General features: G+C 45.5%; 3 protein-coding genes and 1 pseudogene across 3 annotated transcripts; 2 read left to right on the forward strand and 2 right to left on the reverse strand.

Moving 5' to 3' along the window:
* Positions 1–98,246: 98,246 nt before the first annotated feature.
* On the reverse strand, positions 98,247–98,355 carry LOC138285996 (5S ribosomal RNA; annotated as a pseudogene).
* Positions 98,356–156,646: 58,291 nt separating this feature from the next.
* On the forward strand, positions 156,647–850,566 carry VPS53 (VPS53 subunit of GARP complex). Its single transcript, XM_069226380.1, has 22 exons — positions 156,647–156,792; positions 173,320–173,400; positions 207,757–207,806; positions 272,130–272,196; positions 372,857–372,943; positions 377,424–377,539; positions 395,299–395,418; positions 446,224–446,302; positions 464,400–464,543; positions 465,665–465,807; positions 502,825–502,966; positions 526,474–526,572; positions 589,292–589,386; positions 643,709–643,951; positions 662,520–662,667; positions 670,747–670,829; positions 691,862–691,940; positions 737,797–737,945; positions 791,602–791,671; positions 828,305–828,442; positions 846,928–847,032; positions 848,756–850,566. The coding sequence occupies exons 1-22, from the start codon at positions 156,709–156,711 to the stop codon at positions 848,921–848,923; spliced, it is 2,490 nt and encodes an 829-aa protein (XP_069082481.1). The 5' UTR covers positions 156,647–156,708; the 3' UTR covers positions 848,924–850,566.
* Positions 850,567–980,005: 129,439 nt separating this feature from the next.
* Positions 980,006–1,003,942, forward strand: RFLNB (refilin B). Its single transcript, XM_069226381.1, has 3 exons — positions 980,006–980,506; positions 989,586–989,695; positions 996,149–1,003,942. Exons 1-3 carry the CDS (start codon positions 980,282–980,284, stop codon positions 996,477–996,479), a joined length of 666 nt encoding a protein of 221 aa, XP_069082482.1. The 5' UTR covers positions 980,006–980,281; the 3' UTR covers positions 996,480–1,003,942.
* Positions 1,003,943–1,055,594: 51,652 nt separating this feature from the next.
* On the reverse strand, positions 1,055,595–1,094,041 carry LIAT1 (ligand of ATE1). Its single transcript, XM_069226382.1, has 2 exons — positions 1,093,096–1,094,041; positions 1,055,595–1,057,589 (listed from the first exon to the last, which is right to left on the reverse strand). The coding sequence occupies exons 1-2, from the start codon at positions 1,093,316–1,093,318 to the stop codon at positions 1,057,060–1,057,062; spliced, it is 753 nt and encodes a 250-aa protein (XP_069082483.1). The 5' UTR covers positions 1,093,319–1,094,041; the 3' UTR covers positions 1,055,595–1,057,059.
* Positions 1,094,042–1,153,433: the final 59,392 nt, after the last annotated feature.

The following is a 1,153,433-nucleotide window of genomic DNA, read 5'->3' on the forward strand; positions in this document are numbered from 1 at the left end:
TCAGAACAGTTTCTCCAGACACTACATGGCTGCTAGAAAGGTACAATGTCTCACAAGCTTTTAAGGGGGAACTCGGATAGTGCAGCAGGATGTTTTATCTGTAGTTTTAATGTAAAGTTGTGGTCAAATAACTTCCATGATGTTAGAGCCAGATATCACACAGTAGAAGTCTAGGAGGTGTTGGTGTAGCCATTCTAATAAGTATTTCAGCCTCTCTTGTGTTTTACTTGAATTTATGGCCCAAAGGGAGTAAACAGATTACAGGAAAGCAGAGTCATCCTAGATAAAAAAAAATATGGCATTTTAATTGATTCAGCTTTTGTCTTTTCTTTTATCGAAACCTAACTTGATTTAGGTTTGGAGTTCCTCTATAGGTTTGCCTTCTTCTTTTCTGTAGTTTAAAGGATTTATGATGTGCCTTGTTTTACCGCACTTTGTTGCCTCTTTTGAATGGTGACTTAGGTACCAGTGAAGAGTTGGTTTTAAATGTTTTTACTGCCTGGAATTGACCATTGGGTAAGTGTGGTTTAGCATATTTCCTTTTGCTCCTGAATGATCTATATCTGCCAGCACAGTCTTCTCAACTGTCACAATTTTGGGGTGACATTTACCTACACAGTAGAATGAACTTTAATTTGATTTTTTAGACTTCTGTGCTCTTCTTGACCTTGTGTTCTTTCTCATGGAAGTCCATTTTTAATTTAAGTTTGCGAAAAATGAATTGCAAAGACTCACAGTTCAATCACGAAGAAACAAATTGGAGTCCTGTTGCCAGTAGTTTCAGTTCTTCTTCGCTCAGTTGTTTTGACAGTTAAAATATTGGGTTGTTTTTATTCAACTCCTGGAGATTTTTGGTCATGCCATGATCTATCCAGATTTGTATGTTTACCCGCAGCTACCCATTGCTTGACTAGGATTGCTCAATAAAAAATAGGGGCAAGACGTTTCTGTCCTATCGTCTGGACCTGGGGAGGACTGGCTAGCTTGTAGAGTTTGCCCTATACTAGACTGTGTGAAAGAGGATTCTGAGAACTTAATGTACTGTATGGTTCGTCTTTGGTACTCCTGTAAATTTATCTGTTTTCTACTTTAGAGTAGTAGTCTGACTTGAGCTAAGGATAAGCTTACTTTTCATATAAAGTTTGTAGTATACTTCCCTAATTTCAAAATATGGTCTTTCTCTGAATTCCTTTATCTGTTTTTCAATAATCTCCAGTAAATCTTTATTGTCTAATTGTTGGAGCTCCTCTCGGTGTACGGGTGCATTCCCCTGCCCTGAGTGCCAAACTGCATATGAATCTGGTATCTTGACTGTTACGTTTGCCCTGGTATCACTCTAATCTAGCATATGCCCAAAGAACTCAGCCTATCCCTGACATTGCAAGATCCAAAACGTGACCTGTGACCTGGAGGGGCTCAACAAGGTGTGCTAATAGTGGACAGAAGACTACAGTCCCTGCCCTCGATGTAACAAAAAAAGCGAGAGTAGGAGCATACAGTGTTTTGTGAATCCTTAGTAGGACAAGACCTTTCTATCTGTGTAAATAAAAGTGTGGTCTACCAACCCCCCTTGCATTATGTTCTGCTGAACCTTGTGCTGACATCCTGAGTATATGTCAAGTGAGTGTGAGTATATAGTAAGCTCTAGGGAATTATAAATCTAAATACTGACACCAATAGGGTCCATTTTGGGTGTCTCTGGTTTAGCGTGGCACAAGATGGAAGGCGAGGACAGCTTCTCTAGACACTGGAACTGTATTGCCTGAATTCCTGTTGCTGGAGGAGAACCAAATACTGCGTTGAGGAGGCTGGAGTTAGGGCTACGGTGAGAAAGTGCCTCTTTTTGCATGGTTAACCCATTTTCTTGTGGACTGATGCTCCTATTTTTGGACACTGTGTACTAGGGTACATCTAAACGTCATATAAGGCAATATCATATGGTGCCCGAAATATACCCATGCAATGAAAGTTAAATGTCATACATGGACTACAGCAGTACTGTGCTATCCACTAGTGTGGCCAGGAAAAGACGACGCCAGACCTATCTATGTAGCCTGGCAGCTGCAGTTTAAAGATTGCAGCTGAGCATGTCAAAATAAGACATTTTTGACAGGAGAAAACAAACCTTCTTTTTGAATATTAATAAGTCACCAATGTGTAAGCCTTATAGTCCACAAGGCAGGGTGCATGTTATTGAAAAGTAGGACCTTTAGACATTTAAAGTTAACTTGACCTTACAGTGGCTAGCACCCATAACCTATTCTCACTGCAGAAAGGATGGCGGACCAATTGAGAAATACTGAGACACAATTGTAATATTAATTCTGCTATCTCTGGATTGGGACCAGCTAGTTATATGATTAAACAACTATTTTTAAGGGTTACTAAAAAGCCAACTCAACCATGAAGTCTAATTTGTGATAAATATTAAGAAAAAAAACTTTTAGAAGGTTACCTCTTACCTGCCTGAAGCTCCTGAAGTCTAATTCACATTAGTTCTCCAAAAGTAGCCAGTGAGTGCTTAGCCCTAATGAGGTGATGAAACTGCTTCCAGACCAGAAAAAATGTATATGGTATGGGGAGGTTCTTACTCTTCCCCTGGCAGAAGGACCAGATTGGGTGTACCCAGAATTATAATTTACTGCAAAGACACATTTCCTGTCACAAGCAAATGTTAGGTGACAATTGGAAAGGCCCCAGCTTTTGTCTTCCCAGTAGGACAGTCCCCAAGCCCAGTGGGAGGACAGCTTCCCCCAGAACTGGTATGAGGTGACCAAGGACGAGGGCACTGCTGTATAACCTGCTCACATCTCTTGGTGGGCACACAGACTCTGCACAAAGGGAGTAGGGCTTTCCCATCTTGGTTTTTAGTACTGAGGGGAACAGTGGAATTGTGTTTCATAGGGCTAATAGGAACTGCTTCAAAAGTGCATAGGATTGCCTTTGGGAACGTCAACCCTATTGGTTAGGGAGGAGCCAGGAGTCAACCCCACCCATTAGCAAGTGTCAGGCATCAATGTGGCATCCTGAGGCACACTCTTCAAAACACCTTATGAAACTGTGGAAGATCAGAAGTGGACTGGACTTGATGTCTGTGACCTGAGAGGAGCCCTGAAGGACTGGACCAGCTCCCCTTTATTCCTAGGACTAAGAAGTGATCTTCAAGGGTAAAATGGATGACCTCCTGTGTGACTGCATGGCTATCAAAAGCTGCAAGAGGCCTTTTCCTGAAATTCTCAGCTCACTAATATCAACTGGACCTGTCCTGGACCCTGCTGGTGGCCTCTGCTAGTGTAAGTCTTGACACCCAGGTGCTATTCCTGAGGTCCTGGGACACTTGGTTGTGTCTAACTGGACTTTTACTACCACTGCTGAAGACAAACTACCCCAGCCTATCCAGCCAAGGTGCAACTTTTCTGAGTTAAGAAATCAGGTTTCCCACTCTGCATTTCTCCGCAGCAGCAAATTTGGATTCTGCTGACCAATTGCAAGAAAGTATCCAGCTTTGTGGAACTCAGCCTTTGATACAACCACAGCCTTATCACTCTGAAGGATTCCAAGGTCCAAATAAGAGATAAGTCCAAAGGTAAAATTCTTGATCAGATGAGGGCACCAAAAGTACCCAACCAGCGAGAGTATATTTCTGGGTGTGAAATTTGAACTTTTCTCACTCACAGATTTTCCTTCCAAAACCAGCGGCTTCAGAAGTACCTAACCAAATGCCTATCCAACTTTGTGAGGACTTTCTCAGATATAGGGGGTTATTACAACTTTGGAGGAGGTGTTAATCCGTCCCAAAAGTGACGGTAAAGTGATGGATATACCACCAGCCGTATTACGAGTCCATTATATCCTATGGAACTCGTAATACGGCTGGTGGTATATCCGTCACTTTACCGTCACTTTTGGGACGGATTAACACCTTCTCCAAAGTTGTAATAACCCCCATAATCTGCTTCCTTGCCCCGCTGAAGGATTCTGACTTCTAGAAATCTAGAAAAAAGACTAAGGGCTTGATTTAAAGTTTGGTGGGTGGGTTACTCTGTCACAAAGGTGACTGATATCTCGTCCTCCATATTACGATTACCATAGGGTATACTGGGATTGTAATATGGCGGACGGGATCTCCATCATGTTTGTGACAGAGTAACTCCATCCGTCAACCTCTAAATCAGGCCTGTATTCTCAAGGCAAAACCTCTAACTGGTCCAAACCTAGTTGGTGTATTCAACCCAGGCTCTATCGCAGTCAGGCTCAAATCATGCCTTCATCCTGGTCTACCACGACCATTGACTACCTTTGGTGCTTTGCATTTTTTTGGGGGCAATTTTTACCTAAAACATTATGATATGTTGCTATGTTATGTGCATTTGTAAAGAGCACTATCACCCACATGGGTATCCTGCCGCTAAGCAGGTGTATGTGTCTAGCCCTGCCTATGCTAGGTTGATTTATTGAAAAGGTAGATCTTTAGCTTCTTCCGGAATTCAAGAAGAGATGAGGAGGCTCTGATGTAAAGTGGGAGACTGTTTCATGCTTTAGGAATAATGTAATAGAACTCCTATCCTCCTGATCTAGTTCTGTGTATGCACGGTATGTGTGTGAGTAGAACGCTTGCGTAGTGGAGGTGTCTGGGTGATTAGTAGAAGGAGATGCAACTGTGCAGATAGATGGGATCTGAGTAATGTAGTGACTCAAATGTGTATAAAGGGTTCGAATTGAGGGTCTTTGTGTATCAGGAACCAGAGGAGCTCCTTGAGATGTGGTGTGATTTGGTGTAATGTGTGTGGGAGGTTGAGGATGAGTCTGGCTGCCACGTTCTGGATGGTTTATAGTTTTCTAGTGAGTTGCTTGGTGATCCCGGCGTAAAAGGTGTTCCTATAATCCAGCTGGGTAGGGCGTGGTGCTTAGGATCCATTTGAGGATCTTCCTCAGCATCTTCAGGATGTAGAATGCAGTGATGGCATTGTCTTGTGCCGTCATGTCCAGTTTCCTGTTAATGATTATGCTGAAGCTACTGGCATGGGTTCTTGGTGTGCGTGTGGTTTGAGTTTGGCCAGCCACTATTTGTGAGTCCCATGGTGAGGTGTCTTGCCAAGGATCACAACTTCTGTCTTGTCAGTATTGAGCTTGAAACAGTTGGTTTTCATCCAAGTAGCAACTTTTGTCATGCAGGCGTTGAACTTGTTTCTTGTGTTGGGGGTCTTGTCTGAGAGGGAAAGTATGAATTGGGTGTTGTTGGCTTAGAGGGGGATGTTCTGCAGATAATTTTGGCCAGAGGGATCATGTATGCATTAAAGGGGATGAGGCTGAGCCATGAACCTCCACAGATCAGTTTGCCGGCCTCCTAGGAGTAAGGTGCCAGACTGACAGCTTGTATTCTATCTGTTAGGAAGGGGCGGACCAAGTGGGGTGCAAGTCCTTGGATGCCAGTCTTGTTCAAGCACCTGATGAGGATGGGTTGTGAGACCCTGTCAAATGCTGCAGAGAGGTCCAGGAGAGTGAGAGCTGCTGTGTCTCCTCTGTCAGGGATCATGTGGAATTAATCTGTGGTGGCGATGAGTGCTCTTTATTTTACTCTGGTTGGTCCTGAATCCAGACTGCATGGCATTGAGGAGCTGGTGGTTGCTGTGGTTGTCGTGAGGCATTGGTTGATTAGCTTCTCTAGGACTTTTGCAGAGTATGGTTGGAGGAGATTGGTCTGTAATTGGAGATTGTGGCTAGCTCTGTGGACGATTTCTTAGGCAGGGACATGATGGTGGCATGTTTCCAAGTGTCCAGGAATGTGGTTGAGTCGATGGAGGTGTTAGGAATGGGTGCCAGTGCTTCATTGATTGGTAGGAGTCCTCTAGTGAAGGCATGGTGGGAGCAAGGGTCAGATGGAGTCCCTGAGTGGATGGTCTACATGGTTCCAGCTATTTCAACAGTGGTGACAGTAGGCCACGAGGTTATGGTTCATTCATCAGTTTTGATAGGAAGTTGAGTGGAAAAGGTGACGGGGTACAGTTGAGTGCCGAAGTGCCTGTATATAGAGGTGATTGTTTTACAGAAGAATTTAGAGAGCTTGATTCAAAGGTCATGTGAGGGGGTGATGTTGCTGGAGGTGGCAGGAGGAGTGGTGAAATCTTTGATTATGGCAAAGATTTCTTTGCTGCTGTTAGTGTTGGCATTGATGCAGTCTTGAAGAGCTGTGTACTTGGTGTTCCCTATCTGCTGATGGTAGTGTCTGATTTAAAAATATCTTTATCTGCAGTGTCGTGATTTGCACTCCAGTTGCTTGCAGTGGCATTAAGATTTTACACCACTGGATCCCCTTATTGGATTTTTGTTGTTTTGGTGTTGTTTTGTTTTGTAAATGTTACTTTAGTTGTTTAAATTTGAGTGCCGTTTTTATTGTCTTGTGTGTTTGACTTTTTAACTGTTCTGATATTTCTAAATGCTTTACCATTTTCTCTAAGTTAAGCCTGTCTGCTCCATGTTAACTCACCAGACAGCAAGTTCAGGGTAAAATTACTGGAATCTTTAACTGGACCTATTAAGGTAGTGCCTATATTACTTGCGATAGACCAACTAATAAGCCACTTTCTAACAGATATCTTTAGAAATTCCATGAATAATGGGTTAGCAAGGGACGGATGTTTAATTCTTCATGAGCAATACCATTTGGTAGATTGGAGGAGTAAATCTGGGACTGCAGTTACTATTGTTCAGGGTGAGGATGTTTCTAGGCCAGACCCCCTCTTTTGTCTCTCCCTGATTACTAGTTTAGAAAGACTGATGACAGGTAGGTTCAAAGTACTCATACTTCATTGTGTCCATGTGGTGGGTGCTTCTGTTTGGAAACAAAACTAATGCTACTTGATGAGAGAAATATCACTTTACACAAAGGCTTTGTCTAAGGAGCAGCATCAAAAGGATTCTTGAAAGGAGAACAGTTCAGACTGCTTCTAAAGTTTGAAACATTGTATGCAAATTCCCTGTTTGGAAAATCTGTATAAAAGTGGGATCCAAATTGCCCGCTTTATTCCTGTTACAGGGAGTGTTCCACAGAGTGATCGAAGAACTACTTTGTAACTACAGCTTTTGTTTGCCTGGATGGGATGATGGGACATCACCTGAAGCCTGCATTTTCTGCTGGGGGAGCTGAGGGTCTGCCTAGTGCCTAGACGCTTGTCTCCCTTTCTGCTCAGAGAATAAAGAAGTGTGTATGGCCGTGCAGGAGGAATGCCTGTTAAGGAGAAGCCCAGTGGGTTCCTATTGTGTGGGACACCCAAAACAAGCAGACACTATCAGAGAGCAAAGCTAGGAACAACCCATGTAGAGAGGAAGTTCCCTGGACTCTCAGTGCATTTTCTACCTGAATATATCCCTGAAGACTGCAATAAATTAAATGTGGCCAACAGCCACTGCAGGGTGACAGTTCCAGAAGAATGAAGAAGGCACCTTGCTGCTGTGAGCCTGTGAAAACAAACTTAAAATGTTGCTGCATTAACCTAATATACTCGTGTATAATGTTGTTTAAGTAACTGCACATATAGGCCATAATGTATCACTATATTCTTTTAATCAAATACAGTTTTAATTGTATATTAATTTGAGACTTCCTGTAACACTTATCATGCATGCTAATTTTCATGATTCTTGTAAGCCCAGAAGCAATAAGGCTCAGGGTTGTGCCTTGCACATGTCCTAGCAGCATAACCCCACTTTCAAACCCATCAAGTGGAAGCAGTTTTTTGTGAGAATAGTGAGTTTTGTACATATGAATGATATTTTCTCCTCAAGGCTGTTCAGTTGTTCCTTGTGAGGAAGATCCTGCTGCCTCTGCACATTAGATATGTTTTCACTGACAGTAACAATTTTCTTTCACAGTAATTAGGCTTCATTGACTTATATTGAGAGAAAGCATATATATTGGTTTGATTTTCTATAAATTTCAGCTGTAAGTTCCAACTGACTGTTTTCTGGTGAGAGCCCTGGTCCGTTGGGATGACAATTCTCTTTTTTCTTTTGTTGTGCTGCTTGCTATGTTGCATTAACAGCTAGTTGGGTTTTAGGCTCCCCAACAGGTTGTGTTTTATTATTAGCAAGCCCATCGACATAGGAGGCCATAACTGCATCTGTGAGTCTTTTTGGCAAAGGAGGACATATCTGCATGTTACCGCTGTGAGATTAATTGGCCTGGGAGACCACAACTGCTGAAGGATCCCTGTCGTGTTCCTGGACCAGGCGTGTTGATTCCACCTAATGTTGTGGGCACCAAAGAGAGACTACCACAAAGACTGAAAGTGCAGAAGGCACCACCGCACCCTAGGACATTTGAGAATCGGCACACACACATCATGTGGCTTTACCACGACCAGGGTATAAGGACTGAGACATGCTCTAATGGAGTCAAGTGTGGAGACTTGAGACTTTCTGTCTAAAGTAAAACAAGTATGAGAACAAGTGGCTGAGTTGCGCTCTAAGACGTATGGGAATAACAATGAATATCTTGCTATAGTTGGAGAGCCTACAAGAGACTGGAGCCACTCAGGCGGGAGGTGTATGTTTCATGTTACACCTTTAGGTGGATCATGTTGATGCTCCCTCCTTTCTCCATTTGTTCCTACTCTTTGCTTCTGCTCCAAACCACATACCAACATTCCATTACATTGTTCACTCCATACATTTCAGACATCCAGACACCTGCTCAGACATACAGGAAGTGGGGACACACAGCATACTATACGCCCCATTTCTTATAAACAAGAAAACAAAGAAAAGTCAATCTCTTGAATACAAAGTACAGGTAAAGTACAGAGACGCTCACTAACAATCACTCATTTCTAACAAGACCTAGCATACACATTCACACTACAACAACCTGTTGAATTCTCCACTACCCATGCTAACCTGAAAAGCTAACAAACAGCACTCGCAGGAACCCTGCATCAGGTAAAGGTCTGAGGCTCCCACTGCTCATATCAAATGAAGAAATGAGACAACAACTAGGTTGTGACTACCACTGCTCAACGGATCAAAGGTTGAAGTCTTGCGACCTTGTAGGACATGAAACCTTACCACCACATGTCGTTACACTCACAATGACACCTCACAACATTAATGCATGTGGAACATGTAGCCTCCGACACTCAGTCATGTGACAGCCAGGGCACAGAACCCACTGACATTTTTCTTCAAAGGGTTTCACCATCATCCCTAGATCAATTAAACATACGTCACATTCCTGCTATCCCCTTTGTTCTAAAATAGTGAAGGGCCTAAGCCCTTTTCTCTCCCCTCTCTCAACAAGGATAGTGAACTCCTACCGAACACAAGGCACAATTCCGGAATGTCTAAAAGTCATGCAGGTTATACCTATACTGAAAAAAGATGGTGCCGACATGAATAACCTAAACAACTTTCCTCCAGTATCCTAAATTCCTTGCTAAGCTGCTGAAAAAATGTGTCCATAACTAACTATGCCAACACATCGAAAAACTCAACCTGCTGGACAAGTTCCAATTGGGTTTTATACAGCCACCCTGAACATTATGGATAACACACTCAAGATCCTTGACCAGAATGATTTGTGCCTACAAATCCTCCTCGACCTGTCCTCAGCTTTCAGTACAATTCATCACAACAGCTGCTGAAGCTGCTGGAACACAGCATCGGTACCTCCGGAACAGTGCTACATTGGTTCACCTCTTTTCTCCATAATTGATTAAAATGAATAAAAATGGGAGGCTCACTTTCCCATACGCTTTCACACTTCGGGTACCACAAGATGCATGCACACATCAATGCAGCCGCAAGAGGAGCTTTTATCTAAATGTGTCACCTCAGGAAGATAAATCCATATACACCACCTCCAGTTTGCAAGATAGCAATACAGGCCCTAGTCATCCCCAAATAGAATACAGAAGTGCAACCTTAGCAGGACCGCTAAAAGCAAGAATGACACCTCTTAAGGTGACCCTCAGCGCTGCATTAAGACTGATTATAGGATTGAGATGTTTTGACCACATCACTCCTACTCTCAAATCTCCCCTTCTAAGCCAATATCAATCTGAAGCTAGCCTGCTTGATGCACAAAGCTCTCAGCCTTTAGACACCCTAATATGTGGTGCAGACGCTCAAAGTATCAGGAGGCAGACGCTCCCTTAGGAGTGCTAGCCCATCCTGGCTAGAACTTCCAAGATTCTGAAAAAAGAAGACCTATGATCTTACCTTCTCAGGATCACCTACAAGAATTTGTAACTCCCATTTCTCCAGAAACATGTGCAAACCCTTAAAACTCTGCCCTCAAGAAGGAAGTCAAGATGATCGTATTTAACAGATTATTTCCTTAAGATCTCCATTTCAGGATCAGACCTGATTGATCAGACACTGGAGACTCACCGAGGGTTGGAAAGGGGAAGACCTTGTGCTATGTACATATTGCTAGAGAAACGCAAATCGTCATCTTCTTACCCAAAGTGGCTTGGGACAGTGTACATATCGTTTTTCCTTTTGATTATATGTTACAGGTTGTTCTCAGTATTTTTAATGGGAAGGCGGTGTTTCTTACTGTACAGCGCTCTGATACCCTTGGGTCTTTTTTGTGCTTCATAAAACTCTCTATATAAACAAGTCTAAACATCGAAGGCACAACAACACAAAACGAAATTTTACTCCTACATCACCTCAACTCAAAACTCCCTCAACAACTCCAAAACTCATACACAAAGTTCCCCCACTTCCACATCACACTACTGGACTATGCAGGGGACAGAGAACAACAGACTCAATCACTTTCTTCATCTTCCACAAGCAACAGACACATCCTCACAAAGACAACACAACATGCCATTCTCGTACACACAAAAGTGCAGCCTAGCACTCCACAGAACCCACACCCAGTCATACTCGCTGGCCAAACCAACATGACTAAGTGTCAGACTGAAGAAAGCATCCAGTATCACACCATTTGGAAACTGCACAAGAAAAATTTGGACCCATCTACAACACACATGAAACAGTACCATTCAACACAACACTGACCAAATCTATTACAAACAAACTGAATGAAATGCACTAAAAACAATCACAATTGTATTTGGCATCCTGTACAACACACAGTGCTTAATTTGTAAATAAAAACATGCCGCTGCCCAAAGCCCTCCTCTTAAACATGCGCCTGCTGCAATTAAATGTGGAAACACAGAATTTTAAGGAGGCATAATCTTGAAGCCATCTCGGGCCTCTTCAATACATGTACAGGTACTCCCTGCCCCTTCAACTCACTCTTTCAGCTTTCTGCTTTCTCCCTTTGTGACGCGTTTTCATTTTTCCCTTCCTCTGTCTTTGCCATATGTGTCTTTTGCTCACAGCAAATGCTTAAGGCAGAAGAATAAGCCCGGCCCTGAAAAATAAGTGCCGGTGCTCAGCACTGGAAACAACAAGCACAAATTAAGAACGGACAACACACCTGTCGAATCTTGTATAGAATGATGACTCAGACAACATTTGTGGCTATCACTCACAACACCACAGGGTACTAGACTTCTCTACATTAATACTCCACTGGGTACTTGCAACCTCACGCAACATGGTACTTCTCTTCTCTCAAACCACACCTATGGGATACCCCCCCATGCAACTTCTCACAATGGGCTATTACTCTTCCCCAGCTTAGCACATAATAGGCTACTTCACCATGCAACTCCTCACAACAGGGTACTACACTTCTCCAACTTTGTATACCATGAGGTACTCCTGCATACAACCTCTAGCGACAAGGTACTTCTCTTTTCCCAGTTTGCACCAACACACACATGTGTACTACACTTGTATCCCTTTCAATGAGTTAGAACTCTTCCCCACACCTGTGACACTTAAACATACACAGTCAGAACATATCTACGCAACAAAACACATATGGGTATTACACTCTTTTCCCCAAACTGTTAACTAGACTCCATATGGAGTCAAAAGTAAATGCTCACACAGTATTCCCAAACAACCTAAAGGTGGATTACTTAAACTTCTCAAATCCTGTCTGCAGCACTGACCATTCAACACACCACAATCATAAACATAAACTGCAACTTCCATACAACAGATGTCAACTTGCACAGAAACTTACTATCCCGACACATGCATTACCAATAAGATGTAGAGAGCACATGTGAGATGTAATCTAAATGTGGGGGTGAAAATACGAGTGATAAGGCGCTCCTGCCTCCAAGGATAAAGCAACAGATAATACTTTAGTGCACGGTGCCAAATATTGGGGTTGCACCCTCCAATCTCCCCAAAAGAGGTAACCTAATGTTACCCGTAACGAACTATATGGTATTCGCACACATGCATTGATTCAAAGACAATAAACACAGGTCTGTGGATAATCATAAAAAATAATAATTACATACAATTATATATACACCGAAACAAATTTATAGTACATCAGAAATTACAATAATCAAATATGAATTCCATCACATTGCTATTGTACAAAAAAGTTCATGAAGATTATTCTCATCCAGTTATCCTGATTTCCACAGTAATCCTATTCAAAGATACTCCATTAATGAATGTCCTTCACATCATCCCGTTGTCCCATACATGAATGTCCTTCACATCGTCCTGTTGTCCCACTATTAGTGTAATCCTATTCAAAGATACTCCATAAATGAATGTCCTTCACATCATCCCGTTGTCATCATCCCGTTGTCAACACGTGTTTCATCCCGGGAGTACCCATGGATTTCCTCAGGACCTCCTGTATAAGTTGCTCCTCTTATTTGTATATGAATATATCCTTTAATCTGGACCGTCAAGCGAGTACGCTAATTCTTCCGTCTCCCGATATCTAGGAATATGTGAGATGTATATAGCACTTGTCAATAGGCAAGAATCACCAATCAAACTATTCCCCAACCTAATGATCTTCACAGTAAGTGGAAAACAAAGCACATTTTTAAACAGAAGCACATATAATAATACAAATTCCCTTTATGCCAAATAGCCCCACTTATTTATTAACTGAATGTGATATTTTAACATTGCACTCTAACAAAAGCCAGGCAAGCGATGTTTCGACTTCCTATGACTTGAGGGCACAGTATACTGTCTCATTTCTATCTCTAATGTCCCTGGAGACAGTCCTTCTTCTCTTTCTATAGTAACTAGGAGGCCTTGCGTAGTTATTCTTCAGTCTCTACAGGCATGTCCCAGTCAAACATCATCTTTCTACAATTTCTACATAATGTCAGAGTCTACATAGTCAGCGCCTCCACTCCTACACCCAATTGTGAAACCCAGTACATTGTTGAAGCTCTCTCACAAACAAGTTTCACTGCAATGCCCCCAAACACTGCACCCTCTTCTAGCTCTGACTGACTTGTGCCGCAGAGGAAGGTTCCCACTTACCTGATACTGCACATTGTCACCAACCTCTGTCAATTATCTTGACCAAATTGCTGGTACCAGCCTAGCCATCACCTATGGTCACTTCCTTTTGGGCACCATAAAATATGCAGACTATCGCAGTACACTAACACCCACTGGGCACATTTACCAAAACTTCTAATGTGCCCATCACTGTTGAATGTTTAACTGCCTAAAGATCTATTAGGCACTTCAGAGTTATTTTTACTGCAAAGGAGATTTCCCACTGCCTCTACAGCAATGTCCTTAAGCTTCGGACCATACACACCTCAGCTTAGATCTCCCCTCAGCTTGCTCCTTTTCCTTGCAAGACCTCGCTCTCCCTCCTCACTGGGCTCCTTCTGCCTGCAGCCTGAGTTGACACAGTTTGCTGATGGATTAGAGAGTGGGTGGTCACAAACTAGTTCTCCACCCTCACAGGCATCTTCCTCCTCACAACATGCCTTCTTCCCTGCCAGAATGGCTCCCAACTGACAAAAGATTACTGCTGTATTTGCACAGAGGTGCTTAACAAGTCATTGTCAAAATGTTGTTGTTGGAGAGCAGGGTCGTCATACAAGAGTCTGGAAATCCTCAGGTAGGAGATACATTCTTTATTTCATGTTAGCCCCCTAGGTTACTGCAATAGTAGGTAGATCTGTCTGGGGTTCCTTCACCCTCTCACTCCCTCTATCTCCTAGCTTCTATTCCAGTTCACACATCAACTTCCTATTACATCATTCACTCTCAGCATTTCAGAAACAAACTCAAACATACAGGGACTGGAGACACACAGAATACTACACATTTGCACCTGTGCCTAATTAATCACTCTGCCACGAGATATGGAGAACTGTTGTTCCTAGGGTTACCTGGGTGGGAGAGGATACAGATGAGGGAGGGTGTTGTATAATCTGTAAAATGCTATAAGGGACACAACCTTATATTAGCTTACTGTGAATTGATTTGTGTTATTAAAGCTCGGACCTTCTCTAAAAGACACATACTGGGCTGCACATTCAATTATTGTGTATATTGGTTGATTGTTCAGTTGTGAGCTCCTACACTACCTCCTGAGAATCCTGTGACTGGTGGCTACCCTGAGAGTCAAGTGCAGAAAGGGTTGTACTTTGCCCACCCTGCAGAACCATAGTAGGCTTGGGGCCCTTTAGACCCTGTCTGCCCTGTGCCACCCTTTCCCCCCTAAGGGGTTCTGACACTGGTGTTGTTCGATTGTTCATAATTTCCTCTTTAGTAGCTAGTATTCCTGCAAGTTCCTTTCCATATAGTCTTTGGGTGGCCTTTCTTGAGAGTGCCTTCCAGTATTGGCTGCACTTTTTCACTCTTTAGCTGTAATCTTTGTGGTATATTTCAACTTCCACCAACATTCGAGGGGCATTATTGACCTGCAAGCCTAGAAGTAGTGTGTTCCCTCTTAAATATTCTACATCAATGTGCCCGGGAAGTTATTTTCTAGTTTGCTTCTTTTTGAGTCAAATTAGTTTATAACATTTAGTCTGATTTGAGATATTTTGTGTGTGAATGGTGTAGTAAGGAGTTCTTTTAAGTGCTCCTCAGAGTAGCTTATGGATCCCTACTCTCATATTTCTAGCAAAGCCCACGCAACTGTAGGCCAACACATTGGCCAACTTTAATTAAAAAGATATGCTTAATTGAAAGGGTTCACTCTTGGAGTCAGAGATAAGCAAGGCTTTCATTCCACTCACCCCTCCTTGACCATCAGACATAAATTCAGGTAAACGAAATGTGCTTAAAAACAATGTAATCATCACACCTTGATTGTAATACACTACCGTTGTTTACTAAAGGGATTTTGTGCCCGTTTATTTGCCATTACCTTTATGAACATAGGTCACTGAGCACATTTAGAGGAGGATTTACCTACTATGTGATTTTGAGAATTATAAAAAAATGACACTGATAATCTTGTGTGAGATAGTTAGATGAGTTCTTAAATTGTCAAAAATGTTACACAGTATTAGGATACAATTCAGCCTTTAATTCTAGCATAAGGTATGATTTCTCTTACAAACCTTTATTCCATAACCTAGTAGGGGACTCTGATGCAAGATACAGCTTGTTCTACTTTAACCCCCTACAGTTAAAAAGTTCATATGTCATACATTTTTGCAGCCTTAATTGGACCCCAAACCTAGGACCTGATTTAGATGTTAGCGGTAATCACCTGCTGACGAGTTTTCAACTGAAAAACCATCCGCCCCAGTAACTGTCCACCGCCATATTTAGATATTGGCAGTCCCATAGCCGAAATCAGCATTCAAACCACCGTCTCCATCAAGAAGCACCCCCCACATCAATGTTGGGATAGGGAAAAGTGGCTGCCAGAAGAACCCCAGCCACCCTTCCTGTCGTGCAGATTTGGATGTGCCTTACCGGCAAGAAAAATGACAGTCTGCCCTCCACTTCTGAATTGGCGGATTGGGAGTTAAAGAGGTGTAAACTCACCTTTTATCCCAATTCCACCTCCGTTCTCGACTGGACAACACCTGCCGTCACTGCTGCACCAACCCACGGAGAAAACAAGACCCCACCCCGTCGCCAGGGTACATTGGGTGGGCACTGCACTGAAGGTCCGAACCACTGCAGGCATATACATGAAAGTAATGTTTTTAAATCACTGTGACATGCATATGTCGGGGACACAAGTGCGTCAGACACAGACGGGGACACACTGGTACACAACATATATTGCACACATACACACATGTCATTGTGGTGTCATTATTCATTGCCAAATGAATGATGGCACCACAATGACAGTGCATTCACACTTGTTTATGATGTCCATGTGTGTGTATTGCAAGGGGACCTGTACAGGTAGGTTTGTGCTATCTGCTGCGCCTGTGAGTGAGAGTGTGTGTGGATTGGCTGGTTGAGGTGGAGGGAGCTTGAGTTGGTGGTGTGTTTGTATGTGTGTCACTTGCATGTGAGATCAATGTTTTTGTTATGTTGTGTTGCCATGTGACACATTCAGGTGATTGTTGTTGTTGTGTGGCAAACGTTGTTGTGATGTGTGTAGTTGTGCTTGTGTGTGAGTTTGTTTGTGTAGCTGGGTTTGAAGATGTGTTGGTTGTTATGGTTGAGTTGTATGTGGGTGCAGTGTCAATGGTGTGTGTGTTGTGTCATGGATGTATGCCAATGTGGGTTTTTTCGGCATGTACGTGTTGTGTTGTGTTGGAATTGTAATGGATGATGGTTTCTATGTGGTGTATTGTGTAGTGTGTAGCGCTGGGGACACATATGACTAAGGGACAGTGTGTGTGTCACTTACCTCTATTCAGTAGCCACTGCCATTGTACAAAGTCCATTGGGTCCCACCCCCATCTCCTTCTGTCAGCAATCTGTCGCCAGTCCACCACTTGCACAGCCGCAACATCTAAATACATCAGGCGGAACACCGTTGACAGTCTTTTCTGGTCCACCGCTGACATGGGTTGGCGGTAACACCGTCAAGACCTAAATCAGGCTCTTGGTTTGGATCTGATTCCTATCTTATATTATTATGTGTCACAGATATTCTGCACTCCTGCACATCAACATGCAAGGCTTCTGGCTCAAGGTCAACTCTTTAACTCATGATATAGTAAAAACTATGAGGACTACTGACAAAGAGATTTTTGGCTACTCCCGTAGCACTCTTTTATTTACTTTTACATGCATTTGTGAATTGGCCTAAAGCATCTACAAGTAAAATAAAATGAGAAAATTCAGGGAATATGCATATACAATAAATACTAATAGAAAGGACTGTGCCCCCTTAGCGCTTTGAGTTATAGGGAGTTAAACGTTTCGGGCCGTTTTACAAAGGCATGAAAGGGTACTATTTCTTGTACTCATAAAAGCTTTTGTGAATTATCCACGTGTGTAATTCTTCATTTTGTTGTACTGTACTGCACCTTTCACCAGAATGCATTTTTTGGGCTGCGATTACACATCATGTTCCAAACGTAGATGGAGAATTATGCATTGGAAGACAGCGAACATGGATGTAAATCTGAAATTGATTCACAGCAAACAAAATACACTTTCATGAGTAACAAAAGCTGTCTGAGACTTGATGGTAAGTGGCTTTTACATCAGTTGTTAAAAACCTTTTGGCCCACTTATGCCTAAAAAGATCACCTCCTAAATTTAGGGAAGTGAGTGAAAAACTGCTCAAATATTGGTATTTCGACATTAGAAGTCCTTAGACAAATGTATATGGACATTTATTTGAGGTAAAATTAACTTGAGGATAATAGAGACGCCATCAGTTTAATGACTCCATTGCCACACATTTTGAACAGAAAGGTTTCTTGTGCTTCTGTAGCAGACAATGGCATATTAAGAATACTAACCTTTACAAGCTGAGCACATCATTTTCATTTGGTACGTTGCTGCTCCAATCTATCCCTTAAAAAAACAAAACAGTTCTGCGGCACCTATTTATACGAACATCCTATCTTAACATCCAAATTTACTGTAAATGTAACCAGTTTTTATTTTGATATGTAAATCAGTCAACGTTTGTTTTGGGACCTAAATTCACTTCATTACCACATACAACCCACATTCTGATTTTCTCTTTTCAAACAAGCATCGGATGATGTCATTTCATGCTTTTTATAATGAACGAGCAGTTATATCAAAATGAAAATCTGAAAATATTTAGGAATAAATCTTTTTGCAAGCCCTGAAGGAAGGACTTTGCGTCAGTAAATACATATTGGCTGTATTGCGTATTAAAATAAAAAGTGACTTTTCAGTAAATATGGATATGAAATTAATTTATTTTCCTATGAAAAGGTGCCTCAGAACCAGTTTTTTTCTCTTTAAAGATCGCACCCTAGTAACTAGGGTACATATTCAAGAGCACTTAGTGGAGGAGCACCCAATTTCCTTCTATAAGGTTTGAATTTCGTTGCAGTACTTCATTTTCTTAAAACGTCATAGTGCTACTCCATAATGCTGTGCAAAATTGCCATGGTGATCAAATGCCATAATCTGTGGTATTTCTAATGTATCTAACTTCATCTAATTTCTCCCACCTGCCATCTTCCCATTATATTTGAACACTTATCTTACACATATATTTAGTTCCATGTACACATTCCAAAAACGTTTTAAAAAGTACAAAATCAGCGTCCTAAAACTATCCTGTTGTTTGGGGGTGTGTCAGACTAACTAGTTAATCGTAGGAACAGTATTCCTCTTCATTCCTTTTCAAAACAAGGCCACTTGCTGTTTCGAGTTAAATACTTTCAACTTGGCCCTAGTACCAGAAAGACAAATTCTTTTCTCAGCCGGTGCTGAGTCAGGGAAGTTCATCTACCGAGGACAGAGTGCCTGGTTGATGTTAGGCCGTTTCAGGCCCTAATGTTAATGGACATGGAACATTTCAGAATTGGTGCTAATCAGCAAGAGATTGGCAAGAGGAACTTTGAAAAGAGTTAGAAAAAAACAACCAGACCTACTATCATTGGAGAACATCATGCATCCTTTGACGAACGTAAAAATATCCGTAAAAATGCCATTGATACCCATAATCCCTTGCATAGTTTTTCTCCCATAGCTTCCCGACCACGCCTAACATAGGCTCCATAAGGAGGAATATGAGAATATTCCTTCATAAAAGGCTAAAAATGGCTAATAAGTGGTTAAAAGAAAACCACTTAACATTTTAGTGCCTACAAACAAATGTTAGACTCGCTTTCATTGCCTCTTGGCACTGCAAAACCTGGTGACTCCCAAAGCCTCACCCTTCATTTCAACTTTATGCTCAACACCTCACTTACATCATCAGCAGTTTACTATCCCCACCGTGTACACATTTAACAAAGTCATCACTTTTAGCAAATTACTTTGCAGCAAACGCTTCATTTGAAATCATAGCTCTGGAAAGCCCCTTACTACTTTCTCTGCTCTGTTCTCATGCTTAAGCACGCTGTCAGTGACAGACCTTATCCTTTAATAAAATCCACTATCACCTAATGTTCTCTTTCTGATCCATTCAGCTCACAACCCATTAAACATCTTGCTCACTTCTCCAATGTTTTCATTTGCTTCTCTTTTCATTCACTTACATCTGATGCCTACTCCCAGAGTTTCAAGTTAGCAGTTGTAGGTCCTGTCCTGAAAACAAAAACCTGCATATTTGGGTGGGCTGATCCCTCCTGCATGGCTTCAATCCCCATGGATTCAGTGGGCGCCCCCACTGGATTTCTGCCAGCAGGTTTTGCCCTCAGCACCAATTGGGCGCCTTGGATTCAGTGCTGATTCGGACCACCTCCAGTCGCAAGAACCTGACCTTTCCTGGAGCCAGTTCCAATGACATTGTTCCAGCACCGCTGACGCCGCATGGCGGTGCTGACCCCGCATGGCGGTGCTGACCCCACATGGCGGTGCTGACCCATTCATCATACTGGATTGACATCGCCGATGTGGACTTCGGTGCTGTCCGGAAATCAACCTTCTGAGTCGGGTCCAAGGTCTTCTTTTTTCAACAGGCCCTGTGAGGAGAAAGACTGGGGAGGATCGGAGGATCTTTTTGGCTATCAGAACCCCTTAGAAGAACCCAAATACAACTGTTATGAGAAATTGGCCAATGCCAGTGATCTGGACACCTCCCCAGACACTGACTTAGGGCCAGATGTATGATGCATTTTACTGGTCACTAACAGCACATCGGCCGTTTGCGACTGTTAAAATGCATTTTGGCATTTACCAACCCCATTTTGCGAGTTGGTAACTATTACGAGCCCCATCAGGGAGGGGCATGTAAAGGGCGATCCTTCCTAATAGCAAGTCGCAGGGCCATGTATGAATGTTTTGCGACAAGAATGTGGCTGCAGAACAGTCATACTTTACCTACTCCTTGAATGAGATAGTAACCTATTCCTCAACGGGAATGAGTCCCCCGGGGACTCCTTTGTGAATGGGAGCACCAACATTTTTTCAGAGCAGGCAGAGGTCTCATGGACCACTGCCCACTCTTAAAAAATAAAAAATAAAACTTTTCATTTTTATTTTTTAAATGCATCCCATTTTCCTTTAGCAATAACGGCTCCATTGAAAAATAAACCTGCTTATTTAAAAAGCAGTCACAGACATGGTGGTCTTCTGACCCCAGCAGGCCACCATCCCTGGCCATTCCCAGTGGATTGCATATTGTGGCCTGCCTCATGAATAATAATGAGGCAGGTCCTTTGCGACCCATTTGGGAATCGCAAACAGTGTCTTAGACACTGTTGTCCACCAGTGTTTGCGACTCGCAAATTGTGAATAGCAAAATAATGCAAATTGCAGGTGCAAACACTGAGGGTCATACATCTGGCCCTTAGTCTCTCTTCCTAGTGTGGCTATGGGGCAATGAACTTTCTTTGCCATAGTGGTGAGGAGAGCACCTGACGTCTAGATCTTACACTGCCATTAGTAGCAGCCAAGAGGTGCTTGAGCCTCTCCCACAAAACCTCTCCTCCCTTTTGATGTAAAGTCCCTAAAGTCCAACTCTGTTACATTCTGACCCTGACTCCATCTTAGATAATGGACGTCACCACTTTCTCAATATTAGACAATGGGAGTCTGCATTTTTCCTGATTTATACAGAATCATTGTCATGTCTGCAGTGTGATCCAGGTGTCATCTGGTCTTATCGTTCTAAGAACTATAAAAGTGACAAGTTATTCAACTAATGTCATCGACATTAAACCTGATGATACATCTGTCTGGGTCAAATATCTACTTTTCGCCATGTCAAACATAAATAGGAACAAATACAGACATATAGCTTAACTAGTCTAATCTGAAACAATGTTGTCTTATGTTCATAAGGAAATGTATCAGATGCACATCTTGATGCACATGATCTATGTTAGACAATCCTAAATTTATGCCAGAAAATCCGATTTCAGATAAGATTTACTATGATTTACTATATATGGACTGCCACTTGATCACTTGTCAGGAGACATCCTTCGCCCAGATCATTGCATAAGATTCTGCCAGAGACGGTTACACCTACTACTAGCACACGTTGCATTTCAGAGATGCTACATCCTGCCACAAGCCAATAAAGGGGAGTCCCAGAGGAACACTGCTACTGTAGCGTGTGCTTGCCCTCTGCAGGAAACACTGTCTTCACACCATCGCTGATAAAGACAGCCTTTGCTGTCAACAAGATCTGCACTGAATCTCTTCTCCCTAAGAAACTCTAGACTCCAAGTTGCTCTGCCTTCCATGCTTAGTGTAGTACATAGAAGTAGACGTTAGGATTTTAAGTTATAGATGACATTTTAACCATGTTAGAAATGTTCATTTTATTCTTGTTGTTTATAATGTGTCTTTATACCAATTTTATAATATTTTTGTAGTTGTGTTAGATGACTGAGAAACAGGCTGTTCCTGTAGTAATAAGTACTTTTTACTTAAAAGTGTTCATTGTTCTTGGTGCAGTGGGTTTGTGATACTGTGATTAACTAAAAACGTTTGTTGCTGTTACCACAGTGCCCCTGATCCTTTCATAAGGATTGTTAGTAACCAAAAATCACAACCTGTATTTCAATCTCACATTAAATAGTGTTCTGCCAGGCTACAATAACCTGTCTTTCACATTTGCTGTTTCTGCATTGAACCAAGTTCAATCGTGTAACCTGTGGATGGGAAGGCAAATCTTGTAGAACTATACTAGGGTCATAGATATCACGCCTGGATGAGATCTGCTGGCTTTTCGGGGGATGTCCAGGCATACCTTATGCACATGCTGTTTAATGACACATTCCTCTTCAGTAATAAGGCAGATTCCATGCTGGAGCGCTTTAAGGGCAATCGGACCACTGCCTGGTTGCTGGGTCTCTCCATGGGTCCATGCCAACCCCATTCTGCCTTTGACCCCTTCCATGGCTTTGGTACGGGCTGCCAGCCACATCCATTCCCGCACAGCCACCAGAGTCAACAGTCCTTTAGTGGCCATGGATGCAGTTACCACAAGCCTTGAGGGACACACCGCCCAGTCAGGCACCCCGGCAGCCTCAAAACCACTTTAGTTTGCTCTCTTACCATCACAAATAACCAGTTGGCAGTGGATCCAATGTCACCTGCCCCACTGGTAGTCCATAACATTGGACAAGTAGGTACTTCAAATTGTTCATTGTGATTACTCCATTTCTCAGAATCCCCCCACCCATTCCACCATCCTCAAACCTTCTGACGGAGGACCACCTCTCCCTGTTCTATTAGGAAGTGCAGGCTCATTTGGCCAAAGGGGCAACCCAGGTGCTGGCATCACAAGTAGGTCACAGTTGCTATTTCTGCTACTTTCTGGTGCTCAAGAAATACATGGTTCTCTGCTCTATTTTAGACCTGTGCACTCTCAACCTCTTCCTGAAGAAGGTAAAATTCAAGATGCTCACGTTTGGTCAGGTTCTGTCTGCCCTGAACCCTGGAGATTGAATAGTAATAGTAGTGCTGGACATACAGAATGCCTACCTTCATATACCCGCCCTGCCTACCCACAGTGGGCCACAAGCATTTTCAGTTCTCTGCACTCCCTTTTGGCCTTACCATCACCCCTTTGGTGTTCACCAAGATGATACTGGTGGTTGCAGCACATCTGCAGAGGTTAGGGGTTCCAGTCTTCCCATATCCTGATGACTGACTTGAAAGCAGTCTCTACCTAGGCAGTTGTCTCCCACCTCCAGACTATGGCGGACCTCCTGCATTCACTGGGGTTCACTTTAAACATGCCAAAATCACACCTGACTTCCTCTCAGAGGCTCCCTTTCATCTGCACTATTCTGGACACAGTGCAGTTATGGGCCTATCATCAAGAGTGACGAGACAAGGATATTCAGGCTATGACTTTGACGTTTTAGCCTAATGGGCCCCTGCATCCTACTGGTAACACATGCCCGCTTGCATATGCAGGCTCTGCACTGGGACCTGAAATCCCAGTGGGATCAGCATCAGGGGAATCTCTCCGACTTGATCCAGATATTGCAAAAGATATGCAGTGGTGGCTGACAAACTATGATTGGGTGAGCGCCAGAACCCTCTCTCTTTCCCACTCAGAACTGACTTTAGTAACAAATTTGTCACTCCTGGATTGGGGTGGCCATCTGGGAGAAGTGGAGACCAGAGGGCTCTGGTCTTGGGTAGAGTCTTGACTCCAAATCAGTCTGTTGGAGTTGAGAATGATTCCCCTGGCATTGAAAGCCTTTCTTCCTTCGACCAAAAAAAGGTTTGTATAGGTGTTAATGGTCAACACCACCGCTATACAGTATTTCAACAAACAGGGCAAGGTGGGATTGTGGACCCTCTGTCAATAGGCCCTGCGTCTCTGGACATGCCTGGAATGTTAGGACATATTCCTTGTAGTCCAGCATATCTGGCGGGCTCTATGAGCACCATGGTGGGCAAACTCAGCCATCGATGCCTAGTGCATCACTAATGATGTCTCTTCGGAGATTGGGGAGAAGCTTGGTTAGAGCTGCTCACCACCTCAAAGAATGCGCAATATCAGCACTTCTGCATGCCGGAGTTTCCAAGGCGACTCTTTGTCAGAGACGCTTTTCGATTCAAATGGAGCTCAGGCCTCCTGTACACTTTTCTGCTGATACCACTTTTACTCAGAGTTCTCAAGAAGACCAGGAACAACTGGGCTTAAGTCATTTTTTTGGCTCTCCATTGGACACAGAAAGTATGGTATCCTGTAGTCCTGAGAATGAGCATCAGGCCTCGTATAAAACTGCCCCTTCGGGAATATCTCAGGTCGCAGGAACAGGGCAGGTTTCTTTACCTGAACCTGCATACGCTCCACCTTCATGCATGGAGACTAAGAGGAGGCAATTGACAGTTTTTGACCTGCCTGTAGAAGTCTGCAATGTCATTCTGGCAGCCAGGCTTCCCTCAACCAAGAGACATGTTAAAAACGGGGTCTCTAGTTGGCAGTGGTTTGCACCCTATCCAAGTAGGAACCTTCACTCTAGTCAGGGTAAGGAGTCACACAGCTAAGATAACACCTGCTCACCCCTTGGTAGCTTGGCACAAGCAGTCTGGTTTATCTCAGAGGCAATATGTAAAGTATTTGTACACAAACACACACAGAGTAACACAGTGAAAACACCACAAAAGTACTCCACGCCAGTTTAGAGAAATAGCCAATATTTATCTAAGTAAAACAAGACAAAAATGTCAAAAATCCAACATACACAAGTAAAGTTATGAATTTTCAAAAGTTGAATCTTAGTATAGTGCTTAGAAACACAATAGCTCCAACTGGGGCTATCATCTCTTAACAGAGTCGTTCCCAATAGTCCAACGCCAATTATGAGGAAGTGTGGAGTGGTCACCGAGTCGCAAGGACCCCAGGTGCAGTACCATGGAAAACAATGAGTAAACAAAGATGTTGCACAGAGTAGGGGAAGTGAGGCTTTGCTGGAACTGGTGCGGCATTGGTTCTTTACTTCTACTTGGGAGGTGCAGCATTAGTTCCTTACTGCTAGACAGGGAAGGTGAGACGTTGGTTCCTTATGGTTGCAGGGGAGGTGCTGCAGCATCGGTTGCGAGGCGTCGGTTCCTTTCAACCCTGTGGGGTTGATGAATCCAGCAGGTCAAGACGTGAGGCACCAACTTTATTGTGTCGCAGTCACACTACAGGCCACAGGTGCTGCGGCAGAGCCGGGACTTCAGAGGCCTGTGTTGCAGGGCACGGTCATTGTGCTCAGCAATGACCATGGCTCCAGTGCAGGCAGTGGCGTGGAGTCAGACAGTGGTGCAGGTTCTGAAGCTGCTCTGGAATAGATGTGTTTAGTTTCTTGCACCAGAGCTCACTTCCAAATGCTCAGAAACTGGATTTGGCACCACCTGGCAAGTCAGGACTCTGAGCAAGAGAGCCCAGGCGCTGGCAGGTGAAGTCGTTGATGGCCCAGAGACTTCTTAACAGAAGGCAAGCTCAGTTCAAGCTCTTGGAGAACCTTGGAAAGCAGGTAGTAGAAAGCACAGTCCAGTCCTTTCACTCCCAGGACAGAGGCTGCATGCATCAGGCCAGCACAGCAAAGCAACACGCGGAGTGGCTGTCCCTCCTACAGCATCCAGCTCTTCTTCCTAGCAGAATGTCCTCAGTTCAGCAGTGTTATAACTTTGTGGGGTCAGAGGTCGAGTACTTATACCCATTTTTGCCTTTCAAGTAGGCAAACTTCAAAGAGAAGTCTTTGTGGTGCACAAGACCCTGCCCTTCCCTGTCCTGGCCCCTGACACACAGCTCCTCCCACCACTCTAGCTCAGGTAGACCCATCAGGAAATGCAAGCTGCACCTCAGCTCCCTTTGAGTGATTGTTTAGAGTGTATTCTTAAACAGCCCAACTGTCACCCGGAACCAGACGTGTATTCCACAAACAGGAAGAGGCACAGAATGCTTAAGCAAGAAAATGCCCACTCTCTAAATGTGGCATTTTCAGACTTACAATTAAAAAGGCAATAGCCATGTTACCCCATGGGAGAGATAGGTCTTGCAGCAGTGAAAACAGAACGTAGTAGTATTTCACTAGCATGACTAGTTTGAATGTCAATGTACTTTTAGACTCTTACGGACCTTACGAAGCAACTAATGGTGAGACAATTTCACAATGAAACGTAACTAACTCCTACTTTATGAACCTAATACTTCATTCAAAGAGTATTATACCTACCCAAGTGTAAGAAATTGGATTATTATTTGGAGTGGATGACTAGTCACCTCAAGAATACTCACAGCTCTTGTCAGGGTGAACCCTCAAAGTCACTAAATTAATATGAGCTCAACCCCCTGGTATGCATGGCACAGAGCAGACAGGCTTAACTCAGTGCAGTGCTAAAGTATTTATTAGGAACCAAAAGAGTATTAAAGTCAAAATGCCAAACACTAAAAATGACAAACAGACTTACAAAATATAGTATAGTGTAATAAACAAAATGACACCAACATGATAAAAATCTATAAGGAGAACCAAAGATATGAATTTTTAAAGTGTTATGTAAAAATAGCACCAAAATCACCAATGATATTCCATGGTTGCGGTAGCACAGGACCTAGGTGCAATGTGAGGCCAACCGCGATGGAATGTGGGTCAGATACACCAATTAGTTTTGTTCTGGTCAAAGATTTTACCTTCGGACTTAGGGCTCGATTGAAATTTTGGCAGTATGTATACTCTGTCACAATGGTGATGGAGGATACATATGGACCAACATGAAGGTCCACCCGTGTCTGTGACTGCCCAAATGACTAATAGAAGACAGTCAGAGAAATGGCTGCATATATCTGCCCGCCCAGACAGCATGGGTAGACATGTAGCCATTTTCTTACTGTCCGCCACTTTCAGGCACATCCTGGCAGTGAGGGACAAATGATGCGCCACATGCCATGGGAGATGACTCCAATGGCGAAGGAGCATTGCTTTGTTATTTTCAAAAAGCAAATCCTGTTTTGGGATTTTCTTTTTGAATTAAAAATGAATACTGTTTGGTGCAGGGCTGCTTCATTCTGATGTAGCTCTGCACCAAACAGCGCTTCCTGCCAATGCTTTATAAATGACCGCCTGCTTGGCTCGTCATTTATAAATTTGTCGGGTAGTCTCTCCATCATGGGGACAAAGTCGCTTACTCCATCCCCATGGTAGAATAGCAGGCCGTCTGCCAAAACATAAATCAGGCCCTTAGTCTATTTTAGTTCCAGCCAACCACAGGAGTACACTTCTAAGGATGCCGGGACCTCAGGAAAAGCACTTAGACACTTGTAGGGTGTCAGACTGAATCTAACAGCTGGGTCCAGTCCAGGTCCACTTACCACTGATCAGATGGTTACGTCCAGGAAAATGTTTCTTTGCAGCTTGTTGACTCATTCACACTGCTTCATGACATCAGTGTTTTCAGAAATCTTGTGAAAGGTTAAGTATTGTTAGCACGTCTGTCCTTATTTGGTCTTATATATGTTAGAGGTTCTATAGACTTTTTGACTACGCTTAGAGTGAGTCCAACATAAGTGTTAAATTCAATGCAAATACAACATCATAATCAATAAACATCATCAAATACTTTGGAATCAATAATCTTTACACACCAGGACCCATTTGGCTTTGAGTAGCCACACTTTTTAGTATAGTTTCAATGTTTATTTCCCTAGATTAATAATGCTAATATCACGTAAATTAGTCTCAAAACCAAATTATAAACATACATAAACAACACCGGTTGACCACATCTTCTAAAGAATCTCAATTTCGCTAAAGCATTTATAACTAAGCATTCGAGAGTCACCATACAATTAATAACAGAAACAACTGTGCCATAGAAACAACACACATCTAGATTCAGCATATGAACAACATCAACTCTTTGTTAATGGCAATTTGTTAACATTTCCTGGGTCTCCCTAACTAACCTTCTGATTACAATAGCATGTTTGGGCTTCATGCAAAACAATTTAGTCAAAGTTAATTTGGAAAACAACTAACTATGGCACTAACAAAATAGCGGTTGGTACTTAGAAACAAAGAACAAAAATCTACAACCAAGAAAATAGCATTTTGTTATACCTCTCCTCAATATGGATCGGCAAGCTGGGATTTTCTTCGTCAGTTGAACATCCATCTGGTCGGCTTTGTCAATGGGCAAAGAAAGGGAATGGCTTAGACACTGGGAACTCTAAGCTATCTGAACTATTTAAGAAGCAATTTCTAAGGCAGTGTTTCCCGAAGTGTGCGCCGCGGCACCCCGGTGCACCATCAGAACTCATCAGGGGCGCAGCACACTTCTAGAGAACACTGAAATGCTTTCTCTTTCATACTATCGTAAGGCTCAATTCTAAAAGCACGTTACATTTAGGATGGAGCTATACAGTAGTATGCAAAAGAACAAATCACGGTGCAAACACATCAAACTTGTGAGGTTTTTACAATGTTATGTTATAAATTGTAAAACCCATCAAGTTTGATTTGCTTCCACTGCGAGTCTTTCTCTTTCATACTACCGCAGAGCTAACAAAGCCGCACCGTAGTATGAAAGTGAAAGACTCTCAGGGGAATCATATAAAACTTAATGGGTTTTACTGTATACATCGTAAGATTGCAAAAACCTAACAAGTTTGATTTATTTGCTCTGTGATTCTTTCTCTTTCATACTACTGTACAGCTCCATTCTAAAGGCAAGTTACGTTTAGAACGGAGCCATACAGTAGTATGGAAAAGGAAGCATAACAGTGCAAATAAATCAAACTTGTTAGGGTTTTGCAATGGCATATTATACATCGTTAAACCCCTCAAGTTGGATTTGTTTCCACTGCAAGTCTCTCTTTCATACTACAATACAGCTAACAAAGCTGCATGGTAGTGTGAAAGAGAAAGACTGATTTGTTAGATTTGCTTCCACACACTGCTTAATTTGCAAATAAAAACGTACCAGTGCTGAAAGCTCTTCTCTGAAACACACGGCTGCTGCATTTAAATATGCATGCACAGAACACTGAGGCAGCGGTAATCCTAAAGCCATCCTTGGCCTCTTCAATCCATTACCAGACACTCCCTGCTCCTTCAGTTCACTCTTGCAGCTTCCTGCTTTTTCCCAATGTGGAGCTTTTCCGTCCTTCTCCTCCTTCATCTTTACCATATGTGTCTTTTGCTCGCAGTAAATGCCTGATGCAGAAAACTAAGTGCCAGTCCTTAAAAATAAGTGTCGGTGCCCCCACCAGAAACCCAGTGCTTAATTTGTAAATAAAAATGTGTGGTGCTCAAATCTCTCTTTTGAAACAAGCGGATGCTGCATTTAAATGTGCGAGCAATGTCGAACCTCTTTAAACCATTTACAGCCATTTCCTACTCCTTCAGCTCACTCATGCAGCTTTCTTACATATCACTTTGTGATTCTTTGTAGTTTTTCTCTTCCTACACATTTCCCATATGTGTCTTTTGCTCATACTAAACATCTGAAGCAGAAAACTAAATGACGGCCCTGAAAAATAAGTGCTAGTGCCCCACACTGTAAACCACCGGCTCAAATTAAGCACTGCGGAAACCACCAGCTCAAATTAAGCACTGTTTGCCCTGCAATGCTTCCTCCTTCCTTTCCATTCTAAAGACATTACGTTTAGAACTGAGCTATATGGTAGTATGAAAAAGAAGGAATCACAGTGCAAATATATAAAACTTGTTATGGTTTTGTAATGTGCATTTGTGGCCCTGAGTAACCCATGTGTAAATGCGATGTGGGGAGTTATAGAAGCCACAGCTGTCAGCGTCTGGAATGGTTTGGACCAGCGGGTCTATTGTCATGTGTGGGTTTTCCAAGTGTGGTGCTGCAGGATCCGATATCAAAAATGCTAATATTCTTTTTTTTGTTAACCTGCCAGGAGAAAGCGATATGGCCGTCAGAAAGAGCGTGACAAAAATGTTGTGCACTGGCCTGCAGCAGCAGATTACTGGCAGTGCATACTGCAAGTCACTGAAGACAAGTCCCTGTCGCAGAAGCCCTTTATCGGCTTCATCCCAATTATTTTCAGGGAGAAAAATGGAAGTGCTTCCGAGGCCTGGCTTACATCCCCCAACCCATGAAAAAAAGTGACATAACAGGGAGCTATTCAAGGGAGTCGCGGGTCGAAAAAGTTTGGGAACCACTGCTGTAAGGGGTCCGCATCAACCATTAACAATTAAGCAGTAAAGTTAAAGTTAGAAATAAAGTCATCAGGAACTATTCAGACCCTCAAACAGAACCTTCATGAGAAAATCAGAATAGAAAAACGCTCCCTCTCCTCTGTGCAGTCCAGCTAAGTTAAAATCTCCTAAAGAACTTCCCACGCTGTCATTGGTCAGAAAATCGTACGCTTACAGTTAGTTCAATAGAAATTAAACCTCAAATCTAAGATAGAACTAAACTGTCTTTCACACGTTGATGATTAGCTCCTCTTCTCCTGTTCCCATCGTCAGACTTGTTAGGTAACTTTCTTGTAGCAATCCATACTCCAGTCAGTGCACCCATTGTTGATTCCTGGGAACATCGCTGTCTCACACATCAAACTTTGCAATTTCTAGTACAAGACATTTTTACAAGCATTTCTCATGAGAAAGTTAAAGACACCTGCTAAACGCTTGGTCAAAACAGTGTGAACAATAAGTCAGTTTTTCTCTGGACATACATTCCCACAATTGTATTCAGACGTTGCAGCTTAATATGAGGTTCTGCAGACTAGGCCCAAACCTCGCTAACTCAATAAGCAAATACATAACACAAAATAATTCATGTGACACACTACTACATTCGCCATGCTCAAATTACACAAATCACAATAATCAATATTCTCTGTACTATTTTCGAAATTATCCCTTTCCCTAGGTTGCCAAGCCAATTTGCCACACAAGCAAAACATTTGCCAACCTTTTCCCGAACTCAAGGTTAACTCTTTCAATTCAGCACTATCATTAGTCAGATTGTTAATACGGCCTCTTATTTCTTCACTATTGTTAGGTATGAATATGCAACAATGTTGCGAGTTCAGCATTTTACAAACTCCACCCTCCTTTGCTAAAAAGGTGTCTAACACAAGGCGGTTCTGAAGAGTCATAGATCACTGCAGCCATTTCTGTATCCATTAGGATCATGGCTCCTGAAACTTTAGTCAGCATGTTATCCACAATAGCAGACAACTTTTGAATTTTCACTGAGTTCAGAATAACTCCCACTGAAGGAATCACTGCTCCAAATATATCTCCCACAATGCAGAAATAAGATTCTTGCCTTTTTCTGTCAGATTTGTAATTCAGTCTTTTTAGGTACTTTATTCAGGTTGTCAAGCTGAAAAATCTTTGGGAAAACTATCCCCAAGTAACATGTGCCACACCATCCACTTGGAAGATGGGAATACGCATTTGGTCCACCGATGTAATAACCTCCTGGAATTGCTAGATCTTGTCCATTTAACATGAAAGTCCATTTGCTCCGGAATAAAAAACACGTCTACATTCACTTGTTCCCACAAACAATGTGTCAGTTCTAGATGTAGTCCTATATACACAAAGTTTCACTATGTGTTGTGCATCTAAAGATAATTTCCCTTGCGTCTTTATTGCGCTGAATGCATGATAATTTCTAAATATCCTTTTTTTCTAAGCCTTTCTCTAACTTCCCCTTTAAAACCTTTCTCCTGTCATCAGTCTGATCTAAGAAACTCTTTTCTATAGGTGTAAGCAAGCCTGTGAGGTTATTTCTGTGCGCGTAAGCAGTGCCAAATGTCAATGTAGGTTCAAAGAATCCTCTCACTAATTCTATATTATTTTCCTTAACTACTCTACTCAGGTACTTAATTATCAGAACAAACGAAAACACTAAGGTGGTCTAATGAGACTAGTGGTGTTGGACTGCCCTGCCGGCAGTGGCAGTGCGGACCGCTGACAGGGTGATGGTGCGGACCACCGTATTATGAATGTGGCAGTAAACTGTGAGCAACACAGCCACTTCACTTCACCACTTGTACCGCTAGTGCGATACGACCGCCACCAACGGCGGTGGCCATCCTCAGGCAGGTGGAAAGGCCCATCCTGCCCACTGTATTATGATTCACCACACCGCTACTATTTCTGGGGCTGAACTACCGCCACACAAAGCCTGGCGGAATGGAGCAGTATAAAAGGAAGCACTCATCATAGGGACACAGACGAGGCCGATGACGACATGGAGTGCGAACTCAAGATCTTCCCAGTGCTAATCCTTGCAATACACCTCCAGGACTGTGACTGCCGACAAAGACAACAACGGTAAGTACAGGCGCCTATCACACAAGGGAGCGAGGGGGACAATTGCACACCCACACACCACATGCATCCTCACACTGACTACCATGCCCACATACATGCACACCAACACCCATACACATGCACCCCACCCCCCAACACCCTGACACGCGCACACACACACACACACTGGCCAAACAAGGTACACATTCCGTACAGGAATAAACTTACCTGACAAATGCAGAGAAAACAAATCAATGGATACACATACCCGTGTACATAACCCTCCCATATCAAAACGCAGCGCAATGTAATATTATTGCACCAACATGCCTGTTGGCCAGATATATTAAATAAAACACAGAATAAACTATGTACAAACAAGGCCATAGGCCAGGCCTTTGAAAATGTCCAATTGTGTCTGCATCCACTCATAGCAAACCCACAACCACTCGCTCTACCTCTACTCCCATACCCGTCTCCAAAGCCCCTCCAACTGCACCTAAAAAGCTTTTCCTTTCCAGTGTAGACCTAGTTGAATCCACTGGCCCACCCTGACTTATCCCCAAACATTCTAATGGCCTCCCCCTCAGGCTCCACTGTGAGAAGGTAGCCTCTTTCTAGCCTTGTTACCCCCACTTTTGGCCTGTTTGTGAGTGTATGTCAGGGTGTTTGTCACTGTTTTCACTGTCTCACTGGGATCCTGATAGCCAGGCCTCAGTGCTCATAGTGAAAACACCATGTTTTCAGTATGGTTGTTATGTGTCACTGGGATCCTGCTGGTCAGGACCCCAGTGCTCATAGGTTTATGGCCTATATGTATGTGTCACTGGGACCCTGTCACACAGGGCCCCAGTGCTCATAGGTGTGCATGTGTATGTTCCCTGTGTGGTGCCTAACTGTCTCACTGAGGCTCTGCTAATCAGAACCTCAGTGGTTATGCTCTCTCATTACTTTCAAATTGTCACTGACAGGCTAGTGACCATTTTTACCAATTTACATTGGCTTACTGGAACACCCTTATAATTCCCTAGTATATGGTACTGAGGTACCCAGGGTATTGGGGTTCCAGGAGATCCCTATGGGCTGCAGCATTTCTTTTGCCACCCATAGGGAGCTCTGACAATTCTTACACAGGCCTGCCACTGCAGCCTGAGTGAAATAACGTCCACGTTATTTCACAGCCATTTTACACTGCACTTAAGTAACTTATAAGTCACCTATATGTCTAACCTTTACCTGGTAAAGGTTAGGTGCAAAGTTACTTAGTGTGAGGGCACCCTGGCACTAGCCAAGGTGCCCCCACATTGTTCAGAGCCAATTCACTGAACTTTGTGAGTGCGGGGACACCATTACACGCGTGCCCTACATATAGGTCACTACCTATATGTAGCTTCACCATGGTAACTCCGAATATGGCCATGTAACATGTCTATGATCATGGAATTGCCCCCTCTATGCCATCCTGGCATTGTTGGTACAATTCCATGATCCCAGTGGTCTGTAGCACAGACCCTGGTACTGCCAGACTGCCCTTCCTGGGGTTTCACTGCAGCTGCTGCTGCTGCCAACCCCTCAGACAGGCAGCTGCCCTCCTGGGGTCCAGCCAGGCCTGGCCCAGGATGGCAGAACAAAGAACTTCCTCTGAGAGAGGGTGTGACACCCTCTCCCTTTGGAAAATGGTGTGAAGGCAGGGGAGGAGTAGCCTCCCCCAGCCTCTGGAAATGCTTTGTTGGGCACAGATGTGCCCAATTCTGCATAAGCCAGTCTACACCGGTTCAGGGACCCCTTAGCCCCTGCTCTGGCGCGAAACTGGACAAAGGAAAGGGGAGTGACCACTCCCCTGACCTGCACCTCCCCTGGGAGGTGTCCAGAGCTCCTCCAGTGTGCTCCAGACCTCTGCCATCTTGGAAACAGAGGTGCTGCTGGCACACTGGACTGCTCTGAGTGGCCAGTGCCACCAGGTGACGTCAGAGACTCCTGCTGATAGGCTCCTTCAGGTGTTAGTAGCCTTTCCTCTCTCCTAGGTAGCCAAACCCTCTTTTCTGGCTATTTAGGGTCTCTGTCTCTGGGGAAACTTTAGATAACGAATGCATGAGCTCAGCCGAGTTCCTCTGCATCTCCCTCTTCACCTTCTGATAAGGAATCGACCGCTGACCGCGCTGGAAGCCTGCAAACCTGCAACATAGTAGCAAAGACGACTACTGCAACTCTGTAACGCTGATCCTGCCGCCTTCTCGACTGTTTTCCTGCTTGTGCATGCTGTGGGGGTAGTCTGCCTCCTCTCTGCACCAGAAGCTCCGAAGAAATCTCCCGTGGGTCGACGGAATCTTCCCCCTGCAACCGCAGGCACCAAAAAGCTGCATCTCCGGTCCCTTGGGTCTCCTCTCAGCACGACGAGCGAGGTCCCTCGAATCCAGCGACACCGTCCAAGTGACCCCCACAGTCCAGTGACTCTTCAGCCCAAGTTTGGTGGAGGTAAGTCCTTGCCTCACCTCGCTGGGCTGCATTGCTGGGAACCGCGACTTTGCAAGCTTCTCCGGCCCCTGTGCACTTCCGGCGGAAATCCTGTGTGCACAGCCAAGCCTGGGTCCACGGCACTCTAACCTGCATTGCACGACTTTCTAAGTTGGTCTCCGGCGACGTGGGACTCCTTTGTGCAACTTCGGCGAGCACCGTTTCACGCATCCTCGTAGTGCCTGTTTCTGGCACTTCTCCGGGTGCTACCTGCTTCAGTGAGGGCTCTTTGTCTTGCTCGACGTCCCCTCTCTCTGCAGGTCCAATTTGCGACCTTCTGGTCCCTCCTGGGCCCCAGCAGAGTCCAAAAACGCCAAACGCACGATTTGCGTGTAGCAAGGCTTGTTGGCGTCCATTCGGCGGGAAAACACTTCTGCACGACTCTCCAAGGCGTGGGGGATCCATCCTCCAAAGGGGAAGTCTCTAGCCCTTGTCGTTCCTGCAGTATTCACAGTTCTTCAGCCTAGTAAGAGCTTCTTTGCACCAACCGCTGGCATTTCTTGGGCATCTGCCCAGCTACGAGCTGCTTGTGACTTTTGGACTTGGTCCCCTTGTTCCACAGGTACCCTCAGACAGGAATCCATCGTTGTTGCATTGCTGATTTGTGTTTTCCTTGCATTCTCCCTCTAACACGACTATTTTGTCCTTAGGGGAACTTTAGTGCACTTTGCACTCACTTTTCAGGGTCTTGGGGAGGGTTATTTTTCTAACTCTCACTATTTTCTGATAGTCCCAGCGACCCTCTACAAGGTCACATAGGTTTGGGGTCCATTCGTGGTTCGCATTCCACTTCTGGAGTATATGGTTTGTGTTGCCCCTATCCCTATGTTTCCCCATTGCATCCTATTGTAACTATACATTGGTTGCACTGTTTTCTAAGACTATACTGCATATTTTTGCTATTGTGTATATATATCTTGTGTATATTTCCTATCCTCTCACTGAGGGTACACTCTAAGATACTTTGGCATATTGTCATAAAAATAAAGTACCTTTATTTTTAGTATAACTGTGTATTGTGTTTTCTTATGATATTGTGCATATGACACTAAGTGGTACTGTAGTAGCTTCACACGTCTCCTAGTTCAGCCTGAGCTGCTTTGCTAAGCTACCATTATCTATCAGCCTAAGCTGCTAGACACCCTATACACTAATAAGGGATAACTGGGCCTGGTGCAAGGTGCAAGTACCCCTTGGTACTCACTACAAGCCAGTCCAGCCTCCTACATCCACCCAGTCCTCCCTTCCTAGTCCACTACCCCTTCCCTAGGCGGAGGAGGCCTGATCCCTCACCCAGCCCCAGGTCCAAGACCACTCTCACTCGTACCAAGAGCAAGCTGAAACACCCACCCCCTCTGACTCCAAAGTCCAAGTCCCACCTTCTAAGCCTGAGTCCCCACACCTGCCATCCCCTCCCCCGTCCCCTGTCCCCTGAGATGCCTGCATGCCCCATTGATGCACCTGCACTGTGGAGGCCATGGTCGTGGTAGGAGTCCCAGAAGGGTCCGGCACTACCAGGGAGCTGCCATCGGAGGAGGTATCAGAGTCACCACAGCAGTGGTAGTCGCCTCCCCCGTGGTGCTCCCCTCACTCTCAAACCCATTGGTCCCCTCGGCATCGGGGTCTCTGCCTCCTGGGTCCCATGGCCCGCAGCATCCCTACTCGATGGTGCCCCTTCTCCTTTGCATAATGATGTTATAGTACACAAGGACACAAGATGACAGAGGGTGGGGTGGGAAAAGAAAGGGAGGCAGGCCGACAAGAACTGTACATATGCAATGTAGGCACAAATGCAGTCACACACATCCCAAATCCAATCCCTCGCCATTACCAACTCTATGAACAATAGTCCTAATGATGGGAAATCCCGCTCCCACACTATACTGACATACTGACTCTATACTGGCAAAACACTTCACCATCCAGTCCCTACATTCTCACCCAGGCAGACAACGGCAATCTGGGAGTGATCCAGTTCCACTACAATGTGACAAATCGAAGAGGTGGTACATCAGATCTACAGGCCTACCCACAGGACCCGTTACATGGCCACATTCCCACCCATACCCAGATTACTGCACAATCCCAGTGACTTAGGGGGGGTCACCAGCATGCCCACACCTATCTATGACCCAGAAACTACCTGCTACCCACTCTATTGCACCCACTGTACAAACACCAGTCAGAGCAGTGCTGGTACTCATCCCCTAGTGGCTGCTGTGCTGCCTTCAAGCGCCCATCAACTCAGGAATGGCCACCGCCATTAGGGGGTCATGGCCCGATGTGCACCCCTTCCTCGTTGGGAGGCCGTCCCCAGCTGGGCCTCTGCAGTCTTCTGGGCCCAGCGTCTCAGGTCCTCCCACTGCTTCCTGCAGTGGGTGCTCCGCCAGCTGTAGACTCCCAGGGTCCACACTTCCTTGGCGACGGCTCACCACATCCCCTTATTCTGATGGGAGCTAACCTGCATGGGAGACATATAATAGAGAATTATTGTAGATTTACCTGCTGCATTAACACATGGGAAACAACACAACTTGTAACTGTACCTGTACCTCTGACAGTGACTCCAACTCATGCCCGTACACACATACGGCTTGTCACACTACGCCTATCCATTGGGACATCCAACACTCACATGCATCCGCTGCATTGGCACACACTCCCAGGGCACTATAATGCCACTCACCTGGTCCCCTGGTCGCCCGTATAGCTTGGCACACAGGGGTAGGACCCCATCCACAAGCTTCTCCAACTCCTCGGATGTGAAGCCTGGGGCCTGTTCCCCTGTAGCACATGCCATTACTTCAACCAGAGGCAGGAGACAGCAGCACACGCAGTGGAGCAGTGACCATCTCGAGGTGCAGGAGTCAAGTGGCAAGGGCTGCACAAAATGGTGGTGAGGACCGCAGCGTTGTGCACCGTCAACCCTGGAGGTGATCATGATTGGCCCCTGTTCCCCATAGACACCAATGTTAACCAATGGGGAGGTTCACAGTGGCCCTGACCGACTACTGCCATGATATCGAACGTCCTCCACGTGTAGGACAGGCGGCTGTCATATTAAGAGCTCCACATGTGAATATACAGTACAGGGACAGTGTTAATGGCAGCATAGTGAAACCTAAGAGTGTCCAAATGGTGTAATTACACATGCCATGACCAACATAATGGTTGCACGTATGCCTACAGGTCTACATGTCCCTGGCACACCAATCACTACACATGTCATAAATGTGGACAATGGCTGCCCTCAACATTCAACAGTAAGATGTGTGCAGAGTTGTGTATGAATGGATGTGATACCTGTATTCAGACAGTTGACCTCTACACATCATTGTGTTTTGCTTCTCCATGGCCATGGACCCATGTGGAGAGTTACATACAGTTTCTACAAAGGGCAGATTTTACCACTGTTAAGTCTGATTTTTATGCTATAGCCAACATCCCTCATGGGATTGGTGCCATTGATGGCACACATATCCCCATTATGCCCCACAGAGGCACAGAGCAAGTGTATCGGAATTGCAAAAACTTCCATTCAATAAACGTCCAGGTGGTGTGTCTTGCAGATCAATACATTTCACAGGTGGCAGCAAGGATAAGTACATGACGCCTACATTTTGAGGAACAGCAGTGTTCCACAACTCATGGCACAGCTACAGGGAGAGAGGGCCTGGCTAGTAGGTAAGTGTGCATGTGGAAGAATAGCAGTGTTACCTGCTTTTTCATGTTTGGCATTGTGCAACTGTGTGTTGTGCTATCTTTCTCCCCTCTTCCCAGGTGATTCTGGCTATCCTAACATGCAGTGGCTGCTGACACCTGTGAAATATCCCAGGACAGGGGGGGAGAACCGATACAATGATGCCCATAGATGTACCAAAAGAGTGATTGAGAGGACCTTAGGGCTCGTAAAGGCCAGATTCAGGTGCCTGCATATCTCCTGATGATCCCTGTGCTACTCCCCAAGCAAGGTGTGTCAGATCATAGTAGCCTGCTGTATGCTGCACAATTTGGCCTGCAGAAGACATGAAGTGGAGAATGGAGCACTGCCACCTGTGGGACCCCAGGCGATGGAGGATAGTGATGGTGAAGGAGAGGGGGAAGATGTGGACTCCAGGAATCAGCTGATTCAGCACTACTGCCAATGAGTCTCAGGTAAATGTTGCACTGTGCACATGACTACACAGTGCAGGATTTTAGTTGCTGGTGGACATTTTACCTACACAGTGGAATGGGTGGGCAGGAGTGTGTGTATGTCAGAATATGTGGAGACCCACTGTTGGTCATCTGCTGCATGCTATCCAGACTGCTTACTGTTCTTTGACACTGCAACAAGTGCTGTATGAGACAGTATGTATCATTTTACCCTGGATTTATGACAAGGGTTTGTGTGGAGGTATTATGTACATAGTTGCAATCGATACAATACTTGTGGTTGTTCAAAGGGTGACAGTTATTTAAACTTACTGGACTGGCTAGACAATATTTTGGTTGTTTATATGTTACATATTCTACTGCCCTATGTGACTGAACATGTTTGATAAAGTGTAATGTTACAGGTTTGAGTAGTGAGAAGGGCACAATTGTGTGTGTTACTGCACATCGTCTAAGATCAGATGCTGCAATGAGCTGTGTGTTTATTTCGTACTACATATGTGGCTTATGTTGCATGAATACAGTGCAGTAAATCTGTTTTACATGTCCGTTGCTGACAGGTGTGGCAGTGTGGCCTACCCCTTTGCTATGGCTACATCATGATGGAAAAGGTGAAAGTTGTGGACACTCCTGGCCAGAGCTGTGACAAGAACTTACCAACCCCTCTCTGAACATTGGATCCCTGCAACATATCTCTGCATATGTAAATGTTTGATGATGATAGTTACTTTCCTCTTGCATACATTTTGAATAAATGACAGCATCTATTGGTGTGATCAAACAATGTTTATTGATGGTATGCTACAAAAGGGATGGGACAGTGCAAGGGAGTGGGCAGATGGTGAACAATATACTCTGTTGTATGTCCACAGCTGCTGGTAGCACAGGGCAGACTCCATGGGGCCACAGGAAAATGGAGATATGGCAGTGGATAGTCACCAAGTCTCAGTGGCACACAAGGGAGACAGTACATTGCATAGTCACCTCCTGGCAGTGGCCTTAGTCTTGGCTACAATGTCTATGCGATGTCTGGATCTCTGGCCACATTTGCAAGGTGGTTCCTGGGCTACAGGGGAAGGGGTGCTGGTGGCCTGTGAGTCCTCTGGCAGGGCCACCATTCCACTAGCTGCTGCTGATGTTGAGAGCTGGGCTGTATCCTGGCTAGTGGAAGGGGCCGGTGGGTGGTGGACTCAGGCATAATGTTGGGCATCCTCAGCAGCACACCTGCAATGGAGGCCATGCTGGCATTCAGTTTTTTCCATTGCTCCATGGCCTCCTGCTGATGTGCCACCTGCAGCCTCTGGTTCTCCTGCAACATGCCAGGATCTGGCCCTTCCTGTCCTGGGAGTGGTGGTATGCCCCCAGGACCTCTGAGATGGCCTCATGGGCAGTCGAGTCTCTCCTTGAGCCACCCCCCTGAGCCACTGATAGCTTCCCAGTGGCCCTAGCCCTCTGTGCCTGTGTCCCCAGCACAGGTCGCCCAGTCCCCCTTCACTGGGACCTTCATCGTCCTGCCTGGTGGTGGGTGGTGACTCCGGTCCCTGTACAGGTGGGCAGACAGTCGGTGGCCTGGAGACACTGGTGTGGGGGCGTTGGTCCACAACTGATGGTGGTGGCTGAGTGATGGGGGTGTCAGTGGTGTCCAGGATGGGGCTCCTGGACGGTGACTGTCCAGTGCTATGGGATATGCCAGGGTAGTCATCTGGTTCCAGACATCAAACTGGACTGTCGTCACTGGGGCCTTTTCAGCTGGTGTAGTGGCACTTCTTGGCACCTCCGGTAGGGGTGGCATGGGCAGTATTACCAGTGTGGTAGTATAAATATTGTTTTGTCAATTCCTGTAATGTATGGGCAATGTGGCTAGTGGATAATGGTGTTGTAGTAGTGCTAGAGGAGATCTGGCAATGACTTTACTGTCCCTTTGTATCATAGATGTGGAAATTGTGTTATTGTAATGGTTGTTGCCATTGGCATGTACATCTCCTACCTTCTGCACCCTCTCCAGTCATTGCCAAATTACTTCCAGCACTTGCCACCTGTTTGGTGTGCTTACATCCCTAATTATCTGCATGCCGGGCTCTTTAGGGATGGGTGTCATGCATTGTTAGTTGAGGGATTGGTAGTGCATTGTGGATAATGTAGTGTTGCCTACATTCCATGCCTGTGATGGACATTGTGCACGCAGGGATGGTTTGGAGGTTGGTGCGGAGGTGTGGGCTTGCAGGGAATATGGGTATAGGTGTACGCAGGATGTGTATGGGTTAGGCTGTTTAGTGATAGTGACCGTGGTTGGGTGAGACATGCATTACAGACGTGGCAAATGGTGGGTGAGTATATATGACTTACGAGGCCCTCCGGGTGCAGGATAGCCAAGACCTTCTCCTCCCAGTCGCTGTATTCAGTTGGAGGAGGGGGGACCACCTCCAGTCTTCTGTACTGCAATTGGTGTCATGATGCCATGCAACACACCTTCCCCAGCAGGTCATTCCACCTCTTCCTTATGTTGTTCCTTGTACGTGGATGGTTTCCCACTGCGTTGACCTTCATGACGATCCTCTGCCATAGTTCCATTTTCCGGGCAAAGGATGTCTGCTGTACCTGTGCTCCACACAGCTGTGGCTTGACCCTGAGTATTTCGTCCACCATGGTCCGCAGCTCCCTGTCAGTGAATCGGGGGTGCTTGGGTGGTGCTATGGTGTGTGGTGTGAGTGGTGTGGTGAAGGGGGAGTTAGTGGAGGTTGTGCAGTGTGTGTGTTCATGTGGTTTCGGATTTTGGGTGTTTCGTAGTTCTGTGGTGTGTGTGTGACTTTTGTGATACGTGTGTGGTGTGCACTTGTGTGTGATGGTCTGTGGGTGTAGTGAGTGTCCGGTAGTTGGCTGGCGTCAAATTGGCATTGCAAAGGATGGTGGGATGTGTGTGTGTGTGTTTCATGGTGGTGTGTGTGGGTGTGTCAAGTTTAAGCATGTGTCTCAGGTGTGAGGGTTTCGTATTGTCCTATGTGTGCAGTTGTTGTTCGTGGGTGCCTGTAGCAGGGCATCAGCCCTTTCTGTAAGAGACGAGGACACCAGAGACCCCAGGCCATCAGGTCAGTGCCCCACGGAGAGCGAGACGCGACGAGCCCAGGAGTGTATGCTGACATTAAGAGAGAGGATGTGCCTGGAGGAGAGAGCCCGGGACGGAGGAGCGGAGAAGAGGACCAGAGAGAGACAGGAGGAGATGGGCGGCCAGGAGAGAAGACATGTGAGGGAGGAGAGAGGCAAGGCGGAGGACACCGTGAGGAAGACAGGAGAAGGCGAGTACACAGAATGGCGAGCCCAGCACGTGTGAGCTGACGAATCCAGAAACCATCCGGAAGAGGAGGAGGAGAGAAGGTAGCCACGGAGAGGAGACCAGAGACCAAGGAGGGACGTGGCTTCACCACTGTGGAGGAGGGGTGGGTCTGGGGAAGAGGCGTGGGACTTGGGAGGGAGCCACTGGTCACAAGGAGTAGGGCACACAGAGTAATAGGACCAGTACACTGTAGCAAGGTGATACTGGGCGCATGCTGATTGGTTTGACACTGTGTACTTAAAAACTCACAGGTGTGCGCAATATCCTTTCCAACACCACACCTCAACCCCTCCCCCCCCCCTTTGGTTGCATGCATTTATAAAACCTGAGTGAAAAGAAAGCCCACTTACCTGAAACTCGTTCCTCCATTCTCTTGTTCACATGTACATGGATACGGAGGCCTAACAAAAACGGGGAAGGTCCTGAAAGAGAAGCAAGAGAGACCTAACCATGAATGACGACTTACAAAGACCCCTGGAAAGGCTAAATAGAAGTTGAGCAAAAGAAAAGAAGTCTAAAGACAATTAATAGTGCTTTTCCTTGCAGGACCAAGAATAACGTTAAGAACATTGTGATAAAATTGGAAATTATAATAAATTAAGTTGGTGCAACTGGATGACTGACTGATCTATAAATACATTGCCAAAGACATATAGAGTAGGGACTACCCGAGGACCCTACTACAGTGCCATTATTGCCCTTGCCGGTCCGTACCTCAAATGATGGACCGCGGTCGAATGACCGCGGTGCTTATTTGTGGCTCATTATTTGGTGGGCGGTCTGTTGTTGGCGTGGAGGTGGTGGGGTGCTGGCTTTCGGCTTTATGCTGTTGTTGGGCCTGGCGGTATAAGGGAATTGGCTGCTTTTTGGTGGGTTGTGTTTTTGTACTCATAATGCTGCGGTATGGTAACCGCTACTACCAACGATCTTTTGGCGGGCGTCAGTATAGCGGTCAGCGGTAATTACTGCAAGACTCATAATGAGAGCCTAAGTCATGATTTGAATAAAAATACTGAATATATTCTTGGTTAAAGAATCTTGTTAGTAAAAGACTACTACTTATTCCATAAGTAAGAGGCAAACTCTACTGATGAAGGAATCTTCGTGCACACATAACATTCCCTCGAATTAATCATCTTAGTGTACTCACGCAATAGACAATAGAAAACATTAGAAGAAAGATCTCCTTGGTTGCTGTCTATGTTCAAATATTTCTCATCTATTCTAAACTTATCTAATTCTGTAAGCATAGTAATTGTCTCTAAAACAGAGGTATGGTTGGCTACAATCTTGTCAAGAAAAGTCCATACTTACAATCAATGCCAAACAGCCTATCATGCACACAGTCGTCAAACCAATACCTATGTATTTACAGCACATATTGTTTCTAACCTGTTGGTTGTGGTTACTCATGATCTGTAAAGAATCAGAAAGTAGAAGAGAAAATTATAGCTATGCAGCAAAAGCAAAACAAAATCTCCAATCTTCTTCAGCAGTTATTTACAGCTTTCAGTCTTTCTTCCAGGACTTTTCTTGTCAAAAATAGGTAGCTTGTCAAAATCGGTTTAGCAGCTTGTCAAATCAGGTTATAAAAAACGTCTCTTCTGGTTACTTTCAACTGTCTCTTTTTCTTTTCTCTTTTCTTAGTTTAACAACTTTACAAAGTTCAGTTCATTTATCTTCTTCACCTGCTAAAATATTGACCTGGAATTTCTTGATCAAAACAAAAGGACAAAAATTCACCCTGCCATTCATTCACCTGTTGTTGCATATGCCCATTCAGGACCTGTATATCTTCGATTTGCAATTCACTTTCTTTTCAATCTTCGATCTCCATTTAATTCTCCATCACTCAAATCTTCTTTCCTTGTAGTGTCTATCTCTTTTTCAATTGCTGTCACTTTAATTGCTTCTTTCCTCCAGGCTTGTGATTTCGGCCGCTTGTCTCCTTTCAGTGGACCTTTTGTTAATGCTCTTTTCAGTGTTGGACTTGTAACTTTTCTCTGTTCTGCAAGATTTTTTCTTGATGCACCTGCGACTGGTTCAGGAGGAGCCAGATTGTTTTGGCTTTGATCCCCCTCAACTCCTTCCCCCTTGGTGTCTGTTGTTTGCTCTGTTTGCCTTTCAAGACCGTCTGCTTCTGGGAGAGCCCTCCTCTCCTGCTACCTCAGTTGAGGTTGGTTCACTGTCACCCTCTGGTATTTCTTCCACTTTGTCTCTCACAGGAGTATTCTAACCGCTTTCAATTTAATTTGCTTAGATTCAGTCTTCCCATGAGGATTTAATGTGACTAAAGTCCAGTTATCCTGTCTGGTGTGTTTCTCATACTCATCAGAAGTAACAGTAGTGCGTCTGGCCATTTCAGATTTGTGGAAGCACACATCTTTGCAATTCTTGACTTCAAAGTACCATTCATTTGCTCAACAAGTCCCGAGGCTTCAGGGCGGTAGCTACAATGCAACTTCTGTTCAATGTTTAAAGCTGAACATAGCAATTTAATTACTTCATTGCTGAAGTAACTTCCCCTATCGGATTCTAAAGAGACCTGAAAAACAAAACAAGGTATCAGTTCTCTAAGCAATAACTTTGCTACTGTGATGCTTGTAACAAATCATGGATTATTTCGCCATTTCTAACCGGTGACCCAGAAGAGGTCAGGAAACCTCTTTGTGACTATAGCTGGCCAAAATTGTGGACTGTTCCAAATCCATACTGGCTATCAGAGTTTATGGTGACTTTAAGGTGTGCAGAAACATGACATGTTCTTGTAAGGGCTACCAGCTCAACCACTTGTGCAGAATACACTCCTCGAAGCCAAGAGGCTTTGAGTATACCAGAAATTGTGCACACAGCATATCCTGCTTTCAGTGTTCCCATGTTATTTCTTGAACAGGAACCATCAACAAAAATAATTTGGTAATTTTCTTCCAATCAAGTATCTCTAATGTCAGGTCTTGGTTTGATGCACAAATCAGTAACCTCCAGACAGTCATGTTCAACTTCTTTTAATTTGTCAACTTCAGTATTTTCTTTTGGTAGCAAAGTTGCAGGGTTAAGCACTGTGCACCTTTTCAGCGTTACATTGGGAGAGACAGTTTCATAGGACATCAACCTAGGATTCGACAAGTGTTGAGTCTTGATTCTGGTAAGCAAATCTTAAATGGAGTGATGGTCCATAAAAGTTAAAGGATGTCCCATCACAATGCTCTCATTCTGAGAGAGGCTTAATCCAACCGCGGCTACTGTCACTGTGAAGTTGCTGCGACTGGGTCTAAAGTAGCAGAGTAATATGCTACTGGGCGGTTTACACCACCATGGACTTGTGTCAAAACAGACAAAGAACAAGCATCATGCTCATGAAAAAACAACATGAGGGGTTTTGTGTAGTCAGGGATTCCCTAAGCCAGAGCTTGCCACAAACTCTCTCTCAATTCAGTAAAGGCTTTCATACAGGCTTGATCTAACACTAAGGGATCGGTAACTTCCTTGTGAGTCATCTTCTGCAAGGACTTTGAAATAGTTGGGAATCCACTGGCTCACCATTCCCAGAAACATTCTAACATCTCTGTGTAGCTAGGGGTCTCATCTGTAATATGGCTATAACCCTTGTAGGAAGTTGGCTCTGTATATACTATTTCAAAGCAAGAAATAGTGTGCACAGAGTCCAAGGGTTCCCCTTAGAGGTAAGATAGTGGTAAAAATAGATAATTCCAATGCTCTATTTTGTGGTAGTGTGGTCGAGCAGTAGGCTTATCAGAGGGTAGTGTTAAGCATTTGTTGTACACACACACAGGCAATAAATGAGGAACATACACTCAAAGAATTACTCCAGGCCAATAGGTTTTTATATTGAAAAATATATTTTCTTAGTTTATTTTAAGAACCACAGGTTCAAGATTTACAATTAATACTTTAAATGTAAGGTACTTCACTTAGATACTTTAGGAACTTTGAATGAAAACAATATCATGTACAATCTTGGTAAAAATGGCAATAAGCTATTTTCAAAGTGGACACTGCAAAAATCAACAGTTCCTGGGGGAGGTAAGTAAAGGTTAGTTTTGAAGGTACGTAAAACACTTACAAGTCTCAAAGTTGGGGCATAGGCAGCCCACCGTTGGGGGTTCAAGGCAACCCCAAAGTTACCACACCAGCAGCTTAGGGCCGGTCAGGTGCAGAGGTCAAAGAGGTGCCCAAAACACATAAGCGCTTGTGGAGAACAGGAGTGCCCCAGTTCCAGTCTGCCAGCAGGTAAGTACCTGCGTCCTCGGGGGGGCAGACCAGGGGGGTTTTGTAGGGCACTGTGGGGGACACAAGAAGGCACAGAAAGTACACCCTCAGCATCACAGGGGCAGACGGGTGCAGTGTGCAAACAGGCATCAGGTTTTGTATAGAAAGCAATGGAGAGACCCGTGGTCACTTCAACGATGTAGGCAGGCACGGGGGGGCTCCTTGGGGCAGCCACCACCTGGGCTAGGCAGAGGGTCGCTCTTGCACTGGAGTTTGGTTCCTTCAGGTCCTGGGGGCTGCGGGTGCAGTGTTGGTTCCAGGCGTCAGATCCGTTGTTACAGGCAGTCGCGGTCATGGGGAGCCTCTGGATTCTCTCTGCAGGCGTCGCTGTGGCGGTTCAGGGGGTACGTCTCTGGTTACTCACAGGCTTGCAGTCGCCGGGGAGTCCTCCCTGAGGTGTTGGTTTTCTGCAGGTCGAGCCGGGGGCATTGGGTGCAGAGGGTGAAGTCTCACGCTTCCGGCGGGAAACGTGAAGTCTTTGGAAGTTGCTTCTTTGTTGCCAGGAGGTAGCTGGTTTTGAACAGAGCCGCTGTTCACAGGAGTTTCTTGGTCCTTGGGTGCAGGGAAGTCCTCTGAGGCTTCAGAGGTCGCTGGTCCCTGTTGGATGCGTCGCTGTTGCAGTTTTCTTCGAAGTTGGGAGACAGGCCGGTAGGGCTGGGGCCACGGCAGTTGTCGTCTCCGTCTTCTCTGCAGGGCTTCAGGTCAGCAGTCTTTCTTCTTTGTTAAGGTTGCAGGAATCTAGTTTCCTAGGTTCTGGGGTGCCCCTAAATATTAGATTTAGGGGTGTGTTTCGGCCTGGGAGGGCAGTAGCCAATGGCTACTGTCCTGGAGGGTGGCTACACCCTCTTTGTGCCTCCCCCTGTGGGAAGGGGGGCACATCCCTAATCCTTTTCGGGGAATCCTCCACTCTCAAGATGGAGGATTTCTAAAAGCAGGAGGCACCTCAGCGCAGGACATCTTAGGGGCTGTCCTGACTGGTGGGTGGCTCCTCCTTGTTTTTCTAATTATCTCCTCCAGCCTTGCTGCCAAAAAGTGGGGGCAGTGGCCGGAGGGGCGGGCATCTCCACTAGCTGGGATGCCCTGTGGTGCTGTAACAAAAGGGGTGAGCCTTTGAGGCTCACCGCCAGGTGTTACAGTTCCTGCAGGGGGAGGAGCGAAGCACCTCCACCCAGTACAGGCTTTGTTCCTGGCCACAGACTGACAAAGGCACTCTCCCTATGTGGCCAGCAACATGTCTGGTGTGTGGCAGGGTGGCAGAAACTAGTCAGCCTACACTGGAAGTCGGGTTGATATTCAGGGGGCACCTCTAAGGTGCACTCTGGGTGTATGTTACAATAAATTGCACACTGGCATCAGTGTGCATTTATTGTGCTGATAAGTTTGATACCAAACTTCCCAGTTTTCAGTGTAGCCATTATGGAACTGTGGAGTTCGTGTTTGACAAACTCCCAGAACACATACTCTTATGGCTACCCTGCACTTACAATGTCTAAGGTTTTGCTTAGACACTGTGGGCGCATAGTGCTCATGCACATATGCCCTCACCTGTGGTATAGTGCACCCTGCCTTAGGGCTGTAACGCCTGCTAGAGGGGTGACTTACCTATGCCACAGGTAGTGTGAGGTTGGCATGGCACTCTGAGGGGAGTGTCATGTTGACTTAGTCATTTTCTCCCCACCAGCACACACAAGCTGTGAGGCAGTGCGCATGTGCTGAGTGAGGGGTCCCCAGGGTGGCAAAAGACATGCTGCAGCACTTAGAGACCTTCCCTGGCATCAGGGCCCTTGGTACCAGAGGTACCAGTTACAAGGGACTTACCTGAGTGCCAGGGTTGTGCCAATTGTGGAGACAAAGGTACAGTTTAGGGAAAGAACACAGGTGATGGGGCCTGGTTAGCAGGGTCCCAGCACACTCTCAAATCATAACTTAGCATCAGCAAAGGCAAAAAGTCAGGGGGTAACCATGCCAAGGAGGCATTTCCTTACAACCCCTTCTCTAGAAATTCTTTTTCAGTTTGGTGTCCCAAATGTTTCACTTCTTTCTGACAGTACTTTAATTTAGCTGGGGACCCTTTACTCCCCCAAGTGATTTAACAAGGCAGTAGTATCATATTTGCATGCTTCTCTTGTCTTTGACGCAACCAATAAATCGTCAATTTACTGGACTAACGTCGAATGGAAAGGCATTTCCAATGACTCCAGATTCTTTTTCATGATCTGGTTGAAAATGGACAGTGACTCTGAAAATCCTTGAGGAATTCTGCACCAGCAATAGACTCCATTCAAAAATTTAAAACAGAAAAGAAATTGACTATCCTCACGAAGAGGGACAGAAAAGAATGCTTGCGACAGGTCCAAAACGGTGAACCATTCAGCATCGTATGGGATCTGAAACAATATCACTGCTGGATTTGGCACCACTGGACAATATTTAATCACAATATCATTTACTTTGCTCAAATCCTGAACAATCCGAAAGCTCCCATACGGCTTTCGCAATCCCATTATTGGTGAGTTACATGGGCTGCTCAGCACTTATTTTGTAACACCTTGGTTTACAAATTCTGCAATTATGGAAGTGATCCCCTCACTTGTGTTCTGTGTCATATGGTATTGAGGTGTCTGGGAAAAACATCACATTTGGCTTGACAGGGACCTTAACTGGCTCATCTCCTTTGATTAAATCAATGTCTTTTCCTGTAAAATCCCACATTTTCATTTTAACTGTTCCCTGTAAATCAGAAGGAAGATCTCCTATGTAAAGACTGGAAAGAAACTGATCAAAGAGTACTCCTCATTCAATGTCTCACAATCTGTTTCAGGAGGCAAGTCATCTTCATCATCACTGCTTGTCTGGATGGCTATTTCAGAATTTGAGCAAGTAATTGAACATCTTGTTTTGCAAAGCAAGTCTGTCCCTAATAAGGATACTGGGCTTGAATCACAAACCACAAATTTGTATAACCCTTTAAAGTTACCAATTTTAACCTGAATCAGTTCTGTGACTGGATTTGTCAAATACTGACTGGCAACTCCTACAATCTGCACTGTCTTTCCTGAAAGTGGTAAGTTTGGAACTTCTGCAGTCCTCACTGTAGAGCGTGTAGCTCCTGTGTCAACCAAAAATTAGACTTTGTGACCCATCACTTTTCCCTTCACATATTGACCTTTCTGATCTACTTCTAATGAAGCTGCTAACACGCATTCCTCATCATCTGAACTCTCGCCCACCCAATCATCATTCACTTCATCCTCACTGTGTACTGGGTATTGGGATTAAGCCTTTGACCTGTGACCTGCTGAGGAAGCATCACCAGCTGCTGTTCCATTGGGGCTTGAGGTGCCTGAATTTGTTGCCTAGGTACCATTTGCACTTGACGTTGCATTTGCTGCGACTGGGGCATCTGCAAACGTAGCATTCGCACTTGTTGCATGGGCTGAAAACGTTGCTTTGGGTTCACATTATTTTGGAAATTTGGATTTTGGCCTCTCATTCGTGGTCCTCTCATATTTGGGAAAGAATTTATTTTGTTTGTCTGCTGAACAACACCTTCCTGACCTAACATCGGATATTCCTGCTTCCAATGTCCGAGGCTTCCGCAAGCGTGACATGGTAACATTCTTTTAATTCCTTGCACATCATTCTGAACAACAACTGTATTCAAATCAGGACCAAGGTTCACATTTCCAATTCCACCTCACCTCTACCTTTCGCCTGGTTCTGCAACCACATGTTTCCTTGTTGCTGCTGCAGAAAACTTCCCTGCATTCCTGATTGTGCAGCTTAAATCTGCATGACCATTGCCTTTTCTTTCAACTTTCTCTGCTTCAACTCAATCTCATCATTACAGTACTTTGCATACTGCAATACTTCATCAATCGGCTTTGCTTGCCAACAAATCAAATGACTGCTTAAATGCCTGCAACAGTCGCTCATTGTATGCATGTATTGACTCTTTTCCTTCCTGAGCTGTCCTGTCTATTCTTTGCCAGTTGATAGTCTTGGGGGAAATTCTCGTTTAAAAAAAGTCAGTCACCTTATAGTACTATTTAATTATGTCAGGAGATGGTGCACTTGTAGTTGGATCTCTCTGAGGTTCACTTGTCGGCCAATCTACGCTCCTTTTGCATTCGACCCATAAGTCTGCTGGAACTACTATCTCTAGCAGGGTGTTCAGATCTTCCCACAGGCATTTAGCGAGTTTCACAAATCTATCTGTTTGCTGGTACCATTTCACTGGATTCTCAACCTGGGATAATCATCTGAAAATGACAATATGTCACTCCTGCTCCAAGGGACATGGACAAAATTTCCTCCCGGAATTTCTCTCATTGGTAACATTTTCACTGGGTCTGCAGCATGCTGCATACTCGCAGTAAGATTTGCAGAATCCCATTTCCTCTAGTCTCTTTTCTTCACCCATTTGCCTTCCCACTTATCTAATGCTCCCCATATTTGAATTCTCCGAATTAGTTCTTCAAAATGGATTTTCATAACCGGTATTCTCATGTTCTCAAAGTCTTTTGAGTCAAATTCAAATCTGTGACTCTTCTTTAACAGCTTTGTTTTCTCAGTTCATATGTCATATTTTCCTGCCCAGTCTGCTAATTCCTGCTTTGCTGATAATCAGTTTGCACAAATAACGTAACTCATCTTCTCTGTATGAGTCAATTCTGTGTATCCTTATCATTCCTTCAATCCAGTCTTCTGCTTCTAGTCTAAGCCCGGTCAAATTCAGGGCACTTCCTCCACTGGAACCACCTTGGGTGCTACTCAACTTCTCTAACCATTCACTTAACTGCTGAGCTGTTAAGTCTTGTAATGAAATGTTGTTATTGCTTGCACAGAGCACTTGTTGCAACGTTAGGCTCGGAGTCTCTGGTGTCACCATGCTTGGATTGGAAGCTATATTGAATCTCCCCTGATTATTTGGATGAGTTCTAAAAGAACCCAAATTGACCTGTTCCATCAAATGTCGGGCTCATGGGAGTCATCATTCTGGTGTTTTCATTAAACCTCTCCCCTTCTAAACTTGGTTTCAAAATGTTCTGCTCACTGCTCTTATTATTTTCATTGGCAAACAATGGTATGACTGGACCCATGGTAACTGATACTGACACTGCATCTGGACTTGATTGGGCATTTGGATCTCTTGGGTACATTACTCCTGTATTCTGACTTACCAATGCGGACATCTCTATCTGTGATCCTGTTATGGGGTGTATATTGGGACTGTCTGTGCTTGCATTGGGGACATCAAATTCATTGTACACTCTATCTGGATCAAAGTCGGCTTCTGATAAACTTGTCCTGTCGTCACTACTAGGTTTGTTGCAGTATCTACAATAGGCACATCTGGGTAAATTAATAGGCACATCTGGGTAAATTCTGGGTATGTCAATCTGTGGCATAGGCCTTTGAATCGCAGAAGTAGTTGGAACACTATGGCTAACCTGTATCTCTCTCTGTGTAGATTCAATCGGAATCAGGGCTGTAGGGTCTACTCTAGTATTTGAACCTTTCTTATGTGCTACATATGGTGCGGGATGATTTCTCAGTTACTGCTAAATAAACTCTTCATCACCTGAATCTTCATCGCAAGTCAAAGACTTCCTAGACTCTATGGATTTCTGCTCTCTGTCATCAGAAGGATAGAAATCCCTCTTCTTAATACTTTTTCTAGCTTCGTTCATGTTCTCTTGGGTAATTGCAGGAAACAACTAAATTCCCTGTAAAGTGTCAGTTCTCCAAATTTTCTGCTTACTATCCCATCTCGCCTCAACTAGAATCTTCTCAGCTTTCCTCATTCTTCTCTCAAATTTCAGTTGCTGGTGATGTCTAGCCACTAATTCCCAAATAGCTAATGCTTCAAACTGTGCCGGTCTCGGAGGAGGTTTCAAATCATACTGTACTCTCCTCAGATTCTCCAAAATCCTCAAAGTAAATGTTCCATGGGCAGGCAGGGAATGCTAAGCTCCCATCTCTCTCTGTTTCTTTGCAACACTTTTTCAGCCAAAGACATAATACAGCACCTTGTTCTTCGAATACAATATAGGCGGGTGTACCTTCTGGTGGTGTAATTTCGCCTATTCTAGTTGGAATAAATGTATCTCCACTTAGGGCACGCTTTAAAGCCTTAAAAATTTTACTTTTTTTAATTTACACTACTTTCAATCAAATCAGGAAGTGACTTTCAATCCCAAAATCCTTTTCGCCCACCTTCTCAACCAATTACGCTTCACGGTTGTCCACCAATCCGTTTGCGGCCCTTCCCACTAACCAACCTCTCCCAGCGCGGCTCCAGTGATGTCACACTCACACATACAGCGGCTGACAAAGCACTTCGGCTTGCCCTCCTAAACTCAGATCCGTGCAAACTAAATGCAAATATTGTGAGCACTAAAAAAAAATCAATACACAAATTTGTCTGTTTACTACAGGTAGGTAACACAATCGCTTCAGAAACCTTACAGATTTTTCACTGCGGCATTTCGCTCTAACAAATACTCCTTCTTTCTCAGTTTCCCTGACTCGCAAGCAAAATTCGACCAGCAAATTTCATTCTCAACTGATCATTCGATCTTCCTGGTGCACACATGATTCACCAAATCTCAGTCGAAAAACTATCACTCGCTTCAACACGCACTCTTGAGTTTGTCAACCACGCCTGATTGATCTATTAAACAGACAAATTACAACATAAACCATGTGTCTCATACACTTCAATACTCCAGAGTCTTAGACCTCGCAGGATCCGTATAACAACAACCAAAAGGACAATTTTGAGCCCAAAGCGCCACACACATGTGACGTTCGATGACTTCCCTACTTTTACACTTCAGAGTACGCAAACCCCTTAAACAACTTCATTTGGTGTACACAGACTCCCTATCGACTCACAAACATCACAATTCATTTACGATTTGCTTAAGCTGTGCAAGCGTAAAACACTGTCACTAGAATGCAGAGAACATCTTCATACAAGCATTGTCAATCTCCAAGGTTTTGGGAAAGTCATGGTAGATTCTTAGGGAGACAACTTCTTTTCACTTTGTATCATCAAAGTTGGAATTCTTAACCTTTACCAACTTCTCTAACAAATCTGGGAATTATATTGACCTCTTATGGAGACTAACAATCCGACTCTTTTACCACTTCTAGGGAGAAAAAGGACCTTACGGTGGCCTCTTAATGAGACTAATCAAGCAACTCTTTTACCTATCCCTAAGCAGAAAAAGGACCTTATGATGGCCTCTTAAGGAGACTAAACATCCTACTCTGCTACCATTTCTTTTAGCGCGTCTGTCCTTATTTGGTCTTCTATAGTTTAATATATAAGGGGCGCGTTAGAGGTTGCTAGACCTTTTGACTACGCTTAGAGTGATTCCACTATAAGTCCTAAATTCAATGTAAATACAACATCATAATCAATAAACATCATCAAATACTTTGGAATCAATAATCTTTACAGCATGACCCATTTGGCTTTGAATAACCACACCTTTTAGTATAGTTTAAATGTTTATTTCCATAGATTAACAATGCTAATATCACATAAATTAGTCTCAAAACCAAATGATAAACATACATGAACAACATCGGTTGACCAAATCTTCTAAAGAATCTCAATTTAGCTAAATCATTTTTAACTAAGCATTCGAGAGTCACCATACAAATTAATAACAGAAACAACTGTGCCATAGAAATAACATACATCTAGATTCAGCATATGAACAACATCAACTCTTTGTTAATGGCAATTTGTTAACATTTCCTGGATCTCCCTAACTAACCTTCTGTTTAGAATAGCATGTTTGGGCTTCATGCAAAACAATTTAGGCAAAATTAATTTGGAAAACAACTAACTATGGCTCTAAGAAAATAGTGGTTGGTACTTAGAAACAAAGAACAAAAATCTACAACCAAGGCAATAGCATTTTGTTATAACTCTCGTCAATATAGATCGGCAAACTGCGATTTTCTTCGTCAGTTGGACATCCGTCTGGCAAGCTTCAGCAATGGGCAATCAAAGGGAATGGCTCAGCACAGGGGACTTTAAGCTATCTGAACCATTTAAGAAGCACTTTCTAAGGGGTCAGCATCAGCCATTAACAACTAAGCAGTAAAGTTAAAGTTAGAAATAAAGTCATCAGGAACTATTCATCTCCTCAAACTGAACCTCTACGGGAAAATCAGAATAGAAAATCACTCCCTCTCCTCTGTGCAGTCGGGCTAAGTTAAAATCTCCTAAAGAACTTCCTACACTGTCATTAGTCAGCAAATCGTACATTTACATTTACAGTTAGTCCAATAGAAATTAAATCCCAAATCTAAGATAGGACTAAACTGTCTTTCACACGTCGATGATGACACAAAATCATTGATGTAACACACTACTACAATTTTCCCTACACATGTACTTCAACTAATTAATACTGTGCATTTAAGAAAAGCATTACGCAAATATGGCAGCCACTCAAGTCGGCACCTTTTCCAACTCTCACATTATTTTCTCAATTAGCCTAATTCTTGCAGATTCTTAACCCATAATAAATAAAAATCATTAGTAATAAATTCAGCGTTCACATAGCAGAATGTTTTTTTTTTAACAAAACATGTCTAGAATCCCAGCTCTCTCCTTATTCCTTCCTTTAGGGTCCACAGTATGACTAGTAACCAGCCACTGCTTCCCTCTCCTAAGTAGGCCAGAAACTCTCCACAATATTTTTGACGCAGAGGTTTTAACCTTTTCCTTCTCCCTAATAAAATTGTATATTCCTCTCCTTTACGTATGAAATATACAAAGCCATGGCAAAGGTGCACTGGATTACTTCCATCTCTTTTTTTGGAGTTGCACGATACCTGTACCTCGCAAATTATTAATGTATATATATACTGCAGTACCAACTATAATCAGTGTCAGCCACAATCTTCCGTTGAAAAGTAAATATGTACTTTACTCCTTATACAGCCTGTCCGATGAACATCTGTTACATCTCCCCATACTTTTCTGTAAAGCACTACAACAGAACTAGATACATTAAAAAGTCCACAAAAATATCTTAATGGAACACACGTTCAATGGACATCGGTTCAAGCAGGCACGTCACACTCAATGCAGTTACTTTTCTGCAACTGTATGTGATAACTTTTAAGCATATGTCAATGTAAATATAAAACAACCTGTTCAAAAATTGTATGTTGGATCGACCAAAGTTTAAAGCGCTTTTTCAGAGGAACACTAGACTTTAAAATAGAACGTTTATGCACATATTGACCACTTATTAGATTGAACTTTTAGATAGCCCTCTGTTAACAGAAAACGTCTGCAATCAGTGCTCTCAACTCAATTACTAAAACTGCAACGGGAATAAAACCTGGAGAGCCTGACAAAGTAGCTAAAATATGGCACACTTCGTCTCTTAAGGCCCTATTAACTGCATCTTTTCTGCTATGTTCGGTTTACAATCTTCATTTCAGTCGTACATGATCTGGGAGAGAGAGGTTGTTACACTGTTTCTTGTTGGCACAGCGCCCGGCTGCCTACATCCTGACCACATCCTGCTTGTGTCTGCATTACATTTTCTTTTCATGTCTGTTCAGCATAGGCCCAGAGGTTTATGTGTACATTAACCAAGCCTGACATTTTGAATAGATGCCTGCCACCTGTTGTAATCTTGAGAGCGAGCAGACATGTTTGCATTCCTTTTAAGGGCGCCTAGTGCCAGATAATACTGGTGCTGTGAATATTAAAAATGTGAAAATGCTATATTCTGAAATATTAAGTGAAAAACATGGATTCTCTGAGGTCATGTGGGAAATTGGCCTGTCTATGCCTTTTCTACACACCACAAAGCCTTACAGTGGCGTAAGGGTGCCATGGTCAGTAGTACATGCAAGAGATTTGAAAATGAGTCCCTCTTTCTTGTGACTGGGTAGCCAAAGAGCACCCTAATGGAGGTGCAGTTGTGCACTCTTGCCCCTGGGGCCCTTTGGAACTACACTTCGAGAACTATCTTTTTTGTCAAACAAATGTTATTGTATTGTTCATGGACACAAGATGGAGGGTTCTCACCCATCACGTCACTTCCTGTTCGGATCCTTTACGACCACCCAATAGATCTCCTTTAAATTGCCCCACCAACAAAATAAACGCGAAACTTAACAATTTCCACCGTTCTTATACCTACCCTCTCCTACTACACTCAATAAGTTTATTAACATTTGTTGAAAAGTTTTAGGACCCCCCATTCGTGGACACAGTACACTATTTTTGATTACTGTGCCCTCAAAGCTTCCTCTCATGCAGTCATTTAATGGCGGTTGTTCAGTGACGTAGGGAAGGTGCCATGGACATTGTAGTGTTGCGCCAGTGACGCAACTGGTCGCGGGACACTACCATCTACGGCATTTCCTGAATGACGGGGGCCGCCCTGCTCCCCCCTCTCTAATGAATAACGATGTTTGCCCTGAGGTCACGTGAGCGAGCTAATAAATGAAGGTGTGGGGAGAGGGCGGGGGGACAGAGGCGCTAAATAATCAGAGTGCCCAAGAGCGCAAGGTGCACGCTCCATCCCATGATGCCACGACACAGTATTCCAGAATCCGTGTGGTTAATTGTTATCACGCAAACACACACACCCAGTTGGTGTCACCGACACTATAATTTGGCGACGAGGGTACTGAACCCTACTGTGTACTCAGGTACCTGTGGCGGCCACGCTCCATCCGCAGTGCTCGTGCCACGTGGGCCCCTTCGATTCTCCGGCGTCCGGGCAGTGTTCTGAGGGAAGCGCTGGACCGTCTGTATCCCCTGTGCCTGTTCTGGTGAGTGCCACGCTGCCAGTGCGCGCTTGGACCCACGTGGCCTCTTGGCAGGCCCCGCCCCTTGTTTTGGGCTAGCCCCGATTCCCAGCCTTGCCGCTCACCGCCACCTGGACGAGTGCTGCTGCGTCAGTGCCTGCCTCATCAGTTTTGTCTACCTGTTTCCAGCGAGGCCCCAAGGACTGCCGGCAAGCCATAAACATGTGGTGCTGTCCACACGTCTGCTTCCTTACTATGCCCATCACAACACAGCTTCCAGACGTCAACAATGCAGTGAATGCACATTGATTGAGGATACTCTGTGCATGCTGTTTTCACAAGAAAAAGGAAATAATTGGCAATAAAAGACTGAACACTGTGTCAGTCACTAAAGTGTGGATACTCAGAGCCACCTCACTGAAACTCGCCTGCAACAACCTACCATGTCTGTGATTCCGGCAGTCAAACCTTTTGTCATCGAAGAAGCCCCGTCAGCGCAAGCTCCACGATGGAAAGACTAGGTGGAGAGAGTCCTGTTATTCTCTGAAGCCACCAGTCGGAGACGCTCAAAAAAGAGCCATTATACTTGATTTAGGAGGAAAAGACATCTACAAAATATCAAAAAACCTGCCTGAAGATATCCCCAAAACGCATGCGACGCTGATAGCCGCATTGAATAGACATTTTGAACCCATGGACAATACTGACTGTGAACGTTTTGTGTTCAGACAAGCCCGACAACAAGCAGAAGAACTGATAGACTCATTCACATTGAGGTTAAAAGACCTAGCCAGTACTTGTAGGTTTGCAGACGAGACAGAAGAGATAAGAGAACAAATAATACAAGGATGCGCGCTGGTGAAACTCAGAGAAAGGATCCTCGAGGAATCAGGAAGATCCCTACCCGACATCCTTACGATGGGGCACACAAAAGAATTGTCGAAAGCCCAGGCCTCCCACATGGAGGCTGCACTCCAGAGACCAATCAAAGAAGAATCTGTCAATATGATGACCCCATCCTCAAACAAGACAAAATCTCGAAACAACAAACCCCTTCCAAGACAGTATGGATACTGCGGTGGGCTATCACACAGACCAACTGACTGCCCAGCGAGGTGAAAGAAGTGCGCTGGCTGTTGGAAACTATACAATTTTGTGAAAGTATGCAGATCAAGTAAAACACGTACTGGAAACGCCTCCGTCAATGCCGCCACAAGCAAGTCAGAAGAAGGCAGCGACATGGATGACGATAAAGCTGAAGAACATGTCATCCATTCCTTGTTTACCATCGGCAATACAGCCCAGTCGCTGAAGAAACTACCACGGTGCCAGATCCAAGTAGGCACCCATTCAACGCTAGCTGTCGTCGATACCGGAGCCTCCATAAATATCCTTGCTGCGGATGTATACCACCAGATGGTTCCAGCTCCTATCTTAACTGAGACGCAGATCAAACACTGCTTGCTCTGAAAGGTGCCTTCCAAACCTCCATTACATTCGAGTCCAAAACAGTCCACACCAAAGTATACGTGGCGGCAGAAGGACATGGAATGCTATTAGGATGCCAGACAGCAGAAGACCTAGGGGTGGTCACCTTCCCTTTTGGCATACATTAGGAGTCAGTGGCAGAGCTCTTTAACCAGTACCAGGAGGTGTTCAAAGGAATAGGGTGCCTACGTCACCGGGAAGTGAAATTACATATTGACAAAACCATACAACCCGTTGCACTTCAACACCGTTGCATTGCATTCCACATCAGGCCGTATTTGGAGAAAGAACTGAGTCACCTCAAAGAGGCCGCCATCATAGAATGGGTTACGGGACCCACGCCCTGGGTCTCGCCAATCGTGGTCGCACGGAAACCCAAACAACCCGGAAAAGTCTGCATCTGCGTGGACATGTGCCTCCCCAATGACACCATCAATCGTGAAAGATGTTTCACGCCTACGATTGATGACATAATAGGTGAGCACAGTGGGTCTTGCTGGTTCTCAAAACAAGATTTGTGTTCAAGATACCACCAACTGGTCCTCGCCAAAGAATCGTGTTACATCACAACATTCTCAATGCACATTGGGTTAAGATGATACAAGCAATTGAATTTTGGCATCGCAAGTGCGGCTGAGGTTTTTCAAAATGTAATACACAAGCTGTTGGTGGACCTTCCGGGCACAATCAATGTCATCGATGACATTCTGATTCATGCACCAACTATAGCAGAACACCACTCCTGGCTCAAGAACGTGCTGCACAGGATCCAAGAATCCAGTATGACCCTTCACCACCGAAAATGTGAATTCCTAACCAACAGAATACAATTCTTTGGGTATGTATTCTCGCCTGACGGTGTGGCGCCTGACCCAGACAAAGAGCAGGACATTAAGGACGCACCCCCACCAACCCGCGTAACTGAAGTCCGGAGTTTTTTAGGGATGGCTGTTTCATTAGAGATCTATCTTCACTAACCCATCCACTCCGAAACCTGACAAAGTCATCAGAACCTTGGGCATGGGGCACGACCCAACAGGTTGCTTTTGAGCCCATTAAGGAAGCCTTGTCTGTGGACACCAATGGTTGTCTGCTGAGAGGATATCGACTGGTGATCTCGTTGACACTCACCGCCAGGGTGGTGCAACTATCTCACAATGGTCACCAAGGCATGGTAAAGGCAAAGAGTCATCTGAGGTCAAAGTTCTGGTGACTGAGTCTTTGCACATTCTGCACATTCTGCACATAGTCTTTTGTGTTATGTAGAAATTGTCACCCTGAGATGATTTTGTCTAAAAAACGAAGGCTACTTCCAATACTTGGGCTCTGATTTATACTTTTTTTCTGCCGCATTAGCGTCATTTTTTGATGCAAAAGCAGTGCAAACGTACAAAATACAGTTGTATTTTGTAAGTTTGTGCCGCTATTGTGTCAAAAAAGTATAAATCAGGGCCTTAGTATCTTCTTCATAGAATTTTTGCCCTGTTAAAAACTTTTTCCTGCAGAACTAAAAAACGTGTGTGGAACATACTGCACACAAGTTGTCAACTGTCATGTGCACACAGTTACTCTTCAGTACAAAGATTTTAACGTGGTCAATACCTTTACACACCTCCAATGCATTAGGAGCACGTACCGTTTTGTAAACACTTACACCACTGTGCAAAATTTGGTAGAAAAGTTATATGGTAATTAGCCACACCACTATGTAAACTATAAAACAAACTAACACACTCATTGGATGAGGTCATCAGTGATGTCATTTGAGATGTCATTAGTAATGTCATAAATGATGTCATAGAACATGTCATAAATGATGTGATATGTGAGGTCCTAAGCAGTACATGGTGGGGCCAATTTTTAGTTAGCTCTGCTAACTGTAACTGTAGAATTCATGTGGTTTCCAACACCCTGCAGGCCGCCAAACAAACTCTGCACACAGTCTTTGGCCTTGCATAGCAGGGTGTTGACCACAGGGCCTGGCCAACCCCCACCATGCTACTAACCCACACAGTCCACAGCCTTTGGTGTTGCAGAGTAGGGTTGGCCGTCGGGCCCCAGGGACCCCACCCCCTAGGAAAAACCCCATGGGGCCAATTCCAATGGAAAGGGGAAAGGGGGCTGTGTGCCCCCCCTCTACAAGCCTTATAAGGCCCTGGGATCCTATCCCACGGGGCCAAATACGATTAAGCAGGGGAGGAGTGCGTTCTGTCGCCTCCCTGAGCCTTATTAGGACCTGGGGATCTCATCCCCTTGGGCCAAATTCGGTGAAAAAGGGGAGCCCTCCTCCCTGAGCCTTCTTGGGCCTCCAGGGACCCCAACCCCAGTGCTAAAACATAAGGAGACCGGTTGTGAGCCCCCCTAAGCCATGTTAGACCCTAGGAACCCTATCCCCAAGAGCCGAGTAATTAGTAAAGCCCTCCTCTTCCTGGCCAGTGCGGTGAGTGCCAGGAGCTGGGTAGGGAAACTCTAGAGAGACCAGCAGTAGGCAAGTCGATCGCCATAAAGGAGGTATTCTGAACCTGAGGGGCAAAGCTGAGAGGATAAAAAGTTCCTAATTTTTCCTTTTCATTTCCTTTACGTTTGATTTTTCCTTTCTTTTACCCTTCACAATAACATTTTGGTTTATTTACCTGAAACACAAAGTATGAGAATATAAGACTCACACATCCCGGGTGATCTTGTGACGAGGAAGAAATAAGAGAGAAAGGACATTGTCATTCTCACCATATGCTCCATCTTTTGTTTAGCGCTCTGGCGGTGATCCCATACCACAGAATGCTGTAAAAGAAGAAAAGACAGAAAGAAGTTAATTCTGCGCCCGTCAAGATGAGAACTAATGCCACCCTTTTTCTTCCCCTCCTAGGATTGTAATTGTGTGTGTATGTTTTGATTACCTTGTGACTTTTCATACCATAAACATTCAATAAAAAGGCAAAATTCACTGCATTACCAAGCCTCTGAAGCCAGATTTCCACCCTTCCCTCCTAAGGAATGTAGGTGATTCTTTTTAGGAACATTCTGGAACATCCATCAGTGTACCGAGTGTAGGATATTGGATAAAGATGGAATAATGAGAACATTCTATTTAAACCCAAAGATTAGCTGTTTATCATCCACATACATTTAGATTGTGCACTCACCTTGTTTAGAAGATTAGCAAGTGGGCGTAGATAGATGTTGGTCCAAAGAGAGCAGAGTATGAAGTCCTAAGGCATGCCACATCTAAGGGTTTTGGGTTTTAGACTCAGAAGGAGGAAGAGTAACCTCTTGATAACGATTAGTTATGCAGGCAGACAGCTAATCCAACACATTCCTTTGGATCCCAATTTCTCCAAGTCTTTTAATTAAAATGGTGTAGTAAACTGTATCAAAAGCGGCAGATAGGTCCAAAAGGACCAAAGCTGCAACCTCGCTGATATCTATCTACCAGTCTAGGTATGTCATCGACCACTGAAATTTCCACCAGTTCTGTGCAACTACTAACTCAGAAGCCTGTCAGGGAGGAATCCAGGAGACCACGTAGTTTAATAAAGTTTTGTAGTTGCTTAAAGACCACTTTCTCTAGAGATGTGAACCAATAGAGGAGAGAAATTGGTCTGAAGTTATTTCAATAAGAATGATCTAAATAGTTATTTTTTTAACAGTGGTTTTCTATCACAATGTTCCACCTGTTGGGAGCAATGCCTAAAGTTAATGAAGAATTAATTAGAATTAACAATTCCCATGTTAGGAGTGAGCTAAGGCCAAAAGCCACCTTTGGGCACCAAGATCTAAAAAGGAACCCAACAGTGGGCTCAGTTTCAATGACGCCACCTGGTTCCCTTTAGTTGGGGGAGTGAAAGTGCTTAGAATAAGACAGGTAGAGCTAGATGGTGTAGTCAAATTGACAAAAATCGGGTGCCAAAATTGATTCTGAGGTAATGGTATGTTTGATATTTAGAATTTTTGTCAGTAAAACGTGGTTCTTCACAAAGAGCTTCTGGCAGCGGATTTTGTTGATCAAAGCAGTAGGAGACTGAAACTCCCTAATTGCATGCAACAACTCGTTTGCAAGATTAGAAGCTTAGGTAAATCCATGCATAGTACTGTGTAGTAGCCTTACGAGCTTTTATCCCTGAGATTTGAGTGGCCCTCAAAATAAGTCTGAAAGTCTTTTTTTTTTATGTACGACACTTTTGAGAACTAATGATACTTGTATTTTGCTCTGCATACACTTAGTCCCCCTGCAAATTCTGCACAACTTTTGCCTTTCTTCAGATGCTTATATTCATTCAAGTGTATCAGTCAGGCCATCCATCGCTTAATTTAAATATATTTCAACTGTGCTAACTGTATTTTCTTTATTTCCTTATTCTTCTGCTTTCATAACAGCAATATTAACACTTTGCATCAAGTCTAGAAATGAAACACACATTTCTGGTCACTTGTCTGCTAAATTATATGAGACTCATGTAAGCCTGCCCATGGTGCCATGGACTCGGCATGTAAACTAGAGAAAGCACTGTTAGAAATGGGGTTTCTGGTTGGCTAGGCTATGCACCTAAACCAGGCAGAGCCCACATACTGTAGTCAGGACGAGGGAGTTACACACCCAAGATAACCCCTTCTCAGCCCCTTGGTAGCTTGGCACGAGCAGTTAGTCCTATCCCAGAGGCAATGTGTAAAGTGTTTGCACAACACAGACAACACAGGTGACGCACACAAAGGATACACAACAACAAGTTATATAAAAATAAACTGTATTGTACACATCATTATCAGACCAAACACAACATGTCAGTAATACCCTGCTACTCAAGCAGTTGTTAGAACATTACACAGTACTATTACTCTGCGAAAGCCAGCAGTAGTCACATGAAAAACACATAGGTTACTGATGCTTCTGCAACATTCGCAGTAGTCGGGAAAACATTACTAAACCAATGCACTTATCATACATTCATCAGGAATGCCCCTACAACGAACATCAGGAAATATATGGTAAGTCATGAAAACAGATCACCCTCCACGCATGGTTCATAGTAACCTCAGGCTCATAAATGCCCATGTTAGGAACATAGGGCCATATGTACGAACACTTTTTCCCATAGACACAGAATGGGGAAAAACCTTTGTTACATGTGGCCCATAGTTAGCCGGCACAAGTCACTGTAACCATGATGCCCCAACAACAATGTACAAATTATGGAGCCCTCTGTCGTCGGAATGCCTGTTGGGGTGCACCGGCGCTGCTTTTGCTGGAGGTGTGGTGCCCCACACACACAGAGGGTCTTCACTCCAGAGGCTCTCCTACTTCCACACACAGGGCCATCCAGCCCCAGAATTGCAACAGGAAAAGGGAGGGCCCCTCCCTGGGCTCCCCTTCACTATGGTCTTCACGGAACACTGGCAGGCAGGCAGCCCCCGGGAGCGCTTCAGCAGCCGTCGTGCGGCTGCGTACTTCTTCCAGAATTCCCTCTCCCAGAGGGAAGGTGAGAAGGCACACCACAAGCTCTCCTGAGCCCGGCGCCTCACTTCTCCTCCACAGTGCCCGCACCCGATCCTGGTGCACGAGCTTCTCTGGGCCGTGGTGGTGATACATCAGAAGCAGGTGTCTGCTCGTGCCACGGGGGCGCTCTTCGTAGTGCTCTACCCCCGGGGCACCGTCAAGAGCTCAATCGCTCTGGCCTTCACTTCCTCGTGCCCCGGTGGCAGGTTACACAGCGTGATTTTGAGGCACTCGATAACCACGAACGCCTGGGTTGCGGCGGTGAGCTTCTTGCTCGGCGGAGTAAAGAAAGTGCTTTCAAGGCACTTAATAAATAAAAACAAAGGCGCTCTCAAGGTGTTCAAGCAATCAAAAGAGGAGGCGCTCAGGGGAATAAAGGCACTCTCAGGCAAAGCGCTCTGGTGCGCTACAATGCAAGTAGACGTAGGATGCAGGGGCTACAGCAACCAGCCCCTGGAAGACACAAGTGGAGCACAGCGCGGCAGGGCCCAGCAACAGGCCAGCAGAACGGGAATGCAGTCAGTGGCAGTTCCTCCTAGTGACCCAGCAGGTCACAGGTCAGCACAGCAGCAGCAGTCCAAGGTGGTTTCTGGAGAGTCCTTCCAGCAGCATTCTGTGTCCAGTTCCAAATATGCAAAAAGTGTCTTAAAAGTGCCTTTTTTTAAATGGGGAAAAACCCCTGTACTTATACTCAGTTCTGTACAATGTTAACAAAGAGGGGGAGAGGAGGTTCCAACCAGTTGCAACTGGTTCTAGGAGTGTCTCCTCTCTCCTCCCGCACAGGCTCCAGACATCAGTTGGGGGTAAATGAGGCCTTTGTGTGGGGCTAGGGCACAGCCTTTACAAATGTAGGTGTGCCCTGCCTCCTCTTCTCTCAGCCCAGGAAGACCATTCAATATGTAGATGCACCTCTGTGACACCTCCACCCTCCCTGTGTACAGGCTGTCTGAAAAGTATGCAGAAAGCCCAGCTGTCACTCTGCCCAGACATGGATTGGAGTCAAGCTGCAAAAAAACATAGTCATAAGCACAGAGAAATGCTCACTTTCTAGAAGTGGTATTTCTATAATGGTAATAAAAAATTCACCTACACCAGTAAGCAGCATTTCTCACTACCATTACAACCATACCAAATATGCCTACGCTACCCCTCATAGATCAGACAATACCCCCAACACATAAGGCAGTGCATTTCTAATCCAATCCTTTGGGCAGGGCAGCATTCACAGCAGTGAGAAACGAAATAGACTGTTTGTCACTACCAGGACAGGCCACACAACCAGGCATATGTCCTGCTTTCTACATACATAGCACCCTGCCCATAGGGCTAGCTAGGGCCTACCTTAGGGTGACTTACATGTAGTAATAGGGAAGTTCTGGACCTGGCAAGTAACTTTAGATACCAGGTCCCTGTGGCAGCAAACAGCGCACGCAGGCCCTGCGTTGGCAGGCTTGAGACAGGTTTGAAAGGCTACTTCTGTGGGTGGCACAAGCAGCAATGCAGGTCCACTAGTAGAATTGAATTTACAGGCCCTGAGTATAGGGATAAGACTGTACAAGGGACCTATAGGTAAATTAAATGTGCCAATTAGGTGTAAGCCAATCATACCAACTTTAGAAGGGAGATCAGCAATGATGAAGTGCTCAGAGTCCTACAGCCAACAGCAGGAGGTAAAAAAAAAATAGGAGTAAGGAGGCAAAAGGTTTGGGGATGACCCTGCAAAAAGGGCCAGGTCCAAAAAACACCCGGTGTCCCTAGCAGGCACACAAACCCTGGAATCCAAACCAAAAGTACATAGAGGAAATGTACACTTTTGGCCCTTAAAGTAAGTAGTGCCAAATGGTAAAGCATACTCTGCTTTCAACATGGAAACATGTGACATTGACAAGAGAAGTGCTATCCTCTTTGGGAAAGCAACGAGGGATCACCTGACCTAGAAAGCTCATTGAAAGACTCAAGGAGCTGCAAAAGGAGCCTGGAGGATATCAAGCAATAGATCATTGGTGGACAAGAATATCCTGGAAATGATTAAGGATTGCCATGGGGGCCAAACTGAGTTCACCCTCGTCAGTGGATGGCCAAGAGCTCTGTTTCTACCCCCTTCACTTGGAGGAACACAAAACAGTGAGAACACACAGGAAGGGTCAGTGAGATGCTATCCAGTGAGAGAGCCTTAAAGATTATAACTCTCTAAGTGGAAGAGCTGGGCTGTTCCATTGGTCCTTTTCAGTAATGGAACAGATGCACTAAAATGATAGAATGATATGTTACCCAAATGGAATTTGTCCAGAAGAATTCTCAGTTGCTAATACTAAAGCATTACTGCCATTACTTTCATGCTAAGTGGGTCTCTAGAATCCAGAGATATTTGCCCAGAGCTGATTTCAAGACTTTCTACACCTGTATAAAGAGCCTTGACTTAAGCTCTGCTTCACCAATGAGGCCCAGTGCTTATAAACCATAGTTAGGCTTACTTGTGTCCCTTAGGAGAAGTAATGGGAACAAGGAATTGATTATTGCTCATTTTGTATATGGTGAAGACTGATTTGCTAATGGTTGGTCATTTTCTTGAATTACATAGATGATGAAAAAAGAGATGAAACAGGAAACTATTGAGATGAATCCCAAAAGGTTAAGATGCAATCACTCTTGCATTCATGTTTGTTAGCCTTTTGCTCTTTTAGAATACGTCTCATGAGAGAGGTATGCCCAGATATCCTTTCAACGATGGCTGTGCCAAAACACAAGCGAAACAAACGTTGAAAAAGTTTAGCTTTTGCTTATAGCAACTTTCTCGAGGTTCACTAAGACACATAGAACAGCTACAACACTACTGTATCACTGCATGCTTCTCTCGCACAAAGTGTCTACATGATGGTAATACCATTGTAAGCTTCCGTTGCATAAATGGCAGATGCAACGTAGGTAGTAAAGGTGCATGTTTCCATAAAGACACAGCAGAAGTAACACAATCTTTCTTAAACACATAAAAATAATAAGTATAATTCAAGTAGAAACCGTAAATGCCACGTTTTTCCCACAGAAAATAGTTGTAAGCATTTTTATTTTTATTTCGCATTCATCTTTTTTAGCATTTGTCCAAAAAATAAAAAAATTAAGAGAAAAGGACAAGGACGAATAGATGATACTGATAGCATGAAGTGAGCACGGAAACTAAATCCAAAGGGTTTATGTTGGGAAGCACATATGAGGAGACATGGGAGCTGCATATACTACAGAAAGAAAATTGCTATTTATTTATCCACCAGCCAAATACTACATAATCTCTACTATTTATTTAGCTGACAGCCAAATAGTACTTAATTTCTACTATTTAACTAATGGCTGGCTTACTATCTGAAATGCCACTGTTTAGCCAGTCACAGGCTAAATAGTAGACATCATGTACTATTTGACCGGCGGCAGAACAAATAGTTTAAAAGGAGGCCTTTATTTAGTCAGGCGGGAATTAAAAAAGGACTCCTGGCAATGGCAGGCTAGTACCAAGAGGACTACATTTCCCATCATCCATCAGCACAGGAAGTGACATCACTGGACCTCTGATTATCAACCTGCAGAGGAAGTGACATTATTGAATTTTCCATCATCCATCTGCACAGGAAGTGACATTACTGGTTTTCCCACCAAAACCGTCTCTAGAAAAAGAAACCAAGGATGACTTCATTTCCAATCGCCCATCAGTACAGGAAGTGACAAGACTGGATCTTCCATCACCTACCTGCACAGGAAGTGACATCCTGAATTTCCCATCATTTTCTGGGCAAGGAGTGACATTACTAGTTTCCTGCCAAAAACTTTCTTTAAAAGAAAAAGCCAAGCAAGATGACTTTGTTTCCCATCAACCACCAGCATAAAATGTAACATCACTAGATCTCCCATCACCCACCTGCAAAGGAAGTGACATCACTGAATTTCCAATTATCCATCTGGTCAGGAAGTGTCATTACTGGTTTTCACGCCAAAATCATCTTAAAAAAAAAAACTCAAACAAGGGGGCTTAATTTCCCATCAGCACATCACATCAGTACAGGAGTACTCTGCACTTCCCCACCTCCCCAGGACCTACTTAATGGCAGCTGCAACACAGATGGGTAGCAGACGCACGTAGCGGACATACCAAAGACAAGCCTTTGAATGCCCGTCTGCACTTTGACCACGCCAGTGCCAGGAACCATAGTCTGATCACTGCCCAGGTCGCTAGACTCCAGAAACCTATCCCCCAACTGCTGTCGCACCTCACACCGCGGTACAAACTTTGACCTTCACCGACTACTTGTTCTCCACCAGCCACCCTCCCACACACCCTATAAAAATACTAGCAATACCCTTAACACTTCCTTCCAACACACACGTCACACAAGCACCAATGCCTACACCCCCACCCTACACCACACTCTACAGCAAACCCACACGTCAACACCCTCTCGCATGCATGCTTCTCAACACACGATCGCTAAGCAAACTCACAACCTCTTCATCACAGAGACCTGGCTCAACCCCTCATCAGCTCCCGACATTGTCATGGTAATCCCAGCAGGTTACAAGATCGCTCAACAGGACCACCTTGACAAGTCAGGAAGAAGGCTTGCTATCATACACAAGGAATCCATCAAATGCACAACATTGATGGAATATCTGCACTTCAAGCTGCAAATCTTTGAAAACTTCACCCTGAGCGGAACCCTCGCCTACCAACCCCCTGAACCATGAACAATATTTATTAGTCTCTTTATTGACGTTGTCAATCTGCTCACCATCTACTCCAGAACCTACATTTTCCACTGTGACCTCAACTTTGTCCAGGAAGAGCAACATTGGAGTCAGCCAGCTCATCTCAGAACCAAGACACATCGCAGGACATACACTGGACCCCATCTTCACCAAAAGCAACAGCATCAAATGCAACTCCTCTACCCCACCACATGAACCAACCAGTCATCCACTTCCAGATCAACACACCTCAAGTCAACACCCCCAGATTCAGCATTCCAAGCCACACATGTGCAAAATCACAGAAATAAACTAGTTCAGTGCAGTACAGATCAACCTAGCTCTATAGACAATCTTGACAAGGACATCAACAACGTCAACAACTGAATCAAGAACTGCACAGACTTTCTCACACCCATCAAACCAAACAAGCACAGCAGATCTAACAAGCAGGCCAGCTTGTACACAGAAGACCTCAGAGACAAAGAAAATGTAGAGCCAGCCACAACACCACCTAGAGAACTACCTACGATGCTGCACTCAGGTGCTATCACCAGAAAATAAGAGACAGCAAGTAAATAACTAGTGACTACATTAAAGGGAGCTTCAACAACTGCAAGGATATGTTCTTGATCGTCAACGATTTCACCTTGCCCTCAGCCACTGACAACAACATCGCTGTCTCCCAAAAACTCTGCGGCAATTTATCCATCTTCTTCCCAAACATATGCAGCAGCATATTAACCCAACCCCAGAGAACGCATCGCTAACATACCCACCACCAGCCAAGATGGCCCAATGGAAAATCCTCACAAAACAACCCAGAGACAATCATGAGGACCATCTACTCTGGGGCCCCAACGGGCCCATGCCTCTATCACATCTAAAACCCGGGAACATCACCAATCAGCACCACCTTGAATCACATCATCAACACCTCCATCACGTCCACCTCTTTCCCGGATGAATGGAAATTTGCAAAAATCAATGCCTCCTCAAAAAGCCCACAGCCAACCCAAATGAATAGACCAATGTCTGACCCATCTTCCTGTTCCGCTGTCCAGCCAAAGTGATTGAGAAGGCCATCAAGAAGCACCTCGCAACTCACCTCAAAATTCACCATCTTCTGACCTAAGGTAACTATAACACCCCCCTGCCATGCACAGTTTCCTCATCAATAATTGTACTGCAAATGTTAATGTGATATTATCAATGTGTTATAGAAGATGTCATGACTGATGTAATATCTGTAATATCTGAGGTAATTAGCAGTGCATAATGAGGGTGTGAGTTATAGTTGCCTTAGGGCAGGAGTTATAGTTGAAATAACTCTAACTATACCAGCTGCATTTCTATAGTTTTGCATGTTTTAAATGGGTGCCTGTAAACTTCGTTTTTTTTAAGTGAATTCCTATGTTTTTTTTTTAATTCTATTTCCTAAGTAAAACATCCCTTTGTTTTTTCAGTGGATTTCTATGTTTTTTTAACATAAAGTAATTTTAATTACTATACATTAACCCAACAACCATGCATGTCCTTCTGCCGTGCAATGCCGAGGTTGGCCCTGTAGCAACCCCCTATAACCACCCAAGCCTGCACCAGGCCGTGCACACCAGGGGTTGGCCACAGGGCCCAGCCTGTGACCAGGCCCTGCAACCAACCCCCTATTACCACCAAACCCCATGCCATGAATAGCCTTTGCCCATGCGTGGTGGAGGTTGGCCCTGCAGCCACTTATTAAGTGCTTCTGTGTTTGCTACTGCCCGGGGGTTGGTACCTCAGGAGGTAGCAGGAGCCAGCCCTGGGAGGTGGTGGTGCACTGGGATATGTGGCTGCAGTAAGGGGCGGCACGGCTCCCCTCTTTTTTTTTCTGCATGGCTTGCTTTGCGGAGGTGGTGGTCCTTGGGGGCGTATATTGCCCAGGAGGGGGTCCGCACGTCCCATTCCTTGTTTTTAAACATGTCTGTGGGCCCGGGAAAGGGGTGGATTCAGCAGTTATGGCTACAATTATTTCAAGTAACTAACCCGTGCCTTAAGGTAACTATAACTCGCGCTCCCACCATGCACAGTTTTCTCATTAATAATTTTACAGCAAATTACAGCAAATGTTGCAGCGATATTATCAATGATGTCATAGAAGATGTTATGAGTGATGTAATATGTGGCGTAATTAGCAGTGCATGGTCAAGGCACAGGTTATAGTTACCTTAGGGCAAGAGTTATAGGGCCTCATTATGACATTGGCGGCAAATGCCGCCTACTGCCACGGCAACGGCCGCCAACATACCATTGCTATGGCTACCGACCGTCCATGGAATTATGACCGTAGTCGGAATTCTGCCAGAAGGCTGGCGGAATTCTGGCGACGGTCATGGTGGCGGACGGCTGTAAGGTGGCGCTGCTGCCAGTAACAGCGCCACGCCAGAAAAACACCGCCTACCGTATCATGTTCCATGATACTGCCTGGTGGTGTTTTGCTGGCGGACACTGCTGCTAGCAGCAGTGCTGTGTCCCGTCTCCTGCCGGAGGACCCCCTACAAGCAGGTAAGTCGGGTTCTCTGACAGGAGAGTGGGGTGGGCGTGCTGTGTGTGGGGGGTGTGTGTGACTGTGTGTGAATGCGTGCATGAGTGTGTAATGCTTGTGTGCATGAGTGGGTGTGTGTGTACATGCATGTTGTGTCGTGTGATTGCATGTGTGCCTGGATGTATGTTCGTGAGTGTTGCTGTGAGTCTGTATGAATGTGTACATGCGTGGGTGAATGTGTGTATGCGTGTGTGTATGGGTGTGTATGTATGTGAGTGTATGTGTGTATATGTCGGGGGCCGGGAGAGTTAGGGTCAGGGAGGACTCTGGGGAGGGGGGCGGGGGAGACCCCTATCAGTGCCTGGGAAGGAATTCCCTGGCACTGATAGTGCCTACCGCCATGGTTTCCGTGGCGGTACAGAAACCACAGAAACCATGGCGGTGGCCGGTGTCAAAATGCCATGGGCGGCCTAGTGACGGCCGCCGGGCTGGGGACTGTAGTCTCCAGCACGGCGGTCGTTACCTCCATGTCGGTCTGTGTGTTAACTTGGTGGTTTGGCTTGGGCCACACCGCCAATGTCAAAATAGTAGAGGTATGTTCCGCCAGCCTGCCGGGGTCATAATGACCCCCAAAGTGTCTTAAGATAACTTAACTATAATTGCTGAATTGTTATGGTTTTCTGTGTGTAGAGGGTCCCTGGGGCAGGAAAACTGCTATGTTCCGGGGAGTGGGCACCCTTGGACAAATAGCAGGAGCAGGCCCTGGGGGATGGGGCCCCAAGGATCAATAATTCCTCATGGAGGGAGGCCACACGGACCCCCTTCTTTTTTAAATTGTGGCCAGGCCCCAGGGGATGTGCTCCATAGGGTCAAATTTAGTCTGGAGAGGGGGGCACGTGACCATCCTCCCATTGCTAGTACGGCTGGGCCCCAGGGGATGGGGTCCCCAGGGCCAAAATCGGCATGGGGAGGGAGACTATGGGGGTCATTCCGACCCTGGCGGTCCATGACCACCAGGGCCGGGGACCGCGGAAGCACCGCCAACAGGCTGGCAGTGCTTCCTGGGCCATTCTGACCGCAGCGGTAAAGCCGCGGTCAGAAAAGGGCAACCAGCGGTTTCCCGCCGGTTTACCCCTGGCCCAGGGAATCCTCCACGGCGGCGCTGCTAGCAGCACCGCCATGGGGATTCCGACCCCCTTCCCGCCATCCTGTTTCTGGTGGTTTTTACCGCCAGGAACAGGATCGCGGGAACGGGTGTCGTGGGGCCCCCTAACAGGGCCCCATAAAGATTTTCAGTGTCTGCTTTGCAGACACTGAAAATCGCGACAGGTGCCACTGCACCCGTTGCACCCCTTCAACTCCGCCGGCTCTATTCCGAGCCGGCTTCATTGTTGAAGGGGCTTTCCCGCTGGGCCGGCGGGCGGCCTTCTGGCGGTCGCCCAGCGGGAAAGTTGGAATGGCCGGCGGTCATTATGCTAGCAGCACCACCATGGGGATCCCCGAGTCTTATCCACTCTGCCCTTGACGCCCACAATTTGAGTCCAGGTGTCCCACTGGCCCAGAGAAGGTCCCCAGCAATTCAGACCTCAAGTCCATCCTGGGTTGACCCCTCTTGGCCACCCCGACAATGCCTGCAGCCTGACTCCGGAGACTCCCCCTGACCGTGACCGGATCTGACAAAGATTCACGATGCCTAAAAGTTCCCCAACATCCGCAGTCCCCTGGCCTTGGGGAATTTGACTGATGGTCCACCTCTCCTTCCTGTCCAGCCTTTTGTGTTCTGGAACTGATAACCTGGACCCAGCCTGCAGCATCTTTGGGCCCCCTGGGGTTCTCTCATTGAAAAGCATTGAACGCCCGATGCTGTGGTTGCACCCTGCACCCGACCGCCCCCGTGCCTCTGAGAGTGTGTGTTTGGTGCTGACCTATGGCCCCCCGGTGCTGACCTAAACCCTCCAGGCATGTTTCCTGAAACCACGGGTACTTACCTGCAATCGCTTTTCTCCTAAGTCCCCCCAGACCTCATAGGATTCCATTGCAAACTTGACACCAACTTTGACCTCAAACGTCGGCTGACCCTGTGTTGCTGGGGGTGTGCTTTCTGGGTCAACTTGAACTTTGAGATGTGGACATCCTAACACCCGAAGACTGGAATTAAAAGTTGTGTACTTACCTGCTTTCTGTGTTAACACTTTTCTCCCCCTAGGAGGATTATTTTTGCTATATAAAAGCAATTGGCCTGGAGTTAGTCATTGAGTGTGTGCCTCTATTATTGAATGTGTGTGTACAACAAATGGTTTTTCCTACCATTTGATAAGCCTAACTGCTCGACCACACTACCACAAAAGAGAGCATTAGAGAGCATTAGTATTATCTACTTTAGCCTCTGTTAAGCCTCTGGGGAACCCCCGCACTCTGTACACACCATTCCTCATTTTTGTGTAATATATACAGAGCCAGCTTCCTAACCCCCCCTCTTTTTTCTTTGCACCTCCTTGACCAAAAGTTGCTAAACTTTCAATCCTCCAACAATGTAACAAGTGCAACAGGTGTCAAGCACCTTCCCATTCCTCCCATACAGACACAATGCTGATCCAAGTTGCTTGTTCCCAACTCAACCTAGATGTTGCGTGCCTTCCACGTGTACATGATCAGCACGCAAACATTCCAGGGGAACGGGGATGGATAAGAGAGCGAGAGAAACACGGACGTCGCCTGGCAGGATCAGGATGGCTAGCAGTGGTCTACGAAGAGCAGATACCTCCTATGATGAATTAAATATTAGTTAAATAACACTTTTCATGTAACCAAAATACTAAAACTACTCTTCTCCAATTCCCACAAACTAGGTGTACCTGTTAGGGTCCCCTTTTCTGCTTTTGATGTCTCTCCCCTCTCTCTAAGGATCTTCAAGAAACAGTATGGAACCTGCAACCAGATACAATATTTAGCTGTCTATAATATCTACATGTATTCCCACATTGTTCCCAAGTCAATGTGGCCCCACTGAAAGACCTACCTACAGTGTTCCAGAAATTCAGTGTACATCTTGCTCGTTGGGTCTTGACGAGACTTTCTAAAACACAGTCACACTCACAATCATACACATATAATAGGCGATAAAGAAGGAAAATCAATTCTTAACTATTTAGATTTCTCAAATATTCAGGGATTAATCAGCACAATGGGGGTGATTCCTACCCTGGCGGTCGGTGATAAAGCGGCGGCCAACCCGCCAACAGGCAGGCGGTCAAAAAAATGGTATTCCGACCCTGGCGGGAACCGCCAACACAGCCCACCACTTTAACACTCCGACCGCCACGGTGGGACAGACAAACAGCGCAGCGGTCACCTCCAACAGGCAGGCGGCAGACAATGTACCGCCCACCCTATCACAACTCACCAATCCGCCACCTTTTCCGGGGCGGGAGCCCCGCCGATAAAAACACGGCGGAAACAGACTACGAACGGGAAAACGCTCATCGAAACACACTCCACGAGGAAGGAGGACAGCATGGAACCCGAATTAAACATCCTACCAGCTATTGTCTACCTGCTCATCTACCACGAGTACGAACGCCGGCGCAGACGACAACGGTGAGTACTGCACCTACGACACAGGGGAGGGGGGAGGAGGAAAGGTTATGGGCACACACATATGCAACACATCCCCCCCCACCCTCCCCAACTATCTACACACCAATGCAGAGCAACAAGTCACAGTGACACCCCCCAAACCCCCTGGAAAAACGCAAAGACATAATTAAACTGAGATTTAAAATTTATGTATAAAATAGGTTCATTGAAGTCATGGTAAATTAGCAATATGAAATATAAAAAATAAAGAATGAACATTGCAAAATCTATAAACATAGGCAATAAGTCCTGCACAGTCAGTTAAATTTCCATTGTCCGTGGGCCAATGTGTACTAACACATGGGCAAAGCCCACACAGGAGACCGGATACCATTGGAGAGAACACTGCAGGGGCATCAGATGATAAAACTACAGGCACCTCAGGGGGAAGGGAAGGGGGGGCACCTCAGCCACAGGAGTCCACGACGCCAGATCCACGAGGGGCCTCCATGCCCACCGTACCATCCTGGGGAGTGCAAAGCCACAGTCTCTCAAGTCTCTACAGTGGGAGGGTTGCCCACTGTGCCATCCTGGGGAGTGCAAAGCCACAGTCTCTCAAGTCTCTACAGTGGGAGGGTTGCCCACTGTGCCATCCTGGGGAGTGCAAAGCCACAGTCCATCAGATGGATAACCGACTCCACTGGTATTGGAGGAGGCATGGTGCCCAGAGTGCTGCGTGAACACCAGCTCGACACAGAACCGGCACTGTCAATGGGCCAGCGGTGCTTGAGAAGGCGGGGACCAGCGGAGCGGTGCTTGAGACGGTGGGGCCCAGCGGAGCGGTGCTTGACAGGAAGGGCCCAGCGGAGCGGTGCTTGACAGGAAGGGCCCAGCGGAGCGGTGCTTGACCGGAAGGGCCCAGCGGAGCGGTGCTTGAGACGGCGGGGCCCAGCGGAGCGGTGCTTGACAGGAAGGGCCCAGCGGAGCGGTGCTTGAGACGGCGGGGCCCAGCGGAGCGGTGCTTGAGACGGCGGGGCCCAGCGGAGCGGTGCTTGACAGGAAGGGCCCAGCGGAGCGGTGCTTGACAGGAAGGGCCCAGCGGAGCGGTCCTTGAGACGGCGGGGCCCAGCGGAGCGGTGCTTGAGACGGCGGGGCCCAGCGGAGCGGTGCTTGACAGGAAGGGCCCAGCGGAGCGGTGCTTGAGACGGCGGGGCCCAGCGGAGCGGTGCTTGACAGGAAGGGCCCAGCGGAGCGGTGCTTGACAGGAAGGGCCCAGCGGCCCCTGTTCACCGGTGCCTGTCTTGGCGGGCCCTGTTCAGTGGTGCCTGTCTTGGCGGGGCCCTGTTCAGCGGTGCCTGTCTTGGCGGGCCCTGTTCAGCGGTGCCTTTTCACAGCGGGCCCTGTTCAGCGGTGCCTGTCTTGGCGGGGCCCTGTTCAGCGGTGCCTGTCTTGGCGGGGCCCTGTTCAGCGGTGCCTTTTCCCCGCGGGGCCCTGTTCAGCGGTGCCTGTCTTGGCGGGGCCCTGTTCAGCGGTGCCTGTCTTGGCGGGGCCCTGTTCAGCGGTGCCTTTTCATGGCGGGCCCCGTTCAGCGGTGCCTGTCTTGGCGGGGCCCTGTTCAGCGGTGCCTTTTCACGGCGGGGCCCTGTTCAGCGGTGCCTGTCTTGGCGGGGCCCTGTTCAGCGGTGCCTGTCTTGGCGGGGCCCTGTTCAGCGGTGCCTTTTCAGGGCGGGGCCCTGTTCAGCGGTGCCTGTCTTGGCGGGGCCCTGTTCAGCGGTGCCTTTTCACGGCGGGGCCCTGTTCAGCGGTGCCTGTCCTGTCTTTCTAGGGAGCCAGACCTGGCCAAGACTCTCTGCTTAGTCGTCCTCCGACCTTGCGGTTGCTGGCCCCTCCTGTGATGGAGTCTTGGGCCCGTGGCTGTCGTCCGTCACACCCGGTATGGGGCTGGTGGGGCCCTCCTGGTCCGCTCGCCTGCTGGCTGACTTCTCCGCCCTGCTGCCCTTGCCCTCCTTCGATGAAGCTCTCTGGCCCTTGCCTCCCTTTGATGTTGTGGCAGGTGACGGGCCAAGGCTACGGTCCTTGGTGGCAGCCATCTCAGCCTTCTCGCGCCGGCCCTTAGTTTTTCTGGTTCTCTTCCCAGGGGGTGGGCTGGCTGTCCCCTTGCTGCTGGCCGATGTTCCTGCCCTAGTAAAAGGTGGACTCCAATACCCGTGCACTATGGTCATACTTGATGCAGGGCTGGTGGTGGCTGAGGTGCTCTTAGGACTCTTACCAGATGGAAGGGGTGGGTCAGGTGAATCAAAGAGGTTAAGTTTTGAGAGGAAAAGTTTTTTAGGAGCAATGGGAAGGGTAGGTGCAGTGGGAATGGGAGTGGAGGAAGAGGATGTGGTTGTAGGAGAGTCAAGTGTGCTGTCTTTGGGTGCAGGTGCTTGTGACGGAGGCTGTCGTGAGGTGGATGGCTGTTGGGTGGGTGGCTGCCTGCGTTTGTGTGGTTTGGAAGAGGGGGTGACAGACACACTGGGAGAGGACACAGGGGACGTGTAAATGGCAGTGGGGTGGTGACTGCACGTGTGCGGACTGTACTGGAGGGTGTGCTGGTGATGGAAGTACTGGCTGATGGTGGTGTGCATGCAGGTGTGAGTGGAGACGTCACAGGGAGGGAGGAGGGAGACGAGGAGGAGGGGGACACAGAGGTGGTAGTGACTGTTGCCATGTCTGCATCTGGATGTTGTTTGGGTGAATGCTTGTGGGATCTGTGGTGCTTATGTCTGGATGAGCTGCCCTTGGGTGTTGAGGTGTGTGCAGGCTGGTCTGATGGTGTGGATGGGATAGGCAGAGGAACAGGAGACTGGGACTGGGTGGAGGCAGTTAGAAGAGGGAGGCTGGAAACAGGGACAATGGCTGCCGTCAGTGCTGAGGCCAGAGCGTTGAACGATCGCTGATGGGCAGCCTGACCCGAATGAATGCCCTCCAGGTATGCATTGCTCCGATGCACCTCCCTTTCTACACCCTGGATGGCATTCAAAAGGGTAGACTGCCCAACAATGATGGTCTGGAGGAGGTCAATGACCTCCTTACTGAGGGCAGCAGGGGTAACTGGGGCAGGGCCTGAGGTGCCTGGGGCGAGGAGATGCCCGCCTTCCTGGGCGAGCGGGCACGGAGCGTAGGCTGAGGGGCTGCTGGGAGGGCGGGGCTGGTGCGCTGGGTGGCGGCTGTACCTGTTGTGGCGGTGGGCACAGATGTTGCCGCCACCGCAAGGGAGCTCCCTTCCGAGGACGTGTCGGTGTCGCTGACGTCTCCACGGGTCCCAGTGGTGGAGCTCCCCTCGCCCTCCGTCTCACTGGTGTACTCGGAGTCTGTTGCATGGCCCTCCGGGGCCATGTGAGTTGCAGCTCCCTCGTGCTCTGATGCCAATTCTCCTCCGCCTGATGATGCTAATGCACACATGCACAGGAAGAAAAAGAAAATGGGTGGGGGGAGAAATAAAGACAGGTTGAGTGCATGCATTGGCAACACCGTTGTCGGAGAGGACAGACACAGAAGCCCCCTGCACTACGCCGCGCAATCGGGGTACACTACTCAGTACTTGTGACTAGGCCTACAGGTCTATGGACAACATATGCACACATGGGTGATGCAGGACCATGGATAGCTGTACTTGGCACCCTACAGAGGTGGGGGGCGGGGGCACAGGGCCATGCCTAACGGAGGGTACTAGCCTACAGAAAGCGCCCTGGCCTAGAGTTACCCACAGCCCTCCTCCCCAACCCAGACACCTCCACTGCGCGCAAAGATAGCAGAATGTGCTGATACTCACTCCCTTGTGTCTGCTGTGATGTCCTCACGCGCCCATCCAAATCGGGGTAGGCACCGCTAGGATCCGGGACATCAGGGGGGTCAAGGTACGACTGGCACCCCTCCTACGTTGGGAGGCCATCCCCAGCAGAGACTCGGCGGTCTTCCTGGTCCCGCGGCGGATGTCCTCCCACCTCTTTCGGCAGTGGGTGCCCCGTCTGTTGTGGACCCCCAGGGCCCGGACGTCCTTGGCGATGGCACACCAAATGTCGATCTTCTGATGGGCGCTGACCTATTTGACATGTACAGGGTGGGAAAGGAAATATCATCACTTTTCTGCATGGTAGATGTGAGTGGCCCCCCCTCCCCAACCTTGCCATGTGGCACATGTTCTCATCTGTCGTGCGTTGCACTCCTCATTTGCTCCCGTCCCCACCATCTTACATCCACCCCACTCAACACAGGCATAGCCCATTCAACGTGCACCCAGTGTACTTACCTGTTGGTCTGGAGGACCGTAGATTAGCGCATACTGGGGGAGGACCCCATCAACAAGTTTCTCCAACTCTTCTGAAGTGAAGGCAGGCGCCCTTTCCCCAGTAGCAGCAGCCATTGTATCTCCCAGACCGAGGTCACAGCAGCACTTGCAGTATAGGTCCTCTCCTGTGGATGATCAGGTCTCGAGTGATTAATCAGATAGAAAATGGCGGTGCGTACCGCGGCGGTGCGTACCGCGACCGCCGGCGCACATCGTCATTGGCTCCTGAAACCCATAGGGTGCAATGTTAACCAATGCGGCTTCGCACCGCGGTCTTCGACCGCCTACCGCCACGGTGTACCACGCCAGCGCATTGACCTCACATCCCATTGTCACACTTCACAGGTCAGGCAGCCGCCATTTCAAAGGCCCACATGGCTTAATTTCTACTGCGTCACACAGGCCTAGGCCGTGCATTGCCACTCATACACGCCTTTCACTGCATTGTGATTCATTTACTGTGCAAGCTGTGGGAACGAACCTGTGGGTTGCTTGACTCTGTACTCCATGTTGTCCTTCCTAGGCACCGTCCGCTGGGACTTGCGAGGAGAAGGATGAATCCTCCTGTGTACCGACCACTGGTGGACCTGTCGACAATGGAAGAACGACATATTATACTTCGATACAGACTTGACAGAGCCACTATACATGAACTGTGTGCCCAGCTGGAGCCAGACCTGATGTCCCCCATCCGCCAACCCACAGGGATTCCCCCTCTGGTTCAGGTTCTGTCAGTACTCCATTTTTTAGCAAGTGGGTCTTTTCAGACAACAGTGGCCATGTCATCAGGGATGTCTCAGCCTATGTTTTCTAAGGTTTTGTCCAGAGTGTTGTCTGCCCTGATGAAATACATGCGGAGCTACATTGTTTTCCCTGAGGAGGATGATTTGGCTACAGTGAAGGGTGATTTCTATGCCCTTGGACATATCCCAAACATCATTGGTGCCATTGATGGGACCCATGTGGCTTTGGTTCCCCCCAAAGACAGTGAGCAGGTGTACAGAAACAGAAAAAGTTATCATTCGATGAATGTCCAGGTGGTCTGTTTGGCTGACCAGTACATCTCCCATGTAAATGCCAAGTTCCCTGGGTCAGTGCATGACGCGTATGTTATGCGAAATAGCAGCATCCCTTATGTGATGGAACAGCTACAGAGACACCGTGTGTGGTTATTAGGTGACTCTGGGTACCCCAACCTGTCATGGCTACTGACCCCAGTGAGGAATCCCCGGACCAGGGCAGAGGAACGGTACAATGAGGCCCATGGGCGAACTAGGAGGATCATAGAAAGGACCTTCAGGCTCCTGAAGGCCAGGTTTAGGTGCCTGCATATGACAGGTGGATCCCTAATGTACTCACCAAAGAAGGTGCGCCAGATCATCGTGGCCTGCTGTATGCTTCACAATCTTGCTTTGCGACGCCAGGTGCCTTTTGTGCAGGAGGATGGTCCAGATGGTGGTGTTGTAGCAGCTGTGGAGCCTGTGGAGAGTGAAGAGGAGGAAGACGACGGGGACGACACGGACAACAGGGATACAGTCATACAACAATATTTTCAGTAGCACACAGGTAAGAATCACCCACGCCATTTCACATTTACTTCAGGCCTCCTGCGTCTCTACTTTCTGTGTTTCCCCCCATTTCCTTTTAACTGAATTGTGACTTTCCCTTCCCTTTTCAGAGCTCTATGACCAACTGCGTGACTTCTGCTTTGTTTGCCCATGGACTACAGCTTATTGTCATTGGTATGTTGTCATCACAGAACATAATTGCACCGCTATGTGTAATACATATTTGAAAAATACAAGCAGACTCCTGTTATTGTAAGTGCAATAAGTGATTTATTTCAAGTGCTACATATAGGTACATGATAGTAAAACGTGATGGGTGGGGGTGGAGTAATGTCCATGGCAGAGTCCAGTTCTCAGTTTCACAGGTCCATTGTCCATATGCCTGTGGAAGGATGGAGCAGGGGCAGTTTAAGGTTGGGCAGGGTGACAATGTGGGACAGTGGGATGACATCAGGGGGTATCTTATGCTGGCGGGGGTCTTGCAATCCTACTCTGTCTTCTTGTGTGATCTCAGGTTCCGCTTGCGGGGTGGTTGTTCTTCAGCAGGAGGTGGGGTTCTGGTGGCCTGTCGTTGTGTGGGGGCCTCCTGTCCACTAGCGCCGGCGGACGTGGTAGGCTGTTCGTGGTCCATGCTAGTGACAGGGGCCCTTTGGGGTGCCACATGGTCCCGCAATGTGGTGACTATCTGGTTAAGGGCCAGGACTATGGTCCCCATTGCGGAACCAATGTTCCTCAGTTCCTCTCTGAACCCCATGTACCGTTCCTCCTGCTGTGCCTGGATCTCCTGGAACCTGGCCAGCACCGTCGCCATCGTCTCCTGGGAGTGGTGGTATGCTCCCATGATGGTGGTGAGGGCCTCTTGGAGAGTGGGTTCCCTGGGCCTGTCCCCCCCCTGTCGCACAGCAGCCCTCCCAGTTCCCCTGTTTCCCTGGGCCTCTGTCCCCTGGACGGTGTGCCCACTACCACTGCCCCCAGGTCCCTGTTGTTGGGGTGGTGGGTCAACCTGGGTGCCCTGTAGTGGCGGACACACCGCTGATTGACGTGTCCTGGAGACAGAGGCATGGGCCCGCTGGGTGGGAGCTGTGCTGGTGTTCCCAGAGGGGGTTAGGTCTGCTGTAGCCTGTGGCTGTGTGTGGGGAACCGACTGTCCAGAGGACCTCGATGGTCCGGGCTAGTCATCTGGGTCCAGGGAGACAGAGCTGCTGTCATCGCTGGGGGCCTCTTCTGGGGGTGGGATGGACATCTCTGTACCCCCCGTGGCGGTGTGGTGGCGTTCGGGTCCTGCAGGGGTATAAGGGTATGGTTATTGCTTCTGTGTGTGGCATTTTGTGTGATGGGTGGGTGTCCGTGTACCCAAGTGCAGGCATTCCCTTGTGGGGGCTTTTGTGAGGGTGGCTTGTGGGGGTGATGTGTGTGTGCAATGGGCATGCTTTAGTGATGGGTGTCCATGCTTTGTGGTCGCATGCAGGTCTAGGTGTTGGGATGGGTGGGTTGTGATGGTGGGACATTTGCAAGGAGTTGGTGTGATGGGGGTGGGGGTATGTGCTGGCATGCAGGTGGGGTGAGGGTGGGAAGTAGTAGTTGGAATTGACTTACCAGAGTCCATTCCTCCAGATATTCCTGCGAGGCCCTCAGGATGCAGGATGTGCAAGACTTCCTCCTCCCATGCTGTGAATTCTGGGGGAGTAGGTGGGGGTCCGCCGCCAGTCTTCTGCACCGCAATGTTGTGCCTTGATACCATGGAACGCACCTTCCCCCATAGGTCGTTCCACCGCTTCCTGATGTCCTCCCGATTGCGTGGATGCTGTCCCACCACGTTGACCCTGACGACTATCCTTTGCCATAGCTCCATCTTCCTAGCAATTGTGGTGTGCTGCACCTGTGCCCCGAATAGCTGGGGCTCTACACGTACTATTTCCTCCACCATGACCCTGAGTTCTGCGTCAGAGAACCTGGGGTGTCTTTGGGATGCCATGGGGTGGTGTGGATGAGGTGACTGAAGTTGTATGTGTTGTGGAGTGTGATGTGTGTGGTGGTGTATGTTGTTTTGTGCGTGGTAATTGTGTGGGTGATGTTGTGATTTGCCTCTGTGTGATGGTCTACTCTAAGCAGTGCTGTCTCTCTCAGTCCTTGATTCGCAATTGTAGTCGTAGGGGTTTGTGGGTGATGTGGGTGTGTGTTTTATATTGTATTGGGTGTGTGGGAGTGGTGTGTATATGTGTCTCAGGTGTGTGTATTTTAAATTGTCCAATGTGGTTGTGTTTTGTACGGGTGTGTGTATTTTGACCGCGGCGGTGTGTACCGCCAATGGAATACCGCGGTTGTAAGACCGCCGCGTGGATTCGTGGGTCGTAATGGCATGGGCGTATTTCTGTTGGCGTGGCGGTGGAGGTTTGGTCATCGCCATTTTTTCACTGACCTTTGCTGTGGCGGACTTTTGTGGTTGTCGGGTTTTTGGAGGTTTTCAGGTAGCGGGTCAGAATGACCGTGGCGGTTTACCGCGGCGGTGTAATGGTGGTCTTCTGACCGGCGGTAAGCGCCTTTTACTGCCGAGGTCAGAATGACCCCCAATGTGTTAAGTATCAAAAAGAAAACAGGTCAGTGTTTTAACCATGCAGAGCATAGGATTAATATACTAGAGCTTATTTTTGTATGTAATTGGTGTCATCACTGTTACATCACAGTGACAATTGAACATGGAAATAACAGACCTTTGATTCACATTTTGAAACTAGCGTTGTTCCAAGCACTGAGTATTCTTTATCAAAGGCAATGATTAGTATCACAAACATGCCACAGAAAACTCAACTGTAACAAACATGTTCATAGTACATCATTGTTAGAAATGGGGTCTTTGGTTGACAGTCAGGTTACCCCCTGTTCAAGCAAGGACCCTCACTCTAGTCAGGGTGGGTAAAAGAGAATCACCCTTAGCTATCCCCTGCTTACCTCCTTGGTAGCTTGGCAGGGCAGTAGGCTTAACTTCAGAGTACTGGGTGTAAAGTATTTGTACCAACACACACAGTAACTTAATGAAAACACTACAAAATGACACAACACCAGTTTAGAAAAATAGGAAATATTTATCTAAACGAAACCAGACCTAAACGACAAAATTCCACAATACACAAGTCAAGTTATAAATTCAAAAAGAGTCTTTAAGTAGTTTTAAACACACACTAACGCTGTCAGCGTGAAAAAGTACCTTGGACGAGTCAAAAATAACCCCGCACGGGCGAGTGCGTGTCAAAAAGGGCTTGCGAGGCATTGATTCAACTCACGAGCGGGACCGTGCGTCGTTTCTCCTTTCGCCGGGTTGGGGCATGTCGTTTCTTCTCTCCACAGGAGAGCGATGCGTCGATCTGGTCAGCACTCTCGGGTCCAGGTAGGCCTTGCGTTGTTTTTCCACGCACAGCGGTACTTGAGTCGGAAATCCCACCGCACGATGATCCGAAAACCCCACATCGCGGGTTGTGATATCCAGCCTCCGTTAGCTACACGGCAACGTCGTTTCTCTTGCTCCATGCGTCGAGTCTTTGGTCGCGTTTCCTGCGAGTGTCGTTTCTCAGCTGCGGAGCCGGTGCCGCGTCGTATCTTCAGCCGCAGAGCGGAGTCGCGTCGATCTTTTCCCCACACAGCGCTCTGTGCGTGGATTTCCTTGTCTTTAGGCTGCCAGCTTCTCATTTCAGGGTCCCAGGAACTGGATGGGCACCACAGGGCAGAGTAGGAGTCTCTCCAGAGATTCCAGGTGCTGGCAGAGAGAAGTCTTTGCTGACCCTGAGACTTCAAACAACAGGAGGCAAGCTCTAGATCAAGCGCTTGGAGATTTCTTCTCAAGATGGAAGGCACACAAAGTCCAGTCTTTGCCCTCTTACTCTGGCAGAAGCAGCAACTGCAGGATAGCTCCACAAAGCACAGTCACAGGCAGGGCAGCTTTTTTTCCTCAGCTCTTCAGCTCTTCTCCAGGCAGAGGTTCCTCTTGTTTCCAGAAGGGTTTTGGGTGCCCTTCTTATACCCAATTTCTCCTTTGAAGTAGGCCTACTTCAAAGTAAAGTCTCTTTTGAATGTGAAATCCTGCCTTGCCCAGGCCAGGCCCGAGACACTCACCGGGGGGGGGTGGAGACTGCATTGTGTGAGGGCAGGCACAGCCCTTTCAGGTGTGAATGACCACTCCTTCCTTCCCTCCTAGCACAGATGGCTCATCAGGATATGCAGGCTACACCCCAGCTCCCTTTGTGTCACTCTCTAGTGTGAGGTGCAACCAGTCCAACTGTCAAACTGACCCAGACAGGGAATCCACAAACAGGCAGAGTCACAGAAATGGTATAAGCAAGAAAATGCCCATTTTCTAAAAGTGGCATTTTCAAACACACAATCTCAAAATCAACTTTACTAAAAGATGTATTTTTAAATTGTGAGCTCAGAGACCCCAAACTCCATATGTCCATCCACTCCCAAAGGGAATCTACACTTTAATCAGATTTAAAGGTAGCCCCCATGTTAACCTATGAGAGAGACAGGCCTTGCAGCAGTGAAAAACGAATTTAGCAATATTTCACTGTCAGGACATATAAAATACATAACTATATGTCCTACCTTAACCATACACTGCACCCTGCCCTTGGGGCTACCTAGGGCCTATCTTAGGGGTGTCTGACATGTAAGAAAAGGGAAGGTTTAGGCCTGGCAAGTGGGTACACTTGCCAAGTCGAACTTACAGTTTAAACTGCACACACAGACACTGCAGTGGCAGGTCTGAGACATGATTACAGGGCTACTTATGTGGGTGGCACAACCAGTACTACAGGCCCCCTAGTAGCATTTGATTTACAGGCCCTGGCACCTCTAGTGCACGTTACTAGGGACTTACTGGTAAACCAAATATGCCAATCATGGATAAGCCAATTACATACACATTTTGTAAAGGAGCACTTGCACTTTAGCACTGGTTAGCAGTGGTAAAGTGCCCAGAGTAAAAAAACAGTAAAATCAGAGTTCTGCTCACATCAACAACCTGGGGAACAGAGGCAAAAATGTTAAGGGAGACCACGGCAAGGGTGAAAAGTCTAACAATCATTAAAATAACAATTGTCCAACACGCGCTCAAATCTGTTCTGTCATTGCAAGCTAACAACAATGAGCATCCTGATTCGGCAGAAGGCAAGTATTCAAGTAACCAAAGACACTGACCACATGCCCTTCTAGTACGCGCTGCCCATCTTAACACCCAGCAATCAACTATCAAAGGTAACCTTTCAAGTGAGTGCAGTGCTTTACAGCCTTTTATGATGCTAATCTTCTTTATCTCTTGTTTTCTAGGACTGGCATCTGTGACACTGGGTTGTGGAATTGACAGTCCAGGAGCAAGCGCGGAGGTGCAGAGAATCCCACTCTGCATTCGAAGACCTTTGACAGCAAAGCAATCACCTTAGGACTGGTGTGACTTTAAATACCTGCTGCACCTGGTTACACCCAATCTGAGTCACCTGGCCACACCCAGTCTGATTCATGAGCTGAGGCATCAAGTTGACACGTGCCCCAGATTCCAACACAAGCATTGGCTCAAGGAAACATTTCTCAAAGGCAACAACAATCATTGGCCCATGAAAGGGCAGGTGATCTGCTTAGGAGCACGCTTTACTAAATGCCAAGATTGGCCCGAGGACGAGGGCTGCTCGGCCTCCCTCTGTATTACTGATTAGGCCCCAGAGGATGGGGTCCCCGGGGACAAATTGGCCCTGGGAGGGGTGCTGCGTGGCCCCCTTTGCCTTTGATTTTAACAGCGGTCCCCTCCCTGCTTACAATATAAAAATATTTCCCTCTTGGATCTGGCCCACCCGATGGTTGATAAAAAGAAGCATGAGAAACTGTATTTGGGTTTTTAAAAAACATTTCCTGCAGATCTGCAGGAAAATGTAAAAAATGAAATGTTTGCCCCTGCGGGGACCCTGTGGCCCCAAGCCTAGAGGATCAAGGTTTCCTGCCTCTTGTCCTTTTTTATATTTTTTTCTTTGGGACTCCCCTGAGTCCGAGTCCCAAGATGGCTGCCACCCTTTTCTTGGTTGAAGGGGTGGCAGCACTCAGATCTGATTTTGAGATCTGTTGGATTTGCGGGCCCTCCACATCTCTAAATATACATACATAATTTTTCTTTAATGACTCCAAAACTACTGAACAAGTTTACAAATTACAAAAAGCACTCTTTCTGGACCAAGATCTAGCATTCTGCCAATCCGCGGTTCTGGCTGTAGTTGTGTTCAAAATCCCTATGGTATATTGCATGGGGAAACCGTGTTTTGAGACCCCCCTCCCCTTTTCCTCAGACCTCTCTTAAGGAATCACTCCGAAATTTTCAAGACAGCAGCTGAAGTGAGTGGCATACTAGTTTTAAAAATTTTGGGAAGATTTGTCAAACGGCACCAAAGTTATTAGCAATGCAAAAAATGCTTATCCTACGGAAACTAGGTCCTAGCTATAAATACCTACTGTCAACTGCCACTAGGTTACATGGATATGTGCTTCAAAGGTGCTGGTCTGTATGTTTGCCACATCAGGACAGCTGTCCACAGCATCCATTGCAACAAAGAACAGTGCACACTTCCAGAAAGAATACAAAATGCTTCCATTGTGCAGGACCACCTATTGCATATTGCTTGTATTGTGTGTGACCACATTCAAGAAGTGTGGTAAAACTTAATGAATCCAGCTGGCAAGTGATTGCACACACTCTTTATTGCAAAGGGTGGGGAGGGGATAGACGTACATGTATATGTAAATATATACATTTGTGGAAAATGCTTTTTCATAGACCTGAAAATACGTTTGGGAGCATTTATATATCTTTGTCTAAGGTAAATCATCCTTTAAATACAAAATTAAGAAAACACAATGTAAAACAAATGAACGGTAATTAAATATAGTGGCATACAAAATGCAGCTAAAAGCTCAATATTGTGCTGCAAAATTTCACATATTGTGCCATAATATCCTTGAAGGTCTGTTTGGGCTTCTTTGTAAGGGGGATTGTGGTTGCTTAGTTTTTCAGACCTGGTAAATTCAGCGAGACTCATTAATGGGTCTTCTGTGGAACATGAAGTGTGAAAGCAGGAGACAGGTAAGCAAACCATCTGGGTAATGCATGAGGGAAGTGGCTATTCGCTCAGCTGCCAACTGAATTGACACACTTTTACTTTTTCATACTATTCACCCAACAGAGTGGGTTTCCAACATAGATGATTATTTGTCCTATGTCATGAGTGGCCCCTTCAGCCACAGCAATGTTTTAGTCACCCAACCAGTGTATCCTGGGCATGATAGTTTTGTTTTTAACATTCTAGCCAGTGTTTTGAGAAGGCTGGGTCCTATCTCTAAGGGCCCCTCATTTCTATCCTTGAAAGTGTTGTGTCAGTTAAAGGAATATGGAGTGACAGGCTTAGAGACTGGACCCAATTAAAGTCATTGTGGAGGGAACCTCGGAAGTAAAGTGGAGGACCAGTAGGAGGAGTATGATGAACAGTTGAAGAATAAGGACCTGGGGGTGGACCACCACAAGGGTTACAATGATCAGCACCATGAGGAACAGCACAACTAGAACCAGGACCAGGGTGACCCAGTACAGAGGGAACCAGGTACAAATGGACAAATAGGAACAGGACCACGAGAAACAGGACTAGAGGTCTCAGGGACAGGGTGAGAAGGGTCAGGAAGGCTGGGGGGTTATGGAATAGGGAAATCATGACTCAGTCGATCATGGTTCGGACAAACAGAAGGCCTAGGAGTAGGTGGAACAGAAGGCCCTGCACCAGAAGGACAAGGAGGTCTAGGGAGGCCTGAGAGAGCTGACCAGGACGAGAGGAACAAGAAGGACCAGCAGTGACAGATCCTGGTAGACAGATCCAAGAAGACCAGTGCCAGAAGAACAATGGAAAGGAGGACTAGAGACAGGAGGATCAAGACTAAAGAGATTAAATCAAGGATGACCATGGGGCTAGAAGATGTGGGACCAGAAAAACTATGACCAGGAGGGACAGGGGCTAGCAGGACTAGGAGTCCCTAGATTCGCTGTACTAGGAGTAAAAGAAAGGACCAGAAAGTCCAGGCACAGTGTGATCAGAAGTTCCATGAGGTTCAGACTCAGGAGGACCCTAAACCAGCATGACATGGCCTAGGATAATCCATAACACAAGAACCACGGCTAAGGGAACAAGGAAGACCAAGTCTAGGTGTAATAGTAATAAAGGGAACATGACCGAGGGAATCAGGAGCAATGGACAAAAACACAAAGGAACAGGCAAACCAGGAAACTAAGAGGACTAATAGAACTAGGATGGGACAGGAGGACTGGGTACCAGGAGATTAGGGAAGCCAGTGCAAGTGGGACTAGCACTAAAGGGCCAGACAAAGGAGTACCAGAACTAAAACCGGGTCTACGTGGATGAGGGACTAGGAACTGAAGGATTAGGAACAGGCAAACAAGAGGAACTAGATAAACCAGTGGAGCTGGGCCAAGAGGACCAAGGGACCAGAAGCTGGTGAAGAGGATGAAAAGGGCCAGTACTGGGAGCCTCTGAAGCAAGAAAGCTGCAATCCAGACAAGCATGGGCAGGAACATATGGGAATACATGGAAATGATGACCAGACAGGCCAGGACCAAAAAGGCAAGGATGTGGAAGCCCTTTCCCACCAGAACTAAGAAAGACTAGGATAAGCAGTGATGTTCCAGTACCATTTTTGTAGTCTATGAAGGCAAACATAGGTGGACTAGTGTCAGAAGGATGGTGACCAGATTGAGGGTGACTATGAAGATCAGGACCAGGAGGACAGTGGTCAGTATGGCTAGGAGAGCAGGACAGGGACAAGGAAGACCAGGGGGGCAGGACCAAATCCACAAGGAGGACAGAGAGAGGGGGTTAGGTAAACTAAAAGGCTCATGACTAGGAGAACCAGAAACAGGGCTAAAAGGGCAATTAAGATCAAGATCTAGGTGAGTCGGACTTGAAATGCTATATGTAGTGGGTCAGTCAGCTCAGGTAGCAGGACCAGCTTTAGGAAGTTCAGATGTAAATAGGCCCACCATACGAAGACCAAGGGCACTGGACAAGGGTGGCTAGGAGGAAAAGAACTAAAATGACCAGGCTCAGGAGGACCTGAACAAGGAGAACCAGGATTAAGAGGGCCATGACTAGTGGTACCAGGAGGGCCAAGAGGACAATAAACAGAATCAGGAGGATAAAGCCTAGGAGGGTCAGGACACAAGAGGCCAGATGAGCTAAGGGTACCAGCAGGACTAGGACCTGAGGCACCAGAACTAGAAGGAGAACCAAGGTAAGGTGACTAGGGCCAAAAGGGCCAGCAAGGAAAGTACCAGCAGGGGCAAGACTAGGGGAACCAGGAAGAGCCATGATGACCAGATGACTAGGTTTAGGATGACCATCTGAGAGGACCAGGATGGTCAGGACCAAAGAGACTAGAGCTGGGATGGCTAAGAGGAACAGGGGCAGGGGAACTCAAACTATAAGGAGCAGGACCGAGCAGATCAGATCCAGCAGGCACAGAATCCTAAGAAGGACAAGGACTATGAAAACCAATAATAGGAGTACCAATGCAATGAGACCAGGAATCCAGGCAGCAGGAGCCAGAAGGATAAGCTCTTAGTTAGGAACAGAGGGCCAGGGGGACCAGTACCATTCAACTAGGAAGAGTGGAGGAAAGAGGGCCAGGCCCTGGTGCCCCAGGAATAGGAAGACCAGTGTGAGAAAGGAAAGGAGGATCAGGAAAAGGGAAATCAGGTCCAGCATGACCACAGTCAGGGGGACCAGGCCAAAGGGCTAGGGATTGAATGGTCGGAAGACTAAGAAACAGGAAGTCAAGTTCCGGGAAGAGCAGAACAAGAAAGACCATAGCCAGTTGGTGTGGAACCACCAGGACAAGGGGCAGGAACCTCAGGATTATATCTAGAAGAATTAGGAAGGTCAGGAGCTTGAGGACTATGGCCAGTACGGCTCGGGCACCAGAATAAACAAAGAAAGGGAACAATACCAAGGGTATCAGGTGGGCCAGGACTGGAGCAAGAAGGACTAGCAAGATCGGGACCAAGAGAACCAGGAATAGGCCTAGGACTGCCAGGCAGATAAGGATCTCTTTACAAGGGTCCAGAGTACCATGTGGAGCAGAAAGACTGGATCTTGAGGTTAGCAGGAGCAGGGTGAGGAAAATCAGGATCAGGGGAACCAGAGCCAGGAAGACTAAGGAGGCGGGACCTGGATGGCGAGGAGGACCAAGACCAAAATGACCAGGTTCAGAAGAATCCCATCAAAGGGAACCAGGGCCAAGAGGGTCTGGACCAGTTGGCACAGTGCCAGACGGACTTTGATCACAAGGCACAGGGCCAGGAGAGCCAGGATGATCCAAATCAGGAGGACAAGCACTAAGAAGGACATGCTTAAGAAGACCAGGACACAGGAGGAGAGGTGTATCAAGGGGTCCAGCAGACCTAGGAGCTGGTGTATCAGGAAATGAAGGAACAGGGTGAAGATGATTAGAAGGACTCAGTAAAGTGGAAGAGATCAAGAGGACCAGGACAGAACAAGAAGAGCTAGGCAAAGGCAGTCTGGAAGGACCAGGTTGTCCAGGAGGACCAGGGCCAAGAGGACTGGGCTAACAAAGACCCAAACACGGATGACCAGGAGCAAGATCAAGTCTGGTGGGCACAAAATCAAAAATAAAACAAGGACTGGGAGGACAAGTTAGTGCAGAACAAGGATGAAAAGGTGCAGAAGGACTTCACAAACTAGGGCCAGGTCTATCATGGTAAGATGGAGGGGGCAGAAGAATTCATCAGATGAGGCAGGTAGGCTAAGACAATTAGGACAAGGGTCCAGAATGACGAGGATACGGTGTATTAGAAAGATTAGCAGGATTCAGGTTAGAACGACCAGGGGCAGAACCATGAGGACCAGGATCTGGAGTACCAAGTGAAATAGAGAACCAGGACTTGTGGTAGCAGAACCTGTGTGATGATCAGGGGGACTAGGACAACCAGAGACAGGAAAACCAAGGGGACCGGATCTCAAGTGACCAGGCCCATCCTAACAGGACTTAATAAGAATGACCAGGACCAATGGACGCAGTACCAGGTGCATCAAGGATGCAGGGGCTAGGGCCTGGGGTATCAAGATGATTCAAATCATGAGTACTAGTAGCGCCAAAATTAGGAGTACCGGGATACAATCCTTTCATGTATACTTTGTAGATGACTTGCAAAAGGGGTCTTAAGAAAATGTTTCTATTTTGAAGGGATCACCCTAAATATCAGATGGAGCCATGTCACTAGGATACAAGTTTTCCAGTTCTGGCCTCTGTTTTGATAAATCATTGTTTTCAGGCATTTTAGTCTGATTTTGACCAGACCAAGAATTACTAACTTCAGAATGCATTTATTTGTTGCATTAAAACTCAGGGCAGAAAAAGAAGTGTTCTGATAACATGTAGCCTTTTGTGAATCTTATATCTGACCCTGGTACATTCCCCTGATGCAGAAGAGTAAAGAGCAGCACCTAGTTTTGAAAAGGATCTAATCATCTATATCATTAGCCATATTTATAGGTAAACGTGGGGAGAAGGATCATTTGTGGAGTATGTAACAACTCAACAAAAGGTCCCTCAAGGCACAGTGTCTAGGACCTTGGTAAAATGCAGTGACATTCTGTGCCACACCTTCCAAATTAACTTGAAAAAATTCAAGTATTTTCTTTGATGACTATTTAGACCTATGATTTATTGCCGTTCAGTTGCAAATTCCTTTTAAGCCAATTTTAGCACTAACTTGCATAGGGAGATGGGTGTGAATTGTATTCACTCCTTGTTTGCAGTTCTACCTGGTGGTAAGTGCCTGTTTAAATCTGTGCTAGGCATAACAATACATAATTTCAGCAGTTTCGACAGCAGCCATGAAGTTTCTCTATTATACACACCTGCTTTCTAAATTGTGCACACGGTCTGCTTTTTTGCCGGCTGCCAAGTAAAATGAAGTTCCTTTGCTTTCTGCATGGTTACTAGCCAAACAGCACATAGGGCCTGATTTAGACCTCGACGGATGGGTTACTCCGTCACTACGGTGATGGACACCCTGTCTGCTAAAACCTAAACAACATTATATCCAATGGAATTTAGATTTCGGCGGACGGGATATCCATCACCTTTGGGACGGAGTAACTTGTCTGACACATTTGAAAATTAGGCTAAAAGTGTCTTTCATATAGTCAGCGGCCTGGTAAACAATGAAACAGTTTTTCTATTTGCAAGGCCAACTGCAAATAGTACACAAATAGTACATAAAATCTGCTATTTACCTTGAAGCCAGGTAAATAAAGAAGTTTATTTGCTATTTGCATGGCTGCTGGCTAAATTGTGCATAATCTCAGAAATGTATGTGAGCATGTCTTTGCTGTTAAGGTTAGCAAATATCTCCATTCCCAGGACTGCTCCCCCTTCCCTCTTAATGGCGCCTTCGGTATTTACATTCCAAGTAAATTCGAAGTAGGGCTTACTCTCAAATGGTTGTATGCCAGAATATCATTGACAAAAACACTGTCTTTCTTCAATGTTGCGTCCTAAACATCATTCACAAAAATGTGGTCCCTGTGGGTGTAGAAGTTCTATTATGAACTCCAGTGGGGCAATTCTTTGGCGAACGAGATATAGGAGTCAATATTTCTGTCAAACAATATTTAGTTCAAAAAAATCTTATACCATTCTCTCTTGGTTAGGGAAGACCTTTCATTTTTACTAATAAGTCTTCTACCAGGATACGCTTCTTTTTCTTTATCAGGGAATTTTCTGCTGCATCTATTTAGTTTTGATCTTGTGTCTGCTGATCGGAGTCATTCTGTTCTCCTGCCAGTGACTCAAAAATATTTGAGGTGAGCACTTGAGAACCGATTCATCCACGAATAGAAGGAATGGCGCAGATCTGTCCCTTGTTTTGACTAGTCTGCTGCAGGGTCAGACTGGCCACTTAACCCATCGCACATTTCCCCATGGCAGTGGCGTAGCGTGGGTTGTCAGCACCCGGGGCAAGGCAAGTAATTTGCGCCCCCTAACCCGGGGCAAGGCAAGTCATTTGCGCCCCCAACCCGTGGATTTAGTCTCTTCCAAGATGTTGCGCCCGGTGCGGCCGGCCCCCCCTGCACCCCCCACGCTACGCCACTGCCCCATGGGGATGGAGACACGGGAGACTGGCTTTTGAAGGGTGCTGGCCGCTCACATGTCATTCTCTCCAGCTCAACAGGGCCATCCATCTCTCCTGCTTCGAGTGCTATTTGGTGGTAGTGAGAACCAGCCTACAATACATTGCATTTTAGGAAGAATGTCTTGAGTTTCAATCCTGGTGAGCTAACTTTTTCCTCTTGCTTCACTTCCTGTTAAGAAAATCCTCTCAAATTGAGTTATCCACTCCTCTTCCTATCTTCCTGCTTCGTTTTTTCTCTTAATTTCTGCCCTTATGTTACCATTTGCCACACCACTTGGAATCCTTCATTTTCGTTGCATGTTTTATCTCTTGCAATATATTTTCCAGAATTCCTTTAATTCTTAATTATTGGCGCTCCATAGTCTTTGCTACAGCTCTTCATGATTTCTATATTTATGCCATTTATTGAAGCAACGTAATTTACATAGTTTTGGAAGGAAAGCATGAAAGAAAACTTATGGCTATCAGAACTATGCACAGCGTAAACAGTATAACACTGGTAGAGATGAAATACATTGGTGCATTGAGACGTCGCAGAAATGTGAAAATATCATGAAAAAGTCATCTAGATTGTGTTGCCACTTTGCACTATGCATGACATATTAGGCATTTTTAAAACTAATTCTTACCTGTTCAGTATAATAGTGCAAATAATTTTGTGCAGAAGGATAATCAATCCTCAACACAGTTCAGCTTGGAGGAACACCTGTAGAGGGGTTGGCAAATGGGTGTCGTATGGTGGAAACCTTTTGGAGAACTGAGTGAACACTAGTAAAGAGTTAACCAGGAAGTCTGGCCTTCATTATGGCACGCTCCTAAGAAGGAAGGATTTGAGTTCAATCCTGAGGAGGTTGAGAGTAAGCACTTCCCTACTGGAGAGGAGGCCGGGCACTGTGCTCCATAGTTTTTGGGCAACTCTGGAGACAGCTTTCCTAGGGGCCTATTTTTTGACAACTAAGGAACTTGCAAGTGCAGTCCTCTTGTACTCTTAGACATGCATGCTCCTCCATAGATGTTTTCAGAGACATTTGTTGTGTTCAGATGTAATTCTTTGTAAATGATACTTCCAAGTTTGAATTGGCTTCTTGCTTTGAGTTAAACCGCTGAAGGTCTTTTAGGGGTAATGCGCATTAAAGTGTCTTTTAGTGTGGTCATCTTTGTTTTGGTATGCAAGTTAACAGGTCACTGCACTCATTTTCTTTGATTAGGTCCTACCTATGAATGAACAGTTTAATTTGTTTCTATCATATTCCGATAGTATTGCGCCTCCTTGACATTGTGTCTGTGTGTGTTCAACCAGACCGAGCCTGAGGTTGAATATAAGCCAAATGATTTTGCCTTGTTAATCACTGCAGGTAAGATTTATACAGTTAATCCAGTTTTATGTGAAAGTAGACTTTGGCGTCATCACTGTACTAGGTAAATGAACGGCAAGTTCCTTTATGAGGTCCATTAGAGGGTCAATTTCCAGGCTGAACTACTGTTTGTGAGACGATGGAACTCCGTGGTATGCTGAGCATCGTGCAGTATGGAGGAGAGTGGTGATCGTCTATATGTATTTCCATTTTATGAATGCTGAGATACGTGGAGAACCATTCAAAACACAGCACCCTTAAAGCCTCAGTTGTGGTATAAGAAGGAGAATGTTGGGGTCATTGGTGTTGAATGCTGCAGAATGGTCAATCGGCACAATGAGGCAGGACTCACTAAAGTCCAAGAAGTTAAGGAGATAATCAGCTTCCAAGACTGTGGCACTTTGATGGGTGTCTTTGCCAAAACATCACTGAAAATCGCATATTTATTTTCAGCTATGTAATTTTTCAATTGTTTACCAATACAGTTTTAAGTGTGTGGCTAAAAGCAGGAGACTGCTGTTGGATTGGGAATTGTCTATATCAGATTTGTCACTTCCTAGTTTTTAGGTTCAGCATTAGTGTTCAGCCTGCTGTATACTAAAGTATACAACAGAGTGAGTTCCAGCATTTTGATTTGTTAGTTTCAGTGCCCTTCAAAAATCATTGCTTGCTAGTGGTCAGTTCTGCCTCTTTGTCCTGCCTTTTTTCACTTTGGGAGCAGCACAAAGTACTGTGTAATTGCGCTATGTCCTGTTTATCTCTTCTGTAAGGGACTTTTTTTTGGCATTTGCCTGTTTCACCTCAACAGTGTGGGTGCTTGTTCAGTCCCTCCTCCCCACCAGCTCCCTCTGTAAACATAAACCAACAGCAGAGGGGGGCTTTTCCAGGGCCAGCTCGCCCTCGCTCTCTTTATTTTCAGTCTGTGGCAAGAAAAGTCCACTCAGTAATTTACAACGCTAGGAGCTCTTACTCGAGCAAACACCAGAGCATTGCATTCCCCTACCCCACCCCCAGCTTTGTAAACTCCTAACCGGACTTTTCTAGCCACACAAATAAAAACAAAAACGCAGCGCGATTGCGCTGCGTTTTTTTTTCTTTTCATTTGTTTGCCAAGAAAAGTCCAGTTAGGAGTTTACAACGGTAATAGCTCTAACTCGAGCAAATGCGTAACCCGTTGTATTGAAAATGCTCGTTAAATGCTCTGGGTTACGTCCGATTCTCTCATCTTCACAGGCTGCAGCAGCCCCTCCCCAACCTAGCACGGCTATCAGACGGCCCCTCTCACACACTCAATTACAATGGACAACCCTGACCTGACACAGCATGTGCTGCGCCTCCTTCGACCCCTCCTTAGGGCATGACACAGAGGAGTCACCAGGGGAGACGCTGCTTCTAAACAGCAGCGTTCATTCTTCCCTCCCAAGGACGATTAGTTGCTGCTATGCAGGAGTTCTCTCTTCGTTATCCCACTGAGTAGCGACACCTCCATTCACTCTGGTCGGGAGAAATATCTCTTCTACTCTACCTTAACAAATCCAGAAATAAACGGGAAGGCAAGCCAATGACTTACCTCTTCTTGCACTTTTTTCACTTAATGGAGAGGCTCTGTCACTCTGTAAGTGCCATCTGCAACATATTCACCATGCCTTACAGGTAGAGGGTGGCCAGTCTTTTCTTTACTTTTGTCAAACCAGGGTGCCACAGGAAGTATTTAGGAATTGTTGGAAAAATCAAATCTTTCATCATGGAATCCTTTCTCAAACAACATGCAAAATAATGCCCCTTCTTACAATACAAGTGAAACTGAAAGAGACAGAGGTCTGTAGTTTAATGCTTAGGACGTAACAGTGAGTAATGTGCTCTCTGCTGGGATGTTTTCTTATGTTGAGCAGGTTTTATTCTGCACACGCCCTGCTCACCCATTCTTTCTGTGCTCGATAAATGGATCGTTGAGTTAATGACAGCTGTTACAGTGCCATGAAATGCCGAAAATGCTTTTACAACAACTCAAATTATACGCACCTTTCCTCTTTTTATTCCCTGTTTCTGGAATGTTCTGCTTTTGGACTCTGTTACACTAGTGTCTGCAACTCATTTCATTCTTCCACACCGAATACATCATCGTCCTTTTATCACATTTCTGATTTTTTTCCATTTGGTTGCCAATAGTGGGCTCAAGCACTATTTCTTGGGGGCTAAGGCTTATTTATGGCACAAGTCTTAAAGAAAATAAGTGGGGGGACTGACCAAGTTAGACACCATGCAAGTGACATTACGCCACATGACACCACGGCATGTGAAATCGCACCTGGAATCACAGGTAGTGGCATCACAACCCATGACCTGACAGGAAATGACATCACAAGAAGTGAGATCTGGTCTTAAGACCTCACGCATATGCTTACCGCAAGAAAGCAAAGCCTTAGCTAGGGATCACTTTGCCCGTCATGGAGCAAATGTTTTCTTCAGCTTGGGCCGAGTGTAAAGTGTAGAATAATTGTAAGTTTTCCTTTGGAAAGTGTGTATTTTAGTGTTATTGCTGTTCTTTTTTATTTATTTTTTTAAGACAGGAAAAAAAAGAGTGTAGGAAATAAAAAGTGGAAAATGAAATTAACGAGGAAGCTGTGTAATTGATCTAAGACGTGCAGCGTCTAGTGTCTGCGAGAGGCAAAATGCCTACAGCACCAGGTATTCCCAGACGGTCTCCTATCCAAGTACTAACCAGGCCCGACCTTGCTTAGTTTCTGAGATCGGGCGCATTCAGGGTGGTATGAACGTAGGCAGAAAAAGCTGCAGTTTCAGCTCTCAAAGCCCACCGCCCGGAGCCTGCTGTTCTTAATCGCACCTGCACAGGCTCCCCTTGGGAAGTTGGACATGCGCTCACTCCCGGAGGCCCAATGCCCCAACCCACATGGACCACCATTTTTAGGGTTGAGCCTGCGCGCATGCGTTTCACTTGCGAGACGCATTAGTAGTTAGCAAACGGCTCGGAGACCCACCCATGTCACATCAGTGTCTTTCATGGTTCGTGGGCTTGCCTTTCAAAATCTGCTTGCTTTCATTAGTGGAAGGCATGCATACATCATGCCTTTTCTGGTGGTTAGCCCTCCTCGAGCGCAGGGACCAAGCACTGAAAACATGCAAGGCTCGCTGTTTTCCGTACGGTTTGTGGACTACTTTTTTTTTTTTTTCGCAGCGCAATCTCGCTTGGCAGAAGTTGAGCGCTTTGCATGACATCTACCCTGTTACATAGTTAATTGCACTTTTGCCTGTTACGTAGATAATTGCACAACTCAGAGAAATGCGAGACCTGTTGCATTGCAAATGCTTGTTTAGAGTGTTAACATGAATGTTGTTTCAGAGAGCTTGCTACTGTGCCCTGAATTGTTGAGTTTCCCATCAGTCTCACACTAGCAGCTATAAGGCCTTAGGCACATGCAAATAATATACACAATTGTGAAGGTGTTTTTCAGATGTCCGATTTCATTATTGATAAATATTCAGTCTTTACTGGTCCTTCGCCCACTGCTAACACGTGTTTCGTCGATCGGGCGTTTTGCCTCACGGCTTCATCAGGGCTTAAATTCCGGCACAAATCTTTCTTTTATCGCATGTCTCTCATGGCCGGGAAATTGTCACAAGTCTGCAAGCAATAACCAAGCAATCCGTTAAGTGATGCTAAAAGAAAACCTCACTTAACCATGCAGCTAAAATTCAGCGCGTCCACTCTGCCCTTATAAATGAAGAAAGCCGCATTGCATATGAAACTGTACTCCGTCCGTGAGGAACGATCCTGTGGCGAGTACTCGAAACACGTGATGAAGTGGGTGAAGGTCCAATAAAGACTGAATATCAATAACGAAATCGCACATCTGAAGAATACTTTCACAATTGTGTATGTATATTATTTGCATGCACTTAAGGCCTTGTTACTTACGAAACCCTAGGTTTCCTTTGGGGATGTTCGGTGGACATCCTCTCTTTGAAGGACTGCACAAATGGGGTTACTTTAATAGATATTCAATAGAGCGCCAGACTTCCAAAATCACCCTTTGATAGTAGTAGCAGCTGCCCTTAAGGGGCCCCAGGGTGCCAACTCACGGCCTCTCTGTGCCACTACTGCTTGGCATGTTACAGCTTTTTCATGAAAACAAACATGTAAAAGCTGTAGTAAGCTGTAGTCTAAGTAAATGATCATACGTACTTCCCTGGATCGAAGCTTCTCCGCCACTGGGTGCATAACCTTGGTGAGACACCGAGGGGCGGAGGATAGACTGAAGAGAAGGACCTTGAAGTGGAAGCATTAATTGTTCCATCTGAATTGCCAGAATTTCCAGTGAGGGGGAAAAATTGGGATCGAGAGGTAGGTGTCCTTCAGATCCAGGGGGACCATCCAATTACCCTCTCTGAGAATGTCTCTGAGAAGATGAATCCCTTCCATTTTGAAATTACGATAAAGAATTCGGCTGTTGAATTCCTTTAAATTGATTACTAAATGGCAGCCCCCTCCCTTCTTGCTCACTACAAATATGTTGCTGCAAAACCCCAATGGGTTGGCTTGGCAAGGGAAGATGGTCAATCAACCAATCAATTATTTTAGAGTGCGCTACTCACCCATAGGGTCTCAAGACGCTGTGGAGAATGTCCTCAGGGTTCAGTCGAAGTGCCAGGTCTTGACGTCCTTCCTGAATTGAGGTAGCAATGGTGACTGTCCGATGTGGAGAGGTAGGGAGTTCCAACCTTTTGTTGCCGGGTAGGTGAACGATCTTCCTCCTGCTGAGGACTTCTTTATGCAGAGTATGGCGGTGAGCGACTGCTGGAAGGAGTGGAGAGGTCTGGAAGGGGAGAACCAGGTGATGAAGTGGTTGAGGTAGCTTGGTCTGATGTTGTGGAGGGCTCTGTAGGTGTGTATGAGGAGTTTGAAGTTGATTCTCTTCTCGACGGGGAGCCAATGGAGGTCTCTCAGGTGTCCTGTAATGTGTTCTTGGCGGAGGATGTTCAAGATGAGTCTGGCGGCGATGTTCTGGAATTGTTGCAGCTTGTTCAGGTTCTTCTTGGTGGTTCCGGCTTAGAGGGCGTTGCCGTAGTCAAGTCAGCTTGTGATCAAGGCATGTGTCACGGTTTTGTGGCAGTCGATGGGTATCCATCTGAAAATCTAGTAGAAGTCGGAGGGTGTGGAAGCAGGTGGATGCAACAGAGTTGACCTGTCTGGTCTTGATATATTTCTTGTAGAATAAAGGAGGGATCTAGTAGGGAAAAATGGATTGGTTGTGGTGGACATGTCTGGTGAGGGGTCCTGAAGAATTCTTGTTGGAAGCCTGTTATCGTCTCCAGCACCCACGGCTCGGTGGTCAACAGGGACCAGTTGTTCAGGAAATGTCTGGTTCTGCCCCCCAGTACTACTGACTTTAGGCATACCTTGAGGGTTGGAGCGAGAGTTGTAACTGCTTTGTGAACGTAAACCACTTCTGGAGAAAAGGGAGCATCCTGCTTGAGCCCTTGCGGGGTAGGAAGTATCTCTGACTTGAGACATACATCCCCTGCCTGAGGTGGTGTAGCTAGCTTGAGGGCCTCCTGAGGAGGATCGGCTGGACAGACGCCCCTGAATATCTGCTGGCCCTGGCAAAAATGCGCTGCTGGAAAACTTTGTTGAGTGAGGTTTGGGCCTTAGCTAAGGCCGTGAATGTGTGAACAAATGTGCCTAAGTCCTTGACAATTTCTCCCCAAATAATAGGCCATTGACCAGGGGACCCGGTTCAGCATTGGCCAAGATCGCTAATTTGGGATCTATTCTCAGCAGAAACGATTGCCTCTTCTCAATCGAGATTGCACAATTTGCATTCCCTAATATGCATAATGCGCACTGCACCCAACCTGCAAGGGGTTCTGGGTCAATCATGGAGCTGGACTCCTTTACGCCCACTGCAAGGTCTAGGATCTTGCACAAGGGCCCTGCCAGGTTGAGGACTTTATCCTGACAGGACTTCCATGATCTATCTATTCCCTTCTTAGGGTCTTTGGATGAGTGCTTTAGGAAAGGAGCCAGGTTAGGGTCTAGCTCTGGTGCTAGTGCTACTTTGCCTGGGATTTCAGGATGGGGACACCTAGACCACAATTGGTTCCTAACGTGCTTGTCTAAGGCCTTTCTAAGTCTTGTCTGGGCATAGTCAGCGACTGCTGGTAATGGGATCCAGTCAGATGACCTAAGGTGAATGATGGTGTCAGGGTCAAACATCAGTGAGAATGATAGATCAGGGGCCTCACCTGAAGGGTTAGCAGACTGATGGTCGCTGGAGGCGTAGCGTAGCAATTTCAGGTGGAAGGTATCATTATCTGAGTCGGACGGGGGTGAGTGTGAGTCATCAGGGATGACATATGGATGGGGGCTGAGCGCTGGTGGAGGGCTGCGCAGAGTAAACGTGGTCCGTGGAGAGAGACTGTGATAGATGGGCCATGAGAGCTGTGTGGGGCCATTCAGGAGGTGGAGGGGAGTGTTCATCCTTGTGGGGGGGCAGTGGCATGAGAGTGGTCTGGCCATACAGGGGTACAGTCAGGGCATACTTTTTGAGTTGTCTGGCAATGGGTTGTAGGTGGAAGGTGTCATTATCTGAGTCGTACGGGGGTGAGTGTGAGTCATCGGAGATGAAATATGGAGGGGGGCTGAGCACTGGTGGAGGTCTGTGCAGAGTAAGCATGGTCTGTGGAGAGAGACTGTAATAGATGGGCCATGGGAACTGTGAGGGGCCATTCAGGAGGTGGAGGGGGGTGTTCTTCTTGGGGGGGGGCAGTAGCATGGGACGCCCCTCCCCCCCCCAGACTAGGGTGACCACTCGTCCGTAAATTTCACGGACTGTCCGTAATTTCGCCCTGCTGTCCGTTGTCCGTGATGAAAGCTTTAACGGACGGCATTTGTCCGTAATTTTAGCTTTCACCTTAAGGGCCGTAATTTTAGCTTTCACCTAAAGGGCAGCTGAGGCAGGGCAAAATTAAGGGCAGAGGAGTTTCCCCAGCTGGGCTGGAAGGCAGGGGGTCTCCTGTGCTCTGAGGGAGGGAGGGGCAGAGAGATAAGAATAGGCCTTCTTGCCAGGGGGTCTCCTTCCCTAACGACATGCAAATGTGGGCCACTGGTAAATCTGCAAATACAAAGGGGGTTGAAAACCTGCATTGACTTTACTAAAAGGAGTCACTTGAAGTTTTCTGGTGGCAAAGATATTTCTTTCAGAGAGGTATTGTAATGGTGTTCCAAGGTGACCTGTGGAGTGTGTGGTTTTAATGGAGTGTTATAATTTTTTTTATCACTAGGTATAAACTGTACAGTATATTATTCAAATCTGTATTTGAGAAGCACTTTTTTTTTTATTTAACCGAAATGTATTTGCGCATTTTGTAGCAGCATTTATTATGATGTAATTGTATTTTTCACAGTTCTTTCAGGTACCTCGGTACCTCATAGTACTAACAAACATTGGCAAAGCCAATAGGTCTCATCTACGAAAGAGTTAATGGCTTTGCTAATGTGTTTTAGCCATAACCATGTTATACACCAGAGTAGCTGCTGTTCAGCGTGGCTTAAAGCTAGTGGCATAGTGGTGTGGTGTGGAGTAGACTAGCATAGGAGCAGTGGCGTAGAGCCCAGTGGTGCAAAGTGCAGTTGGGTACAGTGCAGTTGTTTAGAGTGCGTTAGCGTAGAGTGCAGTGGCATGGAGTGGCAATGGACAAAGTAGAGTGGCATAGAGTGCAGTGGAGTAGAGTGGCATACAATAGAGTAGCAGAGAGCAGTAGTGTAGAGTGGTGCAGTGGCATAGATTGCAGAGTAGACTCACATTGCAGGGAGTGCAGTGGTGTAGTGTAGAGTGGTGCAGAGTAGGGCAAAGTGCTGTAGAGTGGAGTAATGCAGAGTAGAGTGGCATAGAGTGCAGTGGCATAGAATGCAGTAGTACATTGGTGTATAGTACAGTGGTGGAGAGTGCAACGCTGCAAAGTAGAGTGTGAGTGCAGTGATGTAGAGTGGAGTAGAGTGGCACAGAGCAGTGGCGTAGAGTACAGTGGTACAGAGTAGAGGGAGTGGCGTACAGTGCAGTTGTTTAGAGTGCATTGGCGCAGAGTGCAGTGGCATAGAGTGGCATGGGGTAGAGTTACATAGAGTGCAGTGGAGTAGAGTGGCATACAGTAGAGTAGCAGAGAGCGCAGTAATGCAGAAGGTGTTATAGAGTGCAGAGTAGACTCATGTGGCATAGAGTGTAGTGGTGTAGAGTGGTGCAGAGTAGAGTGGTGTAGAGTATAGTGCCTAGAGTGCAGTGGCATAGAGTAGAGTGGTGTAGAGTGCAGAGTTGCAGAGTAGAGTGTCAGTGCAGTGGTGTAGAGTGGTACAGAGAACAGTGGCATAGAGTACAGTGGTGCAGAGTAAAGGGCAGTGCAGTTGTTTAGAGTGCACTGGTGTAGAGTGCAGTTGCATAGAGTGGCATTGGGCAGAGTAGAGTGGCATAGAATGCAGTGGAATAGAGTATATTGGTGCAAAATGCAGTAGTACAGGGCAGAGTGGTGTAGAGCATAGTGGCGGCCAGAGCAGTGTTGCAGAGTGTCAGCTTGCAGTGGTGTAGAGTGCATTGGACCACTGCCTGCCCTGAAAAAATAATTGTGGGTCCAGTCACAAAGGGGAAGGGGTCCCATGTGGACCCCTTCCCGTTTGCGAGTGGGTTACCATCCACTGGGTTACCATCCACTTCAAGTGGATGGTAACTGCGACTCCATATGCGTACACGGTCGCAAATGGAATTGCATACCACTGCGACTCGCAAATAGGAAGGGAACACCCCTTCCTATTTGCGACTCGGAAATGCATTTTGCGAGTCGGTTCCGACTCGCAAAATGCATTTCTGCATAGCAAACACGCGTTTGCGACATCTGGCCCCTAAGTTCCCACCGAAGACAGAGCCTGACATTTGACTTTGTTCTTTGAATGCACAGCAAATATGATGAGATAAGAACAAGATTTACAGGCCTGTTTACAGAAAGGGAGCACTCGGCAGGATACTGTAAATAAGGTTTTGGCAAGGGAAGGGACGAATTCAAGCTGCATGGCCTAAAACAAATAAAGCCAGCAAATTGAAAGCAACAAATTGTGAGTTACAAACCACAAGGCCAATGGCAAGCAACGGGCAGAATGCATTCACAAGGAAGCACTATGAATTTACTTAAAGTGACAGCTGTGGGATACTTGGTGGGGAAAGTCCAGTATTTTAGACCATATCTTGCAGAGGTAGTATGACCAGAAGACCTTTGAGTGGTTTCCATGTTGCAGGATAGGTCTGTACACCCATTCTATCCGTTTGCCACCATTTCCTATGGTACAGAGCTTCTGGCACACCTCTTGTAGGGTTAGTACTAGGTAGCAGGCATGAAATAGGGCATTTAATTATTATTTAAGGTGGTTGTAAGTAAGGAGTTGACCGGGGTGAAGATGGTAGTCTGCCACAAGGGTTTGGAAATTTAGTAGCTCACTGTTCAGAAACAAAGTCCCCAATTTTAAGACACCTGCAACATGCCACTCATGGAGTTGCTCTGAGCACAGCCATCCTGTGCGAGTGGGAAGGCTTAGCAAAGGTAGTGCAGGAGCACAGGGTTTCTTCGTGTCAGTGAGTTTACAGGTTCTGGCAAGGCAAGAGAAAGCCATGCATGATAACCCCGGATGGTGATCCATAGAACGGTCAGTAGGAAACGATGAGCAGTGCATTAAGCCTTCCTTAAAAGTCTTTCCTGGTAAACCCCATCTCATGCAGGGAGGTGGGCAGAAAGCCAGTGAGCCACCCATTGGACATCTGCAGCTGAATAAAAGCATTCTAAATCCAGAAGATCTAATCCACCCGCAGTCACAGTTAGCTTTAGAGTGGAAAGAGCTCCCGATGGTGCCGCAGCGACCAAATCAGATGTGTGGCCTGTCTGAAGAAGGAATGAAGGACGAGCAGGGGAAGGTTTGCAAAATAATACTATCATTGGGGTAGCCCACCATCTTCGCTAGTGCCACATGGCGTCTACAGAAAGCAGAAGAGAAGACCAAAAAGCAAACTGGGCTTGGAGGGACCGTTCGCTCTGCCGAGATTTTCATCCTGGAAATCAGTGTAAGAATGGTAGATATTAATCACTAGGTATCAAAAGGTAACTGGTTCCCAGTTCAATCTGAGATCTAATTGTGTATGAAGGCGAAAACAGTGCCCTATGTTAATGAAACACTAATTGTCCCACCTTGTTCTTCGCTTCTTCATTTATCCAGTTGTTAGCAACAACCCTTTGAATTACTTGCTGTGGATCTCCCATTTGATCTCAATTTCTTCCTCCTCTTTTATTATCTTTGATTGGTAGTCCAGGCTCCCATTTCTGAGATAAATGTAGTGTCCCAAACATATACTCTAGTGCAGTGAGACTACAGACAAGTTATGGGTACATCACATCCTGTCATTAGGTGTGAGACTGTCACCCACACCATCTGCCCTTCCTCTTTAAATAAAATTAGGTTGAAAGTCCATGGGCGGTTGGGGTAAGCCAGATGTTTTTGTTCAATTTGTTTAAACTAGCATAAGGTTAATTACCTTAATGTTTCCCAAACTGTTTGCCAGGGGTTTTGAAATGTTCAGAAACATAATCAAAATGTTGCTGTTACTTTCTCTTCAGGAAAGATCGGGTAGATTTGGGTAGGAGTGATGGCCTTGCTGTGAAGGGCATTAATTTACTACTGAACAAGGACGTAATGTGGCACCTGAATATAGCACACCAGGAGGCAATCACAAAAGGTCCACAGTGAATAAATAGTGCTATGTTGAAAAAGAGTACATAAATGCACTGACAACATAGTGAGGCATGGCCTCTCTAGCGTGTGTCTGTAAAACTGACGTTTGTTCTTGAATTTTTGTCCTGAATTTTGACCCTTTGTCCTGAATTTTTGTCCTGAATGTTGACCCTTTGTCCTGAATTTTTTACAGTCCTGTCCAGAATTTGCCTCAATGCCAGGTTGTCACCCTACCCCAGACAAAGCCTGTGATAGCCAGATTACAGCCCGGGCAGCAGACGTAGGGAAGACGTTGGGCTCAACCAAGCTATTACCACACAAGGAGCCGACTCTTCACCTGCCTAGTGGATGCGTGGGCTCGCGCTTCGTTTCGAATTGGAGGATAGGCCTGCTGCGCAAAGTGCATGCGGGCAGCAAGACAGAAAGAGGACTACGGTCCTCGTGCTAGTGCGCTCTGTGTCCCGGCCTCCCAGCACCCCAGCCAGGTGCACAAATGTGTTGCGGCCTGTCGCTTATAAGTGCATGTGGCGGGTACAGTGAAATAGTGTAACACAACCGTTCAACACGAAACAGAGGAATATTACATATAAAGTGTATATTGCATGCGCTAATGTACTACAGTGAAAGGCGCAAGCTCACAAGGGTCAAATCATATCATTGGGTACACATAAGTGGAAATAACACAGCAGGAGAACTATGGGGTTAAATACTTACCTTCCGTGCGAAGCAGCAAAGAAAGAGGACAGTTTATGGTTTCTTGTCTTTATATATGATATGGTATGCCATGATTGGTGCTACTATTATGATGTCACACATGAAAGCTGTGGGTAATGTAGTTGACAAAACAAGTTAATTTCATTGGCTGCTGTGTTTATGAAGTTAATAAACTGCGAAGAATGAGAAGTATAATCCGATGCCTTCAGTCTTGAATCAGAAGTCGCGGGCCTGCCACAGGTAAGTGTTTGTGTTTCAAAGTCTGAGTGTGTGGTTGAATGTGTGCTGGGCAGGGAATGGAATGTGTGCTGGGGAGGAAGTGCTTGGGAATATCTTCTTGCCTGCAAGAGGAGAGGTGGGTGTGTGGGGTTGGCAAAGCCCATCACGGCAATCTGTTCATGAGCTTTTTGCTTCTCTGACCGCAGAATAATGAATAGGCAGATTTAAGGCATGTTTGCTGTTCTGTGGTTTGAACACGCACCCCAGCTGAACTCGCTGGCCTGGATGGCCATTTTGCCACTGGCATTTTCCTGGTAGGTTGACGGTTAGTGGGCTTTCAGAGAAGGAAGAGTTGCCTTGACCGAGTTACAGCCCCAAACTCCTTTGTAGTTGTGGCATCATAAATGTGGGAACGGTTTGAACAAATTTGCCAAGGCTAATTTTGGTTTTTAGTCTGGTTCTGCCAGCTACCCTGTTACAGAATATTCCAGTTGCCCTATCTAAGGAGTGAAGCTTGTTATTTCTCTTGAGGTATCCCACACTCTAGGTGTGTACAATCTAACCCCTCCGTGTGCTCAATCTTGGCTCGCTGTGCTGCTGGTTGCCTTCTGGAACCAATACATTTCTGTATAATACAGGAGACAGATATGTGTTTCTCATGGGTGGGGAGAAGCAAGCCAGGAAAAGCTCTGCAATAGTAGCAGCCTACGGGAATCAATTTTGACAGATTAGAGCAAAGGGGATGTTGGGATGTGACACATTGAGACAATAGAATCGACTTAAAGTTGCATATATACTGCACTGGTGATTGAAAGCATTGCATGCGTCTGCTCCTGACCATTCCCAAATGAGACCCTATTTCTTCATCCATTAGGATGCTTCCTTGGCTTCCTGTTCGTAAGCGTGTCACTTTTAAATGTCTACTGCCTGCTTTTCGTGCCTCATACAAGAGACTTACCTATCTTAGAAGGAGAATCCATCATTACTGTCTTTCTAGAACCTTGAGATCCTGCAACCAGTTGCTGCTCAAAGTTCCACTTATCTGGCGCACCCTATGGGTGGATACTCCTTCTCCTGCTTGGCCCTTAAAACGTAGAATACTCTTCTTTTGGTCATTCGGGCCCCCCCGGATGAATACTCTTTCAAAGAAGGCTGAAAACATAGCTTTTTCGGATATGTTGAACTACGGCCTGGGTTAGTCCACAGTAGTGCTGGGACCTCTTTGACAGCTGTGCACTATAGAAATAGCATATTCATGCATTCATTTGCACCCTTTTAATTCAAAATGTGAACAACTTAATGTGCACCTAGATAACATATACTTTTGTTTGTCTGTGACACTGAGCCAGTTAGCAGAGGATAATTGGCCTGCAGCTGGATTGTGTCCTGATTTTTTGTTTATGGCTGAGTGGGCATTTTGCTCAGATTCATGAATTGTGTCTTTGAAGTGACTGCAGTTGGACTGAGTTTCTGTTTCGTGTCTGTGTGAATGATGTGTGTGCTTTCACTCAGGAGAGGCTTCTAGAACCATCCAGAAATTGTAGAGCTGTGGATATGATATCACAGAATGTTGAGGCTGAGTGAAGTAAAAGCCGTTGTGTAAGTTGGTTGTGGGTTGCTAACTGGAATGGAGCTATGTAGTAACTCAGTCACCCTGACATGAGGTGATTTTGCAGACATTTATTAGACATTGAAGAGGTGTACAGGTGATAAGCATGAGGGCCCAGGCTCAACTGACAACCAGACTTGAATTTACAATTACAAAATAAGATTCCCTTACAGAATTTCACTGAAGCAATCTTGTCTCAGAAGGCATAGTGCCTGGATACCACACATCTTGTTTACAGCAATGAAACAACAAGTAAATGAAACATAAATAGGAAGAACATTGTTACAATAAGATAAACAAAAGGTGAAAGAAATAAGGGCCAGATGTAGCAAGCCTTTTGCGCCTCGCAAACTGCAAAAAACGCAGTTTGCGAGGCGCAAAAGGCCAAACGCGATGCACAACCGCAAATTGCGAGTCGGTACCGACTCGCAATTTGTGGCTTCAACTCGCAAATAGGAAGGGGTGTTCCCTTCCTATTTGCGACCGCATCGCCATGCAGAGTTGCTTTGGGACCGCGAATGCGGTCGCAAACCAACTCGCAGTTACCATCCACTTGAAGTGGATGGTAACTCATTCGCAAAAGGGAAGGGGTCCCCAGGGGACCCCTTCCCCTTTGTGAATGCCCAAAAAAATAATTTTTCAGAGCAGGCAGTACTGCCCACTCTGAAAAAAACGAAACTAAATGGTTTCGGTATTTTTTCTTTTGCAGCTTCCTTTAAGGGAAATGGGCTGCAAAAAGAAAGAAAAAAAACTGCTTTATTCAAAAAGCAGTCACGGACATGGTGGTCTGCTGTCTCCAGCAGGCCACCATCCCTGTGAGTGCCTAGACTCGCTATGGGGTCACAAACTGCGACCCACCTCATAAATATTCATGAGGTGGGTCTTTGCGACCCCATAGCGAGTCGCAGAAGGTGTCTGAGACACCTTTCTGCATCTCGTATTGCGAGTTGCAATTTGCGAGTCGCTATGACTCGCAAATTGCAAGTCGCAATTTTTTACTTACCTACATCTGGCCCTAAGAAACTACCACACAGTATATGTTATTCAAATGAAAGATGACCACTAAGGAAATACCAGTACTTCAATTTTTGAAGCATCTTCCTGAGTATATTGCTGTGTCAATGTAAAAATGCAGAAGTATTCATCTCTGCTCATCCCACTGCGATCCAGCAGTTTCTTATCCCCAATCATTTCACTTTGCCCACCTCTAGTCTTGGCCCTAGCCACTCTAAACACATTCCATCATTGACCATTCAGAATTGTTATCACATTTCCTCTGATTTCCACTTGCGGGGGGGGGGGCTCATGTTTCGTTATGCCCAGTGCTTAATTTGTAAATATAGAGGTGCCGGTGCTCAAAGCCCTTCCCTTAAACACGAGGCTGCTGTAATGAAATCTGCCAGCACTGAATACTGAGGCAGCGTAATCCTGAAGCCATCTCGGGCCTCTTCAATCCATTTACAGCCACCCCTGCCCTTTCAGCTCATCCTGCAACTTTCTACTTTCTCCCTCTATGACGCTTTTAAGTTTTTCCTTCTTCCGTCTTTCCCATATGTCTTCTGCTCGCAGCAAATGCTTCAGGCATAAGAATAAGCCCCGGCCCTCACAAATAAGTGCCAGTGCTCAGCACCGGAAACAACAAGCACAAATTAAGCACTGGTTATGCCACTGATGAATAGCACACGGTAGTATGCATTATTAGGTATATCCAAGGATTATAGAATGTGTTTGGGGACTTGTGTTCTGTGGTAGAATCCCCCGATGCTGGTTGCTTGGTGAAGGGCAGACCTGCTGTCTTTGACTGATGCAGCCACGCATTGCTGAGGGTCTCTCACTTTATGGGATAAACTTTCTCTCATCTAAACTGGAACTTGGCGGCCAGTGCTTTATTTGCCATACCCCAACATTACACACACTCAATGATAACACTAAGAAATTGGGTCATGTTGTTTAAAATATTTATTTGAAAATCCTCAGTCTACCACACAGTTGCTAAAATGAAAACAATTAAGCATGTAATCGTCAGCAAAAGCAATACAAAGGTTTCGAGCATTTTAAGTGAGTTTCTGACATCCCAATGTGCTAAAGTTATTTTAAGCATTATGTTAAACCGTAGCTGAAGCATTAAATAGCAAACCTACCTTTTGAATTTTACAATTTCAGATGGATTGCACAGCATACGTTTGAATAGTTTGCTTCAGGTATTTCTTATAAGAACTTGACCGAAGAAACAAACTATGGGGGTGATTCCGACCCTGGCGGTAAAAACCGCCAGGGCCGGGGTCCGCGGGAGCACCGCCAACAGGCTGGCGGTGCTCCTTTGGGCATTCTGACCGCGGTGGTACAGCCGCAGCCAGAAACGGAAAGTTGGCGGTGTACCGCCGACTTTCCGCTGCCCATGGGAATCCTCCATGGCGGCGCAGCTTGCTGCGCCGCCATGGGGATTCCGACCCCCATACCGCCATCCTGTTCCTGGCAGTTTCGGCTGCCAGGAACAGGATGGCGGTATGGGGTGTCGTGGGGCCCCTGGGGGCCCCTGCAGTGCCCATGCCAATGGCATGGGCACTGCAGGGGCCCCCGTAAGAGGGCCCCACTTTGAATTTCAGTGTCTGCTTAGCAGACACTGAAATTCGCGACGGGTGCTACTGCACCCGTCGCACCCCTTCCACTCCGCCGGCTCCATTCGGAGCCGGCTTCATCGTGGAAGGGTGTTTCCCACTGGGCTGGTGGGCGGCCTTTTGGCGGTCGCCCGCCAGCCCAGTGGGAAACCCAGAATGACCGCCGCGGTCTTTTGACTGCGGTACGGTCTTGGAGCCGCCCGCCAAGGCTGGAATGACCCCCTATGTGCTCTCTGTGAAGAAAAGCTTCTGCATAGCTCCTAGAATCAACTCTTCAATTGAAAGTGGCCGGGCTGGCTACCTGGTGTGACCTCTGGCCATAATTCCAGCACAAGGACCACTGTCCACAGGATATTCCTCCTCAGGGTGATGTTGTGGAGCATGCAGCATGCCACAGTACTCTGACACGGTTTTCCAGGTGAGTGGAGGAGGGCCCCACCAGTCCTGTCCAGACAGCAGAATCTGGCCTTCAGGAAGCCAAAATACCACTCCACTGCCCGATGTGTTTTTCCATGTGCCTCATTGAAGCACACTTCCCCTGGCGTAGTTGGATTCCTCAGCAGGGTCAATAATCAAGAACAGTTTGGAAATGCTGAATCTCCTGTTAAGGAATGGGACATAAATGCAACAAAGAGCCACTCACTTCATGAATGTAGCACCTGACACTGCTCACACACAGTCAGTACAGATGTGACTTACCAACCAGCCAGTTCCTCTCTGGTGCAGTTATGACCTCAGCTGGGGTATGGCACTGTTCCGCATTACAAAGGGATCATGGGCTGATCCAGGAAAACAGGCACACACACTTGAGATGTAGAGATCCACCAAACAGACAACTTGCACGTTGATGGAATGGAAGTTTTTTTCTGTTGCAATAGACTTGTTCAGTGGCCTGTGGTGGCCCCAAGCCAAATTGTATGCCATTAATGGCCCCCACCACACGTGGGATGCGGCAAATTCATAGAAGTCAACCTTCACATTGGCTAAATCCTCGCGTCAGAGGAACCTGACATAGCTGTCAATGTGTTTCAACATGGCCGATAGGAAATCTTTCAACACTAGACTGAACATAGGTTGGGACATACCACCAGATAGGGTCACTGTATGTTGGAAGGACCCTGTGGCCAGGAAGTACAATACTCACATGACTTGTACAATGGGTGGTATGCAGTATGGATAACTGTTAGCTGGCATCAGCTATGGCTCCAACTGATGGCATAAATTTACTATTGTTTGCCTATTCAGATGATAGAGCTGGATGACGTGGCGTTCCTCCACGGTCTGAAGGTCTGGCAATGGACGTTAGACAGGAGGTTGTAGCATCCTCCCTCTCACACGGTACCTGTGTGTGAAAAGACATGATTTGGAACATTAGTTACTGTGTCCACAGCAATATACATGATGCATGCCAACAATATCAGGTGACAAAGCATTTCTGACTGGATATACATGACACCCAGTACACATCACAGCTGGCAACTACACAGGGGCCAAATGTGGCCCCCATGGTTGTGAACACATGTGTCCACAACATGGATTTTGGCAAAACCCAACTATCTGCTACTCAATTGCTCCTTGAAATATGACTGTATTTTCCAATCACCAAAAATACTGTCAGCTGTGGTGGCCCGTGCACTGTTGTCACATGCCATCTGTGCCCTACAACACACTACACTGGTGACTGCGTAGTCAGACCTACACAACAAGACAGATTGAGGATGTTTGCACAGATATTAAACTTATATTGTTTTTGTGACACATATAACAGGGCCATATACAGTCTTTGAAGTGGCCATAATGGCGGATGCCTGACCTACTCCACTGGACATCAGGAACCGCCTGCTGCCGCCGACAAAACCTGTCCATGCAGTAGGCGGCTTCAACCGCAGTGGACAATGGCTGTGTCCATTAGTGGTGATGACTGCATACATGGTGTATGTGTTTGCTGCGTTGTGCAAAATAAGTGACTTGACTCCTGACACTTCTGCCAGCAGCACCTCTACCACTTCAGCTGCTGTGACCTCTGGAAGCAATCATGCCACATTCAACAGGTGAAAGGGCCCAGCCTTTTCTCCAGAGGAGCTGGAGAGCCTTGTGAGCGAGGTCCTTCCTCAGCTCTATGGCTCACCAGAGGAGAAGGTAAGTAGCTCATAGGCACAATTGACTGTTCCGCACCATCTTTTTCCTCCTCACAGGCTACAATGTGTCCTTGTGTGCCAGTTAGACGTCTTGTGTGCCTGTTGTTGCAGTCTGTGTGACATCAGTGTGATGTACATGGTGTAGATATTGAAGACGAGTACTATATGTTGTGTTCGTTCACATTGTGTTGTGTGATGTTTTTTGGGGCCCTAGATCCTCCTTGTGTTGGATGCACATAACTAGGCAAGGAGACTTTACTGCCTTCAAATGACATTTCTTTGTATATGATGATTGTAATACAACATGTATATGCATGACTGCATGAGCTGTGTATGCAGCTTGTCTGAGTCATTTGAGCATCTTGTAAGCAATGTGTATTGTGCCACAGATCTTTCACCCCACATCTGGCCTTGCCAAACTGTTGTCTGGAATGCATATCATGACTCATTTTGCCCTTCAGGTTGCCACACAAGCCACGTTGCTGGTGACCACATGATGTACTGTCCATGCATGGAATTGATGGAAATGTGAGTGTCATGTAGGTTCTGTATGCTCAGCATGCAGAGATCAGGGCCTGTCAAATGTATCACCTAATATGGGACATAGTCCAGGCTGTGGAAGTGTGCCTGTAGCTATACAACTGTGGCACTGTGCCCACTCCCTGTAGACCTGCATATCCTGTCAAGTGGCCAAAATGAGGCTCTAGTGGCAAAACTTGCCCTGACTACCTCAGTCCATTGACTGGATTAAGAATGGGTCCTGAGGTAAATCCCTGAACTTGCCCATATGTGCATTTTGCATCAATGTCAATGTGTGGCTTTGACTCATGACAGGTCCCTTACTCCCACAGCTCTGTTGTTACCTTCACAGAAGTCACATTTGTCCTGTACAGGCTTATTGCACAAATGAAAGACCAGCAGTGCAGTCAGTGTGTAGATTCCTGGGAGGCCATGACATGTGACTCAGTAGCTGGTTACATAGCAGAAATTGTACAATACATACCTTTGTATGTTGGATGCCATCTCTGTAGGTTAGAAACATATGTTCAAAGGAGTGTTCTGTGGTACAAGTACATACCACCAAAACCCACCCTGAAGTGGCATGAGTCTGCATTTGGTAGGCCACATGTCCACACATGCACAGGGGAGATACTTTCGGTACCCACCATGCCAGCTCTTTCATTGTCACTCAAGTGTAAGGGTGAAGTCTGTACTATGGTAGTTGCCTGTAGGGACTATATGCATTGAGTCAATGTTGCAGAGGGTAAATGTGTTTGTCCAGTCAGGCCTAAGGAGTTCACCCTTCAGAAACCACATCGGTGTGTGGTGTTTCACTGTGGCTCACATCACAGTACATGTTGCTGGAACATGGGCTACTTGATGTCAGGAGGCTTGTTTAGTCATTGTAGGCCCTGAGCAGGGTAGTGAGTTAGTCTGCAGATAAATCCAAAAGTGTGTAGTCACGTCCCTGTAGTTATTGACATGTGTGTTTCACACTTGTAGTTTGTTGACAAATTGCCCATTTTGTGCTGGTGTTTCTGACACTTGTGTGACATAACCATTTGGGCAAAAACGCATCTTTTGATGACAGTCCAAGGCATGTGAGGAATGTGAGGGTGTCAGTTGAATTGGTAGATGTAATGTTGCTGTGGTGTTGCTGTTGTGCGATGTTCTATACACTTCACTGTCCCTGTGCCTAAGATGGGAAGACATGTTTTTTTGTGGAGTGTGGCAGAGCAGTGTCAGTGACCTGGCCAAAGGGAGCGTTTGATAGCTGTGAATATGTCATTCTTTTTGAATGACTCCGCCTGTGGGCACAATGACAAGTGTACTTGGCACCCATAGCAGGAGCCCCATGTCATGTGGATGACAGCGCAGTGTTCAGCTGTTGAGCTTAATGACACAGGTAGGTGTGTGTTCTTACCATCAGTTGCGTCCACGGTGGCGTGGATATTGTGCTCCATCAATGAGCAGCAGCAGTGGTAGGATGTGACTGATGGGCTCCATGGCAGCACAGGAGATGTAACGCTGCTTGGAGGTGAGTTGCTTCCTTTATGCTCTCTGGTTCGGCCTGCTATGATGTGGTGGTTGGACTGCCACATACACGTTGGCAGTAGGCAACATCATAATGTTTCCGGCGGAAAGACTGGCTCTTTCGGCCTGTTTGGCCTGCCTTGCCTGGCAGTGCTGGTGGAACTGCAGCAGTCTTTCCTAAATTGGACCGCTCGTGTCGTAATACGGTGGTGTGACCGCCAAGCCAAAGGTGGTCAGACCGCCACCACTGACATGTGGGAGCATGGACTGCCAAACTCGTAATGAGGCCCTCAATCTTTGAAAATTCGTATCTTTGCTTGTGTATGTTGGATTATTGTAATTTTGGTCTTGTTGTACTCAGATAAATATTGGCTATTTTCCATAACTGGTGTGGAGTTCTTTTGATGTGTTTTCACTGTGTTACTGTGTGTGTATGTGTGTGTTTGTACAAATACTTTATATATTACCTCTCAGATGAACCTGACTGCTCGTGCCAAGCTACCAAGGGGGTGAGCAGGGGTTATCTTAGCTGTGTGACTCCCTGACCATGACTAGATTGAGGGTCCCTACTTGGACATGGTGCAAACCACTGCCAAATTTAGACTCCATTTCTAACACCTCCCTTTACCTCCACCCACACATAAAAATGATGGGGCTCATTACGAGTTTGGTGGTCCCAATGGGGACCGCCAAATTCATGAGGAGGACGCCATAGCGAGATAGCACTCAGCTCCCTTAAAGGAGTCGAGCGCTACCTCATAGCACAGGGGGGCCGACCAACACCCTCAGAATGCGCACTGTCTGATTACAACCAGGACCACTGTCATATCCATTTCAACATAGGCCATATTCATTTCAATATATGCAATATTTAATTTGCTGTGTATCATATTAATTTCAAAGAATAACATATTCATTTTGACAGGTTTCATTTTAAGTTCAGCATTGGTCATATTCGGTTTAAGACATGTTGAATTCATTTCAGTGGGGCTCATATTAATTACAATGCATGACATATCCGTCTTAGCATGTGTCATTTTCCTTTCAATGATGCCTCATTCATATTAACAGATCCTTATTTTAACATGAATCATATCCATTGCAAAACATATCATAATCATGTCAATGTATATCATATTACTTTCAATGTAAGCCATATTCATGTTCATTTTAAGATTACTCATATTCATTAAAACATGTCAAATTCATTTCAACGAAGGTCATATTCATTTCAACTTATGTCATATTCATTTTAACATGTGTTATATTCCTTTCTATCAATGTTATATTTATTTCAATGGATGTCATATTCATATTAACACTTGTCATATTAATTTTAAGATGCAACATATCCATTTTAACATATATCATATTCATTTGACTATGTGTCATATTAATTTCAATGCGTGCCATATTAATTTTGACAAATGTCATGAGAATTGCAGCTTTGGTCATACTCATTTGAAGGCAAGTCAAATTAAATTCAATGGGCCTTACATTAATTTCAACACAAGCCATATTCATTTTCAATCATATCCTATTAATTTCTATATGTCTCATATTCATTATCCATCTGGGTAATATTAATTTCAAAGCAATTCAGTTTAATTGCAACATGTTTAATGTTAATTTCAGTATATGTTATATCATTTTCAATGTACATTATTTTCTTTTCAGAATATAATATATTCATTTCAGCACTTTATATTCATTTCAATCTGTCATATTCATTTCAATGTATGTCATATTCCTCTTGGCATGTGTCAGTCATTTCAAGAAATGTCCCATTCTTTTTGATGAATATTGTATTAGTTTCAGTGATTGCTTTATTGTTCACAGTGAGGGCCATATTAGTTTCAGTATGGTTGATATATCTTTCAGTGTATTTCTTATTTAATTCTCTGTGTGTGTTATTCATATCAGTCACTAAGTGGTATATTCATTCTGCCAGGTTACAACATTGTTTTGATTCAATTCAGATTCACTTTGCCAGATATCATAATTATTTTGACACATAGCACATTCATTCTGGGGTGTGTCATATTAATTTTGCAGCAGGAAGTGTCCTATATGGGGAGCAATAATTTTGACATGAACAGCTTCCCATAGCAACCGTTGTTACGCCTGTCCACCCAAACAACTTTGTTAATAATCACTTCTTGGTTAAGCACAACAAAGGTTTCCGAATAGTGTTCAACATAAAGAGCTATAAACTCTTCGATCTTCTACCGCCATTTGAAGATGGGGGAAATCCACTGCCGACAGTATATCTTCAGAGAAACTGGTGAGAAATTAAAGGTGCTTACTTTTTTGGACTTGTATCCCAGCCTCACAGTAGATATCTACAACTTGTATAGCGGAAATAAACATTAAAGTTCACTCCTGCCCCATTTGGTTTCTCCTTGGCCCCATAGTGCTTTATCAAGGTGAAGCACCAAGTACTGGAGTGGTTAAAGATTCGAGGAGTCAATAGGTGACCTACAGTGCTTAATCTGTAAATAAAAATGTGCCAGTGCCCAAAGCCCTCTTCTTAAACATGCGGCTGCTGCAATTAAATGTGCGAGCATGGAATACTGAGGCAGCGTAATCCTGAAGCTATCCCGGGCCTCTTCAATCTATTTACAGCCACTCCCCGCCCTTCAGCTCTCTCTTGAAGCTTTTTGCTTTCTCCCATTGTGACACTTTTTCGTTTTTCTCTTCCTCCATCTTTCCCATATGTGTCTTTTGCTCTCAGGAAATGCTTGAGGTAGAAAAATAAGCGCAGGCCCTCAAAGATAAGTGCCGGTGCCCCCACACCCGAAACAACAAGCACAAATTAAGCACTGGTTACCTATGACAAAGACAGGGCCATCAAGAAAGAGATATGCTAGAGTTTAATTAGGAAATGGATCTCTACGAGCCACCTATCGTGGACAGTAGGCTTGCTGTTAGATTCATTTCTGGCTCTTTGTACAAAACACCATCACAACAGGGCTCTCCAAAGGGTGAAAGCCAAACACTTGAGTAAAGGACTGTCCTACTCGGAGTTGGTGGCTCCATCACAAGATGCCAAAAAGGACCTCAAGGGTCTGCAGGAGCACATGAATTCATGAAGTGGAAAGGTGATGTTTGTATACTTGCCAGGTATCCTTAGAAAACTAGATGTCAGCAGGATAGTCGGCGGGGCCAGATACCATTCATTCTTTGCAGGCGGTACTTGCTCAAGCCAAGAGCTACAACACGATATAAGTTAGAACGTCTGGTCGAATTCTTCATGATGAAGGACAAATTAAATTTAGGGGTTTTGCTGAAGCTGGACAACATTAAAACAGTCCACAACCTAAACAAAGTAGGGGGTGACAAATCCAAGATGGTAGCCGAACTAACTAAAGTATTTTACCTCTATTGCATGAGCCTCAGATTTTTCAGATTTTCATGCAGATTTGAGTTCATACAAAACGGATCTTTTTACATCTTGATTGAACTGATTGCTTATCATTATCTACAATTATTGTCCCGATCTAGATCCAAAGACCATAGATTCACTTGTACACGAGTCGAAAGGGGAACTGGTTTATGCCTTTTCCCCCTATGTGACATTTCTTTCTGGTAACCAGTAAGGTTAGGCATTAACAGACAGAGTTAGTTCTGGTCATGCCATTTTGGAGATTTCTTGCATTGTTCCTGATCAAGCTGTCTGTTTCATCTCCTGTTCTCTTTCCCCAGTCACCACAGATTCCTATGACTTTGCAAGGTGAATTTCTCCCTCTTGATACATTTTCTGGATGTTCCAGAACATGGTCCAGGAATAAGCATTCTAGACCCCCCTGCTTGATACTTAGAACTTTATCAATGTGCCAACACTAGACAGAAAGCCAGATGGACTACAATCATGTAGGAGGCTGGCCCTCTATGTAGTGTGCAAAGCTAGACACACTGTGCAGGGGTCCAGGGAACCACAGGCTGGTTTACAGGGGTAAAAACTAGATCATCTAATGCTCTAATTTGTAAGGTAGCTTGGTCGAGCAGATAGGCCAATCTTGGAGAAGTGCGAAGCATTTGTTGTACTCACAGCATCAATCTTGCAACTCACACACTCAAAGGAATAACTCGAGACCAATTTATAAAAATACTTCTGATTTTATGTAATTTTTAACACCAAGATTATCAAAGCTGGTTCAGTACTTTTTGAGGTATGCATTTTTAAAGTTTAATAAAAACAGTCTTTTTGTGCGTTATTACGCACCATAAGAATCAATGGAAGTTCACTTTTAAAAATACATATAAAATCGTACAGTTGGGTAACCAAGTTCTTCGTTTGCAGGTTGGTCGAGGTCATCGGTGGACACACTGTGCCAGCTGGAGAAGTTCGAGCGGTTCCCGGTTCTGGTGGGACCAGCGATGAAAGGTCTCTGGAGCTAGTGCAGGGCCACTGCAGGGGACCACTTGGAAAAGCACTGCACAGGTAAGTTTAAGGTGGATCCTTGGAGTCTCCTTGGAGTGTCAAGGTTGCAAGGGGCGGGGGATCCTTAGGACACAGCAGGGCACAGGACGGCCGTGTGCAGAGCGAATTCGGTGAGCAAGGAGCTGTGCGCAAGGTTGCCTTCTGGAGCAGACGGTAAGTTGGTTCACGGTTCGTTTGCAGGACAACGGGGACTCTCTGGTGGGAGGTCCAGGGTGTTCCTGGAGTCCTGAGGCTGGTGCTTCCTCCTGATCCTTTTTCAGCCCAGGGCAGGCTGGTTTTCTTGCTGTCCGACCCTGACTGACCAATACCCAGGGTATTGGTATGGTCTGACCACTAGAGGGTGCAGTGCTACCAAATTTAGCACACTTGCAGGATTTGTCCTTGTGGTCGTTGGTGTTTTGTTGGGTCCAGCTGCAGCTTCCGGTTTAGGAGTTAGCAGCTGATCAGTGAAGTGACCCTCAGTGGCTTGCTGGTCACTTGCTGTTGTAGAGTGGTACCTCCACTCTGGAGGGCGTTATATGGTGATTTTCAAAGCCTGGAGGTCCTCTGGGGTTCCTTAGAGTTGTTCCAGGTATCCAGCAGCTCCTCAGCAGCGATTGTCAGGTCCTGGGTGCAGCAGGCAGGGTTTGCTGCCTTTTCTTTGTTGCAGCAGGTCCACAGTTCTCGTGCCTTGAATCTTTTTGGTGCTGGTCTTCTTTTGTCTGTCAAATCTGATTATCTGGTATAGGGATTCCCACTAAATACTGAATTTAGTGGGTGTTTTAGGGGGAACCTGGTAGTGACCAATGGGCCACCTACATTTAGGTAGCTACACCCAATAAGTGACCACTTCCTGTGGGAAGAGTCACTTCCCTACCCCTGATTGGCTATTTTCCTTCCATCCAAGATGGAAAAAAATGAAAAGGAGTGCCCATCTCGCAGGCAACACCTTAGGGGTGGTGCATGCCAGGTGGGGGCACTCCTCTACTCTATGTGTAGTTTCCTGCATTTGCTCCCACCAAAAATGGGGGTTTGCAAAGGGGGTGACCATCAACTGCTAGCAGCAGACCTGGGGGTCGAGTTTCAAAGGCGGTAAACCCTTTGAAGCACACCGCTAGGGCAGTGCACATTCCTGAGGGAGGGGGTGTTAGTACCTCCACCCAGGAAGCGCACTGTTCTACAAACCAGAGAGACGGATCTCTCCCCTAAGGTTTGTAGATTGTGGCAAGCTGGATAGGACCAGTTAGCAACCATGCCAGGGTAGCATTTGCAGGGGGCACCTCTAAGGTGACCCCTGGGTACATTTAGGGATAAATACAATACTGGTACCAGTTTGGATTTATCATTCTGAGTTGTTTGATATCAAACAACCCATGGTTCAAAGTGGCAATCATGTAGCTGGGAAACTGATGTTGAACAGTGTCCAGCACATGTATTAAAATGGCTTCTCTGTTCACTCACTATGGCCCAGGTTTGGCAAGGACACAGTGGGGGCATATTGCTCATGCAGCTATGCCCTCACTTATAATATGGTGCACCCTGCCTTAAGGCTGGGGGTCCCGCCAGAGGGGTGTCTTATCCATAGTGTATGCAGTGTATGGTGGACAGGGCACACAGGCAGTGTGCTATGTTGGCTTTGTGTTTTAGGTTTGCACCAGGACACCCAACCTGCAATGGCAGTGCTGGGTGCATCTGGATGCATGGCCCTAAAGGGTGTCCTACCCTTAGTACCCCATGTCCTGGGTAACTAAGTACATTTTACTAGGGACCTAGGGCCAGATGTAGCAAACGATTGCGACTCACAAACGGGCCGATTCGCAATTTGCGACAGTGCAAAATCGGAAATGGGATGCAAAAAGCCCATTTCCGACTCGCAAAAAGCGATGGGACCCGTTTGCGAGTCGCATCCGTTGCGACCCCATTTTGCGACCCGCAAATTGCAAGTCGCAAACCTTATGCAATTGCAACTCGCAAATTGCGACTAGTCGCAAAAAGCCCAGTTTGCAAGTCGCATTTACCACTAACTCAGAGCAGGTGGTAACCATTACCAAAGTATAAAAGGAGACCCAGAAGGCATCTGGGTCACTCAAGATGGCGGACATATACCTGATAGCAGTGAGGAGGAGAGTCTACGCAGCCCAGCAGAGGAGGAGGAGGGGCCACAGACAGGAGAAGATATATAGAACAAGGCAGACCCTTTTCCAGCAAACTGAAGAGGAGATCTATGATAAATACCGCCTTAGCAGCGCTGCCATTCTAGAATTAATAGATTTACTAAAACCACAGCTAGAACACAAGACTCTGCGTGGCTGCGCCATCCCTACGCATGTGCAAGTACTATGCGCACTGCACCTCTTGGCCTCAGGGAGCTATCAGGGGGTCATTGCCGTGGCTGGTGGGGTATCCCAAAGTGCAGTGTCAAGGTTCCTCAGGGCATTCCTAGATGCCTTAGTAGCGCACAGGTCTCAGTTCATATACTTACCAAGGAATGAGGCAGAAATTAACAGCACGAAGCTGGACTTTTACCGCATTGCCCACTTCCCCCATGTCATTGGATGTGTAGATGGGACACACATTCAAATATGCCCCCCGCTAATCTGGAACATATTTTCTGCAACAGAAAGTGTACCCACTCACTCAACATACAGGTTGTTTGTGATGCCCATTACGTCATCACGGACATCGTAGCTAATTTTCCAGGCAGTACCCATGACTCATACATTTTTAGACATAGTGGGATACATCAACGCCTGGAACGTGGGGAGTTTGGAGACGGATACCTCCTAGGTAGAGCTGCATACACCTTGCAGACATACACACAGGTCACTGTGCACGACTATCTGGACTTACTAACAGTGTACTTTTGTGCCCAACAGGTGACAGTGCATATGCTCTAAGGCCATGGATCATGACTCCATTTTTAACACCCAGCAATGATTCAGAGAGGCAATACAACAGTGCGCATAAGAGGACCAGGAACCTCATAGAGCGCACCTTCGGACTCCTGAAGGCAAGATTCCGATGCCTCCACCGCAGCGGAGGTGCCCTCCAATACACCCCCATTACCGCCTTCAAAATTGTGGTCGCATGCGCCATCCTCCACAACATAGCCACCAGACGTGGGCTACCTCTCACCCCTGCAGACCCAGATCCTGATGAGGAAGAGCAAGAACAACCATACCGCCATCATGGGGATAGGAGTCTAGCTAATCAAGGCAGACTGAGATGGGAACACATTGCAACGCAATATTTTGGACGGTACGTGTAAACTCCCACCATACTCACCCATTAACCAAACACTCCTTTTGTTAAGTGGAAGAAAAATAACTGTTTTAATAATGTAATGCATGAACTATATACAAGATGAAATTGTCCATGGGCAGGGAAATGCCAACCACTCATGTGGCACATTAAAGCCATGTGCCACATTTGTTTGTCCGGGCTGTTGGCTAACTTCTCCTGCCCCTCCTGCCAGCCTGGCTGGTCCCAGCCGCATCTATGGTGCTCTGCCTCCCACTCCTTAGCACTCTACTGTCAGTGGCAGATACACTGCTCACTGTGGAGCCCTCTTCACTATCTTGGGGTGTTTCCCCAGTGGCCCTCGACATCTCACGTGTCTCCATTAGTTCTATGATATGTGTGAGACGTCCCAGGCCCCTGGCAACATCCCCAGCAAAATGGCCCATCTCAATTTGCAGGCCAACTGTCCCCCTCGACAGGCCTGTTGTGTTGATGGCTAGCCTGCCGATTGATTTGGCCATCCTGTCCAGTCTTAACATAATCTGGCGATCCCTGCGCCGCCCTGCCTCTGCCTGACCCAGCAGTCCGGCCGCCAGTTCCCTGATGGCAGAGGCAATGTCCCCAGTGTTCTGGCACATCAGGTCCATCCGCCTGTTGAGGTGCCGCATGCTTGCATGGTTTTGTCTTTCAATGCGGTGCAGCACCCCACTGATCCTGCCCAATATTGTGTTCTGCAGGCGCTGACCCCGCAGCAGATGTGCCTCACTGCTGGTTGGAGGATGAATCCGGAAATCAGACGCTCTTGCCCTGCGATGCCTGCGCAGTGGTGGCTGCCCTGTCCTCGCACCTGTATCCTCCCTGGCTGTTGCTGGGGCAGCTCCTGGCGTTGCTGTTGCAGCAGGCGTTACAACTGCAGGAATGCTGCTGACTGTGCATGTGGGGGTGCTGGAGGGTCCTGGGGTGTCCTCCTGGGCCTGGGTGCTTGGGGTGTAGGGGGTGTCTTGCTGGAGACCTGTGGGACATGGGGAACACACTGTCAGTGTCTAGTATCTTTTGCACAATTCCTAATAAACATTTGCCTATGCACTGCCTATTGGACTACATTTCCCATAATGCATCATTCTGGCTTTTTCTACCCTGAAATGGAGCTAATTTGGTTGTGCATGCACATGTGTACATGGTGGGTGGGGTATGACATTGATAGGGGTACAGGCTTATCACATGGTACTCACCGGTTGATGTGCTGGGCTCTGAAGTGTCCAGGTCCCCAAATCCACACACTGCCTCCGGCTCAAAGGTTTGCTCAATCCTGTCTTCAAGGGGTGTGGGTGGTGGCACAGATGATGGTCCCCCTCCAGTGCCTCTCATCTCCCGGAGCCTTTCTGCCACCCTCTCCTTGGTCCGGGAGCGGAGGTCATACCACCTCTTCCTTATGTCCTCAATTGTCCTGTGGCTCACCCCCAGGGCATTGATTTTCTCTTGCATTTCCTGCCAGATTTTCTTTTTGGTGGCCTCTGGAACAGTGAGGGCAGCTCTCCCAAAGAGCTCATCATGGTGCTGACAACATTCTTCGGTCAGCACCTCAAGCTCTCTCTCAGAGAATTTAATTTTCCTTTTTCGGGGGGTTCCCTCCATGGCTGCTGCAGCTAGCTCAGTGTGCAGACTGGCAGTTGTAAAAGGGTGTGGTCCAGCCTCCTCCCAGGTGTATTTGTTAACTTCCTGGCTGTGATGTCATCATCATGTGCCAGGAAGTGTTTCCAGAGTGTTTTGGTGTGCTTTCTGGAGTGTTCTGCTGCACCTGCAAGCAATTTTGAGGGAACTCGCAATTTGCGACTCCAACTCGCTAATTGCGAGTTCGTTTTTTGCACACTCGCAAACAGCGACCTCGTAATCTGCGGACTCGCACACAGCGTTGCGAGTCCGGATGCGAGTCGCTAAATCGGACCGGTTTATTTCCTGGCATACCAAATTGCGAGTCGCATTTTGCGAGTCGCATTGACTCGCAAAATGCGACTCGCAATTTTTATTTTTCCTACATCTGGCCCCTATAGTGGTAGCTAAAGGTGTATCCAATTGTATCAATGCATCACAGTTTTAGGGAAAGAGCTCTGGCCCAGGGAACCTGGTTAGCAGGGGCCCTGGGCACTACAATTTCTAGGCTACATCATACATCAGGCAAAAAGTGGGGGCTGACCATGTCAAAAAGAGGCCTTTTCTCACAAATTATCCCTCAACCCACTGAGCAGTATTTGAGTGACATGCATTTCAGGTAACAAACAATTGAATGAAATATCACAGGGATCATTAGTGGAACCCAAACCCGCTTTCATAATAGTAAGGCACAATCAAGAAAACTAGGAAACAAAGAATAGATTTTAAAGGTTGATTTTAAACTTAAAATCCTCCTATGTTAGTGCAGACAATATGACTAATAACTATAATAAGAGCAAACGGAATAGTAGCCGAAACATTTATGAGATGTATGAACAGTAGAAATTACTGCAACATATTGACTGTGTAACTTTATAGCAATTCCACCCTCATATCGTTTGCTTAAAGAATAGCCTAATGTGAGTTTCCAAGATGGTTCATGCCTGCGTACCTGCTTTGAACAATAACGGTACTGTTTAATATAATAGCATCTTCTGCTATTCTGGCCTGTATTGGAAGGCAGGTGGATAAGCCCAGTAAGCGTTGGCTACGAGTGCCTCCCTTTTAACGGCAGCAGAAGTAGGTGATATGATTCTGCATGGCCTGTCTTGTCTCAGTCGTCTGGCACAAGGGTCCTCCCTACCTCTTCACACTCTGTTCCTAACTAATATGACAATATCTGGACATTGTTAATTTTTTCCGAATAAACAATTAGCAGAAAAGACCTGATGCTCTTTTACTTACTATTATTCTGTGAAATCATGCTCTTTGAACAATAACAATAAACAAGAAATGAAATTATCAGTTTTCATGAAACCTTGTTCACAACTCAATAACAATTATTTAGAAGAGGGAGTTTGGTTCAAACTAAATATTGTGAATATATTTCAGCAAACTCGATTATCACATTACAAAGAATGATGACATCAATAAACATGCATTCTATATTTGTCACTTATATCTAAATAATCAGCAACTTTAACTTGAAAAAAGGATGAGTAGAAAGGAAAACATTATAATCATAGCACTCTGATTATATTAAAACACACTTGTCTAACGATATGGAAAACATCAGGAAACGATGTCAAATCTCAGGCTTATCTCAAACAGCTTTGTTCTAAATTCATCACGACTGGTCCCCTCAAACTCAGAGAAGATATATATTGGCCTGGAATAAATGACCCAGTTGTGTTTTTTGAATAAAAATTCAGATCCCCTGGAGGCAGATCTGATAATAGTTTTTCAAATTTGTATCAGTGCTGTCGGTTTAAGGTCTGCCTAAAGGACTGTGAATTCCTTTAGCTTACCCATTTTGGCCTACAGGAATGTTGGTTATCAATCTCTCAGCCATTTTGGCAGGTCACCAACCTGTATCAATTCCATCCGAAGCACAATCTCTTTCCTCTGTTTGAAATGTTAAAGTAATCAATAGTTTCTTACAAAACTGGACAGCTAACATATTTCAACTACACTAAGGCCCTCATTCTGACCCTGGCGGTCTTTGACCGCCAGGGCGGAGGACCGCGGGAGCACCGCCGACAAGCCGGCGGTGCTTCATTGGGGATTCCGACCGCGGCGGTAAAGCCGCGGTCGGACCGGCACCACTGGCGGGGTCCCGCCAGTGTACCGCGGCCCCATTGAATCCTCCGCGGCGGCGCAGCTTGCTGCACCGCCGCGGGGATTCTGACCCCCCCTACCGCCATCCAGATCCCGGCGGTCGGACCGCCGAGATCCGGATGGCGGTAGGGGGGGGTCGCGGGGCCCCTGGGGGCCCCTGCAGTGCCCATGCCACTGGCATGGGCATTGCAGGGGCCCCCGTAAGAGGGCCCCTACATGTATTTCACTGTCTGCTGCGCAGACAGTGAAATACGCGACGGGTGCAACTGCACCCGTCGCACAGCTTCCACTCCGCCGGCTCGATTCCGAGCCGGCTTCATTGTGGAAGCCTCTTTCCCGCTGGGCTGGCTGGCGGTCTGAACGAGACCGCCCGCCAGCCCAGCGGGAAAGTCAGAATTACCGCCGCGGTCTTTCGACCGCGGAACGGTAACCTGACGGCGGGACTTTGGCGGGCGGCCTCCGCCGCCCGCCAAGGTCAGAATGAGGGCCTAACTGTGTTGCTGTGCCTCATGTCAGGTGTTTAGGATTTGAATCTAAACTATAGTTTGGTCACTGATGATGGAATCACTTTTGTTATAGCAGGCAGAGACTTCTTCTAGGTTGGTATTTCATAATGTTTTCCATTTAATCCAGTTAGGTAAAAAAGGCGTCTGAACAAATGCAAGGACGGTACAACAGAGGTAAGGCTCACAGATTCTAAACAAGTTGTAATTTCATACAAAAAACTTTTAAAAATGTTTCTACTGTAACTTTGGCAAGGTGGTTTAAATGGAGCAATGTAGAAACTGCCAGAAACTGTCATAAATGTGAATAGATTTGGAGCTCATTCATTGAGCGAGGCAGTGGCAACAAAATCTTACCTGTAGGTGTATGTTTAGAAATGATACATTAGTATTCTGATTCAATGTTTATTTTATTTTATTTTAAACCAGTTACAAGTTCCTGCTATGAGATGCAATAAATCCTACATTTCCTATCTGAAAGTTTTCATTTTATGAAGAACTTACAGGAGAGTGTTATCCCACCCAATCCTCGTGCATGATTTTATATGACTGACAGATGTATATTGATATAAATATGTCGTTACTTTTCCCTCACTGAGGGTGTGTTGAGTTTGAAATGGTTGTTGATAATATCAGATAACCTTTAATGTAATGTGTTTTTCAGAGCTTGTGACTACCACGCTGTGGAAGCCTCCTTCAGCTCAGGAACAAAACTAGAGACCAGCAAGTCTTCAGGGTATAGAGAAAGACAATTTAATATGAGTACAGGAACTGATGGCTTGAGGGGCCAAGTTCAAGCAGTTCAAATTAAGGAATTCATACGTGATCTTTTATTTCTACAGACCACAAGGCGTGTTCATGCATTTCATTAATTCTGAACATAAGCATGTGACTGTTTCTCAGACATTTCACAAAGCATTACCGTTAATCTTTTATATCAAACCAAATAAGGTAAGGTAAAGTACAGTACAGAAAGGGAAGTTACAGAATATGGTTTGTGTGCCTCACATTGCAAGATGGATCTTTCCACCTTACAAAGACGACACGTACACAGGATAATACATTTCTTCATATATATTGCTTCAGCTAGCGTGCAGCGATTTTTCATGAGGGCTGTGTTGATGGCAAGCTTTGTATCATTATGCGTTTCGAGCAAACAGAAAAGAACAGAAAACAGAATTCAGCTAAGTCATGAGCTGTTCAACAAACGGGCCTTGTTATCATTGAATAACACATGGCCTAGCAGGTCCAAAATGGAGACAAGGTAAAATGCAATTCCACATTCCGCCCTCTGATGCTCAATGACAACCTACACTTCCCTCTGCAGCAGTGTGGTCCTAGGAGTGACTTTTTCCTCTGGTGCATCCTCTTTATGGTGGTGCTGGTGAAATGCAGCAGTCTTGTTACAACTTTTTTTCTATCAGTACCTTTATGCAGGTGGGACATACCTTTAATAGTACACACATCGTTATCAGTGGCACTGTTCCTATTACCAGTGCCTCTCTGAACCAGGAGCCCCAATCGCTGAACCATGCTCCTAATTTTTCCCAAATCCCGCCAGGGTCTGTCGATACAAACACTTCCTTTGCCTCCCTTTCTACTTTCTTTATATTTCCTATTGCCTTATAGATCAGCATTCTTGATGGATCAAGTGGCATACGCCCCCATCCTTTGCTAGGATTATGTCTAAAGCCATTCTGTTCTGTATTACAACAGCTCTTAGGTCAGTGAGCTCCTCAGTGATATTTCCCAGAGAAGTCGCTGTGGAGTCCGCCAATGTTTTCACCAGTCCGGCCAATTTGTGCACTTTATATTCTGAATTTATGACCCCAAGTGGTGGCACTATTGCTCCCATTATTTCTAAGGCCTTATCTATCCAGGAAGGAGTCCTTTTCCTGCGCACCTTCCGGCGTGCCGGTGCTGTTATCTGAGACAGGCTGGTCATATGTGTTTAGCGTGGCAGCACTAATGCTGGATAATAGCTACCCCGCGACCCGACCAGCAGTCTAAAGTTTGCAGAATTTCCACACACAAAAAAAATCCCCGAGGTCCTGAGAGGCTCACTGACAGACTATTGGGGCCATCCATAATTTTATTTAAATTGGTGTAGCTAAGGCACTCGCTAGTGCCCACATTTATGTTGACGTTGGTATTGATGGCACCTTCATTTATGTCATTTTTAACCGGGTCCCTACCCTTGGTGTACTTAATGCACCAAGGTGCCTGCTTCTGCCCACTTATTCTAAGAGATGGGGTGCCCACACTGTCTGCAGTCCTATCACCGGGCTTCCCTTTCTCCCATACCCTTTTTGCCCTGGTGTTCAACCTCTTTGTTTCTTTAAATATGGCAAGTAACTGCTGATCCCCTCCAGCCATAGGAGCTAGTCTTCCACATGCTGTGCCATTCCTTTGTCTGTCCTTTTCATGTTCTTGCTTCCCTTTTTCATTTGGGAAGTTCTGTTGACTACTACTGTACAGCATATCAACACTCACACATGCATACAACCACACATTCACACATTCATGCACACAAGCAGACACCACACACTTCTACATGCACACACAACACTCCCCACCCTCCCACCTCCCCTGTCGGATGATCACCTTACCTGTTCCGGGGAGAAGGTCATCCGGCAGGGAACGGGAAGGGACGCTTCCACCGCCGGCAACGCCCCGCTAGCAGGACACTGCCAGGCCATATTATGGCCCATAATACGGCGGGCGGTGTCCTACTGGCGGGGTGGCACTGGTGGTGGAACCGCCAGAGCGCCTCTGCATGCCAGCACAACTACTGCTGGACTTCCGCCCAAAGTGTGGCGAAAATCTAGCAGTACTCGTAATATGGTGGGCGGAAGACTGGTCTTCTGGCGCTCGTAGCTTTGGCAGTCTTCGTGGAAGACCGCAAAAGTCGTACTGAGGGCCGTAGTCTTTGGCATAGGTATGTACTGCACACTTTACAATAGATATCCTTTTTGGTAAAAGCAATGCTTGCAACAGTTCTGCAATCAATGTGTGCTGTATGTGTTGGCCAGCTGAGGTGAGGAATCCCCTCATTGCCCACAGCTGGCCAAAGTCATGTGTTACACCAAAGGCATATTAACTGTCTGTGTAGATATTTGCCGACCTTCTCTCCGCCAGCTTACAAGCCCTCGTTAGTGCCAACAATTCAGCTGCCTGGGCACTTTTCACTGTTGCCAACCTCCCTCCTTCCAACAATCTTTTCGCAGTATCTACAGCGTAGGCAGCTTGCAGCGTCTCATTTTTGTCCCTGATACGTGACCCATCGACAAACAAGTCCCCCTCTGCGTCTGGGAGCGTGGTATTTCTTATGTCTGGTCTCACCTTCGTGTGCCTGTCAACTGCCAGAATGCAGTCATGGAAGGAGTTGTCTATGGAGGGGTCATCATGGTCACGTTCTGTTGGCAGGAGACAGGAGGGGTTCAGCGTGGTGCACCTCTTGATAATGATATGTGGCGCCAACAATGTCAGCTCATATCAGGAGAGGCGAGCACTTGTGAGATGTTGTGTTTTTGTGGTAGTCAATATTGTGTCTACAGCGTGTGGAACATGCAAAATCAGAGTGTGTGCTAGCACAACATTTTCTGATTGCTCTACTGCCAGGGCAGCGGAGGCCACCGCCCTCAGGCATGGTGGAGGAGCTGCTACGACGGGGTCAAGTGTGGCGGAGCAGAAGGCCACTGGGCGGTAAAAGGAACCGTTTTTCTGAGCAGAATAAGTGAAAGTCTTTAGTATGGTCTGGGAGTCCTAGTGCTGATGCCGCACAAAACTCTCTTTTCAGTGCCTGGAAAGCTTCCTCGCAGTCTGGGGACCAGGGGACTTTGTCTGGCACTTCTTTGTGGGTAAGGTTCTGGAGTGGGCGTGCTATTAGGGAGAAATTCGGGATCCAATGTCTGCAATAGCCTGCCACTCCCAGAAATGCTCTCATCTCCCTCTGTGTGTATGGTCTGGAATACTGTGTTATGACTGCTATTCTATCTGGTAGTAATGTCCATGTTCCTTGAGAAACTTCATGGCCTAAGTACCATACGTTTTCCTGACAGAACTGCATTTTCTTGGGGGACACTTTGTGGCCTCTCCTCGCTAGGTGACGGTGAGGCCATCAGTAGTTCATCAATATACTGTACTAGGGTGGAACCTCCCAGTAGCTGGAAGGGAGCTAGGTCTGTCTGTAGGGCATTAGAAAATATTGAGGGTGAATCGCAGAAGCCTTGAGGAGTCCTTTACAATGTTAGCCGTGTACAGCGGAATTGAAAAGTGGAAAGATACTGGGAGTGGAAAGATACTGGGAATCCCTATGAAGGGGCATGGAGAAGGATGCATTGCTAAGATCTAGGACTGGGAAGTGGGTAGCTGTTATTGGGATGCTGGACAAGATGGTTCTGGATTTGGGACCCCTGGAAATGAAGGAACCACCACCTTGTTCAGTTCACGGAGGTCTTGTGTAAACCTGTACACTGGGGCTCCTTCGGGCCCTTTAGCTGCCTTCTTCACAGGGAGGATTGCTGTGTTACAGGGGATGTCCCGCATCTCCCTTAGTACCCCTTGCCTCAATAAATCCTGTATCACTGGGGCTATACCCTCCTCCCGTTCTTTTGATATCTTGTATTGTGGTACTTGTGGTAGTAATGCTCTGGGCGTAATGTTACCCATACTGGGGGGTAGTCCAATACCCGCCCCACATCTTTTGCTCTTACTGCCCAGACCTCACTAGGGACAGAGTCCTGTAACTCTGGTGAAATGCCTTGTGCTTTCCCTTGGGGGTCACATCTCATGAATGCCTGTACCATTATTCCATTTGTTTTACTTTCTAGAAATACCCTTTCTGGTGAGCAACTGATAGTGCACTGCAACTTGCATAGGAGATCCCTTCCCATCAGATTAACAGGCCAATATCTGCTGAAGATAAATCGGTGGTTGACAGAAATGGGGCCAGCCACGAACTTCAGAGGTTCAGTTAAGTATTCATCAATAGGCTGTCCTGTCATTCTCATAGCTGTTGTTTGCATTCCTGACAGTGGTGCATCTGGTATGTTTGATGTCTTCAGCATTGCCCTCGTTGCCCCGGTGTCCACCAGAAAGGGGACCGTCTTGTTCAGTACAGTGCCATCCACATATGGGCCTTCTTGGTCTGCTGATATTACCGGACCCATAAAATATGTTTCTGGTGGTGGGGGAAAGCAATTCTCCTCCCTAGCCCAATGTCCGCCACCGCTCTGTTTTAGTGGCGGAGGCTGGGGTACCTGTGGTCCATCATGATGGGCCTGTGTAGTATTAGTAGTAGCATCAAATACATTATTAGTGTAAGGTGGAGGTGGTATGTTTTGTGGTTGCCTTTGCTGGCTCCTACCTCTGGGTCCCCTACCTAAGAGGGGGCAACGTGCCTTCCAGTGTCCTTGCTGGTTGCAATGGAAACATGCTGTGGCCGGAGGAGGTTGGGAGGAAGCTCTCTTATTTTGTCCCCTTCCTCGTCCTCTACCCTTACCTCTGCCCTGTCCCCCACTGTAGAACTGCGCCATCATCAACCTGACTTTTTCCATTTTTGTTTTTTCCTCCTGCACCTTCTGCAAATGTGTTTGGTAGTCTACGCAGTATCTTGCTGGGGCCAGTACCTTAACTATGGGCTCCTGCGGCCAACATACAAAAGATGTCTGTAAATGAGTCTGAATGGGCTGCTGTAGCACATACGCAAATGTGGTGAAAAATGTTGACATCGCCTCCCGAAGTGGATTTTTCATCCCACTACTTTGTTGGTATACTTACAAAAGGCGGTCATAATAACTGTTTAGCCTTTCATTCTTCTCCTGCTTTGTATTCTTTATTTTCGACCAGTCCACCTTGTCTTCTGGCACTTTTCTCTTTATGTACTCCATAACCTTTTCCCTTGACTTCTCTACCTTTCTCCCGGTACTCCCCCTTTTCCTCTTGGTGGCTCCTCCATTGGCCAGCTCATTACTTTCTTGCAATCCTCCCATAAGTCTCTACATACAATTACATTGTACAAAGTATCAAGGTCTCTCCATAGCAATCCTCCCATTGCTATTATCCTATTCAATTCTGTGTACAACTTGTGGGGTTCCTCCCTAGGTTTTGGGAAGTCTTTGGTGAATGACATTAAATCGGAGCAAGCCAAGGTACATGGACATAGGAGGGTGTGATGGAATCATCCTCCCCTGATGGTACCGTTGATATCTCTCTCCGGGGCATGGTCAATTCTACATCTGTAAGTACCAGAAAGGTGCCTCTCTGTAAATCACTAATAACCTGTGCTGTTGTGATGATCTCCATTAAATCTTTTGTTTTTTGCAATTTCTGTATGGCATATTGCAATTTTTCTGTTAATTTAGCATCATCCCAAGAGTGCAGTTCGCTATCTGTAAAACTGAGCTGGGATGTATCCCAGGCATATGTCTGTGGTAGGGGGGCTGCACTCTTGGTGTGTTGGGTGTAGCTGAGGTGCACTTGGGGATGTTGGGCCATTAGGTCGGCCCATGCTAATGTGAATATTTCCTCCCTGTGTGGTCTGTCATAGTTATCATTTACATCTGCCACTGTCATTTGTTTGTCAACCAAATCTGTTAATAATGTGTGGCATTTGGCACTGTCTGCCCTCACAAGCATTTTCCTTTGTGCCGCTGGAGAGTTATATGGCGTGGTGTGAGGGGTGGTCTTTTTGGATGTGGGCAGTGAAATGCTTTCTCTCCTGTGACCTATTGCAGGGGTGATGCCATGTAGAGCCTCTGTCAGCAATTTTACGTTGTGCTGTGTGTGATGTGCATAGATGCATATTTCCCAAATCCTTTTCTGCATTCCATCGGTATCTAAAGCACTCTCCTCAGAGTCATTGTCACAATTCTGTGCCCAGTGTGTTCATACCAGGAGGGGCATCTTGTCCCCCTTTCTCCTAGAATTCTTTTTGTAACCGAGTTCTAAGGCTGCTGACTTTTCCAGCAGCGTGAGCTACTTCCTCTTTAATTTCTTTCAGGGCATCTGTCACTTTCTCTAGTTCCAAGGCACAACAAGCTGCCTTCTCGACTGAGGATAGCTGAGAGGGTTGGGTCCCTGTCACTGTGTGCTTCAGAATGTCCTTCTTTACTGGAACAACTGTGTTATTTTTGTCTGTGTTTCGATTCTTCTACAATCTGGTCTTCTCCCTCATCCCCTTGTGCATCTTGTTCCTGTGATTGTGCACCTACCACAGGAAGAGACGGGAATTTACCCACTTCCTCAAGTGTTTGTTCTCTCCATTCTTTCATATTTTCTTTCCCGTTTTTCTCTGAGTAAAATCCCTTTTTCAGTTCCAACAATTCCTTATGCACCTTCTCCTTCACATCTCTAGTCGCATGCAAGTCATGCAACACTGCATCCCACATCCAGAACGCATCCCACTCCAGAGGTCAAATTTTCCTACCTTGAAAAATCAAAATCTGTCGTAAATAGGACAACTTATTCATATCATAGGCTGCAGTAAGTCTGGCCTCTTTGCCATCAACCTATGCCACTTGTCCAGGAAAAGTAATGTCTGCAATCCCTGTTTAACAGCGACCTGGTGCGCCGGGGAATCCCTAGGCGTTGAGGGTTGACTGATATCCAGATGCCTTTTGCTAAAAGGGTTACCCATCGCTGGTCAGTAACTATCCCTGTTTATGCTATGCCAACAATCCAGTCCTACTCAGCTTGGTGAGACAGAAGGGTGCTGACAGGCTGTCTCTGCCGCTCATTCCCAATAAAACACGAGGGAGCAAACTGTGGATACTTCGAGCAATCATAACCTACCAGCAGCATATGTCATTAGTGAAGCAGCAAGCACACTTCAATTCCTTCACATTGCACTTGATACTGGTACACCATAAGCATTCACAAGCTGAAAGTAGGTAGAGGCCAAAGGTGCTGTCTTACCGGCGTCCTTACATGGCCAGAAGGAGAGATGACAAAAAAAGGAGGGAAAGAAGATCAGTATTTCCATGCCATTGAGTTCCCGTGGGCAGAGGTGGGGTGTGGCTGTATGGAACTGAAGCCCACCTAATCCAAGGCTGGCAGCACACAGATAAGGCGACAGGTAGTGATCCCTTCACGCACTTGCATTCATACAGGTACAATAGAAAAAGCGGAGAACTGTCCCCTAACTATGCCAGTGCTCCCTACCTTTTGCACTGGGTGTACCTAGCATTCTCGTGGGCTAAATAGCAGGCATAGTATGAGCGCAGTGATAAAGCAGTTGGTACATATGATGGCAATTTGAAATTTTGTTTAGCAATTGCAGATGACTTGTCGTCAGGCGGCACTGCAGTCTGTGACTATTTCAAAATAACAAGAATAGGGTGACAACAATGTCCTGGTAATGATAGCAGCCTAGTGCCATCAGTTTTCTTATTATGTCGTTATACCCCAAATGTCAACCGTACAGTCTTTAACAGAAACATACACACATCTTACCTACAGGCATACCGTCTCCACAGTGACTCATTGTCATACAAAATGTTGTACTTCAGTAATTCCACTGTTACCCACAACTCATCAGTCATTTCCAAATAAACATGCAGTATATATACAACACAAAATAATCCCGGATCCTAAAATCAAAATTTTCCCCCTGCCACCCCACCTTTCGTTGCTGGGGCCAGTCCGGGTTCTCAGGAATGAACCAGAGGCCCACCTCCTTGGGGCACGAGCGTCTGGAAGACTAGAGCTGAAAGGACCTGGTCTGAGGTGGTGGCGGGCAAAGTAGCAGAGCACCACCTGTCTGCTAAACTGGAGCAGAGCACTACCACCCCTCTGGCCAGATCTTCCTCCCCAGCCCCACCGGCTGGGGACACTTCCATCACAGCCCCTCCGTCTGGGACCCTGTACTCTCTCCCACCCCTCCGGCGGAGAACACTACAGTTGCAGCCCCTCTGGCTGAGACCCTGGTCAACCCCACCGGTTGCCCACCAAGACTGCTGTCCCAGCCTCACCGGCTGAGGTCAATATTGGCACTGGCTGCAATAATCACCAAGAGCTCTGCTAGTACATAACACAAAAACAAAGGAATACCTATTACACAGTGAAGAAGGGGTATAGGAAATAATATGTGAAGAGGGAGAGCAGCAAATTAACACAGAACCCCAGAATCGGACGTGTGGTGGACGGCCACCAATGGAAAATCAGGGGCAGCCACTGACGCACTGGTGGCACGGCGGGCATGCTACAGAAGACAAAGGAGAAATAGAACCAGAAAGAAGATACCACTCAGGGGGAGGGAGATAGTGAAAATCAGAGCAAAAACAGAATCCATGTAATCGACTGCACCCTTTATCCCTCCAATCCCCTCTTATCTAGATATGATTAAGGCACCTAGGCTGAACTAGAGGTGACCAGGAGTTGACAGACACTCACCATAGCACTGGCTCCCCTTCCAGGGAGGGCCACCCCAAGCACGGCGGGGAAGACACACAGGAGCCAGGGGGCCCTGCCAAACAGCTGGGAGCCAGGCAGGGGAGACCGTCAATCCAAGCAGCACTGCATTCTGCACCAAGATGTGGAAGCCTCCTTTAGCTCAAGAACAAAACCAGAGACCAGCCAGTCTTCAGGGAATAGAGAAAGACAATTTAATGTGTGCACGAAACTGATGGCTTGATAGGCCAAGTCCAAATGGATAAAATTAAGGAAGTCATACATGATCTTTTATTTCTACAAACCACAAGTTGTTTTCATGCATCTCATTAATTCTGAACATAAGCATGTGATCGTTTCTCGGACATTTCACAAAGCATTACCGTTAATCCTTTATATCGAACCAAATAAGGTAAAGTACAGTACAGAAAAGGAAGTTTCAGAATATGGTTTGCGTGCCTCACATTGCAAGATGGAACTTTCCACCTAACAAAAACGACACGTACACAGGATAATATATTTTTTCATATATATTGCTTCAGCTAGCATGCAACGATGTTTCATGAGGGCTGTCTTGATAGGAAGCCTTGCATCATTATGTGTTTCGAGCAAACAGAAAAGAACCGAAAGCAGAGTTCAGCTAACACATGAGCTGTTCAACAAACAGGCCTTGTTATCGTTGAGTATCACAGGGCCTAGCAGATCCAAAATGGAGACAAGGCAAAATGCAATTCTACAACGCATGATTTGTTATGGTGATAAAGTGACCCGTTGCAGCACCAGAGGAGCAGAAGAATCAGAAGAGAAAGTTTTTCAGTTTTTTCCTGAGTCTCAGGTGATTGGTAGTGGTTCAGATGTCCGAAGGAAGAGAGTTCCAGGTTTGCACTGCAAGATAGGAGAAGGCTCTGCATCCTCTATTAGTTCTCTTGATAGACAAGATAGTAATTGTGTTCGAACAGGAGGAACAAATAGTCTGAGGAGGAAGGTAAGGGATGAACATGGTCTTTAAATGGAAAAGGCCCTGGTTACATAATGCGCTGTGATTTAGGTAGAGTCTTGAAAGTTGATCGTTTCTTGAGAGCCAGTGAAGACATTTGAGATGAGAAGACATTGAGGCAGAAGGTAAGCGTTTGAGAATCAATCTTGCAGTAGAGTTCTTCACAACTTGTCTATGATTTAAGAGGTGCTCCGAGACCTGAAAAGATGCAATTCCCATAATTTAGACCGGAAATTGTCTTAGTTTCTAGGGGGAAGAAATAAGAGAATTTTCCTCAGAATGTGAAACAGGGTGAAGCCAAAATGAATAATGTGTTTGGAGAATAATAGATTGTTGTCAAACCAGATGCCCAGGACTTTTGCTGCAGACTTTGGTGAAAGAGAGGATCTTAAGTCCAGGGGCCATCAGAAAGAATACCAAGAGATCTCTGGATGCCCAAAGAAAATTATCTCTGTTTTATTACTGCTGAGTTAAGGAAGGTGACCATGCCTCCAGGTAGCTACTAACTGCATACAAGCAGAGACATTGGCCTATTTAGAGTTACTGTCCTTGCAGAAGGAGATAATAATTTGAGTGTCGCCCTCCTAGGAGAGGATATCGAAACCAAAGGGAGAAATAAGAGAGGCCAAAGTGTGGACATAGATACTAAAAAGAGTGGGGATTAGCAATGACACAATTGGTGGTGTGGGCTGTTGAGCGAAAAGGAGGTAGATCAAATGCCTGAGTGTGGTCAGAGAGAAGGGACCCTACCCAGGTAATAGCCTGCTTGCAAGTAGGCACTAAAATCGAACAGCGTGGGAGACTGTGTTGAATGCAGCTGGCAAATCCATTAGGGTCATGGCCACATGCTGGCCTCTATCCAAGAGCATTCTGAAAGAGTCGGAGACTGCCACTAAGGCAGACTCCATACTGTGGATGGGCTGAAAGCCAAATTATAACGAGCCCAGAGGGTGTTAGATTTGAGGAAATTTGACAGTTGAAAGTTTATAGCCTTTTCTAAGATTTAGTCAGGTAAAGTATTAAAGATATTGGCCTCTAATTGCTCAAGATGTAAGGGTCGACTGATGGTTCTTTTAGTAAAGGGACAATCAAACCATGTTTCCAGATATCACGAAAGATCACTGATTGAATGGGAGTATTACCACAATCAGTTACAACTGGATAGCTGATATTAGGGGCTAATAGTGATGATTTGTGTAGAACAGCTATCATTAGGGGAGTCTGATTTCACCTTAGGTAAAAATGTCTCTATGTCCTGAACAAGTAAGCAACTAAATTGATCAAGTAATGGGAAAACCCGGGTGCGGCAGGGATAATTGGTGTTGGTCACAATCATTTGGGGAGGGGGAATAGATTGAATGGAGCAATATTTTAGGTAAACAATGAGGATGGATTTGTAAAATGCTGAACAGATTTTCAGGTGCTTTATAGGTTATTTCAAATTTAGTGTTATAATAAAGCTTCCGGGTTGACTGAATGAGATGCAGATATTTTTGGTAGTTGATTTATAAATCAGTGTGTGGTTTGAGGAGTATGAGGAGTGCCAAGCCAGCTTAACTTTCTATGCTGATACTTGCTTAACTGACTGTTGTACCAGTGTGCTCAAAAAGAGCATAGCAATTTAGGTGGAATAATAGAGTCTTATTCCGCATTTAACCAGTTGTTAAACTGTGCTGAATCTGCATGAATATCAGTTGTATAGTGGAAAGGTTTAGCTTTCAATGCTGTCACCAGATTATTTCAAATGTCGTTGGCCCAGCATCTCTTTGCGAGCTGATATTACTAGTGTAATGGGTCCTGCCAGAGAGCTTATAAAGAACCACACAGTGGTAAGACCACGAAAGTAGGAGTGGGGAAAAGGTGTGAAGATTAGATATATTGGAAAAGTAAGCCTAGAGTACTTAAGGAGTGTTGTAGAACAACATCCGTGGTATCCGAAAGGGTGTCTAAATGGATGTCAGTCACCTACCAGTCAGTCAAAAATACTTTATTCGACTCAAAAGAGCCATAAAAAACACAGTCAATTAGATATACATTCATCAGCTAAAAAATATAAATAACCGTATCAAAGTAAAACACATATTGCAGAAATTAATAACATTTGCAAATTCGAATAGCACTGAGAATAAAATTTAACACAGCATAAATCATCCCCTCACTTCCCAATTGGTACAGGTATGAGTATGCTAAATGACTACACCTGATACCTAAAGACAGAAGCACAGGACGGAGGAACATTCTCCTAGATACGCTATATAAATTACAAAAAAGAACAAAGTTCAGAGTGCTTTGAGAAGATTTACCGGCATGTGCACAGCGGGAATTTTTTGAACCAGGCACATTGAGTGGGAAATACCACTAAAAATGTATGGACTTCAAACGAAATCAGATAAGTAAATACCTGTACCACTCAGAAGAGAGAATTGTAAGATACAGCCTAGGGTATGGCAGCTGCAGCGACAAACTCTCCAAGTCCCGTAATGTCTTACTAGGGAAATTTGATTCAGAAATAAAATGCCAGTATAACTCCTTAGTTCTCTCTTTAGCCTTAGCTGACAAAGATTTAGCGGCATAAAAATATTCCCCGACCCCAAGACAGGAGAATAAAGAATTAACATATCTGAGCCAAGGAATATCCATAGACCGGGTCAATAACAGACACTCCAAAATCACGGACCTACAGAATTGAGCTTCAGGATTTAATCACACTCTTAGCCAGAGCAATAGAGGCTGCAATCTTATGTAATCAGCTATGCCCCTCAGATCAACTTCGTCATGACAGAAAGCGGCAGGGGTAGATTGTGAAACCGCTATTAACCTCCTCAGAAACTTATTCTCCACTACCTGAAGGCTTGTACAATTGCTGTAGCCCCACACCCCAGCTCCAAACAATGCAATGGAAAAACATTTACTTTTAAAAACAGTCAGCATTACCCTCACTAGTTTGTGACCCAACTTCTTTGAGAACCTAAAAACAGCATCTATGGCACTTTGAAGTTGTAAAACACACACACTGGTTAAAAATTTCAATTAAAACCAATATCTAACGGGACCCCGAGGTAAGTCATATTAGGAACTTTTAATAGTTCTGAGCTCTCAAGAACAAATTTCTTGGTTTTAGAGAGTTTTGGTCCGCTCTTCATCACATAGGACTTTATTCTATTTGTTCTTAGGCCAAGACTCCCCATAAAAGTATTAAAAGCATCCAACAAAGATTGAAGGCCATTTGCTGTCCTTGAGATAAGGACAGCATCGTCCGCATAGAGTAATACTGGGACTGGCTGGGAATTAATAAGTGGCAAATCCTTCCCCGCCCTGCACACAAAAATCTTCCAGCCCATTTATATAGAGAAGAAAAAGAAAATGTGCCAACACACATCCCTGTCTGACTCCCTTCAAGGAGGGGAATTCCTCCGTCAAATCATCCTCCTGGCTGAAATGGACCCTAGCAGAGGTGCAGGCTTGGAGACTACCGAGGAGAGGATTACACCTTTATCCACCCCCATATCTGACATAACAGCCCACAATTTGGATCTGTCAACTGTGTCAAATGCACAGGACAGATCAAGGAAGGCTAGATGGACACAGCCATTTTTGGCCTTGGTATATTTTTAAACTATCAGAGTCAGATTGAGAGTCTGTTCAATTGTACCCAGCATCTGGCGAAACCCGAACTATACCTTTGAGAAACATTGGGTCTCCAAAGCCCAAGCCTCCGGTTTTGTTAGTACCACTCGGCCTAAAATCTTGACAGAGCTGTCTAAGAGGGCGATTGGACGGTAGCACTGTGGTTCAGCCCTATCCCCCTTCTTCAATATAGGCACAATAATCACCTCTCTCCAGGTGTCTATCAAGGGGCCTGTCACAGCAGATCTCAATACATTGGTAAGTAGCGCCCCCAAAATTCTGGTAGGGTTTTATATACGTCAGCAGGAATTCTGTTGAGTCCAGGGACTTTGTCAGAGGGACAATCTTGAATGGCCTGTAAAACGTCAGATACTTCAATTGAATTACTAAAGGCTGTGGCTAAAGAGATATCTAGCCCATCAGTGGAGCTGTTCCCGAGGGATGTAGGCCTCAATTTTAAAAGTTTTAGAGAAATATTTCACACACACTTGGGCTGGGATAACGATGTTTATTACGGCGTTATCCTTGCCGGCCAATGGGGTGGAGTAAACTACCCACCAAAAAGCCTTCATTTGTTTGTTATTACTTGCTTCAATTAGGTCAGCCCAGGCCTTCTCGCCATTAGAGTTGTGGCCTCAGCGTCCCTACCATGAGAAAGTTGGTGAACTTTAACAGAAAAAGGGCTAAAGTATTGTTGCCTTAAGCCATGTGGATGGACCAACATAGCGATAGACAAGTATCCCAGTTTAAAGAGAAGATCAGGATTCTGTCCGATGTGAATGAGACAGAATTATAGGTTGTGCAAGTAAGGGGGGATTGACAGTTGATGGCAAGACCCCCACACATTTTACCTTGATGGTTCAAATGTGTGATAGCGTTGCCGGGGGAGTTGGCGACCACGATGTTGGGAGAGGAAAAATTGACATTTCTCTATAATTAAAATACCTAGAGGGGAAGGTGGAGTCGCAGATATTGAGCTAGGGGTGAGGGAGAGACCTACAGTTGAGTAGGAAGCAATTAAGAAATTGAACACGAGAAGCTAGTGTACTGTGAGAGCATGAGAAATGGGTCATGGAAAAATATTAACAGTGGTGAAATGAAAATAGTCCTTCAAAGATCAGAGGGAAAGAAGGACATGGAGGAGAGGACTTGGATGTGGGTTTGAGTGTGGTGTTGTTTCAATGGAAAAAGGAAAAAAGAGCGGTCATTATGAACACGGCGGTAAACACCGCCGACCACAGTGGTGGCGGTGAACAGAAGACCGCCGTTGGCGGTGAATAGAAACCTGACATATAATAAACCAAAATCCCAAACCCGCCAAAAATCACCAGTCACCACCAGAACCTTGTCGGTACGGAAATGCTGGATCTTCCTCCCCGCCACCGCCGAGCACACCCACATCCCGCCCTCCAAATAATGATGCACAAATCACCTTGGCGGACAGTGGAGGCCGGACGACCATTGGCGGTGCCGACCGCCACCTGCGGCTAGTGGATTTAACAGCAAGAAGTGCACACATTGGATAAGCGTGTAACTCACACACCTGACACACACCCATAACCCCATAAAACACCCATAGACATACCCCACAATCCTTTGCAACAAAACCAGGCCAAGAAGACGGAGAGCACCAGAGGCAGACACCGAACACCACCATACAAGAGACGCACACCGCCCCACAGAAGAGCACCCTCACCGTGTTCCCAGCCGTGACACCATTCACCACACTCACCATGTCACCCCCCAAACATCCACGCTTCACAGAAAGGGAGTTAAGGACCATGGTTGACGAGATCCTGAAGGTGGAGCCACAAATATTCGGGCCGAGGTGCAGCACACACCCATTGCAAGGAAGATGGAGCTATGGCAGACCATTGTGAACAGGGTCAATGCAGTGGGACACCATCCACATACCAGGGACGACATCCGGAAGAGATGGAACGACCTGCGGGGGAAGGTCAGGGGCATGACATCAAGGCACCACATTGCAGTCTAGAAGACTGGGGGAGGACCGCCACCAACACCACCAGAATACACAGACTAGGAGGAAAAGGTACTGGCCATCCTGCACCCTGAGGGACTCACTGGACTGACTGGAGGAATGGAATCGGGTAAGACATCAACATTTAACTATAGACACCATACCTGTAATGCATGCACCACCCCACCCTACCCACACCCACCAGGACCAACACCCCACCCAGGCAACAGCCACTAAATCCACCCCCCCATGACCACAAACCCACTAACAGGTCCACATCCCTCCCTCTGTGCACAGCCACCTATGGAACGACACCCCTCACCACAATGCAACCCCACAGTCGAATCAAAATGCAGTTTAAACCTCACAAAGGCACCCTGTAAGGCCACTGAAGGTAACCCCAGCACAAAATAGCCCAGTCCTGTGCACCCCAAACGTTCATGCATCTGTAACAGACATGTCTATGTCCCACAACAGGCACCACCACCCATGGCACCCTAACGGACGGGACAAGGAGTGCCAGTGCCCCACAGGCAGACAGAGGCACCTCACAGGACCCTGGTGAAGGATCCCTGGACACTGATGGGCAGGCAGGCCCCTCACACAGTCCTGGACTGTCACCATGCAGCAGCTTCACCCAGGAAACCACTGTCACCCCTACCACTCAGTCAGGACCAGCAGGGCAAGCGTCCCAACACCAGTGTATCCAGGCCACAGACTGGTGGAACACAGGTACAGAGGCCACAGTCTCCCACTCCCAACATGCAAGAAGGTGAGGGCCCCAGTACAAGTGGTACTGCCAGACCTGTGCAAGGAACACAGGCACAGGGGGCTAGAGCAAGTGCAAGGGTCTCAGTGGGCCAGGGGGGAGGCCACAGGATGGATGCAGCAGCCCAGGACGTGATATCAGAGGTATTGGGGGCGTACCAGCATACCCATGACAGGTTGGCACAGATAGTGTCCACCCTGGAGCACAGTCAGAGGATGCAGCAGGAACACCACCAACAGGCCATGGAGCAGTGGAAACAGCACAACGCCACAATGGCCACCATCGCAGGAGCACTGCTGCAGCTGGTACAAACCCAGTCTGAGACCCACACAGCACAGGAGGCCCCCACTACAGCACCAGACACCCACCATGAAATTACACCATCAACAGAAACATCCCAGGAACTTCCCTCACAGGAAACCCAAGGGCCTACCATGTCATCCCCTGAAGATCAACAGCAGGCTCCCAAACGTACGCTCCGGCAAGAAATGGCACTGGCACCCCTGCAAAGAACAAGGCCCCCTTCAAGAAGTAACTCAGCAACAATCTGCACAGCAACCATTCCACTCAATCAGCAACCACACATTGCTAAGAGGCAATATGAACTAATGTAAGAAATGATGGACCCATCAATACTACCAACAAGGCTGCCACCATGTTGGCTTTGAGGACACCCACCCCTTATGACTTGCCATCACTGTAAATAGCACTATTCACTCCCTGTAACCAATAAAATACATATCACACCTGTAACACTGTCCCCTGTGTTTAAATGTGAACAAAGTGAAGTATGGATGCAACTGGCTGATAACCACTTTATTGTCAAATCGTTGCATGAAGGGAGTCCTGTGTGCCTAAATGTGGGCCCTAAGTAAATGCAGAAAATATCAATCTGTACCATGCAGAACTGGACCATGTTTCACATATCATTATCAACCCCCCCCCCCTATATGACAGAGCACACTGACAGTATGTGTCACAAACCCCAATGTCAGCCCAAAGTCCCACACAGTTACTGGAAGTAGAGTTGTATCAGTTGGGTACTGGAATTGACACATTCCCCTTCCGCATCATCACTCTCCTCCCCTCTCTGAGGTAGCTGGTCAGGTCATACAGCACCCTCCACCTCCAAGAGGGGGATAGAATGTCTCACTGCCACGTTGTGCAGCATGCAGCAGGCCACCACTATTCTACACACCTTTTCAGGCCATAGGCCAGGGAACCACCAGATATATGTAGACAATGAAATCTAGCCTTCAGGAGACCTATTGTGCGCTCTATCACCCTCCTAGTACGTCCATGGGCCTCACTGTAGTTCCTCTCTGCATCCGTCCTAGGATTCCTCACTGGTGTCAGGAGCCAACGCAAGTTTGGATAGCCAGAATCACCTAGAAAAAAGTGCAATACAGAGTAGTCATTGTCAAGCCCCTTAGTCAGACAGCCTGGCTGTGTGTCAGAAACACTTACCTATGATCCACCCTCTGTCCTCTTGGAGTTGTTCCATCCTCTGTGGCACACTACTCTTCCTCAACACAAAGGAATCATTGACTGAACCTGGGAACATGGCATTCACATGCGAGATGTACTGGTCTGCAGTATATACCAATTGGATGTTCATGGAGTGAAAGTTCTTTCTGTTTCTGTACACCTGTTCACTGACTCTTGGGGGGATGATCGGTATCTGGGTGCCATCGATGGCACCTATCGCATGGGGTATGTTGGCAAAGGCACAGAATTCAGACTTGATGGCAGAGAGGTCAGTACTTTGGGAAAACCTCATAGGACTGCAGGTATCCTACAAATGCATTTAGAAATCTTGTCAGTACCATGCTAAACATTGGCTGTGAAACTCCAGCACCCATGCCCACTGTCACTTGAAATGAACCCGTGGCCAGGAAATGGAGTGCGGAGAGCACCTGCACTTCAGTAGGGATGGCATGCTGATTACGATTTCCCGGAGTTAGTGCAGTATCCAGTAAAGCACAAAGTTCCTGAATTGTTGCACGTGTGAGTCTGTAATTGATTATGATCTGACGCTCCACCATGGTCCTCATATCCACAAGTGGTCTGTACACTGATGGTGCCCTTCCTCGCCACAAGGGTCGGTACCTACGCAGGGTATCAAAAAGGTGTAATGAACACACATACATAGGCACACATTGTCATCAATTGTGCACTGCATATTTCATTGTAGTGACTCAATATTAACTGCTTCTTGACAGATCTACATCTACACCTCAATTTCATGTGTGGTATATTACGGAATGGTCACATGCATAGGTGCTTCATGTGGCTAGTAGGGCCTGCCTTGTGCACATTTTTTATTTATAGATGCGTAGTTACTGCCAAAATGTCTGCCCAGTGTAATCCAGGCCTTTCGTTGTGGAAGTGACCTCATACCGCTAGCGGTTGACGTCACACCGTAAGGCGGTGTTTACAGACGTTCGCACCGTCATTGGTTAACATGGATGCCAATGGGGAATCATGGCGTATCATGATCGCCGCCGGCGGTGACGGTGCACACCGCCGCGGTACGTACGTGATTTCGTCATCTATTATTCACTTGACTCCCTGCTCTTGTGCAGACAGATACTCCACTGTGTGTACTGCTGTGGCCTGCCTCTGGTCATGGATGTGGCTCGTGTTGCAGGGGAAAGGGCCCCAGCCTTCACCCAAGAGGAACTGGAGAAGCTAGTGGACTGGGTCCTGCCCCTGTACGCAAAACTCTACGGACGGCCAGAGGTACAGGTGAGTCTGGGTTTGGGGTGCACTGTTTGGGTGTAATGGATGGTGTTGAATGGATATATGTGTGCACCTCGCAGCCTGCATGGGCCGTGGTGCATGGCATGCTGCGTGCGTATGGCCTGTAAGTCTGAGAGTACTGTCCGTCCCATAGTGGACGAATAGCAAGCTGTACCTATCTTGTAAGTGCCTGACCTCTGTGTTCGATATCTGTGTCACCCTTTTAGGTCAGCGCCCACCAGAACAGGGCACTTTGGCATGCCATCGCCAAGGAGGTGCGGACCCTGGGGGTCTACAACCGGCGGGGCACCCACTGCAGAAAGAGGTGGGAGGACCTGCGGCTCTGACCCCCCTCATGCAACATATCCTGGCAGTGGCGTACCCAAACCTGGATGGGTGCTTGAAGGCTGCACAGCAGTCACAAGGGGGTGAGTACTCATGTCACAAACTTCAGTCTGGAAGGATGTCTGTGTGTGCATTAGGGTTCATGCTGCTTAGAGGCAGGGACTCTGACTGGTGTCCATGTACATGATGGCCTCCTTAGGTAGTTCAGGGGATGGGTGTAGAGCAGTGTTCTGGTCAGTAGTCAGGGGCTTGGCCATGGGCATAGTGAATGGTGCTGCCTGTTGGGTGTGTCTTCTGGGTGGGTGTATGTATGGCCAATATGTACCTCCATTCAGCTATTTACAAGTGTCTCTCCTGTTTTGTCTCCCCTTCCCTGTTCTCTTGTGTTGGTTTTGTACAGCAGCAACATCTGGTGAGGGAGCTGAGGCACCGGCAAGTGGGGAAGCAGCGGCCCACGGATCCTCGGAGGCAGAGACATCCGACACCAAGGGGACCAGTGGGTGGTAGGGCAAGGGGAGTACCATGGGGGAGGCAACTAACACTGGAGGTAGTGACTCCGAGACATCCTAGTGGCCACACCACCACAGTGACATCTTCCGCCACCCCCCATTCCATCACCACCCTCCCTTCTACTCCCCACAGAGTTGCCCGTGCCCGCTCACCCAGAAAGGTGTGCGTCTCCTTCACCCCAGGCACCTCCTCCCCTGCCCCAGTCAGCCCTGCTGCCCTCACAGAGGAGGCTATTGACCTCCTGAGAACCATCTCTGTAGGGCAGACAACCATTGTCAATGTCATCCAGGGGCTAGCATCAGAGGTGCAGAAGACAAATGCCGGTGCAGGGTCTGCCCTACAGAGATCTTTTCAGGCTCTGGCCTCCTCTTGGACGGCAGCCAGTTTCCCTGGCCATTCTGTCCCCCCTCCAAACTCATCTTCCCCTTCAAGCACCCCACTCCCTTCACCCGTCCAAAGCACACATTCTGACATGCAGGTAAGCACATCAACACACAAGAAGCACACTTCTAAACACAAGCACCACACTTCCCACCACAAGCATTCACACAGCCAGCAGACACATGCACACACAACTACATCCACTTCCCCCAGTGTGCCCACCTCTTCTGCCTCCCTGTCTGTCCCCTCTACATCCACACCCTCATGCACTGAACCTTCAGTCACTGTTGCTGCTCCTCTTACTGCACTCACAATAGCAGGCATCCATACATGCACCCCATACACCACACCTGCACTCACCACAACTACTGTATTTGGCACGTGCAGCACACTCACCAGACTTGCAGACACCCACACAACATACATCCACACTAGCTGCCTGTCTTCTCCCACTGTGTTAACCCCCTTCTCCAAAAACACACAAACGCACCGACACCCGCCCATCACACATCCACCACACCAAAGCATACTGTCCAGTCACCTGCACCCACTACATGCACTCCTACACCACATACATCCACTGCCTCTGCCTCCACTCCCACGCCCTCATCCAGGACCACCCCAATTGCTCCGAAGAAACTTTTCCTCTCCTGTGCTGACCTCTTCCAACCCACTGGCCCACCCTGTCTTGTCCCTAAGCGTGCTCACCTCCTTGCCCTTTCCACTCCTTCCACTTCACAGCCTACCCCTGTCTGCCCTTCACATTCCCGTGCCCCTTCCCCAGAGAAAAAAAAAAGGCCCGGGCAGAGCCAAGTCCATCTGGCTCCACTCACTCGAAACCCCCCCCCCCACCTTCAAAGGACAAACCCACACCCCCTCCACCTTCCAAACAAAAGTCCAAGCCCCACACCCGTCGCAAATCCCCACCCCCACCATCCCCTGCCCCTGTTCCGTGAGGTGCCTGGATGCCCCTTTGTTGCCCCATTAGGTGGAGTACCATGCACTTTTGGGAGTCAGGTTGGGTCCGTTGTGGCCCATGGCACTTGTAGCGCAACGGACTGGCCATTGGCCCTGTTTGAAGTAGTTGGCTCTGTGAGCTTTAATAAAATATTTCTGTGTGGCCTGTGTTTCGGTGGCACACTGTTGAACCCTGGTCTTTTGTTTCATTGTTTATGGATGTGGGGCATTTGTATGTATTATTGGTCAAGTTGGATTTGCCTTGTGTCGGGTAAGTACCTCTTGCTGTGGGGTGTATGGGTTTGCTGCTGTGAAGGGTTGTGGGGGTGTTGCAGGGTGGGTGGAGTGGGTGGGTATGTAACTGTGCCCTTTCCTCCCTTGTTTCATAGGTTGCAGTACTTACCGTCGTCGTCTTCATCGGCGATCTCGGTCTTGGAGGTATATGGCAAGGAGTAGGGCTGGCATGATCTTCTCCATGTCTTCTTCGGCACGTTGTGTGGGCGTATTCGGTGAGTGTTTCATTGGATTTGGTTCATTTCCGCCTGGCTTTGCGTGGCGGTGGTTCCCGCCCTGGAACTGGCGGCAGACTAGTGGTTCATTATTTGATGGGCGGGTTGGGCCTTTCCGTCGGTCTGTGGGCAGACTCTGCCGTCGTCGTCGGCACTCCTCTACTGGCGATGGGTGGTTTTCTGGATGCCTGTGTTTCGTTTGGTTTATTATTTGGCGGCCCAGACCGCTCCTCTGTTGACTGTTTTTACCGCCACCGCCTGCGGCGCAGTACGTACCGCTGTGGTCATAATGAGGGCCTTAGTGGATAGTATCATATAGTTTGAGAACATTAAGAGACCCAGACCAAAATCATTGAGAAGGAACTACTGGTGTGTACTTGGGCTGCACAGCATTTTAGGCAGTTCTTTTGGAGTCTCACGGTTCACGTTAAGAATGGAGCATAAGTGCCTTGTTAACATGCTGTCTGTGGGTGTGGCTAGGTCTCTGATGGCACGGTTTGCTTGTTTGGCAGCTAAATTTCAGGAGTATTACTATCCCATTGAGTATGTTTCTTGTCAATGGCTTGTACTCTGTTGGATAGTAGTGTGGAGATGGAAGACAGGGGTGGGGGGATTTAACGTTTCTTTTACGGTAGAAAATGTGAATGTGTGGGATGCACGTGTTAGATCAGAGTCTGTTCTTTCTGAGAAAACATACTTGGAATCATTTAAACATGATTTTGAGGTGAAGCTGGTGTGTGATTATCTGGATAACGCTTGGTCAGAAAAACGTAGTTTTGAAAGGGGATTTTAACACTTTTTTTAAATTGAGAAGTGAACTGATGATGTGCGTTGGACTTGGCCCTTTCTGCAGAGTCACCCCTAAACTTTTTGCCTTCACCCTCCTGTTTTCTGAACCCATTTTTGTTGGCTTTTAGTACTCTGCACACTTCACCACTGCTGACCAGTGGTAAAGTGCTTACACTCTCAAATTTCAACATGATAAAATTGGCATTGCAGCGTGGGTCCAGTTTTAAACTACCATTGAGATCTGCCAATATAAACCTTTTGCCAGGCCTATTCCTTCCTTTTAATACAAATACATCACCCTTAAGGTAGGCCCTAACCAGCCCAAAGGGCAGGGTGCAGAGTATTTAAAGGATTGGACATGTATGTTTACGTTTTACATGCCCTGGTAGTGAAAAACTCTTAAATGTGTTTTCCACTATTGCAAGGCCTATCTCTTCCATGGGATAACATTGGGTTACCTTATTACATTTAATAAGTGATATCTTTTATTTGGCAACATTACATTCAATAATTGATAACTTTTATTTGGGAGCAGGTATGAATGTTGTGTTTGGTGTCTAAAGAATTATTTAATGGTAAAGTCACAATTCTGAAAATACCACTTCTAGAAAGTTGGCATTTTCTTGTCTCAACCATTTGGTGCCTGCAGCCTGTATCCTGGGTCACATGATTCGGTTTAGCTGGCAGTTTGTATTTGTGTATTGCACCCAGACAATGAGACAAGGGGAGAATGGGTATTGTCAGGATAGGCCATTGCTTACTTGATAGGAGGGGGGAGCTTTCACCTACCACGCTTGCACAACACAAAGGCTGTGCTTGAGCACACTCACAAAGGATTTGAAACTGGTCTGTTGTACCCCCAGACAAGCTGGGGCCATGGCATGGAGGAAGGAAATTTCAAACACCGTCTGTGGGTGGAAACCTCTAGAACCTTCTCCTACTTTAAAGTAAGCACAAGGTATAAATATTGGACCTTCAGACCCACTTCTTCAGTACACCGCTGGACCCGTGAAATACTCAGAAGGACTGAGGTGCTGCTTTGCTGCAGGTAGGACTGCTCCTCTGGTACCCTGCTGCCTGAGTGAGAAATACTGGACTTGCATCTTGAACCCAGGACCACCAGAGTGATTCCAAGAGCTTGTTGTCTGGCCTTCTGATCAGAGCTTTATAGACAGAAAAGGCTCCAACCACCCTGAACCCAGCACCTGGACTGTGTCTGCTGTCAGTCGTGCCCCTCAAGTGGTGCCATCCCAGTCCTGGACCCTTGGAAGTAGGCCTGACGGTGCTCTGCCAACCAAGCTGTGGTCTCAGCACAACCGATACAGTGTGATGTATTGCCCTGCAGTTCCTCAGAACTGCCTCTGTACAATGCATCTCGACGCAGGATCTCGCATGGCAGCCCCGCAGCTCCTCTGAACCACAGCTGAGCAATGCTTCCGATTTTAGGACCTCACATTGCAGCCCCACAACCCATAAGGGCTGCCACTGTGCAACACATCCTTTGTGCAGGGCCTCACAATGCTCTGTAACTCGGATTTAAGGTGCCTTGTCCAACTGGACTAACTTGGTCCCTGTATCCGGCATGCCCACAATCCTGGTCAGTCTGAACATGTGACTGGAGCAACCAGATAACCACAGCTTGTATTAAATTTTACTCTATTTTTTTAATTGGTGTGGGATTTAAAATTTGAATTGTGTTGTGTTTTCACTTCATTACTGTTTGAAGTGCTGCAGAAATAAATTTACACATTGCCTCTATGTTACACCTGACTGCTTTTATGCCAAGCTACCAAAGTGTTTAGAGGGTTTTAGAGGACATTTGTGTAGCAAAAGATTGCCAGAGGAACTAGTCTCAGACTATGGCCCATGATTTGTAAGTAGAGAGGGTTTATTTCTAGATGAGAAGGTAAGCATACATGAGTAGCAAATTATCATTCTAAGTCCAATGGATAAGTTAAGTATTTTAACAGGGAGGCCCAGTTAGCGGTCAGGAGAAAGGGGTTGCATGACACTTTGTTAACATAAGAGTTCCCTAGTTTTGTTACTGGTCTATCTTCTTTTGAAATATTGAGGAGGAGAAAACCAGGTTTGAAATTGAGCCTTTGTTTATTTAGGAGGGAAAATGGAAAAGAAGGGAAAGTTGATTTTTCCAAGGATTGAGATCGTGTGAAAAAGTAACAACCTAAGAAGAAGGAAAATGTGGATAAGCGAAATGGGGCTTCCACTTGTTACACCTTTGTGGTTGGTGATTGGGTCAGTATTAAGTTTTTGACTATGCTGGTAAGGGTTTACCTAGAAGGACTGATCCTGCTAAGGTAGTAGAGGCTTTTTTATCAGGACAGTGACAGTGGATGGTGGCATGATTTGGGATTTTTGTAGGGTCTTACTGATTTGGGGGCAGCTTTAATTGATGATGCTGTGCTTATGAATAAGGATAATCTAATTCTCAATATCCTGGTTGCTAAATTCCCTAGTGAGACCTGGTCATGTTGAGGATGTTTCTATTGGTTCTGTGGAACAAGGTTGTGATGTGGAAGTGTCCAGAAAAACTAGTGTTCAACTGGGTGTGCTTGGTTTGAAAATGTATCTGGTAAGAGTTGTGCTCTTAAAGCAGATGTTTGCAGCAGAGGTATATATGTGAGGCTTACACCTTCCAATTGTATGGATTTTGTGTTATTTTAATTTTATTTTTTGAGGAGTGGTCACCTTTGATACGACAATTTCATGGGAAACTTTGTGTTACGTTCTATTGGAAATACTTTATGTTGTTATATTGTATTTATTTGTTTAACATTATGCTTTCATGCGAAATGCTGTGTTGTATTACAATTGTTTTTGCTGTAACTTTGTTTTTAAAGGAAGAAGGGTGTGTTTTATGTTGCAGCACAGAATGTTCTTACTTTCTTCATAACCTCTTCCGTGGGGAATTCTGGATTGTAGCTAGGGCTTAGAAGATGTGGGTGACGGTGTATCTCTGAGAATTGCTACAAAGAAAGAGAAAGTGCAATGGGCAGGTGCTGACCAATCAAGAATCAGCAAATAAGACTGACAATGAAGCAAATGAATGGTAAGTGTGAGCGCGTCTGGCCTTATTTGGTCTTTGATATTTTAATATAGAATAATATAGATGTTTTCCAAATTAACTTTTGTCTAAATGATTATTTTTGCATGAAGCCCAAACATGCCACTCAACTTAGAGGGATAGATAGATAGTGTGTCCATGTCCAACAAGTGTTATTAACAAAGGATTGATTTTATTCATCTGTTGAGTCTAGATGTATGCCATTTCTACTGTTCAGTTATTGATGTTATTAATTTTTACGGTAACCCTTGAATGTTTAAAGATATTTCCTTTGGTAAGATTAAGATTTTTCTGCAGCTTTGGTCAGCCTCTGTTATTTGTATATGTTTATCATTTGGTACTCAGATTACTTTACGTGATATTAGCATTGTTAACTAGGGAAATAAACTTTCTAATCTTTACCAAAGGGTGTGGTTATTCATGGCCACATGGGTCATGGAGTGTAAAGTTTACTGACTCAAAGTTTTCTGAAAATGATGTGTTAAACAAGTTGTATTGTTATTGGTTAGGTCATGAATAAATGTTGTGTCCATGGTGTTACACTCTCAGCTGAGTCAAAAGGTCCATCGAACCTCTAACAAAGGTTCTAACATAATAGCAGTTTGTAGCTAAAAAGAAAAGAATAAAATCTATAACAAAGACAACTGCATTTTGTTATACCTCTCCTGAACGGATCAGCAAGCTGTGATTTCTTCGACAGTTGGACATCTGTCTGGTCAGCATTGGCATGGAGGAATGTAGGGGATTGGCTCAGCTACGGTTGGGCTCTAAATTAACTGAACCAACTTAGAAAAGGCATCAAGCTAAGGAAACAGCATCAATAGCATTACCACAATTATGTGATGAGGCTAAAAGCTAGGAACAAAGTACATCAGGAACTGTGCAGTCAGGCTAAGTTAAAACCACACAGGCAAATTTCTCGAGTCGTCATTGGTCAGAGCATCAGCTGTTCACAGTAGAACCAATAAACATTAATAATTCTTAAATCTATGATATAGTTAGACAGTCTTTCATGCGTCAATGATTGGCTCCTCTTCTCCTGTTCCCATCACCGGTTTTGTCAGGTAACTTTTTAGTTGCAGTCATAACTCCAGTCAGTGAAGCCATTGTCACGTCCTGGGAACGTCAGCTTCTCATGCACCAAAGATACAAAGTTATCCGTAGGTAGTATATCGCATTACAGCAGACAGGTCTCACAAGAAAGTTTGAGACATCAACTAGTTTAACATTGCAACATTACAAATCTATTCGGTCAGCACTATGTATACAATGAATAAGTCATTTCTAGTGAAACAGAAAACATTTACGAACCTTTATTTGTGCCATGAAGCTTGACATGAGGCCTTGTCGACTTGGCCCCTAATTTCACAATTACTCTCTGCCTATTCAAATTAAGCAAATCAATACAGATTTGTTATTAATAAATTCAGCTTTCACATAAGCAGTGGGCAGGCTCCAAACCCCCTTTAAGATAATCAAATGTCTTGCGAGCGACAGTACATGCACTGTCTAAGGCGAGACCTTAAAATCACAAAATAGTCAAATAATGCTATCATAGACTATGTTGCATTACACCGCATAATTTGCCCTTTCTTGCTGCCAGTGCTTGAAATGGAAAAATAGAAGTGCAGGTACTCTGCACCAGAGTACCCTCTTGCCTCTGAGAAGTGCCAGTACTCTCCACTTAAAAGTATTATTTTTCTTGAGAAGTGCAGATACTCTCCCTTTCAAAATCAAAAAGTGCTGGTACTCAGTACCGGAAAGTACCGGCTCATTTAAAGCCCTGTCTGCTGCACAATTTAGTCAACCTTGCAGCATAATTTGGTCATCTACTATCCCTGAATGTCACTTTTTCGTGCCTGCCAATTATGACATCTTTACTAGATTATTCCATATTTTTCTCTTTCTCTGATCTTTTTCACATACTCTTTTTATACTACAAACAAGTTTTCCACAAATGTGCTTGCCTTTATGTTTAAATTCCGCATAGAAATCCTCCCTCACATTACCCACAGCTAATTATTTTATAACCAGTAACTACTTTCTGGCAACTCTTATTTTACTTTGTTCTCTGCCCACAGTGTTGTAACTTTCATTTAGAAAAATACAATTTCTTAGATTCATACGTGAGTAGTTAGTCTTGTTCATTTTCCTTCCATTCTATTCTAGGGTCGTTACGAATTTATAATTCTATAAACAGGACCCCAAATCCCAGAATGCAAAAAAAAAAAAGGCTTGGTGCACTGACTTGAACCTGAGAGCTGTGCATCAATTGACTTCATGTTTTGTCACTTACTTGCTAATGTAATTGTAACTGCAAGTAGTTGTACTTTGCCGTTAAGAACGATATATGTATCCGAATGCTTAATATGTCATCATTGTCCTTGTTTGTGATCGATTTCTGAAAATTCGAAATTGTATCCCTGTGTGTATCTAGGAAGGAGCTCCCATAGCTTTACTATGAAATATTTCATGCTTTCTATCTCTGAACTACTCGATTCTAAGATATGGGATGCGTTCAGAAAGAGCACTTTAGTCATTGGAGGCAAAATTTTCGGTCATTTTGAAATTGTGCCACTTTCTGTGTGTTTCAAATAAAACAATTCAGAATCGTTATAAACCTGGCGCATTTTGCTGAATCTTACACAAGTAGTATACTATTTCATCTGACAAATAAAGCTAAGTGGTCAAACGCATTTAGTAGAACACCTACATTCAAATTTAAAAAGTGTAACACTTTTTGTCGTCGTTTATATATCGTGTTGAGTCAGTGTACGTATACACGTACTTAATGTGTGTCTGTCTTTCTGTTGCTATATTTCCCGAGAAGTTCCAGTAATTTCCGATGTTTTTCCTTTTATTTATATATTCTCCAGCTCCAAGATGGCAACCACGTTTGGTGCCAGTCTTCTTTCTATGTCTCTGGTGCGTTCCAGCCGACTCCAAGGTATCCCATAGAGCGCAGGGGGCCGGAAGTGGCTGTGTTTGGCTGGCTGTCAGTGTCAGGATGGAGGAGGAAGAGTTGCAGGTGGTCGATGAGCTGGAGGCTGTGCTGCATCTTAGCCCTGAGGTGCAGCAGGCCATTGAGCAGGTATGTTGGTGGGCTGAAGAGCACGCCGTCATTAGAGTGACTACGGAGGGTGCTGACCTGGAGGGGATGGGAAAGAAAACAGCCATGTGGAATGGGAGAGAGCCAACCCTGGGATGAATGTATGGTAGTGGGCATTCTGAACAGGTGCAGCTCCGAGACTGGGACTGCACAGAGCCTGATGCGCGCTTATTCAAAACCTTTTGGAAGAGGCTGGCGTTCGTGGACCTGTCTAAAGCCCAGTTAATTAGGCAGTTAGGCTGTTCTGAATAACGATGACTTACTATGACTTACTATGTAACTGCAATTTCTCAGTGCATGGGGCTCCATAGAATCAACACAAACAGAGGGATCCCTATAACAGCAGCAGGATTTAAAGGCTTTAAGGATTCTGACTTGAATGTCATCTAAATGAGAAAGTTGTCGGAACTCGCATGTTCACTCACTCACCCCCTATATATTCAGTGAGTTAAGTACTGGCTCCGGAGATTTCACTGTAACCTACACGTCACTCACAGCTGCCAAGTTTTTAGATTGCACGTGTGTGAAGTTTTCACAGTTTCAGTGACTTATGAATGACATTCAACTGCCAAATGTGTGACAGTGAAACGTTCTCACCAGTAAAACCAAACGTTGAAGTGCATTGACCGAGCTCAACCTCAGAACCTTCACCCTTTTAAACAATGAGAAGCTCTGAACGTATCTTGAAAATATTGCAAAACTCCTGAAACAAAATGTCTGTAATTTACAGCCTCTTTATAAGACAATTCTACTTCAATTGTGGTAGTCATTCATCGCAATTAAGAGATACCACGAGGAGATTCACAAGGGCCCTTATCAAGGTACATAGATATAGAGTTGTTTGTAGAAAATATATACATAATTACTTTTCATTATTTTGTTCCTCGATACTTTGTCCATGATACTAATATCCCACGATAGCCTGGATTCGATATTCAGAAATCACAGTGCTGAAAGAATGCAATGTAAGGAAATATAGAGTAGGCCTTATGGATACCTGTATCATACGGATTGGTTGCCTTAATATACTTGCAGGCATCTTGAAAAGAGAGAGCTCATCACCAAATAGTTTTGCGTCTGCATAATCACCATTTTTTTATTTTCAGGCATGGCAGTATAGGTCTAATCCAATAATGTGTGGGAGTGTTGGATCTAAATCTGGCACTTTCAAAAGGAGAGTTAGCATGACATATTTTTAAATATCTGGGATATTCCCCTATTTAAAGGGCCATTCAGTATCAAGGCAGTATTTCTGCAAGTAAAGTAATATGTTGTTTGACAAGAGATGTAGGCATAATATCAGCTATTTCGCCAGAAGGGTGAATAGGCAACACTTTGTTCGTTACATCTGTAGCTAAAGCAAAATGGAAGTGTTGCCATCTTATATTTGAAAGAGCAATTTAATCTAGTTTCTTTGCAGACATCATATCTCTCAAATTAAATTTTGATTTTAAGCCTCCACTGTTGGATGGATAAAACTGCCTAACACATTCCCTTGGTGATTAGCATAAGTTGCTTTGAATGTTACTAGCAACATATCTTTTAAGCACCTCATGATTTTCTGAACACCGTGCCTTGGTCACTGTAAACACGTTTATGATTTCATCCACAAGTAGATTGGTGATATGCTGCATTTCTGGCTGCACGACGGATATTTAACAAGGATATGCAGTATATACATTCCTTTTTATCTGGCAAAGCAGCTGTAAGCTACCATACTACCCATTATCTCTTCTGTTATGCACTAGGATGTCAGCCACAGCTACTGACACCTAGCTTCTTTTAGGACCCTTTTTCCTGGCTTCCACTGCCTCTTCCAGCCTCAAGCAACCACAAAGGTAGATTTTGCTCTTTTATGGCTACCTGTGCACTGGACACTATACATAGGCTCAAGAAAAAGAGAGACTCAAGTAAGTGACCTTCCTTACAGCCAAAAATCTAATAAGAGCTGGCAGTAGGATGCGGGGCACACTGCTGAGGAAATCTTGGAGCAACCGTAGATAGAAATCTACATTCACAATGTAACACGACCCCACAACAAATAAATTACACATTGCAAACAACTATTGTTCTAAATTATCCAGTTTCTAATAAAATAAAAATTATTTAAAGCAAACAGGTGTTTTATCGCTCTGTTGCTTCTTATTCTATGTACATTGTTGGTGCCAGTGCTAATACCTTGTACACAGTTGATGCTGGAATCCTCTACCTCACACATTGTTTTTAATATATTTACTTTTTTTTAGTATCTTTTATTTTCCAAGCAAAGACAGTGAAAAACTCACAACTACTGTATATAATACCCATTACCTTTCTTCCACCCCACCCCCTCCCAGCATATAATATATCATTTCTCAATTGTCATAGTACTTCCAAATAAGAGAACCGATCCTTCACAATTTATTGTACGTTTCATTTAAGTAGTAGAGGCTTCATCCGTGTCAGTCTCCGAGGTTACTCGTGACTGTCTGAAACTGTGTCATCTGGGTGTTTGAGGCAATCTAATATTGTGTCCCACTGTCTTGCCGTGTCCCTAGACCCTCTCCCTCGTGCTGCCACTGGATGTAATATATTTCCCTCTGCTTCTGCCCATTTTATCATTGCATTCTGCCATCTTTGTATGTGGGGGCCCCTAGCGTCCTTCCAATGGATCGTAATTTATCTTTTGGCCAAAATTAGTGCTAGGTCAATATATTTATTGGTTGTCTTTTTAGCAGAGGGGTGGGAAAATCTCCCAACAGTGCCGTCAAGGGAGATAGCCTCAGTTTCCTGTCCGTACCCGTGGCCAGGTTCTTAAATATCTCCTCCCAGTAAGGCACTATTTGTGGACAATTCCATAACATGTGCTCTAACCCTGCCTCCGGGTCTGGGCTTCTGGGACAACCCTCACCTCCGGTGGCATACATCTTTGCAATTTTTAGGGGAGTAATATAAGCTCTGTGATAGACATAGAGGTTTATTAATTTAAAGCGAGCATTCCTAGTTGCGGAATATATATGTGTAGTGATCCTGGCCCATCTCTGCTCGTCTATGGGTGTCCCCCAACTCTGTCTGCCACTTCAATCTGAGTTTGTCCAAAGGAGTGAATGTGTCTTTGTGTAGGACTTTGTATATTGCCGATATCACACCCCTGTCTCCCCCCTGTGAACAAAGAATTCTGCAACCTTCATGTATAGTTGGTTCTTGGAGCCCCAACTTCCATGTCCTCTGTAGAAGCCTAGTAATCACGTTATACATAAGAGCCATGCCGGAGGGGACATCAAACTGCTCCCGCAGCTCGGTGAAGGTACATAACTTTCAGTTAAGATACAAGTCCCCCAGTACTGTAACATTATATGTAGCTAATCTCTTGATCCCTGTTAGGACCCGCCCCCCCACCACATGTATCAGACCTGCTATTGGCACTTCCGGAGCATAGGGAATTGCTGTATTGGAGCGCCGCAGACTGAGCTCCCAACACACCCGCACAGCATGCAGTTTAGCAACATCTCAGGAGGGCATGGAATGATCCACCTAGATTATACTGCAAATTATGGTCCGCTGGTTCTTCACCTAGAGATCTTGCTAGCCATTGCAGCTGACCAGCCCAATAGTATATCTCCATGTCTGGTGCAGCCAGCCCTCCCTCTAAGGTGGGTCTCTGTAGAGTGCCCAGTGCCAGTCTGTTTCTGCCTGACCCCCAGACAAAACTGGATATCATGGAGCTAATGTCTCTGAATACTGATTTTGGGATAACCAGTGGGAGAGTAGAGAAATAGTACAACAATCTTGGAAGCATTATCATTTTTAGTAACGCCACTCTCCCCGTGACCGCAAGCGGGAGCGCCCCCCAAAACTGCATATCAGTTCTCAATTTCCTTATTGCTCTATGTACATTCCCCTCTAGTAAGTCTTCTGATTTATGGTATATGTTAACTCCTAGGTAACGGAATGTAGTGGGTGCCCAGGGGAGCCCTCACTTGTCATTCATCCTCGAGACCCCCTCCATTAAGGGGAAGATGGAAGATTTCTGCCAGTTTATTTGTAAACCTGAGGCTCCCCCATAGCACTCCAACATAGCCATAGCTCCCGGCAGGCCAGTGTCTGTGTCCCCCAGGAAGATTAGCATGTCGTCCACATATAGTGCAATGTGGTGCACCTGCGGTACCACCCGAAGCCCTTCAAAATAGGTGCCTGATCTAGCCATTCGGGCAAGCGGTTCCACCGCTGTTGCAGAGGGTGACAGGGGACAACCCTGCCTGGTGCCCCTGCTAATTTGGTATGGATCTACTATAGTCCTGCCCATACGTACTCGCGCCCTGGGATTCGTATAGAGCAGTTGTGTCCAGCGGACAAAGTTGTGTCCTAGGCCTAGTGTTAGCATTACCTTTTCTAAGTGATCCCACCTAAGGCTATCAAAAGCCTTCTCAATATCAACTGAAATATTCGCCGCCTGTTGCAAGGATGGAGACGCAGAGTGGAGTATGGAGACCAGTCGTCTTATGTTCTGTGCTGTTCTACGTTGGGGGACGAATTCAGACTGATCCCTATGGATCAGTGTTGTCATATAGGGCAGAAGGCGGGCAGCTAGTATATGGCTAAGTATCTTATAGTCCATGTTAAGCATGGACAGAGGGCGATAGGAGCGCACATCCCTCACCTGTCTGTCCGGTTTTAGAAGTGGTATGTGGACTCCTCTTCTCCTAAGCTGATTGTATACTTTGTACCTCTTACACATGCTATTCAAGCCTCTGACATTCCAGGTAGCGATTTTATAATTCAAGGGGGAACCCATAAATTACAAATGTGAAAAGCCAAATTGTGTTTACTCCTCCCCGACAGCCAGGGACTTATCCTCAACAGTGCTTCCCTATTGTGAAGTTCAGTTAATGCCATTGTGCTGGGTGCAAATCTCTTGTAATATACATAACTAAAACCCCAATACCCCAACTCCCTTTCCCCAGGACCGGTAATTAAAACTATCCCCCGTCCAAACTTTTAAAGCTATAACAAACATCATGTAGGTAGGGCGGAACACCAGAAACCGAGAGCCCGCAACCCGGCGTGTTCTCAAGGCCCAATCAGATTATATCATGTACCAACAGTCTTGTAACACAGCTGCCCCTGTATCTGCTAAGGTTGATTATATTGTGCAATCAGAAAATAGAGCCCCGAGCTCATATGGCAAATGTCTTCAATTGAACCGTCACTCTCCCCCTCCCAAGACCCATGACTCTCTCTCTTATGTAACATCAAACCTCGTAGTCTAACCAAAGCTGTTACTGTCTGACTGCATGGTCCTCCTCCTATACTCACAGACACCTAAATGCATGGTCTTCAAATAAGATCCTCTGACGATCTCGGGGTTACTTCAGGCATGCTGACGGATGTGTCTCGAGATGAAACCGAAATACTACCAGAATTGGAGTCATGATCAGAAAGGGCTTCGGAGGACTGAGTCAAAACAAATTTCCCCCACTCATAACTGCTGCAGTATCCACTGCCTCTCACATTTCCTGTAATGCCTGATGTCGCGGAGGAGCCAAGTCCGTTCTTCGCTTGTTGGATCTGTTACGCCTCCTGTTGGTTGTTCGGGGGGTTCCTCATTGTGGGCCAGATATCGATGGGTCAAAAGACTCCAACCAGCCCCATACCAGTTGGGGGGAGGTAAAGAAATGGGTCTTATCGCCATAAGATACCCTCAGTTTAGCCGGGAAGAGCATGGCGTATTGAATTCCTCGGTCACAGAGCCACCGCTTGGAATCTTTGAAGGAAGCCCTCTGCTTTTGTGTTTCTCTGGCAAAGTCTGGGAAAATCATTGTCCGTTGGTTTTCCAGTGTTATTTCCCCGTTTAGTCTTGCCTATGTTAGGATGAAATCTCTGTCTTTAAAATGGAGCAGTTTGGCAACAACCGGGCGAAGTCTTGCTCCTGGGCAGAGGGGGGGTGGGGGGTAGGTCTGGCTGGCACCCTGTCGGCTCTTTCGATGGCAAAGAAGGGGGAATAAGCCCTCTGGAGCTACTACTTCCTTTATCCAGTTCTCCAGAAAAATCTCCATGGTCGCTGCTTTCAGCTCCACCTTTTCAGGTAGTCCCACCAGTCGGATATTGCTTCTACGGGCATGATTTTCGGCATCCTCTGCTCTTGCTTCCAGCAATTTAACTCAAGTAGTGAGCCCTGTCAGGTCTTCAGAGAGGGCTTTTTGGCCTGGGGCCAGTTGTTCCAAGGTCCTTTCGTTGGAAACCACTCTGTCCGTTAACCTATCATGGTCATTTCTCAACAACAAGAGATCCACCGTTAGAGTGTCTATTTTCTGTTCAAGGGCCTCTCGAGAGTCCTGGATCGTTCGGAGTATCGTGTCCAGTGTGGGTTCAGGGGTTGGTGCATTGACGTTTGCTCCAGAGTTAGTCGTTTGTTCAGGTGGTTTAGCAGCACCCAAACCTTCCAGTTCCTGGCCCTCTCTTCTTTTCGGTTTGCCCATCGTGCTAGGCCGTGTCTCTCGCTTCTTTTGGGGCCAAGCACCATCCTCAGCCACAAGTCACTGGCGTTTATTTAGACCAGGGGGCCCCTCGGCCAGTACCATCTGCGGCACATGTGAGTCTCCAGTAATGCTGGCGGGGGCGGATCAGCTCCTGTAATCCACAACTCTTTTGTATGATCTTGGTGCCCCTCACCGGGGAGTTATGCGGCCCCTCAGCTCCACCGTGTCGCGTGCATGCACTCCTCTTTGCCGCAACTTCATAGGATGGGAATATCAGCGACTGCTGAGTTATTTTTCTTGGGGTTCCCGATTGCCAGGGTACCCGTGCCCCTCGTTTCGCCCCCCTGCACCAAACGGTGCGCTGTGGGGCAGTTGCAGCTCAGTAGGGACGCGCACTCCACTCCGAATCCTTTAGTGCCGAGAAAGGGCAAAAGGGTTTATCATCGTAGGCTCCTGCCTTTCCCCCGATCCGCAGGAACTGGCTCCCAGCAATGGCGCAAGCTTCTTATTCCTGATAGTACAGACGCGGTCTTCATTTAACTCCGCATGAGGGTGCGGTCGCTCCAGCCGTACCTGGTTGTGGGTGTCCCCCTCGGCCTCTCGCACGCCCCAGTCACCTCAAGCACCGTCCAACGTAGGCAGCGCGGCCTTGTCCTATACTCGAGCCGTGGCCGCAATTTTGGTGCGCCCCGGTCCGGGACTCAAGTGTTCCGTGCGGCGTCGTACCACCTCCTTCAACTCTGGCATCAACTGGTTTTGGTGCCCCAGGTTCTCAGAGCCCCCGGGCGATGCTTGGATCCTTTTTTTGGGGCCATTGTTATGACAGGATTTTACGGGCCCTGTGATTGCCGTCGGGAGCTCCGCTTTAAGCGTGCAGCTCCATCAGCTGCAGGCCACGCCATATATTTACTTACTGAGTTTTGCTTAAACAATCAAACAGAACAAATACAGACAGACATACATCACCCAATTTAGCAGGAACATGGAGACATTGCAAAACATCTTAGTTCTGTAAAATGCATAACAACTATCATTCCGGTAGAATCAACTTGAGCAGAGTAGGATAGACCCCATATTCCACTTCCTTCAGTGTTGTAATCCGCGCATAGCCAAGGAGCAACCAGAAAAACACTCAAGTGTTGGTGTCACCCCCTGCCAGCAATCCCCAATCAGATTCCTGGCCATCTCCTGGCTCTCCTGCTCTGAAGAGTAGACAGAGATTCCTCAGCATCCTGAACCCCGGAATCAGGATGTTCCAGGGTCTCCCCATGAGCCAAATAGGCAACTAGGGGTCCCCCATATGTCCTTAGGTCTCAAGTTGGGGGCGTAAGATCCCAGTACGCTTCCAACTGTTGACTGCAGTACTCAAGAGGACCACCAAACGGGGTCCTGTCAATCTGGCTCTCAGTAATAGTGTCCACAATGTCCAATACAGAGTCTCAGATCAGAATTCCTCCACCCCAGGACAGTGCCATGCCAGTTGTAGAAAATCCACATCTAGCTGGCCTATTTTGCAGAGCATGACCTGAGTACGTTACAATCTGTGGAGGAATTTAAAATGCACCAGGCACAGTCAATAATTCAGAGACAGCAGACTAGTCCAGGTACAACAGTGCACCCATTTTTTTAAACCCTTTAATTCCGCCAAGGCCGTCTTTAAGGTAGTGTGATTGGTGCAGCTGCACCTGGCACTAACTTTGGTGGAAAATGCTCTGTTTAAAAATGACTTATGGGTTTAAAAGCATGCAAACTTCCTTGTGTGTCCAGCTGTTTTCAGGCAACAATAAAAATGTCAAGATAACTCTGGTGATTAATGTACTTATCGGTGAGAGATTGGAATTTTGTGTAGTTGTAGTTTTGACTCATCATAAAGTAGTGTAGAGGGTTAATGTGCCGGCGCAAAGAGTATGGACCATGCGGGTCACGGAACTGAGTGTGGGTGAACTATGAGTGCGCTATAAAACAAATGAAAGGTATGTCAGAGACAGACTACAGAAGGATGATTGGCACTTATGAAGGGTGTATTCGTGAAGCATGAGGTCATGAGGAGAGTACCAAACAAGACTGCCACACCAGGCACCACCAGCTCTATTGCTGGCCATGAACTCCACACCCAAGTCACTCTGGCAAAGATCACGAGCCTTTGGTGTTACATAGAGGGTTACATAGAGGCACTTTCTCCTGCATTGTGGCATATAGTTGGGTGAGGAGTTGTCTGGAGGAGGATGTGCTCAAGCGCAAGTAGTTCCTGTGGAGCAGCAGGGAACATCGCGAACCCCGAGCTGTCAATAGCACAAAGTCTATTAATTAAAAAAGCATCCTGTGTGGTATTGTGCATGTCAGCCTGTATATCATGGATGGTAAAAAACTGGCCCCCAGAGAACAGTCTCCCATTGTCATCATTTGCAGCTGTAATCGGGTACACAGCCCACGGTCCAGTTTCAATGGTAAAAACGGGTTCTGCAGCATGGGAATCAAACTCGTGTAGTGCATCACCAGGGTCTTGCGCTGTCAGAGTTGGTGCCATGATCAAACAGTAAAACAAACCGTATCCACCTCCGCCCTGGATCGCTTCACAGGAGACCTATCATGGTCATCAACAGACAAGGAACCACATTATCCAGCTTAACAGCCACACATGGCTTGGAAGGCGTTACATGATGCCAATAATATGCAAACTGAGCTTGAGCATAGTAATAATACAACTCCATGTCAGGGTCAGAAAGCCCTCCTTGCTCAAAGGGGAGGAGTGTAAACAATTCCCAAGTGACTCTGGGCTGTTGACCCGCCCATGCCAGGAAAGTGAGAGTGGCCCTAAGGCGTGCAAAAAGCATTTGCTGAGCAGGAAGGGTATATTTACTAAAGGATAAAAACTTTTTAGGCAAGACGACCAGCTTGGCAATTAGAATTTGGCTTGCCAGAGACAGCAGTAGTTTGTTCCAAAAGGGCACACGACCCCCTAACCATTTCAGCATTTTCCCATAATTCTCATGACACACCTCGTTGAGGTATATGCTAATCCATATACCCAGATATTTAACGGCTGCATCAGCCCAACAGTGCTGACCTTGCTCATGCATGGTGTTAAGGCAAACAACACTGATTTAGACCAGGTAGTTATTATACCAGAGAGGCTGCCATGATAAATAAACATCCGAAGAAGGGGTGACAAGATGGTGTTGGGGTTCCAGATGTATAGTGTGATATCATTTGCATACATGGATATGATCAGGCGCCTAGAGGTCTAACTGAGACTGCAGTTGGAACAATGCTGCCGCAACCGGCCGCCAAGGGCTCAATAGCTATCGTGAACAGCAGCGGAGACAGCAGGCTTCCCTGTCTAGGCCCCTGGAGACCACAAATGAGGGGGTAACCTCACCATTCACCTGAAGTCATGCCATAGTGTCTGTATAGAGAAATGAAATTCACTGCAGGAACTGGTAACTGATGCTGCTCCTGTCCAGTAGTCAAAACCAGTAAGCACATTCCAATGAATCAAACACCTTTGTGTTGTCCAGAAAAACCACCATGGCTTACAGCTCTGGGTTTAGTGTACAGAGCAGCACAAACTTCGTTTGAAGGTTATGAGCAGTCGAGTGGCCCGGTACAAGCCCGACTGGTCTGGCCGAGTGATAGCCGGCACCAAGGGAGGCAGTCTGTCAGGTAATCAATGTGGCCAGTATATTATTGCCCAAATTTATCATACTGAGCGGTCTGTAGGAGTCACAGCTCGCAGGCTTTTTACCTGGTTTCAGTATGGTGACAATAAGAGCCTCTCAGAGAGAGGGTGGGTGTCTTCCGGTCTTGAAGGCTTCCTCATAAACAGCAAGCAATTGAGGCACCAGCACTGAAGCATACTTCTTATAGAGGAGAGCGGCAGGCAGGCCATCCAGTCCGGATGCTTCATCACCAGGCATAGCATGGATCACCTGCACAGCATCCTCAGCTATGAAGGGGACATCAAGATATTGTCTAACCAGACTATCTGTATAATATATAAATAGGCCATCAACTGGTCCTCAGTCTGCTTGACTGTGGTTTGGTACAAGGTGCTATATAAACATATAAAGGTCTGTATAATACCATCAGTGTCAGTGTGTACCCCACCCATCTCATTTACAATCTGAGGATATAGTTGGCAGTTTGAGGCTTCTGTAGCTCCATGTTGGCCAGCTTGTTGTATTCAGTGAGCTTTTTCTTTATATCTGCAAGCATTAGGTCATTTTGAATCGCCTCATAACTCAGCTCCAGTTCTCGAACATCTTTCTCTAGGCACGTCAGTTGGCCTTGCAAGGACCGCAGTGTATCCAATTGTTTAAGCATGCAGACCCCCCATATCATCACATTGAAGGCCTCCCAGAGAGTGCTTGCAGAAGACACAGTCGTAGAGTTAAGGGCGAAGTAATTCACAATAGCATTGCAAACTTCCGCCCAGAAAGGTAGATCACAGAGTGCCCCTTTTGGGAGTCACCACATAAACACCCTCCTAAGCCCTCTCTCTAATGAGAGCTCCAGTAGAACAAGTGAGTAATCAGAAAGCGTTCTGGGCAGGTGCTCAACGCAGGTCACGCATTGGCAGATATTCCGAGTGACCAGCTGTTAGTCTATCCGGGACCAAATTATGTGTAAATGAGGTACAGGTACCCTCAATAGTATCCCCATTGTGAAGTCTCCACACATCATCTAAGTCATGATCGGTAATGATAGTATGTAGTTGGTGGCCTGAATTCAGGTGCGGTCACCTTGTGTTGCTAGATTGATCCAGCACTGCATCTAAAATCATATTAAAGTCAACCCCTGCACATCACAGAGCAGGGGGTGTCCCAGCAACCGGCACCATACCTTCAGATAGAAATCAGGGTCGTCTACATTGGGGCCGTATTACGAGACAATCATCATAAGCATACCCGCAGTGTCCCGCACAGTATAATGTATCTGCCATCTGTGTCACATATCACTTTCTTAGTACACCATGGGGGTCTCTTTACGGATCGCTGTCGCCATGGGCATACACCAAATGTGGTGCCACCTGCAGTCTGTCACCCACCCTACCTGCAGTCTGCGTGCCATGTGTCCTGTCAAGTGGGTCTCTTGCAATAGGGCCACGTCAGCACAATGTTGGTTAAGGCGGGCCATCACCTGTCGGGCCTTTCGAGCGTCATTCATGGCCCTTTTATTCCAAGAAATATATTTAATCACGGACAGATTAGGGCCTGAGGTATATAAGTGCCTGAATGCCATGTATAAAGACATCTAGTGGTGCAGATGGGTTGCCAAAGGCACCACCTACTCCAATGAATGCCAAGAAATGTTGACTGTACTGTCTGCACTAGTTCAACAAAGATACCAACGTACAACTCCACCCCCATCCCCCACTGACAACCCAAATTTGTGAAGGACATATCCTCCCACCCTCGACCCACAGCAGCTGTATCCCACAAGTCACCCTCATACAAAAACTGAAACATCAAGCAGAAGAAGGGAAAATCCCAGGGGATAGTCAGGATGCCAGGTGAAACTCCCCCACCCCCGCAAGAGATGGTGGCTGGGTCCAATCAGAAAATGATAATGCCAGTGGAGCCCGATAGTATCTAACAGTTTGCCTAGGATGCAGGCTCTGGGCACCCTCTCTAATGTTAACAGGCCACCACCCACATACCAGGAATTGCTGTAAAGCCAATGTTTACAATTTTCCAGCCCCTCACATAGGCATCAAACTGAGAAACGTGGCAGGTGAACAGTCACCGTCACTGAGGGTATCTCTATTTGTATCAACAGAACCCGTCTCCTCTGAATTGCTGACAAGACTACGGCAAAACTTATGAGCAGAGCCTTGGTCTTCCTTCACCATGACGTGCAGCTTCGCAGGATAAATCAATACATAGAAGACTCCAGCCTTTTGTAGGAGCTGCATGGCAGGCATAAATTCATGCCTGGCCACCTGTACAGCTAGTTTCCCTGATATCAGACTTCTTTTCATTCCCTGGCAAGACAAAGAATCATATCTCGATCTCTGTAGTTGAACAAGTGGGCAGTGATAGCTGGGCAGGTGCTCTGGGTGGTGGCCTTGGGCCCAGGAAATGGTTCAACTGCTCTACAGAAAAGGGCAGAGTTAAGCAGTCCACAAATAGCGTGCAAAACATGGTCTACAGATAATAGCAGTGGACTCAGGGAGTTCAATTATCTGGAGATTGTTCTGCCTGGAGTGCACCTCTAAATCTTAATTTTTAGCCTTATTGCCAGACAGCACTTTCTCCATCTGTAGCTTTTGCGTCATGGCTGCGTCTTAACTATCCATCATGTTTACCTATGCACCCCTTCATGTGGTCAAGCCTACTCATAAGAGAATCAATCATGGCATCTATTTGCTGGAAGCTATGCTGCATTGCGGAAAGTAATTGTTGAAAATTGGTTCTAGGAGTGTAGGAGTGTATGAGGTGGCATCTCATTGTGGCCTTGAGTGTATGAGGTGGCATCTCATTGTGGCCTTGGATTTTCTGTGCTTTACGAGTGAGTCATTTGCTCTCAAAAGGAAGCTTCACTTGTTTCTGGTCCACCTTGCCCATTCCAGCAGGGGATTGGGCCTGGAGAACCCAATGCTCCACACATGTGAACTCACATTGCAATGCTCTTGCTGATGTAAATGTCCCAAACGCAGATCCTGCCACCCTCTCAGGAGCAAGGGATAGTACAAGCAGATCCCAGGGTCCCACACCCTCACGTGATCAGCCATGGGCAAATTGCAGCATTCACTGTTGCTCACCTCCAGTGAGGCCGGCACTCCACCAGGTGAACACAGGGCTGGGTAAGTGCGAAGCCTCTGCCCCCACTGACCAAACACAACAGGCATCTGAATTCAGCAGTGGCCTCTCAGCACCAAGCTCGCAGGGCCATTAGCAGAGAAAATCAGGCAAAGTCAACAGTTTCTGTGGCTGGACACATCGCACACAGGGCGACCTAAAGGGGATAACATCCTAGTATTGCTCCCCTGCTAGGAGGGAATAAAAGCTGAGCTAGTGGAGCCACTGTAGATAGTGAGGGTGGGCCACCCCTCTTTATTGCTCAGGGCGTCGGGGGGGATGGAGTAGGCCAGGAGGGATCATAAGGGGCCAGCGCCTGTGTGATTCAATAACTTGCGGCATATTTTATCCACAGAGAATGGCACTGGCATTTATTATGTTTCATGCATTGGGCGGTTGTAATTGAAGGTCCTCGCACCACAAAGAGCTAGGGGTAGCAATGCTATGGGCCATATAACAAGCCGCCTCAATCTTTCCTGAAAGCAGTCCTGAGCTCCCCAGGCAGTTAGGCAGCCTTCACCTGGCAATCCAAGGCCGCCACGGTTTCAGTAATCTCGAGAGGCCTTCGTGCCACATGGCTTCACTCCTAGCCGTGCAAAGCCATCAGTCTTCGTGCTCCCAGTTCTGGCCTCCCCTGCTGCCGGCACAGCTGCCAGGCAAGGCTCCAACACCACAGCCACAGCAGCCTTACGCCCGGCTGCTGCACTCAGCCAGCACCCCGCCGCTCGGCTTGGACCATCCTGTGCAGGCTGCTTTGTGGCAAGTTCAACCGGCTCTATGACCAAACAGCACAGAATCACAGGCTGCCGAGCGACATATTTAAGCTGCAGCCGGCAGAGCCCCACTTGAGTGCGTCCATCTTGCGGCTCAGCTCTCTGGCACTCCCACCACCTCGCGGATTTGATTACACATCTGCCCAACATTAATTTCTCAATCTACATGGTGAGATTAATTACTCACATTTTTACTTTTTGTAGTAGGTTTCTACATATACCAACCACTGTACTCATTTTCAACCCTAACTCCATTCTTTAGTTTTTGCAATGCTACTTTCATTCTACCATCTACTATTTTCCACCCTGACATGACCTTTGCTAACTTGTGTTATACATGTTGGAAGGCAGAACTTAGACTGCGCCTTGGAAATGTGGTTAAGTCTTTGCACGTGCACCAGTTCACCAACATTTTTTTTTCTCTAGTACTGTGTAGAATAATTTCTCCTTCTGCTTTCCTTGTGTGAGGAAATCACTCTCTCATTCACCTATGTTAAATCAACAACATTAAAACAGAATGGTGAACAGGCAGTGTAGTCAGGTACACGTTTCGACACATGTTCCTTTAATCTCAACTTTATACCAGTTGTAGAGTGTGGTGTAGAGTGATGACCTCAAATTCTCTCCTGTGAAATCTTTTCAGTGTCTGAGCACATTGAATGGTCTCTTTAAACACTCTATTAACTAGTTCAACCAAACAGTTACCCCGTGGAGAATATAAGTTACTGTAAAATGTTCAACACCTGTGCTGCTCAGATATTCCTGCACCTCTCAAGAGGTAAATTGGACACTATTGTCAGACACACTCATTTTTGGATACCTTTCAGTCATACACATATGCTCCAAAAATGTAATCACACTTCTTGTGGCTCATGAATTCAATCAGAATGGACCCTCTTTGAATAGTAATCTATTAATATGTTGAGATAAAGCATTCCAACAGGCAGCCTACCTCTGTACCCAGCAAAATCGATTGCCATTTTTTCCCCATGCTGTGTATCGAAAATCCAAAGGAATTAATAGTGCGACACGTGGACAAACGTTTGTCACAATGCAGACAATGTTCGCACAAACCAACATGCAATTCCACTGTTGTTTCCTAAGTTAGCCCCTTAATAATGTAATTTTAATATCGTCTTGCTAGCTGATACACCTTAATATTCGTCATGGGCCAGCTTTATTTATCTGGTACATAAATTAATTAGAACAATAACCTGTCCACTTTTGGTGATTTAAAAACCTCTCAATACTTTCTTCAGATTGTTTTTGATTTATGTACTTTCAGGTCATTGTGACACACCCATAATGGATTATAATTCATATCAATATGATTCTTTGACTAAAATATGGCTGTTCACAGCAGCGTTGGAGCGTCTATGCATAATGACATCACAAGTCACAAAAATAGTGCCTGCCTATGTATGGCTCAAATACATTGGCTGTGGGCCCATCAGACACACTAACCTGACTTGTTAGTTCACCTGCTTTATTGCCGACCCAGTATGACATTCCTGTTTTTCTTCTTTTTGACATCCCACAGGCAGCAATAACCAAGTTCCTTCCCATTGTGGCGATTGTTGTGATAGTGAGCTTTGAAAAATATGCTGCCCAAAAGGTACTCCACAGGTTCATTAGTACCTTACTAATCACCACTGTTGCTATGAGAGTGAGGGTGAAACCAAGTTGTAGCCTTTAAGTGATGTATTCACAAGAAATAACGTGAGTTCAGTGCAAACAATGCCAGCTGCTTTTGGCCTCCAAGTTCTCTCAGTTGTCTAGTGGAACTCGGAGACTATACCAGCTAACCATGGACAGCACTAGGCTATAGCCGTGTGCAATAGCACTCGACTGTGACTAATGAAATGCACAGGATAGAAATATACATTCACAATATAAGACCGGTGTGCAAATGGAAGAGAGGACAAGACGTCTTGGAAAGAGTGGGAAGACCTTCACAGATCCAACAGTGAGGCCAGAGAACAAAAGGAATCAATGGACATCAGTACTCTGATCCCCTTTAGGATGGATGGCACCCAAATATGTGGCTATGATTCTGGACTTGGGGGAGCAGGCCAAAAAAGGCAAGCTGGTTGGGTATGTCTCTGCAGTGGCGCCTCTGGTGTGTGCTCATTTGCTACACTAGGACACATCTATCAAGGGCTATACCATGGTATGGGAGCCATATGGGGCACATTGGGTCTATAATAAAAGCAACATCTAGCACAGCTAAGGACAAATCTAATAGTACATTATGTGGAATAAGTAATATGTCCATTATAAATCCCTCTTCATACAATGGCCCCCGGGCAGCTATCAGATTCGTATATTTTGAGTCCTGCCAGTTCCTGGCAAGTTGACAGAACAGTGAAATGCATCTCTTTTTATTATTGAACATTGATTTGTGCATATTTGCCTGTTAAACTGAAACACATTTGGCAAAGCTTGTGAAATAATTGCTGATTTTGTTTCCTTACCTAGGTTTTTCCCAGCCAGGATGCCCTAGATAGGGCAGATTTCAATGCAGTGGAGTATATCAATTCACTTTTTCCCACAGAACAAGTAAGTTTACATCTTCTATATAGTGAATCTACATTGTGTTAACATACGCATTTGTCATTTCCCCTGCCTCCATGACACACAGGAAATATGTGAAAATACAGTTGAGTGGGGGATGCAAAACAACTAACTACCATTAAATTGAGTAATTGGTACATTTGTTATTTACTACTCTTGAGAATGCAAACATGCATGTGTAAGTGCTGTAGATAAAACAGGGATCTAAATAAAAACACGTTATTATGGTGCAGCAAGATTATGTGGCAAAATCCTTCAATGCACTATGTTTCTTCACGTGTTGACTAATGTGTTAGGTTAAAGATTGCAGTTGCTAAATTACAATTTAGATAGAGAACTCACTGCATCTTTAAACTGGGCATTACATGTCCAGAAGTGTATAAAGTGCTATTCTCATGACTAGCTTTTAAGGTTATCTGTAATAGTATGGTATGCAATTTTATTGTTTATTAATTAAAAATGTTTCTTAAGCAATCCTTATTCAAAAATGAGTGCGGTGCCGTTGAACAAAATGTTACTGCAACATGAGAAGCATTATCAGCCTTCAGTGAAGTAAAATAAGGAAGCCATTCTCATAAATATGGGGGTGCATTGATTGGGATGCTATATGTTGGGGAACCATAATTTGAATAGTTGAGTACTTTAACTGTTATTGGCAAGATGCTGCCCCCTTTTCCGCAACCTTCTCAGATGCTTGGAAGCACACAACTGTCCTCCTATTGCTGAAGAACCCTCTGCCGATCCTTCAACGCTCACCAGCTGCAGCTCGAACTCCCTTCTACCATTCCTGGCCAAGGAAAATCATCAACAGGCATGTCACCAAATACTTAAACCACCTCCATCTTCTTGACGCCACTCAGTATGGTGTCAGATGCAACTACAGCAAGGAATCTGCCTTCATCGCTGTCACAGATGACATCCTTATGACTCTTGGTAGAGTAGACATGGCAGCCCTCATCCTCCTGGACCACAGCATTTGACACAGCCTCCCTCCTGATCCTCATCCATCACCTACACAACATTGGAATCCAAGGACACACACTCTGATGGATCTGCTGCATCCTAACTGGAAAGATCCAGTCAGCCAGCCTGGCTCTGTACACCTCGGACACCCATGACCTCGTCTGTGGAGTTCCACAAAGATCCACCCTGATCCTGACCCTCTTCAACTAATTCATTATCCTTTGAGGATCATCTGGTCTTATGATATCAATGTCCTCCTCTATACCAAAGACACGCAACTCATTCTCTCTTTCATAGAAAGACACCCAGTATCTGAGTCAAATTCAATGCCTGCATAACTGAAATCACCCACTTGATGAAGAGCAACCATCTAAAGGTGAACTTCAACAAGACCAAAATCATGATCTTTTGGGAAGAGCACATACCTGTGCGACACCACCTGGTGGTCAGCAGACCCACACCTTCCCCCACCACCCAAGCCAAGAACCTTGGAATCGTCATCGACTGCAAACTAGACATGACTGCCAAAGTCAGTGCTGTCAACAACTCATGCTTCCATACCCTGAAGATGCTGAGGAAGATTTTCAAATAACTCCCAATCAGCGCCTGGAAACCAGTCCCTCATGTCCTGCTCACAAGCAAACTAGATTATGAGAACACTCTCTATGCCGGGTTCAACAGAAAGCTCACCAGATGGCTAAAGATCATTCAGAACATGGCAGCCAGCATCACTCCCCACATCCTACACCACACTTGCATCACAGTTCACCTGTAGGAGCTCCACTGGCTCTCCATTCAAAAACCAGCACAATACAAACTCCTCGCCCTCACTTTCTTTCAAGGCACTACGTAACACTGTCCCAACATACCTCAACAATCTCACCTGCTTTTCCAAACCTTCCAGACATCTCCGCTCGTCAGGACTTGTACTTGCACAAATCTTATGTTTATGTAAAACCAAATCCAGCAGATGGAGCCTTTTCTTAAATCACTCCGGAAACGACCTGTTGCTACACATAAGAGCCTCCTCCTCACTTCTTGAATTCCGCATGAAACTGACGACCCGGCTTTTTGAGTAGTTCCACTAGGCCTTAGGTGTGCCTAGACTGACACCGGCACAGAGCCAGGATGCCCTCCTGGGTAATAGATTGCTCTGCAAATCTGCATAACACAACATATCAATTAGGAGTCAGACTTAGGTCGCTTGGAAGTGTGTTTCCAAATTTGGTTTCAGTCTGTAAAATGATTGTGTCATGCCTTGAACATTCGGAATTGCCGCTGTTTTGTGCAAAAGTGTCCTTGTTTTATATAGGTGGTGTTTGCTACCAGAGATCATAATTAAGTCAGTGGGCTAAGAGGGTGTGTTAATGTGTAATACTTTGTATGTGAGACATCCAAGTTTATTCTTGGATCATGCCTCAAAAGGAAGTCAATGTAAAGCAGAAAAGGTGGGGCTATGTAATCATATTTCTCCTTGTGACGGTGTAGAAGGTGGCTTCCAGAAGATTGTTTTGGTACACTTGCCAGAACTGCATTGCTAAAGTCCCCTCTCAACACAATCAGAGCTTGAGCAGCAGATTTGGGTTTGTCAGATGCCAGAAGACGTTTTATTTTCTTTTTTTCTTAAAGCCTGCAGCTAGGTATTTGCTGCTTTTGTGACTCTACTTCTGAGGTATCATGGTGAGGGGCGTATTTAGCGTCAAACTACTACGTGGGAAGAGAACAAGTAAGAAATCTCCAGAGGTTAATGTGATACGAAGTTCTGGGTCAGAGGTGTTTTTTTAGCATAAATTCCATCTTTTTTGGATCAAGATGAATATAGTTGTCATCAGTGTATAATAAGGTGATGATGTTCTGGATGATGGTTTTAACCTGTGTGTGTCATCCGCTTGCTTGTGAAGTGATACCCCTGAGCTTTCGCATATAGATCCAGTCCCTTCAGCATACTGGTTCAAAAAGCCTGGGTGCTGGGATTGAACCCTGAGACAGGACAAAAGTTTATTTTTAAGTCACTCTTTTATTGTTATTCTATAAATTTTAATAATGTAAAACTTTTTACCTTAATTTCCTAGAGAAGACAGAAAAAAGGGGTGAATCTAGACTTTGGTGACTCAAATTTGTTTCAACTCGAAACTACTGAATTTTTGTGTGATTTGAAGTTTGTTTCTGATAGATTAAGATCGTAGGTCAGGACCACACCTCTCATTATATGCCATTTGTGGAGTTTAAGATGGCTGTTTGTGTTTGGACAATATTGAGTCTGTCTAGATTGTGCATATTTTTCAGTCTGGAAGTAATCAGGCAGCTGAATAGGAATGCAGGTTTGTGTTTTTATGTGGGTAAACGGATGCTTTTTTTGCATCCAGTGTTCTGTGTTGCAAATGTTTCTCTAAATAGCAAGCCCAGCATAACTTCTAATGCAGTGAAATCTGTCTGTCATGCTTTGGTTTAGTTTGCACGTCTAGTTTTTCTTTGCATTCTGGGACTTGTAGTTTTGAATTTGTGTAGAAGGAAGGCTACAAGTACAAGCATGCAAAGCACCTAACAAGGAATATTCTGGGATCTCTGCTACAGTGGATTCGGTTCTTAAATTATTTTTCCATCTGTGAAGTAGCTCCGTAGTTTCAGGCCATACATAGAATGAGATGAGAAAAATTACAAGTCCCGAAATGCAAAGAGTTGTTTAAAATTTCAGGTTACATGCCTCATTGTTATTTAGTAGTTTGCATCGTAGTAACAACATTTTTTCTTTTTTTAGAATTTAAGCTTGTAGTGTGAACCTCCTCTTTTTTTCTTTTACGTTTCAAGTAACATCGTCAAAAACTCCTCTCTGCTTAATTTGTCATGCTCCCACGCTGTTAAGAGTCAGAAGAAGCATTGTTCTGACACCCGCGGATCCGCAGTGTAAAATTGTAGCATGCCCGCCCGCCCGCCATATTGAGGGCGGAGTGACCGTCCCATATTTCCCTTGCCTGTATCCCCAATCAAAGGAATAGCAGGCGTGTAGGTAGAAACGTCCCTGGACGTCAGGGCCTTTGTTTTTAGCATAGAGAAAACAAACTCCTGCTGTGGCGTTTTATCTATGCAAATGTTTCCCTGGTGTGTGCATTATATATGGCGACATTTGGCGAACCAGGCCTTGCAACGGCTGCTCCCTTCATAACGCTGCCCGCGTGATGAGTGCCGTGGACTGATCCACTCCCCTACTCCCGTCCCCCGTAGTGCGAACTGGCAGAGCCGTCAACCCGAGTCTAAATGATCCTTCCATAAGACCGCAGGCGCATTGATTTAGGTGTGTGCCTTTTTTTAAGATCCGGTTTCTGTCTTTTTTGTTTGTTTGTTTTATCGCTAGCCTCTAATTTTTCATTCACAGCATACCAAATGCCAAGTGACTCCCTGTAATGGTTTACCCGATTGTCTTTGAAATCCCATGTCTCTGTAAATTGGAACAGCAAACTGTAAGCCGACATTCCAAGCAGTGGCCATTTTACATACAGAAGTAAGAAAATGCTTATTTCCAGGCACCAGCACCGCATTTTCCATTTTTGATTCACATGAGACCTGGTCTGAATCCTTTAAAAGAATGCCTGAATAAAGGCATGACATGTTCGTGTGAGCCATGGTATTAGGAAATATATTTTCAAATCCACTTCACTAACGATGAAAAAGATGCTTCAGAAGAAAACCAGAAGTTTTAACGTAGTGTTTTTTTGTTGTTGTTTTTTTTTGGTTGTAGCCCTTATTTCTTAAATGTAAATACAGTATATGGCGGGCGAAGTGGACCAACCTTTTCCACTTGTTATGATATAAGGTCATTATATTTTTCCCCAATGGGAAATCACTTTATTTGAAAGAAAGGAATACAATATATTTTTGGTACTTAACCTTTCTCACTAGAGAGATAGTGTGTAATCAAAACAAGACTGAAGAAAACCAACAGGCTCTACTTTTAACTGAGGTTTACTTATGAACCCAAGCATGAAGGGTGCAGGTGGAGATTATGGTGTTGTCTGTTGAGAGAACTGCAAATGTTATTAATCTAAAACGGTACCATATTTGCTCCACTTGGGAGTTATTTTGAGGGTAAACCTCAGAAACGCAAATGGATTCTTGAGCTGGCCATTGCTTTCATGTGTGCTAGTTCAGCCACTTGGAGGGCAAGAAGAGCTTCGGGAAAGATTTCAGGCTTGTTCTTTGCTTCCCAGAAACTGGCAGTATGGGGAGTTTCCTCTCACATTCCTAGTTATTATCATTTGAAAAGCAGGTGGACAGCAACCCGGACATCATCTCAACGCCAGTGGGTACTTATGCACCTCAAAAATTCAAAATCCCAACCAACCAAGTTAGAGCGGAGATTTTTTCCTAATAGGGATTTTTGGAATCTTTTGACCTCTTCGAGGATGCACTGTGGAGTTTCATATCTGTGTGAAACTAGCCAGATACAATCTTCAGGGCTGTGCTCAGTTGCGAACCTTGTGTATTCCCATAGACGAGTTCTAGTAACAAAAGAACTGGAAGCAGCAGGGTTGGGGCTGTGCTTGCTTTTTCTATGTGGGCAATAGCCATTGCCTAGCTTGCATATCGTGATCCCCAAGGGTAATTGAAAGGAATAGCAATGCAAACATCCACCTTCATTGAAAGAAATAAGCATGAATCAATCATGTTTGCCCCAGAATACTACATTTAATTTAGAAGGGAAGGCTAGTAGGCATCAAACCTTGCCCTCCCAAAAAATGATACATGCTGCTGGAAGCCTGCACAAAAGGGGCGAGGTCGGCTACTCCAATGAGACCAAACCAGTAGAGAACTCAAAAGAAGGTCTCTCCAAACTTAAGAAATAGTGTATTGCTAAAGAGCACAGGATCTGCATTTTAGGGCCCCCGTGGTAAAAACTAAGGGATTCCTCAGGATGCGACAGAAAATGGGATGGATGGGACAGCTGTAAAGATGGCTGGGGACTTCTGTCCTTGCACGTGTCCCATCTTTTGAAGCAGTATCAAACTCGCAGTGATCTGCCTTGATTGTTTGGATGATGCATTGTTTGAGCTCTGGCTCGAAGATGCCGAAAAGGGTCAAATAACTTGACTGCAACTTGGAACAGACATGGTCTACAGTTTTTGAGAATAGGTCTCAGAATGAAACCAGTGTGTTGAAGCTCCAGTGAGACAGTCGAATGACTACCAAAAGTATTTATAATGGATGGGTGATTCCGAGTGCAGATGGCTCAAAGCCAAGCCTTTGGGCTCTGGTGATGCTGTGACGAATATCCAAGTGAGTGCAAGTACATATTCCTGATGCAGGTGTATTGCTTGGTTTGACTCAAATGTCAACTCAATGGTCTGTTCAGCTCAAACTGGAGTTGTTAAGGATAATGTGCCAACTGTAGAAGTTGCTAATTTCATTATCCTTTAATTTGATCTCTGAGTAGTTCTGTCTGTGCACAGAGTCTTGTTGCTCCTCTCAGTCCTTTTAAATTCTTAAGAGCAAGATTCACCTAGCTAGGGCAGCATGGACAGCAGTCGGGCTTTTAAAATTAGCTCAGTGGCCCAGTGCCTGGGAATAACAGGCCTTTCTCACAAGTTGGATCAAAATGACTATGCAGACCTCGTAGCAGGAAAGCGGCCTTATTGACTCTGAAAAAGAGTGCTGGAGAATGATATGCAAAGGAGACCTGTCTCCATTTCCCCAGCCGGTAAGAATTTGTCTGATCACCCATTAGAGTCATTCTCTGTTTTACTTCATTTCCACGCAGGTTCTCCAATTTCTATGTTTGCTCGGAGTGTGAACTAGTTTAGTGTTGGTGGTGATCCTAAACAGTCCTAATAAAACTCCCACTCTTCCTGCATATTTTCAACAAAGTTATGCAATTCGGGTCTTTTTTCTGATTTTCTAGTCTTCCTGGTACTTAAAAAAAACAAAGATGGTGGAACCTTGTCTATGGGCTCTTATCCGTCGCACAGCTTTGCTGAGGCCTTCCTATTTCAGCTTCCTGCCCTTCAAAGGAGGAAAACCACTCCTCCAGCCACCCTAGGTGTAGGAATCTGAGGAAAAAATACCAGTAAGTCTCTCTACCCTCCACTCTGTAAGGAGTGTTTACTAATATTAATCGGAAGAAAATATTCCAGCCAGACCCAGTAGCACTTGGTTCCACTCATCCTTTGCATTATGCGAGGCCCCCTTGGAGTGGCTACTGGAGAGCAGAGCAATTATCAAGTCTAAAGTGAACGTGCTTCCAGAGAGAAATGTTTGCCATTGGAATACACTGAATACACTTCAGCTGAGTAAAGGCCAAATATTTCACAGCATGTAGGGTAATGGGAATCTAACTTCACCATAGGTTAGCCTCAAGCTGTATATGTTAGTTCTGATAACTCTCCATTTAGATCTCACACCGCATATTAAATAGTAGTGGAAATGTTCTGTGAAGGTATACAGTCTAAACTATACATTATGATTAAACGTATATGAAAAACAGCCACCCAGGAATGCGCATGGAAGTCTTAACACATGTATATGAAAATGCAGCAAGCACTAAAAATATGCTAAGTGCGGGTTGCCATATCAACGGATCAGAGCTTTGCCCCGTGGCCAGTTGGCACACAAAATGGTAAATTCCATACATTTGGGCTTGTCATTTGTACACTTTTTCACTATGCAATTGAATGGAGAAAGGACCATGTAGTACAGTTCAAGCTACCGATAGGCAATAATGACAGCTGCCGGGCTCGTCTCATGGGAAGAACGAGGGAAGACCTTGAAGTCACACAAAGGTAGCGTAAACCAGCTGACTTCACTAATTTCTGTAGTTCTTGTTTCGTTGTGCCTACTTCAGAACAAGGCTGCACTTACTAGAACATTTAAGTTACATGTGCAATTTACGGCACAGGATAACGAAATGCAGTGCTTTTAAAATACATAGAAATGTGCCAAAATGTTAAGGGTTTAAAGTACTTTAGGCAGGCATAACAACAACAATTGGTAATACAAATAGAAAGATATTTGGAATTTCACATTCTCAGAAGTGATTGGGACAAATCCATCCTTTTAATTTTAATTTCTGTTTCCATATCTATATTCTTCGGAGCTGCACAGAGTAAACCTTTCCATAATCAGCTATTCTGCAAGAGTGGCAAATATGGTGATTTTAGCAAATAAATATGCCTATCCTTTAAACAGGCTTTCACAGATACATATTCCAAATAATCATATTTATACATTTACTGGTGATTATCTGAGTAATTCAAACTGTAAATAGGAAGAACATCGTATTAGGTTTCTAAACTTATTGGTGTAAAAGCATTTTTATTTATATATATATAAAACACATCATGTTTGCAATAGGGTATGTGCATTTATGAAGATCAAAATACAAATGGGTATACTTATACTCTTTAAGAGCAAATGATGATGATCCCGGTCGTTTACTTTTCTTAGGAGAGGGAAACTTGTTTTACACTCGCACTCTTTAGGATAATGTTCCTCCCAAGGTTTCTGTAAATTTTTCAGAACTTACCGTTTTCACTCCTGCGTCCCTGGTTCTGTGCATTGGACCAAAACAAAACACCCTTCCTCTGGCGGGGCACCAGACACCAAATTGCATTACAGGATTGTTAAAGAGGTCAATATGATGGTGGGTTGGGACTGACTAATCTGTACCTTTACTACTCGGCGACTAAGCTCCTTGTCCTACATGACTGGTTCAATGGGGGGCTGGTTGGACCCAGTGTATCGACTTGAACTTGCATTCCTTAGTTTTCCTCAATATTAGACCTACTCTATGGCCCCTGATCCCAAGTAATATGGCCCTGAGGACCAAGATGGTCTTCACAGCATGGGGGGTGGCCCTGCGGCACACTCGGTGGATGAATACCCTGGCCCAACGACCCCCCTCTTTGGATGGAAGCCTGGCTATGTGAATCAGCAGCGCTGAAAGGCTTCAACAAATGGGATCAGTTGGGATACAGCTTGGGGATGTGTGGAAAAGAACACACACGTGTTCCTCTAAAGACGTACAAACTAATTAGCAGCTTTCCCACACTCAATTCTACAAATATCTCCAATTCGGCTATACTCTTCATGCACACGCATCATGCACTGACCCACTACCAGAGTATAACTAGGAAAGTACCATCTTGCCTGGCATGTTACCCCCATTTTTCACTGTATATATGTTGTTTTAGTTGTATGTGTCACTGGGACCCTGCTAGTCAGGGCCCCAGTGCTCATAAGTGTGCCTGAATGTGTTACCTGTGTTATGACTAACTGTCTCACTGAGGCTCTGCTAATCAGAACCTCAGTGGTTATGCTCTCTCATTTCTTTCAAATTGTCACTAACAGGCTAGTGACCAATTTTACCAATTTACATTGGCTTACTGGAACACCCTTATAATTCCCTTGTATATGGTACTGAGGTACCCAGGGTATTGGGGTTCCAGGAGATCCCTATGGGCTGCAGCATTTCTTTTGCCACCCATAGGGAGCTCTGACAATTCTTACACAGGCCTGCCACTGCAGCCTGAGTGAAATAACGTCCACGTTATTTCACAGCCATTTTACACTGCACTTAAGTAACTTATAAGTCACCTATATGTCTAACCTTTACCTGGTAAAGGTCGGGTGCTAAGTTACTTAGTGTGTGGGCACCCTGGCACTAGCCAAGGTGCCCCCACATTGTTCAGGGCCAATTCCCCGGACTTTGTGAGTGCGGGGACACCATTACACGCGTGCACTACATATAGGTCACTACCTATATGTGGCTTCACAATGGTAACTCCGAATATGGCCATGTAATATGTCTATGATCATGGAATTGCCCCCTCTATACCATCCTGGCATAGTTGGCACAATCCCATGATCCCAGTGGTCTGTAGCACAGACCCTGGTACTGCCAAACTGCCTTTCCCGGGGTTTCACTGCAGCTGCTGCCAACCCCTCAGACAGGCATCTGCCCTCCTGGGGTCCAGCCAGGCCTGGCCCAGTATGGCAGAACAAAGGACTTCCTCTGAGAGAGGGTGTTACACCCTCTCCCTTTGGAAAATGGTGTGAAGGCAGGGGAGGAGTAGCCTCCCCCAGCCTCTGGAAATGCTTTCATGGGCACATTTGGTGCCCATTTCTGCATAAGCCAGTCTACACCGGTTCAGGGACCCCTTAGCCCTGCTCTGGCGCGAAACTGGACAAAGGAAAGGGGAGTGACCACTCCCCTGACCTGTACCTCCCCTGGGAGGTGCCCAGAGCTCCTCCAGTGTGCTCCAGACCTCTGCCATCTTGGAAACAGAGGTGCTGCTGGCACACTGGACTGCTCTGAGTGGCCAGTGCCATCAGGTGACGTCAGAGACTCCTCCTGATAGGCTACTTCAGGTGTTGCTAGCCTATCCTCTCTCCTAGGTAGCCAAACCCTCTTTTCTGGCTATTTAGGGTCTCTGTCTCTTGGGATTCCTTAGATAACGAATGCAAGAGCTCATCCGAGTTCCTCTGCATCTCTCTCTTCACCTTCTACCAAGGAATCAACTGCTGACCGCGCTGGAAGCCTGCAAAACTGCAACATAGTAGCAAAGACGACTACTGCAACTCTGTAACGCTGATCCTGCCGCCTTCTCGACTGTTTTCCTGGTGGTGCATGCTGTGGGGGTAGTCTGCCTCCTCTCTGCACTAGAAGCTCCGAAGAAATCTCCCGTGGATCGACGGAATCGTCCCCCTGCAACCGCAGGCACCAAAGAACTGCATCACCGGTACCTTGGGTCTCCTCTCAGCACGACGAGCGAGGTCCCTTGAATCCAGCAACTCTGTCCAAGTGACTCCCACAGTCCAGTGACTCTTCAGTCCAAGTTTGGTGGAGGTAAGTCCTTGCCTCCCCACGCCAGACTGCATTGTTGGAAACCGCGACTTTTGCAGCTACTCCGGCCTCTGTGCACTTCCGGCAGAAATCCTTTGTGCAAAGTCCAGCCTGGGTCCACGGCACTCTAACCTGCATTGCACGACCTCCTAAGTTGTTCTCCGGCGACGTGGGACTCCTTTGTGCGACTTCGGGTGAGCACCGTTTCACGCATCCTCGTAGTGCCTGTTTCTGGCACTTCTCCAGGTGCTGCCTGCTGCTGAGAGGGCTCCTTGTCTTGCTCGACGTCCCCTGACGCAATTTGTGACATCCTGGTCCCTCCTGGGCCACAGCAGCATCCAAAAACCCTTACCGCACGATTTGCAGCTAGCAAGGCTTGTTGGCGGTCTTTCGGCGGAAAACACTTCTGCACGACTCTCCACGGCGTGAGGGATCCGTCCTCCAAAGGGGAAGTCTCTAGCCCTTGTCGTTCTTGCAGAAACCTACGCTTCTACTGTCCAGTAGCAGCATCTTTGCACCCACAGCTTGCATTTCCTGGGCATCTGCCCATCTCCGACTTGCTTGTGACTTTTGGACTTGGTCCCCTTGTTCCACAGGTACCCTCGACTGGAAATCCATCGTTGTTGCATTGTTGGTTTGTGTCTTTCCTGCAGAATTCCCCTATCACGACTTCTAAGTCCTTTGGGGAACTTTAGTGCACTTTGCACTCACTTTTCAGGGTCTTGGGGTGGGCTATTTTTCTAACCCTTACTATTTTCTAATAGTCCCAGCGACCCTCTACAAGGTCACATAGGTTTGGGGTCCATTCGTGGTTCGCATTCCACTTTTGGAGTATATGATTTGTGTTGCCCCTATCCCTATGTGTCTCCATTGCATCCTATTGTAACTATACATTGTTTGCACTGTTTTCTAATACTATTACTGCATATTTTGGGTATTGTGTACATATATCTTGTGTATATATGCTATCCTCATACTGAGGGTACTCACTGAGATACTTTTGGCATATTGTCATAAAAATAAAGTACCTTTATTTTTAGTACTTCTGTGTATTGTGTTTTCTTATGATATTGTGCATATGACACTAAGTGGTACTGTAGGAGCTTCACTCGTCTCCTAGTTCAGCCTAAGCTGCTCTGCTAAGCTACCATTATCTATCAGCCTATGCTGCTAGACACCCTATACACTAATAAGGGATAACTGGGCCTGGTGCAAGGTGCAAGTACCCCTAGGAACTCACTACAAGCCAGTCCAGCCTCCTACAATAACCCTGGCTGGTTGCCAGACTGCTCATGGGGGCGTTGGGGAATGGGGGAGTGTCCCAAATATATAAAATGTTGATTAATATTGCCCAGGAGATTTGAATCATATCAGAGGCAGGTGAGAATGTTGGCTGGGATCGCTTGAGGATGAAGATTGGCATGATGCCTTCATGGCTTCCAGAGTTATAACTATGTCATTCCGACTAAGGATAATACAAACATACTACCTATTTGAGGCCTATCTCTCACCTGCCAGGTTGCACCGGGTGGGTATCCTCCCGCACCATACCTTGCCCAAATGTGTGGCCGCTTCGGTGGATTTCTACCATATGACATGGATATGTCCCCCCATTCAACAATATTGGACTAAAGTGCTGGATGAGCTCACTGAGACTGGTGGCTGGGAAGCCCTGCTATACCCCATGGTGGTGTTGCAGGGCGTGATGGAGGGTATAGGGGCTACAAGAGCGGACCGCACCTTCTTGAGAACTGCCTTAATTGTAACCAAGGGAGACCTTGCATCCGTCTGGAAAGCATCTATACTGCCGACTCTCTCGAAATGGAGATGCAGGGTAGACTGGTGTGCAAGACAGGAGAAGCTGGTTTATGAAGCACAGGGCTGCCCTCGCAAGCCTGCTAAAGTGTGGGGGAAATGGTTGGGCCAAATATCATGACAGTTCATTGAGGTGATGTCCCACTGCAGTTGCTGTCTTACGTACTTACTGTATGTGTTTGGTCAAACATTACTGTGTAATGCCTGCATGCTGGTGCTAATGTACTGGCCCCTGAGGCTAGGTGTGCCATCCCATTTTCTTTTCTTACCTTTGAAAAATCAATAAAAGTTGTTAATAAAAAAAAAAAGTTGTTTAACACTCATTCCTCATTCTAAAATTTCAGGAAACCCATGCTCCATTGCTGTTGCAGCCATCCACACACAACTATCCAACCAGATTTCTAAATCACAAGCTTTCAGACAGCAAGGTTTCTAACGCATTTGAGCATTCCTACATCACCCCTTGCTACCAAAGCCCATCCTAGATTCCTCTGATCCTTAGATTTCATGGGCCTCTAAGATATATATGGAAGATATGAACATTAACCAATTTCGAGAGCACTTGCATCCCCCCACCCCTTTCTTTGGGTTTAAATACAAAGGTGGAACAGAAACAGCACTGGTAAATGTGTGGAATAATCCATTTGAAGTTGTGGATGATGGGTCAGCATGCAGATTTTACTAGACTTGTGAGCCACATTTGGCTCCACAGACCTCATTAATCCCCGTTGCAGACTCCAAATGGTGCACACACCTTCTACCAAAAAGTTTAAGTCCGTTCTGTAAGAACCTTTGGAGTGTGAGTCTGAGTCAACTACTGTCCCCTGAACACCTGTGGAATTCCTCACAAAACCAGCATTGAACCTATTCAGCTTCTTCCTCTTCCATTTTGTCTGCTATGCAAAAGACACTTAGATTGAAGTCAAAGGTCATTGTATCAAATTTGAAAGCAATAGTAACTATATCAAAACAGCTTTAACCTGAAAGTCTTAAAAACAGAAATTCTGGTTCTAGACCCAACGTTCCTCTTCCAAAGTATGAATGCCCCCTTTGCTTGGGGTTATTTGGAGAATGCCTATCAAACAAAATGAAAGTTTGAAACATGTGACTGTGGGACGCTGACTTCAGCCTGAATTGATAAGTGGGACAGTTGTCAAATATCATTTCAACAAATTAGTCCCTAAAAAAATCTCATTTATCTCCACTCAATGCACCTTATGGTAGTAGCTGTAATCAGCTTAAGACTGAAGTCCTGTAATGACCTGTGCCACAGATTATTAGCCTGTCAAACCAAATTACTTCAAGAGTTGCAGAACATAGCAGGGAGTCTTATCTTTGACATAGAGAAAACCAAGCTTACTTAGAGAAAAAGCAAATCCCCAGCACACACCTCAAAACAAACTGAATCGATGTAAAAGACCGATTCCCATTCACGGTTTTCTGCCTCAGGCATAAGTGCATCGAAAAACTGTTCCCAAATACCTACAGTAAATACTTGGGCAATATATTCCAAGAGGCAAAGTAGCTCAGCAAAAGAGTGTCGTCTTGTAACCCACCAAAACTAGAGGCAAACACAGGGGTAATAGATGATTCTTTGAGGTGCCCCATGTCAAGGACAGCCTGCCCAGGTAAATTCTTCTCGCCCAGTTAGTGATTCAGTTCAGGTCAACTTAAAATTCATTTGTCCTTACCACAAATCATTCCTTTCTCTTTACTATTTCACTCTGTGTTGTGGGTTGTTTTATGAGCCTATTGGGTTGTGCTTTAGGCTGCCTACTTGAAGCACTGTATTTATATAATGCGTTAGCATATGCCTGCTGGACTTGGAGAATGTAACAACGTCGCACAGCCACAGCACCACTACAATGAGTCAGATCCTCTGTAATCCTGTGCACACGATGTACTGTTGTGCTAGCTTTTTTGTCTCACCATCATTGGTTTGATCTCCTTCTTTCCAGTACTGCTGTATACATTGTAACTGTGGTTGCAATATATGCCATCTGTTGCCTCGGTGCCTCAGCAATGAGATAAACAGTTGTAAGAATTAAAGTGATAAGCAACGTTTCCTCTTCAGGTGTGGCATTGTAAAATGATGTTTGAGTTCCTTATGTTACCTTCTGAGTTTGTAGAAGTCGGATCAGCAGCTATGCCCTTTTTTCCATGCCCTCAGCAATTTCAGACCATTTATTTACTGACCACCCTCTGTCCTAGAATTTGACCAATGCTGTCACACTGCCCCATACATATATTTATTATAGTGATCCTTTACCAACAGGCCCCTTCCCAATTTGATAGGCTGTATTGAAGCTTTGTGCTAAACGTGCCTGGCATATTTTACATTATAATTGTCCCTAACGATAAACACCCCACTAGTGAGCCTTAGATGTAGTGAGGTGTGATCCTTGGGAGGTGGGTGGCGTGGTGGTGTGTGAGTTCAGGCAGATGTTACGTGGAATTAATAGATGAGCCAGAGGAGATTAGGTATTATTAGGTTCCACACTATGACTTTCAAAGGAGGACAGGTTGTGACCTTTGAGTTAAGGTGTAGAATATTGGCAGAAATAGAATAATAGGGATTAGGGCAAGCATGCAGATGTCTAAGGCAGGCTATAATCCGAGAGCGGAGGAATACAGCTGGCATAAAATAAGGAGAGGGCCATTGAAAAAAGAAAGGAGAGCTAAGGTTTCAAGTAAGGTTAACATTTTCATGCAAGGTTTTAGAGACCTAGAGTAGAAGTTTGAGATAGCATGCATGCACTCCAAGCATGCAAAACCATAGAAAGAAGCATCAATATGTGCATGTGAGATATTGCTCTATTAGGTATTTTTGGAGGGAGGCACAAGAGGAGTAGGAGGAACTGTGACAATACTACAGATCCCTTGTAGGGAAAAAAGTAGAGTGTGAATATTATATTTGAATGTAAAGCGGCTCAGTGCCCCTAACAGAAGTGTGAGAGTGCTCAACTTACTGAGAGGAAATGAGTCTGACATTTGTTATACCCAATAAACTGACTTAGCTATAAGGAAACCATAGAGGCCGAGCTCCTCTGTTGCTTCCCCTTTATCAGCTCAACAGTATTTACATTTCTCCCCCGCCTGAACTGCTTTACTAGTGTTCCACTACCCGTCCCCATGACTTCCTTTTTTTTCTTTTCTTATTTAGCTTTCTTGATTTGCTGCCAGGCCTCTCCTTTAAAAAAAAAAAAATAGACTTACCTGCGCATTTTACTTTTATTCTTTTTTCATTTTCTTTTTTGTTTTTAAATTTACTACTCCAAGATGGGCATCTGTAATCTTGGTAAAAAATAATAATTGTGGATCGGTTAGCGCCTGCATGTGCTGTGATGCCTGTGTGTACACATCCCACTAGGCTGCCATATTGTGATGATGCATACAAGTCCATGCATCAAAATACATGCACATCTAGACATCATTGTGCTTTTTTCAAAGTTTTTAGATAAAATGTGGTTTCTTTTTAAATCCACCCTGGAACTGGGGTTCTAGCTTCCTTACTTTTAGAAGATTTAAGAATATTTTCATTCTTCACACTAGTTTTTAATTGGGTCATTGTGATAAAATCCCTAAAGTATCTCCCACCATGACGACATAAACTTGAAATTTTTATTTTTGGGAACTCCACCTCTTTCCGATCTTGTGGAATACCAGTCTACCGTTGGTGTTGTCTCATTTTCAAACATTACCAAGGACTATCTAAGCTACGGAGTCTGTTACCTACAAACGTCATCCCCCAAAAATACTGAAGGGGAAGCTCTGTGTTCTTCCTATATTTGTTCAACTATTTCTGGAAATATCGCAGCTGAAGGCACATCATGTCATCAACGTCATCCCCCAAATATACTGCAGGGGAAGCTCTGTGTTCTTCCTATATTTGTTCAACTATTTCTGGAAATATCGCAGCTGAAGGCACATCATGTATATTCATGTAAAGGGTAACAAATACACTTCTTCATGGCTGAAAGTGCTGTATATCCGGTACCATACCCATTGGTAAACACATTCAATATTCAGTGTTCATCCTATGGAATAGAATGAGGAACACTGCTTCTAATTTATATGTCTTTTCCTAATCAAAATGGTATTTCAATCTGTTTGGTTGGACAGTGCTCCATTAAGATATTTATTGTCTGGTTTAATAGCTGTAGCCTGTGTAGGCGTTTGCACAGTCCCCACTATCTCAGTACCTCAATGTTGTATTTTGTGCTGCATCAATCTCTATGAATATTTATGATCTCAGTGAGCACCTCTCTAGTTTCTGATATAAGGAGATGGTCTCTTTCTGAATGCAGAGCATATATAGCAAGCACTGGCCAAGTCTGCCCCGGCATTGTGGCTGGGCCTAAACATACCCTTTTTACTATATGGGCGTGCTACCCCTGAAAATAATGTTAAATGTTTAAGTTTAAGTCAAAGCACTTTCAAGTACACAAAGGAACCATACTGAGATAGGGGTTCTCTCTTGATATACTTTATGAATAGCTTTGCTGATCATTAGCTTCTAGTTCACTCAATGAGTAAAATAGCTCTATAGAAAGAAACTGGGTTGGCTCAGACCACTTGCACTATTTCTTCCCCCACTTAATGGGAACTCCTAGTCGTGAAATGGGTGATAAGGGTTGAGCATACATTCTCTGGGGTCTACCTTTCTTCCAACTCAACCTCTTCTGATTCGTCTGACATTGCTCACAAAGACTCAGTCACGGTACTGATGATAATGGCTGATTCTTTGTATCTGTTCAGTAGGAGTAGGGGACAGCTCTCCAGTTTCTGAGAAGGATCATCAAATATTTCAGGACATCTTCAGTTAAATTTTCTGTGCATAAAGCCTTCAGGGTTCTGGGCCCTTGAGGGCCTCTAGAGTTAGTGCCACCTGGGCAGACGGGCAATTTGTCATGGACTTCTCCGTTTGAGGCAGGGGGCCTTAGCCCCAAAGGAGTAATACATGTCAGACCCACTTCACAGAACAGGAGAACAGAGAGGTGTCTTTCACTCTTTCCCATGCAGAGTTAGGCTCATCCACATTCAGAATGGTATGAGTTAGACGGCCATAGAAACTCTTATTTGCAGGAGCTATTTGTAGATACATGAACCCTCGCCTCGGACCTTAGAAATAGTAGACACGTTCAGCTCTTGGTATTTTGTAATAAAGGGTTAGTATACTGCAGGAGATGAACCCCAATAATCATCAGTATTATGAACACCCCGATTCTGACCCAATTAATTTGGCTTCAAAATCTCCAATCCATTTGAAAGTTAAAGACTTCACTCGGCATGAAAAGGAAATACATTTCAGCAGAATAAATGAGGAAACACTAATAATTGAGTTCTAGATCAAAAAAGAAAAAAAATGATTTATTAAAGAAAGTCTTAGTAAATGCTGTACAGAGAAAACTACATAAAAATGGCATAAACGCTCCATTACAGAAATTAGCCCTAATTAGCCAAACTTACACAAATCCCAAGAGTCAAACTCATAAAGAGTACTGACAGCATCCCCATAAGAAAAAAACAATAAATGAAGGCTCAGAAGAAAAATGGAAAATTACCCAGCAGCAGCACAATGCATCTTGGAGAAACACCCATGAAAAAATGAAAATGAACAAGTACATTCAATACTAAAGCACAATAACTATTACACACATATTCTAATAATAATAATAATAGATTCAGCAAATTCAGCATGCTATGATCATGGTTGGGGTCAAATTAGCAAATCAGAAACGGTAACATAATATCGTTAAACTTTAACACTAACCTATTTTTAAAGGTAAGAACAATCTTCCACCTACTCTCTCAGCAATTGCACTCTGGAGATGATGAGCACAGAATGAAACATTTCTCAAACAATGGCTCATAGAATTAGCACCAAAACGTTTTCAGCTGAACTTCAGCGGAAGCGTTTTAATATAATACTTTGGGTGTAAAATGGAAGCTTCATTCTCAATATATATTTCCTAACACAGTAGTTTAATTTTGAATCATTTACGGCATTCCATCAGTGCTCTCTAGAAATAGGAGGTGTGATGGCATTCAGTGCGACACTGATTGGGGAGTGCATGAGGTTGAGATGAACAGAGCATCCAAAATGGCTTCCATATTAAAACAAATGGCCTCTCATGAAAATGTGGCACAATTACTTAACAGTATTGATTACATTTCTAAATGACACAGTTAACTTGATTCAAGTGCATCATCATTCATTTATCAGTTACAACTCTATACATCATTAAAACCTTCAAATTTCAGAAATACTTTTCATCTGACATTACACATTTGCATATTTAAAAAGCACTTCTGCAATACTGTGGGTGCGAGGAACCCCTATAATCTTACATTCCAAAGGCACCTCTCAATAACATACCCACAGTGGGTGGATTGGGCACAGTGTTAAACCTCAATTTGATGAGGCAGTGTGTCCTAAGATAAGGTGCAACACAGCATATAAAAAATGAAGTCAATGAAGGAAGACAAACAATAAGCGAGTTTTAGGGCGGAATTAGAAATTTAGAATGATTTATCGCAGAAATTTGAAAGCGGTACAAAACAGAAATTGTAAAGTGTAGATACATAAAATCATTGCCATGAAAGCACTTAGCAGTAGGACAATACATGAATAAGGGCAAAATCAACAAATATTTTAAGACACAAGTAGAAGCAAAATCAATAAGAAATCAGACAGCGAGCCTAGTAGCATCAGAAAGGTCTTGTAGAAGTTCTGGCTCATCCCCAAATTTGAGGGTTTATTTAGGAAATCTTCTCGTAGGATAAAAGGAAAATTGCAGATTGCTCATAGTGTGAGCAAAATAATTCAATTTCAGCAACTATGAACACAGAAGTAATAAAGGTCATACTGCCTTAGAACCTAAGTGCTATCCCACCTCATGAATATTGATTCAGACCACTATATGCTAATGCCATCTGATGATGGCAGACCAAACTAGTTACAAAGCAACAGTGAACTGTTGTGAATGAATGCAACACAGCGAGCAAGCAGACGAAACCTTGAGGAAGATACAATATTGAGCCTATGCTAGAAAACCTTCTTCCAGAACAATTTCATTTGGTAGTAAACAAACATAACTAATTTCATGACCATCAGGATCTGCAAAATTCAAGGTGGCCCTTCCTCAAAGAGTAATTGGCAGCAGTTTATTAAATTGTAATCTGCCTCTTCTTCTTCAGACACAAATGAAAGATACGCTCATTCAGGTCAGAAGTATTTTGTGTTCAGGATTCTCTTTCTGATCTTTGAATCAGTTTCAATTATTTATAGTTTTTCTCTGATTGATTGACTCTTATCTTTCATTCTCCCAGTGCCTTTTCTTGCAAGTTGTCTTCACCGCCTTGGGTATCTTCAATTGTGACTGCTGCTTAGTCTTCTTCACACACAGTCAAACTCGTGCTTTGACCAGGCTCAGCAACTCAACTGACTGTGAACCGCTTTCTTCCCCTGGGGATTCTGTAAAGTTGAATTTTCTGCTGGGGTTTTCATGGACTGGATCAGAGACTATTTCTTGCTGCTGCTTGTGACTTTACAACCGTTCTTTACTCTGATTGTCAACTTGAAACTTGCTCCTGGTACCTTCACCAGGATTGTCCCCTTCACTTTCTCCAGCATCAACTTCACCAGTTTCGCAACTCACTTATTGAACTTTCTGTCACACTCTCTCTTAAACCTCTCCACCCCTCTCTGTATCCCTGCTGTGAACTAGATCTTGATTTTCTGAATCAGTAGTTGTTGTCACCACCTCTTCATACGCTGTCTTCACTCTTTTCGTGTGAGGTCTGTGGTCGCACTGTGGGAATCTAGCACACTTTACAGAAGTGTTAGTCACAATCACACCTTGAAGTGGTTCTTTCCGACGGGGCTCAATGCACTTTTACAGAAATGCTCTTCACCAGTGTTCAGCCTCCTGGTTGCAGTGGATGTCACTGATTTTTGTTGTTGTTGCTTTTTCCATATTCACTTGTTGAGCCACATAGGTCACAACAGCAGCTAGATCTTTGCATTAATTTAATATGATGTCATCAGTTATTAACACAAATGCTGCTGAAGGGATGTAGGCAATCTTCTGGGCTCTGCATATGGGTCGAGAGTTCAGTTTTTTTGTCTATGGTACTTCTAATGCTCATGTGAACAATAGGAAGAACATCAGGCCCTTTCAAGCTAGTGGATACAGACACTTTTGCCAGCTTGTTTTTATTGGTCCCATTCATTTTCTCTACAGTGCCAGATAGTTGAGGACGGTAACCACAGTGGGACTTTTTCTCAATCTGAAGAACTGTACAAAACAAGTTAAGCATCTCATTTTGAAACACTAGTTCCATGGTCTGTCTTAATAGAGGTTGGCAGGCCAAAATGTGAATTAAGTCTCTCAACAAGAGTTTGGCAATTGTAATGCTGTTGCATTTCTGGGTTGGATAAACTTCATCCCATTTAAAGAATCAACAGACAGTCAAAAAAACATATTTAGGACCATTTTAACTGGCATCTCGGTAAAGAATGCTTGAAGTCAAGTAAATGGGCCCTCTAATGTGCAGATATGATTCATAATGACAATGCATCTCTTTCCCTGAGTATTTCTATGAAACTTTACACATCTCTGACACAGATCTTCTGCAACACCTCTGAATTTACTTCTTGAAAGCGCTGGTCATTGACTCCCTCCCTAAATGTATTTGGGCATGCAAATAGAGGGCCATAAAATACATCATGGAGTCGGTGGCATTCTCAAGTGTGCAATACCTATCCATTTGGTCAGCATATTTTTACTCATTTTAAGTATATCGTCACCAGCCTTATATGCTGTACACGTGACCACTACAGTCTCTCTTGGTTTGTTGTATTGTTTCCAAAAGATCAAGAATGTAGGAACCATTCCTTATTGAGAGTACCAGAAGTTTTCACCAACCCCTATGTGACCTTAGCTGCTCAAAATTATGTACCACTCCAAACCCATAGTGGCTGTCTGTGTAAATTGTACCATTCCTGTCATCTGCTAGGCAAAAAGCCCTTGTCAGGGCAATCAATTCTGCCACATATGCTGAATTTACATTAGGCCAGTATGATGCTTCAATGATTTCAGAAATGGAATAGACTGTTAAGCAGCTTTTACTGCTCCTAGATGATCCCTCAAAAAAGAACAGTCTACAAACATAGGCCGATCAAGAGGAACATTTTTGTTACCTAGTCTTGATTTGGTACACAATTCTGTAGCATTGTCATCATCATCATTGTCTTCATTGCTGTCTGAAACTGGTAGCAGCGTAGACTGGTAGCAACGTAGTAGGGTTCAAAGCATTACAGTTCCTTACCAAGATGTTATTAGCTGCCAGTATGATTTGCTCATACATTGTAAGGCAATTGTTTGTTGGGTGCTGAGTTCTGGTACGGGTCAACAAAATTTCAACTGAATGAGAAACAAACGCAATGAGCTTATGTCCCTTTACAATCCCTTCACCTTGTTCAGTTGCAGTATGAGCAGCTGCAGCTGCCTTCAGCGAACCAGGAAGAGCTACAACTAATTGGTCCAACACAGCAGAAAAATAAGCAGCGTGTTTTTGGGTCAGTTTTGAAAGTGTGCACCCACTCTTCTAACAGCAATATAGATAAAATTCTTCATCATAATAAGGCATTCTGTGGGCAGGTGCACTACACATGTTTTCTTGTAATTCTCAGAAGCCCTTCATACATTTGACAACAAATGGTACCAAATCCTTTACATCACTGTGAGTTAGCCTTATTAAAGGCTTCACAGTCAGGGATAAGTTTCAAATCTGATGACAGTAGCCAACTATTTTCAGGAACACCCTCACTTCCCTCTGGGTGGTTAGAGGATTAATCTTCAGGATTGCAGGAATGCATTCTTTTGAGACTTTACATGCTCCTTTTAGAATGTGATGATCAAGATAAATTACTTCCTTTATACAGTACTGCATCCTTGTAGGTGAAACTTTGTGACCATTGTCAGCAAGATGGTTCAGAAGTGCAGTCGTTGGCGAAGTAGAGGAAATAGGGGGATTAGGTGAACAGTGATTCTGTGATTAAACTGTGCCCGTGAACGCTCCCCGCACCCGTCACCGAGGTGCTTAAGGGATGTTGTGACAAGTGTGTTAACATATTTATTGTTCTGTATAACATAATAAATAATATAAAAAAAAGAAGTGCAATCATATTTAGTTTTCAGTCTTCTTTTGTGCTTGATGCCACAAATAGGTCATCAGTGTATTGGACCAAGAATGAATTTCAAGGTAACTGTACATTTTCCCAGTCTTTCATTAGTATCTGACTAAAAATCAAGAGACTTTCAGTATGCTCCTGTGCAATTCTGCACGAAACGTGGACTTTATTATGGAACCGAAATGCAAAAAGACGTTGACTGCTCTCATGCAGAGGAATACAAAAGAATGCTTGACATAAGGCAATAACTATATATATATACCACTCTACATCTGCAGAAATCTGGAACAATATTACAGCAAGGTTTAGGTACCACTGGGCAACATGGAATCACTGTCTGGTTTATCTGTGAGAAATCTTGCACTATCCTCCACTTATCACTCTGCTTTTTAATGTCTATCACAGGAACTTGCAAGGGCTACCAAGCACCTCCTGTAGAATGTCTTGTTCTGTTAATTTTTCTGTAAGAGACTTCATTCCTTCTGCTTCTTTTGAAAGTTGATATTGTCTAATTCTGTGATTAACTGCACTAGATTTTGACTTGAATCCTAACTGTTTTTTACACTTTTTATCAGGCCAGTCTTTTTACCTCTTTCTCTTCTTTGGCACTGTGTCTTAATTCCAGAGGCAGGTTATCATTTCTGAGAAATGGAAACAGCTGAACGCTTGGATTTTGGACTGTATTTGAATCCACATCTTGGGATTCGAGTGCAACACCATCTGGTGTGCAATAAATCACACAGTTTATTTTCCAAAGCAAGTAAATTAACAGGGCTATAATCATTAGTGTGAACCAATGTTTATTCTTCCTTGATCTTATTTTAACTGTGGCATCTGCCGTGATTTAAAAAATGATCTGTTTATTAGTAATGCCTCCAACTTGGACTTCCTTTCTCAAGAGAGGCAGTTTTGGGACCTCCACATAACACACTGTAGAGCTGGTAGCAGTAGTATTGATCAAGATTGCTACAGGTGGCCTTTCATCTTACCATCATATATGGGTCACTTTGGTCTACCTCCATGACTGTAACAAGCATGCATTGTTCCTCCCCCTCAGGCACCATCGTTGTGAATTTGCCTTTGTTGAAAATTGAGGCAAATCATTGCTTAGAGGCAATGGATTCTGTTGGTACCCTGAATTGTATGGCATCTTGTTTACTATGTTTTTCTGTAACACTGGTACTACAGGCATATTCTTATTGCATTGCCCTTGATTTTGTACACTCTGCATTGTAGTCAGTTGGGCTGGGGCAACATTTGACACCTGCATATATATATCAATTAATATTTGTATTCACTCCAGAATTATTCACATGCGCTCTGCTATGACCCTGTCTGCACCATCTCATTTACCACTCTGAAATCTTGCACAGGATGCACCCCATTCATTACGGAATTCTCAGGTGGCGCAATATCTGATTTAGAACTCTTCGCCTGGTTTCTGTTGCTTCTCTGAATCTGCTTCATCTGTGCAGTCATCATCTTCTCTTTAATTATTTTCTACTTTGCATCAAAACAGTCACTGTATTACTTGGTATGCTTCAAGATCTCATCGATATTCTTGATTTGCCAGCACAACACACTGTGCTGAATATGAGAACGAAGCTCTGGAAGCAGATCCAAAATGAAAGCTGATAAAAATCCACTAACACCACCATTCTTTGTGCTTGCTGCAGATCTGCAAAGCCTCGCATAATAAGCATGCACTTACTCTTACAGCTCTTGTGTAGATCCCATGATCTTCACCCAGTTCACTTCTTTCTCTGCTACTTTCTTTTCTAATGATCTTCCACCTCGCTGTACTTTTCAGCAAACACCTCAGCTGGAGCATTGTTAGGTGCAACTGTAGCTGGTTCCTCAGTCAGCCAAGCAACAGCTGCCTTTACCCACTGTCTATAAATCACTTAGAACAACATTTTCAAACTATCCAAATCAAAACATTAAAGAAATCGTCACAAATGTATGATCCTCTTTGTACCATTTGTCAGGTTCCCCTTTTAGTTTTGGAGACTGTGTTTTAAAGGCAGAAGGATTACCTCTAGTCCAAGGCACGTGCACATCATTCCCTCCAAGCATTTCTCTTAAAGTAAATTGACCATCTTTTCTTTCTTTTCTGTCTCTGTACTTTTCCTCTTTATAGTAACTTTCTTTTTCCACTTTTCTCTGTTTTTCTTCAAATTTCTCCAGTCCTTAGTTTTGTCAACTAAATCTTCAACATGATTTTGCAAAGTCATAAACATGTTTATATCTGTTTCACTCAAATCCATTTTATAGTTTCTCTGTAAATTCTGCATTCTGCCTATATCAACTTTATATTCAACAGCTAATTCTTCAAGTTCATTATGAGCCTCATTCACACACCTTACTGCTTCTCCGATTAAGTATCTCAATTAATCTACATTAAATGAGTCTAATTGAATTGTTGACTCTAAACGTTCTCCAAACTCAACGTTTAAGAGTCTAATTTTAATCTCACTCTCTATAGGAAGGACAGCAGATTTAGGAGAGGCAGGAGCAGCAATAGGCACAGTAGCAGGAACAGTAGCAGCAGCAGTATTTTCAGTTGGAGCACTTGTAACCGCTAATTTTTCACTTGCACTTGTTACTGCAAGCGCCATTAGTTCTTGCATACTCAAAGCCAGTTCACCTGATGAATCTATGTCGGAGGAGGTCTAGAATTCAAAAGATCATTTTAAGTTATCCTCTTCATCTGAATCTTGTTCTTGGTCTTGTTTGTCTCCGTCACCCTAATCAGCTTCCTATTTTTCTGTTGTTTCATTAAGTATTGCATGAAAAATTCTCATTCCTACCATATCCTCTCTCCAAAATCTCTGCTGATTATTTCACTTGTTCTTTGGCACTGTTTCAGTGAAACCATATACTTTTTCCTTCTTTCCCTCCCTCTCTCTCCCTCTCCCTCTCTCCATTTCATTTGTTCAATGACTCAAATTTTGTGGGTCTAGATAGTGGCTTTCTGTCATTCATTGTTTATCTCAAGAAATCTAACTTTCTAATGTTTAAGGTACCCGCTAAAGGAAGCTGCAAATCCTTGTCACCAGAGGTAGATGCATGCCACTCACAAACCCAAATGCACATTTCGAACCCAATATCCATCATCATTTTGTATGAAGGTGAGCCCTTTAGAGGAATTTTCTGTCTGTCTACAGCAGGTTCTCTAGGATCTTTAGAAGGTTTCAACATGACACCCATTATTCACTCAAAATAATCCAATAAAACACACACAACTAGTGAACGAACAAGAACCAGTTTTAGTCCGGCTCAGCTAAAGGTCAACCAATCGCAGTACGACTGTGACAGCAACTAACCAATGGCAACACAGTTCTGTGGTGACAACTTGCCATTCTCAACACGACTCCTTGGCTGACTAACCAATCGCAGCACAGCTTTTTCCATGAATGGAAAAACAATACAGAGCCCCTTTCTCACTAAACACTCACAAATAAGCAAAATAAATCTTGTCTGCTCAACCTAAATAGGAGAAAATCAGAAGGTTAAACAGAATGAATCTCTAAATCAGTAGAACCAAGACCAGTACCTCTGCAGCACCTTTCATACTAAAGTAGAACCCCTTCCAGCGGCAGTCTGCTTCTGATTAGTGTACTCACTAGGCACTGTAGGGCAAAACAACACCAACTTAAGTTAGGCCCTTTGAGAAAGAAAACTCAATTTAGAAAAATCCCTGTGTGAGTGCTGTGCCTCACAAAACACACTAACTTTTTGCCACCAAGTTCAACAGCCTTATCTCAAGATCTTGGACTGCAATGAATCCGATTACCTAAGCAACCAATGAGAAAGCCAAAACTTCATTGAGCCAAATCATAAATATGACAAATAAATCACAGTAAGGAAACCATAATTGAACGAAGAATCAGCATTGAATGACCAGCAACCTCACATGCAGCATAACAGTCCATTGCACAGCACAAACTGCACTCTTAACTACACAATCCACGATACATCACTAGCACACCAAAACACTCTCAAAATCAAGAAGCACTCAACCCTATTAACACTTACAATCCTTTTTACTCAAGAACAGCTGCAGTTTTTTTTATGAGCTACATAATCCACAAAGGGAAATCTACTGTGTATTTTTTAATGTAAACAGAAGCCATACGTGGAATAGGGCAAAAAGGAATACTTAAAAGCATCTCCTATTTTCGAAATATTCTGTCCTGCTAACTTTTTTTGTGGGCTCAAGGAACCCTTAAAATCTTTCACCTCAATAACACCCCCACAGGTCTGTGCATCATGGGTGGTGTTAAACCCAGGTTCATGAGCCAGTGTGTTCAAAGATAAGGCGCAACACAGAATTTATAAAATGCAATCAACGGTCCAAGTAAAGATTCAGTAAGTTAGTTCTAGGCCAGAACCAAGGATCGGTTTTGCCATTTTGCCCAATCTTGGGTTGCTTGCGGTCGGGTTCTTAGAGCACCTGTCCTGGCGGTTTGGACTGGACTTTTCCTATTGGAACAAGGTTAAGGCTGATTTGCATATGGCTGGGTCAAAACTGAAGTGAAATGATGTGCAAAGTAACAATGGATTGGGATGCTCCCCTTGTAATTACCAGTGGGTGAGAATAATTCAGGTATTCCATCCATCACCTTGTTGTTGCAAAGAGTGTAACAGCAGTAAAGTATAATTACTTTACGTGGCCTGCAGAGCATCTGCCTGAACCCATGCATATTTGTATTCCCAAGTTCTCTCACTGAATGGGGATGTACGTGAAAGGGACTGCTCATTGAGTCTTGGCATCCTAACGACTTACTGACCAAATCTATTATTTAACCGACCTATAAAAGAATTCATCACATATGCTGCCACACAACTGTTATGACAAGTTGGTGTGCTTGCTGCAGAAATGTAATTGTCTCCACAGAGTGACAGCATAGTGTTCTCTTCCTTTATTGGGTCTCAACTGGGCAATTGCAATAGAATCTATCTTGGCTTAACTGTAACTTTACAGAAATGATGCAAGCACCGCTAGTCTCTAATAGCCGTAGGTTTAGCCATGCTCCCTCCTTGGGTCTCTCTATACCTGAGTTTATTTTTTAGAATCTCTGTATCCCTCCCTGTTTGTGTAGTAAAATACTGACATAATTGACATGCACTCCTTCAGTCCTTAGGCCCCGGTGCCCCTGCACCTGCAACGTTCTTGATAGCTATGCTCTTGGTACTCCTTGTTTTCTTCCTAAGCATCTGTTGATACAAGCCTAGTAAGACACTGGACAATCGCTACGAGGCAATGTGGTTGCTGAAAGCAGAAGGTGGCCCCAGACCAATCCATTGCTGGACATGGTGTCTGTTCTGGGAAGGTGCTTGTGGGGCAGATGAAGGGGACAGCACAGTCCAAACCAGACATTGATTGGGTGACAAACAGGGCACTGAAAATACTAATGGTTACTGCAATGTGTCTATATTAATTGCCTTGTTCTATTTTTAAGTTAGAGGAGTGTTTACATAAAATGTTTTATAATGTATATTGTTTATGGTGCATATAATTTGCATAAACTAACAATACTTTATAGCATAGTATTAAATACGGTGTCTTGTGTTTCCTTTTTACTGTGAGGAGTATCTTTGAAACTGTTTCTTTCAAACGATTGACATCAGCAATTTGCCTGCAAAAATTTGCAACCTGTTATAACCCTTAAAATCCTGCATGAAAAATTTGCCTTCCATCACTTATGTTTTTTTAATTCATCCTCTGCTTCTTTCTACCTTCTGTCTCCCTCTTCTGTATACAAGCTACTCTAAAAATCTCATGCCTGACTGCCTTAAAGCTCTTTGGAAATCATAACAATATCTGTTCCACCTAAAGATTGTGTCTCACCTAGCCCCCCTAATGATCAACTATGTCAACAATTACCGCAGAATACATGGAATGAGCATGCAAAACTAACCCCAATAACCAGTTGACTGACCACTAATTCGTCTCCCAAGTAGCGTGGTACTCGCTGCAAAGCACTTCAACGCCTCGTCAAGGATAGTAAGTGCTATACAAATACAATTTATTATTATGTATAACACATTGGTTAGCCCTAGATATACAAAGGCAAGGGTAAGAGCTCACTCCTTTCTAGTGTTGGCTTCTACCGTTTAGAATGATCTTCCACGTGATAACAGATCTATCCATGGTTGTCTTAGTTTCATAAAAATTTAATACTGTCTTGTATCTGCAGAATGAGTTCAGCTGTTTTATTGTCTTATTCCTTTTCTCATCTCCCTATCCCCGAGAGGCCCCTTGTTTGAGTTATGTGCTTGTGAAAAAATTATAGCCTAATACAAAAACTTCAGAGCATAGGTGAATCTCCATTGGTTGACTCAGTCCTTTCACTATGTGTGCTATATAATTATGCATTTCTATTATTTATGTGGTTTAGAATGGCAACAAAAATAACTTTTTCAGACTTAGCAGTGCTAAAATGTCTATTCATGCTTCCCTCGAAAGGTCACAGATGTTAGTGACGTCACAGTTCTTATTTTTGTTAAATTATTTGTTCTGAAGTTTTTAACATTCTGATCTTGTTATGATAGTTTATAAATCTGGTAACACATGCTACCAACATCTCTCAAGACATACTCGCCTCTCTTACCCCTTGGAAACCATTGGATGGGCTGACACCTCCGCCAGAGAAATGTTTGCTGTTATTAAATAATTTCTCCATTCCAAAACATGTAGCATTGCCATTTGTCCTTCTAAAGATCTTTATACTGCACTCGCTGAGCATTTTTAGTTTGAAGCCTACCAGACAGCACAACTGAGCATTTTTAGGTTGAAGCCTACCAGACAGGACAGCTGTCTGGTTTGCTAACGCCTTGGGGGGGATTCACAAAGCTTCCCTGGGAATGCATTCTGTTTGTTGTTTACTACAGGTCTTGTGTTTTGTACATCACATTTGCTTGCTTTCTATTTGCTGGCTTTATTTTTTGTAGGCTGTCCAGCTCCAATTTGTCCCATCCCTTGTCTAAATCCCATTTACTGTGGACATCCACCAGTGCTGATTTCTGTAAACAGGCCTTTAAATCTTGTTCTTATCTTGTCATGTTTGCTGTGCATTTAAATATAGAGGTCAGATGTCAGGCTCTTTCTTCCAGGGACCCTGGTGTTTACTTCAAAGTGAGAGGATTTATGTGGCATTCATGCTGACTCTGGGGGTTGCTTGAGGAAGGCTGTATAAGGGTATTTTTTTCTAGCACACATTAAAATTCAAACGTCTGTAAATGAACTGTGCAGATATTTCAGAATTAGAAAAGCCCAAATGAAGCTCATTTGTTTTTAGTAATTCTGAAGTACAGTGGAAACAGTTTAGAACTATCAAAATAAAATCAAAAACTAGGTTATGACATTTCCACACATTGTTTGTGTGCTGTATATTGTTATCAGTGAAACTGTATGTCTGTGCAAATGTAATGGTGATTTCAATTGAAGATGTGTTGTCTGTGATTGAGGTGTTCCACCACACCTTGCGTATTCCACTCTGCCACTCCACTCTACTCTGCACCACACCACTCTGCTTCACTAACCTCTGCACCACTCCACTTCACACCACAATACTGCATTCTGGACCACTGCACTCTACTCTACTGTGTACTACTCCATTCTTTGCCACTGCTCCTTATGACACTGCCCTAGGCCTCTACACTGCACCACTCTACGCCAATGCACTCTACGCCACTCTACTCTTTGCGACTGCAGTCTTTGCCATTGCAGTCTTTGCCCCTCCAGTCTAGGCCACTCCACTCCGCACCACTCTACAACACTTAACTCTACCCCACTGCACTCTATATCAATACACTCTATACCAAAGCACTCGGCTCTGGTCCACTCTACGCCCCTGCACTCTCTGCCAGTCCACTGTACGGCCCTCCAATCTACTCCACACGACTGCACTCTATGCCCTTGCATTCTACACAGCTTTATGCCAATACTCTACACCACTCTGCTCTTTGCCACTGCACTCTACCCTGGATGGCTCTACGCCACTTCACTCTACTCTTAAACAGTCTACTCTATGCCACTGCACTCTACGCCACTGTACTCTACACCACTGTTCTCTACACCACTGTTCTCTACTCCAGTGCACTCTACATCACTGCACTCTGTTACTGCAGTCTACTCTGCACCACAGTAGTCTACACCACTGCCCTCCATGCCACTCTCCACCTCTGCATTCTACTCTGCAACACTGCACTCTCTGCTACTAAACTCTCTGCCACTCTACTTTGCACTACTGCACTCAATGTCACTGCACTCTACGGTTCTCCACTCTACACCATCATACTCTAGTCCGCACTCCTCTATGCCACTCTCCTCTATTCCACTCTACACCATTGCACTCTATGCCATTCCACACCGCTCTACTCTGCACCACTGGTCTCTACGCCTCTATATTCTAAGCCACTGCAGTCTTTGCTAACCTACGCCACTCTACCCTGCACCACTGCACTCTACACCACTGCTCTCTCCTATGCACCACTCTAATCTACACCATGCATTCTGCAACCCTGCATTGTATACCACTGAATTCTATGCCACTGCACTTTGTTACTACATTCTACAGCACTATACTGTTCAACACTATACACCAACGCAGTCTACACAAGTCCACTCTACACCACCGCACTCTACTCTGCAGCACTCTACTCTCTGCCACTGCACTCTATGCCCCATAGTTCTCCATGCCACTGCACTCTTCGCAGCTCTACTTAACACTACTTTGCGCCACTGCACTCTGCACTCTAAGCCACTCTACACCACTGCACTCTATGCCACTGTACTCTGCAACACTGCATTCTTTGCCATTAAACTCTTGGACACTTTACTTCTGCACTACTGCATTCAATGCCAATGCACTCTACACCACCACGTTCTACACCACTATACTCTATGCCACTCTACTCTGCACCACTGTACTCTTCGCAACTGCACTCTACTATGCAGCACTCTACGCTACTGTATTCTAAGCCACCGCTTTGTACATCACTGAATTCTGTGCCGCTGCACTCTGCGCCACTTTACTCTGCAACACTCTACGCCTGTTACGCACTCTACACCGGGCCACTCCACTGTACGTCACTCCACTCTGCAACTCCACTCTGCAACTCCACTCTACAACACTCTACTCCACTCTCTGCCATTCCACTCTAAGGCACTCCACGCCACTCTCCTCTACGCACTAACTTTTAGCCATGCCTAACAGCAGCCACACTAGTGTACAACATGTCTGAAACACATTGACAAAGCACATAACTCTTGCATAGGGCAGACCTATTGGCTTTGCCAATGCTTGTTCTAATAGGAGCGACTCCAACCAACTCCGTTTTGAATTTCTACCCCCCTCTTGACTCACTAGATTTTCTTACTATATATTCCACTGCATCTGATTGGATCTTCTTAACCAAATTCACCTTGAGAACTCTGGAGGAAGCCTTCCATGGTACTCGCTAAGGTTAAGGACCTAATTACGAGTTTGGCGGACGGGAACACTTGTCTGCCAAACTACCGACAGGGTGGCCATCACTGTAGTGACGACCTCCCTGCCAGACCTATTATGACTTTCCTGCTGGGCTGACAAGCGGAAACCACAGTTTCTGCCTGTTAGCCCAGCAGGAAAATGGCGGCAGCATTGTTTCTGGCTCGTAATGTGCACTGTTTGCACAGACAGTGCGCATTACGAGGGTGCTGGGCAGGGGAGGCTCCTGCAGTGCCCATGCCATGAGAACCAGGTTGTAATCAACAGGGCGGTGCTGCGTGCACCGCCACCCTGGCTGATTGCAACCTGCACCTGCTGTCAGCCCGTCTGGATCACTGATTGCTGCAGAGACAGCAGTACCCTGGCGGTCGAACCGCCAGGGTCGTAATGTGGAAGTCGGACCGCCACAGCAACGGTGGTCCAGACCGCCACCGTGAGTCTGGCAGTCTAGTGGCCGCCAGACTTGTAATTGGGCCCTAAATCTGGATATCTCTCGGACTCCTCTTTCCCCTTTATTCTACTGATACACAATGACTGCTCTTACCAGCCCTGCTTTAACAGCCCTTGGCAATAAAACTTTGCTCTCAGGCTCTGTGCCTGCTTGCTGGAAGCAAACACTTTACATTCCCTCGAAAAAATATATCTGCAGACTCCCTGGCCCCTGCTAATAATTGTCCTATTTCACTTCTTCTGCTTGCAGTTAAACTAGCGGAGTAAGTGGTGAATAAGCAACTTACTGTCTTTCTCAAATATAATTCTCTGCTTGATCCATCTCAATCTGACTTCCAAACTTAATATACTGAGTAAATACTTCTGGAGCTGCAGGTGAGCTTTAGCTTTGTATTTTTTTGGTTCAGGATGGCTCTGCTTGCCCCCTCTGAAGCCTTCGATACTGCTTCCCATTCTATTTTGATTATGTGTCTGTTTGACTCGGGCATTTACCTTGAAGCTTTAAACTGGTTAGCATCTTTTCTTTTTTTCAGGTCCCAGGCTATCTCCATATCACTCATCTTTGTCTAAATTATCACATGGGCTCCCACCTGAGCCCCACACCTTTTGAGATTCTTTTCTGCCCTCTCACAACCCGTACCCGATACTACTAAAAAGTTTGTCTCAGTCTCTAATGGTCTACATCCACGAGGCAATGTGGCTGCACGATTAACTGTCTATAACCTAATAACTTTAAATCAGAACTTCATAAGTTTGGCAAGCATTCCACCAGCTGGTCATCAGCTTGGTGGCCCACTGCCTTAGGTCCCGCACCTTCTCCTGTACATCAGCTGAGAATCTGGGAATCACATTCAATACTAATCTCTCAGTGACCAAACAAATCACAGAAGTAATGGCAAGCTGCTTTTCTACCCTGAGAATGGTAAGATTTTGTTTTTTTCGGGCTGCCATCTTCAGTACAGGAATAAGTCATTCATGAGCTAGTTATTCTTGCTTCAATCGTATCTCGGTATTTTTCACTACTTGAACCACTGGCATCAAATGGCTCAAAACTCAGCAGCTACATTTATACTCTATCTCCTGGCCAAATCCCACATTGCACATCGCCTTTCTGGATCTCCCATGCCTGCCATCAAAAAGTCCCTCTAAAAAATCTTGTGCTATGCACATAACATATTCTATCAAGCTGACCCAACCTGTCTGAATAAAAGGCTGAAACCTTACCTCTGTAGTTGGGTCACTTCATTCTGCTAAACTTCACCTCTTCTTAGTCCCTCAAAGCTCTATTAATGAACATAGTGGCAGTTCTTACCTGGTGGCAAGACTTATCTTGGAATGTTCAAAAACATTAGAAAATTAGACTGATCCATTAGCCTTAGTTTGGTATGTTTCCTTACAGCACCAGGGCACCTTTTTGGGTAAATTAAAAGAAATAAGTAAATACATATAGACACTGCAACATAATTTTCACTTTTGTCATCTGAATGCTGAAATTTCCAGGAATGTTAAGTTGAGTTTACACAAGAAAGTCAAACACCATCGTAGTGAAATATGTTCAATGACCTGTATTCTCTGTTTGCTTTCAGTCTTTGGCAAACATCGACGACGTTGTGAACAAAATTAGATTGAAAATAAGGTAAGCTTTTTAATTGTTTTTATTTTTCACACAAAATACAATCAAAGAATGGGATTAGCACACACTGCCTACATTCTCCAGAGTTGAACTCATGCATCACCCACCAGCAGGCATCGAAAAAATCATAAAGACGTTACTAGACCTGCAGGTCGAATAGCTTGAATAATCTACTTGACCTAACTGTATTGTACTTGACCCAGAAACGTGTCTCAAATTGTGTGATCCTAGGCAAATATTTAATTTTACAGTCGTGTTTTTCTTCATTTTCACTTATGACTGCACCTTCAAATATGTACTTTCAACATTTCTGCTGTTAAAAATAATCCTCTTTTGTTTTAATAAATACACTAAACGTTTGCTCCATGTATAATACATCTAGCCCACTTACAGGGTACACATGATCCCTGCATGACTTGCCTCTTAGTTTACTAATAGCTTTGCCATCAGGTCAGGAGTGTTTCTCAGTTTGTTTAAACACTCACGTTTAATAAATATATTACTAAAGCATGATGTGAGAGCGCACTGTCATTTACAGACAGTAAATTTCCAATAAATGTCCAAAGACTTTCCCACTAACTTGCAGCTTTACTGATAAAAGCACATAGTATATTAACAATTATCTGTGAACATTGGGTTTCAGAAAACATTTCTCATTTGTACATCCCCAAGTAAAGTTTTCTTATTTTTTTTCATCCTAATAAAATATTTTTTCATCGCACAGAAGTAAAAAAAATGATCTTTCACAGCTACTGAAATATATTTTGAAATGTTTGTGAAGTTGACTTAGTTATATGAATGTTGTGTGTTAGGAAAAACCTGATACCAACAGCCTTTCATTTCATATAGGTCAGATAGTTCACCTTACAAAATCCTGGAACTCTCCAGTCACAAGGAAAAGTATTTGCATTGCAAGAAGACAAACTGACTTTTGAAATCCGTCTCTGAACACAGAGCAAATTTGATAGGAATACGATTTAAAAGCATCCTAATTGCTAATTCAGTTTCTGACTGAACAGAACACCTGTTCTTTGTCCACTGCCAGAAGGGAGGAGTAGGATCTAAAAATAGCTCAACCTCATAAATTAAAACTCACCATAGCAAGTGGTCTGGTCGAGTAGATTTTTCGAGCCCTGGCCAGTGGATGACTTTTCCTTTTTGTATGCTTGAGACCTAGAGAACACATTAGTATCTGTTGAACATAGAAGTCATGCTCGTAGCCAACGAGGGATTTCTGCTTTTACTGCCCTTTGGCTACTTCTACTCTTTTTCTCCACCTTCTTTTTCATGCGCCATAGTCACCATTAGTCATCAATGTATGCATCTATAACTACCTTTGACTTTTTTATTATTTCGGGGTGAATGGAGAAAGGGCCAAAGTAACAAAGGTGTGCCCAAAGGTTGCAATTTCTTTTGGAAATACAGTAGACATTTTTGCTCTTCCTTACAGCAAAAATAAAAGGTAGGTGAAATTACACAAAATGTGGCATGAAAATAAGGTTGATGCTAAGGAATTTCTTTTGCTTGATTTGGGGTAATTATGTGCATTAGTTTACAAATTAGTCAAAACAAATTAAATCTAATGTGTCCAATTTGCTCACCAAATATTCATTACCATGGCATGGTATGAAGCTTCCCGACTGAGAGTGCTGTTAGCTGCCCTGCCATCTCTGCCAGTGCATGGGTGCCGCGGACAAGGCATTTGCTAGTTGCAGTCTTTCCTTTTCACAGTGTGTCATAAGTTGAATTAGGGTTATTGGGAGACACAGTGGCATAGGTGGACACAACCATGTTTAGTCTGCAAACTCTGCAGCTTATTATGGTAAACAGTGAAACATTGAATGTCCGTTCATGAGCTGGCCAAGAGATTAGATAAATATGAAAGTCTTAATCTCTCTAAGAAAGTCAAGACCACCAAAGGCACTCACTTCATTGACCTCAGAAGAATGAAAGTTTTGGTTTGCCCTGAAAACATTTAAAAAAAAGAAAACTTTAACCCTGGCTGTCATTAGATGTGTCTACAGTTCTCCTTGTGGAAACCTAGTAACAGTATATTGTACATCGTTCCTGTGATGCTGACTGCATTAATCAATGTGATTTCTAGATGTCCCCATAAAGTCATAAGTAAAGGTACAGTAACACTTGCTGTAAAACACTCTGTAGGAAAACTATGTCAAGAATAAGCAGCGTGAAATGTCAAGAGGTCTGAAACATTGATTCCTCATGGATTGGCTCTATGTAAGACCATCACAATACTTTCCAATGGCACATGTACTCTGCACATCTACTCAGTAAAGCCTACATCAGCTGTTCAGATTCCCATTCACTAATTTGTATACACTACTTGTTGCTCCACTCTGTGCAAATATTTTAAACTGCACAGATAATTAACACTCCACTTGACGCTGCTTTGCTTCTTTATATATATTATCCCCACAGCGAATACATGTCAAGGTATAAAAACTGCAGTTGAATTAGATAAAATAATTGTATTTGAAGATTTTCAGATTTACTGTAGTATATTCTTCTGAACTGTATATTATATATCAGGTTTGGTAGATGCACACTAGCACATTTGGGTTATAGAGTTTTTTAAAGGAATGATTGGGGTGAATGATGGCCATGCCATGCACACAGTCTACATGGGTATGCCTTGAGCCTTTACTCTGAGCTTAGGACCTGCCCAATGACCATACTCTGACCAGCAGGACATGAGGCTAGGGAACTGGGCATATTGGGTGGACTAAGGCTCTGGAGGTCGCAATACTGATCTGCCCGTATTAAGTTAATACTTTGGCCAGGGGCCAGAGTATATAATTGGAAAAAAAAAAGAAATTCACTAAAACGTTGATAAAGTGAAGTTAGGCTCATTTACTTGCATCACAAGTCTTAAAACAGCAAGTACCCTGAAATATTTAGATGGTATGGTTACAGTACAAAATCTAGAACCACTGAAGCTCATCAGTTATGTTAATGTTCTTGCTTTATAAAGGGTTGTGGCCTCCATAGGCATCCACAACCACCCAGCCAGTATGCAGGACAAAGGTAGGAGTATTTAAAAAAGTATTTTCATCTTTTCAAAAGGATATTACATTTGGTTGAAGCCTCAGTTGTACAGGGAGAGAGTTCCATAATTGCTCAAAGGTTACCACTGCAGATTTTGTTCCTAGGGTCTTTCTTCTGAATCTTTGGACATCCACTTTGTCCTTATCTACAACTGTTAAGCTGTTAAGCTTTAGGCCTTATAGAACTACAACTTGCTGGAGAGAGCTCCAAAAAAGTAGAGAGCCTACTCATATAGAGAGAGTATCAGTATTGAAAAAGTGCCTCAATTTGAAATCAATAATGATGCTTTGAGTCGCTGCATTCAATTTAAGTGCATTTATAGATGGGAATAAAACTTAGGTGTCTTTGAGAGTCATGTTCCATGTATAAAACAGCTGACACGTGTTTCGCCCCCTCGTGGTTAATTCACCTGGGGCTTTCTCAAGGCTGCAAATGGTAAGTAATGATTAAGTCAAACAGTTAGGCATTGCAATAATAAAGTTAAGTGCAAGGTAGGAAAGTCAACATGAGATGGACCCATTGTTCCAGTAATGGAAGGGAAGAAGAGGATAGCTAAAAAGAGATTGATATTCCTGTGATCCTCAGCCTATACAACAAACTGACAAAGCAAAGGAAAAAGAGTAAATTCGATCCAATTAGTGTATATGTATTGGTGAGAGTTTCTGAGAAGGATATATATAGTGATCAATAAAGTAGAGATAAGAGTATCGTACCAGAGATGTGTTCATAATAAAGCGTCCATTCTTAAATAAAAGTGATCAATCTAGATGAAAACATTGAATCATGAGTACAGATTCCCCTCATTATTATTAAATATAAGCAAATATATTGCAGTCTGTGGGGAGAAAATTATTTTTGAACACAGCAATCAAATTGTACAAAAATTCTATAATATATCCTATTAAGACACTTATATAGCCTTATAAGATGTTATAATCTGCCTAGCTCACGTGTCAACAGAATCAGCAAATCAATGAAAGGCTAAGTAAGTTCAATTTGGTTATAAGAAAATCACGAGGAAATAGTCTTTTGTAGACATTCTTAAAGCAGCATAACTTGGATCGAATGGGAGGCGCTGTGACTAATATAGTATTTGCTGGATGTAGAGGGAAATAATATACGAGACAGCAAGAAGGTATGGTGTATATAGGATCGTAAAACCTGTGCTTAAGAGATAAACAAGCATATTGCAATGAAATTAGAAAAAAATTATAATGCATTGGGCCATTTAGATGTTGTTTATGGATGAATTAGTAGGTGCATGGAAGAATACACTCACCGATTTGATAAGCAAGCCGGGTCTCAGGATGAATCCTATGACTTTTTGTACGCGTTCTAGTCAGGCGCCATCTTTAAGTAAAGAGTTGCAAGGAGTCCTTCTCCTATTTTTATTAGTGATGAGCGGACAAGTCCTATCACTATTTCCGCTAACCAGGTGGAGACGTAACAAATATAGGAGAAATAAGTCGGCCATGTTAAAACGATTGCGTTTATTTATGGGAGAAACCTATGTTGAATAAAGAGTGGCATAAGGAATCCTTATCCTATTTGTATTTAGCAAACAAGTACTCTCATTTTTTTATTACATGGCCCAAAAGTGGTCAAAAGGGATAAATGAAGAAATACATCGACTGAATTTGGTAGATCATGTTGGTCTGTGGAAAGGTCCCCTGAAACAAAATAGACAGACACTATGATGTGCAGAAACAGAAATCTAGCTTATTAAACCGGTGTATACTGTATCCGAGATGACAGACGGTTCAGATTTATGAATTATTATTGATGAATGATTATTAGTAAAATGCCATTGAGCATTGTATTGTACGTAATTTGGTCTTGGAGGACTCGTCCTAGGTCATTTTGACGAGATGTTAATATTAAAGAAATGACCGGAAGACTCTAGAGTCATTTCACATAGTTTAGGTATAGTTTTGATGGTCCATGGGACATAAGGGTTGTGAGTTGGTTGAAATCAGGCAGGCGAGAAGTAGTTATTTGTGGCCTGGTGAATCAAGACATATTGACTGATTTCTCGACATGTAGGCATATGAAATATTAACCTAGCAGTGTTGGTATTGGAGAACTTGAGACTATTCAGAAATAATAGCTGTAGGTCCATGTAAATATGGTTTTGATCACCAGTTTATACTAATAGTGGTAATCAGTGAAGCCAATAGTGCCATTCTGGATTCTTGTTAAGGCCTTGTTAGACAGTATCATAGCGAATGATGAGTTTACTTTCATTTTGTCGCAGTTTAAGTTTAAGGTTGCCTCCCCGGGGATGTTGTTAAAGTTTGATCAACCCACAGAAGGAAAAGGATTGTGTATATAAATTGAATGCAAGGACGCAAAGCATCATTATTGATTTCAAATTGAGGCACTTTTTCAATATTGATACTCTACATGAGTAAGCTACTTTTTTGGAGTTTGATTTATGACTTGGGTAAACTGGTCCATACCCCTATTGATAACCCGCAGAATAGCTGAGAGCTGGGCATTTACAAGGATGGGCGAATTGGACCTTCAAATTTTGATATTTGAAATATTTGAATTAGCTTGCTGGAGAGGTCAGTGTAATTGGGATAGTATAAACTGTTCCTTTGTGAGAATTGTCAATTATAATGTTGTTGGAATTTGCTCCCCTTTGCAAATTGGTGGGACCTGTTTATTCTGAGTCTGTTGATTTTTCACACAGTAACCTGTTAAAAATTAAAGGCTTGACTCATTTCCTCGTTAAATAAATCCTCCTTTTTTTGCTGTCCATTATGTACTACCTTTTGCATTGCTTTATTACCTCTCTTAGCTTGGTTAGTCTACTTCTTTTAATCATTTGAACACGTCTTTGCATTCCAATCCTGCCTATGTAATTCTTGTTGAGTTGTATATGTTTTATGTATTTGTTGTTTTCTTTCTATTCTTGGCTTTTAAGATTGCGGACTTCGTGCTTGTTCCTATCACAAGTTAGCATCTTATAAACCTTTGCTGTTCTACACAGCAGTGATTGAGGAGTTTGAGGTCCTCACAGAACCATTTTTGCAAGGTCTGGTTTTCTCCCCTTTCCCCACTTTTAAGGTAGCTAATTATCTGTTTTGTTAAACTAGCCGCTTGTTCTACCGAATTTTCTAAAGGGGCATCTGTTGATTCGGTGTAATGAAATGTCTGTTTTCTTCTTGTCCTTCTTCCCCACCTCACTAGTTTAAACATTCTTGTTTATTCAGGTTTGCACAAACTATCAAACATAGAAAAGAATGACCATAAAAGCGGAACGCAGATAAACATTGCTTAGGCAGCCTATACCAAGACATCTTACAACGGAATTTGTAGCTCCAAACCTAACCTGCACCAAATAAGGCTCACATTTAATAGTTTATCAGAGGTAGAGATGGAGAAAGCTTAACATTACAATGCGGACTATTCGAAGTTTGGCATTAAAGAAGTAAATTACGTACATTTCACAGCCATTCAGGCCTCTTCATGCCCCCCTCCTTTTAGCCTAGTGTCCAGCAGATGCACTAACCATGAGATCAGCTATTCTGTCCAGCTAGGTCTAAGGCTATCAGAAAGAAATTCAAAGATACAATCCTCATGCCCTACGCTGAAACATTAATAGTTGACACCTGACTTGCTAAAACCTGTTAAACTGACCTCATTTTTTTATGCCTGACTTTAAACCTTTGGATGCTTTCCTCCTAGTTCTTCTGTTCCCTGTTATCAGTCCTTTGGGATCCTAGATGAGTCCAGATAGCTGCCTCTCTTTGACAGTTGACCCATACTCTTCTTGTAAATGTTCTTCTATGGCTGCTAAACAACGATACAAACAAAGTAAGCTAAACTGTAGTCCTTTAATGCCAAAAGTAGGTGGCAAGATGCAAGGTTTCCCATTGATTTCTTCCTCCACATACCTAATTGCTCATTAATCAAACCCCCTGGAATATATGCGATGCTTTTATGCACAAAACAGCCCACCGTTCAAACGTCACAAACTTGACTGAGAGTCATGACTACTAGGGCTTTCTTCCTGCCAGTTTACTCCAATACCATTGGTAGGCTGGCTAATGTCAGCACTTCCACACCTCGCCCCCTCCCGCCCGGCACTGAACCGCCCACCACAGCTCCATTTATGCTACTTAGCTCTTTGATATGCCATGCTGCCACTTACCTCCAGTGCCAACTCTCCTGCCTCACTGGATATCGGTTCTCATATCGGTCTTACCAAACCAAGTTGCAGTCAGGTGTACCTGTTTCCACATCAGGTGTACCATCAAGAATTCCGCATACCTGCCCTCCCCCCATATTCAAGACTTCTCTTTTGAGCTACTTTCCTTCTCCCAAACTTGGTTTGCCAAAGTAGCAGAGTTCGATTATACCAGCTAACCATTTATTGTACTGGGAAAAATGTCCGTCTTTCCACAGTAGAAAGTTTCTGTTATTATTCTCCACCTAATTTCTTGCAACAAATAAAAAGAATGGCGTCTCAATTGATGTTTGATATTGTCTACCACTCCTCTTGATTTATTTTTAGAGGATGTTCTGAACTTAGATAATCACTTGCTGTCCCTTTTGAAGTGTTTGCTCATCATGAGTTATTTGAAAATCTGGGTTTCAAAGTTGGTAAGCTGTGGGATGTTAGTTCAGTTTTTCACCATGCCTAGAGGCCTGACCTAACACTGATTTTTGTTTTACAGTCTCCAGTTCTAGATGAAGTTGTAGGATGAGCTTAAGATTGAGGAAATATATAGGTTTGTCATATCTTTGAAACAGATGTCTGTGATCAGGAAACTTCTGATTTGAGTTTTCTAAAGTGTTTTCAAAGGTCTTTAGCATGGGTAATGACCAGTGCTTAATTTGAGCTAGTTGTTGCATTTGGGAGCCATTGGCACTCATTCTCTGGTACCTATGCATATTTTCCTCATTAGACTCCTCATCAGACTTCGAACCACAGCAGGGGAGAGAAAGACACAAAGGGGAAAGGAGCAAGAGAAAGTCGGAAACACTTTGACATAGGGAGAAAGCAGGAACCTTAAAGATGAGGTAAAGGGACAAGGAGTATCTGGTTGTGGATTAAAGAGGCATGAGGTGGAATTAAGACTGCGCAGCCTTGGTATTTGGCACACATTCTACAGTGCTGGCTGCATGCTTCTGAGGAAAATGTGTGGGTCCCAACAGTTACTCTTCCGCAGAATAAGCACTGGTGATGACAACTAATACTCTGAAATTAGCTAAACAGCAAGGGCTAGGCTCAGCACAATAGCAGATGATAGTCTGAGGGAGCAATCTGGTATTCAGAGGAGATGTCTAAATTTAAGATTTAAGGATTTCTAAACTTAAGATTTAAGGATTGGCGCCCCTTATTTTTGGCTGGTATGGTACTGCATGTTACTGTTACCTTGGATTGAAACCATAGTGTAAATGTTAGGAGATTGCCTTCAGGGTTTGTGAGAATTGCTTATTTTGTTCTATCAGCCAGTCGTAAATTTGTTATCAAAAACATTTACACTCATAAAGAAATAAGAATGGCAGTAAACGTACTTGAGTGTCCTTGGTGCTTTGCTTGTTTGGTTCAGCAGCTGAGCAACACTTAAGGGAATATACTGCTTTCATAATGTACATCAACGGCAAGCTGTTTAAAGCGGATTTGATTGTTTTTTTTAATATTCCTCTGTGATTCAAACCTCACAAGACACAATTTTTAATCAACACCATGGCTTTAGTTGGTTCCCTATGAAATTGGGTATTTCAGCGGAGTGAATGTTTCTGAAAGATTCTTCGAGCTCTTTCAATGATATAGTCTTGTTCTCTTTGTGTATTCACAAAAAAACATCATAAGGATAATTCTCATTTGGGGAATTCGACTCTTTCCATTACACATACACATCAGGACCGTTTTCTTTGTCTCATGAGCTCCTCTGCAGGTGAAAATGTCCTCCAAAGTCATCATCAACCTGATATCATTAAATAATCTTTGGCACTTTTCGTCCATCAACCAGCAACTAAACACCTATACACCTGTTCGGGGGGGGGCTCCTCTTCGCTCTCTGCACCCAGTAGGTAGCCAGCATGGCAGCAGCGGTCCACGACTGACAGTAAAGATATGTATCTCCACCCTTGGACCACAAAGAAGTTGTGTAAAAGGGTTTGTAAAGTACTGTGAAATTACATCTTCTCTGTAGTAGTACCATTAAAAAAGATGCCACAACGTAAGACTAATTTGTTGGTCTTTTCCCTATTTTAGTGCCCTGTTTGTGCTGGTCTCAATGCTCCATTGTGCTCTTGAAGCTGGTCTGACATGTCACTTTACACTCTCTGCTAGTTCATAGTTGTTAAACATATGAGCTCTTGGCATGGCTTCTCCTGTCCTTTGGCTTCTGACTTCCTGTTTTTGATCCTGTGCTGCTTTTCATTTTAGCTGGCTTTAGGACTCTGGGCATATTTTTTCGAATATTTTGTGAAACCAGCACTGTATAATTTGAATTCTTTAGAGTTTCTGTGTTGCATTTGACAGTTGTGTATCCACTACAGAACGATGAAACCACCTGCCATCAATTGGCGCTTTGCAACTAGTGTTAATTAATTTCTATGCTCTGGGACCCTTTGACCCAAAGCTTATTTTGTAATCCGTCCCATTAGACAATTGTACTTTTAGAAAGTGGCCATTTTCTTGCTTAACCATTCTGTGCCTCTGCCTATCTGTAGGACACATGTCTGAGTCAGGATGACATTTGGGCTGTTTGTAGATTCACCCTAGACAGTCACACAAAGGGAGCTGAGGAGTGCCCTGCATATCCCGATGGGTCTTTCTGAGCTTGAGTGGTGGGAGGAACTGCCACTTGCACCTAAATAGAGCTGTGCCTGTCCTTACACAAAACAGTCTACAACCCCCTGGAGTGTGTCTGTGGCCAGGGCAGGAAAGGCAGGGTCGTGGGCACTACAAAGACTTTTCTTTGAAGTTTGCCTACTTTAAAGGCAAAAATGGGTCTAAGTACTAGCCCTCAGAAACCACAAAGTTGGAATCCTTCTGGACTGAGGACATTCTACCAGGAAGAAGAGCTGGAAGCTTTGCTGTGCTGTGCTGGCCTGCTGCTTGCTGCCTTTGTCCTGCTTCCAAAGGTTCTCCAAGGGCTTGGACTGAGCTTGCATCCAGGTAAGAAGTCTCAGGGACATCAAAGACTTCATCTCCCAGCACCTGGGCTCTCTTGCTGAGACTCCTGACTTGCCAAGGGGTGCCAAATCAGGTTCTGGGGCTCTTGGGAGTGAGTTCTGTTGTAACCAAGAAGAAACCAAGCACATTGACTCAAGAGTGACTTTGGAACAGGTGCCGCTGTCGGACTCTGCGCCACTGCCTGCATTGGAGCCATGGTCCCCATTGAGTGCAATGACCACGACCGATGTCACAGGCCCGATACCGCCACAGCACCTCCGAAGTCCTGCCGCAGATTGAGACCAGAGCAATGTGTTACTGAATATCGTGGCACCCAGCTCCGACTCCACGCAGGCCCCATAGTGTGATCCCAACACTGCAAAGTCAATGCCTCATGTCTTCACCTGCTGGATTCATCGACCCCGCTGGATCATAAGGAACCAATGCCGCATCACCTCCCCTGCAGCAGTAAGGAACCAACGCCTCACCTCCCTGTTAGCAGTAAGGAACTGATGCCCCACCGGCTCCAGCAACGCCTCACCTCCCCAACTCTGTGCAACGGCATTATTTCCTCATTTTTCCAAGGTACTGTACATGCAGTCCGTGTGACTCTGTGACTGGCCCGCACTTCCTCGCGAGCAGTGCCCGACTGTTGGGAACAATTCTGTCAAGAAGTTGTGATAGCTCCATTTGGAGCTATTGTGTTTCTAAGCACTATACTAAGAGTTAATCTTTGAAAAACTGAAACTTTGCTTGTATATGTTGGATTTTTGTTGTTCCTGTCTTGTTTTAGTCAAATAAATATTGGCTATTTTACTAAACTGTCATAGAGTAATTTTGTGGTGTTTTCACTGTGTTACTGTGTGTGTGTAAATACTTTACACACTGCCTCTGACTGCTCGTGCTAAGCTACAAAGGGGGTGAGCAGGGGTTATTTTAGCTGTGTGACTCCCTTACCCTAACTAGAGTGAGTGTCCCTGCTTGGACAGGGTGCAAACCACTGCCAACTAGAGACCCCATTTCTAACATTGCTGGCAGTGTTGAGTTAGGACTTGCATTTGTAATTTACATACAGTGATTGGTGTACACTACTTCCATATCGCAGACCATTGCACCCCAACATACTTGTTTGATTTTTCTCTTTTTGCAACTTTTGAGTTTGAGTCACAATCCTGTCTCAGTCAAGTGAGCCATCAGTTGGTGCTGCAGATTTAGAGGGTCATTATGAACCCCGGCGGTTCAGCCCGTGATGCCGGTGGCGGGTGAAAAGACCGCCACCAGCATGGCGGGCTGAACCCCCATATAAAGAATGCATCCTCCTCCACTGCCAGGCTTTCTCCGACAGGCAGCCTGAGGGTGGAGGGAATCATTATCCGACAGGGCAGCGCTACTGCCCCTCGGATAGTGATCCCTACTGCCACCAGCCTTTCCCTGGTGGGTTCCCCCGCCAGAGATAGGCTGGCGGAAGGGGTGCTCCGGGGCCCCCCGGGGTCCCCTGCACTGCCCATGCACTTGGAATGCGCAGTGCAGGGGCCCCTGTGTAGTGCCCCATCGTGCAGGTCACTGCCCGATGGGTGCAACTGCACCTGCTGCACAGAAGCATTGATGGTGGCTCCATATGGAGCCGCCGGCAATGTCCCGGCCATGATTCCGCCGGCCGGCCCAGCAGAAGGTTTTTTATGCGGCCGGCAGGGTTCCAGGGGGGATAGTTAAATGACCGCCAGCCTGAACACAGCGGTAACCACCGCCGTGCTCATTATGAGGGCCTTAGTGTTTGAGCCGGCGAGTTTGGAGACCTGTTTGGTGCCTCAGCTCAAAAGGTTCTGCAGAGAGCTCAAGTGCCCTATTAAAGGCCTCACTGAAAAGGAGGAGCTGCAAAAGGTCGGCACCAAAGGAGGCTGATGAGCACACGGGGAGGAGAATACTATTGTGGAGGGAGAGGAGCAAAACTTTGGGATGATTTGATGGAGAATCAGGATGTGCCTGGGAGAAGGGCACCTTCCAGGGCAAGCAGCAGTGTTTCCTCAAGCGACCTGACCCCGGAGGAGCTGAAGGACAGGCAGGAGCATAGGAGGCCCCAAATGGAGTTGGAGATGCTCAAGCTGAAGCATGAGATGGAGCTTCAGTTGGAACTAGCCAGGTTCAAAAGAAAGGCAAAGAAAGACAAAAATACTGTGGAGAAGGAGGAAATAGTCACAGGGGAGAAGAAAATGCTTTTAGCTCAAGAGCTGAGCTTGAAGGAGCTGAATCTAAAAAGAAGGTCCAGCACATGCATGTACCTAATGATGTGGTGAATGCATTTTGTTGCGGGGATGGCTTAGAGCAGTGGTTCAGGGGTTATGAGGTGGTGCTCAGAATGCACAGGGTCCCCGAGAGTGATTGTGGGGCAGGCATGTGGAAGTATTTCTCAGTGGAGGGGAGGGACATCTTGCTGGCTTTAGAAGAGGGTCAGTTGAGGTACCCTGCCATGAAGGACACCTTGACCAGGAGGTATGGTCTGCCCCCAGAGAGTTGCAGGTTAAAGTTTAGGGAGAGTACTAAACTTGGGTCACAAACTTGGGTGGAGTATGTTGATTCAGCAAGGTAACATATGATCAGGGGCTGTACAATTTGATTGCATGGGAGCACTTGTCTAGTCGTCGTTTTCCAGAGCTGCGCCAGCACCTGATTGACGGCAAGCTTACTGACCCTAGAAAGCTTTCCAAGAAGGCGAACCTCTGGCTCATCAATCGGGTCCGAAAGAAATTGTATGTGGGAGACTCAGCCAAGGGTGGCAAGGACCCCAACAGAAGGAGGGTGGGGGACAAGGATAAAAGTAAGGAGTTCTCCAAAGAGCCCCAAACCTGTTTCCAGGGTAAGGATTCCGAACCCCCAGTTGAAAAGAAAAGTTGGTTCCCTTTAGGAAAGTCTCTAGGCAAGGGACCCCTGAAGTGTTTTGCCTGTAACAAGGAAGGGCATTTCAGGGGGAGTTCCAAGTGTCCCAAAAGGGCTCAGCCCCCCACTGTTGGGTAGACACTAGGGTTGGCGCTTTGGGAGGAGTTGACCCCAGCTAGTGGTGGGGAGCCAGCTGAGTTAACCCTAGTCTCCCTGTGTGAGGGTGAGGGTGAGGTGGTCCAGATAACCCTCATGCCTGACAACACTAAAAAGTATAGGCTGTGAGTGACCATCAATGGAAGGTGGGTGGTGGCTGAGAGGGACACTGGAGGCAGTATGGCAACTGTCCGCTGTCATCTGGTGTCTAAGGAGCAGGTGATGCCTAATGTGGTCCCCCAAGATGTAACCCTAGACAACATTGAGCACCAATGCTTGGTAGCTCAGGTTCCCTTTGAATTGGGGGGGGGGGCTAAGTTTTTTTTAGGGTAGTTGTGAGTCTGTCCATGCCTGTTGACTGCCTGCTAGGGAACGACCTGGGGCATACTGCCTGGAAGGAGGTGGAGCTCAGGTCTTACTTAAGGTTGTTAGGATTGCCGGAGTGGGCGTGCATGACTACACAGTCCAAGGCCACCAGAGAGGGTGATCAGGAGGACTTGGAGCCTGAAACATTAGCCCAGGTGCCTGGCAAGAGGCGGAGCAAGGAGCACGGGGCACGGGGAATGGGAATCCTGCTCCTGGGAGGAGGCTGAACCTGAGGGGTCCACCCCGTAACCTACAGTGGAAGAAGTGGCCGCACAGCAGGACCTACTTGAGCTGACCCACTGGCAGAAGGAAGGAGGCCTCACCAGGGAGGAGTTCTGCGAAGCACAGAAATTTTGCTCCACACTTGTGGGACTAAGGAAGCAGGCTGAAGCCCAGGCAGCTGGTGGTACCTCTGGATCTCACCTGATTTACTGGGTGAGTAATCTCCTGCAGAGTGAGCCTAAGGTTGCTGAGCCTGGGCCAGTCCATGTGCTGGTGGTACCGAGCCTTCCTACTGGGTGCGGTAGATGATGTGCCCTGGTAGGTCATATGGGTCAGGACAAGACCTTTGATAGGCTTATCAAGCACTTTTATTGGCCCCAAATAAGGAAAAATCCAGATGCATTCTGCAGGACCTGTCAGGCGAGTGGCAAATCTGGGAAGAGGTGCAAGGCTCCTCTTCAACTGTTTCCGGTCGTGAGCACCCCTTTTGAACAGATGGGCATTGACATTGTGGGGCCTCTGTATCCTAAGACAGCCATGGGCAACAGGTTTATCCTGGTCTTGGTGGACCATGCCTCCTGGTCTCCAGAAGCTAGCCCTCTCAGGACAGTGACTGCATCCACCATGGCCAGGGCACTTTCATGGATCTTTCTCGTGTGGGTTTCACCAAGGAGGTGGTATCTGACACGGGTACCAATTTCATGCCTTGTACATGAAAGCCATGTGGTTGGCATGTGGTGCTACCTACAAGGTCAACATGGCTTACCACCCCTAAGGCAATGGGTTGGTTGAAAAGTTCATCTGTACCCTGAAGAGCATGATTATGGGTCTCACAGAACCCATGGGACATAAGTGGAATGTCCTTTTACCATGCCTGTTTGCCTACAGGGAGGTACTGCAGAAGCGGGATAGCTTTGGTCCTTTTGAACTTCTGTATGGGCACCCTGTGAGCGGGCCTCTCAGTTTGGTGAAGGACACCTGGAAGTAAGCTCACAAGAATCCAGCCCAGGATGCATTCAGTTACATGCTGGCCTTCAGGAACCAGACAGCCCGCTTCCGGACGCTCACCCAAGAGAATCTGGAAGCTAGCCAGAAGGACATGAAACACTGGTACGACCAGAATACCACTCTGGTTGAGTTTCAGCCTGGACAGAAGGTGTGGGTGATGGCCCAGGTAGAGCCCAGTGCTTTCCAAAACCATTGATCTAGGCTTTTTGAGGTGAAGAAGCACAAGAGCAATGTGACCTACTAGGTGGAGATGAAGACTCCTAGGGACCCTTTGAGGGCCCTGCATGTGAACCGCCTAAAGCCACACTTCGAGAGGTCTGAGTTGACCATGCTCTTGGTCTCAGATGATGGGGTGAAAGAGGAGAGTGAATCTCTCCCCGACCTCCTGTATTCTAAAGAGGATGATGGGTGGGTGGAGGTTGTGACCCTCTCCCCTACTCTGACCCTAGAGCAGCAGAGGGACTGTCACCAGTTAGTGGGACAGTTTGCCTCTATGTTCACTCAATGGTGTACCCATGACATTGACACTGGGGACAGCCTACCAGTTAAGCACACGTCTTACAGGTTGACTGATAGAGTGAGGAACAGCATCAAAGAGGAAGTCTCTAAGATGCTGGAGTTAGGGGTGATTGAACACTCTCCACAGTCCTTGGCCCAGCCCAGTTGTTCCGGTCCCCAAGGCTGGTCCACCCAGGGTCACACCAGAACTGAGGTTCTTTGTTGACTACCGGGGTTCAGTGCCATCACTAAGACTGACATCACTCCATCCCCTGAGCTGATGAGATGATCGACTGGTTGGAAGCTGCCAAGTTCCTCAGCACGATTTATCTAATATCTGGGTACTGGTAGATTGCCTTAACTGAGGAGGGGCCAAAGAGAGGTCTGCATTGACAATGCTGGACGGGGCATTAACAGTTCTGTGTTATGCCTTTTTGGTTGAAGAACGTCCCGGCCACATTCCAGAGGCTGATCATCCAGGCTGGGTTGAAGGACTTCAGTGCTGCCTACTTAGACAACATTTCTGTCTTTAGCTCCACCTGGGAGGACCACTTGCACCACCTCCAGGAAGTGTTGAATGCAGAGTGCAGGCCTCACTATCAAGGCTGTTAAGTGCCAGGTAGGGCAGGGGTCTGTGGTGTTCTTGGGACACCAGATAGGGAGCGGCCGGGTGGCACCCCTACAAGCCAAGATTGGCACCATTCTGGCTTGGGCACCCCAAGACCCAGACAGAGGTAAGAACCTTTTTGGGTGTCACTGGATACTACAGAAGATTTGTCAAGGGGATTGGCACCATTGTTGCCCCCTTGACAGAGCTGACTTCCAAGAAGCAGCCACGTAAGGTGATCTGGGCTGAGGCATGCCAGACCATTTTTGACACCCTCATGGAGACCATGTGAACAGCATCCGTGCTCAAGGCTCCTGACTTCTCCAAGGAATTTGTGGTGCAGACAGATGCCTCGGAGCATGGCGTGGGAGACGTGCTTTCACAGCTAAACAAAGAGGGCCTAGATCAACCTGTAGCCTTCATTGGTAGAGGTTACTTACCAGGGAACAGAAGTGGAGCGCAACAGAGGGGGAAGCTTTTGCTGTGGTCTGGGCGCTGAAGAACCCTACTTGTTTGGGTCTCAATTCCGGGTTCAGACAGATCGCAGACGCTTCAGATGGTTAATGCAGATGAGGGGTGGGAATCCTAAACTGTTGTGGTGTTCCATTTCCCTACAGGGAATGGACTTTACGGTGGAACACCACCCTGGAACAGAACACACCAATGCTGTCTTTCCAGGTTCTTCCGCCTTAGTGATGAGTACTCCCAAGAGGTTGGGTAGCTCGCCTCACTTTGAGCTGGGAGGAGGTGAACACGTGTTAGACTTGTCAGCTATTCACATGATTTCCCTTTTCTTTTTGCTTCTGACCTTCTGTTTTTGATCCTGTGCTGAATTTTGTTTTTGCTGGCTTTAGGACTCGGAGCATTTTACTATTGCTGACCAGTGCTAAAGTGCAGGTACTATCTGTCTGAATGGTATTGGTGATTGGTTTATCCATGATTGGCATATTTGATTTGCTAGTAAGTTCCTAGTATAGTGCACCATGTGTGGGGGGCATGGCCCACAGCCGAAGAAGCTGCACACCTAGTGCGATGCTCCGGGGCCGCGAACGGGGCCCAGCTGTAATACTAGCGCTTCCAAGCCCCTTAAGAACATGGCAAAACACGATTCAGCGAGCGGAAACCCGTCCGACAAACCTGATGAAAATGCCAAGACGCGAGGAGTAGAGGCTGCAGAGAAAATAGCGTGATCCCTCGCCGACCACGAGGAATCAAAATGGCGGCTGCCTCCGGGCCTTGGATCGGCTGAACCCCAGACTTGTGGGAGAGAAGCCTGCACCCCTGGACCGTCCCGGCGGCACCCTCGCTTCCGCAGAGTATGAGGAGGAGGCAAGATCGAACGGGCGAAGCCAGGGGGTGATGCCCCTCAGAGAGCGGGCGGCCCGGCCCGGCCCGGCACGGCTTGCCCGGGACCAGGTCCCGGTCTGTCAGGAGGAATCAGAGTGAGAGCGGACCCCGCCGGGCAGCCTGGTGACACTGAGGGAGCCCCTTACTCCTACGTCGTGCGCGGTACGGAGGTGGGGGAACAGGAGAAGAGGGAAGCCACAACAGAGGGAGTGCGGGTTGCACGGCCTGCGCACCTGATCCCAGCACTATCCTGGTGGGGGCCCCCTGAGCCGCAACCTTAACGAACTCGAAAAGGAGAAACTACAAGAAAACACCAGCTGCCCTGGAGGTGAGGGCGGCAGGAGCAATGCAAGTTTGGCCCTATATTAAGCGCCCTGAACACTTACAGGCACACCAGATAACGACACGAAAGGGGGGGAACCTAGAAAACATTCACGTGCCCCCCCCAGCTGCGGGAGCGAGTAACGTAGGGGTACTATACATTCGCCCCCACAACATCTGGAGGCGCTGAACACTACGCTTGGGCATGGCAAGTGCTGGAGGGGTAGAGTGCCGAACACTGCTATAAGGAACTAGTTCTCCCCCCACTGCTACTTGACGAAGAATTTCGGAAGTACCCAAAAAGACCTATATCATAGTTGGTGCACGAAGCCCGGGCCATTAGTGGGCGAGACCACCTGCATTAGTGAACAAGCACCTGTCCTTGATGATGGGCAAGCCCAAAAGACGAGAGGGGCAGGACTCTGAGAACCCCACCGGCACCCAGATTTCATATCGGTCCCATAAAACAAACTCATAGGGCAGCTCGACCCACCAGGAAACAACCCTCGACACAGTGCTTCTGGCCATCAGAGAATCTCGAGAAGCACTTGAACAGAAAATAGATAACCTGTCGGTGGACCTCTCCCTGCTGCGCGACGACCACCGCAAACTCACAGAGAGAGTGGGAACAAATGAAAAGGTGCTTGAGATCGTGTCCTCAACCCAGAAGTCATCTACCAAAGAAATCCTGGACATTACCTCTTGTGTAAAGGCCCTGGAAACAAGAGCGGAAGATGCTGAATACCGCGCCCGCAGGAGTAACTTAAGATTGATTGGCATTCCAGAAGGAGCGGAAACAGCGGCAGCAAGCATGGAATCCTTCTTAGAAAACTGGATCAAAGTCACAATTCCTCCTGAAGGTTTATCCTTGTTTTTTGCCATAAAAAGAGCCCATAGGGTGCTGGGAAGACCTCCTCCCCCTGGGGCAAGAGCTCGCCCAATAGTGGCAAAACTCCTGCACTTTAAAGACAGAGATTACATTCTGGCACAATCACGCCTGAAAGGCAAAATCATATTAAATAATCAGCGGGTTATTCTCTTTCCGGACTTCACCAAAAGCACACAGGAACAGAGGGCTTCTGTCAATAACCCCAAACGTATCCTCTGTGAAAATGGAATCAAATATGCCATGCTTTTCCCAGCCAAACTTAGAGTGGAATATGAAGGGAAGTCACATTTCTTTACCTCACCACAAGTAGTTGAGGAATGGCTGGAATCCAAGAAGATCATAGCCCCGGGCCCCCGAGGAGAGACGCGTAGTACAACTTCTAGAAAGCGCAGCAGATCCTCCAAACGAAACAAAGAGATGGCTCCTCCGAGACACCAGGCTCTTCAAGAAATGCGAGAAGCAGTGGATGCAGCTGCAGCACTGAGCGGAGGCTTCTTCCTCCCATCACAAAATTCTGGACACACCTCAGATCGCGACTCGAGCTGCGGGGGCTCATCGATCTCGTTGCGCGACACCCTCACCAGCCTACCAAAAGTGACTCTGAGATCCTCAGAAGAAATGATCTGACCCCCCACTGACAGAACTGGCAATAAAAGAAAGGTGTGGCGAGCCAACCGGATAATCCGGCTAACTGGAAGTAGATTGCCTGGTGGGCCCACACTCTGCACGACCCGTGTAACAGTCTATTGGGCAGCTTAATTTAACCACGCTGGGCCCCGGAACCGGCCTGGAGTGTAGGCTCTCGGTCACTGGCACGCCACCCACCTATAGGATTTTAAGACAAGTTAAAATGATTTGGACAGGGAAAGTTCCAATCACCGGTCCTGGGGAGAGGGAGTTGGGAATTGACTCTTTCAAGTTAATACAGGGAGTTAGTTATGCACTTATAATTTATGTAGCTGACAGTTCAAGCAGTAAAAACGCGCCTCCACTACACAAGCATACATGTAATTGTTCACATATCAACCTTTACCACTACAAGCTAAGTAACCAAAATGGGGACCACAACGTATAAAATAATAACCTGGAACGTCAGAGGCCTTAATAACATATCCAAACGATATAAAGTGTACAATCATTTAAAGCGCAGGGGAATCCACATAGCTTTATTACAAGAGACCCACCTGGTGGAACATGAAGTTAACGCCCTTAAGAAACGATGGAGAGGCCAAATAATTGCCACTAGATATTCAGCATTTGCAAGGGGAGTACTGATCTGGATTCGCCCGGGGTGCCCTTTCAGGTCCTACACAAGATTATAGACAAAGATGGTAGATTTGTAGTAGTATCCGGGAGATTAGGAGGGTGAGAAATAACACTAAGCGGGATGTACGCACCCAATCAGGATCAGGGGAAATTCCTCGACAAATTGTCACTGGAAATAGGCTCACACCTGACGGGCCCAAACTTGATCGGGGGAGATTTTAACTGCATAGCCAATATTGACCTGGACAAATCGCACCCTCCCCTCACACACTCCCCAACACTGAAAACCGCCAAATCATTCGCAGACTGGCAGAAACACTGGCAATTAAGAGATAGTTGGAGACAGCTCAATCCAAAAACTCAGGACTATTCATATTGCTCTGCGGTACACAACCTACATGTCAGGCTGGACACTTTCTTAGCTTCCCCTGAAATTCAAAATGAAGTAATTTCTATTGAATACCTAAGCCGTACAATCTCTGATCATAACCCCTTGATGTTGTCGCTGTTTTGGGGAAGAGTGAGAGCAACGATTCCAACATGGCACCTGAGAGCAGAAATGCTCGAAGATGAGGCACTCAAACACCTCTTGCATACAACCATAGTAGAGTGTTTTAAACAAAACATGCAGACAGCATCCTCCAGATCCATTGAATGGGAAGCATTCAAGACGGTTATAAGGGGCACCTGTATTAGTGAGAACCGGGTGTCCGGAAATCAATGGAAAATGAGCTCCACAGATTGGAGGACTCCCTTAGGGACCTCGAGTGTAGACGCCCCACAGAACCTGAGCTGGCACCCCTGATAAGACACCAAAAATAAAATTGCAGAGGTGAACATTAGATTATCGCGACATGACTATAAACAGCATCTAGTCAAACAACATTCAGAGGGGGACAAAGCAGGAAACTTACTGGCGTGGCTGGCTCACCCACCCAAACAACAAACTATCATAGTGGAAATTGAAGACACCCCAGGCACCAATGTTTACAGTCAAAAAGAAATTAATACAAGCTTTAACTACTATACAACACTATATGCACCCCCCCGAGACACTAAATCTCCAGCTGCAAGAACTGGAAGACCTCGCCCTCCCCTAACTTGGGGAAGAGGAGAGGGCAGTCTTAGCAGCCCCAATTACAATTGCGGAAATCAAAACAGCGATCCAAGGCATGGCCAAGAGCAAAGTCCCAGGATCCGACGGACTCCCACTTGAGTTCTATACCAGGATCTGTTAGCCCCACACCTCAGCGCAGTATACACGGAAGCATGGAACAGTAATGACCTGCCCCAATCTACTAATGAAGCCATCATGATCCCCTTATTAAAACCAGACAGGCCACCAACCGATGTCCGCTCCTATCGCCCATTGTCCATGCTTAATATAGACTATAAAATATTAAGCCGGATATTAGCGAACAGACGTTTGCCCCATATGTCATCACTAATCCACCAGGATCAGTCCGGTTTCATCCCACAACGCAGGACAGCACAAACTATTAGGCGCCTGTTGTCGGTTCTCCATTCCATACCCCCGGAAATGTCGCAGTCAGCGGTCATCTCGATAGACATAGAGAAGGCATTCGACTCCCTGCGATGGGATTACCTGGAACAGGTCATGCTGAAATTGGGAATGGGAGAGGGATTTACACGTTGGACTAAGCTATTGTACTCAAATCCACCTGCTAGAGTGAAAACAGGTAGCACTATATCCGACTCCTTTTCGATAGGTAGGGGAACTAGACAGGGCTGCCCATTATCCCCTCTCCTTTTCGCAGTGGCAGTAGAGCCCCTGGCACAAATGGCCAGAACTGGGCGGCACTATAAAGGCATATCTATTAATAACTGGACACACTACATCGCCCTTTATGCTGATGACATGGTGCTCTTCCTTCGACCCTCCCCGGAGCAATAACCATGCTAGAGAGCTTTGGAGTGGCTTCCTGGACTCCGAATTAATTGGAGAAAGTCCACCATATTCCCCGCACATAGAAGCACAACCGAACCAAATGAAACAAGAGGGTTGCCTTGGTCACCCACTACATTCAAATACCTAGGGGTAAACATATACCACACCAAGGAGGACCTCCTAGAAGGAAATATTCATAGAGCGCTTAGAGGAATTAGGACTAGCATGCGATTCTGGGAGACACTACCACTGACGGTGTCCGGCAGGACCGCCTTACTCAAAATGATAGTGCTTCCCAGAATGCTATACTACTTCTCTACTATCCCACTGGTAGTCCCAAAAGCAGTATTTAGAAGTATGGCCTCTCTGTTCGCGAGCTTTATATGGGGATCGGGTAGGCATAGAATTGCACTAAATTTACTGCAGAGAACCACTGCTGAAGGTGGACTGGCGGCCCCAAACCTAGAAATGTATTATTGGGCAGGACAACTACAATGGCTAACAAAACTCATCACTGAACCCCCAGGGGTGAAGGAGCTACGGATCCCTCTGAACAGCTCACCCAAAAAAGTATTAGGGAGAGTATTAAACCCCAGAAAGCAAAAACTGCAGCTGCTCATAGAGAGGGAATCAATTAGACACAGCTGGGAACAATTCTTAAGACACACCAGTACAAAGGCTCCCTACACTCCAGAAGCGCCCTTGGATTGCCTGGCATTTACTATGGGGGACCAAATGCTTAAAGGCCTTAATAAGCTTGGGGAACATAACATTACAAAACTAGGCGACATATATGACAATGGGAGACTCCGCACTTACTCTGAGCTTCAAGCTCAGTTCAATCTTCCAACTGGACTGTTCCTCACATATAGTGCGATCACCAGAATTGCACAGAAAATCTGGGGGACAGCAGCCCTCGATCCCCCAATACACAGCGGCTGTAACATTCTTTGCACAATTGAAGAGGAGAAAGGAGTGATTTCAGAAATATACAAATCCCTACAAAGCAGTACATACACACCCCTAAGCAAACTTAGAAATAAGTGGCAAACTGAATTAAAAACACCCACCCATTGAGGATGCACAATGGGCAAGGATCACCTCTCATATTTATTCGGTATCAAGAAACGCTAGATTAAAACTAATTAATTTATATATTTATCACAGGGCCTATCTAACCCCGCAAATGATAACTAAAATATACAATACAAATGAAGCAAGATGTCCTAGATGTGCCGAAATAGCAGTGGGGCTAGTACACATGTTATGGAGTTGCTCGCAACTCAGCTCATTCTGGACAGAGATATTTCGGAGAATCTCCACCTGCACTGACAGGACGATTTCCATGTCCCCGATGGTGGCATTATTGGGAGACTTTCTGCGCCCTACAGCTCACAAAATATCAAATACATTTATTGATCTAGCTCTTGTACTGGCCAAAGGAGAAATCACCTCACACTGGAAAGACCCAGCGGGCCGGCAGATTAAAAGCTGGCAGGAAGCAATAGAAAAATGGGCAGAACCTGAGGGAATAGTGCTGCTAAGAGAAGTGCTACAGGGTCGAAGACCAAGAGATAGCGCAACACAATGGGATTCATTACTGGAGATTTTGAAAACCCTGAATGACCCAACACCACAAAATGCCCCGACGGCCTCAGTCACTGAATCAGAAACAGCTCCCACACCGACAACATAAAACTTTGGACGCATACACTGTACGGATTAGCCCATCAAGAACTGTCGGCAATAGAACTCAATGCGTTGATTTAAGTGCAATATGGGGGGAGGGGGGATTCATTGCTAAAATTGGGGAATATACTGTTTAAGGTTAAAAAACAATAAAATATATTTAAAAAATAAATAAATAGTGCACCATGTGTGCACAGGGCCTGTAAATCATATGCTGCTAGTGGGCCTGCAGCACTAATTGTGCCACCCACATGATTAGCCCTGCAAACATGTCTCAAATCTGAGACTGCAATGTCTGTATTTGTAGTTTTAAACTACCATTTCGACCTGGCAAGTGCACCCACTTGGCAAACCCAAATCTTCCCTTTTGCTACATGTAAGTCACCCCTAAGGTAGGCCCAAGGCAGCTCCATGGGCAGGGTACAGTGTATTAAAAAGGTAGGACATGTACTGGTGTGTTTTACATGTCCTGATAGTGAAAACCGAATTTAGCAGTATTTCAATATTGCAAGGACTATCTCTCCCATAGGCTAACATGGGAATTGACTCACAATATCTTTTAAGTGTAATTTCCCATTGGGAGCAGATAGAGATCTGGAGTTTGGGGTCTCTGAACTCACAATTTAAAAATACATCTTTTGGTGAATTTGGTTATAAAATTTTAAGTTTGAAAATGACACTTTTGGAAAGTGGGCATAGCCATTCTTTGCCTCTGCCTGTCCGTGGGATATACATCTGGGTCAGGATGACAATTGGGCTGTTTGTAAATTCAGTCTAGACAGTTACACAAAGGGAACTGAGGTGTGCCCTGCATATCCTGATGGGTCTTCCTGAGCTAGAGTGGTGCTAGGAGCTGACACTTGCAAATTAATAGGGCTGTGCCTTTCCTTACACAAAGCAGTCTCCAACCCCCTGGAGAGTATCTTGGGGCAGGGCAGGGTCTGGTGCACTACAAAGACTTTTCTTTGAAGTTTATCTACTTCAAAGGCAGAAATAGGTATAAGTACTGGACCACTGACACCACAAACTTAGAATCCCTCTGGACTGAGGACATTCTGCTAGGAAGAAGAGCTGGATTCTGTAGGAGGGACTGCCTATTGCTTTGCTTTGCTCTACTGGCCTGCTGCTTCTGTCCTGGGAGTGAAAGGACTTGACTTTGCTTTTTACATCCTGTTTCCAAAGGTTCTCCAACGGCTTGCACTGAGCTTGTCTCCTGTTAAGAAGTCTCAGGGACATCCTAAACTTCATCTGTCAGCACCTGGGCTTTCTTACTGAGAGTCCTGACTTGCCAAGGGGTGCCAAATCCAGTTCCTGGGCCTTTTGGAGTGAGTTCTGGTGTAATCAAGAAGAAAACAAGCACATCGACTCCAGAGTGACTTCTGAACCAGTGCTGCTGTACGACTCCATGCTGCTTCCTAAACTGGAGCCACGGTCCCCACTGAGTAATGTGACCGACGCCCAACAACTGCAACCGATTCTGCAGGGCTGGCACCTCTGAAGTACCGCCAGAGCGTGAGTCCAGAATGCCGTGTCACTGACTTCTATGGCACCCAGCCCCGACTCCACGCAGCACCTGTGGCCCCCTGGTGTGATTGCGACAGTTGTCAGTTGACAGTTGTCGCGTCTTGAGCTGCCAAATTTATCAACTCCGCTGGATTGTAAGGAACCAATGCCTTTCCACCGATGCCTCATCACCTCCCCTGCCACAGTAGGGAACTGAAGCCTCACCTCCCCTGCCTAGCAGCTGAGACCTGACGCCTCATCTCCCCAGTAGCAGTAAGGAGTTGACGCAGCACCGGTTCCAGCAACGCCTCACCTCTCCGACTCTGTGCAACGTCTTTGTTTCCTCGTTTTCCAAGGTACTGTACCTGGGATCCATGCAACTCCATGACCGGCCCACACTCCCTCGCGAATGGCATCGGACTGTTGGGAACGACTCTGTTAAGACATTGTGAGTGCCCCAGGTGGAGGTATTGTGTTTCTAAGTGCTGTACTAAGATTTAATCTTTGAAAATTTGTATCTTTGCTTGTGTATGTTGAATTTTTTGTTATTTTAGTTTTGTTTAACCCAGACAAATATTGGCTATTTTTCTAAACTGGTGTAGAGTGGATGTGTGTCTGTATATGTATGTATGTGTACATATATATAAAAACTATCCGGTTCGGTCCTCATAGCGTGGGTAAACACTGTCAGTTCCAGAAAACACTATTCTTGTGAGGAACGGTGCGGTTGGAGGACCAGTCCCCAGCAGAGTGTGTTTAGGTAGTTTCGAGCAAGTGCATCAAAAAAACTAAAAGTGCAGTTATATTTGTCTCGGTCCACTTTATAACCTTCCCTACTATCAGAGCCCATGTGGAGTTAGAGTAGTATATGCACACTTCATTACGATCAATGGCTAGGTATGTCATGTTGGTGTGTGTATGTACACAAATACTTTATACATTGCCTCTGAGATAAGCCTGGCTGCTTGTGCCAAGCTACCGAGGGGGTGAGTTGGGGCTATCTTAGCTGTGTAGCACCCTGACTAGAATGAGGATCCCTACTTGGACGGGGTTCACACCACTGCCAACTAGAGACCCCATTTCTAACAATAGTCCAGCGAGGGGCTAGGCTTGTGGTTGCAAAAATGGGCAGCAGTGAACTTGGTTGGCGAAGATTCAATTCTCTGCACACACCTTCGGGATGCATTTTCTGATTTGATTAAATCGCTTGTAAATCTAGTACCCTTTTAGTATCCACTTGCTTGGTCTAGACCCTATGTGACATACCTGTAAGCTAAGTATCTCATTCATTTCGTTAACATATATATATGTTTGTCTTCTGTTATTACCTTGAATACAGACCTTGATTTGCTGTTAACTATTCATTTTTCTTTTGAACCCTTTCCATGTTTCGTGATTATTACTCCTTGTTTTGCATGCCTTTTGGACATTGTTTATATGTTGTTGTCCCCATTAAAAGCCCTTTAATTCCTCTCCTGTGTGTAGTTTACCTTAATACCACGATGGTCAATACATAGCAGAGAGCAAAACAAGAAACAAATGAAGGAATAAAATGAATTTCTGAAGTAATATCTGACTTGTATACCTCCACACAGATGTATAATCCACAAACTGTAGCCAAGTTATTTTCATTTTTTCTGCATGCCCTTTCCTTCATGCGTACTGTGTCCTAACTTCGTTTGTTTGTTTATTGGACCAGAGAATAAAACACAGAGAGTATATACGTGTTCAATGGTGTGTGATTAACTTGCATGCAACTAATACAGCTGCAATTGTACAGGGACCAGAACAGCTGTTCTCAGATCTTTTGGAAACTCTTTCCCTATCAAATTAGCGACGTAGTCAAATATCCTAGACCAGTGATCAAGTTTAAATGTGTGTTGCCAGTCACCAATGCTAGTATTTACACATTAACCACATTTTTTTAAATAGACTCTTTCATTCTGTACTATCTCTATTAAGTTTTATATACTTCAATCAGCATGTTCAAACAGTGCATACATTTTCAATTTGCTCCAGGTGTAACATCATGCATTAGTGAACCAAAATATAAATCATGTTAGCACACACCTTTAAACTTGCTGAAACTGCCTCCTAGTTGATTCTGCTCCGAAAAAACCATTATTCCCCCTCTCCCTTTAGAACGTCTGTACAGGCTCTGGTTTAGTCACACTTGGACAGCTGCCAAGAATGGACAGGGGAATGGGCACACGTGGCTCTCAGGAGCTGGAATGATCGCACCTGAAGAATTTGGTCATTACTGAACTCTTTTGAGCCTCTGTTTCTGTTAATCTAGCGTTGGGCATTGTAGCAGTGTTAGTGTTTGTCTGACCCTTTGTTTCCAGAGATTCCTGTTTCCTGTGATATTACTAATCTGTGTTTCCTGAGCCTTCACTGTGTTCTAGTGCATCTCCCTTTCCAGGGCTGGCGCTGTTTTGTAGTGGTTTCTTGATTCTTGAACTAGCACTATTTTCAGTGCAGCCTGATTTCTTTCAACTTTCTCTTCTGAAAGCTTCCCTCTGCATCCCTTGCCTTCATTTCTATGCTTACTTAGTTCCCAGTCCCCACTGTGCTTGACTTCCTTTCCATGTTTCTTGGTTCCAATTCCAAGTGGTCTGCCTTCCTGTCCAGGCTGCTTTCGTTCTCTGTTTCCTAGTGTGATACATTTGCTTGTTTCCTGCCAAGTGTTGTTTGTTTTCTTTACTTTCTTGTTAAGCACGACTCCTCCCTAGCTCCTTGTCTATTGTGGCTGTGTATTAGTACTGCTGTTGATACCTTGCACGTACCTGTGTCATTATCAGGATTTGAGGGCCCAGCTAACAACCTAGGTGGTGTTTCTCATCCACTCTTACTTTTTATAACATCAGCTTCAGAGACCCTGCATGTGGATATTTCCAGTTCCGTATGGGTTACTGCAGTTGTGGGCAGGTGGTTGTTGAGCTTCAGGCCAGCTGTGGAGCTCCCAAATGCTTCGCCTCATATCCCCTTTGCTATCAATTCTATATGTATCTCTTGCACACCTTGGGGTTTTATTCTTCTGAATGCTGATCCAGACATTCCAGACACATCTGAATGCTGATCCAGGTGTCTGGAGGGCCTGTTCTTTTTAAGCTTTAACTTCCTTTCTTTCTTATCTTTACCTTCTTTTCTTATCTTGTGTAGAGCCTCTCCATGGATCCATATTCTCCTCTGACTCCCTATTTAATCTTTGCATAGCTCTGTGACCAATATCTTCTTTATTTTGTCTACCCTGCTGCCCGTCCTTTCTAGATTGCTATAAATCAGTAGAGAACCGAAAAACCAACCTACGCAGAATCCCGCTAAAGTACTAACTCATACTATCCTCGTTGCAGACCTATTCTAATTTTTTATTTGTAAAACGCTACCTACCTAAGTGGCAAGGTCAGTGCTACTTATCCATCGTAAATATATAACTGTTCCTATACTACTGTTGTTCTTCATTTCATCTTTCTACTACTTGATTTTTCTTATATGTTAATCTTCTTTTAATTAATTTTCCTTTTTTAATTTATGAACTATCTCTCTGTATTCTCTTTGAATATTAACCACTCTGTCTCACTTATTCTGCATATATTTTATATATCTGAGCCCTTGAGCAAACTAGTCATCTGCAGAAAAAACAAATTCCGAACTATCTGTTTCTGTTTTTTACCTGTAGACTTTTAATCGTTTAATAATTGTAGTTGTGAAAAAATGTTTTATCTGACTTTCACAAAATGCTTTGAGATTTTCTGAAATGATTGCAAAAACATTTAAGGTTGATTCATTCTAGAATTTTTAATTCTCCTAACTTTGAAAAATATTTAACTACTTTTAAGTGCACATTTTTGTAAAACATATGTGACTTAAAATGGAAAAATAACAGTTTGACTACAGAGGATCAGTTGGAATAGGTCCATAATGGGTAGTTAAATAGTCTATAATTATCAGTCCACCTTTGATACTAAATATCTGTCACCGGGTAATATAGTTGCTATTTGGGTAGAAACTAGCTTCCATTTTTAACCATTGGCAGAATTTTATTTTATATCCCCTGTGAAAATCTGTTTTTCAGATAGAAGAATATCGAAATTTTGGAAAAATCGTAATTGCGTTTACATTTATAAAATTTCAAAATGCTAAACAAACTTTAATATTATTGGCTAAGGTACCTTTTAATAAGTGACTAGTATTGCTCTTTTAGGTCATCTTAAAACGTAACGAATTACCAGAGTTAATTTGTCTTCATACAGTAAGAAAGGCTGCCACATTATCACTTGGAGTGCTCTTGGTTCCAATGTTGATATGATCCTTGGAGCTAAGGGTTCACACAATTATATAAATTAGATTGTGGAAATCGGATACCTCTCTCATGTCTATAAAATAAGTGTCATATCTATGGCGAACTTCCTATTATCAGTACCCTGGGCCATTGCAATACAATCGAAGGATGGAATCAACTTGAGGAGCTGGGTTGAAAAGTCCATGTTCTGGCTTGGGTGAGCAAAGAGTGAGACATCTGATAGGTCCCCTCCACCTCGACCTGACTGCCTTAGACCCACCTGACTCACTCAGAGCCCCCTCACCTCGCTAGAGTTGTGGGGTAAGAGTGGAAATCACAAGGTCTCGTAGGACTAGTAAGGACTAGTAGAGGAGGGCCGAAGAGTCTGTGGCATGGTGCTGCATGAGCTAAAGCAGGATGGCAGCCAGTTTCTGAGGGATGCCTTAGATATTAAATGCAGAAGAGCAGGTCCTCTGGCAAAGTCCCCAGGCCCTACATAGCAGACCTGCCATAAGTGTATATCGCTGCATCCTCCAGCAGTAGTAGAGCAGGAGTCCTCAGGAGAGGGCGCACAGACTGGAGATTGGTGTCAATTAGTCCTTTGCCCAACTACAACTAAGATGGTGGGCCGCAACAGAGCGGCACCAGTGAGACTGAATTGGCAAGGTGTTCATCGATGCCAGTGAGTGCCTTGGGCCCCAGAAGGAAGGCCAAAGGGCTGTCATGCCATTGTCAGACCTGTTATTAGGACCTTTGGAGAAGCTTAAGGTGGCACGCATGCATGTAGTGGCAATTCAATCGATTTGAGGTTGGGAGGCTCTGAACACTGATGCACTTTATTAGAGGGAGCCAGAAGTGGGGGGAGGCCTGGTGGTGGCCCACTGGGAGAAATGTTACCTTTAAATAGCGTTGCAGGCACTGCAGCATCGCAGGGGGGTCCAGGTGACCGACAATGCCATAAACAGAAGCCTAATCTAGTGTTTCAAAGCAATCAACAACTCTGCATGAATCACAGCCATATCACTTGCTGGCCATGTCTGAAACTTTACTTTGAACATGTCAACTTTAGATGGAGCAGGACTTCATACTGGGCTTCGGCAAGGTAGATGAGCCCAAGATAGGGAACCTAGCTAATAAGACAGCGAAGAAGACATATAGGCGGTGGGGCTTGTGTGGTAAGGAGCTGAGACCAAGTCAGCTCTAGGTCAGAGACAGGCCAGTCTCTGAAATAAAAGGAGAATAACGCACAGATGTTGTCACACAATAGTGCTGGGTATCTGATTGAAGTAATAAATCAATCTGAAAGTGTTAAAAATGAAGAAGGCACAAAAGTGACAAGCCTGTTCATCCTTTTTATCCGCCTTCAAAGGACCAGCAGTGATAACCTAGACTGGTCTCCATTGTCCCCGTCCCTCTTAGTCACTCTGTGGCTGCGTAGGGAGACTCCTTGACTGTTACATGGTGCATCTGATTCAAGGCTAAAAAGACAAGATCTTGTCACAGGAGAAACCGAGCAAGGACCTGCAGGAGGCGAAGAAAGACGTTCGTGTGGAAAGAGTGTCTCATTTTGAAGAATCTAACAGCAGCAGCTCATTTTAACCAAGAGTTCCTGTGGCAAGAGGAAGTTACATTGTAGGGAAAAAAATCGGTTCCTCAAGAAAAATGTAATTTAAAGACATAGAGAATCAATCTCTATGCAGTAATATCTGCCTTTGGGACGGATCCTCAGAAGCATGACATTGAGTGGTAAGTCAAACTCATATTCCATAGGTTATTGAGGGTAGACATGTTGTAACAAATTGAGCTTGGCATGACTCATCGGGCAGCCAGGAGTCAGATAATGAACATTTTACTAAAGTCCATAATTTTCAGCTAAAGTGAGAATTGTGGATGCAGCCAGGAAAACCCCACTTTCAGATGAAAGGTTCCGGAATTACTCTCTATCAGGTTCTGTCTGCCCTGGCTCCAGAAGTGCATATTGTTTCCCCCAAGTTGTTTCACCTACTCAGGAGATTCCCTGGGAGCCAAAATCACGGGGTATAGATAGGGAATCTATTTTGGTTGAAGAAGCAAATTCACCAGGTAGAATCCTTGGCAGAAGCTAACTAGGTAGTATGTATTGTGGATGACACCACAAATCACACCGCATGAGGAGAAAATCCACATTGACTGAAATGGCAAACATTTTAGGGGCTACTGGAAGAAAGTGATGATAAAGGAGGAACGACTAGGAACTCAGCTGAGACCATATGCAGGGACCATGTGATATGCTATATTAAGTGAGAAACACATAACACAACCCAGAGGAAGACAAGGAGGCAAAATTATAAGCTCCTGCACGATCCAGTCATGAAAATAGCAGTAGTGGAACAATTGGAGTTCTTCCACTTAGTGACACTAAGGAGACCAATTTGGAATGACTCGGATGCTCTTCACAGAGTGGTATGAGGGTGCCATATATCTAAAGGGACACAATTAAGAAAAGATGAGGGCAAAACTACAGAAGGTGTCTCGAGCCACTGAAGTTTAACACAGAAAAAACATGTCACAACGATTATAACACAAGCTCTTGGGCCATTGAGGCCAGATTAGATTACTGGACCTTAAAAGGGCAACATATTCCATCCCCAATGTTGAGCAAGTATTTTATGAGGGAGCTAACTGAGCAGGGAGGCTTCTGGCCTCCCTCCCGTACGCAAAATGAGCCCATGGATATATCTCTCTATCAAGGATGAAAAGTGTACTCGACTGATGGGAGCAGTTAAAAAGGAAGGCAGGTTTAGGTAGGTTTTGCCAGTCTTTCTAGCAACTATACAGTGTTGATCCTGTAGATCCAGCAACAGTGAAGGAATATATTGGGAGGGCAAAACTAAATAAATTGTACCTTGAACGGCTAAAGACACTGGATCAGTCTATACTAAATGAAGAAGTAACTAACACAGTTGGAATTCATAAATCGTCTAGGACCACCGACATTCTACAGTACCCTCTGTTAGATATCATGAATAGATTATTCAACTCTTTTGCTACGTAGACAAGTGTCAACCTACCATGGTGGATGTAATGATAATGGTGCTTTCAAAGCCAGTGAAGGACCAAGAGCAGTTCGGGTCTTAGACACTTAAGCACTGATGTCAACATTTTTGCAAAAATCCTGGCAACAAAATTGAAAGAAATGTTGATGCAACTAGTACACTCAGATCAGTTTACTTTGTAATCAGCCATAGGATGATCAATAGTGCACCTGATCAATACGTCTTCCATGCTATAGCCTCAGACTATGATTCTCTCTCTTCATACCCAAAAAAACTTTAAAGGGGTGGACTGGGGCTTTCTACAAGAAGAGATGGAAACACTGGGGTTCAGTTGTACCACCAGGAATATAGATTAGACAGGGCATGTAGCACCAGTTGCAAGGGTCTGAATTACCTACATGGACTCAAAGAGGGTGAGGGTTAGGAGGGAACCAAGACAAGGCAGTGCTCCTTCAGCTCTACTGTTTGTCTTAATTTAGACCCTACAGAACTGAGAATCTGTGATAATGCTGGGATTAGGGGTATTCGTATGGGACCACACTCATTCTAGCTAGCAGTGTTTGCGAATGACATCCTGTTTCACTGTCTGACCCAGCCTAGACTCTCCACATAGTCCTGGAGGAAATGGATATTTTCCATAGAGTTTCAGGTTATAAAATCAACCTATTGAAATTAGAGGTCTTGAGCCTTACCGTTTCCATTGAAAAGTCCACCATTTACAGGGTATTCTGCTCTTTAAATGTACTATACTATGACCTTTGTTAAATATCTTGGTGTGAACTTTATATCGGAGTATTATGAGTTATAGTGGGCCATGCAATATAGGAGCTCAACAGGATTAAAAAGTGTGATTAGAATGGTACCGTGTGGGAGCCGGGCCCCAATATTTGATCATACCTAAAAGGTTGTCAAAATAATAAATCTCCTAAAACTCCAAATGATGTTGCAGTTAGAGACTACACTCCTCATCAGGGAACACATGTAGCAGAGGTAAACAGACTGTAGTATTGGACACATAAAAAAGACTGAGTTCCTGATCAAAAATAGAGCAAAAGTGTATTTATAACATAATAATAAAAAATGTGATACAAAATCATAAAACCCTAGTTGGCATAATGTATATAAAAATTTTAAGTGTTAGACCCATAAATAGCACCAACAGCTTAACGGGTCACCTAAATGGAAAATGCCAAAATAATCCCCAGAAATATATAATCCCAGAGGTTTTATAGGAAAATCACATAAACTATTAATAGATTCTGCAAACTGAGCATGGTATGATCATGGTTAGGGTCCCATTTGGCAAATCCGAAACAACAAGTTAACAATCTAAACTACACAATTACGAAAGTGATACTTTGAGTACATCATGGAAGCCTCGTTCATAATGCACTCTTTCTAGCAAATGTTGTGCATCAATGTTAGATTGACATAATTCACTTGATGCTCCACAGTAACAAGGGTAAGATGGTTTTGCAGCGGGACACTAATTTTGCCTATTTTGAAAAAACGCTTTAAAAGTTATCCTAGGATAGACAGTTCTTGGGACTACCACGGGAGCCTGCGATGTGGGTAAATATTAGATTGGGCCTGACAAGCTATTCCCAGTCCCCTTCTGAAATTGCCTCTTTTGGATTTTAAGCCACGGCTAGGCATAGATGTATTTCGTCAGTGGATAATTTATAAATGTATGAAAGGGAAATCTCTTTACCCTAGGGAAGTATCAACCATTTGAGAAGTTGAAAATAGGCTTTGGCATGGGAGAGATCAATAGCATTTATTACAAAAAGTTGACTCAATGGGTTTCTAACTACTCTGTCAAAGCAGGGTCCACTAGAGAACTGACAACTAGTGAGACTCCTACAGACACAGACATTATATTCTGGTGCATACCAGACCGCAACAGATCACTCAGCCTAGACCGTCCATCATCACCGATATGTGGAATCTAACAGCAGTGAAAGGTAGTTTTTTTCCCTGTGGCCAGTGCTGTGTCTGTCCACTAGTATTAAGGACCACAACTGTCAATTTGGGGCCCGCAGGATGCTGAAATCTGGTCAAACACACTAACTGCAATACAAAAAATGGTATTTACTTGATTACCTGCCCATGTGGCCTCTGCTATGTGGGTATGACTACCAGACAGGTTAAGCTTTGCATCAGTGCGCACTGCAGCACTATTAGATGCCAGCGGGCAGCCACAAGACTCAGTACTCATTTCTGGGATAAACAACATACTCCTGATGACCTTGAATGGGTCATTTTGGAGACGGTGATGGACTCCTTCGATACCGGGAAGAAATTATTTGAGAAAGAACAAAGATGGATATGTAGATGACAGACCCACATTAGTGGACTCAACAGTGACATTCCTTGGACTAATTTATTTACATAGATCCTAACATCCAGTCCTCTGTCTACCTAGGGGTTGGTAGATATTCAGCAAGGTGTATATATTTTACCCTCTGTTTGCTATCCTATGTCCCCTATGTCCTTTTTGGAATTCACAAAGCCACGGAAATATGGATATGCGTGGTTTTGTATGAAAAAATAATGCTGTGCATTGCGTTGCGTTGAGTTACTTTGCATCAGGTATGCTTTCCATGGGTGGTGCATAGGTGTTCATGTGCATCTACGCATGGCTCTTGATGCAAACCCCTATTGATACAGTGAAATATAACAAACTGTAAAGGTTCCAGGCAGAAGTCCTGAAGATCATGCCACTTAAGATATATTGTGTTTCGTTTGTTACACAAGCCACTACACCTCTGGCAGTGCGGCCCTGGTATATGATTGAATTACATAGATATCAAGGACCTAGCTTAGGAGGTTTTTGCACTACTTCTTGAAAAAAGCCATGCTGAATTTAAGTCAGGAGCAAACATGATTAATACAAGGATCTATTTGTTTTTACTTGGGTTGTCAACAATTTTTACATCCTAATATATTTGTTAAATATTTCATAAAACTGAAAAAAACTTAATCTTGACATTGAGGTAAATAGTCTGCTGGCTCTATAAATAAAACTGTACTCAAGAGTTATGTGGTAAGTCAAATGGCAGCGAAATTATTATATAATTTATTTTTGCTACATCTCTACCTCTTTCTTAATTGTAGTCAGGATCACAGTTCCAGTGCTTTTTATGCATTGAAAAATGAGTGATGTTTTAACAGACTGCAGTAGTTTAGGTTGGAGAGGCGTAGAGTAGAAAGGCATGGAGTAGAGTGGCAAAGAGTTGAGTGAAGTGTCATAGAGTAGAGTGGCATGAAGCAGAGCGGCTTAGAGTGACCTAGTGTAGATGTATACACAAAGTGCAGCAGTGAAGGAAATAGTACTTGAATCTCAGCATAAGCAACAGACGAATACCAATTAAGATGAATCAATTTGTTCTTTACTCATGTTCCATGTAAAGAAAAGAAAGTGGCGCCTGGCATGCGCTGGTCAATTAGGAGGTAGCAATAAAAAGTAACAATGATGCTAATGAATGGTAAGCAGTGGGCTGGCTCTGAGCTCTTATAGTAAACATTGTCCCTCCCTGCAGCCTAAAAAGATGAATCGTTGAACTTAAGTATTTGCCTAGGATTGCACAGTTTGGTCAAACATGGAAGCTGGGTTTGATTTCACACTTTCCAGTTTCACACTGTGCAATTCATCCGCTAGATGGTTCTCTCTTTATGACATCAAAGGTTAATGCTTTGTTCGTAATTCTGAAAAGATGAGATTAGAGTGCAGATGACAGGCGGACTCCACGTTTTATTTTGGATAGTTTTTTGTAGTGCAAATCTTGCCCGGAGACACAACAGCTTTTCACAAGAGGCAGTTTGTGAAACACTTTTTTTTTCAGCACAGTGAGATTTGTTGTGATTCACATGATGCGGAGCTGAAGCCAGAATTCAAATTTGGTTCCCCATGTTACATGGTCAGCGGCTGTATTTGTGAGGTCACCTCCCGGTTGCAAAAGGATTTCAAGGTAAGCCATCGACAGGCATCTGGTTCTAGTCTGGCTCAAGCTTCCAGTGACTCACCCACCTTTACAGTTTGGTTGCATTCTGGGATGTGTGGTTTTGGATCTATAAAAGTAAAAATAGAACTGAATGTTGCTGGAAATCAATTATAAAACCAGAGCTTAATATGTGTATATATATATATATATATATATATATATATATATATATGTTTGATGGCATGTGTAGCTGCAGATACACATGCTTTGCACATCCCACCATCTAGTATTGGGCTCGGAGTGTTGCAAGTTGTTTTTCTTCGAAGAAGTCTTTTCGAGTCACGATATCGAGGGACTCCTCCCCTTTCGGCTCCATTGCGCATTGGCGTCGACTCCATCTTAGATTGTTTTTTTTCCGCCATCGGGTTCGGACGTGTTCCTTTTCGCTCCATGTTTCGGTTTGGAAAGTTAGTTAGAATCTCGGAAAAATCGACGGTATTGTTTGCGTTCGGTATCGGGTTAGTTACTACAGATCGACACCGACTTTAGAAGAGCTCCGGTGGCCCTTCGGGGTTTTTTCGATCTCCGTCGGGGCCTGGTCGGCCCAGCCACGTGTCTCTTCAAGGCTGATGGAACGGACCCCATTCCTCTTCTGCCCAAAATGTCACAACAAGTATCCCTATACAGATCAGCACCTGGTCTGTAACTTGTGTTTGTCTCCAGAACACAGAGAAGATACTTGTGAAGCCTGTCGAGCGTTTCGGTCGAGGAAGACATTAAGAGACCGAAGAGCAAGAAGACTGCAAATGGCGTCGGCGCCGACAGGACAAAGGCATTTGGAAGAGGAAGAAGAAACCTTCTCCATCCAGGAGTCGGACTCAGACGAGCTCGATCCCGAAGAAACGCCAAAAACCGTGAGAAAGACGTTGAAACATAAAACTCACGAGAAGACCACAAAAGCCCAGGGGACGCCACCGCCAACAGGCCATGGCTTAACCCGAAAAATAGGTGACCGATCATCGGCACCGAAAAAGGGCACGCTTCTGTCGAAGTCATCCGACTCCGGTCGAGATACCGGCACACAGAAATCTCGAGCCCGAGACAGCGGCTCCGAGCAAGTTTGGCACCGAGACAGCGGCACCGAAATGGGTCGGCACCGAGACAGCGGCACCGAAATGGGTCGGCACCGAGAGACCACGACGCCGAAAATAAAGAAAGTGTTGTCGGAGCCGAAAAAGGCTACCGAAAAGGTTTCCATTTCGAAACATCCAGCCTCGGAACCGAAATCAGGTTCCTACACAGAAGAACAGGGATTGTCCTCCCAAATGCAAGGACATAAGTTCGGACAAGAACTAGAATCAATGGAGCCAGACTACACTCAAAGGAGGCTCCACATTCAAAAGGACACAGGGAAGATAAGCACTCTTCCCCCAATTAAAATGAAAAGAAGACTTGCCTTTCAAGAAAAGGACACGCAGCCACAGGCAAAGGTGGCAAGACAAACAGCTCCGCCACCATCTCCACCACCATCAGTGCACACATCACCGGTAGTCCCTCCACCACTGATGCAATCCCCAACTCATACTGCAATGAGTCAGGATGATCCTGACGCATGGGACCTTTATGATGTGCCGGTATCGGATAACAGCCCAGACTGTTACCCAGCGAGACCGTCGCCACCTGAGGACAGTACATCCTACACGCAGGTGGTCTCAAGAGCAGCAGCTTTTCATAATGTCACCTTCCATGCAGAACCGATTGAGGATGACTTTTTGTTTAATACACTATCCTCCACTCCTAGCCAATACCAGAGCTTATCTATGCTACCTGGAATGCTAAAACACTCCAAACAAGTGTTTCAAGAGCCTGTGAAGGGCAGGGCCATAACTCCAAGGGTGGAGAAAAAGTACAAGCCACCGCCTACAGACCCTGTCTATATCACGCAGCAATTAACACCAGACTCTGTGGTAGTAGGGGCAGCTCGCAAGAGAGCAAACTCTCACACCTCTGGAGACGCACCCCCTCCAGACAAGGAGAGTCGCAAATTCGACGCTGCAGGGAAAAGGGTTGCAGCACAAGCAGCAAACCAATGGCGTATTGCCAATTCACAAGCACTTCTGGCAAGATATGATAGGGCTCATTGGGACGAAAGGCAGCATTTCATAGAACACTTACCCAAAGAGTTCCAGAAAAGGGCACAACAGGTGGTGGAGGAAGGACAAAGTATCTCAAATAATCAGATACCGTCAGCAATGGATGCAGCAGATACAGCTGCAAGGACAGTAAATACTGCGGTAACAATAAGGAGACACGCATGGTTGCATACGTCAGGATTCAAGCCGGAAATACAACAAGCCGTGCTGAATATGCCTTTTAATGGACAGCAGTTGTTTGGGCCAGAGGTGGACACTGCTATCGAAAAACTTAAAAAAGACACTGATACGGCCAAAGCCATGGGCGCACTCTACTCCCCACAGAGCAGAGGCACATTTAGCAAAACACAGTTTAGAGGGGGGTTTCGAGGACAAGCTACAGAACCCACAACCTCACAAACAAGGCCCACTTATCAAAGCCAATATCAGCGGGGAAGTTTTCGGGGGCAATATAGAGGGGGACAATTCCAAAGGAATAGAGGGAAGTTCCAAAGCCCCAAAACTCCTCAAAACAAGCAGTGACTTCCAAGTCACAAATCCCCAACACATAACACCTGTGGGGGGGGGAGACTAAGCAATTTTTACAATCATTGGGAGGAGATAACAACAGACACTTGGGTACTGGCAATTATCCAGCATGGTTATTGCATAGAATTTCTCAAATTCCCTCCAAACGTACCACCGAAAACACACAATATGTCAAAACAACACATGGATCTTCTAGGACTAGAGGTCTAGGCATTGCTACAAAAAGGAGCAATAGAATTAGTACCAATTCAACAGAAAGGAACAGGAGTTTACTCTCTGTACTTTCTCATCCCCAAAAAGGACAAAACACTGAGACCTGTATTAGATCTCAGAACATTAAACACCTACATCAAATCAGACAACTTTCACATGGTGACATTACAAGACTTAATCCCACTGCTTAAACAACAAGACTACATGGCAACACTAGACCTAAAGGATGCATATTTCCATATACCAATACATCCTTCACACAGAAAGTACCTAAGATTTGTATTCCAATGGGTACATTACCAATTCAAGGTGTTGCCATTCGGAATAACAACTGCACCAAGAGTTTTTACAAAATGCCTGGCAGTAGTAGCAGCGCATATCAGAAGGCAGCAAATACATGTGTTCCCGTACCTAGACAATTGGTTAATCAAAACCAACACACTAGAACGGTGTTCACAACACACAAAGTACGTCATAGAAACCCTACACAAACTAGGTTTCTCAATCAACTACACAAAGTCACACCTTCAGCCGTGTCAGACACAGCAATACTTAGGGGCAACAATCGACACAGCAAGAGCGATTGCCACTCCAAGTCCATGTATCCAAACCAAAGAATACAAGTCAAAATAGTAATGAAACTCCTAGGCATGATGTCCTCATGCATAGCCATTGTCCCAAACGCAAGATTGCACATGCGGCCCTTACAACAGTGCCTAGCATCACAATGGTCACAGGCACAGGGTCAACTTCTAGATCTACTGTTGATAGACCGCCAAACATACACCTCGCTTCAATGGTGGAACAATATAAATTTAAACCAAGGGTGGCCTTTTCAAGACCCAGTGCCTCAATACGTGATAACTACAGATGCCTCCATGATAGGGTGGGGAGCACAACTCAATCAACACAGCATTCAGGGACAATGGGACTCTCGGCAAAAACAGTTTCACATAAATCACTTGGAACTGTTGGCAGTATTTCTAACGTTAAAAAGCATTTCAACCAATAATAAGCCACAAACACATTCTTGTCAAAACAGACAACATGACAACTATGTATTACCTAAACAAACAGGGAGGGACACACTCAACACAGTTGTGTCTCCTGACACAGAAAATATGGCATTGGGCGATACACAACCACATTCGCCTAATAGCACAGTTCATTCCAGGGATTCAGAATCAGTTAGCAGACAGTCTCTCTCGGGATCACCAACAGATCCACGAATGGGAGATTCACCCCCAACTACTACTCACTTACTTCCAAAATTGGGGAACAGCACAAATAGACCTGTTTGCAACAAAAGAAAACGCAAAATGCCGAAGCTTCGCATCCAGGTACCCACAAGATCAGTCTCTGGGCAATGCGTTATGGATGAGTTAGTCAGGGATATTTGCATACGCTTTTCCCCCTCTCCCAGTCCTTCCATATCTAGTAAACAAGTTGAGTCAAAACAAACTCAAACTCATACTCCTAGCACCAACTTGGGCAAGACAACCTTGGTACACAACACTACTAGACCTCTCAGTAGTGCCTCATATCAAACTACCAAACAGACCAGATCTGTTAACTCAACACAATCAACAGATCAGACACCCCAATCCAGCATCGCTGAATCTAGCAATTTGGCTCCTGAAGTCTTAGAGTTCGGACACTTAGACCTTACACAGGAATGTATGGAAGTCATAAAACAAGCTAGAAAACCAACCACTAGACATTGCTATGCAAATAAGTGAAAAAGGTTTGTTTATTATTGCCATAATAATCAAATTCAACCCTTACACGCATCTGCTAAAGACATCGTAAGCTACTTGCTACATTTGCAAAAGTCAAAACTAGCTTTTTCATCCATTAAAATACATCTTACCGCAATTTCAGCTTACCTGCAAATTACCCACTCAACTTCACTATTTAGGATACCAGTCATAAAAGCCTTTTATGGAAGGCCTAAAAAGAATTATACCACCAAGAACACCACCAGTTCCTTCATGGAACCTCAACATTGTCTTAACACGAATCATGGGGCCACCTTTTGAGCCCATGTACTCATGTGAAATGCAATATTTAACATGGAAAGTTGCATTTCTAATTGCCATCACATCTCTAAGAAGAGTAAGTGAAATCCAAGCATTTACCATACAAGAACCATTTATTCAAATACACAAGCATAAAGTAGTTCTACGGACAAATCCAAAAGTTTTACCAAAAGTCATATCACCGTTCCACTTGAATCAAACAGTAGAACTACCAGTGTTCTTCCCACAACCAGATTCTGTAGCTGAGAGAGCACTACATACATTAGACATCAAAATAGCGTTAATGTACTACATTGACAGAACCAAACAAATTCGGAAAACAAAACCATTATTTGTTGCTTTCCAAAAACCTCATTCGGGAAATCCAATTTCAAAACAAGGCATTGCTAGATGGATAGTTAAATGCATTCAAACCTGTTATCTCAAAGCAAAGAGACAACTGCTTATTACACCAAAGGCACACTCCACTAGAAAGAAAGGTGCTACTATGGCCTTTCTAGGAAACATTCCAATGACTGAGATATGTAAGGCAGCCACATGGTCTACGCCTCATACGTTTACCAAGCACTATTGCGTGGATGTGTTAACAGCACAACAAGCCACAGTAGGCCAAGCAGTACTACGAACTTTGTTTCAAACAACTTCAACTCCTACAGGCTGAACCACCGCTTTTGGAGAGATAACTGCTTACTAGTCTATGCAAAGCATGTGTATCTGCAGCTACACATGCCATCGAACGGAAAATGTCACTTACCCAGTGTACATCTGTTCGTGGCATGAGACGCTGCAGATTCACATGCGCCCACCCGCCTCCCCGGGAGCCTGTAGCCGTTTCGAAGTTGATCATAAACATTTGTAAATTTGTAAATATATCACTTTAAACTACATTATGTACATACATATTTACTCCATTGCATGGGCACTATTACTGTGATACACAACTCCTACCTCACCCTCTGCGGGGAAAACAATCTAAGATGGAGTCGACGCCCATGCGCAATGGAGCCGAAAGGGGAGTAGTACCTCGATATTGTGACTCGAAAAGACTTCTTCGAAGAAAAACAACTTGTAACATTCCGAGCCCAACACTAGATGGCAGGATGTGCAAAGCATGTGAATCTGCAGCGTCTCACCATAAAAAATGCCTTTTCTACAATATGGACCTAAAACAAATCTTGTCTTTGTTTGAATCTTGATAGAGCATTAAAGTTTTGCCAAATTCTTTTACAATTCATATGAAAATACAGCAAATGTACTTTCATTAAATAGCCCTTTGCCTTCTTCTCAAAAGATTGTTTTGAAGCTAAAGGGAAATCTCTTGAGCTTGGGTGTCAGCAGATGTCTTTTCAGATGCTAATTTGCCCCTCTTTACACCCTGCTGTGCTGCTTCACTGAAACTCTGTAGCACAGCAGGAGAGCTTACAGTACAATTATAAAACAATTACTTTCTGTCCTCTCCATGATATGAGTGGAGAGGAACAAAGGAAATGGCCCAGCTAACCCTATAGGCTCTCTGGAGATTTTTAGGTTGTAGCCTAACAGACTCCACAGCTGTTTGGTTTGCTAAAGACATCTTGGGGACTTTCAGAAAGTTGACCTAGGAATGCATTCCACTTGATTACCATTGGTTTTGTGATTTGTAACTCACCCTTTGCTGGCATTGTTTGCTTTAGGCTGTACAGGTTCAGTTTGTCCCTTCCGTTGACTAAGCTGTGTTTTCTGTATCTGTCCACAAACTTGCTTTTTGTTAAAAGGCTTTTAAATCTTGTTCTTATCTCATCACATTTTGTGTACATTCAAAGACCGAGGTAAAATGTCAGGCACTGTCTTCTAAGGGCTCTTGTTTACTTTTCTTTCTCTGACCTCAGACTGGGAGGATTTATATGACAATCTTGCTGGATACTGGGGGTAGGAAATAGTTTTTTTCTAGCACATGACAAGGTTTAAATGAATTGGAAGTATATCAGAATCTATCAAAATTATGAATGCACAAATTAAGCACATTTTCTGTTATTTCTGAAGTTTTGGAAACAAATACTTTAATATGATTGAAACTAATCATTAAATTAGGTGATTCGATTTCCAAACATCTTCATCTATGCACTGTATAGTTGTATTAGTACAACTGTATGTCTGTACAAATGTAATGGTCATTTCAATTGAAAATGTGTTGTCTATAATGACAGTGTGCTGCCGCCCCATGAATGCTCCACTCTATGCCACCTACTCTTCACTGCACCACTCCACACCACTGCATTCTACTCTGCACCACTTCACTTTCCACCACTCCGTGCCACTGCACACTTCACCACTCCTCCCTACGCCATTGCTCTCTACGCTGTACCATTTTTCTCTATGCCAATGCATTCTTCACCACTTTACTCTACACCACTGCACTCTTTGCCACTGCACTCTAAATTGCTCCAGGCCACACCAATCTATTCTGCACAACTCCACTCTGCGTCACTGTATTCTACGCCTCTCTGCAAAAATGCACTCTATGCCACTAATCTCTATGCCAGTACACTCTACGCCAGTGCATTTTACTCTGTAACACTCAACTCTGTCCCTGCACTCTACTTCAATCCATTTTATGCCACTTTAATATACTCTGTACCACTTTACTCTATGCCACTGCATTCAACACCACTTTACTGTATGCCACTTCACTGTACTCTGAAACAATCTACTCTATGCCACTCTACTCTGCTTTACTCCACTCTATGCTGCAGCACTCTACGCCACTCTACTCTTAAGCACAGCACTATATGCCAAAGCACTCTACACAACTGCACTTTGTCTCTAAACTCTTCGCCTCTGGTGTCTACTCTGCATCACTGTACTCTATGCCACTGAACTCTACTCTGCACTACTCCACTTGATGTCACTGCACTCTATGGCACTATACACTACTCTGCACCCTTCTATGCTACTGTATTCTGCACTACTCTGTCACTGCACTCTGTGCCGCTCGACTTTACTCTGCAACACTGCACTCTATGCCACTCGACTCTACTCTGTGCCACTGCCCTCTGCATCATTCAGTTCCATGGCACTCCACTCAGCACCACTCTATGCCACTCTACTCTGCACCACCCGGCACCACACCACTGCACTCTAATATGCACCACTCTAATCTATGCTACTGCATTCTATTCCTCTGCATTGTACACTACTGAATTCATTGCCACTGCACTCTTCCCTACTGTACTCTGCAACACTCTACGGCAGTGCACTTTACTCTAAGCCTCTCTTCGTGGCTCTACAATATGCCACTCCAATCCACAACATTCTCTCTCACTCCACTGTACTACACTCTACTACACTTTTTGCCATTCCACTCTCCTCTATGCCTCTAACTTTTAGCCATGCTGAACAGCAGCCCCGCTGGTGAACAACATGGCCAAAACATATTGGCAAATCAAATAGCTCTTGCATAGGCGCGACCTATTGGCTTTGCCAATGCTTTTTTAATCCCCGTCATCCCCCTCACCTTGCCCCGTGTCTTTCTCATTCCAAAATAGGGAGTTGGGGGAGGCATGGTATATTCCTCGCTCCCCGCCAGACTTCCAGTGCCCAAGTGCGTAGAACTCATAACTTGTAGATCACCTCATGTTTCAAGTTTTTAAGTCATTGGACAAACTTTAAAAAAACAAAAAACTAACATGATTATTATATGGGCATGTACTGAACACCATATGTAATAAATTGACAACACACTGATGAGATCAGATATATAAAATGGGTTCTTATCTATTTTGGTTATTACGATGTGCCCGTCTCCTTCGTACACTCGCTTCGGGTTGGGGTTCAGGGTTTTTTCTGTCCCAGGTTGCACAGCTGCAATGCTTTAACGAGCCACAAGGCAGCAGCATTGCACCATAGTTAGTAAGGTACATGTACAAACGCTAATTGGGAATAGTCAGTTGACTGGAGATTCTCATTTTAACATCCTTTAAACAGGCTCACGGTAACGTCTCATTCGGCACGATGTTAAAAGCTATCACGTTTGGCTGTGTTTACAGCTGTAGCAGGATACCAGTAGGCTGTGTTGTATTCGCGGCATCATTTCTTGATTTCAATAAGTTTTTTTTTATTGAGATTTTTAGGGATATAAAAAGAAATTATAAATCAAAGAAACAATGAGAATCAAAGCACAGATAATCCAGTGTGATAGGCACATCAGAGGCAAAGATAGGTAACGCCAAGGGAGCATCTGAGATGCAGGTCCGTGTAAGCTTGTTGAGGAGGGCGGGAGAAAAGAGCAGTGATTTAGCCATTTGTGCATTACAGAACACACTGCTACAAAAAATCGAACAGCAACTGGATGGATATATTATAAGGAAAAAACGAGCATAATCTGTGTGAATAACTCATCAAGGCAAAACCGAGGTTTAGAGATGTACCATAAGTGAAACTCAGAGAGAAAAAACATAAAGGAGAAACTGGATAATAGCGGTGGAGGGGAGATATGAGAAATATGGAATCTTGCAAAAGGGGCAGTTGGGTGAGGCTCTTGGAGGAACAGTTTCAGTGTTTTCTTTTTGGAGATGGTGGGATGTCCTGGTGAATTGTATTGGGAAAAGTGAGAGCTCCATAGATAAGTTACCCAGCCCCACCTACTGTGGTGGGTCTAACCAAGGTAGGCAGTATGCAAGTGAGATCATAGCACATATCACAGTGTATTGCATCACGGCACGTGACATAGCACAGGAGGTGACATCACAACCCATGACCTCACAGGAAGTGACATCACAAGAAGGGACATCACATCTTAAGACCTCACACATATGTTTAGCATGTCTATCATAAGTACATTTGAGCTCATTACAATATTTAATAAATAAAATTTTGAATTGGGGTTGTGCCAAAAAAGTGCTGCAAACCCAAGGTAAAATCTAGACCTCAATTTATATATACATTTATTTTTAAAACCCTGCCACAAAGAAATGGTAACAAGGAGGAATGTGGCAGTAATTATATTCTACTTAATTGTTTGCAAAGTCTGCATTTAAAAATATTTTATGGGGTTAAGGCACCTGCTGCAGAGATCTTTGTGTACCAACTAAATCTCCAGGAATGGTAATAATGGTAAGCTAACTCTGAAGGTTGAATGTTTGCTGGAGAGATTTGGGTTTTGTCTGGTCTCAGTTTTTAATCAAAGTAGCATAGAGGATATGTCTCCTGCAAAGCACATTATGTAACACGCAGATGACAGATTTTTATTTTATGGGTAAATGAGTAAGTGGATTACTGCTCTTAACCTAGGAATCTTTTTGTTACTTGCAGATAATAAATTGTAATCCTTCTAATATAGCACAGCGTGCTATGAAGGACATGTGGCTCCTACACCTTGTACTCCTCACTGCCTTATGTAACACATCCTACACACAAATGATTCATTGTCAATGTATAATGTGTATGTGTGATTTAAGGCGCTCTGACACCCTGCATTGGGATGAGTAGTGCTATAAAAGAAATAAAACAAAATAGTGGCATTTAAATTATTATTTGTGTAAATACTGGACAAACCAACACATCTGAAATTCTTACAGTGCATGCATATCTCTTTAAATGCTGGGACTGAACAAAGTCAAAAGCATGCCTCTTGGGGGAGTGGCCTAGCGGGCAGTGGTGGCAGATACGCGCAGCTGAGCCTCCTCTTGTCCACGGAACCCAGGTGCTGACAATCCTGAACCCTGGCCCTGTCTGAAGTCTGGGACTGGGGTATAATTACTCGGACTGTGGGTGGAGACCATTGCTGGGCTTCCCGTGGCTTCAGGAGACCTGCACTCCCAACAAGTGGTGAACGGCCTGCATCGGCCTGGAGTGGAGGCATAGACCGACACCTCGAGGAGCCGGCTGTAGGTGTTGGTGCGCACAACAGCGGAAATAGAAATCCAACTCCCTCAGACCGAGGTAAGTCCTGTAGTGGGGACCCTGAGCCTGAATTGATCGAGACATGGCCTAGGACAGGATTAGCCTGTGCCTCCAGAGTCGCGGGGAGGCCTGAAAAGGAAGCAGCCTCCAACGCTACAAAAGCCCCAAGAGGGAACAGTGGTGAGTGGCTCAGCACCACCTCTCCCCTCCTCGCACAGCAAGAATGCTGAGAGCTGGCAATCCACTCGGGGAGGAGAAACCGATGGCCTGGAGGAATGCGAAGACCTGATCTGGAGGGGAGAAGCCCGTGCAGTCGGATTGCCCCGGGGGATACAGAGCGACGCTGTTGAGACCTGGCCAACCTGTACCGTGAAGGGCCACAGGATCTGAAGAAGGCCCACATTCTCTGACCAGGCTAACTCGATACCCGGTGGCTCAACAGTGCACTGACCTACTTTGAAAACTGAGGCACAGCGATGCATTGAACTGGGACTCAGAGCAAGTGGAAGGTGGGAGCACAATTACACCAGGCTGGAGTCGCACTGTAGGAATGGCGCTACTCAGTGCCATCTAGCTGGAGGGGTTCCTGGGACTGCAGAGCTGCCAACCCTCCCCCTCCCCCAGCAGCAGCAGATGGATCCCTTTCCTTTCCCCTCTTCTCCCCTCCCTGCACATGGTTACCGGAGGCGGTGCAGGGGACGAAAGCTGGATGACTCATGGGGAAGACAAAGGCAGCGTAAGGCAAATGGACGGATATGCCTTTGGAGTTGGACGGAGTGGGCTCCCTGACCCCTGGGGTGAAGGAGGACCCCATACCACCACAAACTGCTGGGATCCTAGCAGCTATCAAGGACACCAAACAAACTGGGGGCACAAATAGAAGCAGTTGTGAACAAAGTGCGCATACTCTGAACTGACCTAGGAAATTAGTGATGAAGGTGCGCGAGGGGGAAACCAAACTAGACACAACACACTCAACTGTCCAGGACATCACCAGACAGTGCACGCAGCTGGAGAAAGGGATGAATGCCTTCACTCACTGCCTGGAAGACGTGGAGGGGAGGTCCAGGAGACAATACATGTGACTGAAAGCCCTGAGAGGGTGGAGGGGCAGAACACTGAACTATTTGTAGAAGACTGGTTAGAAACGACAGTGCTGCAGGACCGAACCTCCTGTTTCTTTTCAGTAGAGAAGGCGCACAGAATACCGGCGAGAGCATGGCCCCTGCCCCTGGGCAGTCCCCCTGCTCTTGTCATAGCTCGACTAATGAACTACCTCAACTGTGATAACATTCTTCATATCTCGCGCAAACATGGTCCATGGCTCATTGAGGGACAGGAAGTAAACCTCTATCTAAATTACACAACTCTGGTCTAGAAACAAAGGGGCACCTTTATACCAGTGAAGAAGATTCTACACCAACTAGACCCTAACTATGTCCTCACCTTTCCCGTGAAGTTGAGAGTGATACATAAAGACAAGGTGCATTTCCTGGTCTCACCTCAGGAAGCCTGGACCTGGCTTGAAAAAGAGGGACTATGGTCAGGCCCGGAGATCTCATGAGAGAAAGACGAGGTTGGCAACAGCGCAAAACCTGGAAACAGAGGGGGATAGGATGTAGATCTTCCCAGTCAAAAGCACAGATGAAGGCAGAGCAGGAAAGAGCAGTAGAGAAAATCAAGAACTGCAGAGATTTTCTGGACAGCAATAAATGGAGGACTGTAGCACTGGAGGGTGGTTGAAATGTCACGGACACTGGGGGTTCTGACTCAGTAAAAGAGGGAGAATGTTTACGGGTAATTACCCCGTTGACGTTGGACCATGTCATCTGAAACTGGTGCCTCCCTTGCACATATAGACTCTAAGTACTGTTGGGTTCCTGCATATCCTGGGACAAAGCAGTCTGGATTTGGGCTTTTCATTGATGCACCATATAAACAGAACTGTCTGCACCTGGGACGTGGGTGTCAGGGATGGAGAGGGTGGGTACAACGTCCCCTTATTATGATAACTACAGTGCACGAGGCCCACTCCTGCGTGATCTGTGCACAAAGTTTCTCTTTTATGTTGTTTTTGTTAAGGGCACACACATACTGTGAATTGGGGAGGTGGTCATGTTCTAGATCATGGCACGGTAAGGTAGAGAGGGAGGCGATCTGTGGACTGTTAAAACTGACACAGACACATTGCAGGACAGGCAATGATAAACCAGGGTCCGGACGGCACCGAATGGACATACTGAACTACCATAATGCAGAATTTAACCCTAGTGTCCTGGAATGTTAATGGCCTTGGAAATAAAGTGAAGAGGGCCTAGTGACTAGAGCTTTCAGTAGATACAAAGCAGATGTGCTATTTCTACAAGAAACCCACTTGATAGACTCCCAACACCACTGCCTCGGAAGCAGCAAATATAGGCTGGCATCCTTTGCACAACATACATCGAGTTCTAGAGCGGTAGCACTCCTCATTAGGAAGTCAGTAGCATTTCACGTCCTTCGCTTATGGTTGGATCCAGCAGGATGCTAAACCGCTTTAGTGGGGGAATTGGAGGGTGAGACAGTGGCCCTTCTTAGTGTGTATGTCCCGCCAGCCTCCAGTTTTGGAGTGATCCAAAATACTGGAGCGGGAAATGTAGAGCGGGAAATGTACAGGGGCAGAGGCTGCAAAAAAAAGTTTGAGACGATCTAGGGGACCTGGGATCCCGGTGAGGATGGCTAGCCACTGAGTAGATAGGCGAACACACCAAAGGGCACCCGCGAAAGTCTAGGGGTGAAAGGACAAAAGGGGGTAAGACAACATAAACAAAGTGGGACATAACATGAGGTGCTTTGGGTAGGGACCAGTATTGAGGAAGGATCTGAACGTAAGTGGTTGGGAACTTAGGAGGGTGGGGGGAAACAGGGAATGTGGGAAAACTGGGCTGATTGCAGAAGCCCCCCCCCCTTTTGCCCCCATTTTTCCACTCATACAGGTGTTTTTCTGTCTCTGACAGTGTCCTGGGCACTGCTAAACAGTCCCAGGACTTGTGGTCTGATTAAAATGGATATGCAAACTAGGCTAATTATAATTGGCTGTATCAACCTACCTATAAGTCCCTAGTATATGGTAGTGCATGTAGGTTTGGGACCCCAGCATAGGTAGTACACACATAGGTGCACTGCTGTGGTGCCCAGTGTCATTATAAAAGCAGGCCTGCATTCCTGGCTGCTTTTAAGTTAAAGTTAACCTCAAATTCGACTTTGGAATTAAAAGTACTTCCAAAGTCCTTAGCTAACTTATTTGTTACATATACGTCACCCCTAAGGTATGCCCTAAGTGTCCACTGGGTTGGGTGCAGTGTACCTATAAGCAGGGACTTAATAAAAGATGTTTTAGAAGCCCTAGTGAGAGAAAATAGCCAAATTTGTGTTTCCCCATTGTAGTGAATGGGCTTCATAGGCTAAAATAAGTTCCTATTTTCCATAGGAAGGAGCTAAATATAGCACGTTTAGTATCAAATTAAAAGTTATAATAAATCCAACAACTTGCCACTGTTGAATTTAATATAACTTGAACAGGGAAAGAGTTTCAGAACTCTTGCTAAAAGTTACCAGTTTCAGCCCTGTAGTGCCCTACTCTGATTGGTCAGCCTCTGGGAGCCTGAGCCAGCCTTCCTTGATGAGGTGTGAAGTGGTCTGGGCTGAAACAAAGGAAGCATCTGGTGGGGGGGAGATCTGCCTCAGCAGATGGTAGAACAGGAATGGGGGGAAAGCAGCCAAACTGGATTTCAAAGGAGGGAAGGACATTTGGGACACCAACTGGACCTCCCACATTACCTGCAGCCCCAGACAACCAGGGGGGCCCTGATTAGATTAAGGGAGGGCTGGAAAGGGGTGTATTAAGGGAAACCTAGCCACACCTGTGGATGGACTCCGCCAGATCTATACTCTAAGATAGATTTTTTGCCATCTTCGATTTTGGAGGAATGTTGCTCCCTGAGATTGATTTTTGCCACACTTCCCAGGAAGTAGTCACTCAAGAGGGTGGTGGTCTGCACGTGATTGGACAGGAGCACCCCCCTGCTTGCCCCCCAGGGGCAAGGATGAACATGGAAGAGCTGCCCGCACTTCAGGTCCCTACTGGAAACCGACAAGAAGGCCTGCCCTGCTAGACCCCTGGCCTGCACCTGGACCCTGCACTCAGAAGGACTGCACCAGCTTCACACTTGGGGCTTCACCAAGTGTAGGAGGCTGGGCTGGCTTGTAGTGGGTACCAAGGGGTACTTACACTCTGTACCAGGTCCAGTTATCCCTTATTAGTGTAGAAGAGGTGTTTCTAGCATCTTAGGCTGTTAGAAGGTAGCTATAGCAGAGCAGCTTAGGCTGAACTAGGAGACATGCAAAGCTCCTACTATATCACTGGTGTCATATGCACAATATCATAAGAAAACACAATACACGGATATACTAAAAAATAAAGGTACTTTATTTTTATGACAATATGCCAAAAGTATCTCAGTGAGTACCCTCAGTATGAAGATGCCAAATATACACAAGATATATGTACACAATACCAAAAATATGCAGTAATAGCAAAAGGAAGTAATGCAAGCAATGTAAAGTTACAATAGATTGCAATAGGAGCACATAGGTATAGGGGCAACACAAACCATATACTCTAGAAGTGGAATGCGAACCACGAATGGACCCCAAACCTATGTGAGCTTGTAGAGGGTCGCTGGGACTGTAAGAAAACAGTGAGGGTTAGAAAAATAGCCCACCCCAAGACCCTGAAAAGTAGGTGTAAAGTGCACCTATATTCCCCAGAGAGCACAGAAGTTGTGATAAGGGAATTCTGCAAGGAAGACCAACACCAGCAATGCAACCAAAGTGGATTTCCGGACGAGAGTACCTGTGGAACAAGGGGACCAAGTCCAAGAGTCGCAACCAAGTCGAGATTGGGCAGATGCCCAGGAAATGCCTGCTGAGGGTGCAAAGAAGCTGCCACCGGATGGTAGAAGCTGTGGATTCTGCAAGAACGAAGAGGACTAGGAACCTCCCCTTTGGAGGATGGATGTCCCACGTCGTGAAGAAGCTTGCAGAGGTGTTCCCATGCAGAAAGACCGCAAACAAGCCGTGCTACCTGCAAGGGTTGTGGTTAGGGTTTTTGGATTCTGCTGTGGCCCAGGAGGGACCAGGATGTCGCCACTTGCGTGAGGAGACAGGGGGTGCCCAGCAAGACAGGGAGCCCTCACAGAAGCAGGCAGCACCCACAGATGTGCCGGAACAGGCACTACGAAGAGGAGTGAACCGGAGCTAACCCGAAGACACAAAAGGAAGTCCCACGACGCCGGAGGACAATTCAGGAGGTTGTGCACTGCAGGTTAGAGTGTCGGGGACCCAGGCTTGGCTGTGCACAAAGGAAATCCTGGAAGAGTGCACAGGAGCCGGAGCAGCTGCAAATCACGCAGTACCCAGCAATGCAGTCTAGCGTGGTGAGGCAAGGACTTACCTCCACCAAACTTGGACTGAAGAGTCACTGGATTGTGGGAGTCACTTGGACAGAGTTGCTGAGTTCCAGGGACCACGCTCGTCGTGCTGAGAGGGGACCCTCAGGACCGGTGATGCAGTCTTTTGTTGCCTGCGGTTGCAGGGGGAAGATTCCGTCGACCCACGGGAGATTTCTTCGGAGCTTCTAGTGCAGAGAGGAGGCAGACTACCCCCACAGCATGCACCACCAGGAAAACAGTTGAGAAGGCGGCAGGATCAGCGATAAAAGGTTGCAGTAGTCGTCTTTGCTACTTTGTTGCGGTTTTGCAGGCGTCCTGAGCAGTCAGCGGTCGATTCCTTGGCAGAAGGTGAAGAGAGAGATGCAGAGGAACTCTGATGAGCTCTTGCATTCGTTATCTAAAGAATTCCCCCAAAGCAGAGACCCTAAATAGCCAGAAAAGGAGGTTTGGCTACCTAGGAGGGAGGATAGGCTAGCAACACAGGTAAGAGCCTATCAGGAGGAGTCTCTGACGTCACATGCTGGCACTGGCCACTCAGAGCAGTCCAGTGTGCCAGCAGCACCTCTGTTTCCAAGATGGCAGAGGTCTGGAGCACACTGGAGGAGCTCTGGGCACCTCCCCTGGGAGGTGCAGGTCAGGGGAGTGGTCACTCCCCTTTCCTTTGTCCAGTTTCGCGCCAGAGCAGGGCTGGGGGATCCCTGAACCGGTGTAGACTGGCTTATGCAGAGATGGGCACCATCTCTGCCCATCAAAGCATTTCCAGAGGCTGGGGGAGGCTACTCCTCCCCAGCCCTGACACCTTTTTCCAAAGGGAAAGGGTGTAACACCCTCTCTCTGAGGATGTCCTTTGTTCTGCCTTCCTGGGCCAAGCCTGGCTGGACCCCAGGAGGGCAGAAACCTGTCTGAGGGGTTGGCAGCAGCTGCAGTGAAACCCCGGGAAAGGTAGTTTGGCAGTACCCGAGTCTGTGCTAGAGACTCTGGGGATCATGGAATTGTCTCCCCAATGCCAAAGACAATTCCATGATCTTAGACATGTTACATGGCCATGTTCGGAGTTACCATTGTGACGCTGTACATAGGTAGTGACCTATGTACAGTGCACGTGTGTAATGGTGTCCCCGCACTCACAAAGTCTGGGGAATTTGCCCTGAACAATGTGGGGGCACCTTGGTTAGTGCCAGGGTGCCCACACACTAAGTAACTTAGCACCCAGCCTTTACCAGGTAAAGGTTAGACATATAGGTGACTTATAAGTTACTTAAGTGCGGTGGTAAATGGCTGTGAAATAATGTGGACGTTATTTCACTCAGGCTGCAGTGGCAGGCCTGTGTAAGAATTGTCAGAGCTCCCTATGGGTGGCAAAAGAAATGCTGCAGCCCATAGGGATCTACTGGAACCCTAATACCCTGGGTACCTCAGTACCATATACTAGGGAATTATAAGGGTGTTCCAGTATGCCAATGTAAATTGGTGAAATTGGTCACTAGCCTGTTAGTGACAATTTAGAAAGCAGAGAGAGCATAACCACTGAGGTTCTGGTTAGCAGAGCCTCAGTGAGACAGTCAGTCATCACACAGGGAACACATACAGGGCACACTTATGAGCACTGGGGCCCTGGCTGGCAGGGTCCCAGTGACACTAAAACAACATATATGCAGTGAAATATGGGGGTAACATGCCAGGCAAGATGGTACTTTCCTACATCAAGAAAATTACTTTGCCTGGCTTTTACTACTCCAAGAAGGGACTCCCCATAAGCTGATGGAGAAGGGAGCTGATCATAGTCCTCTGCATCAAGCCCTGCTAAAATAGACCAGCTGATCAGTGGCCAGTTGGAGTTCTAACCCCCAAGGAACAACTCTGAGCTTCTGGAACCTTGAGAAGAGTTGTGGACACCTAAAGGACCTTAAAAGGACTTCTGGAAGAAGATCCAAAAGTGTGAAGAAGTTTGGAGCAACTTTAGAAAATAAGTTCCATAAGTGGACTGACCCGACGTCGTGAGTCAAGCTTGCCAACGAGTTGGATTTTTATTGTGTTTTGTGTTTTACTTATTTACTGTTTTGTTGATATTAAATGATTTACCCAACTCTCTCCCAAGTTAAGCCTAACTGCTCATTTCCAAGCTACCAAAGGTTGAACCAGGATTACTTTATTGAGACCATGACTGGACCTAGTGAGGGTTTGTTAGTGTATGTACTTATGTGCCCATACCTATAATCCACTTTCCAACAGGGAACAAAGGTGATGTGTAGCTGAGTTAGAATAATGTTCATATACTATTGTTTACTTTCATTGCAAATACCATAATAAAAAATAATTTAAAAAAAGCATGCTTCTCTTAAGTACCTGTGAAAATGATAAACTGTGTGCCTTCGATTCCCCTCCATTGCATTTTGGTGTGGGGCTCCCAGCCAGGATATTCCAACAAAAGATGGCCTGATGGCCCTTTAACTTCAGCCTTTGTTATGGGCCCAACTGGAGTTTGATAAGCCCCCTCCCCACCTGCACATTGCTGCTTCAAAAGCAGACAACTTGCACTGCTGAAAGTGTCCCCGTGTCTGAAAATTACACCAGGACAAGTTTAGTATATTTCTTGGCGGGGGAGGCAACCTCATTGCAGGGTAAACTGTGTCCACTCTGTGAAAAGAGTGAGTAGATGCCGTGTACCCACTTGTACCCTTGACTTGTGCCCTGCTCGTCATGATTCTATATTGGCACATGCATGGTCTTCAGACTTTGACATATTTAGGGACCCCCTTGGTTGACAGATGGGTTTCTGTCATCAATAACCTGTCCTATAGCAATTCCTCTAGGAAATATTTGGTAGCTGCTCTTTTACTGTGGGGCAGTCGTAAATCAATAAAGCATGATGCTATGAGGAAATTCCACCCCCTTCTTGATTGCCAGCAGAGCCAGTCTAGGAAACAAGTCAGTGGGTGAAAGGAGTGTACTGCTGGAAGTGTATTAATGGATTGGCAATATGTTTGCATCACCAGAACACACAAAATAAATCTCCAATGTGAGTTTTACATCCAAGACAATTCAGGGATGGTAGCATGCCAATTATTATGGTCTGGCTTGACCGCATGGCTGTCGTCAGACAGTAATGTAAGAATCACCAGGAGAGGTAATGTAGCTTTACACACATGTTGGGAGTCAGGAGTACATGTTTTGATTGTGCAGAACATGTGTGCTTCCACAAAAAAGTGCCTGACCTCCAGACATACGTGAACATTTTGTTTATTTATCCAGCTGCTAGAGTTTGAACTTTCACAGACACACAAATGACATTGCAATGTCATTAAAATGTCTTATATTATATTATTTATGTTGTTTTTTAGCTAGCAGCGGCACAGATGGGAGGAAGGCAATCATTAACCTACATGGATTTATAGGTTTGGCTTGACGGTGCAACTGTCACCTGACCCATGCTATTTACTTATAATGCTTCACATTACCATGCAACATTCCTTAGAAGGCAGCCCTGTTGGCATTGCCAGGGCTTGTGAAGTGGTGTTATGCTGTAAAATGTATTCAGTATTTGAACTGAAATATGTAGAGCTTGGCCGAGATTGCAAGTCCCCTGTTTGCCATCTTTGCCTCACGCCAGTTACTCCCATTTAACAAGCCAAGTTCCCAGACAATTTTACCTACTTCAGATCTGTCAGGGCTTTGCATTCCAGCGTCTGGTAAAGCTATGAAGTTCTCTTCCTTTCCACTGGGCTAAATGTAAATCTGTCTTCCAGTGGGCTATACTTGAACAGCAGAGCCAGCTAAATTGCATCTTCCCACAGTCCATGTCACAGCTAAAGGTATTTAAAGAATACCACTCCCACTCCACCCTATGCTTGAACTCCAGTAGTATCTGTTGCCCAAAGTACGTTGTATTCAGGGTAGGAACTACGGAAGGCCTCACCAGCTTCGGCTTCTTTCCAGTTGGTCTCCACCTATGGCTGTGTGCTGCAGTACGTCAACACAGGGGCACAAGAGAGGTTGGAGCCATTTTGGGCCAGGTGGGGGTTCCTCTCTGCTTCCCCTTGTAGTGCTTATTAAAGATTGGGGCCTGTACTCCCCAGTCACAGTCTGTTAGTTACAGATAATCCTTGATTGAGGGTCTAAAAGCAGGAGGTTGGCATGCCCTACATTCAGTCCCTTCTGGGGTAGGTTAGTGGTATGGATGATGGGTTGCCTCACCTCAGCGAGATCCCAGGGTGAGCTGCCATATTGTTTCTGCCATTTGTTTCTGCTATTGTTGCGTGTTTCCACTTGATTTGCAACAGAGGCACCCAATGGGCTGATACCCTCAACATGGGAATGACTTTGTCTCCCAAACACAAGGCAGCATGGTCTTGTGTGCCTCCTAGCCTGCTCTGTGCCATCCTCTCTCAGGTGCTGGTGCTGCAGAGTAAGAACAGCCTGGGGCAGCTTGTGGTCAGCATTGGGTGCAGCATAGAACTGAGGGTCGGGCTTGGTGGTTCCACAACAGCACTGCGTCCTGCTCGGGTAGAATGGTTCATGATATATTGGGCTGGAGGTGGAAATTCCCCTAGTTTGCATCTTCTGTGTGGGCGAACTTGGCTAAGCCCCTCTACTAAGCTCCTGATTTATGTACATAGGGCTTTGCCTTGTCTTAGCCTTTGGCCTGCACTGGGTGTGCCACAGGCCAAAGTTGCTTTATATAGTAAGGAATGTATTCATTGCACCCCAGGCAGCAGAGGCCTTTGCACATTGTTATGCACAGCAGTGACTGCAGGGATGGGAAGCTGCATGCAACAGACTTCTGTCTCCACTTTCTCAGTTTGCTGAGTCAGTAGTACATTGTTAAAGAAGAAAGGTGGCGTGTTGGGAAGCACTCAGAAGACTGCTGTTTGCCCCCCCAATCCTCCTTGCACCCCTTCTGTGATCTAGCATCTATCAAATGCACAATAATAGCTGTCTGCACCAATGGATAGCTTCTGCTTTGCCAAAGGTTACATCCTGCCTTTGTAGTCCGTAGTCATTCGATGCTATGCATGCATGGCCTGAAAACACTGATGTGCGTGCTGATGATTCTGAGGAGAAAGGTGAATACAGGTGTGAGGCCCTTTGCTAACACCTTTCCCCTGCAGCTCGCATGGTTTTGAAAGATGTGCATTACATGGCCTCTTGTATTGCATCTGCGCGCTGGTTTCGCAAATGCAAAGTGCTTTGTGTAACTGGCCCTGAATCAATTTCTGTTGAACCCACTTAGCCAATTATTAGCTTTCCTCTTCCATTGTTCTAGTAAAATATATTTTTTCGTCTGTCTCCATCAATAAGCTTACCAGCCTCTGACATTAAGGTTAAAATGAGCTAGAGGCTCAGAACAAACATATTGGAAAGACCCTTGCGGCTTCCACAATGTCCGAGGATAGGTAATAGTGGGGGCTTCTCCTGGACTCCCTGTTTTCCCAGTGCTCTCTTAGTGCAATCTTCTTGCTCTAACGGGAGGAGAAATTCAAAGTGTGGAGAGGGAGGAAGAATTGTAACTTGTTTTTGTATGTAGCCGTTCAGCCGGTTCGGAGCATGGAAAACACAGGGGTTCCTATTAGGTCTGGAAGGAGGTTTCTTATCGGTGGTGGGTGTGTTGCTGCACGAAGAGGTATTTTAGGCTCATTTGAAGTACAGAAACGAAGTGGCAGACGGATGAGCGGAGGAATGTTGTTCCAAGTCCTGGGTGCATGGCTTGAAATCATTTATGCCCTAAGAGCTTTCTTTTTGCACATCTTGAGTTTGTTTGGTGATGTTGCTTCTCTTGTACAATTGGTCTACTAAGATGATTAGCTTCTGAGATTGAGAGGATGGCGTGTGGATTGGTACTGCCTTGTAGGAGATGTAGGAGGTCATGAAGTCGATTCAGCGGAAAGAGTCAGCCCTTGTAAGTTCACTATAATGGATGTTAAGTGGTTGTGTTTTAGTTCTTTTAGGTGGGCACTAGTATCCAATATGCTTTGCAGTGGTCCCGGGACATAGTTGAAAACTATCTTGCCTATCGCAATCGGAGAAGCCAAATTCTTGGATGATCTTTTTGAAATCAGAGTCTGGAAAATAGGGTTTTAGTCTGTGTAAAATAGCAAGCTAGTTTACGGCTGTCACATGTATTGCCTATAAGCATTTGCATCGTTTTACCCAAATGCCACGGGTAGCTGAAGCGAAATCACATGCTCTCTGATCTTAATTATATTACAGGAAGTGATATCATATGACCCTGATTTTTTTTTTTCCAGGAAGGTTCATCCCATGACCCTAACATCATAACAACTGCCAGAGTTGAAGGTCCACAATAATTGCATGACTAGAATAGGTTAAGACAGACAAATGTCTATTTTAGACACCACCTATTTTAGGGAGCTGACTTGATCTTTGAAAGATCTGGGGCACAGTGTTTACCCTGAATTTTAGTTAGTGAGCAAAGTGAATAAGCCAGACCTCTTCTATTGGGTTTCTCCCCTTGAGAATAACTTGAAAAGAATGGGGGGGAAAGAAGCGTATTTGAAAGCACAATTTTCACTGAAATGTGCTGAAATTCCATAGGTGCTGAAAGGGTACTTATTCAATATTCAGATCTTATCATGGTGTGCCATGCCAATGGAATCCAAGATTCCCCAGGAGTTGACCCCATTAAAAAAAATTAAAAAAATGTTAGAGCCCACATACCTTCAAAATTACCTCTCATGTACCAGGGCCAGAATTTTGACTGATGTGTCCCCTCATACCAAAAATGACATAAAACAGTCTGTATACCATAGGGCATCCCTATGTCATACATTCCCTCGTGATGTCAGGGCCAGCATTTTGTCATGCTTGCCTCTCTCCCATATGCCAGGTTGTCCTTACATTAATTGCTCTAGTTCTAGCATTTTTCTGCCACTGGTATCCACATGCCAAGAATTCCCTCAAGTATGCCAGTATTTTTCCACGGGTGCCCTATATGCGGTGAATCACCTCTAATAAGCCAGTACCAGTATTTTACCATTGGTGCCCTTTTTGACAAGTGTTACCCTCACTGTGCCAGTGAGATTATTTTGTAGCAAGGACCTAACCTGCTAATAATAGCTGTAAGTATGCCAGTGTTTTGCTCTGGGTATCTCCATAAGGCAATGATTACTTCCGGTATTTTTCAGCCAACGATACATGTGCAAGCATCACACCTGCATTCACGCAACTCAGTCATTCATTTACTCAACTTCTTTCTAACTCAGTCATCCCCTCACTCACACACTCTTACACCCTCTTACACTCATGCTTATCCATTCTCACTGACTCACTTGCATTCACTATTAATCTAATTCATTCTCACTCACTCATACTTACTGACTTTCAAGCCATGGTTTAATAACTTTTTCTCTTGGTGCAAACTCGGCACAAAGTGTTAGGGTTGGAATTACCATCCAACACAAATCAGGACTTTTGTTGGATAGTATTCTAGAGTAACGCAACATTGTTTTGCGTCAAGGGTACATTTCATGAGTGGTGCATGGGTGTTCCCACACAACAACTCATGGGTTTTGATGCTAATCCCTGTCTACAAACGGTTGTAGACAGGAGTTTGTGCTAAAATCTTACACTTTCTCGGGGCAGGCTTAGCAAAGAGAAATATTTCCATTTTTTCTTGTTTTTCCAACTTTGCATGTGTGCTGCGTTGTACAGTACATGTACAAAGTGGGAGAAAGCCATACAGCATAATATTTTGTACTGCATAGGAACCCCCTTTTAGTTGAAAACCTATGCATCAGAGAACGCACACACCTTTGCACCATTATGGCGCAACCGTGTATGCGTTGGAGCATGGCTGACAAAAGTGCGCCAGCACATGGGAGAGATAAATACACCATATTTTAGTAGGCATGGCACTTTTTTTCCTCTTTCCTTGTCACACAAATCAATGCAACAACTTTGGTTCCGCATTGCCTTGCGTCAAAGAATAGTAAATCCGGGCCGCAGTATCTTTCAGTCTCACTCACTACCTATCACTGGCTCTTACTCACTTTCACTCACCCACTCATGCTCACACATTCACACTCACATAAACACATCCTCACCTGCAAGCACACTCACAACGTACATTTAAAACATTTTTTTACTTACACTGGAGGTAGCATTCTAGCTGCGTGTGCTCCATTGTTTCATTATACTAAAGGTGACTAGTAGAACATTAATAGAATAGTGAATAATAGAATATTATTCACTATTAGTATAATGAAAAAGAGAAATAAGGAATGCAGGGCCATCACTGTGTTCTTGGTTCTGAGGCCAGGGTTCAGTAAAGCAGTACCAGGGGTCCATCTGCGACCCCTAAATGACACCCATGCTGATAAGCATTTTGGAGCCCAGGTTGGGGTGGATGATGATTTCATTTCTGGAGAGATGGGCTTTGAATATGCCCAGCTTTATGTCGGATGAAGTGATAATGCTAATTATTGACTTTACACTGCAAAAAAAGTTAAATAAGTCACAGCAGTGACACTCCCCACTCTTGGATCTTAGTGTGTATTGTGCCATTGGTAAATTCAGCCTTTGTTGGTTTCAGACTGATGTTGGCACTGGACATCCAGTCTTGAATGAGGGCTAAGCAATCTCAATGTTTTTGATTATGTTGACTCTCAAATAAAGTTTTATATCACTGGCATACTAGTGGAGCTTAATAATGTCATCGTGAGAGAGAAGATCTTTGAGTTACTTCACAAGTCTATGACAGTCTTAGGTCCCTGGGGAGCTTATTAAGATTTTTTACCAGCCGCTGCTCCAGATGCGCCAACAAGGAGACTTCAGAGTCGTCAGTGCTGTGCCTGATTTGCGGTGCCAGTTTCCGCTGCCAGACCTGCCACAATCTCGGCTGCATGGACCTTATGTGGAATGTGTCACAGCTCCAGGCACCAACATCTGATGCACTAGATCATCCCAGAGCAAAGCAAGACTGCCACAGAGACCTCGCGCGTCATTGACGGTTTCTTACACTTCCTTGGTGAATGCCTGAGACCAGCCCCTTCATTGGTTTGCTCCGTTCATGCGGGCTGCTTGACTGCATTCCTTGAGAAAGAGATAGTACCTGCCTTAGCAGCACTCACCAAAGCTCTGCGCAAGCCGTTCATGCGTCACAGATGTAATAACGAACACAGTCACAATTTGTAATATTTTCAGTCCGGGGAAGGTGTTACATAACATGTGGTAATGGTACAGACATAGCTCTCATCTTATGTTTATCACATCCTCCCTACAAACTCACCAGTGAGATAGCTCAGTGAGGAAATCTGCAGCTGCCGAGAGTTATAGGGCATGTTTCGGATCAAAGTTCTTTTTAATATGTAGGGTATTAGCGATCAAGAGGCAATTTATATGGTGCTTTTTATTAATTGATATCTTAAAATAATGGAGTATTGTTCCCCTGAAAGACCAGCAGTTGCTGAACATCCCTTCGGTCACAATACAAAACTGGGTAACTCTAGGCAGAGTGCAGATGAAGGTTCCTTGATTGTTTGTGATTCTTGGAAGTGCAATGAATACCCCAAGATTTATTCTAGTTTGTGACTTGTTTTTATAAATGTGTTATACTGGTTAGGGCAAGTCTTTCTTCTTTCAGGAACTTTGCCTTTCTGTAGGATGTCTGTGATTGCAGTCAGCAATTGGATGTGTTTTTTTTCCTTTCCTTCCTCCCAGTGTGTTAAAATTGACTCCAATACAGGCTCTCTAACATCGTTGGGCTAGAATCCCCTTCACGAAAGGCTGATCGAGTGTGTTCATAATCAGAGTGGAAACGTCTCCTCTCCAGGGATTCACAAAACATCCTCAGTTAGTGACAATAAAAGTGCTGCCAGGATCAGAGTTGCCACTCTTAGGTCTTTGTGACTAAAGTCATGAGGGCAGTAAAGGCAGTCCCACCTTTCCCCTTACAATTGACTGATACGAGTTCATTCATCTCAGAACTTCATGTTAACCTCTTTGACTGCTGGGGTGTCTGCACATTCCAGTGTCTGATATTAGCTCCAGAGGTTCCCAGACTTTAGGCTAATTTGAAAGGAGCATTTACTTCATTTGCTATTTGGGGTTTGCACCCATGATAGGTAGATATTCCTTTCACATAGAGAATTTGGGTTCTGAATGAAAGTATGTTTTCAGAAGAACAGCTTTCATTCGGCATTTCATTTCTCCCAGATCCTCTGGTCTCAAGACCCACTAAGAGAGAGCCCCATAAGGCCATTTAATTGAGGGTTTGCTCCAAGACAAATCTTCTGAAACTCTGATGGAATGCATCTACAGAGCTCTGGTGGCACTCAATCCCTCGCATCACAAGTAGCTAACAAGCCCATAAGCTATATTTAAAGGCCATCTCCGTGTGATATCCCCTGCACATTGACATTCCCTTAAAAATGGTATGCCTTCTAACTTTGGTCTCTGGTCCTGAACAATGTAGGAAGGTCGCCTCCTAACAGCTGGTCATCTGACAGGCTCAGCAGGATATGGAGAGAATGAGTAGGCTAAGTTTCAACTGTTCACAAGTGATCTCTACACTCTGATGTAACAGTAGATCTTCAGTTGAAAACCTTCAGTTGTAGGAATGCCCTTGTACAGGAGGTATTCTGCATGCAGACAAACTAATCACAGTTGTAAATGCATTATGGCCCCCAAATATCGAGCACTTCCAACATCATGTGGAGTTTCAGCAAAATATTGCTGCATTCAAGAAGAATGTGAAGACCGGTGGGGAAGCCTTTGCATCTTAATGCCTTCCCAGGTGACTCATTGCCCACATACAGTGTCTTGGCTTTATTGCCACTATTTTCTAATTCATGGTATTGGTGCACGCAGCCACCTGAGTTACTTCTTTTGCCCTCTGTAAATATTGCCTTCTTTAAACATCTGCTTTGAGTTTTGGTTACAATGCCGACTCTCAATTCGGCTGAAAATAAAATATTTGACTAGACTTCTAGACAGTCTGCTTTCACTTCTTATTGTAACTCCGAGTTGGGACTGTTTTTTTCTATGCATGTCTGAATGGGACTGGGACACATAAATAAGTGAAAGCTGGATTCCATAGGCTCTTTTGTATACTAAGGCCCATATTTATACTTTTTTTATGCGCCGCATTTTCGTCATTTTTTGATCCAAAGTGGCGCAAACTTACAAAATGCGGCGCAAAAAAGTATAAATATGGGCCTTAGCCCCTCATTACTGATTGAACGTTACATTTAGCTGAGAGCTGCAGTTTGCTCAGGGTTTGGAATTCTGAGCGATTCCTTTTGCAGAAACCCTTTGGAATGTATTGGGGGAAATGCTCACAAAAAAGCCAAACATTCAGATTTTGTTGCATTAAAAAGTTGTTTTATTGTTATGCTTTATTTCGAGGTGAAAAACGTGGAGTATGAAATATATGCTGCATGCTGCATGCTGTATGTACCTCACTCTGGGGCAGTTTTCTTGATTGGGGAAAAATACCTCACCCTATTCTGACCAACTCAAATCGGGCCCTTAGACTTTCTGTCCTTTTACTTGTGCAAACTTCTCCTAACACAACTATGGTCTTCACACACTTACAATCTCAAGCAGAGAAAATAAGGGAGTTTGATCGTGAGGGGGTCTGGGAGCTGTAGAATTACCCCCCCCCGTCCATCCGTACAAACCTACAAACGTACTTTTTTTTATCTCTGGTACATGTATCTCTGGTACATTCACAGCACTCAATATTGTCTGGGCCTCAGAACGTGTAGGGGTTCCAAGTTAGTTGAATATTCCAGTGTTTTGTTTCATGCATTGTACACTTGTGTCCTCCCTTGTCAGACTCTTTCGGTTATGCATCAGCTGAGTGAAGTAAATTCATTTAATTAAATAGCCGGGTCCGTTTTCTCTGAATAAATAACATTAAAGGCATTTCTGTTTCCTGTGCAGGCGGCTGGATGACAACATCCGAACAGTGGTGAGAGGTCAGACTAACGTGGGACAGGATGGAAGGCAGGTATGTGAGCGCGAGAAAGAAGGCTCTTTGTCTCAGGGTGTGTTATGTTCTGCTGGCTTTTTCATTTAAACATTTCCAAATGTCAGTGTCAAGGGAAAATAGTAGGAATGCAACAACTGTGTGAATGTGCCACGTATTTTCAATTATTTCACCGTAAATATTTGTGTGCCTTCTATAAAAGGAAGACTTAGTGGCAAGCTCACGTGTCCTCCTGTGCTGAAATCCAGGACCCATTTGCAAGAGCCCCAGACTCGGATCCATGCATTTTTTCGCCCCCCCCCGCATCTTGCCATGTAGTGATGCATCCTGTGTTTTTTTATCTCCGCTGACTACTACTCAGAACCACATCCGTTCCTTTGGGGCTTTTGTTGATTTCAATGTATGGAAACATATTCTGGATCTACTCTTAGTGCCATATCTTCTACTTAATTACTTTTATCTTTTGGATGTAGTCAGATGTGTCTAATCACAAGGGTGGGGAGGTTCACTTGCAGTGGTGCTGTCTACTTCTTTTGTAGCCGACATACATCCAAGTGTTTTCCCCAATTGGACACGTGTCCCTTTCCATTTATATGAACACATTTCTGTGAAATCAAATGTTTGGGACAGATTTACAGATTTACAGATTCACTTCGCACTCGCAAACTCACAGGTTTGTGAGTGCAAAATGGTTTGTAAAGTGTACTAAAGCCCTTTGTGAGGTTGAAGTAATTTCCAGCCTGTAAAAATGAGTTTAGAAACCCATACCAAATCACATTTAGGAAGGGACGTAAAAGAGATATTTCTTCTTAATTGCGAATCAGTATGGTATGTATCGGTGGTTTGCAATTGCATTCTCAAACCATTGTCAAGATACTGCCACCTCAAAGGATGTGATAACCTGTTAGCAAAAGGGAGAGGATTCCCTTGGGTACACCTTCCCCTTTGACAATCATGTCAAGCGACCTTGGGTGGTGGTGAGGAAGAGAGTACTGGGAGGTGGGGAAGTTTGTCTTTAAGGACTGCAGGCTGCTTAAAAAAGGTTTGTTTGAAAATACATACACATAGATTGTTGTCTGTTGTTCCTTGTAGTCCACCATCCCTGTGTTTGCAGGCTATCACAGAAACTAGTGACCTACCCTTTCATTAAGCAGGGCATTCTGTGACTCCTTATGACTAGAGACAAGACATAATAGTGCACAGGCCACATCGCAAAATCGGAGACCAGTTGTAGTTTGTGCACAATTTGTCAACCACTTTTTGTAACCTGCTCTTTGTACGTCTGACCCTTTAACTCCAGAGCTTACCAGTCCTGTTGGGCTGTCCCCTGCTGTCAAAGGAAAGGTTGGAAATCATACTGTTCATGGATGGTGGCCAAGCCCTCTCCATGGCTCAGGGAGCATCTAGTTCTAGCAAGCCTGGGTTTGTGTGGCCTCTGTAGTAATGATACTATCCAGGTATGTTACCCAGCAGGAAAGTAGCCAGAAAAATAAAATACCCCCACTTTGAACCATGAACCAAATGATAATGATCAAGCCTGGTGGGGAGTTGTTCCCCCTGGAAGAATTCTGAAAACAATATTTCCAAATGGCGCACCCCAATTCTCAAATACGAGGCTTACCGTGTAGTTCTTTATGAACACTCTTGAAATAATCAAATGCATCAAGGGCTGCTTACTATGGTAAACCTTCCTCAGAGATGTCGAAGGGGGCTGTCGCTTTAAAGAAACTTTCCATCCTGTCATCTTTTTTCAGTTTTTCCCCGTCTTTCATTTCTTCCTTTTCTCAATCCTTCTTTCAATCCCTTTCCTTCTATCCTCCCTTTTCCTTTTTTATTCCATCATTTGTTCTCTTCTTTCTTCTTTCTTTTTTGTTTCATCTTTCTTTGCTTCCTTTTCTGCGTTCTTTTTGTCAATTAGCTCATCATCCGTCCCTCTCTTTATTGCACAGCTTTCCCTCCCTCTCCCCCCTCTCATTCATCAGCCCTTCCTTTTCTCAATCCCTCCTCATCCATCCATCCTTTTCTCCATTACCCCCCGTTATACCTTTCCTTTTGTGTTCTCATGTCAATGTGTTCCCTTATGTAACAGCTAATTCATACTGTCACCTTTCAGTATTATTTGTGAGCTTTTGTTTAGAGTCCCGTGTCTCTGGTCAAAGTCAACGGAGCCTTAAAACCAATTTCAATGTTTTATGATGCACAGAACATAACAGTTCAGTGGCACTAACCCTTCACTCAAGCTGCTGAAGTTAGGGTTCATGACGCCTGGATACTCAGGACTGGGTCATTACTATGATGCGTTTTCCAGATGTGCTAATTGCGAGATGTTTATGAAATGTTCATCCTCAGTTACCTTCTTGGATGTTTTTGGAAATTGTTCAGGATAAATCTCACATTAGATTTTCTCTCTGTGATGACGTTCAAACAAATATTACAGTCCCCTCTGAGGACTGCGTTCTGGTGATCTGAGATTTTTCTTATGCCATCTTAAACATTTTTTCAGAAAAAAAGCATCCGTGGATAATGGGCATCTTAAGCCTTTTTTCGAAAAGAGCATCCCTGGATGATGCGCATAGCTATTGGTCAGGTTGCAGTCTACTTTTCCCATGACAACAATGGCTCTTTCTTGTCTCCATTGATCATTCAAGTTCATAGAGCTAGAAGAGACTTTTGAGAATGGTAATGTCATTTTTTTCTGTCCTTGTGAAAAAGCAACGTACCTAAGCCACTTATGTTTGTTTCCAGGATTCTTTCTCATCTACACTATTTTGCTGGATTAATGCAATGCTGGTGTCTAATTTGTTCCAAGTAAGATTGGAATTTTGCTCCTACTTGGGCTGTTTATTCCCTTGGGATTCCATGAAATGCAATCAGTAAATAATACCAACAATTTCATACATATGTTTCCTCCTGCCTAGGTTACTAAAATCTTCAAAAAATACATCTTTTAACTACATTTTCAACCATCATTCCCACAAAATAACTTGTTACAACTCTCCAGCGAATCTGTATCAGCCTAATTGTAGTGCATAGCACTGCATCATAGCCAGATATTTCAGTTAAAGACTGTGTGAGTACCCCTCACTCCCCTAGCTTTCTTTGGCATCTTTGTGTTCCCTGTCGGATGTCAGGGATTGATCTTTGCCTCCCGTTTTGCGCATTGCTATGTATTCAATAATCCTCCCATACACTTGTTAGCCCTCATACATCCTCCTTCCTGTGATCTTAACACTTAACCCATATTTTTATAAATTTTCTGGGTGCAGCTTCCCACTTTATAGACTGTGGGTTTGGCCTGCATGCACTAATCCATGTTAATAATCAATTTCTCTAGGATTGGTGTGGTCTTTGCTCCCCAGGACTGTATTATGTCACATCTGACCACCATTAGGGCCACGTTACAAATTAGCCAATCATATTTGGGATTGTTGCTTCAGTCCAGTTTGTCAAAAGCACCAGGGGCAGCACGAGGGAAGTTGTTTCCACTATAACCATTGAGATATGCTGTTGTGTCTGGTTCTAGAATATCCAGTGACACAGACCGTTCCAGATAGTATGGATTAATGGCCCATTTACCTCCACAACCACATGACCGATATTGCGCTCTGATTTTCCCTATTTTGAATAACCTAGTTTTCGTGCTTGTAGTATCTTACGTTGATCAAGGTGAAACCCAGCCCTGATATTAATCTCTCTAGGCTTCTGATGTGCCTCACCCCAATCCTCACCCACTAGTGCCCCCAAAGCCTGTTCCCATCTGGCCTTTGATGTCTCTAGAGGGCTCTAGCAGTTAGCCACAAAAGATTTGTATGTTTGTGAGATGGCTTGTTTATGTAGTAGAACTACGAAAACCCTAAATTCCAGTGGTGTCTCATCTTCTGCATTTTCCAGCAACTCTGAGCATTCCACCACCACCTGATGCACTTCTAAGTACGTCAGGAATTAACCATCCGCTTAGTCATGCTGCCTCTGAAGCTTTTCAAAAGGTGTTAATCTGCCTTCCTCCCATATGTCTCCCAACTTTTCGATTCCCACCCTGTCCCACTGAGGGCATCCCTCCAGACCTTTCATGTTTGCCAGTATGACAGCTTCCATATTGGTGTCTTTAATGTTAACTTTGCTTCCAATCTAATTTTTTTCGTGGGGTCTCTGCCAGATCTCCAGAACTATTGCAATCTGTAATAGTGGGTCTGCAGTATGACTCCAGCCATACAAATCTGTTTATATAACTTTTATCACCAGTCGTCTGCTTGGGGCGCAGGTGCCCATTCATTTACCACCAGAAGCTGACCCCCCCCCCCATTAATAATATTGCAAATTAGGGCGAGCAATCCTGCCATCGTAAGGTCCTCTTGTTAATGATTATAGTGCTATCTGGACCACCCCTTCATCCCACAGCAATAATCTTGTTGCACTCTTTGTAGCATGTACAAACATTTAGGGAGTGTAATTGTCTTGTATAATGCCACCCAACCCATAAATGATATTGGCATGTTCCTCCAATGATAAATGATATTGGCTTGTTCCTTTAATGTGCTGCATCTTTCTTGTATTCCTCTAGGATTCTGCTTAGATTGCATCTATAGAATTCATATGAGTCAGTCTTGACCTATATATTCCTAAATATATGAAACTTTTGGAGAGGTTTTCTGGGGATCTTCCAATCCTCCAGGCACTTTCAGAGAATGACAGAAAACAAAACTGACTTGTGCCAGTTTATTCAGATATCTGAGTGGTTTCTAAAAGTAGTATCTTTAAGACTCAGGTGAGGAACCTATCAGGTTCTGCCAGATAGAGGAGCAGGTAATGTGTCTATATGGAGATTACATCTTCCCAGTCGGGTTCACATCAGATTCCCCTTATTAGTGTATCCCTCCTCACCCATGCTGCCAGTGGCTCAAGTGACACTGCAAAGAGCAGAGGCGGAAGTGGGCACCCCTGTCTTGTCCACCGTCCCAGCTCAAGCTCATCAGATAATGCTCCTTTAACCGTATCTCTGGCCAGTGAGTCCGTATACAGCAACTTGGGCCATACAATTTGGTCCAATCCTCACCTTTTGAAGGATGTCCTGTAAGTAGGACCATTCTATAGCACTGAATGCCTTTTCGGTGTCTAGCACCCATATTATAACATGTTCCCTCCGTTTGTGACATGTTACTAAGTAGCTAAACAATTGATTAAGTTTTTTGGTGCAGCTTTTTGACCAGTCAGGGGCATCTCATTTACAAACAATGAGGCCAAGACTATGTGCCGGCACCTTAGCCAGAGCCTTGACCTCGATAGTCAACAAAGAAATAGGCCTGTATGATGCTCAGTTTTCAGCTGAGTTGCCGTCTGTATGTATGAACATTATTGTTATATGTTGTAGTATCTCTAGGGAGGTCACCCTCCTTCCTTACATCTTCAAACCTATCAAGTAGTTGTTTCACCAGTTTCAGCGTTATGCACTTAGAAATTTCAGACGGGAGCCCATAAGGTCACTTGGTCTTTCCCCTTTCTCAGTTGTGTGATCTGATCGCTTCAAACAATTTGCTTTACTCCAGTCCCTGGTCTAATTGTATCCTCTCTTCTGCATCTTATTGTGCTGGCACTTATAAAGAATGTGAATACCCTATCTCATCAGCGGTTTCAGTCGCCACCACTCATTCTGTCTGAATCCTGCAGACCCTTAGACTACTGCCTTCTATCCGCACTAGCCAAGCCAATATTTTCTCAGCTTTATTTCCTACTTTGTATATCCTGTGTTGTGTGGCACAGTATTGTGCCTGCGCCTTATTACCGATATGTAACTTTCTTACTGGACTAAATCAATCCATTGCCACTGCTCTGCCTCATGTGATAGGATATATTCTGCCTCTAGCTTTCCCAGCCTATCTTCCATCTCTACTACTTTATTCTGGTGTTCCGGCTTTTTCCCTTCAGTGAGTACTAAGTGTCCTCTTATTACACACGTCTTCCAGATTGTAATGTACAATCTTACAGAACCCAAGTTTTCCTGCAAATACCGTTTCCACCATCTTACCCCAACAGTACACCCAAAAGTTGATAAATCATAGACTTTGTGTAAACCTCAGTTTCATGAGTCAGTGTGTTTCCCAAGATAAGGAACCCCACAAAAATACAGTCAATGATTTAAGGAGAGACTCAATAATTGAGTTCTAGGGCAGGAATACAAATTTTAAAGGTTTGTTCCAAAAATTCAAAAGGTTCAGTACAAAAATTATAAATGCAGTCATTGCCATGGAGGCTCTCAATAAATAAGTCCAAATCAGAAAAATTTTGTTGCAAGTGAGCAGCAAAATAAATAAGAAAACTGACAACATCCCTAGTAGCATCATAAAGTCTTCAAAAAAGGTCTGGCTCACCCCCAAAATCTGGGGTTTATAGACAGTTTGGTTGCATAGGAAATTATTAGTTTTGCAAAATCATCATGGCGTGAGCAAAGAACTATACTCTCAGCATATCAGAAAACATTTTTATAAAACATCAAATTGCTTTCACATCTAAGCGCTATCCCACTTCATGACTATTGATTCTGCCCACTCTAATGTCAGGACAAACTAGTTACAAGAACAGCAAACTATTGTGAATGACTGTAATACAGTGTGCTAGCGGAAGAACCCGGGACACGATCCATTACTACACCCATGTTGGAAAGTTTTTTTTCGAGAACAGCAAGAACAGCATCAATGGATAAACAAATGCGACTCTGCCTTAGCAGCGTACTGCAGGAATAATGGCCAGTGAACATGCAAGAAGAGACATCCACTTTGAACAAGATCGCTTCTAGGTCTAAATGAGGCCTAGTTAATTTAAGCCAGCAAAAGACACTTATACAGGTTGTAGCAAAATTGTTTAAAATGCAATAACTCCATGTCAGTGTGTACATTTCAAAGTTCTGTGTGTGCATGTAAATTCCAAAGTTGTGCATGCTGTTAATAATGCACAAAAGTTTTTAAAATGCACAAAAACTTCATTGAGTACTATCTGTCAGATGTCTTTTTGTCTCCCAGCTCGTGCAATCCTATGGATTTAATCTCTACTCTACTCCACCCTGCATCTCTGTATTTCCAGTCTTGTAATAAATGGCAACGGGTCTGAAATTCCTCTCATCAAGTATCGGGTATTCAGATTCAGTCCTTCCTGCATTTTAGATACAAGCAGGTAGTCCAGTCTGGACCCTGCCTTCATTTTATTAGAAACATTGGGGTACAACCTGTGTGTTGGGTGTTCCTGCCTCAAGTGATCCAGAAACCTATTGGCATCAACGAAGTTCCTGAGCCTCTTGTCTACTGTACCCTGTGCGCTCTTAATAACTGTCAAGCTTCACTCAGTTGAAGATTCTCCCTTTTTATTAGTATTGTGTTGGTAGAAGTGCAATTCAATTCCCCAAATCCTCAAGCTTGGAGGTCTGAAGTTCCAGTGGGAGATACCATGAGGCCAACCTTACCCTTTGCCCATCCCACTCTCCTTGAACTGCAGTGCAACAGCCCACCATATCTAAGCAGGTTGTAGTGACCATGAGCGAGAGTGATCTGTGTACAAGGATCCCAACCTCTTGAGATCCTGTCAAAAATCCAGAGAGCACCAGAGCTTTGTATTTCCGTCCACACCATTTTGCACAGTTGTTGCCTACTAGGTGTGTCTGCTGTAGGAGTATGAGGTCTGGATTCTGCTTTGCTAAGACAAATGACATCACTTTCTCCTCTATCGGTTACCCAGGCTGTTCACATTCCCGAATAAGAAATAGAGTACCTTCTGTCGTGGGGCAATCTGACCTACCGCTAATGACATGATCGTTTAATGGTGCGGTACGCACACACCACTTTGACATCATTTGCACTTGGGTGTCTAGTATTGCTGCCCCACCCCCCGGCCTTAAGCTTTCCATCACTGCTTAATGCTGCGAGTACAGAACTACTTGCCTCCCCAATGCTTGAGATGTCTGACAGCCCCCCTCCCTCCCAAAAACATCAAGCCTGCTAGTCAGATCTTCATCTAATGTGCTTTGGAAGTTACAATATGGAATCTACTGCTGAATGAGGTCTTTACTGCTTTACAGAATAGCCTCTTTTAGGTATGGTACTGCTTTTTGCAATTTATCTCCTCTGTTAATTCAGCTGTGTGAAGGTTTTCTTTATGTCTTGAGATGTTGTGTTCTCAAAATATTTGTTTTTCTCTGTTTTGTGCTTGATTTGTAACTGTGAATGTCAACAGTGTAACTTGTGAACATTTGAAGGGTGTGCAAGTGATAACCTGTGGCAGAAACTACCTGAGTACAGCATAATATGCGGTTTGGTAAATTGTGCTGTAACATGGGAAGCCAGCACCTTGTTCAGGCTGTTGAAATGTCAATTAAGATGGCATTGTTTTGTGCTGCTGCCATGCTGTCCCCCAGTTCTTGCTGGTTGAGAAGTTTGTTTGATTAGTTTCCATATCTAGTGATCAGACCAAGAATTGTTGAAGATTTTGTGTTCATCAGATGTTTTGGTCCTGTGTCTGTGTCTTGATCTCTCATAGAATATCTGATTTCAAATCTAATTTTAAAGTGTCTCAAGGTAGGTTTCTCGACTAGGAATCTTGTCTTCCTCAGCTTAACTTTGGCTTTTACACGATCCTGTGAGTTTGCACAACTGTCATCTGCCCTAGGTTTCCATTTTCTTTTTCGAGACTGCCTGTAAGTTCATTCTAGACTATTTGAATTTCATGAATGTTTTTGGCTTGTAGTGGCTTGCTCTACTTGTTTGAGAGACAAGCAGGGGTGGCTCTTTTGCAAAGGCAAAGGAAGGTCGCCCCACTCACTAAGCCAGGAGCTGGAAAATAAAATGACATTTATTGTCAGCTTGTGAAGGGAGGGGAGGGCTGTGCCACAGGAGGGGGGGGGAGAGTGCACCTAAGTCCGCATGTGTGTTTGGCCGTCTGTCTTACGTCCGCCAAATACACATGCACACTTAGGTTTCTCGAAACTGGCTGTGTTGAACAGCGGGGCTGGAGAAACTGCACAGACCCCAGGGCAGTGTGTGAGCGGCAGTCCAAGCCGCTCAGACCACTCCTTGCACTGCTTTCATGCTACATTTAGCATGAAAGCAGCACCAGGATTGCTGGGGAACCTGTGCTGGTATCCCAGTGAATCCTGGGACACCAGTAGAAGAGGAGCGAGGCAGCAGGAGTCATCGGTGACGGGAAGAGGTATTATTATTATTTTTTAATTGTTTTTTATTCTCCTCACCCCCCATGGCCACTCCTCCCCTTGAGTTTTGCAGCGGCCGCCGCTGGGGCCATGGCACAATGTTTGTTGGGGAGGATATCATATTGTTTCTTTCCTTCTCTTCTTGTATTCAGTACAGCCACCTATTGTTTTTTCTGTTCCTGCTTTCCAGGTTTTCCAGGGTTCATATTGGATTATCTCTACTTGTTATTCTGCTTTCTGTCATTGGTGTGGGAGACCTACAAATTGGTGAAATTCTTTGTTGTCATTGTCCTCTTCTCTACGCCATCCAAATCAACTTGAAGCATATTTTTAATGTCAGTTGGATTTAGTGAACTTCCACTTGTAGTGTTTGCCACCAAGCAATTAAGCGATTCATGCTCCTTAATAGGCACATCTTCTTTCTAAAACTAGACAGATGCCACCATAAAGAATCATGGGAATAGACATAAAATAAGAAATACTCAAGCAGGAGCGAAAAATATGAGTTAAGTGTTGAAAATTAAAGTAAAACCAAAACACAAAAAGCTCGAGGCAGAACACAAAATGAATACAGAATAAATAATGGAAAGAAGAGAGACAGCATAGACATATAAGAGACATAATACACACATCACAACAGTAGAAATGACTGAAATCACCACATAAATGGATATTGTGAGTAGATAATACTAGAACATTGAATACAGTAGAGTATACCCTCATATATTTTTCAACCATGTAATGAGCACACGATACTTACCAGGCTTTTGGTATGCGGCACAAGCAATGTTACTTTCTTAGCTGGTTGATTCATGCGGAATGTTGCTGGTGTGATAAATGCACAAATAATGGGAAGATATAACACATTTGCTTGGTTAGCCAGTGCCAAGTATTAGAATGGCAGAAACGCACCAAACTCTAAAGTATTCTCTATGGAGTTTATGTTAACATGTTACAGTATGGCATTTGGCATGAATGGAGTTTCATGAAAAGGCAAGGCACTTCTTTTCTGAGCTGGCTGGCATTTTTGTGATTAGGTCTTGATGTTTTAAAAAAAAAATTGCCATTTAACTATGCATGCGTTATTTTGTGATCTGTTATGTTGTGTGCTGCACACAACATTGTGGTTTCTCATATTACTGGGTTTTGTACTGAGTTCTTACAGAACTGTCCACGCATTTATATATATGGAAAAGTGAAATGTGGTTCTGGAAAAATGCTGTTAGGGAAAAATCCTCCTTCCTCCTCCATTTATAAATTAAGAGGATAGGTTCCTTCCCTCAGAGGTGTGACTAATTTGAGGCCGTTTGGTTTTCCATGTCCCTTTTAGTTCTTTCTCCTTTTTCTACATTCATTGTTGTCTGGCTTGATGGTGCAGCTGTCTCCAGACAATAATGTGAGCATCCCTAGAGAGGTGCCTTGGCTCAGCCCACCTGTTTGGTGCCAAGAGTACATGTTGTGATTGGACATAAGTAGTGTGCTTCCACAGAAAGTGCTTTCCCTCTATGCAGCTGTGATCATTTTATTTATCCAGCTGCCTGCGTTTGAACGTTCAGAGGTACACATGACATTGTAATGCTATTAAATTGTCTTAGATAACTAGATCATTTATGGGAGGGGAGCAGTCATTAACCTGCATGGATTTTTAGGTCTGGCTGGACAGCAAAAGGTTTGGTGATGGTTGCAACCTACCAATATTATTCCACAGTTCTTTGCTTCCACATAGATACATATCCTTTCCCTTGCTATCTACTTGTAATGCTTCCTTTAAAGCCAGACCTGCTGGCATTGCCAATGTTTTTTTCTTAAAACAGTAAATTATGTTTTGTTTCTTGCACTTGGTTCCCCTGCAGCACTCGCAGCCCAGGAGCAGTGCACAGGAGGTGAGAGGGTATGATTGTTACGCTGACATAATGACAAGGCTTATCTGAGGGGCCCAGAATACCCTTGCTACCCCCGAATCATCTCTAGTATCCTTTCTTTGGAACGTGGACCTTGTTCTTTCAATGCACAAACATAAAACCATTCACCAATAGATCAGGACGTTATGAGGTTTGTGGCACTGAAGATCATGTTTCTGTTGAGCCTTAATGACCTAGCTGGAGGCCCTTTTTTCTCATGTTTTTTTCTTGTATCGCCTCATTGTGGGCCCAACACTGTGTTGGATTTTCACATGATCTAGAAGTTATCTTACTTCTCTTCAGTGCCCTTATTTGACTTCTGCAGATCGGCTATGCCATTGGAAGGCGTTCTAGCTTTTTATCCGTCTTCATTTGAAACCACAGCAAACCTTCAGTAGTTGGTAGGAAGATATGTTCATCAGGAGCCAAGCTTTACCACCTATTTTATCGATCTATTGGTTAGTTGTATTGGAAGATGACCCGGTACCTGATGGGCTAAAGTAACCGTGCTGGGATAGCTCCTGCTATCTCTGCTCCTTTTTATGCTGTTTGAGCACATAAAGGAGTAATTCCTGTTTTCATGGCACATTATTCAGTAGCGATTGTGAGGACACTAAGTTAAAACACAAGCAACGTTTCCTCATTAGCTAAGGGTCTCACCCTTGGAAAAAAGGGGGAAAAAAAAAAGGATTAAAAAAATATATATTTTATCCGTGCACCTGCTCTGCGTTATTGACTCATGTAGACAGGTAGAAAAGGCTGGTGAGTACTTGCTAAATGTGGCCCACCTAAGAAGAATTTCACATTTATTGTGCCCCACTACTTGAAAGACTGCTGCCCAGCATGCAGGAATCCATTTGGGACTGGGTCCCTTTTCCCCTTCCATACGTAGCCTGCAGTGGCTAGGAGTAATTCAAGCTTTGCTGTTTGTTGCCGTCACAACCACGGGCTTTGCTGTGGGAACTAAGGGCCACACGTATAGAGCTTTTTTTCTGGTCACAAACGGGCCGATTCGCAGACCATAAAAAAACCTTTTGGCAAAACTGTGATTCGGCAGCATGCTACCACATGGCAATTTTGATTTGCGATCAAATACCGATTCGGTATTTGAAAGGGGCATCCCTTTCAAATACCAAATCAGAATGGTATGTATCAATGTTTTGCGACTGAATTCCGGTCTCAAAACTAATAATTTATCAACTACCAAAGTGTAGTGATCAGGGGCGGCTCCTCATCTAAGGCAGAAGAGCGTCGCTCCGCTGCTTTCAAGCAGCAGGGTAAGGAAAAATAAAATCATAATATCAAAGCGTTATGATCATTTTATATTTCCTGGGAGCCGGGGTGGGGTGGGGTGGGGTGGGGTGGGGCTGGGCTGGAGGGGGAGTTTTATGTGCACAATAAGTGTGCATGTCTGTTTGGCCAGCCGTCTTTGGCCGACCAAACAGACATGCACACTTTGCATTTCTCCACCCAGCTGTATTGCACACCCGGGAGGGTAAAGTGCACAGGCCTTCACTCCCACTGTGAGCGCCGACCAGGGAGCTCACACCAATCACGACCCTGCTGTCATGCTGGTGACAGCAGTGTCGTGATTGGCTGGGAGCTTGTGTGCTGCCTGGAAGAGGACGGAGGAGAAGCAGACGCGTCTCCAGAAGAGAGAGGTAAGTGTTTTTTTTTTTTTATAATTATTTTTTTATTCTCCCCCGCGCCCACCCCCGTTCAGTGGCAGCAGCCACTGGTAGTGATAATGCATTTGCACATGGGAAGGGCAGAACTGTCTTTGGGTGGGAAACTAATGATCAGTCTTACCTTATTTAAGGGTCATTGTGCGCATGGCACTGAAAATCCATAGGGATATGCAGTCATCTCCTTTCTATCGATGGTTCACCAGGCTGGTTGTTACTTTTATACTAATATTGTTGTGGTCATATTAAATAGTAAGGTCTACAGTGGTTAATTTGTAAAAGAATACGTGCTGTCCCCAAAGTTTTTGCTCAGAAGCACACAGCTGGCATTATCATGTAGGGGGTGCTGAATACCTAGCCTGTGTTGTCTTGATTCCATCTCATACCTCTTTCATCCAACTTTATCTCACTCCTTCGGGTTAATTTTCATTCCTGTTTTCTTTATCTGTGTTCTCCGCTCTTTCTCTTACTTCTTTTCCCCCATTTTTGTTTTTCTCCCTCTTGGTCAAAATCTGATGGCCGAAAATAAAAACTGGTTCCTATAAATGAGTGCCGGGCTCCACCTGCAGCCATCCCCTCAAATTAAGCACTGAGTTTCTAGGAAGTAACCTGCAGGTATATTGCAGAAAATACCCATTTCAAGGATGAACTTGTGCATGTGAGCACGAGGTCTCTTATCCCAGACAGCAGCTTGTAACAAAGAGTGTCTGCAAATGTGCATCTCTGCGGGATCCCAGCAGGCCTTGGCCGCAGATGTTCGCGGGCCACAGGCTCCAGAAGGGCGCAGCTCCTGTTACAGAGAAGGGAGACCGCATTCTTTTCAGGAATGTTTCACTGGCGCTTGTGCAGGGGAGAAGGAATGCCGAGTCCGTCTGCCCAGAACCCAGACGTACAAGAATCCTAGAAGCCGTGATTGCTTTTCCTGTCTTCCTATAACGCCTGGGATAGGAGGAGGGGAACATTTTCAGATCTTGTCAGTAAATAAATGGGTAATGTGCTAAAACCTCGCTAAGTAGGTGATGTCTTTGCAGTCACCCTTTGTTGGACGGGGAAACATGGGTGACATTTGGTAATGAAACAAACTCCACTTCAGTTTGAACATTAATGCCCGTCATTACAACCAAAAGCAGTGGCCACAAAAATCAGAGCTTGGTCCAAGTATATTCTATTACCAATTTTCACTTTTAATTTCTAGTATTTACAGAAAGGTGAACACAAAAATAGTATAACGATATTGGTTGAAAAACATAGATTGTGCTTTACTTTGATGCTGCTTCTGCACCTAAGTAGCAAAGTAAAAATCTGTATTCTGACAGCCTATTGGGTGTGGAAAGTTACCATGCACATAAATAACACTCATCCCTTTTTTTGTTATACTTTATTATGCGGTACTTGACCATGCAGGGGAATATATATAAATATATATATATATATATATGTGTGTGTGTGTGTATTTGTATATATGAATTACTGCTGAATTTCCATTGTTTTGTGTGTGTAAAATGTGAACCCTACTATAACGTCCCAGTAACCTTTGCTTTGTGAGATATATATATATATCTAGATAGATATATATATATATTCTCAAATGTGTTGCAGCCCAAAGCAGCATATGGCGCCTTTTACTTCCTGCGATGGTGCGCGTTTCCTTGGCTGGGCACACCCCATTTCATATTTTCATTTTGCTTCTCCCCATCAACAGAAGACACCGGGACTCGCTCACTATGGTGTACCATTTTGCAATTTTAATGAATCGTTGTTGTGGCACAAGGAAACAACCCAACGCGTTTCGGCCTCTCGACCTTATGTAACTGTGTTACCATTATTTAAAAGAACAATTAGTCTTTTTTCAGTTTCTAGTGAACCTGTATCTCACCACGTGAATTTAACTTAATTGCTGGCAAAATACACTCTAATATATTTTAAATCAACTAATTATCAAAAAGGTGCACCAGAATTTCAACAAAAGTCCCAAGCAGAGACGCGCTCAGTGCAACGCATTTTCTAAAATTCAAAATCCATTTAGTTGTTCTAAAGCATATCTTTGCTATGCATTCTGGACTTTGGAGTCCATGCTTTATCCGACCCATGTTTCCATACATGATTCCAAATTAACACCCATTTTTACCATTACTGGAGATTTGTTTTATTTTCTGCCATGATTCCATACAATGTCTGCTGCTTGTATCAGCTCTTGTGTCTGCCAGTGTGCACCAACAGGTGATGGTGTATTTCCCATTTGTTGTGTCACATGTATGCAGCCTTGATCCACCGTGATTTGCAGAGGATGGGGCTCAGATACTTTTTATCCTTTTAGGTTGAGCGCGCAAGCGCTCTGGCCTGTTGTAATCTATCTGTGGGCTTTTAACCACGCCCAACACACACCCATCACTCTCACTCGTTCATGGGCTTGCCTTTCAGAAATCCTTTATTATCATTGGTAAATACTCCTTGGGGCAATTTTGCTATCGCCTTGGCCATCGACCCTGTTACAAGGATAACTGCACGTTTGCCGATACCTTTGACTGCGAGTGATCTTCTTTTTCCTTTTGTGTCTCTCCTTTCCACTTATGCTCATGGCGGCCGTGGCACATTGTATCGGCTCCCGTATGTCAACTGTTTTACTTTTCATTTTCAATTTATGTGGCAAGAAAAGTCCAGTTCGGAATTTACAATGGTGATAGCTCTAGCTCAAGGAAACGTGAGACCCATTGCATTGCAGATCCTTATTTCCTTTTATCTTCCTTTCTTCCCCATACCGTTGGTTGCACTAATCGACAGTTTCAGAGTGCCACAAATTTGTGATGAAAAACGTGAAGCCTCTGGCACAATTAGCCCAAACTTAATATAATATATGAATTTATAACTAAGTGGCATCATTAATCCTACATCATTCGATTCACACACAACAACAGTATTTTATTTTGTGTTGTGCATTCCCATACTATGTTCAGTTTACTGAATTGCCACGTTCCCACTGTTAAAGTTGTTGGTGCAGCCAGTCAAGATAGCATCTATGATTTTACACCGCCTCAATTGGCAAATGTTTTTTTTCTTTTCAAGTTTTTCAAGTGTACATGTAATTAATTCCTCATCCTGGTTCGTGCCTCCAGGTGCCAATCGCCGAAAGGACAAGATATATTTTGAGTCCCTTTGTCTCTGGATACGTTCTCTGTCACCACCCCTCAGACTTTTCAACTTGACCAGTTGCATATTATTTCACTTGAGTCCAATCACTGTTATGTTTTAGTTCCGTGTGCTTCGCTACCGCATTACTGCGTTCTTTATGGCTTGTTGCCCTGATATGTTCTAGAATTCCATTTTCGATGCTGTACATCTGCTTGTTAATTGCAATTTTACAGGCCCTGCATTGAAGACCTTTAGAAAATCCAGGTTTCTGCAGCCATTGATTTTTCTTTGCAACATAGGAGCTGTGTACTAGTTTATCTCGTAAGCTGGGAGCTCTCCTGAATGTCACTGCCGGATGATCCCCAATGATTGGATTTCATGTTGGGTCCATTTTCAATATTCCCCAATGTCTTTCAAGGGTTTTTCAGATTAACTGACTTTCATTGCAATATGATAAAATGTGCCTTATTGACTCATCTTTTTCTTTCATTCTGCTTCGTTCGTGCAGGAGATTCTCTTTTTTGATCTTTGCTTTGTCCAAACATGTCTAGATTACTTTTGAGCGATAGTCTCTGACTCTGAACTGCTTAGCAGAATTAATCAAGTGGTGTGATTCCTCATTGGCTTGAGAACAATTTCTCCTTATCCTCATAAATTCTCCATATGGAATGCTCCATTTTAAGCAAGGTTGATGGAAGCTACTTCCATGTAATTCTGCATTTGTTGCTGTATTTTTTCTATGCAAAGTAGTTTGGACCACACCATTTTCTTTTTAGATTTCAGTGTCCAGAAATGTTACTCTAACACTGCTGATTTCTTAAGTTAACCTCAGGTTCGCCTCATTTTGGTTTAAAAAAATGAAGTATTCCGCAAATTCTTGTTCTGTGCCATCCCATATAATGAGTAAATCATCAATAAACTATAGCCAGGTTACGATTTTGTTCAGATATACGTCATGTTCAGAAGACCACACATGTTTGTGTTCCCACCATCCCATGGTTAGATTCACAAAATTTGGTGAGAATGAAAACCCCATTGCTGTGCCTTTGATTTGTTGGAAACTTCTTTGTTAAATATGAAGATGTTGTTTTCCAAACGAGGTTGCATCATGCTCAGTAACATTTGACTGTGGTCAAAATAGTGAATGTTTCTTTTCATGAGAAAATGCCTACAGGCTTCTGTTCCCACCTTATGTTCAATACTGGTGTACAGAGAAACCACATCCATTTGTATGTACTTTGCCATGGAACATTCTGAAGATGCCGCAACAAATCTCCTGTGTCTTTCAAATATGAGTTTAAATCCCTTACCAAGGGAGCCAAAAGCTGTTATACACAATTAGATACTGGTTCAAATAAGGGCCCATTGGCTGATATTACGGGCTTCCCTGGCGGGTTTCTCAAATTTTTGTGTATTTTGGCAAAAAAGTAAGTTGTGCTCTTTGTGAGCATCGTCCACATTATACTTCTCAGGGGTTTTCCAGGCACACACGTGGCGTCTCGAGTGATTTAATTGCCCATTCTGAGCTTCTAGTGTTGCCGAAAATCTTACACATGTTTGAGGCTTGTGCGCTCTAGGCTGGTCGTGTTTGTGATCGTTTCACACTGCACTCGTTTGTGACTATCTCACCCCACAGTTCTCGCGTGTGGTAAAATCACACATAGTATCTCACACACAAGGCTCATTGGTTAGCCTCTTACACCAGTGTCCCATGTTAATGAGCTTCTCCTACCCTGCACTTCCGTGTTTCTAAGCCTTCTCCTATTTTTTAAAGCCTAGACGCATGTTGAGGAATAAGAACATATATAGTGTGTCTATATATGTATATCCTTATTGAGCATATATACAGTGTGTGTCTATATATGTTTATCCATATTGTGTGAGCGAGCGTCTTTCAATTACAGTTCAACATCAGAATGTTGAATTGGGAACCTGTGGAAATATTACAGTGTGTTTTCAAGCAATGTCTCCAGGGCCCATGCATTTTCCTTACTTACGAATGCTTGCAAATATCCAAGTCTTTCTGATTCGCGCAAACATGCACACACATATACATGTATCTTCAACAGTGTCTATCCCCCAAGCCATAATTTGGCCATGCGGAGAGAAAGACGTATTTTCTCTTTACCGGGACAGGAACCGAGATGCTGCAGGGTTTTTACGACCCCTTTCCCCTGTGGCACAAAGCAAGGGTAATCAATAGAGCCCATAAAACTCACCGAGAAGGGTATGCCGCCAGAAAGCTGGTTCATTCATCCCTTTTTGCACCAAGACTTCCTTTTGCCTGTTACCAGGCAAACAAAGTACAATTATTCTTACCCATTTGAAGCCTTAAAACCCCTCAAAATAACACCATTCGAATTCTGATCTCGCAAAATTGATTCTTTCAGGGGGAAGTAACCAGTGTTCTAAAACTTGATGTTTGTATGTGCAGAAACGAGGGCTGTTTTGCCAACGTGAGGAAAGAACCTTGTAATGGTCACTACACCGATAAATGCAACCTCTCAATGCTGCATTGCTGTTGGCCAAACCCTACGTGTTACATGTACATCATAGATAGTCTTAACATGTCCATGCATGAGTCCATTACTTAAATTTTAAGTTGGCCCCGTTAGCGATAATTTGCTAAAGAACGTTCTTCACCAAATATTATTAATGCTCTTAGTTCAAAGGAAATTAGAATTGTCAATGGGTTCCTGTACATATCACGTCTAACACTAGATGTCGAACACATTTTAATTGTTAGCTACTAAAAAACTCTCCTTAATTTGCTTTCTTTATTAAGTTATATCTTGCAGGCAACAGCAGCTACAATTTCAGTTCTTTTTAGTTGTTAAACATTGTATTTTTGCTTGAGCTAGCCTATATAAGCCTCTGTGCTATGCAAGCCTGTGTGTGTCTGTGATAGGCACTATCAAGTTCCTGTCTTTTCTAATTTGCAGTAACTCAGGCTTTTGCTCGGAGGTGGGTGATGCACAACGAGTAGTGGCTTGGGTGGTTTGTATGGGGGACTATAGCGTGTCATGCGGCCGGGAAAGTTTAGTGTTTTATTGTAACTCTAAACAGGGAGAAACGCTTTACTATCTGTCAAAATTTATGGTGAGCAGGGCAGAGCTGCTCCAAGTAATGCAGGATAGCACAAAAAGGAACTAATAATGATTACTGAACTATGCAATAAAAATAAAAAAATGAAAATAATTAAGTTGTATTATTTACAAACTCATAAAATCTAACATACATCAAATATTCAGCAAAACATTAAAGGCTATTTCATTATCGAAAGCACATACAATCTGTACTCACTTTACACACACACTACGGTAGAACAGAGGAAATAAGACTCTCAAAGGTGAGACCGATTGGCTTTGCCAATGCTTGTTCTTATTTGCTGTAAATCCGTTCAGTAGTTTAGTGGAAATTAAAGGAAAATTAAATTTGTATATCTAGGGTCACGACGACTTCGTGAATACCCACGATCTCATGCAGAGATCTGATTTTCTGGCAACACTTCAACCAGGAAGTGTTGGCAGCCATTTTGAGACTGTTTTAGCTGAGTCTCAAAAATAAACGTAAAAAAAAAATGAAAAGGGGGCAGGATAGCTTTACCTTACCCCACTAGCCTTGGTGCATGGATCCCCAATGTCCCCAGGTTTTCTCATTCAATTTAAATTAATGAAGAGGGTCCATCACATACCACCTCCCCGGGGCTAAGTACTACATTGGAGGAGGGTGGTGCAGCACCCCTTGTAGAGCCCCAGTGCTGGCTTCTGCTGTCTCCTGAGGTGTCCACCCTCTGGAGGTAGCTGTTTGCTTTTGCTTAGTGGGAGCTGACAGCTACCACCAAGCAAAAGCAAACAAAACTCCACTTTATGCAAACTGAGTTTTCATCTGTTTCCCTGCACGCAAACAGATGAGAAGATTGCTCCTGCAAGCAGGGAACTGCTATTTCAAGCAGCTCCCTGCTTTCGGACCAGTCTAGCTAAGACCGTGGGGACCTTCATGATGGGATGGAATTGAGAGAGAGATTGTTACTGAAATGCTCTCTCCATACAAAGACTTCAGAGTGTCACAGTAAGAAGATGTTTGATTCAGATGTTTTAATTACTTTTTATTACACAGCACAACAGTATCACTTCTGGCCAACTGGTTACGCTCTTGGTCTGTCACTAAGTAGGTGGAAGTTCCTAATCCTGATATCTCAAGCAGTGTGTCTGCTTTTTTACTAGTGTTTTGACTGTTAAGTTTCCTAGTGATGGAACATTTAAGTCCTTTTGCCATAAAAAAATCTTTTAATTAAATGTCATATTTATGTCGGGAAGCTGCATTGCAAAGAGTCACCTGTGGCCTAGAGGTTAAGATCTCGGGCCCTCACCCTTGTGCTTGAGGGTTGCAGTCTAGGTGTATCAGTAGTCACATTCCCGCTTTAATTACTTTTCAAATTAATATATTTAAGATATATACCGAAATGTAATCGCACTATTTTTACTTGACATAGATTTTTCTTTTCAATTTGTCTTAAAATAGTTAATTCTAAGTATATCATTCATCAAAATCTAAAAAAACACTCTGGGTGGTTATAGGGGGGTTGGCTGCAGCCCAGGCCCTGCAGACACGCGGGGTTAGGTGATTATAGGGGGTTGGCCGCAGGACTGACTGCAGGCCAGGCCCTCTGGCCAACCTCTGCCACGCATGGTTAAAGGCCGTGCGTGGCGCAGGTTTGGGTGCTTATAGGGGCTTAGGCCGAGCAGCCAATCCCCACCACTCATGGCAAAGGTGTGCATGGCACAGGGTTGGAGTAACCTAAAGTAATTAAAATTACTTTACGTTAAAAAAATAATAGAAATTCACTGAACAAAACCCTAGGTTACAGATATGACTGCTGTAATATCTGGGGTAATTAGCAGTGCATGGCGAATGCACGAGTTATAATTAACTTAGGTTGCAAGTTATAGTTGCTTGAGATAACGCTAACTATAACTGCTGCATTTCTATGGTTTGAGTAAATTCAGAACCTAACTATAACGTTCCTGTAACCTTTGGGTTTTTTTCAGTGAATTTCTAAGTTTTTTTTTTAACATAAAGTAATTTTCATTACTATACGTTAATCCAACCACCACCGCACATGGCCTTTGTCCAGGCCCTGCGGGCATCCCCTTTAACAGCACAACCCCGTCCTGCACAGGGCCTAAGGGTCTGTCCTGCGGCCAACGCCTATAACCACCCAACCCTGCTGTGCGCATGGCCTAGGGCTGTGTGCAGCGGGGTTGGCTCCAGGGCCTGGCCAGCAGCCAGTCCCTGCGGCCAACCCCTATAACAACTCACCCCCCCCCCCCGGCTGATCTCGGCCCCTGGGATCCCATCTCCTGTGGCCCAACCTAAATATTAAAAAAAAAAAATCGGAAGGAGGGGGGAATCTTTAACCAGGGGACCGCATCCCCCGAGGCCTGGTCTAAATATTTAATTCTTTTGGTGGAAGGGCTACGTGACCTCCCCCGGGACCCAAACCCCCAGAGCCTGGCCTAAACACTTAATTTTGTTTTTGGGGGGGGGGGGGTGCATGGCCACCTTCTCCAGGGCTGATATCAGCCCTGGGGACATAGCAGGAGCCAGCCCTGGGGGATGGCGGTCCCCAGGGCCATCAGTGGCCCCTCGAACTAAAATAGCCCCGGGAGTTGGTGATCGCCGATGATGCTTGGGTCTGAAACTGACCCCCTTTTCTTTTTTTAACATTAGCTTGGGGAGGTGGTGGTCCCTGGGGCTGCGGGTGGGGCACTTGGCCCCCCCGCACACAGTTTGAGAAATGCCCTGGGGAGGTGGTGGTGGTCACTGGGGCAGAGGTGGGGAGGCCGTGTTGCCCTCGCACACAATTTATAAAATGCCCTGGGGAGGTGGTGGTCCCTGGGGCTGCGGGGGACAACATGGCCACTCCCCGCACACAATTTAAGGAATGCCCCAGGGAGGTGGTGGTCCTCAAGGCTGTGATGGGGGATGCTGTCCGTTCCCCCGCATACAAATTAAGAAATTCCCCAGGGAGGTGGTGGTCCCTGGGACCGTGGGGGGACTGGATGGGCCCCTACATTAAAATGTCAATGCCCCCAGGACCTGGCCTACTTTGGGGCCTTATAGAAACAAGCTTGTTTTTTGGAAAAAAGTTTTGCCACAAAATGTTTGATAAAATTAGTTTTTAAAATAATGCTTTTTAGCCCTGGAGGCAGGGTCCTTCTGGGACCCCACAACAAGAGCTAAGGGGTCAGGGTGTCCCTACCCTGGCCTCTTTTACTTTTTTTGTTCCACATTTTTTAGTGGGACTCAGATGAAGCAGAGTCCCGAGGTGGCTGCCAACATTTACTAGTTTGAGGTGTTGGCAGCCAATCAGACCTCTGCATGAGCTCTTAATCTTTGCTAAGTCGTCACAGCCAGAGATATACAAATTTGATTTTCCTTTACTCTCTCAAAAATTACTGAGCGTATTTACACCACTTAAGTGAAAGCATAATATGGGTACCAAAAGCTAGCTGTCTGCCAAATTTGGCGAAATTCCATCCAATGGTTTGGTCTTTAGTCGTGTCTAAAGATCCTATGAAAATTAACATGGGAAACGCAACTTTTTTGACCCCTCTTTTTTTTCAGCCCTCGTTTGATGGATCATCCTGAAACTTTCTGTGCGCAGCAAGAATCACCGGCACACTTTTTGGAAAATTTTGTGAAGATTTGTCAAACTATGCTAAAGATATAGGCGATTTTTCTATGGAAACCTGGATGGTCCTAACTATAACTACCTAGTGGAGACTGCCACTAGGTAATATATATATATATATATATATATATATATATATATATATATATATATATATATATATATATATATATATATTTTTTTTTTTTTTTAATGTCCTGAAGAAAAACAAAGGTAAAAGGACGTTCTGGTTAGGTTCTGAATTTACTCGTAAGAAAACAGAGAAATTCAGCAGTTATGGTTTCAGTTCTTTCAAGTAACTGTAACTCATGCCCATAGGTAACTATAATTTGCGCTCTTGCCATGCACGTTTCTCATCAATACTTTTATTGCAGTTTTGCAGTTAAAGTATCAAAGATGCCCTGCAAGAGCTTATCCATGATACAATATGTGGAGTACTTAGCTGTGCATGGCGAAGGCGCAAGTTATAAGTTACCTTATGGCGTGAGATATAGTTACTGTTTTGCTAGTAACTTTGGCACCGTTTGATCAATCTTCATGAAATTTTCAAAACTAGTTGCCACTCTCTTCAGCTGCTGTTTGAAAATTTATCGGGGTCATTCATCAAGCAGGGGCTGAGAAAAAGGGGGGGGATGCAAAATGTAATTGACCATAGGGAGTTTAGATAAGACTACAGCCTGAACCGCTGAACGGTTGTGTATGACTACAGCCCGAACCGCTGGATGGAAGTACACAAAATGTGGCAGAAAGCTAGATGTTGGTCCAGAAAGATTTATGTTCAGTAGTTTAGGAGTTAATAATGAAAAAACATTTATGTGTATCCAGAGATGCAGACCCATGCTTCAAGAGCAATACCGTGATTGGCAGTCCTCAAACTAACAGGAAAATTGCAGCCGCTATTTTGTGTATCGGGGCGCAGTCCTGGGACGTTAAGAGGGTTTTAATAGTGATAGAAGGGGTTAGGGTAGAGGTACCCTGACGCACTGAGAGATCAGTGAGGGACTCCTCATGGGGAAGAAATTGCCCCAAAAAGTTTTTTAAGGGGGCACCCGAGGATCAGCGGATCCTCTGCAGTACTCAGTGCAACCCCAGTATGAATCCACAACAGATCCACTGGTCCAGACCCCAATTAATAAAAAAAAAAAAAAAAAACACCCACTCACAGACACATTCACACACCCATTCACACAGTCACACACCCACTTATGGACCAAAAACACTACCACACCCAGTCGTAGAACCACACAGCCACTCACGTACCCATACACCCACCCACCCACTCACAGATTCTCCCTCTACTGCACCCACTCACACACCCACTCTCCAACTCACACACACAAAACCACTCATCTACTCACCCCCAATCACATACCTATTCAGGTACTCACTGACCCACCAAACCACTTGCACACCCACACACCCACTCAGACACATACTCACACACCAAATAATACACCCACACAACCACTCCCACTTACACACCCATAGTCATTCACAGACCTACAAAGCCACTCACATACCCACTCACATACCCACTCACATACCCACTCACATACCCACTCACATACCCACTCACATACCCACTCACATACCCACTCACAAACCCACACAGCCACTCACACACATACTCACTCCCCACTCTACACTGACACACCCACTTACACACAAAAACACACACACACAGGTCCCCTTCATGACTACACACACCCAGTAACACACCCATAAAACCATTTACACACCCTCTTACACACCCACAGTGTGGGGTTAGCCGCAGGGCCTGGCGACTGGCCTGGCCCTGCAGCCAACCCTCTGCCATGCACGGGTGAAGGCCTTTCGCAGCGTGGGGTTGGCAGCAAGTGGGGCATTGGCCACTGGCCAGATCCTGCGGCCAACCCCTGGCCGTGCACTGGCAAAGGCCATGTGCAGCATGAGGTTAGCTGCATGTGGGGGTTGACTGTGGGGCATGCCGCAGGTGGCGGTTGGATTAACATATGGTAATTAAATGTTACTTTACGTTGAAAAAAAAATAGCCCCTAGAAATTAACTGAAAAAAAAAAACAAAATGTTACAGGGACGTTATTGTTAGGAAAGATAATTTTAAAAAACCTTCGAAATTCACTAAAAAAAAAACAAGGTTACAAGAACGATATAGTTAGGTTCAAATTTTACACACACAAAACCAAAGAAATTCAGCAGGTATAGTTATATTTATATGAAGAAACTATAACTCTTGGCCTAAGGTATCTATAACTTGCACCCTCACTATGCACTGCTAATTACCCCATTTGTTACATCACCTTTGACAACTTCAATGACATAATTAATAATATCACTGCAACATTTGCCATAAAATTATTGATGCGAAAACTGTGCATGATGAGGGCGCAAGCGCAAGTTGTGATTGACTTGCTACAACCTGAAGAAAAGTTGTGCCCGCTATTTTAGGACTCAAGGAGTGGGCCTACCTGCAGCCCTGCACACACGGCAATAGGCATACTTTTACATAAAAAGAACCCATAAAAATACACTGAAGAAAAACAAAGGTTAAAGTGATATTTAGTTAGGTATTTTAATAATATCCTACTTTACAGTAAGACAAGTCCTTAAAGTCAATGGAAAAAAAACAAAAGTCAAAGGGACGTTCTAGTTAGGTGAAAAGGTCAATTAAAACACAACAGTTTCTTCTAATAAAACCACTGAAGTTCACCAGCTTCTTGAGTTGCTGCAATCCTGAGTTGTTCTAATAGTGTTGTAGATCACGAGTTGTCTCTGTGAGCCTGTATGTACCTGAACTCAGTGTTATGGCTCTGGTTTGGGCTCCCAAGTCAGAGAAGGCATTATAATAAAAATGTTGTGAAGCAAGCAAATGTTATCAAAATACAATTGCCTCCTGTGCCCCATCCTAACCTTCTGTAGACTTCCTGCATTTTACCACAGCACCGAGGAAGGAGCTTACTCTCAGGCATATTTCCTGGCTGTTTAACAATTGTAAACGGAAACGCGCTTCTTCTGAACTGAAGATTAAAAAATGTACAAAAGAACATAAAATGTATCAATGACTGCTGCCCCTGACCATCACAAGGGCAGGCAGGACTGGGTCTCTGAACGGCCTGCTACCGCCCTGGAAGCACATAAACCTCCACACTGTGCCTGCTCTGAAACGGACCTCTCCCAATGCGTGAGGGCTAGGGACATATTACAACGTGGGTTCACGGGGTTCAAAGGATCTATAAAAATTTAAAACCGACACTTTACCAAGTTCAGAATTCAACCTATTAGTGGAATAGTGCTCAAGAAAACAAAGCTTTACTTTTAACTTATGGTTACTTTTAATAGCCGCCGGGACGTAAATATGTCCTCCAGCTCCAATTAACAAATGGTTCTAAAAACATGATCAATCCCGGGGATGGAACGGCCCTTATCTAAGCTAAGGCAATCCATTACTATGTCCCTACATAGGGACACCAAAGGATTCGACCATACCCTGACCCCCAAATGTAAGGGAGCCAGGCTAACCCTGTCGGTGATATATTTTAAGTTAAGTTCTGAGTGTATAATAAAGCTTGACCTAGACAAAGGTGCCTGCAGCTGATGAGATTTTCTTTAGTTTGAACGGCTCAAGTTTTGCAAAAATCCCAAATCCCAGCCCCTTATGTGACTGCGGGGATGCACTGGGCGTTACAGATATTTAAAAGAGGGAGAGTAGAGCCCTTCACTCTTCCTGTAGGTAAATTTAACAGTGCACCAGCCGGTCTACCGAGTTTGAGCTGTGCTTGACTCACCTGAGGCTGCCAAGAACCCTCAGAATTAAAAATAACCCCTAATTAACTAAAGTCAGTCACACTGCACAAGGACTGGCCCTTAATTGCCTGGCGATGTTACTTTTGGCAGGCCCACACGCCATTATATGCAATTTCCTGTAATTATTAGTAAAGTCCAAACTGCTAATCAATAGAGTTGGTAAAATCTGGCTGGAGATTCTCAAAGCCCTCTTTGTGGCCACATGGTAATGTGACGTAAATGTCAAACGGGATTTGGGGCAAAATATTCTTTGGGGCCCCTACAGATGTATTCAGTAAGCGATACCAGATCTCTAATTGGTGTTCTAGTAGTCTTCTTCAGAGGTTGCTGAGATACACACTCTGAACTGCAAACAAACCTAGTACACCTTGTGCTTACAACGAAAATATTTGTTGTAACAATTAATATGGATTCTGAATTTTTGGTGATGGTAAGGGTTTTTAAAGAAAGCCTCAGCATCTAAAGCTTTGGAGCAACGACTGAGCTAGCCTGTGCAGCTGGTTAATGATTGTTTAACTAAATTTTGTATTTGGAACATATCCAATTACTTTGAGTGAAATCTTCTGGTAACATTGGTTCCTGAGACCCCCTTTCATTAGTTATAATCCTTCTATACACAGTACCAGGCTTTTCCGTAATGCTTAATTTGAGCCAGTGGTTGCAGATAGGGCCCACTGACACTGCACTCTGTGCCACACTACTCTGCTTTACTCCACTCTGACACTTTAATCCCCTGTATGCCACTCCCCTATACGACACTCCTCTCCACACCACTCTACTTCATTTCACTCTACTCTACACCACTCTACTCCACGCCACTCCACTCTACAACACTTCACTGCACTCTACGCCACTCCACTCTTTGACCACCACCCTAGTCCACTCTGATCCTTCACTCTAGTCCACTCTGACCCGACACTCCACTCCTCACCACTCTATTCCACTCTATGCCACTCCACTCCACTCTACAATACACTCCTGTACTCTACCCAACTCCCTCTCTGCCGTTCCATGACACTTTATTCCACTCAGTGCCACTGTAGGACACCCCACTCTATGCCACTCCACTCTCTGGCACTCTACTGCACTCTACTCATCTCCCTCTACTCTACTTCATGCCTCTTTACTCCATTCTATGCCACTCCACTGTACGAAACCCTACTCCATCCTACTTAACTCTGCTACTCCACTCAACACTATTCTATGCCATCCCACTCCACATCATTCCACTCTACTCCACCATCCAACACTCTGACATACCACTCCACTGTACACCACTACATTCTACAATACTCTACTACACTTCACAACATTGTTCTTCACGCCACTCTAGGATTCTTTTCTCCTATCTAGGCCAATCCACAACCCTCCACTCAACTCAGGTCTGTGCCACTCCATTCTACACCACTCCACTCCATGACATTACTCGACTCCATGACACTCTACAACACGTTACTCCACTCTGCAACATGTTACTCCACTCTAAGACACTCTACTCTGTGGTGCTCTACTCCACAACACACTGCTTCACGCTACAACACTCCACGCCACTGCCCTTTACACCATTAACTTTTGGCCATTGTGAACAGTAGTCTCACTGGTGTACAAAATGGCTAAAACACATTGGCAAAGCCAATAGCTTTTTCATAGGTGAGACCTATTGGCTTTGCCAATGCTAGTTTGGACCAGCACTTATTTTTACTCAACAGACTTGGATCCAGAGCAAGAGAGAGAAAACAAAAAAGGGGGAAATGAGGAGGAAGAAAAAGACACAAAACCAGTGACAAAGGGAGAAAGCAGGGATCAAAAAGCGCTTGTAATTGTGAGATAGACTGTGAGTGTCTGGTGGTGGATTAAAGCACCATGAGAGTGAATGAAGGCTACGTACCTGTGGTATTTGGCATCTCAAGCTTCAATAAGTTTGTATCCCTCCAATTACTTTTTACAAATAAAGCATTGTTTTTCGGTCTGTGTGGCCTGTTCTGCTTTTAATATTTCTTTGTAAAATCTTGCTTGCAAAACAATACACTCTTCTCTCACAGAGGCATAGGCCACCACTCCTTATTTGAGGATCTCGGTTGGTAAGAAAAAAAATAAAAGATCATCTTTAGGGGTTGAACTAACCCTGTGGTACACTTGGCATGTAGAACTAGTGTGCATAGGTGGCTCCTCCACAATGGTGGAGAAGCGTCGCCCCCCCGGCCAAGAGCCAGGAGATGAAAAGTGAAACAATAGTTCCACTAACGTTTTGTTTTTCATCAGCCAGCAGTACAGGGATGGGTAGGGAGGTGCCACAGGAGGTGGGAGGGTGGAGGAGGAGAGAGTGCACCTAAGTGCGTGTGTGTATTTGGCCGGCGGTTTAACAGCCGGGCAGGAGAAACTGCACGGGCCCCAAGGCTGTGTCTTAGTGGCAGTCCAAGCTGCTCCGACCAATCCTGGTGATCCTTTCATGCTATCTTGAGCATGAAAGCAGCGCCAGGATTGCTGGGGAGCCTGTGCTGGTATCCTAGTGAATTCTGGGACACCAGAAGAGGAGCGACAAGCAAGACTGTGGGAGACGGCAGTGGGAACGGAAAGGTTAATGTTTTTTTGTGTTTTTTGTTGTTTTTTTTTTTAATGTATATCCTTCTTTCCCCCTTCGTCCTCCCACCCCATTGAGATTTGTCTTGGCCGCCGCTCCTAATGTGTGAAACAAATTTGCTTCAATTTAGGAGAAAACTAAAAACGTTTGCCACTTTCATGGCAATTAATTAAAAGGTTCCTTACCACATGGTTCATGTGTAATGTTCTTTATCCAGACTGTATATAATTCACTCCAGTTCAAGTTCTTCTTCACACTCCTTACCCTCCCTGAAATATCTGCATCTTTCCTCTGTTGCCATCCTAGTTAAGTGTAGTTTCACCTTGAACTGTAATGCGAGAAGAGCTCGTCTGTGGTTCTTATTATACATAGCGCACTAGACCCGTTGTGTGAGCATATCAGTGCTGTACAAAAAAGCACATAAATAAAATAAAAAGGAGTTGCGCATCCCCTGGGCAGAAAAAATGCAGCTTGCGTTATGATTCCTTATGCATTTTATGTTCGTGTATAGTACTAATTAGAGACCTAAAGCTCTTTGTAGCCTGGCCTAATAATATCTAAACCTACCACAAAAATAGATCGGATTCTTTGTCCTTTGAAGGGCCCAGTGGTTCCAGGTATTTGAGCACGTCCGCTTAAAACAGGCTGTCTGTCCCCTGCCTTTGGTTGGCCATCAGAGAGGAACCATGGTTCCTATGTTGCGCAGTGTAAATATTTTACGTTCTCTCCACCATGGAATGTTGAACCACAGCATTTCTTGGAGCTTTGGAATGTCCAGCAGCTGTCGGAAGTTGTAGATGAAGAGCTCCTTCAATTCGAAGACTTCTGTGTACGCTTCTAGAACTGATGAATTACATACCATGCTAACCCTGCCTACGTCATCTGGTCACATTCATGGAAAGTGTGGTTAACCGTGTGCGAGGAAGGACGGGGGTGACAAAGTGTGGTGTTCACTGTGCTCAGAGTGCTGGAGATCCAGGTTAATAAACGTGTTGAATATTTTAATGAATCACGCGCTATTACCAGCTGAGTTCCCTGGACTGAGCAGTACTAGAACGTGCAGAGATAACCAACAACGGGTACTAGGTACACTTGGTGCCCAGGCATGGTAGTGGATTGGGGTGGAGGAGGCTAATGTCCTCGTGCCATTGAAATGTACTTCACTTTCTCAGTCAACAGAGAAGTGCCTGAAACCATTGCTATATTCTCCTCCACGTACACAGGAGCTGTAAATCTTCTACTATCACATCTGGAAGCTATTCTGACAGCCCCTTCTCCACCCCTCACTTTCTCCTCTTCTACTGTCAGGAGAAACTGATCATGTGCCCTTCGTAGCCTCGACTACGCCAGATTCTATGGTCAGCAAATGGAAACCTGTGTGCGAACCCAAGTGTGCTGTACTGAGAAGGAATGGTCATTCTGGTGGCTTTTGACCAGCTACGTTCCTTTACTGTCCCAAACCACAAAGATAAATCTACATTTTGGATATTCTTCATACGTCAGAAAGCCAACGTTCTCTCCGTGCTACTCTCTGAGCATTGACTTGGATCACTTGCTTTCCTGATGCTGGACTGCAGCTAGTTGCTGCATGGCTGCACAAACACTACAGTAGGCGTTTTCTGGTTCTTTGGACTAGTGTGGTATAGACACAGTGGATGAGGTCAGTTGGATGCGTCCAAATTGAAGCTGGGGGTTTTGAACGAAGATGTGGCTTGATCACCAGGAGGCATGGGGGGGAGAGGAAGGGGCTTGAACACGAGAGGACCGGTCCGATGCACCTCTGTTGTGTGCCCCTGTAATTAAAAAAATTAAGTAATCCAATTTCAATTATATTGGCTACTGCTTCAATGTTAGTACATTTCAAGTATGTACCTAGCTGAAAAGCAGCAGAGATACAGTCAACGAGTGATTGGAGGAGTGGCTTGGTTCTTTGTGTGGAAGTAGACGTTTACTAGGTTCCTCAAAAGATATGGCCTACATAAGCCTTCTGAATAGTTACATATTTTTCTGTGCATGAAAAATGTATTTATTGGCTTGCATAGAATTATATTGTGTTTTACTTCCAGTGGAACAAATGTTTGCATGTGAGCAACATATGTTGTCTCTCCAGCATGACCGTGGAGACTATAGAGTTTCTTCCTTTCCTTGTATTTAGCAATGAAGTAACAAGGTCCATTTCCTTCCTTACCAACACTGTGACACGTCTAAGAACCAAGTTTCTTTTCACTAGTGAAAGAACTTCACCGAGGTATGAGTTGAATGAATTAATGAATGAACAACATGCCTGTAAAAAGAGTTACCTCAAAAGGTGTTCCGAAGCCCAGTTGCAGAACTCGAGAGAAAGGTGTAAGGAACATCATAAAATTAAATATCCAGTGAGGAGACTATCCAAGAGATCGATGGTTCATAGTATTGTTCTGGAGTGTGTCCCTGCTCACACATTTACAGGCGTGTGGATGTAAGAACTCAGCTTTAACAAACATGACTTCTGTCACGTTTTAGCCTATGAAATCATGTTTTTTCAGTTTGCTGCGCCCTCTTTAATTCCTTTTTGTGGATGTGTCTGTGGCTAGTGTTTCGCGGCTTAAGTCTTTGTTCTCATGTGCTCTGTTGCAGGCAGGCCTGATGGCTCAGTAGTATAATGAATCTACAGCAAGAACCTATTTATCGTGTGGTCAGACTAACGAATGCTTGTGATTCCTCTCAGTCTTTGGTTGTTCAAACTGAGCACTGCTGAGCTGGATACTTTGGTCAATGTGCACTTAGAAAATAGAATGATAAGTTATTGCACGTGTCTGTGTGGCCTTGGAGTGCCCCATGGCCTATTGCACTCTCTGGCCACTCGTGTGTGGTCTCCTGTGCCGCTTTCTGTTTTCACTTCTCACTTTGCATTTACCAAAGCGACCACTGTAACACCCTCAGCCTCCAATTTGTTTTTTTAGGACACAGGGTGCTACTTCTTGATTTTCTCCCTTCACTGCCTTCATGTGTAATATTTCCAGAAGGGAGAGATTTGTCAACTGCTGACCTCACACTCTGCAACTCGCATGAGTATTTTGTCATCAGTGTCATTGAACTACCATGTTTTCTTAATCATCCTTTTTTAGGGTCCTGCCACTTTTTGGCCCAATTTGCCCCAGTCCTCAGGGCTGTGTACGAGGCAAAGAAACAATACAGCATGTAGGAATCCTATTGCTTAGTTCACTGTGAACCATGACAAAGCCTAAACAAGCATTTGCAATGCAACGGGTCTCGCATTTGCTCGAGTTAGAGCTATTAGCGTTGTAAGCTCCTAACTGGACTTTTCTTGCCACATAAATTGAAAATTAAAAGTAAAGCAGTTTCACATAAGCGAGCCGATTGACAGCGCCATGGCCGCCATGAGCATCAGCGTGAAGAGGCACACAAAAGGAAAATGAAGTTTGCTCGCAGTCAAACTTGTCGGCAAAAGTGCAATTAGCCATGTAACAGGGGCGCTGGCCAAGGTGGTAACAAAACCTCCCCAAGGAGGGACAAACGTAAGCCGTTCACCAATGTCATCAAAGGATTTTCGAAGGGCAAGCCCACAAACGAGTGGTAGTGATGGGCGTGATGTAGGCGTTGTTAAAAGCCCAGATACACGCCAACACGTCGGAAAAGCCACGCATGCACGCTGCTATGCGCAAACTAAAAATGGTCTATCTCGATGGAAAGGTACCTGATATAATTGATTGTTCTTAACAAATTGTGAACATATGGATACTGCTGTGATCGCACCTTTGCCCACCACCTGTTTGAAGGGCTCTCTTGTGGACAGTTTCTATGTTTTCCAGCAAGCCCTAGAGCCCTCCACATGCAGAGAGGGCACTTTCTATAGTGTGTGGTTACCTACATTCATTATAAGTGCATTCCCCGTGAAAGGAGACTATACCAGGGTACTGTTCTCGGAGACCAGATGATCTGACAAGGTTAACTATCTATGCATAGATTCTGTTCCGGCTGGTGAGCACTATTTTGCCTTTTACAAATATTTCCCTGATTAGGGAAACACCAAAACAAGAGACCAACACAGGCAGTTGTATTTTATTTGCTGCAGGACTGCAATAAAGGACGCCGTTTTAGAGAACCTTCAGAAACGCATGTTGTAATTCATTGCAGCTTGCATGAATCACGTGTAATACGTTTCTACAGTCCAACCATGGACTGGGTCCATCTGTAACCCTAGAAATCTCTTTCAATGTTAGTGTCAACTAGCCAACATATGTAATGCGAGCTTGTCAAATCAGCAAAATACTGTTTTTATTTCCAGGTGTAATTTCCGCTCCATGTCCACGCTCCTGGACCACGTCTTCCATTGGCAGTGCTTAATTTGTACATAAAAACGTGCCGGTGCCCAAAGCCCTCCTCTTATATACGTGGCTGCTTCAATTAAATGTGCGAGCACGGAATACTGAGGCAGCGTAATCCTGAAGCCAACTCGGGCCTCTTCAATCCATTTAGAGCCCCTCCCTGCCCCTTCAGCCCCCTTCTGCAGCTTTCTGCTCTCTCATTTGTGACGCTTTTTCGTTTTTCTCTTCCTCGTCTTTCTCAAATGTCTTTTGCTCGCTATAAATGCTTGAGGCAAAAATTAAGCGCCGGCCCTCAAAAATAAGTGCCGGTGCTCCGCACCGGAAACACCAAGCACAAACGAAGCACTGTCCATTGGATAGATTCAGGGTGGTAGAAGCAGTGCAGACAATGCACTTAATTCAATGTTAGTTGGATGTACCGGAAACAAGCAAATATGGCCTCAAGTTATTTCCTTATTCCGGCACAGCTGATCAGCAGACAGGAGTTGGAACTCCACTCACTGACCCCCTACTGAGATCGCCAACTTTGCACGTCGATTTTCCTGCATATTTGAATGGGCCTCTTTGAACATGCTCGGTGTTTATTACAACATTGAGGTATATCAAAAAAATATTTTGTTGGCATCAGGCACGCTTCAGCAACTGAAAAGTGAATTTAGTAATTTCCTTCCTGTTGCGTCGCTTCATCCATAGTCATGATGGTCACATGATGCCACACAAGGCAAGCGACAGTTCTGTTCAATGAGGTTGGGGGCGGTGTGAGGGAGGGAGTGGGGGGGATAGAAGGGTCAGCCTGCCAAACGAACCAAACTAAGATAGAACAAAGATCATGTGAACGTTTAAGAAAACTAATGAGTCCGCAGTATATGGAAAAAGTGAAGACAGAAAAATATTGCCAAGCACTATTATGGTTTAAAAACGCACCAAGGACCTCTTTTCTACGCATGGACAGGTTGCCAATGTTTGACCAGTATAATTTTGCAAAGATGTTTGTTTTGGAATTTGTGATTAAAACACCATGCGATAAATTTCACTAGAAAACGCTGGCATTTTTTCTGCCTTATATTTTTTGTGGAACAACTCTGTCCAAAAATGAAGCTGGGAGAAGTAAACAAACGTTACAACTAACTTTCTGAAGTGCAAACTGGGAGTTCGACGCCGGGCCTATGATTTTATCACATCGAAAGAGAAGACTCTTCTAAACTTCCTTTAAAGTACAAAATAACCATTTCCCCTAGATTTGTATACGTTCATGACCATTGGTAAACTGTCTGATTTGTAATAAGATCATGCCGTTTCTTATCGCATTTTACAACAGCCCGAAAATGAGTTGCTAACATGTCGGCAGAGGAGTGAAGCTCATATTAACATCCACACCTATGTAATGCACTTTACACGCCAAATTAACTCCAGGCACTGATAACCCAGTGCCATGGTACATGCTTTATCGACTGTAGAGGGATGACAGTCTAAGTGGATGACTAGGATTCAAACAGGTGACCCCCAGGTAAAACATGGATATTTACATTATTAATCCCCCTTAAAGGAAAGCGACAGCCCCTTAATGCCGAATTTCTATAGAAGTGACTTGCGTGCAGTCCTGGTTATAAGAAAAACATTTGAGCGGCTCCGGTGACCTCGGAATTCTCCGCTCCTCGACCAGGATCCATCGCCAGTCCCGGGGGGCGGGGCGGCACAGCTGAATTCAAACGCGGCCTCCGTGCTTTCTCACTCGAGGACAGAGTGCAGTGAACCTACTGTCAACGGTCAGTTTGTTTGGGTTTTAGAAAAAGACAGTAGAAATTGTTTACGCTGTCCAAAGCTTCCAGTCAAATACAAGGGTTTCCCATTGAAAAAAATGACAAAGGTATAGGTAGTTGCGGGCGCTGCAGACATTCAATAATTTCCTACAGTAAACACATGTATTCAATAAAACCAGAGAAATATCTGAATTAACACAAAAAATGTCACTCAAGTTGCGTTCTGATAACAAAAATTCAGCCCAATTCGCTGCATAACAAGTATTCAGTCAGCTGATTGGTGTTAAAATTTTTGTCATATTTCCAGGAAAAACAAGCAAAGCGCTCGACTTCTGCCCAGCGGGCTGCTCTCGAGGAGGGCTAACCACCGGAAAAGGCATGACGTCTGCATGCCTTCCACTAATGAAAGCAAGCCAATTTTAACAGGCAAGCCCACGAACCAATGAAAGACACTGACATGACGTGGACGGGGCTCCGAGCCCTTTTCTAACTACTAAAGCGTCTTGCAAGCGATGCACTTGCGACGCAGGCTCGACCCTAAAAATCTGACTGCTAGTTTTAAGTGTATTTCACACCTTAGGGAACTTTGTTCAAGCATTAAGGGTCTTCTCGTACATGTGGTACTTTTGCAACACCACCAAAACAAAGAACGCATTAAAGCAAATAAAGAACATAAGGGGTGCACACCACGTAAAGTGCTTTGCAAATTAAGTAAACTTGATGCAGGTGCTGGAGAGCACTATAAAAATGAATGGGTGTTTATGTTTGTTAAAAACAATCTTTTCAGTTTTAGTGAAGAGATCATCTTTTACAGCTGCCACTAACTGGCAGAAGATTTTTTTAATGCAGTTCTGCTCAATAGCTGCATTACATGTTTTACTAAAAATAATACAACACAAGCTTAAGCCATAACAAACCCCGGAGGTCAGAATAAAATTTAAAAGAGAAGGAAGAAACAAGATGAAGAATCCTAATCAGTGCAAGATTAACCAGACAGTCCCAGGACTTGCAACATGCATATTTTCATATACCGGTCCCACATTCCCACATGCGTTATCTGCAGTTCACTGTTAGATCAGAGCACTTTCAATTTATCTTTATCTCCTTCGGCCTTACATTGGCCCCTTGGGTGTTCACAAAAGTGATGGTGATATCCGCAGCCCACCCTCGGACGCCAGGTGTACATGTGATCCCTTTCCTCAATGACTATCTGCTCAAGGCGGGCTTGCCACAGTCAACGTAGGCCACCTCTAAATGATGGCTGAATTGCTGATGTCCTGGCTTTTTCCATGAACGAGCCAAAGTCCCAAGCCCTTCATTGAGGCTGTCCTAGATAGTTAGGTGGTTAAAGCCTTTTAGGTGCTAAAGCAAGTCTGGAACATTCAGGTTATGAGGGCAACTCTGAGGTTTCTTGCACTTAGGCTTATACACCTTCCTGGGCCTGATTGCCAGATTGCAAATGGAGGCCGTGCAATGGAACCTCAGGTTTCACCGGGCCCAGCATCTGGACTGTTTCTCTGGCTCCATCCAGATCATAGAGGAAACTGCCTGGGATCTTCCATGGTGCCAGACAAGCGCTAACATGTCCTGCAGCAGGTCAGTCTCCTCTGCTCAGACTTTCTTTACGTCATTGCTGGCCAGGGGCAAGGGGTCACTTGGTGAAGGTGGAGATTAGAGATTTACTGTTGAGAGCCACCTCCATAGTTATCTTCACAAGTATCATGCGAGTTGTCTGGTCCTGATGGTCTTCCTGCCATCTATCAAATGTAGGTTGGTGTGGGCCCTCATTGATGATGCAACCACTGTGGTACTGCAACAAGCAAGGTGGAAGGAGATGCAGATGTGCTCACTGCAACTTCTGATGCTTAAAATGGTTTTCCTGATTGCCATCACCTCTGCTTGCCATGTTAGCAAACTGCAACAGTGAGAGAGGCTATTTTAACTGGACCCGTAAAGGGCATTGTGTTTGTACAATGACTGTGCAGAAGCTCATTGGGTGGATAATCAGCTCTTTGTGGGATTCTCTGCTAGCTAAAAAATGGACTGTGGTGTAGAAAAGCCCTTGCCAAGCTTAATAGTCCTCTGCATTAAAATCTCCTGTGTACTGACCAAGAAGTAACCCCTGAAGCCCTGTGGGTTCAGTTTATCAGGGCCAAGGCTGTATTAGCCTGTTCTGAGGGTGCCTGTTCTGAACATTGGTCTACCAGGCTGGCACATGGGCATTGTTGCCTGTGTTCATGGAACACTGCTGCTTTGAAGGTCTGGTCACGTGGGATAGCTTTTTTTCCTACTTGGTCTTGCAAGATTTTATGCTTTGAGTCCACTCACCAGGCCCTCCACCTTTGAAAGGTACTGCTTTGCATATTAGTCAATCAATTAGTACTTGTTAAGCGCGCTAATCACTATGAAGGGTATCCAGGTGCTGGGGGAGGTGGAGCTACTCGAATAGCCAGGTCTTGAGTCTACACCTGAAATCGACAAGGGAGGTGGAGGTTCGGAGGGGCAGGGGGAGGGGGAGGGGAAGGGGTGAAAGGAGGAGGGGAAGTGGAAGTATATGTTTTAAAGGTGAAGAATGTGCAGCTTGAAGTATCTATCAGAAGTATCCATCAGAAGGACAAGTTACTTTCATTGAGTAATTCTCTTTCCGGTGGGTACTTCATCTAACTGCAGATTCCTCACTGTCCTCCGACCTCCGTATTCTGTGGAGTGGGCTCCTGAACATCATAATAAGGTTGCAACTAAAATTTTGCACACAATCACCAGCAATTAGTTCAAAGTGCTCCGCTTCTGAGGTTAACGCCAAAACTAATGTTAACACTATGAAACGAATGATAATGCGCAGGGGTGGTGCTTGTATGTGGCTCCGCTCCATCACTTCTAGGGTGATACGGTGTCGACAAGGAGGGACCTGGTGTCTCCTAGTGGTGCACTGGAGTACTGCTGTAAACTTCTCCGGATTCAGTCAAGGTACTGAGAATATTCTAATGGTAAAGAATCTGCGATCTGATAGAATATCTACCATAAAGAACGTTACTTGAGGCAAATAACCTGTTCATTTATCAATGTTGTACTTTAAAAAGCCTGCTGTACAGCCCATATTGGTAAATATGGTATTCTAAAAGCTGTTTACATTTTTAAGTTTAAGTGGAGAAAAAGTTTCTTCACTCCTATGCTCCTCCCCATACCTGAACAGAGCACATTTAGCTGGGGCCTGATCAGCAGGCCTCAGCTACTAGACATCATTTGACTACCAGTTAATCACTTTTTTTACAATTTGCAATACATTTCTAATGTTTGTTATTGTCGTGCATGATTATAGCAGTATGTCCCGTATTTGAACGGATCAGATGGTTTCAAAACACTCTTTATTATGTCGCTATCCTCGTTTCTTCTTTAGAAGCTATTTCTTTAGCAGTACACGGTTTCCAACATCAGAGCTCCTTCAGGAATATTTGCAACTGCGGGAAAGCTGACACTTCTGCTTTTGAATTACCTGCTTCTTCCCTCCGCCCCCCCCCCCCCCCCCCCCCCCCATACCCCAGCAATGTCATCAGCACGTATTCAGGAACCTCGGATGCAAATTGTCTTGGCTGAGGTGCATTAGAAGACCACTTTTCTGTTTTGCACGCAGGTCATACTTTTGACCTTGTTCTGCCTTATTTTCTCTCAGCCCTACCAACCAACTTTCAAAAACATTGTTTTCCCTTTAGTTATCCAATTGCTGTTTCATGGGTGCACGCAGAGCCTATACGGGGTTTCAGTTTTACCGTGATCCAGTGTTGCAGTACGTATCGCTCAATAGTGTCTGTGAGTGGTGGATTCTTACATTTTGATCCCTTAAATTCTGTATTGGCATTCTGGAATTGCGCAATTGCTCCATTGCTGAACATATGTGGTATTAATATGCAGCACTACGCTTTCCTTCACCTTCCTAAGGCGGATCCATATTTACTGTTGTGAAAATGTTACTGTGTTAGGTGTATTAGAGCCCTCGTTACTATCGTTCATGAAAGGTCCCAGATCAGCTTTTACTATGTTGCATATCACATTCCATTGGTTCTGATCCATAATCACCTGCTTCACAATGGACCAATGTTTCTAACTATTTGAGAGCATTTACTGGCTTAGTAGTACACCACTAAATCTGATTAGTAACTATGTCTAAGAACACAAAACCTGCTTTGTTTTTTATGGTAGTGTTTTACAGATGGACTTGATTTTGGTCTTCTTCATGCAAACTGTTGTAGAATGTGTGTTCGAAAATATTCAATTTGAATGTCAACCAGAAACACGTTGAAGAATTGTATGAAGATTCCTTTTGCAAAACGTGGGTGCAGATTGTGCCCCAGATTTATGTGAATGGAGTCTAGTTTTGCAAGCCCAGTTCACAGAGTAATGAATCTCAAGGAGTTACAGAACAGCCTGCTTATTTTTATTTATTATTTACAATTTGCCACCTGCTGCAATTGGCTGCAATCAGAAAGATGGCGGCCTGCAAGTGACAGTAGACCACCAGACCTGTAACTGTATTCCAAAAAGAAAACATTCTTTTAAAACAGCTATTAAAGCAAAAGAAAATGTCTCAGTTTGGGGGAATTTCAGAAGGAGCAGGTCTCATTATCCTGAGGCTTCCACCCCAATTCCAAAAGGAGAAGGAGTCCCAAGAGACACATTACCTTTGTGAATCAGTTTACCCTCCTGCTAGGAGGATTCAGTAATTGGTCGATCAGTTACATTTTTATTGTTAGTTTCCGAAAACCATATCTATACAAAGAAGATAAATCATGACCGTCAAATGTTTTTTTTTTTTTTTTTTTTAAACGTTCATTATAAATGATTTAGAAAAATGAATGAGTTGTCAAGTACTTAAAGCAATGAGAAACAGCTAAAAGCAAAAGGTAGGACATGTATTTATATGTTTTACATGTCGTACTAGAGACAGTCTGTTTTGTTTTTTACTACTGTGAGGGCTGCTCCTTTCATTGGTCAGGATTGAGAATTCCCTTCTATATTTATAAGTAGTAAGTTCTGTTCTGAGATAAGTAGCATGGGCATGTTTTGTATGTTTGGAATGGTAGTGTGAAATCCTGTGTTCGATGGCATGTGTAGCTGCAGATACACATGCTGTGCACATCCCGCCATCTGGTGTTGGGCTCAAAGTGTTACAAGTTGTTTTTCTTTGAAGAAGCCTTTTCGAGTCACGAGACCGAGGGACTCCTCCCATTTCGACTCCATTGCGCATGGGCGTCGACTCCATCTTAGATTGTTTTTTTTCCGCCACATTTTCCTTACTGGGGTAGATGGATTTTACACTATTTTAGAAATGCCACTTTTAGAAAGTGGGCATAACTCTGATGTTTTGCAGCCTGACTCCAATCTACGTCTAGGGCAGAGTGACAGCTACACTTGGTGGATACTTTCCTGACAGCCATGACACAGGATGACAGAAGAGGCATCTGCATCCATCTCCATACTGATAGTCATCCTGAGCTGGGAACGGGGAGGGTCGTTCACACCTTACATGCCAGTAGGGTGTGTCTGCCCTCCCACAATAGGCCTATTACCCTCTACTGATTTTTGGAGCCAGGGCTTGGTTGAACTTGAATGGGTTCCTTTGAAGTCACCCCTTAACAAAGACATTTTTAGTGTAAATACAGGGGCTGTGATCCTGCGATTTTAGAGCACTTTGGAAATGGGACTGAACCTCTGTCAGAAGAACTGCTGCGCTGTCCTATAGGACTCTACTAGATTGCTCTTCTGTTGTTGCCCTGCTGCTGCTGGGTGGCATAAAGTACTCGCTGGATTGCATTTCTACTTGTTGCCCTGCTGCCAGCTGTTCCCTGACCCTGTTCTACCCAGGCACTGCAGGTACTACTAAGAGGAACTGCCACCTGCTTAGCTGTGTTGGCTTGCTGCCTACTTACTGCTGGGCTTGGAGAAGTATTTGTGTGCTGGTCTTCCTGTCTGCTCCTTGCTTTGTGCCCGAAGTGTTCTCTAGGGGCTTGCTGGTTGGTCCCAGCTATGCCAAAGTCTGGGGGGGTTAGTGTGGTTCCCATGGGGCTCTGAATCCATCAGTTATCCTACTTCTGAACCAACCAACGTCATTCTGCTCAGTGTACGTAAAGCACTGTGTATTGCCCAGAGTAGTGTGTTTTGGACATTCAGTAAAGACTCAGCGCCTGGTGGGTGCTCACAACTTCCCCCAGCACCACACTCCCCAAGGAAGGTGGCTTGACGCAGCCCCTGGGGAAGTCCCTTCCTTGTCCTGCTTGAGAGAGACCCAGCAGGGCAGGGAATTCCACTAATGTCAGTGTGGGCGGGGCCTGGCCACCGGAGGGAAGTCGTCGCAATTTGCAGTCAGCTCGCACAGCCTTGGTCTCGTCACTCCTGGAAGCTCCAGTAACTAGGCACATGCCCGTAGCCCGTCTTCCCTGCAAGTGCTGAGGATTAAGCACTGTGCCTTTCAGTCGAGCATCGTGCTTGTGACTGGGTCTGCCAGAAGCGTCCCCAGTGCCAGTTACGAGTAGCCACTGTTGGAGGCATACCCCTGAGGTTGGGCCCGCCCTCATGAGGAGTACAGAGGGTGAATATGGGCCCAGGGGAGCAGGAAAGCCGACTTGTGCTTCTTCCTGGGTGGATCTGATTGACCACAGAGGTCTCCCCAGCCTGCACCTTCCCCGCCAGACCCTGTGATGCTGGCAGCTGCCCTGCAGATGTAGTTGAACTCTTCTTGCGTAAAGTTTTCAAGGGGTGCCTCCACTGTGTTGGGTCATATCTGAGGGTGTTACTTTGTGGCCCGAGTGGGTGAAGCCTGAGTGGAGGTCCCTGGCTGCCGATTGTGATCGGCCTGAGCCCAAAGCATTGTCGGCGATAGTGAGTCTTCATAGCGACCCCCAAGAGAGGCATGGGGTCACCTCTACGAAAAGCTACAAAAGTTATCTTAATGATCCAAATAGGCGGGCCGATACTTTTGTGCTCTATCTAGCAAGCTGTTTCCAAAGGAGTCACAAGGATTAACGTAACCAGTGTACTAGGGGCCCCATTGCTTTTGTGACCTCATTATATGGTGGTGATGTGTTTTGTATTCCTATGCTAACTAGCATCAAGCACATGTGGTAAATATCCATGGTTTAAGAATCTATGGGGATACTTGTTGACCTAGGGACATGCAGTGATAATTTAGCATCTAGGTACAGGCTCTAACCAACCTGACTCCTGCATTTCATGCCATGATGTTGTGTTCCATGTTGTTCGGAATACTTGCAATGTCAGGAGACTACATAAGATGCACAATATGTGTGATTTATGTCATATATGGTCTTGAATTTGTATACATATGTTTACAATATAAGAAGTGTGTTTTTATATTTAATTCTGTGTGGAGTCTCTTCCATGTTGCATTTATTGTGACACAGGTGTGAGTGTACTGTGTAAACGCTTTACACATGACCTCTGGGGATAAGCCTGACTGCTCTGTGCCACGCAACCAGGAGGTGAGCACAGGTTATCTTTGGTGTGTAACTGACTCACTGACTAGAGTGGTGGATTCTGCCTTGCTTAGGTGCATACCATATCCAACCAGAAATCCCATTTCTAACACTTGTGAAATAAACTTGCAGTTCTTTGATAGTTCTTTTAAAGCAAGGAAAGGTTAGACCTTGCTCTCAGCTCTTGCTCATGTTTAACTCTTGGAGAGCGGTTGCTGACACTCATTTCATTGTTGATGGTGGATTCCATATGTCCATATCTTTTTTTAGGCGGTATTTTAAAGATCCAGGCTCAACTGCAGTAGTCTGTATCAGTAAAGGAGAAGGCTCGCTTTCTGATTGAAGGTTTGATTTTGAAGACAAACGATCTTGAGAGGCATAGATGGGATGATGAAAGTCTTCCAAATAAGTTACATTATGCTGTTATCTACTGAGTTTTAAAGGGTAGGCTTCTGAGCTGTATGAAAGTGCTGGGTATAATTTTTCTCTTTTCACCTTTAGAAGGAGGATAAGCAAAGGACCCAACATGTTTTTGGCCTGTTTTTTAAGTGCATGCAACATTAAAGTCATTTTGGAAATCATATTCTGTAAATGTGCCTTTGGGGAGCCTCTGGTTGGAGCCCCTTAATTATAAATAGGAATTCACCGCTTGCAGGGTTAAGGTATTTTTAATTTACACATACACCTGTGCTTTGAACGAGATACAAACAAGATTATTTTTGAGTGTGAGAGATTGATTTCTAGTCTGTTTGGGCAGTAGATCTCAAGAGCATTCGAAATATTTTGAAGACCTATTTGTGTTTGGTTCAAGAGCATGGTAGCGTTTGCATATTGCATCACATATATAGGTTACACTTGTTTAATTTTGGAGGGCATGAACGAGTTGTTTTGAGAACTGTTCCTATGTCAGCCAGGTAGAAATTAAGAAAGGCACCAGTACACATCCTTGTTTTTAGACCTTGATATGCTAGGACCTTATCTCTGAGCGTTGTATAATGTCCCAGTTTGAGTTTCACTCAGTTATTGGCATGCAAAGAGCGCACTACACTTAGTAGATAGATTAGTATGCCCACTTACTCTAATTTTAGCCATTTCAGAGATTGATTGATGAAGGTTAATGCCTTTATTAAATTGATAAAACATGCAAATAAGTTGGAGTATTGTTTGAGATGCATTTGGATTAATGCTGAGAATGTAACAATGTTGTCTACAGGGAGAGCAGCCTGGGGAAAAGCCTGTTTCACGCCAGGGAATTGAATTCACTTTTGAAGCTTAGGCTGATATTACCTTGAGCGGTAGTTCAGTGTAGTATGTTGTATCCATGTCAAGGCAAGTGATTAGTCGTTACCTGTAAAAGTTTCCTTTTGAACCTTCTTTGTGAATGGGATAGAGAATTGAACCCTTTCAAGATTATGGCACGTTACTCTCGTGTGGCAGGACATGAAACGAAGGTAGTGTTTTATTTGGAAATTGCTGAATGCAAAAAGTTAGGGCCTGGGGCTGTGTAGTTTCTACTTGCCTTGATAATGGAAACTATTTCCTTGATTTGTAAATGGTCTCATGTTATTACCAGTTGGATTATGGGCCAGTTTTAAAGCTTTTGAAGTGCTGAATTGGGATTCTCGTTTGAGGTTATGTGATGATTTTGTATAGAGAAAGATTATGTAGCTTATCCAATCTGATATATTCATATTATTACTTGCCGTTTGGGATTGGGTGCCCTCAAACGAGTTGACAACATTCCAGATGTTTTTGCTGGCATGTCCCAGAGCCTTATTTAATTGCTTTTTTGTTTGATGCAGAGTTGCCAAGTGTCATTGATGTTTCGAAATTATGTGGGAGAGTCTTGCTCAGCTATTTTAGAGTGTTTAAAATGTAATTTGTGGAACGACCTCAAAGTGTGTTGAGTAGGGGTGAGCAGAACTTGCAGACTTTGACTACGTGGCATTCGCCGGATTTATATATAAACTCTGCAAGATTCTGACGAGTTCTACCCACGAGTGGAAATAGGCACATTGCGGTGCTCGTGCGGTGATTTAGTGCTGGTAGTGTGTTCCGCACTGAAAAATCGGCATGAATGGCACCATGCGGTGCACCAGAGGGCACAGGTACTCAAGTTGATTTTGCTGCCGCTTGAGTAGATTGTCTACATAAGCGGCAGCCTCCTGTCTGTGAACACTCGTGACTGCCCACGTTCAAAATGTCGGCAGGTAGCCTCCTAGCGCCTGGAACTCGCACTAGGAGATGCAGATCTCGCTTTCACTTTCCAACTTACTGTTCTGGAGCATCATGCAAGAAAAAATTCTGCCAATCAGCGATTGGCGGGATTTGCCTGGACCTCCACGTTACAAGAGTAATGTGGAAATTTTAAATTCTGCCAATGCCACGCGTGGAACAGAACATTCTGCCCACCCCTAGTGTTCAAGCTGCTGTTTTAGCTAACTTGGAGAGGTATTGAGCACGTTTTGGGGCAGGAAGCCAGTGATCTCTTTTGCTTTGCTTGGTGAGTGGCCATTTTTATTCTATTTGACACTCCACTAGTAAATTGTCGTTCGATGGCTACATGAGATACAACGGAGTAGCCTTTTATTGCTAATGTGAAAATGTGTGGAAAGTGATCACTTTCTGTCTGTCGTAGTGTCTCTAAAGTATCAAAATGAGTCACAAACTCTTGTGAGGTAAAGGTATAATCGAGAACTTCCATTCTGGTCATGCCTGCCCTTGTGAATTTCATAGGACTATCATTTGCAAAATGGTAGTTTAGAGTTCACTCCCTTAAATTTTAAAGGGCTTCCCAGAAGGCTGTGCTTAATGCATTTGTATGTTGATTGATAAGAGAGGGATCTGTATGTTCCTGTACTTATCTTTGTGTTTTTGCCAAGGTTTTTTTGGAATTGCTATCTATTAATTTAAGATTGAAGTCGCCTGTTAGGATAATCACAGCATCATATGCTGCTGATTGTAAAATACCTAACAAAGCAGTTAGTTCATTAATGTTAATATACTTGCTTTTTGTCGAGAGATGGAAATATAAACTGTGAATAAGTAGTTGTAAGAAATGCAGTATTTTTCATTTTAACGTAAACGCAATACCCTGCATGCAAGAACTATTGATATTAAGCTTAGTGGTACCCATGTGAGTTTAGGTTGAAACAAAAATATATAAGCTTCTTACCGGTATATCCTTTGTTGAAGACTTATTACTGGAATACAGAAATTTTCAAATCCTTGAATATCAAGAGCCCCTTTCTTCCAGGTTTCTTGAATACAAATGATGTTAAAATTAAGAAAGAATACAATGGCATCTTGTTGTTTTTGAAAGATGTCCAAACCTGCAATGTTTCATGAGCACAATCTGATCATATGTTTGCGTATAACTATGTTTTAGACATTGGATATATTGGATATATAAACAGTTGTTTTAACCTGATTTATTCACCACGATCCTGATTTAATCTGCAAAGAAATTGTTTTTGGGTCTGTGGTTGGGGTTAGAGCGAGTGTTCCATAATTAGTTATCCGATTTATTAGCATTAAAAGTAAAGGATATTGCTCCCAGGTGGCTTTGGCTATTTCGATCCCTTAATCTGAAAATCATGACAGATTTGCTAATAACGAATCTGCTTCTTCTTTTGAAGAGAGTGTTAGTTTAGTACATTCTAAGTTGTGTCTTTGAAAAAGGGGACAAAAGTGATGCTTAATACAAATACATTGATAAGCATGGATAAATCTGAAATTACTTTTAGAAGTTTCAAAATGTTTCCTACATTCACAATAACAAGGGGCCCTTTTGAGTGATATTGCGGATTAAGATAAATCGGGGTGGAGATGAGGATTTAAAATGATTCAGCATGAGAGCATTCAAAGAAAGAAGGCCCTCTTGCAGATGTACATATTGGTACTGGCTTCGAGTTGTCGACTATTGGAGAGCGTGAGAGTATGCTTGGCAGAACTGGTGCATGGTTGTTGCTTCTAATCTCATTTGGACTCATAAAGAGGTGAGTTTGTTTTCTGGGTTTCGATGATTTGGTTCTCTTGACTACTTTTTGGAATATTGGGTTGAAGAAAAAGTGCTGATATATAGAGTGAAGCACGCAGATGTTTTGGTCAAGGGGGGGGGTGATGCGTTACATCTAGATTTTAGGTGATGATATGTTATGCCCTTAAGATCTTTTTGAAAAGGGGTAGTTGTTACTTCGTTGTAAATTTGAACCCTTTTTGCCTTTGATGAATGAATTCACTATCGGAGAAGACTGAAAATGCCTAATGATTGGGGAGTTTTTAACTGAAGATTGGGCGGGCATCGAGTTATTCCTGGATTGTCTGCCCAGTTGGCTTTTTGTGAGTGGCTGGGCAGTTTGTGATGGCTGTTTTTATTAAGCCACCATAGATTCTAACATTTGTATTCATTGGATTAGTGGATGGTTTATTAGTGGAGGGGACATTGAATATTGGCTATACAGCAGTTCACTGGTTTACTGTTGTATGTTCTACTTCATTAAACTAAGCTGTTTGCTTTCTGAATTTTCTGAGCCTTTTTATGTTTTTTGAGCGTTTTTTTTCAACCTGCGTGTTTTTATTAATTGGGGATGTGCCACCCACCTTTTTTGCTTGAACACTCCACTCCTGAGTCATTGACTAGTTTCTTTGTTGAATCCTGATCAGAAAGTTCCGTCTTTTCTTGAGTTCAAATCGGGGACAATCTTTCTACCAAATCCATGTTCAGGGGGAGTGAATGATGGGTCTCCGCTTTAACCACTGAATCATTTTGGGGTGTTAGATGCAAGATAAATGGGTTTGGGCGTTTTTTAATTAGCCGTTGAAGTCTGTATTGAAGATAACATGGTGTGGATGTTTGATACTTTGTCCAATGTAAACATTTAAGACATTTGTGCTGGTCCCATTTTTCATACACGTTTTCGTGCAGCGAGGCTTGCCCAGCTAGTTTTTCCCTAAGCTGCTCAAAGCAGAGAAACAGCACCTCTGTTACTGCTTCTGGACCGCCATGTTTGTAGGTAGATGGTTCCTAGTGGGGAGGATTGTGCTGCGGCCTTCTTTATGTGGGACTTTGTCATCCTAGCCACATCTTCATCGTTCTGTATTTTGATGCTAAAATGTATTCCTTCCAGAAGAGCATATGAAACTCATAGTTGAAAAAGTCAATTCACACAGAGAAGTCTCAGCAAAGAAGTATATTTTGTAGTGGTGCTGAAACTGTGAAAAACATCTGTTTTGTGCCTTGATGCTCTTAAAGGAACTCGTCTGTCCTGTGCTGGGTGCAATACACAGGCTGTGAGTGGACACTCGGACACACTTTACAACAAGCCCTCTGTACCCTGGGGTCCCAGTTAAGTGTGCAGATAGCATGGCTCTGAGCCATACAATAACTTTAAAAGATCTTAACATCCAGTTTTTACTTGACACATAGGACCACACGTAACCAGAGCAAGTTATGGAAAAAAGTGATGTGGTCAGATCTCCCCATGTTGTCTTTGGGCTCATGGGGAGCTGTGACTGCAGGACTTTCCCAGAGTCAAGTTCTGTCATTGTAAAGACATTGACCATTGACTCTATTTCTGCAGGCACTAGTCATAGCAACCCACCCCCTAGTGACCACAGAAAAAGTAACTCACTCTTTGCAGTAGCAAGTACTTGTATGGACTCCTGTTGCAGCTGCCTGCCAAATCAAAATCACTTGGACTTATCTGCATACTTTTCTTCAGATTTCACATTGCCAAGAAAACTCAGACAGCCGTGTTCCATGTATCCCTCCTGTGCAGAACAAGGCCAGACATCCTTGTTCCATGTAACCCTTCCTGAAGGAGTCTTCAGAAACACCTGACTGGGGATGCTTGCCGGGTATCCATAACTCTCCTTTAACTTTGCTTCTCTTCCTGACTCACCATAGGTCAGAAACAGTGTAACCCTTTCACCCCATCCCTTACACGACGACCCTATCTCCCCTAGTTGCCTGCATCTTCTTCTTTGTCGTTTATAAGGCTATGACAATAGAGAGACCACTCTTCCTTTCTGATAAATTCTCAATCTGATGCGGCCATTGCAACATGTAGTCATGACGTCACCAGATTCAAAATCAGGAGGTGCAAATAAAGACTAGACCAGAAGCAAGCACTCTCAAGCTGCACACCCAGCGTCTACTATAACATCTTCACCAAAAGCAGACAATTCGATTTCTCCTACATTACAGAAAGGAGCTGCTTCTCTTTAAGGAATCTTCTCCATCAGTTAGGAAACTCTCACTCTGCTTCCTCTTTGGCTAGACAATGAATGGAACCACCCCGCACAGGATCTTTAAGCGGCCCTTCATACTTTGCAGAGTACTCGGTGCTTCCCGCTAGATTTGGGCTCAGTAGCACCCATGCATGCATGCATGCTGTGGTCCAAGAGACAGCTGTGGTTACGCATCTGTGTCAACAAACAGGTGAACATGTAACGTGTATTTATACCTAACACATGGCCTGATCTCCGGTAACTCTCCATTCCCACGGTCTGGTGTTGAGTGTTAATAAGGGTGAGGCTCATTTTCGGTGACGCTTCTCAGGTGACAAATGCGATTTGTACAAATCCTACCACTGGGAGCATGGAGAGGAATGCAGCCAGTATTATACGCCTGCTTCCCTCACCTTGGTCCCTTATGTTACTGCACATCATGCCCAGTGCTTAATTTGTAAATAAAACGTGCCGGTGCCCAAAGCCCTCCTCTTAAACACGCGGCTGCTGCAATTAAATGTGCGAAGACGGAATACTGAGGCAGCATAATCCTGAAGCCATCTCGGGCCTCTTCAATCCATTTAAAGCCACCCCCTGCCTTTCATCTCACTCTTGCAGCTTTCTGCTTTCTCCATTGTGACGCTTTTTCGTTTTTTGGGTGGGAGATCTTTCTCCTTTCTGGCGGCCAAGACCTGGAACTCCCTCCCCACCAGCCTCAGGACCACCCAGGACCACTCCGCTTTCCGGAGACTCCTAAAGACCTGGCTGTTCGAGCAGCGATAACCCCCCCTTTTCCCCTAGCGCCTTGAGACCCGCACGGGTGAGTAGCGTGCTTTATGAATGTTAATGATTTGATTTGATTTGATTTTTTATTTCCTCTGTCTTTCCCATGTGTGTCTTTTGCTCGCAGTAAATGCCTGAGGTAGAAAAATAAGTGCCGGCCCTCAAATATAAGTGCCGCCGCTCCGCACCTGAAACAACAAGCACAAATTAAGCACTGCTCAGGGGTGCTCTTAGACCATTAAGCATTGTTGACAATGAGAGCAAGAGAACAAGAACCACCAAGATTTTACGAGAGGTAACCATCTAGGATCACACAGCTCCACCCTCATAGCACAAAAAAATTAGCAATTTGAAATTACTCCAGAAACCTGATCTCTTCAGTTCCTATTTAAAGTCTTCCACTCAACGTATTTATGTTTTGACAGTTCGCCTTCTAATTTCTTCCAGGCTTGACATTAAAGAAAGGGACAAAAATAGCCCGTCTCCTTTGGGTTTTCCACTAGCGCGATATTTTTAAAACATCTGTGGACAATGCCGTGGCGAGGCTTCAGAAGGGATTGCTGGAGCGTCCCCTTCATGGGCGGAAATAACAAGGCGCGCGTGGAACATTCCGCCGCAGGGTTTAACCCGGGTTTCCGCGGAGTCCCGGGCCGCGGCTGCTTGGGGTGACGGGGCTGGGCTGAGAATGCCGGGCTTTGCATTTCTCTTGGCCGGCGAGTTTGCGTCGGACATGAATTTGCGCCACAGCAGCGCCCTTAAATGGCTTCTGAAAAACGCCGAACGAAGCCCTGCTGCTGTCTGGAGGCGCTTAGCCGCGTATCTTTGATGTTTGGTTTTTGTACAAACTCCCCTCTACGTGGCGATATTCGGGGCAGTCAGAAGCTGCCATCGTACTGTCGCGTGCGCAGTCAGTCACTGTCCATGGTGAGAAAGGGCAAGGATTGCGGCCTGCTAAAGTCTGATGCTGACTGTGACCTTCAGCGCTCTCTGAGGTCGGATGCCGACCGATTCCGAGGCCTGATCCCGTCCCATTCCGAGGCCTGATCCCGTTGTGTCTGTCCCCCACCCCGTAGAAGGAGTAAATCTCTCTCCGTGTCGTGGGCAAGAGCCTTGCGCCTGCAATAACCACAACGTTGCATTTACTGCCTGGTAGTTGTGGGCACTTACATTGTATTCCATTTGTGAGTGGAAACTGCATTCTTGACTTCAGTTTAACAGAATTGCTGATTCAACCGATTCCTGTTTATTCGATGTTTTGCTATAAACAGCTTAGTGTGCTGGATTGCTTGGCTGCTTTTTGTGGTTATAGGGCTGTCACTTACAGTATATGCAGGACAACGTATAGCACTATTGATGGGTAACAATTAATTACGGGGATGTTTTTCCCCAAGTGTCTCTGAGCGACATTAGACAACAAGAGCGAAGCTCGAGTTGTCTACGTCACTTAGAACTTCTTTGAGAAAAACATACCTGTGATTCACTTTTTAGCCTTCTATACGTTTATGATACATATGGCTCGCAAAATGACCTGCCCCTGGATTCAGCTGGTGCACAGGATCAGAAGAGTAATGGGGCTTGGGCCACACATAACATGACCTCACACCCCTGAGCCAAATGTTTTTTTTTTTTTTTAAGCTTTAACCTGCCATTCTCAACAAACCCCCACCACCTTCGCTGCCTCCCTTCCCCCTCGTGCACCTGTGCTGTCAGCTTTCATTCAAAGCAGACACGCAGCGCTACACTGCAGGCTCTCAGCCCTGTCAGCTTTATGCCTTAGCAAGAGTGGGTAATACAGTGGGTTATCAACTGTTCATACCACAACAGCGGGTTACCAGATTTACAATATGATGCAAGCCATAGCCTTATTATGAAAACCAAGCATAACGTATAGAATTATAGAGTGGTAACCGTGAATTGCTAGGATGTTTTTCACTGCAGGATTCTGAGTGACCTCAAATAGACAAGAGCAAAGCTTCCAACTGCAATGCAGGGGCAGAGTAGAAATTGGTGAGCCATACATAACATGGCTTCTCTTCTGTGCCCAAAATATATATATAAAAAAAAACCTAGCCTGTTGCCACCCACCACCACCACCACTGCTCTCTGTGCCCTCTCCTCCAGACACTGTGCACCCTGGTTTCCTGTGCTGCTCTGATGAGTTCTTAGAGAGCCCACCCAGGGCACACTGGAATTCCTTCATAACATAGCAACGATCCTTGAGAATCAAGACTGTAAATTGTCCATTACTGGCAGGATTATTTAGTTGTAGCTTCTTGGCCTAGTGGTGCATTAGTATTTCTAAAGATATTTTTTTTTATGTTACATGTTTTTGTATAGCGTAGTATCCAATGGTCCCTTCCCTCCCTGCTGTTTTCCTTTCTCCATGGGGTGGGGAAGGTCAGACTTTGATGTCCATGATTTTGAGTGTGCCTGATAGACCATCTCCATTAAAGAATCTGAGGAAGGTTGGGAAAACCACTGTCCTCTGGCCTGAACAAGTGTGCATGGTGTAGGCCTCTCTGTCCCCTAGCAGCAAGGTAGTTATAATATATATATCTTAACAGGAGGCTAGTGGAGAAACAGCAGTGGGGTAGGAAAGGAAGATTGGGAAGACGTCTCGGGACCACACTTATACTGGATATTTGTCAAACGGTTGACCGTCGTGTTTGGGACTGAATAGGAAACGAGCAGCTCAGTTGAACATTCAATGCACACATATTACATGAATTATATGAGAAAGTGGGTGTGTATGTGTCTGTCTCTCTCAAGTCTACAAAATGCAACAGAAGAGCTGAAGAAATGGAATGGAATCTATATTCTAAAACCGAAATCTCCTCAATTATTGGGCATGAAACTGGACATCATTAGCAGTAATTCCATTCCATTGCGAGTTTTAGTTTGAGCGTGTTCTTTTCGGATAAGTTGACATAAGCCCTTAATAAGGTATTCGTTTATTGCACTGTAGTGCCGTGAAGATCAGTCTAAACATACTGTTTGTAGACAAACCTTCAGGAACTTTCTTTTTCTCGTTTGGATCCTATTGTGCTTGTCATACGATGTGCAGTGAAAAGGTTTGTGGCCCTTTGTATGCTCCTCACTGCACTATTGTTTGATTGCAAATACGATACTAGGATGGGACCTGGATCAAGCGAGTGATAACATCGTAGGACCCTTTGGTTCCCTGATTTTTTTTTTTTTTTATCTTGCTCTGTGCACGTTTATTTTTTTTAACTGAATGTTTTTGATGGGTCTTAAATAAAGGAATGTTAAGTCACTTTTACTTTAGGCTTTCAGTGTTTCTAATTGCAATTAGCTGCTTTATCTTTTAGTGATTACAAACATCCATGCATTAACTGCACCAAAGCTAGCTCTCGTTTGGTATACTTAAGGCATCTCATAGCATGTGGTACTGCTCTTTGCACCTGCTTCTCCATCATTTCCTAGTTTGTGAATCATCTTCAAACTCCAGTTAACGTCCTGCCATATCCAAGTATGTGGTACATCTATTGGCTACGTCTACTGTGGCGAAGCCAAAACGACAAACTATGGGCCCATATTTATACTTTTTTGCGGCGCATTTGTGTCGTTTTTTGACGCGAAAGCGGCGCAGACTTACAAAATACAATTATGTTTTTTTTTTAAGTTAGCGCTGCTTGTGCGTCGTCAAAAAATGACACAAATGCGGCACAAAAAGTATAAATATGGGCCTATAAGTCTTATGACCTTAATTTTTATTCGTGGCTGTAGGACAGTCTCCATGTGAAAACATGCTTCTTGTTTTATCTCAGTGGCAGACCTAGTATATTTTCTTGTACAAACGACTAGCCTCCAAATACGTGTTATACATTTTTGCGTTCTGCTGCTCGCCAACAGAGTGTTAGACTCTGTTGGGTGATGGGGATGTATACAAAGTGGTATTCTGTTACCATCATTTTCTACTGCACACATGACTATGCCCGAATGTGACTATCCGTTGGAGTTGTTAGCAGCTGATTAGAGTAGTAGGTTGCAGGCCTTTTTGCACACATCTCACTGGTGAGAATGGCACCCAGCTCTCCACAGTAAATCTATGTCCTATATCCTGACTGGGCCATGTTTCGCATGTGGTGTGCATGATAAGTCTTGAGTACATGCCACGTGGAGTCCACAGTGGGTGTATGGCCAAAGGCTTGGCCACAACAATACACCTTACACAAAAAGATGATACCTGCCAATCCCACGCATCCTTTGCCATGTTCTACTTGAAAGAGAAGACCTCAAAAACAACCCCTGATTAGCCACAGGACGTCAGCATTCCAATACTCACACCTTGCTATATTTAGCTTTCTAGAAGGTTTGGGCCCACCTTTGAATGGAAGTGGATTGTTGCTTACAGCTCAGCTGCCACTGTACTGGAAGCAGTTTTGCCCCTTTGATTAATCTAGTCTTATATGATCATTCTTGGACAGCAATAAGATATTCACAGTTAGCACAATGTATTTAAGAAAAAAACAGATGTAAAACTGTCTACATTGTCTTCTCGGAGCTTGACAGCCAAAAACAGCAAAGTTAAAAGCCTGAATTCCATTGTGACCTTAAGTGCAAATGCGATCATGGTAAGCCAGACTTACCCAAGCCCTAGTTACAACTATTAATGAGAGTAAAAGTATTATGTTCATCTTATGGTCAAGAGATAGCTCCATGGAGGTTTCAGTTTTTTTAACCATAGCTGAATCCACCAATATTTATTTGTCTTTTAAGCTTAAACAACATTCTGTATCCAGAAGCAGGCTTACTGAGGTGCTTCATTTTTCAAAGACAATTTTAATTGATCAAGGGACCAACCCATGAATGTGGTCCGGGAGGGAGAGAATGAAGAGTTACGATACAAAAATACGTTTTTTTGGAAGGAACTGTGTCAAAACTCACTAGAATGTTTTTTGTCCAATAGATCCCTCAGGCAACCCTCTGGTGAGTGAATCAGCGAGAAAGCCTAACAGATCATAGAAGCCATACTCGGCACGAAAGAACATGGCAATCGAAGTTCAAGTCTCAGAGCTTGTATTGAGACCATAACTTTCACAAGTCTTTGTTTTGTTTTATTAAGAAAGGACCAAGAAGTGTGCAGATTATATTTTCTTGCGTAAACCAAGGTGGCGATATTGTAGCCTCATAGACAGAAATGTTTTAAATTGCCTGCAACCATGCAATTGTCAAAGTGACCAAACCCACCCATATGCCGGTTCTGTGGCAACTTGCTAGTATTTATGGCATTCATCATTTATGTCAGAGGAATAAAATCTTCTTAAGTAAAGATACGTTTTCATACTTTGCATTTTTCCTTGCTTAAAACCGACTTATGCCATAAATACATCCCGTTTCATCCCCTAAACAACTTCTCCCCCTTGTTTTGTTAATGTGCAAAAAATGTTTTAACATTTTAGATTGTGATTAATTTTCGCATCTTTGTAAATCCATAGGGATTACATCAGTATTGTGTCATCAGCATAAAGTAAAATGCACAGTGCTCAACTCCAACCTAATGGGGATAGCTTATTGGGTGTCATAACCTATCTCGCTAGTTGTGTAAATAGTGGAAAAATAATAGGGGATGGCAACAGCCACCCTTCTTTTAAACCCGTTTTTTGCGGGGCTACTTTGGGAAAGGCCTTAGTCTCCACCCAGCAACCTCTGATATAAGGCAAAAGTGTGGCAAGCAATTATTAGTTTAAGCAATCCTGAAGAAATCACGAGGGATATCAGTTTATTTCATGAAGTTGATGTGTCGACAGCAGTCAAGAAATCAATACACCACCTGACCCCCAAGACATACCTTTTTTTAATGGACTCTACTCTGTTTTTTACTAGAGTTCTATCTGACCAGGTGGCTCATATAGAATTACTCCATTTTCAGGACCGCATAGTGGAAGATTCTCAAGAATACTACAAAGATTTGTCTGATTGAGCTGAGAAGTGCAAGTTGTCTTTAGCTGTTTTCGGGATACGTTTTTGTAAATTGGAGAATATTACCCACCCATGAACTCTGACTAGTGTCAAAGTCCTAGCAATATGAAGTTACAGGGACCATGACATTTGCCCATAGTTTGGGCTCTTTTTTACCATTGCCTTCTGCATCTGCTCAGGAACCATAGCCCCTGAGTGCCCGGTTCCCTGAATAAAGCCAATTATCAAGCTTGATGATGGAGAGTCCAGAGTGCCTCAGCCTGGTGTCTTTTACGGACTGCCTGATATCTAGCACTCCGCATCATACATTTCCTAATTATTCTAGCTAGGCTCTGTTAAAATTACTTAATCTACCTTTGGATCCATCCATTTATGTCCATACGTTTCTGACCTCAGCGATGGTCTTTTGTCCCTTAAAGTCATGTGACTGATTATACAAAACTTTCCATACAACACTTGAATACCAAAATGATGTCACTCTCAGAATAAGTCAGCGTTCCATTTGAATTAGCTTGTCCTGAAGTGGTAATATATTTCTTGAGCTCCAGTATATTTGATTGTGTGAATTAGTATCGAGGCGAATCCTCCCTATAAGTTCAATCATATAATACTTCTGGAAAGAAGTCTTCCTTCAGTGGTAGAATATTGTGATCACTCACCTCATTTTCCAGAATATCAATATCAGAAAGAAACTGAAATGCTTTGTAAAAAGGGAACAAAATAACGGTATTTCATCATCTTCATTGGGACAGAATATGGCACAATTTTGATTCTTGATCTGATAACAAAGGAGTCTTGTTGAAGGGCTACTAACTTTCAAACTTTGTAACAGAGTCAAAATCCATGATCTGAAAAGTGGATCCCTTCTGTTATCCAAAAAGTCTTCAAAATCAACTGTTTTGGGTACTAAGGATACCCTTGTCACTTCCTTTTGGTCCAGTATGCAAGTTGATTCTTGTAGGATAAATCTGGCACTGTTTCTAACACACATCCGATGTGAGGGGGGGGCGTCTGTGTTGTGGATGAGAGTAAAACATAAAACCTGGACTCTGGCATGTATAAACCATTTTCTGTTTTCATTGTGGCTTGTGTATCAACTGCTGTAACCGCAAATTCACATGATGTACCGTTGCCCAGCACTAGCTCTTCAAATGTGTTCTTGGTTTCCACATACTGAAGTGGTCACCAGTTCAATTGTCAGCGGTGCCTGGTCAAAACCCAATCAGTTTGTAAACACACTCACCCTCCCCAACTTGAACTCATAAATCTGACAAGAACTTATAGTCTGATGGAACACATACCCTTTGCTGAGAGGACATCTCTTAGAGACGGAATATAATCCTGCAATTTTGGATATATGTTATATAACCTAAAACGGGTGCTGTTTCTGCACCACGTAGCTTGGAAATCGAGACAGACTTATAAGAATGTTGGGGACCTTTAAGAAGTGGCCCTTCTCATGTATATAAAGCTGTTGTTTGTTCGCGGGGTTTAGAGCTTTAACATTTGTGTGATGTAGCAGTGATGCTCTCGTTAAATCTGATATAGATACTTTGAACCTCTGAGGGTGTTTGCCTTCATTCAGGAAGTTGTGTCTACAGTGCTTCAAATTAACATAAGGCACTGACTTAAAATTCTGTGAGAACTTCTGGTGACAGCTGACCTCGCACCAAGGGTCAACCTGCTGGATTCAGATTTTGAGCAGTCCCACATGGGGAATCCAGTAGAACTCTCACAAGAGAACTGGGTAGAAAATTGCATTGTAATCAATAACTGATGGATTCGTCTTTCATCCTGATGGCAGTTTTTAATAACAGATCATGAGCTTCTGAATTTGTGGCGCAGCTCATTTTGTGTTTGGTGTTGTACTCACCAGGTAGAATAGTAATAATGTCCAAGCCTGGTTTGAGTCTTAGTCATTGCTGACATTTTTGGGAAATTTTGTGCTTCTTTAAATTTTCCTTTTTCTATTTCCCCATTTCTATTTCCCCCTTTCTTAACTTAATCTATGCAGTGTTTACTGCCTGTTTTCACCATGACTTCTAGAAAATCGGGTATCTCAGAAACAATACTGGCAGATCAGCAGGGCACAAATTGGAAAGTCCTTCCCAGAAATTGAGATGGGACTTCCTTAACTTACTCAAAATGGTTCCAGACGTCTGCTAGATTAAGGACAGTCTATTAAATTGTGCAGTACTGCAGATCATGTTTCTAACATATCGTCTGAATTGGAGTAGATCTTTCAAGCAAAGTTAGTATAGAAGATAAAATCCTTTGTAGTTCCTGAAGGACCTCTGAAAATGTAACATATTCCCCAGACACATTATTGGAACTGTTGAGCTTCAAATCAATGGTTATTGAGAACTTGTAGTCAGTTTCTGATCTCCCACAGAACAATCTGTTAAAAAAGTTAAGGGTTCCTTTCTGTCTCTTAAGAGGTTAGTGGACTATATTAATGTATTCACCTTCTATGTCCTGGAGTTTAAACTCAAATGGTAGTGGTCATACAAATTTGAGGGAGATCTAGATATCATTTTAAGTACAGAGGGGGATATCTCCTTTCCTCTTGTGAGACGTGGGTTGCCTCTGTAGTCTCTGCAGCAAAAGCCTCTTTGGAGACATATAGATAGATAGATAGATAGATAGATATCCTAGTGGTGGTCACCACTATGTAGTTACAGTTAGAACCTAGTTTCTATGTAAAAAGCGTTTTTTTACATGCCTATGTTTTTTTTGCAACACCAAAGGATGATGGACGGAGTGCTGAACAATGCAAACACTCACCTCTAGTCACAGATCTGGGTTTAATCCATCGTTCTTTTGCTCACCATGCCACCCCAGTTTGGACCCAGCCATATATCCAAATCAGTCTTCACCCTGTTCCCTATGGGAACAGTCCTGCCCGAACTGCCAGGCCAGGCCCTCCCTGGACCAGAAACAGGCATCCTGGGACCGGTTTCAGGGTATCACCCTTCATCAGCCAGGCTAGCTTGAGTCCAGTGGCACAGTGAGCAAGGGGCCCATGCCTGGGCATACCCTTCCCACTTAGGGCAACTTTAGCAACACAAAAGGATAGATGAGGGCATGGGCGTGTTCAGCCTCTTCTGCTGTACTCACGACACCACACAATGAATCACAACATGCAGTCCTCCACGGAGGAGGAGCCAGGGAGTTATCTACACTTGTATGAAGGAAGGCCGGGACTAGAAGCCAGATCTTTGGCTGGCATCCTTTCAAGATAACATATTCTAGGCGTGGAGGGAGGAAAAAACTTTGCTGCTGTACCTGAAGGAGAAGCAGAGCTAGACTGCCCTGCGGGTTGAGAGAATGCCTCAATAAGGACCCAAGTCCAGTGCCTCAGAGTGTTGCCTTGAGAAGTGAGCCTATGGAGATCGGAAGCCTGTGACTGCTACCCAGCCCGACCTTGAGCTTTCATTGAGGCTGGACACGATTTCAGCCTGACAGCCCATATGCTTATTCATGTTCCATCTCTGGTGAAATCTATCTTCAGCGTGAGGCACTGCCTTCCAGTATTGTTGTGTGTGTGATCCCTTTCTTTAGCAGCATCTGTCATGTGAGGCCTGTGTGCCTGCACTCAGACATATTGTGAGATCATTTTCCTCCGAGATGCTGATGTCAATCTGCAGTTCTGCATTTTGGTGTGTCCTTCTCCTTCTGCCATGCTGATGGTAGCACGAGGCCCAGGTGATACTCCTCAGCCTTGCGGCTGTGAATGCCCCATCAGGTGGCTGCCAGCATAAGGACCAAGGTCTCTGCGGCTTGCCTTTGTGATCTCAATCTGTGGCTGCTGCTTCTTCCCCCAGCACCCAGTGAGCAAAAACGTGCTCACTGCTGCACTCGGCTCCTGTGTGAAGCGCAGCCGAAGCTGTGTGCAGTAGATGGAACCAACCTGGGTATCAAACTGCAACTGCGGACACCTAAAAGGGGACCCTGAGCTTGGTCAGAGTTGTGTGTTATCCTTGCAACTGTGTCCCTTGTAAAGTGTCTGCAGCCCTATAAGTTACAGATAAGTCACACAGTAACTAGAAACACATTCCAAAGTGTTGTTTATAACAAAGTCCTTAAAATGTTTCCCCCAAATTTCTTTATGCATATTTTGCCAATGTTACACCACTTACAAATGTAGAAAATTGAACCATCAGGGTATTTGCCTGACATTAAACAGAGAATAATTAAACAAAAACTGCAGCGTAGTAGTGGCTTGTCCCCCTGAAAAAGCATCTTTCATTAATATCAGTACAATCCTGAGCCCTTTTTCTTATAAAAATGCCGCTGAATGGACTTCATGTTTATTGTGACTGATACATGTTCTACCAGCATTGGTTATTCTACCCTACACAACCCCCGAAGTGTAAGCCTTGACTCCAGACCCTTGCTGCGACCTTCAAGTTAAGGCCTAAAGAGGAGATCCTTGGCAGTTCATTGAGCTAGTAGTGGTACCTGGTTCCGGTGTTTTCAAGGGTACCAGTAACAAGTCAAGGACTGCCTGACTTCCCCTGAGTCACGTGGGTCCCGGTGGACCATGATGATGGACGACATTCGGTCTGTTTATCACAGTATTTCTATATATGGTGAACATTGGATATGAATGCACAATAAGAATATTTGCAGATTATAACTAAGTCTAATTGCACTTTAATAAAGGGAGTTAGCTTGAACTTATTATTTTGATTTTATATTTTAATGCAGGACATATTGTCTATCAATCAATAGTATATATTTTTCTGTTTGGTTATGCTGTTGGGGTTATGATGTGGTTAATGAAGTTTGTGAAGTAAAAACATATTTCTGATGGATACTACTACCTGTGGATTCCTCAGCTCAAGAATTTTCCCCACGCGCCAGCTTTGACGGACATTTTCTTCTAGCTCTGCACGATGACGTCACAATTGCCCGACTCCAAGCGATGCCGTATGACGTCATCCAGGCAATAAGAAGCCCTTGTCGACGTGCAGACGTCAGTTCCCCTTTTTTCTGTGCCTTCAAGTAACAGTTTTTCTTCGAGGCTACCAGGGAGGTACAGTTTCACTCCGGTGTAACTATGTCACAACCGAGGAAGTCGGGTTTTAAACCCTGTAAACAGTGTGGGGGTCGAATGTCGGTCATGGACCCCCATGAAAATTGCTTATGGTGCCTTAGTTCCGACCATGAGGTCGAGTCATGCGGTTCATGCCAACGCATGAATCCTAAGGCCCTTAAGGAACGAGAGGCGAAATTGTTTTTTGCCCGTTCTAAGAAGAGGAAGGAGAGGCATCATCGGAGAGAGTCTTCTTCAAGATCTTCAAAGACTCATCGGCGCCATCGGGACTCTCTGCGCCGTCATGAAGCCGATCGAGCAGGGAACGTTCCCATTCAAGATCGCCAACCTCCGCCTCCAACGACTCCGGCTTCTCCGACGTCTCCACTGTCGGTATTTGAAGTCAAACCACATCAGGAGCCGAGGGCTTCTCCAGAGCAGGAGATGCCTGGACCATCATCGGCTTCCCCTCCGGCGCTGGTTCCTCAAAGTTATCCGGTTTCCCGGCGCGGACCCCGCTGCATTTTTTAATGCAATGTTTAATATTTTTGCCACCATGGCGCCTGGTGGTGGGCATGCTGGTCCGTCAGGTCCTTTTGGCCTTTAATCTTGGGTGCTCTGGCTCCTTACAAGCCGATACCCTTTATACCCTTTCTTCCTTCTGGAACTGCTTCGGCGCCGGTGCCCTTGGCATCACCCAGAAGGCCAGTGATGCCAGCGACATCCGCTGTTCCGGCGCCAATGGATTCGCCACGGATCCAGTTGACGGTGAAGTTGCCTGTGGCACCAAGGGTCCCGCGTCAGATGGCTCCGAGGATCGGCGCCATCGAAGATCTTCGGCGTCGGCCAACGCCTTATCTACGCCGGGGCTCGAGTCCAGGCTCCGATCCAGGAGATTGGCTTTACGGCTGCTGGAAGAAGAGTAGTGTGACAGGCAGCATATGGAGGAAGGTGAAATCGCGGAGCCTTCAGGGGACCTGCATGGCTTAGATACAGCAAGTAGCCTGGACACTTCCCCTGAATGGGAGCTGGCTTCCCTGGGGGGGTAAACGGAGGAGGCTGCTTCATTTCATGCTGTGGGGAGGAAGGCAGCAGACTTTTTGGACCTTCCACTTCGTGCTGCGGAGGTGAAGACAAACCTCCTGACCGAAGTGCTGCATCCAGCGTCGGCGGTGGCGGACCCTCTTTTGCCTTTCAATAAGGCCCTTTTGGACCCTATTAAGGACATCTGGAAAAAGCCAGTGACTTCGGCGGCCGTCAATAGGGCGGTAGCGAGACGCTATCGTGTAGCACCAGGTGGTCCGGACTTTCTGACCAAGCACCCAACTCCGGAGAGTTTGGTTGTCCAAGCGTCGTGCTCCTCCCGTTCTGCTCCTGGTTCATTCCCCGGGGCCCCTGCGGACAGGGAGTCTAAGAAGATGGACCAGGCAGCGAAAAATACCTTTTATTCTTGTAGCATGGCTTTAAAGTCTACCAATGCAACTTGCATTTTGGGGCGTTATATTCATGCCCTTATGGATGAGGCTAAGGGCCACCCTGGTTTGTCACAGGAGGTGTTAAACCTGTTGTCGGACGCTCAGGCGGCGGTGACCCAGGTAATTCAATCTGGGCTGCACCTCGGATTCGGTGGCCAGAGCTATGGGCACATCCATAGCGACGAGACAGCAGGCCTGGCTGCGTTCGTCAGGGTTCTCTCCGGATGTTCAGACTACTCTCCTGGACTTGCCATTTGATGGAGACAAACTTTTTGGGGCAAAAGCCGACTCTGCTCTAGAACGTTTTAAAGAGAGTAGAGCCACGGCGAGGTCATTGGGTCTCCAGGCAGCCGCCTCCTCTACTTTTAGATCGTTTAGGAGGTTTAGAGGTTTTGGTCGTGGTGCTTCCTTTTGTGGCAGGCTCCATGCGGCTGGACAACAATCTGCAGGAACTCTTCCTTACAGATCCTTCAGGGGCAGGGTTGGAGTGCGCACTAGAGGTGCCACCTAGCAGCACTCTGCCTCTTCCTCCGAAGGTGTGCAGCAGGGAAAGCAGCCTTAGTCCTCCACCACTCCCTGCTCACACGTCTCTGGTAGGAGGGAGACTTACTCACTTTCTTTGCATGTGGGAGTCCATAACATCAGACCCCTGAGTCACCGGCATTGTGGAGAAAGGGGTATGCTCTTCCCTTTCGAGAATTTCCTCCTCCCTTCCCTCCCCGCCCCTCCTCCTGTTCGGACGACCATCTTCTATTATTGCAACAGGAGGTGATGTCCCTTTTGTCGAAAGGCGCAGTGGAGTTTGCTTCAGAGCAGGAGAGGGGTCAGGGCTGCTGTTCAAGATACTTCCTGATCCCCAAAAAGGATGGTCGGTTGAGACCAATCCTGGACCTGAGGATTTTGAATTGGTTCCTCAAGCAGGAAAAGTTCAAGATGCTGACCCTGTCACAGGTTCTTTTGGCGTTGAACAAAGGAGATTAGATGGTGTCTGTCGATTTGCAGGATGCGTACTTCCATATTGTGATCCTCAAGTCGCACAGGAAGTATCTCTGGTTTGTGGTGGGGTTGCAGCACTATAAGTTTGCGGTCCTTCTGTTTGGTCTTACTTCGGCACCTTGAGTCTTTACGAAGGTGATGGCGGTGGTAGCAGCGGAGCTCAGAAGAAAGGGAATAGCAGTATTTCCTTATCTGGACGATTGGTTGATCAAAGCCAAGTCTCCGGAGCTCTTGCGGTGTCACCTGCAGTCGACAACTCAGTTGTTGTTCAACCTGGGATTCTCAGTGAATGTGCCCAAATCTCACCTGGAGCCCTCTCAACGCCTCCTGTTCATAGGAGCAGTACTGGACACAACATTGAATCAGGCCTTTCCTCCGCCACAGTGGATTCAGGACATTCAGGTGTTGATTCCAATGTTTCAAGATGGAGCGGTCGTTCCAGTCCTCAAGGTCCTTCGTCTGCTTGGTTTGTTCACTTCTTGCATTCTGCTGGTCGTGCATGCACGCTGGCACATGAGGGCTCTTCAGTGGTGCGTCCGCAGGCAGTGGTTTCAACACAAAGGAGATCTCGAGGATTCGATCAGGATCTCCAGAGACACTGCAGCGGATCTTCAATGGTGGGCTGCGGTCGGCAACCTGTCGCAAGGAAGGCCGTTCTCGCTGCCTCAGCCAGTGGCCACAGTTGTAACGGATGCTTCCACTCTCGGGTGGGGAGCTCGTCTGGGGGACCTGGAGATCAAAGGTCTTTGGTCTCCAGTGGAACAGAGGTTTCACATCAATGTTTTGGAATTGCGGGCGATACGTCTGGCTCTCAAGGCCTTCCTCCCTTCCCTTCGTGGTCAGTCAGTCCAGGTCCTGACGGACAACACTACCGTGATGTGGTATATAAACAAGCAGGGAGGAGTGGGGTTGTATCTTCTCTGCAGAGAAGCTCTTCGACTCTGGACCTGGCTTCAGGATCACAAGATTTGCTTGGTAGCAAATCATTTGGCCGGAGTTCTGAACTTGCGTGCGGACGGTCTCAGTTGGCTCATCTCGTCCAATAACGAGTGGCGTCTTCATTCGGATCTGGTTCTTTACATCTTCCAGATGTGGGGGTTTCCTCAGATAGACCTGTTTGCCACTCGGAAGAACGTGCACTGCCCGTCGTTCTGCAGCCTCCAGTATCCGCTGCAAGGAGCTTTGGGGGACGTGTTTCAGATGTCCTGGAAGGGTCAGTTGCTTTATGTGTTTCCCCCATACCCTTTATTCCTCTGGTTCTGAGGAAGATTCGCCAAGACTGGGTCCAAGTCATCTTAATAGCCCCGGATTGGCCGAGAAGGGTGTGGTATTCTGACTTTCTCCAATTCTCTCTGTGCCCTCCGCTCCGTCTCCCTTAAAGGGAAGACCTCCTCTCGCAGTCGCAGGGGCAGGTTCTACGCCCCCACCTCCAGAGCCTGCACCTCCATGCCTGGAGATTGAACGGGGCAATCTGAGTTCCTTTTCTCTCCCGCCGGAGGTGGTGGATGTTATTTTATCGGCCAGGGGACACTCCACCAAATCGATCTTTGCAAGCAGGTGGGCCAGATTTGTCAGTTGGTGTGGAGAGAACCAAATTGATCCTTTGAAGGCTCATTTGTCTGATGTGTTATTATTTGCTTTAACCTTGGCACAGAAAGCTTGTGCAGTTGCCACAGTTAAGGGCTATTTATCAGTGCTGTCGGCTTTTCTGTGTCTCCAGACCAACCCTCTCTGTTTAGGTCACCTTTGGTATTGAGTTTCATTAACGTTCTCACTAATAAGTTTCCGCCCACTCCGTTTGTTATGCCTCAGAGGGATTTTAATTTAGTATTGACTTTTCTTATGGGATCGCCATTTGAGCCGATGCATTCTTGTTCCTTACGATTTCTAGTTTTAAAGACTCTATTTCTAGTGGCCATAACATTGGCCAGAAGAGTGAGTGAGCTCCAGGCTCTTAGTGTAGAGTCCCCATATCTTTCCTTTTTTAGAGACAAAGTGGTGTTAAGGACCAAGGCGGCTTTCCTCCTGAAGGTTGTTACACCCTTTCATTTGGGGCAGAACATTACTCTCTCTTCCTTTTCCCCTCCGCCTCATCCATCCAAGGAGTAAGAGATGCTTCACCGGTTGGATCCACGAAGAGCGTTGAGCTTCTTTGTCGGCAGGACGAGGGAGTTCAGGCAAGACGATCAGCTCTTCGTTGGATACGTGGAAGAGGAGAGGCAGAGCAGTCCACAAGAGAACGCTGTCCAGGTGGGTCATTCTCTGTATCAAAGTTTGTTATTCCTTAGCAGAGAAAGAACCCCCTGTAGGATTCTGATCTCATTCCACTAGGGCTAAGGCTGCTTCATCAGCCTTGGCTAGGGGTGTTCCTGTGGTTGACTTCTGCAAAGCGGCAACTTGGGCGTCCCTCCATACTTTTGTCAAACATTATTGTTTGGACTCTGAGGTCAGGAGGGATGGCCATTTTGCCCACTCAGTGCTGCAGGATTTCTTGGTTTGACCATTCAGGCACCCACCTCCGGAGGTGGTACTGCTTTGGGACTCTATTCTTGAGGTGAGGAATCCACAGGTAGTTGTATCCATCAGAAGAACAAGTTACTTACCTTCAGTAACGCCTTTTCTGGTGGATACATTAGCTACCTGTGGATTCCTCACGGTCCCTTCCGCCTCCCCGTTGCCTGTTTGGTCTTACAAAGAATTCCTTGGGTGAGCACCTGTTTATTGTATATTTGTATATAATGATTAGATGCATATGTACATATTTATTTATTTATTTATATATATATATATATATATATATATATATATATATGGTATTTTTTAAAGGAAACATGTTCGGATATGTATATAAATATATATTTGTTTCCATATGAGTGCTGTTTCCATTAGTATCGTTTTATATTGTTGCAATAAAAGTTGGTATATAATTTTATTTGATATAGTTATATTTCTCTGCAAACTCAATGTTCACCTGTTCGCCTCAAAGGCACTTAAAAAATAGTGATAACCGACGTCTGCATGTCGACGAGGGCTTCTTATTGCCTGGATGACGTCATACGCCGTCGCGTGGAATCGGGCAATTGTGATGTCATCGTCGACGTGCAGAGCTAGAAGAAAATTTCTGTTGAAGCTGGCGCGTGGGGAAAATTCTTGAGGTGAGAAATCCACAGGTAGCCAATGTATCCACCAGAAAAGGTGTTACTGAAGGTAAGTAACTTGTTCTTCCAAGCTGAAACTGATGTGGCTCACCACTTTTTGTGCAACGGGTCCTATAGAAAATGGATCATAAATAAGTGGTGAAGGGAAGGTTTACTAATTTCAGTTAATAGGACCTCATGGCAATTACTCTGGCTATGTTAAATTAGAGACTTTAGTGGCCAGCATCGTTTTTCTTTGATTTATTACATTATAGGTTTCCTTTCTTGAAGGGCTTGCCTTTTCTGTGCCAGGAAATACATATATGAACTCTGCTTTCTCTTAAAGGTGCGCATTAAAGTTTTCCCGCACTGAGTTGTGATGTAAAATGGACGATTGTAGTAGTTGCATTGTACTACAATACGACTTCCGAATCACATCCCTAATGCGTGTAGCCGCTGTTAGGGAAAACAGTTAGTCCTCTGCCTCCACAGCATTGCTGAAACTTCGCCGAGCATGTAAAGTAGATTTACCTGGGTTGAAGCAAATGTACTTATGTTTTTTAAGCCTGAACTGCCTTTGGCTCCCATTGTTGTTTCTTGTGATGTACTTGTTCTGCATGGGAGCGAGGCTTTGCTGCTCCGGGTGCTGTATGTAGTTGTTGTGTGTCTCTGACAGAAGCCACACTGCTGTGCCTTGTTGGTATGGTATAACCTGCGCCGATGTTTCACGGTTGTACATATTATGACGCCTGTGAAAAGCGTTTTGGTGGAAAAGACTGAACATTTGATTTTGTTTATGCGTATTTAATATCTTCCTGATAACAGCTCAGGTTATCTAGAAACTTTGACTGAATATGCAGTTCGAGATATTGGCAAATATTTTATTTTAAAATGCAGCCAACTTTAACAGACATTGCTGTTTCTAGACTAAGGTTAACTAGCTGAATGCTTAGCAAATCTCGGGCAGATTCTCACCTTCCGTCCCATCAAAGAAGGCTTTTCTGCTTATCTTTGTTGAACCAAGACCTCCTCTCTAAAGGGGGAACCTCCAGCTTGGTCACCGCATAGGCTCTCGCTGCAGTCCATTGGAGGGAAGCACAAGATCTCAGCAAAGAGGCACTCATGCTTTTTTGATTTTGGAGGGAACATTAAGACCACAGAGGCCTGAACCAATTAGCACAGTATTTGGTGAGGTCACTTTACTGTGAACGTTGGCGTAGATGAGTTTAGGAACAGCTTATAATTGTGCAGTTTGTAGTCTCTCTGGATCTTGACGAGTTTTCGTGATGTCTGAAGCCTGTTTCTCTTTTGACCGTGTCCTCGTGAGGATTCACGTGACTACCAGAGTTAGACCGTTAGCTCCAGACCGTTAGCTCCCAGGTTACTGCTAAGCCAGGGGCTCTCTGCTGCTGTCCTCCGACTCTGCAGCTGTGGGACCTGGAGAGAGTACCCGAGAGCGTGACGTAACGCACGGGAAAAGAGGCCATGTCAGCTGGCCGCGCAGAGATGGAAGATGGCCACTGTTGGCCCATCAGTGAGCAGGTCATCTGAACTGACCAACCCTGCCAGAGCAGATGGCAGGAGTGAGCGCCACAACAGCGCAGCCTCGAGGCGCAAGAGCGGTGCCTCGAGTGAAAAGAAGGAGGAAGAGAGCGGGGACCCTCCTGCCAGAGAGAGGTCCACCGTGAGGATCCGGGAACGGACCAGACCGGGAGAGGTCTGCATGAAGAGCAGATCATGTCCTACCCGCAGGACTCAGCCTGTGAGAGGCTGCGACCGAGCAAGATGCACCAGAGGAGGTGCAGTGATAGGTCCATGTGAGGCAGCATGCGACCTGTGGCACAACGCCACATCGAGGACGAAGAGGAAGATGCACCAGCGAAGGTGCAGTGATAGGTCCGTGTGAAGCAACATGAGACCTGTGGCACGACGCCACATCGAGGACAAAGAGGAAGATGTACCAGCAGAGGTGCAGCGCAAGGTCCATGTGCCGCAACATGTGACCTGTGGCATGAAGCCACACCAAGGAGAAGAGAGAGTGGCACGATGCCAACAAGAAATGAGGAGAGGAGTGTGACAGACCGGTCACACCACAGATCAACTCCATCGCAGGTGTGAAAGTGGAAGGAAGTAGAGTGACACAACTGAGGACTCGTGCGAGCAGATGAGGAGGTACCCATCAGTACAAGACAGCCACCGGGGTGAGCAGACGTCACTGAAGACAGCGATGCGGGTGGTCCCCCACGCTTACCAGTGCGACGGTCCTGTCACCTGTCACCGGCTGCTTGGCTGTGATGCCATCCCTGACGCCGACTGCACAGGCCACACAAGACCCGCCGTGGCCGCTACGTCCATCAAGTGGTCCTTCCGCTGACGAAGCCGCCGCCACCTGTTTGATCTGCAAAACGATGATAAGAAACATCAATATCATGATGAGGTGCATCGCCCAATCATCGAAGGAGGAGCACAGCACCACCTGAGTGGAGACAGTCAGCAACAAGAACCGATGCTGACAAGGCATGTCTGGCAACGTAGAAACTTATCATCTGAACACTTGCCATGAGCTCTGTGAACCAGACGCCTGCCGGTGAGAGCAGACCAGATCATTTGGACCATCCACCCTTGGGGTTGCACAAGACTAGGACGTGGCCCTGTTGGGAGTTCAGAGAGACTCCTTTGGAGTGGCCGACGTTGCCCGCACAGCCCACGCAGTCCCGCTGCAATCCAGGGACAAGGGCTTCCAACAAATTCCTGTGAGCGGAATATCACTGGGAGAGAATGCATCTGAGACAGCTCCACGTCAGGCATCCGGAAGCACGGAGGTCTCATATCGAGAGACTGGTCACCTGAAGACTTTGCACTATGGCCAGAGCACCTGAATCCGGATGGCTCGAGCAAGCGGACCCTGCATCAACAACCCTTGTGGCTCCATGCGAGACTAGGATGTGGTCCTGTAGGCTGTTCCTCTGAGACGTCTTTGCTGGGCCTGAGATAGGCAAGCACAGTCCACACAGTTCCGTGGAAGCCCGTGAAAGGGCCTCGAGGAGACTCCTGCTTGATGGAGATCTGGCACGAGAGGGAAGACTGCTGCTTCTCTGCCGCTGGACTCCCAGGCGCCCCAGGCCGTCACGTCATCTGCAGTCTGAGGAGGTAGACAATCTCCAGAGTCAGAATGCCGTCCAGAACTGTGTACAGTGGACTCCCCACTGCTCCAGATGCACCCGCATCAGAAACTGTAAATAGACTTTGACCACATGAGCCCAGGCAGGACCGGATCGACAATATCCAGCGAACTGTGAGGTCGTGGACAAGCGACTGAAGTATCTGGACTTCATCCACACAGTGTTCGTGCCCAGCTGTACCTGGTTAAATTATGGACTCGTGCGGAGGTGTCCGGATGCTCCCAGCTGCACCATGTCCACTGCAATTCTGCAGTCTGCCTTTTCGAGGCCGAGAGACTGATTGTGGTGCTTTGTTATTGTTTCTTTTACAGGTTGGACTTTTGTTTGGTTCCTCAATAAAGTTTGGGAGGGATGTAGAGTCCAGCTGGACTCATTCTAGTGTTTCTGTCAGCCACTCTGCTGAGGGCTGGTCTTACTTGTATAACCCACACCCACCCAACACAGGCGTCACCAGTCAGGTGACCCTGCCAATAAAAGGGGCCGGGCGCACGTGCCTGAGGCCAGTTCAGTACCACCCTACCACCGTGTCTGCGTCACCTCATTTACGAGCATGAGGGCCTAGGGCCTCAACATTACAGGACCCGCATAGACGTCAGACTGCAGCACACTGCTGAGCGTTGGGAATCTCCGCCATCTCACAGGGCTGGCTTTGGATAAAGGCCTGAGAGACTAGGGTGGCACCCACTGAGCCCACAGAGGGCCCGTGCCTGGGATCAAGGGAGGTATGCCGCTACTCCTAGTGATAGTGGCAGCCGGAGCATCGCCGATACTAGACTCTGCGCGTTGCCGTCTCATTCGGGCCCTTCGTTCCTGGGTTCACCGTTGCCTGTGGGCATCGCAAGATGGTATTCTAATCCCACTTGCGTCTCCCTCCTAGCAGTCTCTTAGTGTTTCTTCGGGTACAAGTTTTCCGGCCTAACTCAAGGCCTCAGTTGCAAACGCTGTTTTGTTGCAATAAATCCTATGTACTTACGCACATTTCCTGTATTCTCTCTTTTAAATGTTTAAACTCTGAGAGGCATCTTTGAGCGGCACCAGTTAACAACAAATATTACAAAAATGAGTTGTTCCTATGCCGTCATACCGTCCCTCTAATTACCATAGAATGAAGTTTTACGGTAGGTTCGTAGTTCAGCTGCCCATGTGTCAAAATAAATCCTTTATTGGGTGGGAAGAGAACTAACAAATTAGAGTTGGTGTTGAAGGCCTCGCCGGTGCCAGGAAAATGAACCAGAGGGCTGTCATTCACTGGGCGCTGCAGGGGAACGAGACCCCCTGATTTACAGCGACTGTGGTCAGTGACGGCAGATGCCGGATAATTTTTAAATGCTGTCATGTGCAGATAAATCCATCAGGATCACGCCATGGTCTTGAACGTCCCAAAAAAGTTCTTGAAGTAAGAATATACCTATTTATTTTGAGGAATGTTTCAGCTCTGTTCATGCGGAGCGTTGTGTGTGAAGCCAGATTTAAACGCTCTCTTGAGAATGCGTGCAGTTCTTATGTGCTTTAAAAATAGAATTACTGGCCTCGGTATCGTGTTGTCATCGCATTTATATAGCGGTTAATACCCCTGACGAGGAGGGGAAGCGCTCCAACCCGGGGCAGCACACTGCTCGTGAACCCTAGGTTAGTTGTTAATCCAGTGGTTGTTGGTTAATGGGATTAGTCGTGTGCTCTCTCTAGATGTGTCCACAATGATACTCTGACGTCTCGCCTGCTTTCCGTTGGATGAAGGAGGCTCCTCTTCGGTCCTTGGGTCTTCCGAGTCTCATCCAGTCTGCACTAGCAAGCTAGTACAACAGGTCACTGCGATAACGCCCACTGCAGACTAATGTCTATGACCAGCAGCAGGTCGGCTTCCTCTGATTAATTTGTAAATAAAAACGTGCCGGTGCCCAAAGCTCTCCTCTGAAACACGCGGCTGCTGCAATTAAATGTGCGAGCACAGAATACTGAGGGAGCGTAATCCTGAAGCCATCTCGGGCCTCTTCAATCCATTTATACCCACTCCCTGCCCTTTCATCTCACTCTTGCGGCTTTCTGTTTTTTCCTTTTGTGACGCTTTTTAGTCTTTCTCTTCCTCTGTTTTACCATGTGTCTATTTTGCTCGCAGTAAATGCTTCAGGCAGAAAAATAAGTGCCGGCCCTCAAAAATAAGTGCCGGCCCTCAAAAATAAGTGCCGGCCCTCCGCACCGGAAACCACCGGCTCAAATTAAGCACTGAGCTTACGCCCATGAGGTGCATTGAATGGTGAAGCTGCCATTCATTGGTTAGAGACAACTGCACCTATGGCGCGTGCTTTGTTACTAGTCAGTTCGCAAGGCTGCTCTCTCCCTCGTGCCTGAACCCCGTCTCTTTGCCTACATATTGCTCATAAGTGCCAATCGAGGTCGTCCAGTTTTCTGTTTTTCACAGGCTTAAAGTTAATATGGATCAATACCCATTAGACGAGCAAGAAAATAAAAAGGTAATATAGAAGGTAATTCAATAGGTAATAAAACATCTCCGCAGCCTTTATTTGCTGATGCTTTTCTATCACAGCGATTACATTCGCTTGTGTCCGGTTAGATTTCAACTCACACGTGCTGTACCGCTGTTGATTTATTTGCGCCCCTTTTGCGCACAACCTAGTTGCTGTCTGTATTCCGAACTTGTGTGGCAGGATTGACTAAATAATGTGCCAAAGAATTTCAAACTATGCAGCAGTTATGCAGTACCTCTTTTTCTACTACAGTTCTGCAGAGCACCGAAGTAGGTTTCATAATCAGCAAGTGTGTTTCTTGCAAGGAAGTACCTTATGATTCGAGACATGGCACCTTAAAATTAAATTCAACATATTTATGAACCTTATAATGTCCAAGTGTCCTGATGTAATAAATGCAGTTTTGAGAACAATGTTTGTGACGTGACCATGAATTTGTGTTGATGGTAAATATAAAAAAGTCACGACAAAGAAGCAACCATTCTATATTGCTTGTTTACATTTCATTCAATGATGGAATGGTTTGGTTTCCTATGGCAGGCAATAGCTCTACCTGCTTTTCATTAAGTTGGATTTTTAGGAAATCTTTCAATTGCTGCCTAAAACAATCAATCAACTACATTTTTACTAGGGAACTTCCCGAAAGCGTTTAGTGCCGCATTGCAAACTATGTGCAGATGTTTTGATAACTTCTGACCCATCTGAACTAGAAACACATTTTCGTCAAAATGTGCAAATTAATTAGCAGGTGATGCATTATGTGGTAAATGCATCGAATTCATATTACTGTGGAACACGCTTCAGCTGCTCGATAGTGTTTTTCCAGTGGCTCTGTCCGTATACATATGGCTGCTAAGCAAGTCCTAGAAAAGGTGCAGAAACCTATATTCTAAAAGTTATTGTGTTGACATTCCTGAACATCCGCCGCACTGATGCGCATCTTTTAAAGTGAATGTTAAGCTGGTTGGTAAGATACTGCGACAGATGCATTTAAAGCAGGTGCAATCAGATATAAACTGATGAGATGATCTTCAGCCACCTGCCAAATTCCAGAATATTCAATTCTAGCCTCCCAGTATGTTTCAGTGGAAACCAGTACTTGTCTCACATTGGGCAGGCACATGATGTAACAGGATATTACAGAAGCCAAATCAGGGAATAGAAACACTTAATCTAAATGGTAATGTAACCAAAAAGAGCAAAGTTAGAGCAAAGCTAACCAAACACTCAAAAAGTGATGGAAGAAATGCTTGCAATAAGTCTCACCACTGGCAATCGCTCGGGTAGCATTCCAACCCATCGTTCTTTTGCCCTCCATACCACCTCAGTTTGGGCCCAACCATATGCAAATCAGTCTTGACTCTTCTCCAACAGGAACAATCTAGCCCAAAGTGGCAAGGTTATGGCAAACGGGGGTCTTGTGCTCACTATGCCACTGTAACCAAGCTACACCCATATGATAAGCTTCAATTATGGCAAAACAAGTCTTGGGTTGGTTATGTTCCAGTCGAAGTGTAGTTCGGGCAGGACTGTTCCTATTGGAGCAGGGTCAACGCTGATTTGCATGTGGGTGGGTCCAAACTGAAGTGGAATGGCGGGCAAAAGAACAGTGGATTGTTTGCTGGTGTTGCTTGGCAGCCATTTGAAGACTTTCCTCAGCACCTTCAGGGTGTGGAAGTGTTGACTTGTACAGTTTGCTGTCAATGATGATCCAGAGGTTACAGGTGAGGATCTGAGGATTGGTGTGGGTCCAAGGCTGCCCAAGGATATAATAACTGCCATGATATCATTAAAACAATTTGCAGGTCTGCTGAAAAGTGCTAGTACCGGTCCATCGAATACTTTTATCAGATTTTCTGAAAAGTGACAGTATCATCTCAACAAGCTGTTTTGCTGAGGTGTTGTGTTACCTTATACAATTTATCATGCAATGGGGAAAGAAAGGTGCAGTTTTGTATCTGTGATGACGTAAAACCCATCCTCTGCACGCAGATCGCCATGAAATGCCAGTGTTATCTTCCTCTTCGCACACATCACAGTGCATACCTCTACAGTTCGGTGCTAGTGACGTCTCAGGACAGATGAATGTGAGAAGGCCAGCTGCCTTCTGTTAAACGGCGTCTCCCCTCACAAGGGCAGTCGGAAGATGTCGTGCTCTTCACAGGCAGCCTTGTCTGAGGGGGGGGGGGGGCATATTTTAGACTTGGAAGTCGGTCCTTGTAAAAGTCTTGGACTCTAGCAGCAGATGGCGACAGCTGTCACATTCCAGCTGGCTGCTCAAGTATAGTCTCCTTTATTTACTGTCATTGCTGATGAAAGAGTTCTTTCCTGTGAAAGTCTGCACGCCATTCAACCTTCCTGGGGCCTTATCAAACGGCCACCGCTCAGACGCTGTGCAGTGTGCATTGGTAATTAATATAAATACTTCCTGGCCTATACTTATCCGTATCCATCAGTGGCTCATTAGTGGATACCAGGTGTGTGGTAGTCAGTGGGCCAGCACTTCACTTGCTTTACCTATGCGCCTTTGACTGTTGCCTTCGGAGTAGGCAACTAGCTTGATGTTATCTTTTCGAAGTCTGGAGCTGAGGGTGTTTTAGAGAAGTACACAGGGTGTTTTAGCTGCAGACATTCTAGCTATTCACTTTCTAAAGGATGTCAGTATTTCGTAGAACCTCAAATGTGACCCTTTGCTTCATTATAGCCAGGGGTGTGATGCTAGAACCCATGATTTGCTGTTTTACATAATGGTGATTTTGTATTAAAAAAAGAAGGACTTCTATGAGAATCCTCTGAGTGCCTGTGAACTGATATATGCAGGGATTGAACCCCTTTACTACAAATGGGCCTGGCAACCACCAACACATTACTTGGCCTTGTGGAGCAAACAACCGCGCAGACTAATTGGATTAGCCACTTTTTCTTTGTATTGGCCTAACCCACATCAGAACTAACACCAGTGTACTCGCCTCCTAGAAGCTACAAACAAAAACACTCCCGCCTTTCTTCTGTCAAGAAACAGTAGGGACAGTATTTGTGTTTGCCCCGGGAAGCAGACTCCTTACTTCTAGCATCCTTGACCAATGCCTCCCCTGCCTACAAGCACTGAATCTTCACAGAGCCAACACCCCCCTCAAGCTTCAATACTTGTGCTCATCTACAAAACTGAAAGCCTTTTTGCCTTAGATACACCAGTTTGTTTATCTACCTTCTGTCTCAAAATGGAGGTCCATTCCTCCATAATGGACCTTTGTGTACCACCAAACTGTTTCACTTGTGATTGCACACTGTGGAGTATGATGGCATCACTCAAGAGGTGTTCAGCCTTAAACAAATGCAATAAATAAATAAATGGATCCAATCAATAACATTTCATACGTGAGCTGCGCTCCTAGGACACATGAAAAAGTGAGTGAATTTTATTTGTGTCATTTAATTAAAATTGATGCAATTGCATTAAATCAGTTAAAAAAAATAAAATCATGTAAGAACATATGAGCATCAATCTCAGAATACAACAACACTATGTAATACAACTCTGTAGCAAAATAAGTAAAATGAATGAATATAGTTTAAAATACCTGTCCTGCAGCAGTGGCAGTAGTGAGGGTATTCAAGTCCTCCACTGCCTGAAGGCTGTGAAAATCATGTTGACAAAGTTCCTTTAGCGTGCCAGGTACATGGGGCAGTGGTAGTCATGCAAACTTCCTTCGGATCATTGCTGGTGGAGACCCCCTTTAACCTAAAATTTGGTCTTAATAAAGTGGGGAGTGCTGTTAAAAACACTGGGCAACAGCATAGCAGCTGAATCATTAACTTTCTTCCATACTTGCAGAATCATCAAAGCTTGCTGCCAGATGTTGCTGCCCACTCTGGTCTCAACTTAATGATTGGAAGGACCACGAGTCGCACTCTAAGAATACTGTGCTTGGTTTCATTGCTTAGTGATGACTCTTAGTACGGTTGCACGCTCTCTTCCCCATATCATTTTAAATTGGGGCTGCATATGTGATGGTATGTTCAGTTGCTAAGTCGTTCCTTCTCGAGACATGTGCAGCCTGTTTCCTCAGGATTGACTTTATACTCTAATGAGGAACAGTAAGGGCTGTCAGCTTATCTACGTTAACATCTAGATCCAGAACCACCTTTCTAAAATATAAAGATCATGGGTTGTTCAAGGCGGTATAAATTACATGAAGAGCCTTTTTTTAAATTATCTGGTTTGGCTCATATGGCGTATTATAGCCTTAGAACCCGCCGTAGCGGGCTCTACCGGCTATTAAAGGCCCGCTCCCCGCGTTAAATGCCCGAGCCGAAGGCGAGGGCATTTAACAAGGGAGAGGGACTTTAATAGCCGGTAGAGCCCGCTACGGCGGGTTCTAGGGCTATTAGAACATTGTGCCACTCAGGGCAGAATGTTCTATTAAAAAAAAAAATGTTCACGGAGCCCGAGGGGATTAAAATCCCCTCGGGCTCCGTGAGGCTTTGTTCACAGCTGTTGCTGTGAACAAAGCGAACATTGGAATGTTGGCGCTGCGGGCTTTTACCGGCCAGTAAAAGCCCGCAGCACTCCATTGTTTTCAATGGAGCCCCCAGCATTCCAATGTTCTAATATAGCCTTAGAACCCGCCGTAGCGGGCTCTACCGGCTATTAAAGGCCCGCTCCCCGTGTTAAATGCCCGAGCCGAAGGCGAGGGCATTTAACAAGGGAGAGGGACTTTAATAGCCGGTAGAGCCCGCTACGGCGGGTTCTAAGGCTATTAGAACATTGTGCCACTCAGGGCAGAATGTTCTATTAAAAAAAATAAATGTTCACGGAGCCCGAGGGGATTATAATCCCCTCGGGCTCCGTGAGGCTTTGTTCACAGCTGTTGCTGTGAACAAAGCGAACATTGGAATGTTGGCGCTGCGGGCTTTTACCGGCCAGTAAAAGCCCGCAGCACTCCATTGTTTTCAATGGAGCCCCCAGCATTCCAATGTTCTAATAGTACTTAAGGAAGGTAGGCTTATGTTCAATATCTTGCCCACTAAGGCCAAACTCCAGGTAAAGTAGCGAGTGGCGTGTGTAGTTTGGAAGGTGAAACAGCCTCTTAAAGACATTACACTGACACTTATGCAGTATTGCAGAAAATGCCCCTGGCAAAGGGTGTTAAACATAGGAAAGGTTGAGTAACAACTTTGCCTTTGTGACTCACAAAAAGGCCTATGCGGAAGGAGAATAAAGCTGATGTTGTAATCTGCATGAGGCAAATGTGACTGCCTGGGCCTTCCTGCTGATGTGTTTAGGATGTACATCCGGTTTGTCTGTATCCATAAACCAGATGCCAAGATAATTATAATTGGATGTTTGGGAGATTGATTGATTGGCCACCTCCCATCTTAGATTTCTCTTTTTCTTATAGCTGCTGAAAGTAATCACTTTTATTTTATCTGAATTAACCACCAACTTGTTTGCAGTATTATAAGTAAGCAGCTTGTTAAGGGTCCTATGCAGGCCCGATCTTGTGTGATTCAGATTGAGGAAATCATCAGCATATTGGATCATTAGAGCCTGACTGGGTCAGTCTTTGGTGGAATTGTGTTTTGCTTTGCCAGTGAGGGGCCTGTGTTTGCGGAGTAAAGGTTAAACAACATAGGGGCTAGAACACACCCTTGTTTTAGACCCCGTGTAATCGAAATTTCTTTGGTGGCTGAGTTAAATCTGCCAGTCTTAACACAGACCCACGTGTCTGAATACAGTTAGGTGATTGGCAAGTATACCCCATTCTGCCAACTTTGCCCAGAGTTTATTGTGGTCAGTGGCATCAAAACTAGCGGAATAGCCCAAAGCACACTGATGGAGGTGGCAGAAGCAGAAGGGAAGCGCAATAGGCCAAGTATGACAAGGCAGCAATATTGTCAGTAGTGGAGGAATGCTCTCTAAATTAATTTTGATTAAATGGTATAATATTAGCTTCAGCCACCCATGCCTCAAGCTCTTGGAGTAAGATTTCTGCATAGATTTTGGCCTCTATGACCAGTAGTGCGATTAACAGATAGTTTCCTGGGATGGCATAACTCCGATTTTTATGAATTGGATGGAGGATGGATTGCTTCCAGGATTGTGGAATGTTTGCCAATTTAAAACAGTCCACATACCAGGGGACGAGCAAGTCTGCCCCAAAAATCTAGATCTGACTTGAAACTTGCACTCTGTAGGCCAATGGGAACTGGGTACCTGTTGGTTCTCATGGCCTTGATGGCTTTGTAAAAATATCGATTGAATACCAACGACCCTTTTATCTCTTCTTCAGTCTCTGGGTTTAGTTCCTGCCTCATGTAGGCATTGCTGGGGCAGACCAAAGAATTGAGATCTATATATAATTTCTGTACATGTTCGTACATGTTCGTACATTAGGCTAGGTCTCGGGGGATGGGGTCCCAGGGCCAAGAACGGCCCCTCACCCCAAAAAATAAAATGTTTAGACCGAGCTCCAGGGGGTGGGGTTCCCGGAGCGAGATCAGCTTTGGGAGGAGGGCCGTGTGGCCCCCTTCCCCCACAAAAATTAAATGTTTAGACCAGGCCATAGGGGATGGCATCCCCAGGGCTAAGACCAGCCTGGAGGGGGGAGGGCGAGGGCATGTGGCCACCCCTCCTCATAAAAAATGTAAATATTGACACTGGGCCCGGGGAATGTGGTCCTTGGAGGCGAGATTGGCCTGGGGGGAGCCATGTGGGGTTGGGTGGTTATAGGGGTTTCTGCAGGGACTGGCTGCAGGCCCTCTGGCCAACCCCAGCTGTGCACGGCCAAAGGGCCTGCGCAGCCTGGGGTTTGGTGGTTATAGGAGTTGCGCGCAAGGACTGGCCACAGGACAGGCCCTGCGGCCAACCCCAGTTGCACATGGCCAGAGACTGTGCGTGGTTGGATAAATGTATAGTAATGAAAATTACTTTACATAAAAAAATAAATGTAGAAATTCATTGAAAACACCAAAGGTTACAGGGATGTTACAGCTAGGAAATAGATTACAGTTCCAAAGTGATGTGTTACTGAAATATGCCTCATCCTAGCTTATGACGTTAGTAAGTGTTCAAAGGAATATCAAGGCGATCAGATAGGTTGTGATCTCTGGACCTTCTCTTGTGGCTTCCTGGTACCATTAACTGTTCAGCAGCCCTCGGTGCATTTCATATTGAACTGAAGGGGGCAGCCATTTAATCTGATAATAAATGACGCGGACAAGCCTAGGTGAAAGGATTTCTGTCTAAATCCACCAGTATGACCATGGTTGATTGGGTGGGTTTTTAAGTATATCTTATTGTACTATGTACTGCATGTGATCATCAAAGCACATCAGTTCTTTAAAGGATCTGCCTCAAGCTTGTTTTCTGAAAGTTACATCAAGGCCTTCATTGTTCCATGTTTCAGAATTGCAGCGATTAAAATTATGTTGAATTCTTGTATTCTTTAGTCTGGTTCTTGTATGGTTCACAAGCTCTAGCTCGGAATACCAGGTCCTTTCATGGCTTCCAGGAGTGCCTTTGACTTCTCCAGCATCGTGTGGGGAAATCGGAGTAACCCTTCTTGATGTGTGCGAGCAGATGCTAAAGCAGATCTTCCTGTTGGCTTTGATCAAGACTTCTAGAGCCATAGTGGGTTCCCTGTCACATTCTCCCCCACACATAGGAATCTGCAGAATCTTCACTGTGCTAGCTTCTTAATGAAACTTTGGAGCCGTTCGCAGCGCCTGTAGTTTGCTGTTTTACGGAGACCGTGGTAGAAACATAAGAACCTATATTCTTTCCTCATTCAGCATGTGTTTGACGGGTATACAAGTGATCTTTTATGTTTAAATAGAGGAGTCCGGGCCAAGCACCACATTTCAAACTTGCTCAGCTTCAGACAATAAATAACACGAGACGTGTAATCCTGTGGGTCAGAGGGAGGTGTAGGTTTGTCTATAGGTAAAAGTGTAAGTATGCACGAAATTCGCCTGTTCGGTTGGTCCAGTCACATCGGAGAGATTAACGAGAGGAGGCGTTCAGCAGTTCAGGTAACATTTCAGGCCACTCAGTTGTACGAGTCTGGAAAATGTGCTATGAAATGCAATCCAGCTTGGTCACCAAGAGTAAAAACATTCCCGCCTGGCCCCGGGAGATAGCTGGGGCAGGACCTGAGCTCGAATTAGATTTAATGGGTTTGCTGAAGGTGTTTTCGGTGGCTGCGGTCACCTTTGAAAGATGTACTTGGGCTGTGCGTGACTAATGGAGGGCGCGAGGACCTCCCTGGCAGTCCGTGACTGTGCGGTGAGTCAGTTTCCTGTGAGCCCTCCTCTCCTGCCCTCTCCTCCCCTGGCCCGGCCTGCCAGCTAGCCCCGCCGGTGGGCTGTGTAACACACACACACACACACATATATATATATATATATATATATATATATATATATATATATATATATATACATGTTCATTTCTGCGCTGCAGTGGTGAGTGGATGTGAAACCAGGAGTATTAGGCCTTTCTAGCCCCATTTTTAACACTTTGAAGAGTTTGGCATAAAGGTGCATTCTGGATCAGAGAGCGCTTAGTTGAGAGACAGGACATGTAGCATGGGGGAAGCAAGAGGCACAAGGAGGCATTAGTGTTCAGCAACCGTATTGATTATTATTGTTCATTTATTTAACAATTTAAATAGTTTGTATGTCAGATTGTTTGAAAAAGTGAAGCAAAAGTGATGGTGATACTTTTGTCACAATTAGGACTGAGATAATAGTGCTAAATATAACAGAACAGGAACAACAGCAGCCAGCAGCTGTTCGCACTGTTCTTGTGCCCCCCCCCAAAAAAAAAAACCCGTAAAATGGTGTAAATGTGTAACTTTTGGTTATTTCGCGTCACAAGAGTAAGGCTAAATTACTCCAGCGTAATTTAAATATTACCCAGGCTGCGTTTTGTTGCTTTGCACTAAATCTGATTGGCAAAGATATGGTATTTGTTTTATTGCCGTCAAAAATTTCACTAAACTGAATTAGCGGTAAACATTTTCAAATCTAGTTTCTTTTTGAACCACTGTTCTTCTCCGAACGATATCTAATAATAATTTCAGCTGCTCGGATCTACATTTTATTTTAGTAGAATGCAAATCCTGAGTCAAATTTAACACAGTTTAATCAGATGTTTTTGTATTCTGATTAACTTTTTTTTGCATTTAGTTAGGTAATTGTAAGGCTGGCGGCTAATAAGGGGTTTTTATATTCAATGATTAGCACTTGATATGAGGACTCTCTTGTAAGAATCATATTATAGCTGAGCTTTGAACATGGGATTGGGATATGCGAGGGATATGGGGGGTTGATGGCTGGTCTTAAAGAGGGTGAGCCTGACTGAGTGATCAAGAGGTGATGGCAGAGGGGAATCGATCTGAAAGAGAGAACTTGACTGAGATCAAGGAAGAATGGTGATGATGGTTCATCTGACTAGAGAGTCTGACTGAGAGATCGTGATGATGGAGATGATCAGCCTGAAAGAGAGAGTCTGAGTGATCAACGGGTGATGTCGATGATGATTGGTTTGAAAAAGATAACTTGACTGAGATCAAGGGTTGATGTTGGTGATGATTGGCCTGACAGAGAAAGCCTGGCTGAGTGATTAAAGGCTCTGCTGTTGTTTTGCCATCTAATTCATTTGGTTTTGAAATCCCTTCTATGCCTCAGACATTTAATGGTGTGAAGTCTAATGTTGTGTACTAAAATAAATATCTTTGTGATGCTTGCTGATTTTTGTAATAAATACACAAAGAAAACGGTAAACTACCAAGGGAATATTCTGTTTCCCTCAATGTTGTTTTTCACTTTGGGGTTGAGCAGATTATAGCTCTGCAGAAGAATACTTTTTACTTTGTGGGTACCATGTTAGAGCCAGGGGATGCGCTCTCATTTTTTTAACAAATAAATTGTTTGGTGTTTAGTATTAGCAAGAATGTAAAGATAACTTTTTTAGTTGCTTTTCTGCCTACCATGGTTTGGTAGAATATATTCCTAAGGGAGGATTACTTTGTCCCTCCTCAGTCGCATCCCATTTCTAATTGTCATCCTGCACTATATTCCTCACCTTTGTATAGTGCACAATCTCCATTGTTGTGAACTGAAGCTCTTTCAGAGTCTCCAGGTGACCTCCAAAATAGTTCTGAGGTTTACAATATCTTAGACTAGTGTCAATGGCTTGTGAGCAAATATTCTTGATGCCTAATCTGTTAATATGTGTTCTTGTATGTTAGTGCATGTATGGAGGGTGCTCTACGCTACTGAAATTATTGCTCATTTCTGTAATTGGTGATGCAGTAAGACTAGAATTAATAACATAGTGTTATGGTTTACATTGTAAGATAGGTTAATAGAATCTTAGTATGCAACAGAGAACTCTGTCAACTGTGTGTTCTTGTGGTTGGCAGTTGATCTGTGCTTTCATGAAGGCTACCTGTGGCAGTTGGTGGCTCTACAGTACATCTTTTTTTACTATACTACTTCATAGCATTACTTGTAACACTGGCGACGAGTTGCCTGGGAGGAGACAGGCATTGCCACCAACCTCTCCTGTGAACCCATATTTAATTCCTAAGGAACGGAGGGGCTGCCATTTCGTCCTGACCGGATTTTAACTGTGAGTCTACTGATGTGAACTGGACTGTGTACCAGTGAATTATATTGAGAAACTGCGTTGTATTGGCACTACGGTTTGAGGTGCGCAGTTTTCATTGTATTGTGCCTTATCGGATATGAGAGACTGCTTTGAGCGCTGCATAAGTGCAACACCCGCTGCAAGGATTCTGGTAACTTTGTATGTGTGTGGCCGCTTCGTATCATCTTTGTATCGTATATGTGCTGATTTTGGCTGCGCGACTCACCAGCACTGTAGCAGCTCAGGTTCCACGTGCTCCTCATCAATGGACTGCTGAACGCTTATGACTCACAGATACTACAGCATCTCAGCTTCCGCGAGCTACTTATCAGAGGGCTGCCGAACGTGCACACGCACACAAACGTTTCTCCTTGTTTATCCTCAAATATGCGCGCATGCATATCACGCGCTCGTGTAGTGATGAAAGTGCGTTTCTGAACTATGTCTTTATTCAGTGTCTAGACCAAGTCTTTACCACCATTTTGGATGTCCAATTTAAGGAAATTAAGGAAACAATTGTTTACAAACTGGAAAAAAAAAAATGTATATATATATATATATAAAATATCTTTTGTTTCCTTTTCCATCGTGATGCTAGAAAGGAAAGTAATTTAATATTCAATAGTTTCTGTTTTCACTTTCACCATAATTTATCTCTACAATGGCAACTACTTCAATGTCTCAACCACCTGCCTTTTTGTCTGAAAAAGTTGAACCAATTTTATCATGGAAGTGCTGGAATTTTTGTTTTTGACTCGTGGCCATCGGAGGGGAAAATGTTTCTGCTGCAAGGAAACAAGGTGTTCTTTTACATAAGGTGTGGAAGGGTGGAATATTTATGAGAGTCTAGAAACGCTGCCTATTGGAGGAGCGGATGTGGAACCAAGAGATATTTATCAGATGTTGGCAAAACATTTTGAATCTACACCGAACGTAGTCTTGGAGAGACACACATTTTTCACAAGAATCCAAGGAAAAACTGAGAATGTTGGGAATTTTGTAGCAGCCCTGCGTACATTAGCACATACTTGTGACTGTGGTGACATTACTGATTCCCTGATTTGAGATCAACTAGTACGTTGCACCAACAGTAAGCGTGTTCAAGAGAAATTACTAACAAAGAATCCTGATTTAAGAGAAGCAATTGCTATAGTAGAAGGCATGGAGAGTACAAGTAACTGGTTAAAGGAAATTAATGATAATGAAACACATAATATGCCTGGTACTGATATTATTAGAAGTACGCATGATTATAATGGGTGTCCAAAATGAGTATTGACAGTAAAACATCTGCTACTCAAAAGGAAAAAGAAAAAGAAAACAAGGATACCGGATCATGGTGTTACCGTTGTGGTAACCAAGGGCATACAGCTAATAGTCCAAATTATTATGCTAGAAGTTCTGTTTGTAGGAAATGTGTGAAGAAAGGTCATTACGCAAGGGTCTGCAAGGGTGATAAACAATGGAAAGTGGATTTGGTGGCAGAAAATATGAACAAAATGATATTTCGTATAAAACCTGACATTAATCAGGTGGTAGAAAATGTTGGAGCTGTAGATGAAGGACCTGTCGTTATGCCTGAATGTTCTGTTAAATTAGGCAATAAGGTTGTCAAAGTTTTAGTAGATTCAGGGTCTCCCTAAACCATGATTGGTGATAAAAATTGGCAGGTAATATTTGGTAGAGAGTATGATCCGCTATTGGAACCTGATATCAATTCAGAAAGTTATGGAGGAAGTGATGTATTGGGATACAGGATCATGAAAATTAAATTCCAAAACAAGGAAACAGTTGGCAAAGTTTATGTAGCGAAACGGGGGGACAATTTATTAGACTGGCGCCATCAACGGGACATGGGTATCAGATTAGATCCCAATTCTGCTTGTCAAGTGATGGTGGTGAACACTGAGGTTACCAACCAAGACATTTTTGAGGTGTTTTCCCACAGTTTTTAGTGATAATTTAGTTTGTTTGAATAACTTTGAACACAGAATTATACTAAAAAGTAATGCCATTCCCTCTGTACACAAGGTGAGGAGAGTTCCCAAATTAATGCTGGAACCCCTGAGGAAAGAACTTTGCAAGTTATTGGATTTAGGAATAATAGAAGAAATTGAATATTCTGAATGGTTGGCTCCAGTAGTATTGGCACACAAGGAGGGTGGGAAACAGATCCACATGTGTGTGTAGACCTTAGAGACCTTAATAAACACATATGGGCGGATCGTCAACCCTTGCCCAATATTTCAGAAGAATTATCTAGTTTGCGTGGCTCTGAGTTTTTTAGTGTTCTAGATCTATCTCCAGCTTATCACCAGAATGTATTATATCCTGAGTCTAGTCATCTAACATCATTTGTGACACCATTAGGAGCATACCAGTTTCTAAAAATGCAGTTTGGTTTAGCTTCGGCAGCTGCTTGTTTCCAACGTATTATGAAAAAAATCTTAAGAGGAATTTCAGATATTTTGTTTTTTGAGGATGACATTTTGGTTCATGGGAAGATGTTGTATGACCATGAAAGGATCCTAAAGGAAGTGTTGAACAAATTAGCTTCATCAGGACTAACTGTGAAGAAAGAAAAATTAAAGTTTAGGGTTACTGCTGTGACCTATTTGGGTCATACCATTTTGGGTGAAGGCATTAAACCCAAATTGGAGTTGGTTGACTCTATTGTCCAGGCGCCTGAACCTAAGGATAAGGATGGAGTCGGTCCTTTTTAGGTCTGGCTGAGTATTATGTCATATTCATTGCTAATGTCTCAAGTGTAGTACAGCCCCTGAGGTCTCTTTTGAACAAAAGGGGCAAATTCCCCTGGACAAGTGACTGAGAGTCTGCATTTGCTTTTGTCAAAAACAGCATCAGCAAAATGCCCACCTTGGGTCACTTTAATGTATTTGCAAAAACCATATCGCATACTGATGCAAGTATTAAGGGTTTGGGAGCAGTTTTGTCCCAGAAGGTGGGTGGAGAGGAAAAAGTGATTGCTTTTGCTTCCCGATCTCTAAAGACTGCAGAACAAAACTATTCAGTTATAGAAAGAGAGGCTCTAGCATGTACGTGGGCAATCAGACATTTCAAATTTTACTTGTGAGGTTTACCTTTTGTAGTAAAAACGGATCACAGACCTCTCATTCAAATTTTCTCTTCAAGGAAGAGTGAAGAATGAACTCCCAGAATAAAAAGGTGGTTGGAGAGTTTAATGGAATATCATTTTCATGTGGAGAACTAACCGGGTGCAAAGAATAGTGTGGCTGATTTCTTGTCACAAGCTTCAATCGAAAGTGGGGATGAAGGAGAGGAAGGATGTGTGGTCAATTGGGTGAGAGAAATAGCTATTTCTGAGGAAGAGTAGAAATTTGAGAAAGAGCAGGACACTGACAGGAATGTATCTAAAGAATTTATTGTGAGAGTGTGGCCTGAGTTTAAGAATGTCCCTGATTCATTGAAGGGGTTTTGGAATGTAAAGGAAGAGCTACGTTTCTGTAATGATGAGTTATTCAGAGGTTCCAAGGCTATATCACGTATAGGAGTAAGGGAAAAGACTATCAGTTTGGCTCATGAGGGACATATGGGCAGACATTTAACCAAATATAGACTAAGCAAGATATACTGGTGGCCTGGATTAGAATGTGAAGTGGGGACAGTTGTAAAGGACTGAGTATCATGTGCACAGAGTGATAAGAGCAAATCTGTAACCAAGGCTCCACTTTCTCCTATTGAAGTACCTGAAAAACAATGGATGAAGTTAGGGTTAGACTTTATGGGTCCATTTCAGTTATTACCTGTGCCAATGAATGCTATGTGATACTTTTGGTTGATTATACATCCAAATAGATTGTAACAAAGTGCGTAGGCACATTAGACACTAGAGCAGTGATCAAGTTTCTTAAAGAAGAGTTTTCTCGTGAAGGTATATGTAGTCACTTGGTGACAGATAATGGTGTTTAACTAACACCCAGGAAATGCTGAATTTCTTGAAGTCCTTAGCCATTGTGCATTTGAGAACGGCCCTGTACTTGCCTCATATCAATGGTCTTGCTGAATGCATGAACAGAATGGTAAAGTTTTGTGTTCAGAGGGCTGTTGAAACTAGAATTCCTCTGTCTGAAATTCTTAGAGAAATGTGGTGGACACATCGTAACACCCTGAATGCCATTACTACGGTTGCCTCTTTTGAGTATTTGAGAGGCAGGGTTGGTTGCACCAAGATGAACCTAGTATGGATGAGGAAGATGTTGTTAGTCAAAAGAATGGGAAGAGAAATTGAACAAGGGTCCTGAGCTTAGAAAGGCATATCAACAGATGTATAAATCAAGGTATGATTCCAAACACAGTGTTTCAGATGTTAATTGGTTAGTGGGTCAGATGGTGTTGGCAGGGAAACCTGGTTTTGGGAAGAAAGGTAGATCAGAATTCATGGGCCCTTTCCAAATTAAAGAAGGGAAAAGGAATGTAGTTGTTTTAGAAACCAATGAGGTATGGAGCATGTCCTGGATTGTAAAATGGAGGTGTCCAGCTAATCTGGACTCATCTGTTAGTTCTAATAGTTATAATATCCCAACACATCATCCAGATAAATCTTTAGCTAAAGTTCCTACTAAGTTAGGAAATGACACTAAGTTAGGAAACAACACTAGAATTTGTTGTAAACCTGAATGGTGGAAAGACAATGTATCCTGAGTATACGATAATTATGTTATATTTTTTAACAGTTATTTTTCTTATTTTATTCTTTGTCAGTTATTGATTTTGTTTCAGGTTTGATGTTGGTTGATAAAAGTGTGGGAAAGGGGGATGTGTTATGGTTTACATTGTAAAATAGGTTAATATAATCTTAGTATGCAACAGAGAATTCTGTCAACTGTGTGTTCTCTTAATCTGTAATAGAGAACTCTGTCAACTGTGTGTTCTTGTGGTTGGCAGTTGATCTGTGCATTCATGAAGGCTACCTGCTGTGGTTTGTGGCTCTACAATACATCTTTTTCTACTATCTTACTTCATGGCATTACTTGTAACACATAGTGGTTTTAAAATTGAAATATTTGGTTGCCTCACAACCTGAAATCAGTCACCTTATTACTGATTACTTCGAAAGTACAGCTTGGAGTGCAGTCATGTTTTGCACATTTATTGTATTACACAGTTTACATCCAAGCTACAATAGGTGAGCCTGTTTTGTATGTTGTTATGACACAGAAACAAGCAAAGGAGTAGTGAACTGCAAAGCATACTGGTGAAGTGCAGTGGTCACTGGCCATGGATGGTGTTGTCAGTGTAGGCTTTAGTGCTGAGACCTAGGCATACACATTTTCTGGATTTTGAGTTCTGTTTTTTCCACTTATCGTTGGCTAAAATACCTAGCAAAAAAAATCACTAATTTATTTAGGTGCACTGTTACCAGATAGGGTGCATTCTGAGGGTGCTGGTTTGCTCCCCTTAAGGGAACTGAAGCCAATGCTGTGGCACTGTTTCTGCCGGGCTGACTAGCGTAAACATCGTAATACGATGTTTCTGCCGGTAAGCCTGGTGGAAACATCGTGATACGAAAGGGAGTGAGGCAACTGGTATGATAGCAGCCTCACCCACACCGGTTTTTGCAGTCGACAGTCGGACCACCAAACTCGTAATGAGCCCCTTAGTCTTAAAAATGTTTTTCAAGGTTATAGATATCAAACATTGCATCTGACCGAAGTTCCAAGTTGGGATAATTGTAGTTTCCATACTCGTTCAGTTAATAAACGTGCAACCAAAATCCCCAGTAAAACTAAAGGATCATGAATCCATTGATTGAAACCCATCATAACTAATACTCGGTCAAAAATAATCTTGTATTGTGTGGCTGCTGAAATCCAAAAGAACACTTGATTAGTGTCCAGAATCCACCCTTAACAGGTGGCAAACATATGTAGCTATCCGCTGGGATTGTGTTACATATGTGGCATATTTGTTTGGGTCAGAAATCCCACTTATTTAGCTTATCTGAAGTAATATGTAGTGGAAGAGATTACGATGCTGCTGGAGACGATATTTAACTATGTTGATTGACCTAATACACAGCTTGATCGATGTCTGCAGTGTAATAGAACAGATCTCCAACCTATTTAGACCATTTTCGTGCCAAGTCATCGAGGTGGGCCCAGCTCAGGTTCCAGGAGTAGGGCATAATAGCTTCATTTACTTTAGGTTTTTTACCAAGTAAAATATTACACATATGAGGTTGTACATCATAAAGAATGGCTAGATTGTGTGAAGATAATAATGACCTTGGCTCTAAATATCTAAAATACTCTATGGTGGTAATTTGAAATTCTCGACTGATTTGGTAGAATGATTTGAATACTCCCTGCAAAAACAATTGATGTACAAAGGTGACTGGATTTTGATTTCTTATGTAGCTCCACAAGTTCCCTCTTGCACCTAAATCTTCAACATGCCAGAGCTTCCAGCCAATCTATGAAGTATTTGAACTGTAAACAATCCTCGTTCGATGTGCATAAAATGCTGACATCCATGTATAAAATACAAATAACAAGTTAAAAAAACATATTTTTGATGGACGTCCCAGCTGAAATATGTTGGCATCTTAACTAAAGCTGCAGATGACATAGATTTGCTTGGTGATGAAAAACTGCCATTGGTGGGGTGTGGTTTATTCATCACATCACACTAACCTAGCTTACATATCTGTATTGTTACCAATCTTCAAGGTGCATCAGCATCATAAGGAAGTGTACTGACGTGTCAGTGATCAGACATCTATATTGTTTTGCTTATGCTGACTTCCAAGAGTAAGTAATGAACCTGGGTAAATAAATAATCAAGATTTTCCTACTGAGACTTTTCGCATACCAACGCAAATTTGAACATCAACATAATCTACACTGTGCCCACCCTGAAGATTAATAGAGAAAGAAACAAAAGCATCTATGAAATGCACAAAATCCGACTCTCCCAATACAGTCTCACCAACAAACTGTAAATCTGACATAAACAACACAATAGATATTGTTTAAAAAACGTAAGCGCGGCACAGCTTCTCGCAGAGCACCATGGTTAATATTGATCTAATGCAGATGGAAACGTCAGGCCTCTTTATTGAAATCGGATAAATACAAGTTAGAATTGCAATAATGAAGATAGAGAAAGCAAACCTGAGGACTCTGGGTCTAAAATCAAAAAAGAAATCGCCTGTTCCAATTCCAGAATCTGTACTTTACAAAGGGATTGTCAGATTTAGAAGACTGAGTGAGAGCCAAGATTAACATTTAACAAAACTCCTACAAGGACACAGTGGTGGCAAGGAAAGCCATTTTGGAATTGAGACCAAGACTCAGAGATCTGAATATTCCATTCTCTTTTGTGGACCAGTTAAAGTTCACGATTGCAGTTAAAGGAAGAACTTTAGTGTTTCATAGTCTCAATGAACCCTCTTCCCTTTTGAACTGTAAACTTAGCACTTGTATAGCGCACTACTCACCCGTTAGGGTCCCAAGGTGCTGTATGCATACAGCTGTGGAACCCCTCCTGGCTTTTCCCTGTGAGGCGCCCACTCCTGGGCAACCCCCAGGGTGAAGCCAGGCATCCAAGCACTGTTAGGACCATTGTGGAGATTAAGCAAGCTATTGCCCAGAGTTACAGAGTGGGGCCCATTAATTAGATTAGGCACCGAGGCAAGAATTATCTGGTCCAAGGGAATTGAGCCCAAGACCTGCCGAGGCTGGAATTGAACCCTGGTCACGGGCCAGATCTCTGCATCAGGGTCTGCCGCTCTAACCATTGTACCACACTTCTCCACTTTTAGACAACATGGAGAATACAGAGATGAACGTGCACCCAGCTTTGTCTAAATCACCCCTTGCTCTGAAATAGACTGCACTGAACATGTTACATGATACACTATCCTTTTGCAAGCTGTTTTAGGTTACGTAAGGATATAAATCTCATATGTTGGGGGCACTCATCTGTTTCTATATAAAACAGATAGCTCTGCATTGCTGAGGACTTTTGATATCCTCTTTCAAATGGTTTAATATCACTTAGTATTTCTTACACGTTGTTGCGTGCCCTCCCCTATTTTTTCTTGCCATTATAAAATGTTAACACTACCTCACATGTTGTCTCCGAATAGATAGCGTCAATTAAATCAGTTAAATTGATTCATGTTGCTTAATACCTTTTCATAGAGGCAGTATTTCACATAACTTCAGAAGCTTCACATGAGTTTGGCTCACATTAATATTACACTATTCCACATAATGTTCAATGCTGAAGCAGATCTTATATATTTAAAAAAAAAAAATATATATATTTTTATTAACTGTTTACAGAAACGTCAATGAGCAATTTGACACTTTACAGAGCCACATCACGCCCTTCCACCCCCCATTGTAGAGTAATCAAACCAGTACCCAGTCCGCTCATGCCTCTCGACATTGTTCTGGATATTTCTGCCAAGGGGAGATTCAGTCTAAGGGGGTCTTTTTGACCCTGGCGGTGGCACCTCCAACAGTCTGGCGGTGCAGACCGCCACATTATGAGTGTGGCGGGTTAGCCTCTGCCAACCCGCCACATCTCCACTCATACCGCCATGGCGGTCTGAACTGCTGGGCCGGAGTTGATCATCTCCGGCCCGGTAGTTCATAAAAGACTGCCGGTGGTATTAGGAGCCAGCCATCCAACATGGTTTCTGTGGCGGTAGCACCATCATGAAAACCATGGCTGAAGGACTACCGGTGACAAAGAATTCCTTCCCTGTCACCGGTAGACGGCTCCCCCTCCCTCTACACCCCCACCGTCCCCCCTCCTCCCACCCCCTCTAGCCACAGCGCTCACCCCCCCCTTCTGACATAGCACCCCTCCCACCCCAAGTCCCCCTTCTTAGATAGTTCCCCCACTTCTGACATAGCATCCCCCTTCTGACATAGTGCCCCCCTTCCCGCATACATGCACACAGACACCCACATGCACCACGCTTACACCCATTCACCTACACTTACATACACGCATCCACTCACACGCATCCATGCATGCATTCACAACAACATCCATACATGCATTCACAACCCCAAACATACATGTGTTTACAACTCCAAACATACACGCATTCAGGCACGCATACTCACACCCATCCAAACATGCATACTCACTCGCATACACACTGACATACAGACACACATACAACCATGCATACACACATTTATGTACGCACGCAGACACCACACACTCATACACAATGTGAGAAAGTAGCCTCTTTCTAGCCTTGTTACCCCCACTTTTGGCCTGTTTGTGAGTGTATGTCAGGGTGTTTTCACTGTCTCACTGGGATCCTGCTAGCCAGGGCCCAGTGCTCATAGTGAAAACCCTATGTTTTCAGTATGTTTGTTATGTGTCACTGGGACCCTGCTAGTCAGGACCCCAGTGCTCATAAGTTTGTGGCCTATATGTATGTGTTCCCTGTGTGGTGCCTAACTGTCTCACTGAGGCTCTGATAACCAGAACCTCAGTGGTTATGCGCTCTCATTTCTTTTAAATTGTCACTAACAGGCTAGTGACCAATTTTACCAATTTACATTGGCATACTGGAACACCCTTATAATTCCCTAGTATATGGTACTGAGGTACCCAGGGTATTGGGGTTCCAGGAGATCCCTATGGGCTGCAGCATTTCTTTTGCCACCCATAGGGAGCTCTGACAATTCTTACACAGGCCTGCCACTGCAGCCTGAGTGAAATAACGTCCACGTCATTTCACAGCCATTTACCACTGCACTTAAGTAACTTATAAGTCACCTATATGTCTAACCTTTACCTGGTAAAGGTTAGGTCCAAAGTTACTTAGTATGAGGGCACCCTGGCACTAGCCAAGGTGCCCCCACATTGTTCAGGGCAAATTCCCCGGACTTTGTGAGTGCAGGGACACCATTACACGCGTGCACTACACATAGGTCACTACCTATGTGTAGCTTCACAATGGTAACTCCGAATATGGCCATGTAACATGTCTATGATCATGGAATTGCCCCCTCTATGCCATCCTGGCATAGTTGGCACAATCCCATGATCCCAGTGGTCTGTAGCACAGACCCTGGTACTGCCAAACTGCCTTTTCAGGGGTTTCACTGTAGCTGCTGCTGCTGCCAACCCCTCAGACATGTTTCTGCCCTCCTGGGGTCCAGCCAGGCTTGTCCCAGGATGGCAGAACAAAGGACTTCCTCTGAGAGAGGGTGTTACACCCTCTCCCTTTGGAAAATGGTGTGAAGGCAGGGGAGGAGTAGCCTCCCCCAGCCTCTGGAAAGGCTTTCATGGGCACAGATGGTGCCCATTTCTGCATAAGACAGTCTACACCGGTTCAGGGACCCCTCAGCCCTGCTCTGGCGCAAAACTGGACAAAGGAAAGGGGAGTGACCACTCCCCTGACCTGCACCTCCCCTGGGAGGTGCCCAGAGCTCCTCCAGTGTGCTCCAGACCTCTGCCATCTTGGAAACAGAGGCGCTGCTGGAACTCTGGACTGTTCTGAGTGGCCAGGGCCAGCAGGTGACGTCAGAGACTCCTTCTGATAGGCTCCTTCAGGTGTTGCTAGCCTATCCTCTCTCCTAGGTAGCCAAACCCTCTTTTCTGGCTATTTAGGGTCTCTGCTTTGGGAAATTCCTTAGATAACGAATGCAAGAGCTTATCAGAGTTCCTCTGCATCTCTCTCTTCACCTTCTGCCAAGGAATCGACTGCTGACCGCGCTGGAAGCCTGCAAAACTGCAACAAAGTAGCGAAGACGACTACTGCAACTCTGTAACACTGATCCTGCCGCCTTCTCGACTGTTTTCCTGGTGGTGCATGCTGTGGGGGTAGTCTGCCTCCTCTCTGCACTAGAAGCTCCGAAGAAATCTCCCGTGGGCCGACGGAATCGTCCCCCTGCAACCGCAGGCACCAAAGAACTGCATTACCGGTACCCTGGGTCTCCTCTCAGCACGACGAGCGAGGTCCCTTGAATCCAGCAACTCTGTCCAAGTGACTCCCACAGTCCAGTGACTCTTCAGTCCAAGTTTGGTGGAGGTAAGTCCTTGCCTCCCCACGCCAGACTGCATTGCTGGGAACCACGACTTTTGCAGCTACTCCGGCCTCTGTGCACTTCCGGCGGAAATCCTTTGTGCACAGCCAAGCCTGGGTCCACGGCACTCTAACCTGCATTGCACGACTTCCTAAGTTGTCCTCCGGCGACGTGGGACTCCTTTGTGTGACTTCGGGTGAGCACCGTTTCACTCCTCTTCGTAGTGCCTGTTCCGGCACTTCTGCGGGTGCTGCCTGCTTCTGAGAGGGCTCCTTGTCTTGCTCGACGCCCCCTCTGTCCCCAATTGGCAACATCCTGGTCCCTCCTGGGCCACAGCAGCATCCAAAAACCCTAACCGCACGATTTGCAGCTAGCAAGGCTTGTTGGCGGTCTTTCGGCGGGAAAACACTTCTGCACGACTCTCCACGGCGTGGGGGATCCATCCTCCAAAGGGGAAGTCTCTAGCCCTTGTCGTTCCTGCAGAATCCTCAGCTTCTACTGTCCAGTAGTAGCTTCTTTGCACCCACAGCTGGCATTTCCTGGGCATCTGCCCATCTCCGAGTTGCTTGTGACTTTTGGACTTGGTCCCCTTGTTCCACAGGTACCCTCGACTGGAAATCCATCGTTGTTGCATTGCTGGTTTGTGTCTTTCCTGCAGAATTCCCCTATCACGACTTCTTTGTCCTTTGGGGAACTTTAGTGCACTTTGCACTCACTTTTCAGGGTCTTGGGGTGGGCTATTTTTCTAACCCTTACTATTTTCTAATAGTCCCAGCGACCCTCTACAAGGTCACATAGGTTTGGGGTCCATTCGTGGTTCGCATTCCACTTTTGGAGTATATGGTTTGTGTTGCCCCTATCCCTATGTGTCCCCATTGCATCATACTGTAACTATACATTGTTTGCACTGTTTTCTAATACTATTACTGCATATTTTGGTATTTTGTACATATATCTGGTGTATATTTGCTATCCTCATACTGAGGGTACACTCTGAGATACTTTGGCATATTGTCATAAAAATAAAGTACCTTTATTTTTAGTATATCTGTGTATTGTGTTTTCTTATGATATTGTGCATATGACACTTGTGGTACTGTAGGAGCTTCACTCGTATCCTAGTTCAGCCTAAGCTGCTCTGCTAAGCTACCATTATCTATCAGCCTATGCTGCTAGACACCCTATACACTAATAAGGGATAACTGGGCCTGGTGCAAGGTGTAAGTACCCCTTGGTACTCACTACAAGCCAGTCCAGCCTCCTACACACAACAGCCCTTCCACCCGCTCCCCTGTCGGACGATCACCTTACATGTTCCGGGGAGAAGGTCGTCCGGCAGGGAATGGGATGGGGCGCTTCCACTGCCGGCAGCGCCCCGCCAGCAGGACACGGTCATACTGGCGGGGTGGTGCAGGTGGTGGAACTGCCAGAGCGCCTCTGCCCGTCCGCAAAACTACTGCCGGATTTCTGCCCAAAGTGTGACGGAAATCCAGAAGTACCCGTGATATGGCAGATGGGAGACCGCCAGCACTGGCTGTCTCTTGGCACCCGTGGCTTTGGAGGTCTTCAAGGAAGACCGCAAAAGTCATAATGAAGGCCTAAGTTTCTGAATGCCTGCCATGGTCAACGATTCTTCTCAGATTTCCATGCTGCCTTTAATATGAGCTTAGAGTTTGGGAAAACCTCCTCAGATGACAAATGTTGTAAATGAAGAAACACTAAGCAAGGCTGAAGTATTAAAATAATCTATTAGAAGCTATTACATTTGTTTTCACTGACAACGCAACTGAGGACATCTCTCCTCAGATATTATGGTATGCTTTTAAAGCTTACATAAGATGGTTTCTAGTCAGTCTGAAGGCTAAGCGTAACAAAGGGATAATTGGAGGAATTAGAAAAATAAATAAAACAATTACACTTTAAGTTCAGACATTCAAAGTACAAATGATTATTAAATTCGATAAAGAAAAGCGCATATGACAAGATCCTAAGTATCAGAGTGAAAATGTTTGTCACACAAGAGACAGCAAAACCTTGAGCTTAATAAAGCTGCCAACGTTTTAGTGAATTGCCTAGAATTCAAATAATCCAAACCAAAAAAAGGTTTCAACTAATTCTATGAAAATCTGTACTCCAAAAATCAATCCGTCCGAGTAGAAAACTGTCGACTATACTTAAATAGTATTCGCCTCTCAGAGGAAGAAGCATCATTGATTCGTAAATCAATTACAAGGAAAAAATAATCTAAGTCACTAAGAGTTTAAAAGCTTCTGGTCCAGACTGCTTTACAGCTCAGTTTTACAAGTTAATTTGTAAGCATTTATCCTCTCCTATCTTAGACCTCTGTCAACACTTTGAACAAATACCCAGGAGAAATATGTGGTTCTTCTGTGGAAGCAATAATAGTTACATAACCTAAAGAGGTGAAGGGCATCACCTTGATTAAGACCTACAGACCGTTATTCATAATAAACGTAAATTGTTGGATTTATGTTAAGATTCTTGCCAAAGACTGAATGATATCCTACCAAAACTCATCACAGACGGGATTTAGGAAAAACAGAATCTTGAGTGACAGTACACAGCTTTTTTGTTGCATCCTAGAGAAAGCCAATTTTTCAAACACACCTACTGCAACTAAAAATCCAGTGCACAAAAGAGACATTGGGGGCACAGGCTTAAAATAAGCAGCCCAGCTTCTTAAATGATATTGCAATCGACTTTAACAAGACATCAAAAAACAATTTATAGAATGTCATATTTTCTAGAAAGTTAGTCACCCAAATGTTTCATTCGGTGGGAAAGAATAGAAACAATCAAAATGATGGTTAAACGTAAGATAAAATACTTAAATAGTATGATAGTATTATCCCCAGTAGACTTAATAAAGCCTATTAAAAAAAAAATCAACAAGTTAATTAACAACTTTCTCTGGAAAGGGAAACTACATGTTTCACTCAGAAAATTAAGACTTCTGAAAGATCATACAAGAGTTAATTTGACAAACGTTTACACCTATCAAACAGCCTTCCTTTTTAGACAAGGATCCATCTTTCCTAAAAAAAATAAAAAAAAAGGCCCATTTTACCCCCATTTGACTTGAGATCATTAAAGTTTTGCTAAATCATTTACCACTATCTGCCATAACAATGACACACAAAATGTATCTTTTTTTTAAATTTTTTTAAAGAAAAAATGTATTTTCATTTAGAAAGAGTTACAAAAAACATACAAACCAGGGAGGTCAACAATTCGCTCTAGAGATACAATATAAATTAGGGAGCATTAAGAGCTAGTATCCAACAGACATGGAACTCAATTCAAAGTCCAATTCTCCTTAACACGTCTACCAGGATTGAGATGCAGGCAAGCCAAAAGAGACCATCACATACTAGAAACAGGGATCAGAAAAAGAAGCAAATGAAAGTCAAGAGGGAAAAGGGAAACATGTAGCCAAATGGGAAGGGGAGGAAAGAGGAACATTGCAGCCGTCAAGACGCACACCTAAATGCAAGCAATGCTATGATATGTAATAGTACAAATATGTTAGGGGAGTGTGACTTATGCACAAGCACCTGGGGTGTAAAATTACTGAGTGTTGGTCATTGGACAGTTCTCCAGAAAGGAGCAAAGGGGGGGCCCATATATCCTGCGTTCGGGATCCCTCCGGCATAAGGTCCCAATAGATCATCAGCTGCTCCTGACAATACGAGGCATTGCTCAACCAATCAGTACAGCGGGCAAGTTGATGCTGCCGCCTGCACATCCCCACACTACACTTGTCCAGCAGCAGTCCTATCAATCGCCGATGCGCAGCAGGGAGTTTCTAAACGTATCCCTGTAGGACAAGCTTAGGGGAGCATGCAGCACCTCTGTCCAATAACCACACAACGCTGGGCAGCTCCACGCCAGATGCAAGAAGTCAGCATCAGGGGCCATGCAACCTATACAGTACGCTTCTGCCCGAAGGCCCATATCTTTCAACCTAAGAGGTGTGTAATACAAGTGGTGTAGGAAGTTGAAATGCATAAGGCGAAGCCTTTAATTTGGGGTCAGCTCTCGCATATGCTCGCAGCAGCCACGCCATTCTTCATCAGAGAGTTTCCCCTATGTCCTCCTCCCATTTGGCTTTAGCATTTGACTCTGTCCCCGCCGCTTCACCCATCATGCAGACATATAACCTGGTGATGAGCCTGCGCGGGGAATCCAGTTGGTACGGAAGCTCCAGCGTCTCACATGGTGACAAAATGAATCTCTTAAAGACGTAATCTTAGATATTAAAGTATTCCTTCTTCAAATAGATAATAGAATGGACGTCAAAATAAAATGCAACAAAATTTAGCCTTACTTTGGTTAAAGAAAAAAATAAAGCTTGATGGTGCACCAATCTTATTGGAACATTGGCTAAAATATGGAAACTACTACGCCAAATCTCCTGGCACCTGACAGGATCCCAAATATTTTATTATTCCGCAAAAATTAATAAACTTACATAACAAAGAATTTTACAATTTTCTACATCTAAAAGTTGTTACAATGAGAATAGAAAACCTAGATCCTGACCTCTCACTAACCATCTTAATCTGTATGCTTCTTAAAAGCAGTTATATAGTATTGCAAATCCATCACACTCTTTGTCCGAAATTATCTAGTTTACTGTCAGCAAACATATTAAAATAGAACCTACCCCAAAAGCTATTTCGAATAACATTTTGAAAGCACCTTCCATGACCTAAACGAAATTCATGTTTTAGCATAGAACTTTCTTGACCTCAATTAAACTGTTCAAACTGAATCTGATGGATAATGGTAAATGCTGGAATTGCAACATAGGAATAGAAGACCTAAAACGTATGTTTTTTGATTGTTCCCTCTTTCTTGACTTCTGGCGTAGCATCAAAGGATTTATGAAGAACGTTTTCCAAACTACAGTAAACGTAATGCTACCAAAACAATGGTGGTAGGTGTACACAATAACATCATATTCCCCAAGTTAAATTAATCAGAATTACACGTACACAATCTAATGCTCACTTCATGTATTAAATCTCTTCTTCGTAACTGGGCATCATTCAGTGTCTCCTTTCATGCTTGGTGGGAATTATGATCCCGCATTAGGAGAGCAGATAATATTTCACAATCCCATTCCTTCTGGCTTTCCCCTGCACATCGTATGTGGGAGAAATTTGAAAAATACCTAAATAATTAAAAACTCAATTGAGACAACTCCAAACCAAGATTTCACATACCCAAACACCTTTATCAATCAAAATATTCTAAACTGACTCCTCAGTCACACTTGCACATGAACTTGTAGTACCCACAATTAGTGTAGAGTACGTTTGTATGATTGATATGACATCGGGATGCTTTTTTATATACTTATAACATTTGTTAACCTTTATTTCATCTGCAGTTGTCTCTCTAAAGTCTCAGTATAAACGTTTTGAACTTAAAAAAATATTAAAAAGTGTTGCTGAATCTTTATTTCTTTGGACCTTTGATAGGACATTTAATGGAAATATAAAAGAAAGGATGTTCTCCCATGGTCATGTTGTCTTAGTTTTACCAACCCATGAACAATGCTGTGTAGTAGTGGACTGTTTGCTATAGTGCAGCTGTTGTAAAATGTGCACCACAATTTTAGTACTCTTCATTTATTCATACAAGTTGATAACTAGTGCACTACAAAAAATAGTCCCCTGTTGAGTCATCTGTCAAGAAGCAAATCAACAGTGACATCTGGAATGTCATTATTTCAGAGTTCAATGTTTTCTGCAATGGTATGGTTTTGTAAGTGTCACTTGCTGATTCTCAGTGGTGTCCTCAGTAGGCAGCTGGAGAGTACTAAAGGGATGCTAATGTAAGAAAACCCAGGACTTAAGCTTTTGTGAAAAGATGTGTCTCAAAATATTTAATGGAAACAACGAGGAGGCTCCAAAAGATGGCCACAAAAACGGAAAAGGAGTAGTCTAGCTGGATAGTAGCATTGGAGAATTAATAGCTAAAAAAATGACCTTAGAGAGCCAGACTGTATAAATAAAGCGAAATTGAAGATCAAAATACATCATGTGATAAAATATGTATGCCATGCGCTGTGCGTTGTAACTCACTCTCCCTCATCTGAACTCAATGCAACATAGCCAAAGTAGGTGTTCTTGTACTATTCATTCCCAAGGATGGACGTGCAGTGCAATTATGCTGGGTACATTGAGGTTTATTCAGAAAGTTTAGGTGAAAATAGAGGGCACTACTGTCATCTGCTCATAAAACATGCATGTTATTTGTCTTATGGTTTTCTACTGGAAAGAATACACATTTCACTACATTTACCAGTGTAATGGTCCCTTCCTTCCTTTCATGGTTTCTGAAGCGGTCAGGTCTTCAAGAGGTTTAGTAACTCCCTAAAGAAAATTACTGGTTTTGTTGACATTTAACTTCATCCAGTTTTCAGACACAGAGTTGGACACAACATGGGGGTGATTTCTAAGGTTTTAAGTATTTGAATATTAAGATCCCACTTACTGTAAACAAATACATTGAAAATGAATTAACCACACTTCTTGAAATAACTTTGCAATCCCTGCAACTTCACCAAATTTAGAGCTGTATGTTCACAACAGTCTTTCAAGATTTCTTCTAGTTTGATCAGTGTCTATCTTGGGACATAAGTAGCAATTAATAATTACTGGCCTGCCTTGAAAAGCCATGTGTGATTTATTGAAAATAGACTTCCAGAGAAAGAGGGGTGGGAGGAATAGGATGCAACTTTCCACAGAGTGACCACCATGACTTCCTTACTTTCATTTAAAGCTGACCTCTGCAACATCCTCTTGCTCACCCTGGAAGAGCCCAGTGGTTTATTAAGAGTTGTCTGCACTCTTGTGGCTCCACGTTATGACACTGCTTTTCATTGCCTCTTTGAGTTGAGAATGATTTTAGGAATTACTGAAACGATCTGAATTTTTAAATTTATGATAAACATGAACGCTAGAGACTCACAAAGTTCTCTGTCAGATTACCCAATGTCACTGCTCACTTTGAAGGGAAATGCAAACCCTTGTACCACATGTGATTTATAATGCATTCAATATGTGATAAATTCCTCAAAAGACATGCTAATGGTATTTATTAATTTTGATTTTTTAGGCTTTGGAGGAGGCACAGAAAGCTATCCAACAGCTCTTTGGTAAAATTAAGGATATTAAGGACAAGGCGGAAAAGTCTGAACAAATGGTGAGTGAAAATGCATTTCTGATTAATGGCGTTGGCTACTCAAGTGTGCTTTCTATAACTGATTCTGCACGGATTGCACACTCGTTAGAGGTGTTTTCTTAAATATCTGGTGATGAAATGGCTGGTTTTCTTGCTAGAAGGTATGAGTCTTCAGCAACTTTGGGGACTACTTCAGATGGCATTATTTGGGAGCCTTTCTGAGTAAGTATGCTTTGGTTGCAGAGTGTCTTAATATTGGTTCATGGGTACCACTTTCACTCAGAATAGAGCTCGGAGACTGGTTTGCACTAATGGCAGAACCAGCTGTGTCTGATTATAAAGCTTTTGGTATTTATTGGAGATGCTTTCTTGTGTACCGGAAGTGTCCCTTTAACTTATGCTCTACTGCAGAACCTAAGCGCACACATTAAAATGTTCAGAAGCAGGTTCAGTTATTCACCATAATCATTTCTTAACTTAGTTAGGAAGCTCATATGTAGGCCAGCTGGCAGTCTAATGGTAAAGTTATCTTCAGTTAAACCAGGAGGCCCAGATTATCCCGTGGAACACAATGCAGAATCTAGAGTTCATAGTGGTCGCAGAGCTAGAAGAGAAAAATAAAAATGGTGTTTCAGCAGCTAACTTATATATAACTAATGCTATTCGTTTTTTAATAATAACCTCCTATTGTGATGATGCTGGCGCGAATGGAAAGACTGTATGGCTTCAATGCCATTTGAAACTTGTGAAGCAGTATAATAATTGTATTTTCTCTGAGTGATTAACACCCTGGGTACAAGTGTTTCTTAAGCAGGGCATATGTGATTCGGTTAACCACCTTAAATTTCAGAAGATATAAACAATAACCTACAGTTAATTTGGAATCCCTCTGCACCTATGCATATTAGAAGTCACTTAGTAAGATTCCTCTGATCCCTCACCAAAAATCTTCTGTACTTGCCCACATTCCTCACTACGTCAAGAGGATCTAGCCACCCAGTGTTTGAATATAGTACACAATGGAATGTTATCTTATGTGTATTTGCAAATCATGGCTAATCACCCATGAGTATATCCAGCTACTGAGTAGGGCAGCCCTAAGTGGGAGGAGGAGTACATGCCTGTTTCATCTAGAAAAGCCACGTCGTGAGGTTCCTTTGGAAGTCCATGAGAGAGGATGAGGTTCTGAGGTTTTGTGGGAGGTCGTTCCAGGTCTTGGCTGTGAGGTATGAGAAGGAGCGTCCTCTGCTTCTGGTGGTGTCTAAAGTACACTAGACAAGTGTTGTGGAGAGCGTTAAAGGCATGGGTGACTCGCTTGAACTTACTCCTTTCGTGGACTGGGATCCAGTGGAGATTGTTGAGGTGTGGAGAGATGTGGTTATTTCGCAGGATGTTCTGGCTGAATCTGACAGCGGGGTTCTGAATGGTTTGGAGTTAGTGTAGAACATGGGCTGGGATTCCAAAGTAGAGGGTGTTTCCATAGTCAAATCTACTTGTGGTAAGAGCCTAGGTGACTGTTCGTCTGGTGTTAAGTGGGATCCACTTGAAAATCTTGCGTAGTATTCACAGGATATGGAAGTATGATGAGGTGGCAGCATTGATCTGTGTGCTTATGGAGAGCTTGGTGTCCAGGCTGATCCTGAGGTTCTTGGCATGATTCTGTAGAAGTGGGTGAGGGACCAAGTTTGTTGGGCCACCAAGAGGGGTCTCAGGGGGAGTGGTTGTTGCCGAAGATAAGAACTTCAGTTTTGTCTGTGTTGAGCTGGAGGCAGTTGTTTTTCATCCAAGCAGTGACATTGCTCATCCGGTTGTCAAACCTTGCTTTGCCAGTGCTGGTTGAGTCAGTAAGGGAGAGGATGAGCTGTCTCATCTGCATAGGATACTATGTTGATGCCACGGGCTCTGATGTTGTCCCCAAGAGCTGTCATGTAAACGTTGAAGAGTGACGATCCTTGAGGTCCACTGCAGATTAGTTTCTTGGGTTATGAGGTGTAGAAGGGACATCTAACTTATTGAGTTCTGTCCGTGAGGAAGGAGGATATCACTTGAGGGCCGGTCCACAGATAATCAAGTGCTTTTTGATGAGAGAGTTGTGGGAGACCATATCGAAAGCTGCAGAGAAGTCGAGGAGGATAAATGTTGCTGTTTTTTCTCGGTCTATGGTACTTCTGATGTCAATAATGGCTGCAGTGAGGGTTGTTTCTTTACTGTCGTTGGTGTGTAAGCCAGATTGAGAGCTGTGTAGGATTTGATAGAGTTCTGGGTGGTCTGCGAGTTGGGTATTGATGGCCTTCTCCATTACTTTAGTTGGAAATGGCAAGAGCGAGATGGATCTGTAGCTACTGAGGGTGCTGGGGTCCTGCTGTTGGTTTCTTTAGTAGGACGTTGATGTTTGCATTTTTCCAGCAAGACTGGAAGCTGACGGTGGTTGTGGAGGTGCTGGTGAAAGTGGTGAGCAAGGGAAAGATGATGGTTCTTCCATGGTTGTGTATGAAGTGGGGGAATGGATCTGAGGGGGCTCCTGATTGGAATCTAGCCATCAAGGCAGTGCTGTTTTAATTCACAAGGGGCTTCCAGTTGCTTAACTGTTGTTGGGCGATGAAGGAGGTGTCCTGCTGGGCGTTCGTATCGCTATGCTGTGGGTCAAATGTGTTGTAATGCTTGGCAGTCTTCTATTTGAAGAAGTTTGAGAGGTTGTTGCAGAGTGCTTGTGATGAGATGATGTTGGCAGCTGCGGGGTTGGAGAACTCCTTGATGATGGTGAAGATTTCTTTGGCATTGTTGTGGCTGGCTTCAATTCCTAAAGTTATGGCTTTTTCCTTTGCCTCTCGTAGTTGGTGGTAGAGGTTGAGGGCAGCTTTGTATGTGGATCTTGCGGTGGTGTTTTTGTCGAGTATCCATTTTCTCTCAAATTATTTGCAGTGGCACTTGGACTCCCTGAGGTCGTTCGTGTACCAGCTGGGTCATTTGTTGTTTTGGCAGTCTTGTTTCTGGAGGGAGCAGTGTTGTCGGCACAATCAGTGAGCCATTTATTGAAGAGCTTGGTATCGACATTGAGGTTCCCAGTGTGTTTGGGTGGGTGTGTCTTTAGGGTCTTGGTCCACTTTTCTTTGTATATTTTGCCTCGTTTCTTGATGGCACTTTGGGTTTTTCAGAGGGAGTATTTGGGAAGGTGGTAGTGTCCTGGTGGGCTGGTATCTTGAAATGTATGATGTAGTGGTCAGACTATGTGAGTGGGGGTCATGTGGGTGGTGGTGATCCTTTTGTTGATGGAGCAAATAGGGTTGAGGGTGTGGCCTGCTGTTTGAGTTGGTCCTTGGACGAGTTGGGTGAGTCTGAGGTGGCTGAGGCTGTCGAGGAGGGCCAACATACCGCCATGGTTGACATCTTCAACTTGGCCGCTGCCAAGAGTCTAAAAACATTTTTGGGTGTGAAGTGGAAAGCATGGAGTGGACATACTATTGCAATTACTGTTAATGTTTTCACCAGTTTGTCCTACTCTGTAAAATGTTTGTAAGTTTCGCCCTACCAGCATTGGGGTACACAGACAGAAATTTACTTGATTTTGCTGAATCCTTTGTGATAATAGTTTATTAGAGTAATATATATTACATCTGTTTATATAAAACGTAATGGCCATGTTATAGGAGCTTTCCATTGTAAGCATTATTTGATTTCAACAATTGGCATGTATCAGTGTGTAAGACATTTTGAGCTAAAACCATCTACATCAGTTGTTCAAGAAAATAATCACTGTGAATCCTTCTTATGTTCTCACCCCAGAATTAGGCTAAGTCAGCTGCTGAAGACGTGCACATTGACTGCTTGCCACTTACTTTCTAGCTTCAGAGATTTCGGGCAAAGCTGATAACCGTAGTTTGCTTTAAATGTGACGTTGTCAGCCAAAGACGAAAATCTCACAAAAATGTTCAGCAGTTGGAGCTTTTGTGAAATCTGCCACCGTTGTTATGTTTTTTAAGTGATAATATCAGTTGAGGTAAAAATTCAGGTGTACGAAATCTTTGTTTTGATTATATGAGCACTGGAGTTTTTATCATCACATAAAAAGGCACAATAACGAGATGCAATTCACATAAGCGTATTTGCATACATGTAAAGACTCATCCACCATGGTGGGCACTATAAACGTTTGCTGTTATAAGTGTGATGAAACACTACCATTTCGCTGCCACATGACCCACTTAAGATCCTTTTGGGAGCCCCAGGGGTGGATAGACTGTCTCCACACCGACTTGCCAGGGACAGTTATCCACCCATCTACTACAGACGCTTCAACCGGAAATGTAATCTGTGTCAATTTAATTTGTTCTAAATGCGAAATAAAATTGTTAAAAAAAGAGCCTAGTGAAAATATTAGCCGCTTCTCTTTAGATTTTAGGCCGCTTTCGGTGAGTGTTGTGTTCTCAGGGAAAGTTAGTTTTGTCTGCAGTTTTCCACTGTGTCAGTGGTTTGTCATGGTGTTCCATTTTTGCTCCATTAGGTTAAAGAAATCACCCGGGATATTAAGCAGTTGGATCATGCCAAGCGTCACCTGACCACGTCTATCACAACACTGAATCACCTTCATATGCTGGCAGGAGGAGTCGACTCATTGGAGTAAGTCTTTTGCATTTTATGATGATGGAGAAAAGGGTCAACCTTTCCACAGCACTCGCATCACAGGAGAGGCCGTTCTCACTCGAAGCAAAAAATATGCATTCTGTACATTTGCTATCAGCTGCCACTAGGACGACAAGATACCCCTTGAATACAATATTTTTTTAAAGAAAGCTCTTCCCAGTAGTGGTGCTTGATCTTTACTGAACGGTCATTGTGTATTTTGGGGGGAGTACTCATTCCTAGTATCCATAAACCATAGTTGTCCTCCTTAATAACAGGTGATGTAATGCTTTTTTGGAAGGAGAAGCCTTGAATACTTTTGTGGAGCCAGTCAGTGTACAGGCTACATGAGTGACAATTAAGCCTGAACTAACTTTTGAAAATCAGTGTTACAGTACATTAGAAGACCAGTAAGGTCAAGCTTGTAGCACTACATACCGTTATTCTGCTAACATTACCTCTAATGAGCGCTGCCTTTGCAAAATTACCTGTAGGTTACATTGTGAACCATTATCCCACGAGAGAGCAAAGGTGGTAAAATTAATAAACATTTAACATTCATTTATATTTATTTGGTTTTGTGAATGTAAAAGTAAATACAAATATAATAAAAATAACTGCGATTAATAAAATAAACTGATTACCACTGCTTATAGTTTTTGTTGTATTTGTGATTAGGGTAAGGCGGAACTCACCTGTGACAGGGTAAGACCATGTTGTAACTGGGGGCAGAACTCGCACCTTCGCTGTTTGCCCTTGCATCTAAGACGGCATAGTGGCACATCTTTGGTCCTTGTGGTCAGCACTCAGTGAGGACTTTGTTCTTGCTCTTTTCGATCGATTTCAGTGCCTCTGCGGCCATGACGGTTTGAGAAATTGCCTGTTGCCACGCATCGCCGATTGTTGAAGGAAATCTATCCCCACCAATTTAAAGTCTAAAAATGCTTTTTATCAAAATATATCTTTGAATCACAGAGTCAAGTGACACAGTGCTCCCAGAGCACATTAATGAGCATGAGCTGCACAAAAATAATTTTGTATAGAAGGCTCCAAAAGAGATTATATGATGAAACTGAAGCAAAAGCACTAAACAGGCGCAGGGATCTGAAGTCATAAGGAAGTAGCAGACATCCTTCGAATAGGTTCAGAAGTGTAAATTATTGCAGCTGAGTAAACTAATCAGAAATTTCTCATCTCAAATGCCAATTGAGTAACCAAGGAGTTGCACCTTATGCACAATCTCAGCTTGGAGACCTCTTTAGCATGAGCAGAAAGATGGCTGCAGCAGTTGCAGTTACGCCAGGCATTTTATTGTTTCATATCTCCCAATCCCTCATTTCTGCATATTTTTTTGTGCACCTCTTAATGCATACCAGTTCTTGAGATACATCATAATTAGATTCCTCATCTAAGTCGTCATCAGTTTCAGGTATATTGAGGAAAGGAGGGGCATTTTTTTTATTAAAACATGGAACGTGTACACATTGACAAGGGTATAGAGTAATACGAGGATGTCAAAGACTGTCAAAGCGATCTCTAATATCTCCATTTCCAAACCTCCAAATATGCCCTTCAGAGAAGAACAAATACTCCATTCATCAACACTGTTATGTTAGTCACTCTCGATCGGGCCCAGCTCACTCTTGTATGGGGTATCTCAGGCTCAGCACTACAGGTTAGCAGGTCAGTTACCAGAGAAGGAAGCATTAACCAGTCACGTTTTGAGTAGCTTTTTGAATTTTATGTGCCTTTTGCCTCACTGGTTCATCATAGCCGGAGAGAGCAGCTGCATTTGGTGCTGATGTGAAGTTTTCTGCAGGCGGTTTGTGTAGCGGAGCCGAGGGATGATTCATTATGACTCTCGGACACCTCATGTGCTAATTTTTTGTAGGATCAGCATCGTAGACCTTATCAACAGGAGGGGCAGTGAAGGTTTCCCCTTTGCTAGGAAAGTGTGGCCCCTTTAATTCTTGTGTGCCAGAATGAGTGATATCTAAGGGGTCTACAGCACTTCTTGTGGAAACTACCTTTCCCAGGAGGCCAGCAGCTCAAGGGGGCGGAGCCAGGACACCAGAGCTTATAGCGCATTTCGCCGCCCCGCAACGTGGGTCTACAGCACTTCTTGTGGGGACTACCTGTCCCAGGAAGCCAGCAGGTCAAGGGGGCAGAGCCAGGACACAAGTGCTTATAGCGCATTTCACCGCCCCGTCCGCGCCCGTCAGAAACCGGGAGAGGCCGGGCTAGGCCACACCTCTTGATTTTAAGGTAGTTATCCATTTTGGTCTGGCATTCTACTCGTTCCTGGTTATATCTACTGATTTTCTACAATATTTACTATAAAATGGGGAAGTGTAAAGCACAAGGGAGTTCTGTGGCTGCAGTCACATCATCTATAATCCCTAAATCTTATAAACATTTGAAGAGATTCTCCAGCTGTGCCACCAACGAAATTGACACCTTAATTGAGGAGGTGGAGTCTATGTTAAATGGGATGGAGAGTCGAGCTACAAAAGGGCCAACCAGTGCCTCCCTTTCATCCTTTTTTAGGCCTGGAGCATCTAAAAGGGTCAATTCAGCTAGCTGCACGGATGTTGCCCTAAACTTGGTAATTGTAGCGGGGTCGGATGATGCAGCTGATTCAGGGGCCAAAAGACGAAAGCTTACACAAACGGTAGATGTGGGTGCTGCTGATGGAACTATTTCAGTGCATGATATACCTTGTTCAAATTGTTTTTATGCATTAGGAGACCTTGATCAAAACTCAAAGAATGGTTGTTTGGATCCTAATTTGCGAATGTCCAACAGACAGGCTATGGGTGGAAATTTTCAGATAGAAGTGGCCAACCTAATCATGGACCTAAAACAAGAGGTAAAGGACTTGAAATGGATGCTGACTGAGGCTCTCACCTTACTTCATCTGGAGGATAAGAAGAGGGTCGGGGAGATTCCATATGGAAAAAGTCCTAAACATACCTCACTTACTGCTAAAGATTGGAGTAAGGAATCCGGTGTGGGACCTGCAAATTACTGACCAGAACAGGACCACTATTGGGAAGTACAGAAGACCCCAGAGCATCTAGCCGTAGCATCCATTCTTTGCAGTCTAGCTCCTGTATAGGGGAGCCATGGAATACCCCCACTAGGCAACCTACAGGGAACAATTATAAAAGTGACCATTTAATCTATATGTGCAACGACCCGAAATTAGCAACAAACATACACGAAGATAGTCTGTCGTTAAAAAACAAGGCTACCCATTGGATAAGGCATGTCAGGAAATGTGGCCCTATCAACCACTCAGATATTATGTTTGCTAAGCGCCATATAGGCAAGCTAGGCCATCTGGACACTGTTGAGTTAGCATTAGATACTCCTGACTTGGTGAAAGGCCTGATATCCTTGGAGGCCCGCAATCCATTACGCAATGGATCAAACATTGTTCTTCAAACAAACTGTCCCGTTTGGGATACCTCAGTTAAGGAATCATTTATTACCCCTGAAAGTGGGGTCGTTATTACGGGCTCTGTTGAGCCACTTTCTTTGATTCCAATGCTCCCTTCAGTGGACACTGCCTGGAGGGAGTGTGAGACCAGGGGTAAGCAGTGGAAATCTCCAAACAAAACACCAAGCTCCAATCAGACATTAATTGACTAAAAGAAGCAATAGTCCCCCTGAACATAACTTCATTGTACGAGGGTGGGAATTCATGTAGGAACTTGGATGGTAGATCCCAGGAGTCCATTGTGGGGGGGCCACCAAGGATGAGAGTCCAAGGATACCAGATGATTTAGTAACCTTGCCTTTAGTGCCACACCATAGGGTTGCCAATGTCACCCATTCTAGACTTAGGCCTTTTTGTTCTTCTTTAATTTCCTGGAAAATAGCGGGCTTACGGAACAAGATTGGTGATCCGGACTGGGGTGCCTTTATCGATTCCTGCAGCATTTGTCTCTTCCAGGAAACATGGGCTATTACTAAGGTACACAGACAAGGGTATATTTCATTCTGTAAAGAGGCCATCCCTTCATCTGCTGGTAGGACAGGAGGGGGTCTGATTACGTGGATAAAGATTTTCCAGGCAGGGGAAGTTAAGGAAATCTATGTGAACTCACCTGATATTTTGGTGGTTTCAATTAAACAAAAATTGTGTCTCCTGTTTTTGTGCGTCAGCCTCTACAATAGGCCAGGTCCCTCTAGTAAAATCTCAGAAACCATATCCTTGCTAAACACACTTGTGGCTGATTTACTTCCCTTGCATTTTGTTATCATAGCAGGTGACTTTAATGCTTTCTTAGAGCCCAGTTCCCATTTTGCAGAGTTAAACCAGGAAGACGATGCAACATGGGGAATCCCATCCTTTTCCATGTCGAGAAACCAGTCTAAAACCAGCCCAAGGGTGTTGCAGGTTATTGAGCTAATGCTGCTATATAGCTTAAGCCTAGGAAATGGGCGTTTTCCCCTAGACATTCCAGCACGTTCCACTTTTTTGAGAGGGTCCTACAGTAGCCTGATTGACTATCTGCTTATTGATGTTAGGATCTGGCATGAAATTAAGGACCTTAAAGTGGGAGGCCAATGCTATAATGACCACTTCCCCCTTTTGCTAGAATGGGATACATGGGCTCCTGGTTCTGGGTAAAACAAGCAAGACCAGAGAGTTACGCCCTCCTTGGAGGTGGCTGGTAACCAGTGTGTACTAAGATGGGAGGCTTTCACGAACAAAGGTGCTCTAGTAGCTCAAATGTCTGATTTGGTTTCTAGGTATACAGCTGCCCTGGTATCTAACCCTTACTCCCCTGACCAAATCATGACCAAACACGTTGAGCTCTTTGCTTCCCTGAAGGCCTTTTTTATTAGGGAAAACAGTGGAAGCGGGACGCGTAGAGTGCGTAAACTGAATCCATGGTTCAACAATGCCTGTAGGAGGGCCAAGCATGGCCTTTTGGAAGCAGTTAAACAGCAGGATAGACCTGCTATAACGATGGCTAAGCGTGACTATGCTGTTGTAATCAAGTCTAGTAAGGCACAGTGGGCGGAGGACATATGGCAAGATTTGTTAGTAGCAGCCAAGGATTCAAACGCTAAGCAATTTTGGTCCTTGGTTTCCCAAGAAGGATGAAATCTGACCTCTAGGCCTGATTGTCATATCCCTTCAAAAACCTGCACCTCTTACTTTACTAAACTCTATAGCCAGGATCCTGCTCTTCTAGTGGACATAGCGGTTGCATATATGGATAAGATCGATGGGGCAAGAGTTATTGCACTGTTCACTAGGAAAGAAACAGAGATAGCTATCATGGCCCAAAAATCAGGGAAGGCTCCTGGGTTAGATGGGATTCCATCCGACCTGTACAAGTCTGCTTTGACACTATGGGGCCCTTATATTAATCAGGTCTCAAATGCTATTCAGGAGAGCAGCATCTTTCCCCACTTGTGGAAGGGTGCAATAATTGTCCCTATCTATAAAAAAGGGGACAAATCGGCTCTGGGAAATTATAGACCGATCAGCCTTTTAGACAATCTTCAGAAAATCTTTTCTTTCCAGGTTTTGGGTGGGCTTAGAGCCTGGACAGAAGAGAATGGGGCTTTAGCACTTGCAGGCGGGTTTTAGGCGAGGGACGGCCACGGTGGACCAGGTCTTCCGCTTTCTTACAGTCAAATGGAAGGTGGAGGACCTGGACAGTGGTAGGCTGTTTGTCGCCTTTGTTGCTCTCAGATCCGCCTTTGATTTGGTCCCCCGTCGCAAGTTGTGGGAGACTCTGGCTAAAACCGGAGTCCCGGGCCCCTTCTTAAATTTGATTAGGGAACTGTACTCAGAGAGTTTTGCTGGAGTAAGGTGGGGGAAGGACGGAGAATTATCTGACGAGTTTCCCACTCAGAAAGGTGTTAGATACGGATGTGTTCTGGCTCCAACTCTTTTCTTAATTTTCATAAACACCTGTATCCCGTATGTACTTGATAGCTCAAATGATGCTCCAAAATTGGGTGGTGTCAAGACACCGTGTTTGTTATTTGCTAATGATACCCTGCTCTTGTCCCAAACCGCCTCTGGATTATCTAGGCTTTTGGAGAAATTTGTGGAGTTTTGTAAGGATTACGGCTTACAAATAAACTACACCAAAACCAAATGTATGGTATTTGGTGACACAAAATTTAGAGCAAAAAAAAGTATAGTGCTGGATGGTGAGGTCCTTGAACATGTTCGTGATTTTGACTATTTGGGAATTAGACTAGAAAACTCCCACAAATGGGCATCACATCTGACAAAGTGTATTATGTCCCTTAAACAAAAGGCAGGGGGGGCATTTTGAGATTTGCTGCTAGAACGCCCGCCTTTCCCATTTCACCGGCAGTGGATATTTATAAAGTGAAGGCTAGAGCAGGTGCTTTGTATGGTGCAGAGCATTTATTTTATCAAGGCCCTGCTAAATGTTCCCTCGAGTTCTCCTACTCTCCCTATCCAAATGGACTTAACTTTGTACTCTATTGCTGATATTGCTGCCCTGAGACCGCTGCAATATTTGATTCGGATTTGGTCCACAGCAGCGCTCAAACCTTATAGGATATGGCTAGGAGCGCTCCTAAGAGACTCTCAGGTTGGTAAAATTCCATGGTGCCAGTATGTAAAAAGAGGCTTTTTTAAACTTAGGCTGGGCTCCTATTGGGCGGATCCTTTGCATCTTCCAATAAATGCCTCACAGATTTTGAAGGGAGCATACTGGGTGAATGTACAAACATCAATCCTAGCAGCTGTTCCTTCTGGTGGTATGACAGACAGGTTTTTATCACTTAAGTGTCACCATGAGTTTGAGCAATTTTTTGACATCATTTTGCATCCTATGGCACATGCACTTTATCCAAGACTCAGATTAGGATCTCTACCAGTGCGTGATCTTACCTCCAGATGGAAGCAAACTGTTAGTCTGTCAGACCTTTGCATGATGGGGTGCAATATTAGGGACACAATTAGCCATCTTTTATTCCATTGCCCTGCATATAAAAAGCAAAGGGCCCGATGGATAAGACCTCTTTGCAACATCATGGGCATTAGGGACTGCCATTCGGCTCTTAGGATTTATAGTCCTAGAACCCACGTGCCGGTGTTGTGTGCTGTGGCAAAGTTTTTAGCAGTCATATGGTGTATTAGAGCAAGTTTTTTTACATTGACACAAGATTTATTCAAGGTCAGAGACTGTTTTTAATTGATTTATTATTGCCATTTTTAGATTTCGAATATATATTTGTATTATTTTAGACTTCCTTTAATATGGGGAGAATATGTTTAAAGTCTTAGGAATTTAAATATATTTGTTTAAGTTCTATTGTGTACCTTCCTTGACCTAGAGCACAAGCTTGGTCAATTTCTTTATGCCATAGGCACACAAACTTTAAGAAAAACTAAGCCTCGTGGATCCCTTGATAGAGAAATTTATCGTCTGATTTGTACGCAAATGCAAACATTTTATCTCAAGGATTTTAGTATTGTATTTTTATATGTTGTATTGTGAATCATGGTTCATAAGTGTATTTGCATTGCTTTTATGGTAGTTGCTGCCGAAATAAAGCTAAAGGTAAGATTGCTGAATTAACAGGGGAGCTCATTCCAATAAGATGGCACCGGGTAGGAGAATGAACTATCCCCATACCTGGCCGTAGGAATACAAGGATTTTTTAGGCTGGACATGTTGGAGGATATCAAAACCTGAGAGGGCTGATACAGACATAGCTTAGAATATAAATAGATGGGCAAGGCTGTAGTTAAAGCTTTCTTTGTCAGTCAGCATATCTTAAAGAATATGCATTTTTTTATGGTTAGCAAGTGAAGGTCCATTAAAATGGGAGCCATGGAAGTACGGCGAGGCAAATTGCAAATTAACCGCACTGTAGTATTCTGACTACTTAGAGTTTTGATACCTTGGTGTTATTAACTGCTCCCAGAAGTGTGTAACCATAATCCAGGCGATTGATGATGAGAGTCTGTACCAAAGACTCTCTATATGGGGATGGGTGGGGGGGCTTTCATCAATAAAGATTGATCAGTTTTTACCCCCCAATATTTTACAACCTGTTTGCAGTTTCTTGACACTGCCCTCATAAGATTAATTCGTACATTCAGTATAAATGACCAACATTCTGATTCTACAAATTAGACAGACACCCCCCCCCCCCCCCCTTGGCTGCCAGGACAAAACCAAAATAATTAGGCTTTTTAAAATGACAGTTTTTGGGCACCAGGTAGACCACATACCTACCCTAAAGTTATTATAGCTGTAGAGTTTGGGGCTTCTTTAACTACCGATCAAACCTCCTGTATTGGTTGGGAAAAACCAATTAGCAAGGAAGCAGGCAGTTTCAGATATTTTCATTGGCAGCCTTTTCCAGTGAGGAGATTTAGCATGTATGTGTTTTATTGAGACAATGTAAGCAGGCTAGCAGGATCCGGATCAGGTCTTGGGCAACCAGCTAAATGCTTGGTTGCCGCAAACAGAGTGCATGGATGTTTGTTCATTGCTGCAGCTGCATGAATAGAGGACAAATGAGGTATTAACAGTGTTAAAGCGCCATATCATCATTTTGGTGCAAATCAAGCAAAGCTGGAAACATTGGTGGGTGGTTGGAAGCACTGTGGGCTGTCCCATTGCTATTTCATAGTCAGCTACCTTAGTTTTCTGGATAGGAATTTCTTGGATTGACCAGGATGCTAAGGGTATTGAATCAGGCAACGTAAGTGCCATTTCTGCATAAATCCTAGCCATTTTGCTTTTCAAGGTGTAATTGAAACGCCCTGAAGCCTCTGGGTGATACACACAGCAGAAGTGTTGCTTGATTTCTAAAGCTTTCCATATTTCCTGAACTACAGCGGATAAAAGTGGGTACCCTTGTCACTGCCTATTGAAGGGGAGGCCAAACCTACTTATGAATTCCATAATCAGCCTTTTTACAGCTGTAATCACATCAGTGTCTGAGCATAGGTAAGCTTCTATCAAACTACAAAACTTCAGATCAAAACAAGAACATACATGTAGATACAACATTTTGGCATATGGATGAAGTTTTCTTAATGTGAACAATGGTGGCCTGCGTAAGCAGGAGTCAGTGGCACAGATTCCCTTCCCAGTGTTGGGGGATTGGTAAATGGTACAGGAGTGATAATACTGTTGGCCAACAGAAGGGAAAAATAGAGCAGTCCAGTGGCTACTTGTGGCTTGAATCGTGCTGTCTGCGGATGTGGACAATACTGTGGTTCAGCTGATTGAGATTAGGGTTAGGGTGAAAAAGATTCAGGGCAACCACTCTTCTGGTGTTGACATTCCATACTGTATTGCGATCCCTTTGGCAGTTTGGTTTAATCCAAGCCTGTTTTCCCCTTCTGATGTATATTTTTGCAATGCAGACAGATCTTTCGGAGTAGGCTCAAGGGATTCAACAGTTTGAGAGATGTACTCAGTCATTTCACATATCTGGGAAAATGAAGCCTTTTTAGTCATTTAGTCAGCAAGAGCTTTCCTCTAGACACTTCATCTTGAGAGAAATGATATGTGTTACACTTAACCAAAATTTTGGAAGGCACCAAGAGTGCATTGAATAATCCTTTAACTTACGTAACATTATCGATTGGGGTTACTACAAAAGCTAGGAAACCCCCGGACTTCAACAGGAGCCTATATTGTAGGCCACTCAAAGCTTACTTTGTCAGTGATTCGAATAACAATTTTCTGAGCAACAAGAACACAGGCACATGGAAGAGCAAACAATTCAGTGACTAGCAGAGTGCACTTGAGTTAAACATCAAATTTTGACTGCTTCACAGTTGAAGTCGTGCTCATTTTTAAGAGCAGAACCATGAACATCTCATACAAGATCATAGTTCGCTGTTGGTGTTTCAGTGAGATCAACAATGGACTTAGTGAAGTGAGCTCTCATGGTGAGTTAATTGAGATTCCTTGCCTTGAGCAGTGGACAGCAGAGCGGTGGGGTACAGGATGGGGCAGAGGATCAGGATGATATAAGGGGTGAAAAACAAAGAAATTTCGTATTGTGGCAGCCTGGCCATGGATAGGTGTTGAGTTTTAGTGTTAACAACTAGAGAAGAATGGAAATGTTAAGGGTGAAGCAGAGGACTATGTCCATGGAAGCCTCCACAAGATGGGCGACTGTTGCCACAGCTTGCAAGCATGGCAGAAGTTCTGCCATGTCTGCATCAATGGCAGAGGAGTAGTAGCCTACAGGTTTCTTTTGATGTTCCTGATCCTGCATCAGCACCATAAACCAAAGTCCTCAATTGCATGACAGTACAGCTTGAGTGGTTTGTTACAGTAAGCAGTCCCAGACCTGGAATAGAGGATAATTCTTGTTTTGTAGTCACAAAGACTTGTGCTGGCTCCATGGACCAGCGCAACAGTACAAGGGGACCAGTGCGTCGGTTCAAGGGTGTGTATATATATATATATATATATATATATATATATATATTTTTTTTTTTTACAAACTTTTGAAAAGGTTTACCAGTATGTGATTATTCCAATATTCACGTAGTGCAGTAGGGTGCATACTAAAGAGATGGTGACTGATCTAGGCAACCTAGGAATGACGCCAGTATAGTATGCATTTCTCCCGCTTCTCTCCCGCTAAATCTCATGACCTTGATAGGGAATAAAGTGAAGTTAGAATTGTAATTTTGTTTTCTAAGCTTTGATTCCTTTCTTTTCTAATTCATTGATTTAATATAGGGAGTCCGTCTTACATTGGTCAAAAGAGTCAGAGGCAACTAACAGGTCTTCTACGTAATGAACTAAATTTGGATCCTCCTGAGAAGATGAAGATGTCTATATCTTTCTTGAGTGTTTAGGAACAGATAGGTGTTTCAGTAATGTCATATGTTGGAAGACTCTTGATCAAGTATTTCAGACATAGATTTCAGTATTTTTTTTTTTTACAATTCACAATATCAGTTTATTCTTTAGTTTTACATAGTGCATCTAAAACTTTATTATCACTGGTTTTCAGCACGATCAAATAGGCACCATTGCTAGCACAATACACATTACAGTTAAGTCTGCATAAAAGGACCTCTCCCCAACAGGTTTGCAAGAGAGGTAGAGCTTACAAAAAGGCATGTTGCTCTGTAACGGAGACCAGGGTTATCGATATGGAATTGGTGATATGGTGTGGAACACAGGACTTTGAGGGCAACTGCAACAATGGGCATTTCCAAGAAGAAAGGTACTTCAGAGGTCTTTGAAACAGAGCAGCTCACACCAGTATCAATAAGGCATGAGGTGGTCTTTCAGTTATTTGATACTGCATGGCCCATTTTAATCTACAGGAATCAAAGCATTTACATCGCAACTGGCTCCTCACGGGCTGGCCTAAAAAGTTGGGTATCGACTTTGTGATAAATTGAAAAGATTATTCATCCAGTAAACATTCTTGGGAAGATGCTTCTTCTGTCCTGGCCCTCTTGTTGTTTTTTTTTTTTTTTCAACAGACATCCTAATAACCTCAGGGCTTCAGAGGGAGTTGCAAGTGTTGGGGAGAACCATATCTTGGAGTGAAATTCACTAGAAACAGTGTCCTGGTCATTTTCCTTTGCGTCTACTTGTGCTCAACACGCTTTGAGGACTTATTTCTCACTCTACCCAGTCTGCTTCAGTGGTCTCGCGGCTACACTGGCTTGAGAAGTTCCCTCCTGGTTGTGGTCCCCGTGGTGGTGTGGGGTTGGATCAAAGAAGGTTGTCTCACTGCTCTTATCCCTATTTTTTGTCACGCTCCTTGCCCAATTACACATTTATGTCCCTGATTTTTGCTTCCTTTTTTTGATCAGCATTCCTAGTTGGCTAGCTCTCCTGGAGGAATTATGCTGGTTTCTTACTCAGACCTTTCTTGGTAGTTTTGGTGTCTTGTTTTTGTATCACTCATCATGTTCAATCAGTTGCCAAGGAGGATTTTCTTTGGCATTTGTGGCTTTTCCTTCTGTCTGGCACCCACCTCTGGAGACATTTTCATTTGCATCCTAAATGCAGGGTACTTTCCTTGGGCAATCAAAAGAGAGACCTTAGGCTCGTCAGTGTTGATAAACAATTATTAGTACCTAATTAAATAAAACTATTTACGGTTTCTTTACTGTGATGGTTAAGATTTCGACTATAGATATCATTAGAATAAGGGTAATGATTTCTTGTTTTTAAAAATCAGTTTAATGTAAATTAATTTCAGTCTTTCAAATTGAATAATAAACATTATTTAGGGTTATGATTAGCATTGGGCTGAATGTATCATATGTATTAACAGTTAGCTGAATTTAATTTGATGATATATGTAAAATGTGTATGCATTTGCAAGATTGTCTTGGTAAGGGTATATTAATTTAACTTGATTCAATTAATCTGAATATAATGCATTCCTGTTGCTAAGGAATAGTTTATGTGCTGAGAACAATATGCAAATAATGTACAAAATATTCAGCATTCATCAGAGCTTAGAGGTAGACATATGGCTAGCTGTAGTGCTATGGTAAGGACACATTATATAATTACATTTTACTTAATTTTAGTCAATAATAATATAGCAGAATATTTATAAGGGGTATGTTCTGATGCGCATTAGTGACCAGCAGGTGTTGGTGAGGTAGAGGTGTGATTGTTGATGTAGTAGAAGAGGTAGTGGCAGTAGAGGTATGTTATGGTGGGGGACATTTTTTTCTCTCTCTCTCTCTCTCTCTCTCTCTCTCTCTCTCTCTCTCTCTCTCTCTCTCTCTCTCTCTCTCTCTGTCTCTCTGTCTCTCTGTCTCTCTTTGAATACATTTTGGCTACTGCCCATGTTTTGCTCTGGAAGTGGTTAAGGAGGCTCTCTCCCATTCACCCACCTCATATTCCTGATTTTTGAAGTAAAAAAGTAACTGCTTGAAAGTTTGACTGCTACTTTTAGGGTATGCCTCAAACTTCTTTTGGAGAAGCTCTGATTGTTTTTTTTTTTTTTTTTTTAAGAGGTGCCACTGCCTGCCCATGGGAGTAAAAAGAATATAAATACGTTTTGGATACTTGTCTTCCAATTGCTGGTTCCTTGTTCTTTTACTCATAAACTCACACGACTGCCACATCCCAAAACAGTCCTTGCTGAATGTTATTCACAGTATGGAGCAGACAGTTTTTTCCAACTGACCTGCATAAGCTGCTTCAATAGTACTTTCATTTGTTTGCACTTACTGTGCTGTTGCTATTTTTGAGCCAGAATTACACAAAAGTGCTAATGCAGATTCCTTCAGCAGATGCACTATTAAATCCAAATTACAGCCAATTACAAAAGTATTACTTTTGATCTTTTCGGATGAGAGGTGCTCCTGCACTCAACAGGTTTCTCAATATTGTTGATGCTGGATGCGTGGTTAACCACAGGCGTTGGCCATGTTGTGAGGAGTACTAACTATGAGAACCATCAGACAAACCTTAGTTATAGCTAATCTTGTCTTACTTAGACTGATCAAAATCCTCACAATGTTTGTCTTACTTTATCTAAATCTCTTCACCAGGATTCCAGTTCTCCTTCAGTGCTGGTTGAAAGGGTTCATTGTGGCCCACTATAGGTGAGAATGCAGGCCATTTTCCTGTTGTCTTAATGGCTTGTGTCTGGAAAAAGATAGTGGTTGGAAGAATCTGCCCTTCTCCCCTGCAGGACGAGAGTCCCAGTACTGGTAAATCAGGTCTGCAGGCAAAGGTACATGACCAAACCAAGTTAGCGGGGGTAAGAGGCAGTCCACTTTCTCCTATTCGACTGGGCTGCTGGGGAGACGAATCGTATGTTGGCGGAAGTCTGTATGACAGCAGCAGATTGCAGTATTGTCAGTGGCTTGCGGCAATAGTGTGGCTCCAGCATTATGAGAGCAGAGCATTTGCATTCAAGAGCATTGGCTGCATGTTAGTCTGGAAGCTGACCATACTCAAACATCTGTAAATGCTCAGCCCACCTCTGGCAGCGTTAAAGGCTAGCAAGATCTTCTTAGTACTACAGCAGTGTTATGTACACGATTACTCTCTGCACTAATGAGCCTTACCCCCATGACTATGTGTGATGACTTTATTTTGGGACATCAATGCAGTAAGGGCGACTGGGGCACAGTTAACAGTGGTAGTGGTTACTGTATCATGTTGGATTAAGAACACCCTGGATAACCATATGATGGATATCAGGCATCCCTTATGCAGTGCGAAATACTTGGACTCGCGATGTAATACCAGTTTAATTGGGAGTTGCTGTAGTATAACATGGGACAAGCAAAGTGAGGAATGCATAAAAGCCACCGCAATGACAGTGATTTAAATTGAGAGGAGTCACATGTGAAAATGGGATGGCATGGGAAGTGGTGGCCTGATCTGGTTATCAATCCGTCTCTTCTCCCATTGGGTCCTGTCCTACCCTGCCCAGTGCTTTGTAGTGTTTCCGTACTCGACCCATTGAATTCAGCCTTACCATGTGTTTTTCACTCTCCGACACTGGGATGGGGCGGCAGACAGTAGATAACCAACTGTGAGTGCTAAGGTGAGAAACAGTCCAAGGGCATGTGTTATCTAGCCTCTCTAACCCTTGCTCCTCTCACAGTTACCTGTAGCAAAGGTGGAGGTGACTGAAGAAAGCCTGACAAAACCTCACAAGCTTTGGTCCTATAAGAAATCCTCACAAGATGACACTAGGTGGCAAAACAACTGTTGCCCAGCTTTGCAGCATTTGAGATCACTTTGTTATAGAAATTCCCTAATAATCCTGTGCCATTCCTGACTTCCTGATATTGTAATTTTTCTTTGAAAGTTCTGTTATTTCCTCCCCTTCAAGACTATTTGTTTCCTGTTTTTAAAGCAAAAAAGTATATTCCATTGACTCCACTTGATTGTACTTTGATACTGTGAAGAAGTTTAGGCAGAAATCCTACAGATTCTGGTTGAGGAAGGAAGGAACTAAGTGGTGGCCTGAACACTGGTCACTGGACCCACGTGACTTTCGCTAGCTCTTTTCAATACCCCTTGCCAGCTTGGTTTGAAAGTCATGCCCAAGCTGTATTTACTTCTGTCTTTGTTTATTGGGAGTACTTCTCCGAGATTTGTTTTATTCTCTACGCCAATGTTAGCAGCAGTTAGTCAGTAACTCTACCTATATATGCTGTCTGCAGCAGTTCCAAGCGTCAACATTTTATTGTTAGCTCGATAAGTTAGTGGTCTCTTTGTGGTGTTTTTGGCTAGTTGGCAAGATTACTCTTTCTCTGCTGTAGTGTTATAATGGAAAACATCGAAAACGGTTTACTCAGTCTATGTCTCCAAAGTAATATTGGGTTGGACCTTCTGAAACTAACCAAGAACAGGACCCTGTGATTTCATCTGTGACAAAATCTGACCTTGTGACCGAAGCCAAATTATATATCCCTCCTGAAAGAGTACTAACAATGCAAAAAGCTCCTTCTCTAACCCGATATGCCCTTAGTTCTGCACGTTTCGTATCCACAGCATTCACATCAAATTTGCGTATTTGTTTCACGATAAAATGTAAAAAAATAAGTTTGTGATTCAGTAATATTCTCTAACTTGATACTTTCCCCTGCATCAAGGTCTTTCTCAAAACTATCTCACTCTTTCTCTGGCAAACCCTTAAGAGTTAATCAAGGTTCCCTTTTATAACAGGCAAGGCGCCTCATTCACATCCATCCAAAACTCGCCTGAGAAATTGTTCACGACTGAAAAATACTACTGCACCTGGAAGCTAATTCATTAATCACGTTGATGATTTATCAATCACTACCAATAGCCGTTACTACCCTGACCTGTTACAGTTTGTGACTTTGTTTATTGTTGCCTGATCAAATAAGTGCATCTTTAAATCACAAATGTACAATTATTTTGTTGTCTCTGTAAAGCACTTTAGCATCCTTCTTCATTTTATCAGTGACATAACAAGTGGGTAAAATGAACGTCAGATGTGAGTGCAAACAAATTTACAGTACGAGTTTCTGGCCAGCCACCTCCAGGTATATCATTATGCGTGAGGTCTGGGTGATTTCCTTATTTGATTTGTTCTTCTGGGGTTTTTCAGAGGTACAAACAAATTAAGGACTATTTCAAAACATTGCACTTTGGGTAAAATGGTTTGATTCCCCTGCCTAATGCTGGGTTAATATCTTTCATTTGACCTCGTTATACAATGCTTTGCCCATTTCTACCATTGTTCATTCGTGCTCTTTACATGTATCAGTGCATTTCGCTTTTGTAATATAGAATAGAAACCTGATGCTATAAATAGTAGAAAAATAGGGTGATAGGCTGAATTAGGGAAGGTAAGAATACTTTTGGCTGTGAGCTCCAAGCAGGAAGATTTGCCACTTAACTAGGTAAGCAATTTCCTATGCCTTTTAATTATGCTGCCGAATTCGCATAATTTACAAATTTCAATTTATGCAGAATTTTAGAAATTTCTTGAAAACTTTACATTGCAAAGTTTTGCATATTTTTTTGCTTGCATGAAAGACGTATTTGCCTAGAAAATGCCCCTTCACATATTTCAAGAGACTTTAATGCAATGTGTGCACTTGCACAAAGAATGTCACACAAAATATACCTGCAAATCACATTTATCTCTAAAAGTGTAATTTTGTGAAAGTTTTATAGAATTTCGTAAACAAATATGCAATTTTGCACACCCTAATGTCTAAGTTTTGTTCAGCTGTTCTTTGCAATCTCTTCACTTGCATCCTGGCTCTAGCCAATATGACCTTCATGCAAGGTTGAGTATTGGTCCAAGAAGTAACCAATATCAACATCTACGACGGGAGGAGAATGCTTTGAAGGGGAGGTTTGAAGACTATACTTGCGGAAAGATGCAACTGTATTAGCTTCACTAAGCTTAGTTCTTAAAGTAACACATTTAAAAAAAACATTTTCTAAGAACTCCATGTGGCAGCATCTGTTCCCAGGCAGTACTAACACCAAGATTTCAAATCAAGCTTACTATGTACTATGGTGACCGTATTTACTGAATTTAATACCAAGTGCACGCAAACTTGAAAAATCCACGATCTCTTAAATTCCTACAGAAACACAAAAAGAATAAGTCCGTCTGGATGTTTTATTTGCTAGATGTTGGATTTCTTTTATTTCACTTAAAACCTATATTACTATGACAGTGATCCACCATGTCTAAACTATATCTTGATGTATGCTTACAAAATACAACCGTTTATCTGACTGCAGATGTTCTTGGGGTACGTTCACTCAGTGTTGTTTAGGTTAGATGCTTAAGTCCACATGTGGAAAGTCTACATATCTGGAAGATTTGATGCATTCATAAGTTTATGTTTGGGGTCAGTGGGTACTCCCATGCCTCTAGCAGATTATTTCCCTTCCTAGAACTATACACATATGTTATTTTATTGAAAACAGCGGTATGTGGGTAAGGAAAAAACAACCTCTGTTTAAGCATATCTGTATTTCATTTACGTGTGCCTAATGTTTTACTGGTTGGAAAAAATTCCATGTGTGACTATTATACATTGGTTTACTCAAAGAAATTTAGGATCGTATTGTTTTTCTCAAGATGTTTGTGTATTACTGAAAACGTTAAATATTTACTTTGGAAGTAGCAGTATCACGCCTGGAGTAGAGTTGTTGTTCTGTACTTCTCATATGTAAATCAGTAAAAAACGAAAAGTGCCAGTTCTGGGCAGAAAAGTAAAAGGTGGCTCGATTTAACCAATTTTCTTTTGGCCTTTTCTTCTACAGGGCAATGACGAGGAGGCGGCAGTACGGAGAAGTGGCTAACCTTCTTCAAGGCGTGGTGAACGTGCTGGAGCACTTTCAGAAGTACATGGGCATTCCTCAGATCAGACAGCTCTCCGAGAGGTAAATAAACCCTTTGCCAATGGCACATGAGGCGTTGGGATTGACTGGTTTGGCATCAGGTAGTCTGCTCCTTTGATCTCTATGCTACTATTACACATGTCCAGATTAGTGTGGTCGTTGCCTGACAGCTTGTGGCTCAAGAGATGACTGAGTCCCGTATCCCTGTGGACTAAATGTGCTGTCCCTCCCTTTTTTTTGAATATCTGAAAATAGAATATGTTTGTAGATGGGGAAGTGTTCCTCAAAGTAAAGAGCTGTGTCTGCGTTTGGGGCCTGTACCTAATGATGGCCAGCGTAAGAAAGCATGCATCTCTGCTTGCTGTTCTCTTAATGACGTCTGTTTTCAGAGCAATCAGTTAACCACCCGTTCAAGATCAGTTTTCAAACAACGAATTTCAAAACAAAATGGTTCTTCACATGCAGACTAATTTAGACCCTGCAGCACAAGTGGGCAGGAAGCGTTTCTTTGTCTGCATGTCTGCTGAAATAATCAGGTTAATTTTTAAACTTGAAATAAACCAGCTCTTTGTTTTCCACTATTGTTGATGAACATGAAAATAAGTTGGGTTGTGGTCAGAGTCTCCTAGAGGTTGACTATCCAAGAGCGCACAGAGGAGTTTTTCATTGCTTGCCTTTCATTTTCCTTGTTTCTAGCACTAAGGGCTATTCTTACGGCATTCCATCATTTTGACCAATTTCTGAAGCACACTCATTTTCCAGGGGGGTGTGTACACGTGGTCAGAAAATATTGCCATTCACAGGTCAAGAGATCCAGTGACTGATGTGAAGTGAACGATTACCCTGATGCAGTAAGCTGTCTTGGATACAGAGTGTAAATGACACTCAAACAGACCAGCAGGTGAATAAGGCAGTCATTATATATATGTGTGTGTGTGTGTGTGTGTGTGTGTGTGTGTATATATATATATATGTATTATTTAATTATTTTATTTAATTGCAAGATTCTGTCAGAGAGATAAGGCCTGACGGGTTTACAAAAACATTCTAGCAAGAATGGTTACTCTGCATATCTTCTACCCACCGGCAGTCATGCCAACTTGTGAAACTTTCACTGGGTGTGGAGGGGGGTGGGGCCTTGTAGGAGGTGGGGCTTAATGCTGAGAATTGCCCGAGGCACCTCCCTTGACCCCCTTCCACAACCCCCTCCAAAACCAAAAACAATGCTTTTGAGGCTGCTGCTGATGTCCTGGAGAGGTTTCACACCTTGTAATAGACATCGTCTGAGGAAAACGTTCAGTTAGCTGGAAACCTACTCTCTGCAGGGGTTTCCAGCTAATTGAATTCCCACCTTGTGATATCGGCTCCTCACAGGGTAACTGTTTGATGACAGCCGATGTCGTGGGACACACAGTGGCACCGCGTAAGTTGGAAGGTCTGCACGGGGGTTTATTAAAGGTAATGACTAACACCAGAATCTTTTGCAGCAAAGGTATTTGGTGAAATTTCATGTAATAAAATGCCTGACTGCAGGCTTTAAAAATCCACCCTTAAAGTACTATTAGCTGTAACATATATGATACACAGTAAATAAATCAGGTCTACTGCTTTTGTCATAGTTTTTTATAATAAACAAATCAGACCTTTGGCACCTGAAATACCTATTCATAGTGAATCAGTCATACCTACAGCTGTTAGCATCGCCTTTTGCCATAACCAAATCAGGCCTACTTATTGAGCTTAAGCTTTCCTACAAGGCAGCCTTCAGCCATTCAGTCATACAATTAGAAAAATTTACAAAATAACAACTGGCAAAGCAAATTATTATATTGTCTTGAGAGGATCTGACAAGGATTCACACAGTTAAAATCTTATATACCCCTGGTTTGTCTGAAGGGGTAATCAACACTAAAATCTTTGCCATATTATTTTGATCTGCAAGACTCCATGTAACCAAATACTGATCTTGTAGGCTTTAATACAGATTAATACCAAACCACCATTAAAATCCTATTCACTTTAATGTATTCTTTTCACAAAAAATATATCTGACCTACTGCCTTTCGCATTAGAAACAATCAGGCCTATTGCCTTTATAATTGGATTTCATCATATCCAACTCAAACCTACTGTGATGGGCATAAGCCACAAGGCAACCACCAAGTGTACTGTAACATCTGTTTCTGATATTTTCACAATTACAGTCATTAAAGCAATTTAAAATTCCTCTTAATAGAGCCTCATAAGGATTACTATAGTGCTAATCGTCTGTCCCCATGGTTTGTTTGTTTCTTGTAGTTCACCAACTCTAAAACCCTTGTGTACTGCGGTAATTGGTGAGATTTCATGTAACAAAATACCAGCTTACAGGCATTAGCATAATGTAATAAATATCCTAATTTAAAGGCCTATTGCCTTTTATATATACTTTTCACAATAGGTCTGTAAGGCTTATTTGGTTTGTCTTAATCTTTTTTTTTAAACTGTCATAGAAGTACAAATGCATACACAATTGCATTTGGCAGAGCCAACCAAATAGAGCCTAGCAAGGATTATTGTAGTGCATATCTTCTATCCCGTGGTTTGTTCCATTGAATCACCAGCACCAAACCCATTACCTACTATGGCTGTGATATTCCATGTAATAAAATACCTGCATAGAAACTTTAGCACAATGTAATAACAATCCTTCCTTAACAGCATATTGTCTTCAACACGTTCTTTTCACAGTAAATAAGTCAGGCCTTCTCCATTTGTTATAACATTTCATAATAAATAGATCAAACCTCTGAAATGTGGCACGACTATTGCCAATGAACCGAGCAAGCCTTTACCCTTTGCTTTACATTTTACCCTGCACTCGCCTATTCAAGTGCACATAAACTGTCAACCATCATGCATACAGCAAGAATTTACAAATCTGTAGAAAAATACAGCTTGCTAGACAATATATAATCCCACTCATCAGAGTGTAACAAGAATCATCACAGTAGAACCCCTCAGGGTTTGTGTGAGTGGGAGGTCAGTCCCAAAATCCTTGCCAACTATGGTCACCTGTGCGATTACATGTAACAAAATACCTATTGGTAGGCTTTAATATAGAGTTTGCTTTTCACAATAAGTAAACCAGGCCTACTGACTTTGGCATAATGTTTCATAGTATACGTTACGTATAATAAACTAAACTAAATCTGACATGACCTTTACCATGGAAATGATAAGGGCTCTAGCCTTTACAATCAGTCAATCAAACACGATTTGTAGAGCACGGCTAATCACCATGAGGGTATCCATGCGCAGGGAACATAGCTACTAAAGGGTTCAGTTGAACAGCCAGGTCTTGAGTCCTATCCTGAATTCCAGAAGAGAGGATGAGGTCTGTGGGTGAGAGGGGAGGTCGTTCCACGATTTCGCCATGAGGCTTGACACCATAAACAACGCAGGTCTATTTACGATGGTAACAACCCACTGTTAAAGGCCTACCAGCTTTAGAAAATGCTTTTCACAAAAAGTAAGGTAGACCTGCTGCCTTGTCAGAACCTCTCATAATAAGCAGATCAGACCTAAGGCATTGGACATAACATTTCCCAGTGCACCAGTCAGACCATAGCCTATCACCTTAACTAACCCAAGCCTCCTGTGTTTTTTTTTTTTTTTAAACCATCTTTACTGGCAATTTTGATAAACATATAAACCGTTCACAGACCAGTGTTGAGCAGCAATGATACACCACTTACACTATAGGGCTGATGCAAAGAACATAAATTATACAGGATGAACTTGTACGTTTACAAGCAGCATGGACTTCTGTTTAACATAACTTGCATAACTGTTGGCTGAACATACAATTATAAAGACCTGAGCATTGCAACTATGAGCAATAATTTTGAATTACCAAACATAACTGTGGTCAGAAAGTGAGCAGTGTTACAATGATGAGTGCATCTTCAAGGTGGCGGACGTCCCCTCTATCTAGCGGGTGATTGAAATAGGTGTGAGCCTAATGTGAAATTATGTTAGTGTAGAGTGGAAGGAGGGTGGGAGAATAAGTTAATAGCAGTGTAATTTGGTATTGAGTTGTCAGGAAGAACCGCAAATGTTGTGTAGCCGTGTTAAGGACAATGTGTTGATTGGAGCTCAAGATATGCGGACCTGAAGGGGTCACAGGGAAGGTACAGTGAAATATCTACAGAGGTAATGTGTCATCTTTGTGGATCTCCTTCAGAGTCCTCAGCATGTCATCACAGTCACTGGCAACCAGGTACTTCCGCAGACCCCTGTCCTCCTTCCTATCTAGGCCTTGCTCTCAGCCTCAATCAATTTAATAGAGACTTGCCTTGATGTCCCATATTTGGGTGGAACCCCTGTTTTCTGTTTTATAGTAACAGCTCATTTGAATGTCAGCTTAGAAAAATTTAAGACGCTGGCTGCCATCCTATTATTTTTAGGTCATTTAATTGCCCCCAAGGCGCAGGTCTCTCAATTATTTAGGTTGACTAACCCAGTTGTGTTGCTATTGGACCCAATACTTCTGACCAGTAGGTTGTTAAACAAGTCAAATCCCACGGCATATGGTGGAAACCAGTAGAGGCAGAAGGATCGCATGGACACGGATGCATTGGCATTGGGGAAACATTTGTTACTTGTAGCAGTAGATAAATAGGCCCTGGACAAAAGATTGAAATGTATGAATTAAAGTTTGGCATTGCCTGAAAGAGTATGTTGATACGGAATAGTCCTGGTCCATTCCAATGGACTGCTTTCCCTACGCCAGACTCCCAGATATCACACAGAGGCTGTAGCGATGCTTGTGTATGGTGTTGAAGGGCTTTGTTAAACCAGCTAAAACAGCTTTAGCCATTACCCCTCACATAAGAAAGTCTGGACTGAGGAATGTGTTTCAGATTCTTTGTCAGTGACATACCTTTAGTGCTGAGAATGTGAATTAGAACTTGGCGAGTCAGGAACTCCCCCCAGTGCATATGAAATTGTTCCCTATGTAAGTTGAAGGGTAGGAATTAGCTGCCTTGGAATAGATGGCCTTGATCTTTCGATACCTGCCTCTTACCAGTGTCTTAGGTCATCAGGGGTAAGGCGCCCCCAGTGTTTAAAGAGTTCAAGTAAGGGACTTGCTGGGGTGTAATGGGTGGCATGTTTAATGATCTGTAAATTATTTGTGAAGAAGCTCAATGTGGTGTTATGGTATGGAGGGAATAAGCAAGACTTAGGCCAGTTGCCGTGCCGCCTTGAGGCACTGATGAGCTCCTTAAAGATCTGTGCTATGCTAGTGTGGTCTCCTCCAAAATGCCTGATGTAAATCATGATGTCTTTGGCATACAAAGACACCACTTGAGTTGTGTCTGGTGGGGGATGCATCATACCTATTCTTCCTGTCTTTTCTGATAGCTAATGACTCAGTGTCAAGTTTGAAAAGCAAGTGGGAGAAAGGGCAGCCTTGTTGGTCTCCCTACTGATTGGAAAGCGGGGGGAGATTAGTGTGCCTAATTGGATCCTAGCAGTAGGGTCACACAGTGCACGTTTGACCAGACATTTGATGTGCTCCCCAAAGCTGAACCTTACAAACACCTTGAAAAGGTATGCCCATACCAAAGTATCAAATGCCTTTTCAATTGGTAGGGCCTGGTAGGTAGAATGAGGCCATGCTAGTGGAGCTGCCTCCATAATTGTGTACATCCTTCTATCCAGAGTCTTATTTCTCCCAGTGATAAAGCTGTTCTGACCCAGGTGTATCATCTGATGCACTGCCTGGATGGAGTATGCGGGCTGCCGAGTTTTGACAAGAATTTTATTATCTGAATTTAAAATAACTGTTATACTGTATGAAGTGGATCAGTAGGCTCGAGTATTGAGACTATCAAGGCTTTCATGAATGATGGCAGCGAAAAACTTTGTCATCACTGTCTGGTACACTAAGGTTATCTTGGGTGCTAAAATGTCAGCATAGGATTGATAGATCTCTTCTGGGAACCCCTCATCGCTCTGGATCTTGCCAAAACCAAAATCACATAGAGCTCCTCTAATGTTCTGGTCGTAATGGGAACATCCATCTCACCCCTCAGCTCGGTTATATCCTTAGATGAGGAAGTCATCATCTCTGAGGCCTCCTGCTTTGAGCTTAAGCTTTCTCTCAAGGCAACCATCAGGTACACAGCCATAAAATTACACAGACATACAAAGTTAAAGTTGGCTAAGCAAAAACTGTCCCTTATGAGGGCCTAGCAAGAAGTCTCAAAGAGCAATTCTAAGAGGACGTAAACCTTTGCCTAGTACAGTAATGTGTAAAGTGCCATGTAACAAAATCCTTCTCAGCAGGCCCTTACACAGAGTAATAATAATCTGCCCTTACACGGCTTGATTATTATTATTCTGTATTACTAGATAAATATTTTGAAACATAGAGTCTTCAACATTACCATAGTAGACACTGGTTTTGGTCTTGGTTACACCCTTTGACATACTGTGGGTATATCAAATTTCCACTGTGGGAATCTTTTTAGACCTCTCGAGAGATAGTATTTTGCTCTGCAAACTGTAATTTTGTTTAGATTTATAATTATATGGCTGTATGTCTGGTGGCTGCTTTGTGGGAAAGATGAAGGTCAGTACAGTAGGCCTGATTTGTTTATGGTGACAACCCCATAAAAACAGCTATAGGGCTGACTGGTTCTCTGGTAAAGGGTTTTTCAGATGCCATACGCCTAGTCTGTTTATTATGACAAGTACAACAAAGGCATTAGGTCTGATTTATTTACTATATGAAGCTAATAGGATGTTTAAGGTGGATTGTTTAGCACCATACTAAACCCTGCAGTCAATCATTTTGTGACATGAAATCTTACAGATGACCTTTGTAGGGAAAGATGTTGGTGTTGGTTACCGCCTTTGAGAAACCCTAGGGGTAGAAGATTGGCATTGTAATAATTCTTGCTAGAATCTCTTCAGACGGCCCGACAGGTTTAGCTCTCTGCCAGGATCTTGTAATAAAAAAAAACATTAACTAATACATATATCTATATATAAATATATATCCCTTTATGTGGATTGGTGCTTTTCATAAAAATATGTCAGACATATTGGCTTCATCGAAACATTTGATAATAAACAGATCAAGCCAATAACCATGATCTTTGCCACCATTGTTTGCCCCGCACCAAACAGTGCAGCACAAGCACTTGTTTCAGTCAAAATACATAAGTTCAGCCCAATCAAATCCTATACTCAGGGGTACCAACATGTGGGTGGAACCTAAGCCCATCTCTCGGTAGTATGATTACATATGGTGTCAAGCCATACCTAAAACCAGGAAGTTAAGTCGGGATCCCTCCTCTTAAAAGGGACAAAAAGAAAAACCTGAGAAAACAAATGTTTCTTCAAGAATGATTTTCTCCAGGCTGGTTACGCCAACCTTATGAAAACCATGCATAAAGAAACATTTGTCAAAGGTTCTATGAAATAAAATTTGTCAGAACCATTTTCTTCATGGTTGTTTTCTATTTCAAATACAACTGTACTTACCACACAACTTGTGTGCTAGTAACAAAATGTGAAAGCGTAATCACCTGCATCACTGTGTATGGGGACAGTCTTTGCAAAATATTGTGAGCCTACTAAATCTGCCACCATTAATACAGAAGGGCGTGGAGAATGGCTTGGCAGCAGAAGTGGAAAAGAACACAGGTAAGAGGAGTGGGCAATATGGCAGTTAGACAGGAACAGGTCAGGTTGGCAAGGATGTAGCGGACCACTTGGAAGGTGGAAATAAACTCGGAAGGACAGAGGTGGAATGCACCTCTGCAGGGAAAGCCCTTACTTAGTCTGCTACTTGGATTTTTGAGTGGTGGATGGATATTCTTGTAAGTAGTCTTCTAATGTATCTAACAAACTTTAGCATGATCTGTAGCTATTTAAGCAGTAACAATATGACAAAAATCAATTTTTATATATTTTTTTATTTTTTTATTATTTTATTGGTTTTCAGTACAAAACAAACAATGCAATCCCTTGGAAGGGGTTCCCCAATTTGACGATGATGTATCTTGTCGGTTACTTTTGATATCTCGTACCCATTAATCCAAGACTATTGTTGCCTTACATTCAACTTTCAGCATGATTGGATAACAGCATAAGTATTTACTGTAGAATCTATTGGCCAAGTCTTATATAAGAGCATAGAAGCATCACTCAACATCTCATTATAGTGGATCTCCCCTTTAAAGGATCAAACGGCCCCCATCCATTCTCCCCCCCCCCCCCCAACTTGATTGCCTAGCTGATTCGATGGGTCAGTGTTTTCGGGTCCCTAGTGTTGCTCCATGTGGCGGGAATCTGTGCCTACCGTCAATCTGCTCTAATCTCCCGGGGGATGGCTGTGTTTCTATTAGTCTGTTCCGGGAGTCGTCACTAGGTCTCTGCTGTGTGCGTCAACTCAGGACGCTTAGGGGGGTACTATGTCTGCTGGTGGTCTCTCCCCCCGGTGTTCCCAGTCACAAACCAGGGTGCTCCACGCCCACGCCCCCTCTATTGGCCCCTGGCCTCTCCACGCTTCTCGGTGTCTTATTGCTTCCGCTGCCTTGGCCCACTTCAGGACCTCTCTGCTCCATGTACTTTCTCGGGAGTCCAGTGTCGTCTTCCACATCATTGCAATTTCTCATTTAGCTAAAACCAGGGCCAGATCTTGGAACGGGTTGGTGATTTTATATTTGGCCTGTCGATGATAGCCCCTAGCAAGCAATGTCTGGGATCATTAGGTATCTCCCGCTCATTCGTGTCTGTGAGTTGTTGTGTGATCAATCACCAGTACTCACGTATTGTTGGACAATACCAAAACATGTGGATGAATTCGGCCCCTTCCTCCCCACAACGCGGACATCTAGCCTCTGCTGCCCCGAAGTGTCTCATGATCATGCTCTGTGCAAAATATATATATTGATCAGTTTGAATCAGGCGTTCCTAGAGGCTCGCGGAGTCTGAGCTAACATTTCCTCCCAGTCGGCATCTCTAATAGGGATTCCTAAATCTGCTTCCCACTTCCGTTTAAGAGTTGTCACCGGCTGGCATATCGTAGACCTAATTTTTCTATAAAGGCAGGCCATGGCTTTGAGTCCCCGTGGCACTCACCAAATATTGAGTCACCACTGACGTGGGTGGTTCTGTCCTCCCCACCTGCCAATGTCTGATAATCGTCTCAGTAATTGCCCTGTAGAGCAGGAAGTGCCCCGCACGGATCCGATCCCTAACGCGTAAGTCTTCGAAGGGTAGCAGGGAGTCTGCTTCGTATAGGGTGCCCAAGGTGGTTGCTTCTGCTGCTTTCTACCCCAAGAGTCTCCCCCAATTCCCTCCATGTGGCAGTGTCAGCAGGCACCTCAGCGGTCTTTCAAGTTCATTGGGAGTAGCAAGGCGTGTTGTGCGGAGATGCCGCTGCCAGCATTTGTGAATTACTTTTAACTCATTGGAGCTAGAGGCTGATGAGGGGCTGAGATGAAAGACAGCCCTAGTCAGCGAATGCAGGTCGGGTGTGAAAGGGATAATCTCACGATCCGGCATCGTACGACTTGCTATCCATCTGGTCAGCCATTGTAATTGGCCTGCTAAATAATAAGCTTCGAAGTCAGGGGTGGTCATTGCTTCCTCTTCGAGTGGATGCTGTAGCACCGTGAGCACCAATTGTCACCGGCCTGCCCCCCATAAAAATCCAGTGACCATGGAGTTCAATTCTTTGAAGAAGGTGTTCGGGATCCATACCCGGTGAGTTGTGAAAAAGTACAACAGACTGGGCAGCACCATCATCTTCAGAAGCGCCACCCGGCTTGCCACTGAGAGTGGCAAGGTAGCCCAGAAGGCCATAGCACCGCAAGGTCCTCTCAGAGCCAGTGGCACATTGCCCTCAAACAGCAAAAATCCATTTTATGACTGTGGATAACAATAAATCATGGATTTAGGCACACAGTATACCACATTGTTTACTAGACACAAGACCATTATTAATATCAAAATATCACCCTTCTTTCTCATTATGCATGGCTGTATAAGGCGTTATTGCCTTAACTTCTACATTTCATGAGGTTGCTCCTGCAGGCCAGAGAGTGAAGCATGTAAGTGCACCACTTATTCTTTTCTTCTCTAAAAGTACACCTTAACATCAAACATGCTTTCTGATGGACTTCTATCCAAGATTCCTCATGTGTGAAACAATCCCAGATGTCAGGCTGGATCCGGAAACTTCAAAGCTCTCATGTCACTAGTAGCAAGTGCTGGCTTCATATGGACCCCAGAAGTGGTGTCTAGTGACGTCATTGACTCCCAATTGTGTCTGTCCAGAGCAACATCAGTTCTCTTTTTTTAAGGACCTTCGAACTAGATACAGAGCTAAGCTCTCTGTGAGGCGTTTCCTCACAAAAAATGTTTACAGAGTGCAGGACCGTGTCCCAGCCTAAAAACTCAGGGTTTAAACCCTGTAGGGATTGTGAGGGGCAGATGTCCATAACGGATCCTTTCACTGTTTGTCTTTGGTGCCTGAGGTCGGACTACGACCGCTGGGCCTGTGCTTCCCGTCAAAGTATGCACTCAAGGGCCATAAAAGAGCTGGAAGCAAAGCTCCTAATGGGCAGGAATAACAGACTGCACCACAAACATTCAAGACATCGCTCTAGGTCCCCATCGTCATCTTTAGGGGTCAAAAAGAAGAAGCATAAGGAGAGCGCAAAACATTTTAAAGGTAAGTCACCTTGCATCTCACACAGGACTTTCATCCTCGGAGCCAGAGTTAGTCGACTTGAATTCAGTGGTTCCCACTCATGTGGCTGCACTGGACCGGGGCCTGGATCAGCTTGAGACTTCTGCAGATCTGTCAGTGGCGGGGCCCTCACTGCCTGAGATTCTGGCAACGGTGTCAGCCATTCTGGAGTCCCCAGCAACAGATTCGTACTCTGCAGTGTTTCTCAATGCTGTGTACTCAAATTTCTCTAGGGCATTAATGCTTCTTGGTGCCCCTTCAGGGCTTCAGCTCCATATGGATACCAAATGTTGATGCCTTTGGCTCTGATGCCTCACGTCGCTGTGCCAGTGGTTCCGGTGACTGCACCACATTGCTTTGACCCAGCACTACTATATACAACGCCACAGCCCCAATTCTGTGGATGGCACTGCTGCCACATCTGCCACTTCCACATACTCCTCCGGCGACAGATACAGAACCACTGGAGCTGCAGCTTGACCCCGTTCTGCAAAATAAATCCTGCAGGAATGTCCAACGTCTTCTTGAGGAAGAGGAGTGTAGGAGTCTACTCCAGTTAGTTTTTGGAATGGACTCAAATCCTCTGAATTTGTACCTCTATAGAGATGTTGGAGATGAGGCTTAAGAAATTCAAGGTCTCCGTTCTGTTGGTGACCAGGACACCTCTTCAGCGCTTGCTATTGATTTCCCCCTTGATCCACCAACGCCTTAAGTTGTCTTCCTTCATACAGTTATGCACATGGCTAAGGCTGCTGAAGTGTTGGACCTCCAGTTTGTGACAACAGATCCCAAGACCAATCTCCTCACCGATGTCCTCGCCATCTGTTCCTTCACAACCTTTCCTCCCTTTCAGAGATGGCAGACTGGGAGAAGCCTTCTTCCGCCATAGCGGTCAACAGGCTTGTAGTCTGTCGCTATTGCCCTGCTCCAGGCGATCCACTCTTCCTCTCAGCCCATCCTTTTCATATAGCCTTCCTGCTCCTCAGGCCAATCAGAAGGAGCCTACCCGAAAGCACCCTCCAACAGGAAATCTCAAGCCACTATAAGCCAGGGGCAAAAGGCCACCTCTGTGGATTAGCATGGGCATAAAGTTACTGAACGCCAACTGCCTCCTTCTATAAACATGGCTTACGAAATAGGACACAGATAGTGTACCCTACTGTTCCTGGTGGACATAAGGGAATATTTTCAGGAGGGTAATTCATAAGATCAAAGTGCCTCCCAGCACATCATTAAATCAGGACCGGACACAGTCGATTTAGTGACCTGGGCGATGGGCACCTCTATCCCTATTTGAAGACATGCCTGGCTCCGAAAATCTAACCTTTCAGCAGACCTGCTGTTTAACAGTGGGCATCTTTCTGGCGATAAGTCTGATTCTGCATTGGAGCATTTTAAGACCAAAAAGGCTGTGGCTTGCTCCCTGGGTCTACAGCTGCCTCCTCTATTAAGAGACTACTTATAGCATTATCAGCCACAGAACCAGCAGCAACCTAATCCACTGGTCAGATAGTATAGCGGTATTGCAAAAGGAAAGAGCTGTAGATCCACCCTACAACCTTCGTCCTACTCTCCCGCTCCACCAGAAAGCAGACCTACTTTGTACTCCCCCCCCTCCCCCACCCCACCCCCACAAACCCAATCACAGCCTCTAGGATGGGAGGGCAGATGTATTGGTTTCTTCCTGCCTGGATGGCCATCACTTCGGACCAGTGGGTCCTCCAAATCATAGAGAGGGGTTACACCCTTCCCTTCTTTCAGGCCATCTGGCCACACTGCAGCAGGAGGTGGCTGCACTCCTGTGGAAAGGAGCAGTGGAGTTATTGCCAGAACAGAAAAAAGTCCAAGAATGTTACACACCTTACTTTCTGGTGCCCAGGAAGGACGACGGTCTGCCCTTGATCCTGGTCCTTAGGGAACTTAACTTCTTCTAAAAAATAAAAAAAGGAAAAGTTCAAGATGCTGATCCTATGTCAAGTACTACTGCCATTGCAACAAGGGACCGGATGGTGTCACTTGACCTGCAGGATGCATACTTCCACATTCCTATTCTGTATTCATACTGGTATGGGTAGTGGGTTCTATGCACTGCCCATTAGCAGCACTACCTTTAGGCTTGAGTTTGGCATCTGGAACTTTCACAAAGGTGATGGCAGTGGTGGCGGCCCATCTCAGAAGGTGGGCATCCCAGTGTTCCCTTATATTGATGGTTTGCTGATCAGAGCTGGTTCTCCTGAGGTAGTTTGTCACCTGCAGTCAACAGCATCCCTGCTGATTGCCCTGACCTTTTCAACTAATAAACCCAAATCTCACCTGTGGCTCCCCCCAGCGACTCAGTTCATACTGTCAGTACTGGACACAACACCCTTCACTGAGCCTTTCTTCCACTGGAAAGAATCACATACTGGGCCCTGCAGTGATGTTGCTGTAGGCAGTGGCAGTACATACAGGGTAGACTCCATTGTGATTTCCTCTAGTGTTATGGCAAAAGTAGTTTAGTGGTGCGAAAAAGGTGAACCTGTACTGCAGGATGGCCTTCTTTCTCGCTCTGAGTGTGGCTATGGTCGTGATACATACCCCTACTCTAGAGGATCTGGAGATCAGAGACTTCTGATCTCCAGGAGAACAGCACATCACCCTGTTGGAACTGCAGGCCATCCAGCTGGTGTTTAAGACATTGCTCCCCTCCTTCCAAGGTTGGTCTGTCCAGATCTTGATGGGCAACAAGACAGCAATGTTGTATGTCGGCACGAAAGTGAGTGTGAGGTAGTAGGGTCTCACCTCCTTTGCCTGGAATTGGTGAGACTATGGTCTTGGGCACAAAGTCAAGGGATTTGGCTCACCACCAGTCACCCAGCAGTGTCTCTACATATCAGGGCCAACAGTCTGAGCTGACCATGAGAGCAGTCTTCTCCCAACGTTAGTTTAGCACATCTTTGCCCAGTGGGTTACTCCTCAGATGGACTCGGAAAATGGTCAGTGCTGGCAGTTCTGCGTCCACCAGTATCCATTAAGGGGAGCCTCGGGGTGTGTTTCAACTGAGGTTGAACTTTCAACTGCGTTACGCGTTTCCCCCATACCTGTGATTCCTCTAGTTCGGAGGAAGATTTGCCAAGTCTGGGCCCAAATCAGTCTTGTCATCTCAGATTGGCCAGTGAGGGTGTGGTATGCAGGCCTTCTGCACCTCTCCACATGTTCCCCACAGCATCTACCATTCAGGCCAGACCTTCTCTCCAGTCAGAAGGAATGATTCTCACCCCAGTCTCCAAGGCCTCCTACATGGGTGGAGATTGAGCTGGGACACCAGAGTTCTTTTCAGATGCCACCAGAGGTGCTGGACATTTTGTCAGCAGGTCGCCCCACCACCAAATCTTCTTACTGGGGCAGATGGAGCAACTTTGTTGTATGATGTGCAGACTATAAGGTGGATCCCTTGCAGGGGTATCTAGCTGCGTTGTCTCCATCCATTTGTCTGGTGGATCAGCCATATGTTTTCAAGTCCGCCATTGTCATACATTTTCTGAAAGGGTTGATGAACTTGTATCCTTCAACCCTCTTTGTTGTGCCCCAGTGGGACCGTAATTTAGTCTTGACTTTTCTAATTGGGACTCCATTTAAGCCCCTACATAGTTCCCGCTTAAGGATGTTGACTTTCTAAACTGTGTTTTTGATGGCTATCACCTCAACAAGACAGATGAGTGACTTACAAGCTCTCAGTTCCCGCCTCCCCTTTTCCTGTTTTTATCCTGACAAATTGGTGTTGCAAATCAGGACTGCTTTCCTGCCAATAGTGATGACTCCATTCCACCTGGGCCAGTCCACCACCCTCCTCACCTTTTATTTCCCACCCCATCCCACTAAGGCACTAAGAAGTTGCATGGGTTAGATTACAGGCAGGTGGTCAACTGATGTCAGAAATGCACCAAGGACATATGACTGGATGACCAACTCTTTGGGGGTTACTGCAGCTGTGCCAAGAAGGGTAAATCAGTGTAGAAAAGGATCCCTTTGAGATGGATCATCCTTTGCATCAAAACCTGCTACACATGGGCCAAGAAAGACCCTTCAGAAGGAATCGGGGCCCATTCCACTGTGGCCAAGTCCATGAATACTGCCCTTGCCAGGGGCATTACCATCTTAGAAATCTGCAAGATGGTGACATAAGCGTTCCTGCATACTTTCGCCAAGCATTACCACCTGGATTCTGAAGTGCGTAGGGATGGGCAAATTGCGAAGGCTGTTCTGCTGGATTTTCTTTTCTAACCATCTGTCAGCCCACGTGCAAGGGCAGAGTATTACTCTGTATTCTGTTCTACAGTTGAGGAATCTGCAGGTATCTTTCTGGTGGATATTCCTTCTAACTGCAGATCCTTCACGATCCACCGAACTCCCTGTTTGATGGATGGGTTATAAGGAAAGTTATTAAGCTCCCACCTTTAGGTTTTTGGTACTGCACTACTATACTGTTGTCAGTCCATCAGTCGTCTCAAAGGCTGCAAAAAAATGGATGGAAGCAAACATCGTTGAGCCTGGGAATGCGCTGCATGGCTTCAGTGACATCACTTGATGCATCTTCTTTGTCGATATGAAGCCAGTACCCTTACCAGTAACATGAGAGCTTGAAAGTTTCCAGATCCAGTAGGATTGTTTGACAGGTAGTAAATAGAGTATCCACAAGAACGTTTTCTTCCCTGTCATCTTTGAATTCATGCTTGCAAGACAATGCGATGCATGTAAGCATGCAAACACACCCATAACTCATCTCATCCTATCTGCTTCCCCTTTTAAAGGTTCCGCCGAAAGGCAGCTTCAACATGTCCATTGTCGAAGATAAATTGTGTATATTATCAATACTGGCAGTGAGTTTTGAGTTAGCCCTTGGCTTAACATCGGTTGACTTTCTAGTCAGTTCTATTTGCTTGCTTCTTACTTGTTTTCCTTCCTCTTCTTGATTTTGTCCATTCACTGGACCATACTTCTCATTGGATTCGTTGTATCCTTCTACCGCTTATACACAGGGAACTTATTTTTATTTTCTTTGACCATTCTATTGCAGTGCTTGTGTTTTCTTGGTTTCTTCCCTGTGAGCTGCTTCTCCTTTACATTCAACCCCCGAGCTCTCCGTGTTGCTTCCCTAACCACAGCTCCCTAATGGCTTCCTCCACTCTTCCCGGTCTCAATCAGCCTGTTTTTCTTTTCAAAAGTCCTCTGTTGCTACTGTGCCGAGGGTTGATCCCTCCTCTCCCTGTCCTGTTATTTTATCTTCCAATTGTTTTAATTAACTACTGGGCTGCTTGTTTTTCCAAAAAGCAAAACACGTGTGCACACTCTCAGTGCTTTCTAATGCCCACTGTCTTTGAAAAGTAAATTAAAAGTAAAAACAAAACAAATGGCTACGGCAGCATCATGCCGCCTATGCATGAATGCATTCTGATGCATGCATGCATCTGTCTACCTCATCACACTAGTGCCGGTCATGAATTAAAATGGTCTCTGTCGATGCTGCTCAGCATTGGCAACAACCTGGTTAGGTGGTGCCTATGCAACAACACAAACTCTATTTGAGAAATAGCTATTGTGATATTACAGTAGGCTTACAGCCTGCCGTTTGCTTACATTGGTTGGTCTCATGTCACTGTTATTTGCTTGGTTTTTATTCAATAGCATTTCTTGTGTTTGTCTTGCCCTGGAACATGCCCTCCTTATAATTATTTGTTTGCTTGACTTGTATTCTTCCACTGCACACATTTAGGGAACTGCCTTTTTATTTTTTATGTACATATATTTTTTAGTTCTCTCACTCAAATGCTGTTACACCTTTCAAATGCTTCCCTTGCCATCGCTCCCCTGTGCTGTGTTGCTCCCCGCCCTTACAGCATATCTGTAAATGTGCAGCTCCAGAAATATCTTTGCTGTGTTCTGGCTGACGAGCACACTTTTACCAGATGCTTTCATTTCCTGTGTTCCACATATTGCACAACCTTTGGCACACAAAAGCTTTTATGGTGCTGGAGAAATGTCCATATATTGCATTCACTCAGCTGGCATCTGAGGCAGAAGGTGCTCTTAGCATGACCCTTATCCTAAAGGACACATACACCTGCTCTACTCCCTGAGCTCCTGCAGAGAACCAAGTGGCTGAATCTTACCGAATGTAAATTAGGCCTTGGCAAGCATTTCCCTTTACATTGACACTTCCTTAATCTTTTTTAATTCTGTTCGGTTTTTTTCTCTTTTTTAACAATACTTTACAGACAAGCATCAGCAAAGCCTACAGGTGTGCACTTGCATTATAAAGGCGAGAACTATTGGCTTGCCAAAACTTGTTTTCTTCTTCTTCTTGCATTCAGCATTGACAAACCAAAGGGTTGGCTATTGCCTTCCAAAGGTGAGATCACTTGGCCTTGCCAGTACTTCTTGTTTATACTTTGCTTATTGTCATTTATTGTGAGATCTGAAGAGACCTTTTTTTCCCTACTTAGTGTGTTCTCAGCTTGGGTGCATGAGTGGGCGTCCATTCCCTTCTTTTACCTCCTGAATGACCTGAAAGATAACCTTCTCTTTCCTCCACTCATAGCTTGGAAGCAACAATGATTTTCAGTTGTATCCGTCTCAACGCATTAGCTTTTTCTGCATACTTGCTCAGTGAAAATTAAATTCCTCACCTCGTTTACGAGGTGTGTGTGACCTGCCAGTGCTCAAACATTTGCTTTTCCTAGGCATTCTTCCCATCGTAGTAACATTCTGTTTGTGATGCCTATGGCCCTCGTGAGTGCACTCGTATGTTTAGTACCTCCTTCTGCACAGCGAGTTCTACACACCAGCCTGTGGATTTCAAAGAGAAGAGCTCCACAAGACACCATAAGGGTACAAGTCCACTGGCACTTGTGAGAGACAAGTGTCCCTTAATGACCCACATGAGGTGTGCTTATGGTGTCTCAGATTGAGGCACAACTCAAGGTTGTGTGAGAAGTGCTGCAGCATGAATCCCAAGGTCATAAAGGAACGTGATGACAAACCTTTTTTGGATCCGTGCCATCAGAGAATGTCAGGCTTGACGTTTGTTCACCAGATGGGGGTCTCTCTCAAAGTTTCACTCCTTCTATCAAATTCTCGAAGGAAGCGGGGAAAACACAAGAAAAAGAAGAAACACAGAGGGGACTGGCCTCTGTGCCCGTCAAGCCTGAGCCTTTTCAAACAGCTCCTCTCCCAGTGGTGTTGTCCTCTAAGATGGAGCGTGCAGATATAACTCCGTCTGAGGAACCACCTCTAGCAGCACCACTGGTACTAGCTCAGAGGCCCTTGTTGGTCCCTCTACCACTGATGCCTTTTATGGCATGCTGGGTTATCTGGAAATCGTTTTGTCGGGGACTGATTCAGCCCTCTCCTCTATGCCATGATGAAGATATTCTGGTTTGCGTTGGTAACCTCTGGTGCGCCTCCAGGGCCAATAGTACCATTCGGGGCTTGAGGGTTCGCCAGAATACCCTGTCATCCAGCATACTTTTCATTCCACTAGGAACTCCTCTGGATCCATTCTGACACAAGACCATCGCAAGAAGGCCCTTCTCTGGTGCCATTACTGGCGTTGGTTCCACCAATGCCGCCACTGACTCTATTGGTACTTCTGCCCGCTAAAAACCACTGTCACTAAAGTCAGTAATGATTCTTCTGCGATCCAGAAGAGAAGATTCTGAAGAAGGAACGGTAAAGAGGCAAACCACCTCCTCATGCCACATGACATCATTAAGGCAATATAACACTATTGAGGTGGGCAATCTGCTGTCTTCCTCTTATACTCCTGCATTGTAATAAGTGAGTGGGCTTGACACTTTGCTTGACATAAAAACGGACCACTGCCATACACAGGGCTAACCTCTGTGGACGTGGCTTCCTTTCTTGTTGTCCTTAGGTAAGCAGCCAATATTAGAATTGCCTCTTACTTTCGTGGAGTCAAAATCCATCATTATATTTGAGATCCTGCAACCTGCATCCTCCTTGGCAGATCCATTCCTGCCTTTTAATGAGGCACTGATGGAACCAGTAAAGGGCGCATGAGAGAAGCCCACAACTTAACCGTCACCTGCATGGTGGCCAGGAGATACAGGCCAGCTCCAGGTCACCCACCATTCTTGACAGTACAACCTACCCAGAAAGTTTGAAGGAAGATCTCATTGACAAAAATCCAAAACCTTTAACAGAATCATAGTTTTCCCTGGCTCCTCCTGACAGGGAGCCAAGAAAGGTGGAGGCTGTGGTGATTTTTTTCCTTTTTTTTCTGCAGGTAACCTGGCTGCTCGCTCCATTAATTCAGCCTGTCTTCTGGGTGGATATACCCATGCTCAATGGGACATGGCAGCCGTGGTTGTCCCAAATTTGTTGGTGCACCTGAAGGAGCTCCTTGTGGAGGTGGCCCGTGATAGTGAAAATGCTGGTTAACTCACAGTCAATGACTAGGGTCATGGGTTTGTATGTAGCTTTACTCAGGTATGCCTGGCTTAGGTTGATGGGCTTCTGCAGAGATATCCAAGCCATGTTGATTAGCATGCCCTTTGTTAGAACCTGTTTTTGGCAGGACATTGCCAGTGCTGGTTTGGAAAGGTTTAAAAGGGGAGGTCTATAGCTTGATCTTAGATCCTTCAGTTACCCTCAAGGGATTTCAGACAGTTTTGAAATGTTCAATCCTTCAGCTTGTAGAAAAGTGGTAGGTAGGGGCTAAATGAGTTACCTTGTATCTGTTATGCTTACAAAACAAAAATAGGCTAGATACACGCTTTAGTTTGAAATATTTTCTTTTGAGTGACGCCTACTGTACATACAGTGGGTTGTGCACTCCTGTTAACTTTAGGTTCTGCACCATCCAATGAAATTACAAGTGTGGGAAGGCATAGTGTGCTCTAGTAGTGGGGATACTGTGATCTTGAGTATTAAGGTGGACAATATTAAAACATTTGAGAAAACATCAGCTACTGGTAGCTCACCAGTTACTTGGAGGTAGCTCTTCAGTGTGTAACCCAGTGCACTAAATTAGAAGCTTTTACTTGGTTGAAATAATATACATATACCACGATGGAAAAGAATGTATTTTGAACTAAAATGTCTGTAAATATATTTAAAGCTGATATTTGAGTAATAAAATCAAATAATTTTGGGGAGGATATTACTAATGTTATTAACTTGGTGCTATGGCTGTCATGTATTACACATGTAGAGGCATCTCACATTCACAAAGCATTCTAGTAGCGTGGGAGGATTTTTGCCAAACAGAAGTAGGTCTTATTACAGATAATTTTGGAGACACCTGAAGTACACCTTTCTAGTGGCTGTGCTACATAAATTTGGGTTGGGCACACAATTTACCCAGTGGGTAATGACGAACTGCCAAGTCCCTGTTGTCAGAATAAGGAGTAGTGGCCCTTTATCTGATAGTTTACTTATCTAAGGGGTTCTGACTCCTGCCCTTGCCCTTCTCTGTCTCCTTAGAGACTTTGGAGCCATTGGCACAGCAGGTCACACCAGTGTCCTTTTATGGAAAATCTATCTGCGTAGGGCCAAATTCCAACTCCGTGTTTGAGGATTAGATTTAATATTTTCATGTGGCTGACCTCCTGAAGAAGAGAAGCAGTTTTTTAATCAAATAGAGTACACCAGAAGTTTTGAATCTGACTGTGTCGCTCCTGGCTGCCTAAGCTGAACATGAAGAGTGTCTGTCAGGCTGACCTTTGCTCAGCCTGACAGGCACTCTTCATGAGGGGCAAAACGTGGGGGCATGGCCCCTCCACCCTAAAGGACGTGCTGCGGCTGCAGCACAGTCATCTACCAGGAGGTCTCTATTACTCCAGACACATCACTACAGGATATGATAACTATAAAGATTTCTACATACTGCAGAAACTGAATTATGCAAATGGAAAAGCTTGGCAGTCATGAGGTTTTTTTGTATAGTGTCCGTCAAAATGACAATCGTCCTCAAAGATTTTTATGTATTTTAAGCACCCTTAAATGCCTGCCACCGGAGAATAGCAAGCCAGAGAGCTGGTTTGTCTGAGAGGGGATGGCCATTGTCCCATTCAGATAGACCTTCCTTGCTTCGAGGAAGAGGTGCTAGGAATACCAAATATTAGAACATTGGAATATTGGGAGCTTCCTTGAAAACATTGGAGTGCTCGGGCTTCTAATGGCTGGTAGAAGCCAGGAGCTCCAACATTCCAAAGTTTTTGTTCACAGCTGTTGCTGTGAACAAAAGCCTCAAGGAGCCAGGGGAATTTCAAAATCTCCTTGGGCTCCGTGAGGCCTTTGTTTTATTTTTTAGAACATTCTCTCCTCTAGTGGCAGAATGTTCTAATAGCATTAAGGCCCTCCATAGCTGGGTTATACTGGCTTCAAAGTCCCTCTCCCTTGTTAAAACCCTTGCCTTTGCTCGGGCCTTTACTGCTGGAGAGGGCCTTTAATGGCCTGTATAGCCTGCTACGGCAGGCTATAAGGCTACATTAAATGTTCTTTTAAGGCTGCACAGCTGTGATATGTGTTGGAGTTGGTGTGCGCTAAGACGGAAAAGCCATGGTGCTTCATTAAGCACGTGCTCTCAGATAGGCTCCTAGAAAAAGTGATGTGACTGTCGAAGACCCAAAAGTACAACAGGCTATATACCTCAGAAAACATGACCACTCTTACATATCTGTGACAATTTACAATGTTAAAGGGGATTGGCACTGGGACTGGCATTGTACCACTCTTCTGTCCTTCCCCTAACAGTTTGTGAGGGAACATAGACTTTCCATAGTGTCTTGATCTGATATCGAAAGAAAGGGACATGCTCCATACTGGGGGATCCTTTCAGCTAACAAAGAGCGACTACAACCTCCCTGAGACTGAATACTCAAGTTAATCTAAAAGCCATCACTGGTTTCTGCATCTGCCTGTTGATGAGATTTCTACAAAATAGCTTTCACTGTTCGAGTACTAGCTGTAGACCCAGGCAGATGGGGGAGGTGGCTCTGGTTTGTGTTAACAGCTGAATGTTAAGCTGGAGCGATATTGAGGGACCCCCGAGTTAGTGCACTCTGTTTTGGAGTGCACACAGTGGACAAAATATGTGGTCACACATGTAGGAGGAAGTGTGGAGACAGAGAAACGTTCACATATATCCTTAGGTCATGTGCGAAGGCGCTACACCTCTGGACAGGAGCACAGCACACCACTGGAAGTGTATTTTAAAATCAATAAAAATGCACTGCAAACTGAAAAATAACTCCCCATTCTTATATCATGAATAATGCGCTACGTTGGTCTATCTCTTGGACCTCACATTTAGCCCAGATAATTCTGCATGGAGATATGGTAATGTCCTTTGAGTTGCCCTATTTTGGTTGAGTTCGGAAGCTGTGGTTAGAACTGCGCTTTCATGGTTGCGCGATTGACGGCTGAGCGTTTGGCACCACAAGAGCACCACCAGGTCTGTCAGACTTCCAGTTCCCCACCTCTGTTTAAAGCCGGAAGTGCCCCATCGACGAGGCCAACACTGGCTTCGCTGATGTAAAACTTAGACCTGAAGGCCCGTGCACCACAGGTCCATCAAGTCACAGTGACAGTGAGCGCGCACTATTTAGCACAAGCGACCATCGCTCATCTTCCCTACTTGTGACTCTCATGCCACGTTGCTACACGTGACTACTATAGCAGGAGCTCCATGTGCATCTTGAAAGCTCCCAGCCTGTTTGAAAATATTGTTTTTGTTTGCAAGAAGCAAACTTCCATTGTGGAGCTTTGTTTCTTGACAGCAAAAAAAAAAGCTTTGCAGGGCTGCAATTACCTACTTCTCCATAACCTGCAGGTGCTTCTGTTTTACAGCTATCAGAGCCCCCCTAACGCTCCCACCCTTATTCTGACGTTCCCGGCTGTTTGGGGTGTGTATTTCTCTGGGAGGTGGGTCAGAGTCCAGCATAGTTCACAGGTTTTCACGCTCCTTGCCTTAGTTCGGGAAATGCACCTCAAATATCACCAGCAAAAATATTAGTTTTATTTTCCTTCTGTTAAGATATTGTGGTAGAACCGATAGCTCTTGCTATTTTGGTAGACTCTAAGCCTGTTAATATTTCCGACATCGCAGCATTGTTCAGGGCGTTTTCCTATCGCTGTGTTAGAAGCTGACATTTCTATCTGTGCCAGATGGTGCATTATCGCTATGTAAACAAGGGAAGGAAAATCCAACCTACATCATGTTAAATATAGAAAAAGCGATCTATTTGTGAGCCCCTGGCGCTGCCCTATCTCCAAGATGCTGCAAAGAGCTAAGTGTGCAGAACAGGCACCCTTTTCGCTGCAGTTGTATCTCTTTTTCTCTGATCCAAATGGATTTTAAGATATACAGATGGCTTTCATTGTACATCTACTGTGTGTACTAGGCAGTACTATAATGTAATTATTTATAAACTGTCTGGGTATGTGTATCTGTCATGCAGGTCCGGAGTAACATGGTGAAAGATTACTGAAAAAGATTCCCTGTAGTTTAAAAAACTATGCCTGAAGACCTACGCATCTCCCTTTCCAGTGTAGAAAAGGCCCTTCTCCCCTTGTTCCATCCCCATTCATTTGAATACTGCTGCACTTGTTGCTGTAGTTTACTTTTCTAAGGGGTTAGATGTTTGCCAGGAATTAATTAATCTTGTGTTGCCTCCTTGTCCTGTTGAAGGTGACAGCCTCGGTGTCCTCTTTGAATGATAGAGAAACTTACGTACTTGACTGGTCACAGTTTTCAGCTCTGGAATTTTGTGTCTGAAAACACTAAGGTGCTTATGTATACTCCTAATTGTTTGATCTCATCTTGTCACGACCACTAGGTCCAGCCATACAAGTGGGTAGCGTTTTTGTTGGACAAGTGGAGAAATGCTGGGTGGTAGGAATTTTCTGGATCCCTGCGAATTCCGGATGTTTGTCACAGAAATGCAAGGACAATTCCTGATTTTAGGCAAAGTGTGAGGTTTTCAGGGCTTTGTGGGTAAGAAAACATTGTGGGATGCACGCAAACCGCATCACCGTGTACTCATTCGGATGTCTACTTTTCAGAAATGTCTGGGCTTGGTGGGTTTCCTTAAGCGACGGCCGAGCCCAGGCCCAGTTAAGGCAGTTAACTCTATTGCCAAATTAGGTCCGTTTTTTTGACGACAAGAAATGTTGATGTCTCCACATTATGTTTGGGGGCTTTTCCTGTTGTGGTTGCTAGGCCCACCCATACAAGAATGGTAGTGTTTTTATGGGAACAAGTGGAGGTACGCTGGGCAGTAAGAGTCTTGTGGTTCCCTGTGTATTTTGGAACTTTACGTCACAGAAATCAAGGAAAATACATGAAGTTAGGCAGAGTTTGAGGTATGCAGAGCTTTGTTGTTAAGGAAACATTATGAGCTCCATGCAAGGCATACCACCCCTGACTCCCCTCGATGTCTAGTTTTCAGAAATGTCTTGGTCTGATAGGTATCCCCCAGTGGAGGCCTACCCGAGCTCAAAAAATGCAGGCGTTCACTATTGCAAGTGTGGTAATATTGGGATTTAGCCCCATTCTCCTGGCCTATATGTAAAAACAATACTCAAAAGAATCGAATGTCCTCTCCCTTTCCATTCGGATGGGATGTTTTAGACCAAAGTGAAGCCAAAAGACTGTTGCAGCTTCGGTGGGGGGAGGGGTCTGACGTAAGGATAGATCAGATTTCTTATATATATATATATATATATATATATATATATATATATATATATATATATATATATATACACACACATACACACACCTTTCTTTTGCCCCAAATGCAAAATCCCCGCTATTTAATGGACTTTCGACCCCACCGGGGAGGGGCAGATTTGGGGTAACTTCCCAATTGGGACAGACTCTTTATTTGCTCCAGGAGGAGAAGGGGGCAGAAAGACACGAGTCCCACCCGCCTCCTCCGCTCCACAGTTCCTCACATCCAACGCACCACCTCAGGAGGCAGGTCCTTCTACCTCGCCCCCAAAACCTGGAACGCCCTCCCCACCAAACTCCGCAAGACCCAGGACCTCCTGTCTTTCCGAAAACACCTCAAGAGATGGCTTTTCAAACAGTAAAACAGCAGCCCCCCCCCCCCCCCAACCCCCCAGCGCCTTGAGACCCTTACGGGTGAGTAGCACGCTTTATACATTTTTTGATTGATTGACGATTGCCCCAGTGGGAGGGGGTAAAGAAAGACTGTTGCACCATTTTTAGGTTGGAGTCACGGCCATGCCCATGGTTGGCAGATTTTATATATATATATATATATATATATATATATATATATATATATATATATATATATATATATAAAATATGGTAGGCAGTTGTAGTTAGGACCTAATTTCCATAGACAAAGAGTCTTTGTGTTTTGCCAGTGACGTTGGCACTGTTTGACGAATCTTCACGAAATCTTCAGCAAACTAGTACACCACTAACTTCAGCTGCTGTCTTGAATTTTTTAGGGTCATTTGTCAAGCAGGGACTGAAAAAAAGGCAGAGTCCTAAAACGTTTCCCCCTTGCAATTTCCCATAGGGATTTTGAACACAACTTCAGCCCGAGTTCCTGAACGGAATTACACCAACTTTGTCTGAAAGGTATATGTTGATCCAGAAAGAAATTTTTTTGTTATTTGGTGTAAATCTATTCATAAATTTTTGGGATATTAAAAGGAAAATAAAAATAGATCTCTAGGGACACGTATCGTATAGGTGGATCTGACAGTCCCATGCTAAGATCTGATTGGCTGCCAACACTTCAGTCAGGAAGTGTTGGCAGCCATTTTGGGACTTAGCGAAGTCCCCCCCCCAAAAAAAAGTAAGCAAAAAGAGAAGGGGGCACAGTAGTAATTCCCTGACCCCTAGGCCTAGTGGTGGGGTTCCCCAGATACCTTTGGGGGGGGAGGGCAAAAAACATTTTTTTGTGAGATTTGTAGTGCAAAAATCAGAGGATCTGCAAATCTTGGCAAAAATAGAAAAAAAAACAACCACAGTCTCCCTTGGTTGTTTAAAACTTGCCCAAGTCCTGGGGGCATATTGTTATAACTGTAATGGATGGGCGGGGGGTGCATGCACCCCACCTCTGAATGCAAACCCCCCCCCCACTCCCCCCCCCCCCCCCCCCCCTCCATGGCAGATTTTGGCCCCGGGAACTGCTACCTCCGCAGGGCAAGGCTTGTGTATTAAATGAGAGGGGGGCACGCAGACTCCTGTTTACACCCATTACAGCCCTGGGGACCACAAACCCCTCGGGCCAGGTCCATTTACAAAAAAGGGGCAGGGGAGGCCACCGCTTTCTGGGCCATTTTGGGCCTGGGATCCACCACCTCCCCAGGGCAAAATACCATAGTAAAAGGGGAAGGGTGGTTCATGCAGCCCCCCCTTCTCCCGGGCCATTTTCGGCCCTGGGGACCATCACCTCCCCGGGGCAGGCCCTACAAAAAAAAAAAGAGGGTGGCAGTGCAGCAGACACCCCCCTCCTTGAGTGATTAATGGCCCTGTGGCCTACCATCCCCCCGGGCTGGCTCTCTATGTCCCGAGGTGCCAAACCTCTGAACATAGTTGTTTGCGGTTACATGGCGGGAGCTTTAACTGCTCCCGCCTACCGTGAGCAAACAGCAAGTCTGCTCCCAGTGGGTGGGAGAAGAAAGACTTTTGTCTGAAAAGAGGGCAGGAAAACAGATGAAAGATTTGCTCCCCCACTGAGGGAACAGCATTTTTTGCTACTCCCCTGTGTGCGGGAGGAGTGCCGCCTCTGGCTGGAGGCAGGGAGCCAGCAGGGACCGCGGGGGCATTGAGGCTTCCCCCACAGTCCCCAAAAGTGCACACTGGGTTCCCTGGATGAGTCAAGGACATCCAGCAACAAATGGCCCCAACCCCCTTTTAGTAATTGGATGGCTCCTGGGGATGGGGTCCCCAGGGCTGTAATTAGCGTGCCCCCCCCTCCGGGTTGCCTACATATGGGGGGGGGGGGCTAACAAGCACAGCTGAAGATCGTGCAAGGGGTGGGGTTAGGTGCCTGCAGGGGTGGGGGGGGTTGGGCACAGGGCCTGGTCGCACACCAAGCCCTGTGGCCAACCACTGCTGCACACGGGTAAAGGCTGTGCATGATGCTAGATTAGGTGCCTATGGGGAGTTGGACAGAGCGCCTGGCCACAGGTCAGGCCCTACGGCCAACCCCCGCCATGCACGGTCAAAGGTTTTACACACACAAAACCATAGAAATTCAGCAGTTACAGTTATCTCAACTCGGGCCCTAAGGTAACTATAACGCACGACCTTGCCATTCACTGCTACTTACCCCACATATTACATCAGTAGTAACATCTTTTATAACATCAGTTATAATGTAACTGCAACATTTACAGTAAAATTCTTGATGAAAAATCTGTGCATGGCAGGGTCGCGAGTTATAGTTACCCTAGGACATGATCTGAATTTCGGTGAAAAATTGCAAAAGGTTTTTCCAAAACCACCAGTCATTGCTTACCATAGAGCTCCCAATTTACGATAGCTTATTGTGGAAGCTGAACTCAAGCAAGCTGTAACAAATGCAGGGGTTCATTACTTTGATTCTAAAAGAGTCATTACATGTGAATACCGTTTACAAACATCATCAATAACCAGCTTTGTTACTAGAAGGAAATATGGAATAAGACAGCTTGTTATGTATCACTCAGCATGCATTATTCATGTGATTTATTGCCAGCACCAAGGCTGTAAAAAAAACTATATTTATGCCAAACAGTGAATTACCTCCGTACACGATTCAGGACTCGCAAAGCAGCAATAATTAATAAGAAACTTGATCAGCCTGTAGCCAATTATTTCAACCTTTTGGACCATTTACTGTCAGATTTGAAGATTTTCCTTGGGGAACTTCTCTTAAAGGAAGAACTACTGAACATCTGAGAAAACGTCTGGATGTACCATTTAAAATCATTGCATCCAGGTGGACGGAACATCACTGACAGTACCAGCTGATTACTGCATGTCTTAAGAGATCTCAGGACTGCATTGATTCCACATTCCAACTGGAATTATCACTTTTGATGCTTTTTAAAAATCCAGCAATGTTAGGGTTGCAGCCTCTGAGCAAACCATCTTTTTTTATATTTATTTTATTGAGTTTGCAGTTAAACAATCAAAGAAGAAACATTTCCCACTCCCCTGCCCCTTACTCACTCCATCCCCCACTCCCAGTGAGAAGTATATGGACAAGATATGGCCGCTTTAGCTGCAAGATGTTTAGCATTTCAAAACAGTACAGGCATCACCTTGGCGTCTATACTCATGTCAACCTCCTCTCATTTCCAGTATATGTACATCAGATCATCCTTCCATCGTCCCATCATTTTCTACCTCTGCATTCCCGCCTATTTACGGCGGGGATGCAGAACCTCTCCCTATTGCTGTTGGGCAAAGATATAATCATCCCCTTCTCTCCGGGAAGCTTGCCTCTATACATCCAAGATGTTCCTGACCTGTAATGCTTCCAAACAAGCAATCCTTGATATTGTAGCTGGTACCAGTCTATTACTGCATTTCGGGACCTCACCAGCAGTTTGAGCGCTATAGAAATGAAGTTGTGAGTACAATTACAAAATCAGTTTCTGAAAGCCAATAATTGCCCTAAACTATCTTGCAAACGTTGAGAGGTCTTAACTTAAAATTGATCAATACCGTTCTCCTGCTTTCCATTTGAAAATATTTAGAACCTGTAAGCTAATTCTCAACAATAAACTTAATTATGTCCAACAGCAAAACAAAGAAGTAGAAAAATTGTTTAAGGTTTAGATTTTCTGAAAGCATCTGGAAACTGTTCATAGCACATACTGCCATTACTCGCACGTGCTGCTCGGTGGTGCTGTGCGGCCCTGCATAGGTTTTGCTCTGCCCAGAAACTGACATAACGGAGCAGCATATAAGCCCCATTCAGGCGCATGCACACTGGGGTCAGTTTCTTTCTTAACTTTCCTTTGAATGCGGATCTGAAGACCCCCTCCCATTTTCATCAGTCTCTCCCAAAATGTAATCCAGACAACAGCGATTCTTCTGACCTCATTGGGGGTTCTCTAACAGTGAGCCAAAGATGCATCTGACTCCTTCACAGAGGCATCCTTTTATAAGAAATGTCTGGGACACGGTGCATGCAGTTCAGGGCCTTCCCACCATGGGAAAAATTTCTGGATATTCTGGAAATGATCACAATGTTTTAACCTCAGTCCTGGAGTTAAGTGAGAGCAATTCGAAGGGATTTTGGCCTATTAGTCGTGTTCATCCTGTTTGTCAACCACCCAGGTGGCATATGCAGACCCTGCAGTGGCATCTGAAGCCCCAAGGGGCCCCAATACTAAGGTAACATGTCAGATGTCATCAGGTTTCAGTGGTGATTGTACGCGATCTGCAGTGGTGGTCTGCACTGTACAGGTGGCAGACCCCTCTCCCTTCCTCAAGCAGAGCAGATGGTGGTGACTGATTCTTCACTACTGGTTTGAGGAGGTAGAGATCACAGGACTCTGGTCTCCAATAGAAACCCAGCTTCATATAATTTTCTGGGTTTGCTGGCCACTCTTCTGGCGCCAAAGGCCTGACTGCCACCTATCTGGTGATGTTGGTACAGGCTCTCGTAGACAATACCACTGCCAGCTGGTATTGTAGCAAGCAGGGTGGGGTTCTCAGTACTGTGCAAGAGAGTCTGTGCATCTGAAGTTGGCTATAGCATCAGGGTATCTCTCTGATCGTGAACTACCTGGCCAGGATCCTTGAAGTCCATGGTACACAAGTTCATGTGGTGGATCACGGATGGCATCTTCTTCCTGAGATTATAGAGGGCATCTTCCAAAAGGTATTTTTGCGACCACAGAGAACATGCAGTGTTACAACTGTTGGGAGTTGGAGTTCTAGGAACACCTCTTGCTAGATGAGTTGTAACTGGAGTGAAGCTCATAACCTCCTGCCTCTGCATCTCCTTCCCTGAGTTCTAAGGAAGGTGTGGCCTGCTGTGGAGTCATCAAGACAGACCCTTTACAGTTCAGACTGTCTGATATTTTATTGTTTGTTTTGCCTTTCACCCAGCAAGATCTTCCAGTGAGAACTATTAACGGTTATTAGTCAGCCCTTTCGGCCTTTTTACATTTGGTTTATTAAAGGTTTGACACCAATGTTCCCTCCCAAACTGTGTGTGATGGCACCGCGCAACACTGACATGGTCTTGTAGTTCCTCCCAGTGAGCCGAAGCACAGCTGCTTGTTGCGCCTTCTGCAGTGTGATGTCTGCAGTTCATCCAGTAAGCACTGCCCCCGCTCATCTGTCTTCTTGACGCGCGCAGGGGGACATGAGCAGGAGCACAATCTTCATTTAGAAAATTATAAAAGCTTTTGATTCTTTAAACTGATAGACCTCCCGTTTCCCTTTTATTTCAACTGTGATGAAAGAGTGAAACAAAGTGCACAAACGAAAGCCAGCACTGCTGGTTTCAACAGCCTTGCACTGTAAAATCAGCTTTAAATGTTTTAATTTCTGAAATGAATGCTACAGGTTCCTGGCAGCTTTAAAAAGAAGTTTGACCTGAAAGCAGTTTCTTTATAACAAAAAAAAAATGCATTTTGATGTCTCGATTGTTATATGATAAACAGTTTGGGTCATTCAAATAGTGTCATCTTCTGAATACTCTTTATGTTTTTAAGCAAAGCCTCTTTACGTCTTATTAAAGTATGCTGAAGCCAAAGAGGAGGTGGGAAGAAAAGGTGATGCTTCAAACCTAGCCACATCGAGCGATGGGAGCGGTGGAGGCGGCAGTTACGTATATTTTGTTGCATCGGTGCCTAAATTGTGTAATAATAATAATAATTCCAACACAGGTTTTCGGCTGGTACCACCTATGCCACTAGCGGCACTCTTCCTGCTGGTGATGCACCAAACGTAGCTTTTTCATCCTTAAACTGCACGCTGCTCTGCGCATGTCCACCCGCCCTGACCTGCAGCTCGTTCACTTTCCCATCACACAGAACATGCACAGATCTGCCAGTGCACCTCGGTTCAGGCGGGGGGGAGGGGACTGCTCTGCCAATCACCTCAACTCTTTTACCTGCTGTCACGTGGATACATACTCACAGCTTCGTGAGAAGGTTTTGGAACCGGCTGCTGTGGTCCGAAACAAATCACCTTTGCAGCAGGGGTGAACGTAATACATGTAAGTTTATTTAGTGCCTCACTCTGTTGATAGTCTGTTTGTAATAAGTGGGAATTGAAGGCAAGAGAGTTGAGGTGATTTTTTTTAGGGCTGTACAATGAGGTGAAGATTGGATAAATGACGTAAAATAACACAAATCAATTGGAAAAATATATGTAGATTGAAGGAGCTTAGTAAATGCGTCCCAGCAGTTATCTGATTTGTATTGCGTCACACCCTTGTAATTGCATTTTAAATGTAGTTTTTATTTTTAGGGCCGAGCACAAAGCGATCCATCCCATGCTGTAATCTCTCTTTGGGCTTCTAACCACACCTATGTCACGTCAGTCACTTACATTGGTTCGTGGGCTTGCCTTTTAAAATCCGCTTGCTTTCATTTGTGAAAGGCATGCATACGTTATGCCTTTTCCGGTGTTTAGCCCACCTACACAGCACCGGTAAACTACTGAAAACATACGAGGCTTGATGTTTTCAGCATGGTTTCCGGACTACTTTATCTTTTTATTTTCCACGCAATGCGATCACGCTGGGGTTTACATAGTACAATCGTGCTCGATTTTTCCGTTTTCAATTTCATTGCGCTGCATTTTACATAGCTGTGGGTTTTTTTTCATTTAATTTGTGTTGCAAGAAAAGTCTGGTTAGAAGTTTACAACGCTAATAGCTCTAACTCGAGCAAATGCGAGACCTGTTGCAGTGCAAAGGCTTGTTATTTTATTATTGCTCCAACTGTCCATACAGCACCCAGTGTCCTTGATCTAGGTGGCACTTTATAAATGACATAAATAAAATAAATTACATTTCTATCAGCTTATTTGCCTTTGGGTATCTATACAGATGCACTGTGTTCTGCTGCCTGGATCCAACTCCTTCCGCGTTACGTGTGTGTGTGTGTGTGTGTGTTTTTTGTCAGCATTACATGTCTCTGAATATGCTTTGTGTTGATTGCAGTAGTGATTGAGGCAGCAGTGAAAAACAGACAGGAACTCACAGCCTTAAGCCGATACATGCTGTGTGCACAGCACACATATACTTAATCTCTTGCAGTCTCCACACAATGCCAAGGCCCGAGATCGAAATGAAGACAACGGAGCAGATTGACAAGGTTTTGGAGTAATGCTGTGTGGAAACCTAAGTTGCTGTACTGTGTTGCATCATAGGGTGAGAGAAAAATAGTTCCATATTCACTAAGGTATGGCTCTATTTTTCTATCCCTCAGAGATGGTGCACTGTGCACCAGATCGGACACCCTGACACCACACCTACTTGTTTTGAAATCTTTTTTGTAAATCATTGTTAAAAAAGCTGCAAAAAAATGTCTGAGGGAAAGACTTGATAGAAAAGGACTCTGTCGAGGTGCATTAAGCTCTGCTACACGTTGACCAAAAAGCTGCCTCTGGACTTTCTGAGAGCTCATTCTACCAGGGCTAAGGCTGCCGCTCCTGCATTGACACAGAGAGTGCCTGTCTTGACATCGGTCTATCTGCGACATGGGCCTTGTCATACGTTCATAAAGCAGTGCTGCTTTGACAGCTATGCCCAACAGAAAATGGGATTTTGCCTGTAAAGTCCTGCAAGATTTTCTGGTCTGCGCCCATTCCAGACCCTCCACCTTCCGGAGGTACTGCTTTTGGCATCTATTCTAAGGGTAGTGAATCTCTAACTGCAGATTCCTCACTGCCCTCTCACCTCCCTGTTCTGTGGAGTGGTCCCTTTTTACCATCTGAGTAGGTCACATATGTGAGATCTGCACTGTTCCCCACAGCCATTTAGTCCTCTGCTTCTAAGGGCACAGAAAGAGTCAAGCAAGAAACTGACATTGGTGCACAGGTGTGGTGCTTATAAGTGGCTCTGCTCTGTCATTTCTGGGAGAATCAAACTCTGAGGAGTCACAAGGTGCCACCTAGCAGTGCCTGCTATGAAAAGTTTCCAGATCTAGTCTAGCACCCAAGGAATATTCTCAAGGTGAGGAATCTGCGGTTAGATAGAATATCCTCCAGAAAGATTGTTACTGATGGTAAGTAACTTCATCATTAAAGCCCGCATGAAAAGCTGATCAGATGCAGTATTCTTTGGCTGCATATAGGCAAACTTCTCACCAAGAAGTGAAGTCGATCAGCAGGATTGCAGACGTGCTAAGTTTAGGTTTAAGAAAATGTTCAGACATTTACCATCAAACTCCTGATGAGCAGGGCCTCATGGAAACCAGCGATTCGCCCAGTTATAAGGTTGCAAAATATCAGCAAGTGAGGTAAGATGGTGAGGCAAGTTGGTACTCCTGACGCTACCAGTGAAAGAGATTAATACTTGGGTTGAGGACAAAAAAAAATCAGGAACGAGAATACAGCGGTCCAAGCCTTTTCTTGCTGTGGTCATAGGAGCTGGAACTCCAGCCCCAGCCAAACCCATTATGCTTCATTACTGTTGCTCTTCAAGAAGGTAATCTACATAGTCATACCTGCATCCCCCCCCACTCAATCTTTATACAGCTCTACAATACAAGAACGCTAGGTTTGTGCTGTATAAATCTCTGCATAAATGTCTGCCCATACATGCCTCAAATGAGGAAAGTGATGCAGACTGTGCTTTTCCACTAAATTATGGAGCAGATGATGTAAGCTGCATACTCTTGATCTTTTCACTTGAAAGATGGTCAACATTGCTGACTGCAACAGCAGACAACTCTATCAGGATCAGTAGACCAGCACTGCAGCCATCCTCTTTTATCCATTCGAACAAGGGGCAGGAGGATTCTTCTCTCTTCTTTGTAGGCTCAGTCAAAATTGTGCATCTTCAAAAACTAGTTCAAGTGTATAGAGAAATATTAAATATAACCTCTTCTTTCCATGACCTCCTTACCCTTTCTCTTTCTTCGCAGCCTCATCGTCAATTCAGCCCTGTGCTGAAGTGTTTTGTTTCTAATGCTAGATTGCTAGAGACTTTTTTTAAACTATTCTTTTTTTAAACTGAGCTCGTTTGATTTCACAGACTCATGTACCACATTGTATCAACTGATATGACAGTAGGTTTCTGCATATGGCTTCGTATACTTTGTTCACTCTCATATTATTATTTTCATATCCATTATTCAAATGTACCCTTCATTGTTAGAATTACGTTTTCAATAAGGATGCAGCATCAGTCAGAAGAACACTCCAATAATCTGTTCTGACCTGAATGCAATCACTGTACTGTTGCATTACCAATATCATAATGAGTCATGTTACAGTAAACAATATACCATTTTAACAACTCATGAAGGTGGGTAGTTCTTACTGGTGCCCACATGTAGCTCTCAGTTTTCCTTAACTAATCATTTTCAATATGGACCAATATATATTGTACCGATTATATTGTTTATATAAAGTCTATTAGTTTGTTGGTCATCACAGGGTTTATCGTCATTTCTATTTTTGCGATGAGTCCCATTGTTGCCTATTAGGTGTTTTCTGAGTGCTCTTTTCTCCTGCCTGTGGAAAGCTTGCCTTTTTGCTTCTGCCCATTGCACTACTGTGGTTCACCATTTGGCGAAGGAGGGAGACATTTTGGATTTCCATGACACGGCTTTCACCCTTCTAGCTAACAACAGTGAAAGAATTTGGTTCCCCACTTTTCTTCCATTAGAGTGGCTAAAGTGACCCAGTATTACAACCTTATGCCCTATACAAGTCCCCTTGTCTCAGCAACTCCGTCAGGTCATTCGTTATCTTCTCCCACTATTCAGTTTGCCCTGGGCTTTCCCATACCATATGCCGGCGGTCCGCCTGTGAATATGTACATCGGGAGCCCTCAGAGCTTACTGTGGGGTGTACTTTATTAATTTTATTCGGAGTCATGTATGCCCTTTGTAGTAAGTTGAATCTGGCATTTCCTGATACTTTTGTGGGTGTAGGCTAATATGCAAGTCCATTCAGCATCACTGAGCCCTATGCCCAGACCCATCTCCCATTTATCCCTCAGACCTTCCAGAGGAACCCCTGTGGTCTCCAGCGGAGCACTGCACAGTTGTGAGATTAATCATATACCATCTCCATGGTATATAGTACGTTTATCAACTCATTTGTTTGGAGTTTGGTGTCTTAGCCCCCATAGCCTGGGCAGTATACCCACCAATACCCTATGTTGTACGAGTTGTCCTTTCTTGAGCCCATAAGCCGTCTACTGCATAGGTAATCGCAGACATTTTCCCAGTGGCCAAAAATGTGGTCTGTGGAGTGACCAAGGGCCGCAACGCTTCCAGCATGGTGGGGGTCAGCTCTGTAAGTTGGATGTAGGAGAAGGGAGGCATGCACATGATGTGGACAGTGAGTCGTAGAGTTATTTTGATAGTTTTATTCCATACTGCTCTTTAAATTAAACCCCTAGTCTCTAGGGGATTCTTAGATTTGACAACAATGTGTTATGCTGCATCTAAGTTACTGTCTCTCTTCTGTACCATGGAGTAAACCTTTTCTGCATAAGATCTACAAAGGGAGTAACTGTTATTGACTTGGAATAAAATAATATCTTAGGTCTCACAATTTCCCTGTCTGTTAGTCTCTTATCTATAAACATTAGGAGTGCTTACAAACAGGCTCAGTTAAGGTTGCAAGTTCTATGAAAAAATCCTGACAAACACCCCCCCCCCCCCCCCCAACAATGTGTGTATTTCACTGAGGTGAGAAGGCATAAACATCAAACCTCCACCTCTAGACACAGGGAAATGGGGAAGTTTTACCCATGGCACTAGGAAACTTGAAGTTCAGTCCTTCATCATTTCGCCAAAATATGCTGGCTGTGAACTCTGGGCAGGTTCCACAACACATTGAATTTCTTTGGTTACTTTGAGTATCACTGAGTTTGTGCATCAAACTCTGTCAAGGATTTACCATCAAACCGGCTATCTATGGTTAAAATCTTCACCCCTTCTCACCCTGCTGATTCTTTGGCTGAACAATATTCTTCAAGTTTCAGCTGTCCCTTCACTGAGCTCTCCGGTGCATAGGCCATCATTTGTTGGATCTTATGGCGAGCCCTCTGTAGGTAACCCAGTGGGCCTTGCATTTCACCAATCAAGGGAAGGATCATGGAGTGGAGAGCATGCCACCACAGAGCTTGACTTCTAGGATCCCCATCTCAGAAACGTGATGGACACTCAGCCACCATACACCCCACTGGAGTTGGAAGCCTCCAGAATATGACTCAAAATGGCATAGACCACGATGCCCACTTGGAGCATCAATTTAGTCATGGAATCTTAACTCTTACTCGCATCCCTCTGTACATCACACAGCAGCATATCCAGGTTGCAAAACTGACCTCATTAACAGAAGAGGGAGATTAGCAAACTAATAGTGTAGGGAAGGAAGCATAACCATTTTGGCCAATTATGACCGTCCTACCATAGTCTTGGCAAGTGTCTTCCAGAATGATACCAGAGAGCGCAGTGCTGCTATCACAGAACCAAGATTGCATGCAGCTTGCCTGAATCTGTGTGGTAGACTCTGACTCGGAAATAATAAAAGAGCGGTGTTCCTACTCAATGCCGGCACATAACTGGACCCAGTGTGGACTCCTGCCCTGCTTAGTGGGGTATAAACAAGTCTTTGGGCTTGATTTAGATTTTGGTGAATGGGTACTCCATCACAAATCTGACAGATATCCTTTCCGCCTTATTACATGTGAATTATTTCTTAATGGACTTGTGATACAGCAGACAGGATATCTGTCATGTTTGTGATAGAGTACTCAATCAATCTGTAAATCAGGACATTGAACCAATGTATTATATTTTTTTCTAAATGGTTTTATGTATTTTTTTTTTTTTTTTTTTTTTTTAATCAAGCATCGTACAGAGAGCATTTCAAGCAGTATCCAATGTATTAATCTCATTGGGCAGCTAGTCACCACATCTGGGGTACATCTTGCATATGTTTTGTACTTTTGTATGGCCAAAGTTCATAGAACATTATCACCCACCCCTTCACAGTTGTTCATTTGCCCCTTCCTCGTGTCTGCCTTTGGTTGCATTGAATTACATGCATAATTGATGTTCAGATTATAGAAATCTTTCGATCTCCTCCAAATCTTCTCAGGTTTTTTTTAACCTCTGCTCTCATATACCACCTAATCGGCCCCCATACACCAGTCCGTCCACAATAGCCACACTCTTTTAGTCAGCATTTGTGTGCATCCCCATTGTCTTGCATTGTTCTCCCAATATGTCTTTACAGCATTCTTGGAGTCTAATGCATCCCCAGATTGTATGCAAAAAAGTTCCCTCTTCCCTTCCACTTTTCCCATAGTTAGACGTTTGAGTCTCCTTCATTTTGTAGAGCACTTCTCTCCTAGTAAGCCCTGTGTAAAAACTTGATATGGATCAAGGCAACCTTGCCTTGATAGCTACTTCTCTAGGGTGCATCAAGGGGGTTTCCAGGTAATATCTTCCATTGTGACCAGGTCCCTTTCCCATTTTTGTCAGAGTCGTCAAGCTGTCTGGCAGATAATTGATTAGAGTTTTATATAGGGACGACACCGCCTCTTTTCTAATTTCTTACAGCAGAATCCAATTTTCTAGCAGTGTGTAGTCAGATAGGTCAGGCCAGTCAATTGCCTCAGTTTACAGGGAATGTCTGACCTGTGTGTATTTATAATCCTGAATATGCGATATCTTGTAATCCTCCTGTAGACATGTAAAAGTTAAAATATTGGCCTCTTCCACCATGTCACTAATTTTAAAGATTTCAGTTAGATCCCACAATTGTAAATCCTAGCAGTTTACGCAATTCCTGTTGGTTTATCCCAGGTGATCAGGGCCAATTGTGTCAGGTTGAAAAGCATCTTTTATCCTGTAAATATAGGTACCCAGGTTGGCGCTGCTATTGAGTACCTCTTCATCTTACAGCGGTATCGTTCCTAGGGACAGAAGTCCGATCACTTATTAGTTGCGGCTGGGATATCCAATAATAAGATATTAATGGTGGAAGAGCTAGCCCACTATTGTATGTAGTTCCACACAGTTTTCAGCGCTGTCCCCAGGGTACCCAATTCACAAAGCAGCATACACAGTTCCCTATCAAATCTGAGGAAAATTATTTTGGTATCGAAAATGGGTTATTCTGCATGACTCATATCAGACGGTTCATAATCTTACAAATTGCTGCCAGCCCCGTTATAATTAATGGAAGTGTGCAACACCTACCATCGTCCCTTTGAAACTCTGTTAGTAACCTTTCAGTGTTCTTTTCCAGGACAAAATCTGGTTGTGGCGTTATTAAGATTGTCAAATATTTAAATACCTTGTTAGTAATTCTTAGGTCATGAGGTAATTCTCCCTTCATGTCCCAGTTACTAATTTTATAGGTGACTTACTTTCCCCAGTTTGTTTTTTAAGCGCCGTAACTTCCATACTCATCAGATGAAGAGAATATTCCTGATATGGGTCTGTTAGAGGTCGCCACGTAGAAGAGAATATCATGCTTTTACAGCGAAATTTTCTTCCCCACCACATCTGCTTCTAAAACAAATCTTTAATTGTGATCACTCGACCTAATCCAGCACGACAGTGGCTTAATGCACAAGAGAAATGGGGAGAGCAGGTACCCCTATCTTGTCCCTCTTTCAAGCGGAAATGAGGACACTGCCCCATTTACCCTGAACACCGCTGTCAGATCCTGATACAGAAGCACCATCCATCTATGAGTATGTAGCCCAAAACCAGATTGCCTCAGTACCTGAACAAGGGACAGTAGATGTATGGAATTAAATGTTTTTTCGCTAATAATGACAGATTGCAAAGGGTTCCTTTGAGTTTTTGACTTTATCCATCCAATTATGCAGTCTTTCGAGGTTTGACTTGGTGAAGCCTCTAGCGTAAATCCTCTTTGGTCCTTGAACTATTTTATTCTTAACACAGCTATGTTCTCACAGTCATGTATTGAAATGACACTTGAAGCCATTCCAATCTTCAAATCCTTTACAACCATCAGGAAACATCTGCGTAAAGTGAATAGTGTGGTTGCCCCACCCAATGGTGAGCTGCATTGATGGCACTCGTGCGCAGTGCAGCAGCAAAGGGCGCCATTCCCAACACAAATAAAAAGCAGGACAATGGTCAGTTCTGGTGTGTTCGTCTCGCTACCAGATACTAGTCAGTGACTGTCCTGCCCAATTGGATGTTAGCTATAGGTCTTGCAGAGCAGTAAGATCCACCTACATATATTTAAGGACAATAGCAATGACAATAACCTTATATTTTTAGAGGGGTTACGACATGGGATGGATCTGTTCTGGTCAAAATGTGTAGCACCATTCTCCTTTCCAATATCTTACTCAGTATTTTATTATCAGTATTGAGGAGGCAGAGGTGTCTGTAGAAAGTCACCTCCAGTGAATCGCTCCCTGACTTGGAATGCAAGACCGTTGGAGCATCGCTTATCATTGGGGGGGCAGGTAACTGGTTTTGGAAGCTGCAATATATATAGTGCTGCCAACCCAGGTCAAGCAAGAACTGCAATCTGTCTCCATTTAGGTGGATTTAGCTCTTGCCTTTGGTGCTACTATAAAGTTTGATCCCTTGGTTCCATTCATGCATTCTCATGAGGGGTTTGACCTCATTCTCAAGTTTTTGCGTGAAATACTGATTTTTCCAGTGAAGGTAGAGCATGTCAAGAAAATATTAGTTTGCTATGTCTGGTATTTGGAAAACAGGAATACAGTACTGGAATGATAGGCCTTTTCAGCATTTGGGTGATAAGGTTGGTGAATATTTGTTTTTCTATTTGTGTAGCCCTGGTGCTCACAAGGCCACTTCTAAGCACTGTTGCGACGTGCTCTGTTTGCTACCCACCTGGCTCCAGTGGTCCTCTCTACCCTACTTTAGGATTATCAAGGACGGCTGTTTAGAACAGTTTTTGATATTGTTTTGTGTCTGTTTCACATTGAGTTTGGAGGGGGATCACACATTTGTGGTAGATAACTTACCCTGGTCAGGGGGCATGGAGGCTATTAGCCGTGGAAAAGGCCTGGAAAGTATTTGGAATGAGACATAACAACCAGACCACAGGAAAAAATAGGCCACCTCAGCCCTTTTCATCTCCTCTGGCAGCCAGTAGCTGTCCTAATATTTCTGGTAGCTGTAGCAAAAAAAGAATTTGCGGTTTCTAGGGATTTACTGTAATCTGAGACTTTACTGAAGTTAATAAAATGGAAAAAAAAGAAGCCTTGAGGGCTTTTCGGGAAAAGCAAAACGTCTGCTTTCTTCTCCCAGGAGACAGAGGCTCCGTTTGCAGGGTGAACCGCTGTCGGAAAGTAAAAAAGCTTAACTAGGCAGCCATCAGAAATATCACTTTGTCATCGGATATTTCTTGTACGATTTGTTTAAAGCTGCTCATTTTCTCTGGCATTTTTAACGATAGTTGCAAAAACTGGAAATGTGTCTGCTACGCCGTGAGGACTCGACACGCAGTATTTAAACATATGCAGGACGTAAAATGATATTGCCTGTATGGTACACTTTTCTTTATTCTAAAATTATTAAAATCTTACGTTTTTGGTTGCTGAGGCTATAAAAATAATTTTCATTGCAGTTCATGCCTGATAGGAGAAAAGCAAATCAATAAAGCGAAGGTTTAGCAAACATTACCCTGTCTACAGCAACGCCTGTTATAGCTTCTGCAGTAATGCAGGCTGATGAGGCAGACTTGCTTAGCGATGACATGTAACACACGAACCAAGCACGAACGAGCGATAGTACCAGCCAAAAACAGGAGATGGCAAAAAGCTCAACACTCGTGTGCAAAATTCTGTGGCATCCATATTTGTATGTACACATTTTATGTAGTGCACGCTGACTAGCTGAATTGTGTCTAGGTGCTTGTGAAAGTGAGAACTGGAGATGACGAGGGAAGAGGGGAGCTTTCTGTTTTCCGAAGGCAAGGAGGTTGTGCAGCTCGCAGCGATGTTATTCCCCATTCAGGGGCAGGATTTAAGAGGCTTGTTTATACCCCACTTCTTGCATTTTGACACTTTGAAGAAAAGAAGCTGAGGGAAGGATCAAGACTCGACTCAATTAATTACATATGTTGTTGCTGACTATTCCAGGCATTTTAAGGCGAGGCACAGTATTTTGAATGTTATGCAGCCATTACCTCTTAGCCAGTGGAGTTATCTCTGGTGTTTGGTAACGTTTTGGGTTTTGTCCACTGCATAAAGCAAGGTGTTCTGCAATGCTTGAGAAGCTTTTTAAAGTTTCTTGATTTGGGAAAAACAGCCTGCTGTAGTTGGAATTGGGGGAGTCTAAGCAAGAACACAAGTTCTATCTTGAGGGTTGTTTTTTAACTGGAATGAAACATAATCGTTTTTGCAGCTTTAGTTGGTAGACTGAAGATTTAGGCTAAGGTCTGGCCACCAAATGGTACACTGGTTTCTTGTCTTGTTTTTGTTGCAACAGGTTCTCTGAAGAAAGGTTGAGACAGGCAGATTGTGACATTTGTCTTTAAGAGATTAAGTTGGCCAAGGCCCTGGGTGTTGGTCTTGTAGACATTTATTTTCAGTTTATTTTGGCTTGAACAGGTTTAATTTGCCTTTAGTCTATTAGAGACATTTTATGAGGTTGGTCCTCTTGCCCTGTGACTTGCAGCTAGAGTTGTGTGTTATTGCTGTAAGAGTGTAATAGGACTTTGTGAGATGATAGTGTGTCCTTTAAAAGAGCTTGTGTGTTACGGAATATGGTGATGAGAAGGACCGGCGGGGGACCCCACTAATCACTGGACTGGGGCAAGGATGAAACATTTGCAACTCTGCTTTCTTGTGAGCAGCCTGTGATGGAGGATTTAACCATTTTAGTGAGTGGTCAGTGGCGAGGGTACCGAGTGCAGCTGCCACGGTACACTGTATCGAATACAGCAGAAGTCTTGGAATCAACATACAGAAGAAGCCTGGGTCAGCCATTTCTTGGATGTAGACCTCAACATTGAGTAGGGTAGTTTCTGTCATTTGCTTTGTGTGAAAGCGTGATGAGTTGATGTCTAGTATGTGGTGAGTGTCACAAAGGCATTGAAGCTGGAAGAGGGCAGAGTTTTGCATTATACACAATCAGGGTAGACTTGCAATGTGAAAGTAATTCTGGAGGTCCCAAGTTTCTAGGATAGCTTTATTTGTTTTTAAATGTGTCTATACAGGGTTTTCGAGTGTAGTGGACTCCACCCCGCATTTGAAGTCATTTGTGTATGAACATTGGTATGCCAGGGGCTAGGGTTTCAGAATGCTTTGATGCAGTATCAACTTGGCAGGGATCATCTTGAATTTATTTCCATTACTTGAAGGAGTATTGTAATGTTGCCCCTGTGCACTTCAAGATGGAAGTCTGGCAGATTTTGTTTCTGACTTTGTTGATGTCCATTCTTTGTGAACTAAAATGTTAGAGGGTAATACTGGTTTTGATTTTTTGATTTATTTTCAATGAAGAAACGAACCTAGGGAGTTGCAGTGATTTTTGGGATTAGGGATTAGAAAATCGTGGCCCTGGTCCCTGCAACTGTAGTTATGGTGACTGAGCCTACTGACTGCTTCTAGTACTTGCAGAGAAGATTCAGATTGGTATATTAGCAGCAACAAACCAAAAATGTACCTCTCCTTTCATCTCTTTTGCTAAATTTCTATGATTTTGTGTGTGTAAAATCTGAGCCTAACTATAACATTCCTGTAACCTTTGGGGTTTTTAGTGAATTTCTAAGATTTTTTACAATTATATTTCCCAACTATAACGTCCTTGTAACCTTTGTTTTTTAGTGATTTTCTAGGTTTTTTTTCACTTAAAGTAATAATTACCACGTTAATCCAACTGCCGCTGTGTACAGACTTTGGCCATGCATGGCGATAAGTTGGCCACAGGGCCTGCAGCCAACCCCATGCCGTGCACAGCTGTGCGCAGCTTCGGTTCGGCAGCAGGCAAAACCCCTTCATGCACCTAACCCCACACTGTGCGTGTGAGGTGGTTTGGGGGCAGGGCCTGGCCTGTGGCCACCCCGCACGCAACCATTCCCCACACTGTGCGGGTTTTGGGGCAGGCCCAGGCTTTGTGTCCAACCCCCCAAAGGCAGCCACCCAGGAGGGTTGCATGTAGCCTCTATCCCTGGAGCCTGCCAAATTTCTTAGGGGAGGATGGTACGTGGCTCCCCTCCCCGAGCAGTATTTGGCCCCAGAGACCCCATGCCCACAGGCTTTTTGAATAATTTATGGTTGGGGCAGCCCCCCTGCCCGATTTCAGCCCCAGGGAGCCCATCTCTCCTGGATTGTCCATATTGTAAATGGTTAGCAGAGATGCAGCGCCCCTCCTCAAGCTGATTTCTGGGCCGGGTACCCCTCTCTTGGGCCCAGCCATATTATGAAGTGGGAGGGGACACACAGCTTCCCTCGTTGGGCCAGTGTTGGTCCCACAGCCCCCATTTCCAGTGCCCTAACCAATTAAAAATGGAGGGCAGGACTTCACAGCCACCCTCCCCAGACGGATTTTGTGCCTTGGGGACCACATCCCACAGGGCCTGGCCAGTAAAGGGTGGGTGCCCTGAAGCTCACCCAGGGCACCCACTAAATCATTGCTGGGGGCTGTATCCCCCAGCTCCCCGTGGCCCCAGCCGGCTCCCTGCCTCCAGCTGAAGCCAGCATCGGTCCCGTCTGCAAGGAGCAGCTACAAATGCTCCTCCCTGCAGGCGGGGGCAATTTTTTCATCTTGTTATTTGCCCGCTTCACTGCAAGCAAGGAAACAAATCAAAAGTCTGCTCCCAGCAGGCGGGAGCATTTTTCATGCTCCCGCCCACTTAGAGTGGACTAAGGCCCTCATTATGAGTCTGGCACTCCATGGACCGCCAGATTCACAGTGGAGGGAGGACGGCCGCGGTAGTGGCCCGCCATATTATGACAGTGGCGGAGCCGCCACGGTGGAAACGCCGCCACCGCCAGGCAGCCTTTCAAATCGTATGAGTCCCATTCCGCCAGCCTTTCCATGACGGAAAGGCTGGCGGAATGGAGGACTTGGAAGTCTAAGTGGTCCCCATGTACAGCCCAGTTTCGGGCAGTGAAATGTGTGACTGGTGCTGCTGCACCTGCCGCACCACCACATTGGCGCCGGCTCCATTAGGAGCCGGCATCAATGTAAAGGCCCTGTTTCCCGGTGGGCCGGCGGGCGTAAACACTGTTTCCGGCCCCTGGCCCAGCAGGAACTTCATAATAGGGCCAGCGGGGACTTGACTGCACTGGCAGTCAAATGTCGGCAATGTGTTCAGCAGGCGGCAGTGCCCCCTTAGTGTTTGCTCTCGCTTGGCGCGAGCTTTGAAATTACTTCCGCAAAGCAAGAGCAGACATGCTATGTCCTGGGGTAGGCACCCTGTAACATAGCTGGAAGCGGCCCTGGAGGATGGGGTTTCCAGGGCCCTTAATGACTCCGGGAGGGGGTGGGGGGCGACCCGCCAGCCCTTCCTTTTGTCTGCATCGCTCGGCCTCAGGATATGGGGTCCCTGGGTCCAAAAACAGCCCATGGAGTCGGGCCCTCTGCAGCCCTGTTCCCCATTTTTGCTATGGCCAGGACCTGGGAGGCGGTGGTACCCTAGGCTGAAATCTGCCCTGGAAGGGGGCCACGCAGCTCTTCTATCCATATGGTTTATAAAGCCGGACCCATGGAGATGGTGTTCCCGGGGCCTAAATGGGCCTAGAGAAGGGGGGGGGGTTGCCTCTGCCCCCATTCAAATGATAAACACTTCCTTTCAGAGCCTGACCCTCCTGTGGGCTCATAACAACAAGTGCAGAAAATCACGCTTGTTTTTTGTTAGTTTTTTTTTGTTTCATTTTCCTGCGGATCCGTAGGGAAATAAAATTAAAAAATAATGTTTTTGGCCCCCGACGGGATCCTGGGGGGGGGCACCGTCACCAGACCTAGGTGGTCAGGGTATTCTTACCCTTCTGTGGTTTTGTTTGCATTTCTGGGGACTAGGGCTGATGCGCAAGTCCGGAGATGGCTGTCAGCACTCCTGGTTGAAATGCTGTCAATCTTTTCACATTTGGAGATCTGTTGGATCCATGGACCTTCCGCATCTCTAGATATACATAAATCTTTATTCATTAATAACTCCAGAACTACTGAATGGATTTACACCAAATCACAAAAAGAGATCTTTCTGAACCAAGATCTACTTGTCTGCCAAATTTGGTATATTTGTGTTTAGCAGTTCGGGCTATAGTCGTGTCTAAAATGCCTATGGGAATTGCATGGGGAATCGCATTTTGGCCCCCACCCCTTTTCTTGGCCTCCGCTTGATGAATCACGCTGAAATGTTCAAAACAGCAGTTGAAGTGAGTGGCACACTAGTTTTGAAGATTTTGTGAAGATACCTCAAACGGTGGCCAAGTTATTAGCTAAACAAAAAGTGTTTTTCTTTTAGAAACTAGGTCCTAACTATAACTACTCTACTGGTGACCACCATCTCCCTAGTAGTGCCACAGTATTGCCAAGACCACCACCAATGTCACTAATCCTTAAATCTTTACCAAATACAGTAGAGAGCAGCACTCGTACAGCGGCGCATATCTCAATTTTATTAGGAAAGTCTGAAGTGCTTGAAGGCGTTTCATCTGTTTATACCAGCCTTGGTCACAATATGTGACACTCTTTTCGATGCCCTTAAATAAATAACATGTGAAAACAGAAAGCATAACACACACACACACACACACACACACACACACACACACACACACACACACACACACACACACACACACACACACACACACACACACACACACACACACACACACACACACACACACACACACACACACACACACACACACACACACACACACACACACACACACACACACACACACACACACACACACACACACACACACACACACACACACACACACACACACACACACACACACACACACACACACACACACACACACCCCCCCCCCCCCCCCCCCCTATATGATTGGGAAAATACATAATATTTACTCAGTCTCTACCAACGTTTTAGACCTTGATACACTTTGTTTTGGTATTCCTTCTGTGTGCTTCCATGTTGAAACTTTGTGTCCACTAATGCATATCTGTTTTTAATCATTATTGAAGGATGTGTATACATATCCTCACAAACTTTGCTCAAAAACCTTTACACTCACTTCAACAGCTATCTGGAAGGTTTCAGGGTGAACCGTCAAGCGAGAGCTGAGAAAGGTGTTGGGGGGGGGGGGGGAAGAGAGTGTCCCAAAACGTGTTTTCTTCATTCATTTTTCCATAGGGATTTTAAACAGCGATAGCACCCGAACCACTGGATAGAATTACACCAAATTTGGCTGAAAATTAGCTCTTGGTCCAGAAAGAGATTTTGTAAAATATTTTGTGTAAACCCATTCAGCAGTTTTTGAGAAATTAAAGAAAATTCAAATTTGAATATATATTGACGCAAAGGCTTCGCAACCCCTCCCAATCTTGTGCTGAGATCTGATTAGCTGCCAGCACTTCAACAAGGAAGTGTTGGCAGTCATGTTGGGACTTGGCTTCAGCCGAGTCCCAGAAAAAATGTTAAAAATAAAGAAAAGGGGCCAGGGTGCGGACATCCTGACACCTTGGCTCTGGTGCTGGATGTCCCAAAGGGACCCCTCCCGGGCTGAAAAGCATTTTAAAAAATGTTTTCACTGCAAGCGGATCCAGCCAAAATTAAAAACAAAACAAAAAAAACGAAGCACGGCCTCCTACTTTTTGTAATTCTGAAGCCCCCGGGTGGGCCAAGTCCTAGGGGCATTGTTAATTTCAATGCGGGGGGTGCATGCGCTAACCCTCCCAGCCGCGGGGACCACCACCTTCCCAGGGCAAGCACTAACAATTAAAATAGGGGTCTGTCTTGGACCCCCCACAGCCCCGGGGACCACCACCTCCCCAGGCCAAGCACTGAAAAATAGAAAGGGGATCTGTTTTGGACCCCGCAGCCCTGGGAACAACCACCTCCCTGGGCTCTTTTTGTTGGAGGAGGGCCGCGCGGCCCCCGTTCGCGGAGCCACTAATGGCCCTGGGGACCTCCACACCCCTCAGCCGATTCCTGCTATGCCTCGGTGTGCCCACCCCTGGGACTTAGTTGTTTGCCACAGAGATGCAGGCTAGGAGACAGAGGGAGCAATTGCTCTTACAGAGAGGGAACTGTTTTAGCAGCTCCCTCTCTGTGACAGCAGTGCTGGCTCCCACAGGAGGTGGGGAGTCGGCTGGGACCGTGGGGGTCTTCAAGCTCCCCCACAGTCCCCAACATTGTGACTGTGTGCCCTGAGGAGCACCCAGGTCACATGGGCGGGCCCTGCAGGATGAGGTCCCGGGGGCCAAGATCTGTCCTTCGGAGGGGGGCCATGCAGCCCCACTTCCAAAAAAATAAATATATTAGGCCAGGCCCTGGTCGATGGGGTCCCCAAGGCCGAGATCAGCCTGGGGAGGGGAGCTGCATCCCCCCAAAAATACATTTTAGAAGGCTGGGCCCTGGGGGATTAGGTCCCTGGGCTGAGATCCGACTAGGGAGGAGGGCCACGCGGTCCCCCTCCTGAAATTGTTTTAAAAAAATGTTTCAGGCCAAGTCCTGGGGATTGGGGTCCCCGGGGCCGAGGTCGTCCCTGGGGAGGAGGGCCTCTGGGCCGCCTCCCAATCAAAAAAAAAGTTAATGTTTAGGCTGGACCGTGGGGGATGGGGTCCTCGGGCAGAGATCGGCCTGAGGAGGGGGCCTGCAAGGTCTTCCACCCCCAAATAAATAAAATGTTTGGACCGGGCCCTGGGTGGTTGGATCCCCAGGGCCGAGATTGGCCTGGGTGGGGGGAGCCTTGCAGGGTTTGGTTAGTATAAGGGTTGGCTGCAGGGACTGGCCACAGGCCAGCCCCTGCGGGCCAGTACCTACAGGGTTGGGTGGTTATAGAGTTAGGATGCAGTGCTTAGCCGAAAGCCAGGCTCTGCAGCCAACTGCCGTCCATGTGCGGTGGTGATTGGATTAACGTATAGTAATAAAAATTACTTTACGTTTAAAAAATCCATAAAAAATCATTGAAAAAATTCAAAGGTTACAGAGATGTTATAGTTAGGAAATAGAATTTAAAAAACCCCAGAGAAAATCCCTTAAAACAAAAGGTTACAGGGACGTTATAGTTAGGCTCACATTTTAAACATACCAAACCTTAGAAATTCACCTGTTATATTCATAGTTATCTCGAGTAACTATAACTTTCCCCCTTACCATGCACTGCTAATTACCCCACAAATTACTGCACTCATGAATTTTTTTTATAACATCATTGATATCAATGTAATAGTTGCAGTAAAATTTTGGATGTCAAAACTGTGCATGGCAGGGGTGCGATTTGTAGTTACCTTAGGGCATGAGTTATAGTTACTTGCGATAACTATAACAGGTGAATTTCTATGGTTTGGTACGTTTAAAATGTGAGCCTAACTGTAACGTCCCTGTAACCTTTGTTTTTATTTTTAAGGAAATATAAATATGTTGCATACATACATATAAAAATAACTGCATTTTCTGCCTTGAAAAAATTCAATGCATACCATAACAAATGGTAAAACACATACTAACTGCAAGTTTCAATGATGGAAAAGACTTGTTCTAATCACTCCAAAGTACAACTATAAACAACTCGAGAAAATGGCAGATGGGCACACCAGCCCAATCCTCGTATTCTTAAGCTTGAGCAGTTGTGTAAATGCTCCTTTCATTTTGTCTCCGTGGAAGCACAGAGAGCAGATTTATGGGCCTCCAGTATAAGAGGCATCTCCTTTTCAGTCATGCTAATTACACATTCTGCCTCAAACAACAGCTGAGTGACTACAGCAGCCAGCCCCTCCCCCAGTACCATAGAAGACTTTGTGTGCCACGACCGAGATTTTGTGCCATATGTGGAATTCAGGAAGTAAAACAAAGACAACCCTTAATGTCTGCTGTTTAGTTATATCATGGCAAAAATATACCTGTTGCTGTGATTTTACACAAATGCTTCAGTACGAGAGGATAGGTATGTGGGGTGGGAGGGCCTGGAGCATCACATGGGACAAATAGCAAAATAGTGTGAGCAGTGGAACGATACAAGTCAGCCAATCAAAAATATGATAAACATTCTATACTCCATGGGAAAGGCAAAAGGAAGAATAGGATGGAAAGCCATCAAATAAGAAGCAAGTAAACAGGAGTGACAAATTCAACCAAATGCAAAGCAATTGGCGGTCTCTAATCCCACTATAGGTTTGTGACATGATTCACAAGAGGCTTTTGCCTATTACAGCTAAAAGCTGTCTAGTAGGTGAGCTCTAAAAACAGTGTCACTTTTATTATGTGCAATTGTGTTTTCCTCAGGGCAGCTGCAGATTTACCAGTCATCTAAGGCTTTAGGGGGGGTTTGGCTATGATATGCAGATGCACCCATCCATCACACAAATAAGCTAAACATTAGCAAATGGCTGATAATCGGTAAAGTTCTTCCTTCCCACTCATCACCGATTCAACCTGTGATCTTTATTTAGTACAAAAAGTGTAAATCAGAAATAGACCACTCACAACAAAGCAATGAAATATACAAATGTAGTTGTTCCTTAAGAGCCTGAATTCATGTGCCGAGCAATCCAGCCAAAATAGGCCAATAACCCTCAACTTGTGACAGCCTGCTCTCTCCAGGATGTGACAGGCACCCTTACTAACTCTCACCTTCTGATATCCCTACTCCTCCAGGATGTGAAAATCGTGCTGCACTAACCTTGTGACAGCCCTACTCCCTCATCTTACATCAGCCCTGCTCCCTCTACCTTGTGACGTCCCTACTCCCTCATCTTACACCAGCCCTGCTCCCTCTACCTTGTGACATCCCTACTCCCTCATCTTACACCAGCACTGCTCCCTCTACCATGTGACATCCCTACTCCCTCATCTTACACCAGCCCTGCTCCCTTTACCTTGTGACATCCCTACTCCCTCATCCTCATCTTACATCAGCCCTGCTCCCTCTACCCTGTGACATCGCTACTCCCTCATCTTACACCAACCCTGCTCCCTCTACCTTGTGACATCCCTACTCCCTCATCTTACACCAGCCCTGCACCCTCTACCTTGTGACACCTGTACTCCCTCATCTTACACCAGCCTTGCTCCCTTTACCTTGTGACATCCCTACTCCCTCATCCTCATCTTACACCAGCCCTGCTCCCTCTACCTTGTGACATCCCTACTCTCTCTTCTTACACCAGCCCTGCTCCCTCTACCTTGTGACAGCCTTAACCCCCCCACACACAAACACGTTGTGACAGTGCTGCTGCACCAACCATGTGACAGCCCTGCTTCTGCCACCTTGTGCCCATCTTCCACACCTTGTGACACCTCTGGTCCCCTCTGATGGATTTAAATAGGAGAAGGAATGAGGACGAAGAGGCGAAGGTGCGAAGAAAAAAAAGGCTGCTCTCCAGAGAGTTTGTGGATGCTCTGTGCCTCAGCTGTGCCTCTCTTTTTCACCTGGATACCTCGGCTGCCCTTTACTAAGGAGGGATCTGCTGTGCAGTTATTCAGTCTCTATGTATATATCCGTCATCTGCTTAAGGAATTGTAGCACCATGCAGGAGAGGGGCCAGTTGTTGTACCGGTGACATTGGATCAGGTACTGATGCTCTGCGGCTATGTCAAGACAGTTGATTGTTCATGTTTGCCTTTTGAGAGAATACAAATTAAGAGCTGAAAAGAGAATGGTCAATGTTATTTTTGCACATCGACCCATCTCCAAGTCTTCTGAGTTCCGATGTTAAGACAACTGTTGTGGGAACAATAATGCGTCTGAGCGGAGGTAATAAAGTATCAACTTTTGTTTAAATTACAGAGTGAAGGCGGCACAGACTGAGTTGGGACAACAGATATTGGCTGATTTTGAAGAAGCTTTCCCAGCCCAAGGCACCAAGGTAAACCTTCTTACTTTTCTTAGAAATGTTCAAAGAAACCAATTAATTAGTTTAATGAAGTGTGCCAGACATGATGCTGTTGAAGTTATTTATTTGAGATTACTTGTAAATTACAAATTACACTCCCTATGGATTCACGTGGAGCTGTAAAGCGAATACGGGAGATTGGCATAAACGCTTAGGTTGAGAATAACCAGGTTTGTTGTGCCTTCCTATATTGCATAAGCTAAGGTTATTTGCGTATTGCGATCAGACTTTTATTCCACAGATGTGTCCTTTTGACCTGGGAACGTCTGGCTCCCCAGTTGTGTACTTATAGTACAGAATTTCATAGGTAGCAATGTTTTAGGATGTTGTTGGAGGGGGGTATCTTTTGAATTTAGAAGTAATGAATGAGCTTCTATTTCAAGGTGCTTTGAAAGAAATGTATTTTTCTACTGTTACCCAGTGCAATCGATATAGATGATTAGATACTGAATCAGGTTTGTGCCTGTTGAGGACACGTTTTGATTTTCTTCTGATATGTCGATTCTTTTATTCGGTATTCCAAGGTAGACCGAGTTTTCATTGTACGAGTGGGACTGTGCTAAGGCTATCATCGTTCCATGCATGAGAGCGAGGAAAGGAAATATTCTTCTAAGAGTTCAAATCTGATAGGTGCAGCTGTTGGCAGCACATGCAGTTTAATTCTGTAGTGTTAGTGCTGAATCTAAGAAGAAGTCTAGATCACTGACTTTAGATGCAGGCTTGTGACATTCACCCACAGAGGAAGACCAAAATGTGATTTCCCACAGGTTCACTTTATTAGGACTCTGGAATATTTCTACTTTTTATTCATCCATAATTAGAATAATTCTAATGTGTGTGCTAGGCTTAACAGAGGATTACTCGGGTCATATTGAACGTTAATTGTTAATTTTATGTCATCTGCATAGAGCTTGGTAACTGCATTGATTGTTTTAATAACATCTTCAAAGGTTGGATGTAGAGATTGAATAGTTGGGAGGACAAGGCTGTTCCCCAACAAAGAGGCATAGGCACTAAGGAGACAACTCCTGGTTGGGCAAACAGTCACAAAGATGACAGACATCTCATCCACCTTATTACTAGTTCCATGGGACAGAAGACACTTCTAGTAAGCTGGGCGGTTTATCAACCACAATTGTAACCTGTTCACCAATCTCTACATTAGACCCTTATTCTTTAGGTACATGAAGGGACACAAAAAAAGAATGTTGGAGGAAAGTAATCCACCACAGACCTGTGGATATGCGGGCTAAGTACTGTGAATGCATGTTAAGTTAAACACAAGATGGGGTGGGTGATGGGTTGTTGGCACCAACAAGTATGGCGGCAGTTGAGAATGCAGGTGGCCTTGCAGAGTGGGTTACAGAGGAATGTAATGAATGTCCAACGCACGGGTTCAATTTGCGGTGTACTTTCAATAAAGTAATCCCTGAATACAGTATATTTTTCGATATGTTTACTAGATGGCATGTTTTGTCTGCGCAATAAAGTTAACAAGCCTTTGCAAAGCCAGTAGGTCTCACCTATGCAATTGTGTTTTAGCCATATTGTACACCAGTGTGACTGATGTTCAGCATGGCTAAAAGTTAGTGGCATGGAGTGGGATGGAGAGGGATAGATTGGAGTTGGGTAGACTCTGGTATAGTGGAATAGGGTAGATTGGGAATAGAATAGAGTGGGGTAGATCGGTGTAGAGTTGGGTGGGGCTAGAGTGGGGTATGGTGGATTGGGTAGATTGGAGTGCAGGAGTTGGGTAGATTAGCATGGTAGATTGGAGTGGGGGAGATTGAATTAGGGGAGATTGGAGTGAAATGGGGTAGATTGGACTGGGATATATTGGGATAGTGTGTAGTGGAGTGAGGTGGGGTAGTAGATTGGGAAAGAGTGGAACACAGTGGATTGGGGTAGATAGAAATGAGGTAGATTGGAGTGGGGTAAAATTGTGTGAGGTAGATTAGAGTGGAGTGGGTTAGATTAGAGAGGGGTAGATTAGAATGGAGTAGGGTACATCATTACAGTGGAGTGGGGTAGATTAGTGTGGGTTAAATTGGAGTGAAGTGGGGTAGATTGGAGTGGGGTAGATTGGAGTGAAGTGGGGTATATTGGAATGGAATGAGGTAGATTGTAATGGAGTGAGGTATATTGGAATGGAGTGGAATACAGTAGGGTGGAGTGGGGTAGACTGGTAGATTGGAGTGGTGTAGGGTGGATTGGAGTGTATTAGGTTGAAGTGTATTTGGATAGAGGGTGTGGGGTAGATTGGGATGGGGTGGAGTAGACTGGAGTGAGATATATTGGGTTAGGGTTGGACAGATTGGAATGAAGTTGAGTGGAGTAGATTGGGGTAGTTTGGAGTGGGGTGTATTCGATGGGGTAGAATGGTATATGGGCGTTTGGTGTGGGGTGAGGTAGACTGGAGTGTGTTGGAATGCGGTTGAATTGTGTGAAGTGCGCCAGATTGGACTGGAGTGGGGTAGATTTGAGTGGCATGTGGTTTTATGGAGTGGGGTTTAATGGGTAAAGTAGGATGGAGTGGGTTGGGTAGAATAGGATGGATGGAGATTGGAGTAGAGTGGGTGGGTTGGAGTGGGGTAGAGTGGGGTGGAGTGAAGTTGGATATATTAGATTGGAGTGGAGGCAGATAATTTGGGGAGAGTGTAGTGTAGTGGGGTAGATTAGGATGGAGTGAAGTAGACTAGGTGAATTAGGATAGGGTATAATAGAGTGGAGTGGGCTAGATTGGGGTGGGCTGGATTTGGGTGGGCTAGACGAGATTAGGGTAGATTGGAGAGGGGTGAACTGTGCTGTTGTGGGTTAGATTAGAGTGGAGTGTGCTAGATTGGAGTCGGGTAGATTGTAGTGAAATGGAGTGTGTGATTTGGGTGGAGTGGAATAAACTAAGGGAGTGGGGTAGACTGGAGTAGGGTAGAATGGGATGGAGTGAAGTTGGATATATAAGATTGGATTGGAGGGAGATAATTTGGGGAGAGTGTAGTGTAGTGGGGCAGATTAGGACGGAGTGATGTAGACTAGGTGGATTAGGATAGGGTAGAATAGAGTGGAGTGGGCTAGATTGGGGTGGGCTGGATTTGGGTGGGCTAGACGAGATTAGGGTAGATTGGAGAGGGGTGAACTGTGCTGTTGTGGGTTAGATTGGAGTGGAGTGTGCTAGATTTGAGTCGGGTAGATTGTAGTGAAATGGAGTGTGTGATTTGGGTGGAGTGGAATAAACTAAGGGAGTGGGGTAGACTGGAGTAGGGTAGAATGGGATGGAGTGAAGTTGGATATATAAGATTGGATTGGAGGGAGATAATTTGGGGAGAGTGTAGTGTAGTGGGGCAGATTAGGACGGAGTGATGTAGACTAGGTGGATTAGGATAGGGTAGAATAGAGTGGAGTGGGATAGATTGGGGTGGGCTAGATTGGTGTGGGCTGGATTTGGGTGGGCTAGACAAGAGTAGGGTAGATTGGAGAGGGGTGGACTGTGCTGTTGTGGGTTAGATTGGAGTGGAGTGTGCTAGATTGGAGTCTGGTAGATTGTAGTGAAGTGGAGTGTGTGATTTGGGTGGAGTGGAATAAACTAAGGGAGTGAGGTAGACTGGAGTAGGGTAGAATGGGATGGAGTGAAGTTGGATATATAAGATTGGATTGGAGGGAGATAATTTGGGGGAGAGTGTAGTGGGGTAGATTAAGATGGAATGGGGTAGACTGGGTGGATCGGAGTTGAGTGGGCTAGATTGGGTTGGGCTAGATTGGGTTGGGCTAGATTGGGTTGGGCTAGATTGGGTTGGGCTAGATTGGGTTGGGCTAGATTGGGTTGGGCTAGATTGGGTTGGGCTAGATTTGGGGGGGCTGGATGTGAGTGGGCTGGATGTGAGTGGGCTAGACTAGAGTTCGGTAGATTGGAGTGGGGTGGACTGTGTGTTGTGGGTTAGATTGGAGTGTAGTAGGGGAGCTTGGAGTGAAGTGTGTTCGATTTGGGTAGAGTGGAGTGAAATAAACTAGGGGAGTGAGGTAGACTGGAATGGTGTGGTGTAGACAGGAGTAGGGTAGAATGGGGTTAGACTGGAAAGGGGTAGATTGGAGTGGGGTAAATTGTGAGTGGAATGGGGTAGATTGGGTTAGAAGAGAGTGGGGTAAATTGGGTTAGACTGGAGCTGAGTTGGGTAGACTGGGGAAGAGTGGAGTGGAGTACAGTGGAGTGGGTAGAGAGATTGGAGTGGGGTATATTGGAGTGGTATGGGGTAGAATGGGGGTCGAGTTGATTTGAGTGGAATAGTTTGGATGGATTATGGTGGAGTTGATTTGAGTGAAGTGGGTAGAGTGGCGTGAGCTAGATAGGGGTGGAATAGTTTGGAGTGAGGTAGATTGGGGTAGATTGGAGTGACGTGGGGTAGATTAGAGCAAAGTAGAATAGAGTGGGGTAGATTGGAGCAGAGCAGATTGGATGGGTTAGATTGAAGGTGGATAGTTTGGCATGGAGTTGGCAACCGTAGATTGCAGTGGGGTTGATTGAGGTGGAGTAGGTTAGATTGGACAATAGTGGGGTAGATTTGAGTGGCTTGTGGTAGATTAGAGTGAAGTGGAGTGGGGAAGATTGGGTGGGTTGGGGCGGAGTGGAGCTGGATAGAGTGGAGTGGAGGGAGCTAAATTGGAGACGAGTGGGGTGACGTAGACTGGAATGGAGTGTAGTGGGGTAGATTGGGTGGATTAAAGTAGGGTAAATTGTATTGGAGTGGGGTAAATTGGAGGGGGTAGTTTGGAGTGGAGTAAGTAGGGATAGATTGGGTAGGGGTAGAGTGGGATGGGGTTGATTGGATTGGAGTGGGGTGGAGTGAGTGAGCTTAGATGAGGCTGGCGGGAGTGCGGCCGCACGGCGGTTACCGCCACCCACCAAGGTTGTAATGAGGCCCATAATTATGCTTGTTGAAAAATGGAATGTTAGTAGGGGAGACAAAACTCTTGCAGCAGGTTGGGGGCGATTTGTCCAGCTGCCCTAACACACTGAATTTTGAATCTGAGCTCCTTAGTTTTATGTTGTAATCATGGGTTTTAGCCCAATCAGATATTCTTGGCTGTCATGTGTTTGGGCAGTCTCATAGCCAGACATGCAAACCACATTAAGAAAGATGTTTGCTGCAGAATTACACCTGAAGTACAGAAACGGCACAAAGGAGTATCCGAGGTCCCCAAAGCTGCAATATACACATCAACATTGCTAACCATAGACTGTTGCGTAGTTACAATCTTTATGTAAATTTTTGTCAGGAGTGCATGAAGAACATCAAATAAATTTTGCATATAACATAACATGATCATTGAATAATACATCTTAAGGGAATGGTAATTAGAAGCATAACAACTTTCTTGCAGAAAGAAAGGTGAATGGATGAAACTGGCGTGAGGAGCTACATCAGAATTGGATATAAAAAGTTTTGGACAAATTTGCTTTATATTTTGTATGACAGCGTGTTACCCGAGCATCCAAATATAACTTTACTTTCTTGGTGAAGATCGCATCATTGAAAATGTTTTTTCTCATTCCTTTTATCTGACCGCTTTCCTCTTCCTTTGTTCTTCTTTTTCATCTCTCCTGCTTCACCCACCTTTATTGCTTTGATAAGACCTTTGGATAGATTAAAGAAGTATTGAAATAAATATCATAACAATATCTTAGAAAACTATATTTTTTAACTTTAAAGCACTTCTGGGTTTCTTGCTCTCTCTGTGCATTTTTTGTTTTGTTTAAAATTCTTTATTGGCATTTAAAACAAAACCTCCACATGTGATACAGTAGAAATTGATAAGTACTACCAGAAGATCAATCCCTATTGCAATAATAGCATTAACAACATGATACTGATAAGATACAGATTGAAAATGCACGAGAAGGGGGCAAGGGAAGTTACACATCTGTAGTTTGTGAATCTCACCATTCAGAGGAGTAGTCAACATAGATGAAAACTCTTACAAATAACAGAAAACCTTTTCAAACAACTCGACTCTCTGGACTCCACCTTACTTATCTGCACTGTTGGAAACTGACACATCAGCGTCATCTGTCCTCTACAGTTAGAATTACACAATACTTTCACACAAGAGTTTCGACCTTCGATCTATGACTGGAAAACAATTACTTAGACCTATTGAGGTGTACTTGATGTCAACAAACAAGGGCACAACAAAGTTTACATTATGTTGGCATGTCTTGACATGCTAAAAGCCTTTAAAAGGTTACTATTGTGACGAAACATGTGTTGGCAATGGCTGTGGAACTATCTTCACATTTTATATGTTAATCTGATGCTTCAAACACCAATAAAAGGACCTCACTTCAAATGGACTCATTTGGACAAATGCATCGAAATTAACTTTATATGAGTGCTGCAGTATTTGTAGGACTATATATATAGTGTTACCTTGGTGGTGCACTTCCACATGCTTTTGGGTAGTAAAGCATCAATCACTGATCAACATTACGCTATTGTGTTATCATTGACTAACATTTTCAGTGTGCTTGTAATTACTTACTACTGGATATTCTAAGGATGTGCACCTATTGATACCACTACTACCGATTCTATGTATGTACCTTTTCAATCCCCTGGCTGGAGCCCCGAACGCGTTGTAGGTGAGAGAATGATGTGCTGTGTATCCTATATAGCTTGTGCAGTAGCCGGGCTAGCAGATAGCCACACGGGGAAGGGAGTTGGAACAGGAGGAGTAGCCATAGCCGAAGCCCTTTGAGAGGCGCCGGATCTCCCAGCACATTATGTAGGCAGACGCATGGTCCCCAGGTGTGGCTCACCCTGAACCTGTGTCAACCTTGCTGTAACAGGCCCTGTGAGCTAGGGAGCTGGTGGGGTTCATCTTCTCACACAATTTGAGGACATAAGTGTCCCAAAGTGTGGCTGTGCCATCATTCACCTGCAGTTGTTGATCATGTGCCATAGCATCAGCTTCTACCTGAGACCGCTTGTGTTACCTGAAGCCAGCAGCTAATCGTAGGTTTGCTGTAGTGCTTTCCAAGACATGGCGATTTAGCGCTTGGAGGACTAATGTGAGATCTACTCATTTTAGGTAGTATTTATTGCGCTTAGTGTGCTTTGTGATCGCAAAGAGGTACAGGAGTGGGCGGAGTGATAAGCGTACGTCTATCACTGCTGTAATTTGATCCATTATCAGCACCCAGGTACGAACCAGTGGTGGGCACCCTCGGACCATGTGTGGTAACATGGCATCTGCATTGCCACATCACAGATAAGCTGATTAAGTTCTCGGGAAAATTGCGCGTAGGTGGTGTGTTGTGAGGTACGTTTAATGTAAATAATTGAATTGTGTAAATTTAAGCCGTGCATTATGTGTAACGTGCTTGACCTGCTCCAAGCCCACTGCTTATGAGTCAGTTCCACCCATAGCGATTCATCCCATTTGGATTTACCCTGAGATGCATATGCTGAGTTTCATGCTTGCAATGCTGCGTAGATCACAGAAATTGCTCTGCAGCCCAACTCGTGTGTTAAAAAGCATTGTAGGCCCAGGTATACTGCCGGTTCACTCTGTCCCGCTGCCCACATGTCTCCCGTTGCCAGTACAAGTGCATTATTCCCCACAGAGAGGCCGGTGCCAAGGTCATAGAGTTCTTTCAGACTCTTGAATGAAAGTAGGATGCCATCACTGTAGAGGTTTCCCACTCGCAGTATCCCTGTCTCCTGCTATGGTGTAGGGTCATGGACCCAGATTAGGGCCCTTGTGGCCGGCATACCCCATAAAGGCAGCTGTGGTGCTTAAGGGACCCCTGCCTGCTTGGGCTGCATGTATCTATTACAAACCTGCTTGACTACATGTACATGCCTACTGTTAGAAATGGGGTTTCTGGTTGGCTAGGGTATGCACCTCAGCCAGGCAGAACTTACCCACTCTAGTCAGGGCAAGGGAGTTACACGTCCAAGATAACCCCTGCTCACCCCCTTGGTAGCTTGGCACGAGCAGTCAGGCTTAACCCAGAGGCAATGTGTAAAGCGTTTGCACAACACACACAACACATGTGACGCAATATCCCCAAACACAACACCAGATTATATGAAAATATACTGTATTGTACACAAGGCAATTATCAGACCAAACATCACATATCAGTACTATCCTGCTACCTTAGCAGTTGTCAGAACGTTATACATTAGTTACTCTGCAACCTAGCAGTAGTCACACATTACACACAGGTTACTCAGTATTCTGCAACATAAGCAGTAGTCAGGAAAACACGTTATTACATCACAGCACTTGTCATAAGAATATCATAAAATGCCCATAGTAGGAACATTAGAAAACATATGGCAAGTTAGAAAAATATATTAGCAAGCATGTCCATAAAAGGAACATTTGCATACACATATGTGAAAACTTCAAACGCAGGTAGGTAATATATGAATCAAACAAAAGTCTGTAGAAAGAACTTTGGATTGCAACTATATTGGTCCTTTAAACAATACCTGGTTGGATGAAGGCACCTCCAGTGCCTAGAAGCCGAACAATGGGGCCCCGGCGCTCCTATGCGCAAAACAAGGGCCTCCATTATACTCTTGGGTCAGAGGAGGGTGACATGCACCTCCTCTCTTTTATAGACAGGCCCCTCAGGGGACCGTGATTACTGGGGGCCCCCCAGGGCCTCAACCGGCCCTCACGAGGGGGGCCAAAGCCAGCAAAAACAACTTAGGGCAGGAGTGGGGCACCACGCACCCCCTCCGGTTTAATGACAGGCCCCTCCCGGGACCGGCGATCTCCTGGGGCCCCCCCGGGCCTCCACTGGCCCTTCCACCAAGGGGGGGGGGGGGCACATTAATGCCCGTTTTACCTAACAGCAGAAAAGGAGCGTCCTGCTCCTAACGCAGAGGCCAGGGGGAAGGGGGCACTCCCCGCGCCTTCCCCTGGTCCTGCCGTGAAGCCACAAGAAGATCAGACCCCTCCTGGGGCCAGAGCAGACACTCGCCTGCACCCGATGCGGTGCGCGAGTGTTCTTCCAGCTTCCCGGGCCGCTGCCGTGATCTTATTTAAAGGGGCACAATGCAGCAAGGAGCCTACGAGCTCCCAAGGCTCCATAAGCGCGCTGCAATCAGCGCTATGGCAGCCGCAACCACGGAGAAGCACCCCTCGTGAAGAAATGGATGCAGGGGTCAGGGGCCACAGCACCCTGCCCCTGGGGAGCAGAATCTTAAGACAAGGTCCTCAGGTGGAGGGCCCAGCTACAGGCCAGCACAAAGGAAAAGCAGCAAATGGCAAGTCCTTCACAGTGACCAGGCAGGTCACAGGTCAGCACAGCAGCAGCAGTCCATGGCGGTTCCTGGTGAGTCCTTTCAGCCTTTGGTGTCCAGTTCCAAGATGATTCCAAGAGTCTCCAAATTGTGGGGAAAATTCCCCTGTACTTCTAGTCAGTTCTTACAGTGTTTTACAATGGTAGGGAGAGAAGGTTCCAGACAGTTACAACTGGTTCTGGTAGTGCCCCCTCTCTCCTTTCAGCACAGGCTCCAAACATCAGTGGGGGGTTAACGACCCTATTGTGTGAGGCCAGGGCACAGTCTTTACAAATGCAGGTGTGCCCCTCCTCTCCCTTCTCTCATCCCAGGAAGACTATTCGGTATGCAGATGCACCTCTGTGACACCTCCACCCTCCCTGTGTACAGGCTGTCTGAAAAGTATGCACAAAGCCCCAACTGTCACTCTGCCCAGACGTGGATTGGAGTCAAGCTGCAAAACAACAGAGTCATAAGTACAGATAAATGCGCACTTTCTAGAAGTGGCATTTCTGTGATAGTAATAAAAAATACACCCACACCAGTAAGCAGTATTTATTATCACCATCACAACCATACCAAACACGCCTACGCTACCCCTCATAAATCAGACAATACCCCTTACACATAAGGCAGGGCATTTCTAATGCAATCCTATGAGAAGGCAGCACTCACAGCAGTGAGACACCAAGTTAGGCTGTTTGTCACTACCAGGACAGGCCATGCAATATGGCACATGTCCTGCCTTTCTACATACATGGCACCCTACCCATAAGGCTAGCTAGGGCATACCTTAGGGGTGACTTACATGTAGTAAAAGGGGAATCCTGGGCCTGGCAAGTAAGTTTAGATGCCAGGTCCCTGTGGCAGAAAACTGTGCATGCAGGCCCTGCGCTAGCAGGCCTGAGACAGGTTTAAAAGTCTACTTCAGTGTGTGCCGCAAGCAGCGCTGCAGGCCCACTAGTAGTATTTAATTTACAGGCCCTGGGTATAGAGATACCACTGTACAAGGGACTTATAGGTAAATTAAATATGCCAATTAGGTATAAGCCAATCATACCAACTTTAGATGGGAGCGCACCTGCACTTTAGCACTGGTCAGCAGTGATGAAGTGCTCAGAGTCCTAGAGCCAACAGCGAGAGGTCAAAAAAACCAGGAGGAAGGAGGCAAAAAGACTGGGGATGACCCTGCTTAAGGCAAAAAGACCAACACCTACCCTTTCCTCTAGCCAGACCTCCTGACATGAGCAGCCAGTTTAACACTCCCAAGGCCCCAATGTCTGCCTTCACCAGCCTGCTGTCTCACATCTTGTCTACCACTATCCATTGCATGGGCCACTGTAATTGTCTGGCGGCGAAATACAGCTTCAGGTCTGGCACAAGGCCCCCCCTTCAGCATAGGGCGTTAATGCAGGAGAATCGAAACCCACTTAGCGGTCCCCCATACAATATCGGATTCCAGCCCTCAGAGGGTTCTGAAATATGACATAGCCAGCAGTACTGGCAGCACCACAAAAAAATACAGGAGTCTCAGAAGGACCAGCATCTTTGTTATGGATACACCGCCCATAGGTGAGAGAGGTAGCTGCATCCAGAAATGTATGTACTGCCACATTGAGTTTAGGACTCGGCCATGGTTCGTGTCAAGGGTCTTCGTCAGTGTGATAAATATTCACACTGAGGTAGCAGAAAGTTTCAAAGTTCCAGGGGAGGTGCTCCTGTTGTAAGATGTCCTGATGCCCATGGTCCCCTTGTCATAGAGGAAAGACACAGACTTTGTCCCTATTCACCTTGAGACTGGCCAGGTCACCAAATCGGTCCAGCAGCTCACAGAGGGCTGTCAGAGAGTTGGTGTGATCTCTCAGATGTACTAGCAAGTCGTCTGCATATAAGGACATATTGTACCAGTCTGTTCCCACCGGATGCCCCAGGACAGGCCCCTATCTCACAGTAAAGCCACCAAGGGCTCCATGGCCAGTGTGAAAAGTACCGGTGAAAGATAGCCACCCTGTTGGGGTCCCCTTCCTATGGCAAAGGAGTGCAAAATATGACATACAGGGTGCACCCTAGCTCACGGTTTTGTATGTGAACTTGACCCAGCCAAGAAATACAGGGTCCATTCCCATTGCCTCTAACTCCCAGTGCAGATATGATCAACCTAGTGTATCAAATGCTTTTTCGAATTTCAATGAAACCTCTACTGGAAAGCCATCCATCTCAGCCACCGGTCCCTAAATATGACTGAGTCGCTGCGTGTTGTAACATGTCGCTCTCTGTGGAACAAAACTGCACTGGTCAGGGTGGACAAGTGTACCAGGCACTGGTAGCAGTCTATTCGCGAGGACTTTGCACAGTATATTGTAGTCTATGTTGAGCGTTGATAATGGGCGATAAGAGTCCACCTCGAGTGGGTCCCTACCTGGCTTTGGTAGCACTACTGTGAGGCCTTACCGGAAGAGATTCTGGGAGTGTGTCTCGTTTATGCGCTTCCTGATAAATCTCCAGCAGTTTGGGAGCAAGGGTGGCCATGAAAGTTGAGTAAAACCCCCACAGGGAATTCATCTGTGCCTGAGGCCTTAGCCGAGGCCATCTGTCATATCGCCATTTGGATCTCCTCCATCTGAGGGGGCTGTTCCAACTCACAGTTGTAACAGAGTCAGGCTGGGAAGAGTCACCCCCCACAAGTAGTCCCTCACATATTCGAGAGGGAGTTTTGGGGGAGGAGAATAAAATTGCTCATAGTACCGAGCAAACACTGCCTTAATATCTGCCTGAGTATTTGTCGTATGGCCTACGCTGTCCCGAATAACACCTATTAAGGTTTTGGGGGACCTCTAAGCGCAGTAACCACGCCAACGTCTGTTGTGGTTTATCACCGTCCCCATGTTGGCGAACCAGGAATTTCCTTATAATCCAAGTCACAAAGCCACCGCACCTCCACGCAATATTTGCAACATAAGTCTATCAAGCACAGTCAAGTGGCAGGCATTGTCACTGCCTCGATCTCCAACATCCATATACACGCTTCCAGGTCTGCATCGGTTCGAGTGAGGGACTCCATAACCCCCAAAAGGCTGTGCCTTTACAGTGACCCCTTGTGACCACTTTTATGGCATCTCATTCCAGCCCCCTAGAGCCAACTGTCCCATCAGTCTCTTCAAAACAGCATAAAAGATGTGTGGCAATGGTGCCCCTATTGGGCACATTGCATCTGCCCTGAGTCTCCATGTAGGAATGAAAGCTTGGTTCCCTCCCCATTGTATTGTGAACTTCAGATGGCTATGATAAGATATCGTCCTGCCCAGGTATTCGGAGCAACGTCTGAGTAACAAAAGAAATTATCTAATCGGGTATATACCTGGTGATCCAGGACAGAATATGAGTATTCCACTTCCCGGGGTTGTTCCAAACACCAAATATCATGTAGGTGGGACATCCTGAACCACTGCTGAAAGTGTTTTGTTGCCTGAATCACCTTTGTGCCTGGGAGAGGAGGTACTGCACAGTCAAGGTCTGTGTTCTGAGTAGCAATTATGGGGCGCGGTGGCGGAGTAGGACAACCTGGGATGCTGGGTGCCCTTTCGATTGAAAAGATTTTCGGAGCCCTAGTGGATAGGACCATGCGTGCCAGCCAGTCTTCCTAAAAAAAAAAAGCTCAGTGTTTAGCCTGCTGAGCCCTCCGGATATCCCAAAAATGTATGTTATTGCATTGGGAGCGCCCCTCCATATCTTCGACCCTCACCTTGAACGCCTGCACCTTTGCCTGTAAGGTTTTCAGCTCTTCTTGCATGGATACCAGCAACATGAGAGAGGATTCCATGCCAAACTTGCATGTTCTGCAAGTTTGGCATGGTCTGCCCTCAACAGACCAGTCTCCATCTGAATTATCCCGAGTTGTGCCTCTATTGCCATCTTGGATTCCTGGATAGCAAGCAGAATCTTATCAAATGTTCCTGTATGCTTCTCCAGTGTACTTTCCAATTGGCAGAGTGGGTCTGCCTGTGTTGGGGTGGCTGCCAGCATGGCTATGATGGATTTCTGGGGCAGGGGTTTAGATGTCTTGGGGCGAATCATGCCCCCACCGTTGCTAGTCCCGGGGTTCGGACTAGTGCATGATCCTCAGTCCTCTAGCCACAACAGGAGCAATCAGTAGAGGATGTGCCTTTTTATGAGCTTCGCTGTGAACCCTGTGGGGAAACGACATTGGGAACCCACTCAGGGCTGCGATCCCAGCCCCCGCAACAGAATCAAGAGCACCCCAGGATGCCATTGTTTGACAATAGGCACTCTGCCATTCAGAACTCCTCACCAACCAGTGTTTCTGTGCACTTCTGCCAGCATACCAACTTCAGTTGCCTCTCTGTATGGTGTGTCTGCAGTAAGCAATGTATCTTCACGCTTCCCAATGGTTTTGTGGTCAATTGTACCTTATTCACTACGGCCTGCCAAGCTCTGTCTCAAAGGCAGCAAATGGTTCACTTAATTCCCTGGCACAATACAGCACAGACAAGGCCCCGTTATGCATCCAGTCTCAGAAAAAAAATGTTGCAGGGAAACAAGGCTGAAAGTCAGATGCCCTCCCACCCCCATCCCCACTGTCTAACACTTCCCCAGTTGCCCCCACTAGCAAGTCCGGGGAGTGTATGGGCCAGGAATATGCACTACTTGAATCCCTGGCGTCCCTGTTTACCTCCAGGCACTGTGCTGATCCACGAGTCAGGCCTGTCTGCTACACAGTTCTGTTGGGCTGTAGTTGTTCCGAGTCCTCCTTTGTTAGTTCTCCTCTGTTGCTGCCCCCCGAGGCAGGATGCCTTCTTTAAGATGTACCCCATCAGGGAGATGTCAGAGCATACGATCACCAAACTGTGAACAAGATCGGTGCATAATAAATGAGGCTGGGCCCTATTCAGCACTGAGCCTCAGCTCAATGTGTCCCTGTACGGCGCCATATTGGCCACACCCCTTCTTTTTTGATCTTACAATCAGTCAATCAATCAGGAATTTGCACTATTCACCCATGAGGGTCTCAAGCCGCTGAAGTGGGGAAGGGGGAAATGGGTAAGGGGGAGGTGCTGCTACTGCTCGAACAGCCAGGTCTTGAGAAGTTTCCTGAAGGTAAGGGAGGGAAGAGTGTTCCATGTTTTGGCGGCAAGGTGCGAGAATGATCTACCGCCGGTTGTAGTTCTGTGGACTCGTGGGATGGTTGCGAGGGCGAGGTCGGCGGAGCGGAGATGCCAGGTCGGGTGTAGAAGGAGAGCCGTCTGTTGAGGTATTCTGATCCGGTGTTGTGCAGTGCTTTGTGAGTGTGGGTGAGGAGTTTGAAGGTGATTCTCTTGTTGACTGGGAGCCAGTGCAGGTTTCTCAGGTGGTCTGTGATGTGGCAGTGGCAGGGGATGGCCAGGATGAGGCGTGCTGAGGCGTTCTGGATGCGTTGCAGCCTCTTCTGGAGTTTGGCCGTGGTTCCTGCGTAGATGTCTTTGTGGGTTCCTCTTTCTCTCTTCCTGAAGTAATAGAGCTGCTTAAAAGAAACCTTCAGTTGTGGCAACAATCATTGAGAACACGTTGTCCTTGCACTTTAGAATGGAGCAGGGATTTGATAGTGAGATAGTTAGGCACATGCCTTGACCAGTTTGTTGAACTGGGGCTCAGAGATTTGAAAGAAGAAGGCCAGGGCTCAAGTCTGTTGGTCGATACATTTTTTTCCTCTGAGTGGACTGGAAAGAAGTTTTGTTCTTGAGATGGTGTTCTAGCAGCTTTGCTACAGCCTGGCAGATTTTGACTTAACCTTTTTTCCTTTTCTTAAAATCCAGTGCGCCAGGGTAGCTAAATATGTGACTTTTGAAATTGTAGGCTGAGATATACAGGCAAGAAAAGAACATTGTTGATAAGTACTGCTGATTGTCTCATATAAAATTAGTTTGTGACTACAGAGGACATTGTCTCTTCCCAGACTGGATGGCGGGTATCCTTTTAGTGAGGGTAAGATGTGAGACCAGTCAAGCGGTTGTGCATGTTTATCTGCCACTTTCACATGTGTGTTCTCTCTTTTACAGTGTCTTTTCACATTTGACCCATATATGAGGTCCCTGACCTCTGAATGTAACATGTGCCTTTATTTGATGATACCTGGCTGATTAAAAAAAAATCCAGATTTTTGTTTGTGTATTGTTCTAGGTTTTCTAGCACTAAGACCAGCTAGGATGCACTCCGGTCCTTCTAGTGCATTGTTTCAACTTTTTACTGTTGTCTATTTGTTAGTCTAGATCTTTAGGGATCCTTAGCCCTGACGAATGCCCCATACCAATATAGATGACTTAGAATAGGGCAGAAACATTTTGGCGATAAGACGATGGTCTGAGCCATTGTGTGCCCATTCCATCCGGTGATTGGTTTTAGAAGCACCAAAGGTCACTAATAAAGGTGAAAACCCTATTACTTATAGGTACGTTTGACTTTATCAGGATCCCCCTTTTTGTCCAGAAAATTATCTTATTTAAGAACTCCCTCCATCGGGTTTACCTGGAGGTTGAGTCCGCCCTGGTGGTTTTGTCCTACCAAGGTGGGCAAAGGTTGCTTTGATGAAGACGACGACGACTTTATTCGGTATGAAATAATTCAACCATTAAAACAAATAAACAACAATACATAAGCCAAAGTAACAATAAAACAATATATAAAAAATATCCATCGAATTAAAACAGATAAAACCTCATCATTAAAAAAATAAAAGAACAATTATTTAAAAAACTCTACGTTGCTGCGCCAAGTAATAGCTCCCCTCAGGAACGATCCCAACCCCCTCCACACTAGTGCATATGAGGCCATTTGCAGACACATAAAAGCAGGGCGATATTGCACAAAACCCTTGGGTCTCAACAAAGGTAATAAAAAACGAGTTATAAAAGGTGCATAAAAAACACAGAATAATGTAAAATGGGATAAGGTCTGCAGGGACACCCCGTCACAAGGACAAGGTCTAATAGATTTTTCACCATACTGGCCTAACGGGAAACATAGATTACTTCTAATGATCCCCAAACGAAATTGAGTAATGAGAGACCGTTCCCGCACATCATTTATCTCTAAAAGATAGAGCTCAGGGCCCGCCCCTATCTTTAACATAATAAAATCCCTGACCGATTTTTTTCCTAAGACCTCCCCCTCTCTTTTTGCCCCTTGAATTCTCAAAAAGTTGTCCTTAACCCAATTTTTATCACGACTAGTCAGACCCTCAGAAGTATCAAACAAATCAGGCCGCCCCAAATCATGGGCCGTCTTTCTTATATACGTCAGCCAGGGAAAATTCTTTACATTGTCACAGGCCAAACAATCCCTTAAAATCTCCCTAGTAAAAGTAGCATGTTCATTACTCCAAATAGAGATCCATAACAGGAGGGGAGCCAACTGGAGAGTATCTTGTACAAACTTGAGATCTAGTTCCAGATGAAGGCAGAAACCAGAAGTGTTTTGGCCAACTCCCAATAGCCTTCTACAGAAACGATTTTCTTCTACAGTAGGGGCTCGAGTAGCCATATAACCCCAGAGTGCTGCACCATACAACAGGCCAGGAAGACATTTCCACCTGTAGATTTCAAGCAAAGGCTTGATAGGTTTACTTCCTACTCGTCCAGCAAAATCAAATGTAGCACCAATTGTGGCATGAAAAATCGTACATCTTCTGGCAAAACAGGGTTTCCAAGAACCTTTTTTTCGTCAAAAATGACCCCTAAATATCTCAAACATTTGTCGGTATGTCTCACCAGGTGACAGTATTCTGCAGAGGACTTTGACAATGCTTGAACTAATAGAACGTGGTGTCCCATAAGTGAATCCTGATTTGAAGGCTCTAAGCTGAGGAAAACCTAATTCCTAGATTTATTTGAACTGAGTGAAGGGAGCCCTCACATTTCAATGTGCATTTCTCCCTACCGTTTCTTGCAACCATTGATCTTGAAGATTTACAATTGCAAGAAACGTCTTGGCTGAACGCTTATCCATTCAAATTCGTTTCTAAAACCAGAGAGCCTTCCCAGTTTCTGGATACATCATAGATTTGGCATTATGCAAGTCTGTTTGGGTTGTTGTCATGAAATGCACAAAGCTCACTCCATCATTTTTTTTTTAGTTTCTATTTGTGTTAATGCTTTTATGCCATCCTGTATTAATGCATTTTTATGGTCGAGCTCCCAAGCGCTCTGACCTGTGGTAATCTCTCTGTGGGCTTTTAACCACGCCCACTACTGCTATTCATTCTTTGTTGTGTTTGTCTTTAATGCTTCATTTTTATTGGTGAATTTTGTGAACTGTCCCTCCTTTGTGTGCTGAGTTCCCTCCCAGGTGATTTCACTAAGTGAACATTTTTGGTGGTCATCACACTACATCACACTTTCTCCTGTGTGTGATGGCCCCTCCTCCGGTGTCGGTTTGCCTTTCATCACAGCCGCGATCCTGTTTAGACATTCACGCAGGGGGCCAATAACTCTTGCGCTTATGGTAGCCCTGGCGCTTTGAATTGACTTGCTTATGTCAACTGTTTTACTTTTCATTTTAAATTTGTGCAGCATGAAAAGTCCAGTTAGGAATTTACAACACTAATAGCTCTAACTCGAGTGAACGTTAGACCCATTGCATTGCAAATGCTTGTTGTTTCTTGCTTTTAGAACACACACAGACAGCAAAACACATATCTGCATATGAATGCTAAATGATGGCACTAAACCTGGAATCAGAGGAGTGCGTAATGTGTCAGACCCACCCATTGAATCTTTTTTCTTTTCTAGAGGCCTGGTGGACCCAGCAATGTCCTGCGGGATGCTTGTCTTGTCGCTAATGTTTTAGATGCCAGAATTAAACAAGAAATTATCAAGAAGTTTATTCGACAACATCTCTCGGAGTATTTGGTTTTGTTTCAAGAGAATCAAGACGTAAGTAATCTTCACAGACAACCTGGGAAGAGTTGTGGTGCTGACTGATGAGGGATGAAGTAAGCAAAAAAAAATTGACACATTGTACTTTCAAATTTTTTTTACTACCGTGAGAAATTTGAGATCGCCAAAAAATGCTCTTTTGCACTACAGCTGATCACATGACACTGTGTGGGCTGGTAGTGTGAGATGTGGCCAGGTTGTGTGAGATGTGGCCAGGTTATGTTAACTGTGTTCAGGTGTCATAAGTGTGTGTTTGTGCAAGAATTGGTAAGGCCTGGTGATGAGTCAAGGTTTAGTTTTATAGGTATGGCTTTGGGAAATTACAAATCAGTCAAGTGATACTGATTTCTACACTTGTCTCTGCTATCAGTGTTTTATATAGGATCACTTGTACTCTTACCAGTGTGTCAGTAGTTCTTGGTGTGTAATTGCCACACAACAATTACAGCAAAACCTGTGATCTGGACTTACGGGTATACACTCCAGAACAACACCAAGCTACTTATTGTGAGAGTGCCACTTTGAGCTAATTTGATGGAGATGGCACCAATATCCTGAGTACCAGGAAAGTGTGGTAGGTCACTATATCACATACGATTAATCATGCAGCAATAATATTGCATTCACTACATCTGCTACCACTCACTACAGTGTAAGCTATGTATATAGTTGCTAGTCTTAGTTTCGTTTATATTAACCTCCCAAGGTAAGTGTGGGTGAGGAAAGGTAAATATAATCTTACCTTACACTGTAGTAGTAGGTCTATTTAGTGAGCGCTATATGCCGATATATATTTTCATACGACCCCATTAACGCCAGATATTATTGCCATATAATCTATTGACACGAGTTCCACTCTTTTGCTGCAACAAAGAACTCTCCTATTCATTGGTGTGGTTCTCAGCCTACCGATATGGGGGTGATATCTTCGCACCAGAAGTATCTGTTGGGGACATGTTAGGCAGATTAAGAGGAAAGCATCTTTCTTGCCTGGTATTTGTTTTTGTGTGTGCGTTTTATTTTTTCAGTGAAAGCTGAAAAAACCCTAATCGTGACAAAATAAGCTGGTGTTTGTGTTCTCCCGCTATGTTTCATGTTTGAATCTCTTTGTTTTCAAGGTGGCCTGGCTGGATAAAATTGACAGGCGGTATGCCTGGATCAAGCGTCAGCTGGTGGACTATGAAGAGAAGTATGGCCGCATGTTTCCGGCAGAGTGGTGCATGACTGAAAGAATCGCTGTTGAGTTCTGCACCATTACAAGGTAAGTAGAGAGGGTTTATGAGGCCACTCATAGGAACTACTCTTGCACAAATGTAAGGTACCGACTCACTTCAACTACTTCTAATATTAGACAAGCATAACACAACTAGGAGAACTGGGGCTGTTCTAAGGATACTACTCAGCTCCATGAAACGGCAAGCACGTTTCCATGATATTTACTCTAAGCTCTGCCGCTGTGGTTCTGTGGTAGACATAGCATGCAACACGAATAACACGTGTCTAGTAAGAAATAGAAACACTTAAACATAATGAGGACTGATTCCCTAGTAGCTAGAGTCAAGTACGGAAAGCCTGTGCTGCTATGAGTGGGGATAACCTTTTTTTTTTTTTATCTGTTTATTAAACGTAACATTCACACAACAGTACAATGGCTGTTAATAATTTTGCTATCCATTTGCTTACTTATATTGTTTTACACAGCATTATTGCACAATAAGGTGTCAAAAGAAACGAAAAGAAAAAGGAAAACAAGGAAAGCAAATATAAAGCAACATGAGAATGCAAAACCGAAAGGGCAAGGGAAAAAACAAGGCGGCATTCAGCTTATGCATTATGTATTAGCTAATTGCAGATTAAGGACACAGCTAGTCACTATTAATGTCATTACTAGTTTAAGTAATCCCCCATAGTGCATGGGGAGAGAGAAAAGAAGGAGTGCGGCATATATATGTAAATAAAGTGGGGGGTCACAACTGAGGTATGGAGTGTGTCTATGAGGTTTGGCAGGGTGCTGGGCAGGCGTGACATTGCGTGATCTAGGTATATGCTACATATAGGTACAGACACAAAGAGAGTGTATAACCGTGATGTAGAGATACATTGTGGGGAGGGGAGGATGTTGATAATGGGTATGATTGAGAGTGGCTGAGATTGGGGCAGCTTAATTAAAATGTTAGCGGTGACAGCCAGAGCTGTAATAGGCATGTATGGTGTCCTGTTCACGGGGGTACATGTCGTCTCTGGCCTCCATAGCCACCAGAGAAGTGTCCCAGACTTCGGGGCCCTCTTGGATGAGACCCTTATGTTGCAATAGGTGAAGTGTCTGTGCTTCAGCCTGCGCTCGGTTATGTAAGTCACGAAGCCAGGATAAGAGGGAGGGGACATGTGGAGCTTTCCAGTGCGTTGCTATTAAACGTTTGTAAACCACAAATGCTAAGTCTATAAATCTATGTGTTTGTTTATCCACTCTGGCGCGGTGGCGTATGCCAAGTAAACAGGAGTCAGGTGTGGGGACCAGAGTGTGGGATGAGATGTCTGCTGTGACATCTGTCACATGGTGCCAGGCCGAATTTATTGAATGGCAGCTCCAAACCATATGGAAGAAGTCAGCTGCCGGTGTGGCGCATCTATGACATGTCGGTGTTGTACTCGGATATATTCTTTGGATGCGGACTGGGGATAAATATGAGTGGTGAAGATAATTGAATTGGGTGTAGCGCAGACGAGGGTTGCGGATACTGACTTAACCATTGCGAGAGCGGCAGCCCAAGTCTTCTGTGGTAGAGGTGAGGGGAGAACAGAATCCCAACGCGCCTTCGCATGTGGCAGGGTGGTGCAGATCGCCTCAAGTAATGCTTTATATAATTTAGTTATAATGCCTTTTGTGCTACCTATGGTGAGGATAATAGTGAGTAGCGGAGACTCTAGAGGCTCAGCGCCTCCGGCACCCCAGAGATTATTAAGTAGCCGTTTTATGGCGCTGTATGTCAGAAAGGCACCGTTGTGCATCACTCCTGTGGATACCAGTTCCGCAAAGGTGTGCATCACGGAGCTAGAATATAAATCGCCCACCTGCAGTGTATTTATTCCCCGCGTATCGTGATATGTTGAGAGGGCTTGAGTGGCCGGCAGTAGAAACAGTGGCAGCAAGGGTGAGTAAGGGAGGGAGGGAGCCTTGTTCTGAACATATCTGCGCCAGCAGAAACGAGCTGCTTCCAACAGTATCAGTCTGGGAAGTAGAGGGGGGGCTGGATAGCATTGCAGACAGCAGCTCCTGTGGTGCTATATGTGTTTGCAACGTTGTGCCTTCAGCAGAAGGAGTATCGCGTAGCCATGTGGATAACCATGATAATTGGGCAGCTGCATAGTATCTTTCGAAGTTGGGCATAACCAGCCCACCCGTCTCTTGCGGGTGTTGTGTTGTAGACAATGCTACTCTCCGTCTATCTTTGCCCCAGAGTAGGTTGGTTAATATTGATTGCAGTTTGTTAAAGAACGAGCGTGGCAGGCACAACGGTAAGGCAGTAAAATAATATAAGAACCTTGGAAGGATAAGCATCTTGGCTATCGCCACACGGCCCATGGGGGACAGGGGGAGCGAGCGCCAGAAAGGTATCGAACTACGGGTGGAGCTGAGCACCCTATCAATGTTACCCTCTTTTAAGTCTGTAATAGAGTGATAAATCTGCACCCCAAGATATTTAAAGGTTGCGTCTGACCAGGGTAATTTATATTGTGGCAGTGCCGATTGACGATCAACCGGGATGGAAGTAAGAGGGAAAATACTTGATTTGGACCAATTGACATGCAGACCAGAGGCGAGGGCAAATGAGTCTAGCAGCTGCAGTACCTCTGCCATGAAGGCTGAGTGATTGCGCAAGTATATTAGGGCATCATCTGCATACAAGGATATAATGTGATAGGTGCTAGACTCTGGGATACCCCATATGTGTGCGTGGCTGCGTAGTTTAATTGCTAATGGCTCCATAGCAATAGCGAATAGCAAAGGAGATAGTGGACAGCCTTGTCTGGTGCCTCTGCCTATGGGGAATGCTTCGGAGATAGCGCAACCATTTTTGACACGGGCTGTGGGCCTAGAATAGAGCGTTTTGATCCAATTGATAAAACCGGGGCCAAAACCTAATGCTTTGAGTGTGCATAGGAGATAATTCCAGCTAAGTGTGTCAAACGCTTTTTCAATATCTAGGGAGAGGGCCACCGCTTCAGTGTTTATATTGCTATGCATTATGTGTAGAAGTCTCCCGATGTTCAGGAAAGTGCTTCTACCAGGAATAAAGCCGGACTGATCATGGTGTACTAAACTTGGTAAGTAGGGGAGGAGCCTGTTTGCAAGTACTTTCCCTAGTAATTTGCAATCTGTATTGAGTAAGGAGAGCGGCCTGTATGATTTGACATCAAGAGGATCTCGGCCCGTTTTTGGGTGGACGACTATCAGAGCCTCGTGCATAGAGTCCGTCAATTGTAAGTTATGGTGTGCTTAGTTGAATACTTCTATAAGTGGGTGTAGTAAATGGATAGCATGGGAATTATAGTATTCTACCGGTAGACCGTCAGATCCGGGGGTTTTGCTGCGTGCCATTTGCGACAGAGCTAAGCGCAGCTCTTCAATAGTGATAGGGCCATCTAGAGCGGCGGTATTATCGAGGATAAGTTGATTTTGAGAAACCAGGTGTAGTGTGTCAATAAGGTGCTGCTCTGGGGGAGTGGGGGGCGTATAAAGGGTGCGGTAATATGCAGAAAAGGCATCATTTATGCCTGCCTGAGTGTTAACGATGTGATCAGGGTTTGAACGTATTGCACCAATGCGAAGGCTGTCGAATCAGCCAAGCTAATAACCTGCCCGACCTGTCTCCCTCAGCGTGTTGTCTTGCCATGTAGTGTCTATAGTCGTGTTTGCTTAATCTGTTGTCTGCCTCCTTGAGAGCAGCCCTAAGCAATTGCAGTGTTGTTAGTGTGGACTCTCCGCTGTCAGTCACATTCTCTGCCCTGCGGAGCTTCACCTCTAAGTCTTGTAGTTCTTGGGTAAGTACTTTTCTAACCCCCACTGTGGCCGCAAGGCAGTGTCCTCGTATCACCGCCTTGTGGGCATCCCACTCTATAGAGCGGGATGAGGTTGTATTTTTATTCAATATAAAGTAGTCGGCTAATCTTTTGGACATATCTGTTTGAAAGGGAGGGTCTAAAAGGGCTTCTGGCTGCAATCGCCATGTTGGTATCCGAGTGTGCGTGTGGCCCCAAGCTATAGTTACGCATAGAGGGTTATGATCTGATATCATGCGTGCTAGGTATTCAGTCATGCATACTTAATGAATAACAGATGCGGATACGAAAAACATGTCTATTCTGGTGTGCAGCTTATGTACTGGGGAATAGAAAGAGTAATCGCGGTGAGTGGGGTGGTTCACCCTCCATACATCCCTCAGACCGTTGTTTGATGCCCAGTGCGCTAGGGCCTGTGAGGCACGATTGGAAGGGGCCGTGGCGAGTGGGGGGAACGAGCGATCTATTTGAGTATCTATGACACTGTTATAGTCGCCCCCTATATGCATTCTAGTGTGGGGTCGCTAATATTGCCGGTGGAGAGCGTGGATAGGAAGTCGCGTTGGTTTGCGTTTGGGGAGTACAGTGCGATCAGGGCCAAAGGGGACCCATCTAGGGTGCCTTCGAGTATCACGTGTCTACCATTTGAGTCACACTGTGAGCGAGACAAAGCGAATGGGACCCCAGGTGCAATCCAAATGGCTACTCCGCGGGCATAGGTCGAGGAGGTGGTGCCGTGTAGTTGGCCTTTCCATTTTGAGCGTGTGCTTTCCAGCGTGGACTTAAAAAAATGTGTCTTTTGTAATAAAGCTATGTGTACTTGATGTCTTTTAAGGAAAGCATACACCCTTTGACGTTTACGTGAGGTTGCCATGCCCCTGATGTTCCATGTGAGTATCTTATATTTCAAGATTCCTTGGTGTGTGTGGGTGGCCATAATGTTTTTGTGGCTGTTGTGTGACCAGAGGAGTAGTTGTCTGTTACCCCCGTTATGACATTGTTATGACACTCCGCTGGTATGATTGACCAACCAATGATTATTAAACTGCGAGCTGTGGTCCCATTGCTATGGTGGGTATATCCTGTGTGCCTGCTGCCGTTGTTACAGTTTACTAGCCCTTGATAAAACCAACCACCCAATATAAAGGTGCACACTAAAACAAAATATAGCAATAAATGAGTTATTAACAGATAGAAAACAATTCCGGTGGTTACCGGCGTGAAGGAATGGTCCATATGGAGCAGGGGGGTGCCAGTGAGCATTGGTACAGAGATATGGTGTTACCCCGCCCGGGTCTCTCATGGTTTAAAGAGCAAGGTACGCCAGCCGGAGGGCGCCCATGGGCTGCGCGCCACAGTGAAGGAACAGCGAAGAAACAATGACGGCGTCCCCTGGGCACCGAGCATCCAGAGCAAGGGGAAAATATCTCACCGCAACCGGTGAGCAGGGATAGATGGAACCCAGCTATTCAGCAGATGTCGTCCGCAGTGCGTGGTGTGAGGAAAGGACCCCGTGTGGACTCCGCTGAGTCTGAGTTTATATCCTGCTCCAGGTCAGCGTCTGTTTGCATTGATAAGGCAGTGGGCGAAGCGTTGACTAATCTGGATGTGGTCTGCAGGAGCCGGGAGCGTTCGGATTGTGCCTGTTCAGGCGAGGGCTTAGCTCCTTGTTTTTTGCGTTGCTTGCGACCCGGCGTAGAGAAAGGTCTATTATCATCTTGTGCGCCTGTGTCTAGCGGGTCAGCTAGACCCTTGGCATGCAGCCAAGTCCAAGCGTCTTCCGGTGTAGTGAAAAAGAAGGAGCGAGTGTCGTCCTGCACCCGGAGTCTGGCTGGGAACATCAGCGCATACTTGATGCTGTGTTTGCGGAGGCATGTTTTAACCCGGTAAAAGGAGTTTCGCCTTTTCTGTACTTCTGCTGTGAAGTCTGGATAAGCTGTGATCACGGCATTTTCACAGCTTACTGGGCCAGATTTGCAGAATAATTGTAGGATAAGATCTCTATCTCGGTAATTAAGAAATCTTACTATAAGAGGGCGTGGTTGTGAGCCAGGTGTTGGGGGGTCTGCCTGGAATCCTGTGTGCCCTCTCAACGGAGAAGAACTTCAGGATGTTGTCTTTAAGCATTGTGTCTGTGAGCCATTGTTCTATGAATAATTCAGCGCTTAAGCCCTCTGTGCGTTCAGGGAACCCCACCAAACAAATGTTATTGCGACGGGACCTGCCTTCTGCACCTTCCGCTCTGCGTTTTAAGGAATCCACTTCTGTTGATAGATGCGTTAATTGCAATTGAAGGTCTTTCATAGAGCGGGGAAGGGTCAACGCATCTTTTTCAAGTTCGGACACCCTGTCGGCCAGTGCGTGTTGATCAGTACGAAGTATATTGAGATCTTCTGTTACCGAGCCAATTTTAGCTTCCAGGGTGGTCTTGGTGTCCAGAATGGCTTGCAGTATTCTTTCAAATTGTGACGTGTGTGATTGTAAGGTGAGTTCCAGCTTCTGCAGTGCCGCTTGCGTGGTGGCGTGGGCTTCTGTGGGGGGGGGTGAGGTAGTGTGGTCCATTTTGCCCGGAGGTGCACGTGCGGCCTTTGGCTTGACCATTTGGCAAGCGCAGTAGTGCGTGTATGTTAGCGCTACCCGTCGACTCACAGCGATGAATGCGGCCAAGTTAAGTGTTACGACAGTCTAGCCTAGATGTTAAGGCTGAGTAAAGCATGGGCAGGGCGAGTATCTTGGAGATTAGCAACCTGGTACGTTGACCATTTACTTGCGAGGCCTATAAATTAGATCGCCAGTGGGGATTTATGATGCTAGTGAGCTGTGGACTGAGCGCTGCGAGGTTAGTCAATGGTTATAGCTGTTTTGGTTGCCTTGGGACGCAGGAGGATAACTAGGACGGTAGCATATTGCGACTCGATAAGTGTCGCCGAGAAGCTCACCTTATGCAGTTGTCCAAGTCCGTTTTGCGCTGTGCCCCCGTCCGTCGGCTACGCTCCTGTTGCCTCACCCCTCCTGAGGTGAGGCGCGGTTCAGTATAGTGCAGGGCTCTGGGTGATAAAGAGCTCCCTAAACAAGGCGACAATCCAGTACAGGCTTCAAGCTCATAGAGTATCTGGGAAAGCAATCCGATTCCTATGGGCCCCATCATTCCAGGCACCATGGTGCCATGGATCTGTACCAGTGTAGAATTGCGCCCATGGGTGTCGATTCCAGGATGCTGCTCCTGTGTAGCCACTTCCTCACGGTTCAAGCCCACTCACCAGTGGGGCCGGTCTTCCAGGGTCAAATGGCCGCCAACGGGCGAGGGCCCAGCATTCAAAATGGTGTCCTCAGCTTGTGAGGAAGCGCGGCAGGGTTGTGTATGCGGCCCGGCCTCCAGGCCGACCACGGTGCTTGTTGCCTCCTCCGGGGAGCATGGGGGGGAGCCGGGACGCCTGGGAGCCCAGTGGCCGCTCCCCTCCAGAGATGCAGCTCTGACGAGCCTGCTACGGCAGGGCCTGATCCGGGGTGGGCGGCGCCGTAACAGGGAAGTCCCGGCCGGCGCCGCCGCTTCAAGGTGAACTTCCCAGGTCCGCGCACGGCTCCCGTGCCCCCGGCGAAGTCAAATTTTCAGCAGCTCCACACGACGGTCCAGCGCAGACCCGAGCACTAGACCCGGGCTGCGAGGAACCCGGCGCGGTGCGCACAGAGCTCGTGGGCTCTAAAGCGGGTGCCGGCCCCAGTCAGCTGGGCGCCCGTTGATCTCCGGATCCTCGGTGTCGGGCACCGATACGGCCCCCCGGCGGCACCTTGATTGGCATCTGCACCCCGCGAAAGGGGAGCTAAGGCGCCTCTGGCAGGATGATTGTGCGGGCCAGGGATCGGAGCTGCAGTTTATGCTGCCGCTCCGGTCGCCATCTTGGCCACGCCCCCATGAGTGGGGATAACCTTGATATTCCCAAATGCTAAAATACAACTTAATATACACATAGAAAAGAGACATCAGAATAATATATAAGTGGAAACCCTAAGTACACAGGAAGAAGTGATTTTAACTGTGAGAGGCTCCTGTCAAAAGGACCACAAAAAGCTTAAGGCAGCTCAGGAAGGGAACAAAGATGGGACTGCAGTAGACTTTCTAGGAATGCAGGGTGCTTGCTAAACATTAGTAACCACATTCAAAGGGTTAACGGGATGCTCATGAAGGAAGGTACAGGCAATGAATGATTATAGCTGAAGGTAAAACACAGCATTAGAATATATATAGTTTCATAAAGCATGGGGTTTCTGCACAGAGGCACTTTTCATGAGGCAAGTACAATTTCAAGAAATACTTCACAAGGGCTAGAATGGCTGTAGAAATCTGCAGTTTCTAGAAATTGAGGTTACAGCTCAAGTGGGGCTTCAGGATCAAGATTTAATCAAATGGATAATCTGGTTACTGCAGAAATGCCAGCCTGGCCCCATGAATGTACACTCGCCAGTACAAGAATGCAGACTGCACCCTCAGAGCATCACCAGTCAGAAACACAAGGGCCAGGTCTCTTTCTTGGTGTCAAAAAGCTACCTTCACAAAACCTGCTGGCCTTTTTACCTGCTGCCTCTCACATCTTGAAAATGACGTGAGTAGGGCGGGTGGAAACCATATCATCAGAAACACTTGTAACAGTGTTAACTCTAATTATTCCCCATGCAATTCTTTGAACACCTACGCTAGTACCACATCAGGATATCACATGCAAAATTATCCTGAAACCTTAAGTTAGGCAATAGAAAGACTTGCTTCAGTTATCACACTCTGCAAGATGAATACTGCAAATAAGTAGCTGCTTTGAAGAGGGATCGGGCATGCTGCACTGCAAATAGGGAATAATTAATAGTTATGTTAGGCAATGAAGCCCCTGCAGGTGATCAGCACTGGTGTAGGACTCCTCCCATGGAGGTAAGACTGCTTGGTTTTGGGGGGCAGCACCACCTCGTGTGGGTGACTGTGGCAGTCCCACACCAACTGAAAGCTGTAGGCCTGAACTTCTCAGCTAGCTAGCAGCACCTCACCCACTCCTAGAAAGTAAAGGTGGTTTGTGGCAGCCTGACGCTTGACGCTCTGACTCAGTGAAGTTGTGGTGGAACAGATCAGGCCCCTTTCTCTCATTCGCACAAGTCTCATACAAGATAGGTTTCAATGTATTTTATTGAAGCAACTACATCCTATGTAAAAAGGCATGAGCTGTGATTATTAGTATTTTATTGAAGAAACTACATCCTATGTAAAAAGGCATGAGCTGTGATTATTAAGAAGATGAAACATAGCACAGTGATGATTGTGACATTAGAGTGTAACATAAACAGTCCCAACAGCCTAACATAATCATTAGTCTGAGAATTAGTACCTACATAGCACTGTTAGCCCTTCTGCCCGTACTTAGTCTGTGGAATGAGCCCCCTGACCCAATACCTGGAAAAGCAGGGGTCTGCATGTTGGTTTGCTTGCAATCCTCCCGGTTGGCTGGAGAGACAAGGCCAAGATCACCAGAGCTGCAATGAAGTGGCACACAGCGTGAGATGCTGGCTGGAATGTCCCCACTGCCCTCCTTCCTTCGGCCTGTGTTGTGATTTTATAACAGAAAATGTTGTATTCTGAGAATAGGCCTGATGTGATACTATGTCTAGGTATATAAGGTTGGCCTCGTACTTTTGGGCCGGCAATACTAAGGGGGTCATTACAACCCTGGCGGACGGTGTTAAAGCTGCGGTAATACCGCAAACAGGCTGGCGGACCAAAAAAGGGAATTATGACCGTGGCGGAAACCACCAACATAGACAGCCACTTTAACACTCCGATCGCCACAGCGGTACAGACAAGCAGCGCGGCGGTCACCGCCAACAGACAGGCAGAAGACAATGTACCTCCCACAGTATTACAACCCGCCAATCCGCCACCTTTTCCGGGGCGGATTCACCGTGGATAAAAACACGGCGGAAACAGCTTTTGCAATGGGAAAACGCTCACCTTAACACACGCCACGAGGAAGGTGGCCACCATGGAGCCCGAACTCCAAATACTCCTTGCGCTTGTCTACCTGCTCTTCTACGAACATCAGCAACGTAGGTGCCGAAGACAACGGTGAGTACTGCACCTACGACATAGGGGAGGGGGGAGGCAAAAGTCAGGGGGAGACACACGCAACACCCCCACCCTCAACCCGACCCTCACCCACTACAACACACACACACCAATGCATTTCCAAACAGCACAGTAATAACCCACAACCCCCCCGGAAGAATGCAAAGACCAAGGGAAATCAGTCCAAACATTGTAATGTATTAAAATAGAGTAACCAAATATATACAGATACATATAAATCATACATCACAAGTGGTACTGCAGGTATGCACATATCAATGTCCGTGGACCACTGGGCCCAAAATGCATGGGCGAGGCCCACACTAGATACCTGTCCACAAACGGAGAGAACACTGCAGGGGCATCAGATAGAAATACAACAAGCACCTCAGGGGGATGGGAAAGGGGGGGGGGGGGCACCTCAGCCGGATTACAGCACCACGCCAGATCCACGACGGGGCTCCATGCCCATTGATGTATCCTGGGGAGTGCAGAACCACAGTCTCTCAAGTCTCTACAGTGGGTGGGTTGCCCACTGCACCATCCTGGGGAGTGCAAAGCCACAGTCTCTCAAGTCTCTCCAGTGGGTGGTTTGCCCAATGCTTTATCCTGGGGAGTGCAAAGCCACAATCTCTCAAGTCTCTCCAGTGGGTGGTTTGCCCACTGCTTTATCCTAGGGAGTGCAAAGCCACAGTCTCTCAAGTCTCTACAGTGGGTGGGTTGCCCACTGTACCATCCTGGGGAGTGCAAAGCCACAGTCTCTCAAGTCTCTACAGTGGGTGGGTTGCCCACTGGTCAATCCTGGGGAGTGCAAAGCCACAGTCTCTCAAGTCTCTACAGTGGGTGGTTTGCCCACTGTACCATCCTGGGGAGTGCAAAGCCACAGTCTCACAAGTGGATGCAGGTCACCACTGGTTCTGGAGGGGGACTGGTGCCCAGAGTGCATCACGCTCCCCGTGACGGTCCCAGTTCCGTCACTGTCCCAGCTGCACATTGGCGGTCTTTCCCCTGTTCAGCAGTCTTCACCATGGCGGTGCTTTGCCCTGTTCAGCGGTGCTTGCCTTTGCTGTCTCTGACCTGTTCAGCGGTGCTTTGCCCTGTTCAGCGGTCTTCACCATGGCAGTGCTTTGCCCTGTTCGGCGGTGCTTGCCTTTGCTGTCTCTGACCTGTTCAGCGGGTCTTTGCCCTGTTCAGCGGTCTTCACCATGGCGGTGCTTTGCCCTGTTCAGCGGTGCTTGCCTTTGCTGTCTCTGACCTGTTCAGCGGTGCTTTGCCCTGTTCAGCGGTCTTCACCATGGCGGTGCTTTGCCCTGTTCAGCAGTGCTTGCCTTTGCTGTCTCTGACCTGTTCAGCAGTGCTTTGCCCTGTTCAGCGGTCTTCACCATGGCGGTCTTTGCCCTGTTCAGCGGTCTTCACCATGGCGGTCTTTGCCCTGTTCAGCGGTGCTTTGCCATGGCGGTCTCTGTCCTGTTCAGCGGTGCTTTGCCCTGTTCAGCGGTCTTCACCATGGCGGTGCTTTGCCCTGTTCAGCTGTGCTTGCCTTTGCTGTCTCTGACCTGTTCAGCGGTGCTTTTCCCTGTTCAGCGGTCTTCACCATGGCGGTCTTTGCCCTGTTCAGCGGTGCTTTGCCATGGCGGTCTCTGGCCTGTTCAGCGGTGCTTTGCCCTTTGCAGCAGTCTTCACCATGGCGGTGCTTTGCCCTGTTCAGCGGTGCTTGCCTTTGCTGTCTCTGACCTGTTCAGCGGTGTGTGGCATTACGGTCCCTCAGTGCCCAGCGGGGCTGTGGCTGCTGGTGCCCTCCAGGTCACTGACGCTGGCGGTGGTCTCCGGACCAGTGACGATACTGCTGCCCTCCAGGGCACTGACTCAGGCGGTGGTCTCCGGACCAGTGACGATACTGCTGGCGGTGGCGTCTCTGCCAGCGGGGAGGATGGCGGCCTTCTCCGCCGTGCTGCTCTTACCACACTTTGGAGACTTCTTCTGCCCATTCACCACCTTGGTAGGCGTCACAGCTGACTCAGCACTCCCCCCGGGACCCTTGTGAGCTATTTTGCCAGCAGGAGTCTTCACCCTCTCCCGTCGGCCACTTTCCAACTTAAGGTGCTTTACAGGGTCACACTGGCTGCCCTGGTGGCCGGTGCACTCCACACACCTTTGACACGCACCACTGGTACCTGACTTTTTTTGGCTGAGGTGCTACAACGGGACCTATGAAGTGGAGGGGTGGGGGTGGTGGTAAAGAGGTCAACGTTGCTGAGGAAGAGTTTCTGACGAACACTGGGATGGGTAGCTGGAGGGGGTCTGGGAGTGGAGGAAGAGGAGGTGGTTGTAGGAGGTGTTACTTTAGGTGATTTGGGTGCAGGTGCAGGTACTGGAGGCTGTCGTGAGGTGGATGGATGTTGGGTGTGTGGGTGCCCGCGTTTGTGTACTTTGGGAGGGGGCGTCACAGACACACTGGGAGTGGACACAGGGGACGTGTAAATGGTAGTGGGGGTAGTGAGTGCAGGTGAGCGGGGTGTGTTGCTGGGTGTTCCGGTGCGAGTCCTAGTGCCTATAGATGTAGTGCATGCAGGTGAGAGTGTAGACGACATTGGGAGGGAGGAGGGAGACGACGACGAGGGGGACACAGTGGAGGCAGTGGATGTTGCTGTGTCTGTATGTGGGTGATGCTTGTGTGAGTGCCTGTGGGTTGTGTGGTGCTTATGTTTGCCTGAGCTACTTTTGGGTGTTGAGGTGTGTGCATGCTTGTCTGATGGTGTGCTTGGGATAGGCTGGGGTACAGGGGATTGGGTCTGGGTGGAGGAAGTTGAAGGGGGAAGGCTAGAGACGGGGACAATGGCTGCCATCAGTGCTGAGGCCAGAGATTGCAGGGTTCGATGAAGGGCAGCCTGACCAGAATGAATGCCCTCCAGGAATGCATTACTGTGTTGCAACTCCCTTTCTACACCCTGGATGGCATTCACAATGGTAGACTGCCCAACAGTGAGGGACCTGAGGAGGTCAATGGCCTCCTCACTGAGGGCAGCAGGTGTGACAAGGGCAGGGGCTGAGGTGCCTGGGGCGAAGGTGATGCCCACCCTCCTGGGTGAGCGGCCACGGAGCAAAGGCTGAGGGGATGCTGGGAGGGCGGTGCTGGTAGGGGGGTTGGCAGCTGTACCTGTAGAAGTGGGGGGCACAGATGGTGCCGCCACCACAAGGGAGCTCCCATCGGCGGACGAGTCCGTGTGGCTGTTTGGTGATCCGGTGACCGACGTGAAGCTCCCCTCGCCCTCCGTCCCACTGGTGTATTCAGAGTCTGTGGTGTGGCCCTCCATGGCCATGTGGGATGCAGCTCCCTCATGCTCCGGTACCACTGTACCTCCGCCTGATGATGCTGATGCACAAAAGAACAGGGAGAGCACAAAAAGGGGGGACGACTGAAGAAAGACAGGTTGAGTGCATGGCTTACCGCTACCGTTGGCGGACAATACAGACATAGCAGCCCCCTGCACTACGCCGTGCTCTTGGCCTCTACAGATGCAATTCCTGGGATCTGGCCTACATGTCTATGGTGGACATCTGCACACATAGATGACACAGGGGCATTAATACCTGTACTTGGCACTCTACAGAGGTGGGGTGCCACATGGCCTGCTTTACGGAGGGGCCTAGCCTACGTAACTCGCCCTGGCCTAGGGAAACCCACAGCCCTCCTCCCCCACCCAGACCCCTCCACTGCGCGCAAAGTCCGCTGAATGATGTTGTACTCACCCCCTTGTGTCTGCTGTGATGCCCTCAAGCGCCCATCCAACTCTGGGTAGGCCACCGCCAGGATCCGGAACATCAGGGGGGTCATGGTGCGACGGGCACCCCTCCCACGATGGGAGGCTATTCCCAGCTGAGCCTCCGTCGTCGTCTTGCTCCAGCGGCGAATGTCCTCCCATCTTTTACGGCAGTGGGTGCCCCGTCTCTGGTGGACCCCCAGGGTCCAGACGTCCTTGGCGATGGCACGCCAAATGTCCTTCTTCTGGTGGGCGCTGACCTACATGACATGTACAGGGGAAGAAGAGAAGTCATTACCAACTGCTCCATCGATGTGAGTGGCCCCCATCCCTACCCTTGCCATGTGGCACATGCATTCACAGTCCTTCATGGTCGCTGAACTCTGCCCCCTTCCTACTGACATCCAGCCCTCTCCACCCAGCATAGGCCATACAACGTGCCATACAACGTGCTCCCTGTGTACTTACCTGTTGGTCTGGAGGACCGTAGAGTAGCGTGTACTGGGGGAGGACCCCGTCGACTAGCTTCTCCAACTCCTGAGCAGTGAAGGCAGTGGCCCTTTCCCCAGACGCAGCAGCCATTGTGTCTTCCAGACCGAGGTCACAGCAGCACTTGCAGTGTAGGTCCTCTCCTGTCGAAGATCAGGTATCGAGTGATTGAACAGATAGAAAATGGCGGTCACGTCCGTGGCGGGGAATGCGTATCATCGCCGCCGGCGCACTTCATCATTGGCTCCTGGGACCCATAGGGTCCAATGTGAACCAATGCAGCATTGCACCGCGGTCTCCGACCGCCTACCGCAACGGTGTACAACGCCAGCGCAGTTACCTCACATCCCATTGTCCCACTTTACAGGTCAGGCAGCCGCCATTTCAGGGGCCCACATGGCTTCATTTACTACTGCGTCACACATACCTAGGCCTACACTCCACACACATACAGGAAGAGTTATGTATTTGGTGTCGTGTTCGGTGTAGCTGTGGGTACATACCTGGGAATTTGTTGACTCTGTGATCGCTGTTGTCCTTCTTAGGCACCGTCAGCTGGGACATTTGAGGAGATGGCGGAATCCTCCGGTGTACAGACCGCTGGTGGACCTGTTAACAATGGAGGAGCGACATTTGATCATCACCTACAGGTTTGACCGTGCCACAATCCAGGAACTGTGTACCCATTTGGAGCCAGACCTGATGTCACCAATCCGCCATCCAACAGGAATACCCCCTGAAGTGCAGGTGCTATCAGTGCTCCATTTCCTTGCAAGTGGATCATTTCAAACAACAGTGGCCATGGCATCAGGGATGTTCCAGCCTATGTTTTCCAACGTGTTGTCCAGAGTGTTGTCTGCCCTGCTGAAACACGTAAGGAGCTACATCGTTTTCCCTCAGGTGGAGGATTTGGCTACTGTTAAAGGTGACTTCTATGCCCTGGGGCACATCCCCAACATCATAGGTTCTATTGATGGCACCCATGTAGCTCTGGTCCCCCCCCACAGGAGTGAACAGGTGGACAGGAACCGGAAGAGTTATCATTCGATGAATGTACAGATGGTATGTTTGGCAGACCAGTACATCTCCCAGGTAAATGCTATGTTCCCTGGCTCAGTGCATGACGCCTACATCCTGCGGAATAGCAGCATCCCGTATTTGATGGGTCAACTCTAGAGGCACCGTGTGTAGCTATTAGGGGACTCTGGTTACCCCAACCTGTCCTGGCTATTGACCCCAGTGAGGAATCCCAGGACCAGGGCAGAGGAACGCTACAATGAAGCCCATGGGAGGACTAGGAGGTTGATCGAACGCACCTTCGGCCTCCTGAAGGCCAGGTTCAGGTGCCTCCATATGACAGGTGGTTCCCTATTCTACTCACCAAGGAAGGTGTGCCAGATCATCATCGCCTGCTGTATGCTTCACAATCTTCACAATCTTGCTTTGCGACGCCAGGTGCCTTTTCTGCAGGAGGATGGTACAGATGACGGTGTTGTGGCAGCTGTGGAGCCTGTGGACAGTGATGGGGAGGAAGCTGAGGAAGAAGACATAGACAACAGGAAGTCAGTCATACAGCAATATTTCCAGTGACACACAGGTGAGAACAATTTTCTTACTATTACATTCACTTTCACACTTCTACCTCTAGCCTGTCTGTCAATTAGTAGCAGTATTTGTTAACTGAGTTGTACATTTCCATTACGGTTTCACAGGTGTGGTTACCAACGTGTGTCATCTGCTTGCATCCTTCATGGACATGTGATGTGTGACATAGGTATGTTGGCATTACATTAGAAAACGCATTTTATCACTGTCATTGCTAATACACATTTTCAAAATCACAGACTGACTCCAGATTGTTTTGTAGTTCAAGGGTGTTTATTAAAGTGCTAATTATTGGAGCGGGTGGCAAAATGGTGATAGGTGATGGTGGAGGAATGTCCAGGGCAGAGTCCAGTCTATTAGTCTTACAGGTGCACTGCCCATATGGGCATGGGAAGTGGAGCTGGGGCAGTTCCAATGTGGACAGGGTAACAAAGTGGGAGGACAATCAGGGTGGTCTCATTTCCTGGCGGGGGTCTTGCCATCTTGCTCTGTCCTGTTCCTGGATCTCAGGGACCGCTTGCAGGGTGGTTCTCCGTCTGCAGGGGGTGGGGTGCTGGTGTGGTGGTCCTGTGGCGGGGCGTCCTGTCCACTAGCGCCGGCCGAGGTGGTGGGCAGTTCATCGTCCAGGCTAGTGTCAGGGGCCCCTTGGAGTGCCACGGTGTCCCTCATGGTCTTTTGTATGTCCTTCAGCACCCCTACGATGGTGCCCAGGGCGGAGCTGATGGTTCTGAGCTCCTCCCTGAACCCCAAATACTGTTCGTCCTGCAGGCGCTGGGTCTCCTGAAACTTGGCCAGGACCGTAGCCATCGTCTCCTGGGAGTGGTGGTAGGCTCCCATGATGGAGGAGAGGGCCTCGTGGAGGGTGGGTTACCTTGGCCTGTCCGCCCCCTGTCGCACAGCAGCCCTCCCAGTTCCCCTGTGTTCCTGTGCCTCCGTCCCCTGGACCGTGTGCCCACTACCACTGCCCCCAGGTCCCTGTTGTTGTTGGGGTGGTGGGTTACCCTGGGTTCCCTGTAGTGGTGGACACACCGCTGATTGACGTGTCCTGGGGACGGAGGTATGGTCCCGCTGGGTGGGTCATGTGCTGGTGTTACCAGAGGGTGGAAGGTCTGTGGTGGCCTGTGCCTGTGTGAGGGGAACCGACTGTCCTGAGGCCCACGATGGTCCGGGCTGGTCATCTTGATCCAGTTGGCCAGAGCTGCTGTTGTCACTGTGGGCCTCTTCTGTGGGTGGAGTGGAGATGTCTGGACCCTCCTGTGTGGTGACGTTACGTAGTGGTCCTGCAGGGGTATAAGAGCATGATTATTGCATGTGTGTGTGTCATGGTGTGCAATGGGTGGGTGTGCGTGTACCCCAGTGCAAGCATTCCTGTGTGGGGGCTTGTATGATGATGGTTGGGGGGATGTTATGGGTATGTGCAGTGAGTATGCTTTAGTGCTGGGTGTCCATGCTTAGTTGTGTCATGCAGGGCTTGGTGTTGGGATGGGTGGTTTGTGTTATTAGTACATTAGTGAGGAGTTGGAGTGATAGGGGAGGGGGTGAGGGTGGGGGGGTGTGATAGCATGCAGGTAGGGTGGGGGATATGATAGTTAAGATTTGACTTACCAGTGTCCATTCCTCCACCGACTCCTCCGAGGCCCTCTGGATGCATGATGGTCAAGACCTGCTCCTCCCATGTTGTTAGTTGTGGGGGAGGAGGTGGGGGTCCGCCGCCAGTCCGCTGAATCGCGATGTTGTGCCTGGAGACCACTGAACGCACCTTTCCCCGTAGGTCGTTCCACCTCCTCCGGATGTCCTCCCGATTTCTTGGATGCTGTCCCACAGCGTTGACCCTGTCAACGATTCTCCGCCATAGCTCCCTCTTCCTGGCTATGGAGGTTTGCTGCACCTGTGCTCCAAATAGCTGTGGCTCTACCCGTAGGATTTCCTCCACCATGACCCTGAGCTCCTCCTCGGAAAACCTGGGGTGTCTTTGGCGTGACATGGGGTGGTGTAGGTGATGTATGGGGTGGTGTATGTGTTGATGAGTGTGGTGATGTGTGGTGGTGTGGGGTGTTTTGAACGTGGATGTTGTATGGGTGATGGTGTTGTGTGCCTCTGTGTGGTGGGGTTGTCTACTGCTGTAGTGTCTCTCTGGCCTTCGTCTCTAATTTTTTGTTGTAGGGGTTTGTGGGTGATGTGGGTGTTTGTTTTATATTGTAATGGGTGTGTGTGAGTGGTGTTTGTATGTGTATCATGTGTGTGTATTTGGAATTGTCCAATGTGGCGGTGTTTTGGAGATGTGTGTGTATTTTGAGCGCGGCGGTGTGTACCGCCAATGGAATACCGCGGTTGAAAGACCGTCGCGTGGATTCGTGGGTCGTAATAGCATGAGCGTGTTTCTGTTGCCGTGACGGTGGAGGTTTTGTTTTCGCCAGTTTATCACTGACCTTTGGTGTGGCGGACTTGTGTGGGTGTCTGAATTTCGGCGGATTCCGAGATGTGGGTCATAATAGCTGTGGCGGAATTCCGCAGCCACGGCGGTGTATTGGCGGTCTTCTGCACGGCGCTAAGCGGCTTTTACCGCCAATGTTTTAATGACCCCCTAAGTAAACTATGTACAGCCTTGAGCAGAGGCACAGGATGATATTTTGTGCAAAGGAACTGACAACAGTTGTTTCGCAGAAAGGCAGTTGCTTAGAAAATAAAAACATTCCTGCTTAAAGCACACCATGCTAAAATATAATAAAATGAATACAACGAAATGAAATATGTATCTGGATAAAAGGGCACAAGCTGCAGACTTGAAGCTAAAATAAGGGTGCCAAGCAAGGCGCTAAGATGAACCCATGACAACATGGTCATTCGCTGAAAACAATTACAGTGTACAGAACAAATGAGTGTACAGAACACATTTTGAACGTTGGTTTAAACTCTGGCTTCAGCTTTACCTACTCTTGGCATGCCAGTTGTGGTTTCTTGTGCACTCGGGTTAGAAACAGGAGTGTTCTTCTTCAGGCTTAGGTCTGATTGAGTGCTGCCTTGCATGCATCTTGCGAGGTGTAGTTTCTAGTTGCCTGACTGCAGTAAAGGTAAGGTTAAGAGCCATCTGGCAGTCTATCAGACATACTATTCACACTTGCGTGATTCCCCTGGCCTTATAGAGAATAGAATGCACTGCAGTATCAAGTGGAATCTGGGACACTAAATATCAAGATTGAACAGCCATGCCTTGACTGCTCACCTGAATGCCAAATGGTTTTGCTCTGCTTTTAGCTGTAAGGTAGAGATATCCAGAGCTTAGACAACTGCACTCTGAACACCCTCCCCATCTTATCCTCTTCTGTCTAGGCACAGAGGGCAAGAACAGAACCCTCATGAAAGGCATACACATGATAAATTTGCGTGCCCAAAAGCTTGCGGCAAACGGTGTAGAAAAAGAAAAAGAAAAACAGCGGATAAGAGAAAAACGATTTAAATAAAATCCTGCTTTTTGCAGGCAAGAATTGAAGATCTTTGCAGAGATGCAATCATTTTGTTTTTAGTCTAAAGTGGCCCAAGCATCTACATTTTGATTGGTAGTTTCGTTCTCAAAAGACCTAAAGTAAACAGCATTGCAATAATTAATGCTTTAATGAATTAAATCTTTCTTCATGAGGCCGTAGGGCCTGATTTAGATATTGGCAGATCAGTTACTCGTCATAACGGTGAGGGATGTCCCATCCGCTGAAATCTAAATCCTGTTATATCCTTTGGGATTTAGATTTCGGCGGGCGGGATGTCAATCACAGGTCTGACAGAGTAACTTGTCCGTCAGTATCTAATGTTGCGAATGTTGAATATTGATGTTAACTGATCAGGCTTTCTTAGAAACCCCAGAATCCCTGTGCTTACATCATGACACAATTGTGGGGAGCATGAATGTATGGGACATTAAGAGGGCAGACTACAAAGTTGCATAAAATATATATATTTATATAGCCAGTATCATTTTCTAAAACCATTAACAGGATGATGGCAACTTGGGAAGGACCCAAACCTGTACACTACCGGCATGCTTCTCCAAATAGGATGATAAAAATAAAATGTATTTTGCCATTTCTTTCAGAGAAGTAGGAATCCATCTATGCCAATGTAGTGAAATATATTCCCCTCAAGATGGTCTCGGATCCTTAAGAGTATGAACATGTCTCTGAAATCACATCATTTGTAATGATTTTCAAAATGACACATGTGGCTCAGCAGCCAGTCTTGGGCACTCTCTGTTTAGAAGACCCCTTGTCTGCAGTGTGTGCATTACAGATGCATAGTGTGGTTTAACTTATGTATGTCCCAAAGCTGTAGCTGACCTTGGACGTTTTAGCCATCCTCTTTCCAGCAAAAGAACAGGCCTTTATTCAACTGGGCATTTCATTTTGGGGGATTAAGCTATTGGATGCCAGTTTTGAAAGCACAGGACTGCTCCACATACCTCTCTCACTTTTCCCAACTCCCCAAGGTTAATTGCAGCAGGTACAGGGAGGCTTCCGGTGATGTGGAGAAGGTGGGGTGTGGGGGGGGGATGAAGGTAGATAGAAACCAACTTCCCCACACATAGTTATGACAGTGTTCAATAGCTCACATGCATGCCTATAACTCCTTCTCAATGACCTCATATCTTCTCTCAGCATCATTAGGTGTTCTTGATGTAAACACAACATTCCTTTCCTCCTTCCCACATCTGTCTGATAACATGCTCCCAATCCCTTACAGGCTTGCATCTACAATATTTGTTCATCCTGAAAGGTTTCAAATTGGGAGCTCCCACGGTTTCCATTTCAACTTTCTCAATTGTCTGTCTGAACAATTCAATTCATCATTCTTTCTTGTCAGTTCTCTTAAAGGCTCTATTTTAGTTGCAAACTCCTCAATAAATTTGCTAACATACTCACACAAGCCAGCAAATGTCAGACGTTTCTCTATGTTGCCCGGTGTCGGTACCTTGATGATTGTGTCAACTAATGACATCTTTCGCACCACCCCTTCACTAGACAATTAGGGTGTAATTAGTCCACAGAAAATAATTTACATTTGGTCTCTTTCAAGAACAGTCCATTTTTTTTCCAACCTTCTACATTCCTCCCAGATTGGATCCAAAAGCTTTCCCACAAAAACTCTACTCACTGGAAGGTGGTGCTGTGCGGTTCTTCACTGCCGCCATTCTGTTCTGGAAGTGATGTGCGGTCTTGTGAAGGCGCAACCCTTGTACGCTGAAGCCGGTTGCTTTCAAGACTATCCATTCTCACAAACGTGGAGCACCAAAAGCGAATTGAAAGACCAGTGTGTTGATTCCTAGTCTTATTAATGAGCAGAGTCCACACACAGAACGGTGAGGAAGGGGAAGTGATGAATCTGTGGCTAGTCTCTATCAGAAAGAACATTATCAAAGGTAAATAACTTGTTCTTCTGAGAGAGACTTCAAGCTTTTGACTCTACATCAAATCAGTACCTACGGGGGATGGATTGCGAATGGACTCAAACCAGAAAGTCCTGTAGCACAGAGCGGGCAAGGTAGCCGTCTCGGCAGACTTGGTTGTCCAGACAATAGTGCTTTGCGAATGAATGGAGCGAGCCAAACCTAGCTGCCTGGTAGATGTCTAGGACAGAGACTCTGTATGGTAACACAGTGATAGCAGCTTTGGCCCTGATAAAGGAGGTTTGTAAGCCTTCTGGAGGCTGCTTCTTTGCCACTGCGTAGCAGATCTTAATGCAGAGCTCGATCCAGTGTGATATGGTACACTTCTGCGCAGCCTTTCCTTCTTTTTCCTTCAGTGATCCCCACAGAAAGCTGATCGTCCACCCGTTGGTGTTTGGTGCAATTGTTGTAGAAACTGAGCACTCTTTTTGAGTACAAGCGATGGAGGGCTCTTCTACTGTTTAGAGGGTTCAGGTGGAGCGTAGAATGCCAGCAGAGTGATGGCCAATGTGGAATGCATCACAACTTTCAGTAGAAAGGATGCTCTAGATCACAGAACCAGTATCTGGGAAGAAGGTGGTGTATGGTGAGTGAACACACACGGCCTAAAAATCACTCACACGCCGCGAAGATGTGATGTAATATTCAAAAGGTAAGGAATATGTGGCTAGATAATCTCTACCAGAAACAGCTTTAATAGGTAAGTAGCACGTTCTATGGGCTCAGGGTTCAAAATTGTCCTTGGCTTCTATTGTTCCCTTTAACCTAAAACATTCACACCCTACATCATCACATAAAACTTGATTTGTTTTTCCCTTTCCTTGAACTCTAGTACCACATTCTCATAACCAATGATGTACATTATGGATCCATCAAACCTTTCTGATATTATATCAGACTTCTTTAGTTCACCTAACTCCAATACATTGTTGAACGTCTCCAAGAAATTCTCTTTAGTAATTATTGTCCATGGAGAACTTGTATCTGCCATAGGGTCCAATTCTGTGCCCAGAATTTCGATGGAAGCTTACCCTCCTGATTTTCGTCACCCATGCCAAAATTCTTAATAGACAAAGCAATGCTTTTTATTGCTTTCGTCTGCCTTACCTCACTCACATAAGCACCTCTATACCTTCATTCACCCAAGAAAGTTTACCTTTAGGTGACATTGTATTATTTTTAGATCTTTACACACACAAGCAAAATGTCCAGTATGGCCCAACTTCTTGCGCTCCTTGGCAGTTGCAGTACAGTGAGGAAATGAGGCAGTAAGATTAACACTGCTCCACCTATAGCATACTACCGATCTCTCCATCTTTCTATTCAAAGATGAAGCATTAGTATGAGATTTATCGCTATTCACACTACACACATCCTCCCCTCAACTTACACTCTATTTGTTTTGCACAGACAACATCAATTTCTCAGATTGTTTTAGCACTTTAACTGTAACAATTGAATTTTCCATTTTAGGATCACCCACAACCCACAGCTGTTTTTGGATTTTCTTATTCTTTACATGACAGTGTAACTTGATCTGTTATCACCTCATCAGTGATGGATCCAGAATTGCCATTCATAGAAAGAGCCCTTAATGTTGTGAGAAATTCATCAACAGATGCCCCTTTCTTTTGAGCTTGTGTAGAAAATGTAAACCTAATCAATGCTATACTAGAGTGCTAGCTGCCTCTTTAGAAAAGTACCACCTCTAGTTCTAGGCTTCCATATCTTGGAGCGTGCGTTCCATCTGTATTTTCACCCCTGTGATTTGTGAAAAGCACTCCCCTCTCATCTCCACTTTATAAGCTTCACATTCCATTGCTCTGCTCCTTGCCTTTTTCTAGTTATGTTAAAAACAAAAACTGGCTAGTATATTCATTAACATTTGAGACAAAAGGTGGGATAGTTAAGGCCTTGATCTCAAGTCTCTACAGTGGTATTTTTGACTTGTTCTTTTTTAATGTGAGCATCAACTTTGAGTCATCTGAGAGGTACACGTATTTTATTAAGCTGTTTCACCCATTCCCTGAAGATCTTCAGGTTTGTTGAAGATATAATGAAGTCTGCTTTAAGTTCAATGTGTGTGAGAATCGCATGAATAGGTTTGTTTAGCCAGGTACTAAAATTTCCAAATGTCTACGTGATCAGGTTCTGTCGTTATATGTTCTAGTACTTATACATTCCTGGTATCAATCCAGCTTTAGGAAGGAATCAATCTACTTGCCTATTTAGGTCATAATTCAAATTGCCTGCCTAGATGTATTTTGTACCAATTAGGGACACATAACCTTACTATTTCCGCAAAAAAATGTATCATTAATGTTGAGTGTGTAAATGTTTACTAAGCAAGTTTCTGCACAGTTTAGCAGGCCCACAATGTTAATGTATCTCCTTTAAGGATCCAGAATATTTCCTGTTCCAGAAATAGGACCTCCACAACAATCCATACAAGTATCCCCTGGCAAAAGTTGGGTAGCTCTGTAAAAATATGCCCCTCCATTTTTGCTTAGTCTATCAATCTCTGGCTGCACAAAGTGATTGTATTACTGAATACAGACCCCAGAATATCGAGGGACAAAATATCAAAAGGTAAGTGCCTATAGGGAAGGACATCTTTACTAAATCGAACTCCACATCTATGTACCTTGAAGATATATGTACAGTGGCGCTACACATATATGGAGTTAGGACTAGAAAATCTCGACTGACTTACAAGTTGATATTTTTATTTCAACATTTTCTCCGCAATATTGTGTCCTGTTGCTATTCTGAGGTCAGTATTCAGGGTGCACACCCACTAAGTGCATTTCCTTTAGCATAGTGATTTGTATCCCTTGTTTCCTAAGGTAAACATGTATTTTATATATTTTATGATACTGGTTGGGCCCCCATACAGTCCTGGAAATTCGTTTCCTCTACAATAGCATTGTTGAGCTGTTACCATCAATTTATCTGACCTTTTTTTCTACCCCACCGTTGACCACACAACTATATGTACTGCAAATCCATCCATCTTTTGTAGTGCTGTAGGTATGTATACCTGACCCCTTAATCATGTCATGGCTGTTAATTGACATTTTGTTTACAATAAAGCAAATTACTTTTACCACTGCAGCCCAATCCCACTCAACAGCAGGCACTGATGTAATTCCACCTAACTGCAAACTAGACACCAGTCCAGATGGTTGTGAATGTTACCCCCCTAATCTAGAACGTAGAGCATCTCAACCTTTCTCCCTGTCCCCTAAAACACCAATAACTACCATTCAACTATTATGGGCTAGTGTCTATAACTCTAATAATAATATAATCCATTATCGAGATCTGTTCTCTCTAACTTTACATTGCTTGCAGGTGATGGTTAGCTCAGATTCTCCCTTCCGGAGGTAGAGTACTGTTGTGCCAGCCAGCAACCACCAGTTGTCCTAAGAGCATGTCTTATAGTCTCTAGCAGCAGCAGCATATGTGTAGGTTGCCGACCAGTCAATCACAAACTACCTGTAGCTTCCAGACATCTTCAAAGAAGCTAGCACCCTTGAGTTCATTTTTAAATAAGCACAGAGTCACATTTTCCTTTTAAAGTTAAGGAACATCTGTGTTTAACAATATTATCATCAGGCTGCAGGTAGCAGGGCCTACCAATGAGGAGTGCTAAGTCAAATTTGTGATCCAGGCTGGGGCACTAAAGCAATGAGGTATTTAACTGTTAAGTAAAAGTCCTTGTCAACTCAATATTGAAGCTTAGAACAAAAAGAAGGTTCATAATGCTTTTAAATGAGAGTAATTTAAAATGAAAAGTTACTTTAATGATTAGGGTATCCCTTCATTTCAATTTTCTCCCATTTCAAAGTGTTGCATTTACAAACAGCAGGCCTCTTGCTCCCAGTGGCCAGTCGACACTGCGCTATATTTGTAACTGAAAAATTTATGTTTTTAAATGGGAGGAATTTAAAGTGAAGAAAATATTTCTATGAAACATTTAGGGCCTGATTACGACCTTAGCGAAGGGATTACTCTGTCACAAACGTGGTGGTTATCCCTCCTGCCATATTACAAGTTCTATTATATCCTATTGAACTTGTTATACGGTGGACGGGATATCCGTCACGCTTGTGACGGAGTAATCCCTTCCGCCAAGGCCAGAATCAGAACCTAAGTCTTAATGTTTTTCTCCACTTCTGTCAAGTCACTTACAGTTTTAATGCTTTATAAAGCATGTTCCTTCAGTTTAAATTCCTCCCGTTTAAGCAAATGGCTGTATTTTTTGTGTTACAAATATATCACTGTGTCTACAAGCTACTGGGAGCAAGGTGCCTAATGTTTGTAAATGTGACACTTGGAAATGGAAGAAATTTTAAATGATGCATTTTATGGAATCCCTATAAACCTTAACTCTTCACTTAAAATTTCTCCTGGATCAAAGGGCCGCCTTTACACACAGCAGACGTCTTGCTCCATTTGGTGAAAGGTATGTCCTGTGCCACAATTGCATACAACACGGGCTGGCAGTCACCCATACACACATGTATCCCATCCATACCACACATTCAGACATCCCCAAAGACTACGCTCTCACTGCCGCATATGACATCCCTTTCACAGTGCTCCTAGTCAAAGTATTTTGTTCAAACCATAGTATCTGGCTGTATGGACATTAGGCTTAAAGTCAATGAAGCTGTGCGAGGGAGTGTCTGGTAACAATGTGTGTGTTGCTTAGCATTCAGTGGCTCACAATTACTTTCACTGATCAGAAGTAGCTGTCATTACAGAAAAGTTTGGAGAACCTGGTGTACAATGTTGTTGGAAGATGAACTGTCCTCAGTTCCTTCCTCCTCACTGTCAGCACTTTGAATCTTAAACCTCTACTTCATTTTCCAGATCTTGTAGATATATTCTGGTTTCTACATAGCACAAATGACAGTGTTACAATACTGATATTCAGGTGTTTGGTCTCATTATTTCATCGTTCCAAATTGGTCTCATTATTTCATTGTTCAAAATAATTCAAGCATCAGGGTTATTACTTATTATTATTTCTTATTAGCTGAATGTCCTCGTCACCAGGTTTTCTGTCTTTCCAGGAGCTGTGGGTCTTTTGGTTCTTATGGCCTTCCCACCACGTTCCTGCCCAAATTACTGTGGCCTGTACCACTTACCTTTGAGATGCTTTTTCTCACATTTCTAGACAAGTCCCCACTTCCTCTGGTGATTCAAGGAAGTTGATCCCTCAATTTGCTATTACTTGTAGGTGAATTGGAGTTAACAGTATGTCAGGAGAGATTGCAATTGTGTGATTTTCTTGTGGGGGGTGTCTTCATGTCATGCTGCTTGTAGGATGCAGTCTCTATCTCTGTAATTGAAGAATTTGGCTATGAGAGCTCTCTGAGAACTTTCCAGTGGGGTCTAGAAACCAGAGCTATGTCCGTTCTTTCTACTGTGAACATGGTTGAGATGGCCTAGGGTTTGAGGATGTGTGAGATCTACTGTTCGAGGAATAATTGACATTCCTTCTGATCGTTCTTTGGAGCATTTGGAGATGCCATCCACATCTTCCACTCTATCTTCCAGGGCTTTAGTTAGGACAGTCAGTTTGGATATTCTTTACCTTACCGTGCCAACTTCAGATTTCAATCCTTTGACATTGTCTTCAGTTTTTTTAACTCTCTCCTCCATTTTCCCCAGTCTGTGAGAAACAGGTTGACTTCCCTTGTCAATGTATTGATTTTGTTTTGTAGTGGCAGATCCCTACTTGTTACTCACCAAGGTTGCCTCAGAGGAGGGCTCTCCTGTTTTCCAGCCTGTATTGTGGCTCGTGCCACCTCACATGATCGAGCTAAACACAGTCCTCAAATTCACACCCAAAGAACGCAGGCTTCTACTCACGGCTGTTTTCCCTGACACTAGAACGCTGCAATGGCCCATTAACAGGCCTTTAAGGGGGAGTCACCTGTGAGCGGCATCCATTGAACTATCATGGTTTTGGAATACCGATTCTTGATATTTATAACCCCAGACCGTGCCTTTGTCATCACTGACAATGTAAGTGGCTCTTATTTTTCACTAGTTTGTTCTTTATGTCAACAATATGACACAAAATTATATTACATTCTTTTGCATAACTTGTTAATAAGACCTCCTGAGAACCAATTGTAAGCTTCAAAAGGACATGGTAACAACCCCCGCAACCACCACCGACCAATCCTGGTCTCTTATTAAACGATGCATCCACCTGTCAACGTCTACATTTCAAGCTCCTTCCTGCTGAAGTGCACGTGCTTGGGAGAGGGATAAGGAGGAAATCATTAGTGTCGGATGGAGCAGGAAGAGATCTATCACACAGTCTCCAAAGTGCCGTGGGTCCTTGAACGTTTAGCCCTGATTGCTGGATTCGTGCGTCACAATTCAGAGCTCCTTTCAGGAAAGTGAATTCCTCAGAATTCCCAAGTGCGTGCAAAATATGTAGGAACTGATGAGTTTTCGGAACAAATCCTTACTGTCCATTGTTTCCTCCAATTATTGAAAAGCTGCTTTTTGTGCACCCTTTGTTCTCCTAGAATGTTCCTTGGCAAAGCATGTTCACGACTTTTACTTTTTTCATCCCTCGAGATTTAAAGAGGGAAGTGTCAGATTTGGGCGTAAATTGTTGTCTTTTGTAAACTCTTACCGGCACAGAATAGGAAAAAGGCCAACACACACTTTGGGAACTTTATCCGCTGCCATCACTCGAGTTCCTATTCCTTACTGCATTTTAATTTTTCGAAACCCCACTTTGCCCATGTAGCATTTAACGTCCCATAAGTTCTCTACGATTTAACAAACATCATTATATCATTAGGTCAAAGCCGCCCAGACAGCGTAGCTATTTGGTTGCAAAGTCATACTGGGGAAATTCTGTAAGCTTACTTAGGACTGTTTTCCTCTCATTGCTTACTGTTGTATTTGTTGCTCACATTTGCTTGCATTTGTTGTCTTTATTTGTTTGAGCCCATGATTCATGTATTTGTCCCTTTCGTGGAGCATAGTCTATTTACCACCTTTCTGATTGGCTCCTTTAGTTCTGCCACGAGCGCCCGCTTTTTTGGGAACTTTTTGACTTTTTCCTAAATTGTTATGTAAGGGAATAGGCTTTCCAGCTGTGCTTCTCTGCTCCTCCTCAGCAATCCATGTTGTTCATTCGCCCGGGTGCTTTTCTTCCCCCACCCAGTGCTCCATATTGTTTTTTCTTGCTGTCTCGTCTCCCATACCCAGCTCTCTTCTTCGATCTTTCTTGTGCCCTTCTCTCCCCCACCCGGCACTCCACATTGTTATCTCTTGCCCGCACTCTTCTCCTTCTCCCATATGCCTTACATTTTGCTTTTTAACTCAACTACTCCCTGCCTCGAGTCAAACTCTTCTGTTTTTTTAAGCACTTTGGCACAATGTGTTTTTAAAGAAATGCTTTTGGTGCTGCTTTTTTACTTACCAGTCTGTCTCGCATTGGTAAATAAAAAAGTCTGCCTCATTTTGTAGACGCACACACATGTTGGCACGCTCCTACAAAATAAAGCGGTGGGTGTATCATTGCGGTGTCTTTTCCGCTACCCAGCACTTTTCTTTGATCTCTCTTGTGCCCTTCCGTCTCCCACAATATCGATATTACTTAGCATACTCGCAGCACGTCTCTTGGCTAGGAACTTACCGAAACGGATCCCCACCATGAGGGGTTGATGGGTTATTTAAAAAAAAGATAAAAATAAATTGAGATTATGGATTAATTAAATTGTTGAAAATAATTAGGGTAGTAAGAAGCAAATCAGTGATTTGGAAAATAGGGTACTAGAAGTTTCTTGGTGCCTATACATATCAAGACATTACATCAATCAGCCCTGATGAAGTCAATGGCTTACATCCCAATAGACGAAACACATGTTGGCTGGAGTTTTAGCTGAAGTTTGGCTGATACTGGACATAGAAGATGGCTATCTGAATGTGAAATAAACACGGAACACGAAGAAAAAATAATGGTGTTATAATATTGTAGGGCGTGTGCCTTAATGTGTACTTTTTTTTTCCCAAGATCCTTTCATTTGGCGTGGCAGATATGTCAGCTAGGAAAGCAGGCTTTAAGCCATAGGGCGTCTGTCCCAACAGATGTTGTGATGGACTCGCATCTTGTTTGCCTATGGTGTCTCGAGCATGACCATGATGCAAAGACTGGCACCAGCTGCCACGCAATGCACCTGAAGGCCTTGAGGGAGCGGTCTTTTGAGCTCCTTGCTGCTGAATGTGCAGTGTGACAATGGTCTTGATCCCAGTTGAGAGGGAGGCCCCAGGATTGGTCATGGAGCCCTAGATCCTCGTGTCACTCAGTCATCTTCCAGTAAGTCCCACTAAAAGAAGAAGAGGAAGAAGTCAAATAGGATTAAACTTTGCCCCATCCGTAAAAGTCATTCGGCGAGATGAGGGAGAATTGTCATTCAAGGTCTGGCTTTGCAGTGCTGGAGCGAACCCCACCCAACTTTGTGAATTTTCTGAGGCCATGCACCTCATATTTGGGTGGCCTGAACCTGCTGGTGTGCCTTCAGTCCCTGCAGGTATGGGAGGGGCCCCTACTGGTTATCCACCAGTGGTTCTGCCCCCGGTCCCCGTCAAGTCCTGTGAATCCATGGTGCTAGTCATACCACCTCGACCCTCTGCAGCACTGGTCCCAATGTCAATGACCCCTCGCTGCCGGCACCCTCTGGTAGCGCCATATCCATTATCGTCCCTGACTCCTGCACGGAGCTGGAGGGTGGCCATCCAATGTGGTCTCCTGAGCTGCCTGGAGTCAATGCCCTTCAGGCCAGAGCCTCAGCCCTATTCCTGCGGGCTAGGACTTGGGTAAGATTGAGACGATCCCACTGGACCCTGAAGAATACCAGCCCCTAGATCCTAACATGGGCTGTTGTGAGGATCTGGCGGACACTAGTGCACTGGACACCTCCCCAGATACTGGCACGGTCTCTCCTCTTTCTGTGGCTAGGGAGGAGCCAGCATCTTTTGCTATGGTGGTGAGAAGAGCAGCAATCACTCGGGCCGCATCCCAATCCATTTTTTTTGTCCACCAAGCCATCTCAGTTTGGACCCAGCCATATGCAAATCAGTCTTGACCCTATTCCTCATGAGAACAGTCCAGCCTGAACTGCCAGGCCAGGTCCTTCCTTGAACCAGAACACAAGCAACATTGGACTGATTTCACCCTAGTTAGGGCTCTTCAGCCAGGTATAGATTGGTTCCAGTGGCACACTGAGCCCAGGACCCATGTCTAGGCACAAATACCCAACGCACTTAGGGTGGCAAATGCAAAAACAACAAGGTGATGGACGGCTGCTTGAAATAATCTCAGCCACTGGCGATCATTAGGGCTGCACCCAACCTCATTTTTGGAGGCGTGCACATGAGTGCTGGTGTGCGTCTCCAAAGTTGCACAGTGGCTGCGTCATGGTGCTTTTTTACACTTTTTGCCTCCAATTGGTAAGTAAAAAGAAGAAAATGCCTGTCTCAATTTAAAGGTGCATGCACGTGTATTTGCACACTCCTAGAAAATGAAGCTGTGACTGCTTCATTGCGCTTTCATAAAGTGTTAGCCATGTTGCACAGCAGCAGAACTGCTGTACAACATGGCTAATTATCATTGACAAAGCCAATACGTCTCTGCTGTGAGGAACAAATCCAGTAAACGGACAGCAAGACATTGAAATCCAGTTGTGATGTATGAAGAAGTTTTAGTTAGCCTAATGTGATAGAGACTTCTAGTTACAGATTCCTTACCTTAGAATTTTCCCCCCAGGCGTCAGACTTGATCCGGAGATTTTTTCTTTAAGCAACAGCCTTGCGTGTCGGTAGGTGGCGTTGGTAGGATCCACCGGCGCCATTGGCATTGAAGTCACTGTGATGACGTCGCGAGTAGTACATAAACGCCACCTCAGTGCAGTTCTTTTCTTTCTGCGCCACGCGCTGATCCAGAGAGAGCTACCCTTGGTAAATTTTTTACCGATTTCAACACTTTTGTCAACTTTTTGTGAGTTTTTGGTGCGTCAATGGATGTCCCCAAAGACCTGCTTCAAACCGTGCAAGGACTGTCACTGCATGATGTCGGTGATGGATCTGCATTAGGTCTGTTTGTGGTGCCTAGAGCGCGACCACGACCCGAAGTCGTGCTCCGAGTGCCGGGCCATGCATCCGAAGGCCTTGAGGGAGTGGTCCCTCAAGCTTATGGCGGCCTGGCTCTCAACTCCATGTAGGTCCCGGTCTTGCTCGCGGGGAAGGTATTGAGACCGGTCGCGGAGCCACCACCACTCATCTTCTTAAAGGCTTCGGGTCAAGGTAGGAAGAAGTCAATGAGATCCTGTCATCCTTCGACTTCGCCCCATCACTTTGCTGATGCGATGCGGGAGGAGCGTTGACGCTCAAGGTCCGTCTTCGGAGCCTACTTCTGGGTCTGCTCCTTGCCTCCCTGAGTTTCCTGGACTCAGGGTGACCCCTGTCCAATTAAAGGTGTTTTATGAGATTCCGCTACGGTGCCTTCGGGCCCAAGGGTTTCAGTTCAGGTGCCCTTCGAGTTCCGCACCGGCAGCTCTGGCTCTGGCCACCGAAGTCCCCGCCGGATCCGCTCTCGGATCCGCACCGGCGCCGGTCGTACCATTGAGACCTTCCCCGGCGCTGGTTCGATTATAGACGCTGCCGACGTTGGTGCTGCCCACCATTGACGTCGACCCAATCCTGATCCCCAACGACTCGGAGTCGGACCAGTGTTGGCCACCGCCGCCTCCTTTGGGGCCTATTCACCCCAGGTTGGATTCTGACCCCTATTCTTATGGGTTCAAATTCGGGGAAGGATTGGAGGGGTCACTGGACCCTTATGAATACTAGGATGACCCTAACTTGGAATGGGCACAGGAGTTTGGGCGAGGCCAGGGGTCTGAATACCTCTCCAGACGCTGGCATGCGGTCTCCTCCTTCCTTGCCCACAGCAGAGGGAGCAACTTATTCCATGGTGGTCTGTAGGGCAGCTGAGGTCCTCGGCCTTGAGCTACCTACTGTTCAGGTCAGGTCTAATCTCTTGACGGAGGTGCTTCAACCAGGGGCGTCCACATCTGAGCCTCTTATTCCATTCAATGAAGCCCTCACCGATGTCCTTTCGGTTATGTGGTCCAGACTCAACACCAGGGCTCCTGTGAACAGGACTAACGCACACCGCCATCGACCCACCCCGAATGACCCTAAATTTATGTCCCAACACCCCACGCCTGAGAGCCTTGTCATCCAGGCATCCTTGGGCGCATTCCCTTTTGCACCTCCGGATAGGGAATCAAAAAGGCTGGAACGATTTGGGAAGAAGATGTTATCTTCCTCCAGCCTCGTGCTGCAGTCAGTGAAGATTGCATGCCTTTTGGGCCACTGTACCCACTCTCTGTTGGATACGGTTCTGCAAGTTCTGCCGCACATACTGGAGGAAGCCCGTGCCATTGTCTTCAGTAGGAGAGACATGGCAAAGTTCACTATCTGATGTGGGTTGGACACGACCGACTCTCTAGGTAGATTGTTTGTGACGACGGTGGCCTTGAGGTGCCATGCCTGGCTTACGTACATCTGGTTTCTCAGGGGATGTCCAACAGACTTATGGACATGCCCTTTGATGGCTCCCATCTCTTTGGAGACAAGGCGGACTCTGCTTTAGAGAGGTTCAAGGACTCCCGGGCTACAGCTCGGTCCCTCTGCCTTTCCACTGCCCCTCGTCCCTAACTGTCCGCCTTTGGTCCCCTTCGTGGCCACGGAAGGGGCTCCCTTTTGCGTCTCTTTCCCAGCCATTGTGCCACCCATGCCATTTAGCCGATGCGTGGCTTGGAACGTGGAATCCCACATGGTCATGGGGCAGGGAACCAGAGGTCTGCCCAGTCCTCCTCCCCCACCCCCCGCTGCAGCCTCCAAACCCTCTTAGTCTGTCCAGTTGGCGGCAGGATTCCCCATCACCTGCCCTACTGAGACTCCATCACTACGGACAGGTCGGTTTTGCAGATCGTTCGAAGGGGCTACTCCCTCCCCTTCGAATCTACCCCACCAGCTATGCCCCCATCAGTCAGCTGTATACCGGAGGATCATTAGGCACTTCTCCGTCAGGAAGTAGTGGCTCTCTTGGCCCACGGAGCCATAGAGAGGGTCCCTGCGCAAGAAGTAGGTCGTGGTTGTTATTCCTGCTACTTTCTGGTGCCAAAAAAAGACAAGGGCTTACATCCTATCCTCAACCTTTGGGACCTCAATCTCTTCCTCAAGAAGGAGAAATCCAAAATGCTCACCATGGCTCAGGTCCTGTCTGCCTTGGACCCAGAAGACTGGATGGTAGTGTTGGACTTGCAGGACGCTTATTTCCATATTCCCATCATGCCTGCCAGCAGATGCTACCTACGATTCGTGATAGGTCACGAGCACTTTCAATTTACCATGCTCCCCTTCGGCCTTACCAGTGCCCCTCGGGTGTTCACGAAAGTGTTGGCGGTAGTTGCAGCTCATCTGCACAGGTTGGGGGTTTCAGTCTTCCCCTACCTCGACGACTGGCTGTTGAAGGCGGACTCACCCCAGAAAGTTGTCTCCCACCTTCAGACTACGGTGAACCTCCTGCACACGCTGGGGTTCACTATAAACGTGCCAAAGTCACACCTGACTCCCTCTCAGATGCTTCCTTTCATTGGAGCTGTTCTGGACACAGGGCAGTTTCAGGACTATCCTCCCAAAAAGTGAGTCCAGGATATTCAGGCTATGATTCCGATCTTTCAGCCTCTATCTTGGGTTTTGGTGAGACTGATTCTGAGGCTGGTGGGCCTCAAGGCCTCCTGCATTCTGCTAGTGACACATGCCAGATGGCATATGCGGGCTCTGCAGTGGGATTTGAAGTTCCAGTGGGTGCAGCATCAGGGACATCTCTCCGACATGGTCCATATCTCAGAGGGGGCTGCAAAAGACCTGCAGTGGTGGCTTTTGAATCTGCATTGGGTCAACAGCAGATCTCTCTCCCTTCCACAACCAGATCTAGCCATAAAGGCGGACGCGTCACTTCTGGGGTGGGGTGGCCACAGGCGGCAGAGTCTCGACTCCATATCAGTCTTCTGAAGCTCTGGGTGATCAGGCTTGCGTTGAAAGCATTTTTTCCCTCTTTCAAAGGGAAAGTAGTGCAAGTGTTCATGGACAACACTACTGCCATGTGGTACTGCAACAAACAGGGTGGAATAGGGTCCTAGACCCTTTGTCAGGAGGCGCTATGCTTCTGGACATGGCTGGCACATCAGGACATCACCCTGGTGGTTCAACATCTGGCGGGCTTTCTGAACGTCAGAGCAGACAAGCTCAGCCTTCGATGGATAACCGATCACGAATGGCATCTCCATCCGTAGGTGGCGCAAGGTCTCTTTCAGCAGTGGGGAGAGCCTTGGTTAGATCTGTTTGCCTCTGCAAAGAACGTGCAATGTCAGCTGTTTTGTGCTTTGGAGTTTCCAAGGTGGCACTCGCTCTGAGACTCTTTTCGTCTTGAGTGGAACTCCCGCCTCCTTTATGCCTTTCCGCCTATACCTCTTGTGTCCAGAGTTCTCAAGAAGATCAGGAACGAATGGGCCCAAGTCATCTTGGTGGCTCCAGAATGGGCACTGAGAGTATGGTATTCAGAGTTATTGAGCATGGCCACCGATCCTCCACTCAGACTGCCCCTGCGGGAGGATCTTGTCACAGCAGCAGGGGATGGTTCTCCACCCGAACCTGTCCAATCTGCACCTTCGTGTTTGGGCTCAAGCGTGATGGACTGTGGGTGGGTGTGACATCCAGATCGTCTACCATATCCCCTGCAGGAGAAGCGATGGACTCTAGCGCCTCATAGAGTCCATTGCCTGCCAGTTTTTCCAGGATATCCCTCCACTCCCCCAAATCCCTCTCAACATTATCCTCTTTGCGTACTTTACGGAGAAGAAAGAAATAACATAATTAAATAAAAGGCCTCCTTCCAAAAAAAACACCACTCACCCCCATGACACCAGTACATACCCCCCTTACATACACAATTGGTTTGCACAACATTGTCATTGGATTGTTCAAAAGTCTCCATCCAGAAGAGCTCTTGTCTGAGTGACAGCATCACCTTGTCTGGAACAAGAGACCTAAAGCATGCAATTTGTTAGGCAAAGTCAGTTTATTTTTCCTTTGTTCAGAAAACTGTGGACATTTAATTGAATTTGTCAGATTAATTCTTTAGATCATACTCTATTTTCTCCTACGCTAGAAGTCACCAATCCCTTTGCAGCCTTGTATCGATATTCCGGGAGAGCTCTTCACCCAAAAGTCCCAGTATAGTCTATTTAGCTGCAGGTAGGAAATGCAAGATTCCTTTTCTGCTAGAGGACAATAAGGGGTAAGTATCCTCAATAGGTACTCCGAGTAGTATTGCAACAGGATTATGTTCTATAGCCCTGCCCTCGATGCAGCCAGTAGTCTTGTGTCGGAAGCAGGACCATAATATATACATATGAAAGATAGTACACGTTCCTCCACAGTGTCTCGAAATTTTTCAAATAATTTTTGTCAGTAGATTGGAGACTTTCTGGGGTTAGTGCCATTTAAAGAGAATTTATAAAGCATTTTCCTTCCTTCTGTATGATGTGTGAAATTGTTTGTATGAATGTAAATATTATCCTATTGTTGATCATTGAGCGATACCCCCATATTCTCCGCCCACCTTTTCCTGTATGTTGATGTAGAGTTGATGTAGAGTTCTAGTGTTGAGTGTAGAGTAAATTTGAATATCCTGAGGCCCTAGAGGAATTTCTCGAAAAAAGGTGAGCGATGAATGGTTATCCCTTTGCATTAAGATAGATAGTCCCAGGCGTCTAATGTAACCCTTGTAACTGAGGAGACATCTAAGTTGTAGTATCTCATTTTCTCTGAAAGCCACAGTACCTCTGCTTGAGGTCTGACTGTCAGGTTCTAATTGATGAAATGCAAACATCTCCAACGGTGCAATGGATTAAGGACCATCTGAGAATTAGCTATATGCACGCCAGCCCAATTGGGATGGGCGGACATGTAGCTTTTTTTTTACTGCCTGTCACCATCAGGTAAATCCTAGCCGTAAGGGGTAGTAAAAAAAAAACTAAAAATGCTCCCCTCATCATCGAGGATGACTCCTATGGCGAGGGTGGCATTACATTTTTTTAAATTTCACACAAAAACCCAACTTGGATTTTTGTATTTGAAAATCAAAAACTCTGGAAACTTGCCATACATCTGCGTCATGTTTGAGCAAAGTACCAATACACTGACGGCGTTCGCGTGAATGTTAGAAATGTCCTTTGGCCAACAGACATTTTTAAATTTGAAGGTCGGGACCTCCGTCAGGGCAACAGAGTTTATTAGTACATTGCCCTGGCCGCTAAGAATTAAATCACTCTCTTTTCTCTTTTGTGACTTGACTTTTTGGCCTACTGTTCTTTATCCAAGTATGCGTAACTATGGTGGGTTATATATGTTTGGTACCATTCTGAGCTTCTGTTTTCAGAGTGAATAATATCTTACGTTTCGGCAGAAGTCCATAAATGAATTATTAATTTTGTAATGTTTATTTCAAATGGAATAGAGATTGGGAGGATTGAGTGAAATATCAATTTAGAATTTAGAACAATTAGGAGAAGAAATTATTTGATGGTCTGTTAATGTGTTGCCGCCATACCCTACGATGTAAAGAGGGTAATGCTTAATATGGTAATCATATTTTTACATTATGTGTTTGTTCAATACTCAGGATTAAAAACAATATATTTCCTATTGCAGGACAGACCTTGCAAAGATCATGCGCACGAGGGCCAAGGAAATTGAAGTGAAATTGCTACTCTTTGCCATTCAGAGGACAACCAACTTTGAAGGGCTGTTGGCCAAGCGCTTTTCGGGCAGTACTTTAATGGACAGTGCATTGGTGAGTACAGGCCAGAACCTGTTGACCACACTTTTTTCAACCAAATATTGGAACATTAGCTCACAAATGTAGAGTTAAGGAAAAAATAATTAAATTGGGGAATTCTGTTTGGATTTAGGAAGTTTATTTGAGTCAAAGCTGCCTATCTGTAGATATGGATTTTTGAGCTTGCACAAAAGATAGATTTGCAGATTTCCACACTGCAAGCAAACATATTTGTGTGCGTAATAGGCATGTGTTATGCTGTGGTTAGAAATTATTGCTTTGGTAGTAACTAGAAAATTGATAGATAGGGCGGGAAGTTCACATAGACTTGTCCTGTTGTTGAGTGCTTCCAGTTCCTGTTGCAGTGCAAATCAGTGCGGGCATGATGTATGTACTCCTGATTAGTTAAAGAACCGACTACCTATGGCTGTCATTCTTTCCAGACTTTAAAGGTGTACAAACAAACTGTATTTCTGAAAGTAAAACTAAGTCATTCACCGAAATGCAAAAGAGCAGAGTTGCTCACGTTTTAACAGTGAAGTAACAAAGCTGGCGGGAGGGTGGGTTTGGTTTGGTTCATGTCAGCACGGGCCATTCTAAAACAGTGCTTTAGCTTTCTCGCAGCACGTGCAGATGTTGTGACGATGAGAAGGCTTCATTGATCAGTTTCCAGTTTAAGCCCCTCCTTCTCTGCAGTCGCCCTCGGTCAAAAAGTGCCTCGTTAGCGTGAGCATTCGATGAGAATTTGGCACATGTAAAAGATGCGTGAGAGAGCGCTGTGGCCTGACGTCCCACCAGCACGAGCTCCCCATACTGCACGAGTGTCAGTTCCTCACAGATCACTAATGCCCACTTCCTTTTATCTGTAGTGAGAAGGCTGTAGCTCTATTTCAAAGCACACCTATTTTCATCCAGAACATCCAGTTTTGTGAGTGTTTATATTCTCGGGTGTGCTACGTGGAGAGGCTTCCGCCCCTGGTTTCCCATTAGTTGCAAGAAGGACGTCCTGAGATTTCCTGGAAGATAACCAAGGGCACAGCCTTAGAGTTTGGGGTTTGTCTCTAATATAATAAAATCTGAAAGTGTTTAAAAAAACCACGAATACAAACTGTTGTTCCAGTGGCAGAACTTGCTTGTGCCCCCTCGAAGCGAAGTCCTTCCTCTACCTCTCATTAGACATGCTTCGACTGACTTGCCCATAGGAAGACACCAAGGAGCACATTTACTACTTTTTGAATTATTGTTTTCAACTTTGACATGATAAATGTTGTCAGCTAAACTGTCTGGAAAGTGGAAGATTAAAAAAAATAGGGTGGAATAGAGCGTTTTCCAGCACATTTTCATTCATGAAATATCCCAGTATTTTCTTGGTGTGCTGGACAAACATGACTGTCACAAGAGGTGTAATTTTTGCACATGTGTACATTTTTAGAAAAATATAAATTCAGCAGGAATTAAAAACCATGGTATGAGCCAGGCAGTTTAGAAACTAATTTGGCCATTATTTCATAGCACCTTCTTTCACCTTTTGTATCCGTGCGGCCCCTTCCAATGAGAGTTTGAAGTGTTATGACTAAACATTTCCTTTGGCGGGCCAGGGTGAAATCATTAATTATTGGTCAGACTTCACCATCTCAGATCAGAGACAACAGAGCTAGACAACATTGGCAGACTTATACACCAATTTCTATGCATCATTACTACGAGTGCATTATTTTGGGAGAAAGAGTGAAAAGCGCTTTGCTGGAGAGAGAGCTTCAAGCCTATGCTTTCTCTCAGCAGAGCACTACGAAACCTACAGACTGCATGTGTGAAGGGCTGTTAAACACTTTACGTTTCACTCTCATGATCCACAAGAACGGGGATAATACAGACCCCAAAACCTACAGGCTAATCTCACTACTGGTCATTAATGAGAAGGTATATGCAAGTGTCTTACTAAAAGAATTAGCTGAATGGGTCACAGAAGAGGGTCTGCTCCTATTCTATCCAAGTGGCTTCTGTGAGGGAGGATCAAAGGTAGACAATATCGTGGCGCTGTCATACAAAGCTTGCCCGTGTTTCCTTGCTTCCTCCACTACTCCACTTTCTTTGATGGTGTGGTCCGCAATAAACTTTAGCAGAAGCTGAAAAACCTGAATATTCCAAATAAACTGCTGAAGGCCATCATGTTGCTGTACACAAAGACATGAGTACGCATCAAGCTCTGCGACTAAAAGTCTGCCTCAAAATTTCCAACAGATCGCAGGCTCAAACACGGTTGCCTCCCCTCCCCGCCCCCCCCCCCCCCGTTTTATTCACCTTCAACTGACTTAGGCGCCGCACTGTCCGAAGCCATCTTGATAACCCTGACGATTGGAGAAAACAATATCTTCCTAATGCAGTATACCAACAACTTTATCCTTCTAGATCACACATAAATAGGGCTCCAGAAGCCACTGGATGAATGAATATATACAATGAAAAGAAGGAACCTTTAGGCAATTCAAGCAAAACCAAAGTGGTAATTTTCGGTCGTTATCCAAAAAAAACAAGACGTGTGGAGGCTTGGGTCACAGGTGATAGACTGCATCCAGACCTATAACTACCTTGCTGCAAGGTTTAATGACACATGGAAACCCACTACACTCCAACAAAAGATGAAGGTCAAAGGAAAAGTGATCATGTATGCCCTGTGCAACTTAAATTCGAGCCTCCTCAGTCCCACGACCGAAGTTATTCGGAGGGTAATAAAAGCAATCTCATGCCCTCCGTCAGCTTTGGCCAGCAAGAGTACCCTGGAATATTTGGGACTGAATTAGATAAAATACAATGCGTGGGGTACAAGTGAATCTTCCAACTACCTTTATACTCATGGAACACATTGGTCCGCTTGGAGTTCGGCCTAGTGTCACAAAAACTTGAATGTATGGCTGCACCTGCTAAATATTTCTTTTGGATAATCAAAGCTCCTGAAAACTATGAAAGCGGTTCTAAAAACCCTCCTCATCTATGGGAGCAATCCCTGTCATTGCTACCTGAATACAGCTGCCGAAAAGTACGTTAAATCTGGCCACAGAAAATTGGGGCAATAATTTGATCCTTTACACTGCTGTTTAATCCTCCATAAAAAAAAGCAACTCCACGAACTGTAGGGACAATGGACATCAGGGCTCTATTAGAGAAAGGCGCATATGCTCCACGTCTAACATCCTAAATAATACACAACCGGACTTGATATGTTGTTGTCCAGCCCTGCACAATGCTCACCACTGGCTTTTAAAGTCAGTTTTCCTACATCATGGGTCATGCATGGTTGTGGAGGCGTTGAACCTCTTGTATTCCCTAGAAACCACGACACACCTTGTAAAATGTAGCAAACATACGCATCTGGTGTTTAAATTGCTAAATGGCAGGCTACCTAAACTGTAATATGAGGGTCTGAATTAGTATACTCAGCTTTTCGGGTCTCAGGATGAACCTCACTGCTGAAACGGACAGTGGTCCCAAGAGTATTTGCAAGGTAAGGTCAGCCTCAAGCACAGACTGCACAAACCGCTGGACATGGCACTTACACTTCAGATCCACAGTGGCATTCATGCAGGATCCTTAATGAACTGAAACTGTTATCTTAAATTTTAGATGAATGTATTCCTTTTTACCGACACTTTTTTCATTTTGTTACAATAGTCTTCTTTTTATCTACATAATGATTTTAAGTAATCGCACAATAAATATTCATTCATTCACTTCTCCAGTGTGTGATCTGAATGTTGTTCATACTACCTTGATGGCGACTCCGTTTGTCTTATTTATGTGTAAGTTTAAAGAAATGTTCATTGAGTCATCATGTGGGTTGGGTACTGGAGGAGCTACGTCTATGCTGTTCCTGTCAAATACACTTGATGAATAAGATTGTGTTGAATGTGCATTTTTCGTTTTTGTCGAGGTTATTTTAGAATTTCATCTACCTTCCGCTTTTTCCTCCTCGGCAGAATTGCAGGTTCTTCTGCTTAGGTTGGACCTGAAGAGGACTTTTCGCATGAATCATATATGAATTAAGGGTTCAGGAGTCACAATCAGCTTTGTATTTCCTTCTGAGGTTGCAAGAAAGGTAAAGCAGTGTCTAAGCGACATACTTCAGATGGAATGTGTTGTGCTGCAAATGATGTCACCCACCACCTAGCAAACAAAAGATCAGAGCCCACTCCACATGTGGGCAGCAGTGCCTGCATTATTTACAGGGGTGCCAATTCTGGATATTTGTCGAGTGGCTACCTGGTCCTTCTTGCATACTTTCAGCATCTTTTCTCAGGACTCTGATGTGAGGCTCCTTTTAGTCACATTTTGGTCTGTTTTATTGTTATAATACGCCCCGGATCTTCCAGCTTTCGTGGCACTGATGTGGCAGACTTTCTTGACCAACAATATTCAGGAAGCATTAGCCCTTCCTTCCATGGATACTCCAAGCTGTAGATTTTTCAAAGCCCTTCTCACCGCTGAGGGAATGTCGATCATAACCTGTCTGGGTGTTAGTGTGTTTAATGTTATACTTCCGGTTTCATGATTTTCAGGTATCTGTAGAATGTTTACTTTAGGCCTGAATGCAGGTTGTTACCTGGAAGTTTAGCAACTGCCATTGCTCTGAATCAGGCTCTTGGACATTTTCATCTTCTATGTGTGGATTACTGTTTTCTTGAATCATTACTGTCGTTTAACCTTATAATGTTGGCGACAGCAATAGCAAGTCACATCAGCCCCGTGAAAAAGATTCCTCATACTGTGTTTACTGCGAGAGCGCCCGTCTCATGCATTGTGAGTGAATAACCTTGAGCACAGGGGTTGAGCGTACAGTGCAGGCGAGTACTCATTAATGGGAGCATCTGCAGTCTTCATTGGGCCAGGGCTAGAATTCACATGAGTGGGCTTGGCTGACACATTGAGACTATTGTCAACCATTATGATAGTCAGGCACTGGGTGTGTAGCCATATTGAAGGGTGCCACAAACGTCATGTGGGAGTCGTTTTGGACAGTGACCACACCCTGACGCTCTGAATGTTGACTAGCCTATTTGCTGTGGCAAAGTCACATGGCCATTTTTTGATGCAATGTTTGTCACCAATAGCCTATTAAAGCAAGGATCAGAATAGGGCATCACTGCTTCGGGTGTCAGATGCTGTAGAAGTATAGCATATTGGTTGACATATGGGCATAGAATCAACTCTTTTGGATGTTATGCATTTTGCCAACCATGTTCTGAAGTAGGTGTCTGCACCATCAAAACTGAAAGAGCATGCAAGAGCAACTAATAAAACATAATTGAAATGTGAGGTACTGTGGCGTGGCCTTGCACAAAAAAATTAAACCCTTCATTTTTCAAGAGAATTGTTTTGCTAAACCTGTTGTTTAGCAAATTGACAACCTTTGTGGCTTAACGTTTGAAATGGTTGTACGAATGAATGGCAAACTTATACAATGAGGACACCTACTCCAAGGGTGCATCCTGGGGCTAAATATATGTAACGACCACGGAAGAGAGGGTACTCCGAGTTGAAAAGACAGATCTTTAAATCTTTTCAGAACTTCACGATGGGTGTAACTTCATGCAGATAAGTTGGAAGGCACCTCAAAGGAGCGTCCACCCATCCTAGCCTGATGGAACTTGAGCTTTATGAATAGCTTTGCTTCACAGGATCTTAAGGTTCTAGCTTAGGTTTAGGGACAGACCAGTGTTTGCAGAAACTTAGTACCCATTTAGTTTAACGTTTGATAAGTGAGCAAGTGGTTAATGAACATGTTCACATTTTGTTTTTTTCACACTGTTGATAAGGATTTATATGCTCTAGTAACCGTTGAGTACTTGCAGTCATCATGGAAGCAGTTGTACCACCTGTACGTTTTTGCAGAATCCTGGTAAATTTCCAATTGGATAAAAAGACAGCTTTAGTGCTTTCAATGTATTTTTACAGGCTTTTAATTCTAGCAGAAGGAGATGTGTATGGAGCCTTGTTTAGGGATGGAAAGGTCGGAGGAAGAAGCATTTGATCAGCAGAGGCTATAAAGAACCAAGGAAGATATTCTAATGTACAACAAGTTTGGTGGTCAAAGCACCTTGCTGGAGAAACTGGATTCTTATGTACCAGTACTTACAGTATTGATTGTGTCATGTGAGTGCGACAACTTTGCTGAACAGCTTAAACAGGATCAATTTTTAGTAAGGTTTTGTCACAAGATGATTTAACACAAAATTAATGTCTTGCAAGATTCCCATCCTACTCAAGCCTGTAGAAACAGCAGTTGTGAAATTCTACAGGTGTTAGGAATTGGGTTATTGGTTGAGGAGAGTATTAACCCTGTTCAAGCAACAACCACAATCCTTGTCATATTGAACCACTAGTCACTAAGTTAACCTGTGCTTAACCCTCTGGTAGCTTAACTTCGAAGCACTGTGTTAAGTATTTATGCAGCACACCAACAGTAACAAAGTGAAACCAGAACACATGCGATATCCCACACCAGTTTAGAACAAATAGAGTAAAATGAAGTAAATTAAATGAGACCAAAACAATGAACATCCAATCAGTAGAACAAAAGATATGGAATTGTAAAGGATTAAGTAAAGATGGCGCCAAGAAGCAGAAAGCGTTTGCTAGCTGTGGGTATCTGGTAAGGCTAGACCGGGACAAAATCACAATTTCAGGCTGACCATGATGAAGTGTGGGCCCGATACAGGGACCAAGTTAGTCCAGTTGCAAAAGTTACCATTGTAAAGTCCAGAGCCCAGAGTTCAAAACTTCTGGATTTTCACAGGAGAAGCTCACCTGATGCCAGCCAACGGTCCAGTACCTGGGGAGACACCTCCTGGGGATCAGGAACTTAATCCAGCAGAAGCCAGCAGGGCTCAGGCAGGTCCAGTTGCAGGTCCAGACATGGGCGGTGGCATCAGGTCAGTTGGGCATTTTCAGGGAGTTCTCTGAAGCTTGTGGTGTTCTTGCACTGAAGATCTCATGTTTATATCTGGCGCCACCCTTTGAGGTGGAGGAAACTTCTAGTCTACCCCCACATCCGGTTTTGAGAAGTTTCTTACTTTCTTCCTCTGTCCAGGCATCAAGAGGTCTAGGGTTACAAAAGGCTGGCGTCAAGTTCCCTCGTGAGTGTGCTGGAAGCAGCCCTTCAAAATGTAAGTGGGACAGGGAATAACTCCAATCTTCCCATTCTGACAGGATGGCCTTATCCCAGCAATACCCAGATCCTATTGTCCACTGTCTGAACCTAATAACACATTCCTCGTGGGGGAGCAATTAACAGGTCCAGGCAGTTGAAAACTCGTAGAAGGCCTCAGAAAGTTGAGGGCAGAAAAATGCCAATTTTCCAAAAGTGGCATTTTCATAATTATAACCTAAAAGCTGGCTTTACCATTAAAGAGGATTTTACATTACAGTTTGAGTCTAAACATGATATTCCTACCAGCTCCCAATCAAAAGTTGGCACCTATTAACTATAAGGTAACCAAATGTTATCCAATGGGAGAGGTAGACCTTAAAGTAGCGAAAAACGAATTTAGGAGTTTTTCACTCCCAGGACTACTGGTTAAAAAAGGATTGCTTTTAAAGCATTAAGTTTGCCACATAAAGCTTTACATGGATATGGCCCAGAGTCCTTCAGAAAGAACTTTAGATGGTACTTACCAAAAAGAGCTCTCCGCTAAGCATCATCACGATCAGTGGTTGTTTCCAGATTCAGAAGTACCACTAGTAGCATTTAATTTACAGACCCAAGTACCTGTGGTTCCATATATGAGAGACTTACAAGTAAATTAGGTTTTCCAATAAGGTGTAAGTCAGTTGTGCCATGTTTTAGGAGGCAAGCACAAGCACTTTAGCACTGGTTAGCATTGATTAAATGTATAGAGTCCTAAAAGCCAATAAAACGGGTTCAGAAAACAGGAGGGGTGAAGGAAAAATGTTTGGGGGTGACCTTGCAGAGAGGGCCAAGTCCAACAATAGGAAAAAGTGAAAGTGCTCAAAAACATCTTGTGCAGATGTTTATGCTGTTCGCACCGAAAGTAGTGGTAGACACAAGAAGGAATTTACTAGGCAGGATACCACTGGCAACATGTCAGCAAGGTGTTTTAAATGTGGGTCAAAAAGACACATGGCAAACTTTATATTCTGTACTGCACTGATAAAGGAAATCAGCAACGTTAAGGGCTGTGGGACATCTAGCTACAATGTTATGTAACCTATAGCTGAACAAAGGTTAACATGTTTTTAGATCAACGCAATTTATGAGAAAGCCTGGGGAACATGGTGCTGTGATGTGACTGCTAAAGGTGTGGTGACTAATAACAATGGTTGCAGAATTCTTGTTGCTGAAATAGAAAGTGCATGGAATTGTTTTTGGTTGGTTGAGTGACTCCTGTGCATGTACAATAATTATTTAAAAAACTTTCAATGTTTAATGTAAAAGCATATAGAGGATAGTGTATGTAGTTTATCAGTGTCAGTATATCTTTATAGTGGTTGTATCAAGTCCTTTTGGGGATGATGCTTAGATCTGGGAGAAGGTTGTAAGTCACTTCTGAGCATGGGGAGTTTGGGTGTGTGTTTGTATTCATGACATGGTGTGATGATAACTAAGCACCAGTGTTGGACCTGGCTCTTTTTTGCAAGGTCATCCCCAAACTTTTGGCCTTCTTCCTCCTATTTTTTCTGACCAGTTTTTGTTGGCTTTAGGACTCTGGGCACTTTACCACTGCTCACCAGTGCTAAAGTGCATATGCTTTCTGTTTAAATTGTATTGGTGATTGGTTTATCCCCGATTGGCATATCTGGTTTACTAGTAAGTCCCTAGTAAAGTGCACTGGACGTGCCCAGGGCCTGTAAATCAAAGGCCTGCAGCATTAATTGTGCCCCCACGTGAGTAGCCCTGTAAACATGGCTCAGACCTGCCACTGCTGTGTCTGTGTTTACAGTATTAAACTGCTAATTCGACCTGGCAAGTGTTCCCACTTGCTAGGCCCGAACCTTCCCTTTTTGTACATGTAAGGCACTCCTAACGTAGGCTCTAGGTCGCCCCATGGGCAGGGTGCAGTGTATGTTAAAGGTAGGACATGTATTGATGTGATTTACATGTCCTGACAGTGAAATGGTGCTAAATTTGTTTTTCACTGTTGCAAGGCCTATCTCTCCCATAGGTTAACATGATGACTGCCTTTAAATATCTTTTAAGTGCAGTTTCCCATTGGGGGCAGATAGGGATATGGAGTTTGGGGACTCTGTACTCACAATTTAAAAATACATCTTGTTGTAAAGTTGGTTTTTAGATTGTCAGTTTGAAAATTCCGCTTTTTGAAAGTGGGCATTTTCTTGCTTAACCATTCTGTGCCTCTGCCTGCTTGTGTATTCCACGTTTGGGTCAGACTGACAGTTGGGCTGTTGTGAATTCCCTCTAGACAGTGACACAAAGGGAGCTGGGGTATAGCCTGATGAGTCTCCTGTGCTGGAGTGGGGAGGAAGGAGCTGACACAAGAAAGGGCTGTGCCTGTCCTCACACAATGCCAACCGCCTGGTGTGTGTCTGGGGCCAGGCCTGGGCAAGGCAGGATCTTGTCAACAACAGAGACTTTCCTTTTGAAGTTTGCCTACTTCAAAGGCAGAATGGAGTATAAGTAGTGGATCCAAAACCCGAGACCTTTCGAACACTTTTGGATCAAGAGGAGCCTCTGCAAAGGAGAAGAGCTGGAGGAGGAGTACTACCCCTTGCTGTGTGTGCTTTCCTGGGTTGGCCTGCAGTTGCTGCTTCTGCCGTAGAGGGGGCAAAGACTGGACTTTACTGTGTATCCTGCTTGTGAAGTTTCTCCAAGGTCTTGGACTGAGCTTGCCCCTGTTCTGAAGTCTCAGGGCCATCAAAGACTTCCTCTGCCGCCACCTGGACTCTCTTGCTGAGACCCCTACCCTGCCAAGTGGTGCATAATCCAGTCCCTGGGCCCTTGAAAGGAGAAGCTGATGAAAAACCTAGAAAAACTAAGAACACCAACTTCGGATGATGCCCAGACTGACGCTGCTGCCAGATCTCGCAACGCTTCCTGCAACTGAAGCCATGGTCCCCACTGGAGTGCGACGATCCCGACCGACCCCATAAGCCCGATCCCTGTGCTTCCTCACTGAAGTCCACGACTCCATGAGTCCTGGAGTGCTGTGTCATGACCGCACTCCTGTGAGGTTGCCCCACCACGTCTTGACCGTCGGCCATCGACCCCGCCGGAAGTGTAAGGAACCAACACTTTGCACCGCCGCCTCAGCTCTGCAGCAAGGACCCAACGCCTTGCACCGACACCTCCACTCCTATGCTCCTCAGCCCAGGAACCAACACCGCACTGGATCAACAACGCCTCGATTCCTGACTCCGTGCACCGGCTTGTTTCCTCATTTGCACCAGGTACTGTACCTGGGGGTCAGTGCGACTCCGTGACCAGCGCCATTGGCGTCAGATTGTTGGGAACGACTCCGTCACAACGCCGTGATTTCACCAAATTGAAGCATTTGGTTTCTAAGTGCTATATTGAAGTTTAATCTTTGAAAATTCATAACTTTGCTTGTGTATGTTGGATTTTTGTCGTTTTGGTCTTGTTTTACTCAGATAAATATTGGCTATTTTTCTAAACTCGTATTGAGTGTTTTTGTGGTGTTTTTACTGTGTTACTTTGTGTGGTGGTACACATACTCTACATATTACCTCTGAGATAAGCCTGACTGCTTGTGCCAAGCTACCAAGAGTTGGGCAGTTGGGGTTATCCTAGGAGTGTATATCCCTTACCCTGACTGGAGTGAGGGTCTCTGCTTGGACAGAGTGCAAACTGACTGCCAACCAGAGATCCCATTTCTAACAACCTGGATTATGAGATGCTATGTAGGCATAACATAGTCTCATTATTAGTGAATAATGGAGATTTGTTATCAAAACAAATTGGGTGAACTGAAAGGTCCTGAACACAAAACCGCGATTGATAAAGATGCATAACCTTTTAAGAATGAATGGAGGGGAATGGCCTTGATGTTTTGGATAGACTGTTAGAATGGGGTCAATGAGCCAAATGTATCAACATTGCGACTATTTTCCATTGGATTACTATAAAAGAGCTCTATCTTTCTATAGACTCGTACAACCTAAGCTGAGCTATTTGAGTGGATGGTCATCCACTCCCTAAAATCAGTGCCATAATGGCTGTGATACGTAGCACTAAAAGTTTTAATAAATTGTACATGAGGTTAGCCTAGCATCAGTTGCTATTGCTGAGACTAGCTGCCATCTTACTGCGTTTGTCAACCATGATGCATTTTTCATTTTAAAAGGATGTCATTCAGGTTGGCATCTGCAGGAGCTGCTTTCAGTAACTGTTGCTAGTATGTATGACGGATGCTAGTAATTCAGGAGGATGTCCTCGTTTTAGGGGAAAATTCATAGCAGCATTGATGGTATTTTGAAAGTACTTTGTGAGAGGGTTGAAAGTGTCCAAGGAAACGTGTGAGTATGGAAACCCATGTTGAGTACTGGGGCATGTGATATTTGCTGAAGGTAGATGGCTTAAACCAGGATTATTATAAGCTGCTGAAGAAGCACCACCATCCTCTGACAGGAACCAGGCATGATATTTCCTGGATGAACGACAAGAGGCACTCGTACAATAACATGACTTCACCAAAATTAATCAAAAAGTACTACAGAGTCAGTGTTCTATAACTGGAACCTCATTACGTGTATTTCTAGAAAATATAATCAAAATGAAATACATATAAACTTCAACGGAAATTCCAATGTTCTGTGATGAAATATTAGTCCAGGTCCAATTCAATGAAGATTCAAAAAGATCGTCGTATATATTGTTCCAATCTATTTCATGACCAGATCTCCAAATTCCAAATCATTAAGTCTGTGCTCGACAATGTTCTCCATGTGTGTCATCCAAATTGATTCTCATATATTTTCCATGTGTGTCTTCCAATTTGGTCCTCACCGTCAATTTAAACCTCACTTCCAATCTCACAGCCAACACGTGTTTCGTCGGGGGTTTCCCCAATGACTTTGTCAGTGCTGCAATTGTATAAGCTCTAGTCAATTAAATCCGAATCAGTTATCAGAAATATATGAATAAATGGAAATCCACCACCAAAGGGTGGGATGGATGATTTTTGTAGCATTAGTAAACATGCATGCTCAGGCATGTTAGTGCCATAAAATCATACCCACTTTTGATTCTGTGCATCATTGAGTAATTTAGAAATCGTGATGTTAGTATAGATTTGTGGGGAATGCACAAAAGCTGTCTAATATAGGGAGACCAAAACTTAATTCGCCACACCTTCCAAACCATATGGTAACCTCAAACTGTAGTGGTCCTCTAATAGACCCAGGTGTTGGAATGAAAAACCACACCAAATCCAGTTTCTTACCTGTATATTGCTGATGCCGTATTATTACCGTAATTCAAATGTTGAAAATAACAACTCTTTAATACTGTAACCATATGTATTCAGTTTACTAAACTCGCCTGTCCTAGTGTGTATACCATCTGTCAAGCAAAAACAACAATACATATCAAGTAATTTACCATGTATACCAACTAAGTCTAACCAACCTAAACACTTAACCCCCATGCCAAGTACTCAACAGCACTACGAATATCCAAAGAAAACATGTCTGCAATGCTAATTGTAATCCTCGCTTTCCAAACGAGTATTTACACCTTATTCCCAACATCAATCAGATCATCCCCCACGCTCAAGCTTTCAAAAATACATCACTATATTATAACACTTACCCAAAGAATCATCCCATATATATGTGCTGTGACAGAGTTCCAATTCAAAAACGTATTATGCCGGGTGCGAGTACGGGTCCGGCTGACCTATCTGTACTCCTGCCTACCGTCTGTGTCTCCACTAATTGTAATGAAAAACGGACTGCACGCTCGTCCAGTCCTTTCAAATATCACGCTACTTTCGGAGTGTATGCTCATGGAGATAGAAAGGGGACTACACTCACGGCAGCCATCTTAAGGGTGAAAATCACACGATCTCGTTAAAGACAAACCCCTTCAGAACCATAATCAAATTATGTTTGCCAAGTGCCCAGAAAGAAAAGGATCACCCGATCATATTAGTTATGAAGCAACAGTATTGAGAAAAAGATTATTTAAACAACGAACAAAAGCATTCTGATGCAGGTGAATATTAAGTATGAATGTTCAAAGATCAAATCTGTTAATGGTGTACACATATTGTCATTCAATTCAAGAGTTAGAAACATATAGCCACTATATGAATAGAGTTGGTTTTTCACTGGAAAAAATAATAAAATAGATGTGCCAAGCATTTAAAGAGACAAAGATTATATCATAATTACCATATGCAACAAACATATTGTTTGGTATTCTTAACAGAATTACAACATATAGGTTTTTCTACATTTTGTTACCATAAACATATTGTTTGGTGTTCTTCACAGAATTATAAAATATATTGGTTTTTCTATATTTTGTTGCCATATTGCAATTGTCCATATTAAGCAAGTACTTGCATGTACAAATCACATATAAATCCATATTCATCATACTCATGTGGTGCCTGTTAGATCATTAAGCAAAATAACTATCCACACGGAAAAACTGTGATCAAGACCGGGAAGGTCGAAACACGTTGGTGTTGGTGTTGGTGTTAGTTTGTTTGGGGTCTTTTCATGTAATAAAAGAAGATTGATGTAATCCTGTGAGTGCCGCATCCTTGACAAAATTGTCAAACTGGTGTGAAGATTATTGATGGGATTAGGTCCTTCCCTGGTGCAGGCACTGACACGAAGTAAGCGTGCCTTCTTTGGACCTTTTTGGAGCTGATATATATATATATATATATATTTATATATATATATATCTATATATATATATATATATATATATTGATGCTGATGCTTGTTAATGGGCTGCACGATGTTTGGGTTGTTCAGTGGTCCTGGGTAGGCGTGAAGGTCATGACAGTTATCAATGCAATATAGATCATTAATTCTTAATGGTTTGACTTCTGGAAAACCCCACGGAACCACTACTAGAAGCTGTGGACCTGCCTAAACAATTTCCAGTGTTCGAACCTCAAAATAATAAAAATACAGAAACAAGTATACATCAAGCAAATACACAAATTATGAAATAATGTGTTTAATTTACAAACAAATATCGAAATTGTAATTTTATTGGGAGGGTTGGAGTGTTTCAAAATGTGCGTTTTCTTTCTGAAAGACAAAGTGATATGTTACACCTTAGTATCTCGCTTTGGCCTTTTTTGCTTTCTATTTGTAGGCGCATACCAGTGGCTCGCTTGAGACCAGCAGTGCATACTAAATTTAGTTTGCTGTATTGCGCTGCTCCCACGAATCAAGTGAAGGACACCAACTCAGTTTTTAGCATCCAGTTTCAAATTCCTTCACATTTACAGACTGAACATTTTCTATTTTAACATTGTTTTAGGCATATTCACTTTAAAAATCATTTGTTCATATTATTTAATTTTCTAAACAATCACGAACCCCAGCCTATGAAGAACTGGAATGGAGTCCCTGTTAGTATCAATTCTAATAAAAGGTAAACAGTTGTGTTCAGTTAATTTATAGTATGTTTGTCATTTTCATGATCACTAACAGACGTGATTCGGGCAATGTTCACATTTTTTTAAAGCTTTTTATGAGTTTTTTGCTAGCTTTATTGCACAACCAAAACAAGCAAACCCTGAGCCCACCTACTGATTGCACTAGGATGCAATCGAAAGACACATCCTGTTTTTGATTAAGATGATAAGCAAAGCTCTTCGCCCAGTCAAAACAGAATCAATCCTAAAACGTAACTAAACTAAACCAGATGGAAACTGTATTTAAATTTATTTTTTTCTTCAATACATATTAAGTGCTGCAGTGGGTTCTTTGAAACCAGACGTGCTGGTAGCCAGTTACGTAGTTTGTTCTTGAAATGTCTACAGGAAAGGAATTGCTAAATTCGGATCACCCCCAGTAGATCTTGTGATGATACTCAGTTTGGTCAAGTAGATTTCAATGTGAGGTCAGCCAGCAGTACTGCTAAAATCCTTGAACTCTGCTTTAAGTATTCCCAAACAAAAATACTTTGATGTTAATCCGCGGCTGGTGAGTTTCTATACTAAAGCATACATAATTGAAACCAGCATTATGTTTTTATACACAGAAGGCATAAGAGTGGGTGGTAGAGAAAAACAAAAGTGACAATATGCTGTGTATGCAAACGATCGGGGATCAGTAAATGTTAGAGGTGGATGTGTGGGTGGTTGGATAACAGATCAAGCAGTTTCATTCATTTTGAAACTGATTCAATCAGCATTGCAGCTCGAGAGAGGAATGACATTTTTTCTATGCCGTATATTGAATCATTGCTCTTGAAAGTCTGTTAAATGAGGTCTGTCTCCTCATTTCATCTCGCCCTGTTACCACTCGGGCTTTCTTTTCTTGGCATCAGAATTGCCTTTCTTGCTACCACCACACCTTTTAAAACAAAAGCCATACCTGGAAATAATACTGTAAATCCTTGGGTTTCTTTCCCAATCCAACAACAGCACTGGAGTACAACCTGAGGATTCTCTTTTGTAAAACAATTTTTGTGTACAGATGCACCATACCAAGATTTCCTGGCTGTTCTTTCTCTGGTCCAACACCCACTTTGCTCATTTTGCGTGCTTCATCTGCTTGCTTTAGGGGTGAATGAGAAGTTTTGAACTTTCATAAACACTGTTTCTCAAGACTGCCTGCTGAAGCAATTGCAAGCAAATTCATAAAAATAATGTCAACGCTTTGTGTGTCTCCCATAAAATAACCCACTTCCTTTGATTTGTATCTCACGAATGAAAACATTTGTCACTGATGCACTCTTCTTGTCCTTCAGCATATTAAACTTTGAAGAACTGGATTGAATTACATACTGCTGGATAGCTATAACTAATTACAAGACCATTGTGCTGTTTGTTTGCTTCTCTCATCCACATTGCATGTTGAAATTAACGAGCTTTCCTTTTTTTCATGTGGTGTTTCTGTATGTATGAAGTTAATTTTAGAAGCAAATGATCAGTATAAAAACATACTTGTTCAAAAACCTACAAATTGTATTTGGGTAAGAAACATGTTTATGGGTGCTGTTTAAAGTGTTGGTGTTACTAATTTAGTAACGGGCTGGTTCGACAGATCTGGCTGTGTGAGTTCCAAAGGACGAGGGCCCAGGTAAATACAAAAAACCTGCACAAAACAAGATTCAAAGTCCAACCCATGATGGTTTATTCATTTATAGAAATCAAAAGGCAATTGGTTAGTCAATTCAAATTGTATCAATACCTATATATCATGAGACAAGAGAAAAATCAAAGTATGGAGTCAATAACAAACCGTCATAGTCTGCTCATAACAAAAGCAAGAAAAAATCTGCCACACATCCCAAATGTAGCACATTTTATAGGTTCAGAGGAGACAGTCATGCCTTTTGCATTGTGTGTAGTGGTGCCAAGGGGTGTAAGGATACTTGGATTAAAAACAATCAACATTGCAGAAATTATGTTACGAAGACAGCCTTTTACTCTAAGATCACCCAAATATTAATAGTTATCTCGTTTAACCCACATATGAGGGGAAATAATGCGACATGTTTAAATATATATAAAGTGTAGATAAGAGGGGTTCCAAAGGCAGTGCCAGAATTTTTACAAACATTTTATAATATGTGTTCACTAATGAGCTAGGTCCATAATTCTTGCATAAAGTAGCATCTTTATCATTTTTAGGAATTGGATTAATCACAACCTTAAAAGTAACTGGTTAAGGATGCAAAGGGCAATTTGGCCAAACAACAACGTTGACTTAAACCCAAATGGAAAGGATGTACCTCTAGAATATATTGTGACACTGGATATAGTCTAGGTAAGAGTACTTAAACCTAATTAGAAACAATTTTGAAAAGATAAGTGATGTGTGCAAGTTGCAATAATAAGAAACTACCTGCTGCTGTAGTGGGGGGAGAAAAAGAGCTCCGGAAATAAAACATTGGAGAAATGGAAAAAAATCAACAGAAAATCCAACAGGATCAAGGTATTATCTTTTTTAATACAATCACAACTTTAGCTATTTCGTCATGAGATAAATCCTGTTCAAATAAAGAAAAATCCAGGTTGTCTGCTTTTAAAAAATTCTCCATTGAGTTTAATTTACCAGCTTTTTTTACTACCACCATAAATTGTGGCGGTAGACCGATTACAAAACCTGAAATCAGAGGAACACTCAAAGAGCTGGCGCGAGGTAAGACCGATCGGCTGCAGGACAAGTTTTACCAAACACACACCTCTCTACTGGCACTACGACTAGCGAAAATGTACATGGAAGTGTTTGCATAAGGGCAGTTGCCTGCAAGCAGCAGGGAAGCCCTGATAATCTCCATACCAAAGCCTTACAGTGAGCCAGAGGAGGGCCGGTTCTACTTAATGTGGATTATACATTTTTTAGCAAGGTGCTGGCCGACCACCTACATCCATATCTGAGCTCGCAGGTGCATGCTGACCAGAATAGGTTTATTCCACAGTGTAGTATCTCAACCAGTATTAGACGCTTATACCAAGTATTGGGGGGAGACTCCATTGCATGCCTTTCCGGAGGTGGCGGTGCTTTCTATTGATATCCAGAAGGAGTCTGACACTCTACAATGGGACTACCTGACTGAGGTAATGAACATGATGGCCCTGGTTGAGAGCTGGTGCAAGTGGATCTCACTTCTTAATGCCACCCTCGTCTTTGTGTACATGGGCCACTGTATCTCTGAGCTACTCATGGTGCACAGGGGCACGAGACAGGGCTGTCCCCAATGCTTTTTGCGCTGGTGGTTGAACTGTTTGCCAGCTTGTTGAGAGCTGAAGGGTGTGGGAAGGGCGTTCCCATGCGAGATATTGGCCACATTATCTCTTTATAAGAGTTTGGCGAGTATCACAGGGGGGGCTCTCAGCACTCTGATCATGGGAACAGATTTGCATCCCTGGAGAAAACCAAAGCTATTGACAATGGCCCTCCATTGCCTAAGGGGAGTGACCGAGCAGCTCAAAGAGAGGCAGCTGTACTCACTGACAATGCCGTTGTTGGTACTGCCTACCACTAGACAGCCTACTAGAGGGGGTTACTTTATCGCACACCGCCTAGAGGACTGGACAGCGTCAGAGCTGAGGACACTGGGAGATTGTTGTGAAGAGGGTGCCCTCTGCAGTTGGAGACTCTGGTGGAGTATTACTGCCGCCCGGGAGCTCAATTCCTGACATATGGGAGTGTTAATGCAGGCATTATGCAGACTCAATGGGAACCCAGAACAACGGCCACATACCCATTATCTACTCCAAACTATCCTGACCTTCGGTATCGCAGACCCCCTGGGTCTTGGCTATACCGAATGATGATGAACATGACCCAGGATGGTTTCCCAACTGCTAGAGTGAGGTGGGAGAATATTCGAGGACATCAATTTGTCACCAAGATGTAGAAGCGTACCTTAGAATATATCAAAATAATTTGAGGAACACTTGCTTCCAGTGCACACAAGTTAATTACCTGCGTATAATGTACCTTACACCCCATCAAGTAAATGTCATGTACCAGACTGATAAAGGCTGCCCCAGATGTGCCTAACTGGAAGCAGACTTTGGACGTATGGTGTGGAGCTGTCCTGTGATCGCACAATTCTTGGAGTGGGTAATGGCTGAGCTAGAGTTCACTCTAAACACCAAAATCTACGGACAGCAGAGATTTGCATCCTCAGCCTCTATAGCAGACAGCCAACTAGGACAGTGTGAAACAAATTTAGGTATATAGTGCTGGGGAAGGACCTTTAGAGACATTGCCAAGCACTGAAATCGGCAGACTTACTGCCTCATAGTCGATAGAGGACAGAATGATTGAATTCGGTGAGAGCAGAGGAGATGGCGTTGCACTTCAGGGAGTACACAGGGCCAGGAAATGACTGTTAGCTGGTCTTTTTCAGGAGGTGGTGGATAGCTTTGCTGCAGTAGGAGAAGTGGTGATTTGAATATTCAGGAGCTGATGAGGGGGGCTCTGCTGCCTCCATTCAGAGAAATTGCTGTAATGGTGATGGTAAGAGGCATGCAACAAACAATAGCTCCCTAGGCTCACCAAGTACACAGACACGACTCCTAGCCCCTGGCACCCTCAACATTCACTATGTGACCTGGTGCAGCCTACGGTCCAAACAAGCTTGTGATAGTTTACTGTTATGTTTGTTTCATTTGCAGCAATAACAGAGGAATTGTTAGTGGGGCACTAAGTGATAAGAATTACATTATGCAACTCTAAGCCTTGTTGTTGAATAAGTTCTGTATCTGAGAAAACTCAATAAAATGGATTTAAAAAACCTCCGTATGGTGAAATTATTTTTTTTAGACGGGAACCAAATCCATATCTGTAAGCACTGGGGTGTGCTCTAAAATCAAAATGGAACTGATGTTGGCCCTAATCTCATTTTGAGCGAATTGCTAACTAAGAAATATATGATCCAGTCTATATTGGGAATGATGAGTAAGGAAGTAAAAGGAGCATTTCTTAAAAGTAGGATTCCATAATCTCAACAAATCAATTAATCCTCTTTGAGCCATGGTAACAGTAATTAGGTATACATTTAACAAGGGAGTGCCTATCCAACACAAGAGTCCATAATTTGATTGCAGTCACCTCTCAAGATTAAATATTGATTAACATAGTCTAATCATTTTTTGAAACATTAGCCTAAAAATGATAGTCTACTTGTATAGGACTATAAACATTAAAACAGTAATTGGATTTTTTTAAATTATTATTTAATCTCTGAGCTATAGCTCTTTGCAATTAGAATGTTATTAACCAGTGACTCAGCAGTAATTCATTTACCCTCACCATCAGAGTCTTGGGATATAACACTAATATCCATGTGTTTATGGCATAAAATAACTGTTCCAGCTTTTTCATTTAAAGCTGGAAAAACAGTCATGTTATCTACCCAACATATCTGCAACTTGTGTGATTCTACATCTGTTACATGGATATCTTGTGACAAAACCAAATCAGGTTTAAGCTTGGCAAGGTGAAATAAGACTCTCAGCCTTATTACGAGGCTGGTGGTCCTAGGACTGCCAGCCCCGCTGTGACGGTCGGACCACCATGGCTGTGGCGGTCCAACCGCCACATTACAAGATAGGCAGGCGGACCTGCCTACAGACCGCTGTCCCTGCCAGGATCAAAGATCCCAAACAACTGACGTCAGTCTTGGTTGTAGTCAGCCACGGCAGCGCTGAACTCAGCGCAGCCGTGCTGATTACAACCTTGTTCTCCACCAGCCTTTTCATGGCAGTTTCCCCACCATGAAAAGGATGGCCGAGAGCAAATTCAAGGGGCCCTCCTGTCCAGCACCCTGCGTGTGGCAGCATTGCCGCCGGCTCTATTATGAGCCCAGTGGGGAAAGCCATAATAGCCCCTCAGTGAGAAGACCTCCATGCCCGTGGCGGTCTTCTCATCACGGGCTGGCGGGCCAATGGTCGGCCCGTCAGCCTCGTAATGAGGCCCTCCGTCTTTTACCCTTAATGTTCTATATATTAATCCTAAATCATAGTATTCGTAAAACACTGAAACAAGGTTTTGGTCTATCTTTGACAAATAAAGATACAAATATATTAAATAATGAAGATCAGACAAAATTGAATGGGAGAAAAGTACAAGCCAAGTGCATGGTTACTGAAGAACATACTTTCGTGAGAAGAAAGACATTAAGACATTGGGAGTGGAGAAAGCACATAACAAAGACACATCCCAAGCTTAATACAAGCTAGATGTCTAGAAAAATATACATCATAATAGAGTAGATAAGACAGAACCTGAAACAAGCAGAGACAGGTTATCTGTGAGCAATGGGACATCATTAAGCATATGACATAGCTGCCAATAAAGGTTTTAGAGAGAGCCAGAACCTGAAGTATCCATAACCTCTGGTCCACAATCAGCAATACATTTTTAAGTGTTGTAAGGTCATCATGAGGAACAGTTTTGTCTTAATAAGTTGCTTTAAAGTAACAAGGATGAATTAAATCCAAACGAGCATTCATGGCTCTGAGCACTGGTCAGATACCTAACAATTCTTACCTATTATTCTCTCTTGATTTTGCTATGCCTTGTGTGAAAAATAGTTTGCTTCCTGAACCTGACAGTTTTTTCTTTGAAGTCACAGCATTGAGGGGTTTGAACAGATCAGTAAATTTAAGAAAGGAAATAACTCCTCTAGGTTTAACAAAGTAATTTAACTATTACTCTGATCAAGTCTGTGAGCCTTCTGAATCTTTGGTGTTGTAGATTGTGGCAAATGTAATATTTTGAGAAGTTAAGCCGAATGCAATACAATTGGATCATTCCCGTCACCTTCTCCGGGAGGCTATAATTTATTTGATTATTATGCCTATTCCTAGTCTCCAAATCTGCACCTTTTTTAAAGAATTAACTTCCTTCTGCAGCAGAACAATTTTATTAGTTGCACCCTGTAAGTCAGTGAAACTTTGTTCCACTTTGAGACTCTTTTGTCCATATAGGACCCCTTCTCATCTAATGCTTGGAGCCTTTTATTAGTTTCTGCAACATGTGGCTGAAGAGCCCTAATATCCGCCAAGAGAACCTCCAACGAAATCGAGGAGTGTATTTATTCAAAGAAGGAGGATCGTGCTTAAGCCTCTTGAAACTTTTAGTGTCGAAACAGACTTGGGAATTGCAGACTGCCAAATATCATGAAGGAGCTTTTATCGGAAAGTCATTTTTGTCTCATTTTTCCTGTGCAGAAATTACCAAAATGGCAATTGAAAGAAAAATAATTAAATTCTTGTTAACTTCAACAAAGTCATGATACACACATATGGGAAATTTAAGAAGGCCTGGAAAAACAAAATAAGCTTTGGTTATACAAATACCCAAGTTTACAATGAACCATCATTCACAACATCATCAAAGCAGGAAAGGAGTTACACCACTGTAAAGCTAGACTAAAAGACCTCGGTTGCTGAGGCAGAGATTCAGACCTGAGTGCCACAAGGTGAAAGCACAAGAAAATAATTAGGAATGCTCTCCGCTCACTTCCCGGACTGCAGCAGCCACAGCAGCGCCACCTTTGCGTATAAAAAACATTCCATCTGCTCCATGGGTTGCAATAGCTCCATCCCAACCTGGGCTCCCAAACTATGGGGGGTTATCTAACTCGACGTCATAGCCACTCAACCCCCCCCCTCAATCATCTTAAATGTACTTGGGGTGCAAACTCATCTTGTTTTCTTTTTGGACTATGAACATTTTTTTTTTCTTTCTATCATGTGCCCCTCCTAAATGAGTAACAAAAGGTGAATCTTTTATTTTTCGCACTGAACCAATGTTCATACGCCCCTCCTGAATGCCTCTCCTGAGGTCTCTACATACAGCATAATATATGCTCTGTTAAAAAGATTTTTAAAAAGTACTACTGACCTAACTGAACTCAGTCTTCGCACTTTGGGAGGCAATCCATAACAAGAGCAGGGACAAAATAACTTTACACTTCTGCCATAATTCTTAATCCATCTGATTTTACATTTTGTACATGCTACAGCTTCAAAAATATAGTTGACACCCGTAATAAAATAGTCAAGCAGGAGTCCATTGGCCTGGAATGATGGGAAATGCTGACCATTTGGCTTCTTTAGAAAAATAATGTAAATGTGTATTCTTCCTTTGAAACAGTCCAGAATTTTGAAAGATCACGTTATTTCTTGTTTGAGCTTGTTGACTTGGTGAGTGCTTGAGGGTGAGTCAGCCTCTTTTATCATTTGAAAAATAGACTAAAGAGAAACCATAAAAGTATACAAATGCTTCTTGTGACAGAGACGGTCCTTAGTGTGTCTGAACCCCTACAGATTCATAAAGGACCACTAGATTGATAAAAATAATTGGCATGATCAGTGAGGTATGGAGCAGGGCAGTAGCAGCATAGCGGTGGGGTATCTGGTACTCGGTACACCTGCAGGAATGAGTGTGGTGCCCAGTGGCAGATCTTTTAGGGGCCAGGTGGTATTGTGCAATTTATATGGTGAGTAGTGGAATTACTTTGAGGTAGTGTGATAAACGGCTTGTCCAGAACAGGAACAAGTAGCATTAGCATAAGATGTTAGCAGACAAGCAGCAGTGACATTGGGTAAGAAACCTAAACATTGCCATAAGAAGCTGAAATGAGTTCTGGAAGACTGTGGACAATTGGGGTTTCTCATCAAGAGCTTGAGGATGAAAATTTGCTAAGAGTGCCCATTAGGTGCTATTCATCATGGTGAATTTGTCAAAAAATAAATCAATCATGCACTCTTCGAAATGATAGCTATCCCGAAATGCCTCTTATAGGAATGCAGATTTTCCAGCCAGTGTTATTGTGGTGACTTTAATATAGATTTTTTTTCTTTATATAGAAAAAGCCTGAGCCCACTCCTGTTTCAACAAACCCATTCCTGGAGGATGAGACGGGGACCGAAGAATCTGCTTTGGACCAGGATGCAGATTTAGACAGAGTAAGTACTGCTGCTTTCTTATTGACTTGTCATCGGTCACTGAGTGAGAACCATTGGTCAGGCAAGCTTCAAAACAGATAAATGTTATCATAGAGGCAGCAGCAGGCTTGTAGTTTTCCAAATGGAGAAAAGTAACTTATCAGCAGCCAAGTATTCAAGCTGTTGCGAAAGGTCCATTCATGTACTGTTTTTGTTCTATTCTCTTGAATAATAATGGCACACAGCCAAAGGGGGATCTTGAGTTCTACATTTCACACCAAGTCATTCCACCTACCTGTTTGCCATCCCCAAATCTTGTATTTCGTCTGCATTCAGTCACACTTTTAATTGACACATTTTGTTAGGTTGGATGTTTCATGCAGAGCTTGATTTGAAGTGTGTCTCTTGTGCTGTTCATAGCTACACGAACATAACATTTTGGTTCACTCAAAAACTGTCCAGTAAGACCTCTAACAACATTTGTGTGGATAAAGTGTGCATGAGTGATTTTATGTCTAAGTTCTGCATTATCAATGGGTAAACTCAAGTCATACTTGCCAAACCCTAGCAACTTTTATGCTTTCCTTCAATCCAGTGTCAGGGACAACTGTAGGTCTCTTCACAAGTCCTGTCCTTCTTGCTACAAACTAGTCCCAAATCCCTACAAACTACAACACTAAATTCCTTTATTGTCTAAAACAGCAACACCTACTATATTTTCAACTGAGGGAATAAGATAAAGGTTATGACTCGGTGATGCATCTGTACTCCTGCATCCAGAGGTACCAATGTCATGGCTGTTAGTGCCATGGGTATTTTGATGTATTCCAAGGCGGACCCATAGAAATTGTGAACAAAAGGTGTAATTTGCTTTTTTTCTGCATTAGCCTGTATTTTTTCATCCACGTGTTCCTGACGTTTAGTATGTGAAACAGGAAAAAAATGAGACAAGATCTTACAGCAAAACTTGTTATTAACCAAATCGGGAATTATGGGCCCCTCGAAATGATGGCCAAATTGTCTTGGCAGGTTGATTCTCGGAAACCCTAACCAATCAGATCTTAGAATTGTTATTGGGTTTTACAAAAGGGTGGGTGGGTGTAGATAGTATGTTTTCAGAAGGTGCTTTAACAGAGTAGGTCCTACAGGCTTGGCAGTATTGGTGTTTCTTGAAATGGTCTCTGACTTCACACCGTTTTAAAAACAACTGGGTAAAGCAAAATTGAAATGATTTTTTCAACACAGGATTCTCTCACATTGTTACACAGACAGTGCCTCATTATACATTAAAACTTCAGTAATGGAAAAATGTATTCTAAACTTTCAAAGTTGAATGAAAAAGTGCCCTTACATTAAAATACTGTTAAGCAGAAATTCAATGAATGGTTCTTGAGTGACATTGCTCTGTTCGTGTCTTTCAATCCTTGGAAAAATCATTACTCCAAGCCCAGGAGCAATTAAGCTAAGGGTAATCCTTTAGGCGCTGCTTATTCAAGAAAAAGAAAATTCTCACTGTTCCAACATACCACTATTTCAGTTGAAGAATCCCAAAACAATATTACCATATTGTTCATCTCCTACAAGGGTGAAGAATCTGTAATAGATACCCTGATAATACAACTGCCTAAACAACTGCAAAACCTTATCTGTCAGCGTTCTGCCTAGATTCTTGACATCTTGCAAATGTCTGGACTTGAGCACCAGGTATGTGAACAGACACAAGTACAGATTTCTCCGCACCCTGTTGACCTAGAGGAAAAAAGTATTCTGCACCTCAAATTATAAAGCTGCAATCCTCTTTTCTGGTGCTAGAATGGATCCCTGCATTCTGCCTTACAAAGCTTGGCAGGAGAGCTTGGTCTGCGATTTGGTCTATCACTACCCATCATACTCTACAGGAAATACCTACGTTACATAAACTTGTTAAAACGTAATTATTGTATTGTATTGTTATAGTATTTATATAGCGCTTACTACCCCCTGATGAGGCGTTGAAGCGCTTTTCGGCGAGTAGTATGCTACTCCAGAATCCAAGAGGAATTATTGGTGGATTAGTATAGGAAAATAAGAGTACGGTTTTATGATTAATATGAGTTCATTTGAGCAGAGGATATGTGAGTTTGTTAGATGGATTGACTAGAGTGATGGAGGGATAGAGGAGGGAAGAATCCAGAAGTGTTGATTGGGAGTTTATAGTAATAGGATGAAGCTTGGGATGAGTAAAGGGGGGATGGAGGAGGGAAAAGTTTGTGGAAAGGGTTAGGGAGATCATAGTAGTAGGATGGGTTTTGGATGAGTCAAATGTGAGCTAAGTGAGGGAGAATTTAGTAGGGTTGTTTGGGAGATCATGGTAATAAACTGAGGTTTGGGTGAGCTAGATTTGGAAGAGGAGGGAAGAGCTTAAGCAGGGTTATTTTGGAGATGAAAGTAGTGGAATGGGTTTGGGGTGAATCAGAGTGGGGTTGAAGGATAGATTGATAGAAACATGACATATGGTGATGGGTAGACAAAGTAAAGCTTACAATAGAGTACATTTCTATTATTTTTATTTATTTATACTTTTTTGTATGTGTATATATATATATATATATATATATACTTTTTAATCATTATTTTTCTTTTTCTTTACTTCATTATTAATATTTTTTACTTTAATTTACTTATTTATAATTTGGATTTTATTCATAGATTGTATTTTATTTTTATTTAATTTTTCTCTAATACAGTAGGACTAGAGTAATACATAGATAGATAAATACATAGTAAGGGAATATATGTTCAAGGAATATAATAATTGGTATAATCATATGAGAAAAGTAGTATTGTTTAAACAGACTTTCAAGATTTATAATGTTTAAAGTTAATTAATAAGTGTACTTTTCTAAAATGTTTTTGTCTTTCCTCAATTTTTGAATATTGAAATGCTTATGATAATAAAACATTTGATCAGTGTGATATAAAAACAACAGCAGGGATTCATAAGTATCTAATATAACAACTTATCTAGGAGCTCTGCAATGACCTTTGAACATGGTAAGCGTAGAATAACACATATATATGTATATACACACACACACATACATACGCACATGCATTTACACATGTGTATATATATATATATATATATATATATATATATACACAAATATATATATATATGTTTGGCATGTGTAGCTACAGATACACATGCTATGCATACGTCTGCCATCTAGTGTTAGGCTCGGAGTGTTACAAGTTGTTTTTCTTCAAAGTGTTTTCGAGTCATGGGATCGAGTGACTCCTCCTCTTCGGCTCCATTGCGCATGGGCATCGACTCCATGTTGGATTGTTTTATTTCCGCCATCGGGTTCGGATGTGTTTACTTTAGCTCCGTTAGTTCGATTCGGGAAAGCTTAAAACTCTTCATTTCTCGTCGGTATTGTTTTCGATTGCGTTACACCTTCGATCGACACTTCCGTACCATCGAAACAAACATCTTTACTCGCCCTTCGGGGTGCGCGTGCCCAACTCGGGCCTCGTCGGGCCGACCGCTTGGAAGCCTCATGGATCGGACTCCATTCCGATTGTGTCCTCGGTGCCACGCTAAATTCCCTTATACGGACCAACATCTCGTCTCTGCCTTTCCCCCGACCATCAGGAAGAAAATTGCAAGGCCTGCAGATCCTTCCGGTTGAAAAAGACACTCCGAGACACAAGAGCGTGACTCGAAATCGCATCAAAGAGCACCGAACATCTCGACATTGAAGAGGAAGAAATCATGCAGACCGCAGTTTCCGTTCGAGGATCCGACTCTGACCAGGATTCCCAGGACGACAGACCGGTCACGGCAGGATAGCACGTGAGTACGCCTGCCCCTGTATCATCTAAGCCCAAACATAAGGCCTTGGGAACGCCACTGCTGGAAGGCCATCGCCCAAAATAAAATGCTCGGTGACCAACCCACCAGCTCGGCACCGAAGAAGGCCACCCCTCCGAAGCCATCAGACTCGAGCCGAAGCTCCGTCTCCGAAACGAGCAAACACCGCTCTTCAGAGTCGAAATCTCGAAAATCTTTTTCGGAGCTGAGACCATCTTCAACCCCATCTTTTTCGCTACCAAAAAGCCAGCTTCGGAGCTGAAAAAACCTATTTATACTGAGGAGCATGGACTTTCACAAGCACTTAAAGAAAGCCACAAAACTACTGAGGAGGACTCACAAATAGAACCAATGGGTGAAAGGCAAGCTAGGATTCATATCCATAAAGAAACTGGCAGAACTTTAACCGCATCTCGTTCAAAATCGAAGAGGAAATGAGCTTTTCAGGAGGAATTGGACACTACACAGCCTCCAGCTAAAGTGCCAAAACCAAAGGAGAGACCTCCACCTCCTCAATTGTCTCCTCCTCACTCTCCACATCTACATATCTCTCCTCCTACCAGTCCTACACCTATGCAGTCACCATCTCACTCATTTGATTTGCAGCAGAACAATGTGGATCCATGGGATCTTTATGATCCAGACCCCACTCCAGACAATAATCCAGATTGCTATCCCTCTAAGCCTTCACCACCAGAGGATGGTACAGGCTACACTCAAGTGATAGCTAGGGCGGCAACATATCACAATGTCACCATGCATACTGAGCCATTAGAGGATGATTTCTTATTTAACACACTCTCCTCCACGCATGCAACATATCAGTCGCTTCCTATGCTCCCCAGCATTCTAAAACATGCTAACCAGATATTTAAAGAGCCAGTAAAGTCAAGGATAATTACTCCTAGAGTGGAGAAAAAATATAAGCCACCTTCTTCCAATCCTGTCTATATTACTCAACAACTACCTCCAGACTCAGTAGTGGTAAGCGCTGCCAGGAAGAGAGCAAGTTCACAGTCGTCAGGTGATGCACCCCACCAGACAAAGAGAGTAGAAAGTTTGATGCTGCAGGGAAAAGGGTGGCCTCTCAGGCAGCCAACCAGTGGAGAATAGCCAACTCTCGGGCATTGCTGGCTAGATATGACAGGGTCCACTGGGACGAGATGGAAGATATAATCCAGCATCTCCCCAAAGAACAGCAAAAAAGGGCACAACAGATAGTAGAGGAAGGGTAAGACATCACTAACAGTCAGATTAGGTCGGCCCTAGACTCTGCAAATACAGCAGCCAGAACTATCAACACTGCTGTAACCATAAGGAGACATGCATGGCTTAGGTCTTCAGGATTCAAACCTGAAATCCAACAGGCAGTGTTGAATATGCCATTTCGGCCCAGAAGTCGACACTGCTAATGAAAAAATGCGAAAAGATTCAGACACCGCAAAAGCCATGGGTGCACTGTATACCACACAATACATGGGATCCTTTCGTAAACCCCAATTTAGAGGTGGATTCAGAGCCCAAACTGCTGAGGCATCCACGTCACAGCCAAAGCCGGCCTACCAACCTCAATACCAACGAGGTGGTTTCAAAAGCACTTATAGAGGATAGTACCCCAGAGGCAGGGGAAAATATCAAACACCAAAATAAGCCTCACAACAAAGTAAACAGTGACTTGTGCCATTCCTTTCCAATTCACACCACCCCTGTGGGGGGAAGACTGCAAAGGTTCCACAATAATTGGCTAAACATTACCACAGACAACTGGGTATTATCAATTATCCACAATGGATATTGCCTAGAATTGATACAAACTCCACCAAAACCACACCGGCTATCCACAGACCATGCCACTCTGTTGCAGGAAGAAGTCAAATCTCTATTAATCAAATAAGCAGTAGAAGCTGTGCCACAAAATCAAATAGGGACGGGAGTTTACTCACTGTATTTCCTCATTCCCAAAAAGGATGGAACCTTAAGGCCAATATTAGATCTCAGAACCCTCAATCTTTACATCCTGTCAGAACACTTTAATATGGTGACACTACAGGATGTTATCCCACTACTTCAGCAACACGATTTCATGGCAACATTAGACCTCAAAGATGTGTATTTTAACATACCAATCCATCCTGCACACAGAAAATATCTCAGTTTTGTCATTCAAGGAAAGCATTATCAGTTCAAAGTGTTACCCTTTGGAATAACAACAGCTCCAAGGGTATTCACAAAGTGCCTGGCGGTAGTCGCAGCCTACCTAAGAAGACAACACGTTAATGTCTTTCCATATCTAGACGATTGGCTAATAAAATCAAACAGTCATACGCAGTGTCAAAACCATGCGCATTATGTAATACAAACCCTGCACACGCTAGGGTTCTCCATAAACTACCAAAAGTCACAACTACAACCTGTGCAAATTCAACAGTATTTAGGGGCAATACTAAATACTCAAAGAGCGCTTGCAAGTCCAAATATGCAAAGAATACAAGCTTTTCACAATATATTGGCACAAATAGAGACAGGTCAACAGTACACTGTCAAATTGGTCATGAAAGTATTAGGCATGATGGCATCGTGCATTGCAATTGTTCTACATGCAAGACTAAACATGCGGCCCTTGCAACAGTGCCTTGCACAACAATGGTCACAAGCACAGGGTCAACTTCAAGATCTAGTGTTGATAGACCGCCAAACATACATGTCCCTTCAGTGTGGAATTTCACAAATCTAAACAAAGGGCGGCCATTTCAAGACCCTGTGCCTCAGACCATACTTACAACAGATGCATCAATGATTGGCTGGGGAGCTCACCTCAGCAATCACAACATTCAAGGACAATGGGATGCCCAACACAAACAGCTACACATAAATCACTTACAGCTGTTAGCTGTCTTCCTAACACTCAAAGCTTTTCAGCCTCTCCTTTTTCACAGAAATGTCTTGATCAAAACAGACAACATGACCACCATGTATTACCTAACCAAACAAGGAGGGGCTCATTCGTCCCAACTCTCCCTCCTAACTCAAAAAATTTGGAAATGGGCAATACACAACCAAATTCACCTGGTAGCACAATACATTCTAGGGATATACAACCAATTAGCAGATGTTCTCAGCATAAATCATCAACACACACACAAGTGGGAGATTCACCCTCAAGTACTTCAAAAATACTTTCATCAATGGGGAACATCAGACATAGATCTGTTCGCCACCAGTGAAATCGCAAAATGCCAAAACTTTGCATCCAGATACCCACATCCCCTATCCAAGGGCAATGCTCTATGGATCAATTGGTCAGGGATATTTGCTTACGCTTTTCCCCCTCTCCCACTCATTCCATTTCTAGTCAATAAATTGCATCAAAACACTCTCAATCTGATACTCATAGCGCCAACGTGGGCACGTCAGCCGTGGTACACAACACTACTAGACCTGTCAGTAGTACCACACTCCAAACTCCCAAACAGACCAGATCTGTTGACACAAAACCAAGGGCAGATCAGGCACCCAAATCCCAACACACTCAGTCTAGCGATTTGGCTCCTGAGGTCATAGAATTTGGGTATTTACAACTACCAACTGAATGTATGGAAGTAATTAAGCAAGCAAGAAAACCCACTACCAGACAGTGCTATGCCAACAAATGGAAAATATTTGTATATTACTGTAAATCTAATCTAAACAAATTGCCCCTCTTTCAGCATCAATACAAGATATTGTATGCTATTTACTTCATTTACAAAAATCAAATTTAGCATTCTCTTCTATAAAAATACATCTCTGCAATTTCCGCATATTTGCAAAATATACAACACAGCTCTTTAGAGTTCCTGTTATCAAAGCCTTCATGGAAGGTTTAAAATGCATCATTCCACCCGGAACACCTCCAGTTCCTTTGTGGAATTTAAACATAGTGCTTGCGCGACTTATGGGCTCACCATTTGAACCTATGCACTCATGTTAAATGCAATTCTTAACATGGAAGGTTGCCTTCCTAGTCACAATTACATCATTGCGAAGAGTTCGTGAAATTCAAGCTTTCACTATTGAAGGACCGTTCATACAAGTACATGAACATAGTCGTTCTACTAACTAACCCTAAATTTCTTCCTAAACTAGTATCACCTTTTCATATCAAACAGTGGAACTACCAGTCTTCTTCCCACAGACAGATTCTGTGGCAGAAAGAGCTCTACATACATTAGACATTAAAAGAGCTCTAATGTACTACATAGATAGAACAAAACCATTCAGGAAAACTAAACAGCTATTTGTAGCTTTTCAAAAACCTCATACTGGTAACCCCATTTCAAAACAAGGTTTAGCAAGATGGATAGTAAAATGCATCCAAACATGTTACCTTAAAGCTAAAAGACAACTCTTAGTTGCACCTGAAGCACATTCCACAAGGAAAAAAGTTGCTACAATGGCCTTCTTAGGAAATATACCAATGGCTGAAATATGTAAAGCAGATACTTGGTCAACACCACATACATTTACTAAACATTATTGTGTAGATGTTTTAGCAGCACAGCAAGCCACAGTAGGTCAAGCTGTACTAAGAACATTATTTCAAACAACTTCACCTCCTACAGGCTAACCACCGCTTTTATGGGAGGATTAACTGCTTTCTAGTCTATGCATAGCATGTGTATCTGCAGCTACACATGCCATCGAACGGAAAATGTCACTTACCCAGTGTACATCTGTTCGTGGCATGTTCCGCTGCAGATTCACATGCACCCTCCCACCTCCCCAGAAGCCTGTAGCCGTTTAAGTTAAACAAACACTTGTACATATGTGTGTATATATATATATATATATATATATATATTCCATTTGCATGGACATCTCTTTTCTTTATACTCTATCACTCCTACCTTACCCTCTGCAGGAAAATAATCTAAAATGGAGTCGATGCCCATGCGCAATGTAGCCGAAGAAGAGGAGTCACTCAATCCTGTGACTCGAAAACACTTCTTCTAAGAAAAACAACTTGTAACACTTCGAGCCCAACACTAGATGGCAGCCATATGCATAGCATGTAAATCTGCAGCGGAACATGCCACGACCAGATGTACACTGGGTAAGTGACATTTTCGATATATATATATATATATATATATATATATATATATATATATATATATATATATGTGTGTTCCAACATGTAATTCAAACGCTGGCACTCCATGCAGATTACTGTCCTTTATTTATATCCAAGATTCCATATCAATCCATATGACACAGAAATCACAGATAAGGGCGACGCGTTTCAACCATTGCGGTCTTCCTCCTTGGCCCCTCAAGTATATAGGTCATGTGGCCCTTCCTACTCTTTATATAACCATTGATCCATGGTATAGACATAGAAGAAATCCTTTTTTTTTTTTGTTCCTTCTTCTCTCTCTTCTCTCTTTTCTTTTCCTTCCCTTCCTTATTCCATATTATGAATTTTATTCTTGTGTTTTTCACTCATTTCACCTGTTATCTACCTTACATGTATATACTGTATTTCAATGTAATTTCAAATTGCTAATTATCCCAATATCCACCTCATCATTGTAATTTTTAATTTCCATCTAACCTTTAAAATTAACCTAACGGACCAATATGTCAATATATTTTCAACACTCTTAACCAAACTAATCGGGTGACCACATGACAATGCTAACACAAATTCAAAATTACACAGCACCAAAATTCTGAAACCCTAACCCAATTCTCCCATTTCTTTACAATGTCAGACTATACAATGTGAACATGAAGTTCTTCATCCTTGTTCAATCCCCAAGGGAATCAACAGTTTAATCGAATGATGTATTCCGATTCTAACTTCCTCAATAGTTTTTTTCTAGTAGCAAGAAGCACAAGGCATTGGAAATAAGTCAAACTATTTTTTGCGCTGCACTTACGGATACATGCCAATTGTTTTTTGAGATGTGCCTGAGATAAGGGGTTGTCGGATTTGGTTGATAACAACCCAATATCAACCGAGTACCATTGCTAATAATACAACAAATATTTGTGGCTTACAATAATCACACACACAGCGTAATCTCTTAAGGGATTTAGAGTGCTGCAAAATGAGTGAGGCTATGCGCCAGAGGATGGAGGAGGCACGTAATCTATTTGATGAAACTGCGACAAGCACTATTTCTGAAACATATGGCAATAAGGATGGGGGCCCTAAAGGGGCGGTGCCCCTGAAGCAACAATTGTGGCATTTTGAGAAATTAAGGAGAAAGGAAGTCAATAGAGCTTGGGAAGTAATTTCATTGAATAATTATATTGAGGTTGGTCGGGGTCCCACGTGGCCTAAGAATTTTGATCACCCCAACGCATATTAACCCACATCCCAAACTATTGGAAGAATGGTCGCTATTGATTGCATCAACATGCAAAAGCATGTTAGAACTTCTGTCTAAGTACGCGGCGATAGAACTTACACAGATCAGCGAGGAAATTGAGAAGTTAAAGGGTATTTTGGAACAGCATGAGGCACAGGATGAAATTAAGAAATTTTGCGAATCTATGGAGGAACGACTTAAAAAATATGAAGATGAAATTAAGTTGAGGAAGAGGAGAAAATGATTGCGTGATAAAAATTACTATGCAACAGGACGGATCCTTACATTTAGCAGGCAATTTGATCAAGCCAGAAAGGATTATAGACAGTGTGAGGCCCTACGACGTCAGGAGTTGTCCTCATCGGAATCCAGTGTGGAGAACATTTCAGACTTTGAAGAGGTACCGGGCTCAAGTACATTGGTGGGACAACCCTTTACAACCTTGGAGGAATATCGTTTTTTACAAATGAGTTCAAGACCACAGAGGAAAGGGGCAGGGGAGAAAGCGGAGGAATAGAAAGATCAGGAGAGGTGGCATGCCAGCAAGAAAGCGAGAAAACAGCTGGCAAAAACACACGTCAGAACAGGAGGAAGAAATAATGAATGACAGAAAGCTGACGTTGTCAATATCTCTTCTCACACTCTCTCGCAGGATGAACAAACTGTACTAGAATTAGGGTTATCTTTTTGCCCGACAGCTAATTTTGACTATACAAAAACACGTATTGATATGTTCCATTTGATTAGAAAATTGAAGTTAATGAACATTTTTGTGCAACAAAAAAAAGGATGCAGTTGTAACACAGACAGAGAGAGTTGACAATACAGATGGTGCTTTGGGATTAATGATCAGTGATATAGGAGGTCTAGCTGCCCTACGAGAATTAGAAATAGGTGAGAAAACATGGGCAACAGACATTGAGTTATTGGATAAACTGGGTCTGCAAACAGATAGCACTAGTGACAGTAGTTTTAAAGCTAAATCAAGATATATTCCAATTTTGCCACATGATAATATTGTTGCTTTTCACGAAGCTGTCACTTTTGATTTATTTAGGTTGTGGAAAAGGGCGAATAATGTATTTGCACGAAATTTAACCCCAGGTCAAAGGTCTGCACTAATATCCCTAAGCAAAGCATTGTCCTTTGTCATTAAACCAGCAGACAAGGGGGGGTAATGTTGTGTTATGGGATGCGCTTAAATATCAACGAGAAGCTAAGAGACAGTTGTTAGATTCCAATTGCTATGAGATATCCACTGTTTCAGCGTATCGACAATCTATAAGTAGATTTCATGATTTTTTGTTTGAAAATGTCAGCAGAGGCCTGCTTTCTGAGGACGAGTACAGGTTTTTATTGGTACAGAAACCATTGGCACCTTGCTTCTATCTGTTACCTAAGATACATAAGGATATTTGTAACCCTCCAGGCCGACCTATAGTGTCAGCAAGAGGCAGCCTTTTAGAGAACGCCTCTATTTATTTAGATCATTTTTTAAGTCCTTATGTATTCAGTTTGAGTTCCTACTGTAGAGACACTACAGATTTTTTGACAAAGATACAGGACATTCCTTGGCAAACTCACTATATTATGGTAGCTATAGATGTTGTATCGTTGTACACGTATATTCCGCATGAGAAGGGAATTCAGGCATGCAGACATTTTTTCAGAGATACACTTATTAGACTTTTGGAACATTCTGAGTTACTTCTGAGTATGTTAAGGTTCTATTTGGAAAACAACTTTTTTATATATGAGGATCAGTGGTTTAAACAAACAACTGGGACTGCAATGGGAAGTTGCTTTGCTCCGAGTTATGCCTGTCTGTTTATGGGGTGATGGGAGACACAATGGGTGATGGCGGATGAGAAATTGAAATGGTTCCAGCATATTATTTTCTGGACAAGATATATTGATATATTTATGATCTGGGATGGCCCTGAATTACTACTATATGAATTTCTGAATAGTTTATCAAATAATAATCTGAATTTACAATTTTCACACAAAACACACAGACTGATCATGGAATTTTTAGATGTAGAGGTCAGGGTAGAAGAAGGTACTTTACATACTAGATTGTTCTGGAAAACCACAGCTGGTAACAGTATCCTGCACGCCTCAAGTCACCATCCACCCAATGTCAAATGGAGCATTCCCTATGGGGAACTGCTTAGAGCAAAGAGGAACTGCAGCACACAACAAAGTTTTGACAGGGAACAAGAGATAATGATACAGAGGTTTAGATCCAGGGGATATCCGTATAAAATTGTTAAGAACGCCTGCCAAAAGGCAGGAGAAGTTCACAGGGCAAAGCTATTAATTCCAAGAAAGAAAGATATTGATAATAATTCCCCGAGATTTGTGACAACCTTTAATGCATACTCATTGGAAGTTAAAACGATTCTTACTAAATATTGGCATTTGATTAAGGCTGACAAAGTGATTGGTCAGTTAGTGAGTCCTCTTCCAATGATAACATATAGAAGAAGTAGCTCCTTGCGAGATATCCTTGTGCACAGTTATGTAAGGAGAAAGAAGGGAACCTTCTTAGATACACAACAAGGTTTCTATATATGTGCCAAGTGTAAAGCATGCAGAAATAGCACTAGCCGCAAACAGTACACATTACCCACGGGTAAGAAAGAGAACATTAAGAAATTTATCAATTATACTTCAGACTTTGCTATTTATGTGATTGAGTGCCCATGTGGGCTGCAATATGTGGGAAGTACAATTTTTCCCCTCAAGAAACGCATTCTTGAACATTGGGGAGCAATAGTGAATAAGGACACCACATACCCAGTAGCGCGCCATTGCAACTCGCCACATGATGGGAACTTGGTTAAGATGCAATTCTTTGGTATCGACAGGGTAGTGGGCACCCCAAGGGGGGGTGATAGAGAAAAGCTATTGAGGAAGTTAGAATTGGAATACATCATTCGATTAAACTGTCGATTCCCTTGGGGATTGAACAAGGATGAATAACTTCATGTTCACATTGTATAGTCTGACATTGTAAAGAAATGGGAGAATTGGGTTAGGGTTTCAGAATTTTGGTGTTGTGTGATTTTGAAATTGTGTTAGCATTGTCATGTGGTTACCCGATTAGTTTGGTTAAGAGTGTTGAAAATATATTGACATATTGGTCCGTTAGGTTAATTTTAAAGGTTAGATGGAAATTACAAATTACATTGATCAGGTGGATATTGGGATAATTAGCAATTTGAAATTACATTGAGATACAGTATATACATGTAAGGTAGATAACGGGTGAAATGAGTGAAAAACACAAGAATAAATTCATAATATGGAATAAGGAAGGGAAGGAAGAGAGAAGAGAGAGAGAAGGAAAAAAAAAAAAAGAAAAAGGATTTCTTCTATGTCTATACCATGGATCAATGGTTATATAAAGAGTAGGAAGGGCCACATGACCTATATACTTGAGGGGCCAAGGAGGAAGACCGCAATGGTTGAAACACGTCGCCCTTATCTGTGATTTCTGTGTCATATGGATTGATATGGAATCTTGGATATAAATAAAGGACAGTAACCTGCATGGAGTGCCAGCGTTTGAATTACATGTTGGAACATTATTAAAGGGGTCCTGTGCCCATTTTCTGAGCACCTACCTCGACAGGCGAGCGCAGGAAGAACAGCAGGACTCCTTTTGTGTGATATATATATATATATATATATATATGTATAGATATATATATATATATATATGTATAGATATATATATATATATATATATACATATTCATATTTAATCGTGAGTACATATACATTTGTTAAACAGGTTTAAAGAGCATGTGTGTAATTTATTGTTATGACATAGTAGCGATACATATTTCCTAAAGAACTTTACATATCTAGAATTTACACATAATCAGATTAAAAATATTTATCAACACAGGCATATGCAGTCCATTGCTGTTTGAATATGGTGGTTATGAAGGAAAGAGCCAACTCTTGAGTAGTCTTCTGAAGACAAGATAGTTATCCATGGATCTTATATTTGGGGGTAATGAATTCCATAGTTTGGCTGCTTGAACGGAAAAGGATGTACCACCTTGGTGATGTTCTGAGGCTGGTTGCCAATCTTGAGCGGAGGTTTCTTTGATGAATGTATTTGGTTATTTTGTTTCTGATAAAGAGCGGTCCTGTTCCATGTATAGCTTTGTGGGTGATACAAAGCAGCTTGAAGGTGGATCTTCTCGCATTGGGTAACCAGTGTAGTGCTCTCAAGCCAGGGGAGATATGGGCTTGTGGCTTTACATGTAATAGTAGCCTGGCAGCGGAGTTCTGAATATATTTGTAGTTTTTTTCATAATAGATAGAGATGATCCATGGTAGAGGCCATTGGCATAATCCAGTTTGGATAGTACAAGAGAGATGCTAGCCTGCACCTTGTGTGTAAATCTGAGGTGGGGGAAGATGCGTCGCAGAGTCTTCAAGGTGATGAACCTTGTTTGTGATAATTTGTCCACTTGGGCATTCATTGTGAACTTGGAGTCCATGGTAAATCCAAGGTTTTTAACGTCCTCGGATAATTGAGGAGGTGGTCCGAGATCATCAGGCCAGCGCACAGTGGGTCATCATTTTTCCATTCATCACATATGAGTATTTCCTTTTTGGAGGCATTTAGTTTGAGATGGCTCAAACTCATCCACTGATCAACAGCTCTGAGGCAACTGAAGATTTGTGAGTTTTCAGTGTCTTTGGGGCGTTCCAATTTAAGTAGTATTTGTGTGTCACCTGCATAGTTGTAGTATGTGAGTTGAAAATCATTGATCAGTTCTGGTAATGATATCATGTAGATGTATGAAAAACAAAGGTGAGATGATTGATCCTTGGGGGACCCCTGCTGTTGTGAGGTATGGTTTGGGCGAGAAGGGAGGAAGAATAGATAATATTAGTTATTTTTCAAAGGTAGGGTGTAATCCAGTCGAGAGCAGTCCCTTCTATGCTGGCTTCATGGAGTCTATGAGTTAGGGTGTCATGGTCAACCATATCAAAGGCAGCCGAGAGGTCCAAGAGAAGTAGTGCAGCAACTCCATTGCGGTCGACTGTGTTTTTAAGATCATCCCAGATTGCTATGAGTGCCGATTCGGTGCCTCTTCCTGGGCGGAATCCAGTTTGGTAGTCTGAAAGTACGGAATTGTCTTCAATGAATTGTGACATCTGGGCGAATGCTGCTCCTTCTATCAGTTTGCCCAGGAAAGGTCCATTTGTGATTGGTCTGTAGTTGTTTGGGTCCTTCAGGTCTAGTTTGGTTTTTTAATAACGGACGTATGTATGCCTTTTTCAGGTCTTCGGGAAAAGTTCCTGTAGTTAGAGTTGTTGATGATTCTTCTTACAGGTGTGGCAGCAGAAGTAGATAAAAGAATGTTCTTGAAGATGTGTGGTGGAGAAGGGTCAGAAGGGTAACCGGAAGGCCTGCTTGCTTTGACCAAATCCATAAATTCACCTTGTGATATTTGCTTGAAGGACTGTAGAGGTTGGGTTGGTTTATTCTTAGAGGGGATTTCAGGAAAGGGGTTGGTGCTGATGGTTTTCTTCTGTTTTAAATAGGAGTCCAATGTGTCTGCCTTGGTTGTGTAATGAGTTGCCAGTTTGTTTGTGAAATCTTGAATAGTGGGATGACTTCCTTCCATGCATTTAGGTTTTTGAAATTCATTGAGAATTTTATAAAATTCTTTGGTTGTAAATTTAGCATTTTGAATTCTGTCTGAGTAGTACCTTTTTTTTTTAGCTTTTTTGATTGATGATTTGTATATTCTGTTAAGTTTATGTAGCTGCTGTTTGTCTTGAATGTTGTTTGTTTTGAGCCAGGTCCTCTGCAACCTTCTGTTTTGTTGCTTCATCTTTTTACATTCTGTGTTTCTCCAAGGTGTTGGTTTTCTTTTGTCCTGTTTAGTTTTTCTGAGTGGTAGTAGGATATCAAAAGCTTCCTGTAGCCACTCATAAAGTTTTGAACAGAATTAATTGTATCTAGATCTGTGTTGGCTGTTAGTTGTGTTTCCATGTCTTCAAAATTGAGTTTGCTCCATGGTCCATAGGTGCATGTATGTAAGTAGTTGTGGGGGGTGTTGATTTGTGGTGTTTTATTTCGGAAAGTTCTCAAATGGTGGTCTGACCATGTGATTGGCGTGATGCTATGAACGGTAACTAGTTCAGGCTTAGCAAAAATGACATCTAGGATGTGTCCAGCGATGTGTGTAGGATTGTGTACCATCTCATGTAGGTTCAATGCGACTAGGCCAGTGGCGATAGCTTTTGGATGGGGCATATTGGGTTTGTCAAACCAAATATTTAGGTCCCCAAGAACGCACAGGTTTGAGTATAATGTATAAGGTTTGAGACTATCTAGAAAAGCATCTAGGAATGTTTAGTAGTTAGGTAGAGGTCTGTAAAGGAGCAGAAAGTTACAGGAGGAATTTGGAGTAGGGTGGCATTTGGTGAGGAGGGCTTCACAACTTTATATGGACATTTTCTGTTTTACTGAGATTTATTGCTTGTTTGAATATAATAGCTAGTCCACCTCCTCTCTTGCCTATACGGTTTTGTGTGATGGTTTGATAGCCTGGAGGAAACGCTTCATGCAACACTGGGGCCACGTCATCTCCCAAACATGATTCTGTTATGAATAGTAAGTCAGGTTGTGTGTCTGTGAGCAGGTCGTAGATGTGGTGCTTGTTTTTTGAGAGTGATCGAGTATTTATGAGCTGGCAGTTTAGAAAACGTGTCTTAGTGGCGGTGTTGTTTTGTTTAGGAGAAGGGTGAGCAGTATATTTTGAGCTTGTAGCAAGTGAGTTGTTAGTTGTGATAACTGTGTGAGGGTCACAATAGTCCTGTTTTTCAATATAGTATTCCTCTTCCAGCAGGCATTTGTTTTAGTCTGTGTGTGTCGGTGGTGGACTTGGTGGCTGAGAGAGACATGAAGAGTGTACTTTTTTTGTAGGGTGGCCTTATTATGTAATAGACAAGGGGATGCAAACTTGTTAAGAGTGGCATGAAAGGAATATGCGTTAGGGGTGGTGGAGGAGCATGTGGATCATAATGTAAGGGTCTAAATTGTACAATGGATGAGAGGCGGGTGAATGAATGGTGCCGTGTTGGGGTGCTTATGGTAGATGTTTGCGAAGATTGAGAATGTAGGGGTAAAGATTGGTCAGGATTTGTATTCTTTGTGTAGTCATGAGGGTTGGGAGTGAGTGTGACAGAAAGTATTAAGAAAGTTTGTGTTATTTTGATGTGCTGATGTGTGTGGTCTGAATTGTTTTTTGTGGAACATTGAAAGGGGTTATTGATGTAGTGGTTTTCTGTGAAGGATTTGTATGTGAGTTAGTTTTGGTGAGTGGTATTGGAGTATTACGGGGGTGTTAATGTGTTTTGGAGATGAGTGTATCAGATGTGTAAGAGGGGATGGATGTGCGTCAGGGGAGTTTCTGTTGTGATGATTGGAAGAGGTAATATGTGTGCTGCAGTGGAGTGTAAGGATTGTATGATTGTGTGTAATTGGTGAAGAGAGGGGAAGGGTGTTTTTTAGATGGGGTGTTGAAAGGCTGGGTTTAGGTATCGTCATGATAAAAGGGGAGCAGGAGCAAATAGAGGATAGTGCTGTTGGTTTGTATGAACAGGGAGTGTGTATCTAGATGGCTGAAAGTAATGTATAATGTGGTTTTGTGTTGTGTGGGTGACAGCAGATTGCGTTAGTGGGAACGGACAGAGTAGTGTTTGCTGTGAGACTGAAGGTGTTTTACTGTTGTAGTTGTGGTGGATGTGTGTATTGGTGTGGTATATGGGGTTTTGTGTTGGTTGATGAGACATTGCAATCTGTATGAGGTCAGTTTGTCATGCAGGAGTTGGATGTCTGCTGATCATGTGTTTGCATGTTGATTGATGTGTAGGGAGTAAGGTCCTTTCTGGTCAATAGATAATCGGGCAGCATTTCTGGCCCTAGGCCTGACCAATCCCGAACAGGTCCAAACAGGCAGCTGCCCCTGTCCTCTCTGCCCTTAGCCTCAACGCCCGGGCTGAGACGCCCTGAGCCCTAGGCTTAAATAGCCCTACTGGCCAATAGAAACCTAGTCCTAACCCTAACCAATCAGATTTGTAACCCTAAATCTCACAACCAATAGGAGACCCAACCCTATTCACCAATCATACCCCTAATTCTGACAACCAATAACAACCCCAACCCTAAAACCAGGAACCAACAGGAACCTCAACCCTAGTACCAATCACAACCCCAACCCTAAATCCAGGAAGCAATAGGAATCTCAACCCTAGTACCAATCACAAGCCCAACCCTAAAAAACAGGAAGCAATTGGAATCTCAACCCTAGTACCAATCACAAGCCCAACCCTAAAAATCTGGAGCCAATAGGAATCTCAACCCTAGTACCAATCACAAACCCAACCCTAAACTCTAAGCCAATAGAAAGGCCAACCCCAACAACCTATCACAACATCATATGCGCAACCAATAGAAACCAATATAGGGGCCAAGTTAACTGAAGCCCCAGCCTCTGTGGAAAGGAAGGAGGGAGCTGCTGCTCTATTCAGAATCTCCTTGGGTACAGACAGGCCAAATCCGCACTTCCAAGCTAGCAGAGTCTGCTTTCCAGGTAAGGGAGAGATTGTAAAAAACACTGAAATACTGCTTGTCGCACACTCAAAAAATTGGCTTTTTCAAGGCAAAAACAGGTGATGCACACAGTTTCTAAACACAATGTAAATCACAGAAGCAGATTAAGCAGTCTCCTAAACACACTCTGGTTAGCCACTGAGGTGTATGTAGCTTTTTTACTTAAAAAAGAAGAGGGGGAGGGGCTTTATGCAGTCTTTTGCTACAAACTAGGAGGGAAATTTCAAACAGTCATGGCTAAAAAACAGCACTTTAAAAAGGCAAACACTGAGTCTACAGTAAACAGGCATGGGTAGCAGTAGAAAACACGTTTAAACAAATAATAAGATTTCCCAGAAAAGTCTGGGGCTCCTTACCTAGGTCTCCTAGGAATCCTTGCTCACTGGGCTGTATTAGGGCGCAGGGAAAAAGTTGGGCTCACAAAATGGAGGTGGCTGTCTTGGGGTTCCCTCCAGAAACTTTAAGGGGTCAGGGCAGGTGTGGGAGGAGGGCTCATGATCTACTTTTGTAATTATGCTGTTTAACTTATCAAGCTGTAGCACAAGGTTTTGCGAGAAGCAAAAAGAAATACCAAGTTACAGAAATTGGTTATCAATCTGGGGCCAGGTGTACTGAGCATTTTATGGTTGCATACACTCTGATTCGGCATTTGCGACAGTAAAAATACTTTTTCAGATGTACTGTTCCTATTTCAGTAGTCAGAAAAGTTTTGCCATTTCCTAAAATGGGATTGTAAATCAATAACAATTCAGTATCTGTAAGAGGTGTTTGGTAGATGTTCTTTCCAAATACCAAGTTGATATGCTATCTATCAATGTTTTGTGACAGACACTGCAAATCATTGAAGTTACTGACACCTCATAGAAATCCCTGTGTAACCCTTTTTCCTTTGTTAATTAATAAAGAGTTTGTTGAAGAATAGGCAGTGGTTCGTGGGCGCACTGTCAACTCTTTAAAAAAAAAAAAAAAAGTTTGTTTTTGAATGCAGCAGTGTTTGCTTCATGATCACCGGGTTGCTTCCGATAGAGATTTCTAATCGCAGGTTCGTCCCCTTGTAAATTCTCCAGGTGCTAGACTGGATCCAGAGAATTATGATAGCACTTCCCTCACACGTCAGTGGGTGGCGGTATGCAGCTCTCTGCTGGAGCAACCCTGCCCTGGATGTGATGTTAGGGCCACTATATCTGCGCCACCTTTGTGCAGACTACAAAGCCAAACTTGCCAACACAGAATTTAGGAGGAAGTCGAAGAAGGCCCTTTCCTGGCTGAAGGTGCGGACGCGCGCTCGTTCTCATGCCAATCTCACAACCACTCATTTTCTAAGTCCAGGAGTTTGTTGGGACGAACAACCTTAGTGCCAAGCGAATCTCTCGCAACTCCAGTAGGTTGATGTAGAGACAAGCCTTTGCCAGGGCCCAGAGTCCTCTGATCTCCAGCTATCCCAGATGACTTTCATACCTTAACAGTGATACTCCATCACCACCATCAGTTCTGGGTAGGGTAGGAAGAGGGGTTTGCTGCCAGTCCAATCGCGGTTGAGCAGCCAACACTGTAGGTCTTTCACAATATCCTTCAACACCTGGATAGATTCATACAGGTGCTGAGCCCACTGAGACTTCAGATCCCATTGCAGATCTTGAATGTACCAGCTTATACACTCCATTAATAAGATCAAAATCTAGAGGTCTGCACACTGGCATATTCTGATTGCAATTGATTCCTTTTCCGACGGCGCAGAGACCAGAAAGAACACAACATTAAAGAGAGGAGGTGGCACAGATACAGTGGCCCTGAAGTCACATCCAGGACAGGACAGAGCTGCAAGTCGCCACATACTGATGTGCAAGGGAATTGCGATTAAAATTCTCTTGATCCAGTCTGGCACCTGGGGGAATTAACAAGGTGAAGAATCTGCAGCTAGATTCCTAGCCTCTACCAGAAAAGACGTTCCGAAAGTAAGTAGCTTCTTAGTGAAACCAAAAATGTTTATTTGAAAGCAGTCGTAGACATGGTGGTCTGCTGATGTCAGCAGGCTACCATCTCTTTGATAGCCTCCAATCGCAATTTGCAACCTAACTCGTTAATATTCAAGAGTTGGCCGCCAGGTGCAAGCTTCCCAAGCTACACAAGGACGTGGAAGCAGTGTCTTCAGACCCAGAGTATCTGGAATCCAGAAGTCATCTGCCACCCAGCCCCTGGAAGCTGCAGCCTCCATGCCCTCTTAGTTTGATTCTGCAGGCCCATGCTTGTCCAGTTGGAGGGTAAATTCAACATCATCTCCTCCAATGGCATTCCATTACATGGGACGATTGGGTTCTGCAGATCAGTTGGAAGGGATATGCCCTGCCTTGCCAATCCTTTCCTCCCCAAAAACCGCCAGCATTCGAACAGCTGGCGGAGGATCATTTGTCTCTGCTCCAAAAGGAAGTTACAGCTCTCTTGGCCAAGGGAGCCAAAGAAAGGGTCCCTACATCAGAGGTGGCAGTGGTTGTTATTCCGCTACTCTCTGATACCCAAAAAGAACAAGGGTCTTTGCCATAGTCTAGACCTACGGACCCTAAATCTCTTCCTCAAGAAGAAGTTCAAGATGCTCATGTTGTCTCAGGTCTTGTGTACCCTAGGTCAAGAAGACTGGTTGGTAGCACTGGACTTAAAGGATTCGTATTTTTCCATTCCCATTTTGCCTGCTCACAGGCGTTACCTGCAGTTCAAGGTAGGCCACAAGCACTTTCAGTTCACCGCTCTCCCTTTTGCCTTTACCAGCGCCCCTTGGATGTTCACCAAGGTGATAGCAGTGGATGCAGCTCATCTGTGCAGGTTAGGGGTTTCAGACTTCCCCTACCTAGGTGACTGGGTGTCGAAGGTGAGCTCGCCCCAGGCTGTCGTCCCCAACCTCCAGTCTGCGTTGAGCATCCTTAATTTACTAGGGTTCACTAGAAATGTGCCAAGGTCACACCTGACTCCCTCTCAGATGCTCCTTTTCATCGAAGCTGTTCTGGACAGAGTGCAGTTTCAGGCTTATCCTCCTGAGCAGCGAGTCCAGGATATTCAGGTTACGATACCAATGTTTCAGTCTCTGTCGTGGGTTTCAGTGAGACTGACTCTGAGGCTGCTGGGCCTCATGGCGTCCTGCATCCTTCTGTTAAATTATGCAGGCTCTGCAGTGGGACCTGCAGTTCCAGTGGGCCAGCATCAGGGAAGTCTCTCCGATATGGTCCAGATATCGGAGGGAACTGCAAAAGACCTGCAGTGGTGGATTACGAACCGCAGTTGGGTCACAGGCAGACTCCTCTCCCTTTCCCAACCAGACCTCACAGTAGTGACAGATGCATCACTTAGAGGATGGGGGCGCCCATCTGGGGGCGGTGGAGATCAGAGTGTCTCTGGTCGCTGGCAGAATCCAGACTCCACATCAATTTGCTGGCGCTCCGGCCGATCTGGCTAGCATTGAAAGCATTTCTTCACTCTGTCAAGGGGAAGTTAGTGCAGGTGTTAATGGATAACATCACCGCCATGTGGTACTGCAATAGATTGGACAGAGTGGGGTCGTGGAATCTGTCAATAGGCCCTGCATTTCTGGACATGGCATAACCTTAGTGGTTCAACACCTGGCAGGGTCTCTCAACGCTAGGGCAGATGAACTCAGCATCAATGCCCAGTGGATCACCAGTGGTGTCTCCATTTGGAGGTGCCACAAGGACTCTTTCAGCAGTGGGAAGAGCCTTGGTTAGATCTGTTCACCTCCGAAGAGAATGTGCAATGTAAGCAGTATTGCACGTTGGAGTTTCCAAGGCAGCAATCGCTCAGCAACGCTTTTTGGCACGAGTGGACCTCAGGCCTGCTGTACGCTTTTCCACCCATACCACTCCTGCCCAGAGACTGGGCTCTAGTAATCCTGTGTCTCTGGACTGGGCACAGAGAGTCTGGTATCCCAAGCTTCTGAAAATGAGCATTGATTCTCCGATCGGGCTGCCCCTTCGGGAGGATCTTCTGTGGCAGCAGCAGAGGAGGGTTCTCCACCCGAACCTGTGAACTCTGCGCCTTCATGTGCGAAGATTGAGCAGCAACAGTTGACAGCCTTCCACCTTCCTCCCAAAGTCTGTAATGGTATTTTAGCAGCCAAGCGTCCCTCCACAATAACGGTATACGCCTGCAGGTGGCAAAGGTTTGTAAAATATTGTACAGAGAAGTATATAGATCCTCTTTCTGCTTCTCTCTCTCTGACGTTCTTCTTTTCATTCTGTCCCTTGCCCAGCAGAGCTCTGCTCTGGGCACTCTTAAGGGCTATCTGTCTGCTTTTCTGCAACTACCTGAACAATCTTATTTGTTCAAGGCCCCTTTAAGAAATCTAAACGGGCTTGTACATATGTTTCCCCCTTCAGCCTTCATTATGCCTCAGTGGTACCTGAACTTGGTTCTTACATTCCTGATGTGTGCTCTATTTGAGCCACTTCATAACTGTCCCCTCAGGCTGCTCACCATCAAAACAGCCTTTCTCATGGCCATAACATCTTCCTGGAGGGTGAGTGAGCTGCAGGTCTTATCATCCAAGTCTCCATATCTCACAGTGTTTCCTGATAAAGTGGTGCCTCACACCTGTGGCCTCTTTTCTCCCAAAGGTGATGACCCTATTTCATTTGAGACAGTCACCGTGCACATCTTCTTTGCTCCCATGCATGTCTGTAAGGAAGAGGAGCAACTCCACCAACTGGACCCAAAAAGGGCGTTATCGTTCTACCTTGATCACAGGAAAGATTTCCGGTGGATGTCAAACTCTTTGTGGGATATGAGGGAGCAACGAAAGGTTAGGCAGTACAGAAATGAACCATTTGGTGCTGCGTTGTTCTCTGTATTAAAATCTGCTATGCACTGGCCAAGAAGCAACCTCCCGAGGGCTTGAGGGAACATTCCACCAGGGGAAAAGCTGCAATCACTGCGTTAGTATGGTATGTTCCAGCCATGGATATTTATCAGGCACCAACATGGGCAACAATGCATATGTCTGTGAAATACTACTGCCTAGACAGTCAGGTCCACAGAGACAGGCGCTTTGTCTGTTCGGTCCTGCAGTACTTCCAAGTGTAGCAAACTTGTCCACAGCCCACCTCCAGGAGGATATAACTTTGGTATCTATTCACAGGTAAGCAACCTGCAGCTGAAAGTCTCTATCAGAAGAACAAGTTACTTACCTCCGGTAACGTATTATCTGGCAGAGACTATATCTAGCTGCAGGTTCCTTACACCCACCCAAGCCTTCCTGCTATGCAGACTCATTTGCTAGGGTCAGGGTGATCCCTTTCAGGGCCCTAGTTTGGACACACAATCGTCAGTTCATTTCATGGTTCTGCGCTTGTGGTGTGGAAAGTTGTGAAAAAAGTAACTGACATCCACATACCTGGGTGGCGCCTATATAGGTGACCACGACATCACATCTCGCGCCGAGAACACCATGTGGAACCGAACGGAGCCCCCAATGGCGCGTGCAGGGGTATTGCTCCAGCAAAAGTTTCCGGATCCAGTCTGCGCGTGGGTAAATTCAAAGGTAAGGAATCTGGAGCTAGATATATTCTCTACCAGATAATGCGTTACCGAAGGTAAGTAGCTTGTTCATCAATCCTCCCAAAATAAGTGGTTTCATCTAAGAGAAAATATTGAGCTTCAGCAAGGAGCTGTAGAGACTGAGTGTCAAAATGCATACTTGTTCTTTGCAAAGTTAAATATAATAAGTATATCAGACATTTTCAAAGTACAAAACTGCCCCTTAGGAAAAGGGTTCAAACTGCCAGTTTGAGGACCTGCCAACAACCGTAGATGCATGGGTATCAGTCCTCAATGACGGGCTGGATGACCATGGTTGAGGCGCTTTGGTGGTTTGGTTCCTTACAAACATCCTTATTGGAATTTAAAAACAAAATGGCGACCTCTAGCCAACATTTGCTCTAGTCTAGGCTGTCATATTTAGTCAGAGACACTGCATCACTGTAGCACGTGCAGCTGCTCACATTCTGAGGTAGAGCGCTCGTGCCCTAAGGTGACAGGTCCGCTTCAACTTTCCGTTTCAGATTCAGACATTTGTTTTTCTGTGGTTAGTAGTTCGTTCAGTTCCTTAATCAAAATTGTGTTTTTGTCTAAGTGCCAAAAAAAAAAGGTTTCTGCCTGTCGAAAGAAGCCATGTCTGGACATGTGTGAGTGAAAGAGGATAAGGATGGAGCAACTGAAACAGGCCAAGAAAAGAAAGCCACGCTGAATAGCCGTCTCCTGATCGCAGCGCTTAGATTTAATATGTTTTCTTTGGAAGGTATTGAAAGGAAACGGGCTGGGGGTGCAGGGGGAAGCTTTCAGCTGCTGGCTACTGACTGTGACAACAGCAACCTTTCAGTATTCCTTCAGCCTTGTAAATGAAATCTCCCCCATCTGCAGCCCCGGGGTATGAGTATAACTCACTCTGGGCAGCGTAGAGCCTCCCGTCAAACGCAGGAGCAGCTATTGCACACTCAGGAGGGCTGGGCGATGGGGCTAGAAGTGGAAATGCAGTCAGTGCCTGTGTCGGTGTGCGCTGCACAGTCCACGAGGTAGTGACACGTTAGTGCAGCACTCAGTAGTGAGCAGTGTGGATATGCGTGACCAGGCGAGGGAGAGAGAAAGAAAAACAAGCACTGACAAATCCAGTAGGTCTGTTTTGTGTTACTTGTCAGCCTTGTGTGCTTAGCACAAAGAAGTGTTGTCCATCTCTATGTAACAGGAGTGTGCGAGTAAGTTATTTTGCAAATAAAGGTATTGTACCTATTAATGGTTCCGTTTAAAGGCCTTTTATATCTTAAGGTGGTCACACCAATTATAGTTCGAGAGCATAGGAAGAGCTGGAAATCATAATAGAATGCAAGGTAAAATTGTGAATAATGAAACTTGTGGGGCACACTTTACCTCAAAGAGGTCTCTATGTCCCCGCTTTATCAGCATTTTCGAAAATGTAGGTTTTCAGAGCTGCATTGAAGCTGGTGCTGGAGCGTGACACTATGAGCTGCTGGAGGGGGAGGACCTACTACAGAAAATGCTCAATCCCTCCTAAATTTAAGTTTGTGCCATGAGAATGAAGAGGCGCTGCCTGTCTAACAACAAGTGGGGACTTAAGGCGTCCTGTCCTTTCTGAAAAGGATGGACGCTGCTGGTGATAGCGTTGGCACAGACAGCAGAGTGGTTTGAATCTGATCCATTGGCCACTGGGAACTGTCTTTCTTCAGAGGCATGCTCCATGCTTCTAAGGCCTTCCACTGTGCACACCGCAGCATTTTGCACCGTTTACTCTGAAGCAAAGTGGACATCCGTAGCCCAGCATGAACAGAGTTGCAAGGACTTAAGTAAATACTCTTACAACTAGGGAGAGAGTAAATGGAACATAGTTTTGATTTTTTAATTGATAAAAACTGTTTCCCGTCATTTTGCCTATCTGAGATCCTAAAGGTGGATCACAGTGAAATATAAAATTCAAATTATCACTGTGGAAGCTAGACAAGGTGTCTGGTTCAGGAAATTAGGGATGTGTATAAACTCTGCACCTTAAGAAAGAATATCCTACCACTCCCCTTTGAAACATGGGAAAGACTGTGCATATTCGGCTTTGCCAGGAAATACCATACTCCCAATCTGAAAGGTAATGAGATGAGTAAAACTAAAAATATGCCTTCAGGACATTTAAACATTATATTGCTACCCGGTGCTCTGATTTAGATCTTTATGCCCTGAGAGAACCATGGACTCATGATGCCCCAGGACCCGGTATCCAGCATGCTATCGCAAATATAGTACGTAAAGATGGGCAGAAGAGAGTGGAAGGAGAAGCAGTGCTACTCCACAAAGAGCAGTTTAGAAAGTAGTAGGCTGTAGAGTGGAATATTCAGCACCTTCAATCTTGTCATATTCTGCTGTCCACTTGACTCCCCGGCCCCTTTTGGGAAAAAACTCAGGTCATCGCGCTGTGTGACTTCAGCTCGACCAGCCGCAGAGTAATCCATGTGTAGAATTCCTTAATCTGATGCCCCAGCTGGATCTGGCACACAGCATAAATCACCCTACTCACCAAGGTAGTCACATTACTGATCTGTCTTTAGTATGCCTAAAGTAGATAATTTTGAGACCTCCACTTCAGTATGCTTGGCGGACCACCCAAAAAAAGGCAATAAGACCTATTTCTTTCGCAGGTGGAGGAAAATCGATTGTGCTTAAGGTTTCAAACTGTTCACAAAAGCATGGGCTAAGATTCTGGCACTTCTTATCCAAAAAGTTCCATCACATATATTAATTTATGCATAGCCACTGTCTTTCTCAAAAACGACTGAATACCTAGAGGCATTCCTCCTATCCCTGGTTCATGACTGAGCTTAAGGACAAAACACTGAACGTACAGAAAGCCGAAATGATAATGGGGCCTTTCCTGTGATTACAATCTGTTCACCATTTTTAAAGCACAACTTAAATACTAGAAAGCTGATCTTCAACTAGCTAAGACATGTAGATTGCTGTTTTCGGAATAATCATAGAACATCTCTTCTATGCATATACTCCACTCCCACTTCCTCGCAAGATTTCTTTAATAAGCTCTCAGCACATTTTGCCAGCAACATTCAGCTGCTACACAGTGATATTAGCAGAGAAACGCATTTCTCTTTGCCAGTGAGATCTAGCTTCCTTTTTCATTTGAACCCTCGGATATGGAAGTTGAAGCTCTTTTTAACCCTTGTATGTCGGAAAATAGGTGAACAAAAATTTGCTCAAACAGTGCTAAAGTGTAAATTCTCATTTTTGGTCCAGACTACCTACGAGGAGCTGGCTTGTGGCCTGCCAGATTAGGAGGCTCTACCCATTCCAGTTAACATGGTAACAAATCTCGACTTTAAACTGGCTTTAAACTGGACTAAGGATTATTCCTTGAGCCTCAGATAAACTCAGTGGAAGACATTTCCATTTCAGTTGAAGCTTTGAAAATGACCCTCAAGGCTAATCCCTCAAGAATGTAAGGCAAATGTTCGTGCTGCTGCAATTCTCTCCAGAGTAGTTTATGCCAACGCCTTTGACCTTGAACTCTCTAGAAATCTTGTGGCAAGGTTGCAAACGATTCAAAATCCAGCAGTCATACTTGTTACTGCACTTTGAAAATGTCATCAAATTATGGAAGACAGAAGGCAACCGCACTGGCTTCCAGTAAAACAAAGGACTCTTTTTTTTTTTTTTTTTTTTTTTGCCTGTCTACTCCATCAAGCCATATGTAACATTGGATCCCTTGCAATCAAAGCACGGATTTCAAGGTATCACTCGAAACAAACATTATGTTCAGCATCCTGTTTGCTTGTAGCCACTCTCAGCTTCATCCAGGCTTGAATTGGCAGGAAGTTGTTTGTCTGTTTGGTGTGTAAAGCCAGGAATCAACTTCCACTGGGTTTGAGATCCACTTTGGACCATAATGCCTTTCAGAAACTCTTAAAACCTACCTTTCTTGAATGACTTTAGGCTATCCTTTAATCTCTTACAGTCTACTGCATAGGTCTGTCACCACCTGGTTGAGCCTTTGTTTCTCTGCGCCAGGATACCTAATTGGTGAATGTTGCAGTTATAAATACTTCATTCATTTTTTTCGCTGATCGTTATGTGGGGTCGTTTACCTTTTTGCCATTGAAAAAGATCAACTCGGTGTTCTTGTTTAGCTGAAGTGGACTGCGCTGTATCTATTTCTGCATTTTAAGGTCCTGCAGGAGATTGAGTTGGTAGGTGCTATTCTCTACGATCGGGATGCCTACCTACTTTGTCTGCATTTGACTGGACTCTAACATCCAAACCAGTATATTGGTTAAATAGGGGAGTCTCATAAATGATAGATAGGAAAGGAGTCAAAGGAGGAACCCTTTGGGACACGGCACTCGGGTGAAACTGGGGCCAACATAAACCGCTGTCTCTGTGATCTATTATGTAAAAAAAAAAAAACTATGCCATCTAATCATTGGTGGCCCATCTTTACTTGGCATCTTTACTTGCCTCTGTGATAATAATGAGTAATAATTATTGGTTTACAGTATCAAAAACCGCAGAGGGGTCCAGCATGATGAAAAGGCAAACCATTCCTTCAAACTTGCATCTTAAGAGTGCCAACCCAAAATTCCAGCAATGTGCTCTAGGTCTCATGTAAGGGACAGAAACTTGATTGGAATTTAGAGAGGCTGTTAGTCCTATCTAGGTGTTCTTGTAACCCTTTTTGCCATTATTTTAGCCATAAGCAATATGCCTAAATTTGCAGGTACTGTGGTGTGGAGGTTGTTTTTTTCAAACAGCAGGGATATGATAATACCATGGTGACCTTTGAGTAGCAAAATGTAGGTGAGATAGCAGTATTTAAATAAGAATCTAAACTCATTATTTGAAATTTGCTGGGCCCAAAAGTTGTATTTGGCATTTTGAACAACTTGTTTGTAAAGTTGTCTTTAATATAATCAGAGTGATGCTCGCTAAGCTTATGTTTATTCCATTTGGTCTCTAATCTGCACCTTTGTTGTGTTAGTTTAATTTCTGTGTTGAACCAAGCAGCTCTATGCATTGCAATCTGGGTTTTTGCTTGCAAAGATTGGCAAATAACATAGGACCACAAGAAGAACCAAAGATCTTCAAGAGCTTTGTACAAGACACAGAAAAGTTCAGATGTTATAATATAGCCTTAGAGCCCACTGTAGCGGGGTCTACCGACCATTAAAAGCCCGCTGCAGCGTTAAAGGCCCGAGCCAAAGACTCAGGCCTTTAACAAGGGAGCAGGCCTTTAATGGCCGGTAGAGCCTGCTACAGCGGGTTCTAAGGCTATTAGAACATTCTGCCACTATAGGGCAGAATGTTGTAATAAATAAAATAGCTGTTGCTGTGAACAGAGAGAACATTGGAATCTAGACGCTCCAGGCTTTTACCAGCCAGTAAAAGCCCGGAGCACTCCATTGTCTGCAAAGGAGAGCCCAACATTCCAATGTTCTAATAACCTCGAAAGATGTTCCTTGAGAGTTAACGGATTAATGTCTACAGTTTGTTTTAGAATAAATACTTTAGGAGGCGGTGTAGAGAGTGGATGTACACAATCATGTATTAGAAACTCAATAAGATAGTGTACAGACCAAATTAGTTGAGATACCACCCTAAATGTGAGTTTTGAATGTTTTATAAAAACTACATCAAACGCGTGGCCTTTGAGGAGTGAGATGGCAGTGAAATTACTTGTGTGAATCCTGATTTGCCCAAAGGAGCTTAAAAACAAGAACATCTTCGAACTACAGATTTTAGTCCCCAAGTAGCGGTAAGTTTGTAGTTTGGAGGGTAAACTGTCTGAGGGTGTCCAAAAAAGTATTGACCTGCACTGTGTTTTATTTGGGGGGGGGCAGCAACAAACAAAACGAGACACTGTATAATTATTTAGCAGTAAAACTCAAATTAAGGGGCGTTATTTTTAACCCACCATCATCCATCGGTGTAATTGAAGCATTAACTCGTAGTTTAAATATTACAGTCCCCCCATTCTATCTGATGTAAAATCAGGTACCCATGGATGAATGAGCAGTAGCCCCACAACTGTCTGCCCTAAATCAGATTTCAGATAAAAATACAGTGTCTGACAGGGGTCTGGGAATGAATTCATGTCATTCAAATTCATTTTAACCTTAATAATAGTAGAATCAGTCGCATTAGCTTTGGTAAGAAAAAGCAGATCTAGAAACTTCTTTCCAGAGTCCAGGATCACTGCCTCGACGAGAGTAGGAAGTTCAGTTTGACAGAAAATATTTACCTTGGAGCTCAGGAAAGTGGGCCCAATGCAGGAGAACAGCTAAGAAGCATGGCTGCAAGCAGCAAGGTGGAGCTTAAAGGCTTCCGCTGCCATCTCCTGAGGTGCGCCTCTGAACCTTCCGATCTGAATTATAATGTAGCAAATGTATCTATTCAGCCTTATTATCAACAACTCCCTTCTTGAACATGTTCCTGCAAATGTGCTTTAAATAACAGGGTTGGACGAGCCTATAAGGCAGTCTGGCAGTGCTGGATGGGCCAGCCTGAGAGCTCATTGTTTGCCGGTTGTGTGGCATATTGGAACAGTTTTCTGGCTCTGTGTGGGCTGTTGGTGTAAACATATTTAAATAACGCCAGGCGGTAGGAGCAGGCAGCACTCTGCAGGGTACGGGTACTGTTGGTTCATACATCCAGCGTGGATGGACCAGTCGCACTTTGTCGGTAGAAGAGCAGGGATGTGTCAGTTTTTATCTTTTTGATAGAGAAGAACATCACGAATTTAACTGCAGCATTTCTCAAATATTACTACTCACATTGCCCACAACAAGAACAAATAACTGTGGTTCCCCACCCCCCAGAGACCACCCAGACAACACGTCTTACATAGTCCTGGGTGCTCGGTTTACAAATATGGGCCACTTTATTTTATGGCCACATTTTTCACTAGCTAATTCATAACTGTAAGCCACTTGTCTTTTTACTACCCAGTTCATAAATGTGTGCCACTTTTATTTTGGTGTCCGACACATTTTCTGCCCTAGTCTGAGCCTGTTTATTAAGTATTTTATGATAAGTTCATAAAAATAGTCACGGACACTAGCTGCTTCCTTCTCTTCTGTCAGCACTGATTTTGTTTAGCACGCTTAATGTAAAACGTGAAATAATCGGTGCATGCTTTTCTAGCAGAGGCACAGAACTTGTAACCAAGGAGTGACACCTCTGAGGGATATATAGAACAATTTCAGCAGGCACGTAGCTGTCAGAGTCAACTTACATTGTTATAGTAACGAAAGGTCCGCAGCAATAGCCAGCCGAAGCTCTATTTAGCCACCTCTGATGAACCCCCTGCGCAAGGTGGGATTCAGAATAGGGCAAGAGCCAGGCTTGGGGTCCTTCTTGCTGAGGGAAACTCTGAGCAGTTACTAGCTTCAGCAGATGACTAGTTATGTAGTGCATCACTCGATTTCAACCACCTCTTGGATTAGCTACCGAAGCTGTGTCACATGGAGGTGTTTTGGACTGAAAAGTAAGATATATCCCTTTCCTTTGTTTTTTTCTTAAAGCTATGGTCGTCAAGATGTTTCCCTGTTTTATTTATTTTTTATTTTTAAAGAATGCATAGTTTACAGTTTGACCTAGTGGTCATTAGCACCAATGCATTATTATTAACAAAATAATGGGTATGAGGAAGCATGGCCTGGAAGGCCATCATGGCTGTGGGGTCCCTCTGTCATGTGCACCACTGTACACAGTGGCCGTCATGTGGTAGTCCTGTTGCACCAACAGCTGTTTCTTTGTCAGCAGACTCCGGGGACTTTGTGCAGCTACACCCCCAGGGTGGACATGTGTGGTGGTTTTGTCGGGCTGCTCGTGCTGCACACCTGGCCTGTGGTGGGGCTCCGACATTGATGGCTGCATGTGGGCCCACTCACCAACCTAACCTACTAACATTAGCAGGCCCACTCACACCAGCTTTAATCATGGGGTGCATTAAAGCTGTCAAGGCTGAAGCCTAGTCGCCACGTGGGCCGACTTCCTAACTTGGCCTCACAGGTGCTGAATTGGACAAACTGGATACTATCTTGAAGGTTATAGAAACTTCCTGCATTTCCCTAGAAGCGAAAGTTGATACAGTGGTGACCTACATAAACCTTCTGTGGGATGACCATAGACCGCTCGTGGAACGCGTCACCCAGTCGGAGAGGTCTCTGGCCTAACTGCAATCCCTAACCTGTGACCTCCATAATCAAGTCTGGAACTTACAGGACAGGGTTCACACCCAGGAGCATATAGGGGAAGACGTGGAGGGTGGAACTTGTCTGCACTGTATCCACATTGTTGGCCTCCTGGAGGGCTGCGAAGACTGCAACAAGATTGACTACCTGGAGAGATGGCTGAAAGACTTGGTGCCCCACCAGAACCACACAACGTACTTCTCTATTGAGTGGGCCCATCACATGCTGGCCCGCTACCCTCTGGTGGTATCCCCTCAGCAGCCTATAGTGGTCAGAATACTCCATTGTAAGCATTGGGACGCTATTCTCAGTAGAGCGTGACAGCCTGACCCTATTGTGGTGCACAGTCATCATATTCTGATCTTCCTGGACTATAGGCTGGTTGTCCGCAACAGCGGGCCTCCTTTCTGTGTATCAAATGGAAACTGTGAGACATGAGAGTCAGTTATGCCCTCCTATTCCCAGCAAAACTCAGTGATGACGGATCAGCAGACACATTTCTTCAATGACCCTGTGGAGGCTTGGAACTAGGCTGAGAGTCGGAGTGAGCCCCCACATTCGGAGAGTCACCAGGATTAGTCATGACGTCCTCCCGGACAGCATCTCTGATACCCTCTGGGACAACAGGTTGGGTGCCCTGTCTCCTTCATGGCCCCATCCAAAAAGCAGGTACATAGAGGTAGGCGGTCTGCCCTGGCAACAACAGGTCCTTCCGTGAACCCTTGGGGGACCCACAGAGTTCCTCCTCTGAGTCCTTGGACTTTGGGGACACATCTGGAGTGCTGCAGTCGTTCATTCTTCTCCCAGGGTTACCCCTCAGACAGCTGATCATCTCCTATAGTTGGGGGATAACTAGGGGTCTCTCCCCCCTCCCAACCAACCTGAGACGTTTCTCAGTGTCCCATTGTCTACACTGGGCTCCTCACAGTAGTCCCCCGCCCCCTGATTGCGGAGGTTCTCCCAGAGGAGTGGTTCTCTTTGTCGCACAACTTGTCTGGGACCACCCCTCCCCCTAAATGGAGGTGTGATATAGGTTTGCTTCTGTTGAGTGATCCTGGGGAGTTGCCCCAGTGCCCTGGGCTTCCTCCCTCCTTTGGGGCCACTGCTGTGCATGAGTGGCATACTTCCCAGGACACGCTTACGATTCTAGATGTATCCTTCACTGTCAAGAGTGTAGGCCACTTCACCCACTCAAGCTGCTTTTCCACAAAACCTGCGTCTTTGTTAGATGTTACTGTACTTGGTTTGATCAACTGGCTGTATGCCCCTACCCCTAGTTTTACACTTGGGACACCCTGTTCTGGTTTCCTGTTTTACAGTGCATGTTCTTCAGGAGTTAGCGAGCCCCACCCTTCTCATGGCCCTACATTCCCCAGCGCCCTTCGGACCCTATGGGTCGTTGAACACTTTTCCTGCATGGGAACTCTCAGGATCAACTCAGGTTAGGTACTGATGCCCACTCAAATGTCTCAGATACTCTCCTGGAACATTAGGGGAATACATACCCTGACTAAACAATATAAAATTAATTCCCTCCTTCGAAGAAAAGGTGCCCATATAGCGCTCCTGCAGGAATCCCTTCTGGCAGAAGCCGAAGGCAATAGGCTCCAGAGACGAAGGAGGGGATAGGCAGACACTACTAATTACTCTACTTACGCTTAGAGAGACCCTGATAGATTAGGACAGGAACCTCTTTACACATCTTATCAAAATAGACAAATCCCGATGGACAGATTCGTCCAGCTCAAAGCCAGACTAGATGGATCCCCTCTCATAACTAGTACCTTCTATGCTCCTAACTCAAACAAAAACGAGTTTTCTGCAGTGCCTTTCCTCTTTGCTAGCAAAATGGGAACATCTTCCCAGGGTGGTATGGGGTGATTTCAACAGCTTCTTAGACGCATTGTTCGACTGCTCACACCCTGCTCTCCCCAGGGCCCTACTGTCACCAACGCTGTAAGTCTCTTCTCATGGCTCGCTCACTGGTCTCTACAGAAAGTGCTGCACCAGCATAACCTGGGACACTATCTTTTAATCCCCGGTCCAGGACCTTTACACCTGCCTGGACAGGAAAGTGTGCTCGACCGCTATCTGCCCTTTGATTTCCTCCCTAGATTATCTGCGCAGGACAGTATCAGATCACAACCTTTTGTTGCTTAGTGTAGCCTGGGGGAGAATACCCTTCCCCATCCTTACGTAGTGACTGTAAGGATGGGGAAGGGTATTCAAGACTGGGCCTTTCAGGGCACGTTGGCAGATGATATATCTGACTACTTCAATCACAATGATGGGTCTACCTGCTCGCTCATAGAACTACTACTGTGCCTGAATTTTAAAGCACATGGGTCCTGCACGCATTTGGTGGGAGACAAACATGGACACCTATTTGTATGTCTGGTTAATAGAGAGGCAAGACGGCCACAGGCGACGGCCCTCTATGGCCCAGATGTGCACTCCCAACGTGACATTCACAAGGCATTCGTAGAGTTCTATAGGGCCTTATACCACCCTCATCCCAAAACTTACCCAGAAGCCATGCAGACTTTTTAGGGGGTAATTCCTCTCCCCAGGCTGTCTCCAAAGGGGCAGAAAGAGATAGACGCACCCATTACTGCCCAGGGCATCAAAGTGTCACTAACTGAATTGGCTGGGGGCAAGACTGCCAGGAGCGATGGCCTTCCGGCAGTTTCACAAGACGTTTGCAATTTCAATAGCACCAAAATTGACAATTCTGTATGAAACAGTGCTTGATTCAGGGTGCCTGCTAGTTACTCTTTGCGAGACCATGCTGGTTCTTACTGCTAAAACCACAAAGAGATTCCACAAAAATGATATTTTTCCACCCCATAGCCGTTTTGAATACCATCTATAAAATTCTCAGCAAAATCGTAGCTAACATTTTGCAACAGGTGCTCCCCCATCTGATACATAAGGATCAAAGCAGCTTCATACCTGGCCATAATACTTCCCTGAATACCAGGAGGCTATCTCTTATTATGGAGGCCATGTCAAGGAGCTAGTTTCAAGTGGCTGCCTAGATTCTGGATTTGGAGAAGGCTTTTGATTCCTTGGACTAGGAATACTTATTTAGTGCTCTGGCCCAGTTTGATTTTGAAGCCCACATCATCCAGTTAGTGTGGTAGCTATACCCCAAACCCTCCAATGGGATCCGACTTGGACACTTTATATCAAATGTGCTACCGATTAGTAGGGGCACCAGGCAGGGTTGCCCCCTTTTGCCCCTCTGATTAGTACTAGCGATGGAGCCCATAGCTGCGTGCTAGCGATTGGAGCTCATAGCTGCCCATGCATATTTATCAGGCAAGGCCGGGGGAATCCCGATACCGGATAGGATTCACACCATTTCGCTTTACGCAGACAACCTACTGTTCTACATTAAAGCTGTCACTGGGGATGACTCCACTATCTCACAGCTAATGTCTATCTTTGGGACCCTTTTGGGCCTCCTAGAGTTGAAATAAGTTGTGCATTTTCCTCCTGACCCCCATGGTGGGGGGAGGTCCATTGAGGTGGGAAGCCTCGGCCTTCCTATACCTAGGAATTTGGATTTTCCTCATAGAGCAGGATCTTCTTGATGGTAACCTTACAACAGCAGCAGGGTCCCTCCGATCGCATTACATTTTGGTGGTTGCTTTCCCTGTCTGCAGTGGGTCGAATCGCCGTCTCTTAAGATGGTGATGCTTCCACAACTTTTGTATTACATTGTGAACCTCCCACTGGCACTCTTCTAGATTTTTTTCAGATATCTTGGTAAACTGCTTGGTGAGCTCATATGGCACAGTTCCTGTTGCCGGGTGGCCCTGTCCAAGATACACTCCCCACCCCCCCGGATTTGGGGGCACTGGGAGCCTCCAACTTTGAGTTTTACTATCTTGCAGCTAAGTGGCCAACCCAATGGATATCTGGGTCATTCCTGGATGATACTAGCACCCTGAGCCCCCCACCCCCTGTTAACCAAGGAGTTGGACATGACCCTGTTGGCTCCTAGAGCCCAATGCCAAACTGACCTACCTGTGTGGTAGCCCTCAAGTGTGTTGCGTGGGTATTCGTGTTACAATACTCCCCTTATGCTCCTGTGTTACCTCTCTCAGGCCTCGCTGTGGGGCAAGGACACTTTACTAAAAGACAGTCATGATATTGAGAGCAGGTGGGAGTCACTAGCTTGGGTGACCTTTTTTGAGAACTGTCAGCTTTTGACCTTTCCGGACTTGACGGAGCAAGCTGGTTTCCAGGAGGGGCAATTTATCACCTACGGTCACATTCACAGTATCCTTGGTGGCCTCTGGATGCATGGGGAATCAGAACCGGCCCCCACCAAACTCAGCAGTGACCTACACAGAATTGGAATGGGGCAGAGACGTATTGCCTGACTGTATAAGGCTCTAGTAGCTCAATCTCAGACTCTGAAATCCCTTAGTGACACGTGGGAGGAGGAGATAGGTAGAGCTTTCCATGACAAAGAATGGTCCAGGGTCCTAGAATACCCTGGAAGGTCTCCTGAAATGCTTGCTTTAAACTGATCCAGTTTTAGATCTTACCTAGGAATAAATACCCGCTAACCCCCTACCCTAAACAGGATACAAGAGGGTCTCTCCAGGCACTGGAAAGCGGGGGCTTTGGGCCTCTCGAACCACCTTTGTCACCAGCTCTTCTTCGATTCAAGCTCCCTGTCTTACCTGCCAGGATATTTCCTGCCTTCTATGCAGTCATGCTGGCAGACGTTTGATTGCTGGTGTAGGACGGGGTAGGGGAGGCCGGGCCTGAACTTTGGATCCACCAGGGGTCTCGAAAAGCTTCTTTCCTAACCAGATTTGCCACAGCTGAGGCAGAGCCCTGTGTAGGGATTCAGTCTCCACCACTTTGATTCTGGGCACGTTACGCACGCACGTGTTATATATAGATTTGCTTTCTGCAGGGTGTGAGAAGGAACTTAAACTTTTTTTTTTTAAATCTGTTTCTTGAGTTATTTACTATTAAACAGTGCTTACATTTTATTTTAACAGTCTGCGATACAGGTAGTTACATTTTATAGTTGAATTTCTTCTGTAATACACTTTAATCGCTTATTTGATTGGTTTGTTCTGTGATTTACAACCTGTAATACTGTTACATTTGAATAAATGAAGATTGTAGAAAAGAAAGGAAAATAGTGAGGGGGGGATTATATAAAGGTATAATAGAGGAGGGGTTGATGCAGTTGGGGAGATGCTCTGATGTGATGTCGCCTTTTTGGAGGCTTGGGGGGCGAGATGGGTCTGTGGTAGGTCCGGAAGTACAGTATGGGGATCACATATTCTTATCTTTGAGGAGGGGCAACAAGCAATGAGGGAGAGGTTGTTCAGTCGGGGTGCCTTGTATTTTTATTTTGGTGTAGGTGTTGTGTCGGTGATCTACGGTGGACGTGTGTCGTCTTTTTCCTGTAGTTGTTCTAGAAAGTTATCCCATATGTCTGCGTTTTTTTACCTCAATCCCGATGTCCCGTAGAGTACGTAGTACTTGTATTTCAGCGTTGGTCCAGTGGATCAAATCTTTAGTCCATCTGTGTATGTCTGTGGTGGTAGGCGACTTCCATTGTGTTGCAATGAGTCGTTTAAATGTGATGAACGCTAGATCTGCACATCTATGTTTTTGTTTGTCTCTTTTTCGCCTACGGCGTATTCCTAGTATACAGGATTCGGGCGTGGGATTCAGCGATAAGCTCGACCACTTGGCTATCTTTTGAGTGGCGTCGTGCCATATGCGGTGTAATGGAGGGCAATTCCAGGTCATATGGAAGAAATCTGCCTCCGTGTTACCGCACCTTGGGCATTCGGATGTAGCTTGTGGGAATATATGTTTTATGCGGAGTGGCGTTAAGTATGTTTGATGTAGATAGTTGAGTTGGGTATATCTGAAGCGGGCATTGCGAGATATTTCCGGTGTGGTTGTTAGTGCCATAGTCCATTGTTGCCCTGTGAGGGGTGTATGTAAAGACTTGTCCCATCTGGACTTGTGCTTGTGGTAGTTCCGGGCAGGCCTGAAGTGTGTGGTATATCCAGGAGATGCTTGTTTGCGTACCAGCGCCTGTTATTAATTCGTGCAGTGTGGGTGATGTTGGTGGTTCTGCATTGCCTTGGCCCCATGTTTTGCGTATCAGCCCTTTAAATGCCCCGTGCGCAATGAATCCGCCCGGTCCTAGAGTGTACGTCTCTGCGAGTTTCGTGTATGTGATAAACTGGGAGTCGTCAAACAGGTCGCCAACCTGTTGTATGCCTTTTGTAGTCCATGCCACTATACCCGGTCTGCCGTGTAATTTATTTATCCTCTGTATAGCTAGTAGTGGTATCTTAGGTGAGTATAGTGGTATGTGGGCCCCCTTTGATACATATCGGTTCCATGTACGCTCGGCCACTGTCATTAGAACGTTGTTGTGAGGTGAGAGGGGTTCACACCCTATGAGCCAGCCTAGCACCTCTGTGCGTCCCAGTTGTGATCTCACTGTGCGTCCCTCTGGACTTAGGGGCTCCTGTAGCCACATCATGATCCAGTGCAGTTGTGCTGCTGCATAATAGAGTTCAAATTGTGGTGCGCCCATGCCCCCCTTCTCTATTGGGAGGCAGAGCTTGGTCATGGCTCCTTTCCTACGTCTGTTGGCCCATATTAGTTCGGTCAGTAGCTTAGTTAATGTGTGAAAAGTGCTTTTGGTAGTGTGAGTGGTAGCGCAGCAAAATAGTATAGTAACCAACGGAGCACAATAATTTTGGCTAAGGCTACTCTTCCCTTGGGCGAGAGGGGCAAGGAACACCAGAAGGGTATGGAGCTTTTAATTGACCTGATTGCTCTGTCTAGGTTACCTTCTTTTAAGTCTGAAGCGTTATGATAGATGTGGACCCCTAGATATTTAAAAGTTGTGCATTCCCATTTTAGGTCATTGTCGATTATCGTGTTATCATGTGATTCTGGGGATGGTTGCATGGGGAATATACATGATTTGGTCCAATTAACACGTAAGCTGGACAAGGCCCCAAAGGTGTTAAGTATGTGTAATATGTGTGGAAGGGATTCAGTGTGGTTGCGTAGGTATACTAATGCGTCGCCTGCATATAAAGAGATGATGCGGAACTCCTCTCCGTCTGGGATGCCCCATTCTATTGCTTCGTTGCGTAATCTCGCCGCCAGTGGTTCTATTGCTAATGCAAACAGCAGTGGTGACAATGGACAACCCTGTCGCATGCCTCTGCCTATGTCAAATTTCTCAGATATGATAGCACCAGTTTTGACTCGTGCTTGGGGGTTGGTATATATTATTGTTATCCAGCGCATGAATGCTGCACCGAATCCCATTTTTTGTTGTGTTGCCATCAGAAAGGGCCAACCCAACGTGTCAAATGCTTTTTCCACATCTAGTGAGACCGCCACGCGAGAGTGGTCCAGTCCGGAGGTCTCGGTCATGATGCGTAGTAAGTTTCTGATGTTGACAAAGGTGTTACGTCCGGGTATAAAGCCGGATTGGTCTGGGTGTATTAAAGTAGTCATCAGTGGTAGGAGGCGGTTTGCTAGTATTTTCCCTAATATTTTATAATCTGAGGTTAGTAAGGACAAAGGTCGGTAAGAGCGAACGTTCAAGGGGTCACATGCTTTTTTATGTAGGACTACAATTGTCGCCTCGCATTGTGATTGCGTGAGTTGTCCGTTTTCATATGCCTCTTGCAACATTGTTTGTAATGGTGTGATTGTCTGAAGCGTGAAAGTCTGGTAGTATTCGATGGGAAGCCCATCTGTCCCTGGGGTTTTGTTGTGTCAGCTGTTTTAGTGCCTGTATTATCTCCTCCTTTTCAATAGGCTTGTCTAGGTCTGTTATTTGTTCTGTGTGTAGTCGTGTCAGTGGGGCATGGTGGAAGAACTCTGCCAGTTGTGCCGGTTGTGGAGGAGGTTCAGCTTTGTATAGTGTACTGTAGTATTGTTTGAAGGCATCGTTAATCTCTAGTTGTGCGTTTACTATCGTGCCTGTGTCTTGCTTTATGGCGTTTATGGGAGTAGCTCTTTGTGTCCCTTTTGCTAGCCATGCCAGCATTCTACTGGAGCGATCGCCTTCAGCGTGCAGACGTGCTGTGTAGTGTCGGTAATCGAATTCTCGCAAGCGGATTTCAGTTGCATTCCATTATTTTTTAAGCTTATTTAAATCGTCGCTGCTGACTTTACCCGAAACTAGTTCGCATTCCTTATTACGTATTTTCCCTTCAATGTCATGTAGCTCTGTGATCAGTTCCCGACGGACTTCACCTTCCCTTGCCATTTACATGCCCATCATTACTACTTTATGTCCGTCCCATTCTGTCGCGCGTGATGTGGTTGTCTTTGTGTTAATTGCAAAGTAGGAATCTATTTCTTGTTCTATTTTAAGTCAAAAGGGGGGATCGTATAGCAGGGTGGGTTGTAGGCGCCATACAGGAATTTGTGTTGGCTGTCTGCCCCATTTTAGTGTTGCCATTAACGGACTATGATCCGACAAGGTTTTAGCCATGTACGATTCGTTGTGTATCATGTGTGCTAACCCAGTCGAGCACAGCAACAGATCTATTCTCGTGTGAAGTTGGTGCACTGGTGAATAAAAGGAGTATTCTCTATCTGTAGGATGCAAGCGTCTTCATATGTCTTGTAATTGTGCATCCAGTTGTTAAGCGCTCGAGATAGGTACCTGCACTGGGTGTCTTTTATTGGGGGGTGTGATCTGTCCATTGAAACCTCTATTACGCTATTGAAATCCCCACCCCAGATGGTAAGTGTGGTCGGGTCGTACGGGATTAGTATAGTGGTGGTCCGAAGGAACTCCCCTTGTCCCGTGTTGGGAGCGTATATCCCAATTATTGTTATTTGTCTTCCGTCTAGTTCTCCGACCAGGCAGATGTATCTGCCGTTATTATCTATGTGTACTTCATGGATTGCATATGGAACGCCAGGGGAGATCCATATTAGTACACCCTTCGGGTATGTTGAAGTTTTAGTGCCACATACTATGCCCGACCAGTTTTTATCTATTTCACCCAGTTCATGTGCTGTTGCGTGTGTCTCTTGTAAGATAGCGATATGTACCTTATGTCTTTTGAGGTAGGTGTGTATCCTGCGTCTTTTAGTAGAGTTAGCTAAACCCCTGATATTCCAGGTTACTAGGTTATATGACGTCATTATGTATGAGTTACATGGTAAAGTGTGTTGTCTGCCCTATGGATGATCTTGTTGCGCCCCAGATCCACGGCCGAAGCCCCCCCACCAACCCTCCCACATGTAAGAGTATAGAGCATCTTGTAGAGAAAGGGAGAGAAAAAAGATATAATATAACTTACATTGGTTAATCTAACTGGGTACTGCAAGGCACAACTGGTGCAACAGTTTACATTGGTATTCGGTAACCCAATTGGGTTGGGGGGTGTTGTTGTGTAGTCCAAGATGGCACCTGCGTTCCAGTCCAGTCGGATATGTCTGTTTCCCATTGGGGGCTCTGTATTATGTCTTTTGGAGTTACAGTTCTCGCGTTGCTGTGGGTTTTTTGTTGATGTACCCCTTGCTTGTATTCCTTAAGGGATTGTGGTTGAGGTTGTTCAATGATGTTGTTTTTCGGGGAAATTGGGCTTGTGTAATATTAATTGTGCTGTGTCGATTACTCAAGTACCTGAGTTTGTGTGGCAGAAGTCCTGGCCTTTTGCTTTAGAGGTCGTCTGCTGAGCGTGGAGTGAACATTGGGCCAGTGGTTAGCAGCGACGTGAGTAGGCCGTGTTGGCTATTCGTTGAGTCGGAGTCTGAGTTGTTGGCGTCTTGGTTGGGTTGTGGTCGTATGTGTGATAATCTTTTCACTACTTTTAAAACTTGAGCTTGCTCATCCGCCGCTTGAGATTTCGTTAGGCTTGATACAGACCTGAGCTTGGATCTTTTTTTTGCGGCGCAGTTGTTGAGTTAACCATTCTTTTTGTTCTTGGGTTTCGGCTGTAGGGTCTACTAGCCCTTTCGCATGTATCCAAGTCCACGCGTGTTCTGATGTTGGAAATATGTGAGATCTTTCGCCATCCACCACTCGTAGTTTGGCCGGGTACATTAGAGAGTATGAGTAGTTTTTGTCTCTTAGTACTTGCTTTGCTGAATTGAAGGTAGCACGTTTGCGTTGTACTTCGGCGGTGTAGTCTGGGCAAGCCGTGATTTTTGTGTTTTCTATATCTATTGGTCCGGATGTGCGAAAGCCCTTTAAAACCTGGTCTCTGTCTCGGTAGTTTAAGAATCTCGCTATTAGCGGTTGTGGGGAGGGCCCCCTGGTATTCGGTGTGCACGTTCCACCAGTAAGAGCGGTGGGGTCTCATTTGTGAATATGTTTTCTTTGAGCCAGCTTTCTAGGAATGACTCTGCGTTTGGGAGTTCGATCTTCTCAGGGAATCCAAGGAATCTCACATTATTGCGGCGTGAGCGGCCTTCTGCTTCATCAGCGCGCTTGTGTAGGCGTAGTATTTCAGATTCCTGGTGTTGCAGTCAAAGTTTCATGTCTGCGATATCTCGTTGTGCCGTGTTGAGGGTTGTTTCAGTTGTGGTGACCCTATTTGCTAGTTTCCGGTGTTCCATACGGAAGATGTTAACTTCGGCCACCACTGTATCTGTTTTGCCCTCTAGTGATGTTCTGGTGTCGAGGATTGCTTGAAGTACTTTCTCCATTTGTGTGGAGTGGGCTGCCAGTGTCTCTGTTACTGTATGTAAAGCTTTTGAATGGTGTTCCGTGTCTATTTCTAGCGATGGAACTATGGGTCTGGCCTCAAGTTGAGCTCTTTGGGGTTTCGGTTTCACCATGTTTATGTCTGTTTTAGGTTTGTTGCGCATCAATTTGAAGTCCAGTGCGTACTTCGCTATATGTTTTTGTGGTGACTGCAGTTTTATCACGGGTCGTCGAGTGGTTAATACTGTGCAGCGCGATGGTGTCGTCGTGTTTTGGCCCTGGGTGTCCCGGTTCTCGTGGGTGTTGCTTTCAGCTAGTTGAATTCGAGGAGCTCTTCATTCGGGGGGAAGTCCGTCCTGTAGTCTCAGCAACGCGGCATGGTGCAGTTAGGTGCAGGGGTGAGTATGCCCTTTAGTTGTTGTATTGTGTGGGACGGAATCAGGCTGTAGTCTCTAATTGGGCTACTATCGCGTATACTTTATAGAGGTTCCTTATGTGGATCTCCTAACTGGGATTGTGTTCGCGCTGCCCAGTATCGGTGCGACGCGTGTGCTCCGGTACAACTCTACGCGTCCCATGAGACTTGTGGGGCAGCCTTCGTTGCAAATGTGCCTTTACTCGGTTGTAAAAGAAGTGTCCCTTCTTTTTTTTCCCTTTCCCCCCCCTTTGTTCTTATGATAATCACACTTACTTTATTGTTCCCTGTATTTTATGCTTCTCACCCCCGTGTCCTGACCTTATTTGTTCTTGAGAGCGGTCGGCGACGTGTTGATCTGTGCAGAGTTCTTCGGTCTCGGTGAGTACGGCAAAGTCGCTCCGCGTTCTTGATTTTATCTGCGCTGCCGGGGCAGCCTGCAGCACTGTGCTCGCTTCGTCCATCCCTCTGCGGTGCTCCGGTTACTCGCACGAGTCGGGAGCCCCGACTCGGTGTTGCGCCTATCGACTTCTTCTCGGTCCGGAGTTCTTCCGAGTCCGCCCGTGAGCAGAGCTCTCTGTTGACCGCCCTCTCACGTCGCCATCTTGGACACCCCCCCAGAGGGAACTTAAACTCAGGGATGTAACTTTGTTGCCTGTGTTAGATACGCCTGCACTGCCAAATTGAGTGGTGCACCAGTGCTCAGTGAGAAGAGCTTGCCCTTCTACTGCCCACTTGCGTCTCACAGAAGTTTAAGAAAATATATTCCATATTCTGAACCAAAATGACTGACATTGTCAACACTTGTTAAAAATTCCTTTGCTACACCATGGTTCCGAGAAATGCAGACTCGTGCATATGACAGATGGCTAGTTGGAGTGCAATGCCTTAGTCACATGTGGCCGAGCTGTCATTAGCTTTTGCTATGACGGACGTGGGCAAGCGTACAAGAGGGGGAAGATCTGCCAGTGGTGGCACAGGAGCTAAAAGATGGACCTTCGTCCCTGCATCGGTCTGTGGCACCTCACGATAAACTAGTTTCCACAATGCGATTCATCCGTTTCCTCATTTATTTCAGTAGTTTGGAAGAGTGCTGGGGCGTCTCCCACCCCCCCCCCACAAAGTGCAGGCGGGTCACCTTCACATAATAATGTGGGTTTATGCTTTTGGGTGAAGGTGGTGAGTTTCAGACTGCTAGAGCTGCCCAGACCCGCTACATCCTGATACAGGTAAGGTGGACCATGGTTGCTGGACAGATGCTTGCAAGTATATAGTTAGGGAACGAGTGATGAAGGCAGCGCAGTACTTTGTGGCAAAGAGTCTGGTCCTAATTTGATTTGTCTATTGCTTCATTCTGTCATGTAGTGCTGCTCCATTCCCTTTGCAAACAAGTAAGTGCATAAAGTCTGGTTTTCCCTTTGCAAACAACTAAGTGCATAAAGTCTGGTTTTATTGCGTCGTCTTGCACAGATGGCCTGCAGTATAGGATGGCTAGTGGACAAATTGAGAGTTCCTCCCACTGGTGTTCCAGAGCCACGAGAGTGGATTGGTTCTCTCCTGAGTTCAATGTTTATCTAAATCATTTCCTAAGTTCCATGCCCACATGAAGCTAGAGGCAAAGAGAAAGGAGCCAAAGCAGTGTTTAGGTGACCCCTGTGACCCCACTCCGAATGGTATCAGTCTGTTTTTGATCTACAACGGCACAGCTGACAAGAAGCAACTATTAGACATGAGATTTTAAAAGTTTGAATTAACCTGAGAAGGTCTGTTGCGTTCTAAGCCCGTTTAAATCAGGGTGTTATCAGCACAGGTGTGAACAAACTGCCGAGGTTAAAGGGCAGAGGGAGAAAGAGATGGCGGGCGGCACAGAAAGAGCCCTGAGATTGAGGGACATTATCTGACTCATTGTTCAAGTCTTGCGACATGGCCTTGGTCCTAAAAGGCCTTCATTTCTGCTATGTCGTGGGCTTTACCAGACGCTGGATGTTTACCCCTCCGCCCCATTATTGCCTCCGAAACGAAAGCATGTGACCCGGAAGAATATGTGCAGTAGTGTAGGATTGCCCGTATCCTCTTAACCCCTTCGCTGCCAGGCCTTTTCCCCCTCAAGTGCCAGGCCTTTTTTGGCTATTTGGGGCAGTTCGCACATAGGCCCTCACAACTTTTTGTCCACATAAGCTACCCACAACAAATTTGCGTCCTTTTTTTTTCCCAACATCCTAGGGATTCTAGAGGTACCCAGAGTTTGTAGGTTCCCCTGAAGGAGACCAAGAAATTAGCCAAAATACAGCAAAAAATTAGTTTTAAAAAAAAAAAGGGAAAAAAGGGCTGCAGAAGAAGGCTTTTGTTTTTTCCCTGACAATGGCATCAACAAAGGGTTTGCAGTGCTAAAATCACCATCTTCCCACCTTTCAGTAACAGGCAGACTTGAATCAGAAAACTACATTTTTCAACACAATTTTGGCATTTTACTGGGACATACCCCATTTTTACTATTTTGTGTGCTTTCAGGCTCCTTCCAGTTAGTGACAGAAATGGGTGTGAAACCAATGCTGGGTCCCGGAAAGCTGAACATTTCTGAAAAATAGGCAAAATTCTGAATTCAGCAAGGGGTCATTTTAATAGATCCTACAAAGTTTTCCTATAAAAAATAACAGCTAAAATAAATATAACTATTGAAATTGAGGTGAAAAAAACAGCTATTTTTCTCCAACCTTTTACTCTGTAACTCTTTCCTGCGATGTCAGATTTTTGAAAGCAGTATACCGTTACGTCTGCTGGACTGTTCTGGTTGCGGGATATATCTGGCTTGTAGGTTCATCAAGAACCCTAGGCACCCAGAGCCAATAAAGGAGCTGCACCTTGCAACGGGTTTTCATTCTATACCAGGTATACAGCAATTCATTTGCTGAAATATAGAGTGAAAAATAAGTATCAAGAAAACCTTTGTGTTTCCAAAATGGGCACAAGATAAGGTGTTGAGAAGCAGTGGTTATTTGCACATCTCTGAATTCCGGGGTGCCCATACTAGCATGTGAATTACAGGGCATTTCTGAAATAGATGTCTTTTTTACACACTGTCTTACATTTGGAAGGAAAAAATGTAGAGAAAGACAAGGGGCAATAACACTTGTTCTGCTATTCTGTGTTACCCCAAGTATTCCGATAAAAATAGTACCTCACTTGCGTGGGTAGGCCTAATGCCCACGACAGGAAACTCAACATGGACACATCACATTTTTACATTTAAAATTTACGTGTTTTTTGGAACATGCCTAACTGTGGATTTTGATCTCAAGCTCAGCCGGCACCTAGGAAAACCTACCAAACCTGTGCATTTTTTGAAAGCTAGACACCTAGGGGAATCCAGGATGGGGTGACTTGTGGGACTCTCACTAGATTCTGTTACCCAGAATCCTTTGCAAACCTCAATATTTGGTCAAAACAACACTTTTTCCTCACATTTCGTTGACAGAAAGTTCTGAAATCTGAGAGGACCCACAAATTTCCTTCCACCCAGCGTTCCCCCAAGTCTCCTGATAGAAAAGTACCTAACTTGTGTGGGTAGGCCTAGTGCCCGCGAAAGGGAATGCCCCAAAATACAACGTGGACACATCACATTTTCGCCAAAGAAAACAGAGCTGTTTTTTTGCAATGTGCCTAGCTGTAGATTTTAGCCTGCAGCTCAGCTGGCACCTTGGTAAACCTACCAAACCTGTGCATTTATAAAAACTAGACACCTAGGAGAATCCAAGATGGGGTGACTTGTGGGGCTCTCGCCAGGTTCTGTTACCCAAAATCCTTTGCAAACCTCAACATTTGGCCCAAAACACTTTTTCCTCACAATTCGGTGACAGAAAGTTCTGGAATCTGAGAGGAGCCACACATTTCCTTCCACCCAACGTTCCTCCAAGTCTCCCGATAAAAATGGTACCACACTTGTGTGGGTAGGCCTAGTGCCAGCAAAAGGAAATGTCACAAAACACTATCTGGACACATCAAATACAAAACTACCTGTTTTTTTCAGGGGGGTGGGGGGTGCACCTGCGTTTTTAGTCCTGGGCCCAGCAGCCATACAGGGAAACCTACCAAACCCAGACATTTCTGAAAACTAGACACCCGCAGGAGTCCAGAGAGATGTGACTTGCGTGGATCCCCCAGTGTTTTCTTACCCAGAATCCTCAGCAAACCTCAAATTTAGCTGTGTGGGATCAACGCACTGGGACAAATTTCCTACCACCTAACGGTCCCCTCAGTTTCCTGGTAAAAATGATACCTCACTTGTGTAGGTGGGCCAAGCCCCTGTGACAGGGAAGAGCCAAAAACATGTTGACATTGAGGAGGAAACAAAGCGGGTCCAAAAGGGCAGTTTGGGGAAAAAAAAAGAAAAATTAGGCTGACAAGTGGGGCAGAATTTTTATCGGCATAGATGAGACAATGCTGGGTGGTAGGAAGTTTGTGGATTCCGGAAGGTTCCATCACAAAAAAGTGGGGAAAATGTGTGATTTCCAGCAATTTAGAGGTTTGCAGGGCATTTTGGGTAACAAAATGGTGCGGTGCATGTGAAGCACACCACCCTGGACTCACCTAGATGTTTAGTTTTCCGATGTGTCTAGGTCTTGAGGATTTTTCTACATGGCAGCGTCCCAAAGTCCAAAAAGTGCAGCCCTCACCATTCCAAGTGGAACGATTTTGAGAGGTAGCCAAGCTCTCGTTGCCCAAATGTAAAACCAAAACCCAAAATAATCAAATGTCCTCTTGCTTGTCGTGGGATAAGATTTTTTAGTGTGGGGGGAGAGCTCAAAGACTGTTACCACCTTCAGTTGGGGTGGGGGCATAACCATGCTTATACTGGTTGGTAGCCACCACCCAACTATTTTTTTTTTTTTTTTTGTTATTTCCCTGGCATCTAGTAGGTTTTCTGCCCCCCCAGGAGTGAATCGGGGGTAATTGCCCCATCTGCTCACCGGTGGGCAGAACAACTTTGACCCCATTTATTTGGGGTGGGAGTATGGCAATACCCTCACCCTTTTATGAAAAAAACATATCTTCCCTGGGAGGCAGATGGGCCTTCCAAAAATAGGCCGATCTGCCCTCAACGGGGGCAGATATGGCCAACAGTATTGTGCCCGCATGGGGAGCGACCCTTGCCCAAGGGGATGCCCCCCCCCCCCAAACAAAACACAGGCACAAATCCCTGGTGCCTAAGTGGTTTCTGCTCCCCTGGGGCCAGATCGGCCTAAAAGAAATAGGCCGATCAGCCCCCAAAGGGGGCAGAAATGGCCTAAAATAAATTTACCCCTCAGCAGAACAACCCTTGCCTAAGGGGTAACTCCCTTGCGTGAAATTGACAAAAAAAAAATAATCCCTGCTGTCTAGAGGCGCAGATCGGCCTAATAAAAATAGGCCGATCTGCCCCCAAGGGGGTAGAAATGGCCTAAAGGCAATTTGCCCCCAGGGGAGCGACCCTTGCCCAAGGGGTCGCTCCCCACATATAAAAAAATAACATAAACACACAAACAAAGATTCCTGGTGTCTAGGGGTTTCAATAGGCCGATCTGCCCCCAAGGGGGGCAGAAATGGCCCAAAAACAAATTTGCACCCCCAGGGGAGAGACCCTTGCTTAAGGGGTCGCTCCCCTCACGTGAAACTGCCACAGAAAAAAATATCCCTTGTGTCTAGTGGTTTCTGCCCTCCTTGGGGGCACATTGGCCTAATAAAAATAGGCCAATCTGCCCCCAAGGGGTGGCAGAAATGGTCTAAAAACAGTGTGCCCACCCCCCCAACGGAGCGACCCTTGCCTAAGGGGTCGCTCCCCACGTGTAAAGCACAAAATAAACAAAAAATAAAAAATCCCTGGTGTCTAGTGGCCATTTCTGCTGCCCGATCGCATCGAGATCAGGCAGCAGAAATGCAGAGAGAGACATGAAAGGAGAGGAAAGGCCTTTCCTCTCCTTTCATACCTCTCTCGTCCCCTCTCGTGATCGGAGGAGAAATGATTTTGCATTTCTCCTCCGATCCGCGCTAGAAGCAGAGCTTCCAGCGCGGTGGGGTTGCCTCTGATGAGGTCAGCGATCACGCGCTGACATCAGATGCCACGGGGGTGTTTGGGGGGCAAGGGTGGAAGGGGAAACTATTCCCCTTACATCCCTGCCCAGAGGAGGGGGGTGCTTGGCCCTTGGGGGGGAGCACTAGCGCTACCCCCGAGGGCCCATAGCAGGACGAGCTGGTCTCGTCCTTGGCACCGGGCAACTGTGACTGAGGACGAGACCAGCTCGTCCTTGGCACCCGAGGGGTTAAATGCTTCTTCACAAGGTGTTTTTCGGCCCAGAAATGCAATGTTTTCAACATCCTCAATTTCAACCACCTCTCCAAATGGAAAAGGAGAACGAATAAGCTCACAACATTTAGTGTGCCAGAATCCCTCTGTGGCTGTGAATCCATTTCTATTCTCTAGAACAGAGGCGGTCACTGGCTTGGTGGAAGAACGGGTACAAGAGGCGGAAGTCGAAATATTAGGCAATCCTCACAGACATCATCACAATACTCCCTTCCCAGCAGGGTGTGACTAAAACGTGTAAAGTGGGACTGCTCTTCTGCAGAGAGAACACATTAACAATGTACAGTTTGTTCTCCATAAGCAGATATTTGTCTACTTCAAAAATGTTTAGTGCTCTAAAAAACTGAACAAAATATCTTTAACAATAACTGCACGGTATGCAAGTTCGCTGATCCAGCATGCGTTTGAGATTATGCAACTTGCCTTTCTGCTAACAGATCTTTTTTATCAATAAAATACAATAAATGTCTCTTTGACAGCTATAAAACCATAATCTGGGAATATTCTAAGCCTTATAAAATTGGCTCTTTGAAAGTACAGAGGCTTTGAAACCATAGCTGTTCTTCCTTTCTTTGCCTTTACCATTTTATTTTATAGTCAACAGTTAATAAACATGTATGTAACAAGCAGCAAAATGATGAAATGAACTCTTGATTTAATCTCGGCCAGTAGAGGTCACTCTGGGCTGCATTTCAGTCTGTACTTTTTCACCAGTCGTGCAACCGTAGACCTGGCTTGGCAGTTCGGGCTGGCCTGTTGCTGTTGATTGCCAGTGGCTGAAATTAATTCAGGCATTCCTTTTACCACTTTGTTGTAATATCCCATAGATTTGCTGAGCAAAGTTGTCTGGTGGTTTGGTGGAAGTTAAGCCAGTGATTGCGGTATCCGGGTCTCGTGTTGTGCAGTAAGCTGAATGCGTGTTTGAGAAGTTTGAACTGGCAGAGCTTTTGGATGGGGAGGCAGTGGAGCTCTCCGAGAAGTGATGTGGTGTGGGATCGTCACAGGAGGTCGAGGACGAGTCTGGCGGTGGCATTTTGGATGGTTTGAAGTCTGTGAAGAAAATGGGTTGTCCTAGTCCAACCTGCTTGTGATTAGGACCTGCATGATGGTATATCTGGTATCCAGTAGGAACCACTTGAAGATTTTAAGTAGCATGCAAAGGATTTGGAAGTATGCAGACGTGACCTGGGACATTATGGTGAGGTTGGTGTCCAGGATGAGGCCTAGGTTCCTAGCGTCTGCAGTTGGGGTGGGTGTGGGTCCAAGTTCGGTGGGCCACCAGATGGAGTCCCAAGATGAGCCTACATTCCCGAACGTCAGTTTTGTTGGTTTTGAGCTTGAGGCAGGTCTCTTTTATCCAATTGACCACAGTGGTCATGCATTTTTTGAAGTTTGTCTTGGTGGTGGCAGTGTAGTCTGAGAGGGAAAAAATGAGCTGGGTGTCATAGGCATAGGAGATGATGTTGATTCTGTGAGATCTGATGATGTTACCCAGAGGAATCATGTACATATTGACAAGTGTGAGGCTGAGGGCTGATCTCTGTGGACTCCACCGATGAGGTCTGTTGCCTCTGATGTGAACAGGATGAGCCTATCTCTTAATATTCTTCTTTAAAGGAAGGAAGCTATCTATTTGGGTACTGGTCCTTGTGCTCCTGCTGTGTGTAGTCTGGCAATGACTCAGAGGTGTGAGTCGGTGTTGAAAGTGGCAGAGAGGTTGAGGAGGATGAGGATGAGGATGGAGGTCTTTCCATGGTCGCATGCAGCAGCAATAAGGGCCGTTTTGGTGCTGTTGTTGTTTCGGAATCCTGATTGTGAGTTGTCCAGGAGTTTGATGTTTTAGGTGGACAGAAAGTTGTCTGTTGGTGATCTTCTCTATGATTTCGGCTGGGAGGGAAGCAGCAAGGTACTTGGGGTTGGCTGAGGGTTTTTTAAGGAGATCATTGACTTCAGCATGTTTCTAGCTATCTTTGAATGTGGCTGTCCTGAGGGAGGTGTTGGTGATGGAAGTGAGTGCAGCCCTGATCGTTCCTTTTCCCAGGTTATAGATACAGTGAGGGACTGTGGGAACCCTGAGTGTTCTATTTTTGTCATTGCTGCAGTGTCCTCGATGGACAGAGGGCTCCATGCTGTCAGTTGATATTCTTTGGTTAATGAGGTTAACAGGTTGGGAAGGTTGATGAAGGGTGCCTGAGGTTCGAAGTTGCTGTATATCCTAGTGATTTTTCTTTTGGAAAAAGTCAGAGAGGTTGTTGCAGAGTTCTTGTGTAGGGATGATGGTGCTGGTTGCGGCTGTTGGGTTGTTGGATACCTTGATAATGGCGAAAGGTTCCTTGTAGTTGTTGGAGCTAGATGTGATTCTCGGGGTCACGGCCTTTTCCTTGGTCTCTTTCACTTGATGGTGATAGTGTCTAAATGTGGCCTTGTAGGTGTTTCTTGCGGTGGTTCCTTGAATGGTTCTTCATTTACTTTTGTTGTTTGCAAATTCTCTTGGACTCTCTGAGGTCAGTATGATACCAGCTAGCTTGTTTGTTGGATCTTTTGTTTTTTTCAGGGGTGCCAGAGTATTGTTGCAGATGGTGAGGCAGTTGAAGATGTTTGTGTTGTTGATGAGGTCATTGGTGGGGTTTGGGTAGTGTAGTTGGAGAACACTGAGCCATTCTATTTCTGTAACTTTTGTCCAGTAGCAGCTTGGGGTTTTGCTAGACTCCTTGGAGGTAGTTGGTGGCCCTGTTATGTGGAAGTGGATGATGGGGTGGGCCATCCATGTGAGTGGAGTGATGTGACTAACTTTAACCTTGTCGCAGGAGGAGTAGAAGGGATTCCAGTGCGTCTCCGGGGATGTAGGTAGGGCCTTGTACTAGGTGGATGAGGCGGATGTTCTGTAGACTTTAAAGCAAGTCCATGGAGCTGGCATCAGTGGGGTTATCGAGAGGAGTTTGAAGTCTTGTGTGCCCATGGTGAGGTAGGTGAGGAGGTCCTTGGATCCAGTATGCAGGAGTGCCTGTGATAGTAGTTTAATGTCTGTTTGAAGTTTGAAGTGCATGTGTTCAATGAAAGTATCTTCTGGGTCAGTGTAAGAGGTACACTTGATGGTATCTTTGTAAATGATGGCGAGTCCTCCTCCTGGTTTATGGGGTCGATCTTGATACAGTATTTTGTATCCAGTAGGGATGGCTGCTTGGATGTCCGGCACCGATTTGGGGTCGAGTCAGGTATTGGTGAAGAAGACGAGGTCGAGTGTGTTGGAGTAAATGAGGTCCCAAATCTCGGGGGTAGTGCGTCCTGAGTGAGATTATGTTGAGGAGCATGCGTGTGAGTGAATGTTGTTGTGTGTGGTGGGTGTGTGGTGCTGTGCGAGTGCGTGTCTTGAGTTCAGACTCAGTGAGTGGTGCAGTGTGTGTGGGTGGTGGGGTCATGTGAAGTGGCAATGCGAACAGACAAAGGGGCCCACCATAGACTTAGGTGTGACTCTGCAGCAGCACTTGTGGTGACATCTAAGGTTAAGCAGATGGACCTCGTTGGGCGTATAGCTGAGGGAGGCGTTAGTACCAGAGTTCCCAGCGCTGAGTGAGGTCCAGAAGCGGATAGGCACAGGCGGGTATGCCTTTGGTGCGCTGATGGTGCGTCTGCATTTTCGCCGCCCTAAGGCCTCCATTAAGTCAGGCCTTGAAGATTGGGAGAGGCAGGAGGGATGTTGATGGTCACAGCAAAAGCAGAAATGTCTGGTGGGGAGAGCAGAAGCGGCAAGGTGGGAAAACACGATCAGCAGAGGAAGGTGCAGGCAAAAACTGACAGAAGAGACCAAGATGCACAATGGAGCAGTAAAAGGAACAAAATATGTAAAATGGGGCAGCTGAGAGAAATAAAGTATGCCAAAAGGAGCAGATAAACAGAGGGGAGGCAGATAGAACAGACTACACAAACAAAAAAAGAACATTTACCAAGTTTGTACTTATATAAGTTCAAATTAAAGTACGGAACTCTTAACATGTGGCATGTTTTATCAGGTCTCAACAGCACGCTATAGCCTTGGCTGCTGAGTCCTGAATCCTGGATCTGAAGTTAGCTTAAAACCTTTTGAGAAGCGCTGTCAATGATAGTACAGCAAAAAGTTAGGCAGGAAGGTAAGGCTGTTGCCAAGAAAAGCTTTAACTTAGCTCTCTGATAGACATAAAAACACTTTCTAGCCGAGAAGTTGACATCATCCTCTAGCATCTGATAGAGACTTCTAGCCGCAGATTCTTTAAATTTAAATTTCTCCCCAGGTGGCAGACTGCATCCGGGAGATTGTTTGTGAGTACTCCGGTGCGGCAGTAGGTGGCGTCAATCAGCTCAGCGCATCATCCGCTTCACCTATATAGGCCCCACCGCAGCATGCTAATGTCAGTTATTTCCTTTTCACACCAGCCAAGCGCAGATCCAGAAAGGGCTACCCCTCTCTCACTTTTTGACAGGATTGTTTTGTCTACTCTTTCTGAGGTTTTTCTACCTCCTAGTGTGTTGAGATGTCCTCAAGGAAAACAGGTTTTAAACTCTGAGGTGCATGTCACCTCACAATGTCAGTGATAAACCCACACTTCGAGCACGACCATGACCACAACTTTAAGTCATGCTCTGACTGCGGGGCCATGACGCCGAAGGCTTTGAGGGAGCAGTCCATGAAGCTGCTAGTGACCTGGTAAGCGACTCTGCGTCGCAGGACTCCTTGGAAGGTCCCAATCCAAGTCGAAAGGAAGGTGCCCAGATCGTTCCAAGAGTCCCAAGTCCTCTTCCACCCACTCAAAGTTGTCAGGACATTCAGTTAAGAGGCAAAAGAAGCACAAGAAGTTTAAGCGAGGGTGGACTTTTCCTTGTCTGTCGCCGATGCAATGAAAAAACATTGTTGTTCTGGGAACCAGAGTGATCCCCGTTCAAATTAAGGAATTTTATGAGGCCATATGCCTCATTTTGAGTAGGCCGAACCCTCCGGAGTGCCTTTGGGCCCCACAGAGATTGAGGGGACCCCATCTGGTCCTTCGCTGGCAGCTTCGGCCCTGGCTCCGATGGGCCTCCATGAATCCGATCATGGATCGGGACCGGTCATGCCACCGCCAGTCCTGACGCCGGTGCTCCTGGCAGCGCCGACTCCATTGTCATCCCAGAATCTGGCACGGAGCCAGAACAGCTTTGACCGACACCAATTCTGGCGCCGACAGAACCCTTGTGTCCTAGGTCAGCGCCTCAGCCTTATTCAGAAGGGCTAAGCCTCAGGAAAGAATAGGAGGGGACACTGGGCCCGTTAGAATACCAGTCAGAAGAGCAGGATATGGACTTGTGTGAGGAACTGGTTGATGCCAGCGGTCTGCACAAGTCCCCAGATACTGGCATGCTTTCTCCCCCTACCGTGGCTATGGAGGAGGAAACTATCTATGCTCTGGTGGTGAAGAGGGTGGCGGAGGTCTTGGACCTTGAGTTGCCCTTGGTGGCAATCAAGACCAACATCTTGATGGAGGTGCTGCAACTGGGGAGCTTCCTCCTCTGATCCCTTGCTCCCTTTTAATGAAGCCATCACCGACGTCCTTCTGGGAACCTTGTCCAAGCCCAGCAAAGGGGCTCCTGTGTATAGGTCGATTGCCCGCCGCCACTGCCCTACCCCAATGGACCAAAGTTTCCTCACCCAATACCCTACTCTGGCAAGCTTGGTGGTCCAAACTTCCACTTCCCAAAGCGCATTCCCTGCTGCAGCCCCAAACAAGGAATTAAGGAGGCTTGATAGCTTTGGTAAGAAGATGTTTTCTTCCAACAGCCTTGCATTGTGGTCAGTGAGCACTGCATGCTTATTGAGCCACTATTCCCATACTCTGAGGGACATGGTTGCACAAGCGTTCCCACAGGTCTAGAGAATGACCGGACCATTCTCTCTTAAGCAGTCAAGGGCAGTCAAGTTCACTACTCGTATTGGTTTGGACAAGAACAACTCGTTGGGCAGAGAGGTTTCTACGATGGTAGCACTCAGATGTCACGCCTGGTTGAGAACATCTGGCTTTTTGTGGGATGTCCAGGCTTCCCTCATGGACATGCCCTTTGATGGCAATCGTCTGTTCCGAGACAAGGTAGACTCAGTGCTGGAGGACTTTAAGGATGTGTGAGCTACAGCCAAGTCTTTGGGCCTCTCAGCTGCCCTGCATCATCCCGAGTCTGCCTTTTGCTCCTTTCTTAGATACGGAAGGGGCTTCCAACCACGCCAACCATATCCCATTCATTTGTACTTGCTCCACAAGAAAGTAATGGCTCGCTTGGCCAAAGGGGCCATTGAGACTGTGCCAGGGCCAGAAGTAGGCTGTGGTTGCTACTCCCGCTACTTCCTGGTCCTCAAAAGGTCGAGGGTTTTCGCCCTATCCTAGGACTCAGAACCCTCAACTTCTTTCTCAGAAAGGAGAAATTCAAGATGCTCACATTTGCTCAGGTCTTGTCTGCCCTGGATCCCGAAGACTGGGTGGTAGCGTTGGACTTGCATGATGCCTGTTTTCACATCTCCATCCTGCTTGCCCACAGACGCTACTTGTGGTTCATGGTAGGCCATGAGCACTTTAAGTTTACAGTGCTCCCCTTCTGCCTTACCAGCGCCCCTCGGGTGTTCATCAAGGTGATGACGGTGGTTGTAGCTCATCTGCGCAGATCAGGGGTGTCTTATCAGTATTCCCCATCTCGATGACTGGCTGCTGAATGCAGGTTCACCCCAGGTTGTCATCACCTTCAGGCTATGGTGGTCCTCCTGCATTCTTTGGGGTTCACTATAAACTTGCCGAAGTCACACCTGACTCCCTCTCAGACACTCCCTTTCATTGGAGCTGTTCTGGACGCAGTGCAGTTTCAGGCTTATCCTCTCAAGCGGCAAGTCCAGGATATTCAGGCTATGAAACTGATGTTTCAGGTTTTATCTTGGATTTCGGTGAGACTAACTCTGAGGCTGCTGGGCCTCATGGCCTCATGGCCTCCTGCATCCTGCTAGTGACACATGCCAGATGGCATAAGCAGGCTCAGCAGTGGGACCTAAAGTTCCAGTGGGTGCAGCATCAGGGTAATCTCTCTGACAAGGTCCAGATCCCAGAAGGAGCTGAAAAGGACTTGCAGTGGTGGCTAACGGCCCACAACTGGGTCAGAGGAAGATTCCTTTCCTGGTAGAGGGGAAGATCAGAAGACTCTGGTCTCCTGAGAAATCCAGACTCCACTTAAACATGCTGGAGCTCTGTGCTATGCGACTGGCATTGAAATCCTTCATCAAGGGAAGGCTAGTGCAGGTATTCACAGACAACACCACCACCATGTAGTATTGCAACAAACAAGGCGCAGTAGGTTTGTGGACCTTCTGTCAGGAGGCTCAGTGCCCATGGGCATGCCTGAAAGAGCAGCGCATATCCCTAGTGGTTCATCATCTGGCAGGTACCCTGAATGCCAGAGCAGACAAACTCATTGATACCTAGTGGATCACGAGTGGCGTCTCCTCCGGAGGTGCCTTAAGATCTCTTTGAGCAGTGGGGAGAGCCTTGATTAGATCTATTTGCCTCCGCAGAGAACGTGCAATGTCAGCAATTTTGCATGCTGGAGTTCCAAGGCGGCTCTCGCTCAAAGACGCTTTTCGTCTAGTGGAGCTCACACATCCTGTACGCCTTTCTGCCCATACCACTCCTGCCTAGAGTTTTCAAGAAGATTAGGAACGACCGGGCCCAAGTTATTCTGGTGGCTTCGGACTGGGCATGGAGAGTCTGGTATCCTGAGATTCTGAACATGAGTGTTGATTTTCTGGTCAGGCTGCCGCTTTGGGAAGCTCTTCTATTGCAGCAGCAGGGGACGGTCCTCAACCCGAACCTGTCATCTCTTCGCCTTCTAGCGTAGAGATTGAGTGGCAGCAGTTGACAGCTTTCAGGCTTCCCTCCGAAGTCTGCAATGTTATTCTGGGGGTCAAGCGACCCTCCACCAAAACAGTATACACCTGCTGGTGAAATAGATTTGTATCGACAAAAGTCTGTTGATCCTGTTTCTGCTTCCCTCTCTGATGTTATGCATTTTCTTTTAACCTTGCCCCAGCAGGGCTCTGCTTTGGGCACTCTAAAGGGTTATCGCTCTGCTATTTCTGCCTTCTTGCAGCTGCAGGACCAACCTTCTTTTCTAAGCCCCCTATTTTATATAATTTTCTGAAGGGACTTGTACTTATGTTCCCCCTTTCTCCTTTTATACTGTCTCAGTGGGACCTTAATTTGGTCCTCACCTTCTTGATGTGTGCTCCTTTTGAGCCTCTCCACAATTGTCCACTCTGGCTGCTCACCATCAAAACAGTCTTCCTCGTATCCAATACATATGCCTGTAGAGTGAGCAAGCTGCAGGCTTTATCATTCAAGCCTCCATTCTTGTCAGTTTACTCAGACAAACTAGTGCTTCTCACTAGGGCCTCTTTCCTGTCGAAAATGGTAACACCATTTCATGTGGGACAATCTGTCACCTTGCCCACCTTTTACACTCCTCCACATCCCTCTAAGGAAGAGGAGCGACTCCACCATCTGGAGCCTAAAAGAGCGTTGTCGTTCTACCTTGATCGAACAAGAGTGCTGGGTAGATGACGAACTCCTTGTTGGGTATGTTGGAGCAAAAAACGGTACAGCTCTGGATGGGTCATTCCCTGCATCCAATTCTGCTATGCACTGGCAAAAAAGCAGCCTGCTGCATTAACGCATGGAGTCCCAGTCCTGGATATCTGCCAGGCAGCAACGTGGGCTTCTGTGCACTCGTTTACTAAGCACTACCTTCTGGACAGTCAGATCCGTAGGGATGGACATTTTGCTTGCTTGGTCCTGCAAGCCTTCCTAGTTTAAATTTGTCTGCAGACCCAGAACTGGAATGGTATTGCTTGGATATCTATTCAGAGGTAAGGAATCTGAGTCAAGAAGTCTTTATCAGATTAACAAGTTACCTACCTTTGGTAATGCATTATGTGGTCGAGACAGTATCTTGCCATAGATTGCTTACCGGACCACCTCTTCTCCCGCACTGTGGACAGATTTCTAGAGTCAGAGATGTCCCCTTCAGGGTCCTAGTCTGTATACTTCGGTGTTGGTGCTCTTCATTACACTGTGGCTTGGAAAGTTGTGCAGAGTAACTGATGTCAGTGCATCGAGGTGGTGCCTATATAGGTGAAGCGGACCTCACTTCCATCCGGCATGGACGATGCAGATGTTGCCACATGGAGCTGGCAGACACTCAACACAACTCCGGATCCAGTCTGACGCCTGGAGAGAAATACAAAAGTAAGGAATCTGAAGCTATATATAGTCTCTACCAGATAATGCGTTACCAAAGACAGTTAACTTGTTCTTCAATAGCTATCAGAATTTATGCAAAGCATTTTTGCCTTACTTTACAGGCTCATTTTGGCCTTGCTAAAGTTCCATTGTCCATGAGGATATTCCAGTTTCCTCGACGTGGGGTGAACGTACAAATAGTAATTCAGTTTTGGTGGTGTTTAAAGGCATTCAACTTGACCTCACCCAACTATTAATATGCTCAACCAACTTTAATGAAGCAGTTAAATCAACTTATAATCCCCACCAGCAGGTTGTCTACTGTGTAGATGTGCAAGCTTACCCAAGTGTCATCAAGGTATCATGCAGTAGTTTCATATGTATATTAAATAGCACAGGAGAAAGCTGAGAACTCTTCTGAACATCATAATTTACTTCTGCAGGGAAAGGTTGGTTTCACAGTGGAGTAAGAAGGTAGGTACCTTATTCGGTACAGATCACACAATTGGAAGACAGAAGCTTCTGAAAGTTATGGATACCAACTGTCACTACCCCCTTACACGATCTGCTTTCTAAATTCTGTATCTATATCACAAGAATACCTAATACCCAACATGCAGCTGATGCAGAGTTGCCCTGTTTTAGAAACTGGAAGGTTGCAATATGACAAACCAGGACAAAATCTAGCTAAAGTGTCCCTTTGACCCTGGCTACCATGTGCCGAAGATCCAGCAAAAGACAATGATCAATGTCTGTCCAGCAAAACATAACACACAATGGCGTTCATAGAAGCTGGGAGGCCAAGAAGCCTCAACAGCGATAATGACTTCCCATCTGCTGTCTCCAGCAGACGTTCTTGCACATCAAACAAACCTTACTTTACTGCAAACCAGAAGAAACCCTGTTTGAAATTCTCTTAAGAAACTGTGTTTCAGGAAACGTGCCTAGCGACAACTCTCTGTAGAATCTTTGCTAGAAAAGGTGACCTGCAACTTGCTGGTATAATAGGATTCCACAGGGATTTCTGTTGACGCAGTACTGGCCTTCCCTGTTAATTCAGGAACTTTCTCCTCTACCAACTATTTGATATTCATGTCTAGTAAAGGTTATTTCATCGCATCTAATGATACTTGGATAAAGGCAAAGGTTGGTAACTCTGGAGATGAACAAAGAGCAGCATCAAGGGGGGAGTCAGACTTCAGCCTGCAGGAGCATGCCACGCTTTTCTCATACAATGCAGTTCCCTCTCAAATAGTCTCAACCTTCTCGGGAAATGAAGTTTTATGATTGGTCGAGCAATGTTTGCTGGGAGGGATTAGTGCTATTAATTAGTAGTTGGTTGTTACACTTTAGTGCTGTTCTCTGCCTTCATTGTCCGAGCATTAAAGTAGGTGGCGTTTGAAGACTATGCTACATCGGTATTGGTTACATAACTCACTAATCGTCTCTTTCTCTGCAACAATCCCAATTCCACTTCCTAGTAGCTTTTTGCAGTATAATTAGTAAGAAATAAATGCACGATTAGTCCATGCAACAAAATCGGTTCTAGGAAATAAGAAGCACATCTGCGTGGCTGTGTACCTTTGCATCTCTTGTCCACCCTAAAATTTCTTATTTACATTTTGTCTTCTTCCTTCATCAATTACGGTGGGGTTACAAGTGGGCCATAAATTGGCCTGTTACTTCCCTTCTCCCGAGTTACGGGTACCTGGACATCAGTGACTCTGGGGATTGGAAATAATTACTATTACATGTTTTTGGGGAAAAATGGTAACTGGTATCTCCGTACCGATTCCCTCGTTTAGCCCCCTAGATTTCTTCTAGAGATTTTGGGTGCAAGCAGTCGTCTGAATGTGAGCACCTCATTTTCAAGTCCTGAGGTCTATGTTACTCATGTTACCTGCCCTATCATGATTACCTGGGCACTCAAATGAGGCCCGTAGAATCCAAAACGTTGGGTGGTGGCTTTAGGGATATGGGTGGGGGTGGCTAAAATGGCAATTATCTAGATTATTATACTGTCTCTGCTGTACCCCAGGCATTAAAACCACCTCCTAGTGGGTCTACTCGATGTGCTAGTGTTGAGTCTGTACATGTAGCAGAATTGATCCCAGACCGTGATGTTAAAGAGCGCTTCACCTGCAGTTTAACCACGTCCTGTCAGTACAGCCTGCCGTGTGCTGTCTTGTCAGGCGGAGAGTGCAGTATTGAGTGCCTGGGCTGCCGCATTCCTGGGGTAATGAAGCAGTTCCGTTACTGAGACTCAGCACCACTATCTAAGCAACACAGCACTTACTAGTGATGCCGGCATCTGTTTGCCTCTCTACTAGCACCACTGAGGTGTAGGACTTCCCAGCCACCGGACCATTTGTTCTATGACTCTTCAATAGACAGCAGGACCTTTGAATCACTTGTTTCTCCCATCCCTGGGCCTGTCAATGCTCACGTGAACTCACACCTTTGAGACTCTTGCTTCATACCTCCGACATGTTCAGTGCCAGTTTTTCAGCCGTTAGGCCTTTCTTCTGCAGTATACAGCAGCATGACAAGCTTGGGGTGTAATGAAAGGCCCTATGCCTTTCACAGTGCATGTCCAGAGATTCGTCACTGTTAATGTTGTATTACCAAGTTGAATGCATGGGCTCAGCGCTGAGATTCAGGTGCTTCCCGACAGAGTTATTGCCATTTGTTTTGGACGGGCTTCCCTGTTAATGTATTTTTTTTTTTAAAGAATGCTTTAATTGTAAACATAAGAGCTTATTTAGTGCTTGGCAGGCTATTCTCCATTCGGCAAGGTCAGCTGAACTCTGCTGCCCTAGTGAACTACAGCCTGTGAGATTTCCTCCAGGCAGGCCCAGTTTCAGTTCTCTGTGCCTTCCGCAGAGCCACTGTCCTCTGCAGGAGCCATGTTCAATGCAGCTGCACTACAAAGTTTTTGTTTTTGAAAAACAAACTGCGTAAGCAGGGATTTGCTATTGAAACACAAAAGCAAATGGCCTCAGTACGCAGGGAGTTTTGTACCAGCCGATCGTTGTCATTACTTAATTTTCCTGCTCGAAACAGCCAAGCTGTCCGTGGTGGTCCCTAGCAGAAAAAAATAAGTCTGACCTCTGTCGAAATTAGCAGACCATCTGAGGTACTTCAGCCAAGAGCCCTGTGTCAGTTGGGCTGGTGGGTAAAGGTTTCACAATGAAGAACATGGCAGGTACCCCTACTCCAAAGAGAGGCTATTTCACCATGTTTTTGGGGGAGATCTCTGTCTGCCAAACTCTAAATAAGCCCCGGGGACAAAAAGAACATGAAGGAAAGGGATCCCGAGTTAATATATCATGGCATTAGCATCAGATTGTTTGCACACATCACAGAATATTGCTTCATTCTTACAGCCAAAGAAGCCGAAAGCCCCCGAGAACCCGTTCCACGGTATCCTCTCCAAGTGCTTCGAGCCTCATCTTTACGTGTATATCGAGTCACAGGACAAGTGAGTAAAGGGTTGTTTTTTCTTGCTCTTTGATCCGCGATCCCCACAGTTGCTGCGTATGGCTAGAGTACTCCTGCGGAACCTGTTGTGACCACACTATATGCAACAGCAAGATCACTGATCTGTCTTAAACGTTTGCCACACCATCACTCAGCTTGCAAACATCCAGTTTTCATGAAGCAGATCATACTGTGAGTTGGATAGTTCTAAACACGTAGGTGTCAGACATATAAGAAGACGGCACAAGGACATAAATGATCTGCCCGGGGTCAAGCAACTTCATCTGTTCAAGAGGCTGGAACTAAACGTGGGTGCCATGGCTCCATAACCGCCTACTTAGCCACATATCTACAGCTCCTTTATATAGCTCCAAGCAAGAGGCATTTTGTGCTTCATAGTGCCATCCTGAGGAGTGTTTTGGGGCAGTGTGGGTAATCTGATAAAGAATTTTAAATTGAAACCCCTTTAGCTCATTAATGTCATACTTCCACTCACAATAGGTAACGGATGCCTTTGCGGTACATCGGCCCATGCCCATTGCAATGAACAAAGCTGACCGCATGGATGCGAGTTCATAATCCATACTGCTCAGGTTTGAAATTACAGGTTCAAGTTGCTCCTTCTGGCTGGAATAGTGAAGGTTTGTGAAGACTACAGTTGAGGGGAAGCTCAAGCCTTTGCAAAAATACATCTGAACTTGGGTGGGGGGGGGGCTTATTCTAGAGATGTCAACATTTGTATTTATAATGTAATTGGATGCAGGATGGACCCAGTAGCTACATCTTTTGATCCTCGCAGAGAGCGCATCTGATTAGCCAATTGGGTGCACACCCTGTATATCCAACTCGGGGCTGTTGCACATTCTCCGTTTGGTTACATTAACTTTCTGTGCTGAACTAGATATCTGAGATTTAATTGCAGTGTTTCCCGTTTGATAAAATGATTGGCTGTCAGTCCCAGAAAAGTTCTGTTTGTTGAATATATTGGTAGTTTTTTCATCCAACAAACAAAGCACAAAACTTACCAGACTCTCCGGTGTTTATGATGGAAGATAAGTTCTTCATAGGCTGGATAGGTAATACCTTCTGCTGTATCTGTGGAAGTGTCATTGCTCCAACTAAAAGTTTTACATTTAGTAGAGTATAATGCGGCACGATACGAAAAATGCTCTTTTGACATCAAGCAGTATGTGAGCCGGAGCCTTTAGAGGAAAACACCGTTTTGTGCTCCATGGAGGAATGCGTAAGTCGCAGGAAAATAGAGTAAGGCCATCTCTCGGGGTAGGCACAAGAATGTCCCTGTGTCTAAACGCAACATTTATTTTGTCTGTGGAGCTCATGGACTATAGAACATTTAATGGTACTCCAGGACCATACGTATTGCCTTCGGACTGGTCTGAGACACGGAGGGTCACTGCCTCTGGGAAAGCATGCAGAACAGTGTGAATTGCACACGCTCTGAAAAACCAATTGTTCATTTTGAAGTTAGCAATTAGTGTATATTTGTCCCCTTCTGGAGTTGGTGTATCTGAGTATAAAACTAAACGCAGCCAAGGGTTGAAACTGTACAAAAAGTGGGTAACTGGGCAGTGTGAGAGGGGCAAGGCATACATACCTCTAAAGCCTACTCTCATAAAGGGCTAATGAAGTAATCTGTACTTGCTGGCGATGGACGCACTCTAGAACCTCATTGCTGTCCTTAGGGGTACAATTTATTTTTGAGATGAGCAACGCAGACCACTATATAAACCTCACATGTCCCTAAGGCCCAAAGGAGAGGGTATGTCTTCTTGGGGCGGGAGGGTGGGTACTTGGTCTGAGTAGGATAAAAACTATGAAATGCTGTGATCATTGACAAATTACCTAATTTCCCCTGCATCTCAAAGCATTATTATTTGTACCTAGTAATATGTGGAATGTAAAACACCAACTATGCAGGTTGCTGTGTAGTATTGTGCCAACTACATAGTCTCTGGGTCCACGTTATGCCCTGGGAACCAGGGCATAACGTGGACCCAGAGACAATATAGTTGGCACAATACTACACAATTAATAATGCTTTGAGATGCAGGGGAAATTAGGTAATTTGTCAATGATCACAGTATTTCATAGTTTTAGTTTTTATCCTACTCAAACAAGATCAACCTTGACTGTACCTTTTACTCCCAACACCCCCCCACCAACCAACCAACCAAACACTATACTGTTGTGCGTACATAATACCATTCTTGATGTGTTTCTGCATGCTCTGTAAAGCACTTCTCAGTCTTGTGAGGTAAGTCTGTGTTACACCTGATGCCTAAGATTACCTAAAATGCAGTAAAAAATATATTTGTTTGTCATCTGGTTGTGCAGTTCTTCCGGATGCAACAGCGATTCACTATCATGGCATCTTGTACAGTAGTCATCTTCATTAGAAGATTTCCAAGTACGCACAGGATCCCTGAACACTTTTTCACCGGGGAGAAATGAATTTATTGAAACATAGAAAAGCAGAAAAGCAGTGTCCATGCTACGTGACTTTCCCCTCTATGTTTTAATATGTTTTGTAAGAAAATGTGCGCAAAGTATTTTAAACCTATTAAGATATCACAGTGCACCTAAAACATATGGGACTGCATTACTTTGCCAATATTTTACATTTCGTTTATTTTAAAAGAGAAAAATAAACTAAATCTCTTCCCATAGACATAGCTTCTCAAGACAAAAAGACTGCTCTGTTACTGTAAGGCAGGCAGGAGCGCCGCTATCTCAACCTCCATGACAGTGACAATCAATCAATCAATCAATCAATCAAGTAATTTCTTAAATCGCACTACTCACCCGGTAGGGTCTCAAGGCGCTGGGGGTGAGGGGGAATAGTCGCTCCCTCAGTTCTTTTCTGTTCAGCAGTGACGATCCACGAACTTTGGCTCTTGCCTTTTCACTTGTATTTTTGTATAGACACAATTCGGTAGATTCGGTGTGCTTCACTCAGTGTTTGTAGCAACTGTCTTCTTTATGAAGTAATTTTTTACTCATGGCATTTTTTTCCTGGTAGATTTCTTCTCCACCCTTTCCACTCTCTCAAGGTGTTTTCTATCAGAATCGTCCCCTCCGTTTTCCTGGATGATTGAAACAAGATGAGAGGGATATGTGCAAAGGTGACATGACTCTGTTGACGACAGGTTGACGAAGAATTAAGAGTGACATTATACCGGGGCACTAAATAATTTAGGGCCAGATGTAGCAAGGGTTTAGCGAGTCGCAAACGGCGAAAATCACAGTTTGCGAGTCGCTAAAGCCACTTTGCTATGTAGAAATGCAATGCTATGCATTTTCATTTGCGACTGTGGTTACAGTCGCAAATGAAAGCGCAGTTACCATCCACTTGAAGTGGATGGTAACCCAGGCGCAAACGGGAAGGGGTCCCCGTGGGACCCCTTCCCCTTTGTGTCTGGAAAAAAAAATAATAATTCAGAGCAGGCAGTGGTCCAAGGGACCACTACCTGCCCTGAAAAATTCCGAAACTAAAGGTTTCGTTTTTTTTTTTTCAAAGTGCAGCTCGTTTTCCTTTAAGGAAAACGGGCTACACTTTAAAAAAAACAAAAGACTGCTTTATTTAAAAGCAGTCACGGACATGGTGGTCTGCTGTCTCCAGCAGGCCACCATCCCCGTGAGTGTCCTGAATCGCTATGGGGTCGCAAATTGCGACCCCCCTCATTAATATTAATGAGGTGGGTCTTTGCGACCCCATAGCGACTCGCAGAAGGTGTCTGAGACACCTTTCTGCATTCCAAATTGCGAGTTGCAATTTGCGAGTCGCTGGGAATCGCAAATTGCAACTCGCAATTTGGAATCTTGCTACATCTGGCCCTTAGTCCTGAAGAAAGCCCGGGATCATTTGGCGTATTGCTCAGGGCTGAAATAGGTCAACATTTAAGTAGAGCTTAGGACCATTATCTCCACAGACACCCCTCCTTTCACCTTCTTTTAATCATACCAGGAACACCAATAATAAAGAGATGATACCCAGGTGTTCCGAGTTATTTTTAACAGACCCCAGCAGGATATCGTCAAGAGTGCTAACTGAGATATGATTTAGCCCATCATGGTTTCTAGGCACCAGGATGAGATCCATTGATGAAGAATGACACCAGTAGGGTGTTTGGGGATCTAACAAACAAACAAGACCAGATTGTGGAAATCTAATCTCTCCCTCCCCCTTTTTAGGATACTTTGTTGTGTTATCTGCATTTTTTTTTCCAAAGTCACTGCTTCTACAATGGAGTTGATGCTGAGAATGCCTTGACATTAGGAGTTATCAGGGTCGAAGACCTCTAGTTGTTGACACCGCTCACTGTTATCTGTTCTTCACTGATAAGATACTCGGTGTGACGTTCACTACATGCTCTCTCTTCATTGCGATCGGTTACTCTCTGTGCTAATACAAGGTACTAGTGAAAGAAAGCAATTTTTATTTATTTTAGTTAAAGTTTTTGTAGCATAATCAGTGTTTTACAGGTGCTTCAGAACTCTTTAAGGAGCTAAACGGTAGGATAAAGGGATAGCAATTGGTGAACAGGTGTTGTCAGCCACCAACTGCTGTGATTAGTTGTTGGCTCGAGAATTAGCAGTGATCACCCACTGAACATTTTGCAGTTTATCAGTCATGCAGCCTACAAGTTGTTGGAGGCTAGCCTTGAGTGTCCGGAAGTGGCACATAGCTCAAAGGTTTCCTTTGGCTTCAGAGAAAGAAGAAATTATTATTACAGTGATGTTTGTGCACTCAATGACCTTGTTGAGTTTTGTGCAGTCTTAAAACCTGAGGTCTAATTCAAGAGCTACCTCCTTGGTTACAGCACACCTCTCTTCCTCAGCACCACCACCATTTAAAGAAATGTTTCTCTGTTATGAGCATTGTTCTTGGTGACATAGCAGCCAATTAAATATCTTCTAAAAAATAGTACTCCCTCGTTACTGCTAAACCTTCAGTCTTAACGATATGTGGAACTGTGACCATTATAAATTCATAATTCCTGGCTCAAGCAGTCGTTATTTTCAGCCTCTCAGGTGGCTAAATTATTTATTTATTTTTTACATGAAAGCATTTTACTGTCCAATATCCACTCTTGTTACTTTAAGTGACTAAAGGTACTGGATCCAGAAGATTTTTCATGAACAGTACCCCTGTGCACCGTTGGGTGGCTTCTATCTGCTCCACGTGCGTCTGCGTCCTCTGTGTCACCGCACCAGAAATAATGTCGGGGGCACCTATGTAGGCTCCACCCAGGCATGCAGACATCAATTCTTTTCTTTCCACGCCAGCCAGTGCTGAAGTCGTGTTCTGACTGCTCCACCATGCACCCAAAGGCCTTGAGGGAGCCATCCCTCAAGCTGTGGCAGCTCGGTGTGCAACGCAGCGACGTTCAAGGTACCAGTTGCGATAAAGTTCCCAGGAGCTGTAGCGGACTCAGAGATCTTTGTCGCACTCCAAGTCATTGGGCCATTTGGATAAGTCCCATTATAAGAAGTCGTCATTGAGGTCCTTGACTTCTCTGCGTCCGTCGTCTGATGAGATGAGACGCGGGGAAGTCAGTGTTCGACGCCTGACCCCAAGATAGAGCTTGCTCTCCATGTTTCCGGGAGCATTGTCATCCTCCCCTGTCTAACTTAGAGTTCTATGAGGCCATGTGCCTTATTTTTGGGGTGGACCGATTCCTCTGGTGTGCCTTCGGTCCCTGAGGAGTCGGCAGGGGCTCCTTCTGGTTCCATACTGGTGGCGTCAGCCTCGGCTCCAGTTGGGCCCTGAGGATCCTTTCATGGATCCGGACCAGTGCCGGTCATGCCATCTCGACCTTTCCTGACGCCAGTCCTGATGCCGACATTCCCGGCGCCACCAGTGCCCACTGGTGGTACTGCACCCCTTCTAGTCACTGACTGAGACACAGAACTGGTGGGCCGTAGAGTGACGCCATTCCTGGCACAGTCTGGAGCCATGTCTTCCAAGTCGGAGCATGATCCCTATTCCTGTGGGCTAGGATTTGGGGAAGAATGGGAGGGGGCACAGTACCCTGAAAAATACCATCCCTATTAAGATCTCAATATCGGGTGGTGTGAGGAATTGAGTGAAGCCTACAGACTGGATGCTTTTCCAGATACTAGTATGCTTTATCCCCCTATTGTGGCTATAGAGGACATAGCTTCTTTTGCAGTGGTGGCATGGAGGGCAGCTGAGGTCTTTGACCTTCAGTTGCCTTCAGCGGCAGTCAAAACTAACGTCTTGACAGCGGTATTGCACCCGTGAGTCTCCCTCCCAGAACTGCTTCTCCCGTTTAATGAAGGCCTCACTGCCATCGTTCTGGGGACCTGATACAAAACCAGCACAGGGCCTCCTGTGAATAGGACGATAGGGCGTCACCACAGTCCCTCATCAGGAGACCCAAACTTCTTCTATCAGCCTCCTATCCCAGAGAGCTTGTTGGTCCAGGCCTCTACTTCCCACTTAAATCCTGGCACCTCTTACCACACCCTTGGAAAGGGGATCCAAGAGACTGGACACTTTGGGGCACAAGATGTTTTTTTTCTGCCAACCCGGCATTGTGGCCTGTGAACACCACATTCCTTTTGGGCTGCTATCCCCACACTCTGTGGGACACGGTTGTGCTGGTGCCCCTATCTGTCCTGAAGGAGGCCTGGGCCGTGCACACTCAGGCTGTTGTGGATGAGAGAGTTGCAGTAAAATTCACCATTCGTTGTGGACTTGACACAACCGACTCACTTAGCAGAGCAGTTTCTTCGACTGTAGCCTTGAGGCGCCACGCATGATTGAGGATGGCTGCTTTTCAGGGGATGTCCAATCATCCCTGATGGACATGCCCTTTGATGGCTTATGTCTCTTCGGAGATAAGGCGGATTCAGCGCTGGACCACTTTAAGCACAGTCGGGCTACGACCAGGTCTTAGGCCTTTCTATGGCCCCATGACACCCACAATCCGTCTCTCATGGCTAATGAAGGGGCTTCCAGCTACACCAGTACCCTCCCAACCACTGTGCTGCGTATGCTCCAAAGCCTCTGCATGGCCTATGGCACGTACCCACAGACCTCATGGGTCAGGAAGCCAGTGGTCGAGTCAGTCCACCATCTCCCTGGCAGCTGCTGCCTCCAAACTCTCCTAGTCTGTCCACATACCATCATGGGCATTGAGTTGGCGGCAGGAGGCAGGATTCGCCATCACCTGTCCTACTGGCAGTCCAGAACATCGGACAGGTGGGTCTTGCAGATCGTCCAAAGGGGCTATCCCCTCCCTTTCATGACTACTCCTTCCACCATGCCACCATCTAATGACAGGCTGATGGACGATCATCTTTCCCTTCTCCGCTAGGGAAGTCCTGGCTCTCTTGGCCAAGGGAGCCATAAGTGAGGGTGCTGGCGCCAAAAGTAGGTTGTGGTTGCTGTTCCTGCTACTTTTTGATCCCAAAAATACACAGGCCTTCATCCAATCCTCAACCTATGGCCCCTCATCTACTTCCTCAAGAAGAAGTTCAAAATGCTCATGTTAGCCCAGATCCTGTCTGCCCTTGATCCAGGAGACTGGATGGTAATGTTGGACTTGCAGGACGTGTATTTCTGTATTCCCATTATTCCTCTTCACAGGTGCTAACTGCGGCTCACGGCAGGCCACAAGCATTTTCAGTTTGCTGTGCTCCCTTTTGGCCTCACCAGTGCCCCTCGGGTGTTCCCAAGATGATGGCAGTGATTGCCGCTCATCTGCAGAGATCAGGGGTATCAGTCTTCCCCTATCTCGATGACTGGGTGTTGAAGGATGGCTCGCCCTAGGCTGTCTTCTCCACCTTCCAGACTATGTAAAATCTCCTGCATTTGTTGGGGTTCACTGTAAACGTGCCAAAGTCACACCTGACTCCCTCTCAGATGCTCCCTTTCATCAGAACTGTTCTGGGCACTATGCACTTTCAGGCTTATCCTCCCAAATGGCGAGTCAGAGGTATTCAGGCTAAGAGGCCATTGTTTCATCCTCCATCCTGGATTTTCTTTTGGTGAGACAGACTGAGGCTGTTGGGACTCATGGCCTCCTGCATTCTGCTGTTAACACATACACAATGGCATATGCAGGCTCTGCAATGAGACCTGAAGCTCCATTGGGTGCAGCTTCGGAATCTCTCCAACATGGTCCAGACCTCGGAGGGAACTACGAAAGACCTGCAGTGGTGGCTAACAAACCACGATTGGGTCAGCACTAGACCCCTCTCCCTTCTCCAACCAGATTTCACATTAGTGATAGATGTGCCACTTTTGGGGTAGGGAGGCCATCTGGGAGAGGTGGAGATCAGAAGACTCTGGTCTCCAGCAGAATCCTGACTCCACATCAAGTTGCTGGAGCTCAGAGCGATCAGACTGCCATTGAAAGTCTTTCTACCCTTCATAAAGGGAGACTTGTGCAGGTGTTCACAGACAGCACCACTGTCATGTGGTACTGCAACAAACAAGATGGGTGGGGTCATGAACCCTTTGTCAAGGGTCTCTGGACAAGGTTGGAACATCAAGGCATATCCCTGGTGGTTCAACACCTGACAGGCTCTCTGACCACTAGCGTGGACAAACTCAGCTGAAGATGCCTAGCTGTCTCTTTAAGCAGTGGGGAGTGTCTTGGTTAGATCTGTTTGCTGCCACCGAGAATGCGCAATGTTCAGTTCTGCGCACTGGAATATCTAAGGTGGCTCCCACTCTGAGACGCTTTTCTTCTCAAATGGAGCTTAAGCCTCCTGTATGCCTTTCTACCCATAACACTCCTGCACACAGTTCTCAGGAAGATTAAGAACGACGAGGCCAAAATTATTTTAGGCAATCTGTGTTTGTGTGCCAGGTCCTGCAGGTTTAAACCCATTTTCATTTGGGCTTTAGCAAGCTTCACTACCTCCTGTATTTTGCAAATGTTTCTTTTATTTGGGTCCACCAAGTAACAATTACAGCTTACAGAAACTTCCTTCTCACTCTTTTATCTTCACTATTACCTTTGCTAAATAATATGTAGATGTGTAAAGAAAGTATGTCCTCTAATGAGAAAACGTTCTCCACCCTCGGAATTGAACGTAGTACTTGAACTTCACCCTATTACCTAAAGAGTGCTTTCTGTGTGACTGCGCCTCTGGTGACAGAGGGAAAGGCTCATAAGTAAGGTGCAAGTCTTTATTCAACAAACAAGCTACTCTGCTGGTGATATGGCCCTTCGGATTAGTCCACCAGTTCTCCTCACTAAGTAGAAAGTGGTCTTGCTAGTCAAGGAAGTCAGAGGCCAGGTTCTCTCTCTCTCTCCTTCTTGTCTTCTGCCTCTTCTGTTTGCATCCTAATCCGCTGAAAGAAGAGAACAACCAACACTCTGTGGTTCGAAGATAATTTTCTTTTTACCTTTCTTTTCTACTTCTGCTTATTGGTGCACTGTCCCTCCTCCACTTCTTTTTCATTATTGGTTCTTTTGAATTTGCCATTATAAATTGGAAATCTGCTCTCTTTCTATTTGGAAAATACTGAAAACCTAAATACCTTTGCTTCTTTGTGGTTTCTGAGGATCTCTAATGAGAACTCCAGGGTAAAGGTCTGCTTTCTCTGTGCTGCCATGCTGCTACATACCCAGGCTTAGGGAAATCCATCCACCTTGAGCTCTATTCTTCCACGAGTCCCAACCAGGTATGTGTCAGGAGGGCTTCCCAGAGCCCACAGGTAGGTTTTGGGTGTTTGCTAGGGTTCCTGGTTACCTTGAATGGGCAAGGCTGATATGGCCAGCTGTGAAGGAGAAAGGCTGGACAATGTATCGAGGGTGGAGTCAGGCCTTGCACCTTGATTAGGGGCCCTCATGTCCGGTAGGGTTGAAACCATGAGTGTTGCACGGAGGGCTGGGTTTGACACATCCAGTTGGGCTGGAACTGTCAGGCTGAGCAACATGCTTGCTTTCCGTGACACAGGCCAGGGTCAGAGTCAATATCCTTCTTCTTGCTGACCTCACTTTCCAAGGAGCTGTGGTATCAGCTAGGAAAATGACTGAAATGCAGTTTTTTTGTCCTCACGGGCCACAAAGGATAGTTGTAGTGCTCCACTTGAGATGGTTTTAATTTTCAAGTGTATCAGTTTAACCCTATTCAATCCTGTCTTAATTCTTTCTCTCCACACCTGCAAGGGAGAATGGCAGCGGATTGCCTTAACTGGGCATAGGTTGGTCTTAGGTAGAACAGTTGTGTATTTTAGTGATAAAACAGTTTGCTTTTTTTCTTACTTTTTCCTTTTTACCTCAGGGTTCTGTTGATAAAATGCTATCATCATCAATAAGCTGCTGGGAGGGAACAATCCCATTGAGTATATGAGAATGTATTTTATTATGTTTGTCATTATTACTTCTGATATTTCGAGACGGGGGAGTCTGAAGCCCCCTCTAAGTCCACCAGCTCCCAAAATTTGTGGTTTTCTTGGACTGAAACCTTTGCCCTACCTGAGAGACACATGTCTCTGCTGTAGGTGCCTTCTGAACTAGATGACTATAATTAGAAACTGCCACTGACAAATTAACTCAGGTCTGTGGAAAAGGTGTGTGTGTGTGACAAAATGCTCCTATTTGCATTGTCACACCCATTATTTGCTGATTTAGTTTTACAGGTTATTAGGCTGCACACTAGGGCACTGCTGTCCAGTGCTCATTGTATGTACTCTGACTTCTAAAACGTAGAAATTGATTAATCCCTGATTGGCATATTTAACTTTTCTATATGCTACAGTATATAGTGTGGAAATTACACCCATGGCAGGGAAAGTTAATGGCAGCTGAAGACTACATCACCTGTTGCGCCATCCATCAGTTCTATCAGTTCTATGAGGAAAACATAACTTCAGTCCCACTAGTGTAGCCTGACTGTTGCAGTACAAATCTCCAGCCTGACCTGTCAAAATAACCTTTTTGACATGGGAAAGCATTCATTTTAAATAGTAATAGGACATCCCATGAATGCCTTGTAGCCCACAAGGCATGGTGCATAGTATTTTAAAAATGGGACATGTTAAAAGGTAGTTTCACCATGCCCCTGCAATGACAAGATCCCAAAAACTATTTTCACAGTGGAAGACCCTGACTGACCTACAAAGAAAACTAGAGTAAACAATAAAATATGAATCCTGTTGTCAGGTTTGAGACTAGCTTCAAAACTAATTCTAACATTCTTTTTAGTATTTACTAAAATCTCAGATCAGGGGTGAAGTTGGACTTTTTATGAAGTAAAAGTAACCTTTTCCCTGCATGAAGGTCCTGAATGCTAATTTACATTAGCTGTCCAGAAGCTGTCAAGCAAGTGTTTGACCTTAATGAGATATGAAAACTGATATCAAAACAGGTACAATGGCATGGGTGTCTGGAGATGTTTCCTTTGGCAGAGCGACCAGTTGCAGTTGGCCCAGGAATCGAACAATAAAGGAGATCTCCCTATCACAAATAAATGTCAGAGGACACCTGAACAGGAACCGCATTGCCCAGTGGGACGAACTCAAACCCATAACTGGCTTTAAGTGACCATAGAGGAGGGGACTGCTCATTACCCTGACCACGCCTCTAGGTTGACATAGAGAATCTGCACACGGGTAGAAGGATTTCCCCATCTTGGATTTTGAAAATAAGGTGCACTTTGGGATTGTTTGCTGAAGAGCAAGTAGGAACTACTGCAAAAGTGGGTAGGACTGTCCATGATAACCTTTACCCCACTGATTAGAAAAGAGCCAAGAGTCACCCCGACCCAATAGCTGGTGCCAGGCAGTACCCCAACGCACCGTCCTCAAAACACATTTTGGACCTACAGAAGAAGAAGACTGCACCTATTTGAGACCCGTGAGTAGACCTTAATGTCTGGGCTGACTCCCACTTCTACTCAGGACAAAGAAGTGGACTCCAGGAGGCAGCTGGCTGACCACCTCTTGTCGTGGGTTAATTTTTACACCTTGTTTGGGCACACATATCTGAGCTTAGCTTAGGGCTGCAGCCTGTGCCCTTTTACCTAGATATACGTTCTATTTTCATTTATTCATTTTAGCGCAGCCTGATTTTTAGCTGGATGTTTTATTTTCTAATCTGCTGTAACTCTGTGATTCTTCAAAAGCGTTAGTTATTTTTGTGCGCAACCTTTCACCATGTAACTCTGCCCAAGGGTGACAAGAACAGTACATGATAATCCATCTAGTATTGTTGCCACAGGAGTACATAATCAGTCCGACACTTAGGCACATGCCCACGTGAGGCCTATTTCTGAGAAAATAAACATGTTTCTTATAAAAACATTGTACATGCCAGGAGAAAGGAGGGAGATAATTCTAGCCAGGATACCCATCCAAGGTGTATGCCATTTCACTGCTGACCTCAGCCTGGTCTCTGCAACCACCATGGAGATGGCAGGCAGACCGCTGTTTCAGGTAATGGGGGTGGGTGCTCCTTCCATGGACTAAGTACGGGCAGATTGGGCTTTCACCGCTATGCTCTCTCTAGGAGTTGGGGGTTATGTAGGATTCCTATGCACATGTTAATTCCAGTATGCTTGGGTTATTTATTTTTTCTTCTCACTGATCACAACAAATCCTAATTTTGTTATGTCTCATTGCCCAAATAATTGCAGCTCACATATTGTATCATAGATTGCAGTCTTTTCAATAAATGTATTGGAACCATCCTGCATCTTTTATGTGGCCTATGTATGTGTATGAGACCTATGCTAATGAAAGAAAGTGGTGAGATTTGTTGACCACGACTTCCCTGAGAGGTCACAGAGTGCCATGTGTCAAACTGCCACAAATCACCTTTACCTTCTAGGTTTGAGTGAGGTGCTGCTAGCTAGCTGAAAGGGTTGGGCCAACAGCTGCCAAGATGGCGTGGGATTTACTCAGTCACCGACAAGTAGTGGTGCTGCCACCCCAGATCCAGCAGTCTTGTTCCAATAACGAGAGTCCTATGACACTGTATGGCTATAGGGACACAACAAGGTGCAAAAGGTCTTTTCCCCACAGGTGACCAGCTGATGGTAGCAATTAAACATGGGCTGAAACCTGCCTTTGGCTTCTTCCTGACACTATGAGAGTGTCTCAGTGCCTTTTCCTGCGGTGTTAGAAGTGCACTCCTGAGGTCCCTTGCCACCAGACGAAAGTTCACCTCGCCTCCAGAGCTCCAAAGGGACCTCTGAAAAAGTATCTGATTGGCATATCTACACTGTCAGGTTCCAGCTTTGTAGTGACCTGAGTGTACTGTTTAGACAGTATGCTTGGATACAAACAACTGGATTGTTTGGGGGGGGCGTCCACGCATTAAGCATCAACATGTTCTTTCAGTGACCTAAGAGAGGTGGTGGTGGTGGTTGTGGTGATAACGAAACCTGGAAAGGGTGCATTAGGATGCCAGAAATATTGGCTCTTCTTAATGATAATTGGTGACAAATCTTTGAACAAAATGTTAGCAGAAAGACATAGTAGGGTGAGACATCTGCACATGGGAATGAATCCCTTTAATACTGAAATGTATAAAACAATGAACATACAAAGTTTATTTCTCATCCTGCAAGAGATTCAAAAATGGAGCTGGCTTACTCCATAACATGTCTAGATGCACACTAAGCATCTGACACAGTAGACTGGAGAGTCCTATACTATACACTCCCTAGATATGGGCTAAGCAAGGAATACATAAAAGTTGTTGTTTCCCAAGCATTGATAGCTTCTCGCTTGGATACCTGCAATGCAATATACATAGGAATTACACAAGTGCTGTGTTCAGGATTGCACATGGCAGAGAATGTGGCTGCTCAATTACTCCTGGTTACACACAAACAACAGTCCAGTGCATAGGGGCTGAAGAGTCTGCACTAGCTTCCTGTTTCTAAACAACCAATGTTTTAAGTGCTGTGCATGGCACATAAGGCCCTCTACAAGATCAGGCCAAGATTAATCCAAAATATGTTTAAATGACACATTTCTCAAAGGCAGCTCAGGTCATCGGTGAGCAAGTATGCAGTGGTGCCAAGAGTTAAACGAAGTAGAAGGTGAGGCAACTCCATCTTATTGGTCACTGACAAATATTGGAGAGGTCAGACTTACCTGTCACATCATGTGTACCCTTTCAGGACCTATGTCTTTTTATGTGCTTCAAAATGCATTATTTACCCCATTAAAAAAAATTCTCCCTAGGGGAGAAAGCAAGCTGTCTACAGTTTGACATGTATTACCCCACTACTTTAAAAGATAACCATTCACAGTTGATTGGTGAATGGACAGCAAGCTACCCCACATTGTCTGTGTTAACAGGCTATATCTGAAGGCACTGGCTAGTACTCTTCGAAGGGACTGGACGAGTACCAGTAGTGGAAATGAGCAAAGGTAAGAATGGTGTAATGGACAGCAACCTCCCTGGAGCCCCTGGCAGTTTTAGGTCACTCCCACAGATCCCCATTAGCTAATGGCTGTTGAAAGACCTATCTTTATACAATACTAGTACTGAGAGTGGGTTTTGGCTCAGCAATGTTCTGATGATTGGTTTGCTTTCTTGTCTCATCATTTTTTGCATCTTAATCAGTGTATTCCCTTCCTCTTCTTGTGTATGTCCCTTCCCTGGAGAAAGACTTCTTCACCTTACTTTTGATTGGATGACATTTATCCTTCCACTGCTTACATTCTTGAAACATTTTTTTTGTTTTGCTTTCAGCACTCTCTGGAAGTGCATGTGTTTTATTGCTCTCTCCTCAGTGTGCTGCTTCTTCCTTCACTTCCCTGCTACCCTGCACTCTCTTTCGCTCTCCCTCACTTCCCAGCTTTTGTTGCTTTCTCCACCCCTCCTGTCCTTCTTGTTTTTTTAATAATCCTCGTTCTGTTATGTCCTTGCTCATTACTGCTGCTCATCGTTATGTGATAGAGCCTTCTAGCCACAGATTTCTTACCTTAGACCAGTAGTCTCCAAACTTTTGAGTGCTGCACCCCCCTAGTTGAAAAATAAAAATCATTGCCCCACTCAGAATTTTTCATTTTTTTTTTATTACGTTGGGAATGTTTAAATATGTCTAGACATATTTCAACATTGCAGTTAAGTACTGTTGCCTTTTTAAAAATGCTATAACATGTTTCTGCTTAGAACCAAACACTGTTATCTATGTCATGGTTATTTTGGCCAGAGTCTCGTGCCCCTCCTGGGATAACTTGAAGCCCCCCTAGGGGGGCCCGCCTCCCAGTTTGAAGACCCCTTCCTTAGACTAATCCCCAGGCGTCAGACTGGATTCGTAAGATTATTAAGCAATACCCCTGCGCCCCAGTAGGTAGCATCGTTGGGCTCCACTTACCATCATCTGTGTCATCCGTGCCAGAAGTGACGCACGCCGTACCATATAGGTGCCACCTCGATAAACTGACATCACTTCTTTCCTTTCCGCACTAGATAACCCTGATCCTGCTAGAGCTATCCTTCAGTCACTTCTTGCCTGATTTTTTGGGGGGTTTTGTCGACCTTTTTTGAGATTTTTCTCCAGGTGTGAAGATATATCACACAAGAACCTGGCTGGTTTCTAACCATGTGGGACCTCTTCCATGCAGATGTCAGTGACAGACACCCCCCCCCCCCACCCCATTTGCTGTGCTTGGAGTGGGACCAAGACCTGTGAGGACTGCAGTGGCATGCACACCAAGCTGCTGAGGGTGCGGTCTCTCAAGCTTCTCGCAGCCCGACATGTCTACTCCCTGACACTTGAGGTCCCGTTTGCGCAGGAGGCCCCGGGACCGTTTGCAGGGCCCATCCCACATTCCAAGTCATCAGGGAAGTTGGGTAAGTCCCACAAGCATAGAAAGTCAAAGAACTCAAAGAGGTCAATGATGCCATGCTCCTCTTAATTGGGCAGCTGAACCCTCTGAAGAGTCTTTGGGCCCCAGGGGCTCTGGAGTGGCCCCCACTGGGTCCATACCAACGGGGTTCACCCTCGGTGGGAGTCGGACCCCAATGATCCCTCCGAGCAGAGCCATCAGCGAGACCAAGAACATTCTCAATGCCCACTCCAGGATGGCCACCACCGATGCCCTTAGGTGGCGCCGCCCCCATCATTATTCCTGACTCCAACACATAGCGAGAACAATGTCGCTTGACGCAGACTCCGGCGCCTTCCGGGTCCATGCTTCCCTGAGCGGCCTGGAGAGGGAGACCTATCGGAGGGTTCTATGGACCCTTAAGGTTACCGGCTCCCTGAAGAAGAATAGGAACAGGACAACTGGTATGAGGAACTGGCATAAACAAGTGGGTTAGACACCTCACCCAACACTGACCTGCTCTTTCCTCCTACTGTGGCTATGGAGGAGCGTGCCTGTTTTATGATTGTGGTACGTAGAGGAGCTGAGCTCTTGGACATTCAGTTGCCATGGTGGCGATCAAGACAAACATCTTGACCAACGTTCTTCAGCCAGAGGTCTCCCGCTTAGAACCCTTTCTCAACTTCAATGAAGCCCTTGCAAATGTCCTACTGGGGGCATGGTCCAAGCCTTGCACAGGGGCTCCTGAGCATAGAACAAATGCCTGCTGCCATCGACCCTGCTACTGAGGATCCCAGGTTCCTCACCCAGAACCCCACCCCGGAGAGCTTGGTGGTCCAAGCCTCCACTTCCAGGATTAACACTTGAGCATTTCCTACCACTCCACCTCATAGAGTGTCCAAAAGTCTGGACAACTTTGGTAAGAGAACGCTTACTCCGCCAGACTAGCATTGTAGTCGCTGAACATCCGTGCCTCTTGGGATGTAATTCCCATATTATATGGGACCCAGTTGCGCAACTGCTGCCCATGGTCTTGGAGGAGGCCCGAGCCATACTCATCAAGGCTATTGCTGATGTGTGAGGTGCAGCAATGTTCACCATACAGTTTGGACTCAACACAAATGGCTCCCTGGGCAGAGCTATTTCTTTTTCATTGGCCTTGCGGCACCATGCCTGACTGAGGACAACTGTTTTTTAGGGGATCTCCAGTCTTCCCTCATGGATTTGCCCTTTGATGGCTTTTGCCTATTTGGAGAGAAGGCATATTCAGCTCTGGAGCATTTTAAGAACAGGAGAGCTATGGCCAGGTCCTTGGGCTTGTCTATGGCCCTTCATCAGTCCCAATCTGACTTCTGGCCCTTTTGTGGCCATTGAGAGGGATCTCCAGTTGCACCCATATCTTCAAAGCCACCACAGCCAACAGCCTTCCCAGCCCTTTTGTAGCCAAGGGCACGGGTCCCACAGACTGTGTGGGACAGTCAACCAATGGTCAGATTAGTCCACCACCCCTCCCACCATCAGCTGCTACCTCCAAACCTTTTTAGTTTGCCCTCCAGCCATCATGGGTATCCAGTGGGAGGCAGGATACGCCATAACCTGCCCCACTGTTGGTCAATGACACCAGAATGCTGGGTTCTCCAGACTGTCCAAAGGGGCTTCTCCCTCCCCTTTGTGACTACCCCATCACTCATGCCACCCGCTAACACCTGGCTAATGGAGGACCATCTCCTTACTCCGTCAAGAAGTGCAGGCTATCTTGGCCCAGGAACCTGTATAGAAGGTGCCTCCATCAAAGTAGGTTGTGGGTATTCCTTCTACTTTCTGGTGCCTAAGAGGAATGGAGAACTTCCTCCTGCCCTCAATCTGCGCCTTCTCAACCTCTTCTTGAGGAAGGAGAAATTCACAATACTCACCCTCGCCCAAGTTCTCTCTGCCCTCGACCTGGGAAATTGGATGGGTAGCGTTGGACTTGCAGAGTGCATATTTCCACATTCCAGTGTGCACAGACATTACCAATGGTTCACAGTGGACCGAGAGCATTTTCAGTTTGCAGTGCTCAGTTTTACCTTACCAGCACCCCTCAGGTGTACACAAGTGATGGCAGTGGTTGCAGGTCATCTGTGTAGGTCAGGAGTTCCAGGCAGTCGTCTCCCATCTTCTGACTACGACAAACCTCTGCTTTTGTTGCGATTCACCATCATCATGCTGAAGCCACACCGGAGTCCCTCTCAGAAGCTTCTTTTCATCTGAGCGGTTCTTGACACGGTGCAGTTTCAGGCCTATTCTCCCAGGCATTGAGTCAGAATATTCAGGCTATGATACCAATGTTTCAGCTGCTGTGCTGGATTTTGGTGAGACTGACTCTGAGGCTGTTGAGACTCATGGCCTCCTGCATCCTGCTGATCACTCATGCTCAATGGCAAAGATGGACTCTGCACAACATCAGGGGAATCTCTCCAACATAGTTCAGATCTTTTTGGGAACCACAGAAGATCTGCAGTGGTGGCTGATGAACCGTGAGTGGGTCAGTGGTCAGACACCTCTACTCCCCCAAATGGAGCAGACTGCAGTGACAAATACATCACTCCTGCACTGGGGTAGCCACCTGGAAGAGGTGGAGATCAGAGGACTCTGGTCTCTGGCAGAGTCTGAGCTGCACATCAACCTGTTGGCACTCCAGACAATTTGCTTGGCTCTGAAATCCATTCTTCCTTCGATCGGAGGAAGACTGGTGCAGGTGTTCAAGGAGACAACCGTCCCCAGGTGGTATTGCAACAGACAGGAGGGGTTTGGTTGTTGACCCTTTGTCAAAGGCCCTGCCACTTTAGACATGGCTGGAATGTCAGGGCATTTCTCTAGTGGTTCAAAAACTGGCCAGCTCTCTGGACGCCAGAGCAGACAAACTCAGCAGCAGATTTCTAGAACCGCATCTCCATCTGGAGGTGGTGCAAGGTCCATTTCAGCAGTGGGAGAGAGAGCCATGGTCAGATTTTTAGGCACTGCCAAGAATGGGCAATATTAGATTTGTAAGCTGAAGTTTCCAAGGTGACTCTCTTTCGGAGATGGTTTTTTTCTTGAGTGAAGCTCCAGCCTCCTGTACCCCTTTCCGGCAATACGACTCCTGCCAAGAGTTCTCAAGAAGATCAGGAGCAACAGGACCCAATTTATTCTTGAGGCTCTGGATTGAGCATGGAGATTGTTGTATCTCATGCTATTGAGCATGATAATCGGCGCTCCAGGCAGGCTACCTCTTCAAGATGATCTTCTGTTGCAGCAACAGAAATCTGCAACAGAACACTCAAATCTGCACCACCTTTTCTTTCATGCATGGAGATTAAGTGACGACAGCTGACAGCTTTCAATCTTCTCCCCAAAGTCAGCAGTTATTCTAGCAGCCAGGCGTCCCTCCACCTAGTCATTATATGCCTGCCGTTGGGACAAGTTTCTGTCATGGTGTGATTTCCACAATGTTGATCCCCTCTCTGAACCTTTATAAAATGTTCTCTCATTCGCACTATCATTGGCCCACAAGGCCTCTGTCCTAGGCACAGTTAAAAGTTACCTTTCTGCCATTTCGGCATTCTTGCGGTTGCCGGACTAACCCACTCTCTAAGTCACCTCTTGTGTCTATGCTTCTTAAAGGCCTGCAACATATGTTCCCACCTGAGTCCTTCATCATACTCCAGTGGGACCTCAACCTTGTCCTCACCTTTCTTATGTGTGTCCAATTGGAGCCTTTGCAGAATTGCCATCTAAAGTTCTTGACTATAAAAAGTGGCTTTTTAGTGACCATAACTTTGCCCAGCAGAGTCCGCAAACTCCAAGCGCTCACTGTGCACACTCTATACCACCTTCTATCTATGCAGCTGGTTTTCCCGGGCGCACACTCCCTTCCTTCCTAATGTTGTGACCCCTTTCTATGCCGCCCAGAACATCACCCTGCCTACCTTCTTTGCTCTGCCTGATTCTTCCAAAGACTCCACTGTCTGGATCCAAAAAGGCATTGTCGTTCTACCTTGACCACATAAAAAAGTCTGGGTGGATGATCAACTCTTTATGGATTATGTGGGAGCAAAAAAAGGGAAGGCAGTGCAGAAAAGGACCATTCCACAATGGATTGTCCTACGCATTAAGATCTGCTACGCTTTGGTCAAGAACCAATTCACCAAGGGTTCACTTCTCCAGAGCCAAGGCTGCGACCATTGCATTAGTGAGTATCGTCCCACTCCTTGATATCTGTAAGGTAGCAATGTGGGTTTCACTGCACACGTTCACCAAATACTACTGCCTGGACAGTTAGGTCCATCGTGATGGGTCTTCACCCATTCGGTCCAGCAGGACTTTCTGGTCTAAATTGCTTTGCAGCCTCTCCTCTGGGAAGGTATTGCTTAGATATCTATTCAAAGCTAACAAATATGCGGCTAAATGTCTCTGTCAGATGAACATTATACTTAGCTTTGGTGACTCCTTGTCTAGTAGAAACTCTGTCTAGCTGCAGATTGCTTATCAAGCCACCAATTGTCCCCGCATCGTGAACCAACTATATATCAGGGAACACCCTCTTAAGGGCCTTAGTTTATCACACCAGTTGTCAGTGCTCATCGTGGCTCCACGCTCTTACCGTGGAAAGTTGTGAAAGTAACTAACGTCAGTGCCCTTAGATGGCACTTACAAAGGTACCAAGCACATCACTTCTGGCGCAGACAACACCGATGCCGCCACGAGGAGCTGAACCACGCCACCTACTGACTTGCAGGGGTACTGCTCGAAAATGTTTTGGATCCAGTCTGACACCTGGTGATTATTCTCAGGTAAGGAAACTGCGGCTAGATGGCGTTTACCAGATAAGGCATTACTGAAAATATGTAACTTGTTCTACATGCTCATCCCAACCCCATGCCCCCACTTCTCACCTGCTGTCCTACTTGTCCCTGTCCTGTTTTGTTTTATTTTTTTAACTTTAATCTTTTTTTTAATGTTTTAGTAGGGTTCGGCGGCTGCAATTTGCTACTGGGCAACTCCTATATGTAAAGGCTCTCTCATTCACATTTTATTTCTTTATTTTTTATTTACTGCACTAAGATTGACATATGCCATCTTGCAACAGTAAATTTAAACAAGCATTGGCATAACCAGTAGGTCTCACCTTTGGTACTGTATAAGCATTTAGCCATGCAGTACATTATATTAGCAGATGAAACATACCATAGCTGACACAAACAAATTAAGAGTTTTCAAACACTCGTAGTGTAATAAGGATGTTTAGTTGGCATGAATCATGGTCAGAATTGCAATAAGGAGAGATCAATAAAACATATACAATCATCATGTAAACCTAATAAAAACCTTTATCAGAAATAAACTTTGTGTTTGTGCATTCCTTCATACGCTTGACATTAGACTGTAACGCTCAGAACAACCCCTAGATGGCACCGCAAAAAAAATAACATTTGGAAAAAACATGGTTAGGTTACCATAAAGTCAGCCCCTAGAGGGCATAACCACATGAAAAGAGAATGGCAGGAAGCAATGCAGTGTAACCATATATTCAGCCCCGACAGCGCGTATCGTAATGCAATATGCATTTTCAGACCTAGCAGCCCTACTATAATAATATTACAAACAAGGCCCTTAAAACACAGACTACTCCAAGCTGTAAAACAAAAGTTTCAGCCATGAAACAGCTTCAAAAGACGCTCAGTGGTGGGAGAGATTAATATTTTGGGCCCCCAACCTAGAGTGGGGACCCAGAGATGACCTAGATAGAAAGAGTGCATCATGCTGAACATTTTGTTTGTGGTCCTATTGTCCTAGGACCACGACATGGTGAGTTATGCGCAAAAATGTTTTGTAAAGGAATGCCCCGCAAAGCGTTATGGGGCGAATTTCCAAGTTTTCCGAATAGTGTAGTATTTTGATTGTAATGCTCAGAACAGCCAAGAGATGGCACCACAATACTAATAGCATTAGTAAGAAACATGGTCATGTAACCATATAGTCAGCCCCTAGAGGGCATAACCACATGGAAACAGAATGGCAGAATATAGTGCAGTGTAACCATATATGTAGCGCATTACACATTTAAGGGCATCACACATTTTCAGGCCTAGCAGGCCTACTAGAATAGTATTACGAACAATGCCCTTAAAACACAAACTACTCCCAGCTGTAAAACAAAAGCTCCAGCCCTGAGAGAGATTAAAAAGATACTGAATGGTGGGATGGGTTATTATTTTGCCCCCCCCACCCTAGTGTTGGGACCCAGAGATGACATAGACAGAAAGAGCACATCATGCTGAACGTTTTGGCAGTGGTCCCATTGTCGTAGGACCACCACAGGCTGAGTTGTGGGCATAAATGTTTTATAAAAGAAATGGCCCGAAAAGCATTATGGGGCAAGTTTCCTGAGTGCAGCAAATATTGTAGCATCGGCTCTGCCACTGTGCCAGGAGAGCTGCATTGGGGGTTTCTGTTGGGTTTTTTTCAGTTTAAAACGTGCCAGTTTGTATATCTTTTAACTGCTAAACTGATACGTAAGTGGTAGTCATGCAAAGCGCTTCTCCGATCAAGTTCTCGCAATATGAAACTTCACCCAAAAAAAAAATGACCCCACTCCAGCTTGCAGCCTTTGGGAGCACAAAGCGGAGAGGCAAAAGAAAATAGTAGTGCACCACAATAAGGTATATGGCCGATCGTACAATAATCCATATAACAGGATCAGTCTCCAAGGCGGTAACAAAACAGCCTCCAGGAGGGACAAACCTAAAGTATTTACCTATGGAATCAAGGGAATTTTGAAAGGCAAGCCAGGGAAGGAAGGAAAGTGATGGGCGTGAGATGGGCATGGTTACAGTCCATAGAGTAGATTACAGTTTAAGAGAGCAGCGCATGCACGCAGCTAGGCTCAACCTAAAAATGAAAATGTTTTCCCTAGTTGTGCATGCCTGCTTGAGTCTGGACTCTTTTTGCATCTTTGCCACATACACCCACTATTTTGAGATCTTTGGCCCCAGCAATATCGTAAGAGGTCCCTGGTGAAAACTGCGTTCAACCAATCTCACACACACACACACACACACACACACACACACATGAGCACTTGTTAGGTTACACAACGACACATTCATTTTTGGTAGGAACGGGGAGAAGTGATTTGCCAAGAATCACAGGATGTTGCGCCGGCGCTGAGACTCTAACTCGGTTCCCTAGCTCCAAAGTTGACTGCTCTGGTCGTTAGGCCACATCCTTTCTATCTCATACGTCGTCGTTCACTGATTACCCTGGTTGACGGGTGGGATTGGCAATCCAAGGAACTGTTGTGCGCAAATGCCTGTAGATTCTAGCTGCAACTTGAAACTACTTGATGATATGTTTTAACGAATTGAAATGCTCTGTGCCACCCCTCCTTGACCTTCGATGCAATGACGTCAGAAATGACAGCCTGAAAGTGGTTGAAATTCCCACAGAAGTGGCTAATTGATGAAAAAAATATATCAAAATGGCACTATTAATAACGGCCACAAACCGTTAGCTGAAAAATCCCAATTGACAAATGCCAGAGTTACTCTGAAAGGGAAAGGTAATAGTCTGATTGAATAGAATACAGGGACAGGGGCTGTAGGATCCATATTTGCCGGAGTTAGCAACAAAAGGGCCCGATTGCAAACCCGTATTGCCCCTAGTTGCATCTAAGCATGCTTTCGGAACAGTGTGTAGCCTTAATGTTTTTCTTAGGTAGAGCTCATTTGAACTAGAATAATGCCTCCTTTCAGCTGGAAATAAAGTCCTGTGGGGCCTCTCCCCGGGATGCTGTGGCCTGGTAGAATCTCCATTTTCAGTAATCCTACCCCACGCCTCCCTCCGCGCAGCTGCTAAAATAAGATATTTCTTAATTCCATGGAATCAGCAATGTTTTTCATTGGATCTCTGAGCCGCAGGCATTCTTTGTCTTTGAAAGAAAAATGCCCCAATAACAAAAGAAGCTTAGCAGTGCACAGATTTAACTTTTATTGCTATTTTTAACATGTAGTTGAGGGATTTGTTTTGATTGATAACACCATAGAGTGTAGGCCACCTGGCCGTCAGCACCTGAACAGTTCAATGGAAAGTAAAAAAAAAAAAAATCTTTTCATTTATTTTTTGACAGACTGGCTGTTTTAATTATTTCCGATAAATATCTATAATCTGCAATTAAAAGGCAAGGAGATATTTCACATCGAAAGCAAGTTAACATAACTGTCTGTCACTTGGTGCACATTCTACGTGTGACATCAATTGTGCACATGCTCCATCGGTATAATAATAATTCAATAATTGTAGATTTATATAGCGCGGCTTATCACCCGTGAGGGTCTCAGGGCGCTGTCCTTGGGCACAGGGAGATTAAGTGATTTTCCCAGAATCACAGGACGTTGAGACAAGCCGAGGCTCAAACCCAGATCTCTAGTTCTTGAGGCGGTCTCTTGAACTGCTGTGCTACATCCTCTCCCATAAGTAAGTTTTATTTTTTTTTATTTTGAGGCAGGGTCGGACTGGAACAGAAAACAATGAGAGTGGCCCCCATTAGAAAGCTAAAAAAAAAGTGGCCCATGTCTGTAAATAGGTTAGTTTTGAACTTGTAAAGGCACTTTCTATGGGTGTTTTGCAAGGTATGGGAGACTGCATGGATTTGTGCTTGCTACAGGTAAAGTTTGTGGTAATATCTGGGAAATAGGGTATTAGAACCAGCCCACCAGAGCATAACACAGGCCACAAACCACCAACAAAACATCCCGCACACGGACCTATCGGACCAGCCCATCGGTCACTGCTGATTACCCTATAGGCCAGTCTGACCCTGACCCTGGCCCAGATTTCAGGACTCTTTAATATATGTCAGTGTGAAACACAGTTACTATGCCATCTTCCAGGTGTTCACCATCAAACTTCATTTTCTCTGCTGTTTTACCTCACACACTGAACCAAGACCACATGTGTTATTCTTCTTTGTTAAAGATACACTTTCAACTCTGTTGAGGTAAATTGGTAAATTCCTTTGCAGCCCCTCCCTACAGAGCAACTCATCAAAAAATCAAATACCACGTCTTTAGGATCTGTAATAAATTTCCACCCATTTTGTCAAGTAATCAGTTTCTACCAGTACATATCTCTACTTTTAGGGGAAATCATTAAAAGGCCCCAAAAGCAACTTCTGTCATAACCCAAGCCCTTATTGCACATTCCAGTTGATGGAGCAGGCAATTAGTTGTCAAATGTTTGTCCTTCATGGTTCATATACTGCATCCCTTCGCAAAGTCCTTCATCTCCTGATCCATCATCGGCCACCAAAATTCCTCTTTCAAAGCCCTCTTCATCACTGCCATACCCAAAGGTCCTTTATGTCCCTCTCCGCAACTGTTCATGTAACAATTGCAAACAAGTTTCTCCACTTTAACCAAAAGACCTTCAGCCAGTGACAAGCCATTACCACCTTCCAAAAAGAGTATAACTCCATTTCCAAGCTTTTCTCCATGGGCCAACCTCTCTTGACCATATTTCTCACATTGCTCTAATTAGTATCACCTTCCACAGCATCACTTCTTTCTTTCTTTCTTCCACCATACACCGCATTTCACACATCAATACATACAGTTATGCGTTGTTCCAATTCATGCTTCTCATATTGTTTCTCTTCATCATCGAAAGGTATCCTGAACAATCAATCAGCCATTCGGTTCTTCCCCTCACAAAAACATCCTCTGCAATTACACTCCAACAACTTGCAGCCCAACCTGTAGAGAGAGGTGTTTATCTTTCGATGTTGTTCCCATCCAGCATCTCTCATGAAAAGACAGCCCCCGAACAAAAGATTCTTCCAAGGCAGCAAATCCAGGGGAAATAACGTAAAGAGCTACAAATAGCTGCATAAAAATAGAAGGAAATCCATATATTGTCCGTATTTTGTTAGAATAAATTGATTTTATGTTGTACATATATATGTATATATTTCTGTATGCTGATTAATGTTGAATCAGATTTAATCCTTAATAAAACAGTTTACAGCTCACGTTGCTCCAATGAGTTTGTATCATGAATTAACATAGACAAGCTTCTCTATTTCCTTCTGTTCTTAGGCAGCTATTTGTTCCTCTCTACCCACCCAGTATCTTCATAGGTGGTTTGTGATTGGTCCTCAAATGAAACAGCACCCCATCAGCATACCTGGAACGTCGATATACCCCCCCCACACACACACACACTTGCATTTCTTTTTCAATTGTTGAGTACGTCCTGTCTCTCTTTCTCAGTGTGCGTGAGGCAAACCCCATGGGACATTCACAACCACTCATTACTACACTCTCCTTGGTAAAAATATATAGGGTTGTAACATGCATTGCCTAACTGTCCTCCTCTGTTATTAGATGACCGCTATCCCTCTTTAGACCTCCTAAACTGCCCTCCTTTAATCAATGGTTGTCTAAAACATTCATTTGCGTAAGCAAAGATTTTCATAAAACAAGAATAAAATTTGCACATCCTACCAAAAATGAAAATAATGATTCTTTATTCTGTGACATCGATGCCCCTTAAATTCCTTCTGCCAGATTTAGTTTACTTGCCTCAAATACTCTATCTTTAACAGCAAACACACACTGGTATTTTCTTAGTATTACTCCAGTTTCAGTTGGACTTTGTGAAACCTTTTTGACACTTCTGTCACATTCCTCTTCACTTTTTAACCACATAAGGCTATTGTCTTGACATTCCATAGCATTGCCCATCCCTCTAAACAAATGGACTGCAGTATGCTAAAATACAGATGCTGGAGAGGTGAGATGAAAAGGCATTCTCATAAACTGATATGTGCTAACAGGTGTAATAAAAGTTAATCAGTGTCTTGACTTCTTATATGGTAACTCCTGATAGTATGATGGCCTCAAATCAAGCTTGGAGAACACACTTTTCTTTGTGTCAATTCCAGTGAGATCCTGTATGTGTGGCAGTGAATGAAACCTAACCCTAAAAGCTTGGTTCAGGCTTTGTAAGTCTATAGATAAATGTATTTCTACTGTAGCCTTTCTAGATATTTTTTTTTTTAAATCTCTTTATTGTTATTTGATACAAAACATCCTACACATTCGTGCGCAACAGTGCTATCTTTGCCATAATACCAACTTGGAGATCAACAATAGAGCTAGAGTAACAATGTTGAGAGGACGAGAGAGGTTAGAAGAGGTTGAAACATAAAGAGGGAGGTGAGATAGAGACAGCTTCGGGTGGTCTCTGGTGGGAGGGAGAAGCGGGGCTTTGGCACCAACTACGTTATAATTTGCCCAATTACATGATTCCTTCACTGACATTAGCAATTAATAGTTGAAGGCAGATAACTACAATGACCTATAAAGGTGGGCATTGCGAGTGATAGTGTGCCCCGTGCCCGCCTGTGGGTGTTGTTGATCCGGATGAAGATCGCCAGGGCAGGCATGCGGAGTCTCTCGTTCTGCCACGTGTATGTTGGGTGGCATGGTTACAGGCAAAGGTTTTGTCAGGCCCGGGGAGTATCCCTCAAGGTGCTCCAGTTAGCTATATGAAACCCCACTGTGTTGAGTATAAGGCGTTCTGTTGGGTCGTCTTCCCATGTGCATACACCATTGTCTTCTCAACTAAGCAATGCGTATGTATGTATCTGGTGGTACTGCTAGTAGTTTCATGGGGGGCGAGTATCGTCTTTATTCTCGAGTGAGACAATGAGGGTATCCCATGTGTCCAATCCCTTAATCGTCAACGCTCTGTCCTAGAGTGAGTGTAGCACCTGTGCCTTTGCTTTTGCCCATTTCAGCAGGTCGCCCGTCCAGTGGTGTGTGTCCGGCGTGTTAGGTGCCTTCCATTGCATTGCCAGGAGACGTTTGAACAGCACAAATGCCAGTTCGATGCACCTCTGTACTTGTTCCCCCCCCTTGAGCCCCGGGCGGATACCTAACAAACAGGATTCAGGCGTGGGCGACAATGGGTGATCCAATAATTCAGCGGTTAAGGAGTTTATGGCATGCCAAGACCGCTTTACAGGGGGGCAGTCCCACGTCATGTGGAAAAAGGTAGCGTCTGAGTCGCCCCATTGTGGGCATTCCTGACTAGTCTGGGGGAACATACGCTGTAGCCGATGCGGGGATAGGTAGGTTTGATGTAAATAATTGAATTGTGTATAACGGATTCTAGGGTTACGTGACACTTCACTTGTCAGACTGAGTGCGGTGCGCCATGCCTGTTGTGTCAGTGGCGTGGGGAGAACCTGGTCCCACCTAGCCTTCGCCCTTGCCTGAGCCACATCCGGGTTTCCAAACAGAACACCATATATCTGAGATGTGCTGGCCGGCTAGTAAGTCATGTAAGAGAAGGGAGGTCGGGGTTCACGTTCCCCGCACTGCCATGTGCTGCGTACGAGCTGCTGTAGAGCGCAGTGCGTTATAAACCATCCCCGTCCCATGTCGTGTGTTATCGCAAGCTCAGTATAGGTCATGATGCGGCCCTCTCTGAATATGTCCCCTATTGCCTGTATGCCCTTTGTAGGCCATAAGGTCAGCCTGTGTTGTCCAGCCAGTTTCCAGACCCCTGGAATGACGGCAGGGGGATCCTTTGTGAATATTGTGGATCCTGGTGTACTTCCAGTATGTAGCGGCACCAGCACCTGCGGGCTACGTCCAACAGGATATTGTGCTGATGTGGTGGGCTGTTATGGTCTAACAGCCATCACAACACATTAGTGTGACCCAAGGTGGCATTTACCATCTTTGCCTCTGTGTTCGGGGAGTCCTGCATCCAGCGCGAAGTCCAATGTATCTGCGCTGCTGCACAGTACAGATCGTAGTGCGGGGTGCCTGGACCCCCCTGCGTGAGCGGTAAGTGTGTGCGGTAAGTGTGTATCGGCAAGTGCTACTCGCCGTCGTCCACTGCCCCATATCAAGTCAGTCATCAGACTGTTCAGCGATTTGAAGAAGACACAGGGGATTACTGTCGGCAGTGCAGAGAAATGGTATAGCATTCATGGAAGTATGATCATCTTTGCAATCGCCACCCTCCCCATTGGGGATAACTGAAGCGAAAGCCAATACAGGAAGTAGGCTCTAATGGATCTGATCGTACGTCCCAGATTTCCCTCTCTGAGGTCGACTGCACTGTGATATATTTGTATACCTAGGTATTTAAAGGTGGTATAGCACCACGGTACTGCATGTGTCGAGTAGTGGGGCGAAGGTTCTCAGGAACCGGTGACATTGGGAACAGACAGGTCTTCGCCAAGTTCACACGCAGGCTTGACAGGTCTCTGAATAGGTCGAGTAACTGCAGCAGGTCCGGGAGCACCCTGTGCAATTGCTTAGATATATCAGTGCGTCGTCCGCATAGAGGGAGACGATCTGGTGTTTATCGCCATCAGGTATGCCCCACTTCTGGGCCCTACATCTGAACTGTGCAGCAAGAGGTTCAATCGCCAATGCAAACAATAGCGGTGATAGTGGGCAACCCTGTCTCGTGCCTCTCCCGATGGTGAACCTTTCTGATATAATCCTGCCTGTCTTAACCAAGGCAGTTGGGCCAGAATACAAGATGTTGATACACTGCATGAATACCTTCCCGAACCCCATGCGTCTCAGTGCCTCCATTAAAAAGGGCCAGCCCAGGGTGTCAGACGCCTTCTCTATATCAAGGGATACCGCATCCTGTTCATATTCTAACTTTGGGGTATCAGACATGAGTCTTAACAGGCATCGTATATTGATGAAGGTGTTCCGACCAGGAATGAATCCTGACTGGTCTTCATGAACCATCAGTGGGAGAAGACGATTTGCGAGAACCTTCCCCAGTAGCTTGCAGTCCAGATTTAACAGTGAGAGGGGGCGGTGTTACGAGACATCTAATGGGTCACGACCCGGTTTAGGGAGAACCACTATTACTGCCTCGCGCTGAGAGTCTGGGAGCTGTCCCTTTGTTAAAGCCTCATGCAGCATTTCCATATGTGGTTTAATTATCTGCGCTGAGAATGTGTGATAGTATTCCGTTGGGAGACCATCGCTGCCCGGAGCTTTGTTGCGGGCCAATTGTTGCAGAGCCAGTTGAATCTCCTCAGGGTCAGTGGGTTTCTCTAATTCCATCTGCTGAGTTATGGAGAGGCAAGCTAAGGGGAGCGTGTTGAAAAAGTCTTCAAGCTGTGCTGCTGTTGGGGGTGAGGGCCTTGCCGCATACAGAGTGCTGTAGTATTGCTTGAATGTGTCATTTATTTGTGCTTGTGTGTTAACCACTGCACCGGAGTCCAGTCTTACGGCTCCTATGGGAGTACGCTGTTGTTTGCTGCGTGCCAACCATGCCAGCAACATGCTGGAACAGTCTCCTTCAGTATGTGTCCTGGCGACAGAAGGACGGTAGTCAGACTTTCGCAGGTGTCAGTCGACCTCATTCTGGTGTGTGCGTGGTGCATGCAAAGCCTCCGGAGCTGTGGTGCCCAACGCCACCCCACGTTCCACTTCCCAAAGCTCTGTTTTGATCTGTAGCAGTTCGCGCGTCAGCTTGCACCGCATTCTACACGCCGCTGACAGACAAAGGCCCCTCACCACCACTTTATGAGCATCCCATTCCACCGCCCGTGACGACGCCGTCCCCCCATTAGTTTCAAAATAAGTGGTGATTTGTCCCACTAGTTCTTGCCGGAATGGAGGATCAAGTAGCAGGTCCAGCTACAGGCGCCGAGAGGGAATGTGTGCGCGCGCTCTACCCCATTGAATGGAGGCCGTCAATGGACAGTGATCTGATATAGTTTTAGCCAAGTATGTTGCCTTAGTGAGGTTGTTGGTCAGTCCAGCAGAGCTGAACAACAAGTCTATGCGGGTGTGGAGGCAGTGGACCGGGGAGAAAAAGGAGTATTCCCTGTCCAGTGGATGTAGGAATTGCCATACATCGCTAAGTCTCCTTTGCAGCATCTAAGTCTGCAGCACCTGGGAAGTTTTCCTGCTAGGGGCGCCATCCAGTGGGGGGTGGGACCTATCCATGTCTATATCTGGCACACAGTTCAGGTCGCCGCCCCATGTGCTGTGCAACGTCGGGTCCTGGAGGAGTTTGGGGGTGACTGACAGTAAGAAGTCCCCTTGTTTCGAGTTTGAAGCGTATAGTCCCACTATAACTAGTGGCGCCTACCGTGTAGAGACCCCTCTAATTGGACGTATCAACCATCTACGTCAGTAGGGAACCCCTGGGGCAATCCACACCAGCACCCCTTTAATGAATGCTGAAGTCGTGGTGCCATAATCTAGCCCCGGCCATTTACTATTGAGGCTGCCTAGATCTCCTGGTGTTAGGTGCATTTCTTGCAGTATAGCTATGTTCGTTCTTGTCTTTTGAGGTACACGTATACCCTGCCGCACTTGGTGGTGTTAGCCATGCCTCTCATGTTCCACGTCAATATGTTGTAAGTGTCCATGCCTATGTGAGTCCCAGAAAGCGCAGTGGCACAGGCGCTAGCGAAACTCGTTGTTGGGGAAGGAACATTGTGGAAAACATTGTCACCAGCGAGTCCTCCCCCTCCCTGTTGAGTCCCGTCCTCAACCCACACCACCCCACAGGTATAATGAAAGGTATAGTGAAGAGATAAGTACTAACAAAGAGAGAACTTACTGGGCTACGCCCAATTTGTAACGCATCGGCACAACGGGTGCCACAGGTAACAACCTTCCAAACAAGGTCCCATTGGTGTCCCTTATGGGTATGGAGAGGCTTAGATGTGAAAAGCATAAGTTCCGTAGACCGCAGCCCGTTCTGGATAATCTGAACTCCCACTCTGGCCCAGACATTCCACCGTCCATGTAGTTGATGATGTTGGAGCCTGCCTCCGATGAGGCGACCGGTCAGGCCAGCGGGCGAGGACCGTAGTGCAGAAGCGCCAGATCTCGCAGTGTGCACCCCCCCCATCACTGAGCCAGGCATCCTCCTCTCTGTATGTGCCACTGTGAGGCATATCTGCCCCTGAGTTCGTCCATGCAGTTAGTTCAGAGCCTATGGCATTGGGCAAGATTATATATCATCTGCTGTGCGTGCGGTGAGCTCTGGGCAGAATAAAGATGGGGAGGTGGAGGCACTGGAGAGGCCCTGCGATGAGTTTGAGTCCATGGTCTTGTCCTCGCGGTGGGCAGAGTACTGCACCGAGGTAAACAGATTAGCATCTTTTAAGGCCTGCGCTTGGCTCCTAGCCGCTTGCGATCTGAAGGGACGCGTCCCGGTACCGGGTTTCTTCCTCCTACGGGGCTGAGGAGTGATCCATGCATCCTGCTTGGAGTCATCATTATTTAGTTTAACCAGTCCCTTGGCGTGCAACCAAGTCCAGGCGTCTTCCGGGGATGGGAAGATGTGGGTCCTCTCCCCATCTATCACCCGGAGACGGCCCGGGAATAGCAGAGATTAAGTGAGGTTGCTGTCGCGTAAAAGTTGTTTGACCCTCATGAAAAATGCACGCTTGTGTTGTACCACGGCTGTGTAGTCAGAATAAGCTGTGATAACGTTGTCCATCTGCATAGGGCCCTGTGACCTGAATCACTGAAGGATCTGATCTCAGTCACGGAAGTTGAGGAGACGTGCAATTAGGGGCTGAGGTGGAGCCCCCGGCACGGTGGCCTGCTTGGAATCTGATGAGCCCGTTCCACCATGAGCACCGGTGATGCACTATTTGATAACACCGTGTCTTTTAACCATTGTTCTAGGAATGCTTCAGCGTTTGGCATCTCCACTCGCTCCGGGAACCCCACAAATCTGATGTTGTTCCTCCGCGAGTGGCCCTCTGCGTCCTCCGCTCTACGTTGCAAGTAAATGACCTCCGTTTCCATTTGCTGTAGTTGGTCTCGCAGCTCTTTGTCTGGTTGAACTGTGGTGAGAGCAGTTTTGTTATCAGTGACTCTGTCCGCCAGTTTGCGTTGATCCGCTCTGAGTAGGTTCACTTCCAGTGCCACTGAGTCTGTTTTCACCTCTAGGGTCACTTTAGTGTCTAGCACAGCTTGTAAGAGCAAATCAAATTGCGCAGAGTGAGCTCACAATGTCTCATTCATCTGGTGTAGGGCAGCGGCTTGGTCCCCGGACGCACCGAGGGGGACGGCATCTCTCCTTCTGTGGTTGGTTGCGCTCTAGGCGGTTTTGGTTTGACCAGTTATGCCTCTTTGACCCTCCTTCTGTGTGGGAGCTGGGACCAACTGCTGTATATTTACGCTTTGTCCTGTTTATCTGGTCTGTCGGGGACCTTTTTTTTACTTCCTTGCTCCTATCCAGAGAAGCTTCCCTTTTCATTTGCAGAGCATTCTAGATCTGAGCTTAGCTGTAAATAGGGCTATAAATCAGGCTGTTATCTTGGTCACATTTGGTCTTTGTGGGCTCTCTTCACCCTTTCTCAGCTGCCCGGCGCCTGCCTTTTGTTAGCTTGGATTTTCTTTACCAAGTGTGCCTGCCTGTGGTCCCCAGGGCAGAGGATCGCTTGTAATTGTTTATAGCCTAGGCACCCAGCTCTACCAGGGCTCCCCAATTCTTAGAGACAGTGCCCACTTCTACTCCATACTGGGATCTCACTTGTAGCTCCATCAATGCACCTCATTTCACACACTCCAAGCCCTCAGCTGTGCCAAGAACTCCACAAATGATGTCTGCCAGAGCACCTCAGTGCTTGCAGTCAGTACACTCTGCCGCTCCAGTACTGGGACCTAGGGCGCAGCTCCATCAGTGCACCTGAATTCACACACTCCAAGCCCCTCAGCCGTGCCCGTGCCAGAACCCCACACACGCTGTCTGCCAGAGCACCTCAGTTGTTACAGTCAGTGCACACTGCTGTTCCAGTACTGGGCCCTCGAGCGCAGCACCATCAGTGCACCCCAGTTCTACCCCGGCGAGGTCACCTCCTTTCCTATACTGGAACACTGCTCACATACAGTTTTGTTACAGCAGCTCAATTCTAATATTCAGTCCCACTGCCAAGCCTATACTGGACCCAAGAGCAAAACACCTCAGCCAGTGCACCTCAAGTCTAACATTCAACGCCACTGTTGATGGGAACCACCACAGCTCTGCCAGAATCCATCAGTTCTAACATTCAGTGCATGTTTCATCTCAGTACTAAGGCAAAGCCATTCCCATGCTGGGCCCCACTCGCAGCTTCACCAGGGCACTTCCAGGCTAACACTCAGCAACTCTGGCCCGCCAATACTAGGTTCCACACATAGCTCCATTAACATACCTGACTTTGTGTGTCCGTTACTATTCCAGTATTGCAGCTCTGTCAGTGCACCTCAACCCTAACCTGCAGCGCCCCATTATTCGAATACCAGTAATTACACTGTGCTCCCTTTCTCATTCCTCACCACTGCCTTTCTGTTATTCCAGCACTGGGCGGGACACAACTCTGTCTATGCCCCCAATCCTGACCTGAAACGCTCCAGTATTGCTGTATTGCAGTTTACATACAACTCTGCTAATACACCTCCTGCTGTTCTACAGTGCAGCCTGCTGTTCCACACTCTGACTTCTGTTTAAGGACGTGGAGTAGCCAAAGTTATTCTTAGCTGCCATCTTTATTTGGGAGGGTCTGTTTCGCCTATCTCACTCCGTTCTTTCCTTTACTCTGTTTAATCTGTGTTTTCTTTCTCCCCCACTTTTCTCTTTCCAGCTCTTAAAATCCACACGTTAACAGTTTAGCTCTTTCTTTTAACTGTTTTTCTACTCCTCTCCCTTTTTTATTTCCCTCTTTATACCTCCTCTTTCAAACTCACAAAATCTTGGTTATTTTCTTCTTCATTTCGTTCCTCCTTTTTCTCCATCAGGTGTTCTTTTTTATTTGCTCTTTCCTTTGACTCGGTATGCGTCCTTTTACTTTTCTTTTTTTTTTAGATCTTCCTTCCTTCCTTTCTCTGGTGTTTTTCTTATCTTTATCTGTCAATTTACTTTTTAATGTAAATCCCTCCTTTTCCCATCTGTATGTGGAAGCCATGAGTTACTTGTCGGGACCCAAAGTGTCAAAATGGTTTTCCCATTCTGTGTCTGTGTGAAATGTGCCAGTACATACATGCCCTTGTTCTTTCGCTGCTTGTTTTTCTCACCATCTCTCTTTTTTCTCTAATGTTCATTTTTCTCTTTCTTTTCACACTTCTTTCATTATTTTTCCTCTTTATCTTTTGTTAGCTAGCTTCCTTCCCTTTTTTCTTTTGTCTCGCATTTGCTCTATTTCTTCTCTTAGTTGTGATTTCATTTTCTTGTTCTTTCTTTCTTTCCCATCTTTCTTTTATTTCTTTGTGACCCTTTCTCTTTCTTCCTTTTGTTTGTTGTATTCCTTTAGCTTCTCTTTTTCTGCGCCATCTGCTTTCTCTACTGAGGGCTAGCTATCAGTGGAGCAACAGGTGCAATGGCACCATGGCCCAGAGACCTACGGACTTCACTCAACTCTAATTACTGCTCTATTTACCTTCATAAATCCCAGTCAACCATTTTCCTTTCTTACTCCAGTGCTCATGGCACCATTACTACGCCACTTGTCCTCTCCATCTTTACTCCCAACTCCCTCTTTCCTTTCCCCCTCCAATCCATCCCAAATGATATTTTTGTTATGGTGTTTTAAGCATTATACTCTAATGCCAAAGGTTTGTTTCAGATTTTGTTTTTAAACTTTCTTTATTGCATTTATAATGTAACATAGGACATAATGCATAATAAAGGGACGTCGTGTCTCACACATTTGCAATCAACTTCAATATAGAACAGCAAACATATGGGGAAGAAAAAGATGCTGGCAAAACTGTTCCACATTACAGAATGCAATAAAAGTGTTACACAACTCACAAGCGCATAGGATATTGTCCCTGTACATCCATGTCAATTTGCTCTCATTCAGTATGGTGTCCTGCAGCCTGCAGGAAGTATCCATCTAGTTTGGTTATATTTACAGGCAGGTAGCATGTTTAAATTGAATATATATACTATCATCGATCACCATTACCTGCAACAAAGGAATCAAAGCCTAACAGAAGCAGGCACTATTGGAGTGGAGATATCCACTAATATGAGCTCCCAGAGCACCGCGAGAGGATACTTGCTCAGCCTCAATGTATCTTCGCGCCTGAGAGCCGTACACTCCGCTCTCACCCAAACAGAAAAGGAACGTGCCCACGCTTCACATGTCGGTGGCTCAAGAGACCACCATTTGCGGGTTATCTGGTGTTTGGCCACCAAGAGCCCCAAATCCAAAAAACGGGACATGGTCCTTAGCTTCTTACCCCTAGGAAACAAGCCCAGGGTGCACATCTCCCATGTCAGTAGTATGGGCCGGTCTACGCAGTACATTAAGTGCTCTAGGATTGAGGACCAATACTGGCTGAAAGTGGGGCACGACCACAACATATGCAGAAAGTCCGCCCCTAGGCTTTGACAGTGCAGACAGGTGGCGTCCGTTCGGGCAAAATATCTGATCATTTTGTCCGGTGTAAGATAGGTTCTTTGGGTAATGTAATATTAGATGAGTCGAAATCGCATATTGCGCGGGACATACGTGGGAGTTTCCAGTATGGTTACCCATTCCTTATCTGTGAAAGGATTCCCCCTGTCACCCTCCCAGCACGCCCGGGGAGCCACAAGTGGTCCTGATGTATGTAGCCGCAGAGAGTCCGCTAACCAGTGTGCTATATGCCTTCCTTCTCCAAAGACATGCATATATTGCAGTGTGTGGTGTATTTGGGGTTACACCGTATTGTTGCCTCATGCATTCTGCAAAGTCCGCCTGAGGGAGCTGTATAGAAGAAAAGTGCCTGGACCCAGTCCAATAGTCTCCCTCAGTGTGTTAAGTGTTTGGAGGGTACCATCTGTGTAAAGATCTCCCAGGGTGTATATTTCCGCTGCATGCCAGTCAGCTAGCTCCGCAGCCGATGTAGCACACACACCACGTGGTGTCCCCAAGAGCGGTATGGCTGGTGCATAGGGAATAATATCTCTTGTGAGGTAGCAGCATCTGCGAAAGCAACAATAGGCTAATTTCAGCAATAGGGGCACCGGCACCACAGACTTAGCACAGGGATGAAACAGATGAAGTAGTTTACATCATGACCACGCCGGACGATCAGTGGCCGTGTCCGCTAGCTGTCTCGAAGAGAACCAGCGGGCCACCCATTGTAGCTGTGCAGCCAAGTAATAGTGCTCCAAATTCGCCAATGATAGACCCCCTGAGGCTACTGGACGATAAAGCTTAGAGAGGGCTACCCGACAGCGGGATGTATTCCAAATTAAACTATGCACATCTCTCTTCGTGGAACGGAAGAAGGAGGTCGGTATGTATAGAGGTAGGTTCACAAAATAATACAATAGTCTAGGCAGCACTATCATCTTAACAAGGGCCACCCTGCCAATGACTGTCAGTGATAACGTCTTCCAAAACACCATCTGATGGCGTAAGCCCAATACAGCACTTGTCAGGTTCCCATCAAACATATCCGATTCAGTGTGATATACCTGTACGCCTAGGTATCTAATTGTGTTGGGTTGCCATGTGAGGCCCGATGCTATAGGAATGAGACCTGGGTTAGGCACAGCGGGAGTCAACGGGTAAACACATGACTTGCCCCAGTTCACCTGCAGGCCAGAGACCTTTGCACGAGTGTTGAACAATGGTATTATAGCTCCAGGGAAGGCTTCCAGGTCTCTGATATACACTAAAAGGTTGTCTGCATACAAAGAAACCACATGATTCCCATCCCCCTGCGGTATTCCTCAAGACTGTCCGGCTGGGCGCAGAGCAGCTGCCAATGGCTCCACTGCAAGTGCAAAAAGCAGGGGCGACAAGGAGCATCCCTGCTGTGTGCCCTTCTTGATGTTAATGGGGGGGGGGGGGCGACAGGAGGCATCCCGTTCTGGTTCGGGCCAATGGTAGCGTATATAACAATTTCACCAGTTGGATAAAACGAGCGCCGAAACCATACTTTGGTAGGACGGTAAAAAGGTAACGCCAATCCAGCGAGTCAAAGGCTTTCTCCAAGTCAATCACTAAACAGCCCGCTCGTGGCCAATGACCGGGAGCAGACATCAGTATCCAAACAAATCTGCGGAGTTTAAGGGATGTCGTGTGGCCTGGTACAAAGCCGTTTGTGTCCTTATGAACCAATGCAGGCACCAGTGGGGCCAGTCTCATTGTGACAATTTTGGCTAATATTTTATAACTCGTATTTAGGAGTGCCAGTGGCCCTGTAGGAGTGTAGACCAGTTGGGTCTTTATGCGGCTTCAGGAGGGAGACTAGGGTGGCCTCCCTTAGCGTATGGGGTAAGTGTGCCGATGCTACGGCCTCTTCTTATAAAGTATGCAATTTTGGCACTAGTTGGGTCGAGTATGCCTTATAGAATTCAACCGGTAGCCTGTCCGGGCCAGGTGCCTTACCATTCACCACCGAACGGATGGCTTCCTGTATCTCAGCTAGCAAAGGAGGACCATCCAGCTTTGAACACTGCTCGACCGTAATTCAGGGCAGAGATATCTCTGCGAGAACTAACTAGATTTCATCCAAAGAAGGACGGAGGCCAGTGTCATGTAGAGCCCTGTAATGAGTGTGAAATGCTGAATGAATTGAATCCTGCGTGCATAACAAATCACCTGTCTGTGCACTAATGGATAGCACTGCTCTAGGAGAAGTCTCCTGGCGTATCAACCTGGCGAGCAGAGCAGAGCAGATCTCTGGCTCTATCGGCTTTGGCATGCGTGTTGGCTGAGTGTGCTGTGTAGTTGAGGCATCTCAAACGTTCAAGGAGTTCCGAATGAGTTTTACGTACAGTCTGCAGTTGGGGTAGGGAATTGGGGTTCTGTATCACTTCCGACTCATGTTGCAGTAGCTGCCCTTCTATTATGGACACCTCCCGGTCCAACTCCCTGCGCACACCAACATTAATCCCTATACAGTGACCCTGTAGCGCTACCTTAAATGCGTCCCACTCTATTGCCCAGGACGATGCCATTTCCGCGTTAAGTTCACAGTAGCCAGAAATTGCTGGCCTATTGACTCCTAGAACGCTGCATCCTCTAATGTTGCAGGCTGCATCTTCCATGTGGGGACAGGGGACTGCGCAGTCCCATCCCAGTCTAGCTGGAGGTATTGAGGGTTGTGATCGGAATGAGTGCGGCCCAGATAGTCAGTGGGTACGACTGCCGGTATCAGGCCGGACGTGCAGAGTAGTCTATCAAGTTGGTCATGTAAGCCATGAGTTGCCGAATAAAAGGAATATACCCATACTGTAGCATTATAATGTCGCCAAACATCCGTTAGCTGCCAGTGGTGGAGCCATGTCACTAGCTCGCGGGCATTTGATAAAGCAGCTGTACACTCCAATGGTGGAAATGATCTAGCTAAGTACGGGTCTAGTACACAATTAAAATCCCCTCCAATTAACCAGGGAACATCGCTCCATTGTGCCAGCAGCCGGTGGAGCGCATTGAAAAAGGGAGTTTGATCTACATTAGGAGCATAGATATTACCAAGGAGAACATGCCTGCCGGTCAGCTTACCACGAAGAAACACATACCGGCCATCAGCGTCGGTGACCTGCTCTAGCAGATCAAACAGGACCCCTGGTCGCTTCCATAGCAAGACTCCCCACTCATAGGATGAGTAACTCGTGGAATATGCCTGCCCACGCCATTTTCTTCTCAACGCATCTGCCTCTGAACTTGTTAGGTGTGACTCTTGCAATAAAGAAATATGGGCATTAAGGCGCTTCAAGTTGGGATATACAGCATACCGGCACGCTGGGGTGTGCATGCCACGGATATTCCATGTTATAATATTAACAGGCGTAATCATGCAATAGAACTACAGGTGGAGGGGCTGCGCATCTGCACCATGCAGCTGGAATTGTCTGTGACGCGCGTGAGGAAGCAGAGCAGAGCAGAGCAGAGCAGAGCAGAGCAGAGCACAGCACAGCACAGCACAGCACAGCACAGCACAGCACAGCACAGCAGAGCACAGCAGAGCAGTGCTTGGTAGGTAATGCCATAATCTGCCTAGCGTCGAATAGGTGAATGGATAGGTAACAACAATCAACACAGCATAACAATAACATAGTGAATGCTGAGAGAGCCACCAAAAGTTGGTTTTTGAGAAAGGTTTATGTGATAATTGTATATGTTTTAAGATAGAGGAAGATGGTAAATGGAAGTACTTTAGTTAAATGCTGGGCCACTGGAATTGCATGGCGGGAAAAAATGACATTATGAGGCAGGGTTGAACAATTTATGGGGCAAGAAATTCCAGTTATGAATTTACAATGCTAATAGCTCTAACTCAGGAAAATACGAGACCTATTGCATTGCAAATGCTTGTTTACTTTCTGTTTAAACCAGAACATACACACAAAATATTGTCATTTCGACTTTACTTCCCAACCCCCACATTATTTCTCTTTCCTCTCTTCAGAGATAGTCCCTCTAGATCCTAAGTCTACCATTAACTCAACTGTCTTCCTGTACAGCATAACCTGAACGTTAATATCCTTCACTTGACTTATCCCCCTTTTGGTCTCTCTGGCAACACAGTGTTCACTTTTTACTGTTAAGAGCAGATTCTCCGTCACCACTTCATGTTGCTTTCAGCTGCCTGCTTGTTATTATCCTTCACGTGTCTCAGAGTGATTCTCTTCCCCATGCTAAAAGCAAGACTAAATTATTTGCCCTCCCAAACATTTTACAAAACATCCCTGTGGCACAGCACTCATTAAATGTAGCAATATGGTACCAATAGCAACATCTGTAGCTTGTAACTCTGTCTGGCCTCTCTCACCACTACTTCTTTTGATAGCTTTCTCCCTTACTACCCATGACCTATCCTGTTACCTCCTGCACTTGCTACTGTACTCAAACCTCCCATTACCATCTCCTTCTTAAGATGCCTCCTCATTTCCTCTTATCTCAGCGGTTTTCTCTATAGGAAGTAACTGATCTCTTATCAGTTGACTTACGAAACAAAATTAATACACTTTGTTTAAAACCTTAAAGGCTGTAATATAGGTATTCACAGACAAACGTTTAACAAGATTGTTGGCTCCAGAGGAGTCTGTGAAGTATCACATTCTTGTGTCCTTCACAAACAGCTCCATTTGTTCGAATGCAGTCTGGCACTCATCTAACTCATTTCCCTCCTCCTCTTGCATATATTCCAGTAAGTTATCAAATACTTACCAACATTCAGTACTCAAAAAATAATTCATAATCTTTTCCTCTCGGGTTAGAATTTTAATCCTTCCATCTCAAGTGGTCACCCATGTTCTCTGCTTAATTTGCAGTTTACCTTTATCTTGTAAAACTAATGGTGATGCTGTGACTTTCTGCAATATTGTTCACTAGCTATCAACCTGGCTCAAGTTGTTTATTATTAATGGAATAATTCATATATCCATTAGTACACATTTACTTTGCATAGAGTTACATTTTCCCACTCTTAAATGACTTGTATGCATAAAGTGGCCTTGAAATGTTAAACAGTTGTTTCCTCCTTTGGATTCACACTCTGTAATGTCAGGTGTGTATACCACTGTGACACAGCTCTTCAGGAGACAAATCCAGACAGTATTTACTTGACTACATTAGATGTGCACATCACCATGACACACTCTTAATTACAGCTGTTAGCAATGCTCAGTTCAGCATCCCAGTGACTTAAAATGCCAGCTGTTAAATTCTTAATGAAAGATGTTGAACCTATCAAAATGGCTGCTGCTAATGAAAAATGTCAAACTTATCAAAATGGCTGCAGCACATTACACATCAAATTCAACCCTTGTAGTTAATATCCCATTATTGGTTTTGAATATCCTGATTACTGGTATGATGGTACCTCTCTACTTGGAAAACACTGCAATCTACCACTGATCAGTGTACCATCCTTGTTGCCAGCTAGTTAATACCCGGAGACTATTTCTTTAGGTAAGCAGGAAGAAATTTAATTTGGCAACTCCTATCAAAGCCTTAGTCCATCTGTCCAAAATTGAACCTACAGACTATTAGAAACTAGGGTACCTGTGAACATGGTGGAATGCAGGATGCAATAGTGTGCAAGTGCTTACTGCCTTGCATCTGGATCCACCATTGACAGGATTGTTGTTGATGGGTCTCTCATTGATGGGACCAATCCATTCTGCAGTCATTATCAGAAACTTTAGTGTCATTGGTGAAGCTTCGTCTGTGGGGAAGGTCGTCTGTGTCTTCAGTGGTGTAGTCTTTGATGTCAGTGGTGTCATTCGTGGAATAGTCATTGATGGAGGTGTCAAAGACAAGACCTTCTGTGTCTTGGGTTGCCTGACAGCTGATAGGGAGGCATTTTCAATGCCGATTAATTTCTTCCGGATTGCTTTGCATTCTGGTGAAGGCAATGTGATTCAGGGAGATTTAAAAATAATATTTTTTATGCATTGTAGATGGAGGCTTGTAGTAGGTAGAAGCTAATTCATCTGCCAAGGAAGTATTTTTAAGTGCCTTAGAAGATTTCAAATTTGTATATGCCTTATTTTCCTCTTTTGGAAGGGCATACTGAAGAGACTGATCCCCAGATGATGGTAATTCTTGGCTTTACACTGAGGAGCCTACTGTCAAGCCCATTCCCAAAACTATTCCAAATCCAGGGTTAGCTGAGGCAATGACATTCAAAACCCCCAAGGAAAGGATATTTAGGGTAGATGTAAAGTTTAGAAAAAAATAGGCAGACTTATCTGTCTTCAGTATCTGCAAAGCTTGGGAAATCCATTTTCTCACGACATGTTAGAATTCTGCAGTGAGATGACTTCGAGGAGGGATTGAAGCATGTGACACTATGAATGATCCTGTGCTGGAGGACCGGGCCCAGACAGTTTAGGGATGGGGTCAGGGGAAGTTGTAGGACTATGTCTTTACTGCCCTGTTGATAGCATTCTTGTGACCCGAGGGAAGGATCTATATATTTGCAGAGAACTGCCCCATTATACCTAAGGCTTTGTTCTAAACTCTGCAAGAATAGCAATTTTGGACTCAAACAGGACTATGCATTGGAATTTAAATATCTGATAGAGATTTCTAGTTGCAGATTCCTTATCTCAGAATTTCGTATGCGCCGTCAAGTGCCGTTGGTCGACTTCATGTCCATCGTTGGCATTGTGGTCGCTGTCGAATTTATAGGCGCCACCCCGGTGCGCTGACGTAATTTATTTTCTTTCCATGCCAGCCTGCTTGCAGATCCAGAGAAGAGCTACCCTCAGTTGCATTTTGACGTACTTTTTGTCAATGTTTTTTTTTACCTACGCGATGAGTCGATATGTTTTCCCGCAAGACCGGATTTATGTGCTTGTGGTGCCTGGAGCGCGACCACGACCTGAAGTTGTGCTCCGAGTGCCGGGCCATGAACCTGAAGACTTTGAGGGAGCGGTACCTAAAGCTCATGGCAGCCCGCCGCTCTGTTCCACGTCACTTCTGGTCCGGTTCAAGAGGAAGGTCACAAGATCGCTCACGGAGCCATCACCACTCATCCTTGTCCCATTACAAATTGTCGGGACATTTGGGTCACAAGAAGAAGTTGGAGAAGAACAAATGTTCCTCAACTGTGATGCAGGAGGAGCGTCAACGCTCTAGGCCTCTGTCCTCAGAGCCTACTTCTGTGCTGGCTCTGTGCCTCCTCGCGTTTCTGGGAGCCGGAGCCACCCCTGCCCAACTCGAGGCCATGGTCCTCATTTTTGGGCAGTCCGACCCTCCTGTGACTCCTTTGGGCCCAGTGGGGTGGAAGGGGGACCCCTCGGGTTCCGCACTGGAGGCTTCGGCATCGACTCCAGAGGGCACCCCAGGATCTGTTACCGGATCTGTGCTGGTGCCAGACGTGCCATTGCGACTTTCCCCGGCACCGATGAAGTTCGATCCCATACTGATTCCCGACTCCGACCAGGAGCCGGAAGGACATCTCTTGACTCTGATTCAGTCTTCAACAGGGACTTTGATCCCCAGTTTGGATCCTAACCCTTATGCCTAGAGGTACAGGTATGGTAAGAGTATAGAGGGGTCAATGGACCCTTTAGAATTCCAGCTTGAAGATCCTGAAATGGACTGGGCTCAGGAATTGGGTGAAGCCAGTGGTCTTGATACCTCTCCTGATGCTGGCATGCTTTCTCTCTCTACCGTGGCTACAGAGGAGGGAGTCTCTTATTCAGTGGTGGTGAGAAGAGCGGCTGGGGTTCTGGGCTTCGGTGGCTGTCAGGACTAACCTTCTGACTGAGGTGCTTCAGCCCGGAGCTTCTATGTCTGAACCCCTTTTGCCCTTCAGTGAAGCCCTCACTAGTGTCCTGCTGGTGACGTGGTCTAAACCCAGCACAGGGGCTCCTGTCAACAGGACAGTTGTCAAGAGGACAGTCGCCTGCGCCTAACGGCCTTAAATTTCTGACCCAACACACCGCCCCTGAGAGTTTGGTCATCCAGGCTTCTTCCTCTTTTGGCACATTCCCATCCGCACCCCCAGATAGGGAGTCAAAAGGACAGGACCAACTTGGGAAGAAGTTCTCTTCCTTCAGTCTGGTGTTGTGGTCCGTGAGCACTGCATACCTTTTGGGCTGCTATTCCCATATTTAATGGGATACGGTCATGCAGGTGCTGCCACAGGTCCCAGAGGAGACCCGAGCCATTCTCTCCCAAGTTGTTGCTGACAAGAGAGATGCAGTCAAGTTCACGATTCGTTGTGGGCTGGACACGACTGACTCACTAGGCAGATCAGTTGTGTCGACAGTAGCATTCAGGTGCCACGCTTGGTCGAGGACGTCTGGCTTTTCAGGGGGATGTCCACCAATGGCTTATGGACATGCCCTTCGATGGCACCCATCTCTTCGGAAACAAAGCGGACTCAGCGCTCAAGCTCTTTAAGGAGACCTGGGCTACGGCCCAGTCCCTTGGCTGTGCAGTTTCTTCTCACCGCCCTTAGTCTGCTTTTTGCCCCTTCGTGTCCGTGGCTACAGAAGGGGCGCCCAACTGCATCCATTTCCCTCCAGCCACTGAGCTGTGTGTGCTGCCCAGCATCTGCGTGGCCGCTTGATCCAGCGTCCCTGTGGATCAGGGAGCCAGGAGTTGGCCCAGTCCACAACCCCTCCGTGCTGCAGCCTCCAAACCTTCCTAGTCTGTCCCTCCATCATGGACTAGTTGGAGGAAAGATTCACCATCACCTGCCTCATTGGGAATCCATCACTACGGACAAGTGGGTTTTTCATATCATCCAAAGGGGCTACTCCCTCCGCTTTGAGACTACCCCTCCGGCCATTCCACAAACCTACGAACGGATGATGGAGGATCACTTGGCACTTCTCTGTGAGGAAGTTATGGCTCTCTTGGCCAAGGTATCCATATAGAGGATCTCGGTGCCTGAAGTAGGTTGGAGTTATTCCGCTGCTTTCTGGTGCCCAAAAAGAACAAGGTCCTCTGCCCTATCCTAGACCTCCGGTAAGAAAGGAAAAGTTCAACATGCTCACTCTGGCTCAGGTCCTATCTGCCCTGGAGACTGGATGGTAGCGTTGGACTTGCAGGACTCCTGCTTTCACATTCCTGTCCTGCCTGCCCACAGACATTACTTGCGGTTCATGGTAGGTCATGAGCATTTACAATTCACCGTGCTCCTCTTTGAACTTACCAGCGCCCCTCAGTTGTTCACCAAATTGATGGCGGTTGCAGCTCATCTGCCCAGGTTAGGGGTTTTGGTCTTCCCCTACCTCGACGACGGGCTGTTGAAGGCGGGTTCGCCCCAAGCTGTCTTTTCCCACCTCCAGGCTACGGTGAACCTCCTGCATTCACTAGGGTTCACTATAAACATGCCAAAGTCACAACTGACTCCCTCTCAGATGCTCCCTTTCATCAGAGCCGGTCTGGACACAGTGCAGTTTGGGCCTTTCCTCCAAAGCGGCGAGTACAGGATATTCAGGCTATGATACCGATGTTTCAGCCTCGGTCCGGGGTTTTGGTGAAAATGACTCTGCGGTTGCTGGGCCTCATGGCCCCCTGCATCTTGCTAGTCACACATGGCATGGCAAATGTGGGCTCTGCAGTGGGACCGTCATGGCCCAGATCTTGGCGGGAACTGCGCAAGATCTGCAGTGGTGGCTTTCAAACTGCGATTGGGTCAAAGGCAGATCCCTTCCCCTTCTCCAACCAGATCTGACAGTGGTGACAGATGCGTCACTCCTGGGATGGGGCAGCTGCATGTGGGAGGTGTAAACAGAGGTGCCTGGTCACCGATGGAGTCCGGGCTCCCCATCATTCTACTGGAGCTCAGGATGATCAGGCTTGCATTGAAAGCATTCCTTCCCTCTCTGAAAGGGAAAGTGGTGCAGGTGTTCACGGACAACACCACCGCCATGTGGTACTGCAACAAACAAGGCAAGGTGGGGGTTGTGGACCCTTTGTAAGGAGGCTCTGCGCCTTTCAAGGTGGCTGTAACACCAGGGCATATCCCTGGTGGTTCAACATCTGGGGGGCTCTCTGAACGCAAGAGCAGACAAACTCAGCCGTCAATGCATGGTCATTTATGAATGGTGTCTCCATCCGGAGGTGGCACAAGGTCTCTTTCAGCAATGGGGAGAGCCTTGGTTAGATCTGTTTGCCTCGCTGAGAACGCGCAATGTCAGCTGTTTTGTGCGTTGTAGTTTCCAAGGTGGCACTCACTCATCAATGCTTTTCGTCTCGAGTGGAACTCAGGCCTCCTATACGCCTTTCTGCCAGTACCACTTCTGCCTAGAGTTCTCAAGAAGATCAAGAACGACCGGGCACAAGTAATTATTTTGGCTCCAGACTGGACACGAAAAGTAGGGTATCCCGAGCTTCTGAGTATGGCCATCAATCGTCCACTCAGACTGCCTGTTCAGGAGGATTTTCTGTAGCAGCAGGGCAAGGTTCTCCACCCGAACCTGTCCAGTCTCTGCCTACTTGCGTGGAAATTGAGCAAAGGCAGTTGACAGCTTTCGACCTTCCGCCTGAAGTCTGTAATCTTATCTTGGCAGTTAGACGTCCCTCTGCCAAAATGGTATACACCTGTCGTTGGAACAGATTTGTGGCATGATGTACCAACAAGTTTGTTGAACCCCTTTCTGCACCTCTGACTGAGGTTCTTTTGTTTGTACCCTCTCTCTTTCCCAGCAGGGCTCTGCTTTGGGCACCCGTAAAGGTTATTTGACTGCCATCTCTGCCTTCCTCAGACTACCAGATCAACCCTCCTTTTTTAAATCTCCTGTTGTTGGGTGATTCCTCAAGGGTCTTAACAATATGTCTCTGCCTACCCCGTTCATAATGCCCCAGTGGGATTTGAACTTGGTACTCACTTTCCTCATTTGTGCTCCTTTTTTTTCTTCATAATTGTCATCTGCATCTTCTCCCTTTAAAAACAGCCTTTCGTGTAGCCATCACCTCTGCACGTAGAGTGAGTGAGTTGCAAGCTCTTTCTTTGAAAACATTCTTCATCTCTGTCCATCCTGACAGAGGTGCTTCGTACCAAGGCCTCCTTCTTACCTAAAGTGTTCACGCCCTTCCATATTGTCCAATCCGCCACATTGCCTACCTTTTACGCACTCCCACATCCTTCTTGTGAAGAGGAGAAACTCCACCGTCTGGATCCAGAAAGAGCGTTGGCATCCTACCTTAATTGTACCAAAGACGTCTGGTGTACAATCAACTCTTTGTTGGTTATGTGGGTGCGGTGCAGAAAAGAACCATCTCTGAATGGGTTGTTCTCTGCATAAAAATGTGCTTCGCTTTGGCAAAGAAGCAACCCCCTTAGGGTTTGCCTGCTCACTCTACCAGAGCAGCTGCTGCATCCACTGCGTTAGCACACAGAGTTCCAGTCCTGGATGTAGGAAGTTGGCTCTGTATATACTATACCAAAGTAAGGTATAGTGTGCACAGAGTCCAGTGGATCCCCTGAGGCTTTACAGAGGCTAAAGTAGGTAATACTAATGCTCTTTTGTGGTAGTGTGGTCGAGCAGTTAGGCTTATCAGAGGGTAGTGCTAAGCATTTGTTGTACACACACAGTCAAGAAATGAGGCACACACTCAGTGACTAACACCAGGCCAATGTTTTATCTATCAAAAAGTATACTTTGTTACTTTACTTATAGAATCAAAATAATCTTTATTGCAGGTAAGTACAGTTTTAAGTATGTATCACTTTAACCTATCAAGTGCACTTTGTATATAATTCACAGGTAAAACAGTTTACAGGGAAGTAAGACTTTTCAGTAAAAGTAGACACAGTGCAATTTCTCATAGGAAGCAATGCAGTCCTAGGCAGGAAAAGTAACAACACAATTTGCTGGTAAGTACTTGAGTTACGACCACAGCCTGCGGGGCTTAAAGTGTCCATAGGGCAAAGCTTAGGAAGACACCAAGGGTGCACCACCAGCAACACAGGGGCGTTTGTGTGCAGAGGTCAAAGTTGGTGTTGGGCATCCAATAGAATCCTATTGAGACTGAGGGCACTTAGAATGAAACAGCTTGCAGGTAAGTATCCGTGACTTCAGGGCACAGACCTGGGGATTTAGATCAGCACCGGGGGGCCCACAGGTCAGCACCAAACACACACCCTCAGCAGCACTGGGGCGGCCGGGTGCAGGGTACAAACACTACGTTGGGTGCCCAATGCTTTTCAGTGGGGGAAACCCAGGGGTCACCAAGATGCTACAGGCTTGGTCCAGGGAGTTGACTGAAGAAAACAGCTGCTGGACAGGTAAGTAGTGAGTCAACTGGACGCTGCTAGGCAGTCGGTTGAGTTCCCCAAGCTGCTTGTGCAGGGGTACCTTTAAGCGTCGGGAAATCTTCACCGGATCCGGTCAGGGGGATCCTCTGGATTTAGGCTGCAGGGTGAGTCGTCGTCGTGTAGCAGGATTCTTGAGGCTGCAGAAAGGCCGGTAGGGCTGAGGCCAAGTCAGCTGTCGTCAGGAGTCTTCTCTGCTGCTACAGCTCTTCAGTCCTTCTTCTTTTCAGGTCACCAGGAATCTGAAGAGCAAGGTTCAGGGGTGCCCCTAAATACCTGATTTAGGGGCGTTACATGGGTCAGAGGGCAGTAGCCAATGGCTACTGTCCCTGAGGGCGGCTGCACCCTTCCTGTGCCCACTCCCTTTGGGGAGGGGGGCACAATCCTATTCCTTTTGGCTAATATCCTCCAAAGCAAGATGGAGGATTCTGCCAGGAGGGGTTCACCTGAGCTCTGGGCACCCTCGGGTGGTCCTAGCTGGGGTGGGCACACCTCCTGGTGTTGTAAATTTTCCCCCCATGGGGTCAGAAACGTGTCTGTTAGTGGCAGGCTGGCACACACTGGTCAGTCTTACATGAGAGGGTTGGGTGAAATACAGGGGGCATCTTTAAGATGTTCTCTGTGTGCATTTTTCAATAAATCCATCATTGGCATCAGTGTGGGTTTATTGGGCTTAGAGGTTTGGTACCAGACTTCCCAGTCTTCAGTGAAGCCACCATGGAGCTGTGGAGTTTGTAATGACCAACTCCCTGCCCATGTACTCAATATGACTACACTGCACTAACAATGTCTAAGAATGGACTTGGACACTGTAGTTGCATATTGCTCATGCAGCTTTGCCCTCACCTGTTGTATAGTACACCATGACTTAGGGCTGTAAGGCCTGCTAGACAGGTAACTTACCTATGCCATAGGCAGTGGTTTGTGGGCATGGCAAACTGAGAGGGATGCTATGTCAACTTTACCTTTCTCTTCCCACCAATACACACAAGCTGCAATGGCAGTGTGCATATGCTTGGTGAGGTGTCCCTTAGGGTGGCATAATACATGCTGCAGCCCTTAGAGACCCTCTGTGGCCACTGGGCCCTTGGTACCACTGGTACCTTTGACAAGGGACTTAGCTGTGTGCCAGGGGTGTACCAACTGTGGAAGCAATGGTACAGTTTAGGGAAAGAACACAGGTGCTGGGGCCTAGTTAGCAGGATCTCAGCACACACAGTCAAGTTAGCATCAGATGTCCGGCAAAAAGTGCAGGGGTTACCATGCCAAAAGGTGCACTTTCCTACACTGGACATCTGCCAGGCAGCAACAGTGGTGTTCCTCTACACATTCACTAAACACTACTACCTGGACAGTCAGGTCCGCAGGGATGGTTACTTTAGCCGTTCGGCCCTGCAAGGCTTCTTAGTATGATCTTGGTTCGCAGACCCACCTCCGGGGGCGGTATTGTTTGGATATCTATTCTAAGGTAAGGAATCTGCAACTAGAAGTCTGTATCAGATGAACAAGTTACTTATCTTCAGTAACTAATTATCTGGTAGAGACATATTCTAGTTGCAGATTCTTTACCGACCCTCCCATCCTCCCCACTCCCTAGTTCTGGTGCACCTGTCCCAGTGTTATTCCTGGCTCCGCACTCCTGGCGTGGAAAGTCATGAAAACAAACTGACATAGCACGCTGGGGTGGCTCCTGTATATGACCGCGACATCATCACAACGACCATGACGCCGACGGACGCGGAGTTGACCCATGCCACTTTACTGGGCGCAAGGGTACTGCTCAAAGAAAAATCTCCGGATCCAATCGGACGCCTGGAGAAATCCAAGGTAAGGAATCTGCAACTAGAACATGTCTGTACCAGATAATTTGTTACCGAAGGTAAGTAACTTGTTCTTCAAGTTGTTTTTAATCAGCACACTTTCCTCTGCACAAACTTCGGCAAGAATTTGTGTAGGATAAAAGCGCAATATTCCATGGTGCACATAATGGTACTGAGTAACGAATTCAGTATTACCACGTTATCAGTCATTCTAGTTATGGAACTAAGAATTGGTAAGTAATAACATAAACAGTAAATACTGGACACTGCAATATCTTTATTCACCTGGACGGGTGTTAACACCCAACTGTCTTCTAATTCAGAATTAGGTCTATATACTTCTTAATCTAAGTTTAGTTCTTTTGAATCCTCCTCATTGTGGTAAAGATGGCATAGCCGGAGAGCATGCTTTGGGTGTTGCCGTACTGAGTTGGCAGCTTTTTTAGATAATTCGACCCCCAACGTGAAAACATTAACCATAAGGCTTTAAAGAACTGAATTTGCTCCACAGGATGACAGTGAAGGAGCTTGAGAATTAGGAGTATAAAATGCTTATTGAGGTTCAGTTGTGCCCTTGGTACCTTTTGTATTTTTTTGTGGGCTTTTTTGAATTTGGGATCTGGGTATGCATATATGGCAGTGTGGCAATACGCCAGTCTCCTTTCACAGTAGAAGAGATCTCATATGTTCAGTCAGATTGTCGCAATTCAATAGTATCTTTAAATGAGTAAGTTCTCGGTGTAGTAGTATTTTTAATTGAGTAAGTTGGGTTGATAATATATTTAATTGAGCAAGTTGGGTTGATAGTTCTTGTGTGGTAGTATCTTTAAATGAGTAAGTTGGGTTGCTAGTTCTCGGTGTAGTAGTATCCTTTATTGAGTGGGTTGGGTTGCTAGTTCTCGGTGTAGTAGTATCCTTTATTGAGTGGGTTGGGTTGATAGTTTTTGGTGTAGTAGTATCGTTAATTGAGTAAGTTGGGTTGCTAGTTCTCAGTGTAGTAGTATCCTTTATTGAGTGGGCTGGGTTGATAGTTCTCGTGTGGTAGTATCTTTAATTGAGTAAGCTGGGTTGATAGTTCTCGGTGTAGTAGTATCTTTGAGTAAGCTGGGTTGCTAGTTCTCGGTGTAGTAGTATCTTTAATTGAGTTGTGTTGCTAGTTCTCGGCGTTGTACAGCACCCTTGACAGTGAGGCGACTGCAGGCCTCGTGGTACCTCTCGTAAGCCTTTTCTGAGGCAGGACCAGGGAGGCTTGCTTTCCTTCGCTCACTGATTGTTGCTGGCAGCTTGCTTTCCTTGGTATGAGGAAAGAAGGGCTGAGTCTTCCTGTTGGAATCCTCTTCATCGGAGAGGATGTTTGTGTAGCTGCTGGATTCTTATCCCTGCCTCCTTTGAGCCAGGATAAGGGAATGCAGAAAAAACATGTGAAACCAAAAGAATGCCCGTAGTAAAAATAGACACATACCGCAATGAATGAGAGGTGTCTCCGTGAAAAGTAGGAATTTAGAAGGCTGAAGGAGCCCTATAAACTCTGCTTTCTGTGTCGTGTGCTCCTTTTTTCAAGCGTGAGCTTCGTTCCAAAGACTTCACACATTGAGGACTGAGGCGGTGACTCGTTTAACACTAAATGAAATGAGTTCACCAGATGCGCGCTGCCACGTGGTCTGTTCCACCGCCGCGAGTTTTGTTGGGAAGGTTTTGGGTGTGAGAAAGACGGTTCAAAGCTCGTCTCCATTTTATTTTATTTTCGGTATGTGTGTTGGGGGGTGGGCACGCTGTGACAATAAACAGTCCCTGGAAGCCAGAGGAAGTCAGGAACTGGAAGCAAGATAGTGAAAGTGTGAAGGGATTTTAATGAGTATAAAGACAGGGCAGTCAGAAAAAGATAAGATACGCCACGAGGAAAATGTATATTTGATACCTCCTACTGCCTGTACCCAGGTAAAGAAGCGCATTCTCACCCAATTCAATGCATCCCACTCTTTTGACTAGTTTCCCCAAAACCCATTGTAGCCCCCGAAATTGGTTCAGTGCTCTGCAGCACGCGTTGTCTATGGGGCACAAAGGGGATGAGCACAGCGCCCCTGTGCTGGGGTCCCTCCGAAGCCAGGGCTCTATACAAGACTGCTTGCATCACATGAGGACCTACACACGTCCACTCCCCGCTCCCTGGCGGGCAGACTCCAGCTTTTAGGGGATCCTGGACCATCGCGAAACGCCGAAGCACTGCTGCTAGATCCACGACCTTTAAAAGGAGCTTCTCATGACACAGCCCTTCTCTTGTACCGCGAACTAGAATTGGGAACTCAGTGCCTCCAAACCTGTGCACTACCGCCTCGCCGGTGACCTTCAAATCGGAACTGAAAGCCCCTCCATCTTCAGTGATGCTACAGCTAAGACTTTACTGCCGATTCCGCTGCGTTCACTCGCCTCTTAGCACAGAACTGCACTATCAGCACTTCAGCAGGTGCTTACAAATATTTACCTGCTCTTTATATCTACTGTATAATATTTCCTTTTTCTATGATGATTTCCGTTTGGCAATTCTAGAGCTTGTGTAACTATCTATATTTAGTTATATTTGGTCATTTGTAAACCCTCTGTACCTATCCATGTAACGACCTATGTCTACTGTAAAGCGCTCTGGCACCTTTGGGTAATGTTCGCGCTACATGAACATACAAAAATAAATAAATCCTCTTGTACCGCAAGTTTGTGAAAGCAAGACAGAGTGGTCAATTCGTAAGCTTGTTAGAACGGGGGGTGGCACGGACTCCTGTGAGTACCACATTCCACAGCTTCTGTCTGAAAGATGCTTTGCCGGTATGCTCAGTGTCACTATGCCACAGTGCTGGCGAGAGGGGAAGTCAGGGTCCACGACGCGGGGGGCAGCAAGCACACCCGATCCCTGCCAATCTAGCCTGCACTGGCAGGTGTGTGTGTGTGTGTGTGTGTGTGCGTGCGTGCGTGCGTCCGTCCATCCGTCAGAAAAAAGACAGAAAGGGTCAGGCAGTGGCCTCTTTAGCTCTCTCTATTTTAGTCGCGTCCTTGATTTGTAGATATGTTTAATTGAAGTTCCTTGTGCTCCTATTACTTTGTGTCACTGTTGTGCCTACCAGAGACTTTGTTATGCGACAAAACAGTCTCCATCTCAGGAAGCCTCTTAATGTGCAGTAATGTTCCTTTCTGAACACAGGCATTATTCAGGATGCGTTAACAGAAGCAAAGATTGTAATTAAGTCTAGCTATGCAAAAAATAAATATTTCTACCACAAATTAACCCTCAATGTTAAAGACATTGTTCTGAAGAGCTGCAAAAAAAGTTCTCCCTTTCATTGTTCAAACAGGTGTTGAAAATCTGCGTTGTGGCCTGACTTTTACATTCAGTACTGGCTTCAGCACCTGGCGCTGTGATGTCACAACTCAACTATAATACGTTATTACAGGAGAGTAGTCTCATTTTATTACTAAAGGAGACAATTTGTCATAACTAGACTGTACTAGGAAAATAGGGAAAAATGGGTTTTCATGTATTTTATACACATTTACAAATAGATAGACTAAGCCTTGAGGTATACTGTATATTGTGGTGATCTGTGAACCGATGAAAGGTTACTACTGAAGAACTGTGGAGCACAAGTGTTTAAATGTCAAGTACTTCAGCTCCTTCTGAGCTGTGAGATACAATTAACATTGCAATGTTTAACTCTACGTGGATTTCTACCAGATCACCGAACATGGTAAAAGAGAACAGCTGTTAGATTTATCACACCTCTTTGCATATATATCAAGCATGTAAGTGCAATTGACATGACTGTATGCAAAGTGTAGGCCATTGCTTTTGATGCTGAGATGCTAATCAAAGTACCAAGCAGTCCTTTTTTGGGAGTGGCATAACGTAAAGTGTTGTTTAAATGTAAATGGAGACTGTTTTGTGTTCTCACGTGTTATGTTTGTTTCCCCTAGGAATCTTGGTGAGCTCATTGATAGATTCATTGCTGATTTCAAGTCTCAGGGCCCCCCCAGATCTAATACGGATGAAGGTGGAGCCGTCCTACCAAGCTGCGCCGACCTCTTCGTGTACTACAAGAAGTGCATGGTGCAGTGCTCGCAGCTCAGCACTGGGGAGCCCATGATCGCCCTCACCACCATCTTTCAGAAGTACCTGCGTGAATACGCCTGGAAAATACTCTCTGGAAACCTGCCCAAGTGAGTCCTGACAGAAAATTGATAATAGCTGCTCCCAGAGCAAGACAATGGGAAGGGTTCTAACTAACACATATAAAGCAATGATAACTCGCCACGGTTGGCACCTGAAGCTATAAATCTGAAGTACAGAGAAGGGGTACAATTTGGCATCTTCCAGGAGCATTCTAGCACTGAACCACCCTCAAGCACCATGGTGGGGTAGGAGCTTGATTAAGCTCCATACTTTTCTTCTGTGCCGCACTTTGTCAGTTTTAAATCTGCAGAGTAGGTACCATCATATTGTGGAATCCAGTGCTATGTGCAGGAGGTGTGGGTGTGTGTTCATGGACCAGTGGCCATCAGTGGCGGTACAGAGGATCTACAATGCCAGTTTTGTTTATGTGCTGATAATATGTATGTATTGCTAGACTTCAGCAAGTAAAAACGATCGTAATGCGCAGGAGGTGAAAAGTGATGTTCATTGCACTTAGATGCAAAATAATGCATGTAAAGTTATAGAGACTATTCTAATCAATTGCGCAGCTGATGCACTGGCACCAGAGTCCAATGGTGGAACCGGACTACAGTGAATTTAGAGGTCGCCCACTCGGGGTACCCTAAACAAAAGCCTGCCTGGGGCCCAGCTCTGTATTTACTCTTCCAAGATGGTTGGGCAGGGTCTGGTGGAATAGTGGAATAGTGGAAAAGGGCAAAATGGGGAAGAGAGAGGAAAAAAAAGAGGGTAAAAGAATGAAGAGGAAAAAGTGATGGAGTGAGAGAATATAATAATGATGAGAGAGAAAGGATACAAGGACAAGCTGATGGAAATAAGGAGCAATTAGAGAATGACAGGGAGGAAGGAATTGAGAGAATAGAAGGCTGGAGATACGGAAGACCGAAGGAAAGACAAGTAGAATGTAGAGACCCGTTAGCGGGTGTGTGGCGATGATTCGTGCAGCAGTTGCAGTGACTTCGGGGTCAGTGGAGGTGCGTGGTCCGCTGCACTCCAGTTAGGTGTCTATTTCAGTACCTAAGGTCAGGGAGCTCGGCAAGATTCTTAACTGACATTGACAGACCCTTTCCGTTTGACCCTGACACACTGGTGCAACGGTTATGTTTAAAAAATAAAATAAAATATTGGAAGTATGTCTAAATGTGTCAGCCATGTTCTTGAAATAAAATATTTACATAAAAAATAATAAGCTCCCGCTTATCACATTAAACGTAATGGTTGCTTCAATGAAGCAGGTGTATTTCTAACCTATATGGAAACCCTTTTGAGTTAAAAAAAAAAAAAAGAAATCTAAAAACAAAACCATAAAGAAGGGAACGGAGAAAAAAAATGAAAGGAAAATAAGGGTCCGCAAGCCCTCACTCTGAAATACGCTTCTTTTTAGGCAGATGTGCTCAAGTAATGTGGTAAAAGGCCATCACTCGGGGGGTGAGTGAGCCAGCACCTGAAATGGCCCATTGGCCCATGCTGTAGGCTGTGGTTGAGTGAAACGAATTAATACGGCCAAAGCACCTCTGTGTATGTACATATTTATGATTTTTTGATTCATGCCTTTTTTTATTAGATGAAGCTACCTTGATAGCCAAAGACCTCTCCAGGACTGATGTAAAAAAGTGAATACTGTGGACAGGGGGATGGGGCCGCAGTGGATTACTGCAGAGTAGTAGAGGACCGGGGCAGGGCTGTAGCATTTAACAGGTGCGTCAGAAAGTGTAGCCGCATCCAGCATACAGAGTGCCAGTTATTAGGAGCGGATCAGGAGCAATAAAGTAATCGTGAAGGCTGCCCAGAAATAGTGACCATAACGTGCATGGTATAAGTCTCACTTTCTACAAGGAAAGTCTAAGGAATATAAATAAATATACAAAGGATGGCTGTGATGGACGTTCCCATTCCTAAATGGTGTAAGGAAATACAATTTTAGCAGTAGAGTACTTTTAGAACTGGAGAACACTTTATGGGAGGAAGGAGATCTCAAGAGTAACATATTCTCTCACTAGGGGGCTATGAGTAGTCAGCAGAAGGGGCAGACTGGGTGTAGTGTTCATGATCTGACATTATATCGGGCTAGTAAAAGTTTCAACAGTTCACAATTATGAAAGAAAAAAAAAATATATATATATATGTGTATATATATATATATATATCACACACACATATACATTGCATAATGGTGGTAGCCAGTTTATAGTTAGCATCAACTTTTTCCATAGACAAGAGCGTTTTTTGTTTTGCCAATAACTGGTGCCGTTTGACGAACCTTAACAAAATTTTCAAAACTAATATGACAGTCAGTCCAGCTTCCGTGTTGAGAATTTCAGGGTGATTCCTCAAGCGGGGGCCAAGACAAGGGGGTGGACCCCAAACACTTTTTCCCCATTTTAAGCCTATGGCATTTTAAAAAAAATTGAACACAACTACAGCCCGCACCGCTGAATGGATTGACTCCAAATTTGGCAGGATGCTAGATCTTAGTCCAGAAAGTGTGGTTTTTACAATTTTGTGTTAATCTGTTCACTAGTTGTTGAGTTATTTAAGGTTTACAAATACAGATATTAAGGGACGCTGATCCTCCACGGATCCACTCGCGGACGATCCGCGGGTCACAGGGGAAAGCAAGGTCCTGATTGCCTGACGGTAACCTGAAAGGAAAGTTGTGAGTGTCATTTTGTATCTCACATTGGCCCAAGGGAGCTAAAACAAGAGGGTAAAAACATAAGAGGTCACGATACATGATAGGACACATGAAGGGGTCCTTTGGGGACGCCCCATTTGCAAAAAATGTCCTTTTTCTTTTTTTTGGGCCGATCCGCGGACCCACCACCAGGCTCAGCGTGGCCCTCCAGTGTAAACTCGTGAAGGATACGCTGATCCGAAAAAATGTCCCCCCCAAAAATACACCCGCTGCATCCAACCCCACACTGCACACAGCCGAGCACAGTGCAGGTTTGGGCGCATACGGGAGGGTTGGCCACAGGGCCTCTGCACCCAAGGGCTCAACGGTGTTTATATTAACGTGTGGGTTAAAAAAACAAAGGTTATAGGGACGCTACAGTAAGGTTGACCTTTTACCTGTACAATCCCATAGCCTTTCAGCAGTTATAGTTATACGTATTGAAGAAACTATAACTCGTGCCAGAAAGTAACTTTAGTTATAGTTTCTTAACATAAGTATAACTATAACTGCTGAATTTCTATGGTTTTGTATTGCTAAAATGTCAACCTAACTATAAGTCCCTGTAACCTTTAGTTTTTTAAGTGAATAATTTAGTACTTAGTATTATTATGATATATTATATATATTATTATTATAATTTATATTATTATATATATTAAACAAGTATATATTATAAATTAGCATATATAATTATAGATTTCACTCTGTGGAACCAGATGAGTTCTGTGTACAAAACAGCTTAATTTTGCTTGGTAACCCGAAAGTATATATACACAAACATAATATATATATGTATATATATATATATATATATATATATATATATATATATATATATATATATTTATTACCTACTGGGAGTCGCCAGTAGGTACTTATAGTTAGGACCATGTTTCCAAAGAAAAAGCATTTTTTTGACTTGCGTGTACCATTTGCCGAATCTTCACAAAATTTTCCCCAAAAGTTGTGCTGGTGATTCTTGTTGCGCATAGAAAGTTTTGGGATGATCCGTCAAGCGGGGGCAGAGATAACGAGGTGGGTCGCAAAAAACATGTTTCCCATGTTAATTACCACAGTTTAGTTTAGTTTATACATTTTTATAAAGCGCATAGCTACCCTAGGGCATCCCAGCGCTAAAGGTACAGAGAAATCCAAGACACATGAAAAGACACAACTAATGACTAAAAAGAATGGTTTTCAGTTTCTTCCTAAAAAAGGATTCAGAAGGTTCATAGCGAAGCTCAGAAGGTAAGTCATTCCAAAGATGGGCAGCCTTCATAGTAAAGGAGTTTCCACCCCATGCTCTATAGACACAGGGTATATGAATCTGCTGGGCTAAAGAAGATCTAAGGTGTCTTCGAGGGGCGTGAATATAAATGTGTTTTCTAAAAAAAGAAGGTCCTTTGTTATGTAAGGCTCTGTGAGTGATGCACATGGATTTAAAATGTATGTGATGTTTGACCGGCAGCCAGTGGAGAGCCACAAGAGCCGGCTTGGCAGATAAATGTCTCGGGCAGTCCGTAAGGAGCCTAGCTGCAGCGTTCTGAACAATCTGCAGCTTCCTTATCACGTATTCTGGGGAGCTGAGGTAGAGGGAATTCCCATAGTCCAGGCGGGAAAGAATTAATGCCTGGACCAGGATCCTTCTGGACAAAGGAGGGAGAAGATTGAGAATCTTCCTAAGTGATCTGATAATGCCAAAACTAACCGAGGAGATCACAGGAGTTTTGAACACGACCACAGTCCGTACCGTTAGATGGAATTACACTAAATTTGGCATAAAGGTAGCTTTTGGTACACAGATTTCGCTTTTTGTTATTTGGTGTAAATCCTTTCAGAAATGTAAAAGAAATGAAAGGAAAACCAAACATATATCTACGGCCATAGATCCATCGCAGCGTTTTGGCAATTATCGCAACAAATTCACAGATATGCGCGCCAACAGGAATGCTGTGATTGGCTGGCCGCAACCTGACCAGAAAGTTGCAGCCACCATATTAGGTAATAGGACACAGTTCCCAGGGCTGAAAAATAAAATGCAAAGTGGCATTCGGGGTCAGGCCAGAGGTACCCTGACCCGCGATTTGTGATATAGGTGTCTTTGAGGGTGAAATTATTACTTTAAAATGATTTTGTTTTCACAACACGCATTATTCACAAATACGTCACGGCTCTCGGTGCGGCTGCTCCCCCTGTGTAATGTTGCTACGAATAAGCAAATATTGGTGGAATAAAAAAAAAAAAAAACATTTACAGACTCATTCATAAACAACTTCATTCACTTATAGTAGCACTCAGACACTCATGCAGTTATTGACGGAGCCACTCAGGCACACACACCCCACAGACACTCACTCACGCACCCACTCACGCACCCACTCACGCACCCACTCACGCACCCACTCAGACACCCACTCAGACACCCACTCAGACCATTACGCACCCACTAACAGACCCACTCAAATACTGATGCACCCACTCATACACCCACTCAGACCCTTATGCACCCACTAACAGACCCACTCAAACACTGATGCACCCACTCACAGACCCACGCAGACACTGTCAGACCCACTCAGACCCACTCAGACCATCACACATCCACTCACAGACCCACTCAGACTGTCACACATCCACTCACAGACCCACTCAGACTCTTATGCACCCACTCACAGACCCACTCAGACATTCACTCACAAACCCTCTCAGATGCTAGCACACACACTCACAGACCCACTCAGACCATCACACATTCACTCAGACCCTCACCCACCCACTCACAAACCCACTGAGGCACACATGCACCCACTCACTGCCCCATTCAGACTCTCACAAACCCTCTCACGAACCCTCTCAGGCCATCACACATCCACTCACAGAACCACTCAGACCCTCACGCTCCTACTCTCACGCTCAGGCAGACACTCTCACTCCCAGAGACACCCTCTCACACCTATTTTCACACCCAGAGAGACAGACCCTTCAGCCATGCATGGCGAGGGTTGGGTGGTTCTAGGGGGTTGGCTGCAGGCCAGGCCTTGTTGCCAACCTCTGCCATGTATGGCTGATAGCCGTATGCGGTGCAGGGTTAGGTGGTTATAGAGTGTTGGTTGCAGGGCTTGGCTACTGGCCATGCCCTGCAGCCAACCCCCAACGCATACAGCCCTTTGGTGGTTGGAATTACAGAGAGTAATTAAAATGACTTTACGTTAAAAACTATAGAAATTCACTGAAAAGAACAAAGGTTACAGAGATGTTATAGTTAGTAAATAGAATTTAAAGCATCATATTAATTCACTTTAAAAAAAACTAAGGTTACAGGGACGTTATAGTTAGGTTCTGAAATTACTCGTAAAAAACCTTAGAAATTCAGCATAGTTAGTTATTTCAAGTAACTATAACTTACGCACTAAGGTAACTTTAACTTGCCCCTTCGCCATACACTGCTAATTACCCTAGATATTACAGCAATCAAGACAACTTTTAGAACATTATTAAAAATATCAGTGAAGCATTAGCAATCAAATAAATGAAGACAAACTGTGCATGGCGGGGGCACGAGTATATATTATAAATTTAGTATTATTATATATATATCATATTATATATGATAAACGAATATATATATATATTATAAAATAGCATATATATATATTTATAGATTTCACTCTGTGGAACTAGATGAGTTCTGTGTAGAAAATAGCTTAATTGTGCTTGGTAATCTGAAAGTCCACACTGCCTTATTTCACTGCATCAGGTCAAGCACAAAGGGGTAATTTACTTTTTAGCGGACAGGCCTCCACTCTGGCATGTAGTCTTTGGCAAAAGTGCTCCTGCTGCGATGGCGAGAGCACTTTTGGCAAAATATTATTCCTGGGCAACTGCCATGTAATGAAGGCCTGCCCAATATTATTTGTGCTCTACAGAAACCAACCCTCAGAGTTGGGTTTGTTTGTTCATAAAAAAAAAAAGAAATGGTACAATATGCAGGCATTTTGCACGAGGGACAGATCAGATTTTTACTTGCACACTTTGGAGTAGGAGCAGTGATCTCCATATAACTTCTGAGCACAAGCGGTACACAGACCTGTCTATATCTCATACATGTTTTGCACCCATTTCTCGGTGTCTCCAAAACTCTAATAATAATGAATACGGGCTCCCACAGATTCCCTATATGCAAATTATTCCAAGAATTTTGATAGTTTCCTCCATCATTGCATATAACAACAGAAACCTCAGCTCTGGGAAAATGTTATCTGAGGACGCCACATGCATTTTAAAGATCAGTTAATAGGCTGATGGTTGTTTCAGTAGTTGAGAGCCAATTGCCTGCTTCACTGTTGTCATCCTCAACCCTTGATATTTTCAAATTGTAATACACTGACCGAGAGTGGTTGTTTCTCAGTACAAGTGATCAAGTGATTCTTGTTTTGAAATGTTTAAAATCTGATGAAATTCTGATTATTTTAGTTACCTAGAACTACCTTTTCTGGGCACTGCTGATTCAAAGGTCCGCCATCCGCTTAAGTACTAACTTTGAAGGTGATCAGGAACAAATTGATGCTGGCCTGATGGTGTTACAAATGGAGGAAGCACAGGAGTGGTTGAAATGGAAACACTGGGCTGAATACCTTAAAGTGAACATAACTGGTACCAGGGTTAAAGCTGCCTGCTTCACAGTAGGACTTGAGGTTATGGTTGGAGCAGAGGGACCCATGGTGACATAAAGAAGGGAGAGGGGAGGTTGTGATTAAATATAGCCAGCACAGAATTCTAAAGTCTATCCATCTGTGCCAAAGAGACTCATGCAGGAAAAGAAATCATAACTGTGCCAGGGAAGATTGAATTAAGGGTGCTTCAGAAGCTAAACCAATGTTTCTTAATTTCTCTGTGGACATCTTGTGCTTTTCCTGCTTAATGAGAAGAAGAAATGAAATGTGTTGTTTGTCTCGCCAGTGAGATTTGAGAGAAACACCCCTGAAGTCTGCAGATTTCAAAGGGGTCTCAGATGCCTCCGTCAGGAGAGGCATGGGTTAATTTTGCTTCCTGTACCCTGTATGTCTTAAGGTATTTTACCACGCATATATAATTGGACAACACACTGTGCCAGAGATCCACACACCAGCAACAGTACTTGTCAGGATCTGTCACTGAGACTTGAAGCCCCAATACTTCAAGGATGATCTGATGTTTTGAGTTGTTGCTGAGAACGGCCTAAAAAAGTTTTTTTAAAAAACTTGGCAGCTCCACACCTCGCATTCTGAGAGGCTCAGAAAAAAGAAACTGATCTCATCAGCTGCCAGGGTGCCTCAGAAATGCTTCCATCCTCCCTTTGTGCTCTCACCCAATTCAACAAATTACATCATATAGCACATTCTAGCTCCAGTGACTTGATAATGCTGGAAATGTTTCGTGGATCTAGTCTGGCGCCTTGAAAGGAGGCTCCTAGAAGTCTATGCCATTGCCACATCCATCAGGCAGAATAATACCAAATGTAAGTAACTTGTTCTACTTCACCATGGAATCTCTGTAAATTCATAACAGATAAAACTTGATTTCAAAAGTAAACAAAAATGCTTCCAATAACCAACATTTGTTGTCTTTGTTTTTTTTTTTTACCAATCAATCAGCCAATTCTAAACATGACCATATATTTTACTGAAAACACTACTGCGTTTTAACATTTATGAAAGAAGAACCGAGCAGGAAATTGTGATTTAATACAAATATTATGAGAGAGTATAATTAGACCTTGCCCATTTCTGAATCTTGGAAAATGCGCTGTCCCATCATTCCCAGAAGGGAGTTGGTTAGGCAGTTCATTGTTTCCACCTAGTGAGAAAAAGAAGAAAAACATTTCTGCTTTTTCTAAAGGTTCTATTGCCTAAAAACACTAATCCTATTGGGGCTTTTTGGTTTCAGTCAATAGCTTAAGGCATGCTTCAGCGCTGAAGAAGACTGAGTTTTCAAAGTTAACTGTAGGTGTGTCCCGAGACTCAAGATGTCCCATCTTTTGGCAAGAGCTTGTCAACCATCTGCTTAAAATACCTGGAAGCCAATCATTTCATCATCACTATCTCCAGAACCTCATCCACCTCTACTGTTGATGGCCTTGCCATTCCAGCTTCCAAACATCATCAGCTTCACAGCTGCCTTCCATTCCTATGTAATTTCATGTCGTCAAGGCCCTAGTAATTCCTGTTCAGGGTCCCAATGTTCAGCCTTCTTTACAACCAATACCATGTCTTCAGTTGCCAAGGGAAGAGATGCCGCCTTCAGAAAGGCATTCTTCATCTGGAGCAGAAAAATCTTCAGGCCACTGTCTCAATCATTGTGATGATCCGTGTAGAGAAGAGACCCAACAAATGCATTCCCACCAGTACTATAACAGTGGCTTACTAGTTCAAAGAGAGAAGTCTCCCCCACATACAAATCTCAGTATCTGATTCTTTGATTGTCTTACTACTTTCTGTCCTATACTTCCAGGTTAATTTCCTTCCTTCGAGTATTGCTCCTGTTGACAATCTAGTTGCATTTCATGAGGTTTTGAATAGAGCTGTAAGGCAGTTAAACATTCAGATTGTAACATCTGTTCATATGTCCGTGGTCTTTGAGATGATGCAGGATAAACAGCTGACAGGACGTAAACTGCTTCTAATATCTGGTGTTCATGATCAAAAAATGGACACCTTGAATTTTGTTTCTCTCCAACCTGTGAAAAGACATCTGGAAAAAGGTAAAACCTGCAGATTATTATCCTAAAATACTTAAAAATAATTCTCCTCCAAAGACAAATTAAAGTATAAGCGACTTAAGGCAGTCTTCTGTGCAAGGAGGGTAGGATATCCTTAGGTAAAGGGCTTGTCCGACATCTGCAAGTGTCATTGCAGCTTTGAGTTTTACAGTGCGTTTATGTCTCTACAGTAGTGCTGCATTCCATGAACTAATTCATGGAGTGTCTTCTGGAAGCGAAGAGGGAAGATTTTCAGGCGATCAAGAAGTCAATGATCACATCTAACAGTATAACTGGAATGGTGAGGAATTTAGCTAACTCTCCCTGCGACAGACTAGTGCCATGATCTTTCTTTGCAAAGTACATTGCCCGGTAACATTTTTCCTTCTCTGCCAGCACAAACCCAACAGAAGATGTTTAACTTGTTTTTCAATGTCTCCACTCTTTTGATCATTATGCCCATGGGGAGCTCCAAAAGTGAAGAGACCTTAAAATGTGAGCATTTGTAGAACAGAAAATAATTTCCAAGAGTGTAGTTCAAGGCTTATGTCAAGGGAAATCAGTGTTCTCAAGAACCAAGCAGGGAAAACAGCTTCAAGAGCAGCAGTGCTAACAACAGCCTTATTAGCACACAATTTTTTCTGGTGCAGAGGCCCATCAGCACCTGCAGGAAGAGATCCTGCAAACAGCTCCATCATTCTGACACCCCTGAGCAGCACCCCGATGTGAAGGATTATTTCCAGTCTTCTCTTAGGCTGACAAAAAGTTAAATGTGACATGTGGATGCTATACATTGTACAGAATGGGTCCAAAAGCATCATCTTGAGCACCCCTCTGACGATTCCATGAAAGAGATAAAATCACTGTCTGGATCAAGAGACAATGGTTTTGCTGTAGTAGAGCTATAGTTACAAAAGAGAGAATCTGCTTTAATTTTTGATGAAGAGGTATGGTTCATAGCAAGAGTTTTGTCAGATTTTTAGATTTGAAAAGAGAAATGTGACCGATGATGCCGCTCCAATAGTATTTGCCACCACTCCAGCAAAGAAAGTAAATTTGTGCACTAAACTGCAGGATGCGTACTTTTATGGCCCAGCTTGTGCAGATATCAGGGATTTTCTTGGTTTCATAGTGTAAAGAAACGCTGTTGGTACAGAATTCCTTCTTTTGCTTTCTTTGCAGCAAAGTGACGTTTTTGCACCCTTACCTTGAAGACTGGCTTATCAAAGCGTACCTTGTTTCTGTTACATGGCTACATCTGTTTTCCCTATTATAGTACAGGTGACTGTCATTACTGCTTAAAGTAAGTTATTTTAGGCAAAATGTTTCGATTCCAGTGACTAAAGATTACCTATTGGCTTACAAAAAACATTACCTGGAGTTGGTAAACACTTGCTCTGTGGATGCGGAAACTTAATTTTGAATACTTTTCTCTCTGAATTTGTAGTCCCAGGTTCAATGTTGTGCATAAAATGTATCTGCAAAATCTTACTTGGAAAGTTGATTTTCTAGTAGCTATAACTGACCACATTGGTAAGTGAGCAAGGTACTGTAAACGGTTCCCCATCCGAATAAATGCCCACTAAGACAGCGGCCTTCTTTTTGTCCTAAGGACAATTATGATTTTCAAATTAACCAAACCATTTACTCACCTACCTATTTCCTAAATCCACCTACTCCGATGGAAAGGGCACTGCACACATTGGATGTAAAGTGACACTTACATCGTCAGTTACCGAAGCGTGTCGCGGCTGCAGGTGAGCGCAGTGATCTTTGCGCTCGGTGCTCCTTAAGGGACCTGCTTCACTGATGGAGAACTGCAGGCTCCAGGGCTCTAAGGAGCTGGTGCAGCTCTCTCTCGCTCGGCTGGTATTGAGCACCTTTTTATACCGTTAGAATGTTAAATCGGAGTTTTGTTTTCAGTCAGAAATACTATTATGTTGGAAATTGGCTGATTAGTTTACTAAAAGAAGGAGCATCTTGCCTAACTGGGCATACCTTTAGTTCTGCTTCATTATGAAAATTGCTTATAAACAGAGCGTTTTGTGATCCAGCATGTGGGCGGAAATATATATGTATATTTTTTTTAATTCAGAGAGATTACTTATGGTGAGCTACGATTTCAAGTAACTTTTCCATTTTGTTTCTAAATAAAAAAGCAGTGTTAAAGAATATTAGCATGTCTGTAATAAGATCTGCAGATAGGAAATGAATGTAGGATATGTCTGCCGCTCACACATGCTAATGTTAAACAGGGCGTTAAAAAAAGCAGCCCAATTGCAGCCTTTTTGCACATCAGCACATTTATCCTAATCTACAACAATAGCCTGGGCAAAATCACACCACAGCAAGTAGAAACTGCAAAATGAACCGCGTTCATCATCGACAGCTTTTGCTTTAGTACCAACAGCAGAAAGAAATCTCAGACACCTGGCATCAACTATTGCCCATTCGCAGAAAGAAAATGACCCCCAAAGTGGGCTTCAAAACCACATGGACTGTGCTTCCACCCCATCTGGCTCCTTCTAAGAGCCTAAGACACGTGTGCCTGTCTACCTGGGTCTAAAAAATGATGCCACTTCATCCCCACACTGACAGAACCGCATTGGCCCCCTTGCAGCCTGCATCATGTTCAGGGTGGTTTGTGTCATCTACAAGGCAGGACAAACCACATTACCTTTCTGCACGGCTGCAAGTATCGCCGTCTCGAGAGATTTGTGCAGCACACCAAGCTGTGACAGTGCCGTGGTGGAACTCAAGAGGCTGAAGAAAGACCAGAATGTGAGTCATCTGAAGCCACGCACTCAGGATCTGCGATAACATGCTGTCACAGATCAGAAGCCCCTCAAGAAACATCTCATTCCCCGGTGTTAAAGCCCCACCTGGCTTCTCTCGTCTTCGCGCAGACACAAAGAGAATCCTTTTACCCCCTCACTTCTCCCTTCACCAGATGCATCATCTGTTTGCTCTTCTCTGTGCAGTGCTCCGTTTCTTGGAACTAGGTTTGTGCTAAACGAGTCGCAATACATACAATTCAGACACCCCTTGAGAGATAGATCAGCGAAGATGTAAAATCTGTAACAAACGATGGGAATGCCCTGGCGGACTATGGACGGATGATCGTATGGGGGGGGAATGGAGACACCTTCTGGGTATGGGATGACGTTGTTGCTCTGCACTTCTGCTTTACTCCACAGAGGCCTTCTGTTTCCTGCCCAAGATAAACACAGTCCTCTTTATTCCTTTCATATTTGGAAGGTGTGGAAGCTGTAACAAGCAGAACATCTGCTTCCAGAAGTCTGCTCTTTCCTTGGTATCCTCTGCTGTAAGGAGTGCTTCAGTGGGAGGCCTGGGTGGTAGAGTCTTTTCTGTCTGATTGTTCCATACTTTGCTTGTGTAATCATGTTTATGCTCTGAAACTCTTGCCGGGACTGCCCTTCTAATAGTGGTGAAATCAGTGATTAGTTTGTAAAAGCATAAGTGACGGGCCAAATGTTTTGTTCTGAGCTATTGGGCATCAGGGTGCTGAATACCAAGGCTGCGTGGTCACGATTCCCCCGATGCCTCTTTAATCCACCACCAGGCAATCCCTTTCGTTTTATCTCAGTTTTGCAGTTTCCTCTTCAGCTCTGTTTTCCACCTTTGTGACTGTTTTTCCATCGTTCTTCCTCCTTCTTTCCCCCTTTTGTGTTTTTGTCTCTCGTGGTTTCGATCAGTCTTTTGAGGAAAAAATAAGTGCTGGACCCCAAAAAACAAGAGTACAGGTGGTACCGATCTGCAACCACCGGCTCAAACTAAGCACTGGGTGAATTATACCACGTTTTAATGTTTCTGACCAAAGAAACATTTCATAAGTATGACAAATGCATCTGAGTTTGCATAATTCTGAAAAACCTGGTGCCATTTTTTCTTTTCCTTGGCTCTGAGGTGGGTCCTGTTAAAAAATCCTGTTCTCTCTTTGTTAGATCTGGACAGTAACACGTTAATATCTGGCTACTGAAACAAGTGTATTTTATTTTCCTATAGAAGTCTATGCCTTTTCATTCTCTGACCATTCTCATCTGAAACTAAGGGCTAGATGTATGAAGCTCCCGGGTTGCATTTCTTAAATAGCGAGTTTTAAGAAATCGCTGTTTGAGAAATGCAAAATGGGATGTATGGAAATTGCAATTCAGTATTAGCGATTTCTTAAAAATCACAATCTCTGTTAGCGAATTGCAATTAGGGAATGGGACTCCATTCATCCCTATGGGCCTGTAGGCCCATAGGTGCGAATGGTTTTGCGTTTTTGCATTTGCAAATTGCTGTTAGAAATTCGCAAATTAGGTAATGCAAATCCCAGGGTGAGGGGGCCTAAGGCCCCCTTTGATGCACCACATAAAAATATTTGTGGACATGTAAAGTGCGCACATACCCTAGGGGCATGTGTGCGCTACATGTCATTTTTACAAATGCATTATTAATGTATTTTTAAAAATTGCACATGCTTACCACCAAACTTCAATTTGTGGTAATTGCATTTCCTAAATGCCAAATTCGCATTTACGAAATGCATGATACATGTGCACTGGTAATCGCAAATAGGTATGCCCTATTTGCGATTACCTATTTAGGGAATCGCAATTTGCGATTCCCTAAATTGAGTCGCAATTTCAGGGAATCGCTATTTTAGCGATTCCTTGAAATTGCACTGCGAATGCCTTTCATACATTCTGAAAGGCATTCTTGCATTTGCAAACGGTTGGATTTTGCGATTCCCACCGTTTTTGAATGCAAAAAGCTTTGATACATCTGACCTCAAGTATCTTGGTTTCAACTGGTACTAATTGCTTCCTTTTAGGTCTCATCTCCTACACAGTGCATGCCCTATCTGTTACGATACGTATTATTAGCTTACAGTAGGCATAGAGCCTGCCCATTGCCTGCCATTGGTTGACTTGATTACCATTCATTTTCTTGCTTCTTATTTGTTAACTTGTGTGGGCTTTCCTTCATCGTTTTGTGTTTGTCTCTCCCCTGGAGCGTGGACACTTTACTCATGTCCTTACACTGCTCTTTTTTCATGCACCTCTTTTTTCTTTTTATTTAGGCACTCCACACGAGTGTTTATTTTTCAGCTAGTGTGTTATCCTTTCCATGCTGTTTTCTATCACCCCTTATTCCCTCTGAGATATGTTATCCCTTGTGTGCTGCCCTGCCCTCATTGCTTTTGCACACGTGCTTCTTCCCCTCCTAGCTCAACATTGCTCTCTTTCTTTCATCTGTTTGATTTTCTCCCCCACCCTTTATGTTGTTCTCTCATATGTCAGCTTGTTTCCACTGCCCTCAGTGTTGCTTCCATCTCACTAGCACCCTCGGTGTTGCTTTGGACAATGTGCTGCTTGCATGCCACCCTGCCTGTATTGTTCCCTCCACCTGCTTTCCCCCCATTTTGCTCACATGCCGCCAACTCATCTTGCTTCCACCAGATGTTTTTGAAAAAAGAAATGCTTTTGAACGTTTCTTCTTTTTGTTGATCTGTGTTGGATTGGCAAATTACAAAAAAGCTGCTGTTATTTTGATGTGCTAGGCTTTTTGTCTTATTTAGCCATACTGCACAGCATCAAGGGTGCTGTACTGCATGGCAAAGGGTATTGACAAACCAATAGGTCCCAAAGGCAAGAACTGTTGGCTTTGACAATGCTTGTTTGTTTTAGTGTATTGGGTTGGTAGCTGCCTAAGGGAGAGCTATTGCATCGGTCGGTCAGTGGGGCATTGACAGGAAGTTCAAGACCCTTCACAGTTTCTTCTTCACATAAAGGCCTACTTTCCTAGAAGTATGGGCCACTGACCTTAGATCATGCAAATCAATTCTTTGCAAGAAGATCCCGCATGGCTATGATTGAAACAGGAACTACTGGTTCCATGTGAAAGCAAGTGACTCATTTATTCCATTGTAGTCCTTGATGACAACAAGAGTGTTTGGCATCATTTTAACTCCATCCCTAATGTGCTTGGTGGTTTTCTGGGCAGCCCTGGCAGCTTGTATCCCCCGTTGCTCCCCCGATCCAGCTGTTGATGTACATGTTCAGTTTTGGTTTCATGACAAAGATGCGATCTCAGCGAGTTCTAGAGAGAACCTTCTCGCTTGAGACAGAGACTTGCATCTATACCTTTTCAGTCTTGACTGGCCTAGTGAAGGACGGTTTTGGGAGGCTGATCATTGGTGTCTTATACGCAGTGCCTAATAACAAGATCGGAAAGATAGAAGTAGTTGATAAAAGGGAGGGCAAGGGCTGTGATGAGAGTCTTGGGGCCTGGTTATGAGTCTGGCGGTCCATGGACCGCTGCCATATTATGACTGTGGCGGAGTCGCCACGGTCCGATTGCTGGCACTGCCTAGTTGCCACCAGCTGATGGCCTGGCAGTGCCATTGGTCTCAATCTGGCAGGGCAGCTCTGCTCTGGATTACGCCCTGCTTTTCCACCAGCCTTTGCATGGCGGTCCCACCACCATGCAAAGGCTGGCAGAAAAGGGGTGCTGAGGGCCCTAGGGCAGTGCATGGGCCCCCATGGACAGACCCGTCGTGCTTTTCACTGCCCGAATTATGGGCAGATTCAGAAAACTTCCACCTAAGAGACAGAGGATTATACAGTTTTTGCTGTCAGACTTAACCTGTAGAGGAGAAAGTGACAAACGTTTGTCGAAAATGACTCCCAGGTTTCTGACTGTTAGGGGGAGGTGGCTGGACAAGGGCCTAGTGATAGGGCCGGAGGTTCTGTTTTTTAGGGATAATGAGTAGGATCTCAGTGTTTGTGCCCTCCAGGGTTAACCAGCTGATCGCCATTAACTTTTGCACAGGCTGGTGGCAAGCGTGCAGTTCCCAAAACACATCTTACTGTATTTTTTCACACTTGTTCATGCGTGTATTATTACCGAAGACTTTCATTGCCCAGGTGCACAGCAGCCAGGAGTAAGCCCGAAAGCTGAATGAATGCGTGTCCTGATAAATCTTCCGTGGGGGAATTTGTGGATGGACAAGGAATCTTAAGCCTTGTGCAGCATTCATTGGGGAACCCAGGCTTGGCTTGCCTGAGCCATACTCCAAGGGTGGGTTATCCTGGCACTGGGCAGCACTCTGCTTCCCAACCCTCTCCCACCGCAGAGCCATTATGCTCCATTTTATCCGAAGACGTTTTAAAGAAATAGAGTGCAGACTAATGGTCAGCCTGTGGCTGCACTGACTGCCCTCATGACAATGATCTTGTCTAAGAAGCTTTAGATCCTTGCGTTTTATTTTGAAGCAGGCTGAGTTGTGATAGGTATAGTTTTCGTCAGTTGCCACATATTGCAGTAGGAAACCCCTCAGAACAAGCGGTTTTCTGTTTGCTATGGTAAACCTTTTTACAAAGTGCGAACGTGGTATATTATCAACATAAGTCTGGAATACGCATGCATTTACAATGTTATGTGTTCAGAAACGATCATTGATCCACTGTGCATGTAACAGTCACAACATGCATCCCTGGGCTCTTCACGGTCCGTCTGTAAGCAGCTGTACATGTGCTCCGTGCTGAATAAAAAGCACAGGATTTTACTACCTACAGGGCATATTTATTTCCTTTCAGCTGTGACCCTGCCAGTGATAGGGCAAAGGTTTGTGTTGCCTCGTCTGAATACTTTATTTAACCATACACATTACTTATTTTAAAATTTGTGAACATCTTATTCACTTTTTACAAAGTGTCTTAATGTAGATTAGCTCACAATTAAAATCCCTCAAGAGCACTTGCCCCAGCGCCCACTGAGCAGGTGCTGCACCCGCAGCCCTGAGTTCCGCCCTCAGGGACTATCTGTGGCCGCCCCTGTTCTCAGCCACTGGGCTTTCGCTGCCACTTGTCATCTGTGGCACATGCATATGCGTTAGGTCATGGGCAGTGCATTCATATCCGCTCTCACCTGTGGCCAAAACAAAGGAATTATATACATCAGATTTGGCACGGAGATAGAATTTTCCGGGAATCAAAGTTTCCGTGGCATGGTGTTAATCAGTTACGTATTTTGGGTAAGATTTGTTATAAAAAAATTACAGTTCTCAGTCCAGACAAGTCTGGATTCTGTGTATCTGAAGATATATCATTGGCACATGATTCTGATTCTGGGAGACAGTTTTTTTTTTGCTCTGTTACCTGTGTCAGATTGACAGTGCACCATTATTTTTTGCAAACTTTAGTCTCCCATGGAATTCGATGAGGCAAAACTAACACTCCTAGCATCCTTACCATCCTCGCCGCGCTGGCGGGGAGTGAGGTCACATACTGGAAGAGTGCATAATGCCCTCATCCACAGGGGAGGAAAATAAACATTTAATGGCTGATAATAATCGGATACCTTTTCTTTTATCCACAGATCTTCAGCTTCCATATGGTGACCATGATCACCCAGGAGCCGAGATATCATACCTCCTCCGCAGATCCTAGCCAGTGAAACTGCATGACAGCCATAGTACATATTAACTGCACTAGTTTTCCTGATCAATATTTCTCTGTAGTGTCCACAAATCCAATAGAAAGAGAAAAACAGCAAAAATTTAGTAAAAAAAAGTCTGTTAATGGTGAAGTTCAAACAAAGTATAAAAAAAATCAACATCAATGTTGTCATGTAACTTTGTCATTGGAGCCATGACCCTCCCACCGTCAATCCTCAAGCCTTGGTGTTTAGCAGACATAGTTATTCAAGAGGAAGCCTCAGTACATAAAGGGATGCTTGCAGGTTGCGGCTGTGGAGCAAAGTCATCTTGAGAAAATTACATTTAAGATTTTAAACTGGGCTAGGCTTACATTTAGTTGTACTTCACATGAACCCGAAGTGTGGAAAAATAAACCTCGTCCCTGCAGAGTAACTTTAGTCCAGGTTTCAATGAGAAGACCTCTCCCTTACAAATAACAGAGCAGCCAGCATTTTGGGTAAATTTGGCATCTCCCCTGATTGTCGGTGCCCCTTGAGTTTTATAACACGCTTCACTAAGAGCTAGATAAAATAATTTTCTTATGGCCATAAATACTGTGAAATAAATTATTTTGTTAGCTCATTTAAGATTAAGATATTGATGTGTCGCTTTATGTCAAAATATCATCACTATGAATACCCTAAACCTACAATTACATCTGTTTTGTCCCCACAGAACGAGTAGCAGCAGTGGGGGACTAACCATCACAAGCCTCCTGAAGGAGAAAGAGGGCTCTGAGGCTGCCAAGTTTACAACGGATGAACTGTGTCTGATCTGCAGCATCCTCAGCACTGCCGAGTACTGCTTGGCAACAACCCAACAGGTGAGAGTCTGAACTATAGAGGAACCCCCACAGAAGGACACCGCAGAGCATAATCATCACTATGGGGTCCCAACTCAGATCATTCGATGTGATCATACCAGATCCCTCAGCATCACTGACACTTGAGTGGATGTCCTCTAGCAGCTTAGACCCTTTGATTTTATTATTGCAGTTCTTTTATCAGCACCTGAGAGTTCCAAGTTAACATAGGATCTCCTCACCAATATACCCAATCAGACGATATGCTTCAGTGTCACAGTCATTTGAGCAAATCATTTCTGGCATTTTAGTCCTTTAACCTAGCAGCTCCTTCACTGTCATACAACTAAGAGTAAAATGTTATCTTGGGATTCCCCCCAGCACACACCTATGTGTATGACCTGTCTTACTGGAACACATCATGAGCGTGCTCATACATCTGAGTGCATGAAATCTATCCTAGTTAGCCCTCTGCTCACATTTGGGGGTTTGATACTATCAGTAGTAAGCTGGGTTGTCCAGAGGCACAAATTCCCCCACCACTGTGCAAAATTAGCTCCTAGTCAGCAAACACTGGTTCTCTGTGATAGCCTTGTCTGCCTATTAGTAGCACAGAACTGAGACGGAAGGCTGCTTGAGATAATGTTTGTTAAGCGTAAGAAGTACCAGCTGAGTAAATAAAAAAGTATTTTCTGATTAAAATAAGTGCACAACTACAAATAATGGTTCAGCCACTACAAAGTTATGGTGTTTTAAAATAACAGCTCAATTCACAAGGCTTCTCAATTCTGGCTTGACAGTCAATGAGAGTTCCTGTGTGATACTCACAAGTGGCCTCTGGAGGCTTTTTCCTACTCCAGTAATACAGCACGATTTCTGGATCCAGGCTTGCCCTTCCCGTCAATCAGACTGGAGGGACTGCACAATAGTCACCTTGGGTAGGCAGCCAGGGTTAGCAGCTTCAAAACATTCTGTTTTGAAGAGGTTCTGTGGGGGTATCTCTGGCCTGTTTCTCATTGAATGGCCGAGCCTCTCTGGGTTTTCTGAGTCTGCCTATGCCAGTAGGCGGTACCCCACTTTCTTAGTCATTAGTTCAGTTCTTGGTGTAGACACCTTCGCCTTGCCTTCCTCTGGAGAGTCCTGTTTCTAGATACAACTTATAGTGAGGGTGAGTTGGCTTTGCCTTTCACTTCCCAGTTCACACATAGAATGTTCCCAGGTCCATTGCCAGACCAGGTACATCTAGTCAACTTGTCTATTTCAGAAGAAGATTCTTTCAGATGCTCTGTTGTGTCCCTGGGAGCTACCAGGAGGTAAGTCCACCCTGATCCTTTCATTGATAAAAAATTACAGTTTCTGGTCAGGAGGGGCAGTGGACTCATTCCTACTCATAGTTCAGCAGTTTCTCGTCTGCTTCCAGGTCCTACATCATGCATGTTCATGGGACTATCATTCAGACTTCCTGCTGTGTTATGTCTCTTGGCTAAGCTTGGAGGCTCAACCTCCCACTGTCCTTCTGGTCAGGGAATCTGCAGCCCAGCCTTGTAGGTGACAGGCAGTGGAAGTATGCTTCTGTAAAATCCAAAGCTTCTGTATAAGTGACCATCAGTTGGCATTAGAGGTAATGACCTTATTCTGATTCATCACCCACGGTTTACTAGAATCTGATTGTGAGGTACGTGGTGTATTGTATGATGGGGCTGTGAAACCTCACGTGCAATACACTCACAGTACCAACTTGGGTCCAGTCAGGCTTTTCTGTAAAATCCTCTAGTTAAACCCTTGGTAGCTGTGGCTTCGAGCAGCAAGGCTTAAACAAAGTAACAAGCGTCAAGCATTTAGAAACACCAAAGCAACGAAATAATAAAGTCACACAACAAGAAATAAATCTGATACTAACTTATAAAATTAGATCATATTTTTAGAATTTTTAGACACCAAAATAATCCAAATCCTCTGGAGGGTTCTGTAGATATAGATTTTTAAGTAAATCATAAATCACTGCTCTGCATGCAAAATCCCAACAAGCATTGGTAAGTGGAAAGTTTGGAAACTTTGTAAAACTTTTATGTTTGACTGTGTTTGGCTATTCTGGCCCACTTTGGGTGACCAACTTCAGCAGGGGAGGTGGTCAAGGGGTCTAGTAAGGAGCTGTAGTACACTTACCTTGTCACCAAAGCAGTCTCAAGTCCAGTTCCTGGCTCCATGGGCAAACCACCATAAACTTTAACAAAGTGGTCCTGATGCAAAGGATACAGGATGTCTTTCTGGGGATACTTTGCAGTTTGCCATCCAGGTCTTTGACCACAGGGGTCAATGTCCCTCGAAGTCCTCTTTGGTTCCGCAGAAGTCGGGATGCCACTTGACTACTGGTGTCTGGTCAAAGCAAAACCAGTGGTTCCGTTTGTTGAAGTCTATACACTCTGACAACTCCCCGAGGTCCAGCAGACTCTGGTGCAACTTTTGAGCATCAGATCTTGATCTCCCTGGCTGCACGTTGGCGGTCAGTGGCAGTGAAGTGATTGTGGCTACTGACTAACAAGGATGGGCTTTCTCAGCGTTTTTGGCCTAGGTGTTGTAACAGAAAGTCAGCCAGCCGACTCTTGGAGTTCACCTTTATTGTCTGGGGCTCTGGAGTGACTTTTTCATGAGCCAGGCACAGTCCTGTCTTTGCTAGCCCAAGAATCAGCAGGTTCAGTCCAGCTGTTGGAGACTCTTTCCAGGTCCTGGGAACAGCAGGACTGTCCTTCCTCAATCCTCTCTCAAGTCCAGATGTGATATGAGGTCTGGGTGCCCAGGGAGCCATATTTATGGCCAGAAAGTGCCCTTGGATGATGCAGTGGTTACTAGCCAACGACCTACCAAGACTTTTCCCACCTGATGATATCTTCCTGCAATGTATGCATCTAGCTATCCCAGAGTGCACTGTTCTGCCCACTCCCAAGTTGAAAGAACCCTTCTCTTGGTGTGTGGAGCTTGGTAGCCCACCTTGGTGGTGTGGATACCTAAGGGCTACATACCCATGGGAAATAAACAGTTTGGCAACTCGTCTCCCATCTCTTTCCTCAACACCAACTCGTCTATCTGAACAAAAGAGCAGCCCCTCTCATGTGTGCCTACCATTGTTCCTTCAAGAGTGGCTTCTCCTTTGAAGCTCGCCTTTTAGGTGCACACCCTGTGTGGCATCCTGCCAAGAAGTGGTGATACCTCTCAAAAACGGCAAGTCTTTGTTGTTCTTTCTCCTGGAAGTCGTTCACACGTCTCCCCAGGAGGACAAAAGGCTGTCTTTGGACCATCATCTACCAATGGCCACTGAGAGCTTGGGCAACAGAGTGGAAACTTTCTAAAGTTGTCTTTTACTCAAAAGCTACATTAATTTCGAGTTGGGCATCAAGTTTATTTAATGTAACAATTATTTTGATACCTTTATGTACCAACTTTAGTAGCAGTGTTGTACAGCGTGTAACCCTGTGTACGCCAATGGGTCTACTAGGCTTGCCGCAGCTAAAAAGACAATGTAGTGTTTTTACCTTTAGGGCAATAAAAAGTATATGTCCTACTTTCTAATATTCAGCACCCAGCCTTAGAATACAATAGCCTGCGGTAGGGGTGACTTATATATTTCAAAAGGGAGGTCTGGTCTTTGCTATTAGTTTAAATGGCAAAGTTGAGTTAGCTGTTTGAAAACTACTGTGCCAATCAGACGTGGCAGGTTAGGAGACATGTTTGAATTTACTCAGAGTGCCACAATAAGTGCAGCAGCCATAAAGAACAACTTAACTGACAGGCCCTGGGTACCCATGGTACCATATCCTAGGCACTTATAAGTAAGTTATGCCAATTGGTTATAAGCCAATCAAACATTAAACTTTTAAGGGTCAGCGCATTGACAGTGAGGTCTGGTTAGTAGGCCTCGGTGCACTCTGAGTTGAAAAGCCAGCAGCATCAGTCCAAACTGTTGGGGTGATTATGCAAAATGAGGTATTTCCTTACACTGATTTATGGTGAAAATCCTATCTGGTAGTGACTTCTAACCAAAGATTCCTTACCTTGGAATTATCCCCAAGTGTCAGACTGCATCTGGAATTTGTTCATGAGCAGTATCTTGCACGCCTACCAGTACATGGCGTCGCTCAGCTCCACATGGCGTTGTGCGGTGCCTATATAGGCGCCACTCCTGCATGCTGACATCAGTTCTTTTCTTTACATGCCAGTCAGCACAGATCTGGAGAGAGCTACCCACAATCATTTTTTGACTGATGTTTTTTTACTTTTAGTCAAAGTTTTTTTAGATCTTTGTCCTGGTGCGGCAGGGGTGTCCACGAGACAAGTCAATTTCAACCTTTGTATTGCCTGTCACTGACATATGAGTCACTTTTGGGGTGGTGCAGCCCTCTTGGAGAGTTGGAGATCAGAGGCTTCTCATGTCCGGCATAATCCGGACTCCACATCAACCTACGGGCAATCCGGCTGGCATTGAAAGCCTTCCTACCCTCCTAATGGGAAGGCTAGTGCGGGAGTTCACAGACAACACCACTGCTATGTGGTACTGCAACAAACAGGGCAGTGTAGGATCGTGTACCCTTTGTCAAGAGGCCCTGCATCACTGGACATGGTTGGAATATCTGGGCATTCACCTGATGGCTTAGCGTCTGATGGGCTCCATCCAGAGGTGGTGCAAAGCCTATTTCAGCGGTGCGAAGAGCCTTGGTTAGATCTGTTCACCACCGCAAAGGGTGCGCAATGTCAGCACTACTTCGTGCTGGAGTTTCCAAAGCGGCTCTGTCTCGGAGACACTTTTTGTCTTGAGTGGAGCTCAGGCCTCCTCCATGTCTTTCTAACAATACTACTCCTACCCAGAGTTCTTGAGAAGATCAGGAACAACTGGGCCCAAGTCATTCTTGTGGCTCCAACCTGGGCTCAGAGAGTTTGGTCTCCTGAGCTGTTAAGCATGGCCACTGGTCCTCTATTCAGGCTGCCTCTTTGGCAGGGTCTTTTGTTGCAGCAGTAGGGGAGGGATCGGTGCCTGAAGCTACTCCGCCTTCGTGTGTGGAGCTTGAGTAGCAGCAGTTGACATTTTTGGCCTTCTGCCTGATGTCTGCAGTATTATCTTGGCTGCCAGGCTTCCCTCCACCAAATAGGTATACACCTGCCATTGACGCCAGTCTGTGGCATGGTGTACAGAAAAGCAAGTTGACCTTCTTTCTGCCCCTCTTTCCCAGGTCCTTCTATTTATTCTTTCTCGTGCCTAGCAGAGCTTTGCTTTGGGCACTTTAATTTCTGATGTGCGCTCCCTTTGAGCCTCTACACAACTATCCCCTCAGGCTCCATACCATCAAGGCAGCCTCCCTAGTGGCAATACAATTTGCTGAAAGGCATAGCTGACAAAGCCAGTGAACACCAGGCTTTGTAAGCTATGCCTTTGCACCTCACCATCTTCCCAGACAAGCTGGTTCTTCGCACCAAATCTTCCTTTCTGACGAAGGTTGTCACTCCCTTTCATGTAGGCCAGTCCATCACCCTGCCTACCTTTTATACTCTGCTGCTTCCCTCTGTGGAAGAAGAGCGACTCCATTGACTGGACCCAAAAAGAGCATTGTTGTTCTATCTTGGCCCAATGAAAGAGTTCCGGGTGGACGACCAACTCTTTGTGGGGTGTGTGGGAGTTGTGCAGAAATGAACCATCTCCCGATCAATCGTGCTCTGCATTAAAATCTTCTGCACTCTGGCCAAGAAGCACCCAACTGAGGGTGTGCATGCTGATTCCACTAGAGCTAAAGCTGCAACTACCATGTTATCTTGCTGAGTTACAGTAATGGACATCTGCCATGCAGCAACATGGGCTTCTCTACACGCATTCACCAAGCACTTGTCCCTGGACAGTCAGGTCAGTCAAGATGGGTGCTTTGCCCATTCAGCCTGGTAGGACTTAGTGTAAAATCATTTTGCAGACCCACCTCTGGGGATGGTATTGCTTGGGTATCTTTTCAAAGGTAAGGAGTCTGCAGCTAGAAGTCTCTATCAGATGAGCAAGTTACCTACCTTTAGTAATGCCTTATCTGGTGGAAGCTCTACCTAGCCGCAGATTCCTTACCGACCCACCCATCTTCCCCGCTCTGTGAACAGGTTTCTAGGGTCAAGCTGTTTCCCTTTCAGGGCCCTAGTTTTCCACATAAGTAGTCAGTGTTCTTCATGGCACCGCACTCCTGCTATGGAAAGTCAAGAAAAGAAATTGACATCAGCACACTGGGTTGGTGCCTATGTAGCCACCGAGCACGTCATTTACGGTGGGGTCAACGCCATGCGGAGTTGAACAACGTCACCTAACGGCGCGTAGGGGTAGTCCTCACAAAACATTTCTGGATCCAGTTTGACGTGTGGGGATAATTCTAAGGTAAGGAATCTGCGGCTAGATAATCTACCAGATGAGGCATTACCAAAGGGAAGTATCTTGTTTGTTAAGCAAGTTGTCAGTTGGAGGTTATCAAAGCATTACACTAGGATCTTAGAAAAAAATGGGCTTCCCTTGCATAACCGGTTAACATTAATTCCATCCTATGAAAAACCATGGCTGGTATCACTCAAACTGGTGTTGAAACGGTTGATCTTAGATTTCCTTGAAAGAATAGGCCAAAACGATATTATTCTCCATGGCCCTTGAAGAGTCACTGTAAGAATGTGTCTAGGCCCACCAGTGCACTTCCTAGTAGAGTGGCTGTCACCCCCATCTCCAGCTATAAACTGCTGACCCCTGTGAGGAAGTAGAAAGCTAATCAGCCCTTCAGCAACTCCCTCATACAAAGAACGGGCAGGTGGTGCACCAGCAGCTGAGACACTAAATACAATGAAACTACATGCCATAAAGAAAACACATCGACCTAGAGACCAATTAGTGGTTTCTCAATGCGCACAGTGAAAATACAAGCAGTATCTAATGGAGCAAAAGGAAGAGAACTGTGCGAAAAGGCGGATTTTGTATACTAGACTCTACATCACAGATACTTGAGCAAATGACTTCTGTTAAAACTTAGAGCCAAGCGATTGTATGAAATAACAGGAGCGTCTTCAAGATCACTCACTGGAGATTACAACAGCCTTGTAGTGAATTAGAGGAGTTTCTCAGGCCCCTGCAGCCCCTGCACCTAAGAGGGGTTCCCAATCCTTTAGAGGGGCCCCCACTCTTCAGGGGGACCTTATTGAGCCCAAGACCACTGAATATCTGTGCGATCCGGGAGGCTCTTGGGTCCCTCATTTCATTCTGCAGGGAGGGCGGTGAGCAGGACTCATTTTGCTTTAAACCACTGTACTGAGTTCGTTAGTACCACAGAATTTAATTGTATGACCACAGTCTTCTTAGACCTTCAGTTCATGCAAGTGTATCATGGTATCAGAGGAGCGTCCTCTGAATCACACATTTAGAGATTATGAAATTACTGTATGGTACCCTCAGTGGTGTACCTCAGTATGCGACGTCAGTCACATGAACACATTTGCTGAACTGTCTCCTGTAGTTGTGCCAACAGCACACCTAAGTTAAAAGAAGGTCACATAGGTGTGTGATCACAGAGAAAAGTGTATTCTTCCGGTAAAGGGGCAGAGAGGTAATTTCAGGTCTGATGAATCACAATCTGCACTTGTTCCTAGAAACTTTTATCTTAGTCTCACATTACGAACCAGGAGAGACTATTGATCTGTGATTATCTAGTTGTTATGCTTCGTTTGCTGGGGTCATTTCATTCCTGCTGGTAACATTGGTACACTAGCAAACCACTGTCATGGTATGCCTTGATTGGCCATCTCCCAGCACCAGTGCATGCACTGACACACACACATCTTCTTTGTATGAAAAAGATCTGCATGTAAGACATGTGTTCGATGCTTTGACAAAAACACTTCTTTAGCAGTTCAATGTATAGCTAAACATGTAGGTAGAGGTTCTATTGTGTAGATCTATCAGGTGTTGCATCTAATATTTAGTGATATTTTTGTTTGTATTGAGCTATGAAAGCAAGATATGACTTCAGGGCTCATTTGATTACCTTTTGTTTGTATCCTCAAACTAATGAACCAATTATTTGTTCTCCTTTTGACCCCCGGTAGCTTGAAGAGAAACTGAAGGAAAAAGTGGACGTTACACTGATGGAAAGAATCAATCTGACTGGAGAAATGGACACCTTTAGCACGTAAGCTTGATGGCCTGCTCCTAGTATCACCAGGGAGGGTTCCAGTGTGCTATCTCCTGGGTTAGGACAATGATCACATTAGATGTGACTGGGGCTCAATCCCTGTCATCAATTTCTATGAGTGACCAGCAGTATTGCTCAGCGAGTTAAATGCTCAATGCTTATATCTGCTATTGGAGAGAAGTAATACATTCACATCTGGAAAGGACAACATAGCCTTCCATCCTGCAGAGGCCAGTACATTGAATACCATTAACTTGGTTAATAGCATCACCTGTTACTTACACCACTTAGAAATGTCAGAAGTTTAGTATAAAGCGTTATAATTAAGTTATGTCCCTATAAGCTTGACATTTCTTGAGGTTGCATCTGGGCACTATTGTAAGCTTTCCCACTCACCAGGATACTATGGGAAATTCAGTGGCTTAATTGCTTCCTTTGGAACTGCGATACCTGTATTCTAATTCCCAGCTTTTCCACTTGACCAATATTGTGGGCTCTGGAAACATAGAGACGTTTCATGCAACTCATGTTCCTTATCTGCAAAAATAAGAAACTTTTATAACCATGCTGAACAACACCACTATGTGCTTGATTAAACACCTGCACCTTCTCTTTATTCTGGAAGCTTGTGGTGCTGAGGTATGGACGGTTTTTCACTCACTCTCTACTGGAGAGGAGCCAAGAGGTTCCTTAAGTTAAAATTATCTCCCACCTTGGTAATATTACAGAGAGAAAACCTTCCTACCTCATTTCACTCATTACACAAACTGGGTACCTGCTCACATTCTGGTGACTATACTAGAGAGCAATCCGTCAAAGTGTAGGTCAGTATAGTGGGGGATGTCTGTTGCTTGATGGATGGATGAATGTGTGGTTGTATGGAACTTGCAGTCCTGGCAGAGAGTCCTGGCAAATCTTCCATCATGTCTTTTGGATACAGAACTTTCTTCAAAAGTAGGATCCACAGCATGTTGTAGTACATATGTAGTACTACTTACTGTGAAATTCCATTCACAAAACTATGGGTTAAGATCTGTGCATCTGCCTTTTCTCTTGTTGTGAGAGATTCCTCCTCACCCCCACTGCTAAATAAAGGAGGGATACGCGGGACTGGTGATGAAATGGAAAACATTTACTCAAAATAGGTGAGGTTGTAGGACAATTAGACAGTGGCTTGGAAGAGACCTTCCGCAGCCCTAATGGTGTCAAAACAGGCTTAAATGTATTCCAACCACACCTTGGAATAAGTCAAGCACCACACATCGCCAACCACTGGTACTGCAACACATTCCCACTGGAAACAGTGGAGGTGAGGAATTAAACTTACAGCCTATAGGAAATAATGTTCGATTAAGTAGATTAGTTCTACCTTTAAATAATATATGTTTGAAGCATGAGACACATGCTTTGAATAGTCCTGCCATCTGATATTGGGCCCAGATGCTTGCAACTTTTTCTTCTTCTAATAAAAAGTCTCAAATCACAAGACTTGTTGTGATTCCTACCATGGTCCACGGTGCACCTCTACAGTGGCTCCACCTCAGAATCTTTTCTTCTGTCATTGGGTTTGGATGTTTAAGTGCTTGCTCTGGCACTGACGCATTCCTCACTGGATTCTTTGGAGGCAGACCGTCAGACTTTAAGAAAAACAGTGCACTTCTCGCGCCCATCAGGAGAGCTTCTTCATGATGCTTGAGCTCTTTTGTCTTAACGCACTGAAGATCCTCAAAACACTACAACTGGGGAATCCTGTTCGATGATGACCATCGACATCTGACTACAGAAAAAGGACATGGAACACACACTCTTTAAATTTTGTCTAACATGAGCTGTTAGCATGTCGTACACAATTGTTACCTGTCTCAGAAGCACAAAACCTCCTGCAACCCCTGTTGTGCTTTCTGGTGCTAAAAGACACTCCAGTACTATAGGGAGAGGCACTGGACACATCATAAAGTGCAGCACCAGGCACTGCATGAGAGACCCCCGACATTTTCGGGTCAGAACATCTCCTTGAGCATGAGGAGGAGCAAGCAGGCCTTTCAGCCATTCCAGCCTTCCAGGTGGGGAAAAGCATGAGCGAAGAACACCAGAGGCTTCTGACATCGAGGAAGAAGGCATGGAGCAACCACAAATGAAGACAACTCCCACAGCCTTAGTGGTGTTGTAGGCGCAAATGGGTCTGACGCAACCTTGCTTCAGAAAGTGCCCCTTGACTGAGGCAGAGCACCATTCCTGCAGGAGTTGAGCCTCGAGTCATGCTTCAAGAGTCACTGATCGGGGGTTCTGGCACTGACAGCGGGTACATCAAAGTCTGGAGCACCTTTTTCTAAGCCAAGCAAGTTGCTGCCAAAGGCTGTCGATTCACATCAGCCATCTGCCTCTTACACATTAAGCCACTGAGCAGCCACCTTCAGAGCTAATGTTGACAGTGATAGCACAGCCTGGATAGCTTCGGGGCTGGCACCCTTGATGCCGAGGTCAGATATCACAGAGGTGTCCATCAGCTGCCTGTGATCCTCAACGGCAGGAAAATAAAATATCATTCATCCTTCAGTGGGAAGATCATAACTAAGTCTACAAAGCCTTCACCTTTCAGCATTCCGAAAAAAATTAGGCAAGATTGTGAGGAGGTGCACTTCAAGCCCCCTTCCCCACTCTTTCTACCACCAAAAGGAAGGAATAAAGACATGACATGAGTCCACCACCACTCCCACCTGTCCCGAGGTACTTTACCCAACTACCATCTGTAGGAGGCTGGCCTGGTTTGTAGTGGGTACCAAAGGTACTTACACCTTATACCAGGTCCACTTATCCCTTACTAGTGAAATGTATTCAGCGTCTAGAATCCAGGATGTCTAGATGTAGCTGTAGGCAGAGCAGCCACGGCTGAACTAGGAGTCATGCAAAGCTCCTGCAATACCACTGTAGTCACACAGTACTGACTCATATGAAAGACAATACTCCGTGGTAGAAAAATAAAGTTACTTTATTTTAGTCACAAAATGCCAGAAATACTTTGGAGACTATACTCCCTTAGGAGGTAAGTAAATTACACAATATATACACTAGCAACCAAAAACAGGTAAGAACACAGTAGGAAAACAGTGCCAATATTGGGCCTGGGGGGAACACGAACCATATACTAAAATAGTGGAACGCAAAAGTCCGTCTTGCCGCAAGGCAAGTGTAGTGTGTAGAGAGGCACTGGGAGTGTAAGACAACACCGAAAGTAAGTAATGTACCTCACCCCAGAGCCCAGGAAAGCAGGAGTAAAAGACAGCAAGTTTCCCAAAACACACTAGAAGTCGTGATAGAAGATAATGCAAGAACCAGAAGAGACTGCAAGTTACCAACAATGGATTCTTGGACCTGAAGACCTGTGGAAGTAGGAGACCAGGTCCAAGAAGCACCGAAGTGTCTAGGGAGAACAGGAGCCCCTGTTAACCCGGATGAAGGTGCAAAAGAAGAACCACCGGTGAGAAGACAAAGTCAGTATTACACCAAAGAAGACAGATGCGGGTTCCTGGTTGGTGCAGAAGATGTCCTACGCCGGATGGATGAATGCAGTCTGGTTTGCGTCACTGGATTCCGCCAACAAGTCTTGGCACTTGCAAAGCTTGCGGTTAGCGGAAAATGGTGCTGCCCGGGACCAGGAGGGACCTGGTGGTCTCTAAAGAGGAGGGGGAGACAGAGGGGGCGCTCAGCAACTCAGAGAGCCCTCAGAAGACCAGGCAGCGCGCATAGGAGTCCCACAGCACGGGGACAAAAGAGGTGCAAATGGAGGCCCACGCCACAGGAGAACCACTCAGGAAGCTGTGTACGCAGGGTGGAGTGCTGGGGGCCTAAACTGTGCTGTGCACGAAGAACTTCTTGGAAGGTCACGCACAAGCCTTGGCAACTGCAAGTCACGCGTGTACGGGGGTACTGTCTTGCGTGGGGAGGCAAGCCCTTACCTCCATCAAAGGTTGACAGCTGGACATTTGGACTGCCGGAGTCACTTTAGTCCACCACCCATGTCACTGGATCCACACCTGTTGTCTGGAGAGGGGACCCAAGACATCGGTCGTTGCTGCAGAGAGGTGCCTGCTGAAGCAGGGAAGTGACTCCGTCAGTCCATGGGAGATTCCTTTGGTTCTTCTAGTGCAGGCTGAAGACAGGCAGTCCTCTGAGGATGCTCGACCTGGAAACTGTGCAGTTGCTGGCAGGAGCTGAAGATACAATGTTGCAGAAGTCGTCTTAGCTTCTTTGTTGCAGTTTTGTAAAATTCCTGGAGCAGTCAACTGTTGATGCGTTGGAAGAAGATGAAGTAAAGGATGCAGAGTCTTGCAATCTGAATCTGAAGAAACACCCAGAGGAGACACCCTATATAGATAGCCCTGGGGGGGGGGGGGATTAGTCACCTAACCAGATAAGCACCTATCAGGAAGAGTCTCTGATGTCACCTGCTGGCACTGGCCACTCAGATGCTCCCAGAGTGCCCCACCACCTTGGAATCCAAGATGGCAAAACCCAGGGACACTCTGGAGGAGCTCTGGGCACCACTCTTGGGGTGGTGATGGACAGGGGAATGGTATCTCCCCTTTCCTTTGTCCAGTTTCGTGCCAGAGCAGGGACTGGGGGTCCCTGAACCGGTGTAGACTGGATTATGCAAGTAGGGCACCATCTGGTTCCTTCAAAGCATTTCCAGAGGCTCTGGGAGGATACCCCTCCCATGCCTGTAACACCTATGTCCAAAGGGAGAGGGTGCACACTTAAAATGGTGTCGCCGCACTCACGAAGTCCAGGAAGATGAGCCTGGACGACGTGGGTACTTTGCACCCAGCCTTCAGGGTTGGAAGACCTGATATATAGGTGACTTATGAGTGACCTGGTGCAGTAAATATGGATGTAAAATCGTGCATGCACTATCTGTGAAATTGTGCATGCACTATTTCACACAGGCTGCAATGGCAGTACTGTAGAAGCCATTGTATGGGCTTCTTATGGGTGGCAAAAGAAATGCTGCAGCCCATAAGGATCCCCCGGAACCCCAATGCCATGGGTACCTAAGTACCATATACTAGGGACTTATAAGGGGGGGACTAGTATGCCAATTTGGAGTGAAATACTGAGTTACCAATATGTCATGACAAATTTAGAAACTGAGTGAGCATAAGCACTGGGGTCCTGATTAGCAGGACTCCAGTAACAATTTAGAAAACAGTGAAACACACTGACAAGCAGGCCATAAACCATAAGCACTGGGGTCCTGACTAGCAGGATCCCAGTGACAGTCAAAAACACACTGACATCGGGCAGAAATTGGGGGTAACATGCCAAAAAGGGGGTTATTTCCTACACTGCCTCCACACCCCCATAACCCCCCCCCCCCCCCCCCCGTAATCCTTCGCAGTCTCGACATCCCCCACAGGAATCTGGGCATTCTCTGTGAGATCCTAGCAGTCCATACTACTCTCAGGGCCTATATGGTGAGCCATTTGTTCCTGGAGATAGGGGTGACACCTGGGAGGACCACCAGTTTGATCCTCCTGATGATCCAGCTGTAGATCCTTATCCATCCTAAGCCTCTTTGCTTGATTATCCCACCAACTATCATGCAGTGATACCAAGAATCGCACAGCACCAGGCCTAAACATGCATGTGGTGCAAGACAAAGATGATTTCCAGGTGGAAACACTGTCCAAGATAGAAAGGATGATACAATACCTTACCAAGTTGTGGGGTATGCTAAGGACAGCCACTTACAACTTTAAGGTGCCAGTAAAGGTAAAAGTTGTCAATCTTAGGGTAGAAAAACGTTTACGGTATCCCTTGCTGACTCAGACTACATCCGAGGTCAGGTGCCACCCAATTGCCTTGTAATGCATACTGCACACAAAGTAGCTTTGGCATGTGTAACACACAGCCACCTGAAAAAGAGAGCAAGCGAATCAGCACTGCCGCCAAGTGTGTGACGACTGGGCCGGCAACAACTGGTACATTGCCAGTTCCTTAGGCCTCCTCTCCAGCTACAATGCCCATCATTGGGAAGAGATTGGGAGATTATCAAGATTCTCCCACAGACACACAGAAAGAGGGGACAGGAATATGTGGCAGATATCAAGGTTATTAGCAGTGCTAATGTCCTTGCCCTCTGTGGATACTGCATCCTGGGGTGTTAGTGCCAGCACAATTTTCTCCAAACCTCCTTATGATGATGAGCATCTCTTTTTGATGGCAGGTTGATTGGTTGCTCAAAAATATCAAAAAGGACACAGACACTGCAAAGTCCATGGGTGCACCCCAGCCCCTAGATCCAACCTTCGTAGTAGCCAAGCCAGACATGGCGCAAAAGCTGCAGCTTCAGACCATAGGCAGTCCTAACAGTACCAGTAACAGTACTTTCAGAGCATTCAACATGCCATAACCTTCACCTGGAGTGGCTACATGGGCTGAAGGATATGGCTGAAGCAGGTGTGGCTCCAACCGGGTGCTTCAGCCATGAATAGAAACTCCCCTTTCCTCCAGCACCCCCTTCCATATCGCACATCACCTGTCAGGAGAATACTATGGCTCTTACTTCTCTAGTAGGAGGTAATGACCTCAGACTAGGAGATACTCTGTCATAAATTCAGAAGATGCCACCACATATCCCACTGCACTGCAATGTCAGCTGCAAACACCTTTGGCTGCTGAAGAAAGACATGAAGATGTTCCTTGCCGAAGGTGCCATTGAGCGGGTGCTCTGACATAAGTGCTGCAAAGGAATGTACTCCCTTGACATCCTGATTTTTAAAAAGGATGGCTCCCTATGTAACAAAACTTAAGCAGGCCCCCAGCAAAGTACATGGAAGGGGCACCATCATCCCCAGACCCAGTCATGGGCCTGACACCCATGCATAGCATACTGTGCTGAAGTGGCCCCCTGGAGTTCAAGGCCCTCTCCCCCACACTGCGGGGTCTAATGTTACGCCACTGTTCCCTCAGACCCATCCTGGATCTAAGTCCTGTCAACTAGCAAATCCTTTTTGAACATTTCTGTTGGAAATGTCCCTTTTTGCAGGGTTATCCTCACACGTTTTGCCTCTGACCTCCTTTTTTTGATTGTGTGCTGCGTTTCGTTTTTGCTAGTTTTAGAACTTTGGGACCAATCATCGCTGACCAATGCTAAAGTGCAATTGCTCCCTGTCTAAACTGTATTAGTGATTGATTGGTTTATCTATGATTTGCATATTTAATTTACTAGTAAGTCCCTAGTAAAGTGCACTATGAGTGCCCAGGTCCTGTAAATCAAATGCTACTAGTAGGCCTGCAGCACTGATTGTGCCACCCACATGTGTTGCCCTGTAAACAATTGTTTACAGGGCAACATGCAGTGTCTGAGTGTGAAGTTTTAACCTGTCATTTCATCCTGGCAGGGAGACCCATTTGCCAGTCCCACACTTCCCTTTTACTACATGTAAGTCACCCCTAAAGTAGGCCCAAGGCAGCCCCATGGGCAGGGTGCAGTGTATTTTAAAGGGGTATAGTGCATTTTAAAGGTAGGACATGTACTGATGTGTTTGTGTGTTTTCCATATTCTTACAGTGAAATATTGCTAAATTTGTTTTGCACTATTGCAAGACCTATCTCTCCCAAAGGGTAACATGGGGATTGCCTTGAAATACCTTTTATGTGTAAATTGCAATTGGGAGCAGATAGAGATATTTAGTTTGGGGTCTCTGAGCTCACAATTTAAAAATGCATCTTTTGGTGAAGTTGGTTTTTGAATTGTAAGTTTGAAAATGGCACTTTTAGAAAGTGGTTATTTTGTTGCTTAACCATTCTGTGCCTCTGCCAGCCTGCTGAATACATGTTTGGGTCAGGATGACAGTTGGGCTGTTTGTGCATTCGCTCTAGACAGGTACACAAAGGGAGCTGAGGTGTGCCCTGCATATTCTGATGATCCATCACCAGGCTGATGGGTCTTCCTGAGCTGGAGTGGTGGGAGGAGCTGGCACTTGCATCTGTACAGGGCTGTGCCTGTCCTTACACAAATCAATCTCCAACCCCTTGGAGTGTGTCTGGGGCCAAGGCAAGGAAAGGCAGGGTCATGTGCACTGCAAATACTTTTTTTTTTAAGTTTGCCTACTTCAAAGACAGCAATGGGTATAAGTACAGGATCGCTGGCCCCACAAAGTTGGAAGACTTCTGGACTGAGGACGTTCTGCCAGGAAGATCAGCTGGATGTTGTAGGAGGGACTGCCACTCTGCCTGTTGCTTTGTTGTGCTGGCTTGCTGCTTGCTGCTTATGTCCTAGGAGTGAAAGGACGGGACTTTGCTTTCTACATCCTGCTTTTCAAGGTTCTCCAAGGGCTTGAACTGAGCTTGCCTCCTGTTAAGTCATCTCAGGGCAAAGACTTCACCTACCAGCTCCTGGGCTCTCTGAGTCCTGACTTGCCAAGTGGTGGCAAATCCAGTTTGTGGGCCCTTGGAAGTGAGGTGTCGTGCAACTAAGAAAAAACTAAGAATGTTGACTCCAGACTAACTTCAGAACCGGCTCCACTCTCTGACATTGCACCGCCCCCTGCACCAGAGCCCTGGTCCCCGCTGAGTGCAATGACCATGTCCTGCAATACAGGCCCGGTGCCGCCGCAGAGCCTCCAAAGTCCCGCTACAGTGCGAGTCCCGAGAGCTGTGTTACGGAGGTCCATGACACCCGACTCCGACTCCGCAGCAACACCTGTGGCCGCGTGGTGTGATTGCGATGTCATAAAGTTTTTGTCTCGCATCTTGATCTGCTGGATTGATCGACCATGCGAGGTCGTTAAAAACCAATCCCTCACCACCTCTCCTGCAACCGTAAGGAACCAACGCCTCCCTTACCTGGCCTGGCAGTAAGGAACCAATGCCTCATCTCCCCAGTATCAATAAGGAACCGAAGCTACACCGGCTCCAGCAACGCCTCACCTCTGCGTCTCCATGCAATGTCCTTTTTTCCACATCGTTTTTCAAGGTACTGTACCTGGGGTCCCTGCGACTCTGTGATATGCCCACACTGCCTCGTGAGTAGCGTCAGACTGTTGGGAATGACTCCGTCAAGGCACCTGAGTTGGAACTATTGTATTTCTAAGTGCTTTACTAAGATTTAATCTTTGAAAATGTGTATGTTTGCTTGTATATGTTGGATTTTTGTCGTTTTACTCAGGTAAATAGTGGCTATTTTTTTAATCGTTGTGAAGGTGTGTGTGTGTGGGTGTGGGTGTGGGTGTTGGTGTTGGGTGTGGGTGGATGTGTGTGTGTGTGTGTGTGTGTGTGTGTGTGTGTGTGTGTTTTTTACACATTTCTTGTGAGAAGTCTGACTGCTCATGCCACGCTACCAAGGGAGTGAACAGGGGTTATCTTAGCTGTATGGCTCCCTTACCCTGACTACAGTGAGGGTCCCTATTAGACATGATTCAAACCACTTCCAACTAGATACCCCATTTCTAACAATTTCCATATGACCTCCCTACAGGAAGTCATCTTACTGCTCCAACAGGGCCTTTTCATGTCTGCTTTGGACCTGTAAGACGTCTGCTTCTGCATCTCCATCCATACAGTCAACTACCGGTACCTCCACCTTGTGAAAGTGTGATAAACTACAAGGTCAAGGCATTGTCCTTTGCAGTCATCACAGCCCCAGGGTATTCACAAGGGTCCTAGTGACCATGCATCTGCGCTGGCATCCATTAGTTTCTTTCCCCATCTAGACAATTGCCTGATCAAGGGCAAACTCAAACAGCCTCAACTTATCCATCTCTTTCTAGGTTCCATTCTCAACACTTTTACAGTGACCGCATGCTCGAAGCCAAAGTGGGTGTTGGCTTTCAAGAGGCTGCTGCCTCTTTCTCAAACAGGACATTTATTTACTATAAGGATGGTAATTAGGTTCGTTGGGATTTTTTTTAAACAAATTTTATTGGGGTTTTCAACAATCAACAAGAATCACATTTACTGGTCAAGAGTTACTCATTGTTTGAATGAATGTCCATGAGGACGCTGTGCTGTATGGAAGGACGGTAAGTCCAGAATACGGGCGTCTATGCATGGCTGGCGGCTGTGAGGTGCTGTTGGGCTATGCAAGCAGTTCCTTGTACCTGGGGATGGGAGGGGGGTAAGACTAGTGAAGCATGCCCTGACCTCTGCGTCCTTCCCATGGTTAAATATGCCTAGGGTGCAATCTTCCCAGGTACCAATGTCCGGAAGCTCACGTACATTTGTGGAGCGTCTTGTGGATTGTTTGTGGGTACATGGGAAGGGCAGAACCATATCATATGATGGATGTCAGCTCTGAGAACTATTGGCAACGCGCACAGCTGAGGCTGGCCACAGGAAGGAAGCGTTTGAGCTGATGAGGTAGGCTGTATGAAGTATGGCATATTGGATACTTTTAAATCAGGCATTGTGGGAGACTCAATGTGGGACAGCGAGGGCCCTGTCCCATTTAGTATCATGGAGTGCTCGTCCGACATCTGCATCTCATTTATCTCTGAGTGATGCTAATGGGGTCCCTGTATTCTCCCTTATCTCCCTGTAAAGCCATGTTATCAGGTGGCATCTAATTCCCATGGTTAACAGGGACTACATAACTGAGTGGGTGGGATGCTTAGTGTCTACTATGGACCATTTGGTGAGGAGTGCATACCTTATCTGGTGAAGCTGTAGGTATTGCCCCCCTGGGGAGAGCCAAGTCGTCAAGCAAGTGGTCGATGGTGAGGGGTTGGCCCTCTTGGAATAGGTCCCCTACAGTGGTAAGACAATAGTCGTGCCAGGGTGTAAGGTCTCTGGATGGGTAGGAGTTGGGAGGATGTGGCAGGGGTAGAGACGGAGCGTATTGGGACGACATGGCGAGTAAGGCTGAGTGCCCGCTGAACGCATTTGTGTGCGACTTCAACGAGGTGCGTGACTGCCTGTGTAAGGGGGTTGCTCTGGGTAGCAAGAAGACCTTGAGGTCTGTGGGAGTGAGGGAGCCTGTGTCCTCGCCCTTTTCAGCTAGATTGGGCTGTACCAGCCATCCCAAGACCCATTGAAGCTGGGCTGCCAGAAAACAGGCTTCGAACAAGGGTGCACCTAGGCCCCCCTTCTTAACGGTCAACTGTATTTTCTGCTGCGTTATGTGATGGCGTTTATTGCCCCAGATTAGCTCTCTGAGCAGTGTGTCCAGGTCATGAAAAAACTGCATGGAGGGATGGCTGGGAGGTTGGGACATAACATAGGAGGCGGAGTAAATGATTATTTTGGAGATTAGGGGAAGTGTTTTCCAAAATTGGACCTGGGATTTCTGGGCTGTGAACACCTTCCGGGGGTTTCCCTCAAAGAGGTCTATAGCAGAATGGTACAAGGTACTGAACGGTGCCACCTCTACACTTCAACTGCTGCCCCCTAACCGAACTGCAAAAGGCAGGGAGTCACTTAGGCAGAACATGCAGGATTTCGCCCAATTGACCCATAACCCAGCTATTCAGACAAAGGAGTGTAAAGTGGTGCGTATTTGGGACAGATCTGTAGGGGTATTCCGGATGTAGAGGAGTAGGTTGTCCAGGTAGAGGGAGACTGCATGAATTGTGCTCTTCAAGGGTATTCCCCCAGGCCTCCCCCTCCGTTTGGAGTTTAGCGATAGAGGCTTGATTGTAAAGGCAAATAATAGGTGGAGCGGGGGTCCTCCTGTCTATTGCCCCTCTGCACTGGGAATGCTGAGGAGACCGGCTGGCCCAGTAGGACCTTGGATTTGGGGGTGGTGTACAGTAACCGCGTATATGCCTGAAGGTGGTCACCGAACCCCAGGGTGGACAGCCACTAGAATCGGTAGTCCTACTACAAGGTATCAAAAGCCTTTTCTAGATCTAGAATTACGCAAGCCGCATAAGAAAAGCGGCTGCGGACAGGTCCATCAGGAGAAAGAGGCGGTGTATATTCTGAGAGGTACTCCGCCCAGGAACAAAGCCGTTTTGATCTGGGTTGACTTGCATCGGCAGGAACTGATCATAGCGTTAGGCCAATATTTTTTCCCAGGATTTTGTAATCTGTGCCTAATATAGCGACAGGATGATGGGAGGAGAGTCGAGTCCCTGTGGAATTTGGAGAGGGACATCAGTACTGCCTCACAGTAGGAGGGAGGTAGGGGCTTGGCGTGAAGAGCCTCATATATCTCAGCCAGATGGGTGGCTAGAAGGGTGCTAAAGGTGCTGTAATATTCGTCCAGGCCAGGGGTTTTTATTCCTGGACGAAATAGGTATGGCCAGTTTGATCTCTTGGGTGGGCAGGGGCTCATCCCATTGCTCTCTACTGATGGGTGGAACTTTCTGAAGGGGGTACCTGGAGAAGAAGGAGATAATCTCCGTTGCCAGAGGGCACGGAGTTGTCATAAATCAAGGAGTAGTATGTGAAGAATGCCTCTAGGATACCTTGTTGGGTGTAAAGGTGGACACCGTAGTTCAAAGCAATCTCGAGGGTGGACCCGGAACAGGAGTCCTGGTGGACCAGCCAATCCCCCCCCTTGTCGCCCTCCCTATGCGTTTGGGTTGCGTAGGCTTTAAAATTGAGGCGGCATATTAGGTCTAGGATTGCCATGTATTGAGTTCTTGCATCTGCAAGTGCTGACTTCTTAGAGGCGTCCATCACCACGCTTTGTCAAGGTCAGTGCTCAGATGCTTGTATTCGAATATCTTCTGAACAATTGTTGTGCAGACCCCTGAGATTTCCTGTGTGCAGTGCCCACGCTTGACCACTTTGAAGGCCTCCCTATTTGACTCCACATGAAGAGGGCTCTACCGCTGTTGTCAGAGAAGTATTGAGTTATGTGCTGGGCATGGGAAACTTGGAAGGATGGGTCTTCCAGCATCTCCTAGGGTAATAGCTTTGTGGACAATGGGGTGTTCCTGGAAAGATCTACTGTATGCACATCATGATCAGATATTATGCGGGCCAAATAGTCTGCCTGGGTGTTTGGCATCTAAAAGAGTAGTTGATAGGAGGATACGGTTTAAGCATACTTATAAGACATGCACCGCCGAATAAATTGGGTAGACCCGGTCGCTAGGTTCGATAGACCGCCACGCGTCGACCAATGCCCAGTGATGAGTCCATTGCAGGAAATGTGCTACATGCATGTAGGAGGGAAGGCGCGTGGTGAAGCGGGGGACGGGAGCAGTCCAAGGAGATGTCGAGCAAAATATTGTCACCTGCCAGGATCCATGGGTGCAAAAAGCAGGCACATTACGTATAATAAGGTCCCTGGTCACCCACATTATATATTATTTGTCATCACATCACTTCGTGCCCAGCGTCATATGCTTAAATTCATCACAAGCACAGTGGAAATCTTAATCACATCATGTATACTATAGTCAAAAGACTGATACTGTCCTCCTCCCAACGCCATTGAACAATTTTTTGCTCACAATTGGCTTGATTCACAAAAGTCAGTTTGTGTGTAGATCAACTCCAATACCTTGGTGTAACTCTCCACATTTTTTTTTGCTATTCTCCATTTGTGAGTGGAGATGTACACCTAGGTGTAGGCGTGCATGTCTCTGCCCCTCAAATGAGGGGAGGAGCCTCTTACGAACTAATTGTTTGGGAAGTCACTACTATTAAGATTTCACCTTTTGTAAAATAGTTTAAAATATTTGAAATAACCTGGAAGCAATAAAAGAAAAATGGAGCACATTAATGCCTCAAATTAAACATGTAATAAATAATAAAACAATTCACAAGTTCCTGAAGTTCCACAAAGCTACTGCCTTGATTGCCAAGTCGAGAAGGCAACTTTTCCGGTTTGGTCCTGCAGGACTTTTTGGTTTGAGCCATTCCACAGGCCCAGTACCATGGGCGAGTGGAATGGCTCCATATGCTCCCAACAAAATTTGGTAGTAGTGATACTCCCAATAAACACTACACAAAACAGCAGATAAGAAGGGGGTTTATTCTGCTCCGTTGCTGTATTCAGAAGGGGCACAGTGGGCCAAGGACCTCTATTATTGTGAACTACAAATGTGATCAGGTACCTCCTTACCCAAAGTTCCTCCATTGGCTAGCAGGGCTGTTACATATGTTTTTTTCAAATCACTATGGGCCTGATTACAACTTTGGAGGACAGTGTTAATCCGTCCCAAAAGTGACGGATTTACCACCTACCGTATTACGAGTTCCATAGGATATAATGGACTCGTAATACGGTAGGTGGTATATCCGTCACATTTGGGACGGATTAACACCGTCCTCCAAAGTTGTAATCAGGCCCCATGTGTTGTCCATCAGGTCGTTTATATCCATCTCTTTCTGAAAAAATCTGGGATTGCTGCACCAAATCGCTCCCTTCAGTCTACATATAAGTACTTATTAAAAAAGCTAAAATTCCTATCGCGCACTCAGTGCCATGCCTTTGCACATACCTGAGCCAGACCTTAGAACTCGTCGTGAAAATCTCAGGTCCAAGACACACCATGTAATATTCTAGAATAGACTGAAGGTATGGCTTTTCTTGCAGGGATTCTGCTCTCCAGCAGTGTGAAGAAAATGATAGCGTTCTAATGCTAACCGTAGCCAAGTTATGAACCCAACCAGCTTTTAAAGAAAAGAAATGTTGGGGTCAGTGTTGTTCTGCAGTTCAAGCGGTGTTCAAGGTTCTAAAATCAAATCTCTTACCGACGTCTGACGGATTGACTTTGTTGCAGCTCTCAGTGGCGGCTGGTGGATTTTGAATGTAGTGAGGACCCTTGAAGCCAACCCTGTAGCATACGGCCTCGATCCTTGCTAATCCCTTCACAGACTTTTAAATTGCAAGCATAGACACACAAACACATTAATATGCGCTCAGGCAAATAAGCAAACATATATACGCACACCTTTGCATGCACACACGAAGACGGTCACAAAGACAGACACATACACTCCCCAGCACAAAGATAAACACACTCTCAGGCTGCTAAATCAAGAAATGTACCTGTGGCAGGTCATTGATTTTCGACTCTCCCCTCCGTCTGCAGTATACCAGAGGCAGCCCCACGAGCTTCCACCCAATCAGAAGCCAGAATAGGGTTAAAGGTACTGAGGCAGACATTTTTTCTCTATTTCAGCTTTGGATAGGGCACGAGGGTGCGTGACTGACAGCCCCTGAAGCTCCATTCACTGGCATACTGCAATGAGTCACGCTAGTCATATATATATTGTGTCTGTGTGAGGCTGGGCTGTAACAGCCCCCGCCTGACACATGCTCAGTACAGCTAGTGGAGCCCTCTTCCGCTGACAAGGTAATATTACGGCTTTCATATGCTAACTAATGGCCGGTGAATTTATCTGTTTTCATGAAAAAGCTGTAGCATGCCGAGCAGTAGTGGCAGAGTGAGACAGTGGGTTGACGCCCTGGCAGTTCTGGTTCTTAGAGGCTCTGAGCTCCCAGAAATTCAATTTGTCATGTTACCCATTACTTTTTCTGCTGCCAAAGCCTTGCAATTAGGGAAGTAAGCCAAGTATTTTACGCTGTAATATCTTATTTATAACCACGGTCAGGTTATCGTGATGGCCCTGTCTCGTGCTTTGTGAACCCCAGGTAACATGCTTGTGGCATTAGTAGCCACAGGAGGTGAGACGGGCTTTATTCTCTGTTTCCCACTGTTGTGACCTGGATTTTCAGCAGCCCTTTGGCAGTTATGTGGTTGTCAGGAGCTGCGGGAGTGACTGCTGCATCCGGCGAGGCTGTGCCAGGCAGCAATGCTGTTGACTAGTGATGTCTCTTGAGGCAGACGTTGGGTGAATCAGGGTAATAATATCAAGCAGCACTAGTGTAGGTCCTGGGAAATCTGGAAAGGTGCTCCCATACACAGGAGCATCACAGGCACATCATGGCGGGGAGATGCTACAAACCCCGGTTTGATGCCTGGAAGCAGAATACCTGATTCTGAGATTCTGAGAGGTCGCCAAGGTGTGCTAAACATGGTAGGGGTATTGAAGTGTAGGCTGTCAAACAGGCTTCCAGGACCAGTGGTAGTTGTTCACTAGGGGTGTTCCTTTAAGTCTGGTTTATCATCAGTGGTGAATGAACACTTGCAGATACGAAGAGGTGATCACAAAGTCGGGTATCCTCCTGTTGCTCAACTGCGCTTGAGAAGGAGGTGCTCACAGTCCTTCGTTCGTTTCGTTGGATAGAACGTCTTCTCGTCAGGAAGAGACCTCTGCTGAGTTCTGGCGGCGCCTGTAATGGTGAGGCTGGTCATGGTCTGCAGCACTGGGTCTCTTTGCTGAGCCGTCCAAAGGCCATGGTCCAGACAATCAGAAGCAGGCATCCAGAAGACTAGCGTTGCCTAGTGTGGAAGGAAGCTGGAACCTTGCTGCTTCGGAGAGTATGTTGCCATCACGAGGGAAAGCAGTCTCTTACATTTCTTAAACCGGGGCATCTTATCACAGCTGGCTTTTGGGGGACACAATTGCTTTGTGATGGACTGTACCCCAAAATTAGTGAACTGCCACCAACCACACTCTCTTTCCAAGGAACAGTTATCAGAGCTACTTTGGAGTTTCACCCCGTTCTCTGCCCCCTCCCCTAGGCCCCCACACATACACCCACCCCCCCAAAAACAAAAATCTGCAGTAGCCTAGTGCTGGAAACATCCTCGAATGTCTTCGTAGTTGGACCCAGGACTCAGTCCGCAAGGGTAGATCAAACCGGGGAGTCAGAGACGGAAAGCGCTGAAACACCGGGTAGGCTCACGACCCACCTACAATTCAGGGCTTTCATCCCTTTAAAGAGTCATCACAAGTGCCAAAGAGAAAGATTTCTCCCGGGTTCTCAGTTAGAACAACGTGCTTCGCATGGTATGTGACTCGCCATTGTACATCTCAGTACACAAAAGTGATGCAAGTTTCCATCACTTCCTTTTTAGCTTTCATCCTATAGTGTCCTCTAGCTAAAGGTAGGGGGAGGGGGTCGAGGCGTCGAGGCGTCGAAATAGGAAAAACAATAAGAGCGGCATCAGCAAGGAGAGATTACATGAAAATAATTGAATCCAAAAAAGTATACGTCCCCACAAATCCAGCTAGAAGATGACCAACATAAGTGACATTTATACTGACACGTATAGAGGACGCTTATAAGACCAGGATTATTTTGTATATTTGATTGAGGAACCGGGCCCTGCACGCTTGTAAACAAACAAAGGAATTGTGCGGTCAAGCAAAAAACCTCGTGTATCAGCGGCGTTTCCTGTGAGGCAGCCGTGGCGCTGAACGACTCTCCAGTTGTCGGGCAAGTTATCTGGACATGTGAAGGGCCTGGTATGTTGTCTCGGTGGCGTGGGGTGGGGTTTTCTGCAGGCCCGAGCTGTACAGAATGCGCACTCGGCAGCCAACGTCCCAGGCCGCAGGCCGGGCACATCTCTCCTCCTCTGAAGCCGACTGTGTAATATTTGTGCTAAACCGCAGGCATTTCTGGCATATCACCGCCAGCCGACACCCCTCCAACTGCAGAGTGTAAAAATATTCCATCTATATGTACTGACGGGCCTTGGCGCAGAGAGAATGACATGGCACCTCACAGGTGCCAGAGACTCCAGTCTGGCGGGCACTTGGCTGTGAACGTTTCCGTCTGAAAGCGAAGAGCTCACTGTTTCTGTTTAGGCCAGAAGCCTCGGCCTGCCTGACATTAAGTCAGAGGACTCTTTCCAACAGAGAGCTTCTTGCTGTTTATGGAAAATTCGTTTTCTTAATGTCCTCTCCTTTCTTTTTCCTTAGACATGGCGAACTGCCTGCATCTAGAGGTTCAAGAAACTTAAGGCACTTCGGACGGGAAATATTTTAATAAACGTGTCTCAGTAAAACGGGGAATGTGGGGATAGGTTTATGTCTGCATGTGCAGGACCACTGGAATTATGCGCCAGAGGACGACCAAATTATGTGACAGAGTTGACTAAATTTTTGATTGTATTACTTCATTCGTTTGTCATTTTTAGGTCGAAGCCTGTTAGACAGCACAGGTGTCTGGTTTGCTAACAATATCTTGGAGGCACTCTGAAACTGAAAGTTTCGCTGAGAATGCATTCCGTCAATAGCTGACCATTGGCTTTGTGGTTGTAACTCACATTTTTTGGCTTTCTATTTACTGGATTCTTTTGTTTTAGGCTGTCTGGCCCGAGTTCGTCCCTACCCTTTTCCATACATTGTTTACTGTAATCTTCCACAAACTGCTCGCTTTCTGTAAAGAGGCCTTTAAGTCTTGTTCTTATCTTGTCACGTTTGCTGTGCATTCAGGCCAAATGTCAGGCCGTCTTCTGAGGAGTTTGGTGTTTATTTTTTTTTTCTCTGACATCAAAAAAAGAGAATTTGTGACAATCCTGGTGAGTACCTATGGGAGAGGAGAACGTGTAGGATTTTTTTTCTCGAACACACAACAAAAAGAAAAAAAAAAATAACCTGTGCTTATATTTCAGAATGGCTCAATCAGTACAAATGAAACTCTTTTTTTTTTTTAGCAATTCTGAAATGTGGGGGAAACAAATATTTGAATAAGATCAAAACCCATCAATACACTAGGGGATGACACATTATCACCTGCATGCAGTAAAACAGTATGTGGGTGCAAATATAATGCTCATTTCAGTTGAAAATGTGTTTTCTGTAATGGCAGTGCTCTACCCCACCATGCATACTCAACACTACGCTACTTCACTTCACACTAGGCCCTTCAACTATGCCACGCTACTCCATTCTAAGACAGCCCACTCCACTCTACACCCCTCCACTTTACAGCAACTCAGTGACACATCAAGCCACTCCGCCCCTCTCTAATATACTCCACTGACTCAGTGACATAACACACCACTTCACTGTGTGCCCCTCCACTCCACACCACTTACCCAACTCCACTTCAATCTACCCCACTCTAACCCAAAATACCCCATTCCAAACTACCCCACCACACTCCATCCAACTGCAGTCCAGTCTACCCCACTCCAATCTACCCCCACTCCACACTACTCCGATCTACCCTACTCCACTTCAGTCTACCCCACTTCACTCCAGTCTACCCTACTATATTCCACCAAATATACCCCAGTTCACTCTACCCCATTCCACCTAACCTACCCCACTCTACTCTACTCCTCTCCCCTCCAATTTACCCCTCTCCAATATATCCCACTCGAGTCTACCTAACTCCTCTCCAATATACTCCACTTAACTCCAGTCTACCCTAATATAATCCACCCAATCCACCCCAGTCCACTCTACCCCACTCCACCCAAATCTACCCTACTGAATCCTAACTACCCCCACTCCACCCCAAAGGACCACACTCCACTCTAGTCTACTCCTCTCCACTCCAGTCTACCCCATTCCACTCTACTCTACCCCACCCCAGTCTACCGCACCCCACCCCACCCTACCCCACCCCACTCCATTCCAATCTACCCGACTCCACTCCAGTCTACCTGGGAGATCACTCTACTCTTTCACAGTCTACCCCACTTCACTCAGTCTACCCCAGTGTGCCCCACGCCACTCTACCCTAATCTATCCTGATCTACCTCACTCCAAGCCAATCCAACGCAATTCAATCTACTCCGTTCAAGTCTACCAAGCCAGTCTACCCCACAGTGATCTCCTGCACCCCAATCTACTCCACTCCACCCCAATGCACCCACTCCATTCTACCCCACACCACCATACTCCACTCCGATTTACCCCAATCTACCCCATTCCTCTCTTCCTCAATCCACTCTATCCCACTAATGTTTAGCTGTGCTGAACAGCAGCCGCACTGGTGTACAACACGGCTAAAACACATTTAGAAAGCCAATAGTTCTTGCGTAGGTGAGGCCTATTGGCTTTGCCAGTGCTTGCTACAAATGGTAACACTGTCTGGGAAAGGATTTCACCTTATTGGTACCATTGTAACACCTAAATACAGAAATAAGAAGCTAAAAGTTGTCCAGGCAGCCTTTGTGAAAGGCCTTCCACTGCACAGGAATATGAATCGCCGTGTTTTAGTAACCTTTAATCCGTTTGAGCAAGAAAAACTTTTTTTTGTTAATATCTGCAGTTTATGCAGCAGATGATGGATTATGTGGCAAATGCAGCAAGTCCATAATCATGTGAAAAAACGCTGCAGCCACAGGAACATAAAATTGCATTGTCCCTGCTGTATGTGCCACAGTAGGCTTGTGTGTTTGTGTTTGTCTGCTACAACTATAAACAAATACGTAGTAGTAACTTCTGTGCAAGGAATGGGAACTGGGAGGATCATGGACTACCTTGTAAGTTTGTGTACACTAACAAAACCCACATGTTGGTGAGCATTCACAAGGTGTGATCTGACCTTCTCCCACCCTAGCAATGGTCAGAGATTTGCTGTAGCAAAGAGCTGGAGTGACTCCCCTTCCACGATGGGAGGGGGGGCCGGTCACCTCCAAACTTGGAGAAGATATAGGGTAAGACATAAGAATTGTTTTTGCATGTGGAGAAAAGAAGAAACAATTGATTTGCTTGGGAGACTGAGTTTGCCCTTTGCTTAAATCTATGCTATATATATTTACACATACAGGCAAATGGGAACCAGGAGAAAATGTCAGATGGCATTCCCTGTAGTAGCATGGAGACCTGCACCGGGCAGTTTCCATACATTCTACAGGGAATGTTTGTGAATTTAGAAAAATAATGAATCCGCACAAGTTTGTTGGAGCACTGCTTTGTGTGCCGTTACGTTTTTTTTAATGGATTACCCCCCAATATCCGGAGTGCCAGAGATACACTCTGAACTGAGTTATCATCGGAAACACGTTTCCTCTTTTTGCCTTTCTTGTACCAACAGGCATTGATTAAGACTTCAAGTCTCTGTTAGAAGGAAGTCCTGTAGCGAAAGTTTTTAAGATGTGCATTGTCTGGTTCTTAGTAGACGTCGGGCCATTTGTGGAGGATCTGGAGGTGCTTTGAGTCCTGTAAAGTCACACCCTTGTGCCCTAGTGTAGTTGATAAGTACCCAGACCATTGGCAGAATCTGTGGCAGCGTACTGAACTGTCTTCTATTTGTTTTGCAGAGTGATCTCAAACAGCATCCAGCTCCTAGTGCAAGACCTGGACGCCGCATGTGATCCTGCGCTCACCGCCATGAGCAAGGTACGTGCACAGGGATGCAGCTACCAGTGCTGCTGTTGCCTTTCTGTTTCAAATAGGGTACATTATTTATTGCAAAGGGTGTACAATCAAACCAATAAATAACAAAGAAGTCCATTAAAAAAAAAAAAAAAAAAAATGTTTTGGGGCTGTCCATAACAGGCCTGAAACATCTAAACATAGCAAACATTTCATTAGCAGAGTGTATTATAGGTACAACACACAAACACGTTGTATAACTCCCGCAGTGGGACGGGGGAAAGGCTGAAATAAAGTAGCAGAATTTACATTTATATTTCATCCACATCCAGTGGCAACAGGTGGATAGCACTAAGTCTAATGCACTCAATATTGTTTATTTGGCGAGTCCGAACTGCAGCGCTCATGACTCTCCCTCATTTACTTCAGTAAACAAGTTCTTAAATATTTTTCTCTAATTATGTCCCCTTTGGGACCCATTTTCAGGTGTTCTTCCTCGCTGCTGCCCTCTCCACCACGTCTTTTTCCAATACTCTCTCAAACGTGCCCTTCGATACAGCCAGCGTATGGGTTTTGCAAACAGCTGACCTTGCTTCGTAAATTTATTATTGAGCATTCTTTTTCTTCTGGTTTGGTTTGGGATTATGGTCAGCAGACATTGTTTAAGTGTACATTCCAGAGGAAGTGATATTATCTTATGGAATTTTGTCAAAATGTATTCCCAAGAAACAGACAGTTATCCATAGGACAATGTCATGTGAACTAAGATATTACTGTGGTACCACACCTCGGACGGAAGGATGTCTTGTCTGGATATATTTGTTAATTTTCACTGGGTCAGGATAAGTGTGGAGAAGTATTTAAAAAAGATCACTTTAAATTGCGTGTTACTCAATTTCTCCCTTATCAGAGTGCCTCTCAAGAGTCCTTGTCCAATCCCCATGCAGGGGAGGTGGTTTACCTGTGAGAGACACTCACCAGCACCCAATGGCAAAATCGGGGGATCACCCTCCCCCCCTTACGTCAGAAAAGCACCTAATTCCAATGGAGTGGCCTCCTCCAAAAACACACTATATCCCACGCGTAGCCCCCCCCGTTTCTAATAAATTGTTAGTCATCCCTCATGGTAGGGTATAGTTAACAAACAAGGATCTCTCATCTGGTGCTTTATGAAGTTAGGCACCCAAGTTTATATAGGTCAGCTGCTTACATCCTTTGTCAGGTGCCATTAAAGGACTTTAGTCTATGGAGTTATTTCCCCAGGTTCAATGTTCTCTGGCTCAGTTCTGTTCACAGAGGCTGGGTCCGTTCCTCTGAGCCGGGAAGGGTTCTCTGATCCTCTCTGCAATTCCATCTACAAAGTGCTATTGATTCTCTTGCCCTGTCATGCAGTCAGTGTCTCAGGGCATTTTCAATAGTGGGGCCAGTTTGCTTAATGCGCCCGTTAGGCAAACATCAAGTCAGTTAAATCAACAAGGAAAACTATTTACATATAATGTGTGGGGATTAGGAGGCTCTCTTTTGAAAAATGGCATGGCTGTGCCATTTGGTTGCTCTAAATTTCTACGGTTCTATATATTCCTTCTGAAATCCCTTACGGAAATGTTTACTTTTCAAGCAGTCTATAAGCTCAGACACCCTCTTTCTTTAAAAAAAAAAAAGAAATTATTGGTGCACATAGTTTAAACTTAATGTATAAAGTAGTAATCAGTGAAAAGTAACTAGTCAGCTTAATGGTTCAGGAGACAGTCCTCTCTAGTCATTTGCTTTTCAAAGTGGCCTGCTCAAGAAACTGACTGCGGTGCGGTGACAACTATGTGAGACTTCATCATGAACATTATTGGACTGTCACAGTCTTTGTTCTGCATAATGTTTCCGGTCCTAGCAGATTGAATATATGCGGAAGGGAGGTAGTTAAGGAAGGGAAGGTGTCTTCACTCCCCTAGACCCAGCAGAGAGCATGTGAGGAAGTGTGGTGGATAATTCTTTGGTGGCCCCTCCCAGCCTCTATATGATGGCTTTAGTAGGAAGGAGGAAAGAAAAGGCAGGTGAGTGAGTATACGCTCCTAGACATATATGAGTTAAGGATAGAAGATTCACTCCTAGACCACGAATGCCCATATAAGAGTTTTACAGTGATTGAGGAGTCTCCCAAAACCTTCCAGTGAAGTATTATTGAATTAGAAACGTCCTAAAGGTTGGCTAAATAAGCATTCATTTTCTGAGATGTTCTAGTTTTACTGTCTATGGCGGAGCTAGTCATAGAGAACCCTTAATCCTCACTTTCTTTTCAATGGAATGGTTGAAAGGCTTTCCCCTATTACTGCCATCCGATCGTAGAGACACAAACCTCGTTCTGTATCAGTGAAGATAATTTGAGTGCTGATCCTCGAAGAGATGGCAATAATTTTCAGTATTGGTACAAACCATGCCTTCTGCTTGTGCCTTGGTTTATGGGTGAGATTCCTCCATAAAGAAGATACAGCAAGGTTGTGTGCATATTTTCTGCTGCCATTTGGAGCATATATTTCGGTTCCATTTGATTTGTTCTCTTTCCCACCAATACATACACCAAATAAAGTCTTTATATGACATGAAGTATGAAGTCCTGCATAAGAGACCAACAAATGATCATAGTAAGAACGCAGTCCAGATGTATTGATAAATATTTCATTGGCAACGGGTGATATTCCTTTAGTAGGACAAACCTTTAGTATGCTTTACATTATTAGGGACTTGACATGGAACAGTTCCTCACAATATCTCTGTAGGCACTATGTTGGGGTATGATCTCCTTATTCAAAAGCTGATCTTTCAAAACTAGCTTTGTGCAGAGGTGTTTCTTTCACTTCAGAGTTGTCTTTATTTTCAGCTATGGAGACTTAACATACTGGTTACATTTTAACATTGTTGTTTTTCAGTGTCACAAGAAATATTACTTACCTTCATTAACACTATTTTGAGTTGCTACTCTATTTGAATGTAGATTGCTTCCCTTTTGAATCTCTCCAGAAGTTTGACTGGATCCAAAAACTCTTGCCACAACTCCTGTGCACCTGCAGGTGGATTTATGGACTTCTGTCGCGACTTTGTCCTGCCTCCAGTCCTGCCTCCAGTCCTGAATATGATGACACAAGCCACATTTAGACGCTACCCATGCTCAATGAATTCAGTGTATTCATTAGTATTTTCAGCAACCTTAGATGCTGAGCCTAGCTGATAGACTGGAAACATTGACAGAGTGCAAAATCTAATTTGGAACTTTATTAAATTATAAAATCCTACTCCATAGACTGGTTGCAAAGGAATGTCCAGTATCCATTGGAAAGGTTGTTATTAAAGTTAAGGGGGATAATTCTAACCCCATATTTATCTCCTTATGCATGGGTACCAAAGCACTCCCCCCTCCAAGGTGTGATGGGCCTGAGGATTGGAGTGTACACCAGGAAGTCTTCCTGGATTTAGTGGCAAAATAGCTTTCCCTGCATATCTCAGAATCAAAACAGTAATGTCTGGTGCAGGTCTGGCAGGAGGATGTCCATGGAGCTGCCTGACAGATATTCAAAACAGGGCATACTGACCTAGAGATGTAGTCTCAGCTTTTGGCTAATGCAATGAGACCTGAGGACCTCAGAAGGGTCCTTTTTGGCCAAGGCACGGGATAATCCATTGGAATATAGTCAGTTTCTTGACTGTATCCCCATTGTTCAGACTGGCAAATCCAACAAAACGTTGGTTGTCTATCTGGTACTCCTTACTCTTATCAATGAAGAAACTAAGGGCTTTCCATGGATCCAACTGGTGTAGCCTCTCCTCCTCCATAGATGGATGTCAGCGGTGGAAAGGACTAATGGGTAGCCTTTAACAATGCTCAAAGCAAAGCCTTGATCGACCAAACACAGCAAAAATAAAAGGGCATCAAACAACTTGGTTTGCAGAGGATCAGCTTGTTCGCCTCACACCAAGTGATATACTTGGACCAACAGCCCAAGTAAATTGATTTTGGGGAATGCTGGTGAGCAGCGAGAATGACATCCTCCTCCTCCGATGGCAGGCCAAAACAAAGATACCCTGCACCACCACCCAGTACAAACACTACTCATGATCTGCAAGCTGAGTTCATCCACCCTGATGTTGAAGGGCTTCACCAGCGGACTCACTGACAGAAATATCACATGAACATCTGAGCTTACATGAGCTTCCAGATAGAGGGCCTGGAACACCACTCCGCCCTTCTTTATGTAGTGCCACTTGAAGGTCATATTATTCATAACTACGTGTCCTTGATAAAAAGAAGACATTTTTAAAGAGCCAGGTGATTGGTGGGCTGCTCCAAAAGAAAGATATGATGGTGCAGCCCTATGGGAGGTAAGTGGTTTCTAATCTCCACTTAACCGAAGTGACTGACCAAACCAGAAGTAGATGCATCTGTGACCACTGATACCACCATTAAAAGTGAGGATTGGGATCAGACATCCACCATTAAAAATCCTGGGCTGCCTCAACGGAGACTTGAAAAAGACAGCAAGCATGGGGCACAAGAAGGATGCAAGCTCTTAAGAGACCAACTAGTCTCAGAATCTTCAAGTCTGGAACATTAGCATTCATCTGAAACATCAACATCATAAGTCAGGTATCCTGGACTCTCTGTTGTGGAGGGAACGCCTTTATGGCAGTTTAGTCTAGAATGGCCCAGACAATGACAAGTCCCTAAAAAGTTGGACATGGGACTTGGGCTTGTTGATGGAAAATCTCAGAGTAGACAGTAATGGCACTGTTGTCTGCAGGTCGCCTGAAACTAGCTGAAGCAAATGTGCCCTCAACAGCCACCTGTCAAGATATAGGAATAGTTGTTATCCTGACCTGCAAATATGGTCTGCGACCACCAACATGTCCTTCATAAGAAACCTAGGGCCTGAGGTCAGACCAAAGGGTAGTGTTAGAAATTGGGTTTCTGATTGGCTAGGGTATGCACCTAAGCCAGGAGGACCCTACCACTCTAGTCAGCGCGAGTAAATTACACACAAAATATAACCCATGCTCACCCCCGTTAGCTTGGCACAGAGCAGTCAGGCTTATCCTCAGAGACAATGTGTGGTAGACCCATGCAACACAAATCAGTGTCTACTTTGCCACTAGGCAACTGTCATAAACATAATAATGGGTGCAAGCAAAACACTACTGCCAACCATCATCGAGGAACACATTTTGGTGCATATTGTATCAAAAGGAACAGCACGCAGGATCCTGATTATGGAAGAATACCTTTGACCTACTACAGCTAATCAACCCAGTAATTCTGTGCATAATGTGTAAACCGCGAGGTAGTACTCATTGTCCTGATCAAAACAAGGTTAAAAATGGCAATAATACCATAAATAGGTCGTAAGGTATCCATATCCATTGAATAGTCCCCAAGCAGTGTTTTTCATGGTAGATACAATGCACACACTAAGATCATGATGTTATAAATGCAGTTATCACTTTTCTGATGTGCCTCGGAAACACAGTGAAGTCAAATCGTAAGAATGCAGTAAATACTTTTTCTGATATGCATGAGGTCAAAATGTTAGCAATGCGTGGTGTAAATAAGGGGCTCCGAAGTGACTGGGCTCCTATTAGGTCCTTTGCGGTATTGTGTTAGCGGCACCAGATAATCCCACGCCCCAGAAGTACCTGTGTTCCTATTAGAATTGGTGTGGTACTTCAGGGGAATCCCAACGATCCCAAGCGGGGATTGACAGTCGGTTTTCAGTGGCTATGAAGTGGTGGGGGAAACAATACTCCTTTCGTTACCTGGGGGGTTGCGGCTGCAGATGTCACTCAGGGTAAGTGTAAGGGCTGCCACCCGTGACACGCAGTACGGCTACAGCACCACCCCGAACAGTAGATTGGGGAGGCTGCGGTGATCTGTTTTCGCCGTTGTCTGCATCAACTGGGTTCTCTGGAGAGAGATGGGTGGCCTTAGTGATCTCTTCTCACCAGTCCACACGTCACCTTGGTTCGTGAGAGGCCGTAGGCAAAAATACCTCTCGCAGTGCTGCCTCGCAGAGGAGAGAGGGCAGGTGTGACAATGCTGGTCTGCCCGATTCTTCAGGCAGCACGGTAGGCTTCAGCGGCATGCCGCAGAGGCGGTAGTAGTACAACTCACCACAACAATCCAACCCCAGCGGACACAACTACCTGGTTGGCGCTCTGCAGAGGTTGAGGTGCCTGTCACAATCCAAGCGGCGGTGCACACACAGGCTTAGTCGAGAGAACAGGCATGGTAGCCTGCTTGTTGCCAATAAAGTCATTTAAGGCCTTTAGATTTAAAAAGCCGGGTGGGAGCAAGTAAACAAGCCTCTGGGGAGTCCTGGGGCACACAAAGCAGGCAGCGGTAGGCAGGGAGGCCAACACAATAAGGCCTTTAATGGCAGTTCCTCCTTGCAGTCCAGCAGTGCCTTGTTAGTCCTGAGTTAGGAAGCAGCTGGAAGCAGGGCAACATACAAAAAAGCAATTCCGATAAGTCCTTTGGGCCACCGAGCAGTAGCAGGCAGCAGGGCAACAAAAGAAGAGCAGCCCAGATGAGCCCTTTGGGCAGTCCAGCAGTCCCTCTGGCAAAGGTTCAGTCCCAGTCCCACAAGTGTTCTAAAAATCAGGGGGTTACAGCCCCTCTACTTATACTCAGAATGCCCAGCTTCTAGAAGGTGGGAGAAGGTTCCACACAGATCTGACCTGTTACAGGAATTCCCTTTCTCCTCTGCCCTGACTCCAGCCGTCAGTGGGGGTAAAGAAGCCCTTTGTGTGAGTGCAGGACACAGCCGATTCAGGTGTAAAATGCGTCCTGCCTCCCTCTCTCCCAGCCCAAGAAGACTGTCAGCATGCTGATGTAACCCTCTCACTCCTAACCCTTCCTGATGGATGGATGGCTGTCTGGGGAGTACGCACAAAGCGGAGCTGCCACCCTGCCCTAGACATGGATTGGAGCCATACTGTAAAGCACCAGAGTTATAAGCACCAATAAATGCCTACTTTCCAAAAGGGGCACTTCTAAAACAGTAATGAAAAATCCACTCACAGCAGTAAGCAGGATTTTTTTTACTTCTATTCCAAACATACCAACATGCCCACACTACCACTTATAGATCAGAAATTACCACTTAGACATAGAGAAGGGAATTTCTAATGCAATCCTATGAGAGGAGCAGCACTCACAGTGGTGAGAAACGAAATAGGCTATTTGTCACTACTAGGACATGTAACCCAAAAAGACGTATGTCCTTTTACACACATAGGGCTATCTAGGGCCTACAGTAGTGGTGATTTAGGTGTAGCAAAAAGGGAGTCTAGGCCTTGGCAAGGGGTTTGGCTTGCCAAGTCAGTGTGACAGTAAACTGTGCACGCAGGCTCTGCAGTGGCAGGCCTGAGACATGTTTGAAACACTACTTCTGTGGGTGTTGCAATCTGCGCTTCAGGCCCATTATTAGCATTTAATTTACAGGCCCTGGGTATATGGTATACCACTTTACAAGGGACTTACAGATACATTAAGTAAGCCAAACAGGTGTAAGCCAATCAGACCAAGTTTTAGGGGGTGGGAGCACATGCACTTTAGCACTGATTATCAGTGGTAACGTCCCCATAGTCTTAAAGCCAACAAAAAGAGGGTCAGAAAAATAGGAGGAGAAGGGTAAAAGGTTTTGGAATAACTCTGCAGAAAGGGCCATTTCCATCAGGTAGGATAATGAAGTTGTCTGACTCTGCTACACCATGAAGATATTTCGGAACATGAAAGTAGGAATACTGCAGGTCTAGGGAGATCACCCAGTCCTCTCAACCCAGACCAGCATAACGTGAGCTGGCTTTTTCATTTTGAACCTTTCCTCCTGGAGAAACTAGTTAGACTCTGGTCCAGAATCAATCTTAGAACACTGTCCTTTTTGGTAACCTGGAATTACCTAGAGAAGTAATCCTGGCCCCTGTCTACCTCAGGTACAATTTCAGTTGCTGTCATGTTAAGCAGCATCTTCAGTCCTTAGGTCAAAATAGCAGCACGATCCCCGAAAGTCCGAGCAAAAGCTTGAGGGGTGTGAGTTGGGGTGTACAAGAAAGGGTGGCCATAATCTTGTTGAACAATCTGAGGGACCCGGTTGTCCACGTCATAATGTTAGAGGGGTAGACAACGCTGCAGTTGGCCTACTGCTGGCCCCAATTGGTAGATGGAGGTGAAAATAAAGGTCCTTACCAACAGCAGTGATAAGGGATGAGGTGGTGGATGACTGCTGTTGCTATTGATGAGCTCTTTCCCTGCCACCATCCCTGGAACCGTGAAAGGGCTGAACTCGCTGATGAGTTGCTGGGGCTGACTCTGACAGTAGGAGTAGCCCCCTAAACAACCTCAGAACATCAGATGCTGTTAGTGAATTTTGCAATTGGCAATGGCCTCACAATGGACCAACCTGGTTTCTTGTGTTCTGCAACATGGTTTTCAGCTTCCTGTTCCCTGATAGCCATTGAGTGCATGAGGTAGCATTTGTCACAGGAATTTTATGCATGCTTGGTGCCGGGCACCAGATAAAGACGTCATGCAGGTCCGTGACATACATCTGCTTTTGACATGTGCAGCAAGTGTTAAAACCCTGTTGTTTTGGCATACATCCCTGCACGCTGCCAGAAAATATTAGACTCCATAGCATATAAAAAAAAAAAAATCAGAATAGCTAAGCTCAGTTATCCAAGTCGAAAGGCGTAAAAAAAAGTCAAGGGGAGTGCCGTTGCTGGTTCGTGTTGCCTTATGTAGAGTTGCAATAGCACTGTCTCCTAGAGGGTGGGGGCAATGAAAGAGTTAACTTTTGAGGAATCTGCAGTTAAAAGTATATTTCAGAAACCTATTTTCGTACTGTGTCTAGACTGCTTAATTGCCTTATCATTTATTTTTTTATCATACTGTTCTTAGTTGTCACACTGCAATTTGATCGTCTTCAGATGATCTGTGGATAAATAAAATCAGGCAAGTAGGAGTGTATCAAAAGACAGTCAAATAGAAATCAAGAAAGTACTAATTGCAAGTTGTCAACCTCTGCATGTGCTATCTGTATTAGAATTAACCCTCCACCTCAGAATACTTGCCTGTCAGCAGCTACATCAACATGGGTGGGGGTGATACCCAGAGCAGTATTTCTGGATCTCTGGGCAACCAGCTGGTGCACACATGCCTAAGTGGATCTGGGAAGGCGAAGCCCACCCCTGGAAGCCCTGTGCACTCCACGCCTATGGGTGAGGTACCTGCTGCAGTCCTCAGTGGTTCTGGTAGTGGGGACTTACTACCAACTCCTTCCTGTTCCTGGGGCCCATGGATAGAGTTCCATTAGGCATGTGGTAACTTACCTTTGGTCTACATTTGATTTACTACTAAATTAAATTCATTGGTTACTCAAAGGGAATTATATTCACAATAAGCTAAGGTACGAACGTGCCCAAAACAAGTGCAAATCTAGGATTGTTGCATGGAGTTTTCTGTTACTTAGAAGAAGTACGTTATCAAATCGTTTACTGAATAGCATGGTCTCTGTCATCCTGTCGGAAAGCTTTGAAACATCTGTGTCTCGAAATCATTCAAGAGCATTGAGATTGAATAAAATACATACAGTCAACACTAATGTCACTACAAGAACTGAACACCTGAACAATTCTGTCAGTACAAGTACAGTAGTGGCACATAGACTTGGAATACAAAGATAGCACCAAAGCAATGAACATCCAAGAGGTAAAGAAACCATGATCACAATAAACAGAGAGGATATAAACTAGACTCAACCAAGCTACACAGTATAGTGGAACAGGGACAGAGGGGATAAACTGGGAGACTCAAAGGAACCAAAGACAGGCTCAGGCTACATACTAGGGCTCTGTTGCCTGAGTCGATTCAGGAACTACTGTCACCTCCCTGAAAGTTAAGTAACTGGGCTGCCTTTGGAGCTACCTGACCCAGAAGAAGAGTAGCAAAAGCCCAGTAGAGATGGTACCGTACATGGAGTATCACTCTAGAAACAGGCAGCCTAGTAACCATAAGGACGTGCAGAAAAGACCCACAGTGAGTCCAGGTAGTGACTCTTACCTGCGAGCTTCCCTGTGTATTCCATCTAACAGATCCTTACCACACTGCTGTCCCCGAGGTTTGTAGAGAGCCCTGGTTATGTGACACATGGTGTACTGAGCATATATCTCCCCCTCCTCGTGGTTTTGAGTAACCCTCTTTTGATTCCTCAAGGTATCTGCATTACTTGTTTACTACTCTGGGTTGAACAGTAGTGACACTCCCCCTTATAAATTCCCCAGTTTTGGACAAGGGACTGTTTGATCGATCATTTCAACTTGATATGCTTAGACGATTCTCTTGTCACCTTCAATTTAAACCTAAATACCCTTGTTCGAATTGGATATCGCCTCATCTAGTATGTGCCCTGACATACAAGGGCCCCCAAATCCCTGAGCACGGGAAATTTGTGATCTCAGTCAGCCTTTTTTTTAGATGTAGGCCATTGATTTTGCAGCTGATGCTTGTTACTAAGTGTTAGTACTAAATTTCTAAGCTTACTCAGCACTTAAAATACTGACTTGTGACCAGTTTGTGAGACATTGGTTGAATCCTCAAAGAGCTTAAGATGCGCAGTGGCAGCTAGGACTTAGTCCTTAATCAGTGTCCAAGACATCATATAGAATTGCACATTGGAAACCTCTTTTTCCAGCCAGTACACCCTCTTAACTGACTTGAGTGCCATTCCTAATTTGGGTGAGATCTGTGGTGCATTGGGACACTTCAGGGTCCTCTAAGGACCACTGTGCTTTTGCTGTTAACCATTTTCTAGGTATGACAGAGAGACGTAGATTTTGCAGTAGTTTTGTCTGCACTTTGATTAATTAACTGAGGTTGCTTCTCCTGATCCACTCTTACGTTCTAATCCCAAAGAACTTCCGGAGGTTGCTGAAGTCTTCAAAAATCCTAGCTGTAGGATGACATTGGCAGTAGACCCATAGTTAAAGGTCTGTAAACGCCAGTTCACACCAAAAATAGTAAATCTGCACCACTAAAGGTATTCCTACATGCTGGCGTAGATTTACTGCTTTTTACAAATCGCATGTTTTCCCTGTATGCTTATGCTTACAAACCTGTTTAAAAATGATACTCTCCGCTATTTTACTCTTCTTGTATCTGCTCCTGTGCTGTACTGTGTCTAGACCCCACTTGAATTGTTGCTGCCAGGGTGCAAAGTGCAACAATATCATGATGTTATCCTGTTTCTGGCATCAAAGGAAAAGCATAAAGGTTTGCTCTTTCCAGAATAACAGAGTATGGCCGACATCGACCTGATGCCAACTTCCTGGGCTGTTGCATTAATTGCCCATTCAGGTTCTGTTTGAGAGGTGTCTGTTTCTCCCACCAAGTGAGATCTTTAGAATCTGCCACGACAATGCCCTAACTTGCATTACCACAGAAAATAAATGATAGCTGCAGCTGTCTGAAGCAAAGAACATCACTTTACTACCTTTCTTTAATATTGTACTATGGCCGTAAGAAAAAAAAAGATTTTCCCTTTGTAAAGTGCAATCCTACCTTCCTGTTAATTAATGGAGGGGCGGAATCCTGGAGCCTTTTATGCAAGGTTGGCACTAAGGTTAGAATCCAGCAGTACCAGGCCCAATTTTGTAAATTTTTTCCCCTCTCAGGGGAAATGACAGGCTCATATTTGCATCCATTTACCACCTGTTTGCAGCTAAGTATTAAAATATGGTAGCCTTTACCCATTTTCCAGAATTCCCACCTCAGGTGGTTTAATCATCTGGACAGCATGATTAGCTCAGAATGGCGAAGCTGTTGGGTCTCTTCTGACAGACCCATGTTGTGGTCAGCAGTAGTAACATCTCCAGGAATTTGGCATGGAATTTCGAAGTATAGTCCTGGGTTAGATGCAAAATCTGCTTACTGAAAGAATGATCCATGCAACCCTAACCACCATAAAGGATTTTTTAAATATTGTTCATTTTGTCTTACTTTGGAAGCGGGAATTGAAATTGACATCTGCTGACCTCTGCAAAAATAATCTGACATACTACTAATGTGAAAGACCCAAATACAGATATTTTAAGATACTGGTGCATGCCTTTATTTTATTTTTTAAAAACTTTATTTTGGGATTTTGACTCAATAGCATACAAGATACAGCAGCGCCCAGTTCACCCTGCCCCATGTGAGCCTAAAATAAGCATATGATAGGTTCCACCTCCTCAAGGAGGTCTATCGTTTGGAGGGTCTGAGCGTTTTACCAGCATTTCTGCCCATTCACTAAGTCCACAGTCACTTTATCATCACAGCAAGATTGTTTCACGGGACTCTTCGTCTGCCAGGTCCATTCCGACAACCCTTTTCCACCTATTCACCCCCACAGCTCCTGAACCTGGTGCATGTCTTTCAACATGTAAAAAGAATAGCATAATACCACAAAGTGTTTTGGTTGGTGGAAAGTGAGAAACAGTTTTACAGTAGCTTCTTATGGTGTACCTTAATCAATTTCTTATTTTATCTGATAGAGACTTCTAGTTGCAGATTCCTTACCTGTGAATTTCACCCAGGTGTCTGACTAGATTCAGAGAATTATTTGAGAAGTACCCCTGTAAGCCATTAGGTGGTGTCGATCGGCTCAACAATCGGCATTTTCTGTGCCGTAAATGACATTGCGGGTCCTATATAGGCGTGCTGACATCAGTACTTTTTCTTACTTTTCTTTCCACACCAGCTAGCACTGATCCGAAGAGAGCTACCCCTCACTCACTTTTTGACTGGGCTTTTTTTGACTTCTTGACTAAGATTTTTTCAAGTTTTTTTTTTGGTGCGTCGAAGATGTCAGTGAGAAAGATCAGGTTCAAGCCCTGCGGTTCCTGTCATAGAGCGATGTGATGGATCCGCACCTCGTATGTCTTTGGTCCCTGGAGCGTGACCACAACCCGAAGTCGTGCTCAGAGTGTCAGGTCATCCATCCAAAAGCTTTGAGGGAGCAGTCCCTGAAGCTGATGGCGGCCAATGTGCGACTCCACGGGAGTCCCGTCGAAAGGAAGGTCCCGGGAGCAGTTGCGTACTCCTCCATCGTTGTCGTCCCACTCCAAGTCCTCGGGGTGATCGGGTAAGTCGAGGCACAAGAAGAAAAGCAAGAAGTCAAAGCGTTCTTTTACTTCTCCTTATCTGTCAGCCGACGAGACTAGGGAGCATTGGCACTCTAGGCCTAGTTCCGAGGAGCCTGTGCCAAGGCTGGCTCCGGACCTCCCCAAGTTTCTGGGAGCCAGAGCGACCCATGCCCATCTCCAAGAGTTTTACGAGGCCATGCACCTAGTTTTTGGGGAGACAGATTCCACCGAAGTGCCTTCGGGACCCACGGAGACGGGAGGGGCCCCTTTGGGATCCACGCCAGCTGCTGCATCCTTGGCACCAAGGGGCACCCATGGATCAAGTCCTGGATCCGGACCAGCGTTGGTCCTACCACTCCGACCTTCCACAACACTGGTCCCGGCGCTTCGGGCACCGCCGTGCCGCCGATTCGGGAGGGGCCCCTTTGGGTTCCACGCCAGCTGCTGCGTCCTTGGCACAAAGGGGCACCCATGGATCCAGTCCTGGATCTGGACCGGCGTCGGTCATACCACTCTGGCCTTCCCCAATGCTGGTCCTGGCGCTTCCGGCACCGCCCGTGCCCACGGACGGCACCATCCCCATTCTCATTGCAGACTCCAACACGTAGCCGGATGGGCGTCGTATGACGCCGACTCTTGTGCTGGCAGGAGCCTTACCTCCTATGTCCGATTCTGAGCCACTTTCTTATGGGCTAGGTTACAGTGAGGAATGGGAGGGGTCGCTGGACTTTAGAATACTAGCTCCAAGACCCTATGGACTAGCGTACAGACTTGGGTGAGGCCAGCGGACTGGTTGCTTTTCCAGATACTAGCATGCTTTCTCCTCCTACCGCGGCTACGGAGGAGGGAGCTTCTTATTCATTGGTGGTGAGAAGACCAGCTTAGGTCTTGGACCTTGAGTTGCCTTCGATGGCAGTCAGGACTAACCTCCTGACAGAGGTGCTTCAGTCTGGGGCTTCCTCCTCAGAACCCATGGTTCCCTTTTATGGATGGCCCATCTGGTCCAATCCCAGCACAGGGGCTTGTGTAAACAGGACAGTTGCCCACTGCCATTGCCGCAGTGCAAGCCAGGTGATCCAATCTTTCTGATGCAACACCCCACCCCTGAGAGTTTGGTCATCCAAGCCTCCATCCCCGGATAGGGAATCCAAAAGTTTGGATAGACTTGGAAAGAAGATTTTTTCTTTCACTAGCCTAGCATTGTGGTCTGTGACACAGCATGCCTTTTGGGCTGTTATTCCCATACGCTGTGGGATATGGTTGTGCAAGTGCTGCCACAGGTCCCGTAGGAGGCCCGGGCTGTAAGCTCTCAGGCAGTTGCTGATGAGAGAGATGCAGTAAAGTTCACCATCTGTTGTGGACTAGACACGACCCACTAAGCAGAGCAGGTTTGTCGACAGTGGCCCAGAGGCACCACACTTGGTTGAGGAAGTCTGGCTTGTCAGGGGATACCCAGGCTACTTTGATGAACATGCCCTTTGATGGCACCCATCTTTTCGGAGACAAGGCAGGCTTTGCGCTCGAGATCTTCAAGGATTCCTGTGCTATGGCTAGGTTCTGGGGGCTCGCAGCAGCCCCTTGTCCCCCTCAGTCTGACTTTCGTCCCTTTGGTGGCTACAGAAAGGGTCTCCAATCCCGTCAATTCCTGGCCAGCCACGTGCTGTGCATGCTGCCCAGCCTCTGCATGGCTGAGGGCATGGGATCCACCTACCTCGTGGAGCAGGGAGCCAGCGGTCTGGTCAGTCCACCACCACCCCTCTGCAGCAGCCTCTGAGCCTTCCTAGTTTGACTCCCCATCAAGGGCCAATCGGAGTCCGGATTCGCCATCATCTGCTCGACTGGCAGACCATCACGTCAGACAGGTGGGTTTTGCAGATAGACCGAAGGGGCTACTCTCTCTTCTTCGAGACTACCCATCCATCCAAGTTACAATCATACGATCGGATGGCGGAGGATCACTTGTCCCTTCTCCGCAGGGAAGTTATGGCTCGCTTAGTAAAGGGAGCCATAGAGAGGATTCCTGTACCAGAAGTCAATCAATCAATCAATCAAATTTATTGAGCCCTACTCACCTGGTAGGGTCTCAAGGCGCTGGAGAAGTGTTACTGCTCAAAAAGCCAAGTTTTGAGGTGCTTTCTGAAAGTTAGGAGGTCCTGGGTCTTGCATAGGTTGGTGGGGAGGGAGTTCCAGGTCTTGGCGGTGAGGTGGGAGAAGGATCTGCCGCCGGAGGTGGTGCATTGGATGCGGGGGACTGTTGCGAGGTCGGCGGAGCGGAGCTGTCAAGTTGGGTTGTGGAAGTTGATGCGTTCGTTGAGGTAGGCCGGTTCAGTGTCATGGAGAGCTTTGTGAGCGTGGATTAGGATTTTGAAGATGATCCTTTTGTTGATGGGCAGCCAGTGTAGGGATCTGAGGTGGGTGGAGATGTGTTCGTGGCGAGGGAGGTTGAGGGTGAGAGGTGCGGCTGCGTTCTGGATGTGCTGGAGTTTTCTCTAAAGTTTGGCTGTGGTCCCTGCATAGAGGGCATTGCCGTAGTCCAGTCTGCTGCTTATGAGGGCGTGGGTGATTGTTCTTCTTGTTTCTACGGGAATCCATTTGAAAGTCTTGCGTAGCATGCGGAGAGTGTTGAAGCAGGAGGATGATATGGCGTTGATTTGCTGAGTCATGGATAGAGAGGAGTCCAGTATGATGCCGAGATTGCTTGTGTGGGTGTTGGGGGTGGTCCTAGGATGGTGTGCCACCCTGAGTCGTTCCATGCTGTCTTGTTGGGACTGAAGATGATGATCTCGTTTTTTTCTGAGTTCAGTTTGAGTTGGCTTGCTGTCATCCAGTTGGCGATGGCGAGGAGCCCGGTGTGTGCAGGTTATTCTTGGTGGTAGATGAGTTCCTCATGAGGGAGATGATGAGCTGGGTGTCGTCAGCGTATGAAATTATGTTGAGGCCGTGGGGGCGGATGATGCTGGCGAGCAGAGCCATGTAAATATTGAAAAGGGTGGGGATGAGGGCGGATCCTTGGGGGACCCCACAGATGGTCTTGGTGGCAGTAGACCGGAAAGGAGTGAGGCTAACTCTTTGGGTTCTTTCGGAGAGGAAGGAGGTGAGCCAGTCCAGGGCTTTGTGGCGAATTCCGGCGTCGAAGAGGCGTGTGCGAAGGGTTTGGTGGCATACACTGTCGAATGCTGCGGAGAGGTCTAGGAGGATGAGGGCGACGGCTTCGCCCTTGTCCAATCTGGTCCTGATGTCGTCTGTGCAGGCGATGAGGGCGGTCTCGATGCTGTGGTTTTTGCGGAATCCAGACCGGGAGACGTTGAGTATGTTGTTGTCCTCCAGGAAGTGAGACAGTTGTCTGTTAACTATCTTCTCTATGACCTTTGCAGGGAAGGGGAGTAGAGAGATAGGACGGCAGTTTGTGAGGTTTTCAGGTGCTGCTTTGGGTTTTTTGAGTAGAGCGTTGACTTTGGCGTGTTTCCAAATATCTGGGAAGGTTGAGGTCTCAAAGGAGCTGTTGATGATGGCCCGGAGCTGGGGCGCAATGATTTCGTTGGCTTTGTTGAGGATGTGGTGGGGGCAGGGGTCTGTAGGGGAGCCTGAGTGGATGGAGCTCATGGTTTTGTTGCTATTCCTGCTACTTTCTGGCACCCAAAAAAGGCAAGGGCCTCTGCCCTATCCTAGTCCTTCCATCCCTCAATCTCTTCATCAAAAAGGAGAAGTTAAAAATGCTCACTCTGGCCCATGTTTTATCTGCCCTGAACCCAGGAGACTGGATGGTAGCGTTGAAATTGCAGGACGCTATGTTTCATATTCCCATCCTGCCTGCCCACAGACATTACTTGCGGTTCGTGGTAGGCCATGAGCACTTTCAGTTCACTGTGCTCCCCTTTGGCCTTACCAGCACCACGTGGGTGTTCACCAAGGTGATGGTGGTGTTCGCAGCTCATCTACGCAGATCAGGGGTTCAGTATTCCCCTATCTTGACGACTGGCTGTTGAAGGTGGGCTTACCTCAGGCTGACATAGCCTACCTCCAGACTGCGGCGGACTTCCTACATTCACTGGGGTTTGCTATAAGCATGCTCCCTTTCATAGGAGCTGTTCTGGGTACAGTGCAGTTTGGGGTTTATCCTCCCGAGCAGTATGTCCCAGATATTAAGGCTATAATATCGATGTTTCAGCCTCTATCCTGGAATTTGGTGAAAATGACTCTGAGGCTGGTAGGCTTCATGGCCTCCTGCATCCTGCTGTTGACACATTCCAGGTGGCATGTGCAGGCTCTGTATTGGGACCTGAAGTTCTAGTGGGCGCAGCATCAGGGCAATCTCCCAGACAAGGTCCAGATCTCAGATGGAACAGCGCAAGAAATGCAGTGGTGGTTAACAAACCGCGATTGGGTCAGAGAGCTGATCCCTCTCCCCTCCCCAACCAGATCTGACATTAGTAACAGACAAGTCACTCCTGGGATGGGTCGGCCATCTGGGAGAGGTGAAGATCAGTGGCATCTAGTCTCTGGAAGAGTTCGGACTCCACATCAACCTTTTGAAGCTCCGTGTGATCCGGCTAGCACTGAAGGCATTTCTTCTTTCTGTCGGGAAGATGGCACAGGTGTTCACAGACAACACCACCGCCATGTGGTACTGCAGCACGTAGGGTGTGGTGGGGTCATGGACCCTTTGTCAGGAGGCTCTGCACCTCTTGATGTGGCTAGAACAGCAGGGCATATCCCTGGTGGTTCAACATCTGGCAGGATCTATGAAAGCCGGAGCAGATGAACTGAGCCGAAAATGTCTACTGAATCACAAATGGCGTCTCCATTCAGAGGTGGAGCAAGGTCTCTTTCAGCAGTGGGGAGAAACCTTGGTTAAATCTGTTCGCCTCCACAGTCAGCAGTTTTGCGTGTTGGAGTTTCAAAGGTGGGGCTCACTGGGAAACGCTTTTCATTGCGAGTGGAACTCAGGGCTCCTGTATACCTTCCCGCCCATACCACTTCTCCCCAGAGCTCTGAAGAATGACCGGGCCAAGTATTCCTTGTGGCTCTGGACTGGGCACTGGATTGTCTGGTATCCCAAGCTGTTGAGCATGCCCATCAATCGTCCGATCAGACTGCCCCTTTGGGATGATCTTCTGTTGCAGTAGCAGGGAAGGGTTCTACACCAAAACCTGTCCACTTTCTGCCTTCTTGCGTGGAGATTGAGCGCTGACAGTTAACAGCTTTTGACCTTCTGTCCTGAGTCTGTATTGTAATCTTGGCAGCCAGGCGTCCCTCCACTAAAACAGAACATGCCTGTCATTGGAAGAAATTTGTGGCATGGTGCACAGACAAGTCTGTTGACCCCCTTTCTGCCCCTCTTTCTGAGGCCAGGCTGTTGATCATGTCTCCGGCCCAGCAGGGCCTCTCAAAGGTTATTTGTCTACAGTTTCTGCTTCTTTGAGGTTCCCTGACCAGCCTTCTTTGTATAAGTCCCCTATAGTATATAGGTTCCTTAAAGGTCTTGCATATATGTTTCCTCCGTCCCCATTCGTTATGCCCCAATGAGATTTGAATCTGGTTTTGACATTTCTGATGTCCACTCCTATTGAACCTCTCCACTGTTCTCCTCTCAGGCTTCTCATTTTAAAAACAGCTTTCCTTGTGGCCACTTCAACTGCCCACAATGTGAGTGGTTCTACCTTTCTATCTATCCTGACAAAGTGGTGCTTTGCACTAGGACCTCCTTTCTGCCAAAAGTGGTTACCCCCTTTCATGTAGGCCAATCCATCACCTTGCCTACTTTTTATGCACCCCCACATTCCTCTAAGAAAGAGGGGGGAGTCCACCACCTGGACCCAAAAGAGTGTTGATTGACAAAAGACTTCCAGGTGGATGATCAACTCTTTGTCAGATATGTGGGTGCAAAGAAAGGTTGGGCAGTGCAGAAGCGGACCATCTCCAGATGGGTCGTACTCTGCATTAAGATCTGGTATGCACTGGCCAAAAAGCAACCCCCTGAGGGTTTGCGTGCTCTTTCTTCTAGAGCTGCAGCTGCAACCACAGCGTTAGCACGCAGATGTCCAGTACTTGATATCTGTCAGGCGGCAACGTGAGCATTGCCGCACACATTTGCCAAACACTACTACCTGGACAGTCAGGTCCATAGGTACCGGTACTTTGCCCGCTCGGTCCTGCGGGACTTTCTAGACCCACCTCTGAGGATAGTATTGCTTGGGTATCTATTCACAGGTAATGAATCTGCAACTTGAAGTCTATCAGACGAACAAGTTACTAAGCTTATGTAAAGTCTTATCGGTAGAGATCTATTCTAGTTGCTGATTCCTGATCAACCCACCCATCCTTCCCACTCGGCAAACTGATTTCTAGGGACAGGGACTCCCATTTAAGTGCCTTAGTTTTGACGTGCCATGGCTCTGCGCTTCTGGCGTGGAAAGTCATAAAAAGAAACTGACAGCGTGCTGAGGTGAAGCCTATATAGTACCCGTGACATCACATCCAGCGCACATGACGCCAATGACTGATGCTGAGCCGATCGATACCACCTAGCTGCGCACATGGGTACTGCACAGAAAATTCTCTGGCTCCAGTCTGACGCCTAGGGGAAATTCACAGTTAAGAAATCTGCAACTAGAATATGTCTCTACCAGATAAGACGTTACCGAAGGTAAGTGACATGTGCAACAATACGCTATAATTACTTTGTATAAAACATCAGCTGCAAAATGTTTTCATAAATATACTGCAAGAACTTTATCTTCTCTTCCAAGTCCATATTGCAAACATTTCACAATGCACATAACATTCAAAAGCATAATTTACGTTTCCTGTTGAAGAAGGGCAGCCAACAGAATAAACACAACAGGATTTTATTCTCTGGCCAACTCGTTTCACAGATGGTGTCTTCCAATTCTTCAGGCCTATCTAGGCAGTTCCATATTTTGCAACCAATTGGCATTCATACTGCCATTGTGGGTTCCAGCTATGCAGTTCTATTGGCTGTATCCCTGTTAACTCCGTAACAACAAAATACGTTTTTCGTGGAAAATTAAAAAAGAATGATGAAAAAACTACAGATATTAAACTAGAGTGAATTAATCTGCTGCTTGCTTCGAGTGACTGCAAGCAGTCATTCCAGGTCATACATTCCCCCTATTTATTTTCCAAGAATATCATTGAATATTATGAGATAGCCATAAAACCTGGATACTTTCCCAAAAATCAAGCATTTGAAAACTTTAGAACAGTGAAGCTTATTGCAAAAAATGCATGTTTCAAGTATGCAATTAAAAGTCTAGTGTATCATATTTTGTCACAGGTTCTCAAATGGTTATGGCATGTGGGGCTCCTCTTCTTCAATTAAGCAAACACCTCAGGATGTAACCAAAAATTGGAAAACCTTTGATATTCTGCTTCTGGGCACTAATATCCAGATATGTTTTAAGGCATGAACAAAGTGGCAATTGCCCAAGGTCCCCATTTTCAAGGGACTCCATGACAAAGTAATCTTTTGCTCTTTCTAATTTTATTTATCTAGACCCCGCTCTCCCACTATATGTTCTCTATCTCTCATTGTGGCCCTCTATTCCCACTGTCATTTCGTTGATTTGAAGCCCTGGGTAAGATATATTTCATCTGTTTTTGTGTGATACTGTTTTTGAAAAATGTATACATATTTTAGTATTATTTGGCATTATTGGGGCTTGAATTAGCAGCACATGGGTAACATTTCAATTTGTTCTGAACAGGGAGCCCCAACATTCCTTAAAGTGAGACTGCTACGACCGTCATTAGGACCCGGTTAATTGCAATATGTGCAGTTACTCGTGTTACCACACGTATTGCAGTTATACGTTTTGTTATAAATATTAGCAGGTAAAACCTGACAATGTTTATCAGGAGGGAAACTGCCCAGTATTTGCTGGAGCATGCCAGTTTTGGGTGTGGCATACACCAAAGTCTGGGTGTTATTCCCCAAAATAGTTGTAATAAACTGGTATTCATCTCAGTTGGCGACGTCAGATTTCATCTGGCATGAAAAATATGACCCCATTTACTAGGCTGCTCATAATGAGGGGCCTAGATATTGATAGGTGAGTGGTAGACTGCTAACTCCTCATTGGAGGCTTATGAGGCTTTTTCTGAAAACAGGTCTTTCATTTTGAGCTCAGCTTCTCCAAATTGACTTTTATAGTCCAAGTTCATCACATAGGAAGGTAGAAATGCATCCCCCTCGATGTCAGTACATTGGGCCAATCCTCTCAGTTAAGGGAATTCTTACAACTGCACAAATATGGGGATTATAGGTTGGTATGCCTGGGTGGAGGCTTCTTACAGACAAAATGCTGCTCTGTGAGGCATGTAACACCTCAGTTTTGGTCACTGTTTAGAGTTTGCTAAAAGACAAAACTGGCTATGATGGGTAGTTTTCATTTGATAAATATCGTAGCTGAGAAGGATCCTGGCCTCTTAATGAGGGATAGTAACCCTTTTGGACTATGTAGATGGACAGTTCTTATACCACGTCCTGCTTCTTCTAGTCGCATTATCTATCAAACCTGACTACACAGCCCATATAACATTTTGTCCAATGCCCTTTGATTGCTTCAAATAAATGTCCAATTGTTTCTTGTGTTGATTTTAGTAGCTGGTTGAAACATGCAGGCATTGTTCTTGTCCATTATCTTCACTTCGGTAGTCTCTTTCCACTCAGACGCCAATGCTTGCATAGTTTTGTTTTAAGCTTCCGGACTGCTGTAGCCAGCCCTTTCTGCACTCTGTTATCATGCTCACCTGCCCTCCTAAGAGGTTAGAAAGTCCTGCCTCCTTCTGACAGTTCCCAATTAGTTGGGATGGAGACAGAGCAAGGGCTTTAGGGCCAGATGTGAATGAAAGAAGGCTGCAATCTTAACGAACCGAATTGCAATTTCGGTCCATTAAGAAATGCAGTACTCCCTTACCACCTGTACAAAGGCCTAAACACGGTCTCAAAATGCGATTTGTAGCCAGTTTTGCGATTCCCTAAATAGGAAATCGCAAATAGGGATTTTCTATTTGCAATTTTCTAAGCACATGTACAAAGCATTTCGTAAATGGGAGATGGGCATTTTGGAAATGCTAATACCATCGACTCCAAGTTGATGGCAACCATGTGCAATTAAAACAAAATTCACCCAAAACGCATGTTTTAAAGTGGTGTGTAGCGAGCACATGCCCCTAGGGCATTGGTGCACTTTACATGTGCACTACTTTTTTTGTGGTGCATCAGTGGGGGGCCATCAAGACCCTTGGTCTTGCATTTCCTAATTTGCGATTTCCTATTAGGAAATCGCAAATTTGGACATGCAAAACCTTTCGTACCTATGGGCATATAGGCCTATATGAATGAATGGTGTAGCATTTCCTAAATAGCGATTTCCTAATAGTGACTTCTACTCTGTAGGAATCACAATTAGGAAATCTGTATTTTTGTACATTGCATTTTGCATTTCCTAAAAAGCGATTTCTTAGGATTCAATATTTAGGCAATGCAAAAACAGAATTTCGTACATCTGACCCTTAGAGTACTGAAATTATTATTAGGGTGATTTTTCATTTCTTGGTATAGAATTTACTTTAATGCTGTTGTCGCAAAGGAGTCTGAATAAAAGGAATGCCGTTTACAACATTAGTACTTTGCAGATGATATCCAAAACTCTATAAGGGCTGAACCAACACTCTGGCAATGGTTTGTGTGTTTTCAGAGGTAAGGTGGAGGTTGGATGATTTTTTACTTGCATATATTCTCTAGTCCTGCATTACCATTTTCACAGATGTTTAAAGCTTGATGCCACTTCATACCCAGTAGGTCAGATAAGGGTGCAAACTGCATTTCCTGGTGGTACAATTTACTTGAATTCTGTTGTCACAAAGGAGTCTGAATAAAAGAGTTGCCATTGACAATATTAGTACTTTGCAGATGATATCCAAAACTCTATAAGGGCTGAACCAACACTCCGGCAATGGTTTGTGTTTTTCAGAGGTAAAGGGCAGGCTGGACTATTCTTTATTTGGATATATTATCAAGTCCTGTATTACCATTTTCACAGATGTTTAGAACTTGATGCAACATCATATCCAGTTGATCATATTAGGGTGCAAACTGCAACCTAAGACATCAGAGTTCTTTGCAATCAGTCTAGGCATCCTATACATAAGTGAAGTAAATATATATCCATATGCATAAACCAGACTTATTTCATGTCTCCAGACCATTGAGCTACTTTGATTACAGAGTTACCAGGACCTTACTTTTCTGATTGTTGTGGCTATTTGAACTGGGCAGGATTTAATTTGTGCTGTAATCTAAAAGTTGGGCATTTGACTTGAATTGTTGTCAGCATACGTGAAAGGGAAATTTATGTGTACAACTCATAAATACCCCAGGCAAAATAAAATCATGCCAGAGACATTCTTCCGCCCTTTCAACTACATTTTATTTGATCTGATATGGTGGGTTGAAAAACAAGATTGGGCTCACATTGAGGCTACAGCTGACGAGTCTGTGGGATGAGGCTGGCCTGCTACCCCTCATGGTAATACTCTGTATGTTGCAGCTCTGTCTAAATGTCTGTATCTGTGCTCTGCTCATTCACTGTTGGGATCACAAGAGGACAAATCTACTGAGCGGGGTATGTGTCAAATGAACAAAAGAGGCATTTTACCTTAAAATACTAGTTGCTTTTACTTTGGAAATGGTGTTCTCAGGGGATCTGCAATGATAGTCATAAACACTGAATAGTTCCACCCTTGTTTGGCGATCTATAGTATGTCTTCTTAAGTGTAGGTGTTTGCCTTACTTTGGGAAGGCCTGCAGAACCTATAGGAACAGTCTACATTGATCAAATTTTCCAGACTGTACTAAAAGGGTCAATGTACACATAAATATATATTATTTCATGCTGGTACTCTGAAAAAATCAGCTTAAATCTCTTTCACAAATCCTTTTTCCTGTGTAGCCCTACAGGCTGTCATAATGTGAATATAAAACAGCGTCTGTGCCTTTAAGGACCCAGGGACCACCAATATCCCATCATGCCCCACAGGTGCCAGTTGCTTCAGTTCTTTTTTCCTGCTCCTGTTGACAGGATCTTGGAGCACTGAGTTCAGCCTTTTTTTTGGCTTTTTCTCTTCAAAAAATCACCAGTGGAGTTTTGTGACAACAACTTCATTCGACGTTTTTCATCTCTTCCTTACATTTTCTGACTTTTTCTGACAGAAAATTGTGGCATTTTGTCAAATAAAATGCCTTCCTTATTTGACAAGTGCTTTGCCTGTGGGAGAAAGGTCACTTCAGACCCTCACTTCTGTATCATTTGCCTCACACAGATCCATAATCCTGACAAATGCCAGCACAGCAGAACGTTTTCAAGGTAACCCTGAAGAAGGGAGAGAAGATTCAAATCCATGGCACAGAAGAGCGATGCAGCGCAGTTTGAAGGTGGAACATCAGAGCGAGGAGAGGGTCTGTCCTCTACCAGGGCTCTTCTATCTGCTTCTTAAGACCCCAGGGGAGAAAGGTCCAAAAAGAGAAGATCAGCCCAAAAACAACCCTGTTCCAGGTCAACATTAATTAAGAGAATAGATGTAGAGACGGGGTACTGCACCTACTTGTTCACCATTGGGGGCTGGGTCGACGTCGAGGAAGAGGGAAAGGTCAACGTCGAACCTGGGTAGGTTGACGTCGAAGATACTTACTCCGTCAAGAAGGTCGACGTCTAGGAGTTTGTTGACGTCGAGGCAGAGAGATCTATCAACATCAGAGTCTGTTGACTTTGAGGTGTTTATAGGAGGTCGACTTTGAGAAGTGTATCGACGTTGAGGACATCACAACTTCAGGAGGAAGTGGAGAGGCATTTCTAGACATCATTCCTATTATTCCACTTCTACAGGAAGATCTTTACCAACTCTTATCAGATTTGCCACCACCGCAAATCTCCCCGGTGGATGACATCACCACATTCCAAGAGGTCCTGGGGAGAGATCCGTGAAGCTCAACATACCGATGTCCATTCCAACACCTTCCACATTGGTTATATTTGAGACGCTTCACCATTAGTCAGGGTCAAGGCCTCTTCTTCCATTGGTGCCAGGTCATTTAGAACTAGCCTTGGGACTATATTTAACTCCAGCCTCAACTAAGTCTGCTCCAGGAGGATTTCCAAGAGGTCGTCAGTGAGGGACTGATGGTCTCCAAACAGATCATCAGTGCCGCAGATTCCTCCTTGCTAGCGGTGCATGGATCCTGTCATGGGGTGACATTGCACAGGCAATCCTGGCTTCGACTCATGGCCCTCAAACATGAATCACAACAGAGAATCCTGAACCTGCCATGCTCAGGATCCACACTTTTTGGCAGCCACAAAGATGATGAGATAGTTTGGATGAAATCCGAACTAGAAACTCTAAAGACAGTTAGTCTGGAAAGGCACAAAGAACAAAGAAGGCCTTACAAGCCCTAGCAGCTGCATTTTTATTCCCATAGGGTTCAAACCCCTCACTGGTATCAAGGTCACCAGCAATCCTATCAGCAGAGGCGTTAGCAGCAGCAGTAAAAATAAGCCTAGCGGGAGAAACAAACAACAGCCTGCTTAAGGGTGGAAAGCCCACAGCAGGCTCAAAACCATGAATCTTTCCTTCCCCCTCTTCCATTACCCACTCCAGTAGGGGGAAGCATTTCTTATTTTCTGGCGGAGTGGCTAAACATCACAAAATACGCCTGGGTACTGAATATTGTTCGGAATGGGTATTGTATCAGGTTCACAAGTCCTCCAACGAATATACCACCAAAGCCATCCAATCAACATCTGCAGATGCTGCGATCTGAAGTCAACATCCTTCTCCAGAAGCAGGCACTGGAGACTGTTCCTCTCAAACAACAAGTAACAGGCATCTACTCTCAATACTTTCTGGTAAATGAGTTAAGACTCATTCATGACTTGACATTGGAGAATAAATTAATTAGGCGAGAGAAGTTTCAAAAGCTGGCACTGCATCAGATTTATCCCCAGTTACATCAGGGAGAATGGCTCTGCTCGATAGACCTTTAATATGAGTACTTCCATATACCGATGGCCAAGAAGCATCACACGTTCTTGAGGTTTATGGTGGGTCAAGACCATCATCAATACAAAGTGCTTCCATTTGGCCTCAGGTGAGCACCCAGAATATTCTCAAAGTGTTAGCTGCCCACCTAAGGAAACATTGAGTCTTCGTCTACCCCTATCTAGACAATTGGCACCGCAAGGCGTCGACTCCTCAGGAAGCCAGTCTTCATTACCAGTGGACAAGCAAAGTCTTTCAAAGATTAGGGCTCAACATCAACTACGCTAAGTCAACGTCTACTCCTGTTCAGACGCTGCATTATTTGTGGGCCTCCATCAACAGCAGTCTAGCAAGAGTGTGTCCTTCGGAAGAGAGACTGTTATCACTCCATCTGAAGTGTCACTCTGTCATGAAAGCCTCTCATCTCCCGATGAGAGCAGCGTCCTCTCTGCTTGGCTTAATGGCTTCATGCATCTTCCTATCTCTGAATGCCCGTCTCCATACGTATTCTCTTCAGGAATATCTTGAGGATCAATGGAACCAGCTCATGGGCAATTGGGAGGAAAGGATCATACTCTTTCCCTCCCCCCTATGCAGCACAGTCTCTGAAATGGTGGGGCTGTCCAAAGAATCTGCTTCAAGGAATGCCCTTTCATCAGGATGTTCTCTCCCAGGCCATAGTCTGGGGAACGACCATGGATCACCTTCAAATCCAAGGAACATGGTCTCAGAGAGAAATGACATATCACATCTCCTCGAACTCCACACAGTTCACCTGCACCTGAAAGCTTTTCTTCCATCATTCACAACCAGATCCCTGCTTGTTCAGACGGACAACACAACAGCGATGTACTACCTCAACAAGCAGGTGGGAACGAGATTCAGCCCTCTATCCCAGAGTCCCAAATAATCTGGAAGCGACTCATAGCCAGAGACCTGAGGATCACAGCAACTCATCTTCCTGGTGTCCAAAATGTGCAGTCTGACTCCTTGAGCAGAGTCCTGCTGGAAAACCACAAATTGGTCCTTCACAACAATGTTGTGCAATACATCTTCAAGCTGTGTGGAGCTTCACACATTGCTTTGTTCGCCACCGTAGAAAACAAAAAATGCCCAGGCTTCGCCTTGAGGTTCTCCCAACCCTTGACTCTGGGAAATGCTCTATAGATCAACTGGTCTCACACATTTATTTATGCTTTTCCTCCAGTCCCCCAATCCCATCAGTCCTCGTCAAGCTGTTCTACTGGAGAGCCAGGATGATCTTGATTGCTCCAGAGTGCCACGTCATTGATGGTTCACGGACCTTCTTCACCGGTCAGAGTGTCCACATCTCAAGCTGCCATAGAGACCAGATCTTCTAACAAGATTCGGAGGCCAGATGGTTCACCCCAATATCTCGTCCTTGAATTTGGGAGCATGACTCCTGAGCTAGTTCAGTATGGACACTTGAACTTGCCGCAAGACTGTATGGACATCTTTAAGGAGATTAAATGACTGTCAACTCGTTCAGCCTACTATTTCAAATAGAAGAGCTTTTGCATTTGGTGTTTTATGACCATGGACCCAACAACCTGCCAGGAAGATGTCATTCTTTACTTCCTTACTCTATTTGGCAAAATCTGGCGTACAATTCTCTTCCATAAAGGTTCATTAAGCAGCTCTTACTGCCTACAGAAAATGTCCTTCACAATTTTTTTTTTTTTAAATGCCAGTCATAAAAGATTTCTTAGAGGTGTTAAATAAGGTTTTTCCTCCCATAACTCGTCCATCTCCTCCTTGGGAGCTCAATATATAGCACCCTCACACCTCATGCAGGCCCCTTTTGAGTCCATTCACAAATCATCCTTGCAACACCTGTTGTGGCAAGCTGCATGCCTCGTGGCACTCACAGCAGCACGTAGGGTTAGCAAAATTCAGGCATTGTGTGTTCATGAACCTTACACTGTCTTCCATTCCAATAAGGTAGTGAGGAAGGCTCATCCTAAATTCCTTTCAAAAGTGATTTCCAACTTTCATGTCAATCCGACAATTACCTTACCAACCTTCTTTCAGCATCCTTGCACACTAGCTAAAAGAACGCTCTATTCCCTTGACGAGAAGCGAGTCTTAAAGTTTTATCTAGACAAAGCACAAGACTTAGCAGATCAGACCAATTGTTTGGTCAGTTCCGTGCAGGCCTAGCTACTTCCAAACAATCAGTCAAAGCAGCTACATGGAGATCTGTTCACACGCTCACCAAACACTATTGCTTGGACTTGGATGCTAGAACAGATGCTCAAGTAGGGCAGGCCTCCCTCAGAAATGTATTTGCTTAAATTCCAAGTTTGGTAATTCCTCTGCCTTTTCCACCATTCTTTGTGGGGATGGGCTTGCTACTCTATTCAGTGCCTATGGCTATCAATAGAGATCCCTGCAAGAGAAGGGGTGGTTTCTTAGCTGTAATCCCAGTTCTCCTCAGGGTAATTCCATCGAAGTCATAAGCAACACTCCCACCTCCCTGGTGGAGATGACAGAGGCAATTATGGGACCTACTAATCACTGACACATCTTGTCAAAAATATCTGAAGCAACTGCCACCTGTGGGGCATGATGAAATACTGGTGGTCTCAGGCTCGTTAAAGGCACAGAATCTGTTTTAAACTCATAAAATGACAGCCTGTAGGGCTACGCTTTCATGCTATCCTTCATCTTTCTACTTTTACAAAAAAGGGTTTGTGAAAGAGATCTAAGCTGTTTTTAAGAGTATTTGCATTAAATTGTATATATTTATGGGTATAGTGACCCTTTTTTAAGTACAATCTGAAGTATTTGACCAATGTAGCCTGTTCCTATAGGCTGCATAATGTTTTCCTCTTAAGTGATTCTGCAGGCCTTCCAGAAGAAAGGAGAACATCTACACTGAAGAAGTTATACTATGGAAAAGTGCTTCGGGATCTTCACATGTGGGCAGAACTATTAAGTGCTTATGACTTCAGTGGAGAGTCCCCTGAGAGAGAACTGGGATTACAGGGAAGAAACCATTCCTTATAGTGATCCCTTGGTTTTTCTTGGGTAAGGGTCAGAGTGCAGTTGTGGGGCTGTTCTCCCATTTGGAACCAGTGTAGCAACGTAAAATTGTTACCTTTCCCTTTCTTAGAAGAACAAGCTAAAGGAAGGTTTCCATTCCCTCAACATCTGGCATATCGTCAGGTTTGCCCTCACCTCAGAAATATGTGGGTTAAGGAGGGGTTTCATATATTGGTGTAATTGTTGTGAAATGGTCAAGTATTTTTTCCATGCCAGATAGTGACTAATCCAATACAAATTCCAAATAGAACCATATCATTTGCATATACATGATTATTATTTGAATGCAGGTTGACCTAGATACCCTGCAGTGAGCAATGTATAAAGTTATAAAATGAATATATAAAACCCCAATTCCATAACAAAAGCAACCAAAGAGGTGTAACTACTCAGAGTGTTCACCAAGGCAGTCCAATTAAAATATGCCAGCTCTCCGGTTATTGTAACTTTTGTATTATGAAGCACCAGCGAGCTATACTTTGGAGGAAATTGGATCATTTTACTTATTTAAAATAGCTACATACTATGAGATTGTTTTGTCTTCCCACTTCCTTGTTCTTGTGGGTCAAGGAAAAGTGTGGGAGTACTTTGTCTTTCATCAAAGGTAATGATAGAAGGAGCACTTACATTTATGATTTTATGAGTGTGTTGTTGGCTGGTGATTCTGTTATAAGACTTGTTGGGTGTAAGAGGGGTGCACACGATTGCACTTGGTAGACATACTATTAAAATGCATTTTTTGCACACGTACATATGTTGAGTGGCTTAAAAGTCTCTGGGCTGATGTTGAGATGTTTATTCATGTTTGGATTGCTGAATGAAAAATTCACTGTTTGTGCTTCTTATGATTTATAGTATTGCCATGCACATAGCTTCTATTTGTGCCACCTCTGGACTAGGGCACTCAGTGGAAACCAATTCAGATTCACCCTTTTGCAGTCACTGTTTTTAGCGTTCTCTGGTAAGCGAGTAGTTTTTCCTGATATACCTAAAAACAGCAAGACATAGTAAAGCATCTTTGCTCTGAGTGCACTGCTTTCTCTATGGCAGTTGTATTTTTTTTATTTAGCATCAACAGCACTCAGTGAGCTATCAGGGTGGGCAGAACAGTCTGTTCTACTACTACTACTACTACTACTACTACTACTACTACTACTACTACTACTAAAAAAATAATTATTTTTCCAGCCTTTTGTCTGACATAGGTTCACATCCTTTGAATTGTTTCCTGCAGTCACACTTGGAATTGTTGATACATTTACCATAGAAGTTTTAAAATAAAACATTATCTTCCCACCCCCATGTTTTGCATATTGTATGCTAGCGAGACCTCAGGGATAGTTCAAACTGATCGCCTTTATGGTAAATTACTGCAGATGTTATTGGGGCTACAACACGGATAAGGAGATTTATTTTGAGGTTTCATATTCCCTGGAATGTCTTTTTGTGAGGTTACTTGCCTGTAAAGGCTTCCCTTTTCCACAAGTGCCTGTGCTGAGAGGCCAAAAAAGCTTAGATTTCAAACTAATTTCATCCCTCCATTCTTCTACTCTGTTTTCTGTTTCTTTATTTCAGATTGTGACTAATTAGTGGAAAACTAAAAAGGCACGGTATAGGAACTTCAAGACTGTGAAATCTGCCAGTCATTGCAAGCCAAAATCCTAAAGATAAGGTTGAAGGTCCAATTGAACAATTATTTATCTTCGGTGATGCTGTTTCTAGTGGAAACCTTATTTAACCTTAGATTCTTCATTGACCAACTCTCCTCCTCATTTGAGGCGAGCCTGCCTTTTTGAACCAGTTGTCAAGGTATGGAAAGACTGGTACTCCCAACCTCCTCAGATGGGCAGTAACCACCACCATCACTTTCATGAACAACCGAGGGGCACTGGTGAGGCCAAACAAGAGCACAGAGAACTCAAAGTTCTTGTGGCCAACCTGAAACTGTAAATAACATCTGTGGAATTGCAGGAGAGGGATGCGTAAATAAGCATTCTGAAAAAACAGTGCCACCAACCAATCACCTGAATCTAGGGCAAACAAAACTTGGGTCAAGGTGAGCATCACAAACTTGTCCTTCTTAAGGAAGATGTTCAGGGATGGAGGCCTAGAGTAGGATGGAGTCCCCCCTCCTTCTTTGGCACCAAAAAGTAGCGAGAATAGTACACAGACCAGATCTCTGATGCCGGTACCCTCTCTATGTTCCCTTCTCCAAGAGAGACTGGCTTTCTTGCTGTAGAATGGACAAGTTGTCCTCTGTAAGCCATTGTGGTGTGGGCGACATATCTGGAGGAGTAGAGAGGAAGCTCAGAGCATATGTGCATTGGACAGTTTGGAGCACTCGTCTATCTGATGTGATGCTTTGCAAACGTTTGTGTTAAAAACTTATCTGGTCAATAGTGCAGCACTGAGATAAGCCCAAGGTGTTTTTCGGCAGAGGAGATAGGAGATTGGGTAGTTCATTGCCCCTAAGGGCCTGGACGCTGGCTGCTGGTTAACCGACCTCTACCTCTAAAGGACCGAGAGGTCTGTTGTGAGGCTAAATTTCTTGTGGCCTCCGCTGCAACCCTATTCTGAAGCCTTGATATTGGTGATTTTTTTTAGAGGAAACTGCCATACGGGTGTTGCAAAGCCAACAGAGTTTGCTGTTGCTTTGCTTGTTTTGATGTGCTCTAGTTCAGAGTTTGCTTTGTCTCCAAAGAGGCAGTTGCCATCTAATGGCATGACCATGATGGACTGTTGGGCATACTTCGCCGCATCTCGCCAGCTCTGAATAATTTGTTGGGGGTCAGCACAATGGTCGTCTAGGACTGCTCACCATGTACCACAAGGCTTGCGAGTAACTCCCGGGATAGACCAATTGTAGGGCAAGGCTGGCATAGTAGAACATTCTTCTCCAGAATGCCTCCATACATTTTGACACTGTCTGGTGGGAAAGTACTTTATGTTAAATCTGCTGGCAGAAGCCTGAACCACAAGGCTTCTCAGGTGGTGGGTGCTGCTGTAGAATGATTGGTCCCCTAAAACTGGTCTGTGCTGTCAGGCTATTTTTCTGATGGCAGGGGGGCAAAAACCTTCCTTTGCTCATATGTCCAAAAGGGTGTCTGTGAGGGCTTCATTGAGTGAGAGCAGTGTTCTGAAGGGACTTTCCTGGCTGCAGGACCTCAGTAACCTCATTTGTTTTAACCTCCACAGAAGGAAGCTGGAGATTAAAAAATTCTGCATCTCTTTTAATCAACATGAAGAAAGAGGAAAATTCCTCTGTTAATTGGGCAAGTTGCTTATTAAGTCTAATGTCTGGCGAGGTGTCAAGGTCACTGGCCTCCAGGAAGTCCAGAAATAGATTCCCATCATCATATATGTATGTTTCACTATCGACCTGTGACTTTGAGGCTGAAAATCTATGCTGCAGAGGAAGTGATTTTGAAGTGTGTCAGAATCCAAATGCTGTGCGATAGGTTGAGTTGGGTGAGACTTCGATCAAGGTTGTTGCGGATTCTCTTCGGAGTACGAAAGGACTGTTGGTCCACCTTCGTATGTCTGCAGCATTGATGGCAGGTTGATAGTCTGCTCTGGGGTAGTAGTCTAAGTTGGCATTGGCCCCACAGTCAGTATGGACCCTGGAGCATGGCCAAGAGGTGTAGTTGGTGCCTGGGATGAATCTTGAGGCCTCCTCGCATCCACAGGGCCCGAAGGCATGCAAAACAGATACAGTAGGGAACTGAATATTTGCAGCATCACCACTTTGAATGCCTGAATTTGCTGCAGTGTCACCGAGTAATCCAGGAACTCAAGCTGGATCGAAACTAATGCAGGAGGTACCCCAAAATCTTGAGGTACCCTGCCATGTGACGTCTCCTGACAAGAGTGGCAAGAAAAATGGGAGCTATGACTTAACTTCAGAGTGCTATGAAGAAATCTCTCAGGAGTGGCCTCAGGGCCAAAAACTCATCCTTGTCCCCGACTTTACTTGTGACCCAACCTTCTGAGCTTTTCTGTGGTGACATAGAGTTTGGCCTGGTTGTCCCAGATGGCCTTCAATTTCATCTCAGCTCATTTATCACACAACTTTGAGTTGCGCAAGGAGCAAAGACACCAGAGACAGACCTTGTTTTGGGTCTGTCACTGACAACTGCTTCTGGCAATCCTTACCATGTTTGAACCCCATTGTCTTAAAGAGAGACGTGCCCCTTGCACAGTGTTGACATTTTTTGCAAAATGTTTTTTGTCAGTTGATAAAAATTAAGAATGCTAGCTTCGGATCTGCATCAGAACACACAGAAAGAAAGAAACTGATGTCAATGTGAGAAGGTGGCTGTTATATTGTGGCCCTGACCTCACTTCCGAGGCGGGATGGAACCATCAAGGAGCCGCACAATGCCACCTACCAGCACTTGAGGGAATGGCCAAGAAAAAAATCACTGGATCCAAACTGGCACCTTAGAATATTCGCAAAAGGTGAGGAATCTGTGGTTAGAAGTATCCTTCACAGTTTCAGCTTAAGAGCACAGTTCACCTCTGCTCAGCACGGAGACCTCTGTAAGTGCTGCAGCTATTGGAGCTGGTAAATTACCATGATGGTAAATCCATTGACCTGGTGGTCGGGTGAGCGATCTGCTTCACCTACTTTAAATGATTCCCAGAATTGAGTAAGAAATTTCTAGAATTTTGTGGAGTCCGAATACCATTTCAGTCAAGTGTTAACTGTGCCTGCATTCTTTCATTCTTCTTCCCAGGCAAAAACACAGTAAACATGCTAACTGGGTCATTTGCTATTACCTGATCAAAAACTAAATAATTTGAGGTTGCATCCCAGTTGCCTGGCCCATTTGGGCAGCGTTTTAAATTACAAGGAATTTCCAAACAGGGCATCGTCTGAAGGGTGTCTTCATGTTGTGCCATTTTTCACCGGGCATGAGGAGAGCTACAGTGAATTCTTTTAAACACAAGCCAGTCAGTTGTTACACCAAGTAAGCTTAATTTCCCCCAGTGTTGTATGTTCAACCATCAACTCTGTCAGCAGCAACTGACTTCTCTAGTTCCTTATTTCCCCACATTCCAACTTTCCCTTCCAGTGCTGAAACTTCTGGTTCTTACAATTGTAAATATAAAAACAAAAGAAGTGACAGCAACTATGTCGGCTATACATTTTGAAGGAGCTTTGTGACAAGGCACAGCAAAACTTCCTTAAGATGTACTGCTTTAACATTGAGACCTGCAAGAGACTTCTAGTTGCAGATTCCTTACCTTGGAATTTCCCCCAGGCGTCAGACTGGATCCGGAGATTTTTCTTTGAGCAATACCCTTGCGCGTCGGTAGGTGGCATCGGTTGACTCCGCGGGTGTCGTAGGTTTATTGGTCGACTCCGCGGGTGTCCTAGGTTTATTGGTCGCCGTGATGACGTCGGAAGTAGTATATAGACGCCGCCCTCGCGCAGTGACATCAGTTCTTTTCTTTCCGCCCCACGCGCTGATCCAGAGAAGAACTACCCTGGTCTATTTTTGACCGAATTCGACCGTTTTGTCATATTTTTTTTTTTGGGTGAAATTTGGTGTGGCGAGGATGTCCCCGAAGATCGTTTTCAAGCTGTGCGAGGACTGTCATCGTACGATGTCGGTGATGGATTCTCGTCGGGTTTGTCTTTTGTGTGTCTTGAGTGCGACCACGACCCGAAGTCGTGCTCCAAGTGCCAGGCCATGCACCTGAAGGCTTTGAGGGAGCGGTCCCTAAAGCTCATGGCGGCCCGGCACTCGACTCCGCGTAGGTCCCGGTCTTGCTCGAGAGGAAGGTCTCGAGACCGGTTGCGGAGCCATCACCTCTCGTCTTCTTCCAAATCTTCCGGTCAAGGTAAGAAGAAGTCGTCGAAGAGATCCCATTGCTCTCTGACTTCGTCCCGTTGCTCGGCTGACGTGACACGGGAGGAGCGTCCACGCACAAGGCCTCCGTCCTCGGAGACTGCATCTGGGCCGGCTCCGCACTTCCCCGAGTGACCCCCGCCCAGCTTAAAGAGTTTTATGAGGCCATGTGCCTCATCTTTGGGTGATCCAACCCCGATACAGTGCCTTCGGGCCCGAGGGGTTTGGCTGAGGGGCCTTCGGGTTCCGCGCTGGCAGCTTCGGCTCCAGCCACTGAGGTCACCTCTGGATCCGAGCGTGGATCCACACCGGTCGCACCCTTGTAACCTTCCCCGGTGCTTGGTCGATTGTCGATGCTCCCGACGTCCGTAGTGCCCACTATTGATGTCGACCCAATTCTTATCCCCGACGACTCTTGAGTCGGAGTGGTGTCGGCTGAAGCCGCCTTTGACTTCGATGGGGTCTATTCGCCCCACGTCGGATTCTGACCCTTTTTCTTATGGGTATGAACATGGGGAAGGATTGGAGGGGTCCCTGGACCCTTATGAATACCAGGATGACCATTCTGTGGACTGGGCTCAGGAATTGGGTGAAGCCAGTGGTCTGGATACTTCTCCTGACGCTATCATGCTGTCTCCTCCTACCGTGGCTATGGCGGAGGGAGCGACTTATGGTATGGTGGTCGGTAGGGCAGCTGAGGTCCTTGGTCTTGAGCTTCCCACTGTTTAGGTCAGGTCTAATATCCTGACGGAGGTGCTTCAGCCTGGGGCTTTTACTTTAGTTTAGTTTATAGATTTGTAGAGCGCATGGCTACCCGGGGGCATCCCAGCGCTAAAGTACACCATGAATGTCGGAAGAGCCAGGGGAAGCAGATTAACTGGGAAAGAGAATGGTTTTCAACTTCCTCCTAAAGAGAAGTTCAGAGGATTCCTGACGGCATTCAAAGGGCAGGGCATTCCAGAGCCGAGCAGCCCTGATGGAGAATGAATTACCTCCCCATGATCTCTTGACCGAAGGGATGTAAACCTGTCGAGAAGAACGAGATCTAAGAGGTCTAAGGGGCGAGTAAAGAAAGATCCGTTTTCTAAGGGAAAGGGGACCCTTATTGTGTAAGGCTCTGTGAACAAGTCACAGAGCTTTAAACTGAATGCGCTGCTTAATCGGGAGCCAATGAAGAGCTGCAAGTGCTGGTTTAGCGGAAAGATGCCTTGGGGTATTCATGAGAAGTCTAGCTGCCGCGTTCTGCGTAACCTGCAGCCTCTTTATTACATAATCTGGAGAACTAAGATATAGAGAGTTCCCGTAGTCCAGGCGGGAGAGAACTAGGGCTTGTACAAGAATTCTTCTGGCAGCGAATGGCAGAAGTCCAAGAATCTTCCTGACACTTCTAATTAAGCCGAAGCAGATTGAGGAGATTCTTTTAGCTTGTGGCTCCATAGTTAAGCGTGGGTCAAGCAGAAAGCCGAGGCTTTTTACTTGTGTTATTGGAGGAGGCAGGCTGTTAAAAGCCTCAGAGTACGTAGCCAGAGGGGCGGTAGGGGCGCCATTACCTATAATCATTACCTCTGATTTGCTGTCATTAAATTTCAGTTTCAACAGGGTCATCCAGTCCCCAATATCTTTCATGCAGTCCGCCAGGTTGGCAGAGGGGGAGTCCCTACTACTAGAGAGGGAAACCACCAATTGCGTGTCATCAGCATAAGTGACCATAGAGAGGTTATAAGGCGCGACTACTGTGGCCAAGGATGACAGATAGATGTTAAACAAGGTGGGGCTTAAAGATGAACCCTGCAGGACTCCACAAGATAGAGACCTGACGTCAGACAAAAAAGAGCGATCCAAGACTTGAAAGGATCTTCCCGTGAGGAAGGAGGAGAGCCAGGCAAGGGCTGAAGCTCCTAACCCTATCTTGGAAAGTCTATCAAGGAGAAGAGTATGATCGACAGTGTCAAATGCTGCACTAAGATCAAGGAGGATAATAGCAGCATGACCACCTTGATCTAGAAGTTGCCGAGCAGATTCAGTTACAGTAAGGAGTGCCGATTCTGTACTGTGATGGGTTCTGAAACCCATTTGAGAAGGATGTAAATGATCGTGGCTCTCAAGATGCCTGGTCAATTGCAGGTTCACGTGCTTCTCCAGAATTTTTGCCAATATAGGAAGAAGGGCAATGGGTCGATAATTATCCAAGACAGAGGGATCCAGCTTAGGTTTTTTTAAGAGAGGCTTTATGATTGCATGTTTGAGGGAACTGGGAAGAATACCAGTGGACAAGGAATTATTAAGTATTTCTGTCAAAGGACCAACAACAATATCTGCTGCCTTCAAAAGAATAGAAGGAGGGGCTGGGTCCAAGGGAGAACCCGATTTGATATTAGCAAGAAAACTCCCAATCAGAGTACCTGTGAGGGGGGGGAAATTGGTTAACTGGGTCATACCCGTAGGAGAATTCATATCCTGCCCCATGAGATTATTCTGAGAGGGAGATGGAGGAAAACCAGAGTATATCTTGTTAATCTTGTCTTGAAAGTGAGCCGCTAATACATTACTATGCATAATAGAAGCTTCCACCGGGGAGGGCAGCAGAGGGGGTATATTGAGCTCCTTAAAGTGGACGAGTTCTCTATTCTACTGCTGTAATATAGAGTTTGTGTTGTCTTAATATTATGATGGTAAGATCTAATAGCTGATCTATAGGCTTCTTTAGCAGAAGGATTATAATCTTTTCTCCAAATTCTCTCCAATTTTTTACAGTTTTTTCTAAGGTCCAATAGAGAAGACGAAAACCAGGGACTAGACTTATGAGCAGGTTTTTTCACCCTCAGTTTGCAAGGCAAAACTGAGTTTAAAGAGGTAGAAATCCATTTGTTAAACAGGTCCACCGTATTAATGTAGGCATGGTCACTGGCTAAGGGAGAAGCACAGAGTGCCATATGCCAAGTGCTAGGTACCAACTTCGACCAAGCACGACCCATTGTGGTGCACCTGGGCTGTGTCTCTCTAGGAGCATCATAGGGAAACGTAAGTGACATTAAATAGTGATCGGTCCAGGGTAGAGGTAGAGCGGAGGAGAAGGTAAGATTAGGGATATTACTAAAAAAAAGGTCTAAAGTATGGCCTTTCGTGTGAGTTGGACCAGTAACATGCTGGTCCATACCCATAGAGGTAAAAGAGGCTAATAATGATTTAGCCGATGGACAGTTAGGATTGTCTAGGTGGATATTAAAATTGCAGAGGACGGTTAAGTTAGAGGCCTTCCCAATAGAACTGGCCACTGCCTCCGAGATAGCTTCTAAAAAGACTCCACACGGGCCGGGGGGGGCGATAGAGAAGGATTCCTGAGAAAGTATAAGTAGACGACAAGTGCAGAGAGAAGAACATACTTTCACATCCTGGAATTTCCAGTGGGAATGTTGAGCATTTAATGGAGATTTTGTGAATAATAGCTATACCGCCACCTCTCATATGAAGTCTATCTAAATGAACTATAGAATAGTTAGGGGGTAAGGTACTGCATAAATCTGCTGAAGAATCTCCATTCAGCCAGGTTTCAGTGAGAAACAAGGCATCTGGTGATAGCTCTTCAAGGAGCATGTGAATATGTAAGGAGTATGCCGCTAGGGAGCGGCAGTTAAGCAGTAATAGCTTACCTAATTGATGGGAGGAGGTATTAGAAGGCGAGATGAAATTGGGAGCCCAAGAACAACGGGGACACACAGATGACTGGTTAGGCGCTACAGGAGTGGAACATATCTGGGTGTTTCTAAAAGCATAAAGATGTGAAGCTGAATACCTAAAACAAGCAGCATCTCTGGGCCCTGGGCTCGTCAGGGAGCGGACAGGCGCAGGCGGGCTTGCCTTAGGCTCGCCAGCAGCGCGGCCGGTGGCTGCCCACGTTTAAAAGAGCATGGGGGAGGTCTGACCTGGCTCCAGCACCAACTTCTGAACCCCTTTTGCTGTTTAATGAGGCCCTCACGGATGTCCTTTTGGGTACCTGGTCCAAACCCAACAGAGGGGCTCCTGTGAATAGCACTATCGCACGCCGCCATCGGCCCGCTCCGAACGACCCTAAATTGCTGTCCCAACACCCCACGCCTTAGAGTCCTGTTATCCAGGCTTCCTCTTCTTCAGGCGCGTTCCCTTCCGCACCCCCAGATAGGGAATCCAAAAGGCTGGAACAGTTTGGCAAGAAGTTCTTTTCTTCGTCCAGTCTCGCGCTGCGGTCTGTGAACACCGCATGCCTTTTGGGCCGCTATTCCCACTCTTTGTGGGATATGGTTGAGCAAGTCCTGCCGCAGATACCAGAGGAGGCCTGTGCTATCATCTCCTAGGCTGTGAATGATGGGAGAGATGCAGCGAAGTTCACAATTTGTTGTGGGCTGGACACGACCGACTGTCTGGGCAGATCGGTGGCTACTACAGTGGCCTTACGATGCCACACCTGGTTGCGTACTTCTGGTTTTTCTGGGGATGTCCAACAGTCACTCTTGGGCATGCCCTTTGATGGCTCGCGTCTCTTTGGAGATAAAGCGGACTCTGCCTTGGAGAGATTTGAGGATTCCCGGGCTACGGCTCAGTCTCTCGGTCTTTCCTCTGCCCCTTGCCCCCCACAGCTCACTTTTCGCCCCTTTCGTGGCCATGGAAGGGGCTTCCTGTTGCGTCCTCCACCCAGCCACCATGCCACCCATGCTGTGGGACAGGGAACAAGAGGTCTGCCCAGTCCACCTCTGCCCCAGCTGCAGCCTCCAAACCCTCCTAGTCCGTCCCCTCACTCCCGTCCAGTTGGTGACAGGATTCGCCCATCACCTGCCCCACTGGGAAGACATCACCACGGACCGTTGGGTTTTGCAGATAGTTCAAAAGGGCTACGCCCTCCCTTTCGAATCTGCTCCACCAACCATGCCTCCATCCTTCAGTTACCTTCCAGAGGATCATTTGGCTCTTCTCTGCCAGGAACTCGCAGCTCTCATGGCCAAGGGAGATATAGAAAAGGTCCCTCTGCCCGAAGTAGGTTGTGGTTGTTATTCCTACTACTTTCTTATACCAAAGGAGGACAGGAGCTTACATCCTATCCTAGACCTTCGGGACCTAAACTGCTTCCTCAAGAAGGAGAAATTCAAAATGCTCATCCTGGCTCAAGTTCTGTGTGCCTTGGACCCAGGAAACTGGATGGTAGCGTTGGACTTGCAGGACGCTTATTTCCACATCCCCATCCTGCCTGCACACAAACGTTACCTATGATTCGTGGTATGTCACGAACACTTTCAGTTTACCATGCTCCCCTTTGGCTTTACCATCCCCCCTTGGGTGTTCACTAAAGTAATCGCAGTGGTTGCAGCTCATTTGCACAGGTTAGGGGTCTCAGTCTTCCCCTACCTCGACAACTGGCTGTTGGAGGGGGACTCGCCCCAGAAAGTAATCTCTCACCTTCAGACTACTACGAACCTCCTGCACACGCTGGTGTTCACTATAAATGTGCCGAAGTCACACCTGACTCCCTCTCAGATGCTCCCTTTCATCCGAGCTGTTCTGGACACAGTGCAGTTTCGGGCTTATCCTCCCCAAAAGAGAGTCCAAGACATTCAGGCTATGATTCCGATCATTCAGCCTCGGTCTTGGGTTTGGGTGAGACTGACTCTGAGGCTGCTGGGCCTCATGGCCTCCCGCATCCTGCTAGTTACACATGCCGGATGGCATATGCTGGCTCTGCAGTGGGACCTGAAGTTCCAGTGGGCGCAGCATCGGGGGAATCTCTCCGACATGGTCCAGATCTCAGAGGGGACTGCGAAAGACCTGCAGTGGTGGCTTTCAAATCCGTATTGGGTCCACAGCAGATCCCACTCCTTTCCCCAACCAGATCTCTCTGTAGTGACAGACTTGTCACTTCTGGGTTGGGGCGGCCACATTAGAGAGGTGGAGATAAGAGGACTCTGGTCTCCGGTGGAGTCTGGGCTCCATATCAATCTTCTGGAGCTCCGGGTGATCAGGCTTGTGTTGAAAGCATTCCTTCTCTCTCTCAAAGGGAAAGTGGTGCAGATGTTCACGGACAATACTACCGCCATGTCGTACGGCAGCAAACAGGGCGGAGAAGGGTCCAGGACCCTTTGTCAGGAGGCACTACTCCTCTGTACATGGCTGGAACATCAGGGCATTACCCTGATGGTTCAACATCTGGCGGGTTCCATCAACACCAGAGCGGACAAACTCAGCCATCGATGCACAGCCGATGGCGTCTCCATCCGGAGGTGGCGCAAGGTCTCTTTCAGCAGTGGGGAGAGCCTTGGTCAGATCTGTTCGCCTCCGCAGAGAACGCACAATGTCATCTGTTTTGCGATTTGGAGTTTCCAAGGCGGCACTTGCTCGGAGACGCTGTTCGTCTCGGGTGGAACTCTGGCCTTCTTTATGCCTTTCCACCTACACCTCTTCTGCCCAGAGTTCTCAAGAAAATCAGGAACGACCGGGCTCAAGTCATCTTGGTGGCTCCAGACGGGGCATGGAGAGTATGGTATCCATAGCTATTGAACATGTCCATGATCCTCCACTCAGACTGCCTCTTCGGGCGGATCTTCTGTCGCAGCAACAGGGGACGGTTCTTCACCCGAACCTGTCCAACCTCCGCTTCATGCATGGAAATTGAGTGGTGGCAGTTGACGGCTTTTGCACTTCCACCCGAAGTCTGCGATGTTATCTTGGCAGCCAGGTGTCCATCAACCCAAACTGTATAAGCCTGTTGTTGGAATAAATTTGTGGCATGGTTTACCAAACCTGTTGATCCCTTTTCTGCCCCTCTATCCGAGGTTCTTATGTTCATTCTTTCTTTGGCCCATCAGGGCTTTGTGTTGGGCACCCTGAAAGGGTATTTCTCTGCCATTTCAGCCTTTCTTAGGCTACCTGATCAGCTCTCACTCTTTAAATCACCTATTGTGAGTAGATTCCGAAAAGGACCCACCCATTTATTTCCTCCCACTCCATTTATCATGCCTGAGTGGGATCTTAATCTTGTACTTACTTATTTGATGTGTACTCCCTTTGAGCCAATGCATAATTGTCCCTTGCGGCTCCTCACCTTCAAAACTGTCTTTCTTGTTGCTATCACCTCTGCTTGCAGGGTGAGTGAGCTTCAGGCCCTTTCCTCAAAACCTCCATACTTGTCTGTGTACCCTGACAAAGTAATGTTGTGCACTAAGGCTTCCTTCCTTCCTAAGGTGGTTACACCCTTTCATGTAGGCCAGTCCGTCACTCTGCCTACTTTCTACACACCCCCACATCCTTTGCATGAGGAGGAGAGACTTCACCGTCTGGACCCAAAGAGAGCATTGGCGTTCTACCTCAATCGTACTAAAGATTTCCAGGTGGATGATCAACTCTTCACTGAGTATGTGGGTGTGAAAAAAGGAAAGGCGATGCAAAAGCGTTCCATCTCTCGATGGGTGCTTCTTTGCATCAAAATGTGCAACGCTTTGGCCAAGAAGCAACCTCCTGAGGGCTAGCATGCTCGTTCCACCACAGCAACTGCTACTTCCACTGCGTTAGCACGTGGAGTTCCTGTCCTGGATAGCTGCCAGGCAGCTACGTGGGTGTCCCTGCACACGTTTGCTAAGCACAACTGTATGGACAGTCAGGTCAGTCGGGACGGCTACTTTGGTCGTTCGGTCCAGCAGGACTTCCTAGTATGATCTTGGTTCGCAGCCCACCACAGAGGATGGCATTGCTTGGGTACCTGTTCTAAAGTAAGGAATCTGCAACTAGAAGTCTCTATCAAATGTACAAGTTACTTACCTTCGGTAACAAAATATCTGTTAGAGACATATTCTAGTTGCAGATTCCTTACCGAACGCTTGCGAGCTGATTTCTAGGGACAGGGATTCCCCCTTTCAGGTCCTTAACTCCGGCGCACCAATCTCAGTGTTCTTAGTGGCTCTGCGCTTTGGCGTGGAAAGTCATTAAAAGTAACTGATGTCACTGCGCGAGGGCGGCGTCTATATACTACTCCCGACATCGTCACAACGACCACAACACCTGCTGAGTCGACCGACGCGCAAGGATATTGCTCTAAAAAAAAATCTCCAGATGCAGTCTGACGCCTGGGGGAAATTCTAAGGTAAGGAATCTGCAACTAGAATATGTCTCTACCAGATATTATGTTACCGAAGGTAAGTAACTTTAAGATGGAAACCAAAGTGTTGCAGGCAATGACGCAGAGCCTTTTTCGTTAAGGCTATCCTCTTCTCCTTGATTCATGTAGAGTTTTCTATTCTCATGTAGTCATTTCTGTTGAGGCATAATTGCTTCTTCATCGCATGAAGCTTGAAATTAAATACCTCTTAGGCCAAAGACAAAAGGCCAAACCATTAAAGGGATATGATATTGTATTAAATAAGATCCTTGCATGCTTCCTGGCTTTCTGTCTCATGCAGGTTGCTGATGGGCAGAATAATTTTAAAGTATGTGAATCCCTGTAAAAGACCAGCACTTGAGATCTTTAATTATAGGTAAGTAACCTTTCTAACTTTATTTTACCTGGGTGCTAAAATAATGAGTGTTCTTACCCAAGTGTAGCCATTTTATTGAGTTCTGTGGAAAGACAGCAAACTCAGACCCTGGCAGTCCAGGGTATGTTTCTACCCCTTGAACCATGCTGTTATAGCAGCTTCAGGTGCTACCAATGGGAAGGCAACCAGTCAGTCAGACCCCCCTCTCCCCCAAGAAGCAGCGGTATTGATTCAACATATTTCTGCAGCTTATTTAATTGAACTCCTTTCCGCTGATCATAGGCAAACTAATAGCTTGGAATACCATATATTGGCGTTTTAAGACCTATACTTTCCTTGAAAGCAAATGTACCCTTAATGGTGCTTTATTATGGTAAAGTATTTTAACCTAGATCTAGGTAAAATGACTTTTAAAGAACCTGTGCTAAAAGTACCCTGCACTCTACAAATTCAAAGTCATAAGTAAGGCTAAGACTCTTGGAGTTTGGCGAACAGAGGTGGGTGACCTGTCCTCCATATTAAAAGTGCATTGTATCCTGTAGCACTTGTAATATGGCAGACAGGATATCTGTCAGATTTTGGCAGAGTATTCCATCTGCCAAATTCTAAGGCACATAGGCCCTCATTACAATCCGCTTAGATAGGCGCTGACGGTCAACAGAAGACTGTCAGGCCAAATGGAGCCGGCGGCACTGTATCAGTGCGGTGGGTGCAGCAGCACCCGTTGCGCATTTCACTGCCTGTAAATCGGGCAGTGAAATGCACGACGGGGCTGTGCATGGGGGCCTCTGCACTGCCCATGCCAAGTGCATGGGCAGTGCAGGGGACCCCAGGAGGGCCCGAGTCACTCATCCGGCCAGCCTTTCCCTGGCAATGTAAGCCGCTAGGGAAAGGCTGGTGGAATCGGACTCATTTTCTGGTGGGCAGAAACACCGCCAGGCTCCCTGGTGGCGGGAGCCTAGCGGTGGCGGTGTTTCATCTGTGGTGGTCCTGCTACATTCATTATATGGCGGTCCAGACCACCATGTTAGTATTGACCCCCATAGTCTTATTCAGCGCACAACATGTAGTTGATTGTCAGTTGGTCTTTTTAAGTTCTCAATACAGCAGGAGTCACAGGATTCCTGCAGTGGTAATATGGGACCTAGAAATTCCTATACAGTGGGCGGTGCATTAATCCCAGGGGTGTGCTATTATTGTACCATTCGAGGTTTGCCTCATAGAAATTAGAAATAACTCTGTTTCGGTTCTGAAAAGATAGTTGATGCAAGTTGTGCTAGAGATGGTACTTTAGGGACCCCTTCTTGGCACCAATAGTATAAAACATCCCTCCCTCCCCCACCCCCCCCCCCCCCCAAGTCACCATGACTTCTCTTCTTTTGCGTTATGCATACCCCTTCACATCCATGCACATAATTGAGGATCAAAATATGATGTGAATACTTGGTCTCAACACATGGAGCTCAGCCACCCTCTTGAACACAGTAAGCACTTTTTCAGCTTTGTCCGTAACACCTGGCTCTAGGTGATATTCTTACTGCTCTCGAGTTGAGCTCATGTTGTCATACCAAAGTTCAGTATTTGGGTAATGTGAATTGGCAGCCTGGCAACTTAAATTAACAGATATTCATGCTGATAACCACTGCATATCTTGAAGGAATTGAACAGTTCAGCATGGTCTTTCGAAAACCCATTAGGCTGGCACACAGTAGGCTGCTGCTCACTGTGCATTTTAAAAACCCTAATAACACTTGCAAACTCTTATACACAGGATGATTGGGTCTTCCAAACTGCACAATATTTTTTTTATTTTTTTTTATTTTAGGCATTTGATATAGGTCCCCAGCACAGCACATCAGAGAGGACATTTTTATTGTAGCATGAGTCTGTCAGCTACAAGGAGCACAGCTTAGTGGAGCTTTTTGCCTACTGACTTTGTTTAAACGAAGGTTCCCGAAACAAAGGAAGAGATGGAGAGAGTGTTGTTACATGTACTAGACAGCAGTGGATAGTGCTCCCAATTTTAACCAGTTTATTTTTGGTTCTCTGATTCCTGATCAAATCCCTTTTCTCCCTTGTCCCATTCAAGATGATTGCTAGTGTAAAATGTGGAAGCCCGGGTATAGCATGTTCTTCTGGCATTGAATTCCCTTGTCTTATGGTGCCAGTGGTATTCAGAATGAGTGCTCCAACACAGTCTTTGCAGTGACTGACTGTAAGTCTATGGTTCTGCTCTTTCTCCAGATGCAGTGGCAAAACGTTGAGCATGTTGGTGACCAAAGTCCCTATGTCACTTCCATCGTGCTTCACATCAAGCAGAATGTGCCGATCATCCGGGACAATCTGGCCTCTACTAGGAAGTACTTCACGCAGTTCTGCATCAAGTTTGCCAAGTAAGTAAAGATGCTTTGCATGAAGCCTGTCAATCTTGGCATCAAAAAGCACTGCATATCTTTCTTTGTATACATGAAGGCCACTTGTATATGGTTGTACTAACACTTTGCCAAGAGGTTATGATATGTGTAGTTATACAGAGCGTAATCACCTGCAAGTGTATTCTGGTGCTGAGCAAGTGTACAGACCCCCATCTGGAGGGCAGGGCGGGGTTGCTACATGAAAATCCAAGAATTTAGCTTCTTGTGGAGTTCCAGTAGAGAGGAGAAGGCTTTGATGTTTAGTGGGAGGTCATTCCACGCCTTAGGAGGGACGTATGAGATGGTTCGACCTCCTGCTCTGTTTCTGTGTATGAGTGAGATGGGTGCGAGTAGGAGTCCCGCTGAGTTGAGATGTCTTGCTTGTTGATGGAAGGAGAAGCAATTGTTGAAGTAGTTCGGGTCTGTGTAGTGCTTTGAATGTGTGGGTGAGGAGTTTGAACTGAGCATGCTTGTGTATTGGGAACCAGTGAAGCTCCCTGTGGTATGATGTAAAGTGAGTCCTACATGGAAGGTCGAGGATTAGTCTGGGTGTCTGTTTTGGATGATTTGTAGTCTTCAGGTGAGTTGCTTGGTGATTCCGGCATAGAAGGCTTTCAGGTAGTTCAGCTTGCTAGAAACTGTTTCTCGTCTTGTATGGTTGCTATTTGAGACCCTTCTTTAGCATCCTTTGGGTGTGAAAGCAGGAAGCTGTGACAACGTTGACTTGCGTGGACATGTCCGTCTTGTTATCAGTGAGGATCCTGAGGTTCCTACCATTGGAGGTGGGGGGGTAGGTGTGGGTTCAAGGTCAGCTAGGCAACAAGCGGAGTTCCATGGTGAGGTGTTTTTTCCTAAGAACACTATTTTTGTCTTGTCATTGTTGAGCTTGAGACAGTTGGACTATATCCAAGTGGTGACCTCGTTCATGCAAATGGTGAACTTGTTCCTTGTGTTGATTCTGTCCGAGAGGGACAGAATGAGTTATGTAGCCAGCGTATGAGAGGATGATTATGTTGTCAGCATAGATGATGTTACCTAGTGGAGTCATAAATATAATGAAGAGGCTAGGGCTGAGGATGAGGTGAGGCCTCTGCTGATGGGAGTAAGACCCTTCTTGAAGTCATGGTAGGGACTGGCCCTTGACAAAGCTTTGGAGTGGACTGACTTCATGGCAGCAGCGGTTTCGTTAATGGTGATGGAGGGCCACATGGTTACGGTCCATTCTTCGTCGGGAATTATAAGACTTGCTGTAAGGTCAAAAGGGTCCAGTTGCAGGTCGAAGTTACTGTGTATGGATGTGATCTTGTGGCAGAAGAAGTCCGCTAGATTGTTGCAGAGGTCTTGAGTGAGGGTGATGTTGGAGGTAGCCGCAGGCAAAGTGAATTCTTTGACATTGGTGAATATTGCTTTGCTGATGCTGGTGTTGATGCAGTCTGCAAGGGCTACACAACTGGTCTTCCAGATTTGCTGGTGGAAGCGTCTCAAGGCGGATTTGAGCATGTCTTTGTCCACGTAGTCTTAGTTCGCCTTCCACTTGTGCTCCAGGTGCTTATAGTGCTGTTTTGTCAGCATGAGTTGCTCTGTATACCAGCTGACTTGTATTTGTGTTCTTGCAGTTTTGCCACGCTTGAGGGCGGGGCTGTGGTCTCAGGGAGTCGGCAATCGCAATGATACAGTTGTAGAAGTTCTTAGGGCCACATGTACAAAGATCCAGTATTTCAACTCACAAACTGCGAGTCGCAAAACCGGATGTACAACAGTGTACTTTACACTGTTTGCGATTCCCAATGGGGTCACAAATTACCTACCTCATGAATGTTCATGAGGTAGGTCGCAATTTGCGACCCCATTGGGAATGGCTCAGGGATGGTGGCCTGCTAGAGACCGCAGACCACCATGTCTGTGACTGCTTTTAAATAAAGCAGTTTTTTAAAAATTCTTTTCATTTTTTCAGAGCAGACAGTGGTCCGTGAGACCTCTGTCTGGTCTGAAAAAATATTTTCACTGCCATTCACAAAGGGAAAGGGGTCCCACGGTGACCCCTTCCCGTTTGCGAATGGGTTAGCACCAGTTTGAAACTGGTGCTAACTGAGATTGTTTTGCGACCACACATACCATTTGGATTCGGTATTAGTTCCTAACACTGAATCGCAAAACCCAAACTGCGATTCGGTAACAAGTTACCAAATTGCAGTTTGGGCATTGTACAGCCCAAAAATCGTCCTGTTTGCGACTTGAAAAATGCTTCATACATCTGGCCCTTAGTGTTTTCCATCAGGTTGCTGGTTGGTTCCACTCGGTGCGTGGAAAGGGTGAAAGCCTAGTCCATCTAGGCAGGTCTAAAGTTGGTCGTTCTCCTGTGGTTCTGAATGCTGATGCTGACAAGGATGTGTCTGTCTAGGTGATAAGTGATGGTTTGTTGATTGTGATATTGAAGGAGGAGAAAATTGAGTCAAGGAGATGACCAGCAAAGTGGGTTTGTCTGGTGACATGCTGGGTGATAAAGAGGTTCCTGAGATTTTCCAGGAGGAAGATCACACCAAACCCTACTCAATCGCCTAAGTGATAGTTTAGGTCTCCTATGAGGATGAAGATGCTGGAGTAGATGCTGAGGGCAGCAACAACGTCTGTAATGTCACTGGCAAAGTTCACTCAGTCCTGGTAGTCTGCACACAAGATTTCACCACATGAAATACTGGTGGTGATTTGTTGTTTAAAGGTGAGGTCTTCCATGTAACTGGTCGCAGTGAACAGAAAAGAGGTGAAAAATAGCAGAAAGTAAAAAACAATGGCGAAACAAGACAGCGAGAAAGGGGCAAAAACCGATGGAGATGGCAATGAAATGGAAAAATAGACAATAGCAGAATGAACAAACAGTAGCACAGAAATGACAACAACAGACAAACCTGTGTGACAGAGAGAAAGAAAGAGAGTGGTAGGAAAGAGCGGAGTGAGGCAGGGCCTCGAGGCACAGGATGAGGCCTGAAAGGGCCTTGCTTGGGTGGATGCCCAAGGACAGCTAAATCCTAGGGCATTAGGAAACTCACCTGCTTCATCAGGAGGCAACTGCAGCTCAGATATTGTGCTTGCATCTGCTGTACACTGCTTTGCAATGCATATGAACTGTCTAATCTGAGTACTGATATTTTAAGTAACAGTAATTTATCTAGTTTGTGTAGCTGACTCCTAACTTTCTTTGTGTCAATAGAACAAAGTGAAACTCTGCAGAGGTCACTTTGCAGCTGTTCTGCAATAAATTTTCTCTCACAAAGGACCAAATTCCATAGGTACTTGTAAATGTCACCTGGCAGCAGTCGGTGAAAAAATGTATCCCACTTACGAGGACCCTGAAGGAGGAAGAGTGGATCCTAAAATAAAGATTGCTGATAAACTGGGAAAAAGGCTTCTCGTCCTTGGATTTAAAGGGCGTGTGATCACAACTGTATTTTAGGTAAATAATGCCACTGGTACAGGCCTGCTACCTACAACACGAGGTAACATCCTTGTCTGACTCAGAGGCATTGAGAAAGCACATCTGCCTAACCTGCGCTGGTTAACGGGGCATTAGTAGACCGGTAATGACCCAGCTGTAAGGTTGGATGGCCTACACCACCATCTAAGAAATTAAATATTTCCACTATTGCATGCCACGGTTTACAGCCTGTGTCTTTGCCTTTCTCTCCAGAACACTACATAGATTGCTTCCTTCATTGATGACTTAAAAACACAAGTCACAGCCAACACAGATCTAGGTACATTTAATACTGTTCCAAAACTTTGAGTGGCTGCAGGAAGCTTTTGATATCCTAATACCACTCAGAAAAACTAAACAGGACAAAAGAAAACCAACACCTTGGAGAAACACAGAACTTAAAAAGATAAAGCAACAAATCAGAAGTTTGCAGGGGTCCTGCCTCAAAACAAACAACATTCAAGACAAACTGTAGCTACAAAACTTAAACTTAACAGAATATACAAATCATCAATCAAAAAAGGTCAAAAAAGGTACTACTCAGACAGAATTCAAAATGCTAAATCTGCAACCAAAGAATTTTATAAAATTCTCAGTGAATTTCGAAAACCTAAATGCATGGAAGGAAGTCATCCCACTACTCAAGATTTCACAAACAAACTGGCAACTCATTACACAACCAAGGCAGACACATTGGACTCCTATTTAAAACAGAAGAAAACCATCAGCACCAAAGCTTTTCCTGAATTCCCATCTAAGAATAAACCAACCCTGCCTCTACAGTCCTTTAGACAAATATCACAAGGTGAATTTATGGATTTGGTCAAAGCACACTGGCTTTCTGGTTGCCCTTCCGACCCTTGTCCACCACACATCTTCACGAATATTCTTTTAACTACTTCTGCTGCCACACCTGTAAGAAGAATCATCAACATCTCCTTAACTACAGGAACTTTCCCTGAAGACCTTAAAAAGGCCGTTATTACAGAAAACAAACCTAGACCCACAGGACCCCAACAACTACAGTGCAATCACAAATGGACCTTTCCTAGGCAAACTGATAGAAAGAGCAGTATACGCCCAGATGTCACAATTCATTGAAGACAATTCCATACTTTCAGGCTACCAAACTGGATTCTACCCAGGAAGAGGCACTGAATCGGCACACAAAGCAATCTGGGATGATCTTAAAAACACAGTCGACCGCAATGGAGTGGCTCACTACTTCTCTTGGACCGCTCGGCTGCCTTTGATACAGTTGACCATGACACCCTAATTCAAAGACTCCACGGAGCCGGCATAGAAGGGACTGCTCTCGACTGGATTACATCCTACCTTCAAAACAGAACTAACTAACATTATCTATTCTCCCCCCTTCTCATCCAAACCAGACCTCACAAAAACAGGAGTCCCACAAGGATCAATCATCTCAACTTTGCTTTTTAACATCTACATGATATAATTACCAGAACTGATCAATGATTTTCAACTCACATGCTACAACTATGCAGATGACACACAAATACTACTTAAATTGGAATGCCCCAAAGACATTGAAAACTCACAAATCTTCAGTTGCCTCAGAGCCGTTGATCAGTGGGTGACTTGGAGCCATCTCAAACTAAATGCTTCCAAAACGGAAATACTCACATGTGGTGACTGGAAAAATTATGACCCACTCTGCGTCTGGCCTGACGATCTCGGACCACCTCCTCAATTATCCGAGGAACTTAAAAAAAAAAACTTGGAATTACCATGGACTCCAAGTTAACAATGAATGCCCAAGTGGACAAATTAGCACAAACAAGCTTCATCACCTTGAAGACTCTGCAACGCATCTTCCCCCACCTTGGATTTCCACACAAGGTGCAGGCTACTATCTCTCTTGTACTATCCAAACTGGATTATGCCAATGGCCTCTACCATGGATCATCTCTATCTATTATGAAAAAACTACAACGTATTCCAAACTCCGCTGCCAGGCTACTATTACATGTAAAGCCACAAGCCCACATCTCTCCTGCCTTGAGCGTCCTACACTGGTTACCTGTTGCCAGAAGGTCCACCTTCAAGCTGCTTAGTATCACCCACAAAGCTATACATGGATCGGGACCGCTTTTCATCAGAAACAAAATAACCAAATAAATTCAACAAAGAAACCTCCGTTCAAGATTGGCATCTCACCTTAGAACACCACTATACAGGAAAATGACTATAGGTGGTACATCCTTCTCCGTTCAAGCAGCCAAACTATGGAATTCATTACCCCCAAATATAAGATCCACGGATAACTAAACTATCTTGTCTTTAAAAGACTGCTCAAGAGTTGGCTCTTTCCTTCATAACCACCATATTCAAAAAGCAATGGACTGCTTATGCCTGTGTTGATAAATATTTTTAATCTGATTAGGAGTATATTCTAAGTATGTATAATTATTTAAGAAATATGTATCGCTACAATGTCATAACAATAAATTACACACATACCCTTTAAACCTGTTTAACAAATATATATTTACTCACGGTTATATATATATATATATATATATATGTGTGTGTGTGTGTGTGTGTATGTGTGTTTATATACATATATATGTATATGTTATTTTATACTTAACATGTTCATAAGTCATTGTATAGCTCCTAGATAAGCTGTTATATTAGATACTTATGAATCCCTGCTCTCGTTTTTATATCACACTGATCAAATGTTTTATTATCATAAGCATTTCCCTATTCACACATTGAGGAAAGATAAATAAATGCTAGAAAAGTACACTTATTAATTAACTTCAAATATTACAAACCTTGAAAGTCTGTGTTTATACAATACTACTTTTCTTCTCATATTATTATACCCATTATCATATTCCTTTACCATATATTCCCTTACTATGTATTTTTATATCGATTTCTATAGTCCTACTGTACTAGAGAAACAATTTAATAAAAATAAATAAAATAAAGCCTATAAATAAAATTCAAATTATAAATAAGTAAATTAAAGTTGAAAAAATAATAATGAATAAAGAAAAGTAAAAATGATTTTAAAGTGTGTGTGTGTGTATATATATATATATATATATATACATACATTTATAAATAAAAAATAATAATATAAATGTACACTCTTGTAAGCTTTACTTTGTCTACCCATCACCCTATGTCATGTCTCTATCAATCTATCCTCCATCCCCACTCTGACTCATCCCAAACCCTTTCTACTACTTTCATCTCCAAAATAACTCTGCCTAAGCTCTTCCCTCCTCTTCCACATCTAGCTCACCCAAACCTCAGTTTACTACCATGAATTTCAAAACAACCCACTAAATTCTCCCTCATTTATCTAAACTTTGACTCATCCCAAATCCCTCCGGCTACTATGATCTCTCTAACCCTTTCCACGGACTCTTCCCTCCTTCATCTCTCCTTTACTTATCCCAAGCCTCATCCTATTACTATAAACTCCCAATTAACACTTCTGGATTATTCCCTCTGCTATCCCTCCATTAGTTTAGTCAATCCAACTAACAGACTTGCATATCCTCTGCTCAAATGAACTCATAATAATACTAAAACTGTCCTCATATTTCCCTATACTAATCCACCACTAATTCTTCTTGGTGTAGCGTGCTACTCACCGCAAAGAGCTTTGACACCTTGTCAGGGGTAGTATAAATACTATTACAATACAATACAGTTGCTTGCAAGGCCTGGGCTGCTGCAGTCCTCATACTGGGAATGGCAGAATCAAGACTTTTAACTATGGGTGTTGACGCCACAGAAAGGTAGTAAACTCGGCACTCAGCTGTTCTTTCTTTGGGATGGTGTTTCACCCTGTACAAGGACAAGCAGAACACTCCCTAAAGATGGTTGTAGTATGCTGGATTTTAGCTTTGAATGAATTGTAATAAAGCGAATGGTTCCAAGTGGAACTCTTACTAAGGACAGGGTTGTCTGCATGGATTTTGTGATGAACACTAGCGTAGTGCGAAGTCGTTAGTTGTTACATAATTCTCTCAGAGGTGCTAAATCCGTGCAGAGCACCCGTAATTATACACCAGTGGTGACAACTGGCCTTTGCATATATATTTTTATGCACTCGCTCTTTGTGTTCAGTCATTCGTGAAGTAAGCTAAGCACAATATGTATTCGAACACCAAATGCTTCTTAATAATGAGTGCAACGTGGGGTACTCACAAGCAAAATGTAAGCAAGAAATACTCTGGCGCTGTGGTTCTTAACCTGTTGACTCCTAGGGGCAGTTTCTGCATCATCACTGGAAGCCTGCCCCCCACCCCCAAGCAATTTCTACAATTTGAACCTCAAAATAATATAAAGAGAGAGAAAAACAAGTAAACATCAGAGGCATAATGAAATTATGAAATAGTTATTTAATTCACAAAACAAAAATATGCAAAAATCTAACTTTTGACGTTAAGGAGAAGGTTAGAGCGTTTCAAAGTTGTATTTTATATCATGGGGGGAAAAAAAAAACAATAACCAGTGCGATAAGTTAGACTACCTGGTGCATATCAATGCTGTTTCAATTGAGGCCATCAATCGTCTATACTAGATTCGGTCTACTCGGCTGCTCCCACGATTCAGGATTGAGGATACCAACTTAATGTTTAGCTTCCCGGGATGCAAGGGACAAACTAGGGGTTGCGGCTGCTACTCCAGATGATGTCCATGAAACCCTCCGGAGGTCTAAGAGTGTCTGTGGGGTGGGATTGGTTTAGCCATGTGGGTTTTTCACTTTTAAGTGCTAGGGTCACTGCTGTTTTGTGCACCTCCGTACTACACAGTTGGATTTTGTTATATCTGATAGAGACTTCTAGCTGCAGATTCCTTACTGTTGAATTTTCCAGGCGTCATGCTGGGTCCGCACACTTTTGCTTGCGCAATACCCCTGTGTGCGCCGTCAGGTGGCTCCGTTTTGTTGCGCATGGTGTTGTTGCCACCAGATGTGATATTGTGTCAGTTCTTTTCTTTGCACTCCAGTTTGTGCAAATCCGAAGAGGACTACCCCTCTGTTGCTTTTTGACAGACTTTTTTTTTTTTTTTTGGGGGGGGTGAAGATTTTTTGTGTGTCGAAATGACATCTAGGAAGGTGGGGTTTAAGCAGTATGGTGCCAGTCACCGCATCATGTTGGCTATAGACCCTCACCTAGTCTGCTTATAGTGTCTCAAACGCAACCATGACTCAAAGATGTGCTTGGTCTGCCAGGCCATGGCACAAAAGCTTTGAAGGAGTGGTCCCTAAAGCTGCTTGCAGTCCGGCAGTCAACGCTATCTGGTGCAACTCCTAGGAGGTCCTGGTCTAGGAGACGGTCACAGGAGCACCAAGTCCTCCTCTTCCCATTCTTGGTCCTCTGGACACTTGAGAAAGAGGCACAAGAAGAAGAAGAAGTCTAAATGGATTTTGACTTTGCCTCCTCCATTGGCCGATGCAACGACTTTGGAACATAGTCGTTCCAGGCATGGTTCCGTGAAATCAGTGTCCGGTCCAACTCCGCACCTCCCTTCATTTCCGGGAGCCAGAGCGACCCCCGCTCAAGTCAAGGACTTTTACAAGGCCATGCACCACGTATTTGAGCGGGCTGACCCCTCTGGAACGCCTTCAGGCTCCGCAGGGTCAGTGGAGGCCCCATCAGGTTTCAGCGACTTCAGCCTTGGCTCGAATAGGATCTCATTGATCCGATTCTGGATCCAGACCAGCACCGGTCGTACCCACATAACCTTCTCTGGCGCCCATCACAATGCTGATGCTCCCGGTGACCGCCGGCAGCACCAGCCCCATTCTGATTCTGGGCGATTTTGGCGCCAATGGCGCCCACAGGTGCCATATCATTGCCTAAGCCTTATTTTCAGCAGTTAGGCCTGGAAGAAGAGTAGGAGGGGTCACTGGACCCTTCAGAAAACCAGTTTGAGAGGTCTGTGGACTGGTATGAGGAGCTAGGAGAGGCAAGTGGACTGGACACCTCTACAGATACTGCCTCTCTCTCTCCTCCCACTGTGGGTACAGAGGATGTAGCTTCCTATGCATTGATGGTGCGTTGGGCAGTGGAGGTCTTTGACCTCGAACTGCCCTCAGTGACTGTCAAGACAAACCCCTTGACTGAAGTGCTTCAGTCTGGGGCTTCCACTTCTGAACCCCTCCTGCCCCTTCATAAGGCATTTACTGACCTCCTGCTGAGAACTTGGTCCAAGTCCGGCACATGGGTTCCTGTAAATAGGATGAATGCACCAGGCGACCCTAGTTTCCTCAACCAACACCCCACCCCTGAGAGCTTGGTAGTCCAAAACTAAACTTCCCATTGCGCATTCCCTTTTGCTCCCCCGGACAGGGAATACAAGAAGGTGGACCAGCTTGGGAAGATGTTTTCTTCCACTGGCCTGGCATTGAGGTTGGTGAACACCTCATGCTTATTGGGCAGTTTCTCGCACACCTTATGGGATACATGCACAAATTATTCCACAGGTCCCAGAGGAGGCCCGGGGCATTATTCCCCAAGCGGTGAAAGATAGAAGAGACTTAGCAAGGTTCACCATTTGCTGTGGCCTGGATACGACTGATTCGCTGAGCACAGCAGTTTCATCAACTGTGGCCTTACGGCAGCACACACGGCTAAGAACATCTGGATTTTCAGGGGATGTCCAGGCAAACCTTATGGACATGCCCTTCGACTGGACTCGCATGTTTGGCGAGCCAAAGGTTGTCTGCCACACAGCCGCCTGCAGTTGGAGCCTCAGAGCCCTCCTAGCTTGATTTTTCTGGACCATGCTTGCCCAGTTGGAGGGAGAATTCAACATCATCTCTATCACTGGCAGTCCATTACATCGGATGCTTGGATACTGCAGATCATTCGGAAGGACCATGCCCTACCTTTCCAATCCTTTTCTCTCCCAGTACCTCCAACATTCGAATGGCTGGTGGAGGATCATTTCTCTCTGTTCCGAGAGGAAGTTATGGCCCTCTTGGCCTCGGGAGCCATACAAAGAGTCCTGATATCCGAAGGAGGCAGTGCGTGTTACTCCCGCTACTTTCTGATACCCAAAAAGAACAAAGGTCTTCCCCCTATTCGAGACTTATGGACTGTCGATTTCTTTCTCTAGAAGGTGAAGTTCAAGATGCTCACATTGGCTCGGGTCTGCGTCTCTGGACATAGCTGGCACAGCATGACTTAACCCTAGTGGCTCAACACCTGGCAGGTTCTCTGATTGCCAGGGAAAACAATCTCAGCCGTCAGCACCTCTCACATTTCTCTTTCTCTAGTGGATCACAAGTGGTGCCTCCATTCGGAGGTGGCACAAGGACTCTTTCAGCAGTGGGAGAGCCTTGGGTAGATCTGTTCGCCTCCAAAGAAAATGTGCAATGCCAGCAGTATTGCACAATGGTGTTTCCAAGGTGGCAATTGCTCAGCTATGCTTTTTGTTGCGAGTAGAGCCGAAGCCTGCTGTACTTTCTGCCCGTAACACTCTTGCCCAGAGTTCTCAAGAAGATCAAGAATAACCGGGTACAAGTAATCCTTGTGTCTGCAGAGTGGGCAAGGAGCATCTGTTATCCCGATCTTCTGAAAATGAGTATCGGTCCTTTGATCAGGCTGCCCCTTCGGGGGTTGTGGGGAGGGGCTTCTGTTGCAGCAGTTCTCCCCCTGAACCTGTCAACTCTGCGCCTAAATGCATGGAGATTGAGTGACGGCAGGTGACAGCCTTTGACCTTCGTCCTAAAGTATGTAATGTTATTTTAGCAGCCAGGCTTTCCTCCACAAAAATGGTATACGTGTGGTGTTGACAAACATTCGTAAAATATTGTATAGAGAAGTCTTTAGATCCGCTTTCTGTTTCACTCCCTGATGTTCTTTTTATTCTGTCTCTTGCCCAGCAGGGCTCTGTTCTGGACACTCTTAAGGGCTATATGTCTGTTTTATCTGCTTTTCTGCAGCTACCTTACCCACCCTCATTGTTTAATTCCCCTATTGTAAATAGGTTTCTAAAAGGGCTTGTACATGTGTTCCCCCCTTCGCCTTTTATTATGCCTCAGTGGGACCTGAACCTAGTTCTCACGTATCTCATGTGTGCACCTTTCGAGCCACTTCACAATTGTTCCCTCCAACCGTTCCCCATCAAGACTGTCTTCCTAGTGGCAGTAACATCTTGCCAGACGATGAGTGAGTTGCAAGCCTTGTCATCCAAGCCTCCATATCTCACAGTTTTTCCTGTTCAAGTGGTGCTTTGCAACCATGCCTCTTTCTTCCCAAAGGTGGTGACCCCTTTTAATTTGGGACGAACTGCCACCCTGCCCACTTTCTTTGTTCCCCTGCATCCCACTAAGTAAGAGGAACAACTCCACTGACTGGACCCAAATAGAGCATTGTTGTTCTGCCTTGACCGCACAAAAGAGTTTGGGTGGACAACCAATTCTTTGTGGGATATGTGGGAGCAAAGAAAGGTCGGACAGTACAAAAACAACTTTGTGCTGGGTTGTTCTCTGTATAAACATCTGCTACGCTCTGTTAAAAAAACAGTCTCCTGAGGGCTTAGAAACCCATTACACCAGAGGAAATGCTGCAGCCACAGCGTTAACTTGTGGAGTCCTAGTCCTAGACATCTGCCTTTCCTTACTGGCTTCCTCAGGACAGTAAGGAAAGGCAACCTTTCACTTAGAGGCAAGGTGCTACATCTATAACCAGGATTTCTTTGTGTTCCTAATACAAATCTATAGAAAGCAGAGTCGATCTGATGAAAATCAACCTCCACACAGGGTTCGTTTGTGTTCCAAATACAAATCAATACAGAATCAATCTGCTAAAAATCGACCTTCCTCTGAGACCTTCTGGCCAGGTCAGAGACAGAAGGGTTCCCCCCGCGTCACCCTGCCAGAGTGCATCAACATGGCTGTAGCACCTTGCCTCTCAGTGAAAGGTTGCCTTTCCTTACTGTCTTACCTTCCCAGGTCAAACAGGATTACTTTAGAAGCCATCCCAGAGTCATTGGATGATCATCCAACTACTGTAGAAGTCATTTTCGTATCATCAGACATCATCAAGCTCTTGAAGTCATCAGCAAAGTTTAGAAACTTAAGCCTGATGATTTGAGGATGACTTGAAAATGAGTATCTGATGACTTCACAAGGTGTGACTATTCCTGATGACTTCAGGAGGATTTAAAAATAAGCATCTGATGACTTCACAAGGTGGGACTATTTCTGATGACTTGAGGAGGATTTAAAAATGACTATCGGATGACTTTAAAAGGTGCGACTTTCCTGATAACTTCAGGATGATTTCAGAATGAGTACCTGATGACTTCACAAGGTGTGATTATTACTGATGACTTCAGGAGGATTTAAGAAGGAGTATCTGATTATTTCATAAGATCCAATCTGTTCTCAATGATTTGAAAATATATATATAAAACTCCACAAGCATCATTTCTTTCTAACATGTTTTGAGAATGATTTGCTGATTACCCCAAGAATACACCTACTGTTTTGGCTACATTTTTGTAAGAAAGGTCCGACCTGTGGTGTGATTTTAGAATTATTTGCTGATTACTTCTCAGTGAACACTATTTAGGCATTAAAAGAGGTTTTTTTAAAATGCAAATTAGCATACAGTGTGCTTCATAAGATATGTAAGAACAGTCACAGGTAAATATTTTTGGAGTTTTTTTTACATCATTTTATTTATAATAATTAGTAATAACAAGTATATTGTGATAAAATGTTTAAAAACATGTTAGTTTAGATTCCAATTGATCAATTGTATGTAGGGCCAATGGGATTAGGCAGTAATTGAGTATGAACTTATTGAGCAGTATTGTCTAAACCATGCAGCTAAAAAAAATCAAATTATCAAAGAATGCAAACTATACTGCACATTCTGTGAAATTTAGCCACTTGATATTTTAACAAGGGGTTGCAGACTCTGGCAACTTGAAACTTTACATGCTTTTTTAACTGTGTAAAGTGCAGTACTGCAAAGTAAAAAAAAAAATGGAAACCATTCCTACAATGGTGACTTTTGCCTCTTGCCCATGGTCTCCATCAGAGACGCTACCATAAACATGTTTGCTAATCAGATTCTGAGTCCAACATTATGCACCATCGCCTGCTATAAAGCAAAGTTGCTTGGTGCTACTTCCCCATAGATATTGTTATTGGGCATCACCCCAGACCACACCCCTCTCACTGTCAACTGTCTTACCTTAGAAAGCCAAACGCTGGGGCATCCTGATGCTGGAAAAAAGTCCAATGTACAAACTTTAGGCCAAGTAGCTAAAAATTTGCCCTGGTGCAGCTGGGAAGTAGCATCACCTTAGGTTTTGTTATGCCACTGGGTTTATGGTTCACTACAATGGTTTCTCTTCTGTACTCCAGCCAGGACTGGCTCTAGGGCAGTGCAACCGGTGCCACAGAACCAGGTGCTGACTTCAGTTGGGGCACCATGGTTACAAGTATATTATGGTTTTAAAAGCACCTGTTGTGACGTTCCTTGCCTCCAGACTTTTTCAGGCAACAATAAATATGTCAAGATAACTCTGGTGATTAATGTTCTGAGTGGTGAGAGATTGGATTATCTAGTGGATGTTTTAAGGTAGCACAGAGGGTGAATATGCCTGCTGCAAAGAGCATGTACCATGCAGATTAAGGGGCCTATTTATGAGCCCCTAGCTCCACCGGAGCGTCACTTTTTGTGACGCTCCGTTTGCACAATGCCCTGCGCCGTATTTACAAGGTGGCGGTAAGTCACGTTTAATGTAGGAGGCTGGCCTGGCTTATAGTGGATACCTTGTGGTACTTACACCTTGTGCCAGGTCCAGTTATCCCTTATTAGTAGATTAGAGGTGTTCTAGCAGCTTGGGCTGATAGAGGTAGCTATAGCAGAGCAGCTTAGGCTGAACTAGGAGACATGCAAAGCTCCTACTATACCACTTATATCACTTAGCACTATATCTTATTTTATTTTAGTGACATTATGCCAAAAGTATCTCAGAGGATATACTCCCTTAGGAGGTAAGTAGGGAGGCAAGGACTTACCTCCACCAAATTTGGACAGAAGGGCCACTGGACTGTCGAAGACACTTGGACCCAGCTCCTGTGTTCCAGGGACCACGCTCGTCAGGATGAGATGGGACCCAGAGGACCAGTGATGCAGAAGTTTGGTGCCTGCGTTAGCAGGGGGAAGATTCCGTCGACCCACGGGAGATTTCTTCTTGGCTTCCAGTGCAGGGTGAAGGCAGACAGCCCTCAGAGCATGCACCACCAGGAAACAGTTGAGAAAGCCGGCAGGATGAGGCGCTACAATGTTGCTGGTAGTCTTCTTGCTACTTTGTTGCGGTTATGCAGGCGTCCTGCAGCAGTCAGCGGTCGATCCTTGGCAGAAGTCAAAGAGGGAAGTGCAGAGGAACTTTGGTGAGCTCTTGCATTCGTTATCTGGTGAGATGCCCACAGGAGAGACCCTAAATAGCCCTCAGACAAGGATTGGCTACAGAGAAAGGTAAGCACCTATCAGGAGGGGTCTCACACGTCACCTGCTGGCACTGGCCACTCAGAGCTGTCCATTGTGCCCTCACACCTCTGCATCCAAGATGGCAGAGGTCTGGGACACACTGGAGGAGCTCTGGGCACCTCCCCTGGGAGGTCCTGGTCAGGGGAGTGGTCACTCCCCTTTCCTTTGTCCAGTTTCGTGCCAGAACAGGGCTGGGGGGATCCCTGAACCGGTGTAGACTGGCTTATGCAAGGAGGGCACCATCTGTGGACGTTATTTCACTCAGGCTGCAGTGGCAGTCCTGTGTAAGAATTGTCTGAGCTCCCTATGGGTGGCAAAAGAAATGCTGCAGTCCATAGGGATCTCCTGGAACTCCAATACCCTGGGTACCTAGGTACCATATACCAGGGAATTATAAGGGTGTTCAAGTGTGCCAATCAGAATTGGTAAAGTTAGTCACTAGCCTGAAGTGACAATTTTAAAAGCAGAGAGAACATAAACACTGAGATTTCTGATTAGCAGAGCCTCAGTGATACAGTTAGGCACCACACAGGGAACACATGTAGGCCACAAACTTATGAACACTGGGGTCCTGGCTAGCAGGATCCCAGTGACACATATCAAACACACTGACAGCATAGGGATTTTCACTATCAGCACTGGGTCCTGGCTAGCAGGATCCCAGTGAGACAGTAAAAACACCCTGACATAAACTCACAAACAGGCCAAAAGTGGGGGTAACAAGGCTAGAAAGAGGCTACCTTCCTACAGTGGCTTAACGCCACCTTGCAAATACGGCTCCTTCACATGCAGCCCTTTGCATGGAAGGGGTGTGCCACAACAACACCCATTGCATTTTGACGCTGCCTCAGATTCACGAGTTTTCATAAACCTGAGGCAGCGCCAAAATCTAACACCACCCCAGGGGAGGCATTAGCAAGGTGCAACAAGGAGAAATACTTTTATTCCTCCTCATTTTTTGCTTTTTCTATGTGTGCTGCATTCTGCAGCATGCATAGAAAGAGCAAAATGCCAGACATGATAGTTTACGTGCGGGAAGGTGTCCCTTCCTGCACATAAACAATAATTTCAAAATGACGCTTTGGCACTTCTGTGTGTGCAGCATTCTGCACACACAGAAGTGCCAAATCACCAGTAGTGATTGTTTCTGTGCGGGAAGGGACACCTTCCTGCACATAAACAATTAAACCCCTCAACGCAGGCATCCTTGCACAATGGTGCAAGGATGCCTGCGTTGGTGCTAGGCAGCTCAATTTAGCGCTAGCGCAGGGGACAACACAGGGGTGCTCCGTTTTCAATTAAATACAGCGCATCACTGCATTGTGAAAATGACAGAGCGCGGTGCTACCAATTTTGGCGCAGCATTCAGCTCAGTCGTTTTCCATTAAATATGGGCCCAAGTGCATATAATGCAAATAGGTCAGTGTGTTACTACTTTTATCGGAGACTTGCACAACCTGAAATGTTCCTAAAGTGCGTCCAGCCTTCAGGACGCAATTAAAATGTCAAGACACCTCTTGTGAATAATGATCCTGTTAGGGAGAGAGACTGGAGTTTTGTCACAGTTTTGACTTGCCATAAAGTGGTCATAAAGTAGCGTAGATGTTTCAAAGAGCAGAAATATATTTTATATAGCTAGCTGAGTGGATTAGTAAGACCGGACTTTACAATCCCTTGAAAACAAGTTAAATGTATGTGAACAGGGGCTCTGGAGAGATGAGTCGCACACAGCGTCACCAGTGCTAAAGTTGGCCCTGTGTGTTCAATAAAGTTTGTTGAAATGAAATAGAGGCTGTCCTGCAACCAACCTTGCTCACCTGTCCCCGCCTCCCGGGCTGTTTCAGCCAATCAGTCAAGGCGATTGTGGTGTCCAAAACAAGCACGCCCTTACTCGATCAGAACTGGCCGGCCTTTGTTGTACCTGAAAACGAGGGAAATTTGTAGCAGGAGCGTATCAAATCAAATCAAATCATTAACATTTATAAAGCGCGCTACTCACCCGTGCGGGTCTCAAGGCGCTAGGGGGGAAAAAAGGGGGGGTTATCGCTGCTCGAACAGCCAAGTCTTTAGGAGTCTCCGGAAAGCGGAGTGGTCCTGGGTGGTCCTGAGGCTGGTGGGGAGGGAGTTCCAGGTCTTGGCCGCCAGGAAGGAGAAAGATCTCCCACCCGCCGTGGAGCGGCGGGTGCGAGGGACGGCAGCAAGTGCGAGGCCAGCGGAGCGGAGGGGGCGGGTGGGGACGTAGAAGCTGAGGCGTCTGTTGAGGTATTCCGGTCCCTTGTTGTGGAGGGCTTTGTGTGCGTGGGTGAGAAGACGGAAGGTGATCCTTTTGCTGACTGGGAGCCAATGCAGGTGTCTCAGGTGTGCGGAGATGTGGCTGTTGCGGGGTACGTCGAGGATGAGGCGGGCCGAGGCGTTTTGGATGCGTTGCAGGCGGTTTTGGAGTTTGTCGGTGGTCCCGGCGTAGAGGGTGTTGCCGTAGTCCAGGCGACTCGTGACAAGGGCGTGGGTCACGGTTTTTCTGGTGTCGGCGGGGATCCAGCGGAAGATCTTGCGGAGCATGCGGAGAGTGAGGAAGCAGGCGGAGGACACGGCGTTGACTTGCTTGGTCATGGCGAGAAAAAGTTCCAAGATGAAGCCGAGGTTGCGGGCGCGGTCTGCGGGGGTCGGTGCGGTGCCGAGGGCCGTGGGCCACCAGGAGTCGTCCCAGGCGGACGGGGTGTTGCCGAGGATGAGGACTTCCGTTTTTTCAGAGTTCAGCTTTAGGCGGCTGAGCCTCATCCAATCTGCGACGTCCTTCATACCCTCTTGTAGGTTGGTCTTGGCGCTGGCGGGGTCCTTGGTGAGGGAGAGTACAAGTTGGGTGTCGTCGGCGTAGGAGGTGATGATGATGTCGTGCTTGCGTACGATGTCGGCGAGGGGGCTCATGTAGACATTGAAGAGTGTCGGGCTGAGCGATGAGCCTTGAGGTACGCCGCAGATGATCTTGGTGGGTTCTGAGCGAAACGGAGGGAGGTAAACTCTTTGGGAGCGGTTAGCGAGGAAGGAGGCGATCCAGTCCAGGGCCTGGCCTTGGATCCCGGTGGAGCGTAGGCGGGTGATTAGGGTGCGGTGACAGACGGTGTCAAAGGCAGCCGAGAGGTCGAGGAGAATGAGGGCGACTGTTTCACCGTTGTCCATCAGGGTTCTGATGTCGTCTGTGACTGAGATGAGGGCGGTTTCCGTGCTGTGGTTGGTTCGGAATCCGGTTTGTGAAGGGTCGAGCAGGTTGTTGTCATCCAGGAAGGTGGTCAGCTGTTTGTTGACGGTCTTTTCTATTACCTTGGCTGGGAAAGGTAGAAGAGAGATGGGGCGGAAGTTTTTCAGGTCGCTTGGGTCAGCCGTAGGTTTCTTTAGTAGGGCGTTGACTTCAGCGTGCTTCCAGCATTCGGGGAAGGTAGCAGAAGAAAAAGAAGAGTTGATGACGGTCTGGAGGTGCGGGGCGATGATGTCGTCGGCTTTGTTAAAGATGAAGTGCGGGCAGGGGTCCGAAGGGGCGCCGGAGTGGATAGAGTTCATGATGGATTTGGTTTCTTCCGTGTTGATGTGGGTCCAGTTGTTGAGGGTGATGTCCGGGGAAGCGGGTTCAGTGGTGTATGGTTGGGTCTGGTGTCCGAAGCTGTCGTGGAGGTCGCTGATCTTGCGATGGAAGAAAGTGGCGAGGGATTCGCACAAATCCTGTGAGGGCGTGACGGCGTTGGCGCTGGCGCTGGGGTTGGAGAACTCTTTGACGATGCTGAAGAGTTCTCTGCTGTTGTGGCTGTTTTTGTCTAGTCTGTCGGTGAAAAAGTTCCTTTTGGCAGTGCGGATCAGGTGGTGGTGTTCGCGTGTAGCGTTCTTGAGGGCGGTCATGTTGTCCGCGGTGTGGTCCTTGCGCCAGGCCTTCTCAAGGGCACGACAAGTTTTCTTTGATTCTTTGAGGGTGTCAGAGAACCAGAGAGGTTTTTTGGTGTTGGTCTGTCGATGCGTGCGTTTGAGGGGAGCAAGGTTGTCAGCGCAGTTGGAGATCCAGTTTGTGAGGTTGAGAGCTGCGTCGTTGGGGTCGGTGGTGAGGGTGGGTTGGTTGGCGGCGAGAGCGGAGAAGAGTTGCTCTTCAGGGATCTTGTTCCACTGTCGACGAGGGGTGGGTTGAGTGCGGAGGTGGGAGGTCTCGCGTCGGAATGTGAAGTGGACGCAGCTGTGGTCGGTCCAGTGTAGGGCAGAGGTGTGGCTGAAGAAGACGTGTTTGCTGGCGGAGAAGATAGGGTCGAGCGTGTGTCCGGCGATGTGGGTGGCGGTGTTCACCAGTTGTTTGAGGCCGAGGTTGGCGAGGTTGTCGAGCAGGGTGGTGGTGTTGGGGTCGTTGTTTTGTTCCAGATGGAAGTTGAGGTCGCCTAGGAGGATGTAGTCCGGTGAGGCGAGGGCGTGCGGGGAGATGAAGTCGGCGATGGCGTCGCTGAAAGAGGCGCGAGGTCCGGGAGGACGGTAGACGAGGGATCCTCTGAGGGTGGTCCTTGGGTCGGTGCGAATCTGAAAATGCAGGTGTTCAGCGGCGAGGGGGGGGTCTTCGGTGGAGGTGGTGACGCTGATGGAGTCTTTGAAGATGATGGCGACACCTCCTCCTACTAGGTTGGTGCGGTCTTTTCTGGAGATCTTGTAGCCTTCGGGGATGGCGGTAGCGATGTCTGGAGCAGAGGAGGCGTTCATCCATGTCTCCGTGATGAAGGCGACGTCCGGGGCTGTGGAGTCCAGGAGGTCCCAAAGTTCAACGGCGTGCTTGTGGACGGAACGAGCGTTGATCAGGATGCACTTGAGGTGGTTGATGGCGCGTGGGCTTGTGGTCGTGGTAGTTGCGTGGTGGAAGATGCGTTTGCAGGAGTTGCAGGCGAAGGGTCCATGGGTGCGTTTGGGGTGAGCTAGGAAGCAGGTTTTGGAGCGCCCTGGGTTGAGGGCGTGGAGGGTGGTGGGGTCGTAGCGGATCAGCGGGGCTTGGGGGAGCTGGGGACCAGGGGTCGTGGCGCTGGGCGCGGGCCAGGCGCAGACGGGCGCAGACGGGCTTGCCTCTGGCGCGCCTCCGGCGCGCCCGCTGCGCAGTCGCGCAGCGGCCGCCATAAGAGGTAGGAGGGGGGGGAGGGGTCAGCTGGGGGCGAATGGGAGCTGGGGGGCGGGGGCGTGCAGGAGGTCGCGGCGGGAAAGCGCGAGGGAGGGGGGGGGACAGGTAGAGTGAGGAGCTGGGGGAGGGGGTTTAGGGTGGAGGAGGGTGAGTGTTAGGAGGTTTGGAGATTAGGGAGAGAGATAGGAGTAGGGTTGTGAAGATAGGGGAGGGGGGGTTGTAGAGGTGGGTGAGGGAGAGAGGTAGAGTGAGAGGATAGGGAGATAGGTAGTAGAGGGGGTGGCGGGAGGGGGGGAGAGATAGAGAAATAGATAGAGAAAATAGATAGAGAAGTCGATAGATAGGGAAATAGATAGATAGACAGATAGGTAGGTAGGAGGAGGTGGAGAGTGGGGGAGTTAGATAGTGAGATAGGGAGCTAGAGAGATAGGAAGATAGGAGGAGTGAGGGAGGTAGATAGCGAACGGGTTAGCTAGGGGTGAGAGAGGGGGAGGCGAGTGAGGGAGGGGGATGAGGAAGGAGCAGGAGGGCAGGCTCGGGGGAAGAAGACGGAGGAGGTAGAAGACCCGAAGACAGAAGAACAGAAGACCGGAAGAACAGAGAAGAACAGAGAAGAACAGAGAAGAACAGAGAAGAAGAACACAGAAGCACCGAGAAGAACAGAGAAGAAGAACACAGAAGACCGGAAGAACACAGAAGAACAGAAGGGAAGAACAGAAGAACAGAAGAGAAGAACAGAAGAACACAGAAGAAGATTGCAGAGGGGGAGCGAGGAGGAAGAGACAGAGAGGAGGAAAAGAAGCAGGAGAGAAGGTGAGTGGCGCGGGGCAGGGCGAGGGGCTGGGAGGAGCGGGGTACTTACAGTTAGGTGGGTCTCAGGAACACAGGAACTCGGGAACTTGGAGGAGCTGCAGCGGCAGGGGGAGCGACCTACCCTTGGGTCAAGGGTCGCTACCACTGTCGCGCAGCGGCCGCCATAAGAGGTAGGAGGGGGGGGAGGGGTCAGCTGGGGGCGAATGGGAGCTGGGGGACACGGAGCTATAGCTGAAAGAATTACACCAGCTGCTTGCCGTGTCTCTTTAGAGATGAAGACGAGGAAAGGTGCAGGGTTTTGAACGAAGTACAGTAATCTGGCAGAAGGGGAAAGGGAGTAGGAAAATATAGCAAAGGGAGGCGAGATAACCGACGTGAGCGAGGCATGGAACTCACCCTCCCCCTAGGTGAGAGCTGCGCTAGTTTAGTAATTTTTAAATTGGGGGTTTAGGAATGCCTCTCACTTTCAGCCTTTTACAACGTTTCATTTCTCTCCTGCCAACACATTTTCCTTTTTTCTTCTACATCTCGCTTCAGCAAGGTATTTTTTTAATTCACGTTCCTTTCTAGAGTTTCCACTCTGTTCCGTGCTACTCGTGCACTGTTCACCCTGTACATCCGCTCTTCATGCTGCATCGGATCTCTACCCTACATCCACACACCTCTCAGCTCCGCACAAGGGCTCTCGATCTGCACCCTCATCACCGTCCACACATTCCGATCTCAACAAACACCCTCCAGGCCCTCGTTAATCCTCCCTCTCTTTAGCAGCTGCAGCGGGCTGTGGTTTTTCAAAGGCCTCTTCTGTCTGCAAGTCAGCAGACTAAGGCTCCTAATGAACGCAAAAGGATGGGAAGGTGAGTGAATGAGAGGATGATTAGTGGATGTGTGAAATGGTGGCTGGATGAGTGAAGGGGTGGATGGATAGATATATGATGACTTAAGTAGTGAAAAGATGGATGTAAGGATGGATGAGTGAAAAGGAGAAATGATGAATGAATAAATGGGTGGATGGATGAATTGATGGCTGGACATGTTAAAGGATGAGACAAACGCTGGATGGAGTGGGTGGACGGATGGGTTGAAAGGGTGGATGGATGAATGTATGAAAGGATGGATGCGTCAAAGGGAGGACAGATAGATGAGTGAAAGGCTAAATGGATAGATGAATGTGAGTGAAATGGTGGATAGATAGCTGCATGGCTGAATGAGTGAAATTACAGATGTAAGAATGAATAAAAAAAGGGAAGAATGAGTGAAATGGTGAATGGATGGATGATGGACTGAGTGAAAGGAGTTATGGACAAATAGGTGGATGGATAAGTGAAAGGATAGATGATTGAAAGGAAGGGTATATGGATGGCCGGGTGAAAAGGTGAATGTATGGATAAATGAGTAAAAGCGTGTATGAGTGAGTAAATGGATGCATGCAGGGGTGTTGTCAACTCCCCCACACACACCCCCCACGCTTTAGCAGCTACAGCGGGGTGGGTTTTTTAATGGATTCTTCTGTCTGCAACTCAGCAGACAAAGGCTCATAGTTAACATGAAGGGGTATAACGGTGAGTGAGTGAAAGAATAGAATAGATGGGTGTGTGAGTGAAATGGCAGACAGGTATTGAATGAAGGGGTGGATAGATAGATAGATACATTGATTGAGTGAAAGGAAGGATGGATGTGTGAAAGGATGGATGAGATACTGAATCTTGGATGAGAGACTGAATGGATGACAATGTGAAGATGAAAATGGATGTCACCTTCACAATGAATGAATGGATAGATGGGGTAAATGGATGGTGGATGGAGTGAAAGGCAGGATGGATGAAGAGTTGAAAGATTGGATGGATGAGTGAAAGGATGGATACAAGGATGGATGAGTGAAAAGGAGGGTAGGTGGATGGTTGGATGAATGGGTGGATGGATGGATGAGTGAAAGAGTGGATGGATGAGTGAAAGAGTAAATGGATGGATATGAGTGAAATGATGGATAGGTGAATGAAAAGGTGGATGGATAGATTCATGGCTGGATGAATGAAAAGATGGATGCAAAGATGAATAAGAGAGGTTGGATACATGGGTGGAGGGATGAGTGAGAGGATGGATGATGAAGGTTGGATACATGGGTTAAAGTGTAAATGTATAAATGAGTGAATTGATGGACTGAGTGAAAGGGTGGATAGATGAATGAATGGGCCAAAGAATGGATGGATGAGTGAAAGGATGGATGGTTAAGTGAAATGGTGGATGAATACATGAGTGAAAGGGAGGATGGATAAAAGCGGATGGACAAGTGAAAGGATGGATGACTGAGTGAAAGGATGGATAGGTTTGAAGATTGAACGGATAGGTTTGGATAGGGACGGACGGACGGATGGACAGAAAGGTGACATACTGAATGTTGTATGAGAGACTGAATGGATGACAGAATGTGAAGATGAAAATGTGGATGTCACCTTCACAATGAATGGATGTGAATGGAAGGTTGAAAAGATGAATGAATAGATGCTTGGATGGAAGAGACAGGCAAGCTCTTCTGGGGAGGGCCACGATGACTTGGTTTGCTAGCTTGGCGCCATAAGAGCTTTGGTTCAAAGTGGGGGGGGGGTAATTTTACCTCCCTTGCGCACTCCACTTGGTTTATCCACTTTGTACACATCCTTTTTAACTCCCTCTGCTCTTTATTAAGTACAATAGTTCCCTACTGTTGGATATGCTGTACAAACTGTATATCTGCTGTCCCTTCTCCACCCTCCAGAGGCTATCCACACACCATATGCACTTTCAACCCTCCACCTCCACACTCTGAAAATACATTAACCACTGTGTAAATGTCCTATATATACACTCCACATCTGCTTTCCACAGGAATTGTTCAAACTCCACTCTTCACATCCACTTGCCACAATCCACTTTCTCTTTCTGCATCTGCTGTATGCCCTGAGCATCATTCTCCACCACAGACATCCGATTTACATGCCCCACATGCTCTCCATCCCCAAATTGTGCTCTCCAAACTGTTCATTCTCTCTAGTACATACCCTTTTCCTCCATCCTCCACAAATGCTTTCTGCCCTTTGCATCCTCTCTTCATCTTCACTTTCCACCCTCTAGAGCTGATCGCCACCCTTAAGATGTAGCCTCCCCTCAACACACATGCTCTGAAACCCCTCCAGTGCACATTCCACATGTTCTCTACCCTATACTCAACGTATACTCTCCACCTTCTATATACACTCTCCATTAACTACACTTTTTGTCCACCCTGTACTCTACTGTAAACTCTCTACATGTGCTGTAAGCGCACTATTCATCCTGAACATCTGCTCTCCACCCTTGACACGCCCACTGCATCCTGCACATATGCGCTGTACACTCAACCTGCACTTCCCGCTCTGTGAATCTGTTCTCCACATCTGCTTCACAACCTATATCTCCACACTTCACTTCTGCTAACCGCCCTGAATATCACACATAATTACCATCCAACCTATATATATGCGCTCTCAAACCTCACTAGTCTTTGCCACCATGTGCATATGCTCTCATCCTCCAGACAAGCTCTCCACTCTTAAAGATACACTTTTCACTTACTTTGTGATCTCTCAAGCCTCCATATCCTCTGAGTACTTTCCTCTGTATCATCCATATGTTCTTTCCACTATGGGCATGCATTCTCCACTTGGTACATCCACTGTGCAACTTCCAAACTTTCCCTCTATATCTGTTCTTTTCACCACATCTTATGTGCACGCTATACATCCTGTTTTCACCAGGTACATCCCACAGCCTCTCTCCATGTTCCACCTTTCATGTTTCCCCATTTTCAACACCACATTGTATATTCACTCCCCCTCCCTGCTGCAACCATCTGCTCTCCAGCTGCTACCTTTACATAGTTGATCTCATCTCTAGATCTCCACACTTGCTCGTCATCCTTCATGTGGGAACGCAATCATCCAAATGGGTTTTCCACCCTATATTTGTATGATTCATTGTCCTCGCTCTATATACACCTTTCAAATGTGTTCTTCACCTTACACATCTAATTGGAGCCTTTTGAATCAACTTGCCAAGTTCCATTTCTTCTCCCCACCCTCTACATTTACTTTCCACTTCTGCTGTCTGTGCATTACATCCACAACCCACTCTCTGTATCTGTCAGCGACATCTGCTCCCAAACCTTCTCATTCACACTTAGCCCTCTTCATTGTCTCTGCAGGCTCTTCCTTGGGTCTCCACCCTGTACATATTCTCCGTATAACATCCACTTATAAATCTGAACATCTGCTTGTCACCACCTACACTGCCTCCTTATGCACCTTTTGGCCCCTAAAACCAACCTGTTCATCCACACTACATCCTCATGTCTCCCTATCTCCTGAACATCCACTGACTCCCCATCTCTGCTGACCCCCAGCCTCCACACGCACTCTACATTATTTTTCTTGAAATTTCTGCTTGATGTGCTCTCCAAATCTGCTCAGCACACCACACTTCACTCATTATTATATCTATAGTCTTGATTCCACACTCCACGCTCACAATTCATAGCTACTCCTTCCACTAAGCATCTCTAAGCATATCCTCTCATCTTATATACGCTGTCTAGGGTACCATCCACTCTTTACACTACAATTTGCACTTTTAATTCATGTTTACTCCGATTTTTTAAAAAATAGCACGATTTATGCGCTGCCATGTAGAACACGATTCACTGCATTACTCACTGACATTTACTATGAAAGCACTCTTACTACTTACCCATCACCAACATACTTACTCTCGCCCTTGTACAATACCCATTCACTTACAGCCAATTGCATCATATGCTTGCCATTCATTCATCCCAATGCATTGGCACTCACATCCACTACCTAATAGCCCACTCTTACCACTTACTCAGATCCTCTGCTCACAGACTTTATTTGTAGTTTTTCACACCGTTCATTCACTACAACCACACAACACCATTCACACCAAACAGCCACTTGCAACAGATCCATTTTTCTTAGTCGCGCAAAGTTCATATGCTCAACAATGCATCGTCACTCGCATTGCACAGTTATTCTGAATATTACTCTTAACCAGTCTCCAACACCTATTCATACCAGTCTTCAACATCCACCGCCAAGACGCCCATTAACAACTCAACGGTGATTCACATCATATAATTTCAACCACTCAAATTCCCACTTTCATTACATACTCTTTGCCCTACTCCTACAAGCCAATAACAAAACAACTCACAATGTTTTTCACATATTTCCCTGCACCATTCACTTGTGTAACACCAGAAACCTGCAAACCCATTAATTCATAATTCATAATTCACCTGCTCCTCATCTCAAGCTAGTCACAGTAACACTCCCATCTGTTCCCTTCTCTCACTAATAATAATATTCACTGGCACATCGCAGAAGCTTTATAACAGTCTCTGAACACACTTGCCAGAACCTTCTCACTCACAGCCTCTCTACATGCTCCTCTCCCACTGTCATTACTATCTACCTCTTGCTGCTGACACAAATCCAGTCAGAACTAAAAGAGATAATGGTTAGTGAGACTGAGATAACTGGGTTAAAGACATGATGGTAGTTCTCTCTGGCCCTCTGTCACAGATTGCTGTACATGCAAAAGCTCATGTCCAGTATACTGAAAGGAGAATTCCTTACCTTTAACATTATTGTTTCAGTTTAGTTAAACACAGTGTTGCTACATTAAGACATGCAGTGAGGCCATTTCATTTCACTGAAAGCTGGTGGTAAGAATGCATCTTTACATGGATTTGAATTGTAGTATTACCATAACAGTATGTCAGGCAGCTATATGACATTCACTAATCAAGGCTTGTATATTTTTGTTTAATGGTACATTTCAGTGCTGTTAAAGTCCAGTGGAATGACCCTGGGAGAGAGAACCACCAAGCACAATGAAATACTTAAAAGCAGTCATCTTGGATTGTTACTGGGATGGGAATAACTATCCAGAAGTCCTCATGGGATCACAGTGAAGTAATAAAACCACACCCTGAATTACACATGAAGTCACTGTGAAGTCATGCAAGCAACACCTGAAGTACTAGTGACGTCATTGTTAAATAGCCTGCTCCCATCCCCTAGTTGCCATTGTGTAATTTGTAGTAATCTGCTTCCATCCCCTAGTTGTCATAGAGTCATCATGAAATAATCTGCCCTCATCCCCTGGTTGTCATGGAGTCATCTTGAAGTAATCTATCCCCATCCCCTAGTTGTCACAGAGTCATCACGAAGTAATCTGTTCCCATCCCAGAGTTGTCATGGAGGTATCACAAAGTAATCTGCTCTAATCCTTTTGTTGTCATGGAGTAATCCTGAAGCAGTTAAAGATAATCACACATTTTCAAAGGAAGTCATCAGTACACCATCCTGCAGTGGTTTCAGTGATGACGGTGGAGTCATCTCATTTAAATATTTCGCCCTATACACATACTTCAGGATGGCCAGTGATGACTTCCCCAGATAATTACAGGAATAGCCCAGCTGAAGTCATCAGATGACTTCAGAATGACTCCAGGAAGATCTTCCTTTTTGACTTGGGTTACTGTCCCGAAGAGGCCCCTAAGAAGTCGGGCCGAAAGGCATCAACATTGCTATTGTGGAGGAGTTGGTGGGAAATCTATATAATATGACTGAATGATATAGTATGGTCAAAGTTAAACAACATTCAGGGGCATTGTGCCTCATGAAATGCTACCATCTCGGAACTACCTCTTAACAATTGGACGGACTACTGTAGCACAGCCAAGAACAAAATATTGGAGGAAAGGAGTAAGTGTTTTCAGTGATAATTGTCTTATGTATATATATTAGTAGTACCTTTTTTCGATTGGTTGTAGAAATATTTTATGGATGAACAAGCCCATGTGCTGTGAGTGTGCCCCAAGCGTCTCCCCTGTGAGCAAGTAACAAATAAAGGTATTTTACGTTGCCAATTGTTTAGGCAGTGTTTAATTTGGGTCTTTACTGTGATCAAATATTATTGATTTTATTTTCCTGGCACATCGCTATATAGTTTATAGCTGATGTGTTTATGGATCGATGAACTAAACAAAGTGACTTAAAATGGATCCACTTTTCCTCTGGAAGCCAGGGAAGTGCCAGCCTATAAGAGTTCCTTTAGGCCCCCCTTTTGAGTCCATAGCTAAGATTCTCATTGATTCAGTGCAGCACCCTTGTTCACCTTAGTATTTATAATGCAGGGACACGTATAATCTCCTAGAACAGGTCTCTAAGGAGCTATTTCCGTGTCAGCGCTCTTACCGGAAGTGCGTTCTGTTCGCTGCTCCCGCGGGTCCCTCCCACAGCCGTGCAGCAGGGGTGTGAGGGAGGCCCCTGCTCTGTAGCCCCTGCGTCACGGAGGGGGTAGGGGGTGATCTTCAGCGGGACCCATTCAGACCAAGACCAGTGCACATCTGTGAGTTGTGGGAGACTTAGGGGCCCCTCATTAAATTCTTAGGAGGCCACCGTCATTTTGTTTTAGGCCACTGCCGGCATGCTCTATTTTGTAGTAATACTCATTCATCATAGATTTGAGGAACTGTTAGTGCAAACTGGGTATTTCTCTTATACAGTTAGGCATTTAGTGCTCGATTGTTACTTACCGTTAGGCTTCTAAAATGGAAATAAGTGAATCAGCAAGTTGTTTGACGTGTCCTTCGGCATACACTGTCAAGACGTAACCCTACCTGCCATGTGAGCAGTAGACTATTAATGGGATCAGCCATCTTGGTCTTCTAAGGGCATCAGCCCATCTATTTATTTTCCCAAAAAGCATGCATCACATGGAGCTTAGCAGTGTGGGGCATAAAAATCAACATGTAGAAAGCCCAATTTGCTTTTGGTACCCACTAATGTTACCCGTTTGAGGACGGTCACATGTCTGAATGTACTCAGGATCACTCAGTATAAAATGATAATATCTTAGTGGGAACAGGCGCGACTGCCCCTTTTTCTGGTAACAGTTATGTAGGTTGACACCTCCGCTGCAGAGATCTGTGCACACTTTTTGTCATACGTTGGTATCCCCTATTGATGACTCAGACTTTCATTATTTCAAGGCCAGTAGAATGAAACTGATTGACATAGGTATTGCACTGCAAAACCAATAGACAGACAATAAGCACACATGAACAGGTTATTCATGATTTAACAATCGGGAGTTTGTAATCTCTCTATAAACCTGCATACATCATTGTCTTATTAGAGGGTCAATCTGATGTCACAACACATGTAATAACATAACAGCATCATTTATTACGTGTAATAACTTATTACAAACAAGTAGTGTTATCCGTTTTGTATCTGTAGGGTCATATAACCCCCCTGTGATTTGCAGTATCCCCATAATGTACAGTAGAGGGTGCATTGTCCCATATATTTATATGATGAATTCATTTTTAAAGACACAAGGCCTTGATGCTCCAGTAAGTGGCTGTAACACTCATTCAGATAAGGCCTGAAGAAGCAGCTTTCACATTTTTCTTAGCGCTCGGATTGTGCAGACTCCTGTTTGATGTCTTCTGTTGTTCACCTGACAGGCGGCTAAGGATGGGTAATATTATAGACCCTTAACTCCCGGTTTTTCTACCACTGCTGACGTCTTACTGTTGCTCACTACATGTTCCTTGGTCAGTGATGCTGATTGCTGCTCCACCTATGCCTCTCTATGACATTTTGTCCCCTGGCCCTCCCAGAGCACTCTCGGAGGACTGCTCGTGGTTTTCAGCATTCTACACAAACCCACAAATAAATAAATAAATGGACATTAGCACATCCTAATTAACAATGCTCAAGTTCCTGTGGGACCTTGCTTTCCCAGAACAGGATGGAGACAGGTAGGTTTCCTGTACATGGCGCTGTGTTTGTCTCGTGCGTATAACCATCGCCACTGATTCCTCTCGAGAGGAGGAAAGCCGGGCCCTCGCACCAGCCAGGAGTACCTTTACGAGTGGATAATGAGTAGTCGCACAGCAACTTGTGCGTGTGAGGATAAGCCGACGAGGCAGCGACTCCCTTGATGTAGTGCACTCTCTTCACATTACCCTACAAGGCATCCCTCGGGTTTTACGTTATCAGCCAGGGTGTCCGCTCGCAGTCACGGCCCCTGGATTACGCGCAGTGACAGGGCAGGTGCACTGGCGAGTTGTCAGTTTTTCACAGACATAGAAGTTGGGACCAGGGTCAGATTGGGGCCAAAAATTGGCCCGGGCACCCAAAAAAATTGGCCCACATTTGTGAGTTGCCATCTTTTGTGAAGCATTGATATATTTATATACGTCCTTTGATTAGGATAATTTAAGGGGTGCACTGCTGGCTCTAGCGCCCAGGAAACTCACCGCCAAGGGCATCTGCTGACAAAGCCTCTCAATTAAGTGTCAAATCTGCAAGAGAGAGGGGAAGCAGGGGAATACTTTCCCGTTAAATTGTGGGTTTTGGATGGGCGGTTGGTAGAGCTGCCAGGAAGCCTTGCCTGGCCACTATGAACGTCCACTGCAGAGACAAAGGCAGAACTCAGTTAATGGCCGCACCACTTCTCTTTTAAGGGGAGTGAAACCTCTGCCTCTCGGACGCAGCATCTCCCGAGGCGAAGCCGTCCTGCCAGACCCTAAGGCCAGTAGCACACACCACGTGATGTGCCTGCAGGGGCCTGTCCATTGCCATTCTATAGCTGACACTGGGCTGCGGTAATCTGTGTGGGGTTGGGAAGAGTCTCCTGCAGCCTCTCGAGTTCAGAGCAGCAATGCAGGCCTGAACACTGATGGGAATACCGCCCCACATCAAGCCTCGGGCACCGCCCGAATTCCCGCCTTCCCAATCCGACCCTGGTTGGGAATGACCAGGTAGTGCAAAAGTTGTACGCTGTTCTTTGCAATCCTACCAGCGCTAATGCCTGTACAGAATTACCTGGTCATGACTGCAAAATTGCTTATTCACTCGTGGAAAGCACGTAGCCCATCCGTGATGAACTAATGATTTAGAAAAAAGCATAGATAGCTCTAGTATTGGTGTTTTCTGTCCTTCGCGGACCACAAGCAGGGTCTCTGGTCCAGGTTATGTCCATTTCCACTTCACTGTTTAGTTTTTGTGACTGCCTAGATGACTGGCTGTTGAAGAAATGTGTACCAGTAAAGTTATTTGCTGTGGGCACAGCATTCAAGGACAGAGGCCAAAGCAGGATGTATGTTAGAGCTAGGGTGCATTGGACATCTGTATCTGTCTCAGAGCCATGGTGCATTGGACATTTGTAGCTGGGTCAGAGCCAGAGTGTATTGGACATTTGTAGCTGGATTAGCGCCAGAGTGTGTTGGACATCTGTAGCTGGGTCAGGGCCGGGGCACAGTCGACATCTGTAGCTGGGTCAGGACCAGGCTGCAGTCGACATCTGTAGCTGGGTTAGAGCAAGGGTGCGTTGGACATCTGTAGCTGGGTGGGAGCCAGGGTGCGTTGGACATCTGTAGCTGGGTCGGAGCCAGGGTGCTTTAGACATCTTTAGCTGTCTTTGAGCTAGAGTGTGTTGAACATCTGACGCTGTCTCAGAGCCAGGGTGCATTGGACATCTGTAGCTGGTTCATAGCCAGGGTTCAGTCCACATCTGTAGCTGGGTTAGAGCCGGGGTGCATTGGACATCTGTAGCTGGGTCAGCACCAGGGTGTATTAGATATCTGTGGCTGTCTCAGAGCCAGGGTGCATTAGATGTATGTTGGTGTCTCAGAACAAGGGTGGGTTGGAGCCAGGGTGCATTAGATATCTGTGGCTGTCTCAGAGCCAGGGTGCATTGGACGTCTGTAGCTGGGTTAGAGCCGGGGTGCACTGGACATTTGTAGCTGGGTCAGTACCAGGGTGCATTAGATATCTGTGGCTGTCTCAGAGCCAGGGTGCATTAGATGTATGTAGCGGTCTCAGAGCAAGGTTGGGTTGGAGCCAGGGTGCGTTGGCCATCTGTAGCTGGGTCAGTGCCAGGGTGCATTAGATATCTGTAGCTGACTCAGAGCCAGGGTGCATTAGATGTAAGTAGCGGTCTCAGAGCCAGGCTGCACTGGACGTCTGTAGCTGGGTCGGAGCCAGGGTGCATTGGGCATCAGTAGCTGATTGTAGAAACATGATACTAACTCTTCTTCGGGGTACTTCCACTGTTTACGCTGCTGAGTGACTGAACTGTTCTAACACTTGTGGTCATAGTTGGTGCCCAGTTGGACTCTAGGTACCTGTATTGTGCCCCACTGGGGTGCATGTCTGAAGCGGGGGAGATAATAGTGTTCACTCGTAGCCAAAGATTGGGTAAATGTGCGCCCCCACCCTCCCTCCAGACTAGTCAGTTACTCTAGTGAACTATTCAGCATAGAAAAACAGATCAAAAGCTTAGGGGTGGAAATGAGGGTCCCCTCACCCTGACGTTGGAAAATGTAGCACAAATTTAATGATGAACCATAGGGTCCAGGAACTAATGATAACTTATTTGTAAAACAAATACACGTCAGAAAGAGTCAAACAACCTCTTCATTCAGTTTGATTCTTCAGGTACCACTGAGATTCCCGTCAGCACCTGAGGAATCCCACTTTCTTACACCAAGTTGTTAAACAACTGTCTGTCCCCAATGTAATAGGGCCGAGCACAGGTCCACAATCTGAGCGCTTCCCAGACAGAAATGGTTGACACAACTAATTTACTCCAATCTTTACATAATGAAAGTGAAATTAAACTCTGTTAACAATGGCCATATCAACAATTTGACCACTCATACTTCTCTTTTTCCTTACTGGCACTAGAATAAGTCTTTCTTTGAGGTTTATAAAGCTACTTGCAAAATGTGATGCTGCACTGAAGGGTATCTTTGCAGTATGCTGTCTGACTGCAGCTAAATGAGGTGACATGGGCAGCATCGAGCCATGTATAATTGGAACTCCGTCAGTGTAAGCAAGTCTAACTTTAATGAAACTGGTGTTCCGCATCCTGAATGGACGTAACTCTTCAGGGTGCAGTGAACTCTGCTCAGTCCAAGCTATTGAATGGAAGTCATGTGTTGTTATCCTTACCTGTAACCTTACCAGTGACATCATGGCTAAATCAGCTTTTGGAAAACCCCGTAACATTGAACGTCACATGTGGGCGGCCAACCAGCTCAGTGATGGCACTTTATCTGTAATCTGAGAGAAGACCTATGAGCCATCTGTCATAGGTAAGTGGGGCAGTGAAAAGGACACACGTAATCCCAACAGGAAACTACAGCTCCAAAGAAATGTACGCACATGACTAACAGGGACCCTGTAGATACTAAGCTGGATAAAAGAGCAACTTGACATTTCAGTCAAAGTAAAGCAGCACATTGGTGACAAGAGGGAGGGAATTCATGCGTTTTTGTCCGGAGCAGCAGTGCAGTGACTAATCTGTTTGGACAGCAGTGAGTCAGTCACCCACACCAGTGGCTACTGAACTCAGGGATCTTAGAATGGTCACAGGCACATAGACTTGACAAATACTAATCAGTCACAAGACCCTACCACGATGTCTACATGTTTTTTCCCTCCATAAAGCCTAAAAAGGTCAGGGGCATTCATCAAGTGATCCCTATCCTTCTTCAGCCGCAAGCCACCAAAATTAGAGCACCAGACACTATAGTATTGCATTGCACAGTTCCCTCGGAGGACACTGTTTTTTACTTGTGCATCTAGAGGAATAAAACAAACGACTTAAGACACTATTGACGCATGCGTAGCCCTTCTCCCCATTGAATCAGCAAACTCCCCTATAGGAAGCTATACAAAGTTTCTAGTAGCACTTTTCTGTCGTACAAAACCTTTAACTCCCCATCATTGTATACGCAACAACACATAAAAATGTCTACCAACCCGCTGATAGGTTCCTAGGGAGGACACACCTACGAAATGGTTGTAGCGAGACTGATGACGCACCACCGGAAGTGACAAAGGATAACCATCCTTTCTAGCACATCCTTGTGCGAGGAGTGGATGTCTGTTATGGGGTATTGAGTCCCAGATTGCTCTTAAGCAGTTCTTCACAAGCACTAAACCTGTTTCAACAGTAAAGCTCGCCAGCTGTTGTCGCACCATCTCGTTGCTCCCTGCTTTCCCTGCCCTGCTTGTTGCTACCTTCGTCCTGTGGCATTCCGCTGTGATACAGACATCACGGTATTGAACTGATTGCACCAAGGGCCGGATGCAAGTCTGTCAGCCTCTGAATACAATAGTTGTGCCAGATGAAATTGCTAGAGCCCGGGAGAGACAGACATAGGGCCTTACTTGGAGTGTGGTGGGTGTCTTGTTCTCCTTCATTAAAGTACATGGAGGCGCTATACGTTGTCAATACGGCAGGCGGCCTTTCTGTAGCTTTTTCGCGGATGTCTCGCAACCGCTGACTCTAAAGTCCATAATCTGTATTATTATGTGGCAGAAAATAACGCGTATCACACGCACAGCCTACACTTGTACCAGGAATTAATTATGTTGGTTGAATTGTGAGTGAGGTGCTTTTCATTCATGTCTGGTGCAGCACCACAGAACGGGGATCTCGTAGAAGTGTTGTGATACTGTAGAAATAATTCCTGCAGTTCTTGAAGATAATGTTGCAGAAAAACTCCCGTGGCTGTGGATTTTTTGACAAAGTTTTAGATCTGTCTGATCGCAGCTGAAAGCTGTCACTTATCATCCACCCATTGTCTTAGATCTGTAGGTCTGTATAAGACTCTGAGCTGACCTCGACCCCTTCGTTGCATGACATGACCGAACCTTGGACTTCGGCCTCATTCCTGGTCAGGGGTCAGGGATCAGCGGATGTGGTACACCTTATGTGGTCAGGCAGGCTTAACAAGTGCCCTTTCTGTGTAACTTTTTGTCAAAAGCGAGATCTGTCGTATTAGATAACCAATATATTGGTTTAAGTACAGTGGTGTCAAAAGGTGGTTTCTGTGCATTAGGTGGACACGTGCAGCTATTGTTTCGTATCCCCGATAGTGGTGTTTTGCAGTCAACTATAAATAACTGTGGTTCGTTAAGTACACACTCTTTTTTTTTTCTTAGCCTGTATCTACTATATATTTACACAATTTGTTTGCTTCTGTTTTGTGGCTCCAACCTGTACATGGCCGGAGTGCGCAAAGCACATGACCTTATATCGGACACAATGGTCCGATCCAGTGTTCCAGATAAGTAAGCTCTTTGCCGGCGTACACCTGCTATTCAGACCACTCTTTGCATACCCATGCCAGCAGATGGCCACAGATGTACTCTCAGCTGAATCTAGAAAAGGGATGTGCAGTTAAACCTGTGTTACAGGTAGGCACACTCTCCCTTTCTGATAACGGCAGGTTGCAGAGTTAGTGTTAAACACGTTTTCTGTGCCTCCGCCGCTGCACATCTTTCTCCACTTCTCATCAGCGGGGAGCGCTTAACAGGGGCGACAGAGCATGGCGTACATTGCAGGGATTCGACTCTCCGTGGAAACAGGAGTTCCTCATTTTGATCCATTTGAATGTTTCTGGTCCCCCATTCTTTCCTGAACCCAGAGGTAGTAGTCCCAGGAACAAACCTACAATAAATTTAGATTATGGAGCGGAAATTCTTTTAAATAACCTCCCACACTAAGTCTTGACCGTGGTGCCTGGAGGATTTTGCAGATATTTTTAGTCTGGTAAAGCTGAAAGCTCTTTTGTCTAGTGCCTTGCTAAGTCTCATGGATATTTCGATCTAGTACCTGATGTGAGGTTGAAGCAAGTTGACACTATATGATTCTTTCGGTCTACTTCATGTGAGGACTTAAAGTCCTCCTAGAAGGCCAAAGGCTCTCCAAATAACTGCAAATTGTCCAACCATAGTATAAACTATAAGAGCATAGTCTTGCCATGTTTAATCACAAATTAGAAAGTAGCTATCAGATGAGAATTTATGGAAACCTGATGAATGAGTCCCCAAACATAACTACGCTTCACAATGGAGGTTATGAAGTCCTAATGAAAGCCTCCACTGCTCTACAGTGGAAGTTGTGACAGCCGTTCCTGCTCCACACTGGGGATTGAGAAGCAGTAGTGAAAGCCATCTACTGCTCCACAGGGGAGGTTGTGAAGCCCTAGCGAAAGCCTCTCCTGCTCCACAATGGAGGTTGTGACAGCGACAGCCTTTCCTGCTCCACACTGGGAGTTGTAAAGCGGTAGTGAACGCCTCTCCTGCTCCACAGTGGAGGTTGTGAAGCCCTAGTGAAAGCCTCTCCTGCTCCACAGTGGAGACTGTGAAGCCCTAGTGAAAGCCATCTCCTGCTCCACAGTGGAGGTTGTGAAGCCCTAGTGAAAGCTTCTCTTGTTCCACAGTTGTGACAACCTTTCCTGCTCCACACTGGAGGTTGTGAAGCAGTAGTGAAAGCCCTCTCCTGCTCCACAGTGAAAGCCCTCTCCTGCTCCACAGTGAAAGCCTCTCCTGCTCCACAGTGGAGGTTGTGAAGCCCTAGTGAAAACCTCTCCTGCTCCACAGTGGAGGTTGTGAAGCCCTAGTGAAAGCCTCTCCTGCTCCACAGTGGAGATTGAGAAGCCCTAGTGAAAGCCATCTCCTGCTCCACAGTGGAGGTTGTGAAGCCCTAGTGAAAGCTTCTCTTGTTCCACAGTGGAGGTTGTGACAACCTTTTCTGCTCCACACTGGGGGTTGTGAAGCAGTAGTGAAAGCCCTCTCCTGCTCCACAGGGAAAGCCTCTCCTGCTCCACAGTGGAGGTTGTGAAACCCTAGTGAAAGCCTCTGTTGCTCCACAGTGGAGGTTGTGAAGCCCTAGTGAAAGCCTCTCCTGCTCCACAGTGGAGATTGTGAAGCCCTAGTGAAAGCCATCTCCTGCTCCACAGTGGAGGTTGTGAAGCCCTAGTGAAAGCTTCTCTTGTTCCACAGTGGAGGTTGTGACAACCTTTCCTGCTCCACACTGGGGGTTGTGAAGCAGTAGTGAAAGCCCTCTCCTGCTCCACAGTGGAGGTTGTGAAGCCCTAGTGAAAGCCTCTGTTGCTCCACAGTGGAGGTTGTGAAGCCCTAGTGAAAGCCTCTCCTGCTCCACAGTGGAGGTTGTGAAGCTCTAGTGAAAGCCTCTGTTGCTCCACAGTGGATGTTGTGAAGCCCTAGTGAAAGCCTCTCCTGCTCCACAATAGAGGTTGAGAAGCCCCAGTGAACGCCTCTCCCGCTCCACAGGGGACGTTGTGAAGCCCTAGTGAAAGTTTCTCTTGCTCCACAATGAAGGCTGTGAAGCACTAGTGAAAGTTTCTCTTGCTCCACAATGAAGGCTGTGAAGCACTAGTGAAAGCCAATTCTGCCTCTCATAGAGAGGAGGGTAGAATTTGTGCCACGAGATGTCATCTTTGGCATTGAGAGGAGTGTAAAGCTTAACAAAGCCTTCAGCAAACCCATGAGAGCAGTGGTAAAGCAGAAGTGGTAGTGTAAACCTGTAGATTTAGAATAGGTTACAACAGTGGCAGCTCTGATGGGTTCAGTCAACCTTACTTACCAGTCAAATTCTCCTTTCTACGTTTTATATGTTCTGAGCTTGGCCACGGTCTTTGTTGATAAAATCCTTAGACGATGTCTTTGTTTTAATCTTATCTGTGTAAACATTCTATTCTGCTTGTAATTTTAATGCATTCATCATCCCAAAAGAGTCTGTTGTTTTTTTGGGGGGGCTTTCAGGGCCCAGAATGGAAGCAGCATTTTTTAACAAGCATTGACTAATCCAATAGGTCTTTCTTTGACAAGCTTGTCTTGTGGTTTTTAATTTATTTTTTGTGCCAAAAATAAGCAGTGTGCATCAATATTTGAAAACATGAAAATAAATAGTAGTCTAGCAGTCCAAGCACACCTGGCTGGCATTGAAGTGCGCTTCTTTTTAGGTGGCTCGATACATGTGATCTGACAAAATGCTATCGCTCACAGGGCAAAAGAGCCAGTAGTTGAAGTGGGCTGACCTATTGCCCCCAGGCTGTCCAGTGGTGGACAGAAGCAGAATGTGAGTGACCGTTACCAGGCCAGTGGATAAAGAGGGCTAGCCTAAAGCCTGTATATGTATCCGTATATGCATGTATTTTTATTGTGACGTTTGTTCTTGGAAAACATGAGGCTTGCAAAGCAGCTGAAGCTGTCGCTACCACTGACTAGAAAAGTAGCCCTTGAGGAGAAAAAATGCCGCCACCTGTTTACATTTGACAGGAAATTGTTTTATTTGGTATTTTATTCTAAGAGGAGTTAAAGCCTTCCTTATCCCATGAAAGCAGAACTGCTGATTCCATAGCTCTCTCTGTGCCTATGCAGTTCAGAGAAGTGCGAATCACCCCCGGGAGGAGATGCAGGGTTGGATGGGGACAGGTTTGGGTCACGACTGGCGTGAGTGTGCTGTGAAGTTGGAGGTGGGCGAACCAACAAATGAGCAGGGAGAGCTGAGCCAGAGGCCTAGCTTGGCTCTGAGACGCCCCCGTACACAAGCCGAGCCATAAAACTATTTGGCTTGCGGATCTCGCGGCAAACATTATATGATATATAATATGATAAAGCCTCTTTAAATGCAGAAGCGTTTCACCTTAGTGCATTCTAGTATATCACTGCATTGAGATGCATTTATTAAAAGTGATTTTTTTTTTAACAAGAACTTAGAAAGTTTTTTGTTGATGACACCTCTGCCCTGATGAAGGTGCCATTAGTGAATCAAGAGGCAAGTCCATTGTCATCGCTAGGCCTCCCTGAATGCATGTTGTGAAGTTTTATTTATATTGGGAGAATAGAAATACTGCCGGCTGGTTTTACAGAGGTAGACTTATGTTGAGAAGAGCTGACATGTCAAGTGGTGTATATGAAAGAAGATCCACACTTCTACACAATTAGTATTTACAGTTGCTGCTACCAGTGCTTAAAAGCGGTGGGGCGGATGTGGCGCGAAGGGGAGGGGAGGGCAGGGAGGGGACAAGGGGATAACATTAAATTATTATTTTTTTTGTTAAAAACGTACTTCATACGCCACCTGCGCTGATCTCCTTTACAGCGTCGCTGCAGGCACGGGCTCCCTGCGCCAATCATGACACTGCTCAAAGCAGCGTCAGGATTGGCTGAGAGCACCCAGCCAGGGCACTCCCAGCAGACTGGGAGCCTGTGCAGGCTATTTCCAGCTAGCAACACAGTTGCCGGGCTGGAGACAACCTACTGAGCATGTGTGTTTGGACGGCCCAAGACGGCTGGCCAAACACACACAGGCTCTGAGGGGGTGCTGAGCACCCCCTCAGAGCACGTCACCCCTGTGACTCCGCACCTTTCAGAACGAAAGGATAATAAACACAGTTTATTATCCTTTCTGAAAGGTTTGCAGCTTCCGCTGCTGGGGGGGGGGGGGGGGGAGGGGGGTGACGCTCCTCCGCCCTTATGGAGGGATATACCCCTGGGGATTTACTGTCTAGTCCGTGGTGAACGCAAGAAGAGTACTATCAATGTAACTCGACTACTTTGAAAGGGAGAAAATTGCAATAGTTGCTGTTTATTTGTGTTATAGTTGTTCCAAGGTTATACTTTTAAAAAGATTGCCACCTCCTTTGTAAATTATGTCTAAATCATCAGTCGTTTAGATGTTATACTGTCTTTGATTTTAATATACAACTTTAGTCTCACAAGTACCTATGAATCCTTGAAACCTAAAAGTAATAAAATATTAGTTTAAAGTCATGTGTCATGTGTACCCTGTTTGTAGCCTCGACGCTGATTATACAAAGAGCAGCATTATAGACTTTATATCAAATACGAGGTTTTTCTACAACACACAGCCTAAATGCATATATTTGTAGGTGCTCTCGTGTGATGATGAAGATAAAGAAGGATGTGTTAAATAAAATAGTTGCCTAGGATCACACAATTTGATCAAGTGCGGAAGCTGAGATTAACCCCAGATTTTCTGGTTTCACGTTGTGCACATCAGCCAGTACACAGGTGTCTTTCTCGTTGTACCTCAAACGTTAATGCCTTGTCTTTAATACTCGATGCATGAGCATGGGTGACGGGCAGAAGCCAGATGAAGGCTTGACTCGTTTTGAGCTCTAGAATCTCTGAGGACCTCGAGCTCAGCCAGGCAACTTGTGCGAGATTTCAGTGGCTCGCCCAGCTCTACGTGAAGCAGCCATTGGCATGTTCGTGGTTATGCTCAGTTCGTGTGACTCAAAGTGCTAACCACCGTCCTGAGGCGATGCAGGGTTTGCTTAAGAAATGTTTGGCCTAGCGCTGGGCGATTGTGCTTCGAAGCACATATTGGCGGATGTACTCGCAGCTCGTTGGACTCAGCAAAGTGCTGCGGGCATTCCTGGTCTGAGAGAGCGGACTGCTGAAGAAAGCTCTGGCCCAGCACTGTGGAGACACTGATGTGCACAACGTTTGGGGACTGGGGTGGGTGTGTGTCTCAGAGAGGGCTGACGCTGGCTTGGGCTTTTATTTTGTTCTTGACGTTTCTTTTGATCTCTGCAAAGGGGACTTTAGGAAGCAGGGTTGCATGTGACTGTGGCAGTGATGGGAAAGGAGTAGGCGCTCCTCAGCAGGGGCCCGGTAATCCGTTTAGTAAACCGATAACCAAACAGCCAGACCCGGAGCTGATGGCTGTAGAAGCAAAAGGATGTGGAGAGTGCGGTCTCCGCCGCCCCGTGCAACTGGGACCCCTGTCAGCCCCATCCTGCGGTGTGGGAAGGTACACCCTCGCTCCACTCTTCATTCATTTAAGCACTTTGCCACATTTTATTCATGTTTTTGAGCAGATTGACTGGACCGGTGGTGAGCACAAACACGATTATGGCTCCAGGAAGATATCAGCAGGTGTCTAGCACACGAACAGCCACCGCAGACTGATTAATGCTGCGTGACGTGTACCTCAGGAAGAGATGCTCCTGTCCACTGCTCTTTTGTTTGCATCCTCTTAATTTGGTGCATTCACGGGAACCTGTGCAAAACAGGCCATTTTAAATGTGATGTTTCTAACGCCTGGCTCCTAAAACCACATGATACTTTAGGAAAGGGTGATAGTAATTTTTTCCAAAATGGCTGTTATTACTGTTAGTAGTTGCGAGTAGTTTTCTGGTATTGTTATTAATGTTTAGATTCGGATACGTTAGTCCTGTAAATACAATGGAAAACACAATGCAAAGTTTTTATATATATATATATATATATATATATATATATATATATATATATATATATATATATATATATATACATATATATATATATATACCTGCTGGCGGTCGCCAGTAGGTAGTTAGATAGGACCTAGTTTCCATAGGAAAGGCGTTTTTTTTTTTTTTGCCTATACCTTTGGAACTGGTTGACGAATCTTAAAGAAATGTTTAAAACTAATACAACAGTCAGTTCTGCTGCTGACTTGAAAGTTTTGGGGGTGATCTGTCAAGCGGGGGCCGAGAAGAAGTGGGGGGTCCCAAAACGCATTTTCCCATAGGGTCTTTAGACACGGCTACAGCCGAAACTGCTGAACAGAGGTACTCCAAATTTGCCAGGAAGCTGGATCTTGTTACGTAGATCGTGATTTTTGTGATTTGGTATAAATCCATTCAGTAGATTTGGAGTTATTTCAGGTTGAAAACTATAGCTGTATAGGAATGCGGATCCACTGTGGGTCGATCTGCGGGTCCACACACCACAGCCAGAATAGAATTGGCTAGCTGCAACCTAACAGAAAAGTTGTAGCTGCCATTTTGTTTGTGGCATCTGCTGGGAAGTGGGCAAAGAAGAGTGTAGAAACACATAAGGGGGCAGGATACAAGTATCCTGACCCTATAGGACACACTGGAAAAAAATTGGCTAATTTCTTTTTTTCCCGTCCGCTCCGCGGTCTCTGCGCAGCCCCCTGTGTACATTGTGTATTGTTCTATATGTATTTCTGTATGCTCTGTGTGTCTACGTGTGCAAAAATCCTGTGTGCATGCACTATAGAGAATCTACATCCATTGGCTTTGACAGTGCTGGTTGGTTATGGCGCATTAGGTCGTTTAAGACTCGTGCTCCTTAAGTCAATCTGCATGTGTCTAGTTGGAGAATGCAAAAGTTCAGCATCTTATGGGGATGCAGCCGGGCTTGTGTGCAGCTCTGATATATGGCATCAGTGACTACATGTATGTTTACCTCTTCGGAGCCACTTTAGTTAGTTCCAAAATATTCATTTTGAAAGCTGTAATCAAACTTGCTTTTTGATCATTTAATTTCAGATCCCTGTATATGTACCTTGTGCTGTTGAAGGTGACACGAGCACAGGAACTAAAATAATGTCTTGGAATGTTTCTGCTGCTTTTGTGTGTGTTTATTGGGTCATCAAGTGAACCTATGTAAAAATCGACAGTTAGGCTTCGCACTTTGCCAAATAATCCACCAAGCAATAACATATGGTATTTGTTACACTCTTAAAGTCTGGTATCCATTTCGGCTCCCAACAGGGGTGCATGTCTCATTCAGATCCTTAAAGCCGGCAGCCTCTTGATACATTTTTAAATTAAGCTTACGTTTGGGTGGAATATGCCCTGCAGGGGCATCCTCAGCCAGACTGCAGACATGAGGAAACACTCCATCCCCGCTTCTCCACAGTGGATCTTTGCTTCCTGCTCTGACCCCGTAGAGAAGAGGTCAGCCCTCCTTGCCAGATGAAGGGCCCACTAGCCTGTCAGTCTGCTCTGCAGGATGCACGCCTACATCCCAGACAGACGTGGCTGCTGTCTGCCTGCTGTGAGCTCGAGGCCCAGCTGTCCCGCACTGGGCTCTGGCTGCCTCTTGGAGGCTTCCTTTACACTTAAAAATTGAGTTTTCAGATTCCCACCCATCTTTACAGGCATGAGTCCCTCCCCTACGCCCCCCCCCCCTCCCCCCCACACACACACTGCTTGTCTTTACGTGATGGCCTCTTCCTGGGGCCAGACTGGAAGTTGTTTTAGGCAACTGTTTTGGTACTCGCCACAGCCCATTCCTTCTGAGTTATTAGACGTCATTCCAAATATGTGTGGGAAAGGCAGCCCAAGAACAAACTGAACATCTTCGTATCAGTGCAGGCTATTTGTGTATGCAGTATAGCTCAGTGAGTCAGTCGACTGCGGATATCTGTGGGCAACCTCAAGGTCGCAGGTGTGAACTAAGATGGCGTTGGACTAACATGCCGAGCTCCTAACAAGGGTATTAGCCCAGGATGTCCCTTGCTGGTACGAGAGAGTACCGCACTCTCAAAATCAACTGAAAATATTGACCAGACTTTAGGATTACCTAGGTGATTGTCAATTGCCTTGAAAAAGCCCCAGGGTGATACATCCTAGGGGGGCGAAACACGTGTCTGCTTTCAGTGGCTCTTTACACACATGTGCACTGATAAACAGAGTTTGGATTCATCACTCTTGACTCAATGTGTCAATTCTACATATTAAATCAACTTATGTGATTAGATCGAATCTTTACGTATTGGCTATTCAGTGTGTTAATCAATCCTCTATAGCTTGAATCCCAATAGAACCGGCTCTGCCTTTTATCCTCCTAAGGTTACTACATTTGACTGGAGCTTGAGCAATAGCAAAGCCTGTTATTTAAATCGTCAAGACAATGACCAAAACTGTGGTAGCAAACATTTTGCAAAACACATCACAGTTATATATCCTTTCGTTAATGTATTTATTGTGAGTTTTTATACAGCTTCGTCTTTTCACCATGAGGTGACTTTGCAGCATTGAAAGGTCTTTAGTTAAAAGTGCAGCACATGGTATCTCAAATCCAGAATCAGATATTTTACTAGAAAGGAGGCTTCAGGTCACAGTTCCATAAGAAATGCATGATGTAGCATCCAGAGTATACTAGCTGTAGGAGTCTGGTCTGTTCTTCCAGGGGTTGATCTCTGTCAGGGTCCGGTCTCTTTTTCCAGGCATGATAGCTGTAAAATTCTGGCCTTTTCTTCCAGAGTACAGTAGCCAGAAGCCTGTTTTTTTTCTTCCAGAGTACTGTAGCTTTAGAAATCTGGTCTGTTCCTCAAGGGGAGGATAGCTGTAGGAGGCTTAAATGGCAGTGATTTTGTTGCTGAAGAATTGAGAGGGATTGTTGCAGAGGCCCTGTAAAGGTGTGATCGATTTGGAGGTGGCTGAAGGTGAAATCCTTCGCAATAGTGATTTTTGGTTTTGTTTCTGGTGGTGCTGGCATCAATGCGGTCCGCCACATTGGCATGTTTGGTGGTCAGAATCATTTGGTGGTAGCATCTTATGACGGATTTGAATATGCTCCTGTATAGATTGTCCTGGCTTGTTCTCCATTTGCGCTCCAGTTGTTTGCAGTGGTGTTTCATCAGTCTGAGTTCCTGCATCTACCTACTGGCATGGGTCTAATCTTGTTGTATTGGTGTTCTTGGAGGTTGCCAGGGCGTCAGTGCAGAAAGAGATCCAATTGTTGAAATTCTTTGTGGCTTTGGTGAGGCTGTTGCCGTGTTCAAGTCAGTGGGTATTAAGAGCGTTGTTCTTGTCCTTGCCAGTGATGCTGCTCCAGTTTTGGTGAGCTGGTCTGAAGGTGACATATGTGCATTGGACTGGGACGGGGATGCTGAATTTGATGGGGTCATGTTATTTCCAGGAGGCTGGGTCCGTTTACTCATTGCTTCAGATCCAGGCTTCCAATGTGTTCGATGAGTGCTTTTGAGTTGGGGACTAAGTGGTCTTCTAGGTTGAAGTTCAGGTCTTCAAGTAGGATGTAATTGCAAGCATGGAGGGCGAGTGGTGCAATGAAGTCCAGATGGTGTCGGGGAAGTTGGTGCGTGGTGCAGGTGATCTGTAGATGAGTGCCACCAAGAGTCAAGTTGGCTGTGATGTGGAGCATGAACGACAGGTGTTCGAAGTTGAAGGCTGACATGTCCGTGGAGGTGGTGCAGTTGATAGCATTCTTATGGATGATGGTGATTCTTCTTCCGGGCTTGTGAAGTCTGTCCTGTCTGCAATCTTGTTGCCAAGAGGGAATGGCTGTGGTGATGCCAGGTGCCAATGTAGGGTTCAGCCAGGTTATTGTGAGGAAAAGTAGGTCTGAGGCATTGTTGTGCAGCACGTCCCAGATCTGCGTGGCATGTTTGGTGAGTGAGTGAGTGGGTGTTGAGGAGCATGTACGTGAGTATGGGGTACCGTGTGGGTAGGTGCAGGACTGTATGAGTGTGAGAGGGGGTTGTTGGGTGCTGTCGGTGCGTGTATGTTTATTGAGTGCTGGGTGTGTGTAAGCACATGAAAATTTGCATGAAGCACAGAACTCTCACTCGTGTTGTGTGGTGCACAAGGCAGCAGTATAGGGAGCGACGTCCATGGTTGAGGGTGTGGAAGCTCGCAGTGGGAGGGGGAGGATCAGGCTTCCACCACTGGGCATGGTCCTGGTGAAGACAAGCTTGCCTTTGGTCCAGTCTTTTCTTATAGAGCACAGTAGCTGTAGGATCCTGTTCTGTTGTTGAGGAGGATTACAGCTGTTGATGCTCAGTCTTTTCTTTGAGGGAATTCTAGGATTCTAGGCTTTCCTTCCAGCCCAGTCTGTTTTTCCAGACAATGATAGCTCTGCCTTTCCTTGCAGGGGATAACAGCTGTACTATCCCAGTCTATTCTTCCAGGGGATGCTAACTGCAGGAGCTCGGTTTGTTCTTCAAGGGACGATAGCAGTATGGGACCTGTCTGTTCTTTCAGGGGATGATAGCTGTTGGACCATGGTCCTTTCTTCCAGAGTGAAGTAGCTGCAGGAGTCCAGCCTATTCTTCTAGGGGATGATAGCTGTAGGAGCTCAGTCTGTTCTTCCAGCGAATGATAGACATAGGAGCCTGGTCTTTTCTGCCAGAGTGAAGTAGCTGTAGGAGCCTAGCCTGTTTTTCAAAGGTATTATAGCTCTAGGTGCCCAGTCTTTTCTTTTAGCGGATAGTAATTGTAGCAGCTCAGTCTTGTCTTCCAGGGAACGAATGATAACTGTGGAAACCCAGTCTGTTCTTCCAGGGGATGACAACTCTAGGGGCCCGGTCTTTTCTTCCAGGGGAGATAGCTGAAGGGACCCACTCTTTTCTTCCAGGGGGTGGTCTTAGAACTAAACTTGGTTCCTGGAGAGCACCTTGTTAAAGAGACATTTTTTTAAACCTCCTGGCTGGATTATAATCTGTAATAGGGGCTCGAGCTATGCCAGCACTGTCATCCATGAACTCTTGAGAATTCACCTCTAAAATAGTTAGGTTGGATGGGGCTTGGAAGCTCACTGTAGTTTTTCCCAAACTGATGGTGCAGCCAAAGGTAGTGAGATACAGTTCTCATTAACTGCATCAAATTCTGAATTGTCTCGTCGAGGTGCAGCATCAGTGGCTTTATTGGATGCTGCTGTTTAGAGCAACCTAATTGAAGACTATATTTTAAAAATGTCATTCTTTTTCCTATTAAAGTAACTCATCTAGGGCTTGATTTAGAGTTTGGTGGAGAGGTTACTCTGTCACAAATGTGACGGATATCCCATCTGTCATGTTACAAGCTCCATAGACCATAATGGAATTGTAATAACGCAGACGGGATATCTGTCACGTTTGTGATGGCATAATCCCCTCCACCAAACTCTAAATCTGGCCGTTAGTGTTAAAATTCTTCTTATTCATAAGAACCAGTTTGAATTTAACTTTTTTGTCCCTTTTTAAAAATGAAGAGTAAAGAAAGTGAGATATATTTTCATTTTCTTTATTTAATTTATTTAAACATTTATATAGCGTTGGCAACACTGAATGGTTTATGAACAGTTTAAATTCAAAGTAGAATGAACATATGTTACATCAGAAAGGGAACAGTAAAAACCAAGGAAATATAGTCAGCATGTTCATGACGGTGAGGGAGATGCCTACAGTGGCTGAAGGACCGTCTTTAGTTTTCTAAGGCCAGTTGAAAGAAGATGCCATGCTAATATGGCAGCTCCTTATAAGGGCTCTTTGGCGGCAGTGGTGGTCTTGAATTTCCAAACTTCCAAAAGAAGCACGTCTCCTTGTCAGGCCTTTGAAGCCTCCTGAAATAGTGAGTAGCTCAGCCAGATAGGGTGGACTTTTTTCAGTAATGCCTTCGGAATGATAGCAAACAACTTGCATTGGATTCTTGCTTGGATGGGTATCAAGTGAAGGTCACCGAGAATGGGTCCAGCCTGGTCGTATGTATTTTGTATTGTGAACCAGCCTTGCTGCTCAGTACAGGACTGCTCCAAGTAAGGTTAGATTGGTAGTGGCAAGACCTACCAGAATCACATTCCTGAAATCTAGTCTGACAATGGCAACAGTGTGAACAGCAAACTTGAATTTTGTGTGAACTGCATATTGGTGTAGATTGAGACCCGAGTTTTTGAGAAGCTGGCCTTGTGGCTCCATATAGGTCTTGAACAGTGTTGGTGCTATTGTAGAACCTTGAGGAACCCTACAACTCATTTTTGCCAGACAAGTGTGTGATATCCGATCTTTACCAGGACATTTCCCTGTGAACCCATTCGGTGCCCAAAACTGAGGTAAGCCCTACCATGATTGATTGTGTGGAATGCGATAGATAAGTTGGTAAACATAAAGAGACATGTGTCATCTCTGTCAAGTACCTTTAGGGTTGCCGATTCTGTGTTGAGTCCAACCATGAGACCAGATCGAAAATTGGGCCACTGAGCCATGGAGCCAGCAGGCCCATAGATTGAGTTAGGAACCTGCACCTTTACAGTAACTAGGGATGTTCCATCCTCCAATTCCTTTCTTATTTCTTGCTCCACTTTAAACGATCACTAAGAATTGATCTCTAACGCTTTCACTTTTTCATTCGCTCAAAAGATTTTAAAGGCACATGTGCTTAGATTTTGTTTCTTACTGAACACTTCTGGTATTCTCATTAAATGTGTAAAATGCTCCATTTGATTAAAAAAGAAGGCAGAGAAAGGCGAATATACCCCGTTTGGTGTGCTTGCATGGTTTTTACACAGCACAAGGGTGTACATTTTGTCAACATGTGACCAGAGAAAAACCCAAAGTTTCCTTTAAGTTCATGCATATAAAAATGTGGAGGTGAAGTGTGTAGTAAAGAAGAAAGAAGGGGCTTCTTTTGTTGAACCAAAGGGAAGCTGTATAAGAAAAATATATTTCTAATGGATATTTTCCTAGCCATAGATTCCTCCCTTTGAAGCATATTCCCCAAGCACCAGAATGGACCTGGAAAGCTTTTAGCAATGCTCTTGTGTCCCACCGGGTGCAACCTCAGACCAGACTGGTGGGGGTTTTCAGAATAGATGACTCTGTAGTGAGGACATTTTCTAGTTTTAGTAGGTGAAATTAGAAAGCGGCTTTGAAAGTGGCAAGAGAAGAACTAGAGAGCCTACTCCAGATTTATTGTCTGAAATATGCGACTCACCTGTGATTCACCTTCCTAAAATGATGCTGCGAATCTTAACCCAACTTCTTCGTCATTGAGGAAAAGACATGGCCAGTGTGTGAAAAGAACGTTGAAATATGAGCTTCGGTGAAGAAGTTGAAAAAAGGACCACAATGAGAAATAATTTAATTACTAAAGACTGAAAGGAGAGAAGCATTTGTGTAGCAAATGTATTTAAACTATTAAGGGGCAATGGGGCTGAGAAAAAGAAATTATGTGGATGAACCATCTGCTGTGAGTCAATGTAATGGGTGTCCGAGGGTAGCCCCCATGCCAGGTGGGGACACTGGGTCATCATATCATTGATACGCAGTGCAAAAGCACCATATTCTCCAATTCTGAAACACTTTCTTTTCATTTTCTGTTGACGTGTATGTAACCACTAATTACTTGGGGAAGTCTTCCTTTTACTTATATGATGCATTGTATTCCTGCTATGCTTTCTGTTTAGTAAAAGAAAAGATGGAAGCATTGGGGATAGCAACATATGAGTGGATCTTGCTGGGGTTACTTGGGAGTGATGAAAACCATGAAACAAGTGGCAAAGTGAGAGCAGGTTTATTTCGATCACTATTGAAGGGATATCAGTTCATTTAATTATAGGATTACTAACGGTTCTAATCTGGTTTACACATTCATTGTTTCAAGAGAGGAAGAGCGTTCACAACCAAACCACTCACTCTCAAAATAAATAAACATATAAATAAATGTCAGTATGTAGTTATAGTTAGGACCTGGTTTCCATAGGAAAACCATTTTTTGTTTTGCCAATGATTTTGGCGCCGATTGATGAATCTTTACAAAATGTTCAAAACTATTTTGCCACTCACTTCAGCTGCTGTTTTAGAAGTTTCGGGGTGATTCGTCAAGCAGGGGCCAAGAAAACGGGAAGGGGGGGTGGCAGCAAAATCCTTTTTCCCCATGCAATTTCCATAGGGATTTTTAGACATGACTACAGCCCAAACCGCTGGATGGATTGCACCAAATTTGGCAGAAAGGTAGTTCTTGGTCTAGAAAGTGCCCTTTTTGTGATTTGGTGTGATCAGTTCAGTATTTTTAGAAATAATAAAGGAAGAAAAATTTGTATATCTAGGAATGCGCGTAGGCTCCGCAAAATCCAGTGATCTCATGCTGAGACCCAGCCTGGGTGCAAAAAAAGCCTTTTTTTTTTTTCCAATGAAAATCGCTGAGGATCCGTGAATCCGGCGGGAAAAAAAAACAAGTGTGGGCTCCCGTGCTTCTTTACACTGGGTGGGCTAGGTCCCGGGGGCAGGCAGAGTAAAAAATAAAAAATAAAGCAGGGGCAGCACAGGATCTTCCTTCTAATTGAAGCCTAAGGGCCACCACCTCTCAGGGGCTCGATTGCTAATATGAAGTGGGGGGTGCACAGACCCTTCTCCTGTGGCTCATTAGAGCCCTGACTTCCACCTCCTCCCCGGGGCTTAATTTGTATATTGTACGGGAGCGCGTGGACTCCCCAGCCCCCGGGGACCATTACCTCCCAGGGCCTGTCATCACATTAATAGTGGGAGTGGTGCCACGTAGCCTCTCCCTCCTGGGCCATATTCAGCCCTGGGGTCCACCACCTACCTGGGCCCATGCTCCTGGAGCCATTAATGGCCCAGGGGACCGCTACCCCCAGGGCGGCTCCTGCTATCTCCCGAGGCGCTCACCCTCAGAAGATAGCAGTTTTCTTTCGCTTGGCTGGAGTTTTCACAGCTTGCACCAAGCAAGAGCAAACAGTAACTTTGCTCCCAGCAAGCAGGAAGAGAAAAACTGCTCCCATTCGCTGGAAGCAGAGTTTTCATCTGTTTCCATGCCCACTGTCATTTGGGCTGGGAAACAGATGGGAGGATTGCTCTGGTACGCAGAGAGCTGCTTTTCTTGGGACCGTGGGGGCATTCAGGCTCCCCGTGGTCCCCATAAATGCACAGGGCCAGGGCACCCAGGTACAATTGGCCAGGCCTCAGGGAATGGGGTCCCAAGGGCCGAAATTGGCCCAGGGACGGGGGCCATATGTCCCCCCTTCTAATTATTGGCTGGGCCCTGGAGGACTGGGTCCTCGGGTGAAAATCAGCCCAGGGAGGGGGGCCGTGTGCATGTTTGTAGGGCAGAGTTGGGTGCTTATAGGGGGTTGGCTGCTTATAGGGATTGGCTAAAGGGCATGCACGGTGGTGTTTAGATTACCCCAATGAAAAATAACTTGATGTTAAAAAAAAAAATGAAATTCACTGAAAAAAAACAAAAGTCACAGAGGCATTATAATTAGAAAATAGAATTTAAAAAACATAGAAATTCACTTAAAAAAACAAAAGTTACAGGGACGTTATAGTTAGATTCACATTTTGCTTGCACAAAATTATAGAAATTCAGCAGTAATAGTTATAGTTATCTCAAGTAACTATAACTCGTGCCCCAAGGTAACTATAACTCTCTCCCTCGCCATACACTGCTAATTACGCCACATGTTACGTCACTCATAATTATTTGTGTTCACTGAAATAAACAAAGTTTAAAGTTGTGTTATAGTTAGGTGAACATGTCTGTTAAAACTTAGGGCCTGATTATGACTTCAGCGGAGGGGATTACTCTGTCCCAAATGTGACGGATATCCTACCCGCCGAATTACGAGTCCATTATATCACATGGAACCCGTAATACGGCGTGCGGGATATCCGTTACATATGGGATGGAGTAATCCCCTCCGCCGAAGTTGTAATCAGGCCCTTAATGTTTTAAACTAAGAAAAATACTGAAAGTCACCAGTTATATTTAACTGAAGTAACAATAACTCACACCCTCGCCATTCATAATTTTGTCATCAATGTAACAGAGCATGTCATAGTTGTTTTAATATGCAAGTTTATAAGCAGTGCATGACTGTAACGTTAGTAAAAAGATTACGTTTACCCCCAGATGGTGTCCTTCTGTGAGCCCCACCCCTCATATCCTCGCACCACCACCACTGCTACCATGCGAAAGGGGCCAGAGCATTCCTTCCCGTATGTTTTTTAATACTTTTTTCATGACATGAGACTGAGTCCTAAAATGCTTGCTGCAACATCTTTGTTGTTTTTAACGGCAGCCAATCAGATGTAACCTTTTGATCTTTCATGTCTGTGGATCCTCCACGGCTTGAATTAGACATACATTTTGAACCTTAATTTCTCAAAAACTGCTAAATTTGTACCAAATCACAAAAACACACTTTCTGGGTAAAGATCTAGCTTTCAGCCAAATTTGATGTAATTCTGTTCAGATGATTCAGCTGTAGCTGTGTCTAAAGTTCCTACAGGAAATTGCATGGGGAAAATAGGTTTTGGGAACCTCCTTTTTCTCAGCCGCCGCTTCACAGATCAGTCTAATACTTTGCACAAAGAAGTTTTAAAGTCACTTGTGATGTCAGCTGAAGTACGTAATTTGCTCAGTGTCGTTTAGATCATACAAATATTTTGTAAACAAAGGTCCTGCTCCACTGGAACAAGTTTCCATACATTGAAATATTTTTTTTTTTTTTTGTGTAATTATTTTGTTATTCACAATGTGGTATATTTCTAGTTTTTTCGGTGGTTATAGGATTCTTAATAAAGGATTATTGCAATATAAACCAATGGAGTACCTCAATTTTTCCTGCGGAGGGGGAAATTCGTGTATATATTTATATATAATATTGGAAAACCTTTACGTTTAAAACTGTGCGCGTAAGCTGTGTTTTGGAAATTGACATTTTTAAGTCCTCTTATCTTAATTCATTACACCACGAGGTAAAACAGTCTGCTGTGAAGTGGTACAATGAGCTTCAGCAGATTGACATTTATCAAAGCTCAAAAAACGCTTTCATGCATTCTTCATCCTAAATCCATACATCTTTATGGTCTTATTTTAGTCTTGCGGTTTTCACATATAATGGATTTGCAAAATGAAACATAATTACATGTTGTTTTGCTTTTCATTAATGACCGAGCTGACAAAAATCTCTGGAATGCACTTTTTAGTTCAAAGAAGACATTTATTGTTTCACCACGAGGTTCCTAAAAGGAGATTAGCATGTTGAAAGCACACGTTTAGAAATAGTCACAGCAATGAAAGGAAAACATACCAAAATTATTCTCTACTGCAATATACACAGCAAATATATGTATCTATATTATAATGCAAAGCAAATAATGAATTAAAAATGCATCACCATAGAGCCTGTCAGGTGCTTCATCTTTCTCATGCCAGCAAGACGATGACCCTGTTCAACTACGAAAGAGACAGAGATCTCTACCCTCACGGGAAAGATATCAGGCATCAGACGTCTAGAATCCTGATTGAGGCCACTGACCCTCTCACTGTCGCACTGGGTCTTTATATAGCTTAACAAAACAAAAGGAGCTTTCAGGAAATAACCCTCATTTCGCAATTCAAACTTGCTGGCTAGTTTAGGTATGCTTTGAAAATAACACGTTGGGGTTTGGCCACAATCCCAAGATGTCAAGTCAAAACAAGGCCGTTGCCTGCCGTCTGAGTACATCTTATCAACCAAAGCCCTTGGTGAGAAAAAGCATGAAAACAAGACAGAATGCACAGTTTACTATGTGAAAAATTACATGCAGTCTTTAACATGGCAGTGTCTAATGCTACAATAAAGTTAATAGGCAGAATGAATCTAAGGCTAAACTGAATACAAAATGTAGTCTGTAACTGGTGAACTCTGGACAGCTAACCCAATGCAAAGTGGTGCAAAACAAAATCTGTGGTTAAAACACATATTTCAGTACACATGTTTAAATTAATTTTGTTGCAGTTTACACAATTTTATTAAAATTAATTCTAAAATGTCCTTCCCTTAATTTGCATATAAAGCATAGTGTTTATCATCGAAGGTCATCTTGCTGAGGTCAAATCACCTGTTGATTTTATTGCGTTCTTTTCACATGGAAGTAATCCTGTGGGCCAGGTTCAACTTTAAGTCATTCAGGAAGCGCCGTGGCCTTTTCCCCCACAGCCAATGTTACATCTCACAGAGCATAAAGAATATACATTGGGAGGTCACTCCAATAGGAATTTTGTATAATGAAAAATCATTCACTCTGCAGTTACTTTTGAAGTTTTGACATTGCATAACTCTTTAAGTTTAAGATTTATGAATAAATATACATATTGCTGTATTTGATTTGAGCTGCTCAATTTTGTTGTGAGATTTAGTATCCAGTTAATGGCCAAGGAAATGATTTAATGTATTCCAAGTTCACATGTATGATTGGAAATATTTATTTTTACAGCTCCTTCATTCCCAAATTCATCAACCATCTGTTCAGATGCAAACCTATCAGTATGGTGGGGGCGGAGCAGGTAGGTCTGTTGTCACCAGCTTATCCCTGTAAAAAGAATGCCTGATAGCATGTTCACTGTGGGTTTTCATTTCTGTGTCAGTTGTCAGTCATTGTGGAATTGGTCAACTACTAGTTTTGCTGCAATTATTTTCTTCATAAATCTCTGCAAACTGCTGCCAATTAGGTAAATACTGGTAGCCCGTTTACATCACCTATGTTGTCTGAAAAGTTGACAGCTTGTATCCCCAACACTGTTCATATTCACTTTACAATCAAAAAGACAATTGGAGAGTTAGTATCAGTTGTTAAATTAGAACTGCAGGTAGATATTTCTGATGGATATTTATATCTGCAGATTCCTCCGCTTTTGAATAGTTCCCCAGGTATTATACTGGATCGGGAAACTCAAAAGCAGTACTCTTGCTCATCGGTAGGTGGTGTAGCACAGCTCCGCAGTGACGACATTGTGCTCTGGAAGTTACAATTGGGCTGCATATAAGACTTCCCAGGCGTGTTAAAGTCAGTTCCTTTTTTCCCAGGCCTTCAGAAGCGGACCCAGAACTTTCTAGTGCCCGGATGAACCCAAAGGCCATACAGCTCCACAAGGTGAAACACTATATTACCAAGCAACAGAAGCCTCCAAGCCACGACCTTGCAACCCAAGTATTCGGGTCCATCGGCGACATTGCAGCAAATACAGCCCATTAAGGAGTCCATGCTGCTTATATTTGGCATACTTCTAGCTCCCTCTGACACACCTTTATTCCCAACAGTCTGCAGAGACCTCTAGTCTGGATCCTATCAGGCTTCACCCTCAGCTTACTCTGTGCTGCTTGAACCCACTTTAAGTTCGCACCAGCTTCAGTGTCTATTTTGGTTCCACTGCCACTTCTTATACCGGATCCTTTCATATTGACCCTGGTACAGCCTGAAAAAGAGCTGTTACCTATAGTGGGCTCTCACTCCAAGCCAGCTTCATCTAAGCCTTGATCAAGGCCACAGCCTGATCCTTCTGGAGAGCAGCCTATACCCAATCATTCAGACTCTGATACCTTGCCTTTACCGCACGGCAGAGCTCATACTCAACATCAGCTCTTTGGATGAGATTGAGATACCAATGACTACGATGATGGGGATTAATTTGCGCCCACAGTATGATAAGTGCAATTGATAGGTCGAATTACAAGATGCAAGTGGTCTGGACAAATCCCCAGACACTGTACTTGTCTCCCCCCCTAGGTCCTGCCATAGAGAAGAGTGCATCTTTTGATTTGCTCATGAGGCAGGCAGCAAAGGTTGTTGATCTGAAGCTCCATACAATAGAGGTCAAAACTAACATCTTGTCAGAGGTTTTTCAGCCTGGCTAATCACCTACTAAACTTCTCTTTCCTTAACAGATACCCTCTTGGGCAAAGCAATGCTTTGGGCATCCAGTCAACAGACAGATTTCCTGTCACCACAGACCTTACTGCTCGATCCTGCACCAGAAAGTCTGGTGGTCCAGGCATCTACTGGCAGTCAACCCAAATGCCTTCCCCTTGACTCCTCCAGACCAGGAGTCTAAACGCATGAAAACTGTTGGCATGTTTTCATTGGCTAGTCTTGTTTTGCCCTCAGTCCATTCCAGCTGCTCTCTGGGCTGCCACAGCCATGCTTTTTGGGATGCAATTGGTCAAATCCTAATGGCACTTCCAGAGAACCTATGGCCATCTTTAGCCCAAACCATACAGAGTGTCTTAAATGCAGCAAAATTCACTATGAGGTCTGGCCTCGACACAACTGACTACTTGGGTTGTGTAATGGGCACGAGCATCATGCTTTAGTTCCACACCTGCATGATGTTTACAGGCTTTTCCAGGGATGTCCAAGGAAAGTGAGCTTGGCCTTGGAAACCTTTAAGGAAAGTCATGCCACAGTACGTTCTTAGGCCTGTCTGCCCCTACCAGGCTGTTTCCTCAGCAGTTTCGCCCCTTTTGTGGATACGCAAGTGTGTTCCAACACTTTCAGTGCTAGTTCCCGCAGCCGGTCTATTGGCCTCCTACATCCTGCAACTTGACCAAGCTAGATGGCACATGCAGTCTCTCAGTAGGGCCTGACGTCCCAGTGGTCACTGCACCATAGGAGCCTCTCGGATTCGATCTAGGTTTCGGAGGAGACTGCAAAAGATCTGCATTGGCAGCTGCTGGACCACAGTTGGACCAGTGGCAGACCCTTCTCATTACTCCACCCGGAGCTGACGGTGCTCTTGCATGCATCACTGCTGCGCTGGCAGAGCCATCTTGGAGAGGAGGAGATCAAAGGGCAATGTTCTCTGGTGGAAAATTGTCTCCAGATTAATTTGTCTGAGTTACAGGTGATCTGCTTGGCATTGTAAGCCATCCTACCATCCATCCAGGGGAAACTAGTACAGGTTCTCACAGACAGCACCACCATCATGTGGTATTGCAACAAATAGGGTGGAGTTTGGACCTTGGTCCTGTGCCAAGAGGCTCTGCACATCTGGAAGTTACTGAATCACCAGGGCATCTCTCTGGTTGTAAACCACCCGGCGGGATCTCAGTCGCTGATTCCTAGCAGATCACGAATGACAGTTACATCCTTAGTTGGTAAAGGCCATTTTCCAGCAATGGGCAGAGCATATGTCCTCCGATGAAGCTGCCGCTTTGGGAGGATGTACTGTTGCAGCAATTGAGCAGGGTCCTGCACAGTGTACACTGGGTACTGGGATGGTGATACTGATTGATACTATTGTGAAGCTTGACTCGAGGTTGAAATTACTGGCTAACCTAAGGGGGAACCCATCTGTGAGGGTGCTGCCCCGCCCCTTCGATCATTGCAGCAATGGAAGCACTGTTGGGAGAGTTGGTGGCTCCTTGGACTTGATGAACCAATACAAGCTAGGCTGTCCAAAGTGTTGTCTGTTTTGTCATTGGCTCAGCAAGGGCTGTCATTGGGTACTGTTGAAGGCTATTTATCAGCTCCTTTTGCTTTTTGTGTGGTTGCCGGATCAGCCTTACTTGCTTAAATCTCCCATTTTTAGTAGATTTCTTAAATGTTTACATCATTTGTTTCCCCTGAAGCCCTTTGTGATGCCACAGCGGGACTTGAATTTGGTTCTCTCTTTTTTGATGTGTACACCATTTGAGCTAATGCATAGTTGCCTTCACATCTCCTGACCCGGAAAACTGTTTTTCTGGTCCATATCACAGTAGCTCTTCACATAAATGATCTGCAAGCACTTTTGGTGCAGCAGAACTACACAACATTCTTTTCCAGACAAACTGGTACTGAGAACTCATAGTAAGACCTTTCCATTTTTGGGCAGGCTATCACTCTTATAACTTTCTTTACCCCACCTCACCCTGCAAAAGAGACTCCACTCCAAGGTAGCCTTCAGTTTTACATTGATAATACCAAAAAACATTGGATGGACAATCCACTTTGTAGGCTTGTCGGGAACAAAGAAGGGCAAGGCAGAGAAACAAAGTATCTCTAGGTGTTTAGTCCTCTGTACTAAAATCTGCTATGCGCTAGCTCAAACTCAGCCACCTGATATATTACTGGTTCATTCTACTCAGCTGAGTCTGCTACTCTATTACTGGCATGTGAAGTACCTGACCTGGATATCTGTCAGGGTGCTATGTGGGCATCACTCTACTATTGACTTGATAGTCAGGTCCATCGCGATGGGCATTTCTTTTGCACAGACCGGCCGAATTTTGATCAGAGCCATTCCACCTCCTGGGAAAGTATTGCTCTGGTATCCATTCAAAAGGTGAGGAATCTCTGGTTAGAAGTAACCATCAGAAGAACAAGTTACTTACCTTTGGTAACGCTCTTTCTGGTGGATACTCTATCTAACTGCAGATTTTTCACTGACCCTCCCACCTGCCCATTCTGTGGAATTGACTTTTTCTATCTAAAAAGATCCTAAACTAGAAATATACACATCGGTCAAGCTGCTGTGTCTGAGGGTTGAATAAGCCATTGAAAATAACTAACAGCGTACTTGGGTGACGTTTTTATGCAGCCCCACTTGTCACTTATAGAGTGGAATGATGTTAATGCAGAGCTGCGTAATGCAACCTACTTGTGCACATGAGTATTGCTTTTGACTTTTGGTATCCAGTCTGACATCTGAGAGAAGATTCACAAGGTGATGAGTCTGCTGTTAGATTATCCACCAGAAATAGCATTATTAAAGGTAAGTAACAAGTTCTTTTAACCCTGTGTTCTGTGTATGCAGGCAGAAGGCCTTACTGGAGGAGATGGGAGTCCGGGTACAAACCACAGTCAGCCGCTGCACGTGGCATCGATTAGCTCTTCATGATCTTGAGCTTTCACCTGACACTGTTGGAAAGTTGCATGCACGGAATGGGAAGCTGTTGGAGGAGATGAGCTTCTGTCCTCCTCCTCGTTGCCTAATTGCAGTAGAGAAACTGCCATACTCAAGCATATAGTAGCTATGTCCTTGCCTGTACTGCTGTACCTGTAAATAAAAAAACTGGACAAAGTAGACAAATAGCACGCTTTTCATGCCCGTTCTCCATCCAGCAGAAGAGGGCAAAATGGTACAGCTGATGAGTCAGTGCCCTATATACAGAGCTTTAACCAAATACTGGTAACATTGAGGCAGACGTGGTAGAAGATGGAGCTCCAAGGTAGCAGGCTTATGGGAGAGGGAGAGGAAAAGGTGAGCCAGTCCAGTGAGATCCCAGTATTGGAAGGGGAGTATGGAAGATATGTATGTGATTCTGATTGATACTATTATGAAACTTGACTCGGGGTTGGAATTACAGGCTAACCTGAGGACACCCAGCTGAGGGTGCTGCCCTACCCCTTCGCTTACTGCAGCGATGGAAGAAATGTTAAGGGACAGGTGTGTGGAATGTAAAACAAAATCTACTTGTCAATATCCTCTGATTATACCAGGACTAATAATATAGTAGGGCTTAAATACTAGCAATTTCAAGTCCTACTTTAGCAATTTCCTTATTTTTACACCTTTCCGCATATCTATATACTGGGGCTGGAGGAACCAGTAGGAATTAGTTCCTGGGCTGGAATACCTTTGAGTCTGTACAAATCTACTAACGTGCAGATTTTAAGGATTTTCACCAGCTCTTCTTTAATATTTTCCCGTACTGAGAAAGGCAGGGTTGGGAAAAAAGTGGTTGGAGTGAAAGTGAACTTGTAAATACAGTTCACAAATATGTTCTGGGAGTACGATTTCCTGGCCTACTTCTGTAAATTCTTGTGAATTCATAAAAGCCACTAAATCAAAGACATATACCATGGGTGCACTTCTGTGACTTTCTTTAATAATTGGGCACCTAATTAGGTCTACCTTTAACCAATACATTTTGTTTTTAATCAAATTCTATTTCTCTTTCTAACTGTCGGCTGACTTTACTGTGAGTGATAGTACTCTGCTCTTCCACAAGGAGCATACTGGCACACAAAGTAGTCTGTTTTTTTTAGACCAAAAAACCTTTTTGCCAATGTTTGTTACAATGGTGAGGGCCTGGCAGCTCGCACAACAATAAAGTGTTACAAAAGCCATGTCAAAAAACAAGACACGCATTGACAAAACTAGAAGACTGACAACCAGTGCCAGATTGGTGGGCTTTGCCAGTGCTTGTTTATTTTCATGTTTCTCATAATCTTGTTGAAAATGGTTACGCTGATTTTCCATTATGAATATTATGATATATTTTTGGAAATACTAGCATGCATCAACACATTTTATTAAATGATGCTTCAAAAAGAGTACCTAAATTTTCACAGTAATTTAGGAAAACATTTTTGTACTCTTGCATATTTTTCTGAGCATTTTATTTTGAAAGCAAGCGCTTACAGCAACTTGCTTACAAGTTTCTGCAAACATTTGCATCTAATCAGAGAGCATTCTGGGAGCATTGTATGTAGCCTCAAATTGTTAAACGTTTCAAACTTGTATGTACACTTTTTTTCTTTTTTTTACTGGAACCACTGTCATTCGTGCACCTTACAGCGTTTATTTAGAGCGCTTACCCTAATAATAAAGGATTTGCATAAATGAACTGTAAATGCAAGTTTGAACAGCATCAACATAGGGACACAAATATCACCTCAATTGCAGACAGTTCCCTTCCCTGTAAACTGGCGGGCAAAGGGTTTCCGAAGGACAAGTTAAACATTAAACTTGTTGTCCTTGACCCCAAACGTTATGTCCTGGGCGTAGGGCTATAGGAATTCCACACCCCAGCGGGAGTTGGTGGTGTCTTAGGACAGGCTTGAGCAACAGTTGGTGCATCAGGCATTTTGACTTTCTTGGAGTGACCAGTCAGAGCGATCCCACCTCAAGCTGCTCAGTAATGATGTCTTTCAGCGCCACTAACTGTTGAGTGGCGTTGTTACAAGCGGCAACTCGGCCAAAGATGATGATTCTGTAGACTAGCCATCTCACCTTTTTGCTGAGCTGAGCAAACACTTTAGCTACGAAAAGGGCACTCTTGGAAATAAAGAAAGAACTAACTGCTAATAGATAGTCTCTTCATTTGGCTTTCCAGTGAAACTAAAGGTAGACCATAAAATAAAGCAATATTTTTTTCGAGTCTGCATTGCTTGAGTGATAGGTAGGACTGAATTTCATAACTTCTTAGATTTAGCGACCCCTTGTTTGTTTGGTGCACCGCTCTTTGGGAACAGGGAGATTACTGACCTAGACTGCACGATTTGGGTTACTGAACTTTATTTCCCGGTGAAAGTAGCAGGACTTGGCTCTACCAAGTGATTTTTATTTTGTTTTCCTACCACATTTTTTCTGCTGTCCTCCTTCATTCTTTGTGTTCCATGTGTACCACTAATTGTGTACATGTTTTAGCTTGCGATACTTCTTAAATAAATTGAACTTTTTTGTGGTTATTTAAGGTTTGAGTGTGCGTACATAAATGCAAATGTCTTATGTAGTTGCAAACAGGCTGTATCTTGACACTTAATAAAAATGTTTATGAAAAAAATTTGCACTGTAAAGGGTTAAAACATCAGTGACTTTTCTAGATCTGTACCTTTAGTATCTGCAAATATCTATGTGGTTTCTAGATTAAGAGAACAATCCAGCATCCTGATTGGTTAATGCATTCTGTATACACGGATCCCTAAAAAAGGTCAGAGGATCTACTGGAATCTGATTGGTTAGGATAATTTATCAATTTTTACTGAACTTCCCGTGTTGAATAAGCAACTTTGGATAATATTTCCTTGGTGCACTGTAGAGCCTTTGCACATACATATGTGTAACAGGTTAACTGGGAACGGAATCCAGATGAACAGAAATGTTTCGATTCCCTGTGATTACACTGGAACCACAGATTGCCAACTTAACTCTGCTGATCATGGATAAGACATGAGATCTGTGGTGAATTTTCTACTTCTAAAGTGAACACAGTCACTAACACCACGAGAAGTATCCACAAATCTAAAAAATAAAAGTAAAACTATGATTACGGAACCACAAAAATGTATTGAAAACTTACTATCTGATAGAGACTTCTAGCTGCAGATTCCTTACCTTTGAATTCTCCGCAGGCGTCAGGCTGGTTCCGGAAGATTTTCATGAGCAGTACCTCTGCGCGCTGTTAGGTGGTATCTATCTGCTCTGCGTCCATAGGTGGCCGCGCCGGATATGATGTTGAGGGTCCTATATAGGTGCCAGCCAGGCATGCTGATGTCAATTCTTTCCTTTCTGCAAAAGATAAGTGCTGATCCAAAGAGAGCTACCCCTCAGTAAACTTTTGACTGGCTTTTTTTTTTGGGTGAATGTTTTTTTTTATTTTACTCCTGGTGCATTGAGGATGTCCTCTAAGAAGACAGAATTCAAGCCCTGCGGGTCCTGTCATCGGGCAATGTCAGTGATGGATCAGCACCTCGTGTGCCTTTGGTGTCTGCAGCACGGCCATGATTCAAAGTCATGCTCCAAGTGCCAGGCCATGCATCCAGAGGCTTTGAGAGAGCGGTCCCTGAAGCTGATGGTGGCCCGGTGCTCGAATCAGCGCAAGATGAGATCCCAGTCTTGAGGAAAGTCCTGGGGTCGGTTGTGGAGTCCGAAGTAGTCGTCTCACTCAAAACCCTCGAGATAATTGGGTAAGTTGAGGCACAAGAAAAAAATCCAAGAAGTCGAAGCGCTCTTCAACTTCTCGTCTGTCGGCGGACGAGATGAGTGAGCTTCAGCGCTGTAGGCCTTGTTCTGCACAACCTGCGCCTGCCCAACTCCAAGAGTTCTGTGAGGCCATGGGACTCATTTTTGGGTGGCCCGACCCTGCTGGAGCGCCTTTGGGCCCCACAGAGTTGGAGGGGGACCCCTCGGGTTCCACGACGGCAGATTCAGCCTTGGCGCTCAGGGGCTTCCAGGGATCCAGCTCTGGATCTGGACCGGCACCTGTCAAACCACCCCAATGCCGGTTCTGATGCCGAGAGCACCCAGTGCCATCTGTACCCACGGGTGGCGCCATCCCCATTGTAATCGCCGATTCCCATATGTAGCTAGCTGGATGGGCATCGTACATCTCGGACTTCGGCGCAGGCAGGAGCTTTGCCTCCTTTTTCTGATCCTGAGCCCTTTTTCTATGGGCTAGGCTTCGGTGATGAATGGGAGGGGTCGCTGGACCCTTTACAATACCAGCATCATGAAGAAATGAACTTGTGTGAAGATTTGATTGAGGCCAGCAGACTGGGGACTTCTCCAGATACTGGCATGCTTTCTCCTGCTACCGTGGCTATGGAGGACAAAGCTTGTTATGCTGTGGTGGTGAGGAGGGTGGGCTGAGGGCCTGGACTTTCAACTGCCCTCAGTGACAGTCAAGACTAATCTCTTGACAGAGGTGCTACAACTGGGAGCTTCCACCTCAGAACCCCTGCTCCCATTCAGTGATGCACTCACTGACGTCCTACTGGGTACCTGGTCCAAACCCAGCAGAGGAGCTCCTGTGAACAAAACGATTGCCCGCCGCCATCACCCTGCCCCTGGGGACCCAAGTTTCTTAACGCAATACCCCACCCCTGAAAGCTTGGTGGTCCAAGCCTCTACCTCCCATTGCATGTTTTCTTTCTCTCCTCTGGATAGGGAATCCAAAAGGTTGGACTCACTTGGGAAGAAGATGGTTCCTTCCACCAGCCTTGCAGTGCAGTTTGTGAACGCTGCATGCCTTTTGGGCCGTTATTCCCACACACTGGGGGGCACGGTTGCGCAAGTGCTGTCCCAGGTCCTGCAGGAGGCTTGGGCTTTACTCTCTCAGGCTGTTGCTGATGGGAGAGACGTGGCAAAGTTCACAATTTGTTGTGGACTGTTAATGACCAAGTCGCTTGGCACAGCGATTCCTTCAACCGTGGCCCTGAAGCACCACGCATGGCTAAGGATGTCTGGCTTTTCAGGGGATGTCCAAGTTTCTTTGATGGACATGCCCTTTGATGGCACCCATCTCTTTGGAGACAATGCAGACTCGACACTAGAGTGCTACAAGGATTCTCATGCTACGGCCAGGTCCTTGGGCCTCGCAGCAGCCCCTCTTGCTTTTCATCCCTTTTGTGGCTACGGAAGGGGTCTCCATACACACCCATTCCTGGTCAGCCATCGTGTTGTGCATACTGCCCAGCCTCTGCATGGCCAAGAGCATGGGACCCACTGACTTCGTGGGTGTGGTGGCCAACGGTCTAGTCAATCCCCCTCCCCTCTGCAGCACTCTTTAAACCTTCCTAGTCTGACTCTCATCCACAATGGGCCAGTTGGTGGCAGGATTCACGGTCACCTGCTCCGCTGGCAATCTATTACGTCAGTGAGGTGGGTTTTGCAGATAGTCAGAGGGGCTACTCCCTCCCCTTCAACCTTCCCCTGTCTCGAAGACTGGCTGTTGAAGGCAGGCTCACCCGAGGCTGTCGTCTCCCACTTCCAGACTGCGGCAGACCTCCTGCATTCACTGGTGTTTACTATAAATGTGCCGAAGTCACACCTGACTCCCTTTTCAGATACTGGCTTTCATCCGAGCTGTTCTGCAGTTTGGGGCTTATCCTCACGAGCAGCGAGTCCAGGATATACAGGCTATGATACAGATGTTTCAGCCTCTGTGCTGGATTTCAGTGAGAATGACTCTAAGGCTGCTGGGCCTCATGGCCTCCTGCATTCTGCTGGTGGCACATGCCAGAGGGAATATGCGGGCTCTGCAGTGGGACCTGAAGTTCCAAAGGGCTCAGCATCATGGAAGTCTGTTCAACAAGGTCCGGATCTCGGAGGGAACTGTGAAAGATCTGCAGTGGTGATTAACGAACTGTGATTGGGTCAGAGGCAGATCCCGCTCCCTTCACCAACCAGATGTGACAGAAGTGACAGATGCGTGACTCCTGGGATGGGGCAGCCATCTGGGAGAGATGGCGATGGGAGGCATCTGGTCCGGCGGAAAGGGACACCCACATCAACTTGTTGGAGCTCCGTGCGATCTAGCTGGCATTAAAAGCCTTTTTCCCTCTAAAAAGGGAAAGATGGAGCAGGTGTTCACAGACAACACCACCGCCATGTGGTACTGTAAAAAGGTGGGGTGAGGTCACGGACCCTTTGTCAAGAGGCTCTGTGCCTCTGGACGTGGCTGGACCAACAGGGCATTTCTCTGATGGTTCAACATCTGGCAACCTCTCTGAACACCAGAGCAACTAACTCAGCCAAAAAAAAGCCTTGGTTAGATCGGTTCGCCTCCATCGAGAATGTGCAGTGTCATCAGTTTTGCGCAATGGAGTTTCCAAGGCGGCAATCGCTTGGAGACACTTCATCTTGAATAGAGTTCAGGCCTCCTGTATGTCTTTCTGCCCATATCACCCTGCTCAGAGTTCCAAAAAGATCAAGGACAACCAGGCCCAAGTAGTCCTGGGGGCTCCGGACTGGACACAGAGAATCTGATATCCCAGGCTGTTGAGCATGTCCATCAATCAACCAATCAGACTGCACATTCGGGAGGGTCTCCTGTCTCAGAAGCAGAGGAGGGTTCTACACCCGAACCTGCCCACTCTCCACCTTCTTGCATGGAGATTGAGCAGCAACATTTAACAGCCTTTGACCTTTCTCCCAAAGTTTGTAGCGTAATCTTGGCAGCCAGACGTCCCTCCACCAAAACTCTATACGCCTGCCGTTGGAAGAAATGTGTGGCATAGTGCACAGACAAGTCTGTTGACCCCCTTTCTGCCCCTCTCTCTGAAGTTCTGTTGTTCATCCATTCCCTTGCTTAGCTTCTGCTTTTTTGAGGTTGCCTGATCAACCTTCTTTGTTTAAGCCTCCTATCATACATAGGTTCCTCAAAGGTCTTACACATATTTTTCCTCCATCCCCATTTGTTATGCCCCAATGAGATTTGAATCTGGTTTTGACATTTCTGATGTCCACTCCTATCGATCCTCTCCACAGTTCTCCTCTCAGGCTTCTCACTTTAACAACAGCCTTCCTTGTGGCCCTTACATCTGCCCGCAGGGTGAGTATGCTGTAGGCATTGTCATCTAAGCCTCCCTATCTTTCTATCTATCCTGACAAAGTAGTGCTTCCTACTAGGTCTCCTTTTCTGCCAAAAGTGGTTATGCTCTTTAATGTAGGCCAATCCATCACCATGCCTACTTTTTACGCACCTTCACATCCTTGTAAGGAAGAGGAGAGACTCCACTGTCTGTACCCAGGAAGAGCATTGGCATTCTACCTTTATTGTACAAAAGAGTTCCGGATGGATGACCTACTCTTAGTAGGATATGTGGGTGCAAAGAAAGGAGTTACGGTGGGCTGGGAAGAAGCAGATCATATGCAAAGGACAGACAAGAAGAAAGAACTGAAAGGAATAGTGAAGAAGGAATAACTTGTGGGAGTTAGAGTTTAGGAACTAATAACAAACTTCCCTCATTTTTCCTGGGTCCTGTAGCTTCCGTGAGGGTCGAGGTGTCAGAGTTAGACTAGGAATTCTGCCCAACTTGCCGAAGACTATGTCCTGATACCTAGCACAGAGAGGTGTGAAGTAAACTTGTAGTTCTCAAAACAGACCATACCTCACAAAAGGTTGCCTATATCTCAAATTTGGTGAGGGCTGTGCCAGGCGATGGTTTGGTATGTGTGCAGAATGCAACAAACATTCAGGGGGTCAGGAACTTGGTGTATTGACTCTAGGATTTCAGCAGTAAACAGTCTGCTGAATAGTTTAGGAGTGCAGGTTCCCTGTAGTGATATGGGAGTACTGGTACTGTGGCAAGGAATAAGACTGATAGTTGTTTGGAGTGAGGTAGGCCTGGATGTGTGGGTGGTGTGAAACTGCAGCATTTATTGGAGGGTGTGAGGTCATTATGTCTAAAGGATGGTGTAGGAGCGCCTTTACATTAATTAGCGCTGTGCACGAACTTCAAAATTCTGCAGCTCCTGCCTGTGACCGGTGGGCAGGAAATGAATGCCATATGTCGGTGAGAGTCAAAAGGGAGAGAACTTTTGTGATAAGAGGAGTGTTGTGTTTTTTTGCACAAATGTTCCACACACTGCCCCTTCACTACTCTGCCTCCACCGTCTTTCGTCAAAAAGAGAGCAGTGAGTACAGGAAAGAGCGCGCCGGGTTTTGAACCGGTGAACTGAGGAGCAGATTCTTTCTTCTGGGCCCAAGAGGTTTTGGACTGATAGAGCCGAGGGAGGAAGTGAAATGTGTGAGGAACAGTAAGGAAAGGCAGGAGTGCCAGTAGGAGGAAGCAAAGAGGAGCATTTCAGCAAGGGTTTGAACGAATGAATTGATGCATGTGTTTCTGTGGGGAGAGAAACTCAACTCAAATACCACCACCCTAGGACCATCTCCCCCTCACTCACTGAAAACTGATTGTATGTATTGATGTATTGTTTTCTAGACTCCACCAGTCCAGGTTCCAGAACTTTGTACTAAGCATAACCAGATTAGGGGATGCGTAAGGTGGAAAGAGCTTTGCAGTTAAACAGAGTGTTTGTAGATGAGTACAATAATCACTGAAGGGCACAAATTCACAGGTGTGCACAAAAGATTTCACAATAACAAGAATAAATGAAGTATTTACTGCTCTACACTAGAAAAGCTGACTAACCACTTATAATATCGAGAAAGAGCCGTCTAACCCGTAAAAATACAAAGCAAATTCTCGTCAGGCGGACCAGAGGCGTGTACAAGATAAGAGTCTGAGTCTATTAGTCTTGAGTTGGGAGGGTAGGATAGTCCTGTAGTGAACCCAAGCATCACTGGTGCAGGGAGGTCATATCAGGTGAGTTTAGTGGAATACAGGAAGCAAAGACTATTAACATCAACTAGAACAAGCATTTGCAATGCAACAGGTCTCACGTTTGCTCATGTTAGAGCTGATCGCGTTGTAAACTCCTAACCCGACTTTTCATCTATCGGCAAAAGTGCTTTTATGTACGTAACCCGAAAAAGTGAAATTAACTGTGTAAAGCGCTCGACTTCTGCCAAGTGAAATCGCGCTAAGAAAATAGAGAAAACGTAGTCCACGATCCGACAGAAAACAGCGAGCCTTGCATGTTTTCTGTACTTGGTCGCTGCGCTCAAGGAGGGCTAACCACCGGAAAAGGCATGACGTGGGCATGCCTTCGACTAATGAAAGCAAGCAGATTTTACTAGGCAAGCCCACGAACCAATCAAACACACTGACGTGACGTTGACAGGGCTCCGAGCCCTTTTCTAATAACTAAAGCGTCTTGCTGCGATATGCATGCGCGAGCGCATGCAACGCAGGCTCGACCCTAAAAAGGGGCATCTTCAGTCTGCAGTTGTTTTTCCATAACTATATTTGTTTAAGAAGGTATTTGGAAGCTGAGAGAGAGGTCACCTCTGATGTAAACGGGGCGGGACCATTTAGTGTAAGGGATCTGTGCATTGTGCATCCTTGACAACATGCTATACACACGTAACTTGTGTTTTTAATTTTCAGTCTTCGAAGAAATAGATAACGTTTGAGTGAGGTATCGGAGAGGGTTATGGTGTAGGGCTGTACATGCCAGGCAGGCAGCCTTTATAATCCTTCCAGCTTACATAGGTAGCCCTTTAAAGAAAGCAAGAGCTCGGTCGATATGGTGACGTTTTTTAGTTAGGTAAGAAAATCTTGCAGCAGCATGTAGAACTGTTCAAAAGGAAGCCACAGTGCTTCTGGCAAGGCCTGTGCGGAGTGCTGCACCACGATCAAGGCAAGAAATTACCATGGCTTCTGCTACCAATTTCAAGTTTGGTTGGAGGTGATTTAAGTTGTGCAGTTGTAGCTTTAGCCATAGCTTGAATGTGTTGCTTTAGGCCCAAAAAATATTTTAGAGGAAAACCAAGTAGTTAGGCAGCAGTCGCAAGTTTCAATGTAATACATCCAATGCATGACGACTATGGCACTCTTGATAAGTACTTACAAAAATCCAAACCACCATAAAAAGCGTGGCATGAGGTAGACCTTATAAGGAAGCCCAGAATCTTCTGTTAGAACACTGGAATGTTGAGCCCTCCATTGAAGACAGCTGAGTGGCTCCAGGCTTCTAATGGCTGGTAAAAGCCAGAAGCATCAACATTCCAATGTCTCGTTCACAGCGACAGCTCTGAACAAAGGCCTCGTGGAACCCGAGGGGATTTCAACCCTCTCTGGTTCTGTGAGGCCTTTGTTTTACTAATTAGAACAGTCTGCCCTCTAGGGGCGGAATGTTCTAATAGCCTTATAACTTGTTGTAGCTGGGCTATACCGGTTATTAGAGGCCCGCTCCCTTGTTAATGCTTGAGCAGGCCTTTAATGGCCGGTATAGCCTGCTACAGCGGACTATAAGGCTATAGTGGGTATGTCTCGCTTCTTGGCCAGCGGACTTTGATGAGCACTGCTAGATATCTCCCTCTCCCTCCACCCCGCCATCCCTTTCCTACCCCCTTTTTACTGCACACTGCGGCTCCTTTATCTTTCTTTTGATTTAACATGATGCAGCTCTGTGAGGAGATTTGATCTTCCATATCTCCAGGGGAACCTTCTACCTATCTTTGTATGTTATTATAGCTATCCCGCTCCCCCATCTGCTTGTATTCTTTCGTCTCTGATTTACAGCTTTCCAGCTTGTGCGAGGACTTAATCCTGCACGAGTATCACTGCTCGTTACCATGTATGCTTTTACTTTACAAAATTTCAATAAAAATGGTTGAAATAAAAAAGAGATCTGGCACATTTAAAGCACCCTTTTCCCCCCTGTTTCCCCCTCCCCACCTAAACACAGGTTCTTTCCTTTAATTGCTCCTAGAGTGTCTGGTAACAACTTGTTACAGCATAAGTTCACCTTTGGAAATTGATCTATACCTTACACATGTCACAAGTTGTAGTGTTGCCTGCATTAACCAAGATTAGGAGTTAGACCTGCAACATGTCAGGTCAACATGATAAACATTGTTTTGTACCAGTAAGGATATTTGTGGAAACTGTATGTATTGTGACATTGTAAGAAGAAACAGTGGTCAGAACCTCAGCTAATGGCCTGCACTTGTGGTTCAAATCACTCCTTACCAGTGTAACTATACTGTGTACTCCTGGATAAACTATTCCATGTCCCTGTTCCTCAGTTAAACTGATGAAAAGGATGGGGAGCACCCAGAGAGAGGCTACATGCATATCTTGTCCACAAGGCAGTAAATAATGGTACCCCAAGCTATATATTGAGTTGTTTTGTTCCCCATCAACCTTGGATCTGCCAACAAATGACTTTTGACACTTCGCCATTTCAGTTTTCGAAGCTGGACCCCATTCATTTTGGTACATCCCTCTGTAACTCCTTGCATAACGATTTCGACAACTCAAGATTAAAAAAATCCCTAAAGACCCACCTTTTCATGATGGCATTCTAAATCCAAGTCCTGGGAGGAATGTGTCCCTATGAAGCCATCACCGAACAACAGAAGCAGTCCAGGAAGTCCTGGTCAAAGTCAAGGGTTCATATCCTTTCCCGCTCTTGGAACCATTTACACGACAGGTCCAAGTCTTCCGGTAAATTGAAATGGAAACACAGGAAGTCCAAGAGGGATTGATCCAAATCACTACACTCTCGGTGTAAAAAATCACAAGCACATCAAGGTGCCCACACCAGGGATACAATTGGGCACTAGGCCAACTGGTCACCGACTTAATGGAATTGATGGCGTGGAAGTGCTAATATCAAGCACAGTTGCATCCATCCAAGCACCAGCTGGGCTAGGATGATGCCTTATACCTTCCAAACATGTGGGGGAAAATGTATTACACCAGTGAATAGTTTTAGGTCTTCCTTTAGGCACCTCTCAACTTGGTTAGACAGTCAGGACTACCCTTTGTGATATATTCTTATGTCCTCTCCCAAGAATTAGTACGTGTGATTATCTCAGTTCCTTCTGTGGCTGCCTACCCACTTTTCGCCAGTTTAAATTTGGCTCCAGCTCCAAATCTTCACTGGCATGGGTGCTAATTAAGGCAGGCTCGATTGTGAGTCGTTCTGCCAGGGCACATGATCTTTGTTGATGCCAGGCTTGATCTTATATTTATAACAGAGACCTGGCTTGAGGACTACTCGGCCCTGATATTGCCACCTCTATTCCTGATGTGTTCAAAATCCTACATAATGGTCCTTTAATCTAGGGAAGTGTTGAGATTATTAGCCACTCCATACTGCAAATGAGTTAGCTTGTGCAGCCGGGTTTCTCAGTTGTGGAACTGCTATTTTCTGATATAAAAGCACTTTATAGCACTATTCCCTGGTTTCACTGTTAAATTCTTGCTGGGCTTTTGACCTCCTGGTCAATTAGTTCAACGTTTACCAGTGCTGTTTTCCGACTTGCTTTAATGCTAATATTCTCATACAAACAGCAGTCCCCCAATCAGGCTTGCGATGTTCTAAAAATATTTAATAGTTTTGCATTACCTGAAGCTTGTGGCATAGCAATTACCCCCTCTCAAGACTTCTTTTCTTGGCTATCTGCTTTATTTCATTCAAAAATCTCTTATATTCTTCGGACTAGCCACTCCGAGATCCAATAAACTTCGACTTGTAATTTTATTGTCCCAAGAACTATTCTTGGCCCTGTATGTGCCTCCTTCTTTTCCTAGGGAGGAAGCACTTACTGAAGTTCTGGCTTTATCTCTGGATCCCTCTCCGTGATAATCTTTAAAAAAGCATTGCTTCTATGATTAGTCCTGCTCTTTATAAAGTTTGTACTATTTCCTTATCTTGTTGTAAAGGTACCTGAGGTCTGGAAGAAAGTTTTGGCTTTGCCACTGCTGGAAAAAAACAACATCGGACCTTTGCTTCCTTTCTAACAACCGGACTCTTTCTTTAGTCTGTTTTGTTGCTAAGGTCCTAAACCGTTTTGTTAGTGCTCAACTCTTCACCTTTCTGGTGTCAAATTCGTGTCTAGAGTCTCAACAATCAGGCTGCTGCCTTAATTCGAAAACAAGGCAGTACTTGTTGCTCTCTGTAATGCAATCTATACGCAACTTGACAAAGAAGGGGGGGGGGGGTGCCTTGAGTTTGTTGGGCCTCTCTGTGGCACTTGACATCTTGTCTACCCCATCCTCCTAAACAGACTACGAGGGACTTGGCTCAGTAGCCATGGCCTTGATTGGCTTGCCTCTTTAGTCAAAGGTAGCTCTGTAGTAGTTTTACTCTTTTCTCTTCACTCAGACTTTAAAGTCATTAGAGGTTGTGTCTGTCAGGGCTCAGGCCTGAGCCCTACCCAGTGCTTAATTTGTAAATTAAGAGGTGCCGGTGCTCAAAGCCCTTCTCTTAAACACGAGGCTGATGTAATTAACTCTGCCAGCACTTAATACCGAGGCAGCGTAATTCTGAAGCCATCTCGGGCCTCTTCAATCAATTTACGGCCACCCCTGCCCCTTCAGCTCATCCTGCAACTTTCTACTTTCTCTCCTTTATGACACTTTTTAGTTTTTCCTTCTTCTGCCTTTCACATATGTGTCTTTTGCTCGCAGCAAAAGCTTGAGGCATAAGAATAAGCGCCGGCCCTCACAAATAAGTGCCGGTGCTCAGCACCGGAATCAACAAGCACAAATTAAGCACTGGCACTACCCTTTTCAAGTCTATCTGTAGCACCATTTGCCAACTTGATCACAGTGCGTCTCGTGTCTTGATGGAGATGAGGCCTGCTTTCAATCTCAGGTACAGACTGCATGTATGCCCTTGCCTTTTGGTTGGATACCAGCCCTCTTCCTTTAAGGTCACCAGAACAGTGGTTTTGGTCTTTGGCATCGCCTGTGCTTGGGGCCTGGATTAATGGCCCTGGGACTTGGGTTCAGACCTATTCCCTTTCTCTTCTGTCTGTATCCTAGCTGTCCTTTTTGATTCACATTTTGCTTTCAAAGCCTATAACATCAAATCATCTGCATACTTTATTCTCCTGGAAGTTTTTGAGAAAAATCATACCCTTTCTAAAGTCCAGTTTCCAGAAAGCAGTGGTCCAGGCTTTATTTTATTTTACTACTTTTGTTGGGCTGCCCCATTATCTTCTTCATCATCTCAGATTGTTCAAAAGCCAGCAAGTCACATTATTTTAGGTTTGAACAAGATTTTTCACATCTGAAATCATCTGGGGGGCCCTCAACCGACTACCCTTTCAAAAGCCAAGCGTCTTTCAATACGTGTCGTTTTCCATTGGTCCATTCTCCAGGCTGCTCCTCAGTATATCCAGACTCATCTCTTGCCACCGTCACCGTCTGTAAGTTCCCAAAATGTCTTGCCCCTGTCCCTCGCCCGACCACCTCACTCATGCACTTTCATAAAAAAAAACTGCTAAGTCACCTCTTCTCTTAAATATCGTGAACCTGAAGTCAATACCTGTTTGTGCCAGGACAGCGAGTTTCAGGTAATCACGCGCCTCCTGAATTAAAATCAATGAAGCCATAGTGGACATGTTGTAAATGGTGATAATGGACAGTGTATGCACGTTAGTTGTGTTTTTGTTGCAGTTGCAGCAGCATAGTTAGTGCGGGTGTTGTGTATCGCACATAGTGCACAGGTTGTAAATTGCCATAACGGGCATTGTATTTAATGCAGGTTAGTTGTATATTATGCACATAATAGAGTTCCGGGGCAGTGACGCGCCGCCCCGTAGCCAGTGCACATGCCGCCCCCAGGCCCAGAGAGTGGTCAGCCTCACTTTTCCAGAGGGGCAGCTCGGGGTGAGATTCCCAGTTGCCAGAGATGACGCTGTGACTTACTGCGCCCGGTTCATAACTCTCGCTGGTCGAATCCCCTTGCCTGACATGCTGGGGTCACCTCGGAACACGGACGTCGTAACTGAAGTATGCGGCTTCTCCTCTACTACCTGTCCCCAGATTTATGGCGGCTTAAGCTGCTGCGCCCCAGCTCTCAGTGCCCTTGTACAAACACGCTCTGGCTCGCCGGACTGTTCTTTTCCGTGAATACGTTGTTGTTCCTCTCGGTCTTACTCGGGCCGCGTGGCCGTTCTGTTATTGGTAGCCAGCAGGTCGTGATTGCCGCACAGCGTTTCATCACCCAACTGGGAAGTAAGGTAAACCCCACTGTGCAGAGAACGCCCGGCTCGGAAGCTAAGGGGAACACCAGACACCGAAATGTGTGTTTTTAAAAGAGCAGCAGCACAGAAAGAGCCCCTTCGCTTTCCGTTTTACAGACCTACACATTTCATGCTGATGGGTACTTCTACCTTCAAATGCCTCACCTTTGAATTTCCCACAGGCGCCAGGCTTGTCAGGAAACTTCTGCAGCAGTTTTTCTGCGCAGGTAGGGGGCGCAGTCTCTGTACTATGTTGGGCACAAGGTGGCAATGACTGGTGCCCTTACGTCAGTTCCTTTTTTTTTACCCGCTCCTTTTGACGCCTACAGATCTTCGTTCTCTTACACTGTGGGAATTCTTTCTCTCAAAAAAATTGACAGTTTGTGCAGATAGGGGCATGTTCCCTCCGAAAAGGTCTGGTTTCAAGCCCTGTTGTCCATGCAGTGGCTAACTGTTCATCATCAATCTGTAAAACAACTGTCTCTGGTTCCTTGGGTCGAAGGATGACACATCGTAATCCAGCTATGCCAGCAGGTGGACCTGAGGGCCACCAAGAAGCGTAGGGTCAGTCTTTGTGTGGCTCACTCTAAAGAAGGTCGCCGAGGGCTCTGCAGGATGAGGTTGCAGTCAAGGGCCAGGTGTATGTCACCATCAAGGCCATCCCCATCCTCCAGATCTACAAAGATTAGAGAAGATACATAAAGGAGAACAAACACCTCTTCTACTCAAAGATCAACATCAGTAAGTCCAGTGTCCGAAGCAGGAACTAAGGGAATCCACGAAGCTGACATCACCATATTTACTAGCACCTCCTCCCCCATTAACTTGCGTTGATACCTGCTTTCCCAGACTACATGGTGCCAGATCCTCCAGCATTTATGCCAGACATGATGGGCGTTTTAGGAGGGCAGCCATTTTCCCTAGAGCGCCCTTGTGCCCCCTGGGACCAATCACTGCCCCATACGGCCTCATTCTGGGGATGCCGTTGGCGCCATATAGATTCCATCTGCTGCCACTGTGCCTTTTGGGCTCCTACCACTCCCTCCAGCTTCAAGACCGGCACCAGACTGGCAGGACCCTATGCCAAGCCCAACACAGCATCAGCCTTGGTGCCACTTCACGCCCAAACTCCATGTACAATGCCACCTTTTGGGTCGATGGCAGCACCACCCTCTGCATCGATAGGGGTGCCGCAACCCTCACCAGAACCTGTTTCCCGTAAAAACTTGCCAGTGACTCAACCCTCAACTAAACTCCTGTTACCAGTGAAAACTCGACAGTGACTCTGGCCACCTTCAGAGGTGCTAGCTCTCCAAGAATCTAGAGAGCTAGACACTTACACAGACATTATCATTGACACTGCTTCAGGACCATCCACCTTGATATGTCGACTGTTCACTCAGTCGTCAGGAAAGGAGCTAAAGTGCTTGCCCTACTTCTACCAGCAGTGGATCAAAGGGCTAATAGCTTCATGGATATCTTACAGGTCCTCTGTCCACTTTTGAACCACTGCTTCCATTCAGTGAGGCTCTCAGCAGCTCTTTGAAGGAACCTTGGGCAAAACCATCATCATGCATGGCAGTTAACAGAGTATTGCCGTCAGTACAGATCACATAATCCAGCCTTCCTTACCAACTATCCCCCCCCCCAGAAAGCTTAGTAGTGCAGAGATCCTCTACATCCAGATACCGTTCTGGGGTTTATCTACAAGTCCTCCTGACAGAGAATCCAATTTCTAATCCTAATTGATCTTACTTTTCACTGTATATATTTTTTTTACTTTCCTATATATGGATAGCGTTGGCAAAATAAAAATTGTTTCTTTTAATGTTAAAGGTTTACAACAAAAGAACTAAAGTATTGGATTATTTAGCAAGGCATAAAGCAGACATTTGTTTAATTCAAGAAACTCACATTGATGATTCAGTTTTGTTGTATATGAATAAGAAATAGGTTGGCAATATTATTTCTTCCCCTGCAGCTAACATGACAAATGGTGTTACAATCCTGTTCACAAAAAAGTTAAATATACAAATACATAACACATTTATTGATACAGATGGTCGATTATATTTTAATGAAAATATAAATTTCTACCTTAATTTTTATTTAATGTTTATGGTCCTACGAAAAATTATCCTAAGTTTTGGTCGCTATTTACATCAGAAGTGATTAAATTGGGTAATGTACCGCTAATTATTGGTGGTGATTTTAATGTGATAATGGACTCCTTATTAGCTAGATGCTCTCATACTAAATATCGTCCTCCAAAAGCTTTTTTTAAAATCAACCAAAATGGTTGATTTCTGGAGTTTACATCACCCAAATGAGAAACAGTTTTCTTTTTCTCTAATCCTCATAATTCACATTCTCGGATTGATTATTTATTTATTCCCCATCATCTAATCCAATCATTTTTTAATTCTAAAATTGACAATATAGACATTTTTGTCCATGCACTTATTTCTGAAGTGTTACAACTTAAAACTAGTCAACAATCTCATTTTCGATGGCTTATGAATACAAGTGTTGCTCTTAATGATAAAAATAAATCAAAACTTTTGTCAGCAATACAAAACTATTTTCCTTTAAATCCAGAAGGTCCCACTTCACTTGTGAACTGTTGGGATGCATTTAAAGCATATATTAGAGGGGCTACAATTTTGATTATGGCTCATGAGGATAAAACATTTAAGGCTAAATTTAAAGAATTTAGATAAACAAATAGCAAAACATGAGCGTCTCTTTATCACATCTCATTATAATAAATACAAAATACAATTACAAAAACTTCAATATGAATTAAATTCCATGTTAAGCAAAAGAGCGGGTATACAAATTTCAAATAACAAGGCTAAATTTAATTTCAAAGCTAGTAGGTCCGGCAGACTATTGGCAAATTATCTTAGTATTAAAAAATATAAAATTCAGATTAATGCAATTCAGGGCTCAAATGGTAAAATGGCATTATCTCAGGAAGAAATAATTAATGAATTTTTGACATATTATTCAAATTTATATAATAGACCTCCTTCTTCTGATTCAATTATTATTGATACATTTTTGTAATCTTGTGCCTGACCTAAAATTGCTCAATCCACTAGAGAAAAATTGGATGTACCAATTTAATTGGAAGAAATTAATTTAGCTATTAAATCTCTAAAATTGGGTAAATCACGTGGTTCAGATGGTGTACCTGCTGAATTTTATAAAGAGTTTTCTCCTCATTTATTACCTCTCTTACTCCAACTATTTACACACTTTAGTTTTTCAGGAATGACATCAGGTTCTTTCACTGAAGCCTTAATTATATTTCTTCCAAAACCTAATAAAGATCATACTAATGTTTCAAATTATCGTCCTATATCATTATTAAACCAAGATTGTAAATTCTAAGCAAAAATCCTTGCGACCAGACTAGCTTCTGTACTATATTCCATTGTATAAATTGATCAAAATGTTTTTATGAAACATAGACATTCTGTAAATAATGTGAGACTGTTATTCCATATAATTGAAAATGCTTCATCTTTATCTTTGCCTTCTGGAATTCTTGCATTGGATGCTGAAAAACAAAGCGTTTGACAAAGTACATTGGCAATATCTATTTCATACCCTATCTGTGTTTAATTTTGGTAATTCCTTTATTTGCATGATTTCAGCGCTATATTGTGGTCCATCTGCTAAACCTTTTTATCAATAGTCATCTATCTAATAGATTTTCGTTATTAAGAGGCACTTGCCAAGGTTGCCCCTTATCACCTCTACTTTTCATCCTTGCTATTGAACCGTCACTTGTTGCTTTTAGAAATTGCAAGGAAATAGAAGGTATCACAATTAATGACATTATTAAAACTTCAGCATATGCTGATGATGTTTTATTTTATACTGCTAACCCTGAATCATCCATTCCCCTTTTATTAAATTTAATTCATACTTATTCCCAAATTTCAGGTTATTCTTTAAACACGAATAAGACAGAATTGTTTCCATTAAATATATACTGTACCTATGAGATGTTATCTAATACTGAATTCATATGGCAAAGGGAAAATCTTAAGTATCTAGGTAATCTATTTTCTAGTACTATTAAACAATCAATTACATTGAACTGCGATTGTATTCTTAATCATATAAAAAACAAATTTCAGAAATGGTCTACTTTACACTTAAACCTGGTGGGGCAAAGTTGAAGCTATTAAAATGATTGTTGCTCCAAAAAGACGTTATCTCCTTTCTATGATTCCAAATCAACTTCCTCTCAAGTTTTACAAAAATTAGATAAATGCACATCTAAATTTATCTGGAATAATAAGCCACCACGTATAAGCTATAAAAAAACTAAAATCCTCAAAATGTAATGGTGGTTTGGATTTGCCAGATTTCTTTAACTATCATAAAGCATTTATATTAAAACAAAGCATTTTTCGGTTTACTAATATAGCTTTTGATAATGTACCCACATGGCTTTGCTTTGAAAGAAGTTTGATGTCACCGTTTCCGTTACCAACATTACTGCCTGTTCTAACTCTTTAATAAAAAATCCTCAATACTAAAATCTACAAAATTAATAATACACAATTTAGATTCTATTTTCGAAGTATCTATTTCTAATACCTTAAATATATATTTATGGCATAAACCTTTATTAAAACTAACTCAGAATATAAAATTCTGGAAGTCATGGATAAACTCTTGTATTTTTTACTTAAAAGATATTTATCATAATATATTTTTTACAAAAATATTTCCTTTCCACTGTAGATGTGATTAAGTACGAACTTTTATGTAATTCCATTCTTGATTCGTCCTCTACTCTTGCTGTGTCAATGTATTAAAAAAATGGAATAATTTTGAAAGAAATAATTTGAATTATACTTTAGGCTCCTTAAAGTATATGCTCTTTAATTGTACAATTGTTTCTAAATTTTGGATGGCGGTATGGAATGTTATTTAAAAAATTCATAGTTTCTCAGAGAAGCTTTAATATAGCTTGCTGATTGGCAAATCAAGTTTATTGTCAGCAAAAATGTCAGTTAAGAATAACAAACTTTTTGACTTCCTAATTTCTGCTGCCTTAAAATCAGTAACTGCCAATTGGAAAAATGTTTCATTATTCTCAATTCATACATGGTGGCCATGGAGCTGATTTTACTATGATGGGTGTTGTTCATAACACAGATGCTTATCAGCATTTTGGAACCCGGTTGATAATTATATGGGAATGTACTTATAAATATGTATTAATGTATGTTAGTAAAATTCTATGATTATTGTAGTAGCTCTAGTATGATATATTTGTAGATGGCTTTTATCGATCCCCCTGTTTATTTTCAAGTTTGGTTATTATTATTATTCAGCAAATGTTATTATGTAGGTACAATTATTATATTATTGTTATAATGAAAGTACTCACTGTACCTCTTTCGGTGCTCTTTTTTTGTTTGGTCTCTTTGTCACATCATAAAATAATAAAATTATTTTGAACAGAAAACATGTAAACAAGCTAGAGAAGAGAAAAATCTGCAAACATTACTCGCAGCTCAAAATACTCAGCTGGCATAAGCGTAAATTTCACACTTTAATATAGGATTTTTAGCCATCCTTGCAACCTGTTGGTTTTGAGTACATGATTGCAGTGTTAAATTAAAACTACAAGTCCCATAATCCAAAAAGACAAGACAATCTGCGTCACACACGACATCAGGCCACAAAAAAGCTTATCAGTTTACAGAACTCCCTCCAAGTCCTAGCTGGACTGGTCTGAGATTCCTAGAATGATAAATCAAATGAATTCATGTTTTGCCCGAGCGATATACAACAAATACAAATATAGATTTTACTAGGTACTCACTAACAAATTGTTTCACAGCAAAATTCAGCAATACAACCAACTAGGATTAGATTCTAAAACTAGTCTTTATTTAACTGGCAAAACTTTCTTATATTGTTGACAGTACCTGATGACTAAGTTCTAGATTTTCCAAAAATAGACTTCAATAGGGTAATTTCTGATATATCTGGCAAATACCAATCTGTGTGTATGTTTATGCAATGCAAATACCCATATGTCTGGATTGGGGCAGGCCAAATGACAGCTGATCCGTTCTCATGGATATCCCGCATGCAGCCTCCTTGATCTTGTCAATCCTGAATTGGTTCCTCACAAAGGACAAGTTCCGGTTTTGTTGGAGGTTGAGTTTGAAGATTGGATGGTGTCATTAGACTTGCAGGCACATACTTACACATTCCAGTCCTGCAGTCCAACAAGAAGTATTTAAAGTTTGTATTGACTACTACTCATTACCAATTAAGAGTTTCCTCCTTTTGGATTGACATCAGCACCTTGAGGCTTCACAAAAGTGATGGCAGTGGTGGGGGTCCATCTCAGATGGTTGGCCTCAAGTTTTCCCATTCCTGGATGACCGACTGATCAAAGCCAGGTTGACTGAGCTGGTGCTCCATAATTTGGATTCAACTGCTTTTCTATTGTTTGACTTGGATTTTCCAATCAATCGACCCAAATATCATCTGAACTCCTTTCAACACCTCCTGTTCATCCTGCTAGTACTGGATACCATGTTGCTCAGTGCTTTTCCCTCCTCCGGTGAGGATAGAGGACATTTGGGATATGATTACAATGCTTCAAATAGGGGCTTCAATCCCAGTCCTAAAGGGCTTTCATTTGCTCGGTCTGTTAACTTCCTCCATCCTCCTGGTCACTCATGCATTCTGGCACATGAGTACTCTGTAGTGGTGCCTTTGCAAACATTGGTTCCAACATTAAGGGAATCTGGAGGAATCAGTTGTGGTCTGTAGGGATGTTGCAGCAGACTTGAACTGGTGGGAAAGAGAGGAGAGCCTTCTGTAAGGAAGACTTTTCTGTTCCCCTCCAGCACTGACCACAGTTGTAACAGATGCTTCCACAGTTGTAACAGATGCCAAACGAATAAGACTTCTAGGATCAGCAACTGACCTTGCATGGGTTCAGAGTTGCCAGCCTCACTTTGGATGCAACCTGTCTGCAGTTTTCCATGTGGTAAACCACCCTTCCTGCTGTAATACTTGTGATCAGTGACAAGTGACAGGCCAAGCGCTACCATGGTTTTAACCATATCTGACAGATCATACAACTGCAGTGCCTTTGACTAACCCAGTGAAACGGAATATGGGATCACAGAGGGACTGGCATATAACCCTGCATGTTCTGGCCATTAACTGATTTACTGTGCTGCCCTGCTCTTGTCCAGATGAGAGTTGCGAATTGATGAGTAGACTGCAAGAGATGTATTTTTTTGGAGGGGTAGGTTAGTAATTGGCCTGTTGTACTTAAATACAGTACAGTTATGCTTCTTTCATTTATATTGGAGCTATATTTGGAGTGTTACAGATGCATGGTGTTAAACAGGGCGTAGTAGGTTGTGGCTATCCTCTTCCTCTACTCTGGGCTCTCCTGTGGCACTGACGTTTGCATTTTTCTGTCGTAAAACTCGCAAGCAGGTAAGAGTATCACCCCACCTGAAGGGCTATTAAGCAAGGCTGACCTGAAAAGGCATGTGTGTGCCAGCTAACACTCTGCATATTTATTTTTAACTTGTTGTAATAGTCAATCAACCTATGCCCCAGTTTAAATTCTTCAATCTACACACCATCTTGGGTAGACAGTGGGAACAATCAAGTGTTAGGTACCATGGCTGCCAAGTGACCTTGTGTCATGTGATTGACTCATTTGGTAAGTCATTGGCTATCTTACAAAGAGCATTGGTCATTCTGGGACTTGTCCGTAGATTTTTCTCATTATATAATGGGGTTTAAAGTTTCAGAATGCCAACCTAGATAGTTAAAATAGCATGACTGGCTGAAGTTGTCACAAATGGCATGGCTGCACTTGGAAGGAAAGGGCGCATCATAATTGATAAAGTGGCCTGGAGGTTGTCAAGGGCATCCCTTTCTGTCCTTGTTAAGTGTTGGGGTGTCTTGCTGTCTGTAGTGGGTTTCAGGCTGCAGTTTCTCGTCTCCAAACAGATTATGGTATTGGTTCTCCATGCCCCTTTACAAATAGGAGGGAGCCTCAGTCTCCTTTGTACTCCTCTGGTAAGTAGGCCATGTTCTTGACTAAAGATGTTGGGTGGGCCCTTACCTGATGAAAGCAAGGGCCATATTCCAGAAATTCTGCAGCCCATAGTTCTGACAGCTGTGCATCAGAATCACTTCTGCGTCGGTAGGAACAAGTGTCTTTTGCAGAAAGAGTACAATGCTTCCGCTTATATAGCACACTGGCATATGGCCTTTCATCTCGCCTGTTTTTAGTAGTAATTTGTATGCATGGGTCATGTTATAAAAGGGAGGTTGGTTTGTAAAATAGCATAACAACTTTAGGAGCATTGCAGCTGCTTTTAGGCTTATTCAGACCACTAGCACAAAAAGGGAGTCATTTATGAGATATACACCATTGCATGCGCCTCATTCTTTATTCTATTCGTATTAAAGTGGCACTCTAAATATCACACAAGCATCCAGAAAAATGCAAATGTCACACATAAGCAAACTTACAACTTGGTAGCCATGCACCTGGTAAAGAGCTGATGTCACACGGTAAGCACCAGATGAGCTGGAAGCCCCTACAGAAGAATAGATTTCCAGCTTGCTTATTGGGGTGCAGCAGTTTTAAAATCCATCACAGATTTCGCAACCTTCTCATATCACCCATGGGAGGCAACACCAGAAACCTTTAATGTTTTTTAGCCAGTGTACAAGTGGCCATCCCTTTCTGCAAACCCTGTGCTCTCCATTGTACCTCAAAGGCAGCTCAAGCTGTGACAGAGTGAAACGTCCTGGCCCCCTTGAAAGTCCCGCCGTCCTCTCTCACATGGTGAAAAGAATATATGCTGGAACCACGCATGCCTGAACAACACTGTCTGAACAATGACCGCGTTGTTACCACTAATGCCTTTACCACGAATGCCTTAACAACGATTTTTTGTTGTAAAGGCATTCCTGGTAAAGGCATGCTTGGTTCCAGCATGCACCCCGCCCCTAAAACTACCGCGACCCCCACACCCCGCCCCTAAAACTACCCCGACCCCCCCACCCCTAAAGCCTAAACTGCCCCTAAAACTACCCTGACCCCCCCCCACCCCACCCCTAAAACTACCGTAACCCCACCTCGCCCCTAAAACTAACTGACCCCCACCCCTAAAAACAACAAATACCGCACCCCTCACCCTAGCCCCAAAGCCTAAAACTACTCCGACCCCCCACCTCCACCCCTAAAACTACTGTGACCCCCCCGCCCCTAAAACCTAAAAGTACCCCAGCCCCCACCCCTAAAACCTAAAACTACAGCGACTCCCGCCCCTAAAACCTAAAAGTACCCTGACCCTGACCCCGAAAACCTAAAACTACCATGACCCCCCCCCCCACTGCTAAAACTACCCCCACCCCTAAATCCTAAACTACCCCAACCCCCCACTCTGCCCCTAAAATATAAAACTACCCCGGCTCCCTCTCCTAAAACTACCCCGGCCCCCACCCCGTCCCTAAAACCGAAAATTACCCCGACCCCCCACCCCTAAAAACTAAAATGACCCCCACCCCTAAAACTACCCCCCCCCCCAACCTTACCCTACCCCAGCCCCACTTACCTGACCGCATCCTCTCCGATCCCAAGTCTGTTTTCCTCTGCCTTAACCACGCATGTTCGTTGTTCAGACATGCGTGGTTAAGACAGAGGAAAACAGGGTCGTTGTTCAGGAAAGCATTGTTCCGCTTTCGTGGACAACAACCCTCCTTGTTCCTGCGTCATTGTTCAGACTGCTTCCAGGTGAAAAATGACTGTAAGTTGGCAGGTGTTCACTGACAAGCGATTGCTTTTCAGAAAGCGTCAGTGGCCAATTTTCATGTTCATGGGCTGCTTTTGTGTAGAGCTTTATGCCCCTGATAAGGAACTGAATGCGTTTGTGGATAGCTAGCAGGCTACCTCATTGGAGTGTGGTTGATGGAAGAGTGAGTGTCCGTTATGTGGCTTTTATGAGTAATGGTTTGATGTTGTGCATGATGTTGCACACATATTGTGTTTTGTTGCAGCTCCTATGCATTAATTTGTAGTGAAAATGAGTGAGATATTTAGGGGCATATTTATCAAAATTTCATGCAGTGCAGCAAGACACCTTGCTGTGCTGCGTTGTGTGACTAGGAGAGGACAGGAATGCTCCATACTTAACACTACATGGCACATTCCTAGCCTCTCCTTGCACTGTCACACTGTGGGCTGCCTAGTACCAATGCAGGCAACCTTGTCCCATGGTGCAAGGGTTCCTTCGTGCAGGCAGGATTGTCTTTGTGCAGGAAGGGCCACTTTCCCGCACTAAAACATTCCTTTGAGATTTTTTCCTTTTTCCATATGTGCTTCAGAATGCAGCACACATAGAAGGAGGGGAAAACGAGGGAAATAAATATATTTCTCCTTATGCCTCCCCTGAGTGTGCGTAGCATTTTTATACATTCCCAAATGTACACTCATTGTAAATCTGGGGATGCGCCCAAATCCATGGGTGGATGTGAACACCCATGCTCCACCCATGGTATGCTTCCCTAGCGCAGAGTAACACAGGGCCCCAACTTGCACTGCCTTGTATTACTCTAGATTTACCACGCACCACAGGGCCACTCCAGGTGGCCTTGCATGGCTTAGTAAATCTCATCTAGGTTTTCCTTCGCCCTTGGGCTATCTTGCTTGGCACAAGAGTGACTCCAAACTTTGATAAATATGGCCCAAAATCTTAAGGCTTTAGGAGCTAGTGTATGGATTTTGTGTACGTGAGCGCACTATGGCCGAGTAAGAGTATTGCTGCCATGCATGTATGATAGAAACTGTTCAAACCATATTGCAGCAAGCATGTAACTACACTTGTGCATGGGTGTAAGAGAATAGTGTAAGAAAAGGCACAGTCATTCATGCATGCAGATACTAGTTTTGGATTGGCCTATAAACCACACTTAATATGGGCATCAAAAGTGTTACGAGGAAAAATACAAAGGGCTTAGGGCTCCTAAATTCTACCTTGTTAATACCTGCAAAGATTATGGTACTGGGTGTAATTGGTTATCCTTAACCCGGACAAAATGAAAATCTGGAATTAAAGGACTCTCTGTACCTTTTATACTGGGGTTATGGCTATTACCTTGTTTATTCTGATTATGTATACTCCATTATTTGTTACAAATGATTGGAAAGTAGGTGTTGTCTCACAGTTGAAATAGATGTGACAAATACTTTTGATTACAATGTTTCATCATTTATGGTATTTCCAATGAACTACATCCAGGAGAGACAGAAGAGCAAACCATATTTGCATTATGGAACGAGCCATAGTATATGTCCTAAGAAGTCCATAGAGGATCCTCAGCAACCATAAGTATGTGCTTAGATCTGTGGTGTCCATAATACAAGCGGCAACAGTACATTTTTAGAACGTCCATCCATGTGTGGCATGGAGCAACCCAGAGGAATGGGCATTACACAACCAACCATGGCCCTGCTCTGAGGACTTCATTCATGAGAGTCAGGGAGCATTCCACATTGAAGTTATTCCATGAGTGACAAAGGAGTAGCCATTATGCAGCCAGCAAAAGTAAATGGTCATAGGAGTTCCACAGAAGAGTGGCATAGGATTGGAATGGGCATTTTAGAACCAGTGATATTCTCTTGTATGTTGGACTACCTTGGAGTGGCGGAGGAGCAGGAATTATATGTTTGATGGCACGTGTAGCTGCAGATACACATGCTATGCATAACTCTTCCGACATGCTCTAAGGAACCGATTGAGTAGCAGGCATGGATTTGCCATTATGAAACCATGCATAGTAAATGACCTGATGAAGCCAGAGGGGCAACAGAGGTGCATCACATGTGAAGGATCTCTTTACCCAGTCATGCTTTATAGCCTTAAATGAGTCCACCCAGGAACTGCAGTGGAGCAACCAATGGGACTGAGCATTGTAGAACCAGCAATGCCTTATGGTCTAAAGAATCTACTCAGGATTGGCAGAGTATCAATCCAAGACCCAATTTCATTAACTTTTAAGGCATCTCATGGATGCTGCAAAGGAACCCATATGCCCATCTAGACATGATGGGCCTGTTCGCTTTGATTGTATGACACCAGACAAGTTGCACTCGCAAGTGAAGGTGAATTAAATTCCTGCTAGATAAGTGACTAGCAGGCATGTCTCCACTTTTTTCCACCTACAGGTGGAATTGGGGGTCAGCACCTTGGACGAGAAACACTGGGGGGTGAAACAAAAACAAAAAGCACATATGCTTTTAGAAGCACTGTAAGTGATCACACAATGCATTTACCTTAATGCCAAATGTAAAGTTGCTTTGGAGGACACTCTCATGGGCCATCTAAGTTATTTACCTTAGGGTGATTACTATGAAGTTAATTGGATTGTCTGGCCCCTGACAATGCCTGAAATCACAAGAATACCTCATTCCATGCATTCCTCACTGAAGGAATGAGGAATTATTGTTCTGCATGGCATTTCACCTGCATTCCTCCCTTTTTTAGGTTGAGCATCCGACAGCACAGGCACTGGATGTGCTCTCACTTGTGAGATGTATTGTTTACAATCAAGGTCTTGTAGCGCGCCCATTGCTTACCATTTATTGGCTTCATTGTCACTCTTCTTTGCTAATTTATAATTGGCCAGCGTATTCCAATGGACGCTTCTTTTTTTTTTTAAGAGTAAGGACCAACCACAGATTGATTTGACTCAATTAGTGCCCATCCACTGTTCGCACTGTGGTTGAGATACTATTTCTTCTTCCGCCCCCCTCATTCTGCCACCCCCCGCATCCAACCTTGTTCTTGGTGTTTCTATTACCTCCCATCCACCCCTTCTCTGTGTTGATGCTCTCCTTCTGGTCCTCCCTTCCTCCTCCCCTGCACCTCTTTTATTTTTGCTTTCCACATACCCCATCTCCACCTGCTGTCTGTTATGGCTGCTTCCTCCCATGTACAACCCTCGTGTTGCTTGCCCCCACCTGTTGTTTCTGATATCCACCCGACTCCCCTGTGCCTCCCTCGTGTTGGTTCCACCACCAGCCTCTGTTCATTATAGCACAGCAGCATGGTTGATTTGCCTCCAGCTTCGCATCTGCTAACCACAGAAAGAATTTAAAAAATGTTGTCCACCCCTACACCCCAGGTTTCTCTGAGCTGTCCAGACTTGGCTCGTGGACATGTCCTTGATGCCCATGCTCTAGTTTATGATAAGGTTGACCGTTTTCTCAGAGAGTCAGATAGTGCAGAACTTGTTCTTGTGGTTTTTGGCCTATCCAATGTTATAATTCCACTAGCAGTATCAAAAGTTGTATGAGTATTTTAAAATTACCACTTGATCCAAATTCCTTTCTGAAGGTTTGGTCGATATTAAGGCATAGCCTTTGTGCCAAAAGCACTACTTCAAATTAAATCCTATAGCAGTGTCTGCAGTTAAGATGGTACCTCTTGGGCAAGCTATGGAAATTACATGTTTCAATGCAGAACCTTTAGTGGCGGGGCCACTCAAATGATTAACTCTTGAAAGAGCTACTTTGGTTTCACTAGACTCAATTTTATGGTAAATGAATGGATCAGAGAGCCCATAAGATACAGATGGGCAATAGTGGTACCAAGTTTCATATCTATTAAATAGATGGCTGCATTGAATTGGCATTTCACTTTCATTACATATTTTCTCCTATTCATCTTATTCCAAGAGAGATCAAGGACATCAGAAAATTATGAGTTCAGTTAATTGTCATAGCACATGACTGAATAAGGGCCCAGAATCTCTAGTTCAGCAGCAGGAGAATTTGCTTTCCCAACAGCTCTGAGCAATCGTGCTCTCTAACCCACAAGTTCTAAATATTTATGCGTGGAGATCGAACATTTATTCCATGTTAGCTGATGTCTTGGAAGTATTTCTGGCTGAAAGGAGATGTTCTGCTAAGTCTACTCTGGCAGGTAAGCAGAATCTGTCAACCAGTGTGCAGCCAGCATTTTCTCATTAGCAGCCGATATTGCTTCTATAATGAATTTTCACTTTTACTTGACTTGTAAGACCCTGAACTTAGACACAGTTAAAAGATACCTGCCTGCAATTTCCGTCTCAATTTGTTTCCTGGATTAAGGTTCATTTGTTTTGCCACTATGTCATCAATACTTTTTGATCCCTCACCGCCATTTCAATTTTGGTGCCATCTTGGGACCTTAATCTAGTTTTGAGATGTTATAGAGACATCTTTCGAAACCATACTTTCCTAGTCAGTGTGACACCTGATATGAGGACCATTTTTACTTAGATATAGCTAAAGATTTGGGTATCCATTACGAATTAGCTGTCCTGTCTGAATATGGAAAGAGATGTTCGCACACAGACAGTTTCAAGATTAGGAACACTGCCCTTTAACAAACTCTACATGCTTCCAACAAAAATCCCTAAATGTATCAAGGTGCCTGCTAGAAGAGGAAAATCTGCTTCTTCACTTTTGAGAGGAGACAATCTTTGTATTGTTGCTTTATCTAAACATTTACTAAACACTAGTGCCTGTTTGGGCATGGGACTCCTCCATAATTTTGATACTGAGTAATTAAAATGATTAACACTAATCCTGCCTCATTCTGTGAGCTGCTTTCGGAGTGGTTCATAAAGAAGTATACAGGAAAAATGATCCATTAAAAGAACAAATTAACTTCATCTAATATCATTTTCTGATGAATGTGCAATCTGCTATTGGGGTTCCCAAATTATTCGGTCACATTAATTTTGATTGTTAATTTTTCTTCAGTCTAATCGTCCTTTGGTCATGTCCCCTATAGAGCATGAATAATTAGGCAGAATTGTTGCCACAGCCACTGGTGTCATATTTTTGGGGAATCTGATCATCTCTTATCAAACGTGATATAGCACACTGGATCGACCATTGTTTCAGTGAACTGCTACAAATAATGTCCTGGAGCTGTACACTTCATGTTTTTTGGACAGGAAATCGTAGTTTAAGACTGAAGGGACAAATTAAATGAATGTTGCAGAAAGTGTGATTTTTGAAGGCTCCGTTAATAAAGTACTATTAACAAAGCGCTGAATTAATTGTGAGGCAGTGTTTGGTTACATTTGGGCTTCAAAGTGTTTTCCCTGTTTTTCTGTCACTGAGTGTAAGGTTATGGCCGGAGATGCAGAGAGATATCCCTTCTCATAGCATCCCTCGTATCCATATTGCAGTGTGGGCTTCTTTACAGAAGAGCAATGGTTCCCTTTTCTACCTGCTAATGTATTCATTTGCGGAAAAGGAAGTGCTGTGTCATCCATTCACCAAGGTGTGATATGTTGATGTGGAGAGCCTGCCGAAATGCCGGTCACTAATAGCAACCTGCTCTTACATTTCGATAAGATAACAATATATACAGAACTATACATTTACTTCTACTTACCTTGACAATACGTTGGTAGTCGATATTGCGGACTTGATGAGAAGCTTACTATTTTGGTTGAAAATGTATTGAGATTTGGTGCTATGAGCATTCCTTTTTGCCTTGCCTTGGAATGTATGCCGTGCCTGGTTCCTGCAGGGAACTGGATGTACGCTGTGCGGCAAGTATCCCTGTACATGGTATGTAGTTGCTCTGAACAGAAGTCTGGGCTGGAATCGAATGGCACAGAGAGCCATGCTTCTCACTTGGTGAACTCTTCTGGTCCTCAGCTCCTGTCAAGACCAGTTGCAAGCCTTGGGTTGCCACAGACATATATAGTCGGTCTCCTGCCACCGCCCTCTAGCCTGTAGGTGCAGCCAAAAACTACAATTCCTCTACCTGCCTTGGGTAGTTCTTGGCAGAAGGAAAGGCTGGACCAGTCATATTTTGAGGATTTCAGGACGGCATCAAGTAAGGACAGATTTATGGTTCTGCTTCAGGCAATGAACAGCACAGGACAAACAAGTCACTTCACTGTCCTATGAAATTCAGGTTAGGTGTCAACACTAGAGTAAGCAGATGAGTGGTCTTCCGCCTGGCTGACCTACTTCTCTCTTGTACAGTCATATTTGATACATTAGTGCCGAAGTGACAATATTACAATTAAAAATATATTTTTTTCTGAAACTTATCATGAAACATTCAAACTCCACGAGTACCCAAGAAGAATCTTTTTGGATGGACACTGCGCTTATGCATGTGTTGTACTTTTACTTGTGCTGCTGTGCTTTTTGGTGGATATGCACTTCTCATTTGGATTGGGGTCTGTAGGCATATCCTTACGGAAGTCAGGAATCTGCATTGCTCGTAACAGTCCTGAAATGTCCATAGACATTTTGCATAAATGAGTGCCCTAAATGAAGAGACATGCACATACTTGTACGACCCATGTGTTTATCTGGGTGTACATGGGCCACATGAGTGCTTGTGTGTATTTGCATGTATGAACACTAACATATGGTATATGTGCATGAGCAGTAGGCGTGTGCATCAGCTGTGAGTATGAAATGAAAACAAATTTAGAGAGCGCACATATACCCAAAGGTGTCAAGGCGCTGAATCCTTTAATCCACTGAAGCTTGAGGTCAGACCAACATTGAAGAGGCCCTAACGAAGGCCTGAGACACTATAAGGTAAAAATCCCATATCAGTGCTAAAAGGGTGAGTGTGTATGTGCAGAATGAAAACAGTGTAGAGGGTGTGCCTGCACTGTGTAAACCCTTCTTTTGCAATTATGTCATATACTGCTTTTGGTCAAATGTACAGGTCAATCACCATAAGGTCTCCTGATTTTCGTCCACATTGCATATATGACAGATTCTTCCCACACCACTACTTCAACATCAAGCACAGAAATCACCTATTGAGATTCAGGGCCTCTGGATACTAACATTCGAATGTTTTGAAATTCATCGTTTTTTGGCATAGTGTTTGGAACGCAGCCTCCAACTAACTATAGCCTTGATTCACCTGCCTCTTCTATATTAGTAATGAATGCACAAGTGGGTAAAATCAGGCACCACACCTTCAGGACTTATAAATTAACAGAAACATTGCATTACTAACCATCTGAAACTTGCATTGCAGCTGCTTCTGGACACACACTCTCTGAAAACTGTATTGCTCGATCTTCCATCCATCGGGTCCCAAGTGGTGAGAAAGGCCCCCGCCAGCTACACAAAGATCGTAGTGAAAGGAATGACTCGTGCTGAAATGATCTTAAAGGTGGGTAGCTGCAGGTTCATCTTTTGTGATTTTGGTATTTATCTGCGGTAATGATGAGGTGAGGAGATCAAAAGTATGACCTGGAGTACCTAAACCAGGGTGACCTCAGAAGTTCCTTTGCACATCTTTCAGCAGAGAAGTGGAAGAGATAAGTGCTAGAGGAGTGAAGATGCTGAAGCTAGGGTGAAGAAATAGTTTGTGTTAGGAGTTGAGGACGAGGGGGAATATGGGCAAATGGAGCTTAAGGCAAAAGGGGGGGAGAGCTGTAAAGAGACAAATGGAAGAAGTGGTCATAGTGAGTGGAATTTGTGTAAAGATGGGAAAAGCAGGATTTAGAAATAAAATTACAGAAATGTGCATAACCAAATGACGTCCTATGTCCATATTCCCATATTCTACAGCTTTGACTGTTAAATATAGGAATTGCATTTTTTATCTTGAAGGATATCTCTGTATTACCACGATCTTGTACTTCAAAGTTTTCCAGATCTTAGCATCCCTATAAAAATTAGCAAGAAATGGAAAGGTTTGTTTCATTAGTAGGGCATTGCAGTGAGCTGGCTGTATATCCTAATAGCAACAGTATCAATTCCTAGCATTTTAGCCGTTTATACAGACACTATGTTACAAAGTGGATTTTTTTTTTATCAAAGTGCCTAACAAAACAAACATTTTCCTGAGGGAGTCACCTCGCCAACTTTGATACAGTACGATAGGGTCATGGCTCAAACTTACTGCTTAATACATAGGGCTTGATTGAGATCTTGACGAACGAGTTTCTCCGTGACAACCGTGACAGATATCCCATCCGCCAAAATATAAATCCCCTAGGATATAATGGGATTTATATTTTGGCAGACCGGAGATCCGTCACTGCTGTGACTGAGTAATTTGTCCGCCAGGATCTCAGTCAGGCCCATAAATGTTCAACTGATGTGTGAGATTTTCTTGGTAACTAAAAAGTCATTTTTGAACAAAAAGGATATATATTTTTTTTAACTGTGACACTATCTCTGTAAACAATATTAGTTACATCCAGAGCTGTGACACCGGGTAGCCTGCAGGAAAATATATCCAGCATAGGAATGTAGATGATTATTAAAAGTCAAACACTCATCAGTTAATCTAGAGCTTATAATACTTAGACCAGATTTGGATTCCATAAACCTGAGTAAAGGAGGGAGAGTAAATCGTATAATCTCCATGACTACTTGTATTGAAGGATGATTTTCCATGGTGTGATAAGGCGTAAGACCAAAAGAAATAACTAATTTGATCACCTTAATAAGCCTTTACTATAATAGCTACACTAAAAAGAAAATTAGCAACATTATTCACAGAAGAGTCCAATGGATGTAAACCCTTTGCCATGCAACACATCAACCTTACCCTCTTGGAACTCCACTGGCTGCATTTGCAAGTTTGCATCATGTTTAAGGGTAGCTACATAATTTACTAGGCTAGCAAGAATCGCACCTCTGCCTACTGGGTTAAAAACTAACCATCTCTGTTGGGTATCGTCAACCCTGCAGCCAGAATATCATCAGACCCGAGACTAAGGTATGTGAGAAAAACTAGTAAACTAGCTAGCTCAAACTAACACTCAGGATCTTTAACAGCCTCCTATAACCATCAGAGCTGACCCCACCAGCCTTCAGTCCAGGGAACAGCTGAAGACTTATATCTTCAAAGGACTCTACATGTTTACAAAGCAGAATGTTCCTTTCCTTAATGCCTGCAGTAGCTTCACACCACCCCCGTAAACAAAGTTGAATCATATTCTCTGCCTGTGACCCAGTAGAGCACTCTGTTTCCCTACGGCTATGTTTGTGCCATGTAAATACCCAAATACATTCATAAACCTCTGACCCATTTGGCCCACAATCTATGATTGCTAGTAGAACTTTCAGCCCATGATTCCTTGATGAAAATCTCAGTATTTAGTTTCTGAAACCTTCCAGGCTAGAATCATGGAGAATCCCCCCAACTGAATGATCAACAGATACAACGTGGATAAAAGCTGAATGGAATACTTAAGATTTCCCTCTTGTTGTCACTTGTATGCATCTTGCTTCCTACCTAAAGTGACAGGCATTGTATTCTGTGACCAAATTCAGACTGAATCTAAAGATTATTTGAACTATTTAGAACAGTATGTGCTGAGTTCACCAATATAGCTTTTCTCTGGTATTGTGCAGAAGAGTATTAAGATCAGGATGAGTAGTGTAATGCAAACTTTTCTAAATAATTTAAATTGTTTGTCTCTCGAGGGCCATGTTTTATGGAGGGCCCAGAATCAATCCGACAAAAGTGCTACTATTTGAGATATATCCCACTGAGATATTAGTAACAAAGAATAGATTATGGCGATATCCCTCTATGTAGCCCTTTTCTTTAAAAAAATAATAGAAAGAGGTGAATTTATTGGATTTAGCAGAAAACCCAGAAAGTTTTCAATTATGATGGATACTTTTAACTGCAGTTTCGTCGCCCTTAGAATATCCGCCAGGTGCCATATTGCAAAGCTCTTAAGTACAGGTAGGTGGTGATTTTGTGCTTCTGCAGTAATGTGCTGTACTACCTCACAAGTGACAGAGTGAAGCTGCATATCTGATAGAGACTTCTAGTTGCAGATTCCTTACCTTAAAATTTTTCCCAGGTGTCAGACTGGATCCGGAGATTTTTCTTTGAGCAGTACCCTTGCGTGTCGTTAGGTGGCGTAGGTCAACTCCGCAGGTGTCGTTGTGGTAACCGTGATGACTTTGGGAGTCGTTTATAGATGCCTCCTGAGCGTGGTGACATCAGTTCTTTTCTTTCTGCACCACGCGCTGATCTGGAGAGAGCTACCCTAGGTCAATTTCTGACCGACTTCTACATTTTGTTTTTGGTGAAGTTTTTGGTGTGTCGAGGATGTCCCCGAAGACCGGTTTCAAGCCTTGCAAGGCCTGTCACCGCATGATGTCAGTGACGGATCCGCACTGGGTCTGTTTGTGGTGCCTGGAGCGCGACCACGAACCGAAGTCGTGCTCCGAGTGCCGGGCCAATCACCCAAAGACCTTGAGGGAGCACTCCCTCAAGCTTATGGCGGCCCAGCGCTCTACTCCGCATCGATCCCGGTCTAGCTCAAGAGGAGGGTTTTGAGACCGCTCACGAAGTCACCACCACTCGTCGTCCTCCACGTCAGGTCACATGGGTAAGAAGAAAAAGTTGAAGAAAGCAAGGCATCCTTCGACTTCACCACGTCGGTGGGCTGATGCGATGCAAGAGTAGCGTCAATGCTCTAGGCCTCCGTCCTCAGAGCCTACTTCTGGGTCCGCTCCGTGCCTCCATGACTTTCTGGGAGCCAGAGCGATCCCTGTCCAATTGAAAGAATTCTATGAGGCCATGCGTCTCATTTTTGGGCAGTCTGACCCCACCTTTGGTGCCTTTGGGTCCTGGGGGTTCGGCTTGGGGCCCTTTGGGTTCGGCTTGGGGCCCTTTGGGTTCGGCTTGGGGCCCTTTGGGTTCAGCTTGGGGCCCTTTGGGTTCCACGCTGGCGGCTCCAGCCCCAGCCATTGAGGTCCCGTACGGATCCGCTACCCAATCGGTACCAATGCCGGTCGCACCTTCAAGACCTTCCCCGGCACCAGTTCGACAGTCGACGCTCCCGACGTCCGTTGTGCCCATGATCCACATCGACCCAATCCTAATCCTAGACGACTCGGAGTCGGCGCAGCATCAGCCGATGCTGCCGTCTTATTTGATGGGGTCTCTACACCCCAGGTTGGATTCAGACCCTTATTCTTATGGGTATGAAAACGGGGAAGGATTGGAGCGGTCCATGAACCCTTATGACTACCAGGACAACCCTAATATGGACTGGGTACAGGAATTGGGTGCGGCCAGTGGTCTGGATACTTCTCCAGATGCTGGCATGCTTTCTCCTCCTACCGTGGCTGCCGTGGAGGGATCCACCTATTCTATAGTGGTCAGTAGGGCGGCTGAGATCCTTGGACTCGAGCTGCCTACTGTTGAAATCAGGTCTAATCTCCTGACAGAGGTGCTTCAACCAGGGGCCTCCACATCTGAGCCTCTCCTTCCTTTCAATGAAGCCCTCACTGATGTCCTTCTGAGTACTTGGTACAGACCCAGCACGGGGGCTCCTGTGAACAAGACGATCGCTCGCCACCATCGACCCGCCACAAACTACCCGAAATTCCTGCCCCAACACACCATGCCTGAGAGCCTTGTTATCCAGGCATCCTCGTCATCTGGCACGTTCCCTTCCTCACCTCTGGATCAGGAATCAAAGAGACTGGACCAACTTGGGAAGAAGATGTTTTCTTCCTCCTGTCTGGTGTTGCAGTCAGTGAACACCACATGCCTTTTGGGCCATTGTACTCACTCCCTATAGGATACGGTTGCACACGTCTTACCGCAGATACCGGAGGAGGCCTGGACTATCATCTCCCAAGCAGTTGCTGATGGGAGAGATGCGGCGAAGTTCACTATTCGATGTGGGCTGGACACGACTGAGTCTCTGGATAGATCAGTTTCGTCGACGGTGGCCTTGAGGTGCCATGCCTGGTTGAGGACATCTGGTTTCTCAGGGGATGTCCAACAGACCCTTATGGATATGTCCTTTGATGGCACCCGTCTCTTTGGAGACAAGGCAGACTGCGCTTGAGAGGTTCAAGGACTCCCAGGCCACGGCTTGGTCCCTTGGCCTTTTGACTGCCCCTCGTCCCCAACAGTCCACCTTTCGCCCCTTTCGTGGCCACAGAAGGGGATCCCTGTCATGTCCCTTTCCCAACCACTGTGCCACCCATGCTGTTTAGCCACTGCCTGACCGGGGACACAGAATCCCACAGGCTCGTGGGACAGGGAACCAGAGGTCTGCCCAGTCCACCCCCAACCCTGCTGGAGCCTACAAGCCTTCCTAATCTGTCCCCTCACTCCAGTCCAGTTGGCGGCAGGGTTCGCCATCACCTGCCCCACTGGGAATCCATCACTACAGACAGGTGGGTTATGCAGATCGTCCAAAGGGGCTACTCTCTCCCCTTCTAGACTGCCCCTCAGACCATGCCTCCATCCTACGGCCGACTACCGGAGGATCATCTGGCACTTCTCCGTGAGGAAGTCACAGCTCTCTTGGCCATGGGAGCCATAGAGAGGGTTCCTGCGCCAGATGTAGGTTGTGGTTGTTATTCCCGCTACTTTCTGGTGCCCAAAAAGGACAAGGGCTTACGCCCTATCCTAGACCTTCGGGCCCTCAATCTCTTCCTCAAAAAGGAGAAGTTCAAAATGCTCACCCTGGCTCAGGTCCTGTCTGCTGTGGACCCAGGAGACTGGATGGTAGTGTTAGACTTGCAGGGCCCTTATTTCCATATTCTCGTCTTGCCTGCCCATAAACGTTACCTATGATTCGTGGTAGGTCACAAGCACTTTCAATTTACCATGCCTCCCTTTGGCTTTACCAGCGCCCCTCGGGTGTTCACGAAAGTGATGGCGGTGGTTGCAGCTCATCAGCACAGGTTGGGAGTTTCAGTCTTCCCCTACCTCGACGACTGGCTGTAGAAGGCGGACACGCCCCAGAAAGTCATCTCCCACCTTCAGACTACGGCGAACCTCCTGCACATGCTGGGGTTCACTATAAATGTGCCGAAGTCACACCTGACTCCCTCTCAGATGCTCCCTTTCATCGTAGCTGTTCTGGACACAGTGCAGTTTTCGGGCCTATCCTGCCGAAGAGAGAGTCCAGGATATTCAGGCTATGATTCCAATCTTTCAGCCTCTATCCTGGGTTTCGGTGAGATTGATTCTGAGGCTGCTGGTCCTCATGTCCTCCTGCATCCTGCTGGTGACACATGCCAGATGGCATATGCGGGCTCTGCAGTGGGACCTGAGGTTCCAGTGGGTGCAGCATCAGGGAAATCTCTCTGACATGGTCCAGATCTTGGAGGGGACCGCAAAAGATCTGCAGTGGTGGCTTTCGAATCAGGATTGGGTCAACGGCAGATCCCTCTCCCATCTTCAACCAGATCTGTCAGTATTGACAGACTTGTCACTCCTGGGATGGGGCTGCCACATGGGAGAGGCGGAGATCAGAGGTCTCTGGTCTCTGGCAGAGTCTGGAATCCACATAAGTCTTTTGGAGCTCCGGGCGATCAGGCTTGCATTGAAAGCATTCCTTCCCTCTCTCAAAGGGAAAGTGGGGCAGGTGTTCACGGACAACTCTACCGCCATGTGGTACTGCAGCAAACAGGGCGGAGTGGGGTTGTGGAGCCTTTTATCAGGAGGCTCTGCGCCTCTGGACATGGCTAGCACATCAGGGCATTTCCCTGGTGGTTCAACATCTGGCGGGCTATCTGAACACCAGAGCAGACAGACTCAGCCGTCGATTCATAGCGGATCATGAATGGCGTCTTCATCCGGAGGTGGCTCAAAGGCTCTTTCAGCAGTGGGGAGAGCGTTGGTTAGATCTGTTTGCCTCTGTAGAGAACACGAAAATGTCCGCTGTTTTGCACGTTGGAGTATCGAAGGCGACACTCGCTCAGCGACGCTTTTCGTCTCGAGTGGAACTCTGGCCTCCTTTACATCTTTCCGCCTATACCACTTCTGTCCAGAGTTCTGAAGAAGATCAAGAACGGCCGGGCCCAAGTAATATTGGTGGCTGGGACTGGGCACAGAGAGTATGGTATCCAGAGCTACTGAGCATGGCCACCAATCCTCCACTCAGACTGCTCCTTCGGGGGGGATCTTCTGTTGCAGCAGCAGGGGACGATTCTCCACCTGAACCTGTCCAATCTTTGTCTTCATGTGTGGAGATTGAGCGGTGGCAGTTGACAGCTTTTGATCTTCCACCCAAAGTCTGTGATGTTATCTTGCAGCCGGGTGTCCCTCCACCAAAACGGTATACGCCTGTCGTTGGCATAAATTTGTGGCACGGTGTACCAACAAGTCTGTTGATCGCCTCTCTGCTCCTCTATCTGAGGTTCTTTTGTTCATTCTTTCTTTGGCCCAGGGTGCTTTGGACACCCTTGTGCTTTGGACACCCTTTAAGGTTACTATCATCTATCTCATCCTTTCTTAGATTGCCTGATCAACTTCCCTTTTTAAGCCTCCTATTGTTGGTAGATTCCTTAAGGGTCGCGTTTATCATGCTTCAGTGTGACCTCAATCTTGTCCTTACTTACTTGATGTGTGCTCCTTTTGAGCCATTACACAATTGTCCCTTATGGCACCTTACTTTCAAAACAGTTTTTCTTGTTGCCAACACTTCTGTTTGCAGAGTGAGTGAACTTCAGGCTCTCTCTTCCAAGCCCCCATTTTTGACTGTGCACAACAACAAAGTGGTGTTAAGCACTAGGGCCTCATTTCTTCCCACACTAGTTACACCTTTTCATGTAGGCCAGCGCATCACTTTGTCTACTTTTTATGCACCTCCGCATCCTCCTCATGAAGAGGAGAGACTCCACCGCCTGAATCCCAAAAGAGAGTTGGTGTTCTACCTCAGTCGTACTAAAGATTTCTGGGTGGACGATCAACTCTTTGTTGGATATTTAGGTGCAAAGAAAGGGAAGGCGGTGCAAAAGCGTACGATCTCATGATGGATACTACCTTTCATCAAAATGTGCTACGTTTTGGCACAGAAGCAACCACCTGAGGGCTTGCACGCTCATTCCACCAGAGCAACTGCTGCTACCACAGCGTTAGCACGCGGAGTTCCTGTCCTGAATATCTGCCAGGCAGCAATGTGGGCATTGTTGCTCACGTTTACTAAACATTACTGCCTGGACTGTCAGGTCCGCAGGGATGGCTAATTCCATCGTTCGGTCCTGCAGGACATTCTAGTATGATCTTGGTTTGCAGCCCACCACCGAGAATGGCATTGCTTGGGTATCTATTCTAAGGAAAGGAATCTGCAACTAGAAGTATCTATCAGATGAACAAGTTACTTCCCTTTGGTAACGATTTATCTGGTAGAGACATATTCTAGTTGCAGATTCCTTACCGACTGATTTCTAGGGACAGGGACTCCCCATTCAGGGCCTTATTGCTGGCGCACCATTTTCAGTGTTCTTCGTGGCTCTGGGCTTTGGTGCGGAAAGTAGTGAAAAGAAACTCTGCAGCCACACTAAGGCTGCATCTAAGTACGACTCCCGACGTCATCACGGCGACCACGGTGCCTGCAGAGTCAATCGACACCAACTTACGACGCGCAGGGGTACTGCTTGAAGAAAAATCTCTGCAGATCCAGTCTAACGCCTGGGGGAAATTCTAAGGTAAGGAATCTGCAACTAGAATATATCTCTACCAGATAAATCATTACCAAAGGTAAGTAACTTGTTCATTAGTGCTACCCCTGGACATTGATGTTAGGTCCTTTTTTTCTGAGACTTCTGAGGCAGATCTGGAGCTCCTGTGTGAACTTTGTCAGCCTTCTGGCAATTCAATAATTTTCAAACATTGCCCTTGCCAATGTGCCCACTGAAAATGAGAGGCTTGAAGCCCTATCAAGACTGTAAGAAGCAGATATTGATCACTGGTTTGCACAAGGTATGTCTTTGGTGCTTAGGCTCCTGGCAAAATGTGTGACAAGGGTGCATTCACGCTCCCAAAAGCAATTTGGGATCAGGATTTGAAACTCCGTCATTGAACTCATGAGATTGCTGTCCTGCTCAAAGTCATGGGCCCAGTCTCAGTCATAGGGGCATTCCCACAAAAAGCCGACTTCACGCTAAGTCTTCTGGTAAGGCAAAATCGAAGTCCAAGGCCAAGCATAAGACAACAAAGCAGGACTCCACATCATCCCACACTCAAAATCCCACAAGAAAGTTCCTGAAATCTGAATTGATTTCGCAATTGGTCATGGCATGCCTCGATCTTCTAGGGCTGTCGTTGACTCTGCAGCAGATAGTGGCCTTCAAGGAGTACATGCTACAAATTTTTGGGTGGGATTCTGGCTTCCTCCAGCATGTATTCTGGTCCCACAGGGTTGCAGGTGGTCTCCAATTGGAATATGGCCAGGGCATCTGCCCTTTTGCGGCTGTCTACCAGGCCTGTACCTACTCCCACACCAGCACCATGATCGAAGCCGGTGCCAGTAGAAGCCCTTACTGATGCCCTTGTGGCCACATGGTCCAGAAAATGTTCATGTCCACCAGACAGTCAACCTGTGGCTTAGTGACATAGTCTTGCGCTCTCGTGATCCAGACTTTCTTACTAATCACTTTGCACCAGAGTGCCTAATTTTTGGAAGCCTGAGTGAGAGCAATCCAAATTAATTTCTAACCAATCCCTCAGATATTGAATACATAAAATTAATGCTTTAGCTAAAATAATGTTTTCATCAGCTAGTCTGGCCCTTAGATCCATCAATTTGATTTGCATATCAAGCAGGTACAAACGTGCATTATGGGACATAGCCTGACAGATTTTGCCGGTAGTCCCAGAAGTCCTGAGAGCTTTGGTGGCCTAGATACTCCTGGCCAGCGCTGACACTAATGACTGCATTGGCAGAGATATTGGCACCATTTTCATGCTCAGACTTGAGTTCAACCAGATTTTCTGGTGAAGTTCAAACATTCCTAATGGATATGCCCTTCCATAGATCCAAGAAAAGGCAGATTCTGTCTAGAACGACTCAAAATCAGCTGTGCCATTGCATGATCCCTGGGATTTTTGATGACCCCGCCAGTTCAGGGAATTTTGGGATTAGTCTCAGCCGGTTGAACCGCAGTTAGCTAAATCCTTTTGAGGGATGGGTTGTTCAAAAGGGCTACCTCCTTCCCTACATTTTCTTCCCACCACTTCCACCTTCCACCACCCCACAACACACACACCCCACCCACACACCATAGCGAATTTCAGAAGAGTATTTTGCAAACCTAATACAGGAGGAAGTCAATCTTGTACTCTCCAAGGGTGGGATTGAACGCATACCAGACTAGGAGAAAGGAAAAGATTGCTCTTTGTGCTACTTCCTTACTCCACAGAAGGACGGGGTGGCAGGCCTGTTACAGGATTGGCCAATTAAAAGCCTTCTTGCAAAGGACAAATTCAAAATGCTCACTCTGGCTCAGATCCTCTCTGCTCTGTAATCAGGAGACTAGACGGTGTCACTGGACTGGCAGGATGCTTATTTTCATATACGTAGGTAGATCACAAGACGGACGGGATTTAGTTGTTGCAGTTGCTTGCTGTTGGTTATCCCGTAAGCATTGAGGTGTTATTCCTAGCTTAGGCTTTTGGGGCATTCTTTGTTGCAGAGGCCAACACTTTGTAAAGGTGAAAAGTTGTTAAAAAGAGGGATCACTCTAGGGAAATCTTTGAAGGGTGTAGGCAAATGGTCAGATCTGGAGAACTGTTAATTTCACCAAAGGCGGTCCATCATTATAGGTTGATTGCTTCAAACTACGCACAGGTCAGTCTTGCTTGAGGTAGCCCTTTATAGGAAATCTAAGCAATAGACAGCAGCTCAATTTTTACTGCAGTTGCACATGCAGCTCATTAATAGTCTGTATGTGATGTGAACTCCAGGTCTTATGGGCTGATGTACTGAGAATGGTCTTTTCTAAAAACAGATTGACTCAGTGTGAGGCTGCCCTTCTTTCTAAAAGTGGTGATCAAATTTTATTTAAACACATCTATTAAATTACCACCTTTTCCCCTAAAGATGTAATCCATCGAAGGCAGAGGAGAGGTTGCACAGACTGCACCTACAGAGGGCACACAGTCAACATATCATGAAATTTAATAAAGACAGGATGGACAGACTGATCTTACTGCATATGTTAGTGCCTCGAAGGCCATTTCTATAGTGAAGCACACAATTTGATGATGAGGACAATGTCATGCATCAGGGAGTGCTGTGAGTCAGCAACGAGGACTCAGTCTAAAGGATGATAACTTCTCTTAGAAAAAGACTGAGCCAGGGGCGTAGTCATTAGAAGGAAAAGTTACATTTGCCACCTTTGATTTTAACATATACTGTGTTGTCACTGCGACGGTTTACCCACCACCTTGTCCCCTCAGTCTTCAGCTCTGCACAAAGCTTCCGGGCTACAAAATTCTGGGAACTGAAGGGTTTGATTGGGGCTGTGCCATTTATGCACTTAGTGTTACCATGTCCAGTCAGCGTCATTTGACACCAATGCAACATGTGGGGCAGAAGATACTTCTGCACCGGAAGAGTGAGTGAAAAAATAATATCCTGGTCCAAAACTGAAGCTGGGACATTTCAGTTAAATATCTGCAGAGAGATCACAGTATCCCTCGCGTCCAACAGTGCTAAAAATACAGAACTTTTGCCACTATCTCGTATTCATGTCCAACATTTTAGAATTTAGTATTGCTATACTGGAGTATCTTGCTGCAGTGATAAGTGGACCAATGTTGAAAGTCGTGCACTCTTTCTTAGATTTTGGCTCCTTTCAGTAGTTATACGAAGAAAGGTTGGTTTTAATAGAGGGTAGAATGAGTGTCAGGGAACCTTTCACTCCTGCATCCAGTCAATATTTTTTTTTCTTTACATACATGTCAGACTTTTAAACATGATACACAACGAATACCAAATAAACGCCTTTTCCTCTAACAGTTCTTCAGTGGGACTCAAGAGTTTAAATAAACATAGTATTTAGGTTGCCTGTTGCATGGGAAAGGAAAGAAGTGCCTACGTTCTAGAAAATTATGAGAAAAGGAGGTTAAAGGAAAGAGGGAAACATATGGAAATGATTTGATGAAAACGGTGTTCTTTCTTCTGCATTTAGATGTTTTGCTAATCGGCAGAAGCCAAGGATTTGCTTTCAAAGTCCATACTTTCGTTACTCAGTTAATCGTCTTTTTGAGCTTCCAGCGGTTGCTAATCTTTCCAGCTTTCAGATGAAGTTTCCTACTTCCCAGCAAACACACCCTGGCAGTGAAGGAGCCCACGGGGAAAAGCTTCTTGAAGGTGGCGTCATATGGGCGGGCCTATTCCTGCCTCCGCATTATTCCTTAGACTCCAGGTTGAGTACTCTGAAGGTGAGCTCCCTGGGACAGTTGTTCATAGCCCTGCTCTCCTGGCCCCCCTTGCCTGGAGGCTGGCCCTGCAGGTGGCATCCATTGGAGACATTTGAGATTGGCACCTACAACTGAATTACCTTCTGTTATCCTAATGCATTCTCAAGCTAGCCAACCTTCTTATAAATGATATCAATAAGGCGATTTGCATGATTGAGAACTTGTCGCAGGGGTTATAATAATGTGGTCTGATTTAGTGTGGGCGGTATTGACCGGCCAAGCTATCTTGGAAGTGGGGGGGGGGGTTGGGGGTGTTAGGTCGATCTAGTTGATGAAATGTAGTTTGTAGAGACTAGACTTGGAAAGTCTGTGTATGGAGAGTGGGTTGTAAGCTAGGCAAATGGATTTTGGCAGACAGCCCACATTTTGGGTGTAAACCGTGAAAAGGCTTGCTGGAGTGGTCTGTGCTTTTCATGTCTCACTTACAGACAGTGGGCTTTTGGTCACTCTGTTGCTTCAGATTTGATTACTTTGTTCATCATCATCATCATTATAAATTTTATAAAGCATGGAAATACCCAAAACATACATCCTGGTGCTACGATCACTTTGTCATATAAAAGATGATGAAAAGATTAGTCTGAGAGCATAAAGTTTTCAGAAGTTTCCTACAGTTCAGATGGTCATAAGTCAAATTCAGTTATGCAGATAGAGAATTCCAGATCTTGGCTGCTGCTTAGGCAAATGTCCGACCGCCTTCCTGCTCTGCCTCTGTACCCCCTAAGCATAGGTAGCAGACAGGCAGAGGCAGGATGAAGAGATTAAACCAGTTAATAAGGGTTTACTAAATTGTAAATAAACGTGGAGTTTTGGCCATATATAGAGTCATGATAAATGCAGAGATTCTTAGATACCACACAGTTCTCAATGGGAAAGCAATCAAAAAGCTTGAGATGGCGGGAAATAGGGGCACAACAATGAATGCTTATCAGGGTTCTAACAGACATATTTTGTGTAAGCTGTGTAGCGTTTGCAGCTGAATATTAGGAGATGTCAGACAGCTTTTGCATTGCAGTAATCCAGTTGAGAGTCCACTGCAGCATTGATAACCACAAAGTGAGAGACACCAGGGAGCATTTGATTTTAACAAACACAGATGGAAAATGCATGAGGAAGCACGTTTCCCTTTTTGAGCAGTGGAGATAAATTTGTCATCAAAATTAAAACCCAGGTTACATGCTCCTTGCACCTGGTTAGGACAGGAGCCCGGCGTTCAGGAGTCTCATTTACTGAAGATCCTCCTATAATCAGGAATTAAGTCTAGCCTAAGTTAAAGAAAGAAGAAGAAAAAGTCTCCTCATCCTAGTGGCTGCTGCAGTCCAGCAAGAACGAAAATTCTTTTGCGCAAGGAGAGTATTTCCATCTAGCTGGGGAATAACTGCGTATGTCATCCCCTCCAAGCCAAAGGACCTTGAGAGATGTTGTCCTGGGCAGTCCGAACAAGGACCCCAGAGTAACTCCACAGCAAGAAGGACGGCATCTGGCATAGAATTACGAGCCCACCACAGTGCCTGCTCGCAGCACGAGGGAGTGGGTAGATCCGCCTCTGCTGGGCCAACACTGCTGGGAAAAGTGGCCGAAAGGAATTTACATAGTTCCTTTTATTTCCCCCACCTGAAACGTATTACTGTTCCAAAGAAATGTGCATTCTATTCCTTTAGTTTACAAAGCTTAGCTGGGATGCTCTTTTTTATTTTAAGAATTGTTTTGTCGGTTATGGCTTTTATTATTTGTTGGTTATCTTCGTTATATGGAGCAAGTCTGACCCTTGACCCCGTTCTCACGTCAAAGAGAAAGGCTGCGAGGAGTAAACGGGACGTGAGGGTAGCGCCCGTTCACGTCACCAGTCTGAGCACAGGGATCCATGGAAACGTGTAAACGCCCCCCCCCCTACACACACACAACATGGCCACCCATAATAGCGTCTCTGGAGGCCTTCTTTATAGGTCAGATGTGGATTTTTCACTCCTTTCAGATTTAACGGCTGTGCCTAGCCTTTTGAGGAGGCCACCAACAAACAGTTTTTTGTGGGGTGGGGTGTTCACGATCCCTGCTAAGGTCAGCATTCTACCATGCTTGGGGACAGCAAATTGATCCTTAACTTGCAGACCAGTCTCATGCTGCCGCCAATGGTTGCAGTGTGTGTGCCCTAATTGTATTACAGTTTACCTCAGGATTCGTCATAGAATGTCACTGGGTTTGTTTGGACCTTCACAGTTCTGTATCACAAGCGCTGTCCTGCAGGGACTTTCATTTTTATTAAGTCAATTTGTATAGTGTAGTCCCAGGAACAAGGGTGCACTCTAATACATTGTGCATAACAGAAGAAGCCAGAACAACGAACATTAACAAGCATTTGCAATGCAATAGGTTTCGCATTTGTGAGAGTTAGAGCTATTGGCGTTATAAATGACAATGTCTTTTACCTATGTGTTTTGGTTTGGAGTGTAGGGGATGTATGCTAGGTGCCACGGCAACCCTCCCATGCCTGTCGCTGCAGGACAGAGGGTACAAAAAGGCCGCCATCTTGTGTTCACGTCATTCCTTCAGACTGGCTGCAATACCCTAGAGCTGCAACCCTTTCTAGTGTGTTTACGTAAACTTTTTTAGGACCAAACAAGCCACAAAGAGGCCCCTTTGTGGCATTTAATCTGGAGAATGAGGAGGTCAAAAGGGTTAGGAGCAAAGAAAAAGAGGACAGGCATATATTTCTGTGTGTTAAACTTTTAAATAAATTATTCCTTTACATTGGCAATACCAGCCTAACTTTTAAAAACATTCTCTGTATACAAAGTTAATAACAGAAGAGGCAGCTTAACTGCAAATGAATTATAGCAATTTTATTAAGAATAGCACCTTCTTTGCAGCTCTATGAAATGGAAGAACCTGTATTACCAAGCGATGGATTAAAAAACGCCATCTTCTTGCTTAGTTCTGACCTATGTGCTTGGTTGGTGATCCTCCAGAGGTTATCATGAGCTTGTCCTATTCCCTAGTGTTAAGCTCTACTCAAGTCAGTTGGTTAATGTACCCACTGCAGAGGTCTTGGCAGATTGAGAATGTCACAGATTACAATCCTGACATAGTTTTTTCACCTTTTCATCTCTGCAAGGTCGATGCAAATGAATTATAGCGATTTTGTTAAGAATGGCACCTGCTTTGCAGTGCTATGAAATGGCAGAATCTGTATTATGAAGTGTTCTATAAAAAACACGAGTTTTTCCCTGACTGCCCCAACACGCACCAGACAAAGAACCCTAGGAGACAGGATGTGGCATAAGGGCCAGAGTTGCCGACTTTGGAGCTGGAGAACACAGTTTGAGTCTTGGCACCGGCTCAACATCCTGTGATTGTGGGCAAATCACTTTAACTCCATTTGCTAAGAAAAATTAATGTGTTCTTGTGTAATGTAACCCGTGTGTATTTAAAGTGCTGTAATAATTTTTTTTCAAGTTTGCGTTAACTGAACTCTATTTGAAGAGGCCCAATTTATGTCCAGAGGCTAGATATTTTTTGCTATCAAGCTTTTGACCATGAAGTGCTTGGGTCTGGAGTCACGACTCCTTTTCCACCATTTTGGAGACAACACCTTTCGCCATCTTCTTGCCTAGAACTAACCTAAGTGCTTGGTTGGTGACCCTCTGAAGGTTTTCAAGAGCATGTGCTATCGCCTAGTGTTAAGCTCTACTCAAGTCAGTTGGTTAATGCACCCACTGCAGAGGTCTTGACAGAGCAAGAATGTCACAGATTACAATTCTGGCATCGCTTTTTCACCTCTTCATCTCCGCAAGGTCACTGCAAATGAATTATAGCGATTTTGTTAAGAACGGCACCTGCTTTACAGCGCTGTGACATGGCAGAACCTGTGTTACCAAGCACTATATAAAAAAAAGTTATTCCCACACTGCTCCAACAAGCACCAGACAAAGAACGTTAGGGGAGAGGATGTGGCTTAAGGGCCAGAGCTGCCAACTTTAGAGCTGGGGAACACGGTTCAAGTCTCTGCACCAGCGTAACATCCTGTGAATATGGGCAAATCATTTACTATCCCCTTGTTACCAAAAATGAATGTGGTGTTGTGTAATGTAACCAGTGCTTATGTAAAGCACCGTAATAACTTTGTATTGAGTTTGCGCTATACAAAACTGCAAAAAAAAAAAGCTCTACTGCCTTTGTGTTGAGTTTGAGCTACATGAAACTGCTCAAAAAAGTAAATAAAAAAGACCCCTCAGACTTTGAAAAAAACAGCAAGATGCCCGAAACCAAGAAAGATAATGAAACAACATACTGCCATGAGTACGAAGTGGCGAGGCCAAAGAAAAAAACAGTGCAGCCGACACAAAGCTATCTGGATGACCATGCAATAATCCATGTAACAGGGTCAGTCTCAAAGGCGGTAACAAAACAGCCTCAAGGCGGGACAAACAAAAGCATTTACCAACAACATCCAGGGTTTTTTGAAAGGCAGGCCCAGGAACGAATGAAAGTGATGGGCATGGTTAAAGCCCACAGAATAGATTACAACATGTCAGGAAGAGCAGTGCTTGTGCGCTGCTATGCTCAACCTAAAAACATATCTGTAATAAATCTAAGAGAGGTGGGATAGAGGTTATCATGTTTATTTGTTTATCTAGCTATTTGGATGATGTTTGGCGGAAACAGAGTATGTTGCAGGTTAGTCAACTGTCCGGGGTACAAAGTTCTACCATACTGGAAGAAGCAAGAAAAGGCTTGTGTGAGTGTTGTGGACGCTGATAGTCCAGCAGGAAGAGTCTTATATATGACCCCCTGCATGTAGGAGGTTGACACACTTTTACGTGATAACCAGCATGCGGTCAATGCTTTTTGTGTCCTCAGCATACACCTTACATTAGGGGTTGCTGTCTAGCAAAGTGTAGCGTTTCATATATAAATAACCATACCATACACCACTAGGTAATTACCGGGTGCAAGAAAGTCCTCACCTCTGGAGTTTTCTTCTGTTACATTTTGGCAAGTCAAAGCTGCTTAACTTTAATGAGGAAAATCAACCCAATAATTATTAAGGAGATGTGGATTTTGGATGAAAAGTACCAAAATCTGCATGTTATTCCCCATTTCAGTGGGCAGACTTGTAATTCCTGATAATTATTTGACACAGAAAATTCAGAAACCCGGGATATTTTATTATACAGGATGCAATAATTATTGCATAGCTCTCAGGGGACCTCACAATTAAAGCCTTAAACTCAATCCTTCTAATACACAGCTAGTGACAACCTGCCAGCTCCACACAGAGGCCTCAAACTCAATCCCTCTAATGCAGAGCCAGTGACAACCTGCCAGCTCTTCACACAGGCCGCCTGACCAACTTGTTTGAGGGCCCTTTCCAATCCTGTCTCCATTCTTTTTATGCAGTACTTGACACCACTGATATTGCTGTCTCTAAGCACTCTCCATGACCTCGAGGCTTGATGGCTAAGTTGGCCACGCTTGGATTCAGCATTGTGACTTGCAGGTTGCAGGTAGCTGATGTCATCAGTGAGAATTCTGAGACATATTTCTCCGCAACATGTGCACCACTGTTTTTACCATATTAAATCTGTCTCTTATTCAATTTCCAAGGATTAGCATGTTTCATAATGGTTTACTTCATGTTACGCTTCTTGCTTTGCTATAATAAATCCCCAAAGTGAAAGCCAACTTTTCATCCGGACAGTAAGCCTCTAGTAAGTGTTCTCTAGATAACAAGTGAAATGCCTGCCGCATGTAGAAAATGTATGCCTTTTATTGGCAGATAGAAGAAATGCCAGTGATTAAGGGTTTGCATTAGATCCAAGTGATCCTGAGAGGATTCTACACTGGCTTTCAACTGAGTGAAGGGTGTGCTTTAGGTATCAATGTACCTTATAAGTAGTCATGTTTCACTGCTACTTCGGAGTCAAGAGTTTGCTTTGGATCCTAGCATTCCTTAGCAGAGGGCCATTTACTGTCTCTCTTCTGAGCGAAGGGTTTGATTTAGAACCCAGCGTACCTCATTAGAGGATCCTTCATTGTCTCTCCATTCAATGAAGGATATCTTATAAGAGGACCCTTTCCTGACTATTTACTGAATAAAGATTTTGCTTTACATCAATTTCATTGTTCCTTTCACAGACATTAGCCAACTTCTGGTTCTCAGAGATCAGCACTGAATTTACCCCTGTGGTCCGGGTGTCCGGGATAAAGAGATGCTTAAGTCATAGCAACCAGTTGCTGGAACTCACAACCTCCTGAGATCTGCCTCCAGGATCAACATTTTTAAAAAGGGAAACCTACAAAAAATATGAAAATACATATGTATTAGATGTGTAATGTTAGCTGCCAAAAAATGATCTATTACTTTTTTATCTTTTCTTTTTGAGATCGTGGCATGCTTCTTTGGTCAACAGAAGTAATAACTTAGTATGTTCCTTTGTTTTTAGGTTGTGATGGCCCCCCATGAGCCCTCCATTGTGTTTGTCGACAACTACATCAAGCTGCTAGTAGATTGCAACACAGAAACATTCCAGAAAATTCTTGACATGAAGGTGAGCAGATGGAATGATAGTATCTGGGCAACATTTTTGATGAATTGCCTCATGTTCGTATTTGAACCTATTTGTACATAGTAATCCTAAGGGGAACATGCATTTACAAGTGAATAGAGCAGCAGCAGCAGCGGCCGCAAATGTCAAGGGGGGCTTGTGGGTGACGACGGGGACGGGGGAAAAAAAAAAAAAAACTCTGTTCTCATCATTGCCGTCGTCATTGCCTCCTGCCACCTCGCTCCTCTTCTGGTGTCCCAGCATTCACTGGGACACCAGCAGAGGCTCCCCAGCAATCCTGGTGCTACTTTCATGCCAAACCTAGTACGAAAGCAGCATCAGGATTGTTCTGAGTGTCTTGAACTGATGTCAGACACAACCCAAGGGGTCTGTGCAGTTTCTGCATCCCGGCTGTGTACACAGCTGGGTTGGAGAAACCTAAGTGCGCATGTGTGTTTGGCCAGCCTAAGACGGCCAGCCAAACACACATGCGCACTTAGGTGCACCCTCTCCTCCCACCTCCCATGGCCCAGCCCTGCCCCTCCTTGCACTGCTGGCTGAGCCAGCAGAAGAAGAAAAGAACTATAGTAAACTATGGTTTTATTAGTCATCTGCTGGCTCTTAGCCAGGAGGGTGACGCCCCTAGAATAGAGGTAGAAAGTGGTGGCTTTAGATTTGTAATCTTCAAACTGGTGAGCTCCTTCGGAGGTAAAAAGGTGTGTTGAGAGGTGCCAGCAAGAGTGTGGGCTGAGGCAGCAACTACCACTAAACCACACGGCTCGAAAACCCACAGCATTTTGTCAGTGTATTTGGGTGGAGTGCCATCGAGGGTGTGTTCCTCATCTTAGGCTGATAGACTGAAGTAGATGTCTCGTTCGAGCTGCTCAGAGTTCTTATGGGGGCAGATATAGATTAGATTCTGGTTTGATGAAAACATGCAGCATCTACAGACTTGGATTAATACTTTATTGCTGTGATGTTTTGTACTTTTACATGTCGCGTTGGTGTGAATTAATCCCACAGTCTTCCTGAACAGACTTTTACAAGTGTTTCAACTATAAAGTGAAAATTGAAGAGAGAGTCCTGCTTGGGGGAAAAGGGGTACAAGGTTAGGGAAGGAAGAGAAGACAGGCCATGTCTGCACTCCAGTCTAGCCACGAGGAGCCCTCAGCATCCCATTTATAATTGTATTTTGTGTTTTTTTACTGACATACCAATGAAATGGAGGGCCCATTTTTTAGCTTTTGCTCTGGTGCATGGCATCCTTGCTACACGACTGAGTTTAAAGGTATAAGTGCTACTAATAGGTAGAGTAAATGCAGTTGTGTGCATGGTCCTGTTGATGTACTTCAGATCTGGTGGTGCTGGTTGCTTGAACATATTGTATAAATCTATCTATTTCCTGAGCAAGGAAAGCGCAGTATGCATTTCTGGGTGGGCATTGTCATACCTGTTTCTGCTTTTGAGAGGCCAGGATGTTACCTTTGTGGAGAAATCCACAAGATGTGACTGAGCATGTAGCAGTTGAAAGATCACCTTACCAGTTCCACCAAATCAGTCAGTTTCTTTGTCACAAAAGTCAATTTACTGCACAGGACAAAAGGCAAGTCAGGATGCACGGCCTATTACATTATCTTGAATTTGGTGATCTATGTCTCAGGTGGTAGTGTATAATTTTCTTGTTGCACTGACCTCGAAAAATTTATTTATTCCTCTTTAACTTTAGGGTCTCAAGAGAAGTGAACAAAGCAGCATGTTGGACCTGTTTCGCCAGAGGCTGCCTGCTCCTCCTGCTGGGATGGATAACACCAACTCCCTGTCCCTCTCTGCACCCACCCCTGAGCAAGAATCTTCGCGAATACGAAAACTGGAGAAGCTGATTAAAAGACTGTAAATGAAGTAAAGGCAGGAACCTGCTGCTCTGGAAAAGGGGCACCTTCTCCTCCATCCACCCATCGGCCTCGGCCTCGCCCCAGCTGCATAGGGGCTTTACTGGGATCCCTGGTTTGCTCATAAGAGACTGTCAAATGCCTTCCACCACTAAGAATGTTTCAAGATCTTTGACTCAGATTAGCACTTGTTCAAAGTAGGGAGAGAATAGTGCAGACAAGAAAGGCACCCTCCCCATCCAGGATGGAGAGATTGTGGTTTCAGGATCAACTACATGGAAAACTGGAGTGTACCATTTTTATTGAAGCAACATTCAAGCATAACGTAAATCGTAGCTTGAGTTCTTAATGCCCTGGATAATACGAACCTCAGTTTGTTGAAATTATACTACTATTAGATAGGGAATTTCTGAACTTTGCTGCTTTGTGCAGTCAACAAGCTGACTATTTTTTTTTAAAGAGTCTGCTGGTGCAGCCAGAATTGTGTCCTGTGTAGTTGGGTGTACTCTGTACACACATCTATACCAATCCATGCAGTCCAAAGTATATTATGGGTTATTGTTGTAGAAGAGGATGCAACATTTCTCCATGGAAATTACCAATGCACTTCAGTATAAGTTAATGTCCCAGTTTCAGGTTTTTAAGATTTAGTTTTGGCTGGATGTAGTCAGTTTGCTCCTAAGGTCTCACATTAATCCTTTGAGTGAACACAGTGCGTTTCCGCCCTCATGCTGCAGTCATTCCACGGAGGTAACAAGATGGGACAATAGTTGAGCTAGAAGATGCAGGTGCCTACTCATATTCAAAGCAGACCTGAGTAAGCATACTCTTGAAGGCATCAGGCCACTCCAGTGTCATCATGGAGCACACCGATATCATGCTTGCATTCTGCAAGAGCTGTACCTTCAGGACAGAAGTGGCATTCCTCTCCAAAGTGAACTGTGGCATGGGTGCCCCTCTAGCATCTTTGCCACCCCTACATTTTTTTGTCCTGTGGTCAAATAGGTTGTGGATTTATTTCCTACATTTTCCCTTGGTGAAAGGTAGTCCATCCATTCAACCCTAAGTAATCCTCTTCTAGTGATGCCTCCAAACCAATATCCGTTATGTTTAATGATACTGCTAACTTGGTGACAGAGGAGATATTTATTTCTGTTAAGACATTGAGCTCATGACAGAAACATACACGGTATATAGGAATGTACATACATTTTTAAAATGCAGAGCAGAACTGGCTAAAACCCTGCCCTCTTGCTCCTTTCAGACCAAGCCTTCTACAGCCGGGGATGGGGGAAGTGGGGAAGAATGCCGGGGAGAAGGGTTCAGTGTCACACATGAGGACTTGGTCACACATTGTCTCCTGCTTAAAATGAGACATTGTAACTAGCTAAACAAAAGGCTGAATTATACGTTCACACAATCTGCTGTATTGGAATCAAATTGATCAATAGCTCAATTGCTCAATGAGTGGACCCAGTAAAGCACTTCTCTTCTCATGCAAGTCTCTGGACATATACTCCAGCTCTTCAAAGTGATGGTTCCAAGAACTTACCTGGCGGCCTTAGGTTCACCCCATCCATTGTTGCTTTATTGGTGTTGTGCAGTTTGCATTCAGGTTCTACCTATGGATAAACAGTAGAACACTAAACTCCAAGTCTGCCTCTTTTGTCTGTCAGCACACTCGATTTTTGTGTATAGATTACAACTAAAACTGGATGAGTGTCCGTTTTGTTCAATTTTGTTGGCTAAAGCTACTTTTCACCTAATTTTACTTTTCAGGAAACTTGTTGCGGCTTACTTCACTGTTATTGCCTTCAATTAACGTGTAAATTGTAAAGTGGTTGACTGGTTCTCTTATGGCCTGGTCAAGCATCCTGTGAAAATTGCTCATGCAGATTTTGAACTCCCTGATTACTACTTCTGCGCAATGCAGTAATTAGCTGGTGCGTGATTTGCACACAAATGTAGGTTGCACACCATGGATCGGGGAACACAACCCATACATTAATTTGCCTGGTCTAAGGGTGCATGCAAGTAGCACCCAAGTTTAGGGCAAACCTGTTAAGAGTTTGCACCACTAATGGGATTGACTGGCCCAAGTGTAATCAGGGGCTTTGATCACGAGAGGTCCATGACTTTTTAACTGGCAGTCACTGGTTCAAATATAGTTCAGAGTTCATGATCTTTGTGGTGGTCTGTGTGAAGTGTGGTGGTGGTTTGTGTTATCTGTTGTCATTTATTGAAGTTCTACAAAGCTGCATTTGAGAGCTATTCAGAGATAACTTGGGATCAGAGTAGAGTAAACAGAGGGTTTGGGATGCAGTAAAGAAGGGATTGAAGATAATGACTCTAGCGCTCACTCTGTGAACTCACGGACTTCTAGGAGTTTGTTGCAGCAGAAATATGCACAGGTGAGACCAATATCTCACAAGCTCTACTCCGGTTCTTTACAGATGTGTATAGGGATAAGTCGTGTTACGAAGTGGAAACAATGAAGCGTCTTACCTCATAAAAGACCTTCTGTGTGTTCTTTCAGCTTAATTATGAATGTAGGTCTGTTACTCTTCTTTCATTGCACCACCAAAGCCTAGAAAGATAGAATGTAATGGCAGGTAATGACCACTAAGCTGGTCTCGCCTTGCCATTTTCCTCTGGATGCCGACCGAGCCATCTCTTGAACCCCATGCCCTAGCGTTTCCAACTAAAACTGGCATAACTGTTTTCAAATGCAGGAAAATGTCTACGCTCCTTGTAGGAGAAACTATGGAATTTTTTAGGTCAATCGCTCTAGCCTGTTTTAATCCATCTGTGAGCTTTTAACCACGCTCACCGCACGCCCATTGCTATCACTCATTCATGGGCTTGCCTTTCAAAAATCCTTTATCATTCATAAATGCTTTAGGTTTGTACCTCCTTGGGGCAGTTTTGATACCGCCTTGGCCATCGACCCTGTTACATGGATAATTGCATGTTTGCCGATACCTTTGACTGCGAGGGAACTTCTTTTTCCTTTTGTGTCTCTCCTTCGCGCTCATGCTCATGGCCGCCGTGGAGCTTTGAATTGGCTTGCTTATGTCAACTGTTTTACTTTTAATTTTCAAATTATGTGGCAAGAAAAATCCAGTTACGAATTTACAATGCTAATAGCTCTGACTCGAGCAAACAAGAGACCCACTGCATCGCAAATGCTTGTTTCAGGCTTATGTGTAGCCCAGGACACCGTGGTCGTCACTTTTACTCTATGAATATAGGGAATGGGGAAGTCATTTAAATTGTGGATTGGACTGATGTCTGTGAACGTTAGATGACTGCCATCCCAGGGTCATTTCTGTGCACTGAAAGGACCTGCTGTTGCGTCCAATACTCCCCCCGCCATTATGGCCCAATGTATTATTATTAAGGTTCCCAGTTTTCCCTTTTTACTGATTTTTGCAGATAAATACAGACAGAAAACAGTGTATTTTCTGTCTGTACGTATGTTTAAGAATGGAAATATACTAAAAAGTGCTTTTTGTGAAACTCTTCATGTAGTTTTGCATGAATTCCAGGCAAAAATTGAGCAGACAGACAGCATGGAGAGTTACAAAACGGAGTCAGATTTCCTTAAATACAGACCTATGTTAACATATATTTGTAGTACATTGTAGTACATTGCTAATATGTGGTCCTTTCCAGTACCAATGCAAGCACTGCTGACAAACCGATTACAGTCCAGTGGTGCATCCATGAAACTGAGAACTGTGGGTCCTGTGATACATGCAAGTATTCATTGCACTTCTCAGCAAACGCCTAACCTGAACACCCCTGACAACTGAGTTGGACTCAGGGGGGGTGAAATAAAGTAGGAATGGGCAGGAGAGAACATTGTGTGCTCGGGTGCATAAGTGAAGGATAAAGCACTGGATTCTGCTTCAGAAGTATGGCAAGGACTGTTTAACCCTGCAGCTGCTGGGGAGGATCCTTTGCAGGGCCGTGCAGTTGAGCCAGTTCTCATTGGCTTGTTGAAATCTGGGCAATCCCTGTGAAAAGTATTCGCATTTTCCTTCGAACCACAGTAGCCAAATACTACTGTAATCTTAGTGAATTGTTCCTTCAGGCTTTGACTTTCAGCCAGTAGTGAGGCCAAACATTCAGATACCGTCCTGGGAACATGATTTGGAGGGGAGTTCAGTTAGCATTTGTGCCCCTCAAAAGTATAATTTCCAAACAGTGTTTTTCTTTTAAAATAACTTTATTAATCTTTAGTTAAGATGTACTTCGGAATTTCTAGAAGTCTTAAAGTCTAATGGCACTAATATATGTCTTGAGTAATGGGATGAGGATACTTTTTCTCTTAGTCTATTCTCTAGAAGTTTCTGCACACATTTGTGACAAAGATATATGTTCAGATGCAATTATGACGATGATACTGAAGCACAGCTTATGATGAATGTTGCTACCACGGATTCTTTACAAGAACTCTTTCCAAGAGCCAGACTAGAACTTTTTAATAGCAGGTGGCCAGCGATAGTACCTGAAATGCTGTCTGCTTGGATAAATCAAGATCCACAGAGCAAATAAAGTCACTACCAGTGGAATCTGGAGCCAAACTGATTTATTATTCTTTTTACTTTTTTTTTAAGATTCCTCCACTGATACAAAGCTGCACACCATCTCTCTGGTGACGCTGGAAATCTGACAGTGCCACAATGTGTGACTTGTATGCTCAAATACACCCTAAGACTATCAAAACGCATTAAGCAAAGTTGATGACAGCCCCTCTGAGGAAACTGAGGTGCAAGTCTCCTTCAAGATTCAGGAGGACAAGGATTCTCTCTAGGGCCCGTTTATGAGGTTCACTTTGTCTCCACAAAAAACATAAGAGACCGCATCATTCGTGTAACTCAAAGTTCAAGAGGGCAAGGAAAGCTGCTTATCTGCATCATCTGCTTCCGAATTCCAGTTCTCCAGTAAATGAAGCAGGTGAGTTTGTCTCCCCGAGGGACATTAAATGCCAGGCCTTCCAAAAGACTATACTGGGATTTTTTTTTCTTTGTCACCTTTTAATGTGCCATTAGGAAACCTCAAGGTGACTTCCTTACATTTTTATTTTGCTTAATGCCTCACTTTTTTATTTTTTTTAATATATTTATTGGTATTTTGTCAACAAACATACAATAAGTCAACTTTCATGGAAACTGCCTCTCCCTGGTCTCCTTCCCCCATATCAAGTCCTTTGCCAGGATAGATTCAACATTCCAACATTGCCTTTCCGGACAGTAAATAAAAGATAGAGTTAAAGCCAGCACATTACAGTGTTTTAAGGGCTGAGGTCTGCAGTGCTTAAGTCCTCTGAAGATGTGTTTTGGTCTTGAGTATCCGTTTTTGGGTCTTTAAGACTGTCCAGGAGATGGTCCCATTGCTGCGCTATGTCTGCAATCCCAGCCCCTATCGCTGCCTCCCGGTGTAGAACTCTCCCTTCTGCCTCAGCCCATTTAATTAGCATGTTCCGCCATCTTGCTATCTGCGGCCCCTAGGGTCTTTCCAGTGCATCGTCATCTCCCTTTTAGCCAGGATCAACACCAGGTCAATTTATCTGCTTGTGGTTCTCTGTGTGTGGGACCTAGAGAAACCCCTTAATAGGGCCATTAAGGGTGAGGAGCGAAGTCTCCTGTCTGTTACTGTTCTTAGGCCATGCAGTACTTCATCCCAGTATTGCTTCAATTTCCCGCAGCTCCATAACATATGCATCAGATCTGCTTCGGGTTTCGAGCATCGGGGGCATGCTCTGCTCCCCGTATTGTGCATCAATGCTATCTTGGCGGGGCTAAGATATGCCCTGTGAAAGAAATACAGATTTATAAATTTGAAACAGGCGTTTCTGGAGACCGTGTATATATGTGCTGTGATTTTCCCCCACTGAGGGTCATCAATATGTTTCCCAATATCTTCTTGCCAGAGGGCTCGCAGCCTGTCAAGAGGGAATAGAGTATCTTTATGTATTGTTTTATAGAGTGTGGACATAACCTTCCCATTCCCTCTATTGTACAGAGGGCATGGCATCCCGCATGGGTGGGAGGTTCATTTAAACCCTGCTTCCAGTGTCTCTGTATGAGTGCTGTGATTGATCTATGCATAAGGAACAGCCCCGGGGGGATTACAGATTGTTCCATCAGTATTTCAAATGACTGCAGTTCCCCATTGCAAAACAGGTCCCCAATCGTACTGATGCCGTAAATCGCGAATCTGGTAGCGCCCACTGCAGCATCTCCCCCAGGGAGCGCATTAAGACAAGACAGCAGCATGGCAGGTGAGTAAGGAGCTGTGGTTCTGGTGCGCTGTAAGCTGCTCCTCCAACAGGCGTGCATTGCTTGGAGGTCTGGCAACCGAGTTTTCCACGTCCCTTTATGGTTCAGGAGTATCTCATGTAGGGACTTAACCGTGTGTTCATCTTGTTGTCCCTTGGTTATGTCTAATGGTGCTATATACAATGCCTTTGCTAGCCACTGTAATTGGCATGCCAAGTAATATATCGCAATATCTGGTGCCGCCATTCCCCCCCTCTTCCGTCGGTCGTTGGAGTTTATGTAGGGCCAACCTAAGTCGCCCGGTCCCCAGATAAAACTAGTTACGATGGAGTCTATCTCCTGTAATTTCGAGCGGGGAACTAGTAGAGGCAGTGTCGAAAAATAGTACATTAATCTAGGCAAAGCTGTCATTTTTACAAGCGCCAAGCGACCCGCCACTGATAGGGGTAGTGTCTTCCAGAACTGGGTATCTGTCTGCACCTTCCTTATCGCTCTATTCACATTTCCCTCTAGGAGATCTGCAGGCTTGTGGTAGATGTTCACACCCAGATATCGGAAAGTGGAAGAGGCCCACTCCAAGCCCCGAGAGTTTGCCACTCGGGGTGGCCCCTCATGCAATTGGAAGATGAGAGATTTCTGCCAATTTATACGCAATCACGACACATCCCCAAATCTTTCTAACAGATCCATGGCTCCCAGTAACTCGCTGTCTGGGTCTTCAAGGAACATTATCATATTGTCCGCATTCAATGCTATTTGGTGAGTTTGGCCCTTGATGGTTAGCCCTCTGTAGTTAGCCCCCTGTAGTAAGCCCCCTGTAGTATCTTCCCGTTCTTACCATCTGTGCTAAGGGTTCCATCGCAATGGCAAATAGAAGTGGCGACAGCGAGCAGCCCTTTCTGGTGCCCCTGCCGATTTTGTACGATCTCGAGATTGTGCGACCCGTGCTAACACGGGCAGTGGGGGTTGTATATAACAACTTCATCCACTTAAGGTAAGCCTGGCCCAGGCCCATGTGTTGCATTATGATCTCCAAGTAGTCCCATCTAAGACAATCAAACGCTTTTTCGATGCCCACTGCTATGATTTCAGCGGTGCGCAGGTTCGAAGACTGAGATTGTAAGATCTTGATTAGTCTTCGTATATTGAGGGCCGTACTCTGGTGCAGAATAAATCCCGTCTTGTCTGGGTGTATCAATTTTTGCATGTAAGGCAGTAGTCTCGTGGCCAAGATTCGACTAAGTATTTTATAGTCCATGTTAAGCATGGATAGAGGGTGGTATGAGCGCACATCAGTGGCCGGGCGACCTTGTTTCGGCAGCAGTATCACTATCGCTTCATTTGTGGATGTGGGGAGCGCCCCAGTCGGCAGCGCCTCTGAGTAGAGGGCACTCGGCCGCGGCGCCAGCAGGTCTATATAGGCACTATAAAACTCTGTAGGTAATTCATCCGCCCCTGGCACCTTTCCTCTAGCCATCGCCCACACTGCCTTGGTTACTTCTGAGGGGGTGATTGTCTCTCCCAATACCTGCCGGTCGACCTCTTCTAATACAGAAAGCCCGAGATCCCCCTGGCACTGCAATTTAACTGAGTCCAGAGTCCTGGGGGTATAATAGCGAGTAATAATCAGTAAAGCTGTCATTAATTTCGCCCTGTCCATAGAGTCTCTTCCTCTCCAAGTCTGCAATCTCCAACACCATAGAGTGTTGCCGCTGCGGGGCCGAGAGCCAAGCCAACAACACTCCCACTCTGTCTCCCTCCGCATGCTGTCTAGCGACATACTTTTTATAGTCAAAGCATCTCCGTTTTTCAGTAGCCTGTGCAATTTTACCCCTATTTTCAGATATAATAGGTGCTAATTCTGGGTCTTCGGGCCTCCTGGGTTCCAGTCTCCTTAAGTCTTCCTCGTATCTATCTCCCCTTCCAGGGATTTCCTTACCCCCACCACCCCGGTTATGCAATGACCTCTGACAGTCACTTTGAATGCTTCCCATTCGTGTGCCCGGGAGGAGGCGGTACCCTGGTTGTGTGTGGAATACTCATTAATCATGTCCCTGAGGGTATGCCGAAAGGCGTCATCTTCCAGTGTTTCCACTCTAAGTCGCCAGTCCGGTACTCGGGGCGGTCCCCTTTTCCAGTCCAGCATGACCAGTAAAGGATTATGATCAGACACTGTATGGCAGAGATATTCAGCATTAGTTACTGTAGTGTTTACATCAGGGGGTGTCAGAACAACGTCCATGTAAGGATGAATAAAAGGAGTAATCCCGCTCCTGCGGGTGAAGGTGTCTTCAGGTGTCTACAAGACCCCAATGTTGTTTCCAGTCTGCGAAACCTCTAGCCAGCTTATTTGTAGGGGAGTGGTGTGGGGGAGGGGGGGCGGGGGCGGGTGGTTGGTATCTGTCCAACTCTGTGTCTGCAACACAGTTAAAGTCGCCACTCATTAATGTTGCCTGGGTAAAGTGTGGCCCTAGCGTATGCGATATTATGTTTAGAAAGGTGCCTTGGTCTTGATTAGGGGCATATAGCCCTCCCAGTGTAATGTCCCTGCCTTCCAGGCGACCGGCCACCAAGACATAACGGCCTTCCTTATCTATGTGCACCGCTGTTTTTTGGAACGGTACTCCTGGCCGTATCCATATCAGGACCCCTCGTGCGTATGCTGTCTATGTCGTGGCATAGATCTGACCCCTCCATCGCTTAGTCATAGCCTTAACCTCCTTATCTGTAAGGTGCGTTTCTTGTATGGTTGCTATATGTAATCCACGTCTTTTAAGCTGGCTATAAAGTTTATATCGTTTGCTCATACTGTTTAATCCCCTAACGTTCCAGGTGCGGAATTTATAAGCTAAAAATCTATCCATATTCTGTAGGTCCTTGTGACTTGTCCATTCTGTCCTCCCCAGGCGTCTCCATCTTGTTGGGCAATAACATTAGTCCTGGCAGTGTTAGAGAGTGAGATGGAGTTGACTTCCCCGCTAGAAACCCGCTAACATTAAACAAAACAATTCCCTTGATCTCAAAACTCCCTCTCCATTGGACCGGCAACAGAACTATCCCCGTCCAAACATTTATTAACTGCTTAAACATTATGGCCCACATTACAACCCTGGCGGTCGGTGTTATAGCGGCGGTAATACCGCCAACAGGCCGGCGGTAAAAAAAAAAAAAAGGGATTTGGACCCTGGCGGTTACCGACATCCAACACCGCCACTTTAACACACCGACCGCCAGGGTGGTAACAGCCGCTGGGCTGGAGACTTCGGTCTCCAGCCCGGCGGCCGTCACAATCCCACCCTCAGGATTACGACCCTGCCTACCGCCATGGTTTTCGGGCCAAACTGACCGCCACGAAAACCATGGCTGTAGGCACTATTAGTGCCAGGGAATCCCTTCCCTGGCACTGATGGGGGCCTCCCCTGCCCCATCCCCAGAGTCCTCCCCCAACCTCCCCCTCCCGCTCCTGCCCCACACATATACACACCCACACACGCACCCATATACACACATGCACACACTCCTACCCACCACCACTCACGCATGCACACATGCATACCAACACAAACATAGCTTGTCACACACGTGCATCCACAACACTCTCAATCACTCATTCATGCATGCATCCAACGCCACTCACACCCGCATGCACGCATCCCAAAACATACACCCCTCCACCCCCACATACACACAACACCCCCCTCTCCGGTTGGAGAACCCGACTTACTTGCTTGCAGGGGGTCCTCCGGCTGGAGACGGTCCGCAGCGCTGCTGTCAGCAGCAGCGTCCGCCAGCAAAACACCGCCAGGCCGTTTCATTGCTACGGTCGGCGGTGTTTTGCTGGCGTGGCGGTGCTGCTGTCAGCAGTGCTGCCTTACTGCCGTCCACAGCCATCACTGTCGGCGGTGTCCCGCTAGAATTCTGGCGGAATACCGTTGGTAGTCATAATACGCGTTGATGGCTGGTAGCCACATCTGCGGTATGTTGGCGGCCGTCGCCGTGGCGGTAGGCGGTCAATACCGCCAATGTTGTAATGAGGGCCAATATGTGGAGGCGAGAGCGAGGACCAACGGCAGTGCCCACGGCTCTCCTCCCACCGTCTGATCCTTCGTCTTTGGGATGTACTTCCCGGCTCCAATAAGGTGAATTCATTTGCCATGCTGCTGTTGGGTGCATATATATTCCAGCTGGCTGAGTTATGGAGCTTCGGCTTACGTGCCCCTTAAACGCCGATACTCTCAGTGAGTCAACAGTGACAATGGGCTCCGGCCAGCCGCCCGGGTCGGCCCTCCCTCAGAAGAGAACTCGTCTCTGGGGCAGAGGATGAGGCCCCTCAGAGGATTTCATCCTATGTCCCCTGTGCGATCTGCGGCAGAGATTCAGAGGCATCGTGGGACAAGCAGTTAGGCGCTGCCCAACATGGACTCCTGGTCCGAGTGAGTCTCAGAGTGGCGCAGGGATTACGCAATCCCATTCCCCCTCCTCCCAGGGATGCTGCTGCATGTACTGCTTTTCTCATTTCCTGCAACACCTGGCTGCATGGCAGTGCCGTGGTCGTCCGTTGTTTTCCCGTTTTCTTGTGAGTGTCTGCTTGGGCCTGTATTGCGCCCTCCGGCCTCCCATTCTTAGCCATTCCAGACGTGTCCAGCCATTCGTGCACCTGTTGTGGTGTGGTGAAGAAAAGTGTGTCATTGTTTGTGATGACTTTCATCTTAGCCGGGAACAGCATGGTGTATCATATGCCTTTCTCTCTCTTAGTTGTCGTTTGATCCCAACGAAGGTGGCTCTTTGCTTCTGAGTGTCTCTTGTGAAGTCCAGGCATATCATTATCCGCCGGTCTCCAAGTGTAATTTCCCCTTTGTTCTTGCCTGCGTCAATATAAAGTCTCTGTCTTTAAAATGAAGCAGTTTGGCAATGATCGGGCGTGGTCTGGCACTCTGTGGAGGAGACTTCACTAGTATCCTGTGAGCTCGCTCTATTGCAAAATATTGTGACAGGCCCTCAGGGGCCACTTCTTTACGTATCCATTGCTCCAGGTAGGTTTTCATACTAGGTGCTTCATGCTCCACTTTTTCGGAGAAACTAACCAGGCTTATGTTACTTCTCTGCGCTCTATTTTCAGCATCCTCTGCTCGGGCTTCAAGTGTTTTAACCCGCGAGGTCAGTGCAGCCACCGTTTTGGTTATCTTCTGGCATTCCGGGGCACGTTGTTCCAAGGACTTCTCATTGGTGATCACTCTGTCAGTCAGTCGTCTATGGTCATCCCGGAGAAGTGTTAAGTACACCGAGAGTGTGTCAATCGTAAGTTCTAGTACATCACAAGATGCCTGTTTAGCTTGTAGTATAGTATCCAGAGTGGTCTCTTTCTGTGAGGTCCTGTCCGGTTCACCAGTTCCATAGTCCCTTTGGGGTCCTCTTGTCATATCATCACCAGGGCTATCTCGTTGTTTTGGTTTGCCCATGTCTTTAGCTGCCTTTATACCAGCGCAGGATGTGCAGTCTACTTTGTAACGGCCCACGCAGCTGCAACCCCTCTCCCCCTCAGGTCCCAGGGTCTCCGCTGCGTAATTCTTCAGTCCTCTCAGTGCGGGATATGATCAGCAGGGCATTTACTATTACTTATGTTGCTGTGTGTGAACCATTGCATCTTGTCCCCCCGGGGGAGACACCCAGGGCCCAGCTCACCCGTGGGCGTTGTGCACAGTCCTCCGCCCCGGGCCCCCAGTTTGCGGCCCTCCGCTGTCCCCTTTCCACCTGTCTCATACCTGTGCTCCAGGATCAAGGCATCTGGGCGTTGTCCTGGCCCCTTCCTCGTCCCTTCTCAATCTGGCCGCTCTGCAGGCTCCGCGTCCCTCCGGAGGTGGGGGCGTGCGGTCCTCGACCCTCCCTCGCTCATTATGTCCTGGTGTGGGTCAGGGGTCTCAAGGGCTCCTCACGTCGCAGGCCTCTCTGGGAAGGTCTGTGTTTGCACTCACAGGGCGGCTCCCCCAGGGGACTCCGGGCCTCCCCCATTGCCCCGCAAATCGAGGGCGTCAAGGCGGGCAGCACCAGGCCCGCTTTTCCGGCGCCAGGGCCTCGCCGTGCCGCCTCCCTTCAGGCCACAGAGCCTCGACCCTCAATCAGTCCCCGCCAGGTGGTCGCCAGCAATCTGCGATCTCCCGTCACTCACCGGCAGGGTGTTCTTCTGCTCCGGGGCCCAATGCCTTCCCCCAAGGCCGCGCCTAGTTTCCCTAGAGTGCCGCCATCCTGCTCTCCAGTCCTTCGCGGATCGGGCTGCCGCGGTTCCTCACAGAATCTTCACAGCCTCTCACAGCAGGGCTGTCTGAGGTTCCAGCATGCTTTTCCCCCAGTTTAGTTCGATTCTGCCAGCCGGAAAGACAGAATAAGTGCTTGATGGTCGGTGGCTACCGGGAGCTCCGCGTTACGCGTGCTACTCCATCGTCCCCAAGCCACACACCCCCTGACAAGAGCAACTTCTAAATAATCCTAAGCTCAGATTCCTGGATACATCTGACCTCAGCTTCCTCTCTTTGGAATATTCCCTCAGGTGGCATACTCAATCCAGAGATTTGTTTGCAGCAGTGCTCCAGTAGGCCACTAGGTGACATTGTACAGGTCCACAAAGGATCTATAATGGCCCGGAAGAGGCAGAGCAGAGACATATATAAGTGCCACCGTGCACCTGACATTAGTTTTGAATCCAGAGCTCTGCTCCTAAATTTACCAGTTGGTCTGACAACTTCCAGACTTTCAAAACAGTGTGCTAGGGATCAATGTTCCAACTGACAACAACCAGATTCAAGCCATGCCACAACTGCAGGATAATGTCGGACATGGATCCACATGCAGTGTGCCTTGGTTTCTCGGGCTTGTGACACGACTCTTAAGTCATGTGATAAGTGCGCCATCATGCACTAGAAGGTGATACATGCCTGGGTGGTGAATGTAGGAAGCTGGCCTGGTGTGTACCTTATATCCGGTATCCCCCATTAGTGAAGTGTCTAGGCAGTGTCTAGGAAGCCACGGCTCTCTAGAGGTAGCTGTGGATGAGCAGCCAAGGCTTATCTAGGAGACATGCAAAGCATATGCAATACCAGTATAGTCACACAGCCTTTACACGCATGAAGGAACCACACACTGTTACAAAAATAAAGGTACTTTATTATGGTAACACAAATACTAAAATACTGTATAGCTAATACCCCAACTAAAGGTAAGTAAGCACACTATTAAATACACATTAGCAATCAGGAAATAGCACAGAAAGCAATAGGTATTGGTAACAGTAATTGCAAACAGTGGACTCGGGAGAGGGGAGCTGGAGGAACTAGGAACCCCAAGAGGTGAGTACCAGAGTGCCCCCCAGCGGACAGGAGAGAAGAGGTAAGTACCTGGTTTTCCCCAAAACCAACAGGAGGACTTTTGAAAAGGATTGTGCAAGGCCCAAACAAGACTGGAAGAAACCAAAGGTGGATCATGACAGAAGAGGACCTGCAAAGGAAGGGAACCAAGTCCAGTTCGAGTTGGAGTGTCCAGTTGTGGCAGCAGCCACTACCCACGCTTCTGTGGATGCAGGACCAGGTCGATAATGGATGAAGAAAGTCAGCAGTGCAGCACAGGAGAGGAGTTCCCGAAGTAATGCAAGTGATGTCCCATGTCGGTGGTCGTTATGCAGTCGGCCAGAGGTGCGGGAAAACCACCAACAAGCCTTGGCAAATGCAAAAGTCAGAGAAGAAGGTTTTGCAAGGCTGAAGAGGACCAGCTAGGCCCAGGGGAATCGACCTAAGGAGGGGAGTCCGAGGTGACCATCAGCAGCTGGGAGAGTCACAAGAAGAGGAAGTAGTCCTCATAGTCAACCCACGGGAAGTAGGCATAGAAGTCGCAGTGAGACCCACTCAGCACACCTGAAGAGGAGTCCCAGGCAGGCAAAACACTGTGCTTTGCAGGAAGGAGTACTGGGGGTCGGGGGCTACACAGAGCCTGAAGACCCCTTGGAGGAGTAAAAAACAAGCCTTGGTAGCTGCACACGGGTACTGTCCTGCAAGGAGAGGCAAGGGCTTACCGTCTCCCAAGTTGGACAGCTGGTAGAGAGGACCAAGGGGGACCACTCCAGAACACCACTTGTGATGCAGGATCCACGCAGTTGCAGAAGAGAGGATCCACGCAGCCAGTCGTCGTTGCAGTGGGTGTCTTCAGACGCAGGGGAGCGACTCCTTCACTCCAAGGGAGATTCCTTCTTACTTTTTGTGCAGGCTGAAGACTCGCGCCCTCAGAGGATGCAAAGCCAGGAAAATGTTGCAGTTGCTGGAAGGAGCTGGAGAAACAATGTTGCATAGCGGAGTCGTCGCTGGAGTTGCAGATTGACGGTTCCTGGAGGTTCCATTTCCAGGCCTGGTGGCCAGAAAATGAAGTAAACGATGCAGGAGTCCTGCTGGAATCTTGCACATCGAATCTGAGGCCCATCCAAGAGGGAGACCCTAAATAGCCCAGTAAGGGGGATTGGTCACCAAGCAGGGTGACCACCTATCAGGAGGGGGCTGTGATGTCACCTGCCTGACCTGGCCACTCAGATGCTCCCAGGGGCCTCTGCCCACCTTGGATTCAAGATGGCAGAATAAAGTGGCCACCTGGAGGAGCACTGGGCACCACCCCTGAGGTGGTGATGGACAGGGGAGTGGTCACTCCCCTTCCCACTGTCCAGTTTCGTGCCAGAGCAGATTTATGCAAGGAGGGCACCAAATGTGCCCTTCAAGGCATTCCGGTGGCTTGGGGAAGCTACCCCTCCCAAGCTATGTAATACCTATTTACAAGGGAGAGGGTGTTACCTCCCTCTCCCACAGGAGATCCTTTGTTCTCCCTTCCTCTGCCTGAGCTGGTCAAGCAGCAGGAGGGCAGAAACTTATATGAGGGGTGGCAGCAGCGTGGGCTGCCCAGAAAACCCAGAAGACTAGTAGGAGCAATCTTGGGGGTCCTTCAAGGAGCCCTCAGAGTGCATTGAAGCATACAACCAATACTGGCAACAGTATTGGGGTATGATTCTGACATGTTTGGTACCAAACATGCCCAGGTTCGGAGTTACCATTATGTAGCTGGACACAGGTAGACGGTTATCCAGTACACAGGTAAAATGGCTTCCCTGCACGTATGAAGTCCAGTGTAATGGAGCTGGAGTTCCTAGGGGCACCTCTGCTCATGCAGGGGTGCCCTCACACACAAGTACCTGCACCTTGCCCTCTGTGCTAGGAGGGCCATCCATAGGGGGTGACTTACAGTGACCTGGTGCAGTGACCTTTAGTGAAAGGGTGGATGCACCTTTTCATGCAGGCTGCAATGGCAGGCCTGCAGACACATTTTGCGTGGGCTCCCATGGGTGGCACATTGCATGCTGCAGCCCATGGGGAACCCCTGGTGACCCAATGCCCTGGGTACCATATACTAGGGACTTATATGGGGGCACCGGTATGTGAATTGTGGGGTGTGCTCAGTACTAAGCAACCAAATTTAGAGGGAGAGAGTACAGTCACTGGGGTCCTGGTTAGCAGGATCTCAGTGAACACAGTCAAAACACACTGACAGCAGGCAGAAAGTGGGGCTTAACCATGCCAAAAAGAGGGTACTCTCCTACAGTGAACACAAAAGAAAGCCATGTGACTGTTTCATTTGCTGCCCAAAATCCTATGAGAAGTCCAAACACAAGCTTAAAAAAGCAAAGCAGAACTCAACTCCATTCTGCCAGTCTGGCTCCAAGAAGCCATGAGGGTGTCAAGTTATGTGTTACACGCCATCGGGGTTGCCAGTCACTGACCCCATTTCTCAACTAATCCCAACATGCACCAAGTTTCCGGGCTGCCTTCAACCCTGCAGCAGATTAATGCGTTCAAGGAGGCCATGTTGCAGATATCTAGTGCACTTCTGGCTTTGTCTGGTGAGACTTCGGGCCCCAAAGAACTGCAGAGGCTCCAGTCAGGCTACTGCCAGCTAGTTCCTCCCTGTTTCCATCAGTCCCCTTTGAGTATTGCTACTTGGCCTCTATTGACTCCAGTACACACTTCCAAAACTGCCCCAGGATTAACGCTGGTTTCTGCCAGAGGATGATCCGGTGCTGAAGCACATGTCTGATCCTGAGTAGACTTCGGGCCCCAAAGAACCGCAGGGGGCTCCAGTCAGGCTACTGCCAGCTAGTTCCTCCCTGTTTCCATCAGTCCCCCTCTGCGTATTGTTACTAGGCCTCTATTGTCTCTAGTACACACTTCCAAACCTGCTCAAGGATTAACGCTGGTTTCTGCCAAAGGATGATCCGATGCTGAAGCACGTCTGGTCCCGAGTAGACTTTGGCCTGAGCTCGACCATTATTGCACTTTTGTAATTTTGTAGCACAACAGATTGTCATGCAGCCTGACTCTAACCATTAGCCTTTACTGTGCCATAGCTACCTGCAGAGTCTTAATTATCTTTTTGGTTCTGATTCTAACTGAATTCCAGAGCAGAGCGCACCCCAAGATGTTGCTAATGATGATGGTGGTTAGGTGGAGTTCCTTGTTTCCCTCTCATTACCCTTGATGATGCCCTGTAATTTGATTTACAAAATGCCAGTGGGATTGACCCTTCTCAGTACTTGACCCACTACATGGACCACTAACTGAGGAGAGTGCCTCATTCACAGTGGTGGCTCGGAGGGCATCTGGAGTATTAGAACTGTAACTGCCGTCCCTTGAAAATAAACAAATGTCCTAACAGAAAGCATGCACTGTGGACCAGGAACGTCTGAGCCCTTCAATGGCTACTTGGTCCAAACCGTGTTTTCACCCACCTGTGAGGAGGAAGATGGACAGACGTCCTAGATCAGCACCTGGTTACCCTAATTTTCTCATCAAGCACCCTACTCCAGAGAGCTTTATTGTACAGGCCTTGACCAGGAAAATGAATCTTAATTAATTTCCCACCGCCCCCTAAAAGGATCAATGCCTTTGGCAAACAAATGTTTTCATCAGCCATTTAGCTTTGCGGTCTGTAAATGCAGTATTCCTGTGGAGCTGCTACACCCATGCCCTTTCGGACATGGCCAGTCAGATCTTGTTTGCAGTCCTGAAAGATCTTAGTTCCTCTTTGGCCCAGACAATGCGTGATAGGCAAGAGGCAGCTAAATATGTTACCTAATATGGCAGAGTGGTTGGTACTACTGTGGTCCGTAGTCGACATGCCTGGATGGGGTCTAATTGGTTCTTCAGCAATGTGAAGGCATCACTGATAGGCATGCCTTTGGGTGGGTCTTGCCTATCTTGTGAGAACGTGGACTCTTATTTGAAACACTTTAAGGACAGCAGAGATACAACACAGTTTTTGGGGTTGTTGTCACCTGCAAATAATTTCTGCAAGTACAATCACAAATTGAGGGTCTATTCCAGAGGTGTGGCGTCTAGACATAGACCACCCTCCAAACTAATGATGCAACAGACTGCAGGTTGTTTTGGGGCCACAGATACATGGACACTGTCTTCCAAGTTCTCCTTCCCTGCTACGCAGCCAACAAACATCTTTAATTTACTCTTAGAGGCACATGCTCACGCAGTGTGAGGCAGAATTGGCACTTTGTTACAGGTTGGCAACCCATCACATCTGACAGATGCCTCCTGTCCAGTATACTCGAACACCAGAACAGATTTCAGAAGAGCATCTGTCCATCCTGCTATATGGGGTGTCCCACTTGCTCTTTAAGACAACCATAGAGAGGTTACTGGACACAGAAAGAAGAGGGTTTTCTGATAGAGACTTCTAACTGCATATTCCTCACCTTGTGAATTTTCCCAAGAGCCAGACTAGATCCTGAGAATTTTGATAGCATTTCCCTCACATGTCGGTAGGTGGCATTGTGCAGCTCTGCAGAGAGTCTGTCCCTCCCCGGATGTGATGTCGGGCCAATATATCTTTGCCCCTTCTGCGGGCTAGCATCATTTTCCCTTTCTTTACACGCCTGCCACCGCAGATCCAGAGCTCCACTGAATCCTGTCAGCTTGACAGAATGTCTATTCCCTCCGTTTTTCCAATGAGCTAGGGACATGTCCCTTCCGGAAAACATAGGGCACAAACCATGCAGGGACTATAACCTCCAGATGTCAGTTACAGACACCCACAACGTCTGCCTTTAGTGTCTCTACTCCAAACAGGACTGGGTTTCATGTGACTGCTGCACTAAGATGAACTGCCAAACCAGACTGGTTGTTAAGGAACTTTGAAGGAAGTCAAAGAAGGCCCAATCTTGATCGATGTAGAGGGGGGCGGAAGTGCTCCCACTCAGAGGCCGATATCACAAGCGTTCATAGTCAAAGTTACGAGTCATAAGAAGTCCAAATACGACTCTTCTTCATCCCGCCACTCCCCCCATTCAGAGTTGTGCAGCACTCTGAATACCTATAGATCATGGGATAGTTCATCCCCTCCCCTTTGTGATCCGATTACGTTGCGACTCCGGATGCGCCCGACATACATATGCTATAAGCGATGCCACAACAGCTTTATGAGCTGAAAATGGCCGTAGATTAAATCTTTGGTACTCCTTTGGATCCCTCCCCCTTTTCAGGCCCTAAAGATCCAAAGCAGCTTCCAGTTCCCGTCTTTGAGTTCAGCTCTGCCGAATTCAGTCCCAGCGCAACATTCAACATAACCTGCGAACAGCGTCGCCAGCTCAACTCTTGAAGCTGAAAGTAGAGCCAATAGTTTTATCTGATTCAGAAGCTCTACCGCAGCTTCCCCCGAGGTCACAAGCAAACCATTTTTGCCCCCATTCAGATCCTGAACTTTATTGCGATGATGATAATGCTGAAGATGAGAGCCCTTGGCATGACAGAAACTTATTATTTGATCTCGAGGATGCCAGGGGTTTTGGCATGTCACCAGACATTGGTCTTTGTTCTCCTAATCCTACCACAGATAAAGAGGAATCTGCCTACTTCTCTACAGTGATTTAGAGGGCAGCAGAAATGTTGGACCTTACCCTACCATCCACTGATGCCAAAACTAATGTTCTCACTGAGGTTATTCACCCAGGTCAAAGAAATGAGGAACCTCTTCTCTCTTTTAAGGAAACCCTGTTGGGCGTACTGCTGGGCATCTGGGCAAAGCCAGGATCTTGCCCCCTTATCAAAAGACAAATTATCAGGTGGCACAGACCTGCCCTTGTGGATCTTGTTTTTCTCATGCAACCTACACAATGGAAATGGTGGTGCAGGCATCTATAAGTAGACAAAATTCCGATGTGTTTCCCATTACCCCACCAAGCAGGGAGTCTAAAAGTATCGAGACGTTGCTACGCACATGTTCTTGTCCGCCATCCTTGCACTAAGATCAGTCAAGGACAGCTGCCTCCTGTGGAGGTGGTAGCATGCGTGGTGGGACAAAATGGCAGACAACTTGCCAGCCTTCCCTGATGGCATCCGGCCCACTGTGCAACACTACATTCAAGACAGCCAGGTCGCAGTGAAGTACTCCATACATGCAAATCGGGACACTACCCACTGTCTGGGTAGGACAGTTTGAACCAGCATGGTGCTTCGTGCCATGCCTGGATTCTTTCCACAAGTATTTCAAATGACACCCTACAATCTTTAATGGACATGCTGTTTGACGGCTCTAGGCCTCTCTCACCTCACCACTTGTCCATACTCTTAGGGAAAGTTGAGGTGCTCTTGGCCAAAGGAGCCATTGAGAGCGTGCCAGCATCAAAGATTGGGAGTGGCTATTTCTCCTATTATTTGCTGGTGCTGAAGAAGGATGGAGGCCTTTGTCCTATCCTCGGTCTTCCTTTAGAAGAAGTTACAAATGCTCACCCTGGCACAAATTCTGTTTACACTGGATCCAAGATACTGGATGGTTTTGTTGGATTTGTACAGCGGCTATTTTCACATCTTTGTCCTACCAATCCAACAGACATTACCTACGGTTTCAGGTAGACCAAGAGAACTTTCAGTCCTCCATGCTCTCCTTTGACCTTACAAGTGCACCTTTTGTGTTCACGGAGGTGATGGTGGTGTTCGCAGCCCATATGTGAGGTTGAGGATACCAGTCTTCTCATACCTTGGTGACTGGCTGCTGAAAGAGAGCTTCCCTCAAACGGTTGTCTGTCACCTCCAGACAGCTGCAGACCTGTTGGCATCAGTGGGCTTTTCCATCAATATGCCAAAGTGATACCCCTGAGACTTCCGATCCCCTTGGCCTCCTGCATCCTGCTCTTGAACCACATCAGGGGGTAAATGTGGGCTCTGCAGTGCAATCTGAAGATTCAGTGGGCTCAGCACCAAGACAACCTTTCAGGTTTCCTACAGGTGTCGAAAGAGCCTGCCAAAGACTTGTAGCAATGGCTGCTCAACTGCAGTTAGATCGTCAGGAGACCCCGCTCCCTACCCTAGCTAGGGTAATGATCATGACGGATGCAGTGCAGGATTGGGAAGTCTTCTGATACAGGTGGCAATCAGAGGGGTCTAGTCTCTGGTGGAGGATCATCTCCACATCTGCTTGCTAGAGTTGTGAGTGATTTGCTTGGCACAGTAGGCATTCCTCCCAACTATTAAAGAGGTACAGGCGCTCACGGACAATATGACCACCATGTCGTACTGCAACAAATAGGGAGGCGTGGGGTTTTTGGTCCTATGCCAGAATGCTTTACGCCTCTGGAAGTAGTTGAGCCTTCAGCGCAACTTCCTGAATGCCTAACGCCCCACAGTATCTTTAAACGCCAGGGAGTACTAACTCAACTGAAGGTGCCTAGCGACTCATGACAGTTACACTCAGAGGTAGCATCTGCCAAAAATAGGGAGAGCCCTGCCTCAATCTGTTTGCCACCGCAGAGAATGGCAATGACCAAGCTTTTGCAAGTTGAAGTTTACAAGGTGGGTCTCCTTCGGCGACCTCTTTTACCAGGACTGGGGCTCAGGGCTCCTGTACATGTTCCCTCCCCTACTTCTCCTGCCCAGATTACTGATGAGAAGATCAGGAAGGACTGGGCCCAAGTCATCCTAGTGGCTGTGGACTGGACGAGGAGTGTGGTAACCAAAGATTTTGGTCACGAGCATTTGTCCTGTGATGCAGCTGCCCCTTCAGGAGGACCTTCTGTCGCAACAACAGAGCTAAAGCTAACAACTGAACCTAAACAACCTACACCTCCATGTGGAGAGATTGAATAGTAAATGTTGATGGATTCAGTCTTGCCAGCCAGATGTCCATGTGCCAAAACTGTGTATATGAAGCTGGGTGACGTTTGTTGTCTGGTATTCCTCCCATAACTTCCAACCTTGAATGCAAAGTTATCAGACATTCTTTTATTTTGTCTTTCCTTAGCCTAGCAAGGCCTTGCCGTGACAACTGTTAAGGGTTATCTTTTGTCCTTTTTTTTGTGGCCAGATCATCCATCTCTTTTTAAATCACTTGTTGTCATGTGTTTCTTAAAAGGACATATCCACATGTTCCCACCACCACCTTTTTTGATGCAGCCAGGGACCTTAATTTGTTTTTTTACCTACCTGATGTACAAGATACTAAAGGTAACTAACTTATTTGTAACTCTCGTCATTTCCTCGTCCCGAGAAAGGCTGGGGTCTCAGGCCTGTCTTGGACCTCTGTCTCTTCTGCGCCTTCCTACCAGAGGACAGATTCAAATTGCTGACATGGGCCCAGATCTTTTCAGCTCTGCAGGGTGACTGAATGGTGTCCTTGGGCTTGCAGAACATATTCATTCATATTCGTGTCCTACAACTCCAGAGGCATTACCTACGGTTCAAGGTAAGTTAGGAGCATATGGCCTAACCAAGGGCAAACTGGGGTGTTCACAAATGAGAAAGCAGTGGTCTCTGCCCATCTTCAGAGGGCAAGAGTTGTTTTATTCCAGTACCATGATGACTGGCTGCTGAAGAGGGTCAGCAGCAGACTAGGCAGGCAACTTTTTTCTTCCTTGACTTTCATTCCCACACGTAAACCGTTCTGAGCTCATATCTGTTTTGTCTCACCATTCTTTGTCATGGAACAGGTTTTAGATTCTACTAAATGAGGTTACTGATTAAATCAGTGCAGTGGGTCCTTCAGGTTATAAACAAAAGTTATTTGATACCATTTTGTGACAAGCACCCGCACCTCGTTGATCGTTTTGCTCCCCCTAAATACACCTCTTGATGAAAATATCAGTCCTATTGGCAAATGGTGGCATCACAATTTTACCACTCTTGTGGAAGGGCAGTGATTTTTATTCCAGATTTTTACTGCTTTACTTCATCTCTCTAATCCTTCAAAAAAGAGTTTTCAAAAGGCATTCATGCTGTTTACCAAAACATCATGACATATATACATATATAATTCTCCTGGCCCCTTTTTTGACTCTAAGATGAAGAATTGGTCCGTTGTAGCCTAGTCCTATAGGCTGCATAATTATTTTCTCTCTTAAGTGATTCTGCAGGCCTTCTTGAAGAAAAGCGAACATTACACTTAAGAAGATATATTATGAAGGAATGCTCAGGGGCCCCCGCGCGTCAGCAGGACTATTCAGGGCTTATGACTTCAATGGATATTCCCCTACAAGAGAACTGGAGTTACAGGTAAGAAACAGTTCCTTCCTAAGAAAATACTGGGAAATTTAAATGGAATGCTGGCTTGAAAGATTAAATTAATTTGATTCCAAACTTTTAATCAGAAATCATATATATAAGGGCTAACAAATAACATATGCATGAAATCACTTACAAGTTCACTACAGCACCAACAATTAATGTGCGCATCAGTTTTGTGTTTTACCAGTGAAACAAGTGTAATGAATAAACAATTATATATATGCATAAAATACATGTTCTGAGTAGTATTTGCTTCACGAGGTAATGTATGCAACTTTGTCCAAATTCTGAGTGCCACCATATAGTTAGGTCTTTCTCCCAGATCCCTTAAGTTTTCAATGTAATTCTGATTTCACAAGATACATGAAGTGATTTATAAATTAATTTGTTCTTGAACGAGAAAGTAGTTAACAGTGTAATCGTGTATCTTTTTGATCAACTTCATTAGCTCATGAGATGGTGATAAGTCAATTAGAAATAATACATAAAGTATATTTTGTTTTTGTTTCACCTAGGTAAATTGAAAGTTTTTAAACATCTGGGAAAGGCAACAGTTTTCTGTTCTAATATTGCTATTATACCATAAAATCGAATTGATAAAGTGAATCCTCCTTTTGTTATTAGGGAATAAAATAGGTCTTAATATTTTACACGTATGCTTAATGACAGATAAAGACAGGGAAGAAGGTGACTTAATGAAAGACTTTGGGTCTGATTTAGAACCTGGCAGAGGGGAGTACTCCATCACAAATGTGATGGATATCCCGTCCGCCGTATTAACGATCCCAATATAGCGTATGGGGATCGTAATATGGTGGACTGGATATTCGTCACTTTGTGATGGAGTAACCCCTCTGCCGAGATCTAAATCAGGCTCTATATCTCCACAAAATAAAGGGGTATATATAGCATTTCTCTAATTCCACCCATAATGGCTACAAAAGCTTGGTTTCAAACGTTATCCAATGAGAAGAGTGTCTCAAAAAAAAAAAAAAAGCCATTGTGACACCTCCGTCATCCTATTTACTCATTTTCAATTTAGAGATTGCTACTCTGGACTTCTCTTTATTACACAAAAATTTCAATAAAATACAGTAAATCTCAATCTATGTAACAGGAATGTATACAGGAATCATAACACATATAGTGAAATTCACGCTGACATCATTTTAATGGAGTCTAATCTTCCCCAACAAGTACAGTGGTTTCCATCTCAAAATCAGCTTATCAAAATTCTTTCGGGATTCTTGAAAATAATTTTTGTGGTATCTTTAATGGAATTAGAAAACCACAATCCCATACATTTAATTTTGTATGCATTCCAGGAAATGCTGTGAGAATTAAATTAGTGTTTTATTCAACCCTTGTTGAGCTGTCATATTTCTGATTTATATGAGTTTAATTTATACCTTGACAAACCTGAAAATGTACGTACCACAGGGTTAGAGATATATATTGAAGAATGTCATCAGCGTACACAGAAAGGTTCAAGTGATTATCACCATATTTGTACCCTGATATAGTTATGTTGTCTATTTGTAGGTGTAAAGGGTTTAAGAGCACAAAAAAGAAAAAGTGAAAAAAGGGCAACTTTGTTTAACCCTCCCCTTTGCAAAGGAAAATCATCAGATAAAACACATATTTGCAAAATTCAGAGCTTGGGAAGAAGTGTATAATAGTGAAATAAAATCTAACGTTTTAGGCCGAAAAGCAAACCATCTCAATGTTCGAAAATTATTTGTCAATCAAGTCTATCAAATGATGAATACTTTCTCTGCATCTACTGTAATAGCAACTAGAGGATATGCCAATTTTGGAGTCTTAGTTAAAATACTGAAAAACTTTCTAGTACTATCAGAGACCTTTTACAAATCCAGACTGTTCAATCCCTGTAGTACAATGGGATCAATTCATCGTGACGGCATTTTTGAGAATATTTTGTAATTCACATTAACCAAAGATATTGGTCGATAATTTTTAGAAAATTTTAAATCCCACTATGGAAAGGTTGCTTGAGAAGATTTGGGTTTCGCTAAAAAGTGAAATAGTTCCATTCGTGGAGTAAAATTTTACTGTGAAACCATCAGGTCCCAGAATCTTCCCTTTTTAAAGAAATGATTAACTACTTTACTTACTTCAAGTGAAATATATTTTCCTAGGAACGTTAAACTATTTGATCCATTTGAATTTGTTAATATAGTGTAGGTAATTAGTAATTTCCATAATAGAAGGAACATGTTCTGGAGTATATAGATCTTTATGCAGTGCTACAAATTCATCAAGAATGTGTTTATCTTAAAGTAAAGATAAACCTTTCTCACTTATTAAATATTGTTTTAATTTGCTCTTTTTAACTTTCAAGTAATTTTGTGATAATTTCCCTGGCTTATGTTGTCCTCCCTAATATATAGCATTCTTTTTTCATAAACAAACATGTTGTAATATAATTTAGCTTTAATTCATTTAGCTAAACTTTGGTGTTTGAAATATATTGGTTTTGCTTTAAAAGCATCCCAAATATACGGATAGAGGTGAACTGGATAGCATTGAGAATGAAGAACTCATTAACAAATGTTCAAAACATGGTTTTAAAAGAAGGTGTCAAGCATCAATGAATTATTAACTGTCCATTGTTTTGGATGGGCATGAAAGGGGTTAATTCAAAATGTAGTATAATAGGTGCACGATCTGAAATAAGAATAGGTCATATCTGATCATTTAATAATGTCTGGGATAAACTTTTACTCATAAACATCTAATCAATCCAGGACTGTGTTTGATGAGGATAAGAGAAGAAAGTATATTCTTTCCATCAGTGATGATATTGTCTCCACATATCTACAAAGGAATTTTGAGTAGCAGCATAACAGACTTTTTTGTGCATTTATCCTGAACCAGTTTAATGTTTGAGTTCTTATCTAAAATAGGACCTACTATTTTCTTTGCAGCCCCCAAAATACAAGATAATCTTCCTTAGATTCTAGCAACATTTTAGAAATATAATTCCAGGGAAAAAAATATTAGGACCATAAACATGAAATATTGTAATGCATATTTCACTTACAAATAATTTAAGAATAACCCATCTGCCTTCTAAATCGGGCTCCTGAGAGTTAGCAACAGCATCCAGTTTTTTATGACATAGAATAATTGTCCCACTATTAATTCCGTAGGGCTGATAATACAAATACATTTCCTACCAAAGTTTCTTAAGTTTTAAAGCTTCTACTTTTTGAAGATGTGTTTCCTGTAGAAGGCTATAGCAGCCTTAAATCTGCAACCAGTGAAAGGATTTTCTGTCTCTTAATGGGATTACCTAGTCCTTTAAAGTCCCACAAGATAACTCTGAATCAGCCAATTAACATATCTAAATATAAAAAATAGACCTACAAAAATTGACGAAAAAAGAAATAGAACATACACAAAAATATTTGAAATAGTATTAAATACCATTGTATGTGTAGGTACAGGGTAAAAACATGCCATTTGGGTAGAAAAAAAAACATGTAAAAGAAGAGACAATGTAAGTCAAAGAAATGACCATTAAAGGACATACCTAGATAAGCAAATTGTAAGGTAGTGGTCAGGAGACAACAAAGGGCACATAATGTACAACCTCGCTCCAGATGACCTGCACATCAAAATATATGGATAGGTGGAGGGATGAAGTTTACAGCATGAATAATGACCTCTATAAAGAGATGAACACAGAGAGCAATTCATTATTGATAGCACATTGAATAGGTAAATAGAGCAAAGGAAGTTTGCATAACAGAGAAAGAAAAGACAGCAAACCCTATTTTAAATCCTAGCTTTGTGTTTTTTGAGGTTTCCATCTCCTCTGCAGTCTTGTAAGAATTTCCTGTGGGCAAATGGGTCTTCATAAGTGATTGTTTTCTCTTTGTGGGTAACTTTGAAAAGACAAGGATGGATTAAACCAAATTATTGTGTTAATAGCTCTCAATGCTGATCTCTAGGAATCGCTTCCTTCTTTCAGCAGTTGCTTTTAAGAAATCTTAACAAAAGAAAAGTTTGTGCCTTGACCAAGATACTTGCTTTTTAACTTTTGCAGCTTTGAAAACTGTTTAAAAGGTCAGTGTGTTCCAGAAATAGAAGTATGACACCTCTGGGGTTTATAGACTGCTTTTGGCCTAGTTTATGAGCTCTCTTAATCTGATATTTTCTGATTGAGACTTCTAGACACAGAATCCTCACTGGCAAAACCTGGAGCATCAGACTGCTTCTAGAAAATCTTGATCACTACCTCTGCGTGTAAGTAGGTGCCGCCGAACGGCTTGCATCGGCATTGTCCACATTGGATGTGATGTACGGGTGCCTATACTCCAGCCCACTGATCTCGGTTCCATTTTTCTCAATCTTCTTGAGACTTTTTTCTCTGAGTGTGCCTCATGGATATTGCCTAAGGAAGCTCATGCGTTTTAAACCCTATGGTGCCTGTTACTTGCAAATGTCTGTCACAGACCCCCACCTGGGTTGCTTGTGGGACTTAGAGCCGGACCACAACTCAAGGGTCTACCTCGATTGCAGTATGATGAGCCTCAGAGTGGGCGATGAAGCTCCTGGATGCTCAACACCGGATTACTCTGCACCGCTGCAGGTCTTGGTTGCACCTGCTCTCACAGTTGTCACCACTGGTCCTCACCAAGGTCAAAGTCATCTTCTGGTAAGGACAGCAAGAAGAAGGCCAAGGTGTTGAAGCGCTCTTCAACTTTTCTGTAGTGGTCCATCAGATGAGGCGTGAGATTGGCGTCACAAGTCTAGGCCCTGCTCCCACATGAGCCTGGGTCCGCTTCGCACCTCCTTGAATTTTTTGAGGCTGGAGCAACCCCTGATCATCTCAAGAAGTTTGTGAGGCCATGCATCTTATCTTTGGATGGTCGGACCTGTCTGAAGCACCCTTGGGCTCCACAGACTCAGGAGGTGCCCCAACTGGTTTACCGCCAGCAGGTTCACCGTTAGCACCAGTTGGGCCCCTGGATCCGGAGCAAATGTGGTTGTGAATTCATGCTCTGCACTGGGGTTTGTTCCAGTGACACCATTCCCAGTGCTACCAACACCCTTCAGCTGCACCAAACTCATGGTTATTCCCGACTATGTGATAAGCCTCTTTAGTATTCCGTCACACCAACATGGGCACCCTGTTGATGACAGGATCAGACACCATCTGCCTGAATGGCACGCCATAACTTTGGACAAGTAGCTGCTTCAGATTGCCTGGCGAGGTTACGCCATTCCATTTACAGAAACCCCACCATCCCTGCTACCATCTTCAGATCGGCTAACAGAGGGCTACCTCTCCTTATTACGCTAGGAAGTGCAGTCTAGTGGCGGTTGCACTGCTGATACCGCCACACCAACAAAACACAGCCGCTGTATTTCAGTTCTAAAAACAGCATAGTGATGTTGTAATGGCAGGTGCTGGCCGCGGTGCAAGCACCAGGACCCGTTCCCTCCCGAACGAACACCTCAACAACCAGGTAAGGTGACCGTCTGAAAGGAGAGGGGGTGGCGGGTGTTGTGTGTGTGCGCATGTGTGCGTGTGAATGTTAGTGTGTGTATGGATTCAGGGGGAGGGGAGGTGTTTGTGTGTGTGTGTATGTGTGTGACTGAGAGTGTGTGTATGGATTTGAGGGGTGTTGTGTGTGTGCATGCGCGAGTGTAAAGGTGTTGTGAGTGAGTGTCAGGGTGTGGGTGCGTGTGTGTCAGTATGTGGAAGTTTGGATGCGTGCATGTATGCAGGGTTGGGTGGGGAATGAGAATGTTGTAAGGGAGGTGGGGATCCCTTGGATGTGGGGGGTGGGTGGGTCATCCACTGGTGACCGGAATGCAAATTTCTGTCGCCAATAGCCTTTTTGCCTGGGTTTTCATGGCGGTGCTACCACCACGAAAACCCTGGTGGAAAGGGGACTCGTAATACCGCCGGCGGTCATAGGTGTACCGCTGGGCCGGAGATGCTTACCTCCGGCCCGGTGGTCCGATAGACCATGTAGGACAGGTAGCCGGAAGTCAGGCTAGTATCCAACACCCACCCCCCGCAGCCACAGCCTCCAAACCTCTTTAGTTTGTCCTTGCACCATCATCGCCATCCACTGGGGGACAGGATAACCATTGCTTGCACCACTGGAGGGCAATAATGTGCGAATGTTGGGTTTTGCAGCTCATCCAAAGGGGCTGCTCCCTCCCCTTGTGACCACCCTTCCACCTATACTGCCCACTTTCGACAGGCTGATGGAGGACCACCTCGCCTTGCTCTGTCAGGATGTCAAGAAGTCCTCATTGTCTTGGACAATGGAACCATAAAGAGGGTGCTGGCATCAGAAGTATTCTGTGGTTTCTATTTCCAGTTCCTTGTGGCACCTTGTGGTCTTTGTCCTATCTTCGACCTGCGCCTTCTCAATCTCTTCCTGAAAAAGAAATTAAACATGCTCACACAAGTCCAGTCTGCCCTGGACCAGAGAGACCAATGGTAGTGTTAGACTTGCAGGATGCATATTTCCACATCCTCGCCCTGCCTGCTCACAAACATTACCCACAGTTCACGGTGGGCCAAGAGCACTCCATTTGCTGTGCTCCCCTTCAGCCTTACCAGCAACCCGTGGGTTTTCACGAAAGTGATGGCGGTGGTTGCAACCCATTTTCAGAAGTTAGGGGTTCCAGTCTTCCCTTACCTCGACTATTGGCTGTTGAAGGTGGGCTCGCCCAAGGCAGTCATCTCCCACCTCCAGACCATGACAAACCTTCGGCATTCGCTGGGATTCACTATCAACGTGCCGAACTCACACTTTACTCCACAGCGCTCCACTCTACACCACTCAACACCACTCCACTCTATGCCACTCCATGCCACTCTCCTCTATGCTGCTAACTTTTAGCCATGCTGGTGTACAACATGGCTAAAACACATTGGCAAAGCCAATAACTCTTGCATGAGTGTAGTCTATTGGCCTTGCCAGTGCTTGCTTTATCCATTCTAGCACAGCTTGGTAGCTCAGCTGGTAAACAGCTCTGTGGGTCAAGCCTGCTGTGCAAACGCTCTGTAACTTATAAATTCGAGGCTGAATTTTTTCACCTTCTGATGGCGACTAAACACCTATTATTTAAGACTCGTGTTGAAATTCAGTGAAAGGTGGGTGTGATAAAAATAATCAGTCTATATACTTCAAGATAATTAATTGTGGTTCAGAGACAGGCTGTTTACCGAGAGTCAAATGGAGTGGGAGGTAACAGACTCTCCTTTGCCATGCTTGGCTTCAGAGGGCCTGGCTTGTTGGAAAATCTCCATTTTATTTACCTGCCTGTGGTCCATCCCAATGACAGATAGCTGTGCTGCCTGTTTTCACACAGTATGTGTGCTGTATAGTTACAGCCTTGTGGAATCACCTACATTTAATCTTTTACATGTTCCAAAAACGCTTCACCATTCACTATATCAAATTTACTTGTGTCCACAAGTAAGTGATTGTTGGAAATGTTCCTTTTCTGCCAGATCATCCAGGATTTTTGGCTTCAAACCTCTATTTTTTGTTGGATCAGTTTTTGTTTAGAATTGCACAATTTACTCCTGCTAACTAGTGGTAAAATGCTTATGCTCTCCCTTACACACACAGTAAAATTGGAATACACCTGATTGGTAAGTTTCTTTTACTTATAAGTCCCTAGCATATTAAACTGCATGTATCCAGGGCCTGTAAATTAAATGCTACTAGTGGGCTGCAGCACTCGTGGCACCTACTAAAGTAGCACTGCAAACCATGTCTCAGTGCTGCCATTGTAGCCTGCATGGGCAGTTTAAAACTACCATTATGATCTGTTGAAATAAACCTTTTGCCGGACCTATACATTCTTTTTTAATAATTATAAGTCACCCATTAGGTAGGCCCTAGAGGCTCAAAGGGAAGGGTGTATGGTATTTAAAAAGTAGGACATGTGTACTTATAGTTTAAACGTCCTAGCAGTTAAAAAACTCCAAAGTAATTTTTCACAGTGGCAAGGCTAGCCCCCAATACCCTAACAATGGTTTACCTTACTACATTTAATAAGTGATAAAAATCAGTATGGGAGTACCTAGAAAAATACTCCTTCCGCTCATTTTAATTGTAAGTTAAAATCCTCTTTAATGGTAAAGTCGCATTTTAGATGAATATTTTGAAAATTATACTTTTGGAAAGTTGGAATTTTTTTGTCTACACCAAATGTGCCTTTCTCATGGGTCACATGACTGTTAATGGCTCTGCTGTAGTGTGATGCGTATTACTCCCAGACAGTTGAGAAAGGACCTGGGTGTGGGGAAGTTAGTGTCTGCCTGCCCTCCGGGGAAGGAGAAGAACTGACCAGAACAATTTTAAAGGTTTGATAAAGGGGTGTCCCCAACCCCACATGATGGCACTAGGTATAAAAGTAGCAACCTCAGAACCTCTTATTAGAGCACTCCTACCTGGGAAGATTCGGAAGAAGGACTGTCCGGCTGTCCAAGGAAAGAAGACTGGAACTGCTTGCCTTGAAACCAGGACCCCAGAATTGCCACCCAGAGTCAGCTAGCTGACCTCCTGTTTGAGCTACAGGGATACAAGCTTCCAGAGGCCTCTCATGCTTTTGAGCTGACCAGACACAACTGGACCTAATCATGTTCCCTCTGCCAGCCCCTGTAGGAGTGAGACCTGACCCCCAAGTTCGGTCCCAGAGGTCTTGGATCTTTGGCTGAAGTTGGAGTATACTTCTTCCCTGATAACCAAAGGCTTCACCTGGTTTGACGCAGAGCCTTACATTGCAGCACCATGCAGCTCCTGATGGCCAACGTCACCAGATCTGATGCAGAGCCCCGGAGAGCAGCGCAGCTCTCGACAGAAAGCCTCTTCGATCCAACTCAGCATGATGCAGGTTGACATAGAGCCCCACAGTCATGCCACGCTGTTTTCACATCAAAGTCAAAAGGCAAAGTTTCCAGTGGGGCGAACCAGGTGCTGTATCCGACCCGTGCTGTATTGCAGTAGGCCTGAACTTGTGACTTTGCCTTGTCCGGCATGACCAGATACCTGCAGTTGGCACCTTGCTTTTTTTGGCACCAGTTTTTACCTAAAACATTAAGAACGCATAACTCTGGGTCTGCTAATTGAATTTTTTGTTGTTTTGGTGTCATTTTATTTGTTCAAAAATCCTTGTGTTGTATTTTCACTTTTGCTGTCTGAATATAGGATACATATTTCACAAAGTGCCACTAAGTTAAGCCTGACTGTTTTGTGCCAAGCAACCAAAGGGTTAAGCACAGATTTATTTACTTACTTTAGTGGTTCATCCTGATAAGGATTGTGATTATTTGAAGTGGGTTATTGCCCCCTTCCACAAATAATCCAGTTTCTTAAGGTAATTATTTTGGAACACCATAACAGTGTTGTCGAGATACTACTCTCCTGTGGTTATTTACTAAAATAGGCTCTGGCACCACGGTGTGACAGATGGTAGAAGCCATTCTAAGGCGTCCCCAGATGCGTATGTAATCAAAGGGTTGTGGTCGCTATCTGTACGGTTTTGTCTTTCTTATCAACAAGCAATGGCCAGAGCCTTATATCTAGAAAAAACATAATCAATAACACTCGAGTAGGGGCCCGTTTTAAAAATGGGTTCTCTTTTCAGATCGCAGTGAAAGCATCCATCGCATGCCCTTGGGCCCCGGCCAACCATTATAGAGGCTAATTGGAGGCCATCGCTGGAGAAGAAATGTTGAAATTTACCAGTTAGATTGGGTATATTCCATTGTTCATCCTCCTGTTAAATTAACACACTAATATAGGGTGAGGGCTCAAAGGATACATTAAAATCTCCCGCCACTATTGCTTTTGCATGTTGTACTGTAGATTAATTAATTAATTCACTTAGGAAAACCACAACAGATGACTCATTACTGGCAGGCACACACCTTACATAAGCATTGGTTAATACCATATTCCAACAAGAGGGATCCCCATTAAATCAGGGGAGTCAACCATCAGTAATGTATGCAAACACAAAGCATTATTTTTTGCTAACATTAACAACCCCCCACCAGCTTTCCCAAATTTCCCTGTGGTCTTGGCGTCCTCACTGTATGACACAAAACCATTCATAAACATCTTTTTCACTGCCACGGTTTCTTGAAACAACCATACATCATAGTCCTCTATGAAGGAAGTCCATTGAGTGTCAATTCGTTCAGATTTATTCCCTGCCAGATTCCATGAGATCATGTAAAAACCAACTTTTAGATCGCACACCAGTTTGGAATAATGATCTTCAGCTGTTTGCTCATTTGATACCAGACCAAGACCACTTGGGTTGACAATCTCCTTCTCCGTTTGTGGCTTCAGATTTTCACACCCACTTGCGCTAGCACTACAGAAGAAGCTGCAGTGATTGTCCCGGTGCCATCAGCCAATGGGACAGGCTTGGCTCGTTGCCTCAGTCAATCAAATGATTTCAGGGTGGAGGCCTCGGTTCCTGCAGCAGGTTCGAGCTCATGGGGTTTTGGGTCAGAGAGGTTCTTCAAGTGGTCAGAAAGGTGCCTGTGTCGCCTACGGTGGACTGGGTGGTTGGAGTAGACAATTTTACCTTGATTTCCGAGTTAGAAGGCCCTGCAAAGTGACGGGTGCGTAGTTCAAAATGTACAAGGCCTTTGACCAGCATCTCATTTTTTTGTGACACCAGGATGTAATCAAAGGTTAGTGAACCTGCATTGCACCGTATAACATATTCAATATCAGATCTTACTATAAAAATACAATTACGTTTTACCCTAATCCAGTGTGTTACCTGATTAATCAAAGATGCAGTATCCTCAAAAGCACCAGAAGCCAGTTTGGGTGTCGGATCAGATTGATTAATCTTCTAGAGTTACTGCCCAAAGACTGAGCAAATGCCATTTTGGGTGCCTCATAGCAGGTGACTCTCTTGTCCAAAGGCAGGATGATTAATAGGCCGATCAGTGCAATAGGTGGGAAGGGATCTTCCACCATGCTGGCGATCAGGTGGCCTAACAACAGCCGTAAAGGTTTTGTACTCTGCCAGATTCAGCCGGGGGAGAAAAACTGCTCCTGGTTGATCCATGCTCTGTATGGGCCTGGCGCCCAGAGGGAACGCCTGACTGCCGGTGGTGCAGTCTGAGCCCTGGGCTCGAGGGTAATTCTGCTTTGGAGCCGAGGGACCAAAGAGCTCTGTTTAAGTCGAATTTATTCCAACTAGGGACCCCCGGCTGTTGTCCCACAGCCCCTGGCTTACAGTGACATCTACAGCAACAGTTGTTAAGATTGTTGTTAGGGGGCTTTTTTGCATATTTGTAATTCTTTTACACTTTAAATTATCCAACTTCTGATGCAGTGAAAGAGAACTGTTGGTGTCTGCGGATACCAGGGGAGTAGTAGCCGTTAGATCTAAAGAAGCAGTATTAACCTAGCTACAGAGGGAACTATGGACTGGACTGTAGGTGCAGCCAGTGGCTGGCTGATTGTCTCAATAGCAGTTAGGAGAGAGTACCTATTGAAACAGGAAATGCTAGAGACCATATACATTTTGGGAGACAATAACAGCTGAATCACTGTTGGCAACAAATCACAAATGGAAGATTCTGTGGCTTCCAGTTCCCTGTCATCTGTTCTTGCAGGGGTTTTAAGAACACTTAGGCCCTCATTCTGACCCTGGCGGTCGGTGATAAAGCGGCGGCCAAGCCGCCAACAGGCCGGCGGTCTAAAATATGCAATTCTGACCCTGGCGGGAACCGCCAACACAGCCCGCCAACTTAACACTCCGACCGCCACAGCGGTACAAACAAACAGCGCGGCGGTTCCCGCCAACAGCCAGGCGGCAGACAATGTACCGCCCACCCTATTACGACCCACCAATCTGCCACCTTTTCCGGGGCGGGAGCACCGCCGATAAGAACACGGCGGAAACAGACTACGAACGGGAAAACGCTCACCTCTACGCACTCCACGCGAGATTCCGGCAGTATGGAACCAGAGTTGCAGGTCATCCCCGCACTCCTATTCCTGCTCATATACCAGGAGCACGCCCGGCGGCGCGGAAGACATCGGTGAGTACTGCACCTACGACACAGGGGAGGGAAAAGATTACCGGCACACACCCACCCACCCACACCCACTACAACACACACATCAATGCATTCCCACAGATCACTGTCACAACCCACAAACCACCCCCCTCCGAAATAATGCAAAGACCAAAAGAAGAGATCATAAACGGGCAGATATATTGAAATATGTACACCAGTAATCCCAATAAATAAATAAACTATATACAAAATATATACATCTACTAAATGTAGTCCAACCACTGTCCGTGGATCACAGGGTTCCTGTGCAAAGGGGCAAGGCCCAGTCCCACGACAAGAACTCCACGGAGAGAACACTGCAGGGGCATCTGAAAGAAAATAGGACAGGCACCTCAGGGGGAAGGGAAGGGGGGGCACCTCAGCCACTTGAGTACACGACGCCAGATCCACGAGGGGACTCCATGACCACTGGGCCATCCTGGGGAGAGCAAAGCCACAGTCCAAACAGTCCATACAGTGGGTGGCCTGCCCACTGGGCCATCCTGGGGAGAGCAAAGCCACAGTCCAAACAGTCCATACAGTGGGTGGCCTGCCCACTGGGCCATCCTGGGGAGAGCAAAGCCACAGTCCAAACAGTCCATACAGTGGGTGGCCTGCCCACTGGGCCATCCTGGGGAGAGCAAAGCCACAGTCCAAACAGTCCATACAGTGGGTGGCCTGCCCACTGGGCCATCCTGGGGAGAGCAAAGCCACAGTCCAAACAGTCCATACAGTGGGTGGCCTGCCCACTGGGCCATCCTGGGGAGAGCAAAGCCACAGTCCATACAGTCCATACAGTGGGTGGCCTGCCCACTGGGCCATCCTGGGGAGAGCAAAGCCACAGTCCATACAGTCCATAACAGACCCCACTGCCACTGGAGGAGGCAAGTTGGCCAGAGGACATCCTGCAGCCCTGCCCGAGATAGATCCTGCCCTGCCACGTCTGCCAAAGGGCCAGCGGGTCTTGCCTTGAAGGGCCCAGTTCAGCGCTTCTTGCCTTGAAGGGCCCAGTTCAGCGCTTCTTGCCTTGAAGGGCCCAGTTCAGCGGGTCTTGCCTTGAAGGGCCCAGTTCAGCGGTTCTTGAGACGGCGGGGCCCAGTTCAGCGGGTCTTGCCTTGAAGGGCCCAGTTCAGCGGTTCTTGAGACGGCGGGGCCCAGTTCAGCGGTTCTTGAGACGGCGGGGCCCAGTTCAGCGGGTCTTGCCTTGAAGGGCCCAGTTCAGCGGTTCTTGAGACGGCGGGGCCCAGTTCAGCGGTTCTTGAGACGGTGGGGCCCAGTTCAGCGCTCCTTGCCTTGAAGGGCCCAGTTCAGCGGTTCTTGAGACGGCGGGGCCCAGTTCAGCGGTTCTTGAGACGGCGGGGCCCAGTTCAGCGGTTCTTGAGACGGCGGGCCCAGTTCAGCGGTTCTTGAGACGGCGGGGCCCAGTTCAGCGGTTCTTGAGACGGCGGGGCCCAGTTCAGCGGTTCTTGAGACGGCGGGGCCCAGTTCAGCGGTTCTTGAGACGGCGGGGCCCAGTTCAGCGGGTCTTGCCTTGAAGGGCCCAGTTCAGCGGTTCTTGAGACGGCGGGGCCCAGTTCAGCGGTTCTTGAGACGGCGGGGCCCAGTTCAGCGGGTCTTGAGACGGCGGGGCCCAGTTCAGCGGTTCTTGAGACGGCGGGGCCCAGTTCAGTGGTTCTTGAGACGGCGGGGCCCAGTTCAGCGGTTCTTGAGACGGCGGGGCCCAGTTCAGCGGTTCTTGAGACGGCGGGGCCCAGTTCAGCGGGTCTTGCCTTGAAGGGCCCAGTTCAGCGGTTCTTGAGACGGCGGGGCCCAGTTCAGCGGTTCTTGAGACGGCGGGGCCCAGTTCAGCGGGTCTTGAGACGGCGGGGCCCAGTTCAGCGGTTCTTGAGACGGCGGGGCCCAGTTCAGCGGTTCTTGAGACGGCGGGGCCCAGTTCAGCGGTTCTTGAGACGGCGGGGCCCAGTTCAGCGGGTCTTGCCTTGAAGGGCCCAGTTCAGCGGTTCTTGAGACGGCGGGGCCCAGTTCAGCGGGTCTTGAGACGGTGGGGCCCAGTTCAGCGCTCCTTGCCTTGAAGGGCCCAGTTCAGCGGTTCTTGAGATGGCGGGGCCCAGTTCAGCGGTTCTTGAGACGGCGGGGCCCAGTTCAGCGGTTCTTGAGACGGCGGGGCCCAGTTCAGCGGTTCTTGAGACGGCGGGGCCCAGTTCAGCGGTTCTTGAGACGGCGGCCGGTCTATGGCCAACTGCTAATTGCCTGGTGGTGCCCTCCTGGGCAGCGGGGATGGTGCTCCTTCAATGCCCACCTGGGCTGTGGGTGGTGGGGCCCTCCTGGCCAGCTGGGCTGGGTCCTCCCTGGGCAGCGGCTATGGGGGTGGTGGGCTCTCCCGGGGCAGCTGTGCCGGTTCCTCCCGGGGCAGCGGCTATGGGGGTTGTGGGCTCCTCCTGGGCAGCAGGCCTGCTGCCTGACCTCTCCGACTTGCTGCCCTTGCCCTCCTTAGTCGTCGGCCTGTGGCCCTTTCCTCCCTTTGGAGCTGTGGCTGGTGACTGTCTCTGGGTGGTGTCCGGGGGGGATGTAGAAGGCGGGCTCCTGCGGCGCCCCTTCCGCCTTCTGCTCCTCTTCCCAGGGGGTGGGCTGCCTGTCCCCTTGCTGCTGGGCGAAGATCCAGACATGCGGGCTGGCGGGCTCCAATACCCCTGCACCCTTGTCAAGGGGGCTGCAGGGCTGGTGGTGGCTGAGGTGCTCTTCTTACCCCGACGAGAAGGAGGGGGGGTCTCAGGGTCAGGAAAGAAGTTAGTAGTGGCGAGGAAGAGCTTCTTGGGACAATGGAGAGTGGTAGGTACAGTGGGAATGGGAGTGGAGGGAGAGGATGTGGTTGTAGGTGAGTCACGTTTGCTGTCTTTGGGTGCAGGTGCAGGAGGGATAGGCTGTCGTGAGGTGGATGGCTGTTGGGTGGGTGGGTGGCTGCGTTTGTGTGGTGTGGAAGAGGGGGTGACAGACACAGTGGGAGAGGACACAGGGGACGTGTAAATGGCAGTGGGGGTGGTGACTGCACGTGTGCGGACTGGAGTGGAGGGTGTGCTGGTGATGGAAACACTGGCTGATGGTGAGGTGAATGGAGGTGTGAGTGTAGACGTCACAGGGAGGGAGGAGGGAGACAAGGAGGTGGGGGTCACAGAGGTGGTAGTGACTGTTGGCATGTCTGCATCGGAATGTTGCGTGTGTGAATGTCTGCGTGATCTGTGGTGCTTATGTTTGGATGAGCTTCTCTTGGGTGTTGAGGTGTGTGCAGGCTGGTCTGATGGTGTGGGTGGGACAGGCAGAGGAACAGGAGACTGGGAGGAGGGCTGCCGTCCGTGCTGAGGCCAGAGCCTGGAACGATCGCTGATGGGCAGCCTGACCCGAATGAATGCCCTCCAGGTACGCATTGATGCGATGAACCTCCCTCTCCACCCCCTGGATGGCATTCAAAAGGGTAGTCTGCCCAACAATGAGCGTTCGGAGGAGGTCAATGACCTCCTCACTGAGGGCAGCGGGGGTAACAGGGGCAGGGCCTGAGGTGCCTGGGGCGAAGGAGATGCCCGGCTTCCTGGCAGAGCGGGCACGGGGCGAACGCTGAGGGGCTGCTGGGAGGGCGGAGATGGTGCGCTGGGTGGCGGCTGTACCTGTAATGGCGGGGGCACGGATGGTGCCACCCCCGCAAGGGAGCCCCCTTCCGAGGACGTGTCCGTGTCGCTGCAGGCTCCAGTCGTCCCCGTCGTGGAGCTCCCCTCGCCCTCCGTCTCACTGGTCCAGTCTGACTCTGTGGCATGGCCCTCCTGGGCCATGTGAGATGCAGCTCCCTCCTGCCCCGATGCCACTTCTCCTCCGCCTGATGATGCTGATGCACACAAGCACAGAAAGACAAACAAAAAGGGGGGGGGAGAGAGAAATAAAGGGATATTGAGTACATGGATCTCCGGTACAGTTAGCGGACATGACAGACACAGATGCCCCCTGCACTAAGTTGCGCACTTGGGGTCCGCTACGCATTCCGTGGAACATGCCCTACACGCCTAGAGTTGACAACTGCACCCATGGATGACACGGCCCAGGGATGGCTGTACCGACAAACTACTGAGGGTGGTGGCTGGGGACACAGGGGCTTACGGGGGTGCCCAGCCTACAGATATCGCCCTGGCCTAGGGGGACCCCCAGCCTTCCTCCCCCAACCAGACACCTCCACTGCGCGACAACAGAGTAGATAATGGTTGTACTCACCCCCTTGTGTCTGCTGTGCTGCCCTCACGCGCCCATCCAATTCAGGGTAGGCCACCGCCAGGATCCGGAACATCAGGGGGCTCAGTTGACGGCAGGCACCCCGCCTACGTTGGGAGGCCATCCCCAGCAGAGACTCAGCGGTCTTCTTGGTCCCGCGGAGGATGTCCTCCCACCTCTTGCGGCAGTGGGTGCCCCGTCGATGGTGGACCCCCAGGGTCCGGACTTCCTTGGCGATGGCACGCCAAATCCCGATCTTCTCATGGGCGCGGACCTATGTGACACGTACAGGGAGGGAGAAATACCACGTTCAAGTTTGTCAGCATTTTCCTTTCCAGTGGCCCAACGCCCCCCATCCCCGCAAGGCCCCCCGCCATGCCCCCCGCCAGGCCCAACATGCCCCCCATCCCCGCCATGCCCCCCGCCAGGCCCAACATGCCCCCCATCCCCGCCAGGCCCCCCGCCACGCCCCCAAGCCAGCCAGTGTCCCCAAATCCAGATTGAATTAAACTCACTTGTTGGTCTGGAGGACCGTAGAGTAGCGCATACTGGGGGAGGACCCCATCCACGAGTTTCTCCAACTCCTCTCCAGTGAAGGCAGGGGCCCTTTCCCCAGGTGCAGCAGCCATTGTCCCTTCCAGACCGAGGTCACAGCAACACTTGCAGTATAGGTCCTCTCCTGTGAAAGTTCAAGTCGCAAGTGGATAAGTAGATAGAAAATGGCGGTCACGTCCGCGGCGGTGCGTACCGCGGCGGTGCGTCCCGCCACCGCCGGCGCCCTTCGCCATTGGCTCCTGAAACCCATAGGCTTCAATGTTAACCAATGCGGCTTTGCGCCGCGGTCTTGGCCCGCCGCCCGCCGCGGTGTGCCACGCCAGCGCATTGACCTCACATCCCATTGTCACACTTCACAGGTCAGGCAGCCGCCATTTCCAGGGCCCACATGTCTCAATTTCAACTGCGTCACACAGGCCTAGGCCTTGCATAGCCACTCAGACACGCCATTCACTGCATAGAGAATCGTATACTGTGCTAGCTGTGAGTACGTACCTGTGGGTTGCTTGACTGTGTGCTCCATGTTGTCCTTCCTAGGCACCGTCCGCTGGGTTGGGCGAGGAGACGGATGAATCCTCCCGTGTACCGACCGCTGGTGGACCTGTCGACAATGGAAGAACGCCACATTATCCTGACCTACCGTCTTAACCGTGCCACTATCCATGAACTGTGTGCCCAGCTGGAGCCCGACCTGATGTCCCCCATCCGCCAACCCACAGGGATTCCCCCTCTGGTGCAGGTCATGTCAGTACTCCATTTCTTGGCAAGTGGGTCATTTCAGACAACCGTGGGAATTGCTTCTGGGATGTCTCAGCCCATGTTTTCGAAGGTGTTATCCAGAGTGTTGTCTGCCCTGATGAAATCCGTGAGGAACTACATCATTTTCCCTGAGGTGGGCGAATTGGCTACAGTGAAGGGTGATTTCTACGCCCTTGGACATATTCCCAACGTAATTGGTGCCATTGATGGGACCCATGTGGCTTTGGTTCCCCCAAGAGACAGGGAGCAGGTGTACAGGAACAGAAAAAATTACCATTCAATGAACATCCAGGTGGTGTGTTTGGCTGACCAGTACATCTCGCATGTAAATGCCAAATTCCCAGGGTCAGTGCATGACGCCTACATCCTCAGGAATAGCAGCATCCCTTACATGATGGAACAGCTACAGAGACACCGTGTATGGCTAGTGGGGGACTCTGGGTACCCCAACCTGTCGTGGCTACTGACCCCAGTAAGGAATCCCCGGACCAGGGCAGAGGAACGGTACAATGAGGCCCATGGGCGTACTAGGAGGGTGATCGAACGCACCTTTGGCCTCCTAAAGGCCAGGTTTAGGTGCCTGCATATGACAGGTGGATCCCTAATGTACTCACCTAAGAAGGTGTGTCACATCATCGTGGCCTGCTGCATGCTTCACAACCTGGCTTTGCGCCGCCAGGTGCCTTTCCTGCAGGAGGATGGTCGAGACGGTGGTGTTGTGGCAGCGGTGGAACCTGAGGAGAGTGACGAGGAGGAAGACGACGGGGCTGAAACAGACAACAGGGACAGAATCATTGAACAGTACTTCCAATAGGACACAGGTAACATTTCAAAGATTATTTAGTAAAAGTTAACTACTCTCCAGCATCTCTGCTGCCTGTCTATTTGCCCCAGTGTATGATGACTGAGTTTTGGCTTTTCCCTCCCTATTTCAGATCTGGGGTCCCCACTACGAGTCCTGTGCTTCGTTTCCCCATGGACTACAGCTTTGTGGCAGCTGTTTGTTGACTTCACCATGTACAAGGACATATTTGCACTGTCATGTCAATTACAATCTATTGAAATCACAGCCAGACTCCAGATATTTTGGTGCAAAATAGGTGTTTATTGAACTGCTCAAAATGGGATGGGTGGTTTCAAGTGGGTGGGGGCTATGGTGAAGGAATGTCCATGGCAGAGTCCAGAGTAACAGTCACACAGGTGCATTGTCCAGAGGCCTGTGGAGAGATGGAGCATGGGCAGTTCAAGGATGGACAGGGTGACAATGTGGGACAGTGGGATGACATCAGGTGGTATCCATTGCTGGCGGGGGTCTCGACATCCTACTCTGTCTTCTTGCGAGATCTCAGGGACTTCTTGCGGGTGGTTCTTCTCCTGCAGGAGGTGGGGGTCTGGTGGGCTGCTGCTGTGCGGGGGCCTCCTGTCCACTAGCGCCGGCGGAGGTGGTTGGCTGTTCTTGGTCCAGGCTAGTGGCAGGGGCCCTTGGGTGTTGTTCAGTGTCCGCCCTGGTGTTTACGAGGTCCTGCAGCAGCCCTACCATGGTAACCAGGGTGGTGTTGATGGCTCTGATGTCCTCCCTGTACCCCCGATAGTGTTCCTCCTGCAGTGCCTGGATCTCCTGGAACCGGGCCAGTACCGTCGCCATCGTCTCCTGGGAGCGGTTGTATGCTCCCATGATGGTGGTGAGGACCTCGTGGAGAGTGGGTTCCCTGGGCCTCTCCTCCCCCCCCTGTCGCACAGCTGCCCTCCGAGTTCCCCTGTTTCCCTGGGCCTCTGCCCCCTGGCCGGTGTGCCCACTACCACTGCCCCCAGGTCCCTGTTGTTGTTGGGGTGGTGGGTTATCCTGGGTGCCCTGTAGTGGTAGACACACCGCAGATTGACGCGCCCTGGAGACAGAGGCATGGGCCCGCTGGGTGGGAGCTGTGCTGGTGTTCCCAGAGGGGTGGGTCTGTAGTGGCCTGTGCCTGTGTGAGGGGAACCGACTGTCCAGAGGTCCCCGATGGTCCGGGCTGGTCATCGGTGTCCAGGTCGACAGAGCTGCTGTCATCGCTGACGGCCTCTTGGGTGGGGGGTGTGGATAATTCTGGCCCCTCCGCCGCGGTGTGTTGACGGTCGGGTCCTGCAGGGGTATAGAGGTATGGTTATAGTTTCAATGTGTGGCATATGGGTGTATCTGTGGGTTCTCGTGTCCCCAAGTGCTGGCATTCGTGTGTGGGGGCTTTGGTGAGGGTGGCTTGTGGGGGGGATGTGTATATGCATTGGGCATGCTTTGGTGATGGGTGTCCATGCTTAGTGGACGCATGCAGGCCTAGGTTTTGGGATGTGTGGGTTGTGATGGTGAGACATTGGCGGGGAATAGGTGTGCTGGGGGTGGGGGTGAGGATGGTGGTGGGGGTGAGGATGGTGGTGGGGGTGAGGGTGGGGGTGAGGGTGGGGGTGAGGATGGGGGTGGGGGTGAGGGTGGGGTTCGAGGATGGGGGTGAGGGTTGGGGTCTGATTTGGCATGCAGGTGGGGGGGAAGCAGTATTGAAGCTTCAACTTACCAGTATCCATTCCTCCGCCGACTCCTGCGAGGCCGTCAGGATGCAGGATGTTCAAGACTTCCTCCTCCCATGATGTGAATTGTGGGGGTTGAGGTGGGGGTCCTCCGCCAGTCTTCTGCACGGCGATGTTGTGCCTGGATACCATGGAACGCACCTTCCCCCGTAGGTCGTTCCATCGCTTCCTGATGTCTTCCCGATTTCTGGGGTGCTGTCCCACTGCGTTCACCCTGTCGACAATCCTCTGCCATAGCTCCGTCCTCCGGGCAATGCTAGTGTATTGTATCTGTGTGCCGAACAGCTGGGGCTCTACCCGAACGATTTCCTCCACCATGACCCTGAGTTCTTCGTCTGTGAAGCGGGGTTGTCTTTGGGGTGCCATGGGGTGGTGTGTATGATGTGTGGGGTGGAGTATGTGTATTTAAGTGAGTTGAGTGTGGTGGTGTGTCTTGTTTTGTGTGTGGATAGTGTGTGGGTGATGGTGTTGAGTGGCTGTGGCTGTTATTTTTGGGATGCTGGTGTCTCGCTCTTGCCTTCTTGACGAATTTTTTAGCGTAGGGGTTTGTGGGTGATGTGGGTGTGTGTTTTATATTGTATTGTGTGTGTGGGAGTGGTGTGTGTATGTGTATCAGGTGTGTGGGATTCAAATCGTCCAATGTGGCTGGGTTTTGTTCGTTTGTGTGTATTCTGACCGCGGCGGTGTGTCCCGCCAATGGAATACCGCGTTTGAATGACCGCCGCGTGGATTCGTGGGTCGTAATGGCATGGGCGTATTTCTGTTGGCGTGACGGTGGAGGTTTTGTCACCTCCACCTTTCCGCCGACCGCTGGTCTGGCGGTCTGTTGTGGCGGTCGGATTTTCAGAGGTTTGCCTTCTGCGGGTCAGAATGACCGTGGCGGGTTTCCGCGACCGCGGCGGGATTATGGAGGATTTCTGACCGGCGGTAGGCGCCTTTTACCGCCGAGGTCAGAATGACCACCTTAGTGTCCAAATCAGCTTTCTGCATGCCACCATCATTGCTATGGGCACCATTGAGAGTGCACTTTCTTTTCCTGAACATTTCCGGCACTATTGCAGAATTTGTTTTACCTTTGGCATAGATTGTGTCCGCGTTCAGTATTGTCTCAACCTCCTCAATCAAATGATCGATATCATCCAGGGTACAGTTTCTGGCAGCATCAGTAACAGAGTCTGAACCACGTTTACTTGATTTTTTAGCATTAGCTAGAATTTTGAGCATTTTGGATGCTTTTCGTTTCCCCATTATTAATCCCAAGATTACACCAGCACTAAGCACTCGCCAAAGCCTTCCTATTAAAAATAGCAAAGGACAGAACAGATGCACAAGCAACAAAAGTTATAAAAGTAAGTAAACTTACAAAGTTCCAACAAATAATGCCCAGCAGAGTTCAAATGAAAGAGGGTAGGCCCGGCCTGGCCTCTTCTGGACGATGACAGGCAAGGACAGACCCGCATTTTGGCCTGGTCTTTGCCCTGGTGTGTCCTACGCACATCCTGCGCTGTGGGGTAAGTCCTGCACTTTTGAGCATGATGTGAAGGCTGCAGCCCCACCATGCCCCTGGGTAAGATGAGGGATTTAGTCCACCCACTACGGACGACTAGAAACTGCGGCAATGCAGGCCGGGAGCCACTGGTAAGCATGACCCACGCTGCGTGAGGAGTTCTGCACTTTTGAGCGCAATGTAAAGGCTGCAGCCCTGCCTTGCCCCTGGGTTATCTAGGAGGCATAGTCCAACCCCAGCCATGGGCAATTGGAAACTCCGGCAGTGCAGGCTGGGAACTGCTGATAAATGTGATCCACGCCGCGGGATCGGTCCTGCGCTTTTGAGCGCAATATAAAGGCTGCGGCCCCGCCTTGCCCCCGGGTAAGCTGGGGGTCGTATCCCCACCCCAGCCACAGGCAAATGATAACTGTGGCAATGCAGGCCAGTAACCACTGGTAAATGTGACTTACTATGGTACATATTCACAAGGTTAGGAATCAGCGGTTAGAAATATCCATTAGAAGAGCAACTTACTTAGCTTCGGTAATAATCTTTCTGGTGGATATTCTGTGTAACCGCAAATTTCTCTTCAGCCCTTCCCTGTCCTCATTATATGAACTGGGCTCTCTTCCACCTAAAAGCATCTGCACACTGTTCATGCCAATTAGTGGATTGGCTCTGCGTCTGAGGGTACAAACAGCCTACAATGGGCGCATGGGTTGCACTTGTATGTGGCTGCACTCATCACTTCAGGAGCAGAATGACATTATTGTGGAGCCACAGGAAGCCACCCTGTGGTGCATGGTATAAGGGCTATGAAGGTGTTTGGATTTTGGATTCAATCTGATGCCTGGAGATTTTTCACAGGGTGAGGATTTGCAGTTAGACAGAGTATCCACCAGAAAGATCATTACCGAAGGTGAGTAACTTGTTCTTTGTCCATAGATCCCCTTGCTGCCAAGCTATGGAGAGTTTATCATTAGTATTAGATTGTAAAAGTATGTTGCCTCTAAACTTGAGACTCATAGCAGATATGGTGGGTGCCATATGTTGGCATATTTGCTTTCTAATATGTAATGGGGCCAAGCAACTCATCTGCTTTAAGCATGGGCGGAGTAGGCAATTGCTGGGGGCTCCCTTCACCACTCTTTGCTTCTCTCTCTCTCTTTACTTCTCTGACTACCTCACCTCACCTTAACTTAACCTTACCTCTCTGCCTGCTTGCCTTTTTACTTCACCGCACACTTTCTGCCTCATATTTCTCTACTTCATCTCGCTCCCTCTCTATCATGCGACATGTCTTCGCTCTCTACCTCACCACTCAATACTTCCCTGCTCATCTCTCTACCTCACTTCTGTAGACACCGCTATCTGTGAGTACCTACGTCGCCTCTCTCAGCAATCGTCTACCTTTCTTTTGTCTGTCTCACCTACCTTTCTGTCCCGTCTCCTCTGCCTCATCAGTTTCTTTACCTCACTCTTTCTACATCACTACTGACCTGTCTCTAGCTTTACTTTACCTCATCATCTGTCTAACTCACCTCTCCCTTATTACACCTGTCTTCAGTGGCATCACCTACCCACCGCTTTCCTTGCCCACCTCTAGCTTTCTACCCTGGTTTACCAGACTTGTTATTCTGTGTCTCCCTTGTGTACCTCTTTGCCTCTACCCCTCTCGAAGCTGCTTCTCTTTGTACCTTACCTCTCACTAATATGTACCTTACCTCGCTATATACCCCCATTGCATGTAACCCATATCCCTCCCCTTGTGTTTCCCTCTCCCTATGTCTAGCTCTATGTACTTCACTCTAAACCCTTCCATCTCTCTCTTTACCTACCTCGTTTTTCTTTCTACCTTTCTTTATCTGACTTTTTGCTACTTTGCCACGGCACATTTCTCTCTTTAACTTGCATCTCTTGCTGCTTCACAGATCTCTCTCTACCTTACCTTTACTTCCCTTCTCCCTCTATTTTACTTGTCTCCTTATGACATTCTCTCCTCCTTTGGTTCTTCTCCTGCCTCAGCCCCATCCTATTAATCTAACTCAGCAGAGCAGGAGGTCAGAGCCAGCCAGAGATGTGAAGAGGAAGAGAACTAAGGAGAAAAATATCCTTTTTCACGGGAAAGAATGGTGCAAATTCTTGAGGCAGTGCTTCGATTTCCCTGTTTGTGCAAAGATGCCAGTTGTGAAAGTGAATGTATTTGTGATAACAAATATTTGACAATGAAAAGCGCTGCAAGTATATGTTTTGTTTTAATACTATAAACGAATCCACTAAACAGTCCATTAATTCACCCTTTTCATGTGTCCACAATTGGAGTGACAGGCTTGTACATGGAATTCCACAAAAATGTTACTGCACTACCAAAATAAGAAATAAATCTAAACCCAAAAAGAAATAACTTTATAGGTGCCTTTTCACTTTTTCTTTTAGTCATTTTGCTAGTGGACAACGACCAGCCTGTGTTTTAGTTGTTTTTGAGTGCCATATTTATGACAAAGTTTAACGTAAGCTAAAATGTGTAATAACTGTATATCTCAAAAATCTTTAAGATGGCACCCATCTTATCCAATCAAAAAAGAACTTGTACCAGTTAGGTAATATTTCCAATGACTGATGATAATAATTATTACCTTCCATTGTGTTCCGTGGTCCTCTTTGTTTTTTGTTTTTTAGCAAAGACACGAGTGTACGACCCCCCAGGGTCACAGGAAATACTTATAACTGGGCCTCGGGTTGAACGCCATTGAGTTCCATGGCCAACTATTTTATAATTGTATTTTATGTACTAGTAAATGTCTTTAGCATTGCACAAGACTACATTTGAATACAGCTATGGGCAGTGATAGTGCGATGGCCCTGCCAGGGCGATACATTACACTGTTTTCGTGTTCATAGTTTATGGCCTTCGAGTCCCCTACTTCGGCAGAATTTCACAGCCCATAACCCTGCTGCGTGTCCGGTATAGCGTGCCGCAGCACCTACCGTAGCGCCACGACTTCCCAGGGATAGCACAGTCTGCGCAAGCGTGGTTATATGCGCAGCAGATCACCAGTATGCAGAACAAGGGCCATTTCCCGCTCTTCCGCCCTGCCCTGGTAAATCGTTTATAATCGCCTCCCCCACGCTTGTAAAATCACCATCAGTAGTTTTTCGGTCTGCCCCCAGAAAAGAGAAGCGGACACGGCGCCTTGATCTCACGGAGGGCCTGCTGGTTTTCATATTTCCTGCCCTGGATGGAGTCCAGCGATATATTTAAATATGTATTTACCTCTGCCTAGAAGTGCTTGTGGGAGAAGGTGGCTGCAGCAAAGGAAGCTGGGAGGAAGGCCTCATTTGGAAGGGAAGGGAGCGGGTTGTGTGCACACGGGGTGCTATTTGCGGCGAGCTTCGAAATCCTGTTTTCGCTAGAAAAGATGATTTGTTCGACTTTAATGGTCTGCCATTCCATATGCGGCGTGCGCACTAACAATGCAACTACTGCCTGCGTGTCTGGAAGCCATTGCACACGTGATGCAAAGTGTTATATTCGAATCTAAGGGTATATTTATACTCTGTTTGCGCCGGATTTGCGCAATTTTTATTTTTTTACGCAAAGCCGGCACAAACTTAACTCCATATTTATATTTTGGCGCTAGGCATGTCTAGCGCCAAACTATTGGAGTTAAAGTTATTTTTTGCCTGCGAAAAACTACTTTGCATCAATGTGATTCGAGGTAGGTGTTCCCGGGCAAAAAAATGACTCTTAGAGTCTAGAGCCTTATTTATACTCTCGAGCAAAAATCACACACGGGAGGAGGAGGGCCTTAAATAATGGCGCTAAGCCTCCTAAGCACCATTATTTAACACCTGGTCAGGGCAGGCATTAGGGGACCTGTGGGCCTTTTTCCATGGTCACAGACCATGGAAACAGCCCACAGGTGCCCTTCCCTGCCACCAGGGACACCCACACCTGGAGGGCACCTAAGGATGGGGGGGGAGGGGACCCATCCCAGGCAAGTCCTGGTAAGTATTTTAAATTTGTTTTATAGTGTCATTTGGCGCCCCAACTTGGGCCCCCCTACATGGCACTGTGCCCAATGGCCATGCCCAGGGGGACATAAGCCCCCTGGGCTTGGCCATTGGGCTGAGGGGCATGACTTCTGTCTTTACTAAGACAGGAGTCATGTCCATGGGGGTTGTGCGTAAAAAAAAAAAATTACGCTAGTCTGGTTAGAGTCATTTTTTTGACTAGTGCCATTGTTTCCCGCACAACCTCCAGTCTTCCCTATGCCTCCCCTACCCGGTTAGCATCATGTATTTTGAGGCTAACCGGGCCTTAGCACCGGCTTGTGCCATTCCTTAAATATGGCACCCGGCTTGCGTCCTGGAATGGCGCTATACTTTTTTACGCAAACCTGCGCTAACGCAGAATAGGAATCAAGCAAATGAGAGTGACAAAGCCAACCAATGGTAAGCAAGAGGCCAGCTGTAAGGCCACTCTTTGTTCACAATAGATCTTTTGCAACCAGACAGCTTGTGCTGTTTGGTAGGTGAGACCTAAAAAGTGTATAGTATCCCCTTAATCTCTCACACACACCCAAACCTCACTGAACTGCTGATAGCAGACACTCCAGGTGAGAGCGATTACTGTCTCGTGGGCACGGGAATCGGATGCTTTTAACCTCCAGCCAGCAGAAGCCCAGAGCCTTACCAGTGACCCCCAAGCGCTGGTGGTCCCCTGTAGTCCCTTAAGAGTCCCTTGGTACTTCCAGGAATTTTCAGGGAAAAGGCGGAAACAATGAAGAGTGGGACCATTGCTCTTTTTCCAAACACATTGATATATAGGGCCGTATGTTCAAAACGTTTTTCCATGGACACAGAATGGGTAGAACCCTTAGATACATCTGGCCCATAATTATGTAACGTTATAGAGCGATTCGACCGCTCGTTTACACTTGACCAGGGCTAAAGTCTTGAGGTGAAGCCTGGCTCCCTAAGGGCCATCGCAGGGCCCAAAAATCAAGATTTTAAGTGCGCGCTGAGCAAACTGTGACCAAAATAAATCACCATGCAATGCATAGTAAAATATTTTGACGTGTGATAAAAAATATGAGTTGGCAAGACCGCAGGCCCGCATTCCTGCTAGATGACTGTGATTGGTCTAGCCGCGGTGGGACCTTGTCACGAGGAATGTGCAAAGTTTACTGGAATATTATGTGATCCCCTGGAGCCGCGGTAAACCAAGAGCACAATGTGTAAGGCATAAAACAGATTTACATAGACCATAGGCAGAACCAGCGTTGGAATTCAGCGCGTCAAAGTGGGGCGTAGAGACGGGTACCTGACATGAAAAGTGGGGTACTTAACCTCCACACACCCGAAACTCCTGACTGAGAGTAGGCGGAGTGACGTGCCACTGCACTGCCATCGTTAATCATTAATAGTCGGTAAACCGCACTATCGCTGCCCTGCTGCTGTCCCACACCCCTGGGCCAGCTGTACACACCCTGTGCAAACAGATAACGCAGAGGTGTAGGCCTCAAACACACAGAGAGCTGGGCTTGCGAAGTCTGGGATTCCTGAGTTCACTTCCGGCAGCTCCCACTGTCCGTGTGTTAAGATATTTTCTCTCAAGGTGTATCTCTACCTCCTGTCATGATACAGGCTTTGAGGTTTTAGGCGGGAATCAAGGGGTTGCCGGTTCCGTTCCATCTGTGTGAGCTCCCCCAGTGATTTTTCTAAATGCCTCAAAGGTGAACTCTCTGTGCGTTTTTTGAGGTAAAGAATCATCTTCGGTAAAGGGGCACGACTGATTAAGACTTTGTAGGCAATTTAGATGCCCAGCAGAAATATAGGGGGGCTAACCCGCAAATGAACAGGGAGAATCGGTAGAGCCGAGCCAGAGACCAATCTAGGCCCTAAGAACTCGAGCACGAATGAAAGATTTGGCAAGTAAGTCGTGCAAAAAAATCACGCATACATAGACGACGGAAGTTTCACATTTAAAAAGAATGTCCTTGTAACGTGGGGGCGACGAACATTTCACTTTAGTACGTTAGTTTAAATCGCTGAACTGAGAGTTGTTTGCTTACGAAGAACTTAAAAGCATTCACCCATCACCCGCCCCGCCCAGATGATGATGCCAGTAGTGAAGCAAGTGGCAAGTCGAGTGCCATCGGCCTCGTCTATGTACCTACGTGCAAGAGATGATTCTATATAGCACATGCCATGAACTGCTGTCAAACGCACTGATGAAGGAAGAGGAGAGACAGTAAAATAAAATAATTGCCTAGGATCACACACTTTCTTCGGCTGAGATGAGGAAACTGGAATTGATCACAGGTTTCCAGTATTCACGCTGCACAATTTAGCCATTAGGCATTTACGGAAGTGCTTGCATTGTGAAAGCTTTCTGCATTTTAAATTACCCCTTTGTGCGTGAGCGGTGACAGACCCTCTGCAGCAAGACGGCAGGGGAGGGAGGTTGGGAAGGTAGTTCTGAACAATAAGGTAAGAGCGCAGGAGGCGGGATAAGCAGAAGCCGTTTAAAGTCTCAGCTATTTTTGAGCTTGGGGATCAAAGAACACCTTGAGATGAGCCGTAACTAGGGTGACCAGATTTTGAAAATACAAAACCGGGGCAGGTCAGACATAAAAGTAGGACCAAAGCATCTAGTCTCACTTTTATATCTGGCCTTTCCTGTAAATGTGCATGAGACACGCACATAAACTACTTCTTCAATTATTTACGATTCTAGAGCTTCATATGAAAGGAGTGGGTATCTTTTACTTCTGACTCGCAGGTTGACCTGACCTTTGTCCCAAAAACCAGGACATGTATTTAAAATTAACAAAAGGTTTAAAGGTTGACCTGACCTGTGCTTCAAAAACAGGGATATTTCTTTAAAATGAACAAAAGCGTGGGGACACGGGACAGACCTTTAAAAACCGGGACTGTCCGGGGAAATCCGGGACGTCTGGTCATGGTAGCCATAACTAGGCATTTGGCTCGAGACAAGGGCACGCACACCTGTAACTGGGATTATGCAATTTTGTTCCTGCAAAGGTTCTGTAGAATGATAGATTTTCCTCACTTGACAAACTTTCCTTTACGTGGTGCATAATTTGCAGATTTCAACAGTGGCGGCTGCCACTGAACAGGGATGGCGGGGGGATAAATAAAAGAAATAAAAAACACCTCTTACCTACAGAGACTGGTTCGTCTCCTCCGTCCTCTTTCCGGAAGCACGCAGGCTTTCAGACTCACATCCAATCACGACACTGCTGTCATCAGCATGACAGCAGTGCCATGATTGCTGTGAGCGCCCTGCTTCGGCGCTCACAGAGAGAGGCACCCTGTGCACTTTCTCCTTCCGCGTGTTCAATACAGCTGGTTGGAGAAATGTAAAGTGCGCATGTCTATTTGGCCGGCGAACATGCCTGGCCAAACATACATGTGCACTTATGGTGCCCCAGCCACTCATCCCTTCAGCCCCGCCCTAGCCTGGCTCACCGAAAAATAAAATGATAATAACGCTTCGTTATTATCATTTTATTTTTCCTTCCCCTTCTGCTGAAAGCAGGGTGGCAACGCTCCTCCGCCTTAGAGAGGAGCCGCCCCTGGATTTCAACTACAAAAAAATGGTGAAATGGTTAAAAAATTATTAGGAATACAATTCTGCTGCAGCTTTTTCATAAATAGATATCAGAGCACTCAAAGTCCCTTGGGATCAAAACAGAATAAACCCAAAAACGAAGACCAGTTTTAAAACATAACAGACTCTCAAATGTAAGGGATGTACCTATTAATATAAGAAGCGAGTACATGTAGGCATGGGAAGAAATGACCATACCACTCCACTTGCAGAAGTGCAAAAGGCTGCTTTATTCACAACTGGCAAGAAGAGTACCTAGCCCTCAGCTAAGCCGCAGAATCTACCCTGTCAAGTGGGCTAGCACAAGGTTCTAACCAGCCCACCTCCCTAAAGTAACTCCCAACCTCAGTATCCCACCCCAGACACTTTTGAACTGCACACAACCTTTGAAATGCCATTAGTCCTTGTGGTTCCCGCACCGGAACCCAGATTAACCACCTTGTGGTCCTCACACTGGAACAAACATTAACCACCATGTGGTCCTTGCACTGGTACCCACACTAACCATCTTGTTGAGCCTGCCCGCTTTTTAAGCAAGGCCCTTGTCTTTGCCTCAGATCTTTGTTCCATTGTTCTTTGCTCATTCTTGCACCCCCCCATCTTTTCCTCAATCAGCTGAACAGGTTGCCGTCCTTCACCACCAGAAAGACCCACACCTAAGGTGTCATGTCTGTCCACCCTACCCCGTCCCAACATAGTCAGATTTTCTTTCAGTCATTCATCCACTCTTCCATGGTCCTTGTCAAACCTTTCACATATAGGTTATTGCCTTGCTAACTCAAATGCACCACATAAAGCACTCCTCTCACCTTGCAAAAAACAGTCATCTCCTTATTCAGTTCCTTCCTGGCTCTGTTTATCACAGACAGCTGCCGCCCACCCCTTCACACCGTCCTAGCAACAGCCTAGTTCAAAATACATCTAGGGATCCCCAGTTAACCTTTGGCTTTTCCAGGCCCGCTTCATTGACTTCAGCAATTTCAAACCAGTGAATTGCACCAAGTCATTCCTCCCCATGTGAATGACTAACATATCGGCCTTGCCACATTTTGCCTTCTCCCACAAGGCCAGCACCATTTGCCCCCAACACATCTCACCAAGCCTAAACCAATGTCCTTGGCATCATCTTTTTACAAATTGCCTCTTGGCCTGCACTCCAGCCCACTTTACCAAGAAGTACTCGCAGGACATGCGGATTCAAAGTTTTTGGGTGGGGGGTTCGGGACCAGCAGCATCCACACCTCTCTCGTCCACCAGGGAGCAAAACCATGATGACCAGGACTCCTTTTGGGACTGTCTCACAGGTGCGCATATCTTGCTCGGCTCCACAGCCCCTTCTTCCCCAAACGGGGTACAGTGCTTAATTTGTGTTTGTTGATTCCGGTGCTGAGCACCGGCACTTATTTTTGAGGGCTGGCGCTTATTCTTCTGCCTCAAGCCTTTGTTGCGAGCAAAAGACACACATGGAAAAGACGGAGGAAGGGAAAAATGAAAAAGCGTCACAAAGGGAGAAAGCAGAAAGCTGCAAGAGTGAGCTGAAGGGGCAGGGAGTGGCCTCATATGGATTGAAGAGGCCCGAGATGGCTTTAAGATTACGCTGCCTCAGTATTCTGTGTTCGCACATTTAATTGCAGCAGCCGCGTGTTTAAGAGGAGGGCTTTGGGCACCGGCACCTTTTTTATATACAAATTAAGCACTGACGGAGTACCCACCTGAGGCCTCACACCAGACTTTCTGTGTGATGTCGCTGATGTTTTGACTGATTTGCTTTGGGAGTTAAAAGGTACAGTGCTTGTAAAATGGTCTTTCTGTGCTTCTTTGCAAGACAAACATTTTTTGCTGAACAAATATGCTTTTTACTTTAAAACCTTTTTCTGTTGCATGGTGTTGGAATTCCTTTTGTGTCAACATTTCAAAATAGACATAATGTCGCCATAGAATGTACTTCATAATCCTGCATAATTTGTCTTTCCTTGGCACATAATTAGATTTTTTTTGTTACATAATTCTAGTGGCCCTGAAGCATAGTTATCCTGGCAAATCAATATACATAGCTTTACACAAGAATAATGTCTCCCAATGCTTTCTCTAGTTTCCGCTTCATAGCAGACTGTCAAGAAAGTACATCTCTTAGGTGTGTTTGGAGGCACATTTAAACAAGCATTGGCAAAGCCAATAGGTCTGGCTTTTATTGTGACGTGTGAGTGCAGGAATCAACAAATGCTGCTTTCCACAATAAAGCCTACTAGACTGGCTTCACAAATGCTCTGAAAAAAGTAGCAAAGTGGATTGTTTTTTGTATCAAACTCATATAAGAGATAAAGCACTGGGTGTGATAAACGGCGTCATGATTGAATATAGCTTTCAGATGTAAAATAGTCCCTTATTCATTCCAATGTAAGCACTTCCTGGAAGGTGGGATGATACACCAAACAGCCAATAGCATGAAGTGAGAGAGTAATACTCCTCTGGGATGAAACAAAGCCTATTCTATGTATATTTTAAAGAATTGGTAATATGTCTTCTAGACAGCTCCATTGTCATATCAGACCTGAAAAGCAGCATAATTATCATGAAGAAACAACAAAGAAGCTCTAGACTACCTAATCCAGAAAGAATATAAATACAGTTTAGAGCCTAATCACAAAGAAAAGCCCAACCACAACATAAATAATTCTTACAAATGTATACTCAAAGTGTAGGTGTATCTCCAAGCAGGATTGCTTGGAATTAAATTAATGTCCTAAAGGGAAATAATGCCATGTATGTATATAAGGAAACCTCTCAGATGTACAGATAATGTGCATGCAGAATATTACACCCCAGCAAATATTCTGGAAGAGAATAGCTGGGGAAAACGTTTATCTGAATATGTGTTCTGATAGAGACTTCTAAACACAGATTCCTTACCTTTTGACTATTCCCCCTGCGTCAAACTGGATGTGGAAACTTTTCAGTAGTTCCTCTGTGCACTGAAAGGTGGTACCTTGTGGCTCCACACTAATGCCATTCAGCTCTGTAAATGAAGTGTGAAGACTATATAGGCACCACTGCCTCGCACTGACGTCAGTGCCTTTCTTTTCGTGCTTCCAGATGCAGATCCTGAGCTCCCTCTCATCTCTGAGATATTTACCTTGATTGTTCTCTAAAATTCTACAGTGTTTAAGGGGCATCACTCCTAAAAATGACTCCTTTGTACCTGTCTGCCAGGCATCAAAAGATTTATGTGCTTGTGTGTGTGTTGCTAACACATTCCTGCTCCTGTCCCTAAGCAGTGCTGTGAGCTTCCCTTTGCAGAAGACCTGTACCATTTTTATGGGCATAGGGCAAAAACAACAACAGGACGCAAAGAAAGAAACCCTCTACAGGGTCCAAGTCGCTACCGAGGGAAAAGTCTCCTCTGCCTCAATGATCACTCGAGCACAGACCAGGCGCGCCCAACCCCCAACTCCTCCCCTAGTACTCATCAACAGGCCTCATCACGCAGAATTTCCAGGCCACTCATGGCGACCTACTCTCACCACGTTCTTCAAGTAACATATGCGGCAAAGAGGTGGCACTGCCCAAAGGTCGCTCAAGCAAGCTCCTTGCTCCGAGCGGCCAGTGCGTTCCAACCAGGAAACACAGGCCCAGATCCTGTCCAAGGTTGTGTAGTGCTCCAGGGAGTGCTAATCATAACTTCTGGCAGTCCCCCAACATATTTTCTAGCTCCTCTGTCCTAGAATCTTCAGAGCAGGAACAAACAACTTCCGACAACGGGCTGAACCCCGAAGTACCAGTGAAATTAATTCAAGTAATAATTACACAAATTCATCAACCCAACCTGGCCTCGCCTCAAGCCACATCTCAGGCCATCTCTCATGACTCAATTAGGCCTAGTACGACCACATAACCAGGATCTGGGAGATCTCTCTGCTTCTTTCTACCATAATCTGGAGTCAAAGACAGAAAAAACGCTGGAGCTCTTGCCAAAAGCTGTTTAGAACCCTGGATGCAACAAGACTATCCTCTCCCGATACCCAAGAAATCAATGAAATGGCAGGCCTGCAACTGACTTCCATTAGTGCTGCACAAAACTCTATGGCCAGAGCACTGATATGGTAGTCCACCAAAATTGAACCACAGATAGACCTCCTTCAGTCGAGACCTCTCTGCAGTCTGTAGGCCTTCTGAACACTGCAACCAAAACCTTACGGCTGAAGACCTCAAAGGAACACACTACATTTCAATAATAAACTTAATGGACAGTCTTCAGTCACATTTTTGCACTTTGAGCTCATCCTCCCGCCAGCAAAACTACCCACTTTCTATTACGGACTGCAGTTCCAGCACTAACACTCAGTCAACAGATGAGTACAAGGAGGCTCTAGCCAGTCCATCACAGCTGGGGACACCACTCTCCAGGAGGGCTACGAAAAACTCAAAGAAACAGCCCAAAAGGGCCACAAAAGCCAAAAGAGTGGTGCCTCTAACAACCATCAAAAATCACCATGCACACGCAGAAGATGACCCCATTAAGTTGTACCTGTTTTTTACCACTCAGACAGGCAGTAACAGCGTGAATGATCCTGTAGTAAAAAGACCAGTGCCAAAGACACCTCCCTCCTCTAAGACAAACAAGGAAAGGAAGGGCCTTGTCACAGCAAGCCTAGCACCTAAGACTCATGCTCCCCAACCGATAAACAAGGACAGGATGGATGCACGCACCCAAGCTGCCTTAACTCATGAGCCATGCACAGAAGTCAGTGGGCCCCCAGCCGACATGACTATACCACCTCACGGCCAGCCCCCTGCCTTGCCAACTCTTGGCCCCATTCAAAACATGTCCTCAACTGCAGAAACCCTGGGCATCGAACAAACAATTGCTCCCACTCCTAGGATACCGGGCCCTAACACTGCAATCACCACAAGGTCGGCATGAGCAGCCTGGAGTTAGTGTTAACCCCCTGATACCACATTAAAGGTCAACATGACATCTTTTACAGAGGCATCATCATTCTTCACCTATTCAAACATGTACCATCTCTAGCCCACATCTGCTTGGAGGATCTCACCTGGGTTAGGTTCCAAATACTCCACGGCAACACCCATGGTGAGTCAACTCTGGTAGGCCTCTGACAACAATTACATCAGGTCTGCATGCTCAAGGAAGCATCCCTGTTGGCAGAGTGGGGAATATACATCAAACAAAATCACCCAGAGAAATATCAACACGTACTTAAGCCCAACTTTTGAAGAAAGGGGTCAACTCCATACTGCAAGGGATAAATAGCATTCATCATGCTTTTGAATATCAAGTTAAACTAAAGAAGCATAACAGGTTTAAAATATCGTACATAAATGATCAAAGGGCGGTGTACTTTGGGGATGCCAATGTGGTCTGAGAAAAGGAACAGCAGGCTCTCCCTGCGCCGAGTTTCCACCAATGGCATTCCTAACACCACCCACACTTGGACTCAAAGTAAACCTCCGAGGGTAGCTGTCTCTAGTCCTCAGTTAACAATTATATCCTGGAATATGGCAGGCTTCAGGAAAATTACAGAGGACAACTCAGCTCTTGACTATCTTCACAAAGTAGACACCCTATGCTTTCAGGAGACCTAGGCCACAGGATCAACTATGCTCCCAGCCTACTAGGAATTCCATACTCCAGCAATAAAATGTAATATCTTCGGTCGACCACCTGGAGAAATCTCCATTTTTGTCAAGCATGACCGCAAAATAGTGGCCACTGCACTATTTACCAATTTACGCACACTCAACGCTTTGCTTATCAAAGGTCTAAAATGTGACCTCAAACCACTTAACTGCTGCTAATTAACTGTTATGTCAACCTCGCACAGAACCAGAAAACAACGGTCACAAATTCTCTAATAATTGCAATCGAAGAGTTGCTAAATAATTACAACTCTCATATTCCAATTATGGCCACAGACTTCAATACCAGGGCCCTGAGAAGTCATACTAAACTAATCAGACCGACCTAAGATGCTGTACTGTTACAGAGCCTTATTAAAAATCATAGGCTAGTCTCCTTGCAATCTTTAAAAAGAAGCCAATAACCCGCAATGCAAAATTCCTCCCACCTTTATGAAGTATATCCACCATTGATTACATCTTCTTCAGTGGATCGTTGACGCTCAAGCTCCGCACCTTTAAAGTAGGTGACTGGGGCGAAAGTGATCAAACACCTCTGCGTGCAATTCTGCAATTAGACATCAAGGCTTCACCTCTACTACTCCCACTGGGGAACCAACAGGGGAAGAACTCCATGAGATTTTCTTCAGAATCTTATTGAAAGACAACCTTGGTGAAAAACTAAATAACTGGATCACAACAAAAGAGGCAGCTGACAAGACACACAGCACACTTACACCTCTTGTGCACAGGGAGGAACTTGTTGCGGACCTCCGCACAGCCCTAGGCGGTGGATCGAGGCCCACCCGGAGAAGAAGTCTCTCCACTTGACCTACCGCCTCCCAATCTACAAACAAGGAACCGGCCACAAGTAAGCGCAACCACCGGAGGGCCATAGCAGCCAAAAGACAAAGTGAGCGGCCCACAGGTGGAATGTATGGCAACAAAAAACTAAGAAAATCAGAAGAAGAATGGCTAAAGATCTTTTCCATCCTACAAGAAAATATCACTCTCACTTCTGGAAGCATATAAACAGCCTCAGTAACTTCACCCAGACCAAGGACAACAGCATAGAGAAAGGGAGTGGATCACTTACGCCAAGCGCCTATAAATGGATGACCATGAGAAACAAACAACACCCACCCAGGCACTTCCAGCTTCAGACAGCATATGCTCAACCATCCTGTCCTCTCACAGATGCCTCAGTTATCACCACAATATGTAAAATGAGGCGAGACGGGCCCCCAGACACAACCGCCTCCTAGCTTCAGTCTTCAAAACCGCACAAGCCTTCTGGGAGGGATACTCACCCCACTCTTCAACTACGCCATTGCCACTGCAAGGACAGGGTCTATTCTGTTCCTGAATCACAACCGTTCAAACCTGGCAAACTACCAGCTAATCGCCCTTCTAGACTTGGTATCAAAAGTTTACGTACTGATCCTACTAGAAGACCTGGATGTCTGGGCAACAGATACTTCCAATCTGGCTTTAGGCCGGAAAGTTCCACAATGGATAACATTGTAGCATTAGCCTACCTGTTGCATCTGTTGCATCAAGCCACATGGAGTAAATAACCACCCAAGTTCTGCTGCTTTGTTGACCTCAGAACTGCCTTTGACAGGGTGGACTGAGGTAAACTGTGGGAAGAAATCTTTTTTGATAAACTATTTTTATTGACTTTTGAAACAAGAGTGTCGCACACAGGTCTAGTCACAAAACAGTTACCAGGATGGAGTAATGGAGAGTCAAGTTCACAGTACAGGGTAAAACAAGCACATTAAACAATATGGTATGGCTTCACAAGCATTACATCTGTAGGTTCGAGTCCAAGAGTTCCCCCCACTTGCCCGTTTTATCCGTTCATGTTTGGAAGGGCAACCCCTGGCTTCATACACTGGTTTCTCCTGCTGCATGCACCAGTCCACCCTCTGTCTCCATTGGGATTGTGTAGAGAGTTCTGGTCTCTTCCAATGAGCAGCAGTGTTTCGCTTGGCTACCATGGTGGCCGTTTCCCAAAACGTTTGATCCATTCTTGATCCCCATGCCCTCCAGGACCCCCAGCGACAATGTCAGTGGCGAAAGGTCCACCTCCCAGTCCAGTACCTCTGACAACTCCCCCACAATGGCAGTCCAGTAATCATGTATCGCGGTGCATGACCACACCATATGATAAGTCAGCAGGGACATGGGAGCACTGTGGGCAGAAGGGACCTGGGAGGAGTCCCAGCCGGTGCAACCGATTGGGAGCAAAATATGTGCAGTAAAGATAATAGGTTTGTATTAGGTTTAACGTAGAGGAAATTGTGATGATTTGTGGGGCCATCAGTGCATCACACTAGTATTCATCCTCCAAGGGACCCAACCAACCCTCCCATCTGGTTCTTAGGTGGCTCAATGTGCTGGGAGCGTTAATGACCAGAGTATGGTAGATATAAGGGGCTTCACCCTTCCCCAGTACGCCCATGAGGAGTTTTGCTTCTAGAGGGCTGAACTCAGGGAGGAGGGTATCTCTTGTTATGTGGTTGTGTAGTGCACACCGCAATTGTAAATATTTGTAGAATTGCGAGGAGGAGAGTGTGAATGTCTCTTGAAACTTCTGAAAGGAACACATGTTAGTCCCTGTCCATATATCACCTAAGTATGTGATACCAATTGTATCCAGGCCTGCAAAGCCCTTCAGTGTGACCACATTACTCAGCCATGTTCCACACCACAGGGGAGTCTGGAGTGTAAGTTTGGATATTCACTTGGTGTGGTGGAGTGCTGCTCTCTAAGCAGGTAAGACCAAACGTGTCACCCCTAGAGTAGTGTGGGGAATGGGAGGTCCATATAGCATAGCCATAAGCTGGGGGAATCCCAGGGAGGCCAGCTCCACCTGGTAGGTGTGATCTGACCAACCCCTGGTGAACCAGTCATTGATTACCAGGAGTTGGGAGGCTAAGTAGTAGAAGCGCAGGTTGGCTATATCCAGGCCGCCATCGTATAATGTGCGCTGACAGCGAGTAAGCACCAGACAAGAAAAGATGTCTCCATTGTTTCGGAACCAGCGACGAGGCAGCGGATAGTTCTGAAGGGCACAGAGGAACCTCTGCAGCACCATTATCTTGTAAATGGTAATCCTGCCCATCACGTTCAACAGCAACAACTACCACTTCTTGAGGTCCTCCATGACTTTATGAGTTAATGGGGTCTAGCTTTAGGGACCAGGTGAGTTCCAGATGAAGTGCGACCCATACACCCAGATAGCAGAAACTCAGTTATCTCACAGGTATGCCCATCTGCCAATCCACGCAGTTTTGCACCTGTGTAAGGGGCACTAGCACTGATCTGGCCGGGTTAAGTTGCAGTCCAGATGCTTCTCCGAAGAGCTGGAGGATCTGGAGGCTGCGAGGGTCACTTGTCTCCGGGTCTGCAAGGAACAGGAAAACATCATCCGATTACCGATTCTTTGTGTTCAGTGTCCTATTGCCAGCCCTGCATCTGTGCTTCACAGCAAAAGAGTTGCGCAGGGGCTCAATTGTTAGTGCAAAAAGACAGGGGAGCAGGGGGCAGTCCTGTTGAGTCCCAGACCAAATAGGAAAGACGTCGGAGACCATCCCATTGATCTGTACCCGTGCAGTGTGGTTAGAGTAGAGCGTACGAACAAAGAGGCGGAACCGGGGTCTGAAGCCCTCTGGGGAACACGCTCTCGGTACCCCAAGTTCACTATGTCAAACGCCTTTTCAAAATCAATAAGTAGTAAGGCAAGTTGGCGCATGAGCAGATGATGACCGGCAAGTGCCCCATGGAGGTGCCAAAGGCAGTGTCTGGTGCTTCTGGCAGGCATAAAGCTGCATTGGTCCAGGTGGATGAGTGTCTGGGGGACCCGTCTGAGTCAAGTGGACAAAACTGTGGCAAAGATCTTGATCTCTCCGTTGATAAGAGAGATCGAATGATATGCTGTGCACGAGGTTGAGGGAGGTTGTGTCTTCGGAATGACAACAATAGTTGCCGTATCAATTTCGGGGGAACCACCAGCCTAGCCTCTGATGTCTCATTGGAGAGAGATAGCCGTCGAGGGATGAGAACCTCTCAGAATGTTCTATAATACTCCGTGGGGAACCCATCAGGTCACAGGGGCTTTCCTGACACCACGGCTGAAATGGTTGCTCCCACTTCCTCCGCCAATATGGGTTGGTCTAGCAACAGTGAATCAGATTCTGACAGGTGTAGGAGGGACACCTCTTCTAACAGATGGGGGTTGGACTCAGTCGCTGAACCCAGGACCGCAGTGTAGAGGTGAATATAGAAGTCAGAAAAGGTTTGAGCTATGGCACAAGCAGTGCATTGTAGACAACCTTTCTCACTGAGTATTTTCAGTATTACCTCATTCACCTTGGGTCCATTGGCGAGCCAATACAGCAATCAGCCATTTTTGTCTCCCCAACCATAGACTCTGGTGGTCGAAGCACACCAGAGTTGCTTTGCTGCCTCAGTTGATAGGAGGCGAATCTCAGTACACATTAGCTCAAGCTACCGAGAGGCATCACCTTGGGAATCATTGGGGAGGCGCTTTTCTAAGCCAAGGGCGTGAGCTTGTAACTGCATTATGCATTGGATATGGGCCCTTTCTTTTTCTCTAATCTTACTTTTGGCATAGCCCCTGATAGTGGCTTTACTTACAGCCCATATGGTGCCCACAGAGCGTACGGAACCGTCATTGGTTTGAAAGTAAATTTTCAATTCGGTTTCAAGCACCTGCATTTAGGCCTTATCTTGGAGATACCAAGTGTTTAACCTCCACGTGGAGTGCAGAGCACCTGTGTCTGCTTCAAGGCTGAGGAATATTGGTGCATGATCAGAAATCCAATGTAGAGGTATTTGGACTTGGGAAACGGTGAGCCAGCCGGTGGACTAAAGTATGCTTATCCTGGAGGTAGTGGACCATGCTACCTGGTATCCTGAAGCTATTCCCCTTAGGTCAGCCACTGTTCTTGCAGTAGCTACAGCCCTCCTTCGTATCTTCACCAGGGTTGGGTTCCCTAAAAAGGTGATATCAGATAAATGCAGATATTTCATGTCTGTCTAATTGAAGGCTGTTAGAAATGGGGCTTTTGGTTGGCAGTCAGGTTACCCCCTGTCCAAGCAAAAGCCCTCACTCTAGTCAGGGTAAGTCACACACAATCCAAGATTATCCTGTTCCCACCCTCTGGTAGCTTGGCACGAGCGGTCAGGCTTAACTTAGAAGGCAATGTGTAAAGTATTTGTGCAATAAATCATACAATACCACCATATAGCACCACAAAAATACACCACACAGTGTTTAGAAAAATATATAATATTTATCAGGATAATTGTAGATCAAAACGAATAAAGTTGCAATGTGAATTTGTAGAGATATCACTGAAAAGTGATATAAAGTGTCTTAAGTCTTTAAGAAGCAAACAAAGTCTCTTTCAAGCCCAAAGTACCTGGTTTGGAGTGAAAAATCTCCTCAGAGGGCCACAGAAGAAGAGATACGTGGAAAAAAGGTGTGTGCGTCGATTTCTCCCCAGCACACACGGACTTGCGTCGTTATTTTTCACGCGGGGAAGTCGTGCGTCGTTTTCCGGCGCGCGGACAGTCTTTTTCTGTGGATCGCGGGGATTACCAGATGTCCCGGGTCTGTCCGTGGATTTTCCTGCTTGTTTTCTGGCTGCGAGTCGTTCTGCGGGGCTGCGTGTCGAAATTTCGATCTCACGGCAGGCGTCGCTTCGATTTCTCCTCTGGAGGTCAGGCGGCGTTGTCCTTGCGAAGCCGTGTGTCGAAGTTCCGGTCGTCCCAAAGGCATCGCGTCGATCAGCGTCGGTGTGCGGCGTTTTTCTCGCCGCGGAACAAGCTGTGCGTCGAAAATTTCGGCGCACGGAGCGTCCAAGTGAAAAAGAGAAGTCTTTTTGGTCCTGAGACTTCAGGGAACAGGAGGCAAGCTCTATCCAAGCCCTTGGAGAGCACTTTCACAGCCAGACAAGAGTTCAGCAAGGCAGCAGGCCAACAGCAAGGCAGCAGTCCTTTGTAGAAAGCAGACAGGTGAGTCCTTTGAGCAGCCAGGCAGTTCTTCTTGGCAGGATGTAGTTTCTGGTTCAGGTTTCTTCTCCAGCAAGAGTCTCATGAGGTAGGGCAGAGGCCCTGTTTTATACCCAAATGTGCCTTTGAAGTGGGGGAGACTTCAAAGAGTGGCTAAGAAGTGCACCAGGTCCCCTTTCAGTTCAATCCTGTCTGCCAGGGTCCCAGTAGGGGGTGTGGCAGTCCTTTGTATGAGAGCAGGCCCTCCACCCTCCAAGCCCAGGAAGACCCATTCAAAATGCAGATGTATGCAAGTGAGGCTGAGTACCCCGTGTTTGGGGTGTGTCTGAGTGAATGCACAAGGAGCTGTCAACTAAGCCCAGCCAGACGTGGATTGTAAGGCACAGAAAGATTTAAGTGCAAATAAATGCTCACTTTCTAAAAGTAGCATTTCTAGAATAGTAATATTAAATCCAACTTCACCAGTCAGCAGGATTTTATATTACCATTCTGGCCATACTAAATATGACCTTCCTACTCCTTTCAGATCAGCAGCTACCACTTCAATACTGTATGAGGGCAGCCCCAATGTTAGCCTATGAAGGGAGCAGGCCTCACAGTAGTGCAAAAACGAATTTAGGAGTTTTACACTACCAGGACATGTAAACTACACAGGTACATGTCCTGCCTTTCACCCACACAGCACCCTGCTCTAGGGGTTACCTAGGGCACACATTAGAGGTGACTTATATGTGGAGAAAGGGGAGGTTTAGGCTTGGCAAGTACTTTTAAATGCCAAGTCGAGGTGACAGTGAAACTGCACACACAGGCCTTGAAGTGGCAGGCCTGAGACAAGGAAAAGGGGCTACTTAAGTGGTTGGCACAACCAGTGCTGCAGGCCCACCAGTAGCATTTAATCTACAGGCCCTAGGCACAGAGAGTGCACATTACTAGGGACTTATAAGTACATTAAATAGTCCAATCAGGTATGATTCAAGGTCACCATGTTTTAAGGGAGAGAGCATATGCACTTTAGCACTGGTTAGCAGTGGTAAAGTGCGCAGAGTCTAAAAGCCAACAAAAACAGTGTCCAAAAAGTGGAGGGAGGCAGGCAAAAAGTTAGGGGTGACCACCTTAAGGCTGTCAGGTCTAACATGTGTGTCCCCCAGCTGAAAGTAGGGAGAGCTACCCGACCTCCTGGGAGCTCTCATCGCTAAGGCGGAAGTATCTGGAGAGACCATCAGCATTGGCGTGGTCAACCCCGGGGCGATGTTCCAACAAAAAGTCCATCCCCTTTAGGGCAATGGACCACCTCAAGAGTTTTGGATTCTCACCCCTCATCTGCATGAGCCATCTGAGGGGCCTGTGGTCTGTCTGAACCCGGAAGTGAGTCCCAAACAGGTAGGGTCTTAGCTTCTTCAGTGCCCAGACCACAGCAAAAGCTTCTCTTTCAATAGCACTCCACCTCTGTTCCCGTGGTAATAGCCTTCTGCTGATAAAGACTACTGGTTGGTCTAGGCCCTCCTCATTTAGCTGTGCTAGGACCGCCCCTATGCCATGCTCTGAAGCGTCTGTCTGCACTATAAATTCCTGGGAGTAGTCAGGGGCCTTGAGCACGGGGGCCGTGCACATCGCTTCCCTCAGGGAGTCAAAGGCTTTCTGACAAGCTTCTGTCCAATTCACCAACCTAGGTTGTTTCTTGGAAGTGAGTTCTGTCAAGGGTGACACAATGGTACCATAGCCCTTGACAAATCTGCGGTAGTATCCGGTGAGGCCTAAAAAGGCTCTCACCTCAGTCTGAGTTCTAGGTGGTTGCCAGGCCTTGATAGTTTCAATCTTGGCCTGGAGTGGCTGCACCTTGCCACCACCCACTAGGTGTCCCAAGTACACCACGGAACCCTGCCCAATCTGGCACTTACTAGCCTTGATGGTCAGGCCTGCCTGTTGCAGGGCCTGAAGCACCTCCTTGAGGTGGAGCAGGTGTTCCTCCCAGCTGGAACTGTAGACAGCTATGTCATCCAGGTAGGCTGCACAGAAGGCATCCTTGCCAGCTAGGACCCCGTTAACCAACCGTTGGAAGGTCGCGGGGCATTTTTCAATCCAAATGGCATCACCCGGAACTGGTAATGGCCATCAGGGGTTGAAAATGCGGATCTCTCTTTAGCCCCCTCAGTCAGGGCGATCTGCCAGTACCCTGAAGTAAGATCAAAAGTACTCAGGAACTTGGCAGCGCCCAGCCTGTCAACGAGCTCATCAGCTCGGGGGATGGGGTGAGCATCAGTCCGGGTGACTGAGTTGAGACCCCAGTAGTCCACACAGAACCGGAGTTCTGGCTTCGCACCTGGGGCAGTAGCCTTAGGGACCAACACCACTGGGCTGGCCCAGGGACTACTGGGTTTCTCGATAACCCTTAAAGCTAACATCTTGGAGACTTCCTCCTTGATTCTGGCTTTGACCTTATCCAATAACCTGTAAATTTTGTTCTTCACAGGGAGACTGTCACCGGTGTCAATGTCATGAACACAGAGGTGGGTCAGTCCAGGAGTAAGGGAGAACAGTGGGGAGAACTCCTCCAACAGCTCATAGCAGTCTCCTTTCTGGTTTAGAGTCAGGGAGTCAGAGAGGATGACCCCTTTCACTGACCCATGACCTTCCTGGGCAGAGAGGAGGTCGGGGAGAGGTTCACTCTCCTCTTCCATTCCTTCATCTGTGACCAGAAGCATTTTGACCTCAGACCTCTCAAAATGAGCCTTTAGCCAGTTGACATGGAGCACCCTTAGGGGGTTCCTAGGGGTTTGGAGGTCCACTAGGTAAGTGGCCTCCCCTTTCCGCTCCTTTACTTCAAATGGGCCAGACCAGGGGTCCTGGAGAGCTCTAGGCTCTACTGGCTCCATTACCCACACTTTGTCTCCAGGTTGAAACTCTACCAGGGTGGCCTTCTGGTCATACCAGCGTTTCATTACCTCTTGACTGGCCTCAAGGTTACTTTGGACCTCTTTCCAGAAGCGGGTCATCTGGTTGCGGAGGGCCAACATGTAGCTGACCACATCGTGAGGGGGTGCCTTTGGAGCTTTCTCCAACCCCTCCTTGACAATGCTTAAGGGTCCCCTGACAGGGTACCCATAGAGAAGCTCAAAGGGACTGAACCCCACCCCCCTCTGGGGGACCTCTCTGTAAGCAAAGAGAAGGCATGGTAAGAGGCCGTCCCACTTACGCCTCATGGCCTCAGGGAGGCCACCAATCATGCCTTTTAAGGTCTTGTTGAATCTCTCCACAAGACCATTAGATTGGGGGTGATAGGGTGTGGTGAACTTGTAGGTTACACCACACGCATCCCACAGAGACTTCATGTATGCAGACATGAAGTTAGTGCCTCTGTCAGACACTATCTCCTTTGGGAATCCCACACGGGTAAATATCCCCATCAGAGTTCTGGTCACCACCGGTGCAGTTACGGTCCTCAGAGGGATTGCCTCTGGGTAACGGGTGGCATGGTCCACCAAAACCAGGATAAACCTGTTGCCTAAGGCAGTTTTGGGGTCCAATGGACAAACAATGTGGATGCCCACCGTTTCAAAGGGGGTGCCAACGACAGGAAGTGGAATCAGGGGCGTTTTAACCCTTTTCCCTGCTTTACCACTGGCCTGGCAGGTAGGACAAGATCTACAGAACTTATCTGAGTTTGTCCTCATTGTGGGCCAATAAAAGTGGGTGACAAGCCTGTCAAAGGTCTTGCCTTGCCCCAAATGTCCTGCCAAGGGAATGTCGTGAGCCAGACCCAGTAGGAAGGTTCGGTAACACTGAGGGACCACCAGCGTACGCGCTGCCCCAAAGGCCGGAACCTTAGGCTCACTGTAGAGGAGATCATTCTCCCAAGATATGTGGTGATCGCCAGAGGCTTCACCTGCCGCCTGGTCTGAGGCTTGCTTCCTCAGACCCTCTAGAGTGGGACATTCTTTCTGCGCCTTGCAGAATTCCTCCCTGGTGGGTCCACCCTCAACTTGTCAGCCAGCAAGCTCCGGTAGGTCACCTAGGGGGGCAATGTCTTCCCCAGTTGGCTCGGGAGCCTCCTCCTCAGGAGCCCCGTCAACCACTGCGGGAACTTCTGGGACCGGTTTCCCGCGCCCCTTGCCCCTCCTCTTGGCAGCTCTCTGGGCCATTGTTCCAGGCTCCAGACGCCCTTGACTTCCCTCTCGGTCAGCCATGGACTGTGTGGTCATGCAGACCCACTCAGGTAACCCTAACATCTCCAGGTGAGATCTGAGCTCCCCTTCTTTCCAAGCAGTATGCTCAAGATCATTGCATAACAGTGCATGAAAGGTACTTTCAGAGTACCAGAGACCCCCCCCCCCACTCAAAGGGAACCAGAGCCACCGGTAGGTGACTCTCACGATTGTCAGCGACTATGACCTGGTGGAATGTATCAGGGACTATCTGCTCTGTTGACACCAGCTGACTCTTGATAGTAGTCATACTGGCTCCTGTGTCACGCAGAGCCTCCACCTTCTGCCCATCAATGGTGACCCACTGCCTGTACTTGGAAGTATTTTGGGGCATGTGGGCTTTGGGCACCATTTCTCCTTCTCCCAGGGACACTAGGGAAATCTCTACCTGTTCCCCAAAGCTATCTTGGTCCATCTCCCCCCGAGCGCTACACTAGTCAACCCAGGTGTCTGTCTGGTAGTGGACGGTGCTCTCTTGGAGCACTGGGGGTCACCTTTATAGTGACCATACTGGTAACACTCCATGCATTTGGGGTTGGATTTCCCTGACCTATCATATGTCCCTGGCTTTTTCCCAAATCTGGAAAAGGAATGGATGCCACCCCCTCCCTGGGAATTCTTTTGGGGGCCTTTGGAGAGTTCCTTACCTGTAAGTTTATCTCCCCCCTCTTTCTTCTGTTGGGAACCCTGACCACCTTTGTGGGTGTCCCCCCCAGGTACCTTCTTGGACACTCTGGTGTTAACCCAGAGGTCCGCCTCCTCAGCAAGCTTCCTGGGATCAGTCAGCTTACTATCCACTAAGTGCTGGCGCAACTCTGTAAAAGTAGTATTAAGCATATGCTCTCTCAGAATCAAGTCATATAACCCTTTATAATCATCTACTTTGTTGCCCCGCACGAATCCATTCAGTGCCTTACTGGAAAAGTTAAAGAAATCTACCCATGTTTGTGTGGTTTGTTTGGTGCTGTCCCTGAACCTCTGACGGTATCCCTCAGGGGTCAGCCCAAACTTGGCAAGTAAAATGGCTTTCTGAAGTGGGTATGTGTTTTGATCAGGTTGATCCAATGTGAGAAGTGTGTCCCTCCCCAATGGCGGCACATAACCCCACATAGCTACCCCCCATTGCCCTTCAGGATCCTCATGAGCCCTTAGTGCAACTTCATAAGCAGCTAACCATGAATCTGTCATCTCCCACCACAAACCTGGGCACCACATTTTTGGGTATACGAACCTTCTTTTCTCCAGCAGGTCCTGTCTGTATGCTGCCACCATTATTGCTGGATTCAGACTGTCTCGCCTTGATCTCCAGCTCCTTGAGACTCAGTTCATGAGCCAACAATAGTTTCTTTTCAGCCAAAGCTCTCTCAGCTTCCACCTGTTTGGCTGCTCTTTCAGCCTCAGCTTGCTTGGCTTCTCTCTCAGCCCTTCTTTCCTCCTGTTGAACCTCAATTTTCAGTTTTGCCATTTGCAATTGGAACTCCCTTTCCTCTCTCCTTTCCTCTGCAGTCAGGCTTTGCACAGAGACACTGCTCCCTGGTCTGGAAGGGGGCACAATTGCAGTGGTAATATCATCCACAGATAGCAACAAATCTTCTGAAGGGCCCTTTTCTGGCTCCTCTTCCTCATCATCCTCTTCTAAATGGGCTTCTGCCCAGGCCCTCAGCGCCACTTGAAAGTCCTCCTTTTTGGAGGCCCCTTGGGTGGGTACCCTCATTGCCCTGCAGAACCCTCTTAGCTGTTTGACCGTATATGTATCCAACAGGACTAGGTCAAAGTCTCCCATTTGAGACCCAGTCAGAGACATGTTGAGTGAGGATTTAGTTTTTGAAAATTGTCAGGAAGAAAAAAAACGAAATTTTGCAAAAAGAGATAAAAATCAAGTTGACCTTCAACTGTGGGTAGGTAGTGAAATACTTAGCTACTGTATGTCACTGCACAAACACAAGTCCTATCCTCACCGCTGATCACCAATGTTAGAAATGGGGCTTTTGGTTGGCAGTCAGGTTACCACCTGTCCAAGCAAAAGCCCCACTCTAGTCAGGGTAAGTCACACACAATCCAAGATTATCCTGTGCCCACCCTCTGGTAGCTTGGCACGAGCAGTCAGGCTTAACTTAGAAGCAATGTGTAAAGTATTTGTGCAATAAATCATACAATACCACCATATAGCACCACAAAAATACACCACAGTGTTTAGAAAAATATATAATATTTATCAGGATAATTGTAGGTCAAAACGAATAAAGTTGCAATGTGAATTTGTAGAGATATCACTGAAAAGTGATATAAAGTGTCTTAAGTCTTTAAAAAGCAAACAAAGTCTCTTTCAAGCCCAAAGTACCTGGTTTGGAGTGGAAAATCTCCTCAGAGGGCCACAGAAGAAGAGATACGTGGAAAAAAGGTGTGTGCGTCGATTTCTCCCCAGCACACACGGACTTGCATCGTTATTTTTCACGCGGGGAAGTTGTGCGTCGTTTTCCGGCGCGCGGACAGTCTTTTGCTGTGGATTGCGGGATTACCAGATGTCCCAGGTCTGTGCGTGGATTTTCCTGCTTGTTTTCCGGCTGCGCGTCGTTCTGCGGGGCTGTGCGTCGAAATTTCGATCTCACGGCAGGCGTCGCGTCGATTTCTCCTCTGAAGGTTGGGCAGCGTTGTCCTTGCGAAGCCGTGCGTCGAAGTTCCGGTCGTCCCTAAGGTGTCGCGTCGATCAGCGCCGGTGTGCGGCGTTTTTCTTGCCGCGGAACAAGCTGTGCGTCGAAAATTTCGGCACACGGAGCGTCCAAGTGAAAAAGAGAAGTCTTTTTGGTCCTGAGACTTCAGGGAACAGGAGGCAAGCTCTATCCAAGCCCTTGGAGAGCACTTTCACAGCCAGACAAGAGTTCAGCAAGGCAGCAGGCCAACAGCAAGGTAGCAGTCCTTTGTAGAAAGCAGACAGGTGAGTCCTTTGAGCAGCCAGGCAGTTCTTCTTGGCAGGATGTAGTTTCTGGTTCAGGTTTCTTCTCCAGCAAGAGTCTCATGAGGGAGGGCAGAGGCCCTGTTTTATACCCAAATGTGCCTTTGAAGTGGGGGAGACTTCAAAGAGTGGCTAAGAAGTGCACCAGGTCCCCTTTCAGTTCAATCCTGTCTGCCAGGGTCCCAGTAGGGGGTGTGGCAGTCCTTTGTGTGAGAGCAGGCCCTCAACCCTCCCAGCCCAGGAAGACCCATTCAAAATGCAGATGTATGCAAGTGAGGCTGAGTACCCTGTGTTTGGGGTGTGTCTGAGTGAATGCACAAGGAGCTGTCAACTAAGCCCAGCCAGACGTGGATTGTAAGGCACAGAAAGATTTAAGTGCAAATAAATGCTCACTTTCTAAAAGTAGCATTTCTAGAATAGTAATATTAAATCCAACTTCACCAGTCAGCAGGATTTTATATTACCATTCTGGCCATACTAAATATGACCTTCCTACTCCTTTCAGATCAGCAGCTACCACTTCAATACTGTATGAGGGCAGCCCCAATGTTAGCCTATGAAGGGAGCAGGCCTCACAGTAGTGCAAAAACGAATTTAGGAGTTTTACACTACCAGGACATGTAAACTACACAGGTACATGTCCTGCCTTTCACCCACACAGCACCCTGCTCTAGGGGTTACCTAGGGCACACATTAGAGGTGACTTATATGTGGAGAAAGGGGAGGTTTAGGCTTGGCAAGTACTTTTAAATGCCAAGTCGAGGTGACAGTGAAACTGCACACACAGGCCTTGCAGTGGCAGGCCTGAGACAAGGAAAAGGGGCTACTTAAGTGGTTGGCACAACCAGTGCTGCAGGCCCACCAGTAGCATTTAATCTACAGGCCCTAGGCACAGAGAGTGCACATTACTAGGGACTTATAAGTACATTAAATAGTCCAATCAGGTATGATTCAAGGTTACCATGTTTTAAGGGAGAGAGCATATGCACTTTAGCACTGGTTAGCAGTGGTAAAGTGCGCAGAGTCTAAAAGCCAACAAAAACAGTGTCCAAAAAGTGGAGGGAGGCAGGCAAAAAGTTAGGGGTGACCACCTTAAGGCTGTCAGGTCTAACATGTGTCCCCCCCAGCTGAAAGTAGGGAGAGCTACCCGACCTCCTGGGAGCTCTCATCGCTAAGGCGGAAGTATCTGGAGAGACCATCAGCATTGGCGTGGTCAACCCCGGGGCGATGTTCCACCAAAAAGTCCATCCCCTTTAGGGCAATGGACCACCTCAAGAGTTTTGGATTCTCACCACTCATCTGCATGAGCCATCTGAGGGGCCTGTGGTCTGTCTGAACCCGGAAGTGAGTCCCAAACAGGTAGGGTCTTAGCTTCTTCAGTGCCCAGACCACAGCAAAAGCTTCTCTTTCAATAGCACTCCACCTCTGTTCCCGTGGTAATAGCCTTCTGCTGATAAAGACTACTGGTTGGTCTAGGCCCTCCTCATTTAGCTGTGCTAGGACCGCCCCTATGCCATGCTCTGAAGCGTCTGTCTGCACGATAAATTCCTGGGAGTAGTCAGGGGCCTTGAGCACAGGGGCCGTGCACATCGCTTCCCTCAGGGAGTCAAAGGCTTTCTGACAAGCTTCTGTCCAATTCACCAACCTAGGTTGTTTCTTGGAAGTGAGTTCTGTCAAGGGTGACACAATGGTACCATAGCCCTTGACAAATCTGCGGTAGTATCCGGTGAGGCCTAAAAAGGCTCTCACCTCAGTCTGAGTTCTAGGTGGTTGCAAGGCCTTGATAGTTTCAATCTTGGCCTGGAGTGGCTGCACCTTGCCACCACCCACTAGGTGTCCCAAATACACCACGGAACCCTGCCCAATCTAGCACTTACTAGCCTTGATGGTCAGGCCTGCCTGTTGCAGGGCCTGAAGCACCTCCTTGAGGTGGAGCAGGTGTTCCTCCCAGCTGGAACTGTAGACAGCTATGTCATCCAGGTAGGCTGCACAGAAGGCATCCTTGCCAGCTAGGACCCCGTTAACCAACCGTTGGAAGGTCGCGGGGGCATTTTTCAATCCAAATGGCATCACCCGGAACTGGTAATGGCCATCAGGGGTTGAAAATGCAGATCTCTCTTTAGCCCCCTCAGTCAGGGCGATCTGCCAGTACCCTGAAGTAAGATCAAACGTACTCAGGAACTTGGCAGCGCCCAGCCTGTCAACGAGCTCATCAGCTCGGGGGATGGGGTGAGCATCAGTCCGGGTGACTGAGTTGAGACCCCAGTAGTCCACACAGAACCGTAGTTCTGGCTTCGCACCTGGGGCAGTAGCCTTAGGGACCAACACCACTGGGCTGGCCCAGGGACTACTGGGTTTCTCGATAACCCTTAAAGCTAACATCTTGGAGACTTCCTCCTTGATGCTGGCTTTGACCTTATCCGATAACCTGTAAATTTTGTTCTTCACAGGGAGACTGTCACCGGTGTCAATGTCATGAACACAGAGGTGGGTCAGTCCAGGAGTAAGGGAGAACAGTGGGGAGAACTCCTCCAACAGCTCATAGCAGTCTCCTTTCTGGTTTAGAGTCAGGGAGTCAGAGAGGATGACCCCTTTCACTGACCCATGACCTTCCTGGGCAGAGAGGAGGTCGGGGAGAGGTTCACTCTCCTCTTCCATTCCTTCATCTGTGACCAGAAGCATTTTGACCTCAGACCTCTCAAAATGAGCCTTTAGCCAGTTGACATGGAGCACCCTTAAGGGGTTCCTAGAGGTTTGGAGGTCCACTAGGTAAGTGGCCTCCCCTTTCCGCTCCTTTACTTCAAATGGGCCAGACCAGGGGTCCTGGAGAGCTCTAGGCTCTACTGGCTCCATTACCCACACTTTGTCTCCAGGTTGAAACTCTACCAGGGTGGCCTTCTGGTCATACCAGCGTTTCATTACCTCTTGACTGGCCTCAAGGTTACTTTGGACCTCTTTCCAGAAGTGGGTCATCTGGTTGCGGAGGGCCAACATGTAGCTGACCACATCGTGAGGGGGTGCCTTTGGAGCTTTCTCCAACCCCTCCTTGACAATGCTTAAGGGTCCCCTGACAGGGTACCCATAGAGAAGCTCAAAGGGACTGAACCCCACCCCACCCCCCTCTGGGGGACCTCTCTGTAAGCAAAGAGAAGGCATGGTAAGAGGCCGTCCCACTTACGCCTCATGGCCTCAGGGAGGCCACCAATCATGCCTTTTAAGGTCTTGTTGAATCTCTCCACAAGACCATTAGATTGGGGGTGATAGGGTGTGGTGAACTTGTAGGTTACACCACACGCATCCCACAGAGACTTCATGTATGCAGACATGAAGTTAGTGCCTCTGTCAGACACTATCTCCTTTGGGAATCCCACACGGGTAAATATCCCCATCAGAGTTCTGGTCACCACCGGTGCAGTTACGGTCCTCAGAGGGATTGCCTCTGGGTAACGGGTGGCATGGTCCACCAAAACCAGGATAAACCTGTTGCCTAAGGCAGTTTTGGGGTCCAATGGACAAACAATGTTGATGCCCACCGTTTCAAAGGGGGTGCCAACGACAGGAAGTGGAATCAGGGGCGTTTTAACCCTTTTCCCTGCTTTACCACTGGCCTGGCAGGTAGGACAAGATCTACAGAACTTATCTGAGTTTGTCCTCATTGTGGGCCAATAAAAGTGGGTGACAAGCCTGTCAAAGGTCTTGCCTTGCCCCAAATGTCCTGCCAAGGGAATGTCGTGAGCCAGACCCAGTAGGAAGGTTCGGTAACACTGGGGGACCACCAGCGTACGCGCTGCCCCAAAGGCCGGAACCTTAGGCTCACTGTAGAGGAGATCATTCTCCCAAGATATGTGGTGATCGCCAGAGGCTTCACCTGCCGCCTGGTCTGAGGCTTGCTTCCTCAGACCCTCTAGAGTGGGACATTTTTTCTGCGCCTTGCAGAATTTCTCCCTGGTGGGTCCACCCTCAACTTGCCAGCCAGCAAGCTCCGGTAGGTCACCTAGGGGGGCAATGTCTTCCCCAGTTGGCTCGGGAGCCTCCTCCCCAGGAGCCCCGTCAACCACTGCGGGAACCTCTGGGACCGGTTTCCCGCGCCCCTTGCCCCTCCTCTTGGCAGCACTCTGGGCCATTGTTCCAGGCTCCAGACGCCCTTGACTTCCCTCTCGGTCAGCCATGGACTGTGTGGTCATGCAGACCCACTCAGGTAACCCTAACATCTCCAGGTGAGATCTGAGCTCCACTTCTTTCCAAGCAGTATGCTCAAGATCATTGCATAACAGTGCATGAAAGGTACTTTCAGAGTACCAGAGACCCCCCCCCCCCCCACTCAAAGGGAACCAGAGCCACCGGTAGGTGACTCTCACGATTGTCAGCGACTATGACCTGGTGGAATGTATCAGGGACTATCTGCTCTGTTGACACCAGCTGACTCTTGATAGTAGTCATACTGGCTCCTGTGTCACGCAGAGCCTCCACCTTCTGCCCATCAATGGTGACCCACTGCCTGTACTTGGAAGTATTTTGGGGCATGTGGGCTTTGGGCACCATTTCTCCTTCTCCCAGGGACACTAGGGAAATCTCTACCTGTTCCCCAAAGCTATCTGGGTCCATCTCCCCCGAGCGCTACACTAGTCAACCCAGGTGTCTGTCTAGTAGTGGACGGTGCTCTCTTGGAGCATTGGGGGTCACCTTTATAGTGACCATACTGGTAACACTCCATGCATTTGGGGTTGGATTTCCCTGACCTATCATATGTCCCTGGCTTTTTCCCAAATCTGGAAAAGGAATGGATGCCACCCCCTCCCTGGGAATTCTTTTGGGGGCCTTTGGAGAGTTCCTTACCTGTAAGTTTATTTCCCCCCTCTTTCTTCTGTTGGGAACCCTGACCACCTTTGTGGGTGTCCCCCCCAGGTACCTTCTTGGACACTCTGGTGTTAACCCAGAGGTCCACCTCCTCAGCAAGCTTCCTGGGATCAGTCAGCTTACTATCCACTAAGTGCTGGCGCAACTCTGTAAAAGTAGTATTAAGCATATGCTCTCTCAGAATCAAGTCATATAACCCTTTATAATCATCTACTTTGTTGCCCCGCACCCATCCATTCAGTGCCTTACTGGAAAAGTCAAAGAAATCTACCGATGTTTGTGTGGTTTGTTTGGTGCTGTCCCTGAACCTCTGACGGTATCCCTCAGGGGTCAGCCCAAACTTGGCAAGTAAAGTGGCTTTCTGAAGTGGGTATGTGTTTTGATCAGGTTGATCCAATGTGAGAAGTGTGTCCCTCCCCAATGGCGGCACATAACCCCACATAGCTACCCCCCATTGCTCTTCAGGATCCTCATGAGCCCTTAGTGCAACTTCATAAGCAGCTAACCATGAATATGTCATCTCCCACCACAAACCTGGGCACCACATTTTTGGGTATACGAACCTTCTTTTCTCCAGCAGGTCCTGTCTGTATGCTGCCACCATTATTGCTGGATTCAGACTGTCTCGCCTTGATCTCCAGCTCCTTGAGACTCAGTTCATGAGCCAACAATAGTTTCTTTTCAGCCAAAGCTCTCTCAGCTTCCACCTGTTTGGCTGCTCTTTCAGCCTCAGCTTGCTTGGCTTCTCTCTCAGCCCTTCTTTCCTCCTGTTGAACCTCAATTTTCAGTTTTGCCATTTGCAATTGGAACTCCCTTTCCTCTCTCCTTTCCTCTGCAGTCAGGCTTTGCACAGAGACACTGCTCCCTGGTCTGGAAGGGGGCACAATTGCAGTGGTAATATCATCCACAGATAGCAACAAATCTTCTGAAGGGCCCTTTTCTGGCTCCTCTTCCTCATCATCCTCTTCTAAATGGGCTTCTTCCCAGGCCCTCAGCGCCACTTGAAAGTCCTCCTTTTTGGAGGCCCCTTGGGTGGGTACCCTCATTGCCCTGCAGAACCCTCTTAGCTGTTTGACCGTATATGTATCCAACAGGACTAGGTCAAAGTCTCCCATTTGAGACCCAGTCAGAGACATGTTGAGTGAGGATTTAGTTTTTGAAAATTGTCAGGAAGAAAAAAAACGAAATTTTGCAAAAAAAGATAAAAATCAAGTTGACCTTCAACTGTGGGTAGGTAGTGAAATACTTAGCTACTGTATGTCACTGCACAAACACAAGTCCTATCCTCACCGCTGATCACCAATGTTAGAAATGGGGCTTTTGGTTGGCAGTCAGGTTACCACCTGTCCAAGCAAAAGCCCCACTCTAGTCAGGGTAAGTCACACACAATCCAAGATTATCCTGTGCCCACCCTCTGGTAGCTTGGCACGAGCAGTCAGGCTTAACTTAGAAGGCAATGTGTAAAGTATTTGTGCAATAAATCATACAATACCACCATATAGCACCACAAAAATACACCACAGTGTTTAGAAAAATATATAATATTTATCAGGATAATTGTAGGTCAAAACGAATAAAGTTGCAATGTGAATTTGTAGAGATATCACTGAAAAGTGATATAAAGTGTCTTAAGTCTTTAAAAAGCAAACAAAGTCTCTTTCAAGCCCAAAGTACCTGGTTTGGAGTGGAAAATCTCCTCAGAGGGCCACAGAAGAAGAGATACGTGGAAAAAAGGTGTGTGCGTCGATTTCTCCCCAGCACACACAGACTTGCGTCGTTATTTTTCACGCGGGGAAGTTGTGCGTCGTTTTCCGGCGCGCGGACAGTCTTTTGCTGTGGATTGCGGGATTACCAGATGTCCCGGGTCTGTGCGTGGATTTTCCTGCTTGTTTTCCGTCTGCGCGTCGTTCTGCGGGGCTGCGCGTCGAAATTTCGATCTCACGGCAGGCGTCGCGTCGATTTCTCCTCTGGAGGTTGGGCAGCGTTGTCCTTGCGAAGCCGTGCGTCGAAGTTCCGGTCGTCCCTAAGGTGTCGCGTCGATCAGCGCCGGTGTGCGGCGTTTTTCTTGCCGCGAAACAAGCTGTGCGTCGAAAATTTTGGCGCACGGAGCGTCCAAGTGAAAAAGAGAAGTCTTTTTGGTCCTGAGACTTCAGGGAACAGGAGGCAAGCTCTATCCAAGCCCTTGGAGAGCACTTTCACAGCCAGACAAGAGTTCAGCAAGGCAGCAAGGCAGCAGGCCAACAGCAAGGCAGCAGTCCTTTGTAGAAAGCAGACAGGTCAGTCCTTTGAGCAGCCAGGCAGTTCTTCTTGGCAGGATGTAGTTTCTGGTTCAGGTTTCTTCTCCAGCAAGTGTCTCATGAGGTAGGGCAGAGGCCCTGTTTTATACCCAAATGTGCCTTTGAAGTGGGGGAGACTTCAAAGAGTGGCTAAGAAGTGCACCAGGTCCCCTTTCAGTTCAATCCTGTCTGCCAGGGTCCCAGTAGGGGGTGTGGCAGTCCTTTGTGTAAGAGCAGGCCCTCCACCCTCCCAGCGCAGGAAGACCCATTCAAAATGCAGATGTATGCAAGTGAGGCTGAGTAACTTGTGTTTGGGGTGTGCCTGAGTGAATGCACAAGGAGCTGTCAACTAAGCCCAGCCAGACGTGGATTGTAAGGCACAGAAAGATTTAAGTGCAAAGAAATGCTCACTTTCTAAAAATGGCATTTCTAGAATATTAATATTAAATCCAACTTCACCAGTCAGCAGGATTTTATATTACCATTCTGGCCATACTAAATATGACCTTCCTACTCCTTTCAGATCAGCAGCTACCACTTCAATATTGTATGAGGGCAGCCCCAATGTTAGCCTATGAAGGGAGCAGGCCTCAAAGTAGTGCAAAAACGAATTTAGGAGTTTTACACTACCAGGACATGTAAACTACACAGGTACATGTCCTGCCTTTCACCCACACAGCACCCTGCTCTAGGGGTTACCTAGGGCACACATAAGAGGTGACTTATATGTGGAGAAAGGGGAGGTTTAGGCTTGGCAAGTACTTTTAAATGCCAAGTTGAGGTGACAGTGAAACTGCACACACAGGCCTTGCAATGGCAGGCCTGAGACAAGGAAAAGGGGCTACTTAAGTGGTTGACACAACCAGTGCTGCAGGCCCACCAGTAGCATTTAATCTACAGGCCCTAGGCACAGAGAGTGCACATTACTAGGGACTTATAAGTAAATTAAATAGTCCAATCAGGTATGATTCAAGGTTACCATGTTTTAAGGGAGAGAGCATATGCACTTTAGCACTGGTTAGCAGTGGTAAAGTGCGCAGAGTCTAAAAGCCAACAAAAACAGTGTCCAAAAAGTGGAGGGAGGCAGGCAAAAAGTTAGGGGTGACCACCTTAAGGCTGTCAGGTCTAACAAAGGCCATATGGAATGAGTGTGGTGTAACTTACGAGATCAGCACTGCTTACCATTCCCAAAGAAATAGTTTTGTTGAGAGATTCAACAAAACCATCAACGACATGATCATGGGTTTGCCTGAAAAACTCAGAAGGAGATGGGATGTTCTTCTCCCATGCTTGTTGTTCGCCTAGAAGGAGGTTCCTCAAAAAAGGAGTTGGCTTTAGTCCCTTTGAGCTACTCTTTGGACACTCTGGAAGGGGTCCACTCGGCTTAGTGAGAGAGGGTTGGGAGAGACCACTCAAAGAGCAGAAGGAGGGCATAGTGGACTATGTGCTTGGCCATCGATCCAGGATGGCTGAGTACATGAAGAAGATGAATAGAAACTTGCTGGCCAACCAGGGGCTTGTGAAGCACTGGTATGACCAGAAGGCATCTATGGTTGAGTACCAACCTGGATAGCTGGTAAGGGTCTTGGGTCTTGGATCCTGTGGCACCCAGAGCACTGCAAGATAAGTAGACTGAGCCATACCCAATCTAGAAGAAGAAGTCCACTACTTGGTGGGCTTGGGTACCGCTAGAAACAGTCACAGGGTCATCTGTATGAACAGGCTCAAGCTGCACCATGACAGGGTAGACATCGCCATGATGATGGTGACAGATGGGGAAGAGGAGAGTGAGCCTCTCCCAGACCACTTATCCTCCAATGCCCCGCATGGAAGTGTGGAAGGAGTAGTTCTCTCCTCCACATTGATGGACTATCAGCAAAAGGACTGCTATCAGTTGTTGAAGCAGTTTGCATGGTTGTTTTTTCCGACCCCCAGGTCTGACAACATGTGTGTACCCATGAGCTGGACTCCGGTGACAGCTTTAATCAATCAATCAGTAGTTTTGTGCTACTTGTCACCTGTGAGAGTATCCATGTGCTGGCAGGGTCAAGTTGATTAGTCAGCTTGCCTGCCCAAAGCAAAATATACAGGTTGTTTGACAAGGCCAACATTAAGGCTGAGGTTGCCAAAAATGGGGAAGCTGCAGGTGATAGAGCCCCATAGTAGTCCAGGAGGCAATCCAGTAGTACTGACGCCCAAGTCCAATCCCAAAGGAGGGAAACCTGAGATAAGGTTCTGTGTGGACTACATGGATCTCAATGCAGTCACCAAGACTGATTCCCACCCTATATACTGTACGCTCATTGATAGGTTGGGGCAGCTAAATATCTAAGCACCTTTGACCTTACTTTGAGTTATTGGCAGATAGCCCTCACCCTAGAAGCTAAGGCGTGGCATGCTTTCTCCACACCTGAAGGCCACTTTCAATTTAAAGTGATGCTCTTGAGGTTGAAAAATGCACCTGCCACCTTCCAGAGGTTGGTAAACCAAGTACTGTCCGGTCTGGAAAGTTTCAGTGCAGCTTATCTTGATGATATATCTGTATTCAGTTCCACCTGAGAGTATCACCTAGTCCACCTCAAGAGCCAGATAAGGCAAGGCTTCACCAAGTGGGTGGAGGCCATGTACAACATCTATAACCCAAGAGACTCTGAAGAAGCTGAGACTCTACGGGCCATATTTATACTTTTCGACGCACAACTGCGCCAATGCAGTTGTGCGTCAAAAAATTTAACGCCATTCTGAAGCGCCATGCGGGCGCCGTATTTATTCAATGAAGTTAGCCGGCGTTAGCTGGCGGAGCTGCCTGGTGTGCGTAAAAAAAAATTACTTACACCAGGCAGCGCCGGCGTAGGGGAAAATGGAGCTTGGGCGTCAAAAAATGGGGCAAGTCAGGCTGAGGCAAAATTTTCGCCTCAACCCGATTTGCGCCATTTTTTTTTACTCCCAACCCCCATTGAAATGACTCCTGTCTTAGCAAAGACAGGAGTCATGCCCCCTTGCCCAAGGGCCATGCCCAGGGGACTTATGTCCCCTGGGCATGGTCATTGGGCATAGTGGCATGTAGGGGGCACAAATCAGGCCCCCCTATGCCAAAAAAAATAAAAAAAAAATACTTACCAGCACTTACCTTAATGTCCCAGGGGTGGGTCCCTCCATCCTTGGGCGTCCTCCTGGGGTGGGCAAGGGTGGCAGGGGGTGTCCCTGGGGGCATGGGAGGGCACTTCTGGGCTCCTTCCGAGCCCACAGGTCCCTTAACGCCTGCCCTGACCAGGCGCTAAAAAATGACGCAAAAGCGGCTGGACGTCATTTTTTTGGACCCGCCCACTCCCGGGCGTCATTTTTGCCCGGGAGTATAAATACGGCGCACATGCCTCGGAGTCATTTTTTAGACGGGAACGCCTACCTTGCATATCATTAACGCAGGGAAGGTGTCCACGCTAAAAAATGACGCAAACTCCATGAACTTTGGCGCAAGATGCGTCTAACGCCAAAGTATAAATATGGAGTTCGTTTTGCGTCGAATTTGCGTAAAAAAAAAACAACGCAAATCCGGCGCAAACAGAGTATAAATATGGCCCTACATGTTTGGGATTCACTTGAAAGTTCAAACTGACTACAGGCCTCTCAGATGCCTAATGCAGATGAAAGGAGAAAAAAAATCAAGTTGTTGAGGTAGTCCATTTCCCTACAGGATATAGACTTTACAGTGGAACACCTACTTGGGTCTGACCATGACAATTCACATGGTTTTTCCAGGTTCTTCCACCTAAATGATGAGAACTACCAGGATAAGTGTTAGTTGCTTATCAGCTTTTGTCTGGAGGGGGCCATGTAAGGAAATGCCTTTTTTGTATGGTCGCCCCTGTTTTGGTCTGATGGTTTTGTTTTTTCAACTCTGAAAGTGCACTGAGGACTGCTAACCAGACTTCAGTGCCAGTGCCCTGACCTTAAAACGTATATAAGTGATTGGCTTATACCCAATTGGAATCAGCTAACTTACTTGTAAGTCTCTAGTATATAGTACCCATGTCATGTAAGTAGGGGGTCACAACAAGGACTGCAGCACTAGTTGTGCCACCCTGCATGTGACAGAAGTAACTTTTGTCTCCCAGTCTGCCACTGCAGACTGGAAGAGCAGTTTTAAACTGATAGCCCGATTTTGCTATTTAAAGGTATGGAAAAACCAAACCTCCCTCTGTAATATGAATAGGTTACCCTTGTGGCAGGCCTTATGAGCCCTAAGTCAGGGTGCAGCATATTTTGTGAGCAGAACAGGTATTTTACCTGTTCTGAGAGTAAAAATACAAAACTGTTGTTTTTACTATGGAAGTACATGGTATCCCAATTGGCGAGTATAGGGTTACACGTTGACCCCTCAGCCGTGCTAACTCTTCAAAGGTGTAAACAAAGTTGATACTACAAGGTATCAAACAACCTGTTACATTAAGCCCGACTTGATACTCAAGTCAAAATTAATGTAACTTGTTGCAGTGTACAAGGTTTTACAAAGTAGCCACTTTTGTTGCCCAAAGACTCCTGTGTCCTTAAAGTTGCACACAGGGCTTGTCCCCAAGATATGGGGAAACATGTAAATGACTCCCAAGAAAGGCGACAATTGAAGCCTGCAAGGACAAGGGATGTTACCTCTCCCTGGCAGGGAGCCACACAGGTGTTAGCCCAAAAGGCGAGCTTCAAAGGAGAAGCCGCCTTTGAAGGGCAAATAGGAAGCATTTGGGAGAGGTGCTGCTCGGTTGTCTAGGTAGAGATGCTGGCACTAGGGGCAGAGAGGGGGAAACCAGCTGTGAAATTGTTGACGTAACACGAAAATGGTCCGACTCCATTTTGAGTGTGCCCTTACACCATCTTAGGTAACCATATTCCCACTTTTATTCAGAATCATTATGTCTGCCACTGTTGCAGATGTCGTCTGATCTTATCTTTCTAAGAACCAAGAAGTCAGTCAAATGATTACATAGATATAACAACTGATGCAACATCTGTCTGAGACAAGAGTCCACTTATCACCATATCAAGGTCAATTAATAACAAATGCAACATATAGCCAAAACAGTATAGTCTGAAATGATGTCCTTTGACCTTATATGTTCATAAGGAAACACCTGGGACGTACAACTTAATGCACATAATCTATGTCAGACATTCATAAACTTACGTCAGAAATTCCAATCTCTGCTAAGATTTAGGGGCATATTTATGAGAGGCTTGCGCTGCCGGAGCAACACTTTTTTTAATGCTTCTCAACCATATCAATGAGGCCACGCAAAGCCGCTTTTCATGCCTTTGCATAACCTCATAGACATGGAGTAAGACAAAGCAGCATAAGTCGCTGTGATGCCTTACTCTGTGCCAGGAAGGCATTCCATGGGCGTTGTGGTGGGTTTTTCAATGCAACATTAATGGATTTTCACACTGCCCCAGATTACCAAAATCACATAAATCTGGGGTAGCACCAAAACCTTAGGCTTCCGCGGAGAAGGTGTAGTGAGGAAAAATCTTTTCATTTCTCCTCGTTTTTTCCTCTTTTTTTCCTCTTTCTCTGTGTGCTGCATTCTGCAGCACGAATAGAAAGAGGAAACGCCTCTATGGATTATTTTTGTGCAGGGAGGTCTCCCTTCCTGCACAAAAACACTCCTGCATTCAACACAGGCACCCTTGCACAAGGGTGCGGTAATTAGCGCTAAGCAGCCAATTGTGCGCCAGCATGGGGGAAAGGACAGGAATGCAAAATATTTCATAAATACGGTGCATTCCTGCCCTTTCGCATTGGCGTAGGGCAGCGCAGCAAGAAGACTGGCCATGCTGCCCTATGCCAATTCCCCATAAATATGGACTTTAGTACTTAAGCTGCTGCCACTTGACTAGCTGTCAGGGGAGGTCTGTTATCCAGACTGTTGCACAAGATTCTGCCAGAGACGGTCTCACCTACTGCCAGCAACTGATGCTGGGAACACTGTTTTCACACCTCTCCTGATAATGACAGTTCTTGCTGTCATCAAGTTATGCAGTGTGTCACTTCTCCCTAAGAAACTCTAGACTGCAAGTTGCTCTACTCTCCATGCTCTCCTAGTGTAGCATATAGAAATAGGTTTTGGGGAGTAAGATTTTATAAGACATTTCAGCTGTTAGAAATGTTCATTTTATTCTTGTTTTTCACAACGTGCCTCATTGCTGTTTTTATGGTATTCTGTGTAGTTATTTTGATATATTGAGACACAGGTTTACACTTTTTCAGTAAATGCTTTTCATTAAAAGCGTCTATTCCCCTTATTGCAATGTGTGTCTGTACTGTGAATAATGAAATAGATGTGTTTCTGTTACCACAGTGCCCCTGATTGACATGGGGATGTTAGTAACCCAAAAGCAACAACCCTACTTCAACAATGTGCTGGGTAGGATTCTGTGGGCTACAACAACCTGCCGTTCACATTCAGTGCTGGTGCATGGAGCTGAGTTCACCTGTGTCACCTGTGGGTGGGAAAGCAAACCGTGTAGAATCCCACCAAAGTCTTTGTTTATGTAACACTGTTTTTGCACAGGCATGTACCCCCCTTAGTAGCCACATCTCTGGGCTGAGGTAGCAAGCTCTGCACACCAAGAGAAGGGTTCTGCCAGGTTGAAAGTGGGCAAAATGGAGCATTCTGCAATAGCCAGATGCCGCACTTCACAGAAAGTGGTCATCAGGAGGGAAGGAGCCTGGTAGCCCATTGGCTGCGAACCTCATCCTATCAGGAGGGCACCTCAGCCCCCAGAACTCAAATCCTGATGGACTGAAGAAGAGCACCGTAGAAGGACTGCCGTGCTGCACCAAGTACTCGGTGAAGAGAGGCTGCACTGACGAGGATCGCACCTGGAGACTAGCACAGGAGAGGATCTGTGCCTGCTGTGTCCTGCTCATGAAGAAGTCAGTTCTCAAGCCCAGCAAAAGCAAGAGCCTCCAAGGGTCAGTTGATTGACCTCTTGTTAACAGCACAGGGCCCCAACAGTTGAAGAAGCCTGCTGGGGCAAGTTGGTTGCCCAGATCCTTGTATTGCCACTCCTCATCGCCGTGCAGCACAAAGGTCCAGTACCCAAAACTCAGAAGTTGCCCCTGAGTCTGCTGGATCTGGCAGAGTCATCAGAGTGCAGCTTAGTCACCCAGAAGGCACGTTACCACTCCAGGAAGGATTCCCCTGTGACCATGGTACCGGGCAACTGGTAGTCCAGTGGGAACTGGACTTCTACCATACTCAAGAGGATTTTTATGGATGTCGACCCCATGGCCAGGACTGCCTCACCAACCCTCTCAACCAAGGAGTAGCTGCAGGAAGAACCCTGCTGACCGCGTCACATCCACAGCATCTTTGAGCATCTGCAGCATCCCGTATCCCCTGCATCAGTGACTGGTTGAAGACTGCTTCTTCCCTTGAGGTACTGTTTCTGAGAGCCTTCAGTGGTCTCCCTGTCAGAGTTGGTAACCCAAAGTAACTCTATGTAACTGCAAGACAACTAGCCAAAAGTTCTCATAAAAAGTTCCTAAGTGTCAAATTTGTTGTATTTGCCAATGCTTGCTCGTGGTTAAGTAAAAAGCTGTGATTTACATTACCTCTTAAAATCGGTATCTCGTGAACCTTCCAGTGGATCTTTTTCATTTTGGTATCTAAAAATATATAAAAAATCTGCTTTATTGTAATAAATTGTGGTTGGATTTCCTGAGTGTCTCAGTTATTTCTTCTTCAGTTGTTTTGGTGCTGTTTTAAATGCTTAACACCTATCCCTTTGTGTAGATGGGACTGCTCTGAGCTACAGCTACCTAGAGTTGAGCTAAGGTTTTAACCCCTTCGCTGCCGGGCCTTTTTTTGCCTATTTGGGGCAGTTCGCGCTTAGGCCCTCATAACTTTTTGTCCACATAAGCTAACCAAGCCAAATTTGCGTCCTTTTTTTCCAACATCCTAGGGATTCTAGAGGTACCCAGACTTTGTGGGTTCCCTTGAAGGAGGCCAAGAAATTGGCCAAAATACAGTGAAAATTTCGTTTTTTTAAAAAAAAATGGAAAAAGTGGCTGCAGAAGAAGGCTTGTGGTTTTTCCCCTGAAAATGGCATCAACAAAGGGTTTGCGGTGCTAAACTCAGCAGCTTCCCAGCTTTCAGGAACAGGCAGACTTGAATCAGAAAACCCAATTTTTCAACACAATTTTGGCATTTTACTGGGGCATACCCCATTTGTGCAATTTTTTGTGCTTTCAGCCTCCTTCCAGTCAGTGACAGGAATGGTCATGAAACCAATGCTGGATCCCAGAAACCTAAACATTTCTGAAAAGTAGACAAAATTCTGAATTCAGCAAGGGGTCATTTGTGTAGATCCTACAAGGGTTTCCTACAGAAAATAACAGCTGAAAAAGAAAAATATTGAAATTGAGGTGAAAAAACCATCAATTTTTCTCTACGTTTTACTCTGTAACTTTTCCCTGCAATGTCAGATTATCGAAAGCAATATACCGTTACGTCTGCTGGACTCCTCTGGTTGCGGGGATATATAGGGTTTGTAGGTTCATCAAGAACCCGAGGAACCCAGAGCCAATAAATGAGCTGCACCCTGCAGTGCGTTTTCATTCTATACCGGGTATACAGCAATTCATTTGCTGAAATATAAGGAGTAAAAAATTGCTATCAAGAAAACCTTTGCATTTCCAAAAAGGGCACAAGATAAGGTGTTGAGGAGCAGTGGTTATTTGCACATCTCTGAATTCCGGGGTGACCATAGTAGCACGTGAATTACAGGGAATTTCTCAAATAGATGTCTTTTTTACACACACTCCTATATTTGGAAGGAAAAAATGTAGAGAAAGACAAGGGGCAATAGTACTTGTTTTGCTAATCTATGTTCCCCCAAGTCTCCCGATAAAAATGGTACCTCACTTGTGTGGGTAGGCCTAGCACCCGCGACAGGATATGCCCCAAAACACAACGTGGACACATCACAGAAAACAGAGCTGTTTTTAGCAAAGTGACTACCTGTAGATTTTGGCCTCTAGCTCAGCCGCCACCTAGGGAAACCTACCAAACCTGTGCATTTCTGAAAACTAGAGACCTAGGGGAATCCAAGGAGGGGTGACTTGCGGGGCTCGGACCAGGTTCTGTTACCCAGAATCCTTTGCAAATCTCAAAATTTGGCTAAAAAAACACATGTTCCTCACATTTCTGTGGCAGAAAGTTCTGGAATCTGAGAGGAGCCACAAATTTCCTTCCACCCAGCGTTCCCCCACGTCTCCCGATAAAAATGATACCTCACTTGTGTGGGTAGGCCTAGCGCCCGCGACAGGATATGCCCCAAAACACAACGTGGACATATCACAGAAAACAGAGCTGTTTTTAGCAAAGTGACTACCTGTAGATTTTGGCCTCTAGCTCAGCCGCCACCTAGGGAAACCTACCAAACCTGTGCATTTCTGAAAACTAGAGACCTAGGGGAATCCAAGGAGGGGTGACTTGCGGGGCTCGGACCAGGTTCTGTTACCCAGAATCCTTTGCAAATCTCAAAATTTGGCTAAAAAAACACATGTTCCTCACATTTCTGTGGCAGAAAGTTCTGGAATCTGAGAGGAGCCACAAATTTCCTTCCACCCAGCGTTCCCCCACGTCTCCCGATAAAAATGATACCTCACTTGTGTGGGTAGGCCTAGCGCCCGCGACAGGATATGCCCCAAAACACAACGTGGACATATCACAGAAAACAGAGCTGTTTTTAGCAAAGTGACTACCTGTAGATTTTGGCCTCTAGCTCAGCCGGCACCTAGGGAAACCTACCAAACCTGTGCATTTCTGAAAACTAGAGACCTAGGGGAATCCAAGGAGGGGTGACTTGTGTGGCTCGGACCAGGTTCTGTTACCCAGAATCCTTTGCAAACCTCAAAATTTGGCTAAAAAAACACATGTTCCTCACATTTCTGTGGCAGAAAGTTCTGGAATCTGAGAGGAGCCACAAATTTCCTTTCACCCAGCGTTCCCCCACGTCTCCCGATCAAAATGATACCTCACTTGTGTGGGTAGGCCTAGCGCCCGCGACAGGATATGCCCCAAAACACAACGTGGACATATCACAGAAAACAGAGCTGTTTTTAGCAAAGTGACTACCTGTAGATTTTGGCCTCTAGCTCAGCCGCCACCTAGGGAAACCTACCAAACCTGTGCATTTCTGAAAACTAGAGACCTAGGGGAATCCAAGGAGGGGTGACTTGCGGGGCTCGGACCAGGTTCTGTTACCAAGAATCCTTTGCAAACCTCAACATTTGGCTAAAAAAACACATGTTCCTCACATTTCTGTGGCAGAAAGTTCTGGAATCTGAGAGGAGCCACAAATTTCCTTCCACCCAGCGTTCCCCCACGTCTCCCGATAAAAATGATACCTCACTTGTGTGGGTAGGCCTAGCGCCCGCGACAGGATATGCCCCAAACACAACGTGGACATATCACAGAAAACAGAGCTGTTTTTAGCAAAGTGACTACCTGTAGATTTTGGCCTCTAGCTCAGCCGGCACCTAGGGAAACCTACCAAACCTGTGCATTTCTGAAAACTAGAGACCTAGGGGAATCCAAGGAGGGGTGACTTGTGTGGCTCGGACCAGGTTCTGTTACCCAGAATCCTTTGCAAACCTCAAAATTTGGCTAAAAAAACACATGTTCCTCACATTTCTGTGGCAGAAAGTTCTGGAATCTGAGAGGAGCCACAAATTTCCTTTCACCCAGCGTTCCCCCACGTCTCCCGATCAAAATGATACCTCACTTGTGTGGGTAGGCCTAGCGCCCGCGACAGGATATGCCCCAAAACACAACGTGGACATATCACAGAAAACAGAGCTGTTTTTAGCAAAGTGACTACCTGTAGATTTTGGCCTCTAGCTCAGCCGCCACCTAGGGAAACCTACCAAACCTGTGCATTTCTGAAAACTAGAGACCTAGGGGAATCCAAGGAGGGGTGACTTGCGGGGCTCGGACCAGGTTCTGTTACCCAGAATCCTTTGCAAACCTCAAAATTTGGCTAAAAAAACACATGTTCCTCACATTTCTGTGGCAGAAAGTTCTGGAATCTGAGAGGAGCCACAAATTTCCTTCCACCCAGCGTTCCCCCACGTCTCCCGATAAAAATGATACCTCACTTGTGTGGGTAGGCCTAGCGCCCGCGACAGGATATGCCCCCAAACACAACGTGGACATATCACAGAAAACAGAGCTGTTTTTAGCAAAGTGACTACCTGTAGATTTTGGCCTCTAGCTCAGCCGCCACCTAGGGAAACCTACCAAACCTGTGCATTTCTGAAAACTAGAGACCTAGGGCAATCCAAGGAGGGGTGACTTGCGGGGCTCGGACAAAGGTTCTGTTACCCAGAATCCTTTGCAAACCTCAAAATTTGGCTAAAAAAACACATGTTCCTCACATTTCTGTGGCAGAAAGTTCTGGAATCTGAGAGGAGCCACAAATTTCCTTCCACCCAGCGTTCCCCCACGTCTCCCGATAAAAATTATACCTCACTTGTGTGGGTAGGCCTAGCGCCCGCGACAGGATATGCCCCAAAACACAACGTGGACATATCACAGAAAACAGAGCTGTTTTTAGCAAAGTGACTACCTGTAGATTTTGGCCTCTAGCTCAGCCGCCACCTAGGGAAACCTACCAAACCTGTGCATTTCTGAAAACTAGAGACCTAGGGGAATCCAAGGAGGGGTGACTTGCGGGGCTCGGACCAGGTTCTGTTACCTAGAATCCTTTGCAAACCTCAAAATTTGGCTAAAAAAACACATGTTCCTCACATTTCTGTGGCAGAAAGTTCTGGAATCTGAGAGGAGCCACAAATTTCCTTCCACCCAGCGTTCCCCCACGTCTCCCGATAAAAATGATACCTCACTTGTGTGGGTAGGCCTAGCGCCCGCGACAGGATATGCCCCAAAACACAACGTGGACATATCACAGAAAACAGAGCTGTTTTTAGCAAAGTGACTACCTGTAGATTTTGGCCTCTAGCTCAGCCGCCACCTAGGGAAACCTACCAAACCTGTGCATTTCTGAAAACTAGAGACCTAGGGGAATCCAAGGAGGGGTGACTTGTGTGGCTCGGACCAGGTTCTGTTACCCAGAATCCTTTGCAAACCTCAAAATTTGGCTAAAAAAACACATGTTCCTCACATTTCTGTGGCAGAAAGTTCTGGAATCTGAGAGGAGCCACAAATTTCCTTCCACCCAGCGTTCCCCCACGTCTCCCGATCAAAATGATACCTCACTTGTGTGGGTAGGCCTAGCGCCCGCGACAGGATATGCCCCAAAACACAACGTGGACACATCACAGAAAAAAGAGCTGTTTTTAGCAAAGTGACTACCTGGAGATTTTGGCCTCTAGCTCAGCCGCCACCTAGGGAAACCTACCAAACCTGTGCATTTCTGAAAACTAGAGACCTAGGGGAATCCAAGGAGGGGTGACTTGCGGGGCTCGGACCAGGTTCTGTTACCCAGAATCCTTTGCAAATCTCAAAATTTGGCTAAAAAAACACATGTTCCTCACATTTCTGTGGCAGAAAGTTCTGGAATCTGAGAGGAGCCACAAATTTCCTTCCACCCAGCGTTCCCCCACGTCTCCCGATAAAAATGATACCTCACTTGTGTGGGTAGGCCTAGCGCCCGCGACAGGATATGCCCCAAAACACAACGTGGACATATCACAGAAAACAGAGCTGTTTTTAGCAAAGTGACTACCTGTAGATTTTGGCCTCTAGCTCAGCCGGCACCTAGGGAAACCTACCAAACCTGTGCATTTCTGAAAACTAGAGACCTAGGGGAATCCAAGGAGGGGTGACTTGTGTGGCTCGGACCAGGTTCTGTTACCCAGAATCCTTTGCAAACCTCAAAATTTGGCTAAAAAAACACATGTCCCTCACATTTCTGTGGCAGAAAGTTCTGGAATCTGAGAGGAGCTACAAATTTCCTTCCACCCAGCGTTCCCCCAAGTCTCCCGATAAAAATGATACCTCACTTGCGTGGGTAGGCCTAGCGCCGGCGACAGGAAACACCCCAAAGCGCAACGTGGACACATCCTAAATTTTGGAAAAAAACAGAGGTGTTTTTTGCGAAGTGCCTACCTGTAGATTTTGGCCTCTAGCTCAGCCGGCACCTAGGGAAACCTACCAAACCTGTGCATTTATAAAAACTAGAGACCTAGGGGAATCCAAGGAGGGGTGACTTGCGGGGCTCGGACCAGGTTCTGTTACCCAGAATCCTTTGCAAACCTCAAAATTTGGCTAAAAAAACACATGTTCCTCACATTTCTGTGGCAGAAAGTTCTGGAATCTGAGAGGAGCCACAAATTTCCTTCCACCCAGCGTTCCCCCACGTCTCCCGATAAAAATGATACCTCACTTGTGTGGGTAGGCCTAGCGCCCGCGACAGGATATGCCCAAAAACACAACGTGGACACATCACAGAAAACAGAGCTGTTTTTAGCAAAGTGACTACCTGTAGATTTTGGCCTCTAGCTCAGCCGGCACCTAGGGAAACCTACCAAACCTGTGCATTTATGAAAACTAGAGACCTAGGGGAATCCAAGGAGGGGTGACTTGCGGGGCGCGGACCAGGTTCTGTTACCCAGAATCCTTTGCAAACCTCAAAATTTGGCTAAAAATACACATGTCCCTCACATTTCTGTGGCAGAAAGTTCTGGAATCTGAGAGGAGCTACAAATTTCCTTCCACCCAGCGTTCCCCCAAGTCTCCCGATAAAAATGATACCTCACTTGCGTGGGTAGGCCTAGCGCCGGCGACAGGAAACACCCCAAAGCGCAACGTGGACACATCCTAAATTTTGGAAAAAAACAGAGGTGTTTTTTGCGAAGTGCCTACCTGTAGATTTTGGCCTCTAGCTCAGCCGGCACCTAGGGAAACCTACCAAACCTGTGCATTTCTGAAAACTAGAGACCTAGGGGAATCCAAGGAGGGGTGACTTGCGGGGCTCGGACCAGGTTCTGTTACCCAGAATCCTTTGCAAACCTCAAAATTTGGCTAAAAATACACGTTACTCACATTTCTGTGGCAGAAAGTTCTGGATCTGAGAGGAGCCACAAATTTCCTTCTACCCAGCGTTCCCCCAAGTCTCCCGATAAAAATGATACCTCACTTGTGTGGGTAGGACTAGCGCCCACGAAAGGAAAGGGCCCAAAACACAACGTGGACACATCAAATTTTTTTATAAAAAGCAGTGCCTACCTGTGGATTTTGGCCTATAGCTCATCCGACACCTGAGGAAACCTAGCAAACCAGTGCATTTTTGAAAACTAGAAACCCAGGGGAATCCAAGATGGGGTGACTTGCGGGGCTCTGACCAGGTTATGTTACCCAGAATCCTTTGCAAACATCAAAATTTGGCCCAAAAAACACTTTTTCCTCTCATTTCGGTGACAGAAAGTTCTGGAATCTGAGAGGAGCCACAAATTTCCTTCCACCCAGCGTTCCCCTAAGTCTCTCGATAAAAATGGTACATCACTTCTGTGGGTAGGCCTAGCGCCCACAAAAGGAAATGGCCCAAAACACAACGTGGACACAACATATTTTTTCACAGAAAACAGAGGTGTTTTTTGCAAGGTGCCTACCTGTGGTGTTTGGCCTGTAGCTCAGCCGGCCCCAGGGGGGGGGGGCAGAAATGCCCTAAAATAAATTTGCCCCCCCAACCCCCACCCTCCCCCGCCGGGAGCGACCCTTGCCTACGGGGTCGCTCCCCCTGCGTGACATTGGCACCAAAAAACAAATCCCCGGTGCCTAGTGGTTTCTGCCCCCTTGGGGGCAGGTTGACCTAAACTCAGCCAATCTGCCCCCAAGGGCTTTTGAAACCTGTGAGAGACTTCAAAGGGAAGGAAATACATTTCCTTCCCTTTGAAGCCTCTCGGGGCCTCCCCCATGGGATTGAAAAAGAAATGCAAAAGCATTTCTTTTTCAATCGCGCTGGAAGCTCTGCTTCCAGCGCGATGGGGGAGACCCTGTGACTAATCAGCGCGCGCTCGCGCGCTGACGTCACAGGGGGGGTTGGGGGGGTCGGGGGTGGGAGGGGAAGGGCTTCCCCTTCCATCCCTGACTTGGGGGGGTGGGGGGGAACCCCACAGAGGGAGCGAGAGCGCTCCCTCTGGGCTCTGTGCACAGGACGTAATGGTTACGTCCTGGGCACAGCAGCACTGTGCCTCAGGACGTAACCATTACGTCCTGGGCACAGAAGGGGTTAACAAAGGAATCCTACTGGTCCTAAAGGGGTTGGTATGTGCATTACCCCTACTCACACGGTGAGGTCGCACAACTACACCATTTTATATATCCCATTTCCTCACAGGACACTTCTCATAAAGATAAACATGCACGATCCAACCAAGGACAAGGACCAGAATACACCGCATTTTACCAGCACCAATTAGAGGTGTGAGAGAGGATGACACTGGTTGCAAGGGAGCCACCATCACTAAAGTCAAAATGTAGAAATGATTACAAAAATATTTAGGTGAAGACAAGCATTTTTCTCATAATCATCTTTCATGCAGCTGACTCACCAAAGCTGCTCAGTGCTGATAACCGGAGATTTATCTCCACTCAGTGGTACTAACAATACTACCACCACTGGGCATTAAATACAGTATTTATTGCAAAGAATTAAACAAATACTCTAGTGGCCTCAGGCTGCGGGGTACATTAATTTGAAATTCAGGTGAAATGTTTCCCATGGCCAGTTTTATGGTTTCACCCAGGCAGCACATGCACTTTCTCTACCAGACATGCTGTATCCACTCTGTGGGCTTACAGCCCGCCCAGAACTTTTCATTTGTTGCTTTGTGTGTCTTTAGCAAAGGCTTGCATCTCTGTGGTCAATTTTATATGTGCCTTTTTGTGTGTCGACCCCTCCCATGGAGCATGGGCGTATTACTTGTCATCTTGCTTTTTTGTGCATGTAGGTTTGTTTAACCGCACTATTTTTTCTTTTGTTTATACCCTTGTGTTCGAAACGTCTGCTTTTCTTCCTGTACACATTTACCAAAATGGAGTTCAGAAACGATTGCCGTAGTGCTAATAAACTTACAGACCAGCATCTGTCATTTTGTTTCTGTTCCTATTTTTTCTCAATCTAAATTTTTGGGGATTTTGCCATTGTTTTATTTTGTTTTCCATTGATTTTGTAGGCACGGGGAGAGTCAACGCTGAGACTCAAAACCGGATTCACAGTTCTAAAGTCAGCAGCTCTAGATGTTATGCCGCATCCTCTCAGACCAAGATCAAATGTCAGATACTGTTGTTTTCTCTGATTCCAAAGTGAATGCTTAAATGTCAGTGTCACCGGGGCTCTGGTGTATGGCTGCTTAGTTTACAATCTTTGAGCAGCCCGGAAATCTCCTCCCACCTCCTTTCTCGTCTAAACTCAGCAATATTTTCATGTAGTGCTTTGTTCCTGGTTTACCTACTTCTGGCAAATTTAAGTTTCTGTGCATTAGAGAGCAACGGTTCTGAATTGCTAACTTGAAAAGCAAACTTTGTTTCTCATAATCACAGCGCTTCTAAATGGGTGGTACTACTCCTGGGTATACCCTTTGCCAATGATTGGTCAAGAGTTTGTAAAGCTCTCCTGTTATTGGATGACTAGCGCCCAGTTTCTAGTAGCAGCTGTTGGTCACAAACTGCTGCTATATATCGGACTTTTTAGAATAAGCCATTGACAAAAGGCTTTTGAAACTAAAGAAGCCCGAAACCTTCAAGTGACTGGCAAAATTATTAAAACATAATTGGGATGAAAGGAGTTCTATATAGTTTATCAGAAGTGTGCACGACAACACAGGGCCATCTTTTCTTGGGGTGGGTAGCTTTTCTAACCAATCGTAGGATTTAAGGCTTTCCTATTACTTTTCCATCTCCTGTCAATAATTATAAAACTAGCTTTTGGATTTTATCCTCTTAGCTTAACTTACTGAAGTTGGTTAAAATCTGCAGGAAGGCAAAGGTAATTGGATATTTTCAGCACATTCGGGATCCGGGAAATAAGAGTAACATTTGGGAATCTCTCTCATTTACAGAGTCTACATTTTGTGATCTGCATTTTCTGATTAATCCTCTGGCTCCTCTGCTTTTATAGAACACAGCTAAGGCATAAGGCTGCATTTCATAAACAATCTATCAGTGCAGATTTGATTTGATATTCACACCAACCACATGTAACAAGCATTGGCAAAGCCAGTAGCTCTTGCCCATGCAAGATCTGTTGGCTTTGTCAATGTTTGTCTAAAGAATTACCAAAGACAATCACAAGTAGGCAAGACCTATTGGCTTTGTCAATGCTTGTTCACTTTGAGTAGATTTCAAGCTGAACGGAAATACTACTCTCTCTCAAATTTTACATGTGCACTTTCCTTCTGAACGAACCTGGTGGAATGTGTGCATACAAACTGTACATTATGGGATAATCACATGTGCAAAAACAGACCCAAAGGCACATGCTATTCCCTGTTTAAAACCACAAATGATATGTGTTAGACTTGGCATTCTTGATGTGGTCTCCCCTAACTTTTTACCTCTGTTTCCCAGGTTGTTGACATGTGCTGGACTCTGTGTTTACTGTTCTTGATACTCTGAGCTCTTTAACACTGCTAACCAGTGCTAAAGTGCAGGTGCTCCTGTGTAAAGTATATTTATAATTGGCTATCCATGATTGACATATTTGATTTACTAGTAAGTCCCTAGTAGAGTGCACTAGAGGTGCCTAGGGCATGTAAATCAAATGCTACTAGTGGGCCTACAACACTCGCTGTGCCACTCACATTAGTAGCCCTGTAAACATGGCTCAGACCTGCCACTCCAGTGTATGTGTGTGCAGTTCTAAACTGCCAATTCGACTTGGCAAGTGTACCCACTTGCTAGGCCTAAACCTTCCCTTTCTATACATGTAAGGCATCCCCAAGGTAGGCCCTAGGTAGCCTCATGGGCAGGGCGCAGTGAATGTTAAAGGTGGGACATGTACTGGTGTGTATTATATGTCCTAACAGTGAAATACTGCTAAATTCGGTTTTCACTGTGCAAGGCCTATCTCTCTTATAGGTTAACATGGGGGCTGCCTTTAAATATTATTAAAGTGTAGATTGCCTTTGAGAGCAGATCGAAATATGGAGTTTGGGGTCTTTGAGCTCACAATTTAAAAATACATCTTTTAGTGAAGTTGTTTTTTGGATTGTGAGTGTGAAAATGCCACTTTTAGAAAGTAGGCATTTTCTTGCTTAAACCATTCTGTGACTCTGCCTGTTTGTGGATTCCCTGTCTGGGTCAGTAGTTGGGCTGTTTGCACCTCTCTCTAGACAGTGACACAAAGGGGGACGGGGTGTAGCCCACATATTCTGATGAGCCATATGTGCTAGGAGGGGAGGGAGGAGTGGTCACTCACACCTGAAAGGGCTGTGGCTGCCCTCACACAATGCAGTCTCCAACCCCCTGGTGTGTGGCTGGTGACCGGCATGGATAAAGAAGGATCTTACAAACATTTGAGACTTTGCTTTGAAGTTTGCCAACTTCAGAGACAGAAGGATATAAGTATTGGACCCAAAACTCCAGACTTTAGATTACTTCAAGGATTCAAGAGGAACCTCTGCCTGGCGAAGAGCTGAGAAGTGCTGCCCTGGCCTGTGACTGTGCTGTGTTGGGCTATCCTACAGTTGCTGCGTCTGCCCCTGCAAGGGGACAGAGACTGGGCTTTGTTGTGCATTCCTGCTTGAGAGGTATCTTCAAGGGCTTGCAGTAGAGCTTACCTCCTGTTTTGAAGCCTCAGGGACAGAAAAGGCATCACCAACCAGTTCTGAGTTTGCATGATGTGGACTCTAGCTTGCCAGAGGGTGCCATTCCAGTTCCTGGACCCCTGGAAGTGAATTTTGGTGCAAAACGAGTCTAACGATGCCGGACGACACCGTGCAACTTCGCAAAGGACGCCACTGCCCGGAACCATGACGTTGCCTGGCCCTAGGCCATGGACCTCTCAGAAGTGCACCAACCCCGACGACCCTGTAGGCTTCGCATTGCTGCAGCTGCTGATCCCTCCCAACTTCTCTGATTTCAAAGTGATGCAAGTCCTACATCCGTGACAACCGATGACAGCGCAGCGCCTGTGGCCCTGTGATGTAATTGTGACCCCGTGAGGTTGCCACGCAGCATCGTGACTTCGCCGGACTTCGTACCTGCCGGAACCGAGGAACCGACTTCACAACCAAACCAGCTTCACCTCGACCGCTCTGCAGTAAGGACCCGACGCTGCTGCGCGACGCCTCTGCCCTTCTGCCCCATAGCACCAGAACCAATTCCGCATCGGATCCAGCAACGCTTCACTCCCGACTCCGTGCACCGGCCTGTTTTACTAAGGTACTGTACCTGGGGGACAAACGACTCCATAAATGGCGCCATTAGCGTCGCATTGTGGGAAATGACTCCGTTACGACGACACTTAATACCAACTTGCAGTATTTGTGCCTCAAGGCACTGTTTTCATGCTTTTAAGTGCCAAATTCATATGGATTTTTGTCGTATTGATCTTGTTTATTTAGATAAAATAATTGCTATTTTTCTAAGCCTGTGTTGTGTCATTTTGTAGTGGTTCACTGTATTACTGTGTGTGTTTGTACAAATATTTAACACATTATCTCTGAAGGTAAGCGTGTCTGCTTGTGCCAAGCTACCAAAAGGGTAAGCAGGGGTTAATTGAGTGTGATTCTCCTATACCCTGACTAGAGTGAAGGTCCTTGCTTGGACAGGGGGTAACCTGACTGCCAACCAAAGACCCCATTTCAAACAATATGGCTCAAAAACTGACCCATTACCTTGAGCCAACAGTGTTTCAATAGACGGATATGGACCCAATACTACTGTAGCACAAAGAATGAGGCTGAAGTTGTTAGATCTGGTGTTAGCCAAATCCTTTGGATATTACTAAAATTATATAAATGATATACTTAAATCGGCTTTCAGCCAGCCTTATTCATCTATTGGCTTGTTGTTGTGTCAGTCACTTTTTTCTTCCGCCCACAACAACACATAGCATGGGGCAGCGGATAAGCCATATTCAACCATTTGTTGATTTCACTGTGAGTGACAGCGTTCTGCTCTTTCACAAGGAGGACATCCTCATATGAAGTATTTCCATTCAGCTCAAGATCGTTGTTCTTGTCAGTTCAAGTGACTGCGATGGAACTGTGCTCTGTTCATGTGTTTATTTTATACTGGCAAGGGCCCAGTAGCCCCCCCCCCGACAATACACATTTACAAACAAATGGCAAAACCAAACCACCCATTGACAAAACCTAAATGTTGACAGCCAACACCAGACCTATTGGAGTATGAGATCCAGAAAACATTTTCTAATGTCTGTTGCATGGACCGTAGCTGTGAACTCTATGATCGCTTTACTGCACCCCTCTAGAGGCCAACGTACACATATCTTTGTAACTTAAAGAAGACTTAGCATGCAAGCATGTTAACACCTTGAGAACACATCACGGGCTTCCACGGAGCAGGGCTGCAAGCTACAGGCGTCATTGGTTGAAGGTCTTGCTTCATATTTGAGAAATCAGCTACGTTTGTTTTAAGGGTCTGGGTCACCTGCAGGACAGAGCAGTCCAGACGGTGTTTCTGTTACAGGAGCTTGTTTGCTTTGGCTGCTGCAGAAAAACCTTTTCTTTCTTCCCCGCTTTAGCAATTCTCTGCATACTGTTCTATGGTGACATGGCTGATTACTTAATTGGGATTTTCTAACTACTGCAGAATCCTTTCAGAAACCACAGAAGTATGGAAATTTCCAGTGTACGAATTATATGCATTATCCCAAGTTCTGCTCTCAATTATATTGCACCATGTCTCGGAAATTCTGGCCAAAACTAAATAGGACAAGAAGGTAAAGCTTATTATGTAGAAAATTGAATACTGCTGGAAATATGCAGGGCTGAACTATTTATATGACCACTCATGTTACCATAAAACCATGCTCTCATAGGCAAAGTATTATAACCTCTTTTTCCATCCACAATTTCACTTTGACCAGTTAGTCTGACGCGACTCCCCGACCACTCTCCGAGCCTATGTCTTGTTTTATCAGTGCTCACCGATTCCTCAGAGTAGGACAGGAGCCAAAGAATTTAGTAGAGTCAATATAGGATTTTGGCATCACCTATTAGACCATCATATCTCTTTTGGTAGAGAGTGGTATTTGTCCCACTGCAGTGTGTGGTGGTTTAGGATGTTAGAGATCACCATAGTATCAATAACTGGAGGTGTCACAATTAGATGTATGCAAGACCAGCTGGAAGTAGATGCCCCTGTTTCAAAACCCAGCATCTTCTATTTTTTTTTGGAGGTTATAAGTGCAGGAGGTGACTGAAGATGCCCTTTTAGGGTCAAAAGCAAAAACGCTCTGGCCTGTTGTAATCTCTCTGTGGGCTTTTAACCACCCATACTCCTGCTTTTCATTCTTTGTTGTGCTTGTTTTAAATGCTATGCTTCATTTTTATTGGTGCATTTTGCGAAATGTCCCTCCTTTGTGTGCTGAGTTCCCTCCCAGGCGATGTCACTAAGTGAAAATGTTTGTTGACCATCACACAACATCATGCTTCTTCCTGTTACAGCGTGTGATGGCCCCTCCTCCAGTTTCGGTTTGCCTTTGATCCCAGCTGTGATCCTTTCTAGACATTCATGCAGGGGGCCAAAAACTCTCATGCTCATGGCGACCGTGGCACTTTGAATTGACTTGCTTATGTCAACTGTTTTACCTTTCATTTTCAATTTATGTGGCAAGAAAAGTTCAGTTAGGAATTTACAACTCTAATAGCTCTAACTTGAGCAAACGTGAGACCCATTGCATTGCAAATGCTTGTTTACACTTGGAATAGCACTTAGGAGGATGTGTTCCCTTCCTTTGGAACGAGCATCCTGTAAAAATTGATGAGGGAGTCCTTCCCCTTGGCATAATTTCACTCGAGCTCCATCAAAAATGGCGTCTTGCACAATTGACCATCCACTCTGCCACCTCCGAAGGAGGAAAACTATCACAATTCTTAGTGGCCACAACTGAACGATCCCTGGGAGAAATACTGAAATTAAAAATTAGCAAAGGGCTCTTAGTAAGGAGTTGACTGTCTCTTCACATAGTTCTGGATCCCAAGAATGATAAATTAAGCTGAGTTTGCCAAATATTTTGTTGACTTGGAAAACATTTGGGTTGTGGTTCAGCAGACGCGCTATAGAAAACACATTTCCCTCTCATCCTCCTTACGGCTGGCCTTAGTCAAGACCTTTTGAATTTACTAAAATTATATGTTTAATATACTTACATAAAGGGGCTTTCAGCCAGCTGTCTTCATCCATTGGTCTTTTGTCACATTTTGCTTCCACCCACACCAGCATATAGCAATGGGGCAATAGGTCAGCCTACTTAGCTACTGGCTAATTCACTATGAGTGATTCCATTTTGCTCTTTCACAAGGAGCACATCCACACACAAGGTAGTTCCCTTCAGTGCCAGTATTTTTGTTTTTACTTTATCATTACTTTAGTGTTGACTTTCTTTCTTTCTTTCTTTCTTTTTGTTGTTATATAACACTGTGTAGTTCATGAGTGGTGTCCACTATCTAGTAATGATGTATTATTCATTCATGTATTTACTTTTTTGAATGTTTTTATTAACATTTTTCCAGCAGTACAAAGAATGACAAGCAACATCCTATTATACAGTGGTGTACAAAGGCATGTAAGATATTTATAGTTCGGCAATGGTATATGAATAAGTCTCTCCTCTGAAATATGATCATTGGCTCCTATGATACGTTGGTAGGGAGTAGTGGCTATCTGGGAGTTGTGACTCCCATCCGTGATGTTCTATTGTGTTCAAGTGTACTCAGGTACACTCCTGTGGCAGGGATTGCAAGGGACCCAAATGTCCGTGGGTCTGGATGCCAGACGTGTGTCTAGTCGTTACAGAATGTCATTGAGTGAATCATTGTTTGAGTTTCAGGCATCAGCCCCTGCCTCAATAGCATGCAACCTGTCTTTTTGCCAATAGGAGCGCCAATGCAAGTAGTTTCTTATGGGTTGTGTGGACGTTTTCTATCCAGTTCAATAACGCCACCCTGGGGTCTTGGGGTATGTCACAGTCTAGCATCTGCTGTGGAACGGACAGCACTGCCGTCTAATATCCCCACATTCTGGGGCCTCCCGATGCAAGGTGTAAGAAGTCTGCTTCCAGGGCACCCCGTCGTGCACATTGAGAGTCGGCTTGTAGACCAAAGCAATGTAAGACTTTTGGAGTATAGTATGCATAGCACAGGAGTTTGAAATGGATATGTGCAGTCTGCTGCTGGATGAGACCCCGCCTGTTTGCATGCAACACAATTTCCAGATGTCAGGTGTGATCTCTTATCCTATTTCAATTTCCCAGTGTTCCTTGACCGATTGTCCAACATCCGGCATCTCCTCCAACGTGGTGCGGTTTAGAGGGATATAAGATGTTTGGTATAGGTGTTAGCTAAAAGTGTATCCGGAAGGGACTTTGGCTCAGCAGCGATGTCTGGGTCTATAGTGAGACTAGCTTCTTGCAGTTCGAAATATAACAGTGCATCTAGGGGGAGTGGCTGTGCTTGACCCAGTGTAAGAAATGTTCCACATCTGTGTTGGTCCCCCCCCCCCCCCACCCAGTATGTGATACCTAGAGTTTGAACTTACAATTGTGCTTTTTGGTTCTTGGGTTGCCATCAGCAGTGGGTTGTTCAGCACAGGATATTTTGGCAAGTAGATGATAGTGTGTGCTGGGCGCATTCGTATGTCCTCCCAGGCTCTAACGATGCAAGCTGCAACTCTCTGTTGCTGGATCTGGATACTATGTCCTTGAGGAAACTTCAGGTGATCCAAAATTATGCGGCTCGTCTTATATTGGATCTCCCTCGCTCGGCTTCGGCCAGCCACAGTCTTAAACGTTTGCACTGGCTTCCGGTTGAGAAGCGGATTATCTTTAAAACTTTGTGTTTAACGTTTAAGGCTGTACATGGAGGGGGAGCAGACTATCTAGCAGCTAGACTTCACTGGTACTAACCAGGGTGCGAACTCAGATCTAAAAACGCACATTTGATCCAGGTTTGCAGAACACGCAGAGTCAGATGGGGAAACAAAGCCTTCACTGTAGCAGCAGCTAAGCATTGGAACTCGCTTCCTGGGGATATCAGGAAGGAACAAAACTTCCTGACTTTCAGAAGGCTGGTGAAAACTTGGCTGTTTCCACGCTAACGCTGGTTTGCTGCATTTCTCTCTTTCCTATTCTCTAGCGCTTTGATGCTAAGGCCGGAACGCACTTTATAAATAACCATACACATACATATACATACAGTGGAGTGTTTTTCTGGCAATACCATGATGGTTGTCCCTATCAATGAGTTGAGTGGGATGGGGTCAGCGGTGTCTGTCTTCACCACTACATGTGGGGGTGGGGTGATACCAATAATGGTCAAAGTGGGCCTGGGCACCCAGGTAGTATATTTCAGGGGCTGGTGCCTTAAATCCTTCTCGATGGAATGGGAGTATTTGCTTGTCCCAGGCCACCCTTGCGTGTTTTCCTGCCCACACCAAGCCTACCAATTGGGATTTTAGAGTCTGAAAGAAGGCTTTAGATAACAGGAGGGGGATATTCATGAATAGATACAGAAGCTGTGTCAGTATGATCATTTCTATTAGGCTAATACGCCCCACTAGTGATATGGGGTTAGGGTGATCGATCCTTAGTTAAGGCTGTGCCATGATTATTTCTGATAACCTGCTGTGGGTCCTGGCTAACATACATGCCTAGGTACGAAAGGGATTATTTGTACCGATCCAGCGGAAAATCTGTCATAAATTTTGTCGTGGCTGTTGTGAGTGAAAATATTTGGTACTTTGTCCAGTTAATCTAGATACCTGAAGGCACCCCAAATCGAATGCAGACTGGTGGCCGGGTTTTAAGGGTATAAAGTCATATCGTCCGTAAACAGGGAGATCAGAATTTGGTGGGTGTTATATCATATATCATAAAGCATATTCTCTGTAGTGTTGGTGCAGTTTCGCTGCCAGGTGTTCAAGGGCTAGGGCAAATAGTAGTGGGAACAGTAAATAGCCTTGGTTAATGCCCGGGTTATCGGAATGCTCAAAATTGATATTGTTGATTCTTATTCTGCATTTGCTCCAATGATGCTCCAATCCAACTCTTGTACTTTCAGTTCACTTTCCAGTCTGATGAGATGTTGCTTTAACAATTTGTGGACCCCCAACTTCTTGGGAATACAGCTCCCCCTGTATTGTTACTTTGAATGCCTCCCATACCGTGCTCCATTTGTCAACCAAGCCCGCATTATGTTTAAAAGAGCCTTCAATGCCTTCTCACACCTCCCCAGCAAACACTTGATTGATTAGTAGCTCTGGATTGAGCGGCTATTGCCCTCCAAATGGCAAGGCCTAAATTTTTGTGTCAGCAAGGCCGGCGTGTGGTCAGAGGGAAGTGTAGGCTAGGTGCCTTACCTCGGCAACCCATTAGCCCATGTCTCGATTACATATTTTGGACTTAGGAGTTCAAAGTACTCTCTCTCCCCAGAGGGTGAAGAATGCACCACGCATCCAGTAATCTGTTTTCATAGTTTATAGTTGTTTTGCCGCAATCGAGGGAGGATCTCTTGCAGTTGGGTTTCTATCCAGTATCTCATTGAATCTGCAGTTAAAGTTACCACTCCAGAGTGGCGAGTGTGGTTGTGTCTCAGTAATTGTGTCTTGAAGGGAGGTGTAAAAAGCTGGGTGTACACGTTTGGAGCATCGCAATTTACTATAGTCAGCCAGGGCAACGCCACCAGTGAGCGCGAACAGCAGCCTATGCCTCTGGGCTGCATCTGGCTCTTCACCTTTAGCTATGCCACTCACCTTCACCTTCCTCTGTGGTGTGGCATGCCCTCCAGCCCTTCAACAGCAGCACAGCCAGCCATCTTCTCCAAAACTTCTGGCCCACTCTGTCCGGCAGCCGCTCAGCCACATGGGGCTGCCATCTTCTCCATCCCCTTCGCCTGCAGTTAGCAAGGGCTTGAAGTGTTGTTGAGGGTTGTTTCTGCAATGTAGCTACAGGCTGTTGCAGTGCACATCACTTATCTTGCCAGCTCCTCTGAGGTTGATGAGTGTGGCCATATAAGTCGGATTATGTCAGATAGTCAGCTCCGGCCTTGGGAGCTTCACTAGAGTGCAGCCATTTTGTGCACCCGCTCTCTGGCGCCCCGTGTTTGTGTATTTATTTTTTAAATGTGTAGGGAGCACATATGAATAGGCAGGCTTCCAAATAATATTAGGCCTAGAAGTTCCATTTGCATGAAACAAAAATATTTAGCTGCCAGACAAGTACGTTTTGAAGAGAGGATTCTTAACACGATTCATATCAGATGATCAAGAAGAGCCTGAAGGAAATGTACAGGGATTGCATCTAATAGTTATTTTGGGTCTTTAACATTTTGAGGTTCATAGAAGATAGCGTGGATCTGTGGTGTTAGACACACTATGGGCCAGATGTACGAACCATTTTACCGGTCGCAAACAGCCCATCGGGCATTTTGCCATGTACAAAAGGCAAAATGCGACTCAGTAACTTGTTACCGAATTGCATTTTGCTTTTGCGATTCAGTATTAGAATGGGGTGTGTTTAGGGTGTCCCTTCCTAATACCAAATAGCACTGGCATGTATGAATGTTTTTCAACCAGAATGCCTACTCTGTAGAGGAGGCAGTAACCAGTTAGCAAACAGGAAGGGGTTCCCAAAGGGCTCCTTCTCCTTTGTGAATGTGGGTGAAAACATTTTTTAAGAGCAGACAGTGGTCCAATGGACCACTACCTACTTTTGAAAGATGAAAAGAAAATGTTATAGGTTTCTTTTTGTAATGCATCCCATTTTCCTTTAGGGAAAACGGGCCGCATTACAAAAAAAAACAGCTTTATTTAAAAAGCAGCCACAGACATGGTAGTCTGTTGACCCCAGCAGGCCACCATCCCTGTGAGTGCTGGCCATTTCCGATGAGTCACAAATTGCGACCTGCCTCATGAATATTGATGAGGCAGAACCCTTTCAACCCATTTGGGAATTTAAAAACAGTGGTTAAACACACTGTAGTACAGAGGTCTTCAAACTGGGGGGCAAGCCCCCCTTGGGGGGCCTCAAGTGATCCCAGGGGGGGCGCCAAACTCTGACCAAAAGAAATATTATACAGATAACATGCCTTTGTTTTAAGCAGAAGCATGTTATTGCAGTTTTAGAAAGGTAACAGTACTTAACTGCAATGTTTAAATAGGTTTAGACCTATTTAAACATTGCCATCTTTCTAAAATAATTGTGAAAAATTCTGAGGGGGGCCCAATGATTTTTATTTTTCAACTGGGGGGCGCTGCATTAAAAAGTTTGAAGACCACTGCTGTAGTACATCACAGTTTGTGATTTCCTAATTGCGAATCACAAAGATTCGCAATTAGGGTATTGCAGACATGATTTTTCGTACATCTGGCCCTATATGCTTTGAGTGACATCTCCTTCATTTTTATTTATTGGACCCTGGAAATGGGCTTTTGCTCTGGTATGTGCCCTGTTGAACAGGTACAGGTATTGCTTGTTCAGGATTAACATGACAAGCCTTCACTTTCACTGCAGCTCCTGCTGCCACAGACCTGTTTTGGTAGGAGGTCAAAACACTAGGCTAGCACAGAAAGGTGTCTATAAATTAAGAGCCAACATTTTGTAAGTTAACTGTCAAATATGCACAAAGTCCTCAAAGTTACAAATAGGCTGATAGGTTACTCTCCTAGATTCTAAAGATGTATATGTAATTTAAAAGATCATAACATTAAGCCATGAGTTTTAAGCAGTCTAGTTTATATCTCAAAGAATGCAATTCTCGATTACTACATTTTAATGATGGCAGTAAATGCCTGCATAGTCAATGTATTATTGTATTTTTCGTGCACTTAGCACATTATGAAAAAGATTTTAATTCTAAATTCCACGGTTTGTGTTTGGCCAATTTTATGATACATTCTTATAACAGTCAGGATTGAATGCAATAGAAGGATGGTTTTCTCGAATTGACTGTGGTGAAAACTGCCAGCAGTGACAGATCAAAGACCTGTGAGCACAGAAGTTAGGAATAAGTAGCAAGAGATTAAGAGTTGCCAAGGGTTTAGGGGCATATTAAAGAAAAGTGGTGCTGCACACAGTGCAACGCCACGTTTCTTGCACCCATTAGCGCCCCCCTAACGTCACCATGTGTGCGCCGTATTTAAAATACAGTGCACCATGGCGATTGTTAGGGGACTAGCATCAAAATTTTTGATGCTAGTCTGGCGCTCTGCAGGATTAGCATAAAAAATGTTGATGCTAATCCTGCAAAGCACCCAGAGGCTCATTGTAACCAATGGAAGCCTCCTTTTAACGCCTGTTTTGAGCAGGTGTTAAAAGTGCAGAAAAAAATGACGTAAAGAATTCTCTTCGATTTCTCTGCACCAGTTTTTGGGCCCCCCCTAACGGGGGAACTCCCACATGCATGCCCTGTGCCACTTTGTAAATATGGCTCAGCATTTTTGGCTTTCTAACGCCACATTAGTGTAAACAAATGACACTAATGTGGTGTTGGAATGGCTGTAGGGGCTCTTAAATATGCCCCTTAGTCTTCTACTGAAAGAGGATCAGTGTAGATGTTCTTATCCCAGAAACCTACAGGAGTGTTGTCCAGCTGTGCTGATTGCTACATAGGGGATGTATTTGTTGCTCTTGGACAGCAATGTTTTGTTTCTGGGAGAAGGTTAACAATGAGAGGACACTTACGGAAGATCTACAAGAAAGTGGAGCATTGGTCGTGATGCGCCACTTTGCTGGTGCCGCCCCTACCCCACCTAACAACACCATGGTTGCGCCGTATTTCCAATAAGGTGCACCATTGCGCTCATTTTGACAATAGCATCATAATTTATGACGCTATTGTGGTGCTTTGCTGGATTAGTGCCATAAATTATGGCGATGGTGCAGCAAAGCACTAGGGAGTCCCAAAGGTTACTATGGGCCTGTCACTTTAACGCCTGCCCCAAGCAGGCGATAAAAACAACAGAAAAAATGTTGCAGTGAAACCTTATAGATTTCACTGCACCTTTTGTTGCTGCCTCCCTGCGTGGGAACGCCCCCTTGCATACATTAAACCTGGCACAGGTATAATTTGGCGCAAGCAGTTACAAAGTGGCGTAATGCTAGAAATACACCACTTTGCAAATATGGTGTGGGGAAATGCCCCCCTTAATACCACATTAGTGTAAAAAAAATGACATTAATGTGGTGCAATGAGACACAAGGCCCTTCTAAATCTGGCCCGTAGTTCAAAAAACATTCTGACATTTGTATTTCTTTCTAGAGGTTTATCTGATTATGGAGTGCTAGAAAGCAAATGCCATTAAATTGTATGTTTTTGCTGTAAAAAAGTTTGTTTTGGCTGGGAATTATCATAAAAGGATTATTCTAATAAAAGTTCAGCTCAACGCTTTTTTCACTGTACCTATCTTGAAGAAAGTAAGTACAACAAATAATTATTCTTCAATTAATTTGGAGGAAATACTTGGAATTTGTCAACCAGCATTTGATCATGAGGGTTATAGACATCAAGTCTACTTGGAAAGTCTTTGAACCTGTGGTTTGGGGTATGTACCATGGAGCAGATTTACTTAAGGCTTGCGATGCAAGGCAACGCAAGCTCAGAAGTGGGATTTACAAAGCCACCTTGCATGGTTCTGCGTGGTTTAGTACATCCAGAGTAACACAAGGCAGCAAAAACCGCTGCCTTGCGTTACCCTGCGTTGAGAAGGCGTTCCATGGGTGGATCATGTGCATTCTCACGCATCCACCCATGAATTTTGAAGCATTTTCAAATTAACAAAGGTCAGCAAACCTGGTATTGAATCAAAATGATATGCCTTCCCAAGTGAGGCATAACAAGGAGAAATATTTTTTTCTCCTCTTTCCATGTGTGCTGCTTTCTGCGACACACATAGAAAGCGGAAAAAGCCACTAGGGATTGTTTAGGTTCAGGAAGGTGCCACTTCCTGCACAAAAACAATCTTGCCTGTTACACAGGCACCCTTGCGCACACAGGCACCCTTGCCCCATGGCACAAGGGTGCCTGCATTGATACTAGGCAGCACACAGTGCACCAGTGCTGTGAGAGAGCAGAAATGCCTCACATCTTAGTAGATATGGCACATTTCTGTTCTCTTCCTGCCCTGCAATTTCGTGGCTTCTTAGTAAATTTGTCCTTAAGTGTCCAGAGGACGCTGGTAATGTGTTCTGGATGTACAACTAACTGGGGGTGCTGGAATACTAGAGTGGACTGTAACCAGCTGTGAAGTGTAAGCTGGGTCTGTGTGGTCTGATTCCTCCTGTGGAGCGCACCTAAATGTTGCACTAGGTGGACAGGGTAGCAGAAAACAGTCCTGGAGAACTGGGGTAAACTGTAAAACTGCAACATCATATTTTATGTTATGGTATTCCAGCCTGAAATCGCGATAGCTGGATTGGAAGAAATCCCAAAAATGTAAGTCCCTTGAGCTGATGCAAATCTCAATTTGTTTCTGAGCCAGAGGAGCTCATGAGCGACAGCAGTGTTCATGTTTGGCCTTGTTGATGCTCTTTCAATTGTAATTTTCTTGTTGGTGAAGGCCTACAGCTCGGGCTATCTGGCATTGGGCAACCAAAATCGGATCCAACACTGGACTTGTACTGGTGGAGATTTCTATCTTCCATAATTCTTTCTAAATCTAAAAATAAAATACTTCTGAGGGTGAGACCCTCTACATTGTATTCGAACAATAGTGTTTTCCAACAAATATTTATACACTAATTATTTTTCACTGGTTAAAGGTTTAATTTCATTAGGTTTATTTGCTGGATTTGGAGGCAATCCTTTATAACCTTGATTTTTGCTGGTGATATTTTTCATTATTTATTTTTTTTCCAATTGAATTGCTGTAATGTTGCTCCACTCTCTAAACTATCTACATACACGTCCTCTAGCAAGGCCTCAGTTAAGCTCTTGACTACATTAATCTGAAAGAGACTTCTACTTGCAGATTCCTTACCTTAGAATTTCCTTCAGGTGTCAGTCTGGATCACAAGATTTTTCTCAAGCAGTACCCCTACATGCCGTCAAGTGGCATTGGCCAGTTCCGCGTCCGTCGTCCGTGTCATGCATGCCCGATATGACATTGTGGGACCTGTGTAGGTGCCACCCTGGCGTGCTGATGTCAGTTCTTTTCTATCCGTACCAGCCAGCGCAGATCCGAAGAAGAGCTACACATCAGTTACTTTTTGACTTGTCTTTTTCGACTTTTTGTCAAAGATTTTTGAGTGTTTACACTCCTGATGCATCGAGATGTTGTCATGTATGACTGGATTTAAGCCCTGCAGATCGTGTCATTGGGTGATGTCTGTGACGGATCCACGCCTTCTGTGCTTGTGGTGCCTAGAGCATGACCTGAAGTTGTGCTCCGAGTGCCAGGCCATCTATCCAAAAGATTTGAGGGAGCGGTCCCTAAAGCTCAATGTGGCCCAGCGCTCAGCTCCTCATTGCTCCCGATCTCAGTCAATAGGAAGGCCCCGAGAACAGTTGCGGAGTCCCCATTCTTCTTTGCCCCACTCCAAGTCCTCGGGATGGTCCAGTAAGTTGAAGCACAAAAAGAAGTCAACGAAGAACAAGCGTTCATCAACTTCACCCCACCTGTTGGCCAACAAGATGAGGGGAAAGAAGTGTTGTCGTTCCAGGTCTCTGTCTGCGGTGTCTGCATCTTGGACAGCTCCGCACCCACCTGAGTTTCCGGGATCCGAAATGACCTCTGCTCAACTCTGAGAGTTTTATGAGACCATGAGCCTCATATTTGGGCAGTACGACTCCACTGGAGCACCCTCAGGCCCCGTGGTGTCAGCAGGGGCCCCTTTGGCTTCCATGCTGGCATCTTCGGCCTCAGCTCTGGGGACACCCATGGATCTGTTCCTGAATCACCTCAACCTTTCTCCAACGTCAGTTCCTATGTTGACGCTCCTGATGACATGCTTGCCTCTGGATGGTTTTGACCCCATCCTCATTGCTAACTCCGAAACGGAGTTGGATTAGCATTGCATGACAGGGACCTTGCTTCCTAGGTTGGACCATTATTCTCTTGGGTTGGGGTTTGGTGAGGATTGGGAAGAGTCACTGCACCTTTTAGAATACCAGCTAGAAGATCCCTTGGACTGGGGGATAGACCTGGGTGAGGCCAGTGGTCTGGAGACTTCCCCTGACACTGGCATGCTTTCTCCCCCTACTGCGGCATTGGACTTGCATGACTCCTGTTTTTATATTGCTATCCTACCTGCCCACAGGTGTTTCTTGCAGTTCACAGTGGGCTACAAGCATTTTCAGTTCACCATGCTCCCCTTTGGCCTAACCAGTGCCTCTCGGTGGTCACAGCTCATCTGCGCACATCAGGGGTTTCAGACTTACCCTATCTCAATGACTGGCTGTTGAAGGTGGGCTTGTCCCAGGCTGTCATCTCCTGCCTCCAGACTACAGCAGATCTCATGCATTCACTCTGGGGCATATTTATACTCTGTTTGCGCCGGAATTGCGTCGTTTTTTTTGACGCAATTTAGACGCAAAACTAACTCCATATTTATACTTTGGCGTTAGACGCGTCTAGCGCCAAAGTCCATGGAGTTTGCATTATTTTTTTGCGTGGACACCTACTTTGCGTTAATGAGATGCAAGGTAGGCGTTCACGTCTAAAAAAACGACTCCGAGGCATGTGCGTCGGATTTATACTCCTGGGCAAAATTCACGCCCGGGAGTGGGCGGGTCAAAAAAAATGACGTACGGCCGCTTTTGCGCCGTTTTTTAGCGCCTGCAAAAGGCAGGCGTTAAGGGACCTGTGGGCTCTGAAGGAGCCCAGAGGTGCCCTCCCATGCCCCCAGGGACACCCCCTGTCACCCTTGGCCACCCCAGGAGGACACCCAAGGCTGGAGGGACCCATCCCAGGGACATTAAGGTAAGTTCAGGTAAGTGTTTTTTTGGGTTTTTTTTTGTGGCATAGGGGGGGGGCCTGATTTGTGCCCCCCTACATGCCACTATGCCCAATGACCATGCCCAGGGGCCAGAAGTCCCCTGGGCATGGCCATTGGGAAAGGGGGCATGACTCCTGTCTTTGCTAAGACAGGAGTCATTTCTATGGGGGTTGGGAGTGAAAAAAAATGGCGCAAATCGGGTTGAGGCGAAAAAATTGCCTCAACCTGACTTGCCCCATTTCTTGACGCCCAAGCCCCATATCCCCCTACGCCGGCGCTGCCTGGTGTACGTCGTTTTTTTCCACGCACACCAGGCAGCGCCAGCGGCTAACGCCGGCTAACGTCATTGATTAAATACGGCGCCCGCATGGTGCTTCAGAATGGCGTTAGCCGGCGCTAATTTTTTTGACGCAAAACTGCGTTAGCGCAGTTTTGCGTCAAAAAGTATAAATATGGCCCTCTGTTTTCAGGATATTCAGGCTATGATACCGATGTTTCAGCCTCTATCCTGGTTTTCAGTGAGAGTGACTGTGAGACTGCTGGGCCTCATGGCCTCCTGCATCCTGCTGATGACACTGCCAGGGGGCATATGCAGGCTCAGCAGTGGACCCTGAAATTCCAGTGGGCATAGCATCAGGAGAATCTCTCCGACATGGTCCAGATCTCGGAGGGAACTGTGCAAGATCTGCAGTGATGGTTCTTGAACTGTGATTGGGTCCGAGGCAGATCCCTCTCCCTGACAGTAGTGACGGATGCGTCACTCCTGGGATGGGGCGCCCCATAGGAGATGCGTAGATCAGAGGCATCTGTTCGCTGGTGCAGTCTGGGATCCACATCAGTCTTTTGGAGCTCAGGACGATCAGACTGGCATTGAAAGCATTCTTTCTCTCTCTCAAATGGAAAGTATTTCTTTCATCAAAAATAAGTTCTTTTGATTACCTTGGATATAACAAGCCTCTCTACACATGTATATCCCATGAATTGGGATTGAAGGCAGTGGAATTTTTCTTAAAGAGTAGACTACTAAAATACTATGAGCATAATGTGATGATACTGCAATTAATTGCTTTTTGCTTGCATAATAATATTTTTTGGATTGCAGGAGAACTGTACCAACAGAAACAGGAAACTGCCATGGGCATGCGCTTTGGCCCAGCTACGCGAATCTTTTCATGGGCTGGTGGGAGAAGAGTGTGGCCTGGAAGGATGAGAATGATGGCTGAATGGAAAAGGTGGCCCTATGGGCTAGGTACATTGACGATTTGTTTCTTACATGGAGGGGATCTCTGGAGTCAGCTGAACGATACATTGAAAAGTTGAACACCAATTCCCTCAATTTAAGGTTTACCAGACAAATTAGTCAGACCTCAGTACCGTTTTTAGATCATTTGGTATATGTACAGGACAATCGGTTAAATAAGACATTGTATAGAAAACCGACAGCTGGTAACTCTTTATTACACACAAGTCAACATCCTCGTACCCTCATCAACAGTATCTCATACTGGGAATTGTTGCCCATTAAGCGCAATTGCTCCTTGCCCTCTAAGTACGTGATGGCAGAAAGGGACACCTTAAAGAGGTTTGAAAGTAGAGGCTACTCTAGGAAAATACTGTAGCAGGCATCTCAGAGGGTGCAGTTAGTGGATAGACAAAGCCTGTTGATTGTGAATCAGGATCCAGTATCTAGGCAGTAGGAGGGAAAGGTCTCTAGGTTGGTCACTCATTTTTTAACTGACTCCTCAATTTTTACCGGATTTTGAAGATAAATTGATGTATTTTACAAACCAGTAACATTATTGTTCCCAGCCTTCACCTGGCCCCACAGGTAACTTATAGAAAGGACACTTCTCTCAAGGATTTAAGGGTACATAGTCATTTCACTGAAACTTAAGTGAGCAAACTTAAGATTAAGGGATTCTTCCTGTGCACACTCTGCACAGCTTGCAAGCAAAGTCACAAAGTGAAGGAGTATGAAGTCCCAGGAAGAAAAAGTATAAAGCCCATCACCAAGTATTTGAACTGCAATGCAGACCACGTAGTCTTCTGTTTGACCTGTCCTTGTAATAAGAAATATAAGGGAATCGCAGTACATGCAGCCAAGAAAAGGATATTGGAGCACATGCATGCCATAGATGTCACCTATCCAGTGGGCAGGCATTTTCAGAAAGAGTATAATAGCTACAGAAATCACCTTCATTTTTCTGCTTGGATCAAGCCAGCAGGGATGAGACGGGGTGATAGAGTGCTTAAACTGAGACAGTTAGGGGCATATTTATACTCCGTTTGCGCCGAATTAGCGTCGTTTTTTTCGATGCAAATTCGGCGCAAAACTAACGCCATATTTATACTTTGGCGTTAGACGCGTCTAGCGCCAAAGTATGAGGAAAGAGCGTAATTTTTTTGCGTGAACGCCTTCCTTGCGTTAATGAGATGCAAGGTAGGCGTTCCCGTCTAAAAAAATGACTGCGACGCAAATGCGTCGTATTTATACTCCCAGGCAAAAATCACGCCCGGGAGTGGGCGGGGCAAAAAACCCCGCATTTGCACCGGATTTTAGCGCCTGGGTCAGGGCAGGCGTTAAGGGACCTGTGGGCTCAAAATGAGCCCACAGCTGCCCTCCCATGCCCCCAGGGACCCCCCCCTGCCACCCTTGCCCACCCCAGGAGGACACCCAAGGATGGAGGGACCCACCCCAGGGACATTCAGGTAAGTTCAGGTAAGTATAATTTTTTTTTTTATATACTTTTTTTTGGCATAGGGGGGCCTGATTTGTGCCCCCCTACATGCCTCAATGGCCAATGACCATGCCCAGGGGACAGAAGTCCCCTGGGCATGGCCATTGGGCAAGGGGGCATGACTCCTGTCTTTAGTAAGACAGGAGTCATGTAAATGGCGTCTGGGCGTCGTTAAAAATGGCGCAAATCGGGTGGAGGCGATTTTTTGCGTCAACCTGACTTGCACCATTTTTAAGACGCCCTAGCGCCATTTTTCCCAACGCCGGCGCTGCCTGGTGTATGTGGTATTTTTCCACGCACACCAGGCAGCGCCGGTCTGCTTGCGCCGGCTAACGCCATTCAATAAATACGGCGCCCGCATGGCGCTTCAGAATGGCGTTAGCCGGCGCAAAACTTTTTGACACTAAACTGCGTTAGCGCAGTTTAGCGTCAAAAAGTATAAATACGGGCCTTAGAGTCTTGTTTTATTATTGAATTGCGTACCAAGGCACCCATAGGGTTGAACAGCGATGAAGAGTTGTGGATATCCATATAGGATGGATTTAGACCTGGTCACTAGGTTACGAAATATATAAAGAACATAGCAGTATGCAATGAGTGGTGCCCATCCAGGGCATGTGGGCATGTGATTAGCTAGACAGTGAATCCCACCGGTACATGTGATTGTGATGTAGTGAGATTGTTTGCCAAATTCCACAGTTGTGAGATTAATAACATGTCCTTTACGGATTGCCTGCAAGACTGGCAAAAGAGTTACAGCATCCAGTGAAGTGGAATTGAAAACTTCCAGTGTTTTCAATGTATCAGTGTTTGAGGAGAAACGGAGACAATGTTATCTTGTTTCAAGAATATTTTATACAGGATGGTCTTGTATACAATGGCTTTCCATAAAGTATTGGTATATGGGTGGCACCTTTGAAAGATTATGATAAAGTAATATATTATTTTGGCATGTATAAATGAATTTTGTAAATATTTGTAGCCAGGATACCCTAAATGAGGATTGGGGTCAATTACACTAGGTGATGTATACCGTTTGCAACACACAATCATAATCTATACAAACCTCTAAAATGGCCACCACACAACTTATGGACTCTACACAGTTTTTCCTGTCTGTCTGTCTTATCTGTTGATTGTATAATAAGGCTACCTAACGAAAGAATTTTGTATATTTAAATCGTAATGAACTGGTGGCATCTATGACATTGACAAAGGCTGAGAGCCGAAATGCACCTGTCATGTTTTGTTTGGATCTGTGGCACAGTAAATGAATGGTGAAAATATACTCCAAGAGTGTGTGCCTATTGGCATTTTTAACTTTGCTTACCTCCTTCTGTAAGGGATGTGCTTGCGCTGTAAGAATGCAGGACTTGTTGGTCTTTATGACTAATTATACAAATATTTATTTAAATGGCACTTACAATTTCTTTTTTTCCCATGGCACTACTCATCATGGTGTAGGGGGGTCAGAACACTTTACATCACATACAGAGGCATAAATCTGCAGAAAAAGGATTCCTTTGGGAACAGAGTCAGGATGTAAAACGTAACACAGTGATTGCTGTTGTCTGTACTAACAAGACTTCATTAATTCCCAAAGGGATCCTTTTTTGAAATCTTAGAATAACAGATTCAGAACAAAACAATAAAGATCTAAACCAATGACTTACAATTTGCATCAAGCTCATTGATGCCAATAAAAAGATTTCTGTGCTATATTAGAAGGCTTGAAACTTATGCACTGGAAGTAACAAAATTATCTCAGCATCAAAAGCAGTAGCCCACTTACTTCTCTAAATAAAATGCCAATCTGAGATCTGCATGCTACATGATGTGCAGGCACATCAACCCTCTATGCTACTTTATGAGTCCAAACTGTGACCAGACAAAACACAGACCCCCTCAGAACTGTGGTAACCACTAGATATATCTTACATCTATTACAATTCCTTCCGAATTGTTGGGCACACAATGAGCTCTTCAGAAGGTGTCTTAACCCTGTCAGATATTTCAAAATGCGGCCTGTTTGTGACCAGTTACATAAGCTAGAACAAATTTACTGTCATTTTAAATAAACATGTCGCTTTTCTCTGTTTTCCAAGCTCTGCCCCTCATGGCTCCACCACTTTTCTCTACCACCTCTTGACCCCTAATTTATAGGTTCCTATAATATTTTTTATTTTCAATTCTAGAACTGAGTTCTATGCAAATATTTTATTTCACTGAGCCTCCTTTTTCTGCATTATCACGTATGAAAGCACCTTCAAATACACAAGTCCAGTATGTGGGCTGCACAAAACCCCCTTGTATATTCATTAAATAGACTATAATGTTGCTCCATGTGTAATAAGAGTCTAGGCTACAAATTGGATGCGCTAGAAAACAGACTTGCCCCTTGGTTTTTTGTCAGACTGAGAGGCCTGAATATGGTTTAATTCATTTAAATAAACTGTCACTTTCAATAAACATCTGTGCAGTGATGTAATCTAATGTATGAAGGTGAACTCTTAAGTAAACACATTTTCTTAAATTTTGAACAAACTTTAGCATATTTTTAGTACTGTTTTTTGCATGATTTACTTTTACCTCTAATATTTTTAAAGCTCGGCTCTTGCAGTGAAGTGAGGCCGTAAACTTGTCTTTGCTCTGCCTCCTAATGTAATGGCTCATGCACCTCTTATTTAAATCAAATGGCAGAGCCGCCTTTCTTTTCTGTCAGCCGCTCACCGCCCCCTGCGTCTTCATCACCTCCAGGCTAAACAGTCCAGGACGCCTGGCCCCCTTCCCAGCCCGGTCCCTCTGTCTTAGTTGACTTTCCATCTAATAACAGACTTAACACCTTTCACAAGCACCTCTTTTTAAAAGATGTGCAGTTAGACAAGAAATGTTCTGTAATGATGTCTGAAGCAGCTACTAACAGACTCTGGGCGCTCCAGAGAAGAAGGGCGCACATCCTGAAGGCAACATAGCGCCATCCCCATTTATGGGCAGCTTCACAGTTCCCATACTTTTTTTAAAATCACTTATGGGCAGATTTATTACCTGCCCCAGAGTGCTGAGGGGCAACAGGAGGCCCCTAATCCGATCACACCTGCTGGGATTTAGTTTGGAGCTATACAGCGCGTGGCTGTCACCCGCGGGCCACCCGAGGGTCACGCCCGGATGAAGCCCAGGACAAGTGCAGGTCCGTCCTGCACCCATCAGCGACCGACAGAGGGCGGGCTGGGCCACCCCCCTCTTGGGTTTTGGGACTGGATTTAGCATCTACTCCCTGGTAAAGTCATTTTACTACCGGGCTGAAATCTCCTTTAGTTAATACTCGTTTTGGCATGCTTTTGCCGCTCGAGTGCCCCACAGTTGTGTAAGGGGATGTGATTTCCGCAGGGATATTGTGTCATTGGGACTTGATAAATTTCTCTAATGTGGGCAAACAAAAACACATCTCTGCTGAAGTGGAGAACCTTTATCTAGGACAGGGGTCTTCAAACTGGCCAAAAGAAGCATTATACAGATAACAGTGCTTTGTTTTAAGCAGAAACATGTTTCTGCATTTTTAAATAGGCAACAATACATTACTGCAATGTTTAAATAAGTCTAGAGATATTCAAACATTGCCATCTTTATAAAATAATTGTGAAAAATTCTGAGGGGGGCAATGATTTTTATGTTTCAACTGGGGGGGGGAACGGGGTAAGTAATGACGGAATTAACACCAGTGAAGACAGATTAGATATCAGAATTACTCCTACAGGCCCAGCTGCAAATCCTGCGGTCACTTCCGACGACTCCGTTACACCAGGCATTAATGCCAACCCAAATGGAGTGACAGGTAGGTCAGACCTAACTTAGCTAGCCACCACCATGACTGTTCCTGCCAAAGTCCATTAATCAGTGGTCATGGCTGGGCCCAGTAATTTGTCTGTGGTACCCCAGACTCAAAGGGCAAAAGAGGCAAGCGGGCAGAAACTGTTATCGGTCGGACTGGGCCAAAGGCAAAGGATGGTTTGGACCGTCAGGCCCCCAAGTCGCAGAGCTTATCTTTGGAAATCGCTAATAATATCAATAATGTTGAGTTTGTTCCCCAGCTGCAGTCATTGGTCGAGTCCATGGTTGGCAAATGTTTGGTTAAAAGTCTGGATAAACTCTCCTCGATTGAGGATAGTCTTAATAATCTACTAGAGTTCTGTAAAACCAATTTGTCTCTACACAGTATAATGCTAACCCTGTGACTACTGTTCCTGAAGGGCTAGGGTGAGCGGGGCAACGGGGTTCAAAGCCTGTGAGGGAGTTGGAGCCATGTTCCATAGGTACACATTGCCCTCCACAAGGTGGTCCTGCAATGCCTCCTACCAACTCGTCACCCCAACAGGAACTTGTGGCAACCTTGGCAACCCATAATTCCAGCCCTGTTTTACGTGAGCCCTCTGAGCCATCTATAAATCAGTAAGGAGCCAGTCATTTGATTACTGTTGGTCCCCCACCTGGAAGAGGTGGTACCACCAAAAAAAAGGACAGCCTACTTTCATTCTTGTATGTTTTTCTGAAACTTCCACCTGCATCAGCACCCTATGTAGTGGTACTTACCGGGGTTCCTATATTAAAGCATGGTACCAGCGAAGATTATTTTACTTTGAGGAACAGAGTTGTTTATTGGCTGTCCCTACTGGGCAGCGAAGGATACAGACTATTTTGTAGGTTTGTTATGGTCAGGGGGCGTCGATTGGGTGGGACCTTCACCTAAAACTCATGGTGAGGATTGTGTTGTTGTCAAATTTGACCATCCAGGTGTAGCCCCCACAGTCCTGAATCTTGCTAGTCTGAATGCGCATACTTCTACCATTCAGGCCCTGCCCCTGGGTTACTTTTGTCGGTCGTCAATTGGCACAATTCCCCCCCTAGTCTAGTGTGAGTACAAAATGCTGCTACAGCAGACATGTGAGAGGCCTCGAGGCTAATAGATTTATTCTAAAGAAATCTAACACATTTGAGACCCTGGGTGCACAGGCAATAGATTGACTCTCCTGCCCCACAAATGAGATCAATCGGGATGTTGCACGACCAGGGTCTGTGTCCTGTGGGATGTTGACTGAAATCTCAACTTTGAGGGTTTCCCTACCTATGGCATGTGGTGCAATTGAATATGTGTCTTTACACTTTCCGATAGAGGATGCTGCTGGGGGCTGTAATTCTAGCAGGAATGGCTTGAGCGATATGTTTAGTGGGACCGTAGGGGTTTTGGGCCGAAGTGTCATATCCACTCTGAGTGAGACATCACCACTTCTTTTTGATGGAGGGTTGAGCATGGGTGATCCCACTGGTCCAATCGCTTATGAGGTTGTAGCCTTTGAGCACGGTTGGGTCAAACAATAGGTATACTGATGCTGGCACAAGTTCTTGGGAGCAAGATGCCTCTGGTGTCAATGGGGTTATTAACCCTGTTGGCTCCGGAGGGCGCCAAACAGTATTGACCTATAAAAATGTTGATAGAGTCCTGAGACCGGCTTCCTGGAATGTGGCAGGGGTAAATAAAAATGGATTTGACCCAGACTAGCTATCTTATTTTAATTCTTTTTACATAATTTGTTTTCAAGAGTCCTGGGAATCTGGTAGTTCGTTCTTCTTAGATGGTTATAAGTCCTTTTTTATCCCTGCCATACCTTCCTCAAAGGGTCATTCTAAGGGGACGGGGGAGCTGTTGCCCCTGGTTTCTATTTCATTGGACTGTAGGATGAGAAACCTGGCCACAACTTCTCCCGGTGTCCAAGCTATCTTATGTTACTCTTTTGTGTGTGTCAGTTTTGTGGTTTTGAACTTTTATAATGCGACTCAGGGCCCGAATGACTGTAATTAATTTCTTGCCCGTCGAGTCCACTTATTATATATTGATTCACAGGGTATTGCCAGAGCTGGTTTTATTTTAGTGGGCGATTTTAATATACACCCATGTCAACACCCTTTTACCCTCTGTGATCATATCTATGGGGAAAATGTTCTTCAATTAGAACATAGTCAAGCAGGAGGCTGTTTAAATGTCATTCTGGTGGAGTTTAACTTGGAATGTGTCATGACTAAAGCACTCAAAAACTCTGATGGTGGTTTTCCCCCTACTTTTATTGGGTGTGGTATGTACACCACTTTAGATTTTATTTTTGTTTCTATCTTTCTGCAGAACTTGCTTGGCCCTTTTGATACAAGTGTTTCCGGTTTTAGCGATCACTACTGTATTTTTGTTTGCATCAGTGATTTGTTTGTGTGAGCCCCTGTGCAAGCCACAATACACAAACTGGATGGTAAAACAAGCGACCAGGGCAAAAGAATCAAGTGGGCTAAAGTGGTCCCCGTGGTATTTTTGAAGGATTTCTTGTTTGCCAAGGGTAAGGAATTTGCTTATTGCATACGGGACTTTCCGGCTGTCTTTTTGAGCACCTACCAAGAGATTGACGCAGATGTTAAGGCAAGGTTGTCTGTACCCCCCAAAAAGGCACCTACAAATAAATCCACCTGGTTTAATAATGACTCCTCTGATGCCCATACATTTGTATTGTCTGTGCTTAAAGCCCAGCCCAGAGATCGGGCCTAATCTCCCTTAGACCTGCTTAATACAAAAAAAGCGTTTGAGAGGAGGAAAACAGAGCTTAGAAGAGGAGGCCTGGTCTGACCTGGTGGAAGCAGCATCAAAGGCTAATAGTGCCTGATTTGGGCAAATTTTAAACTGCCCATTGTTCAGCATGAGTGATTGTCGTGCCATTTCCTCCCACATATCTCCCAAGAAATGGATTGCACATTTCCAGGATGTCTATGGTTCTGAGGATTATGTGCCTCGCATGGGCTCTGACTGGCAGTGTTGCGGCAAGGTAGTTTTAACATTTGAAGTATAGGAGGTTGAGTTAGCAATAGCAGGCATGACAAGCCACAAGGCTCCCGGCCCTGACAGGATTACCGCTGACCTGTTTAAGTTGTCACCAACTTTGAGGGCCGCGATCTTAACACGATTATTTAACTTGGTTGTGCGTGTTGGTTTACCTCATTCATGGTCTCAGTCCATTATCCTCCCTGTATATAAAAAAGGGCTCTAGAGATCTGCCTTGTTGTTACAGGCCCGTTTCTTTGATAGACTTAGTTATCAAAGTATCGGGCAGGGTGATCCTAGAGAGGGCCATGTCATGGACCAAGGATGGGTCTGTTTTATCAGATCTCCAGTATGGCTTTCGGCACGGCTTGGGCACTTCTGACCAGTGTTTACATTTTTATATGCTGATCAACAAGTATACTGTGGCTAAATCGGGCTCTCTTTTTGTTGCGTACATGGACTTGTCTTCTGCATTTGACAAGGTGAACAGATCTAAATTGTGGCAGATTTTGTTGGATACGGGCCTGTATCCAGCTATTGTTTATTTTCTTAGTGAGCTTCATAGGGATATGAAGGTGGTCGTTTGGTATAACATGGATGGGTCCTGTACAAGCCCTTTTCTTTTGAGGAGTGGTGTTAGGTAGGGGTGTATAATGGTGCCTTTTTTGTTTACCTTGTATGTGAACAATTTAGGGGCGAGGTTACTTGATAAGCAGGTGGAATGCCCCCGAACAGGTTCCCGTCAGATCCCTGCATTGCTATATGCAGATGATACTGTTTTATTGGCTAGGACCCCATTGGGTCTTCAGACCTTGCTTGATGGATTTGTGAGCTATATGAACCAGTTAGATCTTTCCACCAATTACAGCAAATCACAGGCAATGGTGCTGGAACCCATAAAGACTCAGGGCCATATTTATACTTTTTGACGCACAACTGCGCCAACGCAGTTGTGCGTCAAAAATGTTAACGCCGGCTAACGCCATTCCAAAGCACCATGCGGGCGCCTTATTTATGGAATGACGTTAGCCGGCGGAGCTGACTGGTGTGCGTCAAAAAAAATGACCCACACCAGGCAGCGCCGGCGTAGGGGAAAATGGAGCTTGGGCGTAAAAAAATGGGGCAAGTCGGTCTGAGGCAAAAAATCTGCCTCAACCCGATTAGCGCCATTTTTTTTTACTTCCACCCTCCATTGACATGACTCCTGTCTTAGCAAAGACAGGAGTCATGCCCCAATGGCCATGCCCAGGGGACTTCTGTCCCCTGGGCATGGTCATTGGGCATAGTGGCATGTAGGGGGGCACAAATCAGGCCCCCCTATGCCACAAAAAAAAAACAAAAAAAATACTTACCTGAACTTACCTTAAGTTCCCTGGGATGGGTCCCTCCATCCTTGGGCGTCCTCCTGGGGTGGGCAAGGGTGGCAGGGGGTGTCCCTGGGGGCATGGGAGGGCACCTCTGGGCTCCTTCCGAGCCCACAGGTCCCTTAACGCCTGCCCTGACCAGGCGCTAAAAAATTACGCAAAAGCGGCTGGATGTCATTTTTTTTTACCCGCCCACTCCCGTGCGCCATTTTTGCACGGGAGTTTAAATAAGGCGCACATGCCTTGGAGTCATTTTTTAGACGGGAACACCTACCTTGCATATCATTAACGCAAAGTAGGTGTCCACGCTAAAAAATGACGCTAACTCCAAGATCTTTGGCGCTAGACGGGTCTAACGCCAAAGTATAAATATGGAGTTAGCTTTGCGTCGGATTTGCGTAAAAAAAAACGACGCAATTCCGGCGCAAACAGAGTATAAATATGCCCCTCAGGCCCAGATTTATACTTTTTCACGCAAAACTGCACTAACGCAGTTTTGCGTGAAAAAGTATACCGCCAGCTAGCGTCATTCCAAGATTCCGGCCAGGTGTCATATTTATGGAATGACGGTAGCCGGCAGTAAGGCCTAGCTAGCGCAAAGAAAAAGGACGCTAGCTGGGTGGGGGAGGCATAGGCGGAGCAGGAGGTTGTGCATCAAAGGATGACTCTAGTCTGGTTAGAGGAATAAAAATGCCTCTAACCAGACTAGCATCATCCTTTGACGCACAACCTCCATGGACATGACTCCTGCCTTAGTAAAGACAGGAGTTATGCCCACCACCCCAATGGCCGGGCCATTGGGCCCAGTGCCATGTAGAGGGGCCCATTTTAGGCCCCCCTATGGCACTTAAAAATAGTCACCTGTACTTACCTGGGATGGGGTCCCCCATCTTCTGGCGTACCTCTGGTGTGGGTGGGGGTGCCCCTGGGGCTAAGGAAGGGCACCTGTGGGCCCATTCCATGGTCTCTGACCATGGAAATAGACCCACAGGTCCCCTACGCCTGCCTTGACCCAGGCGTTAAATAGTGGTGCTAAGCAAGCTTAGTGCCATGATTTAAGGCCCTCTTACCCCCGTGCTTGATTCTACCACTGGGGGATAAATATGGAGCTAAGGCCATATCGTCATTTTTTGCACGGAAACGCCTACCTTGCTCTCATTGACGCAAACAAAAAATGACTTTAACTCCAAAACTTTGGCGCTAGACGGGTCTAGCGTCAAAGTATAAATATTAAGTTAGGTAAAAAAAATGATACAAATTCGGCACAAACATAGTACAAATCTGGGCCTCAGTTAGGATCTTTCCATGTACAGGGCAATAGTCTGTCCAGAGTGCAGGTGTACACCTATATAGGTGTGGTTTTTGATGACCAGAGTACGTAGGCCTTGCTACTTAAAGCAAAGAGATTGTCTCTTTCAAAAACTTTAGCCACATTCTTTTGTTTCTCCATTAGAGTTGGCAATAAACCACTGAAGGACCTAATTAAAATTTTCCAGGCCAAATCTATCCCAGTAGCTACTTATGCTAGCAATGTATGGGGTTATATCAGTCTGAGGGCACCCCAGGTGTTGAAATTGGCTTTTGTAGATGGCTCTTGGTGGTTCCATATTCCACCCCTGCTTTTATGGTTCATGAGGAACTCGGGATGTCCTATCTTTCAGATTTTATTGCACTCTGCCCCCTGATTAGATGGCTCAATATTTGGGTATGGCGGCAAAACCAACTGGGCAGTGAAATAATTAAGGACCGTCTGAAGCTTGATGGGTGGAGGTCAATCAAATGGTTGACATACATTAGGGATACCTTTGCCAGGTTAGGCAGGCCTTCCCTGTTTGACCCGCACTCTTCCATCTCCAAAGCTGACATTGGGTGGACCAGGGATAACATTTTGCAGTTGAGGTCATCTGAGAGGGAAGGTATTGAGCTGGAAAAACTCATGGTTTGTGGCCATGCAAACAGGCCCTGCTATTGAGCCCTATTTGCTCACCACTATTAATTTCATCATAGATTTGTTTTAACTAGATTCAGGTTTGGCCAGCTCCATATGTTGTTAGCCTTTCCCAAACCTTATGTCTGGTGTACAAAGTTAAGTCTCTGTACTTGTGACGACTCCCCCACCCCCAAAACTTATTGCACTTTTTTGTGTTTTTTTTATGAGGTCCCCCGAAGGATGTTTTTAATTCCATTACTGAAAACGTTGCACTTTGTTCGAGTAAAGCCTGCCTTAATGCACCTACAGTCACTCCCGGGCATTGTTAAAAAGGTTTTTTTTTAAACAAAATTGAAATACTGGAGGTAAAGCAAAAACATAAGTTAAGGTATACTGAAACTGAACATTGAATTCAATATTTCCAATCCTTAAATGGCTGCTTTTTTCAAAGTTCACACTGGAAACTCTGAGCAGAATTGAAAAAGCCTGTTGCATGTGATCTGGCCTAAAAATAAAACAGAGGATTAGTTGTAGTTATTTAAAAGAACATAACAGTTCTCTGAAGAAGTGTCAGAATTTAAAGGAAAATGCTTGCCTTTTACTTTCCACACATCTTGGAACTGGAATAGGACATTTGGTGGTCTGAAGTAGCCTAAGGATTAGATTTACATGCCTTAAAGAGAAGAGACGTCTCCTATCCAGTCACTCTAAGTACATTTTATACCTCAAAGGAAGGATGATTGAGTTTAGCAGCCTGCCATAAAGGCTGATGTTGTGTGCCAAAGCTTGTGCTTTCATGCAACAGAAGGAAATCAGGAGACAAAAGAAAGCCCATTAAAAATCTAGGGGCTATTTATGAGGAATTGGCATAGGGCAGTACCACAATTCTTCTTGCTGCACTGCCCTACGCCAATGTGAAAGGGCAGGAATGCACCGTATTTATGCAATACAGTGCATTCCTGTCCTTTCCCCCTGCGCTGGCACACAATTGGCTGCCTACAGCCAAAGCAGGCACCCTTGCACCATGGTGCAAGGGGAATCTACGTGGCATGCAGGTTTGTTTTTGTGCAGGAACGGGCATCTTGCTGCACAAAAACAATCCTAATAGGCACTTACCTCTTTCTATGTGTGCTGCAGAATGCAGCACACATGGAAAGAGACAAAACCGAGGAGAAATACAAATCTTTCTCCTTGTTACTCCTCCCCTGGGAGTCATTGGGTTTTTGCGCTTTCCCAGGTTTACGTGATTAAGCACATCTGGGGCAACATCAGAACCTATGGGTGTTCCATGGGAAACCCACTGCAACACCCATGGAATGCCTCCCTGGCTCAGAGTAAGGCAACAGAGGGACTTGCTCTGCTTTGTCTTACTCCATATATATGAGGCCATTCAACGCCAGGCAAAGTGGCTTTGCGTGGCCTCATAGATATGGTTGAGAGGTTTGCGCCACTGGAGCAGCAGAAAGTGACACTCCAGTGGTGCAAGCCTCTCATAAATACGCCCACCGTATTTAGACAAATATGTCAAAAATACTCTGCTATGCTTTTTTAGATGGAATGGGAGGGTTGGGGAGCCACAGAGGAAGTGTGGGGTATGAGAATGTGAAGAAGAATCAGCACATGGGGAAGAGTGCAAGAAAACACATCAATTCCAATGCAGTGCTCAAAGAAAAAGAAAAGGGTAGTTCTCTAATGTGACCTGTGAAGGAAACAAGTCATCCAAACAAAACAATGGTAAAGATGTTACACTCCAAAGGAGGGACAAACAAAAGGAGAGGAAGGAGAGCTATCAAGTGAAAAGATAGGAAATCAGATTGAATTGACAAGAAATACAACAAATGATAAGCCGTGGGCTGACCCCAAACGCACTTTACGTATTGGTATGATACACAATAGGTCTTCAACAACAGACCGCTAAAAGCTCTTTCTAGGCGAGACTAAAGAGTCTTCTGACTTCCCACTTAACTTTGTAATTTTTTCAAAAAGGAACTTTGATATGATATACATATCTCATGTTAGATTGAACTAACATATTATATGCGTATTTATTGAATTCAGTGTGCTAATTTTCATCTTGAAATAAGTGAATATAAAGTAGTGCCTTTTAGTGGTAAAAGGGAGAGTTAAGGAGATATTCGCCCAGTGGCCTAGTAGCACAACGTTTAACCAGAGTTCAAATCCCACACGTCACTTTACTTCAAGGTGCCTGATTCTAAATAAGTGAAATGAATTCAGGATGTGCGCTATATAATAAAAACTCACCTCTGTATGGTTTAATGCAGAATTATATTGTTACTCATAGAATAATAAAATTGGAAACATATAAAGTGCTCATGACAAACATTTGTTGGTTCACTCATGATAGTGTCTCCTGGACATTGGTGGGGGGGAAGTTCACGTTTAAAGGTTATTACTTTTCACTGATGTCTGTACAGTGATATTATCTCATGCACTAAAGTGAAACAAAAACGTTCAAACAACCTATTTTTAATTTGAGAGTATTGTATTTTAATTGATTTTTAATGTGTCACTTACACATTTGCCAAATCTTTCGATGGTTGAGCTTGTGTTCTGGCTCTTAGAGTCTAACTAGATTCCCCTAACTTGAGTTTGGCTCTATGTCAGACTGGAAAGAGCACAGTGCGCATGTGTGTTTGGCTGGCCTGAGACTGCCGGCCAAACACACATGCACACGGAGGGGAGTGCACAGTGCGCTCCCCTCACTGCTCGTCACCCTCAATGCCCCGCCCCTTTAACAATGAAAGGATAATAAACTTAACTATTATCCTTTTAGTCTTACTTAGTCTTAAAGAATTTGCAGGGTTGTTGGTGGTGGTGGTGGTGGTGGTGGTGGTGGTGGTGGGGTGATGCTCCTCCACAATAGCAGAGGAGCTGCCACTGGATACAGCTATTCTTGGGCACATCTATTTCAGGGATGTCTTAAGACAAGTGTAAATAGCGTCCACCTTTTTGGCCAAGTTCCCAATCCTCTTAGTCGCCCCTGATTAGAAGTCCTCAAACACCTACATTAACTTCCCTATTTTATTGTCAACCTAGCCACGTTAACCTCAACAGCTGTGGGAATGCTTTTTAGTAACTGGACAATGGACAAGCGACCCTAAGAAGAATTGCTCTTCATTTTTTAAATCAAGTGCAACAGCTATGATAAGTTTCTTTTAAGCATTACCAATATGTGCACCGGTGGGCAGTGTATTACAACATCTGTTTTCACTTGTAAGTAAGGAGACGACTGTGCACAGCTTATTTTTAGTCATATCTTTGTCATGCAATAGTTTTGACATTGAGTTAAAAAATATATGTGATATTACATTGACACTAGTTCATGTATTTGAGATTTAAAATAGTATCCATTAAGGAAAGGGGTGATGATCTCCACTAATGTAGGCAACATGATGCCTATGAGACCTCTCCTGTGCATATTCGTACCAGTGCCCCGTGTGTATTGTACCTCTTGGGGAGTCAGAGTGGGTTTTGTGAACGAAGAGCTACATTCAACTGTAAGTCTGGAAGCACATTTGCCCACATCAGTGATAGGAACTTAGGGGCAGATTTATGGAAAGTGGCAATGCACCAAGTGCTGCGCAACTTTCCCTGCACCCCTTAGCACCCGCCTACTGCCACCATGTGTGCACCGTATTTAAAATACAGCGCACCATGGCGCAGGGTAGGGGGCAATAGTCTCATTTTTCATGGCGCTATTGATGTACGCTGCAGGAATAGTGCCAAAATATTGGTGCTACTCCTGCAGAGTACATAGGGGCAGATTCTAAAGAATGGAAGCCGTAAAAAATGACACCATAGATTTCCTTACGCCACTTTTTCCGGCTCCCCTAACGGGGGAATGCCCCCTTTGCATACATTATGCCTGGCGCATGCATAATGCAAAGGGTTACAAAATGGTGCGATGCATGCATTGCGCCACCCTGTAAATAAGGCGCAGGATTTCAGCCTTGTTGGGCCACATTAACGTCAAAAACAATTAAGTTAATGTTGCGCAAGGGCACTATAAATATGCCCCTTAGTTCACCAATATATTAACACTTGAAAAGTACATCCTTGCTGCAGTTGCAGTGTTCTAGATAGTGTGCATAAAGCAAGATAAGCATCCTAGTTGGACTCGGGTGCCTTCTGTAGGAAGGCTGCTGCAGCTCTCTGCTGCCAGTATGCACACAACTGGTGTGGTCTCCAAGCATATGTGGGGCCGAATCTACATCATCCTTGACTCACAGCTGCAATAGGTGCAGCCTCTTTTAAAGAGTTAAGATGTCCAACTCACTCTGATGACACCACGGGCATTATTGCTAATCTTGGGCGCTTCACTTGCAAATGTTTGCTATTGGGTGTGTTTATGAAAATATTTAAATGGCAGAAAAATCAGATTACCACCCAAAACACATTAGGTTGTAACACAAAAACCCAGGACTAGAAATAGTGGCCTGGAGTGTGGTGGTGATTGCACATGATGACTGACCTCTGCCTGCTTTTGTGTATAGTCTGGTGCCTCAACAACCGTGCTTTTCAAACTTTTTGGAGCCACAACCCAATTTTTAGAACTACAGAAGTTTGAAACCCACACAGCTTTAATAGACACGAGCTGGGCAATTTTTTAAGGTAACTAAAGTATTGTGTGATAGTGCACTGTCATTTACAAACAGAACACATTGCATTGAAATGGACACTAAATTTGCACATACATTCAGTTTTACTGATAAAACTATATTGCGCACAAATGTGTGGAAGTTATGTTTCAGTGGTAATTTATCATTTGTGCATCACCAAGTAAAATATCTTGATTTGCTTTGATCCTAATAAAATCTTTTAGTTTCCATCACACTTACAAACAAGCATTTGCAATGCAACGGGTCTCGCATTTGCTCGAGTTAGAGCTAATAGCGTTGTAAACTCCTAACTGGACTTGTCTTGCCACATAAATTGAAAAGTAAAAGTAAAACAGTTTCATATAAGCGAACCGATTCACAGCGCCATGGCCTCCATGAGCATCAGCGTGAAGACACACAAAAGGAAAAAGAAGTTCACTCGCAGTCAAACTTATCGGTAAAAGTGCAATTAGCTGTGTAAAAGGGGCGATGGCCAAGGCGGTGACAAAACCTCCCCAAGCAGGGACAAACGTAAGCCATTCACCAATGTCATCAAAGGATTTTTGAAGGGTAAGCCCACGAACGAGTGGTAGCAATGGGCATGAGGTGGGCGTTGCTAAAAGCCCAGATACATACCAACACGTGTGAAAAGCAACGCTTGCGCGCTGCTATGTTCAACCTGAAAAATGACATCCTACAGCCTTTCCTTTCCCACTCTCTGTATGCCAGCAAGATTGTCACATAATTCACTTTACTTTTATTTCTCTGACTGCAAAGTGAGAAGAGTTTGTAAACCCCAATCCCTGTAAAAAAAGAAGCAGTAATTTGTCAGAAGACATAGCCTTACGTTTGATGTTACTCCTTGAAGCAGCAAATGTGAGAAGATAAATATAGAATTTAAAAGCATCTTTATTTATTTCTTGGACTTTCGCAACCCACCAAAAGGGACCCACAGTTTGAGAAAACACTGCCCTACAATACATATAAGAAATAATGTAAACACCCAAGTGTTGTCAAAGGTTGGAAAGTTAATTATGCCAATATAATTTTATATTGTACCACATATAACCTCACGTTTGCCCTAGCTGTTGCCCCAGTTGTTACTGACGCCAAATGGGCAGCGGCGGCTGCTAGTGATTATAAGTGGGGCAAAAGAGATTGGAAGGTGGGGGGTGGGGTAAATAAAATAAAATTGTACTTATGTGCTGGCTGCTGTCTATCTTTTGCTCCGGTCCCGATTCTGCACAGGCTGAGGCACACTGCGCAGGCTCCCAGCTGCCAATCAAGACACTGCTCTCATGCTGGCAATACGGTTTACCAGCATGAAAGCAGTGCCATGATTGGCCTGAGCGTGCTGGTTTAGTGCTCCCTCAGGACCTGGGAGCCTGTGCCTCTTCTCCTGGAGAGGTCTAAATGTGCCAGCCGGCCAAACGACATGCGCACTTACTGTGCTCACACCTCCGCCTGCCCCTGCTGCCATTATGGCTCCACCCTGCCCTAGCCTCAGTGGGCTCTAGGGCCCTACGAAAAATAAAATTATAATAAAATTGATTTATCATAATTCTATGATCCACTTTCTCCTCTGCTGGATCTCAGCAGGGGAGGCGACGCTTCTCCGCCATAAAGAAGGAGCCACCGCTGCAGATGGGGCCTGTGCCCCAGCTCACTTTGTCTTGGGCCCCACCAACAAAACTGTTGAATGTCATCCCCTGCCAAGAGGTGACACAGAAGCCAGACCTTGCAACTTGCCACACATTATTATAGCCAACTACCTTTCACTGCAAAGCAGTAATGTTTTGAGGTAGTAAATGAACTACATCTTTACTTAGAATGTTTAAATATGACCCTGTACGTATGTTTACATAGCTAGATCTACATGTATAGATATATACACACAAAGTTATTTTTAAACATTTAATAACAAATATATACACAGACAAGCACTCGCGCGCGCACACTCTCCACCACTGCCCTTAGCAGGTTGCCCTAACACTCCCTTCCAGACACGCCACTGCCAGCGGATGCTGCTGTCCCTTGCGGTGGCATGACTGGGCTGTCACCTCAGTTAGCGGGCTTCCGAGTAAACTTCGACCAGTGGGCGTGTCGGTTCAGCTCTTGGCGTGGCAATGTCCCCCGATGGGCGTGGCCGATCCCGGGACGAGCGCTGCCTTTCACGCCTTCATGCTGTGTGTGTGGATTAATGGGCGTGGCCTGTCGGTGCGTGGGCGTGGCCTCTGCGGCTCCGCGCTCCCCTACTTCCCCTCATTCAGTCCCCACTCGGGTGCTCCGTGGACGGTGGTGCTTGCGGGAGCTCTGGGGGGCATCACTGGGGACCAGGGGAGAGACAGCTGCAGTTCTGGTTCTGCACTGATTTTTCTTTAAAGAATCTGAACCCGCAACAGAACCTTGACCTGCCGAGCTGTGCCAGCTCTCCACAGCTCTCCACGGGTCGCCTGTCCCACCGCAGCCTTCTATAGCGCCGTGCGCCGGGCTCTCTGCGGCCGTCCGAGCCAGCCCCGGGGTGCCCGCGCCATGGTGGGGCGCCTGAACCTGCAGGATGTCCCGGACCCGCTGGATATGAAGAAGCGCGGGGAGCGGGTGCTGGACAGTCCGGACTCCGGCCTGCCCCCGAGCCCCAGCCCGAGTAACTGGCACCTGTCCGGGGGCAACGGAGACAAGGGACCCCCCAACGGGCACCAGGAGGCGGAGAGCCCCCCGAGACTGGAGAAGGTGAGCGCCGGCCCGGGGGCGCAAGGGGTGAGTACAGCACCGAGTGTACAGAGGGCACGTGCGGTCCCAGGGACCAGGGCGCGAGCGCGGGGTGAGCGTAGAAGGGCGGCGCGCAGGGCACGGGGTAAGTGCAGTGAAGACATTCCAGTGGGTGGCAACAGCGCTGCCATGAGCCCAGTGTGGGCACCTAGTGAGCTATGTCCACAGAACTACGCAGCGCGTGCCGAGGTGGACGCGCAGCACCGGCTATGCAGGGGTCTCACTGGACGAAGGAGGGTACCTCTGCACTCGGAACTCACATGGGGCACTGTGTTACTATCCGGGAGTTGAAAATAGCGCTGGGATGCCTGGTGCACTGGGTGGACCATATATACAGGATGTGCAGGACACCCTCACCAGGGCTGTTGTAAAGCAGATAGGAATGGACTTGGCTTGAGATGATGTGACCCTCTCGCCCGCAGCGTCAAGGGCTGCGCTGAGATTCGCTGCCACCAGAAGGCAATTGTTGGCTACTATGAGGGCGTCCTACACGCATTGGAAGGAAATAGGATTGCGGGTGTCGAGATGCACCAGAACAAGAGTTGCTATTTACACATTCACATCATTTAAGCAGGGGAGCCCTAAGGATTTTGGGGGCCCAGGGTCAAACGTATTTTAGGGGCCCCTGTTCGGAACACTTTTGAATTTATGGTCCAATTTCAGCCTTTCATGCCTTCTTTGGTCAGCTCATTGGCAATGCGCAGGCTCACTGCTCCAAATTCTAAATGTGTCTACATCTAATATTCAGGGATGCTGATGTGTTTTTTCAATATTGTAACAGCAGCTTACTAATGTCAAATGAAATAAACTATTTTATGAATGTTGCATGAAACATAAACACATTTCTCTGCAAAATGTGTGTAGTAGACTCTCACACATCACCCGCACTAAAGTTAAAAGAAAGCAGCATTTAAAACAGCCTGTTTAAGAATTATTCAAGGTCATCAGGGCAATCTTATACAGGAAGACGCTACAGAACAGTGCTGGTTCTATCAGGGGTCCACCAGGAAGGCCGGGGCCCTGGGCCAGAGCCCACTTCGCCTAAGCCTTAAAATGTCTTTGAATTCTAGTAAAGCTCACAAGTAACACACTTTCTTTGCTGGTGTTATGTTATGCAGATTTGTAGAGTGCACCATCACACAGGAGAGTATCTTGAAACTGAACAGGTGCGAGTCTAGGCACACCAAGGGCCCAGTGGGAGTAGGTGAGAAGCTAGGGCTTCAGCTTTTTGCACAATTCATGAAGTGAGAAGGGTGCTTTTATGTGTAGAGGTAGGTTGATTCATGCTTTAGGAGTGACGTATGAGAAGGCTTGACTGCTGGATCTGGTGTTCCGTATGCATGAGACATGTGCAAGTAGGAGTCCAGACTAGCAGAGGTCTGTAAAAGGTTTGTGGAAGCAGGTGTCATTGTTGAGGTATGCTGGACCAGTGTTATGTAGTGCTTTGAAAGTGGGGGTGAGGAGTTCAAATTGGGCGCTTTTGTGAATGGGGAGCTAGTGGATCTCCTTTAGTTGTGGTGTGATGTAACTTTGAAGACTTTTCTCTGGTAATTTTGGATGTCTAATTGACTGCATTTGATCAATCTTTGACAGGGAAAATGAGTCTGGCTTTGTGTATGGTGACAAGTGGAAATTGAGCATAGAGATATACTTGTGATCTGTTCGTGCAATCTTCTATATAAAAGGCAGTTATTCACAATGAACATTGATACGTAGGTTTTCTGATACCGGAGATAATACCTTGTTGGGCCAAGATATTTTATAATTTGGGTGGAGACTGGTTTTATAAAAATATTACAGCACTTGTAGATTAAAACCAAAGACAACACAAGTAAACTAGGTAGAGTCTACAGCAATGGTCTTCAAAAGTTTTCATGCTGAATCCTCTTTGAGAATAATAATTTAAATAGCCCCCATAAATATTGCAAGCAAGCTAAAAGACAGTGATGCTTGTGGAACTTCCTTTAAGAAACGTAAACAATATAAACAAAGACTGCTATTCAGTAATAAATTTCAATTTTTCACAATAGTTATGGATCATGTGAGCCAGATGTTACAAATGCAGTGACAGCTTGCCCACGTGGGCGTTTGGGCAGTGCCCTTCTAGGAACTTTTTATGTCACTTAAAGGGTCAGGATTTAAGCAGCAGCGCCTCCTATAGAGGGGTGCCAGCACAGCTCTACCATTGGAGTGACATTGAGCAAACTTCAATCTGTGCATGGCCAACAGACAAGCAGTTTGTGTTTTGTTGGTGACCGGGTGCACTAGCGCTGTCAAGCTGTTGCTTGACAGTGTGGCCCTGGCTCTCCAGCAGGTTTCTGTACACCCATGCTCCAGACCCCAGAGGCAGGCCCTGCGCCCACACTTGCGGCATGATTGACCGTGGAGGGCCTGTAACACAGGCAGTTGTCATTTGCCTTGGCTGTGTTGCAGGCCCTCACTGTCAGTCACACTACATGTGGATTCAGGGCTGGCCTTGCTTTGAGCAGCAAGAATTGGGAGTGAAGGTGGGAGAGTCGGAGTGCAGGGCCAGAGTAGGATGGAGGGTAAGCAAACAAAAAAAGACTCAGCAGTTGCTGTGTGCACAGAAGCTTGTATGTGTTCGATTGTGAGTATGCATGGGCGCGAGAGGGAGCCTTGTTTCTGCTGCGTGGAAGTGTCCCGCCTTAAACCACACAGCCACCCTTTACCTACAGTGCATTCAGTTGAATACAGGGAGTGCAGAATTATTAGGCAAATGAGTATTTTGACCACATCATCCTCTTTATGCATGTTGTCTTACTCCAAGCTGTATAGGCTCGAAAGCCTACTACCAATTAAGCCTATTAGGTGATGTGCATCTCTGTAATGAGAAGGGGTGTGGTCTAATGACATCAACACCCTATATCAGGTGTGCATAATTATTAGGCAACTTCCTTTCCTTTGGCAAAATGGGTCAAAAGAAGGACTTGACAGGCTCAGAAAAGTCAAAAATAGTGAGATATCTTGCAGAGGGATGCAGCACTCTTAAAATTGCAAAGCTTCTGAAGCGTGATCATCGAACAATCAAGCGTTTCATTCAAAATAGTCAACAGGGTCGCAAGAAGCGTGTGGAAAAACCAAGGTGCAAAATAACTGCCCATGAACTGAGAAAAGTCAAGCGTGCAGCTGCCACAATGCCACTTGCCACCAGTTTGGCCATATTTCAGAGCTGCAACATCACTGGAGTGCCCAAAAGCACAAGGTGTGCAATACTCAGAGACATGGCCAAGGTAAGAAAGGCTGAAAGACGACCACCACTGAACAAGACACACAAGCTGAAACGTCAAGACTGGGCCAAGAAATATCTCAAGACTGATTTTTCTAAGGTTTTATGGACTGATGAAATGAGAGTGAGTCTTGATGGGCCAGATGGATGGGCCCGTGGCTGGATTGGTAAAGGGCAGAGAGCTCCAGTCCGACTCAGACGCCAGCAAGGTGGAGGTGGAGTACTGGTTTGGGCTGGTATCATCAAAGATGAGCTTGTGGGGCCTTTTCGGGTTGAGGATGGAGTCAAGCTCAACTCCCAGTCCTACTGCCAGTTCCTGGAAGACACCTTCTTCAAGCAGTGGTACAGGGAGATGTCTGCATCCTTCAAGAAAAACATGATTTTCATGCAGGACAATGCTCCATCACACGCGTCCAAGTACTCCACAGCGTGGCTGGCAAGAAAGGGTATAAAAGAAGGAAATCTAATGACATGGCCTCCTTGTTCACCTGATCTGAACCCCATTGAGAACCTGTGGTCCATCATCAAATGTGAGATTTACAAGGAGGGAAAACAGTACACCTCTCTGAACAGTGTCTGGGAGGCTGTGGTTGCTGCTGCACGCAATGTTGATGGTGAACAGATCAAAACACTGACAGAATCCATGGATGGCAGGCTTTTGAGTGTCCTTGCAAAGAAAGGTGGCTATATTGGTCACTGATTTGTTTTTGTTTTGTTTTTGAATGTCAGAAATGTATATTTGTGAATGTTGAGATGTTATATTGGTTTCACTGGTAATAATAAATAATTGAAATGGGTATATATTTGTTTTTTGTTAAGTTGCCTAATAATTATGCACAGTAATAGTCACCTGCACACACAGATATCCCCCTAACATAGCTAAAACAAAAAACAAACTAAAAACTACTTCCAAAAATATTCAGCTTTGATATTAATGAGTTTTTTGGGTTCATTGAGAACATGGTTGTTGTTCAATAATAAAATTAATCCACAAAAATACAACTTGCCTAATAATTCTGCACTCCCTGTATGTGGGCCAGCCCTGGTATAACTGAGCCCACATCGGGCACAACAGAGGTCATTCTTGGCATTTTATGTCTGTGCGTGACAAGATGCTACACACTCCTGGCATAGTGATAGTAATACTTGACATATTTTGGGCATTCATGATATCTTGGTGTCCACCCCTGTTATGTTGCTTAACCTGGCACAATGGTGCTTATTCCAAACTTATTCGGACCACCCATCGCATGACAATATACACCCTGTATAATGCTGGCCTTAACATCGTGGTGGTTGTTCTTAATACTATGAGTGTGACTTCTTGATAACAATCAAAAGCCACTTCTGGCATAAGGCTGACTCTAGCATTCTGACAGTAATTCTTGACATATTGTGGGAATCATTGGCATGGCATGTTGATAGACAGGTATAGACCACATAATCTATTCATGTGTGGCAGTGGTGTATTGAGTGGAAATGACGTGCTGATGTTTGGGTCCCGCGTATTTAACAAAAGCTGATATTTATGGAGGAAAGAGTGTTTTCCTAAAAAATGGCAAGCTTTCGTTTTGGGGAATTTCGTTATTCTTCTAAAATGAAGATTGTAATTGATATCAAAATATGTGTTTTTTGAGAAACTGGGAAACTGATGTATGGATACACAATTATTGCATTTCCAAATCTATATTTAAAGCTGTTGTTAGAGCGAAAATCCCTTCTGTTCTTTAAGGTTTGAGGCTGGAAGATCAGTGTTACCTGCCTGCTATATGAATGTGCTAAGCTGTCATTAACTCAGGCGATAGAACTTCTGTACAGACTTGTAAGTTCTATCTACCCTTGCCCGATTTGTTTTGGCGTTTCCTGCCCTTTTCAAGAATATTAATGAAATAAGAACGGTAACCTTTTTGGACGTGGCAGGTATGAACAATGAAAGAAACAAAATACAGAAATGAAGAAAGATACTAGGTCCCGGTGAAACTGCATGGCCTGCAGGAGGCTTGGGAATTAAGCAGTTTACTAACATTTTCTCAAACTTTGCTTTGGGGGGGGACGACCCTCCTTACACCTAGGAGGATGGTCTGGCGTATGTTGCACAGCATGAAAATATTGGAATATTTCATTCAAAACCTGTTAAAGTGAACATTGAGCAGTAGTATGTGAGCCTGTTTTACAAAATATGTTCTGTAAGATACGAACGCACATCAAGCCCACCATAGGACGTGGGGCTTACTCAGTCTGTGCAGTTCTAGACACGCAGTTAACCCTCTCGCTTTCATTAATCACCAGCGCCACTGTTCAAATGAGAATAGATGGAGGATCTGGACAGCAAAGCCCAACATCTATGTTCTCCGATATTTTTTTTCCTTACAGTAAATCTAGTATTAAAGTTACAAAATGTATTGTAAACGAGGGGGCTGAAACGCCTAAAGGAGTTTGCGATCAGACAGTGTATATTGTCCACTTATGAAAAATTACAGTAACAGATTCTTAAATATTGTTTTTCAGATGTTAGTAGTAGCTTACCGGTTTGTTCTAAATCTTCTGTCAAATTCCATGCATTTCTTTTCTTTCGAAGGCCATAAGCAAGTGATGCGCCTATGTTTCCTCTGCGGGAGGGTGGTAGGCGCTTTTGAAAGGCTCTGGTGGTTCAGCAGGGGCTGCCGCTGTCACGGACCCGGCACTCCTGAGGCCGACCGTCCAAGGGCCTCTGAGAGAGTATTTTCAGAAACAATTTTAAAGGTGTTTAAACAGCGGCGGTCCTCCTTGTCACAGAGTTGCGTCCTCCGCGTTTCCTTGTCACCAGCCCCGCAAAGACCTCGCATAACCTAGCACAAGTCAAGTTGCTGCGTTGCGTGAACGGGCGGGAGCAGGACTGCCCCATGGTCCAGATTGTGAAAGAGTTTGCATTGGGTTTGCGTTATTGATGCAAAGTCTTGTGCTGGGATTTACACAAATGGCAATATGCATTTCTTTGTTAAAAAAAGCAGGAAGCAGCACAGCGTAAGGATGAGGTCCACGGGTGGTGCATGTGAACTCATTGCATCTGCTCGTGGATTTTGATGCAAACCCCTATTTACAAAGAGTTGTGGACATGGGTTCGCGCTGAAATGGTGCACCTACCTGAGGCTGGTGTAACCAGGACAAATATCTTTATTCCTCATTATTTCCTGTCTCCGTGTGTGCTGAGTGCAGCACTCCTGGAAAGAGGGAGAAGCCTCCAAAGATAGTTTCTTTGCAGGAAGGGGTCCCTCCTGCACAAAAACTAACCAGACCATAACACACACTCTCTGCTCTGTCCTGTCCTGTCCATGCAACACAGTGGAGGAGCTTCACGTGCTGCTCTGCATCCAATGTTTAAAAAACTGCACCCATATCTCCAAAGAAATGACGCAGTTACGCTCACGCTCTGCGCTGGTGCACTTTGCACTGCCTAGCGCCAACGCTGGCATCCTTGCACCAAAGTGCAAGGACGTATGCACTGCGTTTTTTTTTTTTCCACAAAGCAACACAAACTGCCATTTGAGTTGGTTTGTAAATCCAAGCACAAGACTTTACAGAGGGTTGCGTTAAAAAACAATGCAAACCCACCAGAAACTCTTTCAAAATCTAGGCCTCGTGGACAGAATTGCGGGCAAGTGGCCTTGGTCGATAAGGTTTGTGATCTTTCTCCCATCAGCATCCAGCTAGTGAAGTGCCTCCAAGCCTGAACTGGTAACAGCAGTGGCAGAAGCTGGGCTGATAAGCGCTGGTGTTAAGGCCACGGTAGGGTGATTTCTTAATGACTAGTTCAATACTACAGTGGGAGTATTTTGAATAGTTTTTTACCACTCAGGAGGGCCATAGGGCGCTATTGTCATTGTCAGCCCGAGGGCTCTTACATACTTGCTACATCACTACTGTCTGCAGTACATGTATGTTTACTTTCTCTTTCAAAGCCTACGTGCTCAATAACCCATTTTTGGGGAGGTCATAGACCACATAGCACTTAGCATGCACAATGGATAGAAAATGCTGCTGGTTTATTCAAAGTTCTAAACATTATTTTATTGATAAAATGTTTTCAGCTGAATGAGAGCATGGGAAGCCCACGTATGATAGAACTGACTACCATTTTCCCCCGCCTGACCCCTTGTGCACAGGGTATTATGCCCGGCTCGAGGTCCACATTCTGCTCAGGAGGAGCGGTGGTGGATTGCCTGAGGGGCCACAGACCGAAAGCCCACGCAAGGTGACTTTGGATGGTGAGAGATCAAACTAGCCATGACTTCCATTCAGCAATGATTGACAGTCTGTCTGCTTTTCCCGCCCCATATTGCAGCAGTGCTCTATTGCTACCTGTCTACAATCATGCTGTCATACACACAAGCTGTCATCAGCAATGACCGCCATAAAAGAACAACTAACCTGGTGGTAACGGATGAATGGCCCCAGAACAACCCATCTAATTGTAGAACAGATGATAATAGGGGACCCAACCTCTCCTTAAATAGTCAAACCTTGAAAAAGATCCCACAGAAGATTACAAACCTGATAGGATGTTAGACTCTAGCAAGTACCTGTTTCCAGTCAAAGGCCAGTACCAGCCCATCACCCTTACTCTGGAATCCTTTTTCTTGTTGACATGCCACAGTGGAATGTCAATCCTTTCTCAAGTAGCACACTTAAGTTGGCCACCTCAAAATTTGTGCTTCAAAGCACATATCTCCATCTGTTCTTTTGGGTCCGTCTAGTCTCCAAGAATATCTGGATAGACTTTTATGGCATGTCAGAGGGTGGACATTGTGTTACAGGCATCACAAGCAGAAGTTATGTGGCATGTCGCCTTAAGCAACTATGGAGGACCAAATTATGTGGCAGAGCTGACTAAATAAAATTGCAAGAGGAGGCAAATTCTCATTTAAAGCATACTGAGACAAAAGTAATCCTCACATTTAAAAAAACGCATACGTTTCTTTAGGAGTAGAATCATATGTATACAGCAGATTATTTTTCAAATATTCCTCGCCAATAATTTTGTCATACGGTGAAGCCCAGGAACGCCAGTTTAGTGACAGTGTTTTTTCTACTCCCCCAAAGTAAAATATTTGATTAAAACATGCACAGTGTCGCACTGACCAAATAAATAAGCCTACATAGAGACAGTTCTTATAATAAATAGTACATGTTATGTTTATGATTAAATGCATGGGTTCTAAAAAACAGAGATGCAATGGGTTTGGGAATCTTCTGAACTATAAAGTAAGTAGTGGTTGCGGAACATGTGAACAAGAACAGTGAAACAGATCAAGTTTATGACAAAGAAGGAATCCTTCTTTCAACCCTGTTTCAATCACACGTCTGTATTTTCAGTTTTTCTTCTGCAGACATCTGTCTTTGACCCTATCGAGTGATTAGGTGTATCTACATTATTAGTTGTTCGTCCTTTAAATACCTGAAAGCGTCAGCCAACCTCTGAAATGTGACCAGTTAACTTCTGCAAAGCGTTGAACTTTGAGCTCAGCATTTGTACTGTTTTTGATCTCCTTGAGCTACAGACGCATGTTTACATCTGCTAACTATGAGCAGGTAGTGGATGAAGTTGCAGGGGAGACAAATCCAGGTTTACGCTGAAGAAGCCACGGTTATGGAATGATATCACTTCAGAAGGCCAACCATTGCCTTTCAGATATTGAAGTTTTCAGACTTTGCTAGTGATGGTGGGTGGGCCCTCTTCTATACCTGTTTAGTACTTGTTCAGACACTGTTTGTTTCATCTGTATACTGAGCCCTCTTTGCAGGTTGTCTGATCACACTTATGTGCTCTGTTTCCCTTTCCAGAGTTCATCGCTCCCTCCCACGCCCCTGAGTGCCAGCTTCCCAGCCAGGCTCTGCCCTTTGTCTTTCGGAGAAGGAGTCGAGTTCGATCCTTTGCCACCCAAGGAAGTCAGGTAAGAGGCACTGTTATTAGTACTTGTCTGTAGATTCCTCTGTGCTTCCTGGAAGGAACCCTAGAGTCTCTCTGTTGCTCTCTTTGGATTCTTCCTCTGAGCATCCAGGGGGACCTGTTGGCCTTTGTGTTGCTCTCTTTGCTTCCTGAGGGACCTGTGAGTTTCTCTTTTGCTCTCTCGGGTTCCTCTGTGCATCTTCTAAGTGACTATCGAGTCTCCTATTCTTCTCTTGATTCCTGTGTGCTTCCCTAGGGGCCCTTCTATCTCTAAGTTGCTCTCTTTAGATTTCTCTGTGCTTTCTGAAATGGACCATTGAGTCTCTCCGTGACCCTCTTTGTAATTTTCTGTGCCTCTTGTTGACCTCTTTAGGTTCCTTTGTGCGGGGGTTGATGGGTCTCCGAGTCTGTCTTTTGCTCTCTTTCTAGCTTTGGATGTCTGCACTTCGTGTAAGGGATCCTTGAGTCTGTCTGTTGCTCTCTGTAGCCGTTGGGCATCTCAATTGCTCTCTTTAGATTCCCCTGTGCTACCCGTCAGGAGGAACACTTGTGTCTCTCCATTGCTGTCTTTAGAATCCCCTGAGTCTCTATATTGCTTTCCTTGGATTGCATTGTCTTGTTTTACGAGCGGACCCACAGGAGATCCCTCGAGTCTCTATATTGCTTTCTTGGATTGCATTGTCTTGTTTTACGAGCGGACCCACAGGAGATCCCTCGAGTCTCTATATTGCTTTCTTGGATTGCATTGCCTTGTTTTACAACAGGACTCACGGGCCTCTCTCCTATTATCTTTGGTTCTCCCTCTATGCTTTTAAAGGAAGTCCCTCAAATGCAGCTGATGCTGTCTTTGAATTCCTTCTTCCTTCATGTATGGGATGTCTTACCATTCATTGCTGTCTTTGGCCCCTCCCCCTTGTGTAGTAAAAGAGAACCATCATGGGAGTACAGTGGGTGCCTTGCACTCCTCGTCCCCTGTGCCTCTGCATTTGCCGCATTAGTGACAGCTATGCGCCTTTCCTGCATTCCTGTAAATTGTCAGATTTCTCTATTACTCTCTGTGTTCCACCGTGCTTCCTGTAAATGGGGACCCTTAAATGAGGGCACTTGGTTTGCACTTTTGGTGCCTTTGGATTCCCATCTGCTACCTGTAGGAGGTGTACTTTATTTCTTATTGTCTTTTGGTTCATCTGTGCTTCCTGACCCTCGGTTTCAGATACCCCTATGTTTGATTCTTCTGTGCTTTCGTTAAGCGTAGGTAGACCTCTGACTATCCCTGTTGCTATCCTTGGATTCCTTGCACTTATCTAAGACAGGCCTACCGCTCAACTGAATTTCACATTGCCTGAAGTGTCCAGTTATGAACTGTTCTGTAGGGAAATGTTCCTTTACTTTGAGGTCTCTGAAAGGCCATCATCATATTCCCTTCAATTGTTGCTGTATGGACACCGTGCACGTAGGGTGTGTGGTTGTGGGGATGATCTGCCCATGTATACTTTGTAATGATAGTGTAGAAGTGTGGTTGGCGATGGTATTGGTGGTGCTTGTGATATTAGTGGTGCTGTTATAGGTGTTGGTATTGGTATTGGTGGTGGTGTTATTGTTGGCGGCATTGATGGTAATCTTGGTGGTGGTATTGGTGCAGGTGTATTGGTGGTGTGCCATTGGTGGTGATATTGTGGTTATATTGGTAGAGGGGGCATTCATAATGGTGGTAGTTTGGTATCACTGTAGTAATGTGTTGCTAGCATTGGTACAGGTGGTGGTGTGGTATTGTTGGTGATGGGGGCGCTATTTATGAGTTGACAACATTAAAAAAATGTTTTGTCCCAGATAAGAACCGACTAGTGTCCGAGAGGCGGCAACAGGGATCTATGCTTGAGCTATTATTCAAACTGGGTTTACCACTTTGCCTGGAAGACGTACTTTTAAGGGGTGTCATGGAAAAGGCTGATAATTACCATTGGGGGGGAAAAAGGGGTGATTGGCATTTTGTTTGCTCATCATCTATATAGAGCTCACTGCAGACTGAATTGAGTCTTGGAGTTTAAAGGCTGAGGAGCAAATTCACTAAAATATAATGCAAAGAAGCACAGCAGCCAATATGGCTGCACTGCATTGCCCTAAGTGGAGAGAGCAGCACACAGCCATATTTACTGCTGCTCTCTTTCCCTGCCAGGGCGCACAGCCAGGCCTCCTAGCAATACGCACAACCTCTGAACCATGGCGTGTGCGCAATCTCTAGCCTAGGTGTTGTACTGTAAGTATACTTTTCCAGTACAATATCCTATGCCTAGATAATTTTTAAAACATGTCACATGTTGCTGAACAGTTGAGCACACGTGTTGAGTTGAGCATACATTTCTCCAACTTTGCACCCGCTTCAAGAAGATATACTTTCTTTACACAAAGGCATGTATGGCAATTTTGGTAAAAAGAGCTTTGTCCGGAAAAAACATGGATGCTGCAGCTAGAACTCCCAAGTACTAACCATGTCACATCTCAATTGGTGCAAAGTGGGGCATAGTAGCACAAGGCAGAATTTGCACTGAAAAAGGGCACTTTTCTAGCTCAAAAAAGTTTGCGGTGGACAGTGAATACCCTTTACAGAGTTAGGGGCAGATTTACTAAGGCTTGCTTCGTCCTTGTGTGATGCAAGCCTTTAACTGGGATTTACTAAGCCATGCAAAGCCATTTTGCGCAGTGTAAATACAAAGTAACGCAACACAGAGCATAGCGATTCATTGCTTTCCTTTGTGTCGGGTAGGCGTTGCATTGGTATCCTCATGCATCCACCCATGTGTTTTGACACAAACACAGATTTACAAAGATTTGTAAACCTGGGCTTGCTCTAAAAATGTGTGCCTACCCGACAGAGCTGTAACAAGGAGACGTATTATTATTTCTCCTGGTTAATTCCTCTTTCCACCTATGCTGCATTCTGCAGTGCACATAGAAAGAGGAATATGCCTCCAAGGATTGTGGCCTTTCCTGCACAAAAACAATCCTGCCCGTAACGTAGAAAGGATGCCTGCATTTGCACTAGGCAGCACACAGTGTGCCAGCGCAAGGAGAGAGTGGAAATGCTCAATATCTTTGTAAATATGGCGCATTTCTGCCCTCTCCCTTTCACGCAGCGTGGCGCATACGGTCTCCTTGCTGCATTGTGTTGCATGCAAGAATGGTAAATCGGCCCCATAGTGTCACTTTGCATGACTGCCGCAGCGCAAAGTCGAGCTAAATCTGCCCCTCGGTGCTGTTCCCCGAACTAATTGTACATATTTTACTGATTATGAAAGGAAGATGGGCTGAGTCAACCTTGCTGGCGGCTCGCAGCCTTCACATGAGTCTCTGCAGTGGGTGCTAATTAAGGAAGTAAGGCCAAGAAAGTTACATTCATGGACGTTATTTTTGCATTAGTGGTCTGCCTTATTGCAGAAAATAACTCCAACCTGTGTCGTTAGGCTCTAAAATACTCGAGAATTTCTCTCGAGCTGAAGGGATTTCTGTGAATATCTGAACATAAGCTAGTCTCAGCCTTGTTTGCCATTATGGGGGTCAAGTAAGGCGACTCTTCCTATTACAAGGTGGACTGCTCAGCGGTTACGGTTCAGTTTCAAACTGGAACACTTGGCCGCAGCTGCCAATCGTTTATCCAGACTTCCTGTCAGACAGCATATTCCTGATAAAAAAGGCACCGATGATGGATTTTCAGAAGCTCGTGTTGTTTCTGGTCACACAAAAAACTGGTGAAACGGAATGGATGCTTGTACCAGAGAGGCAAGAAACGCACTGAAAGACTGCCGAGGAAAGTTTGACTTTGGTAGTTGGGTGGCCAAAATTTTTCCTCGAGAAAGCTTCATAGCTCGCGATTACAGGAACGGCTATTTGGGAATGAGCCTAACTAGAGTAAACCCAGGTGGGCGTCTAATACATCCATAGGTGGTTTGACAGAAGTTTACTTGAGCATATGGATGGGGCTGCAGCTAATGATACGTCCCTCAGAAGGCAGCCTTTGCCTCTAGCCCCTGTGAAGGTTAGCCATCCTAAGGCTAGGTGGTAGATTCACTACTTCACAAGGTATGTGGGGGGGTTAATCACCTGCCATTCTGGGGGGATACTGTTTTTCATTAGCTGGGGCAGCACCTAGACCAGTGGTTCCCAACCTGTGGTCCGGGGACCTCTGGGGTTTCGCAAAGCCTCCTCATGGAGTACGTGACTGCTTGGAAAATTGAATAGTTTTAATAGATTAATCAAGTGGCCAAGGGCCAGATGTAGTAAGCCGTTTGCATGTCGCAAACTGCAAAAATCGCAGTTTGCAGCATGCAAACGGCCGAACGCGATGCTCATTCCCAAATTGCGAGTCGCGTAGGAAGGGGTGTTCCCTTCCTATTTGCGACCGCATCGCAATTCAGAGTTGCTTCGTGACCGCGAATGCGGTCGCAAACTAACTTGTAATTACCACCAGTGTTACACTGGTGGTAACTCATTCGCAAAAGGGAAGGGGTCCCCATGGGACCCCTTCCCCTTTGTGAATGTCAAAAAAAATATTTTTCAGAGCAGGCAGGGACCACTGCCTACTCTGAAAAAAACGAAACCAAATGGTTTCGGTTTACTTTTCATTTTGCAACTCGTTTTCCTTTAAGGAAAACGGGCCGCAAAATGAAAAAAAAAAACTGCTTTATTTATAAAGCAGTCACAGACATGGAGGTCTGCGGACTACAGCAGGCCACCATCCCTGTGAGTGCAGGGACTTGCTATGGGGTCGCAAAATGCGACCCACCTCATGAATATTGATGAGGTGGGTCTTTGCGACCCCATAGCGAGTCGCAGAAGGTGTCTGAGACACCATTCTGCATCCAATTTTGCTACATCTGGCCCTAAATGTACAACTCAAAATTTGAAAACATACTATAAACATCAAGGAATTTGAAGTTGGAGGCTAAAAATTAAATTAGTATCCTCAGATTGATTCATGGGAGCAGTGCAAATGCCATCAAACAGAATATAAAATGGGCGGTTTGGCTTCAATTGAATTGAGAAAAGCTTCAACCTTCCTATTAAAATTACATTTTTGTATTTATATTTCTTTGCAAATAATTATGTGTTCTCATTTACGTGTCTGATGAGTGCTTGTTTCTATATTTTCTGTGCATTGTTTTGAGTTTCAGATTATCTACACTGTTTAGGCCTGGTCCAAGGCTTTGCTTCCAGTAATGACTCAGCGGGGTGAAGGGAGAAGAGAGCCGGGGCAGATTCCAATAATGATTCAGTGGTGGTCCTGGGGTTCCAGTAATGATAACGTGGGGGTCCACAGAAGGGAAAAGGTTGGGAACCACTTACCTGGACCATTTACCATTTGTGTGTGGAGTTCCCTTTTCGAGAATTTGTCTGTTAAATGTCGTAGAAGTACCAGTTGAATCATCATTAGTGTTTTGCAGTTTGTTCTAAATACATGTGTAACTTCTTTCTGAGTAAGTTCTTTGGGAATGGATGGGGCTTCTGGCTGTGCTGCCAAAAGCTTCCCCACCTAACCTAAGCTGCTGTCACCGTTAGCTGTCTAAACTGTGTACAACACTGCTGGGCCGTGCCCTAGGATGGAACTGGGGTTGGGCACCAGTCAAACAGCTGCAAGGTTCAAGTGTCAAATGCAGGCGCTTCATGAAGAAAGAAGCATTGACAAAGCGAAGAGTTCTGGCCTTGGAAGCATGCCAATTTTTTAATTTAATATTTTTTCATGCATATGCAACAGAAATAAAACATTTCAAATTAAAAAATACGGACAATGAAATGTGCCAGGCATGTTTGCGAAGAAAAATAAATAAAAATGGCATTCTTTTTTTCAGCTGGCTGTGAACATGTGACAGGTAAAAAGCTGTTACTCACATTGCAAGCCATACAATGGATGGCATTGGTGGAAACACTGCCCCCTGCTGTGTGCTGTGGTGGGCGGAAGCAAAAGGAGAATGACTCTCGGACAGACCAGGGGCTGAATGAAGGCCCCTATACCTATTTACATAAACATGTATTTTTAGCATGGACATTTTTAAAAGCCTGAGAGACTCAGACAGGTATATCTGTCTTTATGCCAGACCTAAAAATGCGCTGGCCTTTTGCAGAGTAATTAGGATTCCAAAAACAAATAATGGGATGAGACCAGCAACAGAAGATCTTTGTTGTAGAGAAAGAAGAGTGAAATAGCTACGGTGAAAGCTCTGTTTTTTGGGGTTCATCTAGATCTACGCTTTAGAGCACAATCACCAAAGGTACGCTATTCTGTTTTAGCACAAACTAGGAAGTCTGCAAAATAAGAGTCACAAAATGAAACTAGGACACAGGAGGGTCAAGAGTTGCTCTCATGAGTTAGTCTTTAAACTGTGAATTTTGAATGAGTGTTCACTTGCCGGAGACTTGAGCTTCTTGTCTTTATTCATGCATATTTCATTTAATTTTCACACAGATACACCTCCTCGGTGAAGTATGACTCGGAAAAACACTATATTGACAACGTTCTCCTGCCTGTCGGTTTGGGAGTGTCTGCCTGCAGCCAGACGGTCTTCTGCGTCCCAGACTGCACCTGGCGAAGCTACAGAGCAGAGGTCCACTTCGAGCCACAGAACAAGCCCCAGAGGTACCTCAGCACCACCATCGTGTATCCCAAGCACACCACCACTGTCTACACCACCACCCTGGATTACAACTGCAGGAAGTCCATGCGCCGCTTCCTGTCCAGTGTGGAGCTGGAGAACGCGGAGTGTCTTAGCAACGACAGCTTCCTAGAAGAGTCCTGATTCTCCACCGGGGCGCTGCTGGTGGCTCTCCCTCTTCAATCTCCTTTTCTACCTTCAGAAAACTGCTACGTCACACTTGACCCAAAGTGAAACCAGGTCCTCTGCCGGGCATAGGATTCTCCCACGGTGGTGATCTCGCTCTTGGTAAGGATCTCTTTCAAATTCTGGTGCACAGCTGCTTCTCCTTGACAGGTGTGGAGGAACAGGTTCAAGAGCAGACAGAAAACCCTTATTTGACATAATTAGGTTTGTGCCTTCGTGAAACGATTATGGCCTGGTAAGAGGAACCTGGCCTACCCTGTAGCTGTGATGACATTGCAGCCCGCTTTCTGTGGTTAGCAACATTCCAACAGGAATTAGAGACTTGAGAGCGAGACCCAAAAACATATGTGAAAGTGGTGTTTGTTCTTTTTTTAATAACCAGCACTTTTAACCGGTACAGTGTGCCGGCCCATGCATTTGCAACATGCGTCTGTGTCGCTTTGCAGTGGACATAAAACTGACTATGCCCTGATACGTGTCATGAAAAGCCTTTAAATGTGTAGATTAGATATGGTGATGCTTGTGACCGAAACAAACTGCTGAGCTACGCCCACCCTGTTGAAGTAGCTATTGACTTGACAAGCTGCTTCACCAGTCTCCCAGTTTTTAAACATTCTTAGTGTACACTTCCACTTTCTGCCTCGAGCCCTAGACACAACCAGAAAAACACTTCAGTGTGCTTAGCCTTGATTATCCATAAATGTTAAACACAAACCCTACCACATAGTCCCAAACTCATGAAACTACATCTGTTTCAAACCTGTTTCAAAATGTTCTTCTGTCCTTAATTTAGCCAATGTGGAAGATTGACATCTATAGATGGGTCACACTGCAGAGGGCATGTTCATTCATACTCACTCACTGACCCGTAACCAAGCCTTTTCACCATAAGTTTTTAAGAGGCACTGTTCAACTCTGAGAAATGTGCATCGACTTTAGAAGGCTATACTGCACTTAGAACCTGATTGTGGCTTCAGGTGATTGGAATCGATGCACTATGTTTACAAAGTAAAGGGGCACCTGTTGAGTGATGTCACTGTAAATCTTAAAACCTAAGCCAAGTTCCTCACACAAAGCAACATTCTGGAATGCTCATTAGCCGTGCTTGCTAGTGATGTAGGACTGTGTAAAGAGAATTTGTTCTCTTTTCTCTTCAATGCATGGTCCTTAAGTCACCCTGGAAGTGTTGTATGTGAGGATACTGTTACTTACCTGGGAAGTGTTGCAAGAGAGCTGCGTGGCACTTGGGATTAACTATGGGCTAATAATTTAGTTGAGTGGTCTACTGCAATTTTTCAATTAGTAAATATCCTGAAGTAATATATGAAAACCAAAAAGTGAAAATCCATACAGTATACTGTATCATATGTTCTTAAACTGTTTACACTATATTTTCTGGCATTTAAAAACTGTTGTGATACCATTGCTAAAATCTGATGTCCAGTTGGCTGGTACTTAGTGATTTTGTACTTGCATTGCACATTTGATTGGTCTCTCTTCACACCCTTTTTTTCTTTCTACATGCGTCACCAAGGACAGGCTGGTAGCAAAAAGCTGCCTTGGGTGTCTCAGGGCTGCTGGTTGTAAATTACACCAGTCACAAAGAGACTGAGATAGCCAAAAGGGTATAAGGCTGGTTCTCCCCAGTACATCTGAGCAGAGATGATTGAGCATTGTTAGACCGACCTAAAACCCCAAACCCACCGGGTTTTGATACCTTGTATTTGATTAACTCAAGACAAGGTGGAACATTGGGATAATGCATTAGTTTGCAATCAACAAACAGTGACTGTCTTTGGAAGAAGAGATATGTGTCCTTCAAACCGTGGGGCTTATTTACAAGTACGTGGTGCAGGGCAGCGCAGCAAGTGACCTTGCTGTACTGCCCTGCGCCACAGGGAAAGCTTAAGTGTATTTCTGTCCTCTTCCCCTTGCGGTTGCGCACAGTGGGCTGCCTACTGTCGACTCGGGCACTGTGGTGCAAGGATGCCTGCGCCGCAGACAGGATGGTTTCTGTGCAGGAAGGGACACCTTCCTGCACAAAAAGATTCCATGGAGCCTTTTTCTTCTTTCTGTGTGTGCGAAGGTGCAGCCTACTGGATCTTACTGTCCTACTAAGAGACTGACTTGCTAAGATGATGGCTGCACAGTGGCCTCCGACGATCAGCTCCTCCATAGACACCCCTTCAGCAGTTCTATGGGGCTATGGTTTTGGTAACAAAAGATAGCCAGTTACAAAGTACAGTTCAAAGAAAGCGAAAGAATGACCAGTTATTGGCAAGAGTATTGGCGCAGGGCAATGGTAGAAACAGATCTTTTTGTGGCACTGTAGACATTTACTGTGCGTTATCTTGTACTCTGAAAAAACTTTTTAAAACAGCTTTTACTTACTGCATCCCCCCTACGGTGGGTGTGCCTTTAAAGCCCTGGCCCCAATGCCACTCTAGGGCAGGGCCAGTGCCCTCCACCTCAAACCGCCTACACAGATGTGGTCTTCTACCCCGCCTTTCATCCACAAACTCATCAAGAGAGAGGTTATGGCACCCCTTTACAGCCCAATGCCTTCCTATAGCATTTCGTGTTCTTGAGCCCTCCATGCCCAAACCCTCCCAGTGGACCTATGCTTCCAGACTACCTCAAAGCTCCTACGTAGAAATGGTTTCCCATGATGTACTCTCAGCCTATCCAGTGATACTTACATACTGATCCTCAAGACTACTCCACATAATTTAACACCCTTTTACTTCTACATATAGGGTGTTGTATGATGACTATTTCTCCTGTAGAGGCATTCAGCACTATCCCTCATTCTACTGTGGTGTACAATCCATGTGCTTCTACATAGGAGCCCAGCACCTATTCGTGAACATCAACTGCCAGCACATCACTTTCTTTCTTGGGGCCTCACTTGGATTGCTTGCGATGTGTGCATGAATGTGTGGGAGACATACTCTTCCCCAGCTTTCCAAGGAGAGCGCATCTCTTTGATGCATGTACCCATTTCAGGAAGTTGGCTTTTGGTTGGTCATATTCAGGATGACTTCCCCATGTCGGCATTCAAAAAGATTTCTTCATATTGTGAATTTCCCAGACCTGTGTGAGCTAAGCCTGGCTGATTCCTACCCTAGGTGGGCCAAATCTGCCTACTGCTTAAGTAAAGCAGGAAACCAGCAGCAAAGCAGCTTTAAAAAGAGGTGTAACCTTTTCTCCCCTCGTGCAGGAACCGCACAGACGGAATGGCCTCATTAGAACTAATTTGTTACATGCATAAGGGCATCAATTGCCTCAATCATTTTTCAGTGGAAAGAAAATACATTTGGTAAACATAATTTTTTAAGTGTGAATCTATTGGAGATGTGAACTAGGGGCCCTTGGGTAGATGCACATCGGGAACTAAGTGGCTATCTTGATGTATGTGACATGAGCAGTGTCAGTTTTGGATAGCCTCAGGCAATCTTGGTTCTGAATCACAGGACCACCGACTCCAAACAATTGCATTCAAATATGCGTTTCTTTTCTAATCCGCATACTGAGGGCCTCATTTGCACGGCCTGTGGTGCAGCAAGTGTGTTGTCACGCCGCCCTGCGCCACCAGGAAAGGGCAGAAGTGTGCTTTATATACAAGATACAGTGCATTTCTGTCCTCTCCCCCTCCGCTGGCGCTCAAATTGCTGCCATGTGCCAACGCAGGCACCCTTGCACCACAGTGCAAGTGTGTCTGCATTGTGGGCATGATTGTTTTTTGTGCAGGAAGGGAGACCTTCCTACACAAAAACAATCATAAGAGGTGTGTTCCTCTTTCGCTGTGTGCTGCAAAATGCGGTACACACAGAGGAAAAAACGGGGAGAAATAAAGATATTTCTCTCCATTGCTTCACTCTTATGCCACAATATCCATGTAATGCCACTTTCATGCAGTGTTATGCGTGAAAGGGCACATCTTTACAAGGCCATGAAAAGCTGCGCAGAGTGGCTTTGTATGGCCTTGTCAATATAGGCTGGTACACTGCACCACCCGAGCGTTAAAACAAAATGACTCTCCGGTGGCCCAGTGTGCCGCTAGTGCCTTGTAAACGAGGCCGTAAGTATGAGAGGGGTCCTGGCTAGTGGTTTAATCAAGCACTACCATAGATGCGGTTTTCTGACGAAAAGTCCACCTATGGTTGGCTAACAGGCGGCCTTATCATCTTTCCTCCAGCTCCCAACCTGGACTGCCCGAATTTCCTTTACGGAAACTAGCAGGCCTGGAAATTGTACTGTGACATCACATGCACACTAGCCAATGTGGTTGAAACCTGAAACAATGCAAGATGGACTCTTTTTGGCATTTTATTTAACTACAACTCATTTCCATGACCCCCTCTCCCCGAGCAATTTCGCATTCACATGTATTCAACCAACAAGAAAGATTTGTTTGCAATTCGAGAAGTGCTATAGAAAAGTAATTTTATAATGCAGTTTTTTTGCCCACTCTTAAAAACAATTTCAAATTTTTAGCAGCTTTTTACAGCACTGATATCTCTACTACTGATACAGGGCAGGATATTACACGTTTTTAAAACATAAACATATTCCTATTGAAAGTTGGAAAATTAATTGAAATTGATACATCCCTCGAAATGTCTGACTCAGATGGCGTTTTCGGGGTTTCATCGGATAAAGTGAACATTTTGGCAAAATTGCGTTTTTTGGCAAAAGCAAAACCTTTTACGAAAAAAAATTTAACACGATTATTTTGGGATGGTTACCGAAAGTGAAAGAGTGTAGCAGGACGTCATAGATAAAAGAAATGTTTAGGAGTGATGGAATAAAGGAATGTTGGTAAACCCGGAGATTTAGAATATTTCTTTTCTGGAATAACTTTGCAGAGGTCATGTTGGCGCGATTACAGATGGATTCAGGGACTGTTCTCACAGGCCTTGCAAGGGAATGGAGAGGCAAAGGAGAGTGCTAATGTGTTATTTTCCGACTGCTTTAGAGCGCTCAGAGGCGCTGTAAACCTACAGAAAATGAGAAGGGATTCAGAAAGTTGTGGTAAACAGTGAGCGTGGGGTATCGGGCAGTATATAGAGTAGAGCGTTAAGGGCTAACAGTATGATTTTGAGAGTAACATGAAGTGGGGGTGAAAGCAGACCAATGGGCCCATATACTATGCCGTCACCCCCGTGCACCCTGGCTTTACTCCCTCTGTCCCTCAATTTCCACAGCCTTTTGGGAGTTGTAAGTTGTTTCAAGATATGTTTCCTGGCTGCGCACCGCTCAACATATATATAGCGCATTTCAGTGTTCCTTTCGTCTTCTGACCCTTGCCAGCAGGATGGGCTCGTGGGAGCAGGGATTTGCAGCGCCATCTTGGGGATTTTTGGAGCCATGGGGGAAAATATACTTTGGGGTCCTCTGTCAAGGAATCCTTTGACTTTGGCTTCGTTGAAGTAAGTCTTGCCCGGGTTCCACAGGTCGTTAGAATGACATTGTGTAGAGAGGGAGTGAGGGCTGGAGGTAGGAAAGGTGAGGAAGAGTGACTGAGGTAAAGATATAGACAGAGGTGACATTAAGAGAGAGACCACAGGCGACCCCTTGGGAAGTGGGGCCCCTAAGTAATTTCCCTCGTTGTCCATGCTTTCAAATGTTAGACTCCCCTGAGCTCTCATTCCTCCCAAACAAGGAAAAGCCCCTCCTCCGTCAAACCATCACTGGGTTCCTCCTAAAAGCCCTAGAACACTACTTGTAGAGAAAAGTATGCGTGAGGCAAATTTTTGCGGGAAAGAAAATCAGCTCTGAATTGTCTGGTCGACTTTTTTGCCATTGAGCTAGGTTCGGTAAGTAATCAGCGCGACCCACCCCATTTTATAGCAAGAACCGTTGTCTCTAGTACAAGGAGCGTACATGGGCTACTCGGTGCTGGTAGGTTATTAAAAATAAAAAAAAAAGCCTTAATTAGGGTACACTTGGCCCTGTCCACGTTGGACCCCGGTGCCACTGTACCTGCTGGACTATGGATAGCTCCACCCTTGATACTTTTAAAAAGAGTCCGTTTTCAAAAAGTAAAATAAATGTTCTGAGTTTTAAATGGAATGCTCGGTGGTGAGCCCCGGATAGGAGCAGTAATGGCTGCCAGCTCTGGCGTAGGCGAGCTGCAGAAAGTATTTAAAGAGATGACACTGACGGGCCCACTCCGTCTGACGGATCTGTGCTAAAGATGGTACCGCTGTGCTGTTTACCATCACGTTGCTCTTACATCTCTGCCACCTCACCAAGGTAAATGGAAATGTTAAGGAGTGCGTCTTAGCTCTTAAAAGTCTGCGGTTTATATTTTGGCATTTAAAGGACACAGAGATAAAGCCATTTACATAGGATAACACAATGGAGTCAACGGGGGAAGCCGGAAACGGAAGTGGGGTCGCCTGGTATGACGTCTGCGAACTCATCCAAAGGGCAGTTCTTGAAACCGCACAAACTGCCTGCATGGAAAGGACCCTGGAGTAAGACAGAGCTTTGTCCCACTTGGTTTACAGGGTGAAAATAAACTGAGAAACGTGTTTTTTCCCCACGTTTTCTTCATTCTCTGAAAAAAAACGTTTTTAAATGTTTTGTTTGTTTGTTAGAAAGCTAGTACTTCGGATGGTGCAACTGTATTTGCAGTAAACCTACGAAGGAAGAATATCCAAAGCATATGAGGCCCAGTGTAGTTTCCTCAGCCCTATGCAGCAGTGAGTTCCTCGTAGTAAAAAGTGCCTAAAAGTCATGAGCATCACAAAAAAGTTAGTGGTAGTGCAAAGATGGGAACAAATGTGGCAACTGGATTGCTCCTGGTGCTTTGACTTCAGTCACATGTAACACAACACTGATGCATTGCCATGTGATGAAGGCTAGTTAAGCAAGTCGAATCATTTCTGAAAGGCTGATATCAAAACATGAACTAAAAATGTAACCGTAACCTTTCAGCTTTTCTTTCCTGGATTTTCGGTATACCGAGCTTTGTCGCTTAAAGGCTATTTTCAGATAAAACGAGTTTGTAAATAGAGGCCTTTGATTTCATGATGAACACAAGCAACGAAAAATAACTTGAAAAAAAAGAGTGTTTCTCCCTGGTGTCAGCGGCATGAAGGAAAAACACCATAAACATCACCCAATATGACTTAATCAGAACAGAGAGTTTTATTTTTATTTTTGATCCTAATATTTCATTTTAAAAGAAAACAATGCCTGGAAATAGGAACAGAAGCCAGAGGGCGATGTGATTGGTTTGATGCAGGTGTAAATTAAAGGTCTGCATCTTTTTAATCTTTGGATTTATATATGTGACTGATTTCAGTTTGCATTCACTATTTCTTGTGAGACAAAAATGCCTTTTTTAAATGTTTTAATTTTGCCATTGATTTCTTTGCCATGTGATCAGCAATAAATTCATTTAAAAAGTTGTTTCTACTTTTTTGTCTTCCCCGACACAAATGAGGTCTGTCGCACCCCACTGTCTTTGCAGACTGAGCAAATTGTGTACTAGGAGTTACTAACGTCCAAGATCATCATATTATTGACTTTTATATGACATATGTTACAAGCCAAATGTTCTCCTGGTTCTAGTTGATAATGTTGTCCCACTCAACAGTGTGCATTGCCTTGAACTCAGAAGGATGATGGGATGAAATGATTAATATTTGATGGAAATCAGCAAAAAGTTAAGCCACATAAAACAGCAGCTGGGATCTCCATAAGCGTTTTTGGAGCTGCCCTTGCGTCATTTTTCAGCGCTAAAAACACTTTGCACCAGAAAGATGATCAACGCCCTCCTTTGCATCACCTTGCATTGCGCGAGAAAAGTGCCGCTTAGCATTGTGCAGGTGCCATGCAAACGAATAGAGAAGCTGGGCCTTAATCTGAGGGTGGCAGAGTAAAGTGGAAGGGATGAGGGACAGGGGCATCAGGAGCAGCCAGTGATGCTCTGCATGTGGTACTTATGCATTCGTTTATAAACTCTGCCCTCCAAAACATTGTCAAGAAGGAAAATGTAATAGTAAACCTGGCCTGATTTGTTATTGATGGTAAACAGGCGGCATCTTACACCCACAAAGTAATCGTGCATTTTGAAAGTCATGTTACTTTATAGAGGGAACATAAGTAATATCCTGGTAATTAAACGGGTTTCAAAATTCATTTTTTTGTAATTGCATTGTAGTAGTAAGCACAGGGGATGAAAGAAGACTGATGGATTAAAACTAAATAATGAACTCATAGGTGGAATGGAAGAACTATTTGAGTTTGGATTGATTAAGGACACCACACCAAGAATGTGATAAATATTGTCAAAGGAACAGTGTAAATAATAAGCCATTTAACTGTCCCTGCACCACCGGAGGGGGGGGGGGGTCACTCTACTGTTACCAGCAGCTATTTTAGTTGTGGATTGCCTGGTGGAAAGGCGGTGTGCAATGTCAACAACTAAACCATTAGATGCTGTTACTATGAAAGACACAGATGTGTGAAACGGAGGCCCTCATCGCAAGTGAGCACGAAATGTGATGAGCACGGTAACCGCAGTTACCAGGCCCATCGGAATGCCAAGTTTTCGTTTTTCACAATAAAAACAGCTGAAACGTCCCCGTAAAAGGCCGGGGAAAAACATGCAGAAATCAGTATAGAAACACCGATTTCCGCGTGTTATTCCACAAAAATGTCGAGTTATTATTTCCGTGTCCCCAGAATTATCAGGCCCCCGTTAATGGTCATTCCGAGATGGGAAAACAACGGACATTTTTCAAAGGGCACTCGTAATCGGACCTGATTGAATTTCTAGTGATGTTGCCCACTTCCATATGCAAAGGTAAAGGAGACAGATGTTTAGCGTTGCACTCCATCATTGCCATGGAAACCCAGAACCCACCCGAAGAAGCTGTCCGGGCCTGGTGCACTCAGCCTACCAAGCCCTGAAGCAGCCCAGGCCCAGGCTTCCAGTCGCAGCCTCAAGAAAGCAGCTGTTACTAAGGAGAGGGTCCCGAGAGTGGCTGTCAGAAGCAACATGGTCTCACACCTGGGTTGTTACTCTAGGCTTGAATGCCAGTAGTGCTCTAAGGAGCATGTGCAGGCATTAGCTGCATAGGTGGGCAGCAGGCTTCCGAATAGTCTATCCACAGCAGTGAGATGCAGAATTTTATATGTTAACAGAAAAGTTGGCTCCTGGTTCACAGTCTCACTTCATTCCAGAAAACTATCTCCGCAGTCCCTGAATCCTCAGGGCTTCATCTGTTGCAGTAATACTCATGGGTGATGTCCCTTGAGGAGGAGTGCAGCAGAACATCCAGGCGAGCAGGGACAAAGGCAACGGCATCTTCCGTGCTGGGAGGCAATGCTCTTACTGGGCGCAGTGGAGATAATGCAATGAATACATTGAAGGCAAAGTGGAAGTGTTTGCGTGGAGTTGCTGCTTTACATGTCAGGTAACAATGTGGATACTGTCATTGCAACACGCTAGAGGTCAATTAGATATTGGCCTGCAATATACATGTTACCCCCCCGATGAGGCAGCTAAGCACTCACAGGCTCCAGGGATGCCCTTTGTGAGTGCATGCTTGAAAGAGTGTGGAGGTGTGGCTTGGCCTGTCTGGCAATTGGTGTGTGTGGTGCATGAGGATCAGCGCTTTGCTCAAAACATTGTGCAGTAAACCTGTAGATGCAGGCAAACATGATGTTCTGGAGAAAATGCTAGGAGTAGACAGAGTTGCACATGTGGGTGTCCACCATCTTTAGCCGTGGCGTGTCTCATTCCATTATGGCGATGAACAAAGACAGCATTTTTTAAGTCTCACGAACTTCCAAGTATTCTTAATTATTAATATTCTTAGAAGAATTGAGACCTAACGCTTGGCATTTTGGAATGAGATGGAGATTCTGCAAGTTCAAGGCATGTCAAAGAAGGGGATGGTCTAGAATGAGGCCAACCTCGAACACAATGATCTTGTTTGGCGGTAAGTGCCAGGTTTATGTTGCTGCTTCAAAGGCAATACTACAGGTAGTGAGTGTAAAGACTGGAGGGCTGGCGAGATGTGGTTCCAGGTATGTAGATGAAGGAGTTCTCTGGCACCTGAACTCTGGATTCGCTGTAGCCTACAAAGGAGGCATAGTCAGAGGAAAAGCTCAATGGAGAGGGCGCCACGTGCTTTAGGACGGAGATATCGTAAGTGTTTTTCGTAAATTTATTATATCTAATACTAAAATCAAATTACATTTGTGAGTCAAGTGTTTTCCTCTGTATGGCAGGCTTGTCTAGTTCAACAGAGCAAGTAGATGTTCAGTTTCAAAAACGAAGCTGCTGAAGTTGCTGTAAATTGAGTTTTATTTTAATTCTGCAGCTTTTCCCACACCTTTCTCACTGCTTTGCTGCAATCACGTCCAGATCCACTTGGTTTCTGGCAAAAGCCTTGTTTGTTCCATCTAGGGTTCTTGGTTTTGGCACAGCTGCTTGCTTCTCCATCTCCCTTGGAATTTTGTACATTTTTAGAAGACAGCTCTTTGAACCTATTTTATAAATGCCTCTCAATTCATTTATTCCATTGTCTGCAGCCTACTCCTCTCATATAAACCAGATGAATTTCTATTTTATTCAGTGGCCAAATAAGGTCTAACTTCTCAAATGTTTTTTGCACATGAATGTAATTTAGGTGCAACAGAGAGGACATTTGCTTAGACAGGGTACACGGAAAAAGGGTAAAAGGACTTTTAGAATCACAAAATGCACTAATGATGGTAGAAAATCCACAAATATAGATTTTTATCTGTTACACGCATTGGATTGGACGCTGTTTATTACCAAACTCCTTGCATGGGAATTTCCACCCTGAAAATGCGTAAACGTGCCCTTAAAATTGTTCAGTTACTTAGATTTTGAGAAAGTGAGGTAGTAGGATCATCTCCAAATTTCATGGTGCTTCGCGAAACAATTTCCCTGCTGTGAAAATGAAAAAAATACATTTGTAAATACACATTTTCGCATGTCTACCTCATGCAGATTTTCCACATAGTAGGAAATCTATATGAGCAAATATTGTTGAATAGGCCTATTCCAGGAAAGCTAAGGCTGTCCTAGAATTCCAGGGCTGTGCCTAGGGACTCCCTGGACAGCCAGGAAGTTGCTCCAACATACTGTGACCACTTTGGGAGGATTGTGGGGGTGGAAGATGCACTGCTGTGTTTGAGGGTCTTCTCAGTTTTTCAGGGGCAGGGGGAACAACGGGATCCTGGTGCAAGTCTCTGCTGCACTGGAGAGGTATAATCCTTGCAGGCCCATGGGTCAGTCAACCAATTGGCATCAAGGCACCTTGCAGACGCCCACTGCTTTTGATCTGCTCTCTTCCCTTTGCATCAGCCTTGCTGCTTTGATGGCACCTTCCCATAGCTCTGTGGTGGCCTCCTCCCACCCCTTCGCGATAGCACTATACAAATGATAATACAATACAAAATGAAATAAAAATATAAACTACAACTCCAAAACCCATAGAAGTAATGGCAACACGAGGCCAGCACCACTGGAATTATGTGGATCTGCAGGACCTCTGCTTTCTCCATAATTAAAGATTTGTCGCATTTGCTACATAATCCATTATCTGCTGCATAAATTACATATTTAAAACAAAAAAAAAACAGGTTACAGGTCAAATGAATCTTAAGGTATTAAAAACATGACAACACATGTTGCTACGTAGATAAAGGCCCTTCACAGAGGTTGACCGGTCATCTTTCAGTTGCTTATTATTGTATTTGGGTGTTAAACTGGTACTAATGAGGTGAACCTTTTGCCCAGGCAGTGTTAACATGTCTAAAAATTGGAAAATAATAAGTTAATACTACCACAAATTTAGCTGTGTTACTCAGCATAATTCGCCTTTTCTTGGCACATAATTTAGTCAACAATGCTGCATAATTTGGTCCTCCCTTTTTGCATAATTTCAGTGGCCTTGCATGGGCTTTATTGGTAGCAGTTTCTTTATTAGACTGACCCAGTACACTTAGGCCCGTATTTATACTTTTTTTAGCGCCGCATTTGCGCCACTTTTTGACGCAAAACGGCACAAACCTACAAAATACAATGGTATTTTGCAAGTTTGCTCCGTTTTTGCGTCAAAAAACGACGCAAATGTGGCGCAAAAAAAGTATAAATACAGGCCTTAATATCAGGCAGGGCCATATTTATCAAAGTTTTATGTCACTCTTGCACCAGGCAAGGGCAACACAAAATCTACATTAGATTTACCAAGCCATGCAAGGCCAGACATCACAAATCTCTGCCTCACGTTACTCTGCCACATGGAGGTATTCCATGGGTGGAGTGTGGATGTTCCCACTCATCCACCCATAGAGTTTGGTGCATTCCCAGATTTACCTTGAGTGGTAGATTCGGAATGCAACAAAATGCTATGCCTGCCCACGTGAGGCGCAGCAAGCAGAAATATAATTATTTCTCCTTATTATTTCCTCTTTCTACATGTGCTGCATTCTGCAGCATACATAGAAAAAGGAAAAAGCCTAAAAGCATTGTTTTTGAGCAGGAACGTTTCCCTTTCTGCACAAAAACAATGCTGCCTGCAATGTAGGCACCCTTGCACCATGGTGCAAGAGTGCCTGCATTGGCGTTAGACAGCCAAAAGTGCACCAGCGCAAGAAGAGAGCAGAAATGTGCTATATCTTGATAGATAAAGCATATTTGCATCTTCTCCCTTTCACACAGCACAGCGCATCAAGGAGTCTTGCTGCAATGTGTGAAAAACTTATAAACATGGCCCATAGTTTTTAAGAAATAAGAGCACATATTGTCCTTTGCGGAGTGTTTAAGTAGACTAGAGTAAGAATTAACTCCTTAAAATATTTCTGCGGCCCTACTTCCAAGCATATGTGACGTGGTTAGCCCACAAGACGGGGATCCATGCTAAATTTTAAAGTTATCCATATGAGATACACTTACATACAAAGAATCAACTTGGCAGTCACCCACTTATACATCGATGCATGAGCTGAGATTGTTGCACTGATTCTGGGCATGAACTCTGCACTCATTCTGCGATCGGTGTGACACAAATCCGCCTGCTCCGCCACCTGTGGGCCTATGCATGGAGATGGAGGATGCATGCTGCCAGAACAGCCCCTGACCCTATCCATAGAGGGAGATCAGTATATGGATGTCACCCCAAAGAAAAACATCAGGGCATCGGTCAGCACCACTACATCCTGTAAGCCCCATAAGACATTCGAAGGTCTGGAAAGTGGTGCTCCATCACGATGACCCATAGTGCAGCGACGACCCTTCTTGCCCTCCTACAATATTGGCATGGAGCTGCAGGGCCCGCCGCCTTACCCCAGTCGTTCTTTCTAGTCTTCATATCTGGTACCGTACGCCGAACACCATTGCTACTGGTACACCATTTTGTGTAGCTGAGCTATTCAAACCTCCAGCCAATGTGTGAATTCACCTACCCCCACCACCCCTCACTAAAGATCACACCTAACTCCTATTAATGTAATCTACCGCATCAAAACTGAAGTAAAAGCACGGCATGCTTTCTTTAAGTGTGCATGACTAATCCCAAAAATCTACTAACCCTGGGATCCGGAGCAGCGTGTTGCCAGGAGTAATGTGCTAAAACACCTTTTATGTGGTAGTAAGCACTGTATACCTACAATTACGATAAAAACACGGGGCAGATCATGCAGCACAGCAAGCCACATTGCTGCACTGCATGAATTAGAAAGGCCAGGAATACACTGTATTTAACATAATAAAGCACATTCCTGTCATTTCCTTGTGTCAGCGCACAATGTCCTGCCTTGCAACAATGCAGGCAACCTAGCTCCATGGTGCAAGGGTGCCTGCAAAGCCAGCAGGATGGTTTTGTGTACAGGAAGGGACATCTTCTTGCATAAAAACAATTTTTAAAGGCATTTTCCGCTTTCTAAGTGTGCTGCAAAATGTAGCACACTTAGGCCCATATTTGTACTTTTTTGCTCCGCATTTGCGTCATTTTTTGACGCAAAAGCGGTGCAAACTTACAAAATACAATTGTAATTTGTAAGTTTGTGCCACTTTTGCGTCAAACAATGACAAAAATGCAGCACAAAAAAAGTATAAATATGGACCTTAGTATCAGGAAACAATGAGGAAAAATAAAGATATTACTCCTTGTTGCACCTCCCCCTTGGAAGGCGTAGCATTTTGTTACATTCCCAGGTTTACCGGTGTAGGTAAATCTGGGAATGCGACAAAATCCAGTGGTGGATGTGTGGGCACACCCACACTCCGTGGAGTAGAGTAACGCAAAAGCAGCGATTAGTGCTGCCTTGCATTACTCCAGATTTATCAGCAATGCAGAGCTACACAAGGTGGGTTTGCGTGGCTTGATAAATCTGACTTAGGTTTTGTGCCACCTTGCGTGGTGCATGGGCGATGCAAAACCATGATAAATATGCCACACAATGTATAACTCACTCTAACACCAATATATGAATACTGAGCAGTTGGGCAGTCCATTGTAGTTCATACAGGCTGCATAATAATCCCCTTTTACTGCTCGACTCCCTTACATTCACATAAGACAAAACTGCTAAGGGGCATGTTCATCACTTTCCGTACTATGTAGTCCACAACAAATGGACACCCATCACCAGCTGAACAGGCATGGATTGACTGAAGAGATCTGCCACATACTGCTGGCCAACGGAGGATTTTAATTTAGTTCACCACCGCAGGTCCCTTCTAGATTCAAACCATGACCATTTCTTCACATAACACAATGACAGTCAGATATGGTATGATATTAACCAACTCCTTCTCAGCAGATCGGTTCACCATATCTCCCTGCGCCTGCTCAGGATCATTAATGTTAAACAAAATATCTCAGAATCGACAACCCAGTGCAGCAACCAGTAAAGTGAGTTATGAACATAACAGATACCATAATGAATGTGCAAAGATGCTCAAAGCTGTTAGCTTACCGAAAACCATAATCTGAGCGCCTACCTTTTACATCCATCACGCTGCTAAGCACTACATCCCATAACACGATAACCGCATGTTGGTGGTCCTCACACACAATTCAGAAACCCTTCTTAAACAGGCTCAAAAAAATACAACCTCTTTTCATCCGCAAACCCTGCACGGTGTAGGCTGCTATCCGTGTAGTTAAGTACTGCAGCACCTCACATAGGGGTAGTAAACACTATATTAATATTACAATCCAATACAGTTCAATCCAGGTAAGGGCCCGTCACCATACTATACCTCCTCATTGGGATCTTGGGCCGATCCAGATGGGCTGCATAGATTTGGCACTCAGTGTGAAGCTGGGCGAGTGATTATCCTGAACTCAACCACTCAGACTGCTTTTATCTTGTGGATGGTACTAGCCAGAGCCTTTATGTGCATCTTGGCCCCGATGTTTAAATCCATAGTACGCAACAGTTAAATGCAAGCTTGGTGAGGGACTAGTGCTTTCAAACCTATGGGAGAAAGTGTCTTTATTTAGCGTGCAGCAGGTGGACATGCTCCCAGTGTAGCCCGCTTAACTGTCTGAGGATGCATGGAACTGAGCCCGAAGCTTGACGACCATGCCCCATGCTTCCTCGTTTTTAAAATTTTGGGGGCAGATTTATGAAAAGGGGCGCTGCACTTAGTGAAGCACCTCTCTTCTTGCGCCCCTTAGCTACCCCTTAACACCACTATGGTAGCAGCATATTTAAAATATGGCGCACCATGGCGGTAGTTAGAGTGACTAGCGTCATCATTTTTTATGCTAGTCCGGCACTTTGCAGGATTAATGTTATAATTGTATACGCTAATCCTGCAAAGCACCCAGAGGCCCATTTTATTCAATCGGAGCCTATTGTTAACATCTGCACTAAGCAGGTGTTAAAAAATGCTGATAAAAATGGCGCAAAGGTATCTCACAGATTCCTTGGTGCCATTTTTACAGCCCCCCCCCCCTTATCATCGTAACGCCGCCCTTGCATACATTATGCCTGGCGCAGGCTAAATGTTGGCGCAATGCACTTTGTAAATATAGCATGGTGTTTTTGACCTTGTTGGGCCACATTTGCATTAAAAAAAAACGAAGCAAATGTGGCACAAGGAGGCGCTAGAGGCTCTTAAATACGCCTCTTTGTTATAATGGTGGTCTTTGAGGTTCTATTTACTGCAATCTCTTGCTGGTACAACAAAATGTGCACTCTTTTTGTGCAGGAGGGACATAATGGGTGCTAGTCTTATGTCGTCACAGCTCCCAGTATGGCAACTGCTATTCACCCTATTAACCAGTATCAAAGGTGCAAGCTGGCAGGACACAGCAAAGATGATGGTGAGTCTATTTGTTCGACAATGTCGAAGTATGATGTGCTATTTTCTTCAGTATCCTCTGAAATCAAATTCATTCGATCTGACAGTTCAGCCTTCAACACCCACTGAACTCCACGGACAGTGCCCCTAATTGTAGCCAGCACATATGGGCCCCTTAAGTCACTGATCTAGAAGACTGCTCTAGACGTGACAACACCCCCTTTATGGCCTCCCACAAAAAGAAGATACACTGGGATCCCTGACTGAGTTGATTTCTCTTCTGCTTGGGATTCAATTTGCTAAACCGTTTCAGAGGGTACACCGCATCTGACCTAGGCAAGAGACAAAAATACGTGCCCAGTTCTTGCGACACCAATAAGCCTGGTTGGTTTTACAGTCCATGAAGATAATTAAAAAAACAAAAAAACAGCCCTTTTATCTACAATGGGCAGTTGATATTCTTATCAGACGATTATTCTTCTGAAAGAACCTTAAAGAGGAAATCTTCCTGGCCCTGTGTACTAGATTTAAACAATGGGACACTAAGGGCCATATTTATACTTTTTGACGCACAACTGCACCAACGCAGTTGTGCGTCAAAAAAGTTAACGCCGGCTAACGCCATTCCAAAGCGCCATGCGGGCGCCTTATTTATGGAATGACGTTAGCCGGCGCAGCTGACTGGTGTGCGTCAAAACAAATGACCCACACCAGGCAGCGCCGGCGTAGGGGAAAATGGAGCTTGGGCGTAAAAAAATGGGGCAAGTCAGGGCTGAGGCAAAATATTGGCCTCAACCCGATTTGCGCCATTTATTTTTACTCCCAACCCCCATTGAAATGACTCCTGTCTTAGCACAGACAGGAGTCATGCCCCCTTGCCCAATGGCCATGCCCAGGGGACTTATGTCCCCTGGGCATGGTCATTGGGCATAGTGGCATGTAGGGGGGCACAAATCAGGCCCCCCCTATGCCACAAAAAAATAAAAAATAAATTACTTACCTGAACTTACCTTAACTTCCCTGGGATGGGTCCCTCCATCCTTGGGCGTCCTCCTGGGGTGGGCAAGGGTGGCAGGGGGTGTCCCTGGGGGCATGGGAGGGCACCTCTGGGCTCCTTCCGAGCCCACAGGTCCCTTAACGTCTGCCCTGACCAGGTGTTAAAAATGACGCAAAAGCAGCTGGACGTCATTTTTTTTGACCCGCCCACTCCCGTGCGTCATTTTTGCACGGGAGTTTAAATAAGGCGCACATGCCTTGGAGTCATTTTTTAGACGGGAACGCCTACCTTGCATATCATTAACGCAAGGTAGGTGTCCACGCTAAAAAATGACGCAAACTCCAAGATCTTTGGCGCTAGACGGGTCTAACGCCAAAGTATAAATATGGAGTCGGATTTGCGTAAAAAAAAACGACACAATTCCGGCACAAACAGAGTATAAATATGCCCCTAAATATGTGCTCCTCGAACCCTGAAATCCATAGTCATTGCACAAAGTATTCTGGGCCGGGTGCACTGGAAGATTTTCTAGAAACCAAGGAGTCCTTCTCTAGGTCAGTGTCAAGGCTCACTCATCCCTCCTCCCCCAGAAGAGAGCATCTTTAGCATCATGACTCCCTGAACAGTTACCAGAGATTGGATGCCGTGCCAGGAAAATCTTGCAGATCTGACAGAGATGGACTGAAACAAATGTAGAACCTTTGGTTACTGAAAGAGACAAATTAAAGTCCATGCTGAATCAGGATCTTGGACCTCAAAATGGTAGTGAGAGACCCTCTGACTAATGCTTGCTTACTTCTCTGACCGTATATCCTCAATCGGCGAATTAACATCAACACCATTTTTTCATATTGACATCCTCCTTGACATTGCAGGGATAGACATAGGGCAGGGTTCCCTCATGTACCTCTGGCACATCTTTGATTTTCTTGTCAGACATGGGCATGTCTATGGGAACCCTAGTGTTGATTCTTTCCTGCAGTCTCATTACTCTTGCCCCCCTAAGTATGTCACACACCTGAAATAACCTTTTCCTCTACCTGTAGCTTTCTGATCACTATGATACATCTGCTTTTCCACATACTCCCCTGTTCCCAACATACTTTTTGCCAGCATTTGGGAAACATCCCCACACAGGTTTGCCCAGACGTAAGACTACTTTACTAATATACAGGCACCATCCACCCACACCTCCCTGTTCCCCAAATGCCCCATGTATGTAATCATATTCATGACAAAATGGTACACATTCTTAACAACAGATACAAGTGTGGGGACTTTATTATATACCTAGTGGCAGTTTTACTAAGATGTTGTGTCAGGATTGTGCCAATTTTTTGCTGCAAGTTCAACACAAAATAATTTTTGTTATTTACTAAGCTGTGCAAAGCCACTTTAAGAGGCTTTGGATGGTTTAGTAAACACAAAATAACCTAAGGCAGTGCAAAGTGCTGCTTCAAATACTTTGCTTTGGGAAGGTGTTCTTCGGGTAGAGTATGGTCGTTCCCATGCATCCATGCATGGATGTTGGCGCATTCCTAGATTTTCAAAGACATGTAAACTTGGAAGTCTGTCAAAATGCTACGCCTTCCCCAGTTAGGTATAACGAGGAGAAATATTATTATTTGTCCTTGTTATTTCCTCTTTCCACATGTGCATTTTGCAGCAAACATAGAAAGAGAAAAACACCATTAAGGATTGTTTTGTACAAGAGGGTGTCCCTTCCTAGACAAGTCAGGGCCAGTCAAAAGACAGAACTGTAATGACAGGCAATGCTGAGAACTGATCACAGCCTGCTTGATGTGTGGCGCTTGTTACATCTGAATGAACATGACTACACATTCCAATCCTGTGTGCATAGAATGTCTACCTGCTTAAAGTACTTTCTACTTAGAGGCACACTTCTTTTTGAAGTCTCCCATTTCAGCATCCTGTGGAAGTGGGGTGTCACAGACCATTCAATTATACTACTGGGCCTAGACCTAGACATGTTTCACCCGTCACATCCTTAAACTATATATGCAAGCCAATCGGTAAAACACTTCCCCAAACAAACAAAAAGCTCCACTTAGGTTGCACACAAAAGAATAGAGGGAGATGAGGGGGGGTGAAAAACTTGCTAGCATTCGCGTTCTATTAAGGACAAGGAGGCAAGGATTATGCTTACCTCTTTTTTCACTACTCTTCAACAGCAGCCAATCAACATAATAATACAACGTACATTAACATAAAAACCAAAGAGCATGTATCCCACCATGCCTTGTGTGCATCCACCAATCCCCTGAGGGCTATCCCTTTAAAGTCCACTACGCACGCATAACTTCCCATTTCTTTGCAGAAAATTCATAAAGTGTCCAAAATAACCAACCAATGATGAAAACAACAGCAATTCTCCAACAGTTCTACTACATGGAAACGAGAGTTGAGGTCGTAACTGCTGCCACCAAGACCAACGAAGAACCTTCCTCTTACGATGTTTGAACTGAAACTCCACCCAAGTATCTGCAGATCAGTCCTCAATCCATCTTTTGCTCTGTAACTAAAACATTACAGCACATTAGAAACCTGGAAGTCATATTAGCTGCAATCATGGGCGGGATAAACAAAATTAAACTCAAGCAATTGTCTTAACAACAAGTCGCGCCTAACAGATAAATCACAACAGCATTAACATATCTCTAAAAACCCATAACTAGGCCTCCGTGTTCTTAATAGAATTGAAAATTATTGGCGCAATTGCTAGCAAATTTTTCATTCTATGTCAGGACCGGAGGCTCAGATTGTGCTAGTTTAACGCTGAGAAACTACGACTGAAGCAACATCCACCACAGGTTTATAATAAAACCGCTTAAAAACTGAATCTGATGACCAGTCTGCTGTTTTCATAATGTCTTGCAGAGAAGTACCCAGCTTACCGATTTCAAAGCCATAGCACCCCGAACGGAGTGTGCTCTGAAAATACTAATGTCAATACCAACCTCCTTCATGACATCTCTGACCCATCTCATTATAGTAGCGAATGACACTGGTTTGAAAGGTCTTTGCAATGTAATCAATAACTGCCTATGCAGAGCATTTCTAATCAGTTGAGTACTGAATTCATTAGCCTTTAAACATTTCACAACACACAATTGCTCATTAAAAGGAAAAGCTAGATAAATCAATACTTTTGGTCAAGGTTTTCGTTCTTTTTGTAGTAGAGAATGAGACTCCTTCCGGAGTAAATACTCTACCTGCAAGATCTAATGCTCTCACATCCACTGTTCTCCTGCAGGAAACCAGACATAATAACATAGCCAACTTGGCAGAAAGCTGCTTCCTAGTCAGCTAACTATTCTGAGGCCATTTCTCAAAAAGGTCTAAAACCTTATTTACATTCCACAAAAAAAGATGATCTAGGTTTCGGAGGGTTCTACATCTTGATACCTTTCATTAATTTGCACACCACAGGATGCATACCCACACACAAATTACCTAACTGCACATGTCCTGCTGCAATGGCTGACCGAAAGTTATTTACTGACCTGTAAGACAAACCTTCAGAAGCCTTCATAGAAAGAAGGTTTACAATCTCTGTAATGTCTGCTTCCACGGGATCCACTTGTCGTTCCAGGCACCAACCCATCCAGCATCTCCAAGATGATGCATACCGTCTCCTAGTGGACAGGGCTCACGCCTGCTTGAGAAATTCTGAAGCGGATTCTGAAAGGTCCAGCACATACCAAAGTTGCCCGACAGCCTCCAGGCCATCTAGGAGAGCCTCTCCGACATCGCTAACGGAGGAACTTCCCCAAGAGGGCCGCGGAGCATGTCCAATCCCCACGGAAGAAGCAATGGATAATTGCATGCCAGTGCTAACAACAATGGAACTGGAGTGACCAGCACCACCTCCGCCCTCTGGCACTTCACCTGAGCTGCCACTCTCAAAATCATTCTGAATGGGGGAAAGGCGTAGTTCAAATTGCCCGACCAATCCTGAAGAAAAGCATCTGGCACCAATGCTTGTGGATCCAGTCTCCAACTGAAGAACCTCTCCAGTTGATGGAGTCTGGACCTGGTTCCCCCCCAACTTGTTGATATATCTGACTGCAGATATATTGTCCACCCTCAAAAGGATGCAATGTGATGCCTGCTTCGGGGATAGAGCCTGAATAGCGAAGGACCCTGACAACAGTTCCAGGCAATTGATGTGCATCTCCAATTCGTGAGGGGCCCATCTGTCCCCCGTGGCTACTTCTCCACAACATGTGCCCCAGCCCAAAAGTCTGGCATCGGATTCTATGACTATGTCTGGCTGAGCACCGAAAATCGCTCTGCCATTCCAATGCTCAACCGGATCTAACCACCACTGCAGCTCTACTCTGACCGCCGCAGTAAGCGGGATCTGCTCCGAATAAGTTAAACCTTTCCGAAGATGTTGAATCTTCAACCTCTGCAAAGCCTGATAATGCAACGGGCCCAGAAAAAAATCGCCTGAATGGATGACGCTGATAGGCCCACCAGTCTTGCCACCTGCCACAGAGAAACAGTAGAACGGGAAAGGGCTAGTCCCAATTCCTTCTTGATGTCACAGAGCTTTTCTTTGGGTAACAACAGCATTGCCGTTTCAAAATCTACTAGAAATTATTCTATAGACTGAGTTGGGACTAAACTGGATTTCTTCTCTGTTGATCACAAAACCTAAATCTTGGAGAAGATCGATTGTCACCTGAAGATGCTCTATCACCCTCTCGCGCGACTGCGCCATGATCAATATGTCATCCAAATACACAATAAGGCGAATTCCCTTTTCTCTCAGACACGCTATGATCGGTTTCATGACTTTGGTGAAACACCACGGGGCTGAAGCCAGCCTGAACGGTAGCACCAGATACTCGTACCATTGATCTTTCCATTGGAATTGAAGGAAACGCCTGTGAGGGGCAAAGATGAGAATGGTCCGGTACGCGTCCGTCAAGTCCAGCCGGACCATCCAGTCGTTTTCCTGAAGAAGATCCCACAGGAGGCGAATCCTTCAATTTTGAAATGCCTGTAAACAATCCAGACGTTGAAATCTCACAAATTCAAAACCAATCTGTGACCACCTCCTTTCTTTTGCACCAGGAAGATATTGTTGCAGAAACCATGGGGATGGGGTTTGCATGTGTCCACCGCCTGTTTCCGCAGCAATGCTTCTGTTTCTGTATCTATAAACTCTTCCTGTTGGCAAAAATGGAGAGGGTTTGGATGCGCATGTTGATAAGGGGTTTGGTAAAACTCAATGTGAAAACCCTGACCCGTCTGAAGAACCGACACATTGCGGGTAAGAACCTGCCAGTTGTGTATAAACAATCTGACCCTGTCCCCCAAAGGAACCTTTGACAAGTCGAACATTCTTACCTGAGTTACCAGAGGTATAGAGTCCCCTCGAACCTCTGCCTGATCTTGACTTGTGATACCAGCCTCAGGAGGGGAAGAAAGTTTCCCCTCTAGTGGAGTCTTGAAATCCTCCTCACTGGCGGCCGTACGCTGCCCGTTGGAGGCCTTGCAAAGATTGATGGCCTGACGAGCGGCCTCGGCCTCGCCCTGATGAAAAAGTTGGGGTGGAAAAAAATTGTCAAAGATGTCTGCACCTTGTCAAGGGCCGTAAAGGTACTAACGTACTTCCCAATGTCCTTAACAAATTTTTCCCCGAAGAGTAGTCCGTCAGCCAAGGGGCCCGCTTCCGCTGGTGCCAGCTCTGAAAGTTTGGGGTCTTTTCTCATTAGAATAGACTTACGACACTCCGTAGATATCGCACAATTGGCGTTACCAAGGAGGCAGATGGCACGTGGAGTCCAACCAGCAAGAATATTGGGACCGATGGAGTCACCCTTCTCTTTAGCTTCTACGCTCATCTCCAGGATTTTCGCAAGGGGCCCCACAACGTCCAGCATTTTATCGTGGCATGCCTTCCATGCCCTATCGATCCTCTTCTTGGGATCCCTGGAGTATTTCTTCAGGAAGGTAATAATGCTGGGATCTACCTCCGGCGTAAGAGCCACCTTATCCGGAAGATCAGGTCTGGGGTATTCTGCCCTAAGGCGATTGCACACATCTTTACCGAAAGATTTGCTCAAGGTATTACACAAGTAATCAGACACCTCCTGTTCCGGAGCCCAGTCCGAAGACCAAGGAAGGATGATACTCTCCGGCTCGAAATTAAAGGGGGTAAAAGAAGATGGTTTTCTGTGAGAAGGAGATGGTTTTCTGATTTTACGGCAGCGCAACTTCTCAGCTCCTGAACTGCTTGACTCACCAGAGCGAGACTCAGGATCAGAACTGGAAGGCGAATGAGTGCGCTTTAAGTCAGACGTGCAATAACCATGATCCTGCGCCTGTTTGTGCTCCAAAGAAGAGATAAACTCCTTGTGAGGCCAATGTTTAACCTTTTCCTTACATTTCCAGGGAACGTCTGTAGACTCCCCTGCGGAATTCGAGGAGGCTGGGGTCTTCTGGGCCTGGAATTTAGCCAATAACTGCAATTGGGGTCTGATGGGTCGCAAGGCTGCTGTCAAGGCCTTATGAATGGAGTGCTGAACAGACACATCCAAAGGCTGCAGAGAGTCCACCTCATCACTATATTCCCAAATCCTCCTCAAAATATGCCACCTCATCAAATAAATGCTTGTCTACCATAATCTGGCCAGCATTTACAGTCCAAGAGACACTTGGCGTCAGGGAGGAGCAACCCCAAAGTGCAAGGATTCAAATAAAACAAGAATCTGCCGCAGCAAGACTCACTGTGCTCCTCAGGCATTCCTGTGAACCAGATTATTACAGCCCATACCTGCTCTGCGAATGTGGGCGTCAAAAACGAGCCAAATGGTTAGCCGAGCGTGCACTCCGCTCAAAAAAAAAAATCAATACATTCCACAAGAAATTGACACAATTATTTTAGCCGCAGCCTCAGCGTCTCCCTCGCACTTTGGCATTTGAAGCGTGCGTGTTGCCAAGCAACCAGATCTGTCAAAGTCAAAATCTGACTCAGTAGAGCCCAATCTACTAGAAGTAGCCCAATGGGCTACGCGAAACTGCCAAAGGCTCGTCCTCGGGCCAGCTAGGGGAGGCACCGAGCATCCATGCTGTGAGGGAAACAGCACCTCCAAGGGGTAACTGAGGAGGCAGCCAGCCGGTGAGATTTAGAGTATTAAGCAAAACCTGCCGACTACAAGCTAAGCGGTCACCGGAATGACCATGACGGTAAGGCACTCAAGCAAAAACAGAAAACAACAGCATAATCAATAAGCATCACAACAATTAAAAACCAAGGAACATGACAGACACTTATCTTGCCTCGCTGAGCAGCAAAGAAAGAGGAAGTTATGCATGCTTAGCAGACTTTAAAGGGATAGCCCTCAGGGGATTGGTGGATGCACACAAGGCATGGTGGGATACATGCTCTAAGGTTATTATGTTAATGTACGTTGTATTAATATGTTGATTGGCTGCTGTTGAAGAGTAACAAAGAAAGAGTGAAGCATAATCTGAGCTTCCACTCCCGACACAGAATTTTGCCACCACAGCGCAGGTATTGTGGCACCTGGCAAAGCAGCCTGTAGGGGCATGTTAATGCCAACTTTGCTACTGCCAGACAGCCTCCATTACAGTATCCTCTACACTGGAATCACTGATTACAGATCCAACGATGCAAATGCAGAACACTCTCCCATTGTGCCACGTTGACTGGAATCAGCAAAAAACTTCCACAGCTTCTTTACACAGAAAGCAGAACGAGACTGAAAAATTGAAATTACAGCAGTATGAGAGGGGCAGGAAAGTGGGCAGACTGCTGGCAGGCAAGGTGAGGCAAATTCGGCCATAACTGCTGGATGTGCCCATGAAGACCATTTATTCATTCACCCTTTTGACATTACGGAAACCTTCACCACTTATTACGAAGGCCCTTTTAGGTCTAGTTTGCATGGCTTGCTGGATCAGCAGCACAAGGTGTGCAAAAAGGGAGAGAGGTGCAAATTGGGACTGCCACCAGATTGGAGGAGGATGCTGAACTTAAGGAAAATACCAAAGCGACTAACTAGCGGTAGGCTCTGTTAAATTGGATACGTAGAGGTAAGTGTAGGCTGACTGCCCTCTTCCATCCTGCTGGACTAAACACGGCATCCTGTGACAAACTATGAGAGAAAACAAAAAAATGGAGGTGATGAGAGCAGGCGGATGGGTGCCTGCGATGAGAGCCAAGCACTGGTCACTGGAGTGCACTAAAGATGATAATCAAAAGACCAAAACATTGATTAAAGAACTAGCAGTTAGCCCAGGATGAGCCTGCAACCGTTTCTCAGACCTGTTAAGACTTAAGCTGGACATAAAATTCTCTGCTTAGAAAATTGACTGGGTGAGAAGGAAAAGAACTGCTCTCCCACCGAACTACAAGGGAGGACACTGGTTGAGGGACTCTCTATGGGAGCCTTGAAGAATAGTTGAGAAAGACAAAAAGGGTCTTCCATCCAACAGAGCAAAATAGAAAAATTCACCAAGATGGGATCAAAGATTTCTGGTGCCAATGAAGATACAGACAACAGACCTCATCTCAGAGGCCATTATTGGCATTGGAGAAGCACTGGAGATTCAATTCAGCAAGATTAGGGTGAAAATAATATTAATGGTGTCACTGAAGCAGAGGGCCATATATCAGAACTAGAGGACTGCAAAAGGGTGGTTCAAAAAGTGGACTCAACATTTCTGGGCCTAAAAAGAAAGAGTGGAAGATGGTGAGCATGGCAGCATAGTAACAGTGGGCATACCTGAGGGATGGGGGTTCCCCAAATAGTTTACATATGGCTGGTTCCATGCACGGATGATTCCTGCTTCACTTATTGCCTAATTTGTTAATTAGAGTCATGAATACTGTATTGAAAAGGGCACACTAGGTTGTGTAAGACTACTTGTTGTATCATGGTCTTCCAGACTACATACACTAAACAAGTGGAGAAGCAAATCCAATTGCAATATGTGCTTCTTTTCTAAATCGGGTTAAAAACCATACACAATACAAAGACGAATTTATTTGACATTCCAGAAGATGCATGGGTCTGGGTAGTAGAAAAGAGATAATTCGGTGTACCCTTTCAATCAGGAAGCCATAGTGGTGACATCATGAGATAAAAGAAAGAGGCCATCCAGCACCATCACTGGCCCCTCACAAAGAAGATGAGCAGGGCAGAAGCCTAGGGAAACAAGTTGTCTTAGGGAAAAGGGATAAGCCCGGGAAGTGCTCAGGATGATAATGCCCTATGAGGAATTAAAATAATGCTACTTAAAAGAGTTCAAGTTGATGCACAGTGCCTGGCCATTGGCTGATAGACAAAAAGTTTGCTACCATAACAGAGTTACTCCTAAATCATTTGTCAGTGCACCTAAATAGCCCCCTTATTTACCTGTGAGAATAAGAGAATTTCTGATGGGACACTACTAGCTGGTTACAGGAAATAGGGGTGAGTAGCTGACCTTTCTCACATTAGGGCAGAGTACTTAGAATTTGGCAGCATAAAATAAGTGATGAGTTACGCAGTTCGTATAGGTTAAGTAGGTTTTTGGCCCCTTATATTTCATGGGAGAGGCATGTGGTACAGGCTGGGGAAAGGGTCATGTGAAACAAGAAGAAGGGTCAACTGCTCCCCAGTGCGGAAAGATCCATGGATAGAGATATTGGTCTTGGGTCCAAGATGATTAAGCAGAGTGGTGTCTCGATACCTACATAACTGTGACTGAAGATATATCACTCTGGAAAAAGCTAGATTCACCATGAGTTACAGTGGAGTAGCTATACTAATGAAGAAATCAACTCCCGGCCCATTTGTAGTGCTCAAACTCTGGCTAGATCCAGGTGGCATCTATGCCTGGGGTCCCATGGGACGAGAGACCAAGCCTACAGAAGTCAACATTAGCTAGCCCCCTACTGCTAGAAGCACCACTGTCCAGCCACAGAGCGGAGGAGACTAACATGATGTTATGTCTGAGGAGGTTTTCTCCCAGAAGGGATCGAACGGAGAGGGCTGCGTAGGGACCTCCCATCATGCTCCACAGCTGAAACCACCGACGGCGCCTCAAGGGTATTGTAGATGACACAGTGCTGTGTGAGTGGTGCACGGCTGCCTCCCCCGACAGGGAAACAGCTGGGAATCAGCTAACAGGTTAGACGCCATCTGGGCAGCAAGAGTCCGCAAACCTAGCTCCCAGCATATCGAGTCTGAAGCAACGTCTCTCCCCACCTCCCTTTCTTAGCCTCGCGCCATCTGCACCGCAGCCCTGGTGTTCAGGTGCAGCCTCGCCGGCTGGCTGGTGCTCAGTCCTGTAAGGAGTGGACTACAAGGCAACGGGGCTGGGGGTTCAGTGAGGTGATTCGCGCCAACAGATGCTTTTAATGCGCAACATGTAAACGGCTGAGACTGCTTCGTCCCACAAGCACACAACTGCGACCCGCTGATATAAATAATTGTAGCCCTTTTCAACTGTCTACAGTCACACCGATTGTGTGGTCTTTAAGGACGGCTGTAAGTCAGCAGAGAATTCAAAATGTGGTGATATCCCCCACCCTCTGAATCAGGGCATCCTTTTTCCTCGGCACAAGTGGATGAGGCAGATGAAATGCACACCTCCCCAACAGAAGCTCTTCTCCATCTGATATTGGGTGAACTTAAAACAATGAAAGTTTCACAGGACGAGGCAAATTGTAGGACACAACTACAGTTAAGTCTCATTAACAATAATATACAGCAGCTCAACACAAGCATTACTGAGGCTGAACAGCGTGTTCGGATCTGGAGGGTGGTGGTACCCTGCTAGATACATCGTTTGCTAAGCTTCAAGCCGAATTCACTGACCTAAAGATCAGAATTGATGATGCTGAAAACAGATCACTCGCTCGAACCTACGGTTCACGGGGGTACGAGAGGGGCGGGAGAATGGGCAGACAAATGAATCACAGATCTCATAACCAAGCACGTCTACCCGGAAGCAGCAACTCAATAATTGGATCTTACTATTACATAAGCCAATTGAGTCCCTGCAGTTCAGCCTCCTAATACTAAATAGCCATGGACGATATTAGTTAATCTCGGCGATTATCGGACTAAGTAAGGATCATATCCTCTCTATGGCTATCAAGACAAAACTTTCGGATTACCGGGAATTTCTCCATTAAAATCTTTTCTGATATGTCTGCTCTCTCAGCTCGACATCGGCGTGAATTTAAGACTGATCAATGACTTTCAAAACACTGGCGCCCCAACGGGCACTGTGCAACAATCAAGGTTAAAAGTTATTTTTAAGAGAATCACATATCTTCCACACCGTGGTACAAGCAAGAGACTTTTTGCATTCAATTCAGCAGGCGGAGGGGGCGGGGGTGGAGGGTAGGAAGACGGGTGGATGGAAGGCTGTAACCATAAGCCACTCAGCACACAGCTCGCAGCATATTTAATCATAAAGATGCCATGACAACGCACTGCTCTAGGGTATGGAGGGATAGGTTTAAAAGGGGGGTAGGGAGAAGGCACGTGGCAAGGGGGGGGGGGGCGCTTTTCAGGGAGGGAGCCTAGGATAGGTTGGATCCAGGATTGCCAGGTCTAGGGAGGGGGTGGCTGGGTAGATGATGGGGAGGAGGCATGAGTGAGGTGTGTGGCCTTGGGGGGAAAGGTTACACAAAGCAGAATATACTCTCTGCAATGCCCTGTATCAAGTTGAAAGTTGTTTCGTGTAATGTGAACGGCTTGAATAATAGATTAAAATGCCAAGGTATACTACCATGGCTTAGATCCTTAGCGGCCAATGTGATTAAAAAAATAAAAAAAAATAAACAGTAGACACACCTGAGGATACAGGATGCCAACCTTGTATACAAGCATACATCAGCACTCCCACTGCTTCCTCTGCCTCAGGCCTCACAGCCAGGGGTAGCAATATTAATGAAGTACTAAGTGTTCTGCGTGATCCAGTGACTAGATGGATCTGGGTTAAAGACGCATTTAGTAATCAAATTTGTAATCTCTTAAGCTATTTTGGACCCATTGAGAATTCACCCTCCTCTCTGCAAGGCACTCGTCAGGGCTGCCCTGTGTCGCCGGTTTTATTTGTACCATTTATAGAGCTGTAGCATACGTCATTTGTCAAGACCAGACCATCAGTCCACCATTGCTTGGACCCCCTAAGCTCAAACTATATGCGGGCGACATGGTGCTATATTTAGCTGCTGACAAGGTTAACATTCAGCATGCATTCAATAAAACTGTTGACTTTCCAGCAATAGGCGGCTATAAAATCAACTAGTCAAAATCCAAAGCACTACTTTTTAATTGCTCTCTTAAAATCCTTCTCACTGCAGTGAGCACAATGTATCAACCCGGGCGCTCATTCAGGTATTTGGGAATCTGAGTGACCACTATGTTTAGCGACCTATACGCTTTAAATTATGTCCCCCTCCCCCACTAGCCAAAGCCCACACATTAGCTCAACAATGGGGAAAAAAGTTTGCTTTCAATTATAGGTCATGTTTTGCTCATTAAAATGAACATACTCATGTTATTTTTGTTTCATTTTTCAAATGTACCAATTAAAATACCCAGATTTGTTTTATGCCTTCGACGTAGAACTGTAAGCTTTTGTCTGGCAAAGGAAACATCTGCGTGTAAAATTGCAGATTCTTCACTTATCTCAGGAGGCAGGTGGTTTGGCGCTCCCATGTTATAAAATCTATTATCAATCAACTGACATCGGCATATAACAAGATACAGAGCGGTGCTAATTACTATTTGAAGATCATGCTAAAAGAAGCCAGCATTGATCTCATTTTGTTTCTACAAATTCCCAGATTGCTGAAGAGAACGTGTTATAAGTTTCCACAAATCATGGTCAAGCACTTTAATCTCATTTGGCAAGAATACAAAATTCCTAGATTTCACCCACATATTACCCTTGCTTCCAGCCGGGGGCTTGGCGTGAGTCTTTCCCGATCCATACTCAATCGCTGGGAAACACTGGTTTTTCAGAAATTAAAGAATTTCTATGGTAACAGCCATTTTATTACACGGCCGACACGGCAGCAAGAGAAACCATCAATCTGTAGCACACACTTTAGTTATTACCAAGTACAACACTTTCCCTCTGGGTCCACCGTGAATATAAACAAAATGTCTGATAAAATCGGTCTGTTTTATTATATTTCGCGTGTAACAGGGGTTGGCAGTTGGTATAGAGTCTTTCTCCACAATCTCAATCCGAAACTACTTTCCAACCACATTGGTAGGATTATCACCAGGACCGGCTGTACTATAAACCTAGCGCAAGTGCGTTTTTTTTCTCCAGATTAGTGGGAAGGTCGTTTGTGCGGCCAACTATAAGAAGATCATTTTCTTTTGTAAATGGATGATCTGCTGTACACCAGATAAAGTAAAAAAAAATTAAAAAATGTACGGTGGGACCCAAGTACAATGTTTTAGATGTGGTTCAGAGGGTGGGGACTGGCTCCGTATATTTACTCTCCGACAGAACCCAGAGAGTCCGGCTCTCCCCCTTCCGCTCCAAAGCCACCAACCTCATCTGCGGCGTCCCCCAAGGCTCCTCTCTCAGTCCAACGTTGTTCAACGTCTACATGGCCCCCCTTGCAAAAGTGGCCCGTCAACACAACCTCAGCATCATCTCCTACGCCGACGACACCCAGCTCGTCCTCTCCCTGACCAAAGACCCTCTCACCGCCAAAACCAACCTCCACGAGGGACTAAAATCCATCGCCGAGTGGATGAACAACAGCCGCCTGAAGCTCAACTCCGACAAGACGGAAGTCCTCATCCTCGGACGCTCCCCCTCGGCCTGGAACGACTCCTGGTGGCCCACTGCACTCGGACCCCCACCCACCCCAGCCAACCACGCAAGAAACCTCGGATTCATCCTCGACTCCGCTCTCACCATGTCCAAACAGGTCAACGCCGTCTCCTCTTCCTGTTTCAACACCCTCCGAATGCTCCGCAGAATCTTCAAGTGGATTCCAATAGGAACCAGAAAGACGGTAACTCAAGCCCTCGTCAGTAGCAGACTTGACTACGGCAACGCACTCTACACAGGCATCCCAACAAAAGACATCAAACGACTCCAGCGCATCCAGAACGCATCCGCCCGCCTGATCCTCGACATACCCTGCCGATGCCACATCTCCCCCCACCTGAAAGACCTCCACTGGCTCCCCGTGGAAAAAAGGATCACCTTCAAACTCCTCATCCACGCTCACAAGGCTCTACACGACACCGGACCCACTTACCTCAACACCAGACTCAACTTTTACGTCCCCACACGTCAACTCCGCTCTGCCAACCTCGCCCTCGCCATCGTCCCCCGAATCCAGCGCAAGACCTCTGGCGGCAGATCCTTCTCCTTCCTCGTCGCCAAGACCTGGAACTCTCTCCCCACCTCGCTACGCCAGACCCAGGACCTCCTCACCTTCAGGAGACTCCTCAAGACTTGGCTCTTCGAACGCTAGCAGCTCCTTCCCCCCCCCTCCCCCCCAGCGCCTCGAAACCCTGACGGGTACATAGTGCGCTTAATAAGTTCTCTGATTGATTGATTGATTGATTACTTGCTCTAGATTAACTTTACTCTGGACCAAAATATTTAGTAAACTGGGAAGCAGATGTAGCTTACAATTGTCCCAGACCCACTTGGCGCCCTCTTCGGTATTCCATAGGTTTGAATAATTTTACCACTAACCAAATACAGCTCTGCCTTATTGCTTCATTAGTGGCTAAATCACTTATCTAGACAACTTGGAGTCCAACAGTTATACCCACAGTAGACCAGTGGTGCAACAAAGTAAGTAAGGTTATGAGCCATGACAAACTATATGCCAAAAGACTATGAGCAATCAGACGATTTAGAAAAAAAATGGCAAAACTGGGAAGAAGCTTGATTTCTGAAATTAGAAGATTACAGACTTGGGGACATAATGGGATAATGAATTGGAATGCCGTTTTAAACATGTATGGTTCTTAACATGTGTTTTTTTACTCTGTCAAGATTTGTATAAAATGGAAATCTGAATAGTATTGTAATTTGGGGGCGAGTCAATATGAATTAAAATGATAAATTGTACCTGCTGCAAAAATATATTTATTTTAAAAATGTTATGTCTGAGGACATGGACAGATCTATGGGTGTGATGAGGAACACAAGAATTCCCATAAAATGAGTATAATATGGATGAGCCATGTGGTCATCTGTTGTATGGAGGCCTAAACATGCATCAGTTATACACTACATTTCAGGGGCACACGGATGTGTCATATCTAGACTACATCTTTACTCCAATTATTGACATTCTGCACATCCTCAGATTAGATGATCTGGCAAGAGGCATTTCAGATCATCGGTCTCTCCTACTGACACATGGGGCACATACGGGTTGGGGTAGAGAAGGGTGGAGGCTCAATGACTGGGTATTCCCTTTGCCAATGCTTTCAAATGGCTCTATCCCATATATCCAAGTCGTACTGGGTTTGAGAAACAAACATAAGTATTGCTTAGGCGGAACGTTTAATCTCCAAGAATGCACAATTTGCACCATATTCATTTGTATACATTTAATTTGCTTAACAAGGTACGGACATTAAACACATTACCTATATTGAAGGCGAAGCTGTAGTGATACTGAAAGCGTGTCTAACACGGTCTTTCCAACTTTCCTGACATTAGCCAGTAAGGTACAGCTGTTAATGAGAGTCAGGTGTAAGGGTCTGAGCCGCAAACACTAAATTTGGAGGAGTGTTTGGTGGAAGACATTGACAAAAACAGGCTCTACTGCTGTTTTTACTGAAAAGTTAAAGTTTTCGTTAGACTTAGAGAATCCACAAGGATATTGGGCCCACAGCACACCTAGGTCTAGATTTACTAACGCTCATTCAGTGCAGTTCTTAGTGAAACTCATCAGGGTTACATCGAGCGCATGCAAAAAAATAAAACAAGCATTTGCAATGCAATGGGTCTTGCGTTTGCTCGAGTTAGAGCTATTAGCGTTGAAAATTCCTAACTGGACTTTTCTTGCCACATAAATGGAAGATGAAAAGTAAAACAGTTGACATAAGCAAGCTACTTCAATGAGCCACGCCCACCGTGAGCACGAAGGAGAGACCTACAAGGAAAAAAAAAGTTTGCTCGCAGTCAAACTATCTGCAAACGTGCAATTATCCATGTAACAGGGTCTGTGTCCAAGGCGGTAACAAAACCGCCCCAAGGAGGGACAAACGTAAAGCATTTACCAATGATAACAAAGGATTTTTTAACCCCTTCGCTGCCAGGCCTTTTCCCCCTCCTGTGCCGAGCCTTTTTTTGGCTATTTGGAGCAGTTCGCGCTTAGGCCCTCATAACTTTTTGTTCACATAAGCTACCCACGCCAAATTTGCGTCCTTTTTTTCCAACATCCTAGGGATTCTAGAGGTACCCAGACTTTGTGGGTTCCCCAGAAGGAGGCCAAGAAATTAGCCAAAAAAGAGTGAAAATTTCGTTTTTTTCAAAAAAATTGGGAAAATGGGCTGCAGAAGAAGGCTTGTGTTTTTTTCCCTGAAAAGGGCATCAACAAAGGGTTTGCGGTGATAAAATAACCAGCTTCCCAGCTTTCAGGAACAGGCAGCCTTGAATCAGAAAACCCAATTTTTCAACACAATTTTGGCATTTTACTGGGACATACCCCATTTTTACGATTTTTTGTGCTTTCAGCCTCCTTCCAGTCAGTGACAGAAATGGGCATGAAACCAACGCTGGATCCCAGAAACCGCAACATTTTTGAAAAGTAGACAAAAATCTGAATTCAGCAAGGGGTCATTTGTGTAGATCCTACAAGGGTTTCTTACAGAAAATAACAACTGAAAAAGAAAAATATTGAAATTGAGGTGAAAAAAACATAAATTTTTCTCTACGTTTTACTCTGTAACTTTTTCCAGCAATGTCAGATTTTCGAAAGCAATATACCGTTACATCTGCTGGACTCTTCTGGTTGCGGGGATATATAGGGCTTATAGGTTCATCAAGAACTCTAGCTACCCAGAGCCAATAAATGACCTGCACCCTGCAGTGGGTTTTCAATCTATGCCGGGTATACAGCAATTCATTTGCTGAAATATAAAGAGTAAAAAATAGCTATCAAGAAAACCTTTGTATTTCCAAAATGGGCACAAGATAAGGTGTTGAGAAGCAGTGGTTATTTGCACATCTCTGAATTCCGGGGTGCCCATACTAGCATGTGAATTACAGGGCATTTCTCAAATAGACGTGTTTTTTACACACTGTCTTACATTTGGAAGGAAAAAATGTAGAGAAAGACAAGGGGCAATAACACTTGTTTTGCTATTCTATGTTCCCCCAAGTCTCCCGATAAAAATGATACCTCACTTGTGTGGGTAGGCCTAGCGCCCGCGACAGGATATGCCCCAAAACACAACGTGGACACATCACAGAAAACAAAGGTGTTTTTTGCAAAGTGCCTACCTGTAGATTTTGGCCTGTAGCTCAGCCGCCACCTAGGGAAACCTACCAAACCTGTGCATTTCTGAAAACTAGAGACCTAGGGGAATCCAAGATGGGGTGACTTGTGTGGCTCGGACCAGGTTCTGTTACCCAGAATCCTTTGCAAACCTCAAAATGTGGCTAAAAAAACACATGTTCCTCACATTTCTGTGGCAGAAAGTTCTGGAATCTGAGAGGAGCCACGAATTTCCTTCCACCCAGCATTCCCCCACGTCTCCCGATAAAAATGATACCTCACTTGTGTGGGTAGGCCTAGCGCCCGCGACAGGAAACGCCCCAAAGCGCAACGTGGACACAGCCAAATTGGTGAAGGAAAACAGAGGTGTTTTTTGCAAAGTGCCTACCTGTAGATTTTGGCCTGTAGCTCAGCCGCCACCTAGGGAAACCTACCAAACCTGTGCATTTCTGAAAACTAGAGACCTAGGGGAATCCAAGATGGGGTGACTTGTGTGGCTCGGACCAGGTTCTGTTACCCAGAATCCTTTGCAAACCTCAAAATGTGGCTAAAAAAACACATGTTCCTCACATTTCTGTGGCAGAAAGTTCTGGAATCTGAGAGGAGCCACGAATTTCCTTCCACCCAGCGTTCCCCCACGTCTCCCGATAAAAATGATACCTCACTTGTGTGGGTAGGCCTAGCGCCCGCGACAGGAAACGCCCCAAAGCGCAACGTGGACACAGCCAAATTGGTGAAGGAAAACAGAGGTGTTTTTTGCAAAGTGCCTACCTGTAGATTTTGGCCTGTAGCTCAGCTGCCACCTAGGGAAACCTACCAAACCTGTGCATTTCTGAAAACTAGAGACCTAGGGAAATCCAAGATGGGGTGACTTGTGTGGCTCGGACCAGGTTCTGTTACCCAGAATCCTTTGCAAACCTCAAAATGTGGCTAAAAAAACACATGTTCCTCACATTTCTGTGGCAGAAAGTTCTGGAATCTGAGAGGAGCCACGAATTTCCTTCCACCCAGCGTTCCCCCACGTCTCCCGATAAAAATGATACCTCACTTGTGTGGGTAGGCCTAGCGCCCGCGACAGGAAACGCCCCAAAGCGCAACGTGGACACAGCCAAATTGGTGAAGGAAAACAGAGGTGTTTTTTGCAAAGTGCCTACCTGTAGATTTTGGCCTGTAGCTCAGCCGCCACCTAGGGAAACCTACCAAACCTGTGCATTTCTGAAAACTAGAGACCTAGGGGAATCCAAGATGGGGTGACTTGTGTGGCTCGGACCAGGTTGTGTTACCCAGAATCCTTTGCAAACCTCAAAATGTGGCTAAAAAAACACATGTTCCTCACATTTCTGTGGCAGAAAGTTCTGGAATCTGAGAGGAGCCACGAATTTCCTTCCACCCAGCGTTTCCCCACGTCTCCCGATAAAAATTATACCTCACTTGTGTGGGTAGGCCTAGCGCCCGCGACAGGAAACGCCCCAAAGCGCAACGTGGACACAGCCAAATTGGTGAAGGAAAACAGAGGTGTTTTTTGCAAAGTGCCTACCTGTAGATTTTGGCCTGTAGCTCAGCCGCCACCTAGGGAAACCTACCAAACCTGTGCATTTCTGAAAACTAGAGACCTAGGAGCCACGAATTTCCTTCCACCCAGCGTTCCCCCACGTCTCCCGATAAAAATGATACCTCACTTGTGTGGGTAGGCCTAGCGCCCGCGACAGGAAACGCCCCTTTGTGGGTTCCCAAGATGGAGACCAAGAACTTAGCCAAAATACAGCAAACATTTCATTTTTTTTTAAATGGTAAAAAAGAACTGCAGAAGAAGGCTTGTAGTTTTTTCCCTGAAAATGGCATCAACAAAGAGTTTGCGGTGCTAAAATCACCATCTTCCCAGCTTTCAGAAACAGGCAGACTTGAATCAGAAAACCACATTTTTCAACACAATTTTGGCATTTTACTGGGACATACCCCATTTTTACTGTTTTATGTGCTTTCAGTCTCATTCCAGTTACTGACAGAAAAGGGTGTGAAACCAATGCTGGATCCCAGCAAGCTAAACTTGTTCTGAAAAGTAGACAAAAATCTGAATTCAGCAAGGGGTAATTTGGGTAGATCCTACAAGAGTTTCCTACAGAAAATAACAGCTGAATTAATAAAAATATTGAAATTTAGGTAAAAAACCAGCCATTTTTCTTGATGTTTTATTCTGTAACTTTTTCCTGTGAAGTCAGATTTTTGAAAGCAATACACTGTTACGTCTGCTGGACGCTTTTGGTTGCGGGGATATATAGGGCTTGTAGGTTCATCAAGAACCCTAGGTACCCAGAGCCAATAAACGAGCTGAACCTTGCAATGGGTTTTCATTCTATACTGGGTATACAGCAATTCATTTGCTGAAATATAAAGAGTGAAAAATAGGTATCAAGAAAACCTTTGTAATTCCAAAATGGGCACAAGATAAGGTGTTGAGAAGCAGTGGTTATTTGCACATCTCTGAAGGGGTGCCCATACTAGCATGTGAATTACAGGGCATTTCTCAAATAGACGTCTTTTTTACACACTGTCTTACATTTGGAAGGAATGAATGTAGAGAAAGACAAGGGGCAAAAACACTTGTTTTGCTATTCTGTGTTCCCCCAATTCTCCCAATAAAAATGGTACCTCAGTTGTGTGGGTAGGCCTAATGCTTGCGACGGGAAACGCAACATGGACACATCACATTTTTACAACGAAATCTGGTGTGTTTTTTGCAAAGTGCCTACCTGTAGATTTTGGCCTCTAGCTCAGCCGGCACCTAGGGTAACCTACCAAACCTGTGCATTTCTGAAAACTAGAGACCTAGGGGAATCCAAGATGGGGTGACTTGTGTGGCTCGGACCAGGTTATGTTACCCAGAATCCTTTGCAAACCTCAAATTCTGGCTAAAAAAAACACATTCTCCACACATTTCGGTGACAGAAAGTTCTGGAATCTGAGTGGAGCCACAAATTTCCTTCCACCCAGCGTTCCCCCAAGTCTCCCAATAAAAATGATACCTCACTTGTGTGGGTGGGCCAGGTGCCTGCAACAGAATAAGGCCCAAAACTTGTAGAGATAGAGGGGATAGCACAGCAAGTTTATAAGGACATATTCTTTTATACATCTTTAGACTGACTCTGCTTTGGGGAACCACATAAGTGAGGTGTCATTTTACTTGGGAGGCTGAGGGGAACACTGGGGAGTAGGAATTTTGTGCTGGAGTGGTGATCATACGAAGAAAAGTCAGGAAAATATGCTTTTTTTAAGCACATTGAGGTTTACAGAGGAGTCTGGGTAAGAAAATGTTGGGGGAACCACGCAAGCCACACCTCCCTGGACTCCTTGGGGTGTCTAGTTTTATAAAATGTCTGGGTTTGGTAGGTTTCCCTAGATGAAGGCCGCACACAGGACCAAAAACATAGGTGCCCTCTCCCCCCCAAACACAGGTAGTTTTGTAATATATCGTTTTGATGTGCCCACATACGTCCGTGATGTGCCAAACACTAAAATTTTGAAAAGAAACACAGTTAGGTTATGTGAAAAAGACCCCTCACCCACCAACAAAGTTGGTGGCATGCTTCATCATCGGGGTCCCACCTGAGGCACCTAGCGTGTCACAGGTGTGCTGCAACGCCTGATTACAGCGGAGCAGGTTTTGTCATTTTTACCACACATACTGGTTGGATTTGGCACGAGGGTGAGTGATGGTTCAGTGGATCAAATTTTACTAACAAGAGCTTTCACAAAAATGAAATGCACGGTTAGTAACTGAAAGGCAAAAAACTGAACCAATGACTCACAGCTCGTGAGCTGTAAAGCCGCGACAAGGCACCAACCGCTTTACAGTCCATTCACACAACTTTCATACATGACACACACAAGGCCATTCACACCGCCAGCCACGGGCCCAGCACATTACAACACTCACATCGACAGACAGCGCCACTCAAGGGCCCATCACTTACATACGCCCACGTGCCTGATACAACAATCACACCAGCTGATGGGAGTGTGTGGACTGGTGTTTGGCTGGCAGTGTGTTGCAGTAGCCAACAGCAAGTCAATATGTACACTCTCAGCCAAGCCCCACTCCACCCACAATGGCATCATTTTTTTTTTTTTTTTTTTTTTAACAGAGGAACCCCTAACTTAGTAGAAAGAATTACAAAACTACAAACACAAAAGCTCTAACTAAGAACATGACAGAAATGCTAACCATGAAACTAAACACATGAAAATACAAAACAGACATGAGTTTACACTCATGGTTGTTCCCAGAAATTCTTCTGGGTGTGGTAATTCTTAAAACAAGCACCGACACACAGCCCAGGCTTGGAAGGACAATCCGGGCAGTACATTCGAGACTCCCTCCGGATACCTCTTCGAAAACACACTCTACATTTCTTAGCTGGAAAGTCTTTTTTGGGTGTGGGAGGAATGTGCTCAGCAAAGTGGCGATCTTTCAATCTATCATTACACATGGAGAGAGGAAGAGGGAGGAGGGGGGATAACTATGGAGGAACACTCCGTACTTAGCTCCCTATAATTCAAAGTACACACGAAAGTACGGGGTTCTCTAGAAGCGGACGTCGCGGATATTAGCGTAGTCCTAGGTTGTATGTATTCCTATTTGGAAGGGTAAAGTCAGTGGAATGTCAGTTGGAAATTACCGAGTGGAACAGCGAGGGGTGGGAAGAAGGGAATTTCCTTTTACGGACTAGGTGGTCTCACACACTATATAGTGTCATGCTTCATCATTTGACCACCTAGACCCACCCAGGTAGGACAGTGCCACCTGGGCGGACTCAACCTCACTGTTAAAGGAACAGGAGGGAGTGCGTAAATAAACTTGTTTCTGGAAAGATCGGGATCCAGCTAATCTACTGAAAAACTAAAAACACCTAAGCAGACACCTGTGAAGAGCAACAAATTTAATGGTGGTGTCTGTCTGGTGTAGTTAAAAAGGGGGGTTGGGACACCTCTGTGAGGACAAGGACTCACAGGGTCACCTAACTAATTACTAGCCAACATGTTTCTGCCCTCAAAAGTGAGCCAATGAAGGTCTCGGGGCATTCCTCAGGGCCTAGGATCCCTACGTCTCACGTTGGAGGAAAATACTCTATGGGGAAATCAAAGAGTGAGAAAATGAAAAAAGATTGATCTACATTACCCAAGGAATTACCTTGAGGCGGCCTATGGGGAGAAAAACAATTAATTAGCACTCTGGTGGCACACAGCACTGCAAAACCAACCAACTACACACGTGTCAAGGGGATGCATTCATGCACGAAACACATATGTTCAAAAAAGGTAAAATACATGCGTGGAGTGACTGAGTGGGTATATCTACACAAGTGGACAGTCCTATCACTGCAGGGAATTATAGTTCTTACCCTTTTCTTAGAGGCAGCTAGCCTCTGGTATCCAGGAGGGGGAGTGTCCCCCTTATAGTCACACACTAAGGGATAGAGATGAACATAAAGACGAAGTGAGGAGAGGAACAGAAGTAGGCAGAATAGATACCGAGGGAGCAATAGGGGGGGGAAAAGCAAGTTCCCATTAGGAACCCACTATTGCTGGTAGAAAAATACTGGTTAAGAGAAACCGAAGTGACTATAGACAAAAAAAGTAAGATTAAAAGCAATAAGGGCTTATCTGTGTTGCCTGTGATCCGGTATGCCACTCACTACATCAAAGGGGACGCTCGCCGTGCGCCTACTTCGTCCTCTCCTTGGACCGCTTGTGACAAGTGGCTGAGGGAGAACGGTCTATTTATGGCTGTAAGAAATTCCAGGTGCGCCCTGTTAGCGCGTAAATTGGAGTTCAATTAATGTTAATTACCGCCGCGGGCCTCTTTGCGTTACTAGCCTCGATATGATTGCCGTAATGGCGGGCGCACCGGCCAAGCCGGGGCGCCGGCATGAATGTAATCGAGTGAAAAGGCGGGCCTCTTTAGGTTGATGGCGCGATGTGCTTTGCCGCACCCGCGGGGCGCCCCAGCAGTGCTGGGGCGCCGGCATGAATGCGGGCGAGTGCAAGGGTGGGGCCCGAGCCGGAAGATTCCGGCCCGAGCGCCACCAGCGGAAGGCTCGCGTTTACAGTGGCCGCTGGGAAATGTAGTTCCCAGCGGTCCCGTAGCCCAAAGGGCTAAGAAAGAAAGAAAAAACGAGGAAAACGAGGGAAAGGATAAAGAAAAGGAAGGAGAGGGGGGGGGGAAAAAAGAGGGGGGGAACGAAAGAAAGGGAGGAGGGAGAAGGGATATTGTAGAAGAAATGCAACCGGGGGGGGGGAGGGGAAAAGGGGAAGAAAAAGATAGAGCAGAAGCGGACGGAAGGGAGGACTCATAAATTAGTCAGAGAAATCATTTATTGAGTGTGAACCAAGGGATCTCATCATTAAGACCATTGGTGTCCGTGTGTAATCTCCAGACCCAACGTTGTTCGGTCTGGAGCAATCTCTGTGTCATATTGGAGGACGATGGAGATAGTTGCTCAATGACCGTCCAGTGTAAGTCATCTGCCGAATGTTTTTCCAGAAGGAAGTGGTTAGTCAATTTAGTAGCCTCTCGTTTACAACGGATCGTACTCCTATGTTCACAGATTCTCGTGGCGACCTTTCTAGATGTCATTCCCACGTATTTAAGGTTACAGGGGCATCTAATCAAATATATCACGTTTTTGCTGTTACAGTTGGTTAGGGATCTTTGAGCCCATGGAGTCTTAAGGTCTAGGTCTATTGTGGTTGACTTTTTGGTGAAACAGCAGACACTGCAGTTGCCACATGGGTAGTGTCCTCTTGGTGGTGGGAGGCCCCATAGTGTGGTTAGTGTCGTCAGGGAATTGTTTTTTTCTTCTTTGGGTCTTGTGTGGACAACCATGTCCCGTATGTTTGTGGCTCTTTTAAACGCATGTAGTGGCTGCTGAAAAGGTAAACCACCAGATATAAGGATTTTCCACTCATCATTGATGATTTTCTGAATCTTATTGGATAGTGGATTAAAGGTAGTCACACACACAATTTGTTCAGTGTCAGACGTCCTAGTGCGTGGTTGTAGTAGTTGGTCCCTATTATTATTCCCCGCTCTTTTGTATGCTCTCTTCACCAGATGTGTGGGATAATCCTTGGTTTGCAACTTACTAACCAATTTCTCAGCGTGTTTGCAGTAGTTTGTGAGGGTGGAACAATTCCGTCGTAGACGTAAGAATTGACCAACAGGGAGATTCTCCCTCAGGGACCTTGGGTGGAAGCTTTTGAATTGGAGCAGGTTATTCCGATCTGTGGGTTTATAAGAGACCTCTGTGGCTAGAGCCCCATTGCTTTCATAGATTGATAGGTCAAGAAATGCTAGTTGGTTGTCACCTATGGTCATGGTGAAGTTCAGGAAAGGGTTAGCTGTATTTAACCAATTTACAAAATTCATCGCCTCATCTCTAGTTCCTGTCCAGACCAATAGAATGTCATCTATATATCGTTTCCAGAGTTTAATCTGCTGGGAAAACGGGTTGTCATCGTGGTTGACTACCTGTCTCTCAAAGTGATCAACATAGAGACATGCTAGGCGCGAAAGTGCTACCCATAGATGTACCCTGTATTTGCAGGAAAAAGTTATCCTCAAACTTGAAGTAGTTCCTTGTGAGAGCCAAATGTGCCAAGTCAAGTATGAAGTCAGGCGGTGTACGTGACTCTCCTCTATTGGCTTCCAAAAGGTCGCTAATGACCTGCAGAGTGGCCTCCTGGGGAATGTTGGTGTATAGGGATTCTACATCCAGGGTGATCAACAGTTCTCTAGTTGTGTCAAAAGCCACAGAGTCTAATAAGACTAACACATCCGTCGTGTCTTTTAGGTAAGTAAGAATTCTTCTGACCAATGGCTGAAGGAAGAAATCCACAAATTGAGACAGGGGTTCTAAAACCGATCCGATCCCGGATACAATAGGTCTCCCTGGTGGGGGAATTTTCCCTTTATGCATTTTAGGGAGAATATAAAAGTAGGGAATCCTAGGGTTAGCCTGTATCAGGAAGTCTGCCTCATGTCGAGTAATCCAGTCGTTCTCTAAGCCCTTCATCACGAAAAAGGAAATTTCATCTTGAATATCAGGTGTGGGGTCTCGAGATAAGCGTTTATAATGGTGGGTGTTACCCAACAGACGTTCGCACTCATCTCTATACATTTTAAGTGGAGAAATTACCGTTGCTCCCCCTTTGTCTGCTGGTTTAATGATTATCATGGGGTCAGATGTCAGGCCTTTCAGAGCTGAAAGCTCGGCCGTACTCATATTCTGGTATGTTTTTTTGGTGGTCCCAGTAAGTGCGTTGACTTTTAGGGATACTGATTTCTCAAAAGCCAGGACCTCGGGGGGCATCTGTCCCGTGGTTGGGCAGAAAGTGGACTTTGGGCGTAGGCCAGTGTTTTTGTCTGAAGCCTCGTAATGTTTCTCCAAGAAGAACGTTTTCAAGCGTATCTTTCGAAACAAACCCGCTAGTTCTGTTCGGGTTTTAAATAAGTCAATTTTGGGCGTGGGCACAAAGTTTAAGCCCTTGTTTAGTGCCTTAGTTTCAATTTCACTCAGAACCTGGTTACTCAGATTGATAATGTTATCTGTTTGATTATCCGTCGGGCTCGTTACAGTGTTTTGCTTGTCCCTGGGAGGGGTTCCCTTTGTGCAGTATTCTCTGGGGTGTCCTCTCTTGGCCTCCAATGTACCTCTTTCCTTTTTCCTTTTCCCCTCCCGTTGCCTCTGTCTAAAAAAGGCTGCGGTGGCTCAGGAAAAGACCATTGTGCAGGGTGTTGGAAAAAGGGCGCCTGGTATTGAGGTGGGAGTCCATATTGGGAAGGCCAACCCCATTGTTGATTATGGTATGGAGGGCAGGGGGGTAACATAGGTGGGTGATTCCACCTTCCCCGGCGTTGCCCACGTCGTCCACGACGTTGCCGCAAATTATCTGATGATGAACTATCATTATCTGAACTGGTGTTACCACCAGATGAGGTGTCGGATATGTTGTTAGTTTTCGCTACATAATCCGATTTGGTATAAGGGTATATCTTCTCGTGGGAGAACCGATCGAGATCTTTTTGGAATTTAGAAATCTTTCGCTGAGTGAGATATTCCTTATGCTCGTTCATATTTTTGTTAACCTCCTCTAGTTTCTTTTTAAAGGAGAGAATGCTCATCCCTGATTTAAGGTTATTCTCACTCGTTTTTATCTGAATTAGGAGTGCCTCGGATAACCTTGTCGCTGTTTTTATGATCAGGATGAGCCAATCTCTAGTACACTTCCATGCTATCAAAGCCCAATCCTTTCTAAATTCTAGATCTTCAAGGAATATACGTGGGGCATTGGTGACCAACAGTCCATTTGGTGCTGTATTGCTCCGGAGGTATTCAGTCAGAACGGCCCCGTGGAGAATAGTTTTGACATGAGATCGTTTTAGTTCTACTAGTGTATCCCAGTCGCCCAACTGGGACAAACTCTTGGAGAGGGTGGTATCACCAAGAAGTGAGGGGGCCGACAGAATGGCTGTCAGATCCTCATCACTGAAGGAGAGTCCTTCCGCCATACTGGGGAAGAAAGAGCACCGATATGCGCCCGCCATTACGGCAATCATATCGAGGCTAGTAACGCAAAGAGGCCCGCGGCGGTAATTAACATTAATTGAACTCCAATTTACGCGCTAACAGGGCGCACCTGGAATTTCTTACAGCCATAAATAGACCGTTCTCCCTCAGCCACTTGTCACAAGCGGTCCAAGGAGAGGACGAAGTAGGCGCACGGCGAGCGTCCCCTTTGATGTAGTGAGTGGCATACCGGATCACAGGCAACACAGATAAGCCCTTATTGCTTTTAATCTTACTTTTTTTGTCTATAGTCACTTCGGTTTCTCTTAACCAGTATTTTTCTACCAGCAATAGTGGGTTCCTAATGGGAACTTGCTTTTCCCCCCCCTATTGCTCCCTCGGTATCTATTCTGCCTACTTCTGTTCCTCTCCTCACTTCGTCTTTATGTTCATCTCTATCCCTTAGTGTGTGACTATAAGGGGACACTCCCCCTCCTGGATACCAGAGGCTAGCTGCCTCTAAGAAAAGGGTAAGAACTATAATTCCCTGCAGTGATAGGACTGTCCACTTGTGTAGATATACCCACTCAGTCACTCCACGCATGTATTTTACCTTTTTTGAACATATGTGTTTCGTGCATGAATGCATCCCCTTGACACGTGTGTAGTTGGTTGGTTTTGCAGTGCTGTGTGCCACCAGAGTGCTAATTAATTGTTTTTCTCCCCATAGGCCGCCTCAAGGTAATTCCTTGGGTAATGTAGATCAATCTTTTTTCATTTTCTCACTCTTTGATTTCCCCATAGAGTATTTTCCTCCAACGTGAGACGTAGGGATCCTAGGCCCTGAGGAATGCCCCGAGACCTTCATTGGCTCACTTTTGAGGGCAGAAACATGTTGGCTAGTAATTAGTTAGGTGACCCTGTGAGTCCTTGTCCTCACAGAGGTGTCCCAACCCCCCTTTTTAACTACACCAGACAGACACCACCATTAAATTTGTTGCTCTTCACAGGTGTCTGCTTAGGTGTTTTTAGTTTTTCAGTAGATTAGCTGGATCCCGATCTTTCCAGAAACAAGTTTATTTACGCACTCCCTCCTGTTCCTTTAACAGTGAGGTTGAGTCCGCCCAGGTGGCACTGTCCTACCTGGGTGGGTCTAGGTGGTCAAATGATGAAGCATGACACTATATAGTGTGTGAGACCACCTAGTCCGTAAAATGAAATTCCCTTCTTCCCACCCCTCGCTGTTCCACTCGGTAATTTCCAACTGACATTCCACTGACTTTACCCTTCCAAATAGGAATACATACAACCTAGATCTTTCAATCTAGCCACATCCTCCACCACTGCTTCTCTAGGAACTCTGGCCTGTTCCACCACAATAAGGCTCTCTATCACTGACTCCTGAAATTTCACAAAAGTCATCTTTGACTCTGGAGACCTATCCCTAAACACAATAATAGCATTGAAGGTTGCTAAGTGGAAGAGGTGAAGTGCTAACTTCTTATACCAAACGTAAGACTTACGAATAGCAGTATAAGGTTCCAACCTCTGGTCAACTCTATCTACACCTCCCATGTGCTTATTATAATCTAAAATGCACACAGGTTTGCGCACTTCAGCAACCTGGCCCCAAACAGTCACAGGGGAAGTACTCTCATCATGGATGGTACTTAGCATGTAGACATCCCTCTTATCTGAAAATTTCAAAGCTAGCAGCTCCTCGTTCCGCAAGGCACAGCACTGTCCTCTCTCAAGTTTTTTACAGACAAGCTCCCTTGGATAGCCTTTCCGGTTAGAACGGATTGTGCCACAAGCAACTGTGTCCACTCTAAACAATTCCTTGAACAATTGCACACCAGTGTAGAAGTTATCTACATACAAATGGTGACCTTTGTTGAACAGTCGTCTACCAAGATCCCACACAATTTTCTCAGTAACTCCAAAAGTGGGAGGACAACCAGGGGGGTCAATATTGGAATCCCTACCAGTGTACACACGGAAACTATACACATATCCTGTCCTACTTTCAGACAGCATATACAATTTAATTCCATATCGTGCCCTTTTGCTAGGAATGTACTGCCTAAAAACCAAACGACCCTTGAAGAGGACCAAAGACTCGTCCACACTTAACTCTTTGCCTGGAACATAGACCTCCGAAAACCGATCTACAAAATGATCAAGGACAGGCCTAATCTTAAAAAGACGGTCAGAATCTGGGTGATCTCGTGGCAAGGCTAATGCATTGTCAACAAAATGCAGCATCCTAAGAAGAAGCAAATACCGATTACGACTCATGGTCGCTGGAAATATAGCTGTTGCCATCAAGGGACTAGTAGACCAATAAGAAGCCAGTGACGGCTTCCTTATCAACCCCATCAAAAAAGTCAAACCCAAAAACTTTTTTAACTCCTCCAAATTAGTGGGAATCCACTGGGCAGCTCTAGAGTGTGGCCTAAGTCTAGCAGCGTTGTCCCTCAAATGCTGCTCCGCATACAAATTAGTCTGCTCAACAATCTCTTCCAAAAACACATCATCCATGAATAACTCAAAGAAATTGATAGGCATAAAGTTCTCTGTATTGGCGTTACACCCCGGGAGACCAGTAAAGGCAGGCAACTCTGGCTGCTGCATGTTTGGGGCAACCCAGACATCAGGTCTTATAACGGGAAACCTTTCAGCCCCAGGTTGCTGCACTATTGGCACATCAATGTCCTCCTCTACAACAGGCCCTTCATCTGCACTGAGTGTGGCTTCATCATCAGAAGATTCCCCTCCAAGAGAAACATCACTGCCAGAATCTCTGACTTCCTCCTCTGCCTCAGATGCAGAGTCTGTCTCATAGTCATGATCAGACTGTGACTCAAAAAGCATACCAACCACCTGCTGAGCGGTCATCCTGCGGCTAGCCATGATATCTCCTGCTAAAATTAACTGGACAAATTCACCACCAACAACCAGCACTGTGTAAGACAAGTGACAAAGTGTAGCTTTGTTAGTAAGAGTTGTAAACTCAAAAACTATACCGCTCACTTGCCTGAAAAAGCTTGATTCACCAGCAACTACACAGCAATCACCAATGATATCCCACTAAAAATAAAGAAAGAAAGGCAAATTAGAAATAAGACAAAACAAATATCATTGTGCACAAACCTAAGGACAATTTCACACACAATCCTGCATTTAGTACACCCCCTACAAACATGTCATTCATGCATGGCAACAATACTCCTTTGGAGTAAATTGTTTTTACTTACCTAAAACATGCAACTGTGCAAACTGCAGGTCAACCACCGCCAAAACCGCAAGGAGCCACAGCAAATAAAGCAAAAGTTTTGAACTAGAACAAAAAGGAGGAAAACATTTTTTATCACAAATGCAAAGACTTCTTCAGTTGACAAACACCCCACCATCAAACATTTAGAAATTGGTGCCTAAGTGGATTCTGCCATGGGGCAGATGGGCCCACTAATAAAATAGACCTGTCTACCCCAAGGAAGCCAGAAAATACCTTTAGTAGTGTGTCCCCATGGAGAGCGACCCTTGCCAAAGGGGACAGCCCTAAAAAAAAAAGCAACAAAAAAAAAAAACACACACAACACTATCCCTGGTGCCTAAGTGGCTTCTGCCCCCCTTGGGGGCAGGTGGGCCTAAGAAAATAGGCCCATCTGCCCCCAGGGGGTGTAGAAATGGGCAACAGGTCAATGCCCCCCTTGGGGGGGCGCACCGTAACCAAGGGGACGCCCCCCCCCACAAAAATAAACAAATAAAAAAAAATCCCTGGCGTTCTAGTAGTTTCTGCCCCCCTTGGGGGCAGACCAGCCTAAAAATAATAGGCTGATCTGTCTCCAAGGGGTGCAGAAATGGCCTGGGTACATGTGCCCCCAAAGTGGGGGGCGACCCTTGCCCAAGGCCCCACCCATCCACTAACACACACACACACACACACTATCCCTGGTGTCTAAGTGGCTTCTGCCCCCCTTGGGGGCAGGTGGGCCTAAGAAAATAGGCCCATCTGCCCCCAGGGGGTGTAGAAATGGGCAACAGGTCAATGCCCCCCTTGGGGGGGCGCCCCGTGACCAAGGGGACGCCCCCCCCCCACAAAAATAAACAAATAAAAAAAAATCCCTGGCGTTCTAGTAGTTTCTGCCCCCCTTGGGGGCAGACCAGCCTAAAAATAATAGGCTGATCTGTCTCCAAGGGGTGCAGAAATGGCCTGGGTACATGTGCCCCCAAAGTGGGGGGCGACCCTTGCCCAAGGCCCCACCCATCCACTAACACACACACACACACACACACACACACACACACACTATCCCTGGTGTCTAAGTGGCTTCTGCCCCCCTTGGGGGCAGGTGGGCCTAAGAAAATAGGCCCATCTGCCCCCAGGGGGTGTAGAAATGGGCAACAGGTCAATGCCCCCCTTGGGGGGGCGCCCCGTGACCAAGGGGACGCCCCCCCCACAAAAATAAACAAATAAAAAAAAATCCCTGGCGTTCTAGTAGTTTCTGCCCCCCTTGGGGGCAGACCAGCCTAAAAATAATAGGCTGATCTGTCTCCAAGGGGTGCAGAAATGGCCTGGGTACATGTGCCCCCAAAGTGGGGGGCGACCCTTGCCCAAGGCCCCACCCATCCACTAACACACACACTATCCCTGGTGTCTAAGTTGCTTCTGCCCCCCTTGGGGGCAGGTGGGCCTAAGAAAATAGGCCCATCTGCCCCCAGGGGGTGTAGAAATGGGCAACAGGTCAATGCCCCCCTTGGGGGGGCGCCCCGTGACCAAGGGGACGCCCCCCCCACAAAAATAAACAAATAAAAAATCCCTGGCGTTCTAGTAGTTTCTGCCCCCCTTGGGGGCAGACCAGCCTAAAAATAATAGGCTGATCTGTCTCGAAGGGGTGCAGAAATGGGCTGGGTACATGTGCCCCCAAAGTGGGGGGCGACCCTTGCCCAAGGCCCCACCCATCCACTAACAAACACACACACACACTATCCCTGGTGTCTAAGTGGCTTCTGCCCCCCTTGGGGGCAGGTGGGCCTAAGAAAATAGGCCCATCTGCCCCCAGGGGGTGTAGAAATGGGCAACAGGTCAATGCCCCCCTTGGGGGGGCGCCCCGTGACCAAGGGGACGCACCCCCACAAAAATAAACAAATAAAAAAAAATCCCTGGCGTTCTAGTAGTTTCTGCCCCCCTTGGGGGCAGACCAGCCTAAAAATAATAGGCTGATCTGCCCTCAAGGGGGGCAGAAATGGCCCTAAAAGACATGCCCCCCAAAGGGGAGCGACCCTTGCCCAAGGGGGCGCCCCCCCATCCACTACACACACAATCCCTGGTGCCTAAGTGGCTTCTGCCCCCCTTGGGGGCAGATGGACCTAAAAAAAATAGGCTGATTTGCCCCCAAGGGGGGCAGGAAAGGCCAACAGTTCTCTGCCCCCTTGGGGGGGGCGCCCCTTGCCCAAGGGGGCACCCCCCTCACATAAATACACATAAAAATAAAAAACCCTGGTGATCTAGTGTTTTCTGCCCCCCTTGGGGGCAGATCTGGCTAAAAAGTAGCCAATCTGCCCTCAAGGGGGGCAGAAATGGCCCGAAAAGACATGCCCCCCAAAGGGGAGCGACCCTTGCCCAAGGGGGCGCCCCCCCATCCACTACACACACAATCCCTGGTGCCCAAGTGGCTTCTGCCCCCCTTGGGGGCAGATGGACCTAAAAAAAAATAGGCCGATCTGCCCCCAAGGGGGGCAGAAAAGGCCAACAGTTCTCTGCCCCCTTGGGGGGGGCGCCCCTTGCCCAAGGGGGCACCCCCAACACATCAATGCAAAAAAAAAAAAAAATCCCTGGTGATCTAGTGTTTTCTGCCCCCCTTGGGGGCAGATCTGGCTGAAAAGTATCCAATCTGCCCCCAAGGGGGGCAGAAATGGCCGTAGTAATTGCCCCCCTAAAGGGGAACGACCCTTGCCCAAGGGGCCGCTCCCCGCGTGCCAAAAACCGTAAAAAACAATGAAGAAAACAAATCCCTGGTGTCTAGTGGGCATTCCTGCTGCCCGATCGCAATGCGATCGGGCAGCAGGAATGCTCAAAGAGACACCGGGGAAAAGGAAAAGCCTTTCCTTTTCCCCGGTGCCTCTTTAGCCCCAACCCCCCACCCACCGGGAAGAGGAACTCACCTCTTCTCTCGTCGCCGCACAGGAAGCAAATGGCTTCCTGTGCGGCGAGGAACCCATAATGAAGTCCGCGCGCGATCGCGTGCTGATGTCATTATGGGCGGGGTGGGGGGGTCGGGGGTGGAAGGGGAAGGGCTTCCCCTTCCATCCCCGACTTTGGGGGGTGGGAGGGAAGCACACAGAGGGAGCGAGAGCGCTCCCTCTGGGCTGTGTGCCGAGGACGTAGTGGTTACGTCCTCGGCACAGCAGCACTGTGCCGCAGGACGTAACCACTACGTCCGCGGCACAGAAGGGGTTAAAGGCAAGCCCATAAACGAGTGATAGTGATGGGCATGCCGTGGGCATGGTTAAAAGCCCACAGAGATACCAACACGTCGGAGACGCAGCACTTGCGCGCTGCTATGCTCAATCTAAAACATGGGCAGTGGCAGGTTTAGCAAGAGCCACATGCTGAAGATGTCATCCGTCGCTCTAAAACATTTGTTTTTCTTGACTATAGGGGGCAGATTTACTGAAAATGTCTGTTGCCCTTGCATGACTCAAGTCTTTACAGGGCAATACAGATCTTTAACTGGGATCTACTATTACTTTGTGTGGTTTAGTACATAAAAGTAATGCATCACAGTGCATAGCTCTGCAGTACTTTGCATCACGTAGGTGTTACATGGGTGTTATAAATCAAAAAGATCTACACCGTTCCATTGCAAAGAGGTATGTACCTATAAATCGCAGGTCTCTGGAAATCAAAATCTTCAGAGTAAGAGTCCTGCTTCATCATAGGGCTATGCTCCTCATCAGGCCGGCACTGCAATGCCTGACGGGCCCCACGAGGGGGCTCTTTGCCGGAGATCTTTTGCAAGTGATAACAAGCCGGTCAAAATGAGTGCTGATCTAGGATTGGTATGAAAAAGAAAAGCAGTTAAAAATGACTAGAGGTAAAACGTATTTTAATAAGATGTCTGACCTCTGACATGATTAAAAACGAGTTGGGGGAAGAGCATAGAACAATGTCTAAACACCCCAAAAAATGTTCGTAGTAGTCACTAAAACACAATTAGGAGTATAGTGAAAGTAGACACAGGATCCCCTGTACTACTTATACATCTTGGTCAACATGTTTCTCGCTAATTAGTCAAAAAGAATGATCTAGTGCGATTCTTCAGGACCGTAACACCTACCTAATCCTTAAGTCATTGGTAGCCCGTAATAGGGAATCTATAGTAGCTGGAACCTGCAGAATAGGACAAAAAACATAGGTATATATATATATATATATATATATATATATATATATATATATAAAAAAAAATACTAAACATTCATAGTGTGTATAGTGTCAACAATAAGCAAGCAAGTGCACACTCGTGAGAACTCCCTTCAGTGAAGTGCACGCAGATCCAGTGTTAAAAATCATAAAAGGCAGATATGTCACAGTGCTTACCCTCTGTATATTAGAGGATGGGCCCCATCGGGGGAAAGCACCAAGCTGGCGTGGTCCGACAAGGTCTAAGTATGTATAAATATAGAAAGAAGAAAGAAATAGGTATCCAGTGACCATCGTATTAGTTATCATTTGAGTTATGAAGATACAGTTGAGGATTACACGTCTATGTTGCTCAAGCAAATATATAGATACCACGAGCATTACAATACCAGCAGACTGTGTTTATGAGGTATCTGAAGCTCCACAAATGAGATATATATATATATATATATATACACGTCAATTAGTATTATCTACTGTGATACGGAATAAGCAAGCTCGAGCAGAAAGAGGATACCAGAACGAAACAAGCAGCAAGATTGCAATATGCTCGTAGAGGGCCATCACATCTTATACGTATAACCATCATGGCTCCGCATTCGAGCCGCGTTGTGAGCTGCCTCCGTGGAGGACCTGGAGTTCTAAAAAAAATTTGAAGGTACGGTCAAGTATCGTAAGTGTAGAACAGTTAAAGCGCCAACCACGGCCTTGCATATACAAAATAAGACGCCATGCTGAAGAAGCCGCTAGACGCGGTCCAGATGGAGCGCACACCGCGCTCTAGAAACCGGTCAGGTCCGTGTGGCGGGACCACAATTACGTAGTTTTATAGGTTGTAAAAGGGGCTCACAACAAGAAAACCACTCAAAAAAGGAACAGAAAAAGGCATATAAACACTTACTTGTGAAAATACCACAGATAGCGGCACCACCTACATGTTCTCAATGCTCCCGGTACAATGGGGGTTAGGTTGAGGGCGGAGCCTTAAAAGGAAAAAAAACATGAAAAGAGAGAAAGGACTCTCACAAAGGGCTCGCCTAAAGGAGATGTCTGAATGATTAACACTAAAAAAAGGACCAAATGTCCGAGGCAGGATAATACAGGGGAAGTACTGAAAGCGAGGAAAGACTCTCGCAAAAAAGGCCCAATGGAAAAATAAATACACACTGCGGTGGAGCCACAACCCCTGTGAGATTATCATGGAAAAGAAGAAGGGGTAATAAATAAAATCAAGAGGGCTCATATAGGAAAATTAGAAGACAAATTCAAATGAAATGATCCATAGATTGGAGTTATTTTTTAACATAGAAACAGTGTTAAAGCACTGTGAACACCATAGTCAGGTGAAGTATGTAAAAGTAGAGACCAGAAGAGAGATATATCTGGTTAAGAGTGGAAACAGTACAAAAAGAAGGGTATATATCTATCTGTGGATAAAGTTTGTCCACGGAATCTCATTGTTGAGCCCAATTAGGTGTGTTTTCAATCTGTAAACACAACGTTGTTCCTTCTCAAAACAACCTGTTGGTACAGTCTCTATTATCCTTTACAATTTCCAGAATAACCCATCTAAGGCCACTGGGTGTATTATGTTTTTTAATGTAGTGATTAGTCAATTTCATAGAGGACCTTTTACACCTAATAGTGCTTCGATGTTCATTTATTCGTACCTTAGCCATTGTAGTAGTCATGCCTATATATCTCAAATCACAAGGGCAGGTAATCACATATATGCAGTTTTTCGTGCTGCAGTTGGCATGAGATCTTAATTGCCATTTCTTGGGCTCGCCCCGATCCAGTTCCTGCGTACTGGTAGTCAGAGGTCAAACATTACACCCTCCACAAGGGTGATGTCCTCTAACCACCAACCATTGTCCAGTGTTTGTGGAATTGGAAAACCTTTTTGGTGCCGGTCGGGTGTGAACCACCAGGTCCCTAATGTTCTGTGTTCTCTTAAAAGCAAATAGAGGACGTTCCAGGGATTCCCCAGCACTGTTAAGAATCAGCCAATGTCTCTGCACGATTTTTTTGATCTGGTTACTTAAAGGAGTAAACGTAGTCACACAAGTAAGTCTTGATTGTTGATCGCGTGTAGTGTTAGTTAAAAGAGTCTCTCTAGGGATGTTACTGGCTCTTTTCTTAGCCCGTCTGATACTCGCAATAGGGTATTTGCATTCTTTCAGTTTACAACACAAATTCTCTGCCTGTGCATGAAAATCAGCTGTTTCTGAGCAATTACATCTTATTCTTAAGACTTGCCCAAAGGGGAGATTGGTTCTCAAGGCTTTACAGTGGTGGCGGTCGTAAAGTAAACGGCTGTTCCTATCTGTGGGTTTGTGGAACACAGAGGAGTGTAAAAGACCATCTCTAAGTGTGATTCGTAAGTCAAGGAAGGATACCTCCTTGTTTGAAGTATTGGCGCTAAAGCGAAGGTGAACATCTAAACTGTTAACCCAGTTGGTAAAGGCAATTGCTTGTTCTGCGCCACCTTTCCAAATCACCAGAATGTCATCTATGTACCGTCGCCACAATCTAATGTTAGAAAAAAAAGGTTGCGTAGGAGCAAGAATATGGCGCTGTTCAAAGGTGTACATGTACAGACAGGCAAGACTCGGCGCAAAGGTACTACCCATAGAGGTATCATGTATTTGGTGATAAAGTTGTTCTTCAAATTGGAAAAATTGTTCAGTAAGGGCCAAACTGGCACACTGCATTATAAAACTAATAGGAGTGTTGTGGGTCCACGTGATAGATTGAAGTATGTCTTCCACTGCAGTCAAGGTCGCCTCTTGTGGTATATTGGTATACAGTGTCTCTACATCTAGGCATATCAACATGTCCGTGGTACCCGTTTTGTCGATATCTTCTAGTAAGATCAAAGTGTATGTTGGAAGAAGAAATCACAAAATTTAGAAAGGGGCTCCAACAGAGATCCTATCCCTGACACAATCGGGCGACCTGGTGGGGGTGTACCTTTGTGAATCTTAGGAAGACAATAAAAATAGGGTATTCTGGGGTTCTTAGTATCCAAGAACTCCGCTTCATGTTGAGTAATCCAACCAGCTGACTCTGCTTCAGTTATCATCCCACAGATCGTGCGTTGCAAACCAAGAGTGGGGTTGGTAGATATACGTTCATAGTGTGTGGTGTCACTAAGAAGTCTGAGGCACTCTTGTCTATAGAACATCGTGTCAAGCACTACAATCGTACCCCCTTTATCCGCAGGTTTGATAGTGATATCCGAGTTATGGGATAAAGAGTGAATAGCTGCCCTTTCCAATTTAGATATATTCTGAAAGGGGTGAGGTGATTCTAGATGCTGTACTTCATGGCGCACAGCCTTCTCAAAGGCGAGTACTTCTATGGGGACCGAAGTAGAAGGAGGCATAAAGGTAGAGGGATTTCTCAGATTGGTGTCACCTCTCCAATCAGGTGATGGGTGACCTTTGAAGAAAAAATGCAACCTGACCTTCCGGAATAAGGCTGTCATCTCGCAATTTAGTCAAAACTGATCTTCCTTAGGGGTTGGCACAAAGCCTAGTCCTTTCTCAAGGACTGCCGTCTCAGATGGTGAAAGAGGAGTATTTGAAAGATTGACAACTAAGGTTTCTTTTGCGTGACCACACTGCGACTCCTGGTGATCATTTGGGGTTCTTCATGCGCCCAGTGCACGTTTCTGGCTCTTCTTCTGTTTCTGCCTCTGCCCCGGCCTCTTCCTAAAAAAGGAATCAAATTGTATTGTGGCTGGGGTTGAAAAAAAGGCATGGGAACTTGTTGCCATGGGGGTATATGTTGGTAAGGAAACGGAGGATTGAAATGTGTCAGGGGGACAAAACGGTTTTGGTTGGATCACTGTCCCTCGTCACTGCTCCATTTATCTGAACTAGAGCTGTAGTGAAATACCCGAGGTTTCCGTTGCGGGACATCTGAATCATCTGAGGTCTCTGGGGCTCCTTCACATTGATAATCATCTTTGGTGTAGGGATAGACTTTCTCTCTACTGAATCTCTTGATATCTTTCTGTAATTTGTTGATTTTCTGCTGTGTCAGGTATTTCTTGGTCTCGTTAAGCTCTAAGTTAATCTCTGCTAGACGTGATTTGAACTGGGAGAGTTGAACTGTGGTCTTGATAGACATTTCAATGATAGAAATCTGGACAGTAATGGAGTCTGCCAGACGTTTTGAGGTATTAATAATCAAAACCAACCAGTCCCGAGTGCACTTCCATGAAATTTGTGCCCAATCAAGTTGGAATAGTAAATCTTGTAGAAAAATCCTAGTGACAGTAGTGACAATCAAACCATTAGGTGAGATGTTGGCCCTAAGATACTCTGTCATAATAGTGCCATGAAGAACGGTCTTAATTCTTTTTTCAGGGCTGATAATTTGGCCCAATCTTCCTTAGAACCACCTGTAGGACCACTGCTATCATCTCCTAATATGGAAAGAGTCTGTAAAATGGCTTGCACCAAATTTTCATCAAAGCTGAGACCTTGTAAGTCTGACATGGTCACCACCAGATATATTATTTTTATCAGGGTGAACAAAAAGCGCCGCAGCTAGGCAGCTGCACTAAATCATCAAACAATAGCAAAAGAAGGGGGGCTAAAATGGCAGGAGATTCGGAAACTATGTTCAAGGTCCTGTGTATACTACCCCCGATAAACGTATAAATCAAAAAGATACACAGTTCTATTGCAAAGAGGTGTGTACCTATAAATCGCAGGTCTCTGGAAATCAAAATCTTTGGAGTAAGAGCCCTCACTCACCGTTCGGTGAAATGCTTCATCATAAGGCTATGCTCCCCGTCAGGTCGGCACTGCACATGCATTCACCCATGTATTTTGACGCAAACCCAGATTTCTAGAGACTTGTAAACCTGGGTCTGCGCCAAAATGGTACACGTACAAAACAGAGGCAGCACACATAAAGAGTAATATGTCTCTAAAGATTATTTTTGTGCAGGAAGGTATCCCTTCTGCACAAAAGCAATCCTGCTCGTAACACAGACACTCTTGCACCATGGTGCAAGGGTGCCTGTGTTGGCACTAGGCACCACAGAGTGCGCCAGCACAAGGAGAGAGCAGACATGCTTTATATCTTTGTAAATATGGAGCATTTCTGCTCTGTCCCTTTCATTCAAAGCAGCGCAGGTTGTTGTCTTGCTACGTTGCATGAAAGAATGGTAGGTATATCTGCCCTTAAGTGTTACGCTATGGTGCCCAGGCAACACAGGGATGCATTGCATAAGCTATGCAAACGAAGTAAACCATTCAGTACAATTCTCAATAAGAGGACAGCTGCCCACGCCCACTGGAAAGCAGCAGAAGTTGAGCAACTTTGATGTAAATACACATCGCATGCTTTTCCACTGGCTCCTTCATTAGGATTTCATGCAGTCAGATCCCGCTCTTTTGGTTTGCATGAAAGACTACTTTCTCGCACTTTCTCCACCCCCACTAAATTACAGTGCGGCCAGTGATTCTGAACATAAAGGAGTTTTGTCATAACACTCCTCGACTTCCGGTGTTTGTGCAAGTGGAAGTGGATCAACTCCGCTTTGCGCCACCATGCACTGCGCGAGTGCTAATAGTAAATCTGCATCTCGGTATAGCCCAGTGGTTCCCATGATTTGGTAATATGACAAAAGAAGTTAAGAGCCCATTTTACTGGCAAAAAGATTATATGGAAAAGTAGGCGTTAATAGTTTTTTTTTATTTTTTATACTCAATTAAACACTTGTTATCTTTGTTTTTCTATTGCTATTTTAATTTACTGAATATGAGGAGAGAGTGGAGTAATTTTTTTGTTTTCTTTTTAATTCCCTTCTTTCTTCGGTTGTTAGCCATTTGTTCCTCTCGCCCAGATACTAGGATCAGGTGAGTGGACAAAATGTACAGAATCTGTTCAAAATGCCCAGAAGTTGAAGTGGGCTTGAAATACTGGAAAGTGTCCCCCAAGCTTTTAGTTTTCTGGAAAAAAATACTGTACCTTTCCAAAAAATCTAAAACAATTTCAGAAATGTTGATTTATCTCTGACTTGCTGGAGGCTGAGCTGGAGTAAGGGGTGTGCGCCTGTATATTGCCAGCACAGAAATGGGACAACTAAACAAAAAAATAAGGAAATAAATCCATCTCCTGTTCCACCTTTTCCACAGGAGCCCATCTTAGGTAAGACATGTAACTGTGTTAAGTAGGGCGATTAGCAATGCTGACAGGGAGAGACTGTATGACTGCATACAAAACTATCTGCGACTCGTTGTGGTTGGATCTTTCATTACAAGGTGTGCATTTTGCTATCAGCAAAACGCTTCATTCGTTTGGATTGGTGCTTCTGGGAGTATTTTTTTAATGTGAAACAGCCGATACTTGAAATTAACACCTGTTTAAACCTCCATTTATATGGCAGTTAAACCCACTGAAGAACGAGGAGGCAAGGGGCCAGATTTAAAAGGCCCTAGCGCCTCATTAATATCATTTTTTTTTTTTTTTTTTTAACGCTAATGTGGCACAAAAAGGCAATTTTTGCTGTGCTATATTAACAAAGTGGCACAATGCATGCATTGCGCTACCTTGCGACCCCTTGCGCCACATTATGTCTGCGTCAAGCATAATGTATGCAAGGGGGGGGGGCATTCCGGTATTAGGAGGCCCGTAAAAAAGGCGCAGTGAAATCTACAAGATTTCACTGCACTATTTTTGGTGTCATTTTTAAAGCCTACTCAAAACAGGGATTTAAGTGATGCACCCATTGTAATCAATGGTCCTCCATGCACTTTGCTGCACTAGCGTCAAAAGCTTTGACGTTAGTGCAGCAAAGCGCCACAATAGCGGCAAAAAATGGATGATATTGTCTTAACATGCGCCATGGTGCACCATATTGTAAATATGGTGCAACCATGGTGTTGTTAGGTGGCAGTAGGGGCACACAAGAAAAGTACTTTCTTGTAAATCTGGCCCAAGGTTTGGAGGGGGGGGGGGGGTAACAACTCTGCCCAGGATCACACATTTCTGTAAATTGGGTAAAAAAAAAAATATATATATATATATATATATATATATATATATATATATATATATATAAATAACCCGAGTACGCCAGGTTTGATTGATGACATTCTAGTCACTAAACCACCTCTCCTTAAACATGCCCAGGTCGCCTAAAATACCTTAAGCATCAAACTCAGCTTGCATGTAAAAAACACAAAAACAAAACAAAAAAAACACGACAAGTATGAAGATGAAAACACAACAAAGGGCACGTGGAAATACATATGCAGGACATCATTTTTTAATGGTAATCACTATTCCAGGAGTCAACAAAAATGTATATGGTCTGTGCGTTTTTTAAGGGTACACATTTCTTCGGCATCAGAGGATGAAAGGTAGAGCCGCCCCTCCTGGTATTTTAAAACCTGTGGGCCGCAGATTGCCAAGGAATTATGGCAACAAATTCTTAACTAGTTCCGTCATCTTGAATGCTGTTCGAGGTGTAGTTTCATTATTTTCGGGGAGATTGCCAGTGAAATGAGGTAGACATGGTATGCCTTTGTTACACATCACAATCCAATTGAATGAGGGGGGGTGGGATGTGCCTATAGAATGAAACAGCCGTACGAAAGAAGGGGCATAGTTGGTGGGTGTTTCATTTGCCAAGGCCTCGTCTAAATCCTGACATTATTTACAAAGAACCGTGCGGTTTATGGTCCATGTGAAATGAACTGCAAAAGTCACTTCAGTTTCTAAAGAAAAAGTCATTATCATAAGTGTCACTTATGTACAGGTTCGATGTACAGCTCGAATAGGCCTTATTGGTTGCCTCAGCAGAGATGAATTGGACTGAATAGGCATTAATTCATTCTAACCATATTTTAAATTCCCTTCTTTCCCCTTCATTTGACCTAAATTCGACTTCTGCGACTTCGACCAGTCTCGGTAAAGAAGAGGTGAGTTTTATGTGTGACTAGAGTGAATGAAGCTTGTACTGCTGTTCCCTATTAACGTTGTGCTCTGTATGTGAGAAGCTTGCAATGCTGTTGCCCGAACCGTACTTGTTTGTTTCTAGAGAAGATAGGAGGAGACAGGTGAAAATAAATCAATATGGATAGACAACCATGGAAATATACAGTATTCATCCATTAATTCGGTATTGTATGTTTTGTCCTGTATGTAGTCTGCAGGGCAATTGCTGCAATCCTTGCAAAATAATTTCGTTAGTTAATGGACTAACTGCAGAGATCCACGTCCACCATAGAGGTCACAAAATCTTATCCCAGTCAGAAAACTCTGCAGATAACATAGATCCCTGTCTGAGTCCGGAGATTATCAGCTCAATGAGAACCCCTAATGTGTAAATGCACCTGCAGCAGAACTTGACACATTCTGAAGATACGTTTGATTGTCAGCAATCAATACTTCAGAAATAGTTATAGCCACACATTAGGCCGTGCCTCACAGATTCTGCCCTTAGTGCCCGGTCCACACCGCCACTGCACTAAGGTTTACAGTTATTATGATTTTTTTATGCACTTCAACCACGGCTTGTAACACTTGTTCGTTGGTACATTGTATGTTAACCAATTATCTGCAATGTCCTACACCGACAGAAAAAAAAGAAGAAAAAAAACAGACAGGGCACATTATTTGCAATGACAAAATGGTTGATCATATTCCCAAACATTACTACCATTTCTTTCTTTTTGCCTAAATAAAGCTGGAATGGCAACAAGGTCAGTCAAATAACTTCCTGAGATATCTTCCCCAGTGAGGGCGATTTCAGAGGCGTCAGTTTTGTGCCCGCTTCGGCCTTCAGGGCTGCCTCACCCAGAGGTCCTAGAAAATAGGCATTGGACGTGTCCTTCCTGGTGTAAAGCCTGTGGCAATCCTCGTCGGCGACCAGCTGAGGGCGGTGTTCCTGCGAGCAGCGATTCTCCACGGCCTCCTGGGCTATTCTAGCCGCCATCATGGAGCCCGAATTTGCAGCCAACAAGTAGCGTCGCCTCCTGTTAGCTTTATACTGGCGGATCCTTTCCTCCTCGGCCAGGGGGTCGTCCAGGACCCCTTCCCAGCGGAGGCTCTCGTTGATCTGGTCGGAAAGCTCCTGGACAGGGTGCGAGGAGGAGGCCGAGGAAGAGGAGGATGACAAAGCCTTCCTCTCATCCTTCTTTGCGGTCCTTCTTGACGCTTTTTTTGTGCAGGAACCCTTGTCAACAGGTTCAGACGGCGCGGCCTTCGGGGGCTGCTTCCAGCTCTTCTGATTATGCGCTGTAGAATAAAAAAGTTCAATACAATATGAATCTCATCAGTAACAGAACGAGTACCTAATGGCACGCAGAGAACGATCGTCAATAATAACGTATAATAAGTACAGCTCTTGATAGACATTTTTATTGAGCAACTTACTCAGGGGAGAGGGTGCAGCTTAACGACAGGGCCACTCAAATTATGCAATTGTGCGGCTTAAGCATTCTTCGCATGACTAGGGGTTTGCATTTGCCACATATTCCTTTATCTGCTGCATAATCTGCAGATTTTAACAACTATGTTTGATTCTAGTTTAAACAGTTCAAAAGTTACTAAAGAAGCAGCAACACGTTACAGCAGAGTGAAAGGCCCTTTGCAAAGGTTTACTGGTCACTTTTCTGTTGCTTATTGCTATATTAGGGTATTTAACTGGTATTAATGAGGTGCAACCTATGCCCAGTCATTGTTAACAAGTGTAAAAACTGCAAAATAATGAAGTAATACTATCATAAAATATAGCACATGATGTCACATTATTTGCCTTTTCTAGCTATATTATTTAGTCAGCTCTGCCACATAATTTGACTGTCCCCTGCTGCATAATTCCAGAGGCACTGCTTAACAACCAGAGTTGCCGATTTTGAACTGGGGGGCCAGGTTCGTTTCTCGATGTCGGTTTGACACCCTGTTATTCTGGGCAAATAACAAAATTTCTCTGCCTAAAAAAAAAAAAAAAAAAAAATGAATCTGGCCTTGTGTAATGTAACAGAATTCCAATATCTTTGGGTCAAACCTGTGCTATATAAAACTGCAAAAAAAAAATATATATAAAAAAAAAAAATCGTACGTCCTATAGGATCTCAAATAATGAAACAGACTCGATGTAGTGCAGGTATCATCATCATCATCATCATCATCATCAAAAACATTTATAAAGCGCGCTACTCACCCGTGAGGGTCTCAAGGCGCTAGGGGGAGGGGGTTACTGCTGCTCGAAGAGCCAGGTCTTGAGTTGCCTCCGGAAAGCGAGGTAGTCCTGGGTGGTCCTGAGGTTGGTGGGGAGGGAATGCCATGTCTTGGCCGCCAGGTAGGAGAAGGATTTCCCACCTGCCGTGGTGCGGCGGATGCGAGGGACGGCGGCGAGTGCGAGGTTGGCGGAGCGAAGTTGACGGGTGGGCGTGTAGAAACTGAGGCAGCGGTTGAGGTATTCGGGTCCCTTGTTGTGGAGAGCTTTGTGTGCGTGGGTGAGGAGCCGGAAGATGATCCTTTTGTTGACGGGAAGCCAGTGAAGGTGTCTCAGGTGGGCGGAGATGTGGCTGTTGCGGGGTATGTCGAGGACGAGGCGGGCGGAGGCTTTTTGTATTCGCTGCAGACGTTTCTGGAGTTTAGCGGTGGTTCCTGCGTATAGGGTGTTTCCGTAGTCCAGGCGGCTCATGACGAGGGCGTGGGTCACAGTCTTTCTGGTGTTGACGGGGATCCAACGGAAGATCTTTCGGAGCATGCAGAGGGTGAGGAAGCAGGAAGATGATACGGCGTTGACTTGTTTGGTCATGGTGAGAAGTGGGTCCAGGATGAAACCGAGGTTGCGTGCGTGGTCTGAGAGGGTTGGTGCGGTGCCAAGGGCCGTGGGCCACCAAGAGTCGTCCCAGGCGGAAGGGGTGATTCCAAGGATGAGGACTTCCGTTTTGTCTGAGTTCAGTTTCAGACGGCTGAGTTTCATCCATTCTGCGATGTCTTTCATTCCATCTTGCAGGTTGGTCTTGGCGCTGGTGGGGTCCTTGGTGAGGGAGAGTATCAGCTGAGTGTCGTCGGCGTAGGAGGTGATGTTGATGTTGTGTTTGCGTACAATGTCGGCGAGGGGGCTCATGTGGACATTGAAGAGAGTCGGGCTGAGCGAGGAGCCTTGTGGGACGCCGCAGATGATCTCAGTGGGGTCTGAGCGGAACGGTGGGAGGTAGACTCTTTGGGAGCGGTTGGAGAGGAAAGAGGTGATCCAGTCCAGGGCCTGTCCTTGGATACCAGTGGAGCGGAGGCGGGATATTAGGGTTTGGTGGCAGACGGTGTCGAAGGCAGCCGAGAGGTCGAGGAGGATGAGGGCGACTGTTTCTCCGGTGTCCATCAGAGTTCTGATGTCGTCTGTGACTGAGATGAGGGTGGTTTCTGTGCTGTGATTGGCTCGGAATCCGGACCGAGAGGGGTCGAGTAGGTTGTTGTCTTCAAGGAAGTTGGTAAGTTGCTTGTTGACGGTCTTCTCTATGACTTTGGCAGGGAAGGGGAGGAGCGAGATGGGGCGGAAGTTCTTCAGGTTGCTGGGGTCCGCCGTAGGTTTCTTCAGTAGGGCGTTGACTTCTGCGTGTTTCCAGCTCTCTGGGAAGGTGGCAGAAGCAAACGAGCTGTTGATGATGGTCTGGAGATGCGGGGCGATGATGTCGTCGGCTTTGTTGAAGATGAAGTGTGGGCAGGGGTGCGAGGGGGCACCGGAGTGGATGGAGTTCATGGTAGCTTTGGACTCTTCCGTGCTGATGTGAGTCCAAGCGTTGAGGGTGATGGCTGGGGTTGTAGGTTCAGTGGTGGTTGGCTGGGTCTGGTGTCCGAAGCTGTCGTGTAGGTTGGTGATCTTACGATGGAAGAAGGTGGCGAGGGAGTTTCAGAGGTCTTGTGAGGGCGTGATGGTGTTGGCGTTAGGATTGGAGAGCTCTTTGACAATGTTGAAGAGTTCTTTGCTGTTGTGAGTGTTTTTGTCCAGTCTGTCTGTGAAGGAAGTTCTTTTGGTGGCGCGGATCAGTTGGTGGTGTTCGCGGGTGGCGTTTCTGAGGGCAGACATGTTTTCTGCGGTGTGGTCCTTGCACCAGGCTTTCTCGAGGGTGCGGCAGGTTTTTTTAGACTCCTTGAGGGTGTCTGTGAACCAAAGAGGTTTCCTGGTGTTGGTCGGTCTTGGGAGGCGTCTGAGGGATGTGAGGTTGTCTGCGCAGTTGGTGATCCAATGCGTGAGGCTGAGGGCTGCGTCGTTGGGGTCGGTGGAGAAGGTGGGTTGGTTGTCGCTGAGAGTGGAGAGAAGCTGTTCCGTGGGGATTTTGTTCCAATGTCTGAGTGGGATGGGTTGTGTGCGGAGGTGGAGAGTCTCGCATTGGAAGGTGAAGTGGACACATCTGTGGTCGGTCCAGTGTATTACGGAGGAGTGGCTGAAGGATACGTGGTTGCTGGCGGAGAAGATGGGGTCGAGCGTGTGTCCGGCGATGTGGGTGGGGGTGTTCACCAGTTGCTTGAGACCGAGGTTGGCGAGGTTGTCGAGCAGGGCGGTGGTGTTAGGGTCGTTGTTCTGTTCCAGGTGGAAGTTGAGGTCACCGAGGAGGATGTAGTCCGGCGAGGCAAGGGCGTGCGGGGAGATGAAGTCGGTGATAGATTCGCTGAAGAGGGCGCGTGGTCCAGGGGGTCTGTAGAGGAGAGTTCCTCTGAGGGTGGTCCTGGGGTCGGTGTGGATCTGGAAGTGCAGGTGTTTGGCGGCGAGGGGGGTGTCTTCGGTGGAGGTGGTGACGTTGATGGAGTCCTTGAAGACGATGGCGATTCCTCCACCGATTTGGTTGGTGCGGTCTCTCCTGGAGATCTTGTAGCCGTCGGGGATGGCTATGGCGATGTCGGGGGTCGAAGAGGCGTTCATCCAGGTCTCAGTGATGAAGGCGACGTCCGGTGGAGTCCAGGAGGTCCCATAGTTCAATGGCGTGCTTGTGGACGGAGCGTGCGTTGATCAGGATGCATTTGAGGTGGTTGTTGGCGCGTGGGCTGGCGGGCGGGGTGGTTTCGCAGTGGAAGGTGAGTTTGCAGGTGAGGCATGCAAAGGGTCCATGGGTGCGTTTAGGGTTGGCTTGGAAGCAGGTTCTGGAGCGCCCCGGGTTGAGGGCGTGGAGGGTGTTGGGGTTGTAGCGGTGCTGTGGAGTTTGGGAGTGCTGGGGGGCCAGGGGTCGTGGCGCTGGGCGCGGTCCAGGCACAGACGGGCTTGCCTTTGGTGCGCCAGGGGCGCGGCCGCGCAGCGGCCTCAATAAGAGGGAGGAGGGGTCAGCTGGGGGCGCCGAATGGGAGCGGGGGGGCGGGGCCGAGCAGGAGGTGGCGGCGGGAAAGCGGAGGGTCAGGTAGAGTGGAGGGGAGAAAAGATAGGGGAGGGGGACTTACAGAGGAGGAGGGGAGTCAGGAAGAACTGAAGAGGAGGAGAGAGAAGAGCCAAGAGAGAGGAGAGGAGAGAAGAGTCAAGGGAGAAGAGAGAAGAGTCAAGGGAGAAGAGAGAAGAGTCAAGGGAGAAGAGAGAAGAGTCCAGAAGAGGAGGAGAGAAGAGCCAAGAGAGAAGAGAGAAGAGTCAAGAGAGAAGAGAGAAGAGCCAAGAAGAAGAGTAGAGAAGAGTCAAGAGAGAAGAGAGAAGAGTCAAGAAGAAGAGTCAGGCAGAAGAGGAGAGACCAGAGAAGCAGAGGAGGGAAGCGTCCAGAAGATGAGGAGAGGCCACAGAGGAAGAAAAAGGAACACAGAGAAAAGTATAGAAGAGGAGAAGAACACACAGGTCGGGTGCAGAGGAGAAAAGAAGAACACAGATGAAGAGCAAATCAGGAAGAGAACGCGGTGAGGAAGAGGAGAAAAGAAGAAGAACACAGATGAAGAAAGAAGAAAGAACACGCAAGTCGGGGTGCAGAGGAGAAAAGAAGAACACAGATGAAGAGCAAAGCAGGAAGAGAACGCGGTGAGGAAGAGGAGAAAAGAAGAACACAGATGAAGAAAGAAGAAAGAACACGCAGGTCGGGGAGCAGAGGAGAAAAGAAGAACACAGATGAAGAGCAAAGCAGGAAGAGAACGCGGTGAGGAAGAGGAGCGGGGCCGAGGAAGAGCAGAACACGCAGCAAGTGGGCTGCAGAAGAGGAGCAGAGAGCGAAGGGAAATGGACAGCAGAGGTGCGGGGAGAGGTTGGAGGAGAGAGCGGAAGGCAGAAGACAGAGGTACAGGGAAAGAGAGGTGAGTAGCGCGGGGCTGGGCGGGGATTGTACTTACGGTTTTAGCAGGTCTTGCTGGGAGGTGTCAGGAGCCTGGGCTGGTGGAGCTGCAGCAGCAGGGGGAGCGACCTACCCTCGGGTCAAAGGTCGCTGACTCTGCCGCGCAGCGGCCGCCATAAGAGGGAGGAGGGGGGGCGGGGCCGAGCAGGAGGTGGCGGCGGGAAAGCGGAGGGTGGGGGCGGGGGTCAGGTAGAGTGGAGGGGAGAAAAGATAGGGGAGGGGGGATTACAGAGGAGGAGGGGAGTCAGGAGGAACGGAAGAGGAGGAGAGAGAAGAGTCAAGAGAGAGGAGAGAAGAGTCAAGGGAGAAGAGAGAAGAGTCCAGAAGAAGAGGAGAGAAGAGTCAAGAAGAATCAAGAGAGAAGAGAGAAGAGTCGAGAAGAAGAGTCCAGAAGAAGAGAGAAGAGTCAAGAAGAAGAGTCAAGAAGAAGAGGAGAGACCAGAGAAGCAGAGGAGGGGAGCGTCCAGAAGATGAGGAGAGGCCACAGAGGAAGAAAAAGGAACACGCAGAGAAAAGTACAGAAGAGGAGAAGAACACACAGGTCGGGGTGCAGAGGAGAAAAGAAGAACACAGATGAAGAGCAAATCAGGAAGAGAACGCGGTGAGGAAGAGGAGAAAAGAAGAAGAACACAGATGAAGAAAGAAGAAAGAACACGCAGGTCGGGGTGCAGAGGAGAAAAGAAGAACACAGATAAAGAGCAAAGCAGGAAGAGAACGCGGTGAGGAAGAGGAGCGGGCCGAGGAAGAGAAGAACACGCAGCAAGTGGGCTGCAGAAGAGGAGCAGAGAGCGAAGGGAAATGGACAGCAGAGGTGCGGGAAGAGGTTGGAGGAGAGAGCGGAAGGCAGAAGACAGAGGTACAGGGAAAGAGAGGCGAGTAGCACGGGGCTGGGCGAGGGGCTGGGCGGGGGGGGGGGGGGGGGGGGAGTACTTACGGTTTTAGCAGGTCTTGCTGGGAGGTGTCAGGAGCCTGGGCTGGTGGCGCTGCAGTGGCAGGGGGAGCGACCTACCCTCGGGTCAAGGGTCGCACGTACAAAACTCCTTAACTAAACTTTTGTAGCTCCTCGCAACACCTTAATTCAGATTCTCTGTGTTTCCTAAAACTGAAGGGCATCTGTAACCTACTGGCCCTTGTACTTTGTGCTTTCTCGACAGTGGCACGAAGCGGACTGCATTGCACTGCAAAGCGGACTGCAATTGGTAGGAAACTAGCGCCTAGTTTACTGTTAAACTTTTTATTTCTTTATTTTAAATTTTTCCATAGTGTACACATTACTAAAAAGGTGCCAGAGCACTTTGCAGTTGACATATGTCGTTACATAGTGTTACAGAAGGTTCAAGAATGACCTATTACTATAGTAATATAAACTCTAGAATTGCAAAATGGTAAATCGTTGTAGAAAAAGGAAACAAGTAATACAGAAGTGAAACATTTGTAAGCACCTGATGAAGTGGTGGTAGTGTAGTTCTGTGCCAAGAGGGGAGAAAACATGTTCTCAATGGAGGGGAATTGGCTGCAGTGTCTTAGCTAAAGTATCACTGAAGAAAGAGGGCTTTCAGTTCCGTTCAAAACAGTGAACAGTGATGTTCAAAGCAGAAAATAATGTTTTGTGCAGCGCACATATTAAACCAATCTATTGCAAGGTGCTTTTGTATGTGATAATGAAGAAAGAGGTGGCAAAGTAAAATAAAACCACTGCCTAGGGTCACACAATTTGGTTAAGTGGGGTAGCCAGGATTGATTGCATGTTTTCTGGTTTCACAATGTGCAACTCTATTTCATTCCAATTCAGTAATAAAGTTGATCCTTTTTACACTTGACTCTACAAATTAAGTAATGGCAAGCAGTACCACAAGGTGAAGGGGGCGGGGGGATGGTGATACAGATACAGCCTAACACTATTGTCGAATCTAGAGACAAGTGCGTCATTTAGAGGGCAGCATAAAAAGGAGCCCTCAAAATAACTCCATGACTTAGTGTCCACATCATGTAGATGCTTCTCTTCTCCTACACCAATACAATACCCCCCTCCGCTCCCAAGTCTCACTTCCACCCAGCTGGCATCAGTGAGGACCTTGGGCACACCACATACCATACTTTTTGGCCATGGGAAAATGTTTGTGGGTACCGATCATTTAAAGGGTGAGTGAACATGTTCTCAATGAAGGGGGATTCAATCAATCAATCAAAAAAAGTTATAGAGCGCGCTACTCACGCGTGAGGGTCTCAAGGCGCTGGGATTGCCTGCAGTGTCATACCTAAAGTATTATTGAAAGACAGGGCTTTCAGTTCTGTTTTGAAGATCACTAGCAAGGTGGTAGTGCAAAGGTTTGGAAGTAGTGAGTTAAAAATTCTGGTTGCGCTACACCTGAAGGATTGTGGCAGGAGTTGCTTCTTTTTAGAGGTTGGGGTGTTCTAGCAGCAAAGCTTCAGGATTTTGGGGTGGTCTAGAACGTCCTGGGACCTTCTTTGAGTTTGTCAGTCCTGTAACAGGGAGTGGATGTGTGTAGGACTTTATAAGTGATGCAAACAGTCTTGTATACAACCCTGGCTTTAATGGGCAACCAGCAAAGAGAGACCAGCATAGGTGTGATGTGGCGATTCCTTTTGGCCCATTAGATGAAGTGTGCTTCCAAGCGCAGGACCGATTTTAGTGGGGTTAGATGATTTTTCGGGCGATCAGTCAAAAGAGTTAGCATAGTCAATTCGGGAAAGCACCAGTGTATGAGCAAGAGATTTCAGACCTGGAATTCCCAGGAAAAGACCTAGTTGATAGCACGCATCATGCTGATTTGAGACTGCAAGTTGAACTTCTTGTCTATGATGACTCCTAGGGATTTGGCACTGTCAACAATGGGTTTACTGTTGAGCATGTTAAGTGTGTCCATCTGGGATTGTAATAGAAGCGTTAATTTTGAAGGGGAGATGAGGAGAGATTCAGTTTTGGAAGGAATTCGTTTTAGGTGATGAGAAGTCACTGCGTTTTAAACGGAGTTTATGGTGATGGCAATGCGTGAGATGTCGTTTGGTGAGGAGACCTTTAGTCTCATTGCCATATTAATGATAGAAAATCACTGCTTTCTTAAGGTGGACTCCAAGTGGCTCGATGTAGTGGTTGAATAGGGTTGGGGCGGGGATAGATCCTTGGGGGACCCCTGGCTCAACTGTCATCAATGTTGAAAGAGTCATCAATTTCTGTCCTCCGTGATCTGCCCAGGAGGAATGATTCAAACCATTTAAGGACCATGCCTTTGGTGCCAATTCGATTTTTGAGCATGTCTAGGAGCATGGGCTGGTCGATGGTGTCAAAGTCAAATGATAGGTCAAGAAGAATCAGGAGACAAGGCAGGAATTGCTTGAGTCTAGGATTCAATGTGCATCATTGACCACCTATATAAATCTGTGTCTGTGCTGTAGCCCTGATTGAAACCGGACTGGCATTTGTCTAGGAGGGTGCCATCTTTGATTTGTTGGCTAAGCCTCTCTGCTAAAAACACCCTTCAATTATTTTTTGTGAGCAAAGACAGGTTGGAGATTGGGTGATAACTGTTGAGATCATTAGTATCTGTGGAGGGTTTTTTGAGCAGAGGGGCAACTTGTCCAGTTTGGAGGCCATCAGGAAATGTTCCTTGACTGAGGGAGAGATTCACTAATATAGTCCAGTAGAGGAGTGTGTGAGTATAAAGGTCTTTGGCAATGTTACCCTCACTTGGATTCACAAAGTGGTTTGAGAGTTTAGTTTTTATGATGATTCTGGGTAATTTGTTCTCTGTAATGATGTTAAATATTTGTCAACTGTGTTTGGGGAGGGTGGATGTCTTTCCATAGAAGTCATTTTACTTTTGAATCAAAGAACTGTAGTAAATCTTTTGCTTTCCTTGGTGGGTCATCAAATTTGATGTATGTGGAAAGTGGAGGGGCTATTGGCAGTTTTGACCAGATCATATAGATGCTTCAGTCGGTTCTTGGCTTAGTCGATCCGAAGGTATGGTCCTATTGCACAAAATATATATGTTTTGTACAGGGACCTAGCCTTTTGGAGACACTTGAGGTTAGTGGTGGTGAACAACTGTCTCCATTTCTTATCTAGAATTCTTAAGGCTTTCCTTTCCTCATATAACGCCTTGTTGAACCATGGGGCTGATGGTTTAGGTCACTTCTTTTTTGCTTTGAAATGAAGCAACATCATCAAGCAGATCAGTGAGACATTCAAGACTTTGGAAGGTCAAATCATTGATATCTGTGATGGAACCAATGAAAGGAAGTACTTTCGCTGCAGTGTTGCTGAGTATTCTGAAGTTCAGATTACTGGTATCTTGACACCAGGTAATTGCTCTTTTTGGTTGGCACATTGTCACTGTATTAGAGAGTCATAGGGTGAAGGGAATAAGGAAAAGAAAGGATCATTCTACTGGTATAGATTTTTCCATTAGGAAAAGGTCTTCCTTGGAGATAATTAAGTCAAGCATGGAGCCTTTGTATGTGTTGTATTTAGGTTATCTCGGTCAGATCACTGTAGGAGAGAGAGGAGGCAAAGCAGTTCACTGTAGACTCTTCTGTGGTGGCCCAGTGAAAATTAAAGTCACCCAGAAAGTGAATTTTGTCATTAACAAGTTTGATGCATTCCTCAAGAAAGGCTATGTTATCACAAGGTAAATGGCAGACTGAATTATGAAAGGGGGATAATGTGGACCGCACAGATCCAGAGTAAAACATTTGAATGTGGAAGAAGAGCTATTGGATATTTCCCTGCATTGCAGAAGTCTCTGAAGATGGCTGCAGTGCCTCCCCTGCCTCTGATTACCCAGTCCTTTCTGATGGCATAATTTGGAGAAAGCAGAAGATCAAAAGTTATATGGGATGTGTCATTTAGCCAAGTCTATTTAAGAATTAAGAGATCTGTGGGGCATACAGTGTAGAACTCAGGTAAATGATTTGGTATGAGACGTTCTATGGGTTTTAGGTATGTTAGGAAAAGAAGAATGTTCCTGTTAGCTGGCGACTGCTTTGGGCATATCTGGTTCTTAGGACAAGTCAAGGAAATAGTCTGAAATGTGTGTTGGATGGTGCGGTCTACAGAGGTGGTGGTAGTGAGAGTATAGGAGGTAGAGAAGGCTGGGGGTATCGGGGTGCTGTAACTTGCAAGTAGGTCGACAGTGTCAGCTTGAGAGAGAATGTGTGTGAATCTTTTGAGGCAAGGTAGACAGCTACTCCTCGGAATTGAACACCAGGGATACTCTGGCTTCAATTCAGGGAGCGGAGAGTCAAAGAGAGCAGATAGTCTAGAGCTTAAATGGGATATAGTGTCAATTAGTCTGAAGAATTTTGAGTAGAGAAGATCTAGTTTGTGTTCTAAGTGGTGAGCTGTGGAAAATGGAGTTCGGAGGGAGGGTGGGAAGATGTGTGGTGTGTAGTGTTGATGGGTGGGAGATTATATTGTGCAGATGTGCAAGGCAGAAAGGAGTACAAGGTGCAGTGTACAGGAGTGAAGTCAGGTGACGTGTTTCTTCAGCGGGGTTGTGTTAGATGGCCTTCGTGGTGGTGGTTGGATGAAGTGGAGATGGATGCCAGTTGCTAAGTGTCAGTGTCATGTGGGGATAAGGACTAAACGAACATGAGAGGGATGCACAAATGGTCGGAGCTGGGTAGCTATAGGTGAGATTGATCATTCAGATGTGTGGGTGTCTGTGCAGTGATGAGTGGGTATGCTTGTACAAGCGGGGATTCAGTATGAGGGGGGATAGGTGCTGGGGGTGGCTTGCGGAGCAAACATGGCGGGCGCCTGAAAGAGGAGCTCCGCACCACCACTCATTTCTCCTGCAAACCACTGCTGATTCATGCGCTGATAGACATCATCAGCAGTGATGGGGGACTGTGCCACTGGCATCCGATGCACATTTCCCCCTGGATGACTGCTGGGGACCGAGGCCAAACCTCGCGGAGCAGTCACTCTGGTGGGGGAGCGATTGTGGAAGTGGTGAGCTGCAGGGCTCATGGCGGCGCTGCCCCTCAGAGGAGAGGCTACGCACAGGAGATGTGTGCCCAGAACTGGCACTGCCACGACGGCCCTGATCCACTCTGCGACACGGCTGAGCAATAGCGGACTTGAGACGCTGAAAGAAATGATGCACTCATTAGATATGCCCCACTGAACGAGCACGACTAACAGCAGCTGCATGTGCTGGGGCCCCGAGGCTTGTCGGCAAACCGGATGTGCTGTTCTTAGAGAGATAGGCTCTGGAAGGCACTTTGGTTAATCACTCCTGGAGGGAGTGCACCATCTCCATCTTTAACTCTGGCCAGTGGAGGGTGTTATCAGTGGGACGAACCTCCTAACCCTGTGGCCACGCAAAAGGTCCTGTGCTGCGGCCCCCCAGGCACAGGCGAGAAAGGGCGGGACCCATTGTACTGACTCACTGATTTGTGGACAGCGCTGCACTGTGGACTATGGGTCGCCAACGGACAGGGGGGCAGCAGCCGGCGTCGCAGCATCGAGGGTCTCCACCACAGTCAACGGCAGCCATGGCTAATCCGGAGCTCCCCAGTACCCTGGAGGACAAACTAGATGTTGTGTTGTTGGCCATTGACGGCACACAGACCCTCCCTTGAGTCCATAATAGACACTATGCCATCAGACTTGGGTCTATTGCACGCAGATCATAAAAAACTGGCAGAGAGAGTGACATTGGTTGAGCAAACTGCCACAACACTGCCGCCCAGAGCGGATAAGCTGGACACCACTATGCAGCAGCTGGCGGACCGAGTTAGAGTGTTGGAGCAGCACGCAGAAGATGTACAGAAGGCAGATCCCGTAGGAACAATGTCCGCTTGGTGGGCCTACCGGAGGGCGTCGAGGGCCCTGACCCTGTACAGTACACCAACACCTGGCTACACGCTATTCTCCCCTCAGAAGCACCTTCCCGTTTTTCCCTCCATTGAACAAGCGCATAGAGTGCCGGCACAGTGTCCCCCAGCGGGTGCTGCCCCACGGCCGATGGTGATACGTTTCCTTCACTACCGCGATAGAGACATGGTGTTAAGAGTCTCGCTCACTGGCAGATGTGCGAGTGGATAGCGCCAAAGTGATGTTTTTTCCCCGACTACATGATTGCGGTACAAAAACAACGCAATAACTTCCTGGCAGTTAAGCGACGTCTTCGGGATCTGGAATGGGTGTATTCTCTCCTTTTACCAGCCAGACTCCGTGTGGTGGCTGCTGGCACCACACACTTCTTTGCTACTCCTGAAGAGGCATTGTGCTGGATTGAGGACCCAAACAGCGGAGCCGACCACCCGATGGGGTCCGGGCAGGCAGAGCCGAAAAAAGGGCAGCGCAAGAGGAAGACACATCCAGGTGTGAGCCTTCCGGCGGTCCCGGATTTAGAGCAGAGAATCTGGGAGCGGAGCAATGCCGTGCGGCGGCGCTCTCCAGTCCGGGCATGCCGGGCTCCATTTACTCAGATGGAGAGAGCTCTGTTGTTACTTGGCCATCTGCCCAAAGCCCGCGCGACCCTCCGGATATCACTCCACAGACGTCAGACACTATCATCTAACTTTACCTGTTATATTCATGTCTTTTTACATACAAGTATAGCTGTTGCTGATGTAGAATGATCCTTATATGGTCGTGAGCACTGGTCTACGTGTTAAGTGGCATCCAGTGCGGTCCCTCTATAACTACACGCTGTGAGCTTTCAATTGATCACCCCCCTATTGTGAGGCCAACTATTTTTGCCTTAGTTGTTATCATTTGGTTTGGGTGGCCACGTGTTCTAGTGTGCTGCTCTCTTGGTATTCACTATGTGACGGTTACACTGTGTTGATGGTTGTTACCTACCCATTCACCTAGGCAAATTATGACGTTACCTACTCAGCGTTGCTCTGCTTCCTCACGCAGGTCACTAACAATTCCAGCTGCATGGCACATATGCGCAACCCCTCCTCCTGTAGTTCCCCTGCATGAGGACACCTTTTAATGTTATAACATGGAATATCCATGGCATGCACACCCCAGCGCGTCGATACGCTGTATATTCCTACTTGAAGCGCTGTAATGCCCATAGTTCTTTATTGCAAGAGTCACACCTAACGAGTTCAGAGGCAAATCGCTGAGAAGAAAATGGTGTGGGCAGGTATATTCCAAGAGTTACTCATCCTATGCATGGGGAGTCATTATATGGATCTGACCAGGGGTCCCGTTTGATCTGCTAGAGCAGGTCACTGAAGCTGATGGCCGGTATGTGTTTCTTCGTGGTAAGCTGAACCGCAGGCATGTTCTCCTTGGTAATAGCTATGCTCCCAATGTCGATCAAACTCCCTTTTTCAATGCGCTGAACTGGTTGCTGGCACTATGGAGCAATGTTTCCTGGCTAATTGGAGGGGATTTTAATTGTGTATTAGACCCGTACTTATGTAATTTCCACCACTGGAGCGTACAACTGCTATATCAAATGCCCACGCTCTAGTGACATGGCTCCACCGCTGGCAGCTAATGGATGTTTGGAATCATTATAATGCTACAGCACAGGTGTATTCCTTTTATTCGGCCACTCATGGCTTACATGTCCGACTTGACAGGCTACTCTGCACGGCCGGCCTGATACCGGCAGTCGTACACACTGACTATCTGGGCGATACTCATTCTGATCACAACCCTCAGTACTTCCAGCTAGACTGGGATGGGACTGTGCAGTCCCCTGTCCCCACATGGAAGATGCAGCCTGCAACATTAGAGGATGTGGCATTCTGGGAATCAACAGGCCAGCAGATTACTGGCTACTTTGAACTTAATGCAGAAAGGGCATCGTCTCAGGCAGTATAGTGGCAAGCGAGGTCACTGTATAGGGCTTAATGTTGGTGTGCGCAGGCAGTTAGACTGGGAGGTGTCCGTAATAGGAAGGCAGCTACTGCAACATGAGTCTGAAGTGATACGGAACCCCAATGCCTTACCCCAACTGCAGGCTGTGCGTAAAACTCATTCGGAACTCCTTGAACGTTTGAGATGCATCAACTACAGGGCACACTCAGCCAACACGCATGCCAAAGCTGATAGAGCCAGAGCTTTGCTCACCCAGTTGATACACCAGGAGACTTTTCCTAGATCGGTGCTATCCATTCGTGCACAGACAGTTGGTGAAATTGTTATATGCGTTACCATCGGCCCGAACCAAAACAGGACGCCTCCTGTCGCCCCCCCATTAACATCAAGAAGGGCACACAGCAGGGATGCCCCTCGTCTCCCCTGCTTTTTGCACTTGCGTTGGAGCCACTGGCAGCTGCTCAGCACAGAGCGGGACGGTCCTGGGGAATACCGCAGGGGGATGGGAATCATGTGGTTTCTTTGTATGCGGACGACCTTCTAGTGTATATCAGAGACCTAGAGGACTTCCCTGGAGATATAATACCATTGTTCAACACTCATGCAAAGGTGTCTGGCCTGCGGGTAAACTGGGCCAAGTCATGTGTTTTCACGTTGGCGCCCACTGTGCCTAACCCGGGCCTCACTGCTATAGCACCCGGCCTCCCATGGCAACCCAACACATTTAAATACCTAGGTGTACAGGTATCTCACATTGAATTGGGTATGTTTGATGGGAACCTGACGAGTGCTGCATCAGGCTTATGCCGTCAAATGGCGTTTTGGAAGACGTTACCACTGACAGTCATTGGCAGGGTGGCCCTTGTTAAGATGATAGTGCTGCATAGACTATTGTATTATTTTGTGAACCTACCTCTATACATACTTGCCTCCTTCTTCCGTTCCATGGAGTGAGATGTGCGTAGTTTAATTTGGAATACATCCTGCAGTCGAGTAGCCCTCTCTAAGCTTTATCCTCCACTATCCTCAGGGGGTCTATTATTGCCGAATTTGGAGCACTATTGCTTGGCTGCGCAGCTACAGTGGGTGGCCCGCTGGTTCTCTTCGAGACAGCTAGCGGACATGGCCACTGATCGCCCAGCATGGACACGATGTAAACTACTCCATTTATACCATCCCTGTGCTAAGTCTGCAGCGCCCCTATTGCTGAAATTAGCCTATTGTTGCTTTCATAGATCCTGCTACCTCACAAGGGATATTATTCCCTATGCACCAGCCATACCGCTCTTGGGAACACACCGTGGTGTGTGTCACATCAGCTGCGGAGCTAGCGGACTAGCATGCAGCAGAAATATACATCCTGGGATATCTTTACACAGATGGTACCCTCCATACACATGACACACTGAGGGAGACTACTGGACTGGGTCCAGGCACTTTTCTACTATACCGCTCCCTCAGACGGGCCTTGCAGCATGCATGGGGCGACATCACGGTGGAACCCCAGACACACTACAATATATGTATGACTTTGGCAAAGGAAGGCATATAGTACACCGGTTAGCAGATTCTCTGTGGCTACATACATCTGGACCATTTGTGGCTCTCCGGGCACGCTGGGAGGGTGACAGGGGGAAGCCTTTTATTGATAAGGAATGGGTAACCATACTGGAAACTCCCACGTATGTCCTGCACAATATGCGATTTTGACTCATCCAATATTATGTTACTCACAGAGCCTATCTTACACTCGAAAAAATTAACAGATATTTTGCCCGAACAGATGCCTCCTGCCCGTGCTGTCAAAGCCTACGGGCAGACTTTCTGCATATGTTGTGATCGTGCCACACTCTGAGCCAGTACTGGTCCTCAATCCTATTGCACTTAATGAATTGCGTAGACTGGGCCTTACTACTGACATGGGAGACGTGCCTCCTGGGCTTGTTTCCTAGGGGTAAGAAGCTAAAGGCCATGTCCCGTTTTTTTAGACTTGGGGCACGTGGTAGCCAAACGCCTTATAACCCACTAAATGGCGGTCTCCTGAGCCACTGACATATGAAGCATGGGCACGTTCCTTTTCTGTCTGGGCGGGATCAGAGTATACAGCTCTCAGGCGCGAAGATACATTGGGGCTGCGCAAGTATCCTCTCACGGCGCAATGGGAGCTCATGTTAGCGGATATCTGCACTCCACTACCTGTATCTGACAGGCTTTGATTCCTCTGTTGCAGGTAATGGTGATCAATGAAAGTATATATCCAATTTAAACATGATACATGCCTGTAAACATAAACAAACCAGATGGATACTTACTGCAGGACACCAAACTGAATGAGAGCAAATTGACATGGATGTACAGGGAGTGTCTCCTGTGCGCTTGTGAGTTGTATAACACTTTTACTGAATTCTGCAATGTAGGTATATGGAGCTGCTTTGCTTGCGTCTTTTTCTTCCCCATATGTTTGCCATTGTATTCTGAAGTTGATTGCAAATGTGGGAGACACACATCTCTTTATTATGCACTATGTCCTATGTTACATTATAAATGCAATAAAGAAAGTTTTTTAAAAATGAGGGGGGATAGGTGCTAGGTGGCGTGGGCAGGGGAGGTTACATGAGGATGTGTAGTGTGAGAGATTAGAGGGGTTGTAGCAGGGGTGGAAGAGGGGTGTGGTTGTGTTGAAAGGACTAACCTGCAGTAGATCAGCGATCTGTGTAGGTGTTTGTAATGTGTGTGGGAGTGATGTGTGTGACAGAGTTGTCATTGTGGGGGGGGTCCATGTATGTATGAGCAAGATGAAAAGGGGTGGAATTTATGTATGAGCAAGATGAAAAGGGGTGGAATTGAAACTAAGGGAAGGGTGTGGTACGATGGTTTGGTCTCTGTGTGCGGTCTCGCAGGGTGCAGGTATGCTAGCTAGGTCTGGTTAGGGGGTTGGCAGTTTCAAAGATATTCGATAACAGTACCTGGGAGGGTGGGACATTAGTGCTGGTTAATCATGGTAAGGAGTTAAGTGTGGTGCATTGTTGGGGAAGAAAGAGGAATTAAGAGGAAGTAGGGGATTGGAAGTAAGTTTGGGAGGGTGGAACAGACATTAGGAGGTAAGATTGGAAGGTGCATGCAGGTTTGTAGGGGCAGGAGTTTTTGAAGTGGGGAATGAGTTCAGCATTAGGGTTTGGGTACAGTCTTAGGAAAGTCACAGGGAGCTCACAAAAGGGCACTGAGCAGGATTGGGAATATATGTGGTTAAATAACGAGGCATAAATCCGTGGGCTGAATCAGTATCTTGCTGTTATTGTAGATCGAATAAGAAAAATATATTCTTAGCTGCAAATCAATCTTCCTAGTTGATCTACGTCCTCCCTCACTTCTAGCTTCTATGAGCAAAGTGATTAAGCCAACTTTTAAACAGCTGTTCAACACCTCTCTGCAGACTGTACAGCTTCCAAAGAAATATAAGGAATCAAAAGTAATCCCCCTTTTAAAGAAGCCTGCAGCAAACTGGATCCAATTTACTAATGTGCGTCCTATCTCACTTCCGCCAATGGCGTCCAAAACCTTGGAAAAGCTTATTAAACCTTAACTCTCAGATTGTTACACATACCTCAATCACATTTCAGGTTGAGTCATACACGGAATCAACCCCCTCCCAAATAGTGGATTCTTTCAAGTGGTCCTTAGATCAAGGAAAGAAGGAGGACTTGATATTATTAGATCTGCTGCATTCAACACCATCTTCTACCCCATTCTTTTACAAATGCTTGTAAATAATGGGGTGGGAGGTCAGGCGCTCAAGTTCATTTGTTCCCTTTTGGATAATTAAGGGCAAGCTGGTAGGATGCCTTCTTTTTTTTTAAAGGAATTCAAGTCCCTCGATCTTGGGATGCCACAGGGCTCATCTTTGAACCCAACTTTGTTCAAAATCCATGGTGCCTGTTGAAACTCTCAGCCGCCCCCCCACCACCCACCCTCCACCCCCACCAGTAGAAGAATGCAGGGTAAAGATGCTGATGATACCCTGACGTTCCTCTTTCAAAAAAAGATTCCTCAGACTTCTTGGAAGCCTTTAAACGCTAAGATCAGTACTTGATTGGATACAGGCAAGCAACTTACAAGGTAACCCTGGCGAGACTGAGATACTGCTTTTTGAGGCTTCTCTGTATTAAAAGGTGGGAAAAGTACTGGCCAGTGTCTTTGCCTCATCCCCTGGGCCCCAGCACAAGTGGTTAGGAATCTGGGAGTCAAATTTGATTTACCATTATAAAGGGGAACCCGTCGGAGAGTTTAGTGACCAGAGATGCATTACCACTCAACACAGTACCACAAAACAAAGAAAATGCATTAAGTCTATAGGACAAATCATATTGGATACGTCACAAAACTCAAATGTCTCTTGATTAGAGGAAAAACTATATTTAAAGAACAAAAACACTCATCAACACTAAAGTGGCATGCTTCATCATAGGGTTCCTCCTCACACCACATCCCGAAGGTTAGTGGTGTGTCCTAAAACCCCTACTCGGAGAGGAGTTCTCCTGTTTTTTTTGTCAGAGGTAAGGCCCTATGTGAGAGTATAATGTAGGTGGTGCAAACATTAAATACACCTCTTGGTGGAATGAAACAACACTTTATTGAACATCCCCAATAGTTTGGTAAAATATAAGCGGGTATAGCTTCAAATCAGCAGTGATAAATGTTTCTGGCAGTCTAAGCCTATACAATCATATGTGTGGGGCATTCTTGAGGACCAAAGTCTAGTATATTCTCTCTCCTCAACAGACGGCAGTGGTCATTAAACATAGTAATAAAAAGTTTTTAAAAAAACAACAAGTGTACCACACTGAATGTGGATCTGATTACCATTGTCGTCACCCCCAAATGTCAAATGATATGCCTCCACCTGCATTTCCTCAAAGTACAGGGCCGTAATGATCCTCTGTCAGCCCGCCAAGGGTCTGCTGGAAGAAATACTATTGTAAGCTGTCATTTCAGGCTCAAAGTCTCGGCAGTGGTGGGATCGTGTTTTGCGATACCAAGGCCCCTAAAGAAATTTCTCTTTCTTCTTTGCTTCACACGAGGAAAACAAACAATGATGCATGCAAGGATTACGTCAAGACTGGACTGTGCAAATGTGCTTTATGTAGGCCTAACCATGGGGCCAGATGTAGCAACCCTTTTGCGAGTCGCAAATGGCGAAAATCGCCGTTTGCGACTCGCAAACGTGGGTTTGCAATTCAAAATGCATATTGCGAGTCGTTACCGACTCGCAATATGCATTTGCGACTCGCAAATAGGAAGGGGTGTTCCCTTCCTATTTGCGAGTCGGAGTGGTATGCAACTCCATTTGCGACCGCGTACGTGGTCTCAAATGGAGTCGCAGTTACCATCCACTTGAAGTGGATGGTAACCCACTTGCAAACGGGAAGGGGTCCCCATGGGACCCCTTCCCCTTTGTGACTGGACCCCATATTATTTTTTCAGGGCAGGGAGTGGTCCAAGGGATAACTAAAGGTTTCGGTTTTTTTTGTAGTGCAGCTCGTTTTTTCTTAGGGAAAACGGGCTACACTTCAAAAAAAAAAAAAACTGCTTTATTGAACAGCAGGTCGCTAACATGGAGGCCTGCTGACGTCAGCAGGCCTCCATGTTAGCGAGTGCCTATACTCGCAATGGGGCCGCAATTTGCGACCCACCTCATGAATATTCATGAGGTGGGTCATTGCGACCCCATTGCGAGTTGCAGTCGGTGTCTGCGACACCGTACTGCATAGCAATTTGCGACTTGCAAATTGCGAGTCGCAGGGACTCGCAATTTGCAAGTCGCAAATTGCATTTTTGCTACATCTGGCCCCATATCCTTAATAATTAAACATCTTCAGATGGTACAAAATGCAGCCACTAGACTGCTGCTAAGAATTCCTTGCTGTGATCATTTTTCCCACCATCTTATGGCCTTTCACTGGCTGTCAAACAAAATAATTGTTTTTAAGACTTTGGTGTTTGAACACCAAGCCTTTTATTGGTCTGGTCCACAATACCTTACAGAGAGCTTCACTCACTGTCATCCTCAGAGGGCTTTATGTTCACCCGATAGTTTATTAGTGGTAACTCCTAAATTCAAATTAACCAGGGAGTGCTTCCTAATCTCTTTCAGCTGCACAGGCTTGGAATCACACCCTCGAGGAGACAGTGATTGCTCTACTGAAAAGTGATGAGGGCGAATTTGAAGCCTGCAGCCATGAGAAATATTTGTACAAGATCAAACATTGGGTTTCTTGTGGACAATGTTGGTCCAGGACATAGAGTTAGCTGTGGATGAGGATGAGGTCAGTTTTAAGCATCCCATATCAGCCACTATGGTTTTCATTGACAAAGAGGGTATCTGGAAATTCTTCCAGGATATTACGCTTGAGTCTTTTAGTAAATGTTTTGGAGAGATTCAGAGGATAAATAATCTTTATTATGCGGACTCCTGCTTTCTCCATCTTAATAAGACATTGTAGAAATTTCAGGGTGGACAAGGGGAAGTGTCACTGTGTTATGGAAGGGTGAGGAGTACCAGGAGAATACAAGTTAGCAACAGCCCAGGGTTTTGTTCCAGTATTCAGTAGGTGAGTTGAAGCAATTGCAGTTGACGCACATTTGGCATTGGTCAGCCCTAAAAGCATTTGACCAATCACTATTCCTGAGCAAGTATGACAAAAATGGTGAGCATGAGTCCTTCTAACAAGTATCAACATGATGTAGAGTTCTGTAGTATACAAAGCTGGAAGTGTGGAGTCATAAAAGATGTAATCTCGGAATTTGTCTTATCCTCCTGGTTAGCCATCTGAAACTCTGTTCTCCTTCCAGCTCTCCTTCAGGTGCCCTCTTACTTTGCTCCACTTTAGATCAACTACAAAGTGTTTGTCTACGTGTTATAGAACATTAGAAGCAAATGCCACGAACAAAACAGCGTCCGAGGCCTACAACTGCTATGCTAGAGTTCAGTTTTTCCTCAGTGTAGGGTTTATTTTCAGAGGAATTCTTTTATAGAGCTACTAATCCCAGTGTAGGACGTCAAAGCACTTTACATCACACTGAGGCACAATAAATCATACAAGTATGTAAACCAACTTACAAAAAGTGTTACATAAAAAAATAAGTGTTATAAGTGTAGGAATCACATTTCATCCAAACTTGTATACCTTGTATGTTAAGAGTGAATGGTCAGGAGGAATATAAAACACATTATATTTTATATCATATATACGTAAATGTTATAAAACCTAACAAAAGTTGACTGTCAGATTCTACTTTTCAAGCTCTCTACCCACTTTCCTCTGCCACAACTTGATCCCCAGTTTATGGGTGCCCAGTGTACGTTTTTTCAACTCCTGCACGGACCTAGACTCCCTGGCGTAAAAATGTAAGTGTGGGTGTAGCCCGGCAGCCAAGAGACCAAACACATCATCAGGAACACCTGTTGCTCAAGCTATGATCTAGTGGACGGAGACCAAAGTAAGAAGCAACCAAACCCAACACCCACCCAAGTGGAAATAGCAAGCATCATGGAGACATTTGTTTCACAGTTGGCTATACAAGTTGAAGAACAGAGGCGACAACCCCCTTTCCCCACACATAGTCACAAAGCTGCCCCCTTGCAACTACAGAGGTGATTTGAGGCAGAGATACTAGATGTGCCTGGGCAACACTGTCTTTAGGTAATCAAGGAGCGGCTGAGAAGGAGATCTCATGTTCTAGACACATGGGTGAGATGTATGTGTTCCACAGACGTTCAACTGGAAGATGACTACAGGCCTCCTGAAATTAAAAGTGTTAAGGAAGCAATACGGGGAATACAGCCTAAAAGATACATGACAGAGATAGCAGAAAAGATATGTTTAGCTGCTAGCAGTTGAAGCGATTATGCTGATTTGTCTTGGAATTAGCTGAGGAGGAGACAACAGCTGTGACAGTTGGAGGAATAATGCCAAGCTTTAAAGAAGACCACACACAAACAACCTTCTGGCTCCAGCATAAGATTTAGCGACAACTCTGAAACAGCCACAAAATGTGCCCTTTGAATACTTTGGGGATACCACCGAAAGACCAAGAGGATCTAACAATGATTGAGGCTGAAGGCAACTATGAGATACCATTAAGCAAATCTGCTATAACATACTGGCATCTGGAAGGGCCAATCAAATAGTTGATGTGCAACAGAGAAGTAGGGTATCTGATGCAAGGTGACCTGTTCAGTGGGCAGTCTAGGAGAGTGATCGCCATACACAGGAAGCTCAGAAATGCTGCTGGCTTCAGTGACAAGATGGAGGATGTAAAACTGCAGCTCCTGGACACACATGGTGTTCATAGGAGACCAAGAGACACCTGCGGGGTCCCCCAAGGATCATCACCCAGCCCCACATTTAACACCTATGACCCCGCTAGCCAACATCCTCAGATTCCACTGTTTGACCCTAATCTCCTATACAGATGACACCCAAGTCATCCTCTCGCTCACTGAAGACCCCACCACCACCAAAACCATCTTCCACAGATGCATGGCAAGTGGAACAGACTGGATGAAAGAAAACTGCCTTCAGTTACACACAGACGAGACTGAAGTTCTCATCTTTGGCAAGAGCAGCAACACATGGAACGACTCCTGGTGGCCTTCAGAACTAGGACCTGCACCCACTCCCGCTTAACATGCCAGAATCCTCTGAATCAACATTGACAACAGGCTCACCAAGGACTCACAGATTAACACCGTCTCCTTCGCCTGCTTCTTCACTCTGCACATGCTACGTAAGATCTTCAAGTGGCTACCTTCGGCACACAAGACGCACACCATGAAACAGGCCCTCAACACCAGTCGACTGGACAACAGCAATGACTTCCATGTAGGAATCACCTTACAAAGACTTCAGACCATACAGAACACCGCAGTCAGACTCATTCTCGATCTGCCCCAACGATCCCACATCACACCACTTCTCAGGCAACTCCACCAACTCCCTGTGCAGAAGAGGTACATATTCAACTTGCCAACCCCAAGCACAAAAAGCTGTACACAACCAAGAACCTGCCTACATTAACCACCACCTGAATTTTCAACTCTCATCCGGGATTCTGTAGAGCCCTCAAGACCTAGCTATTTGAATGAGCCGCTGAGACCTGCAAGTGCCTGGATACCATTGAGGTTGATTAGTTACGCTTTACAAATCTTGTTGGATTGACTGATTGAGAGTGAGCTGGCCAAGAGGTGCCCTCACACTGGGAGCCCAATTAAGCGATCAGTGGCAGAGTGGGATAGCTGATGATGCAAATCCTCTTTGCTCTTACTTCCAATATAGCCTCTACCAAAAGCCATGAACTGACAGACAGAAGCAGGGGTGCTGGAACTAAGGGTGTGGGAGGTGCCGCAGCATGCCCAGAGCACCCTCAGAATAACCTTGCAGGAGTTGCAGAGCAAAGTGACTTTACTTGTGTGATGAAAATACCCAGACAACAAATTTCCCAAAAATATTGAAATTTAGTACTAAAGCTGTATGCTTGATGCAAATTTAACCACCATTTCAAGAGGAGATTTTAATGGAAAATGTGCCTCCGTACAAGGTTGTGCCCTGCCAGTCTATGCTTTACTCATATATATGGCACAGTGTGCCTCGACAAGCACCTCTGGACACACAATACAATCTTACCATTCTCCTGCTGAATGGGTAAGGATAATTTGCTACACTTGCCCTTTATGTAGCAATTTGACTTTTCACAAACCCTGTGACTTCAGTGAGGTAACACTGATGGCAACACCTGCACTCTGAAAAGAGTTCCAGCACCGCTGCTTAGAAGCACTGCGGTGGCCCTTGAAAGGAAACTATAGAAGTGTGGTGCGGGCCTGGCTGGGATCATTCCTCACTTATACCTTAACCCGCCCTCTTATTCACTCTGGTTCCTCCTCCGTCTCCTTCCCTTTACTCCTTCTCCACTTTCTTGTTGAAGCCAATCTCGCGGTCTGGGTCTCTAATAATTCTCAGAACTGCGTGAACAGAAGCCTCCCGTTTTGAAAAGGGGAGGGAGCGCCGGGCTGAGACCCAGAGGAACACGAATCAGGGTTGTTTATTGAACTGTTGCTTATAAATGTATCGACACCTTTTTTCAGAGCTGTGAATTTTTAGGTGGGTAGTGAACAGCCCCTTGTTTACTAGGGGCTATAAATTGCCAATGTGTTGTTATTGCTATAAATACCAATATTTGTTTTAAATATAAGAAAGGAAAAGTGCCAAGCTGCTGGGAAGCACTCTACCCGTCCGAGCAAGGAGAGAGTATATTTCACAAAGTGTGTCATTTTAGATCATCTGTTCGACGTCACGCCCTGCTCACTGCTAAGCATCTTTACAGGGAACGAGAACCTCCAAAAGGTGAGCCATGAGAGGCGCCATGCCCTGAGTGACACTGCAAGCCAAGTCTACAGAGAAGACACCGCAGGGGTCACCCGCACACCGTGGCCTCCCACTGCTTGTCAATCGCAGTGTGTACACAGCCTTGATGGAGTCGTGCACATTGTGCAATCTCACCCTAGTCGAGACTCAGTGACGTCATATAATTTGCTGTCTCCTCATTCCTCGCGCTGACGCACTCGTAAAATAGGTTGTATTAACAGGAAAATCAAAGTGCATTTGCTAGAGACCTTATATCCTAATCTGAAAGGCAGTATCGACAGACCAGCCACACCGAATGCTTCACATTTTAGCGCCGTTTTCCTTTGGGTAATATGCTGATCCTTAGAAATAAAACTTTGCATATCCCCCTAGATTCCAATACCTCCCCCTCCACCCAACGTGCAGCACTGTTCCCTTGAAATCAATGGAAAGATTTAAAACATCTACACTTGAAAAGTAATAAAAGAACAAACTACAAGGGAGGTAACAAATGTATAGAAATGAACATAGAACGTTTAAGCAGCATTATTTCCATCTAGTGATGTGTTTTACTGGAGTCAGGGTAAGTGTAAGATGGCAGGCCGATATTCAGTGAGTTAATGCACTGGGCGAAGAGCTCTATGCGCCGAGACGTTACAGTTCGGTTCCTGATGCATGGACTCAGCCATTCCGAGGTCGCTAATACCGGGTCCGCTCCACTGCAGCGAACACATTTCATTCTTAGACGGACATCATAGTAGGCAATATTTGGCAGCTTTGTGTAGTGACAAAGTTATGTTTTACAGAGCCAGAAATTAAGGTACATCAGAATGAGAAAAAATACTATGTTTCGGCGCACTAAACCTACGGGGATGTTGCTCTCGAGTCTATACAAAAACGAAAAAACATACAATAAATTGATCTATTGCCTAAGTATTCAAACTTACGTACTTCTCAGGAATAAGTGTCGTGTCTTTTAAAAAGATCAAGAGAGCCACCAGGCGGCCTATAGTGGAAATACTGAAAAAGAACTGAACGTTATAAACCGCCCAGTCGTTTTCTTTCAGAGATGCATTAGTCTCGAGTTCCAGATCATGAAATTGAGAGCTTTTGTCTTTCGTTTTTTTTTTTTTTTTTTTTTTTTTAAGTCAAAATGTGATGGATTCCACTAGAACTGTTGTTTTCGAAGACTGAGTGCCACTGTGAGATCATAGTATGGGTGGGCAAATGTAATGTACACTGTGCCAGTTTCAGTGTTTTGTTTTCCAGTTATGCAAGCGATGTGTGCAATTCTCCTCTATATGACTAATGCCCTTTCTGCTTTTTTTCCCTCATAAAATTTAATAAACTATGCTGTGAAAAAAAAACGTGGTGGATTCCTAAGGGACGTGGAAACGGTAACTCTTTTCAGCCACAATATCCATCCTGACCGGGTGACCGCTCAGCCCTCCACAGGGCTTGGTCGCCCCACTCACTGCTGCCGCTCCTGCCTGCCTTTGCCGCCTCCTGCCTGCAGATTCCTTCGCTCGCTCGCTGCTCCTGGGATTCCCGCCGCTGCCTCCCTGCGGCCCCGCCCCCCTGTGATTCCATTCGCCGGACCGCTCCCGCCACCCAGCTGCTCCTCCCTCCCGGCTCCTTACTTAAGGGGACCGTAGGGGACCACAGAGTGTGACCGCTCAGCCCTCCACAGGGCTTGGTCGCCCCACTCACTGCTGCCGCTCCTGCCTGCCTTTGCCGCCTCCTGCCTGCAGATTCCTTCGCTCGCTCGCTGCTCCTGGGATTCCCGCCGCTGCCTCCCTGCGGCCCCGCCCCCCTGTGATTCCATTCGCCGGACCGCTCCCGCCACCCAGCTGCTCCTCCCTCCCGGCTCCTTACTTATGACGCCCCCAGAGCGACCGCGCAGCGGACGCGCGCAGCGGGAGCACCGACTGAGCGCCGAAGGTGCGCCAAAGGTAAGCCCGTCCGCGCCTGGACCGCGCCCAGCGCCAGACCCCCTGGTCCTCGCCCTCGCCAGCACACCCTGCACAGCTACGATGCCAGAACCCTCCACGCACTCAACGCCGGCCGAAACACCGCCTGCTACCGAGCCACCCCGAGACGCACCCACGGACCCTTCACCTGCCTGACCTGCCGCTTCACCAGCCTACGACCCAACACTGCACCTACTAAACCGAGCCCCAGCAACAAACACCTGATGTGCATCCTGCTCAACACCCGCTCCGTTCACAGGCATGCCGTCGAACTCTGGAACCTCCTCGATTCGACAGCACCAGACATCGCCTTCCTGACAGAAACCTGGATGAACGCCTCCTCAGCACCCGACGTCGCCATCGCCGTCCCAGAAGGCTACAAAATCACCAGGAGGGACCGCGTCAACCAGACAGGAGGAGGCATCGCCATCATCCACAAGAACACCATCCGCATCACGACCAACTCTGATGACACCTTCACCTCCGCCGAACACCTCCACTTCCAGATACACACCAACCCCAAGACCACGCTCAGAGGCACCCTCATCTACAGACCACCGGGACCACGCACACAGTTCAGCGAAGACATCACAGACTTCGTCAGCCCCCACGCCATCAATTCCACCGACTACATCCTCCTGGGGGACCTCAACTTCCACCTGGAGGACGACAAGGACCGCAACACCACTGCTCTACTGGACAACCTGGCCAACCTCGGACTCAAGCAACTGGTAACCACCCCTACACACCACGCCGGCCACACGCTTGACCCAGTCTTCTCATCCAGCAAATATGTCACCTTCAGCCACTCCACCAATCTCCAGTGGACTGACCACAGCTGCGTCCACTTCAGCTTCAGTAAAACGACGACCCACCACCACCCTCAACAAACCCCCCGCAGGAGCTGGAACAAGATCACCGGCGACCAGCTCACCACCTTCCTCAGCCAGAACCCCCCCACCAGCTCAACGGACCCCAACGAAGCCGCCAACAACCTCACACAGTGGATCACCAACTGCGCAGACGCCCTCGCACCACTGAAGAAGAACCCCCCCAGCAGACGCAGCAGCAAGAAAGCCTCCTGGTTCACCGACGAGCTCATCACCTCCAAGAAGAACTGCCGCTCCCTGGAGAACACCTGGCGCACCAACCAGACCACAGACAACATGACGGCCCTCAAACACGCCACCCGCAAACACCACCAACTGATCCGCGCCACAAAGAAGACAGCCTTCAAGGAACGACTGGACAACAACACCCACAACAGCAAGGAACTCTTCAGCATCGTCAAAGAGCTCTCCAACCCCGACGCCGGAAACAATGACATCACTCCCTCGCAAGACCTCTGCGACTCCCTCGCAGCCTTCTTCCACGACAAGATCGCCAACATTCACAACAGCTTCGGCCCACCAACCACAAACCCCACCACCGAACCGATGCCCCCCACCGCCACCCTCCGCACCTGGACCCCAGTCAGCACCGAAGACACAACACGCACAATGAACACCATCCACTCCGGATCCCCTACGGACCCCTGCCCACACCACATCTTCAACACGGCTGACCACATCATCGCACCCCACCTCCGTGACATCGTCAACGCCTCCTTCAACACCGCCACCTTCCCGGAGTGCTGGAAACACGCCGAGATCAGTGCCCTGCTGAAGAAACCAACTGCAGACCCCTCCGACCTCAAGAACTACCGCCCCATCTCGCTCCTCCCGTTTCCTGCCAAAGTCATCGAGAAGACCGTCAACAGACAGCTAGCTGCCTTCCTCGAGACCAACGGATCCCTCGACCACTCGCAATCCGGCTTCCGAGCCAACCACAGCACGGAGACCGCCCTCATCGCAGCCACAGACGACATCAGATCCCTAATGGACAATGGGGAAACTGCGGCCCTCATCCTCCTGGACCTCTCCGCAGCGTTCGACACTGTCTGCCACCGCACCCTGGTACAGCGCATGAACAACACCGGCATCCAGGGGAAGGCCCTGGAGTGGATCGCCTCATTCCTCGCCGGAAGAACCCAGAGAGTCCGCCTCCCCCCGTTCCGGTCAGCGGCCACCGAAGTCATCTGCGGAGTTCCACAAGGGTCATCGCTCAGCCCCACCCTCTTCAACGTCTATATGAGCCCCCTCGCAACCATCGCACGTCAACACAACCTCAAGATCATCACCTACGCCGACGACACCCAGCTGATCCTCTCCCTCACCAGCGACCCGGACGCCGCCAGAGCCAGCCTACACGAAGGGATGAAAGACGTCGCCGAATGGATGAAGAACAGCCGCCTGAAACTGAACTCAGACAAGACGGAGGTCCTCATCCTGGGATCATCACCATCCGCCTGGGACGACTCCTGGTGGCCCCCCGCCCTGGGAGCCACCCCCAAGCCAACGGACCACGCTCGCAACCTAGGCTTCATCCTGGACTCCTCCCTCTCGATGACCAGACAAGTCAACGCCGTCTCATCTTCATGCTTCAACACCCTGCGCATGCTTCGAAAGATCTTCCGGTGGATCCCCACCGAGACCAGGAAGACGGTCACCCAGGCCCTCGTCACCAGTCGGCTGGACTACGGGAACGCCCTCTACGCCGGCACCGCCGCCAAACTCCAGAAGAAACTCCAACGGATCCAGAACGCCTCAGCACGACTCATCCTGGACATCCCCCGACACAGCCACATCTCCGAACACCTGAGAGACCTGCACTGGCTCCCCGTCAACAAAAGAATCACGTTCCGACTCCTCACCCACGCACACAAGGCCCTCCACGACCTGGGCCCCAAGTTCCTCAACAGCCGCCTGACCTTCCACAAGCCCACCCGCCAGCTCCGCTCCGCCAGCCTCGCTCTCGCCACCGTCCCCCGCATCCGCAGAGCCACCGCCGGAGGAAGATCCTTCTCCTACCTGGCAGCCAAGACATGGAACTCCCTCCCCATCCACCTCCGGACAACGCAAGACCATCTCGCCTTCAGGAAGCAACTCAAGACCTGGCTGTTCGAGCAGTAGCGTTTCCCCCCCCCCCAGCGCCTTGAGACCCTCCGGGTGAGCAGTGCGCTATACAAATGCCTTTGATTGATTGATTGATTGATTGATCCTCCTAACGTCTGTAATGTTGAGAGATGAGGACTGATTCAATAAAATAACTGCACACAGGCGATGTCTCACTATGCCTCTTTGGATGGACAGTCCTGATAACATAGAATATGGTGTTATTAAGCTGACTGTCTCTCGTCCTGTGTCTTGAGACAAGCCATCTCTCCAATTTTATGAGGTGTGTGAAGGGATGTGTGTCTCCATTCCAGAATCCACAACTCTGCCCATTCTCCATGCAAGGGGGGCACATCTAACAGCGAGTTTGAACACCCTTAACCATACCAACCTTTGGATGGTGCCATTCGACTATCTGAGGACAGAATATCACATGCCATAGTTACAATGGCTATTTTATTGTTAATTGCGCCATATATCTAACTAGAGGAGGAGACCCAGGAAGACACCCCATTGGAGGGGAGACTGCTAGATGGGAAAATGAATAGCAAACTTATTTCATTAACAAACGGCACCATAGTGCGGGCCACACGAGACCCCCTGCTAAGACTGCGGGAAAGGTGGGAACAAGACCTGGGTGGGGCAGAGGAGATGCCTACCCATGGCGCTGCGCTCATGGGACACAATCTTACTGAATACCAGCTGGCCAAGGAGAGATGCTGACACTAGGTGAGTGGGCGCTGTGGTTCACAGGCGAAGAGGGTTATTATGGAAACAGGCGTGATGCCCGCTCTACCTCCAGTTAGCAGAGCAAATTGTTCTGCATCGGTTGCTTTTTGCTTCATTTTAACAGCTCATGAGCTCTAGCTCTCACTGTAGGCTCCAAATCAGCCGCGTCCGATTCCGCCCAGCAGGACACTGCACCCACAAAAGCCAGAGTGAGACTGAAGGACACCAGCAGCCTGTCTAGTGCCGCCCTGGTAAGAGTCCTCGGCCTGCGTCCAGTGTTTCACTTGAAAATAAATACGTCAAGGCTCGAAATGTTTCATATGGGGTCGCCACTAGTGTTGATAACCGCAGCCACTATTATGATAGAAAACACAGAACAAATCAAAAGGCATAACCGACTATCATGGATCAACACCAGAGCTCCCATTTGATTTAGCTGAACTTCTCAGTTTAAAACTAAGTCATGCCATGCAAATGCCAGACCAGCCTGCTGACCCCGCATCACTGAATGATTCAGGAGGAGGTTAGCAGGGAGGAGAGCACTGGCCTACCCCGCCCTTGCTCAAATCAATGAGTGAGCGACAAGCAAGTGGCAGGACCACAGAGTGGCCTCCTTGGTCACTTGCACCACTGCTGCTTTGCCTTGGCCGCAGTGGTATTCCTAAAACAAAATATTTGTGAGTGCCACACTTAAAGTTAACAAAGCTGCTACAGCAATAATCATATGTTAAAACATTCAGAAACTGAGGTATTAAAAACAGTTTAAAGCTCAGGCTGCTTGGTGTCTGTCAGCCAATACCATAAGAAAGCTTGAACAATCTTTAATAAAGCCATTTCTTGAGTTTACATCTAGATTTTTTTACTTGCAGCTTTGTGTGGAATTCACTAGCTTGATACTCGCATTGTAGGATAGACAAACTAAGGTCAGCTTCTTAGGTGTTTATTGTACTAGTGCTTAATATTAAAATAAGCTTGGACATAGCACTTGACATTGTTGCTTGAGTTGACAAATATTTGTAATAAAAAATACATCCTCCATCCCCATTTGCATGTTGCTGCGGCAGTGAAAATCAAAATGCTGCTATGAGGATTTTCACTATTCCATTGGTTAAAATCGAATAACTTTCTCTTTACCTATCTTGTCACTCCTCTCTCCTTTATATGCAAGCACTTTTCTGGCTTTAGGGGTCAACCCCTGACCCTACTGTAAGAGAAATGGGAAAGGCAGGTTACAGGGGATGGACAGACACACAGAGAGGTAGAGGGAGAAGGGGTAGAGAAAGGGACGATGCACAAAAGGTATGCACAGTTTAGAAAAAGTAAAGTAAATAGAGAAACGGAAGAAAGGAACGATAAAGAGGGAGAAAGGAAAGATAGAGGGAGAAAGGAAGATGTAGGCAGAGAAACAGAGGTAAATAAAGATAAGTTTGTAGAGTGCAGTAGAGAGAGACAGAGGTAGGTAGAAGGAAATGCAGAGATGGACAGAGGAGTACAGTACTCCAAGAAGTGAGGTAGAAGTAATATAGAAAAATGTGAATTTGAGGTAAATATACCCAGAGGTAGAAACAGATCCATGAGGAAAATCAAAGAAATGCAAGGCAGAGAAACAACACAATAAGAACACGTATAGTAAAGCAGTCGGGAAAAGGGGAAGGTAGAGAGAGGGATGAAGGGCAGAAATAAGAAAAGTGGCAGAGTGAAAAAGGAATTTGAGTGGCATGTATGGCAGAGAAACAGGTGTAAGGTGTATACAGAAGTAGAGAGTTGTGATAAAGAGATGGTAAGGCAGAGAGATCTATAAATAAAGATGTTGAGAAAAATAGTTGAGGTGGACAGGGTGAGTTGAAATGCAAAGGTCAGTGTTAAATATGAGTTTGTGAGGAGTTGCTGATAGAGAAAAATGGGTAGAAGTAGACAAAAAGAGGCAGCAAGAATGGAATAAGGTGTTTAAAGAGATAGTATAAAAGGAACAGAGGTAGAACAAGAGAAGGAGGAGGTGGAGAGGTGAGGTAGTAACCTAATAGGTTGGTAAAGTGAGAGGTTAGGTGGAGAGAGAGAGAGAGAGAGAGCGTGGGGTAGATAGAGATAATGTAGTAAAATCAACTGTGTGGTTGAGAGAGAAATTAGACACATAGGAGAGAGGGGAGGGTGAAGCAGAGAAAGGGCTGAGAAAGAGGTGAAGAAGAAAGATAGCAGAGACATGGAGAGAGGAGATAACAGTAGAAAGGTTGTCTGAGAAGTGGAGTAGGAGAAGAGATACAGAGAGGTCAGATGGAAAGGAGTATATGGTACAGAGAGTTGAGATCAAGAGTGATACAGATGTAGGGACAGAGTGATAGCGAGAGGGCAAGATCATGTCAGAGGTACAGCATCATGAAATGTAATGAGGTATACTGGTTACAGTGAGAAAAAGGTAAGGTAGAGACCACTGAGATAGAGCAGGAAGATTAAGGTACATAGAGAATCAGAGAGGGGGAAGTTAAGAGAGTGGAGTTAGCTAAAGAGAGATATGTCATAGAAAGGTCATGTTGAATGTAATTGTCAGCAACTGCTTGCGAGTGCCAGAGGTAGGGCTGTTCAGGCCAGGCATTCACGCCAAGAGGCAGAGTTATACTTTTTTTTAGCACAGACATTGCTAAGCTGCATTTAGTAGGGAGAAAGCAGAACAGAGACATATTTAATAAGAAAATACACTGCTGCTATTCACTAACCTTACGATGGTGCGCAAACAGGCTGACTAGAGCCACACAAAATCTGTGCACCATGGTGCAGGGGTGTGCAATCTAGAATAGGATTCGAACTGAAAGCATATCTTTCCAGTGCAAAATTATATGTCTTGAGGAATTCTTAAACAATGTACACGTGTGTGCTGTATAGTGCAGACACATGCAATGTAAACATTCCTCTATAGTAGCGCCCGCTTCAAGGAGGTGTTATTGGTTTTTTGCAAAACCCAGTCTGGCTATCTTAGTAGATCCAATTTTAGCACAAGCACCTATAGTTTTTGACCCAAATTTCCCCAAGGGACACTCAAGTAATGTCCCTTTGATGTACAGCATCACAATGCGCTATTTGCTCTGAGAAAAGCCAATGTTTTGTGCTAGAAAGTTAATACCTTTGCACATGTTTGCACCGCTTTACATAACTTTTGACTTTGCTCTAACACAAACCCTTAGTAAATGTGGCACTAAGGGCCAGATGTAGAAAAGAAACATTTTGCGACTTGCAAATAGCGAGTCATAGCGACTCGCTATTTGCAACTCGCAAAATGTTATGCAGTACGGTGTCTCAGACACCGACTGCGACTCGCTATGGGGTCGCAATGACCCACCTCATGAATATTCATGAGGTGGGTCGCAAATTGCGGCCCCATAGCGAGTCAAGGCACCCGCAAACATGGAGGCCTGCTGTAGTCAGCAGACTTCCGTGTTCGTGACTGCTTTAAATAAAGCATTTTTTTTCTTTTAAGTGTAGCCCGTTTTCCTTAAAGGAAAACGAGCTGCACTTAAAAAAAAAAAACGAAACCTTTAGTTTCGGTATTTTTTCAGGGCAGGGAGTGGTCCCTTGGACCACTCCCTGCCCTGAAAAAATATTTTTGGGTCCATTCACAAAGTGGAAGGGGTCCCATGGGGACCCCTTCCAATTTGCGAGTGGGTTACCATCCACTTCAAGTGGATGGTAACTGCGACTCCATTTGCGACCGCGTACGCGGTCGCAAATGGAATTGCATCCCACTGCGAGTCGCAAATAGGAAGGGAACACCCCTTCCTATTTGCGAGTCGGAAATGCATTTTGCGAGTCGGTCCCGACTCGCAAAATGCATTTCTGCATAGGAAACTCACATTTGCGACTCGCAAACGGCAATTTTTGCCGTTTGCGAGTCGCATATCGTTTCCTACATCTGGCCCTAAGTTTATGTTACTCATGCCGAGATGTCTAATTAGAAAAATACGTTTTTTTATGATCAACGTTATCATCGCAAGAATTTAGACTATCCTAATCACTCTACCAGGGGTCTTTAGCAATTACACACTTTGCCCTTTCTTTAAAAGGCATTGGGGCGATGGGTCATCTACCACACCTAGGGCCAGATGTAGCAAAGTGTTTGCGCCTTGCAAATGGCGAAAATCACCATTTGCGAGGCGCAAAAGCCACTTTGCCATTCAGAAATGCATTTTGCGAGTCGGCTCCGACTCGCAAAATGCATTTCCGACTCGCAAATAGGAAGGGGTGTTCCCTTCCTATTTGCGACTCGCAGTGGGATGCAATTCCATTTGCGACCGCGTACGCGGTCGCAAATGGAGTCGCAGTTACCATCCACTTCAAGTGGATGGTAACCCACTCGCAAATTGTAAGGGGTCCCCATGGGACCCCTTCCAGTTTGTGACTGGACCCCAAATTTTTTTTTCAGGGCAGGGAGTGGTCCAAGGGACCACTCCCTGCCCTGAAAAAAAAACCGAAACTAAAGGTTTCGGTTTTTTTGAAGTGCAGCTTGTTTTCCTGTTAGGAAAACGGGCTACACTTAAAAAAAAAAAAAAACTGCTTTATTGAAAAGCAGGTCGCGAACATGGAGGTCTGCTGACGACAGCAGGCCTCCATGTTAGCGAGTGCCTATACTCGCAATGGGGCCGCAATTTGCGACCCACCTCATGAATATTCATGAGGTGGGTCATTGCGACCCCATTGCGAGTCGCAGTCGGTGTCTGAGACACCGTACTGCATAGCAATTTGCGACTTGCAAATTGCGAGTCGCAGGGACTCGCAATTTGCAAGTCGCAAATTGCCAACTTGCTACATCTGGCCCCTAGTCACTCAGAAGTGTGCATGTTAAAGTCAACTCCGGGTCATTCAATGCAGTGAGCTGTCCTCTCACTCTGGGACCTCCGTCACGCATCAGAACGAACCCCTTACCACCCCATACGATTCATGCCTTGCAGTGCTTTAAATGGAGTAGGTAATGACCGCGACTAAGAACCTGCTCTGGTTTATTTTGAAAGGTAGAGTAAGTACCTGCACTTTCAACTGTGCTGCCATACATTTAATGGGAGGGTACTAGCACTTTTCAGGAACAAATAGGCACTCTGAATAGACGGGACCATCACTGCTGTATTTCCATTTAAAACACAGCTTTCTCGTCCCTGCGTGGTTCGTCCGTCTTTAGCCTCTGATCTTGGCGTGTCTTGCTGAGGACGGTTGCCTAGGAATAGTTTAGAGAGCACTTATGAAAAAAAATCCGTACGAAAAGAACAATTTAATTATTTTATACATGCTTTGTAAAAAGGTTATAGGTTTCTTGTAGGGACAATACACGTGAAAATTCGTGGTAACCGAATACGACCACTAGCTGCCGCCAAAACCTATCATGAATATCAGAATATGTCGTTTATTGTGACGGGACAGGTGTATTGTAATTGCATTTTTACAGCGCCTTCCCCTGCGAGGCGCTGTGTCGCACTCAAGCGTCCACAGAAAAGAGTAGGGAAAGCGTGACGATTCGGGGTGGTGGGAGCAGGAGAGGGGTTTGATGAATTTCCAAGCCTAAAACATACAGATCCGCACTCCGCACATAAACCAGGAGGGCACCCACCTGTCTCGTCCGAAGTGGGGGTGCTGGACGAATGACTGCGCTTCTTGCAGTCCGTGCCTGCCTTTGCCTGCTTGTCCTTCTTCCTAGGCTTCTTCTTCTCCACTGAGGCGCCCTTAGGGTGCTGCCTGCTCCCAGTCTTCACCTTCACTCCCCCCTGGGCATCTTCCATGCATGCCATTCCCCCGGGTATGGCCGGGAGGGTCCCGGGCGCGGGGGTCACCATCTCTCGGGGAAGCTTTTTGTACAAATCCGGTCGGCCTCCCCTGTCTGGCCGGTTACCGACTTTCAAAAAGTTCAGGCGGATCCATCCATTCGGCCACACCGTTCACACTCGCCGCTCGGTGCGCGTCTGGTGATGGCGCAACCATAAAGCCCCAGTGACCTCCAAAATACAATATCCCTCTCGCCAGGAAGTGAGCCCCACGCCGGACCCAGGCCACCATCTGCAGCGGCCCTGCCGGGTACCCGCGCTCACCCCGGTGATAGCCCGAGGAGGTCCGGTGCCGGCAGCAGCGCCGGCAGCGCCCCCTCAGCAAACAGACAGCAGGGCCCAGTGGGGGCCGGGAGGCTGCAATAACGGGGTGAGTTAATTGCCGGAGGAGGGTTCGGGGTAGTCTTAATCCAGAGGGCGCAGTAGGGGCCATGTAGCAGTCCGTGAACAGCCAGATACGCGGTGACGAGCTAAGGTCATTGTCCGGGGGAGGGTGTCAGGGTGAAGGCGGCGAGGAGCGCAGGGGCCCGGCAACAACACGTACTTCTTGTTTCCAAGTCCCGCCAGTGTCTTCCTCCAGCCCCTCGAAGCAGTTCCTACCCCTCGCCCTGCACGAGCGCCTTCACGCAGCCTCCCGCGCGCCCAGCCTCCCTCTCAATCACGCACCGCGCGCTGTAGACGCTTTGGGGTTTCCATGGCGACATCACAGCTACCTCCTGCCGAGTTTGAACTCATCCGCGGTCCGACCGAAAAAAATAGTTCAGAGAAAAGGAACCTTCCGACTGTATGCGGTGCCACTGTCCGATCGCTGTTAACCTATATCTGGCCAGACTGCGCTACTATCAAGGAGGATTCCAGTTCAGAGAAACCGGGGTGCTAATTGGTCTCTGTGTAGGGCAGTGGTATACAAACTTTTCAATGCCGCGCCCCTCCAGTAGAAAAAATAAATCATCGCCCCCCCCTTCAATTTTTCTAAATTTTAATCTAATAAATTGGTAATGTTTAAATAGGTCTAGACGTATTTAAACATTGCAGCTAAATTGTGTTACTGTTTTAAAAATGCAATTAAATACATTATACCAAAAGTACTGTTCCGCTTAGGCAGGCCTTACTAAGGTATATTAGTGTCCTCAGTGTGATTATTAGGGTTGGGAGTGGGGTTTTCAAGAGTATTTGGAGTCTTTTCCCTTTTGACACTTACTCCAAGCTTGGATATCAGTGACAACACATATTAGTAATGGCCCATTACAAAGCAATTTACTGCTGCTCATTTATTTCAGCTTAAACAAAGCCCTGTTATCAGCATGCTGCTTATTTTGGCCAGAGCCTGGTGCCCACCGCCCTGTTCATTCGAGGCTCCCCCAGGGAGGCCCGCCTCCCAGTTTGAAGACCTCTGATGTAGGGTGACCATATTTTCAGAACCAACAAGCATTGAAAAAGCCATTATACCTCGCATTGGCTGCTGGCTATTCAACTTTGCCAATCCTTATTTTGTTTATGGTAACTTTTGTATGAAGGGACGCACTGTATGAAAAACACACAGACACACTCTTATTTATTTATTTAGTTCTGAGATTTTATATAGGGCGTACCTTATCCGGAGCACTTTATAATAGAACAAAGAACGTGAAAGAGGAATTGAGAGTAACACGGTAGTAGGAAACACAAAGTATAGCTACTGTGGTTACTCATGACGAGTTACTTATTTACACCATACATATTATTATATAAAATCTATTTAGAGAAATTACAAACTAGATATAAGGTTATACAGAAGAATACGTGTTTACAGAATTGAATCAGGATAACTTAAAATAGGACACTTAAATAACAGAGTTATAGCACTCAAGATAGTTAAATAACAGGGATATTCCAATAAACGTGGGGGTGAAGGCCTAGTATGGTTCTTGATGAGTAGTTATATTGTGAAAAATATCTTTGGAAGAGAAAAGTTTTGAGGTCCGTTTTGAAGGTTGAGGTTACTCATAACTATATTTATGAAGCATTTTCTATCTTCTTTCTACATAAATTTGGTACTTTCCGGACCGCGCCTTTGCTTTGAGCCTTGAAAAAGCCACTTGTTGTGACGAAACATGTGTTGGCTTGCTTATGCAAAGATGTTCATCCAACTGAGTACGATGGCTGTGGTTAAGGAACGTTGATCACTCGATGTACCTATGCTGATGCCTTCTAATAAAGGATCATTTTGCAACTGTTTTCAATGGAAAGACTGATTTATATATGGACTTTCTGAGTGCAGCCGTGTCTGTTATTAACTTTGTTGAAGTGTTTGGTCTGAACACCAAAATACGCTATAGGGTAGTGGAGTGTACTCAACCGCATTGCACCTACAGTTTTCTTTCTAAAATGCCACATTCATACTGTCACCACATTTGGGAAGTGCTTCTTACTTGCCACCACTACCCGGCTTGCTTTGTAGCCTTATTTATGGCCCTGGTGTCAATAGGAAGCCAGTGAAGAGTTATCGACATAGGTGTGATATGGTCATTTCTTTTCGCCTCATCGATAAAACTCGCAGCTGAGTGGAGGATGGACTTTAGAGGAAAATGGTGAGTCTTGGGAGGGGCTAGGTTGGGGGGCAACAAGAAGAGAGTTATAGTAATCAAGTCTGGAGAGTACCAAGGATTGGACAAGAGTGTTCAGGTCTTGCTCAGGAATGAAATGTCAGATCCCCCAGAGAAGTCACAGTTGAAATCGTGCATTCTTGGCTATGGTGTTGATTTGGGATTGGAGGCTGAGTCTTTTGTCCAGGATGACGCCAAGGGATTTCACACTGTCAACAATGGTGGTTTGCTGTTAATGTTAACAATGTTTAAATTATCCATCCATGTTTGAATAGGAGGTGGGGAGTTTGAGGTAGAGATCAGAAGGAATTCAGTTTTAGAGGGATTCAGCTTATGTCATCCATAGGTGATGAGATGTCATCCATTTTGGACGGAGTTAGGGGTGGTGGCGAGAAGTGAGATGTCGTGTGCGAAGGATACCTTGAGGTAGAGTTGGGTGTCTTCAGCGTAGAGGTGATAGAAGATCCCAACTTCTTTTAAAAGGGCTCCTAGTGGTTCAATATAAGGATTGAAAAGGGCCAGTGGAAGGATAGAGCCCTGAGGAACACCTTGGACAACAGATTTTGTAGTTGAGCAACTGTTTTCAATTCTAATCATTTGAGATCTTCTCGTGAGGTAAGATTCAAACCGTTTAAGAACTACACCTTCAATGCCTATTCTTTGCTTTAGTGTGTTAATTAGTATGTGATGGTTGACAGTATCAAAGGCTGCAGAGAGTTCAAGAAGGATCAGGAGACAGGAGCTGGCAAAGTCGAGGACTCAAAGGGCATCATCGATATTTTGTAGCAGCGCTGTTTCGGTGCTGCAGCCTTGAAAAAAGCCAGACTGAAATTTGTTGAGAAGATTATTGTCATTGATATGCTGAGTGAGTTGCTCTGCTACACATCTTTCAGTGATTTTGGCGAGAAAAGGGAGGTTGGTGATAGGTCGGAAATTGTTAAGGTCAGCCATATCAGCAGAAGGTTTCTTAAGTAATGGTGTCACCTGACCAGATTTAAGAGCATAGGGAAAGGATCCTTGGCTGAGAAAGAGGTTAAAAAGCTTTGTCCAGTAGGGAAGCGTGAGGGTATAGAAGTTAATTGCTATGTCACTTGGGATAGGGTTAGAGGGTGTTTAGAAGGTTTGGTGTTCAGGATGTGTTTAAGGAGGGAGTCTTCAGTGAGGATATCAAAACAAAACCAGGAGCCTTTGGATTTGCGTACCTCATATGGGGCTGTATGTGAGTCATGATCAATGAGTGATTTAACCTTTGCATCAAAGAATAGTACAAAATCTTCTGCTTTCTTCAGAGGGTCATCAAATTTGATGGTCGAAGATGCCGGGGTCATTGGTGGATTTGATTAGGTCAAACGTTTTTTTAGGTCTGTTCTTGGCAGAATCAAACAGAGATCTAAAGCAGTTTTATTTTTTGCTATAGATATGTTTGTGATAACAAGATCTCTTGTAACAAAGCTGTGGGAGGTTGATGATAGATGGTGACTGTCTCCATTTCTTTTCCCAGATTCTTAGACCCTTTTTTCCACCGTAGAGGGACTTATTGTACCAAGGAGCAGAGGGTGTAGCCCTTTTCTTCTTGCTTTGCATTGGAGCTAGATTGTCAATCAAGACAGATAGATTGGAGTAGCAGTGAGTGGGCAGATCGTCGACAACGGAATTGGGGTTGATGTCTGGTAATTCATTCTTCGTGCTGTTGCACAGAGTGTTGAGGTCAATGTTCATTGTGTTGTGAAACCAGGTAGTTGCCCTTTTTGGTTGGCCCAGGGTTACAGCATGCGAGCGGTGAAGTGAGAAAGGGATGTAGAAGTCGTTGGACCAGTTGACCGGCATAAGGACATCTGTTGTAATCAAGTCAGCTTTTGAAATAATAAGGTCAAGCGTAGAGCCCTTGGAATGTGTGGGTTTAGCATTGTGCTGAAACAGATCATTTCCTGAGAGAAATGTGACAAGCTGGTTAGCAGCCAAGTCTTCCAGGGTGCCCCAGTGAAAATTAAAGGCTCCTAGAAAAATCAGATTATCATTAATATCTCTCTCTTTCTTTCTATACATATTACCTAGTGGTGGTTGCCACTAGCTAGTAATAGTTAGGACCTAATTTCTATATAAAATGCATGTTTATACTTGCCTATAACTTTGGCGCCTCTTGACGAATCTTCACAAAACTTTCCTAGATAATTTGCCAGTCACGTCAGCTGCTGTCTGGAAAGTTTCAGGGTGATCCATCCAGGTGGGGCAGAGAAAAATGGGGGTCCCAAAACACATTTTCCCTATTCATTTTCCATAGGGATTTTGAGCGGCGTTAGCATTGAAACTACTGGACGGAATTACACCAAATTTGTCAGAAAGGTAGGTCCTGGTCCAGAAAAAGTGTTTTGTTAGTTTTGGTGTAATTCCATTCAGTAGTTTTTGAGAAATTAAGTGGAAAACAAATGTGCACACATAGGGACGCAAAGGCTTCACGACGCCTCCCGATCTTCTGCTGAGATCTGATTGGCTGATAACACTTCAACTATAGAAGACATTGAAGTCTTGTCAATCATCTTTGGACTCGGCTGAAGCTGAGTCCCAGAAAAAAAGTAAAAAATAAAAAAAAGGATCCAGGGCATGAACACCTGACCCCTCAGCTCTTGTGGTGGAGTCCCAAAGCGACGTTCCCAGGGCTAAAAAGCATTTTTTTATTTTAGGGATGGAGTCGCGGTGGATCCGCGGATCCACCCTAACTTATTAAAAAAAAAAAAAGTGCGAGCTCCCGCACTTTGTGATCATAAAGCCCCTTGGTGGGCCAAGTCCCAGGGGCCTTAGAAATTCAGTAGTTATAGTTATTTCAAGTAATTATAACTCGGGCCCTAAGGTAACTATGACTCGCGCCCCCACCGTGCACAGTTTTTTTGTCAAATATGTTACTGTAAATATTACATTGATATTATCGATGATGTTATCAAAGATGTCATGAGTGCCGTAATTTGTGGGGTAATTAGCAGTGCATGGCAAAGGCTCGAGTTATAGTTACCTTAGGGTGTGAGTTATAGTTACTTGAAATAACTATAACTATACCTGCTGAATTTCTAAGGTTTTATACAAGTAAATTCAGGACCTGACTATATCGTCCTTGTAACCTTTGTTTTTTTCAGTGAATTTCTACTTTTTTTAACCTAAAGTAATTTTAATTATTATACGTTAATCCAACAACCGCTGTGTACAGCCGTCAGCCATGTGTGGCGAGAGTTGGCCGAAGGGTCTGTCTCTCGGGCTGTGAGAGTTGGTGTGAGAGGGTGTCTCTGGGTGTGAGAGTGAGTGGGAGAGTGTCTGTCTGGGTGTGAGAGTGGGTGCGTGAGGGTCTGAGTGGGTTCTGTGAGTAGATGTGTGACGGTCTGAGTGTAGGTGCGTCAGTATCTGAGTGGGTCTGTGAGTGGGTGCATAAGGGTCTGAGTGGGTCTGTGAATGGGTGCATGAATGTCTGGATCTGTGAGTGGGTGCATGAGGGTCTGAGTATGTCTGTGAGTGGGTGCATGAGTGTCTAAGTGGGTCTGTGAGTTGGTGCGTGAGGGTCTGACTGGGCCTGTAAGTGGGTGCGTGAGTGTCTGAGTGGGCCTGTGAGTGGGTGGATGAGGGTCTGAGTGGGTCAGTGCATGTCTTAGTGGGTCTGTGAGTGGGTGCGTGAGTGTCTCAGTGGGGGTATGACTCTCTGAGTGGGTCTGTGAGTGGGTGCACGAGTGTCTGAGTGGTTCTGAGTGAATGATTTAGTGTATGAATGAGTCTCTGAGTGCTTTAAAAAAAAAAATTCACAGATATTCGTGAATTAGTCGCAATGTTACATGGGGTGGCGTGCTGAGTGTTACAATGTATTTGTGAATATCGCGTGGCATAAAAAAAAAATTTTTTAAGGCCATAATTTGACCCTGGAAGACCCCTATATCACACCCCTGGGGTCAGGGTACCACCACTCTGACCCCTTATTCCACTTTTTATTTTTTTTTCAACCCCGGGGACCATGTTCCGTTACCTAAAATGGTGGGTGCAACTTCCTTGTCAGGTTGCGGCCAGCCAATCACAGCATAGCTGTTGGCGTGCGCATTCACGTATTCGCTGCGATAATCGTGAAAACAACGCAACGGATCTGCAGCCCTAGATATGCAAATTTATTTGCCCTTTAATATCTCAAAAACTACTGAACGGATTTACACCAAATATGCAAAAGCGTAATTTACGTAGCGAAACCTACCTTTCTGTCAAATATGTGGCAATTCCGTCCAGCGGTTTTGGCTGTAGTCTTGTTCAAAACTCCTATGGCAATTAACATGGGAAACACATGTTTTTTTGCCCTCCCCCCCTTTTTCTCAACCCCTACTTGACGGATCACCCCAAAACTTTCCATGTGCAACAAGAATCACTGGCACACTTTTTTTCGGGAAAATTTGGGAAAGATTCGTCAAACGGTGCCAAAGATACAGGCAAGTCAAAAAACACTTTTTCTATGGAAATATGGGCCCCCATTATGACAATGGTGGTAAAAACTGCCTACCGCCACGGCGACCGCCGCCAAAAGACCATTGCCGCGGCTACCATCCGTTTGCCATGATATGACCACAGCCGGATTCCCGCCACCAGAAATCCGGCTGTGGCCATACTGGCGGATGGCGGTAAGGGTGAGCTGCTACCACCAGCAGCGCCACGCCAGTAGACCGTCGCCAGCCGTTTTATGGCAAATAATACAGCCTGGCGGTGTTGTGCTAGATAGTTCTGCTGGCGGTAGCAGCGCTCAGTCCCATCCCCTGTCGGAACACCCCATGGATCCAGGTAAGTCGGATCTCCTAAAGGGGAGGGGGTACGGGGTGTTTTGTGTGTGTGTGGGTGTGTGCATGTATGTGTGAGTGTGAATGCAAGTGTGTGTTTAGTGTTGTTTGCTTGCGTGTATGAATGTGTGTGAGTGCGTGTATGAATGTGTGTGAGTGCATGTATGTATGGAAATATGAATACGTGTCTGCATGTATGTTTTGATGTGTGTGCGGATGTGTGCATGAATGGATGAATGCATGCATGTATGTCTGTGTGGATGAGTGTGTGTCTGCGTGTGTGTGTGTCAAGGGGGGCATGGATTTAGGGGGGTGGGGAGTGTTTGGAGAGTTTTGAGGGGGACGGGGCCTCCTCTCAGTGATAGGGAAGGAATTCCCTGCCATTGATAGGGCCTACCGCCATGGTTTTCGTGGCGTTACGAACGCCACAAAAACCATGGCGGTAGGCAGGGTCATGATACGGCGGTCGGCACAATGGGGGCCGCCGGGCTGGAGATTCTTATGTCCAGCCCAGCGGCTACTACCGCCATGACAGTCGGAGTGGTACATTGGCGGGTTGGCTTCAGCCAACCCACCAATGTCATAAAGTGGCGGTTAGTCCCGCCAGCCTGTTGGTGGTACTACCACCACATTAGCTCCGACCGTCGGGGTCATAATGACCCCCATGGTCCTAACTATAACTACCTCCTGGCGACTGCCAGTAGGTAATATATATATAAAATTACACATTGCACCGGTTGACGCTGAACAGGACTGCTTTTTGTTACAATGTGCATTTTGTGCAGGAAAGAATACTGGCACTCACAGAAAAGTAAGCCAGTGGCTAAAGTGCACAGACCCTATGCCCTTGGTGTCTACTGTGACAAGCAGGACAAAAATGTGAATGGCGCTGCAGGATACCAGTGGATGAAGAGAAGTTACTGAAAGTTTCTGTGTACATGGTTTTTATACATTGATTAAAAAATAAAGACTTTGCTATGAATTTGCATAAATTCTTCTGCTGGCACACTGGTTGTGCTTACCACTAGTCATCCTGTCTTCTGTGTAGCCAGGGAACAGTTCCCCATAGGGGCTCTGAAGATCTAGGTCCTGCACAGCCATTCAGAGTTCTCCTCTGAGACGCAACTCCACCTCCCTGCTTGTCCGGAATTAGAAGATCCCTGCCCGGACCATATCTACTGCTTAGGCAATGGCAAGCCTTTAGTGGATACAGTGCAGCTCACCTTGGAGTACTGCTTGAAAGGTATCTGCAAGAAAAACTACAAAACAGACTATTAACCCACTCTTTTTCACCATTTGGTGCCCCCTTTATATTTTGTTCTTGAAAACAATGAGGAACATTACCTCAGCATTGATTATCGAGAGCTGAACTAGGTTACCATTTAAAACTGTTATTATATCATCTACTCGTTATATAGGCTATACTGGAATTAGTAAGGGGCGCCAAGGCTTTCACTATCTTGTATCCTTGTGTTGCTTACCACTTAGTTTGAATCAAAGAGGGAGATGAATGGAAGACAGCCTTTCGTACACAGTTTGGGCATTATGCATACCACGTAATGACATTTAATATCTGTATGCTTCAGGCATCTTCTGTAGATTTAGGTAAGATATCTTTGCTGATGGCTTAAACCAGTGTGAGGCAGTATATCTGCACAACATATTGATTTATTCTAAATCTATTGATGATCACCGTGATCATGTTCTTAAAGTGTTGCATCATTTACAACATCATCATCTCTTTAGCAAGCCAGAGAAATGTGAGTTTGAAACAAGAAGATATTGAGGCCCAGATGTACTAAGGTTGTGCATTGGGGTTGTGTCATTTTTATGGCACAGCCTCAACGCAAAATCCTTTTTGGTATTTACTAAGCCACACAAAGCCTCTTTGTATGGCTTTGGGTGGTATAGTAATTACAAAGTAATGCAAGGCAGTGCATAGCTGAACAGCACTCATTTGTGCTGCCTTGCATTACTTTACATTGGGGATGTGTTCCATGGGTGGAACATGGGCATTTCCATGCATCCACTTATGGATTTTGATACAATCACAGATTTACTAATGTGAGTAAACCTGTGATTTACTATGCCAATAAGCTACGCCTCCCTAAAGCAGGCGTAACGAAGAGAAATATCTTTATTTCTCCCCATTACTCCTTTTTTCTATTCACGCTGCATTTTGCCGCATGCAATCAAAGAGGACATTGTTTCTGAGGATTGTTTTTGTGCAGGAAGGTATCCCTTCCTGTACAAAAACAATCCGGCCTGTAAGGCAGACACCCTTGCACCATGGCACAAGGATACTGCATTGGCACTAGGCAGCACACTGTATGCCAGGACTCTGAGACACCAGAAATGCACCATATCTTAGTAGATATGGCTAATTTCAGCTGTTTCCCTTTCACCCAACACAGCACAGCAACTTTGGTTGCTGCCCTGCATTGTGTGTAATGTTAGTAAACATCCCTGAATGTCTTGGTTTCAGACTAAGGGGCAAATTTACTATTGTTTCATGCAACAGAGCAAGAGACGTTGCTGCTCTGAATTGTGTGAAAGGGAGAGGGATGAAATGTTTCATAGTTACAAAGATATGGAGCATTTTTCCTCTCTCCTTGCACTGGTGCAATGTGTGCTGTCAAGTGCCAAAAAAGTCACCCTTGCACAATTGTGCAAGGGTATCTGAGTTATGGGCAGGATTGTTTTTGTGCAGGAAAGAACACTTTCCTGCACAAAAACAATCCTTAGAGACATATTCCTTTTCATATGTATGCTGCAGAATGCAGCACAGATGAAAAGAGGAATTAACAAAGGCAAATAAAGATATTTCTCCTCATTACACCTCTGTCGGGTAGGTAGACCATTATGGCGCAAACCCAACTTTACAAGTCTTTATGTGTCTGGGTTTGTGTCAAAACACATAGGTGGGTGCATTGGAACCCCTAACCTCCACCCATGTACCACCTACCCAACACAAAGTATAGCAAGGCAGCACTGTGTGCTGCTTTACGTTACTTTGTGCTTACTAAATTATGCAAAGTGGCTTTGCATGGCTTAGGAAAGCCCAGCTAACGACTTGAGTTACCTTGTGCCGACTTGCGTCACACAAGGACTATGCAAGTCCCTAGTAAATCTGCCCCTATGTACCTCTAAAGTGGCAATGGATCCCAAATAAGTGGTAGCAATTATCAAGTGTCCCTCCCATTGTGTTCTGGGTTTTGGAATTTCTTATCAACAATTTATTCAAAATTTGCCCAAAAACATGTACTGTATTTTCCGGTGTATAAGACGACTTTTTATCCCATGAAATCTTCTCAAAAGTCGGGGGTCGTCTTATACGCCGTGGGTCGTCTTATAAGCTGGTATACGCTGTGCTGAAACTTCAGGGACAGGCGCCCTCTAGCTGAGCCACTGTGCGCTGCATCCCGGCCAGCCGCCCCCTCTCCCTGCTCTCATGCATACTCACATTGCGTACTACCACTCGAATCGTCTTGGAGACAGGGAGGGCTGGGCAGGCAGGGAGGGAGAGCTGACCCACCCAATCCAAGCAGACTTTGTATGCAGTGTGCACAGGAAATGCATTGCTTGCCGTGATTGGCTAGTTGTTGTATACTGGGATTGGCGATTCTGAGGGAAGGCAGTCTATCTGGTGAGCAGATACATGTGGTGGTGAATACAGTACAGCACAGCACCAGTATCTGTACCGGTTCATACAGTACATCACCAGTACATACAGTACAGTATACATATGGCTAACAGTCAAGACCCCATCATGGCTCCACCAGCAAGAAGAAAGAAATCTGAAGCTAGTTTAAAACTTAAAGTTGTAAACTTTGCCATGGAACATGATAACTGTGCTGCTGCAAGACAATATGGAGTAACAGAAAAGATGGTTCAGACTGGAAAGCAAATGAAAAAGCATTAAAGAGTATGCCAAGGGGTAAGTGTGCATTAAGAAGAGGCACCTCACATTGGCCAGAACTCGAAAAACATGTAGCAGACATGTTGAATGAGCATCGCCAAAGCAGTTATGTAGTGACACAAAATAAAATACGTTTGTTTGCACTTCAGTGGGCCAAATCTAACCCAGATCACAGCAACAGATTTAAGGCCACTGTATCCTGGTGTACTAGATTCTTCGAAAGGCATTATCTGGTACTGAGGCAAAAGACAAAAATTGTACAAAAATTACCTGCAGATCTTGATGCCAAAGTAGATAGTTTCCATCGATACGTAATACAACAGCGCAATTAACATGGCTATGCGTTAAGTAGTATCGGAAATATGGATGAAACTCCAATGAATTTTGATATGGTTGGAAATAAAACTGTCCATCCAAAAGGTGAAAAAACAATTTGAATTAAAACAACAGGACATGAGAAGTCCAGTTTTACATTGGTACTAGCATGCACAGCTGATGGCGCCAAACTGAGACCAACAATTATTTTTAAAAGAAAAACAATGCAGAAACTCAAGTTTCCTGTTGGTTGTTTTGTACATGTGAATGAAAAAGGATGGATGGATGAAGAAGGGGTAAAGCTATGGCTTGATAATGTATGGAGCAGGCGACCAGGTGGACTTATTCAAAAACGTAGTCTACTGGTGTGGGATATGTTCAGGGCTCATTTAACTCCCAGCACCAAGCAAAAGCTGGCAAGAATAAACACAGATGCGGCAGTTATTCCTGCAGGATTGACATCGTTGGTACAGCCACTGGATGTGTGCCTAAACAATTTAAAGATGCCATTTAAAGATTGCATTCGAGAACAGTGGAATGAGTGGATGGTTAGCGGCAAAAAGTCATTCACAAAAGGAGGAAACATGCGTGCTCCACAGTTGGATGTTTTGTGCAAGTTTGTCATAAAAACCTGGAATGATATTGATGCAGAAACAGTAATCAAGTCTTTCAAGAAGTGTGGCATATCAAATTCATTAGATGGTATGGAGGACGACTACTTGTGGCAAGATGAAGAGAAAGCCGAAGCTGACACCACACCATCTGATACGGCATTAGATCCTTACGATGACTGCCTTACAAATGTATCAAAAGATGTCATTGATATACTTATGATATCAGATGATGAACAGGAGGATTTTGAAGGCTTTTAAACGGAAACTGTCACGCCAGCAAATCCTGTAAAAATAGCTTGGAGTTATGATGGGCATTGCTGACTCGCCAGGGACTTGCCCGGCACTTGCTCTCTCTCTCTATTGTTTATCTTCCTCCTATCATCATCAGTTCCAGTTTCGTTGACAGCTTAGAAAACAAACAGCATGGCAGTTCCCATGGGTTTATTGTCATATCCTTCCTTTCAGCTTTAGAGTGAATTAGGAAAAGTTTAATCCACTTGCACTGTTTTATGTTTACATGTTTGATGACAAACAGCCTTATGTTTATAAGTAACAGTTTTCCTACTAAGTACCTGCATGTCATAAGCATTTGAATTAAAATTACCATATTAAAATCAAATCTGATGTTTTTAAATTTTTATTTGGTGTGCGTTGGAGAAGAGGTAGTCTTATACGGCGAGTATAGCCCAAACCCTATATTTTAACAGGAAAAGTAGGGGGTCGTCTTATACGCCCAGTGGTCTTATACGCCGGAAAATACGGTAATATTATTTGAGTACTAAAGAAAGAAAATTGTAAGAAAGGATCCCATTAGGATTCACAAGCTGAACAACTCTTTCAGGACTTAACGTTAGCCTGCACAACATCTCAGCTCCCATACTATGCCATCCTGAGCCTACCAAAAAGTATATTGTTTAAAAGGATGCTTCTGACTGAGCCATGGGAGCAGTTATTTTTCAGTTCCAAGATGATGGTCAGCTAGATCACCCAATGTTCTATATGTCGCATATCCTACCTGATTGTGGGAGGCAGTGTTGTGTTTTGGAAAGAAAACATTTTGCCATGAAAATTGCTTATAAAGAGAGGGGACAATTTGTATTGGATTCACGTAAACCATCTGAAATTTATACTGACCACAGAAATTTGCAATGTTTATTATGATTTAAAGGAATAGCTGCCAACCTTTGTGGGCCTATTCCTTTGCACACTATGATTTCTTTATCACCTTTTCACCTTTATATCTGGATCTAAAAACATATTGGCTGACGTTGTGCACGCCTTGTCTTGTTGATACCCAGAAACACCTGTTCAATATGAACAGTCTTCAAATCCTTTCAACTGTATTATTGGAACTGTATAAACCTTTTTGGACACAACAAGCAGTTGATGCAATTGACATTCCAGGACTCCTGGAATCTTAAACTCCAAGTCGCAACCTCTTATTTCATCAACTTTATATTCCTGCAAAAGATCTTCAACTGGAAGTCCTTCAGACGTTCCACGATTCAGCAATTGTCACAGACCAGCATGTCAACCCAAGAGTTAATTCAACAATCCTTCTGGTGGGCAAATTTACAAAGGATGTTGAACAGTTGACCTTATCCTGTCCAGGTTTTGCCCCACATAATTCCTTTTATTCTCAACTATTTGGCCAGCTGCAACCGCTACCAATATCTCCGGAGCCTTGGCTTACTAGCAATACACATTTTATTGTTGAGCTGTCCAGTTCAGAAGGAAACAATACCATCATCATAACCATTGACATTTTTTCGAAGATGACTCACTTTTCTCGTTTCAAGTCAATTACGTCTGCTTCAACCATGGCAAGATGCTTCATTATCAATATCTTTCACCTCCATAGGACCATTATTTCTGAGAGACATTTACAATATTTTTCAAGATTCTGGAAGGTCCTGTGCGAGATCAATCAACCATTTTCTTCTTGCTATCCTCCTCAAACTAATGTGCAAACTGAATGTGTTAACCAACAGCTGGAACAATATTTATGATGTTACTGAAATGCCTTGCAAAGTATAGGAAAGAATGCTGTATGCCGATACAGGTTGCAAAGGGCATGCCTGCATTGTGTGCCATGGGCCCAGTGGTATTATGAAAGGAGCTGCAGATGTTTCTGCATCCGCTTTTGTGATACTGATAGCGTTGGTACATATGTAGCACCAGCACTATCATGAGAGGGCGTTCCCTTGTTTGCATGGGGGTGTTGAGAAAATGGACTTAAAGTTAATCATACACCATAGCTGCTAGGCATCTGTTTATCTTTATTATGTTGCCATGTGCTCGACAAACCTCCTGAACTTTGATGATTGACCTTGTGCTCGCAGCCTTGGGCTGCAATCTGCTTATCGCTGCCATATTACTTTTTCCAATTACAGTTCCGAGAATAGTCGTGCTTAATCAGTAACTGCCAGAACAAGTTTGTACAGGTCGTTGCCACCTCCTGCCAGCTGCATCTGTACCTTCTCCCACCACACGTGTATCCCTGAAATATTCTGAAGGCCATAGAGGACCTTGAATGCGCTAGGGGTGGAGTTGTCCTCTGACTAAGCAGTTTTGTGTGTATATAAGGTTGGGTGCCCCAGAGTGAAGGGGCAGCCTCTGTAGGATAGTCACTTGACTGTCCTGGGACTCTGTATTAGCTCGAGCTATAATCCATGTAATAAACTTCTCTTTATTCCTCCAGTTGGTGACTCCGTCTGATTTGTGAACTCTCTGCTAAACTGACCCTGAGGACAAGGGTGTCCCTCCACCGCTGGGAAGGAGACCCTGGGTGGGGGTCTAATCTTTCCTGGTTCCTCAGTTGGCGCCCGAACAGGGACCCGAGTCAGGCATCCAGGGGACCGACCAGGTGACGGAGGACTCACGATTGGATTTCCAAGGGAGGCGCCCCACACCAGATTCTGAGCTTCGTTCTCTGTCGTGGACCTGCGGATCTCCACTGTGTGTCTTCCAGCCAGCTCGACTTCTCCTGGCGCTGTCTGAATTCGGGTCTCTGTTTCCTGTGAACTACTGGAGTCCCCAACTGTTGGACTATAACAGAAGTGTCAGGTAAGGACGGGAGTTGAAAGATTCCTGTCTAAAAATAGGTCTGTGAGTATTGTACGGTTTCTATCGCTCTTTGCAAAGATCGACGTCAGTGATAAGACTGACCTCAGTTGTCATTTAAGTATATAGGAAGCAAAAGGCATATTTGCCATTCATTTGGTGTATTCAAACCAATGGTGTAAGATATATATTTTTTTAAATACTGGAAGAATGCCAGCGTTCAGTTGTTTCAGGAAATTGTGTTGTTGTCTTTGCAGTAGGGACTCCTGCCTGGAGGAAACATGCCCCGTTCCTCCGGCCGGGACTCCGAATCATGATATTTATGTTAAATATGGCATAGGTCCAATTATCTGGTCTGATATATGGAGAAAAAGAACCAAAGGTAGTTCTGATTTGCAATGGCCTATTCATGGGACATTTGATAAAGATAAATTAGACTATTTACAGGAACGTTTGTTTGTAACAAAAAGTAGACCAGGGATGTTTGATTCACTACGGACTTGGCAGAAAGAAGCAGACCAAAGAAGTAGGAAGGCAGAGAAAGAATTACAGAGACATAAGACCAGGACGGTGACTGAAAAGGTATATGACTCTGACGTAGCTGAACATCAACAGAAAATTTTAGAACATGACCGAAGGCTTCACTTACAAACTGATAAGTGTTACCCTTCCAGGACAGTAGTGGATAAGCCACAAGAGGAAGACCCCCTTTTAAACAATATGTTAGATAAACCCCGTTATATACTCCACCAATATATCCTACACTACATCCTCAACCTGCACCAGGTGACCCTATTGTGCCACCCCCGGTTGGATCTCAGGCGAGTGCTCCGCCACCCACCACCCCCCCTCCTGTCACCAGACCTATAGAGGATACACCCCGCCCGACTGTACCCACCCCTCGACTGGCCCCCGTTTGGCCCACCCCTGACTCCTGTTTAGACACCACACATACCCCCCGCCCCATGACCCCGCACCCTGCGCGGACAGTTATTCTCTAATTCACAAGAGGAGGATGTAATTGAAGAAATGACACGGAGGTGGATGACTAATTGGAATGACTATGGGGTCAGGGACATTGTCCACACTATGAAACAATGGGATAGTTTAGTTCAGTTACATGCAGCCACCCTTATGTGCAACATTATAATACAAGAATATGAGGATGATGGTTCCTCAGCTCCCGCGGGACTGGTGGACCTCTGAAAACGCGCCTCTACTGGGCTGCCGTTTGGTTCTGGTCTACATGATTATGTTGTTACTCTTCTTGTATATAGGGACCGCCTGTGGACATGTAGCCCTTCTATAATTGCAACAAATTCTTGAATCATGTACTATGACGTTGTCCGATATTGACATGTTAATGGCAGCAGTAGTCCCGCAGGAAGTATGGTCAAAAATACAGAGGCACGACCATGCTGAACTAGGGGGCACGTGGGACCAATTGCAAGCAGCAGAAACAGACAGGGTTGGGGGAGCGAAACCAGACCCACTTATATTGGCTCTCCCACTGCGTATTTTGGATTTAATGAAGACCATACTTGCACCACACAGGATAAATTGGGATAAATTGGCCGCCTGTAAACACAAAAAGGACGAGGGTGTTTCAGACTTTTATACAAGGTTTGAGAGTGTCTTTCTGATTAGAGCAGCCAAGACATGACTACTGAAGGGGGGATAAGACTCTTTGTTGACAAATTCGTGGACAATTTATTACCAGACATAAAGGGAAAATTGAAATTGTGTGAAAGTATGTGGCCAGTCTCTACTGCCACTGGAATACTGACAATGGCCCAATATTATGAGAACAGGGAGATAGAAGAACAAGAAAGAAACGAGAATAAAACGAAGGAGTTGAAAACAAAGGTGTTATTTCAACAGGCCTACCCTCAGCCCCGTCAACAGCAGTCCAGATCAAGGTCACAAGGACCTCCCAATGACAGAAGGCAGTCCCAACGCCCTCCCCATTCTTCCCTCTCCTACAATCAGTGCGCCTATTGCAAGCTGTAGGGCCCCTGGAAGAATGACTGCCCCAATAAGGACAACTCCACAGGCCGCCCCATGCCCCCACCGCAACAGGACTACAGACCACGCGGTAGGTCTGGTCCTGCAGACAGACCCCGCCAGCAGGCCCCTTCACGCTCCCACAGTACCCCCCACCCGAATTATTTTGATGCTTCATCCCAGCGTCAATATTTTAATGAAGATTATGATGCGTATGAAGGTCAGGGGTCCTCCTTTGACTAGGACAGCCTTCGACAGAGGGGGGTGGGAGCAGTTTCTATTCCTGTTAAGCAGAATGGCCCTCACGTTGAGGTACAATTAGACGGTACTCCACATTATTTTTTGGTAGATACTGGGGCCACCAAAAGTTGAGGTCCAAGGAGTCCCTCTGTCTGGCAATATTAACGTCTCTATGGGTTTTTCTGGTGTTCCGGTGGCTAACCCCGTCTCCCAGCCGCTGCATGTTGCTATAGGTCCTTACACCATTAGCTCCCCTCTCATTCTTACTTCGGCTTGTAGTGAGAATTTATTGGGTTTGGACTTATTAAAGAAATTGTACGCCACCATTTATTGCTCTCCGGATGGAGTTCATGTCACTTTAGGTCCAAATATTTCCCCGTCACAATTTTTGTCAAAACCACTTCCACCCGAACTTCGAGATTTGCCAGACATTTTATGGGCCACACATAAGGACGATGTTGGATGTCTGGACATACCACCGTATGTCATACGCTTGAAAGCCAATGCCAAATTGCCTCGTCTTCCCCAATACAAATGATCCCAACACATTGAACAACAACTCAAAAATATTGTGACCCAGTTGATTGATTTGGGTGTCATTGAAGAAACGCGTGGTAATGATTGTAACAGTCCTGTCCTTCCTGTTCATAAAAAATTATCTGATGGCACCGCGTCTCCAGGACTCCGATTTGTTATTGATTTACGGGCGGTCAATAAGATTGTAATACCCCAGTTCCCTGTTGTTCCTGACATTACGACATTATTAACAATGATACCTGCCTCCGCTACTTGGTTCTCTGTTATCGATCTTAAGAAGGCATTCTTTAGAATTCCCATTCATCCAGATAGTAGACACATCTTTGGGTTTTCACTGGGTGGTCGCAGTTTCCGGTTCTGTCGCGCTCCACAAGGCTATACTGAATCGCCTAGGATTTTTAGCCAGGCCCTCAAGGGTCAATTAGATGCCCTTGTTTTTCATTGCTCCTTGACGCTGGTTCAATATGTGGATGACACTTTAATAGCATCCACTTCAGAACAAAATTGTAAAACAGATACTGTAGCCTTATTGAAACATCTTGCACACCATCACCATAAGGTCTCCCTCTCCAAATTGCAATATTGTAGACAAGAGGTTATATACCTAGGACACCTCCTGTCTAAGGAGGGACGTATGTTAACGGCTGAGAGAATACAAGCTATACGAGACACACCGGTTCCAAGGACACAGAGAGAGGTTAGGGCCTTTATAGGTATTACCTTCTTCTGTCGTCAATGGATTCCTAATTATTCTCTTTTGATAAAACCATTTTTGCATCTCACCCACAAAGATTGTCCTGAAAAGATTGAATGGAATGATGATTTTCAGTCTGGTTTTGATGAATTGAAAAATACACTCTGCACAGCACCTGTACTGGGTACGCCTGATTATCGTAAAGATTTTCAGTTATATGTGAGCGAGAGAAATGGATGTTCAGTATCAGTGTTAACCCAAGAGCATGGCAGCAAACAACGCCCCTGTGCTTATTTTTCGGCCCTACTGGATCCAGTGGCCCGTGCACTCCCAAGCTGTCTACGGGCAGTAGCCGCTGCAGCGGTCGCAGTGTGCCAGTCGGCCAGGATAGTCATGGATTCACCCCTCACCCTGTTGGTCCCACACACTGTTGACGCACTATTAAACAAAACAAAAACACAGCATCTTACTAATGCACGATTAACTACTTATGAACTGACACTTTTAGCTAGTCATATAACATTAAAAAGGTGCAACACGCTCAATCCTGCCACTTTATTGCCAATTACTGAAAAAACGGAAGATTCTTGTGATGACATGCATGACTGCATTCTCCGGACGGAGGATGAAACAAAAGGGAGAGTGGACTTACAGGACACTCCACTGAGAGACCCTGATGGCATATTATACGTAGATGGCTCATGCATCAAGCTACCCGATGGCACTACCTCTGCAGCCTATGCAGTTACAACAGCTACCACTGTAGTTGAAACAGCTAGAATACCACATAACTCTGCTCAGGCCGCAGAATTAATAGCTCTAACATGAGCCTGTGAGTTAAGTAAAGGACTAAGGGCCAGATGTAGGTACAAAAAAATTAGCGACTCGCAATTTGCGAGCATGTGCGACTCGCAATTTGCGTGTCGCTAACTGGAATGCAGGTACAATTTGCGGGGACAAATTGCGACTCGCACCCGGAGTTGCACTGCAGATAGCGAGTCCGCTCCTTTGCAAGGTCGCTTTTTGCGACCGCGCAAAAAACGGACTCGCAATTTGCGAGTGGGTGTCGCAAATTGCGATTTTCATGAAAATTGATTGCAGGTGCTGCAGAACACTCCAGAAACCACTCCAGAACACTCTGGAAACACTTCCTGGCACATGATGATGACATCACAGCCAGGAAGTTTACAAATACACCTGGGAGGAGGGAGGACCACACCCTTTTTAACTGCTGCACAGCTAACAGAGCAACAGCAACCATGGCTGACACTCCCAGAAAGAGAAAACTGAAATTTGCTGAGAAGGAGATGGAGGTGCTCACAGAGGAATGCTGTCAGCACCATGATGAGCTATTTGGGAAGGCAGCCCTCAATGTGCCAGACTCTGCAAAAAAAAGAATTTGGCAGGAAATTCAGGAGAAGGTGAACTCCCTGGGGGTCAGCCACAGGAGTGTCGATGAGATAAAGAAGAGGTGGTATGACCTCCGCTCCCGGACCAAGGAGAGGGTGGCAGAAAGGCTCCGGGAGATGAGAGGCACAGGAGGGGGACCATCTTCCATACCACCACCCACACCCCTGGAGGAAAGGGTGGAGGAGACCCTGGAGCCGGAGTCTGTAACAGGATTCGGAGAACTGGACACCTCTGAGCCCAGAACATCAACCGGTGAGTACCATGTGATATGCCTGTACCCCCATCAATGCCATACCCCCACCCACCACGTACACAGGGGCATGCACAACCAAGATAGCTCTATTTCAGAGTTGCAGATACCAGCATGATGCATTATGCGCAATGTAGTCAAGTAGGCAGTTAATAGGCAAATCTTTATTAGAAAGTGTGCAACAGATAGTTGACACTGACAGTGTTTTCCCCATGTCCCACAGGTCTCCCACAAGACCCCACCACCAGCCACAGCAGCCAGGTGCCACTGGTTAGCCAGCCCCATGAGGAGACAACAGGAGCAGCCACCACTCCCACCTGCACCACCAACACCATCCCCTCTATGGCAACACCTGCTGCAACAGTGGTTTCAGAGCCTGCACCAGCAACAACCAGGAGTGCCACAGCACATATCACAGGGCATCCACTGCAGCGCAGGCGACGCAGGATGAGGAGAGCAGGGCTGCAGGCAGAGTCAGGTCGTCCGTCCACCACACTGACATAGGCACAACTGCTACGTGGTCAGCGCCTGCAGAATCAAATGTTAGGGCGGATTAGTGGGGTTCTGCAGCGCTTTGTAAGGAACAATGAAAACAGCATGCAGCAGCTTCATGCACAACTGGACGTAATTGGCAACAAAACTGGTGACCTAGCCCTGTCCATGCGTGAACTGGTGGCTGGACTGCTTACACAGAGCGAGGGTGCGCGGCGTAGGGATCGCCAGCTGCTCCAAAGGCTGGACAGGATGGCCTCCTCTATTTGCAGACTGGCAGTGAACACTACTGGGCTGTCAAGGAGAACAGTCGGCCACCAGGTGGAAATGGGCCACTTTGCGGGTGATGTGGCAAGGGGCCTGGGCCGGATCACCCAGGTGATAGACCTCATGGAGGCACGGCAGGTGTCCAGGGGTACAGGGGACACCCCACAAGACAGCGAGGAGGGCTCCGCTGTCAGCAGTGTCTCTGCTGGTGATACCAGGGTGCTCCGGAGTGGGAGTACGAGGCAGAGCACTGCTTAGCAACCTGGTACCAGCCAGGCTGGCAGATGCCGCAGTAGGCTATAAACTAAACACTGTCCCTGATGTTGGGGCACATGATGGCAATGTGCCCCATGCCAGGTGGGCTTCTTGAAGTCCCTGAACAGTTTTTCATTGTAAATAGTTCGGTTTTTGCGCTTATTAAATAATTTTTTTGTTCCACTTAACAAATGGAGTGTTTGTTCAATTGGTGAGTATGGTAGAAGTTGGCACTTACCTTCCAAAGTATTGTGTTGCAATGTGTTCCCGTCTCAGTCTGCCTTGATTTGGTTGCTCTTGCTCTTCATCCTCAGAATCTGGGTCTGCAGGGGTGAGGGGTAGCCCACGTCGGGTGGCAATGTTGTGCAGGATGGCGCATGCGACAACTATTTTGAATGCCGTTATGGGTGTATACTGGAGGGCACCTCCACTTCGGTGAAGGCATCTGAACCGTGCTTTCAGCAATCCAAATGTTCTTTCTATCAGGTTCCTGGTCCTCTTATGTGCACTGTTGTATCGCCTCTCACATTCATTGCTGGGTGTTAAGTACGGAGTCAGTATCCATGGCCGTAGTGCATATGCACTGTCACCTGTTGGGCACAAAAAGTACACTGTTAGAAAGTCCTGGTTGGTGTGCACATTGATCTGTGTGCATGTCTACAAGGTGTTTTCAGCTCTACCTAGGAGGTATCCGTCTCCAAACTCCCCACGTTCCAGGCGTTGGTGTATCCCACTGTGCCTAAAAATGTAGGAGTCATGAGTACTGCCTGGAAATTTAGCTACAATGTCAGTAATGACATAATGGGCGCCACATACCATCTGAATATTGAGTGAGTGGGTACACCTTCTATTGCAGAACAGATATTCCAGGTTTGCAGGAGGGCATATTTGAATATGTGTCCCATCTACACACCCTATGACATGGGGAAAGTTGGCAATCCGGTAAAAGTCCAACTTGGTGCTGTTGATTTCTGCCTCATTCCTGGGTAGGTATATGTATTGGGACATGTGTGTGAGTAAGGCATCTAAGAAAGCCCTGAGGAACCTTGATAGTGCACTTTGGGATACCCCACCTGCCACAGCAATGACCCCCTGATAGCTCCCCGAGGCCAAGAGGTGCAGTGAGCATAGCACTTGCACATGTGTCGGGATGGCGCAGCCGCGCAGAGTCTGGCGTTCTAGCTGTGGTTTGAGTAATTCAATTAAATCTAGTATAGCTGCGCTGCTAAGTCTATATTTATTGTATATTTCCTCCTCAGTTTGCTGGAAGAGTGTCTGCCTTGTTCTGTAAATCTTCTCCTGTCTCTGGCTCCTCCTCCTCCTCTGCTGGGCTGTGTGGGCTCTCCTCCTCACTGCTATCAGGTATATCTCCGCCATCTTGAGTAACCCAGAAGCCTTCTGGGTCTCCTTTTATACTTTGGTAATGATTACCACCTGCTCTGAGTTAGTGGTAAATGAGACATGCAAACTGGGCTTTTTGCGACTAGTCGCAATTTGCGAGTTGCTATTGCATATGGTTTGCGACTCGCAAATTGCGACTTCCTATTTGCGGGTCGCAAAATGGGGTCGCTTTTTTTGCGAGTCGGTAACAGCTCGCATCGCTTTTTGCGAGTCGGAAATGGGATTTTTGCATCCCATTTCCGATTTTGCGGAGTCGCAAATAGCGATTCGGGCCATTTGCGACTCGCAAACGTTTGCTACATCTGGCCCTTAATGTGAATGTTTACACGTACAGTCAGTATGCATTTGGCGTAGCACACAATTTTGGTCGCTTGTGGGCAGAACGAGGATTCCTCACTTCACATGGGACACGTATTCAACATGGGACCCTTATAACTAACTTACTTTCTGCCCTGGCGTTGCCCAAAACAATGGCTATCATGAAGTGTAGTGCACACAAAAAGGTGACAGATGAAACTGGACAGGGCAACGCCCTAGCCGATCAGACAGCAAAAGATACAGCGTATGCAAAGACAGGACACATGTATGTGGTAGATAGTACAGAGAAGGTTCGTCCCCATGAAATATTTGGGAACACGGTAGAGAGTGTCAGGAAGATACAGGATGAGGCAACTGAACAGGAGAGAAAGGAATGGGAAGAAGGGAAGGCCAAGTTAGATGAAAATACGCTGTGCTGGACAGATCTGTCACAGAGGGAAAGATGGATGTTACCCAATGCATTTGTGCTGCCAGTAGTGACTATGGCCCATGGTCCTGCACACGTTAGTGCGAAAAGCATCTGTGATTTGCTTGATCCGGTTTGGTCTAATAAAAATATCAGAAGAGTAGCTGACCAACTGGTTCAATCCTGCATGATTTGTTTACAACATAACATAGGGAAGGGTGCCTCAGTCCACGCTGGGCATTTTCCCCACCAACGTATCCCTTTGAAGTACTACAAATGGATTATATTGAGATGGAAAGGTGTAATAACTTGAAATATGTCCTAGTTGTGGTCTGTATGTTTAGTAAGTGTTTAGTAAGTGGGTAGAAGCTTACCCTACTAAAGATAATACTGCCCTTACCACCGCAAAGGTACTTCTGAAGGAGTTCTTCCCACGGTTTGGGGCCCCAAGGTGTGTCTGGTCAGATAATGGGAGTCATTTTGTAGGGCAGGTGATGAAAAGGGTGTGTGAAGGGTTGGGCCTCCGCCAGAAGTTTCATGCAGCTAACCACCCCCAGTCAGCAGGACTAGTTGAAAAATATAATGGCACACTTAAATTGAAGATGTCAAAAATATGCGCAGAACGCGGTATACGGTGGCCGGATGCGTTGCCCCTGGCTTTAATGTCTGTCAGGATGACGCCTCATTCTAGATCAGGGTTGTCACCCCATGAGATAGTGATGGGTAGGCCAGCAAATGTCTGGGGGGTCCCTCGACCTCACAAGTACTCAGAACTAGAACATCCTGTTTTGATGGATTATTTAAATGAACTCACTAATTCTTTGCGTTCTATTCACCAACAGGTGCGTGAAGTACTCCCATCTGTATCCACTGATCCAGGCCACAAGATACTACCTGGAGACTGGGTCCTCACAAAGAATTTCCAGTGGAAAAAGAGTATCGAACCTCGATGGAAAGGTCTGCGAAAGGTCCTCCTTGCTACTCGAACAGCAGTCAAAGTCGAGGGAGCTAAGAATTGGATACATGCATCCCACTGTAAGAAAGTACCCCTACTCGTACCCTCTGATGAAATAAAAAGTCGTGACCACCCGACGACTGAGGACCATTTCAGCAACACTACGGGAGTGATAAAAAAGAGAACAACAGTGTGCTGCAGGAGGTTCCCTCAGATTTAGGTCACACTGAACAATTGTTTCCTGACCATACCATACCACAGTCCACAAGATACGATTTCCGCCCCTGAAAATAAGAAAATGAACAATGAACTGATTGCTTGTCCCCTGTATTAAGTCTGACGATAGCTGCAGGGCCGTGATTTTGACTGTTGGGCGGACCAGAGTGTGTCAATAGGACTGCTGGAATCACCCCACAGTGAAGCAACCACCAGTCACAGGCAGCACCTAGGTTGGACTGAACTGCTAGTGGGACAAGCAATAAAGAGAAATGTGTGTTATACAAGAAGACAAGAGGAAAAAGAAGAAAATAAGTAATTTAAAAAGACTATTAGGCCCACGTATCGCTTGTCTCACCATAATGATACTATTTTTGGTACTTCTGTCCTGTATTGGGTGGGTAATACATGATTCTGATTCAGAGGTCTCACCAACTACGCCACTGCCTCCAGAACACAGCCATGTTTCCTTACCACCCCATGAGGAAGGACGACGTAAGGAATATGAAAACAATACCTTCATATCTATGTTACATCAACATCAGCTGGCTGTAAATAGAACAAATTGTTGGATATGTGGCTTGCTACCGAGTTCCGTGCAAAGAAGGTTGCCATATATTGGATTCCCTTTTTCTTTTGATGGCTCCTGCAGCGCCTGGTATGAACTATCATCCATTTGGGCTACCTCAATGGATGCTACTAATTCCGGACTATTGGTCACCCACCTATACCGGTTATGCTGGCCCACTGGAACGAGAGTTTATGGAACAAAGGAGGAAAAGTCAGAATATGCTGACCGACGAAATAGGTCTACTGACATATATTTTTTATCCTTTAATACCACACCCCGGATTGGCCGAAGATTTTTTGTAACACAGGTCAAGGCTCCACTTTGTTTTCAGAAAAGTGGTAATAGAAGTGTAGGTGCCAGTAACTGTAATGCTACAGTAATATTGAATAGAACTAATTGGCCTACCATGATACCATCGCGAAACTCTTTTTTTGTTTGTGGTAGTAATGCCTACACCTCCTTGGTACCCACCTGGACCGGCACGTGTTACATTGCTTGGTTACTACCACCAACTTACACAGCTGGCCCTCAACACCACAGGACTCGGAAAGGGGTAACATCTGCAGAAGATACCTCAGCACAAGAAGCATTGGACTACTTTAAAGGAGTCCTTTCATTTTGGGGCCCTATGATGAACAGAAGGGATATCAGATATCTCACACGAGTTGTGGAAGCAACAATAAATGAAACAGCAGGAGCTCTGAGTAACATCACTGCAGAGCTAGCTGCTGATCGCCTTGTTACTCTTCAAAACAGAATGGTTCTTGACATTATCTTGGCAGACCGTGGTGGAGTGTGTACTTTGATCGGATCGAGCTGCTGCATTTATATACCAGACAATGCCCCTTCAGTGTATAAAGCTATTCAAAGGTTGCATATGATAGCTTCCACAATACACCAAGACGAAGGAACATGGTCCTTGACCGACTGGTTTTGGGGCTTGATTTCCCAATGGGGCTGGAAGATACTAATATTCCTTTTTGTGCTTGCTGCTGTATTCCTCACCTGTTGTCTTTGTGTACAGTGCCTACCTGCTTTGTGCGGTTGCTGTATGGCATCACTTGCCCCCTGGCCTGTTCGCCCTCCTCAACACACGGCTATGCTGTCCCTTGAGCAGGAGATAAAAGACCTTATGTCCATTAACATAGACACTGAATGACGTTCAAACTTGCCTCACAATGGCAAAAGGAGGGATTGAGAAAATGTACTTAAAGTTAATCATACACCATAGCTGCTAGGCATCTGTTTATCTTTATTATGTTGCCATGTGCTCGACAAACCTCCCGAACTTTGATGATTGACCTTGTGCTCGCAGCCTTGGGCTGCAATCTGCTTATCGCTGCCATATTACTTTTTCCAATTACAGTTCCGAGAATAGTCGTGCTTAATCAGTAACTGCCAGAACAAGTTTGTACAGGTCGTTGCCACCTCCTGCCAGCTGCATCTGTACCTTCTCCCACCACACGTGTATCCCTGAAATATTCTGAAGGCCGTAGAGGACCTTGAATGCGCTAGGGGTGGAGTTGTCCTCTGACTAAGCAGTTTTGTGTGTATATAAGGTTGGGTGCCCCAGAGTGAAGGGGCAGCCTCCGTAGGATAGTCACTTGACTGTCCTGGGACTCTGTATTAGCTCGAGCTATAATCCATGTAATAAACTTCTTTTTATTCCTCCAGTTGGTGACTCCGTCTGATTTGTGAACTCTCTGCTAAACTGACCCTGAGGACAAGGGTGTCCCTCCACCGCTGGGAAGGAGACCCTGGGTGGGGGTCTAATCTTTCCTGGTTCCTCAGTGTGGCTACATGCAAATGAGGGAATCCCTTTGCCTCTGTGCCTATTCCATATTATAGACAGAGCTCAGACGCCAACAAGCCCTTAGGTCGATGCACTCACAGTGCACCACATAAATGTAGTGCACTGTCAGGGTGCCTCCTGAAGGCAGCTCTCTAGAGAGGGGAAAAGGGGTCCCAAGAACCCACCCAGATATCCCTTGGCATTTGGGTGTAGTCAATCACTGCACCCATCTGCAAGAGGATCTCTCTCCCTTCTTTACAGTGCAGGTGGCGTACTGCCTGCACTGTGAAGCACCAAGCGGATTTGAAGCAGCCGCGCTGTATTTCACTGAATGTGCTGCCCCTAGGGCAGCGTGAGTTCATGGTTGATCTGGGATCAGCATATTCATTGTAACAGGATACACTGTTTCTGTTTGTGCCTGGAGCACCTGTTTATAGGTGCACCATGGCACAAACAGGAACAATGCTCCCTTTCCATAACACAGCCCCAGGTTAGCACTACAAACCTGGAGATAAAGTTTGGTTGTCTTCCCGATTTCTCCCTTTTCGATTTACGTCTAACACACTGAAAGCATGATTTTGGAAAGTTCACCTTGTTTTTCATGTTTCACAAATAAAATCATTTGTTAACAACCCTGTCCAATGTTCACTATCTGGACCTTCACTAATCATCGTTGATATTCATCTGAGTATGTAGTACAAGATATTTGCGACTCGTTTGTTTTGGGGATAACTTCAGTTTCACAGAAACTGGAAAAGTTATTCTTCTGCTGAGAGATCCTGGAGAATGACTCTTCTGTTCACATCTCTGAATTGATTCGTCAGTACTGCCAAAAAGTACCAAACCAACCTGGCACTTTGGAAAGAGAGTATACTATCATGACTCCCACTGCTGGCAGCAAGTGGGTCGCACTTACTGGTCATTCTATCTTATATGTAGTGAGCAGCTGGGGCACTGCTCTCCTCTGGGGCTGTGGCGGTCTTCTTCCTGCATGGACAGTACAGAGGATTCTTTGGCGTGTGGCCATTCTATCATTTTAACTACATTAATAGGTCATCCTTACTTCAGACAATGTAGAAGGGAAGATGCACCGCAGCATCAGCATCCAGGCCTTAACAGCACAGTACTGACTCACGAACTGTCAAGAAGACCTGGCTAGTTTAGATGACAGACTGAGTAAATATGTGTTGGGAAATAATGCTAGTAACAGCTTGCACAGTGCTTTATGCGGGAGAAAAAAAGTAGGGTGTCTCTAAAAGGGCTCTGGCCAAAGAAGTGTTATTAGAATTCTTTCTGGGAGACATTACTTTTATATTTAAAGGCATTGGTTATGACAGGAGTCTCCAACTTTTTCTCTAATGAAAGCTATTTATGTTCAATAAAAATAATTCAGAGCTGCTAATATTATGACATTAGTGACCACCATATGTATCAGTGCACCAGGCAGAGTAGCACCAGGCAGAGTAGCCGGCAGTAATGTAAAAAGGGCTTTGTAATTTGGAATGCCTCTGCATGGGTAATACATAACATCCATAGCTGCAGTACCCCTGGAAAAAGGTGATATTAGTATGCCACAAGGTTTAGCACTCAAATATCAGCTTTAAATATATTTTTGAAATTCAGCCATTTTTTCTCAATTTTTCAGCTTATGAGTTCTGAAAATATCTACTTTTCGCTCACAATACACACTTTCAATTTCCATATCTATTGATTTAACCAAGTGAAATCTACTCATTTATTATGCTGGTCTGAACATAGCAGAGCTACGTACTAGTGGATGAAGCTTATGAGCTACTTGTTGAAGGAGCCTGGCTTAATACATGTGAACTGGAATAAAAATGTAAAATCTGTCAATTCTGAAAATATGAAACTGTGAATTTAACATTACTAAGCTCTGTGGAAGGCTCAGTTGTCTTCAGAGTGCCTCAATCACTTCCATTCTTCCCTTACGCCACTTTCCTCTGCAGTCACTCACTGTGAGGATTTGGTGTAATATATGGTATATTTGTGCAAACTTATCGTGTAATACATTCGCAATACTGTCTTGGGTCCAGTTAGGCTTATTTATAAAACCTTGAGCTCAACCCTGGGTAGCTTTGCCTTCGAACAGCAAGGATTAAACAAAGTAACTAGTGCAAAGCATTTAAAACAATGAATAAGAAAGTCACACAACATGAATAAATCCAACACCAATTTATAAAAACAGATTATATTTACATGAATGTTAGACACCAAGATGAGCAAAATCCAACAGAGGGTTCTGGAGATTTATATTTTTAACAGTAGACAATAACAGGAGAAGAATCAGGTGGGATAAACTAGCTACGAGCCAAGTGAAACTTTCGAAGCTCTACGCAGGTTTAATCCCCATTTTGGAAAAAGTAGGAGAGCTAGCCAACGATGTGGGCAATATAGTCCACCATGAGAAATTATATCAGGCTCATGAGGACCTTATAAAGGGAGCGGCCTCTGAGCTTTTTACCAGGGTCCAGAATCAGAAGAGGATCCAACAACATAACTCCTTATGGTACAATGCAGTATGCAGGAAGGCAAAGGGAGAACTCCTCAGATGCATCAAGGTGGGAACAGATAGAGAGAAGCTGCGAGAAAGTAGACGGGTTTATAAAAAACTGGTCATCCATGCTAAAACCGAATGGGAGGAGAACCAGTGGGAGGAGCTTACCACTTCCCTCGCAACAAGAGATCACCGAATGTTTTGGAGAGTAGTAAACGGGGGGTCGGGGAACCTCCATTCGGCAATAGAACCAAATATTGCAGCAGGGGTGTGGCAGGCACACTTCCAGTCTCTCTACAGTTCCGAGCAGGGAGAAACTAAGATTGATTTCGGTACTGGACTGGTAGAGTATGGCGGGGATTTGATAACAGTGGGGGAGGTGAAGGTAGCACTAATGGGACTTAAAGCTGGAAAGGCGCCAGGATTGGACGGCCTGCCCGGGGACCTGTTCAAGCAGGAGCCCGGTGTTTGGGCCCCCTATCTGGCTGCAGTGTTTAATGGAGTTTTGTGTGGCATGGAAATTCCGAGTACTTGGCTGGGGGCAGAGGTGGTTCCTATATTTAAAAAGGGCTCGCCCCTGCTCCCAGCCAACTACAGACCAATCAGTCTAATTGACGTGTCACAGAAGCTGTTTGGCAGGATACTGCTGAATCGGCTTCAGGACTGGGTGGAAGAAACGGGTGCCCTCAGTCCGTATCAGGCGGGATTTAGAAAGGGAGTTTCTACAGTGGACCAGGTTTTTCGTCTGAACGTTATCTATTGGAGGGCAGCAATATTGGAAGGGGGTAGTTTATACACTATATTTGTGGACCTGAGGGCTGCATTCGACCTCGTGCCCAGAGGGAAACTCTGGAGTGTTCTGGCTGAGATGGGGGTCCCCCCAGACATCCTGATAATTTTAAAGAGATTGCACCATAATAACTATGCCCGGGTCAGGTGCGGGAAACACGGGGAATTAACGGACAGATTCCCCGTTGACAGGGGGGTTAGACAGGGCTGTGTATTGGCACCGACCCTGTTCTGCCTCTTCGTCAACGGGGTAATCGCCCATCTCAATGGAACTGAATACACTGATGCCCCAAATTTGAATGGCAGCAGGGTGCCTGCAATCATGTTTGCAGATGACACCCTGTTGCTGTCCAAAACCCCCATGGGGATACAGAGGATCCTTGATTCTTTTGTGGCTTTTTGCACAGATAGGGGGTTAGAAATCAATGCTAACAAAACCAAGTTTATAGTTATGAACCCAACCCCAAGATCACGCCCGAACCCCTTAATGGGAGCTTCACGTTTAGAGAGAGTCTCCACCTCTGAATATCTAGGTGTAACGTTGAATGAAACCATGTCCTGGGGAACTCACCAGACCAGGGTTAATCTTAAATTAGTGCAGACCACTGGCGGCATTGCTCGGTTGATGAGAAGCTCCACATATCGACCGCTGGGGCCGCTTATCCAGATATACAAGGCACAGGCTAGAGGAGCTCTGATGTACGGGGCGGAACTGTGGGGTCACACAGCTTCCTGCAGTTTGTCTATAACTGAGAACAACTTCATTAGACAGATAGTAGCACTCCCGTGCAGTACTCCGCTCCTCCCCCTGAGGATGGATCTGGGTCTGAGACCAATAGCAGATGAATTAGGTCTCAGACCCATAGTCTTCTGGCGAAGGCTATGGAGCACCGAAGAACTCTCTTCTTATAGGGCGGAACTGAGGGAGTTTTTAACCCACCCTAAAGCTCTACTGATCCCGTGGATAAAATACATAAAAAAGTCCTGTATGGGATTGGGCCTCCCTGACCTGTGGTCGGATCCAGCTAACGCCTCACTAAGGATCCCACGAAGAGCTTTGGTCAGTGCTTACCACGAGCAGAAATTAGCTATGGCCCTAGACTGCAAGAATGAGGGGTCATTAACATCTGTATTCGCGCAAAGCAAGGACTCATACCGCCTGGAGAGGGTTCTGGATGCTATGTCTCCTGTGCTGGCCAGGAAGCTATTTCTCCAATGGAGATATGGCACATTGCCTCTGCGATCTTACACCTGCTCCTGGTCAACACTGCCATCTACCAAGCTATGTCCGACATGTGTGGGAGCAGAGGAAAGCGATCTGCATGTGGTCTTGTTTTGTCCAACTTACAAGGCCGCCAGGAAATATTGGCTCCTACCACTTATTAGAAACCTTGGTTTTAGGGAGTACCTCCCGGTGTACAGAATTTTAAAAACTGATGTTTCAGGTCCAATTGTGTTTGCACTAGCCAAATTCCTTACCAATGTCTGGCATATTCGTACCCGTATTTTAAAGTTGCAGGCTCCTATCTAACTTTAAGTTTTTATTTTAATTGTATGGTCTTTTATCTGATGTGTTTCCTGTTTACTTTTCCTTGATGGTTTTACATGTTCATATGTGTGTTTTTTGTATTCATCTTTTATGGCCAAATTGGCCGAAATAAAGATTAATTGATTGATTATATTTTTAAGTAAAATGTAGATCCCAGATTTTTAGTCCAAAGCACAAACAAGCATTGGTACCTGTAGGCTCTAGAAACTTTTGTAAAGTTTGAAAGAGTTGTGTTTGGCTACTCTGGCCTGAGTGGGGCGACCAATTCCAACAGGGAGTAGGCCAGGGTGGCCAATAAGGAGTATTTTGACAGTTACCCAGACACCAAATAGTCTCAAATCCAGGTACAAACTTTAAGTCAAGACCACCATTCACTTCAATGGAGTGGTCCTGAATCTGGGGATAGAGAGTGCTGAGAATGCTGAAAGATGCTCTGGGTGCTGTCCTTCCATTTATGCTTCACTCCACAGGTAAGTTGGCTAACTTTTGCCACAGGGGTGAGAATCCCTCAAAATCCTCTTTGAGCCAGTAGAAGGCCAGCTGCAGCTGGGCTACCAATCTCCGTACACAGCGGGTCTAGCGGAATCCTTTGGTGAAGGCTGGTGTCCATCTCTGTCGACCAATCTGGACTCAGACAACACTCCCAGGTCCACCAGACTTATGTGCAACTTTTGGCTGTTGAGGATTGGTCTCTTGGGTTGCATATTGGCAGCCAGTGGTGTTTTGAAGAATGTGGTTACTGACTTGCCAGAATAGGCTACTTCAGCTTTGATGTCCCTGGTACTAATTCCAGGGGTCAGCCGACTGGTCTTCTATGGTCTGGGGCTCAGGATCGACTTTTCCATGTGCCAGAAGCAACAGATACAGTCCTCTCTTTGCTAGTCCAAGGTGTAGCAGGTGCAGTCCAGCAGTCAGTGCAGCCTCTCCTTACCAGGTCCAGGGGTCAGTGGGGCAGTCCTTCAGTCCTTTCTCCAGTTCCATCTTGATCTGAGGGTTAGGGTGCCAAGGGGTGCCATACTTATACTGAGAAAGTGCCCCGGTGGGGATGATGCAGTTACTAGCCAGTGGGCTACCAGGATCCCTTCCCCTGTGATGATGTCCGGCTATGTGTGGCATCTAGCAATCCCAGATTCTGCCCACTCTCAAGATGTCTGAACCCTTTCTTGGTTGTTAGAAGCTTGGTATCCCACTATAGAGATGTGGGTAACTGTGGCCTACACACACACAGGGAAGCAAATTTAGCCACTGGTTTCCCCTTTCTGTTCCCTCTGCCAGCCTGTCTACCTAAACAAAGCACAGTCCTACATGAGTGTGATCGCCATATGCCAACCAAAGGCGACTTCCCCTTTGAAGCCTGCCCTTTGGGCAAACACCCTGTATGGCTTCTTACAAGAGGGAGGTAACACATCCCTCTATAAAAGGCTATTGTTCCGGAGCCTGGGAGTCATTCACACTACTCCCCAGGAGGGCAGAATGCTGTCTGGTGGCCAGCAATTGTGCAAGGCCACTGAACAAACTGGGCAACAGAGGGGCAAGTTTTTAAAAGTTGCCTTTCCTTAAAAGTGACATTAAATTTGACTTGGGCATCAAGTCGGGTTTAGTGCCACAATTAATTTTATACCATGAAGTACCCATCTTAATAGTCCCATTTAGAATTTAGCTGGACTGAAGGGCCAGCCGGTAACTCTGTGTGCGCCAATGGGGCTACTAACATTTTCACAGCAAAAATAACAATTTGGAAGTTTTGCTGTTAGGACATATTCAAAGTATGTGTTCCACCTAGTAATATACAGCTCCCTGCGGTGGGGCTCTATAGACTTTCCTTAGGGGAGATTTATGTACATTGTTAAGGGAAGTGGGGGCTTTGGTTTAAATTGCAAAGTTGAACTAGTAGTTTTAAAACTCCTCCTCCAGGCTGCAGTGGCAGGCTGGGAGTCATTTTGCACTTTGTCGCACACAAGGAGGCACAATCAGTGTTGCAGCTGTGGGTGGACTCTTCAACTTATATGCCCTGGGTACTCTTAGTACTATATTCTAGGAGCTTATGCCAACTGGGGGTAGTCAATTCAAGAACACTGGGCCTGAGGCCTGCGTTAGCTGCCCTCAGTGCGCTCTCAGAGCCCAAAACCAGCAGCATCAGTCCAAAACTTTGGGGATGAGCACGCAAAAAGAGGTATTTCCCGACACTGACTAAGTTAGACCACTATCCCTTTTTCTCCTACATCAATATTAAAATTCTCCATCTGCATGTCACACATCAAATTTCGCTGTGTCTTTCTGCATCACCTCGCCTTCACCATGGCCTACCTTTCTTCCACACATCCACTCTCTCCCTTCAGCTGTAAACAAAGCATTTTCTTCTTCTTTAGAAGTGTCCATATTTCAAAAGCTCTGTACCTCCTTTATATATATTCATATATAATATTTACAATTGGCACATACATGACAACCGCTGTGTGTGCTCAGCAGACAGTCCAAGGATTGGTTGGGCATAAGCTCTGAACACTTTTATGACTCTGACAGGCACTGTGTGAAGCGCACCCCGCCTCCAGAGATCTCAATCAAGCCCTGTCATGAATACCCTTCCTACCCTGAAATCACTCAGAACCCTAGGGGGCGACTCAGTTTATAGTATGCGCTATACATGAGTGATATGTTGCACGACAAATCTACAGTAACACAATGTCTGGAAAAAAAGCAAATAAAAGGTGACAGAAAATGTGGAGTATAAACATGGACTGTAGCGCTGGCTTGATTACCATAAGTGTTTATATAGTCATTCTAGAGAAATCGACCAATTTAGCCTGTTCTGCTAAGGACATAATCATAGAGCCCTACAAAGAGCTGTTTCAAAGTCAATTTTGAATTACTTCTGGGTCTGACCACTGGGAGGATGCGGTTCGAGATTTTCTGACCAGGTTTTCCTGCTTCCCTCTAGCACTAATGGAGTCACGTTTGTCATCTCTAATTACAATGTTGTGTAAAGCGGGCAAAGGTTAGGTAAGGAATTCCCCTTTCTCCACAGTTATGATGACGTACGCCAACGTGAAGGGCTGAGTGAGACAGTGACAATCTTTGCAAACTTCTACACCAGTGTCACAGAGAACAGTCATTTATTCATCCGCAAACCTTTACATGGAAGTAGAAAAATAATACTTCTTTTATTACTTTGTCCCGAGCTTCAAAAAATTTACATTATCATATAAAATAACATATATGCACAATACCAATGTAAACACTGCGGGCCATATTTATACTTTTCGACGCACAACTGCGCCAACGCAGTTGTGCGTCAAAAAATCTAACGCCGGCTAACGCCATTCTGAAGTGCCATGCGGGCGCCGTATTTATTCAATGACGTTAGCCGGCGTTAGCCGGCGGCGCAGCCTGGTGTGCGTAAAAAAAAATGACGTACACCAGGCAGCGCCGACGTAGGGGAATATGGAGCTTGGGCGCCAAAAAATGGGGCAAGTCAGGCTGAGGCAAAATTATCGCCTCAAACCCATTTGCGCCATTTTTTTCGACTCCCAACCCCCATTGAAATGACTCCTGTCTTAGCAAAGACAGGAGTCATGCCCCCTTGCCCAATGGCGGTCATTGGGCATAGTGGCATGTAGGGGGGCACAAATCAGGCCCCCCTATGCCACAAAAAAAAAAAAAAGAAATACTTACCTGAACTTACCTTATGTTCCCTGGGATGGGTCCCTCCATCCTTAGGCGTCCTCCTGGGGTGGGCAAGGGTGACAGGGGGGTCCCTGGGGGCATGGGAGGGCACCTCTGGGCTCCTTCCGAGCCCACAGGTCCCTTAACGCCTGCCCTGACCAGGCGCTAAGAAACGACGCAAAAGCGGCTGGACGTCATTTTTTTTGACCCGCCCACTCCCGGGCGTGATTTTTGCCCGGGAGTGTAAATACGGCGCACATGCCTCGGAGTCACTTTTTTAGACGGGAACGGCTACCTTGCATATCATTAACGCAAAGTAGGTGTCCACGCTAAAAAATGACGTAAACTCCATGGACTTTGGCGCTAGACGCGTCTAACGCCAAAGTATAAATATGGAGTTCGTTTTGCGTCGGAATTGCGTAAAAAAAAACGACGCAATTCCGGCGCAAACAGAGTATAAATATGCCCCTGCATATTTGTATAGACTCACATTAACCCCTTCGCTGCCAGGCCTTTTCCCCCTCAGGTGCCAGGCCTTTTTATGGCTATTTGGGTCAGTTTGCGCTTAGACCCTCATAACTTTTTGTCCACATTAGCTACCCAAGCCATATTTGCGTCCTTTTTTTCCAACATCTTAGGAATTTTAGAGGTACCCAGAGTTTGTCGGTTCCCAGGAGAAGACCAAGAAATTGGCCAAAATTCAGCAAAAATTAGTTTTTTTAAAAACAAATGGGAAAAAAGGGCTGCAGAAGAAGGCTTGTGTTTTTTCCTTGAAAATGGCATCAACAAAGGGTTTGTGCTGCTAAAATCACCATCTTCCCAGCTTTCAGGAACAGGAAGACTTGAATCAGAAAACCAGATTTTTCAACACAATTTTGGCATTTTACTGGGACATAATGCATTTTTACTATTTTTTTGTGCTTTTAGCCTCCTTCCAGTTAGTGACAGAAATGGGTGCGCAACCAATACTGGATCCCAGACGGGTAAACATTTCTGAAGAGTAGACAAAATTCTGAATTCAGTAAGTGGTCATTTATTTTTTTCACAAATTTGTTTATTGGTATTTTTCAACTTTACTTTGCTTCATGTTTCTACATTTGTTTCATACAACATGGCATGTGTTCTTAAATCGTTACATAACTGGCATTGTATATATTATGCGTTGCTGCAACATATCACTTGAAATACATTTGTAATTATTCAGTTATACATTTCCGTTGTTATGACATCCAAAGTTATCGCATCATGTTGTACCTGTTACTTGCTGTGTTTTAACTTTGTCAACCCTTTATAGATTTGCAGGAGTGAGAGCCCCATAGGGTTTCTGATGTTTATCAGCATGTTCATACAGTGTATGTTGGTTTAAAATTATTTCTAGTATGTGTGTTCAATTGGAGTAATCTGATTAGGTACAAAGAGGAGAAAAGGAAAGGAATCATGAGCTTCGTATATATGCTCATTTGAGAGTGAGGGGGAAGGTGCAGAACAATAAGGGAGAAAAAGATTAACATTCAACAATTGCCGGCAATGGACACTTATGTAGAATACACTTATGTGATTATTTCCAGTCGGGATGGGATTATATTGTTGCGGAGCAGTTTATTAATAGGAGGGTTGGGTCAGGTATCAGGTTAAACAAGCATTGTCATTTTTAATTCCAGTGTCAGGGTATATCTGGCTAACTTTTCTTATTCAGTTCCCCCATGCATTGTGTTTTCTTGTCAGGAGGGCGTCCACTTACATTACTCCACTCCCTCTTCTGATGGGTGCATTCCCTCACCACGCAGCCGCAGCAACATTCCCTCCCAGCTAGCAGACAATGGAAACTGTCTCAGCCCCAAAACCTCTTCCCGCGCCAGTGCTGTGCCTTCAGCTCCCGCCCACACCTCGAAAGATCGTTTCCAGGCCTGTGTCAGTGGCGGGTCAGGTGATTTCCATCTGCGGGTCACTAATCGTTTTGCTACTATAAGTCCCAGGTCTACGAAGCGTACTTCTGCTCTATGTTGCTTGCTTCTGGGAAATAAACCTAATATGCACGCTTCCCACGTAAATGGAATTTGTAGTGCTATACAGTCGGATAGGCTTTCCTTTACTGCTCTCCAGTAGGAGCTCAAGGTAGGACAGGACCAGAGCATGTGTAGCAGGTCTGCTCCGATTACCTGGCATCTGGGGCAGGCTGCATCTGTGCGAGCAATGTATCTATTCACTCGAGCCGGTGTGAGGTATGCTCTATTCACTATGTAGTATTGGATTAAGCGGAATCGGGAATTGCGGGGTACGTTAAGGTGGCCTGAAAGGGCAGCTTTCCATCGTGGTATTATGATTGATACGCCTGAGTCTGTTTCCCATGCCATACGCAGTGCTTCGTTGTCAAGAGCGGTTTGGGATCTCAAAGCATCTGCTAGCCAGCTAATTAAATGATGCCCTCGGCCTATCACCTGTAAGTATTGAATCAGTAAGTGAGTGGGTGGAGCCCCAGAGATGTCGTCCCATTTGGTTCTCATTGCCTCTATCAGGGAGCGGTGCAATAAGAATTGGCCTGGTGGTAGCCCCATTTCTTGAAGCCTGGCAAAGGGGAGCAGCTGGGAGTCTTCATACAGGTCTCCCAGTGTGTCTATTTCTATGTCATGCCATGCGTGCAGTTCGGATTCAGACGTGATTCTGGAACCTCTTGGTGTGCCTAATATCGCCAAGGCCGGTGCAAAGGGAAGCTGCGTATTTGTAAGGCGAAGTGAGCGACGAAAGCATTTGTGAGCCACCCTAAGAAAGAGTTGCCAGGGTGTTTGTGTCTGCGTGAGTGGGTGAAATAAATGTTGTATCGGTGGGAGTGTCCATGGTCTGCTTTCTGATGCCGTGTCTATACGCTGAAGATCTGCCAACCATCTGGCTATCCATTGAAGTTGAGCCGCTAGGTAGTATTGTTCCAGGTTAGGAACTGCTAGTCCGCCCTTATCTGGTGGCAGGTACAGTTTCTTTAAGGCAACCCTTCAGCGGCCATCGTTCCAAATGAATTCCCTCAGTCCTGTCTCCAGAGCCCTGAAGAAACCAGGAGGAACATAGTGCGGAAGATTAGTGAAGAAGTATAGAAGTCGGGGCAGGACCACCATTTTCAGGAGTGCTATCCTGCCTGCTACTGACAACGGTAGTGTTTTCCAGAAGACCATTTGGGATTTAACCGAGGACACTGCTCTTACAAGGTTGCCCTCAAATATGTCTTCCTCACGGTGGTATATTCGTATACTCAAGTATCTGAATGTATGGGGTTGCCATGGGATGGGATTTCCGGCAATAATAAGTCCCGGGTCAGAGAGACACGGGTCGAATGGGAAAAGGCAGGATTTAGACCAGTTGACTCTCAGGCCAGATGAGAGGGCGAATTGTTGTAGGAGTAAACCAGCCTCAGGAGGGATTCGCGTAATGTCTCGGAAGTATAAAAGAAGGTCATCAGCATATAGTGAGATTATGTGAGTATCATCTCCTAACGGAATACCCCAGCCATCTCCCGCTCTGCGCATGGCTATTGCCAGAGGCTCCATAGCGAGTGAGAACAGCAGTGGTGAAAGGGGGCAACCCTGTCTCATACCCCTGCCCACTCGAATTGGTTCAGATATTTCAGACCCCAGTTTCACTCGGATTAGTGGTCTGGTATATAATAACTTAGTCAGGCTAGTGAAGAATGGTCCCGCTCCGAATTGTCGAAGGACTCCGAACAGATAGGGCCATTCCAAGGAGTCAAAGGCCTTTTCCAGGTCTAAAAAGAGACAGCCCGCTCGTGGCCAGTCCCGTTTCGCGTATTGCATAACTCGGAATAACCTTCTAATGTTGTGGGAGGTATCTCTGGCCGGGACGAAGCCATTCTGGTCCGAGTGTATCAGGCCTGGTACAGCCGGTGCAAGGCGCGTCACCAGTAATTTGGCTAATATTTTATAATCGGTATTCAACATTGCCAATGGTCTATATGAACCCATGTCTACCGGGTTACCTCCAGGTTTAGGAAGGGAGACCAGCAGTGCCTCTCTCTGAGTGGCTGAGAGATGGCCTTCTCGCTCAGCTGTCTTGTAGAGTTCAAGTAATTTGGGTGCCAGATGCACAGCGAAGGCTTTATAAAAGTCAACTGGGAGTCCGTCTGGGCCCGGTGTTTTGACAGATGCGAGCTTGCGGATACTAGATCGAATTTCTTCAAGGTCTAGGGGCGCTTCAAGGGCTTCGGCTTGTTCATACTCTATGTGTGGTAGTACTACTCCGGTGAGGAAGTATAAGCTGGGGTTGTTGTCCGAGGTTGCCCTCGAGGCATAAAGGGGGTAATTCTGACTCCCGCCGGCTGCGGTAACCGCGGTGCCGGCGGGAGCCGACAGAATACCGCTGCGTGGTCAGAAGACCGCCGCGGTTATTCTGTGTTTCCCGCTGGGCTGGTGGGCGACCGCCAGAAGGCCGCCCGCCAGCCCAGCGGGAAACCCCTTCCCACGAGGAAGCCGGCTCCGAATGGAGCCGGCGGAGTGGGAAGGGTGCGACGGGTGCAGTAGCACCCGTCGCGATTTTCAGTGTCTGCATGGCAGACACTGAAAATCTTTTAGGGGCCCTCTTACGGGGGCCCCTGCAGTGCCCATGCCATTGGCATGGGCACTGCAGGGGCCCCCAGGGGCCCCACGACACCCCTCACCGCCATCCTGTTCCTGGCGGTCAAAACCGCCAGGAACAGGATGGCGGTGAGGGGGTCGGAATCCCCATGGCGGCGCAGCAAGCTGCGCCGCCATGGAGGATTCCTCAGGGCAGCGGAAAACCGGCGGGAGACCACCGGTTTTCCGTTTCTGACCGCGGCCATACCGCTGCGGTCAGAATGCCCTTGGGAGCACCGCCATCCTGTTGGCGGTGCTCCCACGGTCCCTGGCGGTCAGAATGACCGCCAAAGTGCCTCGTAGTGCCTTGCGAATTCAGTTTGTATCTCCTGTGGCGTGTATAGTAGTTCCCCTGTTTGTGAGAGGATTTCCAATATTGGTTTCCTCTCATAGTCCTGTCGAATCAGCCAGGCCAGGAGCTTGCCTGCTTTATCAGCAGATGTGTGAGTTCTTGCAGAGTGTGCGGAGTAATTCAAACAACGCAGACGCTCTAGTAGTGATAGATGCTCAGCGCGGATTGCTGGCAGTCTCGAGTGATCAGGCTGGCTGTTGGTTGCTTCCCTCTCTGGTTGTATTAGATCCCGCTCTATTTTAGTCAGTTCCCATTCAACAGAGCGGCGCAGGCTGCATTGAGTGCCCAGACAGTGTCCTCTTGTGAAAACCTTAAATGCGTCCCATTCTATCAAACCCGAGGAGGCCGTGCCGTCATTTTGTTTGAATAATTCTGGGATTACAACGCTTAATGATGCTCGGAAAGCGGAGTCTTCCAGCAATTCTGGCCTCAACCTCCATGTAGGAATAGCCGCGCGGGGGGAACCCCAGCACAAACGTGCAATTAGGGGATTGTGATCGGAATGCGTGCGCCCTAGGTATTCCAAATCTATCACTATCATGGCGTGATTCATGGTGCAGAGTATTCTGTCTAGGCGTACGTGCGTTGCAGAGTAAAAGGAGTAAACCCTGTCCATCTTATGTTGCTCTCTCCACACATCTACCAGTTGCCATTGTTGGGTCCAGTTCACCAGGCCCTTTGAGGCCGCTACCACTGGCGATGTAGGCAGCGGGGGGTAGGAGCGGTCCATTGTCACATCAATTACACTATTGTAGTCCCCTCCGAGAAGCCATGGAAGGCCACTCCAACCCGCCAATTGGTGGGAAAGCCCGTGAAGGAAAGTGGTTTGGTCTGTGTTTGGGGCGTATATTGATCCCAGTACAACCATATGACCTGCAAGTTTTCCTCTAACTAGCACAAATCTGCCCTGCGGGTCTACGATCTGCTCCTCTACCTTAAAGGGGGTGCCAGCTCTAATCCAAATTAGCGCACCTTTAGCGTATGCTGAATGTCCTGTCGCATATAATTGTCCTCTCCAGCGCCGACATAGTCGGGGGACCTCGAGGCTCGTTATGTGTGTCTCCTGTAGAAGAGCTATGTGAACAGAATGACGTACGAGGTAGGAGTAAATAGCGTATCGCCGTTTGGGGGTGTGAATACCTCTCACGTTCCAGGTGATTGTTGTGTATGTGGCCATACTGGAAACTCTGGACTATCTGATATAACTCCCTGCCCTGTCCTTTCGAGTCGGAACTCGTCATTATTTTCCCTTTTTCCGCTAGGTGTAAAGGATTCAGTAAGTGCTGGCCGGCAAGACCAAAACATAACTAATGCCATTGGAGCAGATAGACAACAGGTCACCGCCCAAACCAACCAACAGAAACGACAATGTGTCAACACACACCTGAACATTATTTGTCTCCACTGGTAGGAGCTTGGGGGTAGGTCAATGTTAGACCAAAAAGAGGAGAGGGGAGAGTGTCTCGGGCGTGCACCTTATCTGGTCTGGATGTGGCAGATAAAAGTGGGAAGATAGGGGGCATGTAAGGGGGGGCTCCCCCTCCCCCGGGTCCAGTGTCCAGGGGCCGGAGGCCAGGGACCCGATGCTTATATTATTGGTTGTTGGCTATTGTGTGTGCTCAGGGAGTAGGCCAAATGTCTCACATCTCTTAAATTACGCCAGTATGAGTATCATTGGCTTGGTGACTCCTGCTGTGCATAGTTTCTAAGCATTGTTCTAAGTTTCTTTCCCCCCCCCCTCTTTTTTTTTTTTTTTTAAACTTCGTCAGCAGTTGTCGGTGTTACGGAGGGGCCTCCCGCATGATCTGGTCCCAGTAGCTGCTCCGGCGTTGGGGGGGCGGTCGCTGTTTGGTTGAGAAAGTTCTGTGTCGGATCCCGAAGGTAGGGGTGATGCACTTATCGTTGCTGCTGTGTGAATCGCTTCTCTTCTCTCCTGAATTAGTTGTTCTAAGTCTGGAGCACATTTCGTTAAGTCAGTGCGGATCGAGTTTCTCCTCCGATCCCTCCTGATGCGGCTGCACCTGGGTCTAGGTGGTGGTCCCGCTCGTTCTGACGCTCCACCAGGTGACAGCCCAGATGTCTCAAGCCATTCCCATGCTGCCTCCGGGGTGGAGAAGAAGTGTGTTTTTCCTCCTGTCACAACACGTAGCTTGGCGGGAAATAACAGAGAGTAAGTCAGGTCTAGGAAGCGCAGCTTGCGCTTCAAGGGCAGGTAGGAGGCTCTATCTCTTTGTACCGCTAGGGTATAATCAGGAAATAGCAAGATCTGCACGTTGTCTATTTGGGGGGGTGGGCCGGCTCTCACCGCTCTTAGTATAATGTCCCTATCTGCGTAGTGGAGTAGGCGAATGATGAATGGGCGTGGAGTGTTGCCCGGCGGTCTTGGCCGGGCCGGGATGCGATGTGTGCGTTCCACAGAGAAGAAAGGAGTTAGTTCGCCCTCCGGTACCAATCCCCGCAGCCAGTTCTCGGAGTAGGTCACAGGGTCGCGATCTTCAATGCCTTCTGGTAGATTCACTACCCGAATGTTGTTTCTTCTAGAGCGGCCTTCTGCGCCTTCGACTCGGCGTTCTAGTGCTCTGACCCTGGCTTGCATGTCTTCCATTCCTGTCTTCAATTGGGCAGTCGTGGGTATTAATTTGTTTACTGTGGCCTCGATCTCTTTGGTTCTATCTGTGAGATTGCGATGGTCCTCGTGGAGAAGGACAAGGTCGCCCGCTACTTTGTCAATTTTGGCTTCCAGTGACGTACGGACGCGTTCCAGTGAGTCTCCGATGCGTTCCACTGCTGCCAGCACCGCGTCAAGTTTTTGGCTGTCTTGGTTTGGCGAGTCTTGTATTTTCCCAGTTCCTGCTCCCGAGCGCAGTCGGCCCGTTCCGGCCATGGTCCCTTTTATTTGAGGAGGGAGGAGTGAAGGTACTGCTTAGTCTCAGGTCGTTGATGACCGTTTTGTCGGATATCGTATAAGCTTTGCGCTCTGGTTTAGTTTCGTCTAGGCTGACAAGGGGGGGTTATGTAAGTAGTTTGCCAACGGGATCACACAGTTCTGTTCCAAGTCGCGCCTCCCGTGCTCACCACCGCTCCTTGATAATGTTCTCCCCTGGTGGCCTACCTAGTAAGGAATCTCAGTTTGTGACACTTCAAGCGTAGATGTTTGCGCGTCCTTGTTCGTTAGTTTGCACTTGATCTTTGGTGGATTTTCTGTTCACCGGATGCTGGAAGGACATAGACGAGCCCGCTTGTCTAGGGGATGACAACCCTCCTGCGACAGCACGAGCAGCCCGGTTAGGTGGTTCAAATGACTCCCTTGAGTTCACAGGAGATTTTGCTTGTTTATCACTTTGAGGCGCCTGGGCGCCCGGGGGGGAAATCTTCTTTTGCGCGAGGTGTTGGCAGCATAGGGCATGGGCAGGCCGCTTGTTCTCTTTCTTACTTGATTGCCAGGTGGGTGTTGCCTCCTCCCTCTATGTCAATTTTACTGGTCTCCAGGGGGGGTTTCCCGTGAGATTTAGGCCCATATTTTGGCCCAAGACTGCATTGCTTGTTTACACCTTTTGGCTTGGCTTGCTTCACGGTCTGGTCCTTTTATATGGTGGTTTTGTGATGGGACGCTCGTCCCCACGGGTTGCCCAAGCTTGCATCTGCCTCTCTTCGCGCAGTTCGGGGGGGTCCTCCGCTCAGGCCCAGGGCGCCCAGGCCGCCCCAAATGTCCCCTCTTCCCCGGGTGCCCCGTTCCGGCTCCCAACATCAGATCCCAGCCCATGCGGACACGTTCATTTACTCGGCGCGTGCCGCCTCTCACCTGGAAGCCACTGTGTCTCGTAGACCGGTCACGGCCCACGCGGTCGCAAAGCCGGCTCAGGCGCCTTTTTATCCTAGGAGGCCACCGGATCCTCAAGCATTCGAATCACTTGCCTGTAGTGCGGTCCTCAGGGGCGGAATGTCGTTGCCCTGCTGTGGGCTCTCAGGTTTTTCGTTCTTTATCACCTTGTAGCTCCGCTCCGATCTCGGGCCCTCGCGTGTTGTCCTCGCGATCGCGGGCCGCTTCGACTCGCGGCTTAGGGTCCGGGCATAGCCCGGTAAGGGCTGCTTTGGTTTCTTCTTCTGACCCGCGAGGGTGTAGCGCTATCCAGTTATTGTAGAGCGCCAGGGAGTCCACCGCCGGCAGGTCCAGCACCCCAGATCCTCAGGGCCCGATCCTACTCCCAGGCTCCGGACGGAGTCCGTGCAGTCAGAGGGGTCCCGTGTCACGCGTCGCCTCCTTCTCGCAGCCGCTCCAGTTTGCGGTTCAGGGGTCGGGTGTGACTCGCTGGGTCGCAAGGCCACTTCTGTACATATTTAAAGAGTTCCTCGCTCCTCTAGCGCCAAGGCCCAGGGCCCAGGGCTCCGGCTTCCAGCGCGGCCTTCGTGGCCACAGCGCCGATTCACCTCCGCGGGGCGCCGAGGGTCCGTTCACAGCGCTTTCGGTTCATCAAGCCTCACCTGTTCCATTTCGAGCCTCGGGGGAGTGGGATGCCCCCCCACCCACCTTAATTTGAGACGGATTATCCAGACGCGGTGCGGAGCTCTAAAAGCTCACGTCCGCCATGTTTGGCAGCTTGGCCACGCCCCCCAGTAAGTGGTCATTTATGTAGATCCTATAAGGTTTTCCTACAGAAAATAACAGCTGAAATAAAAACTATTGAAATTGAGGTGAAAAAAACAGCCATTTCTCTGTACGTTTTAATCTGTAACTTTTTCCTGAAATGTCAAGTTTTCAAAAGCAATATACCGGTACGTCTGCTGGACTCTTCTGGTTGCGGGGATATATAGGGCTTGTAGGTTCATCAAGACCCCTAGGTACCCGGAGCCAATAAAGGGGCTGCACCTTGCAATGGGTTTTCATTCGTATATCGGGAATACAGCAATTCAGTTGGTGAAATATAAAGAGTGAAAATAGATATCAAGGCAATCTTTGTATTTCCAAAATGAGCACAAGATAAGGTGTTGAGAAGCAGTAGTTATTAGCACATCTCTGAATTCCGGGCTCCCCATACTAGCATTTCTCAAATAGTCATCTTTTTTACACACTGTCTTACATTTGGAAGGAAAAAATGTAGAGAAAGACAAGGGGTAATACCACTAGTTTTTCTCCTCTGTGTTCCCCCAAGTCTCCCAATAAAAATGGTACCTCACTTGTGTGGGTAGGCCTAATGCCTGTGACAGGAAACGCAAGATGGACACATCACATTTTTACATTAAAATCTGACGTGTTTTTTGGAAAGTGCCAAGCTGTGGATTTTGGCCTTTAGCTCAGCCGGCACATAGGGAAACCTAGACAACCTATAAATTTTTTTAAACTAGACACTTAGGGGAATTCAGAATGGGGTGACTTGTGGGGCTCTCACCAGGTTCTGTTACCCAGAATCCTTTTCAAACCTCAAAATTTGGCAAAGAAAACATGTTTTCCTCACATTTCGGTGACAGAATGTTCTGGAATATAAGAGGAGCCACAAATTTCCTTCCACCCAGCATTCCCCCAAGTCTCCCTATAAAAATGGTACCTCACTTGTGCGGGTAGGCCTAGTGCCTGCGACAGGAAATGCCCCAAAACACAACATGGACACATCACATTTCCCCAAAGAAAACAGACCTGTTTTTTGCAAAGTGCTTAGTTGTGGATTTTGGCCTCCAGCTCAGCCGGCACCTAGTGAAACTTACCAAACCTGTGTATTTTTGAAAACTAGACACCTAGGGGAATCCAGGATGGGGTGACTTGTGGGGCTTTCACCAGGTTCTGTTACCCAGACTCCTTTGAAAACCTCATAATTTGGCAAAAAAAACACTTTTACCTCACATTTCAGTGACAGAAACAGTGCTTAATTTGTAAATTAAAACGTGCCGGTGCTCAAAGCCCTCCTCTTAAATATGCAGCTGCTGCAAATAAATGTGCGAACACGGAATACAGAGGCAGCATAATCCTGAAACCATCTCGGGCCTCTTCAATCCATTTAAAGCCCCTCCCTGTCCCTTCAGCTCACTCTTGCAGCCTTCTGCTTTCTCCCATTGTGAAGCTTGTTCGTGTTTCTTTTCCTCCGTCTTTCCTAAATGTGTATTTTGCTCGCTGTAAATGCTTGAGACAGAAGCCTAAGCGCCGGCCCTCAAAAACAAGTGCCGGTGCTAAGCTCTAGTTACAACAAGCACAAATTAAGCACTGGACAGAAACTTCTGGAATCTGAGAGGAGCCACAAATTTCCTTCCAACGAGCATTCCCCTAAGTCTCCCGATAAAAATGGTACCTCACTTGTGTGGGTAGGCCTAGTGCCCGCAACAGGAAATGCCCCAAAACACAATGTGGACACATCACATATTCCCAAAGAAAACTGACCTGTTGTTTGCAAAGAACCTAGCTGTGGATTTTGGCTTCTAGCTCATCCACCACCTAGGAAAACCTAGCAAACCTGGACATAGGGGAACCCAGCGTGGGGTAACCTGTGGTGCTCTCACCAGATTCTGTTACCCAGAATCCTAAGCAAACCTCAACATTTAGCTAAAAACCCATTTTTTCCTCACATTTTGGTGCTGCAAAGCTCTGGAATCTGAGGGGAGCCACAAACTTCCACCTACCCAGCGTTCCCCCAGGTCTCCTAATAAAAATGGTACCTCACTTGTGTGGGTAGGCCTAGTGCCTGCAGCAAGAAATGCCCCAAAACACTATGGCGGTCATTCTGACCGCGGCGGTCGGCGGTCGCCGCCCGCCAAGCGGTTCCTGCCGAAAGACCGTACCGCGGTCAAAAGACCGCGGCGGTCATTCCGGCTTTCCCGCTGGGCCGGCGGGCGACCGCCAGAAGACCGCCGGCCGGCCCAGCGGGACAGCCCCTTCAACAATGAAGCCGGCTCGGAATGGAGCTGGCGGAGTTGAAGGGGTGCGATGGGTGCAGTGGCACCCGCCGCGATTTTCACTGTCTGCTAAGCAGACAGTGAAAATCTTTGTGGGACCCTGTTAGGGGGCCCCTGCACTGCCCATGCCAGTGGCATGGGCAGTGCAGGGGCCCCCAGGGGCCCCACGGCACCCGTTCCCGCCATCCTGGTTCCGGCAGTGGACACCGCCAGAAACAGACTGGCGGTAAGGGGGTTGGAATCCCCATGGCGGTGCTGCAAGCAGCGCCGCCATGGCGGGTTCCCTGGGCCAGCGGGAAACCGGCGGGAAACCGCCGGCTCCCCTTTTCCGACCGCGGCTTTACCGCAGCGGTCAGAATCACCAAGGAAGCACCGCCAGCCTGTTGGCGGTGCTTCCGCCGCACTCCGCCATGGCGGTCATGGACCGCCAAGGTCAGAATGACCCCCTATGTGGACACATCAAAATTATCAAATACAAAACTTCCTGTTTTTGCGGGGGTACCTGCATCTTTGGTCCTGGGCTCAGCAGCCGTCTAGGGAAACCTACCAAACCCAAACATTTCTGAAAACTAGACATCCGAGGGAGTCCAGGGAGGTGTGACCTGCATGGATCCCCTAGTGTTTTCTTGCCCAGAATCCTCGGCAAACCTCAAATTTAGCTAAATAATCAAATTTTTCCCACATTTCTGTGTGGGATCACCACACCGGCACAAATCTCATACCACCCAACATTCCCCTTAGTCTCCCAGTAAAAATGATACCTCACTTGTGTAGGTGGACCAAGTGCCTGTGACAGGGAAGAGCCAAAAACATGTTGAAAATGAGGGGGAACCAAAGCGGGTCCAAAAGATTCCTGCAGATTCCAGAAGGTTCCATCACAAAAATGTGGGGAAAATGTGTGATTTCAAGCAAAGGTGGAGGTTTGCAGGGAATTGTGGGTAAGAAAATAGTGCAGTGCATGTGAAGCACACCAGCCTAGACTCATCTAGATGTATAGTTTTCAGATGTGTCTAGGTCTCGTAGATTTTTCTAGATTGCAGCGTCCCGAAGTTCAAAAAGTGCAACCCTCCCCAAGTGGGACGATTTTGAGAGTTACACAAGCTCTCATGGCCCAAATGTAAAGCCAAAACCAAAAACAAAAACAATCAAAGGTTGTCTTGCTTGCCGTGGGATAAGATGTTTTAGTGTGCGGTGGGGGGAGCAGAAAGACTGTTACTCCCTTTAGTTGGGGTGGGGGCATAACCATGTCCATACTGGTTGGTAGCCACCACCCCACTATTTTTTATTGTTTTTTATTCCCTGGCATCCCCCACCACGGAGTGAATCGGGGGTATTTGCTTCATCTGCCCACCGTTGGGCAGAACAACTTTGTCCCCATTTATTTGGGGTGGCAGTATGGCCATACTCCCACCTTCTTTTTTTGAAAAAAAAATCTTCCCCGTTCTCTGGTGGGCCTTCTGCCCCCCTGGGGGCAGATGGGCCTTACAAAAATAGGCTCATCAGCCCTTTAAGGAGGCAGAAATGGGCTAAAATAAATTTGCCCCTCAAGGGAGTGACCCTTGCCTAAGGGGTCACTCCCCTTGTGTGAAATTGGTGAGAAACAAAATCCCTGGTGTCCAGTGGTTTCTGCCCTCCTTGGGGGCAGATTGGCTTAAGACAAATAGGCCTGTCTGCCCCATTGTGGGCAGAAATTGCCTAAAATAAAATTGACCCCCAGAGGAGTCGCTCCCCAGCTGTAAAAAAAAAAAAAATCCCTGGTGCCTAGTGGTTTCTGCCCCCCCTTGGGGGCAGATCAGCCTAATTAAAATAAGCTGATCTGCCCACAGGAGGGGCAGAAAAGGCCTAATAAAAAGAATTTGCCCCCTGCGGAGCGATCCTTGCCTAAGGGTTCGCTCCCCTTATGAATGTAAAGAAACAAAAAAAATCCCCGGTGTCTAGTGGCTTCTGCTCCTCCTGGGGGCAGATTGACTTAATTAATTTAGGCAGATCTGCCCCCAGGGGATGCAGAAAAGACCTAATTAAAAAATTGCCCCCTGGGCAGCGACCCTTGCCAAAGAGGTCACTCCCTTATAACATTAGACAAAACTAACACAAATCCCTGATGTCTAGTGGCATACCTGCAGCACAATCGCTATGTGATCGTGCTGCAGGAGTTCTCAGAGAGACATGAAAAGGAAAGGAAAAGCTGTGGGGGTGGGGGGCTGTGGTGTAAAGGGAAGCGATTCCCCGTGAGGCTCTCAGAGGACGATACCAGGCCTCAGCGCCAAGCCACCAGACGTAACCATTAAGTCCTTGGCGGGGAAGGGGTTAAATGTTTGTAGTCTTCATTCTCACTGGCAGCTCTTTGGAATTTATTAGGCGTCTGATACAATCCTATACAATCCTATCACAAGCTCCATCAAATCCACTCACATGAGGGCTATTGTTCATGGTTTACAAAATGTAGTACTATTACATAGTGCTTGTTCCATAGTTCCACACTCCCGCCTAAGAGCTGGGTATGGTGGATTAGTAGATTAATGTAGCCATTCCAGGGATCTTTGTTTAACTCCATAGTCACAGGCTTTATCCTGGTGGGTCCACCCAACCTTTCATCTCCCAGAAGTCATGAAAATGAATATTATTGATTTAGGCAACAATAAACACTCATTATCTGTCAATAGCTCCAAGTGATCTCCTTGGGTGTGTCTACAAATACACCTGTTGTATCAGAGGACTGAACCCATTCTCTAATGGGCCACATGATCATGGCATGTACAAATGAAATACATCAAGGTCATTTTAATATCACGGTCCTCTACTGGATCCAAACATCTTAACAAACCTCCTGTCCTATAGAAGATACAAGGTTCTTTTAATATTTTTTACAGACAGGAAAAATCAGCACTTCTATGACAAGATCTAATAGCTAACCTTTTTCTGGTTTAAAAAAAATGGCAGGCATGGAATGCATAAACGGTACCCAAAGGCTGTTTGATTGTTATATATTAGCAGAGCCCTGAGATGGCAATGTATGTTCATAAGACTTAGGGCCTCATTACGAGTTTGGTGGTCCGTGCACAGACATGGTGGGGGTGGCGGTCGGACCAATGTATTACGAGCCATGCAGGCCTATGGAGCAAAAACTGCAGCGGTTCTGCCGGTACCCCCAGGCAGCGAAGACTGCCACGGTCACAAGGCAGCACAAACAGGCCGGCAGAGCCTGTGTTGCCGCCGGACACATTAAGAGGTTACACACCTCCAATGTGACTGAGGTGGTCCAACCACTACGTCTCAGCAGGTGGAAACAGAGAGTAAACAGGGAGCAACTCACCTGCAGGCAGCTTTACACGTCCTTTGCCGCCATTGAGCCCATCACAAATGTCCTGCCATTGTTGTTGCTCATCGATGTAGCCCAAAATCCACGCCGCCGTGGACACAACCGACCGTAAGTACACACACACCTACCTGTGTCATTACACTCAACAACAGATCATCGTGCTATCATCCACATGATATAGGTTTCTCGCTACTTGGGCCAAGTACAGTTGTGATTGTGTATACAGTCGTAGTCATTCACAGCCACAAAAGGCCCCCTTTGGCCAGGTCACTCACACTGCACTGCAACACTACACAAAACATATGCCTGTACATTTTAGGCACATGGACAGTGATGTGTACACAATATTGTGTCACACAACACCAACAACACAGCAACATCACATCTACAAATACAACTGATACCCTCACATTGCACACATGTCATGTACTGTCATCAGCTACGACACACATATGTATGGATGTGTCATGGAACACAAACACCTCTCCCATGAACCAGCCTTGCAATGGACCCACACACCACCCACATTGCAACACAATGGAAGGACAATGGGATGCACAATAGACAGAGAGACAAATATACAAAGCTCGCTGTGCTAACAATACCTGCACTATAGAGATGGGGGCATCATGAGCACTCAGGGAAGGATGCTGCCCTGGGACACATCACACTTTGCACATGCCCAAGACAACATTTGCACAGGAACTGGCTGTACATGTATTTCAAGGACAACCAATAGTAGAGCCAAGTGACATGCCCATCTGCAGAATGTGGAAGTGCAAGTCAAGAAAGCAAAAACAGCTGCAACAGCATGAGACATCATCTAGATGAAGTAGCTGCATGGTACACACGGCTAAATGGGCACATGCACAGTCAAATGCAAACAAAGGTAGCGCAATTGAACACCCTCCATGTCTGCACAAACAAAATGGAAGATACCACACATGAGATGAGTGTACAATCCATATCAGGGGGACAAGTCTAACACCATACATGCTCGCATTGGACTACACAAGATGGAATACTTACCATACCAAACAGAACACAATGCAGTGATACCACAATTACATTATCAAACACATATCCATACAGTCAACATCTACCTTTGTCTTGGGTGACACCAGCACTTCCTACAAAGTCAGATATTGCATTCAACAGCAAATTAATCATGAAGCAGGGTGCAACACACACAACTGTAGGCAGACAACCCAGTTACTCAGGAACAACATAAAGGTAGAAAGGGAATTTCAGGACAAATGTATAGCCCAAAAAACAACAGTTTGGGTTTCTTTTAAACGAAATGCGAAATGTCCAAGGCCATTGGCAAGTGACGGATGGGTTTGGGTTTGGGAGGGGTGGACTGTTTCTTTGAAGGGGTGGGATTCTTCTTGGGGGGTATTGGTGCTTGCAGGGGGGAAGGTGTGACAGGGGATGACATGGAGGTGGAAGGGGTGGGTTGGGATGTGGGTTGGAGCCTCTTGGGTTTGGGATGGGGTGGAGGGAACAGGGGAAAAGGGCATGGTCAAACAAAAAACTTTGCTTGGGAACATGGGGACAGTCATCAGAAGGCAGTGGGGATTTGGAGGTTGAGGAAGTGGTTGTCTGGTGTGTCGGTGTTGATGTCTTGGGTGTGTACGTGTGTGAGGTATGCTTACATTTGGGTGATGTCTGTTCCGTGTGTGAGTGTGGGTGTGTGGGTGTATGCGTGTCTTGGGGGCTTGGAGGTGGAGATGCTGGGTGATGTGAGAGTGGTGGATGTGTGGATGTGCATGTTAGGGTGATGTCTGCAGATATGTTTGTAGGGGTGGATGAATGTGTGTCTCCTGGGGTGGTGTCTATGGGTGTGGTGGATGTCTGTGTGTCTGTTGGGGTGGTGTCTGCGTGTGGTAGGTGTGGTGAGTGTGTCACTGCTTGTAGTGGTGCCTGTGGGTATGCTGGATGTGGTGTGTGGGCCTGTGGCGGTAATGGGGGGTGTCTGGGGAATTGTTGGCTGATGTGGGTAGGTGTATGTTGAGTGCTTGAGTGCTGGTATGTTTTGTGGTGTTTGTGTTTATGTGTGCTGCTTTTGTGTGTTGAGGTGGGTGCATACAAATCTGACTGTGTGCTTGGCATAGGTAGGGGAATGGGGGATTTGAATTGTGAAGAGGGAGGTAGAGGGGGATGGAAGGTGGGGGGGTGACTGGCTGCTGTCAGTGAGGAAGCCAGAGCCTAAAAAGATCTCTGTAGGCCAGACATGGCACTATAAATGCCTTCCAAGAAAGCATTGGGCTGCTGAAGTTGGCAGGCCAACGCCTGTATGACATTCATCTGCCCCACAGAGATACTCCTCAGGAGGTCAATAGCCTTCTCACTCAAGGCAGCAAGGGTAACAGGGGCTTGGGCGGAGGTGCCTGTGGCAAAAGAGATTCCCACCCTTTCGGGTGAACGGGCACGGCTAACTGTGTGGGAAGCAATAGGGAGGGTGGCAATAGAACTGGGGGTGGCGGGCAAGGATAGTACTGGAGGTTGTCCCGATGGGTCTACTACCACTAGGGAGTGGCCACTGGAGGAAGAATCCGATGATTATGATGTAGATCCTGTCTCCCCAGTGACACGTTTCTCACCCTCCAGACCACTGGGTCCCTCTGTGTCGGTGGTGTCTTGACCTGAGGTCCTGTGGCCAGATGCTTCCCCACTTGGATGTGCTCTGTCTCCTTTGCTTGCCTGGGCTGATGCCCCAAATACAAAGAGAAATATTGTCATCACATGTCCATGATCACACTTGAACATCAGTTTTGACTATGCAAACATTACCATGATCAAGTAGGCCCCAGCAACAAACTCCACCTAAGTGGCCCCTACATATACCATACCATATACATGCATGCCATCTGAAGTGTCAACAGTTACCCAGATGAAAATCGGGATCTCAGACAACTACAATTGCATGGCTGAAGTTGTGCAATCACAGTAACCATTTAACAAGTAGGAGACCACATCACCTTCAAGGCTTTGCCTCATGGAGCATACATCACTTACCTGTTGTCATACAATAGTAGGCTAATGCCAACTGCATTCCAGAGATCCCACACAAGCTAATGCATTCAGAAATTTGTCACATACACAATAACACAAAAAGAAATGATGCTCCCAGAACATGCATGTTGCTAAAAACAGTACAATAGCCTGGAGAAGGTGACATGGAAATACACGTGTCACACTGGAAACAGATCCACAGTGCACCCTTCACCAAGTGAAATTTGTCCCAATGGAGTTATGGAGGTAGTGCTAATGTTGGTCTGATAGGCCACACATTTGGTATGGAATTTACACTGTAGACATCATGTGCAAATTGACAGGGAGATATGTCCCTAAAATCCACAACACAATGAATCAGCAAGCCTCAGGGAAATCACCACTAATGTCTAGCACTCTACAATTACATATTCAGATTGCTTCAATAGAAGCCATTAGTCCTTTCTATGTTGGAGAGACATAAAGACTTACAAGTACCTATAGAAGCTCCTCATCATGTTGCCCAATTGTACGCTACATCACTGTCTCCATTTTGGTCCTGCAAACCCAGATTCCTGTGGATGAATGGTTGTACCCAAACACACATGACTTCAACATAACTACAGGACATACCATGATCCATGCTAGCACTTAGGTAAAAATCCTTACCCATTACACATGTGCAGTGCACTTTGCTACATGATACCACATCAATGGCCTGCAAATGCACATTGTGGCTATAAAACCTAGTCATACATGTCTTGTCCATCATTGCTACTGAAGTTGTACATGCCAAATGACCTGCACTGGCAGTTGAGGTTACGTGTCAGCCAACATTCAATGGTGACACAGTCCTGTCTGTGGCACCACATGAAATGTACTTCCATTGGAAATGTCCTTTTCCAAACACAGGTTGGCATGCACATATAAGTGAGGGAATACATGAATCATCCCATGAACACATGTAGACCATGCATGAAACAGCAGTGTACGCATTTTGTCAAAAGAGAAAGGGACACATGCTAACATGTAGGCACAAGGATTGTTGGCAACGGTGATAACACACAAATATCCATGGACATTCCTCACTTAGCAAGGGAAAGTATTTATCTATAGCTGCACCCAAAGATAAATGTATGCTCTGTCACATGTATGATGGCCATCTTCACATTACAGACAGTAGTGAGGCACCAGCACCCATCACACGCTCATGACATGTAGCCTCTGGGTGGCAGAAGCCAATATACTCATTTAACCAGACACATGGCTGAGGACAGTGATCCATCATGTCCTTTACTTTGGCCTGTAACACTGAGGAGTAGTGGTCTGTTGCATAGAATTTACACCCACTACAACAACAAACAGTACTTGATTGATCAATGTAGACAGTCATATGTTGACCTTGGAAAGCAAAATGTTTGTGGATTGTACACAGTGGTGTCCTAGGTCCCTGGGCCAATAGGCAAGTCACATCAGTATGCAACACATGACATGTCCACATAAACAATCACTCATCTACTGTGTTACACATGAGTCATCCATAATCATCAGGGGGAGCTGTCAGAACCTAACACATTTACTTGACAATGTGACAAGCAGAAATATGCCCTGTACTCACACCCTTGTGGCTGCTGTGCTGTCCTCAAACTCCCTTAAAGGTCTGGGTATGCCACCGCCAGGATGCATGACATTAGGGGGATCATGGTCTGATGCGCGCCCTGCCCATGTTAGGAAGGCAGACCCAGCTGGACCTCTACAATCTTCCAGGCCCAGTATCTCAGCTCCTCCCACCTCTTGTGACAGTGGGCGCTCAGCCGGCTGTGGACCCCCAGACTTCGGATCTTCCAGGCGATGGCTCTCCATATCTTCTTCTGATGGGTGTTCACCTGCATGGATGCAAAAGACAAATCAAGAGATTACAATCATACGTTTTCACACAAATGGTTGAGCCACACACATGTCAGAAAAACTAAGCTAGAACATTTTAAATTGTTAACACACCACAAGTGTAAAGTGCACAAGCCAATAAGTACAGGGACATGGCTACACATCGATCTGCAGACTAACCCACCACCCTGCTCATGGCCTACAATGACTAAGGAAGTCTACTCACATCAGGTAGTCCATGCTCCAGCAACATGTACTGTGATGTGAGCCACAATGAAACACTACAGACATGTGGCTTCTGAAGGGTAAACTCCTGAGGCCTGACTAGACCAACACATTCACACTCTGCAAGATTGACTCACTGCATACAGTCCCTACAGGCAACTGCCATAGTACAGAATACACCATTACACTTGAGTGACAAGGGGCTGGCATGGGTACAGAAAGTGTATTCCTTGTGCATGTGTGGACATGTGGCATACCAAATGCAGACTCATGTACTTTAGGAGGTGGGTCCTGTGGTATGTTCCTGTACCACAGAACACTTCTTTGGACATATGTGTCTATCCCACAGAGGTGGCATCCAACATACAAAGGTATGCATTGAACAATTTCTGCTATGTGATAAAGCTACTGAGTTAGATATCATGGCCTCCCAGGATTCAACACACCGACTAAACTGTGGGACTGTCATTAGTGCAATTAGCCTGTACAGGACAAATATGACTTATGTGATGGTGACAACAGAGCTGTGGGAGTAAGGGACCTGTCATGAGTCAAAGACACACATTGCCAATGATGCTAATTGCACATATGGACTAGTTCCAGGATTAACCTCAGTTGCCATTCCTAATCTAGTCAATGTATTGAGGCATTAAGGGCAAGCTTTGCAACTAGAGCCTCATATTGGGCACACAACAGGAACTGCTGGTGTACAGGGAGCGGGCATAGTGTCACAGTTGCATGGCCACAGTGACTATACCCCTATGTCTCATACTGGGAGATACATTTGACAGGCCCTGGGTTTCCACTGGCTGAGCATACAGAACCTACATGACACTCCATTTCCATCACTTCCATGTACATTATGTGGCCATCATCAATTTGGCATGTGGTGTGTGTGGCAACCTGAAGGGCAGAGTGAGTCAGGATATGCCTTCCAGGCTACAGTTTGGCAAGGCCAGATGTGGGGTGAAAGATCTGTGGTACTATACACATTGCTTACAAGATCCTCAAATGACTCATACAAAATGCATACACAGCTCATGCTGTCATGCACATACATGTTGTCTAAGATTTACAAACATCGTTAAAAAAAAGATGTCAGTGGATGGCAGTAAAGTCTCCTTACCTAGTTATGTGCATCCAACACAAGGAGGATCTAGGACCCCAAAACACCTCACACAACGCAATATGACTGAACTTAACATGTGTTACTGGTCACCAATACCAGCACCATGTACATCCTATTGACGTCACACAGACAGGAACAACAGCCACACAAGAAGTCTAACTGCCACAAGGGGGCACAATGTAGTCTGTGAAAAGGGAAAGGGTGGTGTCGAACTGAATCAGTTGTGCCTATAAGATTCTTACCTGCTCCTTTGTTGAGCCATAGAGCTGTCCATACAGAGGTAGGACCTCATCAACTAGCCTCTCCAGCTGCTCTGGAGAGAAGGAAGGGACCCTATCACCTGCTGGATGTGGCATGATTGCTCCCAGAGGCGGCACACAACAGCTCGGGTTGTAGAGGTGTTGCTAGCAGCAGTGTCAGGAGCCAAGTGATTGAATCTGCCCAACATGGTTGTCAATTCTGCCACATACGTGGTTGTCCTCGTGGGTGGACACAGCCATTGGGCCGCTACCACCACGAGCAACAATATTAGTCTATGGCTGTGTCCACCACGGTTGCAACCTTCTACTGCCCTGGCGGCTTCCGCCAGCAGTCACAGGTGGTTCCTAATGTCCATTTTGGCGGCCTGAAATGCTGTATTTGACTTTATAAACCTTCGACACACCTACATTATATGTTTATTTGCATGACAAAATCCTTATTCTGTCTTGTCATGTATGTCCTTCTACTCACTCAACCCCCTTTGTAGTTTGTTGCAGGGGACAAATGGCATTTAACAGCAGTGCATGGGCCACTACAGCCGACGGTCTTTTTAGCGGTCGGAATATACAGTAACATTTTGAGGGGCAAATGTATAGCACATCTTTGAGTTCAGTCAAAATCTATGTTGTGGACACGTCTTGAAAAACATGTGGCTCTCATGTGACCCTTGCGTAGTTACCAGCTGTGATGTGTACTTGGTGTCATGTCTATCTAGTCAGAAATGCTTTGTCACATAATATTGTTGGCATTCATCATGAATGTTGCTGGGGACACACTGACTAATGTTACAGATCATGTCTTGTCACACATAGGTGCCCCGGGAGAGGGAGGATGCGACAACCTCCTGTCTACCGTCCACTGCCAGACCTTCAGACCATAGAAGAATTCCATGTCATCCTGCTCTACCGTCTGAATAGGCAAACAAAAGTGGACTTATGCCATCAGTTATAGCCAGATCTGATGCCAGCTATTAGTTATCCAACCAGCATACCACCCATTGTACAAGTCATGTCAGTATTGCACTTCCTAGCCACAGGGTCCTTCCAATATACAATGGCCCTTTCTGCTGGTATGTCCCAACCTGTGTTCAGTCTGGTGTTAACGGATTTCCTCTCAGCAATGGTGAGACACATTGACAGCTATATCAGGTTCCCCCGACGTGAGCGTTTAGCCAATGTGAAGGCTGAGTTTTATAGTTTTGGCCACCTCACACATGTGGTGGGGGCCAGTGATGGCACACATGTTGGCTTGATGTCCCTACAGGCAACTGAACAAGTCTATTGCAACAGAAAGAACTTCCATTCCATCAACATACAAGTTGTCTGTCTGGCAGATCTCTACATCTCACATGTCTGTTCCCGTTATACGGGTTCTGCCCATAATTCCTTCATAATGCGGAACAGCACCATACCCCAGCTGATATCACAACTGCACCCAGAGTGGGCCTGGCTGGTTGGTAAGTCACATCTGCCCTGATTGTGTATATGCAGTGTCAGATGCTACAATCATGAAGTGAAGGACGCATTTTTGCACTTATGTCCCATTCCTTGACAGGAGACTTAGCATATCCAAACCATCCTTGGTTGTTGACGCCACTGAGGAATCTAACTACGTCAGGGGAAGGCCCATGGAAGAGCACAGCAGCCAGTGGAGCGGGCTTTTGGGTTCCTGAATGCCAGATTCCGCTGTCAGGACCGGAATGGTGGAGCCCTCCTCTACTCACCCAGGAGAGTTTGTTAGATCTCACTGTTATGCTGCATGCTCCACAACATCGCCCTGTGGAGGAATATCTCGTTCATCCCAGAGGAGGGAGAGCATACAGGGCCACTGAGTGAGAATCCTGAAATGCCAAGTGAGAATGACAGTGGTGAAGAAGAAGCAGCTGACTTGCTGGAAGATCCGATCAACAGCTAATTTTCATGAGTGTAAGTATGTCATGTGATGTCATGACTGTGACTGTACGAAGAACTGTAGTTGTAAAAATGTGTGCAGTTGAATGTTTTGATAACAGTTAGGGAGCTGATGCTCTGCAATAGTCAGCCAAGGGCTGCTTGATAAGATAGCTTTTGATACATCCCCACCTTGATGATGTTGCTTTGTTTGTGTCCGTTTACTTGCAATGTAGTTTATTTTTCATTTGCTTGCTATGTGACTTGTGTCATAGGTATGGTTTCAAGCATACACTCCTTGCTTTGCCCTTTGTACAGGTATCTTCACCATGGCATCTTGATGTGGGCATTTTAGAGTTGTGACATTGGCAGGTATCTGATGCTGTCCTGACATACAAAGTGGGCATGGATTGTTCCAGGTAATGTAGGTTGCAGAGTTTGGATGTATGAGACCTGAACTAAGACAGGTGACACAGTGTTTGGGTGTAGGTACAGAAGTGCACAATGTACTTGTTTTGTATATTTTGGTGGGTCTGATGCATCATTTATGTCACAATGTGGTCTGAAAATATGTAGTCCTAGCTTGTGATCAATTCAATTTACCTTCACGTTGACTAAACACTCTTTTTGTATGACCTGTCTTGAGCTGTAGACGTGATTCATCATTGCAGGCCACAGTGCCTCTGCCACAACACTGACATATGTTTGCCACCAGATGCAAAGGAATTGGATTATGATGGGCCTGTGATCAGGAACTGTTGTACTGCCTTCTGTCTGTATCTTGGATTATGTGATGTTGAATTACTTTGGTGTGGTATGTGATGAGGCTCAAGCTGATGATCTCAACCACTTCTGTATTTGCCTATTTTACAGGACAATGACAAATCCCTTCCTTCCGTGGTCTAGGGGTCTGTACCTTGAAATACTTACTTTCACTCTGTTGGAGTCACACATTCTTGTTCCGAA

This window comes from Pleurodeles waltl, chromosome 3_1 (genome assembly GCF_031143425.1).
Source record: "Pleurodeles waltl isolate 20211129_DDA chromosome 3_1, aPleWal1.hap1.20221129, whole genome shotgun sequence".
Lineage (NCBI taxonomy): Eukaryota > Metazoa > Chordata > Amphibia > Caudata > Salamandridae > Pleurodeles > Pleurodeles waltl.

What these genes read in the sequence shown, in the direction of transcription:
- VPS53 (XM_069226380.1), top strand. Translation starts at nt 156,709, where the DNA reads ATGGAGGAGGAAGAGTTGCAGGTGGTCGATGAGCTGGAGGCTGTGCTG. An exon ending in TGCAGCAGGCCATTGAGCAG is followed by an intron (nt 156,793 to 173,319) that starts GTATGTTGGTGG and finishes TTCCTTACCTAG; the next exon opens with GTTTTTCCCAGCCAGGATGC. An exon ending in GTATGGTGGGGGCGGAGCAG is followed by an intron (nt 791,672 to 828,304) that starts GTAGGTCTGTTG and finishes CTTGCATTGCAG; the next exon opens with CTGCTTCTGGACACACACTC.
- RFLNB (XM_069226381.1), top strand. Translation starts at nt 980,282, where the DNA reads ATGGTGGGGCGCCTGAACCTGCAGGATGTCCCGGACCCGCTGGATATG. An exon ending in CCGGCCCGGGGGCGCAAGGG is followed by an intron (nt 980,507 to 989,585) that starts GTGAGTACAGCA and finishes TTCCCTTTCCAG; the next exon opens with AGTTCATCGCTCCCTCCCAC. An exon ending in TTGCCACCCAAGGAAGTCAG is followed by an intron (nt 989,696 to 996,148) that starts GTAAGAGGCACT and finishes ATTTTCACACAG; the next exon opens with ATACACCTCCTCGGTGAAGT.
- LIAT1 (XM_069226382.1), bottom strand. Translation starts at nt 1,093,318, where the DNA reads ATGGTGACCCCCGCGCCCGGGACCCTCCCGGCCATACCCGGGGGAATG. An exon ending in CCCCACTTCGGACGAGACAG is followed by an intron (nt 1,057,590 to 1,093,095) that starts GTGGGTGCCCTC and finishes TTTATTCTACAG; the next exon opens with CGCATAATCAGAAGAGCTGG.